Source organism: Tamandua tetradactyla, chromosome 15, assembly GCF_023851605.1.
Source record: "Tamandua tetradactyla isolate mTamTet1 chromosome 15, mTamTet1.pri, whole genome shotgun sequence".
In the NCBI taxonomy this organism is placed as follows: Eukaryota; Metazoa; Chordata; class Mammalia; order Pilosa; family Myrmecophagidae; genus Tamandua; species Tamandua tetradactyla.
In genome coordinates, this window is record NC_135341.1 from 75,017,380 (window position 1) to 76,014,523 (window position 997,144).

Consider the following 997,144-nt stretch of genomic DNA (forward strand, 5'->3'; position numbering starts at 1 on the left):
AATAAATCTTAGCTGTCATTATAATGATTGATGCAATAAAGAAGAAATGATCGGGGTCTCAACTGGGGTAGTGCTGGAATGAATCTCCAAGAAGAGAGTCAAATATTAATTAATGCCTGGAAGAACCTAGAGGGAGTTTTGTGCTTCCAAGAAGCAATGGCTCTATCAATACCCATTGGCTCAAATCTTCTGTGTCCTTATTGATTTTTTTTTTTTTTTTTTTTTTTTACGTGGGCAGGCACTGGGAAATGAACCCAGGTTTCCGGTATTGCAGGCGAGAATTCTGCCACTGAGAAACCATTGCACTGCCTCTTATTGATTTTTGACTGCTTCTTCTATCAGTTTATTCTAAAATGACCTGATAGAGTTCTGTTAAAATTTCCTACTATACTAATGGACTTGTGATTTTTCCTTTGTAATTCTATAAGCATCTGCTTTTTACATTTATTTAAGTGAACTTTTCAGGTGCATGCCATTTCATGATATTTACAGCTTCCTGGTAGTGTATTCCTTTTATTGTTATTTTTAGTGTTATGTTTTTGTCTTAAATTCTACTTTGTCTGATGTTGATAGTGCTACACCAATTTTCTGTCAGTTAATATTTTCTTGGTATCTTTTCAAACCATCATTGCATTTCTATTTTAAAAGATCTCTCATAAATAACATGTAGCTGGGTTTTCTTTTCTTTTTTAAAATCTCATCTCATATCTTTATCTTTTATAGGTGAGTGTAGTCCATTTACATTTATTATATTTTACATGACTTTCTCAGTACTAGTTCCTGTTTTATTCTCTTGAGTTAATCTAGTTTATATATTAATTTTCTTCATTTCTGGCATTTTAAATTAATCTTTCTCTGTATAGCAATCCATTCTTGTTTTTTCTCTGCTTGTTTTTTTTTTGCAATCACTTGCCATGTTGAAGGGGATTTACAATTTTAGTCATCTCTTTGAACCGCCTAAACACATTAATTTTAAGATCATTGTCAAATTGTTATATAACTTTAATTGCATATGGAGGGATTTTTTTTTTCTGATTGTTGATTATATTGACTCAGTATTTGATTTCCTGTGTTCCAGAATTTTGGCTTCGAATCAGAGATATTTTATTTACTATTTTTTAGTAGCTTTATTAAGATATATTCACATACATACAATCCATCCAGGGTGTCCAATCAATGGCTTTAAGTATAATCACAAAGTTGTGCATTTGTCATCACAATCAATTTTAGAACATTTTCATTACTCCAAAAAGAAAAAAAACTTGGCAGTCACCTCTTAATCCCTCTATCCTTCCCTAGCCCTACATAGCCACTAATCTAATTTTGTCTCTATAGATTTACTTATATTTAAAGGACACAAATATATTACTGTTAACTGTAGACCATAGTTTGCACTAGGCATATTTTTTCCTGTATACTACCCTATTATTAACCCCATGTACTATTTAAAAAAATATCACTGCTATGCTTGCAGCAGAAAAGGTACAAAAAAAAGCACAATCTCATTTCACTTTGTTGATGAGAAACCCCAACTTGCCATTTTTTATCTTATTCTTTGCTATGTAACCCTATGAGTGCATAAGCTGTTTGAGGGAAGGGGCTGTGACCTACTCATCTTTGTCTTCCCAGAATTATCACAGTGTCTGGTACACGGGAGAATATCCTCCATACACATTGGTTCAATTATGTTGACTCTGTAAGTGTCAGCCTTGTCTTGTAGCCCCATGTCTTGAGAATCCATCGGATAGTCCTTTTGAAAAGACCTCTCCTCCCAGAGTTAATATATGCTCATTTATTTCTTTATCTCATAGGTATGACTTTCTTCAGTTCTTTATTTGTACATTAACAAAGACCAAAATAGTCTCAAGTGAAAGCCTCATGAATGTAAAAACTTGCATAAATGGTCAAAGAAGGGCAATTAAGAAGAAGTCTGTTGTGTATACCCCTTCCTCCCCAACGTCTACATTTCCTTTCAATTCCTAGCTCAAGTTTCCTGGGGATCTGTCCTAACCAACCGTCTGCTAATCTTTTTGTGACTTGGAATTCCTTCAGCAGCAGTAGGTAAAGCTATTTCATGCTGTGGGGCATGGTTTTATGGTTCTGTAGAAGCTTAGTTGTTTCATCTGTGAAAATCCTCAGCCAAATTTTGAGGTCACATTTTCTTTGGCATGTTTCCAGTACCCCTTTCTGACCCCATCTGGCGGCCCCTTCATGGCGTCCCCCACTTCCCATATTTCCCTCTCCAAACACATGGCTTGCTCTCAACACATAATTAATGAAACAATTTTTTATTTATATTCAGGTAGAACATATAAAAGGCACAAATTTTAAGTGTACAACTCAGTAATCTGCACATCTCTATTCTGATCTCTAACACAATGTATTAGCATTCTGCCTATTCTTGAACTCCATATAAATAGAACCATAACTGAATGTATCCTTTAAAAAAAAAACCTTTTAATTTGGAAATAACTTCAAACTTACAGAAAAGTGGCAAGAATAGTACAAAGAACAGCTATATGCCCTTTACTCAGCTTACCTATTGCTAGCATTTCCCCCATTTGCCTTCTCTGTCTAATCTGTCCATCATCTATCCATCATTTATAAATCTGTCCCTCACATCCCCTCCTTTTCCTCTCTCTCACCATCTAAATATTTTTTCCCAGACCATTTGCAAGTAATTTGCATTACTTCATCAGTGTGTATTTCCTGAAAATCAGGGTTTCTTTTCCATAACCTCAGTAGGGTTATCAGTTTAAATAAATCTGGCATTGTCACAAACTTTTATCTAATCTCAAGTCTGTAACTCAGTTTGTCCAGTTGGCCCAATAATGTCCTTAACAGTCTTCCCCCCTCCCACCTGCACACAGGATCCAGCCGAGGATTGGGTGTTACATTCGGTTGTCACATTTCCTTTTAATTCAGTATGTACGTCAGTCTTTCTCTGTTATGACATTTGACGCTGTTGCAGAATGCAGTCTCTTTTTTCTTTTGGGCATATTTGCCTAGTGTTCCTAATGGTTAGATTCAGGTTATGCATTCCCAGCTGGGATATTAAGTGATGTTCTGTCCTTCCCAGGGTCTCATACCTGGGTGACAAATGAAGTCCCTCTGCCCATCACTTATGATGACTTTGACCATCCAGTAATCACTATAGTATTTTCCCCTTTCATCTAAGAAGCATGTGTGTGTGGAGACACTTAAAGGCCAAGAAAATATCCTGCTCCCCATCAAAATCCCCCCCCCCAAATTTAGTATACGCTTGATTCTTGCCTGAACTGATTTTTACTGTAATTGTTGCAAAATGGTGTTTTTTTTTCCCCAAATCCAGCACTCCCTCTACATTTACCAGTTGGCACTTGACATTCTATTGTAAGCAACAGTCCAACTTTCATTTATTTTTTTATTACCGCTACAGACTCATGGATTCCTTTTTTTCCCCCTAATAGTTTAAAATGAGTGAATCGACTTTTTCAAAGTATTTTTCTGTACTTGTTCTATTAAAAAAAATCTACTTATTCTCGTACCGGTGCCACATGGGCTTTTTTTATTCTTAGAGCATTGTCTATGGTTTAGAATCAGGGAAGATAAATCCTTGCCCCCTTACTAACCATCTTTAGTATTTCTTTTGATAGTTCCTCCAGTTTATTATTTAGGATCAATTTCAGAATCATTTTTAGAAAGGTCTAGCCCCCATACCTTTTCTCCTCACTGTCCCCCTCACCCTGGTGGAATTGTGATTGGCACTGCATAGGACCTGCAAACTATTTTAGTAATAATTGGAAAATTTATGATATGTAGTCTTCTTATCAGGAACAAGTCTGTCTCTCCACTTACTCAAGTTTCAACCTGATAACATTTATAATGGGGCGTATCTTTTGTAATTTTGATCAGAAAAGAAGCATCAGCTACAGAGATGTACTATTGCTCTGTGGGATTCTAAAATTATTTCAAATTTTTTCAAGAATGTCACTCTGGTGCTGGAGTCAACCAAGCAAAAGTGAAAAAAAAAGAATCAAAGAAGTGGAAAGATAAAAAAAAAATGCAATATGTTCATTTCATTCATTTACTGAACAAGCCTCTGGAGGCTCTGCCATGCCACCTGCCAAGCACCGTGTTAGACATGAAGATACAACAGATGAAACAAAACCAGAGAAAAACAACAGAATCAAAGGGGTAGAAAGAAAAACAAATAGAGATTTCCATATGCTCACCCCACTCCCTTCTCATATAGGTGTCCTGGAGGCCTCCTGTGTGCACCAGCCACAGGCCCTGCCCTGGGAGGTTACAGAAGACTCAGTGGCCTCCCAGTTGAAGGCTAATGAAGAAGGAACGGAATACTCATGCACTTTCCTATCCAACTTGCAAAATCCTGACCACACTGCAGCCCCTTGGAGCATCAGCAGGGCAGGTCTCAGGACAGATTAAAGGAAGCCCCGCTTCAACCCAGCAGGTGGAAAAGCACTGGAGGGAAAATTCTCAACAGTTTGATGATAAAGCCATGCTAAAATATTATATGATTAATTCACAACGCACGGACTTACAGTCTGAGAAACTGTACACACGCTAACTGAGAGCACCGGAGGCAGCAAAAAGGAAATGAGAGAAGGGCTAAGAATTTTTTCTAACATTTTCTTGAGGAAAGCATATTCTAAAATCTGGAAGCTTTTCCTGAGAGCTTCCCACACTACGTCCTGCTCCAAGGGACCGAGCTGTCTGGGAAAGAAAGGGACGTCCAAGGGCATCCCAGGAAAGCTCTCGGGCCTCTGCTTTCTGTTCTCTGCAGTAAGCAATTAAGATCCTCAGACGCCACTGGCAGTGACCATGTGAATAGGTCTAGGCCGTGCTCAGCTCCCCTCTTTAGTCTTTATCAGCTTCTCAGCACCTTTTGGGATTCTGTCGACTCCATTTAGAACTTCAGTCTGCGTGACTGAAAGTGATGGGAGAATTGGAACCTGTCGAAGGCTGCTGTCCCCAAATGCGAGCATCCTCCAAGGGGAAGGAGCAGCCCCGGAAGCTGCTCCGCAGGGCTGAGGCTAGGCTTAGGCTCTATCTAAGAGCCTATCTTGAACTCATCTTGTAGTTCAAGATGTTCTTGAGCCATAACTTATTTCTCCTTCTTTCCTTTCTTCTTCCTTTACCCCGCCTCCTTCCTTCTCTCCCTCCTTCCCTTCCTCCCACAAATATTTATGGATTGCCTGCCTTGATCGTCTTTCTAACTTCTGATCATTGGTAAACATGAATTTAATGAACATTTATTATGTCTGTCCTCTTCAGGTTAATTAGAAGGAAATCAACTCTTTCCAGTATTTGAGTAAATTAAAGTGGAACCTAAGATTCACAGGTCCAGTTTCAGATTTGTCACTCCCCAGGTCCTCCAGTTAATCTTTCTTCCCTTCCTTCCATCCTTCCTTCCTTTCCTTTTTAAAAGGAAGTGTGATGATGTATCATAGAAGACACATACATAGTAGGACTGTATCTGCCCGAAAATATATAGCTAAGCCTTTTTTTTATTCACCATGCAACAGGAGTGGGAAAGCTGGGCTGGAGGGAGATAATTAACCCAGAAGCCAAGCTAAGAGTACTTTGCTTGAACATACATTTTCTCTTAGTATACAGGAGAGTCAAGGTAGAGACACAAGAAGGATTAAGCACTTGCTGTGAAGGTTAAGTTCGTGTATCAATTTGCCCAGGTTTGGGTACCCAGTTGTTTGGTCAAACAAGCACCAGCCTGCTTGTGAAGCTATTGCGTGGATTTAAATCATTAGTCAGTTGACTGCATCTACGGCTGATTACATCTCTATAATCAACAAAAGAGATTGCCTTCCGTAATGAGAGACGTCTCATCCAATCAGTCGAAGGCTTTAAAGGAAGAATTGATCATTTCGACAGACAGAAGGTATTTCTTTATCTGATTCAGTCAGCCAGCTTCTCCTAGGGAATGCATCCAAACCTTCATCAGAGTTCCCAACTGTGGTCCACTCGACAGAAGCTAGACTTGCCGTTCCTCACAGTCATGTAAGACAATTCCTAAAATAAATCTCATTTTTTGTATATAAACTTAAACATCTATATATTTAAGTTCTAGAAAGTTCTGTTTCTCTGGAGAATCCTGACCAACACACCTTTACCTGATTCAAAGAATCCTACTCGGACAGGAGAGAGACAAATTTCCCAATATTATTCCTTGGGAGGACTACAGCATACGGCCCCCTGAAAGAAGGAAGGCTGACAGTGTCCTCAGCAGCAGAGTTTAAGACAGTAACTGCTCTTTTGTCACCTCAGAGATGGGTTGGGTTCACTGGCATACACACAGCTACCACTGTCAAGTGCTAATACTGCTCTGATAACTGCCAGCTTTAACACCACCTTTCACCACATGGAGCACGTGAAGCTGGTCCCGTTCCTCCCTTGCCAGCCAATGGTACACCCTTGTGAGGCTCTGGACATCTCCTGGTGGAGATATTTGAACCCACCCAATATCTACGAGCTGAAGTGATATGTGCTTTCGTGTCTCTACATTCCTTCCTTCTTTCCAACCAGTGGCCTAATAACCTCAACTAGGATATTAACTCTTCCCAGAGGTTCTGGAAGTTCCAAGTTGGTATTAAGGGCTCTTACTTGGCTCACTGAGGAGATAAATCTAGGAATTCATCTTGATTATTTCCCCAAGGTTTGGGAAAAAAGTGAAGTAAAGGAGGGGGTTGGCATTGCCCACCTCTGGAATTTAGAAAAGGATAAAAGAAACATCACTATTTGGATCCACGGGGAGGAAATTACCGGTAAGTGGGTGATCGCTTGAGTCGGAAATTCATGAACACCTCATGCTGACCAGATATTGTCTCAAGTAAACAGTGGAAATTGAGTCTTTGAACACATCTATTTTGCTACAATCCTCCTGAGGGCAATTTAGTACTTCATGTCCTTTGAGCCTGTCATTACACTTCCAGAAATCTACTTAAGAAAATAATCAGTGGTGTCCGCAAAGACTTAGCTGTGAGGATGTTCATCACAGCTCTGTTTCTAATGGGGAAAAAAGAACCCAACACAAAGCATTAATGATATAAAAAGATATATTAATTGAAAAAATATTATGAGTCAACATGTAGAATGATCCTAGGTATTATAAATACATACACCCACATAAGCAGGCAAGGATAGAAGGTGTCAGGGTCACAGTTCTTCAAGGTGAGATCATGAGGCATTTCTGTTTGGTATTGTTGATCTGTTTTCTAAAATAAATATTTTTAATGCAAAGTAGCAAAGATTGTTTTAAATTTTGAAAACTCCTATTATTCCTTTTCTTTGGTGAACTCTTAAAATCAGACTGGGTGACTTAATCTAACTGATTCATGACTTCTTAATTTCCATTTTCTCATTCAGTGATTTTTCTGAATGTCTCTTTTTTGTCATTTAAGTTATAGTTTATCAACTTTAAGAGGGAGTATTATCCAGGGACTTGCACCCTATTCTTGGGAGAAGTAGTGTGTTTCTGGTTGCACACAGGACGGTTGTTGAGTATTGTTAGGTAAAAATGTGACCATTATTGCTTTTATTTAGAGATACTATGGTTTAAGGAGATGTTGTATGGCTGCCAAGTTGGCAAGGGATGGACTGTGATGGTTAAATTAAGTTCATGTGCAGCTAGGCCAGGTTTTGGTGTTGAGTTGTTTGATTAAGCAAGCACTGGCCTGATTGTTACTGGGAGAACATTTTGTGAACTTAAATCATCAGTCAGTTGATGGCATCTATGGTTGATTATAGCTACAATCAGCTAAGGAGATTGCCTTCACCAATGAGAGAAGTCTCATCCAATCAGTTGAAGGCTTTAAAAGAAGTGATGATTTCAGCAATCAGAAGAGAAAATTTCCCTCTCTACTTTAGCCAGCCAGCTTCTCCTGGGAGTTCCCAGCTTGTGGCCTGCCCTACAGAATTTGGACTTGCCCAGCCTCATAGTCATATGAGACAATTCTTTTTTTTTTTATTGTGAAATACAACATATATACAAAAAAGCAATAATTTTTTTTTAAATACCAAAAAACACCTAACAAACGCAAACATTCTTAACTTTTGATCATTCCATTCTACATATATAATCAGTAATTCACAATAGCACATGTGAGACAATTCTTATAAAAATACCATATTTGTAGCTATCTCCTGTTGATTCTGTTTCCATAGAGAATTCTGACTAATACAGTGACCTTCTGTGTTTCATTTATTAGGTCAACCTAACTTATCAAATAAATAAAAATGACTAATCCATACTCCTCCTAGCTCTATCTGCCTATGGAGAGGTGCTCAGGGACTGATATTGCTCAACTATCCTGTAGGGTGCACGCCACCACCTTGTTAGGTGGAGAGAAAATCAGGACATTTTCTTTATAAAGCTGCAGGAGTTCTCCAACTGAATTTTGAATCCATGATTATTTTTAAAAAATACGGTTCAGCAGTTTTAGCTGGCATGACCTCTTTGATATTCTGAAACCTCAGGATTTGTTTTTAAAATAGTTCTCACATAATGTTTTACTGCCTGAAGCTATTTTCAGGTCTAATCAACATCCATTAATCAGATCTGAGACCCTTGCTCAGAGCAATTGGAGCTGGTGAGGATGATGATATAATTGTTTTGACCTGCAGATGGGGTGAAAGGGCAGGTCTTTTCATCCTTATCTTCTATTTACCATCAGCAGCAATCCCCAACCCCTCAAATATATATACCTAGTCCTCTTCCCCTTTGAGGATAGTGAAGCCAGCCCTGCCAGTGGAGCAGTTTCACTCATCTGTAAACAGAGTGGGTAATGGCTAGCATGGCAGAAGTTTTACAGACTAGTGGTAAATGACCCCACACTGAGCCCAGCTCTTCCTCTCGCTCACTTCCACCCAATTCTGGCAAACTAATCTTTTTTCAGCTTCCTTCTCGCTTGAGGTGATTGAAGGTGAGAAGTGAAGATCTAAAGGGACATAATGCATACCTTCTTTTCTTTCAGGTAGATGTGAGAAACTGCCTCCCAGAAAAGGTGTCTATGTCACATCCAGCTGTGGCTTGGGGAAAGGGACTCACCTGCCTGCAACTGAAGGGAAGGCTTGCCCAGTGGTATCCGCCAGAGTGGTGCGGAAAATTGGTTGACTGAAAGCCAGGGCTCTGCCCAGAATGCATGACTTGAAGTCCAGGGACATCTCTGGTTCTTGTTCTAGCTCATCCACTTAGTAGATATTTGACTTGGAAAGGTACATAATCTCTCAACCTATATGTATCACTAATAGTGATAACAACTGCCTAGCAGGGTGGTTGAGGATTAAATGAGAGACTATGGTGTTCAGTTTATTAGTGGGTGTTCAATAAATGCCGTGTAGTCCTGACTCTAACCTTCAAGACATAAGAGAGAGGGGCCCTGATGAGGCCTGGGTAGGGGGATTAATTGATTAATAAGTCAGCCTTTGGGATCTGTCAGTACAACTTCACCCTATACCTGAGACTGTCCTTCTCTGCACTTGCCTCTTAGGAACTGAACTAAGACCTTCGGCCATGAAACTCACAAAACATAGACTTGATCTGTCACAGTTTGCAGAAAAAGAAACTAAGTTAATGGATAAAATTGTCTGTGTTTTCAAATTTTCCCCTAGAAATTTTTCTTGAGCCTGTGGTACAAGCAAAATAAATGCAAGAGCAAATATTAACAACAATAGATTGACGACAGCTCATTGAGTGGACACATGTACACTTATGATTTTATTGTTGAGTCAAGATACTAAAGTAACAGTTTCTACAGCAACCTAAAATAATTCAACACTAATTTGTGTGTATATAAGGCTACATCAGAGTTCACAATTAATGAAACTAAATATGTCAGTATTTTACAGTGTTCTTCAAAGCTGATCATGGTTTCCAGGTTGCTGTGTAGAGATATATATAGTATATAGGAAAAGTCAGGAAGCTCATGTTTACCACAGGCTCTGCTAGTCACTTGTTTAATACGACCCTAAACAAGTCCTAGATCCCTCACTTCACTCGTTTTCTCGATTATAACACATGACATCTAACATTTGTATAGTTTTACAAGATGCAAAGCATTTTCTCAAGCGGGTACTCTCACACGAATGTATATTAAAATATAATACTATATACATATAAGTGATTACTATTACTACTTTGTACATTTGTTCCAGGTTTGAATGAATTGCTTTAGAGGGTTCCCAGTTAACTGGTCTGGGCTTACAGTATCATCACATATGTGTATTCATCACCATGATCAGTTTTAGAACTCCAGAAAAGGAAATAAAAAGAAAAAAAGGAAAAACTCATACATCCCATATCCCTTACTCCTCCCTCTCATTGACCATTAGTATTTCAATCTACCCAATTTATTTTACCCTTTATGCCCCCTATTATTTATTTACTTATCTTTCCATACCCTGGATAAAAGGAGCATCAGACACAAGTTTTTCACAATCACACAGTCACATTGTAAAAGTTTTGTCTTTATACAACCATCTTCAAGAATCAAAGCTACTGGAATACAGTTCAACAGTTTCAGGTACTTCCCTCTAGCCACTCCAATACACTGTAAACTAAAAAGGGGATATCTATATACTGCATAAGAATAACCTCCAGAATAACCTCTTGACTATGTTTGAAATCTCTCCACCACTAAGCCCTTATTTTGTCTCATTTCTCTCATCTCCCTTTTGGTCAAGAAGACTTTCTCAAGCCCATGATACGGAATCCCAGTGAATACCAGGAGTTCTGTCCCACATTACCAGGGAGATTCACAATGCTGGGAGTCATATCCCATGTAGGGGAGAGTGCAATGAATTCACCTGATGAGTTGGTTTAAAAAGAGAGGCCACATCTGAGCAACAAAAGAGGTTCTCTGGGGTGACTCTTAGGCATAATTTTAAGCAGGCTTAGCCTATTCTTTGCAGGAATAAATCTCACAGAGGTGAACCCCAAGATCAAGGGCTCAGCCTTTTGATTTGGTTGTCCCCATTGCTTATGAGAATATCAGAAATTCTCCAAATGGGAAAGTTGAATATTTCCTCCTTTCACCCCAGTCCCCCAAGGGGACTTTGCAAATACTTCTTTATTCACTGTCCAAATTATTTCTGGGATGTATCAGGGCGTCACACTAACCTGGATAAACCAGCAAGATCTCAGGCCCTATTACAAGAGTCCATGTCCTTATGGTGTTCAACTGAACTGACCATACAAGTTAAACTGGGTGATGCGCTACCCAAAATATACATTTTGCACCAACTAAGCATCTCCTTTTGGTCTCACACAGAAGTTAAAGTTTTAAAATATGGACGATATCATCCTTTACCCTGTACTCTGATCTACCGTAGTACTATCCAAATCAGCTTCATTCATATCTCTAATAGAAGCTTGATGCCTTTTGCAACTTTTTAAACAGTTCCTGTATGGGATACAAGTCAGTGATTCATAACTTTGGCTGTACATTGTCATTTCCTGGAAAACTTTAAAAAATACTGATGCTCAGCGTCTTACCCCCTGAGATTCTGAAAATATTGGTCTGGGGTTCTTTTTCTTTTTAACATTTTCTTAATTGTGAAAAATAACACGTATACAAAAAAAAAGCAATAAATTTCAAAGTACCTCATGACAAGTAGTTATAGAATAGATTCCAGAGTTTGGTATGGGTTAGAGTGCCACAATGCTAGATTTCTCCTTCTAGCTGCTCCAAGACACTGGAGACTAAAAGAAATATCAATGTAATGATTCAGCAGTCATGCTCATTTGTTAAATCTCATCTTTTCCATTTTAACTCCTCCTTCTCCTTTGATCCTTCTCCCAATCTTTCAGGGTATTTGGGCAACGCCCATTTTAACATTTTCAAGTTGGAAAGGGCTGTCGATAATATGGAATAAGGAGATGGAACTAGTTGATGTTCTGGAGATGCTGGCCCCTCTAGGTTTCAGGACTTATCAGGCCTACAAACCCTTCTGGAGGTTGTAGGTTTCTGGAAAGCAATCAAGTGCATGGAACTTTTATAAAATCTAATAGAGCTCTAGATGTTCTTTAGGGTTGGCAAGAGTGGTTTTGGTTGGGGTTTGGCAAACCATGGTAAATGGTAATGTCTACCTGAGGCTTGCATAAGAATAGTGTCCAGAATAGCTTCTTGACTCTGAACTCTCTCAGCAACTGATACCTTATTTTGTTATAGTTCTGTCCCCCCATTTGGTCAGGCAGGCATTGCTGATCTCATGGTGCCAGGGCCAGGCTCATCCCTGGGATTCATATCTCATGTTGCCAGGGAGACTTTCACTTGTGGATGTCATGCCCCACATACTGGGAAGGGTAATGATTTTACTTGAAGAGTTGGGCTTAGAGAGAGAGGCCACATCTGAACAACAAGAGGTTCTCTGGGAGTAACTCTTAGGCATAAGTATAGGTAGGTGTATTAGGGTTCTCTAGAGAAACAGAATCAATAGGGAACACTTGCAAATATATAATTTAGAAAAGTGTCTCACGTAAATGTGGGAATGCAGAGTTCAAAATCCACAGGGCAGGCTGTGAAGCTGATGATTCTGATGGAGGGTCTGGATGAACTCCATAGGCGAGGCTCGCCAGTCAAAACAGGAAGAGCCTGTCTCTTCTGAATCCTCCTTAAAAGGCTTCCAGTGATGAGATTAAGCATCACTTATTGCAGAAGACACTCCCCTTTGGCTGATTACAGCTGTGGATGTAGCTGACATGGTCATGATTTAATTCTATGAAATGTCCTCATTGCAACAGACAGGCCAGCACTTGCCCAACTGGACAAACAGGTACCACCACTTGGCCAAGTTGACACATGAACCTAACCACGACAGTAGGCTTAGCTTCTCTGTTACAGAAATAAGCTTCACAAGAGCAAGCCTCAAGATCAAGGGCTTGGCCTACTGACTTCAGAGTCTCTAATGTTTGAGACAGTATCAGGGGTTTCCCCAGTGGCGAAACTTAATAGTTCCATATTTTTTCTCCTCCCTCAAGGGACTTAGCCAATACCCATTAATTATCTGTTCAACATACTCTGGGATGTATCCAGGTATTACATTAAGCTATACAGAATTACAAACCCTCATTGCCATTCTGGGCTCTATGTGTTTGGGTTGTTTAAATCATCTATCCAGAGTGAGTTAGCTTATGTGCTGTAGAAAACTTAGGTTTTGGACAAAATAAACCTCTCTTCCTTTGTTCTCAATGGGTAGGTGACGTTCTAACATACAGACAATGTCCTCCTTACCCCTGTATTCTGATTTGCTTTTGGACTGGGTTTCTAAAACTCCCTGGGTGGTTCTCATGTGCAGCCTTGTTTGAGAACCACTGTACCAGGTGAAGGCAAGGCTGCCTTTGTAAACCACTATGACATTCACCTGTGTTTGACATATTTCCCTCAGGTGTCCTGTTATTTGAGTGAGAGGTGGACCTCATCATAAACACTTATCTCCATGGCTTCTGGGCCACTGAATGTTGATCCTCTCTTTGTGGCAAATGATCTCTGAAAACGAGGCTTGAATTATTAAATCACAACCTTCTTCTCAAGGCTGAGGCCTCCTAATGGTTACTGGCTAGAGAAATGAGCAAGCAGGAAGAAGTTGCTGCCTATTCTAATTTTAGAGGTAGAAAAAGTCTTGAGTTTTTATATAACACAGATCTTCTCATTTTTTTCTTTCTTTTTCCAGCACTATTTTCTTTGTCTGTTCTCAGCTTTGATTCCTATTTTCCTTAATACCTATTTCCTCTGTGGATATTGTTACCTCTGTACCAATCGTCATTTATGGTGATATTTTAGCAGCAGGCTGGCTGTTATTACCAGCCTGTCAAGCTCCCTAAGTCTGAGGAGGGAGAGAGCACTCCTCTTTACAAACACAACAGTGTTCCTTCATGACGTAAAGCATCACAGTCAATGTTTCCGCATTTTGCAGAATAAAATGGACAGTCAGCCAAGAGCCCTGATGCTATCTTTGCTTCATCATTTGCATGCACCACTATTTTAGATGAGGAAATTTACGCTGAATGCTCAAGAAAACTATTATTGTTCATGCTGACACAGTCTCATTAATTCAGTCATCCATGCATCTTTGTCATGACTTCTGTGATGTAGTGTTCAGTTTGTTCCTTCCCAAATAAAGCAAATGTGATAGCATCAGGACGTGATGGATGTCTAATGCTTTTTCTTTACAAACAGCGAACAAACTTTCAAGTGCCATTAAATATATTTGATGCTCACATAAAGTCTGCTTTTGCAGAATCAAGATCACAACTGTCATTTACACTCTATGACAGTCAAATGCCAGGAAGGAGCAATTACGTACCTTCCATGCCAAGAAGATTCTTTGGCCAGATGAGTTAAAATCATTTATTTGCTTTGGTGGTGCTACAGATTGAGATAAATTTGACTCATCTAACTCAAACAGGCCACCGCATTAATCTAAAGAGTGGAAAACAATGCGTGACATGGATTGCTGTAACTTCTTTGGAAACAACATTTAAACGCAAACCAGTAAATAATGAAATGAGGGATGGGAACCCTGCATTCAGGACTGGCTGTTTTTTGGAGGGACAATGACACTTTAATCAGGTTCTCTCACTTCATGGAATTCTAGGCAATTGCTGGAGGCAGGCTTTGAATGGCAGTCCTCATTTTGTCTTGTAAGGCATGATTTGAGACACTATTGTCATTTATGGGGCCAAGCTCCCATCAAGTCTGGTAAGAATTATTACTGGAAGCTGGCATCATGAGGCCTTATAGCAGAATCAGCAGTAAAACTGGAAACGGAAAAAAAAAATTGTCAGTTGTTTCAGTGAAGTCAACTTTATGGAAAACTCCTAAAGGCAGCAGAAACTATCTGTCATTAGTCAAACTCTCATGTGAAGAACTGCTTCTTATATAAAAAACAGGTGCTATGAAGGAACATATGATTATAAAGTTCCTGAAGAAATTTGCCCCAAGCGGCCCCAAAGCTCAGTGACCTACTTGTGTCTGTCTTCAAATGCTTTTCTGGGTTAACAGTTCAGCAAAACAGATTATCAGCAGTCTGCCCTACTTCGTCACTAAAGCACTCTACCATAAAAACCATTGATAAAATAAGTAGTAGAAGTCCAGTCTTCCTGCCCTGATTCTTGCAAAAGTGGGGAGAACTTCCAAAGTGGTGGGTTTCAAGCAAAACAGGTAGTATGGGCATTTTAAAGGTAATGCATATCCTACCAGGGGTAGGAAATCAGCCACAAAAAAGCAAACAACAAAGTAGGTGGCAGGAAGACATCTTACTGCAGGCTAGGAGACCAGTTTGCAGATGCCACAAGAAGCCATGTGTGATGGTTCGGTTCATGTGTCAACTTGGCCAGGTGATGGCACCCAGTCGTCTGGTCAAGCAAGTATTGGCCTATCTGTTGCTCGTGAGGACATTTCTTGGACTTAAATCATCAGTATATTGATTGTTATCTATGACATCTGCAGTTGCTAAGGGGAGTGCTTTCGCAATGAGACCTTTGGGTTAATCTAATCAGTTGGAGGCTTTTAAGGGGGAGATGATAGCTTCAGCAGTCAGAAGAGAGAACCTCCATCTCTACTTCAGCCAGCCAACCTCTCCTGGAGAATTCATAGAAAATCTTCATTGGAGTGCCAGCTCGCAGCCTGCCCTCCAGAATTTGGACTCATGCATGCTCACAGTTGCATGAGAAACTTCTATAAATCTCATATTATTTATAGATATCTCTTTGGTTGTTTCCTAGAGAACCCTGACGAATATACCATGGTACTGCATCTCCACTGAGAATGGGGAGTGATACAAACATTAGAAGGAATTTACGTTACAGCATGTAGCGCAAAGGTCTCAACAGCAGATTTTTTAGTTTTAGCAACTCAGGCGCTGCCCGCCTTTCTCCTATAATGGGTTTTCACTGTGACCCAGCCAACAGGATCTCTCTGTGGACGATGACTTAGAACCAAGGTTCTATCACCGGAAATAGTAGAGGCTCTTGTTTTGACATCCTTTCTCAAACAGTTCTTTTGACTACTAAAACAACAAAGTTGTCGAATGTAAAGCAAGTATTTCTGCAGACTGATAAAATTTATCCTGCAAAATCAGGAACCCTGACTACTGCTTTAGTTTGTGTCAAAGTACTCTTTACATTAAAAAAAAAAGCCACAATAGTTCTCTCTATATATTCCATCATATATTCTGAGACATAAGGTTCTACTCACAAATTACCTTTGGAAAGAAGCTGTAAAAGCCCTATTGCATCATCGTGAAATGCTGAACAGCAGCTGTGCCTCAGCATCAAAGGTTACAACTTATTGTAAATTTAACTGATTGAAATATTTAATCCTTATAAATCATATCTGTATACTGGCTGTGCATAAGAAATAGTTTCATTGAAGTTTTAGCATTTGTGACAGATGGCACCATCCAGTTTACCCATGTCTGGGTCCAGTGTGAATCTAGAACTAATCAACATTAGAATTTCAGCTTCAACTGTCCTAGAACAGCCTGCTAGTAGGGAAAATGTCCTGGAAAGGATGACCAATAGTTATAGATCTTACTTTATGACCAGTTGAGGCTTATGGAATTTACACAAGTTTCAGTATTTCCCTATTTTATTACTGAAAAAGCTAGTACCAACTAATGCTGGAAGGACTATCTAATTTGAATGGTTTAGTTACAAAAAAGGTTCCCCATTTCAAAACAAAATTTAAACCAGTAAATTAAGCTAAGCCCAAATCAGGACCCTAGAGAACTCCACTGCTGAGAATCAAATTGCCTCCATCTGCTAGCCCCTTCTGCTGCCCAGGGATTCCACACAGAGAGGTGAGGCCAGGGTTGGGAACATGTACTCCCTGTTCAGAGTGAGCAAAGTTCATTTTTCCTGAGCTGCACATTTGAAGACAGCTGCTGAGGAAAGCCACTTGTGCTGTAACCAGAAAGTGGCCCAAGGTCCCTAGCAAATCACGTGTTTTACTTAGAGTTTAGCCAGGTGGACTACGGCTAATAAATTCCCTAATTGGAGAGAAGGCTTCATCCTTTTCTAAATTGTTCAGTATGACCCAGCTCTGGCCACTTTTGGGCCAGAACTTGCAGATACTCTTCAATAGACAGGTCGTTGTAGGAATTGCTGGCACTGGGAGGTGGGGTGGGGTGGAAATGGGAGTGGATGCTTTGCTTCCTTTGAAAAACAGCTCTCACATATTTGTGACCCTAAAAGGTGATCAGAAATTCTCCCCTTGAAACTCAAAACACAAACCCACAGACCACTTGCAGACTCCAGAGATGGTGGGTTTGGGGTGGGCTGTCAAGTGAAGAAGGCTCTCTGCCTTCCTAACATCATGTCCTGGGTAATTGGCCAACAAACTGCTCTTTGCTCTCCCTGTGCCATTTGACTATCTTCAGATGCTACGATGCCAAAATTCCTTTCCTTCTACCTCTCTGCAAATATTTTATGCAGAAAAAAGATTTTATATTCTCCTACCAATAATAATAGATATCATCTTGCAAGATACAGCTGCTTCCCATTGCTTTATCAGCAATTTTAATGCATCTACAAGTTAAGTTCTTTTGATCAAATATGTAATTAAAGGAGAATTAAGGCATATAATATTCTGAATTTCAGAGTTAAATAAGTACTTTAAGCCCAAAGGTACAGTATGGGGCATACCAAACGTTTTAAGTTTTGGCTATTCTTGAATTTATGCTTTCCTATTTTAGAATCAGCATGAATAGTTATATGGTAAGTCCTGCTGAGACTTTAAAGATAGGACTGACTTGAAATTTTTATAGTACTAAGTCTTCCCATTTATGAACATGACAGTCTTCTCCCATTAAGTTTTCCTTCATGTTCTTCAATCAAGTTTTATATTCTTTAATAAGATTTTTCCCTCATTTTCCAGTATTTATCTCATTATTTTTACTGGCTAGGATCCTCTAAGAACACTGCTGAGTGTTCTCTGACAAGAATGCTTTTAACATTCTACCATATGATGCTTGCTTGAAATACCTTTTAACAAATAAAGGAAATTTCTAGTTTACTAAGTTATTTTTGTTTTTAATAAAAAATGGTGTAGTGACTTTAAATGAGGTCTACTCCAATTAAAAACAATTTATCCTTACAGATCATTTTCACTGTTCAGAAACTAAAAAAAGACATTATTCAATTACAGTTTAAGATCTAGTATTAATTCCAAACACCAGGACATAAAAGGGAAAGGATTACTCCTAAGGAACTCATAAATAAAGAAAATATGTAACAAATCATGTTACTTGTTTCACTTTGGGACCTGGGAAGCTCAAAGATAAACTGAGTAAAGCCACTCTGGCACACCTGCATCCATCTTACATTGGCACCACTCCCTCTCAACACTCCAGTCCCCCAACTATTCTCATTTATAACTTCCTAGATGTTTTACTCCTTTATTATTTATTTTATTCCATGGATTTCCTGTGATTGCCACAAATCTTTAATGGAATGAGATCAAATTTAAGTTAAAACTTTTTAGAAAAGGATGTGGCTATACTTGGATTTAAAATGAAGAATGAAAAAAATGTGATATGGCAGAAAAGTATTGCTGAACCTTTTAATAATAAATCCACTGGTAATCAGGAAATTACATGGAGATCTAACATTATGGTTTAATAAGACTCTTGGGGAATATGAACTAAGTGTCGACATCTAGAGTTAAAAGTTGGGTTCTGTGAGTCCTCGGGAATTTCGTCCAGAGGAAATTCAGTAGTTAAATGGAGCCTGCTTCTACTTACACTATTAAGCTTATCTGTTTGCATTACGTAGTTATTACTAAATACATATTAATTTCATACAATGAAGAGTAAATCAGGATTCATTAACATTTTCAACATTAGGCAATTAATAAAAGTTTGCTGAATGTGTAATCCCAAGCCATTTCAAATTTTTGTAAGGTATCAAGGAAAAAATTTTTATGCCATATGAGTGATCAAACTAAAAAATAACTATCCCTCATAATAAAAGTATAAACAGGATCCATAATTTAAAATTTTACTCTTTCCTTTGTCAGGACTCTATCTATGACATAAATGTCTCTGTAATTTAAATAAAAATTTCACTTTCTCCTTAAGGACTCTAAAATATAGAACAATGATAAAAATGAATTTTAGGAAATGGTTTCTTTTATTAAAATAGGTTGTACCATAGTCCCTATATTGTTTTCAGGTGCTACAACCACCCCTTCAAAAAGGCAGGCGAAATACTTTTTAATGAAAGAAGTTACATTTACATACACCTTAGAACAATTTGGGACATGTGTAATAAAAGCAAATGAAGGCCACAAATTACAAAAATTTTGCTATATGCAAATTGTCAGTCCCTTAAATTTGGCACATGCAATCCACTTAATGGATTTGTTTAATACGGTAGTTCTACTTAACAACTCAGTTGGAGGATGGGTAATATATTTAGGCCCTTGACAAAGATGACAAGTGTAGTACTGTCATGGCCAAGAAAGAAAAGTATCGTTCCCGGTTATACTGTTGTTCTGGCTCAGCAAGGGCCACAGAATACATGAAGTTCTGTCATATCTGGTACGATCAGGCATATGTAATAGAAGGAGCGCTGGTCTGACACACATTTTCATCATACAAATCTTCTGGTAGTTCCTCTTCTTCTCCATCAGGAAAATATGTAGGGAATGGTAGATTTTTACAGAAATCTTTATATGCAGGCAATTTAGAATCCTTGATCTGGGGGGAGGAGACAAAAATCTTATAAGTACTACCCAGTGTGATTACTTAAATGTAGCCTATTTTACTTGTTATTCATAATCAAAGAATATCTGCTTCTGTATTTTCTAACAGGAATAACACAATTGTTACATATATGCAGTAAAAGGAACTAAGTCAATGTATTCTTTTTATTCTAATAAATTTAATTAACCCAGGGCAGAAAAACTATCTCACTCAAATTAATCTCATGAGAATAAAATTACTGATTATTACTATATCTTATCTATCTATAGCTTAATCTCTAGAACTGACCAATGTGATAAATTATATTTAAAATTACTACTCAAACATCAATTAATCCAAATTCTTGATTTCTCAAAAATAAAGATCTGGCATAAACTATAAACCTAAAAGGTATTACTTTTTACTATTGTGTTTTCTTTTTATAGATTTTTCAAGTTGAGGTTAACAAACTAAAATGTACCCAGCATTTTTATTAATTTTAAGAGCACAAAATCCGAAACATCAATTTTATTAAGGAAATTAGCTTGTTTAGTAAATAGCATTCTTGAGAAGCTAATGACAGCTTATTTAGCATAAACAATAATAAATCCGTAAGTCTTTACATAATAGATCTGTTAACTCTCTTCTAAACACATTTTTTCACATACCATACAAACCACCCAAAGTGTACAGTCAATGGCTCTTGGTATAATCACATAGTTATGCATTCACCACCACAATCAATATGTGAATATTTTTATTTCTTCTGGAGGGGAACCCTTACCCATTATATTCCCCTATTACTGACATTTAGCTTTGATATAGTGCCTTTGCTATAATTAATTAAAGAATATTACAATGTTACTGTTAACTAGTCTTTAGTGTGCATTAATTGTATTTTTCCCCATCTACCACCTATTATTAACACCTTGTAATAGTGATGTACATTTGTTCTAGTTAAGTAAGAACCTTCTTATATTTGTACAATTCACCATAGTCATCGTCTACATAGGTTTCGTTATGTTATTCGGTTAACTCTTTATCTTCTAAAAATATCCTAATTATATCTGCGAAATCACACACCAAGGAACTTTAATACAGATACTGATATGATCTAAAATGCTGGGTTTTATTTTTGGAAAACATTATTGGGTTCTTCAAAGCTTCTGACTCATTTTACAGCCTTCATTCAGAGACAAATAAAAAAAAATTACATGTAATTATATACACAGAGAAAAATAAGTCATAATCATTTTAGCAATAAGAAAATGAATAATTTGAAGTAAGTACACAGCTGCTAGGAACAGCTCAGTACAGAAAAACAGATCTATTTTAATCTCTCTTATTAAAACTGTTCCAAGACACTATCTCTAAGTCACACAGAAAAAAATAAATTTGTTTACTTTTTTTTCCAACTCACTATCTAAAGTTAACTTTAACTTAAATCTAAGGATAAAAATAAAACCCAAAAGTGTCAACAATAGGATGGTCTTTTGGAACTCAATGCATGTTTTTTCTGTAAACCTACATCTCTAAGAAAAACCAAAATGAAACAAAACAACAATCTCAAGCCAAAAAAGAGCAAAACCAGCAATAACAAAATTTTCTGTGCTAATTTGATAAACATAAAACTTTAGTCATAAAGGAACTTAACAGCTAATTCTCAGTTACTTTTTACAGATCTATTACAGTTGAGGAACATTTCAGACAACAAAGGCACTACTTGCATATTCCAAGCATAAATACTACGGCCCTATATTTCATCAATTTGAAGCACAAATGACAATATTTTTATTCAAATCTCTTTAGTGCCAGTGCTAGTCTAATGCTGAAAGCCAAAATTTTGCAGCCCATCTTTAACAAATTTGCAAGACTCTAAGGTATATATTTCTCTGCACTTAATCTTACTCCTGGCTTTATTTCTTCACCAAGACACCTTTAATCATCTACTTCATTTTTTGATATTTATGTAAATCAGGTCAAATCTTTTGAGGAAAGAAGGGAGAGTGGACAGACCCAAAATCAGGCAAATCTGAAAATAAACTTAAATTATATATTAAAATATAGGAATGTGTAAGATGAATAGTATTTAATAATAAACTAATGTATATCATACTATAAACAGTTCTTTAGGCTCTCTTGACATTTATTTAGTGAATCCAAATAACAACAACAACAAAAGCTACTTAAACAGGTTGGTCATCCCCAAGACCACCTGTACTTATTTTAGAATAATAATAAAAAAAGTTATTGGCAGCCCTGTGCTCTGATAGAACAAAAACTGAATGAATATAGTTCTGGTGCCTTTCTTTCTTTATTGATAGCAAGATCAGGTCCATATACCTTGACAGTACAGATATCCAACCACAGTGAAACAAAGAATGAGATTGGAGTTTCTGGTGGTGATGGGGCTTGTCCCACAGTCTAACCACTTGATGAGAAGGACGGGATGGGACCCCAGTTTCCTAAGGCCTATTGTAGGTGAGTCATGATGGCTAAGCTCTAACTGCACTTCCTCACGCCACTCCCCAGGGATTCTAAAAAGAGGAGTAAGTTATCTGATGAGGGTGGGGTGGCAAAGCATTTTTAGAGCAGCGTGTGTGTGTGCCTGTTCTCCTTAAGGTAGGGGTGGAAGAGTAAGAGGAGCCTAAAGAGAAGGATAACAGAAGCTCCAGGAGTTGTCCTATTTAACAAAAGGCATCCCCAGAAGACTTACAGTTCTCCAGAAGTCTCATGAGTTTTAATTTAATGTTGTTTTACCTTCCCCCTTCATCTTCATTTAAGTAGAATCCCAATGTATAAGAAAAGCATTGAGTCACAACCAAATCTGAAGCAAGTTCTCATGTTCAAAGCCTAGAATTTGTTTCAGCTTTTTACTGCTTTATATTTATATAAATACATTTATATTTCACAACACCTTATGGAATAAACATACATCTTGCTATTTTCTACGACTTTACTAAATTTCAAAGTCAATTTTCAGCCATATTCTGTTAGATTCAACGACCTTATAAAAAACTGGGAGAAAAGACATTTCTAGAATCTGGCTTGCAAATAAAAATAACTGAACAGTTTTAACACTAAAAGGTATTTTTATGTTAATAAATAACTTTTTAGTGAGCAAAGTATAAATTACAAAGAATAGACAGTTATTCAATACAAATAACATCTTTCTTTGCACATTTATTTTAATAACTCTTTTGATACAAGAGACTAAAAATAAAATCCATTCCAGGCCTGGATATGAGATCATAATCAACAAGAGCTGCTAAGTTGTTAACTTTTCCTTTCCAGAAGTTGATGAAAATCTAAAGCATGTCTCAAGTGATATGACTTCTAGGGGAAGAAATATTTTCTTTAAGGGCAATGAGAAGAATTCAGTCACAAAATAATAAAGTGCTCCAGAAAGGGAATTTGACAAAGTAAACTCTTAATTATTGTAATATTTATTTTTTAAAAATCCTGTCTTATGCCAGTAATAGATTCCTTTAAAAAATGAGAATATAAAAGATTTAATTAAAAAAATTAGAGTTTAAATTTCAACATTTTGTTGTTGCAGTAAGATAAATGAAGATATTTCTGGGACTAGCTGATACGACTTCTACTACAAATTTATTTTCAGAAACGAAAGTACTCAAAAATATTCAAAATTCAGAAGTGAGAAAATTTATACTACATTGGCCTAGATCCCGGCAGAATATTTATTTTGCCTTTTCTTTGATGGAAATAGGTCTTTGAGTGCTTAAGAGTTTTTACTTCAAATCTATACTGTACAAACTAGTTTTTCTTCTTTTACTTTGTATTTTTAAATTTTTCTAAAATAAGCATTTCTTAAGGAAAATATTTAAAGGTATAAGTAAGAGTAGTGTAGCAATAATAATAACAAAAAAAAATCTCTCCCTAAAATGTCTACTTTTAATGATTTTTGTTGGTGATACTCTCATTTTTAAATTTCTGCCTCACATATTGTGCTGGTTTGAAATGATATATATATATCCTAGAAAAGCCATGTTTTAATCCTAATCCCATTTTGTAAAGGCAATATTTCTTCTAATCCCTATTCAGTACTATATGCTTGAATCTGTAATTAGATCATCTCCCTGGAGATGACTCAATCAAAAGTGGTTGTTAAAATGGATTAGGTGACGAAATGTCTCCACCTATTCGGGTGAGTCTTGATTGGTTTACTGGAATCCTATAAAAGAAGAAACATTTTGGAGAATGAGAGAGCAGAGAATGACACAGCCACGAGAAGCAGAGAGCCCACAAGCCAACGACCTTTGGAGATGAAGAAGGAAAATGCCTCCCGGGGAGCTTCATGAAACAGGAAGCCAGGAGAGAAAGCTAGCAGATGACGCCGTGTTCACCATGTGCCCTTCCAGCCGAGAGAGAAACTGTGTTCGCCATGTACCTTCTCACTTGAGAGAGAAACCCTGAACTTCATCGGCCTTCCTGAACCAAGGTGTCTTTCCCTGGATGCCTCTGATTGCTTGGACATTTCTACAGACTTGTTTTAATTGGGACATTTTCTTGGCCTTAGAACGGTAAACTAGCAATTTATTAAATTCCCCTTTTTAAAAGCCATCCTGTTTCTGGTATATTGCATTCTGGCAGCTAGCAAACTAGAACACATATCTTTGGTTCCTGTGTCAAAGGTACCAAAAAAAAAACTCCTCCTTTTCAGAAGTTTTTCAACTTAAAAAGTCCTTTTTTTTGGAACAACAACAATATAGTGATTTTTGGCAATAATTTTCCCCTTTTTAATATTCCTGAATATACCTCTGCTTTCTGTCCCTACTCTTGCAGTTTTCACAGACATAAGGTATGGACTATTCCATGCAATTTTTCACTCAAGTGCTACTAAAAGCTGAACAATTCAGTTGACTGTTGAAGGATTTTCAACTCACATATATGGGGTAAAAGAAGAATTTACGATACATATTCACATATCTGAATCGTGGAAAATAAAGACAGTTATACATACCTTTACTAAACAATTTTTATGTCCAGGTACAGAGCCATTTACATAGATTATATTGTGCTTTGTGTTTATTCTCCACACCTAAAGCATGAAAAGAAATAAAACAAAAAGAGCTAAAAATGTGAAAATATAGTTATATTAAAATGAATTAATAATATCTGTTGCTAAAAGGTGAGAATATAAGTAGCCTGTAAAATAATAATCATATCAGCACTTCAAAATGTTGAACAAGTATTGAAAAAAAATTCAAATCCTAGGGATGATTTGTAGCATAAGACCAAACAGATATGTTTACGGAAGTGGCACACAACTCTCATTTTACATATAAATGTGACTGAAATGATCAAAACTACTTGGATATATCAATGAACTCGATTGGTATCACTAAGAATAACAAGTAGAAATCCAATTTTACTTTGTTCTAGTTAATACTAGCTTCCTGCCACTAGAAACTGGGTAAATAACAACCTCTCTACACCTAATTACTAATATAAATGGGCTGAGCAGAGGGCCCAAAGAGATCATCACATAAAGAAAAACCTTACACCAACAAATGGGAAAGAATAATCAGTCAAGAAGTGGTACTGAGAAAATAATATGTCTTGGGGAAAATTAAGTTTGTGTCATAGCTCCTGTCTAACAATAGCCAAAAAGTTAAAGTACTATAGAAAATGAAATCACACACAAACATGCACACAGAGAAAATATAAATGATCACTAGTGAATATAAAAATAATAGAGGGGAAAAACATTGATATAATTACACAAAATTAAAAAAAAAACTATCCAGAATAAAGACTGGAAAGACATTAATAAAATGGTCACCAGTGATTATCTCTGGGTATTGTTTTTAAAGGGGGGCTTACTTTCTTCTTTGTACTTCCTATACTTTGAAACATATATGCGTACATATATAAATTTCAGTTATTTGCTTTTATAAAAATACATATTATAATACAACTTGCTTTTTTCACTTAGATATTACATATATTCTTCAAGTTAGTACAGAGAATATTTAACTTCCCCTCTTTAAAACTATATATAATTATTTTATGAGATTTGATGTATACCACAACGTTTTTTAGTGCTATCATCCCCTGTCCATTTGATTGCTCCTTCTTCCTTCTTTACTTCCATCTACCCACACACTTGACAGACATTCTGTGATAACCTAGGAGTTTTTGTTCACTTGTTCTAAAAATTTTCCATGTCAAATAGTAGACAGAATTTTTTTCCCTTTAAATGACTATCCATCCCTGGTTTGGATGGGAAATAAATATGTGCTATGACTATTATTTCTACTATACCACCACCACTGACAAGATTCACATACCCTCCACTCCTCAATAACTGTAAAGCCCATTAGAACAACCATATACAAACACACTGAGTACATACTCTGGTGCCTTTGCATTACGGCATTAATTTTACTGTTCCTAAAAAGAGAACTTCAGAAACTTACTTTCAGTCCAAATGCCGTCCTATCTCTATTTCCCATTTGTCCAGGCATTTTAGTTCCAGGCCAGACTCTGGCAATATCCTAAATGAAAAAACTAAAATTAGGACTGTGAAGTGTTCTTAATTTCAAACAGTACCGATCAACCCAAAATGCAAATTAAGAACAAAAGTTATTAAAATGTTGTTTTATTTTACATTTTCCCATGCTACTAGGCCCCAGTAAAGAACTAAGTATGGATTTAGACACAGTTACCCTAAAGAATTTCTTTTCTAAATAATATTAGATTGACAAAATAAATACAGACTAAGAAATAGATTTAGGAGAAAAACTCAGTAACAAAAAAGTAGTAACTAAACTAATATTGGTTGAGGAGTGAAAAAGAAAAATAAAGGATATATATACATCCCAAAATAAAGGACATGTACAGATAAAGGACAAAAATAAAGGTCATACTACCATTTAAAGAAAAAGAGTGCCTGGTTTGTTTTCATGAATCTTCAGTGTTAACTGACATAATGAACTTCATCCCCACTCCCTTGCTATTTTTTTTTCATCCCCTTGCTTTTGATGTTACTTTCCTTGACCCAAATGTTAAAATTAAAGGGCAGAGTTAGGTATGAGAATATTGAGTTAGTTTGTCCAGTTCTGGCTGTCTCTGATTCATATAAATCAAACAGTTTCACACAGCCTCTCTGATTCTGGCTCTGATAAAGAATAATAACTGTAGATGTAAAGAAGCAAATCTGAATTATATCTAAAATAGGCAAGCTTTCCATGACACACAAATTCTTAGACTATAAACACTTTTCCATCAGCTGTTCTCATGGTAACAGGAGAAACTCCTAGAGAAATGGTTCACCATATTATTAGAATTACTATGTGACCAGCACAGCACAAAAGGTAATTTTGAGTATCACACACTATTACTTTCACTCGTTCTACAAATACACTGTAAGACAGGTACTATGCTGATCATTACATTACTCAAAAGGGACTAAACCCTGACTTCTCCAATCAAATTTACACTCTCATTAAAAGTACACCCTAAAAAAAAAAAAGTACACCTTCCTCTTAGGATGAAAAGTCATAGACTAGCTAATCCTTGATGGAAGTACTTCACGAACACAGAACAGCATATTTAATGTTAAATAAGTTGAGTCATAAGAATAGGGTCTTTTATATGCTTTTTAAAAGTGCCTTATTGAGACAGAGTTCACATACCATATAGTTCACCTTTTTAAAGTAAACAATTCAATGGTTTTAGTATATTCATTTGTGCACCACCACAATCAATTTTCATCACCCTATAACTGAAATCTCATAACCATTAGTGGTCACTCTCCACTCTCCCCTTAACCCTCTCCTGTGCAACCTTCTGAATCTAGATTTGCCTAAGATGGATATTTCACATAAATAAAATCATACCATATGTAGTCTACTGTGATTGGCTTCTTTCATTTAGCATAATATTTTCAAGTTTCATCCATGTTGCAGCATGTATACTTCATTCCATGTTAGTGCTGAATAATTCCAGTGTATGAATATACCAAATTTTAGTTATCCATTCATTACTTGATGACCATTTGCTTATTTCTACTTTCTAGCTATTATAAACAATGCTACTATGAATATTCATGAATAAAGTTTTTGTGTGGATGTAAGTTTACATTTCTATTATGTACGTATCTAGGAGTAGAAACAGTGGGTCATATGGTCATTTTCTGTTTGACATTCTGAGCAAACTGCTGAACTGTTTTTCAAAGTGGCTATACCATTTTACATTTTCATCAGCAATGTTTGAGAATGTTGTGTACATCCTCATCAACATGTGTTACCTGCTTTTACAATTAGTTATCATAATGGCTATGAAGTGGTATCTCACTGTGGTTTTGATTTGTATTTCCTTAATGACTAAAGATGCTGAACATTTTTTGTCTATTGGACACTTGTATATCTTCTTTGGAAAAATCTATTCAGATCCTCTGCATGTTTTCAGTTATTTACCCTTCTGTTATTGAGTTGTAAGAGCTTTTTATATATTCTGGATATAAGTCCCATATTGGATATAAACATATATAACTTTCTCCTACTCTCTAAGTTGTCTTTCCACTTCCTTGGCGGGTATCATTGTAGCACAAAAGTTTTAAATTTTGATCAAGTCTAACTTATCTATATTTTCTTTTGCTGCCTGGACTTGAGGTGTCTTTTCAAAGGCTTTGCCTAACTCCTCTGTTTTCTTTGAAGAGTTTTATAGTTTTAGCTCTTAAATTTATGTCTATGATCTACCTACTCTTTTATAACTTTATTTTATATAATTTGTAACTACATATTTTCACATTTACAAAAAAAGTTTTGGGTAAAACTTTTTACACAAAGAACTTTCATACTCTTTACTCAAATTCACCATTGCTTACATTTTGCCCCATTTACTTTACCATTTGATCTGTTTTTATACATGTACATCTATAGACGTATTATGTCAGTTTGTCCAATTATTGGTGATGTATATATTTAACTTTGATCACTTAGTTCAGGTTGTGTTCACTATGTTAATTCACTCTACAGTTACTATTTTTACCTTTCCAATCAATAGGTATTTTGTTTTGGGACTAAATAAACATCTAGTCCCCATCAAGCTTTCACCCATTTGTTTTAGCAACCACTGATGATTCCTAGCTGAATCAATTATGATAATGGCTACCAACTAGGAATATTTTAACTCCATCATTTCTTCTATATTTATTAGCTGGCATCAAATTGTAAGGAAGAGTTTTTCCTTTTCTCCCATTTACTGATGTATCTAATAATTCACTTTTTATATATTGTGAACTCATGTATTCTAACTTTATTCTATGAATTCTGCTACTGTCAGTTTTTTAGTTTGAAGCTCAAACTGTCTCAGTTTTGGTCAGGGGAAGCCAGTTCAAGGTGGCTTCTGTGTCCTTCTAATATGACTACCATTTTTTAATTTTTTTTAAACATAACAACAAACAAGCATGGACATTATTACCATATGATCATTCCATCCTTGGTATATAATCAATAATTCACAATATAATCACATAGTTGTTTATTCATCACCATGATCATTTCTTAGAACATTTGCATCAATTTAGAAACAGAAATAAAAAGAAAAAAACTCATACATAGCATGCCCCCTTACCCCTCCCTCTGATTCATTGCTAGTATTTCCATCTACCCAATATTTTTAGTCTTTGTTTCACCTATTTTTTTCTATACCCCTTATCATTCCCTTCCATTCATCAACAGCATTTCACTCTACTAAATTTATTTTAACATTTGTTCCCCATATTATTTATTTACTTTTAATACATGTTTTACTCATTGGTCCATACTGTAGATTAAAGGAGCATCAGACACCAGGTTTTCACAATCACACAGTCACATTGCGAAAGCTATATTATTATTTAATATTCTTCAAGAAATATGGCTACTGGAACACAGCTCTACATTTTCAGGCACTTCCCTCCAACCTCTCCAATATATCTTAACTAAAAAGGTGGTATCTATATAATGCATAAGAATAACTTCCAAGATAACCTCTTGACTCTTGTTTGAAATGTCTCAGCCATTGACACTTTTTGTCTCATTTCTCTCTTCCTCCTTTTGGTCTAGGTTTTCTCAATCACTCAAAGCTGGGAATCATTCTAGGATTTCTGTCTCACATCATCAGGAAGGTTTAAACCCTGGGAGTCATGTCCCAGGTAGACAGGGGGAGGGCAGTGAGTTTGTTTGTTGTGTTGGCTGAGAGAGAGAGCCTATCACTTTTTAAGCACTTTCTTGCTTTCTTGTACAAAGTATTTCAGGCTCCCCTTGTATTCTTCTGGCCCCATACCTGAAATCACCCATTTCTCCATGGAACCCTAGTTTCTTTCAGTGGGGAATGGTGTTTAGAAATCAAAATCTGGGCTCTAGGTATGCTTGTTGCTATTGGAATGATTTTGCTTTTAGTCCTTTCAGCAGACAGAGCTAAGTCATCAATATAAATGTACATACACACACACATACATATCTACACCTATTTCTCCCTCTTTATACATACCCACAGTACATTCATACTGATACCTACAATTTGAACATTACAGGGTTTACTTCTTTTTCTTTCTTTTCATATTTTTCTCTTCTCCATTGTAGTATGACACTGTCTCAAATATATTTACTCATATGCTCAATCCTACAATTCACAGAAAATAATCCAGAATTGCTAACGTATACCACTGCAAAAACAAACCTAATTAGAATTCAATAATTTCTTCAGATGTTTTAATTTAGACTGTGGGTAAATAACCAAAGTACTGTAGGTTTTCCCTACTCCCTCTCCAGCATGATTATTTATTTAAAATAGGTTCATTTTCTCACTATATTCCATTTTGGATTTTCCTCTTCATTCTTCTTTTTACTTTATTTTGCATATGTAAAATTTAACATGGTGCCAAAAGTAAGAAATAAAACAAAAAAGTATAACCAAGGAAATATCACTCCTGCCACTCCATTCTCACTCATTCCTTGGAGGTAACCAATCTCATTAATGTCCAATTTAGCCTTCTAGCCCTCCTTTTTTGAAAAAAGAAGCAGAAATCTGTGTATTTCCTTATATCCTGGAACCACTCAATTTAATAATGACCTTCTCGTTCTTTCAGCTGGATAGTATTATACTGAGTAGATGTATAACAGTATACTCATCAAACCCTAGGTATGGACATTTATGCTTGCAATTACTATTAATGTTTCAATAAATAATTTTTATGTGTAAATGTATTTCTGTATTGTTGAAAAAATACCTTTAGGATAAATTACTAGAAGTAGGAATGCTGTGTCAAAGGTAAATGCATGTGCAGTTTTTTTTTTTTTTTTTTTTTTTTTTTTTGGCATGGGTAGGCACTGGGAATTGAACCTGGGTCTCTGGCATGGCAGGTGGGAATTCTGCCATTAAGCCACTGTCGCACCGCTCCCATGTGCAGTTTTGTTAGATATTGCCAAATTCCCCTCCATAAGTTTGCAACATTTTGTATTCACACCAGCAATGTATGAGAATGCTTTTCCCTCATATTCTTACTATTACATAGTGGCACAAATTAAACAGCTTGATAAAGCCAATCTGCTGGGGGAGAAGTTAATATTTCAGGCTACCTTTATCTGCATTTCTCTTATTAAGAGAGAAGCAGAATACATTACCAATATTTTGAGGTTGACCTTGGCTCACTCATGCTTCAAAGAATAAGACTACCCTGACCTATTTATGCTACATCTCTGGGAGAGTAGGACTGAATCTAGCAACTAAAGGGGCCCTTCTCCATTTTTTGTCTACCACTTTTCTCTTGCACCATGGTATTTTTCTTACTCATCTTTCTCAACTGTCTCCTACAGCAAAAACAAATCAGTGACGGAACCAGTGGGGCCAGATGGAAGAATATTCTAATTCCTTATTTCTGCAGCCAGACATCAGAATATAGGATGGGACACAGAGAAAGGACTGGGAAAGCTTGTAGAATGCAAATTCTAGCCATTAAGTATGTAGGTTATGATTAGATGATTCAAGTCTGGCTCTTGCTAGAAAGATTAAGTGAGGCTAGGACCCATAAGCACCCACCCAAGCACCTACCTGAAATCAGACTGAAATTATGTGACATGATCCCAAGAACAGGCTGAAGCACTGTATGTGCCGAAGTTGAATATTTAACATTGAAAAGAGCACCACAAGGTTATACTTACACCAGTTGAAATAGCTCCAGGTCTCCTGTGGGTTTTCGTTTGACCATGAGTAGCAGGCTGGCCTTTAAATCCCCATCTTTTCATGACACCTTGAAAACCTTTACCAATACTGGAACAAAATAAACATTAGAATTTACATAACAAATACAGCATAAAATATTCCCAGTTGTACATGATAGTACCTTAGAGTTTTAACAAAGCTCCTTATATAAATAACGAGAAAAGGCTATATAAGCAAAACTGCAAATGAACATTTCTTTATCTCTGTCTGGGTTGACACCACTTCTTAGAGTCTCATTCTATATAAAAGATTAATTCAAGATTGTAAGACAACAACAAGGTAATCATAGGGAGTTTTATCTGAACAGGGAGTTTTATCACCACAATCCTGTGAAGACAACAGAGTAAAAGTGGTAAAGTTCTAGATGTTCCACAGTATTCATAACAGACGGGGCAGGCAATCATTAACATGAACCCAAAAGACTGCTACCTTCTGGTACCTGTGCCATGTGTAATCTCCTCCCCTTAAGTTTAGGCTGATTCAAGTGACTTGCTTCTAACAAAATAAAATACAGCACAAGTGATGTCACTTCTGAGCTTAGGTTACAAAAAGACTGTGGCTTCTATCTTGGTACTCTGTTGCTTGCTAGGCTCTTGATGGAAACCAAAGGCCATATTTTAAATTGTCCCATGGAGAGGTATTTAGCCATTAAGGATGTGAGGTCTGCCAAGAGCTACTTCAGTGACTTGGAAGTGGATTCTCCCTCTGAGGAACCTTAAGACGATGATAGTCCTGGCCAACAACTTGATTGCAGCCTTTGAGAGACTCTGAGCCAGGGGAACACAGCTGAGCTGCACTGGGATTCCTGACCACAAAAATTGCGAAGCAATACGTGCCTGTTGTTTTAAGCCATCATGTTTTAGGGTAATGTGTTAGGCAGTAATAGATAATTAATATAATGGAGTACCTAAATAAAGCAATAATGCCCCAAATACTGAACAAGTTTTACTTTCAGAAGCTATACCAGATGGATCTTAATCCCAAGGTTCAACTAGGAAGCCAGTGGAGAAATAAAATGAGAGAGTAACAATTTATTTTCAAATTCTGCTAACCAGAGAAATATTCTGAGATGCAGGTAGAAAGTCAACAGTATCAAGGTTCAAACACTATTAAAGTTTGTGTCTGAATGTCAATATATCACTACAAATGATAGAGTAAAAAGGCTAGAAGGGGGGTGGGCCACAGTGGCTCAGCAGGCAGAGTTTTTGCCTGCCTTACTGGAGACCTGGGTTCAATTCCTGGTGCCTACCCATGTTAAAAAAAAAAGAGATAGAAGGAACTGTGAGACTGTCCTGGGTATATTTTTACAGACTCCTAAGATGAAAACTTTTTTTTAATTGTTCTGTAGACAATATGTCTAGAGACATAATTCCTACCCATGACAAAGCTAGCTATTATTACATAGTGCATAACTCAGGTTATTTACAAAAAGGACCCAAAGCAGAAGATTATGAAAAACATCTTATTTCTGCAAGGACATTACTATATATTTAAAGAATTATGAGAAACAACAGATGGAAGTAAGCCTATGTGAATAATACAGTTTGTTTGAGATAAATAAAAATTCAATATAAATGTATAAGGTATATGCAATACATAATAGCTGAATATTATCAAGTCACAAGTCAAAAGTTAATTGTGTATTTTAATTTAAATGTAGTTGACGTCACTCTTTCCCCACATTAATCAATCAACACATCACATATGGGGTGTACATAATTCTTTTCTTTTTTCGGCTTCAAAAACACCAAATAATGCTTGCTCCTGATCAAAGAGCTAAAACAGAAATTTAACATATTAAATGAAAACCCCTACTATATAATTATGTAAAGAGATTAACATTTAAGAAGTGAATCTCTGATGATCAAGTATCTTACAGAAATTGTGCTTTGAAAATTTAACAAATATTTCCTCAACGCAATTTTAGAACATACTTGAAAAATAAAAAGCTTGGCAATTTAAAAATAAAAAGAAATACCTAAAGAGTGATATGAACCTATGATATTGTTTGACAAATCATGCTTTAAAGAAAAAAAAAGGAGGGCACTGACAACACTAATCTGAAATGAACATCCTATTTCAAAAATACCATATCCTAACATTGGTTATTCTTTTTTTTTAATATTTTTAAATTGTGAAATATATATACACAAAAAGCAATAAATTTCAAAGTACACTGTAGCAAGTAGTTATGGAATAGATTTCAGAGTTTGGTATGGGTTACAGTTACACAATTTCAAGTTTTTCCTTCTAGCTGCTCAAGACACTGGAAACTAAAAGAAATATCAATAACAATGTTTCAGTAGTCATACTCATTTGTTAAATCTTATCTTTTCTGTTATAACTCCTCCTTCTCCTTTGATCCGTCTCCCAATTTTTCAGGGCATTTGGGTTATGCTCATTCTCACAATTTCATGCTGGAAAGGGCTGTCGATAATATGGGATAGGGGGATGGAACTTTTGATGTTCTGGAGGCTGGCCCCTTTGGATTTCAGGACTTACCTGGTTTAGGAACCCATCCAGAGATTGTAGGTTTCTGGAAAGTAATCATTGTGCATGGAACCTATGTAGAAACTCATAGAGCCCTACATGTTCTTTAGGGTTGGCAGGAATGGTTTGGTTGGGGTTTGGGAAACCATGGTAAACAGCAATATCAAGCTGAAGCTTGCATAAGAGTAGCTTCCAGAATAGCCTCTTGATTCTACTTGAACTCCTTCAGTCACTGATACCTTATTTTGTTACATTTCTTTTCCACCTTTTGGTCAGAAGTCATTGTCGATTCCACATTGTCAGGGAGGCTTTCACCCCTGGATGCCATGTCCTATGTACGGGGAAGGGGAATGACTGCACTTATAGCTTTGGGCTTAGAGAGAGGGAAACATTGGCTGTTCTTGGAAGAAAGTTCACTGGTACGTTCTGAGTTTTCAAACTGATTCAACTCTTAGTTTAAAAGAGAGAGAGCAACTGTGTGCACCAGTAAAAACACATGCCAGGTAAATTACAGAAGATAATTTAGCTCATTTTAAGAGTAAATGATTATAAGATGAAAGTAGTATCCTGAAAGTGCTAATTATCTGTCGACTAATTACAGATTGTTTTTCAATCTAGCTCTAGAATACATCATGTTGTTATACTGTGTACAATGGGAACCTATTCAATAAATAACCTTTAAACAAAAGGATAAAACACAAATGACATGACAAATTATCGGCTTAATTCAGATCACAAGAATAGAGTGCACCTGTTGATCCATGGGTGGTACAGGTATCTATTCTATTGCTTCTCTGAGTTGTCACCCAACTTGAGAACAAAGACAAAAGCAGTAAATGAACAAATCTATATTTAGCATACCCAAGCACATTTCAAATATAAGGTTTTCAATGCCTGCATTAAAAAATCACCTTCATTTTATTAAAATGACATACAACTCATAACATACATGCTTTACCTCCAGCATCCTCTTTCCACTGCAGGTTTTAGTTAATGACAAAAGAGAAAAAAATCAAATCAGAGAAAATTCCAATCAGAAAGGACGTAGTATTAAAAAATCCCCAATTTAGTGAGACATCTGAAAATTGGGAAAACATAAAAAATGTCTTTTATTTAGCATATTTACATTTGTTATTAAAGCAAGATTTCATAAAAAAAATCAAAAGTATCATTTAACTTTAGATTTTATTGCCCTTGTTTTTCAGTCCATTTTCCTTTAGTGCACTTTAAATGCATTAATGGCAGGGATTAGACCTTATTTAGCCCTAGTGCCCTAGTTGGAGAGGTCAGCGAAATTGTTACTGGCTATAATTTTCTCTCTAGGAAAAAAATGGTCAGTTTCCTTTATTCTGTCCTGTAGTTTCCAAATGTTGTATAATATGCATACCTTACCTCGTTATAGTTTTAAAAGACAGCATTAAGAAAAAAGGAAGGGAAGCTATGAAATGTAAGACTCTTGTAGAGGGGAATGCATAATTTAATATTTCCCATCAAATTATAAAATCCCTAGAAATTTTATATGTGAACTTCACTCCACACTCCACATTGTCTACCAGCAGAAACACAGGTTTTAAGATAAAATCCATCATATATTTCTCGACTTTGTGGGAAAAGCCTTTGATGCATAATTCTGGAGGCATTTGCATAAGAGGACAAAACAGTGTCAATAAGGTGGGGAGTGACCATATACCTGGCTCTATTGAGCCCATCCATTCTGAGTCCTCTGAGAACTTGTTTTAAAGTCCCTCCCTCACCAGTAGCTCCTCCCACCTCTCCTCCCTTCCATATCCTTCTTTCACCCTCTTCTGCTGGATCTCCCTTTCTTATCTACCAGTCACCATATGCAATCCATCTTCCTCGCTCATTGTTCTTTGGGTCTCATTCTGGGGTTAACTCTCTAATTTTAAAATCCAAAAGCTTTTTATTAAAAGAACTTTTTATTATAAAAGTTTTAAAGCATATTCAAAAAAAGAGAGATGAATACAATGAATCTTATGTATACATCATCCCAGGTCAAATAATTAGCTGGTCAATGCCTATTTTTTTCACCCAATGGACTTTTTTGATAGAAACTACAGGTATCATTTCATCCATAAATATTTAGAGATATTGCATCTCTAAACGATAAGGATTACTATTATTATTTTATTAAAGTAACAACAACAACAAAAAAACCTTTACCAGATATGCAGTTTCCAAATATTTTCCCCATTGTGTAGGCTGTCTTTAACTACAAAGTACTGATTCTTAAGATAAATTAAAATCAGTATTGTTAGAGGTTTTTCAGTCAGAACAATTTCCAGATTAAAAACTTTAGCTTCTATATTTAGATGATTTTGGCAGTAAGAGATTTAAGTGGCCTGTATATACACATGTTTCCTAGAAAACCAGTAACTGAGCACTCAATGGAACAGAGGACTTCATTTCTCCATCTCTTCCTAAGGATGCTTCAAGATCACATTATAATTACATATTTAATACATAAAACATTGGCATAAAATCAGTTCCTGTGTGTTATAGTTAAATATTACATTTGAAGACAGGGAAATGGAACCTCACCTCAGTTGCTAGACCAGATCAAGACTGGGCTGCTTCTTTATAAAACTGAAGCCCCCAAAACAAACTAGAAATAGGTGAAATCTTTAACTACAGAATGTACTGATGAAAATAAAAGTATAATGTCTAACCCTAACAGTTATGGCCAACTGATTTTTTTTTAAACTTTAATTTGTGTTTATTTTGTGAAGAACTTATTTCCGAACCATAAGTTTTTGTTTCTTCTGGGATATCTTTTTCTTCTGTGCAACCTCCTCTTCTGGTTTAGGAACAATTTGTGCTTTTTCAGGAAGGATCATCTCCATGTCATAAGGGGAGCTCATGTACAGGTTAACTGAGCTCTGTAAGTCTTGCGGCACATTTTGGCGGCTTTATTCACCTGGATGTGCTCACCAACCAGAGAATCTACATTTCAACCCTTAAAGCGCACTACTCTCTGCATTTTCAAGCATGTGCAACAAAAATTCGGCACTTTTTTTTGGGGCCACCAACCCTGCGTCCAGCACCACTGTTTGGCCTGGGCACACCGACCAACATCACCATGGTAACAACTGCATGGCACACACTGCTTCTGTAAAGTGACATTTTTCAGATACACAGTGGCTTTTTGAATAGGCATACCCTTTATGGCCTGAGCAGTTTCTTGGGTGTTCTTAAAGTGAACGCAAAGATTTAAGTCTTTTGATTTACATGATTTTGTGGGGTTTTCTGGGTCAAGTGAATAGCAAACCATTTTTAGAGATTACCTCAGCTGCTGACAGGAAAAACCGGGCAACTGATTTTTGAAAGGGATGCCAGGTACATTAAATGGGGAGAGAATGTTTTTTTTAACAAATGGTGCTGATAAAACTGGATATCCACATGAAAAAGAATGAAGTTAGACCCCTACCTATATACAAAATTAACTCTAAATGGATTAAGAATCTAAACATAAGAGCTAAACCCATAAACCTCCTCAAAAAAACATAGGGGTAACCTCTATAACCTTGAGTTGGGTGGTGATTTCTTAGATAGGACACCAAAAGCATGAGCAACAAAAGAAAAATAAGAGACAAACAGACTTTGTAAAAATTAAAAACTTTGTATGTCAAAGGACACTATCAAGAGAGTGCACAGACAACCTACAGAATGGGAGAAAATAATTGTTAACAGTATCTCTAAGGTTTAAAATATATATGAAGACCTGCTACAACTGAATAATAAAAAAAAAAGACAAATTACGCAATTAAGAAAATGGACAAAGGACTTTAATAGACATTTCTCTAAATAAGATATACAATGGCCAATAACACATGAAAACATGGTCAATATCGCTGGTCATCAGGGAAATGAAAATCAAAGCCACAATGAACTATCATTTCACACCCACTTGGATGTCTGTTACTAAAAAAAAAAAAAAAACAAGAGTTAAGTGTTGGCAAGGATGTGGAGATAGAGGAACCCTTTTAAATTAAAACCAATAATTTAAAACTGCCAAATCAGTTAGATGATATCTCAGAAAACTGAAAATTGAATTACCATATGACCTGGTAATCCCACTTAGTATTATACCCAAAAGAACCAAAAGTAAGGATTCAAACAGCTACTTATCTACCAATGTTTATAGCAGCATTATTCACAATAGCCAAAAGGTGGAAGCAAACCATGTATCCATCCATGGATGACTGCATAAAAAAAAATGTGGTATATACATACAACAGAATATTATTCAGCAGTGAAAGGGGATGAAGTTCTGATGCATGCAACAAACATGGATGAACACTGAAGACATCATGTTGAATGAAATAAGCCAGACACAAAAAGACAAATACTGCATGAGCTTACTTATCTAAAACACTTAGAAGAAGCAAACTTTATACATACAGATAGATGGTGGTTTAAGGATTACCAGGGGTGGGGGTGAGGGGAGGGCAGAGGAAGAGGGAGTTATAGTTTAATGGGTGAGTAGTTTCTGTTTGAGGTCATTAAAAGGAGGGGTAATGAATGTTGGTAATGGTAACACAATATTGTGAATATAATTAATACTGCTGAACTGTACAGTTGAATATGATTAAAATGGGAAATTCTGTACTCTGTAGTGGTTACTACAATAAAAAGTAAAAAGAAAAAAAGGTATAATGTTTAAACCAACATCAAGAGAAATGCTTGGTGAAAAAGTTACAATGGGCATAGCCCAAATACCCCTAAAGAGTCAGAGAAAGATCAAAGGTGAGGGTGGGGTTATACAGAGAAGGTAGGGTTTAACAAATGAGTATGACGGCTGAATCATTACATTGATATTTCTTTAGTCTCCAGTACCTTAGAGAAGCTAGACGTAAAAACCTAAAAGTATGGAATTGTAACCCATACTAAACTCTGAAATCTGTTCTACAACTAATTATTGTGATGTACTTTGAAATTTATTGCTTTTTTGGTATATACGCTAATTTTCACAAAAAAGAAAAAAGAGAAGGAGGAGTATAACAGAGAAGTTAGGATTTAAACAAAAGAGTATGACTGCTGAATCATTATACTGACATTTCTTTTGGAGCAACCAGAAGAAAAAATGAAAAATCATGGAACTGTAACTCATATCAAACTTTAAAAATCTATTCTATAACTACTTATTAAAATGTACTTGGAAGTTAATTGCTTTTTTGTATATATGTTACATTTCACAATAAAAAAAGTTAAAAAAAGAAATGCGTGGATGATCTAACTTGAAAATCCCTTCTCTAAGTTTTATATTCAAACTGTCCAAAATGCTCTTGGTTTTAAAACAAACAGAAAACCCCAATAAGCAAAAAAGAGCAGAATTTTTATCAAAATAAATGGTAAATTATCCGATTATTAACTAATTCAGAATCTCCCTCAGGATTAGCTTTTAATTCCATGAACTAAGATAGCATGAACATTTTAATCTTAAATTATAGCTCAAACAACCTTCTCCTGATTTAAACAAACTGACTCTGATGTTATTTTCATCTCCACACACTTCAAAGGTATAGCATCTCTACTGAAGATTCTGCAAAGTTTGGGAGTCAATTTCCGCCCTATTTGGTATTGTTGTCTAAACCTATTTGATCCAATGATGAACAGCTCTTGAGCCTACATGTAAGTCACGGTGGAATTTTCCAGTTGCTTTGTGTTCCATTCAAATAGAGCTAAAACTGGCATGGAATGTCTGCATAGCTGTAACTCGCTAGGACAAGTCTGTGACAACCTGACCTGAAATGCAAGTAATTTTATTTTTGTCTAAAACCATAAACTCCCATCAATATCTGGAAACCTTTTCCTCACCAAGTGACTGGTAAAAGTGTATTGCTTATGGCTTTTCTGATATAAAATCTAGCTTATTCAATGATATAAAGACCCAAATGTGCAGTGATTCCTTTAAGTCCTCTTACAAAAAGGTAGCACTTTCTAGCTGTTCTATTCAGACAACATCTGCTATCATGAATTTAAACAACTCTTCTCAAAAATGAAACTCCAATAGCCAATTTTGTTATTTCATGAAAGGACATAAGTGTTTTCAGAAGGTCTTCAGTCACATCACTTTTGTCAACAGATTAGATGACCGTACTGCTATGTGTTGTGAATCTAGTGCTATATTTCTTCATTAGTATAAACAAGACTGGTAAACTAAGGGATTCTTTTTTGAATTGAAAGGAACCTTTGAAATAATTTAGTCACATAGCTTCATGTTAAAGATAATGAAATCTGAATTCAGACTAGTTAAGCCACTTGCCCAATGTCAAATCCCTGGTAAATGGAAGCATCTGGCTGTGCCTTCAATCCAGATCATAGTACCTCTTGAGAAATAGATTAGAGCAAAAATATAAAAATATCCAACAATTCAGAGGCATGAAGCTATTTCAAGGACATCCTATTACTCTGTATATTCTAGGTGCAGCATATAGCATGTGATCTTAAAATTACCTAATGTGCTTTGAAATGCTACTACTTTGCTATACAAAAGATAGTCTAAAGAAAGAAGGCGATAACTTGATGACCTGCTTTCTATTCATTTTAAAAGATATTTCCTTTTAAAATGGAAACAAAATGAAAAACAGTTTATTGACAATAGCGATAAATGCTATGTACACTAGCTATACTTCTGAGCATTTACTATGTGCCAGGGCCCCGAGCTAAAAGCATTACCTCATTCAGTCTTTACAAGGCTATGAAAGAGATGCTGAAATTATTCTCATGCTAAAAATGAGGCAACAGAGAGGTTAAAAAAGCTATCTAAGTCACAGAGCTACTTAGAGGTGAAGTCTATGCTTTTAGCTACTAACCTAAGTTACCTCTTATTAGGCCTTTATTTTGCCGACCTTGGGTTAAAAAAATGCTGCTTTTAGATATAATTAGTAAAGCAACTGTAGATGCTTACTATACAACTTTTTTTAAAGCAACAAAACAAAATATCACCCTAAGCAGCTTAAAAAAAAAATCACCCTACCACCCCCCTAAAATCTAGTCTTTACTTGAAAGAGACCTTCACTTGACTAATCTAAGTGGCATTATCTTTTAACATGATTATTTCCCTCTCTAGCTAACCACTCATTTTGAAAATTGCTTCACCAATATGCTTTAGAATTTACTGCTCTGAATGGCTAGTAAATAGAGTTAACATTAAAAATGTAATAAAAATGAAAATGTAGAGCTGGACAGCAACTATACTGAAGGCAGTACATTACCTTGTTTTCCCTCCCAGAATTCATAGCAAACATCCACTAGTTAGGACGAGCCAGTGAGGTGGGTTCCTGCTAGTCTGCATGCAACTATGCAGGACTGGACACAGAGTCTGGAGTCTTTGTTTGTCTTTTAAGAACCCACCTGGCTTTTTAATCACTTTTTAGCAATGGGTAACAAAATTTCTTTACAAATTTTGGTATTTTAATGAAAGAGGAAGTGCTGCAGATGTGTGCATACACACACTTCACAATCCAGTAAGGCAGTGGAAAAAAGAAAAGGCAGCAGCCTCTGGGACCGTACACATCTGAGTATTCAAAGCTGCACCTAGAGGGAATCCAAAACAGTACACACTGGAAGGACAAAGAGTCCTATCGATTTTTAAGCACTTAAAGACATATTGGGGCAATAAGATGCCGACTACAAGAAAGAGCTGTAGTCGCTGGAAATGCTTAGTGAAAGGTCAAAGAAAAGACCAAATCACTCTGATCTCAGGCAATTCCACATGGAGGTATGCACACTAGAGCACAGAGTCCACATGTGTGGGGCATCCTCCTCACTGTTAAACAGGGAAAGTCAGACAGACTACTGTACCGCAGCCCCCACAACAATGGGATTCTTGTGAAATTAATATCCTCCTTGCTCTGTTCTTTTTAATTCCAGGGCTATTTTTCTCTCAGCTCTCATTAGCTATCTGGCTCTGAGGTTATTGCCTTAAACAATTTTGTTTCTAGGAACACCACCTAAAATGAAATAAAATAAACAAAACTAAACTAAATCCCCTCCTTTTTTACTTTGTACTCCCAAGCAGAAAGCTGAAATTCTAAAAATAAGTTTTAAGAATCCAATGAAAACCCACAGTAGCATGCAGGATGAAAGCATTTATAGAATGCAGGCACTTGAAAAGCTAGGCTCTAATCCAATTAGCCACAGGTCCAGCCACAGGGGCATCTACTAGAAAGTCTCTGACTTTGTACAGCTTCTCAGAATATCTGATATATTCTCTAAAATAGTCAAGAGAATTCACACATCATCACCTGTGATTGAATTAAGAGAATTACTGCAAGGTATTTTATTATATATAATAATTTAACTCAGAAATTAAAAAGTGAAATAATCTCATTCATAACACACACATATACCTCCCCAAACAGCCAAATCAAAGCTTTACAGCTCCAATATTGAGAATACTTGATATGGGCAGATAGAACAAATAGTGATCAATAACTTAGTAATTGCACAGGTTCTAACAACTAGGGACGACGAGTCTCCAACACCTAGGAAGCAGGAAAAAAATGGGAGAGGTTCAAAAGTTCTTGGAAAAGAGTATCCACTCAACTGCCAATCTAACCCACTGTATTTACAAATAGTTTAACAAGAGCAAAGACATCCCAGACAGACTACTGAAAAGTAGTAGCTGTTTGGGATGGCTCATATTTTAAACGAGGTGATAAACTGGAAATTTAGAATCTATCTGATTACTGTCTAATGAAACTGAAGCTGGCATTCATCTGGCTTCCTTGGATAAAAGCTACTTTGGCTCATTTTCACCTGTGGATCATTGTTTATTTTCAAAGGGTTCCCAGACAGAATATCCTTGAAACACAAGCTGCAATGTCATGTGACAAAAAGGAGGAAACTGAGGCACAAAAGGAATTGAAATCAGTATCTTAGTTCAGAGAACAAGAAAGAGAACCAATAAGAAATGATTCTTGGAGTGTTGTTTAGTCTAGATTATGGATTCCAATAATCTATACTGAAAAATTTCTACATAAACATATCTAAGAGCTTAGTTGATTCATTTCATAGTAAAGAAACCTCAATTTTTAAAAAACTAGTTTTCTAAGACAGTTCATTACTACTGCACTATTAGTTCAATAGTAATGAACTATTCTGAGCCACGTGAAAGAGAGTAAGATAATTTAAAAAATCATACTACCAAAAATACCACTGCACAGTCTAAACAGGATTCAAAGTCAGCATTTCTGTTAGAGTGACAAGCGTTGATGTCCATCCTTGTTTAAGTATAAACAATTTTTTTTTGCTTTTATGAGGGATGTCACACTTACACAGTACTGGGACAAAATGTCATGCTATTGAAGAAGCTTAAGGTATGAAACTATTTCTCCATCCAAGCATCTGACAGGCTTTTAGATACAAAAAAGTTTTATAGTTACTTCAAGGCAACTACCATCACAAATAGTATAAAATGTTTTCCAATTTAACCGTTTCTTAGAATTGGAAAGAAGAGCCAATTATTAGATTATCCAACAATCTTAGAAGAGCACCATATCTGCATTACTCATGAATATTTCACCATCAAAATGTAGCCTTTGGTCTTCAAAAAAGAAGCAGGCCCAACCCACAAAAAACCTGAGTAATGTGACCTTTTCCTTCGCCCCATTTTAAGAAGCACCCATCTCTGTTTAAAATTTTTAACCTGATGTGAACTCTTTACATACAACTAATTCTGACCGATTTTTTAAACTGGTACACTCAGTAACATTAAAAATAAGAATTACGAATGAGAATAATAATTATTTATCCTTTATTTGCTGACTTGAAAGAATGCACTTCTCTCACTATTATCTATTAATATATAAGGAAAATAAACAGGAAAAGAAAACCTGCTATGCAGACCTACGTTTTAGCTGTGATATCCACATACTGTCCTGGGCGAAAGTGAGCAGCATAAAGAGGAGTGCCTTTAGGAGGAAGAAAAAAAAAGAAAAATTAGTATAAAGTTCATCAGCTCAGAAACAACTTTACTAAATGTAAACTATATCCAAGTCGTCTTCTAGCTGACAGATTTCTAAAATGGTAGATTCTCTTGTGCTAGTATAAATATTAGAAACATCCAAATAACGAAACTGTTCAGCACAGTGCTGGCGCGAGCCCCTGGACCACAGAGAACTGACAGATTGTGCCTGTACAGATGCCAAAGTGGTACTGACCAAAACGGGCAATTCTGGTGAAAAGATGATGGTATTGCTGGTAAATGCATGAGTTTGATGATTCTTGGTCATTTTGGTGAATAACAACATACTAAATTAAAATACATTTCCTATTCCATGGAACAAAAGCAAAATAAGGGAATGACTCAAAGTGTTTGGGGGAGGGGAAAGGTGCATGTGTGTGGGGTAGGATCAAATCTTTCCTCTCTCATTCAGGGATCTAAGTTATCCAAATATTGGAAATTTAATTATTTGAACACAGGTCTCTTGCATGCTGGGTTATGATTATGATATATATAATATGCATCTAAAGCCTATAAACATCAGATTTTTGGTGGACTGGTCATTGTTCCAATAAAATATAATTCTCCCAGCATGTGACCAGATAACTGGAATGGCAAAAACCTGCCACTGTCAATCCTTTTAATTTTATATGGTAATGTTCCCCCAAATAGTTGCATGTAAATCAAATCTTACTTTAAATGTATTTGGAAAATGTGTTATTTTAAAAGAATTTTGTGATAAATCAAAGTCCTTCATAATATTTTGGTTTTATATATATATATATATATATATGTAAATTTGGAATCAACATTTATGAGAACTATTTAATTGGACAACATGAATAGGACACTTACAACACATGTAGTTATGAATGCAAATATATAAGACCTGGCCCCCAACCTCCTCAAGAAATGTATTATTTAGATGAAGAATCAATGTTAATATCAAATAAAAGATTTTTTAAAAAGCAGGAACCCATTTAGGAGAGAATGTAATTGAAAGTTAACTTTTGTTTGTTAAATACAGGTGGTAAAGTATTGTGGTATTCTTTAAGGTGAGACCTATCTTGGCAGATTTGTATGGGTAGTGAAAACTATGAATTAAGAAAAAATAGGGGGGGATTAAAAGTGGCTGCATTTCTGTGAGCTGTTAAGCTGAAACTGCTGATATTTGACCATTTTTGACCCAGGAAAACAACAATTTCATATGGCTTGACCTATAGCAAAAGTCAACGTAGTCTCAATTTATGTAGTCTCAATTTATCTTTATTCTAAATATGTACAATGGGTTTAAGAAAGTTAGATATAGTAACAATACCAAAGAGAATATTTAAAATTACTTCGGAACAAACTTTCTACATAACCAACTACTAGAAATATCCCTTTATATTTAATCATTCTAATATATAACGACCTTAAGGACCTCTACTAATGTTAATTCTTGGCTAGTTTAATTCCATTTACTTCTACCTTAAAGTCTAAGGTTTGCACTTCAAAAAATACTTTTAATTCTAGTTTATATCAGTTGACCCTCTGTCACTCCAATTAATAAAGCCTACTGCAACTTTATTCCACTACAAGAAAGTCAGTTTAATTTCTTTTGGAATATTTCAGTAAGAATCTTTACACTGAGGTGCTACAGTCACTTACTCTCCCATTTCAGGCTATATTTTCTCAAGCTCTATCTAAGTGAGGGTTTAGCTATTCCTCACTTTAATACAATGCCAGCCTGCAAACAGCGAACTTCCCACTTTAAAAGTTAGGGTACTTATTTAGGAGTGGCTTTTTCAAATGTGAAACTCTTTCTATGTTAAAACAAAAGCGTTCCTCCCCCTCTCATGGAAAACAAAGAGTTCTCTCCAGCCTTTTCCACTTAAAAAAAGAAAAAGAATTGTTTGTTCCCAGTGATTAAATGAGAAAATGGTTTTACGTTTAAAAATAAATAAATGTTTGGGACTTTGTATTTTGGATTCAGCTTTACTGAAATGGCTGACATTAAGCAAATCACATATTTAGGTATTTTACTTCCATCCTCTCCCCAACTTCAGATTACCTGGCTTGATTATAGCATTATCTGTCACATGAAAGATTTTAATTTTCTGTTTTGGCGGCAATCCAAGTTCTCGGTAAAATTCCAATATGGATGGAGATTTCTAGAGGAAAAGCAGCACATATAAGTAACACACTAAATAGTAAAAGTGGAATTTAATGCATAAATATGTAAACCAAGTTATCAACACCCTAGGAAACAAATCAAAGAGCATCCTCTTCCTAATGAAGATGGGTTAGATTTTTATCTTGAATCCATTATACTTTTACGAACAAACCACCTTTACTGTTCAGGGTCCAACTATTTGTTCAGTGTCTCAAACACAGTACACCGAGAAAAGCTGATTCTATAGGAAAAGAAATATAGTTGTGCTCATATTTGAATTCTGACTGGAAACTGTATGTATCAAGAACCTTAAAAATATTTAGACTACTTGATAAAATAAGCTGTCTTTTAGAAAATTATTTGAATGAATTATTCCTGACATATGGACAAGGATTCACACACAAAAACGTTCGCAGAATTATTCTGCTGTTCTTAAATGTTATATCATTCTATTGAGGGGTTACAAAATCATACATCTTTACAGAAAACAAAAGAAGTACAAGAAAAAAATCACCAAGAAAAAAAATTACCTAGAAATAGCACTGCTTTTAATGGTGTATACAATCATACCTTAAAAAACTATCTGGCAGAATTCTCGCCTGCCATGCCAGAGACCCGGGTTTGATTACCACTTCCTGCCCATGAGAAAAACAACAACAACAACAAAAAAACCCTCTTTGGAATTATATATATGGGGCTGTAAATTCTTTTCTCCCCACACTTTAAACAATGTGTCACAATTTTCCCTAAGTCATTATTCTTCAAAAGCACAATTAACAATGGCCACAATTTCATATTAAAATTATTCCTGCATTTTTTTTTTAGCAAGTTTCTTACTGTTGAATATCTACACAAAGTCGTGGCTCACATCAGAACTGATGGGGAATCTTGACTTTTGTTACCTGTTTACCTGAAGTACCTCAAAGCCCAGAACTCCCAGGCATTTCTCATCCTGGAGACTCACCTCTATATAGCTCTATATTTCCCTTAATTCAACCCAATCTCCTACTCCTTTCTAACCCCAAAGGCTTCCCCTGTGTCCTCTGAGTACCGGTGTCTACAGAAGAATTCCCTGCTCCAATCAGATCCAATCTCTACTGAGGACAATGCTTCCCCAGCAGCATTCTCAAAGGAAGTTTAATTTTCTCACACATCACTCAGCTGAGGTGCCAAAGCTATACCCCTTGTTCTCCTTGCTGCTTTGGGATCACTGCTCTCTTCCTAAAAGTTTCAGCTCCTCTGAAGTTAATGCCATTAGACTATAATGCCTGCTATCCCCTGGGTTTGCCAGTATCTCCACTCTTCATGCTTCTGGCTAACTATCACTCTCTAAGCATTACTTCAGTATCATGCCATAAATCTTGGTGATTTCCCTATGACATCGCTTGATGCTTCCCATCTCCTGCCCTCTCAATTCTCTGATTTCCTCATTTCCAATGACTTTATCCTTCCTATTCTACCTTGGCCACTCACTTCCACGGTCATATCCTAGAATCAATTTTAATTATATCCTCTCCAAAATCTCAAATTCAAGTATCCTTCTCTCTTTTCTTTCCAAATCTCACAATTCTTTGAGTAGTGTGTATCATCCACTGATCCTACTACTTTTTCTCTAATCATCATCTCCTCCCCTCCATTTCCTCACTTCCTTTGTTACTTGGCTAAGCCATGGTCCTTCATTATAAACGTACTCTTGAATACCTTCTCAATTTCCTTGCTCTCTCTGTGCAAATTTCCAACCCTGGGAAATCCAGCCCCCTGTCTACTCTGCACCTATACCCAAGCAGCTGGAAGGAAAACCTTCAAGGTCACATTTAAATATACAACCACAAACTTTAAAGAAGGTCCTAAATGTAGCCTGGCTAACATTCCCCTGGTTAAATCGCTCTCCCATTCTCCAAGGCAACTATGTCACATCCTCTTCCAAATCCACCAGTACTCTTGCTTTCTGCTCATTTTGGGCTAACACACTGCTTCTTATGTCACCAAAAAATAGAAGAATGAAACTTCTCCAAGTTCTTATACCATACCTATCAAACTGCCTGCCTGCATCAGCACTCATAAACTATCACAACCCATTCTCACTCCACGTTGCATATGACACGCACCCATGGAGTTTTTAGACAATGCCACTGCCAAGGGTCCTCTACTTGGAAGCTGTAACTCCCTGGTGTGGGGAGGCAGCCAAGCATTGATATATTTTTTAAATACCCTATATGGTTCCAATTTGAAAGTAGGTAGGGATTCATGCTGAATGTGAAAGGAACTGTTCATACTCCTATTAAAAGCCAAACCCTTCATTCATGTACTGGTTTCCATCTTCCTCTTACCTACTCAATGGTTTTGCTTCTGAAACTGTCCCCACTCTCTCATGAATCACCCATTTACCTCTTTCTACTGGCATTTTCCCACCACTATACAAATTGTAATAACTTATATATTAAAATAAAACTCTCATGTCCTCCTTCAGCTAATTTTTCTGTTCCCTTTTAGAATAATGCTCTTTGAAAGAGATGTTAAGCCCACTTTCTCTCCTCCCACTCTTTTTTCTCCTTTAAGAAAATTTATTTGTACCTCTAGAGCAGAAATGGGTAAATGCACAAATGTGTGCAAAGTCTACTTTTATGAAATAGATTCCTGTATCATTCATTTCAATAGAGGCTTTTTGCTGCAACACTACTCCTGGATTTTCTGTCCAGTCCACATGAATACCTCTGCTACAGTTTTGGCCTTCATAGCTGCCTCCACTCTCAGATGAGCTTTGTTTTCAAAGTTCAGGTTGTTAAAGACTTTAGGGCAGCCTTCTTTCTCTCCATAACTATCAAGACACATCTATCACCATTAGGGCAATCATTATATGGCTAATCTTTACTTGGATCTGTTCTTTGCAGCAAAAAAACCCCAAACAAAATGATCTCTGTGATTTCAATTTCCATTCTGAAGCAACCTGATTTTCCTTTCTCAATCCGTAGATTAGTGCAATGCCAATCTGTGGCCATAAGAGCAGGATGAAGCTTTTTGATTTTCCTGTGGTTTGATGCAAAATCCATTTGTTCTCTCCAAATCAGTGAGCCTCAGAAACAAGAAAGTATCTCTTTCACATATCTACAACAAGTTCTTGCCACCAGGCACAGGCACAGAGGCCACCCATGGCCACCTTCTCTGTCAACCAGCACAGTACTGGGAGGGGTGGGGGGAAGAAAAGCAGATGCACTCAAATATGTAACCCACTCTCTCTTTAATCAGGCACTTTGAGTTCCTAATATTCCACTGGACAGTGCTTGTCAATGGTCAAATATACTGGTCAATACTGATTTTATTGTATCTATCAGCAATGTTTAGCACAAATGACCACTTTTTCCTTGAAAGACTGATTTCACTTGACTTCCAGCCACTACTCTCTGGTTCTCTTATATGCTAATGATCCCATATTTCTAACCTGAATCTGAATTCTACTCTGAACTAGAAATTCTTAAGTTAACTGCCAACTCAGTATCTCCACTTCAGCAATTCAAGCTTAACATGTCTAAAATTGAACTTAACTTTTCCCCAAACCTGTTCTCTCTTGGTCTTCTAAATCACAATAAATGTCAACTCCATACTTCCTGTTATTTGGGCCAAAGATCTTTGTCAACCTTGACTCAACTTACATTCCATGTTTAATCCATCGACAGCTCCTGTATACTCTATTTAAAAATATATTTGCAGATGATATGATTGTCTGCAAAGAAAATTCAAAGTAATCGGAAAAAAAACCCTACTAGAACTAAAAGGTAAGTTCAGCAATGCCATAGGATTCAAGATCAACATGTAAAAATTCAATATATAATTATCCCTTTCACATCGCAACTTTCCCTATTGCGGTTTCGCTATATTATGGCGTGGCATAAGAAAATAAATGAGAATTTTGAAGGAGTTCTGCTGAAGTCACCATTATGGCATTAATGAGATGACTGTAAGGCATATCAAGAAAAAAGAAAGTTGCTGCAACTACACCAACAACTGAAAGCACCTGCATGACCATGAACTTTGCATCTTTTGCGTAGAAAGAGCAACATCTTTTGGGTGCAGGATTGTTCTAAAAAAGCATTCTGGTAGCTTTGGCATCATAAGAGAAAAAGCTGAGTCTTTACATGACTCCTTAAAGGACATGAAGGTTAAGGGTCTACCCCTACGGACTTCTAGGCTAGTTTGAAAAAAAAAAGTTCAGCCTGTGCAACGTAAACACAATGGGAGAGGTGGAAGCTGCTGATCACAAGGCAGCTAGGGAGTTTCCTGAAACCCTGGGGGAAAAAAATTTGTGCAAATTTTCCAGATTGCGTGGGTGCCACGCCCCTAATTCCACCTGTGCATAAGGGATAACTGTACAAGCAGTGAATGTATCAACATTGAAATTAAAAATACAATATCACTTAAAATTGCTCAAAAAAAGGCACTACTTAAGAATAATCTAACAAAACACATGTACAGGACCTGTATACTGAAAACTACAAAATGCTGATTATAAACAAATACAGTTCACATCAACAGCTTTTTACCACCCCACCCTAATCCAAACTTCCATCTTCTGCTTGTATTATTTCAAAAGACTCCTAACTGATATCCCAGCTTCCACATTTCTGACTCCTGATCTGTTGTTCATTCAGAGGCTGACATGGTCCATATTTAAACCTCAAGCCATATCAGGTCTCTAAATATCTCTCCATTTGGTACAGAATCAAATCCTAAGTTCTTACCAAGAACCTTCCTAAGAACCTTACCAACATTCTATACTGTCCTACCATTTACTACTCTCGCCCTGGCTCACAGCTTCAGGTACAATGTACTCTTCTTACTGGCACTGGTTAAGCTGTTAAGACAGGAGGGTCCAGAACTGAAACGTATAAGGAAAATGGGGCACTGAGTGAGGGAGATAATATAAACAAATCATAGGAGCTGGGGAGAAAATTTGGACAAAAGCAAACAGAACAGATCAAGATTCCCAGTGAAGGAACATAGGGAAACATAATACAAAAAGTACAATCTTTTTAAAAATTGTAATACATATCTAGGTTAAGAATCAGATGAAGAACAGCTGAAAAATCTGATCAGTTTAACTTAACTTGGGCTATTCTAAAGGTTCGGAATAAGCTGGACCAAGCATCAGAGAAGAGCCTTAACCAAGACCAATCAACAATAAAACCCTAGACAAGAGGCAGAAACTGACCTTCAGAGTTCAAGATAATTAGATACCTAGGCATCACCAAAAAATTATAAACCATACTAAGAAACAGGAAAATAGACGGCTCAGTCAAGAGAACAAATTAAAACTTCAGAGGAGACTAAGAATTTGGAGCAACTAATCAAAGAGTTCAAACAAATCTCCTAAATCAACTCAAGGAGATGAAGGAAAATGTAGCTAAAGAGATAAAGGATATTAAAAAGATGTGTGAGTATTAAGAATTTGAAAGCATAAAAGAAATAAAATAGGAATAATGGGAATAACAATAGAAGAGAGTAAAAATATGCTAGAGCATACAACAGCAGATGTGAACAGGCAGAAGAAAAGAATCAGTGAACTAGAAGACAGGACAATCAAAAGCAAAGAGTCAGAAGAAACAGATAGAAAAAAGTATAGAAAAAAATGAGCAATGTGTCAGGGATCTGAGTGACAGCATGAAATGCACAAATACAAACATCATGAGTGTTCCAGAAGAACAGAAGGGGAAAAAGTCAGAAAGAATATCTGAGGAAATAATGGCCCAAAATGTTAAACTCTTATGAAGGACATAAACATACATGTCCAAGAAGAGCAACATACTCGAAACAGAATAATCCTAATATACCAACTCCAAGAAACATGCTAATCCAAGTTCTGAAAACAGCAAGAGAAAAAAGATTTCTCAAATATAAGGAACAAATATAAGGGATCCTCAATAGGACTAAGTTTGTCATCAGAAGCCATGGAGGTGAAAAGGCAGTGGTATGATATATTTAAAGTACTGAAAGAGAAAAATTGCCATTCCAAAATTCTTTATCTAGCAAAACTGTCCTTCAAAAACAAGGGATAGTTTAAAATATTCACATATAAACAGAAGCTGAGAGAGTTTGTTAATATGAGACCTGCCCTATAAGAAATACCAAAGGGGGTTCTTCAAGCTTAAAGGAAAAAGGATAAAGCGGTATGGAGTAGTGTTAAAAACTGAAGACCCAGAGAATGTGCATGCTATTGAAGCTAAACTTGGCATTTTTTCAAATTAATAGGTTATAGATGTAGGTTGCACAATAAAACCCTAGTAGAGCCAAAAAGAAAGTATTTTAAAAATATACAGAAACAGAAATGAGAAAGGGATCCATAAGATGCACTCATTACAAAAGACCAACTATGCAGAAAAGGAGGTTGTAATAAAGGAAAAGAGAGACAAAAAGATATGACATATAAAAATCAAACAACAAAATGGCTCAATGACAGTAATAAAACTGATGCTAATGGATTAAATTCCCCAATTGAAAAACACAGATTGGAAGAATAGATAAAAAAGAATGATCCAACTATAAGCTGTTTAAAAGAGACTCACCTTAAACCCAAAGATACAAATAGGTTGAAAGTCAAAGGATGGATAGAGATATTTCGTGCAAATAGTAACCAAAGAAGAGCTAGGGTAGCTATACTAATAGTGGACGAAATAGACTTTAAGTCAAAAGCTGTCCTAACAGACAAAGAAGTACAACATATATTAATAAAAGGGGCAATACACCAAGAAGAAATAACAATAATAAATATTTATACACCTAACTATGGTGCCCAAAATACATGAGGCAAACTCTGGAAAAACTGAAGGGAGAAAACAACATCTTTACAATTCACAGTTGGAGACTTCAATATACTGCTCTCATCAATAGACAGAACATCGATCTAGACAGAAGATCAATTAGGAAACAGAAAAAATGAATAATATGATAAATGAACAAGCCTAACAGACATATACAGTGCATCTCAAAATTGCAGGATATACATTCTTCTCAAGTGGTCGAGGATCATTCTCCACGAGAGAGCCCACGGTGGATCAAAAAACAAGTTTCAATACATTTTAAAAGACTGAAATTATACAAAGCACTTTCTCTGACCATAATAAAGCTATAAATCAGTAACAGGTAGAGAATGGGAAAACTCACAAATATATGGAGGTTAATCAAGATACTCAAACAATTAGTGCGTCAAAGAAGAAATTGCAAGAGAAATTAGTAAATATCTCAAGTCAAATGAAAACAAAAACACAACATATCAAAACTTATGGCATGCAGTGAAGGCAGTGCTGAGAAGGAAATTTATAGCCCTAAACACCTACATTAATTAAGAAGAGCTAAAATCAAAGACCTAACTAAATACGTAGAGAAGCTAAAAAAAGGACAGCAAACTAATCCCAAAGCAAGCAGAAGGAAAGAAATAACAAAGATTAGAGCAGATATAAAATGAAATTGAGAATAAAACAACAGAGAAAATGAACAAAACCCAAAGTTGTTTCTTTCAAAGGATCAATAAAATTAACAAATCCGTAGAAACACTGACAAAGAACAAAAGAGAGAAGATGCAAATAAGTAAAATCAGAAACGAGAGGAGAGATATTACTTCTGACACCACAGAAATAAAAAGGATTATGAGGTTACTATGAACAACTGTATGCCAACAAATGAGACAACCTAGGCGAAATGGACAAATTTTCCCAGAAACGTATGAACAACCTATACTGACTCTAGAAGAAACTGAAGATCTCAATGGACCAATTACAAGTAAAGAAATTGAATCACTTATCAAAAACCTCTCCAAAAAGAAAACACCAGGAAGAAGTGTCTTTACAGGTGAATTCTACCAAGCTTTCCAAGAATACCAGTCCTGCTTCCAAAAAATTGAAGCACAGAACACTACCTAACTAATTCTGAGACCAACGTCACTAAAGCCAGATAAAGATACTGCAAAAAAAAGAGAAAATTACAGACCAATTTTTTGGATAATATAGACCCACAAATTCTCAGCAAAATACTTGCAAGTAGACCCCAATAGTACATTAAAAAATTACACACTAGGAGATTTATCCTAGGTATGCAAGGATGGATCAACAAGGAAAATCAATTAATGTATTGATTAATTGATCTGGTCATTTTGATGGACACAGAAAAGGAGTGGCAAAATACAGCCTTCTTTCTTGATAAGAACATTCTGAAAGACAAGAATAGAAGGAAACTTCCATCATGATAAAAGGCATATATGGAAACCCCACAACTAACATCATAACCAATTGTGAAACATTCCTCTATGTGTTTAGTTAGGTCTTTGATTCTAGCTCTTCTTATTTAATGTTTAGTGCTTAGGGCTATAAACTTCCCTTTCAGCACTGTCTTCATAGCATCCTGTAAGTTTTGATATGTTTATTCTTGATTTCATCTGTCTTGAGATATTTACCGATTTCTCTTGCAATTTCTTCTTTGACCCACTAATTATCTGAGTATATTGATTAGTTTTCACATATTTGTGAGTTTTCCTGTTCTCTGCCTGTTATTGATTTCCAGCTTTTCCTCTAAGATGTGGATCAAGACAAGGATGCCCACTATCACCACTGCTATTTGACATTATGCTAGAAGTTCTAGTCAGAGCAATTAGACAAGAAAAAGAAAAAGAAATATGAAGACATTCAAGTTATAAAGTAAGAAGTAAAACTTTCACTATTTTGTAGATGATATCATTCTACATACAGAAAGTCCCCTCATCACCATAATGCTACTAGAGCTAATATACAAGTTCAGCAATGTGGTGGGGTACAAGATCAACAAGTAAAAACCAAGCGCTTCTATACACTAGTAAAGAGAAATCTGAGGAAATCAAGAGGACTTGTACTCAGAAAATTACAAAACATTGCTAAGAGAAATCAAAGACCACCTAAATGAATGGAAAGACATTCTGTTCTCATGGATTGGAAGACTAAACATAGTTCAGATGTCAATTCTATCCAAACTGATTTACAGATTCAATATGATCTCAAAAATTCCAACAGCCTACTTTGCAGAAAAAGAAAAACCAATTATCAAATTTATTTGGAAGGGTAAAGAGTACATCCAAAAACATCTAGAAAAAGAATGAAGTTGGAAGACTCACACTTCCAGACTTTAAAGCATATTACAGAGCTCTAGTGGTCAAACAGCATAGTACTGGCATATAGATATATTGATCAATGGAAACAAATTGAGAGTTAGGAAGACCCTCACATCTATGGCCAACTGATCTTTTAAAAAAATTTTTATTAATAAAACAATCAACACACAAACATGAACATTCTTAACATACGAGCATTCCATACATGGTGTGCAATCTCTGGCTCACAACATCATCACACAGTTGTATATTCATCACCATAATCATTTCTCAGAACATTTACATCACTCCAGAAAAAGAAATAAAAAGTAAAAAGAAAAACTCATACATACCAGACCCCTTACCCCTCCCTCTCATTGACCACTAGTATTTCCCTCTATCCAATTTATTTTAACATTTGTTCCCCCATTATTTATTTATTTTTAATCCATATTTTAAACTCATCTGTCCATACCATAGATAAAAGCAGTATCAGAACAAGGTTTTCACAATCACACAGTCACACTGTGGCAGCTATATCATTATACAATCATCTTAAAGAAACATGGCTACTGGAACACAGCTTTACAGTTTCAGGCACTTCCCTCTAGCCTCTTTAATACACCTTAACCTAAAAAGGGGGTATCTATTATAATGCTTGAGAATAACCTCCAGGATAACCTCTCAACTCTATTTGAAATCTCTCAGGCACCAACACTTTATCTTGTCTCATTTCTCTCTCCCCCCTTTCAATTGAGACAGTTTTCTCAATCCCTTGATACTGAGTCCCAGCTCATTCTATGATTTCTGTCCCACATTGCCAGGGAGATTTACAACCCTGGGAGTCATGTCCCAGGTAGAGAGGGGGAGGATGGTGAGTTTGTTGGCTGAGAGATAGTCCACATCTGAGCAACAAAAGAGGTTCTCTGAGGGTGACCTTTAGGCCTAATTTTAAATAGGCTTAGCTTATCCTTTGCAGGGTTAAGTTTCAAATGAACAAACCCCAAGATTGAGGGCTTGGCCTATTGATTTTGTTGTCCTCACTGCCTGCGAGAATATCAGGCCTTCTCCAAATGGGGAAGCTGAAGTTTCCCCCTTTCTCATCATTCCCCTCAGGGGACTTTGCAAACACTTTTTAATTTACTCTTTAAATCACTCTGAGATTTATCAGGGCATCACCTTGGACAAACCTACAAAATCTCATGCTCCACTCAAGGTTCCATGTCTCTTATGGTGTTCAATTAAACTGCCCATGTAAGTTATATTAGGAGATGCACTAGTCAAAATATAAATTTTGTACCAAATAAACATTTTTTGCTTTAGTCTCACATGTAAGTTAAAGTTTTAAAATATGAATTACCATCTATTTCCAACACCCTGCAATACTGACATTCCTTTGTTCTTCCTCATGCAAAAATATTTTTAAAAACCATCACTGTATTACTCTAGGCATTCCTAGATAACACCATCTCAGTCTTTATTGTCTATCCTTCCTTCTGATATCCCAGCCCTCCTCCCTCTATCATTCTCACATTCAGCTTCATTCAGTAAATTAACATTATTGTACTACAGTTAGGTAGTATTCTGCTATCCATTTCTGAATTTTTACAATCAGTCCTGTTGCACAATCTGTATCCCTTCAGCTCCAATTACCCAATATCTACCCTATTTCTATCTCCTGATGGTCTCTGTTCTTAACTGAAATTCTCCAAGTTCACTCATTAATGTTAGTTCATATCAGTGAGATCATACAGTATTTGTCCTTTTGTTTCTGGCTAAGCTCACTCAGTATAATGTCCTCAAGGTCCATTCATGTTGTTACATACTTGATAACTTCATTATGTCTTACAGATGCACAATATTTCATCTTATGCATATACCACAGCTTGTTTAGCCACTCGTCTATTGGACATTTGGGATGTTTCCATCTCTTGGCAGTTGTAAATAATACTGCTATAAACATTGGTATGCAAATATCCATTTTTGTCCTCACCCTCATGTCCAATGAGTAGATACCTAGCAATGGTATTGCTGGATCATAAGGCAATTCTATATTTAGCTTCCTGAGGACCCACCAAACTGCCTTCCTCAGCAGTTGTACCATCTTACATTTCCTCCAACAGTGGATAATTTCTTTCGCCACATCCTCTCCAGCACTTGTCATTTTCTGTTTTACTGATAATGGCCATTTTGGGTGTGAGATGATATCTCACTGTGGTTTTGATTTGCATTTCCCTAACAGCCAGGGAAGTTGAGCATCTTTTCATGTGCCTTTTAGCCATTTGTATTTCTTCTTCTGAGAAGTGTCTGTTCATGTCTTTTGCCCATTTTGTAATTGGGTTGTCTGTCTTTTTATTGTTGAGTTGAACAATCTCTTTATATATTCTGGATACTAGACCCTTATCTGATATATCGTTTCTAAATACTGTCCCTAATTGTGTAGGCTGTCTTTTTACTTTCTTGACAAAGTTCTTTGATGTACAAAAGTGTTTAATTTTGAGGAGTTCCTATTTATCTATTTCTTTCTTCAATGCTCATGCTTTGGGTGTAAAATCCAGGAAACTGCCTCCTATTATAAGACATAAGATATTTCCCTACATTTTCCTCTAAAAGTTTTACGGTCTTAGAGCTAATGTTTAGGTCTTTGATGCATTTTGAGTTAATTTTTGTATAGGGTGTGAGATATGGATCCTCTTTCATTCTTTTGCATGTGGATATCTAGTTCTCTACACACCATTTATTGAAGAGACTGTTCTGTGCCAGGTGAGTTGGCTTCACTGCCTTATCAAAGATCAATTGCCCATAGATGAGAGGGTCTAAATCTGCTTGTTTGTGAGCTTCCAGAATGCAATATACCAGAAACAGAATGGCTTTTAAAAAGAGGAATTTAATAAGTTGCTAGTTTACAGTTCTAAGGCCAAGAAAATGTTCCAATTAAAACAAGTCTATAGAAATGTCCAATCAAAGGCATCTAGGAAAAGATACCTTGGTTCAAGGTGGCCAATAAAGTTCCGGGTTTCTTTCTCAAGTGAGAAGGCACATGGTGAACACAGTCATAGTTTCTCTCTCAACTGGAAGGGCAGATGGCAAGCATGCGGCATCTCCTAGCTTTCTCTCCTGGCTTCCTGTTTTATGAAGCTCCCCAGGAGGCGTTTTCCCTCTTCATCTTCAAAGTGCTGGCTAGTGGACTTGCTGCTTTGTGGTGCTGCAGCATTCTCTGCTCTCACTCAATGTCCAAAATGCCTCCTCTTTTATAGTAAACGAATCAAAACCCAACCAAATGGGTGGAAACACATCTCTCCTAATCCAGCTTAACAATCACTCTTGATTGGGTTACGTCTAATTACAGATTCGAACATACAGTATTGAATAGGGATTATTCTGCCTTTACGAAATGGGATTTTGATTAAAACATGGCTTTTCTTCCATACATCTTCTCAAACCAGCACAATATCTGAATACTCTATTTGAGTCCATTGGTAAGTATATCTATCTTTATGCCAGTACCATGCTGTTTTGACCACTGTAGCTTCATAATACACCTTAAAGTCAGGTCTATAGCTTCATAATACATCTTAAAGTTAGGTAGTGTGAGACCTCCAACTTCATTTTTCTTTCTCAGGATATTTTTAGCTATTTGGGACACCCTGCCCTTCCAAATAAATTTGGTTATTGTTTTTTCTCTTTCTGAAAAATAAATTTGGAGGATTTTAATTGGTATTGCATTGAATCTGTACATCAATTTAGGTATAACTAACATCTTAACTATATTATGTTTTCTACTTCATGAACACGGTATGCCTTCCCATTTATTTAGATCTTCTGTGATTTCTTTTAGCAATTTCTTGTTCTCTTTGTATAGGTCTTTGTATCCTTAAATTTATTCCTAAATAATTTATTCTTTTGGTTGCAATTGTAAATGGCATTTTTCTTGATTTCCCCCTCAGACTGCTCATTACTAGTGTATAGCATTACCACAGATTTTTGAGTGTTGATTTTATAACCTGACATTTTGCTGTACTCATTTATTAGTACTACCATCTAGTAGTTTTGATGTGGATTTTTCAGGATTTTCAACATATAGTATTATATTCATCTGCAAACAGTGAGAGTTTTACTTCTTCCTTTCCAATTCTAATGCCCTGCATTTCTTTTTATTGTCTAATTGCTCTGGCTAGAACTTCCACCACAATGTTGAATGACAATGGTGATAGTGGACATCCTTGTCTTGTTCCTGATCTTACGGGGAAAGTTTTCAGTTTTTCCCCACTGAGGATGATGTTAGCTGTGGGTTTTTCATATATTCCCTTTATCATGTTGAGGAATTTCCCTTTTATTCCTATCTTTTGAAATGTTTTCACCAAGAAAGGATGTCAAATGCCTTTTCTGCATCATCGAGATGATCATGTGGTTTTTCTGGCTTGATTTGTTGATATGGTGTATTACATTAATTGATTTTATGTTGAACCATCCTTTATACCTGGGATGAATCTTACTTGGTCATGGTGTATAATTCTTTTAATGTGCTGCTGGATTCGGTTTGCAAGAATTTTGTTGAGGATTTTTGCATCTATATTCATTAGAGATTGGTATGTAATTTTCTTTTCTTGTAATATTTTTGTATAGCTTTGGTATGAGGGTGATGCTGGCTTCACAGAAGGAGTTCGATTGCCTTCCCTCCTCTTTATTTTTTTTTTTGAAGAGTTTGAGCAGAATTGGTACTAATTCTTTCTTGAATGTTTGGTAGAATTCACATGTGAAGTCATCTGATTCAGGACTTTTTTGGGGAGCTCCCTAATGACTAATTCAATTTCTTTACTGGTGGCTGGTTTGTTGAGGTCATCTATTTCTTCTCCAGTCAATGTTTGTTGTTCATGCCTTTCCAGAAAGTTGTCCATTTCATCTACGTTCTCTAGTTTATTAGCATAATGTTGTTCATAGTATCCTCTCATTATCTCTTTTATTTCTGAGGGATCAGTGGTTATGTCTGCTCTTTAATTTCTGATTTTATCCATTTGCATCTTCTCTCTCCTTTTTGTCAACCTTGCTAAAAATCCATTGATCTTATTGATTTTCTCATAGAACCAACTTCTGCTTTTGTTGATTTTCTCAATTGTTTTCATGTTCTCAATTTCATTTATTTCTGCTCTAATCTTTGTTATTTCTTTCCTTTTGCTTGGTTTGGGGTTAGTTTGCTGTTCTTTCTCTAGTCCTTCCAAGTGAACAGTTAATTCCTCGATTTCTGCTCTTTCTTCTTTTTTAATACAGGCATTTAGGGCAATAAATTTCCCTCTTAGCACTGCCTTTGCTGCATCCCATAGATTTTGATATGTTGTGTTTTCATTTTCATTTGCCTCAAGAGGTTTACTGATTTCTCTTGTAAGTTCTTCCTTGACCCACTTTTGTTCAAGAGTGTGTTGTTAAGCCTCCATATATTTGTGAATTTTCTGGCCCTCTGCCTATTACTGATTTCCACCTTCTTTCCTTTATGATCTGAGAAAGTGTTTTGGATGACTTCAAACTTTTTAAATTGACTGAGACTTGCTTTGTGACCCAGCATATAGTTTGTCCTTGAGAATGATCCATGAGCACTTGAGAAAAAGGTGTTTTCTGCTGTTGCAGGGTATAATGTTCTATAAATGTCTGTTACATCTAGTTTGTTTATTGTATTATTCAAATTCTGTTTCTTTATTGATCCTCTGTCTAGATGTTCTGACCACTGATGAGAGCGGGGAATTGAAGTTTCCAACTATTATGGCAGATGTATCTATTTCTCTTTTTAGTGTTTGCCTCATGTATTTTGGAGCACTCTGGCTCGGTGCATAAATATTTATGATCGGTATGTCTTCTTATTGAATTGTTCCTTTTATTAACACAGTGTCCTTTTTCATCTCTTTTGTTTTACATTTGAAATCTAATTTGTTAGATATTAGTATAGCTACTCCTGCTCTTTTCCGATTGTTGTTTGCGTGAAGTATCTTTTCCCAACCTTTCACTTTCAACCTATGTTTATCCTTGGGTCTAAAATGTATCTACTGTAGACGGCATATAGATGGGTCCTGTTTTTTAATCTGCCAGTCTATGTCTTTTGATTGGGGAATCATATCCATTAATATTTAGTTTTATTACTGTAAGGGCAGTACTTTCTTCTACCATTTTGCCTTTTGGATTTTATATGTCATATCTAATTTTTCTTCTTTTTACCTTTACTGATAGCCTTCATTTCTACATTTTTCTCCACACCTCTCTTTTCTGTCTTTTCCTATCTGTCTGTAGTGCTTCTTTTAGTATTTCTTGCAGAGCTGGTCCCTTGGTCACAAATTCAGTAATTTTTTGTCTGAAAATGTCTTAATTTCCCCCTCATTTTTGAAGGACAATTTTGCTGGATACAGAATTCTTGGTTGGCAGTTTTTCTCCTTTAGAATGTAAATATATTATCCCACTGTCTTCTCGCCTCCATGGTTTCTGCTGAGAAATCCATACACAATCTTACTGGGCTTCCCTTGTAGGTGGATTGCTTTTCTCTTGCTGCTTTCAAAACTCTCTCTCTGACATCTGACATTCTGATTAGTGTCTTGGAGTACATCTATTTGGATCTATTCTTTTTGGGGGTATGCTGTACTTCTTGGATGTGTAATTTTAAGTATTTCAGAAGAGTTGGGAAATTTTCAGTGATAATTTCCTCCATTAGTTTTTCTCCTCCTTTTCCCTTCTCTTCTCCTTTTGGGACACCCACAACGTGTATATTCGTGCACTTCATATTGTCATTTGATTCCCTGAGTCCCTGCGCATATTTTTCCATTCTTTTCCCTATATTTTCTTCTGCTTGTCAAGAGTTCCAATGTCCCATCTTCCAGTTTCCTAATCCTATCTTCTGCCTCTTGAAATCTAATATTGTAGGTTTCCACTGTTTTTTTCATCTCTTCTAATGTGCCTTTCATTCCCATAAGTTCTGTGATTTCTTTTTTTCAGACTTCCAATTTCTTCTTTTTGTTCATTCCTTGCCTTCTTTGTATCCTCCCTTAATTCACTGATTTAATTTTTGATGAGGTTCCCATGTCTGTTCGAACATCCTGAATTAATTGTTTCAACTCCTGAATCTCCTATGAATTGTCAGTTTGTTTCTTTGACTGGGCCATATTGTCTATTTTCCTAGTATGATTTGCTATTTTTTTCTGGCGTCTAGACTTTTATTTTCTTTAATTAATTTATTCTGAGGGTGCATAGGTAGTTCAGTGGTTAGAATGCCTGCCTTCCATGCGAGAGATCCGGGTTCAATTCCTGGACCATTCACACACACACACACAATTTTATTTTGGAGACTGTTTTCACTTTTTTTACCTAGGATTTTCTGGCTGGATGACTCTGTTGTCTATCTGTTCTTTGACATTCAGTTCAGCTTATGCTAGACTTTTAGCTTAGATTTTGTTTAACAGATCAGAATTTCTTAGTTCTTATTTTCTTGTTTCTTGCCCTGCCTGTGTGGTGCCTTTCTTCCCCCTCAGGTGGGTCTACTTAGGTATTATAGACCCCAGTCAGATTTTCCCAGACCAAAGTGGCCTTCTCTCAGGAGGAAAGAGTCACTCACCTGTGTCAGTTTTTCCTGAGGGTGAGACTCAGCAGGTTGAAAGACTTTCCTATGAAGCTTCTAGACTCTGTGTTTTTCCTATCCTGCCCAGAATGTGGCACTTGTCTGCTTGAGGGTCCCACTAGCATAAAGTGATATGGTACCTTTAACTTCAGCAGACTCTTCCTGCTAGGGATGTGGCTGAGACAGAGGAGAGGATGTAGGCTGGCTTTAAACAGTCTTCCAGACCCTGGGGTCTGAATTCCTTGAGGGAGGGGTTCTACCTGAGCTGGCCCCACCCCTCTCCTGGGGAAGGCACAGCCTCCAGACAAGCTCTCAGACAAGCTTAATTCTGCTCTTGCCTGGGGCAGATGGAGCCCCAGAAGCCTTGTAGTTGTATACAAAGAGCAGTCAAGCCATAGAAACACAGCCACAAAAAAGAAAAGGAAAAAAAAAAATCCTTTTCAGAGCAGGACCCCCGTTTCTCAGGTTTGCCAATTAAGAGCTTAAGTTGGTACTTGCTCTGTGTATCTCCAGGTCCTGTGTCCCCTTCTTTCCTTCAGGGCCCAGACCCTTTCAAGTATTTTGTACTTTCTAATCCAAAAAAACCTGTTTTGGCTTTTTTCTTTCTTTTTCCTTCAGCCCTGACCCCTCCGTAACAGGGCAAAAATCAGTGACCTCAGCTTTTACTCGAGGTTCAAGTACTCGAGGGGCCTATTTTTAGTAGTCAGAATTTGTTAATTAATTCCATAATTGGAGCTTGGTTGAGCTCAGCCCATTGTTGCTAGTAAAGTCTTCTTCCTTTCCACAGGAACCAGCCTGTGGGGGAGGGGCGCCGGCCTCCATGGCTTGGGCAACACACGGTTCTGGGTGCGATCGCAGCTGGCCCAGCTTGTCAACTGGTGTACGTTGTGTGTCTGGTCACTGATGTGGCCCCAGCAGTTGTTCTGTACTGTTCTGGGCTATTTACTAGCTGCTCTGGAGGACGAACTAAATCCCACACCTCATTAAGCTGCCATCTTGGACCGTGCTCCAGCCAATTAATTATTATCAAAACTACCTAGTCCACTCAACTGGGACAGAATAGTCTCTTCATCAAATGGTGCTCAGGGAACTGGCTATCCATATGGAAAAGAATGAAAGAGAACCCCCTACCTGATACCATATACAAAAATTAACTCACAAAAGTGAAAAAATAATGTACTCAATGGGAGAAAACATTTGGAAACCACATATCTGATAAGTGTTTAATATCCAGAATACATAAAGAAATCCTACAACTCAACAATAAATTGACAAACAACCTAACTAAAAAATGGCCAAGACTTGATACACATTTCTCCAAAGAGGATATACAAATGGCTAAAAAGTACACGAAAAGATGCTAGCAGGTAAATGTAAATCAAAATTATAAGGACATATTTCACATCCACTAGAATGGTTACTATTAAAAAAAGAAGAAAATTGCAAGTGTTGGAGAAGATGTAGAAAAATAGAAACATTTATTCATTGCTGGTGGGAATGTAAAATGGTATAGCAGCTGTGGAAGACAGTTTTGTGTTTCCTCAGAAAGCTAAGAATAGAATTACCATATGACCTGATAATCCTGCTACTAGGAATATAACCAGAAGAACTACAGGTAGGGACTAATTACTGCACCCTGATGCTCACAGAGTCATTACACAAAACTGTCATAAGACTGAAGCAACCCAAGTGTTCATCAGCCAATAAATGGATAAGAAAAATGCATATATATATATATATATACACATATATATATATATACACAATGGAATATTATTCAACCATAAAAAGGAATTGAAGAATGTGACAGCATGGATGAACTTTGAGGGTGTTATGCTGAGTGAAATAAGCTGGACACAAAAGGACAAATATTGTTTGATCTCACTGATATGAACTAATTGTGATACACAAACTCACAGAGTAAGAATCTAAAATTTAGGTTATCAGGGGATAGACTGGGGCTAGGGAATGGGGAATTGGTGCTTAATTTGTACAGAATTTCTACTGAGGTTGATTTAACGGTTTGGAAATGGATGTTGGTGACAGCTGGACAATATTGTGAATGTAATTAACAACACTACATTATATAGGTGAATGTGGTTAAAAGGGGAAACATGTTACTAGAAAAAAATTACAAAATAAAACATAAGACTGTGACCTCTATTATACATGATGGACTATAGCTAGTAGTACAGAATGTGCTTTCATTAATCATAACAAGTATAACAAGTGTACACTAATACACTAATGAGTGTACACTAATACATTAATACAAGCTGTTAATAGGGTGGATGTGGTGGTTTTGGAACTGCATGTACTCCAGAAAATCACATTCTTAATGTTAACCCATTCCTGTGGGTGTAAGCCTATTTCAAGTATAACCTTTTGATTAGTTTACTTTAGTCGTGGCCCAGAGTGGGTTTTAGAATCTCCTTCTGGGGTACTCTATAAATGGGATGCAGAGAGAGAAAGTAAGCAAGCCAGGGTATCAAGAAGTTGAAAGCTCTGAAACCTAGAAGAGGAGAATGGCAGATGCTGCTATCTGCCTTGCCAGGTGACAGAGGATTGCTGACAGCTGTTCTTCAGGAAGAAATCCTCGTTTTGATGTTGCCCTAATTTGGACATTTTCATGGCTTCAAAACTGTAAGCTAATAAATTCCCATAGATAAATCCAACCCATATTATACTACCTGCTTGGGCAGCTTAGCAAATGAAAAAAGAGGTATACGCAGAAAAATATACCTAATATAAACTATGGATCACAGATAATAGAATTATTTTAATAATGTCATCAATTGTAACAAAGGTAATTACTGTTAAAAAAAAAAAGTACAATTATAAAAAAGTGCCATCATCAATTGTTAACAAAGTCCCACACCACTGCAAGATGCTGGTGGTGGGGTGGTATATGGGAATCCTATATTTTACGTATAATTGTCCTGTAAAGTCACAACTTCTCTAATAAAAATTTAAAAAGAAAAAAGAATAGCAGCAACTGAAAACTTTTTCATCTCAAGATGACACTAATAATGAACTGATAACAAAGCATTTTTCCCCAAAATTCCACTGGAATGTCTACACAGTCAGATTTATTTATAGAACACATTTGAATACTTAGCAAACTTCAGTTACTTGCTAATATTAGTTTAAAATGGGAAACTGCTGGTTTGAAAGGATGTATGTCCCCTAGAAAAGCCATGTTTTAATCAAAATCCCATTTCGTAATAGCAGAATAATCCCTATTCAATATTGTATGTTTGAATCTGCAATTAGATAGTCCCCCTGGAGATATACCCCAATCAAGGGTGGTTGCTAAACTGGATTAGGGGAGACGTGTCTCCACCCATTTGGGTGGGTCTTGATTAGCTTCTGAAGTCCTATAAAAGAGGAAACATTTGGAGAATGAGAGATTCAAAGAGAGCAGAGCAGAACAACATAGCCATGAGAAGCAGAGTCCACCAGCCAGCGACCTTTGGAGATGAAGAAGGAAAATGCCTCCCGGGGAGCTTCATGAAACAGGAAGCCAGGAGTAGAAGCTAGCAGATGATGCTGTGCTCGCCATGTGCCCTTTCAGATGAGAGAGGAATCTGACTGTGTTCACCATGTGCCTTCTCACCTGAGAAAGAAACCCAGAATTTCATCGGCCTTCTTCAACCAAGGTATCTTTTCCTGGATGCCTTTGATTGGACATTTCTATTGACTTGTTCTAATTGGAACATTTTCTCAGCCTTAGAACTGTAAACTAGCAACTGATTAAATTCCCCCTTTAAAAGCCATTCTGTTTCTGGTATATTGCATTCCGGCAGCTAACAAACTAGAAAAGAAACATTAGTGCTCCTTTATAACTTATTTGTAAACTCCCTCTTTTCCAAACATTAAATTGGGTGGCACTGGCCTGAACTTTAATTTATGGATCAGTCTACACCCTAATAAGAATTTTCCTGGGGCCTTACAGGGGGGCCCTACAACTTAGGCTGAAAGCTCTGCTTTGGATGACCAAGGAAGACTGTTCTACTCCTCACAAAGTTTCCTCAAGAAGCTATCCTTCCCTTGAAAAGAATGGTAATCTAAATTTACTCTAGTTATTTTCTATGGTTTCACATCCCTAATGCTGAAATCTAAAACTAGTAGTCAAGGCCCCTCCTATCAATGCCCTATTTTTCATTTTCAGTTATACATATTCTTCCACAACAATAACAAACACGTATTTTTCATTTAACTGTGGCTTCTTAGGATTATTTTCTGATGTAGGCATCAAATTCAGATTTATTAAATTTTAGAACATGCTTCAATTTTATTTTCAACGTTCACATATTCTACTTGCTTTTAAAAGCCTATTATTTTATTCATATCAGTTTTAAAATATGCCATGAGGCTTCTGGGAAAAATCTTCAGACCAATAAACATCTCAACCCAAGTAACTACAGACTGAGCCAAAAAAGGAACCAAGGTAACACATATTTCTGGATTGTCTTTCAATCTTTCTAAATTTGAATACTTAAGCTAATTACCATCAGTCATGAGAAAAACCAAATACTTGAGAAGAAACCAGCAGCAGTGTAACAGTGGTATTTTTTTTAACTTCCAAGTAAATGATTTCAAAAGGCAATTTAAATGATTGACAGCAGTGTCACACTTGGATAATCCCATATATGAGGCTGCATTTTTCCCCCTCTTCAAAGTTCTCTGCAATTATCCTCACAATGAAAAAGGTTCTCTGCTCCTAAAATGAACTGATTTGATCAACTTTTAAGGCCACTTAACTTTCTTATTCAAAAAGACTATGTACCCCACCACATCTATTTATTATTTATAACAAAGCTACAAAAATAGCAAAAGTAAAGCAGTCTAATTTTTGGAGGCATAAATTCTTTACAGGTTAAAAAAAATTCCCAGTCCTGTCACAAATAAAACTGATTTAAATCAATTTATTGTAAAATGGTTAACGACTTGATATTTAATATTCACAGGTGTCATTAAAAACAACAAAAAACCAAATAGATTATAATCAAATAGATTATAATCAATCTATCTGCAATTAGCTTGAGGGCTACAAAATGAAACAGAAAGTCTGTACACTTCTAGTTTTGAAAATCTTTTCCCTTTCCAAGAAAAAAAGGCTTTATTTCTAAATAAAGAACTCTAAAACCTCATTTTCAAATCCTATTCTGAAGAAAGGTCATTTATAGACAAAAGCTTGTCTTAATAGTATACTAAATGTCCTTCCGAAGGTAGAAAATCTGTATTTTGAAGAAATCCTATAAGAAACTCCTATACAGTGCTTCATATACTAGGGAAGTGAGCAGTTTGTGAAGTTTATATAAGTTAAGTGAATGAAAATCCATTACAACATAAGAATACAGCCCCCAAATCACTCTGCTGTGCTATATATTCACTGAAGAAAATGAAGTTTAAAATACGTGGACCATACTTTGAAGTCTAGCACTATCTTCTGTAACACTTTACTTATTAGTATTGTGTTAGTCATACTAATAATGTTGTATCGTGTTTGTGAAATTTTTACTTATATCTTTATTACAAAGTAAAATAGACTAAATTAAAATTAACTTCCAAGTAAGTGTTTTTTTTTAAGAACTAAAATATTCAGAGAATGAATGTGAGAGATTTTTAGCACTGGAAAAGAATTTAGAAACCAACAAGTTCAATTTCCTGTTTTTGCAAGTAAGGAAACAGATGTCTGAATAGGGTGAAGTAAAGGGTAGCCAATGGGAGAAAATCAGGAGTAGAACTCAGCTCTTCTGATCCCATATCCATTCTGTGTGCCACCATCTCATTATCTCTGAGGAAGCAATGTTCATAGAGCTGTTGGAGCAGAACAGATTCTCCCAACATGATGCCTGATTTATAAATATCAAGACTTTAAAGTCATGAATTTGCAAAACTGGTAATGAAAATAAAGATGATGGCACCAGTCATTACAAAAATACACAAGTATATCAATCAGAAAACAGAGGCAACTGTCAAACCAAAGAATCATTTACATGAAGGCAGTCACATATTTGCACATTTAGAAAATAAAAACATTTGAAATTTTTAAGTTTCCCTAATCGTATCATGTGTTTTTAATTACCATGGAATTACATGAGCACTGAATTTATTACAATAAACTGTCAAGAATTAATAGTAGGAAGGGTATCGCTTCAAAGTTTTAATGAAAAATAAACGGACTATACTAACATAACATGCAACAGCTAATCATAAGACAAGCACGTTTAATAGGATTCCAGTGATTTCAACCATCGCCTATTCATGGATGCCTCTCAAATAATTTTTTCACACTATTTACAGGGTAACTCCACCAGGATTTTCTGAAAATACTTCAAATATATTTATCTTCCAAAACTTACCTTTCCTTGTCTTTATGTCAGATGACTGCACTCTCATTGACCCAGTTAGTTAAAAATCACTCCACATCTGTGTCTTCTCTTTACAACACAATACCTATCACTTTCATTATGATAATCTGCCCCTTTCAATTTCAATGCAACTGTCTTGGTTCAGAAGGCCTTTACTAATTTTTCTTTATTTGCCTAAAATAACCTCCTAAATGTCCTCCCTGCAATCAGATTCTTCTAATTTTGGTGAACCAAAATAACAATTTGACCACACCACTGCCCTAGTTAAAATACTCAGAAAGCTCCTCAGTCTAAAGGATATAGCCCAAACTCTTCACTGTGGTATAAAGGCCCTTTTACTCCACCCTGACAGCCTCGCCTATATCACCTTCTCCACCAGCTCACCCTGCACACTAAGGTCCAGCCACATCACACGTCTCCTCCAGCTCCCCAAGGCCTCTTACCAGTGGGTGGCTCTGAATGAGTTTCTTAACCTCTTTAAGCCTCAGAAGTTGAAAAGGTTATATAAAGATAACAAATGTAAAATGTGTAATACTTTTGTGCCCAGCATGTCAATAAGTGCTCAATATAAGCTAATTATGATGAAGAATAGTGGGCACACAATAAACATCAGCCGAACAAACTGAAGACTAATTTTGAATTGTATAATATGATCTGTATTCTAATTTCCATCCATTTTCATTTCATAAAGAACTTACAATGGAAAAAATGTTTACCTTATAATGCAGTATAAGCAATATTTTGTAGTAAACCTAAAGATGTTTCAATGCCTATTCGTGAAAATCATTACCATCTCTAGAAAAGTTTTTTGTTTTAATCATCAACAGAAGAAACTTAATTATGCACATTTTTCAAATTTAAACTAAAAACTAAGGAATTCTATTAGTATTCTATTTAGGAAGAAATGTTATATTTAAATAAAATCTGATTTTGGGGACTTCCGGAGAAGATGGCGGCTTAGTAAGACGCGTGGGTCTTAGTTCCTCCTCCAGAAAAGCAACTAAAGAAACAGAAACAATATGAAACAGCTCCTGGAGCCACGACAGAGACCAAAAAGACGGCGTACCCCATTCTGGAACGGCTGAACGGGCAGGGAGAATCCGCTGCGGTGAGATACCCGAGGGGCGCGCGTTTTCCCGGCCCGGGCCGCTGGCGACTGGGGTCCCCTCCACGCACGTGGCTCCCCGGTCTGACTGGGAACGTTGGATAGCGGGGCCCTCCCGCCACGCTTGGCGTCTCGGGCCAGCTGGGCAATTTGGACCGGCACTCCCCCAAGCCGCAGCGGCCGGCGACCCCCCCCCTCCATGCAGCAGTTTCCCGGGCCGACTGCGAGATTCGGATTGGCAAGTTAAAGGAGCCACAGCATCTTTTACTGGTGGGCCCCGCAGACAGACGAGCGCCACGAGCGCCACCTACTGGGCAGGAAAAGAAAAACAGCCCAGAGATTTCACAGAAAAACCTTTCAACCAGCCGGGTCCCACACCCAGGGAAATCTGATTAAATGCCCAGACACCAGCAGAAAATAACGGATCACGCTCGGAAAATTGGAGATATGGCCCAGTCAAAGGAACAAACCAATAGTTCAAATGAGATACAGGAGCTGAGACAACTAATGCTGAATATACGAACAGAAATGGAAAAACTCTTCAAAAACCAAATCAATAAATTGAGGGAGGACATGAAGAAGACATGGGCTGAACAAAAAGAAGAAATAGAAAATCTGAAAAAACAAATCACAGAACTTACGGGAGTGAAGGACAAAGAAGAAAAAATGGAAAAAACAATGGATACCTACAATGGTAGATCTAAAGAGACAGAAGCTACAATTAGTGAACTGGAGGATGGAACATCTGAATTCCAAAAAGAAACAGAAACTATAGGGAAAAGAATGGAAAAACTTGAGCAGGGGATCAGGGAACTGAATGACAATATGAAGCGCACAAATATACGTGTTGTGGGTGTCCCAGAAGGAGAAGAGAAGGGAAAAGGAGGAGAAAAACTAATGGAAGAAATTATCACTGAAAATTTCCCAACTTTTATGAAAGACCTAAATTTACAGATCCAAGAAGTGCAGCGCACCCCAAAGAGAATAGACCCAAATAGGCGTTCTCCAAGACACTTACTAGTTAGAATGTCAGAGGTCAAAGAGAAAGAGAGGATCTTGAAAGCAGCAAGAGAAAAACAATCTGTCACATACAAGGGAAACCCAATAAGACTATGTGTAGATTTCTCAGCAGAAACCATGGAAGCTAGAAGACAGTGGGATGATATATTTAAATTACTAAAAGAGAAAAACTGCCAACCAAGACTTCTATATCCAGCAAAATTGTCCTTCAAAAATGAGGGAGAAATTAAGACATTTATAGACAAAAAGTCACTGAGAGAATTTGTGACCAAGAGACCAGCTCTGCAAGAAATACTAAAGGGAGCACTAGAGTCAGATACGAAAAGACAGAAGAGAGAGGTATGGAGTAAAGTATAGAAAGAAGGAAAATCAGATATGATATATATAATACAAAAGCCAAAATGGTAGAGGAAAATATTATCCAAACAGTAATAACACTAAAAGTTAATGGACTGAATTTCCCAATCAAAAGACATAGAATGGCAGAATGGATTACGATCCAGCAATACCACTGCTAGGTATCTACTCAAAGGACTTAAGGGCAAAGACACAGACGGACATATGCACACCAGTGTTCATAGCAGCATTTTCTACAATTGCAAAGAGATGGAAACAGCCAAAATGTCCATCAACAGAAGAGTGGCTAAACAAACTATGGCGTATACCTACGATGGAATATTATGCAGCTTTAAGACAAACTAAACTTATGAAGCATGTAATAACATGGATGGACCTAGAGAACATTATGCTGAGTGAGTCTAGCCAAAAACTAAAGGACAAATACTGTATGGTCCCACTGATGTGAACCGACATTCGAGAATCAGCTTGGAATATATCATTGGTAACAGAGACCAGCAGGAGTTAGAAACAGGGTAAGATAATGGGTAATTGGAGCTGAAGGGATACAGACTGTGCAACAGGACTAGATACAAAAACTCAAAAATGGACAGCACAATAATACCTAAGTGTAATGTAACTATGTTGGAACACTGAATGAAGCTGCACCTGAAATATGGTTTTTTGTTTGTTTGTTTGTTTGTATCTTTTGTTTTTGTTTTTTTCTTTTTCCTTTTTTTTATATATATATATATTTTATTAGTATTATTATTTTAATTCTCTTCTCTATATTAACATTCTATATCTTTTTCTGCTGTTTTGCTAGTTCTTTTCCTAAATCGATGCAAATGTACTAAGAAATGATGATCATACATCTATGTGATGATACTAATCACTGAGTGCATGTGTAGAATGGAATGATTTCTAAATGTTGTGTTAATTTCTTTTCTTTTTTTTGATTAATAAAAAAAAAATTAAAAAAAAAAATCTGATTTTGGTTCATACGGAGCTTTATCCCAAGTACCAAAAGCTCTTTCTGGTATACACAGAATTAATCCCCACATGCTGTTGGAGATGTGCTGAGACAATTTTTCATAAGAAGAGAAATTAAACATAAAACAATAAGAAAAAATAACCAAATAGCTACTACCCATTGAGTGCCAACCACAAATGAGGCACATCTGAAAAACCAAATTAATTCTCATAACAAACTTAATAGGGAAATAGTATTTGCATCCCCATTTTACTGATGGGTAAAGACACTGCGGCTTAGAAAGGTGAAGTTCCAGCTAGTAAGAGATGGTGCTGGAACAAACTCAGTCTCTTGGACTCCTGAGCCCAATGGCTCTGCTGGACTGCCTCCCCCAAACTATACAACTTATCTCATGAACAAGTACAAATTTGTGATTTTGGAATACTCTCAAGACATAAAAGAATTCAGACTTGAAATGAATGAAATATATCATTTCAGGAATGAAAATACATACTTACATAGAAACGTGATACAGTTTTTCCTCCAACAGTTAGGGCTGCCATTTTTCCATTATGGTTTTCCTTCGGAGTATATTTTAAGACATGACAGTCTTGTACCTAAAAAAACACACACACATAAAAAACTAAGTTTGTACCAAAATACATTTCACCATTACACATTAGCCATATTGACTCCTTAGACCAATTAGGAACTCCCTAAAGTTACTTATCTCATTATTGCTCTACCACCAAGCACAATTTTAAAATACATAAATAAACCTTTACAAAAATAATAAAAAACAAGACATATAGAAAACTACGTAAAACATAAAGAACAAAATGAGTATTTGTACCCATGTAACCATTACCGAGGTGAAAAGCAGAATCCCAGATGCCTTTGTATGTCCTTTCCCAATCTGTGCCCCTCTGTTTCCCCTTTTACCCTAAAGCAGTGTTTCAAAGTGTGGTCTCTGGTAGCTGGGAACTTGGTAAAAAATGTAGATTTTCAAGCCCCAACCCAGCCCAAACGAATCAGAATCTGTTTCATAAGCCCTCTAGATGATTTTGATGCTCACTAAAGTTTAAGAACCACTGCCTTAGAGAGAACCACTACCCTTGACATTTGTGGTAATTATTTATCTACTTTTCTTTATTACTTTTGAAAGCACTGCTTAATAATGTAGTTTAGTGTTTTCTGAGCTTCATATAAATAAACTCAAATAGCATGTACTCTTCCGTATCTTCTTTCATCAACATGGATCTAAGGTTATTCATATTGTCATGTGGAGCTCCATTGTGTTCATTTTCATTGTGGTACAGCATTTCATTATGTGAATATACTACAATTTATTTACTTATTCTATTGGTGATGGACATTTGTGTCATTACCAGTTTGGGGGCTGTTAAAAGTGATGCTGTGCTCAATGTTGTATATGTATCCTGCTGCAAACCTATTCAATCCTCTCTAGGAATATTCAGGAGTGGAACTGCTAGATTATAAAGTTCACTCATTTTAACTTTACCAGAAAATGCTAAACTGTTTTCTGAAGTGACTGTACCAATTTATAATTTCCACTAGCCCTTTCTGAAGTCTCCCAAACTTTCTTAGCATTCTCAAAACCTTAATCTTATACTTGATCATTCAGAATCAATAAAAATTTACCAAGGATTTGTAGGCTATCTGTGCCTATTAGTATATTAGTACTCTAAGCACTCATGAGCATGAGCTCTCATTTTAATTATCACTACCTATCTAATAGGTACATGAAGACTGAGCTCCAGAGATTAACTGCGTTGTCCAAAGTGATTTGGGGTGTGATGGTCACCCAACTTTTATCAGTAATCCTTCTATCATAATGATAAAACAAAAGTAGCTAATATTGATTGTATATTTACCATTGTTCAAAATGCTTGACGACATTATCTTGTGAGCTCCTCACAATAACCTTTTGAGGTAGGTCATATTTACAATTATTATCTTTTAAGCTGAGGTACAGGGCTCCAAGTAACATAGCTAGTAAGTGACAGAACTGGGGTTGGAACTCAGTTATTCTGGCTCCAGAGCCCACATTGTTGACCATTAGAGTATAATTCACCTCAGTTAACAAAACACTGCCTTCCCAGACAAAAGTGTCACATTTTAACAGTTAGCTAAGAGATCAAAATTATAATTTGGAGTTGAAAAACTCCATAAATGAAAATAAGATGGGACTGAGATTTCCCAGAATATGAATTAAAATGGAGAACCATGAGAAGCTAGGTTACATATCTTTTACTCATTGCCTCAGTTATCCCAATACTTGTATTACGACATACTCAAGCAAGAGTCAAAGCATTTACTGAAAAACTAAGAGGTAAATTTATTCCCAACATTTCCCTCTTCTTTACCAAACAGTTCCATGTTTCAGGATACAAATATTGCCCACTCAGATTTATTTTGCATTAACAGATCTTGGCACACATATAGATCCTTTACATCCTATTTCCTTCTTACCTGAAGTAACGTGACCACATGCTCTTTACCATCCTTGGTCCATAAAGGCATCATGCCCAGCTTTAGTGCAATAAGGCCAACTCTAGAGGAACCTTGCAATTAAAACCAAATCTATGTTAACACAATCTCCATTAACATTTCCCAACAGAATACAACATTCTTTCATAAAATGTGGTTTCAACACAAATATTTCTTGGAGATATAAGTATCTTGAAACATGCCTGGTATAATTATATTGGTACTTAATAAATATTTGTGAAATAAATGAATATGTGAGAACTATATATAAAGAAAATAGATATATTCGTTTTAAAATAATGATATTAATAGAAGGCATGATAAATCCATCATTACCCTTTCCTAGTATCAATTCCTTTCCAACTCATTAACTAGAAAACATCACTCAAATTCTAAGAAATGAATTAGTGCTAAAGGGATGTCACAAATGAATATGTTGCTAAAATATGCCAGCCTCCACCATGACACTTAGATTTGTTGCATGAGCTGGTAAAGTTGCTCCACCAAGACCTTTTGCCCACTGTAAAACTCAATTGTCAGTACAAACCCAAAGCAGAGACAATACACTGAAGAGAAGAGGCCTTACTCTTCTTGGTCTGGCCACACGTGGGTTTAGCACCCTAACTAGGCACAAAGAACTGATAATGGGCTTATGCTTGGCAAATCTGGAGTTATAAAATAGAATCTCTACCGAAAACATTTGCTCAACACATAACAATTTAGATCATATTCTTCTATGATCTAGCTTTTTTTTTATTGTAAAAAAACATATACACAAAACAGCAGTACATTTCAAAGCACACTCCAACAACTGGTTATAGAACCGATTTCAGAGTTTGGTATGGGTTACAGTTCCACGATTTCAGGTTTTTTCCTTCTAGCTACTCTAAGACACTGGAGACTAAAAGAAATATCAATATAAAGATTCAGAAGTCACAATCATTTGTTATACCCTATCTTGCCTGTTATAACTCCTCCTTCATCTCTGTCCTTCTCCCAATCTTCCAGGGTATCTGGGCTATGCCAATTCTAACGTTTTCATGTTGGAAAGGGATGCCGGTAATATGGGATTGGGGGATGGAACGAGGTGATGTTCTGGAGAGGCTGGTGCCTCTGGACTTATCTGGCCTAGGAACCTTTCTGGAGGTTGTAGGTTTCTGGAAGATAATCATCACGCATGGAACCTTTGTAGAATCTCAGATAGAGCCCTAGGCATTCTTTATGGTTAGCAGGAATGATTTTGGTTGGGGTTTGGCAAACCATGGTACGTAGCAGTATTAGATGAAGATTGTGTTAAGAGTAGCCTCCAGAACAGCCTGTTAAGTCTATATGAATTCTCTCAACCATGATCTACTTTATATTCTTTTTTATATGAAGAGAGTGAAAACTTAAGCCAAGTGATTCTTTCACCTATAGAACAACTTCTCAAGGAGGTCTTTTTTCTATCAGACATTTACTAAAAGTAGACTAGGAGGTGGAAATAAACTTGAAACCAACCACAATGAAACAGACACACTTAGACATGAGAAGGAAGTTCAAGAGATGTTCAATTTATCAGGGAGTTACTGCATGACTTTGAATGTGCCCAATCAGAGTAATTAGGAGATAAGAACTCATGGAATAAAAAATAACCACCTGGTTCCCAAGGATGTACAGGCCACGGTTCATCTTTCAAAGGACACAGTTTACTTGCTAACTGGGCTTTATTTTCATCAGACACCAACTGTTTAACAAATGAAACATTTTTTTCAGAAAGATGCTCATCCCACCAAGTGCAACTCTTGCCATGTAGACCTCTAACAAAAAGCCAGATGTTTGCGCTGTAAAAACAAAAACAAAACAAAACACAATTCAGAAGGTTCTTCCATTTAATGTAGAAATTCAGGTCACAGGAATTGGAAAGTGTAGTCAGGGTCTTAGGAAAGGGTCAAGATTCTGTGCACATCTTTTCCTCTGACATTCCTTGTGGTAATGCTGGGGCTCACACTTTAACTATGAATGATTATCCTGGAGGAAAAGTTCATCTCATCCTCTGGAATAAAAAGATTTCTAACACAGCACAACCTACTTCAGCATGTGAAAAACTGACACATTAGAATTTGAACTTTAAAAGTTGTATTTCCAGTGGAGTTGGCAGAATGTGGCACGCTGATCTCTCTGAAAATCTCAACTCTTCCCTGCAGCAACACTGCCTAGGCTTGGAGGGAGAGATGCAGGAAGTGTTTTGTGCAGTTAAAACACCCACAAAAAATATGACCTCTGCCTTTTCCTGCAAAGTTAAAACACACACAAAAAGTGATCTCTACATCTTAGTATTCAGCGCTCACCAGCTGAACACAAAGAAAGCCTTTAAGGAGTGGGGATCCGGTGGTGTAATTCTCAGAAGTAAAAATCTTCCTGCAGTCCTGGGCCCCCTTGTGAAATCAAGACTCAGGCTGGAGTCCCCGGGGCAGCAGCCAGGACAACCGCACTGTCCACTCATTAATTGAGTGACCTTGGGCCAAATTACTTCTCCTGTCTAAGCCTCAGTTTTCCTATTTGCAAAACAGAATAACGATAGTAAAGAAGAATCACAGTATGTGCACGATGGATGATGGTAACTCGTTTACGTGAGGGCTACGTGAGATAAAGAGCCTGATACACTTTTCAGAGGATCTAGTAATGCCCGCTGCCAGTCACGAGTTCATAAGCATAAATGACAGCAGTTTAAAAATCACCCCATTCAATTCCTTAGGTGGGAGCTTCCTCACTCTTCTGTGCCCCCCATCTAGACAGAACCACTCCCTCCTCCACTCAAGGCAGTCCCCGGGCCAAGCTACGCCATTGCCCAAAGCCGCAGTAGTGCAGGGCCGCACCCCCACACCCACCTGTTTCCGGAGCCCCGGGCAGCAGCCAGGACGCCCGCACCGCAGCCCAGCACCTGGGCGCCGGTCTGCGCCAGCAACCTCCAGCCCCGCATGGCGTGCCGGGGAGGGCTCCGCCCGCGACAGCTCCGGACGCCCCGCCGCTCCGCTTTCACGGTGTTGCCTACGCTGCCGCCACGCGTGCCACCACGCGTCCCGCCGCGGCCCTCTAGGACCTGTCGCGCCTCCAGTCCCCCGATGTCCCCCACGACGGAAAGAGACCCGCTGCAGTCACTTCCGGTCCGCTTTGCAATGCGCTCCGGGCACGTAGGCCAGCCCCGGAACTAGAGTTCCAATGCCGAAATAGTCCGCCTTTGCCTGGATCCGAGTGGGGCTGGAGAGTGCGGGGGCTGACTCGTCTCTCCTGTGGTTGAGAAAAAGGGAGGTTCCGGGTTTAAACTTTAGAAGAATGAGACGAACTACAGACAGGCAACTAAAGAAGCAAAAATTACTTCTAAGAAAGAAAATCATTTAAAAATAGTGCCAACTGTGGGGCAGGACATTGTGCTAAGCGGACGTTTTGTCAGTATATTTTGATGAGTTCATCTTTGCAACAGTCCTGAAAAGAAGTTGTTATAGTTATTTTATAGGTGAAGGAACACAGACTAAGGATCTAGGTGGCAGGTGGGCAGAGTGAAGATTTGAATGAACCCTGAATGAGGGCAGCTCATCACATTTCTTCACAAGAGAGATGCTGATTTTTACGAGGTGATCATGGAAAGAACATCTCTTTCTTTTGTTGCCAGCATCCAGGATGACCGTCTTGCCTCTTGAATAGTCTCGTCGTCGTATAACTCCCGCTTGCACCAAAACAGGTGCAAGATGTGTGGCAAGGTCATAAAAGGTTTTCTGTCTCTTGAATTGTTCCCTGTAGGGAAGGCTGGTGCCATGTCCTGCAGACACTCAAACAGCCTTGTAGAGAGGCCCACATGGAGAAGGACCAACTTACCAGCCACATCAGTGAGGCACCTAGGAAGTCCATTCTGTAGCCTCAGGGCAACCGTTCAGCGACTGCGACTCAGGAAAAACAGAGAGCCAGAACCTCCCAGTCAAGCAGCTCACAGATTCTTGACCTAAAGGAATTGTCACAGAGAATAAATGATTGGTGTTTAGAGTCACTACATTTTAGGGTCATTTGTGATGCTGCAAATGATTAGATAACTAATGCACTTACTGTACAAACACACCCCTGTCCTGGGTCCAGAGTCAACTTATTCACCCATCTGTGTACCTTGGCCGTTCATCCTACTACTCCAGAAATCCACTTCCTTATGTGACAGATGGATATTTGCAGAAAGTAGGAAGTGAGAACTTAAAAGTTCAGCCATTTCAAGCCCCCCCCCCCCCGCTTCCCTTTTTATTAGAGATCTAGCTAGTTTGCTTAAAAGGTTCAGAAAATAGTCAGAGCAATTCCTGTTATGACTTGGACTTCAGGAGTCTCTAAAGCTTTTGCTTTGTTTGCTCTTCCAGCCTCCCAGCTGCTGTTGTAGTTACCATGGCCACTTCTCTATGGCATTCTGAGCCTTGGAGGAAAAATTACATCTCTTTATCCTATTCATGTTGCCAGACTTTCAGTTACTTAAGAATGACCCTATATTGGATGAACATGTCTTAAAGAGGACTACATGCAAAAAGCTGGAAAAAAAAGACAACTTGGCTACAACTGCCAAAAGATAGTTTTTCTTGAGCATACTATATGTACTCAATACTGAAGCCAACCAGCCAGAGACTATCAGGAACATACCAGAACTCAAAGTGAGGTTTATTTAGCTTGCCATAGCAAGAGAGCATACACCTAAGGTTGTCTCATAAGGCTGATTTATAAGGGGCTAATGGTACAATGTGGTCTTGTGCTCAGTGATTTTATGTGGTAGTGTCAGGGAAGCATGGACTTGTTTTGGGCTGAATGCCATCAAGAAGCTATCAAGGACAGTTCAGCAATTGGGCACCTCAAGAATCTTTGTATAGGAGGCAGGGAGAACCAAGTGGGCCTGGAGATGACTCTGGTAAGAATCAACTGGCAATCACTCAGAAGAAAGAGTTGCTGGCCATTTTGTAGCTGTGGTGTAGCCTTGGGTGTGGTCTGTTAGTAATAGTTTGTTGAGATTCCATTATAAACTCTGCAGTCTGATTCCTACCAGGGTAAAATTATTTTCTCTCAATATGTTTTCTCACTTAATCTTTGTCATAACCCCATTTTACAGTTGAGAAAATGGGACAGTGAGATTACATAACTTAAATAAGGTCACCCAGCTAGTAAGTGGTAGTGCCTGTGTTTAAATCTCAGCCACAGAGCTTGTGCTCTTTGCCATTCTCTTTCATTGCCTCTCTATGATGAATACATTAATAGTCTTGTCTTGGAGTTCCTGTTCCTCTAAGGGAAGGGGAAAATTGGAAAGTAAGCATGTCACACACAGCAATCTGTGAGCATTTGAGGAGGTCGCCGTTCAGCCTTCCTTTGCCCTTAGTGCCAAATCTTTCTTGATCCAGAACGTAGACCCCGAGTCAATGAAACCATCAGCAGGCACCACTGTGTAACAGATCAAAGCCAAATGTGATTTGTCTGCTGTCACAGAGCACGTCTCCTGAATTCCAGCTGATCCTGGGAGATTTCATGTAACTCGATTTTGTCACTGCACTAAGCTGTTAATTGACAAGTACTGGGCCTAACTCTCAAGAGACACAGCCCACGCTCCCTTGGGGCACTCAGGCATCCATTGCTCTTGCTGTCTTCCTTGGGAGACTGCGCTGGATCCTGGGACCCTGGTAGTCCTTTGGCTCTCTGAGATTTCAGTTCTTCTCTGGGACAAAGATAACCTCTACCTTCTCATTTTAGTGCTACCATTCTATAATTCTTACCCCACTAATCCCAATCAGAAAGCTGGTGTAATAGACATTCTTCTTATTGAGTAAAATATTGGGACTAATTTCACTTCTGAATTTTTAAAGCCATGTCCAGGAAAAAGGAATCACTGTAGAAGGTATAGCTTTCAAACCAAGGGCTCATTGGAAATATCTTTTCTATGTGTATCTGCCCATAGGTCCTTCAGTTACTTTTCTTAATGTTTGTGACATGTCTGGTGGCCTATTGCAGAATGATAATTTTTCATTGTTGCTTAATTTAATTTTTAGTATTCATTCCTGCTGTCTTTTAGTTCATAAGAAGCCTTATATTTTTAACTAAAAATATTTTTGTTTTAAAAATGAGTTCAGGATTTTCACTAAATTATCCTTGGCCTTCTTCCATTTTTACAAATTGGTGGGATTTGGCATATTTTAAAGTCATAAGACATGTTATGGAAGTGAGTCAAGTCTAAGGTGGGGGAATGGATAAAATGAACTTTAAGAAGTGTTGAACTTTGAGATTCCATTGTTGGCTAGAAGAGAAAACCTAAAAGGCCATATCCACAAATAAGAGCAAAATCCACAGCCACTCATTCGGTGAGAAGGTAAATTTTGCTTTGATGTCTTCTAGTGAGACCAAATTGTGATTGCAACCTCAATATAACACTTTAAAAACTCTACTTTTATTAATAAATTCCTAAATCAGCCCACACATTGTAGGGTCCCAAGAGATGACCAGAATGCAAGTACTTTTGGTTTGAGGAAAATTTAAAAAGTAAAAAGTGGTATGCAGTGGTAGAGTGCTCAACTTCCATGCAGGAGATCCAGGTTCGATTCCCAGACCATGCACCCCACCTCAAAAAAAAGGTGGTTTGGTCATGAAATAATGTGGACTAAATACTTCTTGGCATGGTACCTCCCCTATTGTATGCAGCATGGTTCTAAAGCTTCATGTTACTGAAGCAATGTCCCTTTCTTTAAAGTTCTTTGATGATAAAATAGAAATGTGAGCAACAGACAATGTAGCATCACACACTAAGGGACCAAATGCTCTTGTCCAATGACTTCTCCTTCTTTCTGGTCTTCCATCCCACACAGGTGTGCTTCTGGATACTGGGATGTGGCTGAAGGCCAATGAACAGTGTTGTTACCTGGAACCATGCTGGGGTTGTCCCCTCTGAGCCTAGGAGAATCTGGAGAAATACCTAGACACTGAATTCGTGTGGGATTTTTTTATTCTACTTGGAAGATGCCTAAGAGACTCCAGAAGAATGATGAATTGCTAATACTTACGTTGCTCTTACTAAGTGGCAGACGGTACTCTAGGTGTTTTGCATAAGTTAGCTCACTTAATGCTCACCTATGAAGAGTATGCTATTATTCTCTCCCCCATTTTACAGATGTGAAAACCAGGCACAGAGAAGATAAGCAGCTCATCCAAGGTCACGTACCTAGTAAATAAGTGGCAGAGCCCGGACTGGAGCCCAGACAGGCTTCCTCTTGAGTCTACGTGCTTAGCTGTTCTGCCACACTGAAGCCAGAGCTGCGTGATACCGGAATGCTCAGGTTAGCTTCCAGAGGTTGCCATAGACAAGCCAGGATTGGGGGTGGTGGCACTAAGTCTGCATCTTGGGGAATATGGTCTGTCTGGACCAGAATCAGTTTGTCTCAAGAGAGAGTGATGAGGCCAAATTGCTTGAGATATTCACTTGTTCAATTCCTATACAATCTTCTTATATGGTAAGAAACAGGACTGATGTCCTAGGCCAATGCCTCTCAAATCTAACTGTAGGTAAGAATTACCTGGGAATCTTGCTCAAGTAGGGCAGGGTTGGCATAAGATTCTGCATTTCCAGCAAGTTCAAGGTGATGAGCAGCAGAATTCTAGGAGGAGCCCTGAACTTAGAGTCAAGAGATCTGGGATCCAGTCTCAGCTCTAAATGTAACTAGCTGTGTGAGGCTGAGTAGGACATGTCATCTGTGAGATGGCGTAGGAGCAAGGTTATCCAGTCAGGCCCCTTCTAGCCCAAGTGAAAGACCTTATGGTAGGCAGAATATAAAGATGTCCACATCCTAATCCCCAGAACCTGTGAATATTTTACATTAGCTGGCAAAAGGGACTTTGCAGATGTGCTTAAGGTGAAAGATCTTCAGATGGGGAGATATCTCAGATTATCCAAGAGGGTCCAATATAATCATGAATTCTTAAAATTGGAGAACTTTCCTGGTCCTCAGTAAGACAGAAGGGTAAGATAGAGGCAAGATGAGAACTCAACTTGCCATTGCAGGAAGATGAAGGAAGTAGATCATGAGCCAAGGAGTGTGGCTTCTAGAAGCTCCAGAAAGGAATGCAGTCTTGCTGACATCTTCATATAACTCAGTGAGACCTGTGTCAGACTTCTAACCTCTAGCACTGTAAGATAATACATTTGTGTTGTTTTAAGCCACTCAGTTTGTAGTAATTTGTTTTGACACCAATAGAAAACTAATATGGACCATTGAGCTCAATGTTCTAAATGCTGGTAACTTAGAGAATAAACAGACCTTGATTTGGGGTCATTCTGAGATGTGACGTGAAGGTAAAAGAATCATGGTTCTATTTTTCAATTTACTTTTGAGTTCTGAAAAGAATAATCCTTGGCAAGTAGGCTTGTATCCACTAAAAATCCAAATCCACTACCAATTGCATTATTTTATACATCTATATATTAAAAAATATTTATTGAACATCAGCTATGAAATATGCAGTGCTTGGCATGTCATAGGTGTGCAACAAATTTTAGCTGAAATGAATCTGAACTTCACTGTGCTCAATATAGGGGAGAATAAAATAGTAATGATAATACCTGCTATTTATTGGGCATTTTACATACCAGGCCCTAGGCTCAGAGTACCACTGACAATAATGACAGGTATGGTCTCCATTTGACATGTGATTATATATGAGATAATTCAGAGAGGAAGTAACTTGTCCATTTAGTTAATAAAGAATAAAGTTGAAATTCAAAACTATATTGGTCTGGCTTCAAAACTCCCAGTCTCTCTGCTATGTTGTTGCTAGTCAAAACAGCAAGACAAAACAGTCTCAGTCTTTGAGGAGATCGCTGTGTAGCAGGGAAGTCAGAGGAGGTAAACAGGAAAAAAATGGTAAGTGCCAAAGTAAAGGCCTATGTGTAAAGTACCTGAACAGGCTCCTCTTGGAGGAGGTAACATCTGACTTACTCTGTGAGGGAAGAGTAAGGATGCTGAGGAGCAGAGCAGAGAAAGAACATTCCTAGTAAAGGGGACACCATTCTAGTTCCTGTTGCTGAGTAATAAACCACCTCGAACGTTGTGGAATAGAACAACCACCGTTGTATTATTTGTTTGGCTTCAGTCGGTCAGGACTTGAGAAAGGACCCAGTGGGGATGGCTTGTCTCTGCTTCATGTGTCTGGGGCCTCTTTTGGGACAACTCAAAGACTGGGGGTGATGTTACCTAAGGGGCTAAAAGCATCTGAAGTCTTGTGCACTCCCTGTCTGGTGGTTGATGGTGGTTCCAGCTCAGCTAGGCTGAGAGCTGGAACACCTGTGTGTGACCTCGCCATGCAGCTGCTTGGGTTTCCTCACAACATGGCTGTTGGGCTGCAAGAGCAAGCAACCAGGTGTAAGCTGGATTACCTTTTATGATCTAGCCTCAATGTCGCACAGTATCACTTCTCTTCAGACACAAACTCTCCAGGTTTAAGGCGAGGGAATAGAGACTCTTCCTTATACCCCTTCAGTGGGAAGCAGGGCAAAGCTTCTTCTTATCAGAAGAGCATGTGGGATGGGAGACGTTGCAGCCATCGTGGAAAAATAGCATCTGCCACTAGCTCCTTCTGTATGTCGGTGTGAAAGAATGGAATTGCATCTCGGTAGTTGCAGGGATTGACTACCGTGACAGATTTACCCTGTGAAAGAGTCTCAAATGGTGCCTGGATAGTTCAAAGGACAGAAAAGAAGACTCATTCCAGATTTTCTTCTGCTCCCCAGTGCAGCTTCTGGATAAATACGTAGCATTTCCTTGATTCATAAGTCAAAGGCCAGACTTGAATGACTATGTGCCCAGAAGGAATGATGGTGTGAGAATGGTCCAGCATGGACAGCACCTGAGAGGCCGACCATCAAACAGGGTGAGCCACCAGTCCCCAGTGCCTTTGCACCTGTACCCCTGCCACCCGGTGGAAAGGACTGGGCAGCTGACACAGTGCCAGAGGAGGAGAAGGCAAGCTGCGGGGGGTGGGAAGGACAATGTCGGGCTGCACGGGGATCATCTGGTGACGGTGGTCCCTCCCTCTGTGGTTTGTGGCCTCCAGCCAGGCCTGGCAGGATTGTCATGGCAACTCGCCCGTCTGTGCAGCTGAGCGGAGACAGGATTCCCTTAGTAACCAAGGAGCCTGGGAGATGATGCTTAAAATAATCTTTTGTGCCCAAGCAGATGCCTGTGCAGTTTTAGTAACCATAAAGCATCACAGGGCATGGCTTTCACTCCCACTTTATTTCAAAATGGAACAAAACGGCTTTTGAAAGAGGGAATTTCCAACCAAGGGCCAAATGCTGTCCTCTCTCCACAAAGCCCACAGGCGATGAGCATCGCACCTGAGTTTCTGAGGAGCTGCTGGTCACTGTGATATAAATTACCTTCAAATAGATCAGGCGATCTCTGGCTGAAATCGCCGGGCTTCATCTAATCTTTTTCCTATTTCCTATTGAAGTCCCAGCCGGTCTCTCAATTTGACAACTAGTTAACGCTTGGCGAGAGTTTAACACTTGGGTCATTTAGCCTGACCGTGCCGAGCCTCTGGGTGTCCGTCCGGCGCACCTGCCTGGCCAGCTGTCCCCCACCCCCGAGGCCTGCCGAGGCCTCCGCCACTGCCCAACCCCTGGCTGCCAGTTCCTCTCCTCTCTCAGCACTGGCCACGTGTGTGCGTGGTTTTGTATGCTGCTGTTCCCTTTTTATTGTAAATTGTGAAGTTGCCTCGTATTCTCGACAAGACTGAAAACTGTTTAAAGGCAGAGAGGCCTATCGTCTGTTTACGCAGCTCCCCCAGAAACCTCATGCCCATGTGAGAGCTCCAGAAATCCTTGCCAAATATGGAAATCTTAGTGGTGATGGTAACACAACTTTTTGAAAATTCTGAAAATCGTTGACTTACGCACTTTGAAAGGGTGAATTTATGGCATGTGGATTATATCTCAATCACAAAAATGTCAACAAATATGGAACTCTGATATAAAATACTGAGAGAAACAGCCAGAATTACCACCCCGAGAGAAAAGGAAACCTCAGCACCAAACCTTCAAAGAGACCCCACATGGGCTAGCAAACATCTAACAAAAGGACAAGGGAGCAGGGTTGGCCTTGGACCCACTCCTTCTGCCTTCGCCTCCACCACCGCTGGGAGAAGAGGGGCCAGAGCTGGTCTCATGATGGTGGAATAGGCGTCGTCTCTTGCAGAGGCAGGCAGGCCGGTCCTGGTTCAGAGCCTGTCTCTGCCACTATTGCCACGAGCCTGGGTGAATCACTTAACTTCTCTGAGCTCCCTTATCTGACAATTATAGTAAACAACAACAAACCTTCTGCACAGGGCAACAGCACAGATTAATTAAGTGATGGCTATTACGTACAAAATTCAGTATATGACACACACTCAGAACTCAATGCCGACTACTGTTATTATTAATATTTATACTTATTTTCTGTTAGATCTTACAGTAATTATGAAAGCTATCCATGCATCATTTTATAACCCTCATTAGTATTTTCTGCATAAGTGATTTCACCTTGATGCAATCACGCAAGACTCCTAACAAGATGGTCAGAGACCTTTTTCCCATTCTTTGGGCATTCAATGTCTTTGTCTCTATATCCGCTGACCTCCTTTTAATATGACAGAAATGAAACATATACAACGGTGGTGCTTTTATTGTTTATCTACATCTTCAACAACAAAAATGTCCCCACTGCCAGGGAGCCAGAATCCTCTCTGGATAAGGGGCAGGCAAATGCTTAGCCCACTCCCCTCTTTTCCTTGGACCTCTTCTATTCTCCTAGAAAATTCACAATCCCCAGCCCAAGAGCATTGCACAAAAAGCTGGGTGTGCATCTGCAGACTTTACCTTAAGAGAAAGTTTCCTTCCAAAGGCTTGTTGGCCTCCCATCTTGGAGGCAGTGTCCAGGGTCAGCTCGTGAACTATGTGAAGTGATTGTTACTATCAAGTAAGTCAGTCACAATGGGCACAGTCATTTGTGCCCGGGAGAAAAGCTTCCCTGTTATACCATAGCAGTAGAAGGAGTAGTAGTGAAAATGCTACTAATAGAAGTTATGTTTTGAGCTATTTATATAGCATCAGGTGCTCTGCTAAATGTTGTACAAATATTATTTCATTTAATTCCTATGACAATCTATAACGTAAGTGCTGTGGCTGGAGAGATTGGTAAATTGTCCAAGATTATGCAGTCAGTAAACATCCATCATAAAGCCACGTGCCGAGTAAAGCCTGGTTTAGACACAAGTTTCCTAATTCCCTTTGCAGTGTTTTCCACCTTACGTGAGGCTGAGCCTTTGTGTTTGCTGTTTTGGAAGACTGAAGGTAGGAGTTATTTATAAAATGTTTCCTGGCTTAACGTATGGCTAGGAGGAAAGAGGGGGAAATGATCTTTAAAATAAAATATCAACTAGATTTGAAATATCTAAATGTAAAATAGAATGTCATTCTGAGTGGGCAAGTCCTTCCCCATCAGGGAGCTTGGGATTTTCTTGGACAGATGGAAAAGAATATATGACAGAAATTGATCCTCAGGGAAATTGGCTTTGCCACCTCATCTCTGCACTCACTCCCATGAGCACAAGGAATGGTCCAGCCGTGGGCAGCTGGGCAGTCTCTCGGAATAGAAGGGAGCTGCTCACGTAATGCTTTCCCAGACTCTGAAGCAGAGGCTCCTCATGAGGAGGAAAGCCAAGATAGCTTGTGGGAAAAAGCACCATTCTCCCTCGAACTTTTCTGTTTGCCCTCTCAAACTTTTGGCAAATGTAGAGAGAGACCTTAATTGCTATTTCCCTCCTGTATTCAAGAATATGAGAGAAATCTGATCTTAATCGCTCCACTGTTTCATGAATATAAATCTGAGTTACCTTATCCCAAATCCTGAAATGAAAAATGTAATGGGCTTCGCATGAAGGACACCAAGTGAGACGGTAGAGGATGATAAATTTAGAATCTTGGGGAGGAATATGGTGGTTTTCCCAGAGGGGCAGGAGAAGAGCATGCTGTGATTGCCTGCCTCATCTGCTCCCTTTCCTACTTGAAGCAGTGCCTACTTGAATGATTTTACCTTGCCTAAGAAAACATTGTCTGCATTTCCCCTCTTTCTGTTCCATCTCTTGTAAAAGGAAGTGAAGTGAAAGTTGGAGAGTGGACGCCATGTTTGTTTTGCTCAACAAATATCCAAACACCTACTATGTTCCAGGCACTGTGCTAAATCCTGTGGGGAAACCAAAGGTGAACCTTCTCTCCAAGACCCTGGGGCAGAATAATTAGAATAAAATATCATCATATTAGTTTAGGTACTTGTGAATCCTACCAGTGTTCCCTTTGTGGCTGGTGGGCAGAGGGGCATCCCATGCTGAACTGCTCCATCTCTCTCGCCCCCATCCTACCAGCTTTCCTCTCTGCCCAGGGCCCAGCCGCATTGAGTCACAGAAGCCCAACTTCAATGAGCTTAACCAAAAAGGATATTTGGGGCTTTTGTGGTTGAAAATTCTGGGAGTAGATCTGCCTTTAAGCAAGGCTGGATTCAGAGCCTTGACTTAGGTCCTAATGATAGCTCACTCTTTCTTTCTTTTCCTTCCTCTTTTTCTTTCTCTCTCCCTTCCTTCCTTCCTTCCTTCCTTCCTTCCTTCCTTCCTTCCTTCCTTCCTTCCTTCCTTCCTTCCTTCCTTCCTTCCTTCCTTCCTCCCTCCCTTCCTTCCTTCCTTCCTCCTCTCTCTCTCTCTCTCTCTTTCTTTCTTCCTTTCTTTCTTCTTTTAGTTCTGCTTTAGCCTGGCCTCACTCCCATGAGGTGGCAGGATGGCACAAACAGGTTCGTGTCTTCACAGCATAGAAACCCCAAAAGAGAGTTGCCCTTTGCAGAGGGCTGTAGCAGAAGTCCTGGGTTTGGATTTCCTTGACCTGGCTCAGGTCATGCATTTATCAGGTCATACAGAGGCAAGGGCCATCAAATACTACAGTTTTCTTCTGTTTGTTTTATTGGCCTACTTTTTTCTTTTTAAAGCTGGGCTGTTATCTTCTAGACTGTGTAACTTGCCAATTATATGATAAATAATGACTAATGCTTATAGATCCCTCAAGGACCACAAGTTGTGCTAAGCACTTTACAGATATTAACCCTGTAAGTCCTCACAAGAACTCTAAAGCTAGGTCTTCCCCCCCCACCCCATTTTACAGATGAGGAATCTGAAGGTCAGAGAAGGTAACCAAATTTACCTTTCCCAGGGAACATGGTTCTGCTTGACACCCACACTCTTGCTCGTAACCACCATGGCAGACCTTCCTTAGGAGAGTCTGAACAGCTTGTTCCTTGCTAGAATGGATAGATGCACTTCATGATATGAACAGAGAATGCAATGGCTCAGCTCATTCTGATTCTGAGGATATTAAGCAAAGAGACATAGCTACCATGTGATGGTAATTTCTGGGCTGTGGCTATATATAATGATGTTTTTGGTTACATGCAATTCATTTGCTTCATATTAATCCTAAATGAATTAGTTTAGATTATGAAATTTTCTCAGTCTGATTCAGTCCCTGTGGATGTACATATGCTTAACATCCCATTTTCCAGTCCACCTGGGTTTGACAATTCATTCTCCAATTGCTTTCCATGATGCGAGGGATTGCAAGCTCAGCAGATCCTGACATTGCCAAAGATTTACCTCTAGGTTGTTAATGAATGCATGAGGTTGTTTCCTGGGATACTTGGAAAATGTACTCACTGTGCAAGAAAGAAGAAAACATCTTCCTTTGACATTTATCAAGCCTTTTCATCACCAGTAAGAGAAATCCCTTTCCTAGGAATCTCACCCTGGCAATCAAGTAGGGAGCAATAAAGGAAAAATGGGGACTGTTCACTTAGCATGTGCCCTGCCTCCCTCAGGTTCTGCTTTGCTTTACAAAAGTGAAAGTGAATGAATATATGTGCATACATTCTCCATGTGTGCATAAAAGAAAGGGATGTTACATATAATAAAAGAAGACAATGTATGTTTGAGTCCCTCTCAGATATTCTGGGGTAAGAATAGAGAAATTATTCATAATGTCAGAGCTTGAAGCCATACTTATTTTCAGGGGAAAAGCTTTTTGTTCCATCAGTGAAGCTGCTATTTTAGGGCGTTGTTATATTCTCAGGAGTCCCAAAGACAGACAGGCGTCTAATGGCAATTTGGTGCGCCTCTGTGACTCGACACTAGGGTTTTTAATTAGGTACTTGTAAATTTAATCAATTTAGGGAATGCATTCATGCATAAATGCATACATGCATTTGGTGTTCTTGGGGAAGCTTCAAACTTATATCATGCATCCTAAAGATCCAAAAAAGATCACAGTCAGTTGCAAATCCCAGCATTTCTTTGTGATGTTATGCACTTAACTGCCAATGGCAGAAGGACTTTCAAATTCAGAATATGAAAAAGGCTTAGATGCATTTTAACACTAAAGAAGAAAAGGGAATAGAGTTGTAGGGATAAATGTGTGTTATAGTTCTCCTAGGAGTTATTAAATTAATGATGCATCTTACAATTCATGACTTCTTAGAGCGAATGTGGTATCCTGTTTTAAGTTTCTCTCTTCATCGTAAATTCCATTGTTGGCTTAGGGTTTTCAAGAGAATTTTGTTAAGCGCTACGGTCTGTTCTTGACTGTACTTTGGGGAATTAAGCAAAGGGACCGTGTCCATGGTGTTGTTGGTGGTTTTTAACGGAAGCCTGGACACAGGCAGCTCCCCTGCCCTCAACCCTCAAAGATGTACATGAAACTATGTTTACTTGTAGAGGGACTTTGCAGATCCTGAAATAGTGAATCTTAGATTATCTGGGTGGGTTCGATTTAATCACATGACCCCTTAAAAGCAGAGAACTTTCTCTGGTTGGAGCCAGAGAGATGTAGCAGCAGAAGAAGTCAGAGAGATTCAAACTGAGAGGGACTTGACCCATACTTGCTGGATGGGAATACATGGGAAGCATGAAACAGGAGGTGGGTAGTACCTAGGAGCAAAGATCAGCATCCAGATGGCAAGGAAAGGGGGACCTCAGTTATACAATTGTAAGAAACTGAATTCATCCAACAATTTGAGTGAGCTCAGAAAAGCAGATTCTTTCCCAGAACCTCCAGTAAGGAATGTAGCCCTGTTAATTGATAACTTGATTTCAGCCTTATGAGACCTTAGGCAGAGGACTTAGCAGGACCTACCTCGACTTTTGGCCTATAGAAACTGAGATGATAAGTCTGTGTTTTTTTAAGCTGCTAAGTGTATGATTTGTTACATGGAAATAGCAAACTAGTACAAACTTTGTCAAGTAGTCTTGAGCAGTCCTGAAGGTTCCTGGGACCCTGCTAAGGAGTCTGTAAGGTAAAAACTATTTTCCTAATAATACTAAGATGTCATTTGCCTTTTTCGCAGTGTTGACATTTGCAGCAATGGTGGGCACAACTGCTGGATCCCTAGCTCACACCACAGTAATGGCACCAAACTGTGCTAGTGGCCATTGTGTTCTTGCATACACTCACAGTAAAGAATACACAATATCACTTAAGAAAGTCTTCGATGGGGCAGAAAAGTTATTATTTTTATTACATCTCAACCCTAAGGGCACATATTCTCCATATCTAATTGATAAAATACAAAGTACCCATAAAGCTTGTGCTGGTTTGAAACTGTTGTGTGCCCCCCAAAAGCTATGTTCTTTAATCCTCATTCAGTATTGCTGGGTGTGATCTTTTTTATTGTTTCCATGGAGATGTGACCCACCCAGTTGTGGGTGATAACTTTTGATTAGATGGTTTCCATGGAGATGTAGATGTGTCTCCACCCCTTCAAGGTGAGGTTGCTTACTGGAGCCCTTTAAGAGGGAAACATTTTGAAAAAGGCTTCACAGCTGACACAAACAAGAGACCTTTGGAGATGCAGAAGGAAAATGCCCCCAGGGAAACTTTTGGAGCGAGATGTTGGGAGAGAAAGCTTGCAGGTTTCTAAGGTCTCATAAGGCTGAAATCAAGTTATCAATTAACAGGGCTACATGAGCCCTTTCTCAAGCCAAGGTATCTGTCTCTGGATGCCTTAGTTTGGACATTCTTATAGCCTTAGAACTGTAAACTTGCATCTTAATAAATTCCCTTTTAAAGGGTGGTTCCTTTTCTGGTATATTGCATTCCAGCAGCTTTAGCAAACCGATACAAAGTGCCTCTGCATTCCAGCGCAAATGTTCCACAGTCATTAGTATGGCTTGCTCAGCTCCTGGAAGCACCTATGGTTGTGATGTCAATCTATGTAATCTCCTTGGCAAGAACTTTGGAAGATCTGAATCTTCCACTGCTCACTGGGAAATGCTGTACATCACAGAATGGCAAGAGCCCATAGCAAGAAGCTAAGATCACAGGATGAGAAAAATATTTCTGAATTGGGGGCATAGGTCATGTTTCAGGGTTTATTCTCAAGTCTCCCAACAATCTGCTGCTTAATATGGCAAGTGGGTAGTTACAGCACCAGAAAGGTAACTGAAATGGGGATTACATGATGAGTTTGGACCAGGAGCCAGACTGTCTGTATTTGAATGCTGGATCTACCTTCTGATGGATGTGTGGCTTCAGGCACGTTACCTAACTCACTGTGTCTGTTTCCTCCCCTATAAAATGAAACTGATACTACTTATCTCACAGGACTGTTGGGAGGACAAAAGAAGATAGTATGTGACAGGTACTTAGAACAGTCCCTGGCACATAGACAGCCTTCAGTAATTGTTAGTGATTATTTTTATTATTCTTTTGAACTGGGCTTGACTATGGCTAGGAAAAGAGCAGTAAACAGTCTCATGGTTCAGCCAGGCACGTGGACTCTGGCCTCAGCACCACATTCCACAGATCCCAGGGATCCTGGCATGATTGTAGTAGCTGAGAATGACAGGGTGCCATATCAGTTTTTAGCTATGCTTTCTGTTTGTTTGTTTTTGTTTTGGCGTGGGCAGGCTCCAGGAGTCAAGCCTGGGTCTCCAGCCTGGCAGGCAAGAATTCTGCCACTGAGCCACCATAGCACCGCCATATCACTTTGAGTGACAGCCAAAGTCCTTTAATGTACCTATTAAATTTACAATGGATTTGAGATTGACCACTAGGCATGCTAACAAATCCTTTCATTCATTCATTCAGTTAGTCATCTATTTATTCATTCCCTATCTATTGCGTGCTTCCTACGTGCAGGCACATTGGCATCGCATTGTGTTCTGAGGGCTGAAGTTAGAAACAAGCACCTGCTATTTCTGTAGTATAGGGCTTAAATATTTTAATTCCTTGTTTGTTATAAGCAGTGATCCATATGTTTCAATGGGATTGTGAAAGAGCTATTTCTAATCTGAGGCCGGGTCACCTACATGAAATAAATGATGTCACTTTGAAAAGAGAAGCAAGAACACAGCTCTTAGAAGAAAATTCTGTAAGTACCCAATTTATTCATAAAACAATACAGTTTAAATATTTATGATTTTTTTCAGTTGTACATTTTTACCATCATTCCCAAAATGTTGTGCATTTGGTTGACATGTATTTGCAAAATGAGGATCTATAATTATAACTCTGGAAAGCACACAAGGCATTTGATTTGCTTGTTAACACGCCCCCCAAAACAAACAGCACGTGGGTATATTTTGCCTTGCAATTTGCTTCCCCATCTTTCTGACCAAAAATATATTCTACCTTGTGCCTTTAATGCTTGCAAAACACTTGGGCTTTAATCAGCAAGAAGATTACGCAAGTGAAACATTGGCTCTTTTGGTTCAAGACTGGCTGGTTTCCATTGAAACAGAATACCTGCACCTCAAGCAAGGAGGTGCTGATAAGAGTTTGTTCTCAGGAGTGACCCAAAGAGGCAAATCGAAGCCCCACACAACCATCAAAGATCAACCTGATTTCTGGTAAGCCCTACTGCGTGGCTGTTTGGACAACTGTCTGTTGTTGGGGTTCCAGTGAAGACTCTTTCAGGCCATTACTGGGGAGTTACATAAAAATGGAACCATCCATGCAGTGGTGTGATGCCTCTTTAAGGGGGTAGGGGCTGGCCAGGAGGAGCTCTTTAGTCTTGTTTAAGGAAGAGGTGTGACTATAAAGCAGTGAGACTGATGTGGGGTGTGCAGCTTCTGGAATCAGTCTCATTGCTTTCTACTCCCACCTCTGAGCCAGGCAGGGACTTTGTGCTACTGGCGGAAAGAGGTGCCATTCTCAAGCAGGTGAGGAGCTGCCCTGTTTAGCATGGTCTCTACCATCACACCCGAAGCTCTCAGTGCGACCCTAGTGATATATTGGCATCACCTGGGAGCTTGTTAGAGCCGAAGGATCCTGGGCCCCACCCAAACCTACTGCATCAGCATCTGAAATTTTTTGTGTGTGGAGGTGCAGGGTCCAGGCATCGAACCCGGGTCTCCCGCATGGAAGGTGAGCATTCCACCACTGAACCACCAGTGCACCCACCACTGAAACACCCGTGCACCCAGCACTTGAATTTTAACAAGACTCTCAGGTGATTTGGGGGCACAAGAAAATCCGAGATGCCCTGGGCCAGAGGTCCCAGACCCACTTCAAGAAGATTTAGGTGGATAAACCTCTTCTTCAGCAGAGAGACCATTCTCAGCAGGGAGGAATTATAGATAACAACTGCAAAAAAAAACCCAGCATGTGTTTCTTTTTTTTTATTTTAAACATGCAAAATACAGTCCATGCATCTGCCATTTTGAAAAGTCTTTCATCCTGTAGCAGATAAAACCAAGTATATTTTGGCTATCAACATCCAATAAATGTTTCAAAATGCTTTACAGTGTAAAGATAATAAGAAATTTAGCAAAATTTCAACAAACCTGTATAAAAAAATGGATACAGAGACCATTTTATTTCAAGGCGACATGCTGTAATGTAAAGAGTAAGTTATCTGTGTTGTTTTCTTGTTTTGTAAAAAGTCTTTAACAATACAACGGCTTAACAGATCCAGACCTTGGGGCTACACATGCAAAAAAAATTGTCAATTAGTTAAAAATCACCAAAACGTGCTATTTTTTTTAAATGTGTTACGGGTTTTCCTTTAAGTATGGGAGTAGTGGAAGTAGTAAATATTAGCAGGAAGAGGGTTCCAGAGCTCGGTAGAAGGGTGTGCCATTCACGGTGCTAGTGTCCTGGAGGACTCATACACTTCTGATGAGCATTTTGGTTTAATCCCTTTGCCGTTGTAATAGTCCACCACTTGGTTTGGGACCTCAGCCAATACACTTTTTGCCAGGGCAGCTGGAGATGCCTGTGGGGGAGAAAGAAACCACCATGATTTTAGTGCCTAGCCAAAGGAATCTGGCCTAAACTCAGTCTACAAGATGAGAGTCCTGCTCTGAGAGGCCAGCCTCCTTCCTTCACTCATTCATTGCTTGTAAGTGTCCACTCCTTAGAAGAGGAGGTTGCCGGGTTTTCGGAAAATCAACCTTTAATCTCATGATTATACTTTCATGCACGTCTCAAGATAGAAAACTATTCACAACTGAAGGTGGGTGGTGAGTTGGAAGGCTGGATGAATTATCCTTTGGTGTTTTTTTCCCTTTCTGATTTGCATTCAATCCCAGATACTTTTATGTTCCAGGTACTATGCTGAGGTGACATGTGACCCAATTTAAGTGGAAGTTTCTTGGGGGATGTTTCTAGGAAAACTTTCTTTTCCTGGTAAAAGGGGACAGGCATGGTTGGCTCGGTTTCCCTTTCCCCTTCTTTCTCCTTGAACTATAACTTGTGATGCCTAGAGTTATAGCAACTATTTTGTCATCATGAGGGAATGGTAAAGGGGATCACAAAGTGCTGCCCTGACACTGTTGAATCACTGAAAAAAGAAAAGAAATCACCAGCAGCCCCAGCCCCTAACTTCTAGTGACATGAGAAAAATTCAATCCTATTATATAACTTAGGGTTTCTCAACCTCAGCACTGCTGACAGTTTGGGTAAGAAAATTCTCTGTGTGGTGGGCTGTCCTATGTCTAGCAGTGTCTGTTACCCTCTAGATCAGGCAGCAACCCTCCCAACTGTGACAATCAAAATATCTCCTGGCAGTGCCAAATATGCTCTGGGGAAAAGAACCACCCATGGTTCAGACCCACTCACGTCATGCACTGTCAGGCGAGTCTGCTGTAACCGGCTGTCAAAAATGTTCCTAAACAGCACTGTCCAGTAGGACTTTATGCCGTGATGCAAACAGTCTATATCTGCACCCTCCAATATGCTAGTCACTAGCCCTTTGGAGCCCTTCAAATGTAGGTAGTGCAAACAAGGAACTGAATTTTAATTTTATTTCATTTTAAGGAACTTAAATATAAATAACCACATGTGGCTTGTGGCTGCCCTATGAGGCAGCACAGTCCCTAAGTGATTACTCTGCCCCTCAGCATATCTGCACTGGGGGCTGTGCTGAACAAATAGGGCTTATGGGGGTTGGTAAAAGGCCAGAAATGTGAAAGCAGCACTGTGGTAAGCTCTATGTAGACTTTAATCCTCTAACACGTGTGTCATTTGCCTCAGTTTGCATGTACAGCCGAGGGTGCAGGGAAGGTAAGTAACTTGCCCAGGGCCCCATAGCTCAGCTCGGAGCCTGTGCTCCAGTCATTTCAAAACTCTGTGTTAGCAGGCAGAACAGAAAAAGGAAGATAATTCACAGGTTACTGGCTTACATGAAATGATATCAGCTCCTTACCTTGCCTTTTATTTATTGCTTATTGAATTCTGAGTGGACTAGTTTGGATAATGAAATGGTTTCTAAAATCTAATTTGAAAGCCATGGCGATATGCTATACTCCCAGCATCCTGCCCCCGCACCCCCGGAGCAGCTGTGGACCCCATGTGGCACGGACACTGTGAGCAGGTGTCCTGTCCCCCTGCCTTGCTCATGACACTCTCCTTGTTGCTGATGCCCCCACGACTCCTGCTCACCTCTAACCCCCACCCCAATGGGAAGCTTTCCTCATGCTGCTTCTCTCTGATGTCCTGTAGCAACACTTTCCTTGGCTCATTTCAACCATCCACAGGTTGCTCAGCATGTGATTTTTTTGCTGGCACTTGTGATCCAACAATGGAATCCAGAAAAACACCTGAAGCCTGGACCCATGGCTTTATAATCTCGCTGTGGTCCCAGGGCCCGGCATGCACCTCATACCCAGTGGGCACTCCATGAGTGTTGCAGGGCAAGGAGGCCTGGAGTAGGTGCTGGAATCTTTCATGGCTCAGCGATTTTGCTTCAGCACATACAATTGGTGTGTGAGGGTGTGTGTGTGTGTGTGTGTGTGTGTGTGCATGTTTGGTGGGTGGAAGAGAATGAGCCCTTTGACCCCTCTTCACTCAGGCGAACTTATGGGTGATGGTCAGTGATGTGGGGGCCTCTTCTGTTGGGCAGACAAATTGGAGCAGCACATCATCATCTGGAAGTACAGCTCTCCACTGCCTTGGACATCATGCAAGTAACTAGCTTCATTGATGAACATAATTGCAGCCAATATAGCTAGTACATCCCTCCACCTCCAACATTAGCTCCAAGAAATGGGTTAATTTGCCCCTCCCTTTTAGAGATTATTACTTTTTTTTTTATTCTATTCATTGCAGACAAGTTGAGGGCCTGGTGAGCCTCTTTCATTGAATGCCTGCTTTCATTTGGAGACTTCCGCTCTGGGATGGGTTGTGCGGACACAATTACCACTCCTCCCGCTCAGCACCCTGGGGAGCTTTGGGGGGAGTGTGGCTGTTGCTGTTGTTATTTGGAAATGCTGTCTGCACTCAACCCTGGAGCCAGGGATCAATTCTTTGCTCCCTTAATGATTCTAATTACATTGCAGCTCTCTGTAAAAGGAGAATCGTAATTGTGTGGCAGTACAGTTATGAACAATACTTCATCATTCAAGGAGCCCTAGAGTGTGCAGTTACGTCCCCATGAGGTCTTGGCGGGTCCTGAAGCCTAGGGTTCAGCTGAGGCTGCTGGCCTGGTGGTTGGACTACTCGCTTTTGAGCCTGCTCCCAGAAGGCAGCTGAACAAACAGCAGTTTATGAAAAGCATAGGCCAAAGCCTCTGACATTGGGACTAGTACTTGTCTATCATAAACAATGGTCCATCCAACCTTTTAACCCCATGGTAGCCTGGGTCCCAGCTTGCACCCAAACTAGGATTCAGATGTGCCTGGACACATCTGATGAACCGGCTGTGCAGAGTGCCAGGAATGCATGTGAATGAGGGCTTTTGGCTGGATGAGAAAGGCTCTTCCAAACAAACCCCAGGAAGAAAGGGCTTGGAGCAGATGGCATAGTGCCCTGTCCTTCCTCTGCCTGGCCCCGTTGGGGGAGAGGCTGCAGGGGAAGTTGAAGGAGGTGTTTCTAGCAGGGATCCCCTGAGAAGTGGGGCCACGGACTTCACTGCCCTTCTGGTCCTGGTGACAGAGGGGCCTCTTCAGCGTGAGCAGGGAGGGATTCTCTTAGTTCCCGAGTGGTCTGCAGAGCAGTCTCAAGCACTGAGAGCTCTGGGTGTGCCCTCCCTGCTGGGGCAGCTTAAGTTGAGTGGGCAGCTGCTGGGCACGGCACTGCGGCACCTCCAGCCGTGAGGAGGGAAAGGCCTCCACGGGAGCAGCGGCCGTGTCTGCGCTCTCCTCTTGGGCAGCAACCACAAGGGACAGAAGGACCCGGAGGATGGTGTGAGCTCCCACACTACCCGGAGGGCTCCCCCCACCACGTGGGTGGGATCTGGAAGGACTCCAGGGCCACTGCTATCCTTATGGAGCTTTTGCATGAATCAGAAAAGGTGCCCCTCTGGGCAGATGTAGCCCCATAGGCACATGGTTTTCTGCAAATTTCCCTTCAAGTTGTTAATAATTATTCAAAATTGGGAAATGTGGAAAATTACTTTAATGCCACCCTAGAGCACTGACTAATGGGACTGCTTTAGGGTCATCAGGGGCACATTACATTGCCTAACTTACTATTTATTATAGATTAGAGCCCATATTTTTAAAGTTAGATGTTAACTTATAGAAAACTAAGATGCAAATGATTTCTGTCCAGCAGAGAGGCTAATCTAAGAGTGTGGCTTTCATTTTGTTTTGTTTTTCACCCTATTGGTTAACAAATAATTTTTATCCTACTTGGGCAAACTTGTCCCACACTTTCCCCCCATTGGCTGTATTTCACTGCCTCCTATCCTCCTTTAGCCAGCTTTGTCATCCTGCTGGTTCCCTCATTAATGAGTCCAATAAATCCTTGCTGCTGCTTATTATATATTTATAGGGGATTTAGGTTTCTAATATTTTGAAAATATACTTTGCCAAGGCAAACAAAGCCCTCTGGCAGGATACATGACTTTCCAAGCAGAAGCCAGGCTGAATTTCAGCTTTTCCTTGCTAGTCCAGACAGGCATTTGGGCAGAAACAGCCCGCCCAGCAGTACACGGCAGCCCTGGTGCTCCCTGAATTATAGGGAGGGCGCCAGTGAAAGTCTGACTATCATATGTAGTAAGCCTCCTTATCTGTAACTATTCTACATCTCTTTCTCCAAAGAACCAAGTTCCACAGATTCTAGCTGGGGGAGATGGCCTGACCCGGTTAGGGGCAGCTGGTGCTGCTTCAAGAATAGCAGATTTCTAGACGCTGGTGGACAAATGTGCGAGGCAAGCGTGCTTTGGCTCCGCTCCCCCACGGGAAGGCCCCGAGACATGCGTACGTGTTTGAAGTTCCTGAAGGGCACGAACTGGACAATGTCTCGAAGGACAGGCTCTCCCTTGGGCGACCTCAGGATCCCGTCGTCCCCGTCCAGCATCTGCATGTCGCTGAAGTCAGCGTTCCCTACTCCCACAATGATGACGGACATGGGGAGGTGGGAGGCATGCACGATGGCCTCCCGGGTGTCGGCCATGTCCGTGATGACTCCGTCCGTCAGTATCAGCAGGATGAAGTACTGCTGCGGTCGGTCGCCAGGCCACGATGCGGATGGAGGAGGTGGGAGAGACAAGGACAGTACCAGTTAGGCATCTGGGTGGCTTTGCTGCACATGCACATGGTGACAGGGGTGACTGACAGTTTTGTGCAGACAGCCCTAAAGGCAAACAGTTATGACAAATGGAGCGCCGGGGCAGGCGCGGTGGTTGTACCTTACTTAGAATGACCGCCTTCCTAGCAGTTGTGGAGGATGGTGGGGCGGAACGAGCAGCAGACGGAAAGTCTGGAGGACAGGATTCAAAGCCTCATTCTGTGAGATCCTGGGAAAGCCCCTTAACCTCCTTGGGCCCCAGTTTCTCATGCTCAAATAAGGGGTGCAATTTGAGGATGTATTTGGTCCCCTTCAGCTCTTAAGATTTTTAGGGTCTAAAGCTCTGCTAATCCAATAGCCACTAGCCTCACGGAACTCCTAAGCCCTTGAAATGTGACTGGTGTATTTGAGGAATTGAATTTCAAATTTTATCTAAACTAATTCAAATCTAGGAAATTTGAATTTAACTTTAAAAATGGATATAGAATTCACTTGTTGGAAACCTTACTGGATGTTGGAACAACTTATTAAGTAGGTGAACAATTTTTTCAACTATACATTTACAAAATCTAAAAATCGAATATTTCCAGTGATGATTTAGCATCCAAATTGAGTTACTGCAAATGTAAAACATACTCTAGATTTTGAAGACTTAGTACAAAAACAAAGAACACAAAATATTTCATTATATGACATAAGTATCAAAATGATAATGTTTTGTCTACATTGGGTTAAGTAAAAAATATTAAAATTCTACCTGTTTCTTTTTACTTTTTAAAATACTGCTATTGGAGAATTTAAAATTACATACATGACTCACATTATATTTCTATTAGATAGCAGTGGTCTGAACCCCTGTGAGCGTCAGGTTTGCTGTCTCTTCCTCTGAATTCCAGGTGCCCAGCCCTTGTGTGTGTGTGGGGGGGAAGGTAATGGCCCTTTTCCAAACACTGGCAGAAGCTCTGTGCTCCTGTGCCTTCCTACTCTTAAGTCTTGCCTCCAGGTCTGCAGCCTGCCTGGCCCCTTTCCAACTGGAAAGACTGTCAGTTGACTCATCTGAGATGGAAATTGGACAAAAGACTCTGCATTCATTCCCACAGGGAAGACTTAGGAAGTGCTTTGGGTCTAGAGAAGGATAGCTCATTGGAAGGCAAAGGCAGGTCATCATAAAGGCAGGTTATGAGTCACCCTCAGAAGTACCCAGGACACTATCAGCCGTTTTTTGGAGTCAAGGTATCTCTCTCTGGATGCCTTAGTTTGGAGATTTTTATGACCTTAGGACTGTAAACTTTGTACTTAATAAACCCCCTTTATAAAAGCCAGTCCATATCTGGTATATTGTATTCTGTCAGCTTTAGCAAACTGAAACAATATTAGTTGTACTTGTGATTTCCTCTCTAATGGAAATCACAGACGTTTTCTTGTTATATTATGGCTGCTGCTGATACCTTGATATATCATTTATTTGCACCACTACAAAATTATGGAAATATTAGACTAGATACTGGCTAATATGTCAATAAAGAAGCATCTTATTACTATATTTCAGATATTTCTGTTACGTGAAAATATTCTGCTAACTGCATTTCAATATATATTGGCTTATTTTATTATTTTATATATTTTATTTTGTGCATTTAAAACCCTATTTTGAGAAGGGGTTCATGGACTTCACCAACCACTAAAGGGTCCATGAAAGCAAAAAGGTTGAGAACCTCTGGTTTGGGGAGATTACCAGGGTTCTCAAATTTGATTCTTCCAGGTTTAATCTAGCTAAAGGTAATGGCTGCAGAGTGTTGGATCTAAAACCTTGATGGAGATTTCCAGTAAAGTTAGCAGCAAGTCCCTTCCAATGTAAAGTTGAGAAATGCTTGCTGATGAAATATTATAGTCTTTGAATATACTTGAGGTTCTGTTTAGATAAAGAGGGGCATTCTTTTCTCTTAGAAGGGCTCCACAAAATGAAGGAGAAAAATCCCACAGCCAGCGTCTCCCTGGTATCAGCTTGCCTAAGAGATTTGAGGCATTTAGGATCTTTGGCAATCAGTGATAACAAAGGACTCTGAACCACAGATTATTCAAAGAACAGAGAAAACTCTGAGAAAAAGCAGCTGTGTTCTTGGACTATAGGGACAATTTATTTTGGGATATGTGAGATTGGAGGCTCCTGCTCATGGTGCCCTTTCCTGTCCTTTCAGAGCAGACCCACCTGCCCCTGGGGGAAAGAGTGACAGGCAAATACACTCATCCTGGCTTGTATCTGTCCTGAATCCAGACCTATATCAGCTCTGTTCCTTTCTAACTCTTGTGGGTCCTGGTACCCCAGAGAGGCTGAGATCATCCAATTTTTAAACTGGCTCCAGGGAGCCCTAGGGATGCCATGGAAGCTTCTGAGACAAAGCCATAAAAGGCAGTGTGGCTTCCTGTTGGGTCACTTGCTTTGGGGAAAGCCCCCTTCCATGTCACAGAGACACTCAAAAATCCTTACGATGTGCCCACGAGGTAAAGAACTGAAGCCACCTGCCAACAATACCAACTTGCCAGGCATGTGAACGAGCCACCTTGAAAGCGGATCTTCCAGCCCCAGTTCAGCTTCAGATGGCTCCTGACCCATCATCTTGGCTGCAACCTTATAAGAAACACTGGGCCAGCATCACCCAGGTAGGCTGCATCTGAATTCCTGACCCACAGCAACTGTGTGATATTATAGATGTTCACTGTTTATGTAAGCCATTAAGTGTTGAGGCAGTCTGTTATGCAGCAGCATATAACTAACACAGCACAAAGAAGGAATAAAAAATGACTCTAAGGTTTTGGTCTAAGCAACTGAGTGAATGATGGGCCATTTTCAGAGACTAGGAAGGCAAAGGAAGGCATGTGTATGAGGGAGAAAGTTAAGAGTTATGATTTGGACATGTTACATTTTGCATCCAGATAGAGTTGTTGAGTAGACAGGTTGAAAATAGGAGTTCAAAGTCCAGGAGAGGAAGTGGGGCTGCAGATATGTGTTTGGGGATCATAGCATTTGTAGCCATGACAATGGATAAGATCACCACAAACAGATGAGAGAAGAGGTCCAAGGATTGAATTCTGGAGATTTAACATTTAGAGGTCAAGAGGAGATAGAGTAGCTAGAAAAAGTGAGATTCCACTGAGAAAGAAAGGTCAGTGAGATAAGATGAAAATCAGCAGAAAGAAAGGTCAGTGAGACAAGGTGAAAACCAGGAGAACGTATTCTGGAAGCCAGGTAAGGAAGGTGATGAAGAGGGAGTGTGCCACTGATAGGTCAAGCTGAAGACTGAGATTGGACCATTGGATTTCAAGGTACTGTCGACTTTGGCAAGTGTAGTTTTCAGTGGAACACTGGGGAGGAAAGTCTGACTGACATGAGTGAGGAAGCAATGGGAGAAGAAATGGAGATGGTGACTTGGCAATCCTGTCAATTTTGCTGTAAAGGTGAATAACCTAAGGCACAGTAACCAAAGGGGAAAGTAGTGTCAAGGGAGAGATTTTAAAATTTAAACAGGAGGCATGTTTGTATACTAATGGAAATGAATCTTCAGTAGGAAGGGGGGAAATAGAGGATGAAGAAGAGAGAGGGGAAATATAACTGCTGGGTCAAAGCCCTGAGTAATTAAGAGGGGATGAGCTCCTGTACACAAAAGAAGAGGTTGGCACCTCCATCTATTCTACCATGAGGGAAGGCTGAAAACGAGGATGTAGTGCAAACAGGTTAGGTAAATTGATTGTAGGAGGATGAGAGAGAACTGAATTATTTCACTAAGCAAAAGCTACCCTGGAACCCAGGAGAAAACTCTAAGTTTCAGGTATCAGTAATCTAACTGAAAAAAAATAAAAATATAAAACCAACCAACAACTCATAAAACTTAAAAATAAGTAATATATTGATATCATTTAAACTGGATCCATAGAAATAAAGTTATTATAATAATACATTTAATTCTGAAACAGTATAGAAATAACCCAAACTCTGGCTTTGTAGCATTGGTTTGCATCTTTCTTAAGAACACCAATAGAACCTGCAACAAGCTGTTTTGTGATGTTTTGTGTTCCTGTAATTTACCACCAGGGGTCAGAATCATCCATTGTTTTACTTCTGTGGCATTTTGCGTCCACCTGTAGTTTGGGTACATTGGAAAGCGGGCTTGCTTTATTTTTTTTCGTTCTTCCCAGGGGTGTGTGTGTGGGAGGGTGTATGGCTTATACTACAGGGACTATAGTAGCTTCCATTGTTGAGTGCTTCCTGTATTCATTTGAGATGATTCATCTCTAAGCCTCTTGATAACCCAGCAAGAATGGGTATGATTATTCCCATTTTTCAGACGAGGAGACTGAGGATAGGGAGAGGTTAAGCCCCTTGTTCAAATTCACATGGGTACACAAACATTGGATTGATTGTCAGAGTGCGATAGGTGCCATGGCCAATACCCATGAAAGCGTGGCCTCCCATCGGCACGCGGCCTCCCTCTCTCCTTACCGATGCCTCCTTGGTGTTGGTCTCCTCCGATGCCGACTTGGCGACCTTCTGGATGATGGGGGCAATGTTGGTGGGCCCGTAGAGTTGTAGCTTAGGAAGGCAGCTCTGATAGGCTTCCACAACTCCTTGAATTCCTAAGGTGAAATCAGCAAAGATCAACAGTTCTCTCAACTAGAGTTATAATCAACACAAACAAAAATAAAGCATGTGTACACTTTCCCCAAATAGTCCTTATTAACATCACATTTATGTCCTTCAGATGAAATGGAAATATCACATTGCTGGTGTCATGGCCTTCCTCTCCCATGGAAATCACTCTCCACTTTGAATTCTCAAGTCAAAAGCAACAACCATTTCTACAAACTTTCCCCTAACATCCTCACTTTACACATAAGATTTCCTTAGATCCTCACAGCATAATGAAATAAGTGTTATACCCATTTTACAGGTGAAAAAAACTGAGACTTAGGGAGGTTATGCAATCTGCCCCAGGTCACAAAGCAAGTAAGTGGTAGACTTGGGATTCAAGACTGGGCCTGCCTGGCTCTCAGAGCTGTGTTTTTAGCCACGAGGTGAGTCTGCTTTAAAACTTCTCTAGTTTTCACATAAGATTGGTTGGTTCTACTCTAGCATGTAACACCTGGGTCCACTTATATGTGTACAAATGACCGTCTCTCCAGATGGTAAACTCTCCGAGGGCAGGAATCATGACTTACTAACTTTTGTATTCCCCCAAAGAGCTTGAAGCAATGTTTGGCATGGGGTAGATGCTCAGCAAGTTGTGTGAGAAATGAGCAAAATGGCTGATACTGGGAATGTCATCCAGATGAGTGATGCTCAATCCCTCATTTAAAGTGGAGCTTCCATCCAGAGGCTATGCGTTCCTCGGAAATAGTAAAGGGTGGGGCTGCTGGGAGAGGCAGTGGTGCCTGTGTAGCTTCACCCAGCATTTGATGAGTCTCAACTGCACAACTGATGTCATAATCATGACCCCATAGTAACAGACCTATTACAAATGACTTTTACTGTAATAACTCCTCTGGGTGTCCATGCCTGTGTCACCTCTTGCTTTTCCCTGTTTCAGCTCGTCCTTCTATCATTTTTTATCCTGAAACAGCACAGTGGTTCTGTTTTTGGCTAGAGGGGTCCACATCCCCTCTGCCCCCAAAATCATTCTCCATACCTCCCGTGCACTGCAAACTAGCTTTGGATGAGAGAGTTCTGCTTTGTTCTGTCCTTACACATATACTCCCATCTCAGTGAAAATGCTACACCTGCTTTGCTCTGCCCCAATGTCTGTCATTCTTAAGACAGAGCATGCTGGTTCTGGAGTTAAGTAAAGCTGAATGAAAGCTTATCTTTTGAGGTTCTCGACTTTTTGCCTAAGATAAGGAAGTTTGATCTCCCTTTTGAAAGTATCAGAGAGATGAATGCTAAGTGTGTGAAGCAGGTGGGCATTAGGGTAGGTATTTCATTCAACTTTGGTGAAAAAGCGCTCATAGCTTAAGAATAAACGTGGTGGTTGGTGGTGGGGAAGCCTAAACCACAGTAAACTGTGGAGAAAACTGGGAGTAAGGGATGGCGGGAGGGAATAATGGTAGAATGGAGTTGGGTCTCAGAGGCTCTTATGTACTGATTCAGTGATACTGGCATCATATTCTTGGACATTAAGTGATGAGCTTGTGAAGGAAAGTGCTGTATGCTCTCCACACCCCACTGAGCCTGAACTAAGCCTGGTTCAGTCCCCTTCCTCCTTGGCAAGAAGAAGGAGAGAATATGGATATTCCTATCTAACCCCACTGTAAAAATGTCTTAAGGTCTTTGTAGCAACAAGAGTAATTGGCTCTGTTGGTTATTTAGAAAGCAGGGATAAATAATTCTGAATTAAATTTTATTATCGTAGTCATCATATGGTATCATCATCATTATTTTGTGGAATGGTGTTGGGAGCTTCTGGATGGACACTATAGAACATGGACCATGGTCTTTGAGAGGACTCTTATTGGCACAAAGCCAAAAAGTGTCCCTGGCCAACACCCTGAAAGGTCAAATGATTTCCATATTTCCCTGTCTCCTTATATCTGAACAGAGAGGGAGGTGCGAAAAATAAATATTGGATACAAACTGGTTTGTCAGGTGAATTTCCCCCCTGATTTATTTGTTTTTTGTCCAGAGGATCCAGAATTGGGATCCACATTTTCTTGCTGTACACTCAAGACCTCTGCAGTAAGTCTTTTCCGGCATTTACTCTTCTGCTTTGTTATTATGAGGCTGTCTGTTGCCCTTGGAGTAGCATATGGTTTATTTGGTTCCAGAAAGTCAACTTCTTTGCTGAGGACAATCATACCTGATAGGCTGCATCAGAGTTGAGAAATTAAAGTGGAAAAAGTGCAAACAGAAAGGGCTGCGAGACTCTGGTTTTCATTTTAAGTTGTGATTTACCTGCACATTCTGGGTTGTCTTCATTAAAGTTGATTGCAAAGTCATGAGAGACCTAGACACCAATTAAAATTTTAAAAAGGAAGAAAGGAGAATTAAAGCTTTATTTCAGTAAAGAGGCACTGGGGTTTAGAGTTTTCAAACAAATGCCCATTACATTCATTATGTGTTAAGCAGCAGGAACCATTTTAAGCCTTTACACAATCAATCTGAGATGGAGGGTGAATTCTAAGCTCCCTGTGGAGTTGAGGTGACAGGAAGATTTTCTGGAATCAGATAAATGTTGGCAGGAGGGGAGAATAAGGCATATAAAAAAGTCCAAGAGAAGATTTCAGAAAGATGCAACTCCAAAAAAGCTTTCCGATAGGACTCACCACTCATTGGAGGCTTAGATTTGGAGCTCTATTTGGACCCAATGATAAAAAAAAAAATAAAAAAAATAGGTAACTCAACAACCAAGCTGCCTGATCAGTACAGTGATGGTTATAAAGCTCCAACTAAGCTGTTGGCATTTAAGAATCATTCTGACATGATATGCAGAGTTATAGGGCAAGAAGATTTTCACATGTATATACAGGTAAAATGCATTGCCCTCTATTTTTGGAAAAGTAATAAAGTAATATACCTCGTAATCTTCCAACATAAATTCCTCTACCTGGTAGGACCTATGTACAAGTTCAAATGGCATATTGTTTATTTTTCTCCTTCCCAGCACTGATAAAACAAGAAAACTATTCTGGCATCTAGACACTTTGATCAGATCAGTTGGAATTTTATGGAGAATTCCATTTCAAAGGCTATTTTTAAGCACCAACTCCCCTGGGGACTAGAAAAGAGGTCACTGTGTTTAAAGACCCTTCCTTTCTTGGTGGATGTTCATAGCAGAAGCTGCTGGGTCTAGCCTGTATCCCGTTGCCCAACGAGCCTATATGCCCGTTGCCAGTGACTGACAGGAGATGGTGTATAAACAGTCCAGCTCTCTCGTCCCTTGGGGTTCTGTGTATGCTCTACCCTGTCTCCTAGGGTTCCCCAGCAGAATTAAGCTCCTGTTTCCCACAGTCGCAACTGGTTTGTTAACATATGCTTTGTTGATTCCCCTCCCTGTTTCTACACTCTTGATTGACATTTCCCCCACCTCCCACTTGCATCCAAATCATTGTCTCACAAAAGATTTTGTCCCGAAGAAGTAATTGGGATAATCCTGTAAACTCTCTGGGGTTACCTGAGCTGCTAAGACACTTGGGTTCTTATCTGGAGCACAGAGGAAATTAGGCATGGAAAAGGTATGTGGTATTTGAATGAATTTTGGGGACCAGAGGTGGGGAAATGTGAAAGATGCCTCTGCTCATGCCAGCAGTGACAGAGAGACTGATTCCCTTTTCCATGACACTGAAGAGAACACCCTTGGTCTGGCTGCTCTGTTGAGGAAATAAATGTTGGCATCTGCTTCCTGACTGGAGGCTCAGAGCGGTGCTGCTTATACTTAGCTTGGACCACAGAGACTTTGGGCAGGCCAATGCTGGGGTAGAGACACTGCTGCATCGCAAAGGCCCTGCCTACCTCGGGAGCTGAGTTCTCTGTGGGGAGAGTCCCACAGAAGCCCTGAAGTATACCACCAAGTGCCTCAGCTCCATGACAGCAAAAATCTTTACACACAATCTTAGTCTTCTTTGTGTCATGAAAAACCAGAATCAAAACCAAATAGGATATCAATGTCTTCCTGAGAAACGTTCAGCTTCCCAGTTCTCTAAGACAAAATGGTTCTTTCTTCAGGACTTCTCAGAGTCTCCCACACAAGGCTGGTGATAGAGACTTGACATTAATCTTCATTGTCACAGATTTTCACAGTTGGTATTCACCACAGGTTTTTGTTCATAGGGGAGATTTAAATGGATAGTTTCTGAGCCACTGGAGCTCAATCTCCTGAGTGTTTTCTCTATCTTTGCTCATTTCTACAAGAAGTTAAACGATGGAACCCTTCATTTGGGCCTCTGAAAAGAGCCACCCGGAATACCAGAGGATGGAGTTTCATCAAGGGACAGGCTCTGAGGAGTGAATTACGCTGGTTCTGAAGGCCAGTTCTGACCCTTTGGATCCCATTAATATTTCGTATTGTAATGACCGAAAGAATAAGACTCCCGTGAAGGAAATGTAATGTATTCTTGAGTAACAGCGAAAAAAGAAGACCCCATGTCCACTCACTCACCGTGTATTCTGGGGGTATCCTGGCACCAAACCCAAAGGCAGGGAACATTTTGTCACTGAAATCAAAATTTAAAAAAAACAAGTTGCTTCAATTGTTCATCTAATGAAGAAGAAAACATGAACCTGCATTACCTCATTTGGGCAAATGTTGTTATGCCAAATGCTGACTGGTATTTCTCGATTTATTTGTGGTAATGAGGGATAGCAATAGCATGGGTAATTAAAATCAAGAAATAATCCCTGAAGTTCATTTCAGTAATTAGTCTGCCACTTCTTCCCTTAGCTTTTTGCTACATTTGGTACCAAGGAATAAAGTGGTGCTAAGTTGTTTTTTTTTTTCCCCCTTTCCACAACTTTCTGTCTCCTTTGAAAGGTGATTGTGAATTAGGTAACTCCTATGGTTGACTGTTAGGACTTTGATATTTATTATTTTTTAAATTTTTATAGGGAGAATTCATTATTCCCACTTTAAAGGTGGGAAACTGAGTCCCTGAGCAGTGATGTGACTAGCCCAAGATCATCCTGCTAGTTAGAGCCAAGGTTCAAATCCAGATGAGCCAAATCTAAGGGAATATTAAAAAGCAGTGGAACCTTGTAAGGCTGGCTATTTGACAGAGCTTGGTCCCACCTATAAGACTCATTGTGTCCACTACTCTATTACACACAAGTAATGATAAATTGTTTACAGGTCTCTTCTTTTCTCCTGAACTCTAAGGACCCTATCTTTTGTATTAATATCTTTATATCTTCCCTCCCAGCTATACTGTCCCCTGGCTCCCACCTATAGCATAGGTGTCCCAAGTATGTGCTCAGTAAGTATTTAATGAATAGATAATCCATGAATTGAATCATTACGAGTTGGTTATATGAAGAAGGGAGAATTCTTGTGAAATCCCCTGAGAGTCACATAAAATGTTCTTTGGCTTGATTTCTCTTAGACATATTGGAATTTCACTCCTAATTTATTCATTCACATATATGTAATCTTAGTTCTAACTTTACTGCACTATAGGTTAGAGTATGAGTAGGAGGAAAACTAACAGTTATTGAGACATACAATGTGTCAGGCACTAGGCTAGGTGATTTATATACTTATTTCTCACACAACACTTGAGTATGACCTACTTGTTATTTTCATTTTGCAGGTGAATAAACTGGGTTTCAGAAAGGATAATTAAGTAGCCTAAAGTGATTCTCACAGAGGATTATGATTCCAAAGCTCATACCTTTTCTGCTATACTGTTATAATATAATGATTATATATACCCTCAAATGTGATTTCCTTCTGGGACTTCCAGTAATGGGACCTGGGTCCTCTGACTAGACAGCAAATACAACCCTCCTTAAGAAAATTCTGTGCTGCCATGGGGGTATTGCAGTAAGACTCTGGAGTATTGCTTCTGGCAGAGGGCATGCCCTTCCCTTGACAACTACCTTTTAATTCCTCTCCCATTAAGAACACAACTGAGATTTGTTCTCAGAACTATTCCTATATTTCTCAGTTCTTTGCAGAATTCATCAAGGACCAAAGGGAATTCAGATTAGGCCTCCCTGTCCCTGAACATCTGTAGGCAAAGGGAATTTTGAAGGCTGCCTGAGAGGCCAAAGTAGCAAAGCCAGAGTCACACCCATCACCACCTACCTGATTTGGAAGTCATTAGTAGCCAATCACTAAAACACAGCCAATTTGATTAAATTTGGAGTTAGAGGTTATGAAATACAAGGAAGCCAGAATTTACACAACAGAATTCTTTGAACTCAAAGTCTAAATTCTCCAGAAAATCCCCACCTACTCCTTTTCCTTATTGCAGACGAACAAACTGAGTCATCTGTAGACCAAAGCTTTGTGGTACACTGCAACTAGCATTTATTAGAGAAGGTATTAATGTTGATAAATAGAATCATCAGAGTTTATGAAGATTAGCCATAGTTCTGAGAAAAAAATATTTCTGATTCTTGGAAATATTGAAATACTTTGCTGCAGCAAGTCCTTAATGGACTCAGGATGTGGGGGTTGGATGGTGGAATGGGGAGGGACTGCAAAAGGGATTTCACAGGTACTTTCTAGTCAATTCCAGAAGAATACATTCCTGGGTATAGGATGGGTCCTGATTCTTTCAACTCAAAGGTAGCTCAGAAATTAAAACAGAAACAGAGAAACCTGGGAAGCTCCACACTCTTTATTTTCTTATTAGATGAGTTTAGGAGGGTTGAGAACTAATGTACCATCCATTTCTAAGCACCAAATCAACGTCCTAGCCTTAATGATATTCCTTTTATACCTTCTAAGCCACCTTGGGGATTTGAAGTCTGCTGAGCATGATGATGCACTGTTATATAATTGAGTTTCAAAAGTAGGGAGGTGGGGAAAATGTCTCCTACAAGGGGAATAATTAATGAGCCAGGAGAGCATACATTCTCTGAAGTTAGCCACCATAAAGTCTCTAACTCATAGACATATTAAAGAAAAAAATGTTAACATAAGCACAATAGATTGAAATGTACCTTCTTCCTGATTAAAAATGAAACTAGACAGGAATCTTATTATGCCAGAAGTAAGAACAAGGCAAGCTGAGCACAAAATAAAGCATTGTGTGCCAACACATCAAAGAACTTGAGATTGGATTCTCTAAGCACTGAGCAAAGGGGATATTTTGCAACTATCTTAGAAAATGATTAGTAGATTCTGCTAATCTGGAAAATTCAGGGGTATACAATACATTGGTGAAGGCGATATTTCTTACCATTGGAATAAAATGGTCTAAAATATAATAAAAGAACCCATGGTCTTCAGTGGTAATGACTAAGCTGTCTGAACTTCTTAGGGAATGCTTATGGCCAAATGATCTCCCGATGGAAGCTTTATTTTCAAACACCATTTTTACCCTCCCTGTTGAGAAAGACTTTGGGATAGGACAAGAGATTAATAAAAGTAATGACAAATTACTGCATCCATAAGGAAATGGAGACTAATTGAGAGCAATATGACATTTCAGAGCACCTAGACATTTAATAAAATTTGTTCTCTAAAGCAGTGGTCTTAAAAGTGGGGTACATGGAGTGGGCAATGGAGGCTCAGTAGCAGAGTTCTTGCCTGCCATGCTAGAGACCTGGGTTCGATTCCCGGTGCCTGCCCATGTTAAAAAACAAAACAAAACAGAACTGTGCATAGCACATAATAAGTGCTCATTATTAAAAAAAAAAAAAGTGGGGTACATGGAAGTGCAAAGTCCTTTCAGGGGTATGGGAGTACGACTTTTTTTGTAAAGGCAATGTATTCAGTTCCCCCACTTTCATCTATATTCTTTGCTAAGATTGATCTTTTGGACCACCTGGTACGGAGTGACCGCTCTCCATCTGCGCCGTCCCTTTGACGACTGCCCATGCTACCTCTTCTGGTGAATTTTAACCACCATGAGGCATTGTTCCCGAGCAGAAAAACTCTGCAGTGTCAGATAACGAACAGCTGTAAATGTGAATGATTTCACTCGGAAAATAATCCTTTTGTAAATAAGGTGGTTGGGAATTGTTGCTTTAAAAACAACTGTAGGAAGTAGAAATTCCGCTGGTAGTAGATCATTAAAATTACATTTTGATGACAGACCATTGGGGGATAACTTAGAATTGAAAGAATTGAGCAGTACTGCTGGTCAAACTTTTTCCATTCCCATATACTTATTTATAAAACCAAGTTTTTGAAGTATTTACATTGATAAACACAAAAAATTGGACTAGGACTAATGCTGGAATATTGTAACAAAAACTCAACCCAGAAGATAGTTTTAAAATACTTTGAATTGTGTGATCACAGAAAATTTTAAAAATTCAATTTATATATATATTTTATTACATGAAAGTATAAGGGATCAATAAGAGAATTTCAAACAAATTTATTCAGATATGTTAGGAGAAATTCTGTGAGGAAAGGAAATGGAAATACAAGTTCATGGAAATAAATAATTAAAATTCTCAGCTCAGACTGAAGAGTTTGCTCATATATTTTGTAAATGAATAATGATGAGTATCAAATAGCTGTCAAATGGCATTTAGATTGCATTGGTTACATCCACAGCAGTTCCATGAGTTATTTTCAAATACCCATATTGACAATACACTCGAAATTCCATCCTTTGTCACACAATACAATCAGCACATGGTGAAAATTTCAATGTAAAAATGTTCAAGAGTATACATTTTTACACATTTCTTTTTTAGGGGTACTTGAGTTAAAAAAACAGTAAGGGTCATTAGTTCAAAATGAGCTTTAGATGTAATGCTACAACCCTTTATCCTTTTGTGCTCAGTTTATTAAAAAAAAAAATTGGGGGGTATTAAACATAATTGTCTCCAACATTTACTGAGTATTTTCAACGGGTAGAACCTGTGCTAGTTAGCCACTTTATATCTGATCTTCACAAGTTCTCTGCAAGGGAAGGTAGATAAATCACCAATTTGCAATCAAGGAAACCAAGGGTCAAGGGATTTAAGTTTCAGCGAGTAAAGGTAAGAGAGCTAGCCTGTCACCGCAGTGAGACTTAGATCTTTCTATCACACGTGTTAACTCTGCACTCCATAGGCAGCAGGTTTGGTGTCATGATTCAGAACAATGAGGATAGGTCCAGCCATATTCTAATTACAACAAACTATAGAATTAGCTGCATTCCAATCAGCCCAGAAATCACTAGGACACCTTCTTTCATTACCCCTCTTCTCACAAAAAATAAGAGTTAATCGTTCTCTCCGTTAGGCAGTTTCTGCTCTTACAAATGCACCTGAGGGGGCCATGCTGGGCTGTGATTTATTTATATGCCTTTCTTTCCTAGGAGACTGAGACACTTGGGGGAGAAAAAAATGTGCCTCATTAATTTCTTTCTTTCTTTTTTTGTTTTTACATTGGCAGGCACCGGGAATCGAACCTGGGTCCTCTGGCATGGCAGGCGAGCATTCTTGCCTGCTGAGCCACCATGGCCCACCCTTTTTCTATTTTAACAGCACCATGGAAGGTACCTGACACCAAGTAGGTGCCATATAGGTCCTCAGCCATTTCATCTAACCCATCTCCTAATTGAACTCTGGTTTTCATTATTCGATGCCCATTAAATCATCTTGGGGAATTTTAGAAATCCTGATTTCCAGGCTGCACATTGGGGCCCAGGCATCAGTATATTTTAAGGCTTCCCAAGTGGTTCTGATGTGTAGCTGAGGTTGAGAATTACTGTCTGATATTGACATGAACCTGTCTGCTGATTTCTACCCAATCCTCTATCCTTTAACCATCCCCCACCCATCCCACCCCAACCCCTGTCAGATTGGATTTTGTTCTAACCTTGCCTCCTAGCATGCCTCCTAACCCAGCCCATGATGGAGAAAGACTCCTGCCAAGGTGTCTGATACTCCTATTTCATTCTGGCATGCCAACTTCTATAAAATGACAGTCTGTCCTTCCAGGCAATGTGCTCAATTACTACACTGTCTAGATAGCAGACAGACCCATCTCTCTATTACAGGGCATTTCAGATGGTCAGAAACCTGCTTCCCTGCTGGGCCCAAGGAATGGATGTCCCCTTGGCCTTGAACAGCAGATGCTTACAGGAGCTGGGAGGTGGTAGAACCAACAGAGATCACATGAGCTTATGTGTGCCCAGAGGCAGAACAGGTGGCAGGATTGCCTTCTGGCTTTGAGCTCTAGATATCTGAGGAAAGCTTCCTTGCATGGCACTTTAAGCATCTCTCAAGCTGTTCTACTTCACGGATCACCTCGTAATGACCTGTTAGCGATGACTGTACAAGGCTGAAAGGAAACCTTGGCTCTCAAGGGGCAGCGAGGAATTTCTAAGGCTCATGGGGATTTAAAACCTCTCTGTCACTGCAGGAGGAGGAATGATGCCTTCTGTCAGTTTTTATTCAAGTGTTTCTTTTTGAACACCAAACCTCGGTGACTTTGATGCAAGAATAAATTAATTCCAGAGCCCCAACTTGAAATTTACTGACTGCCTGTCTATTGTCTATCCACCCACACAGAGGAGAAACTCTGCAGAACCTTGTCAGTTTTCAAGTAGCTCACATTACACATTTTTTAAGGGAGCCTTTTAAAAGAGCTCTAAGGTTTTTCAATCATCCTTTTTTTTTTTTTAACACGGGCAGGCACCGGGAATCGAACCCGGGTCCTGGGCTTGGCAGGCAAGCATTCTTACCTGCTGAGCCACCGTGGCCCACCCAATCATCCTTTTCTTAAGTGCCCATTTTAATGCTGAGCTGCCAGCTTTATAGGGAAAACAAATTGGTTCACCGACCTGCAGAAACTTGATTTTCTTGGTTAGTTGGGGCTGATAACCTTGGTATTACCCTATTGAACTCTAAAAAGGAATCATTTTCAAGATTCTTTACATAACTCCTAAGATGACATAACATTTTTATATTGAATTTGCATTTTGGATGGAATACAAAATGTTTCCTAAATTTTGTCTGGTTCATCTTAACAAGGATAAAAACTTTTAAAGATGTACCTGTCACTCTGATTATAATATCTGCATTTTGCATGTAAGGCAATCAGGAAATAGAGAAATTCAAGCAGCTTGTTCCAGATCATCCAGTAAATCAGCCACAGAACCATGACAAGGGCTCTGAGCCTCAGTAACTTTAATTTCTGAACAACCTACCAATCTTCTCTTCGAAATTCATTATTAGACTGCCTTTCCCCCTGCAGATTCAGATTCAACTTTATTATTAAACAGCTACTGTATGGCATATTTGTTAAATGATCTTATCTATTTATCTTCTTTACAAACATTTCAAGAGTCATTAAGAATCCTGAAGACATTTCCTCCCCTCCTTCTTGTCTTTTAATATAATGTGTGTGTGTGTGTGTGTGTGTGTGTGTGTGTGTGTGTAGCAAGAAGGCAGAGAAAGAATGGTTGTCTTGGGAAGCTTAGAGAAGCTTCTGATAGTGGAGTGGGATTTGTCAGCCTTTTCTCTCCCTGGTAGAAATTTCTATATAATACAAACCTCAGTAGAAATCCGGCCTGTATACGTGAAATTCAAGTCATCTTCACAGTCATTACCTCAAGGTTAAGGATAAGAAATAGCACTTCAACAAGGTAATTTGAAATGACTGTCTTCTATTTGAGATATACAGGGAGAAGTGTCAGCAAGGGCCTGTTTGAAGCTCCAGGCCAGTTCATTCACTCCCCATGTGCCATTACACACCTTTTGAGTACTGGAGATGACCAAATAGAATTCAGAGACACTCTGGCAGGAAGGACTGGTAGCTCCTTCCCCATTACATGCCCTGTTTGCATCTCTGTGCCATTTACTAAGGTGTGTGGGGTTTTAAAAATGGTTGTCACCAATTCTGAAACAAGAAAGAACAGCAATCATGCTGTCAGATAGACTTGCTCTGAAACCTACAAGAGAGAGCCATTCTCTTTATTTTCTTGGGTTAAGAGGCAGTCAGTTAATTGCTCCTCATTTCTAACTTGTTTAACAATCACACCAGGGAGACAACTGAGATTTTAAAATATTTAAATTTCCTTTGGTTCTGCCCCAAGCCTTCTGGAACAGACACCTGAACACCTTCGCCTTCAATCTGGAGATACAGGAAAGGCAGAATAAATTCAGTTGAATGTAATTTATGTAAATCACTCCTTACAAGGAATTCTCTTCATGGGAAGGGTGAAAATAAATATGATATTGATTTGATCTAGAAATCATGTTTCCTAGACACATACATGCCCAAACACACGCTTGGATGGGCACATACATACTCACATACTCACATAAACACACACACGTGCACATGACAGACACACAACCCTCCACTAAAGTTACCAACAGCAGCTTTTGAGGTCAGTGAAACAGTGATTAAGAGCTGAAGCTGAGAAGTGAGATAGACCTGGGTTCAAATCCTGCTCCTGGCTGGGTGATGGTGGACCAACTCTTTAACCTCTCTGCATGGTTTCCCTCTTCTGTTGAATAATACCTACTACTTAAGGGTTAATACGTGGATTAGATGCCATGATGTCCTATAAAGCAGGGCTTCTCAAATTCGAATATGAGGACTCAAATCACCTGGGAATCTTGTTAAAATAAGATTCTGATCCAGTAGTTCTGAAGCAGGCTTGAGATTCTAAGTTTCCCGGTGATGCGATGCAGTGAGCTTTGAGTAGGAAGGAACATATTAAAACTTCACAAAATGGAAACCAAAATTGCTATCCAACGGTCTTGCAGGGCAAAGAAAAGAAGACTGCTGAGAAAGGATTTTGTATGGCAACCAAGGTAATTACGGCACTAATTCAGCTTCTCTAGGTGAGAAGTGGATGAAATGTTTGGGACAAGATTTTATTCTGAACCTCTGCATGAGTTGTTGCTAGACTTCATTTCTACTCTTCTGTAGATCAGCCAGGGACATCTGAGCCCACGTGCGAGGTGATAAAGCTGCAACCACCCTGCACTCTCTTACCTGTCATAGTCTTGGCAAATCTCCCCCACAGCCACCAAGGCCTTTAGGTACTCGTTGGGTTGGTAAGGGTGGATGTAGTGCAGGGAGCAGCTGTTCCTGGGGTCCCCGTTTGAGGCAGTGAAATCTATAGCTACCTGGAAGAGGAAAATAGGAGAATGGGTGGGACTGAAAATGAATGCATCTCTTAGGAAGTGTGTGATCAGCTACAAGGGAGACATGGCCTCAAATGGGAAAAGAGCAGCACATAAAGTATATACCTTGCCAATGAGGAAAGTTAGGGAAGAAGTTAATAAGTTTAAAAAACATATCACTTTGGTTGGGGCCATTTCTGTAGCTCCCCCTAACCCCAACTCCACCCAATGCCCTATCATCTCCTTGTCTTAAACCTAGGTAAGAAATTCCAGCCACTGCTAATCCATGCTACCACGCGACAAGGATAAATTGTCCCACTCCCTAATTTCACAATTCACTAAGAAAAGACTTCTGTGTTCTCTGGACAGAACAATTCCATATCTGAGGCATAGGTAAAATCTCTTAACACCAAATTCTGTGTTAAAGATATTGTCTGTTGAACAAAACCATTTTCATATTTCCATGGGTGACCAGTTGCAAGAGAGATGTATCGATCTGGTTATAACAAATTTTCTGTAAGAAGCAGCTTCATGTAAGGCATTCAACTTTTTCGTCCCCATTCATGTAAGAACTCCTGCCTATAAAAAAAAAAGGGCCTCAATGTGTTTGGCTTTATGAGTGGGAAGTGGAAAAGTGAAACCTCTGTCTTACCACCAAGTTGTCATATTTTTCAACTTAAATTTTTTCCGACCCCCAACATTATCAACATTTAAACCAAATCTTGACTCACCAAGCACTTATTAACAGCAGCGAGAAAATGCTTAAGCATGCAGGGTGTTAAAATGAGAGGGAACATTTCTTCTGATTTCTAACACGGCCATCTAAATAAAGTTAACCTGGCAAACACCTCTCAAAAATGCTTAAGCTTAGGGTAGGGGGTAGTGGTGGTGGTTAAAATGAGAAAGAACTGTAGAGGAAGAAAGGAATGTTCACATGATGTCTTTCCGGTTGGGTTTAGCAAAACCCATTACTAGGATTTTTAAGCTTCTTAGGGACAGAAAGTCTCTAGTTATTCATCTGGTGGATGGAGAATGTTGTTTGTGTTATATTTGGTGAATACCATTACAACATATAATTGGACTATTCCATTGGATTGATTGAAGTGAGATGTTACTTCTTGAAGGACAGAGAAATGGTGCCATGTGTTCTGTTTGTGCTTCTAAAAGATCAGTTTTTAAGAATAAAGTTAATGAGAAAAATATCACACATAGCTTATACCATAGCACCGCACTCACATCAAAGTGACAAGAAGAGAAGGCAACAGACTAACAAACAGTAATTCACTTACAATCTCTTATTTTCTTTCATAAAGTTATTCTTCCATCATTGACTTTCCCCCTTATTTTCCTTACCCCTCCACCAGATTATGGTTGAAAATAAATAGAGGCAGGATTCAAAGTCTGTTTTCATCAACCCAGATGTTTTAAACAAGGGAGCACTGGCTAATAAAATGCGAGCATTAACAGTGTGGCTGTAGGGAAGGCTGCATGAAGAAGTGCCTCCTACTCCCTAACCTTTACGTATCCCTAGTTCAGATAAAAAAGGGGGAAAGCAGAGGTGAGTAGCCTTTTTGGAAAATTTACTCTGTGTCATGCACTGTGCTAACTGCTTTACAGACATTCTGTGATGTCATCTTCATAAAATCTCTGGGAAACAGAGACTGTTATTTCTTTTAATCGATGAAGACACTGATGCTTGAAGGCAATGAAGTTCACGCAGGTAATGGAGAGTAGAGCCAAGTTTAAGCCAGGGTCTATTTGGCTCCAGAGACTGTGTTCTTCCATCATACCCCTATACACCCAAGGGACATGTAAATTTGTGACCACATACCAGCACTTCTCATGGGTATGAAGATTCCTATAAGAAATGGAAGGGGTTTGGCCTGGAGATAAGGAGATCTGCTAGGAGGCAACTACTGTAATTTATGGGAGAAGAACAGCCTTGAATGAATAGTTCTTTGTGACCAAAGCAATTATAAAACATAGGAGAAAGGGCAATTGAAATATGTGTGCGTGTGCATGTGGGCATGTGTAGGCACGCATGCACGCACAATAGTGGGAGAATGTGATATTGAGATGGTTGAAGGTGACCTGAGAGGACCAGTGAGTTTTAGAATCTTTTGGGGTAGGTTTCAGCTTGAAGGTGAAAGCCAATCCATTGAAGAAAAGAAAAGAGAGGAAGACAATCGTGAAGCCTCCTTCAGTAGAGGATTGTGGTGAAGACCTAGTGGTGGGAGGAGCCAGCATGTATTCTGTAAACAAGAAGGAGGTGTGAAGTACCCCAGGGTCTCTCCATGAGAGCTTCACCAGGGAGAAATCCAAACACATGAGGATTAAGTGTGAGAAAACATTTCCAAGAGGAACACTCAAGAGGTACCTGAAAGACAGCCTTGAAGAAATCATACATCAAGGGGCCTACTGGGTTTACTAAACTCAAATTCACAGAGCCAGCATTCTCAGCCCTTTGTCACAATGAGATGCACTTAAGGGATGATAACACCTCAAGGATGTATACACAGTGTTTAAGAATAAAAGTAGTGCTTGGAAGGCCAGGTGTAAAGCCACCCCTTTCTCTCCTACTTAAGAAAGCAATTTAGCATTTTAGAGTGTTCCAGGGAGGATGTTGTTATGGAGATAATCTTGATTCTGCACTAATTTATCTAAAAGGGAAATCATTGGCAAATGTTGATACTTTATTAATAATAATGAATACCTGGTGGCTCAACTCACCTCACTGCTGTTTATGACACCCTTCATAATGGATGACAATGCATCTCACCACTAGATATGCTAGTTGAGAATCTATCCTTAACAGGTATTTGCTGACTACCTGATCGAGACTCTTGAAGGGTCAAGGGTAATCTGTGATGACAAAAACATGCTGGCTTCAGAGAATAAAATCAGGTAAAACAAAGAGCAGAGAAAAAACTCTAGAAGGAAAAATGACAACTCAAGAAATGTAATTGTCCCTCTCATCTTCTCCAAGCAAGGGCAAGATCCTCAAGTGTGCAGCGACATCTAAAACTGGGTACATCACTTGGAAGAGTAGAGTATCCTGTGATCTCTGGAGAGGTGTGGATAACATCTGGATGAGCATGCATAGATTTTGGCAATACTATACTTTAAGAGAAAAAACATATCACAAGGCTGGGTCTACAGTGCACACCTGCTTGAGTGACCCCACATTGGCAGGATCCTGAGACCCCCCCACATCAGCTCTCAGCTGACCCCTCATTTGCAGAATCCTGAGAGCGAGTGCCTCCCTGAGTTTTGCACTCTAGGCATCACTCTTGCCTCATCCTCATCTTGGCCCTACTATGTTATTTTACTTCTATCAACTCTTCATCCTCAGACTTGGAATAATCCCCTCATGCTTAACAAACTAGGACGCAGCAGAAATAATGGTGAGAAGGGGATTTATGTGAACACAATAAGAAGATAAAATGACAGGATTTGGTGACCAATTAAGTGTGGAATTGTATGTCAGTTAGGGAAAGGAAGAAGACATATTTTGGGGGACACAGAGGAGGTTGTTCCATTTTGAAGACAGTGGAACAGTCTGAAGGTCACTGTTAGAAAGATGGGATTGAGCTAACCTGTTTTTGAAAGTGCTCTACTGATGTAAAAGCATGGCTGGTGGGATCTTTTCTGGTTCATGAGTATGATGATTGGGTTTTTATGCATTTGCGTGACATGTGCCTCCCTTAAATCTTATTATAACGTTGGCACGTTACCCATCTGACTTGAAAAAAAGAAAAGCATGCCTGGCGGAAATCCTACTTTTTTCTAAAGGCCTCTGGGATTTTCACTTTGCCTATGGGGCTGGCCCCTGTGTCTGGGAAGAATCACAGAGGCTCTCCCAGCTCGGGAGATTCTGATATAGCTCCAGGAATATTTGAGCTTAAAAACTGATGTGGTTTGATGAGACTAGAAATAAACCAATGGCCACTGACTCCTTTCTGTAGTACCTATTGCTCTTAACAAAAATATTTTGTTATTCTACATGTTAGCAATGAGCACTCTTAAGTACATGACAGCTAAAATATGTTCTTCTTTTTTGGGTGATAGTTTCTGAAGTCTCCCTAATGAAGCCAGAGATAAAATGGCTATCTTCAGAAGGTGGCCTTCTACAAAGAATTCTCTGTGCTTTTTAAAGGAAGCATTAGTGGAAAGAGACAGAGCGGAAGGTTAGGTTTACTTTAAAAAGCAACAGGGAGGCAGTGAAGATGGGATTAAGTTGAGAAATAAAAGCAAGAAAATGACTGAAAAATGCCAGTGTGTGGAGGTGGATCTTGAAGCCCAGTGTCCTGAATGCCAGTGTTTTTTTCAGAGCCTCCACATTGTCATTTTCTGAGGTGAAACATTTACTAGATCCTGTGGTTCTGGTGTGTGCTCCAATCTTCTCAGTGGGTTGTCCCGGACAGGCACGCATTGCTCTCCCTTTCTGCTCAGAGATCTCTCTCATTACTAAGCAGAGCTGCGGAGAAGCTTTACAAAAAACTTGTCAAGAATATAAAATGCTCCCTCCATGCCCACCCAAAGTTTCCAGTGCGTGAAAACTGCTTCTGAGTTTGTTTCTGAGAGAAGGTTGGGAGTGAATGAGGAGCATCTTTCTTTGGACATGTTTAGCTTCTTACACGAAACAAGTCCACTTGCTTCCCTTCATGTGGTAAACGGGCCATTTGGGAACCTGCTGGACATGTTCTAAAGGAAGCCTCTGTGAACCAACCTCTGGGTATTTTCTGAATCTCTCTCATCATCTGCCATCAGCCATTGTGATAGTGCATGCTGGTAAAAATTTTTTAGATTTTTATATGGTTTGGATCTGTACCGTGAGCCCTGTGGAGAGATACTGTTTAGTCTGGATCATTTTTTAAATGATAGGTTAAATTCAAGTTCTCCTTCTTGATACTCTCACAAGCAGTGGGGGCAACCAAAGCAATAGGCTGAGCCCCCAGTCTTGGGGTTTGTTCATATGAAACTTAACCCTGCAAAGGATAGGCTAAGCCTACTTAAAATTAGGCCTAAGAGTCACCCCCAAGAGAACTTCTTTTGTTGCTCAGATGTGGCCTCTCTCTCTCAGCCAACACAACAACCAAACTCACTGCCCTCCCCCTCTCTACATGGGACATGTCTCCCAGCGGTGTGGACCTTCCTGGCAACGTGGGAAATCCTAGAATGAGCTGGGACTCAGCACCAAGGGATTGAGAAAACCTTCTGACCAAAAGGGGGAAGAGTGAAATGAGACAAAATAAAGTATCAGTGGCTGAGAGATTCCAGAGTCGAGAGGTTATCCTGGAGGTTATTCTTATGCCTTAAATAGATATCACCTTGTTATTCAAGATGTAGTGGAGAGGCTGGAAGGAACTGCCTGAAAATGTAGAGCTGTGTTCCAGTAGCCATGTTTCTTGAAGATGATTATATAATGATAAAGCTTTTGCAATGTGACTCTGTGATTATGAAAACCTTCTGTCTGATGCTTCTTTTATCTACCCTGTGGACAGATGAGTAAAACATATGGATTAAAAATAAATAAATAATAGGGGGAACAAATGTTAAAATAAATTTAGTAGATTGAAATGCTAGTGATCAATGAAAGGGAGGGATATGGGGTATGATATGTATGAATTTTTTTTCTGTTTTCTTTTTATTTCTTTTTCTGAATTGATGCAAATGTTCTAAGAAATGATCATGATGGTGAATATACAACTATGTGATGAAAAAAGAATGTTCATATTGTATGTTGGTTGGTTTTATTAATAAAAATTAAAAAAAAATTCAAGTTCTCCTCTCTTTCCATAAAATACCACAGGACAAACAGAGATGGGAACCTAAAACATATGGGAAAGAACCCTGAGATCACCTGGTTCATTTCCTAGAAATTTTAAAGCATTAGTGTCTTCAGCCCATTGTGTACCAGATTTGTCTGGAAGTTCAGTTTGCATGGCTTACTCCTTTTTCTCAAAAGTTTACACCAAAGTCCATTGTGTTTAATCTGGGATATAAGATAAAGGTTTAAAACTTAAACTGGGAAACAGGATGGGCATAGGATGCCCTAAATGTGTTAAGATAGAAAAAGATTTCCCAAGAAAACCTTTACTAAGTGATCTTTTCAGGCTTGAAGGTCACGTTGGGGAGAAGGCACATTCATGTTGTTATACTGTTATGCTGTTATGTAATATTTTTATGTAATATAAGCATATTAAAATGTAGACTATAAAATCAGAGATAAGAGAAAGCAACATCATGTTCAATTTTTTTAAATTACAAGTAATATGGTCATCTGAAAATAATAAAAAAACTATCACTCAGTATTTCACTAGCCTGGTAAGTCATATTTTATTTTCCCTTCTTTCTAGTTCTTCTCTCTCCCTCTCTCTCTCTATCTTTTGTTGAATGTTTTGCATAGTTCTAATCATAGACTAGTTCTGCTTCATATTCTTTTCTTTCACTTAACACTGAGTCATAAACACCCATACTATTACCCAATCCTTATAATTATTATTTAAAATGGCTTTATCATAGTGCACTTTAAGGAGACACTGTAATTTACATCACCATTATCTAATTGCTGGACATCTAGGTTGCTTACAACCTGTTCCTGTGTTAACTGGTGTTATAATGAATATCCTGGATGCCAATATCTGGAAAAGCAAGAATTTTCAAAAGAAACCTTTAATTCCTCTATCATTTTTCTTCCTAATACCGTATGGTGTCTGTCTCTTCTATGCCATCCATAATGTTGTATTTTGCACGTGAAATTCTGTATCTGGTTTTATTTTGAGCTGTTGTGCCTGAGCCAAACACACTGAATCAATCTCTCTCCCTGCAGTCTCTGTTTTACTTCTGCCCACCTCTTCGAAGACTGTGATATGAGAGTTGCTCTATGAGTTCTTTTGACTCAAGGATTCACGTGAGGTATAGGGTTGTCCTCAGGGATGCCCTTGACTTCCTAAAATTGTGTGCAAAATCAGGCATGTGCATTTTCTAGCAAGCAGATACATATCATGCATCAGATTCTCAAGTGGTTCAGGTGACCAAAAAAAGAACAAGAATCATTGACCAGGGCTCTTTATAGCATCATTTATCTCTTTTTCCTCCACTGGGCCTTCCCTACTGAAAGTCGGCTGCTAGGCTAAAATCTCCCTGCCTTTTATCTTCAGGTTGCCATGCAACTTTTTCTGTTTTGCTTTCCCTTAACAGTCAACCTTCATGACTGAGCAGTTATAACCACCGTGTTCACTTCCTTACCTTCTCTTTACATTCTATCTCCTTGGTTCATCCCATCTCTTTCGGCTGAAATTGCTCTCTCAAAGATAATAAATGTCTACTCATCCCTCAACCTAATCACTGTTTTTATTCTTTTCCTTCTGACTTCTCTTTAGTATATGGTATTTCATCCTTGATCTTTTTCCTCCCTGAGCACTTGAGTTACTACCTCCTCTTGGACATTCTTCTTTTTACCTGGCCTCTTTTCCCTGCTACTGAATGGAGGTCTTCTACAATTTTTTGTCATCAGATCTCTTTCCTTTCCCTATTCTTTTCTTTGGCCATCTCCTCCAGACCCATAAGTGTGCAGCTCCCACCTCTCTCCTGAAACCAGGTCTATACTTATAAATGCCATTCTGGTGTAAGGCCTAAACTTAAACCCCAATATTATTTGCTGCCTTGACATCTGGTGAAACTGGGAGAACCTCAAATGGTATAACCTTAAGTTCTCCTCTTCACTTTGTTCCCACATATAAGGTCCCTAAACAACCCACCTTTCAAGGGGGCCAGTCACAGTTCCTGCTAATCCCTGAGTAGTGGGTTTCAGTTCCTTGGCAGCCTACAGAATCATTCAAACAGACCAATCACATCCTCCCACAGGAACCAGAGTCACCCCACCCTCTTGATACTACAGAGACCACCTTCCAGAGCCCCTGGTTGTTCACTCTGTTTTGGGTACATCCCCATGTGGTCATGTGGTCCTGATGGTGTGCAATGTCCTCCTCAGCTAGGCTGTGAGTATATATGATTAATAAATTGCTATCAATCTCATCTGTCCAGGGTTGGGTGTTTGACCATTCCCATAACACGGGGGTGAGATGAGTAGGAGGGGATTAAAATGGCCACCTCCTCTGGGATCCCTGAAAGTAACTTCAACCAGTCCAAAACCCAAATCATCATCCTGTCCTGCAAAACAACAGTTCCCCTTGACTTGCGTATTTCCATGAATTGGACTGCCATGCTGTGTCAGCCAGGCATAAAATCCTGCAGTTGTCCTGCACTCATCACTTTCCATTGTGTTTAATCTCTTCATTTAATCATAGGCCAATGCTTATTGAATCTCTTTTCACAGTGCCTCTCCCTAATGCTGCCACTCTAGTTTAGCCTCTTGTTACCTCTCACTAGGACTGTTGTAGTAGCCTTAAACCATTTCTTGTTTCTTCTTGCAGATTCCCTTCACCACCATCAATACCTTTTATCAAACACTCCCAGATTTACCTTCTTAAAGTACATGGCCGATTGTTCAAGATTCTCTAGACTTTCTCTTATCCGTCATATTACCTCAAAATTCTCTAGTATGGTTTTTAAAGCCCTTTAAGTTCTGATCCCAAACCACTTCTGCAATATTCCCCTAAATATACTGTTTATTGATATTAACCCAAGTAAGGTTTTGGTTTTTATCTTTAGAATATATAGAGCCATAAATATTTAAGTTGGTCAGGGGTGCTGTTTAAAGCCAAAACCAAGTATCACATTTATTCACCCAATTTCTTCTCTTTCCTAAACATTTCCTCCCCTTGAACATTTAGGATTAAATCATTAGAATTCAAATAAAGTATTTTGAACACCTGCTATACATCATCCTGGCACCTGAACAAAAAGATGCCCCATCTTTGAGATGGACCAGAGGCATTCAGCATCCTTAGAAGATGTAAGGCTTTCTCCAAGTCTGGACAGGAATCAAATAGCCCACTCAAAAGGGATGAATGAGGATTGTTTAATACAGACACAATTCACAAAAATATGGCTAAGACTAAGGGGAACTGACTAGAAAGGATGGGAAGGAGCAGTTACCAGAACTCAGGAAGGAGAGGATGCCCCACAGGAGTTGTGCTTCTGTAGAGGAACACGGTCACTGCTGAACCACAGCCTGAAAGGCAGAGAGCTGGGCGAGTAAGTGCCCTAACCTCTCTCCTCCCATTTTCTGATCTCCAGCTGATACTTCCTATTGGCCAAACCCAATCAAAACCAAGGGCAGGAGTGCCAACTAGTACATTCAGAGATCAGCCTCCTGGGTCACAGAGGGGAGAGGCAGAGAAGAGTAAAGAGTGGATTGGGAGGAGAAAATGGAGAACAGAACTTTATGTCCTCTCTGGCTCTTGCAGATATTTCTCCAGGGGACAAAAAGTTCATCTGGACTCGAGATATTGGGTGTGCACAGGAACCATGGATCATGTTATATACCAACAGGAGTTTGTGCTTAGAGATGTAACTACTGCAACAAAACACTCTTTTCTTTTTCCTCCACCCTCTACCCTGATCCATGCCAGGAAGTCCTCTTATCCTCACTTCTCATCCCTCTGCCAGTTTCTTTTCAGGTAGCCAAATGATTTCAGTAAAATTGCTGGACAGTTAATAAATGCTTACAGATCAAATTAAGTAACATTAATTTTTATTAACAGTTTATATGACAGATCATAATTTATATTAGATTGCACACTTAAGCAGTAAGAAGTTAGTAATGAGAAAGCTGACTTAAAATCAGGAGGTAAATGACAATAAGGTGACTGGTATGTCAACAGAATACTTAACAACCCTCTTCTGTGTCCTGGATTGAGGCCCAATGGGAGGAAGAGCTTTGTGGTTGGCACTGTTGGTGGCTTACCCCCATTTCTTCATCATTCATCTCTACATATTCCTCTTCTTTCCATTCCTTTCACCCGACAACTCTCCCCCTATCCTACTTTCCACAGGTCTATCACGTAGCATGGAAGGGAGGGGAGAATCTAGGCCTGGGGTGGGAGTGCTGAGAGCACCCCCAGGTAGGGAGGGTCAACAAATGTGAAAAAGGAGAGGAGAATACAGTGAGGAGAGCAATCCTCCAGTATCAGGTAGGCTACACAGACATCCATGATTCAGGATGTGGAGCTGGGGAGCCTCTGAGGTTTAATGTCTGGTTTTTGTTGGGCTGATTCTTTGCAGCACAACCCCAAGGGCACAGCACATCCCTGAAGGTTGAATAAAGAGGTGTTCAAGAGCATGGGATCTACAGAATGCAAAACAGACCCAAATCAATAGAGCTATCTCTTGAAAAACTATAAATGGTTTCCCAAAATCATTCATTTGCCTAAGATCTTGGGGAACTATTTCTAGTAGCTCTCCTTTGTGACATTGTATATCTTCTTTACTTCAATTTGTGTATACGCAAAGCAACAGTGAGTCACCAGGCCGGCTAGAGTTCGGTATGTGTGCCCCCAATGAATACATTTGCTACGTTCTGCATGTGCCAGTGTTCATATATGAAGGCTGAATGGGTGTGTCATTAGATAACTTCAGGTGTCAAAGATGACCAAACTCTATCAATAACTGCTGCAAGTATTCAGGGGTAAATGAACAATGTCCTGAGCTCAGGCAGGACACAGATAGACCCCTCTGAGATTAGAGCAGAGGACACTGCTCTAGCTAGGGAAACAATCATTAGTTGTTTCAAGTTTAATCTATTCATAATTAATTTCTCATTTAATTGTACTGTGATTTAGAGGCTGGCCTATCAAACAACCCCTTGTCACTTTTCCCTTGGGACTCTCCTTTTTAGTCCTTTGGGCACTACCATCTCTGGTCCCAGGAATACACTGACCCTGTCTATTCTCTTGGGCTCAAACTCAGACAGAAATTAAACTCACTTGACTGATCCAATCTAGGGATCTAAACTGGGTTGGACTTTATGAATATGCTTCTGTAAGATGAGAAACAAATGCTGTACGAATTGCACTTCTTTTGTTTACATCTATGTTGATTTTTTAGATTTTAGCAGACATATCTTTTGCTATCTGGGGATTTTCTTTCTGGAGGTGAAAAACTTTGGAGGATTTTGAATACCAAGCCAGTGAAAAGAAGTTGTTCAGGGCAAGTGGACACATAACCTCTGACACATATACTTGGTCTACCCTGGGCACTTTAAAAGGACACACCCCACCTGTGTAAATATAGATAGCGTGTGTGTAAATGCCTTGGACTCACAGACTACAGGAGAGGATTCTTGATCCACACACTGAGTCTAGATACCCCTTCTAATTCTCAACCTTGATTTCAACCTGGTTCTCTACTCTTTGGAATTCACCTTTTCATTGCTCAGTTAGACATTTGAATGACTTACCCTTGGCACTGACCCTTGGGAATAACTTTAGTGTTTGTGTTCTGGGCACATAAACACAGCTTAGAAGCATCTGCTTTGCTTTGGTGGGACTTTCAAGCAAGACTCACTCCTTTTCATTCTTCTCACCAGGAGATGGGATCTGACAATCTACACATTGCCTCACACCTCATTACTGAAGGAATGGGAAACATTAGGAAGATTCCCCAAACCACCCAAGGTTGAGTGGCTTGACTTTCCCAATATGATGCTGAACCCATACTCACAGGAGAAAACAAGAGTATGGACTCATTTTTTAAATCAAACATGATACCATACAATATTTCAGCAGTGATATTTAGATAAAGCTGACCCAGGGTTTTAATAGACTCCCATCTCCTCATGTTCTACATCCCACCTCTTAATCCCCAAATAAGAACAAACATGGAATCAACTTACTGTAAACTGGATTTGGCAGCCACCCATGATGTAGTCCAAGAAAGAATGCATCTTGTGGATCTGAATAGGAGGAAGAGAAGAAACCAGACTATTGACAGCATGATCTGTTTCCTTAAAGACTGTAGGTCTAAGCTTTGGGACAGGCCAAAATGAAAAGAAAGAGCAGGCACAGAAGTACAGAGGAAAGATGGGGCAGTTGATTTTATTATGTTAAAGTAGAGAAAGAAAGCAATGCTCAAAGTATATGGGCCTGTGAGGGCTGCAAATAACCATCCCATACTTCTTTCTTCTCTGGCTTATGCTTGATTTTAATAGGTCTTAAACTCTGGGGTGGAAATATAGCTACATTTTCAAGAGCCATACTGTTTTGAAATCAATAAAGTCATGCACTTGGCTTCTGTCCTGCTTCTCTGTGTTGAAGTCCCTGTTAGGGTAACTTCCTTAATACTTTAAGTAATCTAGATCGGCAGCTTCAAGGTCACAATTTACTAAGAAGGTCTTTACTGAAAGTTTCCAGTTACCTAGTCCCCTACTCTGTCAAAAGCAGTAAAGACTAACACTTAATTGAGCACTTCCGTAAGCCAGGCATTCAATATCCATTATCTCATTTAATTTTTAAAACCAACCATATGCTGGTGATACTATTATTATTATTGTACCCATTTTAGGGATGATAAAACTAAGGCTAAGATCACCTAGTTAGTGAATGGTGGAGCTGATACTCAAATGATGGCAGTCAGGATTGCATAGCCTATCTTTTTTTACTTCTAGGCTACAAGTCAATATGGTATGTTTCCTGCTTAACCACCATCGTCATCTGTATTCTCATATGCCCCACTGATTTCTGGTCTTAATTTCTGCTTCTTTATGATTCTGTTGCTTGGCTCTTAGTGATATTCATTTATTCATTTATTCAACAAATATTTACTGAATACCCACTATGCACTAGAGGCTAGGGATGTAGTGATGAGAGAAACAGACATGGGGCCTGATGTCTTGGACTTACATTTGGAGCATTCTACCTGGATAACTAATAAGTGTGACTTTGCCCCTCACTTCTCAGACTCCATCTGATGTTCAGGGAGGTTCTTGGAGACTAACCTACACAGGTTTTCTAGGTATCACCTCTAGGCGGCACACACCTACTGGCTGACTTTCTCGGGGCTGACGTTCCCTTGGCCTTCTGAACACTGCCTATTTCTAACTTCATGATGTCAATACTTTGCCTGACAGTTGGAACAACCTGCTATTGTCTATCTATCAAGGAAATAGGAACTTGGAAATAAGTGAAATAACAACTGCTTCTGAGAGCTGAACTGTGACTGGCAGAGGATCATAACAGATATACACATAGACACACAACCATCGCATTGGGTCATCTAGATCTTCTGCTGCTGTTTCTGCTTCTCCAACCACAAGCATGGTCACATGATCCCAGATGGCCAATCATAGCTCCAGTACTGATTCAAGGGGTGGGCAAGTAACCCAGGCGAGACTAATCAGTTTTTTCTTTTATTCTTTTTTTTTTTTTTTGTAAAGATATTTTCCTGCAGCTTATGGCAGCCATGGAGAGGTCAACTTGGGAGAAGGAAATGATATATACGTAAAGAGAATCTGGGTGGTATTCAAGACATGGGTTAAAATCTCAGCTCCTAAATCTATGACCTGTGTGACTCTGATCTAGTTACCTTACCTCAGTTGAAAATAGGAATCTCAGGGTTGTAATAAGAGTTAAATAGAACTTATCATAGCTATTCACATCTAGTAAGTGCTCAACCAGTAGCACAATTACTCTCAGATATGATTCAGAAGGAGGTTTAATTATTAGCACATTGTTTTTCTGCAAAGTTGGAGCTCCCTGTGCCCACCCCAGGAACAATTTCTCAGCCTTTTAATTTTCCCTCACTGTCTTGTTTTCATGCTACCCTTCCAGCATGTGTGATGTGCTACATATAAAGCACTGAGCTTTGTGACAGGCACATAATAGGTGCTCTGTAAATACCGGCTGCCCCTTTTGAGGATCTCCCTCTGGTGCTTCCGGGGCAGAGAAGGCCATGTCCCATGACCAAGACTGTCCTGTCTTTGGGGGCAGGACTGCCCTCATGGAGGGGATGGAAGCATTGGGTTACCACAGCTCCACATCGTTACCATGTAGGCTTACATTTCTCATTGTATGTAATTATATATTGATTTTTCTAAAGTTTATTTAAAAATATGCCTTCTTGACACCCTCCCTCTGACCATACAATTTGACCTCTTCCCTCCAGATACTCCTAGCTTTACACTTCTGGAAGAGAGGGGAAGTTTACGTACCTTGCACTGATTCAGAATCACAATGCCTGAGTTTTTGTAATTCTTTTTCTTGGCTTTGTACTTGGGGTTGATGCACTCCCACTGCACCTGCAACCAGAAGGGTCACAATATGACAGCCTGCTCAGAAATAAGTTGAGTCATTCAGTGAGGCCAAGCCACTGGGTGCTTCTGTAGATAAAACGTAGGACTGATGAATGGTCTCTAGGTGATAACCCTCTCATCTAGAGGGGCAGTAAGGATGGTTGAGAGTGTAGACTCTGGAATAAGACTGCCTGGTTTAAATCCAAGCTCCTCTTTTTCCCATTGGTGTGATCTTTAGCAACAAAGGGCCTGATTTAGATTAAGCTTCTAATTTTAAGAATGCTAGTTTCTTTCCATTCAGTCTGGTCATATCCTGACCTTATATCTGAAAGAAGAAACTTGAAATATGAGTCAGAACATCTCTAATCAGCATTTCTGACCAGGCCAAGCATAGAGTATCGTCTCTAAGGGAAAGGACCTTCCTCAAAGCCCTTTAACTCCTCTGTTCTCATTCCTGTCTGCTCCATGGATAGTACCCCCCAGAGTAAGAATGCCAGGTGTCTTGGTTTGAGTTTCCCAAAAAACAAACTCTTAGGTCAGGATTTAAGTATCAGTAGTTCACCTGGGAGATAATATGAGGAAGCACCAATAAGGGAGTGAGAAATTGAGATAAAGAAGAGAAGGCAGCCCACAGGAGAGCTTTATCAAGTCAGTTACTGCTGCAGCCTCCGGGACCTTATTCCTACTGGGAACTCAGGGAAACTGTAGATCCACACTCCAGTTATGCTACATGAAGGGCAAGGAGGCTGGTGTTTATGTAGCCCAACTCCCATTAGTCACAGGTTCATGGCTGCTCCCTTGAAGGTCTTCTATCCCTTCCTGACCTTCTTCTACCCTCTTCCATCTGGGCCTGGGCAGAACCAACCAGGCCAGCCAGTGAAAGCCCTCAGACAAAGAGGACCAGGGACTGCAGTTGGAAGCTGGGCAGAGGGAGACTGAAAACGTAAGTGTACAAGTTGTGGTTAGAGTCTAGACAGCAGCTGAATGATACATTTCTATTTAGGCATGTGTGTCTGTATGGTGTAATGGAATCCTATGTGCATCTGTTGTGTGTGGTAGTGGCTGGGCACATACTGGTATTGAATGTGTAAAAATGAGATGGTAGAATGAAATCTTGGTGCCCAGAATGAAAATCTGGAAGATTCAAATAATTTCTCCAAAGCATTGGATATGTTATCAATGTCACCAAGTCATGGAAATATAGAATTGGAAAGAATAATCCTATTGATAGCAGATATTTTAATCTTAACAAAAATTCTATAATACAAGTATGATTATTAGTCTTATTTTTAGGTGAGAAAACTGAGGCACAGAGAGATTAAATCACTTGTCCAAGGCCACAAAGCTAGAGGAAATGAGAAATTTTCTCATCTATATTCTCCATTTCATCAATGGAGAAACTACTGTATTGGGACAGTGTTTTGTCCAAGGTCACACAATTGTTGTGGGTTGGGCTAGCACTAGAATCTAAGAACTCACATTCTACCATGCTCCCTTCTCATCACACTTCATTATATGTTGATGTCACACCTCTAGCTGGCTCATGTGTAGCTGGGTGCTAAGGATGCACGATGAGAAAAGTGTCTGGGGAAAACCATATGTGGTTTGACCTGTACCTGTTTTCCTTCCAATGCTCCTCTCATCTCCTTAAATGTTGAGGTGAATTCTCCAATGAAGTCATGTTTGCCATTGGAGTCCCAGTCCCATACTATGCACTGCAAGATAAAAATAAGAGTTTACATTTTTTTTTTTTGAAAAGAATGCAGGCGCAGCACCTGAAGGCAGTTTGAACTTCATGAGGAATTGTTGATAAAAGATGTTGGGTCTGGAACAAAAGCCCAGCACCTAAAGGAGATAAGTGACTTGCCAAAGGGACCATTTGATGAATAAAAACCTGGAATTTGTTCTGACCCCAATTCTAGTGCTCTCTTATCCATAGCAGTTGCCTCTCTGTTTTACAGTGGATTCAGATGCCTGAGTCCCTGTCTATAATTCCACAATTGCCACATACATTTAATGATTTGAATGGGGTCACATTAATCATGTTTTCTTTTCATCTTTTCTGAACACAAAAAAATGCTAAAAAAGGACGAAAAAAAAAGTGAGCATTTCCCTGTGCCCACAGACAAATCACATTTATAAATAATTAGGCATCTATTACACACATTTCTAACAAGATTTCTAACATTCATTTCTAACAAGCGAGACCTCCCTGACAAGGTTAAAGATAAATTCTGGGCTCCCAAGCAACGCTGTGTAGAATGATTCAGATTAAATCAGCAATCTGTCCTCTCCTTGGTCACACATCCCTGGGTGAAGAGGAAGTTCCTCATGTTTTCCAGGGTGAGCAGAGGTTGGACTAGGGTCTCAAGCACATTTTGTATCACTTGTGCATCTTAAGCCAGTGCTTTGCAGCAAGAGCACCACCTATCTCAAAACCTGAAAAACCTGACTTGTCAAATTGGACCTGGTGTCTGCTTGGATGCCCCACAGACCTAAAATGAAATATGTCCAAAATGAAACATTATTTTCCCCTTAAATTTATTTCTAATCATTTATTTTCAATCACAGTGAATTTTACCAACACTCAACCACTTGTTCCAAGCAGAAAACCAGGCGTCAGTCTCTATTTTCTTCTCTTCCCTCATCTTCCCATGTTCCATTCTCCCTCTTAAATATGGCTTGACTCCATCACTTCTCTCCATTTTCACTGCTCCTTCTTACGCACATCACTTCAACAGCCTTCCAGTTGGCCCCCTCATCTCCTCTGGCTCCCGCCTCCCTCCATAATCCAAGCATCATGTTACTCTCCTGCTTAAAGTAAAAATGTACACAGGCTATTGATCTTGCAAGGTCTTTCATTATCTGCTTTCCTCTTATATTATCGCTCAATATTCCCAAATTCACTCTTTTTGAACTTAAAGTATTTTAAACTTTCTTTAATATGGCATTGGTAAGAATGAAAAGCACTTGCTAAGATTTTTCTTCTGAGGCCATCTAAAGAAAAACTGTAATTTCTCAGCTTCTACTCTCTTTTTAAATGTAGAGGCTTTGGTAGACAATTCTTTTGTTTGGAAAACATAATAAGCCTTTTGATTACAAAAGAGTGGATTGACATAAACCAGAATGGAAGAGATTAAGACAAAGGGAACTAAGTTGCTCTGCTGAATAAAGTAATGGTCAGGTTGAGTCGTCCCCCTGGTAACTAGAGACACAGAGGCAGGACTGAGTTGGGAGGAGGAGAGAGACAGCTAAAGAACTTTGGAAATTGTGAGGTCTAATTTTCAAGGTCAGGTTATTTACATCTCTCTCCTCTCCTACTTCCCCCACCACCCCCTACCCCATCCCCATTATCCCTGAGACTCCAGCGTTAGGCTGGTGGTAACTGGGGGAATGAAGGAGAGGGGTTGTGCTTATGTTTTGGAGACAAGCAGAACAGAGAGCAGTGCGAGATAGCTCACAGTGATTGGGGATTGAGTGGGGAGCAGCAGCGTAGAGACAGAACTTGACAGTGACCCTGAGATAGATCTCCAGAGATATACTGGGCAGGATGGTGGATTTCTGCAGTTGCATAGAATCAGAGTTCAAGTTATTTTAAGTAGACATTAAAAGAAAGTTTGATCTCAGAAAGGTAAGGGAATTACAATGAAAATTCAAAGAAGAGTATTATTCATTTTATATTAACATCTTGGTCATTATATGTTTTATGAATGGTTAGATGGTAAAAGTAAACTTTTAGCATGTGAAGGTCTGCAAATTCTTTTAATTAAAAAATTTGATCGCTGAGCTTGTCAAGTTTGCCTTGAGTGCTGTTCACTGAATCGTTCTAGTTTTCATTCTAGTCACTGGTTGGATTCTATTTCTTTGTCCCTTTACTGTTGGGTATGACCCAACTTGCTTTGACCAATGAAACATAAGTGAAAACAAATCTGCGTCATTTTCAGGTAGCAGCTTTAAGAACCTGGTGTGATTTACATGTTTTATCTTTTCCTCTGCTTTGGTGATCAACAACATTCCTAATAGCAGGTGTCCTGTTAACCTGAGTCCCTAAGTGAATGCAGTGCACATTAAGGCCATAGAAGACCCATGATGGACATTTCTGTATGCAAGAAATAAACCTTCCTTGCTTTAAGCCACAGGGATTTTGGAGTTGCTCAACCTAGTCTAAGAGCTATTTAAATATTTAAAGGCCTACCAGAGGAAAAGGTATTACAAGTTGCTTCATCTGACACCGAAGGGGAAAAGAAAATAGGATTTTGGGAAGAGTTTACAGAAAAGTAACAAAGAAAGCATTTCCCCACAACTAGACCTGTCCAAAACAAAATAGTGTGTTTGTGTAAGAGTGCTTTATCGATGGACATTTTAAACAGAAACTGAAGGATGAGCACATGGATTTAATGGAGAGATCTTAAAATTGGTTGAGAGGTTGCAAAATAGAATAAATGAGAGGCTTAGCTCATTCTGGTTAGAACCCTAAGCAATGCAGCTTAGCTTTGGTCAGAGTGATGAGAAACTCTTTTTAGTTCACAGTAAGATGAAGTCTACCTCATTCATCTAATGAACACTGGAACCAACAATGATTCAGTGATTTGAAAAAAAAAACACTCAGAATGTGCTTCATGAGTGTTACATTGTAGAATGCTGTGAATTGATCCACTGTTCCTTACAACCAGTTGTTTTTTCTGTTTGCCAACAGCCCTTCCCTAAAGACCCTACTTCTCACACATGTATTACCTAGAGCAAGAAACGGAGGAAAGCTTGCTGTGCCTGGACACAGAAAGAGGGTGAACGGTGGTTCCTGAGACCCTTTAAGGTTTATAGCTCTGCCTGGTGGCAAATATAGCCCACTGAATCCTGGGGTCTCAACACTCAGATACTCTTCTACCTTTGGGAAGGAGTGAGAAAAAAAGGGCACAGGGGACAGAAGCAAATAATAGAAAAGATGTGGAAGTGGCCTTTTAAGCCCTCCTTGCATTGGGAAAGAGGCTAAGTCATCTTCATGAGGAAAAGGAGCGAACGTCTCCCTTGCCACAGTAGACTATAAAAAACCAAGCCCCAGGTGGAGGTGGGGGATGCAATTTGCACTTTGGTTTGTCACAAGACTTCAAGCTAAAACCATGTTACTCTTTGTCCTCTCTTAGATTTCCTGTCATGTTTTGACCGGTTACTGCCCCTCCTTTCACCTGCCAACCGCAACATTCAAGATGGTTGTACTGTGTGCTCCAGCCAGGCCAGGAGAGGGTGGCCACTGCCCCTTGCTGGGCTGGAGGGCGAGTGTCAGCCTTGGCGGGTTCCACACACTGTTTCCCGGGGGGAGGCACCGCCGCTTCCCTGGGCCCTAGTTCTCACATTGGCTGGCATTTCTCACTGTGGTAATTGCTGAATTTTATTTTGACCTTTCCCGGGGGGAATCCCAAAGGAAGGAAGACACAGTAAGGCAGACACATAAAAACCCTCTTCCCCTCTCTCTCCCTGCCACAAAGCTGGCTTTTGACAGCACTGACGGAAGAAAGCATCTTGTGAAAAGTAAACATCTTCACCATCCTGCAAAAAAACTGAGATGGAGGCCGAGTTCTCAGTGTGAATTGATGAGGCTTTGCCTTGACATATTTGCGAGGGCTCAGCATCTCAAAACTACCCAAGAGCCAGAAAGCCTTTTCTAGCTCTTGTTTCTCACAGTGAAGTTTGGGTATAGAATCTTAATGTGCCTGAACTCAACAGATGGTCTACTCCACTCCCTCATATCCCAGAAAAGGAAAGGGATGGCAGAGAGGTGAAGTGACTCCTGCAAGTTTACCCAGTGCGACCAAAATCCACACTTCCTGTCTTCCTGTTTCTCTACTACCACACAATAGCAAAATATAATAGTTAAAATGCACGTAGTACTATGTACCAGGCACTATTCTAAGCACTTTATATATACTAACTAATTTAATCTCCAAACACTTACTGTTATTCTCATTTTACAATTGAGGAAACTGAGGCACAGAGAGGCAAAGTAACTACCCCAAGACCACCTGGCTAACACCAGGCAATCTTTGAAGTAAAATAAGTTAACTTTCGTAGTTTGTCTTAACGGAGCATCTTTTATGGACCCAGGATGTTTGTGTTTGTAGTCTTTAATCCTTTAGAACAATTCTGAAATGATATTATTGTCATGAACAAGGAAGGAAACAGGCTCAGAGAGATTAAGTGACTGGACTAGACATCTAGTAAGAGACAAAGATGGATTTGAACCCAGGTGTCTGGTATGAAAGCTGATACACTTTCTGATATTCCACAGTGCCCCTTAGTGGAAGCAGGAATTCAGAATCAAGGTCTCCTAAAGCTGCTGTGTGTAAAAGCCCCATTCTGTGATTGAAACTGTAAACCACGAGCAACCTCTGAAGTTCCATGAACACCACTGAGCTTCATTCAGCAACACAGAGAACCTGCTCAGTGTTCCCGTGCAAAAGGATGCAAACAAAAGCAGCATGTGCACTGTCCCTGGGGCCCTCAGCTCTCTCTGTGTAATGCCTGGATAGACAAGTCGAAGAGTCCCGCTACTCCCGCCTCTTGCTCTTGTTTTACATTTGCACTGAACCCATCAGAGCAAAGTTGCTATGCCCAAGTTATTATTCACTATTTGTGATGGTCGGTTTTATGGGCTATAGTCCCCAGTTATTTAATAATATTAAACACTAATCTGGATGTTGCTGTGAAGGTCTTTTGTAGATGTGATTAAATACCCTAACTGGTTGGCTTTAAGTAAGACAGTTGATCCTAGGAAATCTGGGTGAGCCTGATTCAATTAGTTGAAAGGCCTTAAAAGCAGAATTAAGGCTTACCTGAAGAAGAATTCTGCTTGTAGACTGCAGCTTTAGTTTGTGCCCAAAAGTCTAGCCCCTGCCTTTCTAATGGCCTGTCCTACTGATTTCAGACTTACCTAGTCAGCCCTCATAAATTCATAAGCCAAGTTTGCAGTATTTTTTTTTGCATGGGCAGGCACTGGGACTTGAACCCAGGTCTCCAGCATGGCAGGTGAAAACCCTGCCTGCTGAGCCACCTTGGCCTGCCTTGCAGTAAATTTCATATATATTGTTGTTCTGTTTCTCTGGTGGAATCCTAACTTATACAAAGAAGGTGAGGCATCCTCCCTTGCTTTCTCATGTTCATATTTAGAAGTGAGTTTTCAGTGACATTTGATCCTCTCCATATATTTATTGAATACTTACTTTGTCCCACACATTATTCTAAGGATTTGTCATGTGCTAACTCATTTAATTTTCACATTAACCCTTTACGTGAGGCTCTATGATTGTCATCTTCGCTTTAAAGATGAGGAAACTGAAAAACAGAGAGGTTAACTTTTGCTGCCATGAATATTCAATATGCTTAAAGTATTATGACTGACTGTTTGAAGTTAGAGTTCTAAGGATCTGAATCTGATCTAGTTCCCGGTAAGCAAGAATGTTCTCTCTAACTGTGATCATAAAACAGCATAACTGCCACTGATCAATGCAGAATTCTCATAATTGAAGGAAATCTGTTCTTTCTCCCTTGACATTTTAAAATTATTATTATTATTTTTAACCATTGAACTTGTCATTTGTCTAGGTGAAGGAGAATTCACTGTCAAATTTCTCCTTGCTCCTTACCCACACCATCTCCTAAGCTTCCATGGTAATCTATTGACATCTGTATTAACATATCCCCCACTGCTGGGTAACCATTGGTTCATGAGTCTATATTCACTACTTGAAGGAAACTTTTGAGAACTGAGATTTTTTAAAGTCAGAATCAACACAGTTCTTGGGGCACAAGTAAGAACTCAGAATAATGTTTGATAAGTGAATGAAAGAGGCCTTCTTCCCCGAGTTGAATCGATGGCAGTTTTCTGAGTGTTTGGTTCTGCCTTCACACTGCAAAAGGGAAGGTATTGCAGCAATGTGGTTAATCTTTATTACAGAAAACAATCAAATTGGATGATTTCCTTCTCAGTCATAGACCTGAGTGTAGCGACAGGACTTTAGAGTCAGGTTTGCAGATGCCCCTTTGTGATCATAGACCTGGGTTACTAGAAGCTGCGGTGCCGGGGACTTGGGTTCTAGTCCCTACTCTGCAGACAATGCTGTGAGACTTTGGGCAAGCTTCTCAACCTCTCTGAGCCTCAGTTTCCTTCTTTATAAAATGGTTTCGGGGGAATGAGAAATGCTCTCTGAGGTCCCTTCTAACCCCCCAATTTCTCATTTACTTGCCATTGTAGCGTAGAGTCCATTGTCATCCCTTTTTCAACCTTCTGTTCCAAAGTCTGAGATTATTAAAGCAGAGCAATAAGTTTGTTAGTTAACCACCATTACCTGATTAACATGCTCCTACTCTCTCTTTTTTTAATTTTTTTAGAGATTTTGTCATAACCCTTGAACAAATAAAGGTCAATTGTTCATTATCACATGGTGATCCTTATAAGAGCTCCACAAGATGGGAAGTTCATTTTAACAGATGAAGATAGTGAAATATAATAATGCAACCTAAGATGACTTCCAAAGCACAGAATTAGGCTGCCGACTTGGCTTTGTTTTTCCATATCCAGTTTCCTTTTATTTAGGCCACACAGCTTCACAGCTTACTTGTGTCAGATGCTTTTCTAGTGATGGGCTTATCATCAATTAAAAACCCAACTAATTCATGAATCTCTGACCTCTCCCAGGGTATTAATACATTTATATACATTTTTAAATGTTCTTGTTGATAATAGGCCCTCTTTAAAATTTACCCAGAGTGATTAACCCAGGAGGGGCCTTACTGGACTCATTTAGAGGTAGAATTTTAAACTGAGCTCTTCAAAGCTAAATGCTAACAGAATCAGCTCTGCTGGAACCAAACTGTGTTCTCATATCACTGAGTCTAGACCAGTTTTCTAACTGCAGCTTTTGGAAAATCAGGCAATAGTATATCATTTTGTGGAGTTTTTAGGCATCTACATATAATCATATTTCAGCACACTTATGATTAGGGGTTTGTGATAATTTAATCAATAGTTTAGTGTTTGGGATGACCTTCTTTTATAAAAATTTAGTGATAAAACTTAATCTAAAATTAGTTAAGGGGTTTACACAGGACTGTAAAAAAATCTATGATAAGAATACTAAATATATTTGTATTTTATTCACGCTTAACATTGTTGATTTATGTCTTCTCACTTCTTTTCCTGATTGGTTATGCTAGGAGTTTATTTTATTTCATTATTTTTTTTGTTATTTCATTAATTTTTATTTAAAAACATTGCATATCCATCAAACATGCACTCATCTTCCACCCTTTTCCCAGAACTTTTAATCTACTTTCTGTTTCTGCAGATTTATTTCTAAATATCTAAGTGATATCAAATTTGTCCTTATGTGCTTTGCTTATTTCATGGGACATAATGTTTTCCAGGTCCTTTCATGTTGCAACATGTCTTATACCTTCCTTCTTTCTTATAGCCAAATACTATTTCATTGTTTGTTTGTACCAGATTTTGTTTATTCATTCATTTGTTGATGGACACTTGGGTTGTTTGCAACTTTTGGTTATTATGAATAATGTTTACATTGGTGTACAAGTATGTGCTGTTTCACTTTCTTTGGATATATACCTAGAAGTGAAATTGCTGGGTCAATGTTAATTCTATATTGAACTTTTTCAGGAACTGCCAAACTATTTTACACAGCAGCTGCATCATTTTACATTCTGTCAATAATATACAATCATCCCTATTTCTCCAAATTCTTGTCAATACTTATTATTTTCCTATTTTTTTTTAATAATCACTGTTCTAGTTTGCTAGCTGATGGAATGCAACACACTAGAGATGGATTGGCTTTCCATAAAAGGGGATTTATTTAGTTAATGTATACTTCTTTAGAGGAAAGGCAGCTAACTTTCAACTGAGGTTCTTTCTTAAGTGGGAAGGCACAAGGCAGTCTCTGCTGGCCTTCTCTTCAGGCCTCCAGTTTCCAACAACTATCCCTGGGGTAATTCCTTTCTGCATCTCCAAAGGCCTGGGCTGAGCTATGAGTGCTGAGATGAGGTATGCTGAGCTGCTTGGGCTGTACTATATTGAGTCTCTCATTTAAGCACCAGCCAATTAAGTCAAACATCATTCATTGCAGCAGGCACGCCTCCTAGCCGACTGCAGATGTAATCAGCAACAATGAGGTCCACATGCCATTGGCTCATACCCACAGCAATAGAACTAGGCACCTTCACCTAGCCAAGTTGACACCTGAATCTACCACAATCACCATCCTAATGGCTGGGATGTGGTATCTCACTGTGGTTTTGATTTGCATTTTCCTAGTGGCTAATGATGTTGAGCATCTTTTCATTGCTTATTGGCCATTTGTATGTCTTCTTTGGTATATTTGCGTTTTTGATATTGTGACTTGGCTGAGTGTGCCTATGGGAAGAAGGCTCAAGTTACCTGGTTATTTTCTTCTCACTTCGTTGTTATTGCTCAGTGCAGACCTGGCAATAGCCCTCTGGCTGCGGGAAAGGGAGTTAAAGGTAGTTTCTACAAACTGAAGCCTGGGACACCAATGGTCATTTGCATACTGGTGTTTATGGTGACAGTATTCTGTGAATTGCAGTGGATGGAGGTGACCTATTGGTACATCAGCTGCAGACTAGAAGGGGGAACCATGGTGTATACATACAATGGACTATTGTGTGGCTGCAAGAAGGAATGAAGTCATGAGACACGCAACTAGGTGAATGAAACTTGAGGACAGTAAGTTGAATGAAATAAGCCAGAAACAAAAGGATAAATATGATAATGCCTCACTAATAGGGACTAACTATAATGCGCAAACTCTGAGAATTAAATTTGAGAACATGGATTATCAAGTGAAAGCCTATTGTAAAGGTTCCAAGATTGTGAGCTCTTGCAGCAGTCAGATGTATTCCAGAGTTGTGGCTGTTATTTCTAAATTTTAAGATGTGGAGCTTGTTGTATATAACCTGATCATCCCATGGAACTTTGGGTATTTGTGTGACACCTGAGACTCAGAGCTGGAGTTCTTCATCTATGAAAGTCAACATTACCCCTCTACAGCAACTGTTATAAAATACTGAAAAAAAAAGATCAGGCTTCAATTAGAGATATGAATGAAGCTGATCTGGGTAGGACTAAGGTAAATCAGACTAAAGGGTAAAGGGGGATAGTGACTGTATTTTAAAACTTCAACTTCTGTGTGAGACCAAAGAAAGGATGCTTATTTAGTGCAAAATTTATATTTTCTGTAGCACACCATCTAATATAACTTTTATGGTCAGCTTATTCAAACACCATAATTACATGGAACCATGAATATAGAGTGAGATCTTGTTGATTTGTACAGGTTGGTGTGATGCTCCAATATATCCCAGAGTAATATGGTCAGAAGATTAAAAAGTGTTGGCAAAAAAAACAAAAGAAAAGTGTTTGCAGGGTCTCCATGAAGGACTGGGGAAAAAATGTAGAAACATTAAACTTCCCCACCTGGGGAAGACCTGATATTCTTGCAAGCATCAGGGACTGCCAATTTGATGGGACAGGGTCTCAATCTTGGGGCTTGCCCTAATGAAACTTATTTCTGCAAAGGAGAAGCTAAGCCTACTTATGATTGTGCCTAGGAGTTACCCCCAGAGAACATCTTTTGTTGCTCAGATGTGGCCTCTCTCTCTCTCTCTCTTTCTAGGCCAACTTGGCAGATGAACTCATTGCCATAGCACTGCATAGGGCATGACTCTCAGGGGTGTAAATCTCCCTGGCAACATGGGACATGACTCCAGAGGATGATCCTGGCCCTGGCGTCATGGGAGTGAGAAAGCCTTCTTGACCAAAAGGGGGAAGATAAATAAAGCAAAATAGTTTCAGTGGCTAAGAGGTTTCAAATAGAGTTGAGAGGTTTCTCTGAAGATTATTCTTATGCAGTATATAGGTATCCTTTTTCAGTTTTTGGTGCATTGGAGTAGCTAGAGGGAAATACCTGAGACTGTTGAACTATGGTCCAATAGCCTTGATTCTTGGGGATGAGTGAATAACTATAGTGCTTTTAGGGTATGAACATGTGAGTGTGAAGGCCTTGTGACTGACACTCCCTTTGTCCAGTGTATGGACAGATGAGTAAGAAAAAAAATAGACAAAAGAACCCACAAAACAATAGGGGGTAGGGGTGGGGGATGCTTTGGTGGTTCTTTTTTTAACTCTCATTCTTATTTTTATTGTTTTTAGACTAATGAAAATGTTAAAAAAAATCAATTGTGGTGATGAATGCACAGCTTTATGATGCTTTGAACCACTGATTGTATACTTTGGACAATTATATCTCAATAAAAATATCATTGAAAAAAGTAGTTCCTCCACTCATAATACAAACACTGACTGGGCACTCTGAATTTATAGGGCAGGAGTCTATATGGAACGAAGACAGTAAAATCTTCCTAGAGGAAGGGTGACTGAAGCTAGATCCTGTGAGATGAGGTTATGTGGGATCTAAATGGAAGGGAGAGTTTCTGAAATACAGTTTATATATATAATAGTTCCGAAATGGCCCCCAGGCCAGAACCTTGGTTGTGCATCTCTGGGATCTCATTTGCTGGACTGGTGGATGGGACTAATGGAAGTAGGTGTGTATGAGAGCCTGAGTGTCTTCTGAGGGGCTCAACCTAAGTTGAACAAAGAATTGGATGTTGGAGGTGCAGGGCAAGACTAAGCAGAATCCAATGACAATCACTTGGGTTCATCTGTGGGCTCTTGCTCCATGAACTCACGTCTGAATTCTAGGGAGGGTCCTGTAAGTAAAAAAAGCCATGCTGACAGAGGGAGGGGCTTAAGAGCCACAAAATCCCCAGAACACAGATTTGCACATCCTGAATGTCTAAGGTTTATCTTTAGATGTGGTGGAGGTGCTTCCTGGGGGGTATGGCTTGGGTTGGTGATGATGGTGGCGGTGGCAGTGGTAGCAGGGACATCTGGCAGCTATAGACGGTGTAGCACTGATATCCATAGATCAAAACAGCAGCAGAGGGAGAAAGTGGTGCTGGAATCATAAGGAATTCATGCAGGATGTTCTCCTTGGCTTGAGAACATAGGAGAAGGGTACTTAGCTGGCTTCAAGGGTAGTAAGTAGCAGGAGAGAGTGCTTAAGAGGATGAGAAAGGAGGAGATATGGCCCATGCCAGGAAGTAGCTGGAAGTACTTGTAGATGAGCAAGAACCTGCTTGAGAATTTCAGAAGAAATATTTGTGGGGTGAACTTTAAGGGGCTAAGAGGTCCTGCCTTAGTTGATCGGGCAAGACCAAGTGAAATACAGGCTCTACAACTAGACTTTGTTTTCAAGTCTATACTAAATATTGGGTATAGAGCCATGTTTTAATTCTGGGTGCAGACCCTGTCAGTGAGTCTGTGCACACTCCTTCAAACTGCCTTTGCCCTGCCTGGCCTGCCCTCACTTGCTGACCCTCACCTCAAGAAACACAGGAGCATTTGGGTGGGTGTTCTGCATGTCATCTTGGTGTTGCACCTTTTTCTTGATCAGCGTCACTTGTCTAGGCTGTGCCTCGAATGAGGTGCCTGTAGGAGAAGTATCCCAAAGTATACGCCCCCCTCACAGACTTGGGTCAGAGCCATTTATATCAATCTGCTCCTTATATTTTGCTCTATCCTTTTCTAGACTGTCTTGCTGCTGGCTTTGCTACTTATTCTAAATCTGTTTTCAATTTACACTTCGCATTTGACTTACTCTCTTTTTATTAATGAGGCAAAACTGCTTTTGCATAACTGGAGAATTGGGAGATGGAACACTTTGATCTCAGAAGGGAACTTGCTAGTGATTTGGTACAGTGGTGACACCAGGACTCTTGCAGTCATTCAGAATTTGATTCAAGTGTTCTCCTTTTCACTGGACAAATAGTAGTCATCTCTAAAGCACTTTACCTTTCTCTCCCCAGTTTATTCATTTCTGAAGTGGGGATGATAATATTATCTACTCACCAGGTTGTTGTAGAGATTTGTTTTACACGTATTTATTACTTATTTATCATCTACCATGGACTAGGGATTGTGCTGGCAATGGGGAGAAAGAGACGAAAGACTTGCTCTCAAATGTGGATGACCAAGTTCAGGAGATGAACATATGAATGGATAATAGTGATGCAAAGTGGGAACGGCAAAAACAGAGAGCTGAACCAGGGCAGAGCTTGGGTTGTCTGTTAGTGTCTGCCACACATAGTCAGGGAAGGCTTCCAAGAGGAAATAAGAACATAGCACCTGGTAAACGGCATATGCAAGTATAAGAAATCTTTATTTTATTTCTATAGAAGAACAAATGACTAATATCAAATTCTTTCCTAAGCATAAGGTAAGGACAGATAGAGCAGGAAAGCACCCTTCTCTTCCTTACTTATACTTAAGGTTGAGCCTGCACAAAACTAGAAAGTAATCTATCAACTTTAACCTCTCTTCTCCCCTCAGATTATGTGCCTGAGAGATGAGACCACACATCTCAGAGCACTTCTCCACAGGACCTTGTGCTATGGAGTGCACCCCAGGAAATGATGATGAGGGTGTTGCAGTAAAAGGAGCATGGTCCTGGCAAGGCACAGACTTGGCTTCCAGTGTGGCCTTTGATGTTAACCAATGGTGAGATGTTGGGAGGCTACTCTACCTCTTTGGCCCTCAGTGTCCTTATATGAAAAATGAGTGAGTTGGACTTGAGGAATTGTAACAAAATTTTATATGCCTAGGAATTTAATATGTTTAAGAAGACCTTTTAGATTTCAGATGCCCAGATCCTATCCTCAGAGACTCTGATTTAGTCATCTTAGGTGAGTCTCAAGAATCTGCCTTTGAAACAAGCAACAGGCCAGTTCAGATGCATGTGTTTCTCTACACACTGAGAAACACTGGGCAGAAAATCCAGGAGTCCATGGTTCTGTGATGATGATGGCACTAATGACAACTGTATCCTGGATAATGCTTATCTTCTTCAATTAAATTAAAAACAATCATGGACAGAAAACAACATTCAAGGGCTACCCTTGATTCCTTAATGATCATTCAGTATAGTGCTACTACAAGCAGGCATACTTATCCTAAAATCCTAAAATGGCACATGTATGAAGGCAGAACTAAGAGATGCCCAGGAGGGAAAGGTATGGGCGTGTTGGCTTTATCTTGCTAATTTATACATTTCTGCTCATATGGACTGCAACCAAGCCTGGAGACAGTCCATAATGAAATACGTCACTCTTGGAAGCTTTCATTGGAGATTTATGGCCTTAGGAGGCTTGGTTAGTCAGATAAGTTTTGGAGACTCCCTAATGATTGTTCAAACCTTTTTAACTTCACCTTGCTACTGTTGTAGGAGGATTGAAAATCCCACAGTGCTTAGGCATAGTGAAGAAGTAGGCTTTGGCTGTGACTTATGCCTCAAGGTTTTACGGAGAGTACTATCTTCATTATCAGAATCACTCTGTACTGGCTCAACCTGTACCATTCTTTTCTGATAACACCAAGTTTAAGGTGTAAGATCTATCTGAGAACCATATCTGATCAGGGCACTGATGAGTGGCTGGAATCAGGAAACTTCCTTATGTGAAATGGAAATGCAAACACAACCCCTATTCAATGCACAATAGGCAATTGGAGTATGATCGTGCTTTTCTTAACTTCTGATGACACACTTCTATCCTTGAGGAGCTTAGAAATTTAAAGGGTCTCTCACACTACCTATAACTATTTCTGGTTTTTTTTTTTTTTTTCGGTCTCTCTATCTTTATCGACATCTCTTCATGTATTTCCTTAGATCTACTTTGGAATGGTTTGACCTATTCTACATCAGGAGGCAGAAAAAGTGACTGTGGATTTTTTTACTCTTTGATAGTTTTCTTTCCTTTATTATTAAACCTTCATTGAATACCTACACTGTGTCAGGAAATGGGCTAGGTGTAAGACATAAAGCAACAAATGGGAATGATAGATGGGTTAATCTCTGCCCTTACACAGATTGTTTACAGAGATTTCTTACAGCCCAGTGGTAAAGAGAGTCATTAGTCACATAACAACAACAATAAAAAGTGAAATTAAGTGGGTACATAACAGGTGTTGGTTGGATGAATGAATGAGTGAAAAAAGCAACATGTGAGCCAACAGGGGAACTTTTATGCAAGGATCTTGTAGCAGTTTTCACAAATACTAAGTAATAAATTCTTCCAAATGTTCTGGAAGATCGGCAGGAGTTGTAGAGACCCCTACTTCCTTTAAGATTTTAATCAGGTATAAGAAGATCTCAGAGTTATAGACAGGCCATTATAGTTCTCATTCTGAGACGCATGATCTACATTAAGTGTTCTGAAGAGAAACAGAGGTCTACCTATAACTCATGTTGGAAAGATTCTATGAGAGGTATTTGGGGGAAAAATCTCAATATTCTGAATAAAGGTTTGACTTTCATGGTGCCGCCAAAACAGTTGCTATGTAATCCTCAGTAGAAGGAACATTAGACAGAATCAGAGTTCTTGGTCTCAGAATGGTCGTTAGCTTAACTGGGTCATAACCTTCTCAGGGGCCCAAGGCCATCATCTGGAGAAAGAAAGGATTGGGCTCAGTGATCTCCAAGTTCCTGTCTTACTCTTAAAATGACTGAGAAATGATTTTCTTTTCTTTTAGTAGACTCACTCCCATCCATAAGTGGAATTATAGATTATCTCTGGGGGGAAAAAATCATCATCACATCATGTTTCCTATCCACAGAACCACACTTCTTGTTCTCCTGTGCCACTGCATCCATTCAGACAGTAGAGACTTAGCAAAGGACAAATTCTAAAATCCTCCAATTGCATTTCTACATAATATATATCAAACACAAATCTAAACTTTTAAAACTGCAAAATCTTTATCTGGCATGGAGGGAGGATTTCTTGACCTCATTGAAAAAGGTGAATTCCAGCTGAATGATAGGACTTGTGGAAATTATCTCTGAGTGACTGATTAGAGGTAATATGTGCAATTTAGGCTCTAAATCCTGGGGTCACAACTAAGTTTCCTTATAAAGTACCCTGTATAGGCAATGCCTAGTAAATAGATGATTTTTGCCCTGTTGATTTATTTTTTTCTAATACGTGAAGCATTTGAGTTCCTTCTGTGTGCCTGTCACTGATTGGCTAAATCCTCTAAGTATGTGTCATAAAATTCTCCCAGCAAATTTGCTAGGCAGGTGTGGGCAACCCCATTTTGAAGGAAATTGAAGCTCAGGGAGATGAGGTCACTCACCTAAAAATGGTAAAATTGAGATTTGAGTCTTAGTCTGTGGGGGAGAGTCCATGCTTTTTCCAGTGCATGATACTGTCCACTAATTCAACATTGAATGAATACTTATTGTCTGCTGTTCTAGTTTGCTAGCTGCCAGAATGCAGCACACCAGAGACGGATTGGCTTTTAATAAAAGGGGATTTATTTTGTTGGTTCTTCAGAGGAAATGCAGCTAACTTTCCACTGAGGTTCTTTCTTACGTGGAAGGCACAAGATGGTCTTTGCTGGTCTTCTCTCCGGGCCCCTGGGTTCCAAGAACTTCCCCCAGGGTGACTTCTTTCTGCATCTCCAAAGGCCTGGGCCGAGCTGCTTGGCTGTGCTACATTGTGTTCTCTCATTTAAGCACCAGCCAATTAAGTCAAAACGTCACTCATTGCAGCAGACACGCCTCCTAGCCGACTGCAGATGTAATTAGCAACAGATGAGATTCACCTACCATTGGCTCATGTCCACAGCAACAAAACTAGGTGCCTTCACCTGGCCAAGTTGACAACTAATCTAACTACCACATCTGCTATGTAACTTTCTGGGTATTGATTAGCTGGCAGTTGAAACATGAAGCGATTTCACTACTTTTCTTAAGTCACTCAACCCTAGCATTTACCAGGCACAGAGCATCCCTGAGGATTTTTTGTTGGATGGATCCTCTATAGGCAATTCAGAGATGTGAAGAGGAATGATGTAAGAAGATTAGCAATTTAGAAAAATCACACTTTGATTTTTGGACAATGAATAAGAGGAGACAAAATAAAGTCTAGTGAGGGCTTGAAATAAAACTGTGATGAAAACAATGAAAAGATCATGGAGATATTTAAAGAAATAAAACCTATAGGCCTCAATCTTTAAATAGATGTTGAGGTTGAGGGAGATGAAAAGGAGGAAGAAAAAATTAAGGATTACCTCCAAGCTTCTGTTTGGAAGATTGGGTAGATGGTTGTGGTAGTTTGAATTTGTATGTGTCACAGAAAATCATGTTCTTGGGGAGAAAGCATTGCCTAATGATACCTTGATCTGGGCAATTTTCATAGCCTCAGAACTGTAAGCTTGTAAGCTAATAAATCCCCATTGTAAAAGCCAACCCATTTCTGGTATACTGCATTTTGGCAATCTAGCAGACTAAAACAATGGTGTACCACTCATCTAGATGAGAAGAACAGGTTTGAGAGCCAAGGGGTTCTTTGTTGATTCTCATACTCTTGACCTCTAATAAACACACTGATTCTCTGAATCCATGACAAGTAATCATTGTATCTTCTAAAAAATGTCTGTGTCTCTATTTCTAAGTGAATCATGGTGCTTGTGATTTATTGATTACTATAATTTGATGCCTAGAGACAACCCCCCATTGGGTCTCTGAGGAGGAAAAATGCTTGAAGACCAGAAAGGAATAGATGACTCCACTTGTATTACTTAACCAGTCCAGAAACTGCAAGCTGGCAATGTAGAACTCACTGATGACCAGGACAAAGTCTTGGCACAGCCAGGCAACATGATTACTCTGTTTTTCTAACATATACTCATTTATTTACTTATCTGGTTTAATTATTGCTTGATGTAACCACCATAGGTGTTTAAGACATGGAAGTTTTAAGACTAGGGAACAAAAGAGATCATAAAAGCATGGAGGAATTAGTCACTCCTAACAAAGCAAAGAGTTTTTCTGCTGCCATGTTCAGGGTACTCTGGCCTTTAAACTGGACTGACCATTCATCCAACAGACAATATGAAACAAACTCAAGCATTCCAGTCAGATCAACAAAAATTGTCCTAGATCTTCTTGTTTTCTTGCCAACATTGAAGTTACTTCTTGCTCTATTCTAGTGTCTATGATGTTTCTTTGGCTTACTCTCTTTCTTGGGCAACTAGCTTATCCTTTGAGCTCGACAACAACAGACTTTTGATACTCAGGACTATTTAAGGCATAGCTAATCCTGTGGATCTTACTTATGGCTCTTTTGGACAACAATCACATCTGACTCAGGTCTGGTGCTTGGATCCTAACTCAGGAATTGGCATCTGGCTGAAATTCCATGTAGACTCACTCGATCCACCCTCTAGAAGTCAAGTTTAGGATAATCTAATACTTCTTTTTTTTTTTTTAATTTCATTTAGGTATTTATGATAGGATTTCTCTGTCCCAGGTAGCATATTTTCTATGCCACTTAGTCTTTCTGCTTATAATCAGCCATTTGTAGCCAATCTCTGCCTTACTGAGTTATAACACTTAGTGTGAGAGAAACAGTTTTGAGGTTCTTGGGTGAAACAAGAAAACCAAAAATTTCTCCTAAGTTGTTAGCCCAAAATTGCTACACATGAAACTCCACTTGTCAAAGAGAATCAACTTTTCTATTCTAGACAATAATTATTATAGGCAGACTCTTGGGTAGGACACTTTCCTGGGATATAAGAGGACTTGATTCTATGAGTGAGCCAGGAAGACATCCTATTGTTTCCCTATCTGGATGGATTTAGACACATATTTGCAAGATAGATAAGCAGAGAGTTGAAATTTTGACAGTGTTAAGCAGTGCCACTGACCTATATTATCAGGTTTATTACCCAAGTAATTGAACTCTTCTCATTCAATTTCCATTAGTGGACAAGCCAATAGTTTTATTTTTCTCTGGGGAGATGAGACAGATCTTCTTCATCTGAACATCTATTCACTGGTGGAAATGGTTCTCCTCATAACAGGTCTCATCAATAACTACTTTGGGAAGCCAGCAAGTACTGGATGCTAATTAGAAATTTCTTCTGGCTGCCATAACATTCACTGTACTTTCAGTGGTGGTTTTCGATAAATGGACCCAAATTTCCATCTAAATTCTGCTTTCCATATCAAGGTTATCATTTGAAAGAGCAGAAACCAGAATTTATTAATCCATATAGCAGCATAGCAATTTTGAAAGTTCATTTCACCGAACACCAGTTCTATGGAAGTGAAAAACACCAGCTGCCAAAACAAATATCATATAATGCCATATAATGGCTTGTCTTAACAACAGGGATTTCTTGGCTTGCAGTTTCAAAGGCTAGAAGGTTTACTTCTGGAATTAGTGTCTTTTGGTTGGCTGGCAAACTTTGGGGTTCCTTGGCTTTCCCATCACATGGCAATGCACATGGTGGTATCTTCTTAATCTTCTGGATTCTGTTGACTTCCAGCTTCTTGGTTCTCCTCTTCCTCTCTGGGTACAATTTCTTTTGTTTATAAAGACTTCAGTCAAATGGAATAAGGCCCAACTTCACTCAGTTTGGCACATGCTTAAGTAGCAACATCGTGAAAGGTTCTATTTACAAATGGGTTCACACCCACAGAACTGGGGGTTGGGACTTGAACATGCCTTTTGTGAGGGACATGACTCAGTCCCCAACAGAAGGTTAGTAAGTATTAATGACAAATAAAAAAGGAAGGCTCAATCTTCAAATAAGTTTGGGTTATTCAGTTTTTTCTATTGCAGGACTTCTTTGACATGCTAGTGTGTGACATCCAGAGGTGAAGCAATCAAGCACAAAGGCACAAAACATAAGGAAGTACTTATTTTCAGGGCACTTCAAATGCAGAGTCAGGACTTGGTTGAACGTGAGAGTGAGGACCTCCTTCAATTTTATTCCTTACATACAGGCTTACCTTACCCTAGTCCAGATCCTTCTATTATGCACCATGAATAATTTTCAAGATAGAACATATTACACAATTCTCCCCAACTTATTTGGCCAAGGAACTTGTGTGTATATTTGTATGTATGTGAAACTTCTCATGAGATTAGTGCCTTAGGAAAAGGAGCTTGAGAAATAGATTTTTTTTTATTCATTCAATAAGTATTATTTGTATCTACTAGGTATTAAGTAAAAGTTAGACACTGGGGATACCAAAATGAAACAGTTTGTTTCTTCAAAATGTTGAAATCTAGTAGGGAAAATCAGGCCAAATAAGCTGACCATACAAAGTAAGTGACATGTGAGAGGTATATTTCATGTGGAGTCCTGTGGGATTGGGCAGATGGCAACTGACTCAGCCTGGAGTCTGAAGAAAGTCAGGGAAGGATTCGTATTATAACTGAGAGTGGATAAGCTGGGTTTTGGAGGCTGAATGCAATTATGCCAGAGGTATGACGGGGTGACAAGTCTTCCAAGTAAAAGGAACAGCAAGTGTGTGCTGTGTGTACCAACGTGTGAGAGCCCATGGTGTGTTTGAGGAGCTGCCTGCTGAGATGAACCATGGAGAAATGCACACTTTCTTTGAAATCAATTGGCCTTAAAGAAAGGCTCCTCGGAGGACTTCCTGGAAGATGGCGGCTTCGTAAGACGCGCGGATCTTAGTTTCTTCTCCAGGACACCTACTAGGGGAGTAGAAACGATACAGAAAGCGCCCAAAGCCACAACAGAGATAAAAAAGACAGCGTACCCCATCCTGGAACGGCTGGCTGGCTGAGAGAAGCAGCTCGGGTGAGATCGCCGAGGCGCGCGGGCCTTACCGGGCGGGGTGGCAAGCGGCCGGAGTTACTCCCTTCCCCCTTCCCGGGCCAGCTGGGAGAATTGGAGAGGTGGTCCCCTGAAACCAAGGCGACTGGCGCCCACACCACGCACAGCCCCCGGACCAACTGAGAGAATTGGATCGGAAACCCCCAGGCCGCGGAGAACGGTGACCCCGTGACTCCCGGGGAACGTGCATTCTCTCAGGCAGGCCGCTGCCGCTGGCGCCCTCCCACCACGCTTGTTGCCCAGGGCCGACTAGGAAATTCGGACGGGCTCTTTCCCTGGCTGCGGCGACCAGCAACCCTCCCTGCGTTCAGACCCCGGGCCGGCTCAAGCCGCTTCGGCTAGCGAACCCCCAGGACGGCGAGAGTTTTCCAAAGTTTAAGGTCCCACAGCACCTTTTACTGGTGGGACCCGCAGACAAACGTGTGCCACGAGCGCCACCTAATGGGCAGGATAAGAAAAACAGAACCCAGAGATTTCACAGAAAAATATTACAACCTTGCTGGGTCCAACACCAAGAGAAATCTGAATAAATGCCCAGACGCCAGCAGCAGAAGATAACTGTCCACGCTCAAAAGATTGAGAATATGGCTCAGTCAAAGGAACAAACCAATAGCTCAAATGAGACACAAGAGCTGAGACAACTAATGCTGAATATACGAACAGAAATGGAAAACCTCTTCAAAAATGAAATCGATAAATTGAGGGAGGACATGAAGAGGACATGGGCTGAACATAAAGAAGAAATAGAAAAACTGAAAAAACAAATCGCAGAACTTATGGAAGTGAAGGATAAAGTAGCAAACATAGAAAAAATAATGGATAGCTACAATGATAGATTTAAAGAGACAGAAGATAGAATTAGTGATTTGGAGGATGGAACATCTGAATTCCAAAAAGAAACAGAAACTATAGGGAAAAGAATGGAAAAATTTGAACAGGGTATCAGGGAACTCAAGGACAATATGAACCGCACAAATATACGTGTTGTGGGTGTCCCAGAAGGAGAAGAGAAGGGAAAAGGAGGAGAAAAACTAATGGAAGAAATTTTCACTGAAAATTTCCCAACTCTTATGAAAGACCTAAAATTACAGATCCAAGAAGTGCAGCGCACCCCAAAGAGATTAGACCCAAATAGGCGTTCTCCAAGACACTTACTAGTTAGAATGTCAGAGGTCAAAGAGAAAGAGAAGATCTTGAAAGCAGCAAGAGAAAAACAATCCATTACATACAAGGGAAACCCAATAAGACTTTGTGTAGATTTCTCAGCAGAAACCATGGAAGCTAGAAGACAGTGGGATGATATATTTAAAATACTAAAAGAGAAAAACTGCCAACCAAGACTCCTATATCCAGCAAAATTATCCTTCAAAAATGAGGGAGAAATGAAAACATTCTCAGACAAAAAGTCACTGAAAGAATTTGTGACCAAGAGACCAGCTCTGCAAGAAATACTAAAGGGAGCACTAGAGTCAGATACAAAAAGACAGAAGAGAGAGATATGGAAAAGAGTGTAGAAAGAAGGAAAATCAGATATGATATATATAATACAAAAGGCAAAATGTTAGAGGAAAATATTATCCAAACAGTAATAACACTAAATGTCAATGGACTGAATTCCCCAATCAAAAGACAATGATTGGCAGAATGGATTAAAAAACAGGATCCTTCTATATGCTGTCTACAGGAAACACATCTTAGACCCAAAGATAAACATAGGTTGAAAGTGAAAGGTTGGGAAAAGATATTTCATGCAAATAACAACCAGAAAAGAGCAGGAGTGGCTATACTAATATCCAACAAATTAGACTTCAAATGTAAAACAGTTAAAAGAGACAAAGAAGGACACTATATACTAATAAAAGGAACAATTAAACAAGAAGACATAACAATCATAAATATTTACGCACCGAATCAGAATGCCCCAAAATACGTGAGGAATATACTGCAAACACTGAAAAGGGAAATAGACTCATATACCATAATAGTTGGAGACTTCAACTCACCACTCTCATCAAGGGACAGAACATCTAGACAGAGGATCAACAAAGAAATAGAGAATCTGAATATTACTATAAATGAACTAGACTTAATAGACATTTATAGGACATTACATCCCACAACAGCAGGATACACCTTTTTCTCAAGTGCTCATGGATCATTCTCAAAGATAGACCATATGCTGGGTCACAAAGCAAGTCTCAACAAATTTAAAAAGATTGAAATCTTACACAACACTTTCTCGGACCATAAAGGAATGATGTTGGAAATCAATAATAGGCAGAGTGCCAGAAAATTCACAAATACGTGGAGGCTCAACAACACACTCCTAAACAACGACTGGGTCAAAGAAGAAATTGCAAGAGAAATTAGCAAATACCTCGAGGCGAATGAAAATGAAAACACAACATATCAAAACTTATGGGACGCAGCAAAGGCAGTGCTAAGAGGGAAATTTATTGCTCTAAATGCCTATATCAGAAAAGAAGAAAAGGCAAAAATTCAGGAATTAACTATCCATTTGGAAGAACTGGAGAAAGAACAGCAAGCTAACCCCAAAGCAAGCAAAAGGAAAGAAATAACAAAGATTAGAGCACAAATAAATGAAATTGAAAACATGAAAACAATAGAGAAAATCAATAAGGCCAGAAGTTGGTTCTATGAGAAAATCAATAAGATTGATGGGCCCCTAGCAAGATTGACAAAAAGAAGAAGAGAGAGGATGCAAATAAATAAGATCAGAAATGGAAGAGGAGACATAACTACTGACCTCACAGAAATAAAGGAGGTAATAACAGGATACTATGAACAACTTTACGCTAATAAATACAACAATTTAGAGGAAATGGACGGGTTCCTGGAAAGACATGAACAACCAACTTTGACTCAAGAAGACATAGATGACCTCAACAAACCAATCACAAGTAAAGAAATTGAATTAGTCATTCAAAAGCTTCCTAAAAAGAAAAGTCCAGGACCAGATGGCTTCACATGTGAATTCTACCAAACGTTCCAGAAAGAATTAGTACCAATTCTCTTCAAACTCTTCAAAAAAATCGAAGTGGAGGGAAAACTACCTAATTCATTCTATGAAGCCAACATCACCCTCATACCAAAACCAGGCAAAGATATTACAAAAAAAGAAAACTACAGACCAATCTCTCTAATGAATACAGATGCAAAAATCCTCAATAAAATTCTAGCAAATCGTATCCAACAACACATTAAAAGAATTATACATCATGACCAAGTAGGATTCATCCCAGGTATGCAAGGATGGTTCAACATAAGAAAATCAATTAATGTAATACACCATATCAACAAATCAAAGCAGAAAAATCACATGATCATCTCAATTGATGCAGAGAAGGCATTCGACAAGATTCAACATCCTTTCCTGTTGAAAACACTTCAAAAGATAGGAATACAAGGGAACTTCCTTAAAATGATAGAGGGAATATATGAAAAACCCACAGCTAATATCATCCTCAATGGGGAAAAATTGAAAACTTTCCCCCTAAGATCAGGAACAAGACAAGGATGTCCACTATCACCACTATTATTCAACATTGTGTTGGAGGTTCTAGCCAGAGCAATTAGACAAGAAAAAGAAATACAAGGCATCAAAATTGGAAAGGAAGAAGTAAAACTATCACTGTTTGCAGACGATATGATACTATACGTCGAAAACCCGGAAAAATCCACAACAAAACTACTAGAGCTAATAAATGAGTACAGCAAAGTAGCAGGTTACAAGATCAACATTCAAAAATCCGTAGCATTTCTATACACTAGTAATGAACAAGCTGAGGGGGAAATCAAGAAACGAATCCCATTTACAATTGCAACTAAAAGAATAAAATACCTAGGAATCAATTTAACTAAAGAGACAAAAAACCTATATAAAGAAAACTACAAAAAACTGCTAAAAGAAATCACAGAAGACCTAAATAGATGGAAGGGCATACCGTGTTCATGGATTGGAAGACTAAATATAGTTAAGATGTCAATCCTACCTAAATTGATTTACAGATTCAATGCAATACCAACCAAAATCCCAACAACTTATTTTTCAGAAATAGAAAAACCAATAAGCAAATTTATCTGGAAGGGCAGGGTGCCCCGAATTGCTAAAAACATCTTGAGGAAAAAAAACGAAGCTGGAGGTCTCGCGCTGCCTGACTGTAAGGCATATTATGAAGCCACAGTGGTCAAAACAGCATGGTATTGGCATAAAGATAGATATATCGACCAATGGAATCGAATAGAGTGCTCAGATATAGACCCTCTCATCTATGGACATTTGATCTTTGATAAGGCAGTCAAGCCAACTCACCTGGGACAGAGCAGTCTCTTCAATAAATGGTGCCTAGAGAACTGGATATCCATATGCAAAAGAATGAAAGAAGACCCATCTCTCACACCTTATACAAAAGTTAACTCAAAATGGATCAAAGATCTAAACATTAGGTCTAAGACCATAAAACAGTTAGAGGAAAATGTTGGGAGATATCTTATGGATCTTACAACTGGAGGCGGTTTTATGGACCTTAAACCTAAAGCAAGAGCACTGAAGAAGGAAATAAATAAATGGGAACTCCTCAAAATTAAACACTTTTGTGCATCAAAGAACTTCATCAAGAAAGTAGAAAGACAGCCTTCACAATGGGAGACAATATTTGGAAATGATATATCAGATAAAGGTCTAGTATCCAGAATTTATAAAGAGATTGTTCATCTCAACAACAAAAAGACAGCCAACCCAATTACAAAATGGGAAAAAGACTTGAACAGACACCTCTCAGAAGAGGAAATACGGATGGCCAAGAGGCACATGAAGAGATGCTCAATTTCCCTGGCCATTAGAGAAATGCAAATCAAAACCACAATGAGATATCATCTCACACCCACCAGAATGGCCATTATCAACAAAACAGAAAATGACAAGTGCTGGAGAGGATGCGGAGAAAGAGGCACACTTATCCACTGTTGGTGGGAATGTCAAAGGGTGCAACCCCTGTGGAAGGCAGTTTGGCGGTTCCTCAAAAAGCTGAATATAGAATTGCCATACGACCCAGCAATTCCATTGCTAGGTATCTACTCAAAGGACTTAAGGGCAAAGACACAAACGGACATTTGCACACCAATGTTTATAGCAGCATTATTTACAATTGCAAAGAGATGGAAACAGCCAAAATCTCCATCAACAGAAGAGTGGCTAAACAAACTGTGGTATATACATACGATGGAATATTATGCAGCTTTAAGACAAGATAAACTTATGAACCATGTAATAACATGGATGGACCTAGAGAATATTATGCTGAGTGAATCCAGCCAAAAACTAAAGGACAAATACTGTATGGTCCCACTGATGTGAACGGACATTCGAGAATAAACTTGAAATATGTCATTGGTAACAGAGTTCAGCAGGAGTTAGAAACAGGGTAAGACAATGGGTAATTGAAGCTGAAGGGATACAGACTGTGCAACAGGACTAGATACAAAAACTCAAAAATGGACAGCACAATAATACCTAATTGTAAAGTAATCATGTTAAAACACTGAATGAAGCTGCATCTGAGCTATAGGTTTTTGTTTTGTTTTGTTTTGTTTTGTTTTGATTTTACTATTATTACTTTTATTTTTTTCTCTATATTAACATTCTATATCTTTTTCGGTTATGTTGCTAGTTCTTCTAAACCAATGCAAATGTACTAAGAAATGATGATCATGCATCTATGTGATGATGTTAAGAATTAATGATTGCATGTGTAGAATGGTATGATCTCTAAATGTTGGGTTAATTTCTTTTTTTCCGTTAATTAAAAAAAAAAAAAAAGAGAAGGGATAATTGGAGCTGAAGGGATACAGACTGTACAACGGGACTGGATATAAAAACTCAGAAATGGACAGCACAATACTACCCAATTGTAATGCAATTATGTTAAAACACTGAATGAAGCTGCATGTGAGGTATAGGTTTTTTGTTTTTGTTTTTTTTGTTTTTTTTTCTTTCTATTATTGTTTTAATTCTTATTCTGTTGTCTTTTTATTTCTTTTTCTAAATCGATGCAAATGTACTAAGAAATGATGAATATGCAACTATGTGATGTTATTAAGAATTACTGATTCTACATGTAGATTGGAATGATTTCTAATTGCTTTGTTAATTCTTTTTTTAATTAATAAAAAAAAAAAAAAAAAAAGAAAGGCTCCTCTAAGAGGCTCATAGTAATGAAGGATTGAGAACAAGGGCATGGACACACACACACACACACACACACACACACACACACACACACATAAATGCTCTTCATAGACCAGTGTGTGACCAGAAGGCTATAGGGCATATGTACAATAAGAATCAACAAAACCGGGTAGAAGATCAAAATCCTTTTATGGTCAATAGGACCCTATTTCTCCAGCCTTATTTTCCCCCACTTTCTCCCTCATTCTTAAGACTTCATCCACATAGGCATTCTTTCATATTCCCTTTTGCCTCAAGGCCTTAGCATATGCTGTTCCCTCTGCCAGGTATGTTTTTTTCTCCAACTTTTTCTAGATATCTGTTCAAATTTCAGATATCAGCTCAAATGCCCCTTCCTCGTGTATTTAAACTAGACCTAGCTTGTTATAAACTTTCTTCTCTCCTTGTACCTGTCTTTCTTTGAAGAGTTTGGGATTGAGTGTTTTCATGATTACCTGATTAATTTCCATCTCCCCCTAAACAGTGAGTTACCTAAGGAGCAGTAACTATTTCTCTTTTGTTTCTCATTTTATGCTTAACAGCTAACACAGAGCTTTGTGTATTTTAGATGCTTAATAGATTACACAGAACTTCGTGTATTTTAGATGCTTAATAGATATTTGTAGAATGACTATGTGGTAGAATTGTTTAACTATCAATCAAGTATTTGTGCTCCCCTTCCACGGTGAAAGGTTGCTGCTGGATGTGCTTCATTTCCCAGCCATGTGACATGATTAATTGCCACAAAGGGAGTGTAATGTGTTTCACTCCTGTGCTGAAGTGGTTTGCTTTTCCCATCTGCAGGATGGAGATGAAAGACATTGAGGGTTTAGAGGTTGATGGGGCCATAGGTATACAGAGTCTGGATCTCTGAATCATGTATGAAGGCTACCCAAGGAATACTCAATTAGACTCTACTGACTAAAAGCTAAACTTCCATTTACTAAGTCAAAAGAATTCAGCCTTTTTTAAAAAAATAGGAACTGGTATCACCTTAACTAATACACAAAAAGGAATGAATGAAAAATTGAAACATAATCCAGATGCAATGAGAATAGAGCTGATTCTCTAGTGCACATTAGCTAAGAATTTTGAACACCATTTAACAAAAAGGAACTAGAAATTACTAGAAATCTCATTTCTTGTGGTATTTATGTTTGTTCATGTTAACTATGTAACAAAATGCATACAGCTTTCATTCCAAACCATGGGTTTTCTTGTTCTTCCCTTATTCAGTTGATTAAAGAGTCCTTGCTGGAACTGGTACACACGAGTATCTGGACTAAATGGACAACAGCTGACTTTTCAAGCCAGGATGCTCATGCTCAAAATGAGCAAAAGTAGGCCAGCATAACCCTTTTAAAAAATGCTGTCTTACCGAGATTTTGTCATTCATTGCTTCTACCATCAAGAAGCTTACAGTCAGGCGGGCCACGGTGGCTCAACAGGCAAGAATGCTTGCCTGCCGTGCCAGAGGACCCAGGTTCAATTCCTGGTGCTTGCCCATGTAAAAAAAAAAAAAAGTCTATCAGGAAAGATAGTTAACTAAGCAGTTACAATGTGGCATGAGAAATGATATGCTAGACAGTGTACAGGGTACTATGGAAACAATTTGCCAATCCAATGTAGCAGATACTATCAATATGTCCCACCTGAGTCACACTGGATCCATTTACCATCTGGAGCACACCAGCTCCTGAAGTCCCTTCCCAACAGTCAGCGCCTGTATCTCTTCGATGGAGCACTGTCCTTAGCCTGCCAAACTGTTTTTCCTGTGCTTGGAGTAGTTGAAGTGCTTGGGGTAGTCCTTAACCAGGGAAAGTTGAAATGTTTCTCTTACTGGGACAACTTGAGATGTGACTACATTATTTCCAGAGATCCCTGGTGGGATTGAGCCAAAATTCCCCTTTGTGAGATAGCCTAGCCTTGCTTTGCCTCCTCCCCTTTTCTGGTTCCACTTCTCCACTTCACTATCAGTTATTATGGGAAGACATTCACATAAATCCTTCTCTCAGGGTTAGCTTCTGGAGGATCCAACTTAAGACAGTCATTTAACAGCCCAGAAAGTCAGGGAAGGTTTCTTGGAAGAAATGCTACTTAAACTGATGTCTGACAAATAAGAAGAGTCATCTAAGTGTATAGGTGGTACGTGGAAAAAAAAGTGTTCTAGCAGAATGGAAAGTACATTCAAAGGCTCCTCCTAGACAGGTTGCACTTGGGTGCAAGTTACTCCTCCTAAATCCAACTTATTTTTTCCATTTTGGCTACTTTTACAGTTATCTCACATTTCCCTTAAACTGATGTTAACAATACAAACTCCCTCCCTGTTTCCTCATGATCAGCATTTCTCAGGGGGTATGTATTTTTTTTAATGCAAAACAAACTATATTTGTTCCTCATTTATTGATGGATTCATTGCCTGTATCGGTGTGAATAATACCTTAGCAGAAAATGGGAGTAGTGCAGCCCATTATGCTTAGTGATACAAATTATCCTGGATGGAGAAGGTCCATGTTCTTCAATATCGTTGCGGTTGTGCCATCAATTTAATAACCGAATGCTAAGGACCATTAACCTAGTACTGTTTGCTGTATCCTTATTTATAATAATGCCCAAGAGTAACATGCAATTAACTCTGTGACTGATTGACAAAATAAATCGCAAGGTAATCAATCATGTTGCTTAAACACTTGTCAACAGGCTACACCTGGGATATGAAAGTAGCGTTGTGATGTTTCCGTGCTTTCCTGTCTACACTGTTGCTCTGGACTGCCTTGAGAACTAACACTGGGCTTTACTGTCAGATCCATTCTCAAAGCTGTTGCTGCACCTTGATATTCTGTCCAGTTGTCTAGCTTGACCTTTTTCCTCTGACCTTTGTGAAGGTAACCCCTATGAAGGGTCTCTTAGTTCCTCCTTTCCTGGAATATTTTTCTCTTTTTAGATAAAATAGTCTTTAATAGCCTTCTTTAATAAAATAGCACTCAGGCCACCAAAGTTGGCAGTGGAAGGAAGAATCTCAGAGTGAGTAAAAAAGTAAAAACAGGTGAAACATAAGACCAGTACTTCCCTAGGAGTATTCACTGATTAGTAGTCCCAGATATTTTTTTTTCTTTGCCTACCAGTCCCTGTTTTCACTTAGTATTTCTTCCATCATTTGTCTTTAAAACTACCAATTTACATTCGTCTATGATAACTTTTCCTCACTAAGGCCATTTTGTAACTCATGCTCCTCTTTGCACTGACCAGGAAATGAGAAATGCCTTTTAACTGCTCTATGAACAAGGGTAGATGAGACCAAACTAGAGCTTTTCTCTCAAATATGAACTGTTTTGTTAAGTTCATAGTGACTCAGAAGGGACAGCTGCTCTGCCTGTGGTTACTACTTATAACTTTAGAAACCCCAGGTTCTATATGGTCAAAAGGAAATCTGAGACTATTGTGATTCATTCCAGAAAGAAAAATGGCTAGTGGAAATATACAACTCTATTATTAATATGAGTTTCTTCTGTGTGAAAACACAATATTCTGATGTTGCTACCTGTGGAAACTGGGCCCCTGTGGTTAGGTAGGGTCTTCTCCAATGGCAGGGTATTATTTCTAAGTATCAGTTATGGAAGAGGAGTCACATCCTTAGAGTGGTGAAAAAGAGGAATCCGTACTTGTCCTCTTGGCCTGTCTCTTTTAGAACTAGAGTATGATGGCACATACCTGACTTAGGCATTATCATTCACTCTCCCCACCTCTCTCTGTACATTCCCTTATCCTGACCCAGTGCAGACATCACCAATCAATCATTATATTTTTTATCCACTAGCCTGGATAAAACCTCAGACTCCTCCTCAATTTATCATCCCAGTTAGTTACTGTCTATTGATCTGAGTTGGAATGTGAGATTAAAACCTATTTTTTACTGTTGTTTTCAACTCTTGAGTCTAGATGTATGTTTATCTAGCACAAACCGATGGTAGGGGGGACCTAGGAGGGAAAGCAATCCCTGGAAGACAATGCCTTATCCAGTGGGGCAGTACAGTGAGCACTGGAGAGCAAGCCATATCTCGTAAACCAGATCATTTTAATTTTACACTACCCCTTGGTTTTAATTCACCTTTTCTCTCCCCTCTCTTTCAGTAACATTTGGTATGAATATTCTGATCTTATTGCAGCTGGGCTACAGAGTATACAGAGAATACCGTGTCCATGGTTCTCTCAGAGTGTAAGGTAAAGCTGGGTTACCTTGCGACTAGAGTATATCTGGGACTATTAATCAGTGAATACTCCTAGGGAAGTACTGGTCTTATGTTTCACCTGTTTTTACTTTTTTACTCACTCTGAGAGTCTTCCTTCCACTGCCAACTTTGGTGGCCTGAGTGCTATTTTATTAAAAAAGGTAGCTTTCCTTTTTGCTGTCTTCTTAAGACTTTCAAGAACTCAATGAGGTAGTAAGAAATGACACCTTCATTCATAGAAATCACCATTCTACCTCTCATTCTCCCATTCTTCTTTTAAGAAAGCCATATATCTTTCATGCCCAGTCTTTCTAATTTAATGTCACTAAAAGCACTTGATCATGCAGTAAATACCAAGGATTCCTGATTACCTGAGACCCCAACATTCTGAGGATATAATGATGATGGTGATTTCTCCAGCACGAGATTCTAAGAGAGCCATGGGAACCTTACCTTATTCTCTGTCCTTACTTACATAGCTTCTAAGATGCTTCCTGGAGCTATGATCTGTGAAGAGGTGAACAAATTGGCAAATATGGGCCATGCAAAATCTTATTATTCATATTTGTAAATATCACCTTGTCAGGCATGTATGTGTTTATAAACTTAAGTATTATTTTGACACCTGTGTGAAAAAAGAGTTTGTAAGCAACCTTTAGGAAGCTCCTTTCAGAGATGTCAGTTTGGCATGCCATCTGGCTTACTTGAAAGATTTGGGACACATAACCACTGCTATATGGACCATCACTTTGTGTCTCTCTGGTCATATACAAATTATTCACTTGGCAGACACTTTGTAAGTCCACTAATTAAGGGGCATCCAATTGCTCCTTCTGACCCTGTGTTGGGCTTCTACAAAATTTTTCATCAGAGCCCAAATGCCATTCCAAACAATAGCAATCAGGCAGTAAAAAATGGTATTTAAGACTTTTTAAAAAATGAATAAAGAATTTTGTGGATTGTTAATTGCCTTGGTGGTTGGTCTGCCACTTGTTTGATTTTGTCCCCCAGCCCAGCAGCTTGAGAAATATGGACCCACATTGTTTCAAATGAGTTGTTTGGTGTATTTTTATTGGAATATCCGAGGTTAGCAGGTAAGAGGTAGATCAAAGCGGAGAGGAAGAAAAGACAGAGAAGTTTACTGTGAAAGTTATAGATCTATTGTGTACATGTATACACTATTGATTCAGTCATTGTTTCATTCATTAAATCAAACCACATGCTCTTGACATGTGCTGGCAGGCTAGGAAATTTGCCACATACAAGTGAGTTTGAAACATGGTTACTGTCCTGACGGAGATTATCATATAGTATGGAAAACAAACCTATATTTGAAGTAACCTAAAACCAAAGTTAAGTTGTATGGCAATTTATTCGGAACTGCAGAGAAAGGTTAGTGTCAGCAAAGAGAAAATAATCTGTTGTGGCTGTATCCTCATTGGACATGAAGATGGAATGTGTGTTATTTGTCTCTATAATTTGTGGCAGGAAAAAGTAGGTGTTTAATAAATGCTTGATGAATGCAATTGAGAGGAATATGGAGGATTTCCTGAAAGAAGGCATTTTTGAAGTAGATCAGTTTGAAGAAGTGGAGGTTGGTTTAACAGAGAGGAAGTAGGAGGAAATTGTATAGGAAACTGAAGGAGCATAGAAATAGAGGAGGTGAGGGGGCAGTCTGGTAGGGCACCATAAGGGCAGGGAATAGTGAAAAGGGACAGACAAGGAATAGTGAAAGAGAACTAGTGCACACAGATGGCATTCACTATCAGATTAAGCTGCTCTCAGATTTGACCTCTCATAAATTTGAAGGGACATTCTTTTATTCTCACTCAGAAGTAACTAGTGATATAATACAAGCTTTTGCTCCCAATAAAGTTATGGGGATACTGCATTGTTCTCATGGGAAACAAAATCTCCCTGGGGTCTTCTGAAGCTCAGCGGTTCTCAAACTATCGTATGCACAAGAATCACTTGGAGGTCTTGTTAAAATACAGATTTCTGGGGCCCATCCCCCAAAGTTTCAGATTCAGCAGTTTGGGGGTAGGGCCTGAGGATTTACATTGCTACCATATTTTCAGGTGATGCTGATGTGCTTGTCCCTGGACCATCATTTGTGAACCTCTGTCTTAGATAAATATGCAGTTTCTTTCTCTCATATGTGCACCATTTCCCAAGACATAAGGAGAATCAAATATCATATGATGGCTGAAATGAGTAGATACAGAAATGTTTTCCAGAGGCTGCTGTTTCAAATATGCTACTGTCAGGTACTATAAGAAAGTTTCTGGAATAAAAATTGCTTTAATTTCCAATTTATAAATCATTATACTCTAGAAGTTCCTTTTTTTTTGGAACTCAGTACATTATGCCCCTCAGAGTAACTATGCTGTAAATAGTGTTTAGGTCTCCAGCCCATCACAATGGGTCACTTAGAAAATGTGGAAAGCGCTCAGTTCTGCAATAGATAAGCAGGGAAAACACCATGGATATACCACTAGTCAAATCAGATACAATCTTGAATGTGTGTGTTTCACTCTGTCCAACAAATGAGGCTTGAAAGATCTGTGACCACTAACTTTTGATAAATCAAAATATATGTTAACACACTTAGGAACTTCACTAATTAAAGGACCCATAATCAAAAAATCAAACTAACACAGAGTGAATTTTTGAAATAATGAAATAATGCATAAAAGGAGTTCTAAAACTTTTTTTAAATGTGTTTTTAAAGTTGGAATTCATTTTTATATGTCATGATTTCTTATAGGAAAGGAAACTCAGTTCACATCGGCATCTCAGCCTCTGTAATGGTACTGACTCTGAATGCTCTGCTGGACAGGCTAGACTTCAGAATGTCTTGTACTCCTCAAGAAGGGTTTCTGAAGGGTTCTCTCCACACAGTTTTCCATAATGATGCCTCACACCTCTGCTCCACCATAATGCTGAAACATGAGAACTAACATCAGTGAACCCGTGATGTTTAGGAGGTAAACCAGATGACGCAGTCACTAGAGTGGCTCTGAATTCTGAACAACTTTCTCAGGACTAAACTACTTAATAAGCTCTGTGAGAACTGGCTGTTCATCAGTTTCTGGAATCCTGGGAGTGTGGCAAATTTCTTATCTTTTTTTTTTTTCAGGTGAATCCTTATATAACTCAACCAAACTAGAAGTCAACCAAATTCCTTTAAATAAAAACAGCCTAACCAGCATAAACTCCCATGGAAAGTTGCTAGCAGTAGGTTTGGCACATAGCTCATGCTCAGTATCTTTACTCCCAAATCTTCATTTCAGGCTTCTGGGCTCAGGTTTTCTTTCTGCAGAATTAGGATAATATTTCTCTCCTCCTACCTCAGACTCCTCCCAACTGAAGGATGAGTAAAGTAAAATCTGTACAGCTTTGAATTCATCAGAATTTGAAGGCATGTGAAAATGCAAGGAATTAAGGAACAGAAAAGACACAAAAGAGAAGGAAGAGTGAGTCAGGGAGATCAGCCCTTACCACAGAGGAAGGCAAAAAGCCTTTGATGAGCTGCATCTATTAGTAATTAGTTCTGCCAATCTCTGTAAGGCTTTGGCTAAATGAAATCATGGCTTCCTCAGGTCCACCAGGGAAAATGAGGGCTAGGGACACGCTGCAAATGAGCTCAGCTATAATACAAGTTAGAGCACAAGCTGTTTCAGATCTTATTCTGCACTTGAATGGTAAAAATTTAGGGCCTGAGCAATATTCTGACGCATGTCCTAATCAAGACGTATTCCTTAATTCATTAAGTGAGAACTTACCATGCCTTGTCCTGAGTTTTTCACAGAAATGTTAATATCTTAGGTTCAATGGAAATTTGGAGATCATTCCACCTTGCATTTTAAGGATAATGAAACTGAGGTTGTGGGAAGAAACAAACTTAACCAACATCACACAATTTATTCTTGAGAGCATTGCTTTTAAGACTTTGCCTTACTGGCTTTTAACTTAGAGGCAATAAAAACTTCATCTTACCCATTCAATTACTTATTGTGTGGGGCTATTTTTATCAGTTTCAGTGCTGTTACATATCTTATTTCACTTGATCTTCTCAACAACACTTTGAGATGAGCAGAGGTATCATTTCATTTTACAGATTAAGGGACTAAGGCTCAGAGAGGCTAGTCCACCTTCCTTAGGAACTCAGATCCTATTATTTCTAATGGATAGGATAGTGTCTTTAATGTATTTTAAAACAATTTGTAAACTAAAGGTTGCAATGGCAATGTTATTACTGACTTTATTATACTTTAAAGTTCAGAAAGAGAAGGTATAGAGAATGAGATAGTGGCCTGAAATGCATGTCAGAGAAGGGCAAATCAGAGAGAAAAAGAGAATAAAAATGAGGTAAGTTGGGAGGGTATAAAGGTTCCTAAGTGTGCTGGTTTGAAAGGATGTATGTCCCCTAGAAAAGCCATGTTTTAATCTAAATCCCATTTCGTAAAAGCAGAATAGTCCCTATTCAATACTGTATGCTTGAATTGGTAATTAAATCATCTCGCAGGAGATGTGATTTAATCAAGAGTGGTTGTTAAGCTGGATTAGGTGACAACATGTCTCCACCCATTTGGTGGAGTCTTGATTAGTTTCCGAAGTCCTACGAAAGAGGAAACATTTTGGAGAATAAGAGATTCAGAGAGAGCAGAGCAGAACAACATAGCCACAAGAAGCAGAGTTCACCAGCCAGCAACCTTTGGAGATGAAGAAGGAAAATGCCTCCTGGGGAGCTTCATGAAACAGGAAGCTAAGAGAAGAAGCTAGCAGATGATGCCGTGTTTGTCATGTGTCCTTCCAGAAAGAGAGAGACCCTGACCGTGTTCACCATGTGCCTTTCCAGATGAGAGAGAAACTCTGACTGTGTTTACCATGTGCCCTTCCACTTGAGAGTGAAACCCTGAACTTCATCAGCCTTCTTGAACCAAGGTATCTTTCCCTGGATGCCTTTGATTGGACATTTTCATAGACTTGTTTTAATTGGGACATTTTCTTGGCCTTAGAACTGTAAACTTGCAACTTATTAAATTCCCCCTTTAAAAAGCCATTCTGTTCCTGGTATATTGCATTCCGGCAGCTAGCAAACTAAAACACTAAGAATTCTATAGATAGGTCCAGCAGTATTCTAAGCTAGTAAAACTTGCATACATTGTGTGATTGCTTTCAGGAGATAGCTGATGCTATATTGCAGTGATTCTCAAAATGTCATGCATCTGAACTACCTAGGGCTTTTAAAGCATATATTTATGGGCCTTGTGCTGGTTTGAAAGTATTATGCAACCTAGAAAGCCATATTTTAATCCTAATCAATCTTGTGGGAGCAACCACTTCTCTTAATCGCTATTCAACAATATAGGTTGGAAACTTGATTAGGTTATCTCCATGGAGATGTGACACACTCAATTGTGGGTATGAACTTTTGAATAGAGGGAGATATAACTCCACCCATTCCAGGTGGGTCTTATTTAGTTTACTGGAATCCTTTAAAAGAGGAAGCATTTTGGAGAAAGCTTGAGAATGATGAGATAGCCAAGAGAATGACAAGAGCCCATGCAGCCTTTGGAGCTGAAGAAGGAAAACATCCCCAGGGGAGCTTCATAAAACAAGAAGCCTAGAGAGAAAGCTAGCAGATGTCACCATGTTCACCATGTGCCTTTCCAGTTGAGAGAGAAACCCTGAACTTCATCAGCCTTTCTTGAGTGAAGGTAACCTCTTGTTGGTGCCTTAATTTGAACATTTTTACAGACTTGCTTTAATTGGGACATTTTCTCAGCCTTAGAACTTATTACATTCCCCTTTTTAAAAAAAAAGCCATTCCATTTCTGGTATATTGCATTTTGGCAATGAGCAAACTAGAACAGGCCTCATTCCCAGAATTTCTGATTCCATATGTCTGTGGTGGGGCCCAAGAATTTGCATTTCTAACAATTGCCCAAATGCTGCTGCTTCTCTGGGGATCACACTTTTAGAATTGCTGCTATTGTGTCAGGAGTCAGACATAGTGAGAAAAGGGTCTTGATGTACTGGTTAAGAATGGTCTCCAGAAACTCTTGAAAGAGACCCTGATCATTGCTCTGAGCCTACTTCCAAAATATTAAAGAGAAAACAAGGGTAAGGATAGGTGGTAAAGAAAGAAGAGAATAAAATGGAGCAAATCACAATAGGCTACCAGGATTTTTTGGAGCCACTAAGCAACAGAATTGCTTTCCACTTTATGTCAAGCCCCAAACTATCACAGAAAATGGAGATGGTCTTTAAAACATTGCCAATCCCACGACTTATACTAAACATATATATCACAATAGCATGTAGCATGTGACATTCATTCCCATCATTGCCCTGTTCCAAGGAGACATGCTGGTGACCAAACTCTCTGGGCAGCAGTGACCCCAATCCAGGATGCATTCTAATAACCTCAGCCTGCTGGGTGGTAAATTATCAGGCATCTTTTTCTTGTAGAATGAAAGTCAAGTTGAGACACTTCCTAGAACTATGGTTGACACAGCTGTGTGGGGAGGTTAGCTTTCTTTGTGCAGCTGGGCACTCTGAAGAAAGAGAAGCCTTTATAGAAATTTCCTTGTGAATGAGAGGAGGCAGTGTGGCAGGAAGAGCTCTGAAAACCCATGTAATTACAGTTAGCACGATGAACTTGGTGACTGGGTGTGTAGGGAAGGCACTGGCAGATTAATTAAGTGTTGCTCGTTGTCTTTCTATGATATTTGCAGAGTCAGTCAACATTCCCAGCTGTGAAAACCACAATAGAGCAGGTATCATGGGGAGAGGTATGTAGGGCAGGGAGAAAAGAGCATTCATGACTGTTGAGCTCCCAACTCTATAAACTAACACAATCCCATTCAATCCTCCAAACAACCTGTGAAGTCTTCATTGTACAGGTTCAGAAAAGCTAAGAAATTTGAGTTCACACACCTTGAAAAATATTCAAAGGTGTGCTTGATTTCCATGTGCAGCTGTATCATTATGTGTGTCTTGCCCATAGAATTCCCTGGTAATAAGAATCACCTGGGGTGTTTACTATACATGCAAATTCCAAGGCTTCTTCCCATATTCAGAATCAAAATTCCTAAATAAGGTGCCTGAGAATATGCATGTTTAATAAGCAACCCTAGTTGGTTCTTAGAGCGTGGTTATTTCTGGGAAGCCCTGCATTGTATCATACTGCTTTGTCAAGTGACAGAGGTTGGAGAGGAAGAGGAGGTCATGAAGAACAGTTAAGGAGGTAGAACTGATAGGACTTGACGGTGACTGCAGGGAAGGTAAAACTGGTTTTCTTTGATTTCTGATTTGAATTTCCTGTCCTAAATGCTGTGGGCCTCAGAACCCCATCTTGCAATGGGATCCTCCTCTAACTAGAACAAAAGCAGTGAATGGCTTGCTCTGCTGTGCACTCCTGGGTGTGAGTACACCAGGAGAGCTTCATCCAAGGCACAGCAGATACAGATGTACTACTCTGCTTGCATAATGTGTTGGAGATAAATTTAATAATACATATAGTTAAAAAGAAATGTAAAAGTGTTTTGGGAGAACAGCCAATGATCATATGCTTGTTTTTAGAGCACCAAAGTTACTGTAATTGTTTGGTTGATTTAAAAATAATGATGATGATGTATTACAAGGACATGATTTAAGGGGAGAGTTTCTTGGAGCAAGAAATTTTGTTAAAATTTTCAAATTGACTAAAATGTGCTAGAGGATAGATCTTTTGGCAGAGTGCGTCATTTTTCATGGGCACTTTAGGATTCAGAATTACCTGCCACTCTCAGACCAGTTAATTTTACATTTTTTGGATTTCAATGAAGAGACCATCTGTGGAAGGCAGAATAATGGCCATTCAAAGATGTCCATACTCTGATTCCTAGAATTTGTGAATATGTCATTGTACATGGCAAAAGGAACTTTGAAAATATGTTAGGAACTTGACATATTTAGTCAAGGAACTTGACTAAGGAACTTGAAAGGTGGAGATTTTGCAGTATTATCCTGGTGGGGACCATGAAATCACAAAGGTCCATATAAGAGGGAGGCACAAGAAGAAGAGAGAAGGGGATCTGACAATGGAAGAAGTCAAAATGACATGATTGTTGGAAGTGGGCCACGGGCCAAGGAATCCAGGCAGCCTCTAGAAACTGGAAAAGATAAGGAACTAGATTCTTCTGTAGAATCTTCAGAAGGAATGCAGCTCTGCTGATATTTTGACTTTAGCTTAAGTAAGACCCATTTTTGACTTCTGACCTCCAGACCTGTAAGATGATAAATGTGTGTTGTTTTAAGCCACAGAATCCGTGGTAATTTTTTACAACACAATAAGAAACTAATATACCATCATCATGTAACTTTTATCTGTCATTTCCCTGTTGAGTAGGAAGATTCCTGTGGCCAAGAGGAATCCTAAGTACAATCCAGCATGGAGGTCAAATTAAGACCCAAGCTCAAATTCTATGTTATTGATCTTTACTCAGAACTATCACTAGGCTGATAAGCCCTAGTTCCCGCTCCTGACTGTGAGACCCATGGAGTTTCCATTTCTTATAATTCCCAGTGACAGTACCCCATCGCAGGGCCTTTCCTAGGGTCATTTTCTCTTTCTTCTCCTAAAGGCATCCTTTAGGCTGTTATCCCTTAGAAATTACAGTTTTTCCATAGTCATCTTCAGAGAATCTTGCCTCCTGACACCTTTAATCTCTAAACATCATTCTGAGGGTCTTGGAATAAAGGCTTCCTAGAAATTAGAACATTAAATGGCATGTATGTGGGTCTCATGTTCCGATGTGTTCTTTCTTACTGATAATCACCTGGCTTCCTGAGTTGAAGCCTGTTACTCCTGACTCTGTATTTCCAGGAAAACTTATGTACAGGCATTAGCCCTAGGTCTAGCTGTGATTTGCTATCTGGTTTCAGGAACTCTCAAGAATATCCTTTAACCTCCATCACTTACCCCCAATTTTGGTTTTAAGGAGTGCGGTTAATCTCCCTGCAGCGACTTTAATATACTAGGAAGAGTGGCAGCTTGAGTTTTCTCCTTTTGTCAATGAATTAGAATATCTGCTTCAACCCACACATGAGCTGAGATTGTTATGATATGAAATATATTTTGAATTCTTGTCTTAAAGTTGCCTCATTTAAAAGTGTAGAAGGCCATTTCCTACATCTACATGGGACAGACATAAGCAGATATCAGCTGACACCCAATAACAAAGACATTCCAAATAAGATAGCGGATAACTTGGTTGACACATGGGTGCTTAGCTTCAGGAAAATACGTGGTAACCCCTGATCATGGGGAAAGGAATATGGTGACCCAAATGAATAAGCATAGCAGGGAACATTCCTAGAACCTAAGGAAGGGGGACCTAATTGTCAGGAGAGCATTTGGTAGATCACATCAGAAATGACATTCTTCTGCACAGTGGCAAAGGGAGATGGTTTGAAAGGCCCATACTGAAATGAAATCTATCACTGGATGATGATTTTGTTCTGGTTATGAAAAGTGGTGATGGTTCCTGCAGATAAACCATTGAAAAATTCTGCTCCTCCCCACCCCAATCCTGCATGTACATTTTTGGGAGGTGGGTTTCTCTTACCTGCCTTCACAGGGATCTGCCTCTGTTCAAGGCACTTGAAATATTAGAACTGGAGTTGGGGCTGATTTTGCATCACCATCTTTGCCTGTTTCTTGGTCCCCCCACCTAGGGGCTTCTACAAGAGATAGGAGTATGATCCAAATTTACTTTAAACTTAGACCACACACTATAGATCATAAAGGATAAGAGGTACAAGGACAGAGGAGGAGCCAGTTATTTAATGGGACACTACAAAGAATTAATATAGATAACTCTCTCTGAAGTCTACAGAGTTCCCATCTCTATCCTTTCGCTAAATAATCAACTATGTTTTTTCTATGTCAGCTTTCCATGCACCTAAACTCTACTATAGTGATATATTCAAACTAAAAAAAAATAAATCTGAGCTTTTATTTTTATGCAATAAAACAGATGTAAGTGAGCTGAAATGAAATCTATCATTGGGTGATGATTTTGTTCAGGTTATGAAAAGTGGTGATGGTTCCTGTAGATAAACCATTAAAAATTCTGCTCCTCCCTACCCCAGTCCTGCATGTACATTTCTGGGCCAATGATTTCCTCTTCCCAGACATGGGGCTGCCCAGTAGCCACTGGCACAGGTGAGTACCCTGAATCGTTCATCTCAAGAACTATCATTCTTGCCCAAACTTCACTTCCTTAGTCCTGGCAGGTGCTTTCCTTACTTCTACTTTAATTCTCCCTATTGATAATTGATATCTGCCTCAAAAAAAGCTAGTATAAGCTGCTGAGTCAAGACCCTTCTTAGTTAAAGATGGTCTGTGGTCAGAAGCCTTGGTGATCACACAGCGAGTTAGAAATCCAGAGAGCCTCTTTTGTTTCTCAGATGTGGCTTCTCTCTTTAAGCCAACTCTGCAAATAAACTTACTGCCCAGCCCCTACATGGGACATGACTCCCAGGGGTACAAGCCTCCCTGTCAACATGGGACATGACTCTCAGGGATGAGCCTGACCCTGGCACCATGGAATGGAGAATGCCTTCTTGACCAAAGTGGGGAAAAGAAATGGACCAAAATAATGTCGCAGAGGCTAACAGATTTCATATGATGTCGAGAGGTCTCTGGAGGTTACTCTATGCAAGCTTCGGCCAGATATTGCAAGCTAACACAGCATGCCAAGCTAGCAGTATGCCTGAAGATCGTGGGGAGTGCTCTAGGCTCTATAAAAGTTCTTCCTGGTAAGTTTATTTTTCTCTGAAGATTGAGAGGAAGATTAAGTGAGAGGGAGGAGGTGTAACTGAAAAATTGGGATGTAAAAAATAACTCTGACTACTGACTCATCGTATAGATATTTCTTTTTAGTGTCTAGTGTTTTAGAATAGCCAGAAGGAAACACCTGAAGTTGCTGAACTGCAATCCAGTAGCACTGGTCTTTGATAATGATAATAAAATTATATAGCCAAAAAAGTCAGTTACCTGTGTTTGTGTGGATCGACATCTGGATGTTTTGTACAGACACACACACACACACATATATACATACACATATATGTGCATATATACATATATATATGTTTCTGACAGCATATATTGTCTTAGTTAACCTACTTCTATTGTAAGTCTTAAAATTGGGTGGACTCCAATACTGGTGGTCAATAAGAGGATGGGGAAAGGGATATGGGACATTTGTGGTTTTCTTTCTTCTCCTTATTTCTTTTTCTAGAGTAATACAAATATTCTAAAAATGATCATGATGATGAATGCACAACTATGTGATGATTTGTGAACCACTGATTGTATACTTTGAATGCGCTGTGTGAGGTGTGACTATATCACAAGAAAATTACATTAAAAAAAGTTGAAGAAGGAAGTATCACCAATGCTAATTTTATGTCTAAATTTCTTTTTGCTGACTCTTTATTGGTGGTGTTCCAATATATCATCTCTAAAAGTAAAATAATTGTTATGAAAGGTCAGGAGTAGGAAACAGAATGGAAAGATTATTTCTTTGTTGTACATTTCAACAAAATTGTAACTTTATCACTGACAATTACTCAGTGTCATTAAAAGAATTCTATTCTTCCTTTAAAAAGAAAAAGAATGCAGACTCTCAGACACCATCCCCCCTGCTGCCTGACCTACTGAACTAATATGTGCAGTTAAACAGGAACCCCAGGTGTTGTGTGCACAGTAAAGTGAGAAGCACTGCTTTACCTAACTAATTGGCTGAATTAGACATGTTGACTTTTAGGGTCCTATATCTTTTTGCTGGGCTGATTCATTAATCAAATAGTCAATTAGCACCACCTCTGTCTTAAACACTAAGTTCCATTGCTAGGAGGTAAATAGCCCCCTTTCTTTCTATTTTCTGTGGCATTTTTTTGCCACATCACCCTGACCTTTAACTCTGAAAGTGTGCTCCTTTATCACCAACTTGCTTACTTTTGGATATCTTGCCTTTCTATGCCTTTTCTGAGTTTTGTCTGTCAGCTTGGCTGTTCCTTTTTGCTCTACCATGAATCCGTCTGGATTTTCTGATTCTGATCTGAGATATCTCTGAACCACGGTTGCATCTCATGCATCAACCTTGCCGAGGCTGCTCAGACTCAGGCCCCTGCCCTGTGGTCAACTCCTACCGCTCCATCAGCCCTTGTCCTAGTTTTTTATTTCACACTGGGATACATGTCAGCTTACGTGCTGTTGTGATCAGGGTCCAGGCTTCTAGTAACTGTGGCTGCCCACAGAGACTGCCAGGATCATAACTTGGGGAGAAGTAAACTGTCCTTATACAGGAAAACGAAAAACCTCATTTCCCTGCCACACTTCCTCCATAACTTCTTTTTGTCACTTTATCAATTTGTGTTTTTTTCCCTTTATTAGAGAAATTATGGGTTTATAAACAACCATGCATAAAATATAGGATTCTCGTACACCACTCCATTACCAATGCTTTGTGTTGATGTGAAACATTTGTTACAACTGATGATAGCACATTTTTGTAATTGTACTATTCATTAAAGTGTATGGTTTAATTTATGATTCACTGTTTGGGTGGTGTAGTTCCTTGGATTAAAAAAAATATTGTTACTATATACACAATCTAACATTTCACTCATAGTCAGATATATATCTCAGTGCTGTTAATTATGCTCACAATGTTGTGCTACCATCACCACCATCCATTACCAAACCATTTCCATCATTTCAAATAAGAACCCTGTACATTTTAAGTGTGAACTTCCCATTCCCTATTCCCGCCCCATGCCCTGGTAACCTGTATTCTAAATTCTGACTCTATGAATTTATTTATTCTAATTATTACAAAACAGTAAGATTATACAATACTTGTCCTTTTTTTTCTCTGGCTTATGTCACTCAACATGATGTCTTCAAGGTTTATCCATGTAGTAGTCATACGTATCAAGACTTCATTTCTCTTTACAGTAAAGCTGAATAACATTCCACTGTATATATATATATATATATACCACACTTTATTTATCCATTCTTTGGTTGATGGACACTTGGGATGCTTCTATCTCTTGGCAACTATGAATAATGCTGCAATGGACATTGTTGTGCAAATATCTGTTTGAGTCCCTGCTTTCGATTCTCTTGGGTATATACCTATATTGCTGGGTATTGCTGGGTCACATATTTTTCTATACTTAGCTTTCTGAGGAGTCGCCAAACTGTCTTCCACAGCAGCTGTACCATTTTACATTGCTACCAGCAATGAATGAGTGTTTCTATTTCTCCACATCCTTGCCAACACTTATTTTCTGTTTGTTTTTTTTTAATAGCAGCCATTCTAATGGGTGTGACATGGTATCTCATTGAGGTTTTGATTTGAATTTCCCTCGTGGCTAATGATGTTGCACATGCAAGTATTTCTTTTTAATTGCAGAGCAACAAGCCATGACTAGAAAAACAAAACTGCTATATTTTCTAGAAAGCTTCAACTTTCCAGATAAGAAAAATCTCTTCTGAGAATTTGAACCAAAGCTGGTACACACTTAGAGTTGTGATCTGATCTCACACTACCAGAGCAGTCCAAAAAACCTCAAGCAGAGAATTTAATTTAAAGGGGTTTCAGGTTGGTCATTCCTCAAGTGAGTAGCAAAAACAAACATAAATCCTTTCTGAAAGAACTTGATTTGTAGCTCTGTTGTCCACTAGCTACATATAGCTACTAAAATTCAAATTTAAGACAATGAAAATTAAATAACAAAAATTCACTTCCTCAGTTGCACTAGCAACATTTCAAGAGCCACATTTGGCTAGTGGCTTCATAATGGACAGAACAGATATAAAACATTTCTATTATCAAAGAAAATTCCATTGAACCACACTGACCAACAAGAATAGTGTGCTGGTTTGAAAGGATGTGTGTACCCTAGAAAAGCCATGTTTTAATCCTAATCCCATTTTCTAAAGGCAGCCGTTTCTTCTAATCCCTATTCAGCACTGTATGTTTGAAACTGTAATTAAATCATCTCCCTGGAGATGTGATGTAATTGAGAGTGGTTGTTAAACTAGATTAGGTGACGACATGTCTCCACCCACTTGGGTGGGTCTTGATTAGTTTCTGGAGTCCTATAAAAGAGGGAACATTTTGGAGAATGAAGGAGATTCAGAGAGCAGAGAATGCTGTAGCATCATGAAGCAGAGAGTCCACGAGCCAGCAATCTTTGGAGATGAAGAAGGAAAACACCTCCCAGGGAGCTTCATGAAACCAGAAGCCAGGAGAGAAAGCTAGCAGATGATGCCATGTTCATCATGTGCCCTTCCAGCTGAGAGAGAAGCCCTGACTGTGTTCACCATGTGTCTCCTTACTTGAGAGAGAAGCCCTGAACTTCATCAGCCTTCTTGAACCAAAGTATCTTTCCCTGGATGGATGCCTTAGATTGGACATTTCTATAGACTTGTTTTAATTGGGACAATTTCTTGGCCTTAGAACTGTAAACTAGCAATTCATTAAATTCCCCCTTTTAAAAGCCATTCCGTTTATGGTATATTGCATTCCGGCAGCTAGCAAACTAGAACAAATAGCAACACACTATTGATTGGAAGGTACAGCCTGATTTCTGAGATGTAAAAGGGTGAGCAAATGAGTGTCTTAGATTCAATGAAATACAGTAGACTTTTCATACTGAGATGAATTAAAGACCTTTCTTTGAGGACTTGTGCCTAAGAATGACTGGGGACTGAGCACATTCTCCAGAAGCCTGAAATCATGGAGAATTACTCTTCAGCCCTCTCAGCTTCTAAAATAGTCAGGAGCCAGTTGCTGTAGAGCTCATTGAGTCTGGCAAAATGGGGAATCAGCATACAATCTCATTACTTGGATGAGACACTGGTTTTGTGGAAATTGGAATTGAATGCAGAATAACATATTTTCAGATATCTGTCTTTCTACAACATGTAATCTTGAAATTGAATTCATTTTTTATTCAATTGATGTACAATCATTAGATTGTACTTTTAAAGTGTATATTCCCAACAGTCTTAGTTTTGCCTGGGCTGCTATCACAAACATCACACAATAGGTTGGTTTAAACAATGGAAGTTAGAAATCCAAATTAAGGCACTGACTAGAAGACTTATTTCTTCCCAGGGTTAGAGGTGTTTCTGGCTGGTTTGGCAATCTTTGGGTTCCCTCGCTTTCTTATCACATTGCAATGTCCTCTGTTTTCTCTTCTAGATTCCCGCTGACTTCCAGTTTCAGCTCCTCCCCATGGTTTTCTCTAACTACGTTTAGGGACTATAATTTCTTCTGCTTATAAAGGACTCCGGCAATCAGGATCAAGGCTCACCTTCATTCAGCTGGGCCATACCTCAACTAAAATAACATCTTTAAGAGATCCTACCTATGAAGGGTTCACACCCACAGGAATTTGGATCAATATCAAGAACAGTCTAAATTGGGATGCACAATTCAATCCATCACACCACCTCTCCAGCTTTCCCCCACCCTATCCATTGCACATCCCTCTGAGGATTCACGGTTTTGACAGAATTTGGAATACACAAGTTTCATGTAGAGAAGCTATGTAGACCTATAGTAGACCTAGAAAATGGGGCTACTATTTTGGGTTTGCACAGGTGTGAAAATGTAGAAACAATACCTAATGTACCTTAACAATGGAATGTTTAACTTCTTGAGGAATTTACTTTGTGACCACCTATTTCTCAATTGCTGCCTGTTTCTTTCCTACTCCAATATATCACCTTATACAGAAAAATACAAGTCATTAATACTCTTCTTTTTCCTCAGTTAATAATAAGGGACAATTTGAAATATGTTCCCATTAAATTAAAGTTCATTTAATGCAAAAATGGTCTCATATAGTATTGAATAATCCCAAGAGTAAGAAAAACTTGTTTTTCTTGGTGGGGTGTGGTGGGATGAGAGGGGATGGTGGGAAGTGAAGGAGGAGGGGAATTGAAAAGAATGGAAGAGTTATGGAAGGAAATTTACACTTACTGAGTGACAACTATGTGCCAACTCTGTTTTAGTGATTTACACCCATTTCTCATATTATCACATGAAACCCTTTCTGATGTAGAGATAATTATTTTCATGTTTTGAGTGAGGAAACTAAAACAGGGAGGCTAAGTACTTTGCCCAAGGTCACATAGAATAAGGAGTAAGTAACAGAGCCAGACATCTGCTGATACCACTCTACAGAAACTGCTGTTGTCAATGCGTGTCTTGTAAATGAACTCACAATAATAAATCCAATAGACAATTTTCAGTCCTTGTCTTTCCTGATCTATTAGCAGCACTTGACACAGATGATAACTTCCTACTCCTTCATGAACTCTCTACTTTTGGCTTCTAGGACATAACATTCATTTGGTTTCCTTTCAGTATCATTAGATGTACACCTTCAGATTCCTTTGATGATTTTTCTCATCTCCTCCTTGAATTCCTACAACTTGAGTATTCCAGAGCTCAGTCCTTGAAAATCTTTTCTCTATCTGTGTGAATGCCCTAGGCCAGGTTTTCTCAGCCTTGGCACTACTAACATTTTGTGTCAGATAATTCTTTGTAGTGGGGTTATCCTTGGATTGTAGGATGTTTAGCAGCACCATTAGATGCCAGTAACATCTGCCCCAGTCATCCCTAGTTGAAAAAAATTGTCTTAGTAGATCTCATCCTGCTTTAGAAACCATTGGTAGGCCCAAAATTCACAACCTTATACCCCAAGTTTTTATCTTCAGTTCAGACCTCTCCCCTGAGCTTCTGCTCACTCTACCTCTTCATTTGGGTGTCTAACATGTACTATCCATTTGGGCTTTCTACCCTGAACTTGCTCCAGATGTAGTCTTCCCCATCTCAGGTAACGGTATTCCCACCTTCCCAGTACTCAGACCAAGACCCTTGTCTCTCTTACACTCTGCATCCAATCCTTCAAGGAATCTTATTGGTTTTGCTTTCAAAATATATACAGAATCCAGCTCCATCTCACCATTTCCATGAATAACTTCATGGTCCGTGCTACCATCATCTCTTGCCTTAGATTATTGCATTTACCTCCTAACTGGTCTCTGCTTCCACACTTGCCCCTCCATAATTTCTTTTCCACCCCACCCCACCTAGCCATAGGTATACATTTTAATGTAGAGGAAATACATTCTTCTTAAGCACATGTGCAGTATTTATGAAAACTAATCTCTGGCTAGGCCTAGGCAAGTCTCAAAAAATGTCAAAAAAGCCTGTATAAAACAGGTCATGTTTTATGACTACCACTATTGTTAGAAATAAATTTTGTACAGCTACTAAATCTCCATACATCTAAAAAATGTTAAAACCCATTACTCTAAACTCATGGATTAAAAAAGAAATAATAATGGAAACTAAAAATTACTTGGGACTGAATGGCGATGAGGCCACTAAATATCAGAATTTGTGGGATGGGACTAAAATGATCCTTCAATGAAAATTGAAGCTTTAAATGCTTATGGTAGTTATAAAGAAAAGCTAAAAATAGTAAGCCAGGTGTTCAACTTAAAAATAAAAATAATAATAGACTAACAGAATAAACTCAAAGAAAGTAGAAGGAAAAAATTAGCAGATGATTTTGATTTAATCCTCTCTTGAGCTATCTAGAACCTTTGGTTCAGAACATTTTTAAAGGCTGCAGAGAATTCTATTATGTATTTTGTTATGTTACAATTCATCCATGTTGAACATTTCATTTATAAATGTGAACATGCATGATTATTTCCACAGAATAAATTCTTAAAAGTAGAATTGTGAGAGTAAAACTTTTGTACATGGCTTTGGATATATTTGAGGTTTGGGTGGTTAGTCACACTGAACTCAACTAATGTTGGAGATTATATCCCAACCCTTGATGCCTTTAATACCAACCTACTCATCCTGATCTTGCTCTTGCTCTTTGGGTGCTAGAACAATATATTCTCCCTATCCACATGTATTTTCTTTTTTTCATGGGTAGGCTCTGGGAATGGAGCCCGGGTCTCCGGCATAGCAGGCAAAAATTTTGCCACCGAGCCACCATTGCCCGTCCTGCCACATGTATTTTTATTTCTCAGATAATGAAAACACATTTAATAGTCTCATGAAATTTGCATATTCTGAATATCCATTAACTGGCTTAGATTTAGAGGATATGAATGCCACGATTGGCAAACATTTTGCCCAAGTTTCGTCCATAGGAAATTTGAAAGAGTGCTTCATTTCCCCTGGTATAACTGTCAGAATCGATGAAGAAAGTAAGTAATCAAACTCACTTATTATTACAGTCCAATTTCATTGAACTTTGGCTAGTAAAATAATTCTAGGGATAATTAAACTTGGGTTTGCAGTTAAGGAGCCAGTAATGCTTGATAATTTCACAGTCAGTTCTGATTTGCTTATCTCCATTCTTCAGGTGGATATTTTAAATTGGGTAAATATGATTACTTCTACCTTCAACCTACTCTGACCTCCCATGTTGTGGTTCTTGAGCCTGGATATACTTTACAACTGGAAGGAAGATTAGAGGATAAGAAGGTAAAGGTGCAGCAATATTCTCTCCAAATTCCTGTAAGAACCTGCCTGAAGTTTAAAGATTCTGTAGTTGTATTTTAAGAGATTCTAGCTTCCAGTTTTATATCATCACTTCAAATAAAACCTGAGGGGAAACTTCATCTGAGTGGAAAATGGGGGGAATTCTCTTTGTCTGAAAATTAACAAGCTCTCAAAGAGATCTGGCAAAATCAACGTGGCAACATCTCAAATTGTACTTGGACATAGTCACATAGGAACTTTTAAAATACTAATTATTTTACTGATAGCTTATCTTTATGGAGAACTTCTTTGTAATAGCTCTTTTATGGATGTTTTATAACTCAGTCATTAGGATCAAAATGAATTTAGGTTCTTGGAATACTTCTATATGATTTGTTAGAAGAATTGTCTTTTGTACATTCTATTTCTCCAGACTTGTATCCATTAACCTTTCCCTGTTTAAAACAGATTATCAAAGAACAAAAAGTTGTAAAAAGCTTCAGAAAAATTTCCTGATTCAAGAATGACTTAGCACCCATCATAAATGGAAGGTTCCTAAACTTTTCAAACTATCCTAATAATTAGCTTAGATATGATCATTTTGGGGCTCTAAAAATGGTCCACAAATTGTTAAAAAGACTTTTCTAGATTACCAATTCATAAGTTTTCTAAATATTTTTCAAAAGTATACAGTCAGCTTGCATTTAATCAATTATTGTATAAGATATCAGATTATTGTATGTAGACCTCTGATGTCCAATAAGTGAGCCACACATGGATGGCTATTTAAATATAACAATAAAAAATTAAAAAAATTAAAAATTCAGTTCCTCTGTTGCCACTAGCCACATTTCAAGTGCTCAATAGCTACATGTGGCTAGTAGCTACCCTATTGGCCCACATAGATATAGAACATTCTATCATCACAGAAGATTCTGTAGATTCTGTATATTCCAGTAGAGGATTTTTCTGGATAGCACTAATATCCTACATGAAGAGTAAACAGGCTGGATAGCAAACTCAAATTTGTTCAGGACCAGGAAAAGTTAACATATATATGTAAAGCAGCTTGGTGTAAGACCATAGAAAGGATTGATGTCTTCCTTGAATTGAACAGACAGAGTACATGCTCCATCCAAAGAAATACCTGCCTACATGTACCCCTACATTCTGCTTTTTTTTTTCAGCCAGGTCTGTAATCCCACAGAGCTTTGAGGATACTTCTGCTAGTTGAAGTAAAATCTTGGATCTTGAAAGGTATTAGCTTACCTTGTCTTCAAGGTAAAATAGCAATCTTGAAATTAAAATGTACTTAAGAAATTCAAATACAATTCAATGTATTTATGGCCATTTAATAGTCTTAAATAATCAAGGTATGAGATTTTGGCATTAGTTCTCAAAATTTAACATCAGAATCATCTGAAGGGCTTGAATTTCTAGTTTTGTATGTCTTTGGTGGAGCCTAAGAGTTTACATTTCTAACAAGTTCCCAGGTGATGGTGAGAAATGTTCGTCTGTGTACTTGCTAATAGTTCTTTCTAGCTTTTCTAGCATTTTCCATGTCCAGTTTTTAGTTGTGTATCACATGTATGTTTAGAGGTCATCCATGTAGGAAATGAAAAGAGCCAGGATTAGGAGTTAGGAGACTGTTTCTTGTCTCAAGCCACTGATAAACTGTGTGGCCTCAAGAAAATTAGCATTGTCCTCTGGGTCTTAGGAGAACAGACAAAATCTATGGATGCTATGGACTCCAGATAAAATTAGCAGGAATAGAAGAAGGGCATAATGAAGGAAGGTGAAGGAAAGTTGGGTACAATCTAAAGTCTGAATGGCTTTTCTGTAATGGATGTAAAGAAATAGCAAGCAATCATTCCAGCTTCAGATATTTAAATTGCAACTCAATAAAAAACAGTTTTCAGATAAGGAAGAAGAAACTGAGAGTGATGTAGCACTAACAAAAAGCCAATGATGAATTGGGACCGGGAAGTGGAAGCCAAGAGAGATGCTGGAGGTGCCAAACCATCACTGCCTAGAGGAAGAAATGGAAGAAAACCTGAAGTCATTCCTGGGAGAAGGTCTCCAAATCAAAGGATCACAGGACATCTTAAATTACATTTCTGTTGTTCCATTATCTATCTTCAGTGCCCTAACTAACATTGCACCTACCCTGAAATGGAACTAGGCCTTCAGAACAAACAGCTGGAGTTATTCAGAAGGCCTCTTGGTTACTAATTAGAGTGAGTATCACCACATCTTTCAGGCTTAGCCATTTTTTCTTGGAAACCCTGACATTCTTTAAAGGAGTGGTTGATGCCCAGAGAATACTTTTGCTTTTCATTTCATTTGATACCTAGCAAACAAAATAGATGTTAATGAATGGTTGATCATAAATACAGGTATTTAGTTCTTGTTTCTTGACCACTATGTATGCAGAATGTATTGCTTGCATTTCCTCCTTTAATCCTTACAACAGTTCTATGAGAAAAGTACTTGTTTTATGACCATTTTACTGATGATGAAGATCTGAAGAAGTAAAGCACTTTAACTACAGTCAATGTTTCAACTATAGAGGTTTGATAAAGTAAGCAATAAGTTGATTTTTTATTTTTTGTATTCTCAATATTTGTGCTTTCATGGGATATGTCCAGTCGCCCCGACTGTGTGGTGTGACTGTTAAGAAGGTATTTCTAAAATAACAACTCCTTTAGAGAAATCCAAAGTGCTTTTCAGACTTCCTCACTTCCTCAATGGCAAAAAATGTCATTGAGAAGTGGGTGAGGTCAGGTACTGCCTTTTTGTTTTATAGGCAATGCAATTTAAGCATTACTTTGCCAAATTTATAGAAAGAAGTTTTAGAATTATAAGTAGAACTTGGACCTCAACCTTGGTGCAAGACCCTGGATGCTCAAGAACTGCCCATGAACGGCCTTTTCTTTTCAACAGTTGGTATTCAACTTCTAATTCTAGAGGTTACTTTGTGCTGAAAGCAGTTAGCATCTCACCCTTTGTGATACACTAAAAACAAACTGCTGGAAAAAGGTGGAAAACTGTATATAAAGACAGGAAAAAAAGAACAAGAAACCTTTCACTGCATATTAGGAAAGGACACTGAGGGTTCCTTTTAATATTTCTCTTAAAACATATGTCGCCCCAAGAATTAAGAGTTAGGTCAAAGGGTTTCTCCCCTTTTACAATATATTTCGTATTATAAAATCAAATCAATAGAAAAACAGAATTTGCTTTGGATGATTTTCTTGAGAACAGCTTTCATTGAAATAATCTATTCTGTGAAACAAGGGAATTTCTCCTCTACTATTATGCCAATGAAGTATAATAGTACAAGCTCAAATTCTGTCCACGGCAACCTCCTCAAAAGACCTCTCCCATGTTTCCAAGGTTCAACTAATGTCACAGGGTTAAATTCAGAGAGAATTTTGTTGAGGACAGTCACATGGATACAGTGTTAGGAAACCATCTCAACTCTGGGCCATTTGCAGTCTTTAAAATTCTCTTTGGCAATTTGTAGCTGCAGTAAATTAGTAGGTTGAAGAAAAGGAGATAACCAAGTTTGTCAGGATGAGGAAAAAGACTGGGCAGCTAGGGATGAGACTATGTACCATCTCCAGGCTCCATTGCTGCCAGGAATCTTCTTTGTAACCTGGAAATTGATGTTGATGAGGCAGAGCTTCGGTTCCCAGATGGCACCATTCTGTCATCTGAACCACCAGCCTTGGGGAGCAGAGCCTCAAGGAAAAGGCAGGAAAAGAGGGGCTTTCTACTCTGCCTGCAGCTGTCTTCTAATTGTACAGATCCAGAGGCAACACAAGGTGTAAAAATCTCCCTTTCAGTGACAAGATACTGCTTCGGTCAGAGAGGAGGTTCTGCATTTCAAGTGACAACTGGAGTGAAGGATGGAGCCTGAGAAATGCTGGTGAGCAAGCAGCAAACTGGAATTTTCTCATTGTCATCTCTTAAGCCTTTCCCTTTGGACTGTGTTGAATATATCCCAGTACCTGGAGATGTTGTGAACAATCTCAGCAATGGTGAACTAATTGTCAGGTATCACTGCAGGACTACCTGGAATGACTCCTGCAGACAGGACTGGGTTGCCACGCAAACCCCCAGAAGTATGCGCCTGCTGGTGGAGAAGAGCACCTTTTACACCAGGAGAAAGGGTGTAGGAGGTAGAAGGAAGAGAAGCTGGTTTTCAGACTTCACCCTTTGCCTGTCCTCCTCTATCTCTAGCCTTCTCACATCACTTCTTTTCCCTTTTCCTATTTAATGGTCCAGAAGGCAGATTTTTGGATCTAAGAATAGGGACACATGACCAGGCCAATGTAGGAATCCTGGGGGGATGCTGTGTTTGTAGTGGAAAAAGCACAGGCTTTGAAGTCAGGCTGACCTGAGTTTCAATCCTGCTTTGATTACTGTCAAGGTGACCTTGAGGTTCTCTGAGTCTTATTTCCCTCATCAAACAGCAATAATAATACTTCCCTCCAGGGCTGATGGGAAGAATAAATAGTTATTTAAGCTAGAAATTGGAGAGGCATCTCGATCCACCCTTCTCTTCTCCCCTTTCCCATCTGATATTTATGCAATCCCCATTTCCTGCCAAATTTCCTGCCTAAATAAGTCTCCTAATGACCCCTTTGACTCTTATGTTCAATGACACTGTGCTTCAGGCCTCATCAGCTCTGGACCTCAAAGGTGTCATAATTGATTTTCTTTTCTCCTTCAAGTCTATAAGAATGAAGATACAGATCTGACTATGTCTTTCTTTTCCCAAACTCAGGATGGGTACCCTATGGAATTTTCTTTCCCTGGTATTTCTATAATTAAAAAAGTTCTGCTTATGCATCGACACCAGGCCTCCCCATTGTCCATGAATACCCCAATAGAAGGGAAAGTCTTTCATGCTCCAGAACCTAGCATGGCACTTTTCAGAGAGTAGGCTTTGAATGGAGATTTAGTAATGACTAAATGAATGATTACATATTTAAAGTAATTAAGGCAGAAAGGATACTCAGCAAATGGTTACAATTTTTAGGGGTAAATGGTTTAAGTATTTGAAACTGAGATTGTTTCGAAAATTCCAATTTTACTCCTTTTGACAGTTTTCCATAGACTGTCTTGGCATATAGTAGGCAAAGATTTGTTAAGTGAATGAGTGAATGAATAAAACAAAATGAACAGATCAACCCTATAAAATCAGAGCAGGTTCTGCTATCTCCATTTGATTAATGAAGACACTGAGACACATGGAGGTTCATACTAAGCTCTGGGACTTGCCCAAGAAAGCTCAGTCACCTGTAAGAGGTGGCAGAGCTGGGACCAAGAGCTGTTCATCTGCCTGACATTTCAGTTCAGCACAAGTCCTTCCTCATCAGAACAAAATGACAACCAGTGAGACAAGCATGGAATCTAAGCATTTTTCTCCGGAATCTAAGTTCCTGGCTTGGTGGTAATGAACTTGTAAGACCTGGAACCTGGAAAGGCATGGACAAAAGTACCTAAGTAACTGAGCTCATGTAAAAAATTGATTTGTGAGAAGCAGCAGCTTTTGGCATGTTGCTCCACTTTAGCACATCACAGTAGAATGAAAGGGAGGTCACATTATACTGCCTCGCAGAACTCCAAATTCCATTAATATTAACTTAGTCACCTTCTTGAACTTTCTGGTTTAATGTCTTTACGACTCTGATACTCTGATGGATGGTTCTCACAGAGATTCCTCAGGTGTCAGTAACAACTACACACAGGACCCATCTTGTCATTTAAGAGATTCAGTCTGTGCAATACATGCGTGCTGAAGTAAAAGCATTCGGGGAAAGCATGAATGGCATTAGTGGAAATCCAATAGAAAGGCTGGTTAGGGGAGCTTTGAGGTACTTGGTCCGGCTCACACCTTGCCACAGTGAGGTTTTGGCAGTACCTGCGTTCCATTACAGCCACAGCTCTTACTGGGGGTACCCTTTCTAAAACTTTAGTTCTCCCTGGGTTTTGGTCACATATGTTCCTCTCTTTGTCCCCTTTGAACTGGGGTGGTAAAAGCCTCCTGCTATTGTTAATCCCTGTGTCCTCCACCATCTCTCATTTTACATCTCTGTAAGAATCCTTTCATAAATGCTGTCTGGATCCTGACTAATACAGAGGAGAAAATTAATTCCCAACTTTTTTCCTTAAACGGAGCAGTTTGTTGGCTCTGGGAAAAAATGTGGGAAGAAAACACACTGCCAGAGTTGTATCTGAAGATGGTTGGGGAATAGTTCCCTTTAAGCAAAAGAGATTTTGTTGTCATCCTCTTAGCCAAATCTTGCACAAGGGTAGGGTAGCCTAATATGTCTAATTTTTCAAAATTTAGCAGACTATGTTGTACATGGTAGATGCTCAATAAATACTTCATGAGTGAAGAGACAAATAAAGGAATATGGAATTATTTATGTTGTCATATGCCATAGGGCCATTTATATACAACAGAAAAAGGAAAGCTAGAAGAACTGGCTTTCTTCTCAGCTCCAGGATGAGGTTCAAGTCCCTTGCCTGTCACTTCTGACTATGGAACCTAGGGTGAATTGCTTAATACTACTCAATCTCAGCTGACTTACCCTTAAAATGGGTACAAATTATGAACTCCATAGTGTCTGGGAGAAAATTAAATGAGATCTTGTGGGTAAAGTGCTTAACAGGGTGCCTGGTATCTGGTATGTATTCAAATTGTTTGACTCTAAAGTGAGGAGTCAAAAACAAGGAGGTAAAAAAGATCACCCAGGGTGGGCCATGGTGGCTTAGCAGGCAAGAATGCTCACCTGCCATGCCAGAGGACCCAGGCTCGATTCCCAGTGCCTGCCCATGTAAAAAAAAAAAAAAAAAAAAAAAAAAAAAGACCACCCAGAGGTATATTAGTTTTCTATTGCGACATAGCAAATTACCACAAAATACTCACATTAAACAGTGCCCACTTCTCATCTCAGAATTGCTATAGGTCAGGAGTCCAGGCATGGCTTAATGGGTCCTGACTCAGGATCTCACAAGGCTGAAATGTGGGTGGGCTGCATCCTCATCTGGAAGTTTGGTGCTTTTTACGTGCCAGCAACAGAGAGAGAGGGTTTCTGCTGCTTGGACTCTCTACTTCAGGGAAGGTCTAGACCCTCTTTTAAAGGAATTGCCTGATTAAATCAGGGCCACCAGGATAATTTCCCTTTTGATTTAAATCAAAACTGATTTATGTCTTCATCTTTGTCATCTAATGTAACAATCATAAGAATGATATCCTAACACCTTTGCCATTATATTGGTTAGAAGGTACTAGGGATAGGATTATATACTCAAGGGGATGCGATCATACAGAGGCGTGGCTATTAGGAAGCAGGAATCATGGGGGAGGGGGCACAGCAGCCTAGGGTGTGTCTTCTATGATTGGGGTGAAAGAAGAACATATTAGTACTTTCATTTATATTCATTTTTATCACACACTTAAAAAATTCTATTATATATTCAAAGACATACATATTATGTTAATACAGTAGTGAAGGTATATAATTAACAAAATATGCATATGTTGAAGAACGTTCAATATTTTTCATTGGTTGGAGTGTGTAATAAAAAATGTAAACCATTCCAAACAATAAGCTCTTTCCCAATTTCTCTTCCCACTTTTCTGTCTGTGATATCCTGTGCAAATTAATATTTATGTTTCCTCATCTATAAAATGGGGATAATAATTCCTGCCCCATCTATTGTGGGGTGAGCCTCAGGAGAGAAAATGTTGGGACGCATTTAGAAATAGCTGCAATATATAAAAAGTTGGCAGAAAAGCAAAACAGTGTTTTAGTCACCTCTGATTTAGACTGAAAAAAAAGCAAAAGAAGGACTTTTTGAGGGGCCCTTTTCCTTTTAGCCTATTCATGAATTCTCTTACACATATGCCTTTTTGGGAGATTTAAAACACTTCGGTTCTCTGGGCTTTTATAACAAGCTTAGAAAAATCCTTGTAGTTCTGTTTCTTGGGCAGTTCACCTGAAATGTGATGGGCAATATTAAGTTGCAGGAATGCCCTTGGCATTTTTCATCCTCTGACTCTGTGTCATTAAATCACTGAGGATGATAGATAAACAAATCTGATATTTTGTTTTTCTCCTTCCTTAGGGTAAACAATTGAACCTATTTTTCCATTTAATCTAAGCATTAAATTGGTACCTTTAAGGAAGGAAGGTGATGTGGCCTCATAAAAGGACCACCGGGCTGCAGGAAACCTTCAGGAAGCACTGGATGGACTTGAGAGTCAACCAGACAATGAGCTCCCATCAGGTACTGCCCTTGCCTTTCTGAACTTTTAGCAGTTTACTCAACCCCCTGAGCAGCAGTTTCCTTCTTTGTTAACCTTGCAATGTTGTCATGTGGATTAGAGGAAATGGAATGTAGCATAGTACCTGACATAATTCGGTGCACAATAATAGCTTACTGCTTTTTTTGCCTTCTGTAAGTCTAGACTTAGGTCTTAATTTGGCTTCTAATAAGCTATGTGGTCCAGGGCAAGTAATTTCTTCTCTCTGGGTCTCAGTTTTTCCATTGGTAGAAAAAGGTGCTTGGAATAATTTAAGGTCTTTTATCACTTGATTATAGAGAATCATAGGTTTCAAGTATGAGCACAGCTGTGCAAGGTCCCACAGGATCCAGGATACATTATGTAGGTTTCTCCCATGCTCTCTTTGGAGTGAAGATTGGCGACACCATTCCCAATGTTTTAAAGAACAGCTGATGAAATCTTTGATCACGTGCTTTGCAGTTAAGTTAGGTGTTATAGTTCAGTTCCAAATATAGCACTGTGCAGAATAGGCTATGATTACAGAATGAACAATATAGATTCATGATTTATAATAAATTCATTTTAGAAAACTAATAAAAGTATATAATGGTAGCAGCCTTCTTTGATTTTTTGAGTTCACATTAGCAAGCAATTGCTTTATTCCCAGTTTACTTTAAGTCTAAGTAGACACTGGAATTTAAGAGGACATAAGTCAAATTGATCCATAGTCCATTTCCAGACTTTGTATAATGTCACCATACAAAATTAAAATACACTTATCCATCACCAGGAAGACTCACTGGGACTTTTAAAAACAATTCTTTCAATTATGACTTTTTAAATGGGAACTAAAAAAAGTCTAAACAAATATTAAAAATTGTCATGCATATTAAAATTTTTCATGCATGTTTTAAACTAGTGTTTTCTTTTTCCCTGTGACAAAAGTAACTCTTTCTTGAGGTAGAAACATTTTTTAAAATTCTAAAAAAATTGCTCTATTATTTAACCACTAAAATGTTCACTGTCAACATTTTGGTGTGTTTTTTCTAGTCATACACACACATGCACTTGCATGCTTGTACACACAAACACATGCACATACACACTTGCCATCTATTTACTAACAACTTCTGCATTTATACTCCAGCCCAGCTCTCTCCTCTAAGAGCCAAACATGCATAACTGGCTGTTGACCAACTAGCCGGTTTGCTCTGGACTGAGGGTTTTCCCAGGACATGGAAGTTTTAGTGCTAACATTAAGACAATCCCTGCAAACTGGGATGGTTGGTCATCTTAGCCACTGCCCACTGGATGGCCTGTAGACACCTTAAACTCAGTAAGTACAAACTGAACTCATCTTTCCCACCCCAAACCTCCTGCTCTTTTGATGGTCTCATCCTTAAGGAATGGGGTCACTTTTCATCCACATGACCAAGTCAGGAATCATGGACTAATTCTTTCCTCTTTTTCTCCCTCACATCCCATAGCTAATCTGTCAAGTTCTGATCCCTGTTTGAAAAATAACTCTTATCCTGGTTACTGCTACTGCTTCTAACCACATCTCCTGCCTCCAGCTTTCCTCTCACTCAATCCAAGATCCACAAAACACAGAGTATTAATCCAAAAAATTCTAATATGGTCATGTCACAACTGTGCACAGACCCCTCAGTGCTTCCCATCGCTCTCAGGATGAAAACTAAACTCCTTAACATGACCTACAGGGTTCTGCTTACCTTATTAGCTTTGCCATCTCTTATCCTTCTTTGAGACCTCCTCCCCAATATGTTAAAATGCTGTAGCACTGGGTCTACTAATAACAAACTTCCAGGCCTTTCCACATACCATTAAGATCCTGGCCTAAGACCTGCTATGTTATCCAAAGAAGCCTACACTAAAGCATGTAAATATTTTAAGCTCTTTCTAATAAGTTTATGCAACTTACATATCAGCAGAACTTCAAGGACTAATTGGTGAAAAGTCTTAAGAAACTGATGGGGAAATCTTGTATCAGACTGGGTGACTGCCTCCTCAATAACCATATGAAAAATCCAAAAAGGGATGAAATTTTCTCACTCAGTTAAGTAGTGGTTCTCCACCTTGGCTGCTTTTAAAAATTTCTGATGCCTTGGCCTCATCCCAAGAAATTCTGGGATAAATGTGTTTTTTTTTTTTCCAAAGCTCCCTAGGAGTTCCTGATATGTAGCCAAGGTTGAGAACCATTGCCTTACTTATATCACTGCAGTCCCACCTGGTATTTCTACAATTCTTTTCTGCCCAGCCTAAGGTTGAATATGAGCTTCCTCATCTATTATTAATCACAACCAAGACCTCTCCCAGAGAAGTGTTTCTTCTTTTGCATTAGGGGCCACCTTTAGCAGCAATGACGTGATATTTTGATCGCCAGTTTCTGAATTCTACATTTGTCTTTGAATTGAAGCAAACTCATAATAGCAAGGATGCAATGAATTTTTGCCTGTAAGCCCCAACAGAGAGGGAGAGATTAAAGGTACACTTGAGCAGTGGTTCTCAACCAGGGATGATTTTTCCCTCCAGGGGACATCTGGCAATGTCTGGCGACATTTGTGGTTGAACAAGTGGCAGACGCTACAGGCATCTAGTGTGTAGAGGCCAGGATGCTATTAAACATCGTACAGTGCACAATACAGCTCCTCACAGCAAAGAATTAGTCATCTCAAAATGTCAACAATGTGAAGGTTGAGCAACTCTGTTCTAGAGACAAGATTTCACTAAAACTTCTTTCTAGCTTTAAATTACTTGTAACAATGAGTAGCTGGAGAAGAGTCTTTGAATAATATGAGGAACTGGAATGAAGCCACACATAAAAAAAAAGCTATTTTTGGAAAGAAGGAAACAACGGATGCAGGATGCAAGCTATATAGAAATGTTAAGGCAGAGATGGTGAATTAAGGGAAATCTATGCTTTGGTTTTTTTCTCGACTATTTCTTATAGATCAGTGATTCTTCACATGTGAGCTCTGGACCAGTGGCATCAGCACCATTAGGGAACTTGTTAGAAATGCAAATTCTCAGGCCCCACCTCAGACCTGCTGACCCTCTGGAATTGGAGTCCAGCAGTCTATATTTTACCCAGTCCTTTAGGAGGTCCTGATGCGTGCTAAAGCTTGAAAACATTGTTCCAGATCATATGCTGACCCTGTTTTTAGGCCTGTAGCTCTTTGGTATATCACAAGCCTTCAAGAGTCTATTTCATTATTGGGCGTAGCAGGGGTGAGGGAATTGAAAGAGAGCTTTAGAAGAGGGCCAGCTGGTCAGCAGGGGAGATGAGCTAGAGGTAATGCTTCCTGACAAGTCCATTTAGTGATTTTACCTTTTCAAGGGATAGCTGCCATAAAGTGTTTTAAATGCCTGTGCAATCAGGCATGCTGGGTGGTCAACAACAATAACATCTGGGCTGAAGTTTAATTACCAAGGAAAAGGCAAGAGGGGAATAAAAGCAAGTAAGTTTTATAGAAAAGTTTCTGAGTATCAGAATCCAGAGGATAGTTCTTTCTTTTCTTACCTACTCCAAGAAGAAAAGTACTGGGCCATTATATATGCCAGTGAATGAAAAAAACTTGACATTGGGAAAATACAGAAGGCTGCTTTCTCTCCATTCCTTTCTTGACAAGAATTTAGGTTCTCCTTGACCTCCATGATGTGAGAACTGGACAAGGCCATATACTATTTCTTCTTTTTGCGACTTTCATTCCAACCCCCTTTTCCCTGTTGGCTGCTTCTTTATTCAGACACTTCCCTACCCTCCTTTCTTTCTTGCCACTTGATGGGGTGGGTAGAGGGAAAGATATATTTAAATTTGAAGGAAAACCTGTTAGGGTATAACAGTAAAGGAGGCAGCAGTGGGATGTTCTCCAAAACACTATCAAAAAGGGAAGAAATTGTTCATAATGAATTTAGAAATTGCCTAAATTAAAGGTGTGTTCTCCATTAAAAGGGCTGTGATGGAAATATTAACCTTCTCAATAGCGTCAGTATATGTGAGGGAAAGAATAAGTGGGGCCAGAGGGGTGCTATGCTTGTAGTCTTTAAAAGGGTGGGCCAAATAGCAAAAACCTGGCAGTGTTTTATCAAGGGAATTAGATAATGCAACTATGGGCATGCATATTTATCTATCCATCTAGCAGATATGTATTAAGCATCTACTATATGCCAAGCACTGTTCCAGGGGCTGAAGATAGAGTGGTGAATTAGATAGGCCAGTTTCTTTCTCTTGAAATTCGTAGCTTGCATTTTGGTAGATGAAGCAATCAATAAACATGTAAACAAACAAACAAGGTTACAGATGATGGTAAGTGCCATAAAGGAGAGTAATAGGGTGATGAGAAGGAGAATACTTGGAGAAATGCATGTGAGGTCTGGGAAGGCATCACTGAGTGGTTGAATTTTGAGATGACATCTGAATCTTAGGAATATTCCAGGCATTCAAAGGTGGGGGAGGGGAAGGGGTTCTCAGCCACAAATCAGGCTCAAGAAATGTGAACTCAGTTGGGGACTATTTGGGTCTGTTGAGAAAAATTATTCACAACCTGGAAATAAGTTTAAGAATAGAACTGAAAGTCCTTTCAATACCGTATTGAAGCTTTAATAGTTTCACCCAAGGATTATTTACTTTTCTAAAAGAATGTATTATTGTTTGATTTTGCTACTTACTATTTATTAATTAAGGGCTCAGACTGTGTGTAATTATGCATGTTAACTTGTACACTGTTTCCAGAGAAGCAAATAATTTCTGTTTCGTATCAAAGATAACGCTAAAGTTTGCAATTTATTGCCCTGAAGGACAATAATCAGTTTTGTGTCTAGAAGTTAGTTCTTAGAAAAAATTACTGTGCAAACCCAATATCTCAAAATGCTTTCAGAGAACAGTTTTATTGTCTTATTGGGTTCTTCATTAATTATTGAGTTGTATAAAATTTTTGAAATGTTCATTTGATAGTTGAATTAGAATCATGCTTTTAACTTTTGGAAAATTATACTTTGACAAGATCACCAATGGCTTAGTCCAGGGTGTGAAGTCCACAAATTAGTTTTAGTAAGTCCAGGAAGTCTTATCAATGCATTTCAAAAAACAAATATCCTATTATCTGAATTGGATTCTCCAAAGGTCCTTGTCTAAAACTGCTGACAAGAATGGGATCGCCATCAAGACTCCTCATGTACCCTTGCTTTGATTTTCCATGCTCGGTAAGTAACATTCTGATTGTTAATTTGCTTCCTAAGTGTTCATATATCAGGAAAAGGGCACCTTGTATGGGGCATGACTATTATAGTTTTGTCAAGCTAATCAATTTATTAAATTTCATTAAATTATTTTATTGCATACTGACTTACACATCTGTGTCTTATATGAGTCCATTTTTCCAGGACCCAAGTCTGGGAGATTGGATAGAGCTGAGTTCCTGTATCAGCAAAAAAGATGAAACCAGCAAAGAAGATGGAACCAGCAAAGAAGATGGAACCAGCAAAGAAGTTGACAGGGTGAAAGGAGACCCCAGCCAGAGCAGTGCAGCCTGAGCAGCCTCCATATGCAACATGGAAAGGCATCTCTTCATTTCTAGCTTGTTTCTCTCAAACTCCATGGGGTGGAGGTGGGGGTGACAATTGTTCTAGCTTTCTCCTTATTAACATGGTCCAAAAGCATTTGTGCTTCATTGCAGTGAGTTCAAGGCCACAGGTCAGAGAGAGAATTCACATGTTCTCAGGAAACAAATACTTCATTTCTTATGATATCAGTCAACTTGTTTTCCCTGACATTAGTTTCTGTCCTTCCTGTACACAGAAGGGGTCTCATGAGCACCATCTCTATAAGAAATGAGAAAGAGGGCCTGTGGGATTGTTCTGCCAAGTACCTAAGAAAGGATCATTTCTCTTGGCTGCAAGGACCAGTTCTTTATAAATGCTACCTTTTCCTAAGTGATAGCTCCCTTAACATTTTATTTGGAGAGTCTATTGAAAAGACTTCCAGAAAGAAATGCCCAGGGTGGCTGTAGATTGCAGTGCTTTTTCTTAACGTCACTGTTTAGTGTTTTAAAACGTGGGAGAGTAGCTGAATGCCCTGCAGAATCTAGCTCAATGCAAAGACCTCTCAGGATGCCAACTCAGTCTGTGAAAGTCTTCCTATTTACAAATCTAAGTTTTAAAAACATTTCAAAAAGTGCGAAGAAGATTAAAATTGAGATCTGAAGGCAATTTTTTCCAGCTTCAGTGTTAAAAAGCAGGTGCAGTGACTAAGGAAGCTACATGCATCAAATAAATAAATAAATAAATAGATAGATAAATAAAACACAACTAATAGTGATCAGCATGAGCTTTTGTCTATGTTAACAGTACATGGCATCATTTGCACAGAACACTAACCTCCATCAATTTGAATTATGCCCAACAGCTGCATCTAACTTTCCACTCAGGATATTTCCCTACATCAGCCAGCAACTCCATTCAGCTTCCAGGTTTTCCCCAAGATCTTCTCAGCAGCTGGTAAGCTATCTTCAATTTCAGTGCAGAAAGGTGTATAGATTAGGATTCAGTAATGTGAGGAAACTGTCTCCAATCATGGGAATTATGTCCTAATTCGATTGACATTTTCTCTGACGGGGAAATGTCCACCATGACAAGAGGGAACCCTCTTCACTTTACACTGGAGATCTCACCAAGGCACTGATTAGCATTTATTTGGTACTCTTGGTCCAGAGATTTAAAGTATTTTCCCAAGATAATTTTTTCCAAAAACGATTTGCTAATTCAGAAACAGTGCATAGTCAAGAAGGGTGGCCTCACTTTTCCCAATAAAATAGTTCAACCAGATCCTGCCATTTCTTTTGTACTCTTCACACATAATGGTGGCAAGAGGAAAGATTCCCCATCCTTCTTTTGCAAGGGTTTCTGAGATGGGGGAATTTGGGAATTAGAGTATTTTAGGAGTCGCCATGCTCTCATCCTAGATTGCTGAGGGAGCAAGAGCCATTCTAGGTAGTGGAGACTCTCTTAAAGTATGTCAGGTTTAGACAGGAGTGAAACATTCCTTAGTACAATAACATCAGGTAGTTTTTTTCACAAGGGGCAGGTTCAAAGTCACATTAACAGAAGAAAGACTCTTTTTTATAAATATGTGTATGACCAACTGTGCAGTTTACTGGAAATAGCAAAAGCACTTGCTTTGGCATGGTATGCTTTCTTCTTAGATATTGAAGAAATCAGTCCTAGTTCTCACTGGTAAAAAAATAGACTTGGCAATGAAGCTCCTATTGTTGACCTCAATTTTAGGTGACCCCATTCCTTCTCCTTTGCAGTCATCAAAGTCTTGGCAGAGGAGGGCTCCTGCTAGAAGCAGAACTTAACACATAAAGAGACAGGATGTTTTCCTTCATGAGTAGGAAGGATGGTGGTTTTTCTGGAGAAAAAGCAATGCAATACCAGTATGGAAGGACTGAAAACAAGAAGGAAGCTTGAAGAGAAAGAGAGGAGAGGGGAATCGCTCTGATCACATGTAGGCAGTGGCCACTGTATTAGATAGCACAGGCATGGAACATAGAGCATTTCTATCACCGCAGAAAAGTTCTAAAGGATAGCACGGGCATAGAGTTTAATTCAGAGTCAGACAGACCTGATCCTGGCTATGCCACTTGCTAACTCTGTGAATTTAGACAAGTTATTTAAGATTTCTGAGCTTCGGTTTTCTCATCTGTAAAATGGAGATAATAAGAGTACCCATTCATGGAAGAACTAGCCAGCTGGTCACCAAAAATCGTTTTCCTTTCTTTTTGGTCATTCTGTTAGACCACATTTCCCAGGATCCCTTGCAGTTGGGAGTGACCAAGTTCTAGTCATTGGAATGCAGGCCGCAATGCTGAATACTTTTTGTAGCTATAGCTTAGAAAGCAAGTCCTCTCCACATTCTTTCCCCATCTTGCTGTTGGTTGCAAATAACAATCTGGCTCTAAGGAATAGTTGAGCCACAAGACAGAAGCAACCGGGGTCCTTGAATCAATGTATAGAGGAGAGGCAGCCACTAATTAGAAACTTTTACCTTTGGTTGTTCTGTGAACGAGAAATCAACTTTTATTGTATGAGGATTATTTGCTACTGTAGCATTGCTAGGATAATTAGAGGGTTGAATGAGATAATTTAAGCAAAGTGCTCAGCATAGCACCTGACACATGGAAAGTGCTCAGTAAATATCATCTGTCTTTTAATAGTTAAGAGCATGGGTTATGGAGCATAAGAGACTTAGGTTTAAGTGAAGGCTATGTTATTTAGCTGTGTAATCTTGAGCAATTTTCTTAAACACAGAGTCTTGAATTTCTCATCAATACAAAAGGGGATATGATTAATGAAAAGGAAGAATTATTAAAATTAAAATAATTTTTCTCTCAATTCAGAAGGCTCTTCTATTCCTGCATAATTTAACACTATTTGATTTGGCCAATACTTTTCCATGCTGCAGTATTGATTACAGATCTCAGTACAGACAGCCTGCTATGCCCAGGGGTGCTATTTACTTAAGTGGAGTCAAGAATTCTTGTGCCATAGCTGATCCAATATATGAGTTTGCAGTCCTCTGTAACTGCTGACTGAGTGAGCTATTGACAGGGAAGTAGGCCTCACATTCTGAAGGCCATAAGGAAAGCAACTGAATCTTAACAGATTTCAAGGAAACTTAGCAGGACTATGAATCATCCATTCTTTCAATTATAAGGTAGGTAGACAGCAAAGTAAAATTGCTTTCAATTGCCTGAGAATGTCAGGTTCTTCATTGCAAGTGTTTTCAACACTACTGAACATAGTTTAATATTGGACACCTCAGTTCCCAACTGCCTATGTTTTGTCCTGTGAATCAAGAAATGTTGGTGTAACTTATAGGGTTATGTAATAATTGAGCCCTCTTCTAAAGGTATGGAGGAATTATGAGGCTGAATTAAGCCATTTTGTAAGGGATTGTGATCTGGGGGAAACTGGAGTAGGGTTTCTTCTTCCCCAAGCATGAAGAGCCAGAAGGCCTGGTAGAGAAAACCAAACAGAAAGAAAACAAGTTTGATGTCTAAGTCTAAAAAATCAGAAGCAAAATGAGAGGCACTTAGGGAGTTCAGGAGTTAGAAGTCATGTGAGATTGGAAATAAATGGAGAAGTTCCAACACAGCCTCTAGGAATACATTTGAGGCATCAAATCCATTTGGCAGTTGCATGTCAGTCTGGCTCAGAGAGTCTGAAGCAAAGAAAGTGAATTTGTGAGGAAGATGCAATTTTAATTCAAGATAGCTCAGTCACACCTGAGAAGGAGGAGATATGAATAGCTGGAAGTAACCTAGGGACAAACACTAAGGATTTTGTTTAGGGGAAGAGCAATGTGCATATGCAATAGTGTAGCAAGTCTAGCTTGCACTGAGGTGCAGAAAAATGCTGAGTTACCCAAGGGAGGTACCAGTGAGTCAGGTAGGTTTGCAGCATCAATAGGAAGACAGTGTTTCTCAGTGTATGGTTGACTAATGGTCAGCACCAGCATTATTTAGGAAAGTTGTTAACAAGAAGATTCCAGAACCATTTGTCTGGGATTCTAACTTTGTTAAGCACTTTCCTGACTAGCCAGGGATCCAACTTTGGAGGTGTCAGGAAGGAGTTTGTGAACATGATAGTTCTAAGTCCTACCAGGCATGATTCCGGAAGAGGAGGAAATAAAGAGTGAGGAAGATGAATTGTGGGTGAAAATGCCATTTGTTAGTTATTTTAGACTTGTATTTGGGCCTCCTCTCATCCCTTCATAGGTTCCTGGGTCTTACTCACCCCTACTGTGTCTTTGGGGACCTGCTTCTCCTTCTTGGCAACTTCCTTCTGCCTGGTTATGTCTTGTGTGTGTGTCCACCTTACTACGACCTCAGTTATGTCTCTCCCCTGCATAATCCACAGGGGCAAGGTGACACAGAGATAACTGCTTCCCATCACACTAGCTCCCTTTGTAAAGTAACTATTTTTTATCGATCATACTCAGAGGATGCCTGATGAACTTAATATGTGGGAAAGGCTCCAAGTTTTCTCTATGGTTTGAACATTAGAGAAGGAGCTAGGAAATAGCTCTTTTATATATGTGATTAAATGGCCTTGAGGTGCTTACAAAATATTTGTCAAGATTGTTCTGTCAAGGCCATTTTTTCAAAGTGTTATGCACAATAGGATGTTAATAGATGCTTGCCAATGGTGCCTTCTCACCTACTGGAAGAATCTATTCTTTATACTGTATTGTCTCCAAAAGAATATGCACTGTTAATGTTTGGTTAAATCAAAGAAATGATTAATAACATAAAGATGTAAATGTTTTATTTCAACTACACAATGATTAAAAAAGCATTGGGTTTAGTTCTTTTTTATGTATGCTGTATGGCAGGGTCACATTTCATTCTTTTCCCATGTGAATATCCCATTATTGCAACACCACTTTGTTGAATTTTTGTTTGTTTGCATTTGTTGGTTTCTTTGTTTGTTTGTTTTAGAAGTGCATGGGCTGGGAATCAAACTCAGGTCTCCTGCATGGCAGGTGGGAATTCTACCACTGAACTACTCTTGCACCCCTAGTTTTACAAAAACATTTATTTTCTTAGTGGTTCATTAATTTATAGCGTCTCAGATTTTATGAAACAAGTTACATACAAACAAGTATTTTCATTAACTGTTTGAACAATGGTAAATAAAATATTCTGATCAAATCAGAATATGCTTTATCAGAATGATTTATTTTCTATGAAACATGAAATAATAAAACAGAGGCAGTACAATCCAATAAAAGGAGTATGTGACAACATGGTTTTATTAAGACTTGTTTCCTCATCTGTAAAACAGAGCTAAGAAAACTTACATTATGATGTGGTTAGAAGTAAATGAAATTATGATTTCGATGAGGGAGGTATAAACTCTAAAATGCCATAGGAATCCTGGCATTGTCATCAAGGGGTTAATATTAAATATAAAACTAAATCCATTCATGGAGTAATTTAATTTAAAAAAGCTCAGAAGACATTTCAGATGTTACAGTATTGTCACTAGGTTAACATAACAGATGAGCATCCTCTTTGAATGGTCTGAAGGTATTTAAGATGTGGCTGATAAAGTACTGAACCTGAGAATTACCTTTAAAAAGTAATCTCTGTCATAATTAATGGAGAAATGCTTTTGCATTTTCCACTAAAGTGATGCATCGCACAGGTATGTCCTCTTTCTCCACTACTATTTAACAATGGATTGTGGGTAGAAGCCAAGTCAATTAAAGAAGAGAAATAACTACAGATATAGAGGTAAGCAAATAGAAGTAAAACTATCTCTATTTTAGGATGACACAATTATATATTTGAAAAATCCAAAAGAATTAATAGAAAATTACTCTAAATAATAAGAGAACTTAAAAATTCATATCCTTTATGTAGTCAAATGATGGTCAGTTAAAAGATATAATGGCAGACTTCATTTATAATGTCCAAACAAACAAATAAAATAACTAGGCATAACCTTAAAAAGAAATACTCCCAACGTATAAGGGACAAACAGTAAATACTCTTGCAAAATACAAAAGGAGACTTGAATGAACTCAAGTCATACTTGCAGTAAAAAGATTCAGTATTAAAATAAGGCAATTACCCCACATTTATAAACTTCATATAATCTCAATAAAAATACCATCACTTGTTTCCTGGTGGTGCTAGATAAGTTATTTATAAAATTAACTGGAAAGAACAAACAAGCAAAAAACCCAGGAAAACCCTTAAAAATACAGAAGGGGATCAGATTAATTCTACCAGGTACTAAAATATACTATAAAATGTTTACTTATAGAAGGAAGGAGTAGAAGGTAGAAGGTACAGGAATGGAAGCTAAACTTTTTTGAATATACCTTATTTTGTATATTTGACTTTACAACATGTAAAAATTTTATATAATTATAAACAAAATTAAATGTGTAAAAAAATCTCTAAAAACTGAAAGTAAAGTAAAACAAATGAATCTGACTGTCTATGAGTTGGAGGTTTAATAAATAGAGAGGAATTATTTCAAGAGACATAAAAACATGACTCAGCAGCAATAGAAACATATATCTCAAGGATGAAAAGAATTGCAAGAAAATTTTAAAACAATTTTGTAATTGTATTTTGAGCAAGAATTTGGTATGAATTATTCTGAATCTAATATACAAAATGTATGTGTAATAGGATAAAGTTATTATAAGATAAAATAATTATCTTGATAACATTAGGAACCAAGACTTCCAGTGCAAAAGAGACACAAATACAAAACCCAGAAAGTTATATAAATACTTAGTAATTCTAAACTTTAACTGGATATATCAGTGTAGATGGTGATGTATTTTTAAAAAAATATGTATTTTATAGCTCTTTCCAATGAAGAGGCCTAGAAACACAGACCAATCTACCTCTAGCACCCATGATATTAAGAGACCCAGATTGTGGTCTTTTAACATTATTTCCTACTCAAGAACCTAGGACTCTTTAGAGAAACGGCTGATATCATGTCTGTTCAGGAAATGCACAAGAGCCTGGCACATATTTTCAAACAGAAAGCAAGAAAACTATTAAAAGCCACTAGGTTCATGCCAAAAGAACTCAGGAGACAAGTTCAAGGTGTTGCCATTGGGCAAATATTGGACTATTCAAGATTTCAGAGAAATAATTGTGGAAACAGATTGAAAAAGAAAAACAACAACCCAGGAATCCTAATAATACTAGGGAAAGGGGGATGGGACTCACTGGTCACTTATGGAGGATACTAGTGAATTGTTATTCTTTTTTTTCTTAATTTTTAAAATTTTTTAAAAATATGACAAGAAAGAAGCACAAACATTCTTAACATATGATCATTCTGTTTACATATATAATCAGTAATTCACAATATCATCACATAGTTGCATATTCATCATCATGATCATTTCTTAGAACATTTGCATCAATTCAGGAAAGAAATAAAAAGACAACAGAAGAGAACTGTTATTCTTAAACATTGATAAATAAAAGGAAAAAATAAAGCATTTTTTACTGCCTTTCCTGTAAAAACTATACCCCAGGAAACCTAAGTAGTTGTTAGAAAGTTGAAGGGAAAATGTTTCTTTCTAGAAAACTCCAAATAAGAAATAAAGGGATGATAGAATTATAAAATTACTATTTTTGAAATCCTAATGAAATAATGGATCTAGCTAAGGTTCATTAATGACTGATAACAAAAGAAAGGACCATCATCTATGAAGAATTTGTGCCAGAAAACAGATGCCAAATCTGATCAAGTCCCAACTACCACTTTACAAGGAATACAGAAATGTGAGAAATGCTATAGGATAAACCAATCTGGTTTCTCCAATAAGTAAGTCAAAAGAAAAAAAAAAAGGAGAGAAGGGGACTACAGATTAAAAGAGACTTCAGAGACAAGTATCTTAGTTAAATGCAATTTTGGTTCTTGTTTAGATCCTAATTTGAAAAAAATGAAACACTAATGTTTAAGAAATGAGATAATCAGGAAATTTGAATAGTGACAGAATATTCGACAATGTTAAGGAAGTATATAGCTAATATTCTTAGGTTTGGTAATGATTTTTGGATATGTTTCCATCTCCTTATACTTAAGTGATATATATTGAATTATTTTGGGATGAAATGATATGATGCTTGGGACAGGGCCGTGTGATGGCCTTCAGTGACCCTAGGTACTTTTGTATTCATGTCTCCCTCCCATCTTCATAGGTTTTTGTTGTTATTGTTGTTTTTCTTTTTTGTGTTTTTTTTTTGGTTTGTTTTTAGTTTTTTTTTATTTTTGGGGTGCATGGGCCAGGAATCGAACCCGGGTCTCCTGCATGGCAGGTGAGCATTCTACTACTGAACCATCTGTGCACCCCTCTTCATAGGTTTTTGAGGACCCTACAAATGTTATTGTTTTCGGATGTGAGAAAAAAATTAAAACATTTTATTCAATCCTAAAATTCATTTTTTACTCCTGACTTTAAAATTTTTTGTAGGCTCCTTAAAAGTTTTGAAGGAGTGCTGGGGATGCCTAATGGATGAGTCAGAAATAGGTGGCGAGTAGATGAAACAAGCCGTGTGAGGAGTGTGGGGCTTAACAACTTTCTACTTTTATGTATGTTCGAAAATATCTATAATAAAATTTAAAAAATCAACTTCTGGAAAAGTCTTATTGGAACAATTAAACGTTTTTTTTTTTTTCCATAAAGGGGGAGTACAGAATAAATAAATAAAACCAAAAGAAAAAGCTGGTTCTTTGTACTTAGTATTTTGTGTGGATTCTGAATAAATGGGAATTAAAGATATCAAGTCTCATTGAAAGAAAGATCCAATAGTGGCATTTCTGTCAAGACTTTAAATCGCACCCTGGCAGAGGGTTTTTTAAAAAATTCACTTTCTAATAATAAGGTGTTTTTTTTTTTTTTCCTTTTTAATTCAGGGAAGAATGACCTCCTCATTGACAGAGTTGCTGCCTGCCAATATAATGCCATTCTTTTTTTGGGAAAGCTGGCTAGGGAAATACAAGAATTTCACAGCAGCCTTTGGAACAAAATAATCAATACAAATAAAGGACAATACAGGAAGTTTGTCCTGCTTTTTTAGAAAAGCTGCATTTGGTTTGTGAGTAGGTGAGTGACAATATTAATTTTGTGGCCTAGTAAACTCCTGCACAGTGGAGGGGCAGCCCTCCCCCAACAATAAAGCTCAGACACCCCTGTTTCCCTCACTCCTCTATCCATTACTGTTAGAAACAGTCACTGTACTAGATACCCAGGCGCATATTGAACAAAACACGGTCCCTACCTTGAAGGGGCGAACCCAAAGGAGCAAATCAGCTGTTGAGACAGATGTAAACAGGTTGTTTAAAAACCTACTGAGAAGTATTCTGATGGGTGAATGTAAGGAGCTGTGGGGCACTCCACTCGGCACTGAGGAAGGCAGGGAAGGTTTACTGCAAGTGGAGGGATATTTAAGGGACCCAATGGAAAGTTTCATGTCCTGCAGCCAAAGCAGAGGAATAGGGTGGCATCCCATGCAGAGAGACCAGCCTGGGCAAAAGCCCAAAGGCTAAGCACAGAATAAGTATGAATGCAGTGCTGGGGAAAAATGGCAGAGGGAGACAGGTTGGTGGAGAGTGGGATGAGGGCATTAAACCATGGAAGTGCTATAAAGGAGCAAACATCTATACCAGGGGTTCCTAAAGTGTCCACTAGAGACCAGTAGCATCAGCATCACCTGGGAACTTATTAGAAAAGCAAATTCCAGACCTACTGAATCAGAACCTCTGGCACTGAGGCCCAGCGATCTGTTTTAACAAGCCCTCCAGGTGATTTGATGCATTCTATATTTAAGAATTACTGGGGTTTTTAATCAGGGGTGATTTTACCCTCCAGGGAACATTTGGCAATGTCTGCATGCACTTTTGGCTGTCACAACTGGGGGTTGTAACTGGCAACTAATGGGTAGAAAGGCGAGGGATGCAGCTAAACATCCTACAATGCACAGGACAGCCCCTACACAACAAAATCCAAATACCGAGAGTGAAACTGTTGAGAAATCCTATCTTTTCTGGTCCCGTCTCTCTCCCGCTTATTCCTTTACTGAGCGCAGAGCACTCAAAAGTCCACAGTGTGCTCCTTTTCAGCATTTTTAAAAATTCAATTTTAGATCCCTCTCCTTTAATTCATGTAATAACTCCCTAAACAAAGTTGATCTGTGGCTCAAGAGGATTGGGATGGTGCTGCTTCAGAGTACAGGCAGAAGTAGCTGACCCATGCCTGAAGCTGTAGCTTTTGGCCATTCTCTGCTCAGCAGCACTGTATAAGTGCATTAAAAGAAGGTCCAAATAGCAAGGAGTCTTGATTTTGGCATGAAAGACAGTTTCCAGTGGACTTTGGGGCTTGACATATTTTGGCTCTTCCAGAAGATATGATGGGACAACTCTGAGTTGCAACTTAAGAACATGGGTGTAAGCATGTCTGCTGAGAGTTAAACCACAAAGTCCATACTCAATGGGTCCAAGCGGAGCTATACAAAATCACCTTAAAGAGCTTCCTAAACCAACCAGACAGGACCCTAACCTGATTGACAGCACTGACAAGAAGGACAGTATCCTTCAGAAGAAGGTTTGGGGGTAAAAAAATGAAGAAAATGTAATGTCACAGAGACAAACATTTGTGGTACCCATCTAACACTTCCAGGAGATTGGGCGCCCTGAAAGATCAACATGAATATTTAGTCTGCCTGGTGGATATATATTCCATATATAAATATAGTGGAGGTGGATGCCCCAGGCTTTCAGAATCTTCATGAAACCATTAACCATCTCAGTTAACCAGCATCTTTAGTTCTGCTTTAGGCTATCATAGCACCCTTCTGACAACTGGCTTCCCTGTGGTTAACCCACAGGGAGAAAATGCCATGGTAAAGATGATGGTCCAAGTTTGCCTCAACTGTGTGTTCTCTGTGAACACTCATCAATTGGCCTTTTGGTTTAGACACCAATCTCCTGTGATTTTACTTAGACACCTTGAATTTTACCAGAATAAAATCAACTCTGATATCATGGGACTTCTGGACTTCCAAGGTAGAGGAAAGACTAGACCATGGACCATAGGGAATGCCTTCTGCAGTTAACTTCTGACATTTAGCCAGTTAACTTCCTTGGTGATTCATGGCCTTCACAATGTGTCTTTTCCCCCTAACTTCTATATACCCATGGTGCTCAGAAAGATTTTTTGGTAGATTGCAAAACTGGCCATAATACCTGGCAGCTCCTCCCATCAAGAGGTGGAATCCATCTCCTTATCCCTTGAATCTGGGCTGGCTCCATGATGTGCTGTGACTAATAGAATGTGCAGGAAGTAATGCCATCTGAGTTCTGAGCCTAGTCCTCAAGAGGCCTTTCAGCTTCTGTTCTTGCTTTCTCAGAACTCTAAGGCCACGGTTGTGGAAGTCCAAGTTAGCCTGCTGGATGATGAGAGACTTATGGCCTAACCAACCCCATCATTCCAGATGATAGGCGGCCAATCCCCCAAAGCAGAGCTCCCCTACTTACCAGTAGCTGACCACAAAATCATGAGGAAGTCCAAGCACACCCAACAGCAAAATCACTCAGATGAGCTCAGCCTAATTTTCCAGTGCATAGAAACATATGCTAACATAAATGGTTGTTTTAAACTACTAAGTTTTGGTGTAGTCTGTCATGCAACAAATAATCAACAGAGTAATATTTGTGTTTTTAATAACTTCCAAGTATACTCAACTTATTTCCAAGTTTTGTCTCTGAGAAGCTATGGGCTTTATTTCTTAACATAACTGGGATTTATTTTGGACTATATCATGAGCTTCCATGGCTCTAGCAGAAGAAACACCTCTGTTTCTTCCATCAGGACATAACAGGTGAGAGAGTTGGGTAAATGGCACAGAAAGTTTTAGTTTGACAATATTCACGTGAAGAAAAAGAAGGTTAACTACATAAAGCATTGCATTTCTCAGACATAGATAGATTTCTGACCTTCAGCCGGCGATCTGGGTCTCCACTGCATAGAGAATTTACTGATACTTTGAATGATTTCCAGGCTGGGCTTAAGTTATTCATCACAACCTGAGAAAAGAAAGAGAGAAGTGGTGGTCGTGGAGAGGAAATATTTGACATCATACTGCAACATGAAAGCTGTTTAACAAGCCATTGTGATACTTATGAAAAGGACAATTGTCCAGAGCAGGTACCTTCATGAAAAGCTGGAGTAGCAAATCATTTAAGGGTGCTCACTAAGCAGGTCATAATGGGCAGAACTCCTGTGGTCCCTGGCCTGGCTGGAGTTTCATGAATAATGACAGAAATATCATCCAGTATGTGGATAATGGGAATGATCCCCTATATATCAAAAGTGGGTGGAATTAAGGAGGTGGGGCTGCTCCTGGATTTTGACAAAGGACCTTCACTTCCACAGGACCATGAAATTTGCCTCAATTGGGGTCAGCAGAGGTAAAGACTGTTGGTGGGGTTGGGGGGCCTGAGAGGCAGAGGTGGCAGGACAATTCTACTGCTAAACAAGTGAATGGTGTTTGCTCATCTGTGATTTTGAGTTGAATCAGATTTGTGAAGTCAGAAGAGAAGATTCTAGAAGAAAAATCCTCAAGGCATATTTTCACTAGGTCATCACCATTTCAATTAGAATATCTAGAAAGGCAGAATAGGACATATCTTCTAGTGGCACGAACTAAGTCTAAAATATAGTAAAGCTTACTAGTCATAGATTTAGTTAAAATTTTCCTGTGAGTCCAAATGAATACGGTCTTATCTTGCCATCACTGTGATTCAGATAACTCAATTTGCTTTAGAATATATGAGTGCCTGTTTTGTGTCTAGCATTCTGCTCTGTGTACTTTGGGGGTGGGGGGTGGGGGGTGGGATTCCCAAAGCGTGGTCCATGGACCAGAAGGAACTTCAACTACTGGAAACTTGTTAGCAACACAATTTCTCAGGCTGCACCCCAAACCTACTGACAGCACCTCTGGAGGTAGGCCATCTGTCTGAGTGATACTGATAAATGCTGAAGTTTGAGAACTACTGCTCCAGGGGACATACATACAAATGAAGTTAAATGAAATTGTTATATTAATTTTTATTCTGATATTTAGTTAGGAGAAATTAGCACTGCAAAAACAATTAATTCTCTATACAATGTAATTACTTTATAAATAATTACCTCTTCTGAACTCTTTAATATAACTGTAAATTATTAATTGGATCATGGAATCATTATTAATTTTTTTTTAAAGCACTGAGGTAGAAAAATAATGTTTCTGGGTACCGTGGTCTTGTCTCCTGATACACTAGGAATGATTAATGATGATGATAATGAAAGTTAGATAAAATTGTTTGGGTTAATTTTAATTTCTCAATCTTAAATGAACATCCTTAGAAATTAAGATGTTTCATGGCAACAGATTTGAGAAATGCAATACTGAATAAAAACTTTAAGAATTTCCTCTGAAATGAACATTTGTGTGTGTCTGCATGTGTGTGATTGTGTATGTGTTTTCCCCCAAGAGAACATTATTGCTTGGTATTTATTTTGTATCTACTGAGTAATAGAGAAATATAGAAGCCACAAAGATTCCTCCTTCCTTTACTCTACTACTGGCTATGTAAATACAAGATATTCTCGCAGCTCCATGTCAATCATCACCATCACCTGTCTTCCTCCTTATCACCATCACCTGTCTTCCTCCTTATCGATACCCTCTCCACCCTCACAGAATCCCTCTTGGACTTAACTTGGAAATAAAATAAAAACTGGAGATAGGGCTTGGTTGTTGTGTGGGGGTGGGGGTTCCCAAGGTAGTGAGAGATGTGGTTCAGAGCCACATGGAGTAGGAGGAGGAGGGAAGTGAGGGAGATACAGGGAGACCTAGCGGCTGCTGAGACAGGGACCTGTTCATACGATATAGGCCTGACATAAGTCCAGTATATGCGCTTTCCCTGGCTAGGCAGGTAGGCTTCCCAAATTATGGTGAATCTCAGGGTCAAACAACCTCAATTCAAACCTCAGCTCCACCTGCCTTTCTAACTATGAGACCTGGGAAAGCAAACTTATTTCCTTAAAGTTCAGTTTCTTCAATTGTAAAATGAGAACAAATTAACCACGTCAAGTGATTATTGTTAGAAGTAAATAAAATAATATAAAAATATAAGGTCACTTTGTACATATAAATCACTTAGTACAAGGCTTGCCACATAGTAACCTTCAGTAAATGTTAATTAGTGTTTAGATTTTTCCTATTAACGAATTGTTATCTATCTATATTGAAGATTGAGAATGGGAAATAGGGATTAGAGAGGGTTTTTTAATATCTAAGGTGAGAACAAAAAGCTAAAAATGATAGGGCCCTCTTGAGTACAGGTCTAAGTACATATCTACAGATACAAAGAAAGGGTTTTCTCAATGTAGATCAATTCATTCTCTTAGGAGGCAAGATGGCATAGCTGAAGATGACTCTTCTCACCTCAGTTCGGTGCACAAGCTGTTGAGTTGCATCATCATTCATACGAAAAATTTCCAGAAATGGGTCAGATTTACTGAAGAAATCCTAAAATAGATGAAAAACAATGAGATTTTCCCCCCACATTTAATCCAGCCCTGATCAATCAGGAATATTTAATCAATGTACAATCTCCTTGATTTCCTGTTGGCCACATGGGGAAGCCACCATTCCCTGGATAACTGCTCAGATCTACCAAATTCTCTTTCCCTTTGATGGTTCACAACACCTTCTCTGTTGTGATGGTTCACAACACCTTCATTCCTATGTTTGAGCCATGGCTCAAACGAGCTGCATCTGAACTCCAAGTCCTTGAGAAATAAGTACTTGATGGGTTGGAATCTAAGGTATTCTTCAAAGATCAATTCAAAAGCCAATTCTTTGAGAGCAGTATATTTACTGCCTGATATATTTTAATTAGTTATTATAAAGGCTATATTTGATGGCAATATCTGGATCACCCATGGGTCTGTTTCTAGTGTCTTTTCCTTGGCCCTGCCTCTTGGTATGCTTGATAACTTTTTGTTAAATACCAGACACTGTGTGAGAAAGATTATAAAGGCTTTACATGAGTATTTTCTGGCAAGCAGTTATAATGGGGCAGTCAACTGAATTCAATCAGGATTGAGCTATTTAGAGGCTGGGTTTCTTCATAAGCGTTTAAAGGCCTAATCTATTTCGGATTCCATTATTCCTTGAGCATAGTCTTTAAAGAGTTCCAACTGATAGCCTAAGTATTTATGAGCACTGCTCCTTCTTGACAAGCTCTCAATGCCAATTTTTATTTGTACGACTCTCAAAGGCTCTATTTATCTCCATAATCCATTGGCTCTAGTTTTTGTTCCTTTTCTCTCTGCTGCTATTTGCTAATTAGTGAATACCTTGAAAAAATAAAGCCACTCATTGTTGGACTTCCTTTCTCTGAAGCTTCTTGAACTTCAAACCCTGGTTCTCTCAGTAGTCCTGAACTCCAGTTTTGCTTCTCTAGTCCCATGAGACCACGAAACATTCTGCTCAATTACTCTGCTCCATAGTAGCTATTTTCTCAGAGGCGCCTCAGCTTCTGTAACCTGTGTTTTAGGAATCAGCCTTGAGTGGAAAATCTGTGTAGAATGGCTGAATTACTTCAATGCTTTTCTCTGTTCTCCAATTTCTTGGCCCCTCAAGTCTTTTCACCTCGTATTTTATCCAGTTTTTTAATTGTTTTCAGTGGGAAACAAGTCCTCACTAGAAGCAGAACCTATCTACACCCTTGTTTTATTCCGTAGATTATAAACTCTAAGAAAGTAGAAACTATGTCTTATTTCCTTTGTATTTATCATTTCCATTTTGTCTAGATTTTACTAACACATAGTGTTTATTGAATGAATAAACAAATCCAAAATGAATAAATGAATGTCTGAGCAATAGCTTTATTTATCCCAAACATTATATATTTTGTCAGATATTATTTTTCAGACATATAGATTCCAGCAAAGCAGATTTAAGTTGATATTATCCTTACATGTCAATTTTCATCCCCTAAAACTAAGAAGCCTGGAATCAAACTCATCATTTCCCTTTGTACATTGTTTGGCCTCTACTTCCTTACTGTCAATATCTCTACCAGCCACCCTAATCTTCAGCTCAACAAAATATTTGCAGAGCATATTCTGATCATATAGTCTTTGAACTTGATGTTAAGATTCAAGGAGGGAAAGAATCCAGTCTTGGTCTTTCAAAGTACCAAATACCCTGGTGGTAAAACAAGCCCATAAAAAAAGCATAACTCAAGGCTAAGTGAAAACAAACAAAAGCACAAAGACTCTTTAGAGAAGAGTGGGAGTTGGTGAATTTTGACTGGAAAGAAGGTTGTAAGGAAGCTATTTTTAAGGAGGAATTAGCCTGAATGAGGTGTGTGTGGTAGTTTCATGTGTCAACTTGGCTATGTTACAGTTTCCAGTTATTCAATTAAACACTAATCTAGGTGTTTCTATGAAAGCATTTTGTAGTTGTGGTTAACATATACAAACAGTTGACTTTAAGTAAAGGAGATGTGATAGCTAAGTTCATGTGTCAACTTGGCTACTCTCGGCACAACTTCCTATTGTTTGGTCAAGCAACCAGTAGCCTGATTATTACAGTGTGGGTATCGATTTAAATCATTAGTTGGTTGATTCCATCTGTGGCTGATAGCATCTACAATCAACAAAGGAGATTGCCTTCAGCAATGAGAGAAGTCTCATTCAATCAGTGGAAGTCTTTAAAGGGAGAGCTGATGATTTCAGCAATCAGAAAGAAGAATTTCTATCTCTACTTCAGCAAACCAGCTTCTAGTGGGGAAATTATTGAAATCTTCACTGGAGTTCCCAAGTTGCAGTCTGCCCAATGGAATTCAGACTTGTCAATCCCCATTGTCAAGTGAGCCAATTCCTATTTTTAAAATCTTATATTATTACACACACACACAGCCTGTCAATTCTGCTTCTTGGGGTAACACTGACAAATATACAATATGTGAGATTAATAATTCAGGTGGGCATAATCCAACCAGTTTAAAGGTTTTATGAGCAAAAACAGGTTTGTCTGAGGAAGAAGAAATTCTCCCTGTGGACCTATGGATTGCAGCTTCAGCTCTCACCCAAGAGTTTCTAGCCTGTCAGCCTGTTCTACTGATCTAGGACTTGCAAGTCCAAACAATCATGAGAGCAGATTCCTTGAAATGAACAAATTGTTTCAATAATAAACAATTTTGGTTTTTTTTGCATGGGCAGGCACCAGGAATCAAACCCGGGTCTCCGGCATGGCAGGCAAGAATAATTAACAGTTTTATTAGTAAAACTTATTACTTATTAAACAGATTAATAAATCTCTTAAAATATAGAGAAATAGAGAGATAGCTAGATTAAATAGATAGATAGAAAGAGAGAGAGATAGAGAGAGATAGCTATAGATAGATCCAAACGGCTGTATGCTTTCTGGGTGGAACCCTGACCGACACTGCATGGAACTCCGACTGGTACAGGTGAGGAGGACACCAAGGAGCTTCATTTGGCTGCAGCCTAAGGATGTGTAGGGGAGGAATTGGAGACAGTGCTGGCAAAGTCAACTCCATGATGTCTAGAGACGCAAATGCTCATGTGATGTCTCTCTGCTTGCCTGGTGAGGCAGTGGGAAGCCACTGAAGGACTTTGAACAGGGAAACATGATTGACTCTGCAGTTAAGAATATAAGCCTAGCAACTTCGGATAAATGAGAAAGGAGAGATGGTAGGTGGGGGCTTTATCTTCCCCTTTGCTGTCCTCACCATTCAACCAGGTACCGGCATGGTGCTCCACAATATCCTCTTCCTTCCCAGATCTGACATATATCCTTTCACTCTATTTCTGAAGGTGTCAGGTTACCACCCTTCATTTGTCACAAACCCACGGTGGCAGCTCTCACTGCTACACCTCTCCCACAAACCTTGTCCAAAACGGGCCCCGCTTCCTCTCAGAAACATATCTAGTTAATTCCCACCTGTCTGTATTTGCTGCTCAGGCCTATTTCTGTCCTAACACTCATCTTAAAAAGTGGAGCCTCCTTCTCCCCTCCCTTCTCTTTGAATGTGGGTCACATTGGCTTGTTCCTATGGGCCCCTGGATTATTTCTCTAGTAGCTTCATGCTCTGCCTCCTTGAAGGGATTGTTGGGCCCTCAGGGGACTTATTTGTGAATTGTACTTAGAAACTGCTAACTGTGCTGTTGGAACTCTATGGCTTTTTTCTTTTTACTGATAATATTTTACTTTTGTTATCATAAAGGTATTCCATCTTTATTAAAAATATAAAATAGAGAAAAATAGAAAGAAGGAAAAACTAGTCCATAATCCCACCCCTAACTCCACAGCCATCAACAGCATTTTAGAAAATCTTTCTCAAGAAGCTAAACATTCATTCACTCCTTCCTCCCTCCCCCCAACCTTTCTTTTTCTTTTTACACATATTTGTACTCATTCCCCATATATATTTTAGTACCCTATTCCTCTCATTTGGTAGAATTTTCAATGCGTTTTCTATTTTGTTTCACATTTTAAAAAATACTATCTAGGGTTAGGAGAGAATTGTTGTGGGAGGACATCACTAGAGATTCGGGACCAGGGTAGACATAAAGAGAGATCAGATATAGTCTCTGTCTTCAAGTAACTGAAAGTCTAATATATAGCATAATGGCTTTAGGATTGTTTTCAAATCCTACTCTACCACATATAATCTGATGATCTTGGGCATGATATTTAATTTCTTCCAGTCCCAGTTCTTTCCTCTGCACATGGAGAGAGTAACACTTTAGGAGGACCAGAGGAGCTGATATCTGAGGGGGGTTGAGTCCAGCAGTCACGTGGTAAGCGTTCAAAAAATGTTGGCTGTTACCATTATTGTCAATAGAAGGGAGAATGCGTGAGGACAATTTATAAAGCACTATAAAGATGTCAGGGATGCTTACTATTAAGAAAGCATCTGATTGCTGAAAATAAAACAACTCATAATGAACTCATGAAAACTGTAAGCATACAGCTAGAATTTGTAGCTTTAAAAACAATTCTTGAGTCTTACTGTATGGTCAGTTGAGCACATCTGGGATTTTCAGCTTTCTTTGCTTGACCATCAGCAGTAAAATGGCCCTTGGTGGCCCTTGGGGAAATTCGGTGCAATGAAGATGTAATGAATTAGGCATTTCAGCTAAGTTTAGCAATGGGGAAATTTTTAATTACTTGGTGGCCATTTGACTTGACAAGTATGAAAGAATTTAGTTAAGTAGGAGGGTGATAAACAATCAACTGAGGTTTGTAATAGAAAAGGAAGCAGCACATGTCCATGACAGTGATCTTGAATATAGAATACAGACTAGAAGAGTTTGTATTGCTTACTAACTCTATGACTGGGAAAACTGTTTAATTGCACTATGGTTCATCTATAAATTGGGAATAATAATAATATCCACTTTTGCAGACATGATTATGAGTTTTGGGGATTATGTAAATTAGACATCTAGTACATTGTAGATGCTCAATAATAAAAATAATTTTTGTTTTAATTTTGGTATATTTGGTATATTTTTATTGAGATATCTTCACACACTACTTAATCCACCCAAAGTGTACAATCAGAGGTTCACAATATCATCATATAGTTGTATATTCATCACCATGATCATTTCTCGAACATTTGCATCACCCCAGAAAACAAAATTAAAAGAAAAAAGAAAACTCAAAAACATCCCATACCCCTTACTCCTCCCTCTCGTTACCACCAGTATGGTACGCTACCCAATTTTAAGACCTACAATAGAGGTAGGTTAACTAAGACAGTGTAGTACTGACAGAATTAGTTATATATGTATATATAGCTAACAAAGCAAAATATCCAGAAGTAGATCCATTCAAACACAGGCAGCTATTTTTTTTTCAATCAATAATTCTTCCTTGCCATCAGTAAGGCAGAACATATTATAGTTCCCAGGCAGGCGCATTTTGATCATAGTAAAATCACAGCACAGCAGGTAGGGTTTTTACACTGCTTTAGAGTAGGGGCTGGCAAACTTTGGTGTGCAGGCCAAATCTGACCCACTGCCTGTTTTTGTAAGTAAAGTTTTATTGGCTCACAGCCATACTCATTCACTTAAGAATTGCCTCTCTGTTTTCCTACTTCAAAAGCCGAGTTGGGTAGTTGTGGCAGAGACCACATGGCCTGCAAAACCTAAAATGTTTACTATCCTGGCCCTTTATAGAAAACATTTGTTAACCCTTCTTATATAGCATCCCATTAAACCAGCATCATAGGAACACTAAAACTTCAGTCTATCGTGATTATTATTACAAATCTGGAGTCCACCGGTATGAGAAATGACATGAATACTTTTTCAAGAAAGGGTGGAGACTCTGTCAGCTTGAATCTTTCAAAGTGATTTTTACATGCATATCACTACCTACTCGTTAGATTAGTTGCTGACTAACTAATAATATTATAAAAATGTTTTGGAAGTTAGAAAGTGTATCTCTTGGCTAAGTGGAATACATTAGCATTAGATAAGTAGGTTATTTCTTGAAAAACAATTTATGTACTAGCTCTCAATGAAGATTGCCTCTCAGATTTCAAGGAGTTTCTGGATTTCCATCTTAGGTAGAAAGTTGCTGGCCTGTTAGACAGCATTGGGAAGGCAAGTTAAAATGACTATTCCTGTCAAAAGGAACAGGACATTTCTCTATCACTGCAGTGTGTAAATGTATTTAGTGGTTCCTCATATGCCCTATGACTTTTGGTCTCAAACTTTTTGGTCTGTTTAGTCCTTTACACTTTTAAAAATTATTGAGTACCACAGAGAGTTTTTATTTTGGTGGGTTATAGCTATCAATATTTACATATTATAAAGTAAAACGTTTTCAAAATATTCGTGTGGATTCATTTAAAAATAATTAAAATAAATCCACTATATCATAAAATAAATAGCATTTTTAAAGGAAAATAATTATATCTTCCAAAGTAAATATTAATAATGAGAAAAATGGCATAATTGTCTTAATAGAAGGCAGCAGAATATTCTTATCTGCTTCTGTATTTAATGTGTTGTGATATCATACATCATGTAGCCTCTCGAAAACTACACAGTACACTTGGGCGAGAATGAGAGTGAAAAAACAAAATAATTCCTTAGTATTCTTATGAGTTTTAACCTCATGGCTCCCCTGAAAGGGTCTTGGGGACCTCAGAGACCTTCAGGTTTCTTGGACTGACTTTGAGTACTGCTGTCCTACGGGACACCCTCATCTCCCTTCTTGGATTCCTATTTCTCAAAATACAAGAGAACATTATCAAGTCTCCCATGTCCTAAGACCAATCCAATTTCTAATCCATTAACTTTCTGCACTGAGAGAAGATTTAGATTTTAATCAGGCAACCTGACTGAATCCCTCTCTGTCACTGCTGGTACATATGTGTATGTTAGTTAGTATGTTTGTGTGTGTGTGTGTGTGTGTGTGTGTGTGTGTGAGTATGGCCTTTAGTAAGTCATTTCATATTTCTGAACTTCAAAATTCTCATCTATAAAAGAAGGGAGTTGGATTAAACCAGTGGCTTTCTACCTGAGATATCTGGGTACCTGGGAGTTACCTGAGTTATTCAAAGGGACTGGAATTCAGATTACCTATAATCATTGTCTGAGTTGGATATAGCATGTTTTCCCCACATATTCATACTGCAGTTTTCCTGTGTTATAGAAATCAGTTCCTACATGATACTCATTAACAAAGTTTAAAAAATTAAGAGCTTTATCTTATTGTGGCTTTTAGATATGACATATATTTTTTCAATTACTAGATATATAAGCTCAACTGCTAATATGCAGATAGCTACAAGATCATTTAATGCTGAAAGCTAGAAAGAGGTTCTCCTTGAGGAACTCTGTTAACTATTTTTTGGCTAGTACGTGAAATAAGTGTACTGAATTATTCTGGCTCCATCACAAAAATATTGTGGCAGACTATTTCCAAAGATGGCCAGCACAATGTGTACTGTCTACATGCTTTTCTACAGTGTGACCTAGCCGTTCCCCCATCAAGGATCTGGAGTCTAAGCTAGCTCTGAGGCATGAGGCTCAACAATGACACGGCACTGGACAACTGGTACATTTAAGGGTAGGAATGGTCACTTAGAACAATATCAAGTGCCTTGGTCGGGCTCTTTCAGTTCTGTGGGCAAGTCTTCATTTGACTGAAGGGAAATTGTTCAAAACCTTGGAGCCAAAGTATCCACTAACAAACCCTCAAACATCCTTGCGTTGTAACAAAATTACATAGAGGACAAATTACAGGTACTTAAGAGACAACTAAGTGGAGAAAAGCCATTATAAGCCATTAAGTGAGTAGCATAAAACTTCCCCACATTGACCCGATGGCTTATAATGGCAACAGAGAAGATACTGCAAGACAGTTTGGTGAATTCTTCTGAAACTTGGGGAGCTGATAGGGAAGAAAGATCATCAATACCCAAGAGGAGTGTTAGGCAAGACCCCTTCCCTCATGATGTGACTAGCCCTTAACGGATATTCCCACACAGCAGTTCCATAATGACTGTATACCTGTCCTATAGCAGCTGCATTCCTGCAATAACCTTCTGACCCAATGCCCACCCTCATGCAGCTGCATTCCTATGACAACCCCTTTACTCAATTTCTTCCCTCCAGCAGTTACAACCCTGCATGACTACAGAAGCATTTAACTTTTAAACTCTGCCATTGAAGAATTGCCTACTCCCTCACCCACCCATACCTGGCGTCACTTATCTCCCCACTCAGTCCCCCAGATATAAAAGATCCTTCACTGTTCTCCCCAGCAGGCTGGAGTCTGACTTCAGCCTCCCACCATAAATTTCTTCACTTTTGATCAGCTTATCTCCCAGCCTTTTTCGAACCTAACAAGGAGGTGAGGGTGAAAAGCGCATACCCAACTGATTTCAAGGTACACTCTAGTTTCCAGCATTTAGTGCATGGTAATGTTAAAAGGTAGAAGTTTGTGAAAGTTTCATATAGTCTACTCAGGCCAAATATAATTATTTTATAAGGATAAAGTCTTTTCTGGTGTCCCCTGGCAAAATGAATTATCCTTTCCAGAGCTCTCTGTTTATATATCTATTATTGTACTTATCATCACATCCTATCATGGTTATAAGTATTTTTATATCATTTATTGTTTAAATTTACATCTCACTTAGATGGTTAATTCCAGGTTGTAAGTGGTTTAAAGTCTGTCCTTTTCCCAGCATATCATGCATACAAGCAGCCAAGAAAGTTTTGATACATCAATGAAAGCTTTTGATACATGAATGATGTATGAGTCAATAAGTGAATACATAAAAGAGTGAAAAAATAAAAACATAATGGGTTGAGTTTTCATTTTAGATAAAAACAACAAGATATGCCAAGTTATAAGCTGCAGCATTTGGCTATTAGACAGTCGCATGACAAATTGCTTTACCTTTTCACCCTAATGCCTATAAGTTCATTGCTTTAAAAAGTGGTGCCACATCCAAAAATCTCCAATTCCTTGGTTTTAATCTATGAAAATGTGATCCTATGTGATTACATTTGTGGGCAGACTGATGGGGTTTTTGACTTAAGGATATGGGTGGTGGGGAATCATAGCTATCATAGGGTAAGTTGTGAAGGACACTTTTTTTTTAAGGGATGGGGATTGCAGAACTTTTTCTGTATACAAAAGAGTAACATGGCCTTTAGTTAGATGGAAGTTTCGAAGTATAATAGGAAGATTACTGATGGGAGTCAGACTGACCTTGGACCTTCCCTTTTACCACAGATTATCAGGTAAATGTACCTTGCAGACTTCCAACTATAGACAGTGTACTTGATCAAGGGCCCCAGATGCTGTGCTCTGAAGTCCAGCCCTGCATTTACACTAGAGGCCAATGACTGAGTGCTCAGAGGGTACTAAAGCAAGCCTGTTCCTGGGAGGCATGGGATTCCTCTGAGGGCCACAGCTGGCTCCAAAACTCTTCAATGGTCTTGTCAAAACTTCTTTAGACTACATTGTATTCCAGGACACTTCTACCCAACCTTCATTCCCTCTCTACTTCACTCATGGTCAGACTTGCACCATGAATTGTCAGTTTTCCCAGACTTCCTCCCTGTGCTCTCTACACAGACATTTTCCCTTATAAATCCCGTGCACATTGAATCCTGTCTGCCTCTTAGAGGATCTGGACTAATACATGGAATGACCTTAGACAAGCTACTTGATCTTTGAATCTGTTTCTCTATCTGTAAAACTGTGTTAATAGTATCTGTTTCATGGAGTTATTAGAATGGTTAAATGTGATAATGCATGAAAAGTTCTTAACTCTGTACCTGGCAAATATATAGGTGCTGAATAAATGTCACCCTTCTTACTTCTCATGTCTTCTCTTTCCCTTGATATATTCCTAGTAATGGGATTAAATCATACTTACCTGTGCACCACCGATCTGTGACAATGGGGAACAAATGATGTCAGGGTATAATAAAGTTGTCCTATTTTAATTATTATCCCTCCCAACTTTCACAAACTGCTTCTCAGCTTGGAGGAAGGCCTACCTTGCAGACTTTTCTGAAATCTTTATCTGTTTAATAATGTGGGTTGAAAGGAAAAGATGGCTAAGGGGGAAATTTGATTAAACTGTGTGTGCTAGCTTTATTACTTCCTTCAATAAGGTTAATGCCAAACACCTTACCTTGTCATCCAATTTCCGTGCGTTGAATGCGAGTTCAACATAGTCGTCATTGCCAGATAATTCTTCAGCAATCACCTAAATGAAAAGTCATGCATCAGCTGCAACAGAGAACATATCATTTATCCAAACCACTCCAGAGAAAATTTAGCTTACGTTTGGTCAAAAACAATGAAGACAGAGGTAGAGCAAAGAGATCATCCACAACTTTGGGCCCTGCTTAGTGGGCATGACACAGACTTTCCAGGTGTACAAGGGAACTCCCTGGAATAGGGAGCAGTATATAACTAGATCTCATTTATGCTGAGCTCGAGAACAGGAGAGATAGGGACTAAGCTTGAGGAAGAGATATATATTTGGAGAAGGAGTTTCCAAAGTTCACAAGGCATTGGGTAGGACTTCCACAAATAATTACATGTAATCTTTTCCTTTGGGAAGCAAAAAAGGAGGATAGCAACAAGTATTTCTCGAATGGTTTGAATCAGACCACTAAGGGATGGGGATAAACTAGTTTCTATATAATTTCCAAATCAATAGCTGTCATGGAAATGTCCTAATTTTTGTGTTTTTAAAAAGATCCTCCCTGGACTTCCTAAGATAAGGGATAAAGAGGGAAGGAGAAAGAGACATGAAAGTAGGATTCAAGCCCTTGACACCACAGAACAGAGCATTCCTGACAAGAATTTTGCTATACGTTGTACTAATACTGCCTGTTTCAACTTGCTAATGCTGCCAGAATGCCACATACCCAAAATGGATTGGCTTTTACAAAGGGCTTTTATTAGGTTACAAATTTACAGCTCTAAGTCTATGAAAATGTCCAAATTAAGGCATCAACAAGAGGATACCTTCACTCAAGAAAGGCCAATGACTTCTGCGGTTTTTCTGTCACGTGGGAAGGCATATGACAATGTCTGATGGCCCTTCTCTTCTGGTTTGGTTTCCAAAATGTCTCTTTCAGCTCCTGTGGGTCCTTCTGACTGCTCCTTGGGTGTTTTCTTTCTTAGATTCTCTAAATTCTCTCGGTTCTCTGGAAGGACTCTTGCAAGCTGATTAAGACCCACCCTGAATAAGTATGGCTATATCTCAAAGGAAACAACCTAATCAAAAGGTCCCACCCAATAACAGGTCTTCCCCCACAAGATGGATTAAAAGGACATGGCTTTTATGGGGTACATAATAGTTTCAAACTAGCACACTGCATAAGCAAGGATTTTGTTATAAGTTGTGATAATACTGAGCAAGAGCCTCTTTCATAATAAGTCATTTTTCCATATTAAGTAGCCAATGAGATGGCTTGAAAAACCTTGGGCTACAAATTGGTGCAAAAGTCAGGAGAAAAGGATAAAAAATCTGGGGCCAGTCTAGTCACATACAGGTTAAATAATTATAAATAATATTGCAACTTCACTAGGCATCGAGGGATCACAACATGTTAACACTCTTTTTGGATTTGTCATGTTGAGACACTGATCTTTAATTCAATTCTATCTCAGTTCTGTCTGAGTTCAGCTGTTCCATTCTGGGTTAGGTCCATCTGTTCCAAGTACTTAAGAATAGCCTCTGGGAAATTTAAGTTATTTTACACCTAATATTAAATCTAAAGAGTTGTCTAAAGAGAGAGACAAGTAAGGAACATGAATCCAAGAATACAATAAAAACTTAAGGAATACTTGGTAAGCCAGAAACCATTATTTCCTATTTTTCATTTGGTCCTATTTCAACCCTCACCACCTTCATAGCTCTTATATTTTATTTGAAAAGTGGTACTTAACTATATTGTGGTCACAGAAGCCTTTGGAAAGCTGATGAAAGTTATGATTTTCCCCATCTGCTTAGGCCTAGAAAATTTTGCATGCATCCTCAAGTGTTTCCCAGAAGTCACTAAAGCCAGTCTTATGATTCAAGTATGCAAGAGTAAGAGGAGTATCTAAATATTTTAAATTTAAGAAGAACTCAATTCTTTGGGATATGTGGAAGAAGAAAATCTCCAGTATGTCTTAGAGAAAGGATGACCAAGTGAAGTCATATTCCACCTGGTAGAGATCCATAGTAAATCTCATACTTGGATCTACCATTCCAAGGCTCGTTTGGGTTTGTGGGTTTTGGAAATGAACTATTAGACCCATGGCTTTTGACAGCACCATTGAGGTCTTCAAAGACCACTTGATTCATAATTGAACCTGGCAGTCAAGGTGAAGCTTCCACAATGTCATATAAAATATTCAAGCAACAAAGTCAGATAAGTTCCTGTAAGAATGGCTAAATCTTTCACTGCTGGACACCGCTTTTAATTTTTTCCTTAAAAAAAAACAGCTTTTTTTTGCATGGGCAGGCACTGGGAATCAAACCTGGATCTCCCACATAGCAGGCAAGAATTCTGCCATTGAGCCACCATTGCACTGCCCAACAGCTTTTTTTATAATGAATCAGTCACTCTCAAAATGGAATATTCAAAGAATGTTTCCTCCTGGAAATTTAAGATTTTCCCTAGCAATTAAGATTCTCCTGGTATTTTCTACCTTTCCACCCCCTCTCTCCCAATCTGCACACACAGGGCTAAATGGCTGGAACATGTTCTCTGCCTTAAAGGCTCTAATACAAGATGTCAAAATTTCAAATACCATGAGTTCGATTTGAAATTTAGGAACTTATTTAGAAATACTCCTGGTGTTACCCAGTAGAAACTTCTCTCATGGGATTGAAATGTTCTGTAATCTGCACTGTCCAAAATAGTAGCCATTGGTCACACGTGACCATGAAGCACTTGATATGCGGCTAGAGTGACTAAGGAAGTGAATGTTTGATTTTATTAATTTTTAAATAATTTATATTTGTTTAAACAGTTACAAGTAGCTAGTAGCTACCATATTGGGCAATGCAAATTAGAGAACATTTCTATCATTGCAGAAAGTTCTATTTTATTGGAGAGTTTTAAATGCTGGGATCCTTAATCCTAAGGCAATAAACCAAATGTTGGATTAAATGCTAATAGAGCAAATTTTTAGTTCTCTCAAGAAATGAGAGGCAGGGAAAGGTATCTTTGTGATTGAAAATCTCAGACAACTCCAGATTCTTTCTGTGTTCAACAGCTCCATCTTTCTCCCTCACTAAAACCTGTACTGTAGTTGCTGAAGTCTTAGTATACGAAGTGAGTGATCTCATGTACAAATCCTTTTTCTCTTCTGTGTATCCTAGAGTTGGAAGAGTCAAAATACCATTGGTGGGAAGAAGAAAGAAGGAAAAAGGAAAGAGGTGGCCTGGGTAGTTCAATAGCTGTGGCACCAACTCCTAATAATCAGAGTGTCTACATCCCATTCATCTGATTTGGACCAACCAGCTCCATCTAGGTTCCTAGGCAGCTCACTGCTTAGGGGAAGCTTACCGTGATGGAGGATTTCCCTGCTGTGTTCCCATGCTTCAGCAAGGATTTGGACAGTTTTCTCTGGGAGACAATCTGCAAAAAGGAAACAAAACATGGAAGTATTTATTATATGACTGCGAGTAATTTTTAATTTTCCACTACAAAATTCTGCATTCACAGTTCTACTTGAAATTTTAACAGCATCCATGTCCATTTATATTCCAAAGTTTGTCCATGGGCCTCTCCTAAATACAGGTTATTCCCTTCTTCCTCCCTTTATTTCCTCTCATGGCATGTGACATAAGAGAGTGAGTGAGGTATTACAGATAATTCAATTAGGAGGTGATTTAACTGTTGCTGAGGCATTTATATAAAAATTAGATGGAAAAAAGTTGAACATGTATGTTAAGGTACAGTAAATGAAGCTTCAGAATGATCTCACATTAGTGATAAACTCTTTGGAAACTGGGAGTGGGATGTAGGATAGGAGAAATCTGAATATATACCTTCTGATCTATAACCTCTAGAGCTCTATTGTTAACGTACTCATTAGGAAACCATGATGGAAGTTATCAAGAAACTGATGCTCAAACAAGTCAAGTAGGAGTAATTGGGGTCTTCTCCCTGATTCATTGTCAATGCACAATGTACAATGACAAAATCATCATCATCTTGGGAGATATATCTACCAGAATGTACTTTCCCTTACTTCTTTCTCCTTTTTTTTTTTAAATGAGAAGTTTTGCAAGGTATAGAAGCCATGAGAAGTACGCAATCCATGATTTCCAAGGCTTAAGGCTTAAAAGGCTTAAAAGAATCAAGTTACAGCCATGTTCTTGCCTATGAGAATAAAATAATTCACTGTGGTAGACAGCTTCTATTTAAGATGGTCCTCAGTGATCCCAAGCTCTTGATATTCATTCCATTGAGTCATCTCTTCCCTTTGAGGAATGGACTTAGTGACTTTCTACTTATGGAAAGAATACTACAACAGTGATGGATTTTCCACTTCTAGGTATATACCCAAAAGATTTGAAAGCAGGGACTCAGACAGATATTTACACATCAATATTCATAGCAGCATTATTCACAATTGCCAAAAGATAAAAGCATCCCAAGTGTCCATCAACCAATAAATGGGTAAATAAAATGTATATACGTACAATGGAATATTATTCAGCTGTAAAAAGGAATGAAGTTCTGAAACATGTGAAAACATGAAGCTATCATATTGAATGAAATAAGCCAGACACAAAAGGACAAATATTGTATGATCTCATTGATATGAAATAATTTGAATAAGCAAACTCATAGAATCAGAATCTAGAATATAGGCTATCGGAGGACAGAGTGTAGGTAGGGAATAGGGAGTTAATGTTTAAATATACAGTGTTTCTATTTGGATTGATTGTTAAGTTTTGGTAATGGATGGTAGTGATGCAGTACCACATTGTGAACATAATTAATATTCTGAATTATGTTTGAATGTGGTTGAAAGGGGGGCATTTTAGATTATATATATGTTACTAGAATAAAAATTAAAAGTTGCACAGCACTGTTTTAGTTTGCTAAGGCTACCAGAATACAATACACCAGAGATAGGCTGGCTTTTTTTTTTTTGCATGGGCAGACACGGGAAATTGAACCTGGGTCTATGGCATGGCAGGTGAGAACTCTGCATGCTGAGCCAACGTGGCCCACCCTGGTTGGCTTTTATAAAAGGGATTTATTTAGTTATAAATTTACTGATTTGGGAAGGCACACGGAAACGCCTTACGGCCTCTCTCCCAGCTTCTGTGATCAAATCGCTTCTCCTGGGGCGATTCCTTTCTGCCTCCAAATGTCTGGCTTTGAGCTCTAAGCTGCATTGTGTTAGCTGGTGTTGCTCTCCTTGGAGCTGGGCTGAATTGTTTCTTTCTCTTCTGACTTGTCCTTTTAAGCCTCACGCATTGTGAAACGCATTCTCCTTAGCCGACAACAGATGTAATCAACCATAGATGAAATTCACATACTGATGACTAAAGTGCACAGCAGTGGAACAACTGGGCACCATCACCTGGCCAAGCTGACACCTGACCCTAACTACTACAAGCACCAACAGTTAACCCTATTGTATGGTGGACTATAGATAATAACACTTACAAAAATGTTCTTTCGTGAATTGTAGCAAATGTATCATTCTAATGCAAATATTAATAATAGGATGGCACATGGGAAGTCTGTATTTTATGAACGATTTTTCTACAAGTTCTCTTATAAACTTACAACTTCTGTAATAAAAACAAAAATTAAAAAAGTGATTTTGAGATTAGGTTACAAAAAGACCGTGCCTTTCATCTTTTTTTTTTACATGGGCAGGGACCAGAATCGAACCCGGGTCCTCTGGCATGGCAGGTGAGAACCCTGCCTGCTGAGCCATCATGGTCTGCCCTGTGCTGTTCATCTTGCTTACAAACTCTCATTCTCTCTCTTAGAAGCCTCCCCCGGGGAAGCAAGCTACCATATTGTGAAGAGTCCTATAAGCCCCAATGTGACAAGGAACAATGGCTGTGGCCAGCCAGTGAAGACTTGAGGTTTGCCAAGAACTACTTAAGTGTGCTTGGAAGAAAATCTTCCCTCAAGAGATAATACTGAATGAAATAAGCCTGACACAAAAGAACAGATCCAGACGACTAAGCTAAGCTGCACTCAGATTCCTGACATACAGAGACTATGAGATAATAAATGTTTGTTTCTTTAAGCTTCCAATTTCTGGAGTGAATTGTTATGCAACAATAAATAACTAATATAACATATATTATTCACAGAAAGATAGAAAAGGAGATCACCATGAAAAGCAGGGAGACAAACTCATCCTTTGAAATCTTCATATATATATATATATATATTTGTCTGTGTGTTAGAGCAGTGAAAATAGCAAGCATGTTCTAGTGCCAACTGCAAAAAGTCTGTAGATTTTTCTGGAGTGATGCAAATGTTCTAAAATGATCATGGTGATGAATATATAACTTTGTGATGACATTGTGAGCCATTGATTGCATACCATGTATGGACTGTGTGTGTGAAGATTTCTCAATAAAAATATTAAAAAGAAAAAAAAAGATGCACACACACACACACACAAAAGTCAGTAGAACCTCTCTGGGTCAAGCAGATTTAATGATCCTGATGTTCTGCTATAAGCTGAACAGGGAAGAGGATTTCCATAAAAAAGGCGGGCGAGAGGGAGGAAAGTGGGCACTTAGATGGTTTGGCTGGAGTATTGTTCATTGATGCCTTGTGCAGATTTTATCCTTATGGGAGCCAGTTGACTTTGAACAGAGAGAAAACCTTTATTTTATGGCAGAGGGTCATGTGTGCCTCTTGTTTCTTCTATTAGTTCCATAAAGGTACACTGCTTTCTATAAGTGTTAGGTAGGACTGAGTGTAGAAATCAATTCTACTTGAAAAACAACTGAAAGGAAAAAATATTTTCAATACTTAAAGGATATGATTGTGCTAACAATCTTTCTTTCTTGACGGATTTCTTCCTTTATTTGGCTGTTAGGCATTGCCCCAAATAATTCCTGAATCCAGTGAAACAGATATTCATTGCAAGGATGTTCTGAAGGCAGAAAATATCCTAAAAGTTAATCTCCAGGTTGGTGGCCAGGACCTCTCTCATTGTTCCATAAATATCCCTTCAGGCAGCCTCATATTGCATTTTGTGGATGAGGATGATTATCTCTCCAAAAAAAAAATACCTCTTCTAAGTTAGTGGTCCTATTTGGCTCCACATTCTGAATAGACCTTGATCTCAAGTTTGAGTTGTTAGATATGAGAAGTATCAAGTAGAATTTTCTTCTTGTATTTGATTCAGCAGTATCTTGGTCATCCTTACTTGGAATCATGTATTGCTTAGATGTAGAATCCTAGAAGTTCAAAGGTTAGAGAGAATTTAAATCTTTCTAGCTCAACTATATAAATTCCTTTTCCTTCTCATCAGTTGGTGATGATGATGATGAGGCAGATGATGATCCCAGCAATAGAAGCCCCGTTTAAAGAGTACCTATATTGTGCTAGATACTTTATTCACTCCACAAACATTTATTTTGCCCTTACTGTATGCCAGACTTGGTGTTAGGAACTGGAATAGAGTGGGGGAGATAAAAATGAACAAAATTGTCAAAGAAATACAAATAACTTGTCAAGAACAAAATAGTCAAATAAACAAATATACCCTGACCATGGTGGGGATAAAAATTAGATGGGTCATGAGGAGGATTTGAGTAGACCAATTAAGAAGCCCTTGTACTAGTCAAGACAAGAAATGATGATGGCAGTGGAGATGGAAAGAAGAGGTGAGATTCATGAGATATTTAGGTATAAAATTGTCAGTTCTTGGTGATGGATTGAATTTTCAGTGTGTAAGAGATACACGTCCCTGTAAGAGAGGGATGTATCAGAAATGCATCGCTGAGTTGAATGGTTATGCCTTTCATTTAGATAAGGGATATGGGAAGAGGTCATTAAGTCTAGGAGCAAAGAATATGTGCTCAGTTTTGGGGCAAAAAACAGATTGAAACAGGTTGAAAAGGAAATAGAGAGGAAAGGGAATGGAGCCATCACATGGAAAAATTGTTTCAATACATTTGGCTATAAAATTGGGAGGAGAGATAGAATACAATCTGGAAGGCAATGAGAAATTGATTAAAGTTTTCGTTTTAGTGGGTACATTTTAAAACCTTAAAGTACAGTTTAACAAGTAGTTATAGAGTAAATTACAAAGTTTGACATGGATTACAGTTTCACAATTTCAGGTATGTTCTAATACACTAGAAACTAAAAAGAAATATCAATATAATGATAGAGTAGTAATAATCATTTGTTAAATTCTATCTTCTCTGTTACAACTCCTCCCTCTCATTTGATCCTTCTCTCAGTCTTCTGGGATATTTAGGCAATGACAATTCTAACTTCCTCATATTGAAGAGGGGTGTCAATATTATGACATAGGGGGATGCAACTAGTTGATGTTTTTGAAGATACTTGTGCCTCTGGGTTTCAGGGCTTATCTGGCATAGGAACAATCTTGAGGTTTTAAGTCTTTGAAAAATAAACTTATTGAGTGTTCTAGTTTGCAAGCTGCCAGAATCAATATACCAGAAATGGAATGGCTTTTAAAAAGGGGAATTTATGAAGTTGCAAGTTTACATGTTCTAAGGCCATGAAAATGCCCAAATTAAAGCCAGGATATAAAAATATCCAATCTCAGGCATCCAGGAAAAGATACCTTGATTTAAGAAATCTGATGATGATCAAGGTTTCTCTCTCAACTGGAAAGGCACATGGTAAACATCAAGACAGTGGCTTCCTCTCCAGCCTTCTTGTTTCATGAAGCTCCCCCTGGGGGCATTTTCCTTTTTCATTTCCAAAGGTCTCTGGTTGTGTGGGCTCTTGTTGCTCTTTCTAAAATGGTTCCCTCTTAAAGGGCTCCAGTAAGCAACTCCACCTTGAATGGGTATAGACATATCTCCACAGAAACCATCTAATCAAAAGTTGCCACCCAGAATTTGGTGGGTCACATCTCCATGGATAATCAAAAAGTTCCTACCCAGCAATACTGAATGAGGATTAAAGGACATGGCTTTTCCGGGGTACACCACAGATTCAAACTGGCACAGTGAGTGAAACTTTTATAGAGCCTCAGATAAGGCCCTGGGTATTCTTTAGGATTTTCAGGAATCCTGTTGGTTAGGGTTTGGCATATCATGACAATTTGCAATATCTTACTGAAGCTTGCATAACAGTAACCTCCAGAATAGCCTCTCGACCCTATTTGAAGTCTCTCAGCCACTGATACCTTATTTTGTTACATTTCTTTTCTCCCTTTTGGCCAGGAAGGCACTGAAGATCCCACAATGCCAGAGACAGGCTCATCCCTGGCAGTCATATTCCACATTGCCAGGAAGACTTACACCCCTAGAAGTCATGTCCTATGTAGAGGGGAGGGTAATGGGATTGCATGCAGAGTTGGGCTGAGAGGGTGGGAGGCACATATGAACAACAAAAGAGGTTCTCTGGAAGGGACTCTTAGGCATAACTATATGCAGGCTTAACTTCCCTGTTACAGAAATACGTTTTATAAGAGCTAGCCTCAAGATCGAGATCTTGGCCTATTATATTGGGACTCTCTAATGCTTGTGAGAGTACCAGGAATTTCCCAGATGGGGAAGTATAATAGTTTCATATTTTTTTCCAATCCCTCAAGGGGCTTTGCCAATACTTTAAAATTACCTACCTAGCATATTCCAGAATGTATCAGGATATTACATTAGGCTATACAGACTTACAAGATCTCATTCCCTATTCTAGGCTCCATGTGTTTAGGCTATTTAACTGAACTAGCCAGATAGGTAAAGTTATATTGTGTGCTACAGAAAATTTAAGCTTTGTACAAAATAAACATTTCTTCCTTTGGTCTCACATGGAAGGTGAAGTTCTAGAATATAGGCAATATCATCCTTTGCCCTGAATTCTAATTAACCTTAGTCCCAACCATATTAGGTTCATTCTTATCTCTAATTGAAGTCTGATCTTTTTTTAGCTTCTTTAATAGCTTCTGTATGGAGTAATGCTGACCATCAGAGCTGCATAACTCTAACTCTGAGTCTTAGGTGTCACAGTTACCCAAAGTTCCAGGAATACATCAGACTATACACAGAGCACAGCATTTCAATATTTGAAAATAATACCAAAACTCTGGAATAAATGTGACTGCTGTAAGAGCTTACAATGTAGGCCCTAATTTTCTTATAACTATTTTATAAAAGAGACCATGCAATATATGTCCTTTTGTTTCTGGTTTATATTGCTCAACAAAATGTCTTCAAGGTTCACTCACCTCATTGCATGCCTCACAAATTCATTCTTTTCTGTAGCTGCACAATATTCCTTCATATATATATATATATATACCACAGTTTGGCCTTCTGCTTCTCAGTCAATATGCCCTTTGGCCACCTACATACAGTGAGCATCATGAATAATGTCACCATAGCATCAGTATGCAAATGTCTATCCAACAGAATACAGGGTAAAGGATGATATCGTCCATATTTTAAAACTTCAACTTCTGTGTGAGACCAGTTGGAGAGATGTTTATTTGGTACAAAATTTATACTTTGGGTAGTGCAAATTCTAATTCAACTTGTATGGTCAATTTAGTTGAACACCGTAAGTAGATAGAATTTTGGATAGGGTGTGAGATTTTGTTAGTTTGTCCAGGTTAGTGTGATGTCCCAATATATCCCAGAGTAATTTGGCCAGTGAATAAAGAAGTATTTGCAAGATCCTCTTGGAGGATGGGGAGAAAGGAGGAAATATTCAACTTCCCCATTTGGAGAATATCTGATAGTCTTGCAAGCAGTGGTGACAACCAAATCAAAAGGCCAAGCCCTTGATCGTGGGGTTTTCCCCTATGAAACTTATTCCTACAAAGGATAGGCTAAGCCTACTTAAAATTAGGCCTAAGAGTCATCACCAGGAAACCTCTTTTGTTGCTCAGATGTGACCTCTCTCTCTCTCTAAGCCAACTCAGCAGGTGAACTCAATGCTCTCCCCACAATTTGGGACATGACTCCCAAGGGTGTAAATCTCCCTGGAAACATGGAACAGAAATCCCAGGATGAGCTGGGTTCCAGCATTAAGGAATTGAGAAAGACTTCTTCACCAAAAGGGAGAAAAGAGAAATGTGACAAAATAAAGTTTCAGTGGTTGAGAAATTTCAGAGTCAAGAGGTTATCCTGGAGGTTATTCTTATACATTATACAGATATCCCTTTTTTAGTTTATGGTGTATTGGAGTGGCTGGAGGGAAGTACCTGAAACTGTTGAGCTTTGTTTTTCAGTAACCTTGATTCTTGAAGATGATTGTATAAAGATATAACTTTTACAATGGACTGTGAGATTGTGAAAACCTTGTGTCTGTTGCTCTTTTTATCCAGGATATGGACAGATGAGTAAAAATACATGGATAAAAAAATAAATAAATAATGGAGGAGGCGAAGGGTAAAATAAATTGTGTAGATGGAAATATTAGTGGTCAATGAGAGGAAGGGGTAAGGAGTATGATATGTATGAGCCTTTTCTTTTTTCTTTTTATTTATTTTTCTGGAGTAATGCATATGTTCTAAAAATGGTCACGGTGATGAATACACAACTATGTGATGATATTGTGAGCCACTGATTGTACATCATGAATGGAAGTTATGTGTGTGAAGATTTACCAATAAAAACATTTTCAAAATAGCCAATAAAAATACAAGTAAAAAAAAATCTATCCAAATCCCTGCTTTCATTTCTTCTTAGTATACTCCTAGTAATGGGATTGTGTAATTGTATGAAGATATTATATTCAGTCTCCTGTAGATGTACCACATGACCCTCTGGAGGGGCTTGACATTTCTGCTACCAACCAGTATACCTATTGAATAAGTATACCATTCTCTGTAGATTTTCTCTGGAACTTGAATCTCTCTGCTTATTTATTTATTTTGAATCTGAAGATTTTGTTGAGATATATTCACATAGCCCATATTCTATCCATTTAAACAATGTCTCACAGAATTCTCATTTATTTGTACAATCATCACCACTCTCACAATTTTCATTGCTTCAAAGAGACAAGTAATAGACACACCCTCACAAAGAGAAAACCCCAAATACTCCACAACTCTTATCTACCCACCTACCCCCACCAATTATTTACCCATAGTATTATTGTGGTACCTGTGAGGTATTCCTATCAAATATAGTCCATAGCATACCTTAAGTAGTTTTTCCCACACCACTTGTTTCAGTTTGCTAAAACTGCCAGAATGCAATATACCAGAAATGGAGTGGCTTTTTCAAGGGGATTTATTAAGTTACAAATTTATATCCCCAAGGCCATGAAAATATCTGAATTAGGCATCCAGAGAAAGATACTTTGACTCTGAAGAAAAGCCAGTGGCATTTGGGGTTTCTCTGTCACATGTGAAGGCACAAGGCAACTTCTACTGTCCTTCTCTCCTGACTTCTGGTTTCAAACAGCTTTCTCAGCCTCTCTTTCCAGTGGTGTTCACTCTAAGCCTCTGTGGTTCCTCACTTAGCTTCTGTGAGACAGACTCAGAATTTCATCTCTAAGCTTAGCATTTCCAAACATCTTTGTCTTGGTTTTATCTCTCTGGTCTTTGTTTTGGCTCAGAGTTCTCTTTCATAAAGGACTCCAGGAAAGGAATGATACCCATCTTTAACGGGCAGGGTCACATCTCCATGGAAACAACCTAATTAAGAGGTCCCACCCAACAATAGGTCTGCCCCGCAAGATTGGATTAAAAGAACATGGCTTTTCTGGGGTACATAACAGCTTCAAATGAGCACACCACTCTATTACTAACTTTTTGTACAAGTGTCATACCTTTGAAGTAATTTATGCAATAACTTTTCAATATGTGGAATGCAGATTGGTAAAATACATGATTTTAAGCAACTCCTTTCAATCATATTCACATTCAATAAGGCACTGCTATTTATAATCCCACTAACGAACTACTATCACCTCTATCCATTTCCATAAAGTTCAACAATGTTAACAAGTCTTTCTGTATAAGGTGATCACTCCACCTTCTTCTGGCTTCTGTCTTTTTCTAGATTCCCTATATTCTACATTTTAAGAGTTTGAGTTTTCATTTTCTAGGGGATTCATGTCAGTGAAATCATACAAGTATCTATCCTTTTGTGTCTGGCTTATTTCACTCAGCATTATGTCTTCAGGTTTTATCCTTGTTGTCATATGCTTCAGGACCTCACCCCTTCTTACTGCTGCTTTATATTCCATCATATAGATATGCCACAGTTTGTTCATCCATTTATCTGTTGATGGACACTTGTATTGTTTTAACTTTTGGCAATTGTGAATAATACTGCTGTGAACATCAGTGTGCATATGTCATTTCAAGTCATTGTGTCCAGATTTTCTGAGTATTTACTGAGTAGCTGAATTGCTGGATCATAGGGTAACTTGATATTTAGTCTTCTGAGTAACTTCCCACCTGTCTTCCACAGGGGCTGTACCACTACACATTTCCACTAGCAATGGATAAGTGTTCCAATTTCTCCACTTCCTCTCCAACATTTGTAGTTTCCTGTTTGTTTAATGGCAGCCATTCTTATAGGCACTCATTGCAGTTTTGATTTGCATTTCCCTAATAGCCAATGAAGATGAGCATCTTTTCATGTGCTTTTTAGCTATCTGTATTTCCTCTTTGGAAAAATATCTATTCATATCTTTTGTCCATTTTATAACTGGGGTTTTTGTTTTTATCGTTGATTTGTAGGATTTCTTTATATATACTGGACATCAAACCTTTATCTGATGTGTGGTTTCCAAATATTTTCTCCATTGAATTGGCTGCCTTCTCACCTTTTTTTAACTTTTTAATTGTATAGTATAACATGTATGAAGCAAAGAAATAAAAAAGCAATAGTTTTCAAAGCACTCTTCAACAAGTAGTTACATGACAGATTCCAGACTTTGCCATGGGCTTCCATATAATCCTCTCAGTTTCTCCTTCCAGCTGCTCCAGAATATAGGAGGCTAGAAGGCTTAAATTTTTTTTTATCATCACACACGCACAAAAATTGACTATTTTCTTTCTGTGTGTGTGAAAAATAACATATATACAAAAAAAGCAAAAAATTTCACAGCACAGCACCACAATTAGTTGCAGAACATATTTCAGAGTTTGAAATGGGTTACAATGCCACAATTTTAGGCTTTTACTTCTAGCTGCTCTAACATACTGGGGACTAAAACACAAACCAATTTAATGATTCAGCATTCATATTCATCTGTTAAATCCTGTCTTCTCTGTATAATTCCACCATCACCTTTGATCTTTCCATCCTTCTGTTTAGGTGTGTTTGGGCTATGGCCATTTTAGCTTTTTCATGCTGAAAGGGTCTGTCACTAGTATGGGGTAGGGAGATGGAACTAGCTGATGTTCTGGAGAGGCTGGGCCCTCTAGGCTTCAGGACTTATCTGGTCCAGGGACCCTTGTGGAGATCGTAGGTTTCTGGAAAGTTACTCTAGTGCATGGAACCCTTATGGAATCTTATACATTGCACTAGGTATTCTTTAGGATTGGCTGGAATGGTCCCAGGTGGAGTTTGGCAGGTTATATGATTGGTAGCAAGGTCTAACTGAAGTTTGTGTAAGAGAAACCTCCAGAGTAGCCTCTCAACTCTATTTGAACTCTCTCTGCCACTAATACTTTATTAGTTACACTTCTTTTCCCCCTTTGATCAGGATGGAATTGTTGATCACACAGAGCCAGAGCCAGATTCATCCCTGGGAGCCATCTCCCATGTTGCCAGGGAGATTTTTACCCCTGGATGCCATGTCCCAAATAGGGGGAGGGCAATGATTTCACTTGCAGAGTTGGGCTTAGAGAGAGTGAGGCCACATCTGAGCAACAACAGAGGTCCTCCAGAAGTAACTCTAAGGCATACCTATAGGTAGTCTAAGCTTCTCCGCTACCTACATAAGCTTCACAAGAGAGCCTCAGGATCAAGGGCATAGTCTATTGATTTGGGTGTCCCTAAACTTTGACACAGTATCAGGGGATTCCTTGATGGTAAGGTTCAATAGTTCCATATTTTTTTCTCCCATCACTCAACGGACTTTGCCAATACTTTTTGATTATCTGCTTAATATACTCTAGGATGTATCCAGGCATTACATTAAGCTATACAGGATTAAAGGACCTCTTTCTTATTCTGGGCTCCCTGTGTTTCAATTGTTCACATGAGCTATACAGATGGGTTGAATTAGATTACATGCTACAGAAAATGTCAGTTCCAGACCAAATAAAGCTTTCTTCCTTTGGTCTCAAAGAGTATATGTGGTTCTAAAATATAAATATAATACAAATATAAAAGACAATGTCTTCCTTATTCCTTATTCCTGTGTTCTGAATTACTTTAACCCCAACCCAATCAGATTCATTCTTATCTTTAAATATCAGGTTATATATATATATCAGGCTCTCAAAATCCAGAAATAAAATAATTACCACTCTGGACTTAATGTGCCTGTTTTAAAAACTTACAATCTAGGCCCCTGTTTTCCTATAAGCATTTTCTAAAGGAGACCATACCATTGTTGTTCTTTTGTTTCTGGCTTAATTTACCTCACCAAATGTCCCATATATTCATTCACATCATTGCATGCCTCGTGATTTCGTTCCTTTTTGTAGAAGCACAACCTTTGTTCATAGGTATACAACATCATTCGCCAATCTACTTCTCAGTCAGTGCATCCTTCGGCCACTTGCATTCATTAGGCATCATGTATGGGGCCCAAAGTCCACAATCCATCAACATTCTCAATTTTAGATAATTTCATTTGTTCCCAAATGAAAACCAATAAAACACGCCCTTACAAAATAGGAAATTTAAACCTCCTCTTAACTCTTGTCCCCCCCCCCCCCCCATTATTTACCTCTGCTGTTGCTGTGGTAGTGCTGATGTTTCCCTTTTGAACATAGCCCATAGTATGCAATAGCAGTGTTCCCCCATACCCTGGACTTAAACACTCTTTGTACATGAATCATATCTCTGAAGTAATTCTTGCAAGAACTCATTTATATTTCTAGTGTTAATTAGTGGGACATGTAGGTCTATACAACCCCTTTCAATCTTGTTCATCTTCAATATGGTAATAATACTTCTAGACCTACTAGAGAATCGCCTTCAATCCTATCTATTCCCTTACATTGGAGTTCAATCTCATTAGCAAACCATTCACTCATCTCTAGTTTCTATGTTTCTCTAAGTCCCCTATATTCTGTATTATAAGCCTCTGGTTATAACTTCATGATGGTCATAAAAGTGGAATCATACAGTATCTATCCTTTTGTGTCTGGCTTATTTCACTCATCATTATGTCCTCAAGGCTTATACATCTTGTCAAGTGCTTCAGGATTTCATTTAGTCTTATTGCTGCATAATATTCCATCATATGTATATACTACATTTTGCTGATCCACTCATCTGTTGATGGGCATTTCGTTTGTTTCCATCTTTTGGCAATCGTAAATAATGCTGCTATGAACATCAGTGTGCAAATGTCTGTTTGTGTCATTGCTTCAACTCTTCTGGGTATATACCAAATAGTTCTATTGCTGGGTCATAGGGCAACTCGATATTTAGTTTCCTAAGGAACTGCCAAACAGTCTTCCATAGTGTCTGCACCACTATATATTCCCACCAGCAGTGCATAAGTGTCCCAGTTTCTCCATATCCTCTTCACCCTTTTGACAGTCTTTTGAGGTGCAGAAGCATTTGATTTTGTAGTTTCTATTTGTCTATCTTTTTTTTTTTTTTTTTTTGGGTGAACGGTCTAAGAAGCTACCTCCTATTACTAGATCTTAAAGATGTTTCCCTATATTTTCTTCTAGGAGTTTTATAGTATTGGCTCTTATGCTTTGGTCTTTGATATACTTTGAGTTAATTTTTGTAAGGGGGTGAGGTAGAGGTCCTTGCTCATTCCTTTGACTGTGAATATCCAGTTCTCCCAGCCCCATTCACTGAAGGGACTATTCTGTCCCAGTTTAGTGGATATGGGGGCCTTGCCCAAAAATTCATTGACCCATAGAACTGGGAGTTTATTTATGAACTCTCAATTCAGTTCCACTGATTAATATGTTTATTTTTGTGCCAATACTATGCTGTTTTGGCTACTGTGGCTTTATATCAAGCTTTAAAGTCAAGAAGTGTATGTCCTCCCACTCGTTCTTCTTTTTCAGGATGTTTTTGGGAATCTGAGGCCCTTTCTCCTTCCAAATAAATTTGGTAACTAGCTTTTCCAAGTCTTCAAAGTAAATTTTTGAAGTTTTGATTAGTATTGCATTGAATCTCTAGATCAATTTGGGTATAACTGACATCATCATGACATTTACCCTTCTTATCCATGAACATGAAATATATTCCCACCTATTTAGGTCTTCTTTGATTTATTTTAGGAAAGTTTGTAGTTTTCTATATTGAGTTCCTTTACATCCTTGGTTAAGCTTATTCTCAGATACATGATTCTTTTAGTTACTATTATGAGTGGCATGTTTTTCTCAATTGTCTCCTCAGTTAGGTCATTTCTAGTATATAGAAACATTATTTTTTTGTGCATTAATTTTATATCCTGCCACTGTGCTGAATTTGTTCATTAGCTCAGGTAGCTTTGTCATAGAGTTCTTGGGATTTTCCAAATATAGGATCATGTCATCTGGAAATAATGAAAATTTTACAACTTCCTTTCTGATTTGGATGCATTCTATTTCTTTTTCTTGCCTAATTTCTCTAGCTAGAACTTCTAGCATGATGTTGAATAATAGCAGTGATAGTGGGCATCCTTGTCTCATTTCCAATATTAGGGGGGAGGCTTTCATTCTCTTGCCATTGAGTATGATACTGGCTGTGGGCTTTTCATATACGTCTTTTATCACATTGAAGAAGTTTCCTTCAATTTCTAACTTTTGGAGTGTTTTATGAGAAAGGGATGCTGAATTTTGTCGAATGTTTTTATAACATCAATAGAGATGATCATGTGATCTTTCCCTTTTGATTTGTTAATGTGTTATATTATACTTTTTAATTTTCTTATGTTGAACCACTCTTGCATGCTTGGAATGAACCCCATTTGGTCATGGTGTATAATTTCTTTAATGTACTCTTGGATTTGATTGCAAGTATCTTGTTGAGAAATTTTGCATCTATATTGATTTGGGAATGTAGTTTTCCTTCCTTATAGTATCTTCATCTGGTTTTCATACTAGAGTGATGTTAGCTTTATAAAATGAGTTAGGTAGTATCTTTATTCTTCAATTTTTTGGAAGAGTTTGAGCAGGAATAGTGTTAGTTCTTTTTGGAATGTTTGGGAAAATCTCCCCGCTGAAGTCATCTGGTCCTGGGCTTCTCTTTGTAGGACGGTTTTTGATAACTGGTTGAATCTCTTTACTTAAGATTGATTTGTTGAGGTCTTCCATTTCTTCTGGAGCTAGTTTAGGTTGTTCATGTATTTCTAGGAAATTGTCCATTACCTCTAAGTTATCTAGTTTACTGGCATACAGTGTTCACAGTATTCTCTCTCTCTTTTTTTTTTAATTTCTTCAGGATCCATAGTAATGGTCTTCATCTCTGATTTTATTTGTATCTTCTCTCTTTTTGACTTTGTCAGTCTAGCTAAGTGTTTGTCAATCTTGTTAATCTTCTCTAAGAGGCAACTTTTGGTTTCATTGTTCATGAAATAGTTTGTTTTGTTTTGTTTTCCAGGTCATTTATTTCTGCTTTAATCTTTCTTTCTACTTGCTTTACAGTTGGTTTGCTGTTCTTTCTCTAACATCTTCACTGTTCAGTTAGGTCTTTGATTTTAGCTCTTTCTACTTTTCTAATATATGCATTTAGAGCTATAAATTTTCCCTCTCAGCACACCCTCACTATATCCCATAGGTTTTGATATGTTGTATTTTTTTTTAATGCAAATCAACTTTATTCACTACAAACACAGAAACACTAACATTGATGTGAACATTTCCACAGGAAAAAAAAATGTAAACATGATCGGTTAACTTTTTTTTTTTTTTTTTATGCCTCTCTTTTTTTTTTTTTATTAATTAAAAAAAAATTAACTAACACAACATTAGAAATCAATCCATTCTACATAAGCAATCAGTAATTCTTAATATCATCACATAGGTGTACGGTCATCATTTCTCAGTACATATGCATCGATTTAGAGAAAGAAATAGCACGACAACAGAAAAAGAAATAAAGTGATAACACAGAGAAAACACAAATAAAAATAAAAAGTACAAAAATATATAAGAGAAAGAAAAAAAAACAAAAAAAAAAACTATAGATCAGATGCAGCTTCATTCAGCGTTCCAACATAATTACATTACAGTTAGGCAGTATTGTGCTGACCATTTTTTTTTTTTTTTAGACATCATACCATTCTACATATGCAATCAGTAATTCTTAACATCATCACATAGATGCATGATCATCGTTTCTTAGTACATTTGCATCAGTTTAGAAGAACTAGCAGTATAACAGAAAAAAATATAGAATGTTAATATAGAGAAAAAAAATAAAAGTAATAATAATAAGAACAAAACAAACAAAACAAAACAAAACAAGAACCTATCGCTCGGATGCAGCTTCGTTCAGTATTTTAACATGATTACTTTACAATTAGGTATTATTGTGCTGTCCATTTTTGAGTTTTTGTATCTAGTCCTATTGCACAGTCTGTATTCCATCAGCTCCAATTACCCATTATCTTACCCTGTTTCTAACTCCTGCTGAACTCTGTGACCAATGACATATTTCAAGTTTATTCTCGAGTGTCGATTCACATCATTGGGACCATACAGTATTTGTCTTTTAGTTTTTGGCTAGACTCACTCAGCATAATGTTCTCTAGGTCCATCCATGTTATTACATGCTTCATAAGTTTATCCTGCCTTAAAGCTGCATAATATTCCATCGTATGTATATACCACAGTTTGTTTAGCCACTCGTCTGTTGATGGACATTTTGGCTGTTTCCATCTCTTTGCAATTGTAAATAACGCTGCTATAAACATTGGTGTGCAAATGTCTGTTTGAGTTTTTGCCCTTAATTCCTTTGAGTAGATTCCCAGCAATGGTATTGCTGGGTCGTATGGCAATTCTATATTCAGCTTTTTGAGGAACCGCCAAACTGCTTTCCACAGTGGTTGCACCATTTGGCATTCCCACCAACAGTGGATAAGTGTGCCTCTTTCACCGCATCCTCTCCAGCACTTGTCATTTTCTGTTTTGTTGATAATGGCCATTCTGGTGGGTGTGAGATGATATCTCATTGTGGTTTTGATTTGCATTTCTCTAATGGCCAGGGACATTGAGCATCTCTTCATGTGTCTTTTGGCCATTTGTATTTCCTCCTCTGAGAGGTGTCTATTCAAGTCTTTTTCCCATTTTGTAATTGGGTTGGCTATCTTTTTGCTGTTGAGTTGAACAATCTCATTATAAATTCTGGATATTAGACCTTTATCTGATATGTCGTTTCCAAATATTGATTCCCATTGTGTAGGCTGTCTTTCTACTTTCTTGATGAAGTTCTTTGATGCACAAAAGTGTTTAATTTTGAGGAGCTCCCATTTATTTATTTCTTTCTTCAGTGCTCTTGCTTTAGGTGTAAGGTCCATAAAACCACTTCCAATTGTAAGATTCATAAGATATCTCCCTACATTTTCCTCTAACTGTTCTATGGTCTTAGACCTAATGTTTAAATCTTTGATCCATTTTGAGTTAACTTTTGTGTAGGGTGTGAGATATGGGTCTTCTTTCATTCTTCTGCATATGGATATCCAGTTCTCTAGGCACCATTTGTTGAAGACACTGTTCTGTCCCAGGTGAGTTGGCTTGACTGCCTTATCAAAGATCAAATGTCCATAGATGAGAGGGTCTATATCTGAGCACTCTATTCAATTCCATTGGTCGATATATCTATCTTTATGCCAATACCATGCTGTTTTGACCACTGTGGCTTCATAATATGCCTTAAAGTCAGGCAGCGCGAGACCTCCAGCTTCGTTTTTTTTCCTCAAGATGTTTTTAGCAATTCGGGGCACCCTGCCCTTCCAGATAAATTTGCTTATTGGTTTTTCTATTTCTGAAAAATACGTTGTTGGGATTTTGATTGGTATTGCATTGAATCTGTAAATCAATTTAGGTAGGATTGACATCTTAACTATATTTAGTCTTCCAATCCATGAACACGGTATGCCCTTCCATCTGTTTAGGTCTTCTGTGATTTCTTTTAGCAGTTTTTTGTAGTTTTCTTTATATAGGTTTTTTGTCTCTTTAGTTAAATTTATTCCTAGGTATTTTATTCTTTTAGTTGCAATTGTAAATGGGATTCGTTTCTTGATTTCCCCCTCTGCTTGTTCATTGCTAGTGTATAGAAATGCTACAGATTTTTGAATGTTGATCTTGTAACCTGCTACTTTGCTGTACTCATTTATTAGCTCTAGTAGTTTTGTTGTGGATTTTTCCGGGTTTTTGACGTATATTATCATATCATCTGCAAACAGTGATAGTTTTACTTCTTCCTTTCCAATTTTGATGCCTTGTATTTCTTTTTCTTGTCTAATTGCTTTGGGTAGAACCTCCAACACAATGTTGAATAATAGTGGTGATAGTGGACATCCTTGTCTTGTTCCTGATCTTAGGGGGAACGTTTTCAATTTTTCCCCATTAAGGATGATATTAGCTGTGGGTTTTTCATATATTCCCTCTATCATTTTAAGGAAGTTCCCTTGTATTCCTATCCTTTGAAGTGTTTTCAACAGGAAAGGATGTTGAATCTTGTCAAATGCCTTCTCTGCATCAATTGAGATGATCATGTGATTTTTCTGCTTTGATTTGTTGATATGGTGTATTACATTAATTGATTTTCTTATGTTGAACCATCCTTGCATACCTGGGATGAATCCTACTTGGTCATGATGTATAATTCTTTTAATGTGTTGTTGGATACGATTTGCTAGAATTTTATTGAGGATTTTTGCATCTATATTCATTAGAGAGATCGGCCTGTAGTTTTCTTTTCTTGTAATATCTTTGCCTGGTTTTGTTATGAGGGTAATGTTGGCGTCATAGAATGAATTAGGTAGTTTTCCCTCCACTTCGATTTTTTTGAAGAGTTTGAGGAGAGTTGGTACTAATTCTTTCTGGAATGTTTGATAGAATTCACATGTGAAGCCGTCTGGTCCTGGACTTTTCTTTTTAGGAAGCTTTTGAATGACTGCTTCAATTTCTTTACTTGTGATTGGTTTGTTGAGGTCATCTATGTCTTCTTGAGTCAAAGTTGGTTGTTCATGTCTTTCCAGGAACCCGTCCATTTCCTCTAAATTGTTGTATTTATTAGCGTAAAGTTGTTCATAGTATCCTGTTATTACCTCCTTTATTTCTGTGAGGTCAGTAGTTATGTCTCCTCTTCCATTTCTGATCTTATTTATTTGCATCCTCTCTCTTCTTCTTTTTGTCAATCTTGCTAAGGGCCCATCAATCTTATTGATTTTCTCATAGAACCAACTTCTGGCCTTATTGATTTTCTCTATTGTTTTCATGTTTTCAATTTCATTTATTTGTGCTCTAATCTTTGTTATTTCTTTCCTTTTGCTTGCTTTGGGGTTAGCTTGCTGTTCTTTCTCCAGTTCTTCCAAATGGATAGTTAATTCCTGAATTTTTGCCTTTTCTTCTTTTCTGATATAGGCATTTAGAGCAATAAATTTCCCTCTTAGCACTGCCTTTGCTGCGTCCCATAAGTTTTGATATGTTGTGTTTTCATTTTCATTCGCCTCGAGGTATTTGCTAATTTCTCTAGCAATTTCTTCTTTGACCCAGTCGTTGTTTAGGAGTGTGTTGTTGAGCCTCCACGTATTTGTGAATTTTCTGGCACTCTGCCTATTATTGATTTCCAACATCATTCCTTTATGGTCCGAGAAAGTGTTGTGTAAGATTTCAATCTTTTTAAATTTGTTAAGACTTGCTTTGTGACCCAGCATATGGTCTATCTTTGAGAATGATCCATGAGCACTTGAGAAAAAGGTGTATCCTGCTGTTGTGGGATGTAATGTCCTATAAATGTCTATTAAGTCTAGTTCATTTATAGTAATATTCAGATTCTCTATTTCTTTGTTGATCCTCTGTCTAGATATTCTGTCCATTGATGAGAGTGGTGAGTTGAAGTCTCCAACTATTATGGTATATGAGTCTATTTCCCTTTTCAGTGTTTGCAGTATATTCCTCACGTATTTTGGGGCATTTTGATTCGGTGCGTAAATATTTATGATTGTTATGTCTTCTTGTTTAATTGTTCCTTTTATTAGTATATAGTGTCCTTCTTTGTCTCTTTTAACTGTTTTACATTTGAAGTCTAATTTGTTGGATATTAGTATAGCCACTCCTGCTCTTTTCTGGTTGTTATTTGCATGAAATATCTTTTCCCAACCTTTCACTTTCAACCTATGTTTTTCTTTGGGTCTAAGATGTGTTTCCTGTAGACAGCATATAGAAGGATCCTGTTTTTTAATCCATTCTGCCAATCTATGTCTTTTGATTGGGGAATTCAGTCCATTGACATTTAGTGTTATTACTGTTTGGATAATATTTTCCTCTAACATTTTGCTTTTGTATTATATATATCATATCTGATTTTCCTTCTTTCTACATTCTTTTCCATATCTCTCTCTTCTGTCTTTTTGTATCTGACTCTAGTGCTCCCTTTAGTATTTCTTGCAGAGCTGGTCTCTTGGTCACAAATTCTTTCAGTGACTTTTTGTCTGAGAATGTTTTAATTTCTCCCTCATTTTTGAAGGATAATTTTGCCTGATATAGGAGTCTTGGTTGGCAGTTTTTCTCTTTTAGTATTTTAAATATATCATCCCACTGTCTTCTAGCTTCCATGGTTTCTGCTGAGAGATCTACACATAGTCTTATTGGGTTTCCCTTGTATGTAATGGGTTGTTTTTCTCTTGCTGCTTTCAAGATCTTCTCTTTCTCTTTGACCTCTGACATTCTAACTAGTAAGTGTCTTGGAGAACGCCTATTTGGGTCTAATCTCTTTGGGGTGCGCTGCACTTCTTGGATCTGTAATTTTAGGTCTTTCATAAGAGTTGGGAAATTTTCAGTGAAAATTTCTTCCATTAGTTTTTCTCCTCCTTTTCCCTTCTCTTCTCCTTCTGGGACACCCACAACACGTATATTTGTGTGGTTCATATTGTCCTTGAGTTCCCTGATACCCTGTTCAAATTTTTCCATTCTTCTCCCTATAGTTTCTGTTTCTTTTTGGAATTCAGATGTTCCATCCTCCAAATCACTAATTCTATCTTCTGTCTCTTTAAATCTATCATTGTAGCTATCCATTATTTTTTCTATGTTTGCTACTTTATCCTTCACTTCCATAAGTTCTGCGATTTGTTTTTTCAGTTTTTCTATTTCTTCTTTATGTTCAGCCCATGTCCTCTTCATGTCCTCCCTCAATTTATCGATTTCAGTTTTGAAGAGGTTTTCCATTTCTGTTCGTATATTCAGCATTAGTTGTCTCAGCTCTTGTGTCTCATTTGAGCTATTGGTTTGTTCCTTTGACTGAGCCATATTCTCAATCTTTTGAGCGTGGACAGTTATCTTCTGCTGCTGGCGTCTGGGCATTTATTCAGATTTCTCTTGGTGTTGGACCCGGCAAGGTTGTAAGATTTTTCTGTGAAATCTCTGGGATCTGTTTTTCTTATCTTGCCCAGTACGTGGCGCACATGGCACATGTTTGTCTCAAGTGTTTGGAATGGGTCTCCCCCAGTCACCGATCTCCGTGGCCTGGGGATTTCGGATCCAATTCTCTCCGTTGGTTCAGGGGCCGCGCGTGGTGGAGGCGTCATCTGCCGCGGCTTGAGGGGACCCTGTGGCTGGTTGTGGGCCGCAGCGGGCCTGGGGGATTCCCCACCGGACCAGGAAGCCTCCCGTGGGGGGGGGCTACCGCGGCTTGGATAGCCCTCCTATCCGAGACTCGTATCCGCGGACTCGAAGCAGAGACTCAAAGCCGCCCGCAAAAGAGGGGTGCCGCCTGCCTCGGCTTGGGAAACTTGCTTCTCCGATACTCTCAGCCGGCCCGGAAAGGAGGGAGGGAGTAGCTCGGACCACCGCAGCTGCCGCTGATCGGGAAATCACGCGCCGCTTGGGGGTCTCACCGCAGCCGAGTCTCGCAGTCAGTCTAGTCAGCCCAGACTTTGGATAGCCCTCTGATCTGAGATTCGTAGCCGCGGACTCAAAGCCGAGACTCAAAGCCGCCCGCAAAAGAAGGGCGCCGCCTGCCTCGGCTTGGGAAACTTGCTTCTCCGATACTCTCAGCCGGCCCGGGAAGGAGGGAGGGATTAGCTCGGACCGCCGCAGCTGCGGCTGCTCGGCAAATCACGCGCTGCTCGGGGGTCTCGCTGCAGCCAAGAGTCGCAGTCAGACTTGCCAGCCCAGACTTTGGATAGCCCTCTGATCCGAGACTCGTAGCTGCGGACTCGAAGCCGAGACTCGAAGCCGCCCGCAAAAGTGTGGCACCGGCCGCCTTGGCTGGGAAGCTTGTCTCTCCGAGTCTCTCAGCCAGCCCGGGAAGGAGGGAGGGATTAGCTCGGACTGCCGCAGCTGCGGCCGCTCGGGGGTCTCGCCGCAGCCAAGTCTCGCAGTCTGACTTGCCCGCCCAGACTTTGGATAGCCCTCTGATCCGAGACTCGTAGTCGCGGACTCGAAGCCAAGACTCGAAGCCGCCCGCAAAAGTGTGGCGCCGGCCGCCTTGGCTGGAAAGCTTGTCTCTCCGCGTCCCTCAGCCAGCCCGGGAAAGAGGGAGGGATTAGCTCGGACCGCCGCAGCTGCGGCTGCTCGGGAAATCGCCCGCCGCTCGGGGATCTCACTCACAGCAGCCGAGTTTCGCAGTCAGACTAACCAGCCCAGACTGGGTTACGCTGTGTGTCCATTCCCTGCTGTAGCCCCGGGAGCTGTTCTGTACTGTTTCTGTTCACCTATTAGTTGATTTGGAGTCGGAGGAACTAAGACGCATGTACATTACTAAGACGCCATCTTGGTGATATGTTGTATTCTTGTTTTCATTTGTTTCCAGGTATTTACTGATTTCTTTTTCAATTTCTTCTTTGACCCACTTGTTGTTTAACCTCCATATATTTGTGAAAATTCTGTTTCTTTGGGGTTATTGATTTCTAGCTTCATTCCATTATGGTCAGAGAAAGTGCTTTGAATTCATTTCAGTCTTTTAAAATTTATTGAGACCTGTTTTCTAACCCAGCATATGATCTATCCCAGAGAACATTTCATGAGCACTAAAGAAGAATATACATCCTAGTGTTCTGAGATGTAGTGATCTCTATGTGTTTTAGGTCTAATTCATATATCACTTTGCTTAGGTTCTCTATTTCCTTATTAATCCTCTGTCTCCTTGTTCTAGTTATAGAAGAGAGTGGTGTATTGAAGACTCCCACTATTATTGTAAAATGTCTATATCTTCCTTTGGTTTTGCCAATGTTTGCCTCATATACTTTAGAGCTCCTAAAATGGGTGCAAAAACATTTATTACTGTTTCTTCTTGGTGAATTGTCCCTTTTATATTAACATCTACTGTCCTTCCTTATGTTTTATGCCAGCTTTGCAATTAAAGTCTATTTTGTCTGATATTAGTATAGTTACCCCTGCTCTCTTTAGGTTACATCTTGCATGGAATATTTTTTCCAACCTTTCACTTTCAATCTATTTATATCCTTGGGTCTATGATGAGTTTCTGGTAAAAGCATATACATGGATCATACTTTTAAATCCATTCTGACAATCTGTGTCTTTTAACTAGGGAGTTTAACCTGTTCACATTCAAAGTTGTTACTGTAATGGCAGTACCTCAAACAACATCTTATTTTTTGTTTTTTATTTGTCAGTTCTATTTGTTTCCCTCTTTGTCTTTTCATTCTTTAAATTACCCTTGCTAATACTCTTCAATTCTGTGCTCTTCTCCAGACCTCCTCTCCTGTTTTTTGTTTTGTTTTTTATAGGTACATAGTCTACATAGTCTAGGAAACAAATCCAGATTCCTGTTGTTTTTCAGCAGACAGACCTCCCTTTAGTATTTTTTGCAGGGCAGATCTTTTGTTAACATTTTCACTCAGCATTTGTTGTCTGTGAAGGTTTTAGACTCTCCCTCACTTTTGAAGGGCAGCTTTTTTTGGCAAGTAATTCCTGGACAAATAATTCCTGGCTGACAATTTTTGTCTTTCAGAATCTCAAATATGTCATACTATATACCATATAGTGGTACTTTTTATATTATTTATAGTTTTACAACCCCACAAATTTGGTATCACTAATTCCATTATATAGATGAGGAAGCTTGGGCATAGAGACTTTAAGTTAGTTTCCCAGGGCCACAGTGCTAAGAGATAGTACGGCAGTGACTTAAACACAGGTCTCGCTCCAGAAATTGAGCTCTACATTCTGACTGGTAAACAAATTCATGAAATAGAGATACAGAAAATTTTCACAGCTGAATTTACACTCTGTGTGTTTTCTTTTAAACACGGGATCTCAAGTTAGTGTGTTTGGTCCTCAAGCATATAAACATGGGGGAGATTGTAAAGAAATAATCAAATTAAACCTCATGCTAAAAGTAATCTGAAGATGCCAACCTTGTTTAAGATCACTGTAGCATAATGATTCAGAACATATTCTTTATTTACAGTCAGATATCAATAAAATCACATAGAAACTTCAGATGATAAAGGAATTGGCATTCCTTCAATAGTTAATTCTGAAACTAAACCCTTCACCTTTCCTACCCTACCCAGTAGGCAGGTTCCAGTGGTGCTTGTCCTGTAGGAAAAGCCATTGCTCCCTGTCCTTCCCTATTCACAACTGTCTCTTGTTCTGGAGGAGCTACTGTTTCCAAGAATAACGTAAACATTTTCTTAAACTTCAGATGAACCAAAAACACAGAAGAAACACAGGAGACAAACAGTCAAAAAATATAAAGGAAGGCATTATACTTTTTCTCCAGGGGTATAGCAGCAAACCACAAAATGAAGTTCATCTGTAGCAGTACCAGGCCAATTTCTTGTTATAGAGAGGGTAACATCACCCCTTTTTCCAAATAAAGCTGGTCTCAGACACTTATCTGTCCATTGTCATTTTGCATTATCTACATTTATTACATCCATGATTTCAAGTGACTGCACCAATCTTCTCAGCAATGGATTACCAAGTGTCAATATATTCTATTTTCAGGTCCTATCTTCCAAGATCCATAGTATCTTTCTTTGAGCAAGACCAAGAAGGACTTTATCTTAGAGAACCTTCAGATGGCTAAAGTTTGCTCTTCCCACTCTTATCTAGAAATACTAACATTGCAATTTGCAGGATATGAAGAGAATTATCCCATAATTATCCCAAATACTAGGAAGATAAGCAATTTCCCAGGAAATGTCTTCTTTTAGGAAATTGGCATTTGATTATACAAGTGCATAATCAAGAAGGCAACAATACAAACTTGTTTTATAGCTTCTGGGTCACCATCTCAACTCCAGAGGATAAGTAATAATTACTGTTTCAAAGTTTTCATTGTAATAATGATCATCAAGCAATGAGTTGCTATTGATGTTTCCACTCTTAGGAATACTGGTCAAAAATAGGAATACCCAGCTGGAGCAGGGTCTGTGGAGAAAAGCCGATTTGCTGCAAATCATTCTTATCATATACGCTTTGTTGCAGCCAAAGCAACTGCAATGGGCTCCATAAATCCTTAGGTCTTGGCAGAGGATGAAAAAAGTTGGAATGACAAGGACTCACCCCAATCCCACCTGACATTTGCGGCTGACAAATAGCCAGCTCTCTGCCTGCCGTCAGACTAAAGGGGTTGCACTTGTCAGAAGTCCTCTAATTTGATTCTTTTCACCCTATAGTGGGTTCACAGCTGCAAACCTTAGCATTCAACAAAAGGGTGAGTTATAGGGGAGGAATAGAAATTGAAATCCTCTTTTCAATAAGGTCAGACCAGAGGAGAATTGGCACCATCTGGTGCATGATCTAAATTCACACCTGGTTCTGGGGAGGAACAGCTTCTTTTCAAATGAAGTGAAAGAGAGCTCCTGCACATGGGTCCTCATTTTACAGGAAAGTCCACTACTAGATTTACACAAATGGGATCAAAGCCAGGAGACTATATATATATATATAATTTCAATATATATATTTGCAAAGTTTCCAACATGAGTATATTTGGCTGAACTTTCAAAGTAGTCATTTTGGGGACTAGATACATTTCACAAAACTGCTGTTACTGCAAATATTGTTGGAATTCTTTCTTGAAATTGTTTTAAGGCTCTGTTACAAGAACACCTTCTTTGTGCCCTGACACTGTTCTGAGTTTACAGTGACAAACTGAAACAGACTAAAAACATCCTTGCAACACATTACAGTCAATCTCTTTTGGCCTGAAATGACAGTTTCTAAAGGATGTTTCATAGAACTTTCATTACTTAAAATGTAAATACATAGTATATGAAAAAAGTCTTTATGTAAATCAATTTGAAAATCACAGGATTGCAAAAGCTTAACATATCTCCACCACAGGACATCAGTGGAATTTAATTGCGAACCTGCCGGAAGACAAGTGTGTAATGAGCAATTTCCTACCTTGTTTGGCTCCAGAACTCTTTCTACCAAGGAGTCTTTCTAATGTTCTTCAAACTACTACACAATTACTACCTTACCTCTACAGAGAACAACTAAGGTACGGGCACAGCAGGCTAGAAGTGGGTAGAATTTTTCCCTTGGGAGCTGCCCTCAATGGCTGACAACAGGCTTTGGTGCAAAAATACCCCAAGGGCAGGGTGACTGTGATGTCCTATACTTACACCTAAATTTCCACTATGGGACTAAGCTCCAGTTGCTCCCGGTTGTGACTTATGAGATAATGCACCTTTTAATTTATTGGCTGCTTACCCTTTCTTGTCTTACTTCTTCATTCCCTCATGATGTTTCCTTTACCTCCAAAATAATCTATTTACCCTCCAATCCTTGTCTGCTTATGAGGAAACCACACCAAGATGCTTTTTCAGAGATAGTACTCTTTTTCAGATAACTTGTGGAACTCTTGACATACATTATCTCATTTTTGACATTTAATGATCAGACTCTCCCCCACCCAAGCAAATAGGGATGTGGGAACCAAAGTGAAAACTGAATCATAAGGGTTGTGGGCAGGATTCATTCCTTCGTTGAATAGATATTTAAATATGAGTGTTTATTATGTACTGGGTGTTGAGAATGAGATGATGCTACAAAGCAGGACGGTCACTGTATTCCCAGAAATAGCACACAAAGCAAATGCCAAATTCCAACTCTGCCAGAAGAAGCAATGTTCGGGAACTGGCCTAGTCTGGAGAAGCATTGGATCAGGGAAGACATTTCTGATGAAATTATTCCTGAGCTTAAGATTTATGGAAGAAGCGAACTAAACAGTCAAAGAGGGGAGGAATGACATTCCAGGTGTAGGGAATGGCAGGTACAAAATGTGTATGTGAATATAAGGAGCAAGATAAATATGAGTGACACAAAGAATATTTTGAATTTATCCCCAGAGACTAGGCGTGACTATTTTGTACCCTGAATTTAGGTACTTTGGGCAATGCTGGCTGAAAAGATATTCATGTTATAATCCCTGGAATCTGTGAATGTTGTACTATATAGTAACCAAAATTCTGTGTTTTTGCAGATATGATTAAATTATGGATATTGAAATGGGGAGACATGCTGGTTTGAAACTGTTGTGTACTCAGAAAAACCATGTTCTTTAATCCTGATTTAATATTGTAGAGGGGGATCTTTTAATTGTTTCCATGGAGATATGACCCACCCAATTATGATTTCCAAGAAAATGTGTCTTTGCTCATTAAAGGTGGGTCTTAATCTGCTAACTGGAGACCTTTATGAGGGAACCATTTTTGAAAAAGTTTCAGAGCCCACACAAAGATATTTGGAGATAGAGAAAGAACCCCCCACCCCCACCCCGCCAGGGAAGCTGTTTGATATCAGAAGCCGAAGGACCAGTAGATGCCAACCTTGTGCTTTCTCAGTTGACAGAGGTGTACTGGGCAGCATCGGCTTTTCTTGAGTCAAGGTATCTTTCTCTGGACGCCTTAGTGTGCATATTTTTATGGCTTTAACACTCTAAATTTGTCATTTCTGGTGTACTGCATTTCCAGCAGTATTAGCAAACTAAAATAGGAGATTATACTGGATTATTCAGGTAGGCCCTGAATGTTATCACAATTGTCCTTATAAAAGGAAGGCAGAGGGAGATTTGACCACACACAGGAGAGAAGATGCTGTGTGAAGGTTGAGCACAGAGAGATATGAAGGTTCTGGCCTTGATGTATGAAGTAGTATAGCCATAAGCCAAGGGATATCAGCAACACCTGAGTCTAAAAGAGGTAAGAGTGGATTCTTCCCCAGAGCCTCTGGAGAGAGCATGGCCTTGCCAATATCTTCATTTCAAACTTTTCCCCCCTGTAACTGAGAGAATAAACTTCTATTGTTTTAAGCTACCAAGTGTGTGGTAATTGTTACAGTAAGCCGCAGGAAACTTATAAACTGGCTTATTCCATTATCAGGGTTTAAAGTCCCCAGAAGAGATGCAATGATGGATTCAGAGGCTGATCTTTAGGGAAAAACCTACCTTCACATTGCCTTATCCAAGACTTCTTGTAAGTGTCACTTTAACTGGTAGAAACCAGACCATCGCAAAGTTACATATGGCAAAAGCCTCTTTTGTTGGTGCTCCCCCTCCACTTCCTGATTGCCCTGCTCCCACCACTGACTCAGAGGATCAGCAATCCTGTCAGAGTAACCGTGAGAACTTAAGCCTCTTGTGTACAGTATCAATAAAGGAAAGCTTTAAAATATTTTAATGAGCATTAAAAACCTTCAAAAGTTATGCTTTGCTGTCTTTCCTTTCAGTTGGAAAATTTTATTCATTTTTCCAGATTGTACCTGTGGGACCAGACTTTACCCCCGCTACTTGCAGCAGCAGCAGTTAGGATGGCCTGTGAGCTTATTAAAAATGTAGATTCTCAGTCTCGACCCCAGACCTAGTGAATCAGAATCTGCATTTTTAATGAGATCCCCAGGTGTGTTGTATGCACATTAAAGCTGAGAAGCACTGAATTAGAAAGGATATATTGCATGTAAAGAAATTATTTTAGTGCAAATATGCTCAAATTAAAAAGATTTATAAAGAGGGCTTTAAAATTAATCTGTTTTGCTGCTTTGCACTTTTTGGGTAATGCCTAAACGTGGTAAGAATGAAGAAAGGTACAATGTTGAGGCTTTCTCAGCCACTTAGGGGCAAGGACATGCCACATGTGCATACATTTTATGTAAATTGAGTACAATTCTCAGTTCCCTAGTGGAGTCCTACAAAAGGACCACCCTAGGACGAATGATTCAGAATGGCAGGAGTGATGGGTAATCTACTAGTTAGGGCTTCCTATCTTAACCTTTCTATTAAGCAGGGTTCTAATTACTTCAATGTAATCATAGGCTTCTACCCTTTCTTTGATTTCATCATCAAGGGAAGGGGTGAAGAGAGAGATCTGAGAAGGATTTGAGGAGAGCCTGTGTATTAATTATCTATCTTTGCCTCATCTCCTGGGTAAGGCCCCATCATCATCACCAATGACCTGGCTCAGTTATGAGTCAGAGAACACCCACCCCCTGAAGTCCCCACTGCCTGGCCCCAACATGTGAAAATGTGAAGCAGCCACATCTCCACGTAGCCCAATGCCCATGGCAGAGCACTTTGTCAGGTCCCTACTTCAAGGGTTCAAGGCAGCTTTGCATCCAACATCTTTGGCCTCAGCTTTTCTTCAGTGTGACTGGCAATAAAATCTTAGCTGTCCACATGACAGAGGAGTATTGGGGAGATTCTTTTACTATTTTTAAATGAAAGAAGTCAACTCCAGCTTTGAACTATTTAGGTTAATTATGTTTATCATTACCAGTTAACTGAGGAAGGGACTGGAGGTTCAAAGGTAATTAAAGTCACACAACTATTAAAAAATCACAATAGATATTACTTATTGTGTGCCAGGTACTGCTCTAAAGTGTTGTATGTGTATGAAGTCATTTAATCTTCACCACAACCTCATGAGGTAAATGTTATGCTTATGCCCATTTACAGGTGAGAAAATTGAGGTTTGAGAGTATATTAGTTTCATAGACTGCCATAAAAACTTACCAGAAACTTGATGACTTAAAACAATAGAAATTTATTCTCAGTTCTGGAAGGCAGAATTCCAAAATCAAAATGTTGACAGGGCCAAGCTCCCTCTTGAGGCTCTAGGAAAGAATCTTTCCTTGTCTCTTCCAGCTTCTGGGTGTTGCTGGAGTTCCTTGGCTTGTGGCCCCACCACTCCATTCTCTGCCTCTGTGTCTCTCCTCTGTGTGTCTTTTATAAGGACCATTTCCATTGGATTTAGAACCCACCTAGATAATCAAGGATGATCTCCTCATCCTGCCACCCATAAAAGACAGAGATAGGACTTGATGCAAAGCTCTGGGATAAACTCTACAAGCTATGCAAAATGGTTCACACTCACTCCTTGTCCCCAAGGAGCTTATCACAGAGGAGAATTACTTCTCATTCAGATCACTCAAGGGCTACTGGACTGGTCCCCTAGCTACACTCTTGGTATATAATACAAGGCAAGAATCACATCCAAGGCTTTTAATGTTGGTCCTTGGGGTAGATTAACCTCTCTGGGTCTCAGTTTCCTCTGAAATAGTGATGATATTATCTATTCCACAGACTTATTGGGTACATAATGAGTATTATGCAAGTTAACAAAAGCTCATGATTGGGCATACACAATGCTGAGGAAATGTTACTTTCTTCCACTTTTCTCTCCCATCCAATCAATCCTTACATAGGGATAATTACAGTCATCTATTGGCTTGGACTAAGATCCAGGCAGTGGATGGTGACAAAAACAGGTGGATAATAGTGATACCTAAGACACTGAATTGAGGGGACTTTGTGATTGATTGTTGGGATGTTGGAATGGAGAGAGTGGTGAGAGGCATGAGGGAAAGCCCCTAGTTTGGGGCATCTGCATCTGGGAGTATGGAGGTGCCCCATTTTCTAAGCAGAGGCACAGGAGGAGATGATGAGCTTGGTTTTGGGTGTTGAGTTTGAGGTGCCTGTGAGTCATCAAAGTGGAGTTAAAATCTTAGGAGTTGCTGAATAAGAGTCTGGGGTTCAGAGGAGAGGCCCGCACTGGGGGTCTTCACTGTGTGGATAATAAATGGAAGGGCAGGAGCTGATGGGGAATATATGAAAGAATAAAAGAAGAAGGCTTGAGAGTGGGGCAACATTTCTAGGCTGAGAACCATGGAGGCTGTGTTGCATATCAATGCTACCTCTCCTCACTCTACCCTAAGCCCCTAAAGTGCCCTCTTGGGGAAACACCTCCAGGACCGTATATGGTTTGAGGAATCATACTCTCTCCTTTGTGCCCACCCTTCACTGGGGCTTGACAAAGGGCTCTAGAAGAAACATCTTAGGGCTGTATCCTCCTCTTGTTTGCATGGTGATAGAAGCTTCTAAAGAAGTAAGACTAAAATGTAGTATTATTAAGGGTACAGGAAAAAGAGTACTTTTGTACACTATATGGGGCCATGTAAGATGCTACAATTTTCCTGTTTGGATGTTTTGCAATGTCAATCAAAGACCTTAAAAAAGTTTTCCCCCAAACCCCATAGTTATTAGTTTATCCCCCAAAAAGGCATTTTGTGAGGATACAAAGATGTGTATAATACAATGCTCATCACAATGTCATTTATACTTGTGGAAAACTGGAAACAGCAGTTTTACGAGCATGAGTTTTGCTATCATGGAACACCACGTAGCCCTTGAAATAGGTAATATAAATGCATTAACCTGCAAAGATAGTCACAATATATGTTGATGTGGAAAAAGAAAGCTAACGAAAAGCATGTATAAATGATTAAATGTTTGTTTTAAAAAAAGAACTGCATGGATATGCCTACACAGAAAAAAATCCACAAAAATATGCACCAGAGTGTTCAATGGTTATCTCTCGATGGTGGGATGAAGGATGATTTTTTTTTCTTTAAAAACTGCTCAATGTGTTTTGCAGTGAGCCTGTATTACCTTTGTACAGAGAAAAACAATAAGGTCAATTCCTAAAAATAATTGGAGGGATGGAAAATCTTGCTTGGCTTAGACTGAAGCTATGTGGAAGAAGTTCTTGGGTGCCTGGAGGAAGAACCTCAGATGCGACCCTTCAGCCTTCTAACAGAGCTGAGGGAGGGTCACAAGTTAGGAGAACCTGGGAGCAGAGCCTCTAGCAGTTACGAGTCTAGAATCTGGTGAACCTGGGGACAGGAAGATTTAAACACTCTGTCCTTACGGGCTCACAGCTGATAACAGGCTTTGCAAATGTTATTTTCCAGTGATTATCCTTTCTCCAAATCTTGTGCTATAAGTGCTGGCAAGGGAATTGTTCCAGATTGGCCAAGGCACAGAATTGCTTAATGGTTGAGGTGGGAATACTGCCTCCGAGTCAGAAGCCTGGTTTTAAATTATGGCTCCTCCACTTGAAAACTGTGCTCCTGAGCAAGTTACTTCAAGATTCAGATGCTTAGTGGGAATGAGAAAATAATGGTATGTATACTCTGGGTTTTTTTGGTGAGGATCACATGAGATAATTGGTGTAGTTTTCAGCATAGAGTCTGGCAGTTTGTAAGAGCAGTTGCTCTTCTCTCTGCCTGAGACACTTCTCAGGATGTATTTCTGCAGCTCACATCCATGCTTTATTCTGGTCTCTGACCAGAAAGGGCTTCTTTGACATTCTTACCTAATTTAGCACTCATTTCCTTTCTACCGCTCTCTATTCCATCATGGGATTTATATTATTATTTGCTATTACATTGTGTAGAAACAGTAAGCTCCATGAAGGCAGGAACTTAGTCCCCTTTGTTCTACCTTAATCCCCAGTACCTAGAAGAATATCTGGCATAAAGTAAGTGCTCAAAAAATGAATGAATATAAACATATTTATTTGAATGAGTGAACAAATGCATATGAACTATTTTATTATCATTGTTAACATTAAATGAATTAGCCTTATTCATTGAATGAATGAATAGATATCAACTATTTTAGTATTATTATTATCATTAAGTGCTGCATGAGCAACAGGTCCATGCCAAGGGAAGGATAAGGCCTAACTATGATTAGTTATGTAAACCCTTTGATTTGTATTTATGATAAATACCTATTTTCATTTGCAAGTGGTGTATCCATTTATAGATGGGCATCACAGGTTTTCCTAAGCAAGGGGAAAGATACTTTTTAGATATAGAGGTCAAATTGTCAACTGGTCAATTTATCTCTGGGAACAGTTTTATAGCAATAACATTTAGGGGGACTTGCTACTCCACCTTTTCAAATTTGGAAATGGTTGTGAACATTGAATGCAGCTTGGTAAGCAATGCAGTATAATCAGAAGGCAGATATCAAAATCATATCAACTCAGATTTGAATTTTAGCTCCACAACTTGCAGTCAGTGTGATCTTGGGTGCATTAGTTGAGTTCTTAATTCCGGATGCATCAAGTGCAGACAGTGCCAGCCTTATTTAACACAATGTCTGGGATAAAACAAGACCCCCCACCAATATCAGTCTTGTCTTTTTAATTGACTACTTATTAGAAAGTCAGTGGAGAAACTTAGGAGCCTGATGAAAGGCTTCTGATCTTTCTTTCCTATTAAGTATAAGAAAGGGAAGCTCCAGGACCCACAGGTACAGGAGAGCATCTAGATCTCTGACTTTGCATCCAAATGCTTGGGGTTGGACCTTGGCTCTGTCCCACAGGCCACGTAAACCTTGATCTACTAATGATGACTATGATGTTACTGTTGGTAGCACCGAGTTTACGAGAGCCTGGCACATGAGGATGATGATCTTCATAAAATATGCTGTACAGATTGGAGCACTTTTGAATGTAAAGGGGACAATGTGAACAATTAAGCCATGACAATAGATATAAACTGGGGCCAGGCCAAAGGTCTGGGATGATAATATTTTCAAATGTTAATGATGAAGACATCTAGATCATGGGATTAGGGGTGATTTTTTGAGTCATCTCTGTGTTTTTCTTTATTTTCTGGAAGGAATATATATCACCTCTGTAATCAGAAAAAATGACAATAAATGTTAGTAAACACATAATAAGGTCTGGATGTTGGTTTCAAAGAACTCACATTCAAATGAAGGAGTAAGATACATAAGCATTATCTAGATGCTTAAACATTTGAGGAACTTTAAAACTTGTAAGAAAAATTTAATTTGGGAAATTTGTAGGGTGTACATTTGAATGAGGTATTTGCCATGGCTATATTTTGTTAGTTTCTCAGAGGGCATTTTGCAGATGCTGCAGGTAAAGCCTTAGCCCCCACCACTTCCCCTTCCTAAGGGAGGAAGATTTGCTTGGCTTCTCTTTTGTAATATTATTTCCGTAATTGGATTCTGATCTTTTGTAATATTATTTTTTATTACAGAAGAGACCTGGGAGGGCTTAGAACAATAATAATGTATAAAATAAGGATGCATCATTGGATCTACAAAGGAATTCTGAGATAACCCAAAACCTAAATCTCCAGTAAAAGTATGATTTGCAAAAGAGACTATTTTTATTTCAAATGAACCTAGTAAGATTTAGGGGGAAAAGAAACAATAATTGTTTGGCTTCCAGAATAATTCCCAAGAGTCTTGGTTTCAGATTCAAGGACAGAAGGAGGCTGGGTATGAATTAATTAACTTTGTTTTCGATTCACTGTAAGCCTTGGGACTTCCCTGTAACAGGGTGGCAGGTTAGCAAAGGTGCATGTTCCTGAGCCCAGGCTCCAGATTAACCCTTGGTTCACTCTCTCTTCTTTGGCATCTGCCTACCAGGAGGCCCAGGATAGAGCACATTCCTGAACCAGTTATCTGAATCAAAGGAGCAGAGATCCTCCAAACCTCTCTTTCCCTAATAGGTTCAAACCAGGAAAACTGACTTTACAATAAACTTGCTGACAGAACCACAGTGGAATCAGCAAAGCCTGGAATTGGAAAGAACTCAAGAACATTGCTGAGTTTAGCCAGATTAAGGGCAGGAGAGGTTCTCTGGTGTTCCTGGCCTTTGCTTTAAACACTTCCAAGGTAGAGGTATCAGTCAAGGTTTTCCAGAGAAAGAGAACCAATACCATTACACACACGTACACATACACAGATTTACTTTAAGAATTGGCTCATGCAATTGTGGGGGCTGGCAAATGTGAAACCCAGAGGACAGGCCAACAGGCTGTAAACTCAGGTAGGAGATGATGATGAAGTCTGTGGCAGAACTTCTGCTCTGGGAAACCTCAGTTTTTGCTCTCAAGGCTCTTCAACTGATTGGATGAGGTCCTTCCACATTTTCAAGGGTAACCTCCTTTACCTAATGTCAGCTGGCTGTAGTTGTTAACTAATTTACCAAATACTTTCACAGCAACACCTAGATTAGTATTTAAATAACTGGGTATTGTATCCTAGCTAAGGTGACATATAAAGTTAATTATACCAGAGAGGGTATTTTACCCCTCACAGATCAGATATCTTGATAACAATATTACTGCTAACTATAGTCCATAGTTTGCATTAAATGTATTTTTCCCACGTATAACCCTATTATCAATACCTTCTAATAGTGATGTACATTTGTTATAAGTAGTGAAATAACATTCTTATATTTGTACTATTGACCACAGTCATTGTCCATAACAGCTTCACTATGCTATACAGTCCCTTATTTTATCCTCTTAACTTTTCTTCTACTAATATACATGACCCAAAACTTCCCCTTTAGCCACATTCATACACACAATTCAGTGCTGATAACTACACTCACAGTAATATGCTACCATGACCACCATCTAATTCTAAACATTTACAATCTACCTAATTAGAAATTCCACACAAACTGAGCATCAGCATTCTAGATTTTAACTCTATGAGTTTGCTTATTTTAATTTTTCATATCAGTGAGATCATACACTATTTCTCCTTTTGTGTCTGGCTTATTTCACTCAATAAATGGATATCCTCAAGGTTCATCCATGTTGTCATAAGCAGCAGGACTTCTTTCCTTCTTACAGATGAATAATATTTCATTGTATGTATATACCATGTGCTTATTCATTCATTGGTTGATGGGCACTTGGGTTGTTTTCATCTTTTCGTAATTGTGAATAATGCTGCTGTGGACATTAGTGTGCAAATGTCTGAGTCCCTGCTTTCATTTTTTCTGGGTATATGCCTAGTATTGGGATTGCTGGATCATATGGCAATTTATTCTTCCTGAGGAACCACCAAACTGTCTTCTACAGTGGCTGTACCATTTTACATTCCCATCAGCAGTGAAATAATGTTCCTATTTCTCCACACCCTCTTCGACACTTGTAGTTTTCTGGTTTTTTTTTTTTTTATACTGGCCATTCTAGTACGTGTGAAATGATATCTCATTGTGTTTTTGATTTGCATTTCCCTAATAGCTAGTGATATTGAGCATCTTTTCAGGTGCTTCTTGGCCATTTGTATTTCCTCTTTGGAAAAATGTCTACTTGAGACTTCCCCCCCCTTTTTTTTTTGGTCTTTTTTATTGTTGAACTGTAGGGATTATTTATATATTCTGAATATTAAACCCTTACTGGATATGTGGTTTCCAAATACTTTCTCCCATACAGTAGGCTGCTTTTTCACTTTCTTGACAAAATCCTTTGAAGCACAAAACTTTTTAATTTTGAGGAGGTACCATTTATCTGTTTTTCTTTCATTGCTTGTGCTTTGGGTATAAAGTCTAAGAAACCATTGCCTACCACAAGATTTTTAAGATGCTTCCCTACATTTATTTCCAGGATGGTCCTGGCTGCTGTAAATAGGTCTTTGATACATTTTGAGTTAATTTGTGTATAAGGTGTGAAAATAGGTGTCCTCTTTCATTCTTTTGTATATGGATATTCAGTTCTCCCAGTACCATTTGTTGAAGAAACAATTCTGTCCCAGTTGAGTGAATTTGGCAGCTTTGCCATATATCAGTTGGCCATAGATGTGAGGGTCTATTCTAAACTCTATTTTATTCCATTGTTCAGCATATCTACCTTTATGGCTGTTTTGATGGCTGTAGCTTTGTAATATGCTTTAAAGTCAGGAAGTGTAAGTCCTCTAAATTTATTCAGCTTTTTCAAGATGTTATTATCTATTCTGGGCCCCTTACCCCTCCACATAAATATGATAATTGGCTTTTCTATTTCTACAAAGTAGGCTGTTGGAATTTTGATTTGGATTGTATTGACTCTGTAAATCATTTTTGGAAGAATTGACATCTTAATGATATTTAGTTTTCCAATCCATGAATATAGAATGTCCTTCCATTTATTTAGGTCTTCTTTGATTTCTTTTAGTGATGTTTTGTGGTTTTCTGCATACAAGTCCTTTACATCCTTGGTTAAATTTATACGTAGATATTTGATTCTTTTAGTTGCTATTATAAATGGAAATTTTATTGATTTCCTTCTCAGATTGCCCATTAATAGTGTATAGAAACACTATTGATTTTCACATGTTGATCTTATACCCTGCCATTTTACTGAATTCATTTATTAGCAGTAGGAGTATTGTTGTAGATTCTTGATAATTTTTTGTTGTTGTTGTAGATTTTCTTTTTTGCATGACATGCCATCTGCAAATAGTGAAAATTTTACTTCTTCCTTTCCAATTTAGATTTCTTTTATTTATTTTTCTTGCTTGACTGCTCTATCTAGAACTTTGAGTACAAAGCTGAATAACAGTGTTGACAATGGGTATCCCTGTCTTGTTCCAGATCTTTGAGGGAAAACTTTCAGCCTTTCACCATCAAGAATGATGCCAACTGTGCATTTTTCATATATGCCTTTTATCATGTTGAGAAAGATTCCTTCTATTCCTATCTTTCAAAGTGTTTTTATCAAGAAAGAATGCTGGATTTTGTCAAATGCCTTTTCTGTGTCAGTCAAGATGATCATGGGTTTCTTCACCTTAGATTTGTTAATGTGATATATTACAGTAATTAATTTCCTTATGTTGAGCCACACTTGCATACTGGGATAAAACCTACTTCGTCAATGGTGTATTACATTAATTAATTTCCTTATATTGAACCACCCCTGCATACCTGGGATAACCATTATTTATTTCTGCTCTAATTTTTGTTATTTGTTTCTATCTGTTTGCTTTGGGGTTAGGTTAAGGGCTAGTTCCCCCAGTTGAACAGTTAATTCCTCAAATTTGCTCTTTCTTCTTTTTTAATATAGATATGTAGGGCAATAAATTTCCCTCTCAGCACTGCCTCTGCTGTATCCCATAAGTTTTGATATATTGTTTTCATTTTCATTTGCCTTGAGATAGTCATTGATTTCTCTTGTAATTTCCTCCTTGACCCTCTGGTTGTTTAAGAGTATGTTGTTTAGCCTCCATATATCTTATATTTTTTCTGGCCTTCAGCCTGTAATTGACCTTCATTCCATTATGATCTGAGAAAGAGTCTTGTATAATTTCAATCACTTTAAATTTATTGAGACTTGCTTTGGAACCAACATGTGGCCTATCCTGGAGAATGATTCATGAGCACTTGAGAAAAATGTGTATCCTTCTGTTGTTGGGGTGTAATGTTCTGTAATTGTCTGTTAAATCTAGTTCATTTATCATAAAATTCAAAATCTCTGTCTCCTTGTTGATTCTCTGCCTAAATGTTCTATTCATTGACGACAGTGGCATACTGAAGTTTCAACTATTATTGTAGAGATTTCTACTTCTCCCTTCAGTGTTGTCAGTATGTGCTTCACATATTTTGGAGCACTCCAACTCAGTGCATAAATATTTGTGACAGTTATGTCTTCTTGATGGACTGTCCTTTTATTAATATATAATGTCTTTCTTTGTCTCTTATAACAGCTTTGCATTTGAAATATATTTTGTCTGATATTAGTATAGCTACCCCAGCTCTCTTTTGGTTGCTGTTTGTATGGAATATATTTTTCCAACCTTTCACTTTCAACCTGTTTGTGTTCTTGGGTCTAAGGCGAGTCTCTTGTAGTCAGCATATAAATGGATCATATTTTTTAATCCATTCTGCCAATCTGTCTTTTGATTGGGAGTTTAATCCATTACATTCAATGATTTTATTGTAAAGGCAGTACTTCAACTCTTTTATCCATTGGTTTTTATATGTCATCTCTTATTTTTGTCTCTTTTTTTACTCTTTTAGTTTCCCCTACTGATGATACTCATTTTTATACTCTCCTGCAAGCCTCTCTTTCCTGTCTTTTTCTTTCAACTTGCAGAACTCCCTTCAGTATTTCTGGTAGGACAGGTCTCTTACTGACAAACTCTTTCTGTTTATCTGTGACTATTTTAAATTCTCCATTTAGAAGAACAGTTTTGCTAGATAAAGAATTCTTGGCTGGCAGTTTTTCTCTTTCAGTATCTGTATTAGTCAGGGTTCTCTAGAGAAACAGGACCAACAGGAGATACCTGTAAATATGAGATTTATAAAGGTGTCTCATGCAGCTGTGGGAATGTGAGAGTCTAGAATCCATAGGGCAGGCTATGAAGCTGGCAACTCCGATGAAAAGGTGTCAACAAACTCCACAGGAGAGGCTTGCTGGCTGAAGAAGCAGTGAAAATTCTCTCTTCCTCATTAAAAGACTTCAATGGATTGAATCAAATCCAACTGATTGAATTATCTTTTTGCAGAGTTGTTCCCTTACTTGACTAAAGATGTAATCAGCCACAGCTACAATTAACTGACTGATGATTTACTAAAACAGCCTTCTAGTTTAATAACCAGCAAAAAAGTTATCCTTGCAGCAACAGTTAGGACAGTGTTTGCCTGACCAGACAACTGGGCATCATCACCTGGTCATGTTGACACAGAACCTAAACATCATAGTCAACCTGTCAACTTGGCAGCTATACAGTTCACCTTGAAACATACTTAGTTTCTAAATAGAGCACAATAAAAGACATGTTTCACCTAACAATTCTCAACTGTCCTATGTACAAGTGGAAATGCACTACATCTCTCCAGAATAGATGTAACATTCACTCTTAAACTTGATATCCTATAGCTTAAATACTATAACATGAACAATACAACTTACATCATATGATGAGAGGAAAACAAGGTATTTGCTTTATGTACAAACATACTCATAACAAAACAGGTATGAATTATTCATACCATAACAGTCCTTGTTTCTCTAACTGATCACATGGTCATAGTTCATATTTATCACTACCTTCTTCCGCCAACCATTCCATGCTCCCTTTACCATGAGCAACCACTTCAGCTGGCCATGGTCCTTCATCTGGTGGCATGACCCAAACTTCACTCCTGAAGTTTCTGGGCTATTGGTAGTCCTGTCTGGATTAGGTTATTGCAGTTTTCCACTGACTTCAATCACAGAGCATGGAATAATTAGGAGACGACTTAGGGGATCTCATGTATTTCAGGAAAACCCTTCTTTATCTCCATTGTATAGTTGCAGTCCTATTTCCCCTTGATAGTCACAATCAGTCATCCAACCAGTACAGTAATTCTGTTTCATGCCTACTGATTCAGTGGCATGAAAAGCCCAAAGTGACCAGGTAGCAGTCTTAACTTCCAGTTCAATGGAATCACTGCTGTGTCTCTTGGTATGGGCACTCCTCCTTTTGGAACTAAGATCTGTAGACCAGCAGAGTTTAAGGTATCAGGGACAGGAAGCAAAAATTTTTCTAGCGGATCGCTAGGGGTGATAGTGAGCGGTAACACTCTCATTTCTACCCCTTGATTCCTGGACTCATGATTCCTGGCCATGAGAGAAACAGCAAAATACTGTGGATGCTAATTCAGATCATACACAGCCTCTTGGAGAATACTTCCCCAGCCATGCAAGGTATTACCACCTAGCTGGGACTGTAATTGGGTGTTCAAAAGTCATTCCAACATTTTATCAAGCCAGTTGCCTCTGGATGATGGGGACATGGTAAAACTAGAGAATTCCATGAACGTGTGCCCATTCCTGCACTGCTTTGCTGTGACGCGGTTTCCTTTGTCAGAAGCAATACCTATATGGAATACCATGACAGTGGATAAGGCATTCTGTAAGTCCACAGATGGTGGTTTTGGCAGAAGCACTGTGTGTAGGGAAGGCAAACCAATATCCGGACTATGTGTCTATTCCTGTTAGAACAAATTGCTGCCCCTTCCATAATGGAAGAGGCCCAATGTATTCAACCTGCCACTAGTAGGCAGACTGATCACCTCAGGGAATGGTGGATATGAAAAGAACATATTTTTTGGGGGTCTGAGGTACACAAAACAAAAAGTTTTATGTACCTCAGAAAAGCCATGTCCTTTAATCCTGATTCAATATTGTAGGGTGTAAACCCTTTTGATTAGATTTTCTCCACAAAGATGTGGTGCTCCCTTGTGGGGCAGCCTTTTGATGAGATTATCTTCTGAAGGTGTGGCATGCCTAATAGTGGGTGTGGCCTTTTGGTTAGATGGAGATGTGACTCAGCCCATTCAGAGTGGTCTTGATTCATTTATTGGAGTCCTTTAAAAGAGGAAACATTTTGGAGAAAGCTCAGAGCAGATGCAGATGCTTGGGGAACAGTTGCTTCTGAGTTGACAGAGACATGGAGGTTTGATACTTGGAGTGCTAACAGAGAAAGCAGATGCCTAGACATGGGCAGATCTCAGAAGATGTTGCCATGTGCCTTTCCAAGCGATGCCAAGGATTATGTTCTGGAGGAGCTAAGCGAATGCCGACAGACACTTAGAGAGGACATCACAGGAAACAGAGGCTAAAAGCAATGGAACCCATGAGCAAGGGACCAGCAGATGCCAGCTGCATGTCTTCCCAGCTGACACAGGTGTTCCAGATGGCATTAGCCTTTCTTGAGTGATGTTAACCTCTTGTTGGTGCCTTAATTTGGACATTTTCATGGCCTTAGAACTGTAAACTTGCAACTTAATAAATCCCTTTTTTAAAAAGACATTCCATTTCTGGTATATTGTTTTCTGGCAGCATTAGCAAACTAATACAGTGCCTTAAATATATCATACCACTGCCTTCTTGCCTCTATGGTTTCTGATGAGAAACTGGCACTTAATCTTATAGCAGTTCCCTTTATATGATGAATTACTTTTCTCTTGCTGCTTTCAGGATTCTCTCTTTATCTTTGGTATTTGACATTCTGATTACTATATGTCTTGGAGTAAGTCTAATCAAATTTATTCTGTTTGGAGTATGTTGTGTTCTTGAACATGTATATTTATGTCTTTTTATGAGTTGAGAAATTTCTAGCCATTATTACCTCAAATAGTCTTTCTGCCCCTTTTATCTTCTCATCTCCTTCTGCGGCACTCATGCTGCTTATGTTTGTGTGTCTCATGCTGTCATTCAATTCTCTGTGACACTGCTCAGATTTTTCTCTTCTTTTCTTTAGCTGTCATTCTTTCTGTAAAATTTCAATTGTCCTATTTTCTAGTTCGCTGATTCTTTTTCCTGTTCAAATCTACTGTTGTATTTCTCAGGTGTATTTTAAATCTCTTCTATTGTGTCTTTCATTCTAATAAGTTCTTTTATGTTTTGTTTCATACTTTAAAATTCTTCTTTATGCTCATCCAGTGTTTTCTTAATATCTTTATTTATTTAGTCATATTTTCCTTCATCTCCTTGAATTGATTAAAATTTGTTTGAACTTCTTTGATTAGTTATTCCAAATTCTGTGTCTACTTCAAAGTTTTAATTTGTTCCTTTGTCTGGGCCATATCTTCCTGTTTCTTAGTATGTCTCGCAAGTTTTTGCAGATATTTAGGTATCTTATTATCTTGATGAGTTTACTCTGAAGGTCAGTTTCTCTCTCTTGCTTAGGGTTTATTTTTGGTTGGCTTTGTGTTAAGGCTCTTCTTTGGCACTTGTTCAACATAGTCAAGAGCTGAAGAATTTTCCATGTTTAAATGATCAGATTTTTTTTCAGCTCTTTATCTGATTCTTGTACTGGGTATAGGCACAGTTTTTAGGATTATGGAATTGTTTCATCCCCTGAAGAAAACTTCCTTTCCTCTCTTCTTTCTCAGAGAATCTTGATCTGTTTTGTTTGTTTTTGCTTTGCCTCTCTGTTTTTAACTCTCCTTTCAAAAGGCTCTAGCTGCTTTTGCCTGGAGGGCAAATTCTGGGAGAAGGATCAACACCGGAGAATATTTGCAAAGTCAGTATTTCCCAGCCAAAACAGGGCCAGGAACCCACAAAATGGGTACAGACCAGTACCGAAGTACCATCTGGAGAGGTCAGGAAAGACACCAAAAAAGCCATTTTGATGGCTCCCTGAAGCTTTACTTTCCTGGCCTGCCCAGCAGGTAGTGTGGTTTAGCAAACTCCTGCAGGACTAAGGAGGCCCCGAGTCTTTAATCCTTTCCTGCCTTTGTCTTGTCAGGAGTGTGATTGAAACATGGTCATGGTGGTGCTTGTTGGGTGAGCTAAAACAGTGATTCAGAGCTGGGACCCAGCAATCTAAGTTCGCTGATCAAAACCCATGATGAATACTTGGCTATGCCCCAGCCCCTGTTGCTGAGGAAGAGGGCTTTTACACTGCTGTCATCCTCAGTAGCCAGCCAGGGATGGATCTGAGGTGGCTTACTTGATGGTGGGGGATGGGCACTGGTTCTTTACAGTAGTTTCTCAGTGTCTTCATCATACTCTTCCCTTGATACCGTACAGTGCTCCTCTGGTCTCTGAAGCCCTAGAATAGTTGTTTCATACAGTTTCTGACTGTTCACTATCTGGTTTTGGAGTAGGTGTGAGTCATGGAGCTACCTATTCTGCCATCTTCCCCAAAAGTTTCCAGGGTGCCTAACTTTTATACATTCATTCTGTCTTGTCCCACTGTTATTTTAATGGAGTAAAAAGGAATGTTGTTCAAGGTGGGACCACACAGGTCAGAAAAGGGCTAGCACTCATGGGATAGGGAGTTGATGGGTAAACAGAACTAAATCAGTAGAAGCAGCTACTCAGAGGTAACTGGAGGAAACGAATGCCCTTTACATCACTACCTACTCAACTCTTGGCTCTGCCAGCAGTTCCTATGAGATTGGGAAATATGTTGAGGGTCAATATCATTGAAATCCCCAAAGACAAGATGATCCCACATTAATATTCACCCTGACCACACAACACCTCTTTGTATATACCTTATATTCAATTATGCTGTTTCCAATCTAATGGTATAGTATGAACACTTTCACATTCTATCAATTATTCCTCTGCATGACTTAAATGGCTTTACAATATTCCAGTTTGAAGACCAACAATTATTTAAAAAATAACCTCCCATTAAGGCCATTTCCAATTTTTGATTCATAGAAGAGAGATATGAGAGAGACTATGTATATGTTTAAGGTTGAAGAAACATGTCACAGATTGCTCTTGTAGTGTAGGAGACTGTCTACTTCCTCACACCTTTGTAAAACTTTGTCAGTTTTATAAATAAAAAAAATACGGTGCTGGGAGGCAGTATAAGTAGTGGTTAAGAGCAAAGACCCCATAACCTGGTTGTCTGGGATCAAATCTGCTAGTTGGTGATCTTGGGCAGCTTGCTTAACATCTCTATGACTCAGATTGCTCACCTGTAAAATTGCAAATAGTAAGTAAAGTACCTTATGGCATGGTTGGCAAGATGAAATGACTCACTATGTGCGAAATGCATAGGTCAGAGTCCAGCCCACCAAGAGTGCTCAGGGAGTGTTGGCCCTTAGTAATCTGCATTAACTGGACTACTTTTGAGATTTAACTTCGTTTTAGTCCTATCACCATTCGGATTCCTCTTTAATTGAAACCCATCTTTATATCCACATACCCAGCCCAGTACCTAACACATAGGGAATGATAGATAACTGTTGAAGGAATAAACATACGAAGGAAAGGAGGGAGGCTAATGGTAAATTGTATAAGTTTTTCTTTCTTTCTTTATTCCTTTTTTTTAAAAAAGTAGGGCAAAGGTAAAGCTTTCGCTGCGGTAAAACTGGTGGAGAGAGAAGGATGAAGATAGAAGGCAGAAAGGAGAGAAGTTATAAGTAAGAAAGAGAAAGACTTGGCCAGGAACTCAGGTGGAAGGGTTGCCCTCAGAAAAATGTAGACCCTTTTTACTCTGAGATAGGGGGCATTGGTGGCATATTAACATTTTGAAGTAGATAACAGAAAATGTTGAAGGCATTCGTTTCAGGCTGATTCCCATTTTCTAGGTAAGTTGCTGTTTGTTGAGAGTTGAGTGAGGACATAGTGGGGCAGTAGGAACTTTAAAAGACAGCTGAAGTTTGGGGCCAGCCTGTTGCCTGGATGAGAGAAAGAACTTCCGAACAGCATTATTTTGCATCCTAAGTAGTTGTTAGTAAAGATATGATAAACAGAGTTTGCAAACCTGCTATAAAGGGCCAGAAATAAATATTTTAGGACTTTCCAAGTTTTATGGTCTCTGTCTCAACTACTGAACTCAGCTATTGTAGTGTGAAAGAAACAAGAGATAAATGGATCTGACTGCTCTCCAATAAATTTATTTATGAAAACTTGCATGGGACAGATTTGGTTCATGAGCTGTTCTGCAATCTCTGCTCTTCAACAACAGACTCTTCTGTTCCCTCTGTCGGTCTCTCTTTCTCACACACACACATACACCATCCTAAGACTGGCCTGGTCAGATGTTTGCCTAGGTGGCTAGACTAGGATCTGGGTTTTCTGGGATGGAAATAGGGCCAATTCAACAAAACCCAATTTGTTGAATGATTAATTTGCCAAATGATGGAGTTACCAAATTTAATAGATATACTGACTTACAACAATGTGTTTCCTTTAACTCTTTAGAAAGTTCATCACAATTGACTTAATGAGATGGGTTTTTTTGTTTGTTTGATTGTTTTTGGCATGGGCAGGCTCCAGGGATCAAACCTGGGTCTCTGGCATGGCAGGCAAGAATTGAGCCACCACTGAGCCACCACTGCACCACTCAATGAGATGGTTTTAATAATATTTTAAAGATTACTTTACTATTTTAATTGCTGCTTTTCATTTTGCTTCAGAAGGTCCTTTAAGAAATGTCCAATTTGTTGAATGCTAAGAGACAAAGGAGAGTTTATGGCTACATCTGAAACTCAGAAAAGTTTATGATAATCAATAACTGAATTTCCTAAGTATCTGAAGCCAAAAATTTGCAGAGATTTTTAAAAGTTTTAAAATAATTTTAGTAAACTATATCTATATGTAGTTCAAGAATCATCTTTTCAGTAAAGAAAATATTCGATAAATTTAGAGACAGTTTTTGGGCTAATGTATTATTTGGTGAATTGATTTTGGATATTTGACTTCAGCAAATTGGCCATTTGGTATATTGATGATTCAGTTCATTAAACTATAGGATCTCATTTTCTAGGAATGGCATAATATATACTGTTAGGATATTTTTATCTAAGTCATCCAGGATGCTGATAATTGAGAAGGTACTGCAAGACAATGCTTGTAGGGGAAAATTAAAGGCCAGATGGTGGGGAAAGCATGTGAAAGCACTGTGGAGATGAGGATCAAGGTTGGATTTTTACATCCAGTAGCTCTGAATTGGGTGGAAATGGGATTGAAATAAAAGCTGTTTGGGAACAAGCAAAAGTAGAAGCTGTGGTGGAGGTCCAGGGCAGCTCCCGCCAACCTAGATTCATACATGTGACTCCCTGTATGGGTGGGCTGCTCAGGGGACCACTGCTAGGGCAGAATGTGGACTGCATGTCCAGCACAGAACTGGCTTAAAGTGCTGGGACCAGGACACACACTTCTAGCTACTTTTGGCATTGACATGTTGGGTTCTTGCAAATTCACATTCAATTTCAGATATCTTTTCTTCCTCCCTGCATTCATATGAGGGTTTTTGTGTTACTGTGATTATTTGTGAAACAGGATTTGTAAACACATTCCATTCTAATTGCTTATAAATTTTTTTAAAAAACTATCCTTGAAATTAAATAGACAGATATGAGGCCCTGCTTTGCTGGGAGGTATACATGTAGGCTGATACACTGTCTGATTGGATGAGGTCTGTGACCTAGCAGGATCGAAATACCAAATGTACTGAGATGAGAAGAGGGGGAAAATTGTTCTAAAAAGGGATGAGAATGTAGAAGGGGATGCTTAATTTCAAAGTCTAGGGAAAAGGAAAAAGATGAATGAGAATGTATCCAAAACCCACCCTCTAGAGATGAGGTAACTGCATCTCAGCAAGGTTAAGCAAATAGCCCAAGATCATAGAGGGAGTTGGCAAATCCAGGGCACCTGGCTGGAGACCTCCACTCCAGAGCTCTGTAAAGACGATTTAATGGTATAAAGGGAGAACTCCAGAGAAAGCAGAGAATTGTCCTATGATCTGAATTTAAGATTATTTGCCTGATACAATAAGAATAAGGCAAGAAATAATTTTATTCTCCTTGGAGAACTGCTTACCCACAATCACCCTATGTGAATTCTACCTGCCTATAAATGGAATAGACAGTGAGCAGTAGAAAGCAGGATTACTCCCCAGAGATTTCTCAGCCAGTCTATGGGAGCTGAGATGATGTTTTTCACTTAGGATACCATTCATCACTCATGTGGCTACTGCTTGCAGTAATTCTGCAAAGTTGGGGAAAGTTTTCATGTGGGAGGCAGAAAAGAAGTGAATTACTTGCTGCAGTATAAAATTTTTACTTCCCTTGACTGTGAATTTTATGCCACAGGAATATTGGATGTTACACAACTAAGTGAAGCCTATGAAATCTTCCTCAGGGCATAGTACTGAGCTCAGACAGCACCCTCTGCATTGTCATATCCCAGTGTTCATGAATCGGGGTCATCCAGACCTGACACTAAATTTCCATTGATTACTGACAGCGTGTGGTCTGCTGATTCTTTCAGGTGCCAATATAGTTGACTTGATTCTAACATTCATCTGGGTTAGGAAAGGTGCTAACAGTTTGAATAAGGGGTACAATCAGCTACATTCAATGTTTGGGAGGAACAAACTCCGGAAACCAAGATCTTCACCAAGAACATAAACTTCAAGCAGTGTACGTAGTTTCCTAGGGGATTGTAAACTTTATGAAGCAATTTTAGTTTCCTCTGCTCTCAAGATGTTTTCTTTGCCCTCTTTAAGTTCTTCAGATAATTGCCCAAAACATTAGTTCCTTTCATAATTAAAACTAATAATACAGTGTGCAATCTCACCTTTTGTGGAGTCTTGGGTGCAATTCATCCCAAAGGTCAATAGATTTACCCAGTCCTCTTTCTCACTTTGAGGGGCCCAAGGAAATTAAACTTGTTAACCTACACTGTAAGACAGACATCCAGGAAAGCTACTGTTGCAAGTCAGAGAGCCTGAGTTTACCTTAGTGGTAAAATAACAAAATCAGAGTGACTCTCAAATGTATAAAGGATTCATCTTGAGCAAACTTGTCCACTACATTTCCATACATGCCTTTAGCTCAGGCTGGTCTTTGAAATTAAACAGACAGGCACAGAAGTGCCTAGAGTAGGCCTTGAGAGAAATGGTCCTGTGACCTATAGAGCATTGGTCTGTGAGGACTGGAGGGATGGAGTCAAAGTAAGGGAGAGGTGGTCCCAACCAAAGGGGAATGGCCATGCAGAAGCAGTGCCAGGCTCTCTGGGGACATTCATTTTATATAACCAAAGAAGCTTCTGGAGAAGGAGGAGAAGAAGATAGAAGCAGAGACTTATATTGAGAGTTCACTGTATTTTAAGGACTGTGCTTCAGCCCGTAGTCATCATAACAACCCCAAGAACAGGTTCTATGATTATGCCCATTTTACAGATAAGAAAACTGAAAAAAAGTAATGAGTGGCAGAAGATAGAATCAAGCCCAGACAATCAGACTCTATAGCTCTGTGTTTAACCTCTACCCATGCTGCCCCTAGTAGGTGGTAAGCTACCCGGGGGCAGCAACCATGTCTATTCCATGTCTGCATTTCTTCCTTTTCTTGGAACATAGTATGCTTTCAAAAGTTTGGCAAGAAAGTAAAGGAGGATCTGTTTAGGATTCTCCACTACCAGCACTGGTATCCAAGCCCCTACATTAGGTAGTCAGGGATTATAAGATTGAGAGTAAAAGTGGAGTTCTCAGTCTAGCATAAGCATAATAGGGAAGAGGGCTGCTACTAAAGGTCACAGTCAGGAGCACAGCCAGAATTGGGGACCAGCACTCAGAAGCCAATAGGAATCTGAGCAGCTCTTGGCCCTCTATTATATGCACACTCCTCTCTGGGCCATATGGCCTCCCTGTCTTTCTGACATTCACTTATTCTTCTTTCCCTCTACAAAATGACTTTCTCTTTTTCTCCAGGCAAGAGAAACAGCTGTGGTAGTTGACCCTGTATACATGTTCTTTGATGTCAAGCATCTTACATTGAATGCCTATAATCATTGGGCCAAGCCCCAGTTCCAAAATTCCAGACAAGGAAATGTTCTTAAGTCAGCCCTGGCCCAAATACCTGTGGCCAGAAGGACAGGGTGATATGCCCTGCTGCCAGTCTAGCAGGGGTCGGGGAAGCAGCCTCACTGAGAATGGGACAGGGGGCAAGCCTGTGCAGATGGGTGATTCTTTGAGAAGAAGTATTTCCTATACACATTCTGTGAACATCCCTGTTCTCAAATATACACCAACCTCTGCTACCTCCTGTCAAATCCAGTAACCAGTCTTTGCCTTACAAGTGCCAGTTTTTGTATTTCCCTAGACCCCACTGAGGCTTTCTATCTGTAATTGGGAGAACTGAGCTGCCAGCTGGTTGACCTGGAATCCAGACTGGATCACCTCCCAGCCTCACCAGGGCTCTCTGGCTCCTGTGAGTGCAATGTTTGCCCAGAAAGAAGAGCTGGGAAGAGAGACTGCTCTTGCTCAAGTTTCAAAGAACCTGTTAGACTCATTAGCATTCATCAAGACTCTGGGGCAGTGGTTTTCAGTGTAGTTCCATGACCAGCCACAATAAATCACTTGGAAACTTCTTAGAAATGCAAATGATTCAGTCCCTCCCCAAATCTGAATTAGAAATTCTGGCAGTGGAGCCCAGCAATCTGTATTTTAATAAACCTTTAGGTGATTCTGATACATGCTCAAGTTAGAGCACCTTTGCTCTGGGGGAAGATGGCATATGAACCTCTCTCATGAAGAAGTGTCAGATACCGCCCCCCCCCCACACACACACACAGCCTTCAGGGGGTTTCAGATTTCCTTGCCACACTATGATGACAGAAAGTGTTTCCTCTGAACTCTAGAAGGAGAAATACACTAAAGAAAAGCCACATGGCAAGGAAGAGAGGAGAACCATACATAATTGTAACTGTCTTCTAAACCAGGGAGAAGAGAAAATGTCTGCAAGAGAAGCAATGATGAAACCCAGGGCAACCACTGAATTAGGACAATGGGTTTGCTCAACAAGGTTGAGGGTGAAAGAGAGGCCGGAGAAAATACCTTCTGGGTGCTGAGCTTGAAAGATTCTGGTTTGGGGAAGTGTTGACACTGACACTTTCTAAGAAGCCATATATAGTTAAAGTAAACTTAGTATTGCAAATATTAAGGAAAGAAAATCAAGGCTATTTTTCTGTAAGTGAATTCCTATATTGCCTCTCTCAGTTTTACTATAAAGCAAACAAACAAAATTAGCAAGGTCAACTCCAATATGGATTTGCATTAATAGATGTGACATCATCTTTACACTAGTTAGTGACAAACCAGTAGAGTAAATGGAAAAGATTGTGAGGGGCTTAGGAGCTAGATGGAACAGCTCCATCGCTTACTAGCTACATGGCCTTGGATAAGTTACCTTAGCTTTATTCAGTCCTTTTCTTAATCTGTAAAATGGGGGTGATAGTAGCATCTAACCTCCCCAAGGATATTGTACTAATTAAATGAAGTGAGGTATATCAAGTGCCTAGCTCAATGTCTGGTAAACAAAAGTGCCTGGGGAAAGCCAGCTGTTGTATTTATTATATTTAGTCTTTCGGCCTCAGTACCCACTATGTTTTAATGGATGAAGCAGTAGAAGAATGTAGGGAAGAATGAATGAGTTAATAAGCAGAGCAAGGGAAAAAAGAGAGCATTGCATTCAAGTTCAGCTTGTAGTCTCTATAGTGAGGGATCATGTCTCTCTTTGACAAGCCCTCAGTTGGTGGTGCAGGCAAGGGGTTTATTTAGCTCCTTGTCTCTTCGTCAACAGAATTCCAAGGATGATCTCCAAGCACACCCAGAAGGAGCAGACAGCTTTTCGAGAACCCTGTGTACCCAGGACTCGCCCCCCTCATCCATCTGCTGAGAACGCACAGTTCTGCCTGGAGTTCTCTCCAAGGACATGAACCTTCATTTGGCATTTTTGCTCAGTACTAAGTCACTTGCTATGCTTATTGCCTACTTCATGGCCAATGTCAGGTTTTAGTTAGCCGAGGACAGGTCTTTTTCTTCCCTAAAGCCTCAAAGTCCTTAATTTTCACATGATAGAGTGACAATTTGGCAAACTCAAATGGACAGAGTGAGTACTCATAGACAGCCTTGAAAGGACAGGCTCTGAAGCTCTGACTTCCTACATAATGCTCAGGAAGTCACGTTATCTCTCTTTATGTACCTTAATTGACACAAAATAAGAATTAGAATACCTGTCCCAAATTATTTCAGACAACTGATTTAAAATTATTTTTACTTAAAAATAGTCTGAGATAAGTAAATGTTAGAACACATAAAACATAATACACACACATACACATACACACTTTCAATCCTTTGAGTATTTTGACTCAAGTACTAGTTGACAAACTGAGGCAAAATTATAAGTTCAGTTTTACTACTTATCTAGGATGTGAATGTTCCCTTGTAATGCTTTCACCCTCTATACTTCCACCTTTGCTCCTGAGACAGTGTTGGTTGCTACACATCTCAATTCTATTTCCTAGGTTCTCACCACCTTAATAACAGCTTCCATATCTTGAGTCTTCCCTCCATGCCAGGGATTCTGCTTAACGCTTTATATGCCTTCATGATATTCCTTGAGTTGGGAAATATTATATCCATTTTCCATCATAAGAAACACTGAGGCTTAGATAGCTACAGGAATTTTCCTCGTGACATACAACTAGAGGGCCACTGAGCTGGGATCTGAACCCAAGGCCATCAGCCTCCATAGCAAGTACACTTAAGCATTCTGAAATAGTGCCTCAGACCCCGACCACACCATTCCTAGTCCCTCAACAGCTGCTGCTGTCCAGCCTCACTAAGCAATAAACACTATCACCACTGAAGTTATGAAGAAGAATATCGATGGCTTTCTTTTTGTTTGGTCATACTAGAGAAAACAATTTAGAACAAAAAGAAAAATTTCCATTTACACCAAAGACTTGCAACCTGTTAAGGGTAAAGAAGTACTCCCTGGTCTTCATAAAAATCTCATTACAAATGCATTTTTCTGGTATGTTATTCTACACATAGAAAATACTCAACAAAAGTTTTGGCCTTTAAGACAATATAAAGTTCATACTTTTATCTGAAAAAGGGTAAAGAGAGAGAGATGTCCTCACATACTCAAGGGTTTTAAAAAATTCTTTATGGTTTGTTCATAAGTGGTATGTTCAATGGATATCCTTGCAAGATGAAATAAAATAAACCACTCATCAGTCTATTTCAGGGATATCATTCATTTTCCTGCTACCAACTGCCACCTATATGGAGTCAGCTCCCAAATCTATGTCATCTACTCCAGATCCAGGTGTTCAGCCACCAAGGGGCAACCTCATCATGATTCCCAAAAGACATCCTGAGCTCAAAGTGCCAGCACCATATTCTATTCCCCATCCTACCTCAATATGCTTCCCCTCAAAGATAGCCAGTTCAGCTCTCCAGACACCTCTAAACTCCTTCTAATCCCATCTCTAAGACTTGTTGATTCTATTCTTGAAAGAACTCTCTTCATTGCTTCTTCATCTCTTTTGTATAATCGCATTCATTTCCTAACTGGCTTCCCTGCCTCCACGTCTATCCATTCCCAACCATCTTTCACAGGAATTCCAAAGTGATCTTTCTACTATACACATCCAATGTTGTCATTCCCACAGTTAAAATTTTTCAGCAGGTGCCAAATCTAAACTCTCCAAATTTAGAGAAAGGCTTTTCAGCCTGGTTTCCTTTCATGTCTAGCTTTCTTTGCCCCTTTCCCACCCTCACCTGATCACCCAGCCATGTGGAGTCACATAGATTTCTCTGCACCTTTGTGTGTATCAGTCATCTTGCCCAGAGAGTCCTTATTTCTTTTCTCTGCTGAATCCCTATCCATCTTATGAGATTCCAGTCTAGAATCATCTTTCTTTTGAGACCGCTCTGATTTCTCACTAAACAGAGGTAAGTGCTTCCCCTCTAGCCCTTGGAGCACATCTCTCTTGTAGCACTTAATGATATGCATTTTGATTATTTATTTACCTGCCTGTGTCTTCCTGCTAATTATGAGCTCCTCTGAGGCAGGGCCTCTCACTTTTTCATCTTTCTAGCTCTAGCACATCTGTGGTACTTGCTAAACATTTATTGAAAGAATGAATACATATATGAATGAACTTTATCATGCTAAAAAAATGTCTACACTGGCTTGATATTTCCAAAATTAATTAATCAATAAATTGGACTTCAGTGTCTGTGATATTTAAGACATGCATTATAACAAAAGAAGTGCTGAAAATGGTCCCTGCCTCAAAAAACTTACAATCTAACTGTAGAGACCAGATAGCTACATACAAAAATAAATGCTGGGTGATGCAATGGTGGCTCAGCAGGCAGAGTTCTCACCTGCCATGCTGGAGGCCTGGGTTCGATTCCTGGCGCCTGCCCATGAGGAAAAAAACAAAAAAAGAAAAAATAATAATAAATGCCAATTAAGATAGAAATAGGGTTTTAATGTACCAGTGGAAAGGAACTTCTCAAGGCAATATGGAATGAATTGCCAAATGAATGAAACAGAGATGGTGGGTTCAAGATCTTGGAGTCTGAAACAGTCACTATGGACTGGGTAAAGGGCTCTGTGGAGTATGACTTGACTATTTAGAAGTGGCTCATCACGTCGCAAGTGACAAAAAGTCATCACACAATGAATGTATTGGCTGAAAACCCCAGGAAGGTCTGATTTTAGGCAAGACCCTATCCAGCAGTACAAATAATACCATCAAAGTCCTGATTTCTCTCCATTTCTCTGAGGTGTCAGCTTTCATTCCTTTTCTGCCACAAATTATCATGTTTTTACCTTTCCTCTTCTTCCCCAAGCAGCTTTATGTTTTGTCCTTACCCATACTTTCCCAGAAGGCCCCAGCTAACATGCAGTTGCAGCTCAGTATCTCTGATTAGGTTGCATACCATTTTCTTGGTTACATACCCAATCACTGTGCCACAAAAATAGGGTTTAAGCCAATCCATGTCCACTTCTACAGTGTAGGAAAGGTCATTCCCACCCATCGATTGGCTGATAATATGAAAAGGTGTTTCCCCAAAATATACAGTATACCAAAAGGTCAGCATGTCAAATGGAGGTAGCCCAAGGAGCATGGCTTACAGCTTCCTGAACAAGTCTGACTCACTGCACATTTGTTCATCTAAGCCAAGATATTAAAGGAACTCTCAGAACAGGTGGCCTCCCCAGGTTATCCTTCCCTAGGTCATGACAGAGTCCTGGGTTAAGGGTCAAGAGCTCCAGGGTTCTGATCTTGGCTCTATAAAGACATTGAGTCTTTCTGATCCTCAGTTTTCTCAACCCATAGGATAGGGATAATGACACTTGTCTTCCCAGCATTGTCAATGAGGGTCAAGTGCAGTTATCAGTGTGGAAACTCTTTCACAAGCATCAAAAATATATTTAGAAAGCACTATTTGTCATCTCATCCTCAGTCCTCACTTGTACATACATCTTAACAGATTAAGAAAATTAAATGAATACAACCAGTTTTTCTTGCCTTCTACACTCTAGTGGGCCTGGCCTTCTTTTAGCTTCTTACATGTATTGTATCAATATGATGCTTTTAGCTCAAGGAATGGAAAATCCCACTTCAGGTGGCTTCAACAATAGGGCATTATTTTCATATAACAAGGAATCCACAGATAGGGTAGCCTCCATAGTATGAGAGGCCTATGTCTCTTCTTCTTTTTGTTCTCTTAAGAGGCTCTACCTCACCTAAATGTTGCTCTCATCCTCAGCTTTGCTGTAAGGTGGCTGTAGGCACCACCAGTGGAAAGGAATTGCTTCTTTTTGTATGTGTCTTTCTCTAGAATAGGGAATATTTCCAGGAAAAATCCTCATATCTTATGGTCAGAACTGGACCACAAGGCCACCCCTAAACCTTTCTCTGGCAAGGGCACATGGGATTCATATGATTGGAACATACTCAGAATTTACCCTGGAGCTAGGGAGAAGACTATTTTCAACAAGGCCACTTCTACCTTTCAGGTGGAAGGTAGACACCTGAAAATAATCAGGTTCTGACAGCTAAAAGAGCAGGGCACTGGCTGCTGGGTAGTTAACCAACAGAGTCTGTGTGGTAGATGCTGTCAGGGCCCTGCTTATGTCCCCAGGCTTGACGACTTCTGTGCACATTGCTGACTTCCAACCACCAGCACCTGCATTTCTTTGCATGCAAGCTTTCTCTGGTTTTTGAAGTCTGCTTCGTTGTCCATGTAGCATCCCAGAAGTGCTGGGCATTAATGCTCCCATCTTGGCATCAACCACTGACTAATGAGAGTATAGGTAAGCCCTCAAGTGTAAAAATACTCCAGTTTCCTCCTCCCTGGGGTTAGATAACTCTGGTGTTTGCTTTGCATTGGTCTCCAGAATTTCCCCAGCAGAATTCAGCTTCAATTGCCCACAGGAGTAGCTGGCTTGATCACATACCCTTTATAACATGACTTCATTTCTCTGTCTCACTTTTCTACTCAACTATGATTTCCTTCACCTTCCTCAACTTCTTGTCTCAGAGTTTGATTCTTGGGAAACCTAAATGAAGACATTCCCCAGTATGTGCTGAATGCTTTTCCTCTTCCTTCTCACCTAATAAATCCTCACTCACCCTCCAAATTTCAGCTTAAATTTCACCTCCCTACCTTTTGGCCCCCTCTCCACTTGGTGAGATTCTCCCATTGTTTGCTCTCTTATAATTCATACTTCTCTTAACAGCATTTACCACAGGTGTGGTTCAAATACTTGTTCACTTAATTATTTGCTTTATATCTTTATTTCCAATTAGACAGTGAGCTGCTTGAGGGCAGAGAAAATGTTTTTGGTTCAGCACTATATCTCTGGCACCTTGCACAATGTTGGGGTCAAGAATTTGCTGGCTCTTGGAAAGATGAACCTACAAGAGGTAAAGATATAAGTTTGAGTCTAATCAATGCAGACAAAATGAGCAAAACTTTAGATGAAAAATGTCTTTTATTTATATCTTCCTGCATAAATCGAGATTTATTTCTCAGGACAAAGTATTACTTTCCTACATTAGAAGGAAGCCCATTGTATGAGGGAGAACGTTGGTGTGGTACATTTGTACCTATAAAAGGCACATTTTACTCATCTTCTTATTTTATTTACAAAATACCACGTTCCATACCAAATCCAAACTTCATTCATTCATTCATTTAATACCTACTTATTGAGCACTGTACCTTGCAAGGCTCTGGAACTATTTGCTACCAACTCTCTTCAAATGAGAAAGACTATTTTTATGGGGGCTAGTCCAGGTTTTCTCTCTGTCTCGTTTCAGCTGTAGTTCCACATTGGGCTTTTAGCTTTTCTAAAGGAATAATTAGAAATCCTAAAACGTCAGCCACTATATATGCTGAAGAACAGTAACTAAGGACATTGTCTATTTTGTCACCTGGTGAGCATTGGGATACATTTCTCTTAGTGATAACTGACACAGGGCAAAGTGAAAACAAGCAAACGTGTATAGCTGCTGTCTACTTTCCAGGCAGACTTTCTCATTAATCCCTGACCCAGACTCTTTACCACTGGTGGGTGGATCCAGGTTTTGTGGGAACTGAGGTTTATACTGATTGGGAGGCTTCTTTGAGAAAAAAAGTACAGAACAGAAGAAAACTACACAGACCCTTGAAAGGGGCCCAAGCAAATGAAAGGTTCTGAAGTTTGGGATTAACTTAGTTTCATACAAAATAGCATCTGGCCTGACTCACTACTGGTCTCTCCCTGCCCCTTACCCCTGCCATATTCGTTCTAAAGTCTGTGTTTTGTTCACATCGCTCTCTTATTTGGAAGGCTTCCCTCCTTCCTCTTCTTTGATCCCTGGATGATATATTTTTTTAAAGTCTGGTTCAAACCCTACCCTACCCCACAATGTCTTTGGTTCTACTCAGCAGAAAAACTCTCCCTTTTGTGAAGGCCCACAACCTTCTGAGTCTCAGGATATTTTATCTCACTGTGGCTTAAAGAACATCATGAACTATAGTTGATGTGCATTTATTGTGCTTTTACCAATTAAATCATCCACTTCCTGGGTACCCCTCGGCCCCTACCACAGTTATAATAGCTGGAAAGGAGGGAGAAAGCAAAAGCGTCTGGAAGCGAGATGATGGAGTTTGGAGTCAGGTGACCTGGTTTGAGTCCTGGGCCTGCCACTTCTTAGTGTGAGGCCTTAGGCAAGACATCCAAACTCTCTGAGTCTTGGTTTTATCACCAATAAAAGCAGATATAATTGTGATATTGATTAACATTATTGTTATTAGGATTAAGCAAAACCATTCATTCATCAACTACCTATTTAGCCCCATCTTGCACTATTTTTGGCCTCAGAGGCTTGGAAAAATGTGAACAAGGGAAACTCCCTATAGGTTCTCACTGCTGAGTTGGGAAATGAAAGTTTACAATGTAACAGGATAAGACTATAGTAAATAACAAATAAATGAGCAGGACTTGTGACCAGACACATAAAAAGAGCTCAGTAAATAGCTCTTCAGTAAATGAGTAGTTAAATAATAGTTGCTAAATAAATTGACACAGTGAGGGAATGCAGAAGAGAAAGTTATTAATTTGCAAAAATAAGTAACTCTTTGCATATTTGCAGCATCATCCCTATGTAAATGCAATTATGCATGACAGTGCCTGGAAAGTCATAAAATGCTACATGTTAAAGAAGAAATAAAATCTATAGAAGAAAGCAAGGGTTGAATTAGGGAAAAGAGAGGGAGAAAGGCCCAAGTAAGGGAGGGAAGGTGGAAGAACAGATGGAAGGAAGAGAGGGAGGGAGGAAGGAATGGGTCTGGGGACACACCTGGCCAAGTGTACACTCCATGCCTCCAAGGAAGTCGGCCTCCTTCAGCCCATTGTGGTTGCTGCTGATGTCATGGACTTCAAACCGCAGACGCTGCACCTCTTCAAAGTAGAAGTCCACAGTGAACAACTTTGAGTACACTGGGTTTATGCAGGTACGGATCACCTCTGTTCTGTCCACCTGCAGGAGAGAGAAAGAGAAAACCATGCTGACATTAGGGCTTTTTATTATTACCCTTCAAGCAAATTAATCTCAGATGCTTCTCATTCTTCCAGACTGTAAATACCAACCGTCGACTCCATGTCGGCCAGGACAAGCAGTTAAAATTCTACAAGAAAGGAACTTTAGACAAGGAGCCAAGTTTCAAGGAAGAAAATCTTATTAGACATAATACAGGATCTACAGCTTTCTGTTGTAAGAGTATGTTGTTAGGCAATGGGGCAGCAAGATGAGTCAATTATTAGTGGCTGCTTGGAGCCTTAAGATGAGCAAAGAGGCTGAGGGTACATCTGGGCTTGGGAGGAAACACATCCGTAAGTGATTAGTCATGCCTGACAGGCACAGCGATGGAGAATGATGTGTACACTTCCCATTTCACCAACTCTACTGTAAGATGAGTTTCCTACTTCATGATTCCCAGGATAAGGAAATGGAAAGGCTGAGAGAATGGATATGGAAATAACTGCCTTGGGTCTCAATTCTGCTCTTTATTAACTGTATAATATTCATATAGTTAATTCAATTCCCTGGTCCCCACTCTCCTCATCCACAAAATAGGGGTGAGTATTAAAAGAGTAGCTCCGTCCAGCTATAACATTCCATGAGTCTATGTTTCCCCTTGCTTTCTGTGGCAGTAACTCCCTAGTTGTCCCACTCTCCCAGATCCTTATCTGTCACTTTCTGTCCTGTATTCCAGGAGACTGACTTCTATGGATTAAATTCCCTGGGTTTGGATGGATTCAAAGGGAGGATTTGGAAGAGATCAGAAAGTGGGAGAACAGAGAGGTGCGAAGCCTGTACACACACAGATTCTGCCAGCAAATGCCGTGCCAACACAGGAGCTCTTTCTGGGGTCTGGTAACATAGGACCAGTTCCCCAACTTTCAGACAGAAGGGTGATCTATTAGCTTGATTGGTGTCCCCTTCCAATTCATCCATGTCCACTTGGAACTTCAGAATGTGACCTTACTTGGAAGTAGGGCCTTTGCAGATGTAATTAGGTAAGATGAGGGTGGTCCCAAATCCAGTGACTGGTGTTCTTATGAGAAGGCCATGTGAAGACACAAAGACACACACAAGGAGGAAGGCTATGTGATAACAAGGCAGAGAATGGTGTGATCCAGCTCCCAGCCAAGGATTCCAGTAATCACCAGAAGCTAAGAGAGAGGCACGGAACAGATTCTCCCTCAGAAACTCTGGAAGGAACCAAACCTGATAACACCTTGATTTTGGACTTCTGGCTTTAACTGTGAGTGAGAACAAATTTCTGCTGTTTTAAGCCACTCATTTTGTGGTAATTTGTTAGAGTGGCAATAGAAACTAGGACAGGTGTTATGGCTTCCTCGCATTGTTCCCTACTGCAGCCCCCCGCCCCCCAGCTATGCCTCACCATTCTTTATCGGCTCCCTTAACCCTGCTCACACCCCTGTAAAGAGTTTAACCCTTGACCTTAAGCTCTCTGGATATGCCATCGATATCCCTCTGGGACCCTTGCCACTAAAGTTTTTTTCTTCTACATTTGTCATAAGCTAAAATACCCAAAACCATTCATATTTTAGGAAATCTTAAAGGACTAGGTTACAGATTCTACAGCATCTCTCAATTACAGATGCCACCCTTCAAATCGTATAAGTCACCTGGAATCCATGTGTACTGTCAACTTTCAAATAGTAAATTGGTTTATTGGATACTTTCTGATTGTCACAAACTTTGAAAACCATTTCCTTGCTTTCAAATGAGTAAAGGGAAAGAGTCTCTGAATAAAATGAAGGGAAGACAATCTTTGACTATATCACGCATATCCCATACTGTCCAGGAAAGAAAATTTGTTGCTTGGCCAGCCTCCCCTTGAGTTCAATGCTTCATCCCTGGCCTTTCCTACTTGGGGCTCTTAGTTTGCTAATTCTACTCTGACAAATATCACACACTGGTTGACTTAAGCAACAGATATTTATTGGTTCACATTTCAGATGCTAGAATCCACCAACAATGTATCTACAAGTCATATTTTCTCCAGGAGCCTGTAGCATTCTAGTGTTGCCTTGCTGGCAGTCCTTTGGATTCCTTGGCTTGCAGGTACAACTCTGCCTCTGTCATATAGTGAGCTCTCTTTCCTTTCTGGCTTCTATTTCTGTGTCCAATTTCCCTTCACCCATACTGGGTTAAGGTCTACCCTCATTCAGATTGGCCACATCTTAACTAATATCTTCAAAGGTCCAATTTATAAATGGTTTTACAGCCATAGTACCGGAGGTTAGCATTGAGCATAACTTTTGTGGGGGACATGATTCAAACTCAATGGTCACTGTGTGAGAGAGGATTGTCCTGTATGTAACACCACCTTCCATTCTTGGTAGGACAGATAGTCTGGTCACGTCCCTCTCCAAAAGATAGGCAGGCAGACAGTCAAATCCCAACTCATTGCTGTTCAGACCAACAGTGATTTTATTATTCAGGCTTCCCATGGAAATCCAGCTTCTGTTTCAGCTGAATTTTACATTTTTATATAATTTAAGTTCTGGGGGACAGAACGATTATGCCACTGGCTGATTGCTTGGAGATACAGGATTTACTATATTGGATGCATTTTTTTCAGCTGTTCAGAGATCATGATTTTGGATAATTGTATAAATCAGAGGTAACAAACTGGTAGTCTGCAGGTTCATGTTGACTTGGAGGAATTTTATTTGTCCCTCTCAAAGTATTTTTTCCCTTAATTTGCCAACATCTGAAAGGGGATATTTTCATTGCTGCCACACAGAAAAACAACTAAGAATATCTGGCAAACTTGGCCCAAACTCCTTGTAGCAACAATTGAGGGCTGCCCCATTCAGTCTCTTCCAGGTCCTTCTCCCCTCACTGAATTTATCCACCAGGTCCCATATGAATTTGAGTTTGCAACATCTGGCCTAAATTCATGGACTATGAGATAGCTGATAAGAGATTTAATTATATGCATATAGCACCTCTCAAGATAGGATTTAAAGATAATACCTTAAAAGTAACTTATAGGTTGAAATGATAAGGGATGGGAGATGGAAACTCTAGTCTCTGTCTTTCTATTTTACTCACCCCTAAATGGTTATATAAGGAGGATGTGTGCCAATCCTGCTACCTATCTTTTCAATTCTTGATTTTCAAACTGTGATCCTACATAGGTATAAATTTCATGTTGGCATCAAGCCACACATCAGACACCTATGCAAGGTAAGCTATCAGCATGCAACATTGAATGACTTGTTTGTTTTGTTTTTTAAGGAAATGGCTAATTGGACAGAAATCAAGTCATCATAATTTGCTAGCAAACATTTGCATTTCTAAGATAGATAATTTCTGAAGATAATCCCAGGGCCAGTAAAACACTCAAGAGTAGAGGTGCTCAGGAAAAAGAAGGGAAATGATAACAGGGGAAGCACTTACAATACTAAATATGTATTTGAAAGATGCTTTAGATAGTTCTGCAGGCTGAAGCCAGGTTTAACCTGAGCCTAGGACAGTTCTTTTTTCCCACTAGAAGTGTTAAAGTTGAGGTGGTTGTTTCCAAAAGAATATCTACCAATTTGTGCACCTGGCTGTATCTGAATCAACTGGGGAGCTTTCTTTAAAACTGAGATTCCTGTTCTCTACCCCAGGCAATTCTGATTCAGTAAGTATAGAGTAGGGCCCAGGGATCTGTATTTTGTAAAGTGTTCCAGCAATTCTGATGTGTGAATCATGAACTAGAGGAAATGATGAGATGTGAGATCTATCCCTCCTGTGTCAAATTTGTCATGGTTTATTTTAATCTTGCTAGGCCTCAGTTGACTAGTCTACAGTTATCCTTCCCAGTTTTAATGATTGATATATTCATACTACTTTGTAGTTAACAGAATGTGCTCACATCCATTTTTTTCATTTAATTCTATAGCAATCGTGTGGTGTTGCATTATAGCATCTACCTAAGAGAAAATTCATGGTCAAATAGTGCTATCCTCTGGATGTCAGAGTGGACAGTGTAACTCATGTTTTCTAACCTCAAAGCCTGGGCTATTTTCCTAAATTCTTGTTTCATGAGTATCCTTAGGAAGAAAGGAAAAATATAGTTAGGCCATGGTGATGGTTAGAATAAATCATTGAATATTCGTTTTGATGAGCTGCTCTTTTAAAAATCTCACCTAAAATATTTCTCAGGATAACAATAAAATTTATAATAGCTAACACTTATTGAAGACCTGCTATGTCAGAAGCCTTCTTTTTTTAAAACAGCGTAATGAGATATAACTGACATATAATAAGCCACTTATTATTATTATTATTATTATTATTATTTTGGGCATGGGCAGGCTCTGGAAATCGAACCTGGATCTCTGACATGGCAGGCGAGAATTCTGCCACTGAGCCACGGTTGCCCATCCTAAAGCCACACTTATTTAAAGTGTACAATTGGAAGAGTTTTGACATAAACACTCTTAAAACCATCACCACAATGGAAAGAGTGAAGATATCCATTACCCCTCAAAATATCCTTATACTTTTTTGTAATCCCTCCCTCCCATGCCACCCTGCTTCCTCTTCTCAAGCAACTATTTAGCTTTTTTGTATTACTTTAAATTAGTTTGTGTCTTCTGGAATTTTATATAAATTGTATACACATATACTCTTTTTTTCAGTTAGAAAAGTTGTGGGTTTATGAAAAATTTTGCATAAAATATAGAGCTTTCATATACTGCCCCATTATTAACACCTTGCATTAGTGTGGTTATTTGGTATAATTGAGGAAAGCATACTTTTATAATTGTTCTATTAACTGTGGTCCATGGTTTAACTTAGGGTTCACTGTTTGCGTTACACAGTTCCATGGATTTTAAAAATTTTATTCTAGTAATATATATATATGCAACCTAAAATTTTCCTGTTAACCACATTCAAAATATATAATTCAGTGTTGTTAATTATGTTCACAATAATTGTTGTGCTATCATCACCACCATCCATTGCCAAAACTTTTCCATCACCCCAAGCAGAAACTGTACATTTTAGGCATTAAGTTCCTATTCCTACGCCATCCTGCCTGCCCCCTGGTAACCTGTATTCTGGATTCTGACTTTATGAGTTTGTGTATTCTAATTATTTCATATCAGTGAGATCATACAATATTTGTCCTTATTTCACTCAACATAATGTCTCAGGTGCATCCAAGTTGTTGAATGTATCAGAACTTCATGTATCTTTTGGCTAGATAATATTCCATTGTGTGTAAACCATGTTTTTTTATCTATTCATCAGTTGATGGACACTAGGGTTACTATCATCTTTTGGCAATTCCCTAATGTTGCAATGCACACTGGTATGCCGCCAGTTCAGTTGAACCTCAAATAAAATCTGAGGTTGCTGGGTTTTGCCTAGCCCTGGCATCACAGGAATGAGAAAGCCTTCTTGACCAAAAGGGGGAAGAAAAATGAAACAAAATAAAGTTTCAGTAGCTGAGAAATTTCAAATAGAGCTGAGAGGTCTTTCTGGAGCTTATTTTTATGCAGTATATAGATATCCCTTTTCAGTTTTTAGTATACTGTAGTAGCTAGAGAGAAACACCTGAAGCTGTTGAACTGTAATCCAATAGCCTTGATTCTTGAAGATGATTTAAGGGATAAATTTATGAGTGTGAAATCCTTGTGACTGACACTCCCCTTATCCAGTGTATGGACAGATGAGTAAGAAAAAAAGACAAAAAATAAACAGTAGGGGTATGGGGTTACAGGAGACTTTGGGTGTTCTTGTTATTTTAATTTTTATTCTGATTTTGATTGCTTTTGGAATAACCAGAAATCAATTGTAAGGATGAATGCACAGCTTTATGATGATACTGTGAATCACTGATTATATAATTTAGATGACTGTATCTCAGTAAAAAAATCATTGAGGGAAAAAATAAGAATCAAGGCTATTGGATTACAGTTCAACAGTCATGTCCCACATTTCCAGGGAAATTTACACCTCTGGGATTCATGCCCCACATAGCTGGGAGGACAGTGAGTTCACCTGCCAAGTTGGCTTTGAGAGAGAGGTCACATCTGAGCAACAAAAGAGGTGCTCTGGAGGTGAATCTTAGGTATAATCACAAGTAGGCTTAGCTTCTCCTTTGCAGGAATAAGTTTCATTAGGGAAAGCCCATAGATTGAGGGCCTGGCCCATTAAATTGGCAGTCCTCAATGTTTGCAAGAATATTACGTCTTCTCCAGGTGGGGAAATGTAATGTTTCCACTTTTTACTCCAGTCCCTCAAGGGGACATTGCAGATACTTTTTTTTATCTTCTGCCCAGATTATTCTGGGATGTATCAGGGCATCACACCAACCTATACAAGCCAAAAAGATGACTCCCTATTCAAGTTTCCATGTAATTATAGTGTTCAAATAAGCTGGCCATGCAAGTTATATTAGATAGTGTACTACCAAAAATATAAATTTTGCACCAAATAAAAGTCTCTTCCTTTGGTCTCACACAGAAGCTGAAGTTTTAAAATACAGTCAATATTATCTTTGCCCTTTAGTCTTATTTACCTTAGTCCTACCCAGATCAGCTTCATTCATATCTCTGATTGAAGTCTGAACACTTTTTCAGTGTTTTTAACAGTTACCATGTGGGGTAATGCTGACTTTCTTAGCTGCACAACTCTGAGTCTAAGGTGTCACACAAATACCTGAAGTTCCAGGGAACGACCAGATTATACACAAACTGCTCAGCATCTCAGAATTTAGAAACAGCAGTTATAGCTCCAGAATAGATATGATTGCTGTAAGAGCTTCCAATCTAGGAACCTTTACAATAGGTTTTCACTTGATAACCAATACTTTCAAATTCAATTTGAGAGTTTGAACTTCATAGTTAGTCCATGTTAGTGAGGCTTTATGATATTTGTCTTTTCCTTTCTGTCCTCAAGTTTCATTTACCTAGTTGCATGCCACACAACTTCATTCCCTCCTGCAGCTGCTCAGTAGTCCATTGTATGTATATATCATGGTTCCTCTTTCCATTCCTCAGTCAATGCACCCTTTGGCCACCACTATCCAATGCAAATCACTAACACTGCCCCCACAAAAAACAGTGTGCAACTGTCCATTCCTGTCTTCCTCTGAGTTCCTCCAAGTATATGCCGAACTATGGGGTTGCAGGAGCACATAGCAACCCCACCCCTAGCATCCTGTGGAGAAGCCACCACACTGCCCTCCAGAGAGGTTGCTCCACACTTCCCTACCAACTGCGAATAGATTCATCTCTCTCGTGACATTTTCTCCAGCACCTGTATCTCTCTGCTCATTTTTGAACAGCTTTATTCACACATCATACAATTCAATCTAAGTAAAAAAAAAATCAATGGTTCCTGGTATAATCACATAGCCATGACTTCACCACGAAAATCTCTATGAGGATATTTCCATTTCTTCTGCAAATAATCCCTTACCCTTCCCCCACATCCCCCACTTATTGACATTTAGCTTTAGCATAAGGCCTTTGTTGCATTCAATGGAAGCATATTATGATGTTATTGTTAACTATAGACCCTAGTATGTGTTAATTGTATTTTTTCCTGTATAACATCCCATTTTCAACACCTTGCAATTTTGACATTCATTTGTTCTTCCTCATGCAAAAACATTCTTATATTTGTATATTTAATAATCATCACTGTCCACAACTGGTTTTGCTAAGTTATATTGTCCCAGTCTTTATCCTCTTTCCTTCTGGTTCATACATGCCCCAGCCCTCCTTCCTCAACCATACTCATACTCAGCTTCTTTCAGTGAACTTACACATTGTGCTACCATATTGAGCTACCCATTTCTGGATCTTTACTATCAATCTTATTGAACATTTTGTACTCCTTCAGCGTCAAATACCCAATCTCTACCTTCTTTGTATTTCCTGTGCTTTCAACTTTAACTCTCAAAGTTCTCTCATTGATGTTAATTCAAATTATTGAGGCCATACAGTATTTGAACTTTTGTTTCTTATTAATCTCACTCAGCATAATGTCCTCAAGGTGCAGCCATGTTGTTACATGTTTCATGACTTTATTCTGTCTTACAGTTGCATAATGTAACATTGTATGTATTACAGAAGTTTGATTCTTCTGTAATCCATGGATGGACATTTGGGCTGTTTCCATCTCTTGGCAATCGTGAATAATGCCACTATAAACATTGGTGTATAAATGTCCAGCCTACAAGCTCTCCTCTGTCTCAACCACACCCCCAGGAGGGAGAGTCTGCTCAAGTTAAAGGTACCACATCACCTTATGCTGGTGGGCAGAAAAAAGCACCACATACTGGGCAGGATAGGAAAACAGAGTCCAGAGGCATCATAGGAAAGCCTTTCAACCTGCTGGGCCTCACCCTCAGAGAAAACTGATACAGGTGACTCTTTCCTCCTGAAAGGAGGCCAGTTTGGTCTGGGAAAATCTTGCTGGGGTCTATAATACCTAAGTAGACCCTCTTAAGGGAGGAGAACAAAGGCACCATAAAGGCAGGGCAAGAAACAAGAAAACAAGAACTGAAAAATTCTGATCTGTTAAACAAAACCTAAGCTAGAGGTCTAGAATAAGCTGAACTGAATGTCAAAGAACAGACAGACAACAAAGTCATCCAGCAAGAAAATCCTAGGTAAAAAAAGTGAAAACAATCTCCAGAATAAACTAATTAAGGTAACTAAATGCCTAGACGCCAGCAAGAAATAACAAATCATATTAGGAAAATTGACAATATGGTCCAGTCAAAGGAACAAACCAACAATTCAAATGAGATACAGGAGTTGAAACAATTAATTCAGAATGTTCAAACAGACATGGAAAACCTCACCAAAAATTTAATCAATGAATTGAGGGAGGATATAAAGAAGGCAAGGACTGAGCAAAAAGAAGAAATTGAAAGTGTGAAAAAACAAATCACAGAACTTATGGGAATGAAAGGCACATTAGAAGAGATGAAAAAAACAATGGAAACTTACAATGTTAGATTTCAAGAGGCAGAAGATAGGATTAGTGAGTTGGAGGATGGGACATTTGGAATCTGACAAGAAAAAGAAAATATAGAGAAAGCGTTGGAAAAATATGAGCTGGGACTCAGGGAATTGAGTGACAACATGAAGCGCACAAATATACATGTTGTGGGTGTCCCAAAAGGAGAAGAGAAGGGAAAAGGAGGAGAAAAACTAATGGAGGAAATTATCACTGAAAATTTCCCAACTTTTATGAAAGACTTAAAGTTACAGATCCAAGAAGTGCAGCGTACCCAAAACAGAATAGGTCCAAATAGATGTACTCCAAGATACTTACTAATCAGAATGTCAGATGTCAAAGAAAAAGAGAATCTTGAAAGCAGCAAGAGAAAAACAATCTATCATGCAGAAAAACAATCTATCACAAGGAGAAGCTCAATAAGACTATGCATAGATTTCTCAGCAGAAACCATGGAGGCAAGAAGAGAGTGGTATGATATACTTAAGTTACTAAAAGAGAAAAACTGCCAACCAAGAAGTCTATATCCAGCAAAATTGTCCTTCAAAAATGAGGGGGAAATTAAAATATTCTTAGACAAAAAACCACTGAGAGAGTTTGTGACCCAGAGACCAGTTCTGCAAGAAATTCTAAAGGGAGCACAAGGGAAAGATAGGAAAAGACAGGAGAGAGAGGTGTGGAGAGGAGTGTAGAAAGGAAGACTATCAGCAAAGGTAAAAAGAAGAAAAATTAGATATGACATGTAACATCCAAAAGGCAAAATGGTAGAAGAAAGCACTACCCTTACAGGAATAACACTAAATATTAATGGATTAAACTCCCATATCAAAAGACATAGACTGGCAGAATGGATTAAAAAGCAGGACCCATCTATATGTTGTCTACAGGAGATGCATCTTAGACCCAAGGGTAAACATAGGTTGAAGGTGAAAGGTTGGGAAAAGATATTTCATGCAAGCAACAATCAGAAAAGAGCAAGAGTAGCTATACTAATATCCAACAAATTAGACTTCAAATGTAAAACAATTAAAAGAGACAAAGAAGGACACTATGTATTAATAAAAGGAACTATTCAATAAGAAGACACAACAATTATAAATATTTATGCCCCAAGCCAGAATGTTCCAAAATACATGAGGTAAACACTGAAAAGAGAAATAGACACATCTACCATAATAGCTGGAGACTTCAATTCCCCATTTGCATCCATGGACAGAACATCTAGACAGAGGACCAATAAAGAAACAGAGAATTTGAATAATACAATAAATGAGCTAGACTTAACAGACATTTATAGAGCATTACTCTCCACAACAGCAAGATACACCATTTTCCTCAAGTGCTCATGGAACATTCTCAAGGATAGACCATATGCTGAGTCACAAAGCAAGTCTCAATAAATTTTAAAAGACTTAAATCATACAAAACACGTTCTCAGATCATAAAGGAATGAAGTTGAAATCAATAATGGGCAGAGGGCCAGAATATTCACAAATATATGGAGGGTCAACAGCACACTCTTAAACAACTAGTGGGTCAAGGAAGAAATTACAAGAGAAATCAGCAAATATCTCAAGGTAAATAAAAATGAAAACACAACAGTGCTGGTTTGAAAGGAAGTATGTCCCCTAGAAAAGCCATGTTTTAATCAAAATCCCATTTCATAAAAGTAGAATAATCCCTGTTCAATACTGTATGTTTGAAACTGTGATTGGATTATCTCCCTGGATGATGTGATTTAGTCAAGTGTGGTAAACTGGATTAGGTGATGACATGTCTCCACCCACTTGGGTGGGTCCTGATTGGTTTATTGGAGTCCTATAAAAGAGGAAACATTTTTGGAGAATGAGAGATTCAGAGAGAGCAGAGCAGAACAACATAGCCACTAGAAGCAGAGTCCACCAGCCAGCAGCCTTTGGAGATGAAGAAGGAAAATGCCTCCCGGGAAGCTTCATGAAATTGGAAGCCAGGAGAAGAAGCTAGTATATATGCCATGTCTGCCATGTACCCTTCCAGCTGAGAGAGAAACTGTGACTGTGTTTGCCATGTGCCCTTCCAGCTGAGAGAGAATCATTGAACATTGTCAGCCTTCTTGAACTAAGGTATCTTTTCCCAGATACCTTAAATTAGACATTTCTATAGATTTGTTTTGACTGGGACATTTTCTCAGCCTTAGACCTGTAAACTAGCAACTTATTAAATTCTCCTTTTTAAAAGCCATTCCGTTTCTGGTATATTGAATTCTGGCAGCTAGCAAACTAGAACAACAATATATCAAAATTTATAGGATGCAGCAAAGGCAGTGCTAAGAGGGAAATTTATTGTCCTAAATGCCTATATTAAAAAAAAAAGTGAGCAAAAATCAAGGACTTAACTGTCCTCTTGGAAGAACTAGAGAAAAAGCAGCAAACTAACCTCAAAGCAAGCAAAAGGAAATTAGACTATTAGAGCAGAAATAAATGAAACTGAGAACATGAAAACAATTGAGAAAATCAACAAAACCAGAAGTTCGTTCTATGAGAAAATCAATAAGATTGGTGGACCCTTAGCGAGGCTGACAAAAAGAAGAGAGAGGATGCAAATAAATAAAATCAGAAATGGAAGAGGAGACATAACCACTGACCCCACAGAAATAAAGGAGGTAATGAGAGGATACTATGAACAACTTTATGCTAATAAACTAGAGAAAGTAGATGAAATGGACGACTTCCTAGAAAGGCTTGAACAACCAACACTGACTCAAGAAGAGATAGATGACCTCAACAAAACAATCACAAGTAAAGAAATTGAATTAGTCATTAAGGAGCTCCCAAAAAAGAAAAGTTCAGGACCAGATGGCTTCACAAGTGAATTCTACCAAACATTCAAGAAAGAATTAGTACCAATCTGCTCAAATTCTTCAAAAAAAAATTGAAGAGAAGGGAAGGCTACCTAACAGCATTCTATGAAGCCAACATTATCCTCATACCAAAGCCAGACAAAGATATTACAAGAAATGAAAATTACAGACCAATCTCTCTAATGAATATAGATGCAAAAATCCCCCCCAAAATTCTTGCAAATCGAGTCCAGCAGCACATTAAAAGACTTATACGCCATGACCAAGTAGGATTCATCTCAGGTATGCAAGGATGGTTCAACATAAGAAAATCATTTAACGTAATACACCATATAAACAAATCAAAGCAGAAAAACCACATGATCATCTTGATTGATACAGAAAAGGCATTTGACAAAATTCGACATCCTTTCTTGTTGAAAACACTTCAAAGGATAGGAATAGAAGGGAACTCCCTCAACATGATAAAGGGAATATATGAAATAACTCACAGCTAACATCATTCTCAATGGGGAAAAACTATAAACCTTCCCCTAAGATCAGGAACAAGACAAAGATGTCCACTATCACCACTGCTATCCAACATTGTGTTGGAAGTTCTAGCCACAGCAATTAGACAAGAAAAAGAAATACAAGGTATCAAAATTGGAAAGATATCCTGAGGGCAGGCCACAGTGGCTCAGTAGGCAAAGTTGTCACCTGCCATGCCAGAGATCCGGGTTCAATTCCCAGTGCCTGCCTATGCAAAAATATATATATATATCAGGATATATATATATCCTGAGAAAAAAATGAAGCCAGAGGTCTCACACTACTTGACTTTAAGGTGTATTATGAAGCTACAGTGGTCAAAACAGCATGGTACTTGCATATAGATAGATATACTGACCAATGGAATCAAAGACAGTGTTCAGATATAGACCCTCTCATCTATGGACAATTGATCTTTCCTTTGGCGTTTTTTTTTTTTAACATGGGCAGGCACCAGGAAAGTGAACCCAGGTCTCCAGCATGGCAGGTGAAAACTCTGCCACTGAGCTACTGATGTCTGCCCTGGACAACTGATCTTTGATAAGGCAGTCAAGCCAACTCACCTGGGGCAGAACAGTCTTTCTAATAAATGTTGCCTAGAGAACTGGATATCCACATGCAAAAGAATGAAAGAGGATCCATACCTCACACCCTATACCAAAATTAACTCAAAATGGATCAAAGACCTAAACATTAGATCTAAGACCATAAAAACTTTTGGAAGAAAATGTAGGGAAATGTCTTATAAATCTTATAATAGGGGACAGTTTCCTAGACCTTACACTCAAAGCATGAGCATTGAAGAAATAAATAAATAAATGGGAGTTCCTCAAAATTAAACACTTTTGTGCCTCAAAGAACTTCATCAAGAAAGTAAAAAGACAGCCTACACAATGGGACAACAACAAAAAGACAGACAACCAAATTACAAAACGGGCAAAAGACATGAACAGACACTTCTCAGAAGTCCTAGAATGAGCTGCAACTCAGCATCAAGGAATTGAGAAGATCTTCTCAATGAAAAGGGGGAAGAGAGTAATGAGACAAAAAAAATGTCAATGACTGAGAGATTCCAAACAGAGTCAAGAGGTTATCCTGGAGGTTATTCTTATGCATTATATAGAAATAACTCTTTTAGTTAAGCCATAATGGAGAGGCTGTAGGGAAATGCCTGAAAATGTAGAGGGGTGTTCCAGTAGCCATGTTTCTTGGAGATGATTATATAATGATATAGCTTTCACAGTGTGACTGTGTGATTGTGAAAACCATGTGTCTGATGCTCCTTTTATCTACCTTATGGACAGATAGGTAAAACATATAGATTAAAGATAAATAAATAATAGGGGGAACAAATGTTAAAATAGGTTTAGCAGATTGAAATGTTGGTGATCAGTGAGGGGGAAGGGGAGGGGGTATGGTATGTATTAATTTTTTTCTTTTTATTTCATTTTCTGGATTGATGCGAATGTTCCAAGAAGTAATCACGGTTACGAATATACAACTATGTTATGAGCCAACATAGGAATAAACAGCTGAATTCCCCAGAGAGAAATTCCAGAAGAAATCCCATGTTTGAGGCAATCATAAAATTTTGTGATGAGAATAACATACTTCACAGAAGCCACCTCCTTAGGAAATCATTCTGGCCCCTGCCTAATGAATTATTTAATTCCTTCTTAAAATGGATGCAGGTTGGATGGTGACCAATAATGATGGTAACTTTTCTGCTCAAGCAAGGGAAGAGGTTAGAGAGAAAAGGATGCACCTTTATTGTACACCTGTTCAGTGTGGGACCCTGCAGAACACACTTTACAGGTTATCTTCTTTAGTCCTTACCTTCACTGACTTTAAGGCATGCTTTTATTTCACAGTTTAACATCTTTGAAATTGGTATGCATGCTATAACTGATGATATGCATTGTTTAAAAAGAAACATTTTTTTTTCTCTCTTGGTGATACCATAATGGTTCATCTTATAACCAATGATTCTATTAAACACATTACTTCCATTTTTCAGAAGATAAAACTGGGCATTAGAAAAATACTGGCAGATATACATCCCAAACCCAGCCTGACTCCACACACATGCTTTTTCTACTATACCATTCTACCTCTCTCAAGACCACTCAGATTTATCTCAGAAAAGGCACTCTTCACTAACCAAGCGGTAAAACCTTCAAATGCTCCAAATTAAACTAAATGATCCAGGATTACAAGCATCCTTCTCTCCATATCAATCTGTCAAACCCTCCCTTCATCCTGCTGCTATGCACTTAATCTGGTTTTCAAGTAACAGAGCCTCTCTTGCCAGCTGTGCTCTGTTTACAGAGCCTTGGGATGCACCTGCTTGAGAACCTAAAGTCTATATTTCTTTCACCACTAGACATAGCCTCAGACTTGTGCTGTTCAAAAGCAGACAGCAGAGTCAAATGATCTCAACCAGGAGTGTGGATCAGAAGTAAATGAAATAATTATCATCCTGAAGCCACCTTCAGAGAGGTTACAAGTGTCACAATGATGAGCCCTTGTTTTCCCCTTCTTTGATGCCCTCTCCAGTCCCTCTGAGCTGCTGACTTCATCATGCACAGAGTTTGAGCTAATCCAGACTGGGAGTTGGGAATGGGGGTGGAGGGATGCCCCGTCAGCAGGAGGCTTGACTAAGTCTCCCATGCTGAACACTCCTGCATCCTCCAATTCACAGCTACCCCTTTTCCCCAATGCAAGTGCCAGTTTGTGCAGCTTGGTTTCTTGATTTCCATTCCATGTCTTCTGAGCCCCTGTCACTGTCCCAGTGCTGTTCAACAGAAATTTCCATGATGATGAAAATGTTTCCCAGCTATTGTCCAAAATGGTAGTCACATGTGACTACTGAACACTTGAAACACGGCTAGTATAACTGAAGAACTGAATTTTAAATGGTATTTAAATTTAATTAAGTTATTTAAACTTAAATAGCCACAAGTAGCTAGTGGCTACTATATGGGGCAGTGCTATTTTAGCCTGTGCCACTTATGTCTCCCTGGAGGTTAATGAAATCCTGAATACATTAAATATATACTCATTGCTATGGCTCTCCTCAAATGTGGATGGAGACCAGGAACCAGAAACTGTGATGTGACCTACCCCAAGCACCATTGCTGCCTGCAGAGTCCCATTACCACACCCCAACTTCTGGATCAGATTTTGTGTATTGACTGGTCTGAGCCATTCCTGCTCCTGTGGAAGCTGCTGTTTTGAATGCTATTCACCTTGCTAAAGGTGTGAAGTCTAAATGAAATAACCAAAGTTGGGAAGAGTTAGTCTATTTGGATGCTTTATACAACAGAGCACTGCATTAACCGGCACATTTTCTATTTGTGAAATAAGAGTTAGTAAATGTGGTTGTTGTTCTCCTTTGCATCCCTACATCTTTCTTATCTGCTCTGTGTCCCAGGAGTCTGACCTCCATGGCTTATTTTATTCAGGTTTCTCTGCTGGCTTGTCCCTTCAGCCAATGGGAGGGACCAGTAGGAGATCAGAAAGCAGGAGGAGGGAGAGGTTGGTGCATTATCTTTGCTCTCTCCCTACACCATGTTGTATTTTGGCAATAATTATGTTCCTCCCCCTCCAGCACCATCCTAGCAGCCCCTCCTGCAAAGCTCCAGCTCTTGCTGGGTTTCAGGAACACAGCCACCTCCACCTGCCTTCAGGCCTAGTGGCAGTGTAATAATTTCCAACTACTCCTATCCTTTGGCATCTCAGCTTCCCTTGCTGATTTCCTTGAGCAGCCTACACGTCTCCAAATGGTGCCTTCATTAAAATCTCTTCATTTGAACAATCTAGGGTAACTTTCTGCTGGAACTCTGACTGGTTCAACAATGGTCTTAGAAATGGCTCAGCATACTGTAAAACTGGAAGAGATTTCTGAATCACAAGGGCAGGTGAAATTGTGTCTAATCTGGTGGTTCATGGTGACTGAAATATATAGTTTTTGAAGACTTTGAAAACCACAATTCAGATGGTAACTTCCCTCTTAGCCACAACATTCTGTTCCCTAACCTTCCTAGACAATGGATCGTAATGAACATTTACTAAGCACCTAGTATGCACCAGGCATTGTTCCAACCACTTCACACATATTATCTCACTTAATTATACAACAACCATATATTATCACTAGTCACTACTTTCCACAGAAACTTAAGGTCAAAGAGATTAACTTGCCCTAAGTCACCCAGCTATTAAATTATGGAGCCACTTAGGATTTCCTGTGAAGCTCTTCCCTGGGACATGGTAACGCTCTTGAAGAGGACAAACCCATTCAAGTGCTACCTGACCATTGTGGTTTCATGAAGGGTCTCTACCAACACACTTAATACTCCAAAGCCTCTTTGAGAAGGAAACTATCTTTGACACCCTTAACAGATGCATAAGAAACCCTGAAAAGTCTTTTCTGAGTAGTCGTAGTGTACCGCATGACTTTTTTCTGTCTTCAAACATCTTCTTCCTCTCCGGTTATATTTTGCTCTTCATGTTCCTTCCATTTAACTAGAGCCCTTCTAGAATGGCTCAGGAGAAAGCTGGGTGCCTCAGGCCAAGAGGATTCTATTTCATAAACAATGTTTTTCAGCTCAAAGCAACTGCCTTCTTCCCCCCACCATCCTCCCCCCACCCCACAGCTGTAAGCTGGCACATAAATATCAAGCAATCAGAAACTGCTCCACAAAAATTCACGCCTGCCTGCTAAAAGCAGGCTGAGGCTGCCAGGATTGGGAGTGGGAAGGTGTTGCATTGCAGGTCACTCCAAGTTGCAGTAACTGTCAGATCCTCCTCATATGGGAGCTTGGAGGCTAATCCCACACAAGTGTAAAGCAATTTGCACTTCACTCAGATGTTCGTTATTAACAGGATGTTCCCACCATCTCATCTCTCTGTCACAGCTGCTGAGTCCTCCAGAAAGGTCATCCAAGGCTGAAGAGCCCTGATTTTCTTATTAATTGATGTTTGAAAATAGTGAAGAGAAACTCATCTGTAGGATGCAGCATATGCATCCCAAGTCTGAGAGGCTCAGCAGCCAGCAGACCGTGAAGGTGGACTAGCTGAGGCCTGCCTCAACCCTCCTCACAATAGCTACTTCCTCAAACAAGGCAGGTGTGTCCTTGAGCAGGGATGAAATGATGGGGGTGGGGTGAGGGATGGCTCCTTGATTGGAGTCAGTTTCCCTAAGTATCAACTGCCCCCAACCCCTTTAGATTATTCAATATCCATTCTGCCCAAATTTGTGAATTAGTCACATGATCCAAGTGGACAGCCGCCATATGCCATTGGTCAGGGAGGAGTGCATCAGCCTTATACCTAGTACTCTTTCCCACAGTTCTCCATTATTAATCAGGGGGCACTCACTTCTCCCTCACACCTTGATCTTCCCATGAAAAGGTTATGTGTTGTTGATAAACAGTAATCTTGGATCTTAGATCGCGGACATTGTCAGGAGTCTTAGAGTTCATTAAGTCTGGGAATGGCAAGCAGGTTTCATTCATCCTCTCAATCATGAGTGATTGGCAAGAACATGGTGTGGTAAAGTGCCTGAGGCTGTATCTGTATTTTGTGTGAAAAATGATTTGCTTAGCAATGTCTGCCCCGCACATAGGACAGGCAAAGTATGGCTCTTGGATCACGTGAAATTGAGGCCCAGAGATACTCAAATGACATTCTCAAATTCTTCTAGCTAAAAATTGGCAGTTGAGACATGGACCCAGCTATTTCCCCCCCGCTCCTGCTCATCTTACCCCTCCAAAGTGCTCTTTACATGACTTGGTATGCAGAGTGCTTACACAATCCACGATCCAGCACTAACACATCAAGGTTTTAACACACACATGCACGTACACACATTTAGCCTTTTTGTTTGTTTTGTCAAAAAAAGCCTAAACCCTCACACCATCAGAAAAAAAAATTCTAAATAAAAGTCCCTGAAGGGGAAAATACTATGGAACTAATCTGTGCTGGGCTAGGAAGGCAGTCAGGAAATGGGCTAGCTTGTCCAGTCCAGAGCTTGAGGAAGGTAGTCAGACAACAGCACCCGACTCTGCAAGCATTGGTCAGAGTGACCTTGAACCAAGACAGACTAGCCTGGTCTGGGCATTCACAGGGTGGTACAGGGTCAGACATAACTGCATACTCTCTAAATGAGAGGATGTGTACTTTAAAGTAGAATTTCCTGAAGCCAGCTTCACAAACACTAGCTCAACAAGCAATTCCTAGAAATAAAGAGTTCTACAATTAAGTGAGTTTGGGAAGCCTGTACAACTAAACCCCGTTCCTGGAAACTCACTATGCCCAATGTATATTAAAAGCCTGTGAGAGGATCTGCTGCAAATGAATGAGCTTAATTTTCTTCTAATTCAATACTTTCTAAACCTTCCAAACCTCATGTTTATATGTGGGTATATACACACACTTGAAGGAGTTTGCATGAAAGCATTAAGAAAAATCAATCTTTTATTTGCTCTAAATGCAAAGAATTTAAAACACACGTTGGCTTATATACCCCACACTTGTCAAAGTGCCAAAATCTACCATTTGTTCAATATTTATTTATTAACTCAATGAATGAATGATAAGCCTATGAATGTGATCATTATTTTGCACAATTTCCATGGGCTCCACCTCTATTCTTTCCTGATATCTCACTTGACCAGTTTCCCTCCTCCCTTCCTCACCAAAATGTTAAGCTTCCTTCCGAAGCCAAACCCAAATTACCACAAATTCTCATTACCATGAAATGTGAGCTCAGGAGCTAGAAGACAGAGTTGCAGAGATAGCAGTGTGTGCAACAGGAATCCTTGCCTTCTCTGCATGGTTAAGTCCAACCATATAGACTTGTTTAGGCCACACAGGCTTTGTCCAGAGACAGTCACTAATTACATAGCCAGATTTTCTGTTCACTGTGGCCTAACCTCCAGCACCCACAACTTTTGCCCCATTTACACCGGTGTCATTTTTCTGTTTTAGTAGTTCCTGAAAGTCTTCCTCTTGCAGCCAGGGGACTTACAAAATTTTACTGCACTTCCTACTTTAAAATTTGAAGCCACATAGGCAAGGGTTGAGAGAAAGCACGGTGGTATTGACTCCCAGAGTTTAGGAACCATACTCTCCCTCTTATAACCTGATTATCTGAGCCTGGTGTCCACTCTGAGGTAGGCTGTGTAGAAAACTGTTCTAGACCAGTACACATGATGATGGCTCCATCGCCACCCTGGAAAACTTCAAGTTACTCCATATACCACTAAGCTCCCCAATTGCTGATTTCCGCTCCTCCTATTCCCATTTCTTTCCTTGTAAATATCAGAGAGAGTTTCTGATAAATAAAAAGTGTTGGTAATTAGGAAATTAATCTCAATGGATTTTCAAGTCCCTGCCAACCATTTGGGTAGAATGATTCTTTATGGTAATTACCCTAAGAGTGTCATAAGATCATGTCTTTATTAAAAGAGGTAAATATCCATCTCATGCCTTTTAGATCTTTCTCCTTTGCATTCTTAAACTTCTACATCCCCCGTTTTAGTTCCCTAGCTGCTGAAACAAATACCATACGATGGGTGACTGGACAACAGGAAATTATTGCCTCACAGTTTCAGAGGCTACAAGGCTTCTTTCCTCTCAGGGTGGTATCTTCTAGCTGGTCCACAATATTTGGAGTTCTTTGGCTTCTCCATCATATGCCAACATACATGGCAGCATCTTCTCCTTTCTCCTTTGGGCTTCTGTTGACTTCTAGCTTCTGGCTGCTCCCTGTGGATTCTCTCTTTAAATTTTATTCTGCTTTTAAAAGACTTCAGCCATATTGGATTAAGACCTACCTTCATTTAGTTTGGGCCCACCTTAATAATATTTTCAAAGTCCTATTTAAAAGTGGGTTCACCCCCACAGGACCAGGGGTTGGGACCATGATGCCTTTTGTAGGGGATATGATTCCATCCCCACACCTGTCTTTAAATACTTACACACACATATTTCACACAACACCTCTTTTTTTTTTTTTTTTTTTTTGCGTGGGCAGGCACCAGGAATTGAACCTGTGTCTCTGGCATGGCAGGCAATAATTTTGCCTGCTGGGCCACTGTGGCCCACCCCACACAACACCTCTTTTATAATGCCTTGTGTCTTTCAGAGATAACTCCCATTGATCCTATGCATTGCTCCTACTCATTTCTCAAAAATTCTGTTGATATACTGAAGCACTTACACTGTTGGGTGGTTCACAAGGTAAATTTGAGTGGGGACAAATCTCTTCACCACAATACCATTGCCAGAAGCATCATTAAAATGACCATCAAGCTTTCAGTATAAACTGCAAGCCTATGTTTTATAAGCACAGAGCTAGGCACCCCCATGGTTATAAAGAAACAGCAGCAAATTCACGATAACTGCAGTGCTTGAGAGCTGATCATGGGCTCTGTATCAATATTCATTATCTCTTTAAATCTGCACAACGGCCCTTCTATTTTGGCCCTTGCTCTCTAGAACCCACTAACCTATTGAGAATTTGATTCAGGACATGTAATCCAAAATATATTACTTTCTTGTAACTAAATACATTATTTCAGTGCTTAACCTTGAGCCCCCAGGGACATCTGTTTTTCTTTCAATAGCCACCAGTATGTTTTTTCTTATGTCTTATTTATTCAGCTAAAGAGAATTATTCACCAGTGCTTCTGAGTAGCAATTTGTATTAATATGTATTTACTTAGCGAAGATTTAATACATGCATGTGATGTATTTTTTTCAAGCACCTGGCTAAGCCTTAGGGGGTTAGTATTAAGCTAGATATATCACCATCCATCCAAGAACATAGAGCCCAACTTACATATGTCCCTCATTCAAGGTGCCATTCATTCTGCTGAAAACCTCACGTGCATTGAAAGGACACTGTGTGCAGGGGCAGAACTATTAGGAACATTCTGTGGTGCCCTGCAGTGGAGCTGTTCTTGCCCCAGCGCAGAGAAAGACTGAAAACAAATTCCCATCTTCAGATATACAATATGTGTGACAAATAAGAGGGGCTCTTCATTGTGGTGGTAGCAGCAGTTCTGTAAGCCCACTCTATATATTTTGTTTGATCTGGTAGACGTTCTGGAAGCTGGGATGAGTATATATTTGTATTTGTACAGCAAGAGATCAGGCTTTCAAGAACTAACAGAGGCCAAAATGAAGCAGATCTTGGCCCCATAAATGAAAGGACCTTTCTTACAACCAGAAAAATCCAAGGAAGGTACAAGATGCCACTAAGCCTGAATGAAGGAGAGGAGATTCAAGCCATAGATGGAAAGGATGGGCTGATTCTTGAGGTTTCTTCCAACCCAGAATTCTAAATCTATGCTGGAATCCAAATAATGGGATTATCTTACTGGCTTTGGTAGAGAATGGGGAAGTTTAGTGATTATGGATTGTCCATGGTTCATTTCCAGCTCTCTGGATTTTGCTTGATCCAATGTGAAGTCTATTTTGCCTGATCTAATACATACGCGTAAAAATGTAAATAAAACAGAATGTGACTATAGGAAGGTAGTTTGGTGGAGAAGGAACAAGTGAAATGGAAATTTAGCTATTATTTTATGGATTTAAATCATTTTCCCCTGCCCTCTATGATCAGTAAAGTAAAAAAGCAGACGGTTATTGAGCACCTGTTACATGCTACTATGTTTATGTAATATCCAAGTCTCAAAACAATAGCATTGCAAAGTAGATAAAATTTATCTCCTCATTTTAAAAGAAAGTGAGGAAACTAAATATTTGAAGAAGTTAATGTGCTCCAGGTCACACAGCCAGCTTTGTCAGTTCTGATTGTGAAGCCAGGCTTTCTGTTCTAGGTTTCTATTTATTTGTTTCATGGTATCCTAGTTACCCCTCTCTACACCAAATATTAATGCCAAATAAGCCTGCCCTGATTCTGCTTCAAGGCACAAACACAATTGGAGTTCTTCCATCTTCTACCCACAGAGCCAATGTGGCCAGCGGATTCTTGACCAGTAGCCTATACTAGACTTGACTGATGAAAGAAGCAAGTTTATAATTAACTAATATGGGTATAGGACAGAGTATATGAGTTTTCAGAACTTAAACTGCCCACTGTGGCTTCAGATGGAGCTGGCCCTGATCTCACACAGAAACTCTTCAGCTATGCCTCTCTACATGCCATATATCAGCAAAAGATGTCAGCATGGCCCGAGTCTTAATTCCTGGACTGCCTTTCCTTACTTTCTTTGCTGGCTCCCTAATTCATCGCTTTCAATCTAATGGTTTTAAATAAAATTGATATGCTGGTGACTTTCAAACTGATGTCTCAAGTCCAGATGTGTCCCGAACACTAGACTCATACATCTAACGTGCTGTCCTCACACTGCCATGGGGCAGTGGCATAGAGGTCCTGTCCAGGGAAGAGGCAGGCGTTAAGGATGAGAACTCTGCCTGAGGGCACTGATTTTACTGGAGACCTTGGTGTATAACAGTTAAGGGAGAGTGGGTAGCCCCATGACACTAGTAGCAACAAGCAAACTGGCAGATGAACCAGAAATTTTATTAAAGAAACTGAGGGACTGCCAAGAAGAGCTCACCTGTGATGACCCTCATTCCTGGCAGTCTAAAGGCTGCACTAATACCCTGGGCTGCTCCCACTCAGAAACAATCAGAGCAGAGCATGGGGCAGACTTGAAAGCAATCCTTAAGTTACCCCTGTATCCATCAGCAAAAAGAAAAGCCTTACTAGCTCAAGGGGCTTAAGCATAACCTCTGACCAAACATCGGCTGAACAATAAGCTACTCTGACCCAGGGGTGACTTGCAGGTCAGAAGTTATGATTTAAGAACAAAAATCACACTCATTCTTGGTGATCTGGAAGACTGTGTGAAGGCACAAGGCTGCACTCTTTCAGCAGCAACTGGAGAGAGAACCTCCAGGCTGCTAGTCCCTCCCTAAGCATGAGGTAGAAAACTCCTTGAGCTATGAAAGCAGTATCCAAGCTACATGCACATGTGTGCATGCACACATGCACACACACACACACACACTCCATGGGAAAGTGTGAAGATCTAACTGGTTAAGGAGCCTTAAGCATACACTGAACGGACCCCCTCTCTGTTTCTACACTTAAATATTTCACAAGCATCTCAAACTTGGCATGTCAAAACAAAACTCCTGATAACCACTCCTGATCAACTCTTACAGCAGAATTACCTATCCCAGTTAACGACCACACTATTCTTCCAGCTGCTCAAGCAAAAACTCTGGGGTCATACTGAATACCTCCTTTTTCCACTTCCCATGTCTAACCCATAAGCACATCCTGCTGGCTTTACCTTCAAAATAGATGCTGAATTCAGCCACTTCACCTTCTCCACTGCCACCACTTATGCCCTTATCTTTCTTCTTTAGGATTATTGGGATACCCATTAAGAAGTAATCCTTAACCCACCCCAGTCTTTTAACCCCAGGTGGAATGGGTTAAAACTGAAGTCGGATGATGTAATTTGTCTTAAAACCATCTATCAACTCCTTATTTCACTCAAACTTTTTACTGTGACTTTTAAAGTCAGACGCACAAAAACTCCTTCATTACCATTCTGACTTCATACACTACGACCTTCACCCTTGTCCACACTTGGCCTCCTGGCTGTCCTCTCCACCTGCAGTGCTTCCCCCCAGATGGCTACACTTCCTTCAGGTCTTTCCTCCAAGTCACATTCTCAGGGGAGCCTTTTTTTGTCTCCCTATCTAAAATATCAACTTCCCCTCTAATACTTCTATTATAATATAAATTCTATTCATTTTCCGGATTAATGTTTCTCCCAGCAGAAGGTAAGCTGCAGGAGGTCAGTACTGAAAATACCTAGAGCTGGTTAGTAAGGACATCACCCAATCAGAGCAGCCCAGAGAGATAAAGCCAGATAATCTGGAATATGCTAGGAAAAGACACACAAAATAGAAGCAGCAAGATTTTAAGGTAATATAGAAGAATAATATAGATTTTAAAAGTATTATTCATGATAATATAGAATCAAAAAATATGAAACCTAACAATTAGAACTGAATGGAGTAAGGGCAAAGGACTCCAAAGCTTTCATATAAGGAAGAGGAGAAAAAAATCAGGGAAGTAAAAGTTTTCTAAAAATCTTACGTGAGTGGAGTAGGTGACAGTAGGTGACAAAGAGAGTTACTTGGTGTGGGGAAGAGTTAGTATTTTCTTATAAGTAACAGTTGAGAAATGTGTGTCTGATTAGGAAAGCAGGTAGGGGAGGCTTGGCAGACACTTCTGGTTGTGTGTCCAACAGCTGTTGTCACTCTTTTTACAAGTGAGCCAGCTCCCCTGGCGGAGGCTGAAAATGACAGATACTCAGTACCCTAACCCGGCTTCCCTCGTAGGCAGGGCCTGATCGCAGGGCCCCACTCTGGCCAGTGGAACTGGGGAGGATGACTGTTGGGGCCTCTGGTAACAGATTTCCTTCCCTGATAAATGCTATGTGTAGGAATAAACAGCTTTGTTGCCCATCCCTTCCTTTGGATATTGTCTTTGTCGTGGAGGATGTGATGTTTGGAGTCACAGCCACCATTTGCAATGTAGAGAAAAAGAGCAAGAGTAGAATAGAGACATCACCCAGAACGCTACTGAATTAGCAACCTGGAAAATGCCTATTTCTGGCCATTGTTCTCTGTAAGGTAATAAAATCTGCTATTGGATTGCTGGCAGTTCCTTTGGTCATGTATTCTGTTACTTGCAGTCAAATCATCCTAACTGCACTAAGGAGATAACTGTTCATTTAAAGAAAAATTAGAAAAAAATTCAAATTAACAGGGGGAAATGAATAGCAACTTATCAGATGAGTAAAAATAAGGAAAATGAACAAATGGCACTGACAATGTAAGATAAATTATAAACGTGAAATAAGATGGAAGCGATAAAGTGTAATAGTTATGGCATAAATGTAAGTAGACTGAATTTTCCCATTAAAATACAGAGAATGTCATATTGGCTTAACAAAGTAAAACCTGATTGAATGCAGTCTATAAGAAACACAGAGTTAATTTTAAAATATTTGAAATAAACTTGCATTTTACATGTAAGTCTAAAGAAAGTAAAATTCAAATCTAAAGAGAGCAGGATCTGTGATATTAATGAAAAACAAAATTAAATCAAATCTAAGGTTAAACGCACTTAGGGTAAACAAGGTTATCATGCATTTATAAGATGGATAATTTGTAGAAGAAAGATATATCATCCTGAAAGCACAAAAGGTAAGATCTATATATGAAATAAAACTTATACTACAAGAATGTTATTAACATACAATTACCATGGGAGATTTCAATTCACTCATCTGAAAATTAGCAAGTTTTATTAGATAAAGAAAAAGTAAGGCCATAGAGGAATTGATTAGTTCAAAAACCAAGCTTGGTTTTTTTTTTTTTTTTTTTTTTTTTAGAGAGAGGGAGGAAAGGAAGGAAGGGAGGAAGAAAGGGAAACATTTTTTTTAAACATTTTCTTGTTTTATTATATTTTGTTTGTTACATGGGCTGGGGCCGGGAATCGAACCGGGGTCCTTCGGCACGGCAGGCAAGCACTCTTGCCCGCTGAGCCACCGCGGCCCGCCCCCAAGCTTGGTTTTATATATATCACCTTAAGTGAATGGAAGACTGCTATTTTTTTCCATGTTGATGGAATTTTATGTAGATTGGCTTCATAATTAGTAATTACTAAACTTAGTGTACTGTATTAAATTAATAAACTAAATGAAGTTGGAATAGTAAAAATTTCAGAGGATACATTACTGACCAAAATCTTATAAAAATAGAAATAAAGAACCAAAAAGTAATAAAAATTTCAGAACATTGAAATTTTAAAAACAAATTCACGGTTAACTCGTCTCAAGAAGAAATAGAGAAATTTCAAACAACATAGAAAGTTAACTAAAAAACACTTCCCACCAAAACCTAGGACTCAGGGAAAATACTACTCTATGGAAAAAGTGTAGCCTTAAATGCCCTTACAATTAAATAACAAGGAATAAAACTTAGAAACAGTATACATCTCAATAAATTAGAACATTAAAATAAAGCAGGAGAAAGTATGAAGAGGAATAAGATAAAAGCTGACATCAACAAAATAAAAGACAAACAAAAGTATTAGAAAGGACAAACAAATCCAGAAGTTGGTTCTTTGAAAAATGAAATAGGATAAATAAAATAAAATATAAAATAAAATAAAAAGAACACACACACTTAGAAAGTTTGAAAAAAAAAAGAAAGAGCAATCACAGATGCAGGAAGGATTAAGAAAATATTATATGGAAAATATTTCCCAAGAGGAAACTATTTTACTTAGTAAAATATAAATTACTCAAATGTATCTAAAAAGTGAAAAGCTTGAAGAGACCAACAACTGTAGACAAGCTTGGAAAAATTATTAGAGATCTACCATTGAAAAGGACACTAAAACCAGATGGGTTCACAGCTGATATTTATCTAACCTTTCAAGAGTAGATAATTACGATGTGATTTCAACTATTCTAGGGTATAGAAAAATCCAAACAGCTCCCCAATTAATTTCATAGAACATGTATAATTTAAACCAGACTCTGATAAAGAATAGTAGAAAAATAGAAAAGTATACACCAAACTCACTTAGAAATATAGATGTGGAAATTCTAAATAAAATACTAGCAAAAGATTCTAACAGTGTATTAAAAAATACACCATGACCATGTAGGATTTTTTCCAGTGATGCAAAGAGAAAAATATCAGGAAATCTATCAGTATAATTCATCACATCAATATATTTAAAGGAGAAAAACTGTGATCATATCAATAGATGGTAAAAACAACACTAAGTAAAACAGGAATGTCTAGAAACCACTTAAAATAAAGCAAATAAAAAATAAATGAGGGTGGGGATAGGAAATAGGTAGCTAGTGCTTAAATTGTACAGAGTTTCTATTTGGTGTGATAGAAAATTTTTCAAAATGGTAGCTCAACATCGTGACCATAATTAACAGCACTGAATTAAATATTTGAATGTGGTTAAAAGGGGGAAATTTTAGATTGTATATATGTTATTAGAATAATTTTTTTAAAAACCATAGGACTGTGCAACACAGTGAAACCTAATGAAAACTTGGACTATAGTTAATAGTACAACCATAATAATATTTCTTTAATTGTAATAAATGCACCAAATTATTCCAGGAAAATAATAATGGGGAAGGGGCATATAGGAACTCTATATTTTTTGTATAATTTTTTTGTAAACTAACACTTCTCTAATAAAAAAATCAGTAATGAGACAAATAATGCCTAGTAGTATTTAATATTGAGTTAAAGATTATTTGAAAGAATATGACAAGAAAATTAAACAATTGGAAAATAACAGCTAAAATGACCTCATTTTGCTAATTACATCATTGCATATCTATAAAGCACTAAGACACTGGTAAGATCTACAAGTATTAACAAGAGAATTGTGTAAGGTACCTGAAAACAAAATATAAGAATTGAATACAAGACATTTTAAAAGCTATTGGCTTTCCTCTGTTTTAATGATAAAGTACCTAGAAATAGAAATACAGAAAATATCCCACTTACTACAAATGATAAAAAACATTCTTGCAAGTAAATTTATCTAGTTTTATTTTTTATTTTGCGACTTTCTGAGATAACTGTAGAACCATATGCAGTTGCAAGAAATAATACAATGAGTTAACTTGTACCCTTCACTGAATTTTCCTCAGCGGCGACATCTTGCAAAACTATAGTGCAATATTTACAACCATGATGTTGACACTGATATAGAATATTTTTCTCACCACAAAAATTCCTCCTGTTGCCCTTTATATAACTGCACTCACCTCCCCTCCAACTCCCTCTCCTTAACCTTTAGTAATTTATTCTCTATTTTAATCATCTTGTCATTTCAAGAATGTTACATAAAAGGAACCATACAGTATGTAACCTTTTAGGATTTGGCTTCTCTCACTCAACATAGTTCTCTGGAGAGCCATGCAGGTTATTGTGTTGTCAATAGTCTGTTCCTTTTTATTGCTGAGTAGAACTCCATGATACGGATGTACCACAGGTTGTTTAGCCATTTATCTGTTGAAGAATATCTGGGTTGTTTCTAATTTTTGGCTATTATGAAAAAAGCTATTACAAACATTTGTGTTTTTGTGTGAACATGTCTTAATTTCTCTGGAATGAAGGCCCAGGTGGGCAATTTCTGGGTTGTATGTTTTAGTGGCATATTTCATATTTTTAAGAAACTACCAAATAGTTTCCCAGGGTACTTATACCATTTTACATTCCCATCAGCAATGTATGAATGATAGTTTCTCTGAATCCTCACCAGCATTTGGAGTGGTTATTATTTTTTATTTTAACCATTCTGCACTTTTGCCAAAAATTAGTTGGGCATATTTGTGTGAGTCTATTTCCAAGTTCTCTATCCTATTATGTGGACTTTCATGTCAATTATTTTCCCAGTGCCACACAGTGTTGATTAATGTAGCTATACAATAAACCTTGAAATTGGACAGTGTGTAGTGATATCTCACTGTGGTTTTAATTTGTACTTCCCTAATGGATAATGATGTTGAACAACCCTCCTTATGCTAATTTTCCTTCTGTATATTCACTTTGGTGAAATGTCTCCTCATGTCTTTTGCTACTTTTTAAATTGTATCATTTGAGTTTTCACTGTTGAGGGTTAAGATTTTTTAAAACTACACTAGTTACTAGTCTTCTGTCAAATGTTTTTCAAATGTTTTCTTACAGTCTATAGGTTATCTTTTCATCCTTTTAAATTGTTCTTTTGCAAACTTTAAAATTTGGGAAAGACTCATTTATCATATTTTTCTTTTTATGGATTGTGCTTTCAGTGTCAAGTCTGAGAACTTGAAAATTTTCTCCTAATTTTTAAAAATAAACTTTATAGTTTTACATGTAAGCCCATGATCCATTTTGAGTTAATTTTGGTATGCATTGTGAGACTTAGGTAAAAGTTCCATTTTTGTCTCTGGAAGTCCAATTGGTCCATCAACATTTGTTGAAAAGATTATCTTTCCACTATTAGATTCTGCACTTTTGCCAAAAATTAGTTGGGCATATTTGTGTGAGTCTATTTCCAAGTTCTCTATCCTATTATGTGGACTTTCATGTCAATTATTTTCCCAGTGCCACACAGTGTTGATTAATGTAGCTATACAATAAACCTTGAAATTGGACAGACTGACTTCTCCAACTTCATTCTTTTTTTTAACATTGTTTTTAGTTATTCTAGTTCTCTTGCCATTTAGAACAATATTGCCTATATCTACAAAGATTCTTGGTAATATTTTGATAGGAATTGCTTAAACCTATATATCAGTTTAGGGAGAATTGACATTTACTACAACATTCATGACATCTGCAAATGGGAGAAGTTTTAGTAGCTTGTTTTCTATCCATATACTTTAATTTCCTTTTCTTGCCTTATTGAATTGTCTAGGACTTCCAGCCCTGTGTTGGGTAAGGGTGGTGACAGAAGACCGCTTGTCTTTTTCCCAATCTTAAAGGGAAAACATTCAGTCTTTCATCACTAAGTAAAACATTAGGTGCAGGGTTTTTGTAGATGCTCTTTATCAAACTGAAGATGTTTTCTTCTACTCTGATTTTTTCTGGGAGTTTTTGTCATGAATGAGATATAAATTTTTTCAAATGCTTTCTCTGCATTGATTGGTATGATCACGTGTCTTTAGTCTGTTAATATGGTGGATTACTATATTGGGTAATGTGGTGGTTTGACTGATTTTTTCTATGTTGAATCAGTCTTTCATCCCTGGAATAAATTCTACTTGGTCATAGTATAAATTCATTTTATACAATACTGAATTCTAATGTATAAGGACTTTTGGGTCTATGTTTATGAGGAATATTGTTCTATTTTTTTGTTTGTTTTGTTTTGTATTCTCTTTGAATGGTTTTGGTATCTGGATAATATGAGCTATATAAAAGGAATTGGGAGGTGTTCCCTCCTCTTCTATTTTCTGGGAAAGATTGCTCATAACTGGCATTATTTTTCTTTAAACATTTGGTAGAATTTTCCAATGAATTCACCAGGACATGGAGATTTTTGAAGGTGGGGGGGGTACTTCTAAATTACAAATCCAATTTCTTTAATAGTTATAGTGCTATTCAAATTATCTATTTCTATACAATAGATAGCTTGTGTTTTTTGAGAAAGTGGTGCATTTTGTCTAAGTTGTCAAATTTATGTGTATAGAATTGTTCATATTATTACTTTATTAACCCTTTGATATCTGCAGGATCTGACTGCTTTCAAGATTTTTTCCTTTGTCCTTAGTTTTCAGAGGTTTAGTTATGATGTGTCCTGACATGGATTTCTTTGCGTTTATCCTACTTAGAGTTCACTCAGCATCTTGATTCTGTAGGTTTATGTCTCTTGTCAAATTTGGGAAGTTTTAGCTATCATTTCTTTTTCTTTTTCTTTTTTTTTTACATGGGCAGGCACTGGGAATCGAACCCAGGTCCTCGGACTTGGCAGGTAAGCATTCTTACCTGCTGAGCCACTGTGGCCCACCCTATCATTTATTTGAGCATTTCTTCAGCTCCGTCTTCTTTTTCCTCTCCTTCCTTGTCTCAGATAACATGAATGCTAGATCTTTTTGTTATAGTACCACCGGTCCTTGAGCCTCTGTTAATTTTTTTTTCAGTATATTTTCTCTCTGTTAGTCATACTGGGTAATATCTATTGTTTTGTCTTCTAGTTTACTGATTTGTTTCATTATCCCTTCCATTCTGTTTTTGGCCTACCCCCTGAGCTTTTTATTTCAGCTATTATATATTTTTAGTTCTAAAACTTCCATTTGGTTCTCCCTTATATCTTCTATTTCTTTGTTGAGACTTTTTATTTATTTACTAAAGCTTTCTATCTTTTCATTTGTTTCAAGTATACTCATTGAAGCATTTTTATTATGACTGCCTTAAAATCTTTGTAACGTAAGTCTAACAGTCTCTGTCATACCAGAATTTGTTTGAGATCTTCCTGTTTGGGGTATGATGAATGATTTTTATTGAAAACTGGACATTTTTATATTATGTTATGGGACTCTGGATCTTATTTAAATTTTTGTTTTAGCTGTTATTTTCTGTCACCATGTTGGTAGTGGAAGAGGGGACATTATTTCATTACTTCTAAGTGGTGGTAGAGGTCCAGGTTCCTCATTGGCTTCTGCTGCTACCTAAGGTGGGACTCCTCATCATTCATGTGCAGGAGTGGGCGTTCTGGCAGCCCACATGGTCTCCAATTACACTGTGGGGTGGGGGGGGGGGTGGCCTCATTAACACTTTACAATGATTAAAGACCTGACTCTCCACTAGGCCACTTCTGACACCAACCAACAGAGGTTTACTCTTACCCTGTGGTCTCTACTGACACCACGAGTTGCAGGGCTTGTTAACAGCCAGCAGGGATGAAAGCTCCAGCACTCCATTAGACATTCTCTGACATTACCCTGGAGTGGGTATTGGGCTGCCTCAGTATAGCCTTGTGGGGGTGAAGTCTACATTCCCTTATTGGCCTTTGCTGGTGTGGGTGAGGGTAGGGCCAGTTTTCTCCTGTGGTGCTTGGCAGTGTTTGGAGTAGAGTAGTTATTATCTAAAGGTTTTCTCTTGCCAGGCTGCCTCTCTTTTGATGCCTTGGGCCAAGCGATAAGCTATTGTTGGGGAATTTTTTGTCTGCACACCTTATTGTTCCCTGGTTGTCACCTTATTCGGCTCCAGATCTGGGGTATATGAGATAAAAAGAAAACCCAGAGAACTCACCCCTCAAGGTACAAGGTCCCTAGTTGGTTTGCCTTCTTCTCTCCACCTGTTAATAGTATTCTTATGTTTGTTTTACAGGTAGTGTTTTAGCTGTACGTAGTGGGAGGAATAGGGAAAAGTACATCTACTCCATCTTCCTAGAAATGGAAGTCCTCTTTGCAACTAAATTAACATGAAAAACACAAAATCTAAATGAAAAAAAATTATATAGTCTAATCAAAAGACAAGACATGAACAAATGGAAAAACATATCATGATACTGAATGGGAAAATTTTATGTAGTAATATGACAAAGTCCCCAAAACTAATATATGATTTTAGTGAAATTCTAATAAGACTCACAACAGAGTTTGGGGGAATTGGTAAAATGTTCATGAAATTTATATTTAAGAAGAAATGCCTGAGTCTAGCTGAAAAAATATGAAAATCTGATGATAAATGTGAGGAGAAATTGTTTTACCAGATTTCAGAACATATTTCAAAGCTAAAATTGACCTAATAAGCATAATCTTAACATAGGAAAAAGCAAAAACCAGTGTAACAGAACAGAGATTTTAGAAAATCTTCCCAGTATTTATGATGGTTTGTTAATGATAAAAGTTTTAGTCTATTTCATCAGAAACAATCTGTGCAATAAATCCACAATTGTTTAACAACCTGGAAATAAAGTAAAATTAGGCCTTATATCAGTTTTGTGTATGAAAGCAAAAATAGTGCATGTTTAGAGAGACCAAATTCTTAACTGTAAAGGAAAAGTAAACAATAAAAATATTACAAGAAAATCTCTGTAATGACACAGGTCAAACTTAGTGGAGAAGAAATTCTTCTTAACTATGTGTGGGAACTCAGATGTTACAAAAGGTAGATATATTTTACTATTAAAATATAAGACATTTGCATAACAAAAAAATCATAAGGAAAGTCAATAGGCAAATGATACATTAAGAAGAAATTCAGAATCCAGATAATTCAGATGACAAGAGGTTAATGCCAGTAGCACACAATAAGATGTTGCAAACTGTTAAGAGAAAGACCAACAATCCAGAAGGAAAATGGGTAAAAGACATGAAAAACAATTCACAGAAGTGAAAATGCAAACAGCCAACATATTTTAGAATGCTCACATTTGTTAGTGGTCTGAAAAATGCAAATTAAAATAATAATAGTATATCACTTGGCTTCCATCAGATTGGTCAAAGTTCAAAAGAGTGATGGCACCTATTTCCACTTGAGATGTGGCATAAAAAGATCCTCTTGTACATTCTTAGTGGGAATGTAAATATTAAGACCTTTGAGGAAAGGTATTTCGCAACATCTATTTAGAAATTTCTAAAGATGTAAATACACCCTTCCACCCAGCAATCCTGTACATGAGAACCAATCTCTTAGAAATAAAACCATTGCTAAGATAATATGAACAAAAATGTGGACTGTAGCAATGTTTTCAGTGCCAGAAAAACTGGAAACATGATAAACGTCCAGCACAATAACATGGCTGGATTAACAGTGGCTCACCCACAGCAAAGGATATTATGTGACCATTTGAAATAATGAGTTAGGGCTGTATCAACTGACCTGGAGGGATGGTCACAAGATATTTTTTTACTAGGAAAATCACTTTCCAAGAAGTGATATATAACATAAATCAATGACCACTATCCTTATAAGTGTGTATATCAGTATCTGCATAAGATGATATCAGTAAAGAGGAAAACATAAAAGGTTATATCCCAAGTTGTTTACAGGGAGTGAGAATATATATGGAAGAGGAGAAGAAGATGGGAGTGGAGCAAAACAACAACAATAAAAAACACAAGAGAAAAACAGACCACTCTAAACAAGGTGATAGCAGGATCACCCTCATGTATTTACACAAAACAATATGAGTGTGGGGGTGTGCATCATATATTTAGAAAAAATTTAAAAATGTAAAAATACTTTAAATCACCCACCAAATATAGGTATCATATCTCTCAATAAGTACAAAATAATCAATTTTCCCTTGCATGTTGAAATAGATTGCTGGTTCTTTGTATGGAGATGAATTAAATTAGTTGACTTATATTTAGGGCAAATGTTGTATTAAAAATATGTAACTTTAAGTACTAGAATAGCTTACAGTGGTGAGAGAGTATGGTTGAATTTATGTAAGTCAGGTGTTCCTGTGCTGTAAAGCTATGGGCCATGGAATTAAACTTTGTACGCTAAGGCACCAGGATACTGCCATGAATTCACAGGGGCAAAATATCACATATTTTAAATGCTCAAGAAAAAAAGAGCAGGATGGGCCATGGTGGCTCAGCAGGCAGAGTTCTCACTTGCCATGCTGGAGACCCGGGTTCAATTCCTGGTGCCTGCCCATGCAAAAAAATAAAAAAATAAAAATAGTGATATTTACTATCTGTCAGATGCTTTACAAACTATCTTGAAATAGTTCACATGTTCAACATTAGATCACATTACATTCCTTTTGATGTCATCAGACCTTTGTGAAACTAGATTTTTGGCAGTTGCTAAAATCTGGAATAGGAAATGAGAGAGTGGTGGTGTTTAATATGATTTCCAGATTTGAGAAGATGTGCAGTGCCCAACAGGCATACACTTTCTGTTATTAAGTAACTGATTATTTAAGAGTAAAATTAAAATACCATATTTTCTTTTAATTTATGTGTATTATTTTTTCAAATGACTAAAGTTGTTTGGACATAACCACTTAATAAATTGAATGGTTAGATATTATCTTTTAGCCTAGGTAAACTGTAAGAAATTGACTGAGCCATTAAGGGAGCTGTGAATGTATTATCTGCTATGGTGATACAATCTAAGTTATTGGCAGAGAAAAGAAAAAGGCAGCCCAAACTTCCACAGGGGAGGAGGAGATAGTCACGACTACCATAAGAAACAGGTATATGGGCCTATGACAGATGACCCTTACTTAAAAACAATAAACTCTTTCCTTCTCATCTGTAAGAAAAAATTTCAATCTTAAAAGACTTTACTCATATTTACCCCAAGGGGAATTGATATTCCAGGCACTGCCTCCACTACAACCTGCAAGGATGAAAAGATAGAAAACGATTACAAATCGATTACTGTTACACTGGGTTTTGGGGAGCCATTAATCTGAAAGCTGCCTTGCTAAAAGACACAATAAGTTTGACAAGTTTCTTAATATTTGAAAGCTTGGCATCAGCTTTATTCAGAATTTGCCCATTTTGGTGTTGATTATTTCTTTGGTATGTTTTGTAATGGGATTTGTTAAATACAAAGGCCACATGTCTACTTATTATTTCCTTATTAAATAAATCATATTAGGATCATCTATCTGTCCCATCACATTAGGAATTCTTATTCTGGAATTGGTCAGGGTTGTTAGCATTTTGAAGCATTTTTCAGAGAGACTGTAATCCAATTTCAAAATGCAAAGTGTGCCCGGCATGTCTAAGAGCAATTCTCTCTTTTTTTTTTTTTAGGCATTTATTTATTTTAAAAAATATTTTCATTGAGAAATCTTCACATACATACAGTCCATACATGGTGTACAATCAATGGCTTACAATGTTAGTTGTATATTCTTCACCATGACCATTTTTAGAACATTTGCAACACTCCAGAAAAAGAAATAAAAAGAAAAAAGAAAAAACTCATAACTCCTATACCTCTTACCCCTTCCTCTCATTGACCACCAATATTTCAATCTACCCAATTTTTTACCCTTTATCCCCCTATTATTTATTTTTATCCTTAGTTTTTTACTCTTCTGTCCATGCCCTGGATAAAAAGAACATCAGACACAGGTTTTCACAATCACCCAGAAACATTATAAAAGCTATATCTGTAAACAATCGTCTTTAAGAATCAAGACTACTGGAACACAGTTCAACAGTTTCAGGTACTTCCCTTCAGCCACTCCATTATACCATAACCTAAAAAGGGATATCTATATAATGCATAAGAATGATCTCCAGGATAACCTCTCAACTCTGTTTGAAATCTCTCAGTCACTGGAAACCTTATTTTGTCTCATTTTTCTCTTCCCCCTTTTGGCCAAGAAAGCGCTCTCAATCCCTTGATGCTGGGTCCTGGCTTATCCTGGGAGTTCTGTCCCATTACCAGGGAGATTTACATGCCTGGGAGTCATGTCCCGTGTAGGGTGGGAGGGCAGTGAGTTCACCTGCCAAGATGGCTTAGAGAGAGAGGCCACATTTGAGTAACAAAAGAGGATTCTCAGGCAGTGACTCTTAAGGCACAATTATAACTAGGCTTAGCTCCTCCTTTGCAGGAATAAGTTTCATAGAGGCGAATCCCCAAACTGAGGGCTCAGCCTATTCAATCTCGTCATTTTTAAACAAATATTTGCAAGGCTAACCTTCTAAGGAGCGCTGCAGTGAGACCTCCAATCCATACTCTGTTTGGCAGTTTTGTGTATGTCAAGATGCATTCTGTACACACTCCCTCTAGGGGGTCCTTAGCTTGTATTTCTGGGTTCCAAACTTGTGCTAGGCCTATTCCACTTCTCAGCATATAAATCACAAGTCTGAGATTTTCTGAAAAATATACTAAATCAGTTTAATTTTATTTTTTTCATAAAGGATTTTCATTAAATATTTAATGAATTACTGTTTAAGATCTAAACACCTGTAAATTCCTTCACATACATAAATGCAAATACCTGATAGCACTTCTCTGTCACATGGCCTGAGTTTTGGACACAGACCTGTCACTAATGCCCCTAAGAAATTAGAATTTACTAAAACAGCCAAATAGTTCTATGTGAATGAGGTTGTTGGGACCAATGCTCTGATCCTGAGAAGATACTCAACATGTATCTGTTGAATGAATGAATGAATGAATGAATGAATGAATGAAGGGGATATTGATGATGAATACATATAGCTGATCTCTGTTATTTAACAAAAATGGATGAACAAAACAGGATCTCTCTTAGTGCTTATCTCTGGAGCAGATAAGACAACTCAAATTGCTTAATCTGAACCCTGTCTTTTTGGAGTAACCTATGGTCTTGTAATAGTCATGGAACTGGTTAGTTTTCTAGAAACATGAACTAGGAGATTCCAAAGCATTGCCCAGATGGTATGAAAGCAAATACAGTCTAGGCAGGTTCTCACAGTCAGAGAGAATACTCTGGCACACAGCAGAATAATCCCAGCCTTCCTTGATGGGTGTATGAATATAAAAAAATAGGTGTTCGATTTGATAGATTAATGTCTTATTTATTAGGCCATCTATTCTGAGTAAAAACATTCTCTAAATTATTTGAAACTTAAGCTCGGGAAAAGATAACTCAATTTATTTTACCTACTTGGATGGCAAGGCAAATTTCTCTGTCTTCCTTAACAATGACATTGAATGTCACTGATCATTTCCTTTACAATTCTAGATATCTTACTATATTTTTGTACTGATGTCCTCGGGGATGACTGAGGTGTGCTTATCTCTCAAGATATGTTGCCTTTACTTTTTTAAAGTTTTTTTTTTGTACCTTTATTTTTCCCACTATTTAAGCTGTCATTTATTTTTATTACATTATTGTGCTTACTTCTTTCCATTCCTCACTTCCCTTGTAGTTTGCTTCTGTTTCTGCTATGGGCTGGAAAACCAAATTCATAAGGCTTATCATGTGGCACATAAATGTATTTGCCTCGATGAAAAGTAAATAACTTCCAAATAGCTTTTTGAGTCACTCTGCTTTGAGTCAAGTGCATGAACTTCACATATAGACTTGGTGACTCTTGAATTATAAACAGGCCCAATAAATAGCACCTCCCTTTTCTGAGCCACTTATGGGAGACAGAGTCAGCATATGGAGTTCAGAATTAGCCCCTTTATTGCTAATGAAGCTGCTATTAAGGAATGTAATTTTATGTCTGTAAGCAAGTGGACTTCCTAATCTGAGAGCAATTCTTGATGATGTGTTTCCATAAAGTCTCCATTCCCTTCTTGGAGAATACCAATAAACTTATCTAAGCCCTCCTAATTCAGTTATTATCATACCATCAAGAATATGTCCAAGGGCAGGGCACTGTGTGCCAAATGTAATGCTAGGGGTTTATATAATGAGACAGTGGCTAAAATGCCAAAGAAGCTTTGGCATTTAAAACACTTCAATATTTGTCTTGCCAAACATACAAAAAAATGTTGATATAGTCCTAGTAATTAGGCCCCCCAAATTTTTATTAGTCCTTATGTATAAATGTCCTCATAAAATTAACAGGTATATATTTCACCTGCTCAGTCTCCCTTATCAGAAGCTGAGAGAAGTTTAGGGCTTCCTCAAGAGGATTTGCCCTTCATTAAGGCTCCATTTCTACCTCACAAGTTCTAAGGCTTCAGTGTCCACCATACCGTCACGGAAACCCAGACGGCTAAAGATCTCACTCTCCAGAGCTAATATCTGGGAAGACTATTTTAGGACAGAGTTTATACTACTTTACTGCTGCACCAGTCACCCAATGTGCCTTTACCTAGAGAGGTAAATTCCATCATCATCCATGCTTTGCCTTGAGGTGGGAAACATGAATGGCAGGAGGCATTAACATTTCTTCAGTGGCCACTTTCAGCCAGAGGATGGCAGAAGGGAGCAACTCCAGTGAGATGACAGATTCTTCTGGAGTACCATTTGGGCCTAGGCCATCAGTGAGTGAGTGATAGCATGACAATTCCCAGGGATTAAGCAACAGAAGAACAAAGGCCTGAGTTGGAGGGTTTGGAGCTGAAGAGATAACTAATTAAAAAAGAGAGTGAAGGAGGTAAGGGAAACCAGTGGGAGTCTAGCAGTCTAGTCTGATGATCTGAATGCGAGAAGTGGAAGAAGTCAAGCAAGAAGGAAGAAACAAGTCAAGAATCACGGTCTTAGAACAGGTCATTGGGCAGCACGGAAGTGATCAGATGGATGGCAAAAAAAAAAAAAAAATCCACCTAGCGTGGCAGGACCCAGGGACAAGTTGGGTTTCAGTCACAGGCTGAAGCAACCAATACATGTTAGGGTAGGTTTGATAGACTACAACCCTCTGCTGCGTGGGCCCTCATCAGAATCCTTCCTATAAGGCCAGCCTGTTTCCTCAAGTATGACACTATAAGCAAGGAAATGTGAGCTCTTGGAAACCTCTTCCATTCTCTAATATGTTATAGCCAAGCCAAGGCTACTAGTTCTTTCTTTTTCTCTAAAGCTCAATTTCTAGCTCATACACTGGGGGTCCTAATACTCACCTAATGTTAGAACCAACCCCCTACTCAAACAAGCACACAGACATGGAGCTAACAGCTGAGCCAGAAAAGGAAGTTGAATTAGATCCAAAAAATAAATCATCTTGCAGGGAGGGTGGGAAAGAGTGGGATGGGGGAGAAAAATATGCAACTATAATTCAAGTACTGATATTGCTATACTTATTAGGCTATGTCAACTGCTTCATCATTGCTAAGATAATGAATAGAAAATTGCATAAGGGCTGGAAGAAACTTTAGAGGTTCTTTTAAACTTATTTTCAAGGAAGTTCTCTAAGGAAGTGATTAGCATTAATGAGAAATGAAAAAACTTCAACACCCTCTCACCTACAAATGCAAATAAATCTATAAGGCACTAACTGTTCTAAAGACTGCACTCTAATGTACCTTAAAGTGCTGTGTAGGGCAGAAGGTCATCAAAATGATGGCTTTATTAAGTGTCTATTTTATAGGATTAACTCCAGGCAGCTCTGCCACTTCTGAAATAATACTTTCTCTATTACAAAGACAATGCCCTGGCTACTGTGACCTGCTATGATGCCCACTTAATATCAACTTTGATGCCTCATGGTCAGAGTGTGAATAATGTGTTTTTTTTTTACAAAAGGGTCAATTCCATCAATACTGGAATTGCCATTATAACCATTAGGAATTGCCATTATAGCCATTAATCAAGAACAATCTTATCCACATAAAATGCATGGCTGAGGCCTATCTGTCATGACTGTAGGATTTTGTCTTACTTATGAGAAAAAAGGAGACTCACTTTTTAGAGACTTTTTATGTTTATATAATTTAATCCTCAAAGCATCTCTGTGAAGTAGGTATTCTTCTCATTATTTTATAGATAAGAGGAAAGAGACTCAGAGAGGGTTCACAACTGGCTGAAGGATACCTGACTAATAAGTTGAAGATCTGAGATTTGAATCTGATGCCTTTCCTTAAAGCAAATTCTTTGACAAAACACCATTACCAGTTCCCTATTCTATATTCAGACTGTGGTTCCTGTATGGCATGTGTATCTACACTCTAGTTTGGATGGCCATCTTAGTTCCAAATATAGCAGAAGACCTGGACTTTTGCCCATTTTCATCCCCAAAACACCTGAACCTCTCTCAAGATGCAGGGTGCATGACTATTTGCATATATTATGGGATGGGATAAATCATTTGATCTTGAGGACGATCAGCCACACAAGGCTTCAGAAGTCCTCATTTGCACTCCATGAGCAACCAGAGAAAGATATGTCATTCTCAAGAAAAATTAAAGAGTGTGGCAATTTTATTTTCAAAAGGACAATTTGGAAATGTAGACTACTAGCAGCTTCTTCATAAAATGAAATGACCAGATTCTGGATGTTCTCATCTCTTGGGGTGGTGATTGGGACAGAAGTAAGATAGGGAGTATATATTCTTGGTCAAAGGGAGAAGAGGAATTCAGAGAGATGATCTGATTTTCTTAGCAGTTGGTTCAAAAACTCCCCAAAGAGAGAGCTCCACCTTCCCAGTTGAGAAGATGCCTAGATAAGTTTACTTTGGGGTAGAATCTAAGACTTCAGGGCCTGAATGAAGATAGAACTATTCAGCCTGAAACTTAGGGTAGGATTTGCTTCTTCCTCCAAAGAGAGAAGAAACAGGAAGAGAGAGGGAGGGAAGGAGGTAAAAGAGGTTATAGCAGAGGAAATGAGGAAAGGCTGCCTGACCTATGGAGTGATTTCACCTCATTCCCTAAACCCCCTTTTCTAGTCAGATTTCTAAACTCACAAAACACTTGAGGCAAATGAAATGTTTTAATGAAAAGCTTGGGCACATTTCTGGAATGACGGATTAGAAATATGGGGGGAAAAAGGTTAGGAATCTTAGTGGTAGAGCTCCACAAGAAAGTAAGCTTCTGAGAATTTCATCATTTGGGGAGTAGGTTAGCTCCAGATGCCCACAGGCCATGATGCTGGAGGCTGGGTCCAGGTTAACCAGATACTTGAGGCAGATAACAACTGCATTTAGTGCCTTTACAATTTTGTGCTCTTGCTTCTTCTCATTCTATCTGCCTCTCTGGGGACTCCATGATTTTTACCCACCATAGTGATGTACTGGGTTAACTCTCAATAACTCCATGAACAGAGAGAAACAAAAACAGATGGAGAAAAGGAGACAGGGAGGATGTCTGGACGTTTCTCCAGAACCATGATGCTCCAGCTGAGAGGAGATGAAAATCTGCATTAGCATTGCTTTAATGCTTAAATGCACAAATTAGGAGGCCTTTTTGAGTGAAAATAAGTGGCTGGATTACTATTTATAGTCAATCAATTAGGGAGCAAATGATAGTACTCAAATGAGGTTTCCCAGCTTAGTGAAATATAAATGGCCCATCATGAGGCCCATTTTATTATGGATCTATCTAGTAACTTTGATGTTCATTTCAAAAGGAAAACCATTTTTAAAATGACACCTGCCCCTTCCATTACATCTCCTACTCTCTTTTTATGGTTAAGCTCACATATCCTGGATAATGAAGCCTTGGTTGATTTTAAGCTATCTGTTCTCACTGTGTCAAAACATTAAGGAGTACCCAAGAAAATAAAGTCTAAATTTATTTTACGATCTTTCTGAAATCCATTTAAGTACACACAGTGGTCACTCAAATCAGTACCTACTGTTTATTTGCCAGGACTTTATATACCAGATCAGCACACTTAGTACTTTATATACCAGATCTCATTTAATCTTCACAAGAATCTAGAATGAAGATAGTAGTATTCCAATTTTGCAGATAAGGAAACTGAGGGTCATAGTGGTTAACTTAACCCCGGTTTAATTCATTCATTCATTCATTCATTCTCTCTCCAATACCTATTTGTAAAATACCTACTCTGTGTCATGTATTATTCTAATTTCTAAAAAAAACAGAAACAAAACAGAAAAAATTCTTGGTCTCATGAAATTTATATCCTAATGAGAGATACAGACAATAAAATAAGTGTATCAGGTATAAAATATTTTAAGTGATAATGTTATTATGAAAAATAAAGCAAGAAAGGGAAATAGGATGTATTAGAGGGATTACAGTTTTAAATAGGATAGCCAGGGAAGGCCTACTGAGGAGAAGTAGCAAACTAAAGATAGCTCGAATTCTTTGGCACTCCTGTTATTAAGAGAAAGGGACTATTTTCTCCTTCCCCTTGAATCTGGGTTATTCTTTGTCTTCTTTGACCAGTAGCATATGGCAGAATTTTTGCTATGCTTCATTTCTGACCCAGGTTTAAAAGGTATGGCAGCTTTCACTTTTGTCTCTTAGAGCTTTGAGCTGTTATGCTAGAAGGTTTACTTCTCTAAGGGTGCCATGCTGGGAGGAAGCCCAAGCTACACATGGTGAGAAATATGTTAGGAGTCAGAGAGAGACAGAGAGAGAGAGAGAGAGGGAGAGAGAGAGATACATTCCCAGCCTTGACCCACAGAATCATGAGGTATAACCATATACTTTAATTATTGTTCTTTAAGGGTCTATAAGCCAATAGTTGGTATACATTTGTATTAGTTAGGGTTCTCTAGAGAAACAGAATCAACAGGAAATATTCATAAATATAAAATTTATAAAAGTGTCTCACATTACTGTGGGAATATAGAGTTCAAAATCTGTAGAGCAGGCTGGGAAGCTGACAATTCCCAAAAAGGGTCTGGATGAACTCTGCAGGAGAAGCTCACTGGCCGAAGCAGGAAGAGAGCCTGTCTCTTCTGAATCCTCCTTAAAAGGCTTCCAGTGATTAGATTAAGCATCACTCATTGCAGAAGATACTCCTCTTGGCTGATTACAAATGGAATCAGATGTGGATGCAGCTGATGTGATCATGATTTAATTCTACGAAACGTCCTCATAGCAACAGACAGGCCAGTACTTGCCCAGCCAGACAAACAGGTGCCACCACTTGGTCAATCTGACACACAAACCTGATCATGACAGTCCACCCCTTGTCAACTTGGCACCTATACACATCACCTTAAACCATACCTAATTTCTAAATAAAAAACAATAAAACACACATTTTTTCTTTCACCTAACAATACTCAACTGTCCTGCATATAACTAGAAACACATTAAATCTCTCCAAAATAGGGTGCAAGTCCTTGGGTAATATTCATTCTTAAACTTGATATCTTACAATTTAAATAGTATAACATGAACAAAGCAGCATTACAGTCCTTGTTTCTGTAACTGATCACGTGGCCATAGTTCATATTTATCGCTACCTTTTTCCACTACCCATTCCATGTTCCCTTTACCCTCAGCAAGCACTTCAGTTGGCCATGGTTCTTTGCCTGGTAGGGTGACCCAAACCTTCATTCCTGAAGTTTCAGAGCCATTGGTAGTCCTGCTGAGATTGGGTTATTGCAGTTTTCCATTGATTTTAATCACAGGGTATGGTAGTACTAAAAGATGCCCTAGGGGATCTCCTATATTCCAGGAAAACTCCTCTTTACCTCCACTGTGTAGTTGCAGTTCTACTTCCCCCTGAGAGTCAGGATCAATCACCCCAGCCAATAATGTAATCCCCTTCTCGGCTTGTTGATCCAGGGGCATAAGTAGCCCAAAGTGACCAGGTGGTAGTCTTAGATTCCAGTTCAATGGAATCATTGTTGTTTCTCCTGATAGAAGCACTCCCCCTTTTGGAACTAAAACCTGTAGACCAGCAGAGCTCTGGGCCACAGTGACAGGAAGCAAAAATTTTCCTAGTGGATCACTAGAGATAATAGTGAGTGGTACCACACCCATTTCTACCCTTGGTTCCTGGACCCATGGATCCTAGCTATGGGAGAAACAGCACCATATAGTGGACACTGATTCAGAGCATACACAGCTTCCTGGAGAACATTACCCCAGCCCTTCAAGATATTGCCACCTAGTTGGTACCATAATTGAGTTTTCAAAAGGCCATTCCACCGTTCTATCAATCCAGCTGCTTCTGGATGATGGGGGACATGGTATGACCAGAGAATTCCATGATCATGTGCCCATTCCCGCACTTCATTTGCTGTGAGGTGTGTTCCTTGATCAGAAGCAATGCTGTGTGGAATACGACAACAATGGATAAGGCATTCTATAAGCCCATGGATGGTAGTTTTGGCAGAAGCATTGCGTGCAGTGAAAGCAAATCCATATCCAGTGTATGTGTCTATTCCAATAAGAACAAATCACTGCCCCTTCCATGAAGGGAGTGGTCCAATGTGATTACACCATGTAGCTGGCTGGTCATCTCGGGGAATGGTGCCATGCTGGGAGTTGAGTGTGGGTCTCTGCTGCTGGCAGATTGGGCACTCAGCAGTAGCTATAGCCAGGTCAGCCTTAGTGAGTGGAAGTCCATGTTGCTGAGCCCATGCATACCCTCCAATCCTACCACCATGCCCACTTTGTTCATGGGCCCACTGGGCAATGACAGGAGATTGGGGAAAGAGGCTAACTGGTCCACAGAATGGGTCATCTTATCCACCTGATTATTAAAACCTTCCTCTGCTGAAGTCACACTCTAGTGTGCATTCACATGGGACACAAAATCTTCATGTTTTTAGCCCACTCAGAAAGATCTATCCACATACTTCTTCCCCAGACCTCTTTGTCACCAATATTCCAATTATAGTCTTTCCAAGTCCCTGACCATCCAGTCAAACTGTTAGCAACAGCCCATGAGTCAATATACAAATGCACCTCTGGCCAGTTCTCCTCCCAAGCAAAATGAACAACCAGGTGCACTGTTCGAAGTTCTGCCCACTGGGAGGATTTCCCCTCATCACTGTCCTTCAAGGATACCCCAGAAAGGGGTTGCAGTACTTCAGCTTTCCACTTTCAGGTGGTACCTGCATATCATGCTGAATCATCTGCAAATCAGGCCCGAGTTTTCTCTTCCTCAGTTAATTCACTGTAAGGAACTCCCCAAGAGGCCATAGCTCTGGTCTGGGAAAGAGCAGGTAATGTGGCAGGAGTGGAGATCATGGACATTTGGGCCACTTCCTCATGCAACTTACTGTGCCTTCAGGACCTGCTCTGGTCCTATCTCGTATATACCAATTCCATTTTATGATAAGAGTGCTGCTGCACACGCCCAACTTTATGGCTTGGTGGGTCAGACAACACCCAGCTCATGATAGGCAACTCAGGTCTCATGGTAACTTGGTGGCCCAAGGTTAAGCATTCAGTCTCTACTAAGGCCCAGTAGCAGGCCAAAAGCTGTTTCTCAAAAGGAGAGTAGTTATCTGCAGCAGATGGTAAGAATTTGTTCCAAAATCCTAAGGGTCTGTATTGTGATTCTTCTATAGCAGCCTGCCAAAGGTTCCAAACAGCATCTCTATTTGCCACTGAAACTTCCAGTACCATTGGATCTGCTGGATCATATCATCCAAGTGACAGAGAAGCCTGTATAACAGCCTGGACCTGTCACAGAGCCTCCTCTCATTTAGATCCCTACTCAAGATTAGTAGCTTTTCTGGTCACTCGCTAAATGGGCCAGAGTAGCACACCCAAATGAGGAACATGTTGTGGCTGAAATCCAAAGAGATCAACTAGGCATTGTGCCTCTTTTTGGTGGTAGGAGGTGCCAGATGCAGCAACTTATCCTTCACCTTAGAAGGGATATCTCGACATGCCCCATACCACTGGACACCTAGCAATTTCACTGAGGTGGAAGGCTCCTGTATTTTTGTTGGATTTATCTCCCATCCTCTGACACGCAAATGCCTTTCCAGTAAGTCTAGAGTAGTTGCTACTTCTTGCTCACTAGGTCCAATCAACATGATACCATCGATATTATGGACCAGTGTGATGTCTTGTGGGAGGGAGAAACAATTAAGGTCCCTGCGGACAAGATTATGACATAGGGCTGGAGAGCTGATATACCCCTGAGGTAGGACATTGAAAGTATATTGCTGACCTTGCCAGCTGAAAGCAAACTGTTTCTGCTGGTCCTTACAAATAGCTATTGAGGAAAAAGCATTTGCCAGATCAATAGCTGCATACCAGGTACCAGGGGATGTACTGATTTGCTCAAGCAATGATACCACTGTCATCCTCCAAGACCCATCTGTTTTCTGCACAGGCCAAATAGGAGAGTTGAATGGGGATGTGGTGGGAATCACTATCCCTGCATCCTTCAAGTCCATAAGAGTGGCAGTAATCTCTGCAATCCCTCCAGGAATCTGGTATTGCTTCTGATTTAATATTTTGCTAGGTAAGGGCAATTCTAGCGGCTTCCACTTGGCCTTTCCCACCATAATAGCCCTCATTGCATGAGTTAGAGAGCCAATCTGGGGGTTCTGCCAGATGCTCAGTATGTCTATCCCAATTGTACATTCCGCAACTGGGGAAATAACTACAGAATGGGTTATTCCCACTGGACCCACTGTGAGATGGACCTGAGCTAAAACTCCATCGATCACCTGGCCTCCATAAGCCCCCACTCTGACTAGTGGACCAGAGTGACATTTTGGGTCACCTGGAATTAATGTCACTTCTAAACCAGTGTCTAATAATCCCTGAAATATCTGATCATTTCCTTTTCCCCAATGCAGTTACCCTGGTAAAAGGCTGTCGGTCTCCTTGGGAAGGGAGGAAGATTAACAGTATAAATTTGTGGCAGTGTAACAGGGTTCTTCCCCAAAGGGACCTGGCCTCCCCTTCATTCAAGGGGCTCTGGGTCTGTAAATTGTCTCAAGTCTGGAAATTGATTAAGGGGCTGTGACTCTGTGGTTTTGTAATTCGGGTTAGACTTCTGTCACTTGACCTAGAACTCTTTTGTTTATACAACTCAAACAAGAATTTAGCAGACTGCCCATCTACTATATTTTCTAGGTACCCCATGATTTACTAGCCAACACCATAAATCTCTGTGAGTCAGATTAGTTTGACTCCTGCTTTGAGTTTGTTGTCTATTATAATAGCCGCGTCTACCCTGTCTTTGGTGATTAAGTGTTGCCACCTGGCTTCTGCCAACTTGGGATCCAGTCAGCTCCATTGTGATTAAGGATTCCAGCTCAGTGACAGCAGTTCCCACAGTAATATCTGACCTACAGAGAAGTGCAACTACAAAGCTCTTCAGGGATGATGGTGGTAGTCTCACAAATTTATTTCTCAGTGTTCTGGTAAAAGGGGCATCTTCCGGACATTCCTAGGGTGTAAGAGCAGGTTTTGCATGATAAATCTACTCTAACATTCCCATCTTTCTAAGCCTCTGGATCCCCTCATCTATATTATACCAAGGCAGTTCTGGCATTTCAACCTCAGGTAATGTTGGCCACCTTTTGATCCATGTTTCAACCAACTATCCAAACAAACTGTTAATGCCTTTTCTAACTCCTCAAGCTATAACACTGAATGCAGAATCTCTGCTTAGTGGGTCCATACCAATAAATTCAGCCCAATCCAGCTTTATATGCCTCCCACCATTATCCCACATCCTTAAAATCCATTACCAAACATATTCCCCTGATTTCTGTCTATATAAATTGGAAAACTCACACAGTTCTTTTGAAGTATAATGTACCTCCTCATGTGTGATACTTTGTACCTCATCTTTAGGGGCCTGTTGGGACTTTAGTCTAGTTATAGGTCTGGAAGAAATGAGGGGTGGTGGGGTGGGTTATGAAAAGAACTAGAAATATCTTCCAAGCCAATTGCTTCAGGGCATTCATTTGCAGTTTCATCTGGTGAAACAGGATTAATCACTCTAGGGCTAATCCCTTCAGGTGGAGGTTGGGTGGCCAACTCCTCAAGGCAGGCTGGAGGTAGGTTGGCTATGTCCTCAAGGCAGACTATTACAGGGTTATCTAGAGAAGACTCAGCATGACCTAGGGTTTTAACCTCGCCCCTGATATCATTATCTATCCATATGTCACCATCCTGTTTTTCAGGGTCCCACTCCTTTCTAATCAATGCCCTCACTTTAACAGCAGACACCATGCAACATTGAGATTTCAGTTTATTTACATTGTAAAGTTGCTACTCTAACAATAAAATTCTGAGTCTGATTTTCAGAGGTCTCAAGTCTATGGCTACAGGAAATAAAATTTCCCTTCAGCGTACTGATAGAAATTTCTACACCTGTCAGATGGCGCTTAAGCTTCTCGTTTGAAGCCTTAAGCCCATCCCTTTCACTCATTAATGTATCCAGTGTATCTAACAACAACCAGCCAACATCTCTATACCTCCTATTTCCACAAAACTGAAGGTGTCAAAAACACTATCTCCCAGAGCCTGGCTTCATACAAGCGAAGCATTACAAGAATCAAGTGGTGATATTTTGACTATCTCTTTTGCCACTCACTCCATGGATTGGCAGTGTCATTTTGATTATGGAAATCAGAGTTCTTAGTGCCTGTGAGTCCAGTCAGAGTAGAAAACCATACATAAAAAAACATTTTTAAGATTCTGTTTCCTAAGAACCACTCCTGGTATCAAGTTGTATTAGTTAGGGTTCTCTAGAGAAACAGAATCAACAGGAAATATTCATAAATATAAAATTTATAAAAGTGTCTGACATAACCATGGGAACATAGAGTCCAAAATCTGTAGGGCAGGCTGGGAAGCTGATGATTCCCATGGAGGATCTGGACGAACTTCACAGGAGAGGCTCACCAGCCAAAGCAGGAAGAGAGCCTGTCTCTTCTGAATCCTCCTTAAAAGGCTTAGTGATTAGATTAAGCATCACTCATTGCAGAAGACACTCCCCTTGGCTGATTACAAATGGAATCAGCTGTGGATGTAGCCGACATGATCATGATTTAATTCTATGAAATGTCCTTATAGCAACAGACAGGCCAGCACTTGCCCAACCGACAAACAGGTACCACCACTTGGCCAAGTTGACACATGAACCTGATCACGACAACATTGTAGAATAAAACTTATAGAATCTGCTCTCATTAAATTTAAAGAACCCAACAGAGTCAGGACATGAATCAAGGCTGTCTATCCCAATCAAAGGCTGTGCCCTTAGTTGCTACACCCTGCTTCAGAGAGAAATGCCTGGTCAAATTAGAAACTGATAAACTATGCCATGATATCTCATTTCTTACCTAAGGTTCTTAGATAAGGTAACAGGACTTTTTGCTTAGGACAAACAAGGAACTGTTTGCTTTTGTAATTTAGGTTGAGAATTAATATCGAATAATATATAGGATAAAGAGAAACTAGGAGAGAAAATGTTTATCTGTTAGAGATCAGTCACTTTTATTACCCTGTGCGGTATTACTGTTAAAGTTATACTTAGATTGCTTAGGCTAAAATCTGCATTGGCTAGGGTGATCTGTAATAAGCTGTGGTTCGGGCTGAATGCCAATTCTACCATGAAATCTATGTGAGCTTGAGAGATCTGCTTACCCTCTCTGGGCCTCTGATACCTCACTAGTACAATGAAGGGCATGATTAAACCAGCATTTCCCAAGTGTATCCTATAGAAAATTAGCTGATAAGGTATTCTGTTAAGGGAAAAAAAAGCATGCCTGTTTGTGTATGCTGTGTGTGCATATGTATGTATGTGTGTGTGGGGGGGTAGGTGGGTGGGCGCTTGGCACCAAATAAACTGGAAATTCTACATAATCCTCCTCCTTCTTGAAGATCCACAATATAATTAGCAAATTAAAGGTCCTAATAAGTCTTGCAATGTACTCGGGGGCTGCACATAGTTCCACATGGCTAGAACACTTGCCATCTTTATGACCTCAGTTTATGCATCTGCAAAGTCAGGATATGTACCTATCTTATCTCATTGTTGCGAGTTGTGGTTAAATAACTTATCATCCATTAGCATTTCTAGTCTGTAGTTGATGCTTCAAAATGTGTCAGTTCTAGCATCTTTCTCATATCTTTTGTCTCTGACCTTAATTAAAACACATACAGTTTTCTAGGTCTTTGTTTCTCAACTAAAAAAAATTAGAATGAGTATTATGCTTTAAACACTGTGAATGATTGATGCATTGTTGTACTACCACAACCTCGTTAACAATTATCTCTCCATCTGTATCATTTGGAGGAAGTTATCCAAAACAGAAGTTATCCAACCACCTGAAATGGGCCAAAAGCGTCAACATCCCTTCTCACAATTTTTTTCCAGTGCAATTTAAAGAGATAGTTTGATGAGATGCAAGTTCCATCTTTTTACTCAAAGAGTAACAAAGTAAGTCAGTGACTGTGACCTGAAGGGGGATAGCCAGCATAGGAAACAATTGACATCTTGAATAAGAGTAAACAAGGGCTAGTTAACCACCCTTTGAAATGCAAAGACTCCATAAGTACACTTTCATTCCTTGCAGAAGGAAAACTTAATAATAACATGAAAAACATCTAACTGCTTTTCTCTCTTACTTTACATAAACATTTCTTTCCTCTACCAAGTTACAGTAGGCAGGTCTTTTCCATAGGATGGTTAAAACTTGTACATGTCAAGGCAGGGAAAGAAGTCATATGCACAGAGGTGGCCTAGCTCAGTCCTACAGAAATTCCCATGGAGAAGGATATAGGCAGGGAAAATGTACATACCACAAAATGGCTTCCAGAAATAAAAAGCAAGCTTTTCAATCTAGGACTCAAACTTATAGAATCCTCTAGTGTAGATTCCACCAGGAAGTTCTGGGTTGTTGCACATGTTCTTAATTATGAAAAATCTGCCAATGTTTGAGTCTCTTGCAAAATTCGTTTTTCCCTTTCAAATTGGACAAGTAATAAGGTATCGTGACAAATGTGATTTAGCAACTGACTTTAATAACTAAGATAACATGAAGCACAGCTGCCACGTTCAAGAAGCATTCGTGTGATGCGGCTGATACTCAGTACAACCTTCTTAAGTGCCTCTCATGATAAACCTTTCTAGTGTTCCTTCTGCTCATGTGTGATTATAACAAATTAGTTTGTTATTCCTCCAAATCTCCCATTTATTTCTGGAGATGTGTCGTGATTTAGTGGAGGTTAATGACAACCCTAAATGCAATATTACCAATGATTATTTCTCACTTTAAAATAGTGCCTAAGTGGCTAATGCTCCCTGATATAGATAAAGTCGTAGGCCAGCTAATGATGAGATTACGATGGGTAGGACAAAGAGGACACAGGAAATTGCACCCCAGCTGTCTGATCAGATCATATTCATTTCCCAGACTTCATCTGTTCCAGGCAGGCAAAGAATTTCAGGGAAATTGCCAATAGCAAGGAAGAAATAGCACTCTTTTACACTACTTATAGGATATAGCTTTTGGAGGAAAACTTAGCAACATGTTTAAAAAAAGCCTCAAATATGTTTGTGTTCTTTGATCAAGCAATTTATTACCTAGAATTTTTCTTTAACTGAGGATTTTATCTTAAGAGATCAACAGTTTATCTATAGGGATGCTCATAGCATTCTCTGCAATAAGCAAATAAATAAATAAATAAATAAATAAATAAATAAATAATAAAAGAAAGAAGGAGCAAAATATCCAGTGATATGGGTTTGCTGAAATAATTATGGTACATCCAGTATCATTTTCAGCAAATACTTTTATGATACATCCTATGGGGCAAACACTTGGAGGACTTCACAGATTTTAATTTACTTAATCTCCGTAACAACCTCATGAAGCAGCTACTGTAAGGATCCTCATTTTACAGATGAGTAAACTGAGTCACGAGGATGTAAATAAGTTGCCCAAAGTCACATGACTACTAAATGGCTGACTGAAATCCACAATCAGTGTTCTTAATCACTGCTATAGCATCCCATGACGATGGATTAATGTTCACTCAGTACAACTTATGTTAAGGATATATGTTATTTTCATAGGAAAATGGTCAAGATATATGAATGAGTGGAAAAAGCAGTTTTCAAAATAATTTTAAAAGTACGACCCCATTTTTATAGGGAAAAAAAGAATGCTTTTATATAAAGAACCCAATGGTCTTTCAAGATATATCAAATTATTAACAGTGGCTATTTTGGGGTGGCACCTTATGGCACTTCTGAAAATTTCTTTTTGCTTATCTCTTATTTCTAATCATTATTAAAAAGAACACATATTCAAGTGTTAAACCTCCCAAGAAATCAGAGGGATGTAAACTTAAGTGAGGAGAAATAATGTTATCACTAAATAATATGTATTTTATATCATAAAACCTAATGCTAACCACAATGTGGTGAAAATGCTTTGCTGCTGGCAGTATACCCTCTATGGAGAATAATCTGGCAATAGAAATCAAGAACCATGAAAACAATCATTTTCTGTTACTGTGGGGTCTCACTTCTGGAAATTATCCTATTATCACAATTCAAAAGGAGAAAACTGATTTTTGCCTTTAGTAGGAAATATGTATCAGAAATATATAATTTGAACATTCACTGGTTGGGTAGATGACCAGGGTTCCTATTTGTACAGGTTCTCAATAGGCTTCTTAGGAAAGATAATGACTAGGCATATTGAAGAGCAGTGAGGTTGTTAAACAAAGGCCTCTGTCAATGTCCTGGCTGTCACCCCAGCCAGGGAATCACCCCAAAAGGGGAGAGAATAGACCTAAGTCCAGGAACACCAATGGACCACGGGAGGGGAGAACTCTGGAATGTGATGGTGGGCGCTGCCACAGGGACTGTCTTCCCTCTGAGGGGATGGTCTGTGAGAGCAGAAAGGGTGAGCCAAATAAAAGAATTGTGACACCAGGGTCATTCTGAGAAAGAAAAGGATCAAGAGCTCCTCCCATTTCGGGAACTCAGCAGCATTTGAGAAAGGGTCTCTTCCTTCTGAAAACTGAAAACAGCATACTTTCCTCTCCTCTCTGGGCTAAACAATACTGACATTAAGCATATTTCCTCTTTCTGTGGAAACAGTACTGGGAGCAAACAAGAGTCACTTAGTTAATCACTCCAGGATATAAATACTTGTACCCGGAAGACTGCACCAATTTAACAACTTATTTATGAAGATGAATAGCTTGCTTATTAAGAGTTGCTTTAAGTTGAGCACCTTGCTGTACCTGCAAATCAAAGGCTGTTACATCATAAACCCTGCCCAATCCCAACAAGTTCCCTGCCTTGCAAGAACTGCCTTATGTCCCCCAGCCCAGACCATAAACCTTTTAAATGTATTCCTCTCATCTCACTAATACAACTCTATTAAGCTGGTGTTCTCCTTTACTGTAGTAAATATAATAAACTTAGCTTTGCTTGCTTAACATGTTTTCTGGTGATCTTTTGGGGAATCAACAATTGACACCGCTCAGATCAAGGAGCAGGAGAAAAAATTGAAAGAGAACCCAAGGAACCCCAGAACCCTGTAAAAGTTGCCATATCATCAGGAATGCAGCAGAGAAGAGGAACAATGGAGAAGAAGCACTGAAGACACCCAAGGATGGAGAGGCTGCATCAACTCACTGACTGTTGGAACCAAGTGGTACAAGTGAGAGAACAGAGCCCCTAAGTGGGTCTGATGCCAACAATTTCAGGACTACCAAACTTCAGTGTGGCTGGGAGAAGATATGAATCCTATTGGGCTAATGACAGGGAAGCAAATGACTTGGTAGTTGAGGTTTCAGTGAGCCCATTTGTTGGGGCTCAGAGCTACAGTACTACGAGTGCTGGTGACTGCACTCTGGTTAACGGCATGAGATCTGGCATTAGACCTCCTCCATCCACACCTTGGCTATGCTACTCACTAGATGTGTGATTTTGGGCAAGCTGCTCAACTTTGGTCCAATTATTCTATGCCTCATTTTCTCATCAGTAAAAGGAGATTAATAATAGCTACTTAATCAGATTGTTTTGAGGATTAAAGAAGACGGTTGACAAATTATCTGGCACATGGTGTGTACTCAAGAAGTGTTAGTTTTTCTTTATTGTTACCTTTTTATCATTATCCCCTGGATGGAATTACCCCAGGTGCCCTAAGGGGGAAACTGGGAGGCCTCAGCAAAGATATTCATTGTGGTATTATTTACAATGGCAAAATTTTAGAAATAAGCAGTAGGGTGTTGGTAAATTTGTAGTATTTGCCAATCTTCATGGTGTAAATATTCCATATATTTGGTGTAAATATTCCACCATAGCCAATTTCAGCTACCAGTGTGAAATCCTTGAACTCAGAGTTGGGAAGGAATATGCACAGTTGGCTCTAAGAGTTGTTACAGGCCATCTCTGGCATTCCTTTAGAAAGCGGCTTAAATATTGGCCAAAGCAGAATGGTCAAAGGGGTGTCCCTTGATAGCATAATATGATGCCCTGAAAATTAGAATTATAAAGACTAGAAACAGCCCTAAAAAATGCTCATGGTAATAGAAAAATCAAGATACAAAGTCATATCTAAAATGAAATGGTAAATCCATGTTCCCTTAATTCTAAGATACATTGTTTTGCTCACTTTCTCTGCTCATGGTGCATTTCACCATTGACATTTAGTGTAGTGTTTCATTTTTTTGGCCTGAAAAGTGGCTACTAAATCAATGCTATGCCTCATAAGCAATGGTGCTCTAAAATCAAGGATAAATGGCAGATGAAATGATGCCAGTATCAGGATGGGAAAAGGAAAGGAAATAGCAAAGTGCAAACAGTTTGATTTTCTCTTGAAAACAGGACTGCAAATGAATTTTTCCTTGTGTTAGAATGCCTGTTAATGCTGTATGCACAATAAATCATAGCAAAACACATTAAAATACAGATGTGGGCATAAATGTGTGCAAAGAAGGAAAAAAAGCACTCAGTTTTCTTTCTGTTTTCTGCCTTTCTTGTTCTCCTCCCCTCCTCTCCCCTTCCCTTTTTGCCCTCCCTCCCTCTTTTTGCTTTGGTCTTTGTTTGATCTGTAGCTAATCTATGCATCCTGATTATGGGGTAGCAAACAGTGTGGAAAGTAGAGTGTGAGTATGTATTTGTGTGTGTGTGTGTGTGTGTGAGTGCATGAGAGAGAGAGAGAGAGACAGAGAGAGAGAAGAGAGAGAGATTCATGTGTATTATGCTTAGATACTCAGGAAAAGATCTTCCATCACTCTTCAGCTTGGCTTACCTCTATTCAGGAGTGGCAAACCATATTGCTACATATATTTGGAGCTGGCCCTTTAAAGCAAGCTAACAAAAACCAGTTCAGGCTGGTTAAAAAATAAACAGGAGTCAGTCACTAGAGAAAGGGTAGATTTGTCCAAGCCTCATGAGAGGCCTTTTTTATACCAACAGCACAGTTGTCTCTCTTCAGCCTGGCTGGGGCACTGCTAGGGAGGTTTGGGGTGGGGGAACAGTCGTGACCCATTACCATTTTAGGCAAAAATAGAACATTGTTCATGCTTTGTCAGATTTGAAAGGAAAAACCACAGCCACAATATTCCCTCTGCTGCCTCAGTGAATAATTCTTCAAAACAAGAGCTTCAGATCCAATCTGCCTACCAAAAGGATAATTTTGAGATAGAAGGATTTCTTTTCAATTCTCCAAACACCCACACTCAGATTTCATGGTTTTTGGAAGAAATACATTTTGAGAATTTGCATCCAGAAAGTCAAGTACCTTTATCAAACAGAGTTTATACTCTATTATTCTATTTGGAAACCATGTATTCAGTTAGTGGATTATCTAGATTTTAAGCTTTTCTGTTGTCTTGCTGCCTTATCTCTCTCCTCCAATCTGGTGAAAGGAAAAGAGGGAGGGAAAAAGTAGCTTGATGCAGCTATTGGTTAGGATATCTGTATGCAAAAACTTGGTCGAGGCTGAGATCTATGACTGTAATCCGGTTTAAGTAATCTTTCATGGATTGGAAGTTTCAATGCTTTCCTGCTCCTGCCACGCATGCAGAAAACCAAGAGTTGGTTTTGAGGAACATTTGCACTCACTCATTTTAGAACACGAGGCAGACTTTTGGTGGCCTGCACATGTCATCAAGGATGTCCAGAAAGAGAGATTCTGTCAGAGTCCAGGAATTTCAATTTCTTATCTTGCAAGGAAAGGTAGAAATGAAAACAAGAGTACTAGACAGGCTAAACTGGATACAGGAGACACTTGAGAAAAATCCTCTCATAAATGTTATATCCTGAGCCCAGGATGAATCCACCCATCAGGACAGAAACTGAATCAGAAATCCTCCTTTGTGTAAATGCCCTCTGTGTTGATCTTTTCTGTCCACCAGAGCCGTTTTGGTATCAAATAGAATCTCTCAATTTTAAGAAATTGCGGCCCTTAAAGGACCTTGAGCTGGCTGTGACTCGGCTAACACTGTCTGCAAAAACTGCTTTAATCAGAAGGGTTCATAGGGATGTTTGGTGAACAATTTCATCTCAGGCAGGATGGGGAATGGCTCCCTCTGATTAGTTGTTGAAAGGCCTGGGAAAAGCAAAATTGATTTCCTTCTGCTGTTGCACATGATTTTGTCTTGTATTTTTTTATTCTCTGTACCTTGAATTCATAGCTACAGTTCCCTGCTGTGCAACCAGACTGGATATTAATACTGAATGAGTCCCCTGGAAAGAAACTTGAGCCCCAATCTAGGCTGCAGCTCAAGAGAAAGGCAACCTCCAATCCTCTCAGAGTAATTTGCTTATTCAAGTGGAGTAATTAGTTCTTTGAATCTTATAAATGCTATAAAAAGAAAAAAGACATTTCAAATATTTCATAGCCTTGAGGACTGGGCAGAGAAAACTGTTACAGGTTATAGTTTTTAGATATAGATCAGGATAAGTGTGTAGATTTTCATAAAATGCCTGCAGACCTTGGTCTCATCCATTGGTACTGTTAGAGATACCCCAAATCTGTCACCCATAGGCATTTTAAAAAACTTCTTATCGTGATAATATATATATATGTATATATAACTCAATATTTCCCATTTTAACTACTTTCAACTGTACAATTCAGTGGCATTTAATTGCATTAACAATACTGTGCTATTGTCACCAACATCCATTTACCCCAATTTTTTCAGCACCTCAAGTAGAACTCTACACCTATTAAGCAATATCTCCCCCTTTACCTCACCCCCTGACCCCTGGTAACCTGTAATCTACCATTTGTCTCTATGAATTTGCTTATTCTAGGTATTTCATACAAGTGAGATCATACAATATTTGTCCACTCAACATGATGTCTTTAAGGGTTCATGTTGTAGCATGCACCAAAACTACCTTTTTTTTATAGCTGGGTAATATTCTGTGGTATGTATATACCACATTTTGTTCACCCATCTGTTATTGGACCCTTGGGTTGCTTTTGCCTTTTGGCTGCTGTGAATAATGCTGCTATGAGCATTGGAGTACAGATACCTATTTGAGTCTCGGTTTTCAATTGTTTGAGATATATAATATCAGGATTGCTGGGTCATATGGAATTCTGAGGAACTGCCAAACTGACTTCCACAGTGGCTGTACCATTTTACAACCCCACCAACAATGTATAAGGCTTGCCTAGTGTTAGGTGAGATGACTTATTTATTTCAATTATCCTCTCTTTGATTATGTATCATCAGAGGACAAGTTCAGGAATGGGTTCAGGGAAACTCCAAAATCAATTTTACATATAAGTGGAAACAGAAAACCACTACTGGTGGCTGTCTCCCTCAGGATTGTGGGAAGACATGAAGAAAACTTGTGGGCCAGGTTCCCTTTCTCTGACAAACCACCAGACATGGCTGTTTATAAAAGAGGATGTGAGCGTTTGTGAAGAATTCATGTGTATTAAATCTAACAGTTAACTTATATATACAAGATGGCTGGCAGCTGATTGGTTTGTGCTGAAAAGTAAAGTTTTCAGCTTTCCCTTGTGATCAACTAATGAGGGGTCTAGATATGAATTATGTCCAGAGACGAATGGTTACTTGAGACCTACAAACTGTAATGATGACAATCAGTCTGGAAAAGGGTAGATAAAATCCTGCTGTCGGTGAGTGGTCATGAGATAGCTGAAAGGAATCACAGGGCAGGCAGGTATGTCTTTATGTTCCAAAAGCCTCTTTTTCTATTCCTATTTCCTTACTTCCTCCTGCTCTTCCTTTCTGGATGACCAGCCTTGATGGTCCTAGCATTTACATGGTATCAGGGACAGTCCCCTTGGCCACCACAAATGGGTGGGTGTGGGGGTGGGTCTGTCCGCTTCTCTATTTTGAGTTGGACTATGAATAATTATTTGTCTATTCTATCTTTTAAGCAGATCTCTGTAAAAATCAAATAATTAATATGAGCTAAACATTGCTTATTTCTTCTCACCTACATTTTTTGGCTAATAGGCCCAAAGCTAAGGCTTTAGTTTATCTCCATACCTAAACTACTCTTGGTCTAAGTCTCACAACACTCAAGATGAAGTTTGCATAATTCAAAATGCATTCACCTCAACAACAAGGTAAGAACTCCAGCCTTGGGTAACTTGTTATTGAATACCCGTATGTATGTTTTATTTATTTATTTGTTTTGTTTTCTAAGTGCAAATTGTATTCTGTGCACTAACTTAGCCAACATGTGGCTTTACAAGCAGTAATCAAGTTCCTAGGTTTGTGTTTGTATGTTGTAAATGTAAAAGGATGTTGGATGGGCTTTTCCTGTTGCTTTAGAGTTACCTAAAGTGCCCCATAATTTAAAGAGAGCAGTAAACAATTAGAGGCCAGACAGTGAACACCTGCTCCCTAATCTTTACAACCAAGTCCCTAATCTTTACTGCCGCCAATAAAAGCTTAAGAATGGAGAGGAAGGAAGGGAAGGCTAAGAAGCACAGAGCTGTAGCTGTTGGCTAATGGGGAGTGGGGTAATACCTCTGCTCCCTCCAAGAGAGGTGGGGCTTCATTATTCAACAAACACAGGGAGGGCAGGGGAGCTGCAGGGGAGCTGCAGGGGAGCTCTTGTAAGAGATTGGCAGGGCTGTCCTTCTGAGGGCTCGCCTGGTACCCCAGGGCTGAGGGATCTTTGGGCCCTCCAGGAGGCCTCCTGTCTGCATGCCACCTGCTCAGCCAGAATGTGGAGGACAGCCCACCGCAGGCCTTCCTGAGGAGGCACCTGAAGTTCACGGAATTCATGGTTCCCAGAAGACAGCAGAATAAGATAGGTCGCGATCACGTCTGCTCCAAGGAACAGCTAGAAAAGGGACAGAAAAATGACCAGGATAGTGATTCCAGGGTGTAAGTGACCTAGGAGGGTCTTCTATACCACATAGGGAGGCCCTAGTTGATAAAGTAGAAGAATTGAGATTCAGAGAACCAGAGTCCAGCCAGCTGCTGCAAACAGCCTAGTGCATCCATTTTCAGACAGAGGCCTGGAGCTGTCAGGAGTGCACTGACAGGGAGCGGGGACTAGCAGGTAAGCCAAGCTGTGCTCATTGAACACACTACCCTGACACGCACCACCCCCACCCTGCGTCCCGCAACTACCCCCACATCAAATGCACCTGAACCCCGTTACCTGCGCACACCCCACCTCGCTCCAATCACCCCCGCCCTGATCCCTCCCCGCACATTCCTGTCCCACACCCCTGCCCTGTGCCGGTGCACAAGCCTGTCCCAGCCCCAGCCACCTCTCTCTCGCGCAAGTGCACAGTCTTGCCCCGCCTCTCCCAAGGCTGGGAAACCCACATACACCCCCTCGACTCCACCTCCCTCTTCCTGCCCCCTGCAGGAAGTCACCTGCACATCTGGGCTGCAGGTGCTTTCCTCCATACCTGGGGAAGGTCGAGTTCACTCCTGCTCCAAGGAACAGCTAGAGAAGGGACAGAAAAATGACCAGGATAGTGATTCCAGGGTATAAGTGACCCAGGAGGGTCTTCTACACCACATAGGGAGGCCCTAGTTGATAAAGTAGAAGAATTGAGATGCAGAGAGCCATACCTTTCCTCCATACCTTTCCTCCACACCCACACTCAGCCCATACAGCTGCCCAACCCCACCCCAACCCCCACTCTGCACACACACAAATCAGCATCCAGCCCCCCAGACACATTCATGCTTACGTACCTATTCCCACCACACCCCTTCAGCTCTGGGCAAGTGTTGACCCGAGCATCTGGGCCATACCTGCACCCAGTCCATGCAGGTGCAATTCCAGCCCATTGCCCATGAACTCTGTGCATGTGCCCCAGATCAGGGCCCTACCTCACAGACCCATGCATGGGCACAGCCACATCCTCCTTGCCCGGCACCCACGTATCTGTGAACTGACTTCCTGATCCACACCCCACTACCCCTGCTCTGCACAAGTGAACACTCTTGCCCCACCCCTTGATACAAGTACCCTTCTCCCATACCTGGCAGGTGCTTTTGTTTACATCTGTGCCACATAGCCCCCAGCCTGCACACTCGTGCACCCCTACCACCCCCTGCAACCCGCACCTGGGCCAGGGCCTGACTCACCTGACATCACCTACCCCTGACACATATCCAAAACGTCCATGACCTGTTTCCAGCCACTACACATTCACATATATGCATCCCAGCCCCTCCAAACTGCTCCCTCCATGTAAGGACACACCTGTGCCCTGCCCTGACTTCTATGCCCTGTACTCCACACCCAGAGACCCATGGCCTACGAGCTCCACATGCCACCCACATCATGCCCATGTACCAGCCCCAGCACATCCACTCAGCACCCCCATCTGTCTGACATCTTGCTCTACCTCTGCGTCCCCCATGCCACACCCTGCTCTTGTGTACCAAGGCCTGCCTAAGCTGCACCTCTTCTCCATGGCCCCTACAATGCACCTCCACAACCCCATGCTCAGAGGCACCAGTTTAGCGTCTCTGACCCATGCATATACCTGTGCCACAACCCATCACTTCACAGTTGTACCCCTCCCCATGCCCCACATCCTGCACCACACCCACAAATACAAAGCTTTAGACTACTGAAGGAAATCAACTTCCAAAATAACCCTATCAAGATATTTACATGCTGTGAAGACAACAGAAGATCACTAACCATATACCAAATTCAAACACCGGAGGAAACAGAGACTTTGGAACAATTAAACAAAGATATTCATATCTACTAAATAAAATCAGTGGGATAGCTAATGATATAAAGGAGATCAAGAAGACACTAGAAGAACATAAAGAGGAATTTGGAAGAACAAATAGAAAAATAGCAGATATTACAGAGATTAAAGATGCTGTAGACCAAATAAAAAATGTACTAGAGATACACAACAGCAGATTTGAAGAGGCAGAAGAAAGAATAAGCAAACTGCAGGACAGGATAACTGATTTTGAACTTTTTAACTCTTTTGACACAAAAGAGCAAATGGCAAAAAAAAAGGATAATTTTAAATTGGATCTCAGGGAAATGATAGACAAAGTGCACAAATATAAGAATCATTGGTGTCCCAGAAGTAGAAGAGAAGAGTAAGAGCTAGGAAGATTAGTGGAGGATATGATGGGGGAAACTTCCCAACCTTAATAAAAGACATATATATGCAAATCAAAGAACCCAATGAACTCCAAATAGAATAAATACAAATAGGCTACCCCAAGACACATACTAATTCATCTGTCAAATGTGAAAGAGAAGCAGAAAATCCTGAAAGCAGCAAGAGAGAAACAATCTACCACATACAAGGGAAACCACATAAGACTGACTTTGGACTACTCAACAGGCACTATGGAGGTGAGAAGGCAGTGATAAGATATATTTAAGATCCTGAAAGAGAAAGAGTTCCAGCCAAGAATTCTGTACCCAGCCAAACTGTCCTTCAAAACTGAGGGAGAGATTAGAATATTTCACAGAAAAACAAAGGATGAGAGACTATGTCAACAGCAAACCAGACCTATAAGAAATACCCAAGGGAGTTCTGCTGGCTGGAAAAAAAAAAAAGACAGGAGAGGGAGGTCTGGAGGAGGGCATAGAATTGAAGAGTAAGGGTAATTTAAAGGATAAAAAGAAAAAGAGGGAAAAGAATATATAGATCTGACAAATAAAATCCAAAGGATAAAATGGTAAGTCAAGAAATGCCTTCATGGTAATAAATTTGAATGTTAATGGACTAAACTTAACAGTTAAAACATACAAAATGGCAGAATAGATTAAGAAATGTAATCCAGCTATATGCTGCTTACAAGAGACTCATCCAAGACACAATGATACAAAAACATTGAAAGTGAAAGGATGGAAAAAGATGTTCCATGTAAACTTCAACCAAAAGAAAGCAGGAGTAGCCATACTAGTATCAGACAAAATAGACTATAAATGTAAAGACATCATAAGAGACAAAGAAGGACACTATATATTAATAGAAGAGACAATTAATCAAGAAAAAATAATAATCATAAATGTCTATGCTCCCAGTCAAGGAGCTCCAAAGTACATAAGACAGACATTGGCAAAACTGAAGGGAGTGATAGCTGTTTCAACAATAGTAGCAGGAGACTTCAATACACCACTGTCCTCTATAGATAGAACAACCAGACAGTGGACCAAGAAGGAGAAAGAGAACTTGGATGATAAATGAATTAGACCTAACAGACATATACAGGCCATTACACCCCAAAAAAACACCAAGATACATATTTTTCTCTAGTGCTCATGCAACATCTTCCAGGATAGACGGCATGCTATGGCACAAAATGGGTCTATATACATTTAAAAATATCAAAGCACTTTCTCTGATCACAATGGAATGAGGCTGGAAATTAATAACCATCAAAGAATGAGAGCACTCACAAATATAGGGAGATTAAGTAACACACGCTTAAACAACCAGTGGGTCAAAGAAGAAGTTGCTAGAGAAATCAGTAGTTATCTGGAGATGAATGAAAATGAAAATATAAAATATCAGAACTGGGTGGGCAATGGTGGCACAGTGGCAGAGTTCTCGCCTGCCATGCAGGAGACCCGGGTTCAATTCCCGGTGCCTGTCCATGTAAAAAAACAAATCAGAACTTATGGGATGCAGCAAAGGCTGTACTGAGAGAGAAATTTATTGCCTTAATGTTTATATTAAAAAAGAAGAAAGAGCAAAAATTGAAGACTTAACTGCTCACCTGGAGGAAATTGAGAAAGAACAACAAACTAACACCAAAGCAAATAGAAGAAGAGAAATAACAAATATTAAAGCAGAGTTAACTGAATGTAAGAACAAAAGGACAATAGAAAGAATCAATAAAACCAAAAGTTGTTTTTTTGAGAAAATCAATAAAACCAATGGGCCACTAGCAAGGTTGACAAACAAAAAAGAGAGAATGCAAACAAACAAAATCAGAAATGGGGGGGGGTCACTACTACAGACCCTGAAGAAATTAAAAAAATTATAAAAGGATACTATGAACAACTATATGCCAATAAATTAGACAAATTATATGAAATGGACAAATTCCTGGAAACAAACAAGCTACACTGAATCAAGAAGAAACAGACACTCTCAACAAGCCAATTACAAGTAAAGAGATTCAATCAGTCATCAAAAGTCTTCCTACAAAGTAAAGCCCAGGGCCAGATGGCTTCACAGGGGAATTTTATCAAACATTCCAAAAAGAACTAACACCAATCTTGCTCAAGCTTTTCCAAAAAATGAGGAAGAAGGAACACTACCTAACTCATTTTATGAAGCTAACATCACTTTAATACCAACACTTGGAAAAGATGCTACAAGAAAGGAAAACTACAGAACAATCTTCCTAATGAGCACAGATGTAAAAATTCTGAACAAAATATTAGCCAATCGAATTCAACAGCACATTAAAAAAATTATACACCACAAATAAGTGGGGTTTATATCAGGAATGCAAGGGTGGTTCAACACAAGAAAATCAGTTAATGTAATACAGCACATTAGCACATAGAAAATGAAAAATCATATGATCATCTTGATTGACACTAAAAACGTCAACATCTTTTCTGATAAAAACATTTCAAAAGGTGGGACTCAAAGGTAACTTCTTCAATATGATAAAAGGCATGTATGAAAAACCCATAACAAGCATCATATTCAATGGTGAGAGACAGAAAGTTCTTCCCCTAAGATCGGGAATGAGACAAGAATACCCTATGCCATCATTATTATTTAACATTGTACTAGAAGTTCTAGCTAGAGCAATCAGGCAGGGAAAAGGAATAAAAGCCATCCATATATGAAAGAAGGAGGAAAAGTTTCATTATTTGTAAATGACATGATGCTATACTTGGAAAATCCTGATATATCTACAACAAAGTTACTTGAGCTAATAGATTCAGCAAGGTGGCAGGTTATAAAATTAATGTGCAAAAATCAGTGTTGTATCTACACACAAGCAATGACCTAAATGAGGAGTTAATTAAGGAAAAAATTCCATTCAAAATAGCAATTAAAAGAATCAAGTATCTAGGAAAGAAGTTAACTAGGGATGTAAAGGACTTGTACACAGAGAACTACATACCATTGCAAAAGAAATCAAAGAAGATCTAAATAGGTGGAAAGACATTCCCCGCTCATGGATAGGAAGCTTAAATGTAGTTAATATATCAATTCTACCCATATTGATCTACAGATTCATTGCACAACAAATCAAAATTCCAACAACCTAATTCGAAGAATTGGAAAAGCTAGTTACCAAATTCATCTTGAAAGTAAAGAGACCCTGAATAGCTAAAAGCATCCTAAAAAAGAAGAACAAAGTGGGAAGATTAACATTTCCCAATTTTAAAACTTATTATAAAGCCACAGTGGTATTGGCAAAAAGATAGAAGTATTGACCAATGGAATTGAATTGAGTGCAGAAATAGACCACCAAATCTATGATAAACTGATCTTTGATAAGGCCTCCAAATCCACTGAACTGGTACAAATTAGTCTTTTCAATAAATATACATGGGAGAACTGGATATCAATAGCCAGAAGAATGAAAGAGAACCTTTACCTTACACCTTATACAAAAATTAACTCAAACTGGATCAAACGCCTAAATATAAGAACCAGTACCATAAAACTCCTAGTAGAAAATGTAGGGAAACATCTTCAAGACCTAGTAATAGGAGGTAGCTTCCTAAACTTTACACCCAAAGCACAGCAACAAAAGAAAACATAGATAAATGGAAACTCCTCAAAATCAAATGCTTTTGTGCCTCAAAAGACTTTGCCAAAAAGATGAAGAGGCAGCCAACTCAATGAGAGAAAATGTTTGGAAATCACACATCAGATAAAGGTTTGATATGCTGTGTACATAAAGAAATCATACAACTCAACATCAAAAGAACAAACCAATCAACCATAAAGTGGGCTAAAGATATGAAAAGGCATTTTTCTGAAGAGCAAATACAGATGGCACAAAAGCACATGAAGAGATGCTCATTCTCATTGGCTATAAGGGAAATGCAGATCAAGACTACAATGAGATACCACCTCACACCTATAAGAATGGCTGCTATTAAACAAAAAGGAAACTGCAAATGTTGGAGAGGATGTGGAGAAATTGGGACACTTATGCACTGCTGCTGGGAATGTATAATGGTGTAGCCACTATGGACAATAGACTGGTGGTTCCTCAGAAAACTAAATGTCAAGCTGCCCTATGACCCAGCAATAGCACTACTTGGTATAAACCCAGAAGAGCTGAAAGCAATTACACAGAGATGTGCACACCAGTGTTCATAGTAGCATCATTCATAATCACCAAAACATGGAAACAATCCAAGTGCCCATCAACAGATGAGTGGATTAACAAAATGTGGTACTTACATATGATGGAATATTATGCATCAGTAGGATGAAATGATGTCCTGAAGCACAAGACAAGATGTATGAGTCTTGAGGACATAATGCTGAGCAAAATAAGCCAGACACAAAAGGATAGATACTGTATGATTCCACTTTTATGACCATGGTAAAGGTAAAATCAGAGGCTTATAATACAGAATATAGGGGCTCTAGAGATACACAGAAGCTTGATTGGGTGAATGGTTAGCTAAAGAAGTTGAACTTAATTTTAAGGGAACAGATAGAAGTGAAGGAAGCTCACTAGTGGGTCTATAAGTAGAATTACCATATTGAAGGTGAACATGATTGAAAGAGGTTATATTGACTCATGTGTCCCACTGATTAATACTTACAAATATAAATAAGTTCTTGCATGAACTATTGTAAAGGTATGAGTTTTGTATAAAGAGTATATAATTTCAGGGTACGGGGGAACAATGCTATTACATGCTACAGATTATGTTTAACAGGAAAGCATCAACAGTATCCCGGCAATACCAAGGGTACATAATAGGGGGAGGGACAAGAGTTAGGGGGAGGTTTGGATTTTCTGTTTGGTGAGGATATGTTTATTCGTTATCTTTCTCTTGGGAACGATGAAATTATTTAAAATTGAGAGTGTTGATAGACTGTTGACTTTGGACATTTATACATGAGGCTTAGTAGATGGAGGTGGCTGAAAGATGCACTGACTGAGAAGTAGATTGGCAAACGATAGTATATACATATGTTCAAATATTGTACTGCTAAAAAAAGGAATGAAGTTATGAGGCATGCTATGATGTGAATGAACCTGTGGGGCATTTGGTGAGGGAAAATAAACCAGAATTCAAAGAGCAAATAATGCATGATCGCATTTAAGAAATACTAATAAGAAAACTGGGGCCTAGATTGTAAGCTCCTATAGCAGTTACATTTACTCCAGAGTGGTAATTGTTATTTCTGGAGTCTGAGAGTCTGTTTTATATATGTATAATCTGATATTTAGAAATATGAACAAAGCTGACCAGGTCGGGATTAAGGTAATTTAGAACACAGGGATAAGGAAGACATTGTTTTTATTTTAGAATTTTACCTACTCTTTGAGACCAAAGGAAGAAAGGTTTATTTTGTCCATAACCTAAATTCTCTGTAGCACATAATCGAATTCAACCTATCTGATAGATTATTCAAACAATCCAAACACAGGGAGCCCAGAATAAGAATGAGGGCCTTTAATCCTGTACAGCTTAATGTAATGCCTGGATACATCCTGAAGCATATTAAGCAGATGATCAAAAAGTATTGGCAAAGTCCCTTGAGGAATGGGAGAAAAAATATGAAACTATTAAACTTTATCACTGGGGAAACCCCTGATACTGTGTCAAACATTAGAGACATCCAAAGCAATAGGTCAAGCCCTGATCTTGAGAACTGCTCTTGTGAAGCCTAAGTATGTGGTGGAGAAGCTTAGCCACCTATTGATATACCCAACAGTCACCTCAGGAGAACCTCTTTTGTTGCTCAGATGTGGTTTCTCTCTCTCTCTCTAAGCTCAACTCTGCAAGTGAAACCATTGCCCACCTCCTATGTGGGACATGACATCTAGGGGTTTAAGTCACCCTGGTAACATCTCCCAGGGATGAGCCTCACTCTGGTACTGTGGGATCAACATTGCCATCCTGACCAAAAGAGAGAAAAGAAACGTAACAAAGAAAGTATAAGTGGCAGAGGGAGAGAGATTCTATTCTGGAGGTAACTCTTAGGCAAGCTTCAGTTAGACATTGCTACCTATCATAACTTACCAAACCCCAACCAAAACCATTCCTGCCAATCCTAAAGAATTCCTAGGGCATTATATAAGATTCTACAAGCGTTCCATCTACTAGGGTAACTTTCCAGAAACTTACAATCTCCTGATGGGTCCCTGGACCATATAAGTCCTGAAACGCTGAGGGGCCAGCCTATCCAGAACATCAACCAGTTCCATTCCCCTATCCCATATTATTGACAACCCCTTCCAACAGGAAAAATTAGGATGGCCATTGCCCAAATATCCCTAAAGAGGGAGAGAAGGATCAAAGGCAATCTCTTTTATACAGAGAAAGTAGGGTTTAACAAATGAGAAAGTGCTGAATCATAATACTGATATTTCTTTTAGTCTCCAGTACCTCAGAGAAGCTAGAAGTAAAAATCTAAAAATGTGGAATTATAACCCATACCAAACTCTGAAATCTGTACTTTGAAATTTATTGCTTTTCTAGTATATATTGTTTACGAAAAAAAAAAAAGAGAGAAAGGGGAGTATAACAGAGAAGATACAAGTTAACACATGAGCATGACTGCTGAATCATTATACTGATATTCCTTTTGGTCTCCACTGTCTTGGAGCAGCTAGAAGAAAACATGAAAACTGTGGAACAGTAACCCATACCGAACTTTAAAATCTGTTCTATAACTACTTGGTAAAACGTACTTGAAAATTTATTGCTTTTTTGTATATATGTTATATTTCACATTTTTAAAAAAGTTTGACTGAAAAAAGAAGATTGGTGGGGCTGGCAAGAAGGGGAGACCAGTATCAATTTCCTTCTTTGGACAATTTCTTATGCAATGGACTTACTAATATGAGTAGTAAAAGAAATTGGAGAAAAAGACAGGAGCATCAAGAACACACACCAATTGCTGAGGCAAGGATGTGTGACTTTCCTGTTAGCTAAGTAGGCATCCTAGAAGGCAGGAGATACTTTGTGTGTATTCCACTCTTCAGGGCCAACAATTGCATGAGACTCCTGAAGGGCCTGGAGACAATGGGGTTATCTTTTAGAAGAAGTAGTAAAGGTAAATGGGAAAGCTCAAAGAGGACTGGGGTCCTCTGCCCAGTAGTTATGACTACCTACTAATCTATAAGCCTGGAAGAGCAATTTCTAAAGCTGATATCCTGAGCTTTCAGCTACCTTAGGACACAGTGTAAGCTTTTCATAAAAAGTTCTCATCTTGGAGAGCCTCCCTGACCTACCTATCTATCTGGATTAAATCTCATAACTTGGATCCCTGAGTCCAAGATGCTGAAGACATCAAATCACGCACAAGCCATTTATTGGAGTTGTCTGTCTGAAAAACAGGGAGAAATCATTTATCTTTTCAGAAATTGGTCATTTTATTTTATTGACCAACTCAGCACACATGAAAATCTATTTAGAAAGTTATGGCAAAAAGCAATATCCAGTGGCCAACACAATCTTTATACAGACTGTAATTCCTTATTTCTATATACTGATTTGTTATTCACATAACTAAGTTGTAAGCTCTGTGAAAGTGAGAAGGCTGTCTGACCTTGATGCTCAGTGTTTACTGCAATGTCTTTGGCACATAATAAATGCTCAATAAATATTCATCGAGCAAACGACCAAATATATCCTTAAAATGCTACATATGAATACATGCAATTTATAAGGCATGCAGTCGCAAAAATTTGGATCTGGAATCCATGTTGATTTTTTAGAAATACCCATTCTGATTAGGTTGGTACTATCTGAAAATTACTTCATGTGTTCCTGCTTCCATCTTGCTCAAGAAGGCTTCTTAATCCCATGATGCCAGATCCCAGCGCATCCCCAGGAATCATATCCCACATCGCCAGGGAGATTTATTCCTTGGGAAAGTCATGACCCATGTACGGGGCTTGGGAAGGATGATGAATTCACCTGCTGAGTTGGCTTTGAGAGAGAGACCACAGCTGAGCAATTAAAGAGGTTCTCTGGGATGATTTTTAGGCATATTTATAAGTAGGCTTAGCTTCTCCTTTGTAGGAATAAGTTTCACAGGGGTAAGCCCCTCTCATTGTTTTTTGCTAGTTATTACTTTAGAGGAGTCTATCTTACTCCAGCCAAAAACACAGCAGGGGAATTCTGTTGAGGAGCTTCTGCAATAGATTTTCCACCCTAAAAAATGAATAAAGAGAAAAGACCTCTTTTCTTCCTCCAGTGTGTGAGTATGTAATGTCTTCAGCCGCCTCTGCCATCTTACTTCCAGGTGGACCCAGCCTGAATGTGAAAGCCAATATGCACAGGATGGAGAAGCAAAAAGATGAAAGACTCTGAGTTATAGGAATATTAATAATTAATAGTAATTAATAAGTAGTTGGATATTCTGTTACTTGCAGTCAAAAGCATTGTAAGGGATAGAGTGAGAGATGAGATTTAATCCCAGGCCTGATTAGTCACAAAGCCCCCCAAATTACCAAGGCAATGTGACCTGGAGCCCCTTGGATTTTTTCTCTTGGTGCTTCAGGGGCTACTACAAAAAACTAGAAGGAAGTTAAGCTGGAGAGACCCTCATGCTGCCCTCCACTGCCCTATCTCTGCTTTAACAGAGGTTAAATTTCTGAGTTTGATATTGTTCTTAAAATGTTTCTCTTGATTAAAAATAATAGAAAACCACAGCACCACATGATACAGCTGCTTTGAAAATGAACTTCTTATTCAAGGTAACTCTAAACCAATAGTTGTCTTTTGCAGGAGAAGACCTCTCAAAATATTGGTCCAACATTCGTCTCAACTCTTTTCATTGATAAGGGATGGGGCAGAAAGGAAGGAAGGGCAATTCAGAAATGGCCCTTTAATTGGCCTGTTTTCATTTCTTCTTTCTTACCTAGCTCTCTTTTTTCTCAGGGATTTTAAATAAATAGACAAATAAGCTTATTTTCAATTCTAGATTTTTTTCCTTTGGTTTTTTTTTTTTTTTTTTCCTTTTTTACTTCTAGAGAAAGCCCTGGTGAGGAATGAAATGGCCTTGGGTTCCTCTGAGGAGAACAGAAATGGAGGTGGGGTTGGGGGCGCTGTGAGACAGCAAAATTTTACTGTAATTGTGGCCAACAGCTCAGAAAAAAGAAGAATCTTTGAACCTTTTATTCTTCTTGAAATAGGTTTAAGTCATCATTTCTTTTGCAGCAGGAAGTTAACCATCTTCAGTAGGGTAGCATTTTAGTTTATATGCAATAAATGTATAAAAGATGTGAGGTGAGGAGAGGGGAAGAGAGGGAGAAAGGGAGACAGGGGAGAGAGGGGGGGGGGAGGGAGGGAGGGAAGGAGAGAAGAGTGGAAGAGAGAGCCCAGGCCAGAGAGACAGAGTGAGGGAGGATAGGGTAAGCAGGAGGAAGGAGAGAGAGGGCAAAAGTATTTTAACCACTTCATCAGTTTAAATGCCGTTGAATGCATACTTCTTAGGAAGGCTCTAACTTGGATACTAGAGATTAGTGGTCTAGCTCATATGGAACTGAGCTAAGGCACTTAGGCATGCATACGTGAGGAGTTTCTGCCTGAGATCAGTCAGGAATGTGCTGATGAAAGAAGACTTGGTAGGTAAAGCACATCATGAAAATGAATGCATAATAAATGCACCAGCCTCAATAGGCTACAGGGCTTCCTAAGCCTTTGTGCACAGACATGATCCAGAGGTCAATAAATTTTGGAGGCAACAGACAAATGGTTACCAACACTTTCAGCTCTGGGCCCAGGCATCCTCTCCCAGGGATAAGTAATATTTTCCATGCTTGCCTCTTTTCTCCTTCCTGACTTACCCTGGAGCATCCTTGTGACCTGATCCCTCATGCTCATCCCAACTCCTTGCTATCTTTCACATAAGCTTCCCAAACCAACAAAGCACCTCATCAGGTGATGGCATATCAACCTCTTAATGTATTTGTCATGAGCATGATAATCAAGGGAGGTGACTGGCTTTTCATAGATCAGGAAGGCAAGATTCAAAGATATTAAGAAACTTCCTCAGACTTTTACTGATAGCAAGCAGCAGGCCAGGATTCCAATTGGTGGACTTCTACTGCACTCTTTCCACTGCCTAGGGACCTTCCAAACTCCTGATGAGAGGCCTGCAACAGGAGAGGGAGGAGGCTGGCAGCATCTTGACTGAACATTTTTCACCTCACCATCCAGTCACCACCCACATTGGATAAGTGAAGGAGGGTGATGGGAACCTTATTTCAGAAAAAAAACCAAAACATTCCAGTCAGCTTCAAATTGATGCACTGAAGCCAAGTGAGAGAGATACCCTAGAGATAAAGCAGATGCCAATTTGAGAAAAGCACTGCACTAAAGCACTTAGACTTGGAATAATCAGTATCTCCAAAAGCCAATGCATTTTACACAATCTGTTAAAAATGGGGTTGCCTCACCTAATACGCTGTCTCTATTGCATGTTGTTGGACAATGGCCTTTTGTTCATCAGGAGCTGACAGTTGATTAAGGGCCTCCTCATCCTCCACCTGTCACACAGATATTTAGGGAGGGCTGCTAAGCATTAAGAAGCACACTGAAGCAAAAATATAGATTGAATTAAGAAGTGACAGGGTAATTCATTGCGTTTTCTATCAGTAGCTGCTACTCCTGTCCTTGGTAGCCGAGGAAGGCTGGCTAGAGGCTGCAATAGCTGGAGATGTCCTGTTCCTGCAGCCCTCAGAGCTACAACCATTTGTCTATACTCCACTTGCAGACCTTCTCACACAGAACATTCTAAAATAGTATTGGTAATATTTCTGAAAAAGGGGGTTATCTTACAGTAATGGTGCACCTTTAATGTGGAAGTATTTCTTTTTCTCCCTGAAAGGTTGAGAGGTGAGGCGATATTATAGTACCCTCAGGTGTCGTTCCCTTGCAATGATTGGACTAATCTCTCTCTAGGACTCACAGGGCAGGGTGAGCTTTTAACATGCCCTGCCCTTTGGTAGGACTGTAACTGTAGAAATGCAGATAGAAAGAAATGTGAGAAGTGTTCAGCCTTGAGTTTTTAAGTAGACATTGAACCAGAGATGACAACATTTTGGTAAAAGGTCTTTTTGAGTGTCAAGAGCCCAGAAACTTTAAACAGCAAAAGCAAAGCTTACTGTAAAGAGCAGAACTGTTGGAAGAAAGCTGAAGAACAAAAACTCCTCCCTAGAATGTGCATATGAGTTGTTCTGTTGGAGGATGGATCACATTGGAGAGAGAGGTCCTGAAGGACCTGGATTCAGAAGTGGATTTAGGCACCATTAGCACCATTCAAAGGGAGCACTGATGGACCCTGGGGAGGGTGTGTCATCAATAGTAGCCTCCCTGTACACAAAGACTTTGAGTAATCTCATTGGTCCCACCCTTTATTGGCAACGTTCTTTCAACATTCCAAGAGAATCTTAACCTCCTCAAGACCAAGAATGGGCCTTAGTCTAGGAGAGAGAATGTGGAATGAAAAGTACCCAGCACCTATTCTTGGGCAAGTCAGAAAGGAACTCCATGGAGATCTCCTAAGTGTGAAATAATCCACTTTGTTGCAGCTTTACTTAATGATGGTGTGTTAAAGAATTTCATAGTTCTGTCTTCCGGAAGAGGATTCACACTGATTCTGTATGATTCTGACCCAGTTCTCAAAACTGAGCCCCCCAGGAGGACTGAGTGTTGCTCCTCAGTGACTATCTTCTCCATCTTGAGCTTTGTTCTTGCCCTTGTACTCCAGAGATAAGTCTTAACTCTGAACTCCAACATCAGACCTGTTCCTTGGGAACCAAATGACAGATTTCTCTTACAAAGTTCCCATGTCTCTTCATGTTGTCTGCCTCTACCCTTCTGCCTTTAGGAACAAAGAGCTGCCTTGTGCTGCAACTTCCCAAGACCAGCTCCTTGCCTGATGTCCACTATGAAGACCCACCATCTCTTCTTTTATCATGAGCCCCTCTCAGAAGAATTTGCCTAGATCAGGTCTTATGAGAATCAGTCTGTCCTGAAAAGAATATGAGTTTGGAGTAAGATTAAATCTTGGTCTGGTACTTACAAATGATGCGGCACTGGATAAGTTATATAAACTCCTTGAATCTTAGTTTCTTCACCCATAAAGTGGGGATTAAAATCACTACCACATAGGAAATATATGTAAAGTGCAGTTTCTGGCATGGAGTTGGGGATCTATAAATGGTAGATACTATCTGCTCTCTCCACAGTCAGCCTCCCTGTTCCAACTCTACTACATAATAAAGTAAAAAACTGCTTCTTTTGTAGATGCCTGGCACAGAGAAAGCTGAGAAAATTCCTCAGAAGGCCAGACATTGTGGATAGGACAATGTGGATACTTTCTATCTTCTCTGTCTTAACTTGCATCTTGGGAGCTGGGGCCTAGACAAAGGGGATGGGCTGGTGCTTATAGAGCTGGAGGGTCATACAAAACCAGGGAGGACCCCAAGAGGCAAACCAGAGAAACCAAACCTGCCATCAGATCTAAGCAGGATCTGACTGGCTCAGAATCAACATTCTGGATCTTTATGCATAGGGAAACCCTTGCTGCTTATCAAATGCACCATCTTAAAAATGTCTGAGCTTCTTGGGTAGGCCAGGAAACCTGGTTAAAGTTTCATCCCTTTCAGATGAGACAGCTAGTGAGGGTTGTTTGGCTTCCTGTTGCTGACATTGGATAAATACATGGGAATAAGGAAGAACCTATGACCAATTCTGAGAAGGACTCAATTATAGTTTTCAAGAAGACATTCTGTTTACATGGTGTAAGAATTCTGGCTGAGGGAAAAAACTGTAATGACTGTGTCACAGTTTAGCTCCAGGTGTTCTTGGAGTTAATGTTAATGTTGGCAAATAGCCATAACAATGAAAAAGAGAAGTAGTTTGATTAACACAATGATAATTAATGCAGGCTTTAGAATTAAAAATCTTTTATTTTTCCTCTGATCCCTATATACTCTAAGAAAAAGTTTGGAACATCCACTAAAGTATAAAAGTACTAATATTTTTTTAGTGCTTATGACATCACATTTAATTTTCCCAACCACCCTATAAGGTAGCTCTCGCTATAAGGTACCCAATAAAGTAGATCACCCTATAAGCTAGTCTGGAAGTGTAGGTGAGTGTTACCACCATGACTGGGCTCAGAAACTGATGGGTGAATGTCCCAACCTCCCATCCTCTGGAGGTACAATTGTGAGGTACATTCTCACATTTTCACTGGAGTGGGATTGAGTCTAAGTTTCCCATGGTAGAAACACCCTTTTTTCCTTTCCTCCATGTCATACTTGCCCCATTCCCTCACTCCTGCTTTCTAGCATCATCTCCCAAATAAAATACCTATATTTGAATTTGCCTGAGGCTCTGCTTTTGGGGGAACCCAAATAATACAGAATCAGTTATTGATAACTCTGATTCTAAAAATGGAACTGTTATTACTAAGCACCTATTACCCACACCAATCACTGTATTTGGGCAGTTCACACAAAAATTATGGAATAAGTTTGGGCTTCGGAGACAAAAGGGCCTTCTGTTTATATGCCAGTTGTACCTCTCACTCTCTTTGTGGTGAAGGTATTTAGCTTCTCGTGTAAAATGGAGATAATAAGACTGAGCTTTTGACAAGTTATATTTTTTATGGACCTTTCTCCTGTTCATCTACTAAAAAAAAATAGCTTAAAATGATGCCTTATTGTTTTCCAACCATTTTAAAATCTGTAATATTTCTTCTTTTATTTCTGATACCATTTATTTTTATATTTTTTCCTTTTTCAGTATTACCAGGTTTGTATATTTTATTAAACCTTTTCTAATAATCAGTTTTTGTTTTATTAGTTATTGCTATTGTTTACTTTTTTCTACGTCATTAATCTCTATTGTTATATTTAAGATTTTCTTTATATTTTCTTTAGATCTCTCTTCTTTTACTCTCAAACTCAGTTTCAATTTTTCTTGTTTCAAACAATGTGTTTAAAACTATACATTTCCTTCTAAATATTTTGATTACATCACACAAGTTTGATAAGTAGTTTCTTGCTATCATTCAGATCTAAATTCTTTCATCAAGGAACAATTGGGAAATATGTGTTTAGTCCTAAATATTTAGGAGTATTTTTATTTTTCACCTTTTATTTCTTATCACAATTTGTTTCATTGCAATCAGAAAACAAATTAAATTGCATGCATTTAATCCTTTATAATTTGCTAATATTCCCTTGTGTCTTAGTTTAAAGAAATTTTTTGTGTAGGACCCACCAAGAATTGAAAGAATTATTATCTTTTTATTAGATGCAGTTTCCATTTCTGTATAACAATTGTTAAGGTATTCTGTAGCCTTATTTGTTTTTGTCTTCTTATTACATCACTTTTTAAAGAAATAATATTAAAATACTTCATTGAGGATTTGCCTATTTCTCCTTCAGAGTCTCTGAATTTTGCTTTGAACCTGGAAGCAGAAATGTTAAGGTTCAGATAATATAATCCTGGTGAGTTACTTGTTTTATCTCAAAGTCCTTCTTTAACCCATATGATAATTTTTGTCTTAAATTTTTATATTAATATATTAATATGATATTACTGTAGTCTATGAATTCTTTTTGGATAAGTTTTGCTGGGACAACATTTTAACTCTGAAGCATTTCTGCACATACATTTCATATGAATCTCTTGCATATAGTATATAGTTAGATTTTTTTTAATGCACATTTGCCTTTTAAAAAAATTTAATCAGCTTACATTTGACTGATACATTTGGATTTATTCTTTCATGCTATTTTGTGTTTTCTGTTTAGAACGCCTTTTCTTTGCTTCTAAATTTTTCTTTTTCTAGTCTTTTTTTGATTAAATTACAGGAGAATTAACTCCTACTGTTCAGAAGATATATATCTTATTTTTATTATTTTATTGGTTGTCTTTATATTATTAATGTGTATACCTGCTGTAATTCACCTACAGGGGGAAGTTAGTTATGCTCTTTTCTTTCAGAACTACAAAAAGTCCTTATGTCATTTTACCTTCTATCCTCTATGTTATTATTATCTAATGTCTTGATTGCACCTATATTTTAAATATTGTCAAGTTAATGATAACAATTATCATGAAAAATATTATTTGCACTTTAGAATTCTTACATTTACTAAGAATGTTTCTTAAATTTCATTGCCACATCCCTCTCCTTCTCTTTGGTTCAGTGTTTTTCTTGGTGAAGTCTCTCCTTCAACCTTCAGTGAGAAGCTGTTAGTTTTAATAACTTTTCTTTCAATGTTGTATTACAGAAAACATCTCAAGTAGTACTAACAGTTGTTTTCTCCCAGCCCTTTGAAGATAGTTATTTGCCTTTGGACATTTATTGTTACTGTAGACTTCCAGTCAAACTGTTTTGTTTAGTTTGTTCTTTCCTCTGTTGTATTTATGACTTTATATTTGATATTCTAAACTTTTCCTGTGATCTGTCTTGATTTGATTTTCTTTTTATTTACCTGTCTTGGGTCTTGTGAGATCCTTCAATAAGTGGATTCATGGCTTTCTTTAATTTTAGGAAATTCTCAGCAATTATATCTTTAAATAGCATTTCTCTCACATTCTATCTACCTTCTGCTTCTGGAGCTTCCCATTCTAACCTTAATGCCTTTTAAAATACTTTTCAAATACTATCTCTCAGTGCTATATTTTGGGGCATTTCCTCAGGCTTAATTTTTATTTCAAAAATTCTTTCCTTGACTATGTTTATTCTACATTATAAACTGTCCATTTCTCAAAAATTGCAGTCTGTATTTTTCACTTGCATAATTTCTAAATGACTCTATCATTCAAATTCATCATTCTGTTTCCATTCTGTCCTATTTTTGCCTTATGGCTTCTCTCCTTTTAACCCTCTGCATATTTTAAAATGCTCTCTTTAATGTTTCTTTCAGTCTGTGCTATTATAGCCAGTTCTTTAGGTACAAACTCTATAGTTTGTTACATCTGCAACTTTATCTCATGGTGGTTTATTTCTCCAAGTGTTTCATAATTTTTGCTGTGAACTCATTTTCAGCAGGAGTTATGTTCCTTGAAAGTCTGGGTACCCTGGATTTGGAGTTGTCCTTAAGGAATAGGCTTTGTGTTTGCTTCTGCCAAGACCCTAAGAGAGTGTCAAGTTCTTGACCACTTGTATTACATGTTAATTTCTTGACTTGGGTTTTCACATATTCAGGTAATATAAATTGATTACTCTTAGGTGATATAATTTCTATTTTTGACTGCTATAGGACCAGCTCTCTTGATTCTTCTCCAGGCTCCTTTTCCCTTTTTCCAATCCTAGTAACTCCCATGTGTATGCAGGAGCTTAGTTTGAGAATCTTAGGCCTTGTCTCTTATCCTGTATGGGGGATGAAAACACCAGCTCTCCGGGCCATAGGGCCTCTGGTCAGATCTTATAACTTTATGGTCTGCTCATCAACTGCTTCTGCCCAGCACTCTGCCTTTGTTCCCCTTCTTCAGTTTCGGCACCAAGGATTGCCCTGTCTTACTTTAGATTTGAACTAAAATTACTCTATACTTGTGCTGTACTTGATCTATCATTTCTTACTGTTTCAGAGCTGGACAAGTGTGCCAGTTTGAAAGTATTATGTTTTAATCCTGATTTAATCTGGTGGGGGCAGCCATTTCTTTTCATTCTGATTCAATACTATAGGTTGGAAACTTTGGATTAGATTAGCTCCACTGAGAGGTGACACACCCAATTGTGGGCATGACCTTTTGATTAGATGGAGATGTGATTCCACCCATTCCCAGTGGGTCTTGATTAGTTTATTAGAGTTCTTTAAAAGAGGAAACATTTTGGAGAGAGTTCAGGGCTGATAAAACCTTTGGAGCTGATAGAGAGATAGAGCTGACACAGATGCTGAATTTGGAGAATAGAGATATGGATATTTGGAGATGCTTGGAGCCCAGCAGACAATGCCACAAGATGTTAAACAAGCTAGAACCCGGAGAGAGCCAAAGGCAGCCAAGAGATGAAAGCCAGCCTCAGAGAAGCAAAATGAGGAGCCCCCACAGGAACAGAGGCTGAAAAAGCAATGGAGTCCAGGAGTAAGGGACCAACAGATGCCAGCCACATGACTACCCATCTGACAGAGCTGTTCCTGACCCTTCAGCCTTCCTTGAATTAAGGTCTCTTTCACTGGATGCCTTAGTTGAAACATTTTCATAGGCTTAGAACGGTAAACTTGTAGCGTATTAAATTCTCCTTTTTAAAAGCTGTTCCAGTTCTGGTATATCACATTCTAGCAGCTTATAAACGAACACAACAAGGTTTTTTCAGTGTCAGGTCCGTTTGTGGGGTGACTGTAAGTCTCTAAGTACATTCCATATGTAATCCCTTATCAGAAAAGAAATATACTTCAGATAATAGGGAAATTAATTCTAGACATGTAAAAATAACAGATAATAACAACTGATATTTGTAGACAGTTTACTTTGAGACAGATAAAATGTTAAGTGATTTATAATGCATTATCTAATTAATCATCAAAACAATTGTATGATATAGGTAATACTGTGTCTATTTGAGGGAAAAAGCTGAGGTTAAACTAATTTTCCCAAAGTCAGAAGGCTAATTTGTGGTTGACATACCTAGAATAGAGTTGTGCTGGAACTGCACATATACTGGCTCTACCACTTATAGTATGATTTTGGGCAAGATTCTTAGACTCTCTAAGCCTTCATATGGAAAATGTGGATTAAATCAACAATATTCAATGTAATGACTGAGAATGTGCTTAGAAAGTGGCTAGTACAGTGCCTGACATATGGTAGACTCTAAACATTAGGTAGTATTATATAGTACTCATTTCAAAATCACATTGTATTATACAGGGAAAATCAAAATCCTCTCTTTGGACAGGAAGGGATGATGTTATGCTTCTTTCATCTTACCCTAAGAAGTTAGCACAGCACATGTTCTCTCTGACTGCCAGGCAGTTCCCTGTATACCTTCTGTGAGCACATCAGTTATTACCAACTCAAACTTCTGCCTCTCTATTTGTATCTTCACACATTTTAAATTCATATTACTTGCTAATTGATGCAACCATCATGCTCCAACTAGTTTCTAACTACACTAATGTCATTTGTAAGATTTCTCCTGTGTCTCCAGAAGTAAGCTTCTGTAGATGTTTTCTGAGGGCTCATTGCCTCCTTGGTCCAGACCAATAACTGGGATAGGCAGAAGGAAGGTGTTGGGTTCTCCAGAAGCAGATACTGAAGTGGTTTGGGGTTACAAAATGCTTATTAAGGAGAAACAACCGTGAAAGGAAGAGGGTGGCACAGGATTCACAGGAGGAGAAGATGAACTGCAATTCAGTTCTAGTAAAGTTTGGACCAATTTGGTAGGGAATTCTGGAGCAAATATTGTCTATCAGAGTTGCCCTGCGTGGGAACTAATTTACCTGACATTTATACTCTGGCCTCACTCAGTCACCTGATTCGCCAGGAAGGCTGTGACCTTGTGTGAGGTGTTCTTCTGCAGGCAAGGCTGACCCTGCAGGATTGACAGCTGGAGACTCTTTTATGACCAACCTTTCTGCAGCTTGGCCTTGACCTTCCGTGAAAGGGTATCTGAGTAGTGCATCTCTGTATCTGCCACAGGGGGCAATTGAAACCAGACATGAGATTTCATCAATATTCTAATGGAAACATTAAGGCCATTTCTAAAATAACTGCCTTCCTTCTTTCTTCTGTCTTGCATGAGACTTAATTAGGTACCTTAACTTTTCCACATTTTTTTTGAAGTTCCTGGAGGGTAGAAGCTGGAATTTCTCATCTGAAGACCCCACAGCTTATATCATAGTACACTTTATATAATGAGGGTGAAGCAAATGTTTGCTATATATATATAAAAAAAAAAACTAATTGTATTAAGAATGGCAGGGAAAAGGACTGTTCAATATCTGACTTTTAAACAACAGTTTAATTGAAAAAAGGAAAAGACTAATTTGAACCTACATCATATGTATCAAAATGAATGGCAAATGTACTCAAGTATTAAATATAAAATTGAAGCCATGAGTCTAAGAAAACACAGATATGTATGATTCTGACTTTGAGGCATTCAAATTTTGGAAGCAAAGGAAGAAACCACAAAATAAATTTATAGTTTGCCGATACAATTTTTAAACTTCCACATGTGGAAAAAATGAACAAAATTTAAAGGCAAATGAACAACTGGGAAAATATTTGTATTATATCAAGTCTTATTCTTAATAATTAAAGTTATACAAGTTAATTAGAATACTCAAAATACCTTAGTGGAAAAAGGAGCAAATGATGTGAGTGTGCAGTTCCAAGAAAAAAATGCAAATGGCAAAAATCTCAAGTTTGAAATTGCATTTGTTTGGATCTGAATCCCAGTCTAGCCAATTACTAGCTGTGCGTCTTGGGCAACTCCCTTGTAATCTCAGAGACTTACTTTCCTTCTTCATAAAGTGGGGTTGTAAATACCCATCTGGTGATATTGTAGCAGGAACAGTAAGGTTTAATATTCTAAAGTACAAACTCGAGCCAGATTGCCTTTGTTCAAATCATAGCTCTGCTACTTACTAGTTGTGAGATCACGGACAATGACTTAACCTTAATATGACTTCGTTTCCCCATATTTTTTTTTTTTTTTTTTTAAGGAAGGAAGGATAGAAGGAAGGAAGAGAGGAAGAAAGGGAAACATCTTTTTTAAACATTTTCTTGTTTTATTGTATTTTGTTTCTCCGTTTTCGTTACATGGGCTGGGGCCGGGAATCGAACCGAGGTCCTCCGGCATAGCAGGCAAGCACTTTGCCCGCTGAGCCACCGCGGCCCGCCCCGTTTCCCCATATTTAATGGGTGATAACAATACTGTCTACTCTATAGAGTTATAAGGAGAATTATATGGGTACTTAAAGCAATCCCAGTGCATCGTGCATGCTAGGCCAGTGATCCCTATTATTACTCAGTGAGACTACTAACATAAGATACCTATTGAGTTAAGTTAAGTAAGGACTTGGATGCATACTGTGTGCCAAGTCCTGTGCTAGGGGATTTAAAAAAATCAAAATATATAACCTCTGCCTCTGAGAAACTCATAACTTCAAGGAGGAGGAATGTACAGGGAGAAATAAATCCCAGGGGAATTCAGTAAATCGAGTTAGAGTTCTATATAGGGCACCTTAGGAGAAAAGAGGAGAAGCCCTTTTTCTAGTCCAGGAATTCAAGGAAGGTGATGATACTGAGTTGACTCTTAAAGCACAGAGTAGATACTAATCCATGTTATTTTTTTGCACTATTCCATTCCTTTTCTAAATATCTCCGGTTGTCAAATACTGAAGTAGAAACAATGACAGGAGATAGAAAGAGAGAGTCAGGAAGAATTGTGCTTGTTCCTCTTCTCAATATCCTTTTCCTATTCCCACTTCAGATAGCCTGGCCACATAATACTAATTTGTACTCACATATGGCACACTTTTGACATTTCAAGGTCCTTTCTCCTGTTCCTGCCACACAAATATGGGAGTTATATACTTTTCCTTCTCCATGGGTTGGTTTGACCTTTAGTGAAAGGCTGTGCCAACTCCTGTGCTCAGAAAGCAATAAATACATGTCTTGCTGTTGCAATATTTTAAGAATACGGGGGCATATAACAATTAACTAAATTGTTCAGCCAAAGCCCACCTTCCCCAGGGGTGCTTCTTTGTTTTGAAAACCAATTAGGCCTTGTCTGGAGATCCTCCACTCTACTACCCCTGATTTTGTTTGCTAGTCCCTCCTTGCCTGGCTCTAAGTGGTACCTTCCTTAAGGTTATAATTTCAAAGTTCATATTTCTCCAATGGAGGTATAGAATGGGCCAGGCCTGGTGAGGGCTATTTGGAAAAGACAGCTGCTAGAAATCCTGTCCTTCTTTTTTCTTTTCTTCATGTTGCTAATTCTTGCTAGTATTTTAGGACTTGGTTGTGATATCACCCCCTTTGATATGAGTTGACTCCTCATGCCAGCTGAGAGAGGCATTCCCTAGCTTTACCAGCACTTATCCCCACTGATAATAGAATAATTTACTTTCCTACATTAGACCATGAGTTTTTGAGGGTAGTGATTATGCCTTTTAATCTTTGTACCCCAATACTAGCATGGTGTTGACGTGGCCCATAATAGATACTTCAGTCAATGCTTGATGAATGGATGAACAAACAAATTTCCTAGACAAGTCAGGTGGATAACTTAAGGTAAAGATGATAGGGGAAGTCTTGGGCACAAAAATATTCTCACAACTCCCCACTTGGACTGTTTTTCCTTAGGCTTCAAAGAGGGGCATCCCTCGACATTTCAAGCTGAACATATATCTTATCTCCCTTGGTTAGAGGCATTCAAACTTCTCTTTTTATTTTATATTTTAACCACATGAGTAATTATTTCATTATGAGTGATTATTTCTGATACATAAATTCAGATAAACAAAAATAATAGCCAACTACTGTTGACATTTGTGAAATCAAATTCTTTCCCAATCATAAATATGAGGTATTTCTCAACAGGGACTTACATGGTACACAGAGTAAACAAAACTCTCAATCAGACTTTTACAAAAATAAGGTAAAAGGTTTCAGATGACTGGTTTTCTCTCAGCAAATACCAATAAAATGCAATTCAATGATGGTAAATATTTGAGGTACCAATGAGTGTTTCTAAAAATATATTTCCAGGTGTCACATTGGAAATTCTTAACTAACACCAGTACTCATTAGCCTGAGAGTGACTGTTGGCAGAGCTTCAGAATGAAGCTTTATTGGGGAATGGGGAGTGTTTGCTTGTTAAATACATGTGTATATATACACACTCATACATACATGCAATAAAATAATATAAAATAAAATAAAAAGAAGATTTGTATCCTTGGCCTAAGGGGAACTTAAATGCCCAAAAGAAGATCTACCATAAAATCGCCATCTTCTAACCCTGTTGCTTAAGTGCCCCTTAAAGTAATTTCAAAAACCTATGAATCTACTCACACATGTGTAAGATGGCATATAAAAGTTTTCATCATAGATTTCAAAAACTGCCAATAATATATCTTGCATATTTTAATTCTGCCATCTTAAAATAAAATGGTTTGGAATCTAATGAGTGGAAAGTTGATGCCACAGTGATTTGTCGCTATTAAATATTGAAAAAAAATACATGGTCAAAGTCTTCTTCAATGAGTTTAATAACCTTCCTTTTCTCCTTTCAAACTGTAATTTTACTTCATTCTCCTCACAGAATTCTAGCTGAATGAAATATAATTTTATCTTTTAAAAGTTTTTTATCATTCAATTTAAACATAAATCTTAAAAAAAAAATCTCCAACCTTAAATATTAAAGATTTTTCTTTGGATTGAGTTATCATTATCAATACAATGAATATGAAATTGATCAAAACAATGAAATACATTATAAGTGTTGATAATTATGGAAGGTAAAATTATAATTGAGAATTCATCTCAATGAGATGAATGACCAATTCTTCCACAGTTACTTCACATATTCATTGATGAATATACCTAACTACTACAATAAATGAGGCTTAGCCTCAGTTTCATTCCTATTTATCATTTTTATAAATGCTTAGAACTCAGAAATTTTTTTCTCATGAATAAATAGATGCGAATTTAAGTTTTGTAATAACAGCTTCACTCAACTTTTTGAAATCCTCCCAAGTTGTATGTCCAATTCACATTGTGATTTATCATCAAAAGTTATTTTTAATGATTCATCAATTGCCAATTCAATTACATCCACCTTCAACTTTGTAGAAAGCAAAGAACTGGAAAACCTGACTGTCAAAAAGATTTGTGTATTACTGAGTCAGGAAAGTCATCCATTTTCTCAATGCCTGCACTAATGTTTCAAATGTTCCCTTGTTTACCATTCTGGAGGGCTGGTAAACCATAGGGCAACGCACTATTGAAAGGATCCCAGCAGCAACAAGTTCCCTTTATTTGATAAAGTAGGGGAAAAGATGAATTACTAGGCAGTTCAGTTTTAGGAAACGGTCCATATGGAACTTGAATAGCTATAAGTGAAGTCTTGATTGTGCATTCTTTGGAAAATCTTCATGTTTACCCAGGGATTTTATCCCCAAGTTTGAAGTCTACTGCCCTAAGTCAATCAATCAACAGACCATATTTATAAGATCAGGAAAGGAGATAAATTGCTAATATACTTCTGGGTTGGAGAAAATTCATCAGGATTCTCTGGTACTTGTTTGCTAGGTGGAAGGCCTTGCTTAGCCACTTGGTGCCCTGGTGGCAGATTTCAACTCTCCTGGGCCATCTGCAGCCCAGGCATGTTTTCCTCAATATTTCAGCTAAGAATTCCCTGACAATCAGAACTCATTTTCACTATTAACTCTGGTATTAAGATTATCAGAAAACACTAGTAAATTATGATACGAGTTATAATTATTCCCAAACCGGCAATTTTCAGCTTGAATCAGAATTCAAGGAAACTAGCTGCTGAAAGTGCTTAGATTTTCCCCAGTATGGAAGACCAGGGTAGGAAGAGGTTGCAGTAACTAACCTTGGTAGATTTGCCCTTGGTTGTCATAGCATAAAAGGATCTTAGGGCTACTGTTATTGAAAAGTTTATTTCTGCCCAATAACTGATCCTCATAAGATTTCAAATGTTTCCATCCAATTTCCTTCTAAGAGAAAAAAAATCAAATAAGTTTATATAAAAAACTCTTGTGTTCCATTTTCTTCCATTTCAGATTCTTTTTTTTTTCTTCAAGAAAGGTATTTTAATACCACTGCAAGGGTGCCCTGCACACATAACCATTATCCTATCCTCAAAAGAACCCACCTTGCCTTGAATCTCCTAATGTTACCACACCTCAAGGGCTTGAAATCCTATCAATATACCACATAAACTCACAAGTTCCTATGCATAGCCCCGATCAATCCCCTAAGTTCTCAATGTTAATATCCAATTGCCAAACAGACATCTGCATTTGGAAATCTGATATATATCTCCAAAATTTCACATCAAAAGAAGAAACTTACTTCTCCCCCAGGTTCCCCTGCTTCAGTAAATGGCACCTCTGAGCTACTCAAACCAAAAATCTAAGGATCATTCATCTTTTACCATACCCCCAAATCCAGTCCATCAGCAAATGAACATTTTGGGAAATGTGACTCACCTTTACATTTCCCCAATCTATCCACTTCTTTCTCAAGTACTGCCTGACTCCATGGATCCTAGGCATGGCTTTTTGATAGCTTCCCTCATTCTTGCCTTCCTCTACCCTTTCAATCCATTCTCTACTCTGGAGTAAGAGTGGCATTTGAAACATGTAAGTCATATTATGTCATTCCCTTGCTTAAAATCTTTATGGTTTTCTACTGTTCTTATAAAATCCGAATTTCTTACCAGAGATTAAAAGGCTCCACAGCAGTGCTTTTTAACCTGTCATTATGATCACTTGGAGAACCTACAATAATAAGAACAAAATACTAAGACAAAACCAAATACCAATGCTTGGGACCCAACTGAACTCAAATCTCTCTGTGATTGGAGCACCTGCATTTCTAGGAGTTGAGAAACACTGACTCTCCTGGTTATTAAAATCCAACCGTACCAATCTATTTCTATTTTTGTTTGTTTTTATGAACATGTCAAATTTGTGCCCATACAGGGCCTTTTTACTAGCTGTTTTCTCTTTTTAAAGTGTTCTTTCTATAGGGTAGGTTATCACATGGCTGCCTTCTCATTATTTAGATCTCAGCTCAAGTGTTACAACCTCTTCAAAGATACATGGGTCATAGGGAAAGGGGCAAAAGACATGTAAACCTATAGGAGATCAGAATCCTCATGTCAGGAGTTACCACCCTGCATTCTCCCAGACACTCATGCATATGTGTTTCTAAGAGCTTGTTGTCAGTGGCTACCCTTCTATTCTCTTGCCTGTAACATGCAGCCATTTAAAGAAGTGCCAAGGTGATCTGGTTCTTAACATGCCATGCAAGCAGGAGCTAACTCTGACTCCTCTGAAGAATGACACTTGACAGATCCTTGTCCTAAGGGTATATTTTGACACACAGATATTTTTAATCACCTTCCAGTGATTTTTCCCTAACAAAATACTCACTAAAAATCCAGTTCAATTTTGGAAGCTACTTTCTAGGAATGCAGTTGACTTGGAGTAAAGTCCTCAGTATTAGAATGAGTTTCAACCCCAGTGCCCAATTTTGCTTTAGAAGAAATCCCCTTCTAGTCCACCACTTCCAATATCAATTTTCATGGATAAGGAGCATTATACCTTACAAAGCACTTTTACAGATGTTCTCTCTTATTGTCTTACAAAAACCTTGGGAGGTAAGGCTGGTAGCAGGGCCCCTGCATTGAGTACGTAGCTTATGTTGTGCAGCAGTGTTCCTGGCAAAGGATGAGCAAGGAATGAAATCCAGCACCTTCACCAAGCCAGTCCCTTGCCACAGTCAAGAGTCAGCTCAGAGGAAGGAGTGTCCTCAAGTCCACTCCAGAGGTAGCATTTTTCTTATCTGCACAATGGTGCCACGTGTGGTAGCAGTAGCTCTGGCGGTACTGTTATTTTTGTTTGTTGTTTGTTTCTTGCTTTGTTTTGCAGATGACAACCCTGTTTTCCAGGGAAGTGAAGTAACCTATCCTAGTAGGAAAATCTGCCAGTAAGTTAAAAATTGGCTAGTGAGCAGACAAAAAAAAAAAAAAAATCCTGAACTCTTTCTGTGATCACTCACAAATATTTTGACTCTTACTTTGGTCCCTTGTTTGTAATCAATGGCTATAGGGCAGCAGTTGGGTCCATGATTATGAAGTGAAAGACATAATCACTATAGTATTTGGCATAACTTTAATGATAGTCTCCAATTCCATTTAACTTATCAAGGCTCCTTCTCCTTACTTGGAAATTGAGGGGGTAGACTCAGCACCAAGTGAGGTTTCTTTGGGCTCTAATATCTTTGGCTCAAGGAAGCAGCAGAGCTTTCAACAAATTAAGACCTTTCCTTGCTCCTTCATCACAGCTGTCCAAGGTTACATGCATCAAAGCCATCTTGTGAGACAACTTCTGCTACATTAAGCCATTCTGGAATCATCTTCAGCCTCATTGACTCTTAACAGGATTAGTTTGGTCACTACCAACCTCCCTTTTTATCAAACTTGCTTTTGAATTGAATCCTCGACTTGGATGGAAGTGCCCAGGCCCCAGGAGCATAATTACAGACATATTCATTAATTCTGTGCTTTCTCCCCCAGGCAACCCATAGCTTTCTGCAAAGAGGACATATTTTCCAAGCATTGTGCCTGCAGTCTATGAGGAAAATGATGAAGGTTGGAAGAAGGATGGACATAAATACATTTTCTCTAAGTCTGCTCAAACTAGAATAACTTATTGCCACATACCCACCCCTTCCTCCACTGTCCTCTTTCCCCTCCAGCTCCTCCATCAGTAAATGGATTTAACCTTATTTGCTTCTCCCTAGGGAGAATGCATTCAGTCACAAGCTTCCCAAGGTGCTTCCGTTCCTGGTATAAAAAGCTGAAAATGTCATCGCATTTGCAGATGAACAGAAACTTCCCACCCAAAGAGCATCAGTGCCACTGTGGCTGACAGAAGCAGATGGCAGGAGCCTTCCTCTTACCACCATTGCTTTGTTGTTAGAATAATACATGTAGATTCTTTTCATCTAATGATGCTGGGCAAGTTTAACTTTCTTTGCAAAGGTAACAACATTTTGCCTTTAACCACAAGATTGTTTTCTCTTTCTTTGGAAAAGGGCAGAATGGTTCTTTTTCATTCACAATGGTCCCAATCACCCCCAACCTCTAGACATGCATTTACTTAAGATGCACTCTGTTCTATATCATTACAGTCGAGGTCACAGTGGCTTTGGCATTGTTAAGCTAAGGCAGTCTGACTACTGAATTGAAATGGTAGCTCCAAGGTTTTTCTTAGCATTCCCATTTATCAAGGAGAGATGGGCTGAAAGCTGAATGGTTCATACATCTCCTAATCTGCAATAAGCTGGGGCTTCAATCTATTTTTTATGATTTAATATTTCCTGGGTAAGGGTCACCAAACTCTGGCAGGGGAAGGATGTTGGGAAAGGCAGTACAAAAAATATCCAATTTATTGGATCTATCTATGATTTCTGGAGCATAAATGAGCCATGATGGTGACTAGCTTCATGATACTGGTTAGTCAAGAGACCCCTCCCAGAGTGCTCCAAAGGTGCTCACCAAAGATTCTATTAGAAACTTTTCAATCAGATGTATTACGAGTTTGCCAAATGTACTTAGCAGAAGGTCCAACTCTCAGGACACTTTTCATGTTTTCATCCTATTCTGTAGGAATCAGAAATATGCAAATGAGGGAGCTCTAGTTACAAACTTGACTGATGCTTCAGATTCAATGCATATACAAGCTGGGTTAAGTACTATACTCTAGCTAGGAATGGCAAGCTGGCTGGTCATTGTTCACTAATGCTAAAGTAGATATTCTAAAATAGATTGTCCTGTTCCCCTGTTCAGACACAAAACACTAAAGCCTTTTACATCAAAAATCACTAAATGAGCTGTATAGAATCCTGCCTAAATGCATGTGGTGAGTGAAACTGCCCAATGAATGGTCAGTGCTAAGACGTGTGACCACAGCTGCCCTATCATTAATCCTATGCTACAATTATGAGAAGAGTTTTCCTCTATGGCCTCACACATGGACTTTTACAAACTAAGATGCATCTATGAAGATGGAGATAATAATTAATTCAATCAACATAGAGTCTGCTGGTTTCTACTCTCAAGAATATCAGAGTTTTGGAGAGTCAGACACATAAAAAAGATAATTACAAATGCAAAAAATAGTCTAAGTCTTATGTTAAATATATTAATAGAGTGATATGAAAAGCCACACCCCGGAATGTCTTCAAATGTAGTCTGGGAGAGGGTGGTAAGAAGATGCTACCTGGGAGAGGTGATCCTTAAGTTAAGTGGTAGTTTTGTCGGGTACCTGGTAGTCCAAAAAAAGAAGTTTCTCAACCCTTCAGTTTTGTCTCAACTAGGCAGGTGGTCGGAAGCCTGAAAGAAGTTATCTTTTATTCCCTTCTCAGCCTGATATAATAATTAGCTGAAATGAGATATTTAAATGGATATTAGGTGATGGGAAATGGGTAATGTTTTGGTAATGTAGCATTAATGCCAACAGCACCATAGCTTGAATTTCACAAGGAAAAGCGTTTGCTTGGAAGTTTTTACTTTTCCTTTCATATTTATTTTTCATTAAAAGCCCAACAGAAAAATCAGTAAGATAAAATTGTGCAAGGTTTAAGTTCATTACACTTTAGAATTTAAGTTGAACTATGTGTCCCATGGTCAATTAAAGACACTTTTCTCCAAACTCTCCTGAGTAGACGTTTCCAAAGAGCTTAAGATGTATTTATTCACTTTATGGAGTTCTGAAAAAATCCCATGACTGCTACTGTGGATATGTTTGTCACTTTTTAAGTTATCTCATAAGAGGCTGGATCTAAATGAGTTAGAGAAGACATAGACGGCTGGGCCAAGACTTACTCCTGAGATAAAAATAAACTCATTAAAGGTTTTAACTCTCTGCAGTATCTGTAACACCCAGGCAAGGGGCAGAACTACAATACAAAATGGGATCATAATAATAATCTCATCCAAGATAAAGTACCAAGTAGTTGGGTGAGGCTCAGAATTCTCATTCTCCCGTGTGACCCTGTGTTTTCACCATCTCGCTGAACCCATAGGCATTAGGACGTCACAGAATAATTATTTACACTGAAAAGAGGACATTACTTTATACTCACTCTGATGTTCTGTTTTTATTTATTTTTAAATTTTTTTGCTTTTACTCCTCAGTCTATGAATTTAATTATGAAATACAGTGGAATCTTCTTCCACAATTCTCTCCTTTTCTCCCATCCCTCAGCTCCCATGCATGATGCTCTAACTAAAACTAAGGCCATGTGCAATCACTGTTTTAAATGGCAGCTGAGATTTTCTAACCTAGTGTAATCACTGATAAACCATGTTCAGAATGACAATTCAGTGACGTACTCAGATTATCTGAAGGTTTAATAAAGAAGTGGTTAGTGCAAGCAGCTTGGACTGTTCACCAACACTGAAAAACAAATGGTAAGGCTTAGGTTAGGCTTTAGTTTCTAAAAGCTCTGAACATCAGGTCCGACTCATTCCATGGGCCTTTTATTATTGGCATATGAATATATAATTAGTTTATTACAGACTGAATGTTCTCTCTATAAATTATTATCATTATATATCTAATTAAATATATAATGAATATATAATTATATAATATGTTAAAGACTGAATGTACTATATATGTGTGTGTGCATAAATAATATATAAGCACATTTATTCTTTTATTTCAAGAAATAATATAATTTCAAAGGTTTAAATTTAAAGCATGCCGAAGTCCAGTGGGTCTGCCATAGTCATGTTGGTAATCTTTTGTATTCAAAATGGTCAGATTTGACCTCTGAAAACATGAAAATTCAAAGATGAAGCTGTAATACTAAACATTCATATTTCAAGATAAAACTTCCAGGCTAAGACCAATAGCCTGACCTATTAAAATGACCAAAATCCTAAGAGGACTAAAGTAAATGTCTAAGCAACTTGCATGTCCTATGGGCCTGGCACAAGTGATTGTTTGCTTGACTCTTACATCCATCTGTCTATTCCTCCTAGATCATCCAGACTCAAGTCAATGTGGCCAACAGAGAATTCAACTTTTCCTCTTGCGTTCCTTATCATTGCAAATGGCCCCTCCATTCACATCGTTACCCAAGTCAGAAACACTGGTATCAACTCAAACTCTTTCCTTTTCCTCATTCCCTAAATCTGGTGACAGTAGGCAATTCCTTCTCTCCCTCTCCATGGTCTCTGCTTCGATTCTGTCCTTGTCATCCATCTCTCATGTGGACCATTTCACTAGCCTCTACAGGATCTCTTGGCCTCCTATCTCACTAGTCCACCCTCCTCGATACTTCTAGGGCCCCAGTGCTTCTAATTTCCAACTACAGGTGATCCTGCCCCACAGGGGATACTTGGTAATGTCTGGGGATATTTCTGGCTGTTACAACCTTATGCTACTGTCATCTAGTGGGTAGAGACCAGGGATGCTGCTAACCATCCGGCAATACACAGTATAGACACCTACAACAAAGAATTATCTGGCCCAAAAGGTTTATAGTGCAAGGCTGAGAAACTCTATTCTAGAGTTATCTTTCTAATAAATGAATTCAGATACATCATTCCCCTGCCACAAAATCTACATTGGCTTCCCGTGGCCTCAAGGGAAGAATTCACATTCTTTAGCTATCATTCATGGTCCTATATCATAGTTTTACTATACCCTATCAGCACTCTACTTTCCAGGCATGACAAACTCCTTGTAGTTCCTCGAACATACTTTCATTTTAACAAGCCAGTAATAATTTTACCTTCAGCCTCATCTTCTGTTCTACTCCTTCAAAGTGGAGAATATTTGTTCTGTTTATGTATACTTTATACATCTCTTCCTCCTAGAAATCTTTCCTAATCACCCCAGGAGAGACTTTTTACTCCCTAGTGTAACCATTAAGATTGTTATTGCAGTTTCTATAACACCTAATAATACAGACGTGTTTACAGGTCTCTATTGCTATTACACAGTAAGCTGCTTGAAAAGAGGGCTCATTTGTCTTAATAACCTATATATTCCCAGTTTCTTACAAGTGCCTAGGGTGCTCAATAAATATTTAGTGACTAGATGGATGGATAAATGGACGAATGGGTGTCACTTTTGAGGTTATAGCCTCTTGACAAAATGTCAGAAGAAATAGCTTTGGACAAATCTGACTACCCTGCTAATTCTTTCACAATCCATCAATCCACTACAAGCAAAAACAGGAAATAATACTACACAGGACTCTGATTCTAAATTATCAATATTTTATTCTCATAGATTCCTAGAAGGTCTGAGCTGGAATGAATCTGAGCCATTAGTTCAACTGCCAAAGTATTTAAGGGATGAGAAAAGTAGAGTCTCTTTCAATTCTGTTTAGTGAAGTAAATTCTGTGGGGACACTGACCCTATGTGAGGCCCTTCCCCTAAAGGGGACCATGTGCAGGGTGGGAAAGCCTGAGTGGAGATAATGCAAAGAAGGAAGGATGGGGTTAAATTTGTGGAGGTTTGAATGCCAGACTTAGGATATATATTTAATTCTGTTATGAAGATTTTGAGCAAGTGAGTAACATAGCTGGATATATGCTTTTAGGGAACCTACTCTGTTAGCAATGGAAGAAGGCTGAAGCAAAAGGCAGAAATGTTTAACAGGCAGCAATTCAACTCTCTAAGAAAGACATTAAAAAGGCCTCAATGAGGGTGCTAATAGTGAAAAGGAAAATAACACGGGATAGGAAATTATTTCAAGGATGACTCATCAGGCCATCGTAGCAAAGGATCACCTAGAAAGATTTCCAAAGGACTTACGTGTTGATTGCAAAGAAGAAAGCAGAGAAGATGAAAAGAATGACAGAGTTTAAAAATAACAAAAGAGGCATACATCAAGTGGAGCAAGTATCCAGAATCCTGCAATGTGCTATTTTTCATCTGAACATGAACATATATTTCCTCATATGGTACTTGCAGGCAGACCCCATCATTCGTGCAAGGAGCCTGGTAAAAATGACCTGCTTCTAATTATAGTGCCCACAGCAGGCCAATCAATCAGTACTCAGGCAGTGCCTGGACTTTTCCAAAAAGCTCATGCTGCTTTCCTGATTGAAGTGGGGTGAGGTATATTTTTGCACCTTAGTGCATTTCACAATAACCTCCTGTCCAATCACCCCAGACCATATATACCACTGCCAAAGAGTTGAATCTAAAAGATTAAGGAACAAAGTTGCCTTTTGACCTTAAACAAAACCAGGAGTGAAATTAAACCTGATGTTCCATCTTTTCATGTCTCTGCCAAAGTCAAATGTCAATGGAAAAGAAACTGGGGAGGCTGTGGAGCTATGGGTTAATCACTTCTTACCAAAGAGTGGACTCAACCATGGTTAACTCTTTCAAAAACAGGGCATCACAGTATACAGCATTCCAGGATATAAACTGCAGTGTATGTAATTAGCATTTTTACAGGCTTGGGAATGTTGCTAAGTATTTTGTACATGGTCAACACTGGAATTTCTCCGGGTACAATGCCTCCAAGCCATGATAGGATTCAAAAAGTACTGGGTTACAAGCCAACAGGAATGCAGAGAGAGAGAGAGAGAGAGAGAGAGAGAGAGAGAGACAGAGAGACAGAGAGAGAGAGACAGAGACAGAGAGAGACAGAGAGACAGAGAGAGAGAGACAGAGAGAGAGAGAGAGAGAGACAGAGAGAGAGAGAGAGAGAGACAGAGAGAGAGAGAGAGAGAGAGAGAGAGAGACAGAGAGAGACAGAGAGACAGAGAGACAGAGAGAGAGAGAGAGACAGAGAGACAGAGAGAGAGAGAGAGAGAGAGACAGAGAGAGGCATTTCTAGGATTTTCAGAGGAGGTAGTTCTAATCTAATGGGTAATTTTCTAGATCAAAGAAGTAGGATGGGACACAGTTTTGGAAGGTTGGGAAAATCAGTCAAGGATATGCATACAAAATGAGAGAAAATTAGAGTGATAAAAGAAATACCCCAAAAAGATGTTGGTGAGAATCAGGTTCTAGCCACCTGGCCAAAGAAGAGTAAAAGGATCCCTTTCCAATGGGTGCCTGGGCCCCAGGCCACAGGCCCCTGAGGTGCTCAAGGCAGAAAAGAATCAAGAATATGAAGTATCATTTCAATGCCCCAGACATCTGGTCTTGAGTTCAGAGGAGTAGGCTATTACAAACTCCTCTGGTATGCACAGCTAAAAAGGTTTAAAAATTGCTCAGCTGCTCCTTATGACCTCCAAAATTTAAGGGGGAGATGGATAGTCAACAGATGCTGGCAATGTATTGAACTCAGCTGGGATGGAACCAAGACAGCAGTAAGCACTGCCAGGCACTATTAAACAGAAAGACCTAAGTCACACTTCAATGAACTTCTCAGGCCTGAGCAAGTCTGTGAATGATGTCAAAGGACAGATATAGAGCAGAACCCCTAACAACATCCCCAGAGCACAAAGTGTTCAGAGGAAAACCCTGGAAATTCCCACCTACCTGTTACTGTATCTGAAAGCTGAGAATTGAGTCAAACAATGAAGACAGAACATTTGGCTTCATGGACATAAAGAAAGATGCTGCTTTCTCCCTGACAATCTGCAAAAGGGGACCAGGTCACCAGATAGCACAAAGACAAAAGTCACAATAGAACAGGTCAGCAACCCAGAGAGATAATCATCCCTTCATGAGGACTTCAAGCTGCTGCCTTGCAGGCTAACATTATGGCCCTAGATTGAAAACCTGGATCAATAAAGAACTGGAATTAGAAATTGCTGAGGTTAGATTATTGAAGTATTTTTAAGTTATAGATCTAATATTGGCTTCCAGGAAAGTAGTGTAGTGAGATTGTTTCGGTTTGCTAATTCTGCCAGAATGCAGTATATCAGAATTGGGTTGACTTTCATAATGGGATTTATTAACTTATAATTTAAAGTTCTTAGGCTATGAAAATGTCCAACTCAAGGCATCAACAGGATGATACCTGGATTTTAAAGACAGGCTGCTGGCATCTGGGACACCTCTGTTACATGGGAATGCACATGGCCAGTGTCTGTGGGCCTCTGCTCCTTGGTTTTGCTGATTTCAGCTGCTGGCTTCAGTGGCTCTTTCAGCTTCTGTGGGTCCTTGCTTGCTTCTCCAGAGCTTTTCTCTCTAAACTTTCTCAGCTTTTTCTGTCCTTTATCCTCTCATAAAGGATCTAGTAAAAGGATTAAGATCCACCTTAAATGGGGTGGGTCACATCTCAAATTGAAATAACCTAACCAAAAGGTCCCACCCACAACAGGTTTGCACCCACAGGAATGGATTAAAAGAACATGAACTTTTCTGGGGTACATAACAGCTTTAAACCAGCACACAGAAGTTAAAAAAAAATGTGCTTTGAAGTCAGACAAATATGAGTTCAAATACTGGCTCCTCCGTTAGCCAGCTGGGAGATTTCGGAAGTAGGCAAGTTACATAATCTCCCACAGGCTTGGATTCTCACTTGAAGAAGGGCATCACTGCACTCACATCCTAGGGGTTGTGATGATGACATAAGATGATGCAGGTATCATGCTTAGCATAGTGGATGATACATAGTAGGTGATCAGCAAACGTTAACTCTCCTTCCCTTCTCTGTCCAACTTTTTAATATAGCCAGACCCACTGAAATTTAGTTCCCTATTTATTGCCAGAGAACAAAAGTAAAAGGAAGCTTGACTGATGATTGCCTCTATCTGAAAGTTTTTCATGTGGAAGAAAAACTGAGTATGAGTTTTGCTCTCTTCCTTAAAAGAAATAATTTAGATATAAACACTCTGAAGGCACAGATATCTGAGAATTTTTCCTAAGTGAAGAATACAAAAGTGAAGAAAGCTCTATTCATTACAAAGATATTAAAATGCATTGTTAGGGACCTACTCTGTTCCAGGCACTAAAGACACACAAGATGGACAACTCTTTGCTCTCATAAAGCTTCCACACAAGCTGGGGAAAACACACTCTGCCAAGAAATGTTCATGGCAGCACTAACTGTAACTATAAAAAACTAGACTAAACATTAATATTTAAAAATAGGGAAATGGCTAAGTAAATTATTGCCTCAAATTGCTGGAATATTATGAAATGATAAAAATGATTGTTATGGGCAGAACTGATTATGAATGAATGTTAAAAGAAAACAAATCAAGGTAAAGTTATATACACTCATAATAAAGTGTACATGGGAAGAAACTGGAGTAAAATACACCATAAAATCTAATATTAGTTTTTGGAGTATGTGTGACATTTTCTTTAGAATTTACTTCCCATATTTGGTATATCTGGCCCTATTTTGCTTATCCCCACAGCACAGTTTGAAAACACTCAAGCCTAAGCAATTACAAGGTTGAGCATGTATAAATACTTCAGGCAACCATAAATAAGAACTAACCTCTTACTAAATGAGAAATTAAGTCAGGTTTGACTCTGTCTCTGAGCATCAAGACACTAAATTGTCTCATGACCCATCTCCATAAAGTCATCACTTAACACTCACTTAACATCACTTAAACTCATTTTTACCTATTTCCTTGTCCTCTTGTTCTTCAAGAGGCAGTATGGGAAATGAGCAAGACTCTGGAGCAAGCCACAGCTGATTTTAAATTTTGATTTTGAGAGTTACTTAATACAAGTCAACCAGCCCATCTGTGACTCCCATCTCCATTGTAAAATGGATATTATGATAGCTGTCTCCCAGATAACGATATCCATTTCCTAGTTAATGGCATATATATAATTCTTGATTAATAAATCTTAGTTCTCTTCCTCACCTAATTTTATCTCTTTGTACGTCTCACAATAGCTAGAGTGAATCTGTGTCTTTCTCCATTCCTTCCTAACATCTTCCCTCCCTCCGCCTTCCCTCTCCCACCTCTCTGTCTTTCTCTCTCTTTCTTGCTCTCTCTCAAACACACACACAATTGATTATCCATTGGTTCTATCGGAATTGAAGTGGTTGCCTGAAATTCTCTTCCACCATGAGGTAGAAGATTGAACAGTTTATATCATTTCTGCCTTTCCTATCCATTCACATTGAGCTTTATCATCACCTTTATCATCTGAGCAACTCAAATTTCCTGACAAAAACAGAATCCACATGATTTTAGCCAAATGAAATATGTCAAGGAGTGTCAGCATTATGAAACTACAAATTGTAAATATCTCTGGAACATGTGGTTTGGAAACCCACTCTCTTTGTCTCTTTAAGATGGGCAGACTTGATAAAAATGAAGCCCAGCTATATCCCCTCTGAGTATACAACTTTGTAAATAGATGCCCAGCATCTAGCTCTATATTGTCTTTTTAACAGATTGTCCTCCATAGTCTGATTCACAGAATCAGCACAAAAGTTTGTGCTGGCCAAGCAAGACAAGGGCTAAATGCTCATTTTGTTAAAAAATCATTGAGAGGTTCTGTGAGGTAGGTCAGGAATCTCAGTATTGAAGGGAAAGTTTATGATTTTATATTATCAGTAAATTGGTTAGCACTTGGTTCTTCATTTCCAAACATATATTGAACATCTGTTGTACAGAATGCCCTGGAGATACATCTGCTCCACATCTCATCTGGGATACATATATCCATACACATACACATACACACACACACTATAAATATAGTTAATAAGAGCTTTTAAGAGATAATGGATACTTCTTTTCAAATTACAAATAATACATGTTCATTATTGAAATTGTAGTGATGAGGAGAAAAGAGAAAATGGATTCAGGCTATATTTTGTGCAGCAAAAAGTAACATTATTGTCATTCTAGTGAATATCTTTCAAAATATATTTAGATAGACCAAAAATAAGGACAGAAGGAAGTAGATGTTCACCAATCATTCATCTAGGTTGAGTGGCAACAGATCCAAGAAGAAAATGAAAATAGTCTGATTGAATATATTTTGTTCTTTATTGCTTCTGGGAAAGTAAAGGTGAATAAATAGATTATGTGGCAGTTTCTTTTTTTAACTTCTTAATGTGAGATTAGAATAGGCTATTGATAAAATTAGCACTCACATGAGCATCAGAGGAAATATGTATGAAAGCAAATAACTTTTTCCAGTAGAAAGAGCCTTAAAGAATATCTAACCCACTCTCTTTCTCTCTTTAAGATGAGCAGACTTGATAAAAATGAAGCACAGAGAGGTTAACTGCCTGGCTAAATGTCATGTAGCTAATTGATAGTAGAGCTGCCCTTTGTTTAGAACACTTTCCACTGCCTTATTTGCCTCCCAAAAGGAGGAAAACTTTGAAAACAGGAAGAAGCAATTGTAGGATAGTGAAAGAAAGTTAGCCTATAAACGACAAAGTATGAAAAAATGATTCAAGGAAGGTTTTGAAAGCCACACTGTATAGCTACATTGTTATCTGTTAAGTAAAGATGGACATCTTGGATGCATGGCCGTGATATTTTGCAGTAGATGTCTTAGAGGACAACCAGGCTCCCTCACCTATCCTATGATGCCACCTGCAGAGAACGACTCCTGAGCTTGATTAACCATGAATCTAATCCAAGATGGTGGGGTTTTTCTGATGTGCTATAATTCAAATGGTAGTATTTAGACTATTCATCGCCCCTAAGCAGGGGATTCCTAAAGTTAATATATTAGTCATTAGTGATGATCATCTAATATTCCAGGGTCTCCTCCCCTTCTGGGCACATAGCAAATTTTATTCCTTGTCCTCATTTTATAAGGTGGGGCCATGTGACAAGCCCTCACTAATTATGTATGGATGGAAGTGACGTGTGTCACTTCGGGGCTGGAACATTTAATTGCTAGCGTGAGATCCACCAGAGCTCTCCTTGTTCTGCCATGGCAATCAACAAAATTCTACTTGGTGGTTCTGGGCTTCTTGGGTCCCCTAGAGCAGATACCCAATCAACCTGTGATGGGCATACAGTGTGAGCAATAAATAAATCAATATTGCTTTAAGTCATTACAATTTGAGGATTGCTCATTACTACAACATAACTTTGCCATCCTTGCTATGTACCAAGATATGAAAACTAATGATAACCTTTGGTAAAGAGAAGTCCCTGGTTCTATACTTTTCTCACGGGGTGGGGGGGGGAAGCTGTTTGCAACTTTAATAGATTCTCAACTCTGCAGCTTTTAACTAAAGCATTCTATCCCCCTCAGAAGTTGGTAATTCAAAGGTTTAAGATAGCCCAAAGTTACCTGGAATCATTGTTCCAAGCTGGTGCTATATAGATACATTTAAAGTAAACTGATTAGCAAAAATGGCCTCAAATTGTTTTTACCCCTCCCTGTATCCACTTTACAATGTGAGTGTAGGGTTTGGAATCATCTGTACCCCAGAAAATCATGTTCTCAAAGCTAACCCATTCCTGTGGGCATAAACCTATTGTAGGTATGTTCTCTTGATAAGGTAACTTCTATTTAGGCATGGCCCAGGATGGGTCTTGGTCCTTTATAAGAAAATGAAATTCAAACAAAGAGAGAAAAAGCTATAGAAGCAAGAAGATGGAAGCTACAAAAGCTGGAAGAAAAGGGAGAGGCCAGCAGACACCTCCATATGGAGGCACCAGGTAGGAGAGGACTCAAGGATCGGCCACAGCCAGTCTTTGGGAAAAAAGCATTGCCTTAACGATGTTTTGATTTGGGCATTCTTCTCTGCCTCAAAACTATAAGCTAATTAATTCCCATTATTTAAAGCCAGCCTATTTATGGTATCTGCTTTGAGCAGCCTAGGAAACTAAAGCAGTGAGTTTTAATCTCTTCTTTATGAAAAAGTATAATGTATCTCCTCACCTCTTGAACTGGCCTGACCTTGTAACTTGTTCTGGTCAATGCCATGTGGTAGAAATGGCAATCTGCCATATCTATGTCAAGGCTATAAGGAACTTTCATGCTTCCACTATTTCTCTTGGAACTACTCCACTGCCATGTGAGTAAGCCTAGACTATGCCAGAAAATGGAGAGCATGTGTCCCAGCCATCCCCTTTCCCCAGCAGCCAAACACAGATACATTGAGACCAGAAGAACTTTCCAGATAAGCACAGCATAAACTGCTGAGGAGCACAACCTTGAGTGCTTCCCATTCTCGTTTGCTTAGAGTCCAGCTAGGAAAATTCCAGTTGCCCATTTTGTGATTTTTTTGTACCCTGTTCCCATTTAATCATCCCATGAATGAATGATAGAATACCTACTATAAAATTGACAGCTGTATATGCCCCTGGGAAGTGTTCTGGATAACTAGTCTGAAGTATAATGTTGCTGATGTATGTGATAGGTATGGCAAGGTAGACAGAAAAAATTGCAAACCGCCCCAAACTTAACGGCACGAAAAGCAACCATCATTTATTATTGTCCCTCACAGTACTAGGAATTGAGTAGGTTCAGCTAGGCTTCTTCACTCTTTTGTGTGTTGGTTGATGCTGGTTGTCAGCTGGGACTGCAGCTGGGGTTACTGGCCAGAACACCTACAGGTAGTCTCTTCATTTGACCTGGGCTTCCTCGCAGGATGGTGGCTGGGTTCCAAAAGCATGTGTCCTAAGAGAGAGTTAAGCAAAGCTTTATCTTCTTTAATGCTTTTGGTGCCATATAGTGTCATCTCCACTATATTCTATTGTTTGATGCAATTAGAAAGCTCTGATCAGGATCAAGAAAAGGTGCCATGGACACTACCTCTTGGTATGGCAATGGAAAAGTCATACTTTAAGAAGCTCCACGTGAAGTGGAAGATAGCATTAGTCTTCTTTGGGAAAAAAGCAATCTGCCAGATATGTGTATAAATAATGGGAAAACAAGAAATTCCAGAGTCACTTTACTTTTATTACCATATAGCTGGAATTCTAGTGGCTAATGAATTAGATATTAAATACTGTGTGGCCAAATTCAGCCAGGTCTTGGATATAAAAAGGAGAGCAAATAGCATGCAACTCTTTCTGGATTTGTTTCCAAAAGCCTATGTCTATTCAGGCAGATGGATAAGTAGGGAGGAAGTTTGTGGTTTTAGCAACATTTCTTACCCAAAAGCAAGAGAGATGGGGGCTCCCTTAATGCTGACAAGAGGTTTTCCAGGGTTAGAAAGAAGAGAGAAGAAAATAAGAAAAATGTACCTAACACCAGAGCTAGGGGACCTGAATTCCTGGCAAGATCATGGATTGTTTCAGAGCAAATTTAGAGAGGTAAATGGAAGTTGAGAGATCAGAAACCCAGTACTCTATGCTGCCAGTACCTGGAGAAGGTAGGGGAAGGGGATACGGACAATTTTGAGAGAGGAAGTGATTTTGGTGGGTGTAGTTTCGAGGAGGAGGGACATCTTGAACAAATGTTTCCAAGCCAGACATTGAAGCCACATAAAGCCACAAGTTCTGAAGGTCATGTTAACCAGGGTAAAGAACAGCTCAGGATCAATCTTGGTGGATTATATGATCCCCTATTCCTTTGCCTAACTCTGACACTAACTAAATTGGAAATGAGGAGGAATCAAGGAGCCACAAAAAGCCTGACATTAAAGTTTCCTGTCAGTTTTGTGGGATAGGAGCCCAAGGAAGTAGATATTAAATTGTACAATAGAAAATAAAGCAAGTTATTTTTCTTGCTTACTTGAGTTGATGGACTGAGATTCATAGCCATTAAATTATTTTCAGAGAAATAAGCATTTTTATAGTCACCATGTTTCTTTTCTTTTCCTTCCTTCCTTCCTTCCTTCCTTCCTTCCTTCCTTCCTCCCTCCCTCCCTTCCTCCCTCCCTCTCTCCCTCCCTTCCCTCCCCCCTCCCCTCCCTCCCTCCTTCTTTCTTTTTTTGGTATGCTGTATGGCAGGGTCACATTTCATTATTTTTCCATGCGAGTATCCCGTTATTGCAGCACCATTTGTTGAATTTTTGTTTGTTTGTTTATTTTTCATTTGTTTGTTTTGCTTGTTTGTCTGTTTTTTGGGAAGTGCATGGACCATGAATCAAACCCAGGTCTCCTGCATGGCAGGTGAGAATTCTACCAGTGAACTACCCTTGCACCCCTGTCACCATTTTTCTTAAGTTCAATAAAACAAATTTCACATTAGCAGGTAAAAATAAGGGGAAAATTAGAAGGAAATATATTCAGCCCAGTTGAATGGAAAGAACATTTGGAAACAACATTCTGGGTCTCAAATGCCAATAACACATTTATTGATTAGCTGTATCACTATAAGTATTTCATATGCCCTCAATTTTGTCATATATGATGTAAGACAAATTATACCTACTTTACAGTATTCTTGAAAAGCTTAAATATGATAACGTGGAAAGCCTGCTACAAAGTAGAGCCTTATAAGTCAAGATGTGTTGGTCTTCACCTCCTATCCTTATTACTTATTGTAGGCAATCATAAGATGTTGATCATTTGAATATAATTAATTTGAGTAAGAAATGATGGAAAAGAACAACTGTTTTATACTAAGCAAACCATAAAAAAGTGGTGGAATTAGAAATCATTCATATCTGGAATCTAGTCTGTCTATCACTTCCTTTAGTACAGTGGCTTAAAACTGATGAGTTGGAAAATTACTCTGTGGTAGCATCCAAGATAGTTCCAGTGATTGTTTTCTCTGGGTAGTTATTTCTTTATCTTTTCCCACTTTGCATATGGCTGACCTGTAAAAATCAATAGGATATTGTAGAAATTGTATAATGTGGCTTTCATGTCTAGGTCAAAATCTCTCCTGAGTAGATAAAGAGATGTGTGATGTGTGATGAATTGTTTAATGTATAATTCCAGCCTTCTCTAATCATCTTCTAAAGTAACCATGTCAATGAACATATTAGTCTGCAAAATATGAGATAATGTGCTTCCTACATTTCCATCTATATGTTTTATAAATATTTTTAAAAATTTATTATGCACTTTCAAAGCTAAATTAATAGTAAGAAAAGATTCTAAATAGATCCTTCATGAAAGTAGGAACATTGCTTGTCTTTTCTCTATACGTATGTAAAAATTAGAATAGTGCCTGAAGTGTGATAGAAGATATTTAATCAATATTAACTGAATGAATGAATAATATAATCATCAAAGAGAATACAGGAAGAAATTTCCCTTCCTCACATTTTTACTGAATTGGAGATTTCTGCATAGCATGGTGAGAGTCATTACCACCCTAACAAACAGAAAGAGCTAGATGATCTACAAATTCATACCTTTCCTTGAACCTATTAGAGAAGCAAGGTCACATTGCAATGAACCAGCCTAAAATCTATGGGCACATGGGTTTAAACACTGGCTCACCTGTGGCAGGATGTGGGAGGAAGATAGGGCCACCAATAAAGTGGATGAGAAAAATTCAGGTAATATTTTTAACGAATTTCCAAAGACCAGGTGTGAGTAGAGACTATATAAGCCAGAAGCCACAGAAACAAGGGAAGATCATACACAATCACAGGTTCTTTCTCCAGAGACCTCTGAAGACAGGCAACATATCAGAAAAAGCTTCCTCGATAGTTCAGGCCTGGAGGGGAGGACCCACCACTGTGAGAAAAACATGACTCCCCACTAGGAATTTCACCTCTGCGGTTGGAAAGTCTTAAACTTCTGAATGAAGGGCAGTAAAATCTGATGTCCACAGGGCCCAGATAAATACCCACTGAGGAAAATTTTTAAAATCCTCTTTCATTGCAAAAGCAGATGGGAAATGAGGTCTGTCTACCACTGGGGGAGAGACAGAATCACTCAGAAAGCCTATCACTGATATAAAGCTAGAGAAACTTATAGCCAGTGTTGAGCTGAAGGTGATCATAGTGACAACAACATTAAAATGAAGAACAACTTCTGGCTAGTGTGACTCAACTTCCCATAATTACAGCTTAGATATATAGGCATGCCTTCCTGTCAGATATAAATAATATTTACCTCCATGTCTATTGTCCTACAGAGATGTCCATGATTCAATAAAAACACACAAAAAAGCAACACACTTCCAACAATCAAATTAATCAAAAGAATCAGACTAGGAGAGGACCCAATATTAGAACTATTGGACAAGAGATTTAATATAGTAATTACTGGTATTTTAAAGATTGACAACACACAACAGGTGGGGAATTACAACAGTGAGATAGAATCTATAGGAAACAGTCAAATGGAAATCCTATATATATAAAAACAGAGTCACAGAGGTTAGGAATATCTTTGACAGGGTCATTTGTGGACTTGACATAGCCAAAGAAAGACTCTGTGAACTTGAAGATAGTTCAAGAAAAATTACCCAACTTGAAACAGACAGAAAAAAGAAAGAAATCTTCATTGAAGAATGGTCACAAAATGTAGCAACAGATTTACCTTTCCATAGATCATCTGGATTTTTAGAAAATAAGTTCATTTGTAAAAACTCTAAAATATTTTTAAGTATAATTATTCACATATTATTTGTAAAATAAAAAATTAAAATGGTAAAGAAATTTTCTATGAGGAAACCTATCTAATTAACTTAGTATTGAACTTCCTGGCATCCTGAAAGATGAAGGAAACATGATAGCTGGCCAGTTTGCTTTATCAAATTCAAGCATAATTTTATTTTCTCATGTTTTCAGAAGAATTTGTTGCATGGATTTTGTAAAAGCAGAACTATGCATTATAAAAACTTTAGTTATTTTTCCTAGAAGGAAGGTACTTCCCCCAGGTGATAGATTTCAACAGCTTCTAAATGGACAGAACTTATGTCTTCAGTAAAAGTAGCTTGTATTTTTCCCAATGATACAGAGCATCTTCTTGGAGAGTGCATATATATGCATGTATGCATATATGTATGTATGTGTGAATCTGTGACTATATTAGGTTATATGACAAAAGGAAATTAAGGTTGCAAATGGAAATAATATTATTAATCAGTGACCTTACAATAGGGAGGAGATGATCCTGGATTATCTGGGTGGATCCAATGTAATCACAAAGGTCTTCAAAAATGGAAGAGTGGGAAAAAAATATGTCAAGTGATGTAATGTGAGATGGGCTTGACCTATTATTGGTTTGAAGATGGAAGAAGAAGGGCATCAGTAAATAATGTGGGTGGTCTCTAGAAGCTGGAAAATGCAGGGAAATGGATTCTACATAGAGCCTCTAGAAGAGAACATTGCTCTGCCAACACCTTGATTTTAACCAGTGAGCTGTATGTCAGATTTCTAACCCACAGAATGTAAGATGATATATTTATGTTGTTTCAGGCCATTCAATTTGAGGGGATTTGTTACATTAGCAATAGAAAACTAAAACAACCCTTCCCCAATCCATAAAACTTCAATGAATATCTGGGAGGAAGGGAGAAAACTGAAAGTGAGGGATCAACCCACAACTGTGTGGTGATAAAAATTAGATAAGACTGACAAGTAAAATATACCAGGGTTAATGAATTAAAACAATAGAACATGTGTAACAGGAATTAAAATGTGGACACAGGTCATAAACTATAATGTTCACTTAAACGAGTGAGAATAGGTCATGACTGCCTGTTAGATTATTGTAGAGATTTGTAAAATTTAACACCAAAAGGGAATAAATGTGCTATTTGTAAATTTAACACAGAAGGGGAATAAAAGTGCTAACTCCAAGTGCACTGGACTGAAAAAGCAGGCAGTGCACACTTAGGGTCATCAAGTGGTCATACTTAGGGTCATCAAGTGATTATCTTAGTTTGGTTTAAGTAGTAGGTTTCATCCTTGCTTGGCTAAAAATTTTCTTGTAAAACACACACACATACACACAAATTGAAAAGGAGTCAAAGGAGAAGGAGGAAAAGTAGGAATGGGAGGGAGGGAGGGAGGGAAAGAAGAGAAGGAAAGACATTAAATAGAAGGAGAAAGAGGAAAAAGAAGAGAGTGAGAAAGAATGGAAAAGGAGGAGCAAAAGCAGGAGGCTAGAGAAGTGGATGGAACATAAATGTATAGATGTTAATATATGGAAATAATCTAAATATGTTGGGTTAGAACATCTGGAGAATGAGAAAATAAATGAGAGAAAGACAACTCATAGAAAGACTTCAAACCAAGCGGGAAGTTTGTGCAGTACAAACTGAAGTTTCCACTATATGCTCAAAGCTTTCATGGAAGTCCACCCTTTCACATTTGCTTTCTGTCCCAATCCTGCCTCCACTTCTTTCTCAAGAATGTTTTTTGAATTAACCTTTATATTAAAATTCTTAGTCCCCAGAGTGTCCCAGGGGGATGACATTATGTTGATTTCCTCACACTGACAATTAGTAGAGTGAATCATGATGAACACAGTCCAAAACAAAGGAGACGCCAATACTTACAGAGGGCTGATGTCAGGCCAGGCACTGTGTTAAGGAGTTTAAGTACTTTATCTCACTGAACTCCCTCTTCTTTATGTGGTAGCTATAAATATCCTGATGAGAAACTGAGACTCAAATGATTTAAGCAATTGTCCAAGGTCACACAACTACAACTTTCCAGAAAGGCAGTAGTTAAGGGTATTACTTGATATTGAAGTATGAGAAAGATGTCCATGAGTGAAGGTTTGGAAATCAATAATCCTCGCTAGAAATTCCAGTGTGCTGCCTGCCTGAGTATCTTCAAGTCAACACAGAACAAATTAGAGAATTTTATCCCTATGTCTGATTTATAGTCTAAATTGTCCAGAACTACAATTAGGATCCAGTATTTGTGGTTCCCAAGAGGAAACAGAGAAGATGAAAACTAAGCTGACCAAAATTGGGAGAAAAAACCCATGCAGTCTGGGAAGTAAAATTCTATCCAAACAATCAATAAAGCTTGAGACAGAAATTTAACTCGGTAGGGGAAGAGGAACTACAAAACTAATGCTCTGGAAGAGGAAAATTTCAAAGAAATATTTATCACAGTATGATGCAAAGCAAGGTGAAGTCTCAGTCAAAGCAACCAGGGTTGCACAAACAAATTTTGAGCAAATCTTGTATTCTAAGCACTACTGGCAACACTGGTGATATACAGGAGAATAAGACAGCCAGGGGACCTCAGTTGCAGTAAACGCAGATAATGTACACTAAAAATTTCCAGAGCTAGGGAAGAGTTAGTTCTATATATGAAAGATGTTGGGGGGAGGGAGGGGAGGGAGGTTGGGGGAACACTGGCTATCTTTCACAAATAGGGGAACATTTGAGGTGGAACTCAAAAGATACTCAGAGTTTATACCTAGATGGAGGAGAATGGGGAGAATAAATACTTTAGGTATTAATCCCACATCTAGGAATATACAGTAAGAAAATAGTTTTACAAATAAATGCATAAGGATAATTAATGAAGACTTACTCTGAGGCTAAAACCTAGAAACAATCAGCATATTCAACTACTGAGGAATGGTTAAGAAAATTTTATTTTCTTGATTCTAAATATTCCAATTAACTATTTTTTACCTATAAAATGGTAATTTCACATGGTTCACCTCAATTAGAATTTCAACCTAATTAAAGTATTATTCCAATGAAAATGGGTGAAAATTTGTGAAGGCTATGTAGAAGTAGAGAAAAGAATTCATAAGATAATGGCAGATGAAATACAAAGAACAAAAATTCCATGTGTAACATAAATTCAAGCATGTAAAACATATTTCTATATGGAAAAAGATTAAAAGGAAAACAGGGCAGTGTGATGGTGGCTCAGTGGCAGAAGAATTCTTGCCTGCCATGCCAGAGACCAGGTTCAATTCTGGGTGCCCACCCATGCAGAAAAAAAAAAACAGAAATGAGACCAGTTGCTATAGTAGAATAACAGAAGCAAAGGGAATGTTAAAAATCCATTTCTTTTTGTTTTAATTTACACACAATTTAAAGTGTGGTGAACCAAGGTGATATTAAATTATAGTCAGAATTCTTTAAAAGTAGTTTGGTAGGTTATTAAAACATTTTAATAAGACTGAAAGAAACATGTTAACCTACTTTGTAATTTCATTGATTTTATTCTTAAATTAAAATATCAAATAGCAGCCAATTGAAGAGGGAGTTAGTTGCATGCCATGGAAGAGTGGCTTCTGGGAAGAGAAATCCGACAACACACATTCATTCCTGCAGCTGTTACATTTGAAACCAAATGTAATGTGCTTAATTACACCTGACAGGATCTGGAAAATTTTATGTTGGAGACTTAGGGGTATTTAACTTTTCTTTTGTTTACCTGCACCTACACCTTTGGTAAGAGGTTCAAATTGTATTCCCTCTTTTGGACCTCATTGTTGTCTAACTGATAAATAGCAAGGGTCTAGGTAAAAACATCTGCTTGGTATCGTATTGCATCCAATAGATATTTCTGTGCTCACACACTCAAGACTGCTATAACAAGCTGTTGGGTGTGACACAGACAGCTATATACAGTGGAGACTGTCTAAGGATATCCCTTAAAGTTGCATCAGTCAGGATAAGCTAGGTCATTCTACAGTAACAAACACCCCCCCCCCCCCCCATTTCAAATGCTTAAAACAACGAAAGTATATTCTTTGCTTCTGCTATGGACAACATGGGTTGGCAGTAGGATTTCTGCCCATTGTAGCAACGCAGGGATTCAGACTAACAGAGCAGCCACTATCTCAGATATTGGCAGTCACTGTGTTAGAGAGAAAACAGCACTCTGGAAGGTTTTTCGCCAGTCTGTGAATGATTCAGTGCTTATAATTCACTTGTAAGGATTAGTCACATGCTCTAACCAATAATAAGAGCCCAGGAAGTGCAAGCCTACTGTGTATCTGGAAGGCAGAAAACTGAAAATGTTTGACAAACATCATTAATGATGACGACAAGAGTCCTTTCTGTATTGTTTATTTTTAACAGAGGCATGACACATGGGATACAATGTTAGCTGTGGCTTCAAATACCATCTCAGGGTCACACAGCATCAACAATCAGGAAGAGGTCTGAAGAAATGCAACACAATTTTAAGGGACTGGTGAGTCTTGTGGATAAAGGAAGATTAGAAGAATTAAATATGTATAGTCTGGCTGAGCAGACCTAGTAGGGAACAACAGTGGGTGGTAGAGGTGGACAGGGTAGCAATCTAAAAATAGCCATAAGATGTAAATTACCAGAAGTAAGCAGAAATATTTAGCATCACCAGATATTAGAGAAAGAAAGGTATGGAAAATTAGGCTGTGAGGCGATGAAACTGGACAAATTTATAACATTTTAACTTAAGTGAAAGATACAGAAGCATTCTTGAAGTACTTTTCCCCAAGAAGATAGGAAAATGAAAACTCAATAAATAAGAATGGCAAAGGGGTAGACTTCAGGGAGATAGTAAGAGATGGGGATCAGGAGCACTGGGGGGACCCTGATTGCCCACATTCATCTTAGAGATTCATGTTCGCCCCCAAGATTCCAACATGAGGAAGCTGGATAGGAGCAGATGTACCCTCTTGATAATATTAATAACATTTAAAGCAATTGAAGTTTAAGCAAACTATGGAGCATTTTACTATGTGCTTTCCTTCTATTCCATCATGGAAAAAATATGCTTGAAGTTAGGAAATAGGTCCTATGTCCACAATAATTATAGCCTTCTAAGGTGATTCTCTAAGTATTTAAATCTTTTTCCAAACCTAGAACCATAGGTTTTCTTATTCTTTTTTTTTTTTTAAATATGGAACACTTCACGAATTTGCATGTCATCCTTGCGCAGCGGTCATGCTAATCTTCTCTGTGTTATTTCAATTTTAGTATATGTGCTGCCGAAGCAAGCATGAATCATAGGTTTTAATACAACCAAGGCTAGCATTGGTACTCGGGTACCAACAGGTTTCTCAAACTTTCCATGCTGCTACATGGATGTTTCAGAAACAGTGGAATTCAGACTTATGTCTTCCCTCTACTTCCTTGCAATCTCATATCTCAGTTTTATCTAACTCATTTTGAAAAGTTCAAAATTGAAATTGAAGGTTGGTAGCTGGCAGAGCAAGTTAGACACCTGAGCATGTGCATTTTGGGAGTTTGCTACCTGGCTTATTAGCTATTTCCATTCCTTACAGAAGTTATTCACATGAAAAAAATTCAATAATCTATTTTTTTTCTTGCTTGTTTCTCAAACAGGAGAGATGAGGATTTCTTATATTTTTTTTCCCCAGATGAAATTTGAATATTTTCAGAGATAATAGCTTTCACACCCCTTTATAAAAGTGAAACGGGGATCAGCTCACTTCAGAAAAACATAAAACTAAACTGACCTGAAATTTCTAGTTCTTGGATTTCTAAGAGTAAATACAAAGAAGAGCAGAACCAACACAGACATTGTGGATGTGCTTAACAATGAGACATTTGCTCTAGTCCTTCAAAGCCAGAAGCAGTGATTTTCATGACAATAAATTTGTGCTGATCTCTTTGTCCACACTATTTCCAAGAAAGAAATATACACTCCTAAATGCCAATTGCTACTTCTACCCTATAATATCAGCTCACCTCATGAGCTGATGAGGTGAGCTAAGTCAATGGCTTTATTCTTAAAAAAAAAAAAAAGCACCACTAATCTTATTGAGGTATAATTTATGTATAATGAGCTATACCCAGCTAATATGTACTGTTTGATGAATCTTGACAAGTATGTAAACTCATGTAGTTACTTCCAAAATCAAGATACAGAACAGCCTTAATTTTTGTTTAGAAAGAACTATTTTGTTTAGAAAGAACTAACTCTGAGACTATTTCCTAGTGTGGGAGGAAAGGACATTTTCAGCCCACACTGATATTGTTGAATAGAGGTAAGGAGGTAAGAAATGATCTATGAGAACTGTAGTTTATGGCATACGAACTATATTAGAAGGTTATAAGCCCTATCAAAGTAGGATTGGGGGACAGAGAATGTGGGAATGGGAGTGGGCATGATGTGCAGGTTGCAACATTAAATCAGTAGTTAGGGAAGGCTTTATTGTGAAGGCAAGACCCAAAGGAGGTGAGGAAGTTAACCAAGCTGCTATTAGGGAAAGAATGTTCCAGATCAAGGCAATAGCCAAAGGAAAGGGCCTAAAGCAGGAACATGTTTGTATATTCAGGGAACATCAAGGAAACCAATGTGGTTGGAGTTCAGTAAATGAGGGCTAGTTAACGGGAGAGGAGGCAGTAGAGGTTATAGAGGAAGCAAGACAAATTGGAAGAACTTTGCCTATTATTGTCATTCATGTATCATTTACGGGTGTGGAAGAGGGAGAGCATGGGGCCAGCAATGTCACTGGCCAAAGAAAAAGTGACAGGTATGCATTGGTCTTGTTCCTAGATCCAAAAAAAAAGATGGAGCAGCAAAGGCCAACAAGAAATGCATGATCAAAAAAGGGAAGACCAGAAGAACACAGAAATTCCAGGTAAGAAGCCAGGGGGTTCAAGAGATGCCATAATGTGTTGCTGATGTTCATGGATAAAATTAAAGAGAGAAGCATTATCTTGATTCACGAAAGAAGAAATACAGAAAAGTCCTTCTTCAACCTTCTCAAAGAAGCATTTTACTACCTCCCCTAACTGAAAAGACTATAAATAAAAGAAACACCGCCTACCCATATCTGAAACGTTGTCAACCGATGTTTTATAAGAATCCTAGAATTTCTTCAGCAAGGGGCTGCATTCTAATCTTAAAATGTACCCGTGTCACTTTACACAATTTCAACCACTTAGGTCCTCTAAGCCTTGAAGACATAACTCCATTTTCAAATGAACACTCTGAATCCATTTTTTTTCAAATAGTCATCTGATGAGTCCATCAAAAAGAACAAATTTCTCAATGCCTTACAGTTAGTATCAAGAAATTGGTTTCTTTTCAGTAAAACACAGAATAGCTCTATTTGTCAATTATATAAAAACACCATAGGATTTGTGTTCTTTCCTCAACACATGCTTGGGACTCCCATTAGTAGTGACAGGAATTGCAACAGCCCACACAAGGGAAAAATTGATGCTTCACAGGGGTAAGGCTACAATAGGCAGCAGAGAAACCCAGTGGAGTCATCCACAGCACTAACATTCTAGGACCTGCTCACCTGTGCCTTGGTTTCTCTATCTTGCTAACAGGTATAGATTTTGTGCCCTTCTGCCCAAAAGGTATAGGATAAGGACTAATTAAGGGCTCATACTAATAGCTACAAATGGATTGACCTCCTAAAATGTACCCAGCATTACCTAAGTGGTCTCTACTCAAAGTGTGGTCTGTGGACCAGCAGCATCAGCATCAACTGGGAGCTTGCTAGAAATACAGAACCTTGGGCCCTAATTCCTGACCTGCTGACTCATAATCTGCCTTTTAACAAGACGCCAGGTGATTCACATGTCCATTAGCGTCTGAGAAGCACAGCTCTAATTTTTAAAAAATCTAATTTAATCTTTGTAACAACTGTATATGGTGGATAAAATCACCCCCATTTTATCAGTTAAGGAGTTGAGGTTGGGACTGACATAATTTGCCCCATGTCAAGGTGGCAAAAGTCAGGATTCAGACTCAGGTGTATGTCTCCAGAAACTATGTACTGTTTCCAACAACATTGCATTATTTCATGATAAATGGGGCTGAGAGGAAGAGAGGAAGTGGCTGGGGGATGGGGGGAATAAAAGCATTATTCATGCTTTATCTCACTATAATGTTCAAAATAAAGGAAAAAAGGCTACCACTAGCGTGTAGGAAAAAAGCCATATGAGTATGTCAAAGGGAAATATAACCCAATATAGGCCAAATCTCGAAGATAAATTATAGTTAAGGAAAAAAAGGCTTCCAGAAGATCATAATCAAGACCCTTTCCTAATGCACCTTGTACAGTAAGGACACACACACACACACAGACACATTTTCCTTAAGTTACCCAAATCCTGCTCAGCATGAATATGTATAATTAGATGTTCCCTGGGAGTGAGAAGTAGTAATTAATTCAGTGTTAAACATCACAATCTATTACTTGAACTTCATAGCAACCATGGTTACCAACAGAGAGAAAACAAAATTTCAGAGTCTATTTTTAAATGATTACATTGAAAATTTTGAAAATGTGTAAAACCTGACACTTGCTAATTTAGGCTAAAACAATAGCCATTAACTCATGATGTAAAGAAGGATGCTAATAAATAAAGGCAAAAGGAAAGGGAATCACATCCAAACCAGCTTCAAGAATTATGTGGAGAATATGGTTCTGGGCCTTCTAGAAACAAGGAGCGCATGTCCTTATTCTAGGAGAGGAAATTGCTCTTAGAGGCCAATTTCCTTTCTTAGAGGCTCTTAGAAGAGATATGTTAATTTCTCGAAAGACTTGGTCTTTGGAATCAAACTGAAACTAGATTTTAATCCTAGTTCTGTCATTTAATGTGCTCCTTGGATAAATTTACTTCCCTGAGCTTAATATCCTCATTTGTTACAATGGGGTAAAAATAGACATAAGGTTCTTAAAGAGAAGTAAATGTAAAATGCCTAATTAAGGGATATTCTAGATTAAATTACCCAGAAAGCAGTTTCTTAGTGTTCCAAATATTTATCACAGAATGCCCTGGGGTGGGGATCTACCCCTGTGGAAGGGAAGGGGTGGTAGCAGAATTGGACAAAAGAAGTTGAGTTCTGATGAAGTCCCAGTGATTGCTTTGGTTGATCTCATGGGAACTCTTCAGCAAGAAAAGCCCCACAGAGCTGACTGATGACAGCTGGGACTTTTTAATCTCACCTTCATCAATCAACAGATGTGGGCTGCTCAGGGAAGAGTATGACCTTGGGCAAGGGGTCTTTCTGCAGTGAGGGAATCTCTAAAGGGGCAGACAGCTGAAGGCTGCCTGCTGCCAGTACTCCCAGCAGCTGGGCAATGAGTCCTCCGAAGGCAGATCTAAGTGTTACATCTCTATGTCCAACACTAAGAACGTGATACATACTATGCAAATAATGTTTGCTTTAGTTTCTTGGCATATGTAATCCTTACAAACATCCTTTACTAATAGAGATTCCGATGTCCAGAAAAATCCTACTACAACATTATGACTAACATCAAAACAAGTTCTGTTCTTAAAAATAACTCCAAGTGTTTTGTTAGAGCCTGGACTCTAAAATCTGTACTCACCTCATTTAAACTTTTCAGTAACTCTATGAGGGAGTTCAGCTCTATTTTACAGATGAAGAAACAAGTACAGCGGGTAACTAGACACAGACAGTACCGGAGAGCAGTTGAGGGTAAAAGGAGACTATACCATACTAGTTGGATTTTTTGCTTTTTTTTTTTTTTTTTTTTTTGACATAGGCAGGCCCCAGGAATCGAACCTGGGTCTCTGGCACAGCAGGCTAGAATTCTGCCACTGAGCACTGGTGCACCACCCACTAGTTGGGTTTTTAACAGCACTTCTTACTTCACCATGGCTATGCCTATCCAACACAAACTCATCCATCAAGAAAACAGAACTCAAAGGACCTGCATTCCTCTTTCTTCCCATTTGTTGGGAAAGGTGACTCAAGTATCTTGATAACTCACTTAACCTTTATGCCACAGTATTCTTACCTTCTAAAAATGTAATCTATGTTGTTTCTCTCCATGTCCCATTTTATCCTAGAGGCGAGCAAAACAAAGAGATGGTTGGATTACAAGGTAGCTGAAGCCCCTTTCAGCTTCAAATTATCCACTGATAGTGCAACATATTAATTGATGGAATGTAAAGTACTTTGAGACAAGCTTAGAATAAAGGTCTAGATAAGTTGGGATTTCTTGGTTGCAAACAGTTGAAACTGGCTTTGGTTAATTTATGCAAAGGAAATTTGTTGGAGAATACTGTTGGTTTTGGGAATCAGTGAGAGGCTGGAGGAGTTTAGGAACAACAGGCTAGTAAACAGAAAGCCAGTGGTCCTTTATTGAGAGAAGGTGGACAGGTGCTGTGCTGGTTTGAAGCTATTATGTACCACAGAAAAGCCATGTTCTTTAATCCTCATTCACTATTGCTGGGTGGGATCTTTTTGATTGTTTCCATGGAGATGTGTCTCTACCCATTCAAGGAGGTGTTGCTTACTGGAGTCCTTCAAGAGGGAACTATTTTGGAAAAAGTTTTAGAACTGAAAGAGCCCATAAAGCCAGAGACTGTTGGAGATGCATAAAGAAAATGTCCCTGGGGAAGCCATTGAAGAAGCTTGGAGAGAAAGCTAGCAGATATCACCATGTGCCCTTCCAGCTGAGAGAGAAATTCAGAACATCACCGACCTTCTTGAACCAAGGTATCTTTCCCTGGATGCTTTAGAGTGGACATTTTCATAGTTTTGCCTTAATTTGGACATTTTCATGGCTTTTAGCATTGTAGACTTGCTACTTAATAAATTCCCCTTTTTAAAAGCCATTCCATGTCTGGTATATTACATTCCAGCAGCTTACAAACTAAAACAGAAGCAGATGTAGCTATTGTGATGAATGACTTCCAAATATTCCTTCCACCCTCACCACTCATTCAAGATTGAAGGTCTAGAGAGAAATCATCTGTTTGGCTGTCCCACAGTAAACCAGGGAGAGGACAGAGAGAGCATCACCCCTTTGGCTTCCATTATTGATGAGGACACAAAGAATTTCTCTCCCACGAAAACTACACAAATTGGGGAGAATTCAATCCATCAAAGGAAACTGGAATGTATTGGGGATGGTGGGGGTGAGGGGGTAGGGCTGTGCACTGCAATGTGAATTCCCACACTTATTATCACACATAGTTTACTCACTCATTCTTATCTCCACAGATCAAATCAATTTACTCTGTATTCTTATGCTGTCTGAATCCTTTAAGGATCATGGTTTCCAGACTTTAGTTCTCCCCAGGTGTTCTTATGCCTCTTATCTGTATTTGAGAGAGTACTTTGGAAAATAAGAAAATTTGACAAACCAACTCTGAGTATCTCTTCAAGGACTTGACTATCTCTCAAGTATAATAACAACTGTATATTGTTACGTTCCATTTCCAGGAATCATTAGAAGGACTTGGTAAATATTCCAATAATCTGGAAAATTTTCTTTTTATATATATACCTAATAACCAAGGTAGAGGAAGCCAATTAATTCCAAAATTCTATAAATTCATAGGAATTGGATTATAAAACAGAATTCAAGTCAATGAAGCAGAGGCATGGGCCATCTGTGTGAATTAAAAGTCTTTTTTTTTAAGTTCTAAATTTAAACTACCTATTTTTAACCTCCAACTTTTCTGTTTCACTTGCCATAATAGATATATTGTCATTATTTTGCAGGAGTTCCTTTGTAGGTATTAAAATTTGGTTCTTTGTCAAGAATTTGACCAAAGGAAGATTTTTATGCTGGTTGCCCTGATCCTTAGATGAGCATAGACCAACTGCAACCCTAGCCCTGCTCAAATTGATCACTCTTCAAAAGGACGAATGAATAGGGGTTGAAAAATAATCATTTCCTTCCTCTTTTCCTTGAACATCCACCCACACTCACGTTCCTGGGTAATTCAGAATTCATTAATTTAACAGTGATAAGAGAACTGACCATGAGTCAGCCATCAAAGTTGATGTTGTCTCTCTGGGGGAGTAGACTGACTTTTGTATGACCTGCACAGGGAACAAAATGCCTAGCCAGACAAAAAATTTAGTTAGCGGGTACTCAGCTCTCAGAGATGTAACATATAACTAGGTCATCACCTCACTCCTGCAGTCTTGAAAAATCCACCTATCTCAGAGATCATTTGGAAAGAATTCCTTTTCTAGATGTTTAAGCTTATTGATTTCTTTCAGTACTAGATATCAAAAATAATTTTCCCGTTGCTCAACAAGGAGGCAGAAATAGGTAGCAATGTACACACCACAAGTTGTGTTATGCCAGAAAAAGAAGAAGAAACTAATATTCATTAAAAGACTATGGGGTGTCTTGGGTGGGCCATGGTGGCTCAGTAGGCAGAGTTCTCACCTGCCATGCTGGAGACCCGGGTTCGATTCCTGATGCCTGTCCATGCAAAAAAAAAGACGACTATTAGGTGTCTTGCACTATGTCAGAGGTTTGACATATCATTCAATCCTTACTGCAAACTTGCAGGATGCTAGTTTATTTTAATTGAATGGAGGTTTCTTTAAGGTTAGTAATTTGGCCAGGGTCCCATAACCTGTAAGTGGCAGAGCTGCATTTGAAAACCAGCTCCCTGAATCCAATGCCCTTGAGCCTTCCACAGTGCTGCTGCTAGCAAGTCACAAACTTGGCTGTACCACAGTTCAGAGATCAGCCTGTTGGAGCCTGTCATATCAACATGGACACTACTTACATGAGTTGTTTGGATTGAAATGTGCTCAATATTCTCAGACAGGGTCAGGACTTTCATTTTCACTGAGCATATGGTAATTAAATATTTTCCTGAAAGCAAATAATGGAGGATGAGCTCAGAGCATCATTGAGGCACTTTCTAATGAATGTGAAAATGACTGGAGTTATAAAATCATGTTGTAACTACACTTTCCTTAAAGGTTAGACATGAAGGTCAAGTTGCAGCTATCCACTGCATTGCAAAACACTTAAAGATAAACATATGTCATGATATTTAAATAATACTATATATTAAAATAATATTCTGTTTCCAGTCTGATGTCAGGTACAATGAGCCAGATATTCCTTCTTTTCTGTTATTTAAATGAAAACAGAAATGGAGAATTATGTACAAATTGGAACTCCTAACTAGATGGTACAAATTTGGCACAGGAACTATTTTGTGATTCTCTGCACCTTCTTTAATACCTAATACAGAGAAGGTGTGCAATGAATTCTTGTTGACTAAATTAAATGATTAATGTGAACCTGTTTCTATATTAAGAGGGAAAAGTATAGAATCAAATACTGATTCATAATTTTTAACATGTTAACCTACACAAGGATGAAAAACACTTGTCTAGAAGACAGAAAACTTGGCTTCCACAGCTAACCAGTTGAGCAAGCCATTTAAACTCTCTGGACTTTAGTCCACCAACTACCAAATCAGAAGTTTCAAGGCTCCATCCAACCCTGTGACTCCATGAAATCAAAACCCAAAGTTATTCAGATTATACTTGCTCTCTGTCGTCTTTCTTGTTATTCTAATAGCACAGGAATTTGATATAAATGTGGCTGAGGAAGAAATGCAGAACTCAAAGGTCAAAAAAAGAACTATCCATCTCTTAAAAGGCAGTTGACTTAGGGGCTTTCAATTGGATCATCAAAGGATGGAATTCAAGTCTTTATTGGATTCCAGAGACTACTGCAAGGTAATGTGACCTGGTTACATGACCTGGTTGGTGCCTTGCCTTATTCTTTTGCTGGGTATGGTGGGAAAGAGGGTAGAACTGCTGAAGTTACCAAAAGCCATGGGTCTGACCAGGTCTTTCAATTTCTCTCCCTCTCAATTTATCCATATTTAAATAAGTAACCCTGTGTAAATTTTTCTCACAGGGAAATCCAATAACTTGTAAAATACAAGCAGATTAAGCATAGGAAACTCCTCAGAAGAAAAACATTTCCCATTTATTTGGGGTGTCTGCTTCCTTCTCCTATGGATCTGAACTAGGCAAGAGAGAAAACTAGAGAAGTAAACAGAGTTTCTTTCTGCTTGCTTCTACAGTACTTTGGATTAAGAACTCGGTTAGGAGGCTTGGAGTAGACAGCAAATTGGGGGTGGGGGTTGGTGAAGGGACAAGATAATTGTGATATTTCTAAAATTCTTCACAGCAGCATGGAATCTTGAAGTTTTGGAGGTTCACCCAAGTGGAACCTCTAGTCCTATTCTCACAGAATGTGACATTTGAACTTCTATCATCCAAAGAATATGCGAGTGATTGATCTTGCTGAAGCAGGACTCCATGAGGGACCTAGACGCTTTTGAGACACACAAGGCATCTGCTGTGAGATTCCTTAACAGCTTTTGGTGTCACAGTAATGAATTATTCCAAATGTAATTCACAGTGAGAAATGGTCACCATGTGAGAGATTCTTGTAGCATATCCTTAAAGTGATACTCAGAAATGGTAGATAAAAGTTGGAAAAACCGTTTTTCCTGTTTTGAGGCTGAATCAACAGATAATAAGACAGTAGGTTCTATGTGTAGAAGTTTCTAAGGTAGGGCTATGTCCCAGGAGGGATGTGAAGATGAAGAAAGACACAGAATAGGCTTGTTCTCCCACTACTGTCAGCAGCTTCTGGGTCATGTCCTGAATTCTTTTGAATATTATTATTTATATGTCAGAACAGAGTGCCAGGAAGGAAAGAATACATTCAGTCTGCGGAGGTTTAGGCTAAGAGTGGTCATAAACCCTTTCCCCGGGAAAAAGACTGGATTTGAGTCATCAGAGAAAGGCCTGGCCAAGGCCGCAGTGTGTGGTGGCTTGGTGTATGGACCCCAGAAAAAACGTGTTCTTAATCTTAATCCATTCCTATAGGTGTGAACCCATTATAAATAGAACCTTTTAAGGATGTTACTTTTAGCTTAGTTGTAGCCAACCAAATCAGGATGGGTCTTAATCCTATTACTAGAAGTCTTATAGAGAAGACCAGAGAGAGAAAGTCATGAGAAGCTAGAAGTCAGAAACTAACAGAACCTAAAAGAGAAAGGAGAGGATATCATCATGGGATGGAAAAGTCAAGGAACCCTGAGGATTGCCAGCAGCCAACCCCAGAATGCCACAGTCTTCAGGGATAAAGTATGCCTTGCAACCACCTTGATTTGGGACTTTACCTAGCCTCAAAACTGTGGGCCTGTAAATTCCTGTGGTGAAGTCAACCCATTGTATGGAATTTGTCTTAGCAGCTACATACGAAACACAGACATTGGGCTTCATAAAAGCTAAACTACACAGCGAGCTCTTGGTCATCTGATTCACTGTTGCTCAGTTTCCAGTGGCATAGGCTATCTTCTTTTAGCATGGCAGTTGATAACCAAAATAAGACCCACTGCCCAAATCCCATGCCCCAGGTCTTGTATGGGCACTCTGTAAAGCCAGAAATGAAAAAAAGAAAATGAAAGGGGCCAAAAGAAGGCTGTGATAGAGACAAAGAAGACTACAAAAGCACTGGTGGCATCTATGTTGGACTATATTCACCCCTGAAGGAAAAAAGTGCCTGAAAAATATGAATGTAGGCACAAAGGATTTTAAAATATCCTAAATCTCCAGTATAGAGACAGCAGCATATAGTACATTGTAAGTACTCAATGCAAATCTGAATTTGAATGAATAAATAAGTGAAATTAATGAATATTTTGGGGAGTTGGAGTAGTATGGAAATGAGAGAGTGGGCCCTAGAGTCCAATTCTGTCTTTTACAAGCTATGTCCTGGGTAATTTTCTTAATTCCTCTAAATCTCCATTTTCTCTCCTAGAAAATGGGGGAAATAATTCCTCCTTCACAGGGTTTGATGAGTATGAGGTAAAATAATTATATATATTATATATATGGCTTTGTAGAGTATTTGGCTATATTAGACCTTCAACAAATATCACTGTTAAGCTCTTCTTAATCTAAGGGAACTCTTGAGTATATGGGGTCTTTTGGTGCAAGACAACTCAAATGATTAAAGGGATGCAAACTATATGAGGACAGTTGGATGAACTAGAAAAGAGAAGTTTTAAGAATCACTTCATCATTGAGAAAGAGTCAGGACAGATTCAAAGAAAATCAAAGCAGACTGGAATGAAACAAATAGGGACCCTGCAATAAAGGTGCTTTTGTCTAAGATCATGTAGGACTAAACCCAGATCTTCTGTCTCTTTGTTGAGTAACTTTTGCTACACTGAGCTGCCTCCCCACTTCACCGCTTTAATACGATTACTTTCCCTCATTCTTTTACACCATAAAGATCTGAATAAAGGAAAGCCACAAGATGGCACTGGGAGGAAAAACCATTTTCCTGGTGAAAATTCCCATCTAGGTTTTAGGTACAAAGTGTTCTTGGGTCTCTGGCTTTGCCTGTGGGAATGCACCAGATCACTCAGAATTGAGAAAGATGGAAAAAATAGAGAAATTTCTGTTACTTATTCTTCCCTAAATCTCATTATAAACATTGTTTTCGTTCAACAGGATCATGAGATGAACTTTTAACAGACACCCTTACCTCAAAAACATAAACCCATATAAACTTGGTATACTTTAGCATAATATGACCTCTGGGTATCTTTCTTTTAATCACCAGAATCCAAAGAGTACTTTGTTTCCATAGCCTGAGTTTTTCTTTTTGTTGTTAATTCTTCATCCTCACTGTTCTTTGAAGATTGTTTTATGCAATTTGAAATTATAGCATGCACGATAACACGTTTTAAAAGGAAAGAATTTGAACTATCCCGAGGAATCACCTATGGTATTCAAAAAAGACACATATGAAACCTTAGGCTCAGAGGCATGCATTTGAGAGAAGAAATGAAAATGGCTCACAGAATGGATATTTTAAAAAAAATGCCATCAAGCCCTTTCAGCCTGGTTCCCAACTGCTTCTGTGCCTAAAGAGATATTGAATTAGATAAATTGTCTTCTAGGGTGAAATCAAACTTTGCCTGGTATAAACCGTTTATTTATTCCAAGTTTCATTAGCTTTTCTGGTAAGGGGAACCCACTTCGCTATACATGTGACTTTAATTTGCACATATTAAAGGTTAAAACTGTGGTAAATCAAATAGAGTCATCCATGGCTACTACGGCAGAGTCTCATGGACTCATTTTCAGTAGTAGCTTCTAATCTTTTTGTACTTAATTAGTAGAAAAAGAACAGCAATGAACAAATAGGATTTTGTTGGTAGCACAGCAAGACATAAAACATTTTATGATTTAAACACAACAATCATAATGCAAAAAGTTTGAAAAATAAAGAGGAGGGAATCAAATCCACTATTTAAAACCCATAATTTTTCCACAGTGATTGCTATGTTTTAGAGTATTTAATGTCAGATTTTAGCCTTATTTCATTTTATCCTACGAACTGGTATGTAGGGAAGTGGTAGCTGTTCAAGTTGGATTTGTGGCAGAAGCAAATCAAAGCCAATAATATAAAACAGGAGGTTAAAACATGGAGCATACCTAGCTGGGGCAAAGCCTAAGTATCTAAGAGTTCTAGAACAAATCATGTAGGGCCTGGATTTTTCCACTGGTAATTTGTATGGTTTTCCTAGGCTTGGGACATGACAGATTCCATGCAAATACTTTGTGACAAGCATCATGCTCTCCATAAAGATGAATTAGAGACTACTTTTTAAATAACTTCCCATTTCAATGAGAGAGAAAGAAAGAGGAACAACAACTAAAACTAGCAAAATTTAGCAAGTCAAATATATGGTAGTGGTATTCTTATAAGTCTAGGACAAGCCATTTCTAAATAGTGCTCAGAATCTAAATTCACTTAATGCAATTTTCTCATTGCTTGATATTCAAACTTTACTTCTCCCCCCCTCCCCACACTACTCTAGCTTACTGAGGTATAATTTACATATGACAAAATACACAGAATTTATGAGTACAGTTCAATGAGTTTTGACTCATGTAACCAAAACCATAATCAAGATTTAGAATATTTCCATCAGCCAAGAAATTTTCTCATTTCTGACTTCTACCACCCTAATTTAGTTTTGCCCATTTTTATGTTCATATAAGAGGAATTATACAGTATGAATTTGTTTGTGTTTAGTTTCATTTAGTCAAAAAATATCTATGACATCTATCTGCGTTACTCCATTCATTAGTAGTTCATTCTTTTTATTGCTGAATGGTATTCCATTGTATGACTATACTACAATTTGTTTATCCATACTCAAGTTGAAGGACATCTGGGTTATGTATGGGCTATTATAAATAAATCCATTATGAACAATTCTAGAGTAGATACAGCTCTTTCTCTTAGATAAATACATAGGAAGGAAACTTGTTGAGTTCACATATTTTATTCCTGAACTCTTATTTTGATTAATCTCTTCATTCTCTGGATCACAACTTTAAACACTTTTTGCTGAAAAGTTTGGTAAATAACCTATTTCTTGAGAAATGGTATATTTCTTGAGAACTTATACAAAATTATTTTGGTTTTTATATGCACATTTAAAACCATTACCTTCTCTGTTACCCATGTCAACATCACCATTATAGACTAGGTATTATCATCATTCACCTGAAGTAATGCACCTAGAGGGTAGGGGCACTTTTAACTATTATGATCCTAGTTCTTAGCACACGGCCAGAGCTCAGCATATATTTGTCAAGTGAAATGTGCTTCTGTTGAATCACCCAAACGGACATTTCACTAGTGCAGTTTAGTTTTTCTGTCTTATCTACAACCAATGTCATCAGCCCAAGATGAAAAGTTACAAGAGCCAGGAGTTAACATTTAAATTCCAGATGGAGCTGATAGGATGGCCAATATAAGAACAAATGCCCAGAGCATTAACTATACAATCCTATAAAATAACAATGTAACTACACTATGAAAAACAAATTAAGGAGTAAAGAGCCCAATGGGGCACTGTTTGACAAATGTTGAAGATATTAAGCTAGAATAAATCAGAAGTGATAACCCTTCAAAAGGGATGGGGAGAAACTGGTTGGATTTATGGGTGATCTGTGGTTGAAATAGCTTCATATACATCACTGCCATCAGAACTGTTTACCAACAGAGCATGATGTTGCATTTCAATCAAGCCATTAGGTGACCGTTTTTAGAACTGGGAATTAAATGATTTCTTGCACACATATGTATCTACACACACACTTACACATCTTCAAAGATTAAGGCTATGGAAGATTCTGGCAAGATATGGTGGCTATCATTTAGATTTAATTGTCTGTACAAGCCAAACTAAATATTTTCCAGATATGTTGTCTTCAATTTCACTGTTTGGGGCTTAGAAGGTGCCATTAAACATAGCTTTCCAAAGACCAAAAATCCAAGCCCTTGCTATAGTGATTCCTTCCCAGGTATTCCATCCTGCACTGACCTCTTGTGAATAAGTTCTCTTACACCTGAAATCCAATTTGTCGGGATATCCTTCTACCTTTAAAATATATCAGAATTGGGTGCACAGGTGGTTTAGTGGTAGAATGCTCACCTGTCATTTGGAAGACCCAGGTTCGATTCCCAGACCACATACCCCCCAAAACAAATATATATCCAGAATATAACCACTTTTGTCCACTCCACCTTGGTCTAAGCTACCATCATCACTTGCCTATATTATTATAAAATACCCTTTTATCTGTTTTCCCTGTTTTCATCCTTGCTCCTTTACAGCTTTTTCTCAACCCAGTTGATGGTGTTATTCTTCTAAAAGATTAAAGTAAAAGCCAAACTCCTTATAATGGCCCACAAGGGCCTACAAGATCTGCCTTCCAGACAGAGGGCTCCTTAACATCTCTTACTCTACTTCATACCATTCCATGGCTTCACTCCTGCTCCAGCTCCCCAGGCCTTCCCGTGTCCCTTGAACTCGCCAGGGGTGCTCCTACCTTAGGGCTTGGTGCTGGTAGTTCCCTCTGCCTGGAAGCCTCTTCCCCCAGATATCTCCTATGTGCCACCTCCAAGTCTTTTCAGATCACCACACTCAAACTGCAACGCCCTCCTGCTTCCCAATACTCCTAATCCCATAGCACTTACCGTGTTCTTTCTACATACTTCATCGTATGTATATTATTTATTATCTCTCTTATCCAACTAGCTCCATAAAGGCAACTTCTAAAAATTCTGGTCTATTTTGTTCACTGATGCATCCCATGTCTAGTGCTTAGTACAGCATAGGCATCTATAAATACTTTTTTTAAACAAAGAAATAGTTTTGCTTTGGATATTTCTGGAAATGAGGGTCTTGGTTCAGAAAATATATTGAAGGAAACTGTCAGGATCACTGTTTCAGGTCATTTTTAAAATTCAGTGTAGAACTGCAAGTAAAATGATCTCTCCTGGGGGTGGAAGAGAGTTTTTAGTAAACATTTTTTTTTTTTGAGGTGAAATTCACATACGACTAGCTATCTTAAACAATTCAGGGTCATTTACTGCATTCTCAATGTTGTCCAACCCCACTTCTGTCTAGTTCCAAAATATTTTTATCGTCCCCCCAAAGAAGCCTTGTATCCATTAGGCAGTTACTCCCCATTTCTTTCACCTCTTAGCCCTTGGCATCCATCAGTTTGTTTTTTGTTTCTATGGGTTTGCCTATTCTGGATATTTCACGTACATAGAATCATACAATATGCAGTCTTTTGTACTTGACTTCTTTCACTGAGCAGAATGTTTTCAAGGTTCATCCATGTTGTAGTATGCATCAGTACTTCATTCCTTTTTATGGCTGAATAATAATCTATTGTATGTATATACCACCATTTATGCATTCATCCATTGATGGGCAATTGGGGTGTTTCCACCTTTTGGCTATCATGAATAGTATTAATATGAACTTGCATGTACATGCATTTGTTTGAGTGCCTGTTTTCAATTCTCCAGGGTATATTACTTAGCGGTAGAATTGCTGGGTCATATAGTAATTATATGTTTGATTTTTTGAGGAATCACCAAAGTATTTTCCATAGTAGCTGCATCATTTTACATTCATGCAATGTACAGGGATTTTAGTTTCTTCACATCTTCAACACTTGTCATTTCTGTTATGATTATTATTGCCACTGTGGTGGGTGTGAAGTGGAGGCTCCTTGTGGTTTTTGATTTGGGAAGGGGGCTTTCTAAGGAAGAAAAGTTCACAATTTTCCTTGACAGTTCATTTAACTTAAAACTTTACAAGAACCTTCTCAAAATTAAGAGCAAGTTTACTTTTCTCTGCAAGAAAATGCTCATGCTCTGGCCACTGTCATTTTTCAGACTCAGTGATCCATGGTACAGGGGATGAATATTCAGTGCCCTAGAAGAAGAGATTATACATCATATTGTTCAAGCATTGGTATTGTTCTAGGAATTTACAGCATCATATTTAAAACAAAATAAATGCATCTAGTATTTGTTTATTATTTTTTAAGTTGACACACAAGGAATTAAATATATCTGTCTGAAAACAGGAGCTTTATACACTATCATTAATGCAAAAGCAGCATCATTTGCTATAAATAGAAGAGGTAAATTAAATATGTATACAATGAAAACAAAAAATTAAATTTCAGCTAGATACCATTGCCTGTCCAATGCTGAGTCCGAGATCTTCCTCCAATTTGTTAAAATGGGTGAAAATAAAAATGTTTTAAAAAATGCAGACCATATAATACCAAACTGAAACTTTCTCTTTGATATCATCAGAAGAGTAGAAAAATAACTTTAAAGGGATAACTGTCTCATTGTGCGATTCAATATCTATTTAACCCTGTGTTCACATCTCCCCTAACATCATCTCCTACGTCACTAGTGCCAAAGGGTGGTGTGGAAAGTGTGGACTTTGTAATCCAACATCTGGATTTGAATGCTGATCTCAGCACTCTCTGACTGCAACCTTTGAGCTAGAGGCGTAATCTCTCCAGGTTTCCTTTTCCCTCATCTGCGAAATGGGACGGATAGTGCCTAATCTGCAGATAGATGCAACAATTAAATGATATAAAACGTGAAAGCACAAAGCAGATGCTTTCAAGTGTTAGTCCCCTCCTTGGTCAGAAAAGATTCTTGGCCTCTACTTTCAATGACTAAAATCCTCCCTGTTCATTCAGGTAGTCCTCACTGCCAAGCATTAAAAGTTCTATTTAATGGGTTGATGATTCCTATTTTGCAATTAACATTTAAATTAATATGTCCTTGGGTTTGGGGGGGCTGGGCACTTGTCATGGATAGTCTTATTCAGCAAGTCCAGCAAGTTCTGAATGGAAAATGACAATAACTGATAAGGCAAATGAGGTTGCTTTGGGAACAAGGATGAGTGCTTAGTTCCATCTGTACCAGAGGAGGGCTGGAGCAGAGTATCAAGATATAAAACCTGCTTGGGCTGACTCACTCAGGATCAAATTATCAAAATTGAGGGTATGTGCAAAGATCAGCACTGGCTCATCAAGAACATCCAACATTTCTACTTCTCTCCTGTGCCTTATATTACACTATCATTCCTTCCTCTACTGTGAGAGTCATATACATTGCAGCAAGAGGAGGTTGGCACTTGGAAACTATTTCCCCAACTACAGGAAAGCAGGGGCAATCAGGGACTCACTGGGCAATCAGGGACTGTCTTTATATTCATATAGCTATTAAAGAGGCTGATTAAAATTATTTGAATAATTCAAAGAATTAAGCAGGAAAACAAGAAATATCTGAAAAGTGGTAAAGATACAATTACTTTACTTCTTCAAGAAATAACAATTATAATTCCACGTTTTGAAAAGATAAGATGGCAATAAATATTCATATGTGTCACATTTTTAAAGACAAAAGCTAGGGAGAAAAACACCCACTACAGTGAAAGCATGTGGTTCCCTTTTCAGATTTTATAATAACCCTTATCTTTCTGCATTTTCTCCCTTTATTAGTATCATAGGACAGCCAGACTTAATTAGCTCCTTTTAAATTATGTTTCTTATTCCTTTTGTTTGACTCATTTGCTTGTTTATTCCTTTAGATGTGGATTGATGAGGAAGGGGGTAGAAGAATGAAAACAATGAGTTTCTTTCTGTGCCATCTTCTGTGAGAGAAGTTGGATTTTATTTTCTTATTTAGATTCAAAGAAAGGGTTTGTTAGGCTTAAAGTGGGGGGATGGGTGGGAAACAAATCCTTCTTTGAAAGGAGAAAGGCTTATTCACTCAATAATTCTTTTAGTAGAGAAAGAAAGGCTCACTAAATAAACAAAGTTGCTGGGACAATTAGTTAAGTATTTGGAAGAGAAAAATCAAGTTACATCGGATGTCACTGCAGAATAAAAATAAATTCCTGATGAACTATGATTTAAATGTAAAAAATAATAATAAATGAAACAGAAGAAAATGTAACTGTTTATCTGATCTCTGGATGTGGAAATAAATCTCAGTAGGGAAAAAATCAGGTTTGCAAATCTTTATGTAAAAAATAACAAAAAGACAAAAAACCTGGAGAAATTGTTTTGTGACATAAAATTGTGATAAAGAAATAACACTAAATTAAGAGAGTTCATATTAAATAATAAGGAAAAATTTCAACCTCATTTGAAATTGGTCAAAGGACATGAATAAGTAATTCAAAGAAGAAATAATAAACATAGAAAACAAATTCAATTTTATTAGTAAAAAAAATAAATGACAGCTTCTGGTTCTCCTCCAGATGGAGTAAACATAATCCATCCTATCTCTCCTGCTAACTGTGCCTAAAACTCTGGATCCACAGAAAGCAACTATCAGAAGATTCTGAAAGCTATAGAGAAAAAGGCAAATGGGATTGGGACAAAGGAAGACTTGGCAGTCCCTGGAGTTATTTTTGTCTCACATATAACTTGATCTGGGTGCTAGAGCCGCTAATGAGACAGTTAAGAAAGAAAGAGTGCCAGGGAAAATCCACTCCTTCTAACCACAGGACTGGGAAAAGGGAGGTCCAGCAGGATAGAACACTTTTGACCCTACCTGCCCTACTAATACCACAAAAGAGACAGACTCCTCTCACTGCCCACCAGCACAGCAGTGGCAGAGAGACAGCACCCCTTCCCCTCCTTACAGGGTGCATCCACTGGGGAGTATGGGACAGAACTTTCCATTCACTCCATCTTCTTAGGGAAATTGACAGAAAAGAGATGGTAAATCTTGATAGCTTCATATAGTTAAACATATACCTATCATATGCCCTAGCAATCTCACTCCTGGCTATTTATCTTAGAGAAATGAAAACTTTCTATTCAAACAAAAACCTGTACCTGACTGCTCACAGCAGCTTTATTTGTAATTGCCCAAAAGTGGAGACCACCCAAATGTTCTGTACTGGGTGAATAAGCAAACTGTGGGCTACTCATACAGTGGAATACTATGCAGCAATACACATGGGCAGACTATTGATACGCTCAGCTTGGATGCCTCTCAAGAGCACTATGCTGAGAAAAAAAAAATCCAATCTCAAATAGTTACATAGAGTGTGATTCAACTTTACATAAAATTTTCAAATGACAAAATTATAGTGATGGGGAACAGTTTAGTGGTTCCCAGGGGTTAGGGTTGGGGGAGGAGGGACTATGAAAAAATCCAAAAATGAGTTTTTAAGGGGTGATGGATCATAAAAAATTTCACAGGACAGAAAAAATAAACTCATATGATAGGACTTTATTATGAAAGTATACTTCAGTATGTTCTATAAATTCTAAGGTTACTATATGTATGTTTGTATGTATGCGAATGTCACATACATTTATATACACATGTATATAAACATACGTATGTATATATTTACTAAATATATATGATTTACAATGAATTATATGAAACTTCTGAGTTATCATTTTACTCAGACCAAATAAATAACATGTATTCCTAGTTTTCATATAAAAAATTCCTTTTTTAAAATAAAACAATTTCATCCTTTCACCTTATTAAAAGCATCAAATAATAATAGGTGTATATATTGGTGTAAACCTTTTAGAAATAAATCTTTTATTATATCAAAAGCCTCAAAAATTTCATATACTTGGTTCCAGAAATCACCTTTGTAAGGAAATAGGTGTGGACAAGAATTATGTACAAAGATGAGCATCACATCTTTTGCATTTTAAAGGTGAAGGAATTTCTGAAAAAAAATTTGCATTATAATCGTAAAAACTTTGAAAAAAATTCTAAATCTATACTATAGAGGAAGAGTTAAATAAATAGTATTTATATATAATTATAATTACATACAAACTCAGTCTTTTCCTAAATATTTATTTTTATATATCAACATGTTGAAATGCATATTTTGACATTTAGATATATATGGCAGAATATATATTTAATAAAATATTAATGGTGATGAATTATTCTGACTGGTGGGATTAGGGGCTTCTTTTCTTTTGGGTTTTTGATGTTATTTGTCATATATGGGAGCGTGATTATGTATGTAAAGAGAATGTTATGATCAGGTTAAAAAACTATTGGCCTGAGACTAAGCAGACCTGGGATATAGTTACTGTGTTACCAATAACCACACAATCCCAGGAAAATTGTTAAAAATTCTATAAAAGGAGTGCTTAGATTATGTCACTTCAAAGTTTCCTTATAGCTCTACTATTTCACAGTTCAATTACCTGCCCTGTGTGATGCCTGATATGAAGCAATACAAAGATGGATAAGGTACACTTAACCTCAAGAACTTTAATGTCTAGTCAAGGGGAAACAAATGTGTAGACATATAAATCAATGTACTGCAAGGCAGAATTTGGTGGATGCCATGAGGAATCAATCACACGTGAGGGGAGAAACCACACGTGGCTGGGTGAGCAGAAACATTTCATGAAAGAGTTGGCATAATCAGCCTTATCTCTTCCACTCCCAGCTCAGCTGATTTTCTCCTCTATAATTTTCTCAATTGCTTTCCAATTTTATTCCATTAGTTGTTTGGATTCTTATGAGTTTTTATTTCAATTTCCTCTGCAGTGAGCCCTGTCATCAGCCAAAGAGTGACATGGAATTAGTGAATCAGAATCCAAAAGAACAAATCGCAGTTCGATTGACAAATATGTTGGCTAAATGCCAGCCACAGTAGGAAACAGTCAGCCAAAATATTTATCAACAGGATTTTAACTAACTCTACAGTTTGATTTAAATTTCTGCTCAGCTGAGTGTGTGTATATCTAGCAGTTAGCCCTAAAATTCTAATTGAAGGACCTTCAAAGCAGCAAGTCAAATATTTGTGTTAGCATTGCAGTTGCCAACCTCTGATGATAGGGCTCTTGGACACTCAGACACCACACTCCTAAAGGACCCTTTAAGAAGTCCTTTAGGGTGTTTATTATCTAACTATTTTCATGGCATCAATAAAATATTTCCATATCCCCAAAGTGGGTTTCTTTCTCCTTTTCCTCAAATCTTTTATTTTGAAATACTTTCAAATTTATAGGACAGTTTCAAAATATAAAACAAGAGCCATAAAGAGAAGTCCACCATAGCCCCCACCCAGACCCCCAGATCTATCCACTGTTAACATTTTGTCACATTTCCCACATCATTTATTCATTCTATCAGTTGATCTAATTTTCGAAACATTTGAGAGTCAGTTGTATACCTCATGCTCTTTGATCACTTAATACTGCCATGTACATTTCCAAAGAACAATGATATTTGCTGATGTAACCACCTTAAATACAGTTATCAAATTCAAGAAATTTAACATTGATATAGTGTTAAATATTGTCTACATTCCAACGTTTTCATATGTCCCCATAATGACCTTTTGGGTATTTTCTCCTACATAATAAGATCCAGTCCAGGGTCATGCATTGCATTTAATTGCCATTTTCTCTTTAGAGTCAGTCTCTCTCTCTCTCTCCTATAGATAACATACCCATCTCTACCACTCCCAGGCATACAATTCAATGGGAATAATCACCATCACAGTGTCGTGCTACCCTCACCAAATCAATGATCAGAACATTCCCATCGCCCCAAGCAGAAACCCTGTGCTATGCATTCACTCTCCATTTCTCCTCAATCTCCACCTATACTCTACTTTCTGTATCTGTGAATCTGCACATTCTAGCTATTGCATCTAAGTAGACTTATACAATACCTATCCCTGTGTCTGACTTATTTCACTCAATATGATGTCTTCAAGATTCATCCATATGGTAGCATGTATCAGAATTTCATTCCTTTTTAAGGCTGAATAATTTTCCATTGTATTTATATACTATATTTTGATTATCCTTTCATCCACTGATGGACACTTGGGTTGCTCCCACCTTTTGGCTATTGTGAATAATGCTGCTGTGAACTTTGGTGTACAATATCAGTTTTAGTCCTTGATTTAAGTTGTTTCAGGTATACGCCTAGAGGTCAGATTGCTTGGTCATGTGGTAGCTCTATGTTTAAACCTTTTTTTTTTTAATATTAGCCACTTCAGTGTATGTGAAGTGGTATCCCACTGTGGTTTTGATAAGCATTTACCTAATGGTTAATGACACTGAGTTAACTGCATATGCTTATTGACCATTTGTATATCTTTGAAGAAATCTGTTCCAGTTCTTTGCCCATTTTTTAATTGAGTTGTCTTTTTTATTTTGATTTATAAGAATTCTTTATATATTTTGAATATTGTACCCTTCTAAGATACATGATTTTCAAATATATTCGCCATTCTGTATTGTCTATTTACTTTCTTGATAACGTCTTCTGATGCAAAAATGTTTTTTTTTAATTTTGATAAAATCTAATTTATCTTTGTATATGTGTGTGTGGTTGTTCCTCATGTTTTTGCTGTAAAGTCTAAGAATCCATTTTCTAGTACATGGCACTGAAGATATTTTCCTAAGTCTTCTTCTAAGAGTTTTATAGTTGCAGTTCCGATATTTAGGTTGTCGATGTATTTTGAGTTAACTTTGTATCGCAATACCATTGATTTTTGTGTATTGATCTTATACCTTGCCACCATGCTGAATTTATTTTTTAGCTCTAGTAGCTTTCTTGTAAGTTCTTTGGAATTTTCTTTATATAGGATCATGTCACCTGTGAATAGGTCACAAATCATTGATATATCATTACTTTTTATGCATTTGCATTTTAGATGGTATAGGAAGTAAAAAGTGGAGTTAGAAGCTAAGCATACAATAGGACTGGCATTTGTATTTATCCGTGTTGTTACCTTTCCTGGAGATCTTTATTTCTTCTTGGGGCTTTGAACTATGGACTAGTGTCCTAAATGTCTTTAGCATTTCTTATATGGTTGGTCTAGTGGTGATGTGTTTCTTTAGCTTCTCTCTTAATCTCCCCGTCACTTTTGAAATTTTACTGGATATAGAATTCTTGGTTGCTGATTTTTTCCTTTAAGCACTTTAAATATGTCATCACCACCTTCCTTGCTCCATAGGTTCTAATAAGAAATTGGTACTTAATCTTATTGAGGCTCCCTTATATGTGACAGGTGGCTTCTCTCTTGCTAGCTTTCAGAATTTTCTCATTATCTTTGGCAATAACAAGTTTGAGTATAATATGCTATAGCATGAGTCTATTTGGATTTATTGTGTTTGGAGTTTGTTGAGGTTCTTGTGTTTATTTATGCTTTTTGTTAAATTTGGGAAGTTTCAGCCCCTCTTTCTTTGAAAATTCTCTCTTCCCATTCCTCTGTTTCTTCTCATATTGGTGTTGGACGATGCATATTGGAATGCCATAGGTTCGTCAGGCTGTGTTCACTTTCCTTCATTCTTTTTTCTTCTGCTCCTCACATTGAATAATTTCATTGGCCTTATTTTCAAGTACATTAACTATTTCTTCTGCCAGCTCCAATTTCCTGTTTGAACTCCTTTAGAAAATGGTGCTATTTTTGTTACTATGATCTTCAGCTCTGTTTAATTCCTTTGCATGATTTCTATTTCTTCATTGATGTTATCTTTGCAGTCATCTATCATTTTCCTGATTTCCTTTAGTTCTTTGTCTGCGCTTTCCTTTACCTCTTTGAGTATAATTAAAATCATTTTAAAAACATTTTTGCCTGTTATGTCTAAGCTCTGGTCTTTCTTGTTGATGGTTTCTAATGCTTTATCCTGCACCTGTGCAAGGAACATCTTTTCCTCTTTCTTTGTATGTTTTGTAATCTCTTGCTGCAACCTGGTATTTTCATATTTTACTGTGTTATCCCCGGAATTTGGACACCAAAGCTTCTATTCCTTGAAGTTATATCCACCTAGTGTCATGACAAAGATTTCATTAAATGCCAGGAGGTCACATATAAATGAAGAGAGAACAGACTTGTTTTCCAGTCTTTGCAGATTGGCCTGTGCAAGTGCTCTTCTTCAGAGCTTAGCCACCCCAACAATGAAAAGCCTGATACACAAGTGTAGGTTCTTTCTTGATCTGTTCTGTGCCTATACCTTGTCCTGGGCATGTGCACGTGCCTAGCAATTCTCCCATTTACACAGAACCAAATGTCCTCTTTGCCCTAGGAGTGTTTCCTCACAGTTCCAGATGCTATGTTTTATATCCTACAGCCTGTAATCATTTGCCCCAGCAGCATCCTTTGAGCTACTGCTGTGAGAAGGGAATTAATGGTGTTGCACAGAACTATCAGGGCTTCATGTTCAATTCATATTTAAGAGGAAGAGGATACAGAAAATGAATATTTGGATTATATTCCATGAGAAAGTGACTGTCCACTCCCAAGAGAATATAAATTGCCCTCTTTTTCACTGCCATGAGGAAAAACAAATCCTTTGTAGGAAAATAACAGGGTATTCAGATATGTAGAGAAAGAAAAGAAGACAAAATTAGATCTCTAAGCAAACAGAGAAGCCTTCCATTATTGCAATGACATGGAAATGTACCACCCAAATCCCCCTTCATGGGAGAACTTCTTGCCCTGGCTGCCAGGAGTACTATCAGCAGACATATTGCAGCCTCTCTGAGGATCACCTCAGCTGCAGAGCCACTTATAGACCGTAGATTAAGGAAGATCGTGATATGAAGTTGAAAGTGGTTTCCAATCAAATTAGAAGGAAATAAAAGTTCTGTCTGAGTTAGAAAACCCTGGGGTGGGGGGAGGGGGACAAGGGTATTAAGGCACAAGTTGAAGCTTGCTTTCTGCTTCCCCCTTTGAGGTAGGAATAGGATGGAGTAGAAACCCTAAATGGGCCTGAAGCCTTCCAAGAGTGCTCCAGATTAACTCAAGGATGCCCCAATAGAATAGAAATGGTGGAATGGCATCTTGAAGGAGAATAGAGGGGTGAGAGAGCATGTTTCAGTTTCCCGGTAATTTTATATGGATTGCAAAAGTTTCTGTAGGAAATAGGAATGGATCAAAAGAGTCAATAGGCTGAAAAAAATCTACAGTTGGGATGAGATGGACATGAGAGGGTAGATCTTGCAACAGGAAACAGAAACCATAGACGTCAGCAGGCATTGGAGCTCCACTAAAGAACAAGTGAGCCCATTTCCAAGGGCACTTAGTAAAGTGAGTACAGACATCTACTTCAGAGGGGAACAGCAGGGATGTAGATGACTGCACAATGACCAGATGCCCTTCCTCTGATGCCAACTAAGTCCCATGCGTGCCACTCTCAACACAGGCACCATCTTGGGGAAGAAGTCAAAAAGAAGAACTTCTCCTTGAGATTCTTCTGGAGAGATTCTCTTTAAAGGGGGGAGAATCACCTGGATAGGAAGTTTGGATTTTAATGGCCTGCTTTTAAATCTTCTATTGACTATACTTATATCAAAATGACTGCATTAACCTGGACAAGACTGTTATTAATCAGAAGTGACAAAGTTGCCTCCAGTAGGCAAGTTTAGGGTCATTCCCCTCACCATCAAGCAGAAAATAGGGACTGGGAGCAAACCATGTTCTGCCATAGAAAAATAAAGTCATCTGAATTGTCACTGAAAAATCTAAGTCACTTACATATCTTTAAAAAAAAATGACACACTTGATTCTAGCAGATGTGTATCTGAAAAGTGCTCCACCATGGAGAAGACAAGGAACAATGTGTCATCTTTACCTCTTGGGCAAATAAGGCATGCAAGAACAAAGCATAAACTCAATGAGCTGACTCCCACACTAGCATTCAGACAGCTTAGTCACAGTCTAACTCTTTCTACCAATATGTGAGGGATACCTTGGGCTGTCTTTAATCTTTTCTACATCTCAATTTACCCTTTAATAAAAATAACTTAAACCCAAAAAGATTAATAATAAAACATTGAGAAAATGATAAATGACAATAATCAGATTTAGAGGAAACCAAATCCTAACCCTTCCATCCCCATTTCCCCACACTATACCTCGTATAACTCAGAGATTTCTGGAAGGGGGATTGGTTATTGGCAGAAGTCCAAAGAATCTGAAAATTACTTACGCAGAAACTGAGTGGGATGGGGCTTGCTACTTGAATTATGCATGCTTCTATTTATTCAAATCCATTACTCCCTACACAGATTATATGAGTTGTCATCTCTTGTTTATACACCACAGGGTACATATGCTCAAATAAAAAAGGCAATGTGATACAGTACACAAAGAAAAGACAGTGTTTGCATTGAAAGTATGAGTAGAGTATTTACTAATCAATTCAACACAGTCTAGATACATTTTTAAAAGATGAAGTAATATGCATTGACAATGACCATGTTAAAGGGATTATTTTTCTTCCTTGCTATACAGGAGCCTGTTTGGACATAAAGTCCATAGAGGATTTAAATGCAGCACATTAACTATTTCTAAAATTGTATTTGAAATTTTGCACTGGTTCCAGACTTTTGACCTGAGTTTCAGTTTCCTTTTGTGCAAAATGGGTATCATGAAACCTCCCTGGCAGGACTGTTGTGAGGGTGGAATGACACACAGCACACAGAGCATTTGCTGAGTAAGTCTGACAATCATAAGGGTTCCATAAACGTTATTTCCTTTTCCTCTTTATTCTTCAGTCACCAATGTGACCACCTCTCTTTGTTTCCCCAGCCCTGGAGTGTGAATTGAAGCTGAGGGAACTTCATGCTGTGAAGCCTTTACAAATAGCATGATTTTTTCCCCCTCATCTGGTTGGAGTATGGCCTTGACAAAGCACAAATGAATGCCCTTTGTATATGCAGTGGTAAGACATGGAAAGGGTAGAGTAGGGGGACAGCAAGGAAGAATATAAAGAGACAAGGAAAGAAAACAGTTAAAAGGAAGATTTTTTCCCTCTCCGTTTCCTCATCTTTGGTTCCCATCTCTACACACACCACCATCGCCGTCCCCTCTCTTGGCCCCAGTTACAGCTTATACAAATGTCTGCGCACTCTCCAAGGTCTCTGTGACATTTTCCTGAGTTCCTCAGACAGAAAAACACAACTCCTTCCTCTATGAAACATCCCAAGAATCTCTTATATGTCATGCTCTTATTGCTTATTTTAAGTCTAGCACAGCCACCAGACTGAGCTACTTGAAAGTTATTATAATAATAATAATAGTGAACACATTCTATTTCCTATATGCCAGGCAGATCATTTTAATTGATATTATCTTATAAAATATTTACAACAGCCATCTGTTTAGGAACCACCATGGTCTTCCCTTTTATAGAGAAGTTAGTGGAGGCTCAGGGAGGCTGAATTGAAGATCATAGAGCTATGATGGGTTGGCAATGGGATTTGAATCCAGGCCATCAACTCAGGAGACTAAGCTGTTAGGGATTATGCTGTGATGTTCACATCTCATGACTCTACCCACACTAGAGTCTTGCACAATGCCTGGCATACAGCAGATACTTAATGTATGGTTAGTTGTCTGGTTTCAACTCTGGCAGTATGGAATAAAGTAGAATATGGGAAACATAATTACTCTCTTTCTCCTTTTTTATTTTTTCATTACAGAATCTATATTCATAAGCATTTTGTGTCTTTTCTGGTCCCAACTTTCCTCTTTCTCATTTGAAGTTCTCCAGAAACAGCTCCCACAAGGAACTAAAGCATATTACATACACTATACAAGTCAACACTCTTTAAAAAGTACAATTATTGTGAGCTATGAGTTTTAGCACCTCTGAGACTCTCATTTTATACTTTAATTATTTAATAATAATCGCTCTCCTACTACTTCTTTCATGGTACATTTTCAACATCAGGAGAGGAAAAAAAGATGATTTGGGGGAACATCTAACAGAAACAGAAAAACAGACTCTTTCAATGTTTTGATTACATTTATGCATTTTCACCAAATTAAAGACTTGCTGAAAAGTTTTAGAAAATTGATTTAAAATGCTGATTCCTTACAATATAGGACTGCAGCATTGTCAGAACCATCATCACCATCACTAACTTATATGAATATAAATTCTATGCCAGGCATCACACTCTACTATTTAAATGCATAATCCCACTTAATCTTCACAACAACTCTATAAAGTATTATTAACTCCATTTCATAATTAGGAAACTGAAACTTAAATGAGATAAATATTTTACTTGAGATTATGTCCAAGCAGCAGAACCAGGATTCAAACCCAATTCTCTTTGACACAAGTTTCTGTTCTTGATTATGCAGTTCTGAATCCCAAAGGTTACACTGCCTGCCCATTTAACTGTAATAAAGTCTTCTGAGAGCTAAAGCTAACTGTAACACAATTCCACCAATCCACATGAGAAACACACCTGTAGTGGTTTGGAGTTGTGCACCCCAGAAAAACATGTTCTTAAACTTAATCCATTCCTGCAGGCATGAGCCCATTATAAGTAGGACCTTGTGATAAGGCCACTTCAGTTAAGGTGTGCTCCAACTCAATCAGAACAAGTCTTAATCCTTACACTGGAGTTCTTTATAAGCAGATTAAAATTCAGACAGATACAGCTAAAGCCAATGGAAGCAAGCAGGTGAAGGTAGATGGAAACTGAAAGAGAAGGGAGAGGCCAGGAAAGGCCACCATGTGCACAGTCATGTGACTAGAAGCCCAGGGGCAAGGATTACTGGCAGCCAACCCTAGAATGCCAGTTTTGGGGAAGAAAATATCACCTTGATGATGTGGACTTTTCCTAATCAAAGTAAAATGTCCTAAATCAAAATTTATTATCTCAAAACCATGAGATAATAAATTCCCTTTATTTAAGCCAACCTATTGCTTGAGCAGCCAAGAAAACCAAAACAATGCCTTACCTTTAAGAATCAACAACAGTCAAGAGGCACAGAGATGGAATGTGGATCCAGTCAGTTAAAATATCTCTAAGGCTGCTTCTCTTCTCCTTTCATGTTCTGCTTTTAACACAGTAGGAACTTAATAAATACGTTGATTGAATGAATGAACAAACTGAATGAACATGAATAATGAAATGGCAACTTGAGCAGGCATGAATGCTGATCCATAGCCTTTTTCCCCCAAAACAACACAGATGTTGCTCAGTTATCTTCTGGCATATAATGTGGCAGAAGGTATCTTGACAGTAGCTTGATTCTGATCCTCTTAGGATATTTAAAAAAAGTCCTGGATACTTTTAAGTTATGTACTTTTTTCTTTATATTTATAAGTCAAAAATTTAGTCATAACGTGTTGAGAACTTAGTCTTCCTGTATTATCTTTTACTGAAATGTGAAAAAAATTTTTCAGGTTGTATCTTTGATTCTATTCTCAGTTCTATAAAGTTGAATGGAATTAAATTAAATAACTGAAGGCTGCATAAGGGCACTGGAGCCAGACTACCTAAATTCTAATTTTTACAAGCTGTGCTATTTTAGCCAAGGCACTTAACTTATCTATGCCTATTTCCTAGAAGCAAAGTGGGGAAAATAAAGTGATTAATCATGGAGTTACAATCATGAGTTAATACATGTAAATCACTTAGAAGTCCTTGGCATTTTGTAAGTATATATTCCACAAGAACGTCTAGTACAATTTCTAGGATCTGAAAATATTTGTTTCATGCAGATCCTCTGGAATGAGCTGATATCTTCTTTCCTTACTGCTTGGATTTATGGCACTCTTAACTCATAGGATAAATTAACCTCAATCCCCCATTGTGCAGTCACCTGGGTTCTCCCTTTCCCCTTCATTCACTGTGTTTTATTATCAGAATTTCATTTCTAAACATCCCTCCAGTTTTCCCAACACTCCCACTCCTTATCTCCTTTTTTGCCTATTAATTTCTGAAGAAAAATTGTCTCTGAATTAATGTAGTAAGAGTGGTGCTAAGGTCTTGGTTTTATTTAGGAGTAGATAAAGGCAGTGAAAGAGATTAGAACTTAGAAATATTTACTGAAGGAGTGGCAAACATAGAGCACACTGGCTGCCTCATGAACGCATACCTACATAGCAAAGAGAGGGAAGCTGTGTTTACTGCCTGGTTCAGACCCTAGTGGAAAAGTGAGAAATATTCCTTTACTTCCTTCACACTGCAAATAGCTTTAGATGGCAGGCTGCCTATTGAGATTCTCAATTCAGCTCCATAAGTTTCAAAGTGTGTGAAAACCCTTACGGAGCTGACAGTATGTCTCAATGTTTCAGGGTCTTGGAGATTTCCTTTTTCTGTGCTTCCAGCAATAATGCAGCATGGAGTTACAGCTGTGAAATGCCATTTTTACTTTATGTACTTTTTTCCTTTGGAACCCAGTCTGGTCTCTACAACAAATCCCCAAATTGACCCATATATGTTCATGTCCTCTCTATTCCAGTTAATTTGGGGCATTAAACACATTTCCAATAGTGGTATAAAGCAATCATTTTAATATGCTCCTGGATTCTGTGAGTCAGGAATTCAGAAAATGTTCGGTGGAGAAAACATGTCCTAGCAAAGTTAGGAGCACACAAATGCTGAGCGTGACTCACCATAGGGGACTGGAGTCATTTAGAAGTCTCATTTACTAATGTGACTAATGGGTGATGCTCACTGTTGCCTGACACCTGAGCTGGGGTGATCTGCTAGACTCCTACCTGTGATCTCTCCATGGGGCCACTAGGGCTCCCTCACAACATAGCGGATGAGTTTCCGGAGTGAATGTCCCCAGATAACCAGGCAGAAGCTGTATTTCCCTTCATGATCTAGCCTCAGATGTCATGTGGCATCACATTTGTTATACAGTCACAGGCCCACCTGGATCCCCTATCTGCAGGGAGTCAAAATCATTGTAGGAAGATCATGTGAAATGGTCGTATTGTGGCCAACTTTGGAAAATGCAATCTGCCATATTCCCTCTCAGACTCCAATAAATCAGTCTAGCGTTATTTCTCAGACATAATCTTCATTTAATCACTGGCTCCTCAAAGATGTGGTCCTGCCCTTTCCTCGTCTGGATGCTGATATCCCAAGGTTCCTCTTTCCCCCACTGCTGTGCCCTGGGTCCAGTCACCCACCTGTGCTTGGTTTTGCTCATCACAGTTATTTCTACTCAGTGTCAGCTTTTGTCTGACATGAGTTATATATGTAAGTATCTCCTTCTTCTCTCTCTCACCTACAATCAAGATGCAAATTCCTTTTATTTCATCTTATTGACTGATTCCAGAGGATTACTATTCCTGTGATCCTGGGTATATATGGTTAAATACAACCAAATCCATTGCCAGCCCTGTTATTTTTTTACTTGGAGCAGAACGGGAAAGAGCATCATCAGTCAGCAGGTAGTTGAATTCAAGGCTGCTGATTGTAAGGTATTAAAATGTCAAAACAATAGGATTTCAATCAAACCCCACTGTAGAGGAGTCTGTCCAGGTAAGTATAGTGAGTGTTAAGAGCCAGCAGAGACTATGGAGATTACAGGTTCACTTTAGTCCAAATTGTTTAAAACATGCCACTATTTTAAGAGGGCACCAAAAAAATTCAAATGATGAAAGAAATCATACGTTAACTGCAGCAGATGGTGAAGACAATGATGCACATGGCTTAAAAAATATAGGTTTACTTGACCGTTGAAGGCTACTTGGAATATACGAACAAGAAGAAAGAAGAAAGATAAAGTCTCCCGTTTGTTCAATACCCAGAGGTAAAGGTATGGATATTTTAGTGAATTTCCCTCTGGGAATTTTGCATGTATAATCACATGTGTATTTTTCCTCGGTTTCACATAAATAGAATTATATCACCCCTACAGTTTTGCATCCTTCTGTTTGAACAGCATTATCTGATTTTCATTTTCCCATGTCATTGACCATTGTTTGAAAGTCTCATTGCTAGTGGTAGAACACTATTGAGTTGTATGAACATACCATAATTTATGTAATCAGTTGCCTATTGTTGTACATGTAGGTTGTTTCCAATGTTACCATTTATTCCCTATTATATATAACATTGTATGGATTAGATATACATTAAGGTTTATAGATTCACTAGCACCTATTTCCACTGGCAACCATGAGTGGTTTAGAACAACCCTCCCCCACATCCTTGAAAATAGTGCAGAATTTTTTAAAACCTAAACAATTATAACTGAAAATTGTACCTTGCTCTGCATTCATTTGATTATTAATAGGGTAGTGCATTTTTATGTGTTCATTAGGCATTTAAGAGACTTCTTCAGGAATTATTCATAGCCTGCGCACATATATCTATTGATGTGGGATAATACTTGAAGTATGAGTTTATGTATCAGTCCAGCTCTTAATTGCAAACAAAGAAAAGAAAAAAGATGTCAAAAAGGATTTGAGGTAGTTTACAGTCTTTAGCAAGTCTTGAAAATTAACCTTGAGACTAAGTGGCCAGGACAAAAATGATCAAAGCCTCCCTTTTCAACTGGCTTTGGTGAAGAAACTACTACCCTTATAGCAGCTGTTCCCAGAGAGAAAGAGCTCCGCATCCCTTGTGTCTTGTTTCACTATCTTTTGAGTTAAAGTTCAACACTGGCATTATCAATTTACAGAGTCTGAGACTTAGTGGGAGGCAGGAGGTCTTTGTCCCCTCCCAAAACTCATATGATGGAAACCTGTAGCTGAAACAAATGAGAAGCATCTGTTACACTTAATATCGGACGCCTCTTCTCTCTAACTCTTTGCCCTTTGCCTGATACCCAGTAATAAAATGAATCAGGAATCAGTGATTATATGAGCATCTGTGGGGATTGTCCTAAGATAAAACCATATGTCAGTAATACCTGCAAAGATAATGTCATCTAGTCCACATTGCCACTAATTAATTCGAAGTTCCTCATGGGCAGTCTTGTGTAGTATTCTCCATGGCATCTAGGATGGCATCTTGCATATAATTCTCATGCAATTGATTGATTAAGATTTCCAGATCCAAAGGGGAGCACAATGGCATGAATATGTCTTGAGAAAGGCCATTGATGCCTCCTCTCAACCATGCCACCGCAGGTCAACCTACGTCAGCCGTAGTAGGTCAGATGTACACAGCTAAGAGCGCAATTCCATACAATCTTCATGATCTTGCCATTTGTTCTACTTAATGAGACAGGAAATCCACTGGAAACAAAAACCTTCAGCATCCTCACTGGGCCACATAGTTTTCTTTTTCTTTCCTTTCCTCACAGTTACTTCTCAAATGCTACTGCTCAGAAGGCTTTCTGCAACTGTGTCAATGGTTTTTCAGGTTTTTCAATAATGAAGGTTATTGAATAACCTTAAATTAAGCTTCTCATAACTCTGATATTAATTTAAATGGCATTTCCTAGGTACCTACCATGTATATATCTACTTGACTTATTCCAAGGCTTCCAAAATTTAGGTTATTTGCTTAGCATGTTATGTCCAACCTAAAATTTAGCTGCTTAGTGATCCAAGGGCTTCCAGCTAAAGAAATCAAAATTAGGTTGGAGATCTTCCATTCCTCCCCCTGATCCAATCTCCATCTTCTCCATCCTGACCTCTGCCCAGAAAGCTGACTTTGCCATTTGGCTTCTGGCCAGGTTTGTCAACTGGGGAGCACCAGCAAGGAGAGCAGAGAACAGGAGGGTGTAGCTGGTGTGTCCTCTCCGCACCCGCTTCTTGCATTTCCCCTGTCAGACAGCCCTCTCCACATGACTCCCTCTCTGCTTCTATTAAGCACTCCCTTCACTGCTCCTTCGGGCCTCTGGTTGTCTTTAGGGCACTATTATCACTTGCCCTTGGGTACTGCACCATGGAATTTCTGTGAACTCTTCTCTAGTTGCCCAATTTGACATACCATTTCTTTCTCACCACAACCCTGACTGACACATCAACCAAAACTTCAAGAGTACAATGCTGCTCAAAAAGATAAATCATTTTTTTCACTTTAAAGATCTTATCACCATGTCTGCAATTTATTTTGGAATGCCTTTAAAAAAAGATGTATTGATGGATAGATAGAGAGATGGACAGAAATGTGATAAAGCCGATATAACAAAATGTTGATGGTAGAATCTAGGGGGTACATATATGGGTGTTCATTGCATAATTTCTTCAACAGTTTCTAAATGTTTGAAAGTTTTCACAACAAAATGCTGGGAAAAATTCTATTGCTGCAAGTATGGAGGAAACTAAAAAAATTATAAATGAACAAGACAAGCTTGGTGAAAGAGACTACTAATGGGAAAGTATGAAGTACCAAACAGAAAAAGTAGAACATAAGAATGGTCGAGTAACCATTAAAGAAATTGAAAAAGTTATCAAAGTGTTTCCCCTTGAAGCATGTAGATTGTTATGATGTCATAGTAAATTTTTTAAAATAGTAAACCCCTATATCATGAAATCAGAACAATTTTCATCCGCATTTTCATTTATTTAGGAAAGATCCCCAAAAGTGAGATGATAGTAAATTTTTTAAAACAGTAAGCCCCTATATCATGAAATCAGAACAATTTTCATCTGCATTTTCATTTATTTAGGAAAGATCTCCAAAAGTGAGAGGATTAGGTCACAGAGTAGGAAAATGTTTATGTATCTCAGCTCTCTTGATTGATTTATAGACAGCATGACTAGTACTGTGTCATGACTCGTGCTATCATTTGTACAACTCCCTCCGTGTACTGCTCCACATGGGCCATAGCTCCTTTATGACTGCTTGCAGTGCCATGCCATCCCATTAGTATCCTCTTGTAAAGCAAGATAGGCACACAAATTTTTTAGGCCTGTGTGATATTGTTGTTCATTTAAGAGAAAACTGGACAGTAAAGAAGGCTAACTCATAAAGAATCATAAAAATGTAGACAGCATATTACTTTACCAACAAGAGTAGTACAAGACTGATTTGTAGACCTACTTCCTTAAATAAACAGGTTAAGAAAAAAATGTCTCTTGACTTGTCTACTCTTTTTTTTTTTGTCAACTGAGTAAGCAGTATTTTCAAATTCTCCCACATCTAGTCACACAAGGGAGACTTAATAATAACTGTGCATCATATTTTACTCAATTGTTGCATTCTCAGATTTTACTATCATGATGGGTTGCCAAGAAAGAGAGATGAAACAGGAGAAAGCATATTCAGAAAGTAAGTGATTACAGCAAGCCACATTTGAGGTAAAGAACAGCAGCAATTGTCTAGAGGGAATTTGGAAGTTACAGCACAAAGAAAGATTATGTCTGTTCCAAAAGGCCATTCACTGCCCAAGTCCATATTAACTAACAGAAGGGGGCTCCATGGCCATGCCCCCATTGCCATATTTCATTGTGTAAACTGAAGGCCTGAGGTCCAAGGCCAATTTCATGTGCGGTTACCAGTAATATTACCGGCTAGATTCTATACCACACTGTGTCTCTGGAGTTGATGTGTGTGGACTCTGGAACCCATACGCTCCCTGCAATGGCTGGGGACTATTGAGAAAAGCACAAACAGACCGCAGGCATCAGCCTTGTTGAACACACATGACAGCTGTAATTTCACCAAGCAATTACAAAAGGAGGAAGTAAAACAAGGGAAAAGAGAAACGAAGAACCTAGCAGAAAGGAACAGAGAAGGGAAAAGTAGGATTTTGCAAAGAGTCTTAAAACGCAAGAATAAACTTTGGGAGAATGCCAAAAATAGACTGTGAAACACATAAACTTGGCAGTTAGGTTTGGGTTAGAATCCCAGTGTGGCCTCTTACTAGCCACATTAATTTGGGCAAGTTACCCATAAGTAAACATTTCTGCATCTCTGGTAAAGTGAAATAATACCAGCTATATCATAGGCTTTTCTGTAAAGGTTATTTTAAATAATATATTAAAGGCCAATACAACGTCTGACCCATAAAAGATGCTTCAATACCTACTGTCACCCAGATATCAGCTAGGGTCTCACTGCCCATAAAGACCAACTCCATACATTATGGAACTCTGAAGATCCTTTCATCATTTTTAGGTTTTAGGAATATTTATATGAGTATGTGTGTGGGATGGGCAGTGAGGAGATTTAAGTCAAATCAAATTACAAAAGTATAATATCTTTCATATTCAATTAACTCATATCTTTTTCTCAACTGTAGAAGCAAACATGCACATGCTAATCAAAAGAAATACTCTTTCTATTAAAATATTCTTTCTCATTATTTCTACTCCTTTAGGTGAATATTCCAGCAATTGAAACTTCAAATTCCCTATCAAGGGAGTTTCTCTTCTCACACTTTCCACCTACAATTGTGTCTGAGCACAGGGGAAGCTTACATCTTCCTAGCCACAGGGGTGGGGTGTCTGGTCCTGTGTTGTTCTTCCCTGCTGAACTCAAGGTGGAGGGCTTCTTACCTCTCTCAGAATGTATGCAATGGCCTGTGTCCTCAGTGCAAACACAGCTCTCCACAGCTGGGTTACCTGTGGTTGAGGCCTGGCATTATGCTTGCTGACCGTTCTCATCAACTCTTGCTGGTTCAGCTGATCTTCTAAAGTTTGTCTGTGACTCCAATTTAATTACCAACTTGGCCAGTCCTCCCTGAAGACCTCAGCCATCCCAACGAACCAGCCAGAGCCCTTCAGATATGCATCATATTTTCAGAGGCAAATTCTGGGCTTTCCTCATTTTCCACAGGCTATGGGGAACTGTGTGGCAGGTGTTGGGGGAGAGGGATAGCAGATATTGGGAAAATGACATAATGTCTTAATTCTATAATGGCACTTCAATTCTGCCTGTGAGCACAAAGCATCTTCTGTCAGGTCTCTTCCAAGAGTCCACAAACAGGAATTAGGTACAAGCACTCTGTGCTTTCAGCTTCTCCCTCAACCTTTCAGAGTTGCTTACTTCTCAGTTTCTCCAAGACCTGCTTTCAGATTCTCCCTCAACCTTTCAGAGTTTCTTACTTCTCAGTTTCTCCAAGACCAAAGCCCAGGGACTGGGAAAAATGTATTCCTGAAAGGCAAAGTCTCCTAAACACTCTTTTTCCTCACCCCACTGAAGACTTCTCTGTCTACTTCCTGTCTGATGGTATCTCCCCTAAGGGCATAGTCTGCTCTCCACACTTGGGTTTAGAATAAAATTCTATAATCAGACTTAAGTCTTGACACACAAAGGGACTTAATTGTATTGCCTCAAAAGACATGCTTAAATTCTAAGCCCAGTGCCACAAAAAATGACCTTATTTGGAAATAGGGTCATTGCAGATAGAATTAAATCAAGGTGAAGTCAGACTGGAGTTGGGGCAGCCCTTTAATCCAATATGACAGTTATATATATATATTTTTTTAATTAGTTTTATTGACAAATCCCCCCACACACACACGTTCCATAAGTGGTGCACAAGCAGTGGCCCACAACACCACCACACAGCTGCATACTCACCACCATGATCATTCCCAGAACATTCAAACCACTCCAGGATAACAAACAGAAAAAAGAAAAAACTCATACATACCACACTGCACACTCCACCTCTACCCCCACTGCTCACCAGCACCTCCATCCACCCAATTTACCCCTCTGTTTCCCCCACCCATTACCCACCCATTTTTTATCCATATCCCTCCACCCATCCATCCATTCCAGGGACAAAGAAGCAGCAGACTCAAGGCCCTCACAATCCCACAGTCACACTGCAAAAGCTGCATCAAAAAGAATCAAGGCTACTGGAACACAGCTCAACAGCCTCAGGCACTTCCCTCCAGCCACTCTAACACACTATAAACTAAAAAGGGATATCTATAGAGTGCATAAGAATAATCTCCAGGTTATTCCTGAAATCTCTCAGCCACTGACACTTTATATTGTCTCATTTCTCTCTTTCCCCTTTTGGTCAAGAAGGCTTTTTCAATCCCTTGATGAAAGGTCCCAGCTTCTCCAGGGATTTCTGTTCCATGTTGCCAGGGAGATTTACACCCCTGGGAATCAGGTCCCACATAAGAGGGAAGGCAGTAAGTTCACCTGCTAAGTTAGCTTAGAGAGAGAGAGGCCACATCTGAGCAACAAAAGAAGTTTTCTAGGTGACTGCCAGGCCTAATTTTAAGTAGACATAGCCTATCCTCTGCAGGAATACATTTCATAGGGACAAACTCTAAGATTGAGGGCCTGGCCCATTGATTTGGTTGTCTCCACCACTCTCAAGAATATCAGAAATTCTCCAAATGGAGTAGTTGAATATTTTCTCCTTTCTTCCCAGTCCCCCAAGGGGACCCTGCAAACACCCCTTGATTCACTGCCCAAATCACTATGGGATACATCAGGGCATCACACCAATCTGGAGAAACCAACAAGATCTCATGCCCCACTCAAGACTCCATGTACTCATGGTGTTCAACTAAACTGACCATATAAATCACATTAGGAAAAGTTATATATAAATTTTGCACCAAATAAATATCTCTCCCTTTGGTCTCACACCTTAAAATATGGACAATATCATCCTTTACCCTGTATTCTGATCTACCTTTAGTCCCATCCAGATCAGCCTCACTTATATCTCTACTCAAAGTCCAAACACTTTTCCAACCTTACAGTTCCTATACGGTGTACCACTGACTTTCACAGCTTCAGAGTTCCATCTCCAAGTCTCAGATGTCAAACAAAGACCCAAAGTTTCTGGGAATGACCAGGCCATAAAACAAACAGCTCAGTATCTCAGAATTTAGACATAACAGTTACAGCTCCCAAATACATGTGATCACTGCAAGAGCCTATAATTCAGGACTCCCTACAATGGGCCCCAACCTAACAATCCATACTCTTGACCTCAGCCCACCGAGTTTGTGCGACATAGCCAGTCCACATGATTGACGCATGGCAATACTATGACAGTTGTTCTTATAAGAAGGAGAGACATGCCAGAGACCTGGGTTTGATTCCCAGTGCCTGCTCAGGCAAAAATAAAGAAAGAAAGAAGGGGGGGGGGGACAATGGAGAGAAGGCCACACGAGGCAGAAATTAGAGTGATGCATCTAGAACCCAAGGACTGTCAAGCACTACCAACAAATATCAGGAGCCATAAGAGGCAAGATACCATTCTTCCTGAAAGATTTCAGATGGAGTACAGCCCTACTGACATCATGACTTTGGACTTCTACCCTCTAGAGCTGTGAGACAATAAATTCCTATTGTTTCAAGCCATGCATTTCTGGTACTTTATTACAGCAACCCTTGTAAACCGAGATAGGATCTTTCTACAATTTAGGAAACATTTGTGGTCTAAAATGCCAACAGAAGTCACCCACTAACTCTTTCTGATTGCCTTAAAGTTTAATAATCCCAAACTTCCTTGAGACACTTCCTCACAAGTGCAAAAGAGGAAAAGATATTAATATATTCCAGAACATTTCCATTGCATCAACATTTCCTTGGTTGCCTCTTATCCTGGTTTCCATTCTTTCCCACGGAGACTCAGATGTGGAACTCAGGCAGCCCTGGAATTTACCGGGAGCTACACAGAAAAACGCAAAAGCAGAAAGCAAACACCTCCACAAGCCATTATGGTATATAGAGCAAACTTTACCGATGTGTAGAAGAAAGAGGGACGCGGGTTTACATTTTAGAAAAGCAAACCACTAAAAACTGAACATAAAGCAATTTTGTTCTTTAAAGTCCACTGGCCCATCCAACCACTGGCAATCTTTCCCTGGCAGTTTCCTACACTTTACCCCAAACCATCTCCTGTCTACCTCCTCTTTTTCTCCCACTATTTCTACTCTTAACCCTTTCCATCCTGAGTGTTCTAAGACTGTTCTTCTCAAACTCCCATGTGCACGTGAATAATCTGGGACAAGTTGAAAATGGAGATTCTGATGCAGTAGGTCTAGGGTAGGACCCAAGGTTCTGCACTTATAAAAAGCTACCAGCTGACACCAACACTGCACGCCCAATAGCCACACACTGAGAACAAGGTTCTTGGAAATTCTTTATTTTTGTCCTTTTATGCAGACCAGTTCTCCTTTCTCTGGTACCTATTGTCAAGTTCCATTTTCAAACCTGCCTTGTTGCCTTTTCAAACTCACTTCTACACTGAACAGATGGATCTTCTATTTAGTACCATCCAGCCTGGTAGGAGAACAGCTTCATTTTAAAAATCAATTTTTTCCCTTTGGCATCACTGTCACCATCTTTAGGTTATCTATATACCACTAACAGGAGGCAGATGCTTCCAGTGACCAATCTTGTTTTGTGGCTCCTACCTTGTTCATTTTCCACTCTTCTTTCCTTCCTAAATTTGTTCTACTACTCCCTATCCCAGAGTGCTAATTTTCATTTAAAAGAACATTACTTTTAAGCTTTTAAGTCTTTTAAGTCTCCCTCTCTTCAAGCCTGCAGCATGTGGATAATAATGACAAACACAGAGACTAGTGCTTGCTGCTAAAAATAAGAAAGGAGAGGGAGAAATACCAAGCCAATGAGTTTGAATTTGCTGGGGAGGCTTCTAAATTTGGTCCACTGTGAATTCAAACTGGGACACTGGGAATTTCATAGTTCGGCTACTTCCTAAGGTTATTAGTAATTTAACATGCCTAAGGAAAAAGTCCTGAAGATTTGCATTCAACCCTTATTTGGCTCAACTAAACACTGAAGCACTTGAGAAATGTAAAATTCTTTAATCGTTTCAAATTGCCTAAGCACAAGCCAGGCCAAAAGCATCAAATGCGTCTAAAATAAGATGCAGGTGCTCTGGAAAATCTACAAGCAGCTTGCTCATTTTAAATCACTCTTCACTCCATGTGCCCATAGGGGACAGAGAATTGGAAAAGACAATTTCCATCACAGCCTCACTAGTGGAATGACAGTGGTGATAAATATATATGCATATATTTATATATAGATACACCATCCACCTACTCTTTCTATGTTAGCTGCCCAATTGAAGCCTGGAGGAACAAATACATATCCTAAGGGGAAATCTACTATAATCTCTGTGGTAGATGGCATCAGTGGTTCCAATTTTTCATCCTCCCTGAATCTCTGCCCTTTGCCAAGTGACTTTGAAGCTCCTGCCAGTAAAGATGCTGCGTCAATTTCTCTGCTCCTCAGCTTCAGGTCCATCCATGTGTCTTATTTTGGCCAGAGAATGAAGCAGAAGGGACAGAGTGCCAGTTGTGAGGCCAAGCCTTAAGAGAGTTTGTGTGATTCTTCTTGGTCTCTCGAGCCTTTGCCATCATCATGAGGAGAAAATGCCTTGACTACCCCTATGGTACTAGGAAAATAATTGAGAGATTCATGAAATAGAGCTGTTCCAATCAAACAGAATGAGAATGAGCCCAACCCAGATCATCTTACCCTCAGTCAACATACAGGCACATGAACTAAATAATTTATTTTTGTGCCACTGAGTTTTTGTGACTACTTGTTGTATTATCTGTAGCAATAAAAAATTGATCTACCACAAAATCCTGGCATTAAGAACTAGGAATAGTCCATTCTCATTCTGGAACTATAAATCTTCCCTTCAATGTGAGTGCAGAGGGTATGTTCCATTGTAAAATTTGGAATATTCATGACCAGTATCCCCTTAAAATTGGAGTATCATTTTGGCTGTAATAGCCTTCACAATCTTTCACATCCATTTGTCTGAGTTTCAAAATACTTTTAAGTTTTTTTGGTTAAGATTCAGGAGTCCTTTCATTAACTTAATATTAACTAGCTCTTAATTTGGTGACATTTAAAAAAAAAAAGGTTTCAATGTGTTCTTGATATAGGTTATGACATGTAATATGTACCTTCTCCCATGGGCTATACCTATAAGAAATGAAGACATTCTGCTGTCTCTCGCAGGAGGCTTTTTATTGAATCAGAAAGCAGACAACCACAAGTTTGAATTCAAACTTACTGGTTGCACAGCCTTGGATGAGCTACTTACTCTCTGAGCCTCAATGATCTGATCTATAAAATGGGACCACATGTTGCAGTAAAATGAGGCAAGCAATATAGAATACCCAGCACAATGCCTGACATACATCCCTCTCATAAATTAGTTACAAATTGAGATAAAGCATGGGTTCTGAGTTACTGTTTTGATGTGAGTAGCCATTTGCTCTCCTAATTGTGCACCGTGTGTGTCTGTATGCACGTGCATGTGAAGAGTACTGCAACCACTTAACTTTGAAGATTTTGTTTGGGCCTCTGCTTATAAAGCCATCTACTTACATAGTGTGCTTAGTCAAATCTGTCATCTTATATCTAGCTGTATCTGTCATCATTATTTCTATAGCCAAGTCTGATCTTTTCTAATAAACATTGAGTTCATATAAAATAAAATTTACTATAAATTTCTCTGAGTCCTCCCATAGCTGATCGGCCATTAAAGCAAGAAATATATTTGAGATTTGAGCCAATATGTAATTTGTTTAGATTGGTCCTCCAACTGCCAAGACATTGTGCTGTCCCACAACACATCAGGAACTTTTTTTTTTTAACATAATCTGATATGGGTAAAAGAGAAAACTGCCAACAGTGTGTGTGGTTCTATCCATAACATCAACTCAATTCAACAAACATCTCTGGACAACCACTATTATGCAGGACCTAGGAGGACATAAACATTTCCCTTTACATGATTTCTAATTGTTTTTTTTATATTGATAATGTGTTCACTCTAGCCGAGCTAAGATGTTTTATAAAGGCAAAATATTCCAAAACGTCATTTTTGAATGAACAAAGAAATCAAAGTATAACACATTGTAAACACTGCATAAGTTTCTTCCAGCTCTAGCATTCTGCAGTTGTACAGAACATGATTAGATAGGGCTGTTGTCTGGAGGATGGGATGTTCACATGTAGTGTGCTGATTTGAAACGATGTATGTATCCTATAAAAGCCATGTTTTAACCAAAATCCCATTTCATAAAGGTAGAATAATCCCTATTCAATACTGTATGTTTGAAACTGTAATCAGATCATCTCCCTGGGGATGTGATTTAATCAAGAGTGGTTGTTAAACTGGATTAGGTGATGACATGTCTCCACCCATTTGGGTAGGTCTTGATAAGTTTCTGGAGTCCTATAAAAGAGGAAACATTTTGGAGAATGATAAAGATTCAGAGAGAGCAGAGAATGCTGCAGCACCATGAAGCAGAGTCCATGAGCTACTGACCTTTGGAGATGAAGAAGGAAAACACCTCTGGGGGAGCTTCATGAAACAGGCAGCCAGGAGAGAAAGCTAGCAGATGACACCATGTTCACCATGTGTCTTCTCACTAGAGAGAGAAACCCTGAACTTCGTTGGCCTTCTTGAACCAAGGTATCTTTCCCTGGATGGATGCCTTTGATTGAACATTTCCATAGACTTGTTTTAATTGGGACATTTTCTTGGCCTTAGAACTGTTAACTAACAACTCATTAAATTCCCCTTTTTAAAAGCCATTTTGTTTCTGGTATATTGCATTCTGGCAGCTAGCAAACTAGAACATGTAGTTTCTGCATAAGGTATTGGAAGAGGAAAAGAACACACGTGAATGGGGAACATGGGAGGTAGAACAGAAAACTTACTGAGAAATTATGGAAATTCAGAGATGTCCAGAAAAATATTTTCCAGGCATGATCTTTTCTAGCTAAGAGCAATTGTTGATATTTATTGAATGTTTACACTACATGCCAGAAACTGTTCTAAAGCTTTATATGCTTTAAATCATTTAATCTTCCCGTGGGTTAGGTGTTATTGCCCCATTTTATAATTGCAAAGAGAAAGCTTAATATTATCTAATTTAGCTTGTATGGTCAGTTTAGTTGAACATCATTGTTCTAGTTTGCTAGCTGCCGGAATGCAACATACCAGAGACGGATTGGCTTTTAATAAAAGGGGATTTATTTTGTTGGTTCTTCAGAGGAAAGGCAGCTAACTTTCCACTGAGGTTCTTTCTTATGTGGAAGGCACTGGATGGTCTCTGCTGGTCTTCTCTCCAGGCCCCTGGGTTCCAACAACTTTCCCCGGGGTGATTTCTTTCTCCATCTCCAAGGGCCCGGGCTGAGCTGCAAGTGCTGAGATGAGGAATGCCAAGCTGCTTAGCAATGCTACATTGCAATCTCTCATTTAAGCACCAGCCAATTAAGTCAAACATCACTCATTGCAGCAGACACGCCTCCTAGCTGACTGCAGATGTAATTGGCAACAGATGAGGTTCACGTACCGTTGGCTTATGTCTGCAGCAACAAGACTAGGTATGCTCACCTGGCCAAGTTGACAACTGAATCTAACTAACACAATCATTAAGTACCTGGACTCTTGAATAGGGTGTGAGATTTTGTTGGTTTGTCCAGGTTAGTGTGATATATCCCAGAGTATTTGGGCAATGAATAAAACATTTGCAAAGGCCCCTCGGGGGACTGGAAGAAAGAAGGAAATATTCACCCTCCTTATCTGGAGAAATTCTGATATTCTTTTAAGCAGTGGGGACAACCAAATCAATAGGCTGAGCTCTTGATCTTGGGGTTTGCCCCTGTGAAACTTATTCTTGTCAAAGATAGGCTAAGCCTACTTAAAATTATGCCTAAGAGTCACCCCCCAGGGAACCTCTTTTGTTGCTCAGATGTGGCTTCTCTCTCTAAGCCAATGCAGTAAGTGAACTCACAGTCCTCTCCCCATGTGGAACATGACTCCCAGGAGTGCAAACTTCCTTGGCAACGTGGGGAAAAACTCCTGGGATGAGGTGGAACCCGGCAACATGGGAATGAGAAAGTCTTCTTGACCAAAAGGGGGAAGGGAGAAATGAGACAAGATAAAGTTTCAGTGGCAGAGATTTCAAACAGAGTTGAGAGGTTACTCTGGAGGTTATTCGTATGCATAATGTAGCTATTCCTATTTAGTTTATGGTATATTGTAGTGGCTAGAGGGAAATACTCGAAACTGTTGAGCTGTGTTTTAGTAGCCTTGACTCTCAAACACGACTGTATAAAGATATAACTTTTACAATGTGACTGTGTATTTGTGTAAATGTTGTGTCTGATGCTCCTTTTCTCCAGGGTATGGAGAAATGAGTAAAAATATATGGATAAAAAATAAGGAATAGGGAGGATAAAGGGTAAAATAAATTGGGTAGATGGAAATACTAATGGTCAATGAGAGGGGGGATAAGGGGTATGGGATGTATGAGTTTTTTCTTTTTTTTTATTTCTTTGTCTGGAGTGATGCAAATGTTCTAAAATGATCATGATGATGAATATACAACTATGTGATGATATTGTGAGCCACTGATTGTACATTATGTATGGACTATATGTGTGCAAAGATGTGTCAATAAAAATATTTTACAAAAAGAAAAAAAAAGAGAAAACTTACCTAATGTCATACAGGTAATAAATGGCAAAGCTACGATTTGAACACAGTCATGTTTCAGTGTCCATGTTCTTTCCTATGACACTATATGACACTATTCTTTCAGTGGAATTATTGCAATTATTTTTTGTCAATTATTTTTGACCAAGTTATTATCAATTATATCTGTTTACAATATATAGTGTGTCAAGTACACATGGCAGGTTCCCCTGAATTCAATTATGTACACAAACCATCTTGAAGTATATGCCAAATCTCTGTCTTCAATGATTGTTCGATGAGAGAAACAAAGTCATGTTCATAAGTCATGTTCTTTCATTCCTATGTTCTTTCCTATATTCTTCAAACAAAAATTTGAAAGATACTTTGTGTCAATTCCAGTGCCAGATTCTAGGGTTTTGAAACTGTATTCAAGGAACTGATCTTTAGGTCAGTGGGTATTACATATTTTTAGTTGTAAAATTGGCTGTGGTTATTTTCTCCACCCTAAAAATCTCCATCCTGAAAATCTGTACCCTGTAGTATAAGACAGGTAAAAGTGAAAGTAGGTTCTCCAGCAGTTGAGTCACTCACTGTTTGGCAGGGAATGCTTCCTTGTTTGCACAGTTCCCAAAGCAAGTCAGTGGAGCCATAGTGTGGGCACATCTCACTTTAGACAGTAGGTTTCAGTGAAAAGAGCAATGAACTGGGAATTAGAAAATTTAATTTGTTTGACTTGAGGAATATTTCTCAATCTACTTGAGCCTTATTCTCTTCATTTTACAGAAAAGAGTTGGATGGTCTAGAAATTCCAACAGAAGTGACATTCTATACTTACATAGAATCAGTGTTGGTTGGCTTTAGAACAGGCTGTTCTTTCTGATCCTATTTTCTGGGGAAGGATCAACGAAAGAAATACTGTGTGAGTAGAGGGAAACTCCATCATGGTTCTCTACCTCTTCACCTCCTAACCCCTCTCCTTCTCAATCAGTTATCCACTCCCGGACTAATTATGTTTTAGAATCCACTGAGGAATCCGATATAACCCTCATTCTCCTAACAACATAGCAATTTTAAGCAGGTGTTAAGTAGTTAAAAAAATTAAAGAAAGCAAAAAAAACTCACACCAGATGTAGCTCATATAAATACTACCACACAGGTGTTTAGAGGGGATAAGTTCTTTAAATTATGCAAATAATCTCTTCTTGACAACTCAACTTTTTATACAAATTTCTTCAGGGATTTGCATTAATTTAAAAATATCAACTGTCCATGTTTGTGAGTTAATTACCACAGTTATTTCTTCAAACTTCTCTTAAATTCTTGAAGTGAAAAGAATCAAAGGTTTGACCATGATTTGTTCTCTGAGAACAGAGAAAGCGAAAAAGGAAGAACCGATTGCCTCACGCTGACAAGTAAAGGCATCATTTCAACTCCAGCTTCACATTAACTCCTATTCAACCCTATCGCCGGATCCATAAATGAAAACAGCACTTGAGTTTAGCGTTTCCTTTTTTTGGTTGTTCCCACCTCTGATGGATTCCAATGAACCACTGCTCAAAAGACAAACAACCCTGTGGAAAAGATAAGAGACTAGAGAAACTCAGATTATCTACACAGTGCATTCAATAAAAATGGCTGGCTGTGCTCACAAAGACAGTGTTTGATATTTACTGAAAACACCAAGGGAGATACTTTTCCTTCCTTTACACATCATCCATGGAGACTGAGAAGTGGGCAGGGAAGACATCCTAGCTTAATATCACAGTATTCTAGATGTTTTATGAAAGGGGTTTTAGACATTTTCTCCTTAGAATACCATGTATCAGTGGAACACTAGGAAAAAATCACTGCCAAACTATTCCCAAGTCTACAGAAACTTGAATATCATTTGTCACCAACCATCACAAATGGAACCAAGCAATTCTAGGAGCCTTGGCTGTAAAGCAACAAGTCTTATTCCACAAACCACCACAACTAATCATTATAATATCCCCACTTGTCATCAGTCAATCTGTCACACAGGGATTCAAACATGTTGAACTAGAACAATCCCCTCCATCTAAAGCAATGCTTCTGAACCATGGCAGTAAATTAGAATCACTTAAAGAACTCTAAAACAACAATAATAATGTCTGGATTCTAGCCACAGAAATTTGAATCTATCAGAGATGGGGAGTTGTATTTTTTTTTTTAATGTTCTCTAGTTGATTCTAATATGTAGCTAAGGTTGAGAACTACTAAGACATTGGTGGACCTGTGTGGTTGAATTATCAGGGATCAAAAACATTACTTATTTTCTTTAAATGATGAGTTTACACAAATCAAATGACCCTAACATCAAAGGCCACGAATGAAACCCATGGTAAAGGTGATCATACACACCAGTCTGTCCAAGACAATCCTGATTTAAAAGTGTTGCTTCAGTGTAATTATTAATAGCACTCCCCTTCATTTTCAAAAAGTTGTAGTTCAGATGATAATTTATATGGAAGCCTTATCCATGAGACACACACACAAAGACAGTTAGCCATAAATCCCAACTGGTCAGTCCTTAAGATGCTATTCTCCACCCAATATTCATCATGGGAAACCGCTTGCAGTTGTTTTACCATTTGGCTACTTTTGAAACTCAAGCTAGTCTTTGCCTTTGACTCTCTTCCATACTACTTTTCCCCAAATATGGTATCTAACCCAGTGGTTCTGGACTTGGGCTGCACATTAGAAACTCCTGGGGAGTTTAAATAGTCCAACACCCAGATCACATTCCAGGCCAATAAAAGTAAAATCTCTGGGGGTAGGACTCAGGTATCAGTACTTTTGAAAGGTCCCCAGGTGAGCTGAATGTGTAGCCAAGATTAAGAACCAATGTTTTTCAGGTGATTCCAATATGCAACTAATGCTAACAACCACTGAGTTCTTCTTATTTAGATTACAGTAGTCTCTGGGTTCAAGCTATGATTCTGCTGATGCCCACATTTCCATTGTTTCTTAAGAATTTTATATTGGAAGGCAATTCTGTGTCAGATGCTAATGCAAATTCTGTGTCAGAGGCATTGGCCCTGCTTAAATAAACTGTAATTATTTTGAACCAATGGAACCTAGGCCAAAAATGAATTAAAATAGAAAATATCAATGCAAATTTATCCATGGAATGGCTTGGTCTTTCCACATTTTCTCACTCAGCAGTCATTTCCCCACTTCTTTCACTTTATTTCAAGCAAATCACCTCCTTCTCCTGTCTTCCATCTATCTCACACTTACATAAAATTATGACAACCCCTAAGTTGTTATTTAGACAAGCCAAGATACTTGGGTTTTTGTTCATCAACTGTCAGCCTTTCTGCATCTGTGAAGTTATGGTGGTACATCACAAAACAAAGCAAGACAAAAAGTGCTTCAGAAGTTATGCTTGAGAGAGAAGAGGGTCAAAATAAAGACCTAATGTACCACAGTTAGTACTTCTAAGGTTGTAGTCCTACAAAAGTAAAATTGTTACTAAATTAAAGTGAAAACATTTTGGAAACAGTTTGCATATTAACTACAGATTACTCATTGTTCAGAACATAAGGAGCAGAAGGACACAACATCAAAATGCCAAAAAGTAATTGATCTCATTTTAATTATTGCTATAAAGCACATAAAAAAATTGCAAGGATCTGAAATGAGAAACAGTCAAAAACAAATCTGCAGGACGGTGCCACGGTGGCTCAGTGGCAGAATTCTTACCTGCCATGCTAGAGACCCGGATTGTCCTGGAGCCTGCCCATGCCAAAAACAAAAAACCTTAAAAACAATCTGCATATTCCCAAGCATTTCCTGCCCATAGTATGGACAATGCCACTAAGACAATTAAAGCATCTGAAAATTGTATTTACTTTCCTTATTGAGGATCTGAATGCATTTTTAATGATGTACTTAGTAGAGACAGTGTGATACTGCAGAAAGAGCATAGGACTTTTGGTCAGTTAGACCTGAATTTGAATCCTAGTACTGGGTTGTGTGGCTTAAGTCAGTCAAACTCAGAGTCTTGGTTCTTCATCTGTAAAAATAGGGGCTACAAATTGTATGTCAGCAAAGATGCTAGAGAGATAAAATACCCAATATCTTCTATGAGTTAAGCAATGTAAAAAAATGCACAGTACATAGTATGTAGAAGATACTCATAAATGACAGTTGAATCCAACTTTGAATGAATAACGTCCATTTAGTGAACTCCTTTAATGCCTGATGAGAAAGAACCCTGTCCAATGTTTGGACATTATTGCAAATGCTGCTCTCCTAATGTGCTAGTTTCAGAATCCTAATTTTAGCATATCCTCCTGCCTCTGTCATCCCTGACATTGGGCATTTCTACCACCTTGTATAAAAATGAGTCAGTTTTATTCTTGACTACAATCACAAATGTATTAACATTTCTCTCTATTTAAGTCTTTCTGAAACTAAATTTGCAGAAAACCCTACTTTTGGAGTCAGGTAAAGATTCTAAAATATCACTTATTGAAGAAAATTTTACAGGTTTGGTTTGATTTCATTTGATTTGGTTCAGCACAAGGTTATTATCTGTTTATTCCTCACCAAACCCTTCAAAGATGAATCAGACAAAGTTCTGCTTTCAAAGAGTTTATAGAATAAGTGCTCAGGACTGACTTTAATTCTATGGCAGAAAACTCTCCTAATTCAAGGATTCAGGACATGAAGTTGCAAAATGTCTCCTGCTTTCTGCAGAAGGCAGAGCCTTTCTTGTAACTCTAAGTTTAGGATGCCCTATCCTGTTAAAAGTGAAATAAAAGATGTTAGAAGGTGTTAGAGCTGAGGAGAGAATCCTGTTGAAACTTTTCCTTCAATATGATAAAGGAGATACATGGGCATAGAAACTGGATAGGCCTTGGTCAGCAAATGTACCAAGGAGTTAAGCCTTAAAACTAGCCAAGAGTTTTCTAGAACAGTGAAAGAGGGAGTTATTCTACATGTTAGTGAACAGAATACAAATATTTAGTCATCAACACTCTGCTGATGATTAAGCAGTATTTGCTCCGAACAGCTGTTTCTCAGGGGTTCTGTTCTTTGTCACTTTTTTCTTTTCATTCTGTGTCCTCTTTGAATGACATCACCCAAATGTATAGCTTCAAATAACACAAACACTCCTGTATATTATAAATCTGTATTTGCAGCTCAGAGATGGATCTCTGTGTTAGAAATCTAGTTTGGTTTATCTTCTAGATGTCACTGGTGCCTCAAATCTCACATAATCCCTATCCTGGCTCTTAAGACTACTATGACAACTCATAAACAAAAATTCTCAGTCACCTTTGACTCCTTCCTCCTTCTTACTATCACCATCAATACAGACTCTAAACCTTGTTAATTATGCCACCCAAACGTCCTAAATCCACCCCATTTTCTCACAGTCCTTGCCCTAGTTCAATCTCCTATCATCTGTTGCCAGGCTCTTTATGATTTCCTTACCTCTAGTCCTTTCAAGCTCTTGCATTTTCTTAATAATACACACTAGACCTTTTTAAAAATGACCTTCAACTCCAACTATGTATGGTAAGCATGTCCTCAAGACTCTTCTCAAAGTTCACATCCTCTGTGAGACTTTCTCCAGTTCTCTCAGGCAGTTTTTCTATCTGTCCTTTGAATTTCTATATAATTGGTCTCATCACCCAAATGATAATTATTTGTTTGCATGCCTGACTCCTTCATGAGGTTAGAACTGCTTCTGGAATAAGTACTGTGTCTTAATCACTGTTGAGCTCCTGATTTTTACTACCAGCAACCACGACATAGCATAGAGGCTGGAACATGGAAGGATACCAATACACATCTCTAGAATGAAAATCAACTTAGCAGGTGTCCAAGGATGGGTTCTCAAAGCAGACTCTGAGGAAGGGCCTAGTGTATAGGACGCTTATTAAGGAGTGTCCTTGGGATCAATATCTGTGGAAGGGGTGGGGGTTGGAAACAGGAATAGACAGAAGGAGACGTCAAGCTCTGTTTGACACCAGCCACTAACACTCCCATGGCCCTTTGGAGTTGTCCCAAGTTGGGCCAATATAGCCAGGCTAAAATATACCCATGCTGATCATTTATTGAACATGGGCCACTCCAGGGAGGGGCATCACCTGGGATGAAGAGGCTTACTAAAGCCGAGGCAATCCCTGAAGGAACTGATAGCTGTCTGTGGTCAGCACTGCAGACAACTGAGGAAACAAGTTCTTCCTTCCATGAAATCTGGGAGGAACATCATAGTGTCCATCATAGAAGGTAAGGTTGTTTAGTCATAAATGTATCAGAAGGAATTGCATTTAGCTCAGTGCAGCAGAGTCCTTCACAACAATGAACTCATCAGAGGCTTTATTTTACATTTAACAGGAATTTCAGAGGTAGAAGGGAGCTGACATAGTTCAGTGATCCAGAATTCTAGGGTTGAGGTCTGCATAATCCTCTTGGCTCGTCTCTCAGAGTTGAGGAATTGGTGATGGCAGCTTCATCCATCATGTTTACATTCCAGGGAGAAGGATTGAGAAAGTGCCAAGAAGAAAGGGCTAACATCTATGGGAAGCCAAACTTCCTCAGAGATGCCCAACTCAGACTTCTGTTTACTTCTTATTGATGAGAATACTTTAACAACACAAGGGAAACCGGAAATTATAATTGTCATAGCTGGATGCAATTGCCTTACTCTTAAACCCCCTTTAAAGAGTTCCATTAGTGAAAAAGGAGAGAACAGATAGTAGATAGGCTGTAGCAGGCAGGCCTCTCCCTCTTTCTGGTTTAGCTGTGCTCTCTGTGGAAAATCCCCAACCCCCCTATCCTTGCAGGCAAGTGAGATAAGGCACATTCCTGGGATAGAACCCCCTTCCCCTAGCCTTCAGGAACTGGTGAATATGCATGTAGGCAAGAGAAGACATTCCTGGGGTGGGGGCCCCTCAATGGTTCAGCTCTGGGTCATTTTCAACTTAAATCAGCCAAATCTTTACCTTGTCTTTAACATGTCATACAGTCTATAAAAGCTAAGGTTGCCTTTTGTTAGGGGCTCAGACTTTCAGAGGTTACTCAGCTGAGCCCTATGGCCATAGCAAATAAAACCTGCTTCCCAAAACTATGGATCCTTAGACTTAGCCTGTTCTAACTTCACTAAACGTTCCTGGAGGCCTGCAGCCTTGTTCCTGGTTTTCGTCCTACGAGCCAACTAGGAATTTCTGCCATATAAACACAGGGTTAAGAAGTAAAATCTCTTAGGAAAAATAAGTGACATGTAGTAAGATTGGGGAACATAATGACAAGGTAGATTCATAAGGTAATTGTTGTTTTGTAAAATGACTTTCCCACTTAGCATAGCAAGATTATATGAATGAATAAGGGGCCTGCCAGAGGAGATAAAGGAAAGAGAATGGTATATAATCTGACAGTAAAAAAACAGATTGCTTGGACAAAGAATCAAAGTTGTCTTAAATTAAAGAGGGCAAAGGAGAGAAGATCAGGAACAAGACACTGCCAAGCATTAAGTACACACACATATACATATGCATACACACACCAAGCATAAAGCACAAAGTACAAAGAAGTCAGCAACTAGTCAGCAACACTCTTTAGAAATTCAAGTGAGAAGTCAAAAAGACAGCTGGTACTGCTGGGAGTGTGTTAAGAGTTTGTTGCCAGTGTTCATAAAAGAAGCTAAAGGTCACATCTCAAAGACAGAAATAAGTTGCCCTGATGTGAGGGAAGAGATGGAAGGAGGGCTGTGATACTGAGAAGGAAGTGACTACCCCCAAACCTGCCCTGCCCCTCCCACACATACTTCCTTGGGGCACAGATATTCCAGGAGCCAGTAAGAAAAGTTAATACAAAAGCACCAGGAGCTGATAAACTAAGAATCCCTGAATACAAAAATACAGCAATCAAAGGACAAACGAAATGTTAAGCACATTTCAAGAGCCAGATGAGAATGGAACTTTCCTATGGCCATGGGGCAGTCAACATCAATTCTATGATTAAGAAAGGAAAGGGCACAGAGGCAATGTTGAATGAGCCCCCATGAAGTTGAATTCCAGTCATCAAGGAAGGGGCAGGCTTGGGGCCATCTTAAGAGGTCAACTGGTCCCAGCCCACTGTGCAAATACTAGTCCCTTCCAATTGCAGAAAATTCTAACAACTTCTCTACCACAACTTCTTTTGATAGTTCACCTCTCATTTTACAGTTGATTTTAATTTGAAGGAAGTAGCACTGCATGGTGGACAAGATATGGAAAATTCTGTCAGGGATCTTGTGTTTATATTCTGCTTCTGCCACTAGACAACTTCATGACCGTTAAAAAATAAAATTCCCTCTCTGGACCTCAGTTTCCTTATCCGTAAAATGAAAGAGATGGGCCTCTCTCTCTAGCTTCTTTTCATCTTCCATGCAGATAGATAATGTATGATACATGTTTCCTTATAATAATTCTAATAATTCTTAAAAAAACAGATCTCAACAATAATTCTCCAGAATGAAGCTTAGAACCTAGTGATTGCCCTTTGAGAAATGGACAACCCAATTCCTTTAACTAGTCTTTATTTTTCTGAATTCCTACCCATGGGAATAATGATAATGATATTTTAATAATAAGATATACCAAGGAAACAAGATTCAACAGTTTCTAAAATGCATTTGTAGAAGACAGCTCACTTAATCCTCACAATATATTCAGGTGAGGGAAGGTGGCAAAGACTTGCAATTGTCCTCCAATATCCATTTGTGTTATCTTCTAAGGAATAGGCCCCTAATTTTTACCTTGGCCATGATCACCTGAAATAAAGGCTACATTTGCTAGGAGCTAGGATGGCACTTAAGTTCAGGCAGAAGCGTGTTGAAATTTTTTGAAAGCATTTTTAAAGAGAGGCAGGCATTCCCTTCTTCCCACCTTCTCCTGCCTGCTGGCTGAAATGCAGGCTGATGGTAGAGCTCAGGCAACATCTTGGACCATGAAGTAGAAGCTACTTGTGGAGATGGTGAAGCCACAGGCTAAAACACCTTGATTCCTCACTACTCCAAGAATCTACTTTAGCAGACTCTGGACTTGTTTATGTGCAAGAAAAATAATCTGTGTGGTTAAAATAACTATTATTTTTATTTTTTTTCATTTGAAGCCCAAATTTTTCCCAGTTGATACAATATAGGAACTATTAGCTTTGTTTTACTGACTTAACAATTGCATAAAACTTCAATAGGCCTAAATTTGAACACAGGACAATTTTAACACCCAAGTCAATTCTCTTCCTGTTTCTCTCTAGATAGATAAAAGCAACCATTAGGAGATATAGGCTAAAAGACAAACCCTCTAAAATGGAATTTATATGAAACTAAACATCTCAGAAGCAGCTCATGTCATGCTCCATATGGAAAAACACTCCTATGATGAGTTGAAGGGACAATCACTCCTCCAGAATTATATAGGAGATGTTGGACACCAATTTCATTAGCCTCAAAGTATCTAAGAAAGTACTAGGAGAAAGTGAGAACACAGGATCAGAAATATTGGGTAAATGGCAAAAAAGCAAAAACACATCTTGTTAAGGTTGCTGTAATGAGCATTTAAAAGATTTTGGCAAAGTTAGTCAAGGCTTCAAAAACAATTTTTTAGGGAATATAAAAAGAGACCTTATCTCTCCTGTCACCCTCCACCCTCTCTGCACCAATCCCCAGTCCTGAAAAAACCATACGTATAAGGTTTTTCACTTCCAGAAAACAACAGGAAGGGGAGGTCATACTTGCATCTCTCCATGCTCGGTGAGACCATGAATTTCACATTGTCGGCATCCCTGAAGTGCTATGTTCTGACAGGCCATAGCAGCAGAAACATAAAGAGCAGAAAGGATGATTCCAGGATGGCTTATATTAGGACTATTAATTTCTTCTGTCGTTTTGAGATAAAACTCTTCAGTATTTCTCACAGTAATCATATTCTTCTCTAAGAAGCAGCTGAATGGCACCTACGGTGCTCAAAACAGCTGGGGCAGCCCACTCACAATGAATAGCAGAGGCAGCTGAAGCCCATTAGTTAACTCAGCTTTTCATAATTTAAGGAAAATTTGCCGGCCATGCATCCTCCATCTCTGCATATTTTATAGTAATGGAATATTTTTAGACAAAAGCATAAATAAAAGATGATCCTGGGATTGTGAACAATGCATTGTATGTGTTATATTTTATCATGGTTTTCCTTTTTCACAGCAAATCTAACTTTATTGATGAGTATTGTTCCATGTTGGGGGAAGGAGAGAGAAGAGTATACAAAAACTAAAGAAAAGGTCTCTGTTTTTATTAATAATCCATGCATACTTTTGCTGATATGTATTGAGCATTTGCTGTCTACCAGGCACTCTGCTTGACACCGGGGATGCAATGAAAGCAAGATACATGTCGATGTCTTGTGGGACTTGAGTTTGAAGGTAAATATGAATAATTAATAAGCAAAGAGTAAAACATTACATTTTCTATGATATGAAAATTGCAGGGGTACAGATACAGGAGTCTCAACTTGGTAAGGAAGGCAGACAGAGTGAAAATTTGATGGGAGGGGGTTAGGAAAAGTTTCATAAGGAAATGTAAGTTAAATTGAGCTACATGAGCCAAACTAAGATCTACCCGTGATAAATAAGAGATGCCCTGGTAATGAGGGAGAGAGGGTCCTCATCATAGTAAACAGAACAGGTCACTATCCAGAAGCAGCTCAGTAGCATACCAGGACCATCCTGGGTCTGAGCGGGAGAGGACAAGAAGGCAGTGGGTGAGATGATGAAGAAGAAGGTAAAGAAAGGCAAAAAGAAGAGAAGAATCCATTAAACTGCATAAACAGAAAAAAACAGAACTTTTTTTCAAGCAGCCAAATTATAAACTTCATTAGCCTTGTTGGTACACACAGTTCCCCAAACAACTCCTCAACTCCTTTTACGTATTCTGAGAAAGGATGCTAGTCCAGAGAGAAAGTTCCAAGAGTCTAGAGTGGAGGCAAAGGAAATGTAAAGGGCTGAACAGAAGGAAGAAATATTTCAGAGAAAAAAACTGATCCCTGGATGAAGCAGGAAGAGTAAGAGAGAAACAACTAACAACAAGATATTTAATGTTGGTAGCTGATGATACCAACCAAGTGAAGATAGAACGGGAGGAAATGTGCTTCCTTTGTTCTAGTAGGTAATCTTGGTTAGAAAATAAGACTTGATTGAGATATTTCTTGAGGAGAAAAGTTGATATGGATTGAAATAGGATAGATCAAGGCAGTCTGAGGCATCACCTTAGAGATCTTAAAGAATAGGACTGTATTCTCAGGAGTCAGAATTGAGCATGTTCTTCAGAATACTGAAAATGGCCAGAAGAGGATACCTGGAGCAGAGTTGCTGATATGCTGATCTCCAGTTCCCCACCTTTCCAAATCCCAACCCTGGAAATATGTCCTATCCTTCTGCAATGGGGAAACCGACTATCCAGAGCATCTCAACATTTTCTATGGGTCAAAATAGAGCAGAAAGAACAGCAGATGGACTAGTCTCAAAACTCCAGACCCCAAGTTGCCAAGGTAAAATATTTCAGCTTGACTGATAGAAACTATATTTTTATTATGAAGAAAAGAAGGGCTTGGTAAACTCAGACCCTTATCATTCAAGGAAAGCCAAACATCACATGACTATGAGCTCTTGGGTGGCCAGGACCATGCCTTTTCACCTGTATTTCTGCAGTACCTAGCACAAGGTAATGAATAAATGTTTATAGGGTAGATGAATTTCTAAAGGACCAATCACATTCTTCTCTATCCACCCCTGACACCCCCCACACTATACAACCCAAAGGTCAGCCTAAATAATAACTAATATTCACTAAGCCACTATTAATGCCAGGAAATATTAAGGATTTTATGTGCATAATCTTATTTAATATCCACAGTAGCTCAAGCCCTGTGAGGGAGTTTCTTTTATTGTCTCCCAAAGAGACTGAGGCACAGAAAGGCAAAGACACTTGCCCAGATAAAAAGTGATAAAGTCAAGAGTCAAACCTCCAGAGTCTATTATAGCAAGAGTCTTAAACAGTTCTCAGTATTAATCACAGAATGATACTCAGATCGTAATGGAAAATCTATCACCTATGTATGCCTTCTGGTAGCATGAGGATAAAATCTGGAAAATATGGAAGTTTAGGTATTTTATGGACTAACTGCAGACAGCTCATTACTCTGACTTTAAACAGCTCATTCTCTGCAACCATCAGACAGCTTTGGGAAAGTAGATGGGTATGCCAATTATTTCACTCTTGTCTCTCAGTTCCAAACCCACCCTTCTACATTACTTTGTAGTACTGGTGTGTGTACTTTGAAAAATATGTTCTGCTTTGCCAGCTGGATCCCTAATAGGTTCTGCCAATAAGGGCCACTAGAGGTAACTTCAAGGCTGGAGGAGGAAGAGGAAGGGACTTGCTCCTTCTTCTTCTTCTAGTTTTGCTCTCTCCCCAGGAGCATCAGCAATCTCCACCCAGAAACACTTCTCCTGAGCAGTGGCACTTCATTCCCTTAGCAGAAACTGAATCTGAAAAAATTTGCAATTTTTTCAACACTTTTAGAATCAGCTTCATCATCCCTCTTCATAGACAGCAGCATAGTTCCCTACTCAATGGTATGAATTTTAGTAAATAATCTCAACTCTTTTTCTTTGTAATCCTAGCCCCAGAGTTGGAAGTTGCTTCTTCCAGTTGCTACCACTTGATACCTTAGTGTTCTCCTATTTCCCTTTTTATATCTTTAACACCTAGCAAAATAATTCTTTATTTTAAATTCTTTATTTCTTTTTTTAATTTTTTTTAAACATAACAACATACAAACATGAACATTCTTACCATACGATCATTCCATTCTTGGTGTATAATCAATAATTCACAATATCATCACATAATTGTATATTCATCACCATGATCATTTATTAGAACATTTGCATCAATTCAGAAAAAGAAATAAAAAGAAAAAAACTCATACATACTATACCCCTTACCCCTCCCTCTCATTGACTGCTAGTATTTCCATCTACCCAATATATTTTAGCCAATTTCCCCTATTTTTCTATACCCCTTACCACTCTCTTTCATTGATCATTAGCATTTCAATCTACTAAATTTATTTTAACATTTTTCCCCCTATTATTTATTTTTAATCCATATGTTTTACTCACCTGTCCATACCATAAATAAAAGGAGCATCAGACACAAGGTTTTCACAATCACACAGTCACATTGAGAAAGCTATATCATTATACAATCATCTTTAAGAAACATGGCTACTGGAACACAGCTCTACATTTTCAGGAACTTCCCTCCATCCTCTCCAATGTACCTTAACTAAAAAGGTGATATCTATATAATGCGCAAAAATAACCTCCAGGATAACCTCTTGACTCTGTTTGAAATTTCTCAGCCTTTGACACTTTATTTTGTCTCATTTCTCTCTTCCCCCTTTTGGTCAAAAAGTTTTCCTCAATCCCTGATGCTTCTTTCTTAAAATAACTAGTGGGAGTGGGCCACAGTGACTCAACAGGCAGAGTTCTTGCCTGTCATGCCAGAGACCCGGGGCTGCGTCCCAGTGCCTGCCCATATGATAAATAAATAAATAAATAAGTGTGATTTCTTTCTGACTGGGGCCTGATCAAATATAGTAGGGAATGAAAATGAGTGCTCTGGGAAAGCCTGTTTCTGTGATTTGCCCAGGGAAACTTGAATTCAGGGTGTTGTAAGGCTTCCTCCTCTCTTCTTGCATTTGATTTCTTATCTGCATTTGAGGTTTGAGCTCAAGCTCCACCTCCCTGGCTCAGGAACTATACCTTCAGCCCACTCTGAGGAAACTGGCAATTAGAACTTCACCTATGGAGGATGAAATTCTGTTTCCTGGAAATACTTCTTTTAACACATCTGTGTGTTGAATTTATGCTTATGAATATGTGTAAAACACTGACTTTTGGACTAAGTGCTAGGAATTCAGTAATGACAAAATGTGGGCTCTGTCCCTGAGGAACACACACTCTGGAAGGATGACTGACCCATAAAGGAACCATCCCAAGTCAAAACAGCAAGTGCTGTGGCTGAGGCATGCACTGGACACTCAGGGTGGTTGGAAGGTGATGTTGATCTTGTGTGCCTTCTCTCTGGCTCCTCAATTTCCTTTTCCATTACCAGTCTCTTCTTCACTCCCTGACTACTTCTGTGGAAGGGCTGGCCGATAAAACTGTAAGAAGAGAAGTGGATAGATAAATGTCTCTCTCCTCCCCCTCCAGATCATTTCTGTCTATCTAGACTTTGATGTCTACAGTACAGTGATTGTCCAGTGTGGAATAAGACACTCAATTGTTTCATCTCAATTTTAAAACTATTTCAGTGACTCAGGACCTTGGATTTGTTCATTCATTCAGTTGCTCATCTGACATTTTTAAGCACTTACAGCATAATAGGCATTGGGCCAAAAAGTGGGAATAAAACAGAACAAAATGCAGTACCAGCCTTCAAGATGCTAGGAGCATATATAAACAGATGTGTTGAGAAATTACCACTTCATCTTTTTTTTCTTTCCTAAACTGCTGATGTGCTCACAGCCACTTTAAAAATTATATCTGGAGTTCTTTGCAACCAGGAGAGAAGTTGGAAAGTCAAATTAAGCAAAAATGGAAAAGTACATATATATTATTGATAAATATTTCTCACATACCTATCACTGCTGTCAAACTCAAACTCTCTACAGAATATATAAAATCTTTAACCTGACATTTAAGCTCTTTGCTATCTGGCCTTGACTGAAGTGATTTGCCAGATGATAACATTTCATCTTCAGAGCAAATCTGTGAGACAGCTGGGCATTACTCCAGTTTTACAAATAAGGAAACTGTCTTAGTTTGCCAGGGCTGCTATAATAAACACCACAGACAGGTTTGGTTTAAACAGGAATTTATTGTCTTAGAGTCTGGGAGGCTAGAAGTCCAAAATCAAGATATTGGTAGCCATGCTTTCTCCAAAGTCTGCAGCACTTGGAGCAGCTTGCAGGCAATCTAAAACTCAATCTGTGCCTCCAATATATGGCCATCTCTCTCCTATTCACTCTACCTGCATATAAGGACTCCAGTCATATGAATTAAGGACCACCCTGGTTCAGTTGGCCTCCTCTTAATAGAAGCTTTGATGATTCTATTTATGAATAACTTTGTGCCCCCTAGCCTGGGAGTTCAGACTTGAACATGCCATTGTGGGAGACAGGATTCAATCCATAATAGGAGTTAAAATCAGAGAGTATGTGGAAGATTTAGAATTCTAGCATTAGACTGTTAAACTCTAAAGCACATGAATTTTCTTTATAACATGTGGAATCTAATACAGAAGGCACTATATAAATACTAGATCACACACGCAAAAAACGGGATACTGAAAAGATAATTTATGTAAGAAATCATTTGTCATCAGAAATTTTACTGGACTTTTGAAAACTTATGCAGGCTGTGATGTTTTTGGTGATAGATATTTTTGCTTTCATTTATTCATCAAAGCAATTTAAAAAAGAATAAGCTCCCTTTCCAGAAGCAAACAAGGTCCCATATTTAACAATAAAAAGCAAAAGCAAATATTTATCTAGTTTACATAAAATTCAAGCCAAATGGAAGGTTTGTCCTTCACTTTTTGTGAGAGCTAGCTATTGCTATGAGATTCTTTTTCCCCCTTTACATTGTGTTTGTGTGTGTGTGTGTTTCTGTGTGTTTTGTCATCAATTTTGCTAAAGGTTAATCTAGGTAGTTACTGACAAAAGGTGGCAGAGCCTAATGAAGCATGAATGCAGCATCACTAATCAGAAGGAACAGCTGCAGACAACATGGCAAACAGTCCCTAAATCTTTCTCTAAGCATCAGGTAGAACATGCATTAGTACTAGCAAAGGGCGTTAATTAATTTTTTTTAAAAGCCATTCTAATTCTATTATCCCCAAGTCTAAAGAATTGTTGATTGAACTATACTGTTTAAGGTTTCTTTTCTTCAACAGTTCGTGACAGACACTCCATGTTTGCTCACTTGGCATCAAATGACATCCTTCTCCCTTTCCTTCCTTTGCTTAAAGGATGAAAGTTAATCACTAATTACCCAGCCTCCCTTGAAGCTAGGAGTAGTCAAGTAACTCAACGATCATTAAGTGACCACTGTGATGTAAGTAGAAGTCAATTGATAAGGGTTCTGGGAACAGACATTTTCCACTAAAAAAAAGATTCCCAGATATCTTTCTGCCCATCCCCATTTTTCCTTTCTAGAATGTAGACATGACATTTGACAATCTAGCAACCATCTTATGACCCAGAGGCAACTAGCATGAGAACATAAAGCCAACATGCTTTCTAAGGATGATGCAAAGAAATGTAAAAAGAATCCGGGTTCCTGATGGTGAGGTGGACTGGCTGACCCAACACCAGCAACTTCTTGTTATATGAGAAAAAATATCCCCTACTAGTTTTAAGACCGTATAGTCTAGTTTTCTATTACTTGAAGCTAAAAGCATTTTTCGCTGATCTAGAGATGTAATATGGGTTGCTAAAGAGCCTATGGCAATAATATGAATGATGATTGTAATATTTAGGAGTCAATAATATCATTTTGAATAGAAATACATAAGTAACAATTTAAGCAATAATTTTAACAGTGTAAAGTCCCACAAGATTGATGGCAAAAAAATACTATAATGAGCCATTGATTATCATTGTAATAACTACTATAGTGAATTAGAAATAGGTTGAAAAGAGGGGTGGGGTCATATAGACAGAATGAAGAAGCAACTGAAAAAAATATTTAACTAAAATGTTTATAAGACAGAGGTATATTGCAAAATAGGACATCTAAATGCCCAACTAATATATGAAAGTACTTAACTTCTTTTTCACCAGGGGAATGCAAATTAAAATCCCAAAAGTATAGCAACACACATCCACTAGAATGGCTAAAATGAAAAAGAAAAGCAAGGCCAAATGCTGGGAAAGATGTAGAGCAGTCAAAACTCTCATACACTACTGGTGGAAGCATAAAATGGTATACCCTTTTTGGAAAACTGTTTGGAAATATCTACTAAAGCTCAACATATTCCCACCCTTTGCCCTAGCAATCATATTTCTATTTGTCTATCTAAAAGTAACACATCCATATACTCACCAAAAATCATCTCAAAGAATATTTATAGCAGCATTATTCCCACATAGCCCTGAAATACAAACATCTCAAATGTCCCCATTAGTAATAAAATGGATAAATCAATTGTGGTATATCAATACAATGGGCCAATATAGGACAATGAAAATGAATGAATTAGACTACATACAATACCATGAATCTCACAAATATAATTTAAATGAAAGAAGATACATACTAAAGAATAAATACTCTGTAATCTATTTATACAAAATTCAAAGACATGTGTCTTAGTTTCCCAACGGCGATCACAAACACCAAAATGTGTCATCTTCTTGATGATTAAATCCCAATCTTCTTCAGTTGGCCATACCTTAACTAAAAACAACATCTTCAAAAGGTCCTATTTATGATGGCTTCACACCCACAAGAATGGATTAAGATTTAAAATATTTCTTTTTCTTGGGTACATAATTCAACCTACCACAATAGGCCAAATTGATTTATGCAGTTAAGAAGTCAAAATAGGGCAGTATAACTGTGACTCAGTGGCAAGAATTTTCACCTGCTGATCAGAGACCCAGGTTCTACTCCCAGAGCCTGCCCATGATGGAAAAAAAACAAAAGTCAAAATAGTGACCATTCCTGATACAGGTGAAAGGTGTAACCAGAAAGGAGAACAAGAACAGTTTCTGGGGCACTGTTGATATTCTCTCTCTTGATCCAGATTCTTGCTTTACAGTTGTGTTCATTTTCTAAAAATGTATTGAGCTTAGGATTTGAAACTAAAAGATTTACCTAAAAGTATTGCTCATAGGACATGCCTCCAAAAACAGATGTAAGCAAAATTCCACACAAATTAGATGATTCAAATTACCAGAAGACATATCGTTGACTCAAATAGGATATTATAGAATAAATTTTTTAAAAACCATGGTAAAAGCACAACACAAACAGTGAACCCTAAGTTAAACCATGGACTATAGTTAATAGTAAATTATTAAATGTGCTTTCGTCAATTGAACAAATGTACCACACCAATGAAAGTTGTTAGTAATAGGGTGGCACATGGGAACCTTGCATTTTATGCATGATTGTCCTAGAAACCACAACTTCTCTAATAAAAGAAAATAATCCATTAAGAATAAAAGTGCTACAGCTAATAGGGTATACTGGTCCCTAGAAGGGAACATTCAAACTATCAAATACAGCACTGATGAAATATCAACAATCTTACAAGCAAGAGAGAATTTCATTCATTTATACCCTCAAATAGTTAATTGCCTACCAGGGCCAAGCGCTATTCTGGAGTGCTGGACATTCAATAAGATGAAAAACTTGACCTTGTGAAGCTTGCCTGAATAAAGGACCCCTAGGAAATTGATTTTTTTAAATTCTGGAATGTTCCATCAAAAGTACAACTGGGACACATTTCAGTGAGTGCAAACCACATGAGTGTATGAGGTTGTCTAAGAGACAAAATGCAAATAAGTGAAATGAGTGAAGTGAGTGTGGAACACTATGGAAGAAAGTATACACTGAGTTTATGAATAAGGGTGCATATAACTAAGGCTGAAATCTTGCAACTAACATAAATCAATTTCTATTAATGAGTGTTTTTCTTAAACTTCCCTATCTTAATGCAAAATCTCATGATATAAAAGTCAGCTGTTTCATCTGACATTTCCATATGCTGTCTCCTGTGGTATATTTATGGGAAAAGGCCAGTACATAAGCAATCTAATTCAAGATTCAAGACTGCATCTGAGTTATTCTTTATTCAAAGGATTAGGTCCTCAAAACTGGCCCCCAATCCCTCCTGAAATGTTCCTTCCTCTCCCTACTGAGAGCTACTGAGTACCATCTGTGCTAAAAAGGCTCTGAGACTCAAAATCCGTAGACCCCCTAGGATGACTGTAGACTCCCCTTCTAGGAAAGCCTTTAAAAATAGAAGAGATATCCTCTTCTAATTGTGGCTCAGATAGAGCTCTAATCAAGAAGAGGATGGTCCCTTCAAAAGGTCCCATCAAGAACCATTTATCATTAGTACTATTGAGGTTTGATGGTAGGGGTGGGGGTGGGGTCCCCCTCATCCTGTTGAGGTCAATTTTTGCATGCAGAATACTTTTCCCTTTCTAAGCAATGTTGTTCACCAACTTGTGTACCAGGCAGACTCAATGCTTAAGATCTAGTTCAAGCAGAATCTTCTCTATAAAATTTTCTTTGGCTCTACTTCCCGATATAGAGTTGATTATACTTTCTCTGACTCCCCCGCCCCCAATCTTTAAATAACATTCTGTTTCACACATCTCTCCATTCCTTAAGGGATATGAGTTCCATAAGGAAAGGGACCGTGTCTGTTCTCACACACAGTGAGGAGGAGGGTGTATGGCCCACGGTAGGTACTCAATAACCACCTGTTGAAGAAATTTCAATGACCAGGTGATGTTTCCAAAATGGGACTTTGGCAAAATGATTGTTTTCACCAAAACACAACTGGGAGCTGGTCTAAGAAATGGGACAGAAATAAAGTCAACCACACCACCTGCAATGCTGGAGAGCCAGGTTCGATTCCCGGAGTCTGTTCATGCCCCCCATCCCCCCCTAAAAAAAAAATGAGGCACATTCTCCTGACCAGATTCCTTGTGAAAAGTCACACCCTGTCTGATGGACTCAAGCTATTTCTTAAAGAGCTTTCTATAGGAGAAATAAGTAGAAATATGGATGTCTCCTAAAGAGCTCCTGGAAATTTCCCCTCTAATTGATCAAGGAGATAAAGAAAGAGTAGAAGGGGGATTTTTAAGGAATCTTTAAGGAAATTTTAAGGGAATCTTTTTAAGTAGAAGAATAAAATTAATTTATAAAATGTGTTCACTGACCATCATAAATACCATTCTTTGGATAACAAACAGAGCTAGGAAATAAAAGGTCATTTCCTTTGCTCGAACTTGAAGCTTCTGATTGATGTTTTGCTAAGCCAACTAGTTGTACATTGTTAAGAAGATTCTTTTGAAATATAACAGCTGAATGTCTGGATTTCATTCTGAGAAAGAGAGAAGTAGCCCCTGACATCTGGGAGCTGGCTTGGTACTATCAGCTTGGCCTCGGTGTTGCTAGTAGCTGGTCTAGCACCTGCACTTAGGCTTCAGTGTTCCCGTGAACAACAATTGAAGAAATTTTTTTGCAGGACATCAACAATGCCACTCTGTGCCCATAATGGAACAAATCACACCTACCTCAATCATGTTGGAAACAGACAATAACATAAACACTGTCCATATCACAAAAATGACCAAATATCCCCCCTATTCAGGCTAATATGAGTTTTTACCTATTATATCTTCAGCCTTGGTTTACTCTTCCCTCCTTCTAGATAAGACCAACATACTTAATAATACAATTGTCCTAGCTTCCTAACAACATCCAATCCACAGCAAAGTCCTGTTTCCTTAACCCCTCCTCTCAAACATCAAACAATAGCCCCAAATCCATGTTCTTTCTTAAACTCTTTAAGACGTCTCAGGGTTCTCTAAGGCATGTGTTCCCCCTTGTTGCAACAAGCAGTAAACTGAACTTGTTCGGCTACAAGTATGTGCCTGGTGGTCTTTGGCTGGCGGATATTGACAATTCTCTAATGTTATTTTTTCACAGAAGCTACAAACTGGCTTCTCCAGGATGCCCGAGTTTAACATTGAGGTAGTAAACTCTTTTGTTTTAACTTTATAAGTACATCATATTGTTATCAGTTTGTTAATATTCTTCCCAAATCCCCAGAGGAAATGATGGTTGTATAAATTATTCTTAAGGAAGGAGATAAAGGGAAGGAATAATTGGAGTCTTTGTTTTCTTATCTCATTCTATAAGAGAAGGAAATAGTTTTCTATATTGACGGGCTCTGTGTCAAATTTATTCCATGAAAGCAATGTATTTTCCTAAGATCCTTAACTCATCACCATAATTTCTACCAGTTCTTTTCTAGAAAAGATTTCTCCATGGGCTGTCACAATATTTTTCTTCCCACTAAGAATACCAGGGTGCTTTTTTTTTCCCAAGTTCTTCTTGTGTTGTATAATGTGACAGGTTATTAAATCAATTCCTCTTTCTCTCTTTAAATAAGGCACAGAATCAAGTACAGTGATTATTCAGAATTAAAGATGACAACCTAGAGACATTTGGATTCATTCTTCAGTTCTAACATACACATAAACAACCCCCATCTTGCTCATGTGCGGTGCTGTTCTCGCCCTTGCTCTCTTGCATACTCACTCAAACTGCATATTAACACACAAGTATTAATAACTAGTTATGCTATTATTATATTAGTATTATATTATTATACTGTCAGACTATATTATTATACTAATAATATACATATTAATATCATGATAATTTTGGAAGGAGAATGGCAGAAGTATGATTAGAATCACTTTACTAAACTCAAGCCATGCCAAACTAAGGAAATATTCATTCTGTGAATGGAGAGAAAGGGCATGGCAAAGAGTTGGGAAGTCTATATTTTGAACTCCAAATACTTAAAATATTTTTTAAATAGTTGCCACCCTCACATTTCATGGTTTGATGATAAGAACACATTGGTATCATTCATGGGCAACTGGGTAATGTTAAAAGCCTAAAAAAAGGTGAATATCATTTAACCCAACACTTTCCTTGAGAAACTAATCATAAATGTGTGCAGAGATTTATTAATAATAATGCCAATGGCTAACAATCATTTAACACTCAAAGCTAGGCATTACTGTGTTTTAAGCCCTCATAACAACCCTAGAAAGTAGGTACTCTTATTGTCTTCATTATACAGATAAGGAAACTTGTGCAAGGTCTTGTAGCTGATAAATAATAGAGCCAGGATTCAAATATAGAGAGTCTGGGACCAGAGTCACAGTGACCAGAGCACCATATTATCTCTTAATACCAGAAGCACGGTCATCACAGAATTACTGTGATAACCCCAAACCGAAACAACTTGTTCCTCCCCCAGTATGACCCATTATCATTCACTCAGTTGCTCCTACCTCTGAATCATTCTTGACTCCTCTCTTTTTCTCATAGCCTATGTCTAATCAATGTGCAAACACTAGAGCATCTACTTTTAAAAAACATCTCATTTCCAATCACTTCTCATATTTTCCTGATCCAAACTACCATATCTCTCACCTGGACAAATGCAGTGGCCACCTGAGTCATCTCCAGCATCCACTGTTGTCTCTGTACACTGGCTGTCACAAAAAGACAGGGTTCTCTCTTAAAATACAAATCTTTTTCCTGCTCCAAGCCCCTCAATGGTCTCCCATCACACTTGGAATAAAATTCAGGATCCCTACTATGGTCTACAAAGCCCTACATGATCTGGTCCCTAGCTGCCTTGCCACATCATTTCCTCTCACTCTTGCCTTCTTATTCCACTGCCCTCTAGCCACCCTGCCTCTCTATTCCTTCTTCAACAGGCCAAGTAAGTGCCTCTGTCATAACCTCTGCTTTCTTTCTACTAGAACACTCTTTCCTGATATTGAGATGGCGCGCTCCCTTATCCATGCAGGTTTGTGTGCAAATATTGCCTCCTCTTTGAAGTCTTGCCTGACCACAGATTTTAAACTAGTCCCACCTGTCATTCATCCCCCCTTTCACTGCTTCATTTTTCCTCATAGGACTCATGACTATTTGACAATAGATTAGATATATGTTGTTTACTTTCTATCCCCTCTGCTAGCATGAGAGTTGGAACCATGATTTGTTCCCTGTTAAATCAGTGTTCACCCTACAACAGTGACTGACACATAGCAAAACTTGATAAACGGCTGTTGAATGAATCAAAGAATGAACCACTTACATGTGTACCATTAGTGGACAGACAGATGAATCATGGGTCACACATAGGATAAGCTATTCTCTTGCCATTAAATTATTGTGGAAAATGTTGATTAGGATTTGAAAATGAGGTTGGGTAAATCTCAAGGTAGTAGATGGGGAGTAGGCAAAGGCAAGAACATGTAACAAAGATGGAGATGATTGTGGTTGGACTTGGGTGACTCCCACAGCTATGGGTGCAATGCTCCCTAAGAAGGGGGTAGAATTTGGCATAATGAGGCACCAGAAGGAGATGGCTCATGAAGTGATCAATGAATTTGGTTTCTGAAGTCAAAGGATTTTAGGGCTACCCCTACTAACTATATGATCTTGGAGATGTTATTATAACATCTCTGAATCTCAGGACTCTCATCTGTAAATTAGTAAGAAAAATAAAAGTACCGATCTCATTAGGCTATTGTAAGGAATAAATAAGAAAATGAAAATGGAAGGGCTATGCAAACACTAGTTACTTTTATTTCCTCCCATTGCACTTTATTATATTTAGTGGTCAAATTGTATACAGCATGCTATTCTTAAATCTAGTGTTCCAAACCAGGAAAGACACTTCACTTCAATTTTAATTTTCTTCCAGTTGTACTTCTTGGGCCACACATTTCCAAAGTTTTAACATTCAGAGTAGAAAGTAGTGTTTCCTTTTAAAAGTCCTAAATCTGAATCTTTCAAGTTCCGAGATGGGAATTGGGATTATAAATATGCCTACATTTCTCCTATCCATACCTTTAATGTTAATCTATAGGATCATATGATAATAAGATGAGCCTCCAGATAGTAATATGCTTCCAGGTATAGTCCACGGCTTAACCATGGAGCAAAACTTTGACAGGCTTATTGAGAGTTACTGTTTTTCTCTCCTCCCTTTGAGTATGGGCAGACTTATGACTTAATTGTAAGCAACAGAATTAAGCAGAAGTGATGTTGAGCAACTTTTCAGGCTAAGTCAGAAAAGGTGATGCAGCTGCTACATTGCTCATGGTACATTCACAATTAGAGTGCCAATCCACCATGTAAAAAAGTACAACTACCCTGAGAATGCCAGTCATTGAAAGTACACATTAGTTGAACCAGTTAGAAGACCTAGACTGACATATGAGTAGAGATGCCTTCAGATAAATGGTTCAACAACCCAGCCATTAAATTACTCATAGACTCCGAATCTTCCAAGCTGAGGTCCTGGACACTGTGGAACAGGTATCAGCCATACCCACTGTGCCCTGTCTGAATTCCTGATGCACAGAATCCATGTGTTACAATAAAATAGTTGTTTTAAGCTATTAAATGTTGGGGTAACTGGAACAAACTGGATGAAATAAATTTTCAAAAATAGAGGCCAGCTAAAATATGCTCCCCACCCTCACCCCACCCCCACTCCCTCAAGTGCAAGTTCCTCAATCATTTTGAAAAGGCCAACACACTCTAACGAGAAGAAATAAGAGTCTCAACTTTTACTTCTTTGATATACAGTTCCCAAATTGTAATCTTTCAACAAGAACTAGTCTTCATAGACAAGAAGAAAATACTGAAGAGTAAATTTTCAGTTGAGTGGAAGCTCTTGAAATATCAAGCATTTGAAAACAGACTATCCAGACATAGGGAGGTAAACATTTCTGAGCTTCATGATTAAATATTTAACTAGCCTATAAACTGACCCCGAGAACTTCTGAAATTTCCAGAAGGGAAGAATTTTCTTAATACTGCTCTTCTAAGACTGCTACAGGGTCAAGGTTGATGATGGCATAGAAGCAAAGATGGAAAGGGCAAGTTATGAGCACAATGTCTCTGAGATTCCTAGTCCACAGATTAGAGGAAATAGACACGTGGAATGAAGTCGCTCCAAGTCTACTCATCATCATCAAAATGAAGAAACTGAAGGACCTAAAGAGCTTAGATAATACCCCTCTCGGGGAGCTGAAACAGATCAACTGAAGTCATTAGTGAGGGCCTTGGCAGAAACTTAGAGAACTGATAAATTTTCTCACCAAATGTTCTTTTATTTAACACAAAGATTGGAACCAAGAATGCTAGTGCTGGGGTGGCAGACCAAAAGCTTGCCTCTCTCATTAAACACACCTCAATGGAGGCATTAACTTAGAAAATCTTCCATATACTAAGCACTAAGTAATGTTCTAACTACACTAGTTTTGCACATATTATCTCCTTTAAAAATAATAAGTTAGTATTTATTAAACATTCACTATGCACAGGTACCAATGTTAAGCAATTCTTAAGCATCATCCTCTTTCATCCTTAAAACAAACCCATGGGATGAGGTTTTTGTTACTTTCATTTTACAGATGATGAAAACATAGGGACAGAGAAATCAAGGGGCTTATATATGGTCAGACAGATAACCCAAGGGATCTGATTCCAGAGTTTACAATGTCGGCCAGTTCACTATCTTGCTAGTTAATCATTTAGTCCCAAATTTCTATTAGAGATAAGAAATCACGAAAAGCTTACGTTTTCCTAATATCACACAGTTAATATATGGTGGTTTTCAGACTGACTCCACATCAAGCCAGGCTGCTAGAACAGCTTCATAAGTTGTCCAATAGAGTGATTCCAGGTTGAGCTACAGCCTGATAGGTCATGACATACATAATTTATTTTGATTTTGAAATAAAACAGCTAAGGTTTTATTTATTTTTCTCCTTATTATACTCTTTCTCTGAGCTTTCAAATGTTTTTTAGTCATGGGACCATTTCATCCGCATTTTCAGCCAAAATCTTGTACAGAACCCTGATATACCTGGCAGTTAAAATGATGTTTTATTAGTATCAATTTTTTTATAAGCTGAAATTTCTATCAATTACTATAAGGTCAATAAATTGGAATACAATCTGAGAGTTAGTGATTTCTGATGTGTTGAAATTTGAGTATATGCGTGGTGTTTTGTTTTATATTTTAAATATTAAGCATGTTTTAGGACATATTCAATGTATTGACTGGAGTAGTGACATTTGTCTACAGGTGTCTAGGTTTGCCAAAACTCATCAAACTGCACATTTAAAGTAAATGCCTTTTAGGTGCCAATCATGTGTCATTAAGGTTGATAAAAGCAAAAGTAAATATTATTTATTTATCTGTTACTCTATTTCCAACAAATGTTGGCAGTAACCTCTGAAGTAACTAGGTTTCTGCCATAAAAAAACATTTGGAAACCTTTAAGGAAAATATTTTGATGACTCAGATCGGGGAGGTTGAAAACTGTTATCTCCTAAGGCTTAAACAGTGACCCTGAAGAACTTCAATCTTCATTTCAGGAATTTCTCTGGCTAAAATATCATCAAATCCCTGGGAGCCAAACAAGGAAAACTTGATTTTTAAGGAGCAAGAGGAGAAAACCAGGTGGAGAAGACTTAGTTTTCAGGAAACGATTCACTCTGTCTTCCATATGGTTTCAGTGAGAGACCCTAAGTGTGAGGAGGGATATGAAGCCTGGTATGGAGGAGAGAAGAGACAGTGACAACCCCTGTTCTCCATCACTAACCACAGCTACAGCACACCCCTTGCTTCTGCCTGCTCTCCACAGGAAAAAGAGAAACAGAAGAGTAGACAAGAGAGGCATGAAGAAGCTTAAAGCCACAAAGATGTGAAGAAGAAAAATTAAGGCTAATAGAAGCAATTTACAAACTACTCCATAGTCCTCATTTCTGAATAGCAGGAAATGGCCTGCAAGCATCGTCATACTCTTATTCAACAACTCATGAATTCAACAAGCAAACATATAAATAAAACCCTTTAGGTCAAACTCCTTGTCTCAGGCACAACAATCCTACTTCATTGTGAAGGGAATAAGCTAACAAGTATAAGTTCTAAATCTGAATGAAAGCTGAATGGACTTGGAAATTCCAAGGGTCTTTCAAGGTGAATATGGGGAAATGGGCCAGGGAAATCCATCTACCTACTCAATTACATGCACTCATTGTTCAGGCACGGTGAGAGGTGCTGGGGATGCAAAAAGTAATAAGGTGGTCAGAGTTCCACGTTGCAGAATTCACTTTCCCAGTGACCTCCAAAGATGCCCCCACTGCTCTGTCTCCAGCCAAGGGACTCTTTTAATTTCAGACCAAGAAAAGTTTATGAGTGAAAAGCACTTCTTTATCTAGAAAGAATTTCTAAAAGAATGACGCATGAGTCATTACATGTTCAATAGTAATAACACTTATTAAGGGTGTATTAGTTAGGGTTCTCTAGAGAAACAGAATCAACAGGGAACACTTGCAAATATAAAATTTATAAAAGTGTCTCACGTGACCGCAGGAACGCAGAGTCCAAAATCCAAAGGGCAAGCTGTGAAGCTGATGACTTTGATGGAGGGTCTGGATGAACTCCACAGGAGAGGCTCACCAGCTGAAGCAGGAATGGGGCCTGTCTCCTCTGAGTCCTCCTTAAAAGGCTTCCCGTGTTTAGATTTAGCATCACTAATTGTAGAAGACACTCCCCTTTGGCTGATTACAAATGGAATCAGCTGTGGATACAGCCGACATGATCATGACCTAATCCTATGAAATGTCCTCATTGCAACAGACAGGCCAGTACTTGCCCAATCAGATAAACAGCTACCACAACTTGGCCAAGTTGACACGTGTCCCTAACCATGACAGAGGGCATATTCTAAGAAGTCAGGTACAATTATGATGCCCGTTTTACAGATGAGAAAACTGGGGCACAGATAGGTTTAAGTAAAATGCCAATTCATGCAATTAATAATGGCTGGTCCAGGACTTAATGCTAGGCAGTCTGGTTCCATGGTCAGAGCTCTGAATTACTATGCCATGAGCCATTGGGAACCTTTAGGAGGTTAGGCTGAAATCATGTAAATTTGTGATAAGGGGATATTTCAAGTATTCCTCAGGGCAAATTTAATTTCCATTAAAAAGTAAACAAAAGCAACTTTAAACAAATCTAATGAAACTAAAGCAGTGATGTGCATTTCTACATGTATTAGTGCATCTTGTACTGTTAGTACTCTTCATCAGGCATTTTGGCTATTTCAGTCAGGAGTCTTGGGAATGTTCCTACTCTTTGACATAGTAATCCCCAAAAAGGGGAACAAAAATCCTTTACGTATAAGAAATTTATCCCAGAATTATTTATAATGGCAAAATAATAAATTTTTAATAATTTTTAATAATAATAAAAATTTTAAAATATATTATTTATAACGGTAAAATCTTGAAAATAAATATCCAATGATAGATAAAGGGTTAAGCAAACTATGGTAGATTTTCTATGTGGAATACTATACCATCAGTTAAAGTGACATTTGTGAACAATTTTGAAGAACAGAAATACACTATGTTAGTTCGCGTTCTCTAGAGAAGCAGAACCAACAGGAGAGATCTGTAAATATGAGATTTATAAAGGTGTCTCACCCAAGCATGGGAATGGAAGCATCCAAAATCTGTAAGGCAGGCTGTGAAGCTGGCAGCTCCAATGAAGGGCCTGGAAGAACTCCGCAGGAGAGGCTTACTGGCTGAAAAAGCAGTGAAAGAGTCTCTCCCTTAAAAACCTTCAAATGACTGTATTATCTTGTTGTGGGAGACACACCTTAGTTGATCACAGATGTAATCAGTCATAGATGCAATCAACTGATGATTTAATCAACCAGCCATGGAATATCCTTGCAGCAATGGTCAGGCCAGTGCTTGCCTGACCAAACAACTGGGCATAATCACTTGGCCAAGTTGACACCAGAATCTAACCATCACATGCACTTATGTACTTTATTATTAATTTTTTTAAAGGACAGGATACAAATCATAAATATAGTATAAGCATCACTTTCTTTACTATCATACCATCACAACAAACAAATCCTGTGTTAGAAAAAAAATCTTAAAAGCAATGCCATTGGGCAGTGTGATGGTGGCTCAGCAGGCAGAGTTCTCCCCTGCCACACTGGAGACCCGGGTTCATTTCCTGGTGCCTGCCCATGTGGAAAAAGAAAAAAGCAATGCCATTCAATGAAGCCAAAATAATAATGAAAACTTGGGAGTGCTAAGTATTAAGATAGATGAGAAATTGAGATACAAATGATCCTAGCATTTTTCCTACAAATCAAAAAGGTGAACTTTAATAGGCAGACACTTGGCTTGGCACAGTTTGCACAAAAAAAGAACTGAGTTTTAATTGGTCATAAACCACAGGACTATTATTAAAGGACTTTTAGAAAATATTATTAGAAAAGAAGAATCCAGATCCCTGATGGCGTTGTTCCACTGTTTCCTACCTGATAAATGCATCCCCTGGACTATGGTACCTTCTAGGGGGCATATTTTAAGAGTCAGACAGCCTGGGTCCAATTTGTCATAGCTCCTCCATTTACTATTTGTGTGACCCTTAAGCAAGTTCCTTAACTCTTCTATGCCTCTAAAGTAAAATATACACGGAACACAATTGTAGCGTTCTTTTGATTATAAAATATGTTAATAACATATAAAGTACTTAGGATATATCTTTTTCTTTTTTTGTAAGCTGTATGGAGGGGGCTCACATTTCACTCCTTTTCCATGTGAGTATCCCGTTATTGCAGCACCATTTGTTGAATTTTTGTTTTGTTTGTTTTTTCTTTCTTTGTTGTGCTTGTTTGTTTGTTTTTTGGGAAGTGCATGGCCAGGAAGGATACATCTTAAATGTACTCTCATTATATGCAAGGTATCATTATAACTAAGTTACTAAACCACCATTATAGTTAATGAAAAGGTGAACAGACTGAAATTACAAAGAAAAGATAGTTTTCTTAAGGAGAGGTTAATCAATAGTGAACAGGTTAGACATCAAAATTGACACCCACGAAAGGTATCAAAAACATCTCTATTAAAAACAAAAAAAAAAAGGGCAGACAACAGTGGCTAAACAAAACAAAACAAAGCAAAACAAAACAAAAGATCTCTATTGTGATGCTTAAGGTAGTTAAGTTAGAGACAGATGACTATAAATCATTGATGTTTCCTCAAGCTCCTTCCCCAACCTGTAATTAATTCCATCTTTCAAATCATGGGACTCAAGGTATAGCATGAAAACTCTTGGCAACCAATTCTCACTCCGAATGTCCAGTCCTTTAGGCTAAGGAGGTAGTGAAACCAATGTCATGATGCTTTCCTCTCTGCAAGAAGCCAGAAATTATTCTTCTAGGTCATAAATCATTTTCAGGGCACAAAAGATAATTAATAGCTAACACATGATTCAGTTCAAATTGCTTTTCCTCATTTGCAGCCTGTATTTCCCATCTTGTATAATTCTGCTCTTGGACATTCTGACATTGACAATTGTGAGATTTAAATTTTTAGAAAGTCACTTAGCCACATATCATGCAATCCAGTATTTTTCTTTCCCTAGCCCAAGTGTATCATTTACAGAGAGATCATCATGGGACCATCAGTCTCTGGTTACAGCCACATGACCTTTGACAGCAGGGAGGAAATATTTTCTGGAGCTAACATTTCATTTCTTTTCCATTTAGTGCTCAGAGAATGGGTTCTAATATCATCAAAATAAACTTTCCTTTTTTTTTTTTTTAAGACAAGAAATTAGTCTTATTAAGGATGTGTTAAGAGGGAAGTAGAAAGTAACATCAAAGTTTTCCCAAATGGGAGTTTGATGCAAAACCACTGTGGAAACTTTGTGAACAACTGAAGAAAACTGTTGTTTTTTCTCATCTTTCATGCTAGGTGTTAGCCCTGAAATGTTGCAAGTCAGCAAAGTGTGAACAGAAAATCTTTCCAGAAAGAGCTTGTCTGTGATATCCAGGCAGCATGCTTTGATTGACTTAATTTTCATCTTTCCATTCTTGTCTGTGTCCACAGCTAACAGGCTAACTGTGTTTTAGAGACCTAGCCCAGAGTTTAAACTCATATGCCTCCAGGAGCCACTTAAGTAGGGCAAGTGCTGAAGCAGGCAGCCTAATGGAAGCATGAGGACCAAGACCGTACTCTGTCAAGAAGGGCAGCCACTAACCAGCTCTAGGTCATTTTTGTCCCAAGAATTAAAGACTCTATGCTACCAGGTTGTCTGGTTATTCAAAATTCCAGATCCTCAAATTCTTTAAATTTAAATTTTAAATCTTGGCAACAGAGTATAAAACTTTTTACAACACTGTTAATGCTATTCAAAACAAGTCTGAAGGCTAGATAGAGGCCACCAGCTTCAGGTTTGCAACCTTTGGTAAAATAGAGAAAGCATGGGTTTTCGGTTCCACCGCATTCCAGCTTTATCATTGACTAGTTGTATGACCTTCAGAAATCCTATCCAAGTTTCAGTTTCTTTGCCTGTTGAGTAAATCCAAATTGAAAGAATAATGGTGAGGATTAGAAAGAATATATGTAAAACATGGAAGTTGTAAAACTCATACATCTCTGGTACCAACACATATGCATGGCTATTTTTATTTCAAGAAGTTATCACCTAAATTTTCCTATTGCCTGATCCATTTGCATAACAATTCTAGACTTTAGACAATGGAAAACTGAACCTCTCAAGTACAAGTAGAACTACTGATTTGGGCCCCATTCTCACTGCTTAATACACAAAAGGGTGATGGCCCAATACTGTCCCAAGCGTGAAAGAGACTTGTTCCACAGAGCTCTCCCATGAGCACTCTTGTCAGGAAAGAACTGCTGCCGAAGTCCACAGCCTACTTCTCTAGGAATAGGCAAGTCCACCACCATGGACCAACATTTTTCCTACTAGACTGCTAGCAGAGAGAGTAGAACATATGACAACCAAATCCTACATTTATGTAGTGGGAGGTAAGGGTGAGGGGAGAGAAAATGTAGAATAATGGAAGGATGGAAGAGTGACTGATTTTAACTCCATCCCACATAAAGGCAGCCTAGACACCCTTGAGATGGTCTATGCATGCCATATTCAGAGAGAAGAAGAGATTGAAGTCAAGATCTGGTTTTGAGACCTCTTTCTCAAGTCACTTGACCATCCAAGCCTCTAGGCCCTCAATCTTTAAAAGAGAGTGAGTTCTTCTACTGAATTTTTGATATCTTTGAGGACACCAACACCTCTTTTCCTTGCTGCTCAATATGGTTAATTTCAATGTCTGTTCTCCTTTTCCCAGGACTGTTATGAGAAACAAATGAAATAATCTAAGTAGATGGGCTTTGTGAATATAAATGCATATACTATTAAAAAACAATAATATTTTATGTCAGAGTCCACTGATAAATGATGTGTTGGATATAACTACACTAATTGTTACTAGCCATTATTATTACCAACAATTCAACAGAGCATTTGATTCATCATAATGTTTTCATATCAAATTGATCCAAAGATAATTGGTCCTCTGAAATTACTTAGGGCTCCCCATGAAGGAGCTCAATAGTTGTGTATTAAAATTACATGATGACATGGGCAGGCCATGGTGGCTCAGCAGGCAGAGTTCTTGCCTGCTATGTCGGAGACCCACATTCATTTCCCAGTGCCTGCCCATGCAAAATATATATATATATATATATTACACAATGACAAAATGGAAAAATGGAATTAAAGATGATTGGAGCAATATCCCAGCAGTTTGGGAAATAGTTTGGTTTTATCCAATGAGGGAAATCATGCTGCCATTCACAGGATCTCTGCCAAGGGCTACAGCATCATGAGCTTGACTCTGCCTCATGGAGAACACCTAGCCATGCCCAGGGAATAGAGGTCTACTCCAATAAACTGAATAAAAGTCTTTAGTTCATCAGGGTTCTTGCCTTTTGAATCTCTGAGAGGTATTAATTTATCCTACTTGGACATGATATTTAGCTCCAGAAGTTAGTGAATATACTGGAACTCACCAGAAGGCAAAAATAAATTATTTCCAGTCCCCAGTGGAAGACGAGATGGAATACACTGTAAATTGTCATTCCACTTAAGGATCATCATGATGGCTGGGAGAGGATGCACAGCAGATTTTTTTTTAATTGGTATATTCCTTAATTAGGGAAACTAAAGGGTAGGTCCAAAACTGTCAGTTCTAGAATCTATTTCCAAGTAGCAAGTTTTCTCATACTCTATTCCATCTATTAAAATCATGCCAGTACCCAAGTTTTACTGAGATTTTGCACCCAACAAAAAAGCTATTCCATCTTCAGCCAATCAGAAGCAGGAATTCCTTGGTTTAAAAATAAAACACATGGTCTCCATCTTCTCAGCCCCAGACTTACATCCCAAACACTGCTGGTCTGCAAAGTATAACAATCTATTGTGCATTTCAGAACAATTGATTTCCATTATTTCAAAGACATACTGATTCATTCTCATTGACCCTTAATACTACTAGCAGCACAGAAGGTTACACTGCAGGGTTTTTTGAGTCTAAAAATCAGACTTACATTTTTATGATCCACTTTAGAGGTCAAATGTTCTCTTCCATTGCTAACAAGCTATGTCAATCAAAAGAGTAAACACTCCCTCTTTCTCCCAGAAGCCCATTTGAAGGTAGTTATGTGACTATTACAGTGGTAACCTGAACTGTAAACCAGATCATAACATGGCCCTTTCTCTGACAGAATTCCATTTGAAAAGGCACAGCCCAGCAATCACAAAGTAATAAAAATGAAAGGTCGATCTCTAGTTACATCTCCCCCCAGAAAACACTTAAGCTTATAAAATTAATAGCCTACAGTAAAATTTTACAAATTCCCTTTCCTCTCCTCCTCACCACAGCCAAATTCTCCAGTGCACCAAAGATGTTCAAGAACATAATTATTTACAGTTAAGTTTATTAAAATTAAAAGCTGAAACATTCAGTTCCTCAGTTACCCTAGCCATCTTTCAAGTACTCAGTAGCCAGCTGCCTTATTAGACAGACCCTCTTAGAAATTCTCTCTGAAAGCTAATCTCGCCTTGCTTTTCTCTCTCTTTCTCTTAACCTGCCCCCCAACAATCTCTTCATTATGCAGTTCAGTTCAGCCTCTCAGCTTATTTTTTTTCTCAACTTAGTTAATCACCTGATTCCCTATAACAAAGACACCTAGGGAACTGACACAATCATCATAAACTTGCTTATGGAAGGCTTTCCCTCAAATCTACATTTCTGTAAATTGCAATCTCTCTGTAAATCCAGACATTTTGAGAGCAGGATTCATGAAAATACACATACCAATAAATCCTGTTCCTGTGTACTGCTCATGTCTGCTAGTCTTCACTAGACCTAAATAGTGAAAGATATATGGTTTAAATGGACAGCCAGGTGCTTCTAACTCCTAGGAGTCCAGCATAGGTGTGGGGGAGGTAGAGGCCACTTACTGAGCTTGCACTGAAAAGTAGGTGTTGACCTTAAATAAATATGCATTACTTGATGATTAGGAGAATGAGTCTCCAAATTACTGTGAGTTGTTAGAAGGTATATGTACTAGTCATTCATTCTACACCCTTTCTCTGTAAATCTTGCCAAATGGCTTCCAGGAAGGTTTGGCCAATGGAAGGTACTGGTAGAAGAATGGAAAGCAAGAGGAAGGGAGATGCCAGGTTATTCATTTCAGCCAGCATCTCAGTACTACCTGCATCTCTTCTGTCTTTCTGGATCTCACCAGATAGGCCCCCCTCCATGGTTCCAGATTCTGCTTAAGTGGCACAGCTGCTTGTCTCTGGTTTAACTAAAGATAATTTTTTTGCCCTGCACATCCAGTGGTGTGCTGGCAAATGTTAAACTGGCTTTCTGGAGAAAATAAAAAGCCCTGACTTGAAATGTTTGCCGGCTTCTAATGGTATAAACACTTCCACGCAGTTGCCTTCTGCTGTTAACCTCTGGTTTTCCTCGCAGTTCCCCATTTAGCTTTTCGGCATTTACAACTCCTTTGTTACTATTTACCTGAATTAAATCATTTTTATTAGCCATTTGGCATGGACTCTGTTCTTTGTTTATTTGTTTATTACATCTTCAATGTATATCGCTAAAAGTGTAAAATTTTTTGTTAGTATACTGCTTCTCGAAATGCAAGAATGTAAATCAGTTACTCATGAAGCATGCTGTTCAGTTTTGCTGATATTACTGTTTTCTTTTTTTTCCTTTTTGCGTTTTTCTTTAATTTCCATTAGAATTTTTTTTCTTTAATTTCCATTAGAATTTTTCTCCATTCCACTATTTTTTTTTACATATTTTTCATTTAAGAAAACAAACAATACTTAGAACTACCAACAGACATTATTGTTTTCTAAGAGTAAGACTCTCTAGATGAAGTAAGCAGTGAACTAATTTACATTATGAATCAAGTTCCTTACCCTCCCTGTGAGCTGGAAAAGAAGTTTGTGACTTTATAGCCATATGTAGGCTACACTTAGAGTAACACTGTAAAAAAGCACTTTGGAAAAAGCAATTTGGCAATATATATCAAAAGCCCCAAGAATGTTCTATCCTTTGTCCCTCTAATTCCACCTGACAGAAGCTCCTAAAACTCATTCAAAAAGAAGGAAGAGCCTTGTATGTGAAGATTTTCATTGCATTGTTGACACCAACTATTTTTGGAAGAACTTCAAAGTGAAAAAATGGGAAATGGTTAAGTAAATATATTTGATAAGATATTATATAGATTTTTAAAATTATAATTATAAATTTTATAGTAATATAGAAAAAGACACATACTACTAGGTCAAAAAAAACAGGACAGAAAATTTTACTAGCATGATCAGAATCATTTAAGAATACTTTTGCCAGGAGGAAAAGACTCAAAAGAAATATATACAAATAATAGTTGAATTACTAAAGGGGATATTAGGAGAATTTCTTTCCTCTAATTTTCAAACTGACTTTGTTTTATTCTAATGTATGCATTCTGTTTAGTTTGGTTAAATAAAAATTAAAAAAAAAACACAAGGTCAAGAAAAAAAAGATATTATACATTAGACCACCTGTGAATGCTATTTTATGTCTATAGTTTAAACCCTGGATAAACCTGAATGAATAAAATAAATAAAACCTACATCTCCCCATCTGTCAGTATCCCCCAATGCAGGTTGCTTCCTGCGTGGAATTTCATCTGCTCACCAAGATCTACGAACCTCCCTTTCAGAGAAGTTGCTGATATCACACACATATGTACAAGTAGCATGCTGCCTCTTGGGCCTTTTGCACCTTCTTCTACTATGGGGTGGAAGACTCTGTCCCCTCAAGTATCATCTTCCACTATTTGTAACAGATGGAGGAAGTATTGCAGGATTGAAGTGTTTGTCCGAAAGTATTCAAAGCAGGTAGCTGTCTACTCTTGATCTACACAACAAGTCTTCAAACCCATCATACAAATTCTACTGAGTAATTTCGTTTCCTTAGAAAGGATAACTACTCTTCTGCCACACCCTCTGTTCCTCCCTATTCCACCCTTAAAGACCAGATCTTTAAAAACACTGCTTACTTGGATCAGATGTCTAGAAAAAAGAAGCGAAGGAAGGAAGGAAGGAAGGGAGGGAGGGAGGGAGGGAAGGAAGGACTAAAACCAATCATAATCCAATTAGTTTCAGCTTTTGAAGAAATAAAACCCAACTGCAGAATTCAACACACAAAACTGCCACACAAACCATCAAAGACTGACAGGTTCCTATCATAATATAAAATAGCAATAAACAGTTTAGGCTCTAGAGCACAACTACCTGGATTTAAAAACTGTCATTATGAGCAGAGTGATATTGGGTAAATTACTTAACTTTTCTGTGCTTTAGTCTCTTCATCTGTAAAATGAATAGAACACCTCATAGGATTGTTGTAAGGACCAAATTAGCTATTTTACATAAAGTACTTAAAAACAAAACCAATTACATTTAGCTAATATTGAGTTCTCACTATAAAAATAAATGTCGTATAACGTGACCCCTTTCAAGGCACTCTTTACCAACCTTCCCCAGATACCATGAACATCTACAATGAGAAATGGACAAAAGATCTGGTAAAATGTAGCATAGGTGACACAAACAGATAAAGAATCTCTCTGCTGTATCTAGACCTGTTCTCCACTGAGTCCACGATGGGTCAGAGTCTAACTTGGTACAAAAATGAGCAAATCCTTTGTAGAGCAAATTTGAGGGGGAGAGGGGGGTAGAAAAACCAAGTCATCTCTTGACAACTTGAGAGTCCATTACTCTTTAGAAAAATAATTACAACAACAAGATTCCATTCCCACCACTGCACAGCAAGCTGGCATACACATGCATAACAAGGAGTGAGTATTAGAAAACAGCCAGAGTGAATATTTTACTCATGAGTATTTGGTAATGTCTGATTATGATTTCACTGTCTTCCAAAGATGATTAAAACTGTATGCTGGCTCTTTGAGCTTACAAGTCCCCAGCTCCCTACTCTCACATCTGCCACTCCAATCTCCTTAGAGCTGAATCTTTTGATTCAGGATTTGTCTTTCTCAACTCAGACTAAGGAAGAACCTCCAGCTCAGCCTCATCAGTCCATGGAATGAAGTCACTCTTGCAGTCCTGAGGACTTGGTTCCATCACCATTGCTGGGTTGCCATATGGCTCCCGGTTATTAGCTCCACAACTCTCCACAGAACCCATATTTATCCTCAAACCCACAATTCATCCCAAGGCAGCTTGCCTCCCACTATTCTGTTCTGGGCTTGGTCCCTACTCCTCAGTTCTGGCCAATCACCCTGCATAGTAAGTATCTCAGTCCAGCTCCAAGGACCAGACTTGCTACCAGCTGCTGTCTATTGGTCAGGGAATCCACTGGACCACCTTGTCCATTCAGCCTTCCTGGTTCCTTCACTCAACCTAGAACGTTATGAAAAGAACTCCTATCCAATGAGTCACCTTTCCCACCCTGAATATTGCTCCCTTAGTGTTACCATTCCTAGAATTCTAATTAATCTTTGTCTGCTTTTGTAGAATCTCCCTTGACCACAAGGCTTTATCTCTGGAATCAGTTTTGGAATATCAGCTTTTTCACTCCCAATCAGCCTGGGGTGTGGGTTCATGTCTGTCCCTCACTCTCTCGCTGCCTTTCCTTTGCTAATTACCCAAGACCTCACACTTACGCCATTTGAAGACACAAGAAGGAAATGGGACAAAGAGTAGGTTGTGAATATTTCTTGGTAAAAACAAAATAACCTCAAAAGTTTTAGGCTTGCAAATTAAGGATAAATGTCAAAATATTCACATCATCAAAACAGACATATCAAAAGATCATGAAAAATTATTATTTTCAGTTCTAAAATTTTCCAATCCATTAAAATAAACCATCTGAAGATGGGATATACCAAAGCATTTTTCAACCAGTAATCTAGCCATGTTTCTGTCCATTTTACTGGACATGCCTACCTCAAACCATTGCCCATGGGACTGCATTTTGAGGACGACACAGGGGTCTGGTTTGGAAAGGGCATCTCTGTCAGAAATGCCTTTACATGCCACACGTAGCTCAACTTTGGTCAGGCAGGGACTGTTAAAGATTCCCAGCGTGTTGGCAGCCGACTCATAAATGTTGCTCATCTTCTTCATTCTGTTTCAGGCAAGAAAAAGAGGAAAAAAGATGTGCCAATCACTGTAATATTTGTCAAAAATGAAAGCCTCCCAATCACCCTTCAGAAAATTGTTCACTGCACAGTTTCAAATATTGCAGGTATTATCTCATTTACCACCCTAGTGGCATAGTTCCAGGGGAACAAATCATAAATGAAAAAAAAAAAAAAATCAAACTGGTACGGTTGGCTAAGAACACTATTTTCCTATGTTATTTGCATGCATTTGCATAGTAAATTTTTTTAGTTTGTGAAATAAAATTAATGAATTAGTGCAATAGATTTGCAAGCTGCAATCAAGTTCTATATTAAGTACATGCTTGTGTGAAATTTTACAGATTTGGTTAATCAATTTAATCATATCCCAAGTTTTTGACACTCCCTGAAAATCCAGCTCTCCTACTATGTGAAGGCACAGAGAAGTACATTGTCCTACCGGAAGAGGCAGTCCAAATTTCCCTTCTCTAGACCCTGCTCCATCTTCTCAAGATGTCATCACAAACCAACTCTTTAAGAGAGAATCTAATTTTCTGCTTCAAGTACATAAGTCCATTCTCACTTTTCCTTTCTGCGCTCCTCCATGCCACATGAGATCTCAGAAACCAAAAGTAGAAAAGGAAGGGAATAGACTGTGTGAGAGGAAAAGCACAAAGGCTCTGATACTGAAATCATGCAAATGGCAACCACAAATAAGCACTGCAGGTCTCCTGCCCCTTTCCAGGTGAAGCGCTACACAAAAACATTTCATCACAACAGTCTAGGGCAATGGGGGCTACCCAGAGGCCACCAACACTCCCCTTCTTCTCTGAAGAGGACTGGACTTATAAGGACATTGGAAGTTCTGTTTCCCTTTAGATTTGTTGAGATAAATGGCAATGACTTCCTCAACCTCATGGCATTAGTGCCCTATGGTGGGATTTCCTTGTCTATAAAATGGGGATAATCCCTCCCTTACTACTTCTCTTCTTTCATAAATATTTACTGAGTTTTCACTCATTACCTGGTATCATGCTAGGCCCTAGTACACCCTGATGTACTAATACACCACGGAGTGGTAGCTGAGTCTCTGCACTTATTATCATCTCTTGTGTCTCCCTTACCTCCTCCCAAATGCTAGTTAGAAAATAGTCAGGTAACATCTATATCTCTCTCTCACACAGATACACACAGACACAAACATAACAACCACACCCTCCAACCTTAGCTCATGACTCCATGCCAAAGCCTTTTTCCTCTGTGGCATGGTGCCTCCCTCATGGCAGATGTCATTGGAGTTTATTCTGCCAAGATTCTGTCACAAAGCCATCTAATCTTGCTTTCTCTTCTTCTTTACCTTTAAACAATTTTTTATGTTCTATACATCTACTGCTCTGTTTATGCAATTATTGTCAACATAAATATTTCTCTATGTATGCTGAAGGGAAATTGAACTGAATGCCAAAAAGGTTGTGTTCCTGGAGACTTCCAGGGAAGATGGCACAGTAGGGCACTCCAGAACTCAGTCCCCCAACAAAACAACTATTAAAAGGCAGAAACTGTCTGAAACAACTATTTTGAAACTCCAGAGGCCAGAAGAACAGTGTATAGCATCCAGGGAACAGTGGGAAGAAAGAATTACTGAACTTGAAGACAAGACAGTTAAAATGAGTCAGGGTGAGGAACAGAAAGAAAAATGAATATTAAAAGCAAAAGTAGCCAAAGATACCTATGGAACACCACCAAGCATACCAATATAGAAATTATGGGAGTACAGAAGGAGAAGAAAGAGCAAAAGGCAGAAGAAGGAATAGTCAAAGAAGACAGAGAATTTCCCAGACTTAGCTAAAATAATGTGAATATGCATATCCAAGAAGCTCAGAGAACACCACACAGGATAAACATGAAGAAAAAGACATGCTTTCATATATTGAATACACTATCAAATGCAAAAGACAAGGAGAGAGTTGTGAAAAGAGAAAAGCAAGGCATTTCATATAAGGGAATCCCAATTAGACTGAGTGCCAATGTTTCATCAGAAACCATGGCACCAAGAAGGCAGTAGGTTAAAATACTTAAAGAGCTAAAGGAAAACAACTGCTGGCCAAGAATTTTATACTTGGCAATACTCTTTTTCAAAAATGAGGGAGAGATTAAGATATTCTCAGATAAGGAAAAGCTGAGGGGGTTCAACAGTAGTAGAATGGCCCTTCAAACAATGATAAAGGGAGTTCTTCAGACTGAAAGGAAAAGACATGAAACAGGAATTCAAAGCAGCATGAAGAAATAAAGACCTGCAGGATAGGAAACCACTTGGGTAATTATAAATGCCAATATTAGAGTTAAGTATATCATTTGCTATGAAACTCCACTTCTTACTTCCTACAGGTACTAAAGTGCAAATCCATAAAATGGAATGATAGATTTAGGTTTCTGAACATAAAATGTGCAAAGATATAAGTGTAACAAGTAAAAAAAATGGTAGGGGTCAGAGGAATACAGAAAAATGCATGGTATTGAAGTTAAATTGGTATCAAACCAATATGATTGTTATATATTTAGAATGTTAAATTTTAACTCCACAGCAACCATAAGAAAAACAGATGAAAAACCTATCTAAATAGAAATAAGAAGTAACTTAATAGGGTACAACATGAAAAAGCAAATACACATACCAGTAGACTTTAACAGAAGTGAGGACATAAGATTTACAAAGGCTAAATAGCAAAATGACAGAAAAAAGTGATATATTATCAGTAGTGACTTTAAATGTAAATGGATTAAACTCTCCAGTAAAATGCAGGGAGCAGCAGAATGGATGAAAATGTATGACCCAACTATATGCTGTCTACAGGAAGCTCACCTAAAAGTCAAAGCTACAACTAGGTTGGGGATGAAAGGATGGAAAAATATATACCATGCAAGTAGTAATCAAGGAAAACTGGGGCAATTATATTGATATTGGATAAAATAGACTTTAAGTCAAAACAGTTACAATAGACAACAATATCCTGTTAAAGAGGATATCAACAGGAAGATGCAACAATTATAAATAATATGCCCAACAGCAGAGCCCCAAAGTATATGAAGCAAAAACTGACAGATTTGAAGGGAGAAATGAACAATTTTATGTTAATAGTAGAAGACTCTAACATACCACTCTCAGAAATAGATTGGTGTGTGATCATCTAGTCAGATAGTCAATAAGGAAGTACAGGACACAACTGATACACTAAGCCAACTACACCTAACAGATATATAGAACACTGCACCCAACAAAAACAGAATATTCATTCTTTTTGAGTACACATGGATCATTCTCCAGGATAGAACATATCCGGAGGTCACAAAACAAATTTCAATAAATTCAAATATATAGAAATCATACAGTGTATATTCTTTAACCACAATGGAATGAAGTCAGAAATGAATAACAGAAGAAGAAAGGGAAAATACACAAACATGTGGAAATTAAACAACATACTCTTAACCAATGGGTAAAAGTGGAAATCAGACACAAAATGAGGAAATATCTTGAGGTGGATAAAAATGAAAATACAATATTTCAAAACTCATGGGATGCAGTGAAGGCAATACTGACAGGGAAATTTATAGCTCTAAATGCTAATATTAAAAAAAAATAAGAAAGACTTCAAATCAGAGACCTCAAAACTACAAGAACTAGAAAAAGAAGAGCAAACCAAACCCAGAACAAGCAGAAAGAAGGATATTAACAAGGATTAGAATGGAGATAAATGAAATAGAAAATAAACATCAATAGAACAAATCAACAAAACCAAAAGTTATTTCTTTGAAAAGATAAATTAGATCCACAAATCTTTAGCTAGACTAACAAAGTAAAAAATAGGATAAAAATAACAAAAATCAGAAAGGAAAAGGGAGACAATACTACCATACCCACTGAAATAAAGGACTATAAAAGTGTACTATGAATAAATGTATTCCAATAAATTAGATAGCCTACATGAAATGGACAAATTATTAGAAACATACAGACTACCTATACTAACTCAAGAAGAAATACAAGACAACAAACCAATTACTAGTAAAGAGATTGAATCAGTGATCAAAAACCTCCTAACAAAGAAAAGCCCAGGAATCAAATATCTTCATTAGGGAATTCCACCAAACATTCCAAGAAGGCTTAATTCCAAGCTACTCAAACTCTTCCAAAAAAATTGAGGAGGGAACACTCCCTAACTCATTCTACAAGGCCAGCATCACCCTCTAATCAAAGCCAGTTAAAGACATCACAATAAAAGAAAACTAGAGACCAATATCTCTTATGAATAAAGATGTAATAATCCTAACACAACACTAACAAACCAAATTCAACAGCATATTAAAAGAATTACACACCATGATCAAGTGGGATTTATTGCTAGTATGCAAGGCTGGTTCAACCTAAGAAAATCAGTTAATGTAATAAATCACATTAACAAAATGAATGAAAAAAAAAAACCACATGATCATTTCAATTGATGAAAAAAAAGGCATCTGACAATGTTCCAGTTTGCTAGCTGCTGGATGCAATATACCAGAAATGGAATGGCTTTTAAAAGAGGGAATTTAATGAGTTGCTAGTTTACAGTTCTAAGGCCAAGAAAATGTCCCAATTAAAGCTAGTCTATAGAAATGTCCAATCTAAGGCATCCATCCAGGAAAAGATACCTCGGTTCCAGAAGGCCGATTAAGTTCAGGGTTTCTCTCTCAAATGAGAAGGCACATGGCAGACACAGTCAGGGCTTCTCTCTCAGCTGGAAGAGCACATGGCAAACATGGCAGCATCTGCTGGCTTTCATGTGGCTCTACCAAAAAGGGACTCTCTCCAAAATGTTTCCTCTTTTAAAGGATTCCAGCAAGCAACTCCACCTTCAGTGGGTGGAGACACACCTCCATGGAAATCATCTAATCAAAAGTTACTGCCCACAATTGGGTGGGTCACATCTTCATGGAAACAATCAAAATGCTCCCACCCAGCAATATTGAATGAGGATCAAAAGGCATGGCTTTTCTGGGTTCCACCACAGATTCAGACCAGCACAGAAAAATACAGAATCCTTTCTTGATAAAAACACTCAGAATATTAGGAATAGAAGGAAACTTCCTCACCATGATAAAGGGCATAAATGAAAAGCCCACAGTTGACATCCTACTTAATGGTGAAAGATTAAAACCCTTCCCCCCGAGATAAGGAAGAAGACAAGGATGCCCATTGTCACTACTGTTATTTAACACTGAACTGGAAGTTCTTGCCAAAGCAATTAGGCAAGAAAAAGAAATAATAGTCATCCAAATCAGAAAAGGAGAAGTAAAACTTTCCCTATTTGCAGATGACATGATCCTATATGCAGAAAAATCCTATATCCTGAAAAATCTACAACAAAGCTCCTATAGCTAATGTATGAATTTAACAGAATAGAAGGGTACAAGATCAATGCCCCCAAATCAGTTGTGTTTCTACACACAGGCAGTGAACAATTGAAGAAAGAAATCAAGAAAACAATTCTATTCACAATAGCAATAAGAATCTAAATATCTATGAGTAAATTGAACCAAGGATGTTAAGGACTTGTATACAGAAAACTACATAGCAGTTCTAAAAGAATTAAAGAAGACATAAATAAATGAAGGATATTCTGCGTTCATGGATTGGGAGTCTAAATATCATTATGATGTCAATACTACCTAAAGCAACTTATAGATTCAATGCAATCCCAGTCAGAATTGCCACAACCTTCTTTGCAGAAAAGGAAAAGCAAATCATCAAATTTAGGTGGAAGGAAAAGGGACCCAAATAACTAAAGCCACCTTGAAAAAGAAGAATGAAGTTGAAGGATTCACACTTCCTGATCTTAAAACTTATTACAAAGCTACAGTAATCAAAACAGCATAGGACTGTCACAAGGATAGATATATAGACCAATGGAATAGAACTGAGAGCTCAGAAACCAACCCTCACATTTTTGACCAACTGCTATTTCACGAAGTGGTAAAGAACACTCAATTGGGAAAGCATAGTTTCTTCAACAAATGTTGCTGGGAAAACTGGAACTCAAAAGAGAGAGAGAGAGAGAAAGAAAGAGGACACCAAGTGAAACTTTCAGTTATTTGCAGATGGCATGATACTATATTTGGAAAATCCTGAGATATCTACAACAAAGTTCCTTGAGCTAATAAATTTAGCAAGGTGGTGGGATACAAAATTTATGTGCAAAAATCAGTAATGTTTCTATACACAAGCAATGACCTAACTGAGGAGTCAGTTAAGGAAAAACTCCATTCAAAATAGCAACTAAAAGAATCAAGTATTTAGGAATGAACTTAACTAGGGACGTAAAGAACTTGTACGCAGAAAACTACATAACATTGCTAAAAAGAAATCAAATAAGATCTAAATAGATGGGAAGACATTCCTTGCTCATGGATAGAAAGGCTGAATATAATTAAGATATCAATTCTACCCAAACTGATCTACAGATTAAACACAGTAACAATCAAAATTCCAACATCTACTTTGAAGACTTAGAAAAGCTAGTTACCAAATTCATTTGGGAGAGAAAAAGACCCGAATAGTTAAAAGCATCCTAAACAAGAAGAACAAATTGGGAGGATTAACACTTCCTGATTTAAAAACTTATTATAAAGCCACAGCAGTGAAAACAGCATGGTAAGATAGAAGTATTAACCAATGGAATTGAATCAAGAGTGCAGAAATAGACAATCAAATTTATGGTCAACTAATTTTTGACAAGGCCCCAAAATCCACTGAACTGGAATAAAATAGTCTTTTCAACAAATGGGCATGAGAGAACTGGATATCAATACCCAAAAGGATGAAAGAGGACCCTATGCAAAAATTAACTTAAAGTGAATCAAACACCTAAATATAAGAACTAGTATCATAAAGCTTGTAGAATAAAATATAGGGAAACATCTTTAAAACCTAATAATAGGAGGTAGCTTCCTAAACTTTACACCCAAAGCACAAGCAACAAAAGAAAAACTAGATAAATGGGAGCTCCTCAAAATCAAATATTTCTGCACCTCAAAAGACTTTGTCAAAAAGGTGAAGAGGCAGCCAATGCAATGGGAGAAAATATTTGGAAATTACACATCAGACAAAGACTTGATATCCTGTATACAACTCATACAACTCACAGCAAAAGAACAAACAACTCAATTATGAAATGGGCTAAAGATATGAATATGCATTTTTCTGAAGACCAAATAAGATGGTTCAAAAGCACATGAAGAGATGCTCATTCTCATTAGTTATAGGGAAATGCAGATCAAGACTACAATGAGATACCACCTCACACCTGTAAAAATTGCTGCTATTAAACAAACGGGAAACTACAAATGTTGGAGAGGATGTGGAGAAATTGGGACACCTATGCACTGCTGGTGGGAATGTACAATGGTTCAGCTGCTATGAAAGACAGTTCGGCGGTTCCTTAGGAAACTAAGTATCAATTTGCCCTATGGCCCAGCAATAGCACTACTTGGTATATACCCAGAAGAGCTGAAAGGAGTAACAGAAACAGACATTTGCACACCAATGTTCATAGAAGAATTATTCACAATTGCCGAAAGAGGAAAACAATCCAAGTGCCTATCAACAGATGAGTGGATTGACAAAATGTGGTATATACATATGATGGAATACTATGCAGCAGTATGACAAAATGATGTCCTGATGCACATGACAAGATGGATAAGTCTTGAGGACATAATGCTGAGTGAAATAAGCCAGAAACAAAAGGAAACATACTGTATGACTCCACTTTTATGACCATGGTAAAGGTAAAATCAGAGGCTTATAATACAGAATATAGGGGACATAGACATAAGTAGAAGCTCAAGATGGGTGAATTCTTAGCTAATGAGGTTGAACTCAATGTAAGGGAACAGATAGATGTGAAAGCCGTTCACTAGTTGGTCTATAAGTAATATTACCATACTGAAGGTAAACATGATTGAAAGGGGATGTATAGACCTGTCCCACTGATTAACACTACAAATATAAATAAGTTCTTATATAAAAAAAAAGAAAGAGGACACCTACCTCACCCAATATGTAAAAATCAACTCAAAATAGATCAAAGACCTGAATATAAGAGCTAGAACTGTTAAACTCCTTGAAGAAAACATAGGGAAGCATCTTCAGGACCTTGAATTAGGCAATGGTTTCTTAGAATTTACAGCCAAAGCACAAGCAGCAAAAGAAAAAAATAGGTAACTGGAACCTCATCAAAATTAAAAACATTTGTTCCTTAAAGGACTTCATCATGAAAGTAAAATGATAACCTGCACAATGGGAAAAAAATATTTGGAAACCAAACATCTAATAAAAAATTAATATCCAGAATTTAGAAAGAAATCCTTCAACTTAACAACCAAAAGACAAACAACCCATTTTAAAAATGGGCAAAAGACTTTAATAGACATCTCTTTAAAGAAGATATTCACATGTTCAGAAAGTACATGAAAGATGCCAATATCATTAGCCATTAGGGAAATGCAAATCAAAACCACAATGAAATACCATTTCACACCCTTAGAATGACCGTTATTTAAAAAAAAAAAAAAGGGAAAATTACAAGTGTTGGAGAGGATGTGCAGAAATAGGGACACTCATTCATTGCAGGTGGCAACATAAATAGGTGCAGCCACTATGGAAGACAGTTTGTCATTCCTCAGAAAGCTAAGTATAGAATTACCATATGACCTGGCAATCTCACCATGAGGTATATACCAAAAAGAATCGAAAGCAGGGACTCAAAGAAATATTTGCACATGATATTTATAGCGGGATTATTCACAACTACCAAAATACAGAAGCAACCCAGTGTCCATTAACCAATGAATGGATAAATAAAATGTGGTTTATACAGACAATGGAATACTATTCAGTTGCATAAAGGAATGAAGTCCCAATACATGTGACAACATGAATGAACCTTGAAGACATCATATTGAGTGACTTAAGCCAGACACAAAAGGACAAATATTGTATGATCTGCCTGTTTTGAAACAATTCGAATAAGCAAACTCATAGAATCAGAATCTAGAAGATAGGTTACTAGGGGATGGGGTCAGGATTGGGAATGGGAAGTTAATGCTTAAATGTACAGAGTTCCTATTTGAAATGATGGAAATGTTTAGGTAATGGATGGTGGTTGTGCTGGTTTGAATTTGTGGACCCCAGAAAAGCCATGTCCTTTAATCCTCATTCAGTATTGCAGGGTTTTTTTTAATTGTTCCCATGGAGGTGTAACTCATCCAATTGTGGATGTTAACTTTTGATTAGAGGGAGATATGACTCTACCCATTCTAGATGAGCCTTTACTAGAATCCTTTAAAAAAGGAAACATTTTGGAGAGAGTTCCTTTTAAAGCCTACAGAAGCAGAGAACCATGAGAACCATAAGACCCCACGCAGCCAGAGACCTTTAGAGATTAAGAAGGAAAATGCCCCAGGGGAGCTTCATGAAACAAGAAGCCTGGAGAGAAAGCTAACAGATGTTGCCATGTTTGTCATGTGCCTTTCCAGTTGAGAGAGGAACCCTGAACTTCATTGGCCTTTCTTGAGTGAAGGTAACGCTTTGTTGGTGCCTTAATTTGGACATATTTGTAGACTTGCTTTAATTTGGACATTTCCACAGCCTTAGAACTGTAACCTAGCAATTTATTAAATTCCCATTTTTAAAAGCCATTCCATTTCTGGTATACTGCATTCTGGCAGCTAGCAAAGTGGAAAGTGGTGATGATAGCACAACATTATGAACACAATTAACAGCACTGAAATATATATATCTGATTATGATTAAAAGGGGAAATTTTAGATATGGTAACAGAATAAAAATTGTTTTAATAATCCATTAAACTACACTAACTATATAGTGAAATCCAAATAAACTATAAACTTTAATTAATAGTTCAATTATAAAAATGTGCTATCAGCAATAGTAACAAATATTCCATACCAATGCAAGGTGTTGGTGGTGGGATAATACTTGGAAATCCTATATTTTATGCATTATTGTTCTGTAAACTTACAATTTCTCTAATTAAATAAAAAAAGTTGTGTTCTAGATCAGCAGTAAGCAAACTACAGCCTGCAGACAAAATCCAGCCCACCAGCTGTTTTGTAAATTGTTTTACTGGAACACAGGCATACTTACTCATTTACATATTGCCTCAGTTGCTTTCATTAGAACAGGAGAATTGAGGAAAAAAAGTAGGCGGAGAGTGAGACTTGCAAAGCCTGAAATATATACTTCTGGCCCTTTTCATAAAAAGTTTTCTAATGCCTGTTCTAGAATATCAGATAAGGAGAACTTGCAGTTGGGGAGGGATTGCAATTTTGATTGAATATGTACTGTGGGATTAGTGTCAGAACTGGGAAGAGTTGGTCTATCTTCCACCAAACTGAACATTATAGGGTTTTGGAATATTTATTTCTTACATGAGAAAATTCAAGCTCAGAAAAGTTTGGCAGCTTGCCCATGTCATATACTTGTTCTAATGGCAGCACTAGAGCTGGGATCCCAGTTTTCAATTTCCTAGCCCAGTGCTATTTTCACCATATGTAAGTCTTTTAGCTGGAGAAGTCTTTGACTCTATCAAAGAAAAGTGCATATGTCAATATTCTTTATTTCCATGTTCCTACAGGGCCACACATCCCTTCTATTTTTTTTAATTATTTTTTTATTAGAGAAGTTGTGGCTTTACCGAAAAAGCATGAGGAGTTCTCATATATACCTTCCCTATTATTAACACCTTGCTTTAGTGTACTACTTTGTTATCATGGGTATTGTATTATCATAATTGCACTATTAACTTTAATCCATAGTTTGCATCGGATTCTCTGTGTTGTACAGTCCTAAGGTTTTTTACTTCTAATTTTTATTCTGGTAATATGTATACAATCTTATATTTCCCTCTTTTAATCAAATTCAAATATCAAATTCTGTGGTGTCAATCCCATTCACAATGCTGTGTTACCATCACCACCAACCATTACCAAACCTTTCCATCACCCCAAACAGACATTCTGTACCAATTAAGTATTAACTCCCCATTCCCTACCTTCACCCCAGCCTCTGGTAACTTGTATTCTAGGTTCTGACTCTATGAATTTGCTTATTCTTATTCATCATATTTTTAAATACATTTTTATTCAACTGCAGAAAATGCATCCATCATGAGTGCACATCTTAATAAATTACCATTCCTCTATTTTTAAATGTCATGAGCAGACCAATTATTTTGAGCAATACAGAAGACAAATCATACATGGAATGAAATTTATAACAAAGCTAATGGAGGAAAGGAATCAACTAGTGCCCTATGTGTTCAGAGAGGGTGGGAAATTATGTTGTGAACCCTCTTGTTTACTTATTAGGAAGGGCAACATATTCTACAATCACCATCCTCTTGAATTCTGCTTTCCCCAATGCATTAACTGGCTCCTTGGGATTCTGCATGCTTTTATGAAGCTCTGAGTGGCCTCTTATCTCTGAAGCCATTGCTAATTTTTCTAAACATCCCTATCTTTGTAGGCTCATGTCCATGTCCATCTCCTTCTAATGTCTAACCCTTCCCCCCACCCATACCCACTGCCTCCATTCTATAGAACACCATCTTTCTCTATACAATGGGACATCTCTCCTAATGCCCCGTCTTAATGACATGATATGATGGGGAAAAAAAATGTCCAGGAGACACATAGATCCTGGTTCAATTCCTGGCACCTCCACTCATTAACCATGTGACCTTGAGCAGGGTACTTAACCTCTCTCCTTTACCTACCTTGAAGAGTTTCTGTGGGAAGCAGATGAAATGTGTAAAGTTATTAGCACAGTACCAGGTATATAGTAGATGGTCCAAAGGAGGTAGCTATTAGTATTATAATTTGACTGCTCTCAAGAAGAAACCATTCATAAATCATTTATTCTCTCACTACCAGCTGGAAATCTCTTAGATTTCCCCCTATTACTTTAAGACCAAAGTTCTACTAGCCCATTTAAATGCCCCTGTCTTTTTTAATGTTCTTTTTTTGTATGTTGTGTGGCGGGGTTACATTTCATTATTTTTCCATGTGAATATCCTGTTATTGCAGCACCATTTGTTGAATTTTTGTTTGTTTGTTCTGCTTGTTTGTTTTTTGGGAAGTACATGGACTGGGAATTGAAACTTGGTCTCCCACATGGCAGGTAAGAATTTCACCACTGAACTACCCTTGCACCCTGCCTCTATCTTTTAAGCCCATACTATCTGGGCTTACCACCATCCACCTAAGAGCACACAACTGCCTCTCAAATACAGTGGTTTATCTGAGGATCCATATACACAAGTCTTTTGCTCTCACATATTCACAGGCAGATAGTAAAACAACAGTGCCAGTTCTACTAATATTGTGAAGTTGTTTTGTCAACTTCTTGGTAGGGGTAGCTTATTATTGAATCAATGTCTTTCCAATGCATCAGCTGCTCCTTGGGAATCCATGTTTGCCACAAAAGTTCTCTTGGTCCACAAAAGTTCAGATGGTCACATATTGTATAAAATTCACAAGGTATCTGATGGGAATTGCAGAATCCCACATGCAGAGGGGTCAATGGTCTCACCCTCCTTCATTTATTCACTTTCAGTTTATTACAACATTTTTATTCACACATGCCTGGTTAAGTGGATTTTAGATGCTAGTATCTAGTTTTAACTCCATCACTCCCCAAAATATGACTAACTGCAAAGAAATTGCTGATTGAATATAATACAATAATGCAGACACAAGTAAATAACATGAAATGACAGAGGTGACATGTCTACTTCTAGTATGAAGCTTCTATTAGTCATCTCTCTTGCTTAAAAACAATGACAATCTAATTACATGTGTTAAGAAGTTATCCGAAAAATTTAGATTTATCAGGAAGACTTTTTGAAATGTGGATTTATGAACAGAATCATTAATGGTATATCCCATACTAAGTGTTTATAGTACTCTCAGTTATTAGTTTAATGATAGTAATTTCAATATTTATAAATTAATAAACAAATAAGTCTGGGGTGGGTATTCAGAGATACTTCACCAATGGGGTATCTGATTGAAAAATTTTGTGAATCATTCCTTCAGGTAATGGGAAGCCCTTTGGTGGGGATGGAGCAGAGAAGCAGGTATGATCAAACAAGCATTTGCTAAAGGTCAGTCTGTCCCAATGTGATGGTTGGGATGGGGAAGGGAGAGAAAATCTATGATAATCTAAGGCTCTTATGCTGGTCAATGTCAATTCCTCCCCATTGATTCTCCTCCCTTCCTCTGTTCTGGGCCCTAAGAGGCTGACCTCTGGACTGCTAACTCATCATTAGCTTGTTTCTTGTTGGGTTTGACCCAAGGGATATCCCAGCACAAGACCTGGGGAAGAGAGGAGATAGAGGACAGCATACTTCTTCCCAAGTCCCACCTTGATTTGGTCTTTCCCTTTTGGCAGTGGCCATCTCCCTAAACAGCCACAGCTCCTACCAGGAAACTTCCAGATCTCGGCTCTCACTGGGCTTTGGTAACATGATTTCTTCCCTTGCTCCTTCAGACCTATGGGTCTTAACAGTTTGCCACTAGTCTAAAGTTGGGCATCTTAGAAGCAGAGACTTGAGATGCACTGATTAATTGATAAAAGAAGAAAATGAAAATGAAGGAAGTAAGGAGGTGGTCTCAAGCCTGAATCCAGCTTCAGCTAGGTCCCACTGGGAGGTCTAGAGTATGAATTGTATCACAAAGTTGGTCCTGCCTTAAGGAAAGGGAACGAGCCTCTCATACCCCCATGTCAGTCAGTCATACTAAGGTTGGGAGAGGCAAACTTCTTAGGTTTGTTGGCATCCCCTTTCCTGAGAGCAGTCAGGTAATTCTCCAGTAAAGGGGCAGCTGGGTGCTGTTTGCAGCTAATATGCACAGTTACTGGAGGATGACTACATCGACTGGATGGAGGATTGGGGGGCAGAGTATCAACAGTGTCTATTTTGTCACTGTGGTTGGTCTCTGGGAGCCTCCCTATTGGTTCTCTAAATAGCTCTTTCATTAAAATCTTTTGAATCAACAGAGATGATTCTGTTTCCTACCTGGTAGAAAAATGAACTAGAGTAGAAAAGGTGGAACAAAAATCAGGAGTGGCATGACAGGCAGATGCTGGGATGGCCTTCATCACCCACCCCTCACCTCAGTATTCATGCCTTTGTATACAGCCCTATCCCTGGGTGTGGGTGGGACTCTGACTTTCTTTTAGCCAATACAATAAAGTAAAATTAATGGGATGTCATTTCTGCAATTACAATACCTAAGATACAAATGCCCAATTGTTAAGAGACTCCTTTGCTGACTTTGATGAAGTGGCTATCTTGAGAAGGCAAGGAACTGAGGGCAGCCTTCAGTCAACAGCCATCAAGAAACTGAGGGCCTCAGGCTGAAAGGAACTGAATTCTGCCAACAACCACATGAGCTTGGAAATGGAACATTCCCCAGCTGAACCTCAGATGAGACTGCAGCTCTGGCTGACATCTTGTCTGTAGCCTATGAAACACTGAAGCAGGGACTCCAGCTAATCTGTGCCAAGGTTCCAACCTACCCCACAGAAATGGTGAGATGATAAATATGCTCTATTTAGGATTCTAAGTTTGTGACAGCCTTGTTATACAGTATTTTAGCTTTCTAATGCTGTTGTAATGCAATATACCAGAAATGGATCAGCTTTTATAAAGGGGATTTATTAAGTTACAAGTTTACAGTTCTAAGACCTTAAAAGTGTCCAAACTAAGGCCTCTAAAAGAGGGTACCGGGGATGCAAGGGTAGTTCAGTAGTAGAATTCTCACCTGCCATTGTGGGAGACCAGGGTTCAATTCCCAGCCCATGCACTTTCCAAACAAGCAAAAAAGGAACCAACAAAAACAAACAAACAAAATTCAACAAATGGTGCTGCAATAACAGGATCCTCACATGGAAAAAGAATGAAATGTGACGCCGCCATTTCATACACACAAAAAAAGAGGGTACCTTCCATCACTGAAAAAGGCAGAACTCCATCTGGCATTTCTATGTCACATGGGAAGGCACATGTGATGTCTGCTGGCCCTTTCCTCCAGGATTTCATTGCTTTCAGCTTCTGATTCCAATGGCCTCCTCTGTGAGCTTCTGTTTCCAAGCATCTCCAAATGTCTGGGTCTGAGCTTTCTTCAAAATGCTTCCTGTATCGGCTCTTTTAAGGACTCCAGTAAACTAATTAAGACCTACCTAGATGGGCAGGGTCACATCTCTATCTAATTAAAAGGCCACACCCACAATTGGGTGGGTCACATCTCCATGGAAACAACCTAATCAAAAGGTCTCACCCTATAATAGGTCTGCCCCACAAGATTGGATTAGGATTAAAGGAACATGGCTTTTTCTGGGGTACATAACAATTTCCAACCAGCACATGTAGCAGTAGATAATCCAAACAGACACAACAGGCACTCCAAAGGAAAAATAAAAACAATATGTGAACTCGTTTGGGACATGGACTACTTATTGTACCTTATTGTATCCCCAGTCGTGCTCAATGGGACGATATTTATGGAGTAGTGATAAAACCAACCTAAACACTCATCTGTGGGAGAATGAATGGAATGCAGGAAAGAAATGTGGGGAAACTGAAGCTAAAACTCTCAATTTCACAATTACATCTAGGACCCCAGCTTAACTCCCACTGCCCATGCATAATAAATGCCCTGACCATCTATGTTGCTGTTCATAAGTTTCTGTACCTGTCCAGAGGCAAAAGAAACTCTGACCTTGACTTCTGAGGTGCCCACAGATCAATGGAATCAGATTGTTTGACCTCAGCACGGCTGACGCTCACTGCTGATGCTCACTGCTGAAAGGTGATCACAAAATATGGCTCTGTCAACGAGTGATCAGCTACCTCCAGCTCCAGATAAGTGGAGTAAACAAGTAATTTCACACTCTGTTAGAGAACAGGATTAATATGGCCAGATTATCAATACATTTTCCATGGTCTCTTCAAATCCTCTTTGTTGCCTTTCATACAGTACCCTGGTTTTATGGAGACTAATGTCTGCCGAGAATTATTTTGTTGAAAGCTGACTTTTGGCCAATTTTAGAAGCAAATTATAATTGTCCTTTCACTCAGATAATTTAAGTTATACAAAACCACCACTTCAGCATATCCACACTCTCTAACAGGACAAACTGATCCTGAAACTTAATTAGCTTCTGAAGGAGTTGCAAACAACGCCAAGACAATAGAGAGCTCAAGAGGGAAGGGAATCAGCTTGAGTTCACAGGGGAACCAATTGAGCAGAGCTTGTCTTAAAAGCTCTGTTAAGAATAAGTACATAATCACTGTTCTGCTTGCCTTGGCATTATTTGGCCTTTCTAAAGGTCACAGCACATCCAGAGAAGGCTGGGGGTGCTGGATGTCTCTACTGGATATTTTCATCTCAATTCAAGAAATATGTATGGGGCATCTGCCATGTGCCTGGTGCTGTATTGGATGCAGGAGGCATGGAGATCCACCCACTTAGCCAGAGATAAACCAGGTGCTATTCCACTGGGACTTGTCCATGTATTTCCTATTCAACATTCCTAACTGTTAGGTCAAGAGGAGATCTATTCTTAAGAGGCAGGAGCTGTGCTGGGTACTATAAGGGATAGAGGCATGAATGAGACATTCCTCCTGCCTAAAGGTTTTGGAGCAGTGCTTCATGGACTTTAGTATGATTATGAATCACCTGGGAAGCTTGTTAAAATGCAGGTTCTAATTCAAGAGGCTGGGGTGGGGCCCTAGATTCTGCTCCCAAGTACATCTTGCTTGTCTGTGGACAATACTTTGCGTAACAAAGTTGTAGAGCATAAACCAAGCATTTAAAAAAAAAAGGCAAACTGCTCCAAAGATTGCATATCTTAAAACAGACCTTCTCACATATGGGATGTGCAATGGCAGAAGGTCCAGCATCACAATATCTGGGTTTGAAACCCAGCTCTAGCACTCAATTGTTGCATGACCTTGGGCAAGTTACTTGAGCCCCCTGTGCTTCAGTGTTATCATGTGTAAAATGGAGATAATAATAGTTTCTATCCTGTAAGGTAGGCTTAAGAATTACATGAATTAATACACACAAAGTCCTCAGAAGATAGCCTGCTTGATAGTGAGCATTCAGTAGATGGCTATTGTTTTTTGTTTGTTTTTTATTGCAACACTAAACTCATACCTAGAACAGCAGCAATGATGCTAAATGGAACATTCATCAAGTCTTATATATCTGCCAAGCATTCAACATTAGATCATCTGGCCCGCAGGATACTAAGGCAGGTCCTGTTAAGGCACCTGTTTCACAGGCAGGGCACATGGTTACCCAGCCAAGAAATGGTTAGAATAGGGATTTGAACATAGGAACTCCGGGTCCAGGATCTATGTTTAATTACTTTTCTCTACAATCTTCCTAGGGGTCAGTCACTTAAGAAGCCTCTCAAGAAAGTGGCAAGGGGTGACCTACACAACACAACACTCCCTAAAATCCTCTGGACCCACGTGGTTCACCTGTTACATTGCATCTGTCCTTCTCTCTCTCTCTCCCCTCCCGAAAACTTCTAGTTGCTCTTCTCTCCCAGTTTTCTAGATTTTTAGGTTCCTTTTTCTTTCTTAGAGAGCCCTTTATTTTGTAAGTCAATCTGTCTTTGGGTTTCTTTCCTCTCCAAAGTTTAAGCATTATGTGTCCTGCTAAGGCCCCTTCAGCAGCTAGTTCGGCAGTATAAACACTATATTTTCCCAACAGAATGGGAAATGGATAAAGGCTATGAGTATTTTCTTTTTGTCTTCATTAATAAAAAATAACTTCTTTTCCTAGTCACTAATATTAACTACACTAATAATAAACTGCTCATATATTGTTTTATTTAACCCTTGTATCAACCTCTTAAGATAGGTGTTGTCAGCCTCATTTCATAGATTAGAAAATTGAGACTCATGGAGGCTAAGTAACATGTCCCAGTTATTACTGGTATGTGACAGAGCTAGGGATGGAACCTGGGACCAATGGACCTCCAAATCCTTACAACTATTTCTTATAAAATGGCTTACACTCTTAATTTGCTAAGCAAATTCCTTCCTAGATCGTGCAAAGGTAAACTTTCTAAATCCCTAAGGTTTTTCCAAAAAAATTCCCTTTTCTTTTATCCCCATACTCTCAAGGCTGCTCATGTCACTTCCAGAACTCTATTTGCAATAGTAGCTTCATCAACAAGTACAGAGGTCTGGGAACCCAGTGACCCTACTCCAATTGTTTCGGCCACTGAGCATTTGATGAGTTAGCTACAACACCCCACAAACCCAGAAACCCTGAGCATGTGAATCACAAAAAGCCATGGTTTTAACAAATGAGATTCAAAACCAGTTTCTGAGACATTGACAATATGTGCACATGAATGTTTTGCTAGAATATACTTTACCCAAAAGTGCAGTGAATTTTTAGTTCAGTCATTTCCTGAGCTTTCTAATTTGAGATAACAGAGATCAAAAGAAAAATTCCAGCAGAGTTCCATTTTCCAGAAAAAGAGCTTTTTTTGAAGCAATGTGCATAAGGAATCAGATATATTGATATTCTAGGAAATTCCAGGCTCACATTTTTGGCTCTAACAGTGAGTCATAAAGATGAGATTTTTCTAGAAAGCAATTATATCCATTGCATCACATTCACATTAATTTTACAGCACTAAAATGTCATCCATTTTGGGGAGAAAAACTGGCTGTATAAATTTAACTGGATAATTATAAAGGCTGACAGAAACTTTTAAAAGCAAGACACAAACAAAATATGAAAGGCAATAGCACGAATGACTGTTTTCTCCCTGTCGTGGCCCCTCCTTTTCCTACTATACCAAAGGCAACTTTAGTTCCTGAGAGAGAAAAAGCAAATTCAGATGATGCTTTATTATTTTGGCACTGAACTAATTTCCTCCCATTTCTCAGGCAACTAAATTTACCCAGTAAAAAGAGCAAATCCAAGCTTTCTTTTGTTCAGTTATTTTCCCTTTTTAATATAATCACAGGTTGAATTTTTCCACTAATGCCATGTTAGCAGGAAGTTGGGGGCTCATAAAATGGTTTCTGGTCTCATACATGTGGCTAAACTTAAAAGAAAAAAAAAAGAGCAAGATTATTTTTATGTTCAGTGGGAGAAACTATAGACAGCATAAGAAGCCAGAAGGCAATTTCCTTGAGAAAGTAAAACTGATCTACTTATGGGTCTTGTTCCGCTCCTACACCTTCTCATTTAAGACCTTGCTTCATCTGCTTTTAATTATATCCTAGAGTTAATATATTTTTGCTCAGTTGACAGAAGACAACATGGTGCATTAGGAAAAAGAAGAGGATGTTGAGTAGGTAACAGCATAAAAAGAAAGACCTCTTTAGGATACAGAACACAACCTCTAGTTGAGTGCTATCCAATAGCAATTTGTTTGATGATGTACATCCTGTCCAGTAAAGTAACCACTAGCCACAGGTGGCTATTTAGTATTTGAAATGTGGCTATGTGACTGAAGGACTGAATTTAAATTTTATTTTATCTTATTTTAAATTTAAATGGCCAGCTACACCTAGGGGCTACCACACGGGACATGCATCCAATGTCGTTTGCCTGCTTGCTCGCTCCCACCCTCCTTCCTTCATTTCCTTCCTTTCCCCTTTCTTTCTTTCCTTTTTCTTTCGTTCCATCTCTTTCTTCCTTTCTTTCTGAAAACTAAAGATGAATGGTTTTGCTCAAAAGCAATTTCCAACAAAAATGAATGTCTGGGACCTCACCTCAAAACAACTCATGCAAGTAGGACATCTTCTTTTTCATAAGAAATGTCTTCCCACCATTTGGTGGAGACTGGATGAAGAAGTGTTAAAAGGACTCAAAGACCCAATTTTGGCTCATAGGCTTCTTCTCATCTTCTTCAACTCAGTGCTAGTTGATGGGTGGTGGCTGCCTATGGTAGAGTGTGGCGAGAGATTCTGAGTGAGAGGAGTGCCAGGATTTAATAAGGATAGCTACCACCTAAGCGTGTGGATGACAGAAGAGGTAGCTCATGGGCTGTGTTTCGCTGGTACTGGGAGAGACCCTAGGGACATACTGGAGTATAGCTCTCCTTACAGCTTCTTTCTATTTGGCATTAGCTTTATGCCCAGTGTGCAATAATGTTGCATATAAATGTTTCAAAATAGCACAATATAAGCTTTGTGGCAAGTGGTCTTTGAGCAGCTGTGGATGAAAACAAAGAAGAGATAGGAGTTTAAGTAGAAGTAGTATGTGAACTGGGTATGTTTATGGAGATGGAGAGAGAGGTGTTTGAAAGGGGGGAAATTTGGGAGGATAGCATTGTGCATATCTCAAAGATCAGTTATGTGACCAGTCACTAGGGACCTTCCCTCTGCCTTGGGGAATAGCCAATTCACAGCAGACATGGAAGGAGTGGTATTTGTATGTTGGCATTCATGCATACACACACACACACACACACACACACACACACACATACACATTCCCCTCGACCCCAGTAGCGAAGCTTCACTAAAGTGGTTTTGCTTTCATGAAACAATATGAGAAATGTATATTCAGCAGAAGAGTTAGGGAGGAATCAGTAGAAAAGGAAAGAAACAGCATCTCCCATTTTCAAAGAGAAATTTTAGGAAGGCCCCAGTAGCAGGATGGGATTTTGGCTGAATTGATCAAGTGACACACCTGGCAAGGCTTTGGGAGCTATGTGATCAAAAGATGAGGAAGAAACAGCTGAAGAGTTCTGTGGCTTTACAATCCTCATGGAGAGTGAGGAGAATTCTGGTCTGAGAAAATCTGCAGGCCCCAGTTTGAATAGGAGCAAGTTAGATAAACATGTGTTACATGTAAACTAATAATAGTAACAGCGATACCAATTTTAACAACGATTTTTTTTATATTTACACATCCAGTTCCGTGCTAAGTATTTCCAGTCACACTATCACATTTAATCCTATCAACAGTTATGGCAGGAAGCTATTGTTATTACTTCAGTTTTACAGAGGAGAAAACTGAGATTAAGAAAATTTAAGTTAATTGCCAGATCCCACAGACAAAAAAAAAAAATGGAGGAAGAAGGATTTGATCAGATTTTTAAAACTTCAAAGCTCAGGATTTTGTTCATGATGTTATTCTGCCTCCAAATGCATGTCTTAAGAACCAGACCCAATTATTAGTTCTAGTGGAGTCCCTTAATGCTAGCAATCCCCAAATGTTATATATCATTCATTCATTCATAAAACATCTGCTGAATATCTATTGAACTCTTCAAGTATGTGTTGGGAATCAGGCAGGGTCCTGGGAGATAAGAAGATAAAAGGCAGGGTCACCATCTTCAAGGAGCTCATTGGTTAATGCAGAAATAGATGGATAAATAAATATTTACAATAGATAAATTTCACATGTTAAGCCTCTGCCATATCTGTGTTAAAATAGTCAGAGAGACTCAGAAACTGGCCATGGCAATGGAAAGGAGAAAAACACCCAGGAGGAAAGAATTTTCTCTGCCTGTTATTTACATAGCAGTGTGCTATGGAACTATTATTCTATGAGGTGCTAACAGATTTTCTCAAAAGAAACAAGTGGTAGATTTCATAACATAAAATAGGTCTCTTTACACCTGGGTGTTTCAGAATGAATATGAGAATGTGGTCTGTGCATTTCCAAAACAGAGGCAGAGTGTTTTCCAAACTTAATTAATCACAGGAAAATTTCCACATGACATGTTAGAAGTGTAAGAGAAAGGGAAAGGAGGTAGGCAGGAGGGGAGGTAGGGAGAGAAAGAGACAGAGAAGGAGAGGTGCGAGAGAGAGAGAAAGACAGAGATAGAGACACTTGCAGAAGTAGTAGAGATTAAAGGGCAATAGACAAAGACATTTTGCATTTAAGGATAGTTTTTTTTTTTCTCCCTATGGAAAGCATTGTAATTGGGGGCTGAGACAAGTATATACCAGTGTGATGGTTAGGTTCTGATGCCAACTTGGCTAAGCCCGGGCCTAACCATTACTGCAAGGATATTTTGTGGCTGATTGTTGACCAGAAGGCTGGTTTATTAAATTCTGAGTCAGTTGATTGCAGCTATGGCTGATTGCATCTACGATCAACTAACAGTCTATCTTCCACAAAGGAGATAAAGGAGATAATCTAATCTGTTGGATTTGATGCAATTGCTTAAAGACTTTTAAGGGAGAAGAGAGAATTTTCACTGCTTCTTCAGCCAGCGCATCTCTGTCAAGACATTTCATCAGATTTACCTACCTCTAGAATGCCTTGAGGAAACCACTTCCTGGCCTCCAGTCTGTCCTGAGGTGGGCCATCCACCCTCCATCTAAACAGATTAATCATTCAGTGCCTGCTACACATGTAACCACCACCCCTGGGGAAACAGTCTCCTCCTCTGTCTAGAGGGATTAATCCTGTTTCACCTGGTGAAACTGCAATGGAATGACCTGAAGTAATTGGCTAGCAAGACACTTTTAATTCTTCTCATGACCCACCCCCACCACCCCACTTTTCTTGAAGACCTATATTAGACTAAAGTCCCAACAGGCCCCTAAAGGTGAGGTACAAAGTATGACCCATGAGGAGGTATGCTATACTCCAAAAAACTGAATGAGTTTTCCAATATATATAAACAGAAATTAGGTGAATATGTATGGGAATGGATTTTAAGGGTGTGGGATAAAGGTGGAAGGAATATAAAGTTGGATCTAGCTGAATTTATTGATATGGGCCCACTAAGCAGAGATTCTGGATTCAATGTTATAGGTTGAGGGCTTAGAAAGGGTGTTAATGATTTGTTTGGATAGTTAGCTGAAACATGGATCAAAAGGTAGCCGACATTACCTGAGGTCAAAATGCCAGAACTTCCCTGGTATAATGTCGATGAGGGGATCCAGAGGTCTAGAAAGATTGGAATGTTAGAGTGGATTTATCATGGAAGACCTGCTCAAACATCCCAGGAATGTTCAGAGGACACACCTTTTACCAGAACTTTGAGGAAAATATTTGTGAGGCTGGCATTGGCTAGTAGACTATGGGGTAACCTAGAAGTTAAATAGATGGGCAATCTATTAAACTCTTGTTTGAGCTGTATAAACAGAAGAGTTCTAGGTCAAGTGAGCAGAAGTATAACTTAAATTACACAGAGAGTCATGGTCTCTTAATTCCCAGACTTGAGACAGTTTACAGACTCAGAGCCCTGTGAATGAGGGGAAGACTGGGTACCCTTGGGGAAGGACCCTGTTACACTGCCCAAAATTTACACTATTAACCTTCTTCTCAGCCTTTCCCAAAGAGATCTATGGCCTTTTACCAGGGTGTCTGTGCACTGGGGAAAAGGATATGATCAGATATTTCAGGAATTATTAGACACTGCCTCAGAAGTGACACTAATTCCAGGAGACCCAAAACTTCACCCTGGTCCACCAGTAAGTAGGGTCTTATGGAGGGTAGGTGATCAGTGGAGTTTTAGTACAGGTCCATCTCAAAGTGGGTCCAGTGGGTTCTCAGACCCATTCTGTGGTTATTTCCCTAGTTCCAGAAGGTATAATTGGGATCGACATATTCAGCAACTGGTAGAATCCCTACTCATGGCATGAGGGCTATTATGGTAGGAAAGGCCAAGTGGAAGCCACTAGAATTGCCCCTACCTAGCAAAAGAGTAAATCAGAAGAATACCGGACTCCTGGAGGGATGGCACAGATTAGTGCTACTCTTAGGGACTTGAAGGATACATGGGTGGGGGGGACAGGGGCAGTGATTCTCACCACATCCCCATTCAATGCTCCTATTTGGTCTGTGCAGAAAATAGATGGATCTAGGAGAATGGCAGTGTATTATGGTAAACTTAACCAGGTAGTGACTCCAATTGCAGCTCTGTTCCAAATGTGGTATCATTGCTTGAGCAAATCAATACATTCCCTGGTACGTGGTATGCATCTATTAATCTGGCAAATGCTTTTTTTCTCAATAGCTGTCAGTAAGGACCACCAGAAATAGTTTGTGTTCAGCTGGCAAGGCCAGCAGTCTACCTTCACTGTGCTACCTCAGGGATATATTAATTCTCCAGTCCTGTGTCACAATCTTGTCCACAGGGATCTTGATCATTTCTCCCTCCCATAAGCCATCACACTGGTTCATTGTATTGATGATATCATGCTGATTGGACCTAATGAGCAAGAAGCAGCAACTACTCTAGACTTATTGGTAAGGCATTTGTGGGTCAAGGGATGGGAGATAAATCCAACAAAAATACAGGGGCCTTCAACCTCAGTACAATTTCTAGATGTACGGTGGTGTGGGACATGTCAAGATATCCCTTCTAAGGTGAAGGATGAGCTGTTGTATCTAGCCCTTCCCATGACCAAAAAAGAGACACAATGCCTAGCTGGCCTCTTTGGATTTTGGAGACAACATATTTCTCATTTGGGTATGTTACTCTGGCCCATTTACTGAGTGACCAGGAAAATCACTCAAAACAAGAGGAGGCTCTGCAACAGGTCCAGGCTGCTATGCAAGCTGCTCTGACACTTGGGCCATATGATCCAGCAGATCCAATGGTGCTGGAACTGTCAGTGGCAAATAAAGATGCTGCCTGGAGCCTTTAGTGGGCCCCTGTTGGTGAATCACAACACAGACCCTTAGGATTTTGGAGCAAAGCCTTACCATTGGCTGCAGATAATGACTCGTCTTTTGAGAAACAGCTTTTGACCTGCCACTGTGCCTTAGCAGAAACTGAACACTGAACCATGGGCCACAAGGTTACCATGAGACCTGAGTTACCTATCACGAGCTGAGCATTGTCTGATCCACCAAGCCATAAAGTTGGGCATGCACAACAGCACTCCATCATAAGATGGTAATATAAGAGATAGGGCTCAAGCAAGTACTGAAGGCCCAAGGAAGTTACATGAGGAAGTGGCCCAAATGCCCATGACTCCTACTTCTCCCACATTACCTTCTCTTTCCCAGGCCAGAGCTATGGCCTCTTGGAGAGTTCCTTACAGTCCATTGACTGAGGAAGAAAAATTTGGGTCTCTTTTACAGATGGTTCTGTACTATATGCAGGTATCACCTGGAAATCAACAACTGCAGCACTACAAACATTTTCTGTGATGTCCTTAAAGCTCACTAGTGATAGAAGATCTTCCTAGTGGGCAGAACTTTGAGAAGTGCATCTGGTTGTTCATTTTATTTGGAAGGAGAACTGGCCAGAGTTGTGTTTCTATACTGACTCATGGGCTATTGATAATGGTTTGGCTGGATGGTCAGGGACTTGGAAGGAGCATGAATGGAAAACTGGTGATAAAGAGATCTTGGGAAGAGATATGTGGATAGACATTTCAGAGTTGGAAAAAAATATATGAAGATATTTGTGTCCCATGTGAATGCTCACCAGAGGGTGACTTTAGCAGAGAAAGGTTTTAATAATCAAGTGGATAAGATGACCCATTCTCTGGACACATGTCATCCTCTTTCCCCAGCCACTCCCACCATTGTCCAATGCGCTCATGAACAAAGTGGAGATGGTGGTAGGGATGGAGGTTATACATGGGCTTAACAACATGGACTTCTACTCATCAAGGCTGAACTGGCTACAGCCACTGCTGAGTGCCCAATCTGCCAGCAGCAGAGACCCATACTCAGTCACTGATATGGCACCATTCCTAAGGTGATCAGCCTGCTATCTTGTAGCAGGTTGCCTACATTGGACCATTTCCATAATGGAAGGGGTAGCAATTTGTTCTAACTGGAATAGGCACATACTCTGGATATGGGTTTTCCTTCCCTGCACACAATGCTTCTGCAAAAACTACCATCCATGAACTTACAGAATGCCTTATCCACCATCATAGTATTCCACATAGCATTGCTTCTGTTCAAGGAACCCACTTCACAGCAAATGAAGTACAGGAATGGGCACATGCTTATGGAATTCTTTGGTCTTATCATGTTCCCCATCATCCAGAAGCAGCTGGGTTGAAAAAACAGTGGAATAGACTTTTAAAGACCCAATTACTGTGCCAACTAGGTGGCAATACCTTACAGGACTGAGGCAATGTTCTCCAGGAGGCTGTGTATACTCTGAATCAGTGTTCACTCTATGGTGCTGTTTCTCCCATAGTTAGAATTCACAGGTCCAGGAATCAAGGGATGGAAATGGGAGTGGCCATACTCACTATCACCCCTAGCGATCCACTAGAAAAATTTTTGCTTCCTACACCTGAAACTTTAAGCTCTGCTGATCTACAGGTCTAGTTCCAAAAGAAGGAGTGCTCCTACCAGGAGACAGAACAATGATTCCATTGAATTCGAAGCTAAGACTGCCACCTGGCAAATTTGGGCTTCTCATGTCACTGAATCCACAGGCAAGGAAGGGGATAACTGTATTGGCTGGGTTGGTTCATCCTGATTATCAAGGGGAAATAGGACTACAACTATATAATGAAGGTAAAGAAGAGTTTTCCTGGAATATAGGACATCTTGTAAGGCATCTCTTAATATTACCATGCCCTGTGATTAAAGTCAATGAAAATCTGTAACAGCCCAAACCAGGAAGGACTACCAATGGCCCAGAAACTTCAGAAAGACCCCACCATGCAAAGACCAATAGCCAGCTAAAGGGAAAATGGAATGGGTAGTAGAAGAAGGTAGTGATAAATAAGAACTACAACCATGTGACCAGTCACAGAAATGAGGACTGTGATTGTATGAATGTTTCATCCTTGTTTTGTTATGAGTGTATTTGTATTTGTACATAAAGAAAATATTTTGCTTTCTACTTATTATATGACACAAGTTGTATTGTTCATGTTATGGTATTTAAGTTATAGGATATCAAGTTTAAGAATGAATGTTACCTGAGGACTTGCACCCTATTCTGGAGAGATTTAATGAATTTCCAGTTGTACACAGGACAACTGAGTATTGTTAAGTGAAACATATGTCTGTTACAGTGTTCAATTTTGAAATTAAACATGTTTCAAGATGATATGTATAGCTGCCAAGTTGACAAGGGGTGGACTGTTATGGTTAGGGTCTAGTGTCAACTTGGCCAGGTGATAGTGCCCAGTTGTTGGGTCAGGCAAGAACTAGACTAACTATTACTGCAAGGACATTTTGTGGCTGGTTTATTAAATCACCAGGCAATTGATTGCAGCTGTGGTTGTTATTATCCACGATCAAGTAAGGGCATGTCTCTTGCAAATGAGATCATTCAATCAGTTGGATTTGATTCTTTATGTTGAAGACTTTTAAGGGAGAAGAAAGAATTTTCACTGCTTTTTCAGCCAGTGAACCTCTTCTGTGGAGTTTGTCAAGCCCCTTCAATGGAGATGCCAGCCTCGCAGCCTCGCTTTATGGATTTGGGACTCTTGCATTCCCATGGTTATGTGAGACACCTTTATAAATCTCACACTTACAGATATCTCCTGTTGGTTCTGTTTCTCTAAAGAACCCAAATTAATACACCCAGGCAGCAGGTCAGAGCAGGGAAGTATCATCTTTCATGTACTACACTATAAAGAAAAATGGACTTTGAGGTTCCAGCTAATCAAAGAGCTCCAGCCATATTCTAGCAGACTTCTTCTAGATAAACACCTGCCAGGCACAGCAACATAGGCCAGGGATTAGATATCAAGGTGACCTTCAGCTACCCAACTGAGAGGCTGGAGATGTTGGAACCAAGTAGATAGTGAAGAGGATTAAGAATATTCCACTTAGCTGGTCATCTGGCAGGTGCCAATCTGGAGAGATTTCTCCCCAACCCTGAATGAGTAAATAGAAAATAACAATGACAGCAGAATACATGGCCTGAGAAAGGGATAGGGATAACTAAATTGTCACCTATTCACATGATCGAGTACTATACAAAAATGAAAATGAAGGACCTTCTGATATGCGCACTGGCAAAGATGGATCTCTTAGAGTGCTGAAAAAAAACATGCCAGATACATGCTTATAGTCCCAATTACATAAAGTTCAAAAACAGGCAGAATTAATCTATAATGACCAAAGTCAAAATAATAGTTACCATTTGTTGGTGCAATGATGCGAGGGGTACAAGAGAGAATAGGAAAATACTCCATATTTTTATTTGGGAGTGTTTGCTTTATAAAAATTCACCAAACTGTATACTTATGATGCATGTACTCTTTGGTATGTTTATTGCACTTGGATAAAACTTTACTTAAAAATAAATAATAAGGTGTCGGAAATAAGGCCAACATATGGAATGTTAGAAAACATGTTAGTTAGCATAAAGAGGTAAAACTCCTTTATTAAAGGACTAGAACCTTAGATCATTTTTTAAAATCTAGGTGATATTTATAAAGCCAGCTACAACAAATAAAAAATAGGTGTATAAATAAAGAAAACCAGACAACCTCCAATGAAAAGAAAACAAGCATGGTAATAGCAATATGAGATAAAATACAATCTAAGGAAACAATCCTTAAATGGGACAAAAGGCCTGTTTTTTTTTTTTCTAATTTCTCTGATTCCCCTAATCTGGATTCACTGTAATTTATTCCTCTTTGCAATCAGCACCTACTGGGTGCTCAGAAATGTCTATTAAACTCAGAAGTCACTCCCCTGCTGGACATACTTTTATGGGTTCCTAAACTCTACAGGCCAAAGTCCACATTTCTCAGCTTAATGTCACCAACTGACTTTTCCTACCTTTGTCCAGTAAGAACACTATTCTCCAGTCGCATCAAATTGCTCTATTCTCATTGCTTTTCATCACACTTTCAAGTCTCTGCACAGCCTTCTCCCTCCCTGAAAGGCGCATGGAATCAAATGAAGATTTTTTTTTCACATGAAAAATTCCTACTCACCTATTCACCTTACATGGTCCATTTTGCTCCCTGACAGTGTTCACATGACCTCCCCCTCCCCGTTAGTCATTCCTTAATCTGTGTTCATGCATTTCTTTGTTTAGATACCCATATCCAATATCACATACATGTTATAACTATTACCTTACATGCTGCAAGGTCCCAATGGATAGAAATCATTCCTCTCTAGGTTCTTCTTTCTAATCATCCTCTCTCCACCCAGGGTAGACCTTGAGGGAAATGACAAAGGACCAAGGGGCCAGCTGGCTGCCTAGAAATTTCTCCCAAGCCAAACAAACGAGAGGGACCTTCCTGACTCTCATATGGTCCAGCTCATTTCAACAAAATACACAACAAGATAAGGATTTAGGCCAATGACCCACCTGATAATAATGTTTACCTGCAGTTGCTTCCAGGCATTGCATGCCCCATGGGGGATCCAATAAGGCTGCTAAAGGAACAAAATTCCTGAACTCATCTTATCAGAGACATGTCAACAACAAACAGCCACATAGTATATTCAATCCATGTGTAAGTCCTCATTTGTTCTCAACTGGATTGCATTTGTCTCCAACCTCTATTTCAACTTCCAACCTTATCAGATAGGACAGTAAAGAAAGAGGGGAAAGGAGAAGGCAAGAGAAGAATAAACTTGAATTATACCACTTAATTCAACCATGAACTTACATCAAATACTTTATTAAATTATATCACATTATACAGAAAGAATTTAGAGATGACCACAAAATAAACAAGAAGGATAGAAAAGTAAAAGGAACTGGGTTGTGAGGAAAATATCACGTTACATTCAGATGTTTAGAACCATAGTTTCCAAACTTTGCTGCACCCAAGAATTACTTGGGGATCTTTGAAGAATTCTGACACCTATGTTTCACCCCAGATATTCTGATTTAATTGGAATGATACTTGAGCTTTGGGAATTTTTAAAGCTCCTTAATTAATTCTAATATGCATCAACATTTAGATACAACTAGCATAGAGATTTGCATGACAGAAGGATGCAGACTAGTAATTTTATTTTCAGTCCCTAGAAAGGATGAGATATGGAAGATGGTAACACAGGTGTACTTGGGCCATGAAAGAGATTAAACCTCAATCAGATAAGCATAAACATAGGTATTACCAAATAGTTGATGGTATGACTTGCTGACCTATGTGTCCATGGGGCTCACACAGCAGAATCAGTGCTGGAGCATCCTCTTCTCCCCTTTGCCTCCCGCTTCGTGACATCCTTGACCTGGCTTTGAAAATGGTGCCATAATCTTGTTAGTAGAAATCTCAAAGCAAAATGGTGCCAGAGTAGATACTGGTCTTCTGGGAACAAGCACAATAACAACAGATCTTCTTCTTTATATGGAAGGTTTCTTTAAATTCATCTTCATAAAGAAATTTCACTCTGAAAACCTGAGGATATCTTCCTCCGGACACTTGTGATTTGCTAAAAGTGTCACGCTCCCTCTCTCACTTACATGATTTTGCATTTTCCTTTTGTATGGATGCCCTTCCACTCTCCCCCATTCTACTCATCATGGTTTCAGTTCAAACATCACCTACTCCAGGAAGCCTCTCAGAGACACTGTAGGCTGAGTTGGTTGCACGACCTCAAGTCTCTCATAAAACCCTGGGCTCATCACCGTGCCAGTAGAGTCAGCTCATATGATCAAAGTCATCAATTAATTTTTCTACCTCTTCCACAAAACAGTAAGCTCATGAGGGTACAGCCCTCCTCCATGTTTCTATCTTTGAATTCCCATGAACTGGCATATGACATAAACGTAAGTAAACTTAATATTATGCATAAAAAAAGGTTCTGCTTGAGGGGAAAAATAGGCGATATTTACTACTCTACATGAAGGGCAAAATATTGCTTTCAGGATTGGAGATGGGAGAGAAAAATAATGGGAAGAGAAAGAAGAGAAAATTCATTTGTGTATTGTTATGGTGTGCCCAGCAGTATCCTAAAGTGCATTCATAGGTAAATGCCTTGAATCCTTGCATCAACCCTCTGAAGGATATACTAAGACATTCCCAGACTTTAGAGAGGAAGGTAAACTGTTTGGGCAACTTCACCAGGATCACATAGAAAATGAGACTTAAGCTGAGAAACAAACATAAATAATTCTGAACTGGTGATTAATTACCATATTATCCTACATTTATTGAGAACATTAGGTAAACTAAACTTTCTCTCTTCCTGGGAGAGAAAAAGGTCAGATGAGAGAACAGAAGGTGAGAGAATGAAGAATAGGATCGATATATTCCCATTTGTAGCTGAAATAAAAAAAGAGATCAGTAGAGATAATGGCCTTCAGGCTGGCAGGAAATTTCATCTCCAAGGGAAATTCCAGTAGTAGTGCGATTGCTCAGTTCTGACAGGTTTCAATGGCAAGTAAACCACTGAAGGAGAGGGAAAATAATTAGGTATCATAGCAGTTAAGGATTAGTAGAAAAAGTTCTATGGTCTATCTAATTGGGTTCTTTAAAAAAAAAAAAAACACTACCACAACATTTAAAGCTTATTGTTTATTATACACAATTTAAAATAAAATAAGATATGATTTTTTAAGAGAAATAATAAGGTGACCAACTAGCAAGGACTGTAGACTCTCTCCCCCAGAACCGTGGAGAATCTACTGAAACAAAAGGAGACTATAGGTCAAATAACTTAATTTTAAAAAATTGTGTGAAACCCCCATGGGGAGTGAGTGCTGGCAGTGAGAAGTAGGATGGAGAAAAACTTTTAAGTGCTTTTTCCATCTTTCCCCTAGATTAGCTTCTGACAAACACTGTAAAAGAAAGATAATTAACTGATGACCATTTTTTGGTTGGAGCAGGAATGTAAAATGAGTAATAATATTTGCAACGAGAAACATTTTTAAATGGGGAAATAGATGAGCAATGTGAAATAAGAAAACAATTATAATAAAAAGAAACAAGAAGAAATATTAAGGAATAAAAGAGAAAAAAAATAGAAATAAAAAGAGAGGTTTCGGGAGGGGGAAGGAGCAGAACCCAGAGAAGGAATCTGATGAGAACCTGGGTCAGGCCACCAAGCCACGGACTTTCCTGGGAAGGATACCTGACTGCCAATTCAACTGTTTCCAGTAGGAATTGTAAAGTTTCTATCTGTAAACTTAACTAGGTAAAATGTCACTATTAGCCCTATTTTTAAGTCTCCCAATTTTGAGTGAGAAATTTTCCATTTCTCTCCTGTCTCTAAAATTCCTTTAAGATCCAAGAAAAGAGTGAACATTTGAGTCAGGTCATGAAGGCTGAGTTATGGTTCTCAAAGTAGACAAGAGCAAGAACATATCAGGAAGATGGAACAGTGTGGGCAAAGGAGTGGAGGTAGGAGAATGGGGCGGTGGGGGACAGGTAGAGCACTGAGTGATCTATGTGGTTACAATACAGAGTGTGGTGGAGAGGAGGGAGTGAGAGGAAGACCAAATGAAGGACCCTGTATACCTTGCAACTAATAATAGCTATGCCATCTACTGAACATCTATTTAGATTTCAGCGACTTTGCCATTTAATTTCTTTGTCTCATTTAAACATTATGGGTGAAAGGTACTTATCATTATTCCCATTTTATAGATGGGCAAACTGGGGCTCAGAAAATCTGTTTGTTTGCTTGTTTCATTGCTTTCTGTTGCTTTTTGTTTGCCTTCCAGAGGGTCATGCAGCTGTTTGATGTCAAAATCTTGCTTGTTTCCAATTGTGTTGGCCAAAATCTGTAATTGATCATTCCATTCCCCTCTCTATGGTCCTTCTGTGGAACCCAGGTATTTTCAGGTTTAAAAGCAAACTCCTTCATATAAGACACAGGGGTCATCTCCTACCACTTTCCTTGCCTATTTGCAAGATTGCCTTTGAATGAAAATTCCCTCAAACATATCTCTCACACAGTCAAGTGGGTCAATCACAACTATCATGATATGTCATTGTCATTGATGAGTTTTTGTCTGAATCCCATCCTGGTCTGGGCACTCTTGGAAGACAAGCATGTGTCTTACCTGTTTTTTTATCCTGTTGTAAAGTACAGTGCCTGATTCAATATGAGGTCTCAATCAATGAAAGGATGAATGAATAATTAAATTAATGAAGTTATCTCTGTGTACTCCTATGTAAAACAATCTTCCAAATATATTCAGCAGGATAGTTTTTACCCTCTAGTCTGTATATTAACCAGAGTTTCATTTTTCTCTGCCTGTCCTCAATCCTTACCTCCCCACTTGGTTTTCTGACTTTGTTTTTGTAATAGGAGGTAGAGGTACCTAGTTGTGTTTGAGAGAATTTTCATTCAAAGACAATCTTGCAAAAAGGCAAGGAAAGTAATTTCATTTTCTTTTTGGTGTGCATTCTTGATGTCATTTAGCTTTGTACATAAAAAGCACTAAAAACATATTGGATGCATAAATAGGATAAAAGCCTAAAGAAATACACCAAATTTTTAATATTAATTTATTTCAGAGTCATGGAATTATAGGTAATTTTAATTTTCAGTGCTGTGCTTTTTTGGTATATTCCAAATTATAGGTAAGGAAGATGCATGCATTACTTTTGTAGCAAGAACACAATAAAGTCTAGGTTTTAAAGCATTAAGAAAACTCTGTAAGCCAAAGTACAAGCAACAAAAGAAAAAATACATAAATGGGACTTCATCAAAAAAACTTTCTGCATCAAAGGAATTTATCATGAAAGTAAAAAGACAACCTACACAATGGGAAAAAATGTCTAGAAATCACATATCCAATAAGGATATAAAATCCAGAATATATAAAGAAATCCTACAGCTGAACAACAAAAAACAACCCAATTAATAAATGGACAATAGATTGAATAGATATTTCTCCAAAGAAGATATATAAATGGCCAAAAAGCACATGAAAAGATGCTCAGCATCATTAGTTATTAGGGAAATGCAAATCAAAAGCACAATGAGTTACCATTTCACATCTACTAGAATGGCTACCATAAAAAAAAATGAAAATTACAAGTGTTGGAGAGAATGTGGAGAAATAGAAACACTTATTGTTGGTTGCAATGTAAAATGATACAGTCCCTTTGAAAGACTGGTGGTTCCTCAGAAAGCTAAGTATAGAATTACGATATAACTTGGCAATTCCACTTCTAGGTATATACCTGAAAGAAGTGAAAGCAGGGATTTGAACTGATATTTGCACAATGATGTTACTTGCATCATTATTCACAATTGCCAGAAGTTGGAAGCAACCAATGTATGGCCGTCAACAAAAGTGTTCATCAAATGATAAACAGATAAATAAAATATGGTATATCTATACAATGGAATATTACTCAGCCATAAAAAGGAAGTAAGTTCTGGCAGATGCAACAATATGGAAGGAACTTGAAGACATCATGTTGAGCAAAATAAGCCAAAAGGATAAATATTATATGATCTCACTCTTATGAAGTAACTAGAATAAGCAAACTTATCGAGTAAGAATCTAGAACATACATTTTCAGGGGACACAGTAGAGGTAGGGAATGGGGTGTTAATGCTTAATTGTATAGAATTTCTATCTGTGCTGATGGAAAAGTTTGGGTAATGGATGGTGGCAATGGTAGCACAATATTCTAAAAGTAATTTACAGCATTGAATTATATATTTGAATGTGGTTAAAAGGGGAAATACTAGGTTGTATATATGTTATGAGAGTAAAATTTTAAAACAAACATAGGACTGTATAACACAGTGAACCCGCATGTAAACCATGAAGTATATTTAACAGGACAATTATAAAAATGTTCTTTCATCAGTTGCAACAAACATACCACATTCATGGAAGGTGTTAATATTAGGGCAGTATATGGAAACTCTGTATTTTACACATGATTTATCTGTAAACCTATAACTTCTTTCATAAAAACAGAAGAAAAGAAAACCTTGTGAGGACATAAGCTCTTGTATAATATTGATGCTTGGAATCTAGAATGAATATATTAACTACACATACTTTAGCAGTGAATTAAATATTAAATGATATCTAAAATATAATTTAAAATTTTTATCAGCTTGCTTTCCAAAAAAATGTTGGCAGATATAATTGAAATTGTATTTAACATAAAAGCTTTGTAATTCAGGCTTTAAATCTACTTGGCCATGAAATCCTAAGCGAAATTCATCATGAAAGCAGCCCAAACCTATTTGAAAGAGCAAGCCTTTAAAACCAATGAACCCCAATGCCCTTTTTCCTTTGCTTATTCAACAGGAAGTGAATGTTGCAGACAAGGGTCTGAAAGGTCAACAACATCCTGGCATTGACTGAACATAGCAAACATACTGAAGTTTACCTCAAGACCTCAAACTTTCCAAGCATGCCTGAAAGTGATCACTGTGAGGAACTAAAAGCCACATTCAGTCCATGCCTACACTTGGGTGTGCTTTGTTAGGGCAAAGAGCTTGAGCATGGATCACTCTGTTGTCCATGCTAAACCAGGTTGGATCAGATGGTATAGAAGAGTCTCAGGTCTACCAGGCTAGGATGCTGAGAAAAGTGTTTATTTCCCTGACACCTCTGTCAGGACATAGAGAAATTGAAGGAAATGAATAGCAGTTGGCTGCTCCAACATGGAGGCCTGACTTCTGGGTATCAACAGTGAGTAACAAGGCTCTGAATATGGTCCAAAATGGGGGCAATAATTTTCAGGATTAGCTGATGAAAAGCAGAGCTAGAGATGCCTCCAAACCGCAGCTGCAAAGAGTCACCCTGATTTCTTATACTGTCCATAAAGGAAGTTCTGAAGGGGATGGAGACACCTCAACCTCTAGGATGCTTAAGGGTTTTCAGTTATGCTAGATTTAGGTTTCAGATCTGTCACCCTCTCCTTTCTCTCTTCACCAATCACCATCCCCAAAAGAAAAACACGTGGCTGTGCTCCAGAAGGTATCAATGAGCTGATGGAGGCATTTGCTCTCTGTTCATCTAGTCATGCCAAATAAGAAGCATGATATTACTTTATTATGAACATTAAACTCAAGATCTCAGGTGAAGAGCAGAATGTGAATAACCTGGCACCCTCTAGCCCTCTGCATTCCATCCCATCACCATTGTATCAGTACACAGATGTTTACTGAGAGGTGAATAAAACAGATAAAGTCCTTGCCCTCATGGAAATTTAAAGCACCTGGCTTGATGTTTGGCAGGTTGCAAGTGCTCAATAAACATTTATTGAATTAATCAAGAAATTAATTTTGACCTTGAGTCTATTGTCCAATATATTATCTGTTTTCTTCAACTAAGGGGTTAGTCAGCATAGTGGGAAGCCACCCATCATATTTCAGGCCTACTCGAATTTCCCATCTACTTCCTTCTCTCCTCTTCTTCCTCCATGTACCCCTAGTACTCTGAAGATATCATTGCCAGACCATATCCTCTTTGTATTATAATTATCCCTGGTCTATCTCCTCCACTCTCAGGTGAACTGCATAATAGACTTTGTTCCCTATTATGGACCCAACACCTCATTCAGTACCTGGCATATTGTAGGTCACTAAGAAATGTTTGTTGAATGGATGAATGAATGATGAAGGGGACCTAAAACATGGTTCTGAATGGCACAGCTAGGATCAGTTCCAGCCAAACTCAAGCGTCATGAAGGTTTTTCTCCCACCAACTATAAATAGTACTCCTTCCTTACCCATTTGCATAATCATTAGTAAGAAAATACCCGGGATGACTAGCATAGAATAAGATCTTACTGTGCCAGTTTGCAAGTATAATGTACCCCAGAAAAGCCATGTTTTAATTCGGATCCAATCTTGTGGGAGCAGCCATTTCTTTTAATCCTTGTTCAGTACTGTAGGTTGGAAAAATCTGATTAGATTATCCCATGGAGATATGGCACACCCAATCATGGGTGTGATATTTTGATGAGATGGAGCTGGGACTTCACCCATTCCAGCTGGGTCTTATTATTTCACTGGACCCCTTTAAAAGAGGAAACACTTTGGAGAGAGACAGAAACAACAGAACCCTCAGAGCCTACAGAGAGAGCAGGTGTAGACTCTTGGAGTACAGAGAAAAGGATGTTTGGAGATGCTTTGTGCCCAGTAGATATCACCATGAGATGGTAAGCAAGCCAGAACCTGGAGAGAGCTAGGGGAAGCCAAGAGATGAAAGCCAGCCCAGAGAAGCAAAGTGAAGAACCCCCACCAGAACAGAGGCTGAAGCAACAGAGCTGAGGAGCAAGGGGCCAGCAGATGCCAGTCACGTGACTTCCCAGCTAACAGAGGTGTTCCTGACCCATTGAACTTCCTTGAATTAAGGTATCTTTCCCTGGATGCCTTACTAAGGACATTTTTATAGGCTTAGAACTATAAACTTGTAATGTATTAAATTCCCCTTTTCAGAAAGCCATTCCAGTTCTGGTCTATTGCATTCTGGCAGCTTGCAAACTAATACAGTTACCATGTGCCAGAAATCGTGCTAAGCATTTACTTGAATTAATTCTTTAATTCTCACAGTAAACTACAAGGTATTATATATTATCATTATTATTATTATTATTATCATCATCATCATCCTAGTTGATGAGGAGACTAAAGCGCTATCAGGTAATGTAACTTAGCCAAAGTCACATGGTTACAATGAGTTAGAGTCTGAAGTCAGAGCTTGTTCTTAACCAGTGACCTCTACTCCATGGCCTTTTCCATCCCATCCCATATCACTCCTTCCATGCCATCTGGGATATTCCTGCTGACTCTGTGGCATGGAATTTGGGGAAGGAATGGCACTAATACAGGCTCCAGTACTTCTGAGGAGTTTCCACTTCTAAAAGTTTGTAATCCTTTTCTATTCATGTGATCTTTCATGAGGATCCTCCTAGAGCTTATGGACTCACTAGTGATCATCTGTCTGCTTTGAAGTAGTCTTCTGTTGGAAAATAAATGGAAAGCAAAGTGACTCTTGATGATAAGGTAGAAGGACTAAACTACATCAAGAAGTTACTTTGCCAGAAATGTATAATGGCATCAGGAGTAAACAGCCAGGTAGGTGGAGATTTCAACTTTAACCCTTGTCTCATTTCTGCCCTTTCTTTATGTCCTACTCCTCTTCTATCAGGCAATGTCCATAGCCTTCCAGAGCCTCCTTATAGTATTGTCCCACCTACACAGATTTGTCTGCTTTGGCAAAGCTCCAAATGATATTCTGAACATTCTCCCTCCTTTATGGGGTAGTGCAGTACATAACCAAAAATTGATAGCCGCAGAACTGCTGATACACACAGGCCCAAAGGGACAATAAAAGGAGCTCAAACCTAGAGGGAGAGAAGAACAGTTAACAAGCCATCCCAGGGTGACCTTGCAAAGAAGTTGCCAGTTCAATACATACCACAACCTCACTTTCATACTTCCTTCTATTCTGCCAGGACTCCCCTTTAGAAAAACTCCAATTGGAAGCCAAAGTACTGGGCAGTAGTTGATATGGTTCATAAAAAGAGCGGGGTAGAAAAAGCAGAGAGTGGATCTGGAGTGGAAAACAGAATATATTTGCATATCCATTTACCAGCTGTGTGACCTTGGATAAGTTATGTTATCTTTCTAAATCGCAGTTTTCTCATTTATAAAATGGGTTCATATCACCACATACCTCATGGGACAATTGCATTAATTGTAATAATAGATGTAAGCATTCTATTTCAGTTTGCTAAAGCTGTCAGAATGGAATATACCAGAAATAGATTGGCTTTTACAAAGGAGATTTATTAGGTTACAAATTTACAATCCTAAGGCAATGAAAATGTCCAAATTAAGGTATCCAGAGAAAGATACCCTGACTCTAACAAAAGACTGATGGCATCCAAGGTTCCTCTGTCACATGGGAAGGCATGTAGCTGGCATCTGTTGGTCCTTCACTCCTGGGTTGTCTTGCTTTCTTCAGCTTCTGATTCCAGTGGCTTTCTCTTTGAGCTTCTGTGGGTCCTTGCTTGTTTCTCCTGGGATGTTTCTGTCTTTCTTAGCTTTGCTTGACTCTGAGCTGTGTACAAAATGTCTCTCCTTTAAAGAACTCCAGCAAGTGAATTAAGACCCACCTTGATGGGCAGGGTCACATCTCCATGGAAACAACCTAATGAAAAGGTCCTATCCAATAATAGGTCTGCCCCTACAAGATTGGATAAAAAGAACATGGTTTTGCTGAGATAGATAACAGTTTCAAACCAGCACAGGTAACTCAGCGCACAACTTTCGGGGACATGTTTCACACAGACTATTAATGGTGATGGTGCTCCCTGTAGTTGTGCAATATGACAGCCCTAATAGGCACCTGGTACAGTGCTTGGCACACAACAAGTGCTCAGTGTGTCTTTGAACTGGGACACACTCAGTTGAACACTGCCAATTATATGTGGGTCTAGTTGGGTCCTTATATGTAGAAATCTAAGGAAGAGAATTGCTATCTTATGAATAACTTTTTTCCCTTAGGGGTGCTTATCCCATCTTGTGCCTTTGTCTCTCACAAGGTGAGGTGAGGCAGATGAACCATTGTGAGGTGAGAAAGAATGAGCTCACACACAGGATGCTAAGGGTGTTGATTAGAAATATTCCCAATCAACGAATAGGCCAATACTTCATACAGGAAATACCACTATCTGATATTTTAGCAAAAACAACTTACACTTACTCATTCCTCATAAATTTCAGGTCAGTTTCAGTCAGGATGGGATGTACTGCTAAGGAAACTTGCTCTATCAATTAGACTGGTAGGATCTTTTGTGATGGGCTCCTGGAACTCAACAACTACTTAGCAAAATCCAGCCTCTGCATGGGAATAGTGTAAAATGTTTCAAGAAAGGAAGGAAAGATCATTTAAGTGAAGAGGAAATTGGTGCACCCATTTGATTAAAAGGCCAGAGATGAGACAAGGTCTCAATTAGAAGAAGAGTTAACTTTATCTTGATCAATTACACTCTTTCGCAAAAGGAACAATATACATAAGATAGCAACCTCCATTCCTAATTACCTTAGCATTAAGCACCACACCCATGGGTCTGGCAACTTAGTTTGTAGGGCTCTGCCCCAGTGTTAATAGTTCATGATTTCTGAGGTCACCCTTGAATGCTGAGAGATGAAGAACTTGAGTCTTCCCCTTGAATCATAAAGAGAGTTTATGGTCCCACCTCCATCTTACACATCCCTTCATATTGCTCTGACCTTTTTACAACTCAGAAATAATTCCAAAAACAATGTAAAGTCACCAGGCACATCTTTGTCACTAAGGCAAATGCAGGGCACAGAGGAAAAAGGGGTCACATAACTGTGTGCTCTTGGGGAAATTAACTTTATTTCTCTGAGCTTCAAATTTCTTATCTGTGTAATAGGGGTTTGGATTATCACCGTAAGGTACTTTCTAGTTCTGATATTCTATGATCCTAGGAAAGAAGGAATACTCTCCTTGGTTCTTACATCTCAAAAGTTACTGCTTTTAAAAATACTAGTTATCTTTTCTACCTCCGGTCTGATACCAGGAAACAAGTGAGCACCAATCAGACATGGCTACAGCTACCAAAATGAAAAGGCAATGTTTACAATGTACACAGTAGACAGAAGACAGGAAAGTTCAAGAGACTTCCTGAATGATGTGGCTGCAAATAGCAGAAAGAACTCACATGTCATCTAATAGATTTGGAAAGGAAGACAGGAGGTCTCCAAACCAAAGGTCATCAGAATAAACAGATGTATACACATGCTGACAATCTGAAAGGCCTCATTACCATAAAATCAGCTGGTTTAGTCACAAGGTCACAGAACAAAATCCTGAAAGGAAACCTGACTATCTAACATAGGACAGATTGAACCACTAAACAGTTCTGTGTTAGAGCAAAGCCTAACCCAGTTCCCTTTTCAATCATTTAGGGATCAAATATCTATTGCGCTCCTCTTTTATATCATGTGCTGGTATTGGTGATTAAGTGGAGAAAAAGACTGACCTAGACTCCACTCTCATTGAAAAGACAGCCATTAAATAAATAAATATACAAATACCTCTATACACAACCTCTATATAATGAATAAAGGGCATGAAGAAAAGGAAAATATGTGATGAGATATTACAAAAAGTATAAACTTTTTAGGTCAGAAAAGCTTTTTTGGTATAAGGGGCATATAAGTCGGACCCGGTAGATGAGTAGAAGTTGAATCAAGTAAAGTGGTAATGGAAAAACATTCCAAGGAGAGGGAACATCATATGCAAAATCCTCAAGGTTCCTTAAACTTCGTCAGTGTGGCTGAGGTGATGAGAACAGGAAGAAAATGAGGACTGAAAGGCAGTTAAGGGTCAGATCCAATTTTTAAAATTTTAAAACACAATGTAGGGCGGCCTGACAGTGGTTCAGTGGCAGAATTCTCACCTGCCATGCCAGAGACCTGGGTTCGATTCCTGTACCTGCCCATGCAAAACACACACACACACAATGTAAGTGACATGACAGCATGGAGGTTTATTAAGGATCAGTCTGAAACAGTATGAAGGATGCGTTGAGGAAGAACAAGAATAGAAGTGGGGAGAAAAATTAAGAGGTAGTTATAGCAGTGAAGTGAGGGAATAATGGAAGCTTTGACAGAAGCAGTGTCAGAGGAAAAAGGAAAAAAATGGGACATGTCTGAGAATTTTGGGAGAAAAATGGACAGATCTTATGAAAAAATGGATAGGTAAATAGAAAGTGAGGAAGATGGCAAAATGATGCTTATATTCATGACAAGAGAAACTAGATATATGGAGTTACCATTTTCTGAGAAGGGAGACACTGGAAAAGGAACAGATATAGGGACTAGAGATGGAAATCCAGAACTCTTTTTGACAGAACTATGCTAAATGCTGCTGTGAAGTCATGTAAGATGAGGATTTAAAGGTGACCCTTTGGATTTAGGCAGATCATCACTGACGAGATTGGTTTAGGTGGAGTAACAGGTACAAAATCTAGATCTGAGTGTCATCATCTAGACTGAAGTAAATTGAAAAGTAAAAGGGAGGAAAGGAAGTGAAAGCAATTTGTGTACAAAGGCTTTTCAGGAAATTTTGTTGTTCAAGGGAAAGTAACTTAAAGATGAAGTATATCATGATGTAGATGAAACCTGCTGGGAAAGAATCCAGTTAGAGAGCAGAGATTAAAGCTGCCGGAGTTAGAGGGAACACTTGGGTAAGCAAAGCCCCCGAGAATGTGGGCAGGGATGCTTCCTCCGTTGAGCAGGGCCGAAGGAAAGGTAGGTGAGTCTGTGGACATGGTACTTGAAGGAAGAGAAGTTACTACTTGATGGATTCTATATGTTCTGTAAACAGAAAGACAATATCACCCAATCAGAGTAGGGAAAAGCATTTTAGAGATTTAAGTAGAATAGAGGAGATGTAAGATAATTGTTTAAAGGTGGATAAAAGTTCAAAAAAGAAATTCAGTAAGATACTTTGGCATTGTTGAGGGCCAAGTTGGGGATTGGTCCTTATGAATTTACAGTGATACCATCTTTCTTCAATGTGTGATTTTTCTTCAGAGGCCCTTTAAGTGAGGGCATGTAATTGGTTTCATATAGAGCTGAGATTAGGCAGTTGCAATGTCTGGAGAGGGGGCAAGGAAGTTGAGAACATTTGCAAGAAAGAGACTAAAATGAAGGTCCATGAAATACAATCTGGATTGTACAAAAATGAAATAGGAAGAGACTGACAGACAAATTGTAAGGATCAAAAGATTAGACATCTCATTGAGGTCACAGAATTATTGTACAGAGATAACCAAGAATGAGCTAGAAAGTGGGGTGTTTGAATTAGCAATATTGGAGATGGGGCACATTCTTTTGATGACCAAAGTCAAGAGCAAAAGAGATGGGTAAATGGGGGTGGACAAAAGCAAAAGACCATCGGAGATGGAGAGGGCTGAAGGAAATGAGAGATCAGAGTCCTTTATGGGATATCCAAGTAGATGTCAAATTTGCTAGAATGACAGCAGAAGGTAGGGAGCTATGTTAGACTGAGCAAAGTGTTCAGCGATTGAAAGAATGTGTTGCTCTGTTTTATTTTATTCTGTATTGTTTTGAAAGAAATCATGCTCAAGACTTCTGATATGATTATGGTTGTAGTAGCTCATCATTTTTATGCTTCTCCTTATGAAATTCATATAAAAGCAACAAAGAAAATAGAAAGAAAATTGTCAAACTCCATTTTCAGTGAGACTGGGTGACATATTTTATTCACAGATGCTCAAGACACATAAAAGCACTGCCAAGATCAGCTGACAGTAAGCAGAAGCTGCCTGGGGGGATAAAAAGGAAGAAACCCAGAGTAGTGAGAGAATTCAGCATTGATGGATTTCACAAAGGATCAGCAAAATTCACTTGCAGGTAAGGGGTTTGTCCTGAGGCGCGAAACTTGTATCCCTCTTTTGCAATAGTAGGTGTGGACAGTAAGGACTGGTAACAGAAACCCTGCTGAGCTAAAGATGGTTCAGAGACAATGAAAGGGGATCACACAATAGGGTACTAGGATATTCTGTGCAGAAGCTGAAAAATAGAGAACCTTTGGACCTTGAAGTATAAGTGTGCCCTGGAACTCCACCATCTCAAAGAAGAACTTCTTGCATAAAGTAGCTCAGGAAAATCTAAGTTGTTCATCAAAGAGCAGTAAAAAGTGAACTGACCCAGATATGATGTGAAGAAAATGGTTTTTTTTTTTCTAATATGAAGAAATGTTCATGGCAGAAGAAAACTTCCTCAGACAAAGAATATGCATTGGAAATGTTGCCATGGGCACACAAAAATTGTAATGAAAATAGTTTGCCCCATTTTTTTTTAATTTAATGAAGCAGAAACTTCTATTAAGGAAGACCACAAGCAGAAATTGTATGGAGAGAGGAAAGAGATGGAGAGACAAGAAGAGAATAAACATTAGTTGGAAAAACCCAGGAAATAAGCAGAAGGAAAAGAATCACAGACATAAATGCGAAATTTGAAAGGACACTAGAAGAACAGATATTACAGTCTCATAGTAAGAGATATTAGAGAATTTAAATGAGAAAATCAAGCAAAATGGCACAAAAGTAGAGTTAAGGATTAGAGAAACAATGGAAAATAAACTGAAAAGCAATGGAGATCAAACATATGCATATTCAGAGTTCTTGTGAATAAAAATAAGAATATATTTATTGAAAGGGTACTGCATGCACCAGTCTATTCATCCAAAGATAGTCAATACTGGGACATACCTTACAAAAGTTATCACATTTTAAAGACAAAGAATTATTTCAGAAACCATCTAAAACCATGGGAATGAATTTCAGACTGGTATCAGATTTCTCTACAGAAAAAGTCAACAGCAGGAAGTAATTCAGCAATACTTAAAAGACTTATAAGGTATGAAATCTTGAGCCAAGAATTTTACTTACAGCCAACAGTCCTTCAGGCACAAAGGCTACTGACTAGCTCTTTTGAACAAATAGGAATTAAGGGCATATTGTACTTATGAGATCTTCTTGAGAAAATACTAGATGATAAACTTCATTCAATTAAGAGAGGAACTGGTGAAACTATGGCAAAAGAATAGTTCATTGACTATATTTAACACTCCAACTAAGAATAAAACAAATGTTTTGCGCAATAGCGTGTCAGAATGAATTGTACATATTCATGTGTTCACCATGTAGAAATGACACAAAATAAAAGAAATCAGGGGAGAAAGGAAGAAAGAAGTTTGGCGACAGAGTAAGATTGCTAATTCTCCATAAGGAGTGTCTGACAGTCAAATCATATTAGTTTGCAAGCTGCCGGAATGCAATATACCAGAATTGGAATGGCTTTTATAAAAAGAATTTAATAAGTTACAAGTTTACAGTTCTAAACCTATAAAAATGTCCAAACTAATGCATCCAGGGAAGGTACCTTAATTTGAGGAAATTCAGTGGCTCAGGAATATCTCTGTTAGCTGAGAAGTCATGTTGCTGGCATCCACTGGTCCCTTGCTCCTGGGCTCCATTGCTTTTAGTTTCTGTTCTGTGGGGGTTCCTCTGGGACTGGCTTTCATCTCCAGGCTTCCCTTGATTCTCTCCAGGTTCTGGCTTGCTTAGCATCTCATGGCGATGTCTGGTGGGCTCTAAGATCTCCAAATATCTGTGTCTCTGTTCTCCAGGTGTCATCATCTGTGTCAGCTAGCTCTGTCATTTCTGGCTCTCTTCCAAATGTTTCCTCTTTTAAAGGATTCCAGTAAACTAATCAAGACCCACCTTGAATGTGCAGAGTCACATCTCTATCCAATCAAAATATCACACCCACATTTGGGCATGTCACATTGCTGTGGAGATAATATAATCAAATGTTTCTTCCCTACAGTGTTGAATTATGATTAAAAGAAATAGCTGCCCCCCACAAGATTGGATTAGGATTAAAGCATGTTTTCTCTGGGGTACATAATATTTTCAAACTGGACACAAACCCTATTATTTAAAATTGATAAAACCAATAATGAAAATATAATCAAATTTAATAGGGTTTTGTTACAAAGTTAATCAAAAAGAAAAATAAAATTATTGATTAAAATATGTTGACAAAAGAGAGGAAATGGAAGGCAGAAAAAAAGCTAACATGCTTACTTGTCCCTCGTAATTGATTCTTGTGAAAAGAATAAAGGTGTTCCTTAAATTTATAATTATCAAGATAACGGTTAAATAAAAATACAAATGTTTGTAAATATCAGAACTACAGGTAAAAAAAATGGAATAGCCACATTAAAAAACTTTTTAAAAACCTTGATAAACAACATACAATATGAATACATGGATACTTAACATAATAAAAAATATTTCAACTCAAAATAGGATCAGGCTTAATGGATAAACTCTTGGGTATCTCATTACCCTTGGAGAGGGTGATTTTGCCCCAAAGGCAGAGGATAGATCTTCCACTTCATTATTCAGGAAGAGTTTTGGTGGCCCAGGCCTTAGAGAGGGTGCAGCACATCCCTTGGAGATTTGAGAGAGCCTTAATGCTACCCCACTGTTCTTAAGGGGTTGAGGGTGGGCCCCAAAGATGGCAGAGAGCCTGCTGCTGCCCTAATGCCTGGAGAGGGTGGAACCAGAATAAAAGGTGGCCTACCCAAAGATTCCATTGGTTGTAAGCCTCAAGCCAGTGTCTGGAGAAAGTAGGGCCAATACTGTGTATACCCTTGGAAAGGGTGGGACTGTCGTTTTCTAAAGCCCTGAGAATAAATGACTCTCAGACTTTGAAATCTAATGAAGTTTTCCCTGCTGGTTTTTAGGAATTGTTTGGGCCCGATGACCCTGTGTTCCTTCAAGTTTCTCCCTAAGGAAATAGGAACCTTAACCCTATGACTGCTCCTCCTTTGTATATTGGCAGCTGATAACTTGTTCTGAGTTTTATAGAATACAGAGCCAGAGGAGAATTTTGCTTTAGAACAGACCACACCTGCAACTGACTTTGATAGGATTTTGTACTGGTTTTGACTCTGTACTGTATTTGTATTGTTACTGATAGTATTGATATTGCGACACAATACATGTTTTTTATATAAGAATATGTCTTCTGGGGGTACAGAGTGTGGAATGTGCTGGTTTGAGGCTGTTGTGTAACCAAGAAAAGCCATGCTCCTTTTCCTAGTTCAGTCTTTTGGCAGCAGACTTGTTGTTTGGGCAGGGCCTTTTCAATTAAGTTGTTTCCATGGAGAGGTGACCCACACAATTTTGGATGGGCCTCCATGGAAATGAGTCTCCACTCATTCAAGGTAGGTTTTAAACCACTAACTGGAGTCCTTTAAGAGGAAACCATTTTGGAAAAAGCTCACAGCCAATATAGACAGAGACATTAGTAGATGCAGAAAGAAAATGCCAAAAGGACCAGTAGATTCCAGCCACATGCCTTCCCAGATTGGCCTTTCTTGAATCTAGGTATCTTTCTCTGGATGCCTTAGTTTGAACATTTTTATGGCCTTAGAACTATAAACTTGTAACAATAAATTCTCTTCTTAAAAGCCAACCCATTTCTGGTATATTGCATTTCCGGCAGCATTAGCAAACTGAAACACATGGTGTGTGAATAAAACTGCTTAAAAATAAACAGAAAAATACAAGTGCTGGTGCAGATGTGAAGACAGAGATATACCTATTCATTGTTGGTAAGGAAGTAGAATGGTGCAGCCCCTCTGGAGAGCAGTGTGTGGTTACACAGGAGACTAAGTATAGGGTTGCCATATGATCCTGCAACCTTGTTATTTGGTATATACTTGGAAGAACTGAAAGCAGGTACAGGAATAGACATTTGCACACTGGTGTTTATGGCAGGGTTATTCATAATTTGCAATGGATGGAGGTGGACTAAGAGTAGAGCAATAGATGAACAGAAGGCTGAACTGTGGTGTACACATACAATGGAATACTGAATGAATGCAAGAAGGAACGAAGTGATGAGGCATGCAACTAAGTAAATAAACCTTGAGGACATTATGTTGAGTGAAATTAGCCAAAAATGAAAGGACAAATATTGTAAGGCTTCACTAATATAAATTAACTATAATGAGCAAACACTGAGAATTGAAGTTGAGGGCATAGGTTATTGGGTTAGAACGTGGGCAGAGATTGGGCGATCCATGATTAAGGAATACAGAATGTTTAATATGTCTTATTGTAAAGCTTCCTAGACTGTAAGCTCTTACAGCAGTCACATCTATTCCTAAGTTTTAACTGTCATTTCTAAATTCTGAGATGCTGAGCTCTTTGTGTATAACTTCTGTGTGAGACCAAAGAAAGAGATGTTTATTTGTTACAGAATTTATATTTTCTGTAGCACAATATCTAATCTAACCTGTATGGTCAGTTTATTTAAACAACATAATTATATGGAAACTAGAATAGGGAATGAGATCTTGTTATTCTGTACAGGTTAATATAATAACCTGGTACATCCCACAGTATTTTGGGCAGAAAATTAAAAAGTATTTTCATAGGGCCCTTGAAGGACTGGGGGAAAATGTGAAAATATTAAACTTCCTTACCTCAGGAATTCCTGATATTTTTGCAAGCATTAAGGACTTCCAATTTAATAAGCTAAGCCCTTGATCTTTGGGACTGACCTAATGAATTTATTCCTGCAAAGGAGAAGCTAAGCCTACTTATAATTATGTCTAAGTTCACCCCCTGAGAACCTCTTTTGTTGCTCAGATGCGGCCTCCCCCCACCTCCCTCTAACTCTGCAAATAAACTCACTGTCCACCCCCCTACATGGGACATGACCCCCAAGGGGGATAAGCCTCCCTGGCAACCTGGGACATGATTCCCAGGGTGGTGCCTGGCCCTGACTTGATGAGATTGAGAATGACTTCTTGACCAAAAGGCGTAAAAGAAATGAAACAAAACAAAGTTTCAGTGGCTAAGAGATTTCAGAGTCAAGAGATCATTGTGGAGGATATTCTTATGAATTACATAAATATTCCTTTTTAGTTTTTTAATGTATTCCAATAGTTAGAAGTTAACAACCTGAAACTGTTAAACTGTATTCCAGTAGACTGGATTCTTGATGATGATTGTATAACCATATAGCTTTTATCACGTGACTGTGTGATTGTGAAAACCTTGTGACTGACACTCCCTTTATCCCATGTATGGGCAAATGAGTAATAAAATAAATAAATAAATAATAGTGGGGATAAGTGGCATGGTATGTTTTGGATGTTCCTTTTTATTTTTATTTATTTATTTTTGGAGTAATGGAAATGTTCAAAAATTGATTGTGGTTATAAACGCACAACTGTATGATGATAGTGTGAGCCATTGTATATTTTGGATGGATCATTTGGTGTGTGGATGTATCACAATACAATTGCATTAAAAAATTAATAGGGAGTATTACATTGTTTCTAACATACAGTCAAAAGCATCTCCCAGAATTTGAAAACATCTCCTGAAGTTAAAAAAAAGAAGTCACAGATTTGACACTCTAATGAGATTACTCTCTCTTCTAGGCTAGCTCTGAGATGAAAAAAAATGATGAACCATGCATGCAGGTTTCCTGAACTGGAACAAATGTTTACAATGAAAGATAAAGACATATGTGAGGGTTAAATTCATGTGTCAATTTAGTTAGGTTATGGTGCCCACCATTTGGTCAAATGGGTACTCGTTGTTACTGTGAGAGTATTTTGTGAGGGATTTAAGTCATTAGTCAATTGAGACTGCCTTCAGCAACGCGAGAAGTCTCTTCCAAACAGTTGAAGGCCTTAAAGGGAGAACTGAAGATTTTAGCAGTTAGGAAGAAGAATTTCTATTTATACTTCAGCCAGCCAGCTTGTCCTAGGAAATTCATCAGAGCCTTCATTGGCATTCCCAATTTGCAGTCTGCTCTATGGAATTTGGGCTTGCCAATCTCACGGCCACATGAGCCAATTCCTATCATAAAGCCCATAATATTTACATATGTGTTTATACATAGCCTGTCAGTTCTGGTTCTCTGGAGAATCCTGACTAATATAATGTAAAAATCTTTCTTCCTTACATCCAAACTGACCCTTCTCAGAAAACTGACAGAGTAAGTTGTGAATCATGCACACTTAGGTTTCCTGAATATTCTGAATAATGCATCAAGCTAATTTGTCTTTGGAGATGGTGTTAAAACTAGAGACTATGTCATGGCCTTAGAGGAGGAGGATTGACCTTAATAAAATATGAAATAAAAGGGAGAAAGTGAAGATTCATGGAGGATCTATGATGTTTTAATACACTATTAGGCTTTTTTTTAATTAATGATTTCCTTTTATCCTTCATAACATCCATTAAGTGAGGTGCTGGAACTCACTTGCACTGGCTCCCAATCACCAGTTGTTAAATTTTCAGGAATTTTCAAACTAGTTGTTAAATCACAGCAATTATTAAAAATTAAATTATATAAACTTAAAATTAAGTTACATTAAAAACAAAGGTAATAAATACTCAAAAACTGATAACTTCCTAATTATTTTACTATCATAGATAATAGCAATTTTTAAGGTTATTTACAAGTCACTGTTGCTTTTTCCCTCCTCAAAACATTATTTATAACAACAAAATTAGAGCAATATTTCCTGACAAAGTTAAATGTTACCATTGTGAAAAATCTGGAAAGTATTAAGAATCAAAGCCAAAATCACTTATAATCTTGCCACCCAAAGTTCACTGCTGTTAACATCTTGGCAGGGTTCCTTTTATCTCTGTGCATGTGTGCAAGTATACCAACAATTTCTTTCAGTGGGTTAAAAATGACGACTAAAATTTTATTTCAATTCCTTTGATCTGGAGTCCTGTGACTTTGGCAGCTCTTTCGCCTTCACATAATGAATCTTCCCAAGTTGGCAACCAAACCCCATCCCTAGGAATCTCCTCCATCACCTTGGAATCGTTTTTTCTAGCCAAAAGATTCCTTTGAATCTTCCTCTCTTGTAATGCCTATAAAGTAAGGGGTATCACTTGTTGAAAATAATTAAAAAGAAACATCAGTTGCCTCATCTGTAAAATGATTTCTAATATTCTTTTGTGTTCAATCAATCTAAGCAGACAGTGCAGAAACAGGGTTCAGAATGCAAACTTTGGAATCTCAGATAGGTAGGTTCCCACTCTAATTGTGCTACCACCTGGCTGTGACTCTGGATAAATTACTTTGCCTCTCTGTACCTCTGTTTTAACAGTTATAAATAGTGAAAATATAGATTTGTAATCTCTTATTTGAAACTTTTGGGATCAAATGTACCTATGGAATTCAGGAAGTTTTGGATTTTCAAAAGATAATGAAGTACACATAAAGTACAATTTGTAACACCCACAGAGGGCATATTACATTGTCTTTTTTATTTGGAAACATCCCCAGCAGGGTCTCTGGCAGCAACCTGTAATCAAACACATTTATATTCCTGCAGCAAACTGTCTACACTAGCTAACAGAACTAAAACCTATAAGTAGTTACCTATCATTTCAGGTCAGATTTTTCCACCAAGTGTGCTCAAAAGTCAGATAAAGTTTTACTGCAAATAAGTTCGGAAAACCTATTTGTTTGGGGGTAGGGGTTGGAAATTTTAGAATCAAGGATAAGTGATTGTGGCCCTGTCATAGTGTTGCTGTAAATGAAAAGTGCTGACTTATCACAGTTCCTATAGCAGATATAAGAGCTTGATAAATGTTGCTATAGCTACAACTAATTATTATTACTAAGACAATGTTTCCTATGACTATTATTATTTCCTATTCACAAAGCTCTCTCAGGCCTACCCCATATCTCTCCATTTCTGCTACCTTTTGCATTAATTCTGATCTTCATCATTTCTCCCCTGGATTCCTTGAGGCACCTCCTAATCAATCGTCCAACCTCCATTCTTTTCCAGTGTGTCCATCACCCAGTGTCAGCTCAGTGATTTTTATAAAACACCTGTGCGACCTCATATCTCCTCAACTTACTTTCTCCACTAAAGTCTAAGGTGTTTTAAATGATTTACAAAACTTCTTGTTTTGTAAATCTGCTTTCTGTTTCATCTCTACACCTACCACACCTCTTTGTACTTTACATTCTAATAACGCTTCTAAGAGTTCCTTCAAATACACCACACTGATTCCCAGCTCCTGCTTTTGCAGAAGCTTTTCCTTCTGTGATGCTAGTCTCTTGTTAGCCATCTGATGAATCCAGAGTTGTTAGCCTTTGAATTCCCCCTGAGGCAGCACCTTCTCCTGGCAACCTTTTGGATGCACTCCAATTACACACACCCCATACATTTGTCCTATTTGGTTTCATTCTGCTACATACATAAGTTATTTTTAGCATCATATTTATTGCAGTTGATTGGAGTTTGTCTGCTTCTATGTCTCTCCCTTTGAAGATGAGGACTTGCTTTTTCAACTCCAAATCTTCAAAACCTAGCCATAGTCAGCAGTAAAAGTGTTCGTAAAATTGAATATCAGGTCTAACACTATATTGTAAAGTTAACTGGGCACCAAATATTTATCTTTTTGACATAGAAAAGTTGAATCTCTTTCTCTCTGTTTGCCAGAAAAGAAATCTTTGCAGGGAAAGTCCAGAACATACAATTTTGTGCCATTCTTTCTGCAGTAAAGCTGCAAATGAATTACATGATACGGGCAATTAAAAGTAAGGCAGAATATGCCAAGAAAAAAAAAGTAAGACAAAATGGGCTGCTGTGTTCTTGAGGAACATCCAGAAAAGTATATGATGTGAGACAAATGGTTGGCAGGCTGCAAAGTGCTACGTGCCTCTAAGGTCCTTCTTGCCCATAGATTGCTTCTGGTCATCAATCAGTATTAATATTTCACTTTCTGCTATAGCATAGCAGCAGGAGAAAGTAATGGCCAGCGATTTCCTAGGGCCTTTGGTGGGCTATCTCCATGACTCCAAAGTCCCAGACAGGAGCCGCTGCTATCACTCCATCTCCCTAGAGTTGGCACCAAAAGAAGTAAGCCATTTCCAGTCTGGCTGTGTCAATTTGGTGGATTTGTGTGGTAGAAAGGGTGAGATCTAAATGAAAGCAATTTATATCTTAATTTCTTTCCTCCTAAGATAGTGTTTGTCAAAGATGAATATTTTAGGCTGCAAATGTTATAATCCTCCAAAAAGTTTCAGTGCCAATATGCATCTAATGATCAAAGAACAAGATGCTTGGCACTTCTCCGTGATGTGCCAATGGAAAAGTAAGACATGAGGAAATTAAGCAAAATCCACATATGTGCATATGCCAGGGCTGGCAGATGTTTCTCCATGGACAGCTTTGTTGAATACAGAGAATCTTTGTTCAGTCTTTAATTCCAGACATTGAAAATACATTTCTAGATAAGTAAGTGTTTAAATGATATATGTATAGGACATGGGTCAGGCAGGATTGATTGACTCTGAATCTTGGATCTGCCACCTGGTAGCCATGTAGACTTGGAGGAGGTAATTTTCTCTTTCTGAGCACCAGCTAGCTCGTATGTGAAATGGAAAAGAGAATATCAGTCATCTAATTCATTCCAGATACTATGCCAGATGCTTTTACTTAAGTTATGTCATTTAGTCCTCCCAAAATCTGGTGATGGAGGTAACAACTCCATTTTATAAATGAGGCTCATGAATAATATGGGATTTGTACAGTACCATACCATGATGACCATGAAACTCCACGGCTCAGATCATTCTTCAGGAGAATCTGCTGCAAGGAAGGTAGTTGGTGGACATCTGCCAGCTACCCTGCCTTTATCTCTATAACAGCACTCATCACTGAGGCAGCACTCTTCTGGGGTGGCTCCCAGTCAAGGATAGAGACTGAGTGGAGTGGCTAGATATGGCTCGTTCCTGCCCAATGCAGTGTTCCTCTGATAGGCAGTCTCTCCACTGGAATACTCCACTACCTGACTGAGACTTTCTCAGAGCTGCACTGCAGTCTCAGGCTCTTTCGACCCAATCCTCTTTCCTTCCTTTCTCCTTTCACAAGTGGCAGACCTGCATCACAGCTTGAAAGTTCTCGCCACTTACTCTCTTACCTTTCCCCTTTATTCTTGGCAGAGATTTTCCCAAAATAAATCTCCTGTGTGTCTAACTACATCTTGGCATCTTTTTCTTGGAGGCCCCAGACAGACACATACATAGTAAGCTTAACCCACTGAGACATGTTCTATCAGGGTTAAATGAAGGTATGAATGGGGTAATGAGGTGATACTTGTTAGGTTCCCAGGGCACTGCTGGCATAGAGGCCAATCATTCACAAAGATTGGTGGAGATCAGAACCATTCATGCTGTCTTTAAAAAATAAGTATAATCTGGACCCATATCAGCCCTATTAGAAGCTCTGGTAGCTGGTCACGGTTGTGTGTAAAGAACTGAAAACAATTGAGTAGGAGCTTAATAAATGTTTATTAAATTGGAAACAAGAGGTGGTTTTCCCTATCTGCTAATATGCTTCAGAACAGAGGTAATAAATAGAAAATTCAATGTAGGAAAAAAACAAACAAAAATGAATAAGGAGTTCTGAACACATTGGTTATAACTCTGGGAACCAGCACCATTATGTGAAGAAAAGAACACAGGTTTTGGCATCACACTAACATAGCCAGCCCTGCTATGGCTCAGACTGCGTGACCTTGAGACACTTGCATGACCTCTTTGAAACATCTCTAATCTATAAAGTAGAGATAATATCAACCTTGCAAAGTTTTGTCATGATTACATGTGAAGGTCTAAGCACTGTACCTAGAACATTGGAGTTGTTGAATTAATGTTAGTTTCCTTTGCTAAGCCCATTCCTTATATCTGCAGGATCCAGGGCAAGAAAGTAAATGGAGGACCAGCATACCCAATATCTGCATATTTGGAAATTACAAATCAAGCTAAGGACTGAAATTTCCTTCAACTCCTCAGTTTCTTCGTTCATTCAATTAAAAAAATATATTTAGCCTCAATTCATTCCAGACACGATGCTTCATTAGACTGAAAATATCAGTCTGAGACTCCAGATGAAGATGGAGGAAAGGCAATAGTATTTGCAACATCTCTTCAAATCATCCCATAGAAATGCTTAATAAATCACAAAAAGATATGCAGAATTTCAAAAGCAATGGAATATAGTCTTGATCAGTAGCCAAATTCATATTTAAAGGTGAAACATCAGAAGTTTTCATTTAGTAAACAATTATTAATCACCTACTGTTTGCTAGCTCTTGTGTCAGAAACAAAATAAGAACAATGACAAATTAATAATATTGTACAAGTTATCCCTAATAATAACAAAAGTTGAAAAATTATTATTATTACTAACACCTTCAAAAGGAAGCATTCTAGGGTCACCCCATTTAAAATTCCAATGGCCCCTCCTCCAGGCACTTGCTCACTATCTTCCTTTTTTGCTTTATTTTCCTCCATATCACTTAATACCTTGCAGCTATATTCTTTACATAGTTATTTTGTTTATTGTCTGTCCTTCCACTAAAATGCTGCCACCATTAAGGAGTTCCAGTGCATAAATATAACACAATGTATTTCATCTATTTCCCTCATGATCCACATTTTCATCATTACAAACAATAAACAATTCTACATGTCATCTTGTGCACATGTATGAGAGTTTCCCTTTGGTATATGCCTAGAGGTACTATTCCTGAAGATTAAGGTATAGCCATCTTCATAATTATTAGACAATGACAAATTGTTCTCCAAAATGGTTGTGCCCATTTCACTTCCACCTTAGGTTTCATTCCATCCAAGTTTCCCTGCATTCTTTCCAACCCTTAGTGCTGTTATCTTTTTAAAATGTCCACCAATCTAAGGCACATATAATGGTATCTTATGGTTGTTTAATTTGGATTTGTCAGATTACTAGTGAGGTCGACATCCTTTTATCTGTTGCTTAACAGGCTATAATTCTTCCTTTATGAATTGCCATGTTCATGCACTTTGCCCATTTTCCTCTTGTGCTGATCGGTTTGTCTTGGACATCTACCTCTGTAAATAAATTTTTGTATAAATTTTCCCAGTTTTATAAAAAATTGTTTGGAAAATTTATTGGCATTGCACTGGTTTTATAGGTTAATTTGAAACATTCATCTCTTCCTTTATAATTCTAGTACTTCCTATTTACTTTTTTCATAATGGTAAGATTAGGATCTTTAGTACAAGGTGGAATCCTTATCTTGTACCTAACTTAATGGATTATCTCTAAGTGTTTATCATTAGCTTTAAAAGACATGACATAGTTTTTAGGCATTTAAGAGATGTTTTGCAATTTTCTCTGTAAGAATACTATATATTTGTGGGTTAAATTTATTCCTCAGCACTGTATAATTTTTGTCATTATAACTGATATGCTTATCCATAATATTTTCTATTTGACTACTGTTGATAAAGAGTTCACTGCTGATTTTTTATATTAATGCTTTATCTCAAAACACTCTGAGCCCTCATATTTAATTGTTTTCTATAAATACTGTTGGTTTTTTTCCATGTAGATTGGGTAGAAATTACAAATTAAAGTCCAGCATCAATTTGGCATATTTTCACTTTGGTAAAGGACTCCCACATACACACATACATTTTAGATGAGCATATAACCACCATGGTTACGTTCTGGCTAACAGAACATGAGCAGAAGTAAAGCTTTAGCTTCTGGGTCATGTCCTTTAAAATGGAAATTGTTTGCCTTCGCTTTTATCTGTTCTGCCTTCTCACACTGTAGAGAATGGTGGTGCAACAAGCAAAAAGAATTTATGTTCCTAGATGGCCTCAGAGAGACCAGCTGCCACAGCAGCCACGGGGTCATATTCTCCAGATAGTTATTTGAGAGAGAAATTAACTTCTGTCCTCCTTAAAATCTTTTTGCTACAGTAATTAATTATATTAATGCTAATTAATACAAGAAGCAATCAACAAATATGAAAATAAAGAAACATTCATCTCTTCCTTTATAATTCTAGTACTTCCTATTTACTTTTTTCATAATGGTAAGATTAGGATCTTTAGTACAAGGTGGAATCCTTATCTTGTACCTAACTTAATGGATTATCTCTAAGTGTTTATCATTGGCTTTTGGATAAATATATTTGATCATTAACTGTTTTGAGTCTGTTATGTAAGCCAGAAAAGACTGTTCTTTCAATCATTCTTGTGAGTGCAGATCTATTGTGGATGGGACCTTTTGATTTTTTCCATGGAGATGTGACCTACCCAATTCAAGGTGGGTCTTACTCCTCTTTACTGGAGTCTTTTATGAGAGGATAAAAAGACAGTAAAAGCTGAGAAAACTCAGAGAAATTTAGAGAGAAAAAACAAACACTCAGAGACATTTGGGGGAGATCTGATACAAAGCCCAGAGAGAGAAATGCTCCAGAGATGCTAGGACACAGAGAGCTCAGAGAGGTGTCCCTGGAGGAACAAGCAAGGACCCACAGAAGCTCAGACAGAAAGCCACTGGAATCAGAAGCTGAAAGCAATGCAATCCAGGAGCAAAGGAGCAGAAGATGCTAGCCATGTGCCTTCCCATGTGACAGAGGAACCCCAGATGCTACTGGCCCTTCTTCAGAGTCAAGATATCTTTTTCTGGATACCTTAATTTGGACATTTTCATGGCCTTAGTACTCTAAATTTGTGAACTAAGAAATCCCCATTGAAAAAGCTAACCCATTTCTGGCATGTTGCATTCTAGCAGCTTTAGCAAACTGAAACAATGATATTAAATAATTTCCATTTTATTACTGTTGATTAAGAGTTTTCTTTTTTAAAAAAAATCATATATAAGAGTTACATTGCATCGAATGCTTTTTCTGCATTTTGTATTGGTTATAAATTTGTGTGTGCCTTCTATTCTATGATTATCTCAACTGTCTCCCTCTCTTTCTTGGTTAACTCCAATGTTCTGAGTCTCTCCTCCACTCCCGGACTTGGATGAAACAACATATATCAGGGTTTGTGATCCGGTTACTTAAGCAGCCATCAAGTTGTCAGATCTATAGAAGCGTTAGGTCTCTGTGGAACAAATCTTGAACAATAGGAAACAGGAGTCAGGAGAAAACCAGACAGACAAATTTTGTCTCCTTTTGCCTCTCTATAAACTCTTCTATGGTGCCATTTTCTCTTGCAAACCTTTTGGAAAAGTACCCATGAGCTGAGTAAATATGCCAAATATGTCCTTATAACTTTTTTGGAAGTGATAGCCAACACAGCAACACAACTGCTTCACATCTTCCTTCACCTCATTTTACATATTTCCTCACCCTCACTGTCTCACCCTCACTGCTGGCACTTGAACCTCTGAAAGTGTCAACACTGTAATCCTGGCCTCAGCCTCTGCTTTCCATCAGGTCCAGACTAGAGCAAAACTGAAACTTATTACATCTATTGAGACATTTTTCTCTTCTAATTTAAAAAAATATTAATATGGTGATATATATTGATACATAGGGTGATGTAGATCTATCTTACGTTCTTGAAATAAACTCTTCTTGGTTATGATTTGTTTTTAAAATATTTGATTTTATATGCTAGTTTTTTTAATTTAGGGATTAGTCATTTATGCTCTTGGATTAATCTATAATGTTCTTTCCTTTTACTGTCAGCACCTGGTAATCAAGTTCATATTTGTCTATAAAATGAGTCAAGTAACTGTGTGTGTGTGTGTGTGGATGTTCTCTAATATATGTGCAAGGTAGGGATTACCAGTTCCCTGCAGTTTGATGAAACTTGCATTCAAATTTTATTCATCTGGTGTACTTCTTACATTTACGGGATTGGCCGTGGCATATATTTAGCTACCAAGTCAATTTCTTTAATGGATAAAGTTCAGTGAGGTTTTCTATGTCTCTATCAGTCTATAAAATCTTAAGTATTAGAATGGTGTGCATAAAAAATGTAGTTTGAAATTTATGAATCAGCAAATAATAATCATGGCTATAATCTCGTTAATACCCACTTTTATGCAGTTTTGCTACTGAAATTATTATTTATACTGAAAATATCATTGTGTACACTGCCATAGAAAAAATTCTTGTGTATGGATAGATATTCAATACTTCATTTATCATAATACAAAAAGTTTGTATATAATATAAATATCAAAAAATTGGGATTGTTTAAAACATTATGTTAATCACCCAAGTGAATACAATATAACCAGTGAAAATTATATTCATGAAAACTATGGGAGATTATGAGAAAATACTCTGTGTTGGCAAGCAATAAAAATCTGTAGACTCTATTACTTAATTTTGCTGATAAATGTTGAAAGAGAAAAAGAGCAAATAAAATACCAATAGGATATATGTCAAAATCCTAACCTTTTTGTAGTCTCTATTAAAGTTTTACATATTTTATCATGAACATAATGATAATTTTGTTATCAGGAAGAAAACATGTTTTAAAATATTTTAAAAAGTTACTCATTTTCCATAGCCATGCTGATCCAGGATGGGGTGTTAAATCATCCTGTATGCAAGGCTTTCTTTCCTACTTCAATGCCGTGTCCTACTTAGACTGAGCTGGGATGCAAAATTACCCCACACTGCAGCTCAGTGCAAAGCTACTGACATCTATAACCGATCAGAACATGTCTCCACTGAATCTTTTCTTTGTCAGAATACATCTAGGGTATCCTCATATCCTATGCAACAAAAGCACCCTTTCCAAAAGATAATAATCCATGCCCTCAGCTTGATTCTGGCACAAAAAGCTTTTTTAACTGAGCCAGGGGATAGTGAAACAAAAAAAAGTCTCCAGGGCACACATTAGCATGGAATCTTGGTTCCATTCAGGAAGAAAACCCTGGCTATAAATAAAATAAAGAAGTGCATCCACAGAGCCTTTGGCAAGCAGTATTTTTCTCAAACTGTTGAATAAGAAATCAATTAGACCCTGGGAGTATGCTGAAGATAACAAGTAATACACGTATTTAAATTTTTAAATTCTGATTCAATACTTTCACTGGGGAAAAAAAAAACACACAGAGGGGAAATGATCTACCCCAGGAAGCAAAGCTCTTCTGACCTCAAGCCTTTACCTCACTTACTTAGAAGTCTGACAATTAGCGTAGGTATTGTAGAGGATCAAAGATTTGCTGCACCCAGCCCCTGTCCTCAGGGAGTTTGTACCAGAAGGGAATTCTGAAGTCAAGTGATTCTACTACATCTTCTAGCTGGAGATTATTAGAGTTGACATAGAGAAATCACAAACCAGAGGGGTAAAAGTTTCATCCAATCCACATGGATTGGGAAGCTTCTATACTACACCTTTGGTTAAGGGGAGAAGGACATGAGCCAGGAACAGTAGTTGTTGAAGAAAGTTGGAAAGAAAACCTGAGTTTAATTAAAAAAAAAAAAAATGGGCTGGACTAAGTGAATAATGAATTTGTGACTAGTGAATTTGAATAACTTTAAAAATAAAACATGTCATGTCATGAAGCATGAGAAACACTAGCAAAGTCCTGGCAGTGTGATTTAGTAAGAATGATAACAACAGGAAAACATACAAAGCAGCTTCTAGATTCTAGGCTCTCTATTAAGCATTTAAAATGCTTTATCTCATGTAATCCTCTCTGCAACTCTAAGAGGCAGATATAGATGAGCACTAAGCAATGCAGTGATAAAGTAATTTGCCCCAGTTCTTGCCCTTAGTAAGTATTGGAGCCAGTATTTGAATTCAAACTGACTCTAGAAATCCACATTTGCCTACTACACAGTTTTCAGAATGGTCTTTGAACAGGCTGTGTTAGTTTCTTAGCCAGTAAAACAAATAACATACAATGGGTTGGCTTAACAATGGGAATTTCCTGGCTCATGGTTTCAGAGGCTAGAAGGCTTGCTTCTTTCTGGAGCTGGTATCTTCTAGCTGGCCAGCAATCTTAAGGGTTCCTTGGCTGTTTTCATCATATGGTAATGTACATGGTGGCTTCTTCTCCTTTCTTTTCAATGTTCCTTTGACTCCAGCCTCTGAGTGTTCACTGTGGTTTTCTTTTTGTGTCCACTTTCCTTTGCTTATAAAGACTTCAGCCATGTTGGGTTAGGGTTCACCCTCATTCAGTTTGGGAACACCTTAATGAATAGCATCTTCAAAGGACCCATTTACAAATGGGTTCACACCCACAGGAGTAAGGGTTGGGACCTGAACATACCTTTTGTTGTGGTCATGATTCAGTCCCCAACAAGGTGCATCAACAAGACATGGGAACTTGCTAGACATGCAAATTTTCAGGTCCCATCCAAGACATGCTGATCAGAAGCTGTGGATGGGACCCAGGAAGTTGTTTTAATAAGGCCTCCAGGTGATTCTGATGAAACTGAATCTGAAACTGAATAGAAATACTATACTACTCTACACTGCCTTTGAAATTGGAGATGTGGGATTAAATTCCAGTTGTGCTACATACCAGCTGTATGGTCATTGGCAATTTATGTGCTTTTCTAAGCTCCAATTCCCCTTATATAAAAAATAGAGTTAATAATAAATATCCCTGAACTCCCTAATCCTGGAGTTTTTAAATGAATAAAATGAGATAAATGCAAGTAAAGTGTCTCTTAGCACAGTGACAGCTCCATAAATTGCACCTGTAGCCCAACTCCCTTACAGCAAACTGGCCAATGGGAGAGAATCTGACATTCTCTGACTTGAATCAAAAGACCAACAATTTGGAAACAAGATTGGAGGGAACGGCGGGTAATGAGCTTAAAGGTCCAGAGGAACTGATCATGACTAAGTACAGAAGACATCAAAAACATCAAATAATGGGGAAATGACTCAATGAAATATTGAGACATCTGGTGGAGGCAGGGCAGAGAGCAGGTTGTTTTGAATGAAAACCTCTGAGAGAAAAGTTATAGCAGTCTGAAATACTTAAGACTAGGATTCAAACACTATATTTTCAGAAGAGATAGTCAATCACAGAGGCCAATATGTCTAAGAAGAACAGAGAATTTAGAACTCTAAAAATTAGAGTCCAGCTTCCTAAACACTCTCATCCAAGGACCACTGGTTAACACTGTCAAATACACAATCAGACTGCATAAAGGGGAAAGATGAAAAACCCAAATTTTTGAAAAGATCTATTCTCTATGCAGTACTGCATATAACAGTGAAGTATCATGGTGCCTTTCTGGAAAATAATGGAAGGTTGAAGAGTGTTTTCCACTTATAGATGCAATATAGGATGATCTCTTTTTGCTCCCCTTATCCTCACCCACTCACATGCAAACCACCTAAATTAAAGTATCATACAGTATCCTGAATTACAGTGACATTGAATTATAAATATGAATGCCTAACAGAACCTTCTTTCTTTTGAGTGATTACCTCATTATTTTAAGCAAAGCATTTAAGAATGGTTTAGAACACTAAAACCCAATAGTAAGTTCAAGTAATATGTCATAAATGATGTGCTTCTAAAGAGTTAAATGACTCAAAATCAGCCTTGAAAGGAATTGTGAATCCAAAAAATATATACTGTATAAGACATATGTTCATCAGAGAAAGAGAAATGGAAAGATATTCAAGCTGAACAGCACAATAGGGCTATATAATCTTATTACTCGGAAAATGCTCAGAAAATGCTAATAATATCTTCCAATAATGTTTATTTTCATGATGTATTTGATTTTCCTGTGAAGCTACTAAAGTTTATCAAATGTTTTAGTCTCACTATCATAAGTTTATATCAGAAGAATAAGCAATATAGGTTATTATAGCTAGTCAAAACTTTAGAGAGGGACACAACACCCTCAAAGAGATGTCACAGGAAATAGAAGTCCAGAAATGTTCAATGCCTTCTTTAAGGCTATAGAGCTGGTTTGGGGGAAGAACTAGTATTAAAACACTGATCATAGGAGGAGAGTTCAGGGAAGGTGGCAGAGTAGGGTAGGCTGGGTTCACCTTTGCTCTGTGGAACAAGAGAGGTGACAGAAAAAATGACTGACAGCAGTCCCAGGGGATAAGAGACCAAAGAGGGTCTTCAGTATCCCATAGTGAGGTCCTGGACAAGAAAAGCAGGGAGCTTGGGATGGAGAGAGCAGAATGAGTCTGAACAACTGTGACCCCACCAGGGGCAGGCAGTGACATGAAGGAAAGTACAGATCTGGGGGAGCAGACCATGACTCCAGCCTATGCCAGAAGCTAGCTGGGGAGATCTCCCCATGCAGCTCCACAAGAGGCAGAACCTGTGGGGAGCCCAGAGGCATGCCTAGCTGCCAGCAGTGAAAAGCGATGCCCACTGGACACTGCAAACAGCCACCCCATCGGGTGCTATGAATGGCAGATCTTCTGGGAGCTGGGTGCTGGGATCAGCTACCCCACCAGTTGTTATGATCAGCTGCCCCTGTCTCGTGTGCTGGGACCAGCCATTCTGTCGCAGCGTGCTGGGAACAGGACCCGCCATGCATGCCATCTTGCCCAGCCAGCTACCATAGTCAAGGAGAGGCAGACCTGGGGGGAAGAGGTGGCTCAAGAGGACTATCTGCTGTAAAGAAGCAGTAGGTGCAGTCTGGCAAACTCTCCATCCGCCTAGATATTTATTTTATATATATATATATATTTATATTTATATATATATTTATATATCTTTTTAATTGACTTATACTTTTTATTATTTTTATTTCTAATTTTTTCTTTCTCTTGTTTGGGCACCAGTCTGAGTGCATACCCAAAATATCTTGGGATGTCTCCTTCTGGCTTATAATTGCTGAGGTGTTTTTGTTTGGTTTTTTTGAGGGGGATGCATGGATGGGTTGGGAGTCGAGCCCAAGTCTTCCACACAGCGGGCAGGAGTTCTGCTACTGAACTACCCATGCACCCCTGCCTACATCAACAGACCATCAAGTAGAGCTGTACTTCCTACATGAGATCACAGCCTTGGTTTGGTGGAGAATTACTGACACATCAAGTGTAAAAGATGACCTTCAATGCAAACCCAAATAAATACAAAACTTTACACAAGTGAAGGAAAACAACTTGCAAAGTAACATTAAGATAATCAAATGCCATGAAAACACAGCAGAAAATCACAACGCATATAAAGATACTGGCAGAAATGGCTCAGCTAAATGACGAAATCAAAATACCAGAGGGGACACAGAATATGGAACAAATATTCAAGGATATTTATAAAGAAATAAAGGATATCTAGAAGAGCATAAAGAAGAATTTGAAAGATTAAGTAGAAAAACAGCAGTTCTCATAAAGATGAAAGATATTAAATATACTAGGGACACATGATATCAGATTCAAACAAGCAGAAGGAAGAATAAGTAAGCTGGATGACAGAACAATTGAACTAGAGTGCATCAAAAAACAAATGGCAAGAAAATTCGAGAAAAAGGAACTGGGACTCAGAGAAACGATGGACAAAAAAAAGGCACACAAATATAAAAATCATTGGTGTCCCAAAAGGAGAAGAGTAAGGGTTGGGAAGGTTGGTTGAAGATAAAATCAGAGAAAACGTCCCAACTCTTACAAAACACATATGCAAATCAAAGAGGCTCAATAAACACCAAATAGAATAAATCCAAATACTGCAAGACACATACAAATCAGACTGTCAAATGTTGAAGAGAAGCAGAAAGTCCTGAAACCAGCACAAGAAAAACAATCTTCTACATACAAGGGAAACCACATAAGACTGAGTTCAGACTACTCAACAGGCATTTTGAAGACAAAAAGGTAGTGGTGTGACACATTTAAGATCCTGAACAATAAATGTTTCCAGTCAAGAATTCTTTTATTTCTTAATGTTTTTACTGACATTCTTCACACACATATATTCCACACATACTGTACCATCAGTGGCTCAAAATATCATCCCATAGTTGTGTATAAATCACCATGGTCATTTTTTGTAACATTTGCATCACTCCAGAAAAAGAAATAAAAAGAAAAAAGAAAAAACTCATACATCCCATACTCCTTACCCCTCCCTCTCATTGACCACTAGTATTGCAATCTACTCAATTTATTTCACCCCTTATCCCATTATTTATTTATTTTATCCATATTTTTTTTACTCATCTGCCCATACCCTCAATAAAAGAAGTATCAGACAGAAGGTTTTCACAATCACACTATCACGTTGTAAAAGTTCTATCTTCATACAATCGTCTTCATGAATCAAGGCTACTGGAACACTGCTTAGCAGTTTCATATACTTCCCTCCAGGCACTCCAAAACATCATAAACTAAAAAGGGATATCCATATAATGCATAAGAATAATCTCCAAGGTAACCTCTTGACTCTATTTGAAATCTCTCAGCCACTGAAATTTATTGTGTCTCATTTCTCTCTTCCCCCTTTTGGTCAGGAAGGTTTTCTCAACTCCATGATGCCAGGTCCTGGCTCATCCTGAGAGTTCTGTACCACACTGCTAGGGAGATTTACACCCTCAGGAGTCATGTCCCATGTAGGGAGGAGGGCAGTGAGTTCACCTGTTGTATTGGCTTAGAGAGAGAGAGGCCACATCTGAGCAACAGAAGAGGTTCTCTGGGGATGATGCTGAGGCATAATTTTAAGTAGGCTTAGCCTATCCTTTGCAGGAATAAGTTTCATAGGGGTAAAAATCCAAGATCGAGGGCTTGGCCTATTGATTTGGGCCAATTTCTCCAAATGGGGAAGTTGACTATTTCCTCCTTTCTCCCAGGTCCCCTAAGGGGACTTTGCAAATGCTTCTTTATTCACTGCCCAAATTACTCTGGAATATATTGGGGCATCACTAACCTGAACAAACCAACAAAATCTCTCCCTTCAGCCAAGAATTCTTAATCCAACTAAATTATCCTTCAAAATTGAGGGAGAGATTAAAATCTTCAATGATAAGCAAAGACTCAGAGAACTAGTCAACAATAGACCTGCCCTATAAGAAATACTAAAGGGAGTCCTATCAGCTGAAACAAACAAACAAAAAAAGACAAGAGAGGGAAGTCTGGAGGAGGGCACAGAATTGAAGAGTACCAGTAAGGGTAATACAGAGGATAAAAATAAAGAGAGGGAAAAGAATATATAGATCTCACAAATAAAAACTAAAGGATTAGACAGTAGATTCAAGAATTGCTTTTACAGTAATAACTTTGAATGTTAACGGACTAAACTCGCCAATTAAAAGACAGAGATTGGTAGAATGGATGAAAAAATATAATCCAGCTATATCCTGTTTACAAGAGACACACCTTAGACCCAAGGACACAAATAGATTGAAGGTGAAAAGATGGAAAAGGATGTTCTGTGCAAGCTGTAACCAAAAGAAAGCAGGAGTAGCTATACTAATATCACATAAAATAGACTTTAAATGTAAAGACACCATAAGACACAAGGAAGGGCACTAAATATTAATAAAAGAGACAATTCACCAAGAAGAAATAACAACCACAAATGTTTATGCTTCCAATCAAGAAGCTTCAAAGTACATGAGGCAAACATTGGCAAAACTGAAGGGAGCTACAGACATTTCAATAATAATAGTGGGAGATTTCAATACACCACTCTCAACTATAGATAGAACAACCAGACAGAAGACAACAAGGAAATAGAGAACTTAATGCAGGAAATGAATAAGACCCAATAGACATATATACATCATTACACCCCAAAACACCAGAATATGTATTATCCACTAGTGCTCAAGGAATGTTCTCCAGGATAAATCATATGCTGGGACTCAAAACAAGTCTTTATAAGTTTAACAACACTGAAATTATCCAAATCACTTTCTCTGACCACAAGGGAATGAAGAGGGAAGTTAATAATCACCAAAGAACCAGAACTTTCACAAATATATGGAGATTAAACAATACACTCTTAAATAATAAGTGGGTCAAAGAAAAAATTTCTAGAGAAATAGGTACATATCTGGAGACAAATGATAAAGAGAATACAATATACGAGAACTCATGGTATGTGGCAAAGGCAGTGGTGAGAGGGTAATTTATGGCCCTAAACACCTATATTAAAAAACAAGAACAAAATTTTAAAAAAAGATAAAATTCAAAACAAAACAAAAAACAAGAACAAGCAAAAATAGAAGATTTAACTGCTCACTTGGAGAAATTAGAGAAAGAATAGCAAACTAACCCCAAAGCAAACAGAAGCAGAGCATAACAAATGTAAAAGCAAAAATAAACGAACTAGAGAATGAAAAAAACAAAAGAAAGAATCAACAAAATTAAAAGTTGATTCTTTGAGAAAATCAATAAAATAACTGACCCCTAACTAAGCTGACAAAGAAAAGAAGAGATGCAAATAAACAAAATCAGATATGAGATGAGGGTCATTACCATGGATCTTGAAGAAATTTGAAAATTCATAAGAGAATATTATGAACAACATATGTCAACAAACTAGACAACTTAAATTAATTGGACAAATTCCTAGAAATACACAAATTACCTATACTGACCCTAGAAGAAAGAGAATATCTTAACAAACCTTCGACAAGTAAAGAGATCCAATCAGTCACCAAAAATCTTCCTACAAAGAAAAGTTCAAGACCAGACGGTGTCACAGGGGAATTTTATCAAACATTCCAAAAAAAACTAATACCAATCCTGCTCAAACTCTTCCAAAAAAAAATGAGGAAAAAAGAATACTACCTAACTCATTCTATGATGCTAACATCACTTTAATACCAAAACTGGATAAAGATACTATGAGAAAGGAAATCTACAGAACAACTCCCTAATGAACATAGATGTGAAAATCTCAACAAATCAGCAAATTAGCAAATTTCCAATGACACGTTAAAAGAATGATACATCATGACCAAGTAGGGTTTATACCAGGAATCCAAGCATGGTTCAACACAAGAAGATCAATGTAACATAGCATGTTAACAAACTGAAAGGGAAAAATAACATGATCATATCAGTTGATGCTGAAAAAGCATTCAACAAAGTTCAGTATCTTTTCCTGACAAAAACACTTCAAAAGGTGGGACTCAAGAGAAACTTCCTCAATATTATAAAGGGCATATATGAAAAACCCATAGCCAGCATCATACTCAATGATGAGAGGTTGAAACATTTCCCTAAGATCAGGAACAAGACAAGGATGACCACTGTCACCATTATTATTCAACATTGTACTATAAGTCCTACTAGAGAAATCAGGCAGGAGAAAGAAATAAAAGACATTCAAATAGGATAGGAAGAAGTAAAACTTTCATTATTTGGAGATGACATAATCGTACACTTGGAAAACCATGAGAGATCTATGACAAAACTACTTGAGCTAATAAACAAATTCAGCAAAGTGGCAGGTTGCAAGATTAATGTACAAAAAAAGAGTAATGTTTCTATACACAGGCACTGACCTAACTGAGGAGACAATTAATGACAAAATTCCATTCAAAATAGCAACAAAAAGAATCAAATATCGAGGGATAAGCTTAACCATGGATGTCAAGGACCTGTACACAGAAAACTACAAAACATTACTAAAAGAAATCAGAGAAGACCTAAATGGGTGGAAAGACACTATGTGCTCATGGAAAGGATGGTTGAATGTTTTTAAGATGTCAATACTACCCAAATTAATCTACACATTCAATGAAATACAAATCGAAATTCCAACAATCAACTTTGAAGACTTGGAAAAGCTAGTCATCAAATTTATTTGGAAGGGACAGAGACCTCAAATAGCTAAAGACATCCTTAAAAAAACAGAATAAAGTCAGAGGACTAACAACTCTGGACTGTAAAGCTTACTATAAAGCCAAAGTGGTCAAAACAACATGGTACTGCCACAGAGATTAAAGTATTGACTAATGGAACTGAATAAAGAGCACAGAGATAGATCACCAAATCTATCATCAATTGATCTTCGATAAGATCCCCAAATCCACTGAACTGGGGGGACAGAATAGTCATTTCAATAAATGGGCATGGGAGAACTGGATATCAATAGCCAACAAAAATGAAAGAGGATCGCTACCTTACATTGTATACAAAAATAATTCAAAGTAGATTAAAGACCTAAATATAAGAGCCAGTACCATAAAACTCCCAGAGAAAACATAGGGAAACATCTTCAAGACTTAGTAATAGGAGGTAACTTCTTAAACTTTATATCCAAAGCACAAGCAACAAAAGAAAAAAAAAAACTGATAAATGGGAACTCCTTAAAATGAAAAGCTTCTGTGTCTCAAAGGACTTTGTCAAAAAGGTGAAGAGTCAGCAAACTTAATGGGAGAAAATATTTGGAAACCATATATGGGATAAAGGTATGATATCCTGAGAATATAAAAAATTATACAACTCAACAACAAAGGAACAAATGACCCAATTATAAGATGGGCAAGGGATATGAACAGTTTTCCAAAGGGCAAATGTAAATGGCTAAAAAGCACATGAAGAGATGCTCATCTTCATTAGCTATAAAGGAAATGCAAATCAAGATTACAATGAGATATTACCTCACACCTATAAGAGTGGCTGCTATTAAACAAACAGAAAACTACAAATGTTGGAGAGGTTATGGAGAAATTGGAACACTTATTCATGGCTGATGGGAATGTATAATGGTACAATGGTATAACTGTTTATTTTGGACATTATCCATGATGCCTAGTAGTTGGAGGGTGCTGAAAGGTACAATAACTTTGAAGCCAGAAGGTGAATTATGATGTATATGATGGAATACTGTGTGGCTACAAAAAGCCACTATGGAAGACAGTTTGGTGATTCCTCAGAAAACTAAATATTAACTTGCCCTATGACCTGGCAATACTAATAGTTGGTATATACCCAAAGAGATGACAGCAGTGTCATGAACAGTGACATTTGCACACCTTTGTTCACAACAGCACTTTTAATAATTGCCCCAAACGATGGAAACAACCCAAATGCCCACCAACAGGTGAGTGGATAAACAAAATGTGATATATACATATGATGGAATATTATGCGGCAGTAAGATGATATGATGCCCCAAAGCATAGGACAACATGAATGAAACTTGAGGACACACTGCTGAGTGAAATAAATCAGACACAAAAGGATACATATGTATGATTTCACTATTATGACTTAGGTAAAGTTAATCTCAAAGGTTTACACTGTAGAATATAGAATATAGATCTATGCTGATAATTTAAAAATATTGGTAGAGTCCCTTGAGGGACTGGAGAAAATAGAAATGAACAGAACAAAGAAAAGAATAGGATAGGATAGGATGTACACAGAAGCTAGAGTTGGAGGAAAGGTAACCAAATAAGGTTGAACTTAAATGTAAGGGAATGAATAGAAGTGATGGCAGCTAATTAGTGGGGTTATAAGTCACATTGCCATACTGATGGTGAATATGATTGAAAGGGGTTGTATAGAGCCATGTATCCCACCAATTAACTCTGCAGTTATAAATAAGTTCTTGCATAAACTCTTTCAAAGGTTTGATCTTGTACAGAGCCGAAAATAGAGGGATATAGGGGGGAAACTAATATTGCATGTTATGGCCTAGTAGTTAGCAGGGAGACAGCAACAGTATCACAGCAATACTAGGGGTGAATAACTGGGGGGTGAGGGTAGATAAGAGATTGGGGGAGGTTTTGATTTGATATCTGGTGAGGCTGTGTGTATTGGCTCTGGGTCTCCTTGGACCAATGAAAAATGTCTAAAATTGTAAGGGCTGCTGATCGTACAACCAAGTGAGGACACTGTAAGACAGAGTTTGTTCATTCTGGACATGATCCATGATGCCCAGTGGTAGGAGAGGGCTGCAAGGTACAATGACTTAGAAGCCGAAAGGTGAACTGTGATATATATATGATAGAATACTGTGTGGCTACAAAAAAGGAATGACATTGTGAGACATGCAATTAATTGAATGAATGTTGGGGACAATGTGTTGTGCAAAATAAGCCAGAAACAGAAGAACAAATGTGTTATGGTCTTTTTTAGAAAATATTTATAAGAAAATTGGAGCCTAGATTGTAAGCTTTTACAGGCACATTTAGTCCAAAATTGTAAGTGTATTTCTAGATTCTGAGACACTAGCTATATATATGTGTTATAAGGTGGTATTTTCCTGGATCTTTGAGTATTTCTGTGATACCTAGTTTAAGAACTGGAGTTCTGAGGCTCTGAAAGTCAGCATTGCTACATATGATAACAGTTGAGGTACCCAAAAAAGAGATCAGGCTTCAACTAGAGATAAAAATAAAGCCAATCTGGTTGGGACTAGTAAATCAGAATACAGGGCAAAAGATGATAGGGTATGTACTCTAGAGCTTCACCTACTATATGAGACCAAAGGGAGAGGGGTTTATTGCATCCAGAAGCTAAATTTTCTGTAACACACAATCTAATCAACCTGTCTGGATAGATCATTTAAACAATCCAAACACAAAGAGCTCAGAATGGGAACTAGGCCTTATAATTCTGTATAGCTTAATGCCATACCTAGAGACATCCCAGACTATGGTGGGCTGATGATTAAAAAGTATGGTAGAGGGGGGGCCACGGTGGCTCAGCAGACAGAGTTCTTGCCTGCCATGTCAGAGACCTGGGTTCAATTCCCAGTGCCTGTCCATTCAAAAAAAGTATTGGTAGAGTCCTTTGAGGGACTAGAGAAAAAATATGGAAATATTAAATTTCCCCTTCTGAGAATCCCCTGGTATTCTCTCAAACATTAGGAACTCCCAAGAAAATGGGCCAAGCCCTTGAATTTGAGGCTTGCCCTTACAGAACTCGTTTCTGTAGTGGAGAAGCTAGAACTACCTATAATTATGCCTAAAAGTTCCAGGAAACCTCTTTGGTTGCTCAAATGTGGTCTCTATATAAGCCCAATTCTGCAAGGAAAATTGTTACTTTCCCCATTCATGGGACATGACATTCAGGGGTGAAAGTCTCCATGACAATGGGATATCACTCCCAGGATTCCTGACTAAAAAGGGGAAAAGAAATATAACAAAATAAGGTATCAGTGGCAAAAAGAGTACAAATAGAGTCGAGAGGTTATTCTGGAGGCTACTTTTGTGCAAGTTTCAGTAAGATATTACTAATTGCCATGGCTTGCCATATACCAATAAACATTGCTGAATTATTGGTCAAGAAAGACTAATTATGCTATCTTCAACTCATATGGAGAAGAATTAGATTCTATGTCCCTATGGGAGAACTAGCAAAGAATTCGCAACGATTTTTATTGTACCATGGAACAGCAATCTCTCGACTATTTCTCTGATTCCCTAAGATATCATTAGGTCACAAAACCTCAGTTACTACATTAAGCCTTGACGTACAAACAATAATTTCCTTACAGATTTAAATGGCTTCCCTACGATCCCAGAATGTTAGCTGGATTCATTTACAAAAACCCTATTTTTCTTGCCCTTCCATATCCACTGATAATAGCCCTGTCATATGGTTTCTGTGTGCTGCATTAGTAGCCTCCCTGCTCTCTGGATTCCATTTGGGTATGGTTTATGGAGAGCGAAGGAAAAGAGAAGAGTTAGTGCAGGCATCATTCTCCCAGCTTCAGAACATTCTGATTGGTCATGTTTCTCTCAATGGACTCAGGCCTTAGTTCCTGTCGGGGGAGCACCTTACAAAGTGAAAACTATTTTCTATAGTCCCAGAAATCCCTTGGGGAAGTACCTGAAAATTTAGACCTGTGTTCCAGTAGCCTTGTTTCTTGAAGACGACTGTTGAATGTTACAGCTTTTACAATGTGACTGTGTGATTGTGAAAACCTATGTCTGATGCTCCCTTTATCTAGAGCATGGACAGATGAGTAAACAATATGGATTAAAAAAAATAATAGGGGGAACAAAGGTTAAAATAAATTGATTAGATGGAAGTACTAGTGGTCAATGAGAGGAAGGGGTAAGGAGTATGGTATCTCTGAGTTTTTTCTTTTTATTTCTTTTTCTGGGGTGATGCAAATGTTCTAAAAAATGATCATGGTGATGAATACACAACTATGTGATGATATTCTGAGTCATTGATTGTACATCATGTATGGAATGTTTGTATGTTAAAAATGGTTGTGTTTGTATGTTGTTTTATCAATAAAAATATTTAAAAAGAAGAAAAAAAGAAACTTCTTGGGCCCCTTGTCTCTTCAGTCTTAGGTGTGGCAGTAGCTTCAAGATAAATAAAAATTTCAAAATTCACTAAATAGTTAAAAATTAAATCTCCTAAGCTCCCTTTGGCAGTAGTGTTAAATGAAAAGTACACATATAGAACTTAGACTATTTTTTTCTTTTAACATGAGAAGTTTTTCTTTCCTCTTTTAATGAGAAATCAATGAGGAATTCACTTCCTGAATCGACCCCTGTGTCAAAAAGTAACAACAACAAATTAACAACAAAATGTTGCTCATTGACTGACTAGATTTCCTTACTAGGCCTAGAAGATTTGAAATATTCTCTCAGTTGGGCTGAGAGAATCTCTCAGTTGGACTGAGAAAATCAGGAGATCTGAAATCTCCTGTCAAGTAATTTCCAAATTTAAGTTTTAATTGTTCAATTCAATTTAACAAACTTCTGTGAAGCAACTACTATCTGCCAGTACTGATGGCTATGTACTGAGGATACACAATGCAACCACTTTGTGTTTACCTCCCTCCTACTAGCTTGTGGAATTCTTGTGGCCCAGGATGGACTCTTGCTTGTCTTTGTCCTCCCTGAATTTAGCTCAGTGCCTGACACTTGTAGGTTTTTAATGAATATTTGAAATTATTGGATGACAGAATGGTAAAATATATGCATTTAAATTATTCTGCATTTAGGAGAAGAAAATGTGCACCACAACCAAAGGTGAGAATTGGTTGAAACTTCTTATTCTCCTATCCTAAAGACAAAAAAGAGGGAGAAAAACAAAAACAAAAACAAAAAAATGCCTGACACATTGTAAATGATGTCTTCTCAGAGACTTAATAGTCAATGAAAATATCCAGGGTTACATGTGGACACTCCCTTGACACACAAAGATCTCAGTGCTGACAACAAGTGTGCACTCCAGTGTGACAGAGACATCTATAACTCTCTGCCTGGTGAATTCCCCACGTTCAGCTGCCCCACTAGGAGCTCATCACAGCATTTCAAGTTAGACATTTTCTTATCTGAGGTATAATAAGAACGTAGGGCTGGAGCAAATGCCAATCCCCTGTGACATTTTGTTCCCTTTTAAATAAATAGACAGCATTACTGGGGACATAGAACGATGGACCTTCCTGTTGGAATTCTGAAGGAGAAACACTGGCCCTACAGGAAGCTGCTGTTGGCATGGAATACAGGATGTCTCTCGCATTTAAAAAGAATCTTCCAACATTCTTAAAGGGCCAAGAGGCAATGCCAAATAGTACAGGACACTCAAGTCTTAAACATCTTTACTCTGAAGTAGCTCTGGAGAGGGCCAGAGGTGACCTGGGTTCTCATCCTGCCTTTGCCCCTCTCTCCCCAGGTGACCTTGGACAAATCACTCACATTTTCTAGGGCCCTTCTTTCTCTTCCACAAATGGGATGGTTGGACCAGATATTGTCAATGGACCCATCACAGGCCTACAATTCTGATACCACTGGTCTCAGAGAAAGTCTGGTGACAAAGCACTAACAAAGTAAGTTTTAGTTATGATCATGATCTTTCCCTTAACCCTCAACTTTCTTATATACTTTTAAAAAAAGAGAGTACAAAGATCTACAACCAAGGTAAAATGCCAACTTCTTCCTCATCATTCTACATACACTCCTAAATCCCAACCATTTGTAACAGCAGAGTTGGATCTACCACCAACTCACACTGCATCTGGCTGACTTGAAGAAAATTAATTTCACATAACAGCTTAATGCTATCATAGTCACCTTAAAACTAATACAAACTGAGTGAAAAGGAAAAAAAGGCTGGAGATAGCAGTTGTTCCAGTTGAACTAGATAAGGAAAGGGTTGAGGGAAGACAGAATTCTCAGATGTGTTCAAGAAAATTTTAAGTGATCTTGAAAGAATTTCTGTGATTTAAAAGTTCTACTCAGCCTCCATTCTACAGTTTTATTATATTCTTCTTCTCCCTGAGTTAATCTAAATGTAAGATGAAAAAAAAGTAAATAATTTTTTTCCCAGCAGGAATTAAAACTAATAGTAATAATAAATCATAAAAATAATTAATGATGATATCTGACATCTATATAGCAGTTGGTATGAACCTGGTATGATTCTAAATGTTTTGCATGTACTAATTTATTCTTCAAGACAAACCTAGAAGGTAAATATTATTATTATCCCTATTTGCATACAAGGAACTGAGGCTCAAAAATGTTAAGTAATTTGCTCAAGGTCTCCCAGCCAGTAAGTAGCAGAGCTGGGATTCAAACCCAAGTAATTTGATTCTGGAATTGAGGCTCTCAACCACAATGTCAAATGACTTCTCCTCACATGGGAATTTATTTATTATACAGAATTCTGGAAGAAGTGGTTTAAACAGTGATAAAACACTTACCAACATGGATTTTAATCTCTAAAATAAATTTAATCTGTATAACTATATAATAATTGCCTGGGAAGTGTAGGAATGTCAAAAGCACTTAGTTTGTCAAAAGAAATTGGTTCACTGGGCACAATATTGATTCTTTTACTATAAGAATTCAGCACAGATTGGCAAGGTGCCAGGCCACAAAACATGCATCCTCTAGGGTCCTTACCCTGAGTATTCCAAATACATTATCCCAAACTACAGGCCTGAGCAGTTGCCTTGAGTTGTCATGGCAACCAGAGTCAGCAGAGATGCCCCCATGTAAACAGATGTGGCTGTCATTCAAAGCTGGTTTGTGGTAGAAAGGAAGTATTTGCAGAGAATCTCTTCTGAGAAACTTTTCTCTTTGGGAGGATAAACACTCTTGTTTTTGTCAGAACTTTCTGTTCTCAGATCTTCTTAACACAGTTGTTTCTTTTTGTTTTTTTCTCCCTGGAAGAAGTTTAAGAGGGTCCTTAAACTTCCACTTCCTTCCCAGATGTACAGTGTATGATGTGTGGTTATGTGTGTGCATGTATATGTGTATATGTCTGCATTTATATACATATATACTTATATGCATATACAGCTATAAGTATTCTTTTTTAAGTATATGAATGACACCTACCATGCACAAACACACATCCCTAACACACACACATGCAGACTTCCCAAACGCTCCTCACCATGGCATTCTTGGCTCATATATTTGTGACAGACCACCTGCTCCTCTGGAAAGAGATTCAGCTGAAAAAGAACACCAAGCAGTATCTTTTAATTCAGATGTGGTCTGATTCATTAAAGTTACCACTGGCAGGAAGAAAAAAAAGAGTCTTTGCTCACCCCTTCCCCTTCCCTCCTCCATGCCATGTCTGCCCTCAGACTGTTCAAAGGGATGCAAGAGAAAGAGAGAAAGCCAGGGAATTATCAATTGTTTCTTTCAAATGTTATGTCATGAATTTTTAGCAATGTGTTTAAAACTATCATCAAATTAAGATTGGGGCTTTGGGGAAGTTAGTAAAACGTCTCATGCAAAGGAAGAATTGCCTGTCAAATTTTAACTAAGTTATGGGGGTTGGATGAGATGGTTTGTAAAAGTCCCTTTCAACCTTGAGTCTGGAAGTCAAGGGAACCCAGTCAAGGTCACGAGGAATAGCAATAAACAAGGAGAGTCAGCCTGGAGGAAATATAGAGACAGAAGTTCAGATTTTCATGGTTGCTAGAAAAACACTGGATGGCAATTAAAAGACTCTGCCCCTCACTGCAGTGAGTGCCCCAGGCCTGAGACTGACTTCCGTGGATGTCCAGTCCCTCTACTTTGAGAGTGAGGGGGTTTGGATTCAAATACACCACGGCCTCTCCCAGTGCAACCAGTTTGGGCTTCTGTACAAACATTCTAGAGCTATGACAAGCCAACCTCTTCAGCCATCGCATATCCAGGGAAATTCACTCATATTGCTACTGCAGGCCCCAAATGTCTATACTGTAGAAATAAACACCATGAAATAGACACCTATAGAAAGGAAATGCAAAGTGACCCCAAAAAGAACCAAGTGGCTTTGTACATGTTGATATCTTAAGAGACTTCGTAAAGTGAGGAAATCAGAGAACAGCATGTTTTCAGTGTTTCTGTTGATACATGGAAGTAATTATAAACATATATCTATAACTGTAACATTTATATCTAGTATACATAGAATTTATCCAACAGATATACCAGATTATGAAGAAATGGCATATAATAAGGATATTCATTAGAGCATGGCTTGTAATAGCAAAAATGAACTAATGAATGAGTGAGTTTAAATGTTCACTGACAAGAGACAGGTAGGATAGAGCATAACATATACATAAGACAAAGAATGAAGTAGATTTGTGTATGATGACCAAAAAAGTTCTCCAATATATACTGAAAGGTGAAAAAGTCCTTCATATTCTGTCATTATAAGTGTTTTCTTATTTTTAAGGGAATGTTCTCTCCTCTCTAGTTTTTAGGGAATGTTCTCTCTTCTCTCTCTTCCCCATCCCTTCACCTATATAATAACATTCTATACTTGGAGTATGTTTAGAAAGACCAAAAGTAACTAGTAATAGTGGTTCCATCTGGGGAAGAAAGATAGGGGACTGGCAGCCTGGGGTAGAAGGGAGACTAACTTTTACAAGTTTGATTTTTTTTAATATACTATGACTAGGGTTTATTTGTTCAACTACAAAAAAAAAAGGTTCATGAGAAAACAAGCAAACAAAAGGAAACTTCAAAATGGTAACAAAAAACTTAGATAAAGTTTTTTTCCCTTTAAGAGATTACCCTGTGTGAAGCAATTAGCTCTGCAATTCTCTAAGGGAAAGAGGTTCTCTTTAAAAAAGGGTGAATGGCGGGAAGTAGAAGAGGCAAAGAAAAACAGAGAGAAAATACTCCTTCCCCTGAAGTAGTCTCCTGAGGTGAATGTCAAAAAATTATGTCTAAAATAAGGCTCCACAATACCCAAGAGGAAAAGTAATTAAAGGAAGCTAAGAGGGGTAAAAATCATATAAATGATTAAGGAAATTACTTCTGGGTTAGAGTCAAAGGAAATGGCCTGATTGTGTAATAGCTGATGAAGGATTTGGCAATTGGCTTCTAAATATTTGAAAGGGAGAAGCAGTCTACACATTCAGCACTAAGAAATTAATAGGTGATAAAGGAAAAAAAGTTATTCTGGATAAACCCATTTTAGATTACACTGACTTCCTTCATTTCCCCAAAAGCTTTATGAAGATGCAAATGTGAACTAAAAGCACCCAATTCTGTTCAGCAATAATATTCAAGTATCCCAGGGTCAAAGAGGTAAAGTGAAGGCACAAGAGGAGAGAAGACCTGAGTTTCCTATTACAAGTGAGAATCTGTCTCCAGCAGTGAATGGATGAAAAGTGCCACTTTCCCCAAAGTTGCACCGTAATTGTTTAATGAATAGACCAAGTCACTGGGGAGACATCTTTACCACACAGACTAATGATTAGTCTAAGCAAGACACCACTTTGTCATTACAGTAATAAACACAGTACAGTAATAATTAGCATTCACACCTTCCTTCAGGGATGTGAAAAGTAGTACAAGACAGAGAAGCTGACACCTTACACAGGACTTGTAACTAAAATGGCATCCTGTGCTGAAAACCCAGAACATTTTGATGATAAATCACGCAAAGAAGAAACTAACCACCCACACATATACACACACACTCGCACAGACACCACAGGTCTGTTATTTCATTTCAGGGATCTCCTCTACATGGTTATTGAAACTACCCATTGTATGATTACTAAAAGCTCTGGAAACTTGCTACATTTTCTATGCCTTAGCTTCAGGTAGACTATGAGATAAATTATCTTACTACCAAAACCTCATCCATTCATTGTAGTATGATTTTTATGTATACCCACAGCTTCTCAAATAAAAAAATAATTTTCTGTAATATAATTATCTAATACCAGCCCACATTTAAAAACCCAAAATTGTCCCCCTAAGGTTTTCATATCTGGATAATTTTCAAACCATGATCCAAACAAGTATTATGCATTATTCCTGGTTGATATGTCTCTTTAATCTCCTTTAATCTAAAACATTCCAACTGTCTTTCTTTTTCTTAATATATTGATTTAAGAGGCCAGATCAGTGCCTTCTACAAAGCCCCCACAGTCTATCTTTGTCTGATTTCTTCCTTGTGGTGTTTAACATATCACTGCGCTTTCGATATAAACTTGAAGTTGGATCTAAGGATCTGCTTAAATTTAGTATAAATAATTTTGGCAAAAATACTTCACAGGTAATGCTCTATATGTCATATTGCAATATTGCATCACAGCGGAAGGCACATTGTGTTATTCTGTCCCCGTTAGTGGCGCTCAATTTGATAACTTAGAGTGGTGCTCTCTCTGACAAGATACATTGTTTATCTTTATAAGTACAAAATGATCTGTTGTGCTGGTTGTAACCTAAAATAACTTTCAATAAATTGCACACTCTTACGTAAAACCCAACTATTGAGTGGGGCAGAACCTGCCTTTTGCTTCTAACGAATAGATTATGACAAAGAATATCACTCCCTTGATTAGTTTTTATTATATGTCAGAGGTGAAGAGATTATAAGAAAACCAGACCTTATCCATTCAGTTTACTTAACAGATGAACTCTTCTTAAACTAGTGAAAGGTCTTATGTATATAATGCTTTTCTAGCAAAACTACTTGCAAAGACGTAAATAAATTGTCATAAGAGATTAGTTAATGAAATGCCAGAATTCATAAGGATCCAATCAGTCCAGAGTTATTCACTGCACTTCATATGCACTGGATACAAACATGTACATCCATTCACTTGCAAAAAAAAAATGAAATGCTAGATTTAGAAACTGAAGTCACAAAGGAGTAATTGGTTTCTTGAACACAATTATTATATGCTGACTTATTATACACAGCTTCACATACCCTTTACCACTATTAGATTTTATAGTTAAACAAAGATAATAACCTTTACTTTATTATTTGTATACATTATTCCTAAGAATATTGGTGGCATATTACTAGTATTTGCTTGCCTGAGGTTTCTTGTTTATACATTAAAAAGTACATGTTTATAGGAAAACGAGAAAAGACCAATGTTTTACCACACACATCCACTCCCCCACACACACATTCACACGTGAAATATTCAGGAAACTTTGAATTGGCTTATAATATATAAAACTATCCAAAGATATTCTGTCCACATTTTCTTTATATATGCTCTGAAATCTTATGCTTCGGTTGAGTGACAGATAATTCGGATTTGATCAAATAAAACCTCCCAAAAGGAGAAACAATGAAACAATTATTTCCTAATATCTTTAATTGCCTCATGATTTTTATTTTCTAAATCATTTTACCAATTTTGTTTTTTTGCTAAAAATTGAAACTAGAAATTTCTGTAATTACACTGATACTGAATGATACTTTGGGTGAGTTTCAGATTTTCTGATTAACAATCAGAAACTGTAAATATCTAAGACCTTGAGTACTTGAGTTTAGGGTATTGGGACTTACATCCAACATATTTGTCTAGTACATATCAAAAGGATAATCTACTTTACAGCTATTTTTCTTTAACAGTAGGCCCATTCTTAAAATGTATATAATTATACAATTTAAAACATAGAACCCAACAGGACAAAAATTTATATTTACATCACACTGAGACTATTTCATGGCTAGAATGCCACATTGCATCTACAATATAAATAGATAGATAGATAGATAGAAGAAAGAGAGAGAGAGAAAGAGAAAGAAAAAGGAAGGAAGGAAGGGAGGGAGGGAGGAATGAAGGTAGGAAGGAAATTAATCCTTGGCTCCAGTGTGGAGCTGCAAGAAAAGACTTACGATGGTTAAGCTAACTTAATAAAAAAGGACTTCTTTAAAGTTCACAATATGCAGCAAATCTTGGAATTCTGAAGACTTCCACTTAAAAAGTTACCCAGTTATAATTTGTTCAATAATTCAAAAACCAATATCTCATATATGAGATATTGAATAAGAATAACTGTTTATATAATTATATATACAATTTATATTATTTGACTTCATAATATTTATATTATATAATATATAATATGCATAATATATGCACTATTCTGCATTTATTATATAATTACAATGTATTATATAATATATAATATTATATATTATATAGCTGTTAATATGTAATTGTTATAATATTTTACCTCAAATCATATTTATAATATAAATATTTATATTTGTATTCATATGTGAATAACTCATATTTGGAATTATTCTAACAGAAAGGGGTAGGCGTGTTGAAGAGCCAATGACCCCAGTGGGACATGACCATTCCTTGGATTTGAGAACAAGGAAGAATGGCGTTATATTTGCATTTGCCATGGATTCTTTTCTCTTCATGTGTGAGAAGCCAAGAAAATATTCCAGAATGTAAGAGATACTGTCATCAAAAGTGTTTTCCAGGAGGAAACTGAAAAAGGCTGTGTGGCTATACTTTCCACCAAAGGCAACAGCTGCATAAAATCTTTGGAACCAGTTTATTTACATCAATTAAGGTTAAATGTGCTTTGGGGAGTCACTATGTCTTCAGACCGCAAATTACCACGGTGTTGTGGATACAGGAGAAGCACAAGGTACACACCAAGCCTTCCAGGGAGTTCTGGCATCCTGCCTAAAGCAATGAGATGCACCCTGGCTCTGTAGTTAACATAGTGACAACTACTTTTATGAAGATATCAGCATCCAAAACAACCATTCTTCAAAACACTCTTCCATGTGCTGCTCACCACAACAAATCAACCAGGTAGGTATTTTTTTCAAGGGACACTCACGGAGATTTTGTTCCTTTCAAAGAACAAACCTTTTTGGTGACTGAACCAACACCCCATAAAGGGCTTTTCTCATCCTATGGTCTTTCCACTGAGCCATACTGCCCCCGTATAAAGCTATCCTTTATATTAGAGTTGAATGGCTTCAACAGTAGTCTTTTTGCTAACCACCGGCTGAAAAATAAAGCTGCATACGGGTTTCTCAGTGGTTTTAATCAACCCAATGCAGCAATACTTATGCAACAGAAAGCAATATACCATGAGACACATGTGAATGTTAGAGCTAGACTAAGCTTTAGGAGGTAATCAATGCTCCTTTGACAATACCATCCTGACTTCCTCACAGTTACGGATCAGACAAGCTTCTGGCATGAGAAATTCTCCTATAAATAACTGTTGTTTATTGAGTCTTTATTGAGCTACCATATATGTTATCAGTAGCCTGCCCATGACCTCTTGGCCTTGAACTCTTTCTGTGCATATCAGCCAGATTTCCAACTGCTAGCACCTATGTCTATTTGTTCTGTCACTGGATTGTGCTCTGCGCACACACATGGTAGGCGGGAGGGCCAGGAAATTAAGCCACCCAGAGGCAGCCCTCACCCAGTGACTAACAGGAGTTGGGGGTTAATACCTCAGCCTCGTCTATCCTCTAGTGGGACAACCCTCAGCCACATGTTCTTCACTGTATCCGAGTTCACCAGAGTAAGTTCCAGTCACTCACAGTGCAGTGCTGCTTGAGAATGTACCCTTTATGGGGTCCCTTCCCTTCTTGTCTCACTTTCCCCTCTCCCCTAGCAGCGTTTCCTGGGATCTCCTCCCAAACGACTTGCACTCATAACCTTGTCTTGAGTCTTCCCCTGGGGTATCTAACCAAAGACACTGAAAATTTTACTAGGTGCCAGGTTTGAAGCTTAGTGCATTGCCTGAAAGAGAAGGAAACCCTCTTCTGGCTTGACAATATTCTACATTTGATCTGGGAGGTAGTTAATACAAGTAACACATGAAGCATGAAGTATATACTTAAATTTAGTATAGTTGATACATTTTACTATATATATTTTATACCTTGACAATAAGTGGTGGAACTGGAGGGCTGGGGGGATGCAGAATCTGATTTGGTAAGTCTGGATGGGTCCTAAGATTCTGGGATTCTAATAAGCTTCCAAGTGATGCTAATGCTGTTTCTCTGACCACACTTTGAGTCTCAAGACTCTCTAACAGAGGCGGGGTAATTTGCTATAAATGTTTATCCATTGCCTATAACGTGCACTGGGCCCAGCTAGGTGCTGAATGTTAGGCCAATGAGTAAGCCTTAGGCAGATGGTGCTGCTGTAGAAGTCACAGTCTAGTGAGGTCAAATAATCATAACAATAAACTCATTCATTGATTAAAAATATATAGTGCTATAAGCAGGGGACATGAGAAGGAACACATCAGGACAGGTTCTGTTCCCCTCCCCTAGAGTTTAGAGATATTAGACCATAAGTACACAAATACTTATTCATCTCAGTTGAAATAAGTCCTATAAGAACTTGAAATTGAAATAAGTTCTAAGAACACAGTGAAATAGAGTTGCTGAAAGGAGGACAATGTAGCTGTAGAGTGAGAAGTGATGGCGAGATGAGGTTGGTGACCCAAGCAGGAGTCATAGAAAGGAGGACCTTGCCAGCCATGTTAAGGATTCTGGTTTTTATCTTACAAGCACTAGGATGCCTTTGAAAGGCTTCAGGCAGAAGGATGGCATAATCAGATTTGCATTTTTAAAAAGATCACTCTAACTGCAGTGTGGAGAACCCATCGGAGGCGGGTCAGAAAGAAGGCTAGTGTAGTAGACCAAATGAGAGCTATTAGCTTAGAAGGGAATGACAGCTGTAGAAATGGAGATGGACACAGATGACAATAATCAATTAGAATAGTCACTTGTATCCCTTTTTCTTTCTGTCCCAGTGCAATTTATTTGGCCAGGATATCCATTGATAATGATTTTTAAAAAAAGGAGATTGAAATGATAATGAAGATAAAGCACAAAGTAGAGCTAGAAGCGGCCCCTTTGCAATGAATTTAGAGAGTATAAAGAACTGCAATACATGTAACAAGGAGGTGGGCCGTGTAACAATATTCTGCCCTCTTTCACTTCACTGATACGAAGTGTCATGAGTGCCCCTAACACTCTAAAGGAAGAACACCTTTGACTATACAGAGCTTAGTGTTCCTTTGCTACGCAGAGCTAAGTAGATGAATAAAGGCTAGCCAACTTCAGGACCTAAAAATAGGGCACAGGAAAACTTGACATTATTTCATGCTCAGTATCCTTCTGAAAAGTGAAAGATAGCCACAGAGAAACGCTGTTAGAGATGTTCACATGTGAATTGTCAGAGCAGAAAACATACCTTTCTTGTGTGCAAGAAATAGCATTGCTTCAGGAGCGATAAGCTGAAGTTCTGCTATCAGTTGCCTGGCTATGAATATGGGCCATCTGTCCAAACACTGACACCCTGAAGTGCAGCAGAAGCAGAAACAAAAAGCTTCTAGCCCACAGGAAAGATTTTCTTGTTTTCAGTACAGTAACTAGGAGAAGATACGTGAAGATATCTTAATAGGTAACAGGCCTCAATGTAAGACATCACCCTTGGGTTTGCTTTAATTATTGTTTGAAATACTATTCTAAACTTTCAGAGGACCAGTAAGGCCCTCCTATTCAACATCATAACTAGAGATTATAGCCAGTGCAAAAAAAAGCAAGAAAAAAAGAACAACAGGAAAAAGAAATAAAAGGCATACAGATTAGAAAGGAAGAAATAATGCTGCCTCTAACCTAAACAAAATTGGTATATGCATAGAAAATCTCAGAGTCTACCAAAAACCTGCTAGAACTAAAAGATGAGTTTAAGAAAGTTGCAATGATACAAACACAATATTCAAAAATCCATAGCCTTCTATATACTAGCAATGGACAATTAGAAATTAAATTTTCAAAAGAAGCACTATTTACAATGGCAGCAAAAACATGAAATAAAAATCTAGATGAAATCTAAATCTAGATGAAGGTCTGAATCTAGCAAAACATGTCCAAAACATGTATGCTGGAAACTACAAAACATTGGATGAGAAAAATGAAAGAAGACCTAAAGAACTAGAGAAAAATTACCTCTATTTGTGGTTTTGAACACTTAATGTTATGCAGAGTCAATGCAATGCCAACCAAACACGTTAGTAAGGTAAATTGTTTGGTTATTTTGGGCTACATATCACCTTACATAAGAAAAATTAAAGAGTACTCCAAGCTTTTCCTATTTCAAATGCAATGGGCTTGTAGTTTAAAATGTCAGTTCCTTTTACTCAAAGTGTAGTTCAGGGACCTGCATCTGCATCAGATGGGAATCACCTCAGACCTGCTGAACCAAAATCTGCATAAACTACTCTTCATTTCTCCTATCTCTCTGAGCTTTTATTTTTTCCAAAGTAGAATTCACACACACACACACACTTGTTCTTTTGAAGAAGTACCAACACATGGCTATTTCGTGGGTTGAGACACAGCTTAGAGGTCTCCATAAAACTGTATTTTCTTTCATTTACATTTGTGTGTGTATTAATTCTAAATCTGTCATCCAGGCATTTCCTTTGCATTTGTCTCTGAATGTTATCTTCCTTGTCAAGGTTCTATAGAGGCCTTTTGCCCCCCCAAAATAAAGATTCTGTTGACTTCATCCAGTGTGAATACTTTGTACTTCTATACTTCTATACTTTGTAAATCAGCAGAACAGAAAGTCATTTAGTCTGACATGTTACCTGTGTTTTCTTGGCCACCACATAAGCAAGATGCCTCGAGATGAGAGAAGATGCCTGAAAATTTGACCATTCTTGAAGGCAATTGTCCAGCCTTTAGAAACCCTGAGGATTTGCAAAATGAAAAAGCCAGTGAGAGTCATTTAGCCTGGCAACTGCCCAGCATCTTGGCCTCATGAGAACCTTCCCATTTCCCTTTCTAAACTATCCAGTTTTGAGACATCATTTATGAAACATGTTGACTCCTTTTTGAGCACTTACAATAATAGACCTATAAGTCGATCAACCCTACACAGCCTCTAAGAGAATCTCAATTTCCCAGTTGACCAACTAGATCATTTCTAACAAACAAAATGGCATCGTGGCATATTAAGCAAGCAGGACTGTGTAACTTGAAATTACTTCATTGTGTAAATGAAACACTATATAGAAATAACACCACTGGTCAGTTAACTCAGTCACTATCACATGCATCACAGTTGGGGCTCCATGGCTCATGCTGCTGAATTTGGAAGAAATGTCACTCCTGTCTAATATCTGACATTCACCAGCACACTCCATTGTTTAATACATGTTGATCAGGCCAAACCTGTTTTTTTCCCTCTTGAAGTAATTGGCTGTGACTCATCCATTTGCACAGTACACCATAAAATGCTTTCTGGATTTTTAAGAAATTAAGTGCCTGATTTAATCCACGTGTCTTCCTTTGGAGTTTTAATTATTCATTTCTCCACGAGAGCAAAAGGTTGGATGTCTTGGGTTATTTATAGCTGAGGGACTGTGGAGGGAAGCAGGGTGTAGGAGGAGAGAGAAGGAAACTACAAAAGGAAAAATCCTACTAAAAATGAGATGAACTCCAGCAGGAAGGCAAAAAGGCTGGAGATGAAAACATGAACAACTAGAAAAATAGGAATTAGTTAACACAGTAAAGGCAGAGAAAGATGAGTGTAGAATAAAATGGGGAAAGTAATAAAGAAGGGAAAGGAAGAGAAAGCCCAGTAACATACAAGCAAGGAAATTCTCACCCTAACAAGTCTGGAAAGGCACTAGTGAGAGTTAACTTGAACACAGTCTGGCACTTTAATCATTGCCTTTCAACTCAGCTATCATCTGTTTACAGAGCCCTGATGTGATATGATCAGATTTGTGGGATGAGTTATGTGTGTGAGCAGATTTCAAAGGGCTTGTGGTTACTATGGAAGTCCCAGCCTCCTGGGATTTCATTGTCACTGCTCTGCAAGATATGATCCAGCTTTTTAAGTTGAGGGCACCATAAAGGAATGGCCTCATCTCTTTGGAAAAGTATCTTCCTGTCCAGAAATGGAGCAACCCAGAAACTCAGAAGGCCTGAAAAGTTTATAATAGCATTTTTGAAACATTCCAAAAATGATTAAATAATTCTGGGAATTTGCACATTAATGAGGAGAATGACTGTATTATACCAACTACTCTAACTTGGAAATAATAATACAGGGATAGGCCTAGTGGAGGATAAGTATAATAAGTGGTAGCACTATCTTTATTACCAGAAATTCCTTCCTCTGAGTCAGGTATCGTAAGAATTCTTCTTTCCATCATGCTTTTTGATGTGAACTATTTTCGTATAAAGGCCTCTGGATTCTAGCGTCCCTTCACCTGTCTAAATTGCTTACCTGAAAAATATCACCTACAACACTACAAGTCTGTTTTTAATCAATGGTGCAAATGGCAAACCACTCAGGAATGCAGTTTTCAGACACTCCAGCAGCTTCTATGTTATCCTAAACACAGAAACAAATTTTGCAGATCAAGTTCTGTTCAAAGAGTCCTCGCTCCTCCCTACTGTAGGAACAGATCCTCATGGCTAACAACTGCTTACACTACCAGCAACAACAGGCAAGTTGTCTTCTTAGAAATAGTCTATTTGAAATTGCAGCATCTAATATTTATTTAATTTTCCTCAGTCCTGCCATCTGCTACCTGGAAGCCATGTGGCCTTGGTCAAGTCCCTAAACTATCTGTATCTCAATTTTCATTATTTATATGACTAACATGAAAAGGCTGGACTAAAAGAGGGCTAAGATACATATTTTACAGATAAGAAAACAGAAGCTGCAAGGACCCATAACTAGTATCAGTAAAACTAACACACAGCTGCATATCTTTGATTTTAGACATACAACTGTTTTCATTACAATGCAATATGGAGAACATTTTAGATGGAATGCCTAGAATGGACATAGGTATAGAGGTAAAATTAAATATACTATATTGGATTGACGACAATGAAGTGGCCAGCTTTGAGAGGGACTCTGATGCTAGGCAAGATGTTAGCAAACATGGTCTGCAAGCAGCAGAGAAAGATAGGAGACTTTTAAGTAGGGGAGTGACATAGTGAGAAGGCTTTTTCATAAAAAGTACTCTGCAGGGTGGGCCACGGTGGCTCAGCAGACAGAGTTCTCACCTGCCATACTGGAGACCTGGGTTAGATTCCTGGTGCCTGCCCATGCAAAAAAATAAAAGAAGTACTCTGCATTTCTGGAGTAATGGTGACATCAGTGATGGAAAACATCAAGTAAACAGCCAGTATGGAAATGATGTTAGTTTCATTTGCTGCTTGTTGAGTTTAAAGGTGGGAAAACCACATAGGAAGAAATACCTAGAAAACTGGAGATACTGGAATCAGAAGAAAAGGTCAGGTCTACTAATATCAATGTAGCGATCACTTGATTATACATCATGATTGAAACTGAGACTAGCTGGATTTTAAATCGGTGAGATCCTTTACTTGCAAGGAGCAGAAACCCATTCAGGTTATATATATATAACAAAGAACTTTACTAAAAGGATATGTGGTAGATCTCAGAACTAAAGTACTTCTTCCCTTCATCTTGGTTGGAAAGATCATTAGACTGGAAGCAAGACCTGAGTTTTTGTCCTGGCTTTTCCATCCATGGGATTTAGGGAACTTTCCTCATACTCCTTAGTTTCCTGGTTTTCACAAAGGAGGAGGTTGGATCAGATATGCAGAAAATACATTTTATGTTTGCTATTCTGAAATACATCCATTTATAAGAACTATTTTCTTTGGTATTGGGAAGGAGTTAAATAGAGCATGGTGAAGTTTGGGGGACAATGCAGTTAAAGGGCTTGTTCTGAAACAAATGAGGCAATGACAACATCAGTGTGAGTAGCCATTTTTGTAGAATTTGAAATTGATGAACCATTTAGCATTTCTAAGTCACATAATCTCACACTAGAATTATCTTCTTTAAGAAAATTCAACAGTAGACATAAAAATCCAAATTTCCATCAATGTTATTTCCACTATGTTCAGCTTCTAGAGTTGCAGAAGAGAAGTCTGGTGCCAGTCTGATTCATTTTTTTCCTGGTCAATAAGATCTTGCCATCTGGAAGCTTTTGATGTTTCATCCACAGTTTAGAAATCCAAGGCTTTGAAAGCATATGTCTATATGTGTCACCCCTTTTAAAAATAATTCCCAGAACTCAGGAAGTTGATTCAGTTTATAGATTCAAGTTTTTCTTCAAAGTAAATACGTTTTCCTTTATTATTTTTTTAAAAAATGGTCTCTCCTCTTCTCCTCTGTTCTTTTTTTGTATGCTGTATGGTGGGGTCACATTTCATTATTTTTCCATGTGAGTATCCCATTATTGCACCACCATTTGTTGAATTTTTGTTTGTTTAACTGTTTTGTTTGTTTAACCTAGGTCTCCCACATGGCAGGTGAGAATTCTACCACTGAACTACCCTTGCACTCCTTCTCGTCTATTTGTTCTTTTGCGGATATTCTGCAACTTCTACATTAGCATCTTGGAAACATACTTTGAGTCTTTTAGCATCCTTCATTATTTTAATATTTTCATAGTCTTGCTTTGTGCTTTGAAATATTTCTTCCTATTCATCTTACAGGACACCCTTTTAATTCTTACAGAAACTATTATTTATTTTGAATATTGTATTTTAATTAAAATATTTTTTAAAACACCAATAACTGCTTTTTTTTATTATAAGCAAATCTTCCTAAATTATCTTATTCGTATAATTGGTAATCTTCCACTTCTGGTAGTTCAATTTTACCAATGCCATCTGTTCTAGGTAATCAACTTGGCTTTCCTCCCCATGGGTGCACTACTATTTTCCTTTGGCCAGTCATAGCTCTGTTTACAATTGTTCTATACTACTACTTCCTCTAACAGAGGTAATGCTATTACAGTAACCCTCAGTAGCAGGAAAACTTGCAAATAGTGGAATGGTAGCAACTGCTGTGGCATAGTGAAGCAATGGTCAACAACCATTCATCTTCTATTCAGCCTCCTGAGGATGCCTTTCTGCTCCCAAGCCACTGGTTGCAGTAAGTGGTGACCTCTCAGCTGCAGGAATATGTAGAATGTCATCCCATCCATGTAAGTCTTTTGCAGTTATTTAGGATCCAGGAAGATCCACAAGGCCCTCCAAAGAAGACAGGTGGACTAGGCAGGTGCCTATCTTCCTTGAGGCAGTCTTGAGTTTGGTCTCCAAACAAGTGGAATTTTCCAATAGGTGTTTTAGCAAAGGACTCAGACTGATGGGTGGAGCATTGGTTCTTGGACTAGACACAATGCAATAACAACCTCTACCATGCCTCTTCTCATATCTCTGTTAATAAGATCCAAGACACATGCGTACTGGTGGCCAAGAAAAGAGAAGACGATACTGAGAAGATTCTCTTCCACTGTTCCCACTGATTGTCACTTTCTTCCATGGGGTTATGGAAGTTTCAAGGACTCTTTTCACAACTCACATAATGGGCAGGTCCAGTTCTCAGCTCCAACCTAGCACAAAGACAGCTAGGTTGAAAAATGGAGGACCTGAACGTAGATATCACTGGATACTCTTTCTCTCTTGTCCCTCTCTACCACACCAAGAATTATAAAACCATATACATACTGCTTTTTCCTGCCATTAAACTTCAGAGATTCCCTGTTGCTGTGGCTGCAGGTATCCCAGATAACAATCCATGAGCAAGACAAGAAGACCACGTCCAATTGTGAAACCCCTGTGTGGATTAATCACCCTGTAAGGTAAGTGCTTCCTCCTTCACCCTTACCCCCTTAAACAGAAAGACTACTAGAAACCAAATTTGGAGCAATACACTTTAGCACCACAAAAAGCAGATTAATGAACCAATCTGTTTAATTGACAGATTGCAAGTATGTTTTTCAGTTTGCCTCAAGCAATTTCTCCGTGTACATCAAGACACATGGGACAGATGTCTCATGTCCATAGCTGTGACCCATTTTTACCCAACTATGGAATATGTTTAAGGAATTGGATTAACAGCCTTCAAACAACAAGGCAGGAAAGAAGACATTTTTCAGAGTGGCATTTTCTTAAGAGTTTATGACCCATTAGGCAACTTTTCTACTCATCCATCAAATACATAGTGAACATTTGCTATGTGTTGAGCATTGAAGATACAAGGAATAGTATGAATGGAGTCCTAGAAATGTGGGATTTCATTTATCCATTCCTGCATTCACTTCTTCATCAAATGTTTACTAAGTACCTACTACATACCATGCTATTTTAGATCACAGAATGATCTAAAACTATTCAAAACGAAACTGTTAAACCACATTAGACTATGGAGTGATGCTAATAAAGCAGACAGGCCCTATTCCTGGCTTCACTGAGCTTACATTATAATGGGGGGAAACAAAATGATCAGATGGTGAGGAATGCTATGCAGATGATTAAAATACAGTGGTGTACTGAAAAGGGTCTGTGTAACTACCCTAGAATTGGTGATAAGAAGCTAAGATCTGAATGACATGAAGGGACCAGTTACATGACAATAGGGGGCACAGTATTTCAAATTCAGAGAACATCATTCCAAACGAAGGTAAGAGCAATACAGCAGAGGCTATAATGCAAAAAAAAGCTTGCTGTATTTAAGCAGAAAAAAGGAGAACAGAGCATTTTATGACCCAGAAATATCAACCTAGCTATTTATCCAAGATGAAAATAAAATCCTGTGTCCACAAAAAGGCTTATATACAAATGCTCATGGCAACCTTCTTCATTATGTCCATCAACTGGTGAATAAACTGTGGTACATGCATTCAAGGGAAAAGAGTAAACATGTAGCAGTATGGGTGAATCTCAGGAACATTGTGTTGAGCAAATGAGCCTTAGAGAACACACTGTATGTTTCCATTTATATGAAGTTTTAGAAGCCGAAATCAAAGGAATATGTGATGGCAAAAATCAGAACATGGTTGCCAATACTGAACTTTAGTTAATAGAATACATGCTGATATATTTAGGGGGAAATGTATTGGTGTGTGCAACTTACTTGGAAACGCACCAAAATATACGATGGATTAGTGGACAGTAAGCAGATGGACAGATATGTGATAAATCAACTAAATTAAAATTTTAATGGCAGAATCTAACTGGTGGGTACACAAGTGTTCACTATAAAATTCTTTCAACTCTTCCAATATTTAAATTTTTTAATTATAAAAGTTTGGGGAAGAAAAGAACAAGTCCTGTGCAGTTAGAATACCCTAATGAAACAGAGACAAACATCATCAAATAACTACAGAAGTAAATGCATTTTACTAACATGTTTTTGGTTGAAAATGAAACTACTTTTTCTCCATCGAATTGGTTTCATGTTTTCTGGTTAGTAAATGATGAATTTTATAGTCACATAGCATTTTATTGACAGCAACAAAATTCAATGGATGCCCACTATGCTGAAAGAAATAGAAAAACAAGTATGAGTTATTTATTCCTGTTAAGCAGCAGTAAAAGAAAGGTGGGGGGTGCGGAGAAACTGGACCATCTCACATAAAACTACCAGAGAAGTCAGAAGAGATAAAAAGATAATGAGTATCATAAAATTTTTAAAATAGGATTAAAATGAGAAAAGATTGATAAAGAGGAGGTTTGAGTGATCCCAGAAAGACAGAATTAGAATCAGCTGTAGAATTTAAATAATAAGTGGAGAAAAAGCATCATTAGGTCTACCAGTTCCAAGCTGATGCTTATTAAGACTAAGTGCTAAACACTATGCTAAGCACTTTACATTAATGTAACAAATATTTATTTTTATCCCCAGGTGCTATAGATAAAACAGAACCTAAAACTTATTGACTTCATGGATCTTACGTAGAGGAGAGAGTGTTACAGTAAAAAAACAAGATAAACAAAATATCCAGTCTATTATACGGTGATAAGAACTAAAGACAGGGAAGAAGGATATAAAGCGTTAAGGAGGAGGAAAATTTCTAGATAAGGGAGATCCTCATTAAGTAAGAAGGAAGTCTTAAATAAAACTTGAGGGAGGTAAGAGAGCCAGCAATGTATCAGGCAGAAGGAAAAAATCAGTGTAAGTGCCCTGAGGCAGGAATATGCTAAATATTTTAAAGAAACACACAAAAATGGATAATGCATTTTCTCATGTAACACTCATAACTTCCCTATAAACTGTGTACTATTATCATACAAATTTTAAAAATGAGAAACTATACCACAGAAATATTAAGACGTTTGCTTTAGATTCACTTTAAATAAGCCCTCAGTAACATTAATCATGACCATGGCCGAACAAAGTTACTTTAAAATAGTTACATTCTCTCTGTTCAACACCTTGTAGATGCCAGCACTGCAGGGATGGAAAGACCACGGGTCTGAAGTCATAAATATTATGACCTGATCAAGAAAGAAAAATATATTCAATTAAATCTTGATAACCAAATGATTGATTTTGTTGGCTAAAGAACAAGAAAGTCAACAAGGTCAACACAAAAGATGACTTGATTTGAACAGACGAGAATTATGATTGCTCTTAATTGAGAAGAACCAAAGTAAAACATTTTCATAAAGGAGCAGAGGGGAAATTGTATCCAAGTATGCTGAGTACATAAGGTCAGCAATGTGGTTGCTTTAATCAATAGACCACAAATGAAATCATAGAGGCAATCAGCCTGCAAGTGAAAACAGTAAATGAATCACAGTCATGAGGAGCCACTGTTTCAAGCACAAAATCAAAGCCTACTGTCCAGGACCATAAGAAATGCCTGGAGGCTTGGAGTTCTCAGTAGAAAAAAAAAAATCCATCCATATTGAGTATTTGATTCAAAATAATGATTCTTAGAAGCAACTTCACTTCTGTTTAAAAAAAAAAATATATATATATATATGGATGTAAGATGGGTCTTGGGACCTGCTCCTTCCATCCAAACCAAAAATGAGGGGAGAGAAACTATCCAGAAAACTCAAGGGCTGAATTGAGGCTAAAACCCATATCCCTCTATCATATCATTGAGTCCTCCAAAAACGGGAGGTTTTCTAAGGCTTACCCTGTGTAATAAATCATTCTAAGTTAACTTTGGCAACCAATATGCAACTGAATTCATTTTTCTAACTCTCTCTATCAACTGTGGCTGAATAGAATTTATTCTCATTTGTTATTTTTCCAAAACTTTTATTTTCTTTAACCAGTTTAAATTGTTCCCAGTGAGTGCTGGGCTCCTTTCTGAAGGATGATACATTGCAGAAAGAGCAGCACCAGCTAATAAAAATCTGTTAGGTTGCCAATCCTGCTGTCACCTCTGGCACCCACACCCCCTGAGGTGACAGTCCTGCTGGAAAAGAAAGGTCTGCTTTCCTGACATCTCTTATTTGCCCCATTCATCATCCAAATAGCACACTATAGTGTTCAAAATAAAACCTCAGAAGGCCGAAGACCAATTGCTGCAGAGATGGGGTATTAAATGAAACATACGCCTCAGCAGACAGCCTCTGCGGAACCCAGGATGAAAAGGCAAGTGACAGGGATCACAGCTTTCATTTATATGTTGCTGACTTGTCACTTCAGGGGACTCTTATAAGAAGTTGAACTCTGATTTAAGCAGGAACACAAGGCAGTGAAGTTCTAGATAACATGCTTCAATTTTTCTTGTCATATCGTATTCAAATATATGTCTTATTTGTCAGTTCACCCTAAGAGAGCACACTCAAAAATCAAAGAATGGTAAGACAGTCTTTATTAAGCTCCTACCTGCACAAGGCATTGGCCCTTGTCTTTCAAAGTTAGCCGTTTTTCAAACTAGTGATGCAAAGTTTATGAGAGGAACTATTTCTGTTAAGCCTCCAGAACATCAGTCAATGGTGCACATTTGAACATTTCTCTTCCCAACTTTAAAAAAAAAAAGGAATCAGTCCTCTTAAAAGTTATTTATATGTCAAAGGGTATCAGAATATATGTTAAAATATAATAAATGAAGTTTAAATACAGGAATATATCAAGAGGCCAAGCTTTGCGAGTGCTCTTTTGTTAGGCTAAGAAATCCCAAGGAAGGAAACAGCTGGAAGCTAAATTCTTGCAATTCAAAGTGTGGCCCTTGGATCAGTATTCCAGATATAACCTGAACACTGGTTAGAAATATCGAATCTTGGGCCCTACCCTTGATACAATGAATCAGAATTCACATTTAACAAGATCCCCCAGCTGACTGGTATGCTTTCAAGAAGCACTCAGTTCATCGAATAAGGTGCGGTTTCTGAATGAAATATATTATCACAGTCATGATCTGCTTGTTAACTTATCATTGGCAGATATTAGGAGGTGTAGCTTCCACACGTGGTGAACATACATACCACACTCATAAGCACATACATTTGCAAGTATCATAGAGATGACATTATTACGGATGTTGCTGTAGGGACACTAGCAGTTATGGGGATGTATGATGGAGGAATGGGATCATTTGTCAGAGAGTAAGTTAGTGTATTTTGAATCATGCTTTCTTGACAGGGGGATTTTGAGCTGTTAGTCTGATCAAGCCTCTCCACAAAGCCCCATCAATCAGCGCAACTCTAGGCTGACCCCAGGTGTCTGCCTAGATAATTCCTTCCTGCAGAACAGGCCTGTGAAGCTCACATCTCCTTCCCCTCAAGACTAAGATAACAGGGCATATGATGACCTTGAAAGCTAAGAGTCCCTCTCTCTACTTCCAAGGGAAGCCATCTTCGCTGCCTGTTTCTGTGGGACAGGCCTTGGGCTCACTCTGACAATTCCATAATGGGGCGATGAGTTGGTGGGAATCAGACCTCAGCAAGCACTTATCCTTGCATTGTATAAACCACCCCAATGCCATTATTTTAGCACTTTTCTTGACAAATGATTAAATTAAAATGCAACCAATGTCTCTTTTCTCAATTCAAGTTCATTAGGATCTGGGAAAGTAAAAGGTTACTTGATGGAAAGGAGTAAAACAGGTTCTGATTAAAAAGACAAGGCTACTGACAGCAAGGGGCCATGGAAGCTGAGATGCTGAAACTTGCTGGCACCAGCATTTTAATTACAAGATGGCATTCATCAGAAGATGCTGAATTAACTAACCTGGAAGAGCAGAAGGGGAGAGCGAAGCGGGGGCTGGCTGACCCTAATTAAATTGGATTTCATAATGGAAATGATGGTCCCCTCATCTCTGAACAGCATCTCTCTCCATTTCTGCTCTCTATATCCGTCACTCAACATTGTCTCTAAGTTCTAAATGACTTCAAAAGAGAAAAAGAGCAAGGGAATAATCTATAATGAGCACCATTTAATTCTATTCTCTGAGACAGATTTATGGAAAATATATAAGCACTTTTAAATATCCATTCTACATTTATACCTACATAAAATGTATTTTTTATGATTATAATATAGCTAAGTAAAACAACTTATGTTAACTTTAAGAAGTGAATATTTTCCATAAAAATTTTTTGGAAATTCAGAGAATTATAGAGAAGAAAATGAATATAATCCTCAAACTCAGAGAAAACAGCTGTTGATATTTTGATGTATTAAATTCCATGGTAGTATGTGTGTGTGTGGGGGGTTGTGTATGGAGGAGGGAGAGAGAGATAGACAGCAATTGTCAAAGAGATAGAGACAAAGACAGAAATTTGGGATCATAATGTGTATAGTTTTATATTCTGTTAAGTTCAATAAACATTTCATTGTGAAGGATTTTTAACAATCTGATGGAAAATATTTTTACTGACCTTAAAAAAATGCAAGAACTTCAGTTAAACCATCCTTTGAGACAGTATCAAGAAAATGGAAACTCTTTCTGAACCAAGTATTCTTATGGCTACAGCAAAATCTCTAATCCTAAAAGAATATTACAGCTACTAGAATAACTAATATCTAGAACATTCAAATAGCCAAAGCTGGAATGAATCACTCTGGTTAAACATATGGAATTGAAACTAATCACGTGCCTAATAGAACTTCAAATCCATAAAACTATTCTGAGGAAATCTGATGGTATTAGAACTGCTACCTTAAATTCTTTCTGTAACTTAGTGGTAGACAGAAAAATAAAGAACCAATACCACCACGGCAGCCTTCTGAAACTCTATTACATCCAATTTGCCTCTGTGTCTGGGCACAAGGAGAATGTACTAGGGTCATGTGACTAATTTTAGCCAATAGGATGTTATCAGAAATGATGGTGTTTCTTTAATTATCAATGCAAGAGAGTTGAGCATCCAGTTGTCCTGCCATGGAGACTGTAAATAAGACTTTGGTCAGAACCAAAGATGAAGGCAGTATTTCAGATCACTTCTAATGGAAGATAATTACCCTAGAGGGTTTCAAAGACCCATTGGGCAACTGATTTTTGAATGTGTAAAAAATAAACCCTTAGTTATAGTAACCTATTGGGGATATTTGCCAAGGTAGCATAAATTAGCTTATTCTGACTAATAGCTACATGCACAAAAAAAGTACCTTTATTATCATATATGCATGATAACTGTAGGCTGCCATGTCTTATAAAGGACAACAACGATCTGTCAACATACTCTTCTTCCCTATCCATACACCTGATTAAACAGGGGTGGTCAGAATGTGTGATGGGACCAAAGGCCCAGACAAGGGAAGGGACACTCCAGGGTCAGTTGACATTTACCTGTTCAAATGTTTATAAGCACCTACTATGGGAAAACCACTGCACAGAGGTTTCTAGGGAAGAAGAAATTAAGTAGGGGCTGTCTCTGACATCTGGTTTTAAGTCTAACAGGAAAGAAAAACATTAGAGCTCAAAGATAGATAGGGCACATTTAACAGTTACGTGAATTCGGGGAAGTCATTTACCTCTCTGAATCTCAGCTTCATCATCTGTCAAATGGGGATAAAAATAGAACCCTGCCTCCCTGACGTGCTATAATATAGCATCTAGCAAAATGCCTGATACAGAGTAATCACTCAATAAATACCTATTATTTTATTTATCTACATGAGATATCATTGTTATTATTAACACAGAAATGGTTCCTTCTTCTAGTTAAGGAAGGTAGTCCCTCACTGTCAAAACACATGAGATTGTAGAGAGAGTATGAGCTGAAGGGCAGTATAAAGGCAGGACTTGTTACTTCACAATTGAATGTGGCATTGTATTATCCAATCTACTACTGACCTAGGGATGAGGATATATTAAAAGTGAGTTAAAAAAGAAATAGCACATCAGGTTGGACGTAATCCTCCCTTCCATGAAGCCAACTGTTTTACACAATAAGGGCTCCTCACTTCAGCTGGTCCAAGGTTGTTACCCGTTGGCTTTTGTTAATATTACATATGGTGTGACCAGAACCTCTACCATGTGGATTTTTCTGGGGGTCTTGAATCCAGATTTCTCTTGAGGAGAGGAGGAAGAAGAGTTGAAAGTATGATGTAGTTAACTGAAAGGATAGGGGACAAGGAGCTTACAGAGTTTGTGATTTGAAACTGAGACCTGGAAAAGTAATCATTTTAGTGTCTTCACTTCTGCTTTTTTGACTCCAGAGGCCCAAGCATGTGGTTCAAAGACAAGACACAAATAATCAGCTTTAATTTTCAAAGGCTGCTTCCTCCTACTCTCCAAGCAGAGACTCTGGAGTCAGATAGGTCTGCATTCCAATTGCAAGACTCATTTTGTGAACCTTGGCAGGTAACAACCTCTCTGGGTCTCAAACTCCATGTCTGCAAAAAGGAGAAAACACCATTTACCCAGTGGAGTGTTGGGAAGACTAAACGAGATTGTGTGTGTGAAGTGCTTGGTAGAGCTGCTACATATGGCCAGGTGGGTTGAACACTGAATATTTCCACAATTTCAATGGCATACTTTGGAGTAGTACTGTGCAAACTTGTATAACCATACCTGCCAGTTTTCCCCTCATTAAACAGCCCATTCATGCAAACATCCCCATACTATGTTCCAAGCACTATGCCTTCAGTTTCACTTAGTGAGCCTTAATGAATTATTCATCCATAAATTTATTCTAAACTAATTCTTAGATTGCTGTGACACCTGTCAACATTTTTCCATTTCTGTCTCACAGTCAATTGTTTATGTGTCAGTAATCCAATATACCCACTATCATTGCCATAATCTAGTGTTTCTGTTCATCACTGCATCCTGCTCCCCTAAGCACCCAGCACAGAGTGCAGCACAAAGTTTGCTCACAATGGAGATCCCTGCTGTTCAGTGACACCCATTTCTCCTTGGAGGCATGGCTGGAGCAAACTTGGCACATAAATTCCCAGAAAGCAAGGACTTTTGTCTCTGTTTTTCACTGCTGGAATCCCCAGCCCATGGCACAGAATAGATGCTCAATGAGTGTTTATGGAATGAATGGATATCTGGATCCCTTGGAAGTTTTGTACGAAAATACTTCAAATTCCTGAAAGATTACTATCATTCATTATTGAATGACAATCGAAGGTATTTTGAAATAGAAAATATTCACACCCAGGCTCAAGAGTGAAAAGGAGTCAGGATCAGGTATATGCTAACTATTGAGAAGGGATCTAAGAAAATCAGCTCCATCCTAGACTTGCTATCTGCTTTTGTGAAAGGTTCTTAAGAGGATATTGTGGTAATAGGAGTAGTACTGTCATTGATCAAGTGCCTTCTATGCTTTGGCACCTTCAAATACATTCTTCTAACTTCTACATCGATGTCATGCCTTTAGAGGCCTTTATTCCTACCTTAATGACAATAATTCAGACTTTGAGTTAAATAATTCAACCAGGCTTAATCTATAGAAAGTAGATGAGCTAGGATTTGAAACAAGTCCATTTGACTTTCTGGCCCTAGATCTTTCTATATGGAAAAAAGAGTGTATACGTGCAGGTGTGCAAAGGGAGTTGAAAGTATACAGGCACATGTACTCCTCACACTGTCATCATGGTTCAGGATATGCCCATAAATCCTTTCATGAAGATTCATTTATGGAACTCAACTTCTAAAAATTTTCCTGGGAATTTTATATAGCTCCTCAAACTTACATTTTTGGGTTTTTTTTTTTAAAGCCCATTTACAATATTCATTATCAAAACCCAATGAAGACATCACCCAGGAGGGAGATGTGAGGCTCTAAAAATGATTTTTAAAAATTCACAGGCAGTCCACTTCTCTGGAAAAATTATGCCAGTAACCTTGCCAGCCTTTTACATCCTGGAATTGTTAAACTGGGCTGTTGTGTATCCCAGACCTGCTCTGTGATCAATACCCCAGGCTGTTTATTGGTCTGAGACTCTCAAAGTGATCTCCCCACCACCTTGGGAGGCTGTGCACATGGAATGCTGCAGGTCACTGCTGAGCTGGGCACACCTCTGACCTAATAGAAGCTGCACCACAGTGGGATGCCTGCCTGGACTCAGAGGTAAGGAAGGGCTGGTGCTTGGCCATGTGGTGGCTCAAGGTCTCTCTGTGGCAGATGTCAAGGTCTGCATGGTGTTTTATTAAGGGGAAAAACAAAACAAAATACAATAATCTTAAGGCACCAGCCCTCATCCCTGCAAAGCCTTGGCCTGTGTGGAGTCACAATCCCTGTAGAAACCCAGCTCGGCTGCTCCTGACGGAGAGTAGGTTCTGTCTTGTAAGCTTCCCCAGCTCGGCACAGCCCTGCCCCCTGCCCTCCCGGCTTGCTAAATGCCCAGTGTGGTTTTCGAAGGCCATGTTGATGCCATATGTTCATGCTACTGAAGCGTTTTAATGCCTGAACAGAAGCACTTAGCGCAGGGAAGAACACATTGTTTTCATGGCTGGTTGGCTCTTAGTACTTCCCCAGCAGGCTCCAGGTTCAGAGAAAGTGTGTTTGGAAAAGTGCCAGCAAGGTGAAGCATTCCTAGTGATGCACTCCAAGATGTCAGCAGGGGAAGGAAGAAGGGCCCAAGTCATTAATAACAGAACTTCGATACAAAAGGAAAAAAGAAAGTCAGCAAGACAGTTTACATACAGGGAAATTTTCTTTAATGGCAAATTAACATTGGGTTGTGCCAGTGATTCTCACTCAGCCAAGGGTACACTGGCCCTCAGGGAATATCTGACAGAATCTGGAGATATTTTTGGTCATTACAGTGGGGAGAGTGGGGGAAGGACGGTACCAGCATCCAACGGGTAGAGGCCAGGGATGCCGCTAATCGCCTACAATGTAGCCCCAGCACCACAAAGAAAGATCTGTCCAAAATGTCCATAGTACCAACATTGAGAAACCCTGGGTATGTGAACTCTGAGCATATAAGGAATCGCCCCTTCCCCTACAACCCCATTGCACTGGCAACAAAGTTAGCGCCATTCAGGCAATATGGGGAGGCATCATGGCATAACATCTTAAAGCACTACCATCTGGGTGTAAGATCTGAGTTTGAAATTTAGGTGTAGAATTTTCTAGCTCTGTGGTCTTGGGCATATTATCTAACTACAGGGAGCCTCAGTTTTCTCTTCTGCTAAATTCAGACAGAACTAGCTGCACCCAACCTCACGTGAGGTTTAAATTACATGGGATAATGCAATTTAAAGCAGTTAGCACCATGTCAACACAAAGCCACATATTATTAAGCACTGATTATTAAGGTCCAACAAAGAGGGGCAGGGGATGAACAAAACAAGGGTTTTAAGAGAAATATGTCAAGTACTATGGCAATCTGAGGAAGCAGAAGCTGAGTTTGACAGGGGATCTCAAGGTTTCTCAGGCTTCGTGCTTCTTTCTTCAGAGAGGTCATTGGGTCCAGCGATGGTGAACCTCACCACTGTGTACTCATGGTGATGACCTTCCTTAATTTTTCTGCTCAGCCCAGGTATCTGGTCACTCCTGGGTCCTGGTCTCTATTGTCAGAGGTCAAGCCTGACCCTGGTGATGGGCTGGTCAGGGAGAAGGGGCTGCCAATACAACACCTAGGTACTTGCCACTGTTGTCCTTGTGACAGAGTCAGAGGTTATGATCGCTCTTTATTGTTCCAAAGCTGAGCAAAATCATGCCAGATTTTGCCACACCTACCTCTTGTCTGACATTACCCTCTCATAGCCGATATTTGCCTTAACAGATATGGCCACCTCTAGTCACCAGAGCTCTGTCCTCTGAGAAACCCAGGAACTCTCTTCTCTCTATGCCCCATGGATTTCCTGGCACCCAGCTTTTCCTGCTAGCTTCAAAGGCACCCTGGCAAGGGAGCACCCCAGAGCATGAATAGAACTTTTAGCCAGCCCTTACAGGCAGCCTCAAAAGCCTTCAAATCAAAGAGCTCAGAGATGCCTTGGAAAACACCTGACTCAGCTTCCTCTAGCTGGAGAAACCAAAGCTCAGAGAAAGGGAGGGAAAGAATTGCCACTAGTCGATAGGACAACTTTGTGCAAATTAGAAATGGCGACTGGTGTGAATGGAGCCAGTCCTCAAGCCAGGGTGGACAGCCTGGCAAGTGGGAGGGACCCGAATCTCAGGCCAACCGTTTGGCTGCCTAGTACACTGTACCATCACGTGCATCAGCTCTAGGAAGGGGTTTGCTCAAAGTCACAAAAATGAGCTGTCACAGAGCTGGTATCAGACTGAAACCTCCCAGTAGAGACCAAATAGCTGTATGCGGAATATGAATGACTCCCGAACTCAGTGCTGTCTTTGCAAAGCAAAATTCAGTGGTCATAAATTGTGGGTCTCACACTCCATTGTCAGTAGTCTCCTTTGTGACCCTTTAATGATGGAAAAGGGAAAGGCAGGAAACCTGTCAGGAGGGTGGGTTCCCCAGGGACGTTTCGCACATAACCTGTATGGAAAAGCTCAACACATGCTGAAGAGTGAGGAGGCTCTGGCAGCTGTGGAACAGGAACCTAACCACACCATTCAGAATCAATATTTTATAACAGGTCAAATCCCAAAGGACAGTTTTGTTTTGAAATTGTAAATAGCCATCATGGCATGGCTACAGGAAAATAGGGCCTTGCTTCAAAGAAATCTGTTAAATTTCCCATCACTGGAATATTTCATGTGACTTTTACAATGAGAAAAGATATGGCATATTATTAGGGGTGACTTTAACTGGAATTAGGGGAATTATTATACACTACAGTTTAAGCAATAGGATCCCATGTCAAAGTCGTTGCAGTTAATACTTCGTCCCCCGTATTCTATAGGCAACTTTCTTAGCCTGAATTTCCCTGTCTATAGAACCAGATAGGGTGAGCGTCCTGCCGCCACCCTTCACCCCGTCCATCCCCTCCCCATACTGCCTTGGAAGGACTTTTCCCTCTTACTTAAATGATCAAAATATTTAATCTTTAGGTTAGGGGTTAACAAATTTTCTAAAAAGGGCCAGACAGTAAATTTTGTAGGACTTGTGAGTCACTTAGTCTCTGGGACAATTACAGCCATTGTAGTACCAAAGCAACCCCAGACAATGTGTAAATGCATAGGTGTGGCTGTGTTCCAATAAAACTTTATTTGCAAAAACAGGTAGAGGGCCAGATGTGGCCCATTAGCCACAGCTTGCCCACCTCTCTAGGCAGTGCTGAACATAATGTGGCAGAACCTGAGCCCAGCTCATTTATGCAGGCTGTGAAAGGCACCAATAGGCAATCCCTCCAGACAAAGAGAAGTAAGGAGCCAAGATGGCAATGGCAGGCCCCTGTCCTCTGGTCCTACCTTTGGTTGTCATTGAGTTGGGAAGACAATTAAACTGAGAAGATCAATATTATGCAGTAAGAACAGGGGTTTTTCTGGAAGATGGATACTTCTTTCTAAGATATACCTCTTGGAATCATGACATTAATAAATTTGCCTGAGTCTGCAAGCCAGGCTGGTCTCTTCTCTATACATCCCAGGATGCCAAAGAGACACAACCACTAAAAAGAGCATCCTAAAAATAAGAGCATATTTAAGAATTCATGTATGGTGTATTTATTAGACAATTACATGGAATTATGCCTGAAAAAAACAAGTTTTTCTTGTTGTTGTTGTTTTAAAAGACTGAATGAAACCCCAGAATTTCTCTGAGGTTGGGATCTGAAAGACATTAAATTGATTAGGAAATTCCCTTTCTTGGGAAACAGGGAAGCTCTGCCCCAACCATGTCAAATAGATGGTGGAGGGGGAGTGATGCATCTCAGACATTACAGCTCACTCTTTGCTAGATATTGGGGCATGAACCCAGTTTTCTTCTTCAATCTTGAAAAATATTCAGTTGCCTAGATCAGACCACAATTCCTCCAGGAAGGGAATGTATTTTGCACTTCTTGGTATTATTACACCCTTGCCCAGTGTCCCTACAGGTTAAGATAATAATTGTTAACATTCAAAGAACAATTATGCTCAGCCATAAGTTATTTAAAGTTCTTTAAGGCTCTTCCCATTTAACAGCCTCACAAGAACCTGTGAGTTGGAAACTATGATATTATTATTCCATATTGACAAATAATCACACTGAGGCACAAAGAGGTTGAGTAACACATCCATCACTTAGCCAGCAGTGGTGGAGCCTGGATTCGAACTCAAGCATCCTAGCTCCAGAGCCTGCACCCTTAACTTCTATGTAATATTGCCTCCAATAATGCAACCAGTAGAGATGGTCAATAAACGTTTGGGGTTGATGCCAGTGGCGACTCTGAGAGGTGGGAAACAAAGGACGAGGTCTGAGTTGAAGCTGAGCTAAAATATGTATAACTGCCAGTAAATGCACCCTACACAACTCTCCCCAGTGATGGGGAATCCTGTACTGTCTTGAGGGTTCCCAAAAGGAAGCTGGGTTCTAAGAGTGGCAGCTGCTGCTGGGAAACCTACAAGAAGGCATATCTACAGCTTTGGAAAGAAAGCCAACAGCCTTCTCCAACAGGTCAGGCATCAGTGTCCCAGGAAAATGCCCACCTTGCTCTCCTGGGCACCCCATCAGAGCTTTCCCTAAGAGTACATGAGTAAAGCAAATGGCTCCAGGTCCTGCGTAACCCCCATCCCACCCTCATTTCCCCATCTTTTCAAGACCCTGCTTCTGGGGAATGCAGGGATCACACATTCTGAATTTTTCAGCAGCTGGGGGTGAGAGCTAAAGGTGGTGAGGACAAGGAGAAGGAAAAGCCCCTAACAAGGGGCTTTAGCAAGAGGCTAAAAATTACAGTTTTGTTCATTAGACCATTTGAGTCTTTCTTCCTCAATTTCTAGAATATTTCAAATTTTAGTTTTTTTTTCATTTTTTTCCTACAATGCTTAGGATAAGGAAGCTAACCTCTCTTTTTTTTCTAACATTGGAGTATGAGAGTAGGAAACTGAGTCTAATTACAGTTTTGATTGCATTCCATTGTACATGGGGAGAATAATATTTCTATTGTCTTTTATTATACAGTATTATGTGCTTGGATTCTTTCACAAAAAAATTATTTAATATTTTTCAAGTAACTGGATAGCTTTTAATTATCTCAGAATTTTATACATCAAAACCTATTATACAATGTTGTAAGAATGTAGTACATAACAAGTTGGACTTTTTTTTTTTACAAAGATTATGTTTCAAACAGATCCTAACATATTTTTGTAAAAAACCTCTGTATTCTTGAAATAAAGTTTAGCCCCTATTTTTAAATTTTACCTCAAATTCTGTTAAGTTACTCATGGTAAAATATTGTGGAGATTGTAGCACAACATTGTGAACATAACTAACAGCACTAAATCATATATTTGAATGTGGTTAAAAGGAAAAATGTTAGGTTATATATATATGTTACTAGAATAAAAAATTTTAAAAATCCATTGAATTGCACAACACTTTTAGTGAATCCCAAGTTGAACCATGGACTGTAGTTAATAGTACAATTATAAAAATGTGCTTTCATCAATTATAACAAATGTACCACACCAATGCAAGATGTTAATGATAGAGGGTAGATTGTGAGAACCCTATATTTTATGCACAATTCTTCTGCACAACTTCTCTAATAAAAAAAAACCTTTGATTTATTCTGCTAATCAAATATTTAATTTATATATCTTTGCATTCTTGGTCTGACATATTTTGGGACTAGGATGCAAAGATTCTCTACATCTAATTGTATCAGGAAGTCAGAGAAACTGTACTTGAACCCTGGTTTATCTTTAATTTGCTAAATCACTTAGCCAAAATCACTTAACATCTCTGAGCCCAGGTTTCCATCATCTATAACACAGGGAGTTGAATAAAATAATTTCAAAATTGCCTTTGACAATACCATCAAGGATAACCCCAGTGAGGCTCACATTTACCACCAGGGGTATCTTTCCCTTTCCTTTCTGCTACAAGCTAACCCTTTTAACCAAATTTCAACCTGTAAAGGAAGGGAAGGAAGACTTGAGTAGATCCTAAAAGTCACCACACTGTCCTTGGAAGGAGAAGGAGTCCTTTATCCTAATCCCTAGACACACACACACCACATGACGTATATGATGCCAGAATGTAAACTTACCAATAATCAATCATAATGTACCAATGAATGAATTTATATTTTGAGCAACAAGCAAATATTTGATAAAGGGATTATTTCCTTTGCTTAAGGGCAAAAATCCAAAGGCCACTGGCAGAGAGGCCCCAAACCACCCTATATCTCCTAAGCAATGCTGCTGCTAAAGCTAAGCCATCAAAAGGATCAGAAAGAACAACTGTAGAGAAAGGCCAGCCTCGAAGGGAATAAACTTCCGTATCTAGGCTCCCACTATGGCATATTGGTCAGATTTCATTCAAGTCCCTTCCACAAAAGACTCAGACATCAGGCTAGGATCCGGGCTCATCAGTCACTTGAAAATAAGATATTTCTCCATAGACAGGGGGTGTTGGAATTAAACAGTATGAACTGGTTTCAGTTTATAACACACATCTACTATGAGAACACATATTAAATGCACATATCAATGAGCAAGAAAAATAGGAGACTTTTCCTGACCTCTAGGATTCGATAATGTTACATATAAGACAACCGTTAAGACCCTTTCAACCCTGAACTGATGCAGTAAAAAGGAAACAAATATCTGATGACACATCAGGGATTACATCCTGGATTGGATCCCCATCATATTGGACCAGTCAACCTAGGAATTACAATCAAAATTCTAAATTTCCAGGCTCTCCGTGATCTCCAGCATGTCAGAACCATTAACCCTAAGGGCAACATTTTGGTTCAGTCAAGATCTAACAAAAACGAAAGGTTGAAATTTCTACCACCAAACTCAGAAATACGTTCTGAGGCTCTCTCTTCATTTTACCCCTTGAAAATAATTAGCTTTCTACCCATACATTAAGTGACCAGTCTCCTGACCAAGGCAGGGTGTGAGGTAAACTGAATGGTTCCTCTGAGCCCATTGTCAGCTGAGAAGAAATGTCATTTGAGGGAAAATATGGAAAGTAGAGAGGAGACGGCAGTATCCAGGAGGGTAGAAGAACAGAAAACAGATTTCCCTGGAACTTCTCCTTGGAAAACGAAGACAACGTAACCAAGATCAATCCCAAAGAGCTTTTACTTAGTTCAATCCCCCTTTCAGGAATACAATTTTCTTTCCTCTCTAAATAATAAAACCCTATTTGAAAAACCAATTTACATTCCTTCTTTATATGATTTTCCCAAACTCAGACACTCCACAAAAACCACTCCATTCCCTGAACTCAAAAGATTTTTCATTTGACTCAGCAAAAATGCTCACACTGCATCATTCTATGTTATTGTTTTGTGGCACTATGTAACTATTACACTACTATTTGGCTTTTCATACATTCATACCTTAATTCCTATTATGCTTAACTTTAACTTTCCTGGGGACAAATGCATAACTACTTTTTTTTCTCTACGGCAGTAAACTGAATACAGTAAGTATTCAATCATGCTAGCTGATTACATGATTAAGCAAGACAAGCAAGGAATGAAGTAGAAGATGGAGAAAGGCAAACAGGACAAAAATTCATGAAGCAGACCTGTAGAGAAGGACAGAGAATAAAAATTCCATGCAAATTAAAAACAAACAGTACCCCATAGGCACCCGAAATGTCTGTTGAATAGAAGGAAGGAAAGAAAGAATGGATGAAGGAAAGAAAGAAAAGATTAAAAGAGGGGATAAAAGGGAAGAAAATTAAGGAGGGAAGGAAAAAAGGGACGGAGGGAGGGAAGGAAGCATGAAAAGAAGGAGAACAGATGGGGAAAAGAAAGGAATGGAGGACAAGTCTTACCCTTGTACTTCTGGATCTTCCATTTTTATGCTTATTCTCTTTCTAGTTCCAAAATATCTTGAGGTGCTTTACAGGTACCCAGGACCTAGTTCCAAGCTTGTTGATGCACCTGCATAAAGCTGTGAATGGACCACTTCCAATAAAGATTTGGTGCTTCACTGGCCAGCAGCCACCATTTCCTGTGAATACAGTGGCACCAATTCTGGGAAGTCAGCCCCAGGAAGGCTGAGTTTCATGGTCCGGGGCTGGGAGCTCTGGAGGACATCTGGGGAACAGCCTGGGGCACCACTGGCTCTCTACCAGGAGCTGCAGCGGGAGGCCTTCTACTCTTATTTGTGCCAAGGTGTCACGTGACAAGCTCAGTCCACTGGCATCCTGGGCAGCCCATCAGGGATTCGGGGCTCAGAGGCTCCATGGAGTGGGGGGGTGGGGGTGGCAGGGGGGAGTGCCTTTGAGGATACTCATTGGTACTCAGCCATGCTTCTCTTACTGCTGACCCCCTGAGGCCCCGCCACCTCCCCTCCTCCACCACCCCTGAGGACCTAGATGCTCAACTCAGACTATGTACCTAAGACAACAGAGGAAGTTTTTCACCCAAATCTTAGCAAAGGTGCAGCCCTTTGTGGAAACCCTAAAAAAGAGCACAGGCAGCTCCAGGGCCTCCCAAGATGTCCCAGTCCTACCAGTCCCATTTCCCTCTAATAGAAATGCCATTACGCTGTGAATGTTAACATCCATGTTTTCCAAAAAGAAGTTTACCATGGAGATCACATCCACTGAAAAGACAATGAAGAGATTCTTAATGGGGAAAAGGAGAAGTCTATACTGCCAGAGGGCCCCATGAACACCTGAAACTGAATGCAGATTTTTGTGCATGAATAGATATATTCATTTTTCAGGTGAGAGACTTCATAGCTCTCAGCAGATTTCCCAGGAAACTGCAATCCAAACAAGATTTTAAAACCACCCCTCTATAGCCCAGGAGAAGCAAAGCAATTTGTCAGGAGTTTATTAATTAGGAAGTGGGTGCTTGGTTAGTTTTGCCAAAGACAACTGAATTTCATAAAAGTCCATTTTCTAAAATTAATCTAGTTCACTAAACTGACAACCTAATTTTAAAATGGGGTCTTTCTTTGCCTTTTACCCTTCATCTCAGAGATGAAACCATCTTTGTGTATGTCTGTGCCCACCGGCCCTGCAGCCTGTGTCTGCTGATGATGGCAGAAGGCCATTTAAACTTGTGACACCTCATTAAGCACATTCTCACTACCATCACAGCTCTCTAAATTAAAGTAAACCAAATCCAAATGAGTAAGCCTTGGAAATGCTCTCGCTTCTGTCCACCCAAACTCACTTGATAGAAATAAAATGAGTGGTTTTAAGGAGGTTACGGTTTTAATATATCACATCATATTGTCTTGAAACTTAAAATATCATACTGAGAATAACCAAGAATATACGTGTATATTTAAGTAAGCTCCAATACAGCATTGCTGGGACATGAAAAGTGATTCGATTGCTTCAGAATAAAATGAAGCCTAGAAAAATCAGGGTGATATACTTGAGCAAGCACCAAAACATGAAATAATGGGGAAATCTGCTTTATCACTTTATTTTTAAAAAAGCCATTTTGTAGACTCTGCAGCTGTTAATCACTGCACACATTTGGCACGGCTGTCACCTTTATGTATCATGTCTTATCTTGAAAAGATTTTCCTTCATTACCTTTCCTTTTGCACATTCCTAAAGAGTCATGAAGCAAGAAAACAGGAAAAGTTCAGAGGTTCTCAATATCAGGATCAACGTTTACAACTAAAGCAAGCAGGAAAGTGCATTAAAGTTTTAAATTGTTTCCAATTTTGTGAAGCTGAACATTAGCATCTTCATTTCCATGTCCCATCTCTTACTCAAAAGGAACTTTTGCTTTGATTACACATGAAATCATTCAGTAATGAATAGAAGCACTCTTCTAGATATTGTTTTAAATCAAGAATTAAAATAAATTCGGTTCAAAGTAATAGGTACACTATTATATCCAACTGTGTGAAACACCAAACATCTGAAAAATGAATTCAATGAATGAAGATATCCATTACGGGGACATATATAAATACGCATATAAAGGAATAAGGAATGCTTACAATCATACACCTACAAGACGTCCATTTACTTCTACAAACAGAACAATAAAGGTAACAATAGGAAACTCATAATTTAGGAAAATTTGCCATAATGCTTTCACTTGACACGGTGACGCTGCTTAACTAAACTGTAACATTAACCAAACTTCAGCAGATCAAAAAGCAGTCCACGGCTTCCAGTCCCAAGACTTTTAGAAGTTTTACTAAGAATCAGGAGCTCTCAGAAACAAAAAACCGAGAAAGGAAAAAATGATGCCCCTCAGCTAGGAGGACAGGCAAAGTCTATTCTACAACACGCCTTCCGTCTGTGGGGTATAACGGGAAAAGACTCAGAACACGGCACAAACTGAAGCGGGTCATATCATCCTGTTCCTTCTAACCTTCTCTTCCCAAGTGGTTAAAAAAAAAAAAATTCAAAAAAGTGGTCTGGTTCCCACACGTGGAACTCAAGAGCTGTGCGCAGGCTTTTCCCGCTTCTCAGTCCGGGTCCTGCTTGCTCCAAGCATCCCACCGCGGTGAGCAGCACTTACCAAGGATGGGAGGCAGGCGGGCTGCTCAATCTGAAGCCTGCCGCCTGGGAGGAAAACCCGGGCACAGCCTGGAACTCGCCGGCGGAGGCGGAGGCGGAGGCTGAGGTTCCGCTTACATATCGGCGGAGGCAGTGTGTCACCCTCCCAAATGACTGAATTAATAAATGATAACCCCATGGTCAAATCTGTGGAGCTGAGCAGATGGAAGCCCTGGCAGTCTCCTCAGGAAGGGGAGCAGTGGAAACTCCAGTTCCTAAAGTGGGGGGCAGGAGGCGGCACAGTATGCACTTTGCCTGGAGCGCCTGCTGCCCAAATCACACCAGAGCAGTCTTTTTTCTCCTGATGGCGTGGCTCAGCTTTCTCCCTGGGGGTGGAGGACAAGAACCCGGGCGATTGCCTCCAGCTGCCCCGTGCCGTGCCCCTCCCCCTCCGCCGAAGGAATCCATCCAGAGCCTAGAGCCCTCCACCTCCCAGCAGAGTGATTGTGGGAACTAGCCAAGTGGGATTTCCACTGGTTGTGGGCATGATTGAGGCACCTTGGGCACTTGCAGGAGGTGCTTACATGGTGCTGTTAACCCGAGCCCCACACATGGGAAATGTGTCCATTCAGGATTTCTCCCACAAACTTGATAACATGGTCAAGATGCTGAATACAAACAATAAATCACGCATCCTTGAATCCCATCTCCATAAACAAACTCGGAACAAGCATAAAACTTAATTTTGCTGCTCTCAACTCTTAAATCTCCTTTCTCTCCAGGTAAGACACTTGATAACCCTCTGGCAGTGACCGTCATGATTTTTATACCTACCTAATCATTCCTGCTGATGCTAAATGAATTTGATTGAGGTGACTTGAGAGGCGGTGGCTATCACTTTCGCAGACCAGGGCTCAGAGGCACCAGCCGTGTTTCTGCTTGCCTCACCTCCTCCCCTCTAATAGTATATAGAATGGTTGTATAAGAAGGATTCTTTGAGATCAGATCAGGTACCCTGATTTTATAAACGGGGAAAAAGAACTCAGATCATAAACATTCAGACAGAAATACGCAATCATTCAGCCCACAAGCACCTCCTGTGTACAAGCGCCTTGCAGTGCATAGCACCAAATTCCATCATTCAAATACTTGGTGCAAAACCCACATTTCAGAATCATACTCCTTTTGATCTTTTTGAAGATACGTATTTCTTACCTGGAGATGGCCAAATAGAAAGGTGTTCCTGGTGCAGGGATGACAAAATTTTTCTATGGAGAGCAAGATAGCAGGCTTTACTGGCCCTACAGTTTCTGGCACAACCCCTCAGCACTGCCACCATAACACGAAAGCAGCCATAGACAATAGCAGGTGTGACTGTATTCCAATCAAACTTAAATTAAAAAAAAAAAAAGAGAGCTATATGCAGGATTTAGTCTGCAGACCATAATGTGCTAGCCTGACCCTAGTAGATCTCATTTAACAACTTTTTCAAACTGCAGATCACAGGTTGACCTTAATCAGATATTATTTAACCACAAACCTTCCTTAGACTCATAGACGTTAGAAGAATATAAAAAGAAAATGGCAGAACAAGGGGTGAAAATTGCCACCAGCTATTGGAACTGCTTATAAAATGCAGGGAGGGAATGGGGATCATAAACAGAACTGTTCCTGATCATCCAAGCAAAGAGGGACAGAAACTTCCATTAAGGTAACCAAGATCTACACTTCCAAAAATGGCATGTCATCTCTTCTCCCCAGTTTAGGGAAGATGATGGTCCTATCATGCTAGGCAAATTCCTATCATTCCATCCTCATAGAAAATAATTCACTCATACCTGTTGGAGGTAGAAAGAGTACTTCTCAGCTGGTTAGCTTGGTTTGCAAGCCAGACACAGAGCAGACACGAAGGGTTGGATTTGTTGAGCCCCTTCCCTGGGCGGGAACAGGATGGCATGCTGCTGTCAGTCCCTGTTTGTGTTTGCCTTAGAATAAAGGGTTCTCAAAGGTTGCCCTAGGGAGCTGCAACACTAACAGTGTTCATCCCTTAAGAGTGACTGTTTATGTTGCTCACATGAATCCACAGCAGAATTTGAGAATTCTGGGCAAGAAGCTCACAACTTAAAAATAGCACAAGAGGCTTGGCTGAAACAGTTCTCCAAGAAGTGACCCTTCATGGGACATAACACACACCCCCACTTACCATGATGACATAAAAGATGTGCAAGTTGTGGTATGATCACTTAGACCTTGGCTCCTCCTGCACGTCTCCCTCCAGAAAAGTATTTCCTCGGATAAACTGCTATAATCACTAGCAAATTGTACCCTGTACACAAAGATGTCATGTGAGGAATCCATACTGCCTGACGTCAACCAGTCAGAGATGCCTCACATTAAATTTCAGCTTTTACAGAAGATGACAAATGATCATGGCATCAGACTTTTTTGGTTGGTTTGTTTTGGCTATGGGATGTGCCTATGGGAAACAAAACATCTGGATACAAATTGTTTAAATTGTTGTATGAACCAGTGATTCTCATGTTTGGTATCAAAAAGACTGAACAGTAAGGTAATTGGCTGAGTCCTTCTTTCCTGATATCCCATCCAAGGATCAGCTATGTCTAACTAACCATACTGACCTTGCTGCAGCATCCCCCCTTAGTTCATTTACTTATGTATTTAAAAAAAGAAAGATCTGAATTCATTGATCATCAATTGAGATCCACGTTAAGTTATGTTAGCTCCAATTCAGTTGATTTTCCCCAGTGAAATTTAACAACGACGTGTCTGAACAACCATGGACCATTACACACCAAAGGAGAATTCCTCCTAGAACTTTGCATTCCCATTAGATAATGGATTAAAATGATGGAAAAGGGCAGTATTTCAGAGGTCCTTAACCCAAGATTAAACACAGTTCAGCTGCCTACATAAAAGCTGCAAGCATTAGAATCCAGCTGTTCAGCTATTTTTCTTACTACATGATCGCACATCTCTCATCTAGCTTTCTTGGGCTTCCTTGCAGTAGCTTATGCCCTGAGGAAACCTGAAGGCAATGCATGTCACAAACTTTAATGAGCTAATTCTTTCAAAATGCTCTCAGCTGGGACTGAGGTCCTCTGATGAATAATAAAATCACCACATCTTCATTCGTTCCACAATTGACGCTTTAACTGTTATGTTTCCCTATTGTTAATTATTAATTAATTATAATTAATTAATTTTTTAAAGGCGATTCCAGAGCAGGTCAACCTATTCTTTAGGAAGTCACCATCACTAGAAAATATGGGTTAAAGCTTGAGGGATGTGCTCAGGATTTTTTTAAAAACAAACAAATGTTTAGGAGGAGACTAGAAGTTTCTCTTTGATGGCTGCAAAAGTCATGAAAAACAAATCAGGGTTCAGCATCTAGGAAGATGGTACTATTCGCAGTATGGCTTAGTGCAGCAGTTCTCAAAGTGTGAACCCACTTAGATCTACACCCACATAAACAAAGGCTTTTTGGGGTCTTCAAAAAGTTTTACGAATACAAAGGAGCTCTGAAAGAAAAAAAAAATTTGAGAACTTCTAGTTTAGTAGAAAGACTATACATTTGGAATAAAATAATTTTTAAGTTTCTCTTGTCTCCTCTCTTTCCCCCTAACTGCATAATCTTAGACAAGTTCCTTAGCCTCTCTGGTCTTTCATTTTCTATGGATCTGACTAATCATACTTGTAACTATTTGGTCAAGCATGTCTTTCCCTCTGAAATATAATATCCAGAAGGCCAGGATTATGCCAATCTTATTGACACCACATTCCCAGAGCCTAGCACAGTGCCTGATACATGGTAGGGTCTCAATAAACAATCATGAATTGACAGGGTCGATGTGAACATTAAACTGGATGCTGTGTATAAAGTGCCTGATAAGGTGCCTGGCACATAATAGGCAATATCAGATTCCTTTCTTCTCCACTAATGCTATTCTCACTAGTACCATACAGGAGAGAAAAATGTGAAGCTTGTCTATATAAATGAATATTTAAAGCAATGGTCCTCAAAGTGTACTTCCCAGACTAGCAGGATCAGTATTACCTGAGTAATTGTTAAAAATACAAATTATTAACTCATACCCCAGCCCCTCTGAATCAGAAACTCTGGGGATGAAACCCATCATTCTGTGTTTTAATGAGTCCTCCAGGAGATTCTCACTCACATTCAAGTGTGTAAACCATGGGTTAAGACATGCACAGTGTCTCTGACTCCCCAGGAAACAAAAAAAAGCATTTCACGCTAGTAACCTTCTGGACTTTTGTAGCAGAGAGTGTATCCAATATGTTTTCTATGGCTGGCTACCTGGAATCCTTTTTGGACAAAGGTAGGAGAAATATCAAAATATACATAAATGTATGTTGCTGGGTCTTGCAGGGTAGAGGGACCGACTTTGTATTCTGGCTGTGCACTGGGGGCCAGTGCTAAACATACCTTGCATTTGAAATGAAGCTGGGCTAGCAGGAATGGTGGAAGTTTTATCTTAGAGAAACTCCAGCATAACCCTTGAGTATCTTTGTGGCTGTGCATAAATTTTGTGGTCAGGAACAGAGCGACAGAGAGGAAGGGAAGAGAGAAGGAAGGCAAATGGTTGTGTCAGTAGCTGCCGAAAGCATACATTTTATTGCAGATTTTCATCAACATAAACTCATTCCTCTGGTTTGCACAACTTTCTTGCAACATGGCAAATCACTACCATTAAGGGAATTACTGACAAGCCTCCAACCTTCAGGGATGCCACCAGCCAATGACAATTACAATTTAATTAGTAATTTCCACGTGCCAGCAATATGTTGGGCACTGGGAATGCTTTTGATGTGTACTCTATCTTTCAAGCCACACAGCTCTCCTCAGCAATTGACATTATCATGATCCCCACTCACATTTGTGGAAACTGAGCTTCATGAGGTTAAGCAGCTCACCCCTGATCATACATCTTAAAGGACAAGGATTGGATTTGAACCCTTGAGTGCCTAATTCAAAATTCATATTCTTCACTGATAAACAATTCTACCTACCTATGTATAACACAGCCTATAGTCTTTCAAATGCAATAGGGCACATTTCAGTTGAGGGCTATGATTCAAAGTCAATTCATAAAGTAAAAATCACACATAGTCAAACTAAAACTTAAAAATTCCTTAAATTATTCATAAGGTACAATATATATAATATTATAAATACAACTCTACAAAAATGTATCTGTATAATTGCACACATTAAGGTAATGTATTTAGAATAAAGCAAAAAATCAAAATATAATACAAATATTTCTAATAAATGAGAGAGGGTGTACATTGATTTTGAGTAAGTTAAATGCATACTGCAGCCACTCACAAACTTGACCTGGATGCAGTATATATGCTAAGGGAATGGGTACATGTACACGCTGGTGGAGAGAGTATCCTATGTTTCAAATGTTTCAAGTACTCTGGCATCATACGAGGAAGTGCAAGATAAAGCTGCCACCCAGGAGAGCTCGTAATACACTAAAGAAGTGTGTAACACATACACCTACGTTACAAGGCAAGCAATGTCAGGGGATATTATTGAGCCCAGCTAGGCCATGATAAGGTATGAAGAAAGGAATCAACTTCAGACTCAAGAATCTGAGACTTCTTGAGGGAAGTGGACTTGGAAGGCTGGGTAAGAACAGAAGATTATATGAAACATGAATTTAAGAAAATCACCCTGGAATTGGAATTGGGGTGGTGGGCACCACAGACTTGGGTCCCACTCCTTCTGCATTGCTAGTATTTTAATATTGGCTGAATTATTTACCAAACAAGACTAAAAATACCAAACCTACAGAATTAAAATGACTATATATATACTTGTAGTGATGGATGATATATGTGTACATATTTATAGAGTTGAAAAATTTTATGTATTTGCAAGATAAATGTGTAAAAAATTAAAATCACTTTTTAAAGACTTCTGTAGCACCTTTTAAATCTCGAGGGAAAAGGGACAGCACAAGCAGAAGACTAAGAAAAACAAATACTGAGGGCAATATCTAAGAGGGGTCAGGCCCTCTGCTATGCTAAATAGTTTTATTCCTACTTTTTTTTAAATGAGAAAGTAAGGCTCAGAGATGTTCAGTAATTGCCCCAAACCAAACAGCAATTGAATCACAGAGCTAGGGTTCAAACAAAGCCTGTTTACCTTCAGAGCTTAAGCCCTAATCATAACCAAACAACAACTATTTATGTATCTTTATCAAACTGTATTGAGCCCAATGATTTATTGACACACTCCTGTATAAGAGTGAGGAGGAAGGAAACAGCACAGTTCATTCAATCAAATTTTTTGAACAATTACTATGTGCCTGGCACTGTTTTGGATATAATGGTGAACAGGGAGAGTCCCTGCCCTTGTAAAGCACAAAATGTGGAGGAGAGTTGGGTGTGAGGTGGGCAGGAGACAGCATAGAACAAGGGAGAAGAAATTTCTGTCTTTGCCTTGATGTGAGCACTAAAGAGCCTACATGAGTCATTTTACCTTGGTGAGCCTCTGTTTCTTCATCTGGAAAATGGGGGTGTGTGTACCCCACATTCTTGGGTTCCATGAGGAACATCTTTTACCTTGTCTCTCTAAAATTAAATCAGGTCATGAGTTGTTATGAGTGTTATTGGGTTCCACCCAAATTAAATATTTCCACCCTTTTCTTCTTATCAGAACTATCCTCAAGCATGATTCACATTTCAGCCATAGAATTTTAGGGGAGACAAGCAAAAGAAATTCAACCATATTTTCTCAGGAGCTTGCAGTCTACATGTTCAAATAAAATTAACACACGGTTAATCCTTGACTTTTCAATGTGTCACTGGAATTTTTGTCTCTAAGCTATCTATTGAAACAACTGCACCAAATAGAGACATCAAATCAGGCACACAATACGCCCCCTACCCCGTGCCTATTACTAAAATAAAAGTTTTTGTCACTTGAATGATGGCCATCGAACATGAAAGCATTTCTTTTAGCCATTCTACTGCCCTTATGTTGTCTCACTTCATTGATATTTGTGTTGAAAATGCATCTTCAACATTTTGAAACCAGAATCCTTATTTAGGTTGTTCTAGACCCACCATTTAGTACTGAAGTCTTCTTTTTAAAGTTAGATTTCTCTTTCCTTTAAAAACCATTTGTATGTTTCAAGAGATAAGGTCACATTATTTAAGCATGTATCTTATTATGATATTGGTGAAAATAATACATATAGGGCAATGGTAGAAGGTGAATGGATCTAGTAGCCTGTAACGGCACTCTTAAAAACATACATAAACCAAGGTCTGCTGAGTGACATTTTCCCCCAATCTTTTCCCTTAGACTTACCCTCTATCAGCCTGGTTCCTTGAAATAAGAAAGAGATAAGAACATACTTGAATGTAATAAAACTTGAGGGACCATTTTTCAGATTCTTTGAGACAGAGCAAAGGACTCTCTTATCTCTTAGCCCACTGAATTTGTTTCTCTCTCTCCTCACACTTAGCACCACGGATCTAAGTTTTCTTCCCACATGCTGAACAGTGACTTCAAAAGATAAGAACTTTACTTATCCCCAGTACCTAACACAGCTTTTGGCTTAAAGGCTGTGATCAGTTGCTCAACAGATGGATGAACAAGACCCACCTGCTAGGGGGAGAGGTGTCAACACAGGGGAAAGAGGCTCTGATGGAAGGGAAAGGATGAAATTTGGGGAGAACTTCTAAGAGAAAAGGTACAAGGTCTAACATTTGTTTGCCCACTAAAATACCAGGCACTTTTGGGCTGGAGAGTCGGGGTGGGGGGCGAGAAAACCAAGACCTCACATCTGGGCATATCTCTGGGGCTCCAACAAACCCATTACTGAGCCTGGAAGCCCCAATTCATGCACCCGGGAGGTGGGGCTCCGCCGGTGCTCCGGCGCCCTCTAGCGACCGTCCACTCTAAAGTCAGCTCTCTCCAGCCATTCCTATTTTCCTCACCAGTCGGTAGGGCAGCTAGGTTTTGGCCCCAGCCCGACTGATTTCCCTCCTTCTCTCCTGCATAGAGCAATGAATTGCCTTACAGAGGTTTGGAATCTCTTTGGATAGGGAAGATGATCTTCCAGTTAATACATCTTAAACCTGACAAGGTTTCTAGGGTTAACCCGAAATACTGGATTCTCTCCCCTGATGTTTTCAAAGAGGAATCTTTGTAGTTTTCTAAGTAATAATAAATACAAGGCTTTGTAGATGTCTGAGCCAGGGAAGTAAACCAACATATTATTAAGTTTGTTTTTTATAATGGACCTTTAATTTAAAACAGAATAAAGGATTCCCCTGTGGATTCCTGGAACTGGGAACACTCATAATATCTGTTTACTTTATTGGCTCAATTGTGACATTTAAAATAGAAAACTAAGATTGTGCATAAGCAATTCTTCACAAAACATGCACATTAGCAGAGATAGCTGTGGACAATGACTTTGTACAAATTTAATCACATCAATTGAGTAAACATTGCACTGGCTCCAAGAGAAAGCAATGTAATAAGTCCCAGGCCTGCTCCTCCAAACACTCCAATAGAGATGGAAGCACCCCCCATCACCCATCATCTCCAACTCATACTTAAAAAAAAGATAATCAGTACACATGGCATCAGAGATTGGTGCCACCAGGGTAATCACCTCCTAGGAACCTGAGTCTCTTTATCATAGGAGTAATGAAGAGGGTTGTTTAATGACTCCCCTGATCTTAAGCAAGTCAACTCTTAGAGCTTTAGTTGCTACATCTGTTAAATTAAACAGGAGAGTTGACAGATTATCCCCACACTCACTTCTTTTTCTGGGAGAAACAGATTCAAAATGAGAAAGTTGCTGTTCACAGTTTAGGGATGAACCCACCACAGTCAGCTTAGATGGGGCCCCCCACCTCTTGGCGTTTACTAAAATCATAGGACTGGAATAAACCTTCCCAAAGGAGGCATCCTTATCACTTTCCTATTCTCAAGACTTGCCTTCAGGCCTTCAATATTTACTCAGCTAAAAGCTGGTAGTTTTCAGGAGGCTTTCTAAAGAATATAGCAGTCAAATAAAAGGACTTCCCGGATTTGGCAATGTAGGGAAAACATATACCTTTAGTAGTTTGTACAGCAAACATAAAGCTCCCACATAAATGAGATTTCTAGTGCAGAAAAGGCTGAAAGTATATGCAGTACTACTATGTGTTTATTATGTGATCACAAGTTTTAGCAGATATTCACTCGTCAAATTGAATGCTAATTGAGGCCTTATGATATATCTATTCAAATAGCATAGAAAAGATAGCCCATCTTTCCTGACCCATTTATTGAGCTTGACTTTAGACATACCACAACATCTACATAAACATCTTTCCCAAAGAAAGGATTTGTAACACTAGCCCAATTTGTTTTTCTAACATGCTCTCTTCAAAGGGAAAAAAACATTTTAGGATTTTTAGAACATCCTAAAAAGAATTAATCCTATAATCTGTTCTTTATCATCTATATTCAATCAGGAGAAAAGCAAAGTCAAATGCAACTCTATTATTATATGCTAGAAGGTCATTTCTAATGCACTATAGGATGATTTTGAACCATGTGACACTTTATTTTGTATGCATTCAAAATTTTTTGCCTTGGTATTTTGTAACTTCAGTGCACTGGCTACCGTTGCCAAGGAAATATGATTTGGGGTTACTGCATGAATCCAAAAGGATTTTTGTTTGTTTTAAAATATTAAAAGATGAAAATGGAAAGATCAAATATAGAGGACAAATTTAGCACTCTTCCTGTTCAAAATACACAAAACACAGAACTTGCCACATCTCTAACTAAAAACAAAAAATCAAAAAACTCATGAAGTGACTTTCCCAATTCGTGTGGAGACTTTTCCCAAGCAGCCTGGTTGGTATCACCAGAGTACTCTTCTCCTTATTTGTATTAGATTCAGAACACGTTGAAAGTATGGAGCATTGATTACCTATACAACACTGGCTGCTCATCTCCAACATGTTTACTCCAAATGGAAAAACCTTTGTTTATGTGAGTAAAGGTGGCCATAATAGTATAGGGTGCTATATTTCAGGGAACTCAAAAGGTGAAGACAGAGGAAGCTGTGGTAAACACCTTACATACATATTCAGTTGGATTCCAAAAGTCTTGAATGCGTACGAGAATAAAGAATCCAGCATTACCCCATTTCCATTATTTTTTCTGTGATTATTCCTTATGGCCAGTATAATCTTAGTTTTTTATTCATGATGGTAGACTCAAATCATCTGGTGATCAAGAAGAAAGCTTTCTTCTCTTTTATTACATACAATATAAAACCTCTGGAAACAGATAACATCTTTGCTTCCTACTCAGATAACTCAAATGAGGTAATTTTTTTTAAATAAGAAATCAATATGCTGATCAAGAAATATTTAGAACAAGACACCTTTAATTAAAACCTCTAGAGGCAGGGTCTCATTTAAGACAATCTAATGATTCAAGAAAAATACCATGTTGCTACCAGAGACTTTGAGATAAACAAGAAGTCTTTTGATTTCTTGATAACTAAGAAACAATTCACAAACCTCAGAGTGGTGATTCTTAAAGAAATATTGAGAATATCTAGTAAAGTGGTTGTCTCATGCTGGGAAACTTACTGGACCCCATCTGTGCCTGCTCCCAATAAAATAAGCTGGGAGTGTGTCTAGGAGATTAAAAATGAAGCTTACCACTCACAGGAAAGCTTTCGGTTTGATGGTTGTGGGAATTTTCACATGGTAATAAATGAATTAACTTTGATTACATTACAATCATGCTTTTCTGGCCAACCATGCAACACTGCCCAGGATTCTACATCCTCGCCTGCTATGGACTGATACCTCCTTTTATGCAGTGCTCAGGGGGAATCACAGGTTGGAATCTTGAGATATATGAAGAGAATTGGACCTTTATTAGTATGCAGAATTTAACACAGATGTCCTATCTGTATTTCCCAACTCTATTTTTAGCCACCTCCCTACCTGTGAGATCCTTTGACCTACTCTGAGCACAGAGCCTTGATCCGCCAGAGTGACTGTCAGTCTCTCTTTAAAAAATGGGCAAGCAAACAAAATGAGTTCAACCTAGAAGCAGCAGCTCAGTAAAGGAAATGAAAACATCAAAAGTTATCTAATCACAGTCACAGCCATGCTGAGCTCTGTATTTGTGCTGGGTGACAAAAAGAAATGGGACATTCCTAAATTTGAAAGGCATCAAACAAAATGAGTAAAATTGTTGCTTGCCTCTGGCTTTTGGGGGGATGTGCTACACAGTTTAACCAGTGTTTGCCAACTACAAAGCATTTTTATGGATTCAAAATCATCTATCCTATAAAAAAGTTTTCTTAGTTTATTTTGACAAAAGGCAAAACACAAAACACAAAAACATTTGAGAATGGGGATTGCAAGGGACAGAGTGGGAAGAAAAGAATACTTCCTTAAAGTTAAGGTAGTTTTTCTGAGAGCAGGGGTTTTTTTTTCTTCTTCAATTTAAGAAGAAAACTTTCAAGCACCTTGGACGGCTCAACAAGGCTATTCAGGAAACTGAAAATCAAGCGAGCCAAGAACAAACCAGAGGAATGTTTTCAAAATTCCTGACAAAGCAGCAAGAGGATGAAGAGTTGTTTTTGCATCGTTTTGAACACAAGGTATAAATGCGCCCAGGCACCTCTCCACAAAAGGCACTGAAACCCAGTGGCACCAATGGGTCATTTGGCGCGGGAGTGGGGAGGAGGGAGCCGGCAGGAGGGGGATTCTCTCAGATATTTCTCCTGCTAAATTCCCACAGCACTCTCTCCTCCCACTCCACTCTACTCAGTTCACCACTCCTCCCACCATCTCTCGAATCCCCCACCCCAGAAGCTAGTGCCCCAGGGGTCGTCTCTGCAGTCTGTGTTTTTTTTCTTGGGGTCTGGCAAGTTCTGGGACTAAAAACCAGTCCTGCAAGGCCTCCGACGGAGGGGGAAGGTTTGATCTAGAGGGGCAGGACAGGAACCGGAGACTTAAAGCCCATCCACTCCTGCCAGGCGCGGGGTGGAAGAGGCTTCCCTTCAAGAGGGAGGAGGAGTGCGTCGTCCTAAGGGTTTTCTCAGGGTTCCACCTGTTCCCCACCCGATGGTCACCAACACTCACTTGATTTGACATGGACAATCTCCAATCGTCTCCCCTCGATTACGCTCTAAAAATCCTCCGGTGTCTGCGCTACCACGCGGTTGCGGACCTCGGCACTCAGTGGGGGCCTGCGCTTCAAAGGTCCCTCCAGTCCCGCCTCCTTTTCCCCGGGCTACTTCATCTAACAGAGGGAGGGCTAAGGGACCTGACTGCCTCGAGGGACTTGCAAATCACGGGACTAGTTTTAAGTCCGGAAGGCCCGGACGCAATGAAATATCTTTGGGACCTCACGGTAAAGAGGGTGGGGTGGGGGCTTGAGAGGCGGATCCGCAGCAGCTGGGTCAAACAATACAGTTTCCCACAGCGTTTTCACCTTCAGAGGCCAAGCAGCAACTTCATCCAGGAGTCTGCTCCACCCACTCCCCAATTTCCCAAACAGTCACCCCTCCCCCGCCTTCAGGACTTTCCTGAAAGGCCCCTCTGCCCAAGGACCGCGGACGCCCCCGCGGTCTTCTTCCCCACGCACCCCGCCCCTCCTGGGCGAGCTGGGTGGATGTCAAGAAAGCGAGAGGAATAGGATAAAAGTTCCTCTGGATTAAAGATGATGCTTGTGGTTGTTTCTTAAAATGACAACAAAAACGTAAACAAGCAAATGTGAGCGAAAAACCAGTGCATCTAAAAAGTTGGTCTTGCTACACAGCGGCCCAAACAGACTTTGCAATCCTAGCGCCCCAAGAACACAGGAATGCAGAGTGCCGTTTACTCACCTGGGTGTGCCAGTCTCGAAGAGTAGAAAGATAATTCTGCCCGGGACGAGATCTGTCCCGACCCCAGAATGCAAAATCCGGCTTTGAAGTGGAAGTGGTTAGAGATTGTAGTTGTAGTGTGCTATGAAGGGGGTCGGAATTCCCTCCCCAATCGTACTGAGGCCAGTTTAGCAATAGCGGATGGAAAAGATGCTGAGAGAGGAGTTTGGTCTCTCCAGAAATCCTGACTCCATTCTTGGTAATGGGGGCTGGGGAGAGGGTGAAAATGTTGGGGGGTAGCTGACCAGCCGTCCGTTAACTCAGAGAGTCGGGAGTAAGGTGCGGGGGGGGGGGGGGGGAGCGGAGGGGTGCGAAAGCAAGAAAAGGTGGAAGGAAGGAAGAGAAGGGGGTGAGAGCGGGTGGCGGGGAGATGGCAGCTTCTCAGAGAGAGATTTCCACCTTCTGACGAAACCCATGCGCCCAGCAAACCGGCAAAATACTAGTTCAGAAACCTCCGCGCGAGCGCCCCCTGGGGGGTTCCTGCGGATAAGAGATTGCCCCGGGAACTCAAGGCCACAGCCCCGCCCTGGACTTGGCGGGTGGCGCTCTCCAGGGTCCTGCCGCGTTCACAGTGCCGGCTTTTTGTTTCCCTACGTCGTTCACACCAGGCACCTGGGGACACTCGATTCTGTTCTACAGGTTCTTGGACCCCATCTCTGCTCTGGGGTAAAGCGGAATATCGAGAGGGAGGGGGCGTTATACGATTAGGGTTTTTTGTGGGGGTTTTTTGTTTGTTTTTTTTGTTTTGCTCACATGCAAACTTCTTGGATGAATGCTCAACTGTCACTAAAAATGGTGAAGGCATTGCTTATTTCTGTATCCTCAAACACTAGAACAGTGTCCGACACAACAGTGTCCGACACAACAGTGTCCGACAGGCGTCCCAATAATTACTTTTGAACAAGTAAATGCATAAATAAAGGAATGGACTAAGAGGCTTTTCTTTAGCCCATAGTGTGTTCCTGAATAGTTCCATCTCCCAAATAAGTATAAAATAAAGAAATGCCTCAGGAGTGCCTGTGTTTAAAACTAAGTATAGACATGCTATTTTATGTAAAGGGTAATACTGCCACATGTTATGAAGCAATTTAAAAAGAACGGATGGTTTTCCTATTCCAAGTCAAATTAAAGTCAAATTCAGACCAAATGAACGGAGGCTCACCTTGTACATCATCCCTAATTGTTTCTGCAATAGCAGATAAACTGAACAACTAAACTATTTTAGTATACCAGTATTTTCAGACTCACAAAGTGGACTTTAGAATCCATAAGAAAGTGCATGAAAGGCTCTTTCTGACATTGAAATGACAAGGAGTATGTTACAATCTCCTATGAACAGGGATTCAAGGCGATGGACACCTCTTCAGGTGGAGAGACTATCAGCCAAGAGATTTTTACCAATCACCGAGACCCAGTTTAAAAATCCAGAGGAGAAATAAGACTGTGATAGGAGAAGAGCAAGAGTCCCATTAATGGCCCTGTGGGACAATCAGGAATCTCTTTGAGCAGCAAAGGAACAGCCTTCAGAAAGAAAAATAAATGAACATTGTTCTTCACCCAGGTCATCTCTCAGGTCCTCCTGAAATATTATAACATTAAACACGGACCCTAGTAAGGATCACAGGGAGATTGTACATTAAAGTCCCCACATAAATCCTTGGATTCACTTAGATTGGAAAGTCTTGAATCATGTGGCTATCACAAGCCAATCCTGGTGACCGGAGATAGAGGATTACACCAGGCCTTCCACAGTGTCTTTGAGCATTCAGTGTGCTCTTTAACACTCTTAGAGCTGAGGGTAGTGAAGGGCTGGTCCAGATTGAGAGTGAGACACTGGAATGGTTGCCTAAAGGAAATTAAGGGCTCTCTTACCAGGAAATAAAGGATGGATGCTGGGCAGGCAAAACTAGCTTATGTTCACTAATTTTTTTTTTAAGTCAGAAAAGATTCCCTACACTTAACTGAGATACACCTTGAAGCTTGAATTGGTTGACCTCGTAAAGATGAGGGGGAAAAAAATTGATTGTGCTCCTCTAAAAAAGGAAGCTCCATGAAGTCAGGCGATATGTCGGTTTGACTTCCTGTTCATGATTGTAACTCCAATGCCTACCACAGCGTCTGACAGGTTTATTATTAGGTAGTCAATAAACATTTGTTAAAGTAAGTTTTAAAAGCACCTTACAGAGTATTTACCACAAACCTTAGTTTATAGGTGAGAGGAAAGGAATTAAGATGTCTTGAGCATATACTATTTTTGGGCAATCTGTTAGGCACTCTACTGCCAATGTCATTTAATTTTCACAACAACCTGCCCATCTGATTTATTAAAGAAAAATATCAGGGTCTGGGTCTTCTGAATGAGGAGAGCAAGGAACACAATTAGTTAATGGAAGAACAGAATGAACAGGGACTATTAACAGGGACTATTAATTGAAGAAGGCTCTGAAGGAGGCTTCTAAGAATGGATGAACCCTTGAACCTTAGAGCAGACATAATATAATCAAAGCCAACAGGGAAAAACTCAGTACAGTCATCTTCGGCCCCCTGTATTAAAGGCATAGATACAGAAAATAAACACAACGCCACAACTTGTGACAAATATGAGTCCCTCTGCCAGCAGGCTTCAGCTCCCTAATTAGAAACAAACAGTCGCCTGCAAGCCAGTGTGCAGAACACATGTGCAGCTTCATGCCAGAAACTTGATTTTTTTCCTCAAGGCATGACACTGAAGGTAAATTCAAAGAGGCTCTTGGCAGGGCACATAAGGCAGAATTTACTCCCACTTCTTATATGAAATCAACAGCTTATCTCTACAAATGAAGATTTATAACCAGCTAATAAACTTACAGCCACAATCTCTGTCCCCCAGCATGTTACCCCCGCAGCCAGAGTCCCCTCAACAATCGTGACATAACAAACCCCTTATCTGTATCACTCACCTTCTTCCAACTCTCCTTTTCATAGTTTCTGAGCTGCTGGGTTCTACAGCCATAGTCAAAATTATCTAAAGCCAAGCCACAGAGCCACGGTGCTACTGGCATTCCCAAGCTGCAGAGGAGGCTTCAGCTCTGGATAGATTTGATCGCTGGGTCTCTGTTTGATAACATAAGGGGAAGCATCCGCTCAGTGTCCTATGCCAATATGAAAAGAATCTCACTGATCAGTGTGACAAGAGAAATGCTGGAATGGAGCCAGGGAACAAAACGGAAGAAAAGTGGATTCCTACCAATGCAGTTGATACCATTTTATTTTTTTTGAGGGTACCAGATGATGAAGGGGAAAAAACAGGCAGAGTGTCAATACCCTGCATTAAAAACCTTGAATCCTTCCCTGAATGAGTCAGGGTGAGCATTTTGTTTTGAAATTGAATTTCTATTTTCTGGGTTTTTTTTATTTCTTTTGTGCTGTAGGATGGTTACATACTCGGCTAGTCAAGAGGACTGCTGTGAACAACAGGATCTATTTTTGAGGTTGTGGATCAAATGAGAGCCTTGAATCTCACCCCAGGGTTATTATAACTCAAAACAATGTGTTATTTTCTTTTCCTATTTCAAGTGATTTTGAGAATTGACTGATACGTTCTTCCTTTGCTGCTTCTGTATATGCCTAAGATGGGTTGTGTTACTGGAAAGCAGAGAGAACACTCTAAGAAGGCCCTTCTAAGGTTCTAAGAATCAAGAAAGAACTAATGCAAATGTTCCAGGCTATTTCAGGGATCACGTTTTCCACTGTCCTTCATTCTTCCATTGGGGAGCCCTCTATGAACCACAGTGCCCCAAACACCCATGAATAAGCTATGCTTATGAAAGGATTCCTTATACTTTTGTCTACCAATAGGTGGCAACAAAATCCCTCTAACATTTTCTTCATTGTATTTTTGAAATCAGAGGTAGAGAGCATTATTTTTCTGAGACCTTACAGTTACCATGGGTGATGTTTTAAAAGCCACTAAATCAGTTCTCCATTATCTCAAAAAGATTATTCCATTTATCTGTTATTTAGGTTTCTCTTGGCCACTTCTATGAGACTAAGTTTCCTCATTTGTTAAAAGAAAATATTTGAATTTTAATTCCAGTTCTGAGAATCTATTTTTTAGCTGAATACTGTCTGCCCGACCACACTATTCATCATGCCAGCAATAAACCCATGAGGATTCCATTTCTTTGAGATTAAGGAATGCTGGCATGCAACTATCCCTATTGTTGCAGAGGCTGCTATTTGCTCAGCCTATACTCATACTGTGTTTATTTTTCCTCACTAAAAGAAGCCAAATTTTACTGGTGGTAGCAATGTTCTCAGTCCAAAACTTACATTTCCAGGCATTCCTTGAAGACAGGGTAGTCATATGAAGATGATCTTCTCTTCATATCCACCACCTCTTATTCAGGAAAACACAGCAGGGCTCTTTAGCCAAACTACAAAGTAGGGACTATTTATTTGGGAGCCTATAATGGGGCTGTTAATGCCCCAGTTCTGCTTTTGGTTCCAACAGCAACCAGAGACACAAGTAAATGTATTAAAATTAAAAATTAACTTCCTAAGTCATATATACTAGCCATATTTTAAGTGCTGAATAGTCACATGTGATGAGTAGCTGCCATCTTGGAAAGTGCAGTGCAGAGACAGAATATCCCCATCATCACAGAGTACTATGTTGTACATCTCTGGTATAGCCACTGAAGTGTCAGTAGAAGCTATAGGAAAGAGTCTTAAAAGAGAAGGGGATGCTGAATCAGTTGACAGGTACCCTTATCCCCATATGCCCTCCCTTCTTTCTACCTGAAGGTGAAGGCAGGCCCACCATCATGAGACTATAAGAAACAACCATTTCCAAGGCAGGCTAAGCAGAAAGCTCAGAGGTCCCTGCGTCTTTGATATCATGATTGCAATCACAGTATCACAATTTTTTTATGAGAAAAATAATAAGTAGTTGATTTAATCTACTATTTTCAGCTTTTTATTACTTATAGCCAAATATTATTCCTGATTTACCTTCAGAAAGCTACCTGGGCAATTTTCTATTAGTGCTTTAGATAAACACATTCCTGTTTCACTTCTCTTATTTTGGATAGAGTTGAGGACAAAGACATTGTCTAAAAGAAACAGACAATGTATATATACACAAAGATATTATAAATAATTTATTTTAATATGTCAAATGGGCCAAAAGCAGAACTGGGGCATTAACAGCCCCATTATAGGCTCCCAAATAAATAGTCCCTACTTCGTAGTTTGGCTAAAGAGCCCTGCTATGTTTTCCTGGATAAGAGGTGGTGGATATGAAGAGAAGGGAAAATAGAATTTGAGCCTGTACTATACTCTAGAAACATGGCTGGATAATTTAATAAACATCAAATTTAACTCTCATGATAACCCAATAAGAGAAGTATTCTTATCCACCTTTCTTTGCAGATAACAAACTGAGGCCAATATCTACACAGCTAGTCTGTAGAGATGAATATGAAACCCAGTCTGCTTGGCTCCTGCCAGTACTTCATAATGAAACTCCACTAGTGAGAGGTGTCATCAGATTTGGTACATATTTGCTATTTCAAGGCTTTCTTTCCAACTTCTGTACCACTTTTTTTCCTCACAAACTTAACTCTTTTTTACCACAGAAAAGACTGGTGACATTTATTTTCATAAGCTTTGAAATAAATGCTCTAAGGCATCATAAAACCCAGTTTTTCTCAGGCAACACTGGAGAATCTCACAGCTTTTCTTATTTCTAGAGTCAGAGTATTTGAAGGGAATTACTCTTTACTTTCTCATAAATTGGCCTCATGACATCCTTATTGGGGTCTGGAATATGAGCAGAGAACAACTTGGAAAATAATTTCCACATATTTTCATATTTCCAAAATTCTGAGGTTAGAGAAATAACTTTAAATTCAAATTGAAATGAGGCAATTCCTTTTTTGGAAACTCAAAAGAGAAAAGTTACCTAAAAAGCTTTATGATATTTATTCCTGAGATAACTATAAGAAAATAGGAAGGTCATATAACGGGAGAATAGAGAGCTAAAAAAATGAGAGGAAAGCAATATCATTGCAGAACTTAAAAATCTCATTCTGCAAAAAGGAGAATCAGTACTGTAAAAAACACAGATCAGCACCATAAGGGAAAAATAACTGATGTTTATAGTGATGTGCATCATTACAGAGAAGTTCAAGGGTATTCAGATTTATCTATTAAGAAAGCAAGAAATGTATTTTATTACTTTCTCCAAAAATGGTTAAATTATTTTAAAAAGAAAATTAACTTAATTATCTGGAAAATTTACAAATATAAAACAGCCTACACCCCAGTTATTGAACCTACCTTTGTGAGTTTCATAGCTAATGTAACATTTCCACCCTTTCCTGCAGCCAAAGTCTCCCCCCAGGACTGCTTGTTTCTGTTCACTGGATATTATAGATGACATATATCATTTAACTCTTCCTCCATGTTAGGAATGATAAGTGCATGGAGTCCAGAAGCTGTTGGAGAGGTGAAGGAGAAAGCTCCCAGTGGTGGAAATGCTCCTGGCTTCTGTAAACTAAGTCAAGAGACTTCCTTTCCTTTCTTTTACCCATGGGCATATCTTTTTCTGATTCTTCGTTATTTTAAAAAAGCAGCCAGTGGCATCCCAATAATGGCTGTCCTGCCATTGCCAGCACAGGTAGCTAATGGCAAGGGTGACATGGCCTGGCAACTTAGACAATAATGGGTTGGGTTCTATTCTCAGGGTCTAACAGAGTATTGGCCATGTCACCAGCAGCAAATTTGATTTCTTGCAATAAATTCAATTCGATGCATATTACAAGCTGCCTCAATTTCTTTAGTGGAAAATGCTAGAAATTTTTTAAATGCAATAAATACAAAAATAAAAAATAAGGAGAGTGTTACACTTTGAGAGGACAGTTGCTCAGATATGACTCAAGCATTGACCCTGCTCGCTAGAGCAGAGTTTGTAATATAAACTTTATTTAATTATATATTTTTATATAATTTTATATAATTATAAAAGTTTATATTATAGAGTTTATAATCTGGGGTGGATCTCAGACAAATTACAGGTCTGAAACTAAGACTCCTGCTCTGATAATCTCTTATAGCACAGTAAACCACCCCTAAGTTAAAATTGTTGGCTTAAAACAACAATTTATTTAGCTCAAGAATCTGCAGTTTGTTCAGGACTTGGAAGAGGAGGCTCATCTCTATTCACATGGCATCAACTGGGGTGGCTCACCTTGCCAACTTGGTGGCTGGAGGATCAAGTTCTAAGATGACTCATCCACATAGGTGGTAAATTGGTGCTAGCTGTCAGCTGGGGGCTCAGTCAGAACTGAGGGCTGGAAGCCCTGGTTTCTTAGTTTTGACAAATGTTTCATGATAATATAAGATGTAAATATTGGGGAACTGGCTGAGGAATATATGGTACCAGAGAAGTGGGGTGCTGCAGTTTGCAAATACCAAACATGTCAGAATGGCTTTTTCAATGGCTAAGGGGGAGATTCTGGATGAATTGTGAGGCGCTTGATAGAGAAAGCCTAGAATGCTTTGAAAAGACAGTTGGTAGAAATGTGGGCTCTAAAGATACATCTGATAAGGCCTTAGAAATGAAGCATGTGTTATCTCAAACTGGAAGGTGGTCTTTGTTTTAAAATGGCAAAGAATTTGGCAAAATTACGTGCTGGTATTGGGTGGAAAGCAGAATTTAAGAGTAATGAATTTGCATATTTAGCAGAAGAGATTTCCAAACTAAATGTGGAAAATGCAGCCTGGTCTCTCTATGTAGTTTACAGTAAAATGCAGCAGAAAAGAGATAAGCTGACAGCTGAACTCTTAGGTACAAAGAAACCAGAAATTGAAGGTCTGAAAAATTCTGGGCCTCTAGAAAAGGACACCCCAGAGAATAGTGCCCCATGTGAGAATTTAACCAAACATGAAACCAGTCAGCCATTTCAGAAAAAGCCATGATTGGAGAGGGAGTTATCCAGAAAGGATTTGTGGAAAGTCCTATTGTCTGATGGGTATGATTCCTGCCAACTACACAGAAAACCAAAATGGATGTTGTGGGATCTGTATAAATGGGAACACTGCCAGTCTGTAGTAAAAGGGACAGAAAAGGGTCAAATTGAAAGAAAAATAATTCCAAGGCAGAACCATGGAAGCCTTTCTTCTTGGCTGAAACCAAGAAACCTTGGACCAGGAGTGGATCCACACAGGCACATGGAGAGGGTGAATTTGTCCCAAAGGCAGAGGATGGGCCTTCTGCCTTGATGCTCAGGAAATTTTAGTGCTCCAGGCCTCAAAAAGGGTGCAGCATATTCCTTAGGAATTGAGGAGAGGCTTGTCACTGCCCCATTTTTCTGAGGGGGCTGAGCATATGCCCCAGTGATGGCAGAGAGCCTGGATGCTGCCCAGATTCTTGGAGAGGGTAGAGCTGAAAAAAAGGTGGTTTCCCCAATGTCCCCCAAGGTCGCAACCCTCACCCCAGCATTTGCAAAGAATAGGGCTGCTGCATAAACCCTTGAAAGGGTAGGACTGCTGCTTTCAAAAGCCCTGAGGATAAATGACTCTCAGACTTTGAAATCTAATGGAGTTTGCCCTGCAGGTTTTCAGAACTGTTGGGGTCCAGTGACCCCTGTTTTCTTTCTAATCTCCCCTTTGGCAATGGGATTGTTTATCCTATGACTGTTACTCCTTTTTATGTTGGCAGCAGATAACTTGTTCTGAGTTTTACAGGTTCAGAGCCAGAGAATAATTTTGCTTTAGGACAAACCATGCCTGTAACTGACTTTGATGAGATTTTGTAGTGTTCCTGACTTTATATTATATTTGTATTGTGATTGAAATGGTTTAAGACTTTTGTGATATTGTAATGGAATTAATGTATTTTATATATGGAGAGACAATGTTTTTTTCTTGGGGTCCAGAGGGTGGAATGTGCTGGTTTGACACTCTTGTGTACCCTGGAAAAGCCATGTTCCTTAACCCTGATTCAATGTTGTAGGATGGGATCTTTTTTATTAAGTTGTTTCCATTTAAGGTGCATCACTTACTGGATTCCTTAAGAGGGAACCAGTTCTTAAAAAGCTTCAGAGAACACACAGAGATGTTTGGAGGTGCAGAAAGTAAACAACTCCCAGGGGAAGCCATTTTGAATAAGAAACCAGGAGAGAGAAAGCTAGCAGACATCACCACATGAGTTCCCAGCTCACAGAGAAACCTCAAATGTCATCACCCTTTTCCTGAGTCAAGACATCTTTCTCTGGATGCCTTAGTTTGGACATTTTTAGGACCTTAGTACTATAAACTTGTAACTTAATAAATTCCCTTTGTAAACAGCCAATCCATTTCCAGTGGGCCATGGTGGCTCAGTAGGCAGAGTTCTCTCCTGCCATGCTGGAGACCTGGGTTCATTTCTTGCATTTCTTGGTGCCTGCCCATGCGAAAGAAAAAAAAAAAGGCCAACCTATTTCTTGTATATTACATTTCTGGCAGTATTAACAAACTAAAACAGATTTACAGATAATACAGATACTTTTCTGAACTATCTTTGCAACTTCACTGTAAATCTAAAACCATTCCAAACTTAAAATTTTATTTTAAAAAACTCACAACTTTTCCACTTGTTTCCTTAGAATAAACTCCTAAAATTAGATTAGTTGGGCCAAAGGCAATACATAATTTTCAAGACTTTGATACATTTTGAAAGTTACCAGGATGGTAAAATTCAATCCATCATTTTTGCCTACTTTTCAAGTGAAAACCTTACTTCATCTGCTTGGCATCTTTAAGTCCAATGTCTCCTTGGAAAATTTCACAGGAATACATTCCCCAGTTATCTCCTGGCAGAACTCAGTGAGAGTTCTGAGAACTGCCAAAGAATCCGTTCCCAGCCCAACCTCCCCTGCCTGGTTGATTCTCAATGAGAAAAGGATTTAAGAAGAATTTGATTGGAAAAACTCCCAAGAAACAAGGAAGAAAATCAGATAATGCCATTTTTTACATGGTCATTTTTTCTGATTACAACTCTGCTTTCTGCATCTTTCCAGCAGTGCTGCCTTTAAAGTGAATCACTGTTGATCAAAGGCAGACAAAAATAACACATTGTTCCTCTAGGGAGGAGAAGGTGAAGTTCTATCATCCTGCGGGTATTCTTGAAGGGATAAAAAAGAAGAGCAAGAGAGAGACCATGTTGCCTATTTTTTCTCAAAGCAAGGCCTATAATTTTGCTCGCTGGAACATCTTTTTTAAAAAGAGCTCCCTATTGGTAGAGGCATAAGTAATGCTGAGGCATGTATTGGAAAGTTTATCTGTTCTGTTTCTATAACCACCTCCTATAGTACTGTGCAGTGGATCATCGACATCATGTGTGACCTTGCTGTTGGTATTCATAGGAAGGGAGGAATTAACAAATACTGAGCATCTTCAGTGTGCCAGGCACTGTACTAAGCACTTAAAGGAATACTCTCATCAAGCCCTCCCACCAATGCATGGGGTTTGTGGGAATTTCCACAAATCATCACTAGTCTTCCTCTTCCTATCTCCATTCCCCTTGCAATATACCTCCACAGTTCTATAAGTAAAAGAATTTATTTCTCCACCCTCTTGAATCTGGGGTGACTTGCTTTGACCAATAAATGATCTGATGACTTGCTTTGACCAACAAATGAAGCAGAATTGATGTTGTGCCAATCTGTGTCTGGACTTTTAAGAAGACTTGCACACATCCACCCAGCCACCATGAGAACAAGCCCAGGTGATCTTGCAGGATGATGGGTAAAAGATGGGCCGGAGAGGAGAGCTGTTGTAGCTGAAGCCCAGACATGTGAGACTAGCCAGGCAAGATCAGCAACCCAGCTTCCACACTCCAATCCCATCCTACACCTCAGCTGACCTTAGATACATGAGGAAGCTATGTCACTAACTGCTGAGCATGGACACAATGGTGAGCTAAATAATTCTTATTATTTTAACCCTCTAAGTTTGGGAGGTGGTATGTTATACAGCAACAGCTAACTGAAACAGGCATATCATCTTAGTTTCTTTTTAAGATATGAGAAAACTGAGGCCTAAGGAAATTAAATAACTTCCTCAATGTCCCACAACTAGTTAAGTGGGAATAGTTAAGAGTCAATTCTGTACAAATTATAGGACTGTATAAATTCAAGGACTCTACTCCCTCTACTATACCTACTGGCCATAGAAAGAATACAAAAAGAAAAACTGCACTCAAATATCACAGCTATTTCAAGGCGATAAAACTAAAGTCAACTTTTCCAGCTGCCTTCTAGATAGTGTGTAAGTTGTACAAAGTGTTTGCTGATAAAGAACGATCTATCCAATAGAGAGAATGAGCTAGGTGACCAAAAGTTATTTTTTAAGTGCAATAATATGCTCTAAAGCAAATGCATTCATCTTGATGTAAATCTGTAATTGGTTCATGCTGACAACTGGCTTGCTTTTGACAAACTGATTTGTTCTTCCTTAGAAGCAAGGTCACTCTGGTGATAACCACTCAGGACTCACTGGCTCCCTCACATAGGTTTCTTCCCTGCCCTTCTAGCCCTCTGTTGTGACATGTCTCTTTCCAAACATTTTCCCTGTTGTTTCCTATGTTCACTCTCACTTTCTCTGTTGAAACCTGCTTAATAGCAAGATAATTCGTTTCTGTTCATCTTTTTCCCCAACGTCTGCATTTTATAACTTCCTTACTAGACTTGAATCTGTTACTTCTTAGGTCATTACTTTCCAATTTTCTTTGTTTTGGACCAAGACGGTAAATTAGAGCATATCATTCCTCTGCCGCATCCCCTCCAATACCTTCCTCTTCTAGCCAGGACAAAGTCTGAACTCCTTACCGTGGCCTACCTTACCCTGCATGGTCCAGACCTTTCTACTTTGCCTGCTTCATTTGACTCTATGATCCTCTCCAGCTCACCAACAACTGTGCTTTAGACTGACTGAATTTCTTTCAGGTCCCACAACATCTCTTTCTAAGCTTTCTCACATGCTGTTTCTTCTGCTGGGAATTACGTTTCTGTGTAAGCATGTACACACACATGTTCACATATGCACAATTTTAGGCTAATTTTTTAGATTTTAGAAGAAATTTCCCTCCTGCTAGGGAACCTTCCTTTAATCCCCTAAACAAGCTAATATGCTCTCATTTTGTACCCAGAAGCTGTAAGTACTCTACCATAGCATTCAGCTCTCTTTATTATATTGGGGTGTTTAGTCATCTGTATCTCTTAACTTAATATCTATTTCATTTGCTATTGCATACCTAAAGCTAGAATGGAATCTTGTACATCATAGACTGTCAATAAATATTTTTTAAATGAACGCATCATATATTGCTATATTTCCTTATGTGTCCTTTACCTCCAAAGGAACTCTTGGGATTTCTAATATTCAATATACAACAGAGCAAAGTTGGGGTATTTGAGGGTACAAATAACAGAAAAATGAACACAAACTAGCTTTTAAAATTAGGGATTGATTGGCTCGTGTAGTTAGAAGATAGGTTTATACACTAACTCTGGCTCTGCCTTAGGTTTATACACTAACTCTGGCTCTGCCTTACTTCTCTGAGAGACTGTGAGATGGCTGCAAATATTCAGACTATACATTTACAGTCCAGGTGATGATAGAAAACACTTCTGTCCAGGATTGCAAGCAAAAGTACCAAGGTTTCTTCTGACTGGATTACATAGGTCACATGCCCAGGCATAAGACAATGCCAGAGTCAGGGTAATACACTATGCTGATGGCTTAAGCTTTGCTCTCCACCAAATAAGTTTGTTGTAAGGGCAGGTTCTGGCCAGTTGAATCAACATTTGGAGGCAACTAAGAGAGGCATGGCTGCTGGAAACATTTAATAGTGACCCTGCATTTGTAACCATATAATTTTCCACAACTGACTTCACAATAATTTATTAGGCATATCCTATATACCCGCAATATGCTGGGCAGGTGTGGGAAAGAGATAAAATATTACTTATGCCCAACAAGAAGTACCATTCAACATAACTCTCTTTCCACTGGTCCTTTCAGATACAAGCACAAGTTGATTTGGGATTCTGTAAGGGTGAGGAGGGGGAATTGCTACTATCACTCTGGTCATTTGGGGCTTTAATATCTTGATAATACTCAGTCCTTGTATATCTCTATAAAAAAGAATGCTGGAACTTTATGAAGATAACAGAAGACCTGATTATTACTGAACCTTCAGTTTAGGGTGAGACCTGTTTATCGTTCACATATAACTAACTGCAGCATACACAATATATGCGTCTATCAAATTCAAGTTCCATTTCCTCCTTCCTAGAAATTGTAAAATCATTAGCCTAGGCATGACCAAAATAATTCTCTTGGATATGGTCTGGTCTGAATATGTTATCTTCTCACATTACACAGGTTCTAATGACTCTCTTCTGAACAAGAGAAACATAATTCTTCCTATACTGAACAAAGAACATTCTTTTGGGTTTTAGACTCTCAGAAGGTTTACTGCTCAACCCCTCAGCTACAAATATTAACCAGCATTACAATTAAAGTCAGCACAAGTAGAATAAAGAAATAGATCAGTACAGTCATTTAAAAGGGTGGTTCAGGCCATGAAATTTTTAGAAAGTGATTCAATACATGATGATATATTTGCTTTTTATAGGTATTAAGTCAGCTGGATTTCAGAATTCATCTTTATTTACTTAACATTCTCTAATCCATAAAAACAAACAGTATCACACAAATACTACATTCCACAGCCTCTTATGAGTCACCACAGAAAGCAAGTTGTTTTATTTGAATTCCATTCCTTCTCCCCAAATATTTCATAAGGGAATACAGAAGCACAGAATCCAAAGCATGTGTCAAACATTATTTATTTGTTCATTCATTCAACAAGTGTTTATTGAGTACCTACTAAATTCCAGGGACTAGGTTAGCAATTTGAGATATAAGGGCAAAAAGATAGACAGATATTTTAATGGAGTGACAGATGTGAAAAAGATAGTTTTGATAAATCATGGCAAGAATATGACAGAGAATGTGCAGGGTATTATGGCAGCATAAGGCTAAAGGAGTTCACCTGGATTAGGGACATGGAAAGGTTTTCTGAAGAGGTAACATTTAGGCACAGATTTAAAGAGTCAGTACGTGTTGGCCAAGTAAATGGGAATGGATATGGAGATTCGATGACAATGAGGATGGAAGAAATGCGGGACAATGAGGGTGAGGGAGGAGGAAAAGCCAGGGGGATATTTGCATTAAAAAAATCCAGGGATATGGGCAGGCCATGGTGGCTCAGTAGCAGAGTTCTCACCTGCCATGCCAGAGACCCGGGTTTGATTCTCAGTGCCTGCCCATGAGAAAAAAAAAAAAAAAATCCAGGGATAAAGGTAGTGGAAGAATGAGGTAAGAGAGACAGATTGGGTTAGAGGTGGAGATGAAAAAGTGGGTTGATACAAGGACATTTGGTTCAATGGGAATCATGAAGGAGAAGAATGGAAGAGGCAAGCGAGAACCTAATATTTCTTATAAGGTCATTAAGGAGTGGGCTTTAAGGAATAATTGAAGGATTTAAAAATAAGTAGCATTGGAGGATTTAAAAATAATACTGGCATGATCATATCTCCATTTAAGAAAGTTCTTTCTAGCAACTGTGAGGATTGATGGAAGATGAGCAAGATAGGTGGCTGGGAGACCACTTAGAGAGTGGTCTCACTTAGAAAATGAAGATGGAAGAAATGGGTGATTCCAGAGATATTCATGAGACAAAAATTCATGAGACTGGGGTCATTTAGTGTGGATCCAAAATAACCTGAACAGTTCAAATCCTGTGACATGAATTCACTATGGATTTTATCCACTGTAGAAGATGCTACTGGTATCCTATCTTCCTGACCCTTACCAAGACTCTTCTGACCAACCTGGAGATCATCTGTGAAATCCCTACACACACAGATGGCTGCCTGCATCACTTTCTAGGGGCACTTTCTAGGCATTGGCATAGGGCAAGCCAAAATATTAGGAAATCAGTACCTCCAGGAATGACCTTCAACTAAAGAGAGATGGCAACTGGTGGATCAACATCCCAACTTCCTTACCCTTTAGTGGGACAACTCTGAGGCATGTTCAAGATCATCTTTCAAAGGGTCCTCAGTGATACTGAACACCAGTTACCCACCACAGTAATCTGCTTAGTAATGCATCTTTATTGGCTTTCCTCCCTGTGCTGGTCTGAATCTGTGGTGGACCCCAGAAAAGCCATGCCCTTTAATCCTCATTCAGTATTGCTGGGTGGGAGCATTTTGATTGTTTCCATGAAGATGTGACCCATCCAATTGTGGGTGGTAACTTTTGATTAGATGATTTCCATGGAGGTGTGTCTCCACTCATTGAAGGTGGAATTGCTTGCTGGAATCCTTTAAAAGAGGAAACTTTTGGAAGAGCCACGTGAAAGCCAGCGGATACCGCCATGTTTGCCATGTGCCCTTCCAGCTGAGAGAGAAACGCTGAACATCGTTGGCTTTCTTGAACCAAGGTATCTTTCCCTGGATGCCTTAAATTGGACATGTCTATATACTTGTTTTAATTGGGACATTTTCTTGGCCTTAGAACCGTAAACTAGCAACTCATTAAATTCCTCTTTTTAAAAGCCATTCTGTTTCTGGTATATTGCATTCCGGCAGCTGGCAAACTAGAACACTCCCTTCCCTGTCTACTTCCCTTCCTTCTCACTTCCACTTTCTGGGATCACTTCCCCAATATACCACTTGCATCAAAATTCTTGTCTTGGTGTCACCTTTTGGGCAAACACAACCTAAGCATCATATTGCTGCTAGACTTATTAACTGAACAAAAAATGCTTAAAGTCACCTTTAAAAGTCTCTAAATATCATACTCAACTGAAATTTTACTCCCACATTCCTTCAATAGCATGATTTAGTCTACCATTATATTCATGTCTGAGGATTAGAGTTTTTAGATAAAAGCACAAATATTATACTTTTAGTCTTCATTGTTCTGATATTCTATGCTGTTATCCCCCACACACAAGATCCCTAGAAAGCTCCCTAATTTCCTGATGGAAGTAGTATAAATATCAAATGGTTGTTTGTAGGACATTGATATTTAAAACCATTTGTTTTGTAAATGAAATGAAATTCTCTTTTACCTCAACCACAACCAACTAGAACCTTCACTTAATCAGAATTTCCTCCCAATTTTCAACTGCTTCCCACTGACATTTATATTTAACCATGAGAAGCAAAACAGGTATATAACAGGATAAACGAAGTGAAAGGAGGGAGAAAGTAGAAAAGGGCAGAGAGGTCACCATTAGAGGAAAAGCTGAGAACAAAATATTTCTAAGGTTGTGTTCTGAGTCTAATACACAAAGTTTGGCATGTTTACCAATCTTAATGCTGAGAATGCCTGTTCAGAATGAATTAAGAACTGAATTATCAATGAAATATGTAACTGTATTCAGAGTAGCATTCCTATGGAAGGAAGAAAACATATCATTTGTGTAGAATCACATTTTGAAAGCTAATGGGATTATCTGGTGATCCATTAGTTAACCAGAAGTGTAATTAGGTAGAGCCCACACCCATTTCCCATTGCTTAAGTATTCTGTTAATGAGAGTTTCAGTTTGCTATTGCTTGTTATTACTTGCTACAGAAGCTTCCCAAGATTTCCGGACTGCTCCTGCAGGAAAGCAAATTGTGACCACACAGAACAAAAACATTTTCTCTACTTCTGGTCCAGCTTCATAAAGCCAAATCTCCCAAAGAAAGAATGACAGCAATGCTTCTTCTGTAATTCATCTTGAACTGGCTCCATAGCCATTAGCTGCATGCTATGCCAGTTCATCCATCCCTTTCTGAGACTTTCACATGTCACCCATATTCAGCAAATGTAATCAAGGCCAGATCCCAACCAGGCCTACTTCTCAAGAGGACAGACAAGTAGAGAGTATCAGGTCCTAATCAAGTCAAGCCCCTGCCCTTCTTACCAGTGCCTCAGACATTCCATCTTTGTGCCTGATTTTCCCTTTTCTTCACCTGTGGCTAGGGTCAAGTAGAGAGGCCTAAGCCTACTGCAAATCATTCAATATCAAGCAACCTCGGTCTTATGCACCCGCATGCTATTAGTATGCATTAATCCTTGCTGATGCCTTGCAAATAACTCTCCCTAGAGGAAATTTCTAAGTATATAATCACTTTTAATGACTTCCTAGAGTTCATACAAATTGAGTTTTTAAGGAAAGCATAAGTCATCATTTAGGGATGGATCAAAAGCAAATACTGTACTATATGCCCACCACTTAATCTCACCTCATACTGAAACACTCCATGCATTAAAGAGACCATGTCATGAGATGGGGAAACATCTATGAAAAGTAAGATACGTAACAGGCCCCTAGATTCATTGAGCAAAGTGGTCTCTACCCTATTAGTTCTGATCAGATGGCCAGGTCTGCAGATCAGAAAGGAAGAAGGGAAAGAAGGGAGGTGGGGGAGGAGAGACAGATAACTAATATTTACTTAGCACCTGCAGAGACTCAGGTGGTAGAACAAATACTTCAATATGCCACCTCATTAAATCCTCCCCTAAGTGTACACACTGAGATGTTATTCCCATTTGCGGATGAGCAATCTGAAGTTTGAAACACTAAAAAACCTTAAGTCAAAGTCAAACATGTATCATGATGGAATTGGATTTAACTTAGGCCTGCTTGGCTCGAAAGCTTATGGTTTTCCCACCATATCATCTGATTTCAAGCCATTTTTACTCTGCTTCATGAGGATATGCCCCAAAGGCAGAGAAAGGTTTCCCTGGTGGAACTTTTGGTCAGAGCATTTCCTTGCATCTGGGCAATACCACAGGGCATTATGTCAGGAACATTGGTGTTAACTCCCCTTATTTTCCCTCAACTCAAAACTTATGCAACATATTGGTAAACTGTTATTGTTTTACAAACAGCCAACTCTTAGATTAGATCTAAAGTGAATAAAAGCATAATCATTTTCAACAGAAGTTCCTGGCTGATAAAGATGGCAGGTCACAGAATTTCCCTCTCATAATAATAATAATAAAAAGAATAAAAAGAATATTGTTTTAAAAGTGAGAACAACCACCACAACCAATGTCATAATATAAACCTATAAAAATGGGCAGGCAACAGTGGCTCAGTGGCAGAGTTCTCATCTGCCATGCCAAAGACCCAGATTTGATTCCCAGAGCCTGCCTATGCAATAAAAAAAAAAAAAGGTAACTGGACCAGGGGAGTGGGAAAGAAGAAGATTCTGAAGAAGCTTAGCAGCATCAGTGCTAAGTAAAGAAAATGAGAAAAAAAAAGAAATAACAATAACAAAAAGTAAAGAAAACATAGTAATAAACTAGAGAATTATTATTAACAGGCCCCAAGTTGGCACAAGTCAGCAGTTTGGGGAAGCTTTGGGAAAGCTCTCTACCTCTGGTGATAGAAGAATTCCTGGCACTCCACTTCAGCATACCCAGGATGAGAGAAACTACCCAGATCCAAATCTCCAACAACAATCAAAACTTAGTAGAAGATGAAAAAAAAATAATACCTTTAGAGTGTTAGGAGGACAAATTGAGAACCCCATATGAAGACACACTTTATTTACCCTTTGGAACAATTAATAAGGAACCAATCCTCAGAGCTATCTTTATTGTCCTACTTTTTCTGGAGGGCCTAGAAATAGCTACTGTGTAAAGAAAGGTGAGTGGAAATGGTTGTATGAAATAACCATGATGACCTACCTGATGTAAGAATAGTCTATATCCCTGGAGGACAAATCCAAAGAAAGATGGCAACCCCATTCCTTCTCCCCACCACAAGAACATGGCTCCAGCAAGGTGAAGTCATTCCTGATCCAGGACATTCAGAAAACCCTCAGAAGAAAAAGAAGTTCCAATCCTCCCAAAGGTCACACACAACTTGAGAAGAATTCTCCAAATCCCTCCCAATACACCAGGCTATTTTTTAAAATGGGAAGCACTCACAGTATACACACCTCAAAGGAGCTCAGAGGAGGAAGACAAGTCACTGTCAAAGTAAATAAGGATTTAAAGAGAATCAGTCCACATTATTAGAATAAATAGGAGCTCTAGGTAGAGCTGTCCACATATGCCCTGAAGATATAAATAAATAGGCGGATATTAAAAGAATATATTACAGCTATATGGACAGGTGGGGGGGAGGCATGAATAGAACATGCCAGACTGTTCAAAAACTTATCCTGGAAGAAAATTCTCTGATGATACTTCATCCTATAATCTTTCTATAGGCTTCTATAGAAAATAAGAGCAATAAAATAAACCACAAACAAAAGATAATAAAACAGTATGAGATTAAAACTGAAATTGCAAAGACAAAGAAACAAACCAAAGACCAAAAAAAGCCTATCACAGAACAAGCAATATAATAGACACAGCTGAAAACAATTACTAATATATAAGGAAGACACAGTCACAGTGAATGTTGAAAAAAAGACAAAGACACTAAGTAAGAACAAAGAAAACAGATGCATAGACAGGAAAAACAATGGCCAGATATAAAGCATACTGTCATCCCAGTAATGGAAAATTCAATAAATGGGACAAAAATGTATTAAAAGTTATAGATAAGATACTTTCCTTGAATTAGGGAAAAATAACCTACAGACTGAAAGGATACAGAATGTTCCAGAAATAAAAAAACAATACTTGTGATAGGATATGTGAAGTCATATTTAAATTATTAAACTTTGAGGCAAAAATGAAATTCTCCAGGTAGTCAATAGGAAAAGGAAGTCATGAAGACAAAATTAGAGACTGACTTCAAAATCTCCACAGAAAAATTTAATGACAGAAGTCAATGACCAAAGTCTACAAAGCTCTGAGTCCAAGAAACTCTGACTCAAAACTGGCTTGTAAATCCAAGATGTCTTTCCACTACTTTTGAAACAGAGAACAACTTTTACCATGAAAGAGTTAAATTAAAACACCAAGAGCCCTTCTACAAAAATAATTCCCAGGATTAAATTAATCCAACCAAGAGTTAAGCAAAAATAAAGCATTCAAGAATGAGAAAATATAGTAAAAAGGACTAATTTACTTTAAATAAAATCGGGATTAAGCAATTATGGAAATTATCATTACAAAATAGCAATAAATTTTATCAGGACAACATAAAAATAAAATATAGCTGGAGGAAATCAGGAAATGAGGTAAAGGGAAGTAGGAGAAAATGTAAATGTACTCCTTTTTCATTTTTTTCAGTAGGGAGATAATATTTGTATACACCTGGAACACAATTAAAAACTAAATATTATTCCTGTCTGTTAATGTTTCTGCCCATCTTTTTTTATGCATAAAGCAGTTGTTCTCAAATTTTAGTGTATTCAGAATTATCTGGAGGGTTTATAACAACAGATTTCTGGGCCCTACTCCCAGAGTTTCTGATTCGTAAGTGTTGGGTGGGGCTGAGAGTTTGCATTTCTAATATGTTCTCAGGTGCTACTGATACTACAGCCCTAAGGACCACTCAGTAGGAGCTACTCAGAGACTCCTACCTCAGTAGGAGCTTTTAGAAATTAAATTCTCTTGGGGCCCTACTTTAGTTGAAACTCAAAAAATATTCTTTTGATTTAAAATAGCACAAAAAATCTGATTGCTTAATATAAACAGCATTTCCATCTAACCTACCCATCTCTCTCTTTGGGTAATATCCAGAGAAAGGCACTAAGAGAAAAAGGGATGGAGAGGGAGAGAGAGAGAGAAATATATGTTTAGAATAATGTTCACTTGATGTTAATGATAGTTATTCTGAAGGAGTATGTATTAGCTAGGGTTCTCTAGAGAAACAGAATCAACAGGAGATATTTGTTAAAATAAATTTCATAAAAGTGTCTCACACAACTGTGGGAATGTAAGAGTCCAAAATCTGTAGGGTAGGCCAGGAGCTGGCACCTCCAATAAGGTCCTCAATGAACTCTCAGGAGAGACTGGCTGGCTGAAGAAAGAAAAGTGATTGTCTCTTCTGAATCTTCCTTAAAAGCCTTCCAGTGATCAGATTAAGTGTCACTCATTGCAGAAGACACTCCCCTTAGCTGATTGCAAATGCAATCAGCGTGAATGCAACCAATGTGGTCATGATTTAAATCTATGAAATGTCCTCACAGCAACAGACAGGCCAGTGCTTGCCCAACCAGACAACCGGGCCCTACCACCTGTACAAGTTGACATATGACCCTGACCATCACAGTCCACCTCTTGTCAATTTGGCAGCTATACACATCATCTTAAACCATACTTAATCTCTAAATAGGGAATAAAAACAGACATTTTTTCCTCGCCTAACAATACTCAACTGATTTGTGTACAACCGGAGATGCATTAAAACTCTCTACCACCAGCAAGCACCTCAGCCGGCCATGGTTCTTTGCCTGATGAAGTGACTCAAACCTTCATTCCTGAAGTTTCAGAGCCATTGGTAGTCCTGCCTGGATTGGGTTGTTGCACTTTTCCATTGATTTTAATCATAGGACATGGTAGTACTAAAAGATGCCCCAGGGGATCACCTATATTCCAGGGAAACTCTTCTTTACCTCCATTGTGTAGTTGTAGTCTTATTTCCCCCTGATAGTCAGGGTCAATTACCCCAGCCAGTAAAGTAATCCTCTTCTTGTTGATCCAGGGGCATGAATATCCCAAAGTGACCAGGTGGCAGTCTTAGATTCCAGTTCATGGAATCTTTGTTGCTTCTCCTGGTGGAAGAAACTAAAACCTGTAGACCAGCAGAGCTCAAGGTTGCAGGGTCAGGAGGCAAAAATTTCCTAGTGGATCACTAAGGGGTAATAGTGAGTGGTGCCACTTCCATTTCCACCCCTTGATTCTTGGAACCATGAACTTTGGCTATGGGAGAAACAGCACCATACAATGAATGGTGATTCAGAGCACACACACCCAGGATTCATAATTCATAAAAGTGTCACTCATAACCATGGGATGTAAGAGTCCAAGAACTGTGGGATAGGCCATGAGCTGGCAGCTCCAGTGAAGGCCCTCAATGAACTCTCAGAAGAGGCTGGCTGGCTAAAGCAGGAAGAGTGATTGTCTCTTCTGAATCTTCCTTAAAAGCCTTCCAGTGATTAGATTAAGTGTTACTCATTGCAGAAGACACTCCCCTTAGCTGACTGTAAATGCAATCAGCATTGACGCAGCCAATGTGGTCATGATTTAAGTCCATGAAATGTCCTCACAGCAACAGACAGGCCAGCGCTTGCCCAATCAGACAACTGGGCATTGCCACCTGGCCAAGTTGATACATGAACCTGACCATCACAGAGTAAGATTTGGAGGAGATTTTATTTAAACTTTTTAATATTGTTTGAATCTCTTAGAATGAACCTAGGAAACATTTTTACAAAATAGTAAAGTCACTGACAATACAATAAGAATAATAAACTACAAGATCTGAAATATAATTTATTCACTCTAGATTTGTTTCTGATAGTGAGCCCAAAAAGTATATCTGAAGATCACAATGGTCACTGATGATATCAGCCATATAAGGTTAGCGATTCAACTCAGTCACCTCTCCTTTACCTTAATAACTTTGAATAGAACTTTCAGCCCAGGGTATATCCATTTCCATGCAGAGAAACAGTATTTTCAACTCTATTGTCTTTTGCTACAAGTTTCATATGTTCACCTCCTTCTACAGGAAATCATACCTTCTTTTAGCAATCCTATATTTGGCTCTTCCAACTTCTTAGGGGTTTTGGTGATCAAATTTGTGCTGGTTTGAAACTGTTATGTACTCCAGAAAAGCCATGTTCTTTTGGTCCTAATCCAATCTTATAGGGGTAGCCATGTTCTTTTAATCTTGATCCAGTATTGTAGGGTGTAACCTTTTGATTAGGTTGCTTTCATCGTGATCTGACACACTCAATTGTGGGTGTGACTTTGATTAGATTAAATTTGATTAGATCTAGATTTTTCTAAATCTAAATTTTTCTTTATTAGTTTTCTTTAATTAGTTTACTGGGGTCTTTAAGAGAGCTCATGGAAAGAAAAAGATTTCAGGGAAGACAGACACAGACATTTAGAGATACAGAGAAAAACAACAGAAGTACCCAAAGGATCTGTAATACCTGTTTGAAACCAGAAGCTAGGAAAGGAGCCCAGCAGAGACAATGCCTTGAGCCTTCTCATGAGATGCTAAGCAAGCCAGAACCCAGAGTTAAGTGAGAGCCCACAGATGCTTAAAGAGGAAGCCACTGGAATCAGAAGCACAAAGCAATGAACCAGGAGCAAGGACCTCAGACTCCAGCCATGTGCTTTCCTCGCTGACAGAGCAATCCTGGATGCCATTCGCCCTTTCTTCAAAGTCAAGGTTCCTTTCTCTGGATGCCTTAGTTTGGACATTTTTAAGGCCTTAGAACAGTAAATTTGTAACTTAATAAATCTCCTTTATGAAAGCCATTCCATTTCTGGTATACTGCATCCCAACAGCATTAGAAAATGAAAACAAAGTTCAAATTAAAACTCTCCAACTCCTTTGAGATTTTATAACTCCATTCTCATCCCCTATCTTAGTTTTACATAGGTTGCATCATGATTTTCCTCTCTCCCTGTCCTGAGACTTCAGTTCCCACTGATTCATTTTAATTCCCCCTCTATGGGTACATTTTGCAATACTCCTGTCTTACACTGTTGGATGAATGTATCTGTTAAATAAAGAAAAGCCTTCTCCTACAAGTCAATAAATATACAGCATGTGGTTTCAAAGCTGGAAAAGAGGAAAATAAACAAAAATAAAGTATTACCAGTTGTAAGCTGCCAAAGTACAGCTCAACCTCAGAATAACTTCTCATCCATGAAGGAAATATGGATGCTATAACCACTACTGAAATGAGAGTAAAGAAAAGTTCCAACAACAATGAATCAATGTGGTCCCACAGAAATTTCCAATAGAATCGTAACATTTTGGGTTATTAAATAAGGACTAGCCAATCCCCTATTAGATAAGCAAAAATAAAAACAAAAAAGTAGGATATATTACCTGACCATGCATAGGTTCCCAATTGACCTGTCAGGTGTGAATCAGGATTGGGGTATGAGCCCCTCATCAATAGCCTCCATTCTAACTCAGTATTTTGTGTCCTCCCAACTCTGATGGATATGTTTCCCTCTTTCCCTTTGAAAGAGAGACAATCAGAGAACACTCTCTGCCAGAAGCTGCAGCTGTTCTCCTTGCCTACATTCATTACGCAGAAGGTGCTTGCAGATGTCCTCACCTGAAAAATTTCAGGCTACTCTAACCTGGGCATTGGTTCCTACCAGGGAGCTGGAGGATGAGATAGCTATACCTGAGAAACCAAACTGTTTTTGTTGGAAGTTCTGCTGAAGACTGATGCAGTATTTCTTACACTTTTCACCTGGTCCTGAACTTGGTGAACTTTACAAGGCAGCCAATCTTTCAAATTTTTCTTTATCTGTTCCTGTTCCCTATTCTACTCTGAGCAAGAAGAGTTGACTTTATTCTTCATGGGTACCTCTAGCATCTCAGCCTCACCCATTCACATTGGCTTCTATTTTGTTATTTATTTCAAGCTTCACTCTGCCTTCCCCAAACTGACTTGTTTATCTGATGTCCTGGTTAAGTCTGATCTGCTCTCCCCAGACAGGTTATGATTGGAGACCTGGGTAAATGCTTCCCATACCTCACAAATCTCTTTGACATTTTGGGTATGTCCAACCATTTCACAGCAGTTTTTCCTCCCATGCTCATTTCCTACTAAGTCTGCCAACCTTGATGAACTAAAATAGTTGTGAAGTGTTTTCATATGGCATTACCAAAGCACATGGCTGGAGTCTGAGGTCCTTGCTCCTGGTTCATTGCTTTGTGCTTCTGATTCCAGTGGCTTCCTCTTTAAGCATCTGTGGGCTCTCACTTAACTCTGGGTTCTGGCTTGCTTAGCATCTCATGAGAAGGCTCAAGGCATTGTCTCTGCTGGGCTCCTTTCCTAGCTTCTGGTTTCAAACAGGTATTACAGATCCTTTGGGTACTTCTGTTTTAAGTCAAAAGCCCTAAGAATCATGCTGGATTTGGAACAGGAAGACCTGGATTCCAGTACTGTTTTCCACCTCTAGCCAGTTGTATAACCTTAGTTATAAGGGTTTAGCCTAGGTATGATCAATCCTCTCTGGGTTTCAGCTTTGGCACCTATTAAATGCAAATCAGAACACTCAAGCCCTTCTTATACCTCTCACATGGTAGTGGTGAAGTTGGAGCAAGATAATGAATGTAGAAGTAGTTTAATATCTATAAATTCCTCTAGAAATGAAAAGGTTGAGTTGTGCTACCAGACTGAAGAATAGTTAATAACTCTATTCTACCCTTCTCTGTCTTTAGATTCTTTTATATTAAAAGAAAAAGTTGGGAGAGAAATAGGTGGGGGCAGGAACAACTTGATCTTGGCTAACAGGAATCTTATTGATTCAACACTAAATCAGCACCTATAGAATATATATTTCTAAGTACAATAGATTCATATTTTTAAAATACTTTATTGTAAACAACAAACATACAAACATTCTTGACATGGTTATAATCAATGTCTCACAATATCATCACATAGTTGTATATTCATCACCATGAATAGATTCATATTTTATTAAGATTCCAGCCCACCCTCAAAAACCTAAAGTTTAGTGGGAGACACCAATGGGGAAGACAGATAAGTACAATATTTTTTGATATGATCTGTGATTAAAATTATTGAAAGCAAAAAAAGGGGACACACAGCCTGACCTGTGAAGGGCTAAAAGAAGGCTTCTCAGAAGTATTAACAATAAGCCAAATCTTGAAGAGAATTACAAATCTGAATGTCAGTTTCCATGCGTAGGTCTGATTTTCACTCTCCAATGGAGGAAGAAGCTGGCAAGAATGACACGCAGTGGTAGCAGAGGAACCTGAGTTGAGCTCTTGGCTCTATGCCTTGAAAATGGGATGGGAAAGCATGAACCAGACAGGAAAATATTAGCAGCAGTGCTCTTGGATATGTGAATCATCCAAGAAGTAGTAAGCCTGGGGGCAGACCATAAACTCCAAGTGAGTGAGATGAAATGCCAAGAAGGTTCTGAAGCACAGGAGCTGATTTAAAGAGTGAGGCCACGCAGGGTGAAAAGTAGAGATGAAGCCTTCACTGTGCAGCTGAAAATGTGCCATCCATGGCTCAAGGCCATGCTATGGGGATATAGAAGCATACCCTTGAGGAGCAGACAGACAGAACTTGTTCATAACATCCTGTTTTCATTGACAACAACAGTAACACTCAGTAGAAAATGAAAATAAGCCCATGTGAACCTAAGTTGAAGACATAAACAGAGTATAAATGCAGTTGAACCATCAAATATTAGGGCTAAAAGGGTACTGAACGATGCATTCTCTAATCCAACCCTTTAATTTACAGATGAGAAAACCAAAACCACATTTCAAGCAACCTATCCAAAGTTCTCAATTTTAGTTATAGTTATAGTTGGAACTATCAACAAATACAGCCATCAGTTTAATAGAGTGACTCCTCTGTGCCAGTCACGCTATTTCTGATTTCCACAAATCATCCCATCCTCGCTGGAAAACTAGAACTCAGAGAAATTAAACAACTTACCTCAATACTCAGAGCCAGTAAGTCATGGATCAAAGATTTAAATATTGGTCTGGCTATCCAAGCACAATTATTGATGCAACCCCCTTTCACTATAAACACTGTTTTCTTTTGAACAATAAACTATGTGGTCATAGGTATACACCTTCCTACACAGAGAGAAGACAGTGGAGTGTGATCATTTCAGAGATCTTCTGGTGTCTGTTCATTTTGTTTTAATTCATGAAACAAAACAAAGTAGCAAGGTTTTGTTGAGTGTCTCTTTTGCTCACTGCTACAAACAGTACCTAAAGCAAGACCACACAATGCATGACATATACAACTCTCCCATGCCACTGGCAGGCATCACTAATTGAACATGACTCTCTTACTGAGCCAGCTTAAATATTACCCACCATTTTTCTCAACACACTGTTCTAGGCAGCTACCACTAAACATATAGAGATAAATCTTTGTCACCTCAGCCTTAGAGTGAAAATCCAGGGTCCTTTTCACCAAGACTCAAGACCAACTTGATTGGGGAAATCAAGTTGAAATATATGTAATTCTAAACAAGTCTGCCTATGAAAAGTAGTACAGACAATAAATGTTATCAGAGTCCCTATTGGAAAAAAATCTCACCTTCCAGGCCTATTGTGAAATAATGATTATATTTCTCTTAAGAAAAACACAAGAGCTTGCCAAGTAGATACATCATGTATTATTTTCATGGTTTTTTTGTTTTCAAAATTTGAGGAGATTGAAAAATCTCACCTCAGTGAGGAGAGAATGACTGAGTTTCAAGGTTCAGTCAGTCAAGAATATTCTGAAGACACTGTGTGAAGAGCACAGAAATAAGATTGGCAAAAAGATACACGAAGAAGTAAAATAAAAGGAAAAATTATAGTAAACTCATGTTTTCTGCCTGCAAGGTACTGGATCCCCACTAGTTTATAGGCACACAACTTCTGAATATACTTCTCCAGTAGCGAAGGCTGGATTTCAGCTCCCCAGCACTCCATTTAGCCAGATACCCCTTCGCTGTACACAAAAATCACAAGCCTACACATTAGCCCTGAAAAGGAACTGATAGCAAGGTTTGTAGGATAAAAGATAGAATATAGTTGGATCCTCATTTTTTAAATGAGCCTAACTTTATCCACAAAATGAGTTTACCCCCAAACTGACATCTCTGTTTTGCGCTCCCAGATTGCCACCAATGTGGAATAGTTAATATCAAGAACCACACGTCAAGGCTTTCAGGCTCCTTTTCAGCCCTATGTCTGCAAAATAGACCTCTCAAGTGTGTTGTGGTATGTGTGTAGAAGATTATCACCATTTGTTAATTGCCACACCCAAGGACATACCCCAAATAAGTTGCTGCCTGGGGGGACCCACATCTTCAAGCTTTCTGCAAATCACCTTTTAATTTTCAAAAAGAACTGTTAGAGCCCCTATTCTACTTTCTGTGGAAAGCTCAGAACCCACAGTTCTGTACTCTCCCTGCAATGTTCCTGAGGATTTAATAGAGCTTAACCTGTTCCTCGATCTCTCATCTCATGACCCAGGTTCCTGCTTCCTCTGTGTCCTCCATCTCCATTTTGCATCTCTTCTTTTATGACTGTTTTTCTTCCTGCACATCATCACTTCCCATGGGAAACCAACTGTGCCCTTCATCCCACACAAAGCACCACTGGCCTATGGCAGGTCTTTGTAACCAAACATCACTCAATATTTGAAGCAAATGGAAATCACAATAATTTAAGATATCATCTTAAAATTGAAAGTATACCTCTTTTTTATGCTCCAAAAGGCATCCTTTCCTGTCACCATCTCTTCCTGGCTATGTTTCTCCCTTTGTACTGGTTTCCTACCAACTTAGGGACCTCTGGTTCTCTATAGCTTCCCTTCACCTCTCTCTCCTCTTAGTTCCCTTGCCTCTCACCTATTCAGTCCCTTTCAGGATATTCCTTGGAAATTCAAAATTCCCCTATAGTTTTTCAGTTTATTATGCAGAGCTACCCTGCTGTCCCTCCTCTCCTTTGAGATGATGCCCCAGGAGGAAGGATAGCAAAGAAACTATCAAGGTAGATTCCTAACGCTCCATCTCCTTTGATGTGAAATAAAACCCTCCCTGGCTTGTAAAAGTAGGTACACTCTTTTTTTTTTTTTTTTTTTTTGCTGTTTAAAGTGGTAATTTTTCTTCCTGCCAGGCAAAAGAATGAGAGGAATTTGTTTCATTATTAAAATAGCATCTTTCCATTTCCTATAAACTGTGATTGGGGAATGACCAGAAAGAAGAACATTAAAAAAAAAATTCCATAGTCCAATAAACCTGTTTTGCACATACCTGAAAGTTGCATGTTTCTGATGCCTAGAACAGATATTACCAGGTAGGGATTTTTTTTCACCTTTCTTTATCAGTATTATTAATTATTCTGTTCTCCTGGGATTAGAAAACCACTGAGTTCCAATAAAATCAGTTTCTAAAGAGAGGAGAGCATGGAGAATTGGCATCCAGAGGCTGTAATTTGAGGTGGGGTTCTGCTTTAAACTGGTGTAGGTGTCTTGGAGGAGGTATATTTGGATTTGCATCATGATCTGAAACTAAAACCAGGAAAGGATAAAATTAGGAACGTTTCCTTCTTCGAAAAATGGAAGGTTTTTCAGATGCTACCTCCTTACCCTTATCCCATCACATTGCTGCTTTACTTCAGTCACAACCTCTCCTTCACTCCCCAAGCCTGAAAAACAGAGCAAGCCCTACACAGAATTCTCAGGAGCATTGCACTACCCATCCTTTGGGAATGGTTGCGACAAAACCACAGGCCAAGCAATGTAGATATGCTGGTAAAAGAGAACAGAGACCAGAGTCAAGCTAACTTAAGAACTTCTTTAGTGTCAGATCACTGGGAACAGGGGCAACTTTTTGAGGACTTCTTGGAAGGGAATGATTCACACTCAAGATTGCCAAGTCAAGGTGGTATCACTAATAATTAAGAGTAACAAAGGATGGGATAGATTTGGTGCTCAAGGATATCTTGTCCTTTCTCCACCCTCCTTAAAACAGTAGTAAATTTGGTAAACCTGTATCCACCTACTGTTTTCTTGTAGCAGTAAATCATTTATGCTTTACAATGAAGTCATGAGGTTGGCATTATTATTATTTCTATTAGTTCAAAAACAGTTGGATAAATAACCAGATGTCTTTTAAACATTCTAAGCCTAAAGAGTGTTATGTTTGGGAGAGTTGGTCAGAGAAAAACCAAAAAATGGAGGCTGAAAGAGGACAGAGAGGAGAACTAATATTTAGTGAATACCTACGGCATGTCAGGCAACAATTATATGTTATCTCATTTTGTTCTACAAGAACCCAAGGTGGCATTATTATCTACATTTTCAAGATCAAGGAACTGACTGCAGAGAGCTTGTCCATTTTGCCAAGGATCTCAAAACTAGTTAGTGGGCTGTGAATTCAAGTCTATCTGATTCTACTGTACCAAGAACAATCTGTGAAATGAGCTGAAGAACAAACATAAATTGACAGCTAGTTTTTTAAAACCCCATTTTTTACCAAGTCCCAAGATTTACCTGATGAAAAACCAAAAAATTAAAGAGCTGTTCCTTGGATACACATGCGTGGTTTAAGCCACATGTCTCAAATAATTTTAAAATACCCTAATCATGACTTTGCACCCAGATAACTTGATTATAATTTACTGGATCACCAGAGAACATACTGAATCTATCCTGCTGCTCTAGCTCTTGCCCCTAATGGACTAAATGGAACATTCCAAGAGTTGGTGGATGGGACCTCACTATTTTCTCAAACAACCTATGACATAAGTAGTATGAAGCCATGGGGGAGGAAACAAAGCTAGAGGGCAAGACTTTAGAAAATCTATGCCAGGACTGGCAATGGAACTTTAACATTTTTATTTCTAACCCTTATTTCTGGCATCAAGATGACTGTTTGTATGAGCTGTCCTATTTCTCCTCTCCCTACAGACTTCACTTCAATCATCATAAACTCCCAAGTCTGCAACCAGCTCGCAAGGAATAGATTCTGCTTTCTCAGGTGGCATTATCACTAGCATTGGGAGAAACAACCAGATTTTTTCATCACATGGTTTAGATAAATCACAACTCTGAGACTTGCAGAGATGGGAGTCTAAGTGTGTGCATGTATGTCCGTATTTGTGTGTATGTGTGTTCATATCTATGTGCGTATACTGGTATGTGCATGTGCACCTTGTTCCTTTGAGTTTCTGCTCCCCATTGCACAGATCTCAGGATTCATTTAATAGATGGTCTGCCAGGAGCCTGATGGAACCTCAGTTCCCACATTAAATGTTCATGGAGCAACTGATCAGTGGCGAGAGCAGGGGTAAATTGGGCGTCTCAGAAAAGATTTCAAGTCCTTCTAATTTAAAATGTGAAACAAAATTTATTTCTACAACTTTATAGTTCACAAAATGTTTTCACATTCACCATCACCCTTGACCTTCTCAATAACACTTAGATATATATATATATTTCAATATTATGCACAAGGCAACTGAGACTCAGAGAGGAGAAAACTTGGGCCCCAGTCACACAGTTACTAAGTGGGAAAGAAAGGGTCTCCTTCCTTCATGATCCGCTGACTTCAAGTTTCAGGTCCTTTTACCAGCTTACAGTGCCTACTCCTGTCCTCTCCAGAAGCACAATGAAAATGGTGAAAGGGACATACAGTCATTCTAGATAGGACTCCTGACCCTCCAAAGCTTTCAATGTACACTTAAAGAAATTAGAATCAGATGGCATTCTTCCCATGGAGCAGTTTTGTTCCCCTCTCAAACTGATTTTTTAAGTATCAAGGACACCTCTAATAGAATTAATTCTTATTAACATAGAAGTATATAAGAAAAGGCCCATTTATCAAAATTTTTAAAATGCCATTTCTTCCCAGTGAGGGCACAGAAGGAAATTAAATAGTTGTTGATGAAAAACTCTAGGACAACTCTTCTGCCAGTGCAGGAAACTTTATTATGTAACTAGCATTGGTGGTAAAGATGAGAAGACAGTGTGCAGATATGGATGATGTTGTATTAAATTTATAGTTGTCAATGAAGTGTAGCTGGATATTTCTTCTCAATCCAAGTACTGAAAGAAAGGTGAAGACAGGAACTTCTGAATAAGCCAGATGGACCCAGGAAATGTAGCAGCCATTCTAAGAACTGAGGAGAAGCTACACATACTCAGTGATCAGACAGAAAAAGGGTCTACCAGGATCCTACAAGATGGAAGATGAGATAGCAGTCTCAAGAGGAGTGCTAGCTTCAAAGAGTATGGAATACCCTACTAATCTCAATGGTAATGAGGCTTAATAAACGTAGGAAACTAAGGCAGAGAATCTGGTGAGCAGGACCTGATTGATATGATACAGGAAGGGGGAGGTGATGGGGGAGAAGTTAAAGGTGGGAAACGGAATGAGGGAAAAAGGAATCAACATGACTGGATTGTACAGAAGCAACAAGTCCCTGCTGAGTCACTGAGCCATGTCTACCTAAGCCATGGAAACTTGTGGCTCCTAAAGGGAATAATGAGCCAGTCATTTTTGTTTTGAGAGCTCCAACTAATTTTTAAGGAAGGTATATGAGTTAACACAAAAGACCAGATTGTCAAATCATACCAGCATGAATCAGAAATCTTAACCAGGATTAACCTTTACTAATAATTTTAAAGATATGGAGAAATCATGAGACACAGATAAAGCAAAGAGAGGCCTGGAAGCTTGAACATTGTTTCCTAAGTCTTTTCTTCCCACATCAGGACAATTCCAGGCTCAGATGAACATATGAGCCTCTAAACTCTGTATGCAAGTCATATCTCTAACACAGAAAATATCACTTTATGCTCATTACATGATTTGTTTTCAGGGAACCATGCTCACAAATCCACAGATTCAGGTTTGTTTTTGATAAGAAAGCTAGAATCCTGCTACAAACATCCAGAGTGAAAAAGAGTCTCTATATAAGGACTTTCTTGTTCATAATTATCATAAACTTATTTTTCAAGAAGTCTGTCATTAGCATGTTTACTAAGAGATTTGACTGTGTCTTTTGCCTACTTTCTCTTTCCAGGAATATTTCCCCAATAAAGAAAGATTGCGTTGTAGACCTCTTCCTGCTAACTTTTCCCTTCATAGCACGTAACCACATGTGTTCTGATATTTGGGATCTTAAAGCATCACCCTGATTGTCTCCAGATGTCTGGCCAGGGTTAAAGTCAGAGGTGGGAAATCAACTTAGAGGACTAAAGTTTCATTACTTCAATTGTTTTTTTTTTTTTTTTTTTTTTTTTTTTTTAGAGGAAGGGAAGGAAAGACAGAGAGAAGGAAGGAAGGATGGAAGGAAGGAAGGGAGGAAGAAAGGGAAACATCTTTAAACATTTTCTTGTTTTATTGTATTTTGTTTGTTTGTTACATGGGCTGGGGCCGGGAATCGAACCGAGGTCCTCCGGCATAGCAGGCAAGCACTTTGCCCGCTGAGCCACCGCGGCCCGCCAATTGTTTTTTTTTAACTGGTAACCATAATTTTTATCTGCATGAACATCCAGAGCATTTCCATGTGCATTATTACAACTGATGTACAAAACAATTCTAAAAAGCAGGAAAGGCAGATATCACTTTAAAAGTTAAAAAAAAAAAAAACTGAGGGTGAGGGTGGGCCATGGTGGCTCAGTGGCAGAGTTCTCACCTGCCATGCTGGAGACCTGGGTTCAATCTCTGGTGACTGCCCATGTTAAAAAAAAACAAAAAACAAAAAAAAACAAAACTGAGGGTCAGCTTCTGCTAATCAGTGGTAGAACTGGGAATCAAGCCCATAACCGTTTGGTCCCCAAACCCCATACCCTATCCACTGCACAACACCACAAGTACTTTGAAGAGTAGATAGATTGCCTGACCAGAGTACAGAGAAAAATAATAGATTCCATGTTTTTCTTAAACACAGAGCTTTTCCCCAAAACTCTGCTTGCACAACTTTTCAAACTTTGACAGGGACATAGTAACTTCTAAGTGTGCTATAATAGGGGATTGCTCTGGCACCATGAATCACTGTTTAGAAGAATAACCCAGCGGGTAAAGACAAATGGGCTATCCATTAGCCCTCATCTTCCTCTCTGACAGATATTACCTCAGCAAGGGTGTCTGATGCACTTTTCTCATGCCTCTCTTTTCACCCTTCTCAAGGGAAAGCAGGGGGAGTGGATAGAAAACTGTCTTCATAATCAATCTATACATTGTAAAGAAAGGATGTTATGCTATCCCAAACAGATGCATGAACTGCATTATCTGTGCTGTCTTCATGGCTTGACTTGGGTCTATGTAGCTCCCAACCCCAGAAAAACTGCTTTACCCTGCAGTAGTTCCCTTTGACTACAACCTCTCGCCTGACCTAAGACTAAGGCAGTTCTGAACCCAGAGGTTATCTAAAGATTTTGCCCAATACTCTATGACCATGCTTTGTCACCTGGCTTTAAAGTAACTCTGGCCTTTAACCTTGTTCAGGTTCCCAAACTTCTCTTGTCTAAATCAAGTTACAATGTCATGCTCTGGTCTGGTTAACTGATCTTTTTTTAAAACTTTTTTTTATTAATTAAAAAAAAATTAACAAACAAAACATTAAGATATCATTCCATTCTACATATACAATCAGTAATTCTTAATATCATCACATAGTTGCATATTCATCATTTCTTAGTACATTTGCATCGATTTAGAAAAAGAAATAAAAAGACAACAGAAAAAGAAATAAAATGATAATAGAGAAAAAAAAAACTATACATACCATACCCCTTACCCCTCGCTTTCATTTACCACTAGCATTTCAAACTGAATTTATTTTAACATTTGTTCCCCCTATTATTTATTTTTATTCCATATGTTCCACTCTTCTGTTGATATAGTAGCTAAAAGGAGCATCAGACATAAGGTTTTCACATTCACAGAGTCTCACTGTGAAAGCTATATCATTGTTCAATCATCATCAAGAAACATGGCTACTGGAACACGGCTCTACATTTTCAGGCAATTCCCTCCAGCCTCTCCAAGGTGATATCTACTTAATGCGTAAGAATATCTCCAGGATAACCTCTCGACTCTGTTTGGAATCTCTCAGCCATTGACACTTTGTCTCATTTTACTCTTCCCCCTTTTGGTCCAGAAGTTTCTCTCAATCCCTTGATGTTAATTCTCAGCTCATTCTAGGGTTTTTCTCAGCCCTCTGATGCTGAGTCTCAGCTCATTACAGGATCTTTGTCCCATGTTGCCAGGAAGGTCCACACCCCTGGGAGTCATGTCCCATGCAGAGAGGGGGAGGGTGGTGAGACTGCTCGTCATGTTGGCTGGAGAGAGAGGCCACATCTGAGCAACAAAAGAGGTTCTCTTGGGGGTGACTCTTAGGCCTAAATTTTAAGTAGACTTGACCTATCCTTCGTGGGGTTAAGTTTCATGTGAACAAACCCCAAGACTGGGGGCTCAGCCTATAGCTTTGGTTGTCCACACTGCTTGTGAGACTATCAAGAATTCAACTTGGGGAAGTTGAATTTCTGCCCACTCTCACCATTCCCCGAAGGGGGCTTGCAAATACTTTTCCAGTCACTGATCAAATCATTCTGGGATTCATCAGGGCATCACTCTGGACAAACCAACAAAATTTCATGTGCTACCTGAGATTCCAAGTACTTATGACATTCAATCAAACTATCTACGTGAGTTATACTAGGAAATGCTCTAGTCAAAATCTAAATTTTGTAACAAATAAACATTTTTTGCTTTGGTCTCACACATAAGGTGACATTTTAAAGTATTAATTATCATCAATTTTCAGCACCCTGCAATAATGACATTACTTTGTTCTTCCTCATGCAATAACATTTTTAAAATTTGTACATTGTACATTTCACTATTATTATACACTCTAGGCATTCCTAGATTATACCATCTTGATCTTTAACATCTATCTTTCTTTCTGATTTCATTTATGTTGCCAGCCCTCCTCCCTCTATCATTCTCACATGCAGCTTCATTCAGTGTTTTAACATAATTACATTACAGTTAGGTAGTATTGTGCTGCCCATTTCTGAGTTTTTGTATCCAGTCCTGTTGCACAATCTAGTATCCCTTCAGCTCCAATTACCCATTATCTTACCCTATTTCTATCTCCTGATGGTCTCTGTTACCAATGACATATTCCAAGTTTATTCACTAATGTCAGTTCATATCAGTGGAGACCATACAGTACTTGTCCTTTAGTTTTTGGCTAGTCTCACTCAGCATAATGTTCTCAAGGTCCATCCATGTTGTTACATACTTCACAAGTTTATTCTGTCTTAGAGCTGCATAATATTCCATCGTATGTATATAACACAGTTTCTTTAGCCACTCGTCTGTTGATGGACATTTTGGCTGTTTCCATCTCCTTGTAATTGTAAATAATGCTGCTATAAACATTGGTGTGCAAATGTCTGTCTGTGTCTTTGCCCTTAAGTCCTCTGAGTAGATACCTAGCAATGGTATTGCTGGGTCGTATGGCAATTCTATATTCAGCTTTTTGAGGAACCACCAAACTGCCTTCCACAGTGGTTGCACCATTTGACATTCCCACCAACAGTGGATAAGCGTGCCACTTCTCCACATCCTCTCCAGCACTTGTCATTTTCTGTTTTGTTGATAATGGCCATTCTGGTGGGTGTGAGATGATATCTCATTGTGGTTTTGATTTGCATTTCTCTAATAGCCAGGGACATTGAGCATCTCTTCATGTGCCTTTTGGCCATTTGTATTTCCTCTTCTGAGAAGTGTCTGTTCAAGTCTTTTTCCCATTTTGTAATTGGATTGGCTGTCTTTTTGTTGTTGAGTTGAACAATCTCTTTATAAATCCTGGATACTAGACCTTTATCTGATATATCGTTTCCAAATATTGTCTCCCATTGTGTAGGCTGTCTTTTTACTTTCTTGATGAAGTTCTTGGATGCACAAAAGTGTTTAATTTTGAGGAGCTCCCATTTATTTATTTCTTTCTTCAGTGCTCTTGCTTTAGGTGTAAGGTCCATAAAACCACTGCCAATTAAAAGATTCATAAGATATCTCCCTACATTTTCCTCTGTTTTATGGTCTTAGACCTAATATTTAGATCTTTGATCCATTTTGAGTTAATTTTTGTATAGGGTGTGAGATACAGGTCCTCTTTCATTCTTTTGCATATGGATATCCAGTTCTCTAGGCACCATTTATTGAAGAGACTGTTCTGTCCCAAATGAGTTGGCTTGACTGCCTTATCAAAGATCAAATGTCCAAAGATGAGAGGGTTTATCTGAGCACTCTATTCGATTCCTTTGGTCAATATATCTATCTTTATGCGAGTACCATGCTGTTTTGACCACTGTGGCTTCATAATATGCCTTAAAGTCAGGCAGCGTGAGACCTCCAGTTTTGTTTTTTTTCCTCAAGATACTTTTAGCAATTCAGGGCACCCTGCCCTTACAGATAAATTTGCTTATTGGTTTTTCTATTTCTGAAAGGTAAATTGTTGGGATTTTGATTGGTATTGCATTGAATCTGTAAATCAACTTAGGTAGAATTGAGATCTTAACTATATTTAGTCTTCCAATCCATGAACATGGTATGCCCTTCCATCTATTTAGGTCTTCTGTGATTTCTTTTAACAGTTTCTTGTAGTTTTCTTTGTATAGGTCTTTTGTCTCTTTAGTTAAATTTATTCCTAAGTATTTTGTTCTTTTAGTTGCAGCTGTAAATGGAATTTGTTTCTTGATTTCCCCCTCAGCTTGTTCATTGCTAGTGTATAGATACACTACAGATTTTTGAATGTTGATCTTGTAACCTGCTACTTTGATGTACTCGTTTATTAGTTCTAGTAGTTTTGCTGTGGAGTTTTCAGGGTTTTCAACATATAGTATCATATCATCTACAAACATAGAGACTTTTACTTTTTCCTTTCCAATTTTGATGCCTTGTGTTTCTTTTTTCTTGTCTAATTGCTCTGGCTAGAACTTCCAACACAATGTTGAATAACAGTGGTGATACTGGACATCCTTGTCTTGTTCCTGATCTTAGGGGGAAAGTTTTTCCCCATTGAGGATGATATTAGCTGTGGGTTTTTCATATATTCCCTTTATCATTTTAAGAAAGTTTCCTTGTATTCCTATCCTTTGAAGTGTTTTCAACAGGAAAGGATGTTGAATCTTGTCAAATGCCTTCCCTGCATCAATTGAGATGATCATGTGATCTTTCTGCTTTGATTTGTTGATGTGGTGTATTACATTAATTGAGTTTCTTATGTTGAACCATCCTTGCATACCTGGGATGAATCCTACTTGTTCATGATGTATAATTCTTTTAATGTGTTGCTGGATTCGATTTGCTAGAATTTTGTTGAGGATTTTTGCATCTATATTCATTAGAGAGATTGGTCTGTAGTTTTCTTTTTTTGTAATATCTTTGCCTGGTTTTGGTATGAGGGTGATGTTGGCTTCATAGAATGAATTAGGTAGCTTTCCCTCCACTTCAATTTTTTTGAAGAGTTTGAGGAGAGTTGGTACTAATTCTTTCTGGAATGTTTGGCAGAATTCACATGTGAAGCCGTCTGGTCCTGGACTTTTCTTTTTAGGAAGCTTTTGAATGACTGATTCAATTTCTTTACTTGTGATTGGTTTGTTGAGGTCATCTATTTCTTCTTGAGTCAAACTTGGTTGTTCATGCCTTTCTAGGAACTTGTCCATTTCACCTAATTGTTGTATTTATTAGCATAAAGTTGTTCATAGTATCTTGTTATTACCTCCTTTATCTCTGTGAGGTTAGTGATTATGTCTCCTCTTCCATTTCTGATCTTATTTATTTGCGTCCTCTCTCTTCTTCTTTTTGTCAATCTTGCTAAGGGCCCATCAATCTTGTTGATTTTCTCATAGAACCAACTTCTGGTCTTATTGATTTTCTCTATTGTTTTCATGTTCTCAATTTCATTTATTTCTGCTCTAATCTTTGTTATTTCTTTCCTTTTGCTTGCTTTGGGGTTAGTTTGCAGTTCTTTCTCCAGTTCTTCCAAGTGGACAGTTAATTCCCAAATTTTTGCCCTTTCTTCTTTTTTGATATAGGCATTTAGGGCAATAAATTTCCCTCTTAGCACTGCCTTTGCTGTGTCCCATAAGTTTTGATATGTTGTGTTTTCATTTTCATTCGCCTCGAGATATTTACTGATTTCTCTTGTAATTTCTTCCTTGACCCACTGGTTGTTTAAGAGTGTGTTGTTGAGCCTTCATGTATTTGTGAATTTTCTGGCGCTCTGCCTATTATTGATTTCCAACTTCATTCCTTTATGTTCTGAGAAAGTGTTGTGTATGATTTCAATCTTTTTAAATTTGTTGACACTTGCTTTGTAACCCAGCATATGGTCTATCTTTGAGAATGATCCATGAGTACTTGAGAAAAAGATTTATCCTGCTGTTGTGGGGTGTAATGTCCTATAAATGTCTGTTAAGTCTAGCTCATTTATTGTAATATTCAAATTCTCTGTTTCTTTATTGATCCTCTGTCTAGATGCTCTGTACATTGATGAGAGTGGGGAATTGAAGTCTCCAACTATTATGGCAGATGTGTCTTTTTCCCTTTTCAGTGTTTGCAGTGTTTGCCTCACGTATTTTGGGGCATTCTGGTTCGGTGCATAAATATTTATGATTGTCATGTGTTTTTATTGAATTGTTTCTTTTATTAGTAGATAGTATCCTTCTTTGTCTCTTTTAACTGTTTTATATTTGAAGTCTAATTTGTTGGATATTAGTATAGCTACTCCTGCTCTTTTCTGGTTGTTATTTGCATGAAATATCTTTTCCAAACCTTTCACTTTCAACCTATGTTCATCTTTGGGTCTAAGATGTATTTCCTGTAGATAGCATATAGAAGGATCCTGTTTTTTAATCCATTCTGCCAGTCTATGTCTTTTGATTGGGGAGTTCAGTCCATTAACATTTAGTGTTATTACTGTTTGGGTATTACTTTTCTCTACCATTTTGCCTTTTGTATTTTATATGTCATATCTAATTTTCCTTCTGTCTACACTCTTCTCCACACCTCTCTCTTCTGTCTTTTCGTATCTGTCTCTAGTGCTCCCTTTAGTATTTTTTGCAGAGCTGGTCTCTTGGTCACAAATTCTCTCAGTGACTTTTTGTCTGAAAATGTTTTGATTTCTCCCTCATTTTTGAAGGACAATTTTGCTGGGTATAGAATTCTTGGTTGGCAGTTTTTCTCTTTTAGTAATTTAAATATATCATCCCACTGTCTTCTCGCCTCCATGGTTTCTGCTGAGAAATAGACACATAGTTGTATTGGGTTTCCCTTGTATGTGATGGATTGCTTTTCCCTTGCTGCTTTCAAGATCCTCTCTTTCTCTTTGACCTCTGACATTCTGACTAGTAAGTGTCTTGGAGAACGTCTATTTGGATCTATTCTCTTTAGGGTATGCTGCACTTCTTGGATCTGTAGTTTTAGGTCTCTCATAAGAGCTGGGAAATTTTCAGTGATAATTTCTTCCATTAGTTTTTCTCCTCCTTTTCCCTTCTCTTCTCCTTCTGGGACACCCACAACATGTATATTTGTGCACTTCATATTATTATTCAATTCCCTGAGTCCCTGCTCATATTTTTCCATTCTTTTCCCTATAGTTTCTGTTTCTTTTTAGATTTCAGATGTTCCATCCTCCAGTTCACTAATCCTAACCTCTGTCTCTTGAAATCTACCACTGTAGGTTTCCATCTTTTTTCATCTTTTCTACTGTATCTTTCATTCCCATAAGTTCTGTGATTTGTTTTTTCAGACTTTCCATTTCTTCTTTTTGTTCATTCCTTGCCTTCTTCATGTCCTCCCTCAATTCATTGATTTGGTTTTGATGAGGTTTTCCATTTCTGTTCATATATTCTGAATTAGTTGTTTCAGCTCCAGTATCTCATTTGAACTATTGATTTGTTCCTTTGACTGGGCCATATCTTCAATTTTCCTGGTGTGATTGGTTATTTTTTGCTGACATCTAGACATTTAATTACATTAATTAGTTTATTCTGGAGACTGCTTTCACTTATCTTACCTAGGGTTTTCTTGCTAGATGAGTTGTTGTCTATCTGTTCTTTGACCTTCAGCTCAGCTTTTTCTGGGCCTCTAGCTTAAGTTTTGTTTAACAGAGGGTAATTTTTCAGTTCTTGTTTTCTTGTTTCTTGTCCTGCTTGTAAGGTGCCTTTTCCCTCCCCACCCTTAGGAGGGTCTATATAGGTATTACAGACTCTATCTGGGTTTTCCCGGACTAAAGTGGCCTCCTATCAGGGGGAAGGAGTCACCTGCATCAGTTTTCCCTGAGGGTGAGACCCAGTAGGTTGAAAGACTTTCCTGTGAAGTCTCTGGGCTCTGTTTTTCTTATCCTGCCCAGTATGTGGTGCTTGTCTGTCTGCAGATCCCACCAGCAAAAGATGTTGTGGCTCCTTTAACTTTGGAAGGCTCTCCCTGCTGAGGGCGTGGTGGAGACAGCGGAGAGGTTGTAGGCTGGTTTTAATGGCTTCAAATTGCCAAGCCCTGGGGTCTGAATTCCTTGAGAGAGGGATTCCACCTACGCTGGGCTTCACCCCTCCCCTGGGGAAGGCACATGTGGGAGATAGCCCTGAAAGCAGTCTGTTTCTGCCTATTCCTGGGGCAGTTCCAGCCCACGTAGTCTCACCGCTGAATCCAGAGGCAGCCAAGCCTCCGTAGAAACAGCCACAAAAACCTGTTTCATCCCCTTTCCTCTTTTTCAGTTAGCCCAATAAGCAACCTCCGCCTTGACCAGTTTTGCCTGAGCTGGGGGCCTATTTTTAGTAGTCAGAATTTGTTTATTAATGCCACAATTGGTGTTTGGTTGGACTCAGTCCCTGCTACTGTTAGAGTCTCTTTCTTTTCCCTCCAGGAAGTTGCCCGTGGGGGAGGGGCACCAGGCGCCGGCCGCCGCGGCTTGGGGAACTCATGGTTCTGGAGACTCGCAGCTGGTCCAGCTGGTCCAGACTGGGCTACGCTGTGTGTTCAGTCACTATCGTGGCTCTGGGAGCTGTTCTGTACTGTTTCTGGTTATTTAGTAGTTGTTCTGGAGGACGAACTGGTATTCCCAGAGATGCTGGCGCCTCTGCCTGCACTGCCGCTGCCAACACTGCTGCTGGTTAACTGATCTTATGCTCTTTTGCCTACCTAGGATCCTAATCTTTGTACTATAATTTTTTATTCTAAATTTTAACTACTTTATTCTTTCCAGGTAGGTAGGAACTAGAGCCTTGGTCCTATATTCATAATAGCTGTCACTAACGTCTTCCCTGTAATGCTGACCTCATTGGCTGGATCACAACAGCCATCTGCTTTCACACTGTGCTGCACCCACCTGTTGGGATAGCTCTATTATTTCCTGTTGAAACCCACCTCTTGTGACACCCTTTATTATCATAGTTTGTTGTCATGTATTTAGATATTATGTAATTTACTCAATCTTTAATTTTTCCTGGCTTCCATAACTAGTTCAACTCCTTAAACTGCTAGTTTATTCCAGTAAGCAGATAATTTCAGATCTGGACCCATCTCAGTCAGCTGCTTGCCACTGTCCTCAGCCAAAACATGCCTGGCCTGGTCAAAAAAAAAAAAATACCCAGCTCAGAAAAAGGCCTTTTGGCATTAAAGGAGCATTTGTTTATCTACAGGTAGCTGATGGGACCTACTCTATTCTTTGATTTTATGACACTCTCCTCTCCTCCTAAAGGATTATTTTATTTATTTTAAATTAAGTAGTATTTAATTACTTTTGGAAAAAACCTCATGACACCCCTGGGTATAACCAAAGATATCTGAAAGTGTTACAAAATAAATTATGACTCTTTAAGACACTCCCAACTCAGGGTCAAAATGCTGCTAAGAATGTCTTAATAGCCTTTCATTTCCCAGTTCCTAATCAGCAACTCCAAGTCACATCATACCACCAAGTACATTCTGACTTCTTTATCAGCCAGGAAGAGAAGACAGAAATAAGAATGCCATCATGGCAAGTGTTTGAAGGGAGTGTGGGTGAGGGAGAACAAGAATTGTTTACTAGGTCCCTTGGCAGCAAGATGGCGGCACATCAGAGAGTACAGAAATTATGATGGCCTTCTGGTCACCTGATTCACTCCCTTCATCCTCCCCAGGGAAATATTCAGAAAAGGGTAATAAACATTCACAATTAACAAGAGGTTCTGTTTATCCTTCAACAGGTAATTCAATAACAGAAGAATTTTTAAACAATACACAATCTTGGAGACAGTGAAGTTTGCTGTTCCCGTCCAAATATCCCTAATGCAGTTCACTTTGGGGCTTCCGTTCTGAAAAAAAAATTTTTATGGATCAAAAGCCTTAACAAGTTAAAATCTCTAAGCCCAGTAGTTCTTCTAAGATTGTATCTGAAGGAACGAGAGATGCCCACAAGAATGTTCATGGAAGCACTGTTTACAACAAAGAAAATCCCTGTTAAATTAAGACAATTCAAACAAAAGAACATATGTAGCCTTAAAATTATATTCTAAAAATATGTAATGATGCGGGAAAATTTTCAAGACATAATGTTATTTGGAAAAGACTGATACAAATAATATATATGTCATGATCCAATTTTTGTACACAAGGGTCACAATTATATATTGTAGACATTAGAAAGCATACATTTTCTTCATTATTCCTTTCTGTATTTTATAAATACTGAATTATCCCAGACATTGGCCAAGCCAAGGACTAAAGTGCCCACTCTATAACTGTCTTTTTGGCAGGGAATCCCTTCCGCATAGACTCAACTCTAAAGTGTCCATGTTGCCTCCATGAGAACTCAGGTTGTACCATGTAACTCATTATTGGAAAAAGAGAACACATCTAATTGTCCTGGTAATTTCTCAACCACCAGCACAGCTTGAAAATGGGGACTTCCTGTTATTCACACTCTTAGCCTCATATCTGGACTCAGTTTACATGCTTATTTTTGGAAATATGATGGCTGAAGATTTCATGGGATCAGAAGAGATTTGTTGTTATGTAGGGTCCTGGCATATGGGAAATCCTTGAATGTGTGATAAACAAGAGAATTAATTACTAAACCAAGCAATTAATCAACTTTTCGTGATGTTAGATGTTTGCCATACACCTAAGTTATTCAGGACACAAGATTAGCTTCTCACCTGCCATATTTCTCTCCTATATCCTATAGAGGCCTCAAGGGACTGGCCATAAAAAACCCAGGATTATGACTTCATTTAAATTCTGCCACCTGCCTTCCATCCCAGTCCTTTTCAGACTGAATCATTTTGAATGCTCTATTTGGCACTTCTCATCCCACCAATGCGGATGTTGAAAATGTACTTAGGGAGGACCTCCAAATGCCTCCTCACTCTTGAAAGGACCAGTGAATGGCCCAGTTGCTGCCAAGGGGACCTTCAGACAGCATGATGAAGAGTAGGTTATTACAGCAAATTCTGAAGAGGAAAGCCAAGGTTAAACACTAGAGAACCCAACTACAAAGCCCTAGTTCTGAAGACCAGAGGTGAGGTCAACTTCATGGTCATAGAACTAAGAGATCAGATTGTGAACTGAGGAAGATCAGGAACAGGCAAATTTGTTAGGAATGGGGTGGGGAGAAGTTCCAGGGCGGTGGCTGCAACTGTACACAGTTCTTTTGTTTTGTTTTAGTTATTTGACTGAACTGGCTTAGTATAAAGGACAAGAGGCAGAGTAGATAATTAACATTGGCATGCAGGTAAGAGGAAGGTTTAATCAGGTACTAATACCTCCGCTTTGATCATCCTTAATCTGTATAGCTCCATAGGATTAGGGGCCCTACCATCAAGCATTTTCATTGGCCAGGAAAAACCTGGAAGGCAGGAGCCAATTGTAGCATAGTGAGAAACATGCAGATAGAAATCCTGGGGGAAAATTCCAAGCTTACCCCTTAAAGCCTTTTGGCCCTGATGGCCTCCCTCATCTGAAAACACAGCAGCCGGCACACTGGCAACACCCAGAATTCACAGGACAACCGGCAGCCAAGCAACCAGGTACACTAACCCTCCATCTCTCTCACGAGCTATATGGCCTCTCTCCTTCTCCCATCCCAGTTTCTCTCTCCTTGCAACTTTAAAGTAAGTGCCTCTGCGCCCTCTCCAGCCCCTCTCTAAGCTTCTACTTCTGTTGCTAAATTGGCTTTCTCTGTTTTCTGATCCCTAGAGGCATCAGAGATGGGTCCATTTCATCTTTGGAACCTAGGCCATGTCATTAGTAACTCACAAGCCTATGGATTAACTGAAAAAGGAACAAAATAATATCTATTTTGTATGACTATTGTGAAAATGTGTGAATTTACCTAGCATATGTTGGGCACTTCGAGATTTGAAGAGTTGTTCTGTCTTCACTTTCCCTCTCTCTATAATCAGCCAATCTAAACGTAAGTCGTAGGATTTTCCTCAGAACATAGTCCTTCGTTCCTAGCAATTTAGTCATGTCCACAATTGCCTGTCTCTTCCATACCCCTTTCTAAGTGAAACTGCCCATGATATTCCCTCCCCATTTTCACAGGTGCTGGACCATGATAGGCACCTGTTCTTATCCATTGTCCTATACACTCTAGGATGTTTAGCAACATCTCAGGTCTCTCTACCCAATAGATGCCAGTAGTACTTCTTTCCTGCCCCAACTGAGGACTACCAAAAATGCTGCTAGACATTGCCAAATGTTCCCTAGGAAAAAATTGCCCCTGGCTAAGAACTACTGTTTTACAATAATAATAATAGCTAACATTTATTGTGGGTCTACAAAACATCAAGTATTGGTTTTAGCCCTTTACCATTTTTATGGTCAGATATAACATACATACACAGTGCATATTAAAAAAATGTATAACTTAATGATTTATTAATCAGAAACATCCATGTAACCACAAGCCACTTTATGCAGGAAAACTAGAAAAGATTGTTACTCTCTTTAGAAGTTCCCATTGGACCCCCTTCCTAATTTCTACCAACTGCCTGCTTCCCCAAGTTAAACATCATCCAAACATCTTTAACTTCATACCTTTACCACCTGACTATGCATATCTAAAGTTATAGTTGAGTTTTGCTTGATTTCTGAACTTTAAATATAAATGTACACACACATATAAATTATTTTATATCTGGTTTTTTTTCAATATTACATATAGCTATACCTCACTCATTTTCACTGCTAAATAGTATTTCATTTTATAAATATAACACAATTTATTTGTCCTTGCTACTACCAAAGAACATTTGAGTTTGATACCAATTTTTGGCTATTACAAATAGTATTGCTATGAAAATTCATGAATGTGTAGCCTGTGCATGTATACAAACATTTCTAAAAGTGGAGCTGTGCCTTCAACTTTAATATACATTGCCAAACATTACTCCAAACTGGGCATACCAGTCTGCACTCCTGCTATCAGTGAATAAGAGTCCCCAATGCGCCACATCCTCATTCATAATTGGTATTTTCAGACTTAATTTTTGCCATTCTTGTGGGTGAGCAGTGCTAGTTTATTATGGTTTTAAGTTGCATTTCTCTAGGAAGATTCAGCATTTTTTTTCATATGCTGTTGACCATTTGATAATATTCTTCTGTGAAGTACTTGTTCAAGTTTTTTACCCACTTATTAGGTTATTTGCCTTTTCTTTATTGATTTGTAGGAGCTCATTATATATTGTGCATAAGAGCTCTCTGTCAGTTATATGCTATAAAAATATCTTCTCCCATCTGAATTTTCTTTACTCTCTCTTAATTGTATGTCTGAGTAAACAAAAGTTCTTAATTTTAATGTAGGCAAATATACTCAGCCTTTTCTTCTCTGCTTGCTTTGTTTTGGTTCAGTTTAAGATTTTAGTACTGGCACTAGGATAAATGCAGTGCTTCTTTTTTGTATGCTGTATGGTGATGTAGTGCTTTTTTAATGGCAAAGAATATGAAAACTTAAGGAGGCAGTTTTATAAAGCAAGAAAATACAGCATGCTCACAGATGACAGCACAATTTCCCAGGTTCCTAAATTTCCACCATAATGTAAAGCTTTGAGTGTTACTATAACTATAGAATGAGGAATCTTCTAGGAAAAAGTTTCCTTTACTATTCTTATGGAGGTGCAGGGAGGTGTACTCTCCTGGCACATCCTCTTGCCACTTTCAGAGACTGTATGCACCTAAGTCCTTGCCAGATGTAAGAGACTGATGCAAAGCAATGCCAATATATTATTTCTCAGAATCTACTGCAAGACTGGGTAAAGTGAAAATTTTCCAAGGGCATCTGAAATCCTTTCTTCCAGGTCAAAGATGCAAAGACTGTCTTTTACAGAAGGGAAAACTGAAAGCCAGCTAAATAAATGAGTGTTCATAGCAAAATAATGGTAGAGTCTACATGCAACTTCTATTTCAGTAGTTCCATTAAATTCTCTAGTCTCTAGTCACAAAAGGCTTGGCTTCATCCACATAGCATATCATTCCAATTTGCTATCTGCCAGAATACAATATACCAGAAATGGAATGGCTTTTAAAAAGGGGAATTTAATAAATTGCTAGTTTATAGTTCTAAGGCCAAGAAAATGTCTTAATTAAAACAATTCTATAGAAATGTCCAATCTAAGGCATCCAGGGAAAGATACCTTGATTCAAGAAGGCTGATGAAGTTCAGGGCTTCTCTCTTATCTGGAAAGGCACATGGTGAACATGACCAGGGTTTCTCATCTGCTAGCTTCCTCTCCAGCTCCCTGGGAGGTGTTTTCCTTCTTCATCTCCAAAAGTCACTGGCCAGTGACTCTACTTCTCATGGCTATGTCATTCTGTAGCATTCTATTATGGCTTTCTTGTGGCTCTAAATCTCCTTCATTCTCCAAAACGTTTCCTCTTTTATAGGATTCCAGTAAACTAATTAAGACCCACCTGAATGGATGGAGACACGTCTCCACCTAATACAGCTTCACTACCACTTTTGACTGAGTCACATCTCCAGGGAGATGATCCAATTAAAGCTTCAAACATACAGTGCTGAATAAGGATTAAAAGAAACAGCTGCCTTTACAAAATAGGATTAGGATTAAAACATGGCTTTTCTAGGGTACATAAACCTTTTCAAACTTGCACACATTTTCAAGATTTATCCATGTTTTAGCATGTATCAGAACTTCATTCCTTTTTATGGCTGAATACTATTCCATTGTATGTGTATTGTTTGCTTATCCATACATCAGCTGACGGGTATTTGAGATGTTTCCACTTTTGGGCTATTGTGAATAATGTTGCTATGAGCATTTGTTTATGAAGTTTTCTTTAAACACCCATTTTCAATTCTTTAGTGTAAATATCTAGGAACAGAATTTCTGGGTCATATAGTAGGTCTATGTTTAACTTCTTAAAGAACAACCAAACTGTTTTCCGCCATGGCTGAAGTGTTTTACATTCCCACCAGCAGTGTATGACTGTTATAAATTCTCTACATCCTCATCAATGCTTGCTATTTTTCATTTTATATATATAAATTCTAGTGGATATGAAGTAATATAGTGATAACTGATTATGGTTTTGGTCTCATTTTCCTAATGACTGAAGATGTTTGTATATCTTTTTTTTAAAAATATTTATTCAGATACTTTGCCCATTTTTTAATTAGGTTGTCTGTTAGTTTGTTGTTGAGTTGTAAGAGTTTTTTTATATGTTTTGGATGCTAGATACTTATAAGACATATTATTTGCAAATTTTTTCTGTGCATTGCCTTTCTGGGGGGGGGGGGGTTGCATGGTCCAGGAGTTAAACCCAGGTCTCCTGCATGAAAGGCAAGCATTCTAGCACTGAACCACCCATGCACCCTCTGTGCATTTACTTCTTACTCTCTTGATAGTGTTCTTTGATGTACAAAGGTTTTATTTTAATTAAGTTCAATTATCTATTTTTTATTTTATTACTCAGCTTTTGGTGTCATATATAAGAAATCATGGCTAAACATAAGGTTATGAATATTTCCCCTATATTTTCCTCTAAGAATTTTATAGTTTTAGCTCTTACCTAAGTCTATGGTCCATTCTGAATTAATTTTTGTACATGGTAAGAGGTAGGGTTCCAACTTCATTCTTTTGCATGTGGATATCCAGTTGTGTTAGAACCTTTTCTTGAAGAGAAATTTTTGCCCCATTGTGCAATTGTCCTAGTCAATTAACCAGATACACATGGATTTATTTCTAGAATCTTGATTCTATTCTATTGATCTATATGTCTATCCTTATGCCAGAACCACACTACTTTGTTCACTGCAGTTTTGAAGTACATTTTGATATCAAGAAATTTGAGTCTGCCAATTTTGTTCTTTTTCAAGATTATTTTGGCTATTTTGGGTCCTGTACAATTCCACATGAATGTGATGACCAGATTTTTTAGTTCTGCCACAAAAAAATGTCACTGGGAATTTGATAGGAATTGCATTTTGGGAGTATTGCCATCTTAATAACACTAAGTCTTCCAAGCCATGAAAATGTAATCTATTTTCCATTTATCTGTCTCCTTTAATTTCTTTCAGCAATGTTTCAGTAATGTTTATAGTTTTCAATGTACCAATCTTCTACAATACCACTGTTCTAATTTTTAGGCTGCTGGAATGCAATATACCAGAAATAGAATGGCTTTTAAAAATTAAGTTGAAAGTTTACAGTCTAAGGCTGTGAAAATGTCCAAATTAAGGCATCAAGGGAAAGATACCTTAACTCTAAGAAAGGGCCAATGAAGTTCAGGATTTCTCTCTTAGCTGGGAGGAAACATGGCAACATCTGCTTAGATCCTCATTTCATAAGGATTCCCCAGGGGCGTTTTTCTTCTGCTCCAAAGTTCTCTGGCTGTGTGGGCTCTGGTGGCTCTATGGCTTTTTCAAAATGTTTCCCTCTTAAAGGGCTCCAGTAAGCAATCTCACCTTGAATGGGTGGTCACACATCTCCATGGAAACCATCCAATCAAAAGTTACCACACAAAACTGGGTGGGTCATATCTCCATGGAAACAGTAAAAAAAGATCCCACCCAGCAATACTGAATGGGGATTAAAGGACATGGCTTTTCTGGGGAACATAATAGCTTCAAACCAACATAATCACTGAAATATTTTATTTCTTAGAGTATTTAAAATGGAATTATTTTCTTAATTCACTTTTCAGATTGCTTATTTTTGCTGTATAGAAATGCAACTGATTCTCATGTGATGATTTTGTATCTTGCCTGAATTAATTTATTAGCTCTAATGGACTCGTAACTTTCTTAGGATTTTCTATGTATCACTTCATGTCATCTGCATTTTATTAGTTTTACTTCTTCCTTTCCAATCTAGATAACCTTTTGTGAATTTTTCTCGTCTAATTTCTCTGCTAGAACTTCCAGTACAAAGTTGAATAGCATTGGCAAAAGAAGGCATCCTTATGTTATCTTAGGAGGAAAGCTTTCAGTTTTTTCAATATTTAGTATGATGCTAGCTGTTGGCTTTTCTTAAATGCCCTTCATCATGTTTAGGAAGTTCTTTTACATTCTTAGTTTATTGAATGCTTTTATCACGAAAGGCTGTTGAATCAATAGAGATGATCGTATGGAGTTTTAGTTCATTAATGTGGTGTATTGTATTGATTTATTTTCATATGTTGAATTACCCTTACATTCTTATAATAAATCCCACGTGGTCATGTGTAGAAATCTTTTATATGCTGTTGGATTCAGTTTGTAGTTTTCTTATTTTTCTTGATATCTTCTTTTTAAACAACCCAATGGTTAAAAGTATGTTGCTTAAGTTCCACATATTTGTGAATTTTCCAGTTTTCCTTGTTATTGATTTCTAGTTTCATTTCACTGTGATCAGAGAGAACACTGCAAAATTTCAATCATTTTAAATTCATTGTGTTTTGTGGTCTAATGTATGGTCTCCCCAGGAGAATGTTCTGTGTGCACTCAAGAGGACTGTTGTTGGGTAGAGTGTTTATCTGTTTATCTATCTATCTATATCTATCTATCTATCTATCTATCTATCTATCTATCTATCTATCTATCTATCATCTATCTATGGGTCTAGTTTGTTTTTAGAGTTGTTCAGGTGCTCTATTTCTTTATTGGTCTTCTGACTAGTTGTTCTATCCATCTTTGAAAATGGAGCATTGAAGTCCATTTTGTTTGGGGGGAGATAGGGATTAATTTACCCTGGAGTACAGGGCAGCCAGCTGAAAAACTATTACCCTAGAACTATCTATTTCTCCCTTCAATTTGGTCAGTTTTTGTTTCTTACATTTTGGGGCTCTAATGTTAAAGGCATATATATACATAATCATATTTTCTTTATAGGTTGACCCATTTACCAATATACAATGCCCTTCTTTGTCTCTTATAAAAAGTTTTCACTTAAGGTATATTTTTTTCTGATATTAGTATAGTCACCCTAGCTCTCTTTTGGTTATTTGCAAGGAATATCTTTTCCTTTCTTGTCACTTTTAACAATTTGTGTCTTTTGAGCTAAAGTGCGTCTCTTGTAGACAGCATATAGCAGGTCAAGTTTATAACCCATTCTGCCAATTTCTGCCTTTTGATTGGGAAGTTTAAGCCATTACATTTACATTAAATACTGATTTGAAAAGACTTCTTTTGATATTTTTCTATTTATTTTCAGGTCTTATATGGGTTTTGTTCCTTGATTCTTCCATTACATTTTTAATTTTGCTTTTTCTAGTGTGCCATTTTGATTTCCTTCCTTCTTCTTTTCTCTATTTTTAGTTGTTTTCCTAATGCTTTTCCTGTGGATTACAATTAACATCTTAAATTTATAACAATCTAATTTGAATTAATAACAACATAATTTCAATAGCTTACAAAAACTTTGCACCTATAAAGCTTCATCATCCCCCATTTATATTGTTATTGTCACAAATCACAACTTTATATATTGTGTGCCTATTAATACAGATTAATAATTTTTGTGTATTTTTCTTTTAAATCATACAGGAAAAACTATAAGAAGTTACAAACAAAAAAATACAATAACATTTGCTTTTATATTTACCTTTGTAGCTACCTTTACTAATGCTATTTATTTCTTTAGATCACTTTGAATTATTGTCCAGTGTTCTTTCATTTAAGATTGAAGGACTCCTTTTAGCATTAATTATAGGGCAGGTTTACTGATAATGAACTCCCTCAGCTTTTGTTTCTTTCCTTTTTTGAAGGGTAGTTTTACCAGATACAGAATTCTTGGTTGGCATTTTTTTTCCAGTTCTTTAAGTAGGTCATCCCCCTGGTTTCTGGCCTCCATTGTATCTGATTAAAGTTTATTAATTATATTGAGAGTCCCTTGTATGTGATTAGTCTCTTGTTGCTTTCAAAGTTCTTTCTCTTGGGTTTAGCTATAATGTATCTCAGCGTGGCTCTCTTTAGTTTTATCCTACTTGGGGTTCATTGAATTTTTTATGTAGATCCAGGTTTTTCATAAAATTTGGGAAATTTTCAGTCATTATTTCTTCAAATATTCTTATTGATATTTTCCTTCTCTCTCCTCTCCCTATGGGCCTCTTATTTTGCATATATTGTACTTGACTTTTTACCACAAGTCTCTTCCACTCTGTTACTTTTCTTCATTCTTTTTCTTATTGCTCCTTAGACTGGGTAATGTTCAAGTTCACTGAATCTTTCTTCTGCTTGTTCATATATGGTGTTGAGCCTCTTTAGTGAATATTTTGTTTCAGTTATTGTACTTTTAAGCTCCAGATTTTTTTGTTTGGTTCCTTTTTGTAATTTCTGCTTTCTTCATTAATATTCTCCATTTGATGAGATACCATTCTCCTGGCTTCCTTTAGTCTTTGTTTATGGTTTCCTTTAGCTTTGAGCATAATTAAAACAGTTGACAAAATCTTTGTCTATTCCATTGTCTTGGCTTTCTCATGTATGTTTCTTCTATTTCTTTTTTTCATTTGAATGGACAATACTCTCTTTTTTCTTTGAATGCCTTGCAATTTTTGTTGAAGACGGAATATTTTTAATATTATTATGTGGCCACTGAGGAAATCAGATTCCCTCACTTCCCCAAGGCTAGTTGTTGCTGCTTCTCGTGGGTTCCATTATTTGTTTGTTTAGTGACTTCTCTAAACTATTTTTTATAAATTCTGTATTCTTTGTAGTCTGTGGCCATTGAAGTCTCTGTTTTGTTAGCTTAGGGGTCACCCAATGAGTTACATAGAGTTCTGTAAGTTACTGGAGAAAAACAACCTCTCCCAGTCTCTGCAGACTGACTCTGTGCTGGGACACTCCTTCAGTGCTTAGTCAGGTGACTTACAATTCTGCCTTATCCTTCACTTTTAGCTTACACAAAGCCTAATGTTCAGCTAAAGGTGAAGGCTTTTCAGTTATCTTCTGAGCATGCATTGAGCCCTGGGCATTCATGTGATCTTCTAAATTTCCATGGGACATGTACATGGGAGCCCTTCAAAACCTTTATTTCTCCAACTATCTCCTACCCTGGCCTCTTCATTCCCAGGCTCTGCAGTGCATATTGATTCCCTGTTATCCCTTTCCCCAGTCAGCTGTGGCTAATCATTTGCATTCATTGCTTTTGACAAATGCCACCTGGAAAGCCTCTTCAGTCCTGGAAAGTCTCCAAGGCAGACAAAACAAAGGTAAACTCTTGGGCCAAAGTTTCAGGGAGCCACAAGACAGGTCAAAACACACAACCACAACTCTTCAAAAAAAATGTTCTTTTTGCTCCATCAGGGGCAAACAACCTGAACTATGAATATGGGCTGCCATCTTTACAGCCACTGCCAAGCTGTGGAGTGGGAGTTGGTAAATGGGTACGCTAAAGTGTCTTGGTGCTCTCTTAGCAAAATTCAGTGGCTATTGTTTTCATTACTAATTCCTTTGCTAACTGTAAGCTTTTGATTAGAATCCAGAAAAACTTGATTCTCAAATTTTTTGCCAGAATACTCATTGCTATTTTTTTTTTTATTTTTTTATTTTGGCATGGGCAGGCTCTGAGAATCGAACCCCCAGGTCTCTGGTATCACAGGCTAGAACACTGCAACCGATCCACCATTGCCCACCCACTACTCACTACTTTTATGGAAGGATATTTTGGAGTTCCCTTCCCTGATATTTTTGGTGATGCCAAAGGTTTCCAAGACTTTTTGCTAAAAAAAATTAAAAATAAAAATAAAGCTTCCAGATCTTTTGTGCAAAGGCAAAGGAAAAGTTTGGTAAAGAGATTTTAGGATTTCTAGATAAAGACAGCAAGATGTATGCAAATGTTTATTTTTATTCCTTTCCCAAGACCCTACTAACTTTCCACTGAAAAAATTTCTTAAATTTTCAAAAATCTAGAAGTTCAGTAAAAAGATAATGGACAATATAAGAAAATTTTGGGGGCCTAGAAAACAGAAGACTTAATCAACTGAGAAACCTAAATGACCCAGAAGTGGGGAATATTGAGAAGAAACCCAAGTAGTACCAGCAAACACCCAACAGTTCATATATTAGTAGCATCAAATACACAAAGCAGTATGGTGCCCAAAACAAGAGGATTGGTTGAAAGCTTTCTTAAGACACACTCTGTCTCCACAGATTCCTTTTGCATGAGGCACAGCTGAGTGACTGCCTCTCCTCCCTTCAGGTGAAGCTGGTACCAGAGACAATAAAATTCTGTTGAATTTAATTGTTCAGTACTAAAAGGGGATGGTGAAGGAATTTTATATGTTGAATGCTGAGATTTCCCCGAGCCCTTTCAACCCTACTTGGTCCCCAGAATGCTGGCAGCCAGGGCTATATACCTTTCTGCAGGATCCTTCTCTGGGGAATCTAGCCAACTCAACAAGAAAAATATAAGGTTTCTGACATTGAGAATCCTCAACCAAATGATCATGACAATTCATCTTACACTGAAATTCAGTACCAATAAGCTCCTTGGTTCACATGGAGCTCTAATCAGTTTTTTCAGTACCTCACCCTTGGATGTAAGTAGACATAAAAATCAGGAAGTGTTTCACAAAAAGGCCTCCAACATGAAAGACAGAGAACAGAACAAAGAGAGAAAAAAGCAAATTGGAGAAAACAGAGCCTATGAAGGGAAAGCACATCTAAACAAAAACTATATTAAAATCCATGAAAGCATAAAATAAAATATTATATCCATGAAACATAAACAGGATACTGCAAAAGGAACATTCACTGCAACAAGAGGAGATTTTAGTAATTAAAAATGAAGACATAAATGAAAAAGGCATTAGAAATGGAACATAAAATTGAACCAGTTTCCCACAAAATAGAGAAAACTGACAAAGATCTAAAATTGGAGAGAAAAGATGAGGAAATATAGGAGTACAAAATGTCCAACATAGGAATAACAGAAGTTAAAGAAAGATAAAATAAAAATGAGAAGGAAATCATCAAAAAATAATTCAAGAAAATTTCCCAGAAATGAAAATACAAGTTTTTACTTATAAATGTCCCACCCAGTTTCCAAGAAAGTGAATGAAGACATATTATTGTCAAATTTCAGAACACGGGAACAAAGAGAAGATTCTAAGAGTTTTCAGAGAGGGAGGAAAAAACAAGCCCATATAAAAGATCAAGAATCAGAACAGCTTCAGCCTTCTTGACAGTAATACTGGAAGCCACCAAACAATGGTATAATACCTTTTTTAATACTAAATTAAAATTCAACCTAGAATTCTATACCCAACCAAATAGTCAAACAAATGTGAGGATAAAATAAAGATGTTTTCAGACATGCAAATTCTCTAAAAATTTCCCTTTCATTTGTTTAACTTTTCTTGGGCATTTACTAAAGGATGTGTTCAAACCAAATAAGGGAGTAAATCAAAAGGAAAAAGATGTGGGACTTAGGAAACAAAGAAAACAACAACAGAATCCCCCAAATGATGGAGAATGGTGATTCCAGAATAGCTGCTAGCATGCAGTAGAGAAGGAAACGAGTCCATACTGGTGCAAGTGAAAAGGTTCCAGGACAGATTTCTAAGGCTTAAGGTAGTTTAGAAATGATTGACAAGAAACTCTAGGGGAGTGGGAAATGCATTTTCTTGGAGATGGAATGTAAAGGATTGAAAGAGTTTAATCCTCCCAAGTTAGGAAATCAATAAATGCCTAACCAAAGCACGTTACTTAGAGATATGATGGTAAACATGAAAGGCATCCACTAAAAGAGATGAAAATGGTTGCCACTTAGAAGGGGGAAATAGTAGTGGGGTTGGGGCTGTGTTTTTTATATTGAACATTATAGCACTATTTAACTTTTTAAATCTTGTGCATGTAAATAAACCTTTGATGAAAATGAATACTTTAAAAGCTGACTGTAATAAAAAGAGGTAATTATGATTGAGATGAATCCATAAATAGCACTTGAAACAAAATGAGTAGGAACTAGGTTGGTTTATTCATAAACCCAGATTTACCATGGCTTTTCCTGAAGGATCATTTACATAGAGGTAGTGATATGTTTGAGATGCTCCAGGAATTAAATAAAGTAACAGTCAACTCATCACGTTACGTTCAAGCAAAGACTTTAAAGAATGTGTCTGAAAAATCCAAAACAACAAAGTACAGGGAAATTAAAAGGTTCAGTTAGCAAGCTCTTCTCTCAGTGTAATAAAAATTCACTTAACTCAATATTTTAATATAACTCTTTCTTTCTAGGCCACACCAGTTAGAGGGAGAACCATCAAGAATTTGGCAACTATTTCAATGGTTTTGACACTGAGAATCCCTGACACCATAAACCACCAAATGCTTTCTCTTCCCAAGGAAGGACCTGAGATGTCTTAACAGACAAAAGAATTTCCTGGAGAGGACACATGATGCAGCAGAGAGAGCACAGACTTTTGGATCAGACTAATTTTGGTTCAGAACCCAATTCTGACATCTTAATAGCTGTGTGACTTTGGCAAGATACCTCATCTCTCTTAATCACAGTTTCAACATCTAAAACTACAAGGATAATAATTCCTCCATTGTTTTATGGTTCCTGATATCAGAGAGAGAATTTTTCTAAAGCCCTTGGCACATAGTGGTACTCCAGTAAATTGCAGCTAATGTTATAATTATTAATGTCCTTATTATGTTTATTATAATAACCATCATTATTACTTCTGCTGTTGCCCATAGTATTATATCTACTCCATTGCATGGCAGCTTTATATAGCAGCTGCTGCCTTTCTTGTCTCATCCTCTATGGAATATGACCTTATTGACGCCACTGGTGTTGCCCAGGTCATTTCTGCCAAGTGGAGTCAAGATCTGCCCCACCAGTGTCAGAAGCATCTTCATAACGTTTCTGATAAGATCATGTGCTTTTTAGTTTTTTAGTACCTCTTCTCAATGAACTTGGAAAAGGTGGTCCTGGAAATTGGGTCAGATGAAATTTAAGTGGCAACATTCATTCATTTATACAATAAACATTCACTGAACAACTACTATGAGCTCAAAACTGTCCTCCTTGCAAAATATTTAAAGATAAGCCGTGGTTTCTAATGTTCAGAGGCTCAAGTCTGATAGAGGTTAATCACTACTTTAGACCAGTATTTAGAAACGTCCCTCTTTAATATTTCCCACTGGTTTTCAGGTCTCCCAGTGAGACACAGTATGTTTTCCAACTAGTTCTCTGATCCCACAAGCTTGTCTTACAATCTGAAATCGGCATTTCTGATGGCGAAAGGTTGGGTCTATGTTCCCACCCCCTGTATCTGGGCAGATCTGACTTTAGAGAAAGTATGGCTATATAATTTCTAAAGCTAAGTCATAAAACATGATACATATTCTATGTGTTTAAAAAACTACATACCAAAACTTAATAGCTTACAACAACAATAATCATATTGCTTATGAACCTTCAGTGCGAGCAAGGCTTAGTGGGAACATCTCATCTTTACACCAGGTAGTGTGAAATCAGATAGGGTGGCTCAACTGGGCTGGAGCAGCCACTTCCACTGGCTCACTCACATGGCTAGCAATTTGGTGTTGGCTGGCTTTCAGTTCCTTGTCATTGTGGGCCTTTCTCAATCTTTTCCACCTAATCTCTGTAGCATTACTTCTGTTGCATTCTACTTATGGAGGTAGTCACAGAGGCCTGCACAGATTTATGGGGAGGAAACACAAACCCCATTTCTCAATGGGAGGAAGGTCAAATCACATCATAAAAAGAGCACATGGGATGGGAAATAGTATTGTAGCCATTTGGGGAAAACACTGTATACCACACTCCCAATATCTAACACCTTCATGACTTTGACAAAGGCTGCCCTCAGGCTGCAGGAGACCTCCAATTGCCTGGAAATTTGGGTCTCCCTGTTGCCCATAGTCCTGAATGGGTATAAATAGTCCATCTTCCTTACCTCTTTATTGGGGAAACTCTGAGGTGTTTCCTACACTGTCTCCAGAGTTCCTCTGTGAATAGAGACAAATATGTACTCCAGGGTCTTTCCTAAAAACAATCCCCTCCTTTGGACCCTTCCAATCAGGTTCTAGTTCCCCATTGCTCCTGATGACTTTTCCTGAACATACTTTCACATGAATCCTCATCTCAGAATCTCTTCCTTGGGGGACCCTGGGAAAAAAATCCACCTAGCATTTTATGCTTAAAATGCATATACCATAGCATTTTAAGGTGTTTTTGTGGTTTGTCAAAAAAAGCCTATGAGGAAATTTCACACTGTATCCCAGAAATAGTGGTCATTATTTTCTTCAAATGACAAAAAACATACAGTTGTTTATACAAATAAAATATATACACAAGGTAAAATGATTGTGATATTAGTTTAATTTTGGTCTCTGCATATTTCCCTCTTCTTCTATTTCCATTTCAAGAAAATATTCAGATTCTTTATAATTTCTTTTAGCTGTGGGTTTTTCATGACAAAAAGCTGACATTGCTGGAAGATAACCCATATTCCTGCCTCTGGAAAACCCAAACTCCTTGAAGTGATTATATTACATGTCATAGAAGGGAGAAAAGAAAGAAGACAGAGAATTTCCTCAAGGGTCATGAAAGAGGTTGAATCAATTGGGAAGGGGATGAAGGCTGTTAGGATGCAAAATTGTGGAGCTCCAGGGCTGTTCTTGGGGGAAGGCATCGAAGGCAGATAATTTCATGGTAGACCTAGGGGCACCCTGCATAGGTCAAGAATTTTAGGGTCCTATCATATAAGTGGTGGGATTTCCTACAAGTTGGATAGAGTGCCACAAACCTGAAGTAAATGACTAGATGTTACAGGGAGGGGAATGCGTCTAAGGCAGAGGAGTAAGATTAGGAAGCAGAGGGACAACCTGTCAGACAACCACTTTGAAGTGACTAATTCTCCTGTTTCTTCCTTGAACATTGCAAAATGCCCAATTTAACCTACAGTTTAATATGTATCCATTCAACTCCTCAGTAAAGTGTGCCACTCCCACACAACCTTAAGTTGTGCATGCTAACACAGTGTAAGGAGAGAGGGGATAAAGTATATGTTACTTGTTCCACATTGACCCCTCTGGACCAGTGTGAAGGAGACTTGTTCCATCAAGGGTATTATACCAAGGAGTTCTATAAGTAACCAACAGTGAAGTCGGAGAGAACCCATGCCAATTTGTCAAGATGGAAGGTTAGATAGGTGACTTACAGTGTGGAGGAATCTACAGTTAACATAATGCAGACTCAACAGTGCATACAACAACAAACTGCTCCATAGATGGCTGGCAAATGGGATAAAGAAATTAAGGCACCCTCTCTATTAGAGGTGTGATCTTAGCCCATTTAAAACATGATCTCCCCTAGAAATATAAGCATTTCCTAGCCTCGCCACTAAAATATGTTTTATTCTAGCTAGAATTTTGTACCTAGCTTCAGCTGAATTTAAATACCTTAGCAACTTTAGATTCCTTAATCATCGGAAATATGCTAACACACTAACGGAAGAAGCAAAAGAGAGGCCAAGATTTCTTATAGTTAAAATAAGAGCCAAAGTAATGTTGAGAAATAGAAAAATTATCCATGCACATACTCTTTGAAATGAACCTCAAATTTTGAGAAAGGAGAAGAACTATTTAGAATGGAATATCTACTCATTTCTTTTCCTATGAGCTCGTTTTTCTACCTGTAATTACAGTGATTTGTAAATTCCATATTGCTCTGTCTTAGTCCCCATGAATAAAGGCAATGCCTAATCTATATTATATGCTCAAAGCACAACTATGGGATGTTGAGCCCAGTTGGTTCCTATAAAAGAAATAATGACAACAAAATTTAACTGAGTCAAATGATGAGCTTTCTTGGCTTGAGTATATTCTGAAACACTACATTATAACAAAATATTTTAATCCAGTTCTGGGCAATAACCTAAATCAAATTTCTAGTCAACTGACTTATGAGAACAGCTTCCTTGAATAATGAAATTTGATAAATTGTGAGTGGGAGAAAGGCAAACTCAATTTCACTGTTGCATTTTGGATTTCTGACTCTCCTATAAGAAAATTCTTAGCTGGCACTACAACTGCCCATTTCAAACCATCCACCGTTGCCTGCCAGGGGCAGCCACAAAGACTCTGGGATGGGCCTGATGCTCAGCTTATTCATTCAAGACACTGAATGTACAGATCTATCTCTCCCTATAAGGTTTACTGAAAGACGGGATTTTTCTCCATTTATGGATGACCAAAGTTGAGCACAATGCTTGGATGTTGTAGAATGTAAGAGAAAGCAGGATCAAAGGAAAGAAAGAAGGAATAAAGGAATAAAGGCAGGGGATGGGGTGGGGGTATCACACTACACTTTCCGGTTCCATTAAAGGACTTATTCATACCTTCTCTCCTTTAATGCCCCAAGCCCCCTCCCACATTTTCACTCTCACTCAAGTCTCACTTTCTCCTTCATGGAGAAATGTGAAACAATAGAAGAGAACATTGACAGACAGTGTAATATTTCTACCCACCTATCATCTACAAGGTCAGATACCCATTTTCTTATCTGCTAAAATATGAATTAAGTGTACTCCTACAAAAAGATAATCGCTCCTCTTTGGCCTACTGAAGGATATTGTTCTAGCAATTCTCCCTTCTCTCGTGAAATCATCAAAATGTCACAGTCTAATGAATCATTTACATCAGCTTACAAACAAGTTATTTCTCCCAACTTAAAAAAAGCCCTCCATAGAAGTTCCCTTTTCCCCTCTACTTGCCAGCCCATTTCTTTCCTTCCCTTTCCAGCACTAACTACAACCACACTTAGAGACTATCTAAAATCTTCCATTCTCACCTAAATTCACTCCAACCTAGTTGTTGTGAGTTAAATTGTGAGTTTAATTCCCCCAAAATGTGTCCTAACTCCTAAAACCTATGAATGTGATTTTATTTGGAAATAGATCATAATGAACTATAGGGGTCCATAATCCAATATGACTGGCATCTTTATAAGAAGAGGAAAAGAGACTCCAGGGAGAAGGCCATGTGAAGACAGGCAGAGACTGGAGTGACACAGCTACAGCCCATGGAACACCAAGGACTGCACCAGCCACCATGAGAAGCTAAGGAAAGGCAAAAAAGTATTGTTCCCCTAGAGCCTTCAGAGAGAGCATGGCCTTTTGCCACCTTGATTTAGAATTCTACCCTCCAGAACTATGAGAGACTATACTCCTATTGTTTTAAGCCACCAAGTTTATGGTGCTGTGTTACAGAAGCCCTAGGAAACTAATATGTCAGCTTTCTCTACCACTGTTCCATCAAACTGGTTTTACTAAGGTGTTTTCTATATGGCTAAATTCAGTGATCAATTCTCAGTCCTCATGTTACTTGATTCATCAGCAGCATTTAAAACAGTTGCCCACTCCCTCAGTCTTAATCACATACTATCTTTGCTTGGGTTCCAGAACACCACACTCACCTGGAATTCCTCCTGCCCCTTTTTCCGACCTCTTAATGTTGAGATGTCTCAGGATTTAGCCCTTGGTCCTGTCTTCTCAATTTACACCTACTCTTCATGTGATCTCATCTAGTCTCATATATTTAAACACTATATAGACACAATGGCTGCCCCCAAACTTACATCTTCAGCCCAGAGATGTCTTCTAAATTTTAGACTTCAACACATTACCACATATTTAATGACTCAGGATAGGCATCTTAAATTCAACATAATCAAAACTAAACCCCTGGGCGGGCCGCGGTGGCTCAGCGGGCAAAGTGCTTGCCTGCTATGCCGGAGGACCTCGGTTCGATTCCCGGCCCCAGCCCATGTAACAAAAACGGAGAAACAGAATACAATAAAACAAGAAAATGTTTTAAAAATGTTTCCCTTTCTTCCTTCTATCCTTCCTTCCTTCTCTCTGTCTTTCCTTTAAAAAAAAAAAAAAAAAAAAAAAAAAAAAAAAAAAAAAACTAAACCCCTTATTTGCCCTCTCAAACCTAGTCCCTCCAAGTCTTGAGTATCTTAACTGATGGCATCTCCATCTTTCCTGTCATTTAGATAAAAAGTTCTGGAATTATCCATGACACTTCTCTTTCTCTCATATCACAATTCAACCTAACAGAAAACATTTTGACTCTGTCATCAAAATATGTCCAGAATATCTCACCACTTCTTTATCTGTGCCTCCTGACTAGAATCCTTGCTTCTACCCTTGACCTCTAATAGTCTGTTCTCAAAAAGCAGACAGAATTATTCTTTGTAAATATATATTAGATCATGTTATTCTGATGCTTAAATCCCTTCAATGATTTACATCTCATTCAGAGGAAAAAAAGCAAAGCTCTTTCTAATTATTTATAAAGTGATTATAAACCTGCTACTTGCCTAATCTATTTCCATTCTTCAGTTTCTCCACTCTAGTCTCACTAGATTCCTTGAGCATGTCAAGGAATCCTTGTGCATGTCAGATATACTCCTATCCTCAGGGACTTTGCACTGGCCATTCTATCTAGACTGCTCTTTCCCAGACATCCACATGGGAGACTCCCTCACCACCTTCAAGCCTTTGCTCGAACATCAGCCTCTCAAAAAATCCTGCCCTGGCTACACTATTTTAAAATGTATTGCTCCTGCCCTACAACTCCAGCAATGATATTCTGGGATTTTTTTTCCATAGTATTTATCACATTATATTGTATTATATCATTTATTTAGTATGTATATTGTTTAATGTCTGACTCCTCTGAAACGATATAGGATCCATGAAGGCAGGGATCTTCCATAGTTTCCACAGAACACTTTTGTTCACTATGACCCAACTGTCTAAAAGAGAACCTGGAACATAGTAAGTACTTAATAAATATGTGTGGAAGGAGGATAGGCAGAGAGGGAGGGAAGCAGGATGGCAGGGAAGAAGAAAGTGAGGGAGTCCATTCAGCATTTTGGCCATTCTTGGCCACTGTGAGCTCAATTTTCATTCTGAAAGAAATGAAGGAGTTGAAGTAGATGAACTCAAAGATCACTTTCCACTTCTACATGAAATGATGCTCTGAACTCTGTGAATCCAAGGGGGTTCATGAAGGATGTAAAGAGTATTTAAACCTTATTATGGTACAAAATCTCAGGACCGGGAGGGACAAGTGATAAGGAATAGTTTTGATTTATATGGTCAATACCATTATGTTTGCTGGTTCTTTTGTCATTACGGACCAATGAAAATTGTCTAAAGTTGAGAGTGCTACTGATTGTACAACCAAACGAAGACATTATAAGACATGATTTGTTTATTTTGGGCATTATCCATGGTGCCCAATAGATGGAGGGAGCCAAAAGATACAATGGCTGAGAAGTACAATGGTGAACGGTGATACTTCATATGATGGAAATTTGTGCAACTACAATAAGGAGGGATGTCAAATGGCACACAATGAACTGCATAAACCCTGAGGACAATGGGCTGCACAGAATGGACAAGAAACAAAGAACAAACAAGCTAAGGTCTCTTTCAGAAAATGCTTATTAAAAAAAATGAGAACCAGGATCATGGACTCTAATAGCAGCTGCATTTATTTAGTCTAGAGTTGTGGATGTATTTCCGGATTTTGAGACATTGAGCTATATGTGTTTCAGCTGGTATTTCCCTGGAACTTTGAGTAGCTCTGTGACACCTGGATTCCAGAAACGGAACGTTGCAGACATGAAAGTTAGTATAGCGATATACAGTAACAGATGAAGTAACTGAGAAAGAGATCAGGCCTCAATTAGTTTAAAATGAGACCAATTTGGCCAGGTCTAAGGTAAATTTGAAAGCAAGGTGAAAGATGATAGGGTGCTCTAGACCTTCAGGTGTTGCATGAGATCAAAGGAAGAGAGTTTTAATATGTGTAGAACCTAAATTTTCTGTAACACATGGCCTGAATCAGCCTCTCTGGATAGCTCATTTAGACAACCCAGACTCCTGGAATCCAGAATGAGAACTAAGCCTTGTAATTCTCTAAGGTTTGGTGTAGTGCGAGAATACATCTTAGACTATGGTGGTCTGATAATTAAAATGCATTGGTAGAATCCCTTGAGAATGTGAAGGGGAAAAAAACATAAATATGTATATACATTAAACTCTCCCATCTGAGAAGCCCTGGGTACCCTCCCAACCATTGGGAACTCCCAAGAAAATAAGCCAAGCTCTTATTACTTGAGGACTGCTCTTATGAAACTTATTACTATAGGGAAGAAGCTAAGACTACTTATAACGAGGCATAAGAGTTGCTTCCAGGAAGCATCTTTGTTGTTCAGATGCGGTCTCTGCCTCTCTAAGCCCAAATCTGCAAAGAAAATCATTGCCTTCCCCCTCTACATGGTACATGTAGGTGAAGATCTCCCGACAATGTGGGGCATGACTCCTGGGGATGAGTCTGACCCTGGCACTGTGAGACTGGCAATGCCTTCCTGACCAAAAGAGGGAAAAGAAGGCATCAGTGGCCAAAAGAATCAAATAGAGTCAAGAGGCTGTTCCAGGGGCTGCTCTTATAAAAGCTTTAGTTAGATAGTATTAGTTGTCGTGGTTTGCTAAACCCCAATCAATATCACTCCTATTGTCTCTTAAGAACACTTAGGATCTGTTCTTTAACTACTTGTTGAAATGTGCTTTGAAAATTATGCTTTTTTCTTTCTTTGATTTGTATATATATATTATACAATATAAAAAATGTTAAAAAAAACAAACAAACATAGGAACAACCTAATTACAAAAGTATATGGGGCTTCCTTCCAACATGAAAAAGTTAGAATGGGCATAGCCCAAATAACCCTAAAGATTGAAATAAAGATCAAAGGTGATGGTGGAGTTATACAGAGAAGACAGGGTTTAACAAATTGAGTATGACCACTGAATCATTTCATTGATATTTCTTTAGTCTCCAGTGTCTTGGAATACTAGAAGTAAAAACCTAAAATTATGAAATTGTAACCCATACCAAACATTGAAATCTGTTCTACAACTACTTGTTGTGGTATGCTTTGAAATGTATTGCTTTTTGTATATATGTTGTTTTTCACAATAAAAAAATAATAATAAAACTAGAAAAATTATAGCAACAACAAAAACTCTGAGGACCAGTAAGAGGTCTGGTAAGACTATAGCTGAACTTCCTTTTGTCTTATTCCCAGCCTGCCCTGAGGCTTTCCTGACTGAGTCACATCAGCTATCTCCCAGATAACACTGATTCTGGAGAAGCTGGAGTGTACCCCTTGATGTACAGGCTACACAACAAAAACTTCTTCATGACATCCCAAGACATATGTCTTTGTTATTTAAGTAACTAAATTTACCTGATGTCCCCACATTAGAGCATGGAAGGGATATTTCTGCCTTTGGCCCTAGTTTCCTTGTTACTCTTTGGTTTGCAGCATCATGGAATTCTCACAGTTCAGAGTTGCTGTGAACAAAGCCCTTGATCTGTTCTACTGAAGTAAATGATAATTTGTTCTTATGGTCCACATCAGTAGAGGGCCTGATCAATTCCTCAGCTCTTAGGTACAGAGTCCCTAGAATATAAGTGGCCATGCATACCATTTCATAGGACAAGTACTATTACCTGAGAGGAGAAATGCTGAGCTGTATGAAACACAGGACTGTGTCCCTGTGGGATGTGCACAGATGCAGAAAGACGAGATCAGCATCTGTTCGGTGATTCTACCCCTGCCACAAGAGCAGATGAAGAATTGGCAAGAAGGGCCCAGAACTCTGAGAAGTTACCAAGATGCTATAGCTTAGTGTGAGGTATAGATGCCTCAGAGAGATTTCTTTTTTGCTCCAGGGTAACCCAGAGAAGGAAATCTTTCAGCAACAATAAGTCCCGAACCTGAGCTACTACCACCAACTCAGATGGGGAATTCCCTCCTATCTCAAACCTGAATTTCTATTGCTCCAGCATGGCCCAAGTCACAGAAGTCATGTGGTTTAGTGAACCAATCTAACACACTAAGAATTAGGGGTATATGTTTACCCCTATGCTTCCAGGGACAAGGAAGCATATCTTTTTCCTTACAATAAATGACTCATTTACAAATGACCCACTAGGCAGATCCAGGAAATGGCATGTTCTAAAGATGAATTAAGGGACAAATTTGCTTTGGACAATGAAAATGCAACTGATGTTTCTCATAAAGTGCTACCGCTGATTCCTGTAAGAAGATAACTAGTCCTTCTACTTGAAATGTCTTCCACCTGCTTCTCCATCTAGAAAACTCTTACTCATCATTCCAGAACAAAATAAAATGTCCTTTATAGAAACTTTCCAATTCCACCTCTGTTTTAGTTTTCCTGGTTACCCAAACAAATACCATGAAATGGTTTGGCTTAAACAATGGGGATTTATTTGCTCACTATTTTGAGGCTAAGAGAAAGTCCAAATCAAGTCATCATCAAAGCACTGCTTTTTCCCTGAAAGACTGTGACATTCTGGGGCTAGCTGCTGGAGATCTTTGGTCCTTACCTGGTCACATAGCAAGTCACATGGTGACCTCACCTGGTCTCTCCCTTCTCTTCTGAGTTCCATTTATGGTCAGTTTCTGGCTTCTCTTTCTGTGGCTCTCTCTGTGTCTAAATTTCATTTTCTTATAAAGGACCCCAGCATTAGGCTTAAGACCCATCCTGATTGAGGGGGCCACACCTTAACTGGAGGAACTCATGAAAAAGTCCTACTTGCAATGGGTTCAAAACCACAGGAATGGAGGAGGTTTACAATGAAGTTTTTCTAGGGTACATACAGCCCCAAACCAAAGCAGATACACAGCTTACACACACACACACACACACATACACACACATTAATGAATCATTGTATTCTGTATAATACCTCACAGAAGGTAGAATAGTCTCTTCTCATGAAAGATACTACTAAGGAGAAGGACTCTTGGATCATGAATGAGAACCAGAGGATAGAACCATGAGAATGGACAAAACCCAACTCAGGGGTGTTCCTCTAACGAGGGGTTGGTAAACATTTATGTTAAGGTTCAGAGAGTAAATATTTTCAGCGTTATGGGCTATATGGTCCCTGTGGCAACTACTCAGCCCTGCTATTGTAGTACTAAGTTCATAATTTAGTTAATGAATCCACAAACACTTTGAAGGCTGAGGCCTATACTAAAAATGCTTAATTATGACACTTTCTAATCTCTTCAATTAGATACGTATTCTATATTTAATGCTACTATCTAATGAGGAACAACTATAGTAACAGCAGTAATAAAAAACCTACTTCTAGGGCACATAATACACTACACATACACATGGTCATTTTTCTTTGGTCCTCAAGATTAGAAATTCTCACTTGTTTTATATAAGGATTTTTAGTCTCTTCCACAACAAACAACAGACAAAAATGCCAGCTAATGTAATGTAAGGTGACACAGCTTCACAAGAAAGCTTCACTTTCCTTTACCTTTTGAAAATTACTTTCCTGCTTAACAATTTTCAACTTTACCTCAAACAGAAGCTGCCTGCACTTGCCAGGAATATAGATATCAGAGCTAGAGATGACAGCCACGTCATTGTTGAATACTTATTCAAAGTCAGTTTTCAAGCTTGAAATCCCATCTTATATTACTGCCATTTTGAAGTAGGGAGAGGGGAAAAGTGAAGCATTTTCAGTTCAGCTGGTTGGGGGGTTAATGAGAAAGTTAGTTCCTGCAGCAAATTGAAATGCATCTCCCTCAAGCCAACAGACATTTGGTAGCGATCTATCAACAGACCTTCACTAGACACTCTGGGTTCAGCCAATGCTTACGTGAATTTTCTCTAGTCTGGTCTTCACAGGAGGTAGAACAGTCTCTTCTCATGAAAGATACTACTAAGGAGAAGGAATCTTGGATCATGAATGAGAACCAGAGGATAGAACCATGAGAATGGACAAAACCCACCTCAGGGGTGTTCCTCTAACCAAGGGTTGGTAAACATTCATGTTAAGGTTCAGAGAGTAAATATTTTCAGTGTTATGGGCTATATGGTCTCTGTGGCAACTATTCACCCCTACTATTGTAGTACTAAAGCAGCCATAGATAATACAAAAACGAATGGATATGACTGTGTGCCAATAAAAGTTTATTAATATAAACAAATGGTCAGCCATAGTTTGCTGATCCTTGCTCTAAAATAGTGTTTCCCAAGGTATTGTATACATATCAGCATGGGTACATGGGCACACTGGCTGATTATAGGTGGCTTAGAAAGAAATATTTTAAATTTTAGGTTATGTTTGTGATTTAATGTTTACTAGAAACAAATATCTAACTAGCTCACCAGATTCACATTTTCATGGACATTATTGCTTACAATGAGGCTAAATTTATACTTCTGATGAAAAAAAAGTGAGCTGATTAAAAAAATAGTACATAAATAACAGGAGGTAATTGATACTGCAAAAAATCTTTGTAGGTGGTAAATGAATGGCCAAAGCCTGGAAACATTACTCTAAGCTACACTTCTATCCTACTTACTGGCATGATATGACCTCGCCACATCTACATGATCATTTTTATCATTATACTGGGTCAATGGAAAAGTTCACTAAGAGGCCACTTCAGCTCCGGATTTTATTTCCTCTCTGGGAAATGGCCAGCCCTCACAGATTGATTAATAAGAGTGAGCTATGGTTTTCTGTATTAAAGTCTTTCAATTATTACATGATGACATCTATAATTGTATTTGGAATGAATTTTTGATGTTTGAAAGTTAAAGAAAAACAGACATCCTATTTGTGTGTGTAATTTAAAAAGAAAAATGTCACTTCCTCTATTTAAAAATCTTTGCTGAAAGGGAAGTCAGAGGGTGGGAAATAGATTTTGTTTACTTTTTTAGCTCTAAGAATGCTACCTATGAAAAGCAGCTTCACATGCTGTCTCAAACCACAGAGACACAAAATTAAAAGGCCAAAGATGGTAAGATTTTCTCATTCTTACATCTTTTAGAGATATTTAAGCCTTTTTACAATTTGCTCTTAAACTCTCTATCAACTTCTGTGTAAAGACTGAATTCGAAGGTGAGATAAATCCCTTCTTAGAAGAGAAGAACAGCTCAGCACAGGGATCAATCCAACTGTGTAGTCTCACCAGCTTTTTAAATTTGGACAGCTATGTTCATTGTTGGGCAAGGAGTAATCAGAGCAGAAGAGCCTACACTTAGGAATAAGACATGGCTGGATTCAAATTCTTGCTATGCCCTTGTTTGACCTGTTTTGTGAAATTGTCATAAATATTTGAGATAAACTATGCAAAGTCCCTAACATGGTTTCTATCTAGGGTTTATAGATTTAGCAAAGAAAGCAGTAGGAAAGTTTGAAGCTAGAGAGGTTGGTTCATGTGGCTTAAGGAAAGAAGCCATCTCCATAAATGAAAGTGCAAGGAACAGCAAGTGTAGGAAGTTACCCTGAAGATCTACCTAAAATAACTGAAGGTGGCTACACTAAATAAGAGATTTTCAATGTACATGAAACAGCATTCTGTTGAAAGAAGATGCCATCTAGGACTTTGATAGCTAGAGAGAAGACAATGCCTGGCTTCAGAGCTTCAAAAGATAGGCTGACACTCCTGTTAGAAGCTAATACAGCTGGTGACTTTAAATTGAAGCCAATGCTCATTTACCCTTCTGAAAATCCTAGGACCCTTAAGAATTTTGCTAAAGCTACTCTCCCTGTGCACTATAAATGGAATGACAAATCCTGGATGACAGCACATCTGCTTACAGCATGGTTTACTGAATATTTTAAGCCCACTATTGAGAACTCTGCTCAAAAAATATCCCTTTCAAACTATTATTCAAATTCTTACCCATTGACAATACACCTAGTTACCCAAGAGCACTAATGGAGATGAACAACAAGATTAATGTTGTTTTCACACCTGCTAACACAACATCCATTCTATAGCCCTATCGATTAAGGAGTCACTTCAATTTTCTTGTTTAAGAAATACATTTTGTAAGCTGCCATAAAAAGTGATTCCTCTGATGGATCTGGTCAAAGTAAACTGAGAACTTTCTGGAAAGGATTCACCATTCTAGATACTATTAAAACATTCATGATTAATAGGAGGAGGTCAAAATATCAACATTAATAAGAGTTTCAAAGAAGTTGATTCCAACCTTCATGGATGATGTCAAGGGGGTCAAGACTTCATTGGAGGAAGTAATTGCAGATGTGGTAGAACTAGCAAGAGAATTAGAATGAAAAGTGGAGCCTGAAGATATGACTGAATTGCTGCAATCTCATCATAAAACTTGAATGGATGAGGAGTCACTTTTTATGAATGAGCAAAGAAAGTGGATTCTTGAGATGGAATCTATCTTCCTGATGAAGATGTTACAAACATTGTTGAAATGACAACAAAGAATTTAGAACATAACATAAACCTAGTGGATAAAGCAGCAGCAGGGTTTGAAAGGACTGACGCCATTATAAAATAAGTTCTACTGCGAGTAAAATATTATCAAAGAGCATTGCATGCTACTGAGGAGTCTTTCATGAAAGGAAGAGATAATCAAAGAAACAAACTGCTTTGTTGGCTTATTTTAAGAAATTGCCACAGCCACTCCAAACTTCAGCAATCACTACTCTAATCATTCAGTAGCCATCAACACCAGGGCAAGACTTTCTACCAACAAAAAGACTGCGACTTGTTGAAGGCTCACATGAATTTTATAGTAATAATGTATTTTAAATTAAAGTATGTACATTGTTTTTAGACTTTATGCTATTGCACACTAAATAGACTATAGGATAGTGTAAACAAAAATGTCATATGCACTGGGAAACCAAAAAATTCATGTGACTCGTTTTATTGTGATGTTCTGGAACTAAACCTTCAATATCTCTAAAGTATGCCTGTAATAGGGTTAAGACCCACACTGATTCAGCTAGCCACACCTTAACTAAAAATAACATCTTCAAAAGGCTCTATTTATGATGGATTCACACCAATAGGAAGAGGCTCAAGACTAAAAACAAACTCCTTTAGAGGTGATGTCATCAGCATGCAACATAAGACAGCTAATGAAAACCTTTCCCCAATGATTCAACAAACAAAAAAGGACAAATCTCACTTGTTCAGAAACTCTAGAGAAAGGCAAAGACTGGAGAAAGATCTCACAAGCACTGAACTGAAGAAAGAGAAAAATAACTGGTAAGAAACTTCCATCCTGGAATAGCTGGTCCTCTCCCCTCCCCCTCACTCAGGCCCACACAGCTCGGAAGTGCCCAGAGAAAGCCACCAGGATCCCTCCCATCAGGGGCACAGACTATAAAGTTTCTCACAGCAGTGAGACACATCCACAGCTAAATCTAGACACAGAGACCCAAGCCCACAAGGTCCATGACCAGACTCATGTCACTGGGGAGGGCAGAATACAAAAGGGCAGCAAGGAAGAGATTCCAAATAGAGGATTAGGGAGGGAAATTTTCCCCCCAAACAGGAAGTAGACAGGGAGAAACTGTCTGAATCAGCTGTTTGGGGTTTCAGGGTACAAAGTAGGCCATTTCAAGACCCAGGTCAGGGAGGGATGAAGTGTCTAGAAAACATGGACAGAGACTAATTACTGGTCACCATCCCCCATCCTTGAGGGAAAGAGCAGCAGTGACCCAATTTGGAGGGCAGCTGTAGACTGGGGCAGCTGTGTAAGTCCTCTGTCCTAATACACTAAGTCAGATTTGGCTGGTAAGGTAAGAGCACAGGAACCCTGCAGTTTCAGCCTCATGAGATCACACAATATAGGACTCCAGGAGGTAAACAGCTTCTAAGGATGAATAAGTAACCAGAGTACCATCTGCTTGGCAGGCCAGAAGTTACAGGGGAAGACAGTAGGGCTTTTCAGAGCCCCTCCAGGCCCTATTCCACGCTCATTGGAGCTTGTCTACACCCCACACATAGGTACTGTTTTGGCTGAGAAATACTGATGACCCAATGGTCAAAGCAGTGTCCTAATATAAATCCAAGCAACGGTAAAAGATTTTAAGCTTTCCCTCTAAGACTGGGAACAAGACAAGGATGCCCACTGTCATCACTGTTATACAACACTGTGCTAGAAGTTCTAGTTAGAGCAATTAGGTAAGTGTATTAGTTTGTTAAGCTGTGGAATGCAATATAACAGAAATGGAATGGCTTTTAAAAAGGGAATTTAATAAGTTACAAGTTTACAATTCTACTGCCAAGGAAATGTCCAAATTAAGGCACCAACAGAGGTTACCTTCACTCAAGAAAGGACAATGCTGTCCACAATACCTCTGTCAGCTGGGAAGTCATGTGACTGGCATCTGCTGGTCTCCTACTCCTAGGCTTCATTGCTTTCAGCCTCTGTTCCTGTGGGGATTCCTCACTTTGCTTCTCCAGGGCTGGCTTTCCTCGACTCTCTCCATGTTATGGCTTGCTTAATTTCTCATAGGAAAGCACATGTCAACATCTACTGGGCTCTAAGCATCATCAAGCACCCATGTCTCTATTCTTTAAGTGTCTGTATCTGCTCTCTCTGTAGGATCTGAACTTTCTCCAAAATGTTTCCTCTTTTAAAAGGATTCCATTAAGCTAATAAAGACTCACCTGGAATGAATAGAGTAACATCTTATCTAATTAAAAGGTCACACCCACAATTGAATGTCATATCTCTGCGGAGATAATCTAATCAAAAGTTTCCACTCTGCAGTTTTGAATCAGGATTAAAAGAAACGGCTACTCCCACAAGATTGTATCGGGCTTAAAACATGGCTTTTCTGAGGGTACATAATAGATTCAAACTGGTACAACAAGAAAAAGAAATAAAAGGTATCCAAATTGGAAAGGAAGGGGTAAAACTGCCATAATTTGCAGATGATATACTCCTATATTTAGAAAATCATGAAAAGAAAATAACAACAAAGCTACTCAAGCTAGTAAATGAGTTCAGCAAAGTGGCAGGATACAAAATCAACAGACAAAAAATCAACTGTAGCCTTTAATCCCATATAGCTTAATGTAATACCTAGATACAGCCTAGAATATATTAAGCAGATAATAAAAAATATTGGCAGAGTCCCTTGAGGAATGGGAGAAAAAATATGGAACCATTAAACTTTACCATCAAGGAATCCCCTGATACTATGTCAAACATTAGGGACACCCAAATCAATAGGCCAAGCTCTTAATCTTGAGGCTTATTCTTGTGAAGCTTACGTATGTAGCAGAGAAGCTTAGCCTACCTACAGGTGGACTAAGAATTACTTCTAGAGGACCTCTTTTGTTGCTTAGATGTGACCTCACTCTCTCTAAGCCCAACTCAGCAAGTGAAATCATTGCCCTCCCCTTCACATGGAACATGACATCCAGGGGTGAAAGTTTTCCTGGCAGTGTGGGAGATGACTCCCAGGGATGAGTCTGGCCCTGGCACCATAGGATCAACAATGCCATCCTAACCAAAAAGGGGAAAGGAAGTATAACAAATAAGGTATCAGTGACTGGGAGAGTTCAAATAGAGTCGACAGGCTACTCTGGAGGTAACTCTTATACAAGCTTCAGTTAGACATTGCTACCTATCATAACTTGCCAACTTCCAACCAAAATCATTCCAGCCAATCATAAAGAACACCTAGGGTTTTATGTAAGATTCTACAAAGGTTCCATGCACTAGGGTAACTTTCCAGAAACCAACCTCCAGATCGGTCCCTGGATCAGAGCTAGAAAGGCCAGCCTCTCCAGAATTATCAGCTAGTTCCATCTCCCTGCTGCATATTATTGACAGCCCTTTCCAACATGAAAAAGTTAGAATGGGCATAGCCAAATACCCCTAAAGAGTGGGAGAAAGATCAAAGGTGATGATGGAGATATACAGAGAAGGTAGGCTTTAACAAACAAGTATGATTGTTGAATCATTATATTGCTATTTCTTTTAGTCTCCAGTATCTTAGAGCAGCTAGAAGTAAAAAACTAAAATTGTGGAATCATAGCCCATACCAAACTCTGAAATCTGTTCTACAACCAATAGTTGCACTGTGCATTGATATTTATTGCTTTATTGTATATACGTTATTTTTCACACACAAAAAAAGTTTATTGTAATGATAAAAAAAAACACTTATTCCTTCTAGTCTCCAATGTTCTAGAGTAGCTAGAAAGAAAAATTTGAGATGATGGTATGGTAGCCCATAACAAACTCTGGGATATGTCCTGTAACTACTTGTTGAAGAGTGTTGAAGAGTACCATAAAACTCTGAAAATCTGATCTAATGACCAAGTTAATTTAACACAAATCTATAATTGATAGTGAAAGCATAAAGTATAAAATCACCAGTTAAACCTCTCTGTCATTAACAGCTTCCTTGCTCTGAAATCACAAAAGAGGGTGTTCTTACTATATAGAAGAGTTCACTGAGATGGTGTAGAGTTTGGGGCTGGACAAATGTTTGTGTGGCCGCCTTAAACCAGCTGCTGTAATGTTATTATCTGTGACTAATCAGAATAATGTGATTTTCTTCCAAAAAAAAAAAAAAGCCATTCCATTTCTGGTATATTACATTCTGGCAGCTTTAGCAAACTAAAACAGATTTAATTTAAATATTAACTCTATACACATTGAGAGCCATATCAGAAAATATTATTATTTCTTCTTTCAACCATCAAATATAATTTTATAACTCAAGAAAAGAATAGTCCATTATATTTACCCAGATATTTGCCCTTTTCATGGCTTTCTTGTCATTCCTGAAATTCCAAGTGTCCTTCTGTTATTTATTACTTTCTGTCCAAAGAATTTCCTTCTACAACTCTTTTAAAACAGGTTACTAGTTTCCTCTATCTGAGGATGTATTTATTTCACATGATTCCTAAAGGATATCACACAAAAATCAAGAATTCTGGGTTGACAGTTCCTTTCTTTTAGCACTTGAGAAATGCTGTACCACTTCTGCTGACCTTCATGATTACTGATGAGTAATCCACCATCAGTCACATTGCTGTTCCCCTATAAGTGATATATCATTTCTCTCTAGCTCTTTTCAACATTTTTTTTAATCTTTCATTTTCAGATATTTGATCCTGATATATATGGGCATGGGTTTCTTTAGATTTGTTCTGTTTGGGGTTCACTCAGATCCTTAAATCTCTAAGTTGTGTCTTTTGTCAAACAAAATCTTGTGCAAGATTTCAGTCACAGTTTCTGCAAGCAATCTTTTGGCACCACACTCTTTCTCTTCTCCATATGGGGCATTACATAAAGTGGGGTCATTTGTTATTGTTCCAAAGCTTTATTCATTTTTAATCCAATTTTTCTCTGATGTTCAGATTTGATAGTTTCTATCAATCTAACCTCAAGTTCACTGACTCACTGTTTCCTCATCACCCTCCACAAGTGAGTTCGTGGAGTGTTCTTTTTATTTCCTACTTTATTTAACTTTTCATTTCTAAAATTTCGATTTGCTTCTTCTTTACAATGTTATATTTCTTTTCTCAGACTTTCTTTTTTTGTCACTGTTTAAAGAGAATTTGTAATTGTTTTTTGGAGCATTTTTACCATAGCTTCTTTGAAATTTCTGCCCCATAATTCCAACACCTGTGCCATCTTGCTGTTTGTGCCTGTTCATTATCTTTTCTAAGTCAAGTTGAGATATTCCTGCATCTTGTTATGGTAATTTTTGGCTGTATTCTAGACATAAATCTCTCGTTCCTATTTAAAGCTTCAACTGAGCATGCAATTAACCTGCTTAGGTTCAGAATTTATATCTTGGCTGTTTTGATGTACTAAAGCTGTCAGAATGCAATATACCAGAAATGTGTTAGCTTTTATAATGGGGAGTTATTAACTTACAAATTACAGTTCTTAGACCACGAAAATGTCCAAATTAAGGCATCAACACAATGCTACCTGGACTCTGAAGAAAGGCTGCTGGCATCTGGGATACCTCTCTCACATGGAAAGGCACATGGCCTGGGTCTGCTAGCCCTTCATTCCTGGGTTTCACTGCTTTTAGCTTCTGGTTCCAGATGCTTCTTCTTTGTGTCCCGTGGGTCCTCTCTTAGCTTCTCTGGGGGCTTTTCTCCCTAAGCTCTCTTGGCTTTTCTGTCCTTTTTCCTCTCAAAAAGGACTCCAGTAAAAGGATTAAGACCTTCCTTGAGTGGGGCGGGTCACATCTCAATTGAAACAACCTAACCAAAAAGTCCTACCCACAAAAGGTCTGCACCCACCGGAATGTATTAAAAGAACATGGTCTTTTCTGGGATACATAACAATTTCAGACTAGCACACTGGCCCACTTTTGGGGGCTGTAGTTTGAATGTCAGTTTAGATTTCAAAGCTTCTGCAATGCTATTGTGGCCTTCCCTTCTTGTATGAAACCCAGAGGCCAGTTTGAGATCTGGGAGCATTCCAACCATAGTTCCGTTCTTAAAGATTCTGACCAGAATCAACTCATAGGCCACTCAGTAGTATAGCCAAGACTTCATATACAGATTCAAAGAATCCCTTTCTCCTGCTTCCTCCTGCCTTAATCTTTCTTCCCCTTTCCAGCTGGGAGAAAAAGGAGTATCATCTCTTTGCTACTGTTTACTTCACATTGGGCAGGTATGGCCGACACTGCTTCACCTCACAACCTCTGCAACATCTTGTTGGTGGAGTGTGATTGGGTGTGGAGTTGCCTGCCCTGTTAAAAGCTACTCTCTTCATAAGAGCGCACACTGCCATGTGTTTTCTCATACAGTTCCATTGGTGAATGAATAAATAATTTTAGGTGGAGCCACACATTAGAATATTATACAGCATTTAAAAGAAATGGCCAAATAAATAAACGACTTCTGGGAAAGATTCCAGGACTCAGTTCTTCCACCAAAACAACTACTCAACAGGCAGGAACTCTCTGACACAACCATGTTTGAAGCCACAGAGGCCAGAAGAACACTGTAGAGCATCCAGGGAAGAGCAGGAAGAAAAGACTGACAAATGATGGTAAAAAATTATAAACTGCTCTCTCTGCTTGGTGGCTACCAGTGCCCATATTCCCCTCTCCAGCAGGTGCCATGGGCTTCAGTCCCTGGCTAGCTGCGACTGATGGAAAGGGAGATAAAAAGTCCCCTTCCCCAACAACAGAGGTGGGCACAGCCCATCACCAATCACAGCTTTTGATTGGCTAATTTGGATCACTGGGTCCCAGCTCTAAGCACAGCTATTGTTTCAACCTACCCCTAAGAAAAGGGGCAACAGCCACTGTTTCAACCCTCCCCAGACAGGGGTGGAGGCAGTAGAGATTTAAAGATACAGCACTTTCTCAGGGCTGTATGGAAAAGGCTAGGGGACATGTTGGAGGTTTTTTTGCACCCATTCTCTCCTTGTCCATAGGACTCTTTGGAGTCAGTCTGTACCCTCTTTGTGGGTCCCTGACCCTGTTTTGGCTAGGAAAGACCCAAGTGGAAAGTCTTCCATAGGGTGATGTTATACCCTCCAGGAAAAAACAGTGTGAGAAAATGAAAAAGCATAAAACACTATAGAGGCAGACAGCCTGGGACAAAGACCTGCCAGCTTCAGATACCCAGGAGAGGGATGTTTGTCCCTTTGGAAACAAAAGGGACAACCAAAGACCTGGAAAAGGAGGAACAACAAAACAACTAACAAGTAAAAGTACAAGACAACCAGACCCTTTTACAGGACAATCAGACCCAGTATGACAGAAAAATACTACACACTGCATTCACCTTGAGCAGACCATCCTGATAGAGAAGGGCTGAAGCTCAAGAAAATCCCTGTCTTAACCAGATGTTTACAAAGCCAGGAAACAGATATCAAAGAATTGAATCCCAGAGTTATCATTTTTAAATATTAACATGTGCACTGTACACAAAAGAATACAATACAAAGAAATAGAAAATGATGGCCTATTTAGAGGAAGAGGATAAAATGCAGAAAACACCAATGAAGAAGATGAGAATATGGACATACTGAACAAAGCCTGTTAAAAAATGATTTTAAAAACCTTAAGGAGACAAAAAAATTTTTAATCCTTAAGGAGGTGAAGGAAAATACAGAGAAAGGACTACAGGATATCAGGAAGACAAGGAATGAACAATATGAGAGTTTAAAGAAATGGAAAAATTTTTAAAGGAATCAAATAGAACTACTGGAGTTGAAGGCCATAATAACTGTTACTCAGGAAGGTTTCAAGAGCAGAATGGAGCTGGCAGAAGAAAGAATCAATGAACTTGAAGATAAGACACTTGAAATGAATCAGGCTGAGGAACAGAATGAAAAAAAATGTTAAAAGCAAAAATAGCCTCAGACAGTTATGGAACACCACCAAGTGCACTAATATACAAATTATAGGAGTCCCAGAAGAAGAAGAAGAGAAAAGGACAGAAAGAATAGTCAAGGAAATAATGACAGAGAACTTTCCAAACTTAGAAAAAGACATGAATATGCACATTCAAGAAACACAAAAACTATATTCATTGACTCAAAAGAAATAGAAAATCTCAACAAACTAATTACTAGTAAAGGGATTGAATCAGTCATCAAAAATCTCCCAAAAAGAAAAGCCCAGGACCAGACTGTTTCACAGTAGAACTCTACCAAACATTCCAGGAAGACGACTCCAATTCTGCTCAAACTCTTCCAAAAAACTGAATAGGAAACATACCCTAACTCATCTGATAGGCCAACATCACCCTCATATCAAAGTTGGATAAAAATACCACAAGAAAAGAAAACTACAGATCAATATCTCTTATGAATATAGATGCAAAGCCCCTCAACAATGTATTAGCAAACTGAATCCAATAGCATATTAAAAGAATTATACACCATGATCAAGTGGGATTTATCCCTGGTATGCAAGGTTGGTTCAACATAAGAAAATCAATTAATGTAATATACCACATTAACAGAATAAAGTACAAAAACCACCACATCATCGCATTAGATACAGAAAAGGCATCTGACAATATATGGCATATTTCCTTTATGCAAATGCTTTGAAAAATAGGAATAAAAGGAAACTTTCTCAGAGAAGTTCTCAAATCTGTTCTGGTTTGCTAGCCGCCAGAATGCAACACACCAGAGATGGATTGGCTTTTAATAAAAGGGGATTTATTTTGTTGGTTCTTCAGAGGAAAGGCAGCTAACTTTCCACTGAGGTTCTTTCTTATGTGGAAGGCACAGGATGGTCTCTGCTGGTCTTCTCTCCAGGCCCCTGGGTTCCAACAACTTTCCCCGGGGTGACTTCTTTCTGCATCTCCAAAGGCCTGGGCTGAGCTGCGAGCGCTGAGATGAGGAATGCCGAGCTGCTTGGCTGTGCAACATTGCACTCTCTCATTTAAGCACCAGCCAATTAAGTCAAACGTCACTCATTGCAGCAGACATGCCTCCTACCTGACTGCAGATGTAATTAGCAACAGATGAGGTTCACGTACCATTGCCTTTTGTCCGCAGCAACAGAACTAGGTATGCTCACCTGACCAAGTTGACATCTGAATCTAACTAACACAAAGGGTATATATGAAAATCCCACAGCTAACATCCAACTTAATGGTGAAAGACTGAAAGCTTTCCCTCTAAGATGAGAAAAAAGACAAGGATGTTTACTGTTCAAGAATATTATTCACCACTGTACAGGGAATCATGCCAGAGCAATTAGGCAAGAAAAAGAAATGAAAGGAATCACAGTTGGAAAAGAAGTAAAACTCTCCCTATTTGCAGATGATATGATCCTATACATATAGAAAATCTTGGAAAATCTACAGCAAAGCTCCTACAGCTAATAAATGAACTGCACAAAGTAGCAGGGTACAAGACCAACATACAAAAATCTGTAGTGTTTCTATACACAAGCAATGAAGAATTGGAAGAAGAAAATTAAGAAAATAATTCCATTCACAATAGCAAGTAAAAGAATCAAATACCTAGGATTAAATCTAACCAAGAATGTAAAGGTCTTTTACACAGAAAACTATGTAACGTTGGTAAAATAAATTATAGAACAACTAAATGGAATGATATTCTGTGTTCATGGATTGTAGATAAATATCATTAATATGTCAGTACTAACCAAAGCAATTTATAGATTCAATGCAATACCAATCCAAATTCCAACAACCCTCTATGGAGAAATGGAAGAGTAAATTGTCACATTTATACGGAAGGATTAGAAAAGGAAGGATAAAGTTGGAGGACTCACACTTCCTGATCTGAAAACTTATCACAAAGGCACAGTAATCAAACAGCATTGTACTGGCACAAGAATAGACACATGAACCAATGGAGTAGAATTTAAGGCTCAGAAATCATCCCTCACATTTATGGCCAATGGATTTTTGACAAGGTGGCAAAGACTACTCAATTGGAACAGAACAGTCTTTTCAACAAATGGTGTTGGGAAAACTGGATCTCCATTTTGCAAAAAGCAAAATGGGGGACTCCTGACCTCATACTATAAATGAAAATCAACTCAAAATGGATTAAAGGCCTAAATATAAGAGTTGGGACTATCAAACTCCTAGAAAAAAATGTAGGGAAGTATCTTCAAGACCTCGTGTTAGGCTATGGTTCCTTAGACTTTATACCCAAAGCACAAGTGAAAAAGAAAGAATAGATAAATGGAATCCTTAAAAAATTAAGAAAAAAAAACAGAAAAACTTTTGTTCCTTAAAGGACTGTATCATGAAAGTGAAAAGTTACCCTCTATGATGGGAGAAAATATTTAGATAGCATATATTTGATAAATGATTAATATCCAGTGTATATAAATAAATCCTTCAATTTAACAACAAAAAGACAAACAACCTAATTTTAAAAATAGGCAAAAGACTTGAATAGACATATCTCCGAAGAAGATATATAAATGTTCAGAAAGATATTCAATATATATAATATATAATACAGTCAATATCATTAGCTATTAGGGAAATGCAAATTAAAACCAGGAGATACCATGTCACCCCCACTAGTGACTACTATTAAAAAAAAAAAACCATAAAATAACAAGTGTTGGAGAGGATGTGGAGAAACAGGAACACTTATTCATTCCTGATGAGAATATAAAATGAATGGTGCAGCTGCTGTAGAAGACAGTTTGGCAGTTCCTCAGAAAGATAAGTATAGAATTACCATATGACTTGGCAATCTCACTACTAGGTATATACAGAGAAGAATTCAAAGCAGGGGCTAGAACAGATATTTGCACACTGATGCTCATTGCAGTATTATTTACAATTGCCAAAAGATGGAAGCAACCCAAGTGTCCATCAACTGATGAATGGATAAATAAAATATGGTATATACACACAGCCATAAAAAGGAATGAAGTCCTAATACATGTGACTACATGGATGAACCCTGAAGAATCATGTTAAGTGAACTAAGCCATACATAAAAGGGCAAATGTATGAACTCACTGACTTGAAACAATTTGAATAAGCAAACTCGTTGAGTCCAAATTTAGAATATAGGTTAACAGGGAACAGGGTGGGATAAGCAATGGAAAGAGAAGGCATAAAATGTACAGGATTCCTGTTTGGAATGATGGAAATGTTTAGGTCATGGATGGTGGTGATGATAACACAACATTGTGAATGAAATTAACAGTACTGAAATATATATCTGAATATGATTAAAGGAGAAATGTTAAATTGTACATATGGTAACAGAATAGTTTTTTTTTAATCCATAGACCTGCACTATACAAACAGGGAATCCTATGTTAAACCATGGGCTTTAATTAATAGCATATTAATTATACACACAATTTATAAAAATGTGCTAGTATCAATTGCAACAAATATTTCACACCAAGGCAAGGTGGTGACGGTAGGATGGTGTATGGGAATCCTGTATTTTATGCGTGATTGTTCTGTAAACCCACTAAGGTTTAGGAGAAAAACGATCCAAAAAAAATACATATATATATATACTTCTTGAGTGAAAAAGCAAGTCACAGAGGCCACATATAGCAGATTCCATTTTAATGAAGCTCAAAAACAAGCAAAAACTAAACTATGTATCATTGACAAAAACATATATATGTTAAAAACTATTTTTAAAAAAGTAATGGAGATGGGCGGTCAGAATTAAGACGTGGCACACGGGAAGCTTCATAGTACAGGTAATATTCTTTTTCTCAACTTTGGCAGTAGGTTCATGGAATTTGTTTCAAGCTCTATAATTAAATATGTTACATATATTATTTATCAAACATTAGGCATTTAAAATAATTAAAGAGATTTTATATATGCTGATATAAAAATCAGCAAAACATTTATTTAAGAAGTGCAGAATATTATGTATAGCATAGTCCTATGTTTCAAAATACCATATATGCTCACATTTATGTAATTTTATACACAAAGCCATAGAGAAAGGTTGGAAGAATATACAAAACTCTTTAGAGCAGTTAAGTTTGGGAGATGGAACAAAGTGGAGGTAGACTTTCTGTAAAAAATTTATATCCCCCTTATTCCTTTTATTTTTGTAATTATCATATTACTATTTTTATTTAAATGTTTAAAAAGTAAAAGGAAGGAAAGGGAAACAATGTCAACACCCATCATAACAGACTCTTTCCACTGGACTGGAAAGCAGAGAATTGTTTTTTAGTTTCAGCTCTGCCCCTCTAACCAGCTGGTTGAACTTAAGTCATTCGGCACACATTGGATCAACTGTCCAATGAGAAATGAATGAGTAGTTGGTAAGTGAAAATACTTGTTTATCTCCAACTGCTGGAAAGTTGGCTAGCAAGTGATGGGCAGGGTTAGTGTATTTGTTCAGAGCCTGTAGGGAACTGGTCAATAGCACTTGCATGCATCTTCCCAGGCCTTCAGAGGAAGCGACGTTAATGGATTTCATGATCTTATTTGTTCTACTCCTTCCCCTTTAGATCAAATGGTTCCACTTTTTCTTTATGGATTTTCCAAAAGCACAAGTAACAATGCCAGGCCCTCATCATAAAAATGGCTGCATAGTTCTAGCAGACCTTACAGCAGTCTCTAGAGTATTCCTATGAAAAGGAACTCAGAGACTAGTGCTCTGATAATGAGGGTGTAGAGTGCCCACAGACACTCCTGTAGTTAACTTGGGTAATTTTTTATTGTTGCTACAGATCTGAAATATTGCAACTCAAAGTGGTCTCTGGCCATTTATTTAGACTGCTCAAACATGTGTTAGCTAATAAGCAAGGAGCAGGTACTGAAGTTACCTATTGATTGGGTTTTAGGCAGCAGAGGTTACTTAGTGCTAATGCTCCTTAACCAGTATCCTAGAGGGCAAAGAAGCAGGTATTGAATTTTTATGCTCTCTTCTCCCTAGCCTCAGAAGCTAGCCATCAGAAGCAGGATGGCGACCTGTCTGACCCCGGTCTGCTGTGCCCAGACTCGACCCACAGCTCAGTTCCCCAGCCTCATACTGATGTTGAATGCAAAAGCCTCTGCTTAAGTAAGAAATCTGACTTCACTGGAGACAGTCAAGCAAAGGTTGGACAACCACTTTTCCAGAACAGAATGGGAACTCATGCATCAGAACAGGTGATTAATAAACATACCAAAAGAATATGTTTTGCTGCACAAATACCAGAATCTGATCAGATTAAACAGTCGAAAGAATTTCTTGGAACCTAACAATAAATTTACAGAAATCTGCTTTTTGGACTGTATTAAAAAATTCATGACAAGAGAAGTAAAACCTGAAGAGACCACCTGTTCAGAACACTGCTTACAGAAACATTTAAAAATGACACAAAGAATACCCATGAGATTTCAGGAATCTCATATTCAGCAGAATGAAACCCTGGCAGCCAAAGCAGGAGTCCTTGGCCAGCCACAATAGAGAAGTCCTGATGGATGGACTATCAATGAAAATTGTACTGGAAATGAGGATTCATTTAATATAATCCCCTGAAAGCAGTAGTCACCATGTTAAACCACTTGTCATGAATGGCATTTGAAAGCCACCGGAGAAACAAAATTACTATTTACCAAGAATAATCAAAATTGTTCAGAGGCAACATGTATTGCAGCTTTAAAAGTCAGTAGCTTGGTCACTTAGGCAGAAAAATAAACCATTGTTTCTTTGATTCTGACTGTTGATTTTAAAGCAACCTATGTGTTCAAATATGTATGAGATAGAAAAACATCTTATGATTATAAGTAAAATAAATGGAAATATCACTGAGCAGTCATTTATACTATATAATACCATAGTATCTGACTGGACTGTGGATATGTTGAATTGGACTCTGTGGATATGTTGAAATGTTTTCAATCAGGATCATCCTCCAAGCATTCTTGTTCATTCACGTCTACCTCAAATTGCTGGGTAAATACATAAAACTGTTACTTGCTAATCATTTCAGTGCATTATTCTTTTCAAGCCTCCCTTCTTGTGTGAGGTTGAGCATTACACATTCTGATCCTATCTGCATTTTCATGTATCTTCAAGAAATATCCCATATTCAGCTAACTTGGAAATGCTAAATAGTTGACCATTGTGCTCTAGTATAGTCCAGGATTAGTTCATTCTTGTTGTTTTGTGCTTTGTGTTTTGTGTTTTGTTCAAAGGCTAAGCATCGGGCCTAAATGATTCCAGGTCAGACCAACAATATACAATTTATTCTTAGCCAAGACAATTTTGGAGAGCTCAAATTTTTCTCTTGCGATCAGTGTAATAAAAAGTGAATTAAGGTTAAAGTAGTGTCTTACGGCTAAATGAAATCCTGTAACAAGTCCAAGTATTTGTTTAAGTTGATGCATAAGTATATCAAGCAGTTTGATTAATCCACATGCACTAATAGTTATTAATTAATTGACTGATGAAGGGATTTTATTTGATACTAATCTAAACTTGTACTTAAAAGAATACTAAAAAGATAAATTAATACTTACCTGGAAAATTTTTTAAATATATGCAAAAGACAGAGGAATCTATAGAAACAATATACTAAATCTGTTTGTTATCGTGTACAAAGACCTCTTCACAATAGCTCTTTAAGCTGAGAAACAACTCTTTAAGCAATTTCCCTGATTTCAAAGCCCAGCTACAATGGCAGCAGAGCTCACCTTTAGGGATCACCAGTGATTCACTGTAGTGGTTGACCCTAACTCTGTGCCTATTCTGCTATCAGGGAAATGTGACTTCACTGCCTACATCCCAGGGGTTGTTTTTTGTGTAGTACATTGAATTATGCACCCTGGAAAAAAAACAGGTTCTTTTTTTTTTTTAACATTTTTTAAATTGTGAACTATAACATATATACAAAAAAGCAATAAATTTCCAAGTACATTTTAACAAGTAGCTATAGAATAGATTTTAAAGTTTGGTATGGGTTACAGTTCCACGTGTTTTCTTTCTAACTGCTCCAAGACACTGGAAACCAAAAGAAATATCAATATAATGATTCAGCAGTCATATTCATTTGCTAAATGCTATTTCTCTGTTACACTCCTCCTTCTCCTTTTTTTTCCTTTTTTTGTGATAAATAACATATATACAAAAAAAGTAATAAATTTCAAAGTATATCACAACAATTAGTTGTAGAACAGATTTCAGAGTTTGGTATGGGTTACAATTCCACAATTTTAGGTTTTTACATCTTACTACACTACGGTACTGGAGATTAAAAGAAATATCAATATAATAATGCAGCAATCATACTCATTTGTTAAACTCTACTTCTCTGCATACCTCCACCATCACCTTTGATCTTTCTCCCACTCTTTAGGGGTATTTGGGCTGTGACCATTCTAACTTTTTCATGTTGGAAGAGACCGTCAATAATACAGGGTAGGGAGATGGAACTAGCTGATATTCTGGAGAGGTAGGCTTGCCCCTCTGCATTTCAGGACTTACCTAGTTCAGGGACCCTTCTGGAAGTTGTAGATTTCTGGAAAATTACGCTAGTGCATGGAACCTTTGTAGAATATTACATAATGCCCTAGATATTCTTTAGGATTGACAGGAAAGGTTTTGGTTAGAGGTTGGCAAGTTATGATAGGCAGCTAGGTCTAATTGAAGCTTGTATAAGACCAATCCCCAGAGTAGCCTCTGGACTCTATTTGAACTCTCTCAGCCACTGATACCTTATATGTCATACTTATTTTCCCGTTTTTGGTCAGGATAGCATTGTTGATCCCACAGTGCCAGGGCCAGACTCATCCCTGGGTGTCATCTCCCACACTTCCAGGGAGACTTTCACCCTTAGATGTCATGTCTCAGGTGGAGGAAGTGCAATGATTTCACTTACAGAGTTGGACTCAGAGAGAGAAGCCATATCTGAGCAACAACAGAGGTCCTCCAGACATGATTCTTGGGCATACCTATGGGTAGCCTAAGCTTCCCCACTACATTTATAAGCATCACAAGAGCAAGCCTCAAGGTCAAGGGCTTGGCCTATTGATGTGGGTATCCCTAATGTTTGAGAAGTATCCAGGGTTTCCCTAGTGGTAAAATTTAATAGTCCCATATTTTTTCTCTCATCCCTCAAGGGATTTTGCCAATACTTTTTGATTATCTGCTTAATATACTCTGGGATGAATCCAGGCATTACATTAAGCTATATAGAGTTAAAGGCTCTCATTCTTATTCTGGGATCCCTGTATTTGGATTGTTTAAATGAGCTATCCAGATAGGCTAGGTTAGATTATGTGCTACAGAAGATTTAGGTTCTGGACAAAATAAACCTTTCTTCCTTTGGTCTCAAAGGGTAGGTGAAGTTCTAAAATACAGACAATGTCTTCCTTACCCCTGTATTCTGAATTACCTTAATCCCAACCTGATTGGCTTCATTCTTATCACTAAATACCAGGTTATACCTATCTAAAACAGCCTCTCAAAATCCAGAAAAACAATTACCACTCGAAACTAAATGTGACTACTATAAAAGCTGACAATCTAGGCCCAGTTTTCTTATAATTATTTTCTAAACGAGAGCGTACAATATTTGCTCTTTTGTTTCTATCTCACCAAATGTCTCACAAATTCATTCACATCATTCATGCCTCACAACTTCGCTCCTTTTTGTAGCAGCACTGTGTTCGATCATATGTATGTACCATTGTGTGTCAATCTACTTCTCAGTCAGTGCGTCTTTCAGCCACCTCTATCTCCTGGGCCTTATGTATAATGTCCAAAGTCAACAGTTCATCAACACTCTCAATTTTAGATAATTTCATTGTTCCCAAGAGAAAGATAACCAATAAACATCCTCACCAAACAGAAAATCCAAACCTCCCCCTAACTCTTGTCCCTCTCTCCAATATGTACCCCAGTATTGCTGTGGTATTGTTTGGTGAAAAAAACTGGCTCTTAATCTTTATCCATAATCTTTATCCACATTCCTGTGAGTGTGAACCCACTGTGAATTGGGTCTCTTGAAGATGTTATTTTTAGTTAAAGTGGGGCCCAATCAAATGAAGGTGGGTCTTAATTCGGTTTACTAGGAGATTAATAAAGATCTGAAAGTCTCAGCAGTGAGAAAGGAGAAGATATCACCACTTCACAAAGAACTGCCATCACCAGCACGCTACCTGCACAAGGAGAAAGCAGGCCTTGTTATGCCTTGATTTGGAATTTGTGTCCTCTGAAACCATGAACTAATAAATTCCTATTGTTAAAAAAAAAAAAAAGATTTCTTAAGTCCTAAGAGTTCAAGATGTTAAAATGTAACATCAATTTATTTCAGCCACCTGGTTATCCTTTTATTTGAACAGAACTTCAAAGCCTTAGAAATAGCCTTAGGATATCTAAACCAAGACGAAAATCCATATTCTGTGTTTGGCTTTGCTTCTCAACCTGATGAAAATAGAGATTATGACCTACTTGGCCTTTTCACAGAGGATTCAGGGGCATGAAAGCAGAAGGCAAATTACAGCAGGCAGCCTTTGGCAGAACCAGCCTGCAGGTTCCATTCCATACACACAGTGATATCTTGCATTGTATTTAAATGTTTGGATTTTTTGTTTAAAAACCTATTTCCTATTTTTAAAAAAACCCTTCATTTCCCACTTCTCTTTAAAATTTTCAAAATGTAGCCACACTGAGCCCACATTTTCACTTAGCAGAAATCTGCTTGGAGAGTGTAACAGCTGCTCATTTAAATACAGTATGAGTCTTTAAATTGTTCACAGTCCTTAACCTTCCCTTTTGTTTCCCTTGTCCTGATACTGAGCATCAACTTCCATTTATTACCACACTTGTGCTACTGTGTTTTTTTGGTTTGTTTTTTTAACATGGGCAGGTACCGGGAACCAAACCTGGGTCTCTGGCATGGCAGGCGAAAACCCTGCCACTGAGCCACAGTTGCCTGCCCTATTGTTTTTATTAAAGAATAATAAAAGGAAAGTGAAATATTTCTTGCCTCCGTACCTCTAAAATGGGAAAATTAAAAGTAAGACAAACAGGCCATGTATTTTAAGGGGAAAAAAAAGCATTATTCTTTTTTGGATTGGTTTCTTTCCCTATGGGTTTAATTTTAAGTGCATCTAAGTTAAATAACCCCCAATGAAACAAAACGTAATTAGTACTCATATCTTAACAACTTTCCTCATTCTTATTCTCAGTTTTACCCTGTAGTTATTTGGGTTTGTGACTCTGGACTTTGAACACTTCCCCCAAATAATAATATCTATAATGTTTTCTAACTATCTTCACTAATAGTTTCTGTATTTACTTAATTCAGCAGTTCTTCTTACTATTTCCTCTCTACTAGACCCCATTATAAGAATGGGCTAAAAAAAACACATCATTTATTTAATAATAGGTACAAATATTCTTAGTTACCCACTCAGAATATTAATCTAACGTCCACAGGTTTAAATTAGGAGAAAATGGAAAGGAATGATAATTACCTATTTCCTCAAGATGTCATTGCCCCATTTTAGTCCTGGTCTGATTCTCTTAGGATTCTGCATGTACTACAAATACTAATAATGTATCCAGGCCCATGTACGCTAAAATTGAAAAAATATTTGAGCACTTTAAGTGTGAAAGTTGCTGTAAAATATTTTGAGTATTCAGGAAGATTTATTAAACTGTCTAAAATTATGTTCTCTCAGAATGTTGTTAGAATAATTTATTTCTCTAAAATTTTTTGCTTATAAGACCATCATCACTATCTGCAAGCTAATCCTTGACTTGATTATTTTCCTAGAAGATCTGAAGTTTAAAAAAAAAAAGAGGGCAGTAGTTAGACTAATCAAATGTTTTCGAATGGAAGTGGAAAAGAATAAGGGAAAAGGAAATGAATTTTGGCAAAATGTCCACAGTAATATACAAAGTATATTTATAAGCAAGGATTATTAAACACACAGTAGAAATATACAACAATAGTTAAATATCATAGCAACAATGGGGGGGAAAGTATTTTTGTCCCATTTTATGAGTAAGGAAACCGAAGCTTAGGGGAAAGTACATGCCCAAAGTCACAAAAACAGTAAATGACAGAGCCAAAATATGAATTCAGGTCTGTATGCAAAACCTCTGCTCATTCCCTACACCACGGTTTTCAAAGTGTGTTCCCTGGACCAGCAGCAGCAGCATCACATGGGAATTTATCAGAGATGTAAATTCTCTCCCCATCCACACTCACAGAAGCAGAAACCCTGGAGTGAGGCCCATCACTCTGTTTTAATAAGCCTCCAGATGATTGTGACACACTCTATCTGTGAGAACCAATGTGCTGTGCAAGCCCAATCCACAGCAAGGAAGGATTCAAGCCCAGTGCTTGCAGGGATAAGAGGCTGGGCAGGGCTCTTTATAAAAAGTGTGGACCCTGAGAATAGCTTAGGAAAAAGTTTCCTACATATAAATATCCTTTGGGAATGAGCCTTAGGGAGTAATAAAATAAGCATAGTTGATGCCCTAAAGAAACATGGAATAATTTAGCTGTTTCCTTTTTAAGTGTTTTAAATCCAAAAAATGTCTGATAACTAGACTAGTTACAAGACTCAGAAAGGTAAACTGATTTGCTCCAAATCACACAATTAGTTAAGGACATGCAGGAACTAGAGTACACATATTCTGATACCTAGTTTGTATTTCTAACACTGGGCCTTCAATTCTTTTGATCTACTTCAGATTTATTATCAAATATAGCACTGCATTTGTTTGTTCTAGGTCACAACTTGGAGTCTGAGATGATTTTAACTTTGAAATTCTGAAAAGGATGTCAATTTTTATTCAGACTTCCTGGCTATGCGCCAAGGAAGCCAGCCACCTGTTCTTAATCCATTCTTATCAGCTGGAAAATAACTTTGTGAGAGATGTCAGCAGTAACCTGATCCAGAAGTAAGGCTCCCTGCTCAGGAAGCTGCAGTCAGCTGGGAAATTGTGGAAACAGCTGGTAAGCAGAGATTTAATCAAGAATGAAGACGTAGTGCATGCCTGCTGTCATCTGGAACTTTTTTCTCTTCTTAAGTTTCCCACCTCATTATAAGGCACCTTTGTAGGAAGAAGCACAATGGAGAAAACAAATATTAGATAAGAGCAACTAGGAATAGTACTGCCAGTGACAAGGAACATGGAAGACGGGAACAGAAAACAGATCCAAGTTGGCAGGAAAGAATTAACTAAAAATCCTAATTGATTAGGCTCCTGGTAGAGAATGACAGGAGAACTGAAGTGAAATCACTAAATGTATATTCAAAGTATGCATTTTCAGAAAGGCATAGAGAACAGGAAACAATTAATATAAACTTAAGGACTACTAGGAGGATATGAAGGAGGGGGTGAGAAAGCTATTTATCCAATGGCAAAACAAAAGCAAGAGTACAATTTCTGACTTCCTGATTTGGCTTAAGGGAGGTACAACATGGTGGCCAATAGTAAGCTGAATGTAAGATGCAATGCCAGTCTGATGAGTTTGTCTGTCACAGCTACTTAAAAGTTGAAACAGAAGAAGTATTCTGGGTTGCATTCCAAACAGAATTGTATTGCAGCTTGTAAGACAGCATAAGGATAAGGATACACATTGGTTCAAAGGAGACAGCATGACTTGCTGCTCAGTGAGTGGCCCAAGATAGCATGGGGCAAGGTGCAAGTAGGAGTGGGGCTCACCAGGGCAAAGATTGGGGCACATAAATATCAGCAACTCTGTTGAAACCAGGAGCAAGATCAAGAAGAGGACTAAAAATGGTCCCAAACATGGTCAAATTAGTAAGAAATGCAGGGTCAAAAGTCAGGATTCAAGGATTTGTTGTAAAATTGTAAATTAAACTGTGTACAAACAATAGGACTTCATCTATTACTGTCTAATCATTGCAGTTAAGAACCACTGGTTTTGCCAATAAAGCAGGGCAGTCTCAAGCATATCTCTGTTCAAATGAACATATATTTTTTGAAAATCATTTCTGTCTCTCCCATTTATATAGTAGCATTAAAGATAACAATGACTACCAGCTGGCATCACCCAGATCAGAAAAAAATAATAATAGGAATATCTGAATTCCTGACTGTGCCAGCAACACAGCCTCGGGACTAAGGCAAGGAAAGGAGGGGCTCAATATCCGATTTTGGGACTGGCTCCACATGGAGATATTGTTGCATCATAATAAAACTCAAAATGAAAAAGTACTAAGGGGGGACAAGGGATGCAGTTGATGATACAGATAACTTCACAATCCAACTTGACTAAGGCCCACATATGATCAAGATTGCAGGAAAAGAACAAGTAGTGAGATATAGAAGAAAATCCTCTAGACAAGCAGAAAGGAGGGAATTTGAACTCCAATTCTATAACTAACAACCTATATAATTTTGAAAAAAATCACTTTCGGCCCTCCAAAGCCTGTTTCCCAATCTGTAAAATGAAGGTAGCAAATTAGCTGACAACAATGGTCCTTTCTACATTTCATCCCATTATCCACGATTCTATTTAAGAAACATGCATGGATCACAATGACTTTGTATAGAACGGTGTTTTCTAAAGTGAATTCTATGTAATTCTGTATGGAATGTTGGTCTCTTAAGATGGTCTGACACAAAAGTTCCCCAATAGACAAATGTGAAAGGGCTACTTCTTAGAGAGTCACACAGCAAATTAACATTTTAAAACTCCAAGCACTCTTGACATTTTAAATCTATTTGACCACAGGAGTCTTTTTACCATGTCAAAACAATTAACATCCTACAAAACTAAGTATTCCATGGATTACCTTCTGGAAGCTACTGTACAGAAGTATGCAATATTTGGGGAAATTTTTCAAAAAAACAAGGAAGATCTTATGAAATGAGGAACAATTCTCCACATTATCTAAAAACATCTTGCAATTGTCAAGTACTTTCCAAACTTCTTAATTTTCACACCACTGTGAGGTCAGCAGGGCACAGATGCTTCTCATATTGGTTTATGAACAAAGATGGCCAAAGACGCTTGCTGAGGTTAAGTACATGAAACTGTGGAACTCTTAGTGGAAGAATTAAACTCAATTCCAGTTTTTTTCACCAAGTTTCAATCCCAAAGCATAAGAACAGGGAACCTATGACTAATATTATATGACAAATGAGAGAGATATTGCTGATTATCTACCCACTAGTCATTCTTCCCCTTTCTGTGTCCTCCCACTAAGACAGACAGACAGAGAGAGAGACACACACACACACACACACGCTCCTTCCGTACAAATCTGATTCTTTCAGGGCACAACATGGCCATCAAAAAATATTTTACTTCCCATCCTTTGTAGAGAGTAGTAATCCTACAGCACAGATCTGACCAATGAAATGCAGGCAAAAGTCCCTGAGGAAAGTGCCTCTTCCTGAACAAAAAAGTTAAGTCTTGCTAAAAGATATTCTTCAACCATTCACCATTCTTTCTGCCTATAATGTAATCATGAGGCTGGGAGATGCAGCTGTCATCTTTGACCAAGAGGTGACAAACACAAGGATGAAGGCCTACCAATAAGGATCGACAATGGAAAAACAGACAAGTCTCTAGTGGCATCACCAGATGGCCATACCATCCTAGGACTACCCACCTCTACGCTTTTTAAGTGAGAAAAACAAATGGTTAGTTAAACTTCTTTTACTTGGCTTTCATTTATTTTCAGCTGAACACATTCCTAATTGATACAACAACAGAAACTTCCTAAGGGATATTGGGATTTATAAGCTGTATTAGTTCATGTGAGCCATTTGCTGGGACATTAGCAATGTAGTCAGGCTGCAAGCAAGTAAGAACGATAAGGAAATTCTAGAGAGATGATATAGGATGGCTGATGGTTACCTGATACATCATCATTTTGACATAAGTAGAAAAGTTAATGTCATTTTAAAGACAGGAAACGATAGACAAGATTGTTTTAGGGCTGCTCAATATATTAACCTATGAATATTTACTGGGCCTCTGTTCTGTACCCAATGTCCTCCACCTCCTCCTTTTGTCAATACCATTCTTCATAATTCCAAGATTCTTCACTGGTGAAAAGGAACCTCACTTCCAAGGATCTTTAAGTGCTTCAGCAATATCTGTAGGGAGAAATATCAGTATTGATTTGCAGAGAAATTTTACAAAGTTACTCACATGCTCAGTGAAAGAGGTGGTAATAGAACACAGGTCTATTCCACTTTTTTTTTTTGAAGTTTCTGATTATCATACCATATGGAAAACAAACTTTGAAAGCTGAGCAATAAGGAACTGAGTTTCATTTAATGCTAACCATAATCATTTTATGCTGTTGATAATTATACTTAAGTGATAACTAATACACATAAATGATGGTAATCACTCTTTATACTTATACTTTATACTTATATTCAAACTACTTTTTCAATTTTTCTCTTCTCATTTTGTTGCCATTCCAACATCTTCTATTAGCAGTAAAACCCATGGAATTATTTTATCATCCGCTTATACAAACATACATATGAACTCAGAAAAATATAAATTAAACAAAAAACCTGGGTCTTCTCCTTCCAAACAGTGTAATGCCTCTTATTCTTGCCCCAGCCCCACAATACAACCACTACCACCACCAGCCACCCACCCATTCACTGGCTTCTAGAACTGAGGTTTTCCGTATGCCACCTATACGCACATCCCATCAATCAGTCACCTTTACCTCCAAGTTACTGAAATACCTAAGCAAGATGCCCCCAGTGCTAGACAGCTTAAGAAAGCAAGAACTCCAGACCACCGGGCTGAAAAAATAAACAAACTGCCCCTTCTTGGCTCATACAGAGATCATAGCATAAATAATCCTTCCCTGTGGTGGCCCTGAAGGAGGAAACATTACCCTGACACTGAGCTCCATATCTCTATCATCTTGGATCTTTAAAACAGGTCATTGGGCTAGATTTAAAGAGAGACCCTTCAAAATAATGAAAGGGCCAATATGTCAAGAAGATATAAAAATTATAAATATATATGCATCTAATCATAAAAGTTTAAAGTATATAAAACAAAATCTGACTGAACTAAAGGGAGAAAGACAGATCCACAATTGCAGCTGAAGATTTTAATACATTATCCTCAACAATGATAGAATAATTAGGTAAAATATCAAGGAAGGGGCAAGATGGCAGAGTAAGGAGCTCCAGGACTCAGTCCTACTAGAGCCTGTAAACTGTTGGGAACTGTCTGAAACAACTGTTCTGGGGCTCTGGATGCCAGAACATTGCACAGCATACATAGAAGAGTGGGAGGAGGAGACCAATAAACTGCAGTGAAGGACTGTGAGCAGCACTCTCCATGTCACCTGCAGCTGGTGCCTATCTCCCAGTCTCATAGCAGGCCACCTCTGGATCCAGTCCTGACAGGCTGCTGCTGCCAAAAATGGACATAAAAGTCACTTCCTCAAACACGGGAGTGGGGGAGAACACGGCTGAAGACCAATAGCGGCTTCTGAATAGTGAATTCAGATTGCTGGGTTCTGGCTCCGAGAACAGCTATTATTTTAACCTACCCTAGAGAAAAGCAGCTGGGAGCCTTTGTTCCAACCTCAGCCCCAAGAGGGGTGGAAGCAGAGATGATTTAAAGACAGTGACTTCTTAGGGCTGCAGAGAAGTTTGTTGAAGTGCAGCTCTTCCCCAAGAACAGGGAGGTATACAGCTGAGCACTGGAATCACTGATTCTGATTAGCTAATTCAGATCATGGTATCGCAGATCTGAGTCAAAGTTTCAAACCATCCCAGAAAAAAAGCAGCCAACAGACTGTGTTTCAACCATACTCCAAGAGGTAAACTCAGTGGACACTTAAAGTCACAGCATCTTCTTAGGACTGCAGCAAACAGTTTGCTGTGCCATCTGGTGAGAAGATCAGGAAAGCCCAGCTTTGAGGAGCTGTCAAAAGGTGTTATGCTTTCTTTATTGACTCTCTCCCCAGGGTTCCTGGGAACTGGTCTACATCTCCATGATGGGTCCCTGGCCTTGTTTTGGCTAGGAAATACTTACTTTGGAAAGTCCCCTCTGAGGTGACCCTCTGTATTAGGGTTCTCTAGAGAAACAGAATTAACTGGGAACACTCGCAAATATAAAATTTATAAAAGTGTCTCACGTGACCATGGGAACGCAGAGTTCAAAATCCGCAAGGCAGGCTGTGAAGCTGACGATTCCGATGGAAGGCCTGGACGAACTCCACAGGAGAGGCTCACCAGCCAAAGCAGGAAGAGAGCCTGTCGCTTCTGAATCCTCCTTAAACGGCTTCCAGTGATTAGATTAAGCACCACTCATTGCAGCAGACACTGCCCTTTGGCTGATTACAAATGGAATCAGCTGTGGATGCAGCTGACATGTTCATGATTTAATTCTATGAAATGTCCTCATAGCAACAGACAGGCCAGCACTTGCCAAACCAGACAGACAGGCCACCACTTGGCCAGGTTGGTAGATGAACCTGACCATGACAGTCCACCCCTTGTCAACTTGGCAGTTATGCATACCACCTTAAACCATACCTAATTTCTAAATAAAAAACAATAAAATACACATTTTTTCTTTCACCTAACAATACTCAGCTGTCCTGCAAATAACTGGAAACACATTAAATCTCTCCAAAATAGGGTACAAATCCTTGAGTAATATTCATTCTTAAATTTGATATCTTACAACTTAAATAGTATAACATGAACAAAACAGCATTACAGTCCTCATTTCTGTAACTGATCACGTGGTTGAAATTCATATTTATCACTACCTTCTTCCACTGCCCATTCCATGTTCCCTTTACCCTCAACTTACCCTCAACAAGCACTTCAGCTGGCCGTGGTTCTTTGCCTGGTGGGGTGACCCAAACCTTCATTCCTGAAGTTTCAGAGCCATCGGTAGTCTTGCCTGGATTGGGTTGTTGCAGTTTTCCATGGATTTTAATCACAGGGCATGTTAGTACTAATAGACACCCTAGGGGATCTCCTATATTCACAGAAAACTCTTCTTTACTTCCATTATGTAGTTGCAGTCCTATTTCCCCCTGATAGTCAGGGTCAGTCATCCCAGACAATAATACAATTTCCTTCTTGGCCCCTACTTCCCCCTAATAGTCAGGGTCAATCACTCCAGACAATAATGTAATCCCCTTTTGGCTTGTTGATCCAGTGGCATAAGTAGCCCAAAGTAACCAGGTGGCAGTCTTAGATTCCAGTTCAATGGAATCATTGCTGTTTCTCCTGGTGGAAGCATGCTCCCTTTTGGAAGTAAAACCTGTAGACCAGCAGAGCTCAGGGTCGCAGGGACAGGAAGTAAAAATTTTCCTAGTGGATTACTAGGGGTAATAGTGAGTGGCACCACTCCCATTTTCACTCCTTGGTTTCTGGACCCATGGATCCTGGCTATGGGAGAAACAGCACCATACGGCGGACGCTGATTCAGAGCATACACAGCTTCCTGGAGAAAATTACCCCAGCCTTTCAGGGTATTGCCACCTAGTTGACACTGTAATTGAGTTTTCAAAAGGCCATTCCATCGTTCTATCAATCCAGCTGCTTCTGGATGATGGGGAACATGGTAAGACCAGAGAATTCCATGAGCATGTGTCCATTCCCACACTTCATTTGCTGTGAAGTGTGTTCCTTGATCAGAAGCAATGCTATGTGGAATATCATGACAATGGATAAGGCATTCTGTAAGCCCACAGATGGTAGTTTGGCAGAAGCAATGCATGCAGGGAAAGCAAACCCATATCCAAAGTATGTGTCTATTCCAGTTAGAACAAATCACTGCCCCTTCCATGAAGGGAGTATCAATGTAATCAACCTGCCACCATGTAGCTGGCTGGTCACCTTGGGGAATGGTGCCATATCGGGGGCTGAATGTAGGTTTCTGCTACTGGCAAACTGGGCATTCAGCAGTGGCTATAGCCAAGATCAGCCTTGGTGAGTGGAAGTCCATGTTGCTGAGCCCATGCATAACCTCTACCCCTACCACCATGACCACTTTGTTCATGAGCCCATTGGGCAATGACAAGAGTTGCTGGGGAAAAAGGCTGACTGGCATCCACAGAACGGGTCATCTTATCCACTTGATTATTAAAACCCTCCTCTGCTGAAGTCACCCTCTGGTGTACATTCACATGGGACACAAATATGTTCATATTTTTAGCCCACTCAGAAAGGTCTATCCACATACTTCTTCCCCAGCCCTCTTTGTCACCAATTTTATAATCATGATCTTTCCAAGTCCCTGACCATCCAGCCAAACCATTAGCAACAGCCCATAAGTCAGTATACAAATGCACCTCTGGCCAGTTTTCCTTATAAGCAAAATGAACAACAAGGTGCACTTCTCGAAGTTCTGCCCACTGTGAGGATTTCCCCTTACCACTGTCCTTCAAGGACACCCCAGAAAGGGGTTGTTATGCTGCAGCTGCCCACTTTCAGGTGGTACCTGCATATAGTGCTGAACCATTTGTAAACCAAGCCCGAGTTTCCTCTTCCTCAGTCAATTCACTATAAGGAACTCCCCAAGAGGCCATAGCTGTGGTCTGGGAAAGAGAAGGTAATGTGGCAGGAGTGGAGACCATGGGCATTTGGGCCACTTCTTCATGTAACTTACTTGTGCCTTCGGGACCTGCTATGGCCCTATCTCATATATATCATTTCCATTTTACAATAGAGTGCTGCTGCACATGCCCAACTTTATGGCTTGGTGGGTCAGACAACACCCAGTTCATGATAGGCAACTCAGGTCTCATGGTGACTTGGTGGCCCATGGTTAAGCGTTCAGTCTCTACTAAGGCCCAGTAGCAGGCCAAAAGCTGTTTCTCAAAAAGAGAGTAGTTATCTGCAGCAGATGGTAAGGCTTTGCTCTAAAGTCCTAAGGGTCTGCATTGTGATTCTCCTATAAGGGACCTGCCAAAGAATCGAGACAGCATCTCTATTTGCCACTGACACTTAAAGCACCATTGGATCTGCTGGATTGTATGGTCCAAGCGGCAGAGGAGCTTGTATAGCAGCCTGGACCTGTCGCAGAGCCTCCTCTTGTTCAGGTCCCCATTCAAAATTAGCAGCTTTTCTGGTTACTTGAAAATTAGCAGCTTTTCTGGTCACTCGAAAATTAGCAGCTGTTAAAAAATTAGCAGCTTTTCTGGTCACTCGATAAATGGGCCAGAGTAGCACACCCAAATGAGGAATATGCTGTCGCCAAAATCCAAAGAAAGCAAGTAGGTGTTTTGCCTCTTTTTTGGTTGTAGGAGGGACCAGATGCAGCAACTTATCCTTTACCTTAGAAGGGATATCTCAACATGCCCCACACCACTGGAAACCTAGAAATTTCACTGAGGTGGAAGGCCCCTGTATTTTTGTTGGATTTATCTCCCATCCTCTGACACGTAAATGCCTTTCCAGTAAGTCTAGAGTAGTTGCTACTTCTTGCTCACTAGGTCCAATCACATGATATCATCAATACAATGGACCAGTGTGATATCTTGTGGGAGGGAGAAACGATCAAGATCCCTGTGGACAAGATTATGACACAGGGCTAGGGAGCTGATATACCCCTGAGGAAGGATAGTGAAAGTATATTGCTGACCTTGCCAGCTGAAAGCAAACTGTTTCTGGTGGTCCTTACTAACAGCTATTGAGAGAAAAGCATTTGCCAGATCAATAGCTGCATACCACATACCACGGGATGTACTGATTTGCTCAAGCAATGATACCACATCTGGAACAGCAGCTGCAATTGGAGTTACCACCTGGTTGAGCTTACAGTAATCCACTGTCATACTCCAAGACCCATCTGTTTTCTGCACAGGCCAAATAGGAGAGTTGAATGGGGATGTGGTGGGAATCACTATCCCTGCATCCTTCAAGTCCATAAGAGTGGCAGTAATCTCTGCAATCCCTCCAGGAATCTGGTATTGCTTCTGATTTACTATTTTGCTCAGTAGGGGCAGTTCTAGTGGCTTCCACTTGGCCTTCCCCCCCATAACGGCCCTCAGTGCACGAGTTAGAGAGCCAATGTGGGGATTCTGCCAGTTGCTCAGTATGTCTATACCAATTATACATTCTGGAACTGGGGAAATAACTACAGAATGGATCCAGGGGCCCAGTGGATCCACTGTGAGATGGACCTGAGCTAAAACTCCATTGATCACCTGGCCTCCATAAGCCCCCACTCTGACTCGTGGACCAGAGTAACATTTTGGGTCACCTGGAATTAATGTCACTTCTGAACCAGGGTCTAATAACCCCTGAAATATCTGATCATTTCATTTTCCCCAGTGCACAGTTACCCTGGTAAAAGGCCGTCGGTCTCCTTGGGGAAGGCTTGGAGGAAGGTTAACAGTATAAATTTGTGGCAGTGAAACAGGATTCTCCCCCAAAGGGACCTGGCCTCCCCTTCATTCAAGGGGCTCTGGGTCTGTAAACTGTTTCAAGTCTGGAAACTGATTAAGGGGCCGTGACTCTGTGTTTTTGTAATTCAGGTTAGATTTTTGTTTACTTGACCTAGAACTCAAACAAGAATTTAGCAGACTGTCCTTCTATTGTATTTCTAGGTACCCCATGATTTACTAGCTAATGCCACAAATCTCTGCAAGTCATATAATTTTGATGTCTGCTTTGAGTTTGCTGTCTATTATAATAGCCACATCTACCCTGTCTTTGGTGATTAAGTGCTGCCACCTGGCTTCTGCCAACTTGGGATCCCGTCATCCCCATTGTGTTTAAGGATTCCAGCTCAGTGACAGCAGTTCCTACAGTAATATCTGACCTACAGAGAAGTGCAACCACAGAGCTCTTCAGGGATGATGGTGCTAGTCTCACAAATTTATTTCTCACTGTTCTGGTAAAAGTGCATCCTCCGGACATTCCTGGGGTATAAGAGCAGGCTTTGCATGACAAATCCACTCTAACATTCCAATCTCTCTAAACCTCTGGATCCCCTCATCTACATTATACCAGGGAAGTTCTGGCATTTCAACCTCAGGTAATGTTGGCCACCTTTTGATCCATGTTTCAACCAACTGTCCAAACAAACTGCTAATACCTTTTCTAACCCCTCGAGCTATAACATTGAATGCAGAATCTCTGCTTAGTGGGCCCATATCAATAAATTCAGCCTGATCCAGCCTTATATTCCTCCCACCATTATCCCAAACCCTTAAAATCCATTGCCACACATATTCCCCTGATTTCTTTCTATATAAATTGGAAAACTCACACAGTTCTTTTGGCGTATAATGTACCCCCTCATGTGTGATACTTTGTACCTCACCTTTAGAGGCCTGTTGGGCCTTTAGTCTAGTTATAGGTCTGGAAGAAATGAGGGGTTGTAAGGGTGGGTCAAAAAAGGAATTAGAAATATCTTCCAAGGCATTTGCTTCAGGGCCTTCATTTGGAGTTTCATCTGGTAAAACAGGATTAATCACTCTAGGGCTAATCCCTTCAGGACGAGGTTGAGTGGCCAACTTCTTAAAGCAGGCCTGAGGTGGGGCAGTTATGTCCTCAGGGCAAACTATTACAGTATTATCTAGAGAAGACTCAGCATGATCTAGGGTTCCAACCTCACCCCTGACATCATTATCAATCCATATGTCACCATCTCATTTTGGTAATACCACACAGATACCATGCAACACTGAGATTTCAGTTTATGTTGTAAAGTTGCTACTCTAACAATAAGATTCTGAGTCTGATTTTTAGAGATCCCAAGTCTATGGCTACAGGAAATAGGATTTTCCTTCAGGATACTCCTAGAAATGTCTACATCTGTCAGACGGCACTTAAGCTTCTTGTTTGAAGCCTTAAACCCACCCCTTTCACTCCTTAATACAGCCAGTGTATCTAATAACAACCAACCAACATCTCTATACCTCTTATTTCTACAAAACTCTGCAAAGGCGTCAAAAACATTATCCTCCAGAGCCTGGCTTCATACAAGAGACGCATTAGGAGAATCGGATGGTGATATTTTGACTATCTCTTTTGTCAACTCACTCCATAGACTGGGAGTGTCATTCTGATTATAGGAATCAGAGTCCTTAGTGTCTTTGAGTCCAGCCAGAGTAGAAAACCATTCATAAATACCCATTTTTAAGATTCTGTTTCTTAAGAACCACTCCTGGTACCAACATGTATTAGTTACAGTTCTCTAGAGAAACAGAATTAACAGGGAACGCTCGTAAATATAAAATTTATAAAAGTGTGTCACGTGACCATGGGAACGCAGAGTTCAAAATCCGCAGGGCAGGCTGTGAATCTGACTATTCCAATGGAAGGTCTGGACAAACTCCACAGGAGAGGCTCGCCAGCCAAAGCAGGAAGAGAGCCTATCTCTTCTGAATCCTCCTTAAACGGCTTCCAGTGATTAGATTAAGCACCACTCATTGCAGCAGACACTGCCCTTTGGCTGATTACAAATGGAATCAGCTGTGGATGCAGCTGACATGTTCATGATTTAATTCTATGAAATGTCCTCATCCCAACAGACAGGCCAGCACTTGCCCAACCAGACAAACAGGTACCACCACTTGGCCAGGTTGGCAGATGAACCTGACCATGACACCCTCCTCCAGAATTCACCCTCCAGGCCAATGCAGCTATAGGTAATGATAGGACAGTAAAAATAAACAAACAAACAAAAAACACTACAGAGGTGTAATAAAAACAAACAGAACACAAATCAAGATTCCTAGAAAAGGAACAGAGGTAATGGAGTCTTCAATTGTGAAACTGCATGGACAGTGAAATCTTAAAAATCATTAACACATTTCCAGGGCAAGAGTCAGATGAGAAAGATCTGAAAATATCTGATCAGTTAAACATGGGTGATTTTAAAGGTCTCGAATAAGTTGAGCAAAGTGTTAAAGAAGAGTCTTTACACAAAGATGATTAACAATAAAACCTTAAGCAAAAGAGAGAAACTGACCTGCAGAGTAAACTCATCAAGATAATAAGATGCTTAGACACCATAAAAAAAAACTGCAAATCAAGGGTGGTGTGAGATGGCTCAGTGGCAGAATTCTCATTCTCGTCTGCCATGCTGGAGACCCGCGTTTGTTTCCCAGTGCCTGGCCATGCAAAAAAAAAAAAAGCAAATCAAAATAAGAAACAAAAGACATGACCCAGTCAAAGAGACAAATTAAAACTTCTATGGAGACATGGAATTTGGAACAACTAATCAAAGATAATCAAAGAAATATCCTAAATCAATTCAAGGAAATGAAGGAAAATATGACTAAACAAATAAAGGATATTAAGAAGACAATTGTGAGCATAAAGAGGAATTTGAAAGTATGAAAAGATACATAATAATGTATGGGAATGAAAGGCACAATAGAAGATAATAAAAATACATTAGAGGCAGACAACAACATAATTAAATAGGCAAGAGAAAGAATCAGTGGACAAGACAGGACAATCGAAATATTACATACAGAAATACAGATTGAGAAAAGAATGGAAAAAAATTGAGCTGAGCCTCAGGGAGTTTAATGACAGCATTGCAAAAAATATATGACATAGGTGTCTCAGAAGGAAAAGAAGTGGGAAAAGGAGCAGAATAAATAGTTGAGGAAATAAGGGCCAAAATTTTCCCAACTCGTATGAAAGACATAAATATACATGTTCAAGAAGCACAGTATACTCCAAAAAGAATAAATCATAATAGACCTACTCTGAGATACATACTAATCAAAATGTCAGATGACAAAAATAAGGAGAGTATCCTGAAAGTAGCAAGAGAAAAGCAATTCACCAAATATAAGAGAAATGCATTAACTAAGTGCAAATTTCCCGAGAAACTATGGAGGCAGGGAAGGCAATGGCATGATATATTTAAGGTACTGAAGGAGATAAACTGCATTCAAGAATTTTTATCAGGCAAAACTGTCCTTCAAAAATGAAAGAGAGTTTAAAATATTCACAGATAGTTTCTGAGAAAGTCTGTCAATAAGAGAGCTGCTCTACAAGAAGCATTAAAGGGAATTCTCCAGCTGAAAAAAATGACAGGAGAAAGAGGCCTAAAGGAGAGTGTAGAAATGAAGACTATCAGTAAGGGTAACAAAAAGATAGAAAGAAAGAAAAAATAATTTAAAAAATACATGACTTATTAAAATCCAAATGATGAAACAGCTAAGTAAATACTGCTGTAAGAGCATTGAATGTTAAGCAATTAAACTCCCCAGTAAAAGACAGATTAGCATAATGGATAAAAAAAGTACAATCCAAGTGTAAGCTGTTTACAAGAGACTCACCTTAGACCCAAAGATACAAACACACTGAAAGTGAAAGATTGGAAAAAGATATTCCACGAAAACAATAATCAAACTAGAACTGGGGTAGCTATACTAAAATCAGCCAAAATCAATTTTATATGCAAAACCGTTATGAGAGACAAAAGGGACACTACATATTAATAAAAGGGGCAATACACCAAGAAAAAATTACAATCATAAATATTTATGTACCTAACCATGGTGCAAGAAAATAAAGGAGACAAACACTGACAAAACTGAAGGAAGAAATAGATGTCTCTATAATAGTATTGGAGATTTCAGCACACCACTCTCATCAATAGATAGAACATCTAAACAGAGGGTCTATAAGGAAACAAAAAAAACTTGAATACTACCATAAATGAACTGGACACAACAGACATATAGAAAGCACCACACCCTCAAAACAGCAGTGCATGTGGATCATTCTCCAGGATAGACATGTTAGATGACAAAACAAGTCTTAATGAATATTAAAAGACTGAAAGTATACAAAGCACTTTCTATTATCAAAAAAGGAATGAAGGGATGGTGCAATGGTGGCTCAGTGGCAGAATTCTCACCTGCCATACCAGAGACCCAGGTTCAATTCCCAGAACCTGTCCATGCGAAAAAAAAAAAAGGAATGAAAATGCATGGGTAGTTTAGCTCGCATGTTCTGCATGCTTGCCTGTCCATGCAGAAGACCTGGGTTCAATTCCCAGCACATGTGCCACACCCCCCAAAATAAAAAGTTAAAAAAAACAAAAAACAAAAAACTCAGAATCAATAATAGGTGAAGAACTGGAAAATTCACAAATACATAGAAGTTAAACAACATACTCAAAGAATCAGTGGGTTAAAGAAGTACAATAAAAATTAGTAAATATCTCAAGATGAATGAAAATGAGAACACAACACATCAAAATTTAGGGATGCTCAAGTCTTTTCAAGTCTTTTGCCCATTTTTGTAATTGGGTTGTCTGTCTTTTTGTTATTGAGTTGAACAATCTCCTGACTTGAACAGACACTTCTCAGAAGAGGAAACACAAATGGCCAAAAGGCACATGAAAAGATGCTCAATTTCCCTGGCTATTAGAGAAATGCAAATCAAAACTACAATGAGATATCATCTCACACCCACCAGAATGGCCATTATTAATTAAACAGAAAATGACAAGCGCTGGAGAGGATGTGGAGAAATCCATTGCTGGTGGGAATGTCAAATGGTGTAACTGCTGTAGAAGTCAGTTCGGTGGTTCCTCAAAAAGCTAAAAATAGAATTGCCATATGACTTGGCAATACCATTGCTAGGTATCCACTCGGAGGACATGAGGGCAAGGACACAAACGGACATTTGCACACTAATGTTTACAGCAGCATTATTTACAATTACCAAGAGACGGAAACAGCCAAAATGTCCATCAACAGATGAGTGGTTAAACAAACTGTGGTATATACATACAATGGAATATTATGCAGCTGTAAGACAGAATAAAGTTATGAAGTATATAACAATATGGATGGACCTTAAGGACATTATGCTGAGTGAGATTAGCCAGAAATAAAAGGACAAATACTGTATGGTCTCACTGATATGAAGTGACATTAGTGAATAAACTTGGAGAATTTCATTGGTAACAGAGACCATCAGGAGATAGAAATAGGGTAAGATACTGGGTAATTGGATCTGAAAGGATACAGACTGTGCAACAGGACTGAATGTAAAAACTCAGAAATGGATAGCACAATATTACCTAACTGTAATACAATTATGTTAAAACGCTGAATGAAGCTGAATGTGAGAATGATAGAGGGAGGAGGGTTGGGGGTAAAAATGAAATCAGAAAGAAAGATTGACAATAAAGACTGAGACAGTATAATCTAGGAATGCCTAGAGTGTATAGTGATATATTATAGTGACCAAATGTACAAATTTTAAAAATATTTTTACATGAGGAAGAACAAAGGAATGTCATTACTTCAGGGTGTGAAAATAGATGGCAATTAATATTTTAAAATTTTAACTTACGTGTTTGACTGAAGCAAAAAATGTTTATTTGGTACAAAATTTATATTTTGACTAGTGCATTTCCTAATATAACTTATGTAGACAGCTTAACTGAACACCATAAGTACATGGAACCTTGAGTAGGGCATGAGATTTTGTTGGTTTGTCCAGAGTGATTTGAACAGTGAATAAAAAAGCATTTGCAAAGTCCCCATTCGGAGAATGGTGAGAAAGGGGGAAAATTCAACTTCCCCAAGTTGAATTCTTGATATTCTCACAAGCAGTGTGGACAACCAAAGCAATAGGCTGAGCCCCCAATCTTGGGGTTTGCTCATATGAAACTTAACCCCACAAAGGATAGGTCAAGCCTACTTAAAGTTAGGCCTAGGAGTCAACCCCAAGAGAACCTCTTTTGTTGCTCAGATGTGGCCTCTCTCTCCAGCCAACACAACAAGCAAACTCACCAACCTCCCCCTGTCTATGTGGGACATGACTCCCAGGGGTGTGGACCTTCCTGGTAATGTGGGACAGAAATTCTAGAATGAGCTGAGATTCAGCATCAAGGGATTGAAAACACCCCTAGAATGAGCTGAGATTCAGCATCAAGGGATTGGGAAAACCTTCTCAACCAAAAGAGGGAAGAGTGAAATGAGACAAAATAAAGCATCAATGGCTGAGAGAGTCCAAACAGAGTCAAGAGGTTATCCCAGAGGTTATTCTTATGCCTTAAACAGATATCACCTTGTTATTCAAGATGTAATGGAGAGGCTGGAGGGAACTGCCTGAAAATGTAGAGCTGTGTTCCAGTAGCCATGTTTCTTGAAGACGATTGTATAATGATATAGCTTTCACAATGTGACTGTGTGTCTGATGCTCTTTTTACCTACCTTATATAGACAAGTAAAACATATGGGATGAAAATAAATAATAGGTGGAACAAATGCTAAAATAAATTTAGATTGAAATGCTAGTGATCAATGAAAGGGAGGGGTAAGGGGTATGGTATATATGAATTTTTTTCTGTTTTCTTTTTATTTCTTTTTCTGAATAGATGCAAATGTTCTAAGAAATGATCATGATGATGAATATGCAACTATGTGATGATATTGAGAATTACTGATTTTATATGTAGAACGGAATGATCAAAAGTTAAGAATGTTTGCATTTGTTTGTTGTAATATTTTTTTTAAAAATTAAAAAATAAAAGAATTACGGAATGCTTCAAAAAAAAATTTAAGGTATGCGGTGAAGGCACTGCTCAGAGGGAAGTTTATAGCCTTTCTAAATGCCTACATTAGTAAAAAAATAAAGGGCTAAAATCAAAGACCTAACTGCATGCCTGGAGGAGTTAGAAAAAGAACAGCAAACTAATTCCAAAGAAAGCATACCGAAGGAAATCACAAAAATCAGAGCAGAAATAAATGAAATTGAGACTAGAAAAACAACAGAAGCGCAAAACCAAAAGTTGATTCTTTGAAAAGAACAATAAAATTGAGAAACCCTTAACTAGACTGAAAAGGAAAAAAAGAGTGAAGATACAAATAAAATTAGAAATAAGAGGGGAGACATTAATACTGGCCCATGCAAATAAAAAGGATCATAAGAGGATACAATGAAGAAATGTATGCCAACAAATTAGACAACTTAGATGAAGTACACATATTTGTAGAAACACACAAACAGCTTACACTGACTCTAAAGGAAATAAAAGTACCAACAGAAAAATCACAAGTAAAGAGATTGAATCATTCATCAAAAACCACCCAAAAAAGAAATGTCCAGGATCAGATGGCATCACAGATTAATTGTACCAAGCATTCCAAGAAGAATTAATACAAATCGTGCTCAATCTCTTCCAATAAATTGAAGAGGAGAGGGCACTACCTAAATCATCCCATGATGCCAATATCATCCTAATACTAAAGCCAGATAAAGATACTACAAGAAAAGAAAATTACAGACCAATTTCTCCAATGAACTTAGGTGCAAAAATTCTCAACAAAATGCTTAAAAATTGAATCCCACAGAACATTAAAATAATTATACATAACCAAGTGGATTTTATTCCAGGTATGCAAGGATGGTTCAACACATGAAAATCAATTAATGTAATACACCACATCAGCAAATTGATTTTCAACATCAGAAAAGGTATTTGACAAAACCCAGCATCCTTTCTTGATAAAAACACTTTGAAAGGCAGGAATCAAAGAAACTTCCACAACATGATAAAGGGTATATATATTAAAAACCCACAGCTGATATTTTGCTCAACTGAAAACTCTCCCTCTTAGATCAGGAACAAGACAAGTATGTCCATTATCACCACTGTTAGTCAGCATTGTGCTAGACGGTCTAGCTAAGGCAATTAGGCAAGAAAAAGAAATAAAAGGTATCCAAATCAGAAAGGAAGAAGTAAAACTTTAATTATTTGATACTTCATACAGAAAGTATGAAAAATTTTCAACAAATGTACTAGAGCTTATATATGAGTTCCATGAAGATCAATACACAAAAATCAATAGTGCTTCTATATACTAATAATAAATGATCTGAGGATATCAAGAAAAAATTCCATTTACAATAGCAAACTTAAAAAACATATATCTAGGAGTAAATTTAACTAAGGATTAAAGGACATGTACACACGGAAAGTATAAAATACTGCTAAAATACTTCAAAGAAAAACTAAATAAATGGAAGGGCATTCTAAGCTTATGGATGGGAAGACTAAATATTATTAAGATGTCAATTCTACCCAAATTGATTTAAAGATTCAAGGCAATCCGATCAAAAGTTCAACAGCCTACTTCACAGAAATAGAAAATCCAATGATCAATTTATTTGCAAGAATAAGGGGCCCCAAATAGTCAAAAACATCTTGAAAAAGAAGAAAGAAGCTGGGGGACTCATACTTCCTGACATTAAAGCATAATACATAGGCACAGTGATTAAAACAGTATGGTTCTGGCACAAAAACAGATATTTTGACCAACGGAATTGAAGTGAGAGTTCAAAAACAGACCCTCACATTTATGGCTAATTGATATTTGACAAGGCTGCCAAGTCCATTCAATTAGGAAAGAATAGTCTCTTCGACAAGTGGTCTGGGAGAACTGGATATCCACATGTGAAAGAATGAAAGAGGATCTCTATCTCACATCTTACACAGAAGTTAACTTAAAATAGATCAAAGCCCTAAAATAAGAACCAGGACTATAAGACTCCTAGAGGGAAGCATAGGAAGGTATCTTCAAGATCTTGTGGTAGGCAATAGTTTCTTAGCCTTAGCACAAGCAATGAAAGAAACAATAGATAAATGGAACCTTCCCAGAATTAAAAACTTATATGCACTAAAGGATTTTGCCAAGAAAGTAAAAAGTAATCTACTCAGTAGAAGAAAATATTTGGAAACCACACATCTGAGATGGGTATAATATCCAGGATATATGAAGAGATGATGCAACTCAACAATAAAAAGACAAACAACCCAATTTAAAAATTGGCAAAAGACCTAAATAGACATTTTTCCAATGAGGAAATACAATGGCTAAAAAGCACATGAAAATATGGTCAACATCACTTACTATTAGGGAAACGCAAATCAAAATCACAATAATATAACATTTTACATCTACTAGAATACCACTATTAAGAAAACAGTTAAGTACAAGTGTTGGAGAGGATGTGGATAAATAGAAATACTCATTCATATCTGGTGGGAATGTAAAGTGGTGCAGATGCTGTGGAAAACAATTTGGTGCGTCCTCAGAAAGTTAACTATATAATTACCATGTGATCCAGCAATACTTCTAGTAGATGTACGTCCAGAAGAACTGAAAGCAATGATTTGAACAGATATTTGCACATTGATATTCCTAGCAACATTATCCACAATTGTCAAGAGTTGGAAACAAATGTTCATCAACCAATAAACGGATAAATAAAATGTGGTATATACATACAATGGAATATTATTCAGCTGTGAAAAGGAATGAAGTACTGATGCATATGACAAGGTGGATGAACCTTGAGATCATAATGTTGAGTGAAGCAAGACACAAAAGGACCAATATTTTATTATTTCACTGTTAAGAACAAATTATAATTGGCAAACTCATAGAGGTAGAGTCAAGAATATAGGTTACCAGGTGATAGATGAGGTTTAGGGAATTAAGTGCTCAACTTGTACAGATTTTCTCTATAGGCTGCTGCTAAAGATTTAGAAATGGATGATGGTGATAGGAGCACATTATTGTGAGTGTAGCTAACAGTACTGAATTGTATAAGTAAACATGGCTAAAGAAGGATACTTTAGGATATATATGTTACTAGAATAAAACCTGAAGGATAAAACACAGACATGTACTATACAACACAGTGAACTCTTTTATAGACAAAGGGCAATAGTTAATAGCATAAGTTACAAATGTTCTTTCATGAATTAAAACAAATGTACGACACTAATGCAAAGTATTAATAATGGAATTATATGGAAAAATATATAAATCTAATATAAACTATGGGTGACAACTAATGATTTTTCATCAATTATAACAAATGTAATTTCTGTTAAAATATATAAAAGTGGGGAATCGGAAGCACCCCGAGCGATGCTGGAAAAATGACTTGTTGCACACCCGCTAGAGGCCTACATTTTTATCGAGAAGTCATCTTTTCTCCCGGCTGGCAGTCGCTGCAGCCCCAGTCAAGGTCTGTGGCCATGGCGGCTCGGTCCCGGGTCAGCAACACGTTGTGACAGGAGCGGGCTTTGGGAGAGCACCGCGTCTCCCGCGACCGGTGACTGGTCCACCGTCCTGAGGAACGCCTGGGGCCTATGGGATCCCTGCTGGACGTGGACCCCTGTCGGAAGTCCAGCTGCCCGCCTTGTCCTAGCTTTCTGCCGCCTCCGCGGTGACCTTGGCACAAGTTGCTCTTCCCAGTGTGTCACTGTCGCAGAGAAACGATAGTCCGCACTAGAAGATGTGACAGAGGAGAGGCAAAGGAAGAATAGTCCAGAAGATAGTACCTAGAATCTCCAGGGAGAGGACAGAAGTTATCAGGAAAGGTAAATGCAGTTTCCTATTGCTGCTATAACAAATTACCACAAACTTGGCGTCTTAAAACAACTCAAATTGACTTCCAGAGAAGATGGCGGCTTAGTAAGACGCGCGGGTCTTAGTTCCTCCTCCAGAACAGCTACTAGGGGAGTAGAAACGATACAGAACAGCTCCCAGAAGCATGACAGAGATCAAGAAGACAGTGTACCCCATTCTGGAATGGCTGACTGGCTGGGAGAATCCGCTCCGGTGAGATCACCGAGGGGCGCGGGCTTCCCCGGGCGGGGTGGCAAGCGGCCGGAGTCCCTCCCTCCCTTGTTCCCGGGCCGGCTGGGAGAATTGGACAGGGGGTCCCCTCAAGCCACGGCGGCTGGCACCCCCCCCCCCACGCGCAGCCCCCCGGACCAGCTGGGAGAACTGGATCGGAGATCCCCAGGCCGCGGAGAACGGTGACCAGGGTCCCTTCCAAACACGTGGCTTCCCAGTCCGGCTGGGAATGGTGCACTCCCCCGGGCCGCGGCGACTGGCGTCCTCCTGCCACGCTTGGCACCCCGGGCTGGCTAGGAGATTTGGACGGGTGCTCTCCTGGGCTGCGGCGGCCGGCGACCCTCCCCGCGTTCGGATCCCCGGGCAGGCTGGGAGATTCGGATTGGCACTCTTCCAAGCCACTTCGGCTGGCGAACCTCCCCCACGATGAGAGTTTTCCAAAGTTAAAGGACCCACAGCACCTTTTACTGGTGGGACCAGTAAAGAAAGGGACATAAAAATCTTCTTCCCAAGAACAGGCGTGGACACAGCTGATCATGAAGGTAAGATAACCTACTCAATGGAGGAAAATATATGGAAGTCACATATCTGACAAAGTTTTAATATCCAGAATATATAAAGAAATTCTTCAACTTAACAACAAAAAGACAAAGAATCCAATTTAAAAATGGGCAAAAGACTTAAGTAGGTATCTTTCCAAAGATATATAAATGTTCAAAAAGAACATGAAAGGATGCTCAATATCATTAGCCCCAGGGAAATGCAAATCAAAACCACAGGGAGATACCATGTCATCCCTATTAGAATGGCTGCTATTTCAAAAAGTGGAATATAACAAGTGTTGGAGAGAATGCAGAGAAATAAGAACACTTACTCTTTGCTGGTGGCAATGTAAAATGGTATAGCTGCTGTGCAAGACAGTTTAGTACTTCCTCAGAAAACTAAGTATAGAACTACCCCATGACCTGGCAATTTCAATTCTAGGTATGTACCCAAAAAATGGAAGCTGAGACTCAAACAGATATTTGTACACCAATATTCTTAGCAACATTATTCACAATTGCCAAAAGATAGAAGCAACCTAAGTGTCTGTCAACTGATGAATGGGTAAATAAAATGTAGTATATGCATACAATTTAATATTACTCATCCATAATAAGGAATGAAGTCTTGATACATGTGATAATATGGATGAACCTTGATAGCATTATGTTGAGTGAAATAAGTCAGACACGAAAGGGTAAATGTTGTATGAACTCACTGATTTGAAACAATTAGAATAAGTAAGTTCTAGATTTAGAATCTAGAATATAGGTTATCAGGAGAGGGGTAGAGATAGGGAATGGAAAATGAAGGCTTACATGTACAGGATTCCTATTTCAAATGATGGAAATGTTTAGGTCATGGATGGTTGTAATGGCAGCGCAACATTATGAATGCAATTAACAGCACTGAAATATATATCTGAATATGATTAAACAGGAGAAATGTTAGATTCCATAGAACTACACTACACAAATAGGGAACCCTAAGTTAAACTATGGATTTTAATAGTTCAATTATAAAAGTGTGCTATCATCAATTGTAAGATAATGTTCTACACCAATGCAAGGTGTTGCTAATGGGAATCCTGTATTTTATGCATGATTGCTGTATAAACCCAAAATTTATCTAGTAAAAAATGGTAAATAATAAAAGCAGGATAAAAATTATATAAGGAATCTGATCAAACACACAGTACATGCACACACACATACTCAGTCCACTCAATATTATGCTTAGAGAAAGTTCTGGTAGGAAATGCTCAAAACTACTGATTTTCTACAGATGGTAAGACTATGAATGACTAAAAAAATTCTACTCTTATTTCTCCTTCAGTAAACATGTTACCTTGATGATGAATATTAAAGACTTTAAAACATAAAATCTCACACATTTATGGCCAACAGATTTTTTGACAAGGGTGCTAAGTGCATGCAGTGTGGAAATAAGTCTAACAAATGTTTTAGGAAAAACTGGATATCCACACACAAAAGAACAAAGTTGGACTCTAAATCACAACATATATAAAAATCAACTCAAAAGAGATCAAGGGGGCTAAATGTAAGAGCTAAAACTATAAAACTCTTAGAAGAAAACATAGAGGAAAATCTTCATGACTTGAGACTTGGCAATGGAGTCTTAGATGTGGCACCTAAAGTATAAGCAACAAAATAAACAGTAGATAAATTTGATTTCATCAAAATTTAAAACCTTTGTGCAAAGGAAATTAACAGGAAAGTGAAAAGACAACTTATATGTATATAACAGATAAGAACCTAATATGCAGATTATATAAAGAACTTTTACAATGTAACAATAAAAAGACAAACAACCTAATTTAAAAATGGGCAAAGGACCTGAATAGACATTTCTTCAAACAATATGTCCAATAAGTACATGGAAAGATGCTCAACATCATTAATAATTAGAGAAATGCAAATCAAAACCACAATGAGATAACTGCTTTATACCGACAAGAATGGCTAATTTTTTGATGAAAAATAAGGTTGGCTAGAATACGGAGAAATAGAAATGCTAATGCTTCATTGGTGGAAATGTAAAATGGTGCAGTCACTGTGGAAAGCAATATGGTGGTTCCTCAAGAAGTTAAATATAGAATTACCATATGATCTGGCAGTTTCACTTCTGGGTGTATACTGTGGTGGACTGAATTGTGTACCTCAATTTGGACATGTTCTTGGTCTTCAACTGCATTTTGATGGATGTGAATTCACTGTAAATAAGAGCTCTTCAAAATATTACCTAAGTTGGTGGTCCCAATAAGTAAGACTGGGCTTTAATCCAGATTACCGGAGTCTTATAGGCAGACTGAAAGTCAGAGCAGAAGCTGGGTGGAGCCACCAAAAGCTAGAAGTCAACAGAACCAAAAAGAACAGAGAAGATACCTCATATGTGCTGTCATTTGATGGAAAATTCAAGGATCAAGGATTGCCAGCAGCCAGCCCCAGAATGCCACAGTCATTTGGGGGGGAAGTATTTCTTTATTAATGACTCCATTTTGGACTTTTCCTGGCCTCAAAACCATAAGCTAATAAATTCCTGTTGTTTAAGCCAATCCACTGTATGATATTTGTTTTAGTGCCAATTAAATCAACACAATATCCAAAGAAAGTGAAAACAGTGCCTAGAACAGACACTTATATAAAACTGTTTATAACAGCAACATTCACAGTAGCCATATGGTAGAAACGCAAATGTTTATCAACAGATGAATGAAAAAACAAAATGTGGTTCATACATACAATGATATATTATTCAGCCATAAGAAAGAATGATATGAGACATGTAACCTGAAACAAACTTGAAGATATTATGCTTAATGAAATAAGCTTGACCTTACCAAGCCTCCTTTTCTTCATTCTTATAATGGGTCCAAAAAAGTCCATCTTGCTCAATTCTCAAGACTTTTGTTTCTAGATGCCAAAAAGAACAACTGATGAAACAAATGCAAAGTTATAGCTTAAAGCAAATGTGAAAGCTATTAACAGTATATAATATGACATAGTTTGGGAAGAGCTCATTCAGTCTGGAGTCACATCCTGGCTCCTCCACTTGCTTACTGTGCGATGGTGGGCAATTCAATCAACCTCTGAGTGTCATCTATAAAAATGCTGCTGCTGATAATAATAATAATAATAATATACCTATCTCATAGGGTTGTTGGGAAGCATAAAGCATTATGTATGAAACTTAGTTCATTTCCTGTGATGTTGTATACACAATAAATATGATTAAAATATTATATATATTTTTTGGGTCAAAACTTAGTAGACATCCAATAAATATTTGTTTAATAAGTACATGTGAGTGAAAAAATTTTGAGCACTCACTACATGACATGCTATGTGTTGTACCCTGGGAGTGCAGCAATGAACCAAACAATTATTAGCCCTTTTAGTCTAGTGAGAAAGATTAAACCAACATACATGTAAATCATATTTACAAGTATGATAAATGTACCTCAGTACTACTGACATTTTGAGCCAGATAATTCTTTGTTGTGGGGGCTGACCTGTGCATTGCAGGATGTTTGACAGCATTTCTATTGTGTTAAGCCTGAAAATTCGGAGGTTTATTTGTTACTGCAGCTGACATTATCCTAAGAAATACAGGTGCCACCTCAGAAAACTTTTCTCTGTGGATGAAGGATAAATGTTTCTTGACCAACTACTTACTGCAGAAAAGCAGAATATCCTCCGACCTTATAAGGCAGCTGTGGAACATTCAGGGAAGCAAACTCCTGGACAACTCAGAAACATAAAAGGGATATTTTAGTCTAAAGATTTCTATATGGAGAATATACAAAAATAAGCAGAAGAGTCCTTTCTTATTTTCAAAATAGCATGTGGAGAACTTCTTTTACAAGCATACTAATTTTAATACTGTAACTAGCCAAAGAAGAAAATTCTGGAATAAAGAGTCCTGAAACTAAACATAGTGCAGCTAGTAAACTTCAAAACCCAACGGAAAACAAGCACTACTACTACCAAATTGAAAATTAATTGATTATAGTTTAATTAAAGGGAATAAATACAAGTTTAAAAGATGCATAAAAATCACATACTCATAACCTAAAGGTCTTTTATATTATGTATATCCTCTTCTTTCTATCAAACATCTATCAAAGCTTATGAATTCAAATGAGTAGCTAGAGATAACTTCCACTTTCCAGCAATCATACACTTGGCAATCAACTGAGCAAGACGAACAATTTGCTGTATGTGTATTCAAATGTACAACTCCAAATCTATGCATAATGTCAGATGTAAAGGGTAAAGAGGTCATCCCAAGGAAGAACTAAAGAAGTATAAGCGAAGCAGAAATGCTTTCAGCTACAAGTAACAGATAATCCAACTTTCAATGGGCTTAAAATATATACTTGCCATAAGACCCAGCAATTCCACTCCTAGCATTTATTTACCCAAGGACAATAAAAACACATGTTCTTACAAAGACTTGAACATGAATGTTCATGGTAGCTTTAGTCATAAGCAACTGTTCTAGTTTGATAGCTGCCAGAATGCAACACACCAGAGATGGATTGGCTTTTAATAAAAGGGAATTTATTTTATTAGTTCTTTAAAGGAAAGGCAGCTAACTTTCAACTGAGGTTCTTTCTTACATGGGAAGGCACAGGTGATCTCTGCTGGCTTCCTCTCCAGGCGTCTGGGTTCCAACAACTTTCCCCGGGGTGATTTCTTTCTGCATCTTGAAAGACCTGGGCTGAGCAGCGAGTGCTGACATGAGGTATGCTGAGCTGCTTGGGCTGTGCCACACTGAGGTCTCTCATTTAAGCACGAGCCAGTTAAATCAAACATCATTCATTACAGCAGGCATTCCTCTTAGCCGACTGCAGATGTAATAAGCAACAGATGAGGTTCATGTACCATTGGCTCACATCCACAGAAACAGAACTAGGTACCTTCACCTAGCCAAGCTGGAAACTGAATCTAACTACCACAGCACCCAAAGAAGATGAGTCTATCAACCAAATGTCTATTAACAAGTAATGGGTAAACAGACTGTGGTACATCCTTACAAAGAAATGCTACTCAATGACCAAAAGGAATCATTGATATATGCAATGTGGATGAATCTCACAGACATTAAATTGAGTGAAAGAATCCAAGTGAAAGCAGTGCATACCAAACAATCCCATTTATATGAATTCCTAGATGAGAGAAATCTAACCTTAATGACAAAAAAACAAAAGGCAAAGATAAATCAGTAGTGCCTGGGACCTGATCAAAGGGACTTGAAAAGGAGGGCACAAGGAAACTTTTTGGGGTGATGGAAACATTCTATACCTTGATTATTATGGTGTAACCACCATAATAGATTTCTACACTTGTCAATACTCATGGAACTGTACACTTAAAATGAGTAGATTAATGTTGGCTTGCTGAAGAGTTCACATTTACTATTTGAAAACATAACTTCATTACTCAATTTAGATCCAAATAATGTTAAAGAGTTTTCTGGAATTCAAATGATTGGTATAATAATCTAATAGATGTCATGTTACACATGATTAAATTAAACATGGTGTGACTATTAAGCATAAGACCTGGCATCCAATGCTCTCAATTAACACATACTTTCAAACATATGGTTTCATATTTATTATTCTATAACTAGTAAAGTATATCAGTAAAGCTCACTTTACTGTTTGGAGAGAACCTTTACATGCATTTTATCTGATCTGAGCAATAGTCCAGTAAGGCCTATATTTTCATTCTTCTTTTGCAGATGAAGAAGTGAGGTTCAGAGTCACGAAACTAATAAATACCAGAGGTGAACTAAAGCCCATGTGGGTCTAAGTCTACCGTGTCTCCATTACATCACAGATGCCTTGAAGAGCACTGGATCAAGGACCCTTGACTTTTGGTTTCAATATCCTTGTTATTAGGACATCAAGCACCAGAAGACATATTTGGTACATCTTATTTGCTTTTAGAAAATAGGGTTTAGTTCTATTGCTATCATTCCTAGCCACAGATCTATACTTCATGAGTTCTAGAAGATCAAATGGAAGTCACCTGAAAATGCAGCTTTTAAAAAAAGATGTCCTTTACCTAAATGTTTCCGTTTTTCTTTCTGCTAATAGTAATGCTCTTTCCTTCAGTGGATTTGGCTAGTTAATCAGAAAAGAAGAAACCATCTGAAAAGAGGAATCTATGACCTCTTTGTCAAGGAAAGTCAGGTTATTCAATGCCAAGAAAGACTATTTTTCCTTTCATTTGATAGTCTGTGGTATTTTTTTATGTGTCAGCACTGGAGAAGTAAAAGTAGCTAGCAATTACTCAAGAGCCAGCTCCCTCAATCTCTTTCCTCTTACCAACCTCAAACCTGACCCTATCAGAGGCCAGTTAGCTTGGGTAGGCAGAGCTTGATTAGATAATGAGGACAGTGGACTAGATCTGTCCCTGGGGAGGTCACTGAAGTAGCTTTGACATATTCTGGAGTTATCCATGCCACTACTGATATCAGCGAGCCAAATTGTGAGTCCAGGAAGAGTTTGGATGAATCTCTCTTAAACTCATGTTACTATTGGATCTCTCTTAACTCATGTTGCTACTGGAAGCACAGGTCAGCAGCATCCTTTGAGCAGCTAGAGGAAGGTAAGGCATTTCATTACTCATTTTATCCTAACAGTATGATTATGAGGGCCAGGTCTCAGGAGGCAGGAAGGATGAGATATGCTTACTTCAATCACTCAAAACCGCAGCAAAGGAAATCTTGCAACAGACACTTACTAACTCTTGATTCTGATCATTTGCTTTTCTAAGCCTTAGTCTCCCTGTCTAGAAAATAAGTCATTCTCTTCCTTACCGAGTTTTAAGTTTAAATGATACAAATATGAACACACTATAGGAATTGAGAAAAGCTCTATGATTATTCTGAACTTTATAAGAATCTGCTTTTTGTTAGAGGGGTTTTTTTTTTTTTGCTCAGCAGCTTTGTTGATTGATTCAACAAAGGTTTGTTGAGTATCTACTATATGCCAAATATATGTGTTAGAAATACAGAGAAAACATAATGAAATCTTGATCCTCAAAGAGTCTGGGGGTGGGGTGGTGAGTGTTGGTGGAAACGGAAAGTTAAGTTTCATAGATGTTGTGATGTGGCACCCAGATTCCCATTCAGTGTCAGAGGACTTATTCCCTCAGTTGCTTGAAATGCTGTTAGCTTCTTACAGGGGGTGCCGGGGCTGAAGGAAGTCACCTTGCCCAAGGTCATGACACCTTCCTCAGGGAATTCACATCCAACAACTGATCAGCCTGGGCATTTAAAGGCCCATTCCTCACACCCCAAACTGGGACAATGTTGAAGGGCCATTCCATTCCTCTTCAGAATTCCCCACAGGAATGGCTGACACTGAAAATATATCACAGCTCAGCTTCTCCCCTCTGCTCAATCCTACTTCTTCCCCTTCACAGTCACAGTCCAAGAGCACTTCCTCATAAACTTCCTGTACACTACTCTCCACCCCAGCAACTGCTTCTCAGAGAAGTCAACTACGACACCAGGCACTTATAATACAGTGATAAATTATATGAGTTAGCTCCAAGGCTCTGAGTCACACAGGGCCCACCCTCAGAAGCACCTTGGTTTGAAAGCATTAGTAGTTTTATCTTTGAGCATGTATAAGTGAAGTATAATGGGACAATGGAACATGCGTATGAACAGAGGGGATATGTGCAATATGCATATTGGCTATTCCCTGCCACCCTATTTGCATATAGCACTTCTGATGGCCTGTGAGCACAGATTTCAAATGGACCCAAAATGCAAGGGAGTTCAGTGAGACTCAAATTGAGTACAAGATACTTTGAGCTCAAACCAGAATTTACTACAAACATAGCAAGAAGGCAATGCCATTCCAACAAATGCTAACAAAGAACACTATTAAAGTCTTTTTTTATTCATGCTACTTCCCTGTATTAGTCAATCATTATGAAAATGGCGATACAGAAGGAAAGGAAAATATAAAGTAATTCATAGCTCCTTTTCATTTTAGTCCTTCCTCACTCATAATAAGCTGACAGTAGAAAATATTGGGAGAATATGGACTTACCAAAATGTGAAATAAAGACAACTGAGTTAGTTTTGTACATTTTTTCTATTATCTTGGTAAGAATAAAATACATATGCATATGCAAAATATGAATTCTATAATTTTAGTGATTCTGCATATGAAATAAATGTTCTTCTATAAAATTGGCATTGCATAGTATAAAATGAATGGTAAAACATAGTAATAACTTTAAATTTTAATTGCTCTTTACATAGAATTACATTAAATAGCAAATAAAAAATACCATGAGAATTCAAGAGAGAGACAATGGAAGAAAGGAGAAATCTTTATATTGTAATACCTTTAATGGCATATTTTTCCCCCTATTTTTTGAATAAGGGGTCCCAAATTTTTATTTTGCACTAGACTGACAAAATGTTGCCCTGGTTAGCAACATGTTTTATGGGTGCATGGAGTTGGGGTCTGAGAAAAGTTTCTCAAAAGATATAAATCTAAGCTGAATCCCAAGAAACTGACAAAAATAGCTGGGAAAAGTGAGTTGAGAGGAATGAAGGAGGATGTTCCAAGCAGAAAGAGCAGAATACTAAGTCTTACCCACAGAAAACTAGAAAACATTTAGTTTATCTGGATCTTGAGTTGGGGCAGTATTGTTGAGGGATCTGGCAAGAGACAAGTCTGAACAATACAAGACAGATCAGCTCGTGAGCATGCTGGCACAGACGCTATAGGTGATGGGAAGCAAATGGAGGATTTTAAACCAGAATGTGACAAGATAAGATATGTTGTAGAAAGATTTTCTTTACTATCAGGCTTGATTTTAAGGGTCTCATGCATAGAGATCTGAGCTGCTATTACCTTGCACATCCATCACTGCCTAACCTCCTGGTCATTGTCTTTCCCTTCATCCCCAAGTGTTATAGTACTCGCTATCTTTCAAAGACCAGATCAAATGTTATCTCCTCCTTGAAGCTTTGTGGATCATTCTAGAAGGTGCACAGGCAGGTCACTGGAGAAACAGTCTGTCAACAAATGATGTTAGAACTGTTAAAATGAAAAGAAAGTGAACTTTGATCCATACTTCACACTATACACAAAACCAGTAAAATTGGCTAATAGACCTAAATGTAAATCCTAAAACTATAGAAAATCTCAAAGAAGACAAAGGAGAAAATTCTTGTGATCTTGAATCTAACTAAGATGTCTTCAATATGATACCCAAAACATGATTCAGAAAAGAAATAACTGATAAATTACACTTCATTAAAATGTAAACCATCTATTCTTCAAAAGGCACTATTACAAGTCAGAGACTGGGAGAAACATAGGGGAACTTCCCTGACCAGACACACATTGTACATCAGCTTGGAATGGGTGGAAGGGCCAGTATCACAGCACAAGTAAAGTCCCTCACATTGTGGAGGCAGACACCGCTCCCCCATTGGTGTGGCAGGCTGTTTTGAAGTCTTTTTCCCAGTGGGAAAAAGAAGAACTCTCTAAAAGGAGCAAGGAATGGCTCAATCAACCAAGCTCCAACTGTAGATTTGATTAACGAATTTGGACTGAGTACAAATCTGGAGCTGAGTACACACTCTGAGCACAGATAAATATACAAAAGAAACTTGGAAGTCTCTCTCTGGCAGACAGGAAACAAGGCTGATGAATAAAATAGTGGCTTTTGGAGTTGGCTGAGCTCAGAATACAGGAAAAAGGCTGTGCCCCAAGAAAACAGGCACATACAGCTGGTTACAAACTCTGGCTCTTGAGTGGTAAACCTGGGAAAGCAGGGGCTGGGGGCCAGCTCTGAAAAGAATTATTAACCACCCCTCTTTATTCAACCTTTTAGCAGTCCATGAAAGAAAGTGGCAGGCATTCTCAGTTTTCAGCACTGCCCCAGGCCAGGCAGAGTTAATGTTATGTCTGAGAGACACCTTAACTAGGCAAATGAAGGAGATAATTCCCTAAAGGGCAGATTTTCCCTTAGAAAAGGAGGTGGCAGGGCCCAGCACAACTGGTGGCTCTCATTGAAAGAATTCAGAACCCAGAGGCTAGGATATCAGCAGCAGTTTCAACCGACAAAAAAACAGAACCTAATCTGCCTCAAACACATTGCTGGTAGGGGAAGAAAAGGTGCAGATTGAGAGGTTTGTATATTTTCCAAACTTCAGTGGATAGGAAATTGAAGAGCAGCTTCCACATATATACAACAAAAGAGGGGGTCAAGGCCCAGCATAGGTGGTGACTGTTATTTAGAGAATTCAGACCCAGGAGCTGGAAAACAGAAACCGTTTATGCGTGCCTTCTGCCTCGAGCTCTGTCTCAACCATGCCACTGGCAGGGATGGGATCTACTGAGAATTAAAGACACCATACCAATTTACGCCAGTGGGGAGCAGTGAGCCAACAAGCGCCATCTGCTGGGTAGGATAGGAAAAGCACAGGATGAGGCCTCACAGGAAAGACTGGCATCCTGCTGGGTATCAACCCCAGGGAAACTTGATATTGATTACACACTCTTCCTGAGTCCTAGAGCTGCCTTATCTGGGAAAATCTGATTGGGATCAATCCTATCTGGGAGGACACCCCTCAAAATAACTTTCACACAGGCAGGGCAAGAGCCATAAAAACAAATGCTGAAAAATTCTGCTCAGTTAAACAGAAGTGATGCCAGAGGTCCAGAATAAGTTGAACTGAAAGACAAAGAACAGAAAAAGAACAAAGACAACCAATAAGAAAACCCTAGGTAAAGAGAGGAAACAAGATCCAGAATAAACTAATCAAGGAAATTGGGTGATTAGACACCAGCAAAAAATCAAGTGTCACACTAGGAAAAACGAAGATATGGCCTGGTCAAAGGAAAAAATTAATGCTACAAACGAGATATGGGTGTTGAGACAAATAATTAAAGATGTCCAAATAAATCATCTAAATCAATTTAATAAGTTTAATGGCAAAAGAGATGGATATAAAGAAGACGCTGGATGAAATACAGAAGGACTCAAAAGCTTGAAAAAAAAAAAAATGGAAGCTTTTACTTCGGGAATTGGCGGTTCTTTCTCCCCTTACAGACATGTACCCAGACTGCCATGTGCCTCGAGTCAAAGCTGCTGGCTTCCAGCTTAGATATGAGGTGGCAGCTGATCTACTGCGGGCGCCGCGCGCGAGAACTGTGTGCTGGTCTCGAGCAGCCGGATAAACCAGAACGGTGACGGGAGAGCCCTTTTCCAAGCTTTGGGAGTCAATGAACCATTACTAATACAGCGAGTACTTTTCAAATAGAACGGGTGGATTTTTTAAAATACGTAACACGAACCATACTTGAGAATATGCTCTGTATTATGCCCAGCCGGCGTTCGAGTGCAATTCAGATTAATGAAGGAGCCTGGAGATGAAACTTTATTTTAAAAGATATAATTTTAAGTACCGTTCCTCCGTAGGCGCACTATCAGCGATATATCGGAGCTGGTGTGTGCCATGCTAAGATACAAAACCACGGGGAAACTAGGTCGTTAAGAGCTGACAATTTAAAAAGCATCCTTGGCTGATATCTAATGAAACTATTGAAGTTTAATGAAACTTACTTAACAGCTTCATTTTGAATGAAGGATTGTTGTCCATTGAGGGGTCAGCTGATTGTGAAGTTCCTAAGGGCTCAAACGTGAGGTTGTATTTCAGCAACTGGCAATGAAAATAAGAAAAAACACTTCATTTGACAGACACGGAGAGACATCACATTAAATGTACATTAATGTATCAATAAAATTCAAAACGTTTCTTTTAACAGTTAAAAAAAAACAAATGGAAGAACTTATAGGAATGAAAGGAACCAAAGAAGACATGAAAAATGCAATTGAAACATACAACATCACATTTGAAGAGGCAGAAGAAAGGATTAGCAAACTAGAGGACTAGACATCTGAAATCCTACACATAGAACAGATAGGGAACAGAATGGACAAATCTAGCAGAGTCTCAGGGAACTGAATGACAATATGAAGGGCATGAATATACACGTTATGAATGTGCCAGAAGGAGTAAAGAAGGGAAAAGGGCAGAAAGAATAATGGAGGAAATAATAACTGCAAATTTCCCAACTCTTATAAAACACCTATAATTATAGATCCAAGAAGCACAGCATAACCCAATCAGAATAGATCCAAATATACCTACTCCAAGACATTTACTAATTAGATTGGCAAATGTCAAAGACACAGAGAAATACTGAAAGCAGCAAGAGAAAAGTGATACATCACATACAACGGAAGCTCAATAAGATTATGTGAGGATCTCTCAGCAGAAATCATGAAGGCAAGAAGGCAGTGATATGATATATTTAAGATATTGAAAGAGAAAAACTGCCAAGAATTCTATATCCAGCAAAGTTGTCCTTCAAAAACGAGGGAGCATTTAAAATACTTTCAGATAGTCACTAAGAGAGTTTGTGAACAAGAGACCTAGTCTACAAGAAATACTAAAGGAAGCATTACATGCAAATAGGAAAAGACAGGAGAGAGAGGTTTGGAGAATAGTGTAGAAATTATGATTACCAGTATGGGTAAAAAGAGAGAAAAAATAAAATATGACATATAAAATCCAAGAGACAAAACAGTAGAAGAAAGTACTGCCTTTACAGGAATAACATCAAATGTTAATGGATTAAACTCTCCAATCAAAACACATAGACTGGCAGGATGGATTTAAAAATAGGACCCATCTGTATGCTGTCTACAAGAGACTCACTTTAGATCCAAGGACAAAAAGATAGATTGAAAGTGAAAGGTTAGAAAAACAGTTCACACAAACAACAACCAGAAAAGAGCAAGGGTGAGCTATACTAATATCATACAAGTTACACTTCAAATGTAAAACAATTTAAAAAGACCAAGAAGGCCACTATGTATTAATAAAAAGAACAATTCTTCAAGAAAAAATAATAATCAGAAATATTTATGCACTGAGCCAGATTTCTCCAAATACATGACGCAAACACTGACAACACTGAAGGGAGAAGTAGATACCTCTACAATAATAGATGGAGACCTCAATACACTACTCTCATCAATGGACAGAACATCTAGATAGAGGATCAGTAAGGAAACAGAGATCTTGAATAGTATGATAAATGAATTAGCCTTAACATTCACAGAACATTGCACTCCACAACAACAAGATACACGTTTTTCTCAAGTGCTCATGGGCCATTCTCCACAATAGACCACATGGATCATAAAGCAGGTCTCAATAAATTTAAAAAAATCAAAATTATACAAAACAGTTTCTTGGATCATAATGGAATGAAGCCAAAAATCAATAAAAACTATAAGACTGGAAAATTCACAAATGTGGAGCCTAAATACACTCAAACTACCAGTGGGGTCAAGGAAGAAATTATAAGAGAAATCAGTAAATATCTTGAAACAATGAAAATAAAAACACAACATCAAAACTTATGGGATGCAGCAAAGGTGGTTCTGCTGCATCCCATAAAATTTAAATATTTAAAATTTCCCTGCATTAAAAAAAGAAAAAGAGCAAAAATCAAGGAATTAACAGTTCACCTGGAATACCTAGAGAAAGAATGGCAAACTAACCCCAAAGCAAACAGAAATAAAGAAATAATGAAGATTAGAGCAGAAATAAATGAAATTGAGAATATGAAAACAATAGAGAAAATTTAAAAAAAAAAAATTGGTCTTTTGAGAAAATCAATAAAATTGAAGGACCCTTAGCTAGGCTGACAAAGGAAAAAAGAGAGAGGATACAAATAAATAAAACTGCTGACCAAGCAGAAGTAAAGGAGATAATGAAAGGTTAGTATAAGCAACTATAAGCTAACAAACAAGACAATGTAGACGAAATGGATAACTTCCTAAAAAAACACGAACAACCAACATTGACTTGAAAAGAAATTGCAGACCTCAACAAACCAGTCATAAGTAAAGAGATGGAATCAGGCATCAAAAACCTCCCAAAAAAGAAAAGTTCTAGACCAAATGGCTTCATATGTGAATTCTACCAAGCACTCAAGAATCAGTACCAATCTTGCTAAAACTCCTCCAAAAAATTAAAGAGGAGCGAACACTACCTAACTCATTCTATGAAGCCAACATCATCCGAAAATCAATACTAGACAAAGTTATTACAAGAAAAGAAAATTATAAACCAATCTCTAATGAAAAGAGATGTAAAAAGCCTCAACAAAATACTTGCAAATCAAATCCAGAAGAACATTAAAAGATTTATACACCATGACCAAATAGATTTTATTGTAAGTATGCAAGGGTGGTTAAACACAAGAATGTAATACACCACATCAATAAATCAAAGGGGAAAAAAAACACATGATCATCTTGATTAATGTCGAAAAGGCATTTAAAAAAATTCAACATCCTTTCTTGAAGAAAACACTACAAAGGACAGGATAGAAGGGAACGTCCTAAACATGATAAAGGGAATATAGGAAAAAACCCACAACTAACACCATACTCCATGGGTAAGTCTGAACACTTCCCCTCTATGAGCAGGAACAAGACAATGGGACCCATCGTCACCATTTTTATTCAACGTGGTCCTGGAGTTCTAGCTGGAGTAATTAGTCAAGAAAAAAAAAAAGAGAGAGATCCAAATTAGAAAGGAAGAACAAAACTTTCACTGCTTGCAGATGACATAGAAAATCCCAAAAAATATACAGCAGAGCTAATAGAGCTAATAAATGAATACAGCAAAGCAAAATGGCAGGATAAAAGATAAATTCACAAAACTCAGTAGTGTTTCTACACACTAGTAAGGAGCGATCTGAGAGGAAATCAAGAAAAAAAAATTCATTCACAATAGCAAACAAAAAGAATCAAATATTTAGAAATATATCTAACCAAGACCATAAAACACCTGTACATATAAAACTATAAAATATTGCTAAAAGTAATCAAGAAAGACTTAAATAACTGGAATTACATACTGTGTTTACAGATTAGAAGACTAAATATAATTAAATGTCAATTCAACCCAAATTGATTAATAGTTTCAATGCAGTACCAATGCAGAAATAGCAAAACCAATAATAAAATTTATTTGGAAGAGCAGGTTGTGCCAAATAGCTAAACATATTGCAAGAAAGAAAAATGAAGTGGGAGGTCTCACACTACCTGACTTTAAAGTATATTACATAGTTACAGTGGTTAAAACAGTATGGTGCTGGCATAAAGATAGACCAATGGAATCGAATTGGGAGTTCAGAAATTGACCCTCTCATCTATGTACAACTGATCTTTAATCAGGCAGTCAAGCCAACTCAACTGGGACAGAACAGCCTCTTCAACAAATGGTACTTGTATAACTGGATATCCATAGTCAAAAGAATGAAAGAGGACTCCTATCTTTTACCTTATAGAAAAAAATAACTCAAAGTAGATCAAAGAATCTAAACATTAGAGCTAAGATCATAAAACTTTTAGAAGAAAATATAAGGAAATATCTTAAAGATCTTGTGATAGGAGGTAGCTTCCTAGATGTTACATCCAAAGTGCAAGCAATGAAAAGAGATTGGATCTTTTCAAAAATGAACACTTTTGCACATCAAAGGACTCTGTCAGGAAAGTAAAAAGGCAGCCTACAAAATGGGAGACAGTATTTGGAAATCACATATCAGATAAGGGTTTAATACCCAGAATATGTAAAGAGATCCCACAACTAAACAACAAAAACACAATCCAATTTAAAAAAATGGATGAAAGACATGGATAGATACTTTTCAGAAGAGGAAATACAAATGGTTCAAACAATATTAAAAGATGCTCAACTTCACTAGCTACTAGGGAAATACAAATCAAAACGACAATGAGATATCTTCTCACACCAACTAGAGTGGTCATTACAAAAAAAAAAACCTGAAAAATACAAGTGCTGAAGAGGATGTAGAGAAAGAGCTACACTTATTCACTGTTGGTAAGAATGCAGAATGGTGCAACTGCTCTGGAAGGCAGTTTGGTGGTTCCTCAGGAAGCTCAGTATTGCTTTATGATCCAGCAATCCCACTGCTAAGTGTATACTCAGAGGAAATGAAGGCAGGGACACGAATAGACATTTGTATACTGATGCCTACAACAGCATTATTTACAATTGCCAAGAGGTGGAAACAGCCCAAATGCCCATGAATGAACAAGTGAATAAACAAATTGTGGAATATACATACATACATACATACAATGCAACATTAAGCAACTGTAAGATGGAATAAAGTAACATGCAGCAATGTGGATGAACCTTGAGGAAATGTTGAGTGAAATAAAGGATAAATACTGTATGGTCTCACTAATATGAATATAAATATAATGAGTTAAATCAGAGTTAAAGTTGAGAATATAGGTTATCCGGAGATAGAAAGAAGGTAGAGATTGGGCATTTGATTCTGAAGGATAACAGAATGTTCAACAGGATTCACTGTAAACAGTCAGAAATGGACAGCACAATAATGTGTGATGGATGGTAGCAAAATATTGTAAGTATGATTAACAAAGCTCATTGTGAGTATGGTTCTAAGAAGAAGGCTAGAGTCACTATGACACCTGAAAGAAAGATATATGATTAAAACTGGTACAGTAATACTAAGAAAATCCTAGAGTGGCCAATAATGGTGATTAAATGTACAAATATAAGAAAGTTTCTACATGAGGGAGAACAAATGAATGTCACCATGGTGTTGAAAACAGGATAGTATATAGAAAAAATACAATCAATGCAAACTAGGGTCTACAGTTAGCAGTAATACTGTAATATTCTTTCATTAATTGTAAGAAAGGCAATATACCAAAGCAAAATGTCAATAAGAGGGGGATATAAGGGAAGGAAATGGGATTTTTGATATTGTTGTTTCATTTTTTATTCATTTTTTTTCTCTTCTTCCTTCTTTGTATATATTGTGGTGGTGAATACATAATTATGTGATTACATCAGGAACCACCGATTGTACACTTAGTATGGATTTGTATGATGTGTGAATAAAACTGTTTAAAAAATAAACAGAAAGATACAAGTGCTGGAGAAGATATGGAAGAAAGATACAGCTATTCACTGTTTGTAGGGAAGTATAATGGTCCAGGCCTTCTGGAGGACACTGGGATGGTCCCACAGGAGGCTAAGCATAGGGCTGACATATGATTCTGCAGTCCTGTTATTAGGTATATACCTAGAAGAATGAAATCAGGGACATGGGTGTTTACAGTGGCAATATTCACAACTGTCAAAGAATAGAGGTGGCCTAAGGGAACATTGGCTGGTGAATGGAAGGGCAAACTGTGGAGCATACCTATGACAGAATATTGTGTGGCTCCTGAAGGGAATAAAGTTGTGAGCCACGCAACTAGTGAATGAACCCTGAGGACATTATGTTGAGTGAAATAGGCCAGAAGTGATAGGACAAATATTTTATGGTCTCACTAATATAAACTAACCATAATGTGCAAACTCTGAGAATTGAATTTGAAAGTGTAAGTTATCAGGAGATAGTAAGTGGGCAGGGATAGAGAAATTGACAATCAAGGAATACAGAATGTTCAATAAGGATTAATGTAAAGGTTCCTAGAATGTAAGATCTTACAAAAGGTAATCTATTCCTGAGCTTTAACTTCTGAGATGCTGTGCTCTTTGTGCATAACCTACTAGTTCTCTGGAACCTTGGGAATCTGTGTGACACCTGAGACTCAGAGTTAGATTTTTGCAGCTTTGAAAGTCAACATTACTCCACAGAGCAACTGTTAAAGAAGTTGAAAAAGAGATCAGACTCCAATTAGAGATATGAATGAAGTGTATCTGGTTAGGACTAAGGTAAATCAGAGTACAGAGTAAAGGCCCAGTTTCTCCTTTAGCCTGCAGGTCCATCAGACTGATGGCTGCTTCCAGCCAGAGCTTAGTGCTCTTTGTTATGACCTACAGCCGCTCAGACATGTACTGGGACCCAGAGCCCTCAGGGGGCCAGCTCTGGGACTTCAACAGCCTCATCCAAATGTGCAGCGCCAACATCCAGCTGATCATTCAAACCACTGCTCAGGTTAAGAATGTGATGACTCAACTAGGAGCTAAGCAGGATTTAAGCAAGCTACAGGAAAATCTGCAACAGTTACAATACTCTCCAAATCATCTTGCCAAAGAAATAAATGAATTGCTGAAGGAACTAGGGTCTTTGCTCCTTCCCTTATTTACTTCAGAACAGCTCCTAGCAATCAAGGAAATCTGTGACATATCACTAGCTAGAATACAAATTTAAGGAACATACAGCTCAGGGACTAAATCCAGAGTTATTTTAAAATATTAAAATGCATAGTGTGCAATAAAAGATTATAAGACAAAATAAGAAACAAGAAATGATGGCCCACATGAAGGAATAAAATTAAAATCCAGAAATCATCAATGAAGAAGACCACACTTTGGCCATACTAGAAAAAGACTTTTAAAAAATGATCCTCAATATGCTCAAGGAGATAAAGGAAACACAGAGGAAAAACTAAAAGATATCAGGAAAACAATGAATGACATGAGAATCTCAACAAAGAGATAGAAATTTTTAAAAGGACCAAACAAAAATAGACAAGTTGAAGACAATTGAAAAACAAAATTCTGTACGGGCATTTTCAACAATAGATTGGAGTTGCCCATAGAAAGAATCAGTGACCTGGAAGACAAGACAATTGAAATGATTCAAGCTGAGGAGCCAAAGGAAAAAATAATGGGAAAAAAAAAGTGAACAGAACCTAAGAGACCTGTGGGACACCATCCAGTGTACCAATTAGAGTCTCAGAATAAGAAGAAAAAGAAAAAAAAAAAAAAGAAGCAGAAGAAATAGCCAAAGAAATAATGGTGGAAAACTCCCCAAGTTTAATGAAAGGCATGAATATGTACATTCAAGAAACCTAGTGAACCCCAAATGGGATAAAATTGAAAAGAACCATACCCAGATACACAGTAGTCAAACTGCCAAATACCAAAGATAAGAAGAGAGTTCTGAAAGTGGCACAAGAAGAGCAAAGTGATATGTACAAGGGAGTCCCAGTACATTGAAGTGCTGATTTCTCATCAGAAACCATGAAGGCAAGAAGGCAGTGGGATGAAATATTTAAAGTGCTGAAAGAAAACAATTGCCAAGCAATAATTTTATATCTGATGATACTGTCTTTTGAAAATGAGGGAGAGAGAAAGCCATCCCAGATAAACAAAAACTGAGGGAGTTCATCATCTGTCCAAAAAGCAGTGTTAAAGGGAGTTCTTCAGGCAGAAAGGAAAGCCACTAGACAGTAGATCCAAGTGGCATAAAGAAATAAAGACCTGGATAATTATAAATGCCAAAAAAAAAAAAGAATACAGGGTAAAGGATGATTGTCTATATTTTAAAACACCAACTTCTCTGTGAGACCAAAGGAAGAGATATTTTGTCCAAAATTGTTATTTGTGTAGCATACTAACATAACCTATCTCATCAGTTTATTTAAACAACCTAACTACATGGACCCTAGAATATGGAATGAGATCTTGTTACTCTGTACAGGTTAATGTAATACCCTACCTAGTACATGCCTAAGTATTTGGGGCAGAAAACAAAAATTATTTACAAAGTGCCCTTGAGGGACTGGAGGAAAAAATGTAGAACTATAAAACTTCCACACCTAGGGAATTCCTGATATTCTCTCAAGCATTAGGGACTCACAATTTAATAAGCTAAGTCCTCAATCTTAAGGCTTGCCCTTATGAAATTTATTTCTGCAATGGCAAAGCTAAGCCTACTTATAATTATGCCTAAGAGTCACCCCCAGAGAACCTCTTTTGTTGCTCAAATGTGGCCTCTCTCTCTAAGCCAACTCTGCAAATAAACTCATTATCGTCCCTCCTACATGGGACATGATTCCCAGGGATGAGCCTGGCCCTGGAATCATGGGATTGAGAAAGCTTTCTTGACTAAAAGGGGGAGTAGAAATGAAATAAAATAGTTTCAGTAACTAAGAGATTTCAAATAGTGTTGAGAGGTCATTCTAAAGGTTACTCTTACACAAGTTTCAAGCCAGATATTGCAAATTACCACAGTGTTTCAAGTCTGAACCAATAGTACTTTTGAAAACCCTAAAGAATACCCTGGGCTCTATCTAAGACTCTATAAATGTTTTATTTAGTGAGTTTGTTTTTTCAGAAATGCAAGATTTCCAGGCTGTTCTTATGTCAGATAAGCCCTGAAACCTAGAGGTACCTGTCTCTCCAAGAACATCAACCAGTTTCATTCCTCTACCCCACAATGTCAACACCACTTTCCAGCATGAATAAGCTAAAGTGATCATTGCCCAAACATTTCTGAAGATTGAGAGAATGATCAAATGAGAGGAAGTATGTAACTGAGAATTTAGGATTTAAGAAATGATTATGACTACTGGCTCATTATAAAGAAATTTCTTTTTAGTTTCTATTATATCAGAATAGCCAGAAGGAAATATTTGAAATGGCTGAACTGGAATTCACTAGCCTTGATTTTTGACAATGATTTTATAACTATATAGCTTTTAATATGTAACCATGTAATTGTAGAAATCTTGTCTGATATCTCCTTTACTCAGTTTATGGATAGATAAGTAACAAAGACATACATGAAAAAAAAATCTGATACTGGAAAATGTTTCTTAAACAAAGCAAATAGTAGGAAAACAACTCATTAAAAAAGAGGGGGGCAAATAATTGAACAGACAACTCACCAAAGATACATGGATGTCAAATAGCACGTGAAAAGATGCTCAACATAATCAGCCATTAGAAAATTGAAGAGAAAATTAAAAGCATGAGATACCACTACCTAACTACTAGAAAAGCAAAAAGTTAACAACTGATCATATCAAATGTTGTCCATGATGTGGAGGAAGTAGAACTCTCACATATTGCTGGTGGGAATATGAAATGGTGCACCTACTTTGACAGTTTCTTAAAAAGTTCAACATTCAATGGCTGGATATATGATCCAGCCATTCCACTCATGTATTTACTCAAAAGAAAACAAAGCATACATCCCCACAAAGACTTGTAAACAAATATTCATATCATATCAGCTTTATTTGTAATAGCCCAAAGCCAGAAACAACACAAATGTTCATCAACAGGTGAACATATAAACAAACTTTGATTTAACCATATAATAGAATGTTGCTCAGTAACAAAAAAGAAATGAACCTTTGATACATGCAACAGAATGGATGACTCTCAAATAATAATGCTGAACAAAAGAAATCAGACATAAAAAGATAGTACATGCAGCATGATTTTAAAATAAAGAATATTTAAGCTAATTTATAGTGACTGATGGCAGAGAGAGAGGCAAAGGAGTGGAGAAGGGTGTGAGGTAGGGCTGGGGTCCATGGGGAGTTTCCAAAGAGAAATATTACAAAGAGATATGAGGAAATTTGGGGAGGGTAGATAACAGATATGTTCATTATCTTGATTATGTTGATGGTTTCAAGACTGTCTGTGTGTATGTGTGTCAAAATATCAAATTGGCACTTTAAATATGTGGTTATTGCATATCAATTATTTATCAATAAAGCTGTTCAAAAAATCTTTCTTATCTGGAGGTACATTATCCTATCTTATCCCTTTTGTATATATTTCAAATTTCCAGAATAAAAAGTTGAAAAGAAACATTTTGTCTTTTTTGGTACAACATAATTAGCCTCATGCAACAAGAAGTGGCCTCCAGGTGAGTTCATATTGGTTCCCCTCCCCCACTGGGAAAGCCAACAAGTGATTTCAGTGCTATGCATATCATAACCCAGGCTGCACTGGAAGAGTTTTCGGGAATATGCTGGGCCTCCACAAGCTTAATTTAATCTTTAAAATGAACCACTTCTATTCCCCTCCACTCCTATTTCTCCTTGCATCAGGGAAGGCAGTCAAGAGTTCTCTGCACATCCTGATTTCTATGGAAACAAGCCTATATGTAGAGAAAAGCAATGAAGAGTACACATTTGATTGCCCCATCATTTAATACCTTTCTCCCAGGTAGCTTTGGCTGATTTAAAGTCATCCCAGATCTACTGTTAACTAATATACGACCTTGGGCAAGTCACTTCCCCTCTCTGCACTCAGTTCCCTTCTCAGAACTTGGTCTCTAGACTATTTCCAAGGTCTCTGTCTGGGCTGATATTTATAATTTCTCTCCTAGTCTTTATAGCCTCACAGAATAATAAATTGCAGAGTGAGACTCATCGAGGATTTCACAACCTGGGCACCAGGCTGTGACTGGAGATTGCTGGGAGGAACTCAGACTGAGATGGATGGGTTCATCCAATTATAATGTCAAATTCATTATATGTGAAGTTGGAACATGCATCTTGGTCAGGGATGGTTTGTTGAAAAGGATACAATCTCATTTGTACTTCTCAAGCAAATGAGAAATTTTCTAGAAGCTGCAGGAATTTCTTAGAACCAAAATGGATGAAGCACAGTCAGTTCTTACAAGAGACTGAAACAAAGGACCATAAAATCCTGACCAGTGTTACTCATGCCAGCTTCCTCACTCATGTGCTCTCACAGTTTCTCTTACATATATAATCTTTCCCCCAACCCCTCTCTTTTTTTCTCTCTCTCTTCCTGTCTCTTTCTCTTGCCTACTTCTAACTCAGGCTCCACAAGTACCTTTCTCCTAACTCAGGCTCCACAAGTACCTTTCTCCTGTCTTTCTACAGAGCAGCATTCTACATTCCTAGCGGTACATGGTGGGAAACAGCTCAATATGACCTCCCTTTCCAATAACCAGCACAATACCTAATGAGTCCCTCATTTGCAATTCCAGATTCAAAAGGAGGAACTCTAATGAGGCCAGCTTAGGTTAGGTGGTCCCTGTTACAACTGCTGGGAGAAAAGGTACATCCTGCTGTATACAGAGCTGCCCCCTCTGAGGCTAGGGCAGGGGAAGGTTCATTTAGAAGGGGTATGGAATGATTGAAAAAGAGATCACCTTGATAAGGTTTGGACTCCAAGTTAATGCCCAGGGAGCAAGTTTCTTTCCATAATAACTTAAGTTTTAGTTATTATGTTTTAGTTTTCTAGGTTGCTCAAGCAAATACCATGAAACAGGTTGGTTTAAACAATGGGAATTTATTAGCTTAAAATTTTGAGGCTAAAGGAAAGTCCAAATCAAGGCATCATCAAGGTGATGCTTTACCCCCAATACTGTAGTATTCTGCAGCTGGCTGCCGGCAATATTTGTTTCCTTTGTCACGTGGCAAGGCACATGGCAGTATCTTCTGGTCTTTCACTTCTCTTTCAGGTTCTAACAATGTCCAGCCTCTTGCTTCCTGCAGCTTTATTCTGTCCGTCTGAATTTTACTCTCCTTATAAAGGAGTCCAGTAATAGGATTAAGACCAATCCTAATTGAAGTGGGCCACACCTTCTTAACTGAAGTAACCTCATCAAAAGGTTTGGAAATCAAGTGACTCTAAGGTCCAGATGGTTTGTGGCAGAGCTGAGTCTGGAATTCTGGCCACTTGATCTCTACTCTAGGGTTGTCTTTTAGGATGCAATCTGTCAGAGGCTGTCCCATGTCCAGGATGGTGCTGATATAGTAAAGGTCTAGAGCCAGGCAGGATGATGGTTCTATGATGTCCCCTGCTATTAAAGCATTAAACAGGAGTGGGCATTTATGCTAGATTCTGTTTTCAGAAGATGACTGCAACATTATCCCTTGCCCCACATGCTCTTCTTATATTGTAAGCTTGACATTTCTGCCAGTGAGTGATGCGTTCTATGTCCCCTCCTCTTGAACCATGCCAGATCTTTGAAGTTACTTCAACCAAAGAAAAGCAGAAGTGATGCTTTGTGGCTTCTGAGGCTAGATCAGAAAAATGCCATTCATGTCCACTGTGTTTTCTTGGGATGACTGCTCTGGGCTGTCAACCACAATACTTTGAGGAAGGCCAAATGAGATGCAGATGTTCAACCCAACACCTCAGGTGAAGTCCCAGACAACAGCCAGAATCAGCTGTCAGATATATGAATGAAGTAGCCTCCAGAAGACTCCAGCCCCAATCACTGACAAATCCTCAGCCTTTGAATCTCCCCAGTTGAGGCCCCTGCTATCAAGAAGCCATCTCCACTGTACCCTGTCTAGATTCCTGACCTACAGAATCTCTGAGTATAATAAAATAGTTTCTAAAATAAATTTGTGTTTGTAACACAGAAATAATAACTAGAACCACACTGATGAATCATCTACTAGCAAAACTTTTGGTTTTATAGAAACAATTTTTCCTGGGTATTTTCATTCTACCCATCATTTTAAGAAGAAAGCCTACTATCTTATTACTACTAGTTGCTTGATTTATGTTTAAAATTCTAAAACATATACATTAAACCAAAAGCCCTATATCTGTAGATACTCGATTCGTTGCCTGCTGCAGAAACGAATTAGCATCCAGCGGCTGTCATCTTGGGATAAGAAAGGATTTTTCTTATCCCATGAGCTCCGGAAGCAACTTGAAGATTGTCTCCACTCACTGAGCTTCATTCCATTCTTAGAACCTTCTATTTTTTAGTGGCTGCTGACTTTTCTCCCCAGCTATTAAAGACAAAAGAATCCAAGTATTCCCCTCTCTCAGACAATGGGGCAAACTGCAGTATTGATTTTAGCAACTTCTAGAGGAGCTCAATGACCTATTCTATTGACTAGGGAAAGCAGGGATCCAGAAGCTTCCCTCTTCATTCCACACCCAGTCCCTCATCTAGCCATAGATCTCCCGGCTTTGGTATTTCTTTGTATTTTCCTATGGCACCCAACCATGGCTTTCTTTCATTTGTTTGTTCCTTTCACTTGTGTCATACTCTGATAATGGCACATAAACAAAGCTCTGGTGTGTTTGCAGAATAACACATGATCATTTCTCCAACACAAATATTTATCATGTACGAGGCAGTATGCTGAGCACTTGGATCACAAATCTAAGGGAGATTCAGAGCAGGTCTTCAAGAGAGTTACAATTACCATAATGGAATTCCTTCTCCATCAGCTGACTTCAAGGGTCTGCTGCTGTCTCAACTGTTTCCCATCCTTTCAATTCTGGTTTGCAGGAATAAACAACAGCAAAGCTGCCACTGACTAACTGTGAGACTTGGGAACATTTCTTAATATTTCTGGCCTGCATTTCTCTATCTGTAAAATGGGAATGATACTGCTTAGTACAAAGGTTGTGAGGCTGTGTGAAATTACACAAGGTACAAAGTTCAAAGCCTAGCATATCAGAGGAACACAGTAAATGTTATTCTTCTGTGCTCCTCTCTCTAACTCCATACTACTATCCCCAACATACAGCATATGCATGAGCAAACCCAAATGAGACCAGCAGAAGCCCCAGCCAATCCATAGACTTGTGAGCAAAAATAAATGCTAAAACCACTGAGTTTTTTAGTGCATTGGGTTGCTAAGCAGCTACCTGCTACAAAAACTACAGGAAACCATAAAATTGAACAAAATCTGCTTAGTTGGTGGCAGTTCTCAGAGCAGTGGGTGATGTAAGAATGTCTGTATCTTTAGGGGGTTGGGAAGAATGAGGTTTTGATGTTAATTTTCTGTCAAAAAGTTAAGAAACACTGCTCTTATGTTACAAAGCCTCAAGAGGCCTGAATGCTATTCAAAGAGCCTGATTAAAATTTAGTGTTCATTCACCCTCAAACTGAATGTCTATTGTTGGAAATAATTAGAAAATGAAGCTGGGACTTTGGGGGAATGGAGGTTATGGTAGGCACCTATTTGTGCAACCCCACTCTGCTTCTGGGAAATGTTCCTTATGTTCATGTAGTTTTAATGGGAGTTTCCAGCTTTCTACATTACCTCCTTGGCATCAGTGATTAATGCAGAAATGACACACAATCCAAATGGACTCTATATAATCCTTCCTTGAGATTGAAAAAATTATATCCAAGGGAAGGAGACTCTTTCCTTTCTAGTGACTGAGCTTGAGAGAGGTGAGTCCAGGGTATTCACAGTTTCAGCATTCTCAAGGACATGAAGCTAATACAGTAAGAAAATTAGAGATGAGGTAGTAACCATCCTAGAAGCATCTGAATTTCTGGCTTATAATTTTTGGCCTCCACATGGGTTGATGACATGAGCAATCAACTCTCCTTTTCTCCTACACAGGTTTAAGTTGCTCTCAAATACTTGCAACCAAGAGTCTGATGAAATTAAGGGCAGAGAAAGTCTTGATTTTGCAGTGTAATTTTGAAGAAAATAAAGAAAACTGGAGAAAGATAAGTTACATGTGGCAAAAAGAGAAGCACCACTTAGATCCTCTTTCAAGAAAGAACTCTCTACCACAATGCAAGGAATGTGGCTGATTGACAGCCTCCAGCTCTAAGATTCTGCAGGATCTGTCAATACTTTCAAACCAAGGACACAGTATTCTGGGGGCAGTCCCCAATCAATGAATGACCAAGGTAATGGAAGTTGAGGACTTGCTATTCTCTGGGCAGTCCCCAGCCAATGACTAACTAAGGTGGTACCAGAACTAGCCTAATCCACCCAATGCAGTAGCCAATTTCTACTCCCTTCCAAGCTTTGGATTTGACTAACAGAGGCTTTGCCAGCCCAGCATCACAATCTGGGGCTCTTTTGCTCACTCTTGCTCTCTCCTTTCCCCCCAAAGTATTACTCCTCAATCACCTTCTGTACTTTTAATTCAGTGTACCAAAATTTGAGGAAGCCCTAAATTTGGGGCTAAAAGCCTGGCCCCAACAAATACAACCAATACCATGAATACTTTCATAGGCATGGAATCTCTCTAAAGTAGATGAGAAAGAAAGGGGGCTTTCTAGGAGCCGTGAGCAAGTAGAAATGACAATATATCCTTCATTACCAGCCCCCCTTAGCCCAAATTAACTCTGGTTCCTAACTCTCCTCACCATTCCAGGGGCACATTGCAGTGGGATAGCTAAATCAAGACCACAAGTTAAGAAAGCGTTTCTGTCCATTATCCTTGTGGTACCCATAAACTTGTCTCCAATCTCTTCCCTATCCCTTTGTTTTCCTCACCTCCTACCCCATCTCTGGAGGCAGGAGGTTAATTAATGTACTGTCACTATTAATGATACAGACCTTGCACACTTCTGAGCCATTTGTTTTGAATGCTTTCCATCATATCGCACTTTTAAGTTCCCAAATGCATGATAGATGGCTAGAAATGAGTCTGAACATGAATCTTTGCTTTACTTTCCACTGGTGTACTTAGAAATAGTTAGAATGGAAAGATATCACAGCTTATCTACACCTTAACTTGATGGGATGGCTGACCTTCAAGTTGATAGCATTCCTAGCAGAACTGCATCTTTCTCCTACCTGATTAGGATAGAAGGACATTCATCAATAATCAAGAATCAAAAACATTAAGCTCCACTTACTTATTGGAAGTTTTGCAGATAACATTCCTTCAACTTTGTTTAAACTCAAAAATACAATTATTCTTTTAATAATATATAATAACTGTATAAATAGCCTCCAAACATGGCCACCACTTTCTTCAACCTCTGTATTCACGTGCCCCTTGCCCTTCAAAAGGAGGAGTCCATTTACCCTCCCCTTGAATCTGCATATCTGTGAGTACTTTGACCAATACAAGATGGGGAGTGTAATGTTCTGGGACTTCAGAGCCTCCAGATACTTAAGAGCACTGACAACTTCCATGTCCTCTCCAGGAACCCAGCTACTCTTCTGTGAGTAATCCAGGCCACACAGAGAGGACCTATGGAGGAGATAGCCCCAGCTGAGCTCCCAGAAGACAGCTAGCCCAGAAGACAGCTAGCACTACTACCAGCAGTGGGCCTGAGCCACCTCAGAGAGCCACCCCCGGTGAGTTTGCAGATGATCGCAGCCCCTGCCTGTACCACAAGGAGCAGAAGTGCCCAGTTGAGTCCAGTAAACTTACAGAATCATAAGATATAATAAAAGGGTTGTTTTTTAAAGCCACCAAATATTGGGGTAGTTTGCTACATAGCAATAGATAATTAAAAATAAGTTTTAGATATGTTACTTAAGAAGTAAGATAAAGGGGAAAATCAGTACTTTCACACACTTCTAGTGAAAGTATAAATTCATAGAGTAGATTTAGAGGGCAATTTGGTGGTATTTACACACATTTGAATATGCTCTAAACTTAATTTCAACAATTCCACTTTTCCGTATCTTTTCTAGAAAATCATCTGTACATGTGCTAAGGAACAGGTACAAATATGTTTACGTCAGTATTATTTGAGAGAGGAAAAGAGAGAGAGAGATGGAATGTCCATCAATGTAGGAATGGCTATGACTAATGGAATATTATGCAACTGTTAAAAGAGTAAGGTAAATCTATATGAACCAACATAGAACATATCTCCAATATGTGGTTTAATGGAAATATAAATTGTAGTGCAATATATATTATAAAGCATTTATGGCAAAAATATAAATAGCAATACTATATTGCCTGTCTATATAAATGTACAGATTTCTAAAGGAATTTATTATATTCTTAGGATTGAATAGGCAATGCTATGATAATTATCAACTCCAAAATTTCAGCAGCTTAACAAAATAAAAGTTAATTCTATACTCACAAAGAGTGTAATATAACTCTGCTAGCCCTCCTATATGGTCCTCCTCCAAATGGTGACTTGGAGATCTGGGTTGCTTCCATTACATCATTACACAGTCTGGTATGCCTGGCCTTCAAGATCTCTGCAGCAGGGGAAGGGAGTGCTGGAGGAGGTGCACTGTCTCTTAAGAGCTACAGTCTAGAATGGATAATAAATCAACTGATAGCAGCAAATTGGCTAGAATTATTCATATGACCCCAACCTTCTGAAGCGCCATTTTGGGACATTTACATTGTTTCCAGTATTTTCCACCATCATAGATAATTCTATACTGTGTGCAATAAGCTGAAACTCTCTTTACATTTGTATCTCACTTTACACTTTTTTTAATACCTTTCGTATCCATTGCCTCAGTTTAAGCTACACAAAAAACTTGATATGATAAGCAAATAAGTTACAATTCTCCCCATTTTACAATTGGGGAAATTGGAAACTAGAGAGTCGGTTTCATGACTATAAAAGAGCTGATACTTAATTTGAGCTCTGTGATCCTCTGAGTCCAGTTCAATTTTCACTAGAAATATGCTAATCAGTTTCCTGCCCTACATCATATCTTTTAAGATGGCCTCAGTCTGGGTGAGTAAAAGGAAATTAGCCAAAGAATAGATAAAGATTAAGGACATGAAAGAAACAGCTGTTAAAAGAATCTGGATCAGAGTAAATTTGAAAAATGTTTATTTCCATATATGTCTCTCGACTACACTAGGACTTTTTAAATGAAAGTATTGGGCCATGTTCACCTCATATAACCTCAATTTCTGGCACACTGCCTGGCCCATGTTGAGCACTAAATAAATATATATTGAATAAATGAATGAATGAATAGATAGATTATGTCAAAAATCCATCTTCTATATCCCCGACCATAAAATCATAGCATTTTAGAGGAAATATAAACGGTTGCTACTCAAAGTATAGTCCCTAAAGCAGCAATATCAACATCAACATCACTGGGAACTTTGTTAGAAATGAAGAATCTTGGGCCCCACTCCGGACCTAATGAATTAGAATATACATTTTAACAAGCTCTCAAGATGAGTCATATACACTTCAAAGTTTGAGAAGCACTAGTCTCGAGAAAATTCTTCCTCTCGTGTAGATGAGGAAGTTCTATAGATCCTTGACAATCTCCAAGATGTCCCAAGCCTTGGAAAGCTAAGCTGGAAGCACAGAGCTAGTACCCTGGACTTCACTGAACTGGTGCTTGTTTGTACTGTATCTTCTTCTCAACAAAAAAGAAATGCACAACAGATGGAGTTTGTTTAAATTTAATACACTTATAGTATGTATGTATCAGGGAGGGGGAGGTAAGGTGGTCCTTTAATGATAAAATTAGTAGACTGAGTTTGTGGAAGATTTCAAAACTAGGAGGAGACTGAGCGGAGTGCAGGTAGCAGAGCCCAGTTATACAGGTGAGGTTTCCTTCACTTTCCTTTTCATCCTCCAGGACTTCCTGCCCAGGGTTGGCCTTGGTTCTCATGTCCTACCACTATTGCATGAAGTAATTCAGCGCAGAGTATGCTAAAGACAGCTCAGAAGAAAAAGAAAACTAATATTGACCTTACTAGAAATCGTCACAAAGGTGATGTCCATTCATCTTCACACTAGCATATGAAGCTGGTGTTTTGTTTTGTTTTTTTACATGGACAGGCACCGGGAATGGAACCCAGGTCTCCAGCATGGCAGGAGAGAATTCTGCCACTGAGCCACCATCGCACTACCCTGAAGCTGGTTTTATAATGCGTATTTCACAGAGAACTCAAAGAACATAAGTAAATTGCCTAAGACATTCTGTAATGCAGGATCTTTGGCACAAAGTCCAAGATGGCCTAAAGTCAACCCTCCTAAAACTGCTCAGATGGAGAACAGTCACTGAGGCCAGTAATCTCTATATCTCAAGTTTAAGATCACACAAAAGGGGCAGAGAGCCCCTGACTGTGGGATTACTTGGGCCCCCTTGAAAGCACTGGCAGAAGACATTGAAGGACAGCCAATTCTGAGCCACCTGACCATACTCTGGCCACACTCAGAAACCAGGACCCCGAAGATCTGCTCTCAATGCTTTTGAGACTACAGATAGTTCTTCCCCTGTCATGGAGAGGAGACAGTTCTCAACAACCTCAGCTCAGATGACTACACAGAACAAGCACCAATACTAGGCCTGACATCATCAGCACAGGGTGGGAAGCCACGAAGCTAGCAGCTTCTAAAAGTACTCTGTGATTCCAGCTACATCTAGATCAGGCACATGTTTCCAAACACTAAATATTCATGTTTCTTGATACATAAATCTGGGAGATGATTTCAAGTGAAAACACATGGATTTAAAATCAGAGACCTGAGGACCAAAGACGTAAAAGGGCCCAGTAAGGATACACAGCTGGCAAGGGGTCAAGAAAGAAATAGACCCTGGGTCTAATTCATACTTTTCCCATCTGAGTTCATACTTTTCCTGTGACATTATCTTTACAAAGTTTAAACCTGATTGGTAGCTCGCTCCTATTCTCTATCAATACTATTTTCCTAGATAATCTCTTCCAGTTATATAAAAATTGTCCATATGCACAGAACTATAAAAACCTTATTTCTAAATCTGATATCTCTCCTGAACATCAAAAATATATATCAAACAACTTACCTGACATCCCCTCTTGGAAATTTAACAGGGATCTCAAACTTAATTTGTTCAAAACAGAACTCTTGATTCATACCTCTATCCAATTTTGTTTTAGCTTCAGTCTTCTTTGTTTCAATAAATACACCACCCTCCACTCAGCTGCTCAATTCAAAAACTTGAATCACCTTGAATCCTTTTTCTTTCATACCCCACATTCAATCCATTAGCATGTCCCATTAGCCATAACTCCAAAAGATGTTCCAAATCGATCGACTTCTCAACATGACTCCCACTACCATTCTCTCTCAGATTTCTCCTAAAAAGTCTCCTAGCTTCCACTTCTCTCCTCCTACAACCCACTTTATAACACTCAGAATCATCTTTGAAAGCATGCATCAGGTCATGCCATACCCTTCTTCAACCACTCCACAGGACTCTCATTATATTTAGAATAAATCTAAATGCTTAACCATGGCCTACACAGTCCCTTTGATCTAGCTTCTGTCTACCTGTTTAACTTCATCTCACATTCTGTTTCCTATCATTATTTATACTCCAAACACACTGAGCCTCTCTCTGTACCTTGAACTTCACTAGTTCCAGATAAGGCCTTTGCTCTTGCTGTTCCCTCTGCTCCAAAGGCTCTTCACCAGATCTCCATCTGGATGTCCTTTCTGATTACTCATGTTCACATGTAACTCCCTCAAGAAAGCTTCCCCTGACCACACAATCTGAAGTAGCTCCTCCATCCCCAACCCCACTCTATTTGCTCTAGTACATCACCCAATTCTATTTGCTTTTTAGCACTTATTAGAAGCTTTAAAAAAATTGTACCCTTGATTATTATCTCTCGCTCAAATATTATATCTCTTCCAAAATGGTTATTAGCTCACAAGGGTCAAGACCACTGTATCGACATTATTGAGACAAGTTCCTCAAACTTTTTCTATAAAGGGCCGGACAGTAAATATTTTAGGCTTTGCAAGTCATATGGTCTCTGTTGCAACTACTCAAGTCTGCCATTGTAGCATGTAAGCATCCATAGGCAATACGTAAAATGAATGTGAATGGCTCTGTTCCAATAAAAGTTTACTTACAAAAACAAGCACTGGACAGGATGTGGCCCAGGGCCATAGTTTGCTGGCATCTAATCCAGATGAGTACTTGACAAATAGAAGATGCTCAAAAAATATCACATGAGTGAGAGATCTAAACAGAACAATCTCTGGGAGGAAAACACTAGGTAAAATAGAAGGGAAAATAAATACTCCACGGTACAGCTTTTGTACACATCTAGCAGTCTCTTATTACTAACAGACCCTTAATGGCTCTCACTAAGAACTCAATATTTCTGTCCCTCTGAGATTTAGCAAGAACTAAGAATATTATTTGTACTTAAAAAAAGACTGATCAGTTGGACCCTAAGGTGTTGAGAGATACCTGAGATACAACTGAAGGACAATATGTCTCGCTGGGCCAGGCAGGACCTGAAAATAGAAGAACTGGCATAGCTAATCATACATAATACTCATAGTGCTATATTCACACATAGGCAATGTTAAAAATGACCCCCAGTTTCTATAAAAGAAAAGTCTTAGTGAATTACCTACCATAAAATTTCTCTTCTGAGTCTCCTAACTCCCAAACTGCATTTTTTAGCCCTTTTCCATTGCAGATGTTTCCGATATATCCTTTAGAAAGGATAAAAATTGGGATTAAAACACCATAATTTATCCTGGGATGGCACCTGCCAAAGACAGGCTGCTAATGACTGAAAGAAGACATAGACACGATTGGAGACTTGACTTTGAAGTAAAGCAGCTCCTGAATTCCCAAAGGCCAGGAAGGGAAGGAGGCTGAGGTCAGCCCTTGGGAGGGCAACTGTCCATCTTTGCCCAGTTAAGAGTAGCAGAGATTAAGGGCTCAAGAGATCCCCTCTATAATCAAGGATAACAAATCAATGAGTTCCTGGTGCCAGGAGAACTGCTTCTACCCCCAAGCTCCTCTGAGGGGTGAGGAATTCAGAATTTATTTTCCACAGAAACAGTGGTATACACAATACCATAATTTTTAAAACAGTGCTAAGACTCTGAATTTCAGGTGCATCGAGGGCATCTCACCACCATTTCTAAAAACACCAGTTTTAAAGAGAATGGACCTTTTAGTTCTAAGCCAATAAACTCCAAAAAAAGCTCTGGGGGCACAATCTGTTCAAAGAAGGAAGGGGTAGGTAGGTTTTCTTTCTAAAGTAGATTTTCTCCCTACTTTAAATCCTATAAGTAGGAAGAAAACCAAAATTAGGGTGGAGGGAAAAGAATCATTTTCTCATTACTTTTTTTTTTCTTCTTAGTCATGGAAGACACTGAAGTTAACAAAACTTTTATAAACTAAAGAAAAATTACTCTCCAAATAAAGAAAAGCAACTTTCTCTCCTGCCTCTTGAGTTCTGAAAGAATGCGTGGTAAATCAGATGATCAAAAATATCTCTTTTGCAAAGCTCTAATCTCAAAAGGTTCTAAACTCAAAACCTTCTCAAAGTACTTTTTTAAAAGCACAAAGTATGCCTTTTCCAAAAAGTTGCTGATGAGCGTCATTTCCTGGGCATTAACCAATCTTTGACTTTTGGGAATTTTCAATGAACTTAATGAAATTCAGGACTCATTTTGCACAGTGGTCTCTTTGCAAAAAAAGAAAAAAGTTAACTCTAGGAACCTAATGAATCTTTTAGGTTCACAGGGAAATCTTCTTGTCTTAGTCCTCAGATAGATACTGGGATAGCTTTAGGGATTCCATTTCCTGGGAAAGAACATAAAAGGGCTAGGACTTAGGGATGTCCCATTTGCTGGGGAGAAGTGTGGGGGTGGGGGGAGGGTCCCAGAAACTCTTTCCTCTTCCCTCCCTGCCTTCAGGCAACTGGAAGGAAAGATTCAGTCATCTAAGAGATGTTAGATTGCCTTCAAAATTCTTTTTCCTCAATTGGCAAAACAGGATCAGGAATATTCATTCAGTCTGAATTAGGTCCTCCACTTAAAACTGACTTTGTCTACCATGTCTTATAAAATAATATACATGTGTTTATGTGGAATCACAGTGCTGGTCTTTCAAATCCTGAGGAAATTACATTCTGGTTGGATCCACTGACTGAAAATGCCACAGTCTCGTGAGGTAAACAAACAGTATTTTCATTTTGGACTTGCTCACCTCAGAGCTAGAACATTTTCTATCCATGAAGAACTGAAGATTTTGAACCTATCAGTCTATTTTCTTCATAAGTCCTTTATGATGTTATTGCCCTCAAGGGTATTTTTTGGGTTTGTTTGTTTGTTTTTTCAGTCAGAAGAAAATTTGGCTCCTTTTCAATGGAAAGCAATGAATCATCCAACGAGGACAGTGGATGGTGGAAGGTGGAGTTTCCCAAGGATGGGAAAACAATATGGCAGAAGGAACATGGATTTGAATTTCAACTCTACCACTTACTAGTGGGATGACTTCAATCAAGTCTTAACCTCTTCATATTTGCTTCTTGCTCTATAAAGTGGGGTAAAACTGCCTCATAAAGTTGTTATGAGAATTAAAATGAGATCTTATTTTCTAAAACACCTGGCTTATATTAAATATCAAATCATTTTTCTTTCTCATTTTCTTTTTTATGCGACGCTCGTAAATAACAGATATGAGATCACTTCCCAGGATGTCTCATCAGAATTCAGAGTCTACCTTTGCTGTTTCATTCCAGGAAGATCTGCAGTGTATTACTGCAGAGTCAGCTCATACAGTACATAGGAACTCTTTCCAAACTGGTGTTTTTACCTGAGAAATAAACCCCTATATCGTGGTTGCCTATAAATTAAAATAAAAGGTCTTCAATCACATTTTTACTTGTGCCAAAGTTATAACATTTGCATTTCTCAAGGGAAATCCCGAAAACAGATTGAGAAACTTGCTTATGCAGATAAGTCAAAACTCCCCAGATGCCACCTAACAAAAGCAATTTATTGAAATTGGCAAAAGTTTTTTTTTCTACCACAGCTTTCCTTTCTTGACCCATAAGCAGCACCCCAGAGAACTGTATCTCAAACTATCAAACACACAAAAAATGTTGCTTTTATACTGATTACTAACTTTGTTAGATAAAATACCCTTGCAAATAATCTTAGCTTTTCATATCCATGTTTAAATTTCAATAGCAAGAAATACTCCCATTGTCCCTTCATTCATTTATTCATTATTGAATGCCTAAACTGAACCAGGTACTTACTAGGTCCTGGGGATAAAACAGAATCAGACAGGCAAAGCATTCTCATATTCACAGAGTTTAACTTTCTAGTGAGAGGTGACAGATAATAACATGTACACAAATAAATTAGTGATATAATTTCAGAGAATAATGAGTACTATGAGAAAATATAATAGGATAATGGAATATAGTACTATTAGGAGTCAGAACCCTCACATTTGAATATTCAGGGAAGACTCTGAAGTTATAATGTTTGAGCTGAGACCTACAGGATAAAACAGATTAATAGGTTCAGAGGAGCCTAGGCAGGGGGAATAGCAAGTGCAAAGGCCGTGAGGCAGAAAGCAGATAAACATGTTGGGAGTGGGGGCAAATAAAAGCTACCAGGGCTGGAGGATTAAGTCAGAGAGGGTGTGGGGGCAGGGCGCAAACCACAAGGAATGTGATTCTTAAATTTTACTGTAAGTACAAATCAGCTGGGGATTTTATTAAAATACAGAGTCTGATATAATAGGTCAGGAGTAGGGCCTGAGAGTCTGCATTTCTAATTAGTTACCAGGAGATGCTGCTGCTGGTGGTTCATACTCTTTAAGTAACAAGAATGAAAGGCCTTGTAGGTCATGGGAAAATATGTGAATTTCCCGCTAACTGCAACAGAGAGCCACAGGAGGCATTTATCTGATACCCTTACATTTACAGAACCCTTCTCAGTTATATAAAGGTCTCATATCCATTTGGTACTTCCACACTCCCAGCATAAGGCTAAGTACTAAGTAGACACACTATAAATGCCTGTGTAAAATGATAAGGCCAGTTATGTAGACCCTGCTTTGTGGTTTCTCTGTTGCTAAAAAGAGTAATAAAAATAAAGTTGGAAGGGGGTTGTGCTGGTTTGAAAGGATGTATGGACCCTAGAAAAGCCACGTTTTAATCAAAATCCCATTTCATAAAGGCAGAATAGCCACTATTCAATACTGTATGTTTGAAACTGTAATCAGATCATCTCCCTGGAGATGTGATTTAATCAAGAGTGATTGTTAAATTGGATTAGGTGACGACATGTCTCCACTCATTTCGGTAGGTCTTGATAAGTTTCTGGAGTCCTATAAAAGAGGAAACATTTTGGAGAATGAAAGAGATTCAGAGAGAACAGAGCAGAATGACACAGTCACGAGAAGCAGAGTACACCAGCCAGCGACCTTTGGAGATGAAGAAGAAAAATGTCTCCTGGGGAGCTTCCTAAAATGGGAAGCCAGGAGAAGTAGCTAGCAGATGATGCCATGTCTGCCATGTGCCCCTCCAGATGAGAGAGGAACCCTGACCGTGTTCACCATGTGCCCTTCCAGATGAGAGAGAAACCATGACTGTGTTCGCCATGTGCCTTCTCACTTGAGAGAGAAACCCTGAACTTCATCAGCCTTGTTGAACCAAGGTATCTTTCCCTGGATGCCTTTGATTGGACATTCCTACAGACTAGTTGTAATTGGAACATTTTCTTAACCTTAGAACTGTAAACTAGCAACTTATTAAATTTGCCTTTTTAAAAGCCATTCCATTTCTGGCATATTGCATTGTGGCAGCTAGCAAACTAGAACAGGGGTGAAGTAAGACATGGTAAGTGAATGGAAAGATCACATCTGGGCTTTGAATCATGTATCTCTGGGTTCAAATCTACTAATAGCTGAAAAAGCTAGAACAAATTACTCAACTTCTCTGAGCCTCAATTTTCTCATTTGCAAAATAGGAATAATATCTACCTCATCTTGAAGACATGAAAATTAAATACAATAATAAATATAAGTGCCTTGGAACAGTAGGTGCTCAATAAATATTCAATCTCTTTTTCTCTCATTCCACAGCTCTACCTGAGTGTCAAAAGAGTAACATTTGTATCAAATAGCATCATAAATCTGCAAATTTTCCAAATTAAAAATTCAAGACCCACATTCATTAAAACTGATTACTTCCCCTATGACATGTGCTTATTGTTATCATAAGTGTACTAAGAGAGTCAGGCCCAGGTTTCCCTCACCCATCTATGAGCCTCATTGTCTTCATCTGCGAAATGAAAGAGTTGGAATAGATGGTCCTGCCCAATCCTAGCACCTTAGGACTATGATTACCCCAGTGAGAGCGCTGGCAGAGTGGACTTGTCTCCCAGGAAACATGGTGGAAGTCTCATAGTTGGGATATGTGTGTGATATGATCCAAATTCATCAAGTAGACAGGGTGAAACATTTGTGTATTAACCTAGGCCCACAAATAGTCTTATTCCATTTCTTCAACCCCATTGTTGCAGGGACCTGATTTAATATCTCATTTGTACTTGATCTTTAATAATTTTAAAAGCAACTGACATCACAGGGAAAACTCAAGAACAAAACTTAATGGAATCAAATGTATGCATTTTCCTGTTTGTTTTTTTTTGCCACAGCAATGCTATAACCCTTTATTTCCAAAAAAAAAATCTTTGAGATGAAAAGAATTCTATAAAAGTACTAATATTTTAAAAATTTGAAAAACTTTAAGAAGAAAGTTTAAGTATATCCATTCTAGTCTTTTCCATGTGCTCTTCTACTCCTATATTACTCAAGCTTAGGACTGTTATCAGTTTTTATTTTTTGTTATTTTTGTTGGGTTATTTGTGGGTTTTTTTTTTAACAATTAACACTATAAAGAAAACTCTGACATTAAATGCCTCTGACATTAGAGGTGTTCCTGATTACAACTGCAGGGAGAGACTTAAGACTGAACACGAACTTACGCACCTCATCTAAAGGTGCCTATTTTAGGGAAATGGTTTCACAATGAAGACTAAAAATTAGCACAGACTATTTCTTAAAAGGTCAGATGCTTCATCACAAGGAAATATTTTCCATGTCCAGTTACTTCCAAAAATATCAATAAAAGTGTCCCTTCCCTCAGATTCAACCAAAATGAAGAATCTCTTTGTAGTTTTATGTAGTCTCTACCTTAAAAGTTTTTCCTCTTCATCTTCTTTATCTTAATGTGTTGAAGACTTAGAATGTTAAATGACACAGGGTAAAGGGCTAAGAACTAGGTAATGGTGACACACAGTGTGGTTTCAGAGAGGTCCCGCAGTCACAGATCACACAATGTTTAAGAGATTAAATTGCATCTACCCTTGGTAGATGCAAAATCCTCCAAGTTACATGTTTACTTGTAACCACAGTCTAATGAGCAGGCTATGGAGCAGGTGCTGCTTACCCAAACCATTGGCTCCTTCACTCTCATCTCTACTCTTTCCTGGCCAAAGGCACCCATAATTACCTCCCGTAAACTGAACCCTCAACCCCACCACCCTCTACACACACCCGCTGTTGAAAATTGTATTGGCAATTAATTTGTCAGGAAAACGTTAGGGGATGTGAACACTGGTAATTTTATACCATAGATATTCAAATTAAACCTTGAGCCCAAGTATTTTCAGTGTCAAATTGTAAAATAGTTGCTGAAGAAGAGAGAAACATAATCTTCCTCCTGCTATATCCTGAGGAGGGGTGAAAAAGAATGTTCAAAGTGGATGTAATAACCTTGGCTCCATCTGTAGGCTTGCTTGGGAACACTGAGAACAGAACACACTAATTATGGGTGACACCCCTTGTGTTCCTCTCCAAACTGAAGGAGGTGGGGTGCTTGTTTGTTCTGTACCATTCCTAGAATGCCAAGCATCCTTTTAATGAAGAACAATAGTGTCAGATACCAATAACTTTGCAAGAGCCCACTCTGACTCTGTAGCTCGTTTTCTGAGGATTATGTGGTTCATATCTTACAGGCATGAAAGAAGTACAGGACAAAAGAGTATCAGCATAGTAACAAATGGGAAGTTCCCCAAATTATCACATACAGAGAAGGGAAAGTTTGGAGACTTTCAAGCTGAACCAAGGGGAAAGCAAAAAGCTTCAGGTTGTCCTGTGGCGATAGTACTAAAAATCCATTCATTCTTTTGAAGAAGGAAAGGAAACTAACATTGATTGTCTACTTATGGCCAAGAACTGTACATAATTTATATCATTCACTCATTATGTCAAACCAGCTAGGAATATGTTAGTGATCATCATTTTACAGAGGAGGAAACTGAAGATCATGGGTTAAGTAACTATGTAATTTGTGAAGTTCATATTTCTGTGATTTTTTTGCCCATTCCAACTATTCCAATTTCTGTGTCAAGAGCCCCTTAGGGTAGGATTGGGAGTATATGGGTTAATTCATAGAATTCTTTTCTGGAGTCCCCTAAGCTACTATATGCAGATTGAATGAACAATATCTTCCACACACAGAAGCACTGATACTTTTGAATGTACAAAGATGCCGTTATTTCTAATGGAATATGAACACATTTAAAAGTGTTATAGAACTCACAGCAGCTGCTCATTAATACATATTTCTTCCATCAATAGATATCAAAAGCACAATGTTATCACATGGATATATGAATATTTTTCATCATTAGAGGTCATACTCAAAGACTACGGCTGTTCATCAAACAGCTTCCTCAGCCTACTTTTTAACATATGATGCAAAGTGAGTGTCACAAAGTTAAATTATGTGGCTTGCTTACTTGAAAAATGGAAGGTTGTCATACGGTAGGGAACAGTCCTAGCGTGACCTGCCATCTTTACCTGGGACCCACAGATACATCCTGAGCTCAGGACCAGGTGTGTTGGCCTGGTGGATAAAACACAATGCATTTTTGTAGAGCCAGTCTCTTGTTGACAAATCCTTTCAGGATTTGTCTGTGAAAAATTTAATTTCTCCCTCAGGTTTTCTTTCCTTTTTTTTTTACATGGGCAGGCACCAGGAATCAAACCCGGGTCTCTGGCATGGCAGGAGAGAACTCTGCCTCTCCCTCAGTTTTGCTTTTTAAAAAAATATTTTTATTAATAAAACAACATACAAGCGCACAAACATTCTTAACATACACGCATTCCATACATGGTATTCAATCAGTATCATCACATAATTGTGTATTCATTACCATGGTCTTTTTTTTTTTAACATTGGCATCACTCCAGAAAAAGAAGTAGAAAAGAAAAAAGAAAAAACTCATATACACCATACCCCTCACCCCTTCCTCTCACTGAACACTAGTATTTCCATTTACCCAATTAATTTTAATCTTTGTTCCCCCTATTATTTGTTTTTTTCTATCTATATTTCTTACTGATCTGTCCATACCCTAGTTAAAAGGAGCTTGAGAAAACCTTAACCAAAAGGGGAAGAGAGAAATGAGACAAAAACTGTCAGTGGCTGAGAGATTTCCCTCAGTTTTGAAGGACAATTTGGCTGGGTACAGAATTCTTGGCTGGAAGTCTTTCTCACATAAGGATAGATACTGTATGACTCCACTTTTATGACCATGGTAAAGATAAAATCAGGGGCTTATAATACAGAATATAGGGGATTTAGAGATATATAGAAGCTAGATGGGTAAAAGGTTAGCTAATGAGGTTAAACTCAAATGTAAGAGAATAGATAGAAGTGAAGGTGGTTCACTAGTGGGTCTGTAAGTGATATTACCATATTGAAGGTAAACATGATTGAAAGGGATTGTATAGACCTATGGGTCCCACTAATTAACACTACAAATATAAATACGTTCTTGCATGAACTACTTAAAAGGCATGATTCTTGTACAAAGAGTGTTTAAGTTCAAGGTACAGGGGGAAAACTGCTTTTGCATGCTATGGGCTATGTTTAAAAGGAAAACACCATCACCACCAGGAGCAAATAATGGGGGGAGGGACAAGAGTTAAGGGGAACATTAGATTTCCTATTTGGTGAGGGTGTGTTTATTAGTTATCTTTCTCTTGGGAACAATTAAATTATCTAAAATTGAGAGTATTGATGGACTGTGGACTTTGGACATTATACATAATGCTTAATGAATACAGGTGGCTGAAGAATGCACTGGCTGAGAAGTAGATTGGAGAATGATGGTATATACATGTGATCAAATATTGTGCTGTTACAAAAAGGAACAAAATTGTGAGGCATGCAACATTGTGATGAACCTGTGGGACATTTGGTGAGGCTAGAAACAAAACAGCAATTATTGTATGGTCTCCTTTTGAAAATGCTTATAAAGAAAACAGGGGCCTAGATTGTAAGTTCTTGTAGTAGCCACATTTTGTCAGGAGCGGTAATTATTACTTCTGAATTAAAGGCTGTTTTATATATGTATAACCTGGTATTCAGAAATAAAAATGAAGGTGATCAGGTCAGGATTAATATAATTCAGAACACGGGGTAAGGAAGACATTGTCCATATTTTAGAATCTCACCTACTCTTTGAGATCAAAGGAAGAAAGGTTTATTTTGTCCAAAATCCAAATTTCCTGTGGCACATAATCTAACTCAACCTGTCTAGATATCTCATTTAAACAATCAAACACAGGGAGCCCAGAATAAAAATGAGGGCCTTTAATCCTGTATAGCTTAATGTAATGCCTGGATATATCCCAGAATATATTAAGCAGATAATAAAAAAGTATTGGCAAAGTTCCTCGAGGGATGGGAGAAAAATATGGAACTATTAAACTTTACCACCAGGGAAACCTCTGATACTGGGTCAAACATTAGGGACACCCAAATCAATAGGTCATGCCCTCAATTATGAGGCTTGTTCTTGTGAAGCTTATGTATGTGGCAGAGAAGCTTAGTCTACCTATAGGTATGCCTAAAAGTTACTTCTGGAGGACCTCTTTTGTTGCTCAGATGTAACCTCACTCTCTCTAAGACCAACTCTGCAAGTGAAGTCATTGCCCTTGCCCCTACATGGGATATGACATCCAACGGTGAAAGTCTCCCCTGGTAGCATGGGATCAACAATGCAATCCTGACCAAAAGAGGGAAAAGAAGTGTAACAAATAAGTATCAGTGGCTGACAGAGTTCAAATAAGAGTAGAAAGGCTACTCTGGAGGTTGCTCTTACAAAGCTTCAGTTAGACATTGCTACCTATCATAACTTGCCAACCCCCAACCAAAACCTTTCCAGCCAAGCATAAAGAACACTTAAGGCAATATATAAGATTCTACAAAGGTTCCATGCACTAGGGTAACTTTACAGAAACCTACAACCTCTAGATGGGTCCCTGCCCCAGATAAGTCCTGAAACCTACAGGATCCAGCCTCTCCAAAACATCAGCTGGTTCCATCTTCCTACCCCTCAATATTGACACCCCTTCCAATATGAAAACGTTTGAATGGGCATAGCCCAAATACCCCTAAAGAGTGGGAGAAAGATCAAAGGTGATGGTGGAATTATACAGAGAAGGTAGGGTTTAAGAAACTAGTAGGATTGCTGAATCATTATATTGATACTTCTTTTAGTCTCAAAAGTACGTTAGAGCAGCTAGAAGTAAAAACCTAAAATTGTGGAATTGTAACCCATACCAAACTCTGAAATCTGTTCCACAACTAATTGTTGTGCTGTGCTTTGAAATTTATTGTGTTTTTTGTATATATGCTATTTTTCACAAAAAAAAGGGAAAAAAAGTCGGCTGTGATGATAAAAAAATATTTATTCTTTCTAGCACCTATATTCTAAAGCAACTAGAATGAAAAATCTGAAATGATGGTATGGTAGCCCATGACAAACGTGGGGATCTGCCCTGTAACTACTTGTTGAAGAGTGCTCTGAAAACTACTGCTTTTTTCTTTCTTCGCTTGGTATGCATGTTATATTATACAGTTTAAAACACACACACACACACACACACACACACACACAATACCCTTGAAGATAAGGGGGACTATTATACTGAGCACATATAAATATACAATGGAGACAGTTTGATTTGGGTGGGCATGTTTTACAACAGTCAGCCTACACCATAGTGTTTTATCTGCCCCTGACAGGGAGGGAGCAGAGTTCTTTCACCTCGGCTCACAAACACAACACAGGGGTGCTGCATGTAGAACACCTCCCTATTTTGGCCATGGACAGGGGAAGCCCATTAACTATGGGGAACTGATGCTCACTAATGAAGTTGACCTTGCTTTTTCCTCTTCTCTGTGTGAATAAAATGTCTTTCCATCAGAGCCTGTGTGAGTAGTGCTTTTGTGGCAACCCCCATACCTCTATTGCAATAGGCTGACATCTTTTTAGATATCTCTCCTTCTGACCAACACATCAACAATCACCATTGTATAGACAACCACTCCTCAAATTGTGACCTAAGTACTATCTGGGACTTGATAAAGTCAAACTCCTGAGTGCTAACCTAAACTCATTGAGTCAGACTTTTTGGAGGCAGAGCCTAAGAAACTGCCTTTTTACAAGCTCTCTAGGAGATTCTGGTACCCATAAAGTCTAAAAATTACTAGTAAAGACTAATATCATGAAATAAATTCCGGCCCAACTATAAAATATCATATTTAAAGAAGATGCAAGGGATTAATATAAAAGTATATAGGATATAATGACCTTGAACATGTTGGTTCTTATCCCTGGGAAATGCTGACTGCACACTCTACTGTCAATGAATTTACACCAAGGCAAACAGAAATCCATCAGTGCCCAAATCAGCAACACGAAATTGCTAATACATTATTAGCCAAGAGGATTTTTTTTCTCCTATTCTGAGATATGAGGATGCTTTGCTAGACAAGATTTGGGGAGCTTTTCTTTTTATTTCCTATGGTTTGCCACTTAATATAATACAAACACCATTCATTAATATCCAGATACTTTCTGTCTTTACTGCTGCTGTTTGTTTCATGTTTTTAATTTTAGTCATCTTTCCTTATGTATCCCAAAAATTGGAGATGAGAGTTTATCCTGGTGAGTCTTTTAAAATACCTGCTGTTATGAAGTACTAACTAACTTCAGGAAATATTAGGAAAACGGAAACCCCAATGTAATGAGAGATGTGAAAACCTGAATTCTCATAGTCTGGGATGGCAAGAAGGCTCCAACTTGAAAGACAGATTCAACTGCTAGTGGTGGCCTTTGGGGCACTGTGTTGAAAAAGATTTGGAGACCACACTAAGTCTCAAGAGGAAAGAGCAGTGAGCTTAATTATAAGCAAGAAGGCAGAAAAATGCCAGGCATTTGCTATTTTTGCTCTTAGTGATCTAATATTTGCATTGAAAATGCCTGCCAGATTAGTACCAAAAGTGAGAGAATACCTGGAAATTTATCCACTTTCTAATCTCTCATTTAATATAAGAGAAGGAGAGATCCAGAAAGATAAGTTTCCCATAGCTACATACTTATTTGACAGTGCAGGACAATGCCAGAACCCAATGTTCTTTTCTCCCCATCTAGTTCTTTTTAGACATGTTCCCTTTGGCCTTCGCTTTATCTAGTACATAACTTCTGGAAAGAAAGTTGGGCAAATCTCCACTATGCCAGGTCAGTGGGCAGTTCTCCTAAGAAACAGGTTGTGGCCCTTTCTCTCCCTAATACCATGTTGACCCACAAAGAAACAATCTGGAATAATCCAATCCTAGAATAGCCAAATTAGATAACTCTGGCTCTGTCCTCTAAGTGGGAATACATTTCTGAGAAAGTTGGGGAAATGGGAAATTCCCTGGGATAAAGTCAGCTCTGAGTAAATGCTTCAGGCTGAGTTATTCTCTCTTCCCTGAACCAACAGGTTGAGAAACAGAATCCAGCTCTGCAGGGCTGGGGTTATAGGAAATGGAATCCAGCTCTGCAGGGCTGGGGTTATAGATTCACCTTCCCAAATGTACTTTGAAATGCATCATCATGAGTCAGTAATTAGAGGGCTGCATTCCTACTGCAAGATCTCACAGCTTTATAGCTTTATAGATCTCACACAGTTAGACAGATTCCACCAGTCCAGATAATTGGACCTAAAAGGAAAAGTAGCATCATAAACACTGCAGCACCTTCCTTCTCTTGGAACCACTAGTTTCTTTTCAATTCTCTGCTCTTGCTTTTTAATGGTTTTTAATAGCTTCTCTCTTTAAAAAACAACAAAAACATCTGCACAGAATGCTCCTCCAGTCTCCAGGACAAAGTGTCATTGGTGCCTGTAAAGAAACTGGTGCTGTATACAAGGAGCCTTAATCCGACTTATTTAGAGTGGTGTTGTTTACAGATGAATTACAGAAAGCAAGCGAATAAGATCTGAGCACAAAGACTGAGGCAAGGCTGGAGGGGTGGTCCCTGCAGCTGCTTGGTATCATGTTTGGCATCAGGAAGGGAGATCAAAAGAGAATGTCTCATTCCCCAACCTTGAGGCTTTTCCTACTTATCACATCCTCCCTATACCTGGCCAGGTATGATTAACTACAAAGTAGGGGTAAGAGGAGAAAGGCAAGAAACTGCAAACCATACTCTCCCACTAGATTTGCAGACAGACCCTACAGGCAGTCTTCACACTAGTTTGTTTGCCAACTTTGCGCAAACCAGGAAAAGGATCTCTTGCTCAAAGCACTTTACTGCCATCTGCTGGAATGATATCAAAATAACTCTTCATATCTAAGATGACTACAAATGAATGTCGCCCCCTGGAGGTGTGTCCTGTTGCCACACACCCCAAACAACTGTAAATTGAGGTCTCCCTGGGAGGAAATCTGGTCTGGCAGGCAGTTCATGAAATCCCAAGACCATGTAAATGTGGGTGTGGACCAGAAATCAGTCCACACCAGGAGACTACAGTATAAATCAAGGTATGGCATAACCCAAAATGAAGCACTCCAAAGGGAGACAGGACTCAGAAAACCAGAGAGGCCATTGCCTCCGAAATGAGTTGGTCATACTCCAGCTGCTGATGGAGGTGAGGAAGCACAACAAGCCCCAGAGAAGCCCCATCACCAGCCAGAGTGAGGGACCAGTGCAGACTCCAGCTCAGAGAATTAAACACCAGGCTTCAGAAGTAACCCTAAGTCTCAAAGACTGAGGGTGAAGCTGTGGTTGCAGGTAAAATCTAGCCAACCACAGCTGTGAAGAAGAAAGAGCCAAAAACGGCAGGATTCAATAGTCATTGAGCAAATACTTACTGATTGTCTGCTATGTGCTAAGTGTCATGTCAGGCAAAGAGACTACAGATGGATAAGTCATTAACCCTACGTACAAGGAACCCACAGTCTGATAAAAAGCTCCAAAAACAACTTTTTCCTCAAAAAAGTTCAATAAACCAGTAATGAGTGCCTACAATATACCTGGCCTTGAACTAGGATATATATATATACACAACAGTGAACTGGAAACAGTCCTTACCTGCACGGAACTTACAAACAAGAAAATAAGTACTTGTGCTACAGGGTGTGCAAAGCACCATAGAAGCTGTACTATGAGGGCTGGAGGAGCACAGAAGAGGGCACTTCACCTAGTCTTGGAGACCTAGGAAGAGTTCCAGGAAGAAGTAATAATTAAATGTGAGATCTGAATAGAATTCAATTCCTGCCCTCAAGGGGTTTAAGGTGTTGGCCTGAGCTACAGTAGCCAACTGCAGTGGAGGAACTGAATTTTTTTTAATTAATCTAAATTTTAAAACTAAAGCAGTGTAAAATATTTTTTCCATTAGCACAACTCCATTGTTTGGGGAGGATTACATTTCACTCTAACCATTTTACCACATAAAATAGTATTGTTATAGCATGTACTTTTTACTTTTAGAAAATTGTAAACTACTAGACCAAAGAGATAGCCCTAAAACCAGAAAAGTAAAGCAAAGCCTTCAGTATAACTGCTGCGAGAGAAGTAGTTCACCTCCTATCTGCTGTTGCCTAGAAATTTTAACACAAGATACTCTGAAAAGCCCAGATGGCAGAGAAATAAATGCAAATAAATGCAACCCGAATTTATGAAGAAATGGGTAGCACATGCTTAAGCAAAGAAAAAACAAATATATTTTAGAGAAGCACCTCATAATACGGGCAGAGGCTAGTCCCCGTACTGTGGTAAAGACCCTGACATGCTACTGATGAGGAAATATGATGCTCCCTTGCATTATATAGGTCAGTGTGCAATTGGCTACAGGTAACAAAAAGTCTAACAGAGAGTGACAAACTGTAAAGACACTTACAGTTTACATAACAAGTCCAGAAGTAGAAGCCTAGAATGCATCAACAGCTCAAACGTATCTTCAAAGGTTGAGCAATTGCTATTCTTCCTTCTACCATTCTAAGGTGTCGGCTTTTTTGTCCTTAGGCTTGTCACCTCAAGGTCCTAAGACAAGAAGAGATGGGGACAGCTAAGGTAGAGGATCTTTCCTTTAGCTCATTGACACAGAGAAAGCAGTTCTCTGACAAAGGAGCCAGAAAGCCATGCTATGCTCACAGTGATCACAAATGGTCCATGACACAGGACATGTTGCTGCTGGCAATATGCTGGGGTTCTTCTTGTAAGGACAGAGGGAGAGTAACTCATAGTGTCTACCACATATACCAACCCCATGATAATGGTTTCATGGTATTTAAATGTCCCATACTCTGATTCTTAGCAAGTAAATGACTAAAAAGGCACTCCTTTGAGAAGACTGGGAAATTTCTATGACCACATATGAGGGAAAAGAGATCTGAAAGCTTTAGCCAAAACAAAGCCATAGTAACCCAATGGCAACTTGCCTACAATTCTCCTCCTCTCACTTAAGAAAAGTGGTGTCATCTCAGACCATTATCCTCACAGAGAAGGACAAGTGTGGGATTCATAAGGACTGAGAAACTCGTTTTACTGAGAAAATAGTTTTTAGCATCACTATAAAGCTGCAAAATGAGCCAGCATTCACGAGCCAAGAACAAATTATTTTTCAAATTTCCCCAAGTAATAAAGGATGTTAATTGGACCCGCCACATAGTAACTACTAAACAAATTTTATAGAAAAATATGCTAACATGAGCTATATACTGAAGATTAAAGAGTAAGAACCAGCAATAAATACCAATAAAAAGGGCACACTGAAGAAAAGGAATCTCCATCTAACAATCACATGGAAATTAAATTGCATCTTCATAATCTGTTGGTACACTTGCAAATTGCCCCCATGGAATGCCTCATCACCAGCTCACCCTCTGCAAGAATGCGTCCACAGAAGAGTGTTGCATTCATAATTCAAATGAAATTGAATTATGTTTAATAATTAGGAGTAAATGTGGGCCTTTCATTTCAAAAGGTATTTAAGTTTCCATTCAGTTCTGGACCTGGGATAGGGTCCAGTAATACAAAATGAAGAAAACCAGGTCCTACCCTCAATTTGTTCACAGCTTAAGGGGAGAAACAAATGGGAAAACAGATAAACATCATTCATTAGAACAAGAGGTCTTTTTCATCAATAACTGAGAGAGGTTCTAAGAATATCTTACAGAAGAGGTGATACTTTACCTGAGTTTTAAAATATGAGTAGAAACTTTCCAGGGAGGCAAAGGGTTAAAGGAAATTCCTGGACAAGAACACAAAGGCAGCATTTTTAGGAGAGAGGTGTTGGGATAATTGGACAAATAGTTTCAGATGAATATAGCAGAAAGGGTTAGGATGGCTCTGGAAGAACAGCAAGAAAAAAGTCTGAGAAGGCACACAAGAGACTTTATATCAACATGGGAGAGCAGTAAGTGCAAAGTTTTCGGGTTGAGAGGACCTAGGTTTGTGACCTACCCATCACCACCAGCTATGTGATTCTGAGTAAAACATTTACTATTTTCTGAGGTTCAATTCTCCTATTCATCTGTTAAATGGGTAAAATATGTAGTTCCCAAGGTTCTTGTTTGGGTCAAATATGATAATGATTATAAAAGCATTGCATGAACTGCAAAGAAGTATACTGACATTTGTTCTTATTTTTATGCTTACACATGCATTACTGTTAAGCTGGATATAAAAGCAGGGGGACCTGCATTAACGCAACCTTCTAGGAAAAACAGTACCTACTATTTCCAGCAAATAAACAGATAAAAAAAGGCAGCAAAATTAGCTTACATCGTCAAAATTCATCTGGTGGCTGAAACAATGCTACTTATTTGAAATATACTGTGATAATACTTGCAGGAAACTTTTTAAGACTGCTTCAGAGGGCAGTGAAATTTTGTAGCTGGGACTAGCAGTGTAATTAAAGTGGTGACTTTTGCAGGAACCATTAACAAAGCTGTTTCATTTCCATTTGAAACCTGTTAGGCATGCCCCAGCCCTTTCCTATTGTACAGGGTAACCTGTTATTGGAGTCAATGGTGAAACAAAATGGTTATGGCTCTCCCACCACTAACACCATCCCAATTGTGCCCAGTTACTGTGGAACCTGGTTACCATTCCAACTACTCATAAGCCTCCAAAAGGTCCCTTCTAAGGCTCTCTGCAGGGGTATGAGGCGGTGATCAAAGCCTAGGTGACTCAATAAGTAAACCTGAGCTCTGAGTCACTAAATTCTCCTAAGTTTTGAAAAGTGACCTCAGCTTACTAGGTAGGCTCTGATTGCTCCTTGCACATATATATAACACACACACACACACAAACACACACACATATATATATATAAACAAAGTTAATATGTTATGTTCTGTGTTAGGCTGCTAGGCTCTCTCATTCAAATGAATACTTAGTGTTTTAATTTGCTAAAGCTTCCAGAATGTAATATACCAAAAGCAGATCAGCTTTCATAAAAGGGATTTATTAAGTTACAAGTTTAAAGTTCTAAGGCCTTAAAAATGTTCAAGCTAAAGCATCCAGAGAAAGAAACCTGGACTCTGATGATAGGCTGGATGGTGTCCCAGATTTCTCTGTCAGCTGGGAAGGCACGTGGCTGACATCTGAAGCCCTCGCTCCCAGTTTGGTGCTTTGTGCTTCCGATTCAAGTGGTTTCTTCTTCAAGCATGTGTGCACCCTCATTTAGCTTCTCTGTATCAACTCTCTCCAGGTTCTGGTTTGCTTATCATCTCATGGTTAGGCACATGGCAATGCCCACAGGGCTGTGGTTTGTAATGGCACTCCAAGCATCTCCAAACGACTATATCTGTGTCGGTTCTAAACTCTTTCTTTCTCCTAAGCTCTCTTAAAGACTCCAGTATACCAATTAAGACCCACCTTGAATGGGCACAGTCACATCTGCAAATCAAAAGGTTATACCCACAATTGGGTTTGTCACATCTCCCTGGAAACAATCTAATCAGAGGTCTCACTCTAAAATATTGAATCAGGATTAAAAGAACATGTCTGCCCCATGTTAGGATTGAAAGAACATGGTTTTTGTGGGGTACACAACAGTTTCAAACCAGCACACTGAGTAAGGACCAACTACACACCAGGTACTTTACAAGAAGCTCTACCAGGAGGCTATCTGTCTGTAAGTTTTTGCCACAGAGATGTTTATAATGATTTCTTTCAGTCACCTGTCTCTTTTCTGCCAAACAAGTGACTTTCTATAACAAAGTTAAATTTTTTTTGCAAAGACACAAGCACTCTTTCAAAAACTAGCAGTTTTATAAACAGGCAATGCCTGTGTAATAATCTGAAAGCATGAACCTGACTTTCAAAGTTGCCTAACATAGACTTCTCAAAGAGGGCTTACACATGAGCTCATGAGACCAAAGCCTTGAAGGATAAATGTGCAAATGGATTTGCATAAAGACCCCCACATCATTTGTTGGCCCACTTACAGTGGGAAAAAGATGGACTTTGCATTGGAAGATCTAGGTTCAAGTTCTAATTTTTCACTCATCATTTATGTAATCTTGGGTAAGTAACTTAATTTCTCCTCTACTGTTATTGTATCTGAAAATATTAAGACTACCTCACAAGAGTGCTGTAAGACTCGAATAAAATAAAAGTATGTGTGAAACTTCAAGTACTATTTGCTGCTACTTTCACCTATAACAATCTTTCCTCTGCACTAATTCTAAAACGGTAGCATGACCAACACCTTGCTAAGGTGTGAAGAACGGAACTGGTCTGACAGCCAGAAGCAGTTGAGGAGAGGTAGAAGAAAGTAAAAATGCCCATTCTGGAAAAAAAAAAAAAAAAGAAGAAGAATCATGACCAGAATACAAGCTATGGAGAAGGGGACAGATGTCTTCAAACTGTTGAAGGATTGTCAAATGAAAGCAGAGAGAAATTTGCATTGTGAAGTTTCAGATGTAGAACTAGCTGACAGCAAAACAGTATAGTAATGCGGTTAAATGTTTAGGCTTCAGAACCAAAGCTTTAGACAAATCTCTGTTCTGCCTCTCCTGCATGACTTTGGACAGGTTACTTAACTTCCATAAGTCTTAATTCCCTCATCAGTATAATTGAGTTAAAATAGTACTTCCCTCATAGATTGTTATGAGAATTCAATAAGATGAGGGATTTAAAATGCTTAGCAGACTTAATGGCTCATGGAAAACATTCTATACATATTAGCTATTTTTATGACAATGATGAAGAGGTAGAGAAGGTAAAAGAGGTAGGCAGACTAATGCATAGAAATTTCTGGGAGACAGATTCCGTTCCATAAGAGGGAAGCCTTCCAAGGAATAAATGCCATCCAACAACGGAGCAAGTGTGCTGTTCCTGTTCCAATTCACCTTACTGGGACATCAAAGGGCATCAAGTAGCCCTGGCTATTGCCTCAACCCAACCATCTTTATTCCAAATCTTTGCCTGAGAGTAAAGTTGGACTCCTCTTACGTGAAGCTGAGAGAGAAAACAAAGGGGCAAAGTGCCTAGGGAAGGAACTAATGGAAAATCCCAGAAGATCTAACAAATGTATCACCAAACCAACAGGAGCCCCAGGACAAGGGAGAACCCTGGAAGGAGGCCAGTAGAGCCAACAAGGAAGGAGGAGGGTGGCAGAACCTAGAGTTAATCCTCACTAACATGGAGGAAACTGTTGGGATTTTTAAAATTGTGCCCACGGCTATGGAGTAGGGATTGCAGTGTTAAAACAAAGCCCAGCCAGAGGCACCAAGCTTCTTAAAGCACTAGAGACCCAGTAACTAAAAGTTTTCTTACGAAGACAGAGAAACCATCCATAAGGAAACCTAAAGACAGGGTGTCATCATTGACAGAGAACTTGATCTGTATGATTTTTACAGTCCCTTCTAACTCTGAGTTACACATTTCTATGAGTGTGTTGATTTGAAAGGAAGTATGTCCCCTAGAAAAGCCATGTTTTGATCAAAACCCCAATTCATAAAGGTGGAGTAGTCCCTATTCAATACTGTATGTTTGAAACTGTAATCAGATCATCTCCTTGGATGATGTGATTTAGTCAAGAGTGGATAAACTGGATTAGGTGATGACATGTCTCCACCCATTTGGTTGGGTCTTGATTGGCTTATTGGAGTCCTATAAAAGGGGAAACGTTTTGGAGAAAGAGATTCAGAGAGAGCAGAGAATGCTGCAGCACCACGAAGCAGAGAGTCCACCAGTCAGTGACCTTTGGAGATGAAGAAGGAAAACGCCTCCCGGGGAGCTTCATGAAACCGGAAGCCAGGAGAGAAAGCTAACAGATGATGCCATGTTTGCCATGTGCCCTTCCAGCTGAGAGAGAAGCCCTGTGTTCACCATGTGCCTTCTCACTTGAGAGAGAAACCCTGAACTTCATTGGCCTTCTTGAACCAAGGTATCTTTCCCTGGATGCCTTTGATTGGACATTTCTATAGACTTGTTTTAATTGGGACATTTTCTCAGCCTTAGAACTATAAACTAGCAACTCATTAAATTCCCCTTTTTAATAGCCCATCTGTTTCTGGTATATTGCATTATGGCAGCTAGCAAACTAGAACAATGAGTTATAAGGTCCCACTCAAATTATTCCTTATATATCTACCTTCTTTTCTCTATCACCATCCACACATTCAGTCAACACATATTTATCGACCATCTACTATCTACAAAACAGACATTGTTCTAGTTACCAAGGAAACATTGTCCATGTCCTCTCAGGGAGTTTATACTGTATTAGTGCTGTCCAATAGAAATGTACTATGAGCCCCATGTATAATTTTACATTTTCTAGTAGCCACGGTAATAAAAGCTTTAAAAAGTGAATCTAATTTTAATAATATATTTCATTTAACCCAACACATCTAAAATACTATAATTTCAACCAATATAAAAAACAATCAATATAAAAAATAATGTGATATTTTACATGCTTTAAGTATTTGAAATCTGGTGGATATTTTACACTTACATCACATCTCAGTTGGGACTTGTCACATTCCAAATGTTCAACAGACAAATATGGCCAGTGGCTCTCATATTAGACAGTACAGGTCTGGTGGAGAAAACAATTATTTAGAAAGTAACAACTATACAAACCAACAGAGGAGAGAAGCTCTGTCTTATGGAGTTAGCAGTGATGTGCTGGTAAATGTTTAATAACTGCTAGTGCTGGGGAGGGGGGGTTTATTTTGTAATATTAGCCAATTTCCATGGTGTAAATATGCCTTCCATCGCTGATTTCAAGCTACCAAAGTGAGGACATTAAATAAGGACTTAGGAAGAAGAGACACACCATCAGCTTTTAGAAGCCGATACAAGCCAGCTCCAGCATACCTTTGGATATTATATTCATTGCCATAATAGGGAGGCTTGATAGAGGAGCGTCCCCTTAAGCTGGGCCTTTGAAAATGAGTTTATAATGTAGAGAAGCAGGGAAAGGGCACTCCTGGCAGGAGAAACATTAGGTACAAAGGCAAAAAAAAGTCATTAAGAAGGCAGAGTAATTATGGCTGCATAATTAATTAATTAAATTAATGAAAAAATAATTACTTTTTCATTAAGTAATGTTTAACCTAGATTGAGGAAAGATGAGAAGAAAGTAGAAAGTGGTTCTTCTTATTACTGTTAATGTAGTTCTCAATTCTTACTGAAGAGCCCATTCTGTGTTATAGAATATCCCTACTCAGTGTGACCTATGGGCCAGGAGCATGAGCATCATCTGTGAACTTGTTAGGAAAGCAGACTCCCAGGCTCCATCCCAGACCTTCAGAATCAGAAACTGCATTATAACAAGATGCCCCAGTGATTCACCTGGTGAATTTTGAGAGATACTCTTATAGAAAAGGCAAGTTCTAATCAAGTCTGCTGTCTTATCCAAAAAAAACTGTGCCAAAGAGGAATGACACCTTCTTTCGGGATCATGAAATTGTTCTCCAACTACTGAAGAAATAAATTTGTCCTCTCCTAGCAGACCAGAAAATATAAGGCAGATGTTAAAAGGTAAGAAAACAAAATGTGTGTTCTTTGATGACAGAAATGGTCTTCAGGGAAACAGGAATGCCACCTTAACCCTATCTTGGAACGTTGTACCAAGTACTGGAATTCTCCCTCTTGTGACAGGATCAGGACATGTATCTGTCCCATTTCCAGATACATATGAAAAAATGAACAGTTATTAAATTATTCTAAATTTAAAACAACATATTTTTATGCTTAATGAATTGTATATCATTTATCTCTTCCCTCACATCATCGTTTGTTTTTGGTTGTTACTTTATTATACACTCAAATTCTTTTGGTATAAGAACTAACAACAAAAGCTATATTTGAAGGGAAAGGTTAATGGGCTATTTAAACTTAAATTTACATACAAAACAAAAAGAGAGGCCACCAAAGTGGAGTATCATAGAATAAGACAACTTCATAAAAAATAAGGATTTGTAAAAAAATGTGTATCAGGCATATTCTCTGTATTTCCATTATTCTTTATAGAACATAAAGTGAGCATGAAGGGCACTTAAAACGTTCAGATGCCTCTAGAGTCATAAAACTCTATTTTAGGCCATCCATTTATGCAAGTACACATGGATACGATCTAGAAGTAAACATTCTCTTTGTCTCTTTTCAGGTATATCTGAGTACTGGAAAAATTAGTAACGTTATTTGTAGAAGCCTGGTTTACCAAATAGCCAAAAGTGACAGAATTTTATTCCACTAATCTTAGCAATATCCGAAATCCTTCTTTTTCTTACTGATGACTAGCAACATTCTTTATTTAAAGGCTAAATACCTCTTTATATGCTATAAGTCATTTCAACTCATTTTTAAGTATCTTAAGTCAACCAATGGTTTGTTTTCATTCTTAACATTTGTATTATATATTCTTATAACTTTTTATCATTGTTAAAAGTTAAAATGTTTGAAAGTTAAAAATGTTTGCATGGTTTTACTCTGAATCTAGTGAGCATGCCTACTGCTATGGAGTGGTAATTATGTAAGAGTTTCTGTAGGTTCACATTTTAATAATTATTAGGGTAACAATAATAACCAACATTTACATTGTAGTTTTCCATTTACAAAGCACTTTCATGTATTTTATTGTATGTGATCCTCAATAACCTAATGAGGTAAACAGTACAAGTCACTATTTGCAGACAAAGAAACTGAAACCCAGAAGTTTAGTGAACTGCTCAAGGTCAAGTAGCCAGCCAAGAATGGAGTTAAAACTTGAACTCAGATCCTTTGATTCTCCAAGCTTCTCCTCTCTCCTACACCTTAGATTACAGACTAATCAGACTTCACTTTTAATGTTCATTATATTTTTTGTTACCTTGGACACCCTCTTCCACTACTCTTTGAAGAGGTTTCTTGTCTTGCTATGGAAGTGACTATTGTGAAGCTGACAACAACTTACAAAGGGATAATATCTCACTTTATACTCTGCATAAATTCACTTTACTTACACTGAAAGTGTAAGAAAATCTACATGTATCTAAAAATAATTAAGAGATTAAATACACAATAATATATGATTGAATATATGATCCTGTTTAACATCATTTTTTCTGCAGTGGGCAAATAAGAATCCTTAAAGGTAGCAACTGTAAATCAATTAACCTTAAATGCAAGACCAAACACTGTAGTTACACAATGAACAGTAACCAAAAAGGGCTACTATTTTTCTAAGAACAGCTTAAATTAGTTAACATTTTGTTATGTTTGCCTCATATTAAATATATCATTTAATTACAATGTTAATTTTAACAGCAATTGTATGGAGTCTTACAGTTCATGTAAGTTTGTATGTTTGACCTTTTCAAGCCTGCAGAAAGGTTAGTTGTATATTATCATGACGATTAGTTTGGGCTTGTCCCCCGCCCAGCATTTTCATTAAACCTTTCAGGGTCTTGGTTTCATCTGTAAAATGACAGAGCTGGACTAGATAACTTAAATGGTTATCACACCATTCTATAAAATTTGTCATATCTGTATCTATGGCTGATTCTAGAAAAAGAGAATAATGATTGCAGGACACTAATCTAAAGTAGCTGCACTTCAAAATCAATGAATTTTAAAATGTCCTCCAATAACCCTTTACTCTAAGCAGTTTAACCTAGGTAAACAGCTATATTGATGTTTTTTATTCTACGTATTAAATTTGGTTTCTTTATGCTTAAGGAAAATAACAGACAACTTCAGAAATTTCCTGGAAAGTAAGTTATTTAGAATTTGCTTTCCTGTAATTGCAGATTTTTAGTGAATCTGGGCAGCCTTCTGATAGCACTATGATGGGCTTAAAGGTTATAAAGAACATTTTTCACTATTGTCTTCTGTCAAAGCTTAGAGATCTAAAGTTTGGAACTTGGACGTACAATTTCAACAGAGGTGTTATTTTATTTGACATTTTTGAATGTCAAAAAATTTTTTGACATTGACATGAAATGGGTTTATAGGAGAAAAACCATAAGCTGTGAGCTTTGGTAGTAAACAAACATCCATCTATTTCAAAACTTTTCTTCCTTTTAGCAGAGAGCTTATGTATACATTATATGTGACTGCCAGTGGTTCAAAGAGCTGTGTTTCAAAAAATTGTTGCATGTTGTTAACGCAATTTGAGAAACTGTTTACTTTACAAATACAAATTCATAAAGAAAAATTTGTGAAAATAATGACGTGTTTGATGATTTCTTAATTGCAATAAATATTCAGCATTTTTCTAATGAAAATGAATTTTGTTTACGGGTAAGAGTTTGCATTCTAAATGTTTTATGTTTTTTTGTGTGAAGCTGCTAACTAAAAGTAAATGGAAGAAACCAAGTTAAAAAAAAAAAAAGTAAGGCACAGCCATCAGACAAAACATGTTTTGATCTAAGGGTCAAGCAGTTTGGAGTCTATTCCTAGAAGTTTACTTAGAGCATTTAAGTTTAATAGAGCATACTTTCAGGAAATGCTCACATTTTTGCTCAGTCATGAAATGGGTATTCCAGCAGCTGCTGTGAAGCCACAAAGAGATAAAAATGCATGAAGGAGTCTTACAAGGACCCTTAAAAATGCAGTTTTATGGAATGCACAGGTAGTTCAGTGATAAAATTCTCACAAACCATGCAGGAGATCTGGGTTTGATTCCCGGCCCATATACTTCAAAAAATAAATAAATAAAGCCACTCAACAAATGGTGCTGCAATAACGGGATATTCACATGGAAAAGAATGAAATGTGCCCCCACCACACAGTGTACCAAAAAAAATACAGTTTTATTACTTTTCCAAATTTCAGTCAATATGTTTATACTAATTATGACAGCTTTCCCACAACGTCAGGAGAGACTGCCACTAAGGGAAGGAAAACAGGTGGACTCTTAAAGCCCCTAAGGAACCGCTAAACTGTCATATCTCTGTTGGAATGGTGAGAAGCAACTGTCACTACTGAAATTGCTCAGGCCCTTCCAAAACACCTTCCAGCTGTCCAGGAAAAGAGATAATTAAGCCACCATAGCTATTTCTGCAATGTCTCTGTGGCTCTAATTATTCATAAAGGGGGGGAGGCGTGATTTACTCATGGTTCCATAATTATTATGAAGTAACACAGCTTCACAAATAAATATTGTCAACTAATTGCCGTCAATCATTCTCCCCCGAAGCCCCAGCTGTGATTAACGGGCATTTCCAATAAAGGTTTCTAGTTGGTTTGATGTGCAGTTGTAACAGATGGTTCCAGGTGATCAGCAAATCCAAGTAATATGGGGGCAAATATTAATAGCTACTATTATTTATCATTTCCTTGGATGAGTTTCAGCCACAAAGTCATGTATATTCTGTGCTGCCCACTGAAAGACTAAGGATTATAATGATGTTCAAGATCTAAACCAGGTAAAAACCCTCCAACCAGCATTGCCCCATGGATTAAACAGAGCAAACTCATTATAACCCAGCCCACAATTTAGTTTTAGAAGATTTCACTTTTCCTTGTCACAATGAACTTTATAATTCAGGGTCACTATTTGCTGTACTGACATGAACATGGGAGACAAACCCAACCACCCAAAAGTCTGATAAAATGACCAGAGCAGAAAGTCACATGGTATAGAGAAGGCATAGAAGGGTTAGGGTTGCCAGATAAAAACCAAGACCCCTGTGGTAGTTAGATTCAGGTGTCAACTTGGCCAGGTGAAGGTACCTAGTTTCATTGCTGTGGACATGAGCCGATGGCATGTGAACCTCATCTGTTGTTGATTACACCTGGAGTCACTAGAAGATGTGCCTGTTGCAATGAATGACATTTGATTTAATTGGCTGGATGCTTTAAATGAGAGAACTCAACATAGAACAGCCTCAGCAGCTCAGCAAACCTTATCTCAGTACTCACAGCTCAGCCCAGGTCTTTGGAGATGCAGAAAGCAATCCCCTCAGGGAAAGTTGTTGGAACCCAGAGGCCTGGAGAGAAGGCCAGCAGAGATCACCCTCTACCTTCCCACGTAAGAAAGAACCTCAGTTGAAAGTTAGCTGCCTTTCTTCTGAAGAACTATACATTTTTAACTAAATAAATCCCCTTTTATTAAAAGCCAATCCATCTCTGGTGTGTTGCATTCTGGCAGCTTTGGCAGACTAAAAAAACCCCCATGCAATATTTGGGAAATATTTACACTAAAAATGTATTGCTGTTTATCTGAAATTCAAACATAATTTGATGTCCAATATTTTCATATGGTAAATCTGCTGATACATCCCAACATAAACATGTAACAGGCAGCTGATTTGTACCACCTCAGCTAGTGATATCCTCCTCTCATCCCTTATACTAGGAAAGATGATTTCTTCTGATGAATATTAATTTCAGGCCAAATTTGAATACACTGAGGCAGACTTAAGATATCCCATTGTCTTTCTCTATCGGGGGCCTGGGACTTCACAAAAACTTTTTTTTGGCAGCATTCATGGCAGGCCACTCCCTATTAGATATTTACCTACATCAATTTTCAATTACCTAAAAAAGGTAGTTTTATCTACATTTTACAGATAAATCAAATTTCATAGAGGTTAAACAGCTTGCCCAGGTTATACAGTTAAATAAATGGCAGAGTTAGAATTCAAACCTCAGAACCCATACAAGGATATATCTGGTGTAAAATCAACTGAGGATAGACTGTGAGCCTTCCTGTAAACTGTTCGCATTTCTTTAAATGGGGATTGTGCTGCCTTTTTAATAGGGTGGTTAATTCTTCAAAGAAAATGGACAGATCAGGTTCATTTTAAATTTTAATTAAAAAAAAAATCTGTGGAGAGCCGCCTCCCGGGTCGGGCCTAGTGGACACGCCGCAGCCTGCCCTAGAGTTCCCCCCGCCCATCGAGTGAGCCAAGATGGCACCCGATCGTCACTTCCGCCCATGATGTACACGCCCGCCTCTCCTATCCACCTATCCCAGCCTTGTACGTGTAGCTCAGCCATTGGTAATCACCACACTATATCTAGGACCCCGGGCGGGAAGTCGGGGAGACAGCCCGCAGAGAGCCGTGCTTGACGGCCGCATAGAGGTTGTCCCCCGCAGGGAGTCTCCCCCCTGCGTGAGAAATGTAACAAGGTGTGTAAGCTTAGCTCCAGTAAAACTTGGCACTTACGACAAACCTGGAGGAGTGTGTCCGAGTCTTTTTCTTCAGCGTCTTCCCCCGCCGGCCGGGGACCAGAGACCAAGAGAAGAAGCTCCGGACAAAAATCAACTGTCAATTGGATTCCATTAATAGAATGGCAGGATTGTGAGAAGAGTCCCAAACTGTGTTCCTGATGGGACTGGGGCAGCTGGGACAGGTCTGAAGGGTGACTGAGTTCTCAGGGAAGAGAACTGAAGGGCTGCAATAAACAAGCTAGCAAATATCGACTCTTTTAATGCTCTCTTAGGGCCATTAAGAGGAAATTAGTAGCAGCAGATTCTGTGGTGACAGGACACACAGTAAGTGTAAATAGCCTTTGGACAGGGATTGTCCCACCATGGTGGGAGCCCAGTTCCATCACACAATGGCAGGGCAGGATTTGGGATCAGCAGGAATTTAAGAAATCGCCATAGCAGAGGTAACAGCAGGTTCAAAGTAAACCGAAATCCTACCAGGCAACCAAGGACAGAAGCGAAAACAAGTGATTCCTGGTTATTTAATTACTCTTACCCCTGGCTGACTTTCCCTAAGGCAATTAATAAAAGCTATGAGAACCTCACTCCTTTTACATAACTTCCAAGTGCAAAACTAGTGTACCTCAATTCTAAGGAGATAATGAAAACAAAGTGTGTACGGAATTAGTGTGAATTGTCTCAAAATGTGCATCCTAAAATATCTTTCTACATATATATGATAATCTATGCTTACATACACTTTAAGTGCTCCTTATTTCATTAAAAAATGTTAATTACCCAGGTCTAATATTAGGTTTCGTTAAACGGAATCTATCTTTAACCCTGCTAAGCATTTCATAAATGTTTGTAAAATATGCTATGAGATAGATATTAAGATCAAATTTTATAATTTCATTTTATAATTTCTGTAAAGTGCCGAGAACAGTGCCTGAGACAGAGCAGATTCTCAATAAAAGTTAGTTCCCCTCCTAATAAACTCTTCATCCATTCAACACAGTTATTAAATCCTAACATGTGCCAGACCGAGCAGAGCACTGGGTCTGGACCCATGAACAAGATGGATAACAGAGGCCTGCCCCTGTAGAACTTACTTTATGCTTCTCTAAATTCAGTCTCCATTAGAGAAGTGACAGAAGCGGGGAGAGAGGTGCTTCCTGAGGCTCGCTCACGTGCTTGCTTTTACCACTATGCCAGAAGCCATACAATGAGTTGGCCTAAAGGGAACGTATTGGCTCACGTTTTTGAGGTTATCAGAAATCCAGAACTGAGCTGTCAGCAAGGCAGTGCTTTCTTCCCAAAGTCTGTAACATTCCAGGGCTGACCAAGGCGTGACCCGGGGAGATCCTTGGCCTGGGACCAGCGTCACACCACGCGCCACGTTCTCCCCCTTCTCTTCCTGGTTTCCTTGACTTCCGGCGCGCGGCTCCTCCCGGTGGGGGCCGGTTTCTTTCTCTTGAGGCCTCCAGTAACCCCGGTTAAGATACAACCTCGTTTAAGTGGGCCACACCTTGATTTAAAATAACATTTTTAAGCCGGATAGCTTCACAGAATCACTGCGGCTTCCTGTTTCCACAGTGCTTGAAGGAGCCGGCAGTGGCCCTCGCGGCCAGCGCCCTGCCGCCTCCTCACGGCCCGCTCGGGCCTCCAGGCCTCGGTGGCCACTCGAGGCATCCACGGCCATCGCCCCCTCGCGCGCCGCCCGCCCCGAGGGACTACCTGCGCTCCACACCTGTTACATCTTCCTGTCGATGTGGTGCTACTTTGCTTGTAATTATGTAGCTTTAAAAAGTTCTGCCAAATAGTGTCTTCACCCATCTCGTGAGTAGAGGGAACGTGGTTGGAAACTGGTAACGCTGCGGAACCAATGAGGCGGCGGAACCTTCATTCAGGACATCCAGAAGCCGGAAGGTGATGACTGGGAGGCCCGGTTCAGTGGAGAGGGCATTGGACTTGGATAAGGGGTGAAGCACAGTCACCGCTGGGACTGCCCAGACTGGCCGCTCACAAACGTGACCCGCGTCTGTGTGACTTCACTGAGATGCAGTACCTGCGTGAGAAGGTGAAATCCATCAAAGAATTAGGTACCTATGTGACCAAGCTGCACAAGATGGGGGCCCCAGCATCTGATGTGGCAGAACATGTCGTTGACAAGCACACCCTGGGAAATTGTGAGGAGAGCTAAGCCTTGGGCTGGCTTCCCCAGAGCCCCAGAGGTGACTTCTGGGCTCATCGTGGCAGTGCATGCATGCTGAGTTTACCTTTACCTTTTCTGTAAGTTGGATCAGCATCCACCAAGTTGTTTTATTTTTATCATTCCTTCAAATAAAGTAATTTAGTACCCCCCAAATTAAATAATGTCTTCAAGATATCCTATTTACAGTGGGTTCACACCTACAGGAATGCATATTAAGAACCTGTCTAAATCGTGGTGCAAAATTCAATCAACCAGAGGTGCAAAATGGCAAGAAATGTTTTTAGAAGTGAGGGAAACCTAATCACAAAGATTTTGTGTCTATCCTCCAAGCCAGTAAACATGTTACCATCTTCATTTGTAGACTGAAGGAGAGAGATGTTAGACTGGAGTTCTAGTGACTCTTTACTCCTGCCTCTCAAAGTGGATTGTTACAAATGCCAGATCTTGGACACCCAGATTGCTAAATAAGAATCTGCATTTTAATAAGATTCCCAGATAAATCATATACACATTATAGTTTGAGAAGCACTAGGCTAGTCTATTCTCTACCTTAGCAGTAGCTCTACGCTACAGTAGCTGAAAAAATAGGAGGTTTGGAAATAAACTAACAATGAAGTTCCAACAATTCCATCTTGAAGCTAGAAATAAAAGATTAGCTTCCAGAAGGTCTTTTGATACCTACTTAAAACGTGTAAGTAATATGGCCTAATATGTCTTTTGAAAATTAGTGTCAGAATAACAAAAGTATGTCTTGAATTTTTTTTTATGTCTCTTAAGTCATTTATTAAGTATATGCACATTAAGGTATTAATTTATTGACTATATTTCTCATGTGGCTTTTAATTAGAAAATATATCCAAAGGCACAACAGTACAGATATATACAAACTTTAAAAACATAAAGAAACAGAAAGTTGAGATTAATAGATAAGGCAAATGATACATTGAGAACCCAAATCCAACACATTTAAACATTTGGGACACTGTGGAAAAACTAAGGCCAGATTAGATTTGTGTAAAATTCTTCAGGATATGTTTTCCTTTCCCTTATGTCTGAAAAGCTCCTCCCTTCAGCTAGTATGACTAACCCCCAGCTATCCCAAAATGTTGATATAAGGCTAAACTCACGCTTGAACAAGGAGAAACAGAAAGAATTATTTTCTATAAAAGTAGTCTTAATATAGACCATTTAAAAATTGCAACAAAAATTTTGATGTAGATAATTTTGAACATACTGCCATGTTAATATTTTTAATGTGTAAACTCTTATTTGTATTTATTTAATACATTTACTGACCCCCACCCCCACCAAATGATTAGGTTTTCGTCTTAGACTCTAAATATAACCTGAATTCACAAAAAATATGTAAGGCTACTATATGAGTAAGCAGAGAGGATAATTTTTAGGTTGCTACTTCAGCGGGTAACATTCAGTTCATGTAAATCCAGAGAAATATTGTAAATCTGAACCCATGACTAAAATTTTGAAACTGGAAAATAAAGGTAGGGTGATTTTTTAGAGTCACATACTATGATGTTAATCTGTGTTATATCAACTACAGGATTACAAAATATACATCTAGAGAGGCTAAAAATGAATGATTCACATTGAAGAAGTAATAGTATTCCATTGAAACAGAATGTTATATTAACATTTGTGATATTCCATTGAAATGGAATATTTATAATCAGAAAAATAAATATTCAGGGAGTACACCAGAAGAATAAAATGTTCTGCCAGTTATTAAAAAATTAATGCTGGTGTATTAAATTTGGTGTTCTCCTTTGGAAAATACAGACATTCTTCTGGATAATATTTAATATTTATTTCACAGGATTAACTGTTTTAAGAACAGACATAGAACTTTGCCATTGAAGAGACAGACAGAGCACACAGACAAAATGATAAATTAAGAAGCAACAGTACCCTTTTAGGGATAAAATTTGGAGTAAGGCAACATCATGCTCCATGAATAATATGAAGGAAGAAAGAAAGGTCTAAAAAAAAGAACAAAATCCTTAATGAATGTAAGATAGCTTTATAAGAAAGGCAGGCCAAATAAAAGTCTTTGAAGAAAATACTCAAATGTCATTGACTTATCAAATACTGTCTTTATATATATATATATATATATATATATATATATATATATATATATATATATATAAAATCTAAAAAAAGCAAAGGTAAACAGAAATTATCTCCACTCCGCAAAACCAAGTTATTTTGTATTTTATAATGCAAAAGACTGACATAAAGATATGTGATAATGTACATCAGCCGACATGTCTTTTACAGGTGTTTTCAGCAACAATGAGGAGTAATGCACAATTCAGTTCCAGTACTTTATTTCGGAAGAAACTTCCTGCCTCCCTACAAGATGCAGGCCAAGGAGGTAGTTTGGGGTCGCTATTGGTGGAGCATTGAAATATTTTTAAAGGAAAGATACATGTGTTATTGTTAGTGTTATTACATTGTAGATAGATCCCATTGTAAATAGCCCAGTGACTATTTTCTTTGCACATTAAGAACAGCTTAATTGTATACAAATTTTAGATCATAAGATATTTTTCCTTCAAATTGAAGACATTTCTGCATTCTATTCTGCTCTCTTGATGTATAGACACCTAAGAAAGTTTCAGAAGACCATTTTCTGCACAGATGCTTGTAAAACATTATTTCTAAAATTCAAAAAAATGCCTGGATTTTCTCACTGATTTTTCTGGGAATTTGATTGACTTTTCATATCCATAAACTAAGGTTTTTCTTTAGCTTAAAGTTTTCTTCTATTACAGCTTGGCTGATTTCTTCAGTTCTTATTATTCTGGGTTTTTTTTTTTCTTATAGAAAACCCATAATATCTTTTCAGTTCCTTTTATTCTCTTGATATGGTATATTACATTAAAGGACTTTGGGATGTTTAAACAACCTGGCATCCTTGGGATACATCCTACTTGGTCATGGTGCATTATCCTTTTTATATATTACTGAATTCAGTTTGCTAGTATTTCGTTGAAGATTTTTGCATATATATTCTAAGAAATACTGACTTGAGTTTCTTTCCTTGTTATGTCTTTGTCTGATTTTGGTATCAGGGTAATACTAGCTTCATAGAATGAGTTTAAGAAATGTTCCATCCTCTCCTATATTTTGGAAGACTTTGGGAATAATTGGCATTAGTTTTTAAATGTTTGCTAGAATTCACCAGTGAAGCCATGTGTCCTGGGCTTTTCTGTGTGGGCATATTTTTAAATTACTAATTCAACCCATTTATTTGTTATATCACTATTAGATTTTCTGTTTCTTCATGGGTCAGTTTCAATACTTTGCATCTTCCTAGAAATTGTTCTTTTCATCTGAGTTATCTAATTTATTGGCATAAAATTATTCATAGTATACCTTTATAACCTTTTCACTTCTGATTTTAGTAATTGGGTCTTCTCTCTTTTCTTCTTGGCTAATTAGTTAGATATCAGTTTTGTTTTTCTCAAAAAATTTTCTTGATTCTGTTAATTTTCTCTGTTACATTAATTTCAGCTTTAATATCTATTGTTTTCTTCCTTCTTGCTTTATATTTAGTTCGCTCTTCTCTTTTCAATGCCATTAAGTGTAGAAGGTTAGACTATAGATTTTGATCTTGTTCTTTTTTAATATAGATATTTAAAGCCCTCAAAGTGCTGCTTTAGCTGCAGCCCATAATTTTTTTGTATTTTCTCTTCATTTTCAGTCGTCTCAAAACTTTTTTAAAATTTCTCTTGTGATAGCTTCTTTGACCCATTGATTATTTAGGAGTATGTTGTTTAATTTCCACATACTTGTGAATTTCAGTAATTTATTTGCTTTTTATTGATTTCTAATTTAATTCATTGTGGTTAGAGATCATTCTTTGTACAAAATTAATTTTTAATTAAATATTTTCATTAAAATTGTTAGGATATAAAATGCATTTTCAATTTTAAAATAAAACCCAAAAGGTATCAAAGATGGCCCTGCACTTTGGAAAGGTAGGAATTTTACATCACTTTATGCACTGTATCTCCCAGTACCTTTATATGTGATAATTACTCACATTTTAGTTAATGAGTGAATAAGGAAATAGATAAATGATTGAACGAATAGATCTATGGGGGGGGGGGCAGAGAGGAAAGAGAGAGAGAGAAGGGCTAGAAGAGGAAAGAAAGAATGATAAGATTTTAGTCCCATACTGGAAGAAGACCAGCACTAGAAAACATGGCTCTGCATCTTTTCTGAAAAATCTACCACAGTATGGCAGAAACTCCCGGTATCTAGAATTCAGTCCTCAATTCTTTTTTCTCTTCCCCTGGTGTATTAGTCCCTCTAGATAAGCATTTCCCATCACATTGTGTAGGATGTATTAGCTACTATGGAAGAAAAAAAACTAATTCTTTACTTAACATTTTAGGAAATGCTAGAATAAATCAAGTTAAGCTTATTTCTTATTATAGGACTTGCCAGAACCTTTAATATGCAAATGTATTATATGAGAGATGTAGCATACAGTATTTCTCAAGCTTCTTTGACCAGAGAACCATTTGACATAGAGTGAATTTGGAGAATCCACTTGGAAAACCGTGACTTCGAAATATGATTGGCAAAGAATTGGCACTTGGCAAACACTTGTTGACAAAGAGAAGTGCCTCTAATGCTTGAGTACAGAGGTGTCCTTGGATCCCCTCAGAAGCACATCCTAAAACAAAGAATCAAATGCAAGTGGTTTATTCGTGAGGTGAAAGAAACACAGATAGTAGCATGGAGGAGTGAGAGAGGAAAGAAGAAGACAGCCTATAAAGTGTGTATTATCAAGCCAACTATCACACTAGGTAATGGGAGCTCAGTCTCACTGCGGAAACTCTGGAGGCCACATGCCTCAAAGTTATCCTGCCTGATGGGTGAGGGAGCTAGGCTATTTGTACACCAACTCCTATTAGTCATGGGTTGATGATTGCTCTGAAAGGATATTAACTCCCTAGCACTTCCAGCTTGCTCCAAGGATAGCAAAGCAGATTATAGTGGCCAGAGAAAGCCTTTAGTCAAATAAATTCAGGTGCAATGAGTTGGATGTCAGGCTGGTGGAATATGTGTGAGATGTATAGAACATTCACTACAGAAGAGATCATAAGCAGTTTCTAAAAGTGCCAACAAAGATTTCTAAGATCTCACTTTCCAGACCCAAGAAATTAGAGTATGTCAGTTGATTCATATATCAAATATCCACAAATTTCTAGTTTTGGGTTTACATGTTGGACAACTGTACAATCCAATGTAGACAAAAAAGGAAATAAGTTAATATGTGAGGGGGTGGGGAAATATTCCCAGATTTAATATATAATTAACTTGAAGCAGCCCCATGTCTTTGGAAGCTTACTCTACAGTTTCCATGCCAGTCTAAGGAAAAATTTTCTTATAATAAGGCCATATCACACAATCAAATGTCAACATTCAGACATGCTACATCTGTATTCTTTAAGGGATGAGTGTGCCTGTCTGCCTTATTCTACTTTTGTCTCTGATATAATCCCACATGACAATCCCCAATTGTCACAAAGATCAGCACTATATTAGATCAGACACAGGAAATTTCTCAGGAAGGGCACTCAAAGGCATGCTCCAAACAGGATACTCCTCCATTCCACAATATTGTAAGAGAAAGCACATGGTATTAATTCTAGAATCATACTGACCTTGGCCAGACCCCATCTATCTTTTGCTAGTAGTGTCACCCTCAGTGAATCACATAAGTTCTTTGAACCCAAAGATTCTTAACTCTAAAATGGGGATAATAATGTCTCTCCCTTCCAGGCTTATTTTGAAAACTAAATGAGCTAATGCAAATAAGCCTCACTAACTCTGAAGTATTTGTGGTCTTAATGCCTCATAGATTCACTACCCTCATCCCAGCCAGTGAGAGAACATACTCAAGAACAATGAGAACTCACAAAGGGTAAGAAGAAAGACGTTTCCAATACACTCTATTTCTATGGGAAAAATAAGAAGTAAAACTTGTTCCTGAGCTTCCAATCTTTTATTATGCTTGAAAAGTAAAAAGAATGTTTCAGAGTGAATCATGCTACCAATCACCAACAGTAAAATCAAGCTCAAAAGAAGGAATGCTTGGCTATTTTTTTTTTCAGCATTTGAAAGATGAAGCACTTACTTATGCATTCTGTAATTAGTTTGTAATTCTCACAAAAGGAACAGGAGGAATGTTAATAGTGGCTGCCTGCCCTGTGGAGAGTGAGCAGCTGGTTTGGAATTCAAGGGCCACCCAGTAGAGGGGGGTTACTTAGTACATCCGAATCATCACACGCTTTCTTCCAACTGAGGAAGGCAAGATTCTTTACATATTAAGGTTGCCAAGACCGTCACCTAGGGAGTTTCCTGCTTAATTGCCTCAGTTTTGTGGGACTTTTGGTGACCTCCTAAGAAGGAACATTAAGGGAGTTGTGTTGAGATGGAATTTTTGTGATGGACATTCCCAGAAGTCAGGGGTCTCAGTTGTCTTTTGTATTGTTCATTTCTGCTGCTTCTTCATCCCCCTGGAACTGATTCCCTTGGAAAGCATGTAATTACTGAAAGCATTTCAAGTTCCAAGGACTCAAAGCATGCTTGAGGTTATCAGAACCAAGAAGCCTGCTGTCCAGGCCCAAGTCTGTGTCTTGGGGTGAAATAATTGTGCTGCCACTGCCTTACTCAGCAGGTGCCTGGGCAACCTTGCCCCTGGGGCAGAGAAGCTGATATTCTGTGAAAACTGCAAAGTGTGACACATCCCAATATGTTAGACTTTGCCTGCTCAAAGAAGCAGAGAGAGATTAGATAGATTGTATAATGTCCCCAATTGTTCCCTCCCTATATCCATACTACTCCAGACTGTGATCCCCCAGTTCCTCCCATCAAGTCTATCTCCCCATCTCTTGAGTCCAGACTTGCTTGTTTGGGCCAAGAGAATGAAGCAGAAGTGGCATTGTGCAAATTTTGAGTCTACGCCTAAAGTAACCTTGCACTCTTTTTCTTTGAACCCAGCCGAGCCACCAGATAAAAAGACCCAGGAGAGCCTGCTGGGTAGTAAGGGACATGTGACTCAGTCATCCCCACTGCATCTGTCAGCAGTTGGGCCAAATTGCAGAAGCAGGTTCTCCTGGCTGACCATTAGTGACCACAGACACATGAGTGCAGCTGTGCCCACGCAGCCCACAGAATTGTGAACCAAATACATGCTTGTTAATTTATACCACTAAGTTTCAAGGTAGTTTGTTGTGCTGCAAAAGTTCCATAGAGAGAGAGGTGGCCCATAACCTATTCTAGTGGCAGATGCTGGGCAAAATAATGCCAAAGAAACAGATAGATGTTTTTTGAGGAACAAGTGCAAATACTAGAGAAAGGCCAGTTCTACAAAGAGATTTCACATCAGTGCCATCTAAGTGGCCCCACTCCCTGTAACAGGGCTTCACCTGCCCAAGAGACAGTCATAAACACTTTCCTCTAGATGTGGAAATAATCTCAACACTAGCTCTAATCCACCACTCCTTGCACTCGATTTTCCTGCTTCTTTGGCCCAGTTTTGCTCCCTATTTCAATTCCCACCACTTATCTGGGAATAAGTGGTGGGAATTTATCTTGTTGAGCTAATCAAGCTCTGCACAATTCTCCACTCCTTCCTCAGTTTTCCTTCATTCTGCTTTCAGCTTCTGTCCATGCCACTGGGCAGGAATTAGTTACTCCATGGCCTCCTAATTTCCATGATCAGTGGTATGATCTCAATTTTCCTTATTCAACATTTCTGCAGTATTGGACACTGTTCACTGTGACCTCCTTTTAAGAGAAGACTTATGAAAGTTCCCAAAGAACCTCATTTTAAGGAATCCTTTCATTCAGGAAAGTCTGAGGAGTTCCTTATGATTATAGTGAGAGACTTGCCCAGTTAGAATCATTGCCAAATGATAGTATCCCTGAATCCAAAGAGGTGGTCATAACACCTACACAAAAAAAAGTGGTAAAGATATTCTGGGTGTGATTCTTCATGTTCTGAGATGTTCAAAGCCAAGTATACTTTTTTAAACAAGGGGCATGATTACATCTTTAAAAATAGCAGGTGGACCGAAAAGAGCACTAGATTAGGAGTCAGAAGCTCAGATTCAAGTCCCAGTTGTGCTACTTAAGGGAACTTCATCTTTGTGAATTACTTAACATCCTTGAACCTCATTTCTGTCATACGTGAAATGGAGTCGATTGTCAGACTGTGAACTACTTGAGGGTAAAGATTGTTCTTATACATCTTAGTAGCCAAAGAACCTAGAGCAAAGCCTATAACATAGTAGATCGTCAATAGATTTTTAAATGTTTGTTGACTGAATTTTGAAAGAATAAATGAAAGACTCGCAGTTGATAGAATATATGTATATATGTCGCTGAACAAAAACTGGATTCTTTTGCCCAGTGCGCTCAGTAACCAATTCCCGAGACACCAGAGTTTCAAAGAGAGAAAGAGTTTATTACTAGGCACATAGTAGGAGAGCAGATGGACTAGCAGACCAAAATTTGTCTCCCCATATTGCAGTAATTCTGATAGTTTTATTAGAGAAAAAGATGGGCAGGATTTCGGGTAATGAGCACAGTGGACCCAGATGATGTAAGTAGAGGAAATCTAATTATTGAGCATGTACAGATTGACTATATGCTTAGAGAATGTATGTAAGAAAATGGTGGGATGAGGTATAGGTGATTTGTAAGTTAAAGTCTAAATTACTCCATCTGTCAGGCAGACCCACTTTTGTTAGATCCAATCTCGATCATCAAGGTAACTTTGGACTCGGGGTGGGTTAGTTCTGGGCTGACCCAAGACCCTTCATTAATAAACATTAGGAGTTGTCTTTAGTGATTACAAGACTCTAAAGTTGACAAACAGGGTGATTGGGTACAAATGAAGGTTAGTTCATGAGGTGTTTACAATCACAGGGGTAGAAGATAAAGGCTATACAATCATTATCAGAGATCAAGGCAGCTGGATTACAATTCAGAGATTTCAGGTATTTCCCTTTGTCTACTCCAATATACCAGAAAGCAAAAAAGGAATATCTGTATAATGATTCAGTAGTCAAAACCATCCCTAAATCCTGATTTCTTGGCTATTTATATAATCAGATTTTATATATATAATCAGTTCATAAACCATAATGGTATCACTGATACATCCCTAAATTGCCAAACCTATCAAAATGCAAGTCACTCATTGTGATTTTATCCCCCCTGCAAAATTGCTCTTGATGGTTATTGTTCTAATTTGCTAGCTGCCAGAATGCAATATACCAGAATGGCTTTTAAAAAGGGAAATTCAGTGTTGCTAGTTTACAGTTCTAAGGCAATAAAAATGTCCCAATTAGAGCAAATCTATAAAAATGTCCAAATTAAGGCACCGAAAGGAGGTTACCTTCACTCAAGAAAGGCTGATAAAGTTCAGGGTTTCTCTCTCAACTGGAAAGGCACATGGTAAGGAAACATGGCAACATCTGCTGGCTTCCTCTCCAGGCATCTTGTTTCATGAAGCTTCCCCAAAGGCATTTTCCTTCTTCATCTCCAAAAATCTCTGGCTGTGTGGACTCTCCTGCTTCTCATGCTCTCCTATATCTCGCCATTTTGCAGCTTTCTCCAAAATGTTTCCTCTCTAAAAGGATTCCAGTAAAGTAATCAAGACCCACCTGTAATGGGGGTGAGTCACATCTCCTCTAATCCAAGGTTAATACCCACAATTGGGAGGGTCATATCTCTGTGGAGATAATCTAATAAAGTTTCCAACATACAGTGCTGAACAGGGTTTAAAAGAAATGCTGCCTCCACCAGATTGGATTAGGGTTAAGGCATAGCTTTTCTAGAGTACATAAATCCTTTCAAACCAGCAGAGTCATGTGTGTGCATTTTCCCATAAATGGGTTAGAAAGCAGTGGAGCAAAAGATGAGCTAAGTCAGTGGTTCTCAAACTTGCATTAGATTCACTAGGGAGCTTTTTTAAAAAAAAAGTAGCCCAGATTCCTGAGCCCCACTCTCATAGAATAGGACTGAGCTGGACCCCAGGAGTCTGTTTTGTTTTGTGTTTTTAAATAAGTTCTCTAAGTGATTCTGATGCAAATGGTCTTTCATCATGATTTGAGAAATGTTGCCCTCCCCTTTCAAGAGCTTACATATTCTCCCGAATCTTCCCTCCCCCTCCCCTGCTGAAGGGCTTGTAGACGTTCATCCATACTCTGAGTGTCTTACATTTTTAACTCTGAGCCCAGACTCAAGATTTCACATGCATCTAATGGCACTGCTGCACAGAGGGAAATAAGTTTCTAGCCTCTGCAAGCAACTGGATTCTACCCCAAAATAGTAATTCAGAGCTCATGGAGAGGATTTAGTAAGAAAAGCTCAGTACCCCACCAATTTATGAGTCAGAACATCTTTTTCAGTCTTGAAAGTGATTAGCAAAGCAAGATAAGAGTCTTTAAAACATTGTTTTCTTCCCTTATAAAGAGATGAACATGTATCTATTTAAGTTAGGACCGTTGTTATGGGAACTATGTGCTTTAAATGAATTATAAAGAAGCACAGCATATTATTCTGCAATGAAGCTCTTACTAGAGCTCAGGAGGCCTTATTTGTTCTAAAGGCACACCCTGGCTGACCACCTGATCATTTGCATGTGTCTCACCATGGAGACTTTGAGCAGTGGGTCCTCTGGAGCTATCCCCCCTTCTCTCTCCACTGGCCTTGGAGTTCCAGGATATTCTGAATTCTTTATTTCATGGACTCTACTTAAATCCAAGAGAGAACGAGTTGATCACCTTCTTTTCCTGTAGCAAGTGAGTTTAAAATATAAACCTCTTCCGAATCACATCACTACAGTACAAATAACCATGAACCTCCTTTATTGGTCCCATCATGTAAAGGGAAGAGAAATAAATTCTGATCAAGGCCATAGGTCACCTCAATGGGATCTCCCGGAAGTAACCTCCATTATCTAAATGGCCTGAGAGCAGCTTTCTAATGGGTCTCCTGCCTGTACCACAAGGCCTGTTGGAGAATACATTTTGAAATGAGCTGCTTCAATATCGGGCATCTATGACAAACTTTTCTTAAAGGTCAGATAGTAAATATTATAGGCACAACTACTCAACTCTGCCATTGTAGCACAAAAACAACCATAAAAATATATAAACAAGAGAGTGTGATTATATTCCGAGAAAACCTAATTTATAGAAAGACCCGGCAGGCAGTGAGAACTGACAGTATCTCTGCTGTAGTAGATGTTGTTGTGTGCTGTCTAGATTTCTCTCTCCAGGCTAAAATACCCATGGTTGTAGTGTCTGGGAACTGTGGAGGGTGAAAGTGCTCATCTGAGTCCTCTATGGGAATTGCTTTCAGCTGAAGACAGTCACCTTGCCCTAGATCTCTTCCCAAGAGGACCCCACATTTAGTCATTAGTTTATAGGGAATATAAAGGCCCAGCCCACTCGCCCCATTCCAAGACAACTCTGAAAGGCCATCCTAGTTCCAGAACTCCCTATTGGACTGACTGAGACCTTCTGTTGCAATTGTATTTCAGTTCAACTTTTCCTTCTTCCCAGTCTTGCTCCCTTTACTTCCCTGAGAGCATCCCACCCAAAACTTCCGGCATTGAACTCTCAATCTGAGAATCTATCTCCTAGGTGAGCTAATCTGAAACAACCACTGTCACTCTCCTTCCAGCTCAATTCCCCTTTAACCCTGGCCCACACTTGCCTCCTCACTGGGCCCTGCACTCTGTACGTGCACATGGTTGGACCCACAGAACTTCTAAGGTACTGTCCTTCATCACTGTGCTCAGACCATTACCTCCACCACGGATGCTGTCACCATTGCCCCCTGTGCACACTGCTCTCAGGTGAGTCTCAAACTGTGCCCTTTATAAAATACATGCTCTAGGGCTTCACACCTAGATGGTGTGTAACCTCAAGTCTAGGGTGGGCCTAGGAATCTACACATTTGACAAGCATTAACAAGGGCCACAGGTGATTCTAAAGTTCACCTTTAGAACCAATTTATGGACCAGTCATTGAGAAACTCTCCATGATGCTTTTATAGCACATAGTATGTACTTCACAAACATTGGTTCACAAGATATTTTTCAAGAATCTATCTTGCTAAGAGAATTATAATCCAAAACAGATTGGCATATAGGTATAGAATATATAAATAACAAGCTAAGAACTAAACATTGTGCATAGAACTCCAAAAACTTATCTTCCTTGAGGATGGAAGACATTCATAATACATAGTTGAGAAGAAAGCAGGGTTAGAATGGTTGACCTTGGGAAGAGGTTACAAACTCAAGTAGAAATCCTGGGCAAGCAGATAGGATCAAGGCATGATACAGGTAGATGCAAGGTAATAGGGAATGCTACGAACTCTAAAGAGGACAACTGAAATTGATATCCAACCAGAAGTAAAATGTGTGAATGGGGAACCTATTCTCAGATCTCCTAAAACTGGGTATGTTTATATAAATCTGTAGGTTTTTTTAATGTTAACTTATATTCCTTTTTTAGATCTGTAAATTAATTAGACTCTCAGCACATGAGTTGTAGTTGAAGCTCTTGAGGGTAGCATATGAGATAATGGCTCTATTTGTGAAAAAGAAACATTCTAGTATTCCCAAGTAGTGTGGTCTGAAAAATCCAGGGGCCATCTGAGCAGGAAAACACCACAGAATTCCTTTAACAAGGCTTAAGCAGGAGGTTCAAACCATATGTAAAGAGTTCTAGAAAAAGACTAGGACTTTTTTCCTTCAATGATGGGCAGAAGGAAAGTATGGCTGAAAACCAGACTTAGCACAAACCTTGGGAGGGTTAGAGGCTCTGTATAAAATAGAGCAAACACCTGCCAGGACAGAAGGAGACCCCTGGAGAGATGGGATGGGGACTCAGCCCCCCAGATCCTGGAGCTTCAGCAAGTTAGAAATCACTGTGAGATTTGAGCTCAAAGTCATCTGATGCCAGTGGGTAGAGCATCCCTACTTTTTTTTTTAACTTTTTAATTTTGAAATCCATTTAAACATTTAGAAGAGATACAAAAATAATATACACACTATTGTGGTTTGCTAAAGCTGCCAGAATGCAATATGTCAGAAATGGGTTGGCTTTTTCAATGGACATCTATTAGGTTACAAATTTGAAGTCTAAGGCCATGAAAATGTCCAAATTAAGGCATAAAAAGGAAGGTAACTTCTCTGAGGAAAGGCAGCTGGCATCCAGGTTTCCACTGTCACATGGGAAGGCATGTGGTGATGTTTACTGATCCTTCTTTCCTGGCTCTGGTTTCAAAAGAACTCTCTCAGCTCTTGTGGTTCCTTTTTGCTTCTCCTGGGGCATTATCTCATAAAGGGAATTAAGACCAAGCTGGAATGGGCTGGGTCACATCCCCATGGAAACAACCTAAACAAAAGGTCCCATCCAACAATAGGTGTTCCCCCACAGTGATGGATTGAGAGAACATGGCATTTTGGGGGGTACACAACAGCTTCAAACTAGCACACACCCCATACAGAAAACACTGACATACCCACCCGACACTCCTCAGATACCCAAATCTACCATTTTTAACTTTTTGCCCACTTTACTGAATCATACTATCTATCTATCTATCTATCTATCTATCTATCTATCTATCTATCTATCATCTATCTATCTATCTATCTATCTATCTATCTATCTATCTATCTATCTATCTATCTAGCTATCTACCTGCCAACGTACCTACCAACCTATCTGTCTGTCTATCCATTTTCCAAACACTAGAGTATAGGTTAAATACATCATGCTCCTTGAACACTTAATACTCCATAAATATTTCCTAAGAACAAGGATATTCACTTATGTAACAACCTTAAATGCAGGTCTCAGGTTCAAGAAATTTAACATTGATAAAAAGTTTACAGTGTACATTCCAGTTGTTTCATATGTTTCAATAATATCCCTTTGAGCCTTTTCTCCTTTGCTAGATCCCATGCAAGACCATCTATTGCATTTAATTGTCTTTGTTTCTTTAGTGACTCTTTTACTTTTTAAATTGTGGGAACCTATATACAACATTAACTTTCCCATCTCAACCACTCCCAGGCATACCATTCAATGGTATTAATCACATTCACATATTGTGGTACCCTCACCAACCTCATTTACTAAAACCTTCCCATATCCTCAAACAGAAATCCCACATCCATTATGCTTTATCTCCCCATTACCTCTACTCCTCATCCCTGACAGCCTGTACTTTAATTTCTGTCCCTGTGAGCTTGCATAGTTTCCAGTATTTTTTCATAGGTACCACAAGGCTTAAATTTAAATCGATGGCAATCTTGTTTGCTTTGATACCAACTTTACTTCAATAGTATATACAAACTATATTCCTATTCCCCTCCAGCCCCCATCTTTATTTACAAATTATGATTCCAATTCAAATGACTTATTAAATTTTATGTATTTGTCCTTTAAATCCTATAGGAAGTAAAAAGTGAAGTTACAAATCAAATATACAATAATACTGGCATTTATATTTATCCATGCCATTATCCTCACTAGAAGTTTTTATTTCTTATGCAACTTCAATCTATTATCTATTGTGTTTGCCTTTCAGCCTGCAGAGCTTGCTTGAGAATCTCCTGTAGGGCTTCTCTAGTGATGATAAACTCCCTCAGCTTTTTTATTTGGGAATGTCTCACTCTCTCCCTCATTTTTGAAAGACAGTTTTGCCAGATATAGAATTCTTGGTTAGCAACTTTTTGTTTGAGCACTTTAAAAATGTCCTCCCACTGCCTTCTCACCTCCATGGTTTCTGATGAAAATTAGGCACTTAATCTTATTCTCTGTCCCCTGTCTTCTCTTTCTTCTCCTTCTGGGAATCTGACAATATATAAATTGGTATATACACAATTTTCTCAGGTTCTGTTCACTTTTCTTCATTCTTTCTTTCTGTTCCATACTGAATGATCTCAATTGTCTTATTTTCAAGTCCACTGATTCTTTCTAAAAGAAATCGCAGACCAAAATAAATAGAGGGACATTCCATGTTCATGAATTGTAAGACTAAATATCATTAAGATATCAATTCGAAAGGCGGCTGCGACGGAGCGTGCGCCCGGCTTTGAATGAGCGGAGCTGGGACTGAACGAGCGGAGCGCGAGCTTGAGGAAGCTACCGCCACCGCGCGCCCGCGCCTTGAGTGCGCGCGCGGCCCGCGGCAGCTCGCAGTCTCTGCCTGGAGGGCGGGGAGGGGGAGGGGCAGGTTTGGATTCTCGCCATGGCCATCACACAGTTCCGGTTATTTAAATTGATTATTCATCAGTTCCTAAGCAGACAGATGTTGAAGAGTGGACTTCCTGGGATGAAGATGCACCCACCAGTATAAAGATTGAAGGAGGAAATGGGAATGTGGCAACACAAAATGCTTCGGAACAACCGGAACCTGACTATTTTAAGGACATGACACCAACTATAAGGAAGACTCAGAAAATTGTTATTAAGAAGAGAGAACCATTAAATTTTGCCATCCCAGATGGTAGCACAGGTTTCTCTAGTAGATTAGCAGCTACTCAAGATATGCCTTTTATTCATCAATCTCCTGAATTAGGTGACTTAGATACATGGCAAGAAAATACCAATGCTTGGGAGGAAAAGGAAGATGCAGCCTGGCAAGCAGAAGAAGTTCTGAGGCAGCAGAAAATAGCAGACCGAGAAAAGAGAGCAGCAGAACAGCAGAGGAAGAAAATGGAAAAGGAAGCCCAGCGGCTAATGAAGAAACAAAACAAAATTGGTGTGAAACTTTCATAACAAGTGATCTTCATACGTCATAGTGCCAGTAGGAGAAATCTGAGCTCCAGAACCCAAGCAACATTTCTGTGGATTCAAGAGTATTTTCAGAAGACAAACACACTGCTTGATTTTAATGTGTCCATCAGGTCATCTAGGATCCCAGGATTCTCCCAAAGTACTTTGAACTTTTGATGGTTGAAACTTAAAAAAAACAAAACAGACATGGGACAATATTTTATTCAAAATACTCCAAATATGAGACAGTTGATTGCTGTAGAGAAATAATTACAAGTGGAATAAACCAGTACCTCTTCATGCTAGTGTTTCTAGCTGAATAAATGGGTGTAAATAATTTTATGATGGAAAAGAACTCTACTATTATGCTTTCCTTCAATGTGCATAATGATAAAATAAATAATTTTAAATTAAAAAAAAACAGATATCAATTCTACCCAAATTTATTTTAAGATTCAATGCGGGATCCCAATCAGAATTCGAACAACCTGCTTTGAGGAACTGAAAAGCCAATTATCAAATTTATTTTGAAGAGTAGAATGGCCCCAAATAACCAAAAGCATCTTGAAAAAGAACAAAGTGGAGGTCTCACAGTTTTTTACTTCAAAACATATCACAAAGCTACAGTGGTCAAAATAGCATGGTACTGGCATAGAGATAGATATATTGACCAATGGAATAGAATTGAGAGTTCATAAATAGACCCTCACATCTCTGAACAATTGATAATTGACAAGGCTGCAGAGTTCATTCAACTGGAACAGAATATTCTCTTCAGCAAACGGTATGAGAGAACTGGATAGCCACATGCAAAAGAATGAAGAGGATCCCTACCTCACACTATATACAAATATTAAATTCAAAATGGATCAAAGACTTAAATAAAAGAACCAGGACCATAAAGCTCCTAGAAGAAAATATAGGGAAGCATCTTCAAGATCTTGTGATAGTCAATGGTTTCTTATACTTTACACCCAAAGCACAAGCAACAAAATTAAGAAAAAAGATTAATGGTACCTCCTCAAAATTAACAACTTTATGCTTCAAAGGACTTTGGCAAGAAAGTGAAAAGGCAACTACCCAATGGGAGAAATGTTTGGAAACTGCATGTCCAATAAAAGTTTAATATCCAGAATATAAAAAGAAATTCTACAAGTTAACAATAAAAAGACCCAATTAAAAAACTGGAAAAGACATGAAAAGACACTTTTCCAAAAAGGACATACAAAAATTTTCACATTTCCGCCAGCAATGAATGGGTGTTCCTGTTATGGTCTCATAGTCAAATGTGAAATGGTGCAGCCACTGTGGAAGACAGTTTGGTGGTTCCTCAGGAAGCTAAGTATAGAATTGCCATATGATCTGGCAATCCCACTACTAGAAATAAACACAGAAGAAGTGAAAGCAGAGACTCAAACAGACATTTTCCTACTGATATTCGTAGTGGCATTATTCACAATTGTCAAAAGATAGAAGTAACCAGGTGTCCATCCCAATGAATAGATAAACAAAATGTGGTATATGAAATATTTGTTCAGTTCTGGTCCTCCTTGTTAGTGGTTTCTCAGGCTTAAATCTTTCCCATTGCCTGGGCTATCACTTCCTATTTCTCTGTTTATTTTGTAACCATTTGTTGAAACCTGGACATTTTGATATTTTAAGGTGTTATCATTAAAATTTAGTCTGTGAAATATCTACTACTTAAGCTCTTCTGCAGCTAATGTTATGACAGAACTTTCCTTGCATGTCAGGAGCTAATAAATAAAATGAAGAAAACAAAACACCTTTCTCACCCTTTACAGATTTACCTATGCCAGTGCTGTCTTCGGGGCATGCAATACGTTTAAAGACTAGCTCCAGGACAAAGTGTAGGGGACTCCCTGTCCCCTTCAGCACACACATCTTATCTTAGACATGCATGTGTGTCCCTAGGAATTCCCCCATTTACACAGCTAGGGTTACAAATGTCCCTCTTTCCTAGGAAAGGGTTTTCTCATGGTGCAGGCACTGCACTGTATGTCCTACAGCCAGCAATCCCTTGCCACAGACAGACACACTTTGACAGCCCTTCCACAGCATTCTATAGGAGAGCTCAGTGAGCTGCCTTCTACATACAGGGCAAGTTCTGGAATGGCAAGTCCCTCAGGCTTTCCAGAAGGATTGGATCAGATATACATGTTCCAGTATGTGCTTCCTCTGGAACCAGAACAGGGATCCCCACTGGGAATATGGATCAGTTCTATTCCAAACCAGGGGAGGAGGAACCAGCCAAAGCTCCTACAGCTTTTAAGTAGACTTCTTGATTTTGCACATTCTCTCTTATTGCAGTCATTTAACTGTTTCTTGATCTTTGAAAAAGATGTTTCTATCAGCTCTTCATGGTTGTTCAAAGCCTTTGTGGGGAGATGGAGCCTGAAGCATCTCATTCCACCATCTTCATCAGGACAGGAGAATGTATTTACTTTTGAGGTAACAGGGGCCAGGGTATCTCAACCCATTACACAGCAAAATGAGATCTTACAACATCAGTCTCCAGTTGACAAGTGAAGGACTTGTTACAAAACTCTAGGTTTTTTGTGTTTGTTTGTTTCAATTGGCAAGTCATTGCTATTTTATTTTAGAAGACAAAACTCAGAACTAAGAACTGACATCAGAACTGGCGTATTTGAATGAGAATAAATAAATAAGTTTAAACAACTTCCTTGAATTTGTCTAATCTCTTAATTTAAAGGAGAAAAGAAAGGAGACCCAGATGTTAGATACACTTCCACTATCAACAGACTCTGTGACTTGTACCAAATAGATGTCCCACTTCCCTGGTTTACTCATCTTATAAAATAAAGTATTGAGAGAACCATTCCTCAGGTGCCTTTCAGAGGAGATATAGTGTAATCTCATTCTGTTTTCTTGTAAGTAACAGAAAACTTGACTCAAAGTCATATAAGCAAGAAGGGAATTTATTGCCTTATAATTGAAAAATCCATGGGGAAATCAGGTATAGATTGATCAGGATTGAAATGATGTTCCCAGAAACCTCTCTTCTTCTCTATCTCTTGGTACTGTACTAAGTGCTGACCCCAGTCTTGGCATTCGTATCAGCCCAAGATGGCTGTAGCAGCTCAAGTATCTGCATTCTCCTCTATTCAAGTCCAGTATGTCTCAGTGATGGTCTAAAGATATCTCACTGATTTAATAATGAGCCTGTGACCCAGTCAAAATTCATCTTGATGGCCAGAGGTCACACAATGAGTTGATTGGCTGAGGTAACATGTTCCATTCCAGAGTTGGAGAATGGAATTTTACCCATAAAATTGGAGAGATTGATTGTCCACGAGTTGGTACTAAAAGTGAGATGGGAACACACTGGATGTCCAACAAGGGCAAACAAAATCTAGCCTTATAACTTCTTAAGATGCAATGTGTCATACACATAAACTGCCTTTTACAACTCATACCTTCTGGCTATTAAGTCATACAAGGTCTCAAGTTCATGAACATGCAATAGGAAAAGTAATTTCAGTAATCTATTTTGTGTTAGTATGTAGGTCATTTCCAAAGCTTTTAACTCACAGAACGACTATTGTTATCACAAGGCCTCCCTGCCTTAGGTACTGAAAGCAAGAACAGATCCAAAGATGTGTAAACCAGGCTGCTGCTTTAGGTTCTTTTAAAAAGAAGTTACTCACATTCTCCTAATTGGCCCTGAAACCTGTGATTTTTAACTCTGAAAATAGCTTTGTAGACCTCAAGAAGACCAGCTGAAAAGCAGGAGCCCAGTACCACTCATTAGGCATTGAAATGAGAAGATTCAAAGGCAAATCAGGTCAGGGGTTGGGGAGAAATCAGACAGGAAAATGTCTCATTAGATTTAGAGTTCAGGAGAGCTGATGGGATAGAATTTGAGATTTTTAAATTAGCAGCCAGAATTCTCTGCTCGCATTCATCAGACACCTCTAGTCTCTGGAGAAACTCCTCACTGTGGAATTAAGGGACTGAGGTTCCTTGGACCTATATACCTTTGCAAGTCTGAAAATGAAGACACTGGTACTCAAAAGCAGAAAAAAATCAGTCTCATGCTGGACACAATCCAATCTTCCACCCCCACCCCCACACAACCGTGGCTCTGGCTCTGTTTCTTTAGAAAAATTTTGGGGTTACCTGATAGCAAAGCTGGTAACAGCAGGCAAGACTTCTTGTACAACTCTCTATTTCAGCTTGCTTGAATGCCCTATCTGCATTTATCCTATAAGAACAGCAATGGTGACACAAAACTTCGAAGATTCAAAAAGGGAAGATTTTCTGGGCTATGTTTTGAGTTAGTGTCATTAAAGTTTCAAGTGCACAGAAATGCAGGAAGCCTATAGTGCCGATGGTGTGGGTTTTCTTAGCATAGGGTTGGAGTCACAGTCATCCCTACTGCCTCCCACACTGCTAACTGCTCACCACCATTCTAACACACAGGTAACACCATCGGTGACTTATGTCTTAGTATTGGTTCTCTTGCATATTTAACTTGCTTTTGCCAATTAATCAAGTTTTTATATTTCATTTGCTGCAATTAATTTTGCTATTTCATTTTTTTAACATCGTGTCTTTCGTCGAAAATTCAAAAGTAAACATAGAGCCTTTGCAAAATACAAAAACATTTATCATGGGTAGGGCTTACCTCCCAAGAACATTATATGTTATTTTTTTTTCCTGTCTGTGAAACCGAAAGATACAGAGAAAGACAACATAAACAGGGAATCTGAAAATGCAATATTTGTGTTATAGGTTCATGAACTATTTGTACAGAAGGGAAACTCCAGAAAATGCATTTTCTTTATAATGTGTTTTGACTGGTTTAAAGCACAGTAGTATGTTAACTTTAAAAAATCATTTCCTGGGGCATAGGTGGTTCACAGGTAGAATGCTCGCCTTCCCTGCAGGAGACCCGGGTTCGATTCCTGGACCATGCACCTAAAAAAGAGAAAGAGAGAGAGAGAGAGAGAGAGAGAAATCATTTCCCAAAGCAGGAGTAAGCAAGATATAATTTACCAGCCAAATCCAGCTCCCACTGTTTCACTTTGCTAAAGCTGCTGTAATGCATTATACCAGAAATGGGTTGGCTTTTTTAATGGGGACTTATTCGTTTACAAATTTACAGATCTAAGCCATGAAAATGTCCATATTAAGGCATCAAGAGGAAGATACCTTCTCTGAGAAAGGCTGCTGGCCTCCGGGGTTCTGTCCCATGGGAAGACACATGGCTATGTCTGTCACCCTTCTCTCCTGGTTTCTGTGGCTCTCCCTTCTTAGCATCTCTGGAGCATTTCTCTCTAAGCTCCCTTTCTTCCTCAGTGTTCCTGCCTTTTATCCCCTTCTAAATGGCTCCAGTAAAGGGTTAAAAACCTGCCCTGAATTGGTGGGTCATGTCTCAATGGAAACACCCTAATCAAAATGTCCCACCCACAATCGCTCTGTACTCACAAGAATGGATTAAAAGAACATGGCTTTTTTCTGAGGTTCAAAACAGCTCCAAACTACCACATCACCTGTTTTTGTAAGTATTGTTGTATTAGAACCCAGCCATACTCATCATTTATAAGTTGTCTGTGGCTGCTTTTATGCTATAATGACAGAATTGAATAGTTGCAATAGAGACCTATTGCCTACAAAGTCTACAATATTTACTATCTGGCTCATTATATAAAAAGTTTTTCAACCCCTGCCTCAAAGGCTAGAAGCATCCTTGGTCTCTTTATCTTGAGCATCTGGGACTTGTCACTCCAATGGCAATAATAAGCAAGGAAAGAGAAACTGAAGAACATGTGCACAAAGAAAAAATGGAGCATTTCTCCTTGAGACCTCTAGCAGTGCAGCCCAGGATTGCCCATTCTAGGCCTTCTCAAGGCAGAAGGCACCTCCCAATGAGGTGGCAGCTCCAATCCAGCCCTTAAAGAGATAGTGATGTACTAGATAAAATCAGAAAGAAACACTGAATAATATCGCTGACATCAGGTTATCAGGGCTGACTCATCAGGGTAGGTTTACCTCAGCAAAGATTCAACTCCCCTAAACAGTAGATTCCAGCAGGGTGGATCAGGTCAGTTAATTAGAAAATAAACAGACTACATTTTCTCTGAACTAAGAAAATAGTCCCAGATACCCTGTGACTATATAGGGAACCCCAGCCTGTTTTAATAACGGCTTGGGTTCAACTAAAACTGAGTTCAACTGTGACTTGGAGTTTGTTAATTACATCTACGGACTCTCAGCTGTCTATAATTATTAAATGCCTCCAAGTGGTTCATTTCTTCCCATGTAAGTAATCCCTCTTCCTCTCTGGAGCTTCAACACGTGGGTTTTGCCACCATATCACGAAACTACACCATGAGCTTCCTGCCCCACTGAGAGGGCTGTGCCAGGGCAGGGAAAGTGGGAAGACAAAGGTGGGTGCCAGCTGTTGAAAAAGGAAGGGAGTAGGTAGATAAGAAGGCAAGAAGAAGCACAACCGACCCTGTCTCTTCACTTTGCAAGAGCCTTCGGAGCTGGGAAGAAGGGAGACCTTACAGCTATACTGTGAATAATAATAAATATCATTTGTTGAAAAAATCTTCCTCAAATGATTTTTATGGGTGCCCTGCCACACTGAGGAAAGTCATAAAGTGAAACGCCTTCTTAAAAGAATGTATATCCCAATACTGGGTGTGAAATGATTAAATAATACTATCTCAATCTCCCCCTAAACTTATGCTGTCTTTTACTGCATAAGTACACAATAAACTGTACCTGGTTCTCATGACAGAATGTTGTTTCAGGAATTTTCAACACAACCTTTTATCATCTTCATAAAATTTTAGACATATTCTTATATATCCAGACATGAAATGAGCAGATCCTACCTATTCACAGACTCACGCTTTCAGTCCTAACTGAAAAATTGTCTCACTATGACCTGTGCATTTCGGATGCAAGTGACATCAATGTTCACTTTCCTCTAAGTGAATGATACACTCCCACTGCTTAAAGAAGCTGGATGCTGTTCCTTCTGAGCATTTTGGAAACCATCCACATAAAATAAAGTTTAACAAAAGTCAAACAAGTGTGTTTATGTCCCAACCTATTGCAAGCTCAAGGCACCGTGACTTCAGACCAGCAGTCTCTTCCCTGACCTGCAAAAAAGACTGTTTGAGCTTTGCTCTCTTTTCTTATTTTTTTCCTTTCACACAGAGACTCCTGCCTGCCTTTTTAAGTCATACTGCATTCAACCATTAAGGCTCAGATCAAGTTTCACTTCCCCAAAGAAGGCTTCCATGACCACTCAAACCTTCATTGATTTCCTCTTCACTGAAACTTCTTAAGCAACTATTGATTGCACCATAATCTCAGTGTTTAATCATGAATTGTCTTGTATTTCTTGTTTTTTGTTTTTTTTTTTAATTCTGTGCCGGTTTCCGTAAAGAAACAGAAAAACCCATTACCAAAGGATTTCTCAAATAAGTGAATTAGGTTCCAGGTTTTTTAGTGATGGTCAGGAGCCCTATTGCTCCCTGACCTTACCAGAGCAATGCCCCCCTGAAGTGTTGTGACTCAGGACAGCGCTGCAGAGGAAGCTGATGCTCTCTGCTGGCCCACTGACTCCTGCACCAGGCCACCCCACTGTGGCTCACAAGGGCTTACCCTGCTCCTGACTCACCTTGCTCGCATTCCTGACTTTGGCTTCTCTCTACCACCTCCTATTGCCTTTTCAAAAGCATGAGGAGTAGCGGCCTCTGCGTCAGCCCCATCTCTCCTCATTTGCAGCCTAGCTTCAGTCTTCCCAGCTTAGAAATGTCCTAAGCAGACATTCCTGAGCCAGCCAGCTCTTGGCTGCTGTTCTGACATCCTCCTAATTGATAATCTCGGCTCTCCTGGCTTCTAGGGGCCACTGAGCAGCTCTCTGCTGTCCCCTCGTGGCAGGTAAAGGCACTATGTCAGCTCCTTTAAGGAACACAGACAGCTGCCTTACTCATGAAATTCTGAGTTAAATACTGTGGATTTGTCATGCCCGGTGGCAAATGAGCACATAATAACACAGAAGAGATAGTTTCAAATTTAACTACTGTTTCTTTATACTTAGTTGCCTATCTCATGTTCAGCCACTCACAATCAGCCAGCCCTGCCTTTATTAGGTATCAGTAGATTTTTAAACTCTCCTAAAAAGACAGCCATCTATCTATAAGAGACTTTTATTTTCAATAAAAATAAAAGGAAATGGGAACTGTAACTATAGGCAGAGCACTGAGATTTTTAGGTCATTACACCACTCTCTTTTTCCAATTCCTCATCCATAAAATGAGATGGTTAGATCTGATGGCCTACAGTAGTACTTCTCAAAGTTTAGTTCATTTAAGAATTGCCAGGTAAGCTTGTTAAAAATTAAAGTTTCTGGATTACCCGCTAGAGACTCAGATTTTCCAGGTGGGTCCCAAAGATCTACATTTTTTCACCAGCACTTAGGTCATTCTAATGTAAAGGGTGAGGGGCTACACTGTGAGACACTAGTCTAGGATCATCCTGTTATTCTCTTCCTTGATTCAACCAACTACACATTCTGACATTTAGAAGTAGAGTATTGGCCTAACAAAGACCTAAGCTAAAGCTGGCTTCTATGAATAAGCATCTTTTATAAGCACAATAATCAAGAAAGAATCTCTATGTACTGTATGATAATTGCAGTGCCCATAATATGCCTAACACCAGCATCTGATGTCAGAGAGTATTGTAATTTAATAACCCTCTCATCCATAATTTATCACCCTGCATGCACGCAGAGATGATAAATAACAGAGTCAGCAAATATTTTAGTGCCCAGGAGACAAGCAACTGCTATTTAGAGTATTCTATGGTGTCCTTCCTCAGGCTTGGAGATGTCAGAGAGATTTTGCTTTTTTTTTTTTCAATTGTTATTTGCCTAGCCAGTGAAAAAGTTGTCAGACTAATTGGGCTCCCTAAAATTATTAGAGCAAACCCCAAAGAGAAAGATACTTCAGCCAGCCTCTATAGCTGAAGTTTCACTACAGTTTCACTGCATTTAAAGTATAGTGCCTTTCAAACTTTAGTGTGCATTTGTTGATCAGTGGCATTGCGTTAAAATGCAGATTCTGACTCAGTAGGTCTAGGGTGGCACCTGAGATCCTGCATTTCTGACAACTTCCCAGGTGATTCCAAAGCAGATGGTCCTTGACCACATTCCCAGTCGTAAGTCTCCTGTTAGGGTCTGAGTCTGGAGGTCAGGCTGTTGACTCAGAGTCCTGATGCCACCACTATTAACTACAAGATCTTGGGCAAGCGATACTTTGAGCCTTAATCTTTTCTTGTGTAAAATACTGATAAGAACAGTACCTCCTTGAAGGGCTATTGTAAGAATTAAAGGAGGCATACCTTTAAAACCCCTGGCACCTGTTAACCTTCTGATGAATTTTCACCATTATTACTGCATGACCACACAACACCATGAAACATTTGCAACAAATTGTAATCTGTTTTCAGATCCTGTTCATATCCCTCCTGGACCATCTTCCACCATGCATCTGCAGTCTTCACCACCCTCCAAACCATCTTCGGTTATTGATACAATAGGAGAAGGGGAAGGAGGTTAACAGTAGCAGCAAGATTTGAAGATGCTGCGCTGCTGGCTTTCAAGTGGCCATGAGCCAAGAAATGAAGTTCTAGAAGCTGGAAAAGGCAAGGAAACTGGTTTTCCTCTAGAGCCTGCAGCGGGCTCTGCCAACACCGGGACATTAGCCCAGCATGGTAGATTGGACCCTGCCCCCGCACAATGACACGTTGAAGTCCTAACCCCTGGTCCTGGAGGAGTGAATCATTTGCAAATAGGATCTTCAAAAGCCTATGAAGATGAGGCCAAAATGAATCAGGGTAGGCCTTATCAGGTATGACTGGAGTCCATACAAGCAAAGGAAATTTGAACACAGCAGTATAGTCTACAGGAGAAGATAGAAAAAGACAACTATGTGACAGAGGCAGGGGCCAATTGCCAGCAAGCCACCACCAGAATGCCAACTTTGGAGAAGACATGGCCTGCCAATACCTTGATTTGGGGCTTCTAGCCTCCAAACTCTGAGCCAATAAATTCCTGTTGTTTAAGCCAACCAGTGTGTGGTACTTTTGTTATAGTAGGCCTGGAAAACTGTGAAACAGATTTCAGACTTCTGGCGGCCATAAGTGTGAGAGAATAACACAGATTATAATTTGATTTCACCTTTGACTCAACTCTGTATTTTTCCTGTTTAACTGGAGCCTCCTCCCCCATAAGATTGTTCCCCTTTTATTCACCGTACTAGAAGTAAATTTCATAAAGACAGTGGTACTGTTTTATTACTTGTTGTGTCTTTGGTAGCTAGAACAGTGCCAGCACATAGAAGGTACTCAATTAATATTTTTCAAATGAATAAATTATAGCCATTATCTCATCATTCCCTGTCTCCTAGAACCTGAGTACAATCCTATGAGCTCAACCTTATTCTGTTCTCCCCAAACTCTACACTCTAGAAATACAGCTGAATCCTGAGGCAAATGACAGGCTAGATGAATGTGGGCAAAACCACTCTGACTTGCCAATGAAAAAAGCCAAAAACATGAAGAAAAGGAGAACTCTTGCTCTTAAAAGCAACAAGTCATTATTGGAGAAGAAGGAATGAACATGTTGATCCCAGACGAGAAAACTAAATCTGAGAGGTTAAGTAACCTGCCCAAAGTCACAGGATAAGTGATGTAATTAGCATTCTTCTTCAGGTTTATAGAACCAAAAAGCTTTGACTATATAAGCGGTTCTCAAAGTGTGGTCCTTAGACCAGCAGTAACCACATCACTTGTAGAAATGCAGATTCTTGGGCCTCACTGAGTCAGAAACTCTGGAATTGGGATCTGTGTTTTCACAAGCTCTCTAGGGGGTTCTCTGCACACTGAAATTTGAGAAGCCCTGAACTCTACATGCTGCTTTCAGCATCTTTTAGCCTATTCCTAAGACTATTTAAAAATTAAAGCAGTTGGCCCATTAGTGACTTTAAAAAGTCTAGTCTAGACAAGGTATTATGATATGTAAAACAAAGCACCAAGAGAGGAAAGATTTGTGTTCCTCAGAAGGAAGTTTGAGAAAAAGCCAACCATGATAGTCCCTCTCCTCACCCAGCCTTGACTCCACGATCCCTCAGGCCAACACAGAACAGACAACTTGAGGCTGAACATACTGCCAGAGTAAAGGGAAATTCTTGAACTGCAGGTGATATTCTGAGGGGGGACACTCAAGGAAGACTATCTTCTGAAGGAAGAGAACATTATTGCATATTTATTATTTTATGAAGGAAAACAGAGATGAAAAGTGGGGTCTTGGCAACATCTAATAGTTGATATGTACTTTAAGACAGAAGAGGAAACATAATTCAAAAAGAAGCATATCAAAGGATGATATTAACTTCGTTAAAGATACTTCAAAATAAAGGGGTTGGAGGAGGATACATGAAATAAGATTGGCAAAATGTAGACAAACATTCAAACTGAGTAATAGAAGTGTATTATAATTTCTCTCTCTCTAATTTCTTTTGTGTGTATTTGAAATTTTTCTATAATAAAAAGTTAAAAGAAAAGAAAGAAAAAATATAGCCAAAGTTCTAAGAAGTAATAAAAAAGAACCTTTGACCACTTCGAACTACTAAAGGCATTTGCTGAAACAAGAAAAAGTCTAGAAGTTCAAGGAACTTATGATGCCACCAGCCCCTGGTTTAGCCCCAGATATTAGATAAAGTCAGTTTCACTTGTAGGTTCCTGAGTGCTAACAAAACAAAAAAAAAAAACCCATATTCCTATATTTATGATTGTATGTAATATTTGGAACATACTGTTAGTAAAAATTCATTGTTTATCTGAAATTCAAATTTAACTGGGCACACTGTCTTTTTATTTGCTATATCTGGCATCCAACCCATGTCTACCACCTAACTGCTTTAGTTTTTGGCTGCTGAAGCAAATGCCATGTAATGGATCGACTTCAATAGCAGGAATATATCGACTCACAGTTTTGAAGCCAGGAGAAGTCCAAAATCAAAAAATCATCAAGGTGATGCTTTCTTCCAGAAGACTGTGGCGTTCTGGGTCTGCTTGCCAGCAACCCTTTGTACTTGGTTTTTCTGTCAGGTGGCAATGCACATGGCAGCCTTTCCTGGCTTCTCCTTTCTCTTCTTGGTGCCACTGACTTCCAGCTTCTGCCTGCTTCCCGTGGCTTCTTTCTCTGTGGCCTTCCCTCTAAGACCTTCAGTAATGGGATTATGGCCCACCTAAGTCAGTAAGGCCACATATTAATTGAAGTAACCTCTCAAAATGTCCTATATACAACAGGTTCACACTTACAGGAATGGATTAAGTTTAGGAACATGTTTTTCTGGAGTATGAAGCTCCGTGTCACCACACAACCAAATTTGACACCATGATCAAAGGTTTATCAGAGTATATGTTCTTTCTCAATCCATGCCACATCCCTCTCATTTCTGCTCATTTTCCATTTCTCCTCTTCCTGCCCAATGTATTTTCACTTTGCTTTTGTTTTCTGGTATCTGAAGTACATTGTGGTTAATTTCCTCCCCTGTTAATCTACTTAACTCACAAATCAGTGAAATATTTTCTCAAGATGTTATCAAGTGGTTCTAAGTCTAGATTAAAAACAAATAAGACAACTTACCAGCCCATTGGTGTTGGCACTTTCTTAATAATTGCATTTCTTTCCAGTACCTGAAATCCAAAAGTCAACAATTTTGGAAGATTGAGGAAGAAAATTGTAAGAACAGAAAAGAGAAAGCTAGTCTGGCCCTGAATCCTCCCACTTCCCATCAGAGAGGGATATTTTTAGTCTGTTCACCCCTTGAGAAGTGAATCTAAATAGTCATTTTACAAAGAAAACACAAGTTTTATCTTACAAAAAAAGTGTTTTTTTAAAAAAGAGACTCATGAGTAAAAGATATCCATACATAGAGCTCTTTTGCTAACATCTTGTAAAAACAAAGAAATTCACAAATGTTCTAATTAGTCCTCAGTTCCTGTAGGTGGTGGGTGGTATGGCTTATTGTTCAGAGATTTACAAAGAGAGAACAAGTTCAGCAGGATAGAAGAGACTAAATGGAGAAAGACAGCAGACTAGAGAGCTTCAGTCTCAACCCTCCTTCAAAAATAGCTAATTGGCAGGCAAAAACTATCTGAAACAACTTTTGGGGATCCCCAGAAGCCAGGGGATCACTTACAGCATCCAAGGACAAAGAGGCTGAGACACTGCAGTAAAGAACTGTGAGTAAAGAGCTCAGCAGCAACAGCTGGTGCCCAACCCCCAGTCTCTAAGCCAGCTATCACTGGTCCATTTCCTGGCTGGCTGCTATAGATAGAGAAGGATGCATAAATCCTCTTCCCCATGAATGGGGTGGGGCATGGCTGAGTACTGATCATGGCTTTTGATCAACAAATTGCAACTGCTGGGTCCTGGCATTTGAGCCCCAGTTTTAGCCCACTCCAGACAGGGATTGCCAGCCACTTTTTCAAAGCCACCCCAAAGAAGTGAAGGCAGTGGAAATTCAAAGATACTTTGGAGAAAAGTTTGCTGTAGAGTACCATCTTCTGGGAAAGTATAGCTTTGGGGACCCATCAAAAAGGCTTTTTGGCTCCTTTCCTGACCCTCTCCCTCGTGCTGTCTGGAGTTGGCATGCACGGTCTTTGTCAGTTCCTGGTCCTGTCTTGGCTGGGAAGTACAGACTCAGCAGTCCCAAGGGGACGCTCCTCCCAAATTTGCCCTCCCAGCAAAAGCAGCTAGATGCAACAAAAGGATAGTTTAAAAAACAGCAACAATCATATAGGCAAAACAAAAAGAAAGAGAACATGTCAGAATTCCTGGAGAAGAAACAAAGGGAAGATTTCTCCAGGAGGTGAAACAATCCACAATTGTAAAAAGCCTGGGGGTGAAAAAATTGCAAATATCTCAATCTTAAAAATTGTACTACATACCCAAGGCAAGAATCAAATGATGAAGAGTTGAAAAACATCTAATCAGTTAAACATGGGCAATTCTAAAGGTTTAGAATAAGTTGAACAAGTGTCAAAGAAGAGCCTAAACACAAAGTCAATCAAAGTAAAACCCTAGGCAAGTGAAAGAAACTGACCTTCAGAGTAAACTCATCAAGATAATCAGATGCCCAGACATCAGCAAAAAATGGCAAGCCATACAAGCAAACAGGAAGAAATGGCCCAGTCAGAGAAATGAATTAAACTTCAGAGGAAACACAGAATTTGGAATAACTAATCAAAGATGTTTAAACAAATCTCCTGAATCAATTCAAGGAGATGTAGGAAAATATGACTTAAGAGATAAATGGTATTAAGAAGACACTAGTATGGCATGTATGAGTTTTTTCTTTTTTCTCTTTTCTTTCTTTTGCTGGAGAGATGCAAACATTCAAAAAATGATCATAGTGATGAATACAAAACTATGTGATAACAAGGACTCAGACAGGCATTTTCACACTGATGTTCATAGCAGTATTATTCACAATTGCCAAAATTGGAAGCAACCCAAGTGTTCCTCAACCAATTAATGAATAAACAAAATGTAGTATATACATAAAATGGAATATTACTAAGCTGTAAAGATGATTGAAGTACTGGTTCATGTGTCATCATGGATGAACCTTGAAGACATCATGTTAAGTGAAATAAGTCAACCACAAAATGACAAATATTGTATGTATTCATTGGTATGAACTAATTATAATAAAGAAACGCATAGGGCTAGAATCTAGAATACAGACTACCAGGGGATAGCATAGAAAAAGAGGAAGGGGAGCTGATGCTTAATTTGTGCAGAATTTCTATTTAGGTTGATTGGAAATGTTTTGAAATGGATAGTGGTGATGGTAGCACATTATTGTGAGTGTAGTTAACAGTGCTGTGAATATGGTTGTAAGGGGGAATTTTGGATCATGTATGTTACTAGAAGGAAGGTTAGAAGATAAAACATGGGACAGTATGATACAGTGAACCCTGTTGTAGATTATGGACTGGGGTTCAAAGTACAAATATATGAATATTCTTTCATGAATTATAACAAATGTACGACACTATTACAAAGTATTTATAATAAAGTGGTAATGGGAAAAATATACCTAATATAAACTATGGACAATAGTCAACAGCAATACTTCAATATTCTTTCAACTAAGGTACAACACTAATGCAAAGTGTCAACAATAGAGGGTATATGAGAACATTGCATATTTTTACATGACTTTTATGTAAATTTACAACCTCCCTAATTAAGAAAAAATAATAATTTTAAAAAATGTTAAGTGAAAGACAACAGACAATGTAATACATATTGTAGGATTCCATTTTTAAAAATGTAAATATTAGTAAATTTATAGAGACAGAATTAAATTAGTAGTTAATGTAGAGGAAGAATAGAGGAAATGAGAAACAACTGCTAAAGGGTATGGGGTTTTTCTTATTGGAGTAGTGAAAATGCTCTAAAATTGATTGTGGAGATTGGCGTGCAACTTTGAGATTATACTAAAAGTCACCAATTGCTGTTTTAATTTGCCAAAGAGGACAAAATGCAATATGACAGAAATGGGTTGGCTTTTACAATGGGGATTCATTAACTTACAGGTTTACGGCTCTGGGGCCATGGGAAATGTCCAAATCAAGACATCAGCAGAATGGTACCCTCTTCCTGAAGACCAACTATGAGCAAGCCTCAACTCCTCTGTCACATAGCCAGGCACATGGTGACATCTGCTGGGTTCTGCCTTTTCTCCCAGGTTTTGTTGCTTCCAGCTTCTTACTTATGTGGTTTCCTCTTTGAGCTTCTGTGTGTGTCCTTGTCTCTCAGCTTCTCTGGCTTTTCTTTCTTAGCTTCTCGCATGCTTCTTTCTGAATTTCCTCTCAGCTTCTTTGGGGCTTTTCCTGTGTCTTTTGTCTTTTATCTTCATAAAAGACTCCAGTAAGAGGAGTAAGGCACGCTTGAGGCATGCCTTAACTGAAATAATCTAATCAAAGATCCCACCCGCAATAGGTCTATACCCACAGGAATGGATTAAAAGAACATGACCTTTTCTGGGGTTCATATAGCTTCAAACTATCACAATTGTGCACTTTGGATGGTGTGCTGGTTTGAAAAGATTTATGTACCCTAGAAAAGCTATGTTTTAATCCTAATCAATCTGGAAACCATGGGAACAACTGTTTCTTCTAATCCCTATTCAGTACTATAGATTAGAAACTTGAATAGGTTATCTCCACGGAGATGTGACTCAATCAATCGTAGTTATTAAACTTGATTAAATGGAGACATTTTTGGAGAGAATGCCTTTTGAGAACAATGAGAAAGCCACAGCAGAGTGGAGCAGAGCCACGAGGCTGAGAGAACCACAGAGTCCACCAGGCAGTGACCTTTGGAGTTGAAGGGAGAGGAAGCCATGAGATTCCGAGAGAAACAGAGTCCACCAGCCAGTGACTTTTGGCGATGAAGGAGAAAGCCCCTAGGGGAGCTTCATGAAGCGAGAAACTGGGAGAGAAAGCTAGTAGACATTGCCCTATTTGCCACATGCCTTTCCAGTGGAAAGAGAAACCCTGAACTTTATTGTAGAGCCTGCAATAGGCTATCAAAACGAGCCATAGTCAGCTGGCAGCCATTAACCCTGAGCGAGGCAGTCAGGCACACCAGCTGGAAAGTACCTCTCGCATGCGCAGTATAAAGGTTGAAAAATCAGTAACATCACGTCCGCAGCTAGCCCCAATTATAGTTGCTCCAGAGAGTAAGGTCCCAGACTGAGGAGTCTGGACTGGCCAGACTCTGTGTGCCAATTTGAAGCTGTTATGTACCCCAGACGAGCCATGTCCTTTTTTCTGATCCAATCTTGTGAGGGGCAGTCATGTTTCTCTTAACCCTGATTTAATACTTGTAGGGTGAAAATCCTTTTGATTAGATTTTCTCCATAGAGCTGTGACAGTTCCAGGTGTGGGTGTGTCCTTTTGATTAGATGGAGATGTGACTGTGAATGTTCAAAGTGGGTCTTGATTATTTTACCAGCATCCTTTCAAAGGGGAAAGATTTTGAAGAAACCTCAGATATGGTACTTAGAGAGCAGTTTCTTCAGAGCTGGCAGAGATGCAGACATTTGGAGATTCTTGGAATGCTGACAGAGAGAGCAGAGCCATTTGGAGCCCAGCAGACCTTGCCATGTGCCTTCCCATGAATTATTAAGCAAGCCAGAATCCTGAGTTGTCTCCTAGAGGAACTAAGTGAAGGCCCATAGATGCTTAGAGAGGAAACCATTGACATCAATAGTTAGAAGCAACGGAACCAGGAACAAGGACCAGCAGACACCAACCACATGCCTTCCCTTGTGACACATATTAGTCTTTCTCTGGACTCAAGGTATCTTTATCTGGATGCCTTTGTTTGGACATTTTTATGGCCTTTGAACTGAAAACTTGTAACTTAATAAATTCCTTTTTAAAAAGCCATTCCATTTCTGGCATATTGCTTTCTGGCAGCTTTAACAAGACCAATACACCCAGGTGCCAAGGGATGAATAGAAATCATATCGCATGTGAGATCCAAGTCTTAGCATGAGACCAGAGATGAGGGGATTAAAATCAGAGCTTGAAAGCTGTGGAGAATCAAGGCAGAACAAACAGTAATAATGTAGGATGAAGGCTAAAAGAGGGGGAACCTATATCAGGCAGGACTCCAGGGGCTGGCCATGGGAGGAAGGCCTGGACAGGCCAGGTGAAGACTCAGGCTAGAGCAGTGGTCCTTAAACTATAATGTGCATCAGAATCACTTGAAGAGATTTTTAAAACAAAGTGCTAACTCCCCACACCCAAGAGTTTCTGATTCCGTGCGTCTAATGGAGACCTGATTATTTGCATTTCTAGCTTGGTCCCAGGTGATGCTGATGCTTTTAGGTCCACCTTGAGAAGTGCTGAGCTAGGTAAAAACAGGGCTGGGGTAGTAGGACTTGGATTATAAAGGGATATAGGGCCAATTCTGTCACTGTAGGAAGGATTTATAGAGGAGATGCCTTTGAGTAAACAACCATTCTTGTTCCCTGAATCTCATTAGACATCTGCATGTCTCACTCTTACAACCTCTTTCATATTTCTTAAGCCTCACCCTCTGTTCTATACTACAAATAGAAATCACCATGAAATAATAATTGCTATTGTTTATGGGGTAGTTACTAAGTGCCATGCACTCTATTGACATTATATCATTTAATTCTACCATCAAACTTATTAAGGAGAATACTATTATTATTATTATTCCCAACATACAAATAAAAAGAAGCAGAACTTAGAGGTTGGTTAACTGGCTCCAAATCAATCAGGGAGCCAATATAAAACTTTAAAAGTCTTCCTAACTGTATGACAGTGAAAGAGGTCCAGCCTTTATAAGCAGTTTTGTCCCACAGTTAAACAAAATCCATCAGATGGCAAAATAGTACATAATGAGCTTTAGCTATCATGTCTTTTCAAAAAGAAACAAAAGAGAGGGTATCGTGTTTAATGGAAGCTTGGATGCAATTCATCTTTTAAAGCAGAATATAACTGAGAGTTCCTTGATTTTTCTTAAGGGCTCCTGCTATATGGCAGCCTTCAAACAACATGAAATAGAATTCAGGACAAATCACCATCTAGATCATTTATTTCCTGTCATGTGCACAAATGACCCATAAGAGGCTTATTTATTTGCAACTCTGACCCCAGCAACAAAATTTGTCTTTTAATTCCAGGTCAGTTACAGTTGGAAAGGAAAGTTGGAAACAACTGAATTTACAACATACAATTTATATGATTTTTGATAATCCATTTTAAAATCATGTAATTTGGAAAATATCTAGGATTTTTAACATATATAGGATATACTATCAAATAAAAATTAAAATCAGCTTAACAATTTTTTAAATGACGTCTTACTTAAGGAGTTGTTTTGGGTTGGGTTCCCACATAAGCAGACCCTAAATCAAGAATTCAGGAATAATTATTTTATTTGGGAACTGACCCAGGAGACACTGGAGAAGTGTAACAGGAAAGGAAGGCAGCCAATAAACCTTATGTTATCAAGTAAGTTACCAGTGTGAACTACCAAATTTAATTCCACTGAGGAATTCTGGTGTCAATGTCAAGAACATGGCTTGGAGTGTTCCATTTCAGAAGAGGTAAGGAATCACAATATTTAAACAGTAGCTTCTGTTAGTCATCTTCAAGGACTGCTCCTGGAAGACACTAATTCTCTGGCTCTTCCAGGTCGCCACAAATGGTGCAGATTAGGCTCTTGCTGGAAAAAAAAATCCTCAGGTAAAGAGATGCAGATGCTGACTGCTGGAATCCAGGCCCTGGTGAACTATTATGGTTAGGGTAAAGGGATAATTGGTGGGGCATCCATAGTGTGTGCTATTCCTGGTACCCTGGAACCTGGGCACCCTTGAGCCTTTTTGCAACAAAAGCTTATATGCATTATAGTTTCACAGAATATGATCCCAGGGAGCAGGAGTGAAGGGGAAAAGAGTGGGACAAAGAAGAAAGGTTGTCAATTTGAAGGTACATTTTCAAGCTGGCCATCACCTGGTAACAAGTGCAGCTGACTCTTTACAGGTATAGCTACCTCCCAAGAGAATGTATGACCTACTGCATCCCAGGACAATCTGTCCAAAGGAGGGAAGGAGAAGAATTTACCCCACAGCTTCCATATCTCATTGGTGAAAGGTATGGCCCATGGCCCACTATCTCCCCCACACTTCCCGCAGGTGTAGCCACCATTGGGCCCCACAGCTTCTTACTCCTCAAAAGCAAGAGAGTAGCAAGTATGGGAGGCCAGAGGCCTCCAGTGGGGACAGGAGGTAAGATGGTGCCATGTGATGTCAGTTAGAATTCACACTTATTTGGTCACCCTAGTGGTAGCCTGGAAAAGTGGAAAAGTGGCCAAGGGCCTCAGAGACAGGCAAGGCCAAGAGGATTTGAGGTGCTGCAAAAGATACACCTGATACATTTTTATTCCAATTTTGCTTAATAAATATTCATGATATGCCCATATAAAATATATATGTACATGTAAAAACACAATCACAAATAGAAAGTTAAAAAAAAAGATAACAGAGGTGTTGATCCAGTCAAATTTTATTTTCTCCCTGTGCTGGTTTGAAACTATTATGTACCACAGAAAAGCCATGTTTTAATCCTGATCCAATCTTGTGGGAACAACCATTTCTTTTCATCCTGATTTAATACGGTATATACAAGATTTCGATTGGATTGTCTCCATGGAGATGTGATCACCCAATTTGTGGGTGTGGCCTTTGATTAGGTGGAGATGTGACTCCACCCATTCCAGGTGGGTCTTGATTAGTTTATTGAAATCCTTTAAAAGAGGACACATTTTGGAGAGAGCCACCAGAAACAACAGAACCTCAGAGCCAACAGAAACTTCACAGTAGAGCTTACACAGATGCAGACACGTGGAGAACAGAGACATGGATGTTTGGAGCCCAGTAGACATTGTCAGGAGATGTTAGAGCTCCCAGAAACAACAGAGCCAACAGAAAGGACAAAGCCCTGGGGAAGCCATTGAAGAAGCCTGGAGAGAAAGCTAGCAGACATTATCATGTGCTATTCCAGCTGAGAGAGAAATCCAAAACATCAACAGCTTTCTTGAACCAAGATATCTTTCCTTGGATGCCTTAATTTAGTCATTTTTATGGCCTTGCCTTAATTTGGATATTTTCACAGCCTTAGAACTGTAAACTTATAACTTATTAAATTTCCCTTTTGTAAAAGCTGTTGCAGTTCTGGTATATTGCATTCCAATAGCTTACAAACTAACGCACTCCCATATTCATTAGTATATGTTTAAAATTGTATGTAATAAAGATGCTGTTTTAGTTTGAAAGTTGCTGGAGTATGATATACCAGAAATGGAATGGCTTTTTTTTTTTATTAATTAACGGAAAAAAAGAAATTAACCCAGCATTTAGAAATCACACCACTCTACACATGCAATCAGCAATTCTCAACATCATCACATAGATGCATGATCATTGTTTCTTAGTACATTTGCATCGGTTTAGAAGAACTAGCAACACAACAGAAAAAGATATAGAATGTTAATATAGAGAAAAGAAATAAAAGTAATAATAATAGAAAAAAAAAACCTATAGCTCAGATGCAGCTTCATTCAGTGTTTTAACATGATTACTTTACAATTAGGTATTATTGTGCTGTCCATTTTTGAGTTTTTGTATCTAGTCCTGTTGCACAGTCTGTATCCCTTCAGCTCCAATTACCCATTATCTTACCCTGTTTCTAACTCCTGCTGGACTCTGTTACCAATGACATATTCCAAGTTTATTCTCGAATGTCCGTTCACATCAGTGGGACCATACAGTATTTGTCCTTTAGTTTTTGGCTGGACTCACTCAGCATAATGTTCTCTAGGTCCATCCATGTTATTACATGCTTCATAAGTTTATCCTGTCTTAAAGCTGCATAATATTCCATCGTATGTATATACCACAGTTTGTTTAGCCATTCTTCTGTTGATGGACATTTTGGCTGTTTCCATCTCTTTGCAATTGTAAATAACGCTGCTATAAACATTGGTGTGCAAATGTCCGTTTGTGTCTTTGCCCTTAAGTCCTTTGAGTAGATACCCAGCAATGGTATTGCTGGGTCATATGGCAATTCTATATTCAGCTTTTTGAGGAACCACCAAACTGCCTTCCACAGTGGTTGCACCATTTGACATTCCCACCAACAGTGGATAAGTGTGCCTCTTTCTCCGCATCCTCTCCAGCACTTGTCATTTTCTGTTTTGTTGATAATGGCCATTCTGGTGGGTGTGAGATGATATCTCATTGTGGTTTTGATTTGCATTTCTCTAATGGCCAGGGACATTGAGTATCTCTTCATGTGCCTTTTGGCCATTTGTATTTCCTCTTCTGGTAGGTGTCTGTTCAAGTCTTTTTCCCATTTTGTAATTGGGTTGGCTGTCTTTTTGTTGTTGAGTTGAACAATCTCTTTATAAATTCTGGATACTAGACCTTTATCTGATATGTCATTTCCAAATATTATCTCCCATTGTGTAGGCTGTCTTTCTACTTTCTTGATGAAGTTCTTTGATGCACAAAAGTGTTTAATTTTGAGGAGCTCCCATTTATTTATTTCCTTCTTCAGTGCTCTTTAAATGGTGCCTAGAGAACTGGATATCCATATGCAAAAGAATGAAAGAAGACCCATATCTCACACCTTATACAAAAGTTGACTCAAAATGGATCAAAGATCTAAACATTAGGTCTAAGACCATAAAACAGTTAGAGGAAAATGTAGGGAGATATCTTATGAAACTTACAATTGGAGGCGGTTTTATGGACCTTAAACCTAAAGCGGAATGGCTTTTTAAAGGGGGAATTTACTAAGTTGCAAGTTTACAAGACTAAGGCTGTGAAAATGTCCAAATTAAGGCATCAGCAAAAAAAGCCAACAAAGTTCAGAGTTTCTTTTTCAGCTGAGAGGGCACATGATGATGTCTGCTAATTTCTTTCCCGGCTTCTTGTCTCATGAAGCTCCCCTGGGGGCATTTTCCTTCTTCATCTCCAGAGGTCACTGACTGCATGGACTCTATTGGTTCTGGTGGCTCTCATGGTTCTTTCCAAAATGTTTCCTTCTGAAAGGGCTCCAGTCAGCAACCCCATGTTGAATAGGTAAAGACACATCTCCATGGAAACGATCTAATCAAAAATTACCACTCACAATTGGGTGGGTCACATCTCCATGGAAACAATAATAGATGTCCCACCCAACAATATTTAATGAGGATTAAAGGACATGGCTTTTCTGGAATACATAACAGATTTAAACCAGCACAGATACTTTGATTTTATAATGGGAAAAAAGATCATGTGAACAATTTTAGAAAGAGAGGTTTAGCAGTAAACATTTTTTCAAAGTAAAAGAAACTGGCACCAAAAATCAAATGATTCCATGGTTTACTTTGATGCCCACAGTGAAGATTGACCCCTTCAATAGAAACACTACTGATTCGGGGGTGTTGATCTTGTACCCTGCTGCTTTACTGTACTCATTTATTAGCTCTTGTAGCTTTACTATAGATTTTGATATTTTTGACATATAGTATCATGCCATTTGCAAGCAGTGAGAGTTTTACGTCTTCCTAATTTGGATGCCTTTTATTTCTTTTTCTTGTCTAATTGCTCTGGCTAGAACTTCTAGCACAATATAGAATAACAATGGTAACAACGGTATCCTTGCCTTGTTCCTGATTGTGGAAGTTTGAAAGGATTTATGTACCCTAGAAAAGCCATGTTCTAATCTTAATCAGTCTTGTGGGAGCAACCATTTCTTCTAATCCCTATTCAGTTCTATAGGTTAGACAATTGATTAGGTTATCTCCATGGAGACATGACTCAATCAATTGTGGGTATTAAACTTTATTAGATGAAGATGTGTCTCCACCCATTCTACTTGGGTCTTGATTAGTTTACTGGAATCCTATAAAAGAGGAGACATTTTGGAGAAAGTTCCTTTTGAAAATGAGGAGAGACCCATAGAGTCACGATGATGCAAAGAGCCCACACCACCAGAGACCTTTGGAGATGAAGAAGGAAAATGCCTCCTGGGCCGCTTCATGAAACAAGAAACCTGGAGAGAAAACTGGCAGATGTCGCCATGTTGATGACCTCTTCAATGAGAGATTGAATCATTTAAGAGATTATTTAGAAAAGCAGCAAGTTGCTTTTCAAACGTGGGTATAACTATTACCTTATAATGTTTCTAAAGAATTTGAAAATATGCTTTTCTTATATATGCTGCATCATTCATTCATTCATTCATTCATACAGTTAATCAAGAGCTGGTACTCACTACACACTTCCTGAGCCCCTTCTGTGAGCAGTTTACTGTGCTAGCCACTTGTGAGACCAAGAAGAATCAGAAAGATTTACTACCTCTATGGGCTTGGATTGTTGTGGGAAAAATAGATTATGGCAAAGATGATTAATATTCACCAACTACCCAAATGCTTCCTTACATTTTTACATTTCCCAGTCACCACTGCAATTAAGTTGGGGCCATATGACTCACTGTCCAGTGAACTGTGAACGGAAGTTACGCATGCTGCTTCTAGGCAAAGGCATCTATGAATTCATATGACTCCTCCAATTTTCTCTATCCCTGCAGCAGGGACCTTGGAGGCCACATTTGCTAAGTGGCACAGCTACAGGAGGGACAAGGGCTACCAGACCCGCATCACACCTTGCAAGAATGAGCTAAAAATCTTGACCGTATCTGGCAGGGGAGATACCATGATCACGAAGGTGGTTTTCCCAGGGCGAGGCTTATCCATTGCACTCTGGATATGCTGACCCCTGCAATTTCCCCAAATGTGGGAAACTCGACGCATAATTTGTGGTAGTGGGGGACCGTATTCGCGCACTCCCCTGATTAAAAACAAAAATCTTTATCGTATTAAGCTAATGAAATTTCAGGGTTGTTGCTATATAATAACCAAGCTTAGCCTGACTAATGCACAGACATATAAATAATTACAACCCAGAGAAGGGATAATTGGAGATGAAGGGATACAGACTGTACAACGGGACTGGATATAAAAACTCAGAAATGGACAGCACAATACTACCCAATTGTAATGCAATTATGTTAAAACACTGAATGAAGCTGCATGTGAGGTATAGGTTTTTTGTTTTTGTTTTTTTTGTTTTTTTTCTTTCTATTATTGTTTTAATTCTTATTCTGTTGTCTTTTTATTTCTTTTTCTAAATCGATGCAAATGTACTAAGAAATGATGAATATGCAACTATGTGATGTTATTAAGAATTACTGATTGTACATGTAGATTGGAATGATTTCTAATTGTTTTGTTAATTCTTTTTTTAATTAATAAAAAAAATAATAATAATTACAACCCACCATGTGAGAAGTGATAAAACAGAAGTAAATTCAATACGCTATGGAAACAGAGAAAAGGTGAATTAACAGGTGGAGTTGCCACAGGCAATTGCAATCCTAAATTGTAATACCCATGCGGAAAAGCAGGTTTTACCACAGCCTGGACATACTGTAGACTCTCTTCTTGCCCTCGATCCACAAAAGAACTGGTTTTATGGGTTGTGGTTGTCCTATAAATATATCAGTACATCCAAATACATTGCCACTAAAACCCAAAGAGGTCCACTGGATAATGTGCTCTTTCTGTGTGGTGAGCTCTGTGCAAGGTAAAGCAACTTGTCTCTCACTTTAGAAGGAATATTCTGGCATACTCCAGATACTGGACCTTAAATATGTCATCAATGTAGTAGGCCCTTAAATTGTTGCAGGGTTTTTTCCCCACTTCCCATCCCTGATACAAAGTAATGTAAAAGGCGTATCACTTTTTTGATCTTCCACAAAATCTCAGTCTGATCATGAAAAAACACCAGTCACATCCAAATTGAGGGGTATTTTACAAAATATCTGAGTAGGACTTTTTAAAAGTGTCAAGATTACAAAGAATAAGGAAAAAACCAAGAAAATATCAGAAACTGGAGGAGACAAAGGTGACAATATGATTAATTCAACGTGGTGCCCTGGATTGGGTCCTGGAATAGAAGAAAGGATATTAGTTAGAAAATTGGTGAAATGTGAATAAAGGCTGTGATTTAGTTAGTAGTGTTCCAGCTGCGTTAATTTCATAGTTTTGATAAATATATTATGGTTATGCAATAGATTAATATTAAGGAAATCTCAGTTCAGGGTATATGGGACCCATCTATGTTACCTTAACAACTCTTTTATAAATAGGAAATTATTTGAAAATTAAGTTTTCAGAAAGGAAGTTGGCAAGGGTGTGGTTAATGAAATTGAATATACAGAAAAGAAGAAACAACAGTATGTATAAGGAAGCACATGTATGAGTGTGTGTATCTGTAGGTGGGCCTGTGCTGTGTATGCCTGTGATTGTGCGGCATCTCTGTGTATGTATGTGGCACAGGAGACATCTATCTGTGTGTGTGTGTGTGTGTGTGTGTGTGTGTATATGTTCCTGAGTATGTGACTGTGTTTGTGTGTGTATGAACTTGAGTCTCACTTCTCCTTAAATTTTAATGAAGCTGCTAAGAACAAAAGCTTCACACAGGGGGCACCTGGACTTGAACCAGGGACCTCTTGATCTGCAGTCAAATGCTCTACCACTGAGCTATGCCCCCTGACAACAGCAAGCCTCATAAAAACATTTATTCTATTTTTTACATCTTACATTACATTTCATCATTACCTTTTGCATCTAGGATTCCTCCTGGATTTAAATTCAACCCAAATTCCCTTCTAGCCACACCCATCTCATGCTTTTCCCTGAGTACATATGTTCATTTTCTTCCTAGCACCTCCAGCTCAGTGCTATATCCTCAAGCCTAATTTCCCAGCTTTTAACATATATCACCAACCACCCACAAGTCACACTGATGAATGTTTTAAGCATTATAGGACTACAGATGTGGAACATGGAGAGGATTTTAACTGGTTATCCACAAATGGACTGCAGTGGTTCAACTCTGAAATAATAGCAAATATTGTGTATGTGCAGGTATTGTGTATTGTGCATGTTTTCATCAGATTTTCAAAGGGGACATCACTCAGGACCAACTGTCTCATTTCACTGCAGAAAAAAGGGGAAAAAACCCCTAGATATTCCAATGTCCAATATTTGCCTCTGAACACCTCTGATTTCTATTCCCTTGAGTTCCAATTTGAGGATTTTTAATCTTGTATATCTCCAGGACTTAGAAGAAAGGTCAAGGAACCCTCCTGTCATTGCAACAAATTTTCCCTGGGAAGGCCTGTCAGGTAGGTAGAGCTGAGCTCTGGCTCACAAACTCTCTGATGCGCCCCCACCCCCACCCCATTATGCTTTGTGGTGGTAATAACTGTGCATGTTCATTGGGCTTTGGTTAGGTGCCAAAGTTAGGCACAGAGTTAGAAGTTCTAGCCATTTTTAATACTATCCTCTGTCCATTGACCACCACAGAAATCCCCTAAAAAAGTATTATTATTGTTATTATTATGTTTATTATCATACTGATTTGCAGGTGAAGAAACTGAAGCACAGAGCGGTTAAAATATCTGACCCAAGCTCACACAGCAAGGAAGTTGGGAAGTGGGGGCAGGACTCCAGAATGGGCTCAGGGTGGAGGGCGGGGCCTGCCTACATACCACATGGTCAGCCTTCTCTCTCTGTCTTAGTTGATGACACCACTGCATACTCAATCATCTCGGCCAAAATACTTAAGACAATTCTAGACTCCTCCCACCCTCTCCTTCCCCAATTCCGGTTAATCTTGGGTACTACTGATTTCACCTTGACATCACTGAAGTCCAAACCCACCCTGCACTGTCATGCACTACCTCCTACATGGCTGTCCAGCCTCCACCCCTCCAATCCATCCAAGACTGCTTCCAGAGCAGCCTATTTTAAAACAATCTGTCTAAGTCACTCCCTTTAAATGCTTCACAATAAACTCTGAGTCTCTTAGCAGCAACATGCAAAGTTCTTTACATTTTGATCCCTACCTACCTCTCCAGCTTCAACTTCATCTTCTGCCACTCCTTATATCACATTTTGTGCTCCAGGTGCCTCAAAGTTCATCCACTTGACTCCAGCTTTTGTCCATGTTTTTTCTGCCTGTTTCCTCATATGAGGGTGATCAGCTGCAATAACTGAATGGGGAAGATGATGGCAAGTCCTCATGCCTTAGAAAGGAAAAGGAGTTCAATTCCCTAAAGCGCAGGCCAGTTCATGTTGGCCACCAACAAAGTACTGTGGGTAAAGATCCTATTTCCTATTCCCTGACTTTCACTGCAAAGTGTTGGGCACAGTCACTAGGCTGTCCTTGCAGTCAGTGTCTCTAAAACTTGAGACTTCCAAGGACCTTGGGAGCATTGCTAAGAGGGATTTTGTTCACAAGGTTTTAATATCGAGATACAGTATTATATTGAGGTATAGAGTGTGTGCTCTGAGGCCAAATCCTGGACCTGCACATTGTAGCTTTTTGACCTTCAGCAAGTTACTGAGCATTTCCAATTTCAGTGTCTGTATATAAAATGGAGATATTGATCATGTTGGCGAGAACTGGAGGAAATGATAAGTGTAAGGAGCCTAGATTGGTGCCTGGCATGTTCTAAGAACATAAGGAACATTATATATTATTCACTCAGTTATGAGCTACAGAAAATATTAAAGTCAAGTCAGTCTACACTGTCCTAGGGCAAAACACCAGACAGGGGGCACCTGGATTTGAACCAGGGACCTCTTGATCTGCAGTCAAATGCTCTACCCCTGAGCTATACCCCCACTGAGAGCAGCTTCTTTTTATAACCTATCTCTCTCTCAGCATTCTGCTTCTAAAAGCCCAACAATGATTCAGGAGATCTATAATTAGAGAGGATGTTGCCGGGAAGAATTCCAGGCATTACAAGTCTTAGAAGTTTATTATGAAAAAAAAGACAGGATTTCTGAAACCTAGGTTTTCCAGGCCCACAAACTCTTCTTAGACTTGTTAATATGCAATCTGTTTTTCCTGTTCACCATATCTCATTTGAAGCAAATCTCAGTATTGGGCAAAAGTCATCAGGTTCTCAGCAAATGGCAAAATCAATGTGATGAGGATGACTGGATTCCTGTCCCATTTCCCTTACCAATGTTCTAGCAACTGGGATCCTCATTCCTCTTCATAATGTCTCAGAATTGAGCTTATAACTGGCCCTCAGTAGATATTTGTTGCACAAGGCTGACTCTGGAAAAAAAATACATATAAATAACAATTTGTGTGAGATGGTTTTTCCAAGCTTAACAGATGGTCAGTGAGTTATACTCTTATGTTACTCTTATGTAACATAACTTGTCTGAAACTTGGAATATCTGCAACTGTTTAAGATCAGTTGATGAAGAGAAACAGGGCACCAAACAAGACCCTCTTGATCAACTCGGTAAATAACCTATCATGGTCCTACTGCCAAAGAGTCCTTTCCAACTTCCAAACTCAAACCACAATTTAAGCAACCTGTATTTCTTGGCCTAGTAAACATATCCTCTTGCCCTAATAAATTATTCAAGTGTTTTTTATGGGTATCTTGCACGTTGGGGCCTGTTGGGAAGTCTCTCTTCTGTCTATTTCCAAGACTACATCTATTTTCCAGTTTTTTCCAAAGGATTCTAAGTTTCAGATGGACATTTTGTGTCAGGGTTGTGGTTGAATAAGAGACTAGTAGAGGGGAGAGACTCCATCTGCACTTTTTCTCCCTGCCTCAGGCTGGAATTGAGAGCTAAAAAAAGATTCCCAATAAATACTTTTCTCATTGTTCTTTTCTCATCCTGGATGTCAGTGGGAGTCGCGTTTTCAGCAGTGACAGATGTACTGTGTGTTTCATATCGAAGAGGTCCAGTGTTGGAAGGGATTTAAAAATCATTTATTCAACCCCTCATTTTGCAGAATAAGAAACAAGATCTCAAGAAGCTGAAGACCCTTGCTTAAAATCACAGGGTTTATCAATGGCAGGATCAAGGCCAGAGGTCCATTTACGGCCGGCTTCTTAAAGGCAGGGGCCTATGCCTGTGCTGAGCCCTATGCCTAAATCAATATAGGAGCTCAATAAATTTTTGTGGAATAAATATGAGATCGTAGTTATATATATAGGATAACCAACCATCCTGGTTTGCTCAGGACTGTCCCAGTTTTAGCCCTGGAAGTCCTGCATCCCAGGAAATTCTTCAGTCCTAGAAAATCCCTCAGAAAGCCAGGCTGGTAGGTCATCACATATCATCTTATTTTTAATCTTGTGCAGTATTTTCCAAGCTTCAATACTCACTGTCCTGTGTCACAATTTTTACCATTTCCATTTATGTCCTATACTAGTATTTACTTAGTATTTGTCTTGAAATCAGCCCACTATCTTTGTTATTTTGTTTAGCCTCATCCTAAGCAAAAGTATCCTTGGACTCATGCCAGTAGTATTTATTTCTACTACACATTAAAATAAATACAAAATTGAAAATTTTTTCAATTGTATTTAATAAAGTTGCACTTACAACTTGCCCTACACTGTTCTAAGCACTTCATAAATATTAAGTGATTTAAATCCTCAAAATAGCCCAGTGAGGAAGGAACTATTATCACCTTTAATTTTAAAATGAGAGAACCTAAGGCACAGTGAAGTTGAATAACTTGCCCAAAGTCACACACCTGGTAAATTTGTCCATGTGTTCCTGAGTCATTTTGGAAACCCTCTGGCCTTGAGGATCTTGTCCATTCTTGCCCATACTTCATCTACCCCAAAGGCCCAGAACACCACCTGCCACAATTTAGAGATTCAAAAGTGATAGCTGAATTGAACTGCACTTTTATTCCTAACTCCCAGATCCCTCCACTGCCATGATATCATATCTGTGAATTTGTTCTCAAAGGGTCAAAACATAAGCAAAAGTACGTATTATTATTATTATATGCATGTGTCATATTTATATACATATATATTATTATATGTATATGTGAATATATACATGTTTTAATTATAAGGTATCTGACCCAAACAATCTGGCCTGAGTTCTGAAGCCTAGTACTCAGAAGGTACAAAAGACAGGAGGGGATTATAGCACAAAACATCTTGCAGAAGCCGTGGAAAAATTGTGACAATTATTCAAACTATTGGAAATGAGTCATTCTAGTGTTTCCAAATTTCACAGGACTATTTCATAGTAGGAAGTATGGGCTGGTTTGAAGCTATTATATACCTGAGAAAAGCCATGTCCTTTAATCCTCATTCAATATTGTTGGATGGGATCTTTTGTATTATTTCCATGGAGATGTGGCCCACCCATTCCATGTGGGTCTTGATTAGTTTACTGGAGTCCTTTAAAAGAGGAAACATTTTGGAGAGAGCACAGCTGACACAGATGCCAACACTTGAAGAATGGAGACACAGATGTTTGGGGATGCTTGAAACCCAGCAGATTTTGCCATATGGTTTCCCATGAGATGTTAAGCAAGCCAGAACCTGGGGAGAGCCAAGGGAAGCCAAGAGATGAAGGCCAGCCCTGGAGAAGCAAAGTGAGGAACCCCCATAGAAGCAAAGGTTGAAAGCAATGAAGCCCAGGAGCAAGGGACCAACAGATGTTAGCCACATGACTTCCCAGCTGACAGAGGTGTTCCAGACCTATTAGCCTTCCATGAATTAAGGTATCTTTTCCTGGATGCCTTATTTTGGACATTTTTTAAGGCTTAGAACTTTAAACTTGCAACTTATTAAATTCCCTTTTAAAAGCCATTCCATTTCTGGGATATTGCATCCCAGTAGCTAACAAACTATTGCAAAGTAGAACTTAAGTTTTTCAATAATTATATGTTTTCCCCTTATATTAAGACAATCATTCTTAATCAAATTCTTTCTCAATTTTTAATCCTCAGTTTCATCACCTATAAAATGGTGTTGGAATTGGAGGATCTCTTAAACTGTTTTCAATCTCAACAACCTATGACTCACAATTCAAAATTATACCCCATCTTTATCTTCTAGTAGGAGATCATCTAGAAATAATCAATAACTACCAAAGAATCAGAACTTTCACAAATATATGGAGATTAAATAACACACTCTTAAACAAGTACAGGATCAAAGAAGAAATGGCAAGAGAAATCAATTGATATCTGAGGACAAATGAAAATGAGAATACAAGATATCAGAATTTATGGGATGCAGCAAAGACAGTGCTGAGAGGGAACTTTATTGCCCTCAATACCTATATTTAAAAAGAAGAAAGGGCGAAAATTGAGGATTTAACTGCTCACCTGAAGGAACTAGAGAAAGAACAGCAAACTAACCCTAAAGCAAATAGAAGAGAAATAGCAAAGATTAAGGCCGAAATAAATGAATTGGAGAACAAAAACCAATAGAATCAACAAAGCCAAATGTTGGTTCTTTGAGAAAATCAATAAAATTTATGGCTCCCTAGCTAGACTGACAAAGAAAAAAAAGAGAGATGATGCAAATAAACAAAATCAAAAATGAGAGGGAGGGTCATTACCATGGACCCTGAAGAAATAAAAACAAAATCACAAGAGGATACTATGAACAACTGTACATCAACAAATTATACAACTAAGATGAAATGGACAAATTCCTACAAACACATGAACAGCCTATACTGACTCAAGAAGAAATGGAATTTCTCAATAAAGCAATCAAAAGTAAAGAGATTCAGTCAGTCATCAAAAATCTTCTTACAAAGAAAAACCCATGGCCAGATGGCTTCACAGGGTAATTTTACCAAACATTCCAAAAGGAACTAACACCAATCCTGCTCAAACACTTTCAAAAAACTAAGGAAAAAGAAACTCTACCTAACTCATTTTATGAAGCTAACATCATTCTAATATCAAACTGAATAAAGATGCTATAAGAAAGGAAAACTACAGGCCAAGCTCCCTAATGAATATAGATGCAAAAATTCTCAACAAAATACTTGCAAGTCAAATCCAACAACACATTAAAAGAATTATACGCCACAACCAAGTGAGGTTTATACCAGGAATGCAAGGGTGGTTCAACACAAGAAAATCAATCAATGTAATACAACACTTTAACAAATGGCAGGTTGCAAGATTAATGGGCAAAAATCAGTAATGTTTTTATGCACAAAAAATGACCTAACTGAAGAGCCAGTTAAGGAAAATTTCCATACAAAATAGCAACTAAAAGAATCAAGTATCTAGGAATAAACTTAACCAGGGATGTAAAGGGCCTCATTTGAAGGAAATCAAAGAAGATCTAAAAGGTGGAAAGACATTCCATGCTCATGGGTAGGAAGATTAAATGTTGTTAAGATTTCAATTCTATCCAAAGTGATCTACAGATTCAATCCAATACCAATCAAAATTCCAACAATCTATTTTGAGGACTTGGAAAAGCTAGTTATCAAATTCATTTTGAAAGGAAAGAGACCAGAACAACAAAAAATATTCTAAAAAGGAGTGGGAGGATTAACACTTCCTATTTTAAAGCTTATTATAAAGCCACAGTAGTCAAAAAGCATGATACTGGCACAAATACAGAAGTATTTGTGGAATCAAATTGAGAGGGCAGATATAGACCAGCAAATGTATGGTCAATTGATCTTCAACAAGGCACCAAAATCCACTGAACTGAGACAGAATAATCTTTTCAGCAAATGGACATGGGAGAACTAGATAATAGCCAAAAGATTGAAAGATGACCCTTATCTTACATCTAATACAAAATTAACTCAAAGTGGATCAAAGACCTAAATATGAGAGCCAGTTCCATTAAATTCCTAGAAGAAAATATAGGGAAACACCTATATAGAGTAGAAGGTAGCTCCTTCAACTTTACACTGGAGGCACAAGTAACAAAAGAAAAAAATAGATAAATGGGGAATTCTCAAGATCACATGCTCCTGTTCCTCAAAGGACTTTGTCAAAAAGGTAAAGAGGCAGCCAACTCAATGGGAGAAAATATTTGAAAACAACATATCAGATAAGGGTTTGAGATCCAGTATATTTAAAGAAATCATACAATTCAACAAACAACCCAGTTATAAAATGGGCTAAATATATGAATAGGCATTTTTCTGAAGAGCAAATACAAATGGCTAAAAAAAACCATGAAAGGATTTTCATCTTCCTTAGCTATAAGAGAAATGCAAATCAAATACAATGAGATATCATTTCACACTCATAACAATGGCTGCTATTAGAGAACCAGGATACTATGAATTTTGGGGAGGATGTGGAGAAATTGGAAGACCTATGCACTGCTGGTGGAAATGTATAATGTTACAGCCACTATGGAAGACAATTTGGCGGTTCCTCAGAAAGCTAAATATAGAGTTGCCCTACAACCCAGGAATACCACTACTCGGTGTTTACCAAGAAGAGCTAAAAGCAGTGACACGAACAGACATTTGTACACCAATTTTCATAGTGACATTATTCACAATTGTCAAAATATGGAAGCAATCCAAGTGTCCATCAACAGACAAGTAGATAACAAAATGTGGCATATGCATATAATGGGATATTATGCAGCAGTAAGACAAAATGAGGTACTGAAATATATGACAATATGGATAAAGCTTGAGGACATAATGCTGAATGAAATAAGCCAGACACAAAAGAACAGATACTATGATATGACCCTAATAAAGGTAAAATCTTTTAGTGTATAATACAGGGAATCTAGAGATACACAGAAGCTAGAGATAGGTGAATGGTTACCTAGTGAGACTGAATTTAAATGTAAAGGAATGGATAAAAGTGATGGTAGTTCATTTAGTGGGTTTACAAATAATGTTGCCATACTGAAGGTGAATATGATTGAAAGGGGTTGTATAGAGCCATGTATCTCACTGATTAACACTACAAATATAAATAAGTTTTTGCATGAGCCACACCAAAGGTAGGAATCTTGTACAAAGAATCAATAATAGAGGGGTATAGGGGAAAAACTACATTGCATGATATGGCCTATTTTAACAGGAAGACTTCACCAGTCCCATAGCAATACTAGGGGTAAATAATTGGGGTGGAAGGACAAGAGTTAAGGGGAGTTTGGGATTTTTCTCTTTGATAAGGTTGTGTTTATCTGCCATTTTTCTCCTTGAAGCAATGAAAATTGTCAAAAATTGAGAGTGATGATGATTGTACAACTAAGTGAGGATCCTGTGAGACATGGATTGTTTATTTGGGACATTATCCATGATGCCCAGTGGATGAAGGTTGCCAAAGAGTACAATGACTGAGAAGCAGAAAGGCAGACTATGGGTGTATACATATGATGGAATATGGTACGGCTACAGAAAAGAACAAAGTTATGAGACATACAACAAGGTATATGAACCTTGGGGACATTATGTTGTGCAAAATAAGCCAGAAACAAAAGGACAAATATTGTATGGTCTCTTTTAGAAAACACATCAGAAATTTGGGGCCTAAATTGTAAGTTCTTATAGCTGCCACATTTATTCCTGAGCTTTAAGTGTTATTTCTAGATTCCGAAATGCTATGCTATATATGTATAACCTGGTGTGCTGGTTTGAAAATATTATGTATCCCAGGAAAGCCATGTTTTAATCCTGACTCAATCTTGTAGGAGCAGCCATTTATTTTAATCCCGACTCAATACTGTTGGAATCTTTTGATTAGATTTTCTCCAGGAAGATGTGACACATTCAATTTTGGGTATTAACTTTTGATTAGGCAACACCTATTTCAGGTGGGTGTTGATAAGTTTACTGGAATCCTTCACAAGAGAAACTTCAGAGCTAACAGAAATGACAGAACCTAGAAAAATAACAGGTGCCTCAGAGCCTACAGACACTTCATAGCAGAGCTGACACAAATGCGGACATGTGGAGATCAGAGACATGGATGTTTGGAGATGCTTGGAGCCCAGCAAACATCACCATGAGATGTTAAGTAAGCCAGAAGAGAGGCAAATGCCAGCCACTGACTACCTAGATGAGAAAGATGTTCCTAACCCATGGACCTTCCTTGAATTAAGGTATCCTCTTGTTGGTGCCTTAATTTGGGCATTTTCATTGCCTTAGAACTGTAAACTTGTAACTTATTAAATTCCCCTTTTTAAAAACCACTCCAGTTCTGGTATATTGCCTTACCGCAGCTAGCAAACTACACACCTTTATCTCCCTGGAACTTTGGGTACCTGTATGACACCTAAGACTCAGAGCTGGAGTTCTGCAGCTCTGAAAGTCAGCATTGCTACATGCGACAATTCTTAAAGAAACAAACAAACAGAAAAGAGATCAGGCTTCAATTAGAGATAAGAACAAAGCTGATCTGGTTGGGACTAAGGTAAATTAAAATATGGTAAAGGATGACAAGTGTCTATTGAGACCAAAGGAAGAGAGCTTTATTTTGTCCATAACCTAAATTTTCTGTAGCATGCAATCTAACTCAACCTGTCTGAATAGTTCGTTTAATCAACCCAAACACATGGAGCTGAGAATGGGAATGAGGGATTGTAATTCTGTATAGTTAATGTAATATGCGCATACATCCCAGAGTATGTTGGGCAGATAATTTTTAAATATTGGCAAATTCCCTTAAGGGACTGGAGAAAAAATATGGACCTATTAAACTTTCTCACCTAGGAAATCCTGGATACTTTTTCAAATACTACAAACTCCCAAGTTAATAGGCCAAGTCCTTGATCTTAATGCTTGCTTTTGTGAAACTTATTTCTGTAGTGGAGAAGCTAGGCCTACCTATAATTATACCTAAGAGTTACGTCCAGAGAACCTCTTTCGTTGCTCAGATGTGGCCTCTCTCTCTCTCTCTCTAAGCCCAACTCTGCAAGTAAAATCATTACCCTTCATTCTACATGGGACATGACTCCCAGGAATGAGCCTAGCTCTGGCACCATAGGATCAACAATGCCTTCCTGACCAAAAGGGGCAAAAGAAATGTAGCAAAATGAGGTATCAATGGCTAAGAGAATTTGAATAGAGTGGAGAGGCTATTCTGGAGAGTGCTTTAGCTAGAGACCGCTAATTGCCACTATTTGCCAAACCCCAACCGACACCATTCCCGTTAACCCTAAAGAACACCCAGGGCTCTGAGATCCTACAAAAGTTGCACACCCTAAGTTTACTTTTCATAAACCTAAAACCTTCAGATGGTTCCTAAGCCAGAGAAGTCCTGAAACTCAGAGGTGCTAGTCTCTCCAAGAATATCAACCAATTCCAACCCCCATCCCATATTGTCGGCATGCCTTTTTAGCATGAAAAATGTAGAATGGGCATAACCCTAATATCCTTAAAGATTGAGAGAAGAATCAAAGGAGAAGGAGGAGTTATAACAGAGAAGTTAGGATCTAAACAAATGAGTATGACTATTAAATCATTATATTGTTACTTCTTTTTAGTCTCTAGTATCTTGGAGCAGTTAAAAGGAAAAACCTGAAATTGTGGAAAACTGTAATACATACCCAACTTTGAAAATCTATTCTATAACTGCTTGTTAAAATGTACTTTGAAATTTATTGCCTTTTTGTATATATGTTACAGTCCACAATTTAAAAAGTTTTTTAAAGAGGAAGAAGGGAGAAGAATGTTCAGAGGGCACCAAAATGAATTGTCACAGGGAAAGTTGGCCAAATGATATTTTTGCAATTGCTTTGAAGTCTGCATCTCAAGAGGCTTCAGAGGAAAACCATCTGCTCTGTTATATCCTTGAGGTCATAGAGAGTGCTATATTTTATTTAAAACTCACTCCTACTCACTCTTTCTTCCCTTCTCTCCTTCATTCTCTCTTTATAGTGTGTTTGTGTTTCTCAAATCAATCTAGGTTCTCCCAGGGTTCAATTTATTCTCTAAATATAATAATAACCTTTATACAAGGTGTATTCAAGCTACTCAGATTGTTCAGTGTTCTAAACTAGTCCATATATCAGTGTTCTAGTCATATATACAATTTCAGATGGAGATGTTCCTCATTTTATGGGAAAAGTTTGTTCCTTAAAATTTACCTGTGTAACAACCACTTCAGTGTGTCTTTCCTTGAGTTTCACCACTAATTTGTTTCATGGAATATTGTCTTTGATGGCATATATTCCCCATTGCTAAACTTTCCTAAGAATCTCCAAAAAAAAAAAAAAAAAAAACCTCTGGCTAACACCCTGAACATAAGGTTATTGGGATTTAACTCATAGATGTGGTGGTTCATGTGAAATCAACTTGGCTAGTCTGGAACTACATCTCCCAGAATTCCTTTCCCTGCATGGTTCTCATTAAGAAAATGTGTGGGAGATATCACGTTAGTTTCCTAGGGCTGCCATAACAAAGAACCATAAACTGGCTGTCTTAACAGAAATTTATTGTCTCACAGTACTGGAACCTAGAAGTCTGAAATCAAGGTGTTGGCAAGTCTGTACTGTTCTTCTGAGACCTGAAAGGAGAAGTCTTCTTTGCTTCTTCCTAACTTCTGGTGGTTTGCTGGCAATTCTTGGCATCCCTTGGGTTGCATTTGCCACATTTCAATCTCTGCTTCAGTAACCATGACATTCTCTCCTGCATCTGTCAGTGTCCGCATCTAAATGTCCTCTTCTTACAAGGACACCAGTCACAATGTATTAGGGCTCAGCCTAATCTAGCTTGTCATCATCTAACTAATCGCATCCTCAAAGACCCTATTTCCAAATAGTCACATTCATGGGACCAGGATTCAGGCTTGAACATATCTTTTGGGGGACATAATTCAAACCATAACAGATGTGTAAGGTCAGGTACTGCTGCAGTTCATTCACAGTCACCCTACCTGGCTCTCTGTGCTGGCCTGGGCTGCCTCGGGCTGGTACTTCCTCTACTTCTCACTGGATCTCCTCCTTGAGCTTCTCCTGACTCCTGGGCCAGGTTTGCAAGCAGCTTAGGGGCGAAATACACCCACTGTTCTGCAGGTCAGCCCACATCATAAGAAGTTGGAAGTGTAGAGGCATTGAGGGATTGATGTGGGTTCCAGTTTTTCTTTGCAGGTTCCAGTTTGTGCTTTCTTTCTTCTACTTCGTGCCGATCTTTGCTTTCCTGCTGCTGACCTCGCTGATTTCTGGTCTAGAACCAGACACAGGGCAATATAATGATTAATGATTATATAATCATTGCTTAATCAGATCTCACAATCGCCTATGGTCTATTTCCTATGATAAAACCTTATATCACTCATATTGTTCTGCTTGTCTGATTGAATCGTAACTAATACTGCAGAAAACAAGCCAACAAACAAATATGGGAGCTGACATTCTTTGTTCTGACTGAATTCTACTTGGTAATGTTCTTCACCTCACACGTTGGCTGAGGAGGAGGGTAGTGACATCCAGACTTGATCTCATAACTTACTCCAGAACTCACTGTGATCAGCAACTAAGAGAATGGCTTCTGGCCTCCCCTGGGGTCTGTCCTCCCACCCTAACTCTTAGTTCTGTGCCTTTACTCACCAGTGTCAAGCCATAAATCTGCTCATGCATATCTACTTTAGAATTGCTTTATATATGAAATCAGATCTATGCATATCAAATCACAATTTCTTACAACAAACATATAGTTTTTGCATTTTTCATTAATCTTTCAGTTAGTAGTGATCCTGAAAACTTCTGGCCCAAGAATCTCTCCTTTATGATGTAGGGGCAGAACGCTGGACTTGCCATCAACCCCAACTCTGCTACTGTTAATGTGATCTTTGGGCAAGCCCTCGCATCTCTGAGCATCCTGCATACATACCCTCATCAGCAGAAAGGGCAGGAAATGACAACTTCTCCAGACCCCTCCAACTTCAAACATTCCATTCTAAAGAACTCTTCTAAATAACACTCTAAATACAGGAAAAGAAGCACCTCTTAAAAAAAAAAGTCCATCTTTTAGAGGACTGGAAGTAAAGATTTCCAGAAGCAAATAGTTAGACTTCTGTACATTCTCAAACATATGCCAAACTTAGGCACAGCTGTGTGAACATGTATTCTGGACAAATTTAATACTCTATCATTCTTTCTGATTTAATTCTGATTTTTAGCATATTTATTTACAGAGTTTTTTATCTTTTATTTTGATTTTGATTCTCTTTTTGCTTTTTTTGATGAGCATTGCCTCAATCTTATTTAGAAGTGCGTGAAATACAAACTGGAAGGAAATAATTAAATATCCTAGTAACTCTGAATGAAAACTATCTCAATTTAAATCACCTTTGTTGTGTCTCACTTGGAAGAAGAAACTTAATGCATCATATTAATGTTGTTGGGAAGGATACAGCTCTCAAGGGCCCTGATTTACTTCTAGAAAGTAAATTAGGTTTGATAAGAAAAAAAAATGAGCACAACATTTTTGATGATTTGGCCAAACTCACAAAGAAGGAAATATCTTCTCACTTTGCTTTGTAGGTTATCCCCATCACCTACACGGCCACCCATCCTACCTGAGTTCAAGAATACTTGGGTCCAGGCCCCACTTTGTGCAAAAGGTATGAGACACTCATTTCTTTCTAGTCCTTCCTATGAGGTTCAGGGCTGTATGTTTGGCTGTTCCAAGTCGCCCTTCCCAGGGACTGCCAGGACCCTGTTCCAGAAGCCAACCCCCTGTAGGTAGGGCTCTGCCTGCTACGGACAGGTGACAGGTACTGACTGTCTCTCTGCCCAAATCCCCTGGCATTATCTATGAGGACATTTGTTAAGTATGAGGAAGGATAAGTCAGAGGGTAAAACTGAGAGTCCAGAGGGCAGAGTCAAAACTTGTAGAAAGTAATTTTCAAACGGTAGTACTGAACCCTAATCAAGGTACTATTCACAGGTGTCTAGCTGGACTTCAGAATTGCTATGGACCAGTGATTGCTGTCTGCCTCCCATTTACCCTCTTTTTGAATGGGAGTGTTTATTTCAGTTATCCTATGCCTGTCCTAGCATTATGAGACAGGTGATCAATCCCTTTAGTTCGGAAGTGTTCAGATTGAGCAGGATGGTGCTCAAGGAGATGGACCTGAGAAACATGTTTAAATGATGTTTTATAACATGGTCCAAAATTCCTTTAACACTTTTCCAACTGAAAAGTGGCATCTATGTCCCCTCTCCTTGATTCTGAGCAGAGGCTTGAGACTTCTCCAACCAATTGAGCATGGCAAAAGAAATTCTATGTGACTTCTGAGGCTAGGTCAGAAAGGAGCCTGCAGCTTCCACCTGCTTCTCTTGAATCCCAGACTGTTTGAAAACCTGTGAGGAAGCCCAAGCTGTCACATGGGAAGACCAACTGCAGGTATTCAGGCCAACAACTCCTTCTAAGACAAGAACAAGACATGTCTGTGAACGAGTCTTTAGATCAGTTCAGCCCTAGCTGTTCAGTCATTCCCAGTCTTCCAGTCTTGCCAGCTAAGGCCCCAGACATTGTGGAGCTGAGAAAAGCCCTTTCCAAATTCCTGACACAGAATCCATGAACGTAATAAATGTTTGTGGTTTCAGGCCACTTACACTTTGGAGTTATTTATATGTAGCAATATATAGCTATAACTATCTCCCTGTATTCCCTGTCACTCTGTTGAATATTCCAAAATTTCTTGCTTCCTCCAGGACTGGAGATTGCAATGCCCTTGGATTCTGTTCCTTTCCTTTCTTGCTGACTATACCCTCACCACCATCACAACACACTTTGCTAAGTTCCAGACTCTGTACCTCCCCTCCCCTGCTCTGATTTGCCATGGTGAATTATGGATGAATCCCAAGATAGTACAAGCATAAGGTGACTAACATGACTACAACTAGGCAGTAAATAAGGAAAAGGATGTCATAACCTAATAATTGAAACCTGGCAAGATGATCTGATGAACTAAGCTTGAAACTTCTGAATTCTCTGTTTTGTTGTTATTTGTCCTGACACCTCCATCTGGAAGGTTACATTACCTCTCCAGCCTCCCATTGGTCTAGAACAAGGACCAACCAATGACCCATGGATAATGAGCTTCTAGCAAATCTCCAGCTTCACTTTGTAGAACTCTAAGCCAAATATCACTGCCTCAGATCCCTCTCCAGGCCAGCCACAGTTCCCAGTGAGTAAGGCTGTGAAACCATCAGCCTATACCTTCTCACCCACTCACACTTCCTGGTCAGCAGAGCACCCACTAATTCTCCCAAATGTTCAATCTCCTTTGGGGCCTGGGATCTTCAAGCCTTCAAGGAAGTGAAATATTCCTCCTCCCCCAAAATGGCATCTAACATGCAGCTCCTGTGTATCTGCTCCCTGCCTCATTCTTTCAGCCAATGCCGTCAACAGCCCTTTTACTGAGAAGGCACGTGGTACCCAGTACTGCAACAGCCGTCATAATGAAGACAATAATGCCAACTACAAAACCACAGGGTGGGGTGGGGCTGATGCAGAACTACATGAAATATACCAGGGATAAGGCATAGGGCTGCTATTCTTTTTCATTGGTCTGAAATCTCAGATTTCATCTCTTAGAATCAAATGACAAGGCATCCGTGGAGGACAATGTGGCAATCCAGGTGGTGAGCACTGATATTAGGAAGAAACAAAGTGGAAATGGACAGATGGTAGATCATGCAGAAGAAAATTGTTTCTTCAGTTTGACATGGTTGGCATGCGAATTTTCAATTGGGTTGTTAAAGATCAGGTTATTTTATCACAGACCAAGCCCTTAATCTCCCTAAGGTCTTCAAAGCTTATTTGTTTTACTTTCTCTGATGTTTCTCTGCTTTCCAGGAATTTCAGAAAAAGGTTAAGTTGTAAGTTGAGCAGGGTAGGGAGTGGGTGACAGATCAAAGAGAATTTAAGTCCTAGGCCTAAACTTTGAAATCCTAAAATATTTTCAGTTATAAAAAGATGTCCCACTTTCGAACATATAGTTTTAAGAAGTCAGGGACTTGCACAGATTTAATTTGCCTGACAAAATTTCTCTTTGCCTCTTCCATATTTCCTAGTGCCACCCTCTATGGTTTTCAAGTCCTAAAATTCTAAATTAACATGGACATCTGCTCCTAGCAAATATAGTCAGAGCTTTCCTGCAAATATACTCATAGCTGTCCTGTCCTGCCAGTTTGCAATCATGAAACCAAGGTAAGAAAAAGAAGAAATAAAAAAGAACAACTTATTAGTACAGTTTCCAGGAACCAAGGCCTTTCCCAACTCTCCCTTCTCCAGTAACCCATCCTGCTTCCTCCCACTTTATCACAATCTAACATTCTCATGAACTACAGAGCAGAGGGGAATGAGCAACAGTCAAAAACATAATTCAGGGCGGGCCACGGTGGCTCAGCAGGTAAGACTGCTTGCCTGCCATGCCCAAGGACCCGGGTTTGATTCCTGGTGCCTACCCATAAAAAAAAAAACAACAAACATAATTCAATTGCCAAAAATACATAATAAAAAACATAAACCGCAATTCTTTTAGTTCTTAGCTATTCAGAATCAACAAGTTATTGTCAGAATAGAAAATAAAAATAATGAAATCTATATGAACACCTATCACCTTCAAGAATTCTGTGCACCCCCAACTGTTTCAGCCATAGCATGTTTATAAATGAGGAGAATTTAAACTTTTCAGGGCAACCTGGCACCTGGCTCAATGCCCCATGGTCTTTAGTTCTCCTTGACATTGTTTTGGACCTAGGCCAACTGTATAATGCAAACTGCAAATGCAAACTACATATATACTCTTAAATTCTCTAGTAGCTACATTTTAAAAAGTAAAAAGAGGGTGGGCCATGGTGGCTCAGGAAGCAAGAATGCTTGCCTGTCATGCCCGAGGACCCGGGTGTGTTTCCCCGTGCCTGCCTGTGTAAAAATAAGTAAATAAATAAATAAAATAAAAAGTAAAAAGAAACATGGAAATTAATTTTAATAATACATTTATTTTAATCCATTTGAACATGAATTTAATAATATTTTATTTAACCCAAACTACATGTAATCTATCAATAAAAAATTATTAATGAGATATTTTACATTTTTTTCATACTAGGTCTTTGAAATCATGTGTATATTTATATAATGTAAACTAATAACATTTCGAGTGCTTAATAGCTGTGCATGGCTAGTGGCTACCTTTATTGGACAGAGAAGTTGTATCCAAATAAGCCTGTCCTTATTTCTGTAGTTGATATATGTTTCTTCCATTATAATTAGATTCCTAAAAAGGAGATGCTTTAAAAACAAACAAAAAATGCTAAATAGTTGCCTAACCACAAGAGGGGGTCCAGATGGTTGTACAAGTGGCAGGATTTGAATTTCACAATTATTTCTGGCTTTCTCTAAAACTCCATACATCCAAGTATGGATTTCTTGACTTAGGCAACTAAAACGAGAATCCCTGTTTCCTGAAAGTAAGCTTGTCAAATAAAGCAAAACATATCTGGTTAAATTTGAATTTCAGATAAACAGGTAAATTTTTTTAGCGTATCTCACAAATATTACATGGAACATTCTTATATTTAAAAAAAAAAAAAGAAGTTGGGCAGGCAATGGTGGCTCAGTGGCACAGTTCTCGCCTGCCATGCTGGAGACCCAGGTTCATATCCCAGTGCCTGCCCATGCAAAAAAAATAAGTTGTCTATCTGAAATTCAAATTTAATTGGATATCCTGTATTTTATTTCCTAAATCTAGCAATCCTACCTGAAGGCATTAGTAGAACTGAGTCTTTAGCTAAAGGGGAGTATGCAGGTAGGGAATGAGCAGAGCCTTCTCCCATCAGGACCACAAATGAGGTAATGGAAAGGGAAGATGTCCTCAGGTAACCAGTTGTGGTAGAAAGGGCCAAGATGTATTCTAGTTGGTCTAGCATAGATCGGGCTGTACTGACAATCGCTTCAAAGGGAAGAAGTAGGAAATGGAGAGGAAGGGAAACAAGATGGCAGAGACATGAGACAGCAGAGGATGATGGCGCCCCAGAAAGTCAGAGGGAGGCCTACTAGGAGCGTCATTGTGTTCAGGGTGGGAACCACCATTATTACAGATGAGTAATGAAGGCATCAGCAGGTGGTGCTGATCTCTGGAGCCTATGCCTTTCCATCCTATGTTCTTCCCCTGTCTGTTCACCAGATAAATATGTACATTTTGCAAGACTTTGGTCTTAAAGTCCCATCTGCAGCTTTACATTTTACTATGGATTTTCTTTGCTAATGAAGTTTGTTTTCTATTTTTATTTTTTATACTAAGAACTCTTCCAATGAGTTGGGAGTACATGACATTGAGTTCATTCAATGTACTAGATTTTCCTTTGTGTGCTCTGAATGAGGTCAGGGATGCATGCCCAAAAACTTCCTATAAGCTCCAAAGCTGTAATGTAGTTAGAACTAAGGGACATAGGAATTACAGAACTTCTGGGGAAATGTGTTTTTCAGATTGGCCACTTGCTGACCACTGGTATAGCTCAGAGATGAGATACAGAGTGTCTGACCCAGTAGGTCAAGGGGGAACCGGAGAATTTACATTTCTAACAGTGTCCCAGTTGATACTATTACTCCTGGCCCAGGGACCACAATTTGGCAAGCACTTACTTACTAAAATGAGAATTTCCACAGGGATATAAATAGCATCTGTTGAGATTTTGTTCTGTTCTGCCATTAGTTTCTTCAAACCCAAAACTCAGAGAACATAAACTGCACCAACTGTGGCTCTGCAAGGCCAGAGGCCTCTGTTGTGTCTACTGACCATGCACTTGTATGATGTGGATTTTCACATCATGAGTCAGGTGGCTCTTTGGAGCTCAGGAGATTGAAGGAGGAAGGGATTCATCCCTAATCCTTTGAGAACAGGTATCCCAAGCTGGTCTCTTCCCACTCCAAATCAGCTCTTCCCTCTCTGCCCTCCATCATCCATCATGCTTCCTTCTCATCAGCACTGAATCTCCCTAGTCCATCCCTCTGATTCTGCCTCTAGTCAACCCCAGATTGGGTTACAGAAGGGCTACCTTCCCTAGCCAACCTTCATGAGCTTCCTCAGTGAGAAACTTCATTTCTGGGTATAGAAAGCCTTTCATGCTCTTTTCCTAACTGGCTCATGGTGGTGAGGAGACCCACTTGGTAGTGATATCTTCAGTTCCTTGGGCTAAACAAATTATTGCTAATAAATGTAAGTTACAAATTAAATAAATGTTCAAGTTCAAGCATTACTTCCCTCTTAGCCAGGGTCCTTAGTGACATGTAATGCCTAATTTCTAACATCCATTTGCCATTGGTTTTAGATGTAAATTTCTCTGGAAATCAAAACTAATATTCACTGTTCACATTCTTTTCCTTCTTTCAAAAAAGAAGGAATCGGGAAGCCTTCCTGTGGCCTGACTTCTTCCTTTCTCATTTCATTGCTTTGATAACTAGTAGTTCTCAAACTGTGTTCATGGGCCGCCTGCAAGCTAACGTGGGGACTTGCCCAGGGAATCTTTATTTCTAACAATCTCCTTGTGCTCACTAGATTTTGAAAGCATTGCAATAAGAACAGTTTATCTTATAAGTGTTTCATAGTCACCAATGTACCTAGAAGGTGGATTAGGTGTTTGACAAAATCTCACTCCATATCCTTTGGGGTTCCACTTATGGCCAAAAAGCTTATGGCAAAAAAGCTTGAGCTTTATTCTTGATAAGATTCAACACTTAGTCAAGGAAATACCCTTTATTTTTCCCTAATATGCTTTGCCATTTATGTTACTTCTTCCCTCATTTCCCTACTTTATATACCATTACTCTTTCATGTTTTGATTCAATATCTATGTTGACATTTTCTTATTAACAAATTTATAACTTCTCTGAACAATGACTTCAAAACAAATACACAGACTTTGTGACATTAAGTCAAAGGTGTGATTCTCAATTCAGTCAACCCAACTCAACTCCCAGTTTAGTGACAGCAATATTTAAGTACTTAGGGATGCATCTCACCACTTTTCCCTAAGACCAGAAACCATTACATTTATTCCCTTTTCCAGCGGCCTGGTTTGCGTCTATACATTGTGACTAAATCATTTTAGGACTTCATTTCTCCAATTAAATTAATATATTGACCTTTACCCCACAGACTTCAAACACCAACTTCCTTCTACTTTCAAGCTAGGACAGGTTTATTAAACCTTCTTTTATACCCACTCTATACTTTGAACACACTTTAATTATTACACACAAATCATACGTCACTGTAGAATTTCCCTACTAGATGATTAACTCCTCCTGGGAAGGTATCCCCTTGCTATCTCCACTACTTAGCACAACATCTGGCTCATGGTAGATATGAATTGAGGAAATGAGACCTGAACTATTCTCAAACTTTCCTGGGTCTCTACCCATATTTAATATAATGCTACACTGCACAATGCTGATTTTCTATATCAGTGTTAATCTCAGAAATATTATCTGTTATATATACATTATATCAGCTGCATAGTTAATATGTTTTTCTTATAGTGAGACAGCTGATAGAGTCCAGAGGAGCACTATTTAATGAATGTTCTGAAATGATGAAGCTATTCAATATCTGCACTGTCCAGTATCATAGCCATGAGCTTCATACAGCTGTTGAGCTCTTAGAATGTGGCTAGTGAGGCTGAGAAAGCTGATTTTTAATCTTGTCTCATTTTCATTTATTTAAATTTAAATCTTATGGTGAATGTCTACCATGTTAACACAAGTCTGGTGTATGCTATTTAATGCTCTCATCCAAAAGACACTGATGTGCCAAATTATGCTTCCTTTGCCATGAACAGAACCTGGTAGTGTGATGTTTGCTCAACTATGGTCTTACAGAGGAGGTGTGGGTTGGAATAGTCAGCAGAGTCACAACTACAGAAAGGTGCTTCCAGAAGGAGGCTGCTGTAACAGCTCCACATGTCACTCATTCCTCCCAATTCCAGGAATCCATCCTATGGCTATTAACCAGCTGCCAATACCCTGAACACCAATTTGGAAACAGTGAACTGTGTATATTGAACTAAATCAATTTTGTAGATGCAATGGATATTGTTAAATGGAAATTCAAAAGTAAGATGAACCTCATTTTCTATAGTAGGCTGTGTGCTTCCAAACTGACCTTGAGAATAAGGCACATTTTAATGTATATATCTAGTCATTGCCATAGAAATGAATTCACTATATGTTAAAGAAAAAAAAAAACAAAACATAGCAGCTTACAAATAGCACGTGTAATAGAATCCTGAATATGCGTGTGTGTGTGTGTGTGTGGTATGTACATGGTGTATGTGTGGCACTTGGTACACATGTGACATGTGTGAGTATGTTTGTGTTTATATGCACTCAAAGAACGAGAAATAGAAGAAATTTTAGAGAATCCAACCAAAAATTAGTAGTGGGTCTCTTCATATAGTTAAATCACAAGTAGTTTTATTACCCAATTCTATAATAAACTTAAGCAAATAAGAAACTTTCCATGACAAGCAGGCAGCAAATAAGAAAAAAAAAGTTATTTCAAATGTCAGCATATTCAATCCTTCAGTTATTAGATACCTCTTTTGTAGGGTACCTCTTGATATGACAGCTCTCAAATTCTCAGAGTTAGGTTCTGGTATTTTTTTGGCTTGTAGAATCCACTCTTCTATCTGCTTTGTGTGTATTATAAGTGTTTAGTCTAGGCCGGTATACATGTTTAATTTTCTCCTGAACAGCTTTTGGCCATTTAATAAAGCCATGGATTGAATGCATTTGCTCTTGTGTCTTAAATTTTATTTAGGATGATCTGAAGCCATGGTTTTCGACACATTCTGGATTCAGGCAGTCCCCTTAGACATCTATTTCATATGCTTCTGCTTATCACTTTTAGAAATTTGGATATTTAGCATTGCTTTCAACTGGGCATCAATAAAGTGAAAAAAAAAAAGTATGAAATTGGATTATTATTTTAGCCCCAGACAAAAACAGAGATGTTATCATAAGGTTAAATAAAATACATTGCTAAGATACCCAGCTCAATCAGTCTCCAGCAACATCCAAGCACATTGAAAATTCTGATCATCTAGAGAAAGAACTCTGTCATAGGATGGATGGGTGGTGAGCTCAGATGAATCCTACATTATAAATTGAGATTTAATACAATAAAAGCAAACTCTTGTGTTGTAAATCAGATATAAAGTGGTTTCTCAATATAAGTAATTCTAAGGCAATCAGAAGTCTAATCTGCCTAATTGGATGGTTGGGCTTACATAACAAAATAACCTAAACAAGCCAAAGCTCTAAGTGAAGCAATTCTGGACACCTGGATTGAAGCTCCTCCATTGATATGTTGCTTTGTCTTGGGCAAGCTAGTTACATTCTCTGAGACTTAACTTCCTTATCTTAAATGTAGCTATTACTCTCATATTTGTTGTGAAGGTTGAATGAATGATTGTGAAAGTAAAAATGTCAGTTATTAACTGTAGTCAACTTTTATATTTTTTCATCCATTCTCATGGGGTTTGGAAAAGTAGAGTTTCCCCATCAGCCACCTTGAACTGGAAGTTTCCTTGTTAATATGACTATTAGCATGTAAGAAACAAATCCCCTGTGACATGAAGACTACAAATGAGATGGAAGCCATCCATCTGGGGTTCCCCTAGATGTGAGTTACCACCTGGGAATCATCCACTGTTTTACAACCTGCTGATTCACCGCTGGCTCTGCTCAATGTGGGCCTTCAAACCTTAGTAAGGGATTGTCCCTAGAAATCTGTGGAGAAATAGATTAAAGGAAGATGGATTAACGGGTAGAACAAATGGAGGGAGGCGAGGATTGATGAACAGTTTATCCTCAGGATAAAAGTAGGAAATCAGATTGCCTCCGCACTCCTGAAGAGCCAGCTAAAAAAGGCAATCTGGAAAACAGACAAGGGAAATTGGGACAAGAATTTATTATTCCCCCAACTTTACTGTTTTTGTTAGCCTATACCTAGTTCTCTGGAGAAACAATCAGTAAAAACATGCAGTTATGAAAAATCGCAATAAAACAGCCTTTGCTCTTCTCAAAGACTAAAAGCAGGTGAGCAGGAAAAGTGCCTGCTAGAATGAAGAAAAGTGTAAATAGGAAACCAGCATGCAGGGGAGAGAGAGAAAAGGGTTAGAATAATCTAAATTCAAACCCAGACTCTGCCTCTTCCAAGTTATCTGATCTTGGGCAGCATACTGAAAAGTCTCCAGGTCTTGGCTTCATCATTAGCACAAAAAAAAAGAGGAATAATAATAATAATACCAACATTGTGGTGTATTTTTAAGGATTGAATGGGAGAAGATAAAGAAGCAAGGAAAAATAGGCACTTAAATGGTTTGTCTTCTCATCCTTTTCCTGGTTAAAACGGTGCTAACCAGCAATTTGGCTGTTTGGGCAGAGTGGAGTCCATATATGGAGGAGCATTATAAAGCAAAAGTCCAACTGAGGAGTCACAGAATGCTGGAAAACCATTGTTGCTACAGATTCTGAGTTATCTAAGAAATATTAGTGAAGAGATGATTTCAGAAAAAATATTTTCTTATGTCAGAAATTACACTAGAGTTTTTGTGACTCTCCAAACTGTTAATTTGCTAAGCACTCTCTCCCACCCCTTACACACACACACACACACAAACACACACAAAGTGCAGTGTGTATGCTGTTGGTTACTATAGATATGTTGCTACAGATAAAGAATTCCTAAATTTTGAGCTATACTAATTGGTGTTGGCAAAACAGCAATTTGGGAGCCAAACACATAAACTTTGTAATATGACCCATTTCTGCAAAGCTTTGATATCCAAGAAATCACTCATTCTTTTATTCATGAATATTTGGTCAGTACCAACGGCAGACCAGAGCCAACTCTGTGGTTACGAATTAGATATGGGGAAGTTCCATTGGGAAGCTTATATTTCATACTATACCCAACCCTCATGCTGACTCCAAAACTAGGAGAAGATGGATCTACTGCCCAAAGTTTAGTCCTTCAAAGTAAGTGTGTAGCCAAGGGTTTCACTTAGTTATTCTGCAGCATGATTTTTAAGATTTCAGGTTTTCCTCCCATAAGGGACAGTTCCCATAGATAACCCACAGATGGCACTAATGAGCTATAAGGAAATAAAATTTCCTTCTAAAATGAGCCTTTAAAAAAACATGTTTTACTGTGAACAAGTACAAAAGTAGAGAGAGTACTATAAGTAACCTCCATGTATCCGTCACCCTGTTTCAATGGTTATCCACAAGTGGCCAATCTTGTTAACCTGCCCGACTCACATCCTCACCCACTAAATTATCTTGAATCAAATCTCAGACATCATATCATTTCATCTCTATATATTTTCATACAAATCACTAAAAAAAAAAAAAAAAAAAAGATGAGCACCTTCACTATACCGCGATCTGTCAGAAATTTTATGTGGGATTTTTTGTTGCTATTTAGTTGTTTGTTTTTAAACCTCTAAAGTTTAATTCACAAATAATTTTTTTTTAATGATGTGATTCAGAGATGCTCCATTTCAAGGGCTTTTAGCTCAAAGTATAGTAATTACTAGCTTTCTCTCCCTGGCCACCCCCCACCCCTTGTTTCTTTTTATAATTTTATTCCCAGGCTGGCCTCAGCAGTGATCATAAAATAAACACAGAGGGGTTTTCTTTAGGCAACTTATGTTTTGTTAAATTTTATTACATTGGGTTTTTTGTTTCATAATGATAAGCATTAAGAAGCAGGTGAACAAAACAATTATATTTCAAACTAAAATGATAGTTTTTGTTTATGAGAAGTCTTCAGATAAGTCAAGTGGTTAAAACAACAACAAAAATAATGATAATTCAACATCCTAAGGAGGACAAATCCTGAGGCAAATATAGCAACGGAAATGTTCTTTATGACATACTCTCCATAACTGTGCCCTGTCTCAGGTTCCCTCTCACCTCCAGCCGTAACCACACATTCAGGCTAGAGAAGAAGCAGGGGCTGGAAAACCACAGTTTTCAAAGAGCAGCAGGGGTGGGGAGAAGACTGAATTTAGAGATGATGGACCCTGAGCCTTCATTCCATCACTTATCAACATGGGACCTTGGGCAAGTCACTCAACCTCTCTGTGCCTCAGTTTCCACCCTTGCACTAGGGTAGTAATCACATCTACTCCACCTATCTAACAAAAGTATAGCAGAGATGGAGGGAGATGAATGTGAAAGCACATATCCATTCATAAAATGCTGCACACACACACATGAAGTTAGCAGCACGGTCAGGTGGTTTAGAGACAGGGTTCAGGGATCAGACAGATCTGGATGAGAGTCCAGATTTGGGTGACCTTGGGCAAGTGGCTTTACCTTTCTGAACCTATTTTAACATTGATAAAATAAGGATAATTATAGTACCCTCACCATAGGGAAATTTTACACACTAAAAGACACAACACATATAAAACACTGAGCCCAGCTTCCCCCGCCTTCACCGGCTCCTCCACCACCAGCCTCGACAGCCTTGCCGCCCTCACCTTTCCTCCTCCAGAACAGCTACTGGGGGAGTGGAGACAATACAGAGCAGCTCCTGGAGCCACGATGGAGAGCAAAGGGACGGCGTACCCCATCCTGGAACGGCTGACTGTCTGGGAAAATCAGCTCCGGTGAGAACACCGAGGGACGCGGGCTTTGCTGGGCGGGACGGCAAGCGGCCGGAGTCCCTCCCTTCCTCCTTCCCAGGCAAGCTGGCAGAATTGGGCAGGCGGTCCCCTCAGGCCGCGGCAGCTGGCGTCCCCACCACGCGAGGCCTCCCGGACCAACTGAAAGAGTTGGGTCAGAAATCCCCAGACTGCGGAGAACGGTGACCAGGGGGTCCCTTCCAAACACGTGACTCCCCGGTCCGCCAGGGAACAGTGCACTCTCCCGGGCTGCGACAGCTGGCGCCCTTCCGCCACGCTTGACGCCCCGGGCCGACTAGGAAATTTGGTCGGGCGCTCTCACGTGCTGCGGCGGCCGGCACCCTCCCCGCGTTCGGACCCCCGGGTCGGCTGGCACTCTTCCAAGACGCTTCGGCTGCCAAACCTCCCCTACGGTGAGAGTTTTCCAGAGTTAAAGAACCCACAGCAACTTTCACTGGTGGATCCCGTAGACAAACGTGTGCCACGAGTGCCACCTACTGGGCAGGATAAGAAAAACAGAACCCAGAGATTTCACAGAAAAATCTTACAACCTGTGGGGTCCAACACTCAGGGAAATCTGACTAAATGCCCAGACGCCAGCAGAAGATAACAGATCACGCTCAGAAAATTGAAAATATGGCCCAGTCAAAGGAACAAACCAATAGTTCAAATGAGATACAGGAGCTGAAACAACTAATGCTGAATATACGAACAGAAATGGAAAACCTCTTCAAAAACGAAATCGATAAATTGAGGGAGGACATGAAGAAGACATGGGCTGAACATAAAGAAGAAATAGAAAAACTGAAAAAACAAATCACAGAGCTTATGGAAGTGAAGGATAAAGTAGAAAAGATGGAAAAAACAATGGATACCTACAATGATAGATTTAAAGAGAAAGAAGATAGAATTAGTGATTTGGAGGATACAACATCTGAATTCCAAAAAGAAACAGAAACTATCCGGAAAAGAATGGAAAAATTCGAACAGGGTATCAGGGAACTCAAGGACAATATGAACCACACAAATATACGTGTTGTGGGTGTCCCAGAAGGAGAAGAGAAGGGAAAAGGAGGAGAAAAACTAATGGAAGAAATTATCACTGAAAATTTCCCAACTCTTATGAAAGACCTAAAATTACAGATCCAAGAAGTGCAGCGCACCCCAAAGAGATTAGACCCAAATAGGCGTTCCCCAAGACACTTATTAGTTAGAATGTCAGAGGTCAAAGAGAAAGAGAGGATCTTGAATGCAGCGAGAGAGAAGCAATCCATCACATACAAGGGAAACCCAATAAGACTATGTGTAGATTTCTCAGCAGAAACCATTGAAGCTAGAAGACAGTGGGATGATATATTTAAGTTACTAAAAGAGAAAAACTGCCAACCAAGACTCCTATATCCACCAAAATTATCCTTCAAAAATGAGGGAGAAATTAAAACATTCTCAGACAAAAAGTCACTGAGAGAATTTGTGACCAAGAGACCAGCTCTGCAAGAAATACTAAAGGGAGCACTAGAGTCAGATACAAAAAGACAGAAGAGAGAGATATGGAGAAGAGTGTAGAAAGAAGGAAAGTCAGATATGATATATATAATACAAAAGACAAAATGGTAGAGGAAAATATTATCCAAACAGTAATAACTCTAAATGTTAATGGACTGAATTCCCCAATCAAAAGACATAGACTGGCAGAATGGATTAAAAAACAGGATCCTTCTATATGCTGTCTACAGGAAACGCATCTTAGACCCAAAGATAAATATAGGTTGAAAGTGAGAGGTTGGGAAAAGATATTTCATACAAATAACAACCAGAAAAGAGCAGGAGTGGCTATACTAATATCCAACAAATTAGACTTCAAATGTAAAACAGTTAAAAGAGACAAAGAAGGACACTATATACTAATAAAAGGAACAATTAAACAAGAAGACATAACAATCATAAATATTTATGCACCGAACCAGAATGCCCCAAAATATGTGAGGAATACACTGCAAACACTGAAAAGGGAAATAGACTCATATACCATAATAGGTGGAGACTTCAATTCACCACTCTCATCAATGGACAGAACATCTAGACAGAGGATCAATAAAGAAATAGAGAATCTGAATATTACTATAAATGAGCTAGACTTAACAGACATCTATAGGACATTACATCCCACAACAGCAGGATACACCTTTTTTTCAAGTGCTCATGGATCATTCTCAAAGATAGACCATATGCTGGGTCACAAAGCAAGTCTTAACAAATTTAAAAAGATTGAAATCATACACAACACTTTCTCGGATCATAAAGGAATGAAGTTGGAAATCAATAATAGGAGGAGTGCCAGAAAATTCACAAATACATGGAGGCTCAACAACACACTCTTAAACAACAAGTGGATCAAAGAAGAAATTGCAAGAGAAATTAGTAAATACCTAGAGGCGAATGAAAATGAAAACACAACATATCAAAACTTATGGGATGCAGCAAAGGCAGTGCTAAGAGGGAAATTTATTGCCCTAAATGCCTTTATCAGAAAAGAAGAAAAGGCAAAAATGCAGGAATTAACTGTCCACTTGGAAGAACTGGAGAAAGAACAGCAAACTAATCCCAAAGCAAGCAAAAGAGCAGAAATAAATGAAATTGAAAACATGAAAACAATAGAGAAAATCAATAAGACCAGAAGTTGGTTCTATGAGAAAATCAATAAGATTGATGGGCCCTTAGCAAGATTGACAAAAAGAAGAAGAGAGAGGATGCAAATAAATAAGATCAGAAATGGAAGAGGAGACATAACTACTGACCTCACAGAAATAAAGGAGGTAATAACAGGATACTATGAACAACTTTACGCTAATAAACACAACAATTTAGAGGAAATGGACGGGTTCCTGGAAAGACATGAACAACCAACTTTGACTCAAGAAGAAATAGATGACCTCAACAAACCAATCACAAGTAAAGAGATTGAATTAGTCATTCAAAAGCTCCCTGAAAAGGAAAGTCCAGGACCAGACGGCTTCAAATGTGAATTCTATCAAACATTCCAGAAGGAATTAGTACCAACTCTCCTCAAACTCTTCAAAATAATCGAAGTGGAGGGAAAACTACCTAATTCATTCTATGAAGCCAACATCACCCTCATACTAAAACCAGGCAAAGATATTACAAAAAAAGAAAACTACAGACCAGTCTCTCTAATGAATATAGACGCAAAAATCCTCAATAAAATTCTAGCAAATTGTATCCAACAACACATTAAAAGAATTATACATCATGACCAAGTAGGATTCATCCCAGGTATGCAAGGATGGTTCAACATAAGAAAATCAATTAATGTAATACACCACATCAACAAATCAAAGCAGAAAAATCACATGATCATCTCAATTGATGCAGAGAAGGCATTTGACAAGATTCAACATCCTTTCCTGTTGAAAACACTTCAAAAGATAGGAATACAAGGGAACTTCCTTAAAATGATAGAGGGAATATATGAAAAACCCACAGCTAATATCATCCTCAATGGGGAAAAATTGAAAACTTTCCCCCTAAGATCAGGAACAAGACAAGGATGTCCACTATCACCACTATTATTCAACATTGTGTTAGAATTTCTAGCCAAAGCAATTAGACAAGAAAAAGAAATACAAGGCATCAAAATTGGAAAGGAAGAAGTAAAACTATCACTGTTTGCAGACGATATGATACTATACGTCGAAAATCCAGAAAAATCCACAACAAAACTACTAGAGCTAATAAATGAGTACAGCAAAGTAGCAGGCTACAAGATCAACATTCAAAAATCTGTAGCATTTCTATACACTAGTAATGAACAAGCTGAGGGGGAAATCAAGAAACGAATCCCATTTACAATCACAACTAAAAGAATAAAATACCTAGGAATAAATTTAACTAAAGAGACAAAAAACCTATATAAAGAAAACTACAAAAAACTGCTAAAAGAAATCACAGAAGACCTAAATAGATGGAAGGGCATACCGTGTTCATGGATTGGAAGACTAAATATAATTAAGATGTCAATCCTACCTAAACTGATCTACAGATTCAATGCAATACCAATCAAAATCCCAACAACTTATTTTTCAGAATTAGAAAAACCAATAAGCAAATTTATCTGGAAGGGCAGGGTGCCCCGAATTGCTAAAAACATCTTGAGGAAAAAAAACGAAGCTGGAGGTCTCGCGCTGCCTGACTTTAAGGCATATTATGAAACCACAGTGGTCAAAACAGCATGGTATTGGCATAAAGATAGATATATCGACCAATGGAATCGAATAGAGTGCTCAGATATAGACCCTCTCATCTATGGACATTTGATCTTTGATAAGGCAGTCAAGCCAACTCACCTGGGACAGAACAGTCTCTTCAATAAATGGTGCCTAGAGAACTGGATATCCATATGTAAAAGAATGAAAGAAGACCCGCATCTCACACCTTATACAAAAGTTAACTCAAAATGGATCAAAGATCTAAACATTAGGTCTAAGACCATAAAACAGTTAGAGGAAAATGTAGGGAGATATCTTATGAATCTTACAACTGGAGGTGGTTTTATGGACCTTAAACCTAAAGCAAGAGCACTGAAGAAAGAAAGAAAGAAATGGGAGCTCCTCAAAATTAAACACTTTTGTGCATCAAAGAACTTCATCAAGAAAGTAGAAAGACAGCCTACACAATGGGAGACAATATTTGGAAATGACATATCAGATAAAGGTCTAGTATCCAGAATTTATAAAGAGATTGTTCATCTCAACAACAAAAAGACAGCCAACCCAATTACAAAATGGGAAAAAGACTTGAACAGACACCTACCAGAAGAGGAAATACGGATGGCCAAGAGGCACATGAAGAAATGCTCAATGTCCCTGGCCATTAGAGAATTGCAAATCAAAACCACAATGAGATATCATCTCACACCCACCAGAATGGCCATTATCAACAAAACAGAAAATGACAAGTGCTGGAGAGGATGCGGAGAAAGAGGCACACTTATCCACTGTTGGTGGGAATGTCAAATGGTGCAACCACTGTGGAAGGCAGTTTGGCGGTTCCTCAAAAAGCTGAATATAGAATTGCCACACGACCCAGCAATACCATTGCTAGGTATCTACTCAAAGGACTTAAGGGCAAAGACACAAACGGACATTTGCACACCAATGTTTATAGCAGCGTTATTTACAATTGCAAAGAGATGGAAACAGCCAAAATGTCCATCAACAGAAGAATGGCTAAATAAACTGTGGTATATACGTACGATGGAATATTATGCAGCTTTAAGACAAGATAAACTTATGAGGCATGTAATAACATGGATGGACCTAGAGAATATTATACTGAGTGAGTCCAGCCAAAAACTAAAGGACAAATACTGTATGGTCCCACTGATGTGAACGGACATTCGAGAATAAACTTGAAATATGTCATTGGTAACAGAGTCCAGCAGGAGTTAGAAACAGGGTAAGATAATGGGTAATTGGAGCGGAAGGGATACAGACTGTGCAACAGGACTAGATACAAAAACTCAAAAATGGACAGCACAATAATACCTAATTGTAAAGTAATCATGTTAAAACACTGAATGAAGCTGCATCTGAGCTATAGGGTTTTTTTGTTGTTGTTTTTTACTATCATTACTACTTTTATTTCTTTTCTCTATATTAACATTTTATATCTTTTTCTGTTGTGTTGCTAGTTCCTCTAAACCGATGCAAATGTACTAAGAAACGATGATCATGCATCTATGTGATGATGTTAAGAATTACTGAGTGCATATGTAGAATGGTATGATTTCTAAATGTTGTGTTAATTTCTTTTTTTTATTTTTATTTTTTTTCTTTTTTCTTTCTTTCCGTTAATAAAAAAATAAAAAATAAAAAATAAAAAACACTGAGCCCAGTGCCTGAAGCCCAGCAAGCAGCCAATCTATGATTGACTCCATTGTTGTGATTATTTCATTTTGAGGCTGAAGAACCCTAGAGCCATAGAAGTCTATGAAACACTTCTTAGAGAACCTTTAGGGCCATTCATTCAAGTTCACATCTCTGTTTCCTGGCATCAAACACACCCCAAAGCACCTCTAAACTTCTCTAAGACCCCTTGACCCACTGCCATCTTCCCAGGGCCTTTAGGCCAGCCCTGACTTCCTTGGGGGATTTTCTGGTCTTCTGGACCTAAAGCAAGAGGGGGCTGAGCTCCTAGGCTGAGCCTTCTTGTTACCCCGTGGGTGACTTCCAGCAGTCATGTCCAGTTGTTTCTCAAGAAGATGACTATTGCTGGCCTGTTGCAGGCAGTGATGAATTATGAAGCCCAAATGTGATGACTCACTTGCTACCTACTGGGACTTACCTAAATGTTGGTTTATTCATCTGCAGGAAGGTTACAGCAGCCTGACCGGGGATTTCCCCAAGCAATTTGCCTCTTTAGTCTCAAGTGTATGTGGGAGGGAAGAAATGTTTGGAATAAGTCTGATCTCGGTCCTCACTGAAGACCGTGGCCTTACCAGCAAGGGGAGGGAGCCTCAGTATGATCTTATTCTCTCATCTGTCATTTTAAAATCAGCATCCCACTCAGGAGTGATATTTTATACTTCTGACACTCTTAACATTGGAATCTTAACAAAGAAAAACTTGCAACAGACACATGACTGCAGTTCAAATCCACGCTGAGGCATTTAGAGACCCAGAAAGATGTGCGTGGCTTGTTTTTCAAAGAGCAGTGGAGTAAAGGAGGATTTCTTTACAAATTCCCCTTAAGGCTGTCTGAAAACAAGCTTCACCAATAAATACAACCTGCTTCCTTTCTTTTGGGACAGCAGTCAAAACTACTTGCCACAGCCAGGGCCTTTTCCATTCATATGAAACCTAAATGGGGCAGATCTAAGTACAGATCCTCCATGGTGGGTATACGGGAAAAAAGACAGGGAGAGAAAGATTTAACTACCCTTTTAAAAAAAAGCAAAACTTTTTTTATTGTATAACAAAACATATATACAAAGCAAAGAAAGAAACAAGCAATAATTTCCAAAGCACTCTTCAACAAGTAATTACAGGACAGCTCCCAGAATTTGTCATGGGCTTCCGTACCATCATCTCAGATTTTTCCTCCTAGCCATTCCAGAACACTGGATGTATTATATGTATTAACCATCATAATCAACTTTTTTTTCTTTTTTGTGAAAAATAACGTATATACAAAAAAACAATAAATTTCAAAGCAGAGCACAACAGTTAGTTGTAGAACAGATTTCAGAGTTTGGTATGGGTTACAATTCCACAATTTTAGGTTTTTACTTCCAGTTGTTCTAAGATACTGGAGACTAAAACAAATATCAATATAATTCAGCACTCATGTTCATTTGTTAAACCCTATCTTCTCTGTATAACTCCACTATTATCTTTGATCTTTCTCCCACTCTTTAGGGGTATTTCATTTATGCCCATTCTAACTTTTTCATATTAGAAAGGGCTGTCAATAATATGGAATAGGGGGATGGAACTAGCTGGTGTTCTGGAGAGGCTGGCCTCTCTGCATTTCAGTATTTATCTGGTCCAGGGACTCATCTGGAGATTGTAGGTTCCTGGAAAGTTACCCTAGTGCATGGAACCTTTGTAGATTCCTATATATTGCCCTAGGTATTCTTTAGAATTAGCTGAAATGGTTTTGATTGGGGTTTGGCAAGTTATGATAGGTAGCAATGTCTAACTGAAGCTTGCGTAAGAGTGACCTCCAGAGTAGTCATTTGACTTTATTTGAACACTCCCCGCCACTGATACCTTATTTGTTACATTTCTTTCCCCTCTTTTGGTTAGGATGGCATTGTTGATCCCACAGTGCCAGGGCCAGGCTCAATTAACTACCCTATTTTAAGGGAGGAAAGACAGAAAGGACGCCACCAGAGATCATATCTCTTGTCAACCCCCAGATGAAACCCCAGTCAGCATTTTGCAACCTATATGACCACAAAACACCTATGATACAATATGTTAATAAGTAATTATGCCAAAAAAGGGGGAATCCTTGAAAAATAAATTCAAGAAAGGCTGGATTAAGTAAAATTAAACAGGTTACTTGTCTTTGAGATTCCTCAATGCCTTTAATATATCGCTGCACATTTTAACAATCCAAGAAGGCAAAGCATGTTGAGGTGTTGCTCAAACATATCTTATCATGAAACTCTCATTCACAGATTATGTAAGAAATTGGGGAAAATTTCCCTAGACCAATATTTCACTTTTTAAATCTCATATGTTCAAGATGTTATATTACCCCACAAAAACAGAAGGTAAAACTTCAAATATAGAAAGAAGCAAACCTCTTTTAGATGAAAGTGTTTGAATCCTGAATCTACCCATTGCTAGCTGTGTGCCTTCCTTTCTCTTGGTCCTTTAAAGTTACCTGTGGCCCCAAGTCCCCCAATATGCACACACATTGTAAGCTTGCCACCCCTCTCAGCTTCAAACTCCAATTACCATGAAAAGGCAGTAGTCTATAACCAACCTAGCAATTAGTTTTCATTCTGTTTATTTAATTATTCATAAAATGCTTATTTAGAACCTACTATTTTCCAAGACTGTACTGGATGCTGGGGACGCACTGGTGAGCAACCGCAGGCATCTTCCCTGCCACCATGGATCTTACATGGGGATCACAGATTTGAATCAAATCATCACTGAAGAATGTGAAATTATAAACTATGAAAATTACTAAAAAGAGACAATGAAGATGCTTAAATCATCACACGAACAGGGGCCTGATCTACTCTGGGGTGTCCAGAAAGCTTCTTCCAGGAAGTGACATATAGTCCAAGACCAGAAGGATTAGCATGGATTGATCAAACAAAAGGAAGATGTGAAAACAGTTCTCCTGGCAGAGGGAGCACCATGAACCTATACCTGCAAGTTGGTGAGGTGAACCCAGAAAGGCAAAGGTTATCAGAGGCTAGATCAGAATGTAACTGGGCCTTGCAGACAATTTCAGAATTTAGATCTTTATCTCAGAAACAATGGGAAACACTTAAGCAAAAGTAAAACCACTTTGAAAACAATTTGGCAGCTTCTCAAAAGAAAACAAGCATAGAGTTAACATATGACATAGCAATTCTATCCTTAGGTATACACCTAAAAGACTTGAAAAATGCTGTTCCCCATAAAAACGTGTATACATATATGTTCATAGCAACATTATTCATAATAGCCAAAAAGTAGAAACAACCCACATGTCTACCCATGGATTAATAAATAAACAAAATGTGGTATATTCATATGCAGGAATATTATTCAGTCATAAAAAGGAATAAAGTTGAAAAAGTTAGAATGAGCATAGCCCAAATACCCCTAAAGAGTGGGAGAAAGATCAGAGGTGATGGTGGAGTTACACAGAGAAGGTAGGGTTTAACAGATGAGTATAATTACTGAATCATCATATCACTATTTCTTTCAGTTTCCGGTGTCTTAGAGCAGCTAGAAGTGAAAACCCAAAATTGTGGAATTGTAACCCATACTGAACTCTGAAATGCATTCTACAACTAATAGTTGTGATGGGGTGCTTTGAAATTTATTGCTTTTTGTACATACGTTGTTTTTCACAGAAAAGAAAAAAGGCAAAACAAAAAAAAAGGAATGAAGTCCTGATACATGCTACAACACGAACTTGAAAACATATGCTAAGCAAAAGAAGCCAGACACCAAAGGTCACATATTGCATGAAATGTCCAGAACAGGTAAATCCATAAAGACAATAAGGTTGCCAAAGGTTGGTGGCTAAGATAGAATGGAGAGTGGCTTCTAAAGTCACATCTTTTGAGGGAGATGGAAATATTCTGAATTTGAATAGTGGTGATGGATGCACAACTTTGTGAACATATCAGAAAATCACTGAAGTGTACCCTTTTAAAGGGTGAATTTTATGGTATGTGATTTATATCTCAATTAAAGAGAATAGAAAATAAGCACCAAAAGAGACATACCACAAAATATTCTCTTTTTTTTATCTACCTTCTGTCAATCACATGTTTGTGAGATTCATCCATATTGCTGGGTGTAGCAAATTTGTTCTTTCTCTTTATGGTACTGTATTCAATGGTGTGACAATAATGCAATTTATTTATCCACCCTGCTATTGGTGGACAATTGGGTTTTTCCTGTTTGGGGCTGCTATGAATAGTGCTCCTACAAATAGTATCATACAGGTCTTCTGATGCATGTATGCAGGCCATTTCTTTTGTATAAATACCTAGAAGTAGAATTTTGGGATTATAGGGTATGATACGGTCAGCTTTATTAGATTCTGCCAGTTTTCCAAACTGGATTTCCAGTCTACACTCCCAGCAGCAATGTTTAAGGCCTCTGCTTATTCCACACCCACCAATACTTAGTATTGTTGGTCTATTTAGTTTTTTACATTCTGGTGGGTATGTAGTGGTGCTGCATTGTGGTTTAATTTGCATTTCCCTAGTGACCAATTAGGGTAAGTACCTTGTCATAGATTTATTGACTAATTAGAATATCCTTTTTTCTGAAGTACCTTTCCACATCTTTTGCCCACTTTTGTTTTGGCCTGGTAGGAACTGTTTCTGTATTTTGGATATGAATTCCTTGTACATATTTATTGTAAATATCTACTCCCACTCTGTGGCTAGTCTTTCCACTCGCTTAATGGTGTCTTTTTAAGGCACAGAAGTTTTCAATTTAATATTTTCCAACTGATTGATCTTTTATATGTGGTTGGTGCGTGTTGTAATTGTCTAAGAAATTATTGCCAACCTCATGTCATGAAGTTATTTTCCTTTTGTTATCCTAAAAAGGAAGTTTCACAATTAGATCCATAATATATCTGGAATTGATTTTTGTATCCAGCATGAAGGAAATTTTTTTCCCCTTATAGATGTCCAGATAACCCTGAACCAGTTCCTGAAAAAAATTTGAGCATAGAGCTCACACAACAACAAAAAAAATTTGACTCCTCTATATTCTGAACATTGAGTTCACACAACTTCCTTACTATTTGGATATATGGGCTTAGACAGAGGAGTCAAAGATAATGACTATGCCTGAAAAATTAGACAAACTGAATAGTCATTTACCAATATAAGAAAGACTACATTGGGGGTAGGGAGATTAAGAGTTTGGATTTGGGCATATTAAGTTTGAGATCCTATTAAATACCTCAGTGGAGATGTCAAGGAAGCAATTAGATAGCATTTGGGAGGCAGTTCAGGTGACTATTAGATCTAGATGATTGTTAAAGCATTGGAAAGGATTGTACATTGCTGCCTTGGGGCCTTTATACATTTTTGTGCCTCTTCCTGGAAATACTTATTCCTCCAGAACTTTCCATGACTCTTCTTCACTTCATTCAAAAATATCATCCTTCTATAAAGCCCATCCTTGAGCTTCCTAAACAAAATAGTTCCCGTCTACCACTGTCCATCCCTTTACCCTATTTTATAATCTTCATAATATTATCACCAACAGAAACTTGTTATTTGTTCTTCTATCTAGATGTTTATTATCTTTGAAGATCCTATTAACAAATGGGTTTGTGCCTTCAGTAATAATAGCATTTCCAAAGATCCCATCTACAGATGCGTTCATACCAATAGCAACAGATTAGGATGTGAACATGTCTTTCATGGGGTGCATGATTTAATCCCCACCACTGGAGACTTCAAAATTTAGGGAAAATACTTAATCTTCTTAAGCCTCAGTTTCCTCATCTTAAAAAAAAGATATAGGAATTTTTAGCTATAAGATTATTATTAGGACTAAATGGAAAAAGTTATTAAATATCCTGCACGGATCATAGGCCAGAAGAAAATGCACACAATAAATGACAATTTTTTTAACTGTTCTTTCATTTATTTTTCAATAGAAAGTAACTTTTAATATAGACTGTAGTCTCTTATGTCCAACAGATATTGATTGAGCACCCTGGAGGAATTAAAATGGGAGAGAAGAGTTTATGATCATTAAAACCTTATAATACCACAACAGTCAACAAGTCAAATGTTAACAGATAAAGTCAACCACGTAACGTGTATTAAGAGCTTTGTTCAATTTTGCTCCATACTTCCTTATTCTGTATAATCATGCTTAGTAAAAAGTAAGACTAGCATAATTTGGTAAGTAAATTAGTATTTGTTTAGTGATTCTTAAATGTAGGTATTATTATCCCTATTTTATAGATGAAGAACCTGAGTCCTGAGGCAGTTAAATGACTTTCCCATGGTCACCCATGTAATATGAGTCTGAGACTAGTTTTAAGCCCATGCTGGCCAAGTGGGCTTCACTCCAAAGACTGAGTCCTGCCCACTGCACTCTATGGGAGGGAGAAGATGCTGAAGGGGAGAGATGAATGGAAGCACCTAGGATCTGGTGAGGGGTGGGAGATGGAGAAGTTGTTGCTAGTTTGGGAAAAGGTAGCTGGTGCCACTCTCAAGGAGGAAGTTTGGAAGCAGCATCTACATTGCAGCAAGCCTTGAAATCAGGAAGCGAAGAGTCACTGGGGAAGACCCAAGAAGCTAAGCAAACAGTTCCTTCTTGGTTCTTCCATGATGATTTGACTGACAGGTGAAATCATCACCACCAGGCAAGTTTTAGGGATCCCTGGGATACCACTCCTACCCACTTCCAAGAAATCACACGTTCTGAAACTGCAAAGGGCAGGGAAGTATCATTCCACTGTAGCCCACTCTGACCACCAGTAGGCAGACAGCACATAGTAAAACAAATGCTCTTTCCTCCTGGGGCTCTGAAACCTCATTCACCCTCACTTTGCAGGGCTCAGGTGGTTCCAGATTCCAGTGTCCTCTTGTACTACTCAAGGTGTGGTCTAAGGGCTGTTGCAGATCTATGGCTGTGTATTGCTGGTTCCTAACAAGAGAAGTACAAAAAATGGAGAGTAAGCTAAGGGAAGCTATAGCAATTTGACAGAACAATCTCATGTCTGTTCAATCTAATAATAATAATGGGGCTTGTAGTTCCATGCCTATTTCTTTCAATTTTATTTTTCTAATAATTCATTTTTGATGTATTTTTTTAAAAGCAACCATAAAGAGATCAAAAAATTTAAAACAAAACTAACAGCAACAAACTGGTTGCTTCACTTGACACTTTAAAAAATCTCAGTACCCATCCTCTCTCTCTCTAAGCCCAACTCTACAAGTAAAATCATTACCCTCCCTGCTACATGGGACGTGACATCCAGGGGTGAAAGTCTCCCCGGCAACGTGGGACATGACTCCCAGAGTTAAACCTGGCCCTGGCAGTGTGTGATCAACAAAGCCTTCCTGACCAAAAGGGGGGAAATAATTGTAACAAAATAAGGTATCAGTGACTGAGAGAGTTCAGATAGAGTTGGAGGCTACTCTTACCAAGCTTCAGCTAGATATTGCTACTTACCATGGTTTGCCAAACCCCAACCAAAACCATTCCTTCCACCCCTAAAGAACAACCTAGGGATCTATCAGAGATTCCACAAACATTACATGCACTGTAATTACTTTCCAGAAACTTACAACCTCCAGATGGTTCCTAGGCCAGAGAAGTACTGAAACCCAGAGGGGCCAGCCTCTCCAAAACATCAACTAGTTCCATCCCTCTAGCCCCTGTTATCAATAGCCCCTTCCAACATGAAAAGATTAGAATGCCTAAAGATTGGGGGAAAGAGCAAAGGAGAAGGAGTTATAACAGAAAAGATAGGATTTAACAAATAAGTATGACTGTTGAATCATTATATTGATATTTCTGTTGGTCTCAGTGTTTTAGAGCAGCTAGAAAGAAAAACCTGAAATTGTGGAACAGTAACTCATACCAAATTCTGAAATCTGTTCTGTAACTAATTGTCATGGTATGATTTGAAATTTATTGTTCTTTTGTATATATGTTATTTTTCACAATTAAAAAATAAAATCTCAGTGGCCAGGCTGCACCCCAGATCTATTAAATTAGAATCTCTGGGATGGCACAGATATGTAGGCAAAGCAAATTGGAACCTGCTCCTCTAAGAGTTTCTGTGGTTATCACCTGGGAACTTGTAAGAACTGCAGAAACTTTTGGGTCCCACCCCCATTACTCAAGCATTTCAACAAGAAGATGCTTATGCCCATTCCAGTCTGAAAAGGGTAAATTTAGAGAACAGACCACAGGTATGAATCCCAGTGGAGGTTCCAAGGGCCCAGGGATTTTTCTGGAAAGGCAGGGTAAACCAGATGTTCTTGTCACTAATATCACAGCTAATATTTGCACTAATATTACCACAGGGTCTCCCTGCTCCCATCCTTCTTTCCTACCGCTGTCAGAGTGATCTTCTTAAATCAATTCTGACCACTTACTCTCCCCCCTAAAATTTTATACTGCTCTCCTCTGACCTACAAGATTAAGTCCAAGGGCAGGCTACTGTGGCTCAGCAGGCAAGAATGCTTGCCTACCATGCCAGAGGACCCGGGTTTGATTCCCGGTGCCTGCCCATGTAAAAAAAAAAAAAAAGATTAAGTCCACACCCCTGGACATGGCGTATACTCACCATCCCTCTCTTCCATGTCTATCATCCTGAAGCCTGTTCACCCTGCCCAACCTCGTAAACCCCCACCCCCACCCCATTAACCTCACCCTCTTGCCTGCCTGAAGTACTCTTCTCCCTACTTCAGGACTCAGCTCAACTGTCTCCTTCTTCATGAAACCTCCTGAAAAAGTTAGGCATTTCCTCCTCCAATTTCCCACTGCTTCTTCTATATCAGCTCTATATAATCATACAGCCATGGTTATGGACTGAGAATTATTTGTTTAGGAGTCTTTCTCACGGATTTGGGACTCCTAAGGGCAGGGACCGTGTTCTCTTTAACATCATCTATCTTTGACATCTCACATCCACCCTGTAGCAAAAGGAATCATGAATTTAGCAAGGACCATTGGCCAAGGGTCTAATTAGATCCCCAACCCTCCTGATTGCTCTGTGATCATTTCAGGGGGTTCCCCTTGAAGACCTACAATCAATTAACCGTCCGCAGGAAAGACTTAGGAAATGCTGCCTTGGGAATACAAAGATGGAAACGTACATACCACACACTGCCTTTTAGAAGAACATATCTCTACAACCCCTGACTATTTCATCCTCCATCCTCAGCCAGCGAACACTTTGAAACAGTCCACAATCCAATGAGACGGTGGGATGATGGCACTTTTTACATTTTCAGAACATCTCTCAAGAGTAAAGAATTAAATTAAAATATATATAAACCACACCCCTGGCCTGATCTTCTAAATATTTAACAAGTGGTAGGCAGAAACACTAACAAATCAGAAGAAATGCAAACCACATCATGTTAGACCCTGAGGGCTCTTGATGTGTCAGGCAAGAATTTGTTTATTTGTTTTTAATTTGGGACTCAGCTTCTTCACCTAACAAATGGAGGTAGCAAGGTTGCTGCCTCTTCCTCTTCTGGGGGCTATTGTCAGGGTGGAAGAGATGGTGGGTGAATAGGCATTGGGGTAAGCCCCAAAGGCACCTGTGGCTGTGGTGATCTGGGAAGGGAGGGCTTCCCAGCACTGGCCTGTCCCCTTGACTGTGCTCCCTGTCCAAGGAGTTGGAGGAGTCAGGAGACCAGCAGTGAGCCTCAGTCCTGGTTCCTGCAGCTTCAGACCTCAGAGTATTGTTGGGCAGGAATATTTTGATTGCTGCATCATAAGTAGCTCGGGGCGGGGGGGGGGGGGGACGCTCAAAGGAGAAGCTGGGCAGCCAGAGTGGTATAAGGACAAGCCCTATTTATCAACCCAGTATGGATGAGTTTCCATATTTTATTAACCAGTTGGGCTATACTGGCTGTCTCGCTTCCTAATATCAAGATAACATCAGGCTAACAAATCCCAAATTTCTCCCTCTGAATCATAATTTTATAAATCTATTTGACTCACTTATGATGGGACTTATATTTTTCCCCCTCTGCCCTCACCCCCCAAGTTCAGACAGAAACCTTGATTCTGTCTTCAGAATGAAGAACCTCCTGAGGCTTAAACAATTTGCTGACTACTGGCAAACATTATATTTCAGATGGCATCCCCCTCACCCCCCTTCTTGCCCCCCCCCTCAAAAGACCACTTCACAGTAGTATTATACAAGTGCAGAGGGAAGTGGAATGGAACAGCCTGTCAGTGAGCTTCAAGCTTCAGCTTGAAGACTGATTTGCAGCCCTGACTCAGGGCTGCTTATGGTGTGATCTGGTCTACAGCCATGCTTCCTTAGGACATAACATGCATTCAAATCACTTTGGGACCTTGTTAAAGTGGAGCCACTGACTCAGCAGGTCTGGGGCCAGGTCAGAGACTCTACCTTTCTAACAGACTCCTAGGAGATCTGCAGCTGCTGGTTCCAGAGACTGTGACTGCAAGGAATTGTGGTTCTCAGTCCAACCCAAGCGGGCAGCCGAGCCGCATAGTGTTTGCTAAACCACAGATCTCTGGGTTTCCTTCCAGAGTTTCAGATTCAGTAGCCCTGGGCTGGGGTCTAAGAATTTGCCTTTTTACAAATTCCCAAGTGTCAATAATTCTGTTAGTCTGGGGTTCACACTGGAGCATCATGGTTCTAGGTTAAGCAAGTCAACCTAGACTGCTCAATAGGCATAATAATGTTAGGCATTCATCAGGATTGTAAAGTACTTAGACTCCCATAAAAGATAGAGATTTAATGATGACCCTTTCTCTGGGCAGGGACGTCTTACATCTTTGAAACAAATATTGATAAAGGAAAGGCAATTAATGCAATCCAGGTTTATGGCAATTAAACAATAAATTTGGCTGTGTATCCAATGGGATCTTTTACTCTTCTAAGTGCTTTCTGTCTCACCTGGCACAAAGTTAACCAGCAGCTGACAAATCTTCCTCTCAATTCATTTCAATAAATTTCGAAGTCTCTCTCCATTTTTTTTTCTTTTCTGAAGAAAGAAACTGTAGGGTGGGGGCATGCACTTTGTATCTTCTATGTCTGAAACGAGATGTGCCAAAATGTAAGTGCTCAACAAATATTTGAGGAAGAAGAAAGGCAGTGGGGCAGATTGACAAAGTGGGGCAGGGAAGAAGGGAAAGAGGACAGGAGAGACACACCTTACTTCAACATGCATTTGCTATGGGCATGTCTTCAAAATGACTTGACCTTCTAAAAGCAGAATTTTATATTCACTTTTATTTGATTCTCGTTCTGGTTGGAGTATTTCTCAAAATAAAATATCAAATGATTTCTTGATAATACTACTAATAATGATAAATTGTAAAAACTGTATGGTATAATAGCATTAGCTTACATGAAACATTCCACCACTAGGCCACTGGGAAGGGCATAATGTGGTCAATTCATCAAGTGATGAGAAAAAAAATCATTATTCCTAACCAGGTTATTCTTCAGCAAATTGTTCTCTCATACAAAGATAGCAGCCACCAACCACTGACCATTATGGTCTGTCTGCAGCTAACCAATGAAGGGCAGGCATTTATCCACAGCAAGTTGAACATCCCTTCACCAAAATGCTCAAAGAAATGATAAGGTTTGGTTGCCACTCCTGGTGGTAAGGAAAGTATCTGTAAATATTTATCAAGTGACTCCTAGATACTGGAAGCTTCGGGACTCAGAGTGTAGATTAAAGGAGAGTCAGATGCAGTCTATACCTAAAGGAGATCCCAGTCCATCTGGGGAGATGTGGGATATAAGTGATTTCTTATTATAATAGAGGTATGTGCAAAGCCTGTGAGGCAGAGGAGGGAGTGACAAAATGAGTCATTTGGGGAGGGGTAGGAAATACTTTAAGAAAGGGTGACATTTAACCTGGCTCAAAAGAATTCATAGAAGTGCACTTAGAGCTGGAAAGCAGGACACGGTATATTCTAGGTTGAGAAATGTACATGCAGATGTATTGTGAAGTACACCCTGAGAGGAAAACAAAGCTTGTTAAAGCAGTGGTAAGTGGGAGAGGTGTTCATCTGGAGTTCCAGCTTTGAGTACCTGTCACCTGGATCCACCCAGCCCAAATAGCTATATATCACATAGTACTTGGAGGTGTCATTTTACTCAGGGCTTGGTGACAACAGTGAACAATTTGTTAGAAATGACTGAGCACAAACTATGGAATGAGACCCAGTAGCCTGAGCAACACATCTACGCAGAAGCATCTGAGATTAATTTCTAATTTCTCATTACAAAGGAACTGGTAAAACTTATTAGCCCCTGGGGCTCTCTTCCTCCAGATTCCTATTCTTCCTTCATTGCTTATAATCTACTGATCCACTTTTCCGGGTCTCATGTTCTTTTTATACCAGTATAATCTGTCCTGTTGTCTTGGAGCAGAACCAGTCCTTTCAGTGCCTGCTTTGACATACATGCCAGGTGCACCTTAATAAAAGACTTTGGCAATAGTTTTCAAATAAATAAAATTATCTTGCCAACTAAACTCTGTAAAATGCCAGTCATGTGAATTATTGACCCATGAATGGCTTCTTTCTTAGGTGATAGAGCCCTGTGGCTCTCTCTCTCTCTCTCTCTCTTTCTGTCTCTCGTTTGAACATTTTATTTCCATAGCAGCTGCTGAGTGTTCTTAGAGATAAACAATCTCCTGTGGTCAAAGGAGAGAGGTGTGATATATTCTGTTTCTTTTGGTGGAAGGAGTGCCTTCTTGAATGTGTTTAAGTGAAAATGGCAGCCCTATTGGGGAAAAGTAAATATTGATTCACTCAGTCAAAATATTTATGGAGCTTTGAGCACCTATTCCAGACACTGTCTCACGTGCTGGGATAGAGTGGTGGGCAAAGCAGACAAAATCCTTACCCACATGGACTCCATCATGCCCCTGTGTACTTCTGCAGAAGTTTAACTGCCACCTTTAAACGAGTCCAAGCTGACCATCATGTAGACCAAAAGAGATATGAAGAAATAGAACAATTCAGAATATGGTCAAAGAATTATGAAAAATCTGTGTTTGACGTGTACATACTCCTTGTACCTAACACAAATGCCTGGTATTTATTTATTATTCAATACACATTTATTGTGCACTGACTGTTTACCAAGCATTTGTATTCTAGAACAGTTCTTCTCGAACTTCAATGAGCTTATAAATCACTTGGGGATCTTTTTAGACTGCAGATTCTAATTCAAAAGAAGGTGACAGGGGGTGTTAGTGGCTTAGGTTCTGCATTTCTAACAAATTATATATGAACTTCCCAACTAAGAAAAGTCCAGGACTACATAGCTTCACTGGTGAATTGTACCTAGCATTCATGGAAAAATTAAAATCAATCCTCAAACTCTTCCAAAAAGTTGGAGAGAAAGGAAAACTTCTTAGCAAATTCTATGAGGCCAGTATCACCCTAATATAAGAAAGCCAGATACAGATATCACAAGAAAAGAAAATTAGAAATCAATATCTCTTATGAATATACATGCAAAAATCCTTAAAAGAATACTAGCAATCTGAATCCAATAGCACATTTAGAAGATTATAAACTATGAGTTATGTACTCCACTTAGACTTGTCCTCAGTCTTAATCAGCATACCTGTGGATATGAACCAATTATAAATAAGGTCCCTTGAGGAAGTTAATTTTGATTAAGATGTGGCCCAACTGAATGAGGGAGAGTCTTAATCCAGATTACTGGAGGTTTCATAAAGAGAAAGCCACAGGAAGGAGTCAGTGGCTGGTAGAGAAAGTGGTGAGCATTGCCATGTGATAGGAAAGCCAAGAACCCCAAGGATGCTGGCTACCAGCACCAGGACACTACAGTCTTTAGGGAAAGAGCAAGCCTTACTGAGTGTAGTGGTTTGGAACTGCCTATACCCCAGAAAAGCATGTTCTTCAAATTAATCCATTGCTGTGAGTATGGTCCCATTGTAAGTAGGATCTTTTGATGAGGCTACTTCAGTGTGACCCACCTCATATAGATGGGTCCTAATCCTCTTATTGTAGTCCTTTATAATTAGGATGAATACAAAGAGAGAAAGGCATGGAAGCAGAATCCAAGCCACTCACACCTCTGCCACCATCTTTTGAATTAGAATCTATAGTCTAAAAAGATCCCCAAGAGATTTATAAGCACATTATATTGTATATGTATTGCCATTTACAATAGCAACTACAAGAATAAAATATTTAGGAATGAATTTAACCAAGGATTTAAAGGACTAGTACACAGAAAACTACAATCATTGCTGGAAGTAATTAAAGAAGACCTAAATAAATGGAAAGATATTACATGCTCATAAGTTGTAAGATTTCAAAACAGAAGTGAGAGATCAGATGCCACTGTGTGCCTTGCCATATGGCAGAGGAGCCAAGAATCACTAGCAGCTGGTCTTCAGGAAGAAAACATCGCCTTGATGATGCCTTAATTTGGACATTCCCGTGACCTCAAACTGGTTGCTAAAAATTCGCTTTGTTGAATGTCAACCCATTTCATGCTATCTTCTTTGAGAAGCCTAAGAGACTAAACCACCAATATCTAAATTTTGGACTTCTTCTAGTCTCAAAACTAGGAGCCAATAAATTCCTATATTAAGCCTACAGCAGTTTTTGGTATTTGTGGTAGCAGCTTTAGCAAACAAAGACAACAACCAAGTGGGATTTATCCCAGAAATACAAAGATGGTTTCAATTTACCATATTAATAGAATGAAGTAGCAAAAAAAATTCAACACCCTTTTTTGATTAAAAAAAAAACACTCAGTCAACTAGAAATAGAAGGGAAGTTACTCAACAAGATAAGGGGCATATATTAAAAACCCAAAACTAATATCAGACTCAATGGCGAAAGACTGATACTTTCCCCCTGAAGAGCAAGAGGAAGGCAAGGATGCCCACGTTCAACTACTGATACTCATCATTATACTGGAAGTGCTAGGCAAAGCAACCAGGCAAGAAAAAGAAATAAAACACATCCAAATTGGGAAGGAAGATATAAAATTGTCCCTATTTGCAGATGACTTGATTATATAAATATAGAAAATCCCAAATAATCTATAAGAAAGCTACTAGAGCTATTAAATGAATTCAGAAAAGTCTCAGGTTACAAGATCAACACACAAAATTCAGTGGTATTTCTATCCACCAGCAATGAACAATCTGAAAAAGAAATCAACAAAATAATTCCATAAAAAATAGCAACTACAAGAATAAAACTTTAGGAATGAATTTAACCAAGGATATAAAGGACTAGTACACAGAAAACTACAATCATTGCTGGAAGTTATTAAAGAAGACCTAAATAAATGGAAAGATATTCCATGCTCATGGGTTGTAAGACTTCATATCATTAAGTGGGCAATATTACCCAAAGCAATTTACAAATTCTGTGTAATCCTAATCAAAATTCCAATAGCTTTCCTTCAAAAAATGGAAAAACTAATCATTAAATTCATATGAAAGGGTAATGGGTCCCTAAAAAACAAAACAATCTTGAAAAAAAAGAAGAAAGTTGGAGGACTCACACTTCAAAATGTATTACAAAGCTACAGTTTCAAAATAATGTGGTTATGGCACAAGGACAGATATATAGACCAATAGAATATGACTGAGATCTCAGAAATAAACCCACACATCTATGACCAATTGATTTTTGACAAGGATGCCAACATATTCAATGGCGAAAGAACAGTCTCTTTAACAAACAGTGCTGGGGAAATTGGATTTCCACATACAAAAGAATGAAAGTGACCTCTACCTCACACCTTACATAAAAGTTAATTCAAATTAGATCGACGACCTAATTATAAAGCTAAAACTGTAAAACTCTTGTAAGAAAGCATAGGGAAGCATCTTCAGGAACTTGTATAAGGCAGTGAATTCTTAGACTTTACACCAAAAACATGGGCAACCAAAGAAACAATAGATAAATTGAACTTCATCAAAATTTAAAGTTTTTGAACATCAGAGGACATTATCAAGAAAGTGGAAAGACAACCTCCATACTATGGGAAAATAGTTGCAAACCACATATTTGATAAAGGTTTAATATATAGAATATAAAAGGAAGTCCTATAACTCAACAACAAAAGGACAAACAAATCAACTTAAAATAAAAAAAGGATAGACATTTCATCAAAGAAAAAATACAAATGACCAATAAGCACTTGAATTAGCTAGTAGGGAGATGCAAATCAAAACCACATACCTCACACCTGCTACAATGTCTATTATTAAAAAAATAAATAAGTGCTGGCAAGGATGCAGAAATATAAGAACCCTCATACACATCCACATCATTGGTGGAAATGGAAAATGGTGCAGCTGCTATGGAAACCAGTTTGGTAGTTCCTCAAACAGTTAAACATAGAATTACCATATGACCCAGCAATCCACTTTAGATACCCAAAAGAATAGAAAGCAGGGACTCAAACAGGTATTTATACACCAGTGCTCATAACAGCATATTCACAATAGCCAGAAGGTGGACGCAACCCAAATGTCCATAATAGATAAATGAATGGATAAACAAAATGTGGTATATACATACAATGGAATATTATTCAGCCATAAAAAGTAATGAAATTCTGATACATGCTACAACTTGGATGAACCTTGACAACATTATGTTGAATGAAATAAGCCAGACACTGAAGAAGAGATATTGTATGATTTCACTTATATGAAATAGCTAGAATATGCAAATCCATAGACAGAGAAAACACAGTAGAGGTTATCATGGAAGAATTGGAGGGAGAACGAGGAGTTAGTGTTCAATGAGTACAATGTTTCTGTTTGGGATGATGGAAAAGTTTAGTAATAGATGGTGATGATGGCAACACAACACTCTGAATGTGATTAATACCACTGAATTACATGCTTGGGAGTGGTCATGATGGGAAATTTTATGCTATATATATATGTTACCACAATAAAAAAGAAGAATGCAAAAAGAAAAACAAAAGAGTAATACGCAAAAGACTCAGCCAACCATTGCTGGCTTTGTAGATGGAAGGAAGCCACAGGCTTATGCTTGAAAAGACAAGAAAAGGGATTCTTTAGTTCCTCTAGAAGGAATGCAGCCCTACTGACACTTTCATTTTAACTCATTTAGACCCATTTCATACTACAGACCTCCAGAAATGTAACATAATTTGCATTGTTTTATACCACCAGGTGTGTGATAAGTAGCAACAGAAAACTAATTGCACACCTTTAAAGATAAGGAAATAGAGGCACAGAGTTGCTCATTAACTTGCTTAAGTAGTTAGATTAGGATAATCCGATTCACATTAACTATCCTATAGTTAATTTTGGATTTAAGAAATAAGACTTGGCAGGAGTTGGTGACTGTTTAATATGCAAGGATTCAGAATATGTAGAAATCTAGAGTAACCCCAAGGATTCTAGGTTAAGCCAGTGTGGAGAAGTGATGCTACTCATTGTTGGTGCATACAAGAGGAAGGATGAGCAATAGGCTAGAATGAGAGGAGTCTGAAGCATAATTTGCATTTAATTTGCATACTCAAATCCAGTTCTGTCAATAATTGAGCTAAATTATGGTAGTTCCCTCTTCTCTGTGGCTCCCAAATCTAGTTCAAAGAATCCAATGTTGGAATGGGAAATGGAAAAACAGCATGTGGGAGAGCCTGTCAAACAGGAAAAAGAACATCTCTGTTGTCTGAGAATTATTACTGGATCAGCATTGCTTTTCAATTTCGTGAACTTCTCTCAGAATCATCTAATAAGACAGCTGCTTATCAAATATTTGAAATTCCCTTTTCTTCAATCCCCAATAAAATATGAAGGCTTGAGAAACCTTCTTTGGGAAACATTATTTAAGTTCAGAGGAAAGTATCCTACAGGCTAATATGACCAAAACTCCCCCGCTGAGGGAAGCAATGTTATGTGAATAGAAAATCATAGGCTTTGAAATCACAGGAACCTGGGATTAAATGCTGGCTCTGCTTCTTACCACCTATGTGGTCTTGGACAAATTAATCTCTCTGAGCCTTCTTTCTTCATTGGTAAAATAAAGATCGTAATTCCTACCTCTTGGAGCTGTTGTGAAGATGACATGAGACACATACATGAAGTGCCTGGTACATGAAAGAACAGTCAACATTTTCTTTAATTTTTAAAATCATAAAAAACATAGGGTGGGGTGGGCCACGGTGGCTCAACAGGCAGAATTCTCGCCTGCCATGCGGGAGACCCCGGTTCAATTCCCGGTGCCTGACCATATAAAATTTTTTAAAAAATAGGATGAACAATGAAGAAAAAAGTTCCTGCCTATAAGAAATCATTACTTATTGTGAGAAACTTTTCCATGTAAATAGAGCTCTTTGTTGTTAACAACATAGCTCAGCTGATTTATTACCCATGTTCAAATTCTGAGCCTAAGTGACAGCTACTTACACAGGAGAGCTGGGACCGAATTTCACTTCTCTTCTAGGGGCCCTCAAACCAATCAGCACATCAACGACTGTAACCCATGTAAAAACAGGTCCCCCCATGAGGGCCCATCCAGCACCATTGTGATCAAAGAAATTAAGTCTATCAGGAAACCAAAAATGGAAGAATTAAATATTTTTCTTTCTTTTCTAAACCACCTACCTCCCACAACTACTCACAAGCTATGCTGGTCTCTTAGAAAACTATGTGACTTATTCCGTTACTTTTTTCAGGTCTTTGCACAAATGTTGCCTATTCAAAGAGACCTTCCTGATGTCCTCCTGTTTCTTTTCCTTTATCCTGTTTAATTTTTCTACATAGAATTTATTACTATCTGAAATCACAGTATAGGCTTATGCTTAACTGTTTATAGCCTGATTCTTCCAGCATCCTGTTAATTCTAGGAAGATAAGGTCTCTCTCTGTTTTGTTATGATGATTGTTGTCATAATTCACTGCTGTATCCCTAACACTTAAAACTAGTCTGGACACACAGCAGATGCTCAATAAATTTTTGCTATATGAATGTCAAAAGATCATTGTCTAGGATAATGATATATATGGTTTCTCAAGTACTTACTGTAAATCTGACAGCCAAAATTCTGTGAGTTAGTCCTTATGATCATCTCCATCTTATAGGTGAGGAACCTAAGATTTCTAGAACTCCCCAGGAGCTTGTCCAAAGATACACAGATTGCATATGGTGGGATACATCAAACCTACACCTGTCCTTGTTCCCTACACCACTCCCCCACTCTACAGAGTTGAACAATGGACAAGTAATTTGACTAAAGGGTCACTAAAGTCACTTCCAAATCTACAGTCACATTAACTGATATGAAATCACTCAGAAAATTATATGATATTTTAAAAAAGTAAAGTATGTTAACTATTTGAAAATAAGTTTGACAGTCTTTCACTGGAGTCTCAGTAGAAAATGTACATGTAACTCATGCAGAGGGGGAGGGAGAAAATATGTTCTAATAAGGGTAGTCTTCTTTTTTTTTTTTTTTTTTTAAAGGAAGGAAAGAAAGACAGAGAAGGAAGGAAGGATGGAAGAAAGGGAAACATTTTCTTATTATTTTTATTGGTTTGTTTGTTTTTTACATGGGCTGGGGCCGGGAATCGAACCGGGGTCCTCCGGCACGGCAGGCAAGCACTCTTGCCCGCTGAGCCACCGCGGCCCGCCCAGGGTAGTCTTCTTTTAACTGATCATTGAAGCCAACACAGTTTGATCTGTTAAGGGTCCATTTCAGTCCCCTACTGCAATCCCTGCTGTCTTTCTGCCCAGAAGACACACAGCAGATTTATTGATCAGCAAAGTGAGTTAGATCAGAAGAAGCATAAAAAAGAGTTTAAGTGAAGATGAGAAATGAGTGGCTGGAACGGCACATGGGCTGGTGGTCACATGAGGAAAGTCACCTTATGTTTTGAGATAGGTTTGTTTAAGGTGACATAGGCCTTCAGAGAGTAAGGGAAGAGTGCTTATGAAGTCAACGGTCAGGCATATGCAGAACCAATTCTCTCTTCTGGGAACTGTGTGGCAATTGTCAGGCAATTTTTGGTTTATCTGATTTCACTAGCCTCACTCCATAGAATTTCCCAACAGTGAATTGAGCTTTGCTGATCTCTGTATCACCAGCATACTGAGCAGAAGATGCTTAGTGTGGTCAGATTCCAGTACACATTCAGTAAATAAACAAATGATAGAAAACAAAGGTATTTTTTTATCATTTAAATACCACAAAAATACTTAAGTTATTGTCATTACTTTAACCTTTTGGCTCACACATACCCATTATCAGAGAAAGGACAGAATGGTTAAAAATGCAGACTTTCTTTTTTAATTGAAGAAATTCTGGGTTTAACTCTGGTCCTTTATACTCTGGGCCCTGGGGAAATCTGTTTACCTTTCTGAATTATGCTTTTTCATCTGCAAGTTAGAGATAACAACTTCTTTTCAGGGTTGTTGTGAGCATAGCATAAAGTCCTTGTCACGGAGTCTGGCAATAGAAAGGTTTCAATAAATGTCATGTATTACCATTAGAAAAAGATGCCATTTTGTTTTCTGGGTTTAACCTCCTTCGATGGAGCCTTGTTGGAGCTCCTGTAAATAGCTGACTAGCCATTTTCCAAGATTTAAAAATGTTGAAAGATCTCAGCAAGAAAAAATATATAGATATAATGACTATGTAAGAATTTAATATTTTAGCATGTCAAAAAGACCATCAGCAAAATTGAAACAAATGGCAAACTAGGACAAAATACATGCAATATATAAAGATTTACTATTTAAAGAAGACAAGAAAGTCAAAATGAAAACTATGTAGCCTTTGGAGAAAAAGTAAGCAATATTCACAATTCACTAAAGAAGAAATTTAGATGCTGGGAAACAGACATATGGATTGTGGGAAGATGGTGGAATAGGAAACTCCTGGAATCAACCTTCTACCAAAACAACAATGAATTGGCAGAAACTGTCTGAATTAAGTACTTTGAAATTCTGGAGTATTAAGGAACACTGTGCAGCATCCAGAGAGGGGGAGGCTGGTAACTTGCGACAAAGACCGATGAGTTCCACCCTCCCTGCAGTGGCTTCTATCCCCATTGCTCCAGCCTTCTGGTCAGCAGCAGTGGCTCTGGCTACTGTCTCAGCTTGCTGATGCCAGGATGGAACATAAAGAACTAGTTTTCCAAACTCTGGGGACGTGTGGCCTGACCCCAGATCTCTGCCTCTGATCAGCCCCTTCAGATCACTGGGGATGGCTCTGGGGCAGTTACTGTTCCCAAACCCATGGGCAAAGGTAGCAGAGGAATCTTAAAGACTCCAGAAAAACAGAGGAAAAGTCCTGAATTAAGAAAACACAGCTTTAAAAGCCATAGAAGGAGTTCTTGGCACTGTTGCTGACCACTCCCCCAACACTCTGCAACACTGGTTGGTGCCAGCTTGCGCTCCCATTGAGGTATCTGGCCCCTTTCCAGAGGGAACAAAGTGGCATGTTTGTCAACACCTGTTTATCAAGTGGAAGTCTGAGACTGAGCCGGAACCTGTCTGGCTAGCCCTCCCAGAGTCTGTCCTGAAGGCAGAGAAGTTTGTGAAAAGCAGGGATAAAGTGAGAAACAATTTGGTTGAAATGGCTTGGAGCAAAGGACCTCCTGTATTAAGTTACTCAAAAGAGCACCCAGGAGAGGGAGGAGTTCAGTTCAAATTCCTGTGGACTGTAAAAGGGGAATTCCTGGGGCAGCCCCAGAGAAAAAGCTGGCTCCCAGGCTCTGTCTCCACAAATACTCCGAGAAGGCAGAGAGGAGCCTACACTTCCCATTTGCCTCAGGGTGATCTGCCTGGTAACAGGGCTAAACTCTGAAGGAACAAGCTAGAGAAAGGTCAATTTACAAAGACAGAGAAAGGTGTCTTTTCCCTTAGTTTATTTATTGCAGTTAGCTCCTGGCATCCAAGAAAATCTCTATCATATCACTAGCTAAACACAAACTTAAGGGACAGCCCAGGGACTAAATCCAAGAGTTAACATTTTAAAATATTAAAATACAAAATGTGCATAAAAGATTACAAGACAAATAAAGAGGAAATGATGGCCCATCCAAAGGAACAAGATCAAAATCCAGAACCTATCAATGAAGAGGACCAGACTTTGTACTTAACCAAACAGAGACTTTAATGATCCTCAATATGCTCAAGGAGATAAAGGAAAACACAGAGAAAGAACTAAAGGATATGAGGAAAACAGTAAATGAACAGTATGGGAATCTCTGCAGAGAAATATTGGAGTTGAACACAACAACTGAAATGAAAAATGTAGATGGTTTCAAAAGCAGATGGGAGGTGGCAGAAGAAAGAATTCATGAACTCAAAGACAGGACAACTGAAATGATTCAGGCTAAGGAACAGAAAGATACAAGAATTAAAAAGAACAGACAGAGCCTAAGAGACCTGTGGGACATCACCAAGCATACCAGCAAATGCCTTATGGGAGTCCCAGAGGAGAAAAGAGACAGAAGAAATATTCAAAGAAATAATGGCAGAAACCTCCCCAAATGTAATGGAAGACACGAATATGAATATTCAAGAAACCCAATGAACCCCAAATAGGATAAATTCAAAGAAACCATGCCCAAACACATAGTAATCAAATTGTCCAATGTCAAGGACAAGGAGAGAGTTAAAAAACCTGCAAGAGAAAAACAACAAATTATGCATACAGAAATAGTAATAAAGTTAAACTCTAATTTCTCATCAGAAACCATGGAGGCAAGGAGGCAATGATATGATGTAGTTAAAGTGCTGAAAGAAAACAATTGTCAACCAAGAATTTTATATCAAGCAAGACTTTCTTTCAAAAGTGTGGGAGAGACAAAGACATTCCCACATAAACAAAAGCCGAGAGAATTTGTCATGACTAGACCTGACCAACAAGCAATGCTAAAGGAAGTTTCTGCAGACTGAAAGGAAAAGATATTAAACAGTGGAACAAAGCAGCATAAAGAAATAAAGACTTCCAGTAAAGGTAAGCATATGGGTAATATAAATGCCGATACTACTGTATTCTTGCATTATGTAATTCCACTTCTTTCATAATACAGGTGCTAAAATGCAATGCATAAAAAGCATGATAAATTGGTTATTTGGATACACAATGTACAAAGATATAATTTATAACAAGTACAAAAATAAGGTAAGGAGAATAGTGTATGTGCATATTATGGAAGATAAGTTAATATCAAAGAAAATATGATTATTATATATTTAGGATATTAACTACAAGGAAAATACATTCAGAAAGAAATGAGAAGGGTCTCCAAATGGAACAACACGAAAATCCAAATAAATATAGAAGCAGACATTAATGGAAGAATTGATGGTCAAAAAAAATGTATAGGACTTACAAAAATGAGATAACAAAATGGCAAAAGAAAGTCCTATATTATCAGTAGTTACTTTAAATGTAAATTAATTAAACTCTACAGTCAAAAGGCAGAAAGAATAAAAAAGTATGACCCAACTATGTGCTGTTTACAAGAGATTCACCTTAAATTCAAAGACATAAGGAGGTAAAAGAATGGAAAAATATATACCATGCAAGTAGGAAGCAAAAGAGAGCTAGAGTAGCTATATTAATACAGAAAAAAATAGACTTTAAGTGCAAATTTGTTAAGAGGGACAAAGAAGATCATTATATACTGATAAAAGGGACATTTCAACAAGAAGATATAATAATTTATAAATATATATTTATAGCAATTATAAACAATATAAATATATGCACCTAACAGCAGAGCTCCAAAATATATGAAGTAAATACTGACAGATTTGAAGGGAGAAATAGACTGTTCTATATAGATAGTAAGAGATTTCAACACACAATAATGTATAGAACAGCTAAGAGAGAAGTTCAGAAAGGAAATAGAGGACTTGAATGATACTCTAAACCAGCTAGAACTAACAGATAAATATAGAACAATTCACCTAACAAAAACAAAATACACATTCTTCTCTAGTGCCATTAGATCATCTCCAGGATAGACCATATGGGAGGAAACAAAAAAGTTTCATTAAATTAAAAAATATGGAAATCATACAATGTATCCTCTCCAACCACAATAGAATGAAAGTAGAAATTAATAATAGAGAAAGAAGGAAAATTAACAAATATGTGGAAATTAAACAGCATACTCTCAAACAATCTATGGGTCAAAGAATAAATCACAAGGGAAATTAGGAAATATTTTGAGGTGAATGAAAATGAAAATACAACACACCATAACTTATGGGATACAGTAAAGGCAGGACTGAAAGGGAAATTTATAACTTCAAATGTTTACATTAAGATTTTATATGGATTTTAACATATGATAAAGGTAGCATTTCAAATCAGAGATAAATGGATTATTCAATAAGTCATGTAGGAACATACTGGTAAACCATGTGGAAAATAATATGTTTAATTCTCACAAAGTTTCTTACACAAAAATACATTTAAATATATAAATAAAACCATAAAATATATTAACGTATTAAATAGCAAAAAACTTTTTAAACCAAACAGAAAACAAAAACCATAGAAGAAAATACTGATAAATTTGCTACATACAAATTCAAAACATTTACATATAATATATGACATTAAAATATGTATCTTTTCTATATGTATGACAAAGACCTAACTTCCTTAATGTATAAAAACGCTTTGCAAATCAATAGGAGATTGAAATAATTATAAACTATAACAATCATGAGATACCATTTTTCACCAATTAGGTAAAGAATAAAGATTTCATTATCCAGAGTGTTGGTAAAAATTATAGAAAAAGAAATATTCTCATACACTATTTGTGGAAATACAAATCGTTACAAACTCTTTCTGGGGAAGAGGTTGATAAGAGGGATCAATAATTTACATGTACAGATCTTTGACCCAGAAATTTAACTTCTATCCATAGATATGCACCTATATATGAACAAGGATATTTATTACAAGGGTATTTGTGAAAACAATAAAACAGATGACCTAGCAGTTCATCAGTTGAAACGGGAAAAGTCTGCATAAGCTTATGTGAGATCACCAAAAAATGAATGAAAAGGCTAGATGCAGATAATTGTGTATAGTGTGCTTCTATGTGTGGGAATTTTCTGAAAGGAGATGCAAGAATTTGTTGATAATGGTAATGTCTGGGGAGTATATGGAAAAATGATACACTTTTTATTGGAACTTTTTATTGATATACTTTTTTATTATTAATCATTTTTCCATGTACACACTTTCATATTATTTTTTAAAATTAACATTAAAAACAGATGGTCCCTGGTGAGTGAAAAAGAAAGGCTGCCTGATTTTTTATTGGACAGTAATTTCTTGGTTTGTTTATTTGTTTTATAATTTGATTCCAAATTGATTGAAGTAGTATTATAGAAAAGTACACGCAAATATTTCACCGAAAATAATAGTGTCTTAGTTTTCCAGGATGCTATGACAAATACCACGCAGTGGATCAGCTTAAACAATGGGAATTTATTGGCCCATAGTTTTGAGCCTAGGAGAAGTTAAAATAGAGGCATCAGAAAATTCATATTTTCTACCCAAAGTCTGTTTTAGGGATTGAATCTTGTCCCCCACAAAAGGCATGTTCATGTCCCTGGACCTATGAGTGTAAACACATTTGTAAATAGAAACTTTAAAGATGTCAAGTGGGCCTTAGTCCAATATAGCCCATGTCCTTATAAGCAAAGGAAATTGTACATAGAGATGGAAGCCATAGGAGCAGCTAAAAGCTAGAAGTCAATGGAACCCAGAAGAGAAAGGAGGAGACACCACTGTGTGCATTGCCATGTGGCAGAAAAGCCAAGGCACCCCAAAGATTGGTAGCCAACTAGAAGATAATAGCCCCGGATGAAGCAAACTTTCTAGGCTCTGGAATGATGAGCCAGTAAACTCTTGCTAAGTCAACCCATTGCATGGTATTTGTTTTAGCAACTAGGAAACCAAACCAGCCTATAACATACTGGTGCCACTGCCAGCAATCTTTGAGGTTCCTTGGTTTGTATCCCTGCTACACATCCCATGGCAATGTCTTCCAGATTCCTTTGAATTCCAGCTCCTGGCTCCTCTCCAGGGCTTTTTCTGACTCTGTCTGGATTTCTTCTGCTTATAAAGGGCTCCAATAATAAAGGCCCATGCTTATTCAGTTGGGGCACACCTTAACCAAAACAATATATTCAAGAGATTCTATTCACAATGGAATGCAAATTGGGGTACCTAGTCCAGTCTATCAGAAATAGCTAACATTTATTGAGCACTTATTATGTGCCACATTTTTCTATGCCCTTTACATGTATTGTCTCCATTAATTTCCGCAATCCCTATTTTACAGTTGAGGGAACTGAAAGACAAAACGATTAAGTAATTTGACCAGGGTCACATTAAAGTTAGCAATTGGTAGAGACAGAATCTACAGCCAGCAATATGATCCAGAGCCCATGCTTTGAATTACCTTGTTCTGGATAAAGGACAAACACATAAAGCAATCTGGTGAGCTGAGATTTCAAGTGTGCCCTCAGCACTGCCTGATAATTGCACTGTATTTCCATTGTATGCTCACTTCACCATCTATGGCATATATTTCATAGCTCCTCACTCCTTAAATCTTTAAAACATTCTCCACCCTCCTTGCTTCCCTTTTCCCAAATAATATGGCTTCTTATGTTATTGAGAATATAAAGACCCTCAGAATATAACTGAATCCTCTTCCTGTACCTTTGTCTTTCCTATCATTAAAATGGGTGAACTGTCCACTTCCTATTTGAGGCCAACCATTCCACTTGCTTTTGTTTGTTTGTTTTGGGGGTGCATGGGCCAGATATCAAACCTGGGTCTCCTGCATGGCAGGCAAGCATTCTACCACTGAACCACCCATGAACCCTTTCTACATGCATTTTGGATACCATTTTCTCTTCCCTATTCACAAACTTTCCCTTGTACTCTACTGTAGCATCTTATAAATGCACATAATTTAAATATATGCACACACAAACACATCTGTCTTGACTTCACATCTTCTCCATCTACCTCGCCATTTCTCAGATCTCTTTCATAACTAAGTTTTTCCAACGAGTCTTTGGTTGTTGCTGCTTCTGCATCCTCACCACCCATTCCCTCCTCAATCCATTCCAATTGTTAGTCCATTTCCACCACTCCGCATCTGAGAAGAGTTGGAGTACCACATGCTCTGTTCTTAATCTCTTTATTTTCTTTTCAATTTTTTAGCACCATTACTGAGGTGTGATTTACATACCATAAAATTCATTCCTTTAAAGTATAAAATTCAATGATATTTAGTAAACACACTTTATTATCCGTCTCACTTTTCTAGAAAGAATATAAGTTTCCTTAAAGAAGGAACTTATCTATTTGTTTTGTAGAAGTTTTTCTAAGCACCTAGAACAGTGCCTAGAATATTAATGCACCCAAATGTTTGTTTGAAATGAATGAATGAAAAGTATGTAACCAAAACCAGATCAATCAGATTCTTTCCCGGGACTTCTGAACCAGCACTGGGGAAGAAGAGTCCTTTTATCTTTGGTGAAGCCATGAACAGCCTTAGTTCTAGTTTCAATGAGGAGGGAGTACATGGTGCCACAAGAAAGAAGGAGAAAGAGGTGAACCCCAGTGACATTTCTGTTCCATTAATCTTTACCATTCCCTCTGTTCATTTATATGAGGCAAAAAAAAAAAGAACACCTCTCTTTCTTGACTAAGATTAACCAAATTATATTTCAGTCACATGCCACCAAGAGTACTGATACTAAAGTGGATAACAAACTGCAGAGAGGGCATCAAGTATCCTCCCCATGATGAGGTTCTAACATCAGAGATTCAGGACCCAGAAGGGTGACCCGGTATCTAGACTGAGACTCTCTTCCTCTCAATACCAAGCCAATCTAGGGGAAATGCCCTTCACTGCCTGGAAAGGTAACAATGGCAGCCTTGGAGGTGTGTGTTCAAATGTGCTCTCAAGAACAAATTTGCTGGTAACATCTAAGGTGTACAGTTAGCTAACAACCTCTGGCCAACTTCTTTTGGGATTCACTGTCATAACTGAGCTGAGGCCTCAAACAATGCCTGAGCACCACAAGGTTACTAGAGCCTGGACATATCTGCCTAATTCAAGATTCATCTACAGCACTGGAGGTCCCCATTTTTTAGGCTGATAATTTCTCAGGGTTGTACCACAGTCTCTTCTTATCCAAGTCTCCTTCCTTCCATCTCTCCTTTCCTAGATATCAGAACTTTACAGGCATTATTCCCAATAAATATCCTGCATTTCTAACTCTCAGTTTGCATCTGCTTCCCAGAGGACCCAACCCATATAGTAACCAGGTGCAGAGTGAGGTCAGTATGGGGAAGAATTCATGAGACACAGGCAGAATGGAAAGAGTCTCCTGAAGAGTCCATGCTTCATAGTTTCAGGGCAACCACCTGTTTGTGTCTGGCAGACAGCTGAGATCCTCTGCTGAAGGCAGGACAGAGCAGAAGCTGCACAAGGCCATCGAAAGCAGCAGTGGTGGAAATCAAGCAGAGCTGAGAACCACTTCCCTTATCCTCCCCAGTTGGTACTTGGTGTGGATAATCATGAACCATTTTATCACTCTGGATTCCTGCATTTTGCTTGTAATATATTCCTTTAGTTTCTGTACAGATTCCCATGATGCCAGCTCTTGACATTTCCTGAAAAAGAAGAGAGGAAGTCTCTTTCATCACTGAGTATGTTCTGTCAGAGACTTTAGACACTCCTCTTAGGAATCTGTCTCAGACAGCTAGAAGACCGTCCTGTCTGCAGTTAGCCTTTCCACATCCAGCACATTGTGATCTTGCTTTCACTCTGAACTACTCTGGCCTCAGAATTTATCTCCTTAGTTTCTGCTTCCAGATACCCCTGTTCCACTCCACTGTAAATTTTCTATCCTTGCTTGATAAAATGGAAAGAATAATGATGTTGGAGTTAGATGACCCTGAGTTCACATTTTTGCACTGCATTTTTTAGCTCTCTGCCTTTCAAGTAAATTGTGGGGATTAGATGATTTAAGATGAGCCATATGACTGGCAGAGCTCATGGTAAACAGTAAGCACTCCATAAATGTTAGTGCCCTCCCTTCTTTTCCTTCCCCTCTGAGGAACTCTCATGTCTAACATCTGGTGTTCACTCTCTGAATTTGCCTCTGTAATTACCATTCCTTACTCTAGGGTAAGTCCTTGCCCAACTTCCCCGTGGGCCACATGGTCTCCCAACCAATCCTTGGTAATTACATCCATAACTGAAATTTCACAATTTTCCTGCCTGTCCCTCAGCTAAGGTGTCCCATACTCCTTCCCCTCCAAAAAGAGGAAATTGTAGTGAGACCATAATTAGGAATGCAGTACTAATGACATGATTGATTCAGAGGGGTGATAGAGCCAGTTTATTCCAGCTTATGACAGCCAATTGTTAAATATTCAAGAATTTTGCAAGCTGGTGTTAAACACAGACATTACAAAAAAAATAAGTGAGATAAACTTAAAATTAAATAAATTTATTAGAAACAAAGAGAAATACTCAAAACTCATCACTTGCAAATTATTTTACTACTTTTTATGGTTATTTATATCCTTAAAATTATGTATACTTATTGTATCTGTATGACAGAAACACTATATTATGGTATATAATGGTGGGTTCATCTCTTCCCTACTCTATGCTCAGTGACATCACGTTGGTAGCTTACAATCAGCCATAGTGGGAGTATTTATGCCATGGAAATTGGTAAATGCTATAAATCAACTTTTTTATTCAGAAAGCCAGTTGTTATACATTAACAACACACCACTTGGAGGATCATTCTGAATATGGTCTAATAATTCTCATCAAATTTGCAAAAGTAGCCAAAAAAACAAGATATATTTTAAAGGCATTGTTCACCCTCAAGATCCAACTACTTAACAGTTCAGCAGGATGCATCATGTTCTCTCATTTCTTCATACCCCTTCCATTGACCTATATGTTAGCTTAATAAATGACTAAATGCATGTAACTGTGCTTGTTTCATTGGGTTTATCATATAATTATTGGTCTTCTCCCATAAGATAGTATGTTTCTAGAAGCAGGAACTATGTCTACTCAAATTTGGTGTTCTCAGGGTCTACTTACAATAGATACTCAAACATTTGAATCACTAACTTACTTTATAACAATGGTTCTCAAACATTTGGTCTCAGGACCCCTTTACACTTTTAAGACTTATTGATGACCCCTAAGTTTATGTGAGCTATATCTATTGATATTTACTATGTTCAAAGTTATTACTGAGAATTTTAAAAAAAGCAAGAATATGCAAGCAAACATTCAATTTGCCTTCAGAATGAAGTCATGTGAAAATTTAATGAATACTCATGAGAAAATGAGAGCAAGAAGTACAAATAATATCTTGATATCTTTATTAAAATATTTTTTTACTCCACAGACCTTCTGATAGGTTTCGGGAATCCCCTGAAAGAATCTCAGGGACTCCAAACCACACTTTGAGAACCATTGTCTTATAGTAATTCTTACCTGAATAGACTGAAATCAGAAATAAATAAAAATCAAAATAACTCCAACCTGTATTGGGCACACTAGATTTCACAGGAGGAATGGAAATTTAGGATTGAGCATAGCAAGCATCCATTAGATCTTTGAGAAGTGGTGGAGTTGGTGATCAAATAATAATTTAAATCATTATCTCATGGATTAACAAATGGGATTTTGTGAAGTCATAACCTGGTACAAAGCATATTAATCAAATATATGCATTTTTGATAGAACTTCTCTAAGCTAAAGTTTTTTATACAAGTTACTGATATTTCGGAATATATGTTATGTCTCATCATCTTACTTTTTTCATCAGTCTTCAGAATTTACCCATTACAAATACTATTAGCAGAATAACCTCAAATTCCTTCAGTTACAAGGCCCCTAGTCTAATATCAGCCTTTTTTGAGAAAAAGAAAGAGGAAGTGAATCAAGATCTCCTTGGTTATAACCTTATAAGGAAGTCCAATCCATTAATATTAAATGTGTTTTATTACCACAATAATTCCCCTGAACAGGTAAATTTCCTACATGTGGGAAAAGAGAACTACCACTTTATTGTCTAAAATTAGGACCACAAAAATATCTTTTATCATGTATCTGTATGATACACAAAATTATGAGGCCTTCATTAAGATTGCTTCACAGCCCAACTTCTCCTTCTGCCCAATCCTGCTTATTTCTTTTCCCCCTACTGCATTGATCTTGATAGCATGGCCTGATAAACCTCTTGCATGCAAATCTCCACCTGGAAGTCTGCTTCCCAAATGGAACCTAACCTTTTCCACTTATAGAACTTCCAAACACTGTGTTAATTAGAGGTTAAACATTTGACAGATGAAGAAATAGGTACTACAAGGGAACATAAGTGATTTGACCAGTAAGTTCTGCTAACCATGTAAAACTGTTGACACCCTTCACTCTTATATTTGATATGTTTTCCAAGCCTCACTCTCAATGCTACTATATCCATTTGTTCCACATGGCCCCTTAGTTTTCACAAGGCTTTATGAGTTCAAAGTTCAAGAGACTATAAAGCATTCTCAAATGAGTATCATTTGAGTTGAGGACCTTTCAGACTCAGTTTCATGGTATTCAGATGTTTCAGGACTCTACACTGGGGGTGCACAGGTAGTTAGGTAGTAGAAATCTCATCTGCCATGTGGGAGACCTTGGTTTGATCCCTGGCCCATGCACTCCAAAACAAAAACAAAAACAACAGCACAGTGCTACAATAATGGGATATTCACATGGAAAAGATGAAATGTGACCCCCACTGCCCAACATCAAAAAGACTATACATTGTTGGTCCTGACTCCTTCTCCTCCCTTTATAATCTGACGATCAAAATTAGGATGGTCACTGAAATAGAAGAACATAAGTATTAACTGTCAACTTCACTCAGTTCAAATTGAATTTTGTTTGAGTTGAAATCTATTTGATTCAAGTACCCTTCTTCTGATTCTGTCTCTAAGAATCTTTGTTGCTGCTGTTCTCACTTGGAGGGCTGAAAGGAACCCAGAGATGTTGCCACAGAGAAGACAGGGTCTGGGCCAGAAGGAAAATTTTTCCAACTTATCTCAACATGGTATAGATGAAGTAAAGAACCATAGTCATTATCAGGAAAAGCGAAGGCTGCAGCTGGAATAGTGCCAAGCATCAATTCAAGGAAGAAGATAGGTGAACAAGGAGCCAGGCTGATAACTTGGAGGGCAAAACATCGAACAGAATCAGCACCTGACTCAAGTTAAGGAATGGGATGCAGAATTAAGCCTGTGAATGGTAAGTGGGTGCTAGAGCTTCCTTTCTCAGGTTGCCTGCTGTTGTATGGCAAGGATCAGCCTGGCAACTTAGTCTCTGCCCTGCACTAAACAACCTCTCAGTCTTCATTCCCTTTTTTCTCTACCCATCTCTTCCAAAACTCACCCATTAAAAAAAAAAGGTAGATTGAAATACTAGTGGTCAATGAGAGAGAAGAGAACGGGGTATGGGATGTATGAGTTCTTTCTTTATTATTTTTATTTCTTTTTCTGGGGTGATGCAAATGTTCTAAAAATGATCATGGTGATAAATACACAGCTATGATGATATTGTGAGCCACTGATCATATACTTTGGATGGATTATATGTGTATAAAGATATCTCAATATAAATATCAAAAACAAAACCTCATCCATTAAAAATGACAGTGGGTACTGGCAGGTAGAAAATGGGGTAGCAAAGAGAGGGCCACAAGGTCCCTTAAAAGACCAACTCTACACAGGCATTAATTCTCACACATTTCCCCACACCAGCAGAAGCGACAGCTCTCCCACACAACACATTCCAGAGCACCCAGTGATCATACAATAACAGAACCCTCCCAGCACAGACAAATGCAAAATATCAGCCATTAGGTTGCTGGAAAAACCATTGCTCTTCCTCTACTGATGGAGTGGAAGCCTCAAGGTCAAGCAGGTCTATACAAAAATCCTGCAAAACCTCAACTTTCAACTCAAGTCTGTATCTTTTTATTTTATAATGGGACTGAAGATCTGGAAAATGGAAACGTGCATTCTGTCGGTCCTGATCATCCTCTTTGGTGGCGTCCTTGATGAGATCATGGCTGGAGAGGTAAGGGATGACTCACCCATGTTGTGGGTTTATGGCCAGTGTTGATGTCTGACAAAGCAGAATTGTAGGTTGTGGTTTTGGTTTGGTAGTTTAGCTGTGTCAGGTCAGGAAAGGAGCTTCCAACCCTAATTTTGAGATACCACAGGTGAGCCCAAAACATTTTAAGGTGTGACTAAAATTTTTAAAAATAAAATTGGCCTTACTTTTCTTCAATTTAGAAATACCTCAGTCGGATACAGGGAACTTTTAGTAAATGGAGTTGTTTTGCGTAAAGAATAAGCCCAAATCATGCTAATACTAGAAGTCCCTTAACAGATTTTTCTGCCTATTGTTCGGGATTCCCAAAACATTAGAAAATCACTGGCCTAAGGTTTCTAAAGCCAGGGTAGATCCCTTTCCTAAGTGACAGCCTCAAAGCAAATGCTGTATCACACCCCATCCAAAGAAAAGATAAAGGTAAATTAAAAACGAGGACAGGATGTCCACTAACAGGCTCTGTGACCTTGGACAATTAGCCTTCTGCTCTGAGCCTCAGTCTCCTCCTAACTTAAATCAAGGAGTTTTTGACCTCTAACTCCCAGCTCACAAATTATACCAGGCACATACCAAACCCTGCCCTAAACTTCCTGGAAATTTTACTATGTATGAGTCTGGCTCCTCCTTCCCTTTCAATCCCTTGATTAAATAGCTTCCCCTCTCAAGGTGATTCTACTGGAAGCTGCACCTTCTAAGTCCGGTCAGAAACGGGCTCTCCTGACATGAGATCTCACTTCCTCCCTGTGGCCAGGGCAGCAAGCCTCAGCCTGACCCTCGTGGTTCTCCTTTCCTTCTGGCTAGACAGAGGTGTGGTCGCCAAGGAATTAAAGTTTGTGACATTGGTAAGTAGAGTTTTCTAATTGCTCTTTCCTTAAAACCGTGTGAACCAGCAGGGTCTGAAAATGAAGTGTCAGGTTTCATTTTACCTCCAGGAGACCAGGCACTGTTCAAACTCAGCAGAAGAAAGTGAATAGTCAAGTTTTGCAAGTTCCTCTTAATAAAGACTAACAAGTCCTGACGAAATCTTTTCCCCCCCTTTGCTGATGCTATTTATTTACTAGCTTAACAACTGCCTTGTTTGCAGGTGTCTCCTGCCAGATTCCTTTTAACTGCCAGGGGACCAGAAGAAGCCCCACCTGGTGGTATTTATACACTGGGACTTAAACTGGCTTCATCAGTTTAATGATTGTTTGCAAACCGGAAAAACAAAACAAAACAACAAACAAGTTATTTTCTTAATTAAATAGCCCCTTCTTTCAGGAAATTGGAAAATATATTGCTAACAGCCTTTGAAGAATGAAAGTGAAACTAAACTCAGAGTTTTAGGATGACTTCTTGATATATAGAATTGGTTGATTGCTAAAATATATGTTTTTGCCTATCCATGATCTGCGTCATATGTTTGTGAAAAAAGGGGAGAGGCTAATTGATGAGAGACAGAAAGAGGGTTTGAGGAATAAAGAGGATTTCCACTTTACATATGAATCCTAGCAGTAATCCCTCTGGTTTCTTTCTTTGATTTTGTCTTTACGTCTCCATTTCTCTTTTATCTGTGTTACATTCTATGCCCTCTACCTTTGCCTCTGCTTCTGTCTCTCTCTCTCTCTGCCCTTCTCTTGTCTTTCACAGCCTCTCCCACTGGCTTTCTCTTCCCCATATTTTTTTATTATGAAAGCAGGCTGATAAGTAAATTGTATTTCTGAAAGGATACCCCAAATTTATTTTTATTACTTGAAAGAAGGTAACCTCTTGCTTAAAAATTAAACACCTAGCTCCTGTTTTCTCTGTTTGATGTATTCAGAAATTTCTTCTTTCCTTCCTATAGAATATCTTATGACCATGTTTATATCAATCATGATTCTTAGTCCAGTAAATCTTTACCAGATCGAGTCAACAGTGAACAAGAGAGATCTAGAGAAACATATCATCAGTTTATTTACAAACAACTCATCAACTGTCAGGCTTCTGGGCTGAGAAAACGGTTTAATACTGTGTGCCTTTTATAGAGAAACCCACTGTGAGCTACACTTTTACTAATATCCATGGATTCGTTGCCAACCTGTTCATGAAACAAGTGTAGGGAATCTGCAGAAATTGTGCTGCCAACAGTAGACACCTGTGATGAGTTGGCTGCATGGCAATCCTCTTTGACATATTAAGGCAAACTCCAATGAACTACATGTGATAGAGTCTTTTCTCTGTGCTCTACCCACTGTTTGGCCTCTGAGCTGATTGTGGGTTTCCTTTCCCCATTCTGGGTTATTGTGTGCTCAGGGACCACAAGTTAATTCTTCCCTAAGCAAAACAAAGTTACAAAGGTAAATCTATTGGAACTAAAAAATTAACAAATATCATACAAAGGTAATGATAACTGTTTTTCCTACCTTGTCTTCCCTCTGTTATTAATAACAGATGAGGACAACTTAATACATCTTTCTTGGCCCTTGCAAAGCAATGTCTATCTAAGTACTTAAATCAGAAAATAATCACTTTCTTCTTTTTATTGATTATAAAGAATATTTGACTATAAAGGGTTAAATTGTATACACAGGGCAATCCTCGGCAAATTATTGGGAGAAACAGAATAAAAGCAAGGTGCCTCTGAGTAAAGTGGTATTATTAATGATAATAATCAATAATTGAGTGCTCACTCTATGCCAGGTACTGTTCTGACAGTTCAATCAATATGGATTATATCACACAATCTTCATAACAACCCCAAAGGTAAGATTGCAAATAAAACACAGGATACTCAGTTAAATTTGGATTTCAGATAAACAATTAATAATTTTTTAGTATGAGTGTCCCATGCAATACTTACAGGCATTCTGTATTTTTATTGCCTAAATTAAACATCCCCACCATAAGGTATAGAAACGATTATTAACCCATTTTATATATGAAGGAATTGAGGCACAAACTGAGGCCCATGATCACACAGCTGGAATGGTAGAGTCAGGATTTGAACCCAAGCTATCTGACCCCAGAGGCATCCCTTAATCATTAGCCTGACTCTGTTTCTGCTCACAGTAATTGTGTGTCTATAACCCAGCATGGGGCTGGTGTGCTCCTCCCCAAGGAGGTTTGCTGTATGGAGTGACTCCAACCAGCAGATGACTCATAAAAGCAGTGCTTTCCTTGCTTTTACTTGGTGATCCAAGAAAAATATTCCCCATTTCTGAAAAGCTGTCCTTGACAGGGAGAGCCAGGAACTATCCTCGGTTCTTGTTCTTTCTCATGAACAGAGTGATGATGTGATCTTTCAAAAGAGGTTCCCAAAGTACGTCCCATGGAATACTAGTTTGACAAGTATTAACTGTTGTAGTTTGTTAACAGACCTTGCTTGCGGGTGGGAAATGGTTTCAATTGTCAGTTCAGCTTTGAGAATAGAGAATGTGGGTTAAGCCAAATTAAAAGTCTCTTTATGGCAGGACTGCACGGAATCTTTATTAGGCTCACATGAACTGCGATTTTCAAGAACAGGATATAATAATTGGGTTTCCTAAACTTTGACTATAGAATCAACCTTCCCATTTCTTCCCCAGTGTCCCACAGAAAGCACTTAGAGGATCTTTAACTTTACATTTAGGAAAGGTTAAACAGAAGAGTGAGTATGTTGTATCATGATCTACCCATCAAACAGCTTCCATAATTATTAAGACATGGCCAACCTTGACTCACAGCCACCCATTCCCCACACATACCATACCCACTGCATTATTTTGAAGCAATCTCATACATTATATCATTCCATCCATAAGAAGGGAAATGCTATATCACAGGTTCAGGTGATCTCAGACGGAGAGAAACATTCCATCTCATTCCACTGGGGCTTTACAGTAAAAGGAATAATGTCACAGGTATATTTTCTTCCCATTCTTCATGGTTGACAATGCAGAATTTTCACTCAAGTCATGGGGTTTCCTTGATGGCAAAAGCCTCCAAATCGTATGAACATCATTCCTATATGTCCCTATAGAGGTAACTTCCATATCGTAGTTAGGCAAATTCAAATGATGCCAGTCAAGGCACATACAAGGACCACAGACCTTCTGGGTGCTTCCTCACCACTCCTGGAAAAGTGAAAAATTGGCAAGTTACTCCTCAGGGTGGTAGTCTAATTTGTTACAAATATTCAATACTATTTGCTAGAATAAAAGTAGGCCACTCCTAGAAAAGCATTGAATTTTCATTATTACAAGTTCTAGCATCATTTACCTGCTAAGGGAACATGGACAGGACACTTGAGTCCAGGTTGAGTCTCAGGTTCCTGAAGCTTAAATTTGGGAATAGTGATCATAATGATGCGTCCAACTTCACAAAGTTTGTTTTTAGGATCAAATGACATGGTACACAGAGCAAAGTGGGAACCGTGATACAAGTGTAAGGTACTCCTATAAGAGAGTCTAAAATGGAAGCTTGCCAACTTTTTGAATAAAATCTAAATGATCCTTAATCATTCTCAAACATAAATTTAGTAAGGGCACTCTATAATTTAGATAGCGCAAAGAAAAGAGATCAGATCTCTATTAGATCTCTACTGGAACTTTTGGTGAACCACTTAATTTGTCTGTACTCTAGTGTCCCCCACCTATGAATTATAATTTATTTTCTCTTGGAGAAAATGTTCTTTTGCCTGTTGAATATGGTTTGAGGCTGAGGGGAGAGGCTGGAGGCAAGAACAAGGAAGGGCTTCTGCACAATTCGTAATTGCAAAGCATAACGAAGACCTTAATTTGATCAGAAAGCAGTCGAGTTGGAAAAGAAGGCAGACTCCCTGTGGGTTGAATGTGATTATTAAGGGAGAAGAAGAAACTATAATAACCCAGAGATTTCTAATTTGGGTTATTGGAAAGACAATAATGCCATGGAGAGAGGATGCATAAAAGACATTAAGTATTTGAAATTTTTAATAGGAATTTGACATATAAGCACCAAAGAACTGTATAATATTGTGTGCTACACACTATGATATATCCTAGTGGTTAAGGGTGCAGCTGGAGAATCAGACCACCTGGGTTTGAGCACCACCCTCACCCTTCAATGTATGACTTTGGATGAGTAACAACCTATTTGTGCATCAGATTCATCATCAGTAAAATAATAGTACCTCATAGAATTGTTGTGAGGTTTAAATGATTTAATACATAAAAAATACTTATAGCCCCCCCAAAATTGTAACTATTATTAATATACTCACCCAATGATCCCATGTGTGTGTTTTTATAATGTTTACATAATCAGTTCATTAAAATGCCAGGACTTTTCCCTATTAATCCCCTTTATTCTCAGAAGCATGAAGTATGTACATGTTTTTTTTCTTTTAAGCTTGATCAGTTTTCTTCCCAGTTTTGGGCCCCAGACTCAATAAAAACACCTGGAGAAACAAACCTTCAATAATGTGACACCAGGAGTTGTACAGACCTTTCCTCAACCAGTGCTTTTGACTAATGGATCTGTTAGCTTCCTTGATTAGCCAACTTTTCCTGAGAATACTGAGTAGCCTACTCCCTGCTCTTTTATCTGCCTCCATCTCATTGTTCCTGCTTGAACAAAGCCTTCGTACATAGGCATGAACTTCTCAAGGCCTGTAAATCTTTTTTCCCCACTTCTATTAAAATAAGAATTGCAATTGTAGCTACCACAAATTGGGAACATCCCTCTTTTTATATCCCCAAGATTACCCTGTAAAGCACATAATATTATCACATACTTGAAATAGAAAGGGAGCAGGAACTTATCTTTTGTATACTGGGTGCTGGGGAATTGAGATGTAACCATTTTTGGTGATGCATCTGAAACTTCTGGGTTAACTTATAAAAGATGTACCAGATAAAACTCTCCACTGGAAAACAAAACCAAGGTTCTTGCCTCAGCTCCCAGACTGTGCTCCAGTCTCTGTCCTTTGCTCTTTGGTTCCCTAATTGCCAGATCTAATGAGTAGCAAACCTGTCAGTGGGAACCTGCAGGCTCTTTAAAGATATTTGCTAGGGAGACCCACTACTTACTGAATGTTTGTGCCAGGCCAGGTAGGAGGCCAACTAGGTTTGCTTGAACAAGCTTCCCAGTTTTATGCCAACATGTTTTGCAAATTTTCAGGGTGGTAAAACTGGTTAGGAAAATTGCATTTGGCCCAGATGTGTTTGTTTTAGCCTGCCAGGCTCACTATAAGTACTTGAAACTTTGAAAGTGTCCTGCCTTTAAAGGCATAATTCCTCACAGAAATACAAATGAGGAATGGGTCATTAGAAATTAATAGAGGCATTGCTTGAGGAGAGGGCTATGTTTCCTTTTGTTCAATAGGTCTTTGCTTATTTGCCCTATCTACTGCAAACTACTGCCAAGAAGAAAACTAGTTAAATGCCTGAACAAGATAATATCAAAAATAATAGTAGCAGGTATAATAGTAAATCCCATATATTGAATGTATTCTATGTGTTCAGTATTATGCTAATAAGTTTACATATATAACACATTTTATTCTTAAGATGCTCCTGCATAATAAATAATATTTTCCTGTTAACAGAGGGGGAAATTGAGGCATGCAGAAGTATAAGGTATTTATCCAGGGTCATCTAGCTAGTCAGTGACAAACAAAGAGCTTGAACTAAGGTCTAAATGGCCCAAAGCCTAGATCTTTGCTGATATATTATATAGCTTCCACACCACATAACCCATAATTTTTACTCCTTCCCATTCCCAGGGGTCTCTGTGTTATTCCCGGGCCCTCGATGAAAATCTCATTAGGGTGCTATACATTTGTGTCCTCATGATGAGTGCAGGGTGCCTTCCCGCCCTGATTCCTTTCCCAGTCATTTATATGACTAATTTTTTCTGCCCACATTATTTTACATTTTAATACTCTTAAGCAATGGATTTTTCAGTTTCTAAAACAAGAAAACAAAACAGGCTTTTATTCATGGCAAGTTTTGTGTGTCTGGAGGTTTTTCCCACTCAGGGCACACCCTAATGAAATGTGGAGCAGAGTTCAACGTCAAGAACCAAGGACTCTTCCAGGGTTTCCGGGGTCAAGCCGGTGTTTTATGAAGTCTCTTAAATTCCAGACATGAAAGTACAACATGATGTTTTATTAGACTCCAATCTAGTATGGGGGCAGACTCACTGTTCTGGAAACAAAGTCATGAAAGGAAGGCATCAAGGGGAAGGAGAAGGCAACCTGAAAAGGGAGGAAGAAATAAGCACACTCCACACATGTTGTTCATAAATAAGAGTTAAAAAATCAAGCCCTTGTGAAGTGAGAAAATTGAAAAGAACGACATCATGTTCCTGGAGGAACTGGGCTCAATCCAGGAATCAGTCATTCATTAAAGCAAATATTTTGTGTGTTCCTACTACATGTCAGCATTATTTGGGGGATAGAGCAGGGTACAGTCCAGCAAGTATTCTGATTTCAAGGAGTTTATGATGGGAGGGGGCTCCGATTTTTAAAAAGTTATAAAACAGAAAATCTCAGGGTTGAAAATAAAACGGCTAGACGTGCTAGAGACAGAACAGGGGCTACTTTGTATTAGGTGGTCACGGGAGGCCTGTCTGTGAAGGTTGCGTTTCTCAGCATGGACTTGAATTTAGTGAGTGTGCCTGGAGAAGAACTGGAAGTAGGATGTTCCAGACAGATAGAATTATCAAGCACAAAGACCCTGAGCCTGAAAAGAACTTAACATAGAGTTCAGACCAGCAGAAGGGCCAGTTTGGCAAAACATGGTTAGCAAAAGGGAAGCTTAGATAGGGTAAAGGCATCAGATGGACAGGACCCAGATTGGATGGGGTCTTGTGGACTTCTGTAAGGACTTTGAAATTATGCAAAGGGCAATGAGAAATCATACAATGTCTGGGGAGTGGTGAGGGCATAGAAGAAGTAAGGTTGGCTGATTGATAATTGTTGGAGCCAGTAATGGGCTCATAGGGACTCAATATAAAAATTTCTTCTATTGTACATGTTTAAAATTTTCCATAAAAGATTTGTAATGAAATGAGAGAATAATAAAGGGTTCTAAGCAGGCAAATGACATGATCAAATTGACATTTTTTAAAAGTATACTCTGGGGGAGAAAGATCAAAGGTGATGGTGGAGTTATCAAGAGAAGGTAGGGTTTAACAAATGAGTATGATTGCTGAATCCTTATGTTGGTATCTTAGTCTCCAGTATCTTAGTGCAGCTAGAAATAAGAACCTAAAATTGTGGAATTGTAACCCATACCAAAATCTGAAATCTGTCCTACAATTAATTGTTATGATGTGCTTTGAAATTTATTGCTTTTTTGTATATATGTTATTTTTCACAAAAAAGAAGAAAAAGTCAATTTGATGATAAATGCACAACTATATCATGATATTGTGAACCACTGATTGTACACTTTGGATGATAACGTGTTATGTGAATATAAAATATATATCAATAAAAAATAATTTTAAAAAAAGATCAAAGGAAAAGGTAGCGTTATCAAAGAGAATATAGGATGCCAGAGAAAATATAGCATATAATGCTATCTATAAGAGACTCACCTTAGTCCCAAAGATACAAATAGGTTGAACATGAAAGATTGGAAAAAGATATTCCATGCAAACAATAACCAAAAAAGAGCTGGGGTAGCTATATTAATATCAGATAAAATTGACTTTGAATGTAAAACTCTCATAAGAGACAAAGAAGGATGCTATATATTGATATGAGACAGTCGCCAGAAAGAAATAACAGCTATTTATACACCTAACCATGGTGCCTCAAATAAGAGGGAAACACTGGCAAAACTGAAGGAAGTAATGACATTTCTACAATAATAGTTGTAGATTTCAACACATACTCTTATTAATAGATAGAGCATCTAGACAGAAGATCAATAAGGAAACAGAAAACTTGAATGATATGATAAATGAACTAGACCTAACTGATATATACAAAACATTGCACCCCAAAACAGCATGAAATACATTCTTCTAAAGTGTTCATGGATCATTATCCAGGATGGACTACATGTTGGGTCACAATACAAGTCTCAATAAATTTAATAAATTGAAATATACAGGGCACATTCTCTGATCATAATGGAATGAAGCTGAAAATCAATAACAAGTGGAGAACTCAAAAATTCACAAATACATGGAGATTAAACAGTACAGCCTTAAACAAACAGTGGGTCAAAGAAGAAGTTGCTAGAGAAATCAGTAAATATCTCTAGACAAATGAAAACAATAACACAACATATCAAAACTTATGGGATGCAGCAAAGGCAGTGCTGAAAGGGAAATTTATAGCCCTAAATGGCTACATTTAAAAAGAAGAAAGAGCTAAAATCAGAGACCTAACTGCACACCTTAAGGAACCAGCAAAAGAACAGCAAACAAATCCCAAAGCAAGCAGATGAGGAAAATAACAAAGGTTAGAGTAGAAATAAATGAAATTGAGAATGAAAGAAAACAAGAACAATAGAGTATTAACAAAATCAAAAGTTGTGTTTTTTTTTTTTGAGATCAATTCAATTGACAAACCCTTAGCTAGACTGACAAAGAATAAAAGAGAAAACATGCAAATAAAATCAGAAATGAGAGGGGGTAGTTTACTACTGACCTCACAGAAATGAAAAGGATCATAGGAGGATACTATGAACAAAAACTCTATTCCAACAAGTTAGACAACTTAAATGAAATGGACAAATTCCTAAAAGCACAGGAACAATCTACACGGACTCAGGAAGAATAGAAGACCTCAACAAATCATTACAAGAAAAATGATTGAATCAGTTATCAAAAAACTCCCAACAAAATAAAGCCCAGGACCAGATGACTTCACCAAGCATTCCAAGAAAAAATTAATACTAATCCTGCTCAAACTCTTCCAAAAAAATTGAAGAGGAAGGAACACTACCTAACTCATTCTATGAAGCCAACATCACCCTAGTACCAAAGCCTGATAAATCTCCTACGTGAAAAGAAAATTACAGAACAATTTCTCTAGTGACTATACATAAAAAATCCTCACAAAATACTGCAAAGTGAGTCCAACAGCACATTAAGAGACTTATAACATGATCAAGTGGGTTTTATTCCAGGTGTGCAAGGGTAGTTGAACACAAGAAAATCAAGTAATGTAATAAGCCACATTAACAAATTGAAGTGGAAAACCACATGATCATCACAATTGACACAGAAAACAGCATTTGAAAAAAATGCAGCATTGTTTCTTGATAAAAACACTTTGAAAGATAAAAATAGAAGGACACTTCCTCAACATGATTAAGAGCATATATGAAAAGCCCACAGCTAACATTGTATTCAATGGTGAAAAACTGAAAGTCTTCCCTCTAATATCTGGAACAAGACAAAGATACCCGGTGTCACCACAGTTCTTCAATATTGTACTAGAAGTTCTAGCTAGAGTAGGTAAGCAAAACAAAAGAAAAAAGAAATAAAAACCATTCAAATTGGAAAGGAAGGAGTAAAACTTTGTTTTGAAAACAAGACCTTTTCTGGGATCCATCAAACCTCCAAACCATCGCAATCTTGTATCCCGCCACTTTGCTGAACTCATTTATTAGCTCTAGTAGCTGACAGATTTTGGGGAGAGTTTCTATATATAGGATCTTGTCATCTGTAATATCTGTACATCTGTTATAACTTGCCCTTCTCATTTGATCCTCCTCTCAATCTTCAGGGATACTGGGGTTCTATTAGAGTTTCACTTACTAAGTTTATTTTTCAGAAACTTAAAACTTCCAGATTGTTCTTTTGCCAGATAAACCCTTGAAAACCAGAGGCACCAGTCTCTCCAAGTATATCAATGAGTTGCATCCTCCTACCCCATAATATTGACAACCCTTTCCAGCATGAAGAAATTAGAATCATCATTGCCCAAATATCCCTGAAGATTGAGAGAGGGATCAAATGAGAAGGGCAAATTGTAACAGAGAAGATAGGATTTAACAAATTATTGTAACTAATGAATCACTGTATTGATTTTTCTTATAAGTCTCTAGTGTATTAAAATAACTAGAAGGAAATACATGAAATTGTGGAACTATAACCCATAACATACTTTGAAATTTGCTGTACAACTACTTGTTAAACTGCACTTTGAAATTTATCAGCTTTTGTATAAATATTGTATTTCACAATAAAAAATGTTTTTAAAAAATCTAGGAATAAATTTAAACAAGGAAGTAAAGGACTTGTATGCAAAAAAATTATAAAACATTGCTAAAAGAGATCAAAGAAGACCTAAATAAATGGAAGGACTCTCCATGTTCATGGATTGGAAGGCAAAATATCATTAACATGTCAGTTCTATCCAAATGTATTTACCAATCCAATGCAATCTCAATCAAAATTCCAACAACGTACTTTGCAGAAGTGAAAAAGCCAACTATCAAGATTATTTGAAAGATTAAGGGGCCCTGAATTGCCAAAAACATCTTGAAAAAGAAGAAAGTTGGAACACTCACGCTTCCTGAATTTAAGGCATATTACAAAGTTACAGTGGTCAAAATAGCATAGTACTGACATAAAGATAGATATATTAACCAATGGACTCAAATTGAGAGTTCAGAATTAGACTCTCACATCCTGGTCAATTGATATTCAACAAGACTGCCAAGTCCTTTCAACTGGGACACAATAGTCTCTTCAACAAATCGTGTGGGAGAACTGGATATCCATTTGCAAAAGAATGAAAGAGGACCCCAATCTCACATCTTATAAAAGAATTAACTCAAAATGGATCAAAGCCCTAAAGAACCAAGACCTTAAAACTCCTAAATATAGGAGGAAAATGTAGGGAACTATCTTTAAGATCTCATATTTGGCAATGTTTTCTTAGACTTTACACCAAAGCACAAGCAACAAAGGAAGAAATAGATAAATAGACCTCCTCAAAATTTAAAGCTTTTGTTCTTTAGAGGAGTTTGTCAACAAAGTGAAAAAACAATCTACTCAATGCAAAAAAAATATTTGGAAACCATATATCTGATAAGGGTTTAATATCCAGAACAGATAAAGAACTCCTACAACTCAAGAATCCAAAGACAAACAACCCAATTTTTTTAAAAAGGCAAAGTACTTGAGTAGTCATTTTTCCAAAGAGGAAAGACAAATGGCAAAAAAAAAAACCCTCATGAAAAGATGCTCTACATCACTATAGCTATTAGATAAAATGCAGTCAAAACCACAATGAGATATCATTTCACATCTACTAGAATGGCCACTGTTAAAAAAAAAACAGAAAGCTACAAGTATTGGAGAGGATATGGAGGAATGGAAACAATCATTCACTGCTGGTAGGAATGTAAAATGATGAGCCTCTGTGGAAGATGGTTTGGTGGTTCCCCGGAAAACTGGATATGTAATAGCCACAATACCCAGCAATTCCACTAGTAGGTATATAACCAGAAGAAGTGAAAGCAGGAACTCAAACTGACATTTGCACTGATGTTCATACTGGCATTATTCACAATTTCCTAAAGATGGAAGCAACCCAAGTATCCATTAACCAATGAGTAGATAAACAAAATGTATTATATATATGTTGGAACAGTATTCAGCTCTAAGAAGGAATGAAGTCCCAAGGCATGTGACAACATGAATGAACCTTGAAGATATGTTAAATGAAGTAAGCCAGATAGAAAAGGACAGCTATTGTATGATCTCACAGCTATGAACTAAATAGAATAAGCAAACTCACAGAGTTAGAATCTAGAATATAGGTTATAAGGAGATAGAATGAGTTAGAGAATGGGGAGCTGATGCTGAATTTGTGCAGAATTTCTATCTAGGTTGTTTATAAATGTTTGGAAATGGATAGTGTGATGGTAGCACATTATTGTGAGTGTAATTAATAATGTTGAATTATGTTTGTGATATGGTTGAAAGGGAAGTTTTTGGGTGGTGTATGTTAACTAGAAAGAAAATCAGAAGAATAAAAGATGGCACTGTTAGGCACAGTGAACCCTGTTGTGGATGACAATGTTTATGGTACAAATATAAGAATTTTCTTTCATGAATTATAACAAGTGTATATCACTATTTCTAGGTATTAATAAGAAAGTGTTATATGGCAACAAATATACCTAACATTTGTATAGGATTGTAGTTAACATTTTAATATTCTTTCCTCAATTGTAACAAAGGTAAAATACCAATAAAAAGGGTCAGCAATAGTATATTTTACATGACTTTTATGTAAACCTACAACTTCTCTAATTAAAAAAAAAAAAACATTATGCTAAATGAGAGACTCCAGACACAAAGTACTATGGTATGATCCCATTTGTATTAAATATAATTATAAACATATCTATAGAGACAGAAAAAAAATAACATGACAGGCCCACACATCCAAAAGTATATTCTTAAGGTATTGAGAATTAGCTTTTCCAATCTCCCCATCAACATATCTTTTATCCTAACTCCTACAAACTAACAAATTGTTCACTCAAAATAGTCACCAAATTGTATCTTTCTTTACGGTAAGCTACTTGCATTGAAAATCCACCATTTTTACTATATATAAAACTTTTTAAAGCTAGTGTTATTGTAAACCTAATTAAGTGAAGAATATTCATCATAGTTTGTCTGTAATAAAGTGATTTTGCTAAGTTTGTTTTCTTGCCCTAACTAATGTACAAAGAAGTCTCTCTTCATATGTAATAGCTGCCTTCTGATGCACTAATCATCTTGAGTCTCACATTACTTAAAACACAGGAAAAGCATTAATGAGATTAGAACAATGGTTCTTAACCTTAGATTTATCTGGAGAGAGCTTTACAATCCTGATGCCCTGGCCCCATCCCTGACTAAACCAAAATCATTAGGGATGGGGTCCAGTCCTCAGAATTTTGTAAACTCCCTAGTAGGCAGCCAACGTTGAGAACCAGTGGTTTCAAATACAATCTTTTATGATAAGCAGAAGCAAAAGCCACAAATCAGACTTACAGCAGTACTGTCTTCCATCTCTTTTCAGGTTTTTCGGCATGGAGATCGAAGTCCAATCGAAACCTTTCCCAATGACCCCATTAAGGAATCTTCATGGCCACAAGGATTTGGTCAGCTTACCCAGGTTGGCCAGATTTTCAACTAAAGGTTATTGATGAACCTCAAGGGGAAATGTGTATAGAATTATCTGTTTTATATTTTTACCCTGTTGGCTTTATTAAAGTCTAAGACATGTATATAGACAACAGAAGAATATATAGTTTAGAGATGTCGAACAGAGTCAAATGGTGCTTACAAGCTAACCCCTGAGTTTTTGAGGTTTCACCTGAGAAAGGAAAAAATTGTCTTGTCATTAATAAATCAAATCAACAGGCCTGGGAAAAAATGATTCCTCTGGAATTGCTAATATCAGAACTCTATTTCCTGTCAGCTGGATATGTAGGGATTGAGCATTTTTGATAAGTGGTCAAACACAGGGATTCCTCCATCCTCTACAGAGCAGGTAAAGAGATGGTGAGATGGGAAAAGAAGGCATCTGTAGACACTGTTCCCTGCTCCCCACTCCACACCTTCATTTTTATAGGAGTAGACAGATCTTCTATTTGGAGCCCCAAGACCAAGTGCTTTGCCTTTGTCCTCACCAAAGCACTGTTTAAATACATTAAGATAATGTCATAGAATGCTTAGAGTTAGTCATCTCCAAAACTAACGTGTCATCTCGGCCAAACACTGAAATTATCTGGAGATTTGAAAAAATATTAATGCCTGCCTGAGCACTTCTTATTAAGTTAGTCTAGTAAGTGACCTGCACAATTGGGATTTTTAGAAGCTCCTCAGTCAGTTGATTCTAATGTGCACCTAAAGCTAATTGCTCCCCTCTCTCAACCCCAGTGTTCCATAGAGTTAGAAGAAGAACCTGAGCTAGGAGAGTTTATGTGAGGACAGCATCTTTTGGGTCCCAGGTCAGCATTCTTTCAACTAGAGTCTACCTAGCTTCTGTCTCTTTGATGAGAAAAGGGTTACAAAAATTCAGGCTTGCTTCTTAATACCTATGTCTCTATAAGACTCCTGTTCCCTTGTTGTGCTTTTCCAGTAAGATGAAAAGATTCTTCTTGACTGTGGATCTGGGTTCTTCTGCTGGCAGACCCTTGACTTAGATTCTCCTAAAGCAGTGTTTCTAAAACTTCTATGTTCAAATGAATCACCTAGAGAACTAATTAAAATACAGATTCTGATTCTGGTGGTCTGAAGTAGGACCTGAGAGTTTACATTTCTAACAAACTTCCAGGTGATGTGGGTGCTGCTGATTTGTGAACCACTCTTGAAGTAGCAAATTATTGCCCTGGGTCAGATATTTCCAATCTGCATGACAAAGTGATGCTTCTCTAGAGCAGTTTTTCTCAGACCAGCATCCCCATCATCACCTGGGAATTTGTCAAATGTAAATTCCTAGTCCCCACACCAGACCCACTGAGTCAGCATATCTGTGGTTGGGGTCCAGTAATCTGTGTTTAAATGAGCCCCGCAGTGATTCTGTGGATACTAAGGTTTGAAAAGCCCTGCTCTATAAACAAGATGACAATTTCTTCAAAAGTCATCTGTAAGAATAATTAGCCCCAAAGCATCTGCTTCTTTAACTATCAGGTCATGGAGAAAACCCACAGACCTCTCCCCATCCTAGATAGGTACTGATGGAACAAATGGGATCACACAGCAGTCACAGTGACCACACATATCCTCTCTAGCTCCTCCAGCTCTGATAAGGCTCTGGATTAAAGCTTTATTGAATGCAAGTTTCTCAAAATATGGCACTCTACTACCTGCATCCAAATTACTTGGGACACTTGTTAAAAATCAAGGTTCCATGTCCTTCACCCAGACTCTATGGAGCCAGAATCTCTGCAGAGATACTGAAGAATCTAGATTTAACAAGCTCCCCCAGAAATTTTGTCCCTGTAGCATAGCAATGCCTGAGGACCCCTGAGCTAACTCAACACTTCTCAGTGATTACTACATGTCAGAACCACTGGGAGAACTTGTTAAAAACAGATTCCGTGGGGGGGCCACGGTGGCTCAGTGGCAGAGTTCTCACCTGCCATGCTGGAGACCCATATTCAATTCTTGGTGTCTGCCCATGCCAAAAAAAAACAGATTTCTTAGCTACAGCCCCACAGCTTCTGGTTTGGTTGGTCAAGGGTGGGGCTCAAGAAGTTGATTTCTAACAACCTCACAGATGATGCCAATACTGCAGGTCCATAGACCATGCTTTGAGTAACAGGATCTAATTTTTTTTTTCTTTTATGAACCAGGCCTAATAAACTGTGCAGATAATGAAATCATTACATCAAGAGGTGGAAAGAAACCTTAAGATTTATCTAGTCAATATTTTATTAGATAGTGAATTTCTTCCACAAAATCCCCACCACGTGGTCAACCAACCCCTATAAAAGCTCTACCAACAAAAATCTCACTATCATACCAGAGATGAACTATGTATTTCAATTAGATCAGTCACCATTTATTAGGTACCTACTATGTGCACAGCTCTACATTAAGTGCTAATGAAAATGAATTGAGTCTTTTTAGGGGGTCCTGACTAAAGATTACAGCTGTTTTTTCTTGTTTTAATTTAAATATGTATTATTATGGGACAATTGTACAAGTTGTTCATTCTTCAAATACAGCGAGGAGACGCAAGACAAATTTCTATGATAATTTAATTCATAGAACTTACTTTCAATAATTGTTGCTTTTATTTTTCCCATAGCTTGGGATGGAACAGCATTATGAACTGGGAGAATATATAAGGAAAAGATATGGACGGTTCTTGAATGAGTCTTATAAACATGAACAGGCAAGTTGGGGCATCATGAATGGAAACCTTGTCCCTTTAAAAAATGTAATATATGGCATATGTAAAAATTGCTTTGCATATAAAAATAAAATTAAAAAAAATTTTATTTCCCAAGGAACATTCCCAAGTCAGAAGTTTTATTTACAAATGTACTCCTCTTGATATAATTATTTTGTTCCTAAATATTCACTAATATCATTAAGTTTGAAATTTTATGGAAAACTGATAATACTCTGACTTGACAAGTAGCCACCACTGAACTGGCCTCTTTTGTCAAGTCAACTATTGGCTTAGGAGGTTGCCTTGTACTATGGCATGCTCATCAAGTTGCCTCATCTGTAACAGATGTTATAAATCAAAGATGCTACCACCATGTCTGGCTACTTTTTGGTGTGAGTGTCCTGCCCTTTCCCAAATACCCCATCAGCCTCATAGAAAAAAAAAAACAAAAACACCCCACCACCAGTTCTTCTCAGTTCGCTTTAGCTTTGATTTTCCCATTCTAGGTTTATATTCGAAGCACAGACATTGACCGGACTTTGATGAGTGCTATGACAAACCTTGCAGCCTTGTTTCCCCCAGAGGGTACCAGCATCTGGAATCCCAGACTACCCTGGCAGCCTATCCCGGTGCACACAGTCTCTGTTTCAGAAGATCGGGTCAGTATACTTAGAAAACCAAGAGGTCCTGCTTGGGCTTGGAAAGAGGAAGATGGCTGCTCAGATAATATAAATTTAGGACTCTGAACAATCCTAGACAAGAAAGAATAGGATCCAAACTTCTCTTTGGACACTTACTGACTTTGCATTATCCTTATCATTCTTTCAACTTTTGGCCATCTTTACACACATATGCGTGCACGCACACACACACAACACCCCTACATACACATAAACAAAAGTCTCCCAGTGTTGTACCTTAGCATTTCAGACTTTTCCTTCCTCCAGATTATCTCAATATCTCTCTACCCACCACCCCTACCTCCATTCCTGGGTAATAGAAAGAAGGAAGACTTGAGTGCATAATTGGTACTCAACATTTCACATGTCAGCATGTTTAATATTCATAACAACTTTGAATGAATAATATTATTGTTTTCCTTCTGCAGCCAGGGAAATAAAAGCCCACAGAGATTAAGTAATAAACAAAATGGCCCAAAGTCACAAACTAGTAAGCATCATACTGGGATTAGATTCTACTTACCTCATTCCTCAGCAGTTTTCTTTCCTGTAAACCAGTGCTTCTCAAACTTTGCTACATATTAGCTTCATTTGGAGAGTTTTTAAAAAAATAACCCTGATGCCCAGGACTCATATTACAACAATTCAAACTCTCTGAGGATAGAACTCAGGCATCATTATTTTTAAAATAACCTCTCTAGATATTTCCAATGGGCAGTCAAGTTTGAGAAGCAGTACTATAAACCAAGCTGCCTCAATAAGGCTGATTGAGAGAAACTCAAATTTATTTATAGGGAGTGGGACTAACCTATAACTCTTAAGCCTTTTCAGAGGAGTTTGTATTTTTAAACTATTAAGAAATCAATCAATCTAACCAAACTCTCAGATGTAGAATTCACGCCTTTATGAAGGAAATTGTTTAGGACAAGGAATCCTTCATCCCCCCGAAGTTACATCATAAACGTGACCATCTTATCTTGATGGCTAAGGTTTAGCATGCCCCTAGACTTGATTCTTTGTCCATTGACCTCTGGGTAGGTTACTATATCTTTGCCTTCCCAGTACTTGTAGAAATTTGACCTGCTGCAACTGCTGACATAGGAATTTATCCCAAATATTTTGCAGAAACAACTCTACCCTGCCAACCTCACTCTAGATAAATCTATTCCAAACAACTTCTCTGGTCTTTCCAGAAAAAGAAAGGATGATTTCTTTGTACCTCCTTCTTTCACAGAATTGGAAGTGAAATATTATGACTATCAGCATTTTAGGGAGGTTGTGAATATTTTTTTCCAAAAAAGGAAAAATAAAATCCCTTTTATTCTACCTTTTCTGCAGAGATAAAGACTCGATAACCACCAAATTTTTAGCCAATGTTGACCAAGGTAGCAGTTTAACCTTTAATCTTGAAGATAATGATTAATTTATATAATTTATATCAGAAGAGGATGAGACAGGAAGAAAGAGGGAGAGATTCAAAAGCAAGATTATCTATCTCTGGCTTCTAGCCACCTGTATCCACTAAAGTGAAAAGAATATTCTTTTATCATAATTAAGAAATCTAATAAAATCAATCAATCAGTCAATACAAGCTGTCCTAAGTGCTGTAAGAGAAATATGAGGGCAAGCGTCTCCCCTCATTTATAATCCATTTGACAAAAGAACTTTAGCAAATGTGGGACCTGTAGAGCACAATACAAGATGGTGGCATTGATATCAAATACAAGCTGTATGTGCTGGAGGGATTCAGGGAATGAGACATAACATGGAACTACAGCAGGTAGGGAAATCATTCAAGCCTTCATGGATAAAGTAAATACTTGTACCAGACTTCAGAGGTGGGGTGGAAAAGAGAAAGTCAACACAAAAAAACTTGGCACAACATGAATATACAGAGTGCAGTCCTAAAGTGTCCAGAGCTAATATACAGAAAGAGTCAAAATAAAATCGAATGAGTGTACTGGGGACAATTAGAGCGTTGAAAATTTTCTATGACAAAGGAAACATGGAAGTGAAAGGCAGTGTGATGGTATAAGGAAAGTTGGATTTGAAGTTGGAAAATCTAGGTCTGAGAGCCTTCCTCATTCCTGAATTGCTTCAACGCAGGAATGAGGAAGTGGGCACTTCAGATGCATGACCTTGAGCCACCTCCCTGCAATTCGAATTTCTCCTCTATAAAATGGGAACAATTAATAAATCCTCCTGGGGATTTGTGAAAATCAAGTTCATTAAGAAATGGAAAGAAACATTGCAAACTGAAAAACGTTGAACAAATGTTTAGGTGATTATTCTGTTTATTTGATTAATTTTGTGGATGAGAAAACTAAAGTCAGCTCAAGAAGGTTAAGTAATTAATTAATGAACAGGCCTATGCTTTTGTCCTCAACAATATGATTCCTCCTATGGGAAAAGTATGGAAGCGCTGAAGGAAAATTTAGCCATAAAGCAATGGACATAAAAGAACCCTGTACACATTCTTCAGTATTATACACATGTGATGAGTAGTGGCTTGAGGCATTTGTCTGACAATAACTTGGAAGGAAAAGAGGCTGAAGCCTTGTAGAATGGCCATTGAAGCAATTCTGGAATGAGGAAGTGAGGGACTGAAATTAGATGGTAAAAGTTGTTAGAGGAAGGAAAGCAAAGTAAAGGAAGGTGAAACATAGAATCAGAAATGACAGGCAGGGAGCAAGTTTTAAAATGAGTGTTTTCTGAGCACCTGACATGCCAGGTTCTGTTCTAGGCATTGATGATGCTGCAGTCAGAAAAAGGCAAAATCACGGCTCTCATGGGATTAATATTTTATCGGTGATAGATAAACAATAAAGTAGTATATAAGTAAATTAATTTTAGATGGTGATGGGTTCCTTGAAAGAAGAAAAGAAACATATCAGGATAATATGATAGTGGCTGGGGGAAAAGAATGGCAAGAAGAGTCAGGGTAGAAGACAGTGGGGAGAGTATTCGAAAAAAGGAGCAGTTTGTGCAGAGACCTGGTTGTTCAGGGGTCGACGAGAAGGCCCGCAGCATGGCTGAAGAAAAGTGAGCGAGTGGGACAAAAGTAAGAAAAGAGAGTGGAGAAGTTAATGTGGGCCAACTCATGTAGAAACCGGTGAGAAACAGGAGTGAGGGAGTTTTCTTCCACATAAAATGGAAAGCCATTGAAGGATCATAATTTGATTGGTGCTTTAAAGTGATTGGTGTAGCTGCTGTGTGGAGAATGGTCTCTGAGATGAGTGGAATGGAACAAAGAGTGGATGCCCCCTGACTAGATAGGAGGCTCTTGTTAGAGATAATGTGACTTAAACTGGGATAGGGACAGGGAAGGTAAAAGGGGTAAAGTTGGTGTATATTTTGGAAGTAGAATAATCAAAAATGATTCATCTATGATGCAGGAAGATAAATGTCATTGACAAAAATAGAGAAACTACAAAAAGGAAATGATTAAAGATGGAGTTCAGCTTTAACATAAGTTAAACTTGAGGAAGAAGAGAAGAGGAAACATCCAAGTAGTGATGCTTACCCAGGGGCTGAAGAGATAGGACTGGACAAAGATGGGACAAACAACAAGCTACACAGGAGTCACCAGTTAAAATTACAAAAGATGGTCACATTTAAACTCAGTGAGTGAGTGGTACTTAGACCTCATAATGCTTTTAAATATATTTTCTCTAGATTTATTAAGCACCCTTAGAAAAAGAAGCTGGCAATTTTTAAAAGATTGAAGTCAAGGCAGTGGGTTAATTGAGCTCTTAAGATACGTTCCTGGTCCCCTGATTGTCTCCCCTGTACACACGCGTATGCACACACAAGGATGTGCATCTAGTGCTAGAAATGAAAGGGGGTGGAGGGGAAGCTAGAAAACGGTTATCATTACACAAGGAAAACCAGGAAGTCTGAGTATTTACCAACAGTGCAGTCCTACTTAGGCAAGTCCACAAAAAGGCAAAAAAAAAAAAAAAAAAAAAACCAGAAGTTTCAGTTCTGTGTCCATATCCTACATTTCGAGGCTTGCAAACCATGTATCTCTTTTTTCCCAATTTTATAGTTTACATTCAACTCAAATCATGTTAAAATCTTGTGTTCAGGTCAGTTTGGACCCAATGAGGCTTAAAATATAGCCCAAGCTTTTTAAGCAAAGTTCTACTAATTCAGGTTGTGTTTGTTTTTTAATACGGGCTTTTAAGATGTTTCTTTTGTCCTCAGTTGCTGTATATGCCGTTTAGGCACTGCCCTCGTTTTCAAGAACTTCAGGAGGAGACTTTAAAATCGGAGGCGTTCCAGAAGAGGCTGCATCCTTATAAGGTTAAAAAAAATACTATTATATTGCTCATGTCTAGGTGGTGAGTGTGAAGGCCAAGACAGAGTGATGCTCCAGCTGAAAAGTGTGGGCCAAGTGTGCCAGTGGCTGTTACAGCAATGGGTTGGCATACTTACAGGTGCATCACCACTGTCTGAGCCCCTTTCCTCTATCGTGGTGGCAAACCACTCGAGAAGCCTATCATTCTAGAATCTTACATGCGGCTCTCAGAGGAGCCAGGGAGAAGTGAGTGGCTGGATCAGCATAAACGCAAGTGTCAAACCATCTGCCTTATTGAACTGAGAGGCTGGGAATATATATACAAAGGATAGTCTTGTATACGAAGGATAGTCTTTATATTTCTGTTTCCACTTTGCAAAAGACCTGTTTTCAGAGTATACAAAAGGTAAATATACTGCTTTGTTACTTTTACAAATAATAATTGAATCAATAGTATATTCACCCAGTTCAAAAATTAGGAAATATAAAAAGGAATACAGTGGAGGGTGCGTGGGTGTTTCAGTGGTAGAATGCTCGCCTTCCATGCAGGAGACCCGGGTTGGATTCCCAGACCATGCACCTGCACCCCCCCCCCCCCAAAAAAAGGAATACAGTAGGAAGTCCCTCAGTGACCCCACAGGTAGCTGCAGGCATTATTTTCTTATGTAGTTTTTCAATTTCTTCATGCAAATACCAACAAATAGGAATATAGTTTGATACATGCCCTTTGCTTATACAAAAGTGGCATACTATTCACAGGGTTGGGAAATTTTTCTTTCTTTATTTAACAAACCATCTTGGAAATATTCCCTTATCTATACATAAAGAGTTTCCTTGTCTTCTTTTTTTCTTTTACAAGTATATAATGTTTGAATTTAAGAATGTGCTTGTAATTTAATTAACAAGCCTCTATTGATGAAAATGTGTTTATTTCCAATCTTGTTTTTATGAACAGCCAGGGCTGAATAAACTTGTGCATCTAAATAATTTCATGAGAATATCTGTGAGATAATATCCCAGAGGTGGAAATTTCAGGTCGATTTGAAGTTTTATTAAACTAACCTCTAAAAGGTTCTACCAACTTCTACTTCTTTCAATACTGCACAGGGCATCTGTTTTTCCACAGACTTGTCAATGGGGTATAGACAGTTTGGGGGATATTTGCCAATCTGATAATGGTACCATTAGAAGCATTCCCTCAATAATCAGGAATAGGACTGGGATAACCACTTCAATCACTATTATATAACGTGCAGCAGTGCTTTTATTTTTCTCTTATAATACAGGAGCTTGGGTATCTTCATCTGGTTAAACGTCATCCATATTTCGTTTTCTGTTCTTATCCCTTGACCATTTTTCTATTGGATTATTGCTGTTTATTTTTCTATAAATTTTGAGGCTCATTCCCTATATACTTGAACATTTTTGTCTGTGATGTGGATGGCAAATTTTTTTAATTGCTTTTTTCCTATGGTATTTTTGCCATGTACTTGAAAGGCAATACATTCTTACTTGACTTCTATATTTTGAGTCACATTTAGAAAAGCCTTCCCTACTCCTAGGTTATGAAAGAAGTCGGCAGTGCTTTCTTCTAATTCTCCTATAGTTTCATTTCTACATATATATTTTGAATATATTTGCAGTTTATCTTCCAGTTAAGTATAAGGTACATATCCTGCTTAATATTTTTCCCAGATGATTATCCAGTTGTCCCATCACTATTTATTGAGTAGTTTATCTTTTCCCACTAATTTGAGTTCTTGTATACAAAAATTCCCATATGTATGGATCTATTTCTGGACCCTTTATTCAGTTCAATTGTTCTTTCATCTCATGGAGTCAAAACCACACTCTTTTAATTATCAACTTATACTGTGCTTTAATATCCAGAGGGCTGATCATCCTTCATTGCTCTTTTTCAGAGTCTTCATAGCTGTATTTTTATATTCTTTATGAATTTCAGAATAAGCTTGTCTAGCTCCCAAAATGTTTTTTTACTTTTTCATACTTTTATTGGTATCATAATAGATTTATAAATCAACCTACAAAGACTCTTAAGTGTTAAGCCTTCCTTTCCAAGAACATAACACACTTTCTTATTTGTTTTTATCTTGGAGATTATTTCAGGGTTTTATTCATATAGTTCTTTACATTTCTTGTGAAGTTCATTCCATGTTTACAGTATCTGAAATAATGGTGTCTTTATCTCTGTCTTCTATCTCTTCTTTCTTTTGCCTACTTGCTCTGGCCAGAAGTTACAGCACAATGTTATATAGCGGTGCTGGTGGTAGATATTCCTGACTTATTCTTGATTTTAAAAGGATTTGCTTCTAGTGTTTCCCTATTAATCATGCTGGCTTTGGGGTCAAGATAGATATATTTTTAGCAAATTAAGAAAGTACCCATCTTTCCTATTTTCTTGAATGGCTTTTATCAATAATGGTTATTTAATATTTGAAAAGGTCTTTTTAACAATTTGGGCATAATCAAATTATTTTTGTCCTTGGATCAATTATTATGATTAATTATACTCATAGATTAACTAATATTGAACTATGCTTACATTTCTAGGATAAAACCCTTTCTTTTAATATGCAGTTGAATTATCTGCTCATGTTTTCTTTAGGCCTTTTGCAATGATGTTCAGAAGAGACATTGGACTCTCTAGTTTTCCTTTCTCTGCCTTCTTTGTCAATATCAGTGTTATACTTAACTCATAAAAAAATTTGGACTCATGGAAAAAAGAATAAAATGTGATCCCACACAGCATAAAAAATTAAAAATTAGAAGTTTTTCAATGCGCCAGAACAGATGAAATTGCATTAGAATAATTTACTCTTATTTAAAAATCTTGGTAGAACTCCTCCATGAAATCATCTGGAGCTTTTTTTCTGTTTTTTCATGTGGGGAGCCCTTTAACAATTATTTCTATTAATTTTATGGAAATCTATACTTTCTCTTGGGGTTAATATTGCCGAATTATATTTCCCCATAAAATTCATCCATTTGATTTAGGCAGAAGTATCTTCCAAAAGGCTTCCTAGAAACCGCTGCCGTGAATAATTAAGTCAGATACTTGAACATTGGGTCTCATTATTGTGATAATCCAAGAGTAATACAGAACCTATGGGAATGTTTGCATCCCATCCAGATTTCACACTGATAGCTAGACCCCAGCCCCTGCCTTCTCCTCTCACCTGGGCCCCTCATTTGTACCTGAATTACACTTCGCCTACTTCCAAAAAGAATTTGAGGTTCTGCTCTTCAGTCTGATTCCAGGACAAACCAGGAACACCTGGCAGTGAGCCAGCATTTGTTGGCATTGTTACTATAATAATAAGAAATCATCAATGACTGTATATAAAATGCTTTGGGCTGGCATTATTATAGTCACTATTATTAGTGCACTTTTCTGCAAAGAATGGTGGTTCTCAACAGTGGTTCTCTCTTGAAATATCTGGAGACATTTTGAGTTGTCCAACTCAGAGCTTAGAGGTGGTCCTGGCATCTAGTGGGTAGAGGTCAAAAATGCTGCTAAGCCCCCTCATTGCACAGGACAGACCTTCACCCCAACCCCCACCCCCACCCCAACAAAGAATTTTCTAATCCATAATATCCTTAGTGCTGAAGTTGAAACACTCTGGTTAAGAAATCTTTTTTTCCCCCTCTGTTTGTTGCAGGATTTCATAGAAATCTTGCCAAAACTTTCAGGTGACCATGGCCGGGACCTTTTAGGAATTTGGAGTAAAGTCTACGATCCTCTATTTTGTGAGGTAAAAAAATACATATATCCAAGATTAACTTGCAAACTGATTTTATGATGCATATATTTCTTTTGCTTTTTTACAGATATATTACCTATACTTCCTTTGAGATTGAAACATAATTCAAGATTGTTTATATTAACTTGAAAATCCTGACATCTTCTCTTACCTCTCCATTATTAATATTTTTCACCCTTTAGGAAATTGCTTTTCTTCCTTGCCTCACCACTTCCTTATTTTTCAGTTATTCAGGAATGCTGGGCTCCTGTCATGAATTTTAATTAAAATAGCAATGTTATACAGAAAGAAAAAACAAACTTGATTTCTAGATACATAAGTCAGCGAGCTGACTGTAAACCAGGCTATGGAAATCGACTTATGAGGAAAGAATCTCTTCCTTGCTGCGCTATGCATGTGAAATAATTTTGGTTACTAGATAAATTACCATCGGGTTTTTTCCTTTCAAATCTACATGGTGTTTTTCACTCATATTACTCCACCTTCTGGCCAGCGGGGTGCTCTACATTCCTGTTTTTCCAACCAGCTCACAAAATCCTGGGGCTAAATTCTAATCACCCCCATTACTCATCCCCCCTGTGACTCTGAGGTTCTTGGGAGTCTTGAAGGCACTGATTATTTTCATAGTTCTGTCTCAGTAACAGATGACAGTTTATTCCCCTTCCTGTTGGAATTAATTAGTCTAAGCACATGCTACTTTTTCAATATTTTCATTTTATCATCAGCATCTATTTCAGTGAATACTACTTGTCATCTTAGAAAAGACTCTTCAATTGAAACATTGTAGGGTGATCCTGGCATCTAATTGGTAGAGGTTAAAGTCTCGATTTTCTTTACTACAGTTTGATCTGAGCTACCCCTTAATATAGCCATCAGTTGTAGATCTTTTTCACTTCCCTCTCATATATTTCCTCTTTAGGTTATTGTACTTTTCACTTGGTATCCTCTTTTATTCTCTCCCTTCCTCTCTCTTTCTCTTTCAATTCTGATTTTGAAATCAGGGAAATACCAATCAACTCTACATAACAGGTACTAAATAGTGGCACAAAGTCTCCACTTTCCTTTCTGTACAACTTTATTCATCCAATTAGCAAATATTTACCAAGTACCTGCTAGTGCAAGATGCAGAGTATTCCTGAAAATCAGTGGTCTAGAAGTTGATGGGCATGGGGAGAGAACATCATCAAAGGCTCTGGAAATACATTGTCGTCCCCAGCTCGCATCGCAGGCAGCTCATTTTAAGAAAACATCATCTAACCCTGGCAAGAATATTCTGTGCCATTTTACCCTGCCTGTATGTTCATAGGAAGATTACTAAACCTTTCATAAAGGAATGAAGTACCTGTTTGTTCTACTGTACCCTTACTCTCAAAAATATAAATCACCTACTGATACAAAGTCAGGTCAAAAACTCTGGACTTGGTAGGAAGCGGCAAATTAGTTTCTGTGAATTTTTATTCTCAAAAGCATTATCACTGCTTATCACAAAATAAAGTTTCCCTAGAAAGAAAGAGCAAAGCAAGAAAGGCTAGACCCAATTGTTCTTGCAGATGAAGAGGTTAAAAAGTCAACAGAGAGAACAGTCAGAAATAAAATCACATGCACAATTCCTCCTTTTTTTTTCTTGCTACAGGGTATTCACAATTTCACTTTACCATCCTGGGCCAGCGAGGACACCATGGCTAAGTTGAGAGAATTATCAGAATTGTCTATCCTTTTTCTTTATGGAATTCATAAGCAGAAAGAGAAATCTAGACTTCAGGGAGGTGAGTGTAACAAAACCAAGAAGAGCGTAATGGATTTGTGGTTGGGAGGTCTGGGTCTGAATCTCAGTCCCACCACTCATCAGCTGTGGGACCTCACACCAGTCACTCAATCTCTTTTGCACCAATTTTTACTCAGAAAAGTAGAGTTTCTATAAGGATTCAAATGAACAAATTATTCAGAAGGTTTAGAGCAAACAGAACCTGATACATAATACATTGTCACGGACATTAGACATTAACATAACCATTACATCACCTACTCTGGGTCTTAGCTTTTCCACCTGGAAAATGGAGGTGAACTAAAACTAACTGATCCTTTACATCTCTTCTAGCTCAAAAAAATTAAGGATTTGGGGGTCTGAGCTCCATAAAAATCAATTAGGTGCCTGGTGGTCAATGGGATAAACTTTTCAGGAGGGAGGTGGGACAAAGATGGTCTATTTTCCTGAAACTTTGGTAGGTAGCATTGCTAAAGTTGATTGTTTTCATTTTTTAAAGCTCTGGAATGTAAAATAGAATGGCTTTTAAAAAGGGGAATTTATTAAGCTGCAAGTTATAGGGCTATGAAAATGTCCAAACTAAGGCATCTAGGGAAAGACACCTTGATTCAGGAAAAGCCAGTGGGTCCAGAACACCTCTGTCAGCTGGGAAGGCACATGGCAATGTCAGCTAGCTTTCTCTTCTCATTTCATAAGACTTTCCTGGGGGCATTTTCCTTTGGCATCTCCCAAGATCTCTGGCTATGTCGGTTCTGTTGACTTGTTCCAAAATGGTTCCTTCTTAAAGGGCTCCAGAAAGTAGCCCTCCTTGAAAGGGTGGAGACACATCTCCATGGAAACCATCTATTTAAAAGTTGCCACCCACATTTGGGTGGGTCACATCTCCATGGAAACAATAAAAAAGGTCCCACCCAGCAATACTGAATGAGGATTAAAAGACATGGTTTTTCTTGGGTATAATAGCTTCAAAGTGGCACGTTAATAAAAATAGACTTTTTTCCAGGCAGCTATACACTATAAGTTAGGTTGTTTTTCAATTGTGAAGCTTCTGACATAGCTTGAATTTTCCCAATGGTATTGAAAGGTATTGAGATTTATTTCTAAGTGATGCTTCTTCTTTGCTGGATTTGGCCCTTTTCAGCATAGAATACCCTGCCATAAAGACTGTAGACTGAGGCAGGAAGCTGCTGGGCCACTGTAATTAGGAAAGGTGGATAGAAGAAACACACCTGGACTAGGCAGAACAGGAGTAGATGCCAGGCCTATGACTGCAGCTGGGTGGGCAGGCCAAGACACCACAGGGGTTCAGGAGTGGTTAACATAAGCATTAAAACTAAGGATGATTTCTGCGGGAGAAGCTGAGCCTACTTACAATTAGGCCTACGAGTCACCCCCAGAGAACCTCTTTTGTGGCTCAGATGTGGCCTGTCTCTCTAAGTCAACTCAGCAGGTGAACTCACTACCCTCTCCCCTATGTGGGACATGACTCCCAGGGATGTAAATCTCCCTGGGAACATGGGACAGAACTCCTGGTATGAGCCAGGACCCAGCATCATGAGATTGAGAAAGCATTCTTGACCAAAAAGGAGACGAGAGAAATGAGACAAAATCAAGTTTCAGTGATGGAGAAGTTTCAAATAGAGTTGAGAGGTTATCCTGGAGGTTATTCTTATGCATTATATAGATATCCCTTTTTAGTTTATGGTGTATTGAAGTGGCTGGAGGGAAGTACTGGAAACTGTTGTGCTGTGTTCCAGTAGCCTCGATTCTTGAAGATGATTGTATAACTATGTAGCTTTTACAATGTGACCATGTGATTGTGAAAACCTTGTATCTGATGGTCCTTTTATCCAGGGTATGGACAGAAAAGTAAAAAACTAAGGACAAAAAATAAATAAATAAATAACATGGGGGGATAAAGGGTAAAAATATTGGGTAGCTTGAGATACTAGTGATCAATGAGAAGGAGGGGTAAGGGGTATGGGGTGTATGAGTTTTTTCTTTTTTTTTTAGTTTATTTTTCTGGAGTGATGCAGATGTTCTAAAAATGATCATGGTGATGAACACACAACCATGTGATGTTATTGTGAGCTACTGATAGTATACTTTGGAAGGGCTCTGTGTGTGTGAAGATCTCTCAATAAAAACATTTTTTAAAAAATATGGGAAAAAAATATAAAATGAAAAACAATAGTCAGATGTAAAAAAAATTACAAAGTAAATTATTCAAATAAAAATTTAGATAAAAATTGACAAAAATTTAAATTAAAAGAAAAAAAACAAAAAAACTAAGGAACATCCTCTTCTGTCAAGTTGACATGAGAATGGAAGAAGTCCAAGCCACAGGAGGTGTTCCAAGTCAGGATAACACATTTTAATACAGTCAGTTTGGAGAGAACAGTTCAATCACATTAGGACCCCAGCCATTGCCAGATCCTCTTCACCAAAGGGTCAGGATAAGTCATTAGGCTCCCAGGAGACTGTACAATGTACCTGGTGGTTTGAACCAGACTGAGAAGATACCCACTCAGGGCTGCATAGCTGGAGGAAGCATTCAAATTGCAGACTAGGATAGAAGTCAGTTATCACAGCTAGGAAAAGCAGGGCTGCATATCAGGCAAAAAGGGCTAATTCAGTTGTAATCAGAACAGTTCATGAGGTGTAAGGCCAGATGGGCAGAAGCAAACTTATGAGAGATGACCACAGTAGGTGGAAAAAAATAATTCAGGACATGGTTATTAATAATGTGAGGTTGTTGGAGTCTAATGTCACAGAAGTCCTGATTGCATGGCCCAGAGGCAGACCTGATAGAAATGTGCCATTCCTCTCCATGTTAAGGGCATGGGCCCTTGATGAAGGAGAGCATCCTCAGCCCCATCTTAGATGGAACCTGGCATGTTGAGGAGAAACCACCAAGCAGGATAGACACTGAATGCAGAGGCAGAATCCAGGAAGAAGGAAGAAGCTGCTCGATTGTATGTACTAAACCAGCAAACAATGCAGAAGGTGGAAGTCAGGTCTGTTTGACTACACAAGTACCAGGCCTGTGCCAACAGGATGACTCAACCCCCAGGCCTATCAGATGCTAGAAGCAGGATGCCTGATCTATTTCCCACAACCGAGTCATGATGGGTTCAGGAATCTAGCCCCTCACTACTAAAAGTTCAGTCCACAGGCCAGCAACAACAGTATCTGTAGCAGCTGACAATAATACAGAATCCCCAGCCTCAGCCCAGACCAACTGAATCAGAATTTGCATTTTAATAAAATCCCAAGGTGCTTCATATGCACGTTAAAGTTTGAGAGGCACTTCTCTAGATGAAAGAGATAATAAGAAAAGGGCAGGAAAATCCAGGCGAGAATTGACAATTGTCTAATAATAGATGTAGGGGTGTGTATATGAATAAGAGATAGAGTTTATTACAGTATCTAGCTCATATTTCCTTTTTTTCCCCTTTGGCCAATAGAAAATTGCATTTGGAGGAAGTCATTTCCATTCTATGGGTCTCAGTTTCCCCATCTGATGATTGGGTTAAATTAGATGCTATCAGATTCCTTCCTGAAGACTGTTTGCCTGGTCTTCAGTCATAAAGGCTGTCACTCTAGAAGGCCAGAGCTTCTAATAAACCAAGAAATTGTTGGAGAGTGGTTTCTGCCAAAACAAAAGCTCAGCCTATTGTTCAGACCTGGTTAGGCAAGAGAGTTTTGTCAACTACATGTCTGTTGAATGATGAATCAGCTGAACACAATCCTATGTTGAAAACACATGTTGACTCAGTGACACAGAGTCACACAGGAGCATCAGGACTTTGGCCAGCATCTTCTGACCTTTGACAAATTTTTGTTCCATCAGTTGGTTTCAGGAATGAATTTTTCAGTAAGTTTACCGTCCTGTCCCAAGAAAGTCCCTAAGACTAATTTAAAACTGTATGATGGTTATATCAGAGTTAATAGAGTCCTCTCTTTTTGCTGTAGACCAGGAATTGCAAAATATAGCCTGCAGGCCAACTCTGGCCCACTGGCTGTTTTTCCTAAATACAGTTTTATTGAAACACAGCCACACTCATTCATTTGAATATTACCTATGCCTGTTTTTTGCGTTACCACCACAGAGTTGAGTGGCATGAAGATCAAGCTAAAAGTCACCATACGGCTCCAGAAGTCTTGGAAAGATTTAGATTTGTTAGAGATGTAGCATCCAGCTTCTTCCAGTCACTTCCAAGCAAGTCCTAGGATCTGCAGAAAGAGCAGATCACTTTCCTTCTTAATTAACTTTTTAATGTGCTTATCGGTGTACAGTCCTTTCTCTTCCTATTATCTTGTGAGCTTTTTGGAGGGCAGCGACCATGGCTGATTCACTTAGTATAGAGTCTGGCACATCATAGCTGCTAAGTGTGTGTTTGCTGAATGGACAGCAGAGATCATCGGCTGTCTGTTAACACCGATGCTTTGCTCATTATGAAACATCTGGTCATCCTCAAGTGAGGAGAGAGCATGCATAGTTGAGAGACCACCACCAAACAGGAGCATGATGAGTCATGATTTCATGTGATGGTTGTGGAAGGCCAAGGAGCCACATGTCCTTAGACGCACACGCAGCACTACAAGGTACTCCATAGCCTGCAGTGTCTGCAAACAGGCTGGAGCCTGAGTCCCATCATCTTTTCACTATCAGAAATAAGAAATAGGTCTTTAGATGTAAAGGCAAAAATATCTCCTCTCCTGAAAATAGACAGATCCCTCAGCTGAAAGCCAATATGTTGGCTGATCCCCAAACATCTGGGGTAACCTGGAGAAATAGCCATGGGAAACTGTATGTGCAGACACGCAGAGAGCTGCTTTCTCCCACGGCCTCTCAGGTCTGACCACCATAGAGTAGAAGCAAGAGGGGTGACGACAGAAGTACACGCCATACTGCCATGTCAAATCTGTCCTCGAGAGGATCATTGACTAACAACTGTTTTGTTTTGTTTTTGTCTTTCCAAGGCTATTTGCCTCCTAACTTGAGCTTTAACATAGCCTGGAATAGAAGAGTCCTAGCAAACCAATCCAGCTCTCATCACCCAGCTGTGTGATCTTTTTTATTTTATTAATTAAAAAAAATTAACAAAACATTTAGAAATCATTCCATTCTACATATACAATCAGTAATATCATCACATAGTTGCATATTCATCATTTCTTAGTACATTGGCATCGATTTAGAAAAAGAAATTAAAAGACAACAGAAGAACAGCTCCCGGGGCTACAGCAGGGAATGGACACACAGCGTAACCCAGTCTGGGCTGGTTAGTCTGACTGCGAAACTCGGCTGCGGTGAGTGAGATCCCCGAGCGGCGGGCGATTTCCCGAGCAGCCGCAGCTGCGGCGGTCCAAGCTAATCCCTCCCTCCTTCCTGGGCTGGCTGAGGGACGCAGAGAGACAAGCTACCCAGCCAAGGCGGCCGGCGCCACACTTTTGCGGGCGGCTTCGAGTCTCGGCTTCGAGTCTCGGCTTCGAGTCCGCGACTACGAGTCTCGCATCAGAGGGCTATCCAAAGTCTGGGCTGGCAAGTCTGACTGCGAGACTTGGCTGCGGCGAGACCCCCGAGCAGCCGCAGCTGCGGCGCTCCGAGCTAATCCCTCCCTCCTTCCCGGGCTGGCTGAGAGACTCGGAGAGACAAGCTTCCCAGCCAAGGCGGCCGGCGCCACACTTTTGCGGGTGGCTTCGAGTCTCGGCTTCGAGTCCGCAGCTACGAGTCTCGGATCAGAGGGCTATACAAAGTCTGGGCTGGCAAGTCTGACTGCGACTCTTGGCTGCGGCGAGACCCCCGAGCAGCGCGTGATTTGCCGAGCAGCCGCAGCTGCGGCGGTCCGAGCTAATCCCTCCCTCCTTCCCGGGCCGGCTGAGAGTATCGGAGAAGCAAGTTTCCCAAGCCGAGGCAGGCGGCGCCCTTCTTCTGCGGGCGGCTTCGAGTCTCTGCTTCGAGTCCGCGGATACGAGTCTCGGAGAGGAGGGCTATCCAAGCAGCGGTAGCCTCCCCCCACGGGAGGCTTCCTGGTCCGGTGGGGAATCCCCCAGGCCCGCTGCGGCCCGCAACCAGCCACAGGGTCCCCTCAAGCCGCGGCAGCTGACGCCCCCACCACGCGCGGCCCCTGAACCAACGGAGAGAATTGGATCCGAAATCCCCAGGCCACGGATATCGGTGACTGGGGGAGACCCATTCCAAACACTTGAGACAAACGTGTGCCACGTGCGCCACATACTGGGCAAGATAAGAAAAACAGATCCCAGAGATTTCACAGAAAAATATTACAACCTTGCTGGGTCCAACACCAAGAGAAATCTGAATAAATGCCCAGACGCCAACAGCAGAAGATAACTGTCCACGCTCAAATGATTGAGAATATGGCTCAGTCAAAGGAACAAACCAATAGCTCAAATGAGACACAAGAGCTGAGACAACTAATGCTGAATATACGAACAGAAATGGAAAACCTCTTCAAAAATGAAATCGATAAATTGAGGGAGGACATGAAGAGGACATGGGCTGAACATAAAGAAGAAATAGAAAAACTGAAAAAACAAATCGCAGAACTTATGGAAGTGAAGGATAAAGTAGCAAACATAGAAAAAATAATGGATAGTTACAATGATAGATTTAAAGAGACAGAAGATAGAATTAGTGAATTGGAGGATGGAACATCTGAATTCCAAAAAGAAACAGAAACTATAGGGAAAAGAATGGAAAAATTTGAACAGGGTATCAGGGAACTCAAGGACAATATGAACCGCACAAATATACGTGTTGTGGGTGTCCCAGAAGGAGAAGAGAAGGGAAAAGGAGGAGAAAAACTAATGGAAGAAATTTTCACTGAAAATTTCCCAACTCTTATGAAAGACCTAAAATTACAGTTCCAAGAAGTGCAGCGCACCCCAAAGAGATTAGACCCAAATAGGCGTTCTCCAAGACACTTACTAGTTAGAATGTCAGAGGTCAAAGAGAAAGAGAAGATCTTGAAAGCAGCAAGAGAAAAACAATCCATTACATACAAGGGAAACCCAATAAGACTTTGTGTAGATTTCTCAGCAGAAACCATGGAAGCTAGAAGACAGTGGGATGATATATTTAAAATACTAAAAGAGAAAAACTGCCAACCAAGACTCCTATATCCAGCAAAATTATCCTTCAAAAATGAGGGAGAAATTAAAACATTCTCAGACAAAAAGTCACTGAAAGAATTTGTGACCAAGAGACCAGCTCTGCAAGAAATACTAAAGGGAGCACTAGAGTCAGATACAAAAAGACAGAAGAGAGAGATATGGAAAAGAGTGTAGAAAGAAGGAAAATCAGATATGATATATATAATACAAAAGGCAAAATGGTAGAGGAAAATATTATCCAAACAGTAATAACACTAAATGTCAATGGACTGAATTCCCCAACCAAAAGACATAGATTGGCAGAATGGATTAAAAAACAGGATCCTTCTATATGCTGTCTACAGGAAACACATCTTAGACCCAAAGATAAACATAGGTTGAAAGTGAAAGGTTGGGAAAAGATATTTCATGCAAATAACAACCAGAAAAGAGCAGGAGTGGCTATACTAATATCCAACAAATTAGACTTCAAATGTAAAACAGTTAAAAGAGACAAAGAAGGACACTATATATTAATAAAAGGAACAATTAAACAAGAAGACATAACAATCATAAATATTTACGCACCGAATCAGAATGCCCCAAAATACGTGAGGAATATACTGCAAACACTGAAAAGGGGAATAGACTCATATACCATAATAGTTGGAGACTTCAACTCACCACTCTCATCAATGGACAGAACATCTAGACAGAGGATCAACAAAGAAATAGAGAATCTGAATATTACTATAAATGAACTAGACTTAATAGACATTTATAGGACATTACATCCCACAACAGCAGGATACACCTTTTTCTCAAGTGCTCATGGATCATTCTCAAAGATAGACCATATGCTGGGTCACAAAGCAAGTCTTAACAAATTTAAAAAGATTGAAATCTTACACAACACTTTCTCGGACCATAAAGGAATGATGTTGGAAATCAATAATAGGCAGAGTGCCAGAAAATTCACAAATACGTGGAGGCTCAACAACACACTCCTAAACAACGACTGGGTCAAAGAAGAAATTGCTAGAGAAATTAGCAAATACCTCGAGGCGAATGAAAATGAAAACACAACATATCAAAACTTATGGGACGCAGCAAAGACAGTGCTAAGAGGGAAATTTATTGCTCTAAATGCCTATATCAGAAAAGAAGAAAAGGCAAAAATTCAGGAATTAACTATCCATTTGGAAGAACTGGAGAAAGAACAGCAAGCTAACCCCAAAGCAAGCAAAAGGAAAGAAATAACAAAGATTAGAGCAGAAATAAATGAAATTGAAAACATGAAAACAATAGAGAAAATCAATAAGGCCAGAAGTTGGTTCTATGAGAAAATCAATAAGATTGATGGGCCCTTAGCAAGATTGACAAAAAGAAGAAGAGAGAGGATGCAAATAAATAAGATCAGAAATGGAAGAGGAGACATAACTACTGACCTCACAGAAATAAAGGAGGTAATAACAGGATACTATGAACAACTTTACGCTAATAAATACAACAATTTAGAGGAAATGGACGGGTTCCTGGAAAGACATGAACAACCAACTTTGACTCAAGAAGACATAGATGACCTCAACAAACCAATCACAAGTAAAGAAATTGAAGCAGTCATTCAAAAGCTTCCTAAAAAGAAAAATCCAGGACAAGACGGCTTCACATGTGAATTCTATCAAACATTCCAGAAAGAATTAGTACCAACTCTCCTCAAACTCTTCAAAAAAATCAAAGTGGAGGGAAAACTACCTAATTCATTCTATGACGCCAACATTACCCTCATACCAAAACCAGGCAAAGATATTACAAGAAAAGAAAACTACAGGCCGATCTCTCTAATGAATATAGATGCAAAAATCCTCAATAAAATTCTAGCAAATCATATCCAACAACACATTAAAAGAATTATTCATCATGACCAAGTAGGATTCATCCCAGGTATGCAAGGATGGTTCAACATAAGAAAATCAATTAATGTAATACACCATATCAACAAATCAAAGCAGAAAAATCACATGATCATCTCAATTGATGCAGAGAAGGCATTTGACAAGATTCAACATCCTTTCCTGTTGAAAACACTTCAAAGGATAGGAATACAAGGGAACTTCCTTAAAATGATAGAGGGAATATATGAAAAACCCACAGCTAATATCATCCTCAATGGGGAAAAATTGAAAACGTTCCCCCTAAGATCAGGAACAAGACAAGGATGTCCACTATCACCACTATTATTCAACATTGTGTTGGAGGTTCTAGCCAGAGCAATTAGACAAGAAAAAGAAATACAAGGCATCAAAATTGGAAAGGAAGAAGTAAAACTATCACTGTTTGCAGATGATATGATACTATACGTCGAAAACCCGGAAAAATCCACAACAAAACTACTAGAGCTAATAAATGAGTACAGCAAAGTAGCAGGTTACAAGATCAACATTCAAAAATCTGTAGCATTTCTATACACTAGCAATGAACAAGCGGAGGGGGAAATCAAGAAACGAATCCCATTTACAATTGCAACTAAAAGAATAAAATACCTAGGAATAAATTTAACTAAAGAGACAAAAAACCTATATAAAGAAAACTACAAAAAACTGCTAAAAGAAATCACAGAAGACCTAAACAGATGGAAGGGCATACCGTGTTCATGGATTGGAAGACTAAATATAGTTAAGATGTCAATCCTACCTAAATTGATTTACAGATTCAATGCAATACCAATCAAAATCCCAACAACGTATTTTTCAGAAATAGAAAAACCAATAAGCAAATTTATCTGGAAGGGCAGGGTGCCCCAAATTGCTAAAAACATCTTGAGGAAAAAAAACGAAGCTGGAGGTCTTGCACTGCCTGACTTTAAGGCATATTATGAAGCCACAGTGGTCAAAACAGCATGGTATTGGCATAAAGATAGATATATCGACCAATGGAATCGAATAGAGTGCTCAGATATAGACCCTCTCATCTATGGACATTTGATCTTTGATAAGGCAGTCAAGCCAACTCACCTGGGACAGAACAGTCTCTTCAATAAATGGTGCCTAGAGAACTGGATATCCATATGCAAAAGATTGAAAGAAGACCCATATCTCACACCCTACACAAAAGTTAACTCAAAATGGATCAAAGATCTAAACATTAGGTCTAAGACCATAGAACAGTTAGAGGAAAATGTCGGGAGATATCTTATGAATCTTACAATTGTAGGCGGTTTTATGGACCTTACACCTAAAGCAAGAGCACTGAAGAAGGAAATAAATAAATGGGAACTCCTCAAAATTAAACACTTTTGTGCATCAAAGAACTTCATCAAGAAAGTAGAAAGACAGCCTACACAATGGGAATCAATATTTGGAAACGACATATCAGATAAAGGTCTAGTATCCAGAATTTATAATGAGATTGTTCAACTCAACAACAAAAAGATAGCCAACCCAATTACAAAATGGGAAAAAGACTTGAATAGACACCTCTCAGAGGAGGAAATACAAATGGCCAAAAGACACATGAAGAGATTCTCAATGTCCCTGGCCATTAGAGAAATGCAAATCAAAACCACAATGAGATATCATCTCACACCCACCAGAATGGCCATTATCAACAAAACAGAAAATGACAAGTGCTGGAGAGGATGCGGTGAAAGAGGCACACTTATCCACTGTTGGTGGGAATGCCAAATGGTGCAACCACTGTGGAAAACAGTTTGGCGGTTCCTCAAAAAGCTGAATATAGAATTGTCATACGACCCAGCAATACCATTGCTGGGAATCTACTCAAAGGAATTAAGGGCAAAAACTCAAACAGACATTTGCACACCAATGTTTATAGCAGCGTTATTTACAATTGCAAAGAGATGGAAACAGCCAAAATGTCCATCAACAGACGAGTGGCTAAACAAACTGTGGTATATACATACGATGGAATATTATGCAGCTTTAAGGCAGGATAAACTTATGAAGCATGTAATAACATGGATGGACCTAGAGAACATTATGCTGAGTGAGTCTAGCCAAAAACTAAAAGACAAATACTGTATGGTCCCAATGATGTGAATCGACACTCGAGAATAAACTTGGAATATGTCATTGGTAACAGAGTTCAGCAGGAGTTAGAAACAGGGTAAGATAATGGGTAATTGGAGCTGATGGAATACAGACTGTGCAATAGGACTAGATACAAAAACTCAAAAATGGACAGCACAATAATACCTAATTGTAAAGTAATCATGTTAAAATACTGAACGAAGCTGCATCTGAGCGATAGGTTCTTGTTTTGTTTTGTTTTGTTTGTTTTGTTCTTATTATTATTACTTTTATTTTTTTTCTCTATATTAACATTCTATATTTTTTTCTGTTATACTGCTAGTTCTTCTAAACCGATGCAAATGTACTAAGAAACGATGATCATGCATCTATGTGATGATGTTAAGAATTACTGATTGCATATGTAGAATGGTATGATGTCTAAAAAAAAAAAAAAAAAAAAATGGTCAGCACAATACTGCCTAACTGTAATGTAATTATGTTGGAACGCTGAATGAAGCTGCATCTGATCTATAGTTTTTTTTTGTTTTTTTTTTCTTTCTCTTATATATTTTTGTACTTTTTATTTTTATTTGTGTTTTCTCTGTGTTATCACTTTATTTCTTTTTCTGTTGTCGTGGTATTTCTTTCTCTAAATCGATGCATATGTACTGAGAAATGATGACCATACACCTATGTGATGATATTAAGAATTACTGATTGCATATGTAGAATGGATTGATTTCTAATGTTGTGTTAGTTAATTTTTTTTAATTAATAAAAAAAAACTGTAAAAAAAAAAAAGACACCAGAATAAGAAATAAAACAATAATAGAGAGAGAAAAAAAAACCTATACCTCACATGCAGCTTCATTCAATGTTTTAACATAATTACATTACAATTAGGTAGTATTGTGCTGTCCATTTCTGAGTTTTTGTATCCAGTCCTGTTGCACAGTCTGTATCCCTTCAGCTCCAATTACCCCTTATCTTACCCTATTTCTATCTCCTGATGGTCTCTGTTACCAATGACATATTCCAAGTTTATTCACTAATGTCGGTTCATATCAGTAAGACCATACAGTATTTGTCCTTTAGTTTTTGGCTAGTCTCACTCAGCATAATGTTCTCTAGGTCTATCCATGTTATTACATGCTTCATAAGTTTATTCTGTCTTAGAGCTGCATAATATTCCATCGTATGTATATAGCACAGTTTGTTTAGCCACTCATCTGTTGATGGACATTTTGGCTGTTTCTATGTCTTTGCAATTGTAAATAATGCTGCTATAAACATTGGTGTACAAATGTCCGTTTGTGTCTTTGCCCTTAAGTCCTCTGAGTAGATACCTAGCAATGGTATTGCCGGGTCATATGGCAATTCTATATTCAGCTTTTTGAGGAACCGCCAAACTGCCTTCCACAATGGTTGCACCATTTGACATTCCCACCAACAGTGGATAAGTGTGCCTCTTTCTCCACATTCTCTCCAACACTTGTCATTTTCTGTTTTGTTGATAATGGCCATTCTGGTGGGTGTGAGATGATATCTCATTGTGGTTTTGATTTGCATTTCTCTAATGGCCAGGGACATTGAGAATCTCTTCATGTGCCTTTTGGCCATTTGTATTTCCTCTTCTGAGAAGTGTCTGTTCAAGTCTTTTTCCCATTTTGTAATTGGATTGGCTGTCTTTTTGTTGTTGAGTTGAACAATCTCTTTATAAATTCTGGATGCTAGACCTTTATCTGATATGTCATTTCCAAATATTGTCTCCCATTGTGTAGGCTGTCTTTTTACTTTCTTGATGAAGTTCTTTGATGCACAAAGGTTTGTTTAATTTTGAGGAGCTCCCATTTATTTATTTCTTTCTTCAGTGCTCTTGCTTTAGGTGTAAGGTCCATAAAACCGCCTCCAATATAAGATTCATAAGATATCTCCCTACATTTTCCTCAAACTGTTTTATGGTCTTAGACCTAATGTTTAGATCTTTGATCCATTTTGAATTAACTTTTGTATAGGGTGTGAGATATGGGTCCTCTTTCATTCTTTTGCATATGGATATCCAGTTCTCTAGGCACCATTTATTGAAGAGACTATTCTGTCCCAGGTGAGTTGGCTTGACTGCCTTATCAAAGATCAAATGTCCATAGAAGAGAGGGTCTATATCTGAGCACTCTATTCGATTCCATTGGTCAATATATCTATCTTTATGCCAATACCATGCTGTTTTGACCACTGTGGCTTCATAATATGCCTTAAAGTCCCGCAGCGTGAGATCTCCAGCTTCGTTTTTTTTCCTCAAGATACTTTTAGCAATTTGGGGCACCCTGCCCTTCCAGATAAATTTGCTTATTGGTTTTTCTATTTCTGAAAGGTAAGTTGTTGGGATTTTGATTGGTATTGCGTTGAATTTGTAAATCAATTTAGGTAGAATTGACATCTTAACTATATTTAGTCTTCCAATCCATGAACACAGTATGCCCTTCCATCTATTTAGGTCTTCTGTGATTTCTTTGAACAGTTTTTTGTAGTTTTCTTTGTATAGGTCTTTTGTCTCTTTAGTTAAATTTATTCCTAAGTATTTTATTCTTTTAGTTGCAATTGTAAATGGAATTCGTTTCTTGATTTCCCCCTCAGCTTGTTCATTGCTAGAGTATAGGAACACTACAGATTTTTGAATGTTGATCTTGTAACCTGCTACTTTGCTATACTCGTTTATTAGCTCTAGTAGTTCTGCTGTGGATTTTTCAGGGTTTTCGACGTATAGTATCATATCATCTGCAAACAGTGATAGTTTTACTTCTTCCTTTCCAATTTTGATGCCTTGTATTTCTTTTTCTTGTCTAATTGCTCTGGCTAGAACTTCCAACACGATGTTGAATAACAGTGGTGATAGTGGACATCCTTGTCTTGTTCCTGATCTTAGGGGGAACGTTTTCAATTTTTCCCCATTGAGGATGATATTAGCTGTGGGTTTTTCATATATTCCCTCTATCATTTTAAGGAAGTTCCCTTGTATTCCTATCCTTTGAAGTGTTTTCAACAGGAAAGGATGTTGAATCTTGTCAAATGCCTTCTCTGCATCAATTGAGATGATCATGTGATTTTTCTGCTTTGATTCGTTGATATGGTGTATTACATTAATTGATTTTTCTTATGTTGAACCATCCTTGCCTACCTGGGATGAATCCTACTTGGTCATGATGTATAATTCTTTTAATGTGTTGCTGGATTCGATTTGCTAGAATTTTGTTGAGGACTTTTGCATCTATATTCATTAGAGAGAGTGGTCTGTAGTTTTCTTTTTTTGTAATATCTTTGCCTGGTTTTGGTATGAGGGTGATGTTGGCTTCATAGAATGAATTAGGTAGCTTTTCCTCCACTTCAATTTTTTTGAAGAGTTTGAGCAGGGTTTGTACTAATTCTTTCTGGAATGTTTGATAGAATTCACATGTGAAGCCATCTGGTCCTGGACTTTTCTTTTTGGGAAGCTTTTGTATGACTGATTCAATTTCTTTACTTGTGATTGGTTTGTTGAGGTCATCTATTTCTTCTTGAGTCAAAGTTGGTTGTTCATGCCTTTCTAGGAACTTGTCCATTTCATCTACATTGTTGTATTTATTAGCATAAAGTTGTTCATAGTATCCTGTTATTACCTCCTTTATTTCTGTGGGGTCAGTGGTTATGTCTCCTCTTCCATTTCTGATCTTATTTATTTGCATCCTCTCTCTTCTTCTTTTTGTCAATCTTGCTAAGGGCCCATCAATCTTATTGATTTTCTCATAGAACCAACTTCTGGTCTTATTGATTTTCTCTATTGTTCTCATGTTTTCAATTTCATTTATTTCTGCTCTAATCTGTGTTATTTCTTTCCTTTTGCTTGCTTTGGGGTTAGTTTGCTGTTCTTTCTCCAGTTCTTCCAAGTGGACAGTTAATTCCTGAATTTTTGCCCTTTCTTCTTTTTTGATATAGGCATTTAGGGCAATAAATTTCCCTCTTAGTACTGCCTTTGCTGCGTCCCATAGGTTTTGATATGTTGTGTTTTCATTTTCATTCGCCTTGAGATATTTACTAATTTCTCTTGTAATTTCTTCCTTGACCCACTGGTTGTTTAAGAGTGTGTTGTTGAGCTTCCACGTATTTGTGAATTTTCTGGCACTCTGCCTATTATTGATTTCCAACTTCATTCCTTTATGATCTGAGAAAGTGTTGTGTATGATCAATCTTTTTAAATTTGTTGAGACTTGCTTTGTGACCCAGCATATGGTCTATCTTTGAGAATGATCCATGAGTACTTGAGAAAAAGATTTATCCTGATGTTGTGGGGTGTAATGTCCTATAAATGCCTGTTAAGTCTAGCTCATTTATTGTAATATTCAAATTCTCTGTTTCTTTATTGATCCTCTGTCTAGATGTTCTGTCCATTGATGAGAGTAAGGAATTGAAGTCTCCAACTATAATGGTAGATGTGTCTATTTCCCTTTTCAGTGTTTGCAGTGTATTCCTCACGTATTTGGGGGCATTCTGGTTGGGAGCATAAATATTTATGATTGTTATGTCTTCTTGTTGAATTGTTCCTTTTATTAGTAGATAGTATCCTTCTTTGTCTCTTTTAACTGTTTTACATTTGAAGTCTAATTTGTTGGATATTAGTATAGCCACTCCTGCTCTTTTCTGGTTGTTATTTGCATGAAATATCTTTTCCCAACCTTTCACTTTCAACCTATGTTTATCTTTGGGTCTAAGATGTGTTTCCTGTAGACAGCATATAGAAGGATCCTGTTTTTTAATCCATTCTGCCAGTCTATGTCTTTTGATTGGGGATTTCAGTCCATTAACATTTAGTGTTATTACTGTTTGGGTAGTACTTTCCTCTACCATTTTGCCTTTTGTATTTTATATATCATATCTAATTTTCCTTCTTTCTACACTCTTCTCCACACCTCTCTCTTCTGTCTTTTCGTATCTGTCTCTAGTGCTCCCTTTTGTATTTCTTGCAGAGCTGGTCTCTTGGTCACAAATTCTCTCAGTGACTTTTTGACTGAAAATATTTTGATTTCTCCCTCATTTTTGAAGGACAATTTTGCTGGATATAGAATTCTTGGTTGGCAGTTTTTCTCTTTTAATAATTTAAATATATCATCCCACTGTCTTCTTGCCTCCATTGTTTCTGCTGAGAAATCTACATATAGTCTTATTGGGTTTCCTTTGTATGTGATGGATTGTTTTTCTCTTGCTGCTTTCAAGATCCTCTCTTTCTCTTTGACCTCTGACATTCCAACTAGTAAGTGTCTTGGAGAACGCCTATTTGGATCTATTCTCTTTGGAGTGTGCTGCACTTCTTGGATTGTAGTTTTAGGTCTTTCATAAGAGTTGGGAAATTTTCAGTGATAATTTTTTCCATTAGTTTTTCTCCTCCTTTTCCCTTCTCTTCTCCTTCTGGGACACCCACAACACGTATGTTTGTGCGCTTCATATTATCATTCAATTCCCTGAGCCCCTGCTCAAATTTTTCCATTCTTTTCCCTATAGTTTCTGTTTCTTTTTGGATTTCAGATGTTCCATCCTCCAAATCACTAATTCTATCTTCTGTCTCTTTAAATCTACCATTGTAGGTTTCCATTGTTTTTTTCATCTCTTCTACTGTATCTTTCATTTCTATAAGTTCTGTGATTTGATTTTTCAGACTTTCCATTTCTTCTTTTTGTTCATTCCTTGCCTTCTTCATGTCCTCCCTCAATTTATTGATTTGGTTTTTGAAGAGGTTTTCCATTTCTGTTCGTATATTCAGAATTAGTTGTCTCAGCTCCTGTATCTCATTTGAACTATTGGTTTGTTCCTTTGACTGGGCCATATCTTCAATTTTCCTGGTGTGATTTGTTATTTTTTCTGGCATCTGGACATTTAATTACCTTAATTAGTTTATTCTGGAGATTGCTTTCTTATCCTGCCCAGTATGTGGCGCTTGTCTGTCTGGGGGTCCTACCAGCAAAATATGTTGTGGCTCCTTTAACTTTGGAAGGCTCTCCCTGCTGCGGGTGTGGTGGAGACAGAGGAAAGGTTGTAGGCTGGTTTTAATGCCTTCAAATTGCGAAGCCCTGGGATCTGAATTCCTTGAGAGAGGGATTCCGCCTGAGTTGCATTTCACCCCTCCCGTGGGGAAGTTTCAGGTGGTAGACAGCCCTGAAAGCAGCCTGTTTCCGCGCCCGGGGCACTTGCCGCCTGTGCAATCCCGGCGCCGAGTCCAGATGGAACCAAGTCTCCGCAGAAACAGTCGCAGAAGGCTCTGCTTCGTCCCCTTTCCTCCCTTTTAGTCAGCCCAGTAGGCGACTTCTGCCTTGATCAGTTTTGCCTGAGCTGGGGGCCCACTTCTAGCAGTCAGAATTTGTTTGTTAATGCCACTATTGGTGTTTGGTTGGACCCAGTCCCTGCCACTGTTGGAGACTCTTTCCTTTCCCTCTGGGAAGCTGCCCGTGGGGGAGGGGAGCTGGTCGCCTGCCGCCGGCCACCACGGCTTGGGGAACTCGCCTTTCTGAGACTCGCAGCCAGTCCGGGAAGCTGCCTGTGTGGGAGGGGCACCGGCCACCAGCCGCCATGGCTTGGGGAACTCACTTTTCCAAGACCTGCAGCCAGTCCGGGAAGCTGCCTGTGAGGGAGGGGCGCCGGCCGCTGACCTCCGTGGCTTGGGAAAGTGCGCGCGGTTCGGGAAACTCACTGTTGCGGAGTCTCACAGCCGGTGCAGCTGGTCCAGACTGGGGTGCGCTGTGTGTCCGGTCTCTGTCATGGCTCCAGGAGCTGTTCTGTACAGTTTATGGTTATTTAGTAGTTGTTCTGGAGGACGAACTAAAACACGCACACCTTACTAAGCCACCATCTTGGCCCCTCCCCAGCTGTGTGATCTTGGGCACGTCACTTAACATCTCTGAGTCTCACCTTCCTCACCTATAAATTGGAGATAAGCCAGGAGTTAGTAAGATAATTATGTAAATGACACCTCCTAGCACACAGCAGATGCTAGATCAAAATTAGTTCTTTCCCTCTCTTTGTAAGTCATAAGGGTTGTGGCAGAGAGAGTCCTAAGCATGAATTAACAAAAATCTCATGTACTAAAAATATGAACCCATGCTTGCTTCAGCTCCATTGTTGATCTGTATTCTTTAAGGTGTCCTCATCAAAGAAATCCTTTATCACATGAGGAATGCATCGCAGGCATTGAGCCCCAGAAAACTTGTCATGTATTCTGCAGTGAGTATTTCTGTCTTCATTCAACATCCATTTGTTCAATTGTGTGATCTCTTTGAGGATGGGACCTCATCTTCTTAACCTTCATTTCCCCATTGCCCAGTAGATGGTGGGTACCTGTTCAAGGCTTTTGAAATTAAACACAGAATTCCGGCCTTTGAGAAAGGTACAATCTAAAACAGATCAGAAGACAAATAAACACATAAGCACCATACAAACAGTATAGAAATGCAGTATGTGTAAGCAAGTGTTTTTGTTGCCTCAGAGAAGGAAGACATCACTTCTAGTCAGGGATGGTAGGGAAGAGAAACAGGAAGGCTTCCTGGAGTAGACAGCACATCGAAGGTATCAGGATGGAAGGAATCAGTAAGCAGTTACTTGCTGGTCTATAAGGTATGTAAGGGAGTTATTAGAATAGGAGTGGAAGGCTAGGAATGTGGAGAAGTTGATACCAAATTAGATAGATATAAACTGTGCTAACTAATGTGTAGCCTACTAGCAACATGTAGCTATTCAAATTTAAATTTTAATTAATTACAATTGAATAGAAAGAAAAATTAGTGCCTCAGTTGCACTAGCCACATTTCAAGTGCTCAAGAGCCACATGAAAACCAGTGACTACCTTTTTAGGCAGAACAGATGGAGAAAATTTCCATCATTGAAGAAAGTTTTATTGGACAGCATTGATATCAAATCTCAGAATTTGTACTAGAATGTAGTTTGAAAGCCATTCGGTTCTGCTTCTTCATTTAATATATGAGAGAAACAATTAGGTTACACCTCTGAAAGTGTTTGGTCAAGGAAGAAGAGGCCAGCGGTGATAGGCTAGGAACAATACCTCAGAGGTTAATCTTGCAGAATGGGCTAGAGGAGGGAGAGGATAGGAACAGGATATCTATCTATCTATCTATCTATCTATCTATCTATCTATCTATCTATATATATATATATATATATATATATGTATTATAGTATAGCATAGGAAGCTCTTGGAATAGTCTAGAAAAGTAGGGACAAAGCCTAAAACTAGGGCAGCAGCAGGACAAGAAAAGAGACAATGGGTTACAGGACTCAGTGATGAATTGTAATGTGGGTAGAGGGCAATGATGAGGGGGAAGACACAGATTATGGGAAAGTTTCAAGTCTTGGTAACTGGAAAGATGGTGGAGCCATAGGTAGGTAGACATGGTCTTGGGCCAGGTGAATGTACTGATTAGACAACTGGGCTTGAAATGCCAGGGGATATCCAGATGGTAAAGGGGATAGAAGGGAGGAAGGAAAAATGAGTTGCAACTTGAAAATAGAGCTATATTGAAAATAGAGCTATAAAACAGCACACAGTCTGATGACTCACTGTCTCCATGGCAGAAGGTTTCTCAGTTGTGGTTTGGCTGGAAAGCCATGCTTTCATTTATTCAGGAAGGTAGAAGGGGTGATTGAAGCTATAGGAACATGTGTTTAGATAGACTAGAAGGATTCATGGAGAGAGCTGAGTATAGTGCTTCCTGGAAAAGGTAGGTCTGAAATAGGCCAATTCTACCAGTTTTTCTAGTTTCTAATCTGGTTTCCAATTCTAAACTGTTGCATGAGTTCTGGAAAATCATATATCTGTAACTCTATTTCTCTTTCTATTAAATTGGCTCTAACCCCTTTTGAAGACATATATATTACTATACAGTTTAGGTAGCCAAATGTAATCCCCATTTTGTAGATGTGGAGGTTGAGAATTGCCTAAGAATAGAGAGCTAATCAATGTCAAAAAATGGTACTGAAAATCAGTCCCCAGTTGATGCCATTCGAAAGCAGGGTATTCTCTGCCATTACTTAAATGACCAATTCCTGAGACACAAGGGTTTCAAAGAGGGAAAGAGTTTATTGCTAAGCATGAAGCAGGAGTTCAGATGGCCTATTAGCCCCAAATTCTGTCTCTCCAAACTGGCCATAACTCTGATAGTTTTATAGTATCAAAAGATGGGCATGTGCGGGCCACAGTGGTTCAGCAGGTAGAGTTCTTGCCCGCCATACTGGAGACCCAGGTTTGATTCCCAGTGCCTGCCCATGCAAAAAAAAAAAAAAAACAGATGGGCAGATAATGAGCACAATGGCTCACAGTAATGAAGTTAGAGATGACCAAATTATTAGTATGCACAAATTTGTTACACGCTTATTCACAGAATGTATATAAGAAAATGGTATCCTTCATATGACGATGGGTGTTGTTTTAGTATAATAATGAGGTAAGGGTCGTTTATAGGTTTATAGCTTAGAGTTTAAGCTACTGTGCATGCCAGGTGGGCCAAGTTGTGTTAGCTTCAGCTCTATCTAGTAAGATAGTTTAGGAATTGGGGTGGCTTAGTTCTCTGCTGACTCAAGCCATCATTAATAAACATTAGGGGCTGTCTTTTGGGATCATAAGACTCAAGTTGAAAAACAGGATAAGGGGATAACAGTGAGGCCAGTCACGAGGATTTCGCAATCACAAGATAAAGGTTATGTGGTTATACCCATTATCAAAGATTGAGGCAGCTGGATTACAGTTCATTAATTTCAGGTTATTCTAATATACTAGAAAGTAAGAAGAGCGTCTATATAATGATTCAATAATCATAATTATTTTTTTATTCTTAATTTCTCGACTGCACTATGCCTTCCAACCACTCAGAGTTAAACATTTAGCATTGCAATTATTTTTAAGCTGTACACTCTTCTACTTACATGTTATCCTCCCTAAACATGTGTGATATCATAGATCCTTCCCCAAATTTAAAAATCACAGATGATATTCATCTAAGGAAGAATATAACCTAGCATTAATGTATACCAAAACAGTTTAAAATTTAATAAAAATCAGTGAAACAAGCTAAAGCAGAGATATGTTCTAGTGGGAAAAGCCATAGAAACCTAAAGTTAGAAGATTTGGTTCAAATTTACTTTCTCCCCATTTTAAGGTTATGGACAATTAAACAAGTTACTTTGGTCTCATTTTCTTCATCTTTCATGGGAATAATGATAGCAATATAAATCTCACTGGGTAGTGTACAGCAGATACTCAACTAAAACCAGCTATTTCCACTTCTTCTTTTTAAGGCATGTAGGTATGAGAAATTTAATTGACCTGGAAGCCATCAGGTGCTTTACGAGTGCTTAACATTCTAGTGAATGTAAATCTGAACCAGAGGTTAAGATGTTTTGTTTTAAATCTTTGCAGCATGACACTACCGTGAGTGGCCTGCAGATGGCGCTAGATGTTTACAACGGGATGCTTCCTCCCTATGCTGCCTGCCACATCATGGAACTGTATCTTGAAAAGGGGTAAGTGTCTGACAGGTGTTTTTCAAAATCAATATCACTCTGTCCCAGATTTTGTTGTTGTTGTTGTTGGTTTATGGATTGTTTAGTCAGCCTGTCATTCTCTTCCGTTTGACTTGGTTTTATATTCAAAGGGAAGAATAGTAGTAACTGTTATCTTTGCCTAGTTATGGCTCTTCTTTGTTTTCACGAAGACTTTTATTGAGATATACATACACAGTAGGTAAAAAACAGATTTGAGAGAACTACCCTAAGTGACAGAAATTACATTTTAAAAATGATAAGTTCTAAGAAGTTTGTAGACCAGATATTAGATTGTTGTCTTGGAAAACACAGCTTGGTAGAAGATGCCAAAAGAAAAGTGAAGGTTGCTGATGGTTGTACGATAATGTCCTTTAAGTTCATTTAAAGACACACATATACCTGCATCTTCTGGTGTTTCATAACCATCCGTCAAGGTTCTTGAAGTGTGACTTCTGACCGGCATATACCTTTTAGTGGCCTGATCTGGCTCTCCCCAGCTAGTCAAGGCTGGGTCTGAACCCACTAGAAGGGCCAACGTCAGAATGAGCGCTGCCTCAGTTTACCCAGTACTTGAGAGGGTTCCTGTAACTTGGGAGTCCAAGTTCTAAAATCAGGAAGATCCTGAGTAAACTGGAATGAGTTGGTCACCACAGCTAAGGTCATGCCAAAATTAGTGTCTGCTGTTAGTGTCTGCTATGACAATGACATTTTCATTGGGAGGAGAAAGGGGAGGTGTTTTGGACAAGCAACCAGATCAGAACTTATGGTGAAGTAGTAGCCAGGAAGGGACAGAGTGAAGGCACTTGCCCCAGAGTTTTGGTTTAGGGTTGGTACATTTTGCCCTAACCTCGAGGAACTCACAATAACTGCAGGCAGGACCTGCTTCAAGGGTTTACAACCTGTGCACTTGCAAAAAGAGCTCTTTGCTTAGAAGAGCCTCACACTTGTTTTAATGTTCTGCTGTTACCCTCTTAAAATTCTTAATATTCTTAAAATAAGGGGCCCTCTATTTTCCTTTTATACTGGGTCCTATAAATTATATAGCCAGGTCTGGTGGAATGGTAACATAGAAAGAGATCTCATTCTCAACCAATATATTTACTGCTCACAAAGAAAGTAAGTCTTGCACAATTAGGGAAGGAAAGACCCATCCTTTATGGAATCACTCAACAGGTGCCAGGTACGAGGAAGTTGAACTAAAATATGGTCTTGGCTGATCTTGCTTCCAAGTAACCAGAGTCAAGATGAAGAGCTAAGACCCATAAAATGGAGACTAGTTAAACAGACCTTAAACAGGAATAAGAAGACTATAAAGATAAAGAGTGGTTAACAAACGATGCTGAGATCAGTGGGTAACCACATGGGGCAATTAAACTAAATCTCAACTTCACAATGAACACAAATATCAATTCCATGTATATTGAAAATATAAATATGAAAAGTAAAACTTTGAAAAAAAGTATAAAGGAATATCTGTGACTTTAGGATAGGAAAATACTAATTAAACAACACACAAAAATAAAACATAAAGAGAAAGATTGAGAAATTTGACTACATTAAGTAAGAGCTTCTGTTCTTGAAAGATACCATAACGACATGAAAAGCAAGACAACTTACAGAAGGTAGAGTGGGTGTGGGTGTGGGTGTCACATAATTAAATCATTAGTATCCAGAATATACAATATTCTATAAATCAACAAGGAGAACAAAACATGGAAATGTACTCAGCATCACTAGCAATCCTGGAAATGCAAGCTAAAACTACAATGCGACACCATCCCACAGCCATCAGACTGACAAAAATGGTCTGGTGTAACAAAGAATTGGTGACAAGGGAGAGCAACTGGAACCCTCATACAAAATTATTGGGAATGGATATTGTAAAAACCACTCTGGAAGACAATTCGGCATTTCTAATATATGAAAGATAAGCACACTCTAGATCCATCAGTTCTTCTCACCTGATATAGAGTGGGAGACAGACTGTTTGTAAGAGCAATAATACAGAAATAAAAACAAAACAAAACCCCACAAAATTAAAAACAAATAACAGTAACTGCAACCTAATTAAGGTTCTTTCCATTGACAAAAATGACACCCCTGCATATTTCATACCACTGAATCTTTCTCCCATCACTTTGAGTAATCTCTGTTATGAAACAAGTATGAGATATTTTTTAACTGAGAGACCCTGATAAATAGAAAAGTAATTAACCAATGGTATGTGCAGGTAGAAGTCAAGTTTATTGTTATATTTTGGGATTTTTTGTAAGCATCCCTCATAAAGATCAATAATTAAACTTGCCTGCTTTTAAGTGGGAACAAGGAGGATTCCAGTTGACAAATCCTGAACCTGCCTGTGTTTTCGGTGATCTTGACCAGGTGATCACACATTTTCCCTATGAGAAGAAAAAAGGACAGATAGAAAGACAAAATGTATTTAGAATTTTAGGACCTTAAATATGTAAACTTTTAAGTTTGTTGATAAAATAGCCAAATTTATAGTATTTAATTACCTATATAAATTGAAAATCATGTACTACATAAAATAATTCATTAGGTTTTAATACTATTTTCTATTTTTATATTTTTTTTTTTTTTTTTTTTTTTTTTTTTAAAGGAAAGACAGAGAGAGAAGGAAGGAAGGAAGGAAGAAAGGGAAACATCTTTAAACATTTTCTTGTTTTTTATTGTATTCTGTTTTTCCGTATTTGTTACATGGGCTGGGGCCGGGAATCGAACCGAGGTCCTCCGGCATAGCAGGCAAGCACTTTTGCCCGCTGAGCCACCGCGGCCCGCCCTATTTTTATATTTTATGAAACAATCTTATCCAAATGCTTTAGCTTTGTCTTCTTTTCTAGAGCCAATTTTGAGTCCCATAAGCCATTTTGCAGATATACTAACAAATAAGGATAATTTTGGCTACACTAACAAATGAACTTCAAGTTCTCAGAGGCTTATCCCAATGGAAATTTATTTCTCACTCATGTAACAGTTCAATGCCGGGTTCCTGGTCACATGGTGTGATCACATATGATGATTTAGGGAGCCAAGTTTCCATCTTGTGGATCTACAGTCTTTAAGTATGCTGTGCTTCTCTTCTAACTGGTGGGGCCTGAGTCTTGTCCCCCCAAAATAAAATGCTTTAGCAGCTATGCATTATGATGAAGATGAATTCTGGAGCATTAGCCAAGCTCCAGAATGGGATTAGTGAGAAATCTCAAATAAATGGGAACTTACCAGGTGTTGTATTCTGATGTATGATTCTGCTTAAAACATAGGCTGAAAAGTTGGAAAACTCAGCCATTTTTTTTTACTTGTCTCTACAACATTAAACAATGATACACTCTGAAAAGAAAAGAAAAAAAAAGAAAGAACGCTGTGCTTACCTGCATGAAACTGATAGAAAGGAAAGAAAGGATAACAAAGACCATCACCTCAGCCCAGAAGAACACAAATCACTTCTCACATCTTACAGGCTAGAATTAGTCACTAATCCTACCTAGGTGCAAGGATGTTTGGGAAGCAGAGCCACTGCTCAGCCACAACTCTAACCATCTTTGGCATATCATCTTGACTTACAACAATTTTTAGATCTCTTTATAATGCTGTCACTAGAAATATTCTCTTAAGTACTCATTCATATAATAGGGAATTATTTATTAGCAAGTCTTATATAAACGAATGTGGGCACTACTGTTCATTTTGCTTTTTTAAAACCCTCTTTTAAAGAGCTTGTTTATAAAAGCATCCAGTGGTCGCAATTGTGCGGTCACCATCCCCAAAAAGGATCCTACTTGAATTTCCCTTCTTCCCTTTTGATTAATGCAAGTAACTTCTGTAAGCAACTCACACTGGCTTTACTGAGGTTGATTTAGGCCAATGGACATTCCCCAAACAGTAATATTTTTTGAAAGAAAATATTCAGAGAGCGCTCATATTATGAATGAATGTAAGGACTTGACTATACATCCATTCTTTTTTCTAAGGTATAATTTTGGAAAGAAGTCTTGCCATATAGTCAAGCTTATATGTTATAGCTCCTTCAGTTCATGTTTATGGTCTGGTTAAGGAAAGGGAAGATACATTCAGGGGAAGGACTGAAAGAAACATTGAGAGAGGAAATCAGAAAAAAAAAAAAAGGAGCAAATGAGAAGCATAAAAGGGAGAGAGCAAGAGAGTGAAAACCCAACGGCTCTTATTCTTCTCCCCCTCCTCCCACTTCTTACTCAAAAACTCATCAAAGACACCCCCAGGTCCCCAAACCGTCACCCCTCAACTCCTTTTCTGACTATACATCCCAGTCCTTACCTTCTATGTCCCAGTCATCTAACAGTCCAGTCACTACCATTTCCACCTCCAGATCTAGCCCACCTGCCCCATCTCCCCATCCCTGACTCCTAAGTTAGTTAAAATCTCTTGTTTCATTAATTCTTCGGCTAGTACCTCAATTGACAAGTTGTAGCCCATGCGGAGGAAATTCTGAGGCAGGTCAACAATGTAGGAACTAATGGAGCTCTCCCCTCTGCCGCCTGCCACCAGGGAGTACTTTGTGGAGATGTTCTATCGGAACGAGACGCACAACAAGCCACATCCTCTCACACTGCCGGGCTGCACCCACAGCTGTCCTCTGAGGAAGTTTGTGGAGCTGGTTGACCCCGTGATCCCCCAGGACTGGTCCACGGAGTGCAGCATCACTAGTGACCACCAAGGTACTGAGGATATTATAAATTAGTTTGCGTGGAGCACCCTTTCTCAGGATGGATGGTGCTTTGAGAATGACTCCCAGCTTTCAGGGGAAATTGTTTTGGGGTGATTATTGTATATTTCAGGGAACCCCCATTTCAAGCAACTCCTATTCCTCACTTGGCCCTGCCCCAACTTGCCATTTGCCCAACCTCAACTTGATTTTTTCAGTGTTAATATAAGGGAGCATCTGTGCCAAAACATAGTAGGGATAAAACTCAGGTTGAAGTTCATGTAGCTGCTAAGAGCTATGTGACTGATTGCAAGGGACATGTTGGTGTTTAAGAACTCCCAGATTTTGTTTGAGTGGAATTAGATGAGTCTGTTCTTTAAGTGTTCAAAGTGAAACAGATTTCAGACAAAACCTACAATCTAGGGTGAGAGCAAGGAAGGGAAGAGTTGAATCTTAGGCTAATAGGCAAATGAACAACTCACCCATGAGTTCCAGCCTTTGCTCCAGAAAAGACAAAGAAAAGAGATACAGTCAAGGGACCTGGGGGAATCTTCTAGAATGTAAATCTGGTACTATATGTGTTTCTATTTGTGTTAAAATGTATTGGCAAAGATGAAAGATAAAGGCCTATTTGCATTTTGGGGGCTTGGAACATCCATGTTCTGTTTGAAGAAACTGAAGTCAAACTTGCCAGAAGACTGATGTATGCAATGCCTACAGCAGCTCTTGGAGAATATATGTATTACAACAAAAAAGTAATCTGATGAAAGCAAGATGTTCTGATCCAGCACATTAGAGATGAGAATACTACATGAATGGAACTTCTCTTAATGCCCTGTGGTAAGAAATGTTGAATCTAAAGGTGATGTAAGACGGGGAGTATATCAAATGGGAGCATAATCCTGTTCCAAGTACCTGCCCTAAAGATCAAAACTTATTAGGATGTTGAGAGTGTGGTTGTGAAATCTGTTCAGAGAACAAAGGGACTGTGTGAACCTTTGATTCTGGTATATTCAGAAAACCTAAGCAATGTCAAAAATCCTGCTGAAAATACTTACTGTGCAAAAAGAAATCATGTTCAAATTGAAACTCTTTAGAATCCTGCATATTTGCCATTTGACAGATGCAACACATCTAGAGAACACCATTCAACATTAAAGATATCCATTGTGGATAAAGAGAGAGAATGTCTAGAGATGGTTTCTACTGGATGCCAGAATCTAGAGCAAAGTTTTACCTTTTCCTAGTTGGACATGGAATGACTGGCATAAGACATCGATTGATATGCTTGTTTATGTTATTTCTTTTTTAATTAAATAGTTGACCTTGGATCCATTATCTGATTATTCTTTCTTCTCCTTGCATGTAACTTTCAGAAATGAGCCCAATGTAATATAGTGAATAAAGTCATGATAAGGAAGTTCAGAAGCACAGCTTTTATTATGAACTTTGAAAAGTATGTTTGTGTATTTAATTAGAATAAAATTCCTGCAGGCTTTTCTTTTCTTTGTTTGTTTGTTTGTTTTGTTGTTCTTGTTGTTTTTGTGTGGGGGGGGTGTTTTAATGTAACAAGGGGGAAATATTAGTGTAAAGTAAAATGATTTGACTGGCTTAAATGAACATTTTTCATTAAAAATATATTTAATTTAAGCTTTACTATGTCAGATAAAGGCTACCCTGATGGATATCCCTGCCACGTCTATTTAAGATGGGACTTGCTAAGAAAATGCCCTCAGGAAGTTTAGTGTAGTGGCAGAGTTAAGAGATGCAAATAATGCAATATAGCAAGTATTATGAATTCTCATTACGTAGATTGCTATGGAGGCAAGAGTTACCCAAATTTGAAAGAAGAGAGGAAGGCTACAAAATAGGGCAGGGGAAGTGTCCTGCAGAAGGTGACAGGACACCTTGTGAAATCAGCTTGGATGGGGCTTTTTAACGGTGTGGTACAAGGTACTGGAGAGCATCTGTCAAACTTTCTAGTGGCTTGAAGGTGGAAAGGATAGGGGAGTTGTCCAGTGGAAAAGTCAGGGTCCAAAGAGATTCCCATAAATTTCATTTCAGGGGCCAATTCAAATAAACTAAAAGGGGAGATGCGCAAGAGCAAGGATTTTTATCTGTTGTGTTCTCAACCATATCTTTCCTCAGCACCTAGAAGTACCCGTGCCTGGTGTGAACTGATAGTCAATAAATATTCCTCATACCTATTCTTTGCTATCATGAATTGCAGTGACACTCACTAACCTAAGAGTCATTTGACCCCACCTTCTCCTTCATTCTCCACATCCAATCTGTTGCCTCATCTTAATCAACTCTACTATGTAGTATGCTTTTAGAATTCTTTTCCTCCAAACACCAAGATCAGCGATTGAGTATTCAAGTAGATAAAACATGATTAAGCAGAAAAATATGTTAAAAAGAGAAAGGAAGTGAGGGAGGGATGGAAGGAAGCTCAGGGGTTAGTGTGCTGGAGTCAGCTTATGCAAGTTTTGAGAGTAGAATGCTGCGTCTCTTCCCAATTCTGGGTTCAGAGACTTCATTTTGGCAGCTTGAGATTGGTAAAGGTGGGAATATTTTTACCACAGGAATCAGTAAATCAGAACTTTTCTTTCTTGTTTGCTTGCTTTTTAGAGCCAGCTTACCAACACACCTCTGGTTAAAGAACTTGTTAAAAACTATGGTATGAGGTGGCCTCCAACCAAGTGAATTCAAAGTTTGAACTTCTCTAAGAAGAAAGGGATAGATTTATTCCATATAGTATCAAGGAGTAATAATACTAGGGGCAGCCAAACTCTTAGAAAGACAGATTGTTGTTCAATGTTGGGAAATTCCTGGGACAGGAAATGTCTGTTGGGCTGGTTACCTCTTGCCTTGGCAGAGATATTACAGAACAGGCATAAACATGGTAGATTGTTAGGGTTGGATGAGACCTTTGTAGGGTCACTAGATTTAGCAAATAAAATCACAGCACAGCTCTTCCTAGGCTGGTGCTCAACTAGGAAAAGGCCATGTGCAGTTTAGTTTGAACGCAGAGATTGTGAAGCCCCATGGCGAAAAGCCAAATGAAGTCGAGTCTGGCATTTCTTAAGCTCATCTGGAGCTGGAGATGAACACAGACCTGAAGGTTAGTTAAGGGAGCTGCACATAACAGCAGCCAATGAAATTCAAGTTGGTGGTGGTCAGAAAGCTATAATAATCTTTGTTCTTGTTCTGCAACTGAAGTCTTTCCAGAAAATCCAAGTCTAGCTAGCATGTGAATTGGAGATAAAGCTCAGTGGGAAGCATGTTACGTTTATTGCTCAGAAGAAAATTCTACCTGAGCCAATTCGAAAAAACTGTACAAAAAATAAGGCAAACATTCCAGGAGCCATACTCTGACAGCTGTACATGATGCAATCCTTGAAGACTTAGTATTCCCCAGTGAAATTGTGATCAAGAGACTCCGTATAAAACTGGATGGCAGCCAGCTAATGAAGATTCATCTGGACAGAGCACAGCAGAGCGATGTAGAGCATAAGGTTGAAACTTTTTCTGATATGTATAAGAAGCTCACGGGCAAGGATGTTAATTTTGAATTTCCAAAGTTTCAACTGTAAGCCAAAATGACTAAATAAAGTATCACTCTCAGAAAAAAGAAAAATCACACACAGATAAATTTGAAAAATACCTGTCATTTTTTTTTTTGTAATTTGATGAAAAAAAAGTTGAATACAGGACATGTAGAGCATCCTAAACAAAGGCAATACAAGAAGCAAGAGAAAACCATTAAACACACGGCATGTCCTATATTTACAGGATGCCCAGCAACCCTACTCCTTTGAGCATTTCCACCTATGAAATTCTCCCTGGGCCTATAAGCAGCGCTTTCAGCTAATATTAGCTGACCTGATAATTCCGGTCTTATAATTTAATTGACCAGAGTCTTAACTGGGAAATTCATGACATGTCTAAGTTCCATACCACATTAAGTGAAAATAATATAATTCCTCTTTTTAAAAGCAAAATGTTTCTTTAATTCAAACACTTTACCAACACAGTTAGACTTTGTTTGCTAGCGATATCCCATCCATTCCCTACCTCAATGTACAACTCCAATTATTTTATGGAGAGAGATTTTACTGGTGGGAAATTCAGGTTCCCCTCATAATCTTTGTAAAGCTGAAAATCAATAGCATATATGCACAAGTCCAGATTGATCATGAGCTTCGTAAAGGTAGGGTCCATACTTCATCCTCTTTGAATCCACAGCCATTAGAGCAATGCTTAGAGGCTGGTGCCTTCAATCATTCTTTGTTCATTGAATACATGTCCAGTGCTCCAGGTGTAGCACTACTTCCTCATGTCTGGGTCCAGATGGCAGAAGCCTGGACTTCAGTTCAATAAATACGAAAGAGAAGAAATGAATGAGCTATGAAAATGACTGCATTATAAGGGCCCAATCATTGACTATGTACAAATATGTACCTCCAACATGTCTGTTTTATGTGGCCCCTGCTTTCAACATGTCACTTTGGCATTCTCTTGTTCCCCCATTAGTATTTGGAGCCCCTATCTAAGAATATCCCCTCCAGCAATCCCCACATCTCAGAAGTGAGGCCACCTCATTATAACACCACCTTTTCATGCTTGCTGCCATTATCTTCAGTCTCCCAGGACATGCTTCGTCATTCATTAAAGACACTGGGAACTTGCTTTGGTATGCACTAACTCCCTTCTCACCCCTGCCCTCCACCTAGGTAATTCTGATTGTTGTAACATTGGCCCATCCTATACCCTGCCCACCGCACCAATACGTGATCCTAGATCAAATCAACCACCCAGCTTCTCCATTCTGATCCACTGAGTTGAGCCAAAGAAAACAAAAGTTTGAGCCTATTTTCAATTTCAGTTTGAAATTTTTACTCAAACTTCGGCTGGGTCTTTCAATACTACTTGGTAAATGTATTCACCCTTTCTGATTCTCTAAAGAAGACCTTATTCTTCTCCAACTTCCAATTCCATCTTAACTTTTTTATTCTTAAGAAATAACCTGAGGTGAGCAAGATGATACATTGAAAAGTCCTTTAATTTTACTTTTTGTCACCTTAAAATATCTAAAACATGTTCCTCCTCGAGCACCTAACTCGTCTCCCTGTGTTTTTTTATCCCATCCCTACAGTCTCCTTCAGGTCCCCAATGAATCTTTTAGTAGCTTCGTTTTCTTTCTCTGTGCTGGCTCCTTTCCTATTACTATGAAAATGTTCAAATATTATTTCACCAAAAAGGAACTTTAAGTTCCTGCTCCCTTTCATTCTCTTCAAATCCCAACTTTCTCAGAACAGTAATTACCATTTTCTGGTTCTCGTTTAACGGCCTCCTGCTCCTTGACTATCATGTAAAGGGTATCTACCCTTCGCTCATCTCTTTTTTGAAACTTTCCCTTTGAAGGCCATCAGTGTCTAACTCAGTGGGCATTTTTCTTTTTTTCATGAAGTAGCTATCAATATCCTCTGATTTTATAGAGAAGGGAAATAAACCTAAAGAGTAAATTGCCACAAGTGGTAGAGTCAAGATTCAAACATAACACTGTCTTAAACCATATTTCTAGTACATCATCTTCTCTCTCCATCCCATACTGTCTTGCAGACTATTGCCTTAGGAAAAATTTCAAAAATTGGATTAGTGGATCAAAATATATGAATATTTGACAAAGAATGTGTATTTATTACGTGCCTACTATATGCTTAGCAAATGTCTGTGTACCCAGGTGTTAAGTCTGATAATGAGGAAATGGTAGCAGATAAGAATATTGGGCCCATGTGACTTGTAGACTTTGAGGGCAGGGGAGAAGAACAGGGAGAAGAGAATTAAACAAGCCCTAACGGTAAAGTATAGTAAGTACTATGAGAGAGGATATGCAGGTAACTATAAGACCATACAATAGAAGCAATTAAACTAAATCTACAGGGCTAGGGAAGCCCTCTCAGAGGAGGTAATGTTTAAAATGAGTCCTGAAGGAAAGAAGGAATTAGCCAGATGGAGAGGAGAGAGGCAAATATTTCAGACCAGGAGGTTAAAGACAGCATTGAGTATTTTAGGAACTGGGAAGAGTGCCATACAGTGAAAGTACAAAAACTGAAGCTCGAAAGGCAGTCATCATGTACCTTATAGGTCAAGTTGAATAGCTCTAACCATTGAAATATTTTAGGCAAAGTGAGCTGATATGACGGCTGTTTGTTTTAGTAAGATTAATTTGACTTCAATTGGGAGAATAGATTGGAGGGCAGTGGGATTGAGGACAGGGAGAACAATTAGGAAACTGTTGTAGTAATCCAAAGAGTGGTATTTTCCTATGTGAGAACAAGTGGAGGAAAGTAGACTTATTTAAAGGGTAAAAAGAAGAAGAGTAGACAAGACTTGGAGATTAATGGCAAGGAGAGGTTCTTGATATATATGGCCAACGTGTTTTTCAAAAAAGTGATACCAATTCACACTGCCTTCACGTGTATGTGTATGTTGTACGACTGTGTGTGTGGAGTGGAGTGGCTTCTCAGACTTTAACTGCAGGAGACCTTTTAACAGTGAGACACAATTGACAATCACTTGACATTGAGGCTCTCCATTTTCAGCTTCCAGAACTTTATTTTGTTAGACTCACAAAACCCTTTACAGTACAAGGGAACATATAATTTTTAAAAATAATAAGTACACATGCACAGCTCTCATCTGGGCCTTCTCTTTGTTCTCAGACTCTATGGGTACTTTCTTTCAGATTCATACCTCCCACCTAAATGAAACTGTGCACAGGGCGCTACCGTCAATTCCCTCATTCCACATTCACTCCACTCCATCTTCTACATCTGCAATCCCCATTTCCACATCTACTTATAGAATTCTAGCCCTTTTCTCCAGCTGCCTACTGATCACTGCCATCTAGAAAGTAACCCAGTCGTACAAAGGAAACAAAACTCATTATCTCCTCTACTCCAAATTGGTCCTTTTTAATGTACTCCTAGTCTCCATTCATGGAATCTTCATCTTCTCATTCACCCAACCGAAAAGCCACAGGGATGCCTTTGCAACAGGCTCTCCTTTGCCAGGATATTTAGTCCATCACCATAGCTTCTCAGGAGTATCTCTTGAATTCCCTCATCTGCATTCCTGAGGATGCAGCTCCTATTCTGAGCCCTTGCTTTTTTCTTTTTAAATGGGCAGGCACCAGGAATCGAACCCAGGTCTCTGGCATGGCAGGTGAGAACTCTGCCTGCTGAGCCACTGTGGCCCACCCGCCCTTGTTTTTTTAACAAAGACATTTCAGTAGTTCCCAACCGGTCCTACAGTGTCTCCATCATCTAATCTTTTCCCAAATTGTTTTTTAAAAACACAAATTGGACCATGTTACATCTATGGGTATTAATAGCTGATGATTTCCACTTTCCCCATGGCAAACCAGGCCCTCTAAAAACTAGTCCCCAACCAATATATCTGGTCTCACCTTTTCACAGCCTATGCTCCCACCACACACAACTTCTCATATTCCAAACCTTCCCTTGCCTAACTTCTGTTTCATGGCAAAATCCTACTCCCCTCAAAGGCCCAGCTCAAATCTTACTGTTTTCTCTGAAGGTTTTCCTAATTCTTTCTCTCCTAAATAGAAGATGTCCTTTAGATTGTAACTTTCTCTCAGTTCTAGGTACATATCTTTTGTACCTCTACTTGAGTATTCATCACCTTATCTTATACTTGTCTATCTGGTTCTTCCACCAGACTTTGAGGTCCTCAAGGGCATGCACCCAGCACGCAGTCTGCCTGGCATCTGGTGTATACTCAGTGCATGTCTAAGAAAGAAGAAAGGAAGAAGGGAGAATTTTCCATGGCACCACTGTGTGATGACATAGCCAATAAAATAATTGAAAATAAATTTCCAATAATAGAAATTGATGAAAATTGATTTCTAAGAATCATTAGCATCTGATTTCCTCCCTCATTTCCATTTAGTCATAAGTGCCACGTCGGGACACGGGTATGCAGTTTGCAGTTTTAAACAGGAAGGTCAAGGTAGCCCTCATTAAGATGAGATTTGATCACAGAAGGTGAAGTATAACTCAGTCCAGTCATTTATGAAAATGTTTATGTTCCAGGCAATCGTAGAGCTATAGAAAAGAGCCTGAGAAAGAGTATACCTGGCATTTTCTGAGAAATAGTAAGAAAATATGTGTGGTCAAAAGAGACTCAGTCAAGGGAAGAGTAGTGGGAGAGGAAATCCAAGATAGGGGGCCAGAGTATCATAAACTTTTTTGTTCTTTTATTCTGAATCTGATGAGCAGCAACTGTAGGCTGTTTTAAGCAAAGGAGTGTCATTATTTGACTTGAAGTCATTTGCTTCAAAGTAGATTGTAGAGGAGAAATCTTCTCTTAGGGGACAAATCAGTGGTCATTATAGTAATCCAGGCAAGAGATGGCAATTCAAAGCAGGGGAGAAGTTGTCGGTTTCTGAATATACTTTGTGGGTAGAATCAACAAGATTTCCTGACATATTAGGTATGAGATGTGAGAAAAAGAGATGAATCAAGGAAATTCCAAGAGTTTGGGCCTGAGCCACTAAATGGAGGGAGTGTCCATCATTTGAGATGGGGAAGGCTATGGGAAGAGCATATTAGGAGAGTGCCAAATTGGGGGTCCACATATTGAGATTGAGGTGATTATTAGATGTCTAGGAGGAGATGTTGAGTAGACAGTTGAATATGAGAGTCTTGAGTTTGGGAGAGAGATCTGGGAGAGATTTAAAGTTGGGAGTCCTCAGTAAATAGATATTTTTTCAAATCTTGAGACTCATGTAATTCCATGTAGTCCAATTCAAATTCTCTGCTTAAACCTAGCCAAATTATTGAATCTCTCTGCTTCTCATTTCATCATCCCTACAATGATAGAGTTAGGCTAAATCAATAATTATCAAATAATAATTCCATGGAGCACTAGTGTGCTGTAGAATGGGATGCCAGGATGAGAGAGACGTTTGCTCCCCCATTGTCTAAGTCAACCAACAGACCACATATATTTACAGTGAAAAGACATATATATTTAGAAATGGTTCAAACCAGTATTTATATGTGTTCTTAGTCGGTACGGGGAAGGGAAAATAACTTTCTAGATGAAATACTGAATTCACATCTCATGAGAAAAAATCCCATACATCTGCTTCATGACTTGTTATCTATTAAAGCAATATAGTAAATAAAGGTACAGATTAGCAACAGTACACAGTTATACTTAAAATGCTTACTACAGTCAACATGTGATCATGATTTCCTTTTTAAAACATATTTACTGAAAATCAAATTCAAAGGCTGAAAGATGATATTCCATTTCTTTTTAAGACCAGTTAAGGATTCCAAATGAGTATTCAGAATTTCCTTTGACCCTGAGACTGTGAACAATTGCCCCACTATAGAAAAATGCAAAACGTTGAGGCTGAAAGAGGATTTTAGAAATAATCCAGTCAATTCCTCCTCTGACAATGGAGGAACTGAGGCCCAAAGGCCAGAAGTCATGCTGGAGCTGGAACTTGGATCTTCTCGTGACTCGCAGCGATCTTTTCACCGCACTATGATGACTTCAAAGCTGCTTCAGAAACTCTCACCACCCCCACCCCTTGCAATTTACAATTAAGGAAGAAATCAACACTGATGTATTATCTTCATATTTTTCTAATGGATTAATTTTATGTTAATGCTTTTCCTATTTTCCCACAGTGCTGAGGGTGGTCCTTGCCATTGCCTTTTGCCTGGTGTCCGGTGTTCTAGTGCTGATGCTGTATGGCCTTATCCGCCATGGGCCTTGTTGGAAGAGAGACTCCTATCGAGACATCTGAACGGACATCTGAATAAGGGCAGACCAGTTGGGTAAATCGCCATGTTACAACATCTCTTTGTGATGTAGCATTCAAAAGAAAGGCTAAAAAGAAATCCATGTGGGGATTACCCTGCCACATCCTTCCTTTTGAACCTGCCTAGAGCACAGACTAAACTCAGAGCAACCCAAGGGCAGCAGCTGGACTAACAGATGACCGCACACTCAGGTTACTTAGTTATGTCCCTTCATCGTTGAGAAGTGGGGCAGGCTTCTCTTTCAGCTAGAAAGAAGCTTTTCTGCAAAGAACAGTTGTATCCTGTGACACAGATGTTCAGAGAGAAATAAGAAGCCAAATTCCAATAGCCCTTTTCCTGTAAAGAGCAAAGGGTACAAGGAGGAACAAATGTAAAGAATAGGAAAGACCAAATAATCTAAAGAATAGATTAGACTAGAAGTAGTATAATAAAGGATGATTCTTAAGAAATAAGACTCAATCGGAAGTTATAAACTTTTTCTTTTGCTATTAAATAGGTTTATTATAGACATACATACACATTCCTGAAAAGAAACCCTATCCAGTGCTTAATAGCTAACAACCTTCTGTTTACCCATGCATGCACAGACCTATATTTAAAATACTTTAAAAGAGGTATTTAATTCTCAGTAACTACAATTTCAACCACTTCAGTTGTGACTCAGGTCATTTTTTCCCATAATTTCTATAGTGGGGAATAAATAGAAAATTCATGTAACCATGGTCCTTTTGTTAACCTTCACTGTCAGAGCTTGATATGTATACAGTTTGGTTTATTTATTTCTATTTAAAAATAAGAGATGTTACTTTTATAAGGGCTATTCATGGCCATGATGAAACGACATTGTTTTTTTGTTTGTTTGTTTGTTTGTTTTTTTGGGGGTGCATGGTCCGGGAATCGAACCCGGATTTCCCACATGAAAGGCAAGTATTCTAAGACTGAACCACCTGTGCACCCATGACATTGTGTTTTAATTGCACAAATGTGTCTGATTTCATAAGTCAAGCAGAAAGAAAAGTGGACTGAGGGTTGACTACTCACAACCTCAGCTCTACACTAGCTTTGGACCAAAGACTTAGAACAAGTTCTTTTACATCTTAAACCTTGCTTTCCTAATCTAAAAATGAATCTGTACTTGATGAACGTGGAGGTCAACTTCTAGCTCTCATATTCTGTGGACAATGTTTTTTCATTTTATGCTATGGATTGGTCATTGCCCAAGCAAGTGCTTTAATGAATGGTATATTACATGAAGCTTGAAATTTATTCTGAATAATTTTATTCTCCTCTGTGCTCCCAATCTTACAGTTGGTGGGAAATTCAATCTCATTCATTGGTAGTGTTCTCCACCTCCTCAGGTTGTAGTGAAAGTCCCAGAGTACATTGGTGGGAGGAGTCAGAGAACAAATCTAGAGTTCTGTCCAGCAAACTCACTACCCATGCCAACATGGTCATCTGAAGATAGGCAGGTCTGCCACCATCTGAGCCCTGGGCCATCTTCTTGGAGTCAACCAGCCTGCACCGTAGCCCAGTTCCCCACACGTGGGGTGATTCCTGCAAACAGAGCTGGGGGCTTTGCCCTGCACAAAAACTCCCCCAAGCCCCATCCCATCCCTTAGTCTGAGGAATCTTCCTCTTCCCTCAGATCTCACAGCTTCCACCTCTTAAATTCCAAGCACCTGCCTCTAACCCCTGGTTTTCTACATTAATTCTCCTCATTTAGCCATGGCTATTGCAAACAAAAGTCTGAGAAGCTGTCTTCTCTTGCCTGGCAATTTCTGCTTCCTGCTGCAATGCAAAAGCCCATCTAGGCAAAGAAACACAAGATCTGGCTACGTTCTTGGCATGGGAAAGGAAAAAACATACATAGCAACAAGAGCAAAAGACAAATTTTGTCTCAGTAAAGTAGTCAGCTGTTATCAGTAATTAAGGCACTCTATCTTATGCTAATAAGTGATTAGACTTTAAAATAAAAGTGTAAACAAAACCAAAAGTCATGGATAATCTCACTCATTTAACAAACATTGATAGAGGACCTATTATTTACTAACTCCTGAATTAGATGATAAATTGTTCATCCCTGATGTGATTATTAAGGTGTTTGACTCCAATAATGACCTTATACAGAATCGGTGGAATATGAAATGAAAAACCCTCACAACCTTTTCCCCATACCATCTTTTAATACAGCCAGTGGCTAAAGGGAACTTTACTTTCCATTGTTCCTGAATGACTTTTTTATCATACCCATTTCTCTTCCTTTTACTCTCCCCTTTGGTTATTGTAAAGAAAACTCTCGCTTCAACTCAGTTGTTCACGTTACTGTCTACAGAGCTTCTATGTTGATAAATACTGTAATTGTTTTTCAAACTTCATGACAGAATGAAAAATTGCTAATCATCCAACTTCAACAAAAAAGAATGCAAAGTCTCTCTCCTGATAAAATTGACTTTTTCAATGGTTTAGAAATAATCAGTCCAGTTACAGCTGACGATAAACATTGTTTGAAAGACAATCACTAGGGACAAGGCAACTTCTACCCTGAAAACTTTTCCCTGCATTTGAACCACTATAAAGGTTTTGAGCAGGATTAGAATAAATCCAAATTATCACAATAAAATAAAGACATCTGCTAATGTTAAAATATCAGTACTGCTACACAATTGTAATGCAATTATGTTAAAACACTGAATGAAGGTGCATGTGAGGTATAGGTTTTTTGTTTTTGTTTTTTTTTTCTTTCTATTATTGTTTTAATTCTTATTCTGTTGTCTTTTTATTTCTTTTTCTAAATCGATGCAAATGTACTAAGAAGTGATGAATATGCAACTATGTGATGTTATTAAGAATTACTGATTGTACATGTAGATTGGAATGATTTCTAATTGTTTTGTTAATTCTTTTTTTAATGAATAAAAAAAAAAAAAATATCAGTACTGTTGGGTGGGCGATGGTGGCTCAGTGGCAGAGTTCTCACCTGCCATGCCGGAGACCCGGGTTCGATTCCCAGTGCCTGCCCATGCAAAAAAAAAAAAATCAACACTGCTCATGTGGAACAGTACTAAAGAAGAGTTACAGTTAGAATATCCCTCTCTAGAATGTCAAAAAAGTAGTAAGAGAAGACAATTATTAAAGTCATCTCTCTATTTTTTGCCTTCAGGGCATTAGGAGAGTGCAGACATTAGAGGCAAGAATTCTGAAACGTACTGAAAGTCATTTAATCAACAAATCTTTTTGTATATGAGAATTGGCATTTCTTCCCCCTGAATTCAGTCATGTTCCCCATTCTCCCATCTTCCTGTCCCTTTTTATTTTGTCCTAGTACTGTTAGCTTTGACTCTTTCTTTTAGCCAGGGGATTTCCAGGTAATTGAAAGCCAAAGTGTCACTTTTCTCTTTCAAAGCTCTCTTTATTGGAATCCCATTTGAACAGTAATATACATGTTCTATATTTTGATGCTTTAAACAAGGGCTACCCAACAGAAATATGATGTGAACTACAAATATGAACCATATACGTGATTTTAAATTTTCTAAAAGCCAGGTTATAAAAGCAAAAATAAATGTGAAATAAATTCTAGTAAGTTCTGTTTATCCGATATATCCAAAATGTTACTTCAATATGTAACTAATAATAAAAAATATATATTGACATAGTTTTCATTTTTTTCACACTTAGTATTTGAAATCTGATGTGTCTTTAACCCTTAAGGCACATCTCAATTAGAATTTGCCACATTTCAAGTACTCAAGCTTCAAATATATGACTAGTGGCTACTGTATCGGACAGTTCATACTTAGACTATTAGATGACAACCTCTTTTAAGCAGAGAGGATGTACATTTTTTTATAATTTGTAAAACCTACTTTTGGGTTATTGTGGAGAAATAAAAATCATCCTTAATTATGTGAATGTTTATTATTATTTTTGTGTTTATGATGAATTGATGAAATGTTTTCCTGAAATGTTTAATTTGTAAACCCATGTTTTACAGTAGCAGCGCAAACTTATTCCTAAATTATTCCAAACTGGACTAGTTTCTTTTCTTACTAAATGTCCTACAAAGGAATGTGAAAACAAGTTTAGACAAATGTTTCTAGGTTTTAAAGTTTTAGTAAAATCTTTATTGCAAGTAATCTATATCCACAACAAAAATAAATGCAGATACAGAATACAAATTCAACAAATGGTGCTACAATAATGGGATACTCACATGGAAACATAATGAAATGTGACTCTGACCTACAGCATACAAAAAACCTTAATGGCAATACCAAGTTCTGGCAAAGATATGGCGCGCCCAGAACTCTCATACATTGTTGCTGATGGGAACGCAAAATGATATCACCAGTCTGGGACACTGTTTGACAGCATACTATAAAGTTAAACATATCATATGACCCAATAATCCACACAACAACCTGTATATAAACATTCATCAAAGCTATATTCATAATTGCCTAGAATTGGAAACAACACAAATGTCTTGAATGGGTGAATAGATAAACTAAATATGGGACATCTGTACTATGGCATACTACTCAGTGTAAAAGTAATAAACTTTATACACCCACCTTCATTGAATCTCAAAGGCATGCTGAGTGCAAGAAGCCAGCTTCAAAAGGTTTTCTCTCTGCTAATAAAAATGTGAATATTCTTTTAGAAGAAAATATTAAAGCTCTTCAATTGTTATAATATTTTTAACTTTTTCTATTTATTTCTTCTTGAGCACTATTTCCTACTGCTTTCTTATTAAATGTACATCTACATTAAAAATGACTATACTGGGTGGTGCAACAGTGGCTCAGTGGCAGATTTCTTGCCTGTCATGCTGGAGACCTGGGTTCAATTCCTGGTGCCTGCCCATGCCAAAAAAAATGATTATACAGTATTGTACTGGTTTGAAATGATGTATGGACCCTAGAAAAGCCATGTTTTAATCCTAATCCCATTTTGTTAAGGCAGCCTCTTCTTCTAACATTCAACATTGTATGTTTGAAACTGTCATTAGATCATCTCCCTGGAGATGTGATTTAATTAAGAGTGGTTGTTAAACTGGATTAGGTGGAGGCATGTCTCCACCCATTTGGGAGGGTGTTGATTCATTTCTGGAGTCCTATAAAAGAGGAAACATTTTAGAGAATGAAAGAGACTCAGAGAGGGCGGAGAATGCTGCAGCACCACGAAGCAGAGAGTCCACCAGCCAGCAACCTTTGGAGATGACGGAGGAAAACACCTCTCGGGGAGCTGCATGAAACAGGAAGCCAGGGAGAGAAAGCAAGCAGATGACGTCATGTTCGCCATGTGCCCTTCCAGCTGAGAGAGAAGCCCTGACTGTGTTCGCCATGTGCCTTCTCACTTGAGAAAGAAACCCGGGAACTTCATCAGCCTTCTGGAACCAAGGTATCTTTCCCTGGTTGCCTTTGATTGGACGTTTGTATAGACTTGTTTTAACTGGAACATTTTCTCAGCCTTAGAACTGTAAACTTGTTAAATTCCCCTTTTAAAAAGCCATTCTGTTCCTGGTATATTGCGTTCCAGCAGCTAGCAAACTAGAACAGGTATTCATCTGCTTATCTTTTTGTCTTTTTGGCATTCAACCTCTGCTATGCAGTGAAATGACATTCTTGGGAACAGGAATAACGTGGCTTCATCTGCTCTCAGTGAAAAGGCTATACATTTAAACAAGTCCTTAAGGAGAAATATAACTTGAAATACATCATTATTTCATGTTCTTGTGAATTATAATGACAGAATAGAAAAATTTGTATTCATTCATTATAAGATATTGTGTTCCTATTAAAATATCATTTAGTTATATATTATTAAGAAAAAACTTTTAAACTCTGATTTGACACCATAGGACTAAAATTGGCCAAACTTTAAGGTAGTTATAAATAAGAGCATTCAAAGTAGTTTGTATTCATTCATCAGGAAAATAAAATTATGTATTTTAATTATTAAAAAGTTTCCATACTGTGTGGTTTCATTTTTATTACTATCAAAAAAACAAAACTGTAAGAATGGAGAACAGATTAGTGATTGCCTAGAGTTATTGCTAGGGACAGGTGGTGTACATAAAGAGAGAGCATGGAGTTTTTCAGGGGACGAAGCTGTTTTGTATCCTGATGGTGTGGTGGTTTCATAGATCTCTATATACATTAGAATTCATAGAATTCTATGCCAAAAGAAAAAAAGTTGACTTTACTGTATGAAACTTAAAAAATAAAATAAAAATAGAGTAAAAGTAATTCTCTTAATAAAAATGGCCCTTTCCTTCAAAAAGCCTTTGAAGAAAACGAGGTCAGAGCCAAATTATCCTCCAAAATCAGCATCAACTGTTGCTCAGCTTCTACTTTGTTTCACACAAAAAAAATAGCTGTTGAATAAGCCTAAGAAAGTCTTCTAAGACATATAGTTGAATAAGATAACCTTAAGCTTTAAAAAAAATGACAGTTTTGATCTATGACTTGATCTATGAATTAATCTGTATCATATGTAATTGAGACCATGGACTAGATCTATCAGGTGAAAATGAAATTATATAATTGCATCTCACAAAAAAAATTTAGCAAATTAATTTTATAGTTACCGCATGGACACGTAATGAGTGTATGGACCTTTAGCCTATCAACTCATTTATCTGTATAACTTCAATCTATAAATTTCAGAGATTCATTAAAATTCAAAAGATGTGCTCTTTTTTTAAGCTTTTGTTAGCACATTTGGTATCAAGTTGATCAAAATGGCCCATAACACAATTTCGAGATGTGTCTTACTATCTCATGTTAGTATAGTATATTTCTTTAAAATTAACAATAGATTAAATTGTTTGTTCATTGGATTTACTAACGTGATATTTTCTGTTGCTCACATGAAGCTGAAAGCAGATTTACCTTTACCTATAGGTATTTAGGGAGTTAAAAAAAAATGTAACTTGTATTTTTCAAAATGACCTCAATTGAATGTTTGGAATAAGGAACCAGTTCCCGAACCTAGATCCTCCATCATAAGCTGGTGTCATGACCCAAAGTAGGTCTCTTAGTCTGTCTTCTAGTATCTCATCCCCCAAATGTGGTTAATTATTGTGTTTTCTCTCTGCTGCCAGTGATATATAATAAGACTAATTATATTAACCACAACAGTAGCTACCAGGGCACTGGGCTATTTACATATGTCATCTCATTGGATTGTCATAATAGCCTTATAGATATTATAAGTAGGTCTGTTAATTATTGGGACTTTGGAGTTTTACAGTTTAATTCCAGCTTTGCATTTTAGACGCCATGGCCTTGTAAAGTTCAGGACCCTCAGCTCTGTTCTGCTCCCTGCAAGCCTACTTTTCTGAGAACAGCTGCCCCTATCTTCTCTTGATTTCTCTATAGATGTCCGTTATTGAATCTCAGTTCCTTAGCCACCTCTGTTCCTGCTATTATACTGTAGACTTTCAAAGGTTTTGGAGACCATCTACCCAAAATATTATTCCTTCTCAAATTCAATTACAATGACTTTTCTTTCACTGCAATCCAGTTACGCATTTATTGGGCCATATATATTACTGGGAGTGTAAGCATCTTAGAAGTCAAAGTCCAAAATTCCCGTGACCGACTAATCCTTTTATCCTCCTGGTTCTTTCTTGCCCCCACATCTCCATCTAACCTCATAAAATCCTCTGGTCTCTTGATCTCTATAGCTTCCCCTTAGTGTCAGCTCCACTCCCTTTCAACTCTCTTCTTTCCCTGTCCAGCCTGAAAGTCACAATTAATCACTTGAGTTTCTTAACACAGCCCCTCTTTTTAAAATATATTAAAATATCTTTCTTGAGTTGGTTCCTTCTTCCCTTGATCCAGTGACCTTCAGTCCTGCCCCAGTTCCCTCCCCTTTTCCCTCTTTACATTCATCTTTTTTATTTTCTTTTGCTCTGGTAGTTCATCATCCCACTGATTCTTGCTTTATCCCTGCCATACTTCAAGGAGTGCTTTCAGGAGTGTTAATGTTGATTCAACTGCCAAATCTAATGCACACAAAACATTCTTATCTCCCTGCATAGTTCTGCTGCATTTCAAACTGTAGATCTTTCAGTAAGGATTTGAAAAGTTGTGTATTGTCCTTTGTCTGTTTTTTCTATAGGATTGTTGAACTTTTTCTTGTTGTGTATATATTTTTTATTATAAACCATGTAATAGAACAAAAAATTATCTCTATTAACAGATATCTAAATACAATGTGGTTTTTAAATGAGATAAAGTGAAACTGTGTATATGTACTTGTATTCATAAAGATAATTATGCTAACCAAAAACTATACAACAATATGAAACATTAATGGCAAATCCAACTACAAGAGAAGATGTTACTCTGAATTCATGTTTCATCGAGTTTCAAAACCCACCAATTTTTTAGTCCTTTTCTTGTACATTATTCTGTATCCACATTCTCTGCATCTGATTGCATCCCTGGACTTTACTTCATTTTCTGTGTGACATTCTCCATAGATAGAGATCATTGGCTGCTGCTTTTGGGGGTTACACGTCCTTCTGGGTGTCCATTGTCAGTCACCATTAGATTATACCATTATGGATGGTTTCTGTTTTATGTGTTTATTTGTTCTTCATTCAAAGCAGGAATTCTTAAACCATATTTTGGGTCACGAAACTTCTGGCTTTCAGGTACAACCTATATACTGCTTTGGGAATAATGTTTTAAAATATATAAAATAAAACATAATATTATCATAAAGTATGCCAATTAAATTGAAATACTTATCACAGTGTTATATTGTGATAGAGTAATATAGTGCTTCTTTTTTTTTTGTACCACTACTGGTCTTTATTAGTAAAGAAAACACAGTATTGTTGAATTCAGACATTATCACTCTTGATATAATATTAGTTTTTTTCCTATTTGAACTAGGAAAAAAGGGGAGTCAGAAATTTGAATATCATAATCAAAGTGAACCCTCCTAACATGTTTAATTATCCTTTCTTTTAAATTGGAGCTTGTTTCCCTTAGTCTCTAGTCCCTCCCTTGGTTGAGTTCCAATCCGGGAGCATTGTTGTTTATTCCTAGCTCAGTGCTTCCTTTGATGTGGTTGTCTGAGGCACGTTTCTAGTGAATACAAATTAACTCAAATACTGGCAAAGGGAAGGGAAAGAGAGGGGCAGCAGAATTGTCACGGAAGATTCATTTGCCTTTCATGTTTAAGATTCTCAACTAGCAAGAGTCTTTTCTGTTTTATTTTGTTTTTTTAAACATTGCTTTTTGGAGGTAAGAAAAGGTGGCAAGATATCCCTATCCTATGTTAGTCACTATCTGTGAAATACTTTTCAACCCAGAGATTGAAGGACTATATTAAATTTATCTTGGATTTTTGTAAACGTATTGCTTCTTTATTAACACTCTCCATAATAAGCTCTAGTGACAGCTTTTTTAACCACTATATTTCAAAGTACTGAGGAATCTAAATATTTTGAGATGTTTGCAACAACTGAATGCAACGTAAAAATACTTGTGATTTCTATTAGTAGCAAATCGTAGATGTTGCTAAAATGACTGTAATTGGTGCCTACATTCAAAATTGACAGAAATGCTAAACTTCAATTAGACATTAGGGAAAACAGAAATATAATGACCTTCACAAATGACCTTGAACTCCCCCCATCAAGATGCAGAATCTATTTCCCCACCCCCTTGACTGTGGTTGAGTCTGTGACTGCTGTGACCAACAGAACATATTGGCAGAGATGCTATGACACTTCTGAGCATAGCCTTTAACTGGTCTGTCCTCTTCTTCCTTCCTCACAGAAGCAAGCCACCACGTAAGAAGTGTGATTAGCCTGAGACAACCATGCAATGATAAGCCCAAGCCATAGGAAGCACCCTTGGAGAATCAGACACCAGGTGGAGAGAAAAGGAAACCAACAATCACTAAGGCACCAGACACCTGCATGAAGAAGCCATCTTGAAAGTGCATCCTTCAATCCCACCCACCCTAGCTGATGCCACATGGATCAGAGGTAAACTGCCCGTTCAAGGCCTTCTGAAATTCCTGACCCACACATTGTGAGCAAAATAAAACACCTGTTTTAAGTCACTAAATTATGGGTTAGTTATGTAGCAGGAGGTAGGACAAAGGGCAATGGCCATGTTCTGCTTGCCTCTTATATCCTTCACATTGATCAGCAAATTGACTGGAATAAACAGTTGTTGACAATAATTGAGGCTTGCATAGCATTTGGTGTCAGTAATGAGTCACTAGAAGTTACATCATGGAATCAAAGATATTGTCCAGTGGATGGCCTAAGGCTATAAGACCACATTTCCAAGGTCTCAGAATAGTCCAAGAGCCTCCCCAAATGCTAACTCCTGGATAGGGTCTCAAAGATTATTCCCAGAGAGAAGTATCAGAGAATTTTAGAGAGGATAATGGAAATGCAAGTTGAAACAGTGTAGTTGTACTGGGAGCAATCCCTGTGCACAGGAACACTTAGATTGGATCTCAGGATAGACCCAGTGGGGCACTTTAGAATTAGGTTGTAAGAATAAACTCCGAAGTCACTCTGTTATTATTGAACTCTGGCTTGGCCAAAAGGCCTGCCATGCAATCAGAATAAGTGACTTAACCTTGCTGTGTCTCAGTTTGTGTATCTGTAAAATGGGATAAATAGTATAAAAATACTCTCCTCATAAAGGGTATAAAGAGGAATAAATGCATTGAGACGTTTGGAACATTGCCTGGCACAAATAGCTCCCACTGAGAATCAAATGGATCACTTTCTTGAATTATTGGAGTTGACTCTTGAATTACTAGCTAACTAAATGTGACTAAAATACATTTTTGCTACATTTGTTTTTTTCTTTTTTTACATGTGTTTTTATGTAGTAAATGAGATGATCTTAGGTGGTGTGCATTGATCAACTTTTCATAATTGTAATAGTTTATACTTAGTTTAATGTGTAACTAGCATTTCTGAGTTCCCACATAGGATGAGGATAACACTTTAAAAGAGATCAATTAAAAATATATGAAGCCATAAATAGTAAATCTGTGGCCCAAATAGGGAAGATAGAACCCAAATGCCTGAAACTGGTATTTAGGAGTTGTAAACCCAGGAGTTGGTAAAGGAAAGAGAGATGGAGAAATGGAGTCATTTTCCATATTCACCAAATCAGCATCAAATTCCAGCAGTTCTTTCCCATCCTATGGCTCAATCTATTTTCTTTTCATTTGGCTACCCTAAAATGATTAAAACTACTTAAAATCAATATCTTTCAAAAGGGCAATGCATCTTTAATGAGGCAAACTGTCATATTTTTATTTCAGCATGTTTCACCTGAAAGGATAATTAATTGTGGTCTATAAAGCACTGGTCTACAATATATTAATTTGATAAAAGTATTTTCTCATTAGAGAGATTTTATTGCTATGTCTTCTAGTTTCTGGAACAAACTTGAATTTGGGTCTGATTCTCTCTCTCTTTCTTTCTTTCTTTTTTTTTTTTTATTAACATGGGCAGGCACCAGGAATTGGACCCAGGTCTCCTGGTATGGCAGGCAAGAACTCTGCCTGCTGAGCTACCATGGCCCGCCCTCTCCTTCTTTCTTTTTTTTTTCGTGGGGTCAAGTTTGAATAACTCTTTGAAGAGCTTATAATAGACTTTCAAACCATTCAGTTTTGATGACAGGATTTGGCAGTGACTTTGCAGCACAACAGTGAGGGGGAGATATGGCAACTCTGATCAGAGGTTTCAGCACAAGTTTTTGCTAGGCAGGGGTATTAGGGCATGTGTGGCCAAATATCTGCATACTTTATCAATATATCAGATTGTTAACCTGGATAGCCTTGTCCATTGCAGAGGGCTGAAGATCTGGGGTTTATTCTCTGTGTCAAGCATTTTCTGAGGGCCTCCAGTTGGGTAGTGTAGTAACATGAGCCTAACTGTGCCAAGTGAGACAGGAAATATTCATCCATCCACCCATCCACCATCAATCCATCTGCCATCTATCCATCCATCCATCCATCCATTCATCCATCCATCCATCCTAAAAATAGTTATTGAGTTCCCACTCTGACATTCTTCTAAGCCTTGGGGATATAGCAATGAACAAAAAGGACAAAAACCCTTCCCTGTTGAGGCTTACCATCCTCTCCCTCCAGGACACATTAGAGGAGTTGTCCTATTTCCTGTGCTGTGCCACAAGCCTGCTGAGAAACGTGTTGACTTTTGTATCTAAGGTTTGGAATTTGGGAGATGAACCAAGTGACTGTTTTAATCACTTGGACAATTTTCAAGTTCATTGTGCTTTGAGAAAAGGCCATTCATGCTTTTCTTCTGGCTTCAGAAAGGGAGATTGCCTGTTTTTCATCATTGGAAAATCTGCTTCATGGTCTGGTCTCATGGAGATAGCCAGATCCTTCCTGAAATCAGTTAATGAAGGGCATCAGTTCACCAGTAGCCCACTAAATTTTTTTTTAATTTTATTTTAACATTTGTTCCCCCTATTATTTATTTTTATTCCATATGTTCTACTTATCTGTTGACAAGATACATAAAAGGAGCATCAGACACAAGGTTTTCACAATCACACAGTCACATTGTGAAAGCTATATCATTATTCAATCATCATCAAGAAACATGGCTACTATAGGTTGAAAGTGAAAGGTTGGGAAAAGATATTTCATGCAAATAACAACCAGAAAAGAGCAGGAGTGGCTATACTAATATCCAACAAATTAGACTTCAAATGTAAAACAGTTAAAAGAGACAAAGAAGGACACTATATACTATTAAAAGGAACAATCAAGCAAGAAGACATAACAATCATAAATATTTACGCACCGAACCAGAATGCCCCAAAATATGTGAGGAATACACTGCAAACACTGAAAAGGGAAATAGACACATATACCATAATAGTTGGAGACTTCAATTCACCACTCTCATCAATGGACAGAACATCTAGACAGAGGATCAATAAAGAAATAGAGAATCTGAATATTACTATAAATGAGCTTGACTTAACAGACATTTATAGGACATTACATCCCACAACAGCAGGATAGACCTTTTTTTCAAGTGCTCCTGGATCATTCTCAAAGATAGACCATATGCTGGGTCACAAAGCAAGTCTTAACAAATTTAAAAAGATTGAAATCATACACAACACTTTCTCGGATCATAAAGGAATTAAGTTGGAAATCAATAATAGGCGGAGTGCCAGAAAATTCATAAATACATGGAGGCTCAACAACACACTCTTAAACAACAAGTGGGTCAAAGAAGAAATTGCAAGAGAAATTAGTAAATACCTAGAGGCAAATGAAAATGAAGACACAAAATATCAAAATTTATGGGACGCAGCAAAGGCAGTGCTAAGAGGGAAATTTATTGCCCTAAATGCCTTTATCAGAAAAGAAGAAAAGGCAAAAATGCAGGAATTAACTGTCCACTTGGAAGAACTGGAGAAAGAACAGCAAACTAATCCCAAAGCAAGCAAAAGGAAAGAAATAACAAAGATTAGAACAGAAATAAATGAAATTGAAAACATGAAAACAATAGAGAAAATCAATAAGACCAGAAGTTGGTTCTATGAGAAAATCAACAAAATTGATGGGCCCTTAGCAAGATTGACAAAAAGAAGAAGAGAGAGGATGCAAATAATTAAGATCAGAAATGGAAGAGGAGACATAACTACTGACCTCACAGAAATAAAGGAGGTAATAACAGGATACTATGAACAACTTTACGCTAATAAATACCACAATTTAGATGAAATGGACAGGTTCCTGGAAAGACATGAACAACCAACTTTGACTCAAGAAGAAATAGATGACCTCAACAAACCAATCACAAGTAAAGAGACTGAATTAGTTATTCAAAAGCTCCCTAAAAAGAAAAGTCCAGGACCAGATGGCTTCACATGTGAATTCTATGAAACATTCCAGAAAGAATTAGCAACTACTCTCCTCAAACTCTTCAACATAATCGAAGTGGAGGGAAAACTACCTAATTCATTCTATGAAGCCAACATCACCATCATACCAAAACCAGGCAAAGATATTACAAAAAAAGAAAACTACAGATCAATCTCTCTAATGAATACAGATGCAAAAATCCTCAATAAAATTCTAGCAAATCGTATCCAACAACACATTAAAAGAATTATACATCATGACCAAGTAGGATTCATCCCAGGTAGGCAAGGATGGTTCAACATAAGAAAATCAATTAATGTAATACACCATATCAACAAATCAAAGCAGAAAAATCACATGATCATCTCAATTGATGCAGGGAAGGCATTTGACAAGATTCAACATCCTTTCCTGTTGAAAACACTTCAAAAGATAGGAATACAAGGGAACTTCCTTAAAATGATAGAGGGAATATATGAAAAACCCACAGCTAATATCATCCTCAATGGGGAAAAATTGAAAACTTTCCCCCTAAGATCAGGAACAAGACAAGGATGTCCACTATCACCACTATTATTCAACATTGTGTTGGAAGTTCTAGCCAGAGCAATTAGGCAAGAAAAAGAAATACAAGGCATCAAAATAGGAAAGGAAGAAGTAAAACTATCACTGTTTGCAGACGATATGATACTATACGTAGAAAACCCAGAAAAATCCACAACAAAATTACTAGAGCTAATAAATGAGTACAGCAAAGTAGCAGGCTACAAGATCAACATTCAAAAATCTGTAGCTTTTCTATAAACTAGTAATGAACAAGCTGAGGCAGAAATCAAGAAACGAATCCCATTTACAATCGCAACTAAAAGAATAAAATACCTAGGAATAAATTTAACCAAAGAGACAAAAAATCTATATAAAGAAAACTACAAAAAACTGCTGAAAGAAATCACAGAAGACCTAAATAGATGGAAGGGCATACCGTGTTCATGGATTGGAAGACTAAATATAATTAAGATGTCAATCCTACCTAAACTCATCTACAGATTCAATGCAATACCAATCAAAATCCCAACAACTTATTTTTCAGAATTAGAAAAACCAATAAGCAAATTTATCTGGAAGGGCAGGTTGCCCTGAATTGCTAAAAACATCTTGAGGAAAAAAAACGAAGCTGGAGGTCTAGCGATGCCGGACTTTAAGGCATATTATGAAGCCACAGTGGTCAAAACAGCATGGTATTGGCATAAAGATAGATATATCGACCAATGGAATCGAATAGAGTGCTCAGATATAGACCCTCTCATCTATGCACATTTGATCTTTGATAAGGCAGTCAAGCCAACTCACCTGGGACAGAACAGTCTCTTCAACAAATGGTGCCTAGAGAACTGGATATCCATAAGTAAAAGAATGAAAGAAGACCCGTATCTCACACCTTATACAAAAATTAACTCAAAATGGATCAAAGATCTAAACATTAGGTCTAAGACCATAAAACAGTTAGAGGAAAATGTAGGGAGATATCTTATGAATCTTACAACTGGAGGCGGTTTTATGGACCTTAAACCTAAAGCAAGAGCACTGAAGAAGGAAATAAATAAATGGGAGCTCCTCAAAATTAAACACTTTTGTGCATCAAAGAACTTCATCAAGAAAGTAGAAAGACAGCCTACACAATGGGAGACAATATTTGGAAACGACATATCAGATAAAGGTCTAGTATCCAGAATTTATAAAGAGATTGTTCAACTCAACAACAAAAAGACAGCCAACCCAATTACAAAATGGGAAAAAGACTTGAACAGACACCTATCAGAAGAGGAAATACAAATGGCCAAAAGGCACATGAAGAGATGCTCAATATCCCTGGCCATTAGAGAAATGCAAATCAAAACCACAATGAGATATCATCTCACACCCACCAGAATGGCCATTATCAACAAAACAGAAAATGACAAGTGCTGAAGAGGATGCGGAGAAAGAGGCACACTTATCCACTGTTGGTGGGAATGTCAAATGGTGCAACCACTGTGGAAGGCAGTTTGGCGGTTCCTCAAAAAGCTGAATATAGAATTGCCATACGACCCAGCAATACCATTGCTGGGAATATACTCAAAGGACTTAAGGGCAAAGACACAAATGGACATTTGCACACCAATGTTTATGGCAGCGTTATTTACAATTGCAAAGAGATGGAAACAGCCAAAATGTCCATCAACAGAAGAGTGGCTAAACAAACTGTGGTATATACATACAATGGAATATTATGCAGCTTTAAGACAAGATAAACTTATGAACCATGTAATAACATGGATGGACCTAGAGAATATTATGCTGAGTGAATCCAGCCAAAAACTAAAGGACAAATACTGTATGGTCCCACTGATGTGAATGGACATTCAAGAATAAACTTGAAATATGTCATTGGTAACAGAGTTCAGCAGGAGTTAGAAACAGGGTAAGACAATGGGTAATTGAAGCTGAAGGGATACAGACTGTGCAACAGGACTAGATACAAAAACTCAAAAATGGACAGCACAATAATACCTAATTGTAAAGTAATCATGTTAAAACACTGAATGAAGCTGCATCTGAGCTATAGGGTTTTTTTGTTTTTGTTTGCTTGTTTGTTTGTTTGTTGTTGTTGTTTTTTACTATTATTACTACTTTTATTTCTTTTCTTTATATTAACATTTTATATCTTTTTCTGTTGTGTTGCTAGTTCCTCTAAACCGATGCAAATGTACTAAGAAACGATGATCATGCATCTTTGTGATGATGTTAAGAATTACTGAGTGCATATGTAGAACGGTATGATTTCTAAATGTTGTGTTAATTTCTTTTTTTTTTTTCTTTCCGTTAATAAAAAAATAAAAAATAAAAAAAATAAAGAAACATGGCTACTGGAACACAACTCTACATTTTCAGGCAATTCCCTCCAGCCTCTCCATTACATCTTGGGTAACAAGGTGATATCTACTTAATGCGTAAGAATAACCTCCAGGATAACCTCTCGACTCTGTTTGGAATCTCTCAGCCATTGACACTTGGTCTCATTTCACTCTTCCCCGTTTTGGTCGAAAAGGTTTTCTCAATCCCTTGACGCTGGGTTTCAGCTCATTCTAGAGTTTTTCTCAATCCCTTGATGCTGAATCTCAGCTCATTCTGGGATTTCTGTCCCACGTTGCCAGGAAGATCCACACCTCTGGGAGTCATGTCCCACATAGACAGGGGGAGGGTGGTGAGTTTGCTTGCTGTGTTGGCTAGAGAGAGAGGCCACATCTGAGCAACAAAAGAGGTTCTCTTGGGGGTGACCCTTAGGCCTAATTTTAAGTAGGCTTGACCTATCCCCTGTGGGGTTAAGTTTCATATGAACAAACCCCAAGACTGGGGGCTAAGCCTATAGCTTTGGTTGCCCACACTGCTTGTGAGAATATCAAGAATTCAACTTGGGGAAGCTGAGTTTTCCCTCGTTCTCACCATTCCCCAAAGGGGACTTTGCATATACTTTTCCACTCACTGATCAAATCACGCTGGGATTCATTGGGGCATGTAGCTGGACACACCAACAAAATCTCATGTCTTACCCAAGGTTCCATGTACTTATGTTATTCAACCAAGCAATCTACATAAGTTATATTAGGAAATGCACTGGTCAAAATATAAATCTTGTACCAAATAAACATTTTTTGCTTTAGTCTCACACATAAGTTGAAATTTTAAAATATTAATTACCATCTATTTTCAGCACACTGCAGTAAGACATTTCTTCTCCTCATGCAAAAACATTTTTAAAATTTGTACATTTAGTCACTGTCATTATGCACTCTGGACAATCCTAGATTATACCATCTCAATCTTTGTTGTCTATCTTTCTTTCTGATTTCATTTGTGCCCCCAGCCCTCCTCCCTCTATCATTCTCACATTCAGCTTCATTCAGTGTTTTAACATAATTGTATTACAGTTAGGTAATATTGTGCTGTCCATTTCTGAGTTTTTATATTCAGTCCTGTTGCACAATCTGTATCCCTTCAGCTCCAATTACCCAATATCTTACTCTATTTCTATCTCCTGATGGTCTCTGTTACCAACAAAATATTCCAAGTTTATTCACTAATGTCAGTTCATATCAGTGAGACCATACAGTATTTGTCCTTTTGTTTCTGGCTAATCACACTCAGCATAAAGTCCTTAAGGTCCATTCATGTTGTTACATGCTTCATAACTTTATTTTGTCTTACAGCTGCATAATATTCCATCTTATGTAAATGACAGTTTGTTTAGCCAACCGTCTATTGATGGACATTTTGGCTGCTTCCATCTCTTGGTAATTGTAAATAATGCTGCTATAAACATTGGTGTGTAAATGTCCATTTGTGTCCTTGCCCTCATGTCCTTTGAGTAGAGACACCATATAGATGGGTCCTATTTTTTAATCCATTCTGCCAGAGTATGTCTCTTATTGCAGAGTTTAATCCATTAACATTCAGTATTATTACTGCATGGGTAGTACTTTCTTCTACTATTTTGCCTTCTGGATTTTATATGTCATATCTAATTTTCCTTCTTTTTACCTTTACTCATAGTCTTCCTTTCTACACTCTTCTCCACACCTCTCTCTTCTGTCTTCATATCTGTCTCTGGTGTTCCCTTTACTGTTTCTTGCAGAGCTGGTCTCTTGGTCACAAATTCTCTCAGTGATTTTTTTGTCTGAAAATGTTTTAATTTCTCCCTCATTTTTGAAGGACAATTTTGCTGGATATAGAATTCTTGGTTGGCAGTTTTTCTCTTTTAATAATTTAAAGATATTATCCCACTGTCTTCTTGCCTCCGTGGTTTCTGCTGAGAGATCTGTGCATAGTCTTATTGGGCTTCCCTTGTATGTGATGGATTGCTTTACTTTTGCTGCTTTCAAGATCCTCTCTTTCTCTTTGACCTCTGACATTCTGATTAGGAAATGTCTTGGAGTATGTCTGTTTGGAGCTATTCTCTTTGGGGTATGCTGCACTTCTTGGATCTGTAATTTTAAGTCTTTCATAAGAGTTGGGAAATTTTCAGTGATAATTTCCTCCATTAGTTTTTCTCCTCATTTTCCCTTCTCTTCTCCTTCTGGGATACCCACAACACATATATTCATGCACTTCATATTGTCTTTCAATTCCCTGAGTCCCTGCTCATATTTTTCCATTTTTTCCCTATATTTTCTTTTTCTTGTCAGATTTCAGATGTTCCATCCTCCAGTTCACTAATCCTTTGTTCTGTCTCTTGAAATCTACTATTGTAGGTTTCCATTGTTTTTCTCATCTCTTCTACCTTGTCTTCCATTCCCATGAGTTCTGTGATTTGTTTTTTCAGACTTTCCTTTTCTTCTTTTTGTTCATTCCTTGCCTTCTTCATATCCTCCCTCAATTCATTGATTTGGTTTTTGATGAGGGTTTCCATGTATGTTCATATATTCTGAATTAATTGTTTCAACTCCTGTATATCATTTGAAGTGTTGGTTTGTTCCTTTGACTGGGCCATATCTTCAATTTTCCTAGTGTGATTTGTTATTTTTTGCTGGTGTCTAGGCATTTAATTACCTTAATTTGTTTATTCTGGAGATTGCTTTCACTTCTTTTACCTAGGGTTTTCTTGCTGGATAAATTTGTTGTTATCTGTTCTTTGACATTCAGTTCAGCTTTATCTGGACCTCTAGCTTAAGTTTTGTTTAACAGAGGAGAATTTTTCAGTTCTTGTTTTGTTGTTTCTTGCCCTGCTTGTATGGTGCCTTCCCCCCACCCCATACCCTTAGGAGGGTCTACTTAGATATTATAGACCCCAGCCAGATTTTCCCAGACCAAACTGGCCTCCTATCAGGTGGAAAGAGTCGCCTGTGTCGGTTTTCCCTGAGGGTGAGACCCAGCAGGTTGAAAGACTTTCCTGTGAAGTCTCTGGACTCTGTTTTTCTTATCCTGCCCAGTATGTGGTGCTTGTCTGCCTGCAGGTCCCACTAGCATAAGATGATGCGGTACCTTTAACTTTGGCAGACTCTCCCTGCTGGGGTGGTGGTGGAGACAGAGGAGAGGTTGTAGGCTGGTTTTAATGGCTTCAAATTACCAAGCCCTGGTGTCTGAATTCCTTGAGGGAGGGATTCCACCTGAGTTGGGCTTCACCTCTCCCCTGGGGAAGGCACAGGCTCCAGACAAGCCCCCAAAAGAGTTTACTTCTGCCTATGCCTGGGGCCATTGCAGCCTGAGAAGTTCTGCCATTATATCCAAAGGCAGTCAAGCCTTTGTAGAAACACAGCCACAAAAACCTCTGTTTCCTTCTTTTTTTTTACCCCTTTTTCCATCAGCCCTGCCCCCTTGGCGCCGGGGCAGAAATGAGCAATCTCCGCTTTGACCAGGATCCCCTGAGCTGGGGGCCTATTTTTAGTAGTCAGAATTTGTTAATTAATTCCACAATTGGCGTTTGATTGTGCTCAGTCCCTGCTGCTGGTAAAATTTCTTTCCTTTCCCCTCTGGGAAACAGCCTGTGGGAGAGGGGCACCAGCTGCCGCGGCTTGGGGAACTCACGGTTCTGTGGAGGCTTGCAGCTGGTCCAGCTGGTCCAATCTGGGGTACGCTGTGTGTATGGTCACTGACGTGGCCCCAGGAGATGTTCTGTACTGTTTCTGGTTATTTAGTAGTTGTTTTGGAGGATAAACTAAAATGCGCACGTTGTTAAAGCGCCATCTTGACCCAGAAGTCTCCAGCCCATTAAATTTTGAAGGCATTGCCATGTCAGCTTCACTGAGGTCAACAAAACCTGGACACAGGAAAAGCAATTTACTTCTATAATTTTAACAAGGAAGTTGAGATTTAGCAAGAGACTAAAGAAAATCAGAACAATATCTACCACCTATATTAAATATTACTTTTATTTGAAAGAGAAAACTTTATTGTTAACATGATAAAAAATCTTTATAAAATTTGTTTTGTTTTGTTTTGTTTTCCTTTCTGCAATATCCACCTTAACATTAAATTGGTAATAACTTAAGCTGATTCTACTGTGGAATCTGTCTTTACATTTTAATGATTTTTTCAACACCTTATTATAGTTGATCTTGTGATGAAATTTAGTCATTTTGATTCAATATTTGAGAACATTGTGCTTTCTTTTAGAAAAAAATCCTCAATCAAAGTAAACAGTTAAAATAAGATCTTAAATCTTCCTGTTGAACTACCAAATGAAATTTCTATCATCGTAATAATAGTTGTCATTTCAAAATACAATACAAGAAAATTGGTTAAAATAAAAAGACACTTTCAAAAGTATACAGAGAACTCGTGAAAAATGATGTTTCATGGTTGTTTCTTTTTAACTTCATAAAATTCAAAATAACAATGTTTTGGGCTAAAAATGACAAAGTCCTGCCTTTTTCATTCAATATTTTATTTAATTGACACTTATATGTTTACCATGCACTAGGCACTTTTTCTGACACTTTACAAATATTAGCCATTTATTCCTTATAACAATCCTCTAGGGTAGGTATTCTTATTATCCCCAGTATATAGAGGAGGAAGCTGAAGCTCAGAGAGGTTAGGTGATTTGCCCAGGTCATATGGCTAGTAAGTGGCAGAGCTGGGATTTGAAATTACACAACTTGGCTCCACTGTGTTATTCCTTCTCTCTCTCTCTTTTATTTTTTTGAGAAATACAACATATATACAAAAAAACAATACATTTCAAAGTACATTGTAACAAGTGGTTATAGAACAGATTTCAGGGCTTCATATGGGTTACAATTCCACAATTTTAGGTTTTTCCTTTTAGCTACTCCAAGACACTGGAGACTAAAAGAATAGCGATATAATGATTCAGCAGGCATACTCGTTTAAGTCCTACCTTCTCTTTTATAACTCCTCTTTCTCCTTTGATCTTTCTCCCACTCTTTAAGGATATTTAGACTATGCCCATTCTAACTTTTTCATGTTGGAAGGGGCTGTCAATAATAGGGAATGGGGAATGGAACTAGTTGATGTTCTGGACAGGCTGGCTCCTCTGGGTTTCAGGACTTATCTAGCCTAGGAACTCATCTGGAGGTTGTAGATAGGTTTCTAGCAAGTAATCATAGTGCATGGAACTTTTGTAGAATCTCAGATAGAGCCTTAGGTGTTCTTTAGGGTTGGCAGGAATGGTTTTGGTTGGAGTTTGGCAAACCATGGTAAATAGCAATATCTAGCTGAAGCTTGATAAGAGTAGCCTCCAGAATAGCCTCTCAACTCTGAACTTTCTCAGCCACTGATACCTTCTTTTGTTACAGTTCTTTCCCCCCATTTGGTCAGGCAGGCATTATTGATCCTATGGTGCCAGAGCTTATCCCTAGGAGTCATATCCCATGTTGCCAGGGAGACTTTCACCCCTGGATGTCATGTCGCATATAGGGGGGAGGGTAATGATTTTACTTGCAGAGTTGGACTTAGAGAGAGACTGTTTTAGTTTGTTAAGGCTGCCAGAATGCAATAACCAGAAATGGAATGGCTATAAAAAAGGAAATTTATTAAGTTGCAAGTATACAGTTCTAAGGCTGTTAAAATGTCCAAACCAAGCCATCCATAAAAAGATACCTTGCTCCAAGGAAGGGCCAATGGTATTTGAAGTTTCTTTGCCAGCTGGAAAGGCACATGGTGTCTCCTGGCTTCTCAATTCAAAATGTCTTCCCTAGGGTCATTTTCCTTCTGCATCTCTACACATCTCTCTCTGTCAGCTCTGTCTGCTCTTTCCAAAATGATTCCCTTTTAAAGGACTCTAGTAGGTGGATTAAGACCCATCTTGAATGGGTTAAGATACATTTCCATGGAAACCACCTAATCAAAAGGTCCCATCCACAGCTGGGTGGGTCTCATCTTCATGGAAACAATTTAATAAAAAAAGATCCCATCCAACAATATTGAATGAAGATTAAAGAACATGGCTTTTCTGGGGTACACAACAGGTTCAATCCAGCACATTCCTCCCTCTGAACCCCAAAACACGTGTTCATTCCATATACAAAGTAATTTCAATATCACAAAGCCTTAAACCATTTCAGTAACATACAAATACAATACCAAGTCAGAAACAGTACAAAATGTCCTCAAGGTTAGTTACAGGCCTGGTCGACAGACCAGGCAAAATTCTCTAAAGCAAAATTCTCCTCTGGCTCTGGATCTGTAAAGCTCAGAACAAGTTATCTGCTGCCCATATACAAAGGAAGAACAGTTACAGTATACATATTCCCATTTCCATGGGATGATGTTGGCAGGAAAACAGGGGTCAAATGTCCCCAAACTGTTCCTAAAACCTGCAGGGCAAATTTCATTAAATTTCAAAGTCTGAGAGTGATTCATCCTTGGGGCTTTAGAAAGCAGCAGTCCCACCCTTTCCATTGCCTACACAATGGCCTTGCTCTCTCCAAACACTGGGGTGAGGGTTGCAAGATTGGGGCTCATGGGGAGGACCACCTTTTCCTCAGCTCCACCCTCTCCAGACATTGGGGCAGCACCTGGGCTCTCTGCCATCTCTGAGGCACACACTCAAACACCTCAGAACAATGGAGTGATCACCAGGCTCCCCCCAATCCTAGGTTTATGTGTTCCATCTTCTCCAAGGCCTGAGGCACTGAAACTTTTCCTGAGCAAAGAAGCAGAAGGCCAACCTATGCTTCCAGGGAAAACTCACCTTCTCCATGGGTCTGGGTGGTTCCACTCTCTGGCCTAAGATTTCCTAGCTCCAGACTTTATCTGCCCCTGAAGTCATTTTTCCTTCAATCTGTCCCTTTTCTGTCCCTTTTCATCCCCAGAATGGCAGTGGTTCCATTTATACAGGTCCCACAACACTCTTGTTGGTTTTCTGTGCACTATACTGGGATCATACCCATTTGTGGACTTTTCACACAATCTTTCTGCATCACTCCCTCTCCAGTCCTCACTTCTCCTCACAACACTTTCAGAACCTTTCCTTTATCCATTTAAAAAGCCTTTCAAACATGTTTGGTATTTGCAAACCACAGCAGCACCCCACTTCTTCAGTACCAAAATCTGTTTTGGTTTGCTAAAGCTGCTGGAATGCAACATACCATAAACAGAATGACTTTTCTAAGGGGAAATTATTAAGTTACAGGTTTACAGTTCTTAGGTTATGACAATGTCCAAATTAAGGCACCAGCAAAAAGTTACCATTACTCAAGAAAATCTGATGCTGTCTGGAATACCTCTGTCAGCTGGGAAGGCATGTGGCTGGCTTCTGCTGGTCCCTTGCTCTTGTGCTCTGTTGCAGCCTCTCTTCCTGTGGGGGTTCCTCACTTGGCTTTGTGGGGCTGCCCTCATCCTTAGGCTTCCCTTGGCTCTCTCCAGATTCTGGCTTGCTTATCATCTCACGGGAAGGCACATGGCAATGTCTGCTGGGCTCTAACCATGTCTAGCCATCTGCTTTCTCTGTCAGTGCTCCAAGCATCTCCAAACGTTTGTGCCTCTGTCGGCTCTGAAGCAACTGTTCTCCAACATCTGCATTTGAGGTTTCACCAAAATGTTTCCTCCTTTAAAGGACTCTAGTAAATAATCAAGACCCACCTTGAATGGGTAGAGTCACATCTCCATCTAATCAAAAAGATCCCATCCAACATTATTAAATGGGGATTAAAGAACATGGCTTTTCTGGGGGACACAACAGTTTCAAACCAGCACAAACAAGGAGACCACATCTGGGCAACAAAAAAGATCCCCTGGAGTAACTCTTAGGCATAACTATAGGTAGGCTTAGCTTCTCCACAATATAAATAAGTTTCACAGGAGCAAGCCTCAAAATCAAGGGCTTGGCCTATTGACTTGGGAGTTGCAAATATTTAAGAGAGTATCAGGGATTTCCTTGTGGTAAAGCTTTAATAGTTCCATATTTTCTTTTCCCATCCCTCTTTTGTTCCCCATATGCAATACTTAATGACCCAAGCATAGGGCTAATAGTATGTAGCTTTGAGTAAAGTTCCTCATTAGAAATGTTACTAAGAATAGTTATTTCTTATACATAAGCACTTGGCAAAAATTTTATTTACAAGACTTGGCCTCTCCTATAAAATCTTTTTTTAAAAACTTTTTTTATTGTTAAATATAACATATATAAAAAGAAAAGAAAAAGAAGCAATGATTTTCAAAGTGTACTTCAATATAGATATAGCACAGATTTCAGATTTTGCTATGTGTTACCATTCCACTATTTCAGATTTTTCCTTTAGCTGCTCCAAAACACTGGAGGCTAGAAGAAGTATTTGTTTCTTTTTTGTGAAAAATGACAGATATGCTAAAAAGCAATAAATTTAAGAGCACATCACAACATTTAGTTGTAGAACAGATTTCAGAGTTTGGTATAGGTTACAATTCCACAATTTTAGGTTTTTACTACTAGCTGCTCTACGGTACTAGAGACTAAGAGAAATATCAATATAATGATTCAGCAATCATACTCGTTTGTTAAGCCCTACCTTCTTTGTATAACTCCAACATCATCTTTGATCTTTCTTCCACTCTTTAGGGGTATTTGGGCTCTATGTCCATTCTAACTTTTTCATGTTGGAAGGAGCTGTTGATAATATGGGCTAGGTAGATGAAACTAGTTGATGTTCTGGAGAGGCTGGGTCCTCTGCACTTCAGGGCCCATTTGATCCAGGGACATATCTGAGGTTGTAGATTTCTGGAAAGTTTCCCTAGTGCATGTAACCTTTGGAGAATCTTATATAATGCCCTAGGGTATTCTTTAGGATTGGCCTCTCCTATAAAATCCTTAATTTAATTATAAGTAGATAAGACATAAAGGTGAGAAGTTACTGGCAATAAAAGGAAAAAAAGATACAAAAATAAATTTTTTATTGATTGAAGAAGAGATATACAAATTTTATTTTTACCCATTCATTTTCTGTGGTGGTGGTGGTTCAAGCATGATTTGCTTTTTACATCATTCACCAGAGGGATGTTAGATAGACAGGGAGAAGTGTCAGTAACAAATAGTTTGGGAAGATGTAACGATAAAGGCTTACATATTAAAGCTTGGCTTAAAATTTTCTGTGATATACAAAAAGTTACTATTTGTCTCAGATTTTTCAGGGCAGTTATTTCAGATATATTATTCATTGTAAGTTTATTTTTCCTATGTTTGGGCTTGGAAAATATGATCACAGTAAGTGTGCATGTATTAATTTAATAATAAAGTGAGTTTGGGGATCTCAGCTGGTAGATGAAGGTTTATTTTCTGGCAGAGTCATGAATCATTGTTTCCCAAGCCACCACTTTAACAACACTTAATGTTTTTAATTTCTTCTTTACATCAGGTGAAACTTATTAAAAACATGTTCTAGTTTGCTAGCTGCCAGAATGCAACACACCAGAGATGGATTGGCTTTTAATAAAAGGGGATTTATTTTGTTAGTTCTTCAGAGGAAAGGCAGCTAACTTTCCACTGAGGTTCTCTCTTGGTGGGAAGGCACAGGATGGTCTCTGCTGGCCTTCTCTCCAGGCTTCTGGGTTCCAATAATTTTCCCCAGGGTGATTCCTTTCAGCATCTCCAAAGGCCTGGGCTGAGCTGTGAGTGCTGAGATGAGGTATGCTGAGCTGCTTGGTCTGTGCTACGTTGAGTGCTCTCATTTAAGCACTAGCCAATTAAATCAAACATCATTCATTACAGCAGGCATGCCTCTTAGCCGACTGCAAATGTAATGAGCAACAGATGAGGTTGATGTACCATTGGCTCATGTCCACAGCTACAGAACTAGGTACCTTCTAACTACCACAAACCACATTTTAAAATCTGAGCTCATTTCCAGCTTCTTTTCTGATTGATTCTTTTTTTTCAAATACATCATCAATGTCAACATAATTGAGGCAGTTTAGACCTCTGACTGATTTCACAGAGTGAAATCTGAATGAAGTGGACAACTCTGCATGTTCTTCTCATCTAAGAGTTCTTGCACAATTTAGAACAGCATTTCTCAAAGCTAGCTCAGAAACTGCCTGCAGCAAAATTACACGGGATACCTTTTAAACAGGCAGGTATCTGGACCCCTCACCAGACTTATTAAATCAAGAATTTCTGGAGATGAGACTTGGGAGTCTGAATTTTAAACAAGCATCCTAGGAAGTTTTTATGCACACTGAAATTTGAGAATTGCTGTTTTAATTATACTTGTGGTAGACTCTCCAACCAATGAATCTAAGGTGTGGCTTCACACTGAAAACTCTGGCTTTATCCTGATCAAAGCTGGTGTGGTTAACACCAACAATATTACTGGTTGAGTCAGTCAGTAGGTATTTAAGAGGGACTAATTTGAATCAGTCCAGTATATATTCTTCAGCAAAGGCCAGAAATGTGTCTTGAGAATACTGTGTAAAATGAACTGGAAGGAGGGAGACCAAGTGGTTTGAAACCAGCAATGTGGTGCCGAGGGACAAAATGTGTTGGTGACCATAGAAGGAAAGGGCCAAATCCTTGAGACACTGAAGCAAAAATAACATAAATGAGGGAAAAATGGAAAACTCAGTTAAAAAAATGATTTAACTGTGAGCTCCATAAAGGTAGGGACTTTAACAAATTCAGAGTTCCACTCCCCATGTCACATAATGGCACAATAGTACCTAATCTGTTGTCGAGGTAGGATTCCCCTTGAAATATCAGATAAAAATTACGGACTCTACCTCAGGCTAAGAGTATGTACTTAATAAATGTGAGATTATGTTGCATTGTTTACAAGTGTTATGTCTGATTTTTTTTTCCTTCACTGACCCCTTTGCTTGAAAAACAAACTCAGGGTTTCCTTGTAGTTAAGAAAAGAACCTATTGCACCTTCCTTTTCTTCCTCTTAAAGCTTTACTGAAATAACAGTGAATAAAAATGAAATCACAACTGTGCTAGAGTGATTTCAGGAAGTCAGATATTTTGAGAAAGTCTTGTAAGCTAAGCCAGCATGATCAAATTGACAAAGAAACAAAACAGAGAAATTGTAATCAGGCCACCAGAGGGACTAGGGTTCTTTGTGAGGGAGCTGCAAAGAAGCTTGGAGCTTGGCTCATCACATTAGGGAACTAGGAAGCATTTGTCAGGGCAACTAATTAAAGAACACATTTCCCATCAGCTGGTCATCTCACTCTTTTTCCTCATATAGAGTGGCTGCCTCGGAGATAAAATCTGGCAGAGTGCTCTCTAAGGATAGCAGGTGCTCTTTTTTGAGGATTGCTGCCATAGCTGTTGTATCCTGATGCAGAAGTAGAGCAGATGTTGAAGTAATTCAGGACTTCCATCACAGACAGGAGGAGAAAACTTTACAAAGTTAAGGTGACCCCATTCAGGAAATCCATACATAGAAACGCTTTTAAAAAAAAAAAAGACTATTTTAATGATAAAACTTAACATAGAAACATACAAACAATCCATACATGGTGTACAATTAATGGCTTACAATATCATCACATAGCTGTGTATTCATTACTGTGATCATTTTTTTTGCACATTTGCATTACTCCAGAAAAAGAAATAAAAAAGAAAAGCTCGCCGGAGAAGATGGCGGCTTAGTAAGATGCGCGGATCTTAGTTTCTTCCCCAGGACAGCTACTAGGGGAGTAGAAATGATACAGAAAGCGCCCAAAGCCACAACAGAGATAAAAAAGACAGCGTACCCCATCCTGGAACGGCTGGCTGGCTGAGAGAAGCAGCTCGGGTGAGATCGCCGAGGCGCGCGGGCCTCACCGGGCGGGGCGGCAAGCGGCCGGAGTCACTCCCTTCCCCCTTCCCGGGCCGGCTGGGAGAATTGGAGAGGCGGTCCCCTGAAACTGCGGCGGCTGGCGCCCACACCACGCGCAGCCCCCCGGACCAACTGAGAGAATTGGATCGGAAATCCCCAGGCCGCGGAGAACGGTGACGGGTGGGGGAGGCCCCTTCCAAACCCGTGACTCCCCGGGAACGTGCACTCTCTCGGGCGGGCCGCTATCACTGGCGCCCTACCTCCACACTTGTCGCCCCGGGCTGACTAGGAAATTCGGACGGGCTCTTTCCCGGGCTGCGGCGGCCAGCAACCCTCCCTGCGTTCGGACCCCGGGCCGGCTCAAGCCGCTTCGGCTAGCGAACCTCCCAGACGGCGAGAGTTTTCCAAAGTTAAAGGTCCCACAGCACCTTTTACTGGTGGGACCCGCAGACAAACGTGTGCCACGAGCGCCACCTACTGGGCAGGATAAGAAAAACAGAACCCAGAGATTTCACAGAAAAATCTTCCAAACTTTTGGATCCAATACCCAGGGAAATCTGTCTAACTGCGCAGACGCCAACAGAAGATAACGGATCATGCTCAAATAATTGAAAATATGGCCCAGTCAAAGGAACAAACCAATAGTTCAAATGAGATACAGGAGCTGAGACAACTAATGCTGAATATACGAACAGAAATGGAAAACCTCTTCAAAAACGAAATCGATAAATTGAGGGAGGACATGAAGAAGACATGGGCTGAACATAAAGAAGAAATAGAAAAACTGAAAAAACAAATCACAGAACTTATGGAAGTGAAGGACAAAGTAGAAAAGATAGAAAAAACAATGGATACCTACAATGATAGATTCAAAGAGACAGAAGATAGAATTAGTGATTTGGAGGATGGAACATCTGAATTCCAAAAACAAACAGAAACTATCGGGAAAAGAATGGAAAAATTTGAACAGGGTATCAGGGAACTCAAGGACAATATGAAGCGCACAAATATACGTGTTGTGGGTGTCCCAGGAGAAGAGAAGGGAAAAGGAGGAGAAAAACTAATGGAAGAAATTTTCACTGAAAATTTCCCAACTCTTATGAAAGACCTAAAATTACATCCAAGAAGTGCAGCACACCCCAAAGAGATTAGACCCAAATAGGCGTTCTCCAAGACACTTATTAGTTAGAATGTCAGAGGTCAAAGAGCAGCAAGAGAAAAACAATCCATCACATACAAAGGAAACCCAATAAGACTATGTGCAGATTTCTCAGCGGAAACCATGGAGGCTAGAAGACAGTGAGATGATATACTTAAATTACTAAAAGAGAAAAACTGCCAACCAAGACTCCTATATCCAGCAAAATTGTCCTTCAAAAGTGAGGGAGAAATTAAAACATTTTCAGACAAAAAGTCACTGAGAGAATTTGTGACCAAGAGACCAGCTCTGCAAGAAATACTAAAGGGAGCACTAGAGTCAGAACCGAAAAGACAGAAGAGAGAGGTATGGAGAAGAGTGTAGAAAGAAGGAAAGTCAGATATGATATATATAATACAAAAGGCAAAATGGCAGAGGAAAATATTATCCAAACAGTAATAACACTAAATGTTAATGGACTGAATTCCCAAATCAAAAGACATAGAATGGCAGAATGGATTAAAAAACAGGATCCTTCTATATGCTGTCTACAGGAAACACATCTTAGACCCAAAGATAAACATAGGTTGAAAGTGAAAGGTTGGGAAAAGATATTTCATGCAAATAACAACCAGAAAATAGCAGGAGTGGCTATACTAATATCCAACAAGTTAGACTTCAAATGTAAAACAGTTAAAAGAGACAAAGAAGGACACTATATACTAATAAAAGGAACAATTAAACAAGAAGACATAGCAATCATAAATATTTACGCACCGAACCAGAATGCCCCAAAATACGTGAAGAATACACTGCAAACACTGAAAAGGGAAATAGACACAAATACCATAATAGTTGGAGACTTCAATTCCCCACTCTCATCAATGGACAGAACATCCAGACAGAGGATCAATAAAGAAATAGAGAATCTGAATATTACTATAAAGGAGCTAGACTTAGACATTTATAGGACATTAAATCCCACAACAGCAGGGTACACCTTTTTCTCAAGTGCTCATGGATCATTCTCAAAGATAGACCATATGCTGGGTCACAAAGCAAGTCTTAACAAATTTAAAAAGATTGAAATCATACACAACACTTTCTCGGATCATAAAGGAATGAAGTTGGAAATCAATAATAGGTGGAATGCCAGAAAATTCACAAATACCTGGAGGCTCAACAACACACTCTTAAACAACGAGTGGGTCAAAGAAGAAATTGCAAGAGAAATTAGTAAATACCTCGAGGCAAATGAAAATGAAAACACAACATATCAAAACTTATGGGACGCAGCAAAGGCAGTGCTAAGAGGGAAATTTATTGCCCTAAATGCCTATATCAGAAAAGAAGAAAAGGCAAAAATACAGGAATTAACTGTTCACTTGGAAGAACTGGAGAAAGAACAGCAAACTAATCCCAAAGCAAGCAAAAGGAAAGAAATAACAAAGATCAGAGCAGAAATAAATGAAATTGAAAATATGAAAACAGTAGAGAAAATCAATAAGACCAGAAGTTGGTTCTATGAGAAAATCAATAAGATTGATGGGCCCTTAGCAAGACTGACAAAAAGAAGAAGAGAGAGGATGCAAATAAATAAGATCAGAAATGGAAGAGGAGACATAACTACTGACCTCACAGAAATAAAGGAGGTAATAACAGGATACTATGAACAACTTTACACTAATAAATACAACAATTTAGATGAAATGGACGGGTTCCTGGAAAGACATGAACAACCAACTTTGACTCAAGAAGACATAGATGACCTCAACAAACCAATCACAAGTAAAGAAATTGAATTAGTCATTCAAAAGCTTCCTAAAAAGAAAAGTCCAGGACCAGATGGCTTCACATGTGAATTCTACCAAACGTTCTAGAAAGAATTAGTACCAATTCTCCTCAAACTCTTCAAAAAAATCGAAGTGGAGGGAAAACTGCCTAATTCATTCTATGAAGCCAACATCACCCTCATACCAAAACCAGGCAAAGATATTACAAAAAAAGAAAACTACAGACCAATCTCTCTAATGAATATAGATGCAAAAATCCTCAATAAAATTCTAGCAAATCGAATCCAACAACACATTAAAAGAATTATACATCATGACCAAGTAGGATTCATCCCAGGTATGCAAGGATGGTTCAACATAAGAAAATCAATTAATGTAATACACCATATCAACAAATCAAAGCAGAAAAATCACATGATCATCTCAATTGATGCAAAGAAGGCATTCGACAAGATTCAACATCCTTTCCTGTTGAAAACACTTCAAAAGATAGGAATACAAGGGAACTTCCTTAAAATGATAGAGGGAATATATGAAAAACCCATAGCGAATATCATCCTCAATGGGGAAAAATTGAAAACTTTCCCCCTAAGATCAGGAACAAGACAAGGATGTCCACTATCACCACTATTATTCAACATTGTGTTAGAGGTTCTAGGCAGAGCAATTAGACAAGAAAAAGAAATACAAGGCATCAAAATTGGAAAGGAAGAAGTAAAACTATCACTGTTTGCAGATGATATGATACTATACGTTGAAAACCCGGAAAAATCCACAACAAAACTACTAGAGCTAATAAATGAGTACAGCAAAGTAGCAGGTTACAAGATCAACATTCAAAAATCTGTAGCATTTCTATACACTAGCAATGAACAAGCTGAGGGGGAAATCAAGAAACGAATCCCATTTACAATTGCAACTAAAAGAATAAAATACCTAGGAATAAATTTAACTAAAGAGACAAAAAACCTATATAAAGAAAACTACAAAAAACTGCTAAAAGAAATCACAGAAGACCTAAATAGATGGAAGGGCATACCGTGTTCATGGATTGGAAGACTAAATATAGTTAAGATGTCAATCCTACCTAAATTGATTTACAGATTCAATGCAATACCAATCAAAATCCCAACAACTTATTTTTCAGAAATAGAAAAACCAATAAGCAAAGTTATCTGGAAGGGCACGGTGCCCCGAATTGCTAAAAACATCTTGAGGAAAAAAAACGAAGCTGGAGGTTCACGCTGCCGGACTTTAAGGCATATTATGAAGCCACAGTGGTCAAAACACCATGGTATTGGCATAAAGATAGATATATCGACCAATGGAATCGAATAGAGTGCTCAGATATAGACCCTCTCATCTATGGACATTTGATCTTTGATAAGGCAGTCAAGCCAACTCACCTGGGACAGAGCAGTCTCTTCAATAAATGGTGCCTAGAGAACTGGATATCCATATGCAAAAGAATGAAAGAAGACCCATGTCTCACACCCTATACAAAAGTTAACTCAAAATGGATCAAAGATCTAAACATCAGGTCTAAGACCATAAAACAGTTAGAGGAAAATGTTGGGAGATATCTTATGAATCTTACAACTGGAGGCGGTTTTATGGACCTTAAACCTAAAGCAAGAACACTGAAGAAGGAAATAAATAAATGGGAGCTCCTCAAAATTAAACAAACCTTTGTGCATCAAAGAACTTCATCAAGAAAGTAGAAAGACAGCCTACACAATGGGAGACAATATTTGGAAATGATATATCAGATAAAGGTCTAGTATCCAGAATTTATAAAGAGATTGTTCATCTCAACAACAAAAAGACAGCCAACCCAATTACAAAATGGGAAAAAGACTTGAACAGACACCTATCAGAAGAGGAAATACAAATGGCCAAAAGGCACATGAAGAGATGCTCAATGTCCCTGGCCATTAGAGAAATGCAAATCAAAACCACAATGAGATATCATCTCACACCCACCAGAATGGCCATTATCAACAAAACATAAAATGACAAGTGCTGGAGAGGATGCGGAGAAAGAGGCAGACTTATCCACTGTTGGTGGGAATGTCAAATGGTGCAACCATTGTGGAAGGCAGTTTGGCGGTTCCTCAAAAAGCTGAATATAGAATTGCCATACGACCCAGCAATACCATTGCTAGGTATCTACTCAAAGGATTTAAGGGCAAAGACACAAACGGACATTTGCACACCAATGTTTATAGCAGCCTTATTTACAATTGCAAAGAGATGGAAACAGCCGAAATCTCCATCAACAGAAGAGTGGCTAAACAAACTGTGGTATATACATACGATGGAATACTATGCAGCTTTAAGACAGGATAAACTTATGAAGCATGTAATAACATGGATGGACCTAGAGAACATTATGCTGAGTGAGTCTAGCCAGAAACTAAAGGACAAATACTGTATGGTCCCACTGATGTGAACAGACATTCGAGAATAAATTTGGAATATGTCCTTGATATCAGAGTCCAGCAGGAGGTAGAAACAGGGTAAGATAATGGCCAATTGGAGTTGAAGGGATACAGACTGTGCAACAGGACTAGATACAAAAACTCAAAAATGGACAGCACAATAATACCTAATTGTAAAGTAATCTTGTTAAAACACTGAATGAAGCTGCATCTGAGCTATAGGTTTTTGTTTTGTTTTGTTTTGTTTTGTTTTGATTTTACTATTATTACTTTTATTTTTTTCTCTATATTAACATTCTATATCTTTTTCGGTTATGTTGCTAGTTCTTCTAAACCAATGCAAATGTACTAAGAAATGATGATCATGCATCTATGTGATGATGTTAAGAATTACTGATTGCATATGTAGAATGGTATGATCTCTAAATGTTGGGTTAATTTCTTTTTTTCCATTAATTAAAAAAAAAAAGAGAGAATGGGTAATTGGAGCTGAAGGGATACAGACTGTACAACAGGACTGGATATAAAAACTCAGAAATGGACAGCACAATACTACCCAATTGTAATGCAATTATGTTAAAACACTGAATGAAGCTGCATGTGAGGTATAGGTTTTTTTTTTCTTTCTATTATTGTTTTAATTCTTATTCAGTTGTCTTTTTATTTCTTTTTCTAAATCGATGCAAATGTACTAAGAAATGATGAATATGCAACTATGTGATGTTATTAAGAATTACTGATTGTACATGTAGATTGGAATGATTTCTAATTGTTTTGTTAATTCTTTTTTTAATTAATAAAAAAAAAAAAAGAAAAGAAAAGCTCATACATACCATGCCCCTTACTCCTCCCTCTCATTGGCCAGTAGTATTTCCGTCTACCCAATTTATTTTAACCTTTGTTCCCCCCATTATTTGTTTATTTTTTATCCATGTTTTTACTCATCTGTCCATATCCTAAATAAAAGGAGCATCGGGCACAAGAGAAACACTTTTTTTGAAAATAGAAAAAGAGTAAAGGACCTAGGATTTGGGATGGCAGGGTAGATGGCAGAGCAGCACACTCCAGGACCCAGTCCTCACACCAAGAAATATATTAAAAAGGCAGGAACTACCTGAAACAACCATTTGAAACTCCAGAGTCCAGAACTACACAGCATCCGGGGAAGTCTGAGAGGAAGAGACAGATAATTATAGTAAAGAACTTAAATTGCTCTCTCCCTGTGGTGGCTACCAGCACCGATCCCCCACTCTTGCAGCAGCCCACCATGGGGTCCAGTTCCTGCCCAGCTGTTACTGACAGAAAGGAACATAAAAATCCTCTTCCCCAAGAATAGGGGTGGGCACAGCCAGTCACTGATAATGGCTTTTTTTTTTTTTTTTGCTTTTTTTTTTTGTTTGCCAGTTAAATACAGTTTTAATTTCATAGCTTAACAATGAAGGGTCACACACTGAAGTCAATACACATACCTACACCTAGGCATTTCACGCGAAGCTAGTCCATGTATACAGCGAAAAAAAGATTACAAGGTATGGCCTAACAAATGCTAAGGAGACTTTTCACACCAATAGTTCTTACAAGTATTAAACTTCATCTGGCACACTGAAGTCATCATACATACAGGGCAAAGTGAGAGCTTTTATATTTGAGTTTATTCTTCATTTTAACTTTTAAAACACTACTATAGCTGAATATTATAACAAAAAACAATAGCAAGTAGTGAGCATATTATGGTTACAGTCCTTCACTTATTCACTACTGCATATATAAGATGCCAGTAGTGTTATTCACTGGCCCCAACTAAGAGGTTTGACACTGAACACCACCTCTGGGGTGATGTTCATCATCCTCATATGCTTCTCCATTGTAATGGCATCGTCTTTCCTGATTGGGATCAAAGTCCACCAGTTCTACCTGATCCATTTCATCAGTTTCTTCTACTTCTTTCCGCTCTGGTAGGAGTTTTTCCAGCAAAGACAGTTTATCAGGAGAGAGAAAGCCATTCTCAGGAAAATTTACCTTAAATTCAATGATTAGGCGACCCTTTTCATACGGCCTACGATAAATTGGCATGCCTTCATTTAGTACACACTTGATATCTCCATGCTTGACAATATGACCTGGATGAGAAGTGATGACTATGGTTCGGTTGTCAAGTGTGGATATTGGCTTTTGGAAGCCACACAATGCTTCAACAAGCTGTATGTCCATACACATGAAAAGGTCTTCTCCTTGTCGAGTAAAAACACCATGATCCTTCTGATCTAGAACAATGATAATATCTCCTGGCTCCAGTCCTGGCTCTTGGTCTCCTTCACCATGGAATGTTATCTTTTGGCCATCTTTCATGTCTTTGTCAATATGAACTTCTAGAATCTTCTTCTCTCGAACTATCTTCCTTCCATTGCAACTTTTACATCCGTCTTTAGGACTGATCCGTTCCCCATGGCCCTGGCACTCCATGCAGACAGACTGAATTTGTTGAACCATTCCAGGTCCTATCTGATGAATTCTTATTTGCATTCCAGTACCTCGGCAATTAGGACAACACTCTATTGCTCCTTTTTTACCACCTCGGCCTTCACATTTGTCGCAAATCACATTCTTTTGCAGAGCTAGTTTTCTTGTTGCACCATTATATAAATCTTCTAAGGTTACTGAGAGTTGATGTACAACATTTTTACCTCTCCTTTCTCTCTGCATCCTTCCCCCATCTCCAAAAAACATATCAAAGATGTCCATAGGGGAGCCAAAACCCCCTCCTGCTCCACCCTCTTTAATGGCCTGTTCTCCTCCTTTGTCATATAATTCTCTTTTCTTGGCATCAGAGAGCACTTCATAAGCTTGCGAAATCTGTTTAAACTTCTCGCCTTCATTTGGATTCTTATCAGGGTGGTATTTCAAGGCAAGTTTCCTGTAAGCCTTTTTCAACTCTTCCTGGGTGGTATTGGGTTTGACCCCCAAAACATCATAGTAAGTGGTTTCTTTCACCATTTTCTACAGCTGGTGAGCAGGCCGAGGCTGGTGAGGGGAGCGGGAAGGAGCGCGTCGCTGTGCACAGCTCAGGCACTCACCACTCCTCCCCTGATAATGGCTTTTTATTAGCAAATTTGGATCTCTGGGTCCTGGCCAGAGATGCTTCAATTTGCGTTGGACAAAGGCAGCAGTAGCCATTGTTTCAATGTGGACAGTGGTGTTGGAGGAGATGTAAAGCTGCAGCACTTCCTCAGGGCTGCAATGGACAGTGAGCCGAAGGGCTGCATTAACAGGGCAGGCCAGGAAAGCATGGACAATCATCAGAGAAATTTTTGGTCCTCTTCATGATACCCCCAGGGCACTTTGATTTGATTAGTTGTTACTATCAGAAAACATGGTCTTTAATAGTTAGGCCTGCCTGATCCTGCATCAAACAGAGAAACAAATCTCTTTGTCTTGGTGAGAAGGTGAATTTATTCTAAGTATATATGTAAAGAACTGGGTGAAAATTTTTCCGAGACCAGTTTGGAGTAGAAAAGGGGCTTGGGCTTTTATAGTCCAAGGAGATAAAGAACTGGCAAGAGTCCAGAGAAAAACTGAAAATAAGGAAGTGACTGCCTCATTCTTGTGGTCAGCACATTTTTAGGGTATCTCATCCTGCAAGCAGAGCAAGGGAGGATTTGATTGCTGTAACAGAAAAGGAATAGAGATCACATTTCCGAGATTAACAGCAGGCATTTCAACAATAGAAAGCTAATTTAACAAGGGCTTTTAGGCTTAAAATAACTCAAGGTTGCTTGGGTGAAACATTTTTCTAGCTGCTGAAGACTATATTAAGTATTTTTAGCTAAAGGATTATATATGTTATTTTTAATTTATCTAGGTATCACGCTCCCCCACTCTGTGCTGGTTTGAAAGGATGTATGTCCCCTAGAAAAGCCATATTTTAATCTAAATCCCATTTATAAAGGCAGAATAATCCCAATTCAATACTGAATGTTTGAATCTGTAATTAGATCATCTGCCTGGAGGTGTAACCAAATCAAGAGTGGTTTTTAAACTGGATTAGGTGACAACATGTCTCCACCCATTTAGGTGGGTCTTGATTAGTTTCTGAAGTCCTATAATAGAGGAAACATTTTGAAGAATGAGAGGTTCAGAGATAGCAGAGCAAAACGACATAGCCACAAGAAGCAGAGTCCACAAGCCAGCGACCTTTGGAGATGAAGAAGGAAAATGCCTCCTGGGGAGCTTCATGAAACAGGAAGCCAGGAGAGAAAGCTAGCAGATAATGCTGTGTTCACCATGTGCCCTTTCAGCTGAGAGAGAAGTCCTGACTGTGTTCACCATGTGCCTCCTCACTTGAGAGAGAAACCCTGAACTTCATTGGCCTTCTTGAACCCAGGTGCCTTTCCCTGAACAGATGCCTTTGATTGGACATTTCTATAGACTTGTTTTAATTGGGACTTTTTTTTGGCCTTAGAACTGTAAACTAGCAACTTATTAAATTCCCCTTTTTAAAAGCCATTCAGTTTCTGGTATATTGTATTCCGGCAGCTAGCAAACTAGAACACCCTCTTTTACGTGATATGTTTTTATTCTTAAGAAATGATATTTTCTGAGCATTTCTCATAAAGAGAAAAGGGGCAAAGTTCAATTTTCTGTAATTACTTCCTGCTGAACAAGGGCAAAGAAGTTCTTATATTAATTTGGAAGATGCTTTGGACATAAACCCACAGATAAGATACAGGCAACAGCTAGACAAACATATGACAAGCAAAATAAAAGCTATGCTAATTAAGGCTACTTTCCATTTCATAGGTAAATTTATTAACCACTTAGAAAATGTTTAGCTTATTATAATTTTTAACGTGATTAGTATCATCTTGCATGTGAGTTAGTATTGAGGAGATATTGTCATTTATCTGGTTTATATGTGCAGTACTTAAAACTAGTTAATGCATAGTTTTATCTAATAACTGAGCTGCAGAGGTTGTTGGCTTATAATACTATACATGCTATCTCCTCATAGGAGCAAGATTAGTGCTAATTGTGTCTCTTTGGGTTTTAATCACATTACCTTGGCAATTATAGCTCCAGGAGTTGTTGTAGCACAGCATCATTGATCCTCTGGAAAACAGGAGAGTGGGCTCCAGGGTGCTATTGGACTGTCTCACAGTGCCCTCCAGCACTACACAACAGAGTTAGTCTGAAAGCAGTGTCCACTGAAGAGCTAAAGTGACTGAGTTTTTTCTGACAAGCAGAGCTAAAGGTGACCATAGGAACAAGATGTTTTCACATAGTGCCCTTTGTGGGTCACTGGCCCTGTTTTGGCTGGGAAGGTCCTTTCTCCTTCGCTCAAGTTTGCCCTCCAGGCAAAAGCAGCATAAAACAGTGAAAGGCATGTAAAAAAGTGTAGAGGCAGAAGTCTGGAACAAAGGCCTGCCTGACCTAAATACCCATAAGAGGGAGGTCTGTAAATTCCTGTAAACAGGGGAACTCCAAAACAACTAACAAGCAAAAGCCCAGGACAAGACAGAGGCACAGAAACACAGGGAAAACCCTGGGCACTGCATTTGCCTTAGGCAGAACTTTCTGATAGGAGGGCTCAAGATCAAAACCAGGAAACGGACATCCCAGGGACTAAATCTCAGAGTTAACTTTTTAAAATACTAAAGTGTACAGTGTATGAAAAGAGTATAAGACAAATAAAGAAGCAGGAAATGACTGCCCATCCAATGGATGAGGATATAAATACAGTAAACACCAGTGAAGAAGATGAGAATGTGGATATACTAAACAGAGCCTTTAAAAATGTTTGTCTTGAAAATACCAAGGAGATGAAGGAAAGCAGAGAAAGCTAAACGCTATCAGGAAAACAATGAATGAACAATATGAAAGTCTAAGTAAAGAGATAGAAATTTTAAAAAGGAACCAAGAAGAACTACTGGAATTGAAGATCACAATAACTAAAATGAAAAATGCCCAGGAGGCTTTCAAGAGCAGAGCGAAGCAGGCAGAAGTAAGAATCACTGAACTTGAAGACAAGACACTTAAAATGAGTCAGACTGAGGAGCAGAAAGACAAAAGAAATATTAAAAGAAAAATAGCCTGTGACAGCAATGGGACACCATCAAGTGCACCAATGTATGCATTATGGGAGTCCCAGAAGGAGATGAAATAGAGAAAGTGGCAGAAGGAATCGTCAAAGAGATAATGACAGGTGACATCCCAAACTTAGCAAAAGATGTGAATATGCGCATCCAAGAAGCTCTGAGAACACCAAACAGGATAAACATGAAGAAAAATACAGCCGTCATGTATTTATTACACTATCAAATGCAAAGGACAAGGAGAGAGTTCTGAAAGCTGCAAGAGAAAAGCAATGTGTTATGTAGAAGGGAGTCCCAATTAGATTGAGAGCCAGTTTCCCATCAGAAACCACGGAGGCCAGAAGGCAGAGGGTTAAAATAAAGTGCTGAAGGAAAAAAAAAAAAAAAGCCAGCCAAGAAATTTTTATCCAGTGAGACTCTATTTCAAAAATAAGGGAGAGATTAAGACATTCTTTGATAAACAAAAGCTCAGGGAGTTCTTTACCACTAGCCAGGCCCTAAAAGCAATGCTAAAGGGAGTTCTTCAGACCAAAAGGAACGGACATTAAACAGTGGTTCAAAGCAGCATAAAGAAATAAAGAACTTTGGTAATGGTAACAATTTGGGTAATTATAAAAACCAATATTATTGCATTGTATTCTTTGGTATGTAATTCCACTTTTTACTTCCTACAGGTGCTAAAATGCAATTGCATAAAAATAGTGGTAAGTATAGGTTTTGGACTCACAATGTACAAAGATATAAGCAGTAACAAATTCAAAAAATAGAGGGGGGATAGAGGGATAGAGGGAAAGTATATGTACACAACTTCTCTAATAAAAAAATTTACTACAGAAACAAAACAATAAAAGAATAATGTATTTGATGAAGACCAAATTGGTGCTTTGGAAATTGAAATCTCATAGGTTATAGAGAAATAAATTGGACGATGGAAAATATGACAAAAAAAAGTGAAGAAGAATGGAAGCTAGATCCTGGAATTTCAAGTTCTGGGAACAGATAACAGAAATAATGAATAGGAAGAAATGAAGAACACGTTTTCCCCTTTTGGGGAATGCATGGACCGGGAATCGAACTTGGTCTCCCATATGATAGGTGAGAATTCTATCACTGAACTACGCTTGCACCCCCTGTCATTAAGTTTTATTTTTGCCACTCAGTAATATAATGTTATCTTATTGTAATATGTGTTTTCTTAATAGTTAATGATGTTGAATGCTTCCGTGTGCCCATTTGTCAAACCTGTATCTCTCTGGTAAAATGTCTATCCATGTCTTCACTGGCTTTTCAATTATGTTGTTCTTTATTGTTGGATTTTGAGAGTTCTTTCTGTGATCTAGATAAAAGTCTTTTTTTTTTTTTTTTTTTTAACATGGGCAGGCACCGGGAATCAAACCCGGGTCCTCGGGCATGGCAGGCAAGCACTCGTACCTGCTGAGCCACCGTGGCCAGCCCTAGATAAAAGTCTTTTGTCAGACATGTGATTTGCAAAGATTTTCTTCCAGTCTGTTGTTTTTGTTTTAATTCTTCTAATGGAGTCTTTCACAGATTAAAGGTTTTTATTGTGATGTTCAGTTTACTAATTTCACTTGTTGAGGGTCATACTTTTGTTGCCGTGTAACAATTCATCACCAAATTGAAGATCTCCTATGGTTTTTTTTATCTAAAAGTGCTATAGTTTTACATTCTGTATTTAGGTCTATGATCTATTTTGAGTTAAATTTTGCATAATGTTCAGAGTTTAGGTTGAGTTTCATTTTTTAACCTATGGTTGTCCAGTTGGTTCAACACCATTTGAACTATTTTTGCACTTTTGTCAAAATAATAAATTTGTCACATATGTGTGGGTCTATTTCTGGGCTTTCTATTCTGTTTTGCTGATCTATCTATATACCCTTCAATAATACCACTTTGTTTTGATTACTGTAGCTTTATAGTAAGTCTTAAAGTAAAGTATTGTAATTTGTTAAAAGATAATTTCAGGGAAAGGTAAAATCACAACTCTTCTACAGATATAAAAATGAACATACATTAAATATTTTATTTCTGGTGTTAAGGAGGAAACTGAGACGATATAACCAGTTCAAAGGAAAAGTTTTTTTAAAAGCATCATTTTTATAGAGCAAAGGAATGTTGAAATGAATTGCAAACAAAGACAAAGCTGGTTTTCCCACAGGGAGTGAGGAAGAGATATGAATTCTACCAAGTGAGCTAGACTTCGCAGTCCTATCTATTTTACGGATTCGTAAAGTGCAAAGGTATGCCATAGACAATGCATAGTTTTTCATTAAAGTACAAATGTTTTTCTGCAGTTACCAACAGATTTGTTCTCTTTTTAAAAATTGTTTTAGCTCTTCTAGTTCCTTTGCCATTTTATATAAATATTAGAATCAGCTTGTCTACATCTACAAAAAATCCTGCTCATTTTTTAAAAATGTAAAGACTGTTTATTTAACTTCAAAAACATTTCAACATTCTAAACATACAAAAAAATAACAGAACGTGGGGAATTGTGTTTAAGTACAGACGGTTCTTGAACTTCGATGCAGTGGCTCTTCACTTTGCAGGCAATGAAGAGTGCTACAGTTTGTTGAAAAAGTTTTAAAACTCTGCAATTAGCTAAAATAAAAAAAATCCAAATACTTCTCATGCCAGCTGACGCCCCCTCCCCTTTCCATAGCCATGAAGGGCAGCAGAATGCTGCGCCACTGTGTACAAAAACAATACAACCTAAAGCTGAAGGGACGCCCGCTGCAGTGCCAACAGCTCTAGCTTCCCACGTGTGCACCCTGAGCTTCTGCCCGGCCAGGAGGCATCTCCACCACCGCCTCAACACCCAGCACCCACCGTCCGCGAATTTCCCTCATTTCATTCATTATTACAAACTATAGATACGTACAGTTGATAACAGGATTTCTAGCCAAAAACCAGAGTTAACACCACTGGGTAGTTAGACTCAGTTGTCAACTTGGCCAGGTGAACGTACCTAGTTCTGTTGCTGTGGACATGAGCCAATGGTATGGGAACCTCATCTGTTGCTCATTACATCTGCAGTGGGCTAGGAGGCGTGCCTGCTGCAATGAATGATGTTTGAGTTCATTGGCTGGTGCTTAAATGAGAGAGCTCAACGTAGCACAGCCCAAGCAGCTCAGCATACCTCATCTCAGCATTTGCAGCTCAGCCCAGGCCTTTGGAGATGCAGAAAGGAATCACCCTGGGGAAAGTTGTTGGAACCCAGAGGCCTGGAGAGAAGGCCAGCAGAGATCACCCTGTGCCTTCCCACATAAGAAAGAACCTCAGATGAAAGATAGCTGCCTTTCTTCTGAAGAACTAACGAAATAAATCCCCTTTTATTAAAACCCAATCCATCTCTGGTGTGTTACATTCTGGCAGCTAGCAAGCTAGAACAACCACGTTATAAATTAGGAAACAAACAAAGATGCCAGAAACGTCTTTCAATGTCTTGTCACACCAACAGTAAAGTGCACAGAATGAGAACACCAGAGGGCCTTTTCATTTCAAAAATGTTTGGAAGTATGTCCAACTTTGATACAGTTTCAGGGTGCTCCTGACACCCATGGCCACTTCATGTAAGACTGACAGTTTCTAGAGCACTTTGAGAGACTACAAATGATGATGATTCAATTTTGTGATTAAACCTAATGAGGGCAACAGACATGTCTCCAGTAAGAGATGTGTCCAGTACAGAGCTCCCTATTCCAAGGGCTTCACAAGGAGACAGCAACAATTCTTTATTCTCCCCCGCCCCAGCTTCCCTTCCTCATTCCTCCTTCTCCCCCCTCCCTCTTCTTCTTCTTCCTCCTCCCCCTCCTCCTTCGGGCCCTCAAACTTCCCTTTAGACTCATAGTCAGCGACATCCTTCTCATACTTCAGTGTCGCCGCCTTCATCCAGCGTTTTGGGCACGTCCCCAGTAGAGATGCCAGGGTTGGTGGGTTTGCTCTTGGGGTGGAATTCTGAGCAGAAGAGGAAGAGCCCAGCCGGTGGGCGTGGTGGGGCGTTAGGATCTTTCTTCTCCTTGGCTCCCTTAGCTGGCCCACCAGCCTTCATGTCCCCATTGGTGTGGACTTTGTCCGCTTTGGCCATTTCATCAAACCTAGATTTCTCCCGCCAGGACATTGTCTTCCACCTCTCAGGGCACTTCTTGGAAGATTCGGCAAAATTGACAGGGACCTCGGGGTTTTTCTTTTTAGGTTCTTCGCTGCACATGTGCACTAAGAAGCCATAAGCAGACATCGTGCCCTTTGATTTCTTGGGGTCACCTTTACCCACCCTGACTGTATTGTTCATTGGGCAGAGCAGGGCACCCCGGTTTGGTTTTTTATTGGAATTGCATTCAATCTGTGGATCAATTTGGAAAGAAATGATATCTCTACTATATTGAGTCTTTCGATACAAGAACAGGGCCTCTTCACTTTTTGTCTTCCTTGACTTCTTTTATGAGCATTTTTCAGTTTATTGCATACAGATCCTGTATATGGTTTGCTAGATCTATACCAAAGTGTTTCATGCTTTTGGAATTATTGTAAAATGGTGTCTTTTAATATTTTTGTTTCTAGTTGTACCTTGCCTGGTGTATAGAAATATGACTGAATTTTGAGTGTTGACTTGTATCCTGCAATCCTGCTAAACTCACTTCCTAGTTCCAGAGCGTTATTGTAGATTGAGATTTTCTACATAGACAATCATATCATCTGAGAATAGAAACCGTTTTATTACATTCTTTCAATAGGTGTGTCTTTTTTTCCCCCTTGCCTTAATGCACTGGATAAGATTTCTATAACAATATTATATAGGGTGGCCATTAGATGATATTAGCTGAAGGTTTTTGGTAGATACTTGTTTAAAAGGATGAGAATATTATCTTCTATTCCTAATTTTCTGGAAGTTTTTATCCAAAGTGGTTGTTAAATTTTGTCAAATTCTTTACTGCATAAGTTGATATGATTATGAAGTTTTCTTCTTTAGATTGCTAATATGGTAGATTAAAAGGATTGATTGATTTATGATTCACAAACCAGCCTCACATTCCTGGGTAAATCCCTCTTGGTGTAGTGTACTATTCTTTTCATATATTCTTGAATCAATACTATAATGTTAGTTGAACATCTTTGCATCTATGTTTACGAGGAAAATTGATCTGTAGTTTTCTTTCCTTATAATATCTTTGTCAGCTTTTGGTATCACAGTAATGCTAGGCTCATGAAATGAGTTGGGGCATATTCCCTCCTCTTACATTTAATGGAAGAGATTGTGTAGAATTGGTGATGTTTCTGCTTTAGATATTGGTAGAATTCACCTGTGAAATTATCTGGGCCTGGAAATTTCTTTTTAGAAGATTTTTAACTACAAATTTCTCAATTGGTATGGGACAACTCAGTTAACTATTTCATCTTGGTTGAGTTTGTGTGATTTATGGTCCTTGAGCAATTGGTCTGTTTTATCTAAGGTGTTGAATTTCTGTGTGTAGAGTTATTCATAGGATTCCCTTATTATCCTTTTAATGTCTGCATAGGCTATAGTGATCTCCTCTCTTTAGAGTCTCATGTTAGGAATCTTATCTCCTTATTTCTTTGTCAGTCTTGCTAGAAAGTAATCAATTTTTTAAATCTCAAAAACCATCATTTAGTCTCATTGATTTTCTCCATTAATTGTTTTCAGTTTTATTGATATCTCCATGTATCCTATTATTTCTTTCCCTGTCTTTGTATTGGGTTTAGCTTGTTCTTCTTTTTTTAGTTTCTCATGGTGGAAGAATAAGTTATTAATTGGATTGTTTTCTTCCTTTCTAGTATAAGTGTTTGATACTATAAATTTCCCCTGAGTACTGCCTTACATGGGTCCCATAAATTTTTATGTTATATTCACTTTCATTCAGTTCTGAGACTTCATTTTACACCCTTAGATTATTTAGAAGTGTGTTGATTAATTTCCAAGTGCATGGAGATTTTTCTATCTGCTTTTTTTATTAATGTCTAGGTTAATTCCATTGTGTTCAAAAAATACACTTTGCATACTTTGAATTCTTTTAAATTTGCTAAGATTTTCAATGACACAAAATATGGTCTATCTTGGCGAATGCTCCACATGCACTTGTAGAGTATGAGTGTTCTGCTGCTGCTGGATGGAATGTTTTAGAAATGTCATTTATGTCCAGTTAGTTGATGGCGTTGCTTGGTAATTCTATCTTCTTGATTTTCTGAGTATAAGCTCTACTTACTGCTGAGAAAGGAGTGTCGATGTCTTAAACACTAACTCTGAATTTATCTGTATTTCTTTTTGGTTCTGTCAGTTTTTGCTACCTGTATTTTGAAGCTCTGTTGGTAAGATTGCTATGGCTTCTTGGCAAATTAACATTTTTATCATCATATAATGCCTTTCTTTATTCCTGGTAATTTTCTTTTCTCTGAAGTCTAGTAGGTCTGATATCAATACAGCCATTTCAGCCTTATTTTGATTATTACTGCATGGTATAATTTTAAAGCCTTTTACTTCTAACCTATGTATATCATTATATTTGAACTGAGTGTCTTGTAAATGGTCATAATTTTTAAATCTATTATGACACAATCCCTATTTTTAAATGTGCGTGTTTGGATCATTTACATTAATGTTATTATTGGTCTGTTTGAAGTTAGATTGATGGTACTCCAAATTCTGGTATTCTTCTACAATTTGCCTACTACTGTTTAGCTTTCAGGGTCTTCAAACAATTGTCCCATGCATTCCGTACAGGTTTTGTAGTTATATTCAGTGGGAGAGAAGGTGTGAAGCATGTTTACTTCATCTTACCTGCACCTGGAACTCTGAGGGTAATTCCTTTAAGATTGCCTCTTTGATCCAGGGATCAGATTCAAAGTTTCTGACTGTCACGTCATTATTCTTTTCAGATCACAGAATCTCAAACTTGCTCTCAACCCAATATACTTCCATAAGCATTTTCCTTCAACAGTTAAAGCAAAATTCTTAAGGGCTCCCTGGAAGGGTTGCTCAGGAACCTCTGCACAGCTCACGGCAGCAGACTCAGAAGTCCCTCAGAGTTTAGGATGGAAGCTTGAAGTTAGCATCCAGGACACTGTAGGCTCTTCTAAGACAAAAACAAACCGAATCTCTAGCCTGGAAGATGGCTTATGTCTCAAAATAATGCTATTTATAAAAATGCCATTTTTAAAGGCTTTTCTGCACTTCCCACTCCTGCTTGAGTATGCTGGACCCTGCTAAAGACTTCAGTGACTCCCATCCCACCTGCCCTCTTTTAATATTCTTAATTGCTGACGAGTGGCGGTGTCTGTAAGATCCACATGTGATAGCTTCCATCCTATAAGATTGAGTCTGGGATGTTTCAACCACTAAAATATTATTTCTTGGGGCTCACAACTTCCTAAATGTCTGCTTACTGTAATGAGGTTACTTCAGTGACATCAGCATATAGAAACTTCACATTGTTCCAACAACTGTACACACATTTGTTATATACCTTTAGATGTTCTGATCATTGTCATACAAAGAAGCTGAAGCCCATCTCCTTTCCCAAACATTTATGAGGGTACTTGGAAGACTCAACCATTAGTTTCTGGGTATAGCCTGCCACCTGCTGTCCATAAATAGTCTTTGCTTGCTTGCTTTCATAGTAGTATAAACATATTCAAAATGCAAAGGATATTTTTGGTGTTTCTTATGAGGAAATGATGACAGCAAATCTGGATTTCTTATCTACAATCTAGACATTGCATTCAGATGTCTTTTCCTTCATTCCAAACATTACATCTAACTAACGCTGACCATTCCAATTCCCTTAAATTGGACCAGAATCTGGGTTTTCATTGATCTGCAGAGAAATATTATTAGGGGGAGGAGTGTTACCAGGCTAACTTTGGTAGTGTACCACGTATGCACAGTCTAAGGTTTAGTGAAGGGTCCCAGATGGTTGGAGAAAAAAATATACATGCAACATTTCATCATCTAGGTTTAAATTCTGTGGTCAGAAATGTGGAAGGGAAGATAAAGAGAATGATAGACGAAGCCTTTGCTCCTCAACTGTGCTACCTGCAGAAGGACCAGTTTTCGTGGGCTGTCTAAATAAAGTTATTTAAAAAGTAATGGGGGTATATATTTTTTTCAAATGTCAGCAACAAGGAATTATATAACAGTATTGTTTGGAATGGCAAGAACCTTGAAATAACCTGAAGATCCATCAAGAGAGGAATCAATAAAATTATAGTACAACATAATTGTAAAATATCATGGAGTTATCAAAATTATTTTGTTAGATTTATAGGCAGTGAACTGGAGCAATTTCCATGATATGGTGGGGAAAGAAATCAAGTTTTAAAAGAATGTATATAGTATAATCCCATTTTCATAAGGAAAAATAAACGTGTCTAGATGTGTGAAGGCATTTGGAAAAGTACAGAGAAAAGCACGGGAAAAGAAACATCAGTAGAATGTTGATAACCTCAAGTGGATGAACATGGAGAAAGGTAGATAAAAAGTAACTTTCTTTACGTAGCTCTGTATTTTAGACTTGTTACCATGAGCATAAATTAGTTTGCAATTTTAAAAGCTAAATACAAGGGTTGTTTTTAAGCGTTCATTTCTTCATCGCTTTATTTTCAAAATTTCCAAGGAAATTGAGAGGTGGTCACATTGTTTGAGGAATAGTGGAAATGAACATATAATTTTAAAAATGGAGCTTTTAGGAAATTATTTGCTTCAGTCACTCCTATTTCCCTCCTCTTAAATACTATCAAATTCTTCATATTGATAGAGGGGAATTGATATAAAATAAAACCTCAGAACTAATTTATTTCCAGAATGTAGAAATAAGTAGAAATTATCTCTAATCTCGTCAATGAACTCAGCTATTGGTATCTATCAGTCACCTGATATTTGTAGATAATTTTTTGCCAAATTTCCATGCTGGTCATGGATTTTTCCTATCATCACATTCCATTTTGATTAGACAAATAGTTCTAGGTAAACCAATTAAGCATATTATGCTGGAAGAAATTAAATAGGACACACTATTCAAAAATAAGCAAAATGGAAGAATAGCAATCTAATTTTTTTCAGCTACGTAGGATGTTTCATATGGACTAGAATCTCAGAGTTAGAAATCATCTTAAACACCATGTATTTCAACAACTCACTCTTCTTCACCAACCCTGACTGTTGAGTTTAGAAGCATTTGCATCAAAAATTACAGATACCAGGAAATAAAAAGAGGAAGAAAGAAAGAAAAGCCAGGATTCAATTAGAATTAAAAATGTAAACTATTTAAAATATATATTTTTTATATACTGGGACCAAAATGTAAACTTTTTAAAAGATGTATTTTTTATATAAAGTGAAGTGGTTAAAAGTACTGGGACCAAATACTACTTCCATTCCTAGCTCTGTGTAACTTGACATAAGTTTCCTTAACTGTAAAATAGGAACTAATAATAGCATTTCTCTCATAAGGTTATAGTGAGGATTAAATAATGCATGTATGGTGTTCTTAGTTCAGTGCTTGAAAAAAGCAAGCACTCAATAAACATTAGCTGGTGTTACTGCTATTTGAAGTTGTTTGTTGCTTCAGTTTAAAACTGAGTCCTAATAATGCTCATCATGAACTTACTGACCACCATGGAACTTATCGGCATTTCTCAGCCTATATTATACTCCTTTTTCAGTGTAGCTGAATGTAATTTCTTTTCCTATATGAGTTAAATTGGAGCGTTTCAACAGTGATTATTTATAGTTAATTCTTAAGGATTCCTTTATAGCTGTTGGAAAGTCTTTGGTCTTCAATATGTTTAGCAGAGATTCCCTGATTTTAGAAAGAGCCAAAATGGAAAATAATTAAAATAAAAAATAAATAAAAACAAAAAGCCACTAGCCTTATTTTTGGAGATAAAAACAAATGAAATGCAGGGTATGAGGCATGATCAAGAACAATAACCAATGTGACCCACTCTAAGATAGCCTGAAAAGCTAGGGTAAGATATGACTGGAGGCTAAGATCCTTAAAGGAAGAAGAGGCTTAGATTTTGGGATTGAAACCTAAAGAATCAGCCCCAGAGTTGGAGGTAATTGTTTACAGGAACTCTTTGCAGGCATTAATCATGAGTTCCTGGAATTTATCTTTATTTTTGGTACATGCTTGGCATATGTAGTAATATATTGCTATATATAGTATTAAGCATATTGTGCACACATATTGCAAAAATAAAATAACTATGAATACGCTCAACCACAGGAGAGGCTACAATTTATTGCAGAGTGAGGAAGAACTGTACCAAATTGAATAATAAAAAATTTTGAAATACTCTTACATGTATTTGAAATTATCTATATCCAAGGATATTCATGTCAACTTGCTGGTAAAAGCAAAAGCTTGGAAACAGCTTAAATGCCATCACGTGGAGAGAAGTTAAATCATGGGTCACCTGTAAAAGGGAATAATCTGCAGCTTTCACGAAGAATGAGGCAAATTATACAGAATGATTTCCAAGATATATTATCAATAAAAAAGTAAGATTCTGAGCCATAGGTGTGATTCGCTACCACTTATGTAAAACATCAAGTATGTACACATACACACATATGCATTAATTAAACATGCATATATATGTGTGTATATATATATATTTATGAATATAAGATTCTTGAGAAACATATAACAGTTGATGCTTTCTAGATTATTCTTGTAACATCCTAGAATAGCTGGGATCAAAAATAATAATGAGAGTGGGCCATGGTGGCTCAGCAGGCAGAGTTCTTGCTTGCCATGCTGGAGACCCGGGTTTGATTCCCCATGCCTACCCATGGAAAATAATAATAATAATAATAATAATAATAATAGTGAAAGGAAAATGTAAAAGGTATCAATTTTTTAAATCTCATCTTTTTAGGGACCTGAGTTTAGCCTCCCTAGTACCTCAATGAAACAAGTTAAACCCAACAGTGGTAGCACTAGCATTTACTGAGCTCTTGCACTTTTGATGTGCATAACAATCCTCACAATGACACTATGAAGTAGGAATTATTTTTTTCACACCTTTTTATTGTGGTGACACATATACAACTTACAATTTCCCATTTTAACCACTTTCAGGTATACAATTCCATGGTATTAATTACACTTACAATGTTGTACTCTCATCTCCCATTCATTACCCACATTTCCTCATCAACCAAACAGAAACCCATTAAGCAATAACTACAGAAGTAGATACGA

At 38.5% G+C, this 997,144-nt stretch overlaps 3 protein-coding genes, 5 long non-coding RNA genes, 5 other non-coding genes and 4 pseudogenes across 35 annotated transcripts; 9 read left to right on the forward strand and 8 right to left on the reverse strand.

Moving 5' to 3' along the window:
* Positions 1-18,561: 18,561 nt before the first annotated feature.
* Positions 18,562-78,719, reverse strand: MRPL3 (mitochondrial ribosomal protein L3). The gene is made up of 10 exons (XM_077130111.1): positions 78,431-78,719; positions 77,199-77,383; positions 75,546-75,637; positions 73,571-73,669; positions 46,443-46,542; positions 44,297-44,357; positions 31,872-31,980; positions 26,142-26,219; positions 24,683-24,760; positions 18,562-19,713 (listed from the first exon to the last, which is right to left on the reverse strand). Exons 1-10 carry the CDS (start codon positions 78,520-78,522, stop codon positions 19,561-19,563), a joined length of 1,047 nt encoding a protein of 348 aa, XP_076986226.1. The 5' UTR covers positions 78,523-78,719; the 3' UTR covers positions 18,562-19,560.
* A 16,550-nt stretch (positions 78,720-95,269) lies between these two features.
* CPNE4 (copine 4) lies at positions 95,270-790,167 on the reverse strand. 17 transcript variants are annotated; one of them, XM_077130115.1, is made up of 25 exons: positions 776,887-776,959; positions 774,496-774,813; positions 773,858-774,273; positions 745,391-745,471; positions 745,221-745,267; positions 741,125-741,301; positions 724,101-724,197; positions 721,379-721,542; positions 716,160-716,224; positions 715,325-715,397; positions 477,521-477,701; positions 283,506-283,685; positions 225,422-225,493; positions 222,040-222,114; positions 211,770-211,853; positions 209,272-209,361; positions 134,156-134,254; positions 132,459-132,545; positions 130,146-130,205; positions 118,215-118,348; positions 109,758-109,812; positions 107,555-107,606; positions 105,113-105,246; positions 100,309-100,545; positions 95,270-95,878 (listed from the first exon to the last, which is right to left on the reverse strand). In XM_077130115.1, exons 11-25 carry the CDS (start codon positions 477,698-477,700, stop codon positions 95,744-95,746), a joined length of 1,674 nt encoding a protein of 557 aa, XP_076986230.1. In that variant the 5' UTR covers position 477,701; positions 715,325-715,397; positions 716,160-716,224; positions 721,379-721,542; positions 724,101-724,197; positions 741,125-741,301; positions 745,221-745,267; positions 745,391-745,471; positions 773,858-774,273; positions 774,496-774,813; positions 776,887-776,959; the 3' UTR covers positions 95,270-95,743. The 17 variants fall into 17 exon arrangements, with proteins under 17 accessions (XP_076986230.1, XP_076986229.1, XP_076986231.1 ...); XM_077130114.1 differs by lacking the exons at positions 721,379-721,542; positions 776,887-776,959 and adding an exon at positions 789,812-790,167; XM_077130116.1 differs by lacking the exons at positions 721,379-721,542; positions 776,887-776,959 and adding an exon at positions 788,215-788,352.
* LOC143657580 (uncharacterized) lies at positions 102,788-198,070 on the forward strand. Of its 4 annotated transcripts, none has more exons than XR_013162906.1 (6): positions 102,788-103,275; positions 147,016-147,183; positions 164,714-164,803; positions 183,289-183,410; positions 196,856-196,935; positions 197,103-198,070. It is a non-coding gene; the product is annotated as an uncharacterized LOC143657580 (long non-coding RNA). The 4 variants fall into 4 exon arrangements; XR_013162907.1 differs by having other exon boundaries at positions 197,116-198,070; XR_013162908.1 differs by lacking the exon at positions 183,289-183,410.
* LOC143658176 (small nucleolar RNA U13) lies at positions 121,987-122,089 on the forward strand. Its single transcript, XR_013163184.1, has one exon. It is a non-coding gene; the product is annotated as a small nucleolar RNA U13 (small nucleolar RNA).
* On the forward strand, positions 209,475-225,632 carry LOC143657579 (uncharacterized). The gene is made up of 3 exons (XR_013162905.1): positions 209,475-209,745; positions 216,071-216,163; positions 225,235-225,632. It is a non-coding gene; the product is annotated as an uncharacterized LOC143657579 (long non-coding RNA).
* Positions 343,790-358,357, reverse strand: LOC143658060 (uncharacterized). The gene is made up of 3 exons (XR_013163107.1): positions 356,659-358,357; positions 355,951-356,040; positions 343,790-343,819 (listed from the first exon to the last, which is right to left on the reverse strand). It is a non-coding gene; the product is annotated as an uncharacterized LOC143658060 (long non-coding RNA).
* LOC143658103 (U6 spliceosomal RNA) lies at positions 393,836-393,942 on the reverse strand. Its single transcript, XR_013163128.1, has one exon. It is a non-coding gene; the product is annotated as a U6 spliceosomal RNA (small nuclear RNA).
* On the forward strand, positions 656,118-658,018 carry LOC143658061 (uncharacterized). Its single transcript, XR_013163108.1, has 2 exons — positions 656,118-656,216; positions 657,243-658,018. It is a non-coding gene; the product is annotated as an uncharacterized LOC143658061 (long non-coding RNA).
* LOC143657581 (uncharacterized) lies at positions 718,798-749,190 on the forward strand. The gene is made up of 3 exons (XR_013162910.1): positions 718,798-719,105; positions 740,225-740,378; positions 749,099-749,190. It is a non-coding gene; the product is annotated as an uncharacterized LOC143657581 (long non-coding RNA).
* On the forward strand, positions 774,191-956,542 carry ACP3 (acid phosphatase 3). 4 transcript variants are annotated; one of them, XM_077130129.1, is made up of 21 exons: positions 774,191-775,037; positions 777,259-777,355; positions 810,362-810,485; positions 817,676-817,742; positions 830,850-830,929; positions 833,391-833,526; positions 852,622-852,753; positions 881,012-881,318; positions 882,069-882,149; positions 882,852-883,027; positions 896,155-896,250; positions 898,894-898,980; positions 899,487-899,639; positions 903,867-903,965; positions 907,641-907,733; positions 909,376-909,508; positions 927,820-927,902; positions 931,108-931,211; positions 935,775-935,944; positions 945,663-945,812; positions 955,601-956,542. In XM_077130129.1, exons 10-20 carry the CDS (start codon positions 882,908-882,910, stop codon positions 945,779-945,781), a joined length of 1,257 nt encoding a protein of 418 aa, XP_076986244.1. In that variant the 5' UTR covers positions 774,191-775,037; positions 777,259-777,355; positions 810,362-810,485; positions 817,676-817,742; positions 830,850-830,929; positions 833,391-833,526; positions 852,622-852,753; positions 881,012-881,318; positions 882,069-882,149; positions 882,852-882,907; the 3' UTR covers positions 945,782-945,812; positions 955,601-956,542. The 4 variants fall into 4 exon arrangements, with proteins under 4 accessions (XP_076986244.1, XP_076986245.1, XP_076986246.1 ...); XM_077130130.1 differs by lacking the exons at positions 830,850-830,929; positions 833,391-833,526; XM_077130131.1 differs by lacking the exons at positions 810,362-810,485; positions 817,676-817,742.
* On the forward strand, positions 790,136-791,192 carry LOC143657578 (receptor-binding cancer antigen expressed on SiSo cells pseudogene; annotated as a pseudogene).
* LOC143658180 (U1 spliceosomal RNA) lies at positions 815,182-815,344 on the forward strand. Its single transcript, XR_013163188.1, has one exon. It is a non-coding gene; the product is annotated as a U1 spliceosomal RNA (small nuclear RNA).
* TRNAC-GCA (transfer RNA cysteine (anticodon GCA)) lies at positions 817,034-817,105 on the reverse strand. Its single transcript has one exon. It is a non-coding gene; the product is annotated as a tRNA-Cys (tRNA).
* Positions 819,175-819,246, reverse strand: TRNAC-GCA (transfer RNA cysteine (anticodon GCA)). Its single transcript has one exon. It is a non-coding gene; the product is annotated as a tRNA-Cys (tRNA).
* Positions 937,857-939,527, forward strand: LOC143657775 (small ribosomal subunit protein eS7 pseudogene; annotated as a pseudogene).
* LOC143658062 (DNA-directed RNA polymerases I, II, and III subunit RPABC4 pseudogene) lies at positions 954,168-954,345 on the reverse strand (annotated as a pseudogene).
* A 24,903-nt stretch (positions 956,543-981,445) lies between the features above and the next one.
* LOC143658063 (dnaJ homolog subfamily A member 1 pseudogene) lies at positions 981,446-982,809 on the reverse strand (annotated as a pseudogene).
* Between the last annotated feature and the right edge of the window lie 14,335 nt (positions 982,810-997,144).

Bases quoted from the DNA above. Each gene is read 5' to 3' on its own strand.
- MRPL3 (XM_077130111.1), bottom strand. From the start codon at position 78,522: ATGCGGGGCTGGAGGTTGCTGGCGCAGACCGGCGCCCAGGTGCTGGGC. The intron at 46,543-73,570 runs GTAAGTATGTAT...CTTTTCCTCTAG, and splicing joins AAACTGTATCACGTTTCTAT to AAATCTCCATCCATATTGGA. The intron at 19,714-24,682 runs GTATGTATAACT...TCCTCCCCCCAG, and splicing joins ATAAAAATTGTTTAGTAAAG to ATCAAGGATTCTAAATTGCC.
- CPNE4 (XM_077130114.1), bottom strand. From the start codon at position 477,700: ATGAAGAAGATGAGCAACATTTATGAGTCGGCTGCCAACACGCTGGGA. The intron at 283,686-477,520 runs GTAGGCATGTCC...TCTCTCCTGCAG, and splicing joins CCCATGGGCAATGGTTTGAG to GTGGACAGAACAGAGGTGAT. The intron at 130,206-132,458 runs GTACGTAAACTT...CCTCCTATTCAG, and splicing joins TGATTCTGAATCAGTGCAAG to ATCCACAAGATGCATTCTTT.
- ACP3 (XM_077130129.1), top strand. From the start codon at position 882,908: ATGAGATCTCACTTCCTCCCTGTGGCCAGGGCAGCAAGCCTCAGCCTG. The intron at 883,028-896,154 runs GTAAGTAGAGTT...ATCTCTTTTCAG, and splicing joins AATTAAAGTTTGTGACATTG to GTTTTTCGGCATGGAGATCG. The intron at 935,945-945,662 runs GTACTGAGGATA...ATTTTCCCACAG, and splicing joins CATCACTAGTGACCACCAAG to TGCTGAGGGTGGTCCTTGCC.